We start from the raw sequence: 1,104,438 nt of genomic DNA, 5'->3' as shown, positions 1-1,104,438 counted from the left end.
TCATATAATCCTGTATAATTTCCTTGTCAAGTTTAAGTACAAATACTTGAATAAGGATAAAAACCCTCTATATTTGCCATGTGTATTGCATATTGAAAGCAAAATGTGACAACACCTTCCTTCCGAAGAATCATTGTAACAAAAAAAATGGGAAAACAATCACATTTTTTTCTGAATTTCAGACATGCAGTTGTTCTGCTCCTTTTCAAGAAGATGCATGAACAACCTTTCAAATCATTTACAACAAATAAACAAGAACTTCTAATGTGGAGCCTGTTGTTTTCTGTGAAATTTGTCCAACTGCTTAGGGTGAACTTCAAAAGCCAGATTAACTCATTGATATTGCTGGCTGAATGATAAAAGAGTTGCCACAAGCAATTGTACTACATGTGCAGGCATTGGTGATTGATCCCCTGGGTGGCAATGCAGTTCAGATTTCATTTTGATGAGATAACTGAAATGTAGGAAATATTGGTTCTCAATATTTTTAAGAATGTTTAATTTACAAGTTATCTCTAGTTTTTTGTATACCAACTATCATCCACAATTGAGTGGACTACAGGGAGTACATGCCAGGCACTTGCCTCATGCAGAACATTGATTGCAATTCAAAGTGGCTAAAATCTCAGTTGTACTGCAGTTCATGCACCAATGCATTATTCTTTACATCTTGCTTAATTTGTTTTACTCTCTACAGCACTAACATTGCCACTGCAGAAGAAAGTTTGAGGAGATCTGTATTTACTTCACACATTTTAATACCATTCTGAAAGGAGGAATAGAGGTTAGAAAAACATGGCAGACTAAGTGGTACATTTTATCCTCTGCAGTCTGTCCAAAATTGTAGAATCCCTACAGAGTGGAAGCAGGCCAATTGGCTGATTCAGCCCACGCCAACCATCCAAAGAGGATCCCACTCAAACCCACCCACACTATCTGTGTAACCCTGCATTTCCTGTGGCTAATTTAGCTAGCCTGCACATCATAAGCAATTTAGCATAGTCAATCCACCTAACCTGCACACCTTGGGACTACTGTGCACCTGATGAAGGAGTGGCGCACTGAAAGCTAGTGCTTCGAATTAAACCTTTTGGACTATAACCTGGTGTTGTGTGATTTTTAACTTTGTACACCCCAGTCCAACACTGACATCTCCAAATCATCACCTTGGGACTGTGGGACAAAACCCACACAAACATGGGGAGAATGTGTAAATGCCACACTGACAGTTACCAGAGGTTGGAATTGAACCCAGGTCCCTAGCACAATGAGGTAGCAGTGCTAACCACTGAGCCACAGTGCCACATGAAGCCATATTAGTCACAGACCTTTATGTTCAAACTCTTCAATCATTCAAGACTGCCTTTGCATATCTTTACAGCCTTCTTTGTGAAGATTTTCAATTGCTTTCATATCTTTCACTGTAATAGTAAACATTTCCCCAATTTGTTTTGGCACCAAATCCTCTTGAAGTACTTTCAGGAAACTGCAACGTCAACTGAGACAGGCATGAGTGTGTTTTTCAGATAAAACTTTGGAGTTTGGCAGCACATTGAGAGACGGGGGAGGGAGTTATAGAGTTGTACCACATTGTTAGATTCCCTCACCTTGTAAGACACCTACCATCCCCCACTCCAAGATACATTCCTGTCTGTCCCTTTTGTTGACACCTCCCTCCCCTTCCTGGACCTCTCCATCTCCATCAGTGACGACCGACTTGACACTGACATCTTCTACAAACCCACCGACTCCCACAGCTACCTGAATTACACCTCTTCCCACCCTACCTCTTGCAAAAATGCCATCCCGTATTCCCAATTCCTCCGCCTCCGCCGTATCTGCTCCCAGGAGGAGCGGTTCCACCATAGAACACACCAGATGGCCTCCTTCTTTAGAGACCGCAATTTCCCTTCCCACGTGGTTAAAGATGCCCTCCAACGCATCTCATCCACATCCCGCACCTCCGCCCTCAGACCCAACCCCTCCAACTGCAACAAGGACAGAACGCCCCTGGTGCTCACCTTCCACCCTACCAACCTTCGCATAAACCAAATCATCCGCCGACATTTCCGTCACCTCCAAACAGACCCCACCACCAGGGATATATTTCCCTCCCCACCCCTCTCCGCCTTCCGCAAAGACCGTTCCCTCCGTGACTACCTGGTCAGGTCCACGCCCCCCTACGACCCACCCTCCCATCCTGGCACTTTCCCCTGCCACCGCAGGAACTGTAAAACCTGCGCCCACACCTCCTCCCTCACCTCTATCCAAGGCCCCAAAGGAGCTTTCCACATCCATCAAAGTTTTACCTGCACATCCACTAATATCATCTATTGTATCCGTTGCTCCCGATGCGGTCTCCTCTACATTGGGGAGACTGGGCGCCTCCTAGCAGAGCGCTTTAGGGAACATCTCCGAGACACCCGCACCAATCAACCAAATCGCCCAGTGGCTCAACATTTCAACTCCCCCTCCCACTCTGCCGAGGATATGGAGGTGCTGGGCCTCCTCCACCGCTGCTCCCTCACCACCAGACGCCTGGAGGAAGAACGCCTCATCTTCTGCCTCAGAACACTTCAACCCCAGGGCATCAATGTGGATTTCAACAGTTTCCTCATTTCCCCTTCCCCCACCTCATCCTAGCTTCTAACCTCCAGAAACTCGATCCCCTGACCTGTCCGGACTTGTCCGACCTGCCCAGCTCCTTTTCCACCTATCCACTCCACCCTCTCCTCCCTGACCTATCACCTTCATCTCCTTCCCCACTGACCTATTGTACTCTATGCCACTCTCTCCCCACCCCCACCCTCCTCTAGCTTATCTCTCCACGCTTCAGGCTCTCTGCCTTTATTCCTGATGAAGGGCTTTTGCCCGAAATGTCGATTTTGCCTGTCCTCGGATGCTGCCTGAATTGCTGTGCTCTTCCAGCACCACTGATCCAGAATCTGGTTTCCAGCATCTGCAGTCATTGTTTTTACCTTGTCCCTTTTGTTGGTCCACTTCTTTCAGCAGATCTTAAAATTCAAACCCTTTTGTTCAGATGCTATCCTGTTATACCTAGTGTGCAGAAGTTGTGCTTTGTAATGGTTCTAGCAAGATGCACATAAGCTGAAAATGGGAGCTGGCCAGTGTAGATAAAACACAACTGGGTTGAAGAACGAACCTGCAAACTCTCTTTGCTCTCATAAGGACATGACAAACAAGAGTAGGTATGGACCCCATTGGCCATCAAGCTTGACCCATTATTTAATATTATAATGGCTGACCTTCTGTTTCCATGCCGTCTTCATACCTACTCCCACATCCCTTGCTATCCTGCAATACCAAAAATATACTTGTCTCTACCTCAAGTGTATTCAATGATGAAGCATCTACAACTCTCTATAGCATAGAATTTCAAAGGTGTACAAATGTGCATTGAAGAAATTTCTCCTTATACTGAGGCTGTGCTTCCACATTCTGGATTCCCCAGCCAAGAGAAATGATCAGTGAGTGTCCATGCTGTAAGTCCCCTGCCTCAGTGATTTGATAAAGACTGTAATCTCACAGAAGTGCTGCACTTTGTATTGAAATTTTCTGGTGCCAAGTCAATTTACTTTGCTTTAGAATGCATATTATGAAGGTATGGGCTTTCAACTTTTAACTTCCACCATCTGCTTGTTATGCCTGAAACATTTCTTGGACTAAAATAGATTTCTAAAAAGAAGAATCATGGCTGCACTGATTGCGTGACCACAGCTTTGTGAGACCCATGGAATAAACAGGCAACAGAGTCAGTGACAGGAAATTGTATCTCCTGTTTAATTCACAGGTGAATGGTGATTTCAAAAACTGGGAGGTGAAAGGCTCAACTAGCCATCTTAGAAGACTATGAAGCTCAACATCAGAATACATAATGAACTATATTTTAATAGCTGCTTTTGTGCAGTACAACAGAGGGAAGAAAAGATTAACTTGTGGCATCAAGAGTTAGTTTCTCTTATCATTTCAGAATAAAACATCCATTGAAATAGTAAAGTGGTAAAATAAATATTCACCAAGAACGCAAAAGATGTTTAAACTTAAACTACTGCTGAGAATATAACCATTAAACTACTGTGATCCCGATTAAGGATCTAACATCTAATTAACCCTAAGGAGTGTTCAACTACATGACTTTTATTTTCTGGCCATACAGCTATTTTCCTTTCTAAATTTAAGACTTTTTCTTCATGAATTTGATGTTACTTTTTTTTAGTAGGTATTAAAATTCCTTTTTCATTTACTCAAGAAAGCTATGGTAAATAACTGTGACATTCACTAGTTTATTTGGAGGCACAAGCTTTCAGGGCACTGCTCCTTCATCAAGTTGTTAGTGGGGCAGGATCATATTACTATAAATTCTGTGTCCGATGATCCTGTGGTTTGGAAGCTAGTGCTAGTGCTTCCAAATAACCTGTTGGACTATAATTTGGTGTGAGTTTTATATTTTTCCCACATCATACTCCATTTGCCAACTTTTTGCCCACTCACTGAATTTCTCTCTGCAAACTTTTTGTGTCCTTCTCAAACCTACCTGTTTTTGTGTTGTCTGCTAATTTGTCTACAATCCATTCAGTTCGCCCTCCCCCCGCCCAGTTCATTAATATCTATTGTAAACGGTTGTGGTCCCAGCTCAGATCCCTGTGAAACCTCATTGAACACTGGTCACCTACCTGAAAAAAACTCTTATTCCCTCTCACTGCTTCCTGTCCATGAGCCAATTCTCTATCCATGCCAATATTCTACCTCCAGCACTGTGGGCTGTTATGACCTAACCTTTTCTGGAAAGCCTTCTGGAAGTCCAACCACAATACATCTGCTGGTTCTGTTCTATCCACTCTGATTGAGACTTCCTCGGAAAACTCTAATAAATTAGTCAGACATGATTTCCCTTCCATGGAGCCATGCTGACTCTGCTAGATTTGATTGTAATTTTCCAAATGTTCTGCCATTACTTCCTTAATAATTGATTCCAACATTTTTCTACAAATATGGAAAATAATCTCATTGCCTATGGTTACCTGCTTTTGCCTCCCTCTCTTATTGGACAGGGATGTCACATTAACAATTTTCCAATATTTCTCCAGAATCTAAGGATTTTTGGAAAAGTGCAATCAATGCATCCACTATTTCTGTAGCTACGTCTTATTGGATCTGAGAGACAATTCATCAGAACCAGGGGACCTATCTGCCTTTAGCCCTATCAATTTGTCTACTACTATAAATCCTGTCAGAAATGTATGCACTTCAATGAGATCTCCTCTCATTCTTTTAAACTTTGGTAAATATAAACTCGGATGACCCAATCTCTCCTCATATGTCAAGCCTGCGATCCCAGGACAATATGCCTAGTAAACTTACACTGCACTTGCTTTGGGGAAAATATATCTTTTTTTAGGTTAGGAGACTAAAGCTGCACACAATAGTGCAGCTATGGTCTCACAAAAGCTCTGTGCAACTGCAATAAGACCTTCTTGCTCTGTACTCTATCTTTCTTGCCAAGATATCATTTGTCTTCCTAACTGTTTTCTGTACCTGCATATTTGCTTTCACAGTCTGGTCTACAAGGATAGTCAGATCTTTTTGTACACAAACATTTTCCAATCTATCACCATGTTAGTACTTGCCATTCAGTTTGTGCTACTGTTGTGGTTGACTTCACATTTATCTATGTTTATACCACATTTACTATGTATTTGCTTATCCACTCAAGTTGTCTAATCTACCCTGAAGCCTCTTTATATCCACCTCACCATTTTGGTGTCATCAACAAACTTTAAAACATTATGCCTGATTCCTTCATCCAAATCATTGATATAATATGAATAGCTGGGCCAAATATTGATCTTTGCAGCACCTCACTTGTCAATGCCTTTCATTCTGAATATTTTCTTTTCTATCTGCTAGCCAAATCTCAATCCATGCCGATGTAATCACTACAAATCCTATGTGTTTTGATTTTGTGCATTAAACTCTTACGTATGATTTTATCAAAAGGTTCCTTTGAATTGAAATATACCACATTCATTGGTTCTCCCTCATCTATTCTACTAATTACATCCTCAAACAAAAAAACCCAAGTGGGTTTGTAAAACATGATTTCCCTCCATAACTCCATGTTGAGTTTGTTTAATCCTATCTGTTATTTCTAAGTGTTGTACTATCTCATCCTTTAGTACAGATGTGGTGATTATAATGAGGTCAGCCAGATGTACCTCATCGAGTATGAGTTTCCTGTTTGGGGCTCTTGATCTAGTCCAATTAACAGCCCCAATCTGGAAAGTCATATCCTCTGGGCTGACATTGTTAGAATCACTACACCTCACTCCTCTGTTCCTTCAGACACACGTTCAACAAGTTTATTATCCATTTCCTGATCTTCCTGACATGTGGCACTGGGAATAATCCTGAGATTGCTATCTTCAAGGTCCTGCTTTTTAATTTATTCAATGTTCCCATATTCTGCTTTTAGGATCTCATCCCTCATTTTTACATTTGCAATTGGAACTGACATGGAGCGCAACTTCTGATTGTTCTCCCTCCCCCTTCAGAATATCCTGTGGCCACTCAGTAACATCCTCTTACATTGTGCCTAGGTCCTCAGCCTTTCTGGTTGATGGTGGCCTGCCCCTGGTTGGGCTGATAAAAGTCAGAGGGATGTCAATCAGCTCATGGCATGATTTCCATTTGCATCTGGCATTCCCAAGTGGCATGGGACTGGCAGTAGGTGGATGTTTTGTGGGAATATATCTGACAAGTCAAAGGGGACTGTAAAGGAACACACTCTCCCTTGCCAATCACTAAGAAGTGAGACCTGATGAGCTTCAAACTTGACTTCGTATCTCACCCACTATGGAAAAAAATTGTGATAGTGGCTTCTGGTCTCAGAAGGAAAATAAGTAATAAAATTAGCGAATGAGACAAACTCATCCAACTTGTCTTGTAAACTTCAAAATCATGGGCAAATACAACCCAAGTATTATTGGTATTATCCTGTCTTTTCCCTCTGGGTAAAATATTCCCCATGTAAAATTGCAGGGGGCTAGTTGCTGGGAGTAATGCCCAATTTCCTGGATCGCATTTACCGAGCCCTTTGTTTTGAGTGTAAATGTAGAGATTACAGGACAGTCAAGTTTTTAACCAAACCCAAACGCAAGCTACCATTCTAACAGCATTGAGAGCAGCTCTGCATGTGATCTGAAGATACAATAGAGTGGACCTTTGCTCAATACTGAATTTTCAACCCTCTCGGCAGGCCTAGTTACAAACTTAGGATCTACTTTTATCTGTTTTGTTCATTACTTCTGTGAGGAAACACTGCCTCTCCCAAGGGCATTGGCTAGACAGCCTGCTGAAGACAGATAGATCATTGCCATAGAATCCTGAGTGTACCAGCTGGTGGCAGGGATGTTGGAAGTTTAACGAGGCACCAGTGCAATGCTCTCGAATAAGTTAAAGTAGTGCTATGTGCTTACATTTAACTTCTGGTGGAGGAATACTGGTGCAGATAACATAGAGTTAAAGCAGACTGATTGCTTCACCCTTGAGAAAATACTTTAGTGCAGCTCTAGGGAAAATGACCAGGAAGCAACATTATCAGATTTGATGGGAATCAGTAACATGAAGAAAAGAACAGGAAGATACAAAGCAGCTGCTGAGTCTGGTGATTGAGATCAAAAGTGATTTTTGCAATTTTGTTTTCAGGATGTGGTATCCTGGCAAGGCTGCATTTGCTGCCTATCCCTGGATGCCCTGGAAAATTCTCCTTTTACTGCTGAAAGCTTGATGAGGATGATCATTCCAAAATCAGTCTGGGAGGGATTTCCAAGTCATTAGTCCAGTGATAGTGGAGGACCTGTGGCCTATTTCCAAGTGACAATGGTGTGTGGCTTAAAGGGAAACCTGGAGATTGTAGAATTCCCATGATTTTACTGATTATGTGTTTCTTGGGATTTGAAGCAATGGGACGAGAGATTGTGATGAAGTAAGATTAGTAACTATCCTGTGATAGCAATGTACTAACCTGTGGGGGGATGTGGCAGTCAGTTGTGGGTTACTGATCAACAAAACTGTTTTGTCTAGATGTGGAGGTGCCGTTGTTGGACTGGGGTGGACAAGGTCAAAAGTCACACAACACCAGGTTGTAGTCCAACAGGTTTATTTGAAAGGAGTGCTGCCCCTTTGTCAGGTGAAGTTCATGGGTCATCCATTTGACACTTCTGGCTGAAGATTGCTGTGAATACTTCAGCCTTAACTTTTGTACTGATGTGATGTGCTCCCCATCATTGAGGTTTGGGGGCAATTTATGGAGTAAGAGTTGTTTAATTGTCTACCACTATTCAGACTAGATGTGGCAGGATTGCAGAGCTTTGATCTGATCTACTGGTTGTGAAATCACTTGGATCTGCATATCACATGATTCTTATACTGTTTGGCAACAAGTAGTCCTGTTTGGTAGCTTCACCAAGCTGACACCTCACTTTTCGATATATCTACTTGTAGGCTGTTCATTTCTCTGCTCTGATATATTAAACCCTTGGGAATTTGAACCTGTAAGGGCTCTACCAAATGCTTCCTCAGTCTTACAGTGACAGGCAGTGTTAATAGGGCCAAAGACAGCATGTAGGACTAACTGAGGAAAGCTGTTGGGGCAATGAGGGAAGAGTTGAGGGTTTGTCTGGAAGAATGAGAGTGATTGAAGCAGAGTTCTCATTTCCAGGTCCTTTAGATCTTCCCTTTCATGGCCTTTCGTACTTTCTTGCAATAAAGTTAGGAGAGCACTTTTTTACAACTTGGTGAGGTGATGAATTGTCAAGATGAGGCTATCTTCAATTCTGTTTAAACTGGCAGACTGAGTATACAGGCCACCGGTCAGATCACTTGTCACCTCTAATGGTCAATGCAGGAGGCCACTCCTTCCATGGAATTGATATTAGCTTAGAAACTGAAACATCATGGGTCTTATGGTGAAAAGAAGCTCCTCTAATCACTCTCTGATGGTGCTCTGTGTCCCCAGACATGACCTCATTCTTTTTCTATTGTTGCTCCAGAATAGTTCCTTCTATCAATAGCCTTGAGGCTCAGCGTTTGATTGCAGTTAAGCAGTTTGGAGAGCCTTGTGCTGTTTGATGGGCTCTCTTCACTACCAGGCCTGCCTGCAGAACCTGCTCCTGCTCACTTGGCATATAAGTCTCATCATGGGACCACCCAAGTGGGACTTGAAGGTCCCAAGAGATGCAAGTATCTGAGCTGGTGGAGCACGCACATAAGTCATGTGACAACGCACTGTTAGCGTGCACAACCTCCTTCGTAAAGTCGTCCTTCAGCACTAGCTCCTGTGCAACATTTGCAAGACTTGTAGGAGATATGGAAAGCGGTAGGACTGACAATGTAAGAGGGTTTTCAGCTAACATTGAGCAGATCATAACTTCTCAATGCCTGTAGTTGTCAAATCAATAGAAGTAAGTGCAGTGTGCCAGGTGACATGTGATTTCTAATTCTGACTTCAGGCAACTGGAAGACACCTATCCGTCTAACCCTAATCGCCATGCACGCAAAACCCTGTTTATCTCTAGTGCATCCAGAGACCAAGAGTCATGATGGAGGGGCACCCCTGGTTTTCTGGTATTTTACATTATGTCTGTGCTCTCTTCTGTAAGTAGACAAAGAAGTTTCAGAAGTGGAGTTGAGAGGACCGGAGAGACTTATTTGTGGAGAGGAGTAATGAAGGACGACGTGGGGTGACAAAAGAATAAGGATGAGTTTCACTAGCACCTGTTTAAATGGGAAGGTGCCTCAAAAGGGAGGGTTGGAGGCATCGGCAAGGTGTATTGATGTAATGAGAGATGACTTGGGAAACCAGAGTGAGGGGTTTGGCACTGGAATGTGGCATACCGCTTATCTTTCCTTCCCTGATCTGATCATTGAATCTGTACTATATCCATCAGCTCGGTACCACACTCCTGCTGCTCAGCTCCTCCAGCCACTGTCAGCCATTCCTGCGTTGCTGCTGAGGCAGGTTTCTTCTTCAAGTCTGCTGGGAATCTGTGAGATCTACAGCACTTAACATGATGGCCATGAATTCATTGCAAAATTTCATTGCTCCACTAGTTGACTCCTACTTGTCAGTTTTTGAGTTTTGCTGGGAGAAGAGGTTCATTAACCAGTGAAACTTCAAAAGTTATGTCCAGGCTATAATCAGGTTATAATAATTAGCAAACATCAGGTGGGATACTAAGAGAATAGTTCCGTTAAAGAACCACCGAAAAACCAATTGCTCCAATTTGTATGACTTTGACCCATTACTAACCATCCTTGCCATTAATGGATATGAACTTTGAAATTTATCCTTTTTATTCAGTTTTTCCCTCACTCTATAGAAATGCATTTAGCCTCCAATTACTGTCTTTCCCAGTTAGCTGTCGATAGCTGGAACTCTTTGTACGCTTAATCACAGTGAATGGTAACCAAATATTTACCAAGTGGACCATTGCAAATAAATCTGATATCGTTTTAGATAAAACTGCAAAGTCAACCCTTCACTCCCTTTGCAATGAACTGAGGTCAGCAGTTGTCTTATTGATTAATTAGTACTGTCAGTGCAATTACTAATTTAGCTGTTTGATCATCATAGAATCCCGACAGTGTTTGACTTATATTAATATAAGAACTATATTGCTATGAAAATAAATTGGATTTAGTTCCAGTTTTGAATTTGATTGAATTTGTGCAATGACTTGACTGATGTTTACATTAGAGTTGATGTAATGTATGGTGCGAATGTCATTGTTATTGTTCTGCGTCAGTATTTCTGGATGTAACTGAGATATTTTGGATTCTGTTGATCCACACTTATTACGGTTATGCAAACTATGTATGAGTATAAAATTTCTGAGAGTAATAAGTCATTTCACTGTTTTAATGTTTTTATGTCATGAAGGACATGAAGGCAAAAGCTAGAAAATTACCAGTTGAAAAAAGTAGTTGGGCAAGATTAAACATCAAAGTCTGGTGAAGTGAGAGGCGTGGAGGATGGTGAGAAAATGAAAGAGCAGAATGCATGATTTGAAGGGTGATTAAGAACTTCAAAAAAACCCATCATAGCTAAAAGAAGCACTGCCCAGTTTTATAACTGGTCGAAAGTGGGTACTGCAGATGCTGGAGATTAGACCCAAGTTTAGAATAGGGCTGGAAAAGCACACCAGGTAAGGCAGCATCTGAGGAGCATGAAAATTGATGTTTTGGGTAAAAGCCCTTCATCAGTATTATAATTAGTGTCCATTCAGAAATTAAGGTCACATTGCATTGTAAATAATGCCCATTGTTACTGCATTACAGAGAACTTAATTAATCCCCTATGCTGAATTGCATTTAAATTAAAGGTTTGTGACTTTCTGCTACATTTTTGGAATATTGACAATTCCGGAAAAGAACAGTATCATTTCTAGCATAGGAAACTCAGTTGAAAGTCATTTTTTGCTATTAGTATGCTTCCCCTTGCATTTATTTTGCATTCTTGGACATTCTATGTTTTGCTTGCTGGCCTTGTTCACGGGCACAGCCTATCAGACATTGGTGCCATGGATCCAACTTTCCTGGTCTAATTCAATTGAGATGGGTAGCTTCAGTCAGAAAATTTCTCAGTGTGTTCGACCCATCTTGGTAAAGATGATGCACACAATGTTTGCTGATGGAGTGGGTGTAGTATAGGGCTGGGCTGCTGACCCCAGAAGAAGAGCATCAGTGGGCAAGGGTCAGACTTTCGTATCTCTTTAGAAGGTCCATCATTATTCTCTGGGACTTTGTCCCAGTTGAGTTAGAAGTGCTTTAAGCCCACTAGAGCTCACCCCCTTTTACACATTCACCTAGCCCTTATGGCTCCTTATACTTTCCATGCCTACTCACGTCAGCTCATTCACTCACATGACCCTTTACACAGTCCATCTCAATGCTAACTCAAGTGTCCTAACCACTCCCTTCATGGACACTTGTACTCTCCATGCAAACTCAATGCCAATGCATGCCCCACCATCCACCACTATAGGCCTTTTATACTTTCCATGCAAATTTAATGCCAATTCATACCCCTTCCATGCCATTCACCCTATATGTACTAAGTACATAACCGAAAGGTCACTTAATAACAATGGCAGATGTAGAACTGTGAAGAGCAAAAAAAACACAAATCTTCTTTAAAATGGCGATCAGACAGCCCATTAAAACATGAATAACAGAGGTTTCAAACACATTACATGTCTTAATCAAATAAACATTGAGATATTAAGAAAATAGATCACAGAGGGAACACCTTATTATAATCACTTGAAGCTATCAATCAAGCAATGTCAGCTATTCACTTCAGTTGTGAAGATTGAATTCTCTGCTGAGCTAATGCGTTTATTGGTCTGAGTTCATATCTGATCTTACGGCATTGCCTGATAAAACACTGAACTAATTTGGCAATTACTGAAATGCCTGTGCACAACAGTGCTGATCTATGAACTGCCATATTGGTCATTCTTGCAGTCATTTTAGCCTCATGTTTGGGTATAACAATCTTAGTTTTGAATTCAAAATTTCTTAAACATGTTCTTTTCTATATCCTGCAACAGTCATCAGTTACATTCTCATCAGTATCCAGTGTAAAGAATGACCCTTCACATTTCAGTTTAATGGAACCTTGATCCTTATTACCATTATCACTTCTCTGGATAAAAGCCTCTGACCTGGGGGCTACAAGAGATGAAGTAAGTACCACAGGTAAGTATTTGGAACAGAGACAGTCAGAAGAAAATGAAGCAACTGGAAATGGTGAGAGACTTGGTACTGATTCTCCTCTTTCCCATTATCGTCATAGACATTGAGGGTAAAAAAGAACATTCAAGCTTCTCCTTTATCTCCTTTAGTTGTTGGCATTTTCATTTTTCTCTAGTTGTATCTCTTGTAACTGTGGAGCACTTTCAATGGCCAGGATGGGCTGAATAGCCACCTTAGGGTGACAGAAGGAAGAAGCAGTGAGTGTATTCCTCTCAGGATAATGAAGAAGCTGGAAGGTTGTGTCTGTGTGGTACTTCACTAGGCTAGTAGGCCAATAACCTAATTGCTGAGTAACTCATCTAGACCTAGCATGATGACCTAGACATGACCATTTCCCACATTTCAAGCCAAGTCAATGTCCTCATTGCAAGTAATGGACCTAAGGGTAGGGATGATATTCATCCTCAGGCTTGACTCAGCGACCCTCAACATCATTCTTCAATGTCACTCCTCCATTTTACAGACGTATAGGACTGTCCTCGCCTAATTCCATTCTTATCTTTAAAAAAAACCCACAATGGTTACTGTACCAACTCTTGCAAGTTGTTATTATTGAATTTAATGACACCATCTCTTGTGATGAACTAAAGTGATGGAAGTTAGAGCTTGCAGTTGAGTAACATGAGACAAAATCAAGTGGCATGAGGCAGATAAAGAATGGATATTGGAATCATGAGAGTTATAAACAGAAAGAGGTGATGCCAAAATTCTGTAAGGAGTTTCTTGTGTGTTGGAAGAGATGTGTAACCATAATGCAGGATGTGTGTTTAGGGGTTCATACAAAAGTTCATGCATACAGAACAGGCACAGAGGTAGTGGGTACTGCAGATGCTGGAGATTAGAGTCAAGGTTAGAGTGGTGCTGGAAAAGCACAGCAGGTCAGGCAACATCCGAGGAGCAGGGAAATCAATGTTTCGGGCAAAAGCCCTTCATCAGGAAAGGGCTTGATCCTGATGAAGGACTTTTGCCCAAAACGTCAATTTCCCTGCTCCTCGGATGCTGCCTGGCCTGCTGTGCTTTTCCAGCACCACTCTAACCTTGACAGAAATAGGCCATTCATCCCCCAAGCCTGCTCTGCCATTCATGAAGCTCCATGTGTGTTGATCCATGTGTGTTTCAAATTCCACTTTCCCATCTGACAGCCCCCCCGATAACTTTGGATTCCCCTGCCTAGCACGAAGAAGGGTCACTGGACCTAAAACATTGACACTGTTTTCTCTCCAAAGATGCTGCCAGACTGGCTGAGTTTCTCCAGCAATTTATGTTCTGTTTTAAATTTTCAGCTTCCGCAGTTCTTTGCTATATTAAAAATTATTCACCTCTATCTTTAAAAAATATTCAATTATCTGCCTCCACTACCTTTTGAGGCAATGAAACCCAAAGTTGCACAAACCTCTGAAAACAATTCTCCTCATCCCTGTCCTAAAAATGTGATCCCTAATTTTTAAATAAAGTGCAAACCCCAATTCTGGACTAATGCACAAGAGGAAACATCAGGCTGAACTTTCCCAAGATTTGGCTAAGTATCAATTTCAGAAAGTTTCATGAAGCACTTCTCCCTGTGAACACTAACAGGTTTTCTTTAGCAATTTTGATGTCTTTATCTTATTAAGCATGTACCATGTCTCTAAGGCATCTCTCCCACACTATTGTGTACTCACCTATAGTGGGAGGGCTCAGCCCTGCCAGGGCCTAACAGGATCCCCACCACCATGCCACATTTAAACCCCAGCTTTGTACCAAGCAAATTGCTGCCTCCCAGGAATTGCCATTCCCAGTTACAGTCTGTGAAGAATTGCCATAGAGATAGTTGATAGATGCAAGTTGTCACCCATCATCTACTGATAAGGACCTGGATGACCTGGTGGAAGGGGTGATGGGTCCAAGGGCTGTCCTCAATCCTCAGACCACTCACCAGACTCTGCCAGCCTGGCCTGATGATGCCATCCAGGTCAATGCAACATTCACAGTGGAAAGGATCTCCCAGCAGTGCAGGAAGAAGATTAGTGAACATTTTTGCTCTATATGGGTTCCTGCCACTATGTACTTTCTGTTATCTCGCACTCAGTCTGCCTCAACCATCTCCCACCAAGACTGTGAAGATGACATTCCTTCTGGTCACTGTCCCCATTGTCCTACTTACTGCAATGCTGTGGCTCTCACAGATCTTCAATGTCCATCACAGACTTGTTGTGTCTTCTGATTGTCCAGAGCACAGACTGTGAGTATTATGTGGTGCTGCCTGACCCCAGACCAGACCAATCATTGGAACCTCATATTGATGAGACGTCATTTGGCCCTTGACGGTCCCATAGGAAGAATATGTTGTAGTGCATATATATGCTAGTGTGGCATTCTGATCATTACCTGTGCATAGTCTGTAGCACTCTGTAACTGCAATGCTGCATTAGATGACACAGTTTCGTCAAAACTGTGCTGAAGCCAAAACGTTGTGATTTCAAGAAGGAAGTTAATATGGCTCTTGTAACTAAAGGGGTCAAGAGATATGGGGGGGAGTGTGGGATTAGGGTATTGATCTCAATGTTCAGCTATGATCATATTGATGGTGGAGCAGGGGTTGGTTGCCCCCCACTTGTTCCTGTCTTCTATGTATCTATATTTATACATGAAATTAAAAGGGGACATGGAGACTCTGGGATACCAGGAGGAGACCAGTGCTGACAGTGTCCACTGTGAACTGCATTCTCTGGCATCACTTTCTGTTCACTGGATGCGAAGTGCAATGGAAAGTGGTTGGGACCAGGCCTCAGGTGGGTGAAGTCAGTGTCAGCTTGATGGACGATGGATGGGATTCTCATCTGCTGGATATTGAAGGGGCAAATACATGAAGCATGAATTTGTAGACTGCAAAAACATTTAATTTGCAATCATTTCATCGTCCACATGCAACACACTCAGGGTGAATGTATTCAGAGTTCAATGCTTGTCAGAGGCGATTTGCACTATGTCATTGGTCTTGCAAATTGGATATGGACACCTCAGTGAAGCAGAAGTGAGCAGCAATGAACTATAAGCTGGTGAACATTGGCCAAAAGTGAGTCTTAACTTATGAAGCTTCCAAGGGTGCTGTGGGAGGCAGAGACAATATTTTCTTCTGTCATGTAATTATTACCATGTACGTGACTGAGTGTAATGATAGGTTTCATGTGTTGATGTGGGACTAGGATGGGAAGTGGATAATAACTCAGCAGGTATCCCGTTGTTGTGTCAGTCACCCAGCTGTCATGGTACGTTCACCAGGTTCCTGCATGTAGTCAGGCTGAAGCTGAGTGAATGATGGAGACATGGCCCTTGCTGCACGTTCCACTGTCTGCAGGAGTGTGTACAGCCCTCATCTGCGGGGTGTTCCACCACTGACTGCCCTCAGAGCCAGGAGCCTGTTTCACTCCTTATCTTGTCAACAGACGTCATCGCCAGCAAGAGTCATGCACTCAGTCACTGGTGGGACGTTGGTTGTTGTAGTCAGCTTCTCAGGATAGTGAAGGTAAAGCAGGAGGACCAGCAGTAAGCCCACCAGGAGCATCAGCATCAGATGCCAGCTCAGGGAGTGGCTACTGCTGCTGATTCAGCATTCACTGGGTCCACTGGAGTTCTTTGCCCTGAATCCAGTTCCTGGGGATGAGCAGGGTGCAGTGTTGATGTGTGCCATGGGACACTGTGTTCGATCTATGTCAGATGCTAGAGCCACAGCCATCTCTCCCATTGGCTGTGAAGGTGACAGTCACTTTGAACACTTTCATTACTGGCTCCTTCCAAGGAGTGAAGGGTGACTTGTGTGGTATCTCTCAGTGGTACATTCACAAATGTATCAGGACAGTGATTGATGCCATCTGTGCAGGATCCCAGCAACTCATTGAACTTCCAGTGCTGCAGCTTGGGCAGTGGGATTCTGGAACCTAGTACAGGGGGCCATCGACTAGACACACTTGGCACTAGGAGGGTTGTGTCACAACACTGAGATCTTCAGTGGGAAGGGGTCCATTCCATGAATGTTCAGATGATTTGTGAACACCCTGCCAATTTCTTGGAGGTACCCACTGCCCTGGCAGCTACTCTGACCCCTACATCCTATAGCGCTCTTGTGTTCTTGGTTCACATGAGAGTCCAGATGCCTTTCTAGGCTGGTTACTACAGAACAACATTGTAACTATGGATCATGACACATTTGCATGACATCCTGACTGAATGCATAATGCAGATATAATGTTGCACATTCTTTGACCAGAGATCATATTGGAGCACCTGATAGGGCTGCTGAAATCTGCGACAGTTCTGTAGCTCGACCTGGTCTGGGCTGAACCCTAGTCCAGTCCGGAGGGATCATCCTGGCATGTTGTGCTTCACACCATTGGAGCAGGTAATAAGACAATGCTGAGGAACTGGAGGAACGGGAGCAGTCTTCCAAGGTGGAAGACAAGGGTGAAGATGAGGACACTGTGGAGGAGGAAGCTGTGCCTGTACATGATAGAGCTCAGTCGTGTTGGCTGCTACAACTAGATAGGATCTGACTGATTCTTGGATCCAGTCGATGATGAGAGCTGGATGCAGCAGACCATCATGGAATGTGAAATAGTCATTGCTCAACTTGCCAGCATTCTGTGAGCATTGTGTGGGTGAACTTCAGCCTCAATTGGTTTTGTTTGCATTCCATTTTGCTGGCTGTAAATGCAAGCTCATGTTTGGATTTGTCCAGCATCGTTGTCTGCCTCCATGCGATGCTTCCCCATGGGACAATGACAAATTGTGCATCTACAGCCGGCATTCGAGTCAGAGTAGCGGTGACCTCGAGAGAATGTTTGGATGGCATTTAACTAAAGTCAAGGAGATGCTGTTGTATGTGCAAGGGAGTGTCAGCCATGCTGGCTTTGTGCTGTGAGCAGCATGCCTTTGTGGTTACTGTGCCATTACATTGCCAGTGGTGGGCAACGGCAGATTGCCAACACTTGTCTGGGTGCACAGTGGCCTTTAAAAGATGGCACTTGTGGCAGGCATGCTGGTGTTTCAGCTGATATCTGCTACATGGTGATTCTTTCTTAGAATAGCAACTCATAAGAGGGGGTTAGAATCGGGCTAGAGGGAAATCATGAGGATTTGGAAGCTAGTTAATGAGGTGAGTTTTATAAAATGCAGTGAGCAATCTTGCTCCACTTCAGAGCATAAACCACCCAAGAAACTCAATAAAACTGACAACTGAGATTCAGTCCACAGGTTTAATACCAGTTATAATAAAATCTTGTATTAGAGACAGGAATGAAAGAGAATCAAAACTCTAATTCCCTTCCTTTACTGTCTGTATTCTGTGTGTTTTTGGAAAGGAAGACTTCTGTGTTTCTTAAACCCTGAGAGGGTGACACTTTGAATAAACAGCGCAAAGCTTTCGTGTGTTTAAATAAAGAATATTATTTATTCATGCATTCACCCTGAAAGTTTAGCACTATGTCACTCACTCAGCACTCACGCACACTCACTTGAGGAAAAGTACAGGTGTATAGCACAGCGCACTGTTATGAGTAAACAGAGCATAGTTTGTAATTGACATGTTCGGCTTGACAAGGACGAAGCATACACTGTTGGCCCAGCAAAGAAAGTGTTTCACTCCTGACAGGTATTCCAGGTAAATTTAATACTAAGTATTATACAGAATTGTTGCAGAATTCACTCAAAGAAATGATTTTGAATCAAGTCACAACATTTCTGGCTTTTTGTCTTATCACTCGGACTTTGATTATCGGTATTCGTGGTCTTGAAAAGAAACAGGCTTGAAGATTTTAAGGTGTGCAGTGTGTCGTTTTAAAGGCACAAATGTTGCTACCTTTCTTTCTGCTTTTGTCTATAGTTCCAACCCGACCCCCCACCCCGACTGTCTGGCTGTGTTCCACCCCCTTACAGTTCTTGAGGTAATAAGATTCTTTAGTTGTTACCGATTCTAATTACTTGATCAATATTTCAATTTTCTAATTGGGACAATTGAAGTTCAAAGCCATTGTTGGACAACGGGAGAAAAATGTTGGCCATTGAGACCTATTTCAGATAAAATAGGTCTGGAAGTTCACTGATATTGAATTTTGGCTAAGTCCACAGAAGTAAGAGGTGTGAATTCTACAGATGGGCTTCACTTTGGCATGCCATTCAAGGGAGCACCACCTCCACCATCTGTGGTCATTTAACATTTGGTAATCTATGCAGAAATTAGCTCAGTGGTTATGGGCGGCATGGTGGCTCAGTGGTTAGCATTGCTGCCTCACAGCACCAGGGTCCCAGGTTTGATGCCAGCCTCGGGCGACTGTCTGTGTGGAGTTTGCAGATTCTCCCCGTGCCTGTGTAGGTTTCCTCCGGGTGCTCCGGTTTCCTCCCAAAGATGTGCAGGTCAGGTGAATTGGCCATGCTAAATTGCCCATAGTGTTTGGTGCATTAGCCAGAGGGAAATGGGACTGGGTGGGTTAATCCTCGGAGGGTCGGTGTGGACCTGTTGGGCCGAAGGGCCTGTTTCCACACTATAGGGAATCTAATCTAAATTGCAAAAGTCACATGACTATCAGCAGCCTTTTAATATTCAAAAATCAGACCAGCATCCACATCCAAACGAACATTAGCCACCATTTCTGCCACCTCCAACAGGATGCCACTTTCCACTTCGGGACCCTGCAGCCTTCTGGGCCTAATATCAAGTTCAAAAACTTTAGAGCTTGAGCATCTTATCCCATGTCTTTATTCCAATGCCCACACACCAGGCCTGTCATTACATGGTTGCTACCACACACAACCCATTGTCAGCCAGTAATCCTCTCAATCCCCAACCCATCTTCATCTTGTATATCAACCTTTTTCCCAGCTAAACTCAGTTCTAAAGAAGGGCCATTGGGCCTGAAATGTTAACTCTGCTTTCTCTGCACATATATTGCCACATCTGCTGAGATTTCTGTTTTGATTTCTGATTTCCAGCAGTTCTTTTATTTTTGGTCTAGCTTTTCAATGTCCATTTTTTAAAGAGACAGCAATTCCAGAAAGTCTACACTGAGTGTAGTCCATGTTTGAAGTAATGAATATGACATGCCATTAATCAACATGAGGTTTATTAGTTACACTTTTAAAATTGAACTGAGTTGGTCCACATCTTCACTTATAACTCGTAAAAAATTAATATCACTTAATGATTTATGTCTTGCTTAGAAAATTGTTTGAGGAAAACAGATTATAGAAAGTATTTGGTAATAATTATAGTCCAAGATGAGATGATTGCTATTCAGCCATATAGTTAATATTAGTCATTATGTCTTATTTTAATAATACTTAAGCAGTAAAATAAACCTCAAAATTATGTTTTGCATGTTGACTAACTCCAGTGATGTTGTAACACAATAACTGTAGTCTATGTAACAACTTCTGACAGATGGGTTTTGGATAATGAGGCATTCATAAACCTGTCTGCCAATTTAGAGTTGATTGTATGGAATGAAATTGGAAATATTTTGCACACACTAGAACAGTGCCAAATCTATTTTTGTAACTTTTATTTTATCTTGATTTGTGTAATAGTTGATCATTTATCAAACAGCTTCAGTTTGATTTGATTTCTGGAGTAAATTCTGTACCCTCCCAACCAGCAATTGACTTGATATAAGCTCTGAGTTGCTAAAATTTTACGTTGAATTTGCATTATTATCAAATTTAATTTGGCATGAATTTCGTTCTGATAGCTTAGTATAAGTGATTCATCAAAACAACACTGTTTAAATTTAATCAGTGCGAAATAATACCTCAAGGTTATTATACTTCTGGATATAATGTGAATTATACATGTTTAGAAGTGCCATAAACTCAATATACCTTCCACTCTACAGGCATGAACATGCCATAAAAATTGTTTACATACCTGCACACACAAGTGGAATTGCTCCAAGCATTGCCAAAAATCAGAACATCTCACATATGTGGTCCTATTAATCTGGCCACACACATTTTCTACCTTTTGGTGGAGAGGTCTATGAATCTCTGCCTGCATTGTTAATTAGATATTGAATGGTTCATTATGTGTCAAGGAATCATAATGAAATAGTGTGGTACACTGGGGAAGTACTATTAAGTTGAAAACAGATTGATATGAAACAGACACAGACCGGTACAAATGTATTTGTCAAGCTCTGAATCACAGCAAATTGAATTAAATTGAATCACTAACAAGAAAATCTGAGTATTATTCAACTAGCAATGATTGGGAGATGCCGTTATTGGACTGGGGTGTACAAAGTTAAAAATCTCACAACGCCAAGTTTTGGTCCAACAGATTTATTTGGAAGCACTAGCTTTCAAAGTGCTGCTCCTTCATCAGGTGATCACCTGATGAAGGAGCAGCACTCCGAAAGCTAGTGCTTCCAAATAAACCTGTTCAATTAGCAATATCACTCAAAACACAATGCAGATGGTCTGTGAAAAAAAATTCTGGATTTCTTTGAGGAATTGATAGCCTATGTTTCCTGCAGTAAATATTGTGTTCGTTTGCTTCCAAAAGCTATTTGATAAAGTTCCTTGTGAAGAGCTGCTAATGAAGCTCAAAGCTGTGGGAAGTTAGAGTAAAATTTGGGAATGGATCAAAAGACATTAATAAGTTCTCACCAATCGGGGAAGTATTTAATTGGCCACAGCAGCGTGCTAGTATTTCAAATTTCACAGGGCGGATTCAAATTCAGAAACTCAAAGCAAAGTGCTCACATTAGTGGCTGATCCCACACTTAGAAGGAGCAGAGAAGCTAGACCAGAAATTACAAAGCGAGTTGAATGGAAGAGTGCTATTGACAAAATCTGCTGAGATTGAGTTGGAGATGTGGTTCTGTTCGCTGAGCTGGGAATTTGTGTTGCAGACGTTTCGTTCCCTGTCTAGGTGACATCCTCAGTGCTTGGGAGCCTCCTGTGAAGCGCTTCTGTGATCTTTCCTCCGGCATTTATAGTGATTTGTATCTGCTGCTTCCGGTTGTGGATACCCCCACAATTTCATCAACAGATGCCTAAGGGAAAGACAACAGAATGAGGACATGCCACAACCCAAAGGACTAGCCACACTACCATACATCAAGAGCATTTCTGAACTGACAGCCAGACTACTGCGACCACTAGGACTCATAACAGCACACAAACCAACAGCCACTCTCAGACAACAACTCACCAGGACGAAGGACCCGATACCCAGCATGAGCAAAACCAATGTAGTGTACAAACTCCCATGCAAGGACTGCACAAAACATTACATAGGACAAACAGGAAGACAGCTAATGATCAGCATCTATGAACACCAAGTAGCCACGAACCGACACGACCAGCTATCCTTAGTAGCCACACACTCAGATGACAAGCAACATGAGTTCGACTGGGACAACACTACTATTATAGGATAAGCCAAACAGAGAACAGCCAGGGAATTCCTAGAGGCACTTATCCACAGATTCAATCAACAAACACATCGACCTGGACCCAATATACCGGCCACTGCAGCGGACAGCTGGAACTGACAACCAGAAGCGGCAGGGACAGGCCACTATAAATGCCGGAGGAAATACCACAGAAGCACTTCACAGGAGGCTCCCAAGCACTGAGGATGTCACCTAGACAGGGTACGAAACGTCTGCAACACAAATTCCCTGCTCGGTGAACAGAACCACAACTACGAGCACCTGAGCTACAAATCTTCTCCCAAACTTTGAACACCTACGGAAGAGAAATGCTAAGACAAGCCAGGAAATGGGAATCCTGTGCCAACCACCTAAGCGCCACATACGAACAACTCCGGTTCCTGCATGAATGCCGAAAGAATCGAATCCTTCCATCATGTGTCAGATACAGACCACCAGTCAACAACCCACAAGCCAGGGACACAGCCAGACAGAACGGATTCAGGATGATCCAGGTAATGATTACAGACGCACACAACAGACTCCACAAATTCAGACAAGAAATTGCGTGCCAAAAATCGTTAATTTCAAAAACCACCAATCAGGAATGGACCTGGACCATAGAACAGGCTGTCACCATAGGACAGAACAGGACCACACACCGCAAAAAAAATGGCACTAAAAGAAAAAATGGCCAAACTAACACACAACAGAGAGGGCACCACAACACACACCTGGGTTAGAAACCTCTCCCACAGACAGCTCACAGACACGGAAAGAACAATACTGGCCAAGGGACTCAACTACAACCACAGGGACGCCAAGACAACAGACTTCCTAGTAGCACTAGAATGCACACTCAGGAACAATGGACTGACAGAAGAGACACAACAAACAGTGAGACAAAGTATCGTACCCCTGATAACAAGGAAAAGACAAACACATAACCTCAACACCAAGGAAAGGGAAGCACTAAAAGCACTAAGAAACGATAAGAACATAATCATACTACCTGCAGACAAAGGCAGAATTACAGTCATCCTGGACAAAGCAGAGTACATCCAAAAAGCACAACAACTACTTGCAGATACCAACACCTACCAAAAGAGGGAGTTTGACCCCACCCCACAGCTCACCAATAGGATAAACAACACACTGAGGAACCTACAAGAAAACGGACAGATAACCAGGTTTGACCTACAAAGAATGAAACCTGAAAGCAACAACACCTCCAGATTCTATGGACTACCTAAAGTGCACAAACCAAACATCCCACTCAGACCCATAGTATCACTACCAGGGACACCATCACACAAGTTGGCTAAAGAACTACAGCAGAAACTGAAACACCTGATCAGCGGATCCAGACACTCTATACAATCAACACAGGAATTCTTGGACATCATCAGAAATATACACATAGACAAGGAAGAAACTAAAAGAAAAAATGGCCAAACTAACACACAACAGAGAGATCTCATTCGATGTAATGGCACTGTTCACCTCTATCAACAAAACCCTAGCCAGAGAAACAATAGCCAACCTGCTGGACATACAGAACAGACAACAAGACAGGGAACCTATCAACAAAGACTGCATACTCAAACTACTGGACCTGTGCCTCACAACACACTTCACATTCAACAACCAAATATATGAACAAATCAACGGCACACCCATGGGCTCACCCATCTCTGGACTCATAGCAGAAGCGGTAATGCAAAGGTTAGAACAAACAGTCTTACCGCAAATTCAACCCAAACTCTGGGTCAGATATGTAGATGATACCTTTGTAATAATTAAAAACACAGAAATAGAGAACACACACCGGATCATCAACGCCACACTCACAGGAATCCAATTCACTAGAGAGGAAGAAAAGGACAACCAACTCCCATTCCTAGATGTGATGGTACAGAGAACACCGAACGGAGAATTCACCACAAAGGTACACAGGAAAGCCACACACACAGATCAAGTCCTGAACTATGAAAGCAACCACCCCAACACACACAAAAGAAGTTGCATCAAAACACTGTTCAAAAGGGCCACAACACACTGCAATACACCAGAACTGCAAAAAGAGGAAGAAGAACACCTCTACAATGTATTCGCACAAAAATGGATACCCCTGCAATTTCATCAACAGATGCCTAAGGGAAAGACAATGGAATGAGGACATGCCACAACAAAAAGGACTAGCCACACTACCATAGATCAAAAACATTTCTGAACTGACAGCCAGACTACTGCAACCACTAGGACTCATAACAGCACACAAACCAACAGCCACTCTCAGACAACAACTCACCAGGACGAAGGACCCGATACCCAGCATGAGCAAAACCCATGTAGTGTACAAAATCCCATGCAAGGACTGCACAAAACACTACATAGGACCAACAGGAAGACAGCTAACGGCCTGCATCCATGAACACCAACTCGCCACGAAACGACATGACTAGCTATCCTTAGTAGTCACACACTCAGATGACAAGCAACATGTGTTTGACTGGGACAACACTACTATTATAGGACAAGCCAAACAGAGAACAGCCAGGGAATTCCTAGAGGCATGGCACTCATCCACAGATTCAATCAATAAGCACCTCTACCTGGACCCACTATACCAGCCACTGCAGTGGACAGCTGGAACTGACAACCGGAAGCAGCAGATACAAATCACTATAAATGCCAGAGGAAACATCACAGAAGCGCTTCACAGGAGGCTCCCAAGCACTGAGGATGTCACCTAGACAGGGGACGAAATGTCTGCAACACAAATTCCAGCTCGGCAAACAGAACCACAACAACGAGCATCCGAGCTACAAATCTTCTCCCAAACTTTGAGTTGAGTTGGAGAGCTTTGCTGAGGTGAAATTACATTGAAATTTGCACATACTCACTACCACAAGCCTGAAAAGAAAATACCAAATTAACCAGTGCTATTAGTAAGTATTATAGATTGTAACAGGGCACCCTCAAGCATCTCAAAGGTAAGTAAAATTGCCCAGAAATGAAGTATTCTTCAACTTATTCACATGCTTACCTATAGCTGGACAGGTAAGATCAACTGGCAGATATAATGATTCCCAAATTGAAGGTTGAGAGCCTCTCAATGAGACTGTTAGGAGAGGGGGTGAAGATGTGTTGCTGGAAAAGCGCAGCAGGTCAGGCAGCATCCAAGGAACAGGAGAATCGATGTTTCGGGCATAAGCCCTTCTTCAGGAGAGGGGGCCATAGCAATTGGATGGACTCAGCAGGGCAAGCTGTTGTTGAAGGCAAGCCAGATTTGGACAGAGCACAACATGTTAGATGCACGCAATTCTCTTCAGAGGATGTGTGTCTATGGCACCTGTGTGGGTCTTTAATCCCAATGGAAGTTGCTGACCACTCGGATATAGTTGAAGGCATATTCTCCAGCAGGTACAGCAGCAGAGGAGGAAGGAACAAGGGCTCCAGCTACACTGGAAACCTCATGGCATACACAGCCATGCCAAGACACTCTAGACCTAATTCCACCATATCTTCCACCGGCAAAGATACCCTCACATCAATGAGCTTTCATGTGTCTGTTAAACAGCTGAGAAGGAAGAGGTCATGAAACTCAAGGCAGATGTGAGCTGCTTCCTTTCAGCTTCGTGAATGCTCCATAGAAACAAGCATGGAAATGTATAGCTTAGCAATGAGATTATTTCCCTGGGTGATAACAGTCTGATAGCTGCAAAAACCTTTAATGTTCAACGAGAGCTAAAGATCTTGGCATTCAATTTTTTTTATTTTCCTGCAACATTGGAGAGCTACCATATATAAAGCTAAATATATGGAAGGCATGTAAAAGTGGGATCCTGACAGAAAGCCTTGACTGCCAAGTAAGGTTACCTCTGGGGAGGACTTCTTGTTTTGGTGACTCCTTGCATTTGTCCTGAAGTATCTGCTAATAAGAGAGATGGGAGTCTCCCTCCTATGGACATCACTTCCATTGAGATAAACCCTGCAGTGCCTTCTTCGTTAATTGGCATATGTTGAGGTATCCCATGCTCATTCCCCTTATAAAAGGATGCAGCTCATTCAGTCTCTTCCTCTGCATCCAGCACTACAGCACTCTGGGGCACCAGGTTATGCAATGAACAGCAGACAACTGTAATGAAAAGAGCATGTTGTCTAGTTCCCTCAAATTTACTGAGGTTTTGAAATCTCATTTTCAATGACTGATGGTGACCCTTGTAGTTATCTGGCAGTGGCTGTGAGTGTCCTGTGCTGTCGTGTTCAGGAGTCAAGGCTGCAAGGTGATTCCCCAGCTTACTCAAATTGTTGCATTTCCTCAGCATGTGCCTTGAAGGGAATCGGACTCTTAGCCTTTATTATATGCTCATACCTTTGAAATGTGGAGTCAAGTTAGAAAGTTCAAACAAGAAGACTACCACTGAATAAAGGCTGAAAGCCACAGGACACAAGAATGTTGCCAAAATCATTGAAATGTTTTAAATTATCTTTTTACCATACCCTATACTGAAGGATTTGAAAAAGATCCAGTTTTCAATTAAGCATTGACATAAATAGAGCAGAATACTGGAATAATCAAAACAATGAGGCTTGCGAGCAACATCTATCATTGCCTTGTAAATAGTTTGTTGTCTGGCTCTTGCCACTGGCTCAATTTTCTTAAATCTCTTGGCACTTTCACTTGGGAGAGTGAGAGGAAGCCTTTGAACTGTTTTACTGTGACTCTTAACTGGAATGCATCAACAAAGATCTTTACTCCAAACATCTGCCTTTCAGAGTGCTTCATTGGCAACATGACGAGAGAATAGATGCCAGTTTTTAGCAGCTGCCACCATCAGTCCGACACATGTGCGCCACCTGCTGGACTTTAGATACTCCCTAGTGTACAGAATTGACTGGCACCATGTGAGATTAAAGGCCAACTCTATTCAGATTTTGCCAATTTGAATCTTAAAAGGTGCAACTTTTTGTCTGACCATTGCTTTGTCTGTTTAATAAAAACATAATTTGTCATTGAAATTGTTCGTCTTTTCTTCTCATTGGATTTTTAGGTGCCCATCATTGCAAAAGGTAAGGCTTTCGCAACAATTTTCAGTCAGAAATGTCGAGTGGATGATTCATCTCAACCTCCTCCAGAGGTCTCCAGCATCACCAAGACCAGTATTCAGCCAATTCAATCCACTCCATATGGTATCAAGAAATAGTTGGTGACACAAGATACTGCAATTGCTGTGGGCCGTGACAATATTCCGGAAAAGACTTGTACTGAAGACGTGTGCTTCAGAACTTGCCGTGCCCCTAGCCAAGTTTGTCTCCTTACAGATCCAATGCTGGCATGTAGCTGACAATGTGGAAAATTGCCAAGGTATGTCCTGTACATAAAGAGCAGGATGAAGCCAACTTAACCAATTACTGCCCCATCAGTGTATTCTCAATCATCAGTAAATGATGGAAGGCCTAATTAACAATACTATCAAGCAGTGCTTACTTAGTAATGACCTGCTCGCTGATACTCAGCTTGGGTTCCACCAGCGCCACTGACCCCATTTTAGTTTTGGTCCAAACATGGACAAAAGGAGCTGAATTCCAGAGGTGAGGTGAGATGAAAGTGGCCGTTCTTGACATAACAGCACATTTGACCAAATGTGGCGTTGAGGAGCTCTGGCAAAACAAGAGTCAATGGGATTCAGGGAAAGCTCTCTGCTGGTTGGAGTCTGGTAGTTGTGGTTTTTGGAGGTTGATCATCTCAGCCCTGGGACATCTCTGCAGGAGTTCCTCATGTTATGGCAGGACACTAGGTAGCTCAGAGAAAAAGAAGGATTTTGGGGTGCTTGCCCACAGACTCCCACAGGCAGTAGGGTAGGTTAAGTTAATTAAGAAGGCATATGAGACATTTGCCTTTAATTAGTCAAGGAATAGATTGTAAGGGCAGAAAGGTTATGTTGGGGCTGCATAGGACTTTGGGTAGGCCACAGCTAGAAGACAAGAGTGCAGGTCTGGTCATCATATAATGAAAGGATATGATTGCACTGGAGGAGCTACAGAGGAGATTCACCAGGATGTTGTCTGTGATGGAGCATCTTAGCTAATAAGAGAGGCTGCATAAGCTGGAGCTGTTTTCTTTGGAGCAGGAAAGGTTGTGGGGGGGGGGGCGGGGGAGGTGGTGGGGGGGAGATCTGATAGAGGTGTATAAGATTATGAGGTGCATGGACAGGATGGAGAGAAAGCAGCTGTTCTTCTTAGTTGAAGGGTGAACAACAAAGAGGCACATGTTTCAGATGAATCACAGGATTTAGAGGAGACTAGAGCAAAATGTTTTTCACTCAGAGGGTGGTGGGGGTCTGGAATGTACTGTCTGGGAGGCACGGTGACTCAGTCGTTAGCACTGCTGCCTCACAGTGCCAGGGACCTGGGTTCAATTCCAACTTTGGGTGACTGTCTGTGTGGAGATTGCACATTTTCCAAGTGTCTGTGTGGGTTTTCTCCAGGTGCTCCAGTTTCCTCCCACAGTCCAAAGATGTGCAGGTCAGGTGAATTGGCCATGCTAAACTGCCCATAGTGTTTGAGGATGTGTAGGTTAGGTGCATTAGTCAGGGGTAAATACAGAGTATTAGGGTAGGGGAATGGGTCTGGGTGGGATATTCTCTGCAGGGTTGGTGTGGACTTGTTGGGGCAAATGGCCTGTTTCCACACCGTAGTGATGCGGTGATATTTGAGGCAGGTAACCTCACAAACCATAAAAAGTACTTGAAGTGTCTTAACGTTTAAGGGTATAGGCATAGAATCCCTACAATGTGAAAGAAGGCCATTCAGCCCATACTGACCCGCACCCTTCCCCGAAGATCCAACCCACCCTCCCTGGATAGTATGTGTAATTCAGCATGGCCAGTCTATCTAATCTGCGCAACCTTGGACTGTGGAAGGAAACTGGAGCACCTGGAGGAAGCCCACACAGACACAGGGAGAATGGGCAAACTCCACCCAGACAGTTGCCTGATGTTAGAATTGAACCCGGATCCCTGGCGCTATGATTCAGTAGTGCCAACCACTGAGCCACTGTGCTGCCCCTAATGGTGCAGGAAAATGGGACTAGTGTAGATTAGCGTAGCTTTGGTGGTAAAGACTCAATGGACTGACGGGCCTCTTTTTTACTACACGATCCTATGATACGCTGGTCATGTCCTGTGCCCAACCATCTTCAGCTGCTTCATCATTGACTATCCCTCCATCATAAAGGTCCAAAGTGTTCACTGATGATTTCACAATATTCAGCATCATTTGCGACTCCTCAGGTACTGAAGCTATCAAAGTCCAAATGCAGCAAGACCTGGTCAATATCTAGATGTGGACTGAGAAGTCGTAAGTAACATTTGCAACACACAACTGCCAAGCAATGACCATTTCCAACAAGAGAGAATCTAACAATTGCCCTTGACATTCAATGGCATCACCATCACTGAATCCTTCACCATCAACATCCTAAGGGTTACCTTTGACTAGAAACTGAACAGGATGAACCATATAAATATTGCAGCTACAACACCAGGTCAGAATCCAGAATTCTGTCAGCCAATAATTCAACTCCTGACTCCCAAAGCCTGTCCACCATCTACAAAGTACAAGTCAGAATTCTGATGGAATACTGTTCACTTTCCTTGATTTTGAAACCATTCAGGACAAAGCAGCCCACTTGATTGGCATCACATCCATAAACAGTTATTCCTTCCACCATCGACACTCATGAATATCACTGTGTACCATCTACAAGATGCACTGCAGAGTTTCACCAAGGCTCCTGAGTAGCACCTTCCAAATCCATGACCCATCGAGAAGAACAAAGGCATCAAAACATGGCAAACCAACATCTGCAAGTTTCCCTCCAAGCCATTCACCATTCTGACTTGGAAACATGTCATCGTTCCTTCTGTTGTTGCTGGGTCAAAATCTCAATATTCCCACAAGAATTACATTGTTGGCCTACTTATACCAAAGGGACTTCAGCGGTTTAAGAAGCTGACCTTAAACATCTTGAAGGGCCCGAGAGATGGGTAAAAAAGTGCTGGCCTTGACAGTGATGCCTACATCCCATGAATGAATTTAAAAAATGGACATCCCTGAACCTGACAGAGTAACAATGTATCGAACGGTTCGATTTCTGCAACCAGCTAGTTACTCAGATAGATCCCCTGGTACAGGAGGAATTGGAAGTAGATACTAGAACATTGCTTTGGTGACCATCAACATGAATTAGCCATTGATGAAAAAGGTAAGCCTACGTACACCTGGAGGATGATTTGCATACATTAAAATCTGCAGGGTTATAGTTCTTGTTGAAAGACTATAGTTCCAGCTTCAGTCAAATCCAATTTCCCTCCCAGGAAAGCCTTAAACATTTCTGACATTGCCCCTCAGACATTTGAAGGTAGTTGGTGTCTGCTCTTAACCAACTCCTTGGCAACAAAAATGGCTTGGTTGCCTTTCATCTATTTTCAATGTTTAGAGAGAACAAGGCCCTCCTCTGGTGAATTCTCTTCTCCAGTGCCCTCAGTTGCAAAAATATTAGGTGTGTGAACCCCATTGTGAATCCATAATGTGAACTCTGTGAGGAAGCCAGGCGTTAATGAGAGTACCTCTGTTTACGTGGTCTTCATTCCTTGAGCCTCTACTTTTGACTAATTAGAAAGCATAACCTTGCTCTGGGCCACATTCAGAACATCTTCCATGTCCTAATGGCCTCCCTCCCACAGAATGTAATCTCCTGCACGATAAAAGTTTCCTAGCAACACCTGATCTCCAGTGAGTCTTCTTAGCAGTTTTTCACAGTAGACATTAATACTATGATACTATAGTTGCAGCCCATCCACCTCCCTTTCCATGATGACCTTTGAGCTACCATCTCGTTTAATCCTTCCAACAGCTCCCTCTTCCAATTATTCCAGAGCATCCAATTATCACCCAGGATCTGGAGCTATTGACCCTACACTCTTGAACTCTGTCACCCTCAATCGATCCACCCTCGCCTTCAATCTTCCTGCTTTCAACTATCTCTCAACCCACCCTCATGGACCATTGACCTACAAACCAATCCTGAACATTGCTTCACTGCTTTATGTTCCTTCCCTTTCTCTTTACTGACCAAACAAGAAATTATTTGGAGGTTGGTTCCAGGTCACTGCTTGGATGAATGCTGTCTCCACATTGCGGAGAACCAGATACCATGTTGCAAGAAGGTCAATGATCTTTCCTACTGCATCAGTTAAATGTCGCACTTTTCCCTCTGTTATCTCACACGCATTCTGCTAATTGCTGCTAGTTCACCCACCTCCCACCAAGGCTCATGATCTACCAGAGCTGCTATTACCTGCAACATTTTCCCTAATTTGCTGTCACCCACCCCAACACCACACACTGCTAACCCTGCATGCCCTCTGCACTTCCTCCTCACGCCCTCGGAACACCTCATCACCTTTCCACCACTTGTGCCAGCACCAACCATGGTGCCATCCGATGTTGCCTTATCTCAGTCCCTCCCTTTCTCCCATTATAGGGAAAGATGGCCCATAAAAATGCAAAAAGATCTTCTGCAACCAGCCATTCAGCTCCTCACCTATGAGGAGCAACCCTTGACCTCTCAGGAGAATAAAATTGCTCCATTGAAAATGCTGAAACATCCATGTCCAGCCTAATGTGTAAATTAAAGAATCCCTATAGTGTGGAAGCAAGCTATTCAGCCCATTGAATCCACATTGGCTCTTCAAAGAGCATCCACCAAGACCAAACACACTACCCTATCCCAGTAACCCTGCATTTCCCATGGCTAACCCACCTAGCCTGTACATCCCTGGATACTCTGGGCAATTTAGCACTGTCTAACCTGCACATCTTTGGGCTGTGGGAGGAAACTGGAGCAAGCCCACACAGACACAGGGAGAATGTGCAGACTCCACACAGACAGTTGCCTGAGGGTGGAACTGAACCCAGGTCCCTAGCACTGTGAGGCAGCAGTGCTAACCACTGAGCCAACGTACGAAAACAGCTGCAATACAGCAACTCTCACATTAATAGCACAGCCATTCTCATTTGTTGCAGTCCAATTCTAATCACTGGCTATGATATCTCAGGGCGGCATGGTGGCTCAGTGGTTAGCACTGCAGTCTCACAGCACCAGGGACCCAGGTTCAATTCCAGCCTTGGGGGACTGTCTGTGTGCAGTTTGCACATTCTCCCCATGTCTGTGTGGGTTTCCTCTGGGTGCCCCGGTTTCCTCCCACAGTCCAAAGATGTGCTGGTCAGGTGAATTGACCATGCTAAATTGCCTGTAGTGTTAGGTACATTAGTTAGAGGGAAATGGGTCTGGGTGGGTTACTCTTCAGAGGGTCGGTGTGGACTTGTTGGGCCGAAGGGCCTGTCCCCACACTGTATGGAAAGTAATCTAATCTCATGTGTCGTGTGTGTCTTGCAGACTCCATCTGCCACCCCGTGGAGTAACGCACATATACCCAGAATGCTCTCCTGGATGTCTGTTAACAAAAGTACTAAGGCCTCAGCGAGAGCATTAGCTAGGCTGCCTCCTGCACTCCCCAACCAGTGCAGGTGTTGACACCTCAATGGGAACATCAGGTTTGGAGAGAATGTGGGATCACAAACTGGTGAGCACGTCACTGTGACAGTTCTGCAGTTGGCTGAGAAAGCAATATTCCAATCCTCTGGCACTTAGAAGATGATTGGAGACCAAATATCTGCTCAGCCTCAGACAGGACAGGACCCTGTGCAGTCAGCAATCACATACTTCATCTCACTTCCCAGGCTGGGCAACAGCAGTGGCAGGCAGGTATTGGAAGATTATGGCCCTCATTGCCCAGAGCCTGCAGCAGTGCAGCAAATCATTCCTGCGTCTGTGTGTCCCCCTGGGTTGGTGGCTGCTATGTGGAGAGCCAGTCTAGTACAAACCTACACTTCATCGCCCCACTTGGTAGCCCTCAGGACAGACAGCATGATGAAAAGGGAATGGGGAGCCTTGACCCCAGATGATAACCTACCCTCACAGGGTATAGGGTGATGCCAGGAGGCATGAGTTCTGGAAGAGAAGCCACACATGCCACAGTGTCAGTCCAGGATCTAGGGTCTATAAGGGGTCTAGGGAGGTATAGTGCAGATATGTGCAATAACAATGATGCCTTCCTAATACTTATTCAGGAGTTAGACTATGTATTAAATAGTCTAACTTTTCTTCTGCAACTATTTTGCTTAATTTCATTGGAGCCACCCATAATTTCCAGGAATTGCCGTGAAAGGATTCTTCATTTTCCTGGGTCATTACCTTGGAGTCTGCTACAAGGAGTATTCCACAAGGCCCCCATGAGCACCTCCCATCGACATTGGAATAATGGTTATCTGACCAGAGGAAAATATGCCCCTTTGTGATTGCCTGTTCACCATGACAGGAAAACATTTTCGATTACATTTCAATATTTTGTTTATTTCAATCTTGGGAATGTTGTTTTCACTGGCAAGGCCAGCATTCATTGCCCACCCCTAAGTGCCCTTGAACTGAGTGGCTTGCTAGGATATCTCAGAGAGCAGTCAACCACATTGCTGAGGGTCTGGAGTCACATATCAGCCAGGCTGGGAAAGGATAGTAGGTTTCCTTCTCTAAAGGACATTAATTAACAACGAGGGGTTTTTCCTTCCCATGGATAATTGGAGAAAGCTACAGCTACAGGCTAAAAAAAACTTGAAACTTTGTTGGAGCCAATCAGGGAGGTTGGAATGAGGGGAACTGATACACCCCTCCTGACCTGGTCATAACAAGTCGAAGAGCGGGGAGGATGTGGAGCTCACTAACCCAGGGAGTGGTTGAAACAAATAATACAAGTCCATCAAAGGGGAACTAGACCAAATGGATGAGGGAGAAGGGAATCATTGGTTACTGAAATAGATGTTAGCATCCTGTCACCAAGTCACCCTTTATTTACACATGAACAATCGCTGACTATAGTACAGCCTCATACAGAGCGTCAGTATCTCTGATGCTTATCCCTGTTAGTCAGGGCTCCCTGATTGGACCAAGCTGGCTGTCAATTTGCAATGATGCCACAGATTTTCTACTACCTTAGCCATTTTTCTTCCTGTTCAACAGCGTTTTTCATCTTGTCTTTTTAAAATTGAGTGGGCCAAATGAAACCAAAACCTCTAATTAACAATAGCTTCCCACATAATGAGCAATATTCAGATGTAATGTATCCAATCTAAAAATTTACATTGTGCTTAAAAATTGTTGACCAAGCTAAGCTAGTTTCTTTTGGCATCCCACTACCATTTTGCCTTCCATCATAACCCCTTTGTTATATAGGCGCTCTTGCCCACCACTGTAATCATAAACCTTACCTATATTTTCTCCTTCCTTTCCACAGTCTCTATAATAAAATCTATTCACCTTCCAGCTATGATGAAGGGGTGATCCATCCGAAATGTTAATTGTGTTGCTCTTTCCATAAGATATTGAATATTTCCAAGATTCTCTGTGTTATTTTCTATCTTGCCCAGATAACGAAGTCTGCTTCTGGTACACATTTACATTATGAAACCTCCTGTTCAATTATTCACCCATTGTTGGTTTGTATTTCCAATTTGTGCCATGCTATGTAGAGTCACCACAATATTGGCTGATCACCTCCACATCAATGACTACTTTTGGTTTTGGCACGGTTAACAGTTTTATTATATTTATTCCTGCAATGCAGGTGCCATAGCATCCCTACAGTATGCCAAGAGACTGTTTAGACCGTTAAATCTACACCAACTCTACAAAGAGCATCCCACCCAGACTCAGTTGTTCATTCTCTCTTCATAGGGCAATTTATCATGGCCAATCTACATAACGTGCTCATCACTGGACAGTGGGAGGAAACTGGAGCACCTGGTGGAAACCCACCCCAAACACAGGAAAAATGTGCAAACTCCACACAGATAGTTGGCCAAGGTTAGAATTGAACCTGGGTCCCTGGCGCTGTGAGGCAACAGTGCTAACACAGGGCCACTGTGATTAGGATGTCTGGTTGGCATGGATGAAAAGGGTCTGTTTCCCTGCTGTACATCTCTATGACTATGAAACAGAGTTTGTGTCAGAGATTGAAACCTCCAAGAAAATAATGCAAAGTCTGAAAACAATCCTTCCAATAGTTGATGAGAGGTGCCCCATATCACTGTCAAGGCCGATGTATATTGCCCATCCCTAATTGCCCTTGAACTGAGTGGCTTGCCAGACTATTTCAGAGGCAGTTAAGAGTTAATCACATTGCTTTCTGTCTGGAGTCACATGTAGGTCAGACCAGGTAAGGATGGCAAAATTCCTTCCCTAAAGGGCGTGAATGAAACAATGGTTTTTACAACAAAAAAGACATGGTCATCACGAAACCAGCTCTTTAAAATTTCACCATAATCAATATGGGGTTTGAACCTATGTCCCCAATGTGGAACTCTTGATTACTAAATCAGTGGCAGATATCTTTCTTGTTGCCAACCCACTCCACTTATCCATTAACCATACTCACTATCTTGTGTGTACCAGTGTCTGACTTCTATTGATGTTAAGAAGTCCGAGAGTGGGCCTTGAACCCAGCCTTGGTAGCTTGAAGACAGGAAATCTACCCACTAAACCAATCCAGCTTTCATCTAGCCATCATTTAATTCTGTTTAGCCCAAGTAAATTCTTATTCTCTGCTTTAACCCTAAGCTCACCCAGTAATTTAGCAAAGGAAGGCACATTGCTTGCCAGAACAAGATGGTTCTCACTTACAGGAGTGGTCTGAAATATTCAACCTGTGGAAGAAAAATGTAGTACTGCACTTCAGTAATTCTCTCAATGACCTTTACCCTGAATTATGATCTATAATGCTGCAGTTGTGGGTTCCCCACAGAGCCTTTTTGTGTTCATTTGTATATTAATGAAATAGAAGGAACTGCTGAATTGGCAATAGAAAAGCTGTCTTAGTTTTGACATGAACCTGTTAATCAATCATTCCACCCAGAGACTATTAACATCAAAAGGTAGTCTTTGTGTTTAAGTAAAGCTGTTTATCACCTGTATGATTTCAAATATAGATTTTACTTGTTGGAACAGCGCCTCAAATAATTACCTCCATTTCTTTAACTGTTTCTCTAACACCTGGAACACTGCAAATATGCTGACTTTTATTGAAGGGGGATAAACTGTTTTCAGTGTTTGAAAGGTCAATAGCCAGAGGCCCACAGATTTTGGGAATTTTGTATTCTTCTTGTTAAAAAAATGAGAATGCTGGAAATACAGGTTTTGGTCAAATGACCTTTCATCAAATTGAAGGTGATTAACAAAAACACCAGCGGCAACAGGAGGAAAAATGTTTTAGGAGAATGAAAGACTAAGAGTTGGAGTGCAATATCTGATAAGGTGGTGGGAATAGATTCAGTGGTGCTCACAAACTGGAGGGAGGAGAAAAACATTGCAGGGGTGTATCGGAAGGAGTGGAAGCATGAAGGAGAATTGATTGTTTTTCAAAGAGCTGGCATATAAGTGATGGAGCAGAAGGTACCTTTTCGTATTATGTAACTCCTTGGTTTTCAGAAATGTAAGTGCTGAAGGTCCTATTCTGCCTTTTTAATCTTAGTAAAAATAATGAGTAACTCAATGTTGTGGGACAAATCCTAACCATGTCTCACTATGTTGAATGAGGTAACTGGACTTTTGATAACAATGAACTGTTAACATCCTTTGCTGTTACCACCCTGTTTTTGGTTTGTATTTGCAGCATCTATTTTCTCTCAGGTGGTAGAGGTAAACCATCTATTGAGAAAAGGTTATTTTCTTAAACAAGCTATAGTTTTTTTGCATGACAGCAATCTGTATGATGTAATTAGTTACTAAGATTATGAGGTTGCCTGACTTGATGAGCATTTCCAAAATTTTCTGTTTTGTTTTACAACAACGTGTTGCTTGTCTCAGATCCAGTGTTGGAGAAACCAAAATTCCCTCCCATCAACTATTGGGAGGATTGTTTTCAGTCTTTGCATTATTTTATTGGAGGTTTCGATCTCTTACACAAACTCTATTTCATAGTCATCCCTGTTGAAGGTCATAGTCAGAGACAGAATCACCCCAAAGACAGTGCAACACAACCACTGATATCCTTCTCCCTTTCTTACAGGACAAATCATCCCATAACAGGATGAAGCAGTGCAGAATTGGCAGGGAGCATGCTCTCCTGTATTACCTGAACCCTGAGGAGCAGATTGTGGTCTGTATCATGGGAACAGCTGTAAAAAAATGGCCATCACATGAAGTACTGGTAAAAACGTATAGTATGTTCCCCCTTGTGCCACATTCAACTCCTCACCTTCATCCTGCTGTTTGGAATGTAGTGCAATTGCAGATGGTAGGACTATGGACTTTTTCACATGTTGTGTCCTCTTCCCAACCTTCCCCTTCAGTATTTATGTTTTCAGTTTCCCAAGAATTGCCGCTGGCTAGCCAGACAGTGTTATGATGATGGAAGATGGTTATAACTGATCTGTGATGAACGATTATCATCACTTAATCCAACAACAATCCCAGCTACCAGCTCAGAGATTGGGCACCGTGTGTACCTTAGAGGGTATTAAAGATTTGGATTTAGCATGTGCTAAGTCACTGTGCACAAGTGGGCTACAGCCAGGCCAGGAGGAATGGACTGTTCATTTACAGGGAGGGGTTGCATGCAGGTTCTGGTGTGATGAAGACTTCGCTGGGATGGAGTACAGGAGAACGTTGACGGGTATGAAAATACTGCTGACTGCCTCACACCACTGTCAAAAAACATGAAGAGTGTAGCTTCATGAGTTGGTACAGGGTTTCAGACAGAGCTTGGAGCCCATCATTTCCAGTATAGAAGTCGCATCCAACTCCAGGATAGCGTTTTGTGGACCACCTGTGAGGCAGGGTGTGGTGGTTGGTTTCTCAGCTTCAATTGCACCAGAAGCAGAAATGTCTCAGTGTAGCAATGGAGGTTCAGACTGAGGCCCTGGGATCCATGCTTTATACAAACCCAGCTTGGTGCTGGGATGTGGATACCTGTGCTCTAAACTGGCTAGTCAGCTGTGCTCCAGCAGTTTACTAGCATTGCTGAGGGGTCACCTCAGGGGAATAGCAGTGACACCCAATGCTCCCATCATTGCTACTCCACTAGCATTCTTGTTGTTGCCTTTCCGTTAGCTAATCCAGACTGCTGCCTTCAGACAGTATGGTGCAGTAGGAAGCTTCGCCCACAAGGCATAGAACTGTGTACCACCATCCTGCATGTTTATCTGCAGTCATTGCCAGTTCAACTCAATCCTCTTCATCTTCTTCCACTTAGGCAATCCCTTAAGATTAAGGATGTATTTTCACCAGTTTGGATTTGTGGATTTTGATTTGACAGTATAGTCCGACGCTGGATCTGAAACTGCAACAGGAACTGAACTATACTTGCCGTTTAAATACAGTCAGTTCTGCTACAATAGTGCGGTAGTTCAGTTCTTGTGCAACCCATATTATAAGAACATCGTGTAATAGCAGCACCATTTAAGCTAATGGGACCAGAATCGTGTTATAACCAATACATGCTTTAAAGATTTGTGCTATAGAAACAGTGTCTCCAACCCGTCAATGGTGTTATAGCGAATTCGCATTAATGAATGTGCGTTCTTGCAGAACAACCCGTAGTGGATACAAGAGCAGGCTAGAGTCTAGGGGATTCTGTAGGTTATATGGCCAGTACTCATTGCTATAAACTATTGATTGCTGCTTTTGGACAGAACTCATGAGATCCAATCCATGATACACATTATCTTTGCAAGAGGCCTCCCATGCCTTCCTCACATATTTCTAGAGTTAGACCTGTGCTTTCCTTAATCTGTAAATGCAGACATTCCACAGGCAAATCATATGTAAGTCTGCTCCTTTTGAAACATAGCTGTGTACAAATTAGATGCTGCATTTATTTACAGTAAAATTAATCTTGTGGTGATCTGGAATGTCTTGATGTCTTGTTAAGATGCAACATAGATTCATGTTTGTTTCCTTTTCACTGCAGTGATTCTCTACCTGATTTCTGCCTATTGTGGTCAGAGTGCCGAATTGGATTCAGGGCTAACAATGCAACTAGATTACTGCAGCATTCATTTGTCATTACATTGTATGTTTGCTAAAAAAACAAAATGTTAATGTGCAAAATTCAGTTCAAAATTGCTGAAAAATAGATCTTTGAGCTGGAAAGTGTTTTCCTTTACAAAATGAGACTGACAGGCTATATTAATGGTACATATCTGCTTTAATGAGGAGTAACAATTTCAGAATAGCTTTGTTCCATTGACATGATTGTGTTCATTCTTGCCCACATGCTGCTTGTGATAAATCCAATGAAGACAATGAGGATGCCTCCATCTAGTGGATTTATAAGATATTGTACTTACTGTTCATGTTATGTTTCCATTTACTTAGAGTAAAAAAATGATGTGAGGCAAGTTCTTCCATTGTAGCTTTTGTTAAAAGTGATTTTTTTTAACTTTTTCTTTCACTGATGTTATCAGGGTCACCAATATCTTGTAAGAGATAAAATGTAGCTGGGCTGAAGATGCATCTTTTCATAGAAACTTGAGACCTACCTGCCTTTTCAATAATTCAAAAGACTTTTCTTCCGCTACCAAATTCAAAAGACTGTTCTAGACTTTGATTTCTACGTATATGATGAAGAGCTTCCTAATATTAGGGCACAGCTTGGCTTTGATCACGTGACATGGTAGTTCAGTGGTTAGCACTGCTGCCTCTCAGCACCAGGGATATGGGTTTGATTCCACCCTTGGGCAACTGTCTGAGTGGAGTCTGCGTGGGTGTACTCCAGCTTCCTCCCACGATGCAAATATGTGCAGGTTAGGTGGATTGGCAATGCTAAATTGCCCCATAGTGTCCAGGGATGTGGAGGTTAGGTGGGTTAGCCATGGGTAATGCAATGTTACAGAGCTGGGGACAATCTGGGTGAGATGATCTTTGGAGAGTTGGTGTGGATTCGATGGGCCAAATGGCCTGTTTCCACACTGTAGGCATTCTATTATTTGTTTTGCAGTAAGGGTTCTCAGAATCAACCATTGTTTTCTTATTTGGCATTTTATAAATCTCCAAAATATACTTTTTCATTCACCTCCTCTTAAAACTGAAGAAGCAAACGTTTCTAATCTTACATTATAACTTTCATGATCCTCATGGAGATCAATAAACTAAAAGAAATGGAAGAAACTATGTGACAAGACTTCACGTTCTATTGCTAAAAAAGGCACATTTTGCAAAGATTTACATCTTACACTCATCAGGTCAATTTACTAGAAAACCAATTTAATGAAAATGCAGCATTTTATTGTAGGAGAGAAGAGTGCTGATTGGTTGGCAAATGCACTCTAATTGGCGGAGGGGTTGCTATGGAGAATGTACCAGTTAATGATGATTAATGGATAATTGTCAGCTTTGTTTAAATTATAAATTTTATCCCAGGCAATTGATTGTTCAAGATATTATCCTGTGAAATGAGCCAGCAAATGGCTAACCCATACTTTATTGAGTTGCAACAGATATAAGACGTGTACATGTTTTTCCAGAGCCTTGTGTATTAATACATGCAGCTTCTGGTAAATGTAAGCATGCTACACTGCAAACACAACTAACAAATTCATTGTCAGTGTAATTTTTCACACACTTAAGATCATCCAGAAAATATTTTTTGCCCAATGCAAAATCACATCTCATATTGGACACCATATTTTGAGTTCCATAAGCATAGACTGGTTGGGTAGAGTCAGTACTGTATATACCTTGTTTGTTGCAAACAGCTGATGATATATGCTGTTTGATATGTCCACTCATGTTTGGGACACATAGCCAGCATCACCGACATCACAGCAGCACTGAAATTCAAGTATTACACATGGTGTAATAGCCAGAATGTCTTTTTTCCTTGATGGAGCAGTGGTAAAATCATTTGTGTTGCTCCTGTATAATCACAGCATGAAATAGCTATCGTCACCTCTTGTTTGAACATTTGACACTCCTTAATCTCACCGTAATCTGAGATAAACAGAACACTTTTCAGAACCTAATTTGATGTATTTGCATTATACTTAGCAAGAAATATCTGATCAAGGTAGTCATTATCCCACAGGATTGCTTTGTTAGGCCCTATCTCAGCAGCAAGCTTGCATCCGATTTACAAGGTTGCCAATAAAGCCAATCTTATCCTGAACTGAATTGGGAAATTTGTGGTACAGTAGTTATGGCCCTTCCTCTGGGGCAGGTGGTCTGGGTTCAAGTCCCACTTACACCAGGGGTGTGACATAATATACCTGGCCAGGTTGATTAAAAACATCAATCGTGCGTAGAGTTGTAGTAATCCCTAGGTAATCCTTAACAAACACAATACATCAGTAAAATGCATACTAGTCTTAATTTATTCAGCTTGCTTTCAAGTCATACTAAGTAGCAGGTCCAATGGATACAAATTTAAATCAATCATTAAGAACAGTTTGTTACTTATGTAAGAACAATGGGCTGCTGGGTGATATCAACAATGGGATTCGTCTTCATAGTTCACTGTATCGACATATCTCTGGACAATCCAAGACACTTGATAGTCCCTTTATGCCCTATCTTATCTATGACCAGTTGGCATAAGATGAATTTGCTAAAACCAATGTTGAGCAAGTTTTTCACTTACAGGATGAAGGATCCCTTCACGTTTGGGAAAACCATGCAGGAGTTGGATATCAATAGCAACTGAGCATCCATGTCCATTTGACGTTGCTAACCTATTCATCATTGTACCACTGAAGGAAACCATAGACATCTGGTGACTATGTTAAACCATTTCTCATCATTTTTTGAACTTGTATACAACCTTTGGCAAAGACAACAACACCCAATTCTTCTGATTTCTCTCCAGTCAATGTCTCTCCTCTGTTCTCCAGTCCTGGAGGACTGCTCTCGGATCACTCCCATATCTATCCTGTAGTAAGTGGAGAACCACCTGCAATAATATCTTTTCCTGCTCCCATACTGTTACATTTGGAGACCATGACAGCTATCCTTGGCCTCCTGCTATTTCTATTCTGTCCATTGCCTCATGGTGACATCATTCAAAAGAGAAGGATGGTGAAGGATTGTTTAACAGGATCAACAGATTACTATGCTTACAATGTCAGGTACTATATGTGCAACCCAGCTCTATCTCATCAACAATTCTCTTGCGAAACCACATTCATTGGTTTGCCACTTTGCCTATCTCACCATTACTGATCCTAAATAGGCAGCAATTTCCTCCAAGGAAACATTAGGAAGTCCAAAATGATGGAGGAATTTGAAATAACACATGAATGGACTGATTATTATTATTAGTCAGTGGCTTGATTACTTAGTGAAAATACAGAGATGAGTGAATGAAATATGGTGTGAGTTTGATGTTGGCAGCACAGTTTTGGATGAGTTCAAGGGGGCATAGTGGAGGGCTGAGAGTTTGTTTCCTTTCGTGGGATGTGACACGGTTTGTTGCCTATTCCTAGTTAGCCTTGAACTGAGTGATTTACAAAGACATTGTCGAGGACTGTTAAGAGTCAACACATTGTTGTGAGTCTGGAATTATATGTAGGTCAGATGGGGTACAGATGTCAGATTTCACAAACTAGATAGATTGTTATCAGTTAGTTGTAATTGTCATGCACCCTATCAATGAGACTAGCTTTATATTCCAGATTTAATCATTAGTTTAAATTCCAACAGCACCCAAGATGGTAATGAGCCCATGCCCCCACTGCATTATTGTCAGTGTCTGGGTTACTAGTCCAGTGTCAAAATGTGTGGCGCTGGAAAAGCCAACAGCCAGTCAGGCAGCATCCGAGGAGCAGGAGTGTTGATGTTCCTGATAAAGGACTTATGCTCAAAACATTAACTCTCCTGCTCCTTGGATGCTGCCTGACCTGCTGTGCTTTTCCAGCACCACACTTTTTGACTCTGATTTCCAGCATCTGCAGTCCTCACTTTCTCCTTACTAGTCCACTGACATTACTGCTATCCCATCACCTGCCCAGAAGTGGAACAATCAAACCTAAAGTAACTAAAGCTGTGCCGACTCTGTCTCTGTAACCTTCACCTGTCATGCAACCTTTTCAGATCTTTGTGTTCCTCCAATTCTGGCCTCTTGTGGATCCCAGTTTGAATTACACAGTATTGGTATTAATCACATAATCTGTGTCCTAACTCTGGAATACCCTGCCACAACATCTCCTCCTCTCCTCTTGTGAAATTAGGGAGGCTTATCACTCATTGCAAAATAGTTAGTATCTATGATCCCTTAGATACTGAAGCAGGCCATGACCCATATGCAGCAAGACCTGAACAACATGCAGGCTTGGGGTGAAAACTGGCAAGTAACATTCTCACCACACAAGTTCCAGACAATGACTATCTCTAATAAAAGAGAATGCAATCATTGTTCCTTGATGGTTAATGGCATTACCATTCCTGAATCCGCCATTATCAGCATCCTGGGGATTACATTGACAAGATTAATAAACCTTGTCTATAGATTTATTTATATAAATAATATTTATATATATCTATAAATACAGTGATTACAAAGCAGGTCATATGTTAGGAATTCTGTGATGAATAACTGAGCACTGAAGACCTTGTGTTCTAAAAAAAGTAGTATGACTCGCACCTAGGCTGGCAGCCTGGAACTCAGGGCATATGCTGGATGACTGATACAGACACAATAGACTAATGGCATTTTTCCATGATGTAAAAGCTCAATGAATTTATAATTCTATAAGATCAATGTGCACTTAGAAAGCAACATGAAGTGTTAAAGCGATTGAGTGCAAGGAAATGAAGGTAAATGCGATAAAATGCCTGTGTAAATGGGAGTGCAACAGCAGATGCATAAGATGCACAGTGACCTGGCAGAACCATCCAATTCAGAGGTGTTCCTGAGCTCCAAAGTGAAGTCTGAAGAACTGAAATGATGTGTGAGCTGCTCAGAGAGCCAAGATGATGATGTGGTGAGGCTGATGGCTTGCTGTAGCCAAATTACAGAAAGGAAGGCTGAAGGATGACAGTGTTGATGAAACATAGTGATGAAGGTATAACTGTCTGAAAGTCTGGGGAAGCAGGAGGTGAGCTGCAGCTGCGACTGTGACTTACTTGTTGAGGAGTTGCCCTGTCCAGTGTCTCAAGGAAGGTGAGAAGAATTGTAAGCTGCATAGAAATGAGGTGAGTTAGGCTAATACGAGATGCAAATACACAGTAATAAGGTAATCATGCTTATTAGCAAGATTCTGAAGTTGCTAATCAGGAATTGAGAGGAAAGTCAGGAATATTTTTGTGATGCCGAGAATCTGATGTTTTCATTCTTGCTTTATTCTGTCATCATGCTTGCCAGACTAGGAGGAGAAAATTCCATTTTTTTTCTATTTGGAAATGGAAAAACATTCCATTTACAAGAACTGATTTTCCTTCTCTTGAAGTGAACAATCAAAGAAAAATTTTTAAATGGAAAAAAAATGTAAGTTATCTTTAATTTTCCGAGATCTGGCTAGGGAGAATTTGTTAGAGATGAATCACCATATAGCAATCCGTGTTAGAAAGGCCTGCTTAAGGATATAGCACAGAATCAGTGTAGTGATTGTTGTAGTGCAGAAGGAGGCCATTGAGCCCCATTGATTTACTCAGTCGGTGCTGAGGTAGCCTGGATTGTCCAGGCACAACAGCTGCATTTAAGCTAGAAGGTCACCATGCACACATTGCTTGGGCTGTCGAACACACTGAACAGTTTTCCTTTTTGCAATTGTATTCGCTCTCCATCCTCTTGTTCACATCTGAAACAGTGCAGTCAAACACTACAACTGGAAACATTTCATCGCTGCTTCTGCTTTGTAAATTTATCTATACTTTTTGATATATTTTTAAACTTTTTGTATCTTGCTTTTTCTCAGGTATGTAATTTCAGGGTCCCAGAGAAATCTGATATGATTCCTTTAGCATTTGATGAATTCTGATGTAGTCTTTAGGGAATGTGTCTAAATGACCCTATGGGATCTTACAGGATTACATCATCCCATAAAAATGTAGAAGGAACAGCTGCAGTGAAAATAAATCCAACTGAATGGATTGATATGTCGGATTTGCATGACCATTCTCTGATTATTATTTAATAACAACTGGGAGCTGTTTTCTCATATAGGTCTACATTCAACACTACATTTACAGAAAAAGTTTTCAGCAAATTGAATGTCCTAAAAAAGTTAAATATTTTGCCTCTTTTTAAGCCTACTGTAATAAAAGACAAACTCTTGTTGAAGCATTGAGATCTCAACAACAACTTGGAGAACTGACGACAGACTGACTTTGTCCCTTCTCAGGAAGGCCCATCAAAATCCAAACCAGTCAACGACCTCACCTGGAAAATATCATAATTCCTTCAGTATTACTGAATCAGGATCCTGGAACTCTCTATCTCACAACATTGTTGGTGAACTTATACAAAGTGGACCATATCAGTTCAAAAAAGACAGTCACCACCACATTCTCAAAGGCAACTAGGGATGGGCAATAAATGGTAGCCCATTCAATGATGCCCATGGCCTCTGAAGGAATAAAGAAGAGATTGGCTCCTAAGATGGTGTCTGGCCTACCAAGAGCTGCTGGCCAATGAGAGACTTGCGCTTCGTGTGGTCAAAGTGCCACTGAGAGGCTTTGGGGTCCTACCAGATTGCCATCATATTGCCATGGAGAAATCCAACTCACCGGTAAGTAATAAGTGGGGGGTGGGGTTAGGGAGGTGGTTGTTTTCCAGAGGGTGACTCTCTCTTTTGGTATCACCTGCTGTCATTGCAGCCTTGGTTCAATCATGGACAAAATGTTGAACTTCCAGAGGTGAGGCAAGACTGCCTATCAAGCTGAAATGTGAGCATTATCAAGGAGCATAACAAAAGTGGAGTTAATGGGAATCAGGGAAACTTTCTGCTGTTGAGGGTCATAAAAGAAGATGGTTTTAATTGTTGGAGGTTAGTCATCTCAGCTCCAGAATATCTCTTACTAAAGTTCTTCAAGGTAGTGTCTTACACTGCACCATCTTCAGCTGCTTCATCAATGATCATCCTCCATTTTAAGGTCAAGTGTGAGTTGGTGTGAGGATTGCACAATCTGCAGCACCACTCACGACTCTTCAGGTACTAAAGCAGTTCTTGCCCAAATGTAACATCCAGACTTGGGCTGACAAGTGGCAAGTAACATTCACATGACAGAATTAGGTGGATTGGCAATGCTAACTTGCCAATAGTGTCCAGGATGGTGCATGCCACCTGGATTAGCCATGGGAAATGCAGGGTTACAGGGATAGGGTTGGGTCTTGGGCCTGGGTGGAATGCTCTTTGGAGGGTCGGTGTGGATTTGGTGGGCCGAATGGCCTTTTTCCACACTGTAGGGATTCTATGATTCTGGAAGTGCCAAGCAATGATAATCTCCTCCAACAAGTGAGAATCTCATCATTGCCCCTTGACATATTGTCCAGAAACTGAACTGGACTAGCCATGTAAATACTATGGCTGCAAGAACAGGTTGGAATTTGGGAATCCTGCAGTGAGTAACTTACCTCTTGACTCCTCAAAGCTAGTGTACCATCTACAAGTCACAAGTCCCGTTTATCTTGATGATTTGGAGATGCCGGTGTCGGACTGGGGTGTACAAAGTTAAAAATCACACAACACCAGGTTATAGTCCAACAGGTTTAATCAGAAGCACTGCTCCTTCATCAGGTGATTGAAGGTGCTCCGAAAGCTAGTGCATCTGATTAAACCTGTTGGACTATAACCTGGTGTTGTGTGATTTTCAATTTTGTTTTGATGAGTGCAACCCCTCCAATGCCAAAGTGGCTTGTCAATATTCAGCATCAAAACATTGATTGATAGATGTCACATCTACAAACATTTACTCCCTCCACCACTGACACTTAGTAGCAGCAACAAATTACAAGATGCACTGCATAGACTCCTTTGACAGCATCTTCTAAACCCACAACTAACATTTTGAATGACAAGAGTGGTAGATACACGGGCCTTTCTGCTCTGAACATAGTTTTGGCGAAGGCTGAAAGGCAGTGGCTTGAGGCAAAAACAAGGACAGAAATCATTTACCCTACTGCTGCTTTTGGTCTGATCCTCCCCTACCACTGAAATGCACACAACCTGCCCCTTCGAGCTTTGACTCCTATTTATTGAGCCCTCATGTACCCTCTTTCTGGGCTCTGAGATCATTTATGCCATCATCTTGCCATACATGCCCTCCTGTAGCATTAAGAATTAATGCTTTCATATAAATTGTCATTCAATGTAATTAGCATTGTAATATTGTAGTAGATCACATGACATCATATTCTTGAGAAAGGTGTTTCTCTGTCAAACATTGTGTTAAATTTTATCTCATAAATAGTTTGTAGAATGTTTAATAATGGCTAAAGCTACAAATGACCTAATTTCTAACAGTCTCTAGTGATCCTGTCGAAGGACACACCTTTTCTAAGACCTATACAACTTTGTACCTTGAAGATTATTACTAATGAGCAGAACATTTTTGACGTTTCTGCAGCTTTTGATATTTTGTGAAGAATCCAGATAAAAATATACTAATTCCTGAGGAACTGGGAAATAAACCCCTTCATTCTTACCCATGTGTTGTGAGAATGGTAGGAGACTTTCAATAGTTCAACTTCCATAATCTGGTTGTTGATACTTGAGATCTCATGGACTGTTAAGAAGAACAAATACGACCGAAAGTTGCTGCCATGATCACCTGACTGTGTTAAGCCAAGCTCATGAAATGCTCAATAAGCACGAATCAGAATAAGCTGAAGATTAGCATAATCAGAAAAAACAGTGAAGCCTCGATCAGTCTCCCAGTTGATTCACTCTGTACATGCCCTTTATCCTTAGCTTATATTCCTGGGTTCTAGGCTCGTCAGCCTGGGGAAATATTGAACTTGCATCTGTACAGCAATAACTTTGTAAGGTTTCAATCAGATCACCTCCCGGTCTTCTAAACTCGAGCGAATACAGACCCACTTTCCTCAGTCTCTCTTCGCCTTCATCCCTGTACTAGCCATCGCCTTTGCTTGTATGTATGTTTGACACCAGGTTTTTGTTATTTCCTTACATAGTAGGTAATAAAATTTCTCCTTACACTCAAGAAAACTTTGTATTTTACTCCATCATTTTGATCCTATTAATTATAGGTTAATTGAGGTGTGATAATTCCAGAAGTAATTTTTTTCAGCATAAAACTGGTTGGGGGTTATAAAGATCACCCATCCTTGTGGAATTGAACCATGGAAAGAGGAAGAAATATTCTATTGGAAATTGGTAGGAATGTCAATATAAATTTGGAAAGCATCATTTTGGTGCCTCATGTGCATTCTTATATCCTTTTCAGCAGTTTAGTCCAACTTAAATCTAATCAATCAGGCAAGGTTTCAAAGCATAACAGTGAAAAGAATGTTGTGGTTCTGTTCGCCGAGCTGGGAATTTGTGTTGCAGACGTTTTGTCCCCTGTCTAGGTGACATCCTCAGTGCTTGGGAGCCTCCTGTGAAGCGCTTCTGTGACCTTTCCTCCGGCATTTGTAGTGATTTGTACCTGCCGCTTCCGGTTGTCAGTTCCAGCTGTCCGCTGCAGTGGCTGGTATATTGGGTCCAGGTCGATGTGCTTATTGATTGAATCTGTGGATGAGTGCCATGCCTCTAGGAATTCCCTGGCTGTTCTCTGTTTGGCTTGTCCTATAATAGTAGTGTTGTCCCAGTCGAATTCAGGTTGCTTGTCATCTGAGTGTGTGGCTGGTCGTGTCATTTCGTGGCTAGTTGGTGTTCATGGATACGGATCGTTAGCTGTCTTCCTGTTTGTCCTATGTAGTGTTTTGTGCAGTCCTGGCATGGGATTTTGTACACTACATTGGTTTTGCTCATGCTGGGTATCGGGTCCTTTGTTCTTGTGAGTTGTTGTCTGAGAATGGCTGTTGGCTTGTGTGCTGTTATGAGTCCTAGTGGTCGCAGTAGTCTGGCTGTCAGTTCGGAAATGCTCTTGATGTATGGTAGTGTGGCTAGTCTTTTGGGTTGTGGCATGTCCTCATTCCGTTGTCTTTCCCTTAGGCATCTGTTGATGAAATTGCGGGGGTATCCGTTTGTGGCGAATACATTGTATAGGTGTTCTTCTTCCTCTTTTTGCAGTTCTGGTGTGCTGCAGTGTGTTGTGGCCCTTTTGATGCAATTTCTTTTGTGTGTTGAGCAAAAAGGAAAACATAATAACTGACACCAATTTTATACATAACACCATAAGATCTAGAAGCAGAGCTCGTCATTCAGTGTATTGAGTCAAGTATTTATCAAGTAATGTTCGACTTCTCTATTCTTCCTGCCAATGTGCATAACCTTACATTTCCCTGCATTATATTCTCACCCCTTAACCAATCTCTTTACCTCTGCCGACTCTGTTATTGTCCTCAACTGACATGAGTCAGCACAAACTTCCAGCAGAGAGGTGTACGGCGGCTCAGAGCATGAATTGTGGCTGATGTTCTTCTCCCTGGATGAATGAAATAAGTTGTCATACCAGCCAAGGATTAGTTGGAATCAGCTAACTCAGCACAATCCAAGGATTGAACCTATGACCTTCCTAATCTGCATGTTCAGCTGTTTGCTCAGAAAACTTGCTTTGAATGATTTAAGAGAGGTATGTAAGATTTTTCAATAAGCATTAGTCAGTTGGGGATGACAACAATGGAAATCTATGAACAGACTTTCATGTATGTTATTCATTTTATAATGCATATGTTATTTTCCAGTAGGTGCATGCTGTACAATTCACTACTGGAACATAAATTGCTGGTTCCTCTAATGTAACAGCTGTACACAGCTCTAACTCTACAACCAGATTAGGCTCATTGAAAAACTCTGCCTCATTAAAATAACAATATTGAAATGTGGCAGGCAGATTGTGCATGACATTTATATTCCTGGCTCACTTTTCATTTATATGCTTACAGATCACAAAATTGGATTGTCTGAGTATTTTCTCATCAGAATACAATAAAGAGATTGCATTTATTTAATGGTGGTCGCTGCAGGAAGCCAACAATACCAGACATCAGAGCTAGCAGCCTGGGAGCACTGCAGCACATGTGGAGAAATGTCACAGCAACTGGAGAGTATGTCATCATGGGCTTCCCATTGCTAATCTCACATCCAAACAATGCAACAAAATCACCCGTTTTTATAAATACAATGGTTTATTTCAAGTGACAAATGTTGATGAGAACAGCAAACGTTTTTGCAGTACATTCTTTAGTCTCCTGTGTTTTGCAAAAATATTTCAGAAAGATCTCTTTTTAAGTGACTCTTCTGTTCTAACCATCGACTACCAGGCATTAAAGCACCTAGTACCAAACTGCAGTCAGACTGACCAGTACAGCAAGGAGCCACAGTCCAGGAAGGACCAGAGCTATCTCCCTCCATGAGAAAGAGACAGAGATAGACAATTGATACAGTGCAGCTTAAGAGCACATGTTCAAAAGGGTAAGGTAGATTTACAAGGATGTTGCCAGGGTTGGAGGACTTGAGCTACGTGGAGAGGCTGGATAGGCTGGGGCTGTTTTCCCTGGAGCGTCAGAGGCTGAGGGGTGATCTTATAGATGTTTATAAAATCATGAGGGGCATGGCTAGGGTAAATAGACAAGGTTTATTCCCTACAGCAGGGGAGTCTAGAACTAGAGGCATAGGTTTATGGTGAGAGGGGAAAGATATGAAAGAGACCTAAGGGGCAACTTTTTCATGCAGAGGGTGGTTATGCGTGGAATAAACTGCCAGAGGAAGTGGTGGAGGCTGGTACAATTGCAGTATTTAAAATACATCTGGATGGGTATATGAATAGGAAGGGTTTAGAGGAATATAGGCCAGATGCTGGCAAATGGGACTAGAGTAGATTGGGATATCTGGTCGACATGGACGAGTTGGACCGATGGGTCTGTTTCCGTGCTGTACATCTCTATGACTCTAAAGAGGCAGGGTCTTCTTGAAGTACTGTAGCCATAGTATTATTCTGTAACACACTCTAGTCATCTTGCCAACTGAGCTAACCACCAATGTTGAGTATAAAACAGATCGCTCTCTCTCTCACACACATACACACACATGCGCGCGCGCACACACACTTACTGCATCCTGCTAAAAATAAATGTAATATGTTTTGTTAAACAGTTACAGCATTATTCTTGGGATCTGGAGGATGCTTCATGTTTTCAAAATAGCAAGAGATCATACTATTTATTTTCACACGCCTAATAACAACTGCAAGAAGAATGTAACCTTTTATTGGTGGTCACTAATTCTTAGTGTTGAGATTTTGGCTGGCCATCAAATATATTTGGAAGTATGACTAAAGAGACAAAGCAGTTAATGTTCAAAATGAAGGCAGTAATGCAAGTAGATGATTGTTGTACAAGGTAAGGGTTCTGAAAGAGTTAATGTTGAAATTGCATTAACTCCACCCTATCTGATGATGTCACACAGTCTGGATGAGACAGTGAGTTCCGCATGAGCACCCCTGAAGGGAGCTCACGTATCATAGAACATAGAACATAGAAGAATACAGCGCAGTACAGGCCCTTCGGCCCTCGATGTTGCGCCGATCCAAGCCCACCTAACCTACACTAGCCCACTATCCTCCATATGCCTATCCAATGCCCGCTTAAATGCCCATAATGAGGGAGAGTCCACCACTGCTACTGGCAGGGCATTCCATGAACTCACGACTCGCTGAGTAAAGAACCTACCCCTAACATCTGTCCTATACCTACCCCCCCTTAATTTAAAGCTATGCCCCCTTGTAATAGCTGACTCCATACGTGGAAAAAGATTCTCACTGTCGACCCTATCTAAACCCCTAATCATCTTATACACCTCTATCAAGTCACCCCTAAACCTTCTTTTCTCCAATGAAAACAACCCCAAGTGCCTCAGCCTTTCCTCATACGATCTTTCTACCATACCAGGCAACATCCTGGTAAACCTCCTCTGCACCCGTTCCAGTGCCTCCACATCCTTCCTATAGTATGGCGACCAAAACTGCACACAATACTCCAGATGTGGTTGCACCAGAGTCTTATACAACTGCAACATGACCTCAGTACTCCGGAACTCAATTCCTCTACCAATAAAAGCCAGTACGCCATATGCCTTCTTCACCGCACTATTTACCTGGGTGGCAACTTTCAAAGATTTGTACATGGACACCAAGATCCGTCTGCTCATCCACACTACCAAGTATCCGACCGTTAGCCCAGTACCCCATCTTTTTATTACTCTTACCAAAGTGAATCACCTCACACTTAGCTACATTGAACTCCATTTGCCACCTTTCTGCCCAGTTCTGCAGCTTATCTATATCCCGCTGTAACCTGCCACATCCTTCCTCACTGTCTACAACTCCTCCGACTTTCGTATCATCCGCAAACTTGCTCACCCAACCTTCTAACCCCTCCTCCAGGTCATTTATAAAAATGACAAACAGCAATGGTCCCAAAACAGATCCTTGCGGAACACCGCTAGTGACAGCACTCCAAGATGAACCTTTGCCATCAACTACTACCCTCTGTCTTCTTCCAGCCAGCCAACTCCTAATCCAAACCTCCAACTCACCCTCAATGCCATACCTCCGTATTTTTTGCAGTAGTCTACCATGGGGAACCTTATCAAACGCCTTACTAAAATCCATATACACCACATCTACCGCTTTCCCCTCGTCCACCTCCTTAGTCACCTTCTCAAAGAATTCAATAAGGTTTGTGAGGCACGACCTGCCCTTCACAAAACCATGCTGACTATCCTTGATCACATTATTCCTATCCAGATGTTCATAAATCCTATCCCTTACAATTCTCTCTAAGATTTTGCCCACAACAGAAGTGAGACTCACCGGCCTATAGTTACTAGGGTTATCCCTACTCCCCTTCTTGAACAAGGGAACCACATTTGCTAGCCTCCAATCTTCTGGCACTACTCCTGTAGACAACGAGGACATAAAAATCAAGGCCAATGGCTCTGCAATCTCCTCCCTTGCTTCCCAGAGAATCCTAGGATAAATGCCATCAGGCCCAGGGGACTTATCTATTTTCACCCTTTCCAGAATTTCCAACACCTCTTCTCTACATACCTCAAAGCCATCCATTCTACTTAATTGTGACTCAGTACTCACATTGACAACAATGTCCTGTTCCTGATTGAATACTGACGAAAAGTATTCATTCAGTGTCTCCCCAATCTCTTCAGCCTCCACACGCAACTTCCCACTACTATCCTTGACTGGACCTATTCCTACCCTAGTCATTCTTTTATTCCTGACATACCTATAGAAAGCCTTAGGGTTTTCCCTAATCCTACCAACTAAGGACCTTTCATGTCCCCTCCTTGCAGCTCTTAGCTCTCTCTTCAGGTCCTTCCTGGCTACCTTATAACTCTCAATCGCCCCAATTGAACCTTCACGCCTCATCTTTACATCGGCCGCCCTCTTCCATTTAACAAGGGATTCCAATTCCAAATGAAACCACGGCTCCCTCACACGACCCTTTCCTCCCTGCCTGACGGGCACATACTTATCAAGGACACTCAATAGTTGCTCCTTGAACAAGCTCCACATATCAATTACACCCTTGCCTTGAAGCTTACTTTTCCAGGCCACACATCCTAAGTCATGCCTCACAGCATCATAATTTCCCTGCCCCCATCTATAACTCTTGCCCTGTAGTGCACACTTATCCCTCTCCATCACTAGAGTAAAAGTCACCGAATTGTGGTCACTGTCCCCAAAGTGCTCACCTACCTCTAATTCTAACACCTGGCCTGGTTCATTACCCAGAACCAAATCCAGTATGGCCTCACCTCTTGTTGGCCTATCTACATATTGTGTCAGGAAACCCTCCTGCACACATTGGACAAACACTGACCCATCTAACGAACTTGAGCTATAGCTTTCCCAATCAATATCAGGAAAGTTAAAGCCCCCATAACAACTACCCTATTACTTTCACTCTTCTCTTGAATCATCCTCGCAATCCTTTCTTCTACGTTTCTAGGACTATTAGGAGGCCTGTAAAAAACTCCTAACAGGGTGAGCTCACCTTTCCTATTCCTAACCTCAGCCCAAACTACCTCAGATGGCGAGTCTTCATCCATCGTCCTTTCCACAGCTGTAATACTATCTTTGACAAGCAATGCCACACCTCCCCCTCTTTTACCCCCACCTCTGACCCTACTAAAACATTTAAACCCTGGAACCTGCAACAGCCAATCCTGTCCCTGTTCTACCCATGTGTCCGTAATAGCCACAACATCGAAGTCCCAGGTACCAACCCACGCTGCAAGTTCACCTACCTTATTTCGTATACTTCTTGCATTGAAGTATACACACTTCAAACCACTTTCCTGTTTACAGGCACCCTCCTTTGAAATTGATGCCATGTTCCTAACCTCCCTACACTCCAGGTCCTGCACCCTAAAGCTACAGTCTGGGTTCCCATGCCCCTGCAGAGTTAGTTTAAACCCCCCCCAAGAGCACTAGCAAACCTCCCACCAAGGATACTGGTGCCCCTCAGGTTCAGGTGTAGACCATCCTGTTTATAGAGGTCCCACCTTCCCCAGAAAGAACCCCAGTTATCCAAATACCGGAATCCCTCCCTCCTGCACCATCCCTGTAGCCACGCATTTAACTGTTCTCTCTCCCTATTCCTTGACTCTCTATCACGTGGCACGGGTAACAAACCAGAGACAACAACTCTGTTCGTTCTAACTCTGAGCTTCCAACCTAGCTCCCTGAAAGCCTGCCTAACATCCTCAGCGCTCCTCCTACCTATGTCATTGGTGCCAATGTGGACCACGACTTCGGGCTGCTCCCCCTCCCCCTTAAGGACCCGGAAAACACGATCAGAGACATCACGTACCCTTGCACCTGGGAGGCAACATACCAAACGTGAGTCTCTCTCGTTCCCACAAAACCTCCTATCTGTGCCCCGAACTATCGAGTCCCCAATTACTATTGCTCTGCTCTTCTCCACCCTTCCCTTCTGAGTAACGGGGACAGGCTCCGTGCCAGAGGCCTGAGCCCCGTTACTTGCCCCTGGTAAGTCGTCCCCCCCACAAGTATCCAAAACGGTATACTTGTTCTTGAGGGGAACGGCCGCAGGGGGTCCCTGCACTGGCTGCTTCCTCCCAGTCCCCCTCACTGTCACCCATCTATCTGCCATCTTTGGAGTTACTACTTCCCTAAAGCTCCGATCTATGACCCCCTCTGCCTCCCGAATGATCCTAAGTTCATCCAACTCCAGCTCCAGTTCCCTAACACGGTCTTGGAGGAGCTGGAGATGGGTGCACTTCCTGCAAGTGTTATCAGCAGGGACGTCCATGGAATCCCTCACCTCAAACATGTTGCAAGAGGAACATTGCACTGCCTTCACTGCCATCCCACTGAAAGTAACCTTTTATAAAAAAAACTGGGTCTAAAGAATACAACAAGCAAAATGCAGCACTTACCTACTTACCACAACAGGTCTTATTATTTAGGTTAGAGGAGGAGGGCGGGTGGGAGACACTACCTCTGTAGTGCCTCGGGTTCTTCTCCTGCGCGCTTTTAAAGGGAAAAAAACCTACCCGGCTGCCCCTCCGGTCTTCGTCACTTCCCCCTGCTGCTCCCGCTCTTTCTGTAAAGAGAGAAAAAAAAACACCGCTGCCCGCTACCGGTAAGTAATTTTAAAACAAACTGTCTTACCTTAGCTGCTGCTCGCACTCAAAGTTGTATCCTGTACAACTCCCGAGAGTGCCTATCTAAGAATATAAGTTGTAGCTATTGTTATCATAAAACAAACTCTCTTGTTAACAAAGACAAGTGCCTTTACTATTTTGGCTCATCAGTTGTTTTTTCTCTATCACTAATAAATAGACAGGCCCTAAACACAGTTATGAAAATCCATAATTAGGCCTTAGAAAATGTAGATTCCATTGTAGTGAGTACAATAAGGTCAGTCAGGTAGACCTCATAGAGTATAAGCTCCCTGATAGGGGCTGTTAATCTGTTTCAGTAAGGAAGCCATGGCTGACAGATAAGAACAGGAATGTTAGAGGCTCTGCTCACTCTGAGAGCTGGCTCTGAGGGAGCTTTCAATATTAGAGTGGTGCTGGAAAAGCACAGCAGGTCAGGCAGCATCCAGGGAGCAGGAAAATCGATGTTTTGGGCAAAAGCCCTTCATCAGGAATGAGGCTGGGAGTGTCCGGGATGGAGAGATAAATGGGAGGGGGGTGGGGCTGGGGAAAAGTTATCTAAGAGTGCAGTAGGTGGAAGGAGGTGAGGATGAAGGTGATAGGTTGGAGAAGAGGGTGGAGCGGATAGGTGGGAAGGAAGATTGGCAGATAGGACAGGTCATAAGGATGGTGCTGAGCTGGCAGGTTGGAACTGGGGTAAGGTTGGGGGGAGGGGAAATGAGGAAACTGATGCCACATTACCAAAGTCCACATTGATGCCCTGGGGTTGAAGTGTTCTGAGGCTGAAGATGAGGCGTTCTTCCTCCAGGTGCCGGGTGGTGAGGGAGTGGCAGAGGCCCAGGACCTGCATGTCCTCGGCAGAGTGGGAGGGGAAAATTAAGATATTCGGCCACGGGGAGGTGGGGTTGATTGGTGCGAGTGTCTCGGATCTGGATCAGTGTCAAGGACTCTCCACATGTAAATAAAGGGTGACTTGGTGACAGGATACTGGCCTCTGTGGAGTTATTTCATTGGTGACGGGAGAAAAGCAGGCTCCTGAAGAAATTCGCTGACAACAGTTGTCTTTGAGTTGGGGAAAGCATTTCTGGCATCATGTAGTCACTGGGGAAGCTTGAATCATTCGATCCTGACATTGAAGACTGGGCCTAGAATGTGGAAAGAATGACCTATTTTTTTCTGAACAATGACATTGGGGCAAATGAAAAGCAATAAGTAATTCTCCTAACAGCTTGTGGACCCACAGCTTTTTGAGTTATTGGGAGCCTAATTTTCCCTGCAGTACCAGATACTAAAACCTTTCAAGAGTTGATGGATTTAGTGAAGGAACATCACGATGTCAAGCCTCCTCAAATTCTGAGATGTTATTGACATCAGCAATTTGAGAACCAGAGGAATCCGTATCAGTCTTTGGATTAAGTTAAGATGACTGGTAGAGGCATGTGACTTTGGTTTACCGCTTAATGAGATGCTGAGAGACCGTCTGGTATGTGAGAGTAATAATGTAACCATACAAAAACATCAAATAGCTGAAGCCCAACTGGACATCAAACAAATACTAGAACTGGCTTTATCATTGGAAAATGTGGTATGTGGAGCATATGGCTGCAGGGTATTCTGATGGAAGTGTACACCCTCACCAGGCTGACTGAGCTTGGGGAACACCACTTGAATGGTGGCAAATGTGGACTCGAGATAGCAAAAGAGTCCCACTTGATCTCAATTGAGTACAAGAACTCTTGGACCAGTATCCAGGAGAGTGCATACCTTGGAAAGTCGATCTACATCTGGTTTGGAGTGGTTAAATTGCTTAGCAGCATCCAAATAAGAACCAAATAAAATAAGCATCTGGTTAAATGGTGACCCGGTTCTAATAGAGGTTGATACTGGCATTGCCGTTTCGGTGATGGCAGACACAGTCTTTAACAATATTCACATTGGACTCCATCTCTTAAGCTTGTGCAAGACCTTGGCTAGACTGAGAACCTACAGCGGGGAGCTTTCACAGATTAAGGGTATTACTTCGGTTCCTGTCCCTTCTGAGAGCAGCTAATTCCATTGGTTGTAGTAAAAGGCTTGGGGCCAAGCTTGATGGGTTGGAATTGATTGAGAAAGATTGACTGCCTGAGTGAAATCCTCATTAAATACCTAGACGTTTTTCAGGAAGGTCTTGGGACTATCAAAGGAGTCGAGGCCACCTTGCATGTTGACCAGGAAGCAATTCCACAATTCTGCATGGCACACCCATTTGCCTTACGGTAAAAATTAGAGGTAGAAATCAGAATGCTGGAAAGTGAAGGAATCATCAAACTTGTCAGCTTTGCAGAATGGACAGCACTGGTCGTACCTATTGTAAAGCTTGACAGGTCAGTTAGCCTTTGTGGGGATTTTAAACAAACAGTAAATCGCGTTTCATAACTGGATAAATACCCAATCCCTCACATAGCGGATTTATACACAAAGCTGGCTGCAGGGGGCAGGGGCTGGGGGCTGTCCTTCATGAAGCTGGATACAGGCCATGCATACTTGCAATTGTGGTTAGATGAGGATTCCCAGAAATATGCTACAATTAATATCCGTAAGTGTTTGTACCAATAAACAAGACTGCCATATGGTGTATCATCAGCCGGTGCAATTTTTCAGTGGATGATGGAAAATATTTTATAAGCGTTACTCCAGATCACTAGATGAACGGGCTAATAACAGGGAAGACCAATAAGGAGCATTTTGAGACTTGGACATAGTCCTTAGATGCTTCTCCTGAGCTGGTGTATGCCTTAGAAGGGAAAGATCTGTGTTCCAGGCACCCCAACTGACCTGCTTGGGCTGCAGAGTCAATAAGACTAGGTTACACCTGTTAGAAGATAAAGTGAGAGCAATCAAAGATGCCCTGGTTCCCAGGTCTGTACTAGAGCTTAGGCCTTTCTGTGGGCTGGTGAATTATAATAGAACGTTCAGATATAACCTGGCCTCCACCCTGGCACCTTGGCATCAACTCTTAAAAAGGATCAGCCTTGGAAATGGTCACTTAGCTAAGCCAGAACTTTCAGGGAAGTGAAGAAATAGCCTTCATCTTCTAAAGTGTGGGCACACTGTGATCCCAAATGAAACCTGGTATTGACTTGCAATGCCTCCCATACAGCATCGGGGTAGTATTAGCTTATAGGCGACCCAACGGAGCTGAACGCCCAATAGTGTATACATCCAGGACTTTGGCTAACGCAGAGCATATACATGCCCCCTAGACAGAGAAGGAAAGTGTTGGAGTCAGATGGTTCCACCATTAGGTTTACCTTTACAGACATAAATTTGTAATAGTAATGGAGTACAAACCCCTGATAGGTCTACTTAAAAAGGACAAGGCAGTGTTGCCCATAGCTTCAGGCTGAATTCAGTGGTGGGCTCTAAGTGCATGTAATTACAAGTTGGAACACTGTCTGGGAGGCCAAGTAGCAAATGCGGATGCATTGAGCTACCTCCCACTGGCAGATACACCACTGGTGGCAGCACCACTGGAAGGTGCCATAATGGTTTTTAAATTTCTGGACACCCTTCCAGTCACAGCTGACAATATCAGATTTTGGATGCAGAAAGATCCGGTCCTGGCAAAACTGAAACAGGTGGTGGTGATGGGGAGAAACCAAAGGGCAGTCACAAGCAGAATTGAAACCTGTTTGGGCACAGAGAAACCTGCTCACAGTAGAGGACGGCATATAATTATGGGGAGTAAGAGTGATGTCCTGAGCAAAGGTTGCTGCCAGATATGGGCTGAACTTCACCGGGGTCATCCAAGGGTTTACAAAATGAAGATGTTGGCGAGAAGTTATGTCTGGTGGCCAGATGCAGTCACAGCCACGTTGGTGGGGCAGTGCCCAGAGTGCCAACAAAGGCTAACATTACCGCCAGCAGCTTCCCCCACTCCCCCTCCCCCCACTTCGTGGGAATGGCTGGGTAAGCCCTGGACTCGGTTATACGTTGACTATATAGGTTCTTTTATTGGTTTAATGTTCTTAGTCACTGTGAGCAACCACTCAAAGTGGCTTGATATGCATGGAGTTCATTCATCAAACACAGGGATGAGGATAGAAAAACTGCAAGCATCATTTGCAATATACATAGAACATAGAATATAGAAAAGTACAGCACAGAACAGCCCCTTTAGCCCACGATGTTGTGCCAAGAATTAACCCTAATGTAAAATATAATAACTTAACCAACGCACCCCTCAACTCACAGCTATCCATGTGCATGTCCAGCAGTCGCTTAAATGTCCTCAAGGACTCTGCTTCCACCACCACTGCTGGCAATGCATTCCATGCATTCACAACTCTGCGTAAAGAACAAATCTCTGACATTTCCTTTATACCTTCCTCCTAATATCTTCAAACTATAACTTCTTGTACCAGTCAATCCTGCCCTGGGGAAAAGTCTCTGGCTATTGACTCTATCTATTCCTTTCATTATTTTGTAAACCTTGATCAGGTCTCCTCTCTTCCTCCTTCTTTCCAGAGAGAAAAATCCCAGCTTATTCAACCTTTCTTCATAAGGCAAGCCCTCCAGTCCAGGCAGCATCCTGGTAAACCTCCTTTGCACACTCTCCAAAGCCTCTGTATCTTTCCTATAGTAGGGCGACCAGAACTGGACACAATATTTCAAGTGTGGTCTCACCAGGGACTTGTAGAGTTGTAGCAAATCCTTGTGGCCTTTAAACTTGATCCCCCTGTTAATGAAAGCCAAAACACCGTATACTTTCTTAACAGCCCTATCCACTTGGGTGGCAAGTTTGAGGGATCTATGTACTTGCACACCCAGGTCCGTCTGTTCCTCCACACTGCCAAGAATCCTGTCTTTAATCCTATATTCAGCATTCGAGTTCGACCTTCCAAAATGCATCACTTCACATTTATCCAAGTTGAACTCCATCTGCCATTTCTCAGCCCAGCTCTGCATCCTGTCTATGTCGCGCTGCAGCCTGTAGTAGCCCTCTATACTATCGATGACACCTCCAACCTTTGTGTCATCTGCAAATTTACTAACCCACCCCTCAACCTCCTCATCCAAGTCATTTATAAAAACTACAAAGAACAGAGACCCAAGAACAGAGCCTGCGGTACCCCACTCAACACGTCCTCCAGGCAGAATACTTTCCATCTACAACCACTCTCTGCCTTCTGTCAGCCAATCAATTCTGAATCCAGACAGCCAAATCTCCCTAGATCCCATACTTCCTGACTTTATGAATGAGCCTACCATGGGGAACCTTATCAAATGCCTTGCTGAAGTCCATATACACCACATCCACTGCTCGACCGTCGTTGACCTGTCTTGACACTTCCTCAAAGAACTCAATAAGATTTGTGAGGCATGACCTGCCCCTCACAAAAACATGCTGACTGCCTTTAATCATAGTATGCTTTGCCAAATAGTCATACATCCTATCCCTCAGGATTCTTTCCAAAACTTTGCCGACCACAGACGTAAGACTGACTGGTCTGTAATTGCCAGGGATTTCCCTATTACCCTTCTTGAGAAGAGGAACAACATTTGCCTCCTTCCAATCCTCCGGTATGACTCCCGTGGAGAGTGAGGAGGCAAATATCCTCGCCAGTGGCGTAGCAACCTCCTTTCTCGCTTCCTGGAGCAGCCTAGGGTAAATCTGGTCTGGCCCTGGGGACTTATCAATCTTAATGTTTTCCAAAATTTCTAGCACATCAACTTCATCAACCTTGATCTGGTCAAGACTGTATCCCAGCTCCTCAAAGTTTTCATTCACAATAAGGTCCCTTTCCTTGGTGAAAACTGAAGCAAAAAGCTCATTTAAGGCTTCCCCTATCTGTTCAGACTCCACACACATGTTCCCTCCATTATCCCTGATCAGCCCTACCTTCTCCCTGATCATTCTCTTATTCCTCACGTATGAGTAAAATGCCTTTGGGTTCTCCCTAATCCTTCTTGCCAAGCCTGTTTCATGCCCCCTCCTGGCTCTCCTCAGTCCATTTCTGAGGTCCTTTCCAGCAAGCCTGTAATCCTATAAAGCTGTGCTAGATCCTTGCTTCCTCCATCTTACGTACGCTGCCTTCTTCCTTTTGACGAGAAGTTCCTCTGTTCTCGTCACCCAAGGTTCCTTAATCTTACCCCTTCTTACCTGTCTCAGAGGAACAAATTTTGCATCACTTGCAACAACTGCTCCTTAAATAGTCTCCACATGTCTGCTGTGCCCTTTCTATGGAACAATTCCTCCCAGTCTGTACTGCCCAACTCTTGTCTGATAGCATCATAATTTTCTATTCCCCAATTAAATATCTTCCCTTGGTAACTGCTCCTTTCACTCTCCAAGGCTATGCTAAATGTGAGGCAGTTGTGATCATTTTCACCAAAGTGCTCTCCCACCGTGAGATCTGACACCTGTCCTGGCTCGTTGTCGAGCACCAAATCCAAAATGGCCTCTCCCCTTGTCGGCCTGTCTACATACTGAGTAAGGAAACCCTCCTGAACACACCTGACAAAAACGGCTTCATCCAAACCATCTGCACTTTGGAGGTTCCAGTCAATATTGGGAAAGTTGAAATCACCCATAACATCAACCCTGCTACTTTTGCAATTTTCCAGAATCTGCCCGCCTATGAGATCTTCAATTTCTCTACTGCTATTAGGTGGTCTGTAGAAAACCTCCAATGCGGTGGCTGTTCCCCTGCTGTTCCTAACTTCCACCCATACTGACTCAGTAGACAAGCCTTCCTCAACAACCTTTGTTTCTATAACTGTGATGCACTCTCTGATTTGCAATGCTACACCCCCTTCTCTTTTTCCACCCTCCCTATTCTTTTTAAACATTCTAAACCCTGGAACATCAAGCAACCATTCCTGCCCCTATGCAACTCACGTCTCCGTTATGGCCACAACATCATAGCCCCAAGTACTGAGCCATGCTCCTGCTCCTTGGATGCTGCCTGACCTGCTGCGCTTTTCCAGCAACACATTTTCAGCTCTGATCTCCAGCACCTGCAGTCCTCACTTTCTCCTCTAAGTTCGTCACTCTTATTTCAGATACTCCTTGCATTAAAGCAGACACATTTTAACCGATCCCTTTGTTTCATTGCGTGAGAAAACTTCCTGATAGATTCAAGATATCCTGTCACTGTCCCATCTGCAACTGACCCCTTCTCAGACATGTGGCTCTGATTCACATCCCCCCTGCCAAACTAGTTTAAACCCTCCTGAATCACACAAGCAAATCTTCCACCCAGGACATTTGTTCCCCTCCAGTTCAGGTGTAACCCGTTCTTCATGTGCAGGTCCCACCTTTCCCAGAAGGTATTCCAATGGTCTAGGTGAAGTGAAGTGTTGGTCACAGATAACAGGCCATTTTTTACCAGCAGGGAATTTTGAACATTTCCTAAAGTCGAATGGTATTCGTCATGTAAGGACAACTCCATACCATCCATCATCCAATGGCCTGGCTGAAAGAGCAGTCCAAACTTTGACGACAGGCTTAAAGAAACAACCTACAGCTTCACTAGATATCAAACAGTTCCTATTTGATTATAGGATCACCCGTCACACAAGGGCTAGCTCCAGCAGAGTTGCTGAAAGGGAGAAACCTCCACAATAGGTTAAATCTGATCTTCCCGGATCTGAGTGGGGAGAATGAAGCAGCATCAGGAAGGTGAATGTTGGATGCAAGACCCCAATCAGTGAGAGACACAGTTTACTTCAGGGGATGAAATTTGAGAAATATGGGAATGAGGCAGCACGGTGGCTCAGCAGTTAGCACCGCTGCCTTACAACATTAGGGACTCAGATTTGATTCCAGCCTCAGGTGACTATCTGTGTGGAATTTGCACATTTTCCCTGTATCTGCGTGGGTTTCCTCCAGATGATCTGGTTTCCTCCCACAATCCAAAGATGTGCAGGTTAGGTAGGTTGGCCATGCTAAATTGCCCATAGTGCATTTGTCAGGGGTAGGGTAGAGTAATAGGTCTGGGTGGGATACTCTTCAGAGGGTTGGTGTGGACTTGTTGGGCCAAATGGCCTGTTTTCGCACTGGAGTGATTCTATGAAAGGCTCTGCATGGGTAAAAGGCATCATCATTGAGAGGTCAGGTTCAGTGATATATAAAGTTCAGGTAGGTGCGACAGTCTTGAACAAGCACGTGGGCCATTTGAAAGCTGCAACCTTGCAAAACATGCCATGGGTTTCCCGTTTTGATCAAACGTTGAAGATATCTTGGAATCAGAGATGGACACAGTGTTGTTGCTGCCTCGATGCCTTTGCCACCTGAAGAAGAGAATGAAGTTCTTTCGAGATGCTCTGGATGCAAGAGATGAGCTATAATGTGTTACAGCCCACACATATGGGGGTGGCATGATGGCACAGTGGTTAGCACTGCTGCCTCACAGCACCAGAGACCCAGGTTCAATTCCTGCCTCAGGCAACTGCCTGTGTGGAGTTTGCACATTCTTCCTGTGTCTGTATGGGTTTCCTCTGGGTGCTCCGGTTTCCTCCCACAGTCCAAAGATGTGCAGGTTAGGTGAATTGGCCATGCTAAATTGCCCCTAGTGTTAGGTGAGGGGGTAAATGTACGGGAACGGGTCTGGTTGGGTTGCTCTTTGGAGGGTCGGTGTGGACTTGTTGGGCCGGAGGGCCTGTTTCCACACTATAAGTAATCTAATATCTGAGGCAGAGTTGGAGGAACTTGACCCGATGCTAAAACACATCAGGAGGAACAAAAAAAAAGAACCTGCCTTTGTCCTCAGATTCTGAGGGGGTGGGATGTAATGATTTTAATGAGGCTAGCCAGGTGGCCCTTATAGAATATGAATTCCCTGATTGTGGCTGTTAACCTGGCCCAGTCAGTGAGCCCTGGCTGACAGATAGAAATAGGAGTGTCAGAGGTTCTGTTCACTCTGAGAGCTGGCTCTGAGGCAGCTAGATCAGTGTCAAGGGCTCTCCATGTGTAAATAAATAGGAGTTTGGTGATGGGATACTGGCCTCTGTGGAATTGCTTCACCCACAATTCATACCTTGTCGCCTATTGTTAAGTGATACGACACAGTGGTGAACACTTTTGCTAATTAAACTAAACACCAAGAAAAGCTCACCTTGCCCCATAATCTGTTAAAGTATGAGTGACAGAGAACTCCAAAATTTCACTATTTATAGAAAAAGCATCAATTTATTCTTTAACTCCAAAATGAACATTAAACAACAGCTATTTACAATTCTAAGCCTACTTTCTCTTAAATGTTTGTTATCTACCTGCCACTCTATAACAATATACTGGTCTGATAAAACCCATATTAAAATTACATCAACTTAATTTCAAAACCACACAGCGGTTATCATCATCAGTGCATGTCTTTCTCTGGCTGTAGATCACCCTGGGTCATCTTCAGTCTTTTGCTGCAAAAATGTTTCATATGAAAAAGGTACTTTTGATAGAGAGTATGTTGCTGGCAGTTACTCTGGTGATGGCAGTTGGTCTCTCTGTCTAACTGTCAAAATATCTGCTTCTTTATACCCCTAGCATTGATTGTTTCATTGGTTTGATGTTTGGCAAAACAATAAATTAAAAATTGATTGGTTTTTAGTATCCTGGGGCATAATTTAAACTGATTGGTTCAATTTGAATTGTTGTAAAAATAGCATCCAAAATCCAGGTATTTGTTTCATAGCCAGATGTTACATATTTTCAATTTTGCAGTACACCCTGAGACTGCTAGTCAGTCACATGACAGGTGCCTGCAAGCTTTCACTGCAAAACAGCATACACTCTCTCTTAAAGGTAGAGTACATGCCTTCACCTTCATAACAAAAGGAAGACATTGAAGACAAGTTTTAACACTGCCTTCAATGTGCCAACTCAGGTTTTAAACACCTGAGAACGAAAGCATTTGAAGACTAGGAGCTCAAACATAGCACCAAGCTTACGGCCTATAGTTGAGCCGTGATACCCACCCTCCTATATGGCTCAGAAAAATGGACTATATACAGTGGGCATCACAAACCAATTATGCCTTATTAAGATTCTGCAAATCCTTTGGCAGGATCGATGTGCAAGCATCAGAGTTCTTGCTCAGTTCAATGCCCCAGCATCAGAATATTGGCCATGCTTGACCAATTCTGCTGGGTGTGCCTCATGGTCCATGAGACTCCTGACACTAGCACTTTCCTCAATGCATCAGCACAGCAAGTGAGCCCCAGCTGGGCTGAGGAAACACTTCGGCAACAACCAAAAGCCTCCTTCAAATCATTCCCATTGACACCTGGGAAACCCTTACTCAAAGACTGCCAACAGTGGAGGGAAAGTATATGGGAGGGATATTGAATCTCATCATCAACAACAAGCTGAACTCAAATGTTGACAGAGAAAGGAGCATCTCACCCTCCCATTCTGCCAACCACCATCTGTTCCACCTATGACTGCAGGTCATGCGCTGGACTCTTTAGGCACCTGAGAACTCATTTCAAATCTGGAAGTAAGTCAACATCATCCAAGAGGGACTGCTTAAAAAGATGGATTGTCAAAGGAGGACTGATAGCAGTAAACCTCATACAAAGTGAATGAAGTCGTGGAATATTGGTATACGAAACCTGATGGATGCTGTTGAAATTCTTCTCTCCATTACTTTAATAGTGACATTAACTTAGCAGCTTTAAATGGATTAAGAGTTCTGCTAGAATTGCAGACTCACAAACAACTTCATTGGTTTAGTAGTACTTCAGAGTATAATCTTTGGGCTATTTGACAAGCTTTGCTCCCTCCTATTTCTCCAGCTGCTGTGTGGATCTCTGCAGTTCCTGTGTGACAGCAGCTGGAGAAATGGTTAGTGACTGCAGCAGCATGATGTTGGTATGCCGACTGCCATGCACAGAGCTGCAGAGAGGCTGCACATTCACCTAGCTCAATCTCAATCCCCACAGGACATAACGACGTAGAGAAAACACGCCTTTCAGCTTGTTATGTACTAGTTCTGTCTCTCTTTCAACCTTCCCTTGTCTTGAACAATCATCAGTTTTTTAATTTGCGTTAGGTAGTTATAATTTAAAAAAAAATCTAGAATAGACTGTCATCTTAGAGGTTTGCATCCTGGGAGAGGAACATTTTAGACTTGTATTGCAAATTGACACATGAATGGAATTAAAAGTGAAGGAAGACATTCTGTGACGTGAAAACAATACTTTCGGGCATTTGAATTCAGTGAATGTACTTCTATAGCTCAGGAAAGGTAACATGATCTACACATAAAAGGATCCTCAAAGTTAAATTCATCATAGTCTTACCAGGCCATTGGGTTTCTCTCTCGTTACAGAAAGAGACAGAGAGAGAGAGAGAGACAGAGAGAGAGAGATGACTGGTGATGGCATCACCTGAGCATTACCATGCCTGAGGTGAGGGGAGAGGTTGAGAAGGAGAGCTCTTCATGATAACCTCAGCAACATGAGGAATTAAACCCATACTGTGAGCATCACTCTGCATCATGAACTGGCTATCCAGCTAACCAACTCCCTTCCTCAAAGATAAGGTCCAAATAATCACATTTGACCGTCCATGGGAGTTAAATTTTATGAACCCCAAAACCAAAAACAATAATGTATTTACCGATGCCTGTTCTTTTTGATTAAAACAGCAGACCAACTTCACGCTACCTAAATGGCTCATGCTGGGTTATGACTATTTAAAATCCGCTTTCACTGCTTAAAGTGAGTGTGCACATCTTGAACAGGGGGTACATTCTGGCTGGAGCAGATGCACAAACTACTGGAGATAGTCAGAGCAGGATGAAGGGTAAATTATGGTGCAACAGGAGGCAAGAGTGGGCTCCAAGATTCTAACATTGCACTGAAGGTCTTGGGGGCAGAGGTTGAGAGGAAGAGATAGGTCATCTATCTGCAGGAGTCCAGGATATCTACCAGACAAACATGCATGAAAACAAAGGAACAGTGAAGGGGTCCCAGATGTCTCAGCCTTTCCTCCTCCTTCCAAGATGGCCTCTTAAGACCTGGTAGCAAGGGCTGCATCCTCAAGGTTGTGGAGGATGGAATAGGCCTCCAGAAACATGGAGACGTGTTCCAGTGAGTGCTGGAGAGCACCTCCCAAGAACTTCAGGCTGTTGACTATTGTTTTGGAATGTCAATCGTAGTTCCATAAACTGCTTGGTTGCTGTTGATGTTCAGTGTAGGTCTGCCCCTTTCCTATAGTCACCAGTTGGAGGGGGAGGCACAAGACAGGTGTGAAATCGGTATCTTTTATCACCTAGTAATCAGTGTCTGGTTCTTCACAGCATACAATGATAGCCCTTGCAGTTCTGGTACATCTGTCCATTAACAAGGGGGCCCTAAGAACTACATGCAGATAGTTGATTATACCCTACACTCCTGCTATTGTCCACCAGCCAAGCAAATCCATCTGCTCTCTTCTCCTGTTTCTCTCTAGCTGGTACAAAAATGATGATGATCCCTCTACAAGGCCTCAGTTACCTTCTTAAGTTAGTAATGTATGGAGAATTGAACACCACCTCTCTACTCAGAAGGCTGAATGAAAGTGAAAATAAAGACCATGATGACCTTGACAGCACTAGCAGCAGTGTCCTTGCCCTGTTGAGTGGCTGAAGACTAGCTATTAGGTGTGGTACAGTCCATTCGTCTAGAAATGTCATCTTAAGTTTTTGTAGCTTTGGTTTCTGTAGCACTGGCCTTTACATCTAAGCTTCCCACCTGTCATCATTGCTAAACCCCTGGTTAGGAGATGGTGGCAATCTTAAGTATTTAACTGATTACATTCCCTGAGCTTCATTTTGTTGCCTTGCTAGTTTCATCCCTTGTTGAATTGCTGCAGTCTTTATGCCATAATATTCCAGGATATTGCCTCAGTGTATAGGCAGTGGCATATCTCCATTTCAGGTTTGTGTGTTATTTGGAGGGGACTTTGAGAAATGATGATGTTCCTGTGGAAATGCTACTCTTCTCCTTCTGGTGATGGATGTGCTGTGGCCAGGAAGTGCTGACACAGACTTGATGAATTACTGCAGTGCATCCTCTACCTTGCACATCCTAAACTACAGTGCACTGGAACTTACAGGGGGAATATAGAGTCCTGTGTAACCTCCCCACACCTCATAACATTAAACTATACATGTATGAAACTGTTCTGATGAGATGTGCACATAGTATTTTAAGTACAATTATATTAATAATTTGCAATGATAATGATTCATACTGACTCAAAATTAATATTGTAATGCATACTATAATCGGATTTATTGTACTTAGCCCATTGAGCATTATTGTGGCACCTTCAATTTACCTGGTCACTGTTATATTTCATTCTTCAAGTTCATTAATTTATTTTCTGTTTTAAGAATAGTCATTACTGATCTGATTTGTTCTCTGTAATCCACTCTGCAGTTCTCTACTTTGAATTTTAACTGCTTCATATCTGCCCAATTCCATTGTTCAACTGTGGCTTGAGAACATTCACTGGCATTGAACTGCCTGTATGTTTAGCCACTCTAGTCTGTGACTCTTAGCTTTATAATGAAGCAAAAGAGGTTCCAAAACAAACCTCATGTAGGACCCCACTGATAACATGCTCCGAGGCTGATGACAATTGCTATAGATTCGAGCAGATGATCATTGAAAAATATTTCCACTAATTTCCATTTCTTTTATTTTCAAGAACAGTCTAGCTCCAGGATCTGTAACAAAAACTTGAATTAAATCCAAGTATATTGCATTATCAAGCTCCATTTGAATTTATCCAACAATGTTCAGTAACTCAGGGTGGTAACCCTTTGTTGTCATGGGGCCATATTGGCTTTAACTTTATTTCTTGTTCAGTAAGGGTTTATTTGATTTTGTCCATAATGGATATCAAGCTCATTATCCTGTAGTTTTCTGGGTCACTTTTGCTACTATTCTAAAAGAAAATGTAAGGTAACATATTTCTCCATTCTCAGGATCCACTCGAGCATTCATTGATTTCTTCAGGATTTGTACTGGAGTTCGTACAATTTCGTTTCTCATTTCCATCTGTTCACAGATACATCATGATAATATAAAAAGAAATTCAGATGGTTTGGCATCACAGACTGGGCCAGCATTTAATGCCCACTCCTCATTGCCCTCAATAAGATGGCGTCGAGATATCTTCTTGAATCACTGCAGTCCAGTGAATAACACCCTCAGTATTATTTGGCAGAGCATTCCAGGTTTTTCATGCAGAGTGACAATCTTCTATTTAATTAATTTATAAATCATTTCTTTTTTTTAACTGTGGAGACTCTTTGGAAATAGATTCAATATTGTTGTAGAAATCCTAATAAGAATATTAACATATATTTGTAACAACTTTTCTCTTGGTAATGGAAGTTATTTACAGCAGTAAACCAATGAAAAATAAACATTGTCAGCAATATCAAAAATATAAAAAATATTAGTAGTCAATCTTATCCAGATCTGAAATCCTAAGATTGAATTTGGTCGTTAAATTTAATTCACTATATGTTTAATTTTGCAATATGACAAACGCTCTGAATTTTAAAAAAAATTAGTGTTTTCCTTAATAATGGAAGTTTCTCTATGACCTTGGAATCACTTTCAATAGAACAGCAGATACTGGCAATTTTATGGAACAGATAATGGATTATGTGATAGCAGCTGTATCAAACTATTTTTATCAATATGTCAGTGAGACATTCAATCCTTTGCATCGGCCAGAAGAAGACACACAGTTTAAAACTGTGGAATGTTGATGTTGTTGTAAAATCACAGAAAAGTCTCTCAGTGATTTATTTGAAAAACTCCACAGACAGTATTTAGGTGCATAAATTTTTATTCTTCTTGTGAATAAATTGAACTTTTTGGACAATGTGTAACAGTTATGAGTGAATTGGCAACCCACTTTACACTAACACACTATATGAACATTAGCCTGTTTATTTCTAGTCCTGGGAATATATTCATCCTGGTGTATTGTTGTTCTGCAGGTAAAGGTATCTCTCTAATAAGTGTCCAGACGATGAATCTACTCAACTATGATTATGAAATTCAATGGTGAGATCAGTGTGGCGAAACCCATTCTATATGGCTTAAAAACATAAGAAACAGGAGCAGACGCAAGTATGCCATTCAGCCCTTCATGCCTATTTGATCATTGAATGAAAGCACGTGACATTCATGAAGTTTTCTCAACAGGGGTTATGAAATAGAGAGCAGGGCAATTTTTTTTTGTTATTCCTTCAAACTCAAAATACTGAAATAAATTGCAGTACCTGTAATCCTCAACAACTTAACTTAGGTTGGTTAACTTGTCTTATTTTTTTAAAACAAATAACACTCCTATTTTAGGCTTTTAATGTAAATAAAAATCTCAATGTGCTTCACAAGAGCATTATGGAACAAAATCCAATATTGCACCACACAGGTGAGATGGCAGCAGAGACCAGAATTAGATGAGCACAAATGTTCTAGCAATTCATTGGCCAGGTGCAGATTACAGCAAGGTCATGCAGAAATTTCAACCAAGGATAGGGATTCAGACTAATCAGTGAACCATTGTAAGTCAGAGGTACAGTATGGCCACACACAGATCATAGCTGTATTTGCTTTCATCAGCTCAAACTGCTCGTTAATCCACAATCAAAACCCTACCTCGGCAGTGAAACAGCCCTAATTAAATTTTAAGTGACGTTCTCTACAATTCTAACAAAGGTACATTTTCTATCTTTGACCATAAACCCTAGATCCTCGCTACTTATTCCATCTGCCCTCAGCACTGTGTCAAGTCAAATCGTAAATGTGGTCTTGTTAACCCCAAACAGAACTTCAATACCATGTCCTTTAGGTTACACAGACCACCTAGTTACACATATATTCTAATCAATTTTGTTTTCTAATCTTTGATGGGACATGGATGTTGTTGCCTCGGCAAATGTTGATTGTCCATCCATAATTGCCCTTGAGAATAGTAATGGTGAGTGCCCTACTTGAACCATCAAAGCCTGTGATGTACAGGAGCACCCACAATACTGTTAGGGAGGACCTTATGGGATTTTGACCCGGGGGCAGTGAAGAAACTGATCCAAGTTGGAATGCTGTATGGTTTAAATGAGAACTTGCAGGTTCAAGTAGTTCTGTGTATCTGTTGCCCTTGCCCTGGTAGTGATTGTGGTGTTGGAAGGGGCTGTCAAAGGCACCTTGGTGAATTGCGCAATTCACATTGTGGAGGGCACACTGTGTGTCAACGGTGTAGGGAGTGAATACAACGTATTAAATGGGTGGCAATTAAGCAGCTTACTTTGTTCTGGAGGTTCCAAGCTTCTTGAATGTTGTTGGACTGCACTCATCCAAGCAAGAAGATGGTGAACATGCTCTTAAGAGTCAGGAGGTGCGTTACCTACAGCAGAATTCCCAGCTCTGACTTTCTATTGTAACTATAGTATCTGTATGGTTCTGCATCTCATCCACTTCCTGCACCTCCGCCCTCGAACCCCACTCCTCCAACCGCAACAAAGACAGAACCTCCCTGGTCCTCACCTTCTACCCCACCAACCGTCGTTTACATCGCATCATCCTCTGCCAATTCCGCCACCCACAAACGGACCACACCACCCGAGATATATTTCCCTCCCCATCCCTATCCACTTTCCGTAATGACCATTCCCTACCGTGACTACCTTGTCAGGTCCACATATCCCCCCCACCCAACAACCCACTCTCCCCTCATGGCACCTTCCCCTGCCACCACAGGAATTGCAAAACCTGCGCCCACACCTCCGTCCAAAGCCCAAAAGGAGCCACAGCCATCAACAGTTCACCTGAACTTCCACATATATCATTTACTATATCTGTGGTCTCCGCTACATTGGGAAGACTGGACGCCTACTCGCAAAGCGCTTAGAGAACATCTCCAGGACACCCGCACCAACCGACCCCACTGTCCCTTCAACTCCCCCTTCCACTCCGCCAAAGACATGCAGGTCCGGGACCTCCTCCATCACCACACCCTTACCACCCAACGCCTCATTTTCCACCTTGGAACCCTTCAACCCCATGGCATCAATGTGGATTTCACCAGTTTCCTCATTTTACCTCCCCCTACTTTATTCCAGTTCCAATCTCCCAGCTCAGCACCATCCTCATGACCTGTCTCACCTGTCCATCTTCCTTCCCACATATCCGCTCCACCCTCCTCTCTGACCTATTACCCCCACCCCTATCCACCTATTGCACGTTCAACTACCTTCACCCAGCTCCACCCCCCCACCCATTTATCTCTCCGCCCACGAGGCACCCAGCCTCATTCCTGATGAAGGACCTTTGCCCGAAACGTCGATTTTCCTGCTCCTCGGATGCTGCCTGACCTGCTGTGCTTTTCCAGCACCACACTCTCGACTCTAATCTCCAGCATCTGCAGTCCTAACTTTTGCCTGTTCCAGTTTAGTTCCTGGTCAATAGTAACAAACAGGATGTTGATATTGGGAAGTGGTTGAGGTTGGGGGCTTGTTTTCACTGAAGGAAATGCCACATGTCAACAGATGTTTTATTTCATTATATGGGCTAGACATAATGTAAGTTGTTGCTTTCAAGAAAGTTGAGGGATCTACCAGGAAACTGATCCCAGGCAGCTTATGATTGTTCCTCGTGGTATGCCAAGTATTTGGAATCAGAAAGAGATTTTGGAGGATATGATAGATATGGATTGTGAAGTTAGTGATGGTTGGGATAAGACTATCGTGGGATTTAGAGATGAACATGAGGATTCTGGGTAATCCAAGATGGAGGAAGGGAAAAATTTCTGGCCATAACAGCTGCTCCTTTTTTGAGGTATTTTAGGTGCTGGAGGTGATTTTCTCGGATTCCGGGAGCAGCAATTACTGATTTATATGTTGTTGCATTGTTTTGTAGTGGACAGTGAAGAAGGTTACCGCAGATTACAACAGAATCTTGACCAGATGGGCCGATGGGCTGAGAAGTGGCAGATGGAGTTTAATTCAGATAAATGCGAGGTGCTGCGTTTTGGGAAAGCAAATCTTAGCAGAACTAATACACTTAATGATAAGGTCCTAGGAAGTGTTGCTGAACAAAGAGACCTTGGAGTGCAGGTTCATAACTCCTTGAACGTGGAGTTGTAGGTAGATAGGATAGTGAAGGTGTTTGGTATGCTTTCCGTTATTGGTCAGAGTACTGAGTACAGGAGTTGGGAGGTCATGTTGCGGCTATACAGGTCATTGGTTAGGCCACTGTTGGAATATTGCATGCAATTCTGGTCTCCTTCCTATCGGAAAGATGTTGTGAAACTTGAAAGGGTTCAGAAAAGATTTACAAGGGTTTTGCCAGGGTTGGAGGATTTGAGCTATAGGGAGAGGCTGAACAGACTGGGGCTGTTTTCTCTGGAGCGTCGGAGGCTGAGGGGTGACCTTATAGAGGTTTACAAAATTGTGAGGGGCATGGATAGGGTAAATAGGCAAAGTCTTTTCCCTGGGGTCGGGGAGTCCAGAACTAGAGGGCATAGGTTTAGGGTGAGAGTGGAAAGACATAAAATAGACCTAAGGGGCAACTTTTTCACTGTATGGAATGAGCTGCCAGAGGAAGTGGTGGAGGCTGGTACAATTACAACATTTAAAAGGCATTTGGATAGGTATATGAATAGGAAGGGTTTGGAGGGATATGGGCCAGGTGCCGGCAGGTGGGACTAGATTGGATTGGGATATCTGGTCGGCATGGACGAGTTGGACCGAAGGATCTGTTACTGTGCTGTACGTCTATATGACTCTATGACTATTACAATTTGAAATGTTAACAGGCTGGGAGCCAATAAGGTAGGGTGTTAGTGTGATGATGAGAATTTATGAAAGGGTGCCAGCAGCAAGATTTAGACATACTGGAATTGATAAAGGAAGAAACGTGGTCAACAAAGAAAAGTTCCAGTAATCAAGTTTGGAGGTGGCTCATGAAATAATTGAGACATAATGGAGTTTGATGTGGTTACCTTTGCGTTAGAGGGAAGCAAGTTACCGGCGGAATGACACGGGTCGGAGTCAATGGTGATTTTCTGATTGAGCGGATTGTGTTCTGAGTTGGGGAACTCGGAATAGGCAGGAAGCAAGGTTATAAATTAGAGAACTGGCTCATGAAACAACTATGTGTATTTTTGGAGTAGAGAAAACAAAACACAAGTCAGAGAAGTTGTCCAGCTAAGAACCAATTAATTAATCGTCTTCTGAATGACATGTAAACTTTAGAATTAAGTTTTTCTCCTTAACCTGGAAGACAGTTCCGCCGTTGGAGAAACTTCAGTGAAAGTCACTGTCTTTGAACAGTTGAATAGCAAGCGTAGAAGACTATTCAATATCTCTTATGAACTTAGCCTGGCTCGAGAAAAAGGTAGTTAATACAGCATCTCAAAAATGTAAAGCTGCTTCTTTAATTTCCATCCACCATTTACCAATGGAGGATTTACCGCTTTAAAATGTGAATCATAGTCATTCAAGACTTAAAGGCCTCTCGGCCCATCACGTCCAAAGTGAAATACGTAACCAATTAGCAGTGGTGATTATAATTCACTCATACGGCTGGCTGTATCTGTGCACAGTTAAAGTTAGATTTAACTTTTAGATTTCATTGACACGTGTACTCAAGTACGGGAGTACAGTGAAAGTGTCTAGCTATGAGGTATCAGGCGTTTTGACCAATCGGACAGTCAATGAGATATGATCTGAGGTAATAGATTTAATTCTCCCGCGACTTCTGCGATGTTTTTGACTGTACGGCACACAAAGGTCATTCCTGTTGCTTGAAATGAGCTAGACGCCTGCGCAGTGCAGTGTGCTGGAAGAGAGAGAGAGAGAGAGTGGGTATTGTTTGATGCTGCAGCATTGGATGTTTAATGATGTGGTTGCAGCTGAGGCTGCGGCACCCTCAGCATACATTACCTTCTACCGGACTATGTTCGGTTTCAGCGTGGGGATCCCCTGCCAAACCTGCAGCGGCACCGATCTGTCCTGAAGCAACACTCCACTGTTAAAGACTAAAGGATATTTGAGAATACCTCAAAGACAGAGAGAGAAACTGGGGCAAAAACTGTAAGTACTGCCTTTATTTCCAGAACTGATATTTATGTTTTAGGGTTCTCATTAGCACAGTTTGGAAAATGGATCAGCCCTGAGGAGCAACAATGATCATAGTGCAGTGCTGGCCAGTCCATAGGGACAGGAACCTCAGCGAGCTCCTCTCCTCTGCTTTTTTCCGGCGCCGCAGTCCTTTGTGCATGTTTACATACTGGATTAGTACTCAGGGCTGTACCTCATGGGGGTTTCTCACCCTCTGATGACAGCTCTCGATGCTCAATGCGCAGCAGCCAACTGCAGTCATCTCGATCAAAGCCGTCGATGTGGTGCAGTATGGTCGAGGCATGGAAATAAACGCCATCTGATAGGCGGTGGACCAATGTACGCCAGTTAGTTAGGAAGTCCTGGTTATAAAGGTAACAGGTTAACGTTGCGTTTCTGGACCATAATTAATTATTTTCATCTCGTAATTAAGAATCAAAAACTAAATATAACATGTCAACTTATCGTGGAGAGGGTTTGGTCTTGCCTGATGGCAACTCAAATATTTGAACCAATTACAGTAATTGAATTAATCTTTGCTAGGATAGATATTTTAATGAATATTTTAACTCCAAATGGCATTGACCTTCGTCGTTCTAAAGAACCTGTATGTTTTTCTAATAAGTAGAAATAAGGAATTACGTTGAAGATTAAAACTTCCACTGACTTTTCCAATATCAGTTTCATTATTCGAGTCTGGGGAATTTATTTCACTGGCTGTTGAAATATTGTCTTCGGATCTATGTTGTTAATTGTTGCAAAAACAAAATTCTAATGCTTTCTGCACAAATATGACATTTTGTTATTCAACGATGGTTATTCGGCAGTGCAATTAACATTGAAGCTGTTTCCTGAATTAAGTCACCGGTTTGGAATTACAGTGCCTGCTGTTGCTTCAAATGCCAGGAGATTTGAAGGTTGTTTTGCTTGTAAACTTGAACTCAGAGTCAAATTAGAGAAGCAAAGAATACCCACCTGGTGCAGCGAAGTGAAGACTTTAGGCAGTCAGTCAATAACTTTGCAAACGAAAAGCAGCACTTTCGGTGAAATAGGTATAATTTTGAGAAGGAGGGCTTTAAGTTCTGAAACATTTTATCATAATGATTACATGGAATGCAGTTGTATGCTTTGCTTTGTGTGGTTCTTATTTCTTATTGAAGGGAATAAAAAGGCCTAGTTGCCGCAATGTATATCATAAGTTTCCAATCAATTTTACAAAGTGCATTGTCAGAGAGATCTATAGCACAAGAAAAGGCCCTTTGGCCCATTGCACCCATGCCATTCAAAAATAATCACCAGACTATTCTAATCCCATTTTCCTGCACCTGGTGCACAGCCTTGTAAGCCTTTGCATTGCATGTGCACATGTAAATACTACTTAAATGTTATGAGGACTTCTGTCATTATCACCCTCAGAAGCAGTTAGTTCCAGATTCCAACCACCTTTTTCCTCATATTTCCTCTAATCTGTGCTTACTGTAATTCCATGCCCCCTGTCACTGATCTCTCCATAATGGGGACAAGTCCCTTCCTCTCTATCCTGTCTATGCCCCTCATAAATGTATCCATTCTCAATCATGTTCCCTGAACTTAAGGAAAACAACTGCAGTCTGTTAAAACTCTCTTCAGAACTGAAACTTCCCAGGCAACATCCTGGTGAATCGCCTCTGCACCCTCTCCAATGCTATCACATCCCTCCTGTAATGTGAATTTGAGAGCTGTACACAATACTCTAGCTATGCCCTAACCAATGTTTTATACAGTAACCTCCTTGCTGGAAACTCTGTCCCTCGACTAACAAAGGCAAGTATCCTATATGCTTCTTAACCACTTTATCCACTTGTCATGCTACCTTAAAGGACCAATGTACATGCGTACCAAGATTCCTTTGATCCTCAATGTTTCCCAGTATCCTACCTTACATCCTGTATGCCCTAGCCTTGTTTTTCCTAAAGAAATGTACCCCCAGTTACATTAATCAACTTTTCTAGACATGTTATGATACACCTGGTAAGACTTGAACTTCTAGCCCAGAGATGGGGACACGAGAATACTGTTCTGCAAGACTTCTCAGAATTTGGGGTTAACATGAAAGCAAGTGATGCTGAATAGTGTGAGGATTGAACCAACAACCTTGGTAGTTACACTCCAACCGTGGAGCTAAAGACCTAAAGAGACGTAGGCTACCCTTGCAAGAAAATGAGGTGCTAGTTTTCTGAAAACATCGACATGGGTAAACATTAGCAAGACATTCTAATGGGAAAACGTGATTGGCTTGTCATTTGATATCGCTACTGGTTGCGACTTGGAGTAAACTCACAGAAATAATATTCGTTAACTGTGCTTTTTGCACAGATGGCATTAGAATTTGCATTAAATTCAGAACTCACATTAAATTGACATTGTGAAAAATGTCAATATTATAGAGGAGGAGGTGCTGCAAGTCGTAAAATGCTTAAGGTGGATAATTCCCCAGGGCTTGATCACGTGTCCCTAAAGCCCTGTGGGAAGCTAGGGAAGTGATTGCTGGGCCCCTTGCTGAGCTACTTGTATCATGGATAGCCACAGGCGAGGTGCCAGAAGACTGGAGGTTGGCTAATGTGGTGCCACTATTTAAGAAAGGTGGTAAGGACAAGCTGGAGAACTGGAGACCTGTGAGTCTGATGTCAGTGGTGGGCAAATTGTTGGCGGGAATCCTGAGGGACAGGATTTACATGTATTTGGAAAGGCAAGGACTGATTAGGGATAGTCAACATGGCTTTGTGCATGAGAAATTGTGTCTCACAAACTTGATTGAGTTTTTTGGAGAAGTAATGAAGAGAATTGATGATGGCAGAGCAGTGGATGTAATCTTTATGGACTTCAGTAACATGTTCGATAAGGTTCCTCATGGTAGACTAGTTAGCAAGATTAGATCACATGGAATACAGGGAGAACTAGCCATTTGGATACAGAACTAGCTTAAAGTTAGAAGACAGAGGGTGGTGCCGGAGGGTTGCTTTTCAGACTGGAGGCCTGTGACCAGTGGAGTGCCACAAGGATCGGTGTTGGTCCACTGCTTTTTGTCATTTACACAAATGATTTGGATGTGAACATAGGAGGTATGGTTCGTAAGTTTACAGTCAGTTTGGAAGTGTAGTGGATAGCGAAGAAGATTACCTCAGAGTGCAATGGGACCTTCATCAGATGGGCCAATGGGCCAAAGAGTGGAGTTTAATTAGATAAATGTGAGGTGCTGCATTTTGGAAAGGCCAATCAGGACAGGACTTATATACTTAATGGTAAGATTCTGGACAGTGTTACTGAACAAAGGGAACTTGGAGCGCAGGAACATATTTACTTGAAAGTGGAGTCTTAGGTGGATAGGATAGTGAAGAAGGCATTTGGTATGCTTGCCTTTATTAGTCGTTGCATTGAGAATAGAGTTTATGTTGCAGTTGTAGAGGACACTGGTTAGGCCACTTACGGAATACTGCATGCAATTCTGGTCTCCCTGCTACAGGAGGAATGTTGTAAAACTTGAAAGGGTTCAGAAAAGGATGTTGCCAGGTTTGGAGGGTTAGAAATATAGGGAGAGGGGAATAGGCTGGGGCTATTTTCCCTGGAGCATCAGAGGCTGAGGGGGTGACCTTATAGAGGTTTATAAAATCATGAGGGGCATGGGTAGGGTAAATAAACAAGATATTTCCCTGGCATTTCCAAAACTAGAGGGCATAAGTTTAAAGTGAGAGGGGAAAGATTAAAATGGTTCCTAAGGGGCAACGTTTTCATGCAGCAGGTGGTGTGTGTATGGAATGAGCTGCCAGAGGAAATGGTGGAGGCTGGTGCAATTAAACATTTAAAAGGCATCTGGATGGGTATATAAATAGGAAGGGTTTGAGGGATATGGGCCAAATGCTGGCAAATTGGACAAGATTAATTTAGGATAAATCGTCAGCATGGATGAGTTGGACCGAAGGGTCTGGTTCCATGCTGTACTGCTTTGTGACTCTATGTCGTTATAACTCTAATGATTGGGGATAGCCAGATAAATGAAAGAAATACTTTGGATGTACATGCGCAGAGAGTACTTTGGGTAAAATGCGCCTATCTTCCCTTTATCGCAATTGTTGGTGGCAGCCCACCACGACTTCTGCTGACAGAATCCAATCAGGTTTCTGCTGATTCTAAAGTGCATCAGGTATGTCTCCAACACATGAACAAGTGTTGTGCTGTTACACTTGTATAGTTGAACAAGCAAAAGGAGACTCTGCAATTACTCCAGCTTCCATATTGGATAATATAAATTATTTCAGAAGAAAAGTTAAGCTGTTGTTCTTGTTAACTATTGGAGTCAAGTCAGATGTAGCCATTTAAACAATAATCACCAGAAGCCAGTATCTATCATGCAGATGGCCATGCAATGGACGAAACCTTGCAGGTGGAATGAGAATTTATAAAGTTTATGCGTATATGGTAGTCTTAACCTCTATTATTCTTGGCTGTCTCATCACTAGCCTGTTCCTATTGACTTCATCCCTTTCCATGGCAACTGTCTGATGCTAAACCTGTACTTTTCAGGCCCTGGTTTCAGAATTGGTTCCATGCTGAGCTTCTGACCACATTTCTGCACTCACATGAAGAATACCTGACAGCTTCTGCCTGAGCTCATCTATAGTTGAATTACTCATGTATACCTTTGTTTGCTCTACACTTGACTATTCTAATGCACTCCAGGGTTGTCTTCCATCTTCCTCTCTCCATTAACTGAAGGTAGATAAAAATAAGCCGATGTCTTATGTCACCAAGATTTGTTCACCTGTCATCACTAACTCTCCTGACCTACATTGATTTCTGGTCTGACGATAACTTGATTTTAAAATTTTCACCCTTGTTTACAAATTCGTCCATGGCCTTGCCCCTTCAATGCAAGACTCTTGAACATCCCCGATTTTATTTGTGCCATTATTACCCGCTATGTGTCCAACTGCTGAGGCCAAATGCTCTGGAAACTGCTCACTAAATTTCTCTACCACTCATTTTTCTTTCAAGGAGCTCCTTAAGACTTACTTAGAGTCATAGAGTCATAGAATCATTATGCTGAACATAATCCCAAACTAAACCAGCTCCACCTGTTTGCTTCTGGCCCATAACCTTCCAAACCTTTCCTATTCATGTATCTATCCAAATTTCTCTTAGACGTTGTATTGTACCCACATTCACCACTTTCTCAGCAAGTTCATGAACCACCCTCTGTATAAAACCTTCGCCTCTTATGTCTTTTTTAAACTCTCTCCTCTCACTTTAAAAAGATGCCTCCTAGTCTTGAAATCCCCCATCTTAGGGAAAAGACAACAGCCATTAACTCTATCTATACCTCTCATTATTTTATAAACTTCTATCAGATCGCCTCTCAATCTCCGAAGCTCCAATGAAAGAAGTCCCAGCCTATCCAGCCTTTCTTTATGACTCAAACCTTCCATACCTGACAACATCCTGGTAGATCTCTTCTGAACCCTCTCCAGCTGGATAATATTCTTTCTATAACTTCCTATTACTACTTTGAGAGCTTTGAACTTTGGTCTTAATACGTTGTTAAGGGGTTTGTGCATAATTGTGGCTGGTAACACTTATTGTGAAATTCTTTGACATACTTAAGGTTGTATATTAATATATGTTATTGTTGTTAAGTGAAACATTTGAATGTGGGCGTCTTTGGCACAAGTCACACTGGCTTCCCTTCTCAGGCCAGAACTAAAATTATAATCCAAATGCAATTACATCCTTACACCCTGACTGGCATCCTGAAAGAAAGACCTCAGTCGCATCAGGGAGATAGGTGCAATTGTTACTTGCTCAGGGAAACGGGTTAAAATTGAAGACTGGAAAAAGCAGGGTAAATAAATGTAAACTGGTTAGATATTCGAGAGCTATAGGGCAGAGTCTAAAATTTAGGACAAGACTCTACAGGGGAAGGGTCTGTAGGGAAGCAAGCCTACGTACGATGTTTGGAACTCTCGTCTACAAACAGCAATGGATACTGGATCAGTTGTTAATTTTAAATCTGAAATAGATGTATTTTGTTAAGCAAAGCTGTTTAGAGATATAGTCCAAAGGCAGGTATATGGAGTGAGGCCACAGATCAACCATGATCTCATTGAAGGGCGAAACAGGTTTGAGATGCTGAATGGCCACCTTTTGTGCCTATGTACCTAAGACAATATGATCCATTGAAAATTTTCTTTTTAATAGTCCACCGCTGGTTTCTGTCAGGTGGCTAAGTTGAAAGTTGTCCCTATAATGTCTGCACCTAAATGTCTTGCTGATATGTATTTCTATATATGATCTCATCTCCAAGACAGAGGATTTTTCTTACTCACTAGAATGCACTCACTCATTTTTAATGCGTGTTCTTCGAAATTCTATAGCAAACATTTAAAATTCTCTCTATTCTTATCATTCATCTCCTTTTCTGCTTGATAATATATTTCTGTACATGACCTTCATTTCCACATGAAGACAGGAGAGTCAGTTTTCATTTTCAAAGACTGAGACATTCACTTCCCACATGGTAACTCGAGGCAAAGAAGGACAATTGGACCATTTGAATCCATCCTTCCACAATCAGAACCCAACCGAGTTTCACTTACATCCAGCTGTTTTGTATAAATGGGCCCAGACCACTGGATTGGATCACCATTCCCAACAGTCTTTTCAATCATCGCACCATTCTTTCCGCAAGAAGTAGTTCCTTTTGCATGTTGCTTGTGAGAATTGCTATACCTCAGTTGGTACTGACCCTTCCTCTGAACCAGAAGGTTTGGGTTGCTGATCCATTCAAGAACTTAAGAATAAATGTTAAAGCTGATATTCAAATGCAGTCCTCGAAGTTGCGAATCTGTTGGAAGTGCCATTTTTTGGATGAAATTTTAAATCCTCTCAGGCAGTTACGAAAATTTTCAGGGAACCATCCTTGCTGTCCTGTCTAATATCAAGCTGAAAGAAGGTCTAATTAACTTATGGTTGTTGACAATTAAAATCATCCAGAGTTTGGAAAATTAGAAAATACTGCAGATACTGGAAATCTGAAACAGAAACTGGGGATTCTGGAGAGATGCAGCAGGTCTGGCAACATCGGTGGAGAGAGAAACAGAATTAGCATATGGTGTCCAGAATAATTCTTGTTCAGAACTGAAGAGTTGTGAAAAATTTTTTTTTAGATACTTTTGACAGAGGTAGATGAGGAGCAAGGGGCAGGTGGTGAAGAGGTTCAATGTAAAGGTCAAAGGGGTTATTGATGGTGGTGAATGAAAAAGAGAATTAAAATGGATGGAAATTAAGATGTGACTGGGAAAGAATGGGCCCTCTCTACTAATAGCAAAGTAAGTATAAGAGAAATAGATGTCATGTGGTCAGTTTCTGAAGTTATGGAATTCAAAATTGCAACCTAAAGGCAGTAAAGTGCCTGTGTAGAAAATGAGGTGCTGTACTGCGCATCATTGGAGCATTGTAGCAAGCCCAGCACAGAAATGTTGGCATGGGAGCAAACATTTGCTTTTAGTAAACCTATTTGGCTAATCAAACTGCTCAGAGATACTATTGCACACCTCTGGAGTAGGTGGGATTTGAACAAGGGGAGGGACATTACCAATACACCAAGCAAGATGGATTCTGGAAACAGCAGGCAGCTGGGAGGTCAGGGTTGTTCCTATGGACAGAGCAGACATATTCTGGGAAGTAGTCACCTGGATTGCATTTGGCATCACCAGTGTGGATTGTGAGCAGCAAATGCAGTAGACTGTGTGTGAGTAGTCACTGGCAGCAACACAGTCTCCTTTACACACTTTAGCTTGGTCTATTTATTGCTCTAGGTTGTGTGGATATTCCACTATTATTACAAATCCCTGCTTCCTTTTCATGCTTCTGCTGTTCCTCTTTCAAGTGCTGTTGTTGGCAGATCAAGATCGGCTTCTCTTAGAGTCACAAAGTCATAGAGATGTACTGCACGGAAACAGACCCTTCGGTCCAACTTGTTCATGCTGACCAGATATCCCAACCCAATCTAGTCCCACCTGACAGTACCCGGCCCATATCCCTCCAAACCCTTCCTATTCATATACCCATCCAAATGCCTTTTAAATTTTGCAATTGTACTAACCTCCACCAATTCCTCTGGCAGCTCATTCCACCCTCTGCATGAAAAAGGTCCCCCTTAGGTCTCTTTTATATCTTTCTCCTCTCAACATAAACCTATGCCCTCTAATTCTGGACGCCCTCACCCCAGGGAAAAGACTTTGTCTATTTATCCTATCCATGCCTCTCATGATTTTATAAAACTCCATAAGGTCACCCCTCAGCCTCAGTCGTTGCAGGGAAAACAGCCCCAGCCTGTTCAGCCTATCCCTATAGCTCAAATCCTCCAACTCTGGCAACATCCTTGTAAATCTTTTCTGTACCCTTTCAAGTTTTACAACATCTTTCCGATAGGAAGGAGACCAGAATTGCATGCAATATTCCAACAGTGGCCTAACCAATGTCCTGTACAGCCACAACATGACCTCCCAATTCCTGTACTCAATACTCTGACCAAATGCCTTCTTCACTATCCTATCTACCTGGGATCTTCTGGATAACTGCCATTCCAAATCAGCAAGCTTCTTGTAAGGAAAATAGTTAATGTTGATATCTCAACAATTCTGTGTTAATGAGGCTCAGCCACAAAAATAACCCATTGCTTGTGGTGGCTTCAAATCATAAACTTTCCATTTTCGCAACCAGCAGGTGAAGAGATAAGAGATTCTTTCTGAGAAAACTCATTTTTTTGCGAAAGCAATTAATGAATTTGCCAAAGTAATTCCAAAGTCTAAGACTTCTAGCTCAGGTCTTCAAACTCCACAGTTCATCCCTCTTCTAATGCTCTGAAGTCCCTGGACTTGACTGGTGTTCCTGAACCCCATGTTTTTTTCTCTCAGCGTGCTTAAATGGCATCCCTCTGCAGCATTTTGCTTCTTTTTTTGCTGTGTGTTCTCGACTTTATAAAAGATAAAATAAAGTTTATGTATAAAGGAATGTAAGCACACAATAATAATACTCATGGTCACTGGCGTATAGTTCTTATAGAAAAATGACCAAAATTCCAGAATTCAGACTTAAAGAGTGAGCAACTGTATTCTACCTTCACCATGAATTAGAAATTCTGACAAGATATTGTAGCTCCGACAATACTAATTTTTGCTAAATTCCTCGGATGCTGTTTGAGTGTGATGACACATCCAGAAGTGAATTTGGCGATGGGACTCATTTCTGTCTGGAACCAAATCAGAGAAGTTACGTGCACAATGTATCTGTATTAAGATAGAATAATAGAGTACCAGAAAGGCTTTTAAAAAATCTTTATATATATTTGGAGAAGGATTTGCCTCACATTAAAATTTTGCAAACCTGATTTTGAATTTACAATACACATTGTAAATTTAATTTAATTCTATTGTTAACTTTACTATGTTAAAGCAATTAAAGAAGGAATTCTGTACATTTTCAGTCCAGTAGCAGGAAAGAATTAAACTGATTTTACTTGGAATGTAAGGCATATGAGTATAAACAGGAGAAAGAGAGAGAGGAGCTCATGACAGTATGGTGGCATAGTGGTTAGCACTGCTGCCTCTCACTGCTAGGGACCTGGGTTTGTTTCCAGCCTTGGGTGACTGTTTGTGTCAATTTTGCACATTCTCCCTGTGTCTGCATGGGCTTCCTTCCACAGTGCAGGTTAAATGGATTGGCCATACTAATTTGCCCCGGGATATGCAGGTTAGGTGGATTAATCATAGCTATTGCGAGGTTATGGGGATAGGTAGGTTTGGGTAAGATGCTGTGTGGAGGATTGGTACAGACCTGATGGGCTGAATGGACATTTAATGCACTGTAGGGATCCTATGATACCATGAAAAACTGTTGTATACAAAATTTAAAATAACGGCAGAAATCACAGCTCAGCAAATTAAAAAATGTCACTTCCTTTGTATTTACTTTCAGAGGTACTGCACTTATTTTTGTTAGACTTTTTTTTACCATTTGAATAATTGAGTGCATTGTGGTATATTCTCTCATCCTATCATCAAGATTACCATGTTCTAATGATGAAGATGTTATAATGTTGAAGGTTATTGGCAGGATCGTTGAGGGTTCAGAAACTCAATCCATGGCTAAATGAGCAGACAGAGCTGCACTTTAGCTGCATATATGTCTAATTAATTTATGTTTCACAAGTGACCTCAGGCAGAAGTGATGTACAGTATCAAATGCACATTGAAGTGTAATTCTCCAGTGGGACTAGGCTATTACATCATTGCTGCACACCACTGTCTACCATTCAAACCCTATTTGCAAAAGCCTGCTTTTGCTTTCTTCTAACAATTCAACAAGAAATAATTTTCCTCATTTCGATTAGAAAAATAGGCTTTTACCTCAGTTATTAGATAATGGTAAAAACTGGAACTTCGGTCAATGTAAACCCTTACCTCTTCCCGCTGAAACCACTCACATACTTCTTGTTAGCTTCTGCCACTTAGACTGTAACAACTCATTAGTAATCTGGTCCTGCAGCTACCTTGTAGCATCTTTCAATGTTGCACGAAAAGGTACTTTGAGCTATCTGGATAACTTTGCCTTAGGCTGTCAGTACTGAGAAACTCAGTACTGACAGCCTAAGGCAAAGTTATCCAGATAGCTGAATTTGGGAAACATAAACATGGAGAATATCATAAAATGGACAATACACTCCCCTTATGTTCTTTTGACTGGACCAATTGGCCCAGTTTATACGCTGGTATGCCAAAAACTGGTAGTCCCCAGCAATACAGATACCAGTCTTCAACCGATTTGATTAATTCCCCGTGAAATCAAGAAACAATTGGAGGCACTGGATAATGTAAAGTCAATGGGCCCTGACAGCATTCCGGCAACAGTACTGAAGACTCATGTTCCAGAACTTGTCAGTCTTCTAGACATGCCCTTCCTGTACATTTACAACACTGGCATCTATCCAACAGTGTGGAAAATTGTCCAGCTTTGTCTTGGACAAAAAAAGTAGCACAATCCAACCTGACAAATACTGCCCCATCAGTCAACTCTCGATTATTAGTGATGGAAGGTGTCATTAACAGTGCTATCAAGCAGCACCTGCTCAGCAATAACCTGCTCACTGGCACCAAATTTAGATTCTGCCAGGGCCAATCAGCTTTTGATCTCATTACAGCTTTGGTTCAAACATGGACAAAACAGCTGAATTCTGGAGAGTGACAGCCCTTGACATCAAGACCACATTCGACCAAGGTGGCATCAAGGAACTCTCGGAATTAACAGCAATCAGGGAACAAACTCTCTGCTGGCTGGAGTCATAGCTTGGTTGTGATTGTTGGAGGTCAGTCATCTCAGTTCTACAATGTCTTTGCAGGGGGTCCTCGGGGTAGTGTCCTAGGCCCAGCCATGACCTTCCCTCCATCATAAAGTCATAAGTGGGGATATTCACCGATGTTGTAAATTATATTCAGCCCCATTTGTGACTCCTCAGATGCTGAAGCAGTCCCTGTTTCAATGCAACAAGATATGGACGATATCCAGGCTTGGGCTGACAAGTAGCAAGGAACATTTACTCCACACAAATACCAGGCAATGACTATTTTCAATAAGAGACAATCTAATCCCCAAACCCTTCACTTTCAATGGTGTTACCATCACTGAGTTCCCCAATGTCAACATTAAAGGAGTTGCCCTTGACCAGAAACTCAACTGGACTCGCCACTTAAATACAGTGTCTACAAGAGCAGGTCAGAAGTTAGGAATACTGTAGCGATTAGTTCACGTCCTGACTCTCCAAAGCCTGTCCACCATCTAAAAATGCACAAGGCAGAAGTGTGATGGAATACTCCCCATACTCAAGAAGCTTGACACCATTCAGGACAAAGCAGCCTGCTTTATTGGCACCATATCCACAAACATCCACTCCGTCCACCACAGATGCTCAGTAGCAGCGGTATGCACTGTCTACAAGATGCACTGGAGAAATTCACCAAAGATTCTCAGGCAACATCTTCCAAACCAATGACCATTCCACCTTGAAGAACAAGCGCAGCAGATATATGGGAATACCATGACCTCAAGTTCCCCTCCAAGTCAGTAGCCATCCTGACTTGGAAATACATTATCGTTCCTTCACTGTTACTGGGTAAAAATCGTGGAATTCCCTTCCTAAGGGCTGTGTGGGCCAACCTACTGCACATGGACTGCAGCGGCTCATGAAGGCAGCTCACCACCACCTTCTCAAGGGCAATTAGGAACAGACAATAAATACTGGCCAACTAGCGACACCCTTGTCCCATGAGTGATTTTAAAAAAAAAGCAAAAATCTTGGATCACTGAGATGAATCCATTTACAAAACAACAGCCTTTGGCTTTAGTCATTGTAACATGTTGTTTCTTGATGAATTGATTATTCAAAGCGACAGCAGACTTTGTATTTGGCAGCTTGTAACTCTAGTCAGCTTATCTGTGCTATTGCAGTTTCATGTAAATAGGTCAGTACTGTAGTTACAAAGAACACTCTTTAATATAAATCACTCCTTTTATGTCTCCTCATCTTATTTTCTGTGAAGAGGAGTGGTGACTTAGGGAAATTGTATCGAAATACATAGGTCATCACATGTGCATGCTGCCATTTGAGGTGAAAATGCTGAATGAGTCTTTCTCCTCTGTAAAGAACAAAAGGTTTGCCAACCACAATTTCATGAAAACAATACCACTTTTGTCATCTACTTTTCTGTGTAATGCGGAATAAGTAAATTGATGCATTGTACTGTGACTTGTTTTCTGTTCATTCAAATGTTTTACAGAAAATAAATTTGCTTTTTAGTTTACTGATCTGACTTTTTTGATAGCTTAGTAATGTCATCGTTTATATTAATAATAAACTTATTCGTTTCAATTTGAATAACTCAGCTTTATCCTGAGTTAACGGATTTTCAATAGGATCACATTAGGGTCTATGTAACTTTAGCAAGGTCCCTCATGGCAGACTGATCAAGAAAGTAAGAGCCTATGAGAACCAAGGCAAGTTGGAACATTTGGCTCCAAAATTTTCTGAGAGGCAGGAAGCAGAGAATGATGGTAGAGGAATGTTTCTGTGACTGAAAATCTGGTTGCACTGTGATTCCACAGGGCTTGGTGCTGGGACCCTTGCTGTCTGTGGTGTACATAAATAAATTGGACTTAAATGTAAGGGTTATGGTCGAGACATTTGCAGATTACTTGAAAATAGGCAGGATGGAAATAGTGAGCATGTTAGCCATAAATGTCAGGAATATATCAGTCTGGGGGATATCATTGGACTGATCAGGTTGGCAGAGCAGTGGCAAATGGAATGCAACTGGAAATATGAGAAGAATTGTGTGAGGAGAGGACTAATAAGATAAGGATTACACCATGAATGGTAAGATCCTGGGAAGTACTGATGATCAGAGGGAACTTGGCGTCCGTAGATTACTGAAAAGTGATTACTAAAAGTGGATAAGGTGATTCAGAACGAAATGGGATACTAGCCTTTATTGGCAGAATACAAGAGTAAGGTGGTTATGCTGGAACTGTATGAAACACTGATTTGGTCACAACTGGAGTAGTGTTGTGCAGTCCTGTCACCACATTATAGGAAGAATTTGATTGCATTAGAGAGGGTGCAGCTGAAATATACTGGGAGGGTCTGAGCTATGAGCAAGAATTGGGTTGTTTTCCTTGAAACAGTGTACTTTGAAAAGTCATGAGGTGGAGGTGCCAGTGTTGGACTGGGGTGGACAAAGTTAAAAATCACACAACACCAGGTTATACTCCAACAGGTTTATTTGGAAGTACTAGCTTTCGGAGCACTGCTTCTTCATCAGATGGTTGTGATGAAGGAGCAGTGCTTCGAAAGCTAGTGCTTCCAAATAAACCTGTTGGACTATAACCTGGTGTTGTGTGATTTTTTTTTTGCTTTGAAAAGGGACTTGATAGAGGTATATAAGTTTGTGAGGTACATAGATAGGATGGATAGAAAGGCACTTTCCTATTAGTAGAGAGATTGATAACCAGGGGACTTAGATTTAAGCTAAAAGTTGGAAGTATAACAGGAGAGTTGATGTGAAATTTTTTAACTCAGGGGGAACTTCTGGAGTTTGCTTGGCAATAAACTTATGTAGTTTCATTCTTAGCGACCAAAGTGAGGCATGGATTGTTTCACTGAGAAGAAGGTACAAGGTATTGACACTTTGAGACAATGAAATCTATCTCTGGGTTTGCAATGGCTTGACTGAACCAGAAAGGTGCTGATGGTACCAAGTTGTAAACAGTTGTGCTATAAACTATTCATTTACCTCGAGGATTAAAAGTGAGCTGGGATTAAGAATATTTAGTTAGCATTTCTATTTTGTTACAATGTCAATGTAAATCATCCTGTCACATGGAAAAAAGCATTGGAAATCATTTTTGAAACATTACATGCTTCTGCATAAATCACAGACATGTATTCTGTGTGGTTAGCACAGAGAAATGGCTGCTACCTCCTACAGCCAGTACAAGAAAGGGATGGTGTCTCGTGGAAGAGATATATCCTTCACTCTTCTATGAATAAAGTAACTTTGTTCTGGCATGACTAAGGAACAGAAAATCATCAGAACATGCTTTATTGCTGGTGGTAGATTTAAGAAACTCTCCAAAACCTGTGGAAGGCATTTGAAGACTGAGTGAAACAGAGAGTTAGGGATCATTGGAAGTTGGAAGTAACTGTGTACAGTTTGTTCTAAGGAATATAATTTTGTGGAGAGTGTGATGTGTGACAATTATAAAAGTGAGTGATTGTTTTCGGTGGTTTAAAGAATCAATAGCCAACTGTTATGACTGAAATTGGAGAGTGCTATGGTCCCACTACTCCATGAGTTGCAGCATAACATGAAAAATATTTTGCTTAAATCTTGATAAGACCACTTGTATGCTTTCTCATTGAGGAGACTTAGAATAACAAGATCCATTAGCCAGGTTTCTTTAATAAAAAGAATTTACTCAATTTATTGATTTATAATCAAAACCATTTTCAAGGAAGATGCAGAATTGGTCAACTCACAGTTTTAAAATGAAGATATTGAATAACTCTATTGAGGCTGGTAACCCATTACCAACTCACGCTTTATTTACACATACGCAGAACGTGGACTCTGACCAGCTAGCTCAGAGCCAGTCCCCAGATTGAGGAGAATCTCTGAGACTCCTCTTTATATCTGTCAGCCAGGGCTCCCTGCTTGGCCTAGGTTAACAACCCCAACCATACTCAATGAGATCCACCTGGCCCTCGTTCCACAAACACAAATGCAAATATTTCAGATAAAGGGAAAATAGACTTTATTCTGCAAATATTGAGTTTAAACAGAAAAACAAAATTCTGGTCAATGGCAGTTATATTTGAAGGAAAAAGAAAAAGAAGAATAAGGCATAGAATGTTCTGGAGTTTGTCAATCTGATGTTCTTACATATGTGGCCAAGTCACTAATCACACACAGTTGTCTCTGTCGTCTTGGCAGACACAGCTTGTTCAGCGAACACAATATTGAGAAGTTTTCTTCAGTCACTTAGAGAAGATTGATCCTGATCTCTTAGCTAAGGTTTTAGAATCAGGAGATATTAACTGAGTTACTGGTTCTCTGGGAGCCTTTCTCCAACTGAAAAACTCAAACACAAGCTCCAAGCCTGCAAGCATACCTTAAACAGAATAGCCACAAAACCAAGTCATAGTGACTTCATGCAATTATTTAAAGTCACATAATTTCTAAAAAGTCTTGCTTTAAAAAAACATTTCAGAGTCTCAAGGCTTTTCAGGGACATCTTTTGCAAATCTAGCCTGTGTTCAAACACATTTTGAAATAGATCAATTTTGCAAGTCCTTCAAATCTCAAGTCCACAAATATTATTAAGTATGAAACATTTTCACAACACTACAAAAACAATTGTTTAGCTAATAGTGCTTTCAGTCATTTGCCACAGTAAATGTTTTAAAGTGTGAAATTTTACCATGTAATTCTTTCAGTTAATAGCAGACAGTATTTTTTTTAAAAAGTTTATCAATACCTATGGAGATTGTAATAAAGTATGTGATGTGTTTATTGGATGTAAAATGTTTTGGGGGATGTGCCGTGGTTGTGAAAGATGCTAATAAATGCAAGTCTTTCTTTTAGGTTATGAATGTAAGTACTTGTGATTGAATAACTTCTGAGTTTTTGTGCTTCATGTTAGCAAGTACTCCAAGTCAGTTAGAGTGCAGGTTAACTACAAAATGAAGCTCACTTTATTCTGCTTTTTCAGTTCTAATCACAGAAGGACACACCATACTACTGCACAAGTTGTCTTCCATTTCCCATCCAGGCCTTGTTCATACTGCTTCAGCTGATATCTCAAAATGAACTATACACTGTTTAGATGGACTCATTGGTCCAATTGGCTTGTTTTTGCGCGATGTAGTCTGTGCAGAACTTACGTTGAAATCGCCCAAATTTTTTTTCATACATTTCTAGCCAACAGAGGACAGTTTCGTACTATCAGTTTGTTCTAACTTTCAACGACTTTCATCAGACAAAAGTCCTATTATTCTACCCCATTGCATCACTGGCTTCACTCATTTTAGCCACCATATGCTTTAGAGCTTAAGTGTTCAAAGACTAATATTCATGCATACAGTTATGCAGCAACCTCCACAATTATTTAACAATGATTTTACTACCATTGTTATAATTTCTGAAAGAATGTCCTTGTGTTTAACGTTTAAACTAACTTCAGAATAATGATGGCACATGACCATTACCACTGAGATTGTGCAAATAATAACCCCAGTTGTATAATCTGTTATTTATCAGCCAGGCACATTATCTTACAAAAACACAATGTAGGCATGGGCATGTCTTTAGGATGTTAAAGTCATTCAGAAAACAGAAATTGCAACATTTTGAGGCTTTTCAAGTTGAGCTAAAGTAATGTCAATAGAAAATGACTACCATCAATATTTACAAAATCATGAAGGGTATAGACAGGGTGGATAGAGATGAGCTTTTTCCCAGGGTGAAGGATTCAATAACAAGAGGTCATGCTTTCAAGGTGAGAGGTGGAAAGTTTAAGGGGGATAAACGCGGCAAGTACTTCACACAGAGGGTGGTGGGTGTTTGGAACGCGTTGCCAGCAGAGGTGGAAGAGGCAGGCACGGTAGATTCATTTAAGATGCGTCTGGACAGATGCATGAGTAGGTGGGGAGCAGAGGGATACAGATGCTTAGGAATTGACCGACAGGTTTAGACAGTACATTTGGATCGGCTCAGGCTTGGAGGGCCGAAGGGCCTATTCCTGGGCTGTAAATTTTCTTTGTTCTTGTTCTTTGAAATTAATCTTGTATTTGTCCTCATTTCCAGTTCACTATGGTCTAATGCAGTTGCTTTGTGCAATACCTGAGCTAAATATTTAAGGTGCCACATGGTATTTTAGAGGTGGGATTTCCTCAGACCCCCTTTCACTGTAAATGGAAATAAGCTGGTGGTCATTTACCAGTGAGGTTTCTGAACTTGCTGTTTAAGCCTTAAGTAAAAGCCGAAATCCTTTTTCTAAACATTAAGTTCTGATTTTATTTTTTCATTTCCACTATATTTTCCACATTTCCCACCATTGCCCAAACCACTCAAGGGAATTTAAATGTTTTTTTCAGTATGCATTTTTAGGAAGGAAGAAAGAAAGGTTATTCTCATTTCTTAAGTGTCCATTATCTCAGGATATATAAAGCACCTTATGGCTATTGAAGGGCTTTTGAAGAATGGATATAATTTCAGGAAACATGGCAGCAGTTGATGAATAAATGACATCCAAGACACTCGGAGAACTCTAGGTCTTCTTTAAATAGCTGGGCTGGAATCTGCATGTGAGGGCATCTCTGTGCATTTAAAATTGCATCTGGCTTTCAAGGTACTGATACATTTGAGAAGAAGGATGACACATGAGTTTAAAAGCTTTCTTTGAAATTAGATGTATACCAGGAATGTGAGTGTGATGTCACATTAGAGATTGTTTTGATGCAAGCTCTTGCCCTTGCATGAAAATTTCTGTCTGCTCACATCTGAAAACGTTGTGAATATACCTATGCACCATGGTCTACAGCGGTTCAAGAAGGCAGTTCACCACCAGCTTCTCAAGGTCAACTAGGATCGACAACAAATGTTGCTCTTGACAGTGATGCCCACACACCTTGAATGATTTGGGAAAAACAGTGCTTTGCCTTTACTTCTTTCACCATATATATTTTACATAAGTTTACATGTGTTGTTCCACTCTAAAGATAGTTGATAGAAAATTTGAAATCAACATTCTGAATCAGTCTGTCTGTACTTATGGTTCCCATTTAAGCACAAATCTGACTCTATATTTTACCTTGCTGCATGTTTTTTAGCCTTCTATAATTATGTTAATACGAGGAAAGTGGGATGTATGATTTGTGGTACCGCATTTAAAACGTAGCCAATACAACAGAATTACACAAATAATCGTCAATGTTTTGGCGTGATTCACAGCTAAGACTGTGTACTTTGATTGGAATGTCTGTAAACTCCAGATTAAATTAACACAGTCAGCACATTTTTGTACCATTGTCCATTTAATTATTCAAATAAGTCGATTAAAAAAAAGACAATACGAAACACCACATAAAGGATATACTGGAGCAGCTAGAGGTGCTGATGTCTTTGGCAGTTGTTAAATATATGTAATGGTTAAAAAAACACAGAAAAGTGAGGATTATTTTGCCCCTAGGTCAGGATTATGTTTACATTTTATGCATGATTGAGGAATACTATACAATGGGAGTGGCTAGAAAATGTTTTCCTTAATGTGAATATGTGAATGCCTTGGACAGCAGTTGTGTATTAGAAATATCATATATTTTGACAACTTAAAATATTTTAATTGAAAACTTTAAATATCTTAAAATGCTGAGGTTGAGACAGACATTTTGTTTTTGTTGAATTTTTCATGTCTTTAATGTCTGTTGTTTTTCTGTACCATCTTTACTAAGATGACAAGCACTCTCGACTTCCTTGTTTGGAGTGTGCTGAAATCACAGATTTACCCGCATGTTAAATTTTCCATTCTCCCAACTGAAACTTGCAGAACCTTTCTTCAATAGATCCCTTTTGCTGCAGCTTGGGCTAGAAACACAGTCCAATTCTTTCACTACATGAGACAGTGTTTGGAGCACCAGCCCACAGTGTAATCTTATTGCCCATTTTCTGGATATTGCAAGTTTGCATGTATACTAAATGAATTATACATCTAGCTGAGTTGTAAACATGATATTGCAAATTTGAACATGGTTTGAGTGCGTGAATATTATTAACATTAATGTTGTTTGTTGGTCAGGCAGTACATTGCAATGCATAGAATAGAAAGTTGCAAGTTATGAAGTAACTTGACATTTAAAACCAAATACGTATGCCAAGGAATCTCTTTTGGCATGAGTTATTAGGCAACAATCTCTCTAGTCACTTTTCCCAGCTCCCTCTTCCTAATCTCACAAAATTTGAGGAGCTCATGGTCTTCCTAGTCATAAAGATTTTATGCACCCATTCAGCTTTTGCAAACACTCCCTTTTCCAATTATCAGCGAGCCAAACATCCTTTAAAATTCCTCTTGTATCCTAGCCCTGAATAATTTCTCGCATATCACCTCCACACCCACACATTTCCCTACTCTCCTGCTCCCAACTCAACATCGTCACCACCAGGAAACAAGCTGCCCTTGATTTGATCTAAACCTAAGCATGTACCAGAGTTATGGATGGAAGATTCTGGGGTGTTGGCTGAGTGTGGTTTTGTGAGTAAACAGTTGCTTGACTAATCTGTGACACTGCCAGCCAAGATTAACATTGTCCCTTGAGTTTCGCAAAGATAACTTTATAAGGCTGAGCGGGCTGAGATGTTATGGCTAAATGGTCCAATTTCAACAAAAAAAAGTTCCTTTCAATCTGTTTGAGTACTACTTCAGAAGCAGTTAACCACCTCAGTATGATAGTGGAGTCAAAGATAAAAAAGGGAATAAATTTGGGAATAAGCTTGGGAAGATATGGATTTTTATGCACAAGATAGTGTGGGGTAGTGGGTAATGAGTAAACAGTAGGTGGGGATAGAGCCCAAAGAGAGAGGAAAACAGTTGGACAGACAAAGGAGTGGGAAATGACCTAGCTAAGACGGTGAATTGCTGGAGACTGTTAATGGCGAACAATGGGTTGTGTGTAATAGCAGACTATGTGCTGCCAGACCTGCTGAGCTTTTTCAGCAATGCCTGTTTTTGTATGAGCTTACAAGACCTGGTGTGTTGGAGTGGGGGTTAGGACATAGGAGAGTTCAAGCCCTAAAGTTAAAAATCAGGTGGTTGTGATGAGCCTGATGAACCACCTGATGAAGGAGCAGTGCTCCGAAAGCTAGTGCTTCCAATTAAACCTGTTGGACTATATCCTGGTGTTGTGTGCTTTGTAACTTTGTACACCCCAGTCCAACACTGACATCTCCAAACCATCAAGCCCTAAAGTTATTGAAAGCTATTCCCCCACCTACATCCCTGTCTCTGATATTTTGATGATATAGTTGGTGCTACTTTCCTTTCTTGTCTGGAATTGGAAAGGTTCATCGATTTTTGCTTCCAATTTCCCCTCTGCCCTCACTCTCACCTGCCATCTCTGACTCCTCCCTTCCTTGACATCTCTCATTTCTATTTCTGGGATTAGACTGGCCACTGATATCCATTATAAACCCACCAAATCCTCTCCCTTGTTCATCTTCCGCAGGGACCGATCCCTCTGGGACACTCTGGTCCACTCTTCCTTCACTCCCAACAACTCCCCACAGCCCCATGGCACCTTCCCCTGCAATCACTGAAGGCATATCCAAGTGCCCAAACACACTTCCAGGTGAGGCTGCACTTTAGCTGCACTTTACACAATCTTGTATACTGCATTCGCTGCACAAATTGTGATCTCCTCTACATTGGGGAAATGAAGTGTCGACTGGGTGACTGCTTCGCAGGACACCCACAGTCTGCTTGCAAAAAAGACCCTGAGCTTCTACTTGCCTACCACTTTAACACCCCAGCCTGTTCCCTGGCCAACATCCCTGTCTCAGGTTCCTGCCGTGCTCCAGTGAAGCTCAGCATAAGCTGGAAGAACAAGAGACCTCATTTTCCGCTTGGTGACCCTGCACCCTTCTGGACTTAATATCGAGTTCAACAACTTTAGGGCTTCAACTGTCCTATGTCTTAGTCCTTATCCCCACATACCAGGCCTTGTACTCACATAGTCTGCTATGACACATTAACAGTCTCCATTAACAGCTTATTTATCCTCCTAGCCGGATCATTATCCACTCCTTTGTCTGTCCAACTGTTTTCCTCTCACTTTGGGCTCTTTTCCCATCTATCATTTACTCCTTACCCCCTGCCCCCAGCCATCTTCTGCATAAAACCCCACATTTTCCCACCTACCATCAGTCCTGAGGAAGGGTCACTGGATCTGAAACGTTAACTCTGATTTCTGTTCACGGATGCTGCTGAGCTTTTCCAGCAATTTCTGTTTTTGTTTCTGATTTACTGTATCCGTGGTCCTTTTGGTTTTTATTGGTCAATTCTGCTGCCTGACATGCCAACGAATGAGAACAGAAAAACACATGGTATGCACATCCCTCTCTGCGCCAGAAACATGCCTCTTGTAGCAGAAAATACTGCCTTCTGACTCTTGTCCATTTAAAACCATACATTCAGCAGCCTTTGAAACCAACAACCCTATTCCTCAGAACTTTGACAAGAGGTTATTTTAATAATTTCACTGATTAGGCAATATTTTCATATCTCATCACTATGGATCAAAGATAACAGCTACTAACCATGCCCCCTATTAAATAGACATTATATGGCTTTCCATCTCTAACAATGAGCACAGGTATCACTGCTCTTACCTCCAATTCACTGAGCTGAGAATCGACACCAATATCCAAATGCCATGTCTCACATGTAATCTCTCTCCTCTAATCACATCTTTCTATGATTGTAGAAAACAACTAAACTACTTGTTATCTGAGCAACAACTGGACCAAAATCTGTACATCATCACAAACTAAAAATCTAGAAATATGATCCTAATCTCCCTCTCTCTGTCACCCTCTACACGCACATGTATGTGCATACATATGTGCGCACACACACATGCATACAACTAATGATAAAAAACAGGTGCTAGTCATTGGATGCTGTTCTGCCTGCCTGCTCTTCTGACATTATCTTCAGCACCTGGCACGCTGACTCAGTGGTCAGCACTACTGCCTCACAATGCCAGGGACTCGGGTTCAATTCCAATCTCAGGTGACTGTCTGTGTGGAGTTTGCACATTCTCCCTCTGTCCGTGTGGCTTTCCACTGAGTAGTCTGGTTTCCTCCCACAGTCCAAAGATGTGCTGGTTAGATGGATTGGCATGCAGACTTGAGGGGCCAAATGACCTCTTTCTTCACTGTAGGGATTCTATTCTCTGACCTTCCCTTTCAAATGATGTAACCTTTCCTCCCAAACTCCTATCCACTGCATCCTCATATTGTGCAGTGGTCTGATGCTATCTTCCAATTAGTGATGTGGTACTGATTTTCTGACACTTATTGGGCATTGAAGACTAACACCAGCTGCACTGACCTGAAACAATGACCCTGCCACAGAATGCAGAGTGCCCTTCTATCTCAGTACATAGATATTGAGACTGTCATCTCTTGTAACGAAGGCTTTTAGGATTGACTATTCCCCCCTGAACTGTTAGATATTGTTGTCTATAAAAAAACTAGGAACTAATTAGCCAGGAATCAATTGTATGTGTACGTGTTCTGGTGAGCCACATTTCAGAGCTGTACTGGCGAGTCAGACTATTTGTGTAGCATGACACTGGCAAAACTGCAATTTCCCTTCCCACATGGTTAAAAATGCCCTCCAACGCATCTCATCCACATCCTGCCCCTCCACCCTCAAACCCACCCCTCCAACCGTAACAAGGACAGAACCATCCTACCAACCTTCACATAAACCACATCATCCGAAGACATTTCTTCCACCTCCAAACAGACCCTCACCACCAGGGATATATTTCCCTCCCCACCCATTTCCACTTTCTGCAAAGACCGTTCCCTCCATGACTACCTGGTCAGGTCCACGCGCCCCATCAACCCACCCTCCCCTCCTGGCACTTTCCCCTGCCACCGCAGGAATTGCAAAAGCTGTGCCCACACCTCCTCCCTCACCTCCATCCAAGGCCCCAAAGGAGCCTTCCACCTCCATGAAAGTTTCAACTGCACATCCACCAATATCATTTATTGTATCCATTGCTCCCGACACGGTCTCCTCAATATTGGGGAGACTGACACCTCCTAGCAAAGCGCTTTAGGGAACATCTCCGGGACACCCACACCAATCAACCCCACCACCCTGTGGCCCAACATTCCCTCCCCCCCCCCCCCACTCTGCCGAGGCCATGCAGGTTCTGGGCCGCCTCCACTGCCGCTTCCTCACCACCCGACGCCTGGAGGTCTTCCGCCTCAGAACACTTCAACCCCAGGGCATCAATGTGGATTTCACCGGTTTCCTCATTTCCCCTTCCCCCACCTCACCCCAGCTCCAGCCTTCCAGCTCAGCACCGTCCCCATGACGGTGTCCTACCTGCCTATCTTCCTTTCCACCTATCCACTCCACCCTCTCCACCTATCCACTCCACCCTCCTCTCTGATCTATCACCTCCATCTCCAACCCATTCACCTATTGTACTCTGTTACTTTCTCCCCACCCCACCTCCCTCTCATTTATCTCTCCACTCTGCAGGCATCCTGCCTCTATTCCTGATGAAGGGCTTTTGCCCGAAACGTCGATTTTCCTGCTCCTCGGATGCTGCCTGACCTGCTGTGCTTTTTCAGCACCACTCTAATCTAGACTCTGGTTTCTAGCATCTGCAGTCAATGTTTTTACCTACTATCAAAGGGAGTCTTCTGACCAGGCTGCATTGGCAGTTGTATCAAAGACAAAGAACTCTTGTCTTTCCAAGATTAAAGTGTGATTATTGTAAACATCTGGGAGTCACAAGACAACCAGATGGTATAACACTAATTATTAACAATGAAATTGCAGAAACTTGTTTGAACTAACATAAGATCCTACTATAGCACCTTTGGCACAAAGGACAAATGGAATTACATCTGAGCTTTAGCCATTCTTATAAGTATTCAACACTGAATACCCATTTGTCAACTCCACATGATCAAAATCCTAGATTGACTGCTATCTTCTCTTTGTACCCTTACTCCTGTACATTTTCTCAATGTAAACTGAGTACCTTTCCAAATATTTCTAGGCATTTTTCAGCCTGCTGTATGTGGCAAAACATTGCAAGCTGTTTCTGAAACTTAGAAACTTTGAATGCAAACAGTTGAAAATAGTTCATGCTTGTGCAGGTATCCTGGTTACATGAAGCATTCAGGACTCCGCACATTGTGCAGATCAATGGTATTGTATTAAACTCTGCATTTCAACAAGTTAGCAACTTAACTACTCATGGCTGCCTTCCACTTTAGCTAATTTTCCTGTTGATACTAAAAACAAGATTCTTCAATTTTTCTCTGCTTAGGCTGATTCATAGAATCCGTACAGTATGGAAGCAGGCCATTCGACTCATCAAATCCACACTGACTCTCTGAAGATCCAGACCCACACTCCTATCCTGTCCCTGTAATCCTGTATTTCCCATGGCCAATCCACCTAATCTGCACATCTTTGGACTGTGGGAGGAAACTGGAGCATCTGGAGGGAGATCACATCGATGCGGGAAGAATGTGTAAACCCCACATAGATAGTGGCCCGAAGTTGGAATCACACCTGGGTCCCAGTGCTGTGAGGCAGCAGTTCTAACCACTGAGCCACTGTACCAACCCTCCTGCAAAGTTTTAACTTTTCTACTAGTTGTTCCCTAAAAATAGGGAGCTTTTAATAAAGTGTATTTCTTCCTGCTATGTGGCCTGAAAATTGATGATGGAGAAAATCTCAGAGTCCATTGTAGAGATCTCTCCATTGGAAATCTCTGCTACTGAATCTGAAGGACTTTCTAGATCATAAGATGATTTGCGAGTGCGCATTGCGATACATTAGAGGTACAGGTTGGGTGCTTATCAAATGAAACTTGTTGTGATGGCTCTGGGAATAGCCCTGGGTCTTTGATGCATCAAAGTTGGTCTGGGCTTCAGTAGCAATGAGTAATTATTTTGGAAATGCTGTAATTGGAATTCTGGGGTTGTATAGCATAGATGAGTTCCTCTCCTTTAACATTACTGCGAGGAGGAACCAGCAGAAGGAACATCAGCGTGGAATTAGTTGGGTGATTTCTGGGGCCTGATATTTATGAGAAGGTGAGGCAGAAGCAGGGATGAATGTTTCCAGGAGATATGGATGCCTTACTGAAAGTATGGGCAGGCGCTCATTATCATTAGTCATTGCTAAGCCTTTATTTAACCCCATCCCAGCCTAGCAGCTGGTTAGATTGAAAGGCTGGCTAGCTGCCTGCCAGGGAGAAAAGTTAGCCAAGCACTTTGTCAATTATGATGTGGAGGTCAGACTGGCAATAGGTAGGAACTGAGGAAGTTAAATTTGGGAAATGGGGGTCAGACCAGTATTTGTGAAAGACGGGAGATTGGGAGAAGAATACAAAAAAAAGGATACCTTTATACCATAAGCATCTCATTGTCCAAATTCCAATCTTGCTTTATACAAATATAAAAAATACTTCTTAAATACAATCTAAAATATTAAATGTAATGTATGATATAGGCAGTCTATTCTAAGTCATTTTTAATGTTATTAACTTCATTGTCACCTAGTCAGGGAACAATTAATCTTATCTTAAATGTTATTGTTTTCCTCATTCTCCATCAGATTCTGTCACCTCCTGTTTTAAATCTCTTCAAGCTTCAAAGCCTCTTTAGAATGCTGTTGTTAGCATTACCATTTATCTGTGCAAGATTGCTTATAAATGCCTGCTGACAGTAACCGCTAGGATGTATAAGGTCCATCTGCAATTTAAATAATTCTTCAGAAAGCAGCATTACTTCTCCAAACACTCTTTATTTACAGATACATGGTCTTTGACAATAGCACTACCACTTACTGAGTCAGGCATTCGTGGGGGTCGCAATATCCCTGACATTCGCCCTCTTTCTACTCAGTAGATCAGGATGGTGTTTTCCCTGGGTAAGGGTCTAGAACAAGGTTATATTGTCTCAGACTAATAGGTTAGCTATTTAGAACTAAGATGAAGAGCAATTTCCTTTCTCAGAGTGTGTGAATTTTTGGAATTCATGCTTCAAGAGGGTTGTTGAGAGTAATTCACTGAGGCAGATCAAGAAAAAAGATGAATAGATTTCTAGATATCGAAACATTAAGGATTTTTAAGAATCATGCAGAAAGTGTTGCTGAGGTAAAAGATTAGGCATCATTTGATGAACAGCAGAGTTGGCTCAAGGGATCATATCAGCCAGCTCTCCCTGATTTCACCAGATTAACAGCTCAATCGGGAAACTCCAGCTGGCTGATCTCATTATAATCACTATGTTAGAAGGTTCATTAATTGAAGTCTGTTCTTTACTCTTACAGTAGAAACCTCCATTTAGCCTTTACAGTTTAAATTCATTCTAACACGATTTAAAAAAAAAATTGCCTGGTATATTTGCCTGTCAGTGCTTCCCTTTCGCAATTGGGTTTGTCCAGTATGGTTAATGCTAAATTCAAATAACAGTCAGAATCTCAGGAGCAGTGACACATTATAATTGTAAAGCTGCTTCTCCAGAGCAATTACTTGTGCGCTTTCAAACCCATTGGGGTTAAAATGGAAGGTATGGACTTGACAGCTTTTAGTAGTGGATAAAGGTGAATGGTTCCAGACAGGATCACAGAAATTAGTGGCAAGAATAGGACATATGGTCCCTTAAGCCAACTCTGCTGTTCATCAAATTATGAAATCAAATCATCAAAGAAGGGCTTATGCCCGAAATGTCGATTCTCCTGTTCCTTGGATGCTGCCTGACCTGCTGCGCTTTTCCAGCAACACATTTTCAGCTCTGATCTCCAGCATCTGATGCCCTCACTTTCTCCTCGTTCATCAAATTATGCCTAATTTTCTACCTCAGCAACATTTTCTGCATGATTCTTAAAAATCCTTAATGTTTTTAATATCTAGAAATCTATTCATCTTTTTCTTGATCCACCTCAATGAATTACCCTCAACAACCCTCTTTTGGCATGAATTCCAAAGATTTACACACTCTGAGAAAAGAAATTGCTCTTCATCTTAGTTCTAAATAGCCAACCTATTAGTCTGAGACAATATAACCTTGTTCTAGACATCTATCCAGGAAAAACACCTTCCTGATCTACTGGGTTGAACTCTGTAAAAATCTGTATTTATCAGTGAGATCAACTCTCAATAGAGAACATGGGATTAGTCTAATTAAGCTTTTATCACAGGACAATCCCATCATCCAGGAATCAATTTGATGAACCTTAGTTACCCTCCCTCTTACGCAAATATATTATTCCTTAGATAAGGATATAAAATCTTGTAAAACTCATTCATAGTTACATATAAACAATTATATTTGATGTTCTGTGATTGATTTCTGGTTTGTAACACAGTGGCTACATCGTTTCCTGTGTCTGTTTCTCTGGACTATTTGGGTCCTTATCACAACTTCTGTCTGTGTCTCATAAGTGTCAATTGTTCAAATATTTCCATTATCTAACTACCAGACGATAATAAGGTGATAATGAAAGCTTTTTCACTGCTAGTTAAAATAATTTATTTGTTTCGCCTTAAATTATAACTCAAATTAAGATTTGGAAAGATGGTGAGTGTTGTCACTTTTGCCTGTCTGATATGTTCTAGGTTTCTCCAAGTTGTTTCATGTGTATGAGTTAAACTTCCAAATGACAAAACACAGGCTTTGGTTTGAAGCTTGATGTATATTTTCAAAATTCATATTACTTGCTTTATTAATGAAATGAAATTAAGGTGCGAAGAATCTGTGTATGGTAATCTGTGACATTTTAACATTTTTGAAACGTTTATGTTTCAAAATTATGTACAAATATCAACTAAAAGGAATTTCCCTTTATGTAATTGTTTTCACATCCTTAAGATATGTCAAAAGATTAACATTCATTTAATTATTTTGAAATGCCACTGTTATATCTGTAAATATGGGCAGACAATTGATGCATTAAAGTCACACACACAAAAAAAATCGATATTAATGACTGGTTAATACATTTTCCTGAGGGAAACCAGGAGATGGGGTTAAGGCCACAGTCAGATCTGCTATAACCTTATAGAATAATGGAGCAGGCTTAAGATGCACAAAGGACTCCTCCTGTCCCTAATTCTTATGTTCTGGCAGTCATGTATCATCAGTTGGGTAAAGAAGAGTCTGCTCACGGGTCTTTCAACTGGTGTGGGAAGTGGGAAGACAGATTGGGCATGTTGGGTGGTCAATGGCTTGGCTGTGGGTGGAGGGAGGAGATCATGGGATGACATTTCTGGGGGTGTGTCTGGCTGGAGCTGACAAATTCCAGAGCTGACCTGTGAACGTTCTCAGTGTGAGTGAACAAGTCCTAACCTCCCTTTCAATCAATCATGGTTTGGAGGTGCCGGTGTTGGCCTGGGGTGTACAAAGTTAAAATTCACACAACACCAGGTTATAGTCCGTCGCTCCTTCACCTATCACCTGATGAAGGAGCGACGCTCCGAAAGCTAGTATGCTCCCAATTAAACCTGTTGGACTATAACCTGGTGTTGTGTGAATTTTAACTTTGAATCAATCATTGTCTCTACACTTTGAAGACAGAATTCTCAAGAATTAATGCATCATTCTGCAGAGAGAGAAAAAAATGCCCACAATACTGGGATTTGGAAGGATCCTACATGAAGAAGGATCTGTCAAACTGAAGGAGTGGAAGATGGGGTGTGGGCCGACGTGATGTGACATTGCAATGGTTTGGAGACTACAGCTTCCAGCATGCAAAGTCCAGGCGCTGAGTAATTCTTTCCCCGGTGCGGTTGAAACTGAGAGATTTATAATTAGTAACGCATTAGCGTTACTGTAGCAGGAAGTGACTGACCTCTGACTCTTAATGATTTCCTTTTATTTTTTTTATGTGTGTAGTGCGGATCAGACGCAGAGGGAGGGAGCCGGAACCAGTCCTTTTTCAAAAAAACTACAATGAAGAGCCGAGGAGATTGATTTGGAGGCGCGAAAGCCAAAAAAAAAGAGAAGTAGGACTCGTTTCGCAAGGATTTGAAGCACAAATTGCGGTGGGAGAGTGGAATGGTTTGCAGTGGGACCTACAAAAGGGCAGGCTCAGTGAGAAAGGCAGTGTATAACGGTGCTCCAGGCGGATGGCTGCAGGGACCGCTGCCTTTCTGCGGGAGCACTTAGAGCGCACTGTGTCCGTGAGCGGCCCCGGCTCCTAGCAGCTGAGCAAGCGGCAAGCGATGGAGAACCGGCTTGGACTGAGGTAGGGTCACAGCAAGGCACTGTCACCCGGTCAGGGAGGCTGCTGCTGTTTTAAAAAAAAATCCTTTCAAACTAAACCGTCACTTGCAGTAAGCCAGTGAAATCCCGGGCTGGTTTGAGTTTGAATGAGGGGGGAAGGGGACTAGATTGTCACACTGCCGCTTCTTTTCCACTTGTGACAGAATGGCCTGGTCCCTCTCCAGGGTGCATTGACTCTGTATTCCAGGTCCTAAGAACTTTGGGGAAATGATTCTGCTTATTAATCGTGGCTATACTTGATGGTTGAACACACCGTTGTTGCCCGCTTTTTGCAAATCATATCCAGTCTGTGACTTGGCATTTAAAAACAAAACTACAAATGTACATTTCTCATTTCTAATGAATTCTAAGAAGAGGGATATTACAACTATTGAACACTGTCTGGTCAGACATTGAACATCATTGCTCTCCCCAGTTAAAAACAAAACCCTGCTGCACTGGTGTGGCACTGGCAATTCTCATCCCAAGGTGCCATCTGGGGTTTATACAAAGCAATACGAGGCCATTTTAATTCATGCAGCCAAAGACTTGCTCAAAGACATAGATTTTATGGAGCATCTGAAAGGAGGGGATTTCTTTTATGCCAGGAAAACTTGACAGTGTATTGAATCCGTGAGCCCCCCTGACTCATGGGAGAGAAGTAAAGAGTCACACAGCATGGAAACAGACCCTTCGGTCCAACCAGTCCATGCTGAACATAATCCCAAACCAAACCAGTCCCACCTGCTTGCTCCTGGCCCATATGCCTCCAAACCTTTCCTATCCATGTACTTATCCAAAAGTCTTTTAAATGTTGTAATTGTATCCACATCCACCACTTCCTCAGGAAGTTCATGCCACATGCGAACCCCCCCCTGTGTAATAAAATTTGCCTCATGTCTTTTTTAAAATTTTTCTCCTCACCTTAATGTGTCCCCTAGTCTTGAAATCCCCCATTCTAGGGAAAAGACAACTACAACTAACTCTATCTTTACCTCATTATTTTTATAAACTTCTATAAGGTCACCTGTCAACCTCCTGTATTCCAGTGATAAAAGTTCCAACCTCTCCAGCCTTCTTTTATAACTCAAACCTTCCATACCTGGCAACATCCTGGGTATCTTTTCTGATCCCTCTCCAACTTAATAATATACTTTCTATAACTGGGTGACCAGAACTGGACACAGTCTTCCAGAACAGGCCTCTCCAATGTCCTATACAACTCAGCATGACTTCCCAAATCCTATGGTCAAAGAACTGAGCAATGAAGGCAAGCATACCAAATGCCTTTTTAACAGCCCTGTCTATAAGTGATGTAAACTTCAAAGAATTATGTACCTGAACCCCAGGTCCCTCTATTCTACAACACTACCCAAGGCCCTACTGTAGTTTCTTATACCAAAATGCAATACTTTGCATTTATCCAGATGGAGAACTAGCTGATAAATGAGTTAAGGCCACAGCACTGCCAGCCAATGAGGCTCATGTTGTGAGCTGCTGTAAAACCTTCCTTTCAAACTGAACCTTCATTCCTTTCAGAAACCGAGTAGATTATGGATAATCAGTGAGAAAGTAGAGCCTGGGGCCAAGAGAGCTGAAAGTGTGGCCATCAGTGCTGGAAAAAGTACAATTAGAGATGCTCAAGAGGCCAGAATTAAATTAAGGCAGACACATTGAGCATGTGTCCTGATGACTGTGTTGTCTGCTTGAGGCCAGGGTTAAGTTTATCTCCTTAGAGTTAGAGAGGAAGAATCAGTTGCCATTGTCTACATGGGTACTAACAACACAGACAGGACAAGGAAAGAGATTCTACTGAGGGATTACAAGCAGTTAAGACACAATTAACAAAGCAAAACCACAAAGGTGGTAATTCCTGGAAGACTACAAAAGTCACAAGCAAATTGGCATTGAGTAAACAAAATTAAAGAGGGTAAAGAGTGTTGCAAAGAATGGTGTGGGGAAAAATGGGTTATAATTCTTGGGAACTGGACACTGGCGAAAGAGAGAGCTGAACTGTTGGGAGAATATTTGTCTGGACAAAGTTGGGATCAGTGTACTGGCAAATCTTTTGGCTAGGCATATAAGGAGGGCTTTAAATTAAATAGTGGGAAGAGGATGGTTCACATGAGCGGAGATTTCATAAATTGGAGAGGACATAGCAATGAAGTTAATGATAATCAGAGTGAGGCAAGAAGATTGTACAAGGATTTTATCCAGTATAGAACTGAACTTGTGTTGTTGATGTCAAACTGCATAACAAACCAGCCATCTAGGCATTTGAGGTAATAGACCCCACCAAAAGAAGATGATTTTTCTTAGCCCTATCCTAAAAGGGTGACACTTTCTTAAAACAGTGTGGGGAGACAGGATAATTAGGGGAACATGTCATCCTGTTCCCCCTCTCAGTCAAAGCAAAATGCTCCGAGACACAGTGTAGTTTTACCTCCTTCATCTTTATTCTGGGCCCTGGAGGGAGAGAGAACAATTGCCCATGTGCACAGAGACATGAGTTCACAGTCTTCTCTGGAACAGCAGTTTCTCAATGAATTTATATAGTTATTCTGCAGGGAGGAGCATCCAGATAAGGCAACATACATACTGATTGGGTGACCATTAGAATCAGTGACTGTCAATAGTAAAGATTAAGCCATCTGCTGTTGCACAATGAATAACTGACTTCACGTAATGAATACTTTTCACCTTGTTAAACTGTCCTCACATACTGAATGCTTCCTTATCTTGTTAAATGACTCCAAATAATGAATGTTTTTACATCTTGATAACCCATTACCCTTGCCTCCAGCACCCCATTGTTAATTGTAGGTTCTTATCTGATCCGAGTCATGCTCAGCTGAACCTCTTGTTTCACAAAACTCAGAATTTAACTCTTTCCTTGGCTGCTTATACCGTGCACACATTCTCATTCCCTCCTTTTATCATTTCATGATAACCGATGGCACTACCAGCTTTCATAAAACTCTGACAGCCAGTATTTAAGTTATTGACACATAGCATACAATGATTATAACAACAAAAATTACTAGTCCGTAACAGTAATTAGAATTTGAAGAATCCTGCCATATGGAAAAAATCATTCACCAGTAAAGTTTTTAAATCTTCAGTCCTTAGTGACCACTCCAGCCCCTCCAAGTCGAGTGGAAACGAGCGAGTTCTCCAAAATCTCCATTAGTAAAGTCCAGCCTGAAAACAAAATTCAGTCTATTCTTGCGTCACTCCTCGGAGAAATCTGAATTCTTGGATAAGGGCAATTAACTACTTAACAAAACTGATGAGACTTCCATCTTTTTAGAGATCCTTCAGATGGAGGATACCAGCGCATCTGTGTAGTGCAGCAGCTGCAGGCTAGGTGAACACCGCATTCCTTGCTGCTTCTGCTCCCACTCAGCTGTTAAATGTAACACGCGCCAACTGGCTGCTGTGATGTTAGTTTGATCAGTGAATCTTCATATCCCTTAAATGATTGAAAGACAAGGTAAAACTCAAGTGGTTTAATGTCCATAGGAAGGCCACTGACAAAAAGTGTACTGACCTCCTCTTTACTGTTGTTAGCTTCTTCCCTTTTCATGCTCATGACTGGGATGGTGATTGAATCTGTTGGATCAGGTTGTGGAGGGGTGGGTGGTGGTCCAAAGGCGTGCTTTACCTGTGAATGGAGAAACTCTAGAGACAATGTTAGCTGCTGAAAGTATCTCTGCATTTCCCCTCTCATTCCCTCCTTGCCAAGGTGGATATCAGTATGAAGACGGTCACACATTGAACTACACTAAATTGCGTCTGCCTATTTCAACATGTTTTGAATTCTTGAAGTCTGTTACTCTGTTCACTATTTATATTTTCAAGTTTTATACAATCCATAAACTTCTAAATTGCACTGCCTAAACAATTCAGTCAATTGTAAATAACAATCAATGGTCCTAAAGTTAAACCCTTTGGTACCTCATTCAGGTTATTCAAAAATTATTTTCCTTTAACAAATTGATAGTTGGGTAATTTAAAAGCTGTCTGGAAAAATATTATACAAATCTGGAACAGCAAGAAAACAACAAAATGTTTCCTGTGCTTTAGCAATTGAAGAGGAAGTTTCAGTTCAGATTTAAATCTCGAATATTCGTGGGAAACAAATGCTGAATATTTTAAAATATGTTCTCCACATGAAAGTTCCCAAATAAAACAGTCGGAATTACAGTGGCAACTTTGGTAGAGATCAACATTCTTTGAATTTGCAATATGAAGGGCCAATGAAGTCTTAACAATAATTAACAGAATCTCCAGGGTGATAATATCTGGATTACTAGCCGAACCACAGGCAAATTGGCATAGGTTAAATAAAGTCAAAGTGTTAAGCATGCATTTAAGAGAATGGTGTGGGTGGAATGGCTTCCAGTTTATGCAGCATTGGCATCCGTACTGGGCTAGAAGGGAGCTGTTCTGGTGGAATGCACTTTGCTTGAACCCTGCTGAGATCTGTGTCTTGGCAAAATGAATAACTAGGGCTGCAGAGAGGGCTTTAAATTAATTGGAATGGGGGAGGGTTTAGGATAGGAGAAATGTAGTCTTGCATGGAAAAGGGTATGAGTGCAGCTATTTGGGAAATGATACCCTTAATGTGACAGGAATGGACGGAGTATGCAAACATCGAGGAACAACAGTAAATAGAGTCAGTGGTAGTGGGGAAATGGTAAAAAGGCTAAATTAATAGCACTTCACTCAAATGCATGTAGTATTTGAAACAAAATAAATTAATTAAGACAAATGCAGGTTATGATCTTGTAGCCATTGGAAAGATATGGTGATAAAGTGATCGAAGTTGGGAACTAAATATTCAGTATGAACTTTTCGAAAGGAAAAGCAGGAAGGAAAGAGTGGTGGGGTAGCATTATTGGTTTGGGATGGAGTAAGTACAAATTGCAAGAAATGACGTTGGATCAGAGGGTGTGGAATCAGCATGGGTGGAGTTAAGAATTAAAAAGTGGAAGAAAACACTGGAGTATCTATAGGCTCCTTAACAGTTGCAATAGTGTAGGATAGAGAATATATCAGGAGATAATAAAGGCATATAAAAAAGGCAGTGCATTAATCATGGTTGACTTTAATCTTCATGTAGATTTGGATATTCCTTGATAGATGTAGTGACAAGAAGAATTCATAGTGTATTTGGGACAGTTTCCTATTTGGATTAGTGAATGTACATCAGTGCTATGAAGGGCTTCTATGCTGCATGGCTCTGACTCATTAATACGGTATATTGTGAATCCAATTTGGAATTAGGCTATTTTGGGTCTGGTGATGTTTCATTAATGATAACAGAGTAAAAGATTTCCTTGAAAACAGTGACCATAACATGGTAGAATTTACCATTCATTTTGAGAGAGAGAACCTTGGGTCAGAGACATCTGAGCTAAGCTTAAATAAGGGTAATTACATAGGGATGAGGGCACAGCTGACTGGAGTGGACTCAGAAAGGAGTTTAGCAGCAAAGGGAGCTGAGGAACAGTGACAGACATTTAAGAAATTAGTTCTGGCTGATAATAAAGTCATACCCCAGTGAGGAAGAAAGATTCTAAGAAGGGGATGAACCAATGATGGTTAATCAGGGTAGTCCAGGATAGCATCACATTGAAAGAAACAAATACAACGTAGCAAACATCAGTGGTAATCCAGCAGATTGGGAAAGTTGTAAAAAAAATCAACCAAAAAATAGAGACAGAGAAGGTAAGCATTAAGGGTAAACTTGCAAATAACATAAAGTTGGCAACAAGACCTTTTTTAAATATATAAAAAGGAAGAGGGATGCCAAAGTGAACATAGAGAATGGGAATAGGGAAGTAATAATGGGGAACCATGAAATGGTAGAGAAAGTGAATAAACACTTCGCATCAGCTTTCACAGGAATAGATACGACTAGCAATCCAAAAGTGCTAAATAATAAAGGGCAAAAGGAGAAGTTGAAATAAATACAAGAACTATCACGAAAGAGAATGTGTTCGAGAAATTGATGGCTAAAGACTGACAAGTCCCTGAATCTGATGGGATGAATCCTGAGATATTCCAAGAAGCAGCTACAGTAATAGTAAGTGGATTGGTAGTAATCTTCCAGCAATTCCTAGATTCTGGAAGAGTACCAGAGGGTTGGAAAAATGTAATGAAGTAGGGATGAGTTAAAGAATCTGCAGAGGGATGTAGATGAGGCAAGTGGGTAAGAACTTGGCAAATGGAATATAATATGGGAAAATGTGAGCTTATACACCTTGGCAGGAAGAAAAGAGGAGCTGAACATTACTTAAATGGAGAAAGACTGCGACAGCACAGAGGGATTTGTGAGTCCTTGTGCATTAATCATAAAAAGCTAGCATCCAAGTTCATTTCATAAGGAAGACCAGTGGAATGTTGACCTTTATTTCAAAGGGAATGGAGAATAACAATAGGGAGGTCTTGCTAAACCTTTCCAAAGCACTCCTCAGACCACAGCTGGAATACTGTGAACAGTTTTGGACCTTTTTTTTTTAAAAAAGAATTCATTGATGGGATGGGAGCATCGCTGGCTGGGCCAGCACTTATTGTCCATGCCTCATTGCCTCACTTGAGAGTCAGCCACATTATTGTGGGTCCAGAGTCACATGTAGGCGAGAACAGGTAAGAATGGCAGAATTCCTTTCTAAAGGATATTAGGGAACCAGATTGGATTTTCTGACAGTTGGCACCTTTTGTGGTCATCATGAGACTCTTAGTTCCAGATTTGTTTTATTATTGAATTTAAATTCCATCATCTGCCATGGTGGGATTTGAAACTATTACTTGGGTCTCTTGATTTATAGTCAAGTGATAATGCCACTAGGCCTTTGCCTCCTCCATGGAAACATGTAAGGAATACAGCTAAGGACATATATAATGTTATTGAGGTAGTCCTGGATATGGAGGGGTTGGCGTGTGAGGAAAAGTTGTTTAAGTTGGACCTGTGTACTCATTGGTGTTTAGAAGAATGAATGGCGACCTTATTGAAACATCTACGAATCGTACAGGCTTGACAGTGTAGATGTGGAAAGGATGTTTCCCCTTGTGGAAGGGTATAGGACCAGAGGGCATCATCTCAGAATTAGAGAATGCCCATTTAAGATTGAGATGAGGAGGATAATGAATCTGTGGAATTCTTTGCCGCAGAGGGCTGTTGAACCTGGGTCATGTAGTATATCCAGGGTTGGGATAGAGAGATCTTTAATTGTTAAGGGGATTGAGGGTTATGGAAGAAAAACTGGAAATTAGAGTTGTGAATCATCAGATAAGCCATAGTTTTAAAAAAACACATGTAAACCCCAGAACTTTTTTAAAGTTACATTCTCAAGATAGCTTTTAACAATAGGTGTCATCTCAGCTCAGATAATCATTGAAGGTGTGAAGTTAAAGTCTGTGTCTCAATGTTAGGTCAGACTGATTCTATTTCTAAAGTGGGAATTACTGAATTTTACATGGATTTATGCAATTTTTGAGCAGAATAAAATGTAATTCTACAAGTACAAATTCACCCCACAAACTTGTGTGTGTGTGTGTCTGCGTCTGTGAGAGAGTTTGAGTATCTGTGTGTGTGTGTAATGTAACTCTTAAAGTTCTGGAATTTACATACAAAGGAACCGAAGCTAATATGATCACTCTGAAAGACGAAAGACTCAAGCTAAATTTGCTTAATATTACATTCCAATGACACTGCAATCCTGTTGCTATAAATTCTGCGTTGTATGATCCTGCTCCACAACCACCTGATGAAGGAACAGCTTCGAAAGCTAGTGCCTCCAAGTAAACCTGTTGGACCATAACCTGGTGTTAAGTAATTTTTAACTTTGTCCACCCCAGACCAACACCGGCACCTCCAAATCAGATAAGCCATGATCTCATTGAATGGTGGAGCAGACTTGATGGGCCTACTACTGCTCCACTATTTTCTAATAATACCTCCTAGTTCTAGATTCACCTGTAAAACAAAACATCTCTTCCACATCCACCAGTCTGAATTGTATACCTTTTAATCAAGTCACCCCTCGATTATCTAAACCCCAGTAGAAGTAAGCCTAGCCTGTCCAACTTAGTTTCATAAGACACTCCACTCATTCCCGGTGTCAACTATCCACCAATCATGTGCAACAAGGATCAATGATGCTCTAGAACTCCTTCCCAGACTAACCAGTTTGATAAACCTTTTTTGTATTTTGAATGGACCATCAATTAAATAATAATGTTCACTTTCTGTTATGGGATTTGTTTGTGCTATTAAAATGCTGACAAGTATAGTATTGTTCACATCTATTAAAAGAACATCTGTCCTTGGTCTGATGACCCATCGGTTGTGGCCAGTTGCATTGGTTACTGTAGCATATTACTGTTTTCAAGATGTCTCAAGATTCGTATTTTCAATGGATATCAAATATTTAGTTTAGTTTTTTTTGTTTGCTAGCCTAGCGTGGTTGAAAATCCTTTTTAATTGTTTGCCTGTTTTTGAAACTATTTAAAGACTCTGGTTGGAATGACTAATCCAGATTTATCCAAATTCCCACATGAATACATCTGTTGTTCAGTACTCTCGGTACCATGTTGAAATATACATAAGAGCTTTAGATATGACTGCACATACCTTTAAACTGATTTCATTAAATTGTCACTGTGCAGGTTAACTATTTTCACGATTTAAGTGCTGTTTAAGTGCACATGACCTATAGTTTGAAAGTGAAAGTAAGAAAAAGTATGATTGGGCTTAAAAAGTAAATAGGTAAAAACAATGACTGCAGATGCTTGGAAAAGTAAATAGCCAGACGTGTGATATAATTTTTTTTAGATTTCTTAGTGTGGAAGCAGGCCCTTTGGCCCAACAAGTCCACATCAACCCTCTGAAGAGCAACCCACCCAGACCCCTACATTTACCCCTTCACCTAACACTACGGGCAATTTAACGTGGCCAATTCACCTAAGCTACACATCTTTGGACTGTGGGAGGAAACCGGAGCACCCGGAGGAAACCCACGCAGACACTGGGAGAATGTGCAAACTCCACACAGACATTTGCCGGAGGTGGGAATTGAACCCAGATCTCTGGCGCTGTGAGGCAACAGTGCCACCGTGCTGCCCATTTGATGTGAAACTTTGGGAATGTGAAAATAACAAGTTTTGAACTTGGCCTCCCTTCTGTGGTGTTGCTAATATATGATTCCGTATTGTAATTAAGGAATGAAGTGAAGCAGAATTCTGGATAATAAGCTAGCAACTTAAACATGAGAAGATGTGACATGAGAAAAGGGATTAACTAAAACTAACTTGTGTTATTTTTTTCTCAGTGATGAAACAGACAATGTATTTGTTAGAAATGCGTACTATCTAATCATTGTTCTGAAAAATAATTGCTTCCAATTGGTTCCATTTATTTTGAACTCTATATATGGGTGAAACAAAACGATGCCAATGTTTTGATAAAGCTGATGACCCTAAATTTAACTTACAATATAAATAATTTAAAAAAAGTTGATTGTACAAACAGCAGCTTTTCTTTCACTGTATCTTGCATTTGCTGGAGAAACTTTGTTTTTCTTTCTTCAAAGGCTTCCAAAGGTCACTGTTCTCCATGAATATATAGGGAGAAGAGTGTATGAAGTTGTTCCATGTGCAACTGTTCAAGACATCAAGGAGTTAATCTATGTGGAAACGGATTTTCCTGTTTCAGAACAGCGGTTGCTATACAATGGGAAAGAGGTAATCTTGACTTTGAGTTGAAATGGTAGTGGTGTAGCAATGTGACTTCCTTTGTTTAATTATCCTTATAAAGCCAAAGAGGGAAACATAGTTCTTTCCTACTCAGATTAGTAAAATATGGCCACGGAGGGACTCAGATTTTCACCAAAACATTTGTTTTATGGTAAAAGTACAGATATTTAATGAAGCAAAGTGCACCTGAGATTTAAATTTTATTCACTGCCATGGTGCTGTGCCAGCTTACCTGGTCCTGGTTCACCATTTGATTAAATCACTCATACCTTTTTAAGGCCCATCTGAGTGCATTGTCTTTGCTCAGTTTCATTCCTATCTGTCCAATGGAGCAAGCAAATAAAAACCAAAATAACTGCTGATGCTGGAAATCAGAGACAAAAACAGAAGTTGCTGGAAAAGCTCAGCAGGTCTGGCAACATCTGTGAAGAGAAATCAGAGTTAATGTTTCTGGTCCAGTAACCACTCCTCAAAACTGATGGTAGTGAGGAAAATGGTAGTTTTTGTGCAGAAGATAGGGTTGGGGGAGAGGGTAAGGAGAAAACAAAATAGATGGAGATAAAGCTCAAAGAGAGAGAGGACAGTGGACATATAAAGGAATGTTGCAAGCACCCTTTTTCTAACCCTTCATGATCACTTTGGATGCTATTAGAAGCTTAATCTCTAGAAAGCCTCTAATCCTGAGTTATATGTTGTCCCTGCTGACACCCTCTGATGTAGGCAGGAGATCAGTTTTTATATGTTACTGGCACCCAGTTCCACCTCTCTGCTTGAACATTCTCCAGCTCCACATTGGCAAGGCTGATCAGTCTGTTTCATCGCTGCCAAGAAGTTTAGGATCATAGTTTTGGATTCTACTCCTGTCTTGCTGCTTGCTCAGAATGAACCTAATGGTGAGAAAATTTGGTGTAGTGCTAAACTACAAGCTGGTTTTCTGCCAGCATCCTATCCATTATTGCAACTGTATGTTTCTGCTTTGACAGTGTTATCTTCCACCATTGGCTTTACTGCCATCCTATAGCTGAAACCTAGTTTACGTTTTCATCTCCAGGCTCAGATTCTCCAATGTTCTTTCCTGTGGCCACTTTGAACATCATTCTATAAATGTCCAACTCATCAAAATTCCACTGCCCACAACCCGTCATATGGTAAATGTTTTGTTTCTTTTTCACTTCAGTTCTTGCAATTATTTGCTGCCTCCCCAGCCACACTCTTGTAATTGATACAGTCCCTCTTATATTGGAAACACAGCTTGACCATGAACTAATATAATAGTGGAATGTATTTAAAGTACTTTGTACCCTGGTTTCCTATATATGACCATTTCTTGACTATGTGTCTGAGAAAATAATGAGATACCAATCCAAATAATCAGAGGAATCTTTAGTGATTCAAGTAGTTCTCCCTGTTCTAATAGACCGGTAACCACCCATGTCCCGCAAAAATGTATTTGTCATTCATATTTACTGTTAGTTTTTTAAAATGAGAAACCAATATAAAGGCCCCAGGCTCATAGTGGAGGAGGTAGAAACAGTTAAAACAATAAGCAGTTAAGTAGAGGACCACAGATGAGATCGTTCATAATACATGATGAATTCCAGTTTTGAATGAATCTGTATGATGTTGTGCACTTGCATTAATTACGAGAAGGAGGTGATAATAATTTCCTATTACCAACCGTGTTTCATGTGTTTGCTGTGATGATTAAGATAATTGAATGAAATTTTACCATCGACAAATTTGCAATGCTTATAATGGGATTTTGTTGTTTGTAAGATTACCATATCTTTTTAAGTTGTGATATAGTGAAGCACTTCAGTATTTAAATATGGATTTGGTTTATGTTTCTGAATGTATGGTGGAAGTTAGCAGCTTAGTGCAGAGTGTCCTGTTTCTCCGCTGCAGTCTGTCAGATCTGTGCCAGTCTTTTTAAAAACATAGAAACTAGAATCAAGAGTTACGCATTTGGCCCTTTAAGCTTTCCACCATTCACTAACCCCATCTCCGTTTGAACCTCAGCTGAATGCCATATTCCTGATTTCTCCCCATACTCTTTGATGCCTATAAAATATAAAAGTATCTATCTTTTCTTCAATATATTCAGTGATTTGGTCTACACAGCCTTCTCTGGCAGAGAATTCCAACAGTACACTATTTGAATGAAGAAATCTTTCCTCATCTCAGCCCTAAATAATCTACCCTGTATCCTGAGACTGTCTCCTGGTTCTAGAGTTCCTGGCCAGGGAAAGTATCATCTGCCAGCCCTGTTAAAACATTTTATGCATTTGAATCTGGTCCTCTCCATGGTGACTTATTAGTACCTTGGAGATCATGACCTTGTTTGACCCTCACTTTGAGAAGCCCTGGTCTATATGTATAAGGACACAAATCCATTCTCAGTTAATCCTTATCACTTGCATATAATTAAAGACCATTCATGTCCAATGAACAGTGGAAGAGATGACTGTCAATCGGATATTTTGCCTTGAGTTGCATTGAACTTTTTCAGAGAGGTTAGAGCTGCATTTATCTGGGCAGATGAAGGATATTCACTTTCTGGGCATGGGGCACAGTTGAAGTAGTAGATGGTTAAGGGTTCAGCACTGTTCCTCACTATATTGACTGATAGAATCAACACCAGTAACCAGCGTCAAAAGAAAAGCCACGAGCCTGTAAAAAGCAGCACCTGTATTTATGCACTCTGAGCAAAAGCCATCTTTTGACAAAACAGTGGAATCTCATTTCAATGAACCTTGCTCAGAAGTCTTTCAAAGGGATATTTAATGAGAATATACTGCCTGCAATTCCTTAACTGCTGAGTAACCAACTAGTCCACCCCCACAAGGACATTGAGACTGCAAACTCCAATTTTTGGTTTTTGGCCTCCATCTTAAAAACAAAGACGCTGATTAACTGGTATCTCTCAGTTGTTTTGTATTTGTCATTACTAATTGAATAATCCCTTTATCTGTTGTGATTCTGTCTTACTTTCTAAGTTTGTAATTGTGCTTGTATTGCAACATTTCCCCCATGCCCATGTGTGTGAAATGCAACCTGTTTCTGGTTTAACGTTAACACAATGTTGTTGCATTGCCTGCAAAGTCACAGCCTGTAAACACAGAGTGGGAGCAAATGTGCCCCACTGTGGTTTTCTAATAAAGGAGAAATTTAAATAAAAATTTACTTGTGGACAGGGGGTGACGTTAGGGTGGGAGATTTGTTTTGAAGATCGCAATCTGTGCCTAACTGAATACTCTCCACCTGCTTGAATGAGTGTAACTCCAACAGCACTCGAGAAGCTTGAACTATCCAGGACAAAGCAGCCATTTGGTTGACATCACCCTCAACATTCACTTCCTTCAGCACTGATGCACATGTGAACCATCTACAAGATTCACTGCAGCAACCTACAGTGTCCCTTTGAAAGCACCTTCCAAACTTGAGACTTCGACTTAGGACAAAGGCAGTAGATGCGTTGAAGTACTTTTACTTGCATGTTCCCCTGTTAGGCACGCACACCCTGACTTGGAACCGTGCCATTGTTCCTTCAGTATCACTGATTAAGTCCTGGAGTTTGCTTCCTAACACCGCTATGGGTGCACCTTCGCCTCTGTGGTCTTCAGCGGTTCAAGAACACACTTCATTTCCACCTTCTTGAGGGGAATTGGTGATGGACAGTACATGCTGGCATAGCCAGTAATATCCACACCCATTGAACAAAAAATTTTAAAAAACTAAACATTGTAACATCAGCAAATGTTCCCACTTTTCTCTTATAATAGAAGGAAGATAAAGCAGCTGATAATTAATTAGCCTAGGAAACTCATTTAAGGAAGGCCTGTAGCAGTGTCCTCTGATTGACCTCTGGCCACCACTAATCTTCCTTGATACTGGATATAGATACTAGGCAGTATAACATTTCCCTGCTGGAATTCCCATTGACTTGATTTTTAAGGGCTTGCTGATATTACACTTACTCAAATATTGCCTTTGTCATTCAGACTTCTCCTCTGGAATTCAGGTCTTTTTGCCAATGTTTGAACTAAGATTAGAATTAGATCTGGATTGTATGAGGTGTGGGTCACTTCACACCCTGGCTTCTGAGTTAGAAGACTGTAGGTTCAGGTCTCACTCCCATAATCACAACCATCTAGATTGAAATTCCAGTGCTTCACTGAAGATTTACTTCACTGACACAAGTTCCTTCATTTGATTGAGACAATTTGAATGCAATTGTAGCTCAGTGGTAATGTCCCTACCTCTAAGTTTGGAAGTCTGTGTTCAAGTCTCACCTGCTCCATGCATCATAACTCATCTGAACTGTTTGATTATAGATATTTTTAATGAGATCTGGAGCACGAAGATGCAGGCAGAACCCAGACTGAGTACAGTTGGTCAGTTTATTGATGAACATGTGCAACTTGATAGCACAATCAATGACTCAGAATAGACTGATGAGGTGGTATTTGGGTGGATTGAATTTCTCCTGTTTTTTTTTGTGGACAGGATGTACCTGGATGCTTTTCCACTTTGAGGAGAAAGTGAGGTCTGCAGATGCTGGAGATCAGAGATGGAAATGTGTTGCTGGAAAAGCGCAGCAGGTCAGGCAGCATCTAGGGAACAGGAGAATCGACGTTTCGGGCATTCCTGAAGAAGGGCTAATGCCCGAAATGTCGATTCTCCTGTTCCCTAGATGCTGCCTGACCTGCTGCGCTTTTCCAGCAACACATTTCCATCTCTGCTTTTCCACTTTGTCAGGTAGATGCCAGTTTTATGGCTGTGCTGAAAAAGTTGGGTAGAACTTGAATTTCCCTGATGGGAGGTTTCAAGGCTTGGGCTGGGAGGAGCCCTGAGTCAGGCAATAAGCAACTTGCTGCCTTCCCACTGCCACCTGATTTAAGTCCTGAATGGAAGGCTTATGGATGCCCTCCTGCCCATTTACTAATTGAGGCCTTTATGTTTGCTTCAGCCAACGTACAATGAGCACATTTATAGGACCTTTTGACTTTTGTAAGACATACGAATGAAATGTTTTGTGTAAATGAACCAAGAGAATTGTTAACCTGTGATATTCACTTTTAATCACTGAGAATTCTTTGTGAATGTCTTTACTCAGCGAGTCGTGAGTTCATGGAATGCCCTGCCAGTAGCAGCGGTGGACTCTCCCTCATTATGGGCATTTAAGCGGGCATTGGATAGGCATATGGAGGATAGTGGGCTAGTGTAGGTTAGGTGGGCTTGGATCGGCGCAACATCGAGGGCCGAAGGGCCTGTACTGCGCTGTATTCTTCTATGTTCTATGTTCTATGTTCTAATTATTCACTTAGTCGAGGGCTGTTCCTGATGGGAAATGGAACTTCTTCCACTTTTTATTGCTCAGTGCCAGTGTTTATCACTATGTTGAGATGTATGAAATTCTTAAGGGACTTGACAGGGTAGATGCTCAGAGGTTGTTTCTCCTTCAGGGAGAATCTAGGATCAGAGGACATAACCTGAGAGTAAACAGTCACCCATTTAAGACAGATCAGGAGGAATTCCTTCTTGCACAAGATAGTGAGTTTGTAGAATTCTTTACAGTAGAGGGCTGTGGAGGCTGGGTCATTTAGATTAGATTACTTACAGTGTGGAAACAGGCCCTTCGGCCCAACAAGCCCACACCGACCCGCCGAAGCGCAACCCACCCAGACCCATTCCCCTATATTTCACCCCTTCACCTACTGCTACGGGCAATTTAGCATAGCCAATTCACCTAACCTGCACATTTTTGGACTGTGGGAGGAAACTGGAGCACCCGGAGGAAACCCACGCAGACATGGGGAGAACGTGCAAACTCCACGCAGTCAGTCGCCTGAGACGGGAATTGAACCCGGGTCTCTGGTGCTGTGAGGCAACAGTGCTAACCACTGTGCCACCGTGCTGCCCTAAATAAATTTAGTTTATTTAAAGCTGAAGTAGAGAGATTTTAAGCAGTAAGAGAATAGGCAGGAATGTGGGAGTTAAGGGTTATCAGATTTGTCATACACTTATTGAATGGTGGAGTAGTCATAGAGTCATATAACACGGAAACAAACTCTTCGGTCCAACCAGTCCATGCCGAACATAATTCAACCCACCTGCTCCTGCTCCAAATCTTCCCTGTTCATGTATCTATCTAAATGTCTTTTAAACGCTGTAATTGTACCCACATCCCCCATTTTCTCAGAAAGTTCATTCCACATGCGAACCACTTTGTGTAAAAACAATTTGCCTCTTTTATGTATTTTTTTTAAACCACTCTCCTCTCAACTTTTAAAAATATGCCCCCTAGTCTTGAAATCTGCCAACCTAGGGAAAAGACAACTACAATGAACTCTATCTATTCCCCTTATTATTTTATAAACTTCTATAAGGTCGCCTCTCAATCTACTATGTTCCAAAGAAAAAGGTCCCAGCAAATACAGCCTTTCTTTATAACTCAAACATTCCATACCCGGCAATGTCTGGTAAATCTCTTCTGATTGCCCCCCAGCTTAATAATGTCCTATAACTGGGTGATCAGAACTGGACACAGTATTATAGAAGAGGCCTCACCAATGTTTTGTAAAACCTCAAGATTATGTCCCACCTCCTATACTCAAAGGGCTGAGCAATGAAGGCAAACCTTTTTAACCACTCTGTCTATATATGATGCAAACTTCAAAGAATTATGTACCTGCACCCCAAGTCCCTCTGTTCTACAACACTATCAAAGGCTCTACCATTAATTGTAAAAGCCCAACACTGTTTGTTGTACCAAAATGCAATACCTCACATTTATCCAGATTCAACTCCAGCTGCCATTTTTCAACCCATTGACCCATTTGATCAAGATCCCTTTGGAACCTTAGAAAACCTTATTCACTGTCTAAAATGTCAGCAATTTTGGTGTCATCTGCAAACCCACTAACCATGCTTTCTATATTGTCATCCAAATCATTTATACAAATGACCAACAAAAGAGGATCCAAAACTGATCCCTGTGGAACACCGCTGGTTACAGGCCTTCAGTCGGAAAAGCAACCTTCCACTATTACTCTCTTTCTCCTGCCGTTAAGTCTATTATGTGTCCACTAGCAAGCTCCCCCTGAATCCCATGCGATCTAACTTTACTAATTAGTCTACCATGTCAGAAGGCTTTACTAAAATCTAAATAAACAATGTTTACTGCCCTGCCATCATCAATGTTTTTGGTAACTTCCTCAAAAAACTCAGACACAATTTTCCTCACACAAAATCATGTTGACTATCCCTAATCAATTTTTGCCTTTCTAAATACCCATCAATCCTATCTTCTATAATCACCTCCCACAATTTACCCACAACTAAATCTTGACTTTCAGATCAATAGTTCCCTAGTTTCTCCTTCCAACCTTTCTCAAACAAAGGTGCAACATCAGCCAACCTCCAGTCACCAGGCATCTCATCTATACTTATAAATAATCCAGATATTTCTGCAAGGGGTCTTGTAATTTTCTTCCTTACTTCCCACAATGTTCTGGGATATGTTAGATCTGATCCTAGAGATTTACCCATCTTTATATTCTTTAAGACCTCTCTTGTGTAATATGATCTGTTTATGAAACATCAAAGTTTATTTTTCTGCATTCTGTAGACTCGGTTTCTTTCTCCACAGTAAAAACTGATATGACTTGATGGCATGACTAGCCTATTTCAGCTTCTACATCTTATGGTCATGTCTGCATCAATACTCCCAGATGAGCGATAGTATGATCACATGTTGAGTAAAGGTCATCTTCACATTGACGCTCGTCTTCTAGCTTAATCTCAGCCTCCAAAACAGTATACACAACTGTGAATCAGTGTAATCATTTACTCTGCTTGAACCATTCCAGAATGCACACAATAGTTCAAATGTCCATTTATATTCAAATATTATCAGAAATTACCCAGATTAGGCTGTTATATCTTTCAGGTGGTCAAAAACAGTATGATAATAGCCTGTGTCAATTAATTCCTCCAGCATTAACAAATATTGACTAAAGCTGAGTTTAAGGAACTCATGCATTTGCTCTGTAGTTAAAGCAGTGGTGCAGTTTGTTTTAAGTGTCTCACAGAGAAGTGCCAGCTGAAGGAAAAAGCGTTTAGTGAATGTACGAGATTCATCAGCAGGAACTCAGCTAAGACAGTGCCAGCCCAAGTAAGAAGGCTTGGTGTGGAGATAGTGTTCTGTGTTTCTAATGGTATTGCTGAGATAAAAGGAATAGTGTGAATTTGATTCTTTTTCTAGTGTTTGTAATGAAATGTTTTCAACCCTTTATAGTATAATATAGCTCATATTTTTATTCTTTGAGAAGAAGTATGCCGATTTGCGTGAACATGCTCAGTGACTCACCTCTACAGTTTGAGAAAACACAAAACTTTGATCAATCAAGCCAAGTTTCACTCTGGGGTTTGATTTGTCCAATATTAACATCACCTTGGATCATACCGTTTGCCTAATTTCTCTTATCCATGGTAATAGTGACTGCGCAAAGAATTTGCATTTGGACATGTCAATTATTCTATACGAGCCGGGCAATTATTTCTTCAGATGCGCACAATAGTGTCCAAATTTAATGTGTCTGTAACATTCTTGAACAGACTCAACAGCCAGACTGTGCATTAGTTTAAATCCTAACCTTTGGGCAATTTCAGTAAGGATTTTGATTCCCATCTTGCTTACAGGTTGGTTCTTAGCTTTTTAGTAGATATACATTTGTTTCTCTCTGTTCCCCACCAGTATTTACAAACTGAAATCATTGTCAGAGCTAAGGAACAGGAGTAGACGTTTCAGCCCCTTGAGCTTGTTCTGCCATTCAATGGGATCATGGCTGATCTGTGCCCTAAGAGTTCCAAAACTCTAACCTCCTTTTTCTGTGTAAAAGTGCATCTTCGCATCTCTCCTGAACGGTCTAACCCTAATTCTCAGATTATGCCTCCTCGTTCTAGAAACCCCAACCAATGGAAATAATTTATTTTTTATCTACTGTCTTTTCCTGTTGATATCTGGGAGACTTTCATCAGATCACTACTTGACTTTCTAAATTCTAGAGAAAACAGGCCTAATTTGTGTAATCTTTCTTCATAACATGACTCCTGAATGCCAGTTATCATTCTTGTTAACCAACGTTGTACTCCCTCCAAAGACATTACATCCTTCCTAAGGTGTGATGCACAGATCTGCTCACAATACTTCAAGAGGTGGCCAACCACGGTTTTGTCTAACTGCAGTGTAACTTCTGCGTTCTTATACTCCAGTTCCCTGGACATAAAAGCTAGCATTCCATTAGCTTTCTTGATTATTTTCTGCACCTATTCATGATATTTTAAAGACCTATACACCTGAACCCCTGAGTTTCTTTGGACAATCACTATACAATCCAGAAAGTACCCATGATCTGTCCTTTTTTGATTTAGGTTCAATCTTCTGTGGAAGTTTGTTTGCACTACTCATTTTTTTAATGGAATGCTGCTTACTTTGAAACATTGCCAAGCAAGTGTTATTATAGTTGAAATTGTGGAATTAGTAATTGAATAAATAGTATTAAAGCTGATTTTCTTTGAGGGGAAATATAGTCTTGAGTGATCAAATATCTTATTTATAAAGCACTTCCTATTTTTGTTTCTATATATGAATGTAAGCTATTACTACAATTGTACCTGCCAGCACATTTGATGGAATAGTCATTATCAAGTTCACAAAAGCATTTAATTTGCCTCTTAATTCTAATGCATTAATTCAAAATTGAATCACATACTGTTTATCCTGTTCTCTCTGTTAGTTGTACGACTCAGCACAGATTGAGAATTTGTTGCAAACTGGAACCCATGAGATTAACTTGACTTTACAAGGAAGAGGACTTGAGGGAGGAGGTAATCAATTGATTTACAATGTCTAATGCTCATTAGTATAAATAAGACTAACTATACGAACATCTTTTAACACTAGGACATCGGAAAGGAAACAGATTAACCTTGGTAAATTTAATATTACTGATCTGCAATAGTTTGAAATTGATCTTGGGTGCAGTGGGAGGATCCCAATGCAGTGACAAGAAATCAGCAAATCTCACTGGTATCCTGAAATGCTTGTATGGTTATAATAAAAGGTTCCATATGGGGTTCTTTCTTTCCCTTGGTACTTGTGGAATTGGTCTATTTTCATTGATTTTCTGTGCCTTTCCTGATGGACAGGGAGAATTGAAATTCCCCTCTTGTCACTACAAGGCTAATTGTAAATCTTCATATTACAGTTGTAGCCTTCTTTCAAAATCAATGTTCATAGTTTAAAATTGTGATAGGAACAAACACTAATGAAACCAACTTCTTGAATTAGGAACTGAAAGCTATGTTTGCTTTTACAGGCAAATTTGGACAAACAACACCACCACTTGTAGACTTTCTTAAGGATATTCTGAGGAGGTATCCAGAGGGAGGACAGATTCTTAAGGTGAGCATCTTTATTACTTGTTTGGTCCTATTGAAATGACAGTGTTGGGTCCTTTGTGGTTTTATGTCTCTGGCACCCCAGTTGGTTGAATGTTGGTAAATAGAGAGATAAAGTATTCAAACCAGAGATGCCAAAAAAATTGCACATTTCTCTTTGTGAGAGACTCAGCAATTGAAAGAAATTAAACGTATGCCATTCGACCGACAAGTGGAGATGTTTCGATATATTGCAGAGTACTGTACCATAAGGAGAAAGTAGGGACTGCAGATGTTGGAGATCAGAGTCGAGAGTGTGGTGTTGGAAAAGCACAGCAGAACCGGCAGCATCCGAGGAGCAGAAGAATCAAAGTTTCGGACACAATTCCTGATGAAGGGCTTATGCTTGAAATGTCGATTCTCCTGTTCCTTGGATGCTGCCTGACCTGCTGTGCTTTTCCAGCACCACACTCTCAACTACTGTGTCATAAGGTCATACAGCTTTTGGCTAGCACTGTATATTTAATCAAACTGTGAGTAAAAATGGATATTTGGTATTCTGTTTGTGTAACATTGCAGAAGCCTGTGGACACTGTACTCAGTGAGACATAGAACGTAGAACAATACAGTGCAGAACAGGCCCTTCAGCCCTCACTGTTGCACAGAACTGTGTACTAATCTAAGCCCATCCCCCTGCATGAAATGGTAACGAAGAATCAATGCAGCATGACTGGTGTCAACATCTCCGTTCTGTTGTGATTCATAAAACGTACTTCAATGTGAGCTCGAAGCGCAAGTTCTCATGTTTGTGCACTTGACCTAGTTTATCAATTTCACAGTCAATTTCAGAAGGGACTTGTTGATGACATTTGGACTGTAAACAGACTTGAGTTCAATGAAAAGTTACATACCCAACTGTGCGCCGTGGAATAAATACAGAAGCTGCAATAAATGCATAGCATATTGCCATCTGAAAAAGTATGGCATTGTTTTGGTTGGAAACTGGGTTACACAGTAGTGTTTCCAACATTTTCTCACTCTCTTGCAATGCCTTTATATATTTCTGTCATTTTCTGGCTTCCACAATTAATTATTTTTCTGCATGCTTGCAGGCTCTTTTGCCTTCTGCCGTCGCCTTTCTCCCTCTTCCTTCCCTTCTTTTGCCCCTGTCTTCTTTATGCAAATTGGTTTTCTTTGCTTTACAATGCTGACATTGGCATAATGAGTACCATTAGCAGCAACAAAATGACTGATAAGGTTGAAGTCCAGTATTCTTCTGAGGATCCCAGAGTTATTATGGAGGTGTGCAGCAGCTGGGAAACCCACAGAAATAACAAGTATATTCTCATTTAATTCTTTGTTTTTAGGAGCTGATACAAAATGCTGAAGATGCTGGAGCTACTGAGGTGAAGTTTTTATACGATGAGACAGAATATGGAGCAACTTCACTCTGGTCAGAGTTGCTGAAGGAATATCAAGGTAAGACATCTCCTGAACAACAACAATGGATTCAAAATGCAACTGTGACATCTTGCAGCAGATCCTGTCGATAAGGTCAGTGGGAGAATAGTGGGCATTATAGAGTGCAATCCCTTTTAATATTATTTTACATCTTAATCAATGTGGTTAGATTTATCAGTAGCCACTGCAGAAGGATTAAGGTCTGAATCATTGAAATTGTTACTTTGTTTGCTATCAGATGGCTGATTATAAGCACAAATGATTCCCTTCCCCACTCATTCAAACTGTAATGCTGTGTTCCCTGTTAACACATCTGAATGTTTGTGGACGTGGTGCCAATCAAGTGGGCTGCTTAGTCTTGGATGGTGTTGAACACTGAGTGTTTGGCTACTTGCCTTGCTTTGTCTCTCCAATGCTGGTTACCAGGGATCCCCCACAGCTGTCACCAGAACATGATTAACAATGGGAAAGGTGATATCCACATTGCAGAGCCCACAGTAGGCTGTTTCCTTTGAGCCCAAGCAGCAAGCATCATTCCTTCGTCACTGCCCACAAATGTACCCAAGATGGATGATCAGTTAATCCTTGAAACAAGGAAACCTTAAGCTAGTGCGATCCATTGCCAAAGCAGTATTGGCTGCAAATGTATTGAATTCATAAGGTGCAAGCAGGAATATACTTTTGTGATGTAAGTTTCAACGAGTATGCACAGTTTTCCACCTTGATGACACTGGAGTGCCTGGATAGATTTTAATTAAATAAAAACTTTTGATTATTTCTTCAGGTCCAGCCTTGTATTCTTACAACAATGCTGTGTTCAATCCTGAGGACTGGCATGGAATTCAGGAAATAGCGAGAAGTAGGAAAAGAGATGACCCCCTGAAAGTTGGGCGATTTGGAATTGGTTTCAATTCTGTTTATCACGTCACAGGTAGGTGAATTGTCTGTGTTTTGCAGTGTTTTGAATAGAACTTTTGTTTAGTTTACAGCTCCTTGGTGCAAGATTAATTTAGAATTGGTGCAGGATTCTCCCCTATTTTGTTGTACGTTGTATCTAGTTTGTTTTTGATAACCTGCAGTGTGTTAAAGTAAAGCATTTATTTTATGATGGTCTCTTTGTACTTGGAACTACAATTTTCAGGCATCCACCAGTCTGTTCCTCCCCACCAGAAAGAAAACAAACTACATAGTAAGATAAACAGGTGTGGAGAAGGCAGACTCAATAATTTATTTCAATAGATAGTTGGATAAACGTGGAAACAGAAATTTACAGGGCTGTGGTGAAAGAGCAGGAAAGTGGTACTATTCACAAAGCTCATTCAAAGAGATGGCATATACACAATGAACTGAATGGCCTCCATCTATTCAATCTCATTCTTTGATTCAAAAAGAAGCTTGTAGATCTCGGGAGGTGCTTATTTACAGCATCTAGATTCTTGGGCAGGAAAGACGCGAGCCACGTTAAACACCTCAACAGAGTAATGGTGTAATGCTCCAGTCATTAAAATATAGCAGCCAACAGGAGAGCAGCAAATGGGACTGGATTTCGAATGGCTGCAGAGGAAGAACTAGAGTGACTGGGTAAAAATCATCACGAGAGAGCAGCAGGTCAGTGTATCTGCATCTTCCTGCCTCTGCGGTGTTTTTAAGGAGACTCGTTTGGAGACGACCCATCTGCAAACTGCAGGTAACCAAACTGAAGCAATTAGAGGGCCTGTTAAGGCTTGACTCTCATGTCCACTGCAATTTTCCATGTCTTGAGAATAATTGAAAGTCATTTTCTGTCCCCTGATGGTGCAAATAAATGGCTACAGCTGCAGGCACAGACCACTTTCACAATGATGGATTAACAGCTGTGACTATTTTTATTTTCAAAAGTTTAAAAAGTGCTGAGAGGCTGCTTCTATCCTGAGGTGCTCTCAATCTCTGCCCTCGCTCTTTCTGAGCATGTTCTGGGGTGGCTGATTCATCCAGTCAAGGAACATCTTTGTTTTAAATTCACATCTTCGTTTTAAATTCACATCTTTATTTATAAATCCCCAGTGCCTTCATGGCCTTGCCCACCCTTCTCATGCTAGTCCTTTCCAGCTCAATAACTCTTTGTCATACTAATCTTCTTCTAATGCTGACGTTTTGAACATCACCAAAGTAATGAGTACACGGCCTTAAATTTTGGAATTCTGTTCCTAAACCTCTCTACCTCTGCTCAGACACTCCCTAAAACCTTGCTTTTTTTGGCCAAGTTTTTTATCATCTTGTCCAATAATATCGCCTTACATGTCTTTGTGTCATGCACTGCTTGATAATGCTCCTCTGAAGCACTTTGGGCTGTTTCATTATGTTAAAGGCGCTATATAAATATAAGTTGTTGCCTTAAATGATTCTCGAGATTCTCGATGGTATCAGTTGTTTGGAGTTCATTTCTATTGTTACATCAAAAGATGTCTTGCAAAAATTCATTCTGTTATTAAAAAGGAAAGCAACCTGGAGCCAAAAATTAAGTTTGGGCTCCGTGAAACAGACCGAGGGTTCTGTGGTCATGGGGCAAGGGTCTCCTCAGTCCCAAGAGGCCAGTTTTATCTACTTCACATCCAAATTCATCTCAAGACATTGGCCTCCAGGTAGCACCCAGATGCAGCATCATGATGTAAAATGGACCAAAAGTATTGGTGCAAGCATGATGCTGAGAAGACCTGGTTGATTTGTCGTAAAACCGTCATAATTCAACTTTCCTGTACAGGACCATGACATTGATGTTTCACAAAATCTGGTAGCAGTAGTCACACAGTGTTATTTTTGGTGGTGACTCTAAAGGCACATGTTTATGTGTGGAATGACTGAGGTTGCCAGGAAACTAGGGGAATGTTGTGATGAAATGCTGCAAAGGGGGAGGCCTTTGGGGAAAAAAGATCTGAGGGGGGAGGGGTAGGCAGCAAAATTGCAGGGAAAGCGTATCCATGTCTTTCCTCCCAATTTTTAAATTTCATCTATCTGATTCAAGCCGATGCATCTCTTTTTAAATCTGCTGCTTATGTTCTGCTGGCGTGATCGGAGCCTGCTGTGCTATTTTAACACAATGCCTGAACAAACAACACAGAGGGATTTTGTTGCTAGGCTGAGTCTGTGGGAGGCAGAATGAGAGCATGGTGTACCTCACTAATGTAAAATTATTTGCTCAGCTCTCCATGGTAGTAACAGGGAGTCCCATGTTGCTCAGTAATATTCTTCATTGCACATGGGGGTTGACATTGTGCTGGTGTTCGGAAAAACTGGGAGTCCCGTTTGGAGAAATTCAAAGTCCTGTAATATAAACAGAACATTCCAAAAATAGATCAGGCAGCATTGGTCAAGAGAGTCAGTCATTTGAAGTTAAATTTTATTTTTATCTCAGATTTTAGGTTTTCAATTTATTTTGGATTTCCGGCTTCTGTAATATTTTAATTTTGTATATCCGTGTCAGCGATTGTTGCAATACTTAATCTACTGTTGTGTTTAGATTTCCCATGATATATTAAATAGTATTATTTCTTGTCCACAGATGCACCTTGCATATTTAGTGGAGCGCAAATTGGCATATTGGATCCACATCAATTGCTCTTTGGATCCCATGAAAGCGGGCAGAGTTGGAATTTAGCAAGTGATCGCGAGGAGATTAATGGGCACCCAGACCAGTTTGCACCATATGTTGGAATCTTTGATAGCACCAAAGAAACCTTTAAAGATGGTTTTTTTCCAGGTACCATATTCAGATTCCCTCTCCGTAAGAAACCATCCTACATCAGCAACAATGTGTATAATAAAGATAAAGTTCTTGAGTTGTTTGAGTCATTCAAAGCAGATGCAAGTTCTCTTCTACTTTTCCTGAAAAATGTGCAGAGTGTTACTTTATCTATCAGGGAATCCAATGGCACAGAGCAAATCCTCTTCCGAGTGACTGCCTCTGAAGGGAAAGAGCTGAAACATGAGAGGTCAAACTCCTTAAAAATCCTAAGGACTGCTGCAGATCGCTACTGCAATAATATTCCAAGCAACAATATAACATGTGTGACATACCATGTGAACATTGTGACTGAAGATGTAGCTTCAAAGAATGTAGATGAAATGTCTTGGCTTGTTTGCAACAGTGTAGGAGGCAGAGGGATGTGCAATGAATTGGACTGTTTGGCTGAAGATTTGAAGTACATTCCTAATATTGCCATTGCTATGCCTCTGCTTGGCAATGAGGATGTGAAAGGAGCTGTACCTCAGTTCATAGGGCGAGCATTCTGCTTTCTTCCTTTACCTCCCAGTGAAGAAAGCAAGACTGGCCTGCCAGTACACATCAGCGGCTTCTTTGGATTAACAGATAACAGAAGGAGTATTAAGTGGCGGGAAGTGGACCAGTGGAGAGACCCAGCTGCGCTATGGAATGAGCTCCTCATTAATAACGTGGTTCCCAAAACCTATGCTACCCTTGTTCTAGAAGCTGTCAAGCGAATGCAAGCTGAAAAAGACCACACTTCTCCATTAACACCTGAGGCCATTCACAAAGTATGGCCTGATGTCGGCAAGATCCGAGTGCACTGGAAGCCAATTTTAGAGCCTCTCTTTAAGGAACTGATTGAACATCCTGTCATCTATTCAATGAGCAATCGCTGGGTGAAAGTTGACTTGGTTTATTTCTGTGAAATAGACAACAGCAAGGAGTGTGCAGAAACTGTTCTCAACTTCCTTAATAAAGCAGGTATACAGATAGCCCGAGTGCCTGAAAACGTCTTTAATGCTGTCCAGGCCTATAGTTCAGACGCGAAGAACCTAAAGAGAGTCAGTCCTACTCTGGTACGGCAGGTGATTCGGAAATTCAGACACCGAGGCAGTGCGGAGGAAAAGCTCCAGCTTCTGGAGTATGTGCTAACTGACCACAACTTTGGAGAATTGATTGGACTTGAGCTCCTTCCACTACAGAATGGGAATTTCATATCTTTTGATTCATCTGTAGCAGATAAGGATGCTGTTTACATTACCACAGATGATCATCCCAGGTACGTTTCTGCAAGATGCTACGTAGTCCTAGAGACATACAGCACGGAAACAGACCCTTTGGTCCAACTCATCCATGTCGACCAGATGTCCGAACCCAATCTCGCCCCACCTGCCAGCACCCTCCAAACCCTTCCTATTCATATACCCATCCAGATGCCTTTTAAATGTTGCAATTGTACCAGACTCCACCACACACTCTGGCAGCTCATTCCATACACATACTACCCTCTGCGTAAAAGGTTGCCCTTTAGGTCTCTCACCTTGAACCTATTCCCTGTAGTTCTGGACTTCCCCCGACCCCAGGGAAAATACTTTGTCTATTTATCATATCCATGCCCCTCATCATTTTATAAACCTCTATAAGGTCACCCCTCAGCCTCCGATGCTCCAGAGAAAACAGCCCCAGCCTGTTCAGCCTCTCCCTATAGCTCAAATTGACCAACTCTGGCAACATCCTTGTAAATCTTTTCTGCACCCTTTCAATTTTCACAACATCCTTCCGATGGGAAGGAGATCAGAATCGCACGCAATATTCCAAAAGTGGCCTAACCAATGTACAGCTACAACATGACCTTCCAACTCATGTACTCAATACACTGACCAATCCAGGAAAACATACAAAATGTCGCCTTCACTATCCTACCTATCTACGACTCCACTTTCAAGGAACTATGAACCTGCACTCCAAGGTCTCTTTGTTCAGCAATGCTCCCTAGGACCTTACCATTAAGTGGATAAGTCCTGCTAAAATTTGTTTTCCCAAAATGCAGCACCTGTCATTTATCCAAATTAAATTCCATCTGCCACTTCTCAGCCCATTGGCCAGTCTGATCAAGATCCTATTATCCTCTGAGGTAACCTTCTTCGCTGTCCACTACACCTCCAATTTTGGTGTCATCTACAAACTTACTAACTGTACCTCTTATGCACACAACCAAATCATTTATGTAAATGACAAAAAGTAGAGGACCCAGCACCGATCCTTGTGGCACTCCTGTTATAATGACAAAGCATTTTAATAATATCCTTCCTATAGCCGGGCGTTCAGTACTCGATGCAGCACTCCAGAAGAGGCCTCCCTAACGTTCTCTCCCAACTCCTATACTCAAAGGTCTGAGTAATGAATGAAAACATGCAAAACACTTTCTTAACCATCCTATCTACATATGACTCAAACTTGATAGAGAGTGGAGATACCAGTCCCATGAAAAGGGGCAAATACGAAGTATATGAAGACATTCCCAGTAATTGCACACTGCCCAGTTTAATGCCATAGATGAGGAAGATATTGCAAACATTAGTAAAAGGGGTTTGGGGCAATATCGGGTACTTGGTGAGGTCTGAATTAAGAACGGTCAGCATTTATAGAAGACAGATGAGGTGGTGGTAATGTCACTGGATGAGAAATTGAGATCTAAAGTAATGCTGTGTGGGCATGGGTTTAAAATCTACCATGACAGCTTGTGGATTTTAAGTTCAGTTAATTAATGAACAAAAAGTTGGAATTGAAAGTTAGTATCAGTAATGTCTGACATAAGTAATAGTGACCCTGAAATTATCATTGATTGTCTTAAAAACCCAAATGGTTCACTCATATTCTTAAAGTGAAATGATGGCCTAGTGGTGAGGTCCTAGACTATTAATCTAGAGACTGAGGAAATGTTCTAGGGCCTGAGTTCAAGTCCCATCATGGCAGATGGTGGAACTTGAATTCAATAAAAATCTGTGATTAAGAGTTGACTACAAAACTGTTGTTAGCTGTCGGGAGAAAACCCATCTGCTGATCCTACTAGTCTAGCCTACATGTGACTTCAGATCCACTGCAATATGGTTGACTTTTAACTACTCTCAAGGGCAATCCACAATACTCACATCTCATGAAATTGAACTTGAATTTTTTTCATGAAGTATTCAAGAAATTTGATTAAGTAAATACTGTGAATGTTATCTATACGGATCATATGAAAGTGTGTGACAAAATATTAACAATATCTTCCATGCTCATGCCTCACTCCACAAGTCCATTCCAAACTATATAGGAATACTGTATAGAAAACTATATAGAAAATTCCTTTTCTAGCTACACTCCATCCAGACTTCGTGCTGTATTATGACCAAAACTTGGAAACTCCCTTCCTAATAATACTGTGGGTGCACCTACCCCACACAGACTGCTGCATTTCAAGGAGGTGATCACCCTGGCCTTCTCAAGGCAAGGGAAGCCCACAATCCATGAACAGATTTTTAAAAATAAAGTACTTATAAAAGATTCTTTAAAGGCTGTTTAACTTCCACATAACTTTATATCTGTGATAATGAGTTGGACCTTGCTCTCTATGCAGGTGTTGGAAGTGAAGTAGATCTCTAATTTCAAAAGGAAATTGGATTGAAAGTGGAGGGAAATAAATGTCCAAGGCTGTGGGAATAGAATGTGATAATGGGATTGAAGAGATTACAGAGAGCTAGTATGGAAGTGATGGTCTGAGGGACCTGCTTCTGTGCTGAAATGACTCTTTGATTCTAAGAACTGTATTACAGAGGAAAAGAGGTAAGTCTGAAATAACTGACAATTAATTGCAATCCAACAATGAATAACTTTGATTTGGCCATACTAATTAGACTAAAGGGAGTTGAGACAATAGGGATAGATGACATGCATCCTGGAATCTCAAGGTAGTAAATTGTCTAAGCCTAAGTAATTACAACAGATTTCTGTTGAATTTGTAATGATCTTGAGGGCTGGCCAATGTGGCTTGTATCTCTTAGGCAACCAAGATGACTTATATAATCTGAATAATTTCAGCCTCTCAGCATATGTCTTTGGAGAACATTGAGGTCATTACATACCTAGGTGAAAAGAAAATGGTTGAAAGTGTCCAGGATTTATCTCAAAAGATCCTTCAGGAGAGTAACATACATAACGGAATAATAGATGGATATAGTTTATGTTGATTTAATACTTCCTCAGATGCAAGGTTTTATTCGAGGATGTTAAACGATATGGAATTAGGTACCATTTATAGTTGGTAACGACCACAAGATTTTGTTTTGGGGCCACTTGAGTTTACAACGTATCATTAAGTTTAGATATAGGCTTGAGGGAATTGTGTCAAAATACCAAATTATTATGCGTCGAGGCAAAAAAAATCAGTAATCCATGAGAAACCAGCAAAGAAAGAAGGCCGTAGAACTTAATGTAAATGTGTGATAATGAAAAAAACATGGTAATAGTAGTCTAAGCAGAAGAAGGATTAGTGTTGTTGGAGAGCAGAGGGATCGTTGGCAGATGGAGTGACCTGGAGTCACCCATGTAGAGACAGAGGTGAGCCAATGCCAAAGCGACCAAGTAAAAGACCTGCCTACGGTCACACGGTCATCAGCCCAATTTTTCAGATCAGCCCAAAGGCTCTCGTTATCCTTACCCTTTAACTCTTCACCTCTATTAACCCATCCAGCCCCCTAAACAACTCACTCATCAAACAGAACACTCAAGCCCTACAATAACAATGGGAGTGAAAATTCCATTGGTGCGTCAAATTAAGCAAACATCGTTTGAATATGCTGTTGAATTTTAATAGGATCTAAACCTTTAAATGTAATTTTTATGGCAACTCCTGCCCATATCAATAGTCTATCTGTCCCCTTTTCACTGTTCCTTTTTTCATTGCAATTATTTGTACTGCTACAAGAATTTAACTTCTTTGAATACTGAAGAGCAACCTTCTTGCAAATGGTAGCATAACTGTTTTCAGTTATGTTATTTTCTGAAAGCAGAAGTGACTGTTGGTTGCTGTTGGATCCCACAATGGATTCTTATCAGTTATTCAAAAGTTATTCCTACAATTGAATGATGAAACAGTATGGTGCCTCAGTGAGGTGCAATGGTCCCTTTGACTGTGAAACAGAACGTTGATTTTGGAGCATGTTGTTTACAAGGGCATATGAGAATCTAAGCTTTGATTTTTCCAATAGGTCTCTTTTCCCCGGATTGGAGAGAAGATTGCTAGCTGAAAATCTGAAGCCATCTGTGTCGTTTATGCTGAGGAAAGCTGCTGAAAGTCGAGGTAAAACACTTGCTAAATAACTCCAGTTATTTACAGCAACTTTAAACAGGGCTGGTTTAAATTCAGCTTTGGCTTCATTGAAGCAGATATTATCAGATTGTCATATTAACAGTCTGCAAACCCTCAGGCTGTAAGGTGGCGTGAGACTTGTTGCTTTGCAAATGTGCAGTTCTGTTAAATGGAATTTTCTCCTTGCTTGGGATGAGCTTTAAGGGTTGAAGAGCTCATAAAACAGTTTCTCCAAAAGCATCAGGTTGAGGATGGAACCTTCACTTCTGCTGTAACTCTGGTGGGTGAGTTGTGAGTGAGAAGCTTGGGTTTTGATCAGCACCAAATTATTGTTCCACATGTAAGGCCAGTCTCATAAAAGTGACCTGGACCAGAAATGGCGAATTCCTAGGCTAAGAATTTCCATGTTCTTGGTCGTCAGAGAAATGAAGGGACCTTCTCTGACCTCGCTAACTGGCAGTATCAGCAGAAGAATCTCAGTGTTGGTGAAGCCTGGCACTTGTACCTCCCCCTTCAATGGATTTTATTTCAGCTCAGTAGTTTATAAGCACTTTGTTAGAAAGTAATATTGGTGTATTTTCACTCAGGAATACATGTTTGACCCAGGGGTAAGTGCTCATTGAAAGGTAGTGCAGCATATTTTTTAATAGCTCTATCTTTATTTTAAAATCTATATAACTTGGTTTGAATACCTTTTATTTTAAAAAAAGCAAAACCTGCAAGAACTGTGGTTGCTGGAAATCTGGAGAAACTCAGCAGGTCATAGAATCCTAGAATTTCTATGATGCAGATAGCTGAAGTTAAGCCCATTGACCCTCTGAAGAGCATTCCAGCCCCCCCATCCTATCACTGTGACCCTGCATTTCCCATGACTAACTCACCAAAGTGCAACCCTGGACACTACAGAGCAATTTAGCATGGCCAATCCACCTAACCTGCACATCCTTGGACTATGGGAGGAAACTGGAGCACCCAGAGGAAACCCACATAGACATGGGGAGAAGGTGCAGACTCCACACAGACAGTTCCTTGAGGTTGAAATCAAATCAAGGTCCTTAGCACTGTGAGGCAACAGCGTTAACCACTGAGCCACCATGCAACCCAATATAAAAAACTGTAGCATATAAAATGAAAAGGTCTGGCAGCATCTGTGGAGAGAAAGGAGAGTTAATGTTTCAGGTCCAGTGACTTTAGAACATCTTTTATTGTTTCAGCAATCTAGATTCACGTGGTACAGGCTAGGTACGGCAAACGGATTCTCTGTTGACAACACGGCCTATTTCTAAGAGAGGGAAGAAATTTAGAGCCTCTTGTTTCATAGTGGGGCCTAGAGAAGCTCAGCTTCTCTTTCAGGCCCACAAGAGAAATTTCAACTGAATATCCTTTTCTTGGTTTCTTTAGGCTTGGAGCCGCCTCCTATCAGGTTTTCCTTGTGCAGTCAATACTGTACCTGAGTTGCATGGCCAGTACGAGCCTAAAATTTGGTGTTCCTTATGGCATCAGAACATTTTAATGCCATTAAGGCCTCGGCCTACCTGTGGTGAGGGAGTCTAAAGATGCTCAGACGGTGCCCATTTAAATGGTATGAATTGTGAGTGTCTGATGGATAAGGTGACAGAATTTGGCAACATGGGATAAAAAAAATAGACCGAACATGACTCTGCACCAAATTCTAGCCTGCCTGCCTCTTTCATGCTGCAGTGGTGAACTACAGTGGTCCAAGAAGGTGACTCACCACCATCTTCTCAGGAGCAACTAGGGACAGGCAATATGTCCTACCCAGGCAGCAATCCCACAAATTAGTTTTTTTTTTAAAAGAGAAGGCTGATTTTTTTTTAAATGCCCCTGGCCTAGAAATTTCTGACATGGTCTGTTTTAAACTAGACTATAAACTTTGATGGGCAATTGATTGATTTTGTATAAGAGCATATTTTAAAGCCTGGAGTATTCAGTTCTTTGCAGGACAGTGTCTGATAATATATACATGCTTTAGTGAGAGTAGACTTTTCAACTGGCGTTTGGTAGCACTTTTGGGAAAATGTTAATCTCTATATTAATGCAAAGAACCTGCCAGCAGGGATCCTATATGTTCACTTAGTGGTTTAAAAGTGTTTGTTTTTGATATGGATCCTGTGGATCAATGATATTCATAATAGGAAATCATACTCAAACAGAACTCGTTTTCACTGATGTTGAACAGAAATCACTAATGGAACCGATGGTTATTTGCAATACGATTGTATGACTTGCCAGTTATGTCTCATGTATGGATTTAGAAATCCTTTTATCAATTTAGTTAAATTACAAGTCCATTGTACTGACTGGTCTCTTTTTGTCTTATTACTCTGTACCTGTAGCCTAATCATTTTGCTGATATTCCATAATTTCTTTTGTTGTTTTTATGTTAAAACTTTGAAGCTTTGCAATGCGCTTTCTGGAGCTCTAGTCTCTCTCTCTATGTATATTTTTTATATATACGGTGCCTCCAAAGATTAGACAAAATCACATTGTTTGCTTGAGAATATAAGGGTGGATAGTTTGATGTTAAATCCAATGGTGTAAGACACCCTTTAAACATTAAACGTAACCAGATGATTTGTAACTAACGGTCTGAAATTCAACCATGTATTTAGTGTATCCTTGTATATAAGATATGTAATATTTTATTCTGCTATAATTTGCAATCTAGATTGTGGAGAGAAGAAGTTTGTGAAAGGGCCTTCACCTCCCAGTAACATATTTCATTGGATCAGATTCCCGAGGTTGATATCTCCAGGCCTCCTAAAATTGAATCAAACCTCTCTGAGGCATTCCCAAAATAATAGGCACGTTAACAAGGAAACCGCACTGTAAGGTGGTACATAGCGAAGATGGCAATGGCAAGCCCGGAGCCAGGTAAATACTATGAGGCAGAGAAGACAAAAGAATGCAGCCAGGGTTTAGAAAGTGCAGGCCCTGGAGCAGCGTGTGGGGAAAGAAACAAAATAATCAGTAAAGTAGCAGAAATGTCAAGCAGGGGTTGTAAATGGAATGGCACATTGAGGCAGTAGGCAATGTGATAAATAACCAACAGTTGTAGAAGGAGGGAGACCCTAGGCAAACACACACATAAAGGTCAGTAATCCGATAGCAGTGTGAGGAATAAGAGCAGGATGGAGCCAGAGCTTGAGGTGACAAGACAGGTCAGAAATTGCCCTACATAGAAGCAATAAATATGACTCTCAAATTGTGCACTCTTAAAAACAAAAATGTATTCTATATGCAATTATATGATTACATTTGTGATGTATGTTTTGTATATCTGCATTATGCATATTATGAATTAATACTCCCTTTAGAATTTATCAGAAAGGAACTCATGTTCCGAGTTTACGTTCAGTGTGCCTGTGTGATGTGCCATAAATTAAAAATAACATATTGGGAATGGAACTGGAAGAACCATGGCTTACATGCGCAAATTCAAAAATTGTGCCCTTTAATGTGAAGCTCTGCGTTAAGAGTTTTAAATGAGTTATAAGAAGATTTGTAGCTCAGGTTGAGGTTCTGGATGTAGGTTTTCTCACTGAGCTGGAAGGTTCATTTTCAGACGTTTCGTCACCCTACTTGATACACAACAAACACACCGAGTTAGACCCCATCTACCACCTCCTGAGAAAAAGAACAGGAAATAACATCATCAACCCAAAGAAACCCAAACATATAAATAAAAATCAGGACTTATCAACAGTGCTTCGCCTGAGGCCCACTGAAGATGTTACCTAGTCGGGTGACGAAATGTCCGGAAATGAACCTTCCAGCTCAGTGAGCAAACCTACATCCAGAGGAGTTTTAAAATTTACCCAATACTTTTAAGTAACATTTGAGAGAATGCATTGAGCCTTTGATTTTCAAGTTTGATATTTGTAAAACTGAACAATTTTGATATTGTATATTCTCAAGTAATGGTTGCTTTTGTGTAACAGTCAACAATTATTTGACATTTGGCCAAAGGTTATTCTTTGTACGCCTCATGTATAGATTGAACCAATGTATTCTAATGAAAAAAGTCCAAGCATATTGTATTTTGCACCTGCTCACTTCCGAAGTCAGACTTCTCCTGGTGCTAACCTCCTTGATGGAACCTTACGATAGCAGTCCATGCAGGGTGACAGTCCAGTTTTTCTTCTCTGCGCAGTATGTTTCACTCTTTTTTTTGTGTTACTTAGGAGGATGGGTTCGGTCAGTTTTTGTCCTCGCAACACTGCAATATTGAGAGAATCGATTTCAACTGCTGCAAGAAGGTTGAATATATTGGCAAGGTTTTAGTCAAATAAGCAGAGGTTGAGAAAAAAAAAATCCCTTTTAGTGCTTTTGGAAGAGATTTGTGCTACTGTTCATCTGCTTGTGAATTTTGACTTGATGCTTCAAAAACCCAGAAGAAATATGCCCTGCTGCAGATCACTTCCATACTTATAGTTTTAGAGAAGAGCAGAGTATTTGTTTACAGAGCTGCTTTTAGGTTGTGAATGACAACAGGAGCAGTCAGGGACAACATCAGTCACTTTGCTCTGATCATTTTTTTTTAACTTGGTCTAGATACTATTACTCTTCTAATGAATTCTGGGTAAAGATGTAAAATGATAAGACAATGATGGACGGGCTTTGAGGGTGATACTTTTTTTGTGATTGCTTTCTCTTTTAACAGTAGAATATGATTTTTAATAAACAGCAGACCCTTCTGTAACCTGACATTTGCTGTAACTAGCCCTGTGAATTCCCAGTTGACTCTCTGAAAGTTCTAGCTGATGTAGCAAATACAGCATCCACCATAACCATGTGTCTACAATATATAAAAACAAAGTATTGCAGATGCTGAAAATTGGAAATAAAATCAGAAATGCTGTGAAAACTCAGGTGGGTCTGATAGCATCTATGGAGAGAGAAACAACAGTAATATTTTCAGTCTGGTATGACTCTTTTGAACTGGAAGGAGGATGGAAAATGATACGTTTTACGGTTTTGATAAAGGGGGAGAAGGAGCATTTGGAACTGATTGTGAGGCTGCTCAGAGGAAGAGACAAAGAGAGTGCTAATTGTGGTGAAGGAGTGATATCGGCATTTAATAGATGCGGATGGTTGGTGTGAATAGTAGAAAATAGATTGGACTTACTGAGAAAAAACTCTTGTAAACCAGATCCTGGTGGGAGAGTGAATGTAATCAAAATTGAGGACTAAGTTTATACACTGCAGTGTATGACAACATTGAGTTCTGAAGGCTGTAGAGTGCCTACCCAGAAAATGAGCTGCTGTTCCACTAGCTTGCATGGGCTTCGCTGCAACACTTGCAGTCAACCGAGGACTGAAGTGTTAAGTGTTATGATTTGGGCATATCGAGCAGAGAATTGTAAAACAAAATCTGTAAATGTGCCTTGTCCGGGGACTGAGATTGGTGTCTGGGGTAGGGTGATTGCTGTGAGATAAATAATAAATGGTCACAATAAAGGATTTATAAATTAGGTTTAAAATACTTTGTTCCAAAACCCTATCAAATTGAATTACTACATTTTCGCAACAATAACAGTGCTGTTGAGAGTTAATTTTTGAGATTTGACCTGTCTTGTGACTTCTAGCAATGCATTCTCAGCAGAATGTCCTTGCATATATTCCATCTCACATTTCAAGTATATTAAAAACAGAAATGTCTTACTGCATTAGCAATTGTAACTACTTTACATTAATTTTCACCCATGACTCAACATTGTTTTTTTACTGATGGAATATGCCAAATTTACCAGTTTGTCAGTTCACCATATAAGTAGTTATTTTGTAGCCAACATTCGAGCTGAACAGGGGGTGTAACTGATACTGCTCTGTGTTAATGGAACTTTTAAAGTGATTTTTCATTCATTCATCTGCTTCAGTCAACATCTGGCACCTAACTTTGGATTTGGTCTTTCCTGTCTCATTTTTTCCTAATGCTGCTGTAGGCCTGTACTAGAGATTAATGGAGTTACTATTTATTTGATATGCTGTACGCTTCGGACTCCATCCAGGAAATTGTCTATGCAGCCACATTAAATGGCAAGTTTCACTCGAGCCATTTTCTCAATTTATACCTGATGATGTCATAACTTGCTTTGGCACTAGTTCCAACAGTAACGTTTTGTCCTTATTTACTCTGATACTTAGATACTCCTGCTTTCCCATGTAGAAGTAAATTCTTTGTTGCATTCTCAACAATTTTCAGCTTCCTTTCTCCTTTGGCAGTCCCTTAGGGTTGGGAGTGTAATGACTTGCTTCTACTCTGGGAGGTTGGGTTCTACAATGGCAAGTTAGACCGGTCTTGAGCTGCACAGTCTGCTGCAGGCAGGACAGGTGGTGTTTCGTGGGTTGATGGGAAGCTCTGGATCCTGCTCTTTCTGCTGCTTGCCTGTGACCTCAATGTGCTCCAGTGCACCACGCTCAAAGTGGTTGGCACTTTCGCAACTGCTTCTCTGGTTTTGTGCAGTGCTGGGCATGTTATATTTGTCCAAGGAGGCTGTCAGGGTATCCTCTGTTCTTTTAGAGCAAAAGGACGTTGTTCAATTCATCTGCCTACACTAATTGCATTTTCCAGTTCTTGGCCCATAGCCATGGAAGCTATGGGAATGCAAGAGAATGTCTCGATCATATTGAAGTACTCCAAGAGTTTCCGACTCACTACTGTTTTTTCAGGCAGTGAGTTCCAGACAAATTTCTCCTCCACTTTCATGTTCGCCTTCGAGCTGTTACATGAAATCTGGTTATTGACCCCTCTACTAATGGAAAAAGCGTCTTCCTATCCACCCTATCTGTCTCCCTCATGAGTTTATATACCTCTAGCAGCTCCCCTTGTGACCTTTGCTGCTTGAAGCAAAACAATCCCACATATCCATCCTCAAATAACAGGAGTTGAATAATACTTTGTATCAGTGTTCACAACAGAAGGCACTAGTAGCTCTTCAGGATTATTAAATAATTAAGGCCAAAAGGAAGAGCGGATGTAAATGCAATAACTACCACTAGAGAAAAATTGCTGTGGAAATTAATGGATTCAAAAACCGATAAACCCCCTGGACCTAATGGTATGCATCCTAGGATGTTAAAGGAAGTAGCTACAGAGATAGTAGATGCACTGGTAGTAATCTTCCAAGAATCCGCAGATACAGAAAATGTTCTAGAGGAATAGAAAACTGCCAATATAAGACTCTTACTGAAAAAGGAAAGGAGACCAAAAGTAGTTCACTATAGGCCATTAGTTTAATATCTGTTATTAGGAAAATGTTAGAATTTATAATAAACAGTGTGATAGCAGAGCATTTTGAAATACATAGTATGTTCAAACAGAGCCTGCATAGCTTCATGAAGGGGAAATCATGCCTGACAAATCCATTAGAATTCTTTGAGGAAGTTACTAGCAGGATAGTTGAAGGGGAATCCGTGGATGTAATATATTTGGATTTACAGAAGATTTTTGATAAGGTATACATATTAGGTTACTTGTTAAGATATGAGCCCATAATGTTGGAAATAATATATTAGCATGGATAGGGGATCGGCTAATGAGTAGAAGAATAAGGAGGGTATTTACAGGATAGCAACCTTAAACTAGTGGAGTACCACAGGAATCAGTACTGGGGCCACAACTGCTTACAATATATAATAATGACTTGGATGAGAAAAGTGAATGTACTATTGCCAAGTTCGTGGCTGACACAAAAATAAGTGGGAAGTTGTGAGGCTGACACAAAGTTTATGGAGGAATATAAACAGGAAAAGCAGATGAACAAAAACTGGGCAGATGGAATTTAATCTGGGAAAATGTGAGGTTATGCACTTTGGCATGAAGATAGAGGAGCTGAATGTTATTTAAATGGAGGAAAACTATAGAAAGCTGCAGAATAGGGGATTTAGGAGTTCTTGTGCAAGAATCACAAAAAGTGAGCATCCAAGTTCAATGGGTAATAGGGCAGGCAAATGGAATATTGGCCTTTATTTCAAAAGGAATGGAGTATAAAAGTAGGGAGATTTTATTCAAGTTATACAAGACACTATTCAGATCACAGTTGAGATACTGTAAAAAGGTTTGGGCCCCTTTAGCTAAAGAAAGATATATTGGTACTGTATGCAGTCCAGAGAAAGTTCAGTAAGCTCTGATTCCAGGTATGGAGAGAGTTATGTATGAGCAGAGGTTGCATCTGTTGGGCCTGTACTCATTGAAATGAGAGGCACCTTTGCTGAAATACACAGGATAGGGTAAATGCAGAAAGGTTGGTTCCCCTTGTGGGAGAGTCTAATATCAGACGGTATAATCAGGTAAGGGATCACTCATTTTAAACAGATGAAAAATTTCTTCTGAGGTTAATGAGTCTGTTGAATTCTTTACCACAGAGTGCTGTTCAGGCTGGATTGTTAAGTACATTCAAGGCTGAGACACATTTTTTTAATCCATAAGGAAGTATAGGGTTATAGGGAAAAGCTAGGAAAGTGGAGTTGAAGATTATCAAATCAGTCATGATGATTTAATTGAATGTTGGAGTGGACTCATTGAGCTGAATGGTCTGCTTCTGCTCCCACATGTTATGGTCTTTCCTTGTAGCTCAGTTCCTCCAGCCCAGGCAGTATCCTGGTACTTCTGGTCTGCACCCTCTACAGTGCAAACACATCCTTCCTATAATGTGGTGACCCAGAACTGCACACAATAGTCCAGTACTCCACTACTTGGGTCATTTGAATGATTTCATTTGACAAAATTCATTGATTTCAAAAGCAAGAACAAATGCTGTGTCTGTACATATCCAGGAGTTCCACAGCATCAGCTAGTAACTGTTAGTTTGATTGAACAAGTTATTCTAAATCATATGTAAGCGAGGAATAGAAAGCGAAAACAAAACTACACAATGATATATTCTTGAATAAGATATTTACTGTAACAGTGAGGTTTACTTAAATAATTAGAGAGCACATTCCTGTATAGTGTGTTTCAGGTTCATTGCTATATTAATATTTTATTTGATTTAAATTACAGTTCAGCAGCATCTTTTGGGATGTCCAGGTAGGAAAGATTGCAGTGCTGTGTTGGGGTCTGATTTCCATGCATGTTCATATTGGAGAGTGCACAAAAAAACATGCATGCCCTTTGCTGTGTGTATTTTCTTGGGCAATTATGCTACGCAACAAACTATTAAACAGACTCTTTTAAAGAATTCCAATTTTAACTTTATTGTTGCTGTGAAAGACATTTGTGTGGTTTGTGAAGATAGATCCTGCAGGACCTTTAAGGCTAACAATCTAAGTTTTTTTTTAGATTAATTCAGCTTTTTTTATAAAATTGTCAGTAAAGCACTCACTGTAAAGGAAACTGCATGCTTTGGTGAAAACCATACTGTTAATTATGATACTATAGAAGGATGGAGTTGTTAGAATATCAAAATAACTTGTCCAAAATAGGTCTGGTGGTACTATGCTCACTGAAATCGTTGTTTCTATATTTATTCAGAGCTACTCTGATTAATGTGATAATTTAGATGATTCCTGAAACCTAGAAACTTAGAAAAATAGGACCAGGAGTAGGCCATTCATTATGATCATGGCTGATCATCCAATTTAATAGCTTTTCCCTTTTTCCCCCACTTTTTTTTTAGCTCCATGTACTTTCCCCTTGAAATCATACACTGTTTTAGCCTCGACTTATTTTTTTATGGTAATGAATTCCATAGACTCAACACTCACTGGGTGAAAAGATTTCTCCTGTCTCAGTCCTAAATGGCCTATCCCATATCCATAAGGCTGTGATCCCCTGGTTCTGGACTCCCTCAGCAATCCTTCTTGCATCTACCCTGGAAGGGAATTTTATAGGTGTCCATGAGATCTTGAACTCCAGTAACTGTAATCCTAACTGATTCAACATCTCCTCATATTTCAGTCCTGCCATCCCAGAAATCTGTCTTGTAAACCTTCATTGCACTCCCTCTATAGTAAGAACATTCTTGCTCAGATAAGGAGACCAAAATTCACACAATACTCCACATGTGGTCTCACCTGTCGAATTGGTGCAAGGCATTCCTGTTCCTGAACTTGAATCCTCTCACTATATGAAGGCCAACATACTATTGGCCTTCTCAAAGTTGCTCACAATTGAAGCCTGCAATGTCCACGATCATGTACAATATACTCTGTATTTACTTGGCAGATGAAAGTGACTTGACATCTTAATGAAATAAGTTAATTTTGATAGGTCGCAATGCTATGCAGTCACTGAAAACCAACAAGAGTAGTGATGACCCTTTTGTACATTGTTCCAAAGAAACTATTGAGAATGCAGGCCGTTCATTGATGACGGAAGTTGCTTATTATCCCTATATTGTAATACAGTTTCAGCTATTTGGGGGTTATGTATTTCATGTCACCTAATGAAAATAAATGACCAAGCAAATTGTTTGTCTCCAGTTAGAAAGTTTGCTTGGTGTTTTGGATAGTCCGGGCTATGAATCCTAACAATAATAGCCGGTAAAGTTTTCGATAGTTATAAGATCATGAACTCAGGAGCAGGAGTAGGCCATTTGGCCCTTTAAACCAGCTCAGCTGATCTCTTTGTGGCATCACTTCATTTTCCTCACTATCCCTCAGCTGTTGACTGTCTTTTCTATCCAGAGCCTATCTAATTCTGCTTTGAATAAATTCCATGACCCAGCCTCCACTTCTTTTTGGGGAAGAGACCTCCACGTACTGACAATCTTCTAAGAGCAAAAACATGTCATAGTTTCCAACGTAAAAGGGAGCCTTATTTTTCTTAAATTCTGTCTCCTGGTCGTCCCACATGAGAAAGCTATCTCCCGGTATTCATTGTATTAAGTCCTTTTAGGATCTTAGATGTTTCAATAGAATTGCCCCTCATTCTTCTAAACTCCAGTGGGTGAGAGCCCAGTCTGTTCAACTTTCTTCTGAAGGTATGCTGTTTACCTTCAGCATGTATTGAGTGAACGTCCTCTGAACTGCTTCTAATGCATTTTATTTTTCCAGAGGAGGCCAAAGCTGTTCAGAGTGCTACAGTTATGGTCTTACCAACGGCCTTTCCAGAAGTGGTAAACTTTACTACTTCTGTATCCCATTCCACCAGCAATAAACATCAACATTCCATTTGCAATCCTAACCACTTTTGTACCTGCATACTAACTTTGTGATTCACCAGGACACCCAAATCCCTTTGTATTACCAAGTTTTGCATTCTCCCTCTATTCAAAGGATATACTGCTTTTCAAATCGTACTGCCCAAGTGGACAAGTTTGTGTTTTCTCACGTTGTACTCCATCTGTCAATGTTTTGTCCACTTTCCAAACCTCTCATTATCCCTTTGCATACTCTTCTCTTGAAAACTTACTTTCCAGCTATCTTGGTGGCATTGGCAAAATTAGCCAGCATAGATTCATTCCCTTCATCAAAGTCATTGATAGAGATTGTAGAAAGATGAGGCCACAGCACTGCTCCCTGTGGCTCTCCACTAGTTACACCTAGTCAACCTTAAAAAGATCAATTTATTCCTGTTCTTTGCTTCCAGCTAACGTGACAATTTTGTTTTGCAACCCTCTCATCTTCCTCTTTCCAAATGTGTGCACTATTTAATTTGAAATCACTTCATGTAATGGCCTAAATAACTCTTGAGGTTATTTCAGGACAAAAATATGTTTGAGGATCAGTATTATAAAACTAAATATATGATGAGGTTTCTTTTTTAAAGATAGTTCTGATTTAGGTTTGTCTTTAAGGTAATCTGGAGGTGTCATGTCATCTGAATTGAGGTCTGCCTGACAGAAGCCTGGGTGGTTTGTTTGTTGAAGATTGTTTTAGCGGGAAGAAAGTACAAAGTGTTTGTGCTTGGAAACAATGGATGCAATCAATGCTCTAACAGTGGATTGATTGGGAATCACCAAAGACCCAGGAAAATGGTGAGGATTGGGTAGAACACTAGCAGCTAGACCAGAGCCTCTCCAAGTTGTGTTGCAAGCTGAGACAGGGCTCAGTGGCTAGCACTGCTGCCTCACAACACCAGGGTCCCAGGTTCAGTTCCAGATTTGGGTGACTATCTATGTGGAGTTTGCACATTCTCCCAGTGTCTGCGTGGGTTTCCTCCGAGTATTCCGGTTTCCTCCCACAGTTCAAAGATGTGCAGGACAGGTGAATTGGCCATGCTAAATTGCCCATAGTGTTAGGTGCATTAGTCTGAGGGAAATGGGTCTGGATGGGTTACTCTTTGGAGTATCAGTGTGGACTGTTTCCACACTATAGGGAATCGAATCTAATCCAATCTAATTGGGGCCACAAGCCCCAAGATAACAATGGCTGCAATGGAACTTTGACTGAGTTCTAACAGCTGCCCTCCAGCAGTAACCTCCAGTCTCCATATGTATCACTGAGAGGATAGGACAATTTTCATGCCTCAAAAAGGGATTGCAGTGAGTGGGAAAATATTTGGGAATGTGGTTGGAAGCTTCTGCTCTGATTGAAGACACCAAGTTCATCTGGAGTTAAAATGAGGCTGGGAGGTTTGCCTAGCTTAAGTTAGAGGGAGATGTTTCCAGGAAAACATGCAACATGATAGGCAGTTTTGGAGTTAAAAGCTTTCAGGTTAGGAAAGGAAGAGATCAGATGTAAATCGTCAGGGGCAAGGAATTATTTTCGACTATATTTGAGTGAATTCAATGTTTACTTAAAGGATAGGTTAACATATAACTGCAAAGTTTGCTTTTTTCAGTTGAGCTTATAATAAAAGCGGGGGTGGGGTGGGGCGGGGGGAGGCGGAGCAGAGGGGGTGGTGATAGTCTCTTCCATAGTTTAAAGTACACATTACCCAGTTAAAAAGTAGTGCTTAGTGAGTAGCACTTTAAGTCACTAGTGAATAGCACTTTGTAGGAGAAACTAGGACCCAAGGGGACAGCCTTCGAGTAAAGGGAAGCCCTTTTAGAATGGAGATAAGGAGAAACTTCTTCAGCCAGAGAGTGGTGAATGTATGGAATTCATTGCCACATAAGACTGTGGAGGCCTGCTCAAATGGAGATAGATAGATAGGTTATCGAGGATCAAGGGTTATGGGGAGAAAGTGGGAGAATGGGGTTGAGAAACTTGTCAGCCATGATTGAATGGCTGAGCAGACTCAATGGGCTGAATGGCCTAATTTCTGCTCCTATGTTCTATGGTCACTGTATTATTAAAATGATAAAGCTAATGTCAGAGTTTGAGCTGTTAACTGAAAATTTGCGTCTCTTTCTTCTTATGGTGATTATATTAGCATCGTGAAAGTATTCACTGAAGGAGAATATCATGGTTATGCCATCTATCATAGCAGATGCTACAACTGACCAATAATATGCATAAAATTTGCATGGATGTTCAAGAATGGCTTAATGGCTGAACGAAATAAATCCTCATGGGTAGATGCTGTGTACGTAAGTGCATAAAGTGAGATGAAAGAAATGTGTAAAACACTAATAGTTATCCTGAAGGAGTCAATGGAAATCAGGAAATGTAGTTTCAGTTTTCAAGAAGGGGAATAAATATCATGAATAACTCCACTTAGTGTTGTCTTACATTAATGACGGGTAAAATAATAGAATTGATGATTAGAAACAATGCTGAAGATTACTTATGTGGAATTAGCTTAGTAAGTGTCTGTCACTAAATTAAAGCCATTTTCTCAGTTATCATTGCTGTTTATACACTTCCCATTGCCCAACAAGTAAACGTCTCCTTCCCTTCAACAATGTTGTTCTCCACACTGCCCCTTATCCCATGGCCTTCCTTAGCTTCTTAACTAATTCCAGCTACTACATCCTCTCCTAACTGATCTCATCTGTTCGACCCACTTTGTATTTCCCTACCCTGATATGTCTTATCCCATACCAAGTTTTGCTCATTCTTTAGATTAGATTACTTACAGTGTGGAAACAGGCCCTTCGGGCCAACAAGTCCACACCGACCCGCCAAAGCACAACCCACCCATACCCCTACATTTACCTCTTCACCTAACACTACGGGCAATTTAGCACAGCCAATTCACCTGACCTGCACATCTTTGGACTGTGGGAGGAAACCGGAGCACCCGGAGGAAACCCACGCAGACACGGGGAGAATGTGCAAACTCCACACAGTCAGTCACCTGAGGCGGGAATTGAACCCGGGTCTCTGGCGCTGTGAGGCAGCAGTGCTAACCATTGTGCCACTGTGCCTTGATGATGTAAACTAGCTCTTAAGATTTCAGTACCTTTAGACTCTGAATAATCATTCTTGTCTTTAATCCCACCTTGGCATTATCACTCCTATTTCTGAATCCTGATCTTATCTCTCACTTGCCACTTGCTTCAGTTTTCTTGTTTTTTTTTCCTCTAACCCCACTATTGTCAGCCATGATTTCAACTGCACAAACGCCATAATTTGGAGTCCTCTCCTCCCCTTTTTCCCCGCCCAAAAAAAGAACTATATGTCCATAACTCCTCTTTACCTCTGTGACAAAGTGTTTGGATATCTTCCCCTGATATTTTTGTCAGCCTGGGGGTTAATTTTTGTTTGGTTATGACTTTGTGAAGAAACTTGGGGCCATTTCCCTAATTTAGGGATATGGATGTGATGTATATGGCACTGTGCACCCACTGCATAATTCCTCCTCCTTTGCCTCAGTTGTTAAAGCTGAGGTTTGGACTGAAGAGGGTACTGCATAGCTTCAAGTGAGTGGGGTACTGGAGAGGAGATGATGGCAGAGTAGAGAAGGACATTGAGTTTCATACAATGCTGGATATTCCTCCATCAGCTGAGACTGCTTCAACGCAAGTGCTGACCTCTAGTCCGGCTGGTGTGCTCATGTGTTAATGTCTCCACTGCTGCTCTTGGGAAAGCAGGAAAATCTGTGTTGTTGCCACTCCAAGAGGCAGCACTCTTAAGACCCTGCACAAAAAGCAGGGCACCACTTACCCCCTGTTTGCCATGTGCAGAGTCCATGCAGGGCACCATGGGACTGATGGTGCTTACCTGGGTGCATGGTGGGATTTTGAAGATGTCAGGGCTTTGCATGGGTGTGTAGTAAGATGGGGTAGAATTCTGAAGTGAGGGACTCTGTATGGATGGGGTAGGTAATTAATGAGGTGGATTTGATCAGATATGGAGAGGGAACTTGTTAGACTTCACAGTGACAAATCCTCCAAAAATTCAGGTGTAAGATTCAATCCTGTTATTCCGCTATATTTATTGATTATTGTTTTGCTTTGGAAGTAGTCTGTGTTGAATTTATAGAAGGAGCAATTGGCATGTTCTGACAGCCAGTAATGCAAAATTCCCCAGGTGGTTGCCGTTGCAAGGGTGAATTTGCCCCATTGGCTTTCTTCTTCCTCTATTCAGAGCATTCTGGCCACTAATTTAAGCCATTTGATTTCCTGTAGAGAATTATGAATAAAGAACTCCATCATTGGTTTGCAGCCTCTTTAAAGATACTTCTCTAATGTATCTTTTTTTTAAAAAAAAAATAATATTGTGTAGGTTACTCTGCAGACTCAACTTGTGCATTTGCCTATAGTTATCAGCCAGACCAAGAAGTCAAGCTGTACTTTAGTGAAGCAGGGCTGTCAATGTAACATGTTTCAACCAGAAAAATAAGAGAGAACTATTTGTTGGTTGTACAGACACAAACATTATCATAATTTTGAAGACTGTAGGGTGTTGGGAAGTGGAGTCTTTGTGTAATTCTGATATCTTGAGAATGGTAAGCAAATCTGTCATGTCAGTCACATGGGAAATTAATGGGTCTAAACAAAATTCAATTGTATTCCTTGTTGATTGCTGCTTAACTAGCAGAGGTAATCCACAACTTGTGCAGTTAACATTTTCTCCCACTTGTGATTAGACAGTTAATGTCAATGGAGTCGACAGGTGATATGCAGCAGAAATATAAATTCTTTACATCAGCTTTGCACAAGCTTTAAAACAAATTACGAAATGATCACATGTATACCTGAGCACAGAGCACCAGATGTCTGCTTTTGCGTGCTATTAATGTGATTATTCCCATAAAAGTTAAATTTTCACAGTAACAACAACGCTGACCTTGCATCAATGATGGACCAAAACTTGGTTACAAAGAGTAAATCAACACATTGGAGTGCCAGAGATGGAGAATTAAATGTACAAGGAAAACATTGTTGCAGTTTGAAGATTGGATCTGATACCTAATCTGGTAAGTGCTGCATTATTTTAACAAATCCATGTTTTGTTATTTCAGTTATCACATACAGTATCCAGTGTTTCTCTCCAATAAAAATTGCAAATCTTCTCTCTCATATTTATGTATTAACTGGTCCAAAATGTGATTTCAATACTTTCAGCTTCTCTAAAGTCCCTACAATGAAGGAATAACTGTATCCTTTTATACTTTTTCAGATAGTTCCATGAGATTTGTAACTTTGGTTTGAAGAGACTAGCCTGGGTGAGGATGGCCTACATACCAAAGAGATGGGGGAAGGATCTGACACTACCTCAGTTACATAGCAGACAATCTCCCATAGGTGGAAATATCTTTCGGAGGAAACTTGTAAAAGGCCACAATTCCCTCAGAATGTGCAGTTGATGCCCTTTTACCCCTTTCACTGAAAGATCAACATGTTAACATGAGGGAGATTGACATCTGTATTTCCCATCTGATTTTATATTGCATCAATTCACTTGGGGCAATTGTGGGATTTTGCTCGATGGAAGATTGGCATTCATCACCTATATTTCTAAATTCTAAACAAGACAAAATATGAATTTTTAGGAAAAATCAAATTTTAGTGAAAGGATTTATCTTTTCCAAATTAATATCATACATTTAAATATATAATTCAACTCTTTAACTGATTTATTTTGGTCAAGTAATTCTTGTGTTTTCAGTTTACAAGTAATGTTAATTTAACTACATTCAGTTTATAAAAAATGTTAAATTTTTTCTCATTGTCATGTTTTCTCTTACTTGGAAATAAAACTGTTATACCAACCAGTCCTCCTATATCCTGCTTTGATGCTAATCTTCATTCCTTCATGTTTTGTATCGACTGCAGATGACACAATAGATGTCAGTGTTACCTTAATGAACTTCTCTCAAGTGCTTGTTTCATGATTTGTATTATGTTATCGCACCAATTTTTAAAATAAAAGTTTATTGAACCATTGAGTCATATGTGTCATTCATTTTCTGCTTTTTAGCTACCCAATTGTAATATACAATATCTTTCTTTTTCCCCTAGTAGTTTCTGTGTCTTCTATGTATGAATATAATTGTGAAGAAATCCATCAATTGAGTATTTCTGAAAAAAAATGCTTTGTCAATGTTTATAGTCTTGTGGTCATCAGGACAATTCGCATTAAATATCAGAGTAAGAGGAGAACAATAGCTAAAACAATTGAGAAGCGAGTGGTTGGTTGGCAAGTGGACTTCTCGAGGAATTGTCATTGGGCAAGAATATGTACGCATTCTGCACCGATCCAACTCCACAGAATAAGTGATAGCTGATCTATACTTTTTAGGGCAATGCCTTAATCGATCAATAAATCTGCCTGGTTTAAAATGTAAACAAAGTTTGGCAGTTAACTGTCAGTCATTACTAACTGCTGTATGCTCAATACCAACATCTCCACCAATCCAAATTCTCGATCAACCAATCGACACTCTCCTTGTGTAAATGTTTTTCCTTTTACTTTGGAGTTTGTTTTAATTGTCCTGATGAAAAGCTTCAACTAATTGTGTCTCTTTTCAGTGATATGCAAGTTCTGTACTGCTAAATGAAAGTTTTGAATAATGTTGGGTGTTTAGCAAATCCTACAGTGTTCCTACACCAATGTTGGTTGGCCCTTTAGAATTTACAAGAAAACATATCCATATAGCACGTGCACCTTGACTACTGCATATCCTTCAGCACTTTCTAGTGATTTAAATGTATGATTAAAAACTAGCAGATTCTTTAATCTGTCACATTAATTTCAATTGTTCATCAGAGATTGATTAGCTCTGTTGGGTAGTTTATTGGGAGCTTACACATAGTAAGTTAGGAAGTGGGCATTGCAACTGATTTCTGTATGTGCAACTTGCAATTACCCATAGCAGACTAACTGTCAGATGGAGTCACAACATTGTGTACACAGTCTAGTAAACCCTCAAAGGCAAGTTACCTGTACAACAAAACCTATTGCATGCCTTTCAAGCCTTTAATATTCAGATTAACTAGTTGGTGGTTCTTAAGGAGTTTATTTCAACAGAACAAGTTCAATTTTTGTACTGACTAAGGTTACAATGAAAGTTCTGCCTTCTCACTCTTATCTATCGCCTGAGGTGTGGTGACCCTCAGGTTAAACTCCACACCAGTCATTTCTTTCTAGTGAGAGAGCAGCCCTATGGTCCTCTGTGACTCTGGCGGCTTAGTTTACTTCAACTGGTAAAGTCCCAGGAATGTGTTAATGGATGAGGAGCGTCCTGAGAGCAAAAACCTAACTGAAGTCTGAGAATTGAATTTCAGATCTGTTTTAAATCATCAAAATATTTCATTGAGACCAATACAGCAGTAATGCAGCCTCATTTTCAGAGACAAATCAGCTGACATAAAATTAGATGAAGTGCAGATCAATTTTAACAATCTATATCTGTATCCAACAAAGCTCCAGTTCTTTGTGAGGCCCTGCAGAGCCATTTTGACTAATAATAACATAAAAACTGCAAACTTAATGTTGTGCTGCACTTAACCCATGCCAAGTCTGTAGATCTGAGCTTTCTCAGATGTAATTTGGTACAAACCCTCCTTATGATTCAATAGTTCTACATACCAAGTAGGAAGAGAGATAAATGTCAACAGTTTTTTTTCTCTCAATGATCCTTCAACTGAAAAGACATACAAATTCTGAATTTATATTTAGAATTGAGAATATATTTATCTTGGTTTGTTAGTTATGGTTAAATTTCATAAAGTACCCTTGATATTTCCAAAGCTATTTTTACAAGTGCAGTTACACTGCAGTAATTGTCTTCTTTGTTGTTCTAGAAATTTGAAGATTTGTATTAAGCTGGCTGATTAATTTATTACTACCCTGTTTATCTGTCCTTGTAATTGAACTTGACCAGGGACTTAGCTGGATCAGCCACATAATTGTGGTGGACATTATAGCAGCCACATAATTGTGGTGGACATTATAGCAGATCCGAGGCCGGGTATTCTTGGCAAGTAGTTCATCTGCTTACACAAGCCTGTCTATTGCCTGTAAGGCATGATCAGACAAGACTATGCTTAAATGCTCTTCACTTACCTGGGTAGAGGCAGCTGCATCAAACTGGAGAATGCAATTCACTTGAACGTCACCTCAATCATTAACATCAGTATCTATTTCTTTTGCTACGGTGGCTGCAATGTATACCACTGACAACGTGCAGCCTCTGCTCAGATAGCTGAGATCTAAATATGATAAGTGCATGTTGAAGGGCCAAGGGAAGGAGGGGCATAGTGCACTTGATACCTGCAAGTACCACTCCAAGTGCCCCACCATATGACTTGGAACAATATCTCTGTTCCTTCATTATTGCTGCCTGGAACTGCCTCCTCCCCAGCACTGCGTGGGTGCAACCAGACTGCTGTGGTTCAAGAAGCTGGTTTGCCACTGCCCTCTGAGGGGCAGTTAGGAAAAGCACTGGAGAAATCCTAGCATGAGAAATTTTAAAATGAAGATATTGAATCCCAGTCATTGTAGATTGGACACGATTTGTAACTTAGCGATAGAAATGTTGGAATGTGAGCAGTGAGTTCCTTGGCCATATATCATAGATTTGGGTAGCCTGAGCATCAGTCTTGAAAGGAGTCACTTCTGGCTGCTTTGAAAACAAAACAAAAACAATTGAACATAATATTCTTTGGGAAAGTAGCTGTGACTAATTCTCTTCCCCCAAACCATCACCACTAACTTGTAGAATATTGAGAAGCAAGTCACACTGGGGCAATCAATTGGCCAGATATAACTCTGGCCTGAAAATGGCTCTCTCCTCTTCAATCCTGGGACAAGAGTATTTTGGATTATGTCATTTATAGTATCCAGTCTAGCAGAGGTGAACAGTCCGTGATCAATGTGACCATATATTCAGATATCAATGGGGTTTCATATTTGCTGCTTTACTGAGATCATGTAGCTCAGCACTGAACAGCAATCAAACCTAGGACTATCACACCATTGGGCCAAGTTTCCATTCGGCTAGGCAGGGTGGCACCATGCCTTTAGAATGTTTTTGTAATAAACCATAATCCATGTTTTACCTTTGACATTGTGGTTGTGTTTCTGTTTTAACAATGTAAACATGATATTGACGTAGTTCCATTGCTGGCTACAAACTGCAATGGTTTCTGACATTTGGCTAAATTTTCAGCCTGGTTAGACATGTACTGCATTCAATAGTGCTCAAAGCTCCTGGCCCCCTGATTCACCTACTGTCAGTCCTCCACACGATGAGGCTTTCAGATTCTTTTGGGTTGCTATTTCTTGGAATACATTGATTCATCATCTGAATAGAAACTTAATAGGCATTCTTTGCAGGTTTAGAAAGAGCATGTAGGATTTTCTATCAGCTTGTACAAAATTTATTCATTTTTCAGTTGAATCTGCTTGATGTTCTGCAGTTGATGTAAATTAACAGTCCTGTCTTGTTCAAAGTATTAATCAATTACTCTGTGAAGCTTTCAGGGTCTCTAATAGTTTTTCTAAACTAGCTCCAGAATCAAAGCAATTCCTCATGTAGAATAATTCATCAACTGATTAGTATCTCTTCATGGCAGCCTTTTTTTGGTCGAATAGAAAGAAATTGTATCACAAATATTATTTTACAATGTTACATTGTTGAGCATATTGACTGTTGGTGGAATTAAGTTCTGCCAATGGCAAACGTCCTCCAGAGAAATCATACCTTACATAAGTACATAAGGATAATAGAACAGAATGCGGAATATAGTGTTACAGCTACAGAGAAGGTGCAGAGAAAGATCAGCTTTAATATACGAGACATCCGCTCATTAGTCTGATTACAGCGGGGAAAAAGCTGCCCTTAAATCTGTTTTACATGTTTTCAAAATTTTGGTATCTTCTGCCCAAAGGAAGAGGGTGGAAGAGAGCATGACAGTGGTTGGGAGGGGTGTTTGATTATGTTGGCTGCTTGCCCGAGGCAGTGGGAAGCATAGATGGAGTCAGTGGGAAGAAGGTTGGTTTCTGTGCTAGACCGGGCTGCGTTCACAACTCTGTAAAATTCTTGCAGTCCTGGGCAGAACAGTTGCCATACCAAGCTGTCATGCATCCAGATAGATGCATCTATAAAAATTAGTAAGCGTCATTGTGGACATGCTGCTTTTCCTTTGCTTTCTGAGGAATTAAAAGCATTGATGCGTTTTCTTGACTCTGGTGTCAACATGGATGGACCAGGATAGATTGTTGATGATATTTACTCCCAGGAACTTGAAGCTGTCAACCACTCAGCCTCAGCAGGTGGGCCTGCCCTTCACTCTGCTTCCTGAGGTTGATGACTAGGTCCTTCACTTTGCTGACTTTGAGGGAGAGATTGGTGTCTTTACACCATGCCATCTCAGCACTCAATCTCCTTCCAGTACTCTGTCTGATTGTTGCTTGAGTGCAAACAGAGTTCATTGACAGACCAGTGAACAATGGAGGACACCAGAGCTGAGTGTAATTGTGCCGTCTGCAACTATTGGTCATGCATTCTGGGTTGGCGGGTAACACATAGGAGCAGGATGGTTTGTTTACCTTTAACTTTCCTCATTGAAACTAATCCTTCAGCCTGATTGCCTGCTTGTGAAAAGTTTGGGTTTGAAATATTTGCTTAGTTTGGGTTTGGTTGGCAGGTGCCTGTGGATAGAATCCAATTTATTTGCTCAGGCCTGTTGTTACTAATATAGGAAAGTGCCCAGCCATCTGCTTTCTAGGTATCAAGTATGCGCAAAGTTTTTCTTTACTCTCCCTTGAGTGATAAGTCACTTTCTGCTGATAACACCATGTCCTGTAATGCAGCTTAAACCAGCTTCCAGAGACAGCTGAGTATGTTTGAAACCCTGGTCAGGACAGCAGCTGGCACTGTGACAAAATTCACAAGTGTTTCTTTTATTTATTCCCCCGTGCAATTCTTCCAAACACTTGACAGCAGAAGATGTTCTTCTTTGTGAAGTGCTTACTGAAGTGTTACCTTGTGCAAGTTTGAATTAACTTGTTGGCTGTTGGATCTCACCAGTGTCCACAGGATATTAATTCAAATGTACCTCGGCTTTGAATACTAATGGCCTATGGCATAGTTATGCAGCATGCTTTCTCTAAAGAGCAACTGAAGTGCTCTTCAACTAATGAAGCATTCTGCTCGAGATAGTCAGTGGAATTTAATACCCTACTCCACATTCAAGTGAGTTTGGTGGCAGGGGGTTATTTTATTAAGGCAGGAATGTAGCAGATGGGGCTCTAATATCTTCCTGCCTCCATCCCAATTACGTCTAAAGCTCTGAGTCAGTAGTTGAGTGGTTCTTAAATGGGCAACTACTACCATTCGATGAATGCCATTCAGTAGGGCTTTTGAAGGCATTTGAGGATGGCACGGTGGCCCAGTGGTTAGCACTGCTGCCACACAGTGCCAGGGACCTGGTTCAATTCCAGCCCTGGGCAACTGTCTGTGTGGAGTTTTCACATTCTCCCCGTGTCTGTGTGGGTCTCCTTTGGGTGCTCTGGTTTCCTCCTACAGTCCAAAGGTGTGCAGATCAGGTGAATTGGCCATGCTAAGTTGCCCATAGTGTTCAGGGATGTGTACGTTAGGGGCATTAGTTAGGGGAAATGTAGGGCAGGGGTGCGGGTCTGGGTGGGATACTCTTCAGAAGGTTGGTGTGGGCTTGTTGGGCCAAATAGCCTGTTTACATACTGTAGAGAGTCTATCTAGATTCTGTCAAGGCTACCCTGGACTCTCTGAGCCCGGAATCCTCGACCCCAAAGCTGTTTGTTGGTCAAGTTTCTGAGTGGTGTCTAATACAGTGGACCTTCCCTAAAGGAAGTGCTGAGGTGCTCTTGCCAGCTCTCCAGGCAACAGGTGAGACTCCTGTGACTTCCATTAAATACCACTGTATATTGGATGTGCCATTGGTGTTATAAATGATGAATTCACAACAAATTACTGCACAGTGTATTCCTAATTTTGTCTTTTTGTATTGCAGGGAAATTCAGGGTTGGATGCTTATCCTTTGGGAGGGAAAGGTACTTAAGAACCTCTCGCAAAAAACTTCCTTGCAATTACTTTTAAAGATCACAGCCAATGCCTGGCTATTCTGATCTCTTTTGGCTAGTGATTGAAGCTGTTTTGACATGTGGGTTTGGAACAGAATGTAAAGGACCAATTGATCAGATGAACCAACAAATGATGAAATGTTGTGGCCTTGGCGTACTGGTGTAATGGATAAAGCGTCTGACTTCCGATTAGTAGATTGGCGATTCAAGCCCCTGCTGGGCTCGAGTGCAACTCCATGTCCTTGTTGCTTGTTAATGGTTTGGGCCAGCGCCTACGGCCATACTAGTCTGAAAACGTCTGATCTCAGAAGCTCAGTAGACTCATGCCTGGTTAGTACTTGGATGGGAAATGCCTGGGAATAACAGGTGATGAAATGTTGTGGAGAGTAAATAGAGTCATCGTCATTGAGATGTACAGCACGGATACAGACCCTTCAGTCCAACCCATCCAGGCCGACCAGATATCCCAACCTAATCTAGTCCCACCTGCCAGCACCCAGCCCATATTCATCCAAACCCTTCCTATTCATATACCCATCTAGATGCCTTTTAAATGTTGCAATGTATCAGCCTCCACCACTTCCTTTGACAGCCCATTCAACACACACACACACACACACACTACGCTCTGCGTGAAAAACATTGCCCCTTAGGTCCCTTTTATATCCTTCCTCTCTCACCCTAAACCTATGCCCTCTAGTTCTGGACTCCCCCCACCCCAGGGAAAAGACCTTGTCTGTTTATCCTATCCATGCCCCTCATGATTTTATAAACATCTATAAGGTCACCCCTCAGCGTTCGACATTCCAGCGAAAACAGCCCCAGCCTATTCAACCTCTCCCTATAACACAAATCCTTCAGCCCGGGCAACATCCTTGTAAATCTTTTCTGAACACCTTCAAGTTCCACAACATCCTTCCGACAGGAAGGAGACCAGAATTGCACGCAATATTCCAACAGTGACCTAACCAATGTCCTGTACAGCCACAACATGACCTCCCAACTCCTGTACTCAATACTCTGACCAATAAAGGAAAGCATACCAAACACCGGCTTCACTATCCTAATGATCAAAGAAATTTGGTAAATATTATTAGGACAAGGCAGAGTCTGGGCAGGGCAGGTTTTAGGATGTATGGAGTTATAAGAAAAATGAGGGAGTTTTCCATAGATTAGTTATGTTTCAAGGGAGACCTCAAGATCGAAACAGAAAGAAGAGACTATCACTGCTAATGGCTTGAAAATTGAAGCAAGTTATTGGCAAGTGAAAAGAATGGTACAAGATAATGAGACGCTGAAAGACAACTAAGAGCCAAGGATCCACCTTCAAGATAGCACACAATGATGATGAGTGACTGAAATAACAAGGAATTTTATTAATGAAAGTAGAAAGCTGGTTTATATTTGAAAAATAAATGTCATGACACTGATATGTTTAGCTCTCCTCTGTAAGTCTGGCACTGAATTTAAAGGTCATGGACTTTCAGAAGTGAATCATGGTGCTCCGAAACGAAATCTTGTTGAACATAATATTGCTTTGTAATCATTAATTGTGTTTCAGTTTAAATCTGAAAGCTAAGTAGTGTCTTGACCTTTAAAGTTACTTGTTTTTTTTGTATAAATGGTAAAGAGTGAAGTCATGTACATTGTACCAACTTAAACTAATTAGGACAGAAAACAGTGCAAGTCAAAACATGGATGATCTCAAGGATGGGTTTTAAAAGTTAGAAGGTTGTACTAAGAAGGAGAAATTAAGTGAGGCGGGTAGTGTAACAGTTCTGAACATTGATCATGTTGGACAACTTTTAAAATTGTTCTATGTTCAGAACTGTTACACTACCCGCCTCACTTGGTGTAAAATCTGAAAGAACTGCGAATACTTAAATCAAAACCAAAATGGAAATTGCTGGAAAAGCTCAGTAGGTCTGGCAGCATCTGCTGAGAGAAATCAGAGTTAATGTTTTGAGTCAAGTGACCCTTCCTCAGCATTGATCAATAGTGTGTGTCTTTATTCCATTCAAACCTTCAGCAACAGATCATAGTTATTTTCAACCAGAAATATTTCTGACCAGATTTACTGTATACTCCAACAATTCCTCAATGATGACTGGTTAGACCTCACATCAGCTGGGTCAAATAGGAACAGCATGTAGGCTATGCCCACTGTCTATTTGCACTTGGAAGAAACACAGGATCTCGATTTACATATGTAGTCAGTGTCCAACCTACTAGGGGGTGGACATACTGAAGACACAATTATAGCCTCAGGTGAGCTTTGGGTGACCAAGAGATGGCCACTGATCATCCTGCCATTTTTATCTGAATGCTGTAAAGATTTCAGTGAAATCACTCTGTGTGTGATGGCTCCTGGTTTCAATAGTGTACAACTCGGGAAAAAGAGGAAATCTACAATGGTGTATTTTGATCTTTGGTGGGGCAAGAGAAAAGAGCTCAGCAGAGCATTGAAATTTATAGCATTAACTAAACAAAGGCAAAAAGACATGCGCATAAATACAACTTTGTGCAACTGGGCCGAATATCCATTAGTAAAAATTCAGCATGATCTGAATTTACTTGTCTTTTTGAGAATGTTAAAGTGAATGGGGGAGGTGTCACTAGCCCACTGAGCTAAGATGACTACAGTTTACTGCAGAATAAAATGAACAGTGTGCGTTCAATGCTCATGCTGACACCTGCATGGTAGTTCCTGAACACCTGCCCCCTCGCCTTACTCTGTACTCCTGTAGTGGTTAGCTTCAAGTGATCCACTTTAGTAGCAAAAAGAGGAAGGTAGATTATTATCTGAATTAATAGATTAGGAAAGGGGTAGGTGCAACAAGACCTGAGTGTCCTTGTACATCAGTTGCTGAAAGTAAGCATGCAGGTGCAGCAGGTGGTGAAGAAGGCAGCTGGGATGTTGGACTTCATAGTGAGACAGGAGCAGGGATGTCTTGCTGCATTTGTACAGTGCCATGGTGAATCTTCACCTAGAGTATTGATCTTTTCAAACAGGGCCCAGGATTCATGAATACAGTCTTGAAGGCACTCATGGGCTGCTACATGTCACAGTGTGGAGAATCTCATTACCAACCAATATTGTGGTACTGATGCATAGAATATTCCCTAGTATCTGTCCAGATTGCTCATGCATAGGTTGTTAGGTTTTGGACTGATGAAGGCAATCAGACACTGCAGATTTGTGTTTTTGTGTGAAAAATGAGTGAGATGCATAATTAATTGTTTGCAAGCTTATCAAATGTGACATACACATGTGTACACAAATGCTTCACATTTTGCCTTAAAGACTTAGTACAAAATGGAATCGCTTTCAAACTTTTCTGATCGATTTCGCAGGCTGGGAAACCAGATAGACGGGGGACTTCAGCTGGGCCTCAAATCCCCAGCCGCTGCTGCAGGCAGCTTTGAGGTTGGAGGCCGTCTTCTTCCTTGCCGCCTCCATCAATATCATCTTCATTCAATTGATAACGATCCTATCCAAAGGTTCTCTCTTTTGTGAAAATTCTATTCTTTCTAGATTGCATTGCAAGTAGCTACCAGTACAATCCAGACTTTGGACCTTTTGAGGTCTTCAGTGCTTCTTTTCCCCCAGAGGCTTTTGTTTGATGGCGGGTTTGATTGTAACACGTTACAGCTGCTGCATTTGAGTTCCCGATTGGAACCATAGATCATGAGTACAGAAGTTAGCTCTTGTCGGCACTGTTGGTCATTACATAGGAGTTGCACATTAAGGAATGGAAATTGTCGTTTGCAACTTGCCTTCGGGAGCAACATGGATGCATTCTGTGAAGCCTTGAATTTGGGTACTTCTGGAACTGGCAGAATACCCAGTGTTATATTCCCTTATGAACATGAGGAAAGTGACAAAAATGTTAGTTGTAGGAATTACCTATTTAATGCAAACATGATCTGCAAACTGGCTGATGTTATCGGCAACCTAAATGGAGCTTTAGGCAAATAAGTTGAGGACAGCAATGATCTTTGATGCAAGAAATAATATTGTGACAGTAACCTGCATTTGATTGTAAATCTGTGATTTCACCAGAGAAATGAAACCTTTTTATTAACTACAGGTATGCTTTCCTCTGTCTGTGTGCTGCTGGAAAGTTAAAAATGCCTGCAAACATTCTCTCTTCTCTTCACTCTTGACTGAAGCTCTGTTCACTCTTCCTTGCTGCTCCTGTTCCTCTTGCTAGATTATAATTTTCAGATCATCTTCCCATAAAGGATAATGTTCACTGCTGGAGACCTTTTAGGAATTAAGGACACCCCAGATGATGCCTCCTTCTCCCAGTTCATTTGGTTCCCTAGTTTGCCAAATCCATCCACCCGTCCAAAATAAATTTAGAACATTTTTGTACATAACAACCCTTCAAATGTCTCAGTAAATGGCTGTCTCTCAATTTGTGCAAATCACGGTTTTCAATTAGGAGCAGGAAGTGGCAGGACCAACACAGGCAGGGAGAAGAATGATGTTGTGCTCTTGAGAATGGCATTTATCTTTGATTTTCTTGTTTTTGTTGGTGGCCCAATCAAGGACTACCCTAACATCTGAGAAAGTAAACAGATAAAGTCAGCCACCAGTTATATTTTGCCCGCAGCTCAGAAATACATTCATGCAGTAGCGAGATGTCAAGCATCCCCACAAAATTTATCTTTAAGTTTTATTTTAAAATGAAATTCCAACGGTCTTTTAAACGTTTGTATGAGTCAGATGTTCAGTGTTTAGAATGTATTGCCCCAACTACTATAAGTTGTCTATTGATGTGAACCATCTTTTTTTAGAACTTGCACTTTAGGCATTAAGCAGTAAGTACTTTTCCTCTAGCCACTGAAATTGTTACTGAATATCACATTTTCACAAAATGAGCACTTGATTTCAGAAAAGCTGCATCTACTTGATTAAATGCTGCAATTATTGTACCATTATTTTAACTTGATTTATAGCCAACCATTGCATGTTATTTTAGGATAATCCCAACAATGGAAACAATCCAGACTGTCTAAGGTGAATATCTTGACATAATCCCTCCTCCTTCAATCGACTTTGATTTTTGATGTAATCTAATTTTTAAGTAAGTTGGCTGGCTCCACATTGACAACTCTTTGAAGCTAACTATATCTTGTCTATGGGTGAGCTTTGCATATTTCAATGAGGAAGTTTAATATATAATATTAAACTTCCTCATTGGGGTGGCTCAGTGGTTAGCATTGCTGCCTCACAGCACCAGGGTCCAAGGTTCGATTCCAGCCTCAAGCAACTGTCTATGTGGAGTTTGCACATTCGCCCCGTGTCTGTGTGGGTTTCCTCCGGGTGCTCCGATTTCCTCTCACAATCCAAAGATGTGCAGGGCAGGTGCATTGGCCATGCTAAATTGCCCACCGTGTTAGTTGCATTACTCAGAGGGGAAATGGGTCTGGGTGGGTTGTTCTTCGGAGGGTCGTTGGGCCAAAGGGCCTGTTTCCACACTGTAGGGAATCTAATCTAATATGGAAGCACACAGCAATGATTAGAGATGAATTGTGTCCATCAGTGTTTAGTAGAATGCTTTTGATACATTGGAACATTTCAAGCAGTCAGTGCAACCCCGGATTCTTAATGCACATAACAATTCACATTAAAATGAATGAATTAGTTGAGCAAATAGGTATGAACAGGTGTAATATAGTTGAGATTATGGAGACACGACTGCAAGGTGACCAGAGATGAGAATTGAATAACTGACTGTCCCTCAATATCCAGAGATATTCAGTTTTATGAAGGACAGACATAAAAGATAAAGATTGAGGTGAAAGAGGAAATTATTGCAGTAGTGAAGTGGAATCTGTATGGGTAAAACCTAGAGACATCAAGGGGCAGAAAACAACAGTAGAGGTTGCAGTTAGATGCCCAAACTGAAGTAGTAATGTTCACGGAAGACATTCAAAAGGCAATTAGTAACACAGGCAATAAAGCTATGGCAATAAAGGGTTCTGAATTTAAGCTAAAGAAACTGTGATGAGAGGAGATGTGGACTGGTTATGATAATTTAGGGAATGTAACTAAAAGGGATAGCAATGGTGAACATTTAAAGAGTTCATGCAACACTTGTTATTCCTGCTTGGCACAAAAATAAATGGAAAAGGGATCCCTAACATGACTAACAAAGGAAATTATGGATAATGTTGAATCCAAGGAAGGGCCATACAAATTGATAAAAAAGTGCAGTAGACCTGAGGGTTGGGAGCCGTTTAGATTTCAGCAACAGAGGATTGGTTAAAATTGTGGGGGGGGGGGGCGGAAGTTGTGGTTGGGTTGGTAATAGAGTACGAGAATAAGCTTCTGAACAGCATGCAAACTGACTGTAAAAGCTTCTATAGTTATGTGAAGTGTAAAACGCTACAATCAGAAACTGGGGAAGTTATAATGGGAAACAAAGAGTTGGCAGATCAATTAAAAGAATATTTTGTTTCTGTTGTCATGAACGTAGACACAAATAACATCCTAAAAATGTTACAGAACATGGGATCTTGTGAAATTTGAACTGAGGGAAATTAGTAATAGTAGGGAAATGGTGTTCAGGAAATTGATGAGATTAAAGGCTGATAAATCCCCTGGGCTGATCATTTATATACCACTGGACTTAATGAAGTGTTTCTAGAAATAATGGATATATTTGTCATCTTTCAAAATTCGATAGATTCCATGGTTGTACCTATGGATTGGAGGCTAGCTAATGTAACCCATCTCTTGAAAAAGGAAGTCCAGAGGAAGCAGGGAATTATAGACTGGTTAGTCTGGCATTGGAAGTGGAGAATATGCTAGAGTCCATTATAAATGATATAATAGCAGAGCATTTGGAAAACAGTGACAGGATCAGAGAGAAGAAGCGTGCCTTTCTGGAAGGGAAGACGTGTTTGACAAATCTATTGGAACGTTTTGCAGATATATCTAGTAGAGTTGGAAAAGGGAAACCTGTTGGTGTGGTTTGACTTTCAGAAAGCTTTTAATAAGGTCCCATGCAAGAGATTAGCATATAAAATTAAAGCACATGGGATAAGATTGGCATGGACAACAAACTGGTTGGCAGACAGGAAACAAAGAGTAGGAATAAAAGCTCTTTTTCCAAGTGACAGCCAGGTGACTAGTGGTGTACCACAAAGATCGGTGTTTGGACCCCAGCTATTCATATATATTAATGATTTAGATGAGGGAAATAAATGTATTATCTCCAAGTTTGCAGATGAACAAAGCTGGGTGGAAGACTGAGTTGTGAGGAGGTTGCAGAGATGCTTCAGTGTGATTTGGGCAAGTTGAGTGAGTGGGTAAATGCATCGAAGATGTCATGTAATGTGGATAATTGTGAGGTTATCCACAAAAACAGAACAGCAGAGTATGAATGGTGATTGATTGAGAAAAGGGAAGTGGAACAAGACCTGGGTATCCTTATCTAGTCGCTGAAAGTAAGATGCAGGTGCAGCAGACATTGAAGAAAGCACATAATATGTTGACCTTAAAGCAAGAGGATTCAAACACAGGGGCAGGGCTGTCTTTTTGTACAGGGCCTTAGTTAGACAACACCTGGAGTATTGTGTGCAGTTCTGGTCTGCTTATCTAAGGAAGGAATTTGTGGCTATGGAGAGAATGCAGCGATAGCTTTACCAGACTGATTCCTGGGATGGCAAAACTGACATATGAAGAGAGACTGGATCAGTTAGGACAGTATTCACAGGGGTTTAGAAGAATGGGAGGGGGGTTGGGGTGAGGAGGATGGTTTGGGTGGAGGGAGGGGGGATCTGATATCTCATAGTAACCTATAAAATTCTGACAGGACCAGGCAGGTTAAAGGGAGGAAGGATCTTCCCAATGACCAAGAAGTTCAGAATCAGGGATTATAATTTAAGGATTTGGGGTAGATCATTTAGGACTGTGATAAGGAGAAATGTTATCACCCAGAAAGTGGTGAGCCTGTAGAATTCTCTGCAACAGAAAACAGTCAAGGCTAAAACATTGAACATTTTCAAGAAGAAGTTAGATATAGTCCTCAGGGCTAAAAGGACCAAAAGATATAGGGACAGGAGAAAGTCCCTGTGGAGCAGGAGCAGGATGCTGGATGATCAGCCATGATTACATTGAATGGCAGAGCAGCCTACCCCTGCTCCTATTTTCTATATTTCTATGAAAATTACATCTTTCTCAAAGAATTCTTTGTTGAATTTCCACAGAATTATATTGTAATGTTGATGTTTGTTTACAGATAAGCTGCAATCTATAACAGCAACTCCAGGTTACCCTGAAGCCTTTTTGAAATATTGTCGGAAGAAGGTTTAGGAGTAACATGGAAGAAGTTTGTTTTCCCATGTTTTAGAACATGTCAAGACATGACCTTGTCAGGTCAGGAGATATGAAACATTCCATATAATAAATGAGTGAAGACTTGAAGAAGGAAACACTTGCCGAAACCATTTGATAGGATTATATATGTATCGATGGATTTAAAAATTTTGCCCATGTTTGTGATTTTATTATCTATGTGCATTTTACAGATTTTGCCATAATTTTAAACAGGATGAAAGTTGTTAATGCACCTCTTCTTCTCTAATTATACTGTAAACTGGAATGTATTGTTCCCATTAGTAACAATTTCTCATGTCTGTATGATTAAGTTAATTTTTTTTAAAATTTAATTATGAATTGCTCCTTTTAACTCGTTTATTTTTATTGCTGCTAATATATAGGTCGGCTCTGCACACAACTGCAAATAATGACCTCCGATCGTTCAGCACGTCTTATTAAGGAACTGATGAATACTTGCTGGCCTGGGAGAGAGGTGATGGTGCAGTGGTGGCCAGGAAACGTACAGAAGAAGCACCCACCCATGTCTTGGCTGACAACAGTCTGGAGATATTTATACCACAACTTCCCTGAAGACCTGACTCTGTTTGAAGAATTACCATTGATCCCCAAGATGCCATTGGACGAAACTCAAACCACAGTTAATCTTTTACGTCTCCGAGATCCATCTCCCATAATCATGGAAGCTGACAATGAATCCCAACTCCCTGAGCTCCTACCAGACACAGTTGAGAAACTTGGTGGAGTTGTCATTAAAGAACTTGACCCATGTTTGCAGCACCCCCTTATAAAAAGATACATCCATTCTCCTTTGCCTAGCACTTTGTTACAGATCTTGGATAAGGCCGCACCACAAAAGATTTTCAGTCAGGTTATGTTACTACCTCCAACACACAAAGTTGCACTGAGATGTTTCTTAGCTAGTTTGCCAGAAGTGAATGATCGAGACAAGAAAATTCTTCAGGAATTGATGATCTTTAACAAAGTTGAACCATCCTCGGAGAAAAGCAGCCGCAGTTTTATCGCGTTAAAAGGAAGTAAAGTCTTGCATCACACTGCAAAGCTTCCACCAAACATCCGACTGTCCATTCCAGTAGTAAATTGCAGCGATGAGGCTTCAATCCGGCTTGTTACCTTACTGAAAATTGAACAATTAAAAAGTACAGACTGCTTAAAGATTATATTACAAGACATTGAGAAAACCTTTTACTCTACTAAGGACATCACAGATATTGTGGTTTGGATTCTGATCAATTTAGCTTTCCTCAAGGAGGAAAATGTATTGTTTGTGGAATGGCTGAGGTCCTTGAAATTTATATCTACTTCTCAGGGAAGATTAATGTCAGCTAATGAATTGTTTGATCCTGAAATAGAAACATTACAGAATTTGTTTTACGCGGATGAGAAAACATTTTTTCCTCCAGATAGTTTCACCTCAACGCCAGATATCTTACACGCTCTGAGACAAATAGGTTTAAAAAATGAAGATCAGATAACTGAAAAGGAAGTTGTACAAGTGGCCAAAAGAATTGAAGTGCTGCAGAGCAGTAACAAAGTTGAGCAAGATCTGGTGACCAGAAAAGCTAAAACATTACTTGCGATTCTGCACAAACAAAAAAGTTTATTGTTTTCAACTGAAGCAAAGGCAACAATGCAGAAGTTAAAGTGGGTTCCAGTCTGTAAGAAACGTCCTTTGAATTACCCTCAATCCCTTGCTTGGAAAGGAGATCTGTTAGATTTTCATAAGGCATGTGAAATGCGAAATGTATCTGAAGCTGTATTATTGGGCTCTGCAGTGCCCCTTGTGGAGAACATCTCCTTGGAGGTTAGAACATTATTGGGTTTTTCCAAGGAGCCCAGTCTGAACAAGGTTTTAGGGCACTTGAAGAATGTTGTCGATTGGCACACATCGCAGGATTTCAATGATGATGAATGGTACCAGTTTCAGCATTTTTTGCTTGATATTTATGAGTATATGCAGGGCAATCTGGAGAAAGGTAAAGAAGCATTCAGATCATTGACATTCCCCTGGGTGTGGACAGGAAAGCTTTTTTCTGTTCCCGAGCAGGTAGCTATAAAACCAATTCCAGATCTTGATCTGGAGCCTTACTTATATATCCTTCCAAAAACCATGGCAAAATATAACAAGTTGTTTACCTTCTTTGGAGCACTGGAAGAGGTAAATACTGAGTATGTCTTCAGCATTATCAAGAGTGTCAAACAACAATGTGTTGATGAGATTGATGAACAGGCAAATAAACAAAACCTACTTCTGGTACTGAATATCTTAAGATGGTTATATAGTAATCAGATCCAAGTTAGCCTTGATACTCCAATACCTATTCATTATGGCAAAGATCACAACAGATTAATAATGGAACCCATTCACAATTGTAGCTACTGTGACATCAAAATAGATGATCTTAATGAATTGCTTGATGATTCCTTAGAGCCCATCTACTTGGTACATGAGGACATCCCTATGAAAATGGCTCAAGCACTGCAAGTGCCATGCCTTAGTACCAGGCTCATTAACCCAGAGAACCTGGGCTTTGAGCAGTCTGGACAACGAGAGCCACTCACAGTGCGCATCAGAAACATTCTTGAAGAATACCCATCAGTTGCAGATATATTCAAGGAGCTGCTGCAAAATGCAGACGATGCTGAGGCAACTGAATGCAGCTTTCTGATTGATACACGGAGAAACGCAGATATCCGAGATAACCTTCTGGATCCAGGAATGGCTGTGTGCCATGGGCCTGCTCTGTGGTCATTTAATAACTCTGATTTTACAGATTCTGACTTTCTAAACATAACCAGACTAGGTGGATCACTGAAGAGGAGTGAGGTTGACAAAGTTGGGAAATTTGGACTTGGGTTCAACTCTGTGTACCATATTACAGACATCCCTATAATTTTAAGCCGTGAGTTTATGATAATGTTTGATCCAAATATCAATCATTTGGGAAAGCATATCCGTGACAAAACAAATCCTGGGATTAAGATCAATTGGAACAAACACCAAAAGATGTTAAGGAAATTCCCCAATCAGTTCAAGCCATTTGTGAATGTATTTGGTTGTGATTTGCCACTTACTGTCGAGAAGCCTTTCTGCTATTTGGGAACTCTTTTTAGACTTCCTTTCAGAATGAAGGAGGAGGCAACATTCAGTGAAATTAGCAGTGTGTCCTATAGTACAGAGGATATCTATTCTCTGGTTAATGAGTTTAGCTTGTGTGGCCACAGGCTAATTCTCTTCTCTCAGAATGTAAATACCATGTTCCTAAACTACTTAAAATCAGATGAAACCGATCCTGCCTTGGCACAGACCATCATTGCCGTCAAGAAAATAGTTTGTTCATCGAAAGCTGTGACAACACCTATGAACATCTTAAAGGAGGCTGCAAAACTGATGAAAATGCTTGCTAATACAAGACAGCTTCCATCTGAAGCACCGAGGTGTGCCTGCATAGTACAAATTGTGGTAGATGAATTTTTTCAGGTGTTCAGACGGATTGTAGATCTCCAGTCACCACTATTCAGAGGTCCAGAAGAAGAAACTACACCTTTCTTTGAAGTTTCAGCCAAAACAGCACAGAACAAAAAGGTAAATGAAGACCTACCACAAAAAGTGACTGAATCCACTACTTGGTTGATATGTTCATGCATGGATATTGGAGAAGCTCTGATATTTTCACTGCAAGAAAGTGGAAGAAGATTAGGACTTGTCCCATGTGGGGCTGTCAGTGTTTTGCTGTCTGAAACAGAAGACAACAAGTGGAGCATTAAAACAAATGGCAGTGCTTATGGGGAAGTGTTCTGTTACTTGCCTTTGAGAATAAAAACTGGATTACCAGTGCATATCAACGGTTGCTTTGCAGTTTCCTCCAATCGAAAAGAAATCTGGAAAACAGACACAAAAGGGAGGTGGAACACGGTATTTATGAGACATGTGATTGTTCAAGCATATTTAGAAGCTCTCGCTGTGTTACGAGACATGGCTGTTAATGGAGAACTTGTTAATTACAATTATTATACCCTCTGGCCTGATATTGCCTTGGTTCATGATGACTTTGCTGACGTGTGGCAAGGCCTCTATGAGGATATTGCCAAAGGAAGAGGAAACAAACTGACAGAAGTATTTTCAGATGGCACTTCCTGGGTTTCAATCAAAAACATTAGATTTTTGGATGATGCTTTGCTTCACAGACCAGTTGTTGGACCTCTGGCTTTTGAGATACTTTTGAAGTTCCTTAAGAAGGCAAAGCCTCAACCATTGTGTGCTGTGGAGCTTCCATCTTGGGTCAGAGCTGGCTTTGAAGAGGCAGAATGCAAGAGTATATTATTGGAGAATACCTTTTCTGAAAGGCAGTTTTTTACAGAGGCATTTTTCCCATACATTGAAGAGCTTGAGGCAGAGCTGCGAGATCCTTTAATGCTTTACGTTCTTGATGAAAAGGTATTGGAGCTTTCAGGGTTTCTGCGTGTTACCTGTTGCATACCATCTTCAGGGGAGCACCACCAGCTATCTGTTCCCTCAAGACTCATCCATCCAGAAGGTCGAGTCGCTAAGTTATACGAGCCAAGCGATGGGCGATTCCCATTTGGAACTACGCAAGACTATTTGAACCCAGTCCGTTTAGTAAAACTGGTGCAGCTTGGCATGATTAAGGATGACATTTCGTGGGAGGATTTACTAGAGCGGGCAGAGTCTGTGGCAGCACTGAATCAAAGTGACCACGGAGCAGCTTGCCACCGTAGCAGCATCGTTCTGAGTTTAATTGAAGAGAAAGTGAAGTTTCGGGATCACAGAGCCAAAGACTTTGCTGAGAAATTTCAATCCATACCCCTCTTTCCTTTTCTAAAAAAGCCTCCTGGTTTCACATTGCAGTGGAAAGGAAATGACTTTCAGCCTGAAACCATGTTTGCAGCGAAAGAGCTTTACACCGCCGAGTACCAGGATGTAATTTGTCTTCTACATCCTATTTTAAATGAAAATCCCCCCAGTAAAGGATGTGGTCCCCTATCTTCTGGTGTTAAAGATCTCTTTGGGTTACTGAAAAAACCACCTATTCTTGTAGTATTGGATCAGTTAAAGAAAGTAGCCACTTGCTCTGATGGTATTACCCTGTGCCAAGAGAGTATCACAAATGCTTGTTACAAATACCTTCATGAGGCCATGTTGAAGAATGAAACTGCAAAGTTACAGATTAATGAAGAACTTCAGAACTTTAATTTTGTTCTGGTCGAAAACACCTATGTTGAGTCAGCCAAGGTTGCATTCCATCTCAACTTTGATGCAACTCCTTACCTGTACCAGCTCCCAAACAAGTACCGAAACAATTTCCGTGAGTTCTTTGAAAAACTCGGCGTCCAATCTTCGTTCACAGTCGAAGACTTTGCGTCTGTCCTTCAAGACCTAAAAACGGAATGTGCCCAGAACCCCTTAAGCGAGACTAATTTTCAACTCTGCCGAAGAATCATTAGTGAAGGTGTGTGGGGTCTCATTAGAGAGAAAAATCGAGACTATTGCAAGAGAAAGTATGGAACGCTTCTGTTGCCAGACAGCGAACGGTTCCTTGTTTCAGCGAAATCCCTGTGTTACAATGATTGTCCTTGGATAAGAGTAAGTGATAAAAGTGTGAAATACTGCCATCCTGACATACCAAGAGAGGTAGCGGTTAAACTTGGAGCACTCCCGAAGCGCCACAAAGCTTTAGAGCGTTACGCCTCCAATATCTGCTTTGCAACACTTGGCAGTGAATTTGGACAGAAGGAGAAGCTAACCAGCAGGATTAAGAGCATTCTCAATGCTTATCCTTCTGAGAAAGAAATGCTGAAAGAACTGCTCCAAAATGCAGACGATGCCAAAGCCACTGAGATCTACTTTATCTTCGATCCTCGAGAACATCCAGGAGATCGAATCTTCGATGAGAAGTGGGCCCCCCTCCAAGGTCCTGCAATTTGTGTTTACAACAATCAGCCATTCACAGAAGATGATATTAGAGGCATTCAGAATCTTGGGAGAGGAACAAAGGAGGGGAATCCAGGTAAAACTGGGCAGTACGGAATAGGATTCAATTCTGTGTATCATATAACAGACTGCCCAGCATTTATTTCTGACAATGACGTACTCTGCATATTTGATCCCCATGCAAGGTATGCTCCAGGATCCACCAATGTTAGTCCTGGGCGTATGTTTAGGGATTTGGATTCAGACTTCAGAACCCAGTTTGCAGATGTGCTGAACCCATTTCTTGGCACTCTTTTCAAACTTGAAAACGCCACCATGTTTCGGTTTCCAGTACGAAATGCTGAGATGGCCAAAATATCTGAAATCTGTCAAGTTCCTGTTTCAGATCAAATGGTACAGAATCTTTTGGACAAACTGCGCAGTGACGGAGCTGAGCTTCTAATGTTTTTAAATCACATGGAGAAAATTTCCATTTGCGAGATTGAAAAGGCAACTGGGAACCTAAATGTTCTCTATTCTGTGAAAGCTAAAATTACGGACGGTGACAGATTGAAACGGAAGCAGTTTCACATATCTGTACTTGATAGTGTTAATAAAAGGAAACAACTTAGCCAAATCCCCGTTCAACAGATTACTTACACTATGGACATTGAAGATTCCGAAGGCAACCTTACAAGCTGGTTAGTTTGCAACAGATCAGGTTTCTCAGATATGGAGAAAGTGTCAAAGTCTGTTATATCAGCCCATAAAAATGAAGACATAACCCTTTTCCCCAGAGGAGGAGTTGCTGCCTGTATCAGCCACAATTACAAAAAACCTTACAGAGCTTTCTGCTTTCTGCCATTGTCATTGGAGACAGGGTTGCCTGTCCATGTAAATGGGCACTTTGCTCTGGATTCAGCCAGGAGAAATTTGTGGCGCGATGACAATGGTATTGGAGTGCGCAGCGATTGGAACAATAACCTTATGACAACACTGATTGCTCCAGCCTACGTGGAGTTGCTGGTACAGGTACGGAAACGCTACTTTCTAGGTGCTGACCCATCTATAACAGTCTTGCACAATACACCCATTCATGTTTTGAAAGATTTAATGAAAAAGTATATGACCTTCTTCGCTGCTAATAAAGCTGATATACAGCCAGATTGGTACTGCCTTGTGAAATCTGTCTATTGTTGTCTTCATGATGATCTCAAGCGTCTTCTGCCAGTAGTCCGCATACCAAATGCAGACAGTGGAGAACTGCAGCCTACAATTTTTATTAGCTGGGTGAATACGTCCACAACGAACAGAAATCGAGCTTTCTTTGACAATTTGCTACAAGATGAACTGCAGCACATGAAAAACACAGAATACAATATAGCAGTGCGGAAAGCCATTGCTGAGAATGTTTACAGGCTGAAAAATCTGCTTCTGGACATAGGATTTAACTTAGTCTACAGCTCTGATGAAACGTCCAACATTTACCACTGTTTTGAGGAGTCGGGAGCTCCTGTGCAATATGTGACACCTGCTGACGTGCGCGAGTTCTTGCACTCGTTCACATCGCCTGATTCAAGCTGTCACCTTGGAAAGTTACCCAGTCGATTGCACCAAACTACCTTGAAGCTGTTCCACAATTTGAAACTCTTGGTTGACTACTGCTTCAAAGATTCAGAAGAGAATGAGATTCGTGTGGAAGGGCTCCCACTTCTCATTACTCTCGATAATGTCCTGCAAGTGTTTGATGCAAAGCGCCCAAAGTTTCTGACAACCTACCACGAATTGGTTCCATCACGTAAAGAATTGTTTATGAACACACTCTACATGAAATATAATAACATCCTGCTCAATTGCGGTGTTGCAAAAGCTTTTGATGTCAGCAGCTTTGCTGAGTTGCTATCATTTGTTCTGCCGAGAGAATACAGAGCAAAATCTATTGTGAAATGGAAAGACAATTTTGGAAGTGAATCCTGGTTGAAGAACTGCTGGCATTTTATTAGCGACACGATTTCTATTAAGGAAGGGGAGGCTGAGATCAGACCAACATTTGAAACGATCATTGAGATATTAAAAGACTGGGCTTTGTTGCCTTCTGTGAAGTTCACCGTTTCCAGCAATAGGATGCTAGTGCCAGAGTGTGATGTTCTGGTACCTCTCAGTTTGATGACTGTCTCTATCTACCCGAATGGCCAGAATGAAAAAGTTTTCAATACCCTGATGAAGGCAGGTTGCACTCAACTAGCATTAAGTAAAATTTGTGCTAAAGATAATATATTAGTTTCACAGTTGTCCTTGCACATGGCAAATGTTGAGAGTCCCGCTAGCATTCTGAAGGCTCTTGATTATATGATCCGAACGTCAACACTCAGGACAGATCACTTCTCCGACAGTGACTTTGATGTGCTTCTGATATACTTCAACAGCAACTTGAAACAACTGACAGCCCAAGATGACGTAAGGATTCTGAAGTCCCTGCCGTTTTATAAAGCAATTAATGGCAACTTTGTCAGTATTTTCAAATATGGCTCATGCTTTGTTCTAACAAAGAGCATTCCTCTAACTGGGATCGATAGATGGGCAATGTCTACTGCTTTTGCATTTCTTGCAGACAATCCCCACCTGAAGGAGCTGTATGCTTTCCTCAATTGTACTCCTATCGATGATCTTGAAGTATATTTGAAGCACTTGCTGCCCAAGTTTGATAACCTGTCCAGTTCAGCTAAGATCGAACATCTGGTACATTTGAAGAAGAAACTTTCTAACCTGGAGGAAGGAACAGCTATCAGGGAAAAGCTGTTTGAAAAGCTTGAGAGTCTCGCAATTATTCCGGACACATTGTACCGCTTAAAGCCTGCAAAGAATTTTTATGACAGAACAGAAAATGTTTTTGAAGTTATGCTGCCAGAAAGCGCTTTCATTTCTCAGGAGTTTTTTCGGAAACTGGAGCAAGTGGAGAAACCTAAGAACCGTGCGGCGTTCCTTACGTCGTGGATAACGTTCTTCCGAAACATAGGGTTGAAGTACTCAGTCTCCCAACAGCAGTTGTTGCAGTTTGCTAAGGAGATTGGAGCTCATGCTCAACCAGAGAATTGGTCCAAAGAGACCATACAGAACAAGGTTGACGTCCTGTTAAATCATATATTTCAAGAAAGGACAGACCTGTTTTCTGGAAATTTTCTGAAGGAGCTTTCATTGGTTCAGTTTATCTATCCAGAACGTGCACCAGCAGATCTTTTGAAACTTCACCCCCAATTTCAAGAATTAAATGGGATCCTCCCTCTAATACAGTTCAATGGCTCTCAGGTCAATCCCAAATTCAAGCAAACTGATGTTATGCAGTTGCTGTGGACATCATGTCCAATTCTCCCAGAGAAAGCAATACCTTCAAGTATTAAGGAGCAGGAAAATAGCAAACTTAGTAACCAGGAGCAAGTAGAAGAAGTCCTGGCAATGCTCAATGTCAGTCTGGACCCTCCACCTGACAAAGTCATAAGCAACTGCAAAAACATCTGTAACATTGCAGCTCCGGAGGATGACATGATAAAAACAAGAGTCAAAGTCTTACGCAGTACTTATGAATATTTGAATGCAGAGAAAAAAGATTTCCGTTTCCAACTTCGAGGTGTTGCCTTTGTGATGGTCGAAGATGGTTGGAAGCTGCTCAAACCTGAGGAGGTTGTAATAAGCCTCGAGCATGAATCTGACTTTAAACCTTACTTGTACAAATTGCCTTTAGAACTGGGCACTTTCCATCAGTTGTTTAAACTTCTGGGTACAGAGGATATTGTTTCAACACGACAGTATGTTGAAGTTCTTGGACGTATATTTAAAATATCTGAGGGGAAACAGCTGGAGCCAAATGAGATGCGAACTGTCAAGAGGGTTGTCTCTGGTCTATTTAAGAGCCTTCAGAATGACCCAGTAAAGGTCAGACTTGATCTTGACAATGTTCGAGAATTAGGTCTTTATCTTCCAAGTAGTGATGGTAGATTAACAAAGTCCAACATATTGGTTTTTGATGATGCCCCACATTATAAAAGCCGAATGCAAGGTAATGTAGGTGTTTTAATGCTTGTGGATCTCAGTCAGTGTTACCTCGGCAAAGACCATGCTTTTCACACAAAATTAATCATGCTACTTCCTTCAAAATTGAGGCCGAGGTTACTTAGTGGAATTTTGGAAGAGATCCTGGACGAAGAAACCCCAAAAATATGTCAGTTTGGAGCACTCTGCTCGTTACAGGGTCGTCTTCAGTTGCTGCTATCTTCTGAACAGTTCATCACTGGTCTCATCCGGATAATGAAGCATGAAAATGACAATGCCTATCTGGCGAATGAGGAAAAAGCCAGTCGACTTTGCAAGGCCTTGCGTGAAGGTTTGAAAGTTTCTTGTTTTGAGAAGTTGCAGACAAGTCTTCGAATAAGAGGATGTAGCCCAATCCCTCACAGTAAGAGTGAAACCTTAGCATTCCTGAAGAGATATGGAAACGCAGTGATACATCTGTACATCCAGCATGCAGAGAGCAAGGATATCAATTTCCTCTTAGCTCTAGCAATGACTCTTAAAACTGCAACTGACAACTTGATTTTAGATACCTCCTACCTGATAGCTATGCTTGGCTGTAATGACATCTATAGAATCAATGAAAAGCTGGACAATTTAGGTGTTAAATATGATTCCTCTACTGAACCTTCAAAACTTGAGCTGCCTTTGCCAGGTACACCTATACCAGCTGAAATTCATTACTTACTCCTTATGGACCCTATGAATGTATTTTACCCAGGAGAATATGTTGGCTATCTTGTTGATGCTGAAGGTGGTGATATTTATGGATCATACCAGCCAACCTATACTTATGCCATTATTGTACAAGAAGTAGAAAGAGAGGGAAATGAGAATTCTAGCTTTTTGGGTAAGTATTTCCAAATTGATATTGGGTACAGTGAGTATAAAATTGTAAGTTCTCTCGACCTGTATAAATTTTCGAGACCTGATGAAAGTTCCCAAGGACGAGATAGTACTCCAACCACGCCCACAAGCCCCACAGAATGCCTTTCACCCGGTCTCAGGCCAATTCCTCCCCATTTTCCTGGAAGGGAAAGCCACAGACTGCCAACTTCAAAGAGCCAGTCTCCAAAGAAAATAAAACTGCATGCTCTGCCTGAAATCCTTCGAGAGGTCACAGCAGTGTTAGAGCAGGCTTGGAGGCTACCTGAACCAGAAAGGAAAAAAATTATCCGGCGGTTATACCTCAAGTGGCATCCCGACAAAAATGCAGAGAATCTGGAGATTGCAACAGAAGTCTTTAAACACCTGCAAAACGAAATCAATCGACTAGAAAAACAAGGGCTTGGAGGTTCTGATTTTAGCTCAGACCGAGCTTCAAGGAGAGCTTATTCCTCATCATCTGCTCGGTTCCAATCAGAAAAGTTTTCGTTTCAGAGGTTTTATACTTCATGGAACCAAGAAGCAACAAGCCATAAATCAGACAGACAGCATTTTAAAGGGAGGTTTGCATCAGCACCAGGTTCATCACACTCCTCGCGGTTTTTTGTGCCTCCAACTTATAAAACTGTGGGCAATCCTATAGAGGCGCGAAGGTGGCTCAGACAGGCTCGGGCAAATTTTTCAGCAGCCAGGAATGACCTGCATAAAAATGCCAATGAGTGGGTGTGTTTTAAGTGTTACTTAGCAGCAAAACTCTCTTTGATAGCAGCTGAATATGCAGTCAAAGGCAAGTCTGACAAAGATGTCAAGCCAATTGCACTTGCACAGAAAGTGGAGGAATACAGTCAAAGTCTGGCAGGACTTGTAACCGATGTAAGTACTCTGGAAGCGTATGGTGTTGATGGATTGAGGACCCGGTATCCAGACCTCCTCCCTTTTCCTCTAATTCCAAATGATAAATTCACATCTGAAGTTGCGATGAGAGTGATGGAGTGCACTGCTCGGATCATCATAAAACTGGAAAATTTCATTCAGCAAAAATTATAAGATCACACTCAGTACAATTCACAAATACATGAACTCTAACCAGGGAAGTAGTTCATTATAATCAACTTCCAGACTGCTCCTAGCATTTAATTCAGTCAAGTTTTGTTTCTGGGATAAGAATGACATGAACATCTGAATGTTTTCCTTATTTAATTTTAACACTTATGTTCATTGAGACTATTAAATTATTTTTATTTAATGAAATAAAATGAATAATATTTGAAAGCTGAACTCAGATCCAAAGCTCCAGCCAGAAATATCTAATTTTCAGTAGAATAAAGGAGCAATTTAAAGTCGATATTGTAGTATGAGTAAAGCAATACACTGCATTTCCTCAACACTACAGCATTGCAGTGGGTCTTGAGCCTAATTTGCTTTAGTAACGGAGAAAGTGTTGTTTTAAATATATACAGCAAACAATGCTCGTTAGTTTACTTGCTGCAAACTGTATGTATGAAATTGCTGTAAAATAAGAAATTTCAAAAAAAATTGCTTTAATCATGTAAAGTGTCTTGAAGACAATTAAATTATCTGATAAGTTACGTAAACACAGAACAATCCTCCTTTGATACAGGAGATTGTTTTCCACAATTGGTTCAATGCTGCACATAATACGTAAATGTAATTTCATTAAGGTCAGAACGTTTAATTATAAGCCATACAGAAAGAACATCCTATGTAAGGTAATTCTGATTCAGCAAAGGAAAATAGTTTTTTAAAAATACAGAGCTACATTTTCAACCCTAATTAATACTCTGATCATTTATCTGTCATTGCCATCTGTTCAGTCTAATGATGAAATTATTTCAGTGACTCAAGGCTCCAAGTAAAACTTCCAAATGATCATCTCACCTTTCTGTGCCCTCGGGAATTGAGTAAAGCTTTTCAAGCTACTGTTATTTACCTTGAGAGACAAATTTAAGTTTTATTTTTAACAAAATAGTTCCGTTTTTCCCAGTGCAATTGGCAAAGCATGATTGAATTAGCCTTTTTATGCATCATCTGATTGTAACAGTGGTGAAAAATTGTGATGTTTGCTGTATCTTCATAATCTGGAATATAGCAGTGTAGGGTAAAGCTGAAATATTTACAGCTGCTGGAATTAAGCTACTGTACCCTATATACAGGCAAGCTTATTTTCCATTGTTTTAATGCCTTAAATACATGCGACAGGTTATGGTAACTTGCACTAGATTAATTGAAGAATTACTTAACCGTGCTCTTTGGGGGTTAAGGAGAGTGTTAAGATTTAATTTTCTGTAATGCTTGCAGTTGAACTCCCAATGGCTGTTATTATGCAAACAGGTTATTTTTGCCAAATATATACAGTAGAAAGTCTTGACACTACCCATTCTATAAGTATTCACAAATATGGGCTGGGTCCAAACTGTGGACTATAACAATGTGTTTCACACCATAGTTTTACAGAATTAATTAAATATAAGCAACTGTTTTCAGGTTTTAGATAGACAAATTCTATTTAATTGTGTGATGAAAACAAAAAACTCATTTTGTATATGCAGCATTGTGCAATATTTATGTTCTTCAAAGTGTTTGAGTACTTGATGTCCCTAATTTTCCAAAAACACTTTATTCATTAAATCAACAGTCAGGCCTGATGGACAGATATATTTTTGACTACGTCACATGACATTTTCATAGCACGTTTCTGCTATTCGTTATGCAGATGAGCTGTGTTTTAATGTGTTTTCAGTTTTACTTTTATATTACTGTATTTTATTAGTGAACAAATGGTAAAGGTGCTGGTCTGCATTTATATATTAATGTGTTTTGTGTATTTTGTTTACGACGTCCTCATATTTCTAGAATTTATTGAAGAGATGGGTTAACTTTTTCGCCTTATTGTGTTTGTAATGAATGTAGTAACAAGATATGCTTTTGTTTTAGTTTTAAATATAGGTGGATTGGCCATGCTAAATTGCCCATAGTGTCCAGGGATTAACTAGTGCAGGCTAGGTGGATTAACCAAGGGAAATGTAGGGTTCCAGAGAGAGAGTAGAGCGGTGGATTTGGGTGGGATGCTTTTTGGAGGGGCGTGTGGACTTGATGGGCAGAATGGCCTGCTTCCACACTGGGGGATTCTATGATTCTGTATGTATTAGCCACTTTATTTGGCATCCTAGATCATTGACATGAGATGTGTTTTCAATTTTGGAAACATTTAGAACTATTGTTTGGGTTTTTTTCCCGATGTTGAGTACTATTCCAGCTGTTTTGCTGAAAAATGTCTTTCTCCCCTGTTGAAAAGATAACTTCTCTGTTCGCCATACAGAACACGGTTTTCAGCATTATATGACAAAGCAGTAGATATGGTCCATTTATGTTAACTCTCACTACCCAGTGAATCCCTTACCTAGTGTTTCATGTGTATCAACAGTCATCTTTTGTTGGTCTAATCCGAGTGTTGCATTCTCTCTGAGGAAATAATTTAAGCATTTTTTATTTCCGTAACAAGAAACTGAGGCAGAGTTAGCCATCATCTCTGACTAAGCACAATGTTCAATAAAAGTGACACTTTGCTGATTTCTAAGAACACATATAATGTCTGTAAGTTTTCTATGCATAGTGACATTTGAAACACGTGGGTGCTTTATTTACACTGAATATTTGTTGTAATTTGCTCACTTCTATTCTCTGGGTTTGGATTTCACAACTGCTGTCACAACTACGTTAACACAAATGTCAGTGACTTAAAGCAAAAATTGTGCTCAGTACTCGGGATATCAAAACACAGACAGGACTGTGTGGCAAGTTAACCATTATACTTTCTTGACATTCAACAGCAACTTCCGTACCATTTAGGTACATTGTACCATAATCACATGTAGAGCATACTGTCTGAATTGATTTTGCTGTTGTGTATATTTGACAGAACTGTTACTGCAAGACTATGGTGTGATGTTTACCAGCAGCTGATAAAATTGTGTACAGGCTGCTGTGATGAGAAATGCATTTTGAAGAATGATTTTAGTACTGCTTTTGAATTTGGAGCTGTTAGCACTATGAGCTGATGCACCAAGTACCAATGACAATAAAATAACTTCATTAAAAAGTTGTCTCCATTATTATAACTACTAGAACAACAAATGCAATAATCTATGCTGCTTCTAGATTCGGAGATGCCGGTGTTGGACTGGGGTGTACAAAGTTAAAAATCACACAACACCAGGGAATAGTCCAACAAGTTTAATTGGAAGCGCACTAGCTTTCGGAGCGACGCTCGTTATTTTCCAAATAAGCTTCTTCACTACTTGCCACCACATTTAATAAGAACTGAATTCCCTCCTTTAATGCTTCCTTTCCACTGGTGAATAGTGTTAGTGCAGTCAACGCTGAACAAATTCATAATGTGCTATTTATTGATATATAACTATTGGAAATTGTTCCTGTATAGTAATGGGTGGAGGGATAGACATCATTCTGTAATCTTTACAAAATTCGGTAGAAAATGGGAAATAATACATCTGCCCCAAACAGAGATAATCACTTGGGGTGAAATTGGCTTTGAGCTGTTGCTAGTCTCACAAAAAAAAATGCTGAAGCATATCTGTTGATCACTCTTCTGTTGTATCTCCAATATAAACACCAAAATTGCAACTGGGATTTTATGTCTGTCACAGACCTTGATTGACAGAGTAAAGAGTCAATTCCCTGATTGGGTTGGTGTGCCATGACTCAACTGATAGCCCTGTTTGAGAATTACAGTGACTGGAATGCTATGGAGTAGGGAGGGTAAGTCATTTTGGGGTCCCTAATCTCCTATTTACATCAAGTAATGTTGAATGAAATGAATTCAAGTTATAATCTACCCAGACCTAGTCTTCATTTAGATGTGGCAAACTTTAAACCCAAGTAGGAAATGAGATATTCTCATCCCATCAATCATTTTCAGTTCTGAGAAAGAATGAAAAGAACTTCAGTATGCAAAATTTTATTATTTTATTGAAGTTTTTGAAAAATATGATGAAAAGTTGAGACCTCAAAAGAGATCCCAAGGACACCTGAGACTGCATAATTTTTATCCTCAGTATCTAGACTGAATTCTACTAATTGGCTGCTAGAGCCAGAAGTGGCCATGATGGAACAGTGACTGCAGCCTTTCCATAGGTACCAGTGAAGGAGTTATTTTGTGAACCAGGGAGATGGGAGTCTACAGTAGGAGGATTCACAGTGAGATCTAGCTGGTACTCCGCTCTGAGAGGTTGATGCCATTGAAACAGGTGAAAGACCATGAAGGTGCTGCTATAAGGAGATGTTCTCTGTAACATTAGGAAAAAGTAAAAATATTATCTGACAGTTGTGGTCATGCATTTGGTGTGAGAAGGAAACTCTTTACAGGCTGGATTGTAGCCAAGGCTGTGTGTATCACAGAGAGTCTCTGCTGGGTTGACTGAGAGGTGGTGTTAATAGTCCCTCTCTCCCACCCTCCCTGATGACAGGTGGCCACCTCTGGTTAAAGGCTGTTCTCCAGATATCATCACACTATGAATCTTCCCCCAGTTGGTCCATTCATGCTGGCCTGCTGCAGCCAGGTGGATACTACTGTTACATGGACCCCACCTCAGCCAAGATCACTCAGAGGTGGGTATGCTCTTAGTGGGTGAGCTGATGTACTACTTTACAATTTCATTCCCATACCTGTCTCTGTGGGCCTGACACTTAGCTCCCAGCCAATTTCTTACCCATTCCACAAGGTTCCCTCCAATTATGTCACTTGTGCTCATACCCTCTGCTGCAGAACCCCATCAAATATTTTCAGTCAGTCTGCATAAATAATATCCCTAAACTAAACACTGAGAATTACACAATTTAAACTGAGGACCATGGGAAGAAATTTAAAGTGTATTTATTTTCTATTAAAAATTAATTAAAAACATATATTAGCATTATTAACTGCTTCTGATTCTGGTAAGTTTATCACTTTGTGTTTTGTAGGATATTTCAAATGTTTAATTATATGAAACAAATAAAAATCTTTTCAGACCGAATCGAAAATGATACCTCATGAGTGATAACTTTGACATGAAGCGCTGACAGTTGTTGGTGCACTGCAAAGGTTTATTTTTAGTAACATACTGAAAATGTAAGTATCGCAATTCAAACTGCATTTGAGACAACTACAAACCTGTCTTATAGTGTCCTTAAATGTATACATTTCAAGCTTGGAGCAATTATTATACAGTACTTTGAACTGCCTGGAGGTGGCATCAGTGCAACACGATTCACCACAGCAAGACAACTCACGCATCTGAAGGAAAGGAAATAGTAGCCCAGAGGAAAGTTGTTGTATGAACTTTTGCCCCTTTATAACTTCAACAACTGCAGACTGTTTAGTAGCACAATCTCTTGATCATTCTTGTTTTGAAGTCATGCTAAATGCACACAGGCAGTTCTTGATTAACATGGTTTCAAAAATTTAGTCTTTTTTTAGCCAATCTGCAGAGACATTTTTACACAATACTGCAGCAGGTGGGACTTGGACCTGGGTCTCTTGGCTCAGAGGGAGGGACATTATCACTAACCCAGTCTTTATTTTGCTACCTTTGGATCTAATCATGTGCACTTGATTTTCCATAATGTGGTTCATGCCTGACATCCAGCAGCACAGAGAAATAAATGTATAACAAAACTTAGCATTCCTGGGAGCTTTCCAGTTTATTTAGCTCGATTTGGCCATTGCCTGCCTCAGTGAATACTGGGATGTATTTTAAAATTTCCCCCAAGGACACTCAACCGTCCAACTACAAAGCAACAGCACAGCAGACTCATCATTCTTACCCTTCAACTTCGAGAACTACAGATAGTTCAGATGAAGATCCACAGCCTTTCCACCTCCAGACTTTATATATGCAGCAAGAAATATTTAAAGATACCCCTTTTGCATATTTTTAGGTCTAGTCTGGCTTTTTTTATTAACTCTGTGCTTACATTCTGTTTATGTTTGATATTCTGGGGAATATGTATTTAAAATAATGCAGTTTCACTTAGCGTGATTTTCAGGAATGTAACTACTGTGTTTTTTTTTAGATTAGATTACATTACATTACAGTGTGGAAACAGCCCTTCAGCCCAACAAGTCCACACCGACCCGCCGAAGCGCAACCCACCCATACCCCTACATTTGCCCCTTACCTAACACTACGGGCAATTTAGCGTGGCCAATTCACCTGACCTGCACATCTTTGGATTGTGGGAGGAAACCGGAGCACCCGGAGGAAACCCACGCAGACACGCAGACCAAAGACTAATTACTTCCCAGTTTTGCCGGCTTCTGTATGAATTGTTTTTGTGTGGGAACATTTTATTGACCGCAGAAACAATGAATGCCGTGGAGTCCAAAATGGCATGGTTTGTCAACAGGCGATAAGTGCTATGTGGCACATTGGTTAGTGAGCCTGGATTCATTTTATATTGTATGGTTTGTTATGAAGGTGTAGGTGTGTACTGTACCTTTAAGAAAGAGAGGAAGCTGGCAAGGACTGACTGAAAGCACAGAGTGTGCCGAACAATTTAAAAATTTGGTAGAAATGATTGGCTGGAGTTGTGTTGCCATGGCACAAAAACAAATTCAAATTCGGCTAATCAGTTTAAATTTTGCCCCAGAGATCAAAATCCAATCAAATTTGAATTTTACTGTTTGGGAATGACATCAAACCAATGAAATAATCTGACATAAAACCAGACATTCTGAACAGTTGGGGGAGAATTGCCAAGAACATCAACAAGTACAGACTGGTAGCCAAATAGCTCTCTGAAAGGTACCTGTCCATAAGCAAAGTTGTGCAGCCAAAGACCGAAGAAGCGACGACCCAGGAAAATACAGAGAAAAATCTACAAAGGAGAATTGACAAAGCTGACTGGTTTGAGACATGATGTTTTTGTTTATAGATCTTAATTGGGATTTTTATCAGACCAGTATTGTAGAGTCGGAGGTAAAAGATAGGTTTGAGAGAAAGGAGTTATAAATAGCTGTTGTTTTAGTGTTCTTTGTTAGACTTAAAGACTAAAATTGTTAATTTTTACTTCGAAAGGTGACATCTAGGATATGTCTTTGCCTCTTGATACTTAACAGATTATGGCGTGAGGTGAGCTGTTCTGTGTGTTGGGTTTAAATTAGCAGAGGGGTTTACCTGTGCCGTAACAGTTTGGGGGCTTTTGTCCGTGATTTGAACAGGTTTAGACAGATCCAGTCTGAGATTTGGACAGATTTGAATCGATTTGGGGTACGAGAAAAGCCCAGTAGATTTACACACTTGCCAGTTAGTGTCCTAGACCTTCAAATGAAATGTAGGTGAGACAAGCTTTTTATTTTTGTTTAGTTGTGGTTGGTTAAATTAAAAATGAGAGAAATTGCTCTTAAAATGATGAAAGAGGTTCTGGATTTTGAAGATGATTCCCAAATTTGCAAGAAGGTAGAGAAAGAAAAGACCATACTCTTAGAATTAGCAAAGAGGTTAGAATTGGGTTTAACCAAGGACAAAAGTAAAGCTGAAATTGTAAGGGAATTACTCAAACACTTTGGTATGTCAGAGAAATAGACAAGTGCAGTAAGTTGGAAAAACCTAAATTACAATTGAGGAAAATTGAGTTAGAAGATAAACAGAGAGAGAGAGAGGAACAAGAGAAGGTTCTTAGCTGAGCAAAGAGGGAGAGAGAAAGAGAGAAGGGAGAGAAAAAGAAGGTTCTTAGCTGAGCAAAAAGAGAGTTTGAACTGGAAAAGTTGCAACTTAGTGAAGTCAAGTTAACAGGATGGAGATTAAAAGAAAAGGTAGTGAAACACACAAATATGTCAAAACTCTGTCACATTTTGATGGGAAAGATGTCAAAGCCTTCTTTATTTCATTTGAAAAATTGGCTAGGCAGATGGAGTGGTCTGAGGATTTATGGGTAATGCTTGTTCAGACTCTACCTAAATTGGTAGACAGAGCTAGTGAAGTATCTGCCGCACTGTTAGATGAGGGTTCAAGAGATTATGAAGAGGTCAAACAGACTGTTTTAAGTGATTATGAATTGGTATCAGAAGTGTATGGACAGCAGCTCAGACATAAAGGAGGAACCAGGTCAGACTTATGCTGAGTTTGAAAGAATTAAACATAGACATTTTGATAGATGGGTGCAGGCCTTACAGATAGATAAGACCTATGAGGCTTTACGAGAGATTATTCTGCTGGAGGAGTTTAAAAGATTACTTCCAGGGATGATAAGAATTCATTTGGATGAACAGAAAGTTCGGGAAGTAAGAAGGGCAGCAGAATTAATAGATGAAGCTTCTGGCCAGAATTTCATCCTGTGAGGGATAGACGTTGGGAGAAGGGGAGATCCTACCCTATGAAACCAAGAGTAGAGAACACTGGTAAGTGTTTACAAAAGGTTAAAGAAGAACCTCAAGAGGGTGGAAAGAAGGTGAAAGGCTTCAGTTGTTTCCCCTGTGGTAAAGTGGGACATGTAAAGTCTCACTGCTGGTCATTAAAGAAAAACACTGTGGGAAAAGATGTGGTGAAAGAAGCTAAGCCAGTGGCTTTGGTGAAAGTAGTAAAGGAGCCCCTAAGATAACCTGAGGAGCTTCAGGAGAGTGCACTGCCTAGGTAGGGGCTGAGTATGGAGTTAGTGCCTGATCTCTATAAAAAATTCACCTCTATTAGTAAAGTTTCCTCAGAAAGAATAGGGGGAGAAGGGCAAGAAGTTATAATGTTGAGAGATACAGGATCTCACCAGTCGCTGATAGTAAGAGATGAGCAAATTTGCACTCTTTCTGATCTGTTATCTGAGATTGTGGTAATTTGTGGGACAGACATTTAGCATTCCCCCATGTAAGATCAGGTTGGAGTGCTAACTCAAGACTGGGGAAGTAACAGTGGGAGTGATTGATAGAGTGTCAGTTCTAGGAATCCAGTTTGTTCTTGGGAATGATTTAGCAGGATCAGGGTGGGAGTGACACTGCTTGTGGAGAAGCCCAAGGAAGATCAAGAAACTGAGGAGTGAAAAAAGAAATATCCTGGTATTTTCCCAGACTGTATGGCAACCAGATCCCACTATCATGTCACAGCATAAAGTAAAAATTAAAGGGAAAGATGAAGGAGTTGAGGTTCAGTTAGTGGACAGCCTGTTCGACAGTGCAGGAAAAACCTGAACAGGCAGAGGGTCAGACAGAAGTGTTTAGTCCTGAAAGGCTCAGAGACTTGCAACGAAAAGACAAAATGATAAAAAACAATATGTGGACGCGTACTTCGAAAAGGAGGCAGAGAATAGTTCTGAGGGTTATTCTCTGAAAGATAGAATCCTGAGACAGAAATGGAGACTACGGCAGGTTAATGCAGAAGAGAAATGGGCCGAAGTGCACCAGATTGTGTTGCCAGTAACATACGGACAGCAAATGTTACAGGTAGCACATGAACTACCTGTAGGAGGTCACGTAGGGGTACAAAAGACTCAGGCTAAGGTACAAAAACATTTTTATCGGCATGGAATGCACAAGGATGTGGTTGACTTTTGCCGTATGTGTCATACATGCCCAGTAGTAGGTAAGCCACAGGCAGTAATTAAACAAACACCGTTTTTTTATCAACCTTTCACATGGGTTATAACTGAGTGTGTAGGTCCCCTCCAGAGAACTAGAAAAGTGAAAGAACTGGAGAAACAGGTATTAGTTACTGCCCCGCAGAGTGAGGAATCAAATCCAGACGTTGTTGATTTTTATGTGCCTCAAAATATGTTAAAAAATGAAGAAGTCCTTGAGTGGGATAGGTTAGTAAACTTTTTGTCTCAGGAGAAAAGAATACAGTTGAATGGTTTGTTAGTGCAGTACGAGGACATATTTAGGAATCAGATGGGGAGGGCTAATGCTATTGTATATGAAGTAGCTGTAGGGAATACTGCTCTGATAAAACAACACCCCTATCAGTTTAATCCTTTCAAAGCCAGACAGGTCGAGAAGGAGGTGGAGGCCATGCTCAATGAGGGTATCATTGAACCGAGCCAGAGCGAGTGAAGTTCACCGTTTGTCTTAGTTCCCAAACCTGATGGGACTCAATGATTTTGCGTGGATTATTGCAAGGTCAATGCCTCACAAAATTGAACTCATATCCAATACCGAGATTGGAGGACTGTATTGACAAAGTTTGACTAGCAGTTACATCACCAAGATGGATTTACTGAGTGGTAATTGGCAAGTACCTTTATCAGAGATGGTGAAAGAAATTTCTGCGTTTGTAACCCCATATGGGCTACATCAATTCAAATTGACGCCCTTTGGAATGAAGAATGTACCCGCCACATTCCAAAGACTCATGAACAGAGTTGTGGCAGGGTTAACAAACTGTGCAGTCTATTTCAACGATGTTGTGATCTTTAGTAAGTCCTGGAAAGATCACATGGTATAGTTGGCAGAGTTCTTTGAACGACTACGAGAAGCAAATCTGCTAATAAACATAGCAAAACTGAATTTGAGTAAGTAGAGGTGACATCCTTGGAACATAACATCAGTCATGGAAGTTTGACTCCACAAAGACGAAGGCCATCGAGGAATTTCCATGACCAACCTCGAAGAAAGAGGTGGTTTGATTCTTGGTACTCAGCAGATTCTATCAGAAGTTTGTCCCAAGCTTCTGATAATCAATTTGCTGAAGAAGAACAATGCCAGGAGACATTCGACCACTTGAACGCAATATTAACCACTGCACCAGTTTTAGCTCTGGCAAACTTCTTGAAACCCTTCAAAGTTGCCATCAATGCTAGTGACATAGGAGTCAGAGCTGTACAGCTACAGGAAGATGATGATAGGATTGAACTGCCAGTTGGTTACTTTTTGAAGAAACTCAACATGCAGCAGAGGAAATACTCCATGATTGAAAAAGAACTATTGAGTTTGGTACTAGCCTTACAACATTTTAGTGTGTACATCATGGACAGTGTGTTGGAGACAATTGTGTACACGAATCACAATCCTCTTACATTCTTAGAATGCTTTAAAGACACAAATATGAGACTATTTTGTTGGAATCTTCTGTTACAGACTTTTGATTTATAAATTGTACACGTGGGTTGTAAGAATACAATTGCAGATGTGTTATTGCAGATTTAACTGATAAAGTGTCGATGAGATTGATATCTATTCAATATTATATATATGTGGGAAGAAGTTGATATGAACTTAGATTAAAGTCATATGTATGCCATGGTAATGTGGTTAAGGAATAGAGAAAAAAATTAAGCCATCTTTTCATTATGATGCATGTTTTCACAAGTGGGAAGTTGTTATGAAAGTGTACGTGTGCACTGAACCTTTAAGAGAGAGAGGAAGCTGGCAAGGACTGATTGAAAGCACAGAATGTGCTAAACAATTTAAAAATGTAACCCTTGGTTGAAACAAATAGCTGGAGTTGTGTTGCCATGGAACAAAAACAAATTCAAATTCAGCCAATCAGGTTATATTATGCTCCAGATACCAAAATCCAATTGAATTTGAATTTTACTGCTTGGGATGACATCAAAGCCAATGAAATGATCCGATGTTTTTAGGTATAAAACCGGACATTTTGAACAGTAAGAGGGAAAACAGCCAAGAACACCAACAAGTAGAGACTGCTGGCCGAATAGCTCTTTAAAAGGTACCTGTCCATAAGAAATGTTGTGCAGCAGAAGACCGAAGAAGAGATGACCCAGAAGAATACAGAGGAAAATCTACAAAGGAGAATCAACAAAGCTGACTGGTTTTGAAATGTGATTTTTTTTGTAAATCTTACTTTTTTTTTATTGAACCAGTATTGTAGAGTGGGAGGTAAAAGATAGGTTCAAGAGAGAGGAGTTGAAAATAGTTGTTGTTTTAATGTTCTCTGTTGGATTTAAATAATAAAATTATCCACTGGATCTGTAATGCTAACTTTGGTTTCTCTTCACAGATGCTGCCACACTTGCTGAGCTTTTCCAGCAAGTTCTGTTCTTGGTTTCTGATTTACAGCATCTGCAGTTCTTTCACTTTTTACTCTATAGACTGCCTTCTGATAAGACCACTGACTATAGTCACCCAAACCTCCGGGGCTTACTTTGGACCCAATCCTGGAATAACCTGTGAGACAGCCCTGACTGATCATAGTCCAGCCCCAGACCGATGTCTGTACAGCTCCCTGAGTGACTTACTTATAATCCCTCGACTAGTTAGGCTTGGCCTGCAAGACTGACTGTAACCCAATCCCTAGACAGTAAAGACAATGATCCAGAGACAATGACAAGGCCAAATGGCTAACTGATTGACCGTAGTCAAGTCTTTGCACTATAATCAGCTAAGCCTCTTGATTACTTCTGACAGTATGACTCTGAATGATGGTGTCTCCTTTGACTTCCAGACATGGCCATTTGATTGAACTGTGTTTATTACATCAGTATGTGCAGGTGCTTAGATGTGGCACTGATGTAGCCTAGTACCAAACGGCAACGTGTCCAGCCCCTTCACTGTTTGGTGCTGTCTGCCTTTCTGTCTGCACTGAAGGCCAAGCCAAGTCAGAGATGCTGAGAGCCTGTAAACTCTCATTGAGCATGAAAAGGCACTGCAATCCAGTGATGCTATGAGCCTCAAAGTAAGCAGACGTGGAAGAATCCTGTGTAGGTGTATGAGAGACACATGTCCCTGCAAGCAAAATGACCTGCCAGAGGCGTGTAAGTATCATTGAGATCCGAGTGAAGGTCAGAAGTGGTGGGTGGTGTGTAAATGCCATCTGTTCCTAGAATTGAGCAGCCCTGGTGAGGCTGTTGACTCAGCAATGCCTCCGTGCTTGGGCAAAGGGTGGAAGAGTCCATGGGACACTCAGGGAAATGGTCTTGGTGGAGCTGGATGAAGCTTCAGAGAAGTAAGCAGCAAGCGGTGCCATCAGATAACCACACAGTCTTTCATAGTGGCATTGGTGTTATTTGGATTCTTTGGGAAGGAGGAGAAAATAGTGGACTGCACAGAAATAAATATAATAAGGGAATAACTGGACAATTTTTCTCAATATCAGAAAACTGACCTTTAATGAGAATATAGGAAAATACAAGGGGTTTTGTAGAAAAAAAATAGGCAATAGACTAACTAGTGAAAGACCTATTAGGTACCACGGCTATAATGTGGTGTGGTCCTGGAAGATAGGGGCATAGTTCTCAATGAAAACTTTGCATTGGTCTTCATAATGGAAAAGGATGATGCAGGTATAGGCATCAGGGTGGAGGATTGTGAAATATTAGATGACTTTAACAGAGAAATAGGAGGCAGTAGCCAGTTTGGCAGCTTTAAATATGGATAAGTCTAGAGGCTTGGATGAGATATATCCAAGTTTGTTGAGGAGGCAAGAAAGGAGAATTCAGGGGTCCTGGCAGCCATTTTGAGGTAAGGTGCATGAAGACTAAAGGACTGTTAATGTTGTCCATTGGGATAGACAGGAAATTATAGGCCAGTCTGTCTAATCTCACTGATGGGGAAGTTATTAGAAAGAATTCTCAGTCAGAATATTCTGCACCTGGAGAGACATGGACTAACCTGGCATAGTCAGCATGGATTTGTTAAGAGAAAGTGATGTTAGAGAAATTTTTATCAAGGCCTTTAATCAGGTCTTTCATGACAAACTGGCGAAGAAAGTAAGAGGCCACAGGATTCAAGGCAAATTGACACATTAGATCCAAAATTATCTGAGAGACGGGCAGTAGAAGGTAATGGTAGAGGGATGTTTCTCGGATTGGAAGTCTATTTCCAGTGGGTACAGCAGGGCTCAGTGCAGGGGGCCCTTGCTGCCTGTGGTTATATTAATGATTTGAACTTAAATGTAGGGGGCATGATCACAAAATGCACAAATGACACAAAATTGTAAGGGGGGGGGAAGTAGTGAGGTGGATAGCTGTAAAATGTCCTCACCCTTTCAGGCAGTGAACTTCACATAATGACCACTTGCTGCATGAAAAACATCTTGTTGCCCCTCTTGTTCTTTTGTCAATTATCTTAAATCCTGTGGTCAGTGACCCTCTCACCACCTCAGTAGCTAATGTATCTACAGGTTAAAGCAATGAAATATAACTTGTTGCTAAGTAACAGGGATTGAAAAAGCACCCAAATGCAAGTAGGGATTGCGCACTTTTATTTCATACATTTCAACATAGCTTTTATAAAAAGACTAAGAAAGGGTACTGCAACTTTAATACTGTGGTTTACATATAGATGGTAAAGCTTTGGGTATTTTATTCCACGTTGTAATTTTGTACAAAAAGCACAGCTCTTGTGGTTCAAGTGTTATTGCAGGAAAAAAAAAGTTATTGCATAGAGATCAAACGGACACCGGTCAAAATCAACCCAGTCCCCGCTGTAAGTGTATCAAAATTTAATTAATACAATGTAGTTTAATTGTTAAAAAAATGAATCTTAGATGTTGGCATACGATTTGGATGATGTCGAAGTTAGTTTGATGCACTGATAGAAAATGTTGATTTATAATTCAGAGTCCATATAGCTTTACTATAAAAACGTTCAATAATCAGGTAATCATCTGAAGCAACTGTTTATAGTACATCATGTCGCAGTCCATTATGTGGAGCGTTTAGTAATGTTGTATGAGCAACAATGGCAATCGAGTCCGAGTTAGATTTCTGCTTCCACTATTTGAAGTTAGAGTTTTGAATTGTGCTCTTGTTGTCCATTTGTAAATTGATTAATTTTGGTTTTTCTGGGGCAATAGGGATTTCTGTTTAATGTCTCAGATTAGATGTATTGGTGCAGGGAAATATTTTACCACTTTTTTTAAAAAAAAGATTATATGGCACTGATACTTGCAGCTGCATTTACTGAAGAAAATTCAAACGTTTTCAAAATTGCTGGATGAAATGTCAAGTTCTCAGAAGATTTGAGAAGACACCAAGATGTGCTCACTGGCACACCCGGCTGTATTCCTGGCAGGTGGATCCCACTCCTGCGACAGACAGGTACAGTTTTCCATCTGGACAGACACAAACTTCATAAAGTCCCTGAGGATTTCCAGATCCCCCCTGAGCCCCATGAGGCAACTTGGGTAGTTTCACAGTCTCAGCATCTAACATTACCTGTTGAAAAATGGGACAAAAAGTCAAATTAATTACGCTGCATTACATATTTCAGGCTGTAGGAATATAGGAAGAGAAGTAGGCCATTCAGCCCATTGAACCTGCCCCATTCAATGGCTGATCAACACCTTTTGCCCATCCCATTATTATTAATCTCTGCTGTAACTATATTCAAATACTCCACAGCCCAGGAATTATAAAGGTGGACCACATTCTGATTAAAATAATTTCCCTTATTTTCAAACAGTACCACCCAGGTATAGACTCCCCAATCAGGAGAAATATGAGCTTAGCACTTTTGCCTCGCAGCACCAGGGTCCCAGGTTTGATTCCAGCCTCGGGTGACTGTCTGTGTGGAGTTTGCACATTCTCTCTGTGTCTGTGGTTTCTGCCCACAGTCTAAAGATGTGCAGGACAGGTGAATTGACCGTGCTAAATTGCCCATAGTGTTAGGTGCATTAGTTAGAGTGAAATGGGTCTGGGTGGGTTACTCTTTGGAGGGTCAGTGTGGACTGGTTGGACCGAAGGGTCTGTTTCCACACTGTAGGGAATCTAATCGAATCTTATCTGCATCCACCGTGTCTATCCCTTTAAGTATTTTCTAGGTTGCAATGAGATCACCTCTTATTCTTCCAAGAGAATACAGGCCCAGTTTGCTCAATTTCTCTTCATAGGACAATCCCACCAACCAGGAACACGTCTGATAGGCCTTTATTACACTCCCTCCATTGTAATAATACTTGCCTGAGGTAAGGAGACCAACAATACTCTAGGTGCAGTCTAGCAGTGTTTCTATGCACCTGAAGTAAGACTTCACTACTCCTGTACTAAAATCCTTCTGCAATAACAACCAAAGTTCCATCAGCCTTCCTACTAACTTGCTGCACCTGCATGTTAGTCTCCCAGGGACTTGCTATAGAGAGCACAAAATTGGATGATCTCTGAAAGCAGGAGCAAGGATCAGGATGGATGATTGATCTATGCCCATTCCTTCTACTATTGGCAGCTTGGAAACATCCTGCTGCCTGCCTGTACCAGGATTGCAGCCTGTAGCTTGTTCTGAAAGTGCTCAAGTGGCTCCACACATAATCAGAAATTCCAAGTTAGTGTAAAGATACAGATCACAGAACACCAGGTTATAGTCCAACAGGTTTATTTGAAAGCACGAGCTTTCTGTACAGTATCTGATGAAGGAGCTGTGCTCCAAAAGCTTGTACTTACAGATAAACCTGTTGGACTATAATATGGCGTTGTGTGATTTTTAACTTTGCCCACCCCCATCGGCTGTTCCACATCAAAGTTAGTGTAGGGCTGGTACTTAGTAAAAGAACGATATATTTTCATTGGAGATAGTCCAGAGGTTGACTAGATTGATTCCTGGAATGAAAGGTTTGTTTTCTAATGAAAGGCTCAGCAGACTCGGGGCCAACATTCATTGGAGCTCAAAGGAATAAGGGAATATCTATTTGAAACACGTATGATTCTGAGGGGGCTGATGCTGAATATGCTTCCATTCGTGGAGAAATTCCTACTCACAAAATGTCATTTATGTTTGAAATGAACGTAGAAGGCTGGGTCATTCAATATGTTCAGGAAGCAGGAAGACACATTTTCAATTGGGAAAAAAAGAGTCAAAGGTTATAGGGAGTTGGAAGGAAAGATGAATTAAGGTTACAATCAGATCAGACATGATTTTATAAAATGTCAAAGCAGGCTTGAATGGTCCATTCCTGTTCTTGTTTCTTATGCACTACTTAAAGTCTGGTCTATACAAAAAGGGAGGAGTATTCTCCTGGAGCTGGTGATGGACGTAGATGGCAAAGTGTATCTGTGCACGAAGAACACTGACTAATGTTCGAACATGGCAAAGCGCATGTTCCAACTATCTCGGATGCAGCAGAGCTGGTAGCAAGAGTAGACAGTCATCAATGTCAAGAGTGTGGTGCTGAAAAAGCACAGCAGGTCAGGCAGCATCTGAGGAGCAGGAAAATTGACATTTTGGGCAAAAGCCCTTCATCAGCAATGTCAATGTCAGCATTGCGGTCCCAAAGATAAGGATGTAGTGCCACAAGACATAAAATGATCTTGCACAATTAGTCAAGGTCAGAATGCATTAGAATGCTATATCCTACCAACTGAACTATTAACCTTACACACTGCTCAATACCCAAACTCCTCCTTAACTCACCTATTAACCTGCTTCACAAATACACTTGGACAGGAAAGTCTCGATCTACTCCTGTTCCAATAATCGGAAGTCAGATGAGAGTCTGGTCTAATGGATGCCTCCCTACTTTAGTACCAAGCAATTTACTGTGAAAATTTCTGCCAGATTGAGGAAGTTTGGATGGGTTCAGGGTAATGAGATACTACATTTATTTTCTGCTGTTCCTACTGCATTTTTGCCAGGGCCTAATCACGCCACTATAAACTACACAAGGAACACAGTACACTAGCTTGAAGTAATTTTATGTCAGTATGCTGTTTAAAGGGGATTAATTTACTAATTTTCTGTTAAAACCTTATGACTATGTCATTTTCTCTTGGTGAGTACTTTATTAGCTATCTAGATACTACTATTTTGAGACTGCCATTAACTTGCCCTTTACCAAATAGGTTACTTTAGGTTTGTTTTAGGGATTCCACATTTGTGTTGATTTTTAGAAGTAAACAGAAAGACAGAGTGTAGACAGTCCAGTGACAGCAACAGACATACCTGCCAATGACTCAGATTACAAGTGAAGTGGTTTGACCTGCATTTCATTAAGAAGCATTGCCTGCAGAGAGTACAATTTATAAAGCAGGATGTGACTTAGTCAAACTACATCCTACATGTGGAGCTGCAACCCAGGCTCACCATATAGCAGAAGCTATTAAATTCAGCACCACATTTCACTTGTGTGAAGTCATTTGAGGCTGTCACTCAGGACATTAATATCATTGATTAAAGAGCTGTGACCTGATGCTCTGAGCAAGTTATCAATACGTTGGTTACTACAATGAGACATTTTGTCAGCTTCTTGCAGCAACATGGCAGAGTGCTGATACATCTTTGATTGGCAGGATTCTCTGAGATCTAAGGAATCAACATTGGCACACAAACATGTACTTTCCCCATCAATGCCCAAATATACATCAACAGGGAAGTGCATCATGTTTGTGCAACTTGTTATGACTCAGAAAACAAGGCTACACAATGAATACTCACTTCCAAAAATAGCTTGACATAAGGGATGTCTACACTTCCAGCTGCCTTCATGCAGCTGGAGAGGTGGCTATATGGAGAAGGAATCTATCCTCTACAGCCTTAGCTGATGTCACTGGTTTATTTTGTCAAGATCGTAGCCATTCATCCCACATTCATCTGTAGTGTCTTTACAATTCTAGACGAGTCAGAACTGAATGAGGTGGGAAATGCAGCACCAAACAAATCAACTCAGAGACATGCTCAAGAGGAAATCACTCTCTGCTATTTGTCACCTGAGGCCTGTATGGCAGCAAATAATGTCCTTTGAGATGTTTCTGCAGCTATTACTTGCTCCACGCTGAAAGTCAATGTTGTCAAATAGCCTTCCAATGTGCTGCTCAGATGAGCTCCTGTATCCAAATTGACAGATATAGTCCTTAAGAGTCTAGATTAGAGTGGTGCTGAATTCCTGATGAAGGGCTTTTGCCTGAAATGTTGATTTTCCTGCTCCTCGCATACTGCCTGACCTGTTGTGCTTTTCCAGCACCACTCTAATCTAGACTCTGGTTTCCAGCATCTGCAGTCCTTGTTTTTACCTAGATATAGTCCGTAATGCTTGCTTCTGTAAGGGTAGTGGCCATGGACTTTTAATCCCCAAGAAAGCCTAGCTAACTACACCATGTCTTCCCAAGTATCTCAATATACTCAGTGTTCTATCCCTTTGGCAGCAGAGATCTATTTTGGGAGAGGTGGGCTTGAAACCTACCAAGATGTTTGAATGGACAGAGATAGCTGTTGCATCCTGGAAGACTAGGGTTCCTCTACAGGGCAGTAAAAACATTCAGCGATCTCAGCTGCCATGAACTCACTCTCTGATCTTCCCGTGTAGTTTCTTACATGTGAGGCACTCCATAATTCGTAACTTAAAGGATACCAGAAGAGTCAGAGGCGAAAATGGGATTTGGCAATGGGCAATGGAGTTCCACAGAATTCAACCCAAAGGTTCAGATCTCAGAGATGTCTGCTTAATTAAGTAGCAGAATGTTCAAATAGGCAACAGAATATCGTTAGAAACAGATTAGCCTTTCAAAGAAGGTTAAAACAATGAAACTGAAACAGCTTTTGCAGTACAGCCACAAAACCCATAACTTAAAAACAAAATTCACATTTGTGCTGATTAAATGCTTCTTAACCTGATTCTGTAACAGAAAGCCAGTGTCATCTTGAAAACATTTCCAAGTTTATTATTTTGTAGGGATACCCTGACCAGAATGGGAGGTACCAATGTAAACTCACCATTCCTTCACTTGTATGGAAAACAATGTCCCTCTGAGAAGAGGCTTCAACATTCCCAGCTCTTGCTTTGATCTGAATTCCTTTTGGTGCATCCATGCACAAAGAACGTGTTGGAGACTCCAGCCTGAAAGCAAAAGAAGGTTATGTTTGAGAGCTGATATCCTCAATTCACACAGAATGTAACAGAAACACGTTTGCCAGTCTGTAAATAATACTCTAATGAAATCCAAATCAGTGCATTGGAGAAAAGTTTGCTTTTTGTTGTCTTTACAATTCAAGTTAAAACTATGTTAACAGATAAAATACCCATGACAGCAAGTTTTCTGTTTCAGATCTTTACTGCTCCAGCCTTTCATACAGTTGCACAGATTACATTAGATTCAACTTATAAATGTTACATAAAACAAAACAAACAGCAATTTTTATTGCATGATAAAAGTGCTTCTGAAGTGCTATTCTCACAAACTTGTTTCTAGAGGAATGTTTTCCAGTTGTCCTGAGGTTTGCACCATGCACATAATTGAGAAGAAGAGGATGGCTTGTGAAACAGTCAAGATCAGGCATGCAGATTTGGGATAGAGCTTTCCTTACTTTCCTGAAGGAGACACTGAGGCCGGTTGTGGTGTGGCAGAGTCCATAGTGGTAATGTTCAAGAATAATTCAACACAACGTAGCCAGGCGCTACACAACTGGGGCATCTGGACCTGAAGAAGCAGGTTCTGAACCTTGTGCTTGAACCTCTTTCAGTTTCGAAAATCTGAGGAGGTCAGGAGTCCAGGCAAAGGATGCCTTCGAAAACAAGGCAATGTTATTGTCCTTACAAAGATCTTAAGGCCTGGAGACTGGCAGTCAGTCCAGGATTTGATGGGTGGATGCAGAGAAACAATTTCCTTTTATCGGTGAGTCCGGAACAAGGGGACTGTCATGACCAGGTGCCTGGGCAAGGTCCCCCAATTTGTTCTGGCTTCAGAGAGGACACCGCAAACCTTTCAGTTCCCAAATGAGGGTGCGAACCCTGCCCTTTAGTTGGTCAAAATAAGGCAAATATAAACAGGATCCCATCCCTTGTGGATATTTTCCTCTCTGTACTCAAACTAACTGATATTTTGAAAGGATTCGATTTAATTAAGTTTGCTTGACTGAACAAAAAAGTGAATTTATTAATTACTAAATACAAGCTGAAATAGTAATGCAACACGTAAGGCTGAATTTTATGTTTCTCGGCTCAGTGTCAATTTCCTGGAGGGTTTCTCTCAGGCGATGCTGCTGGGCGCTATCATCCCAAAGTTACCTCATTAACTTCGTACACTGCCCTTGTGACAATAAAGCAAATTCAATTCAATTCAATTGTGACACCCCTTTTCTCTGATGCTACTAGCCTGATTCTTCCACTTGTTGGAAGAATATGCCATTACTTGGCTGTGCCTAACAACCCAGCATCCCTGTCACGGGGCTATCTTAAAAAGGTTATTGCACACCCAGCCAAGCACCATCAGTCTAGTGCTGCCCTGTGTGGTGACATTTACCCTGGATATTGCAGATTTGACAATGGCTGATTGTTATTGACACCTTGCTTTGTGCCTGGCACCCAGAAGGCCTGGTGGATGGTACGTTGCAGAGGAGGATCATCCTTCTCCTCCACCTATCCCCTGCACTGATAGTGGAAATGGTGTCACCAGACCTGCCAGCCTGCTCTATGATTGCTAGCTGGGTGATTGGGGTCTATGCCATCTGGAGGAATACCCAGTAAAATACAAAGAAGGTCAATGATTTTCTCTGTTTCCTAAAGGTAGGTACCACCATTCTTCTCGCTGCATCGTTACACTCACTCTATCTCTGCTACTGTCCCCACCACTGAACAAGGCTCATGCTCTATCACTCTCACCATCACGTACAACATCCCCTCACCCGCTTTCAGCCTCACCTCTTTCCAAACCCACACACTGCCATTCATGCCTGGCCTCTGTACCCACTATGAACACACTACCAATCCCCTATGAGTACCAGCACTAACAGCTGCCTTAATATCTCCCTTTCTCTTATTCCAGAAGACAGGTTACAAAAAGGCAGGAAGGACCAGGATAGATGGTGGGCTATCTGACATTTGGCTGTTCACCCTTTACAAGGATACAATCCTGACCATCATGGATAGGATAAATAGACAAATCTTTTCCCTGGAGTCGAGGAGCCCAGAATTATAGGGCATAGGTTTAGGGTGAGAGGGGAAAGATATAAAAGGGACCTAAGAGGCAACTTGCTCACGCAGAGGGTGGTATGTGTATGGAATTAGCTGCCAGAGGAAGTAGTGGAGGCTGGTACAATTGCAACATTTAAAAGGCATCTTGATGGATATATGAATAGGAGGGATATAGGCTGGGTGCTGGCAGGAAGGACTAGATTGGGTTGGGATATCTGGTCAGCATGGACGAGTTGGACCGAAGGGTCTGTTTCCATGCTGTACATCTCTATGACTCTGTGACTCTAATTGGCTCACTGACCATGCCTCAAGCCCCTGGACTGCTATCAGAGTCTGCTCTGAACTTACTTTACTGGAACATACAGACTGAAGGCGATGTCTGTTGACTTGTCTAAGGACTGGTGCCAACTATGACAATCTGCTTGGTTTTGTGCTCATGTTAAATGGCAAGGCAGTGAGCCTGGTAGCTCTAGCTCAGCCTGCAATGTGCAAAAAAGGAGGGCATGGCAAGGAATGGATGCTTTGTTCATCAAGATAATAGCACTAAGACATTGAGTTCGAAGACAGATACAGCCAAGTCCAGCTGTGAGCTGGGTGACTGTTCCTCTGTGGTCTATGTCCTTGTGACAGCAATGTGAAGATAATGGCTGGTGCACCTTGAGGTTCAGCATGACTATGCAGTGGCATGGTCCGAGTGGTTTGGAGATGTGCCATGTTGATGCGAGGGTGGGCAATTATCTGATGCCAAGGTGTGTGGAAGTAGGAGGCATGCAGTCACTGCTCCTGAGTGTACCTCTGCTGAGTTTTCAAGATGGAGGTTCAGCATGGAACCAGTGATCTGGAATCTCAAGGTATCTTCTTCACTATCTCAGTGTTTAGTTTTCTTGGCTGGGGTTTGGATAGGAAGTTGCATATTAATGAGGCAAGATCTCCACTAAATGAGGCTGAAAACCAGCAATAGTCTCTCTTAATTGGCATCTTGTTGCTCTCTAGACAGAATCTCAGCTTGAAGCCCAGTGTTGCTCCTGACATTGGGAAAGGTCTCACTGGACTTCTCATGCAATTCTGCCAGATGTCTTGCCATAGCCCATGTTATCAGGTCTCTAAATGATTCTAACCAAATACACAGATTGGCCAAAAGATATGACTTCAGTAAAAATGTAAAAAAATTACTGTCTCTGAATTGTTCATTTAGTGGAATATTGTGGCTGTTGCAGTGGAGATTTCCTGTAGCATGAACATTGGCAGTTGAACAATCAATTTTGAGATTCTTGGCTTTTCAGATTGATTGAAACTCATTTTTCCTTTTCTTTTGACAGTCCAGAGTGAGAGATAATCTTTTTCTTTTGTATTACTTGCAATGACCTTCCCTCCTTCATAAAGTCAGAAGTGGGGATGTTCACTGATGATTGCACAATGTTCAGCACCATTCGCAACTCCTCAGCTACTGAAGCAGTCCATTTTCAAATGCAGCGCCTTGACATTCAATGGTGTTAGCATCATTGAATTCCCCACCGTCAACATCCTGGGGATACCATTGATCAGAAACTCAACTGGACTCACCATGTGATTAATTCACCTCTTGATTCCTCAAACCTTGCCCACCATCTACAAGGCACAAGTCAGGAGTGTGATGGAATACTTCCCACTTGCCTGGAGGATTGCAGCCCCAACAACACAAGAAGCTTGACACCATCCAGGATAAAGCTGCCCGCTTGATCAACACCACATCCACAAGCATCCACTCCTTCCACTGCCGACACTCAGTAGCAGCAGTCTGTACTCTGTACAAGATGCACTGCAGAAATTCACCAAAGATCCTCAGACAGCACTTTCCAAACCCATGATCAGTTCCATTTGAAAGGATAAGGGCAGCAGATACATGGGAGCTTCTAGTTCCTCTCCAAGTCACTCACCATCCTGACTTAGAAAAATATTCCTTGTCGCTGAGTCAAAATCCTGGAATTCCCTCCCTAATGGCATTCGGGAACATTACACGTTCTTCGAACTGTGGTCTTCACAGCACACTGGTCCACATACTAGGACAAAGTGAGGTCTGCAAAAAGATGCTGGAGATCAGAGCTGAAAATGTGTTGCTGGAACAGCGCAGCAGGTCAGGCAGCATCCAGGGAACAGGAGAATCGACGTTTCGGTCATAAGCCCTTCTTCAGGAAGCCCTTATTCCTGAAGAAGGGCTTATGCCCGAAACGTCGATTCTCCTGTTCCCTGGATGCTGCCTGACCTGCTGCGCTGTTCCAGCAACACATTTTCAGCACATACTAGGACATCAGGCCATTAACACACATACATTAGGGTCGAAACTCACTTCTAAATCCTATTCCTGTGGGAAAATGGAAACAGATCTCTCATCCAGACTGATTTTTTTTAAACATTATGCTTACAATCTGAGATACTCCAGGAGTGTACACATTCAGTTTGTAGTATATTTTCTCCCTTTGAGCTTTCTTTGACATTCCAAAGTCTCTATCTCTCTCCCTCTCTAGGCAGCCACTAAATTTTGACCAGCAATCACTTTTGCAGTAAGTCCTTGTTTTAAAGGTCCCGAAAAAAAATGTTTTAATTAAAGTTCAATAAGTGCACAGACAATCCATGGTTATGATCCTTGGTCATGAAAGGATGTAATATTGAGGTTAGAGCAAATCCATGTAAAGTGTGAAATCAGGAAACACATTTTCACACAAAACGTAGTATAATTCCAGAACTCCATCCCCAATAAGGTGATGAATGTTTGTTATTTATTGAACGGCAGTGGGACAGGAAGACCCAAGAGCCTATCTGCCACTGGCCGTCACTGAGGCTAAGGCAGGAAAGTGGTGGGGTCCCACCCAGCTTCATAAATACCTCCACTTCCAAACCTGTCTTAGGGCAGGACATTAAATTCTGTCCAATGTCTACCAAAACACCAGGATTATTCATTGTGTTCAATCCTTATCCTAAGGGGACTGAAGTACTTTCTATCCACCACTGGATGTTCTGACTGATGTTAGTTCACTCAGCATAGTCTGGGAATTAGGATGAACAATCAGGCAGGATATTAAGGTGAGCTGTTTTGATGGGATCTCTTGGTCCATAACACAGAACGTCTTTATCCATTAGGCCATTGCAATGACTCCAAATATCGGTTTCTATATCAGTTATAATGTACAATGATGAGGACTCTGGAATGGGCGTAGAATGACAACTGGATAGGTTATATAGATAATTAGAACTAACGTTATGGAAGCGAATTTGTCGCTTAATATTATCTGTATGACATAACAGTGTGTATGCAAATTCAGAAAGTGTATTTTTTTTAAAGAAGTTTGCCATTGCTAACTGGCTTCTAGTAAACAGACCTCTGTGCACATGGATTGCTTGGGGCACAGTCAGTTACACATGGCGTGCCCAAATCAGCAACTTGAAGTTGCATTTATATCATGCCTTTGACACTAACAATGAGCAGCTTTGTAATGGATGAAATAGTGCTAAGTGATGGGAAGCCAAGGTTCGAGTGAGTGATAGGTTAGCAGTGGTCAGGGAAATAGAGGTGGGAGAGGTAGCAGGCCACGGCTGCATAGATGATCTGAATGTTAAGAGATGAACAAACTCTCTTTGGTGTTAGAAACAATGTTGAACAGAGGGGGAGAAAGCAGTTTGAAAACGTGCGTGTTATGGAGCAAAGGGTTTGATTATTCCTTTCCCAAATGATTATTCAAAAGGAATGGAGACAAATAGGGAAAGGAGCAGGGAATTGTAGCATAGGAAATTAACATTAGAAATACTAAGCAAGTTTTGGGACAAACAGGATAATAACTGATTGATATTTTAATCAATTAAATGAGGAGCTAAGTTTGAAATGCTGTTACTGGAAGGATATATACTTGAACCATCAGATGGCGCTGTTTGTTGAAGCCAGGTTTGGACCCTGAAACATTTTTTTAGAAAAAATGAGAAATGCAGAACGTTAATGCACAGTAGGTTAGGGTTAGGGTAAGACAGGTATTCCAATAAGCAAAACCATATTGTGAAGTGTAAGTTTCAATGGTAATTTAATCAAAGCTATTAGCAAACTGTTAAACTTTATTACCATTGTGTTTAAAAAAAAACTTTGCAATGATTTAATTGGCTAATAAGGACATCAAAAATACTAAGTGCTTATGTTTATATTTCACTTTGCCTATGTAACAACAAGCAATCAAGGCCAAAGGAAATTTATCCATACATGAAGATCATTCAGATCCTTTAAAATGAAAAATGCTGTAAAAGGAAATGATGGAATATACATTAAAATGCTACCCAATACATTTTTAATAGTAGGACGTAAGGTTAAATGTAAATGACTTCTGACAGGTGGGTAACAATTTAAGTTAGAAATGCTTGCACTGCTCCAGAAATGAAGCCCAAAGTATTTTAATTCCTGATATAAGGGTGCAAGTGTTTGAAAGGGTTAGTGGCGAGGTGTGCACAAAGCACTGACTAACCTGATGATATATCAACTTGTGCAATAGAGCACGTTTGGACCTCAAAGCAATAAAACCTAATTTTAAAGGACCCCAATAGTAACACTGTCTTTCATACCAGTACAACTTACTGTCATGTAATAAAATGCACCTTTTAAAAGAAGAGCTTCTTCTTATAAGACTACCATGTTCTTTTCCTGTGCAACACTAGACTAGCCAGGCTCTGAGCATTCCTACCACTAGAGAGGATGGTGGCTGCCTATGTACCAGTTACACCTAATAACGTGATGAACTGTGGTGACGGTCCATCATGCCACATGGTACCAGTATGGGCATAACTTCATCTTATAATTAAATAGCAAGTGGTGGAGGTCTAAAGAATTTTCAGAGACAACTTTAAGGAAGCCCTCTAGCTTTTAAGAACCCAGCAGAAGAGACATTTGTGGCAAGATGCTTCAAGGCAGAACCAATTGCAAAAAAGTGTTTCAGTCCTGGTAAAAGACATGCTGCAGTGCGAATAGACAATAGACAATAGGTGCAGGAGTAGGCCATTCTGCCCTTCGAGCCTGCACCACCATTCAGTATGATCATGGCTGATCATCCTTAATCAGTATCCTGTTCCTGCCTTATCTCCATAACCCTTGATTCCACAAGGTTAGGAATTTCCTGTACTGGTTATTAGTAACTCCAAAGCAAATACAGGCAATGGTCTGTCGGAGTATTCCCATGTTGGAGTTCAGTCAGTGAGCAAACAGTCATCAGAGGCTTTGTGAGTAAAGTTTAAAATCCCTGTTGGGCAAGGCGTAAAACTGTAAAAACAGCACAGGTACAGGTTCTGTTTAGAAGTAGGTGAAGTACTCATAGTTTGGATCCAGCGTCGCTGTCATAGTGGTTGGACACCAAGAGGACTGATTGCAGCAGGTAAATCAAAGGCCATGGAAGTAAGTTAAACTTAAAAACTAAATTTAAATGTAAAACCTGGTCACAGACCTGGTATTGTTGCATAGCCACAATTATAGTGATAAAGGGCATATTAGAGTTATGTAGGATTTCATGGAAGAAGAAATTTAGGACATTATTGGGGCCTCAGAGGGTGCAGGAGATCCATTACTTCAAATCATTTTAAAGGCAGGAAGCATTTACTTTAGCTATTCGCAGCAGGACTCATCCAGAAAAAAAATGCGAACGAATAAGTACATTTTTACGAGCACTGCAAACAGCATAAATCATCTTAAGAAATCTGTGAAAGGTACAGGATTTATCTTATTGAGACACAAAGAGTAGGATTCATTCAGTATTGCCATTAAGAGAATGGGCATCATTTATTAAAAGACATAGTAAGGGAAGTCACTCAGTAAAGCAATGAAGGAAAAGGGAATTGTCCAATGGGCCACAATTAATGGGATTCATCTGGCGAATACGCAAAAGAAGGTAAACATCATTTTTGCTTGCAAAAGACAGGAATCATCCATTTTTGCACAAAGTAGAATTTTCCATTTGATCACATAGACATGAGGAAAGCTTCCAGTACACATCAGCAGCATAATTATCCTGTAAATCAAAAGCCTGTATAATTGTATTCGGAATATATTGAACACAGAACAGTACAACACAGTACAGACCCTTCAGGCCTCGATGCTGTGCCGCCCTTTTATCCTACTCTAAGATTAGACTAACCTACTTGCTTACATGTCCCTAATGTATCTGACTCTACTCCCACTGCTGGTGGTGCATTCCATGCACCCACCACTCTCTGTGTGAAAAGACCTCCCTCTGACATCTCCCCTAAACCTTCCTCCAATTACCTTAAATTATACCCCCTTGTGATAGACGTTTCTGCCCTGGGAAAAAAAGTCTATGGCTATCCACTCTATCTATGCCTCTCAACATCTTGTACACCTCCATCAAGTCACCTCTTACCCTTCTTCACTCCAATGAGAAAAGCCTTATCCTTTCTTCATAAGACATAGACTCCAGTCCAAGCAGCATCCTGGTAAATATCCTCTGCACCCTCTTGAAAGCTTTCACATCCTTCCTTCCCGAAGTGAACACAATATTTCAAGTGTAGTCTAACCAGGGCTTGAAAGAGCTGCAGCATAATCTCACGGCTCTTGAACTCAATTCCCCTGCTAATGAAAGCCAACATGCCATATGCCTTCTCAACAACCTTATCAACTTGGGTAGCAACTTTGCTAAAATCCATGTACACCACATCCACTGTTCTACCTTCATTAGTGCATTTTGTCACATCCTCAAAAATTTCAATAAGGTTTGTGAGGCATGACCTGCCCCTCTCAAAGCCATGCTGACTATCTAATCAAACTATGGTTTTCCAAATAATCATAAATCCTGTCTCTCAGAATCCTCTCCAATAATTTGCTCACCACAAATGTAAGACTGACTGGTCTCTAATTCCCAGGATTATCCCTATTTCCTTTCTTGAACAAGGGAATAACATTTGCCACCTTCCAATGATCTGACGCTACTCCGATGGACAGTGAGGATTCAAAGATCATCACCAAAGGCATAGCAATCTCTTCCCTCACTTTCTGTAGTATTCTAGGGTATGTCCCATCTAGCTGAGGGGATTTATCTATCCTTATGTTTTTCAAAATTTTCAGCACATCATCCTTCCTATGACAGCCGACATAATATTTCCAGGAAGTTATAATTTCAGAGAAGAACCAAATAAAACATAGAGTTGGATATCATGGAGAAAATTATTAGTTCAGATACAGAATTGTTTTTAAAGTGGATACTAAACCAGAAGCTGAACAAGTAAAGAAACATTTATATCCAAATAAGATTATAGCTGACAATATTATAAATTGCCAAGTCATAAGAGAAGCAACGACTATGTTTGATGAAGTTATGCAAGTTTTAGACTGTTATTTTAACATTACATAAAATAAAATTCTTGATTAAGCAAGATTTAATAGAAGAGTTCAGCATCTGGGGAATCCATAGATGGTATCTTTAATGATCTCTCCAAATTAGTGGAGAAAAGTGACCATTAAGTCAAAATTCATTGTAATTGGAATTCCTGATAAGGGAATCTTTGTCAGATTTAGTACATTTCAAGGAAGATTTGACTTTGGAAAAAGGCATTCAGATGAGGAGTAAAGCAGAAGTCCAGAAACAACACAGATCAATCCTAAGTGGAGAAGATTATATCGATCAGCAAAATCTGTTCATTTCTTAATAAAAACTCAGAGAACCCACATGATAAGCCAATAAAGAGTGTAGGCCAGATGGCAGATACTTCTGTTAATATCTGCAATATGGAACAAAAACACCTCACAAGTACAAGCAGTGCCAAAAAGGGTTTAAAAAAGAATGCACCCTGTTAATGTCCTGTTGCAATCTACAACAGCCCTCCATGCTATCCACAACTCCACCAACCTACATGTCATCGGAAAATATTGTCACGAGGTCACTTCCACAGGAAGTGTCAAAGTATGACTAAGTCAAGATAAACAGGAAGTTAACCAGCTACTCACACAAAAATTCATGTTATAGAACAAGCTACAATTTAAAAAACATCTAAAGCTATTACAAGGGAAAATAGATGATCGAGAATTCAACATTTGACAAGAACATATTTATGTTAATGGAGACCTCACTGATTTTAAGCTTGATGTCGAACAACTATCAACATATTATCAGCTGGGGTACATGATAGAAGTAACATTGCTTACAACCTAGAACAGTAACTATACAACTACATGGTTCAGGAGGGATACCACTTAAGATTAAAGGTGCGCTACAAGAGTCTCCATGACGAAAAAAAGGGATGTAGGATAAGGGAGCACAGAATTTTGAAGTCTTATCTCAGTACATATGTATGACTTTACTTCAAACCTCTTTAAATGGCTGAAGGTGTTAAACAGTCAAGCCATAACTGTTCAAGGAACAACAGTCGGGGAAGTATTGGCCAAAGACATTTCAGTTCCTGAGTAATTGAACATGGGACAACAGGTAAAATATTTCATAGGGCTTCCTAGACTCTTCATGGAACCCAGATAGAAGATAGAATCCATTGTAACTAGTTACGTTGACATGAAAAATTTATTTCATATTGTTGATGAGAGATGGTGGCCAGCCAGTTTAATCAGCTTCATCAAATATAAGACAGACAGAGAAGCAAATTAGAATATGACACCACTTCTTGGTATTTTGTGGAAAGATAGCCAGATCAAAGGTCCGTGGTGTTGGTGATAAACATACGGTTTGAGCACCAACAGCATTTCACAGTTATAGATGACTTGCTGGCATATAATGGAAAAATGCTTATTCCAGCTTCACTATTGGGTAGGTATCGAGGAAAGTATATACCGGTGATGGTTAAGACATTAAATTGGCAGTGCCAGAAATTGGTCCTGATGTAGTGGCCTGAAATCACCTAAGAGCTCATAAAACTTTGTGAAACTTGCAACCAAACAGGATTGGCAGGAACGCTTTCCATTCTTATCAATGAATGGAGTTCAGACTGCTAGAATCAGCAATGCTTGTGAGGAAGTATAAACAATGGGAAAGCATATAAGCAGAGTATCTCACCTGAGCTTATTGAAGAACCTTCAACTAATTCTTTATCACAGATTGGTGAGCAGAAATAATGGCAGATTTAAGTCTGATTCAGATGCTGAGAAGATGTGAGTTCAAGCAGAACATATAATTTCTTTAGAAGGGCTTGAAGAAGGGCTTATGCCCGAAATGTCGATTCTCCTGTTCCCTGGATGCTGCCTGACCTGCTGTGCTTTTCCAGCAACACATTTCCAGATATAATTTCTTTACCTTCACAGGGAGAATCAGCAGTTTCACTGAAACACATCATGCCAATCAAGAAGCAGTCACCAAATAAGACATCAGAAGGAGTGAAAATACTGATTTCATCAGTGATGTAATCACCAATCACAAAGGGTAAATGAGAATGTTCAACCCCAGCTTTGAGGTAAAGATTATACAATTCAGCACAGGTTTTCTACCAGATTAAGAAAAAAATCTGTTTTTACAGATTGAAGCTGCAATGTATATAACTCCATAAAAGCCACCACTGAGATGAGGTAACTAATATCCACAGAACAAGGTACCGTCAAAAAGTAATGGAGTTTTGAAGAATGAATGGGAATCTCATTGAAACCTGTAAAATTCTAACAAGGATAAATGTGGGAAGGATGCGGCCAATGACCAGCGAGGATGCATCCAGGAGGTTACTGTTTAAGAAACAAAATCAGAAATTACTGGAAAGTCTCAGTATGTCTGGCACCCTCTGTGGAGGGAAAGCAGAGTTAATGCTTCGGGTCCAGTGATCCTTCCTCAGAACAGGTTCAGTTTTTCCAGCAATTTCTGATTACCAGCTACTGCAGTTCTTTCATTTTTTTAATTCACAGTTTAAGGATCTGAGTAGACTATTTAAGACTGAGTCAAAAAATGTAGTGCTGGAAAAACACAGCACATCAGGCAGCATCCGAACAGCAGGAGAGTTGGCGTGTCAGGCATAAACCCTTCATCAGGAATGTCAACATTCCTGATGAAGGGCTTATGTCTGAAAAGTCGACTCTCCTGCTCTTCGGATTTTGCCTGACCTGCTGTGCTTTTCCAGTATCACACTTTTTGACTCTGACTCTCCAGCATCTGCAGTGCTCACTTTTCCTATTTAAGACCGAGACAAGGAGAAATATCTTCACCCAGAGAGTCATGAGCCCATGGAATTCTCTGCCACAGAACGTGGTTGAGGCCAAAATGTTGAATATTTTCAAAAAGGAGTAAGATGTAAGTTCTTAGGGTGAAAGGGATGAAAAGGTATGGGGAGAAAGCCTTAGTGGCCTACTCCTGCTCTTAATTTCTGTGTCATTGAGTCCTTCGCAAATGAAATCCAGGAGATTTTCAGTTTAAAAGGATATACTCTGTCCAGAACAGAGTCAAAGTCAACTGTCTTCAATGCAGAGGTCTTTGAGGTTACTAAATATCAAGTCTGAAGTGAACACTTCCTGACAGAATAGTGAAACCTGCACACTACCTGAATTGTGATGTCAAACACTTAGCATGAGATGGGATAGTCATAAATTATGTTGAAAAAAAAATACCTAGAGTGGGATGGGTGATGTGTAAAGGTCTGAAATAGTTAATGCTGAGGAGGCATTAAGCACCACCCTACACTATGATGTCACATGAACTCAAGCAGAACAGCTTTGGACTGCAATGGATTAATCCCTAAAACTGAGGTTACCCACAATCTTAGTAACTATACCCATCACACAATGTGATTTGCACTGAGTTGCTATCATTATAATAAATTATATCTTGTTTAACAAAAGAGCATCTTTTTAGACTATTAAGTGGATGTCCTGGTACCACACAAGGTCAACTAAGTTCTGTAGATCACTAACAGAAAAGAGGATGGTGGCAGTAAATCTACCTATTAGATTTATATTACATCCTGAGGGGTTATGTTGAGCATCCACCAGGCGTCTTACATTCCAAAGGATGGTGACAATAAACCAGAAAGTGCATCCTCTGGAGATCCCACAGTTCAGGATGGACAATGAGATTAGTAGGGCAATAATACACTGATCTCTGCCACATGTTAGAATGGAGCTGTATTTGGACCCCCTCTTCTGGTTGTTTAGTCTTCCACTACCATTCACGACTGAACATGTTAAGGCTGATATGATCAGTTTATTGCGGGTATTCTTAGTTCTCTCTCTACTGGCCAGCATGCATGTAGACTTGTGTTGTAGCTTCACCTCATTGGCCCCTCATTTTTAGTTATGTGTAAAAATAACTTGCTGCAAGTAGTCCAATTTTATTGATGCTCTGGCTATGTAGAAGCTAGCAATTTGTGCAAGGAATATAAGTTCTTATTTCTATGTTTACATTAAAATTAGAAAGTTAAAAATCAACTTTAATACTCGTTATGTTAACTCTAATAGGTATTGTTCTATTTTAGATCAGTTATTAGATACCAAGTGATGAAATTATTATTTTTCACACTTAATTTCTGAAAATGGAATTACTAGCTGCTGGAAAAATTAGACCATAAGATGTCTCAGTAGAAAGTGCAAGGAGTCTTGGAGAGAGGGTCAAGAATATGTAGAAGTAAGGGTGAATGAGTGTGGGGCGCAAGACAGAATAGGGTAGAGCAGTGCAGGGCAGAGGTATAGAGCATGTTGGATAAGGGTGTGCAAGAGTCTGAAACGATTAATATGGAGGAGTGCCTTAAGAACCACCCACTATGATGATGTCACATGGATTTGTGGTATCTCACATCCAGGTCTCCTCAAAGTCTCTGGAACAACGTATAATGTGACTTGTAGCTAGTTGCTTACTTGCAATTAACTACAACTTGTTCAACACAAGAGCCTCTTCTAGTTAGCCGGGTAAGTAGTATCCTCTACCAAATTAGACAAAGCAGGCTTTGTAGATTTCTGCACTCAGACAGAAAAGTAGCAGCAAACCTACCATATGGTGACGTGGCTACAACAGACTGTGTTTACAACAGAGGACAGAGGAGAGGCAATAAGAAGTGTGGTGTAGGGCAGTGGTGAGGTGAATGGGGACCAGTGGGGAAAATAGGAGGAGATTGGAGGAAACATGTGAAGGGGTAAAGTGAGGGAGAGACGAACTGGGGATGGAGAAGACTGGGAGAATGAGCAGGGTAAGAGTGGTGGGTTGAGGGAAGAATGGGATAGAATGGAGGGAGTTGGAGAAGTGGGGCTGGGTGAGGAGTGCAAATGGGGGAAGATTTTGTGCTGGGTGGAATTGTGTGGCAGAAACCTAGGAGTCCAATCAGCAGGTTGGAATTTACAATTGTAACTGACTTCTACTAATTCATTTTGATTTCTAGGTTTCATGTTTTAAAGCTGTACAATGGGTGTAGTGTACACCCATGTGATCTGATCTCAATGTCCTGAATAAACTAAAGGACTTGTAGAAAGCCACAGGAAATATGTTATAATATCTATGATACAATCACTTAACATTTATAGTTTATAACCACATTATTAGCCAGCACAAAAATCAATTCATTATTGACTTACCACTTTGTAAGTGTACCGAATTTCACTTAATAACAAATTGAATGAAGCACAGAATAAAATCTTGTCATTGAAATGCTTTGCACCAGAAATTTCACTTTCAATTCTTACTAAATAATTTGAAGCTTGATATAGTTAATTTTTAAATCGATTGACTTGGTATAAAAAGATATTCAATGAGAGATAATCAGATTATTCCATCAGCCATGCAAGTTATCTAACCTGCTGAACTTGATTACAAAATGCAGCCCTTGTCTATTAATCTGCTAATGATTGGTGATTTTACAACTGCACTGAGCATCAAATATTGGCACAGTATGCTAGATAGCAGGAGTGTAGTGCAGAATAATGTCTGGTTAAATCCTTGCATTGGATATGATCATTCATAGTGTCCTGACTCATTACCTTCCTTGACGCAGAATGAAGAGAGTAATGTGGAGGTAAGGGTCACCACTTGTGTCCCCACTGACTTCATTTGCGGGATGTACATCCTGCTCCAGCTCCCCGAGAACCGTGGAACTGGAACTGGAGCTGGTTGAACTATGGATTATTTGGGAGGCTGAGGAGGTTATTGAGAGGAGTTACAGGGAAGCAGTCACACCTCAGGTACAGGACTGTAACCTCAGGGTTACAGTCAGGCAATGGAAAGGGAACTGCAAACAGTGCAGAGATCTCCTGTGGCTGTTCCCCCTAATAACAAGTATACAGTTTTGGATATTGTTGAGGGGGGGTCTTATCAGGGGTAAGCAATTGGGCACAGGTCTCTGGCACAGTGTCTGTCCCTGTTGCTCAGAAGGGAAGGGGGGAGAGAAGCAGAGCATTAGTCATTGGGGTTGAGAGAGACTCACGTTTGGTGTGTTGTCACCCAGGTGTTAGGGTTCGTGATGTCTCAGTTCGTGTTTTCAGGACCCTTGAGGGGGAGGGGGAGCAGCCCCAAGTCGTGGTCCACATAGGCACCAACGGCATAGGTGGGAAAGGGGATGGGGATTTAAGGCACAGATTTAGGGATCTAGGGTGGAAGCTTAGAGTTAGAACAAATAGAGTTGTTATCTCTGGTTTGTTACCCATGCCACATGCTAGTGAGGCAAGGAACATGGAGGAGTTGAACACATGGCTACAGGGATGGTGCAAGAGGGAGGGATTCAGATACCTGGATAATTGGGGTAGGTGGTACTTCTACAAACAGGGTGGTCTACACTTGAACCAGAGGGGTACCAATATTCTGGGGGTGGGTGAAATTTGCTGATGGTCTTCAGGAGGGTTTAAACTAATTCAGCAGCAGGATGGGAACCTGAATTGTAGCTCCAGTGTACGAGAGTTATGAGGTCAGAAATAAGGTTTCAAGGTCGCAGGATTGTACCGGCAGGCAGGAAGCTTACTTCAACCCAGGAGCATCTGGAATAAGGTGGGTGAACTTGCAGCATGGGTTGGTACCTGGGACTTCGATGTTGTGGCCATTTTGGAGACATGGATAGAGCAGGGACAGTAATGGTTGTTGCAGTTTCAAGGATTTAGATGTTTCAGTAAGAACAGGGAAGGTGGTAAAAGAGGAGGAGGTGTGACATTGTTAATCAAGGAAGCATTATGGTGGCAGAAAGGATGTTTGATGAGGACTCATCTACTGAGGTAATATGGGCTGAGGTTAGAAACAGGAAAGGCAAAGTCACCCTGTTGGGAGTTTTCTATCGGCTTCCGAAATGTTCCAGAGATGTTGAGGAAAGGATTGCAAGGATGATTCTGGATCGGAGTGAAAGTAGCAGGATAGTTATTATAGGGGCCTTTAACTTTGCAAATATTGACTGGAAACGCTATCATTTGAATACTTTAGATGGGTCAGTTTTTGTCCAATGTGTGCAGGAGGCTTTCCTGACACAGTATGTAGACAGGCCAACAAAGGGTGAGGCCGCATTGGATTTGGTATTGGGTAATGAACTAGGCCAGGTGTTAGATTTGGAGGTAGGTGAGCACTTTGGTGTTAGTGACCACAATTCGGTTATGTTTACTTTAGTGCTGGAAAGGGATAGGTATATACCGCAGGGCAAGAGTTAAAGCTGGGGGAAAGGCAATTATGATGTGATTAGGCAAGATTTAAGATGCACAGGATGGGGAAGGAAACTGCAGAGGATGGGCACAATTGAAATGTGGAGCTTATTCAAGGAATAGCTACTGTGTGTAGTATGTTGCAAGTATATACCTGTCAGGCAGGGAGGAAGTGGTTGAGCGAGGGAGCTGTGATTTACTAAAAGAGTTGAACCTCTTCTCAAGAGGAAGAAGAAGGTTTATTAAAGATGAGATGTGAAGGCTCAGTTAGGGTGCTTGAGAGATACAAGTTAGCCAGGAAGGACCTAAAGAGAGAGCTAAGAAAGACCAAGAGGGGACATGAGAAGTCTTTGGCAGGTAGGATCAAGGAAAATGCTAAAGCTTTCTCGATAACTGCTTGGCACCTGGGAAGCAATACACCAACCATGAGTCTCTCTCATTCCCTAAGAACCTCCTATCTCTCCCCCTAACTATGGAGATCCCAATGACAGGAATAAAAGAATGACTAGAGTAAGGTTAAGGCCAGTCAAGGTCAGTAGTGGGAAGTTTTATGTGGAGTCTGAGGAGATAAGAATGGCACTAAATGAATATTTTTCATCAGTATTCATACTGGAAAATGACAATGTTGTTGAGGACAATATTGAGATACAGGCTACTAGATTTGACAGGACTTAGGTTCATAAGGAGGAGGTGTTAGCAATTCTAGAAAGTGTGAAGTAGATAAGTCCCCTGGGCCAGATGGGATTTCTCCTAGGATTCTCTGGGAAGCTAGGGAGGAGATTGCTGAACCTTTGGCTTGGATGTTTGTGTCATCAGTCTACAGGAATAGTGGCAGAAGACTGGAGGATAGCAAATATTGTCCCCTTTTTCAAGAAGGGGAATAGGGACAACCCTGGTAATTATAGACCAGTGAGCCCTACTTCAGTTGTGGGTAAAGTGTTGGACAGGATTATAAGAGGTAGGATTTATAATAATCTAGAAAGGAATAATTTGATTCGAGATAATCAACACGATTTTGTGAATGGTAGGTTGTGCCTCACAAACCTTATTGAGTTCTTTGAGAAGGTGATCAAACAGGTGGATGAGGGTAAAGTGGTTGATGTGGTGTATATAGATTTCAGTAAAGCATTTGATAAGGTTCCCCATGGTAGGCTATTGCAAAAAACATGGAGGCATAGAATTGAGGGTGATTTAGTGATTTGGATCAGAAATTGGCTAGCTGAAAAAAAGGGCGGTGGTTGATAGGAAATGTTCATCCTGGAGTTCAGTTACTAGTGGTGTACCACAAGGATCTGTTTTGGGACCACTGCTGTTTGTCATTTTTATAAATGACCTGGATGAGGGTGGAGAAGGATGGATTAGTAAATGTGCAGATGACACGAAGGTTAGTACAGTTGTGGACAGTGCTGAAGGATGTTGTAGGTCACAGAGAGACATAGATAAGCTGCAGAGCTGGGCTGAGAGGTGGCAAATGGAGTTTAATGTGGAAAAGTGTGAAGTGATTCACTTTGGAAGGAGTAACAGGAATACAGAGTACTGGGCCAATGGTAAGATTCTTGGTAGTGTAGTTGGGCAGAGAGATGTTGGTGTCCATGTACATAGATCCCTAAAAGTTTCCACCCAGGTTGATAGGGTTATTAAGAAGGCATATGATGTGTTAGCTTTTATTGGTAGAGGGATTGAGTTTTGGAGCCATGAGGTCATGTTGCAGCTGTACAAAACTCTGGTGCAACCGCACTTGGAATATTGCATACAGTTCTGGTCGCCACATTATAGGAAGGATGTGGGAACATTGCAAAGGGCGCAGAGGGTATTTACCATGATGTTGTCTGGTATGGAGGGAAGGTCTTATGAGGAAAGGCTGAGGGACTTGGGGCTATTTTCATTAGAGAAAAGGAGGGAGAGGTGACCTAATATGGACATGCAAGATCAGCAGAGGATTAGGTAGAGTGGATAGTGAAAGCCTTTTCCCTCAGATGGGGACATAGCTTTAAATTGAGAGGTGATAGAAATAGGACAGATGTCTGAGTTTCTTTACTCAGAGAGTAGTAGGTGCGTGGAACACACTGCCTGCAACAGTAGCAGACTCACCAACTTTAAGGGCATTTAAATGGTCATTGGATAGACATACAGATGATAATGGAATAGTGTAGGTTAGATGGGCTTCAGATTGGTTTCACAGGTTGGTGCAACATCATGGGCCGAAGAGCCTGTACTGCGCTGTAATGTTCTATATTCTATGCCTATAGTCAGATAATTGCCGTTATGCTCAGTCTAACTACAATTTCAGGTTCTTCTTAATTTCCTTTGTTCAGCAGTCTTGACTACATCCACATCCCAAAATCTGCAGCCCAGTTTCTGGTAAGGGCCCGTAAAACAGGATTAGGCCTGTAATTAGCATATGCTTAATTCATGTTTTAAGTGGACACCTGAGACTTTGTCCAATCCAAAGCTGGAAACTTTGCCCATAGGAGTCACAATGTCCCAAATTAAGTCCTGTTCTGCAGATTTTACACCTATCAACAAATCATGTCATGGACCAATTTTTATCCTCTGGCCTTTTGAGTCAAGGGTGAGTCACAATCTGGGTCCTTGCTGTTCACCTTCTTTTATGTTCAGCATCATGGAAACACGTGAAGAAGACCTTTAGTCATGTTTTAAATTTCAGGCTATTGTTTCACATTTACTGCTCACCCATGCAGAACTCTGTCACAAATTTCCAGTTGTGTCATTGCTCCCTCATTGCACAGCCGCCACTTCGTTTACCTCCCAGTCATGATATGTAAGCCAAGAGCCAAGCCACATTCACATCTTTTCTAGTAATTGAAAACACAAGTAATTGTTACTGATCAATGATGGCTCACTTGCTGACATGCTGTTACTATACATGGATAGAGACCATGCTTCAAATTTTAACTTCTCCAAAAGAATTATTTTTCTGCTGGAAGATGTCACATCAAGGGTGCCTTGTGAAGCATAGATACAAGGACATGTCATTTCTGACAAACCCAAACATCTCACATGGATCTGTGGTTCTGCATTTTTTTGTTGGTAAACTCACCACATGCCCTGCTTATTCCCTTCCACCTTCTCTTCATCTTCAAGCTTCCCGATGTGATGAGGAATTCCCAAAGGATTGTCTATTCCACTAGCACAGGCCATAGTGTGGATTGGATAACACCAGAAAAATAGTTGGTATAACACTGAATTCTATGGTTGTGTTAATTTTTAGATAGCTAATATAAGTTAAATCCGCAATAGGAGTACTTAATGTGTATTTTAATCTTAAATATTCATGTTAACTACACAATTTTCTGTCTCCCAATGGATTCAGTCTAATCTTGAATAAATATTCTGCATTTATTGCCTTTCCATTCTGCCACCAAAGAACATTTTTCTGCTAAGTGGTTGAAATAAATATCTGATAACAGTCAAATTCAATTACTTTAAAAGCTGGTGCAAATAGCAAATATATCTTAGATTGTGGTTCGTGAGAAAATGCAGCAGTTGAAAGAGTCATTCCCTTTAGTTACTTGGCATCTTAGGTACAATTACATGTTGATTGGAGATAATTGCTGCGATATAATATAGCTTGCGCGACTGCAGAATTAACAGTCAGCTCTTAGTTTATGTTTTTGTGTGAGAAAATTAAGCTGTTTTATTTAACTACAGAGTAATGTGATGCAATTTGTATTACTACTATTGCATTATACAAACATTCCACAGGTACATTTCTTTATGCACGTTGCCCAGCCATTAAAAGACAAGTAAGTAGCAAAATATTTTTGTGTTATTTTTGAATCACAGTGACAGGGCAAAGTTCCTCAGGAACACTGTAATCCTCCTAACCTTCTATGTCTGACTTTGTTGGAGACTGCCTCAAGCAGCTGCCATCTCATTATACACTTCTCCCTGTATCTCTCATAGAGTCATAGACACGTACAGCAAGGAAACAGACCCTTCGGTCCAACTCGTCCATGCCGACCAGATATCCCAATTCAATCTAGTCCCACCTGCCAGCACCCGGCCCATATCTCTACAAACCCTTCCTATTCATATACCCATCCAGATGCCTTTTAAATGTCGCAATTGTACCAGCCTCCATCACTTCATCTGCCAGCTCATTCCATACATGTACCACCCTCTGCATGAAAAAGTTGTTTCTTAGGTCTCTTTTGAATCTTTCCTCTTTCACCCTAAACCTATGCCCTCTAGTTCTGGGCTCCCCACCCCAGGGAAAAGACTTTGTCTATTTATCCTATCAAGCCCCTCATGATTTTATAAACCTCTATAAGGTCACCCCTCAGCCTCTGATGCTCGAGGGAAAACAGACCCTGTCTATTCAACCTCTCCCTAGAGCTCAAATCCCCTCCAACCCTGGCAACATCCTTGTAAATCTTTTCTGAATCCTTTCAAGTTTCACATCTTTCCGATAGGAAGGAGACCAGAATTGCATGCAATGTTCCAACAGTGGCCTAACCAATGTTCGGTACAGCCGCAACATGACCTCCCAACTCCTGTACTCCAATACTCTGACCAATAAAGGAAATTTCCTTTCTTGTTCCTGTGACATTGTTTTACACCTTAATTGTATGGCTGAGGGTAGTCTGGGAGTAATATTTGGTTCATAACTTTTAGTAATTTCACAAGGAAAAAGAATATTCGTAATGTTTCTAAAAAAGGATTTATAATTGAATGTTTGCTCAAAAGCTCTGAAAAAACGGATGAATTAAAGCTGACTAGCTTTACAAGCAGCATTTCCCTGTTTGATCCCAATATTCAGTTACAATTGAAGTTGCCGTGAAAATTTCCAAGGAATCTTTGAAGAATCATTCATGGAATATGGTGACAAGGCCAGTGCGTACTGACCATCCCCAATTGCCCACGAGAGGGCAATGGTGAGAACTCTTCTTGAAACCCCATAATACATGTGTTGATGATATATTGGAGTGCTGTTGGGAGGAGTGTTTCAGCATTTTGACCCAGCAGTGATGAAATGATGATATAATTCCAAATCATGATGATGTATGACTCAGAGAAGAACTTGCAGGTACTGGGTGCTCCCATACATCTGCTGCAGATTTCAATACTGCAGCTGAGATATTGTCAGGTTCTGCAGACTTTGTTATATTAAGTGTGCTAGCTGTTACTTGATATAAGATGGAGTGAATCAAAATGGCTGAAGACTGGCATCTATGGGAGTGGTGAATTTCGGAGGAAATGGAGATGAATCTATTCTATATTTTCGGCTGAAAATGGGTGCAACCAGTTGGTTGGCAAATGTTATTCCATTGTTCACGAAATGGAATAGGGATAATCTTGGGAATTAGAGACCAGTCAGTCTTACATTTGTGGTGGGCAAATTATTGGAGAGGATTCTGAGAGACAGGATTTATGATTATTTGGAAAACCATAGTTTGATTAGATAGTCAGCATGGCTTTGAGAGGGGCAGGTCATGCCTCACAAACATTATTGAAATTTTTGAGGATGTGACAAAACACATTGATGAAGGTAGAACAGTGGATGTGGTATACATGGATTTTCGCAAGGCGTTTGATAAGGTTCCCCATGGTAGGTTCATTCAGTAAGCAAGGTGGTATGGGATACAGGGAAACCTGTCTGTCTGGATACAGAATTGGCTGGCCCTAGAAGACAGAGGGTGATGGTAGATAGAAAATATTCAGCCCAGTGCTTGGTGACCAGTGGTGTTCTGCAGGAATCAGTTCCGGGACATCTGCTTTTTGTGAGTTTTATAAATGACTTGGCTGAGGAAGTGGGAGGTGGATTAGTAAGTTTGCCGATGACACAAAGGTTGGTGGAGTTGTGGATAGCATGGAGGGCTGTTGTAGGTTGCGCTGGCATATTGACAGGATGCAGAGCTGGGCTGAGAAGTGGCAGATGGTGTTCAACTTGTAAAAGTATGAAGCGATTCACTTTGGAAGATTGAATTTGAATGCAGAATACAGGGTTAAAGGCAGGATTCTTGGCAGTGTGGAGAAACAGAGGGATCTTGGGCTCCATGTCCATAGATCCCTCAAAGTTGTCACCCAAGTTGATAAGGTTGATAAGAAGGTGCATGGTGTGTTGGTTTTCATTAGCATGGGGATTGCATTTAACAGCCATGGGGTTATGCTGCAGCTGTATAAAGGCCTGGTTAGACCACACTTTGAATATTGTGTTCAGTCCTCGTGGCCTCATTATGGGAAGGATGTGGAAGCTTTAGAGTGGGTGTAGAGGCAATTTACCAGGATGTTGCCTGGATTGGAGGGCATGTCTCATGAAGAAAGGTTGGGCGAGCTAGGGCTTTTCTCACTGGAGTGAAGAAGGATGAGATAAAAGGTGTGCAAGATATTGAGGGGCATAAATAGAGTGGATAGCCAGAGACATTTTCCTCAGGGCAGAAATGTCTATCATGAGGAGGCATAATTTTAAGGCGATTGGAGGAAGGTTTAGGGAAGATGTCAGAGGTAGGTTCATTACTCAGAGAGTGATGTGTGTGTGGAATGCACTGCCAGCAGTGATAGTAGAGTCAGATACATTAGGGACATTTAAGCGACTCTTGGATTGGTACATGGATGATAGTAAAATGAAGGGTATGTAGGTTAGTTTGATCTTAGAGTAGGATAAAAGGTCTGCACAACATCGAGGGCCGAAGGGCTTGTACTGTGTTGTACTATTCTATGTTCTTTTGTCTATTTCATTGATGTGCTGGCCCCCTCCATCCTTAGGAATAGGAATGTTTTTGTGGAGCTTTCTCCTGTCAGTTGTCACTTTCTCCTATTGTCAGTTTGTTGTCTTCTTCTTTCAAGGGGTATGACAGTTCACTTGCTGGCTGGTTGCCCCTTCATTTCTGGGTGCCACACAGTTGGAAAGATATGAATGAAGTGGATGACTGCAGGAGATGTTTGTAAGAATGGAATGAGAAACTCCAGGTATGAAGATAAATCGGAGAAAATGGGACTCCTTGAAGAGAAGATGTTTTCCCTGATTGATCTTCCCTACTGTACAGCCCAAGAATCAGTTGTTCTTTGAAGCAGTTATCCTGCTCCACCCTTCTCCTCCTCTTCCATTGTAATGAAAAGAGAGCACAGATGACCTCCAAGAGAGCTAGGAGTGCTATTGCAGAATTAATGCCCCGGGCAAAATAGACTAATGGGAATGTGGGATACAAGACCGGTATTCACTCTAATTTTATTCCCTCTGAGGCCCATGTGTGGCAAAAACCTCCCGATTTGGAAGTCAGTGCCGTGATGGTTGTGCCCTTCTGTGGAACATCATAGTGACTGTGCACATGTACAATTGTGCAGTTCTGAGGGAGCATTAGTGAAGAGTTAAATGTTCATACTTAAATGTTAATGTTTAATGGACTGTAAAAAAATCCAGGGAATGGGTGGAATAATGAGTTTTACCTATGTTTTAACTACTGAGCATGTCCATAAGTAGCTATGTCATTGTGACATCAGATCACATGGAACTGAAGCCTGAGCCTTGAGGGTTTGAGAAGATGTCCTCTCTTAATATCACTTGTCTGTTGTAATATGTAATGAGGCTTGTTAATGTTCACTCAAGAGTATGGTCCTGATCTTGCCACAATACTCACCTCCTAACTTTCCCAAAGCCTGTTCACCATCAATAAAGCACAAGTCAGAAGTGTGACGGAATATTCTCCATTGTCTGACTGAGTGCAGCTCCAACACTCAAGAAATTCAACAGCATCCAGGACAATGTACCTGACCCTAGTTCCTACCACCTAGAAAGATAATGGCAGCAGATGCATAGGAAAACAATGATCGACAAGTTCCCCATCAAGTCACAAATCATTCTGACTTGAGACTATTAAACCATTTCTTCATTCGCAGGGTCAAAGTCTTGGAACTCTCTCAATCCCAGCAGTGTGGATATACATATCCCTCATGTATTGCAGTGGTTCAAGAAGGCAGCTTAACAAGGGTACTACTTTCTCAAGGGCAATTATACTGGTGACAGGCGTCAGGTAGGAAATATAATTCCGAGTCAAGATTAGAATGGTGCTGGCGAAGCACTGCAGGTCAAGCAGCATCCGAGCAGAGGGAAAATCGACATTCTGGGTCAAAGCCCTTCCTGATGAAGGACTTTGACCCAAAACATCTATTTTCCTGCTCCTCGGATGCTGCCTGACCTGCTGTGCTTTGCCAGCACCACTCTAATCTTGACTCTGATCTCCAGCATCCGCAGTACCCACTTTTGCCAATATAATTCCAAACAGGCTAAATAAAAAATGTTCAGAATGTAAGCGTAACAGCAAATAAAAGAAGCAAAACAGGAATATGAGTAAAGGCTGGCAGCCAACATAGAGAGAATTCCAAAGTCTTCTATAGGCACATAAGTAGTAACAGGATAGTTAGAGGAGGATAAGGGTCAATTAGGGACCAAAGAAATGATTTGTGGAAGCTGGGATTATGTCTAAATATCTTATATTTATCATTATAAGATAGTCACAGCAGAGAGATCTGAGAGTGAATCTCCCTTAGCCATTTAAAGAGACAAGACAAGAATGTCCAACCAGGAAAGGTGGTGAAGGCAGATCTAGTTGAGGCATTCAGGAAGGTATTAGATGACAATTTAAATAGAAATAACATGCCAGGCTACAGGGAGAGTTAAAGATTGGCAATAAGTCAGGGTCAACAGCAACAAAAACAGAAATGGCGAAAAGACTCAGCAGGTCTGGCAGCATCTTTGGAGAGAAAGCAAAGTTGATGTTTCGGGTCCATTGATCCTCCTTCAGAACTGATTGCAGCTAGGATAATGTTGGTATGTCAGCTGAAGATGGGTGGGTGGAGGACACACGCACGAGTAAACAATGGTTGGAGATGGAGCCCAGATAGAGAGGAAAATTGTTGGGCAGACAAAGGAATGGGTAAAGGTCAGCCTGAGAAAATGAATAGCTGCTAATGGGGACCATTAGTTCTTGACAATGGGTTGTTTGTGATAACAGCCCATGTGATGACAAGACTTAGTAGGATGGGCTTGGGGTAATGACATGGGAAAAGGTGCTCAGGCCCTAAAATTATTGAACTCAATCTGGAGTCCTGTAGGCTGCAGAGTCCCCTAGTGGAAAATGAGTTGCTGTTCTTCTAATTTGAGCTGAGCTTTGTTGGAGCACTGCAGCAAACCCGAGTCAGAAATTGGAACATGGTGGTGTATTGAAGTAGCAGGTAACAAGAAGTTCAGGGTCATTATTACGGACAGAATACAGATGTTCTGCAAAGTGGCTACCCAGTTTGCCTTTTATCTCCCCAGTGTAGACGCCACTTATGCTCTTTTGGAGAGTTGGTCCACACATGCTGAAATTACCTTGTTCCTCACCGTAACAATTCTGTGATATATTGATTATACTGCTGTTCAGCAAAGGGCAATTCATTGAAAATTAGCGCTATTTTCATCATTGTTGTGATAGCAATCAGTGCCTTGATCATCATGCAATTGCTAGTGTGTAGCGCTTGCTGCTAGAATGGAATATGCCTCTGTGAGGATGGTCAGCAAGCAAACTGCTGTCAGACTTTGACAAGAACTGCACAAAGGCTCTCTGTAATGTTCAAAAACAACTTCTGGTGACTTTTCTCTGACATCAACTGCCTTGACAAGTGACTTAATGTCTCACCAGACAGCCTGACTGAGATGTATTACATGTTGACATTTATTCTTTCCAGAGTCGTTATAACAGCACTGGGAAATGATTGATGTTTGCAGTCCCCTTGGATAAAGTTGTGAGCTTCACAAACCACCCTAGTCTGTCCTGACTGACATCTGTCATTTTCTTCGTATTGTACATCATTTTGGAACAAGGTGACAATCAGTTGATAGCATTGGAGTTAAAATAGAGAATGCTCCTGATGATTCAAAGTTGTGGAACCATCCATTGGCACTTTGTGGTCGAGGTAGAGTGCTGCAATCAATTCTTCTTTCTAAACTATGTCTAAGGGCCTGTTTGGTTATTTGGAGAGGATGAACCACTTGTGGATCTTAACAAGAAGAAGCACCAGTCTTAACAACAAGATGTGGTTCATTGATCATAGCAACCGGTACAATTTACATTGGCTAGTTAGACATAATTACAAAGATGATCAGGAGCAAGAGTTGACACATCTGCTTCATTGGGATTGAAAACTGGACTCTCTGCTTCTCTGCCAGTATTGCGTGACATCAGATTGGGTGGCACATAATGTAGTGAAAAAATTAGCCCTTTCAGAACCAGGACCTCATACAACACCATGAGAATGCAAGTGATGACTGCAAAGTCGTGCCGTGAGCAACATATGGTGGCCTCTCTATGGCTGTCCTTGACGAGCCCTTAAATCTTGCCTGTTAACCAGCGAAAAAGGACATGTAAAACCTGAAATTAACTTAGTTGCTGTAAAATATGGCAAAGATGATATTCAAAACTATGAATATTTTATTATTTATTAACATTAAAACATTTAACATATTTCTTCATAACACACCTGTTTCCCATTCAGCAGTCACTGCACAGATCCGATGCATTTATCATCTCCAGTCTTGTATAGCTGTTCACAGCTAGCACAGACCCACAGGGATCAGGCATGGATCATGAAATTTATATCCTGCTGCTTTTTCTTCACTTATCTAGGAGCAGTAAATGTTTTACTGGCTCCTGACAACCAGCATCACCTCTGGGACTTCCTTCCAAAAGTGACCACATATATTTGGGCTGGGTATCATTATAAGGGAGAAAATGGAATAACTTCTCTTTGAGAATTAACCAACCAATTTGACAAATCACCTAGTTTTCCTGTTCAAAGAATTGAACAATTACCTGTCGCACCATTGTTACATCCAGGAGACAAGTTGAAAATTCACCCCAGGATGTTCAGCGGACATGTGCAGCAAAGGACATTGGGCCTTTTTCACTTTTCAGTGAGTGAATTGCAAAATGCACAGCTACCCTTTCAGGAAGCAAAGAAGTCCCAGTTATTTGAAACTGCAATCTCACTTGAATCTGGCAAGACAATTGCAGGACAGCTACTGTTGTGCAGCCCACAAAAATAACTGCCTACTAACTATTGGCAAACCTCTTTATGTCCATCACCATGTCACAGTACCCCACTTTCTGGATTAAATGGAGTCTGAATCTGTAATGATGAAATGACAGGCAGCCACTTTGGACACCTAACATTGGGCCCCTTGTGAAATGCACTAAGCTACATGGCATTTAGTTGCCCTGTTAATGCCAGGTAAAAGTAGTCATATTCCATCCCTATTTTGTGCACCACAAAAATGGCTTTCCACTATAAACTTGTGTAAACTAGCATATTCATCCAATACATTTATCTATCCAGAATTTTGCTACCATACTGCTTATACCTCGCTAATTTTTGCCATGTCTGCCTCTCAAAGTCATACAGATGTACAACAGGGAAACAGAGCCTTTGGTCCATCTCACCCATGCCGACCAGATATCCTAAATTAATCTCATCCCAGTTTGCCAGTATTTGGCTCATATTCCTCTAAACACTTTCTATTCTTGTACCCACCTGGATGCCTGGTGTAAATGTTGTAACTAAACCAGCCTCCACCACCTCCTCTGGCAGCTCATTCCATACACACACCATCCTCTTCATGAAAAAGTTGCCCCTTAGGTCCCTTTTAAATCTTTCCCCTCTCACCTTAAACCCTAGCCCTCTGGTTTTAGATTCTCTTACCCTGGGGAAAAGACCTTGCCCCCTCCCCCCTTCTTCTAACGCTGTTTTGAGTTTAAAAATTTAACCAACCCTTTCATGTTTGAAAGCTGAAGATGATTAAGTGGTCAATCACAATATAATTGTTCTGATGCTTTGCTGTTTTGTTTACTTTTATCAGGTGGCAAATATCTAATTTCTAATGTCTTACCACTAACTGTAAAAGACATTCACAGTAGACAAAATCAGATACAAAATTAAAATCTAATAAACATATTAGCTGTGATCGAGATGTAAATAGTGCATTTGTCTTCTATTCTCACAAAGCTGGAATGGATTGAATGGCTAGCAAATGAAAACAATGCAACCATCAAACTCTCTGCCTGCCAATGGACATTTTTAAGATTTGATCCAAATTTCTTTCGAATTTCCTCCAGTCTGCTTAATCAACTGCCATGACACTTTGCAGCCAATCAGTAAATTATTCAAATTAGATTTGGTCTATAAGTAATTTATAAGTGTTATCATCCACTGAGAATGCTTACAATATTGACAGCTCTGTGGTAGAAAGACTTTGAATGAAATAAAAGCTAAGATTTAAAATTAATGAATACTCCCTGGAATATCTTAAACTCTTAAAGATATTTGGAAGTGATTGTGCCACAATATCCATCTATTAGCATAATTACATTTCCATTTTAAAGATGTTGCAATGTATTTCTAGAACTGAGTGTACAATTTGTCACTGTTACAAACCAGTGCATGCTTGTACCCACTAAACACACCCAATGATCCAAAATTAAACATCTAGTGACATCGTGATTTCAGATCAAATTAATTCCTTTTTTCATAAGTATCCAGAGATTCATATCAAACTGATTGAATAAAGCAAGCAGCAGAGTTGACGATGGACTCGCAGAAGCAAAGGAATTATTTCAAGTCAGAATCTAATCTAAGATTCCAGTTCATTTGACATTTTGAAGTTTTTCAAGCATGCACACACTTTAAATCAAATCTCCAGATATCACATAGTATCCAAGGCAAACCTAAAGCTTTTGTTATCCCAATCAGGGTCTTTCATTGCCAGGAGCCTGTGCAATTCCAAGGCTTTCTGCTTCTTATAGCAATGCTCTCCCCCAGAACTTATTATCAATATTAACATAGATCTGCATTTACGGAAGGTACAGCAACAGAATGGACCATTTGATGTAACTAGTCTGGGGTGATTAACTGTAAGGTTAGCAAATAAATCTAAATGCATTTCCACTGTTCTTCATGCTCTTTTCCATTATTCACTTAAGCAACTTAATCTAGATTGTAGATAGCATCTCTGCTTTGAGTATCAGTGCTGAAAAACAATTTCCTAGCCTCACAATTGTGTGACACATCTTCAATGTCTTCCACTTGTTATCATTCTCAGGAATTGGTACTGATGAAGTCCTTAAATAATTTTATAGCCTGCCCAATTTCATTAAGTTTACAATTCCAGAGGCAGTCCACCTTGGAAAAAGCTTCATGGTGTCAGGAATAATGCTGGAGGAGTTCTCTGCAACTTACTTGCCTGATCCTCACCCACCACTAGGCCAAAGTATGTCTCCATGAAGCCAGAAAAACCTCCCAAACACAGTGAGAAAACATGACCTTTGGCTTATAATAGGCCAGTTCATGGAAACCACTACCTGGTGATTGTTTCTGCCATAGTGACAGGTCAGCACTCTGACTTGAACCTGAAAAGTATTAAATTAGATTAGATTAGATTAGATTAGATTAGATTAGATTAGATTACTTACAGTGTGGAAACAGGCCCTTCGGCCCTACAAGTCCACACCGACCCGCCGAAGTGCAACCCACCCAGACCCATTCCCCTACATGTACCCCTTCACCTAACACTACAGGCAATTAAGCATGGCCAATTCACCTAACCTGCACATTTTTGGACTGTGGGAGGAAACCGGAGCACCCGGAGGAAACCCACGCAGACACGGGGAGAATGTGCAAACTTCACACAGACAGTCACCTGAGGGGGGAACTGAACACAAATTGACACAATTATTAAAACCCTTGCCTACTTCTTGGAAGTGGGGCTAGAGCTCACAACCTTTGACCCAAAAGTCATGATCAAATCCTTATCTGAACCATGGTTGACATGCTGAGATGATAGCTAACTCAGCACAGGCTGACATCAACCATGTTCCATTCTGGTTTTATAGGACTAAACTACAGTCTGCTTGCGTCCATTGAGAATTGGCATTTTTAATGAAAATTAATACCAATAATATTTATTCAGGGTTGCATTGGGATTTAATGCTTGCCAATTAGAATCGACTGAACACGTGAGAAAAGAACTACAACCCAGAGGGAAATGCTGAAACCAAAACAGCAATGCTTAGAAATGAATGCACTGGTCATATCAGAGCTCCATTGGGAGTTATAGAGGATGAATTGGACCAATGTGTCATTTGCATGTTTTACTTTTTCTTCAAAGAAGGCAGGATAAAAATAACAACCAGGCATCACACACAGTCAAATGTGCTGTTAGAAATGGATTCAAACATTGTTTCCAATAAAGGTGCTGTGGAAACATTCATGGCTGCTTTTAGTTTAGATATTACAAAGCCATTTAAGGAGACACTCTGGAGTGTCACTGCTACAAAAGGCTTGCTCTAATTAGAGGAGAAAGTGAAGTCTGCAGATGCTGGAGATCAGAGATGGAAATGTGTTGCTGGAAAAGCGCACCAGGTCAGGCAGCATCTAGAGAACAGGAGAATCGACGTTTCGGGCATTAGCCCTTCCTGAAGAAGGGCTAATGCCCGAAACGTCGATTCTCCTGTTCCCTAGATGCTGCCTGACCTGCTGCGCTTTTCCAGCAACACATTTCCTTGCTCTAATTAGAGTTGGTTTAATGTTCTCTTATTAATGTGCAAGTTTTATAAGGTCACTTTTGCTCATCAAAATTTCAAGTGACAATAACCAGCTCAAGATCTGAACCAGGTAAACAGCTAAAAAAGCCACAAGAAATTCATTTGTGATTCATAAATGAAAAGCACTCTCCTAGTAATATACAGGAAGATTGATTCAGTTCACATAATCAAACTTTAATGATGCTTTGACAGTAAGCTATTCAACAAAACCAAATGTATAAAAACTTCAATCTTCATAGATGCTATTTGGCCCATCAGATCTGTGCTGGTAATCAGTGATCTGACTACGCTAATCTCATTTTCCAGCTCTTTGCTCACAGCCCTGGAGGCTGTGGCAATGCAAGTGAATATCTAAATACTTCTTAAATATTTTAGGACTGTTTGCTTGAACCATCCTTTCAAGTAGTCAGTTCCAGGCTCTGCTATCCCCTGGGTGAAACAGAAATCTCCTCAATTCCTCTCTTAGCTTTCCACCTTATGTCTATTCTCCCTGGTTATTGACTCCTTGACTAATGGAGAAAAGTGCCTTCCCATCCACATATAATCTCATAATCTCATACACCTCCATTAGGCTCACTCTCGTTCTTACACCAGGAGTGCCTCAGAAGAATTTCATTCTCTTCTTCTGGAGGAGAAGGCATAGAGGGAGCTACTTACATCAAGCCTGATTCAGGGGACACATCAACACTTCATGGAGATGGTGAACCCATGGGTTCTGGTGGGCTTTTCCAACTATTCTGAGGGGCAGGGTATGTTTTGCTGTTGTGCCATTTGCAAATTTGCAGTTTTCACATGGTCCATGGGCTTATTCAGGATCATCGTATCTACCCAAACATTATACGTCACTGGTCATGACCTGCATCGACCATGCCTCTTACCCATGTGCGGCCATTTCCATGATTCCTACTTCAAACTCTGTCCCCTGAAGTAACCCATCTCTCTCGCTTGTCAGAGTCTTGTATTCAGCATTGGTGGTCCAGATGCCATTTCACCACCCCCCCAACAAGGTTTTGGAAGATCAGACTTGACCCAGTGCGGAGTCTTCTACCCTTTAACAACTCTGCTGATGCTCTCCCTGTAATTACATGGGGTAGTCCTATAATCAAATAAGAACTGTGACAGCTTGGTATCTCGCGAGGCAATAGGCTATTTCTTCAAGGCAGATTGCTAAGTTTGAACTGCTATTTCTGCCAGACCATTGGATGATGGGTGGTATGGAGGTGACCTTATATGTTGAATCCCATTGGACTTTAGGAAACACCCAAATGCTGGTAAACGATGACCTTTATCTGTGATCAACACTTCTGGGACTCTGTGTATTGAAATACATATGCACTGTTTTTCTATTGTTCCTGTGTTCGACTAATTAATTCTATGCAGGTTCATCCATTTTGTGTGGGCATCCAGAATGACAAAGAACATTGAGTCATGGAAGAACCTGAGACCAAGGTTTACCCAGTCTTTCCCACTGATGTGAAGGAGCTGTTGGCAGTAAATTTTGACCTTGGCACTCTGGGCACTGCTCCACCAATGTGGCTATGTCTGCATCCAGGCCTGGCTACTAGACATAACTTCTTGCCAACATCATTATTTTAGAGATCCCTGGATAGCCCTGGTGGAGTTCACTCAATATCTGGTGGTGACTTTTGCTAGGGACAGTCACCCTTGCTCCCCATAATAATTTGCAATCCTCTACTATGATCAGGTCTCTCTGGGTCCAAAGAGATTACAATTCTTGTTGTGACGGCCCTTTGGTTTCCCACAGCACCATCAGCTGTTTCAGTTTTGCCAGGACCAGGTCTTTCTGAATTCAAAGTCTGATATGGCCAGCTGTTACTGAAAATGTGTCCAGAAAATTTAAAACCAATAAGGATTTTTCCAGTGGCGGTAACATCAGTGGTGTACTTGCCAGCAGGAAGCAGCTCAATGCATCTGCATTTGCTACTCTGTCCCGCCAGTACTATTGTAACTTGTAATTATAAGCACTTCGTATTAGTGCCCACCGCCGAACATGGGCCAAAGCACTGCCTTGTCCTCTTTAAGATGACCAACTAGGGTTTTGTGGTCTCTTATTGTCACCAAGTTGTGTCTATAAAGATTCACAGATTAGATTTGATTACCTACAGTGTGGAAACAGGCCCTTCGGCCCAACAAGCCCACACCGACCCTTCAAAGAGAAATCCACCCCCCTATATTTACCCCTGACTAATCCATCTAACATCACGGGCAATTTAGCATGGCCAATTCACCTGACCTGAGCATCCGGAGGAAACCCACGCAGACAGGGGGAGAATGTGCAAACTCCACACAGACAGCTGCCCGAGGCGGGAATTGAACCCGGGTCCCTGGCGCTGTATTAGTGGAACTTCCTGTCAACCAATCCTTCTTTCCCTACTTAGGTGCATTTACGCTATGTATTAGCCAAAGTTCTGGATGCATACGCTGTTGGCGTTCCTCTCCATTGGGCCACTTATGAGCTAATAATACCCTGATGCTGTGCAGGAAGGCATCTCATATCGATAGCAGATCTCACTTCAGTTCATAGTGTGTCAACACCTTACAGGAGAGTTTCTTTACTCCACTGAAAGCTAGGGCTTCTCTATGCAACTTTTTTCAAGGTTGACACTTTTCTAGGAGTTGATGTAAAGGTGCCAGGATGGAGGCCAGGTTATGTTTGAACTTGCCTTAATTATTTACCAGCCCGAGACATGACCTAAACTGTTGGACAGATGTAGGAGCTGGGCACCTTTGATCGTCCTCACTTTATCTTCAAATTGGTGTCACCCAGTCTTATCAATTCTGTGTCCCAGGTAGGTCACTTGGTAGGCCTGGAACACACATTTTTCCTCTCTGAGACATACATTCACCTTGGAAAAAACACCTTAAGGCTGTGTCCAAGTTCTCTAAGGGTTCTTGATTAGTTTTTGCTGTCATCTTTATAAATGGCAACCTGGGGTAGACTTTGCAAAATGTCCTCTTCTGTCCACTGAAAAATTGATTAGGCTGATGGTACCCCAAATGGCAGCATTGTATATTAGTACAAACCCTTATGTCTATTAATTGTAGCATACTTCTGGGAATCCTGATCTAACCACAATTGCATGGCTCATGTTCAAGTTTGTGAAGGACTGCCCCCCTTGCTGAGGGATTGGGTATTCATTCATCTTGGTTTACTATTTGTTTAAAATTCCCACAAAGGCAAATCGACCTGTTGGGTTTCACAATCGATATGACCGGTGCTGCCCATTCTGCAAACTGAACTGGTTTGATGATTCCTTCACTTTCCAACCTTCTGATTTCTGCCTTTACTTTTGCCCATAAGGCAAATGACACTACATGGGCCTTGCAAAACCACTGAATTGCTTCCTGGTTAACATGTAAGGTGGCCTTAGCTCTTCTGATAGTTCCTAGATCTTCCTGGAATACTCCCGGGTACTTAATTACTCAGGCAGCCACTTTCTAATTGAAACATGTTTTGCCAATCTCAGTGAGTCTCTTGCAACTAACTTCATTCCATTAAGCTTGGGCCCGAGCCTTTTATTACAATCAGTGGTAACTGAACCAGCTGCTTTTCATACAAATTGTACCCTTAATCTGTAACAGTTCCCTGGTATTGGTTCTCAGTCTAGCTGAGGTATTTGGCAAGCTGAAGGGCTGGAGTACAGAGCGAATTTTGTTAAAAACTGGTTCTGCGATCATTGGTACGGCCACACCTGCATCGACCTCCATTAGAACCACTTAATAACCATGAATTTAATTTAGTGACCATTTAACCAGAGATTTATTTTGACTAGTTCTGATTTGGATGTTGCTGAGCAACATAACTGTTCCAACCAGATGTAGGTGGTCTTTCCAGGGATGAACTCTCCTGGATACTGGCCCATGAGTTATCTTACTCAATTTAGGTCTATTAAGACTCTTTCCTTGTCTTGAGTCCGCATAGCGGCAGCAACTCCAATGGTTTGCCAGCCACGATCCTGAAGACAATTTTAACCATTTGGCTGAGGCTTGGATTTGTTTTGGGGTTTTGCTGTGGGCTGACCTAGAGTCCCTCTGTTCAGGATATGTCCTGAGGGAGGCTATGCAATTGTCTGCGGTCACGTGGTGTTCCTAAGGTCAGTTGGACTGGCAAAGGTGTCTACATCAATTAGAATATGCTGCAAATCATATGCTCCACTTGCCAATTTTCCAATGATAAAGCCAGTTATCATGCCTGTTTGAAGTCCAGTCTTCAACCAGTAGAACTTTTGCATAGTTATTAATCCCACAGAGCAAATGGTCTCTTATGGATTAAGCCAAAATCACATGCTTCTGCCAGTCATTTTAACCTAGTCAAAAATCCCGATACGGATTCCCCTGGTTCTCAAATTGCTGAGTAAGAAAAACAGTATCTTAGTATTAGAGCAGACTTGGGGTCATAATATTCTTTCACTGTGTCTGTCAGTTCTTGAAAAATGTTCATGTCTTCTGCTTCAGGGCAAGTGAGGCTCCTAATAACAGAAAAAGCTACCACTCCACAAGCTGTCAGAAGAATAACTTGTTGCTTTTCATCTGCCACAATGCTGACTGCCCAGAAAAAATAACGCATTCTTTCCACATGCTGGGCTCAGTCCTCGACAGCAGGATTGAATGAGTCAAGCTTCATTAACAAAGGCATAATGTAAAAAATGCTTACCCCAACTCAAAGATGACTATTGAGAATGAGTCTCTTCAGGAACATGCTTTACTCTCGTTGCCACTGAAATAACTCCACAGAGGCTGGTGTCTTGTCAGCAAGTCACCCTTTACTTACACATGGAGAGTCCTTCAGAGTCAGCTCTCAGCTGGCTGGTCTCGTTGCAATCACTGAACTAGTTTTTCAAGGGCTCCTTGATGACACACTGATTAAATGCATTCACTGATGTGAAGGGCTGTCACTTTCACCTCACCTCTGGAATTCATAACTTTCGTTCATGTTTGAACCAAGGCTGTAATGAGGTCAGGAGCTTAATGGGCATAACTGAGCAGATTAAGTTAAAAATCACACAACACCAGGTTATAGTCCAACAGGTTTAATTGGAAGCACACTAGCTTTCGGAGTGACGCTCCTTCATCAGGTGATAGTGATCACCTGATGGAGCGTCACTCCGAAAGCTAGTGTGCTTCCAATTAAACCTGTTGGACTATAACCTGGTGTTGTGTGATTTTTAACTTTGTACACCCCAGTCCAACACCAGCATATCCAAATCATGAGCAGATTAATGCTGAGTAGATTCTGTTTGATAGCACTATTGATGACACCTTCTGTGTCATCACGAATATACTGATGGGGCAGTAATTCGCCTGGTTGGATTAGTCCTGTTTTGTGTGGCCAGGACATACCCGAGCAGTTTTCCACATTGTATTATAGCTGGATTAGAACAACTGGCTAAGGGTACAGTTAGTCCTGGAACACAAGTCTTCAGCCCTATTACCAGAATGCTGTTAGGGCCCATAGCTTTTGCAATTTTCAGTGTCTCCACCTGTTCTTTTGGTAGTGACATGGAGTGAATCAAATTGGCTGAAGACTGGCATCTGTGATGCTGGCACCCTCTGGAGGAGCTTGTCATGGATCATCCACTTGGTACTTATGACCAAACAACTGTTGCAAATACAGAGGAACCTTGCTTATCCAGCATTCAATTATCCAAATATCAGATTATCCAGCAAGATTGCAAGGTCCCAATGCTTAGTTAAACTATGTTATCCAGCATTCAATTAATGGAACAAAATGCTTCCCACCCTTGTCCTTCGGATAATCGAGATTCCTCTGTACCTCAGCATTTCACTTACACTGATGTGCTGAACTTCCTTCATCATTGAGGATGGGGTTATTTGTGGAGCCTCCTCCTCTTATAGTGAGTTATTTAATTGTCTACCATCACCACACTCAGAATGTGGTAGGACTGCATTGCTTGGATCTGATGTGTTGATTGTGGGATCATTTAGCTCATGCTAAACTTGCTGCATATGCTGTTTAGCATGTAAGTAGTCCTGTTTGGTAGCTTCACCAGGTTAGAACCTCATTGTTAGTGATGCCTAGCATTGTTCCTGGAATGCTCTTCTGTTCATTAACCAGGATTGATCCCATGGGTTGTTGGTAAGGGTGGAGTGGGGGATATGCCATGCTGTGAAGTTGCAGAATGTGTTGGAGTATAATTTTGCTGATGTCCCACGGTGCCTCACGGATGCTCAGTCTTGAGTTGCTAGATCTGTTTGAGATCTCTCCATTTTGCATTGTTCCAACTTCCATCACATAATGTTCACATTTTGGCACCTGTTTGCCTTCCATATAAAGACATAGGAGCAGGAGCAGACCATTGAACCTACTGCACCAGCTTAGATCATGGCTCATGATAAGCAATTTGCTTGCACTTTCCCTTGATAACATTAGTATCAAGAAATCTAATAAACTTTATCTTGAACATATTCAACGATGGAGTTTCCACAGACCTCCAGAGTAGAGGATTCCAAAGATTCACTATCCCAAGAGTGAAGAGCTACTCCCTCATCTCTGATCTAAATAGCTTTCCTTTTCTTGTGAGACTGTGTCCCCTGCCAAAGGAAACATCCTTTCTGCCTCCACTCTGTTTGGTCTTTTACAAGTTTTAATGAGATTATCTCTCATTCTTCTTGACTTTAGAGGGAAGGGAAGGGAAGAAAGTATAATTTTAAACAGGCAGGATGATCTCAGGTTGCTGTAATCTGTGACCTTGGCCTGCCAGATTTACAGCCGTAAAGTCCAGCCCAATTTCACCATTTGTCTGAGTGTCTAAATGGAGCAATAATAAGAGACACAAACAGCAGGAGAGGTAAAGTAGCTAGCACTTCCAACCAGAACTATATTTAATAGCATTCCTAACAATGAGTGACATCCAACAATAGGATGAGTCGTTCCATGCTTTCGATAAGGTAACCTCAATCAAATTGTCATAAAAAAATGAGATTTTTATTATTTTATTTGTTATCTACTCCCTAGTTATCTCTTACTAGCAGTGATAAGCATATATTGCATTTTAATCAGTCCATGAGTGAACTTCTTAAAGCATCAATTTTATTATCACTTTTTGATACTCCTAATACAGTAGTAGAATTCTGGTAGATACCAAATGTTTTCACAATCATTGTATGCTTTTGCTGCTTTTAATTTCATTCGGTATCAGTGCAGTCATGAAAATTGAGGTTGGTGACGTTGCTATTCAAAATACTACTGCTCATCACTCTTTTCAAAAAGTACTGCTTGTCTTTTTAAAATCATATTAATATTATAATGGATTATGGTCTTTGTCTCTTGTCCTTTGTTCCCAAACTCAAATCACTGACTGCAAAGTAGAATGTTCAAATATACACAGGTTTGACCAGAGGCATTACATAATAGATACAGTACTTGTACATTGTTAATTGAATATTAAAGGAGTCCTGGTGGAGATAGGTATATTGTTAGGCATTCTACAAATGTGTCATTCACATTTTGTGTCATATACCCTGTACTGTAAACATCTGAAATCTGTGATCTTCGGAAATTAATGATGAACTGTGATATCTAAGGTGAACTTTCAGAGATATAAAAGCAATGTTGCACTTTGTCGCAACTTGAGTGCTTATGAAAACCAACAATTGGCAGCAAGGATAATAAGCATTGAGTTGCAATGAAATTTGAGTACAGGGTATTTTCGATGCTGAACTAGTCGTCTGCCTTCGATGGCAATTCTTAGATTCATGTCTGCTTTGGTTAATAGAAAGTAATCTTTAGAAGATGCTCAGAATTTTCTTGTACATTCTATTTCCTTTCTACAACAGAACTAAGTGGAGTCTTAATGTACTCACTGAGGGAATTTGACAGGGTAGATGCAAAGAGAGGCTTTCCCATTGTGCAGGAATCTCAAACTAATGGACCCAGTATCAGCCTCAAAGTTAACCTATTTAAGGTCGCTAAGATGAAGAATTTTTTCTTTCTTAGGTTTGCTAACCTTTAGAATTTTTTCACCCTAGAAAACAGAGAAGGTCATTGAACATATTCAAGGCTGCGAAACAGAAATGTTTGAATTTCAAGGGAGTGAAGAGTTGTGAGGGGTCGAGGGAGGGAAATGGAGTTGAGGCACAATTGGATCATCGATGATCTTACTGAATAGTGGAGCAGTTGTGGGGAGCCACGTATACAACTGCTACACCCAATTTGAATTATTTTCTCTTTTCTTTCACAGGATGGGGCAATGACATAGCAATGCCTGATAATACCATGGAGTTCAATCTACCCATTTAAAGAGGGCCTTGTCAGCTAGCAGCATGTGATACTGCAATTCAAAATAAGGGCAGGAAAGGAATGGATTTATCCCATGTCCTGGTTAACTGTCATCTCCTGCCAGGGTGTTTTTTATTTTTATCCATTTACAGGATGAGGACAACACTGGATGGGCCAGCATTTATTGCCTATTTCCAATGGTTCAGAAAACTGTTAAGAGTCAACCACATTGCTGTAGGTCTGATGTCACTGATAGACCAGAGCAGGTAAGGATGGCAGTTTGTCTTCCCTAAAGGACAGTAGTGAACCAGATGGGTTTTTCAACAGTTGATAATGTTTACATGATCTCCATTAGATTGTTTTTTCTTTAATTCCAGAATTTTCTAAACAGCTGACATGGTGGGAGATAAGCCTGTGTTTCTATACCACGAGGTGATGACCTCGTGGTATTATCACTGGGCCACTAATTCAGATACCCAGGTAATTTTCTGGGGACCCAGGTTCAAACTTGGAATTAAGAGTCAAATGATGACCATGAATCAATTGTTGGAAAAACCCATTTGGTTCACTATTGTCCTTTAGGGAAGGAAACTGCTGTTCCTGCCTGATCTGGCCTAGGTGTGACTCCAGATCCACAGCAATGTGGTTGACTCTTAACTGCCCTCTGGACAATTAAGGATGGACCATAAATGCTGGCCTAGCTAGTGATGCCCTCACCCTGTGAATGGATACAAATAAAAATCACCTGAAATAGTGACCCTGGCAGGAGATGACAGTTAACCAGGACATGGGGATAAATCCGTTCCTCTCTTGACCTTATTTTGAATTGCAGTATCACATGCTGCTAGCTGACAAGGTTCTCTTTAAATGGGTAGATTGAGCTCCATGCTATCATCAGGACTTGATATGTGATTTTCCCATTTTAACTTGAGGTTTGTGCTGGGATGTACAGTGGCTTTTTAGCCTGGCCAAACCAGCTAGAAAACTAAATGGAAACCACCCAACAAACAAAACCTTAAAATATTACGTTTAGGTTTTCTTATGGGCCAGGTGTGCTTCAGCAGTTCCATTCATTATTTCCATGGCTTCCTAGCATTGTCCTCCAGCTTGCTGAATGCCCCTCTGATCAGTGATGTCTTTTATTAAAAGGATGCCAGGAATTAAAATTTATTTGGGATTTGACCAATCACAGACTGATCTTAATCAGATTCAAATCGGAGTTTCTGTTTTGAAAATTATTTCTTGTCCAGTGCATGGATGTGTACATATTACTTTCAGGCTATTTGAAAACATAAAGCAATGTCATTTTCAATAAAAACCAAAGAGCTGGTGAAATCTGCGCAGTCCACTTTCTGAAAAGCTATCGGATTATGCTCACTACAGATGTTTCAAGAATAGAGTTTAAATATATTATAAAAAATAAGAATAATTTTAAAAAAAGATTGAAGGCAATGATAACTTCATAAAAAAAATTAAAGACATTAAGAAACAGATGAGATTTAGGGGCAAGTTCAACTATCAGAAATATAAATTAAATATTCTGCATTAGTTTTTATAAAGGATAATGTGAATGAAATATATATATGTGCTAGAGCAGGAGGTGGAACAATTATGCACCTAACTGTAGAAAAGACATTGTTTCTTGAAAAATAACCAGGTTATTAGGTGGATAAGCCATCAGAGAAAGAACTAACAGAGACTATAAACATTTTTGTAACAATTTTATTCAAGCAGGGACAAATGGCAAAACTGGATATCAATGTATAGTTAATCTAACATTAGTCATGAGCAGACTGTTAGGTCTAAATTTCCACAGAGACAGAAGGGGCTCTGTTCTTAGCCAAAGGGGTGCTGAAGTGTCAAATGCTGAAATCCAGCACCTGTATTTTTCACCGGGCATATTTGGTGCTGGGGGTTGAGGGAGAGGATTCATACAGTGGGGCATATTGTGCACTTGTGCAATTCATGGAGGCAGTGACACATTTATAACTGCAGCTACTTCAATTCAAAAACAAGTTGGAAACCACAGTTTCTGAAGATAACTCATGCAACTTATAAATTTTAAGAGAAGACCTAAACCTACAGATATCTTTGGAGAAGCCAGGTACCCTTTTGGAATTGTTGGTAGTGTGAAAAAGTTGGAAAAGACTTGGGTAACTGTGAAGCTGTCAATTTATTTAAATAAGCTGCCCTTTAAATGTTGAACCAAAACGTTTGCAGTGATTTGCAGGCAAAGGAAGTGGTGCTTACAATTCTAATAGCCTGTGCATTATTAGTGAAACTGGCAGCTCCTGTAACTTACCATTACCACAGCATTGTGCCTGTAACTACAGTTTGTTTGACAACTCCAAGTACTTTAAAGGTATTAGTTGTCTTATGCGATGCAAATATTTGTTAAAAGGGATTATGGACTTGAAAGGATTCAAAGTGTCTTGAGTGTGCTTTTATTAAAGAGATATATATTTAAATATGGTGAAGTCTGCAATAGATATTCTGAATGTAATTTTGTCTCAGCATGGTTCCTGAAGTTTGTCCGTTTTGTTCCCAAAAGGGCCTTTTAGCCTTCATTCCTTGCACTGCATTTCTCATCAATGTCACCTCATTCCCCCAACTTATCCCCATGGCCTGTCATCTTAATTGCCAACCTGTAACCTCTAGCTGCCCTTCACTGCCTCTTTACCCACCTTCCACAATTACTCATACCCTTCACACAAACCTATACTACTCTATTTAATCTTCAGGGCCCCATATGCCCTGCATGTCAACTTATGCAGGCTTCATCATTCGCTGCACGTTTTGAACAGCCAGCCTTGACACCTGGCAGCTGCTATGTCTACCTCTGCACTACTACCAGGGTGTGTAGACTTTACAAATATATGAATTAGGAGCAGAAGCGGCCCTCTAAACCTTCTGCACTGTTTAAATAGATCATCGCTGGTCTGAGTTCCAAATTCCGCATTCCCATCTACTCCTGGTAATCTTGGTTCCTTTGCCTAAAAGAATTTAGCTACCTCTGCTTTAAAAATATTCGATGACCCCAACTCCATCACCTTTTGAGATAGAGTTCCAATTCTTGGAGGAAAATGGTCTCGTCTATGTCCTAAAGAGGAACTTCGCATTTTAAAACAGCATTGCTCAGTTCTAGATTTATCAAAAGAAACATCCTTTCCACATCCACCTTGTCAAGACCAACCAAATCACTCTCACCCTTCTAAACTCCCATGAAAACAAGTCCAATTTGTCCAATCTTTCTTCATAAGCCAACTTTCTCATTTAAGATATTAACCTACTAAGCCTCCTCTGAACTGCCTCCAACATATTTACTGTATATACTTCCTTAGATAAGGAGACCAAAACTACAGATAGTATTTGAGATTTGGTCTCACCAATGCCCTTCAATAGAAGCGCAATATCTTTACTTTTATGTTCAGTTCCTCTCATATTAAAGAATAGTATTTTGTTAAACTTCTTAATCACTTGCAACACCTGCATACTAACTTTTTGTGACTCATCAATAGGACATCTAATTTCCACTTTACTTTACAATTCTGTAGTTTTTCTCCATTTAAACAATACTGTGTTTCTAATTCTTCCTTCACATTTTCCCACGATAAATTCCTACTGCCAGAAATTGCCCACTTAGTTAACTTATCTATGCTGGCTGCATTAATATTGTCATCTTTACAAAATACGTTGCTACTGAATTTAGCCACAATACCTTGTTATCCTCATCAAATTCATTGATAAATTGTAAACATTTAAGGGCTCAGCACAGAATAATTCAGGACCCCACTCTTCTGAAAAAGAACCATACCAGACTCAAAACATTAACTCTTTCTCTCCACAGATGCCATCAGTCCTGCTGAGTTTCTCCAGCATTCACCTTGTTTGCCCCTCTTATCACATTCTACTAATCTGAAAAAAGGTCCCCACTTATGCATACTCTCTGTTTTCTGCCAGCCAGCCAATCTTCTACTGATGCTAGTATGTTACCTCATAATATGAGCTTCACTTTGTGCAATAAACCTTTTATAAATCAATTAAAGAAATGGAACTTTGCTGGCTGAACCAGCATTTATTGCCCATCCACAACTGCCCCAAGAAATGATGAGCTGTCTTACAGTATGACTGCAGTTAAGTGGTATAGGAACATCCACAGTGTACTGTTAGGAAGTGAGTTCCTGGGTTTGATCGCAGAACAGTGACAAATCCATGACATAGAGTCATAGGGTCATATGTACAGCATGGAAACAGACCCTTCGGTCCAACCTGTCCATGCCGACCAGATATCCCAACCCAATCTAGTCCCATCTGCCAGTACCCGGCCCATATCCCTCCAAACCCCTTCTATTCATATACCCATCCAAATGCCTCTTAAATGTTGCAATTGTACCAGCCTCCACCACTTCCTCTGGCAGCTCATTCCATACACGTACCACTCTGTGTGTGAAAAAGCTGCCCCTTAGGTCTCTTTTATATCTTTCCCCTCTCACCCTAAACCTATGGCCTCTAGTTCTAGATCCCCAACCCCAGGGAAAAGACTTTGTCTATTTATCCTATCCATGCCCCTCATAATTTTGTAAACCTCTATAAGGTCACCCCTCAGCCTCTGATGCTCCAGGGAAAACAACCCCAGCCTGTTCAGCCTCTCCCTGTAGCTCAAATCCTCCAACCCCGGCCACATCCTTGTAAATCTTTTCTGAACCCTTTCAAGTTTCACAACATCTTTCTGCTAGGAAGGAGGCCAGAATTGCATGCAATATTCTAACAGTGGCCTAACCATCAGGATGGTGTGTGCCTTGGAAGGGAACTTGCAGCTAGTAGGCACTCCTATGCATCTGCTCTCCATGTCCTTCTAAAGCCTATGCGAAATTTGCTGACATCTGTCAGCAAGGTGAGTTATGAATGCTATTCCTTTAATGCTGGCCATACAATCCAAGCCAATATCCTTGTCTATAAGTAGCCCTCAGGACCAGTGGCAAAAGATGGACAGTTATCTCATGTTTCTGACATATAACATCTAAACAGATCTAGCTACTCAGGAGTGGGTGTCTATGAGCTGCTGTGAGCCATCATCATCAGCAGAATTGTATTCCAACACAATCTGGAATCTCATGATCTGGCATATCCCCGCATAACCATTTCCCGAGTCATGTGGTTCAATGAAGAGTGCAGCAAGGCATGCCAGGTGCAGGACTAGGCATATGTAAAAATGAGGTTCAACCTGGTGAAATGACAACTTGGTATTATTTATGTGTCAGACAACATAACCAAGTGATAGACAGAGCCAAGTGATTTCACAACCAATGGATCAGATCTAAGTCTGCAATTTGTAAATGATAGTGGCCAATTCACTGGAGGCTCCACAAACATCCCCATTCTCAATAATGGAAGAGCTCAGTACATGAATGCAAAGGATCAGATTGAAGCATTTGCAGCAGTCTTCAGCCAGAAGTACTGAGTGGATAATCCATATTGGCCTCTGCCAGTGGTCCCTAGCATCACAGATGTCAGTCTTCATTCTATTTATTCTCTCCATGTGATATCAAAAACAGTTGGACACATTGAATATGCTAAGGCCTGATGACATTCCAGCAACAGTACTGAAGACTTGTGCTCCAGAACTTGCTGCTCCCCCAACCAAACTCTTCCAGTACAGTAACACCTCTGGCATCTATCCCACAATGGAGCCTGATAACTCCCTCTTGACTGCATACCCCTGTGCTGCCACCTCTAGTAGATCTGTCCTGCTGATGAGACAGGACACGTCCAGGTGATAATGTTTTCTGGGATGTTGTCTGTAAGGTCTGATTCCATGTGTATGACTGTCAGGCTGTTGCTTGACTAGTCTGTGGGACAACTCTCCCGATTTTAGTACAAGCCCCCAGATGTTGGTAAGGAGGATGTTGCAGTTGTCAACAGGGTTGGGTTTGCTGTAATAAAAATACAAAGTGCAAGAGAAACCCTGCCAGCCTGGCAGCATCTGTGGTGAGAGGAAGAAAGTTAACATTTTGAGTTTAACACGACTCTTCTATGGAACTGTTTGATGTTATTTCTGGTGCTTTTGGTTGATACCAGACGGTCTGGCTGACTTTGTAACAGTATGATACAACAGAGTGACTTTCGAGGTCATTTTAGAGTGCATTTAGGAGTCAATGACATGCCTGACATTTTTCAGTGGAACTTCATATTTAATTCATATTTTGCATTTATTTTTGCTTTGTTTGATATTATTTTGAAAGGTGAAGTGTTTTGACTATTCTTAAAACATAGATAATTGTATAGCTATGTTGGAGTAATTATTGTTTCTCCACTTTCCAAAAACGAATCCAAATATTTAGAAGCATATTTTGCTAAGTTAAAAACTGCTTTGTCAATGCAGGTGCACTTACTCCTTAGATAAAAACAATGACTGCAGATGCTGGAAACCAGATTCTGGATCAGTGGTGCTGGAAGAGCACAGCAATTCAGGCAGCATCCGACGAGCAGCAAAATTGACGTTTCGAGCAAAAGCCCTTCAAGTCCCCTTGACTTGTTCGGACTTGTCCGACCTGCCTAGCTCCTTTTCCACCTATCCACTCCACCCTCTCCTCCCTGACCTTCTGACATCTCCTCCCCTACTCACCTATTGTACTCTATGCTACTTTCTCCCCACGCCCACCCTCCTCTAGCTTATCTCTCCACGCTTCAGGCTCTCTGCCTTTATTCCTGATGAAGGGCATTTGCCCGAAACGTCGATTTTGCTGCTCGTTGGATGCTGCCTGAATTGCTGTGCTCTTCCAGCACCACTGATCCAGCACTTACTCTTTAGTTAAATTCACATGAAATTTGTGCCGAATCCATTAGGGAAAAAAAGGAATAATGTGGTGGTGCAACTCAATATTAATGAGTACAATTAGTAATCTAAACTGAACATCTAAGATGTGTCCAAACCATTGTGATATATCTCTGCTTTAAAAAACGCACAGAAACACAACCATGCTTAAAGAATTATAAATGCAAACTGGTGATAAATCTACGCTGGTGGATTATTGTTTTCCTGTCTCATCCTGTATCGAGGTGCTCTACTGATCTATATCCTATGAATGTAACACAGACTGCATGGGTAAGAACCAAGGCTTCACGGAGTACTAAATATGCACTGGACTATTGTTCGGGTTCAACAATACAAACATAATTAGTTGGTTGCTGCTTGTGCAGCTCGGACCTTACAGCATTCATTGTTATCTGGAAGTCAATGGGAAGATCCGATGTCCCTGGTGACAGACTTACCTGTGCAGGTTTACTGCTGTATTGACTTGATAAAGTATCAAATGATGAGCTAGTCTTTAGATTTTTTATCGAGAAAAAACAGAAACATTCAGAAATTCAGGTACAGCACAGATTAAAAGATGTGACACTTTCAACCATTATTTTTTATTGCACTAGGTTCGATCGACTTTATTCTCTCTTTGAGCAAACCGGAGTTTCTTACTTATTCTATTAGATTTTGACTGCCTTGTAATCAAAATTAATTATCAGGGAATCAATGGTAAGAAGCTAATCAGATTAAATTCTGTTACCATTGCTTTTGAAGAATTTACATGTGTTTGGACATAGAGAACTTTCACTGTTTTGTGTACAAGATATGATTGTTATAGAAGGATGATTTTAAAACATCTTGTTCTGGGACTAAAATAAGCAGGGGCTTATTACACTAAGTTTTGTACAATGATACCAAGTAAAAGTGCCAAGATGTTGTCACTTGTTAATGATTCATGATTAATAATCATCTTGTTAATAATTCATAGAACATAGAACATAGAAGAATACAGCGCAGTACAGGCCCTTGGGCCCTCGATGTTGCGCCGATCCAAGCCCACCTAAACTACACTAACCCACTATCCTCCATATACCTATCCAATGCCCTCTTAAATGCCCATAAAGAGGGAGAGTCCACCACTGTTACTGGCAGGGCATTCCATGAACTAACGACTCGCTGAGTGAAGAACCTACCCCTAACATCAGTCCTATATCTACCCCCCCTTAATTTAAAGCTATGCCCCCTTGTAATACCCGACTCAATACGCGGGAAAAGGTTCATACTGTCGACCCTATCTAACCCCCTAATCATCTTGTACACCTCAATCAAGTCACCCCTAAACCTTCTTTTCTCTAGTGAAAACAGCCCCAAGTGCCTCAGTCTTTCCTCATACGATTTTCCTTCCATACCAGGCAACATCCTGGTAAACCTCCTCTGCACCCGTTCCAATGCCTCCACATCCTTCCTATAGTATGGCGACCAAAACTGCACACAATATTCCAGATGCGGCCGTACCAGAGTCTTATACAACTGCATCATGACCTCAGGACTCCGGAACTCAATTCCTCTACCAATAAAAGCCAGTACGCCATATGCCTTCCTCACCGCACTATTTACCTGGGTGGCAACTTTCAGAGATCTGTGTACATGGACACCAAGATCCCTCTGCTCATCCACACTACCAAGTATCCGACCATTAGCCCAGTACCCCATCTTTTTGTTATTCTTCCCAAAGTGAATCACCTCGCACTTAGCTACATTGAATTCCATCTGCCACCTTTCTGCCCAGCTCTGCAGCTTCTCTATATCCTGCTGTAACCTGCTACATGCTTCCTCACTGTCAACAACTCCTCCGACTTTCGTATCATCCGCAAACTTGCTCACCCAACCTTCTAACCCCTCTTCCAGGTCATTTATAAAAATGACAAACAACAATGGTCCCAAAACAGATCCTTGCGGAACACCGCTAGTGACGGCACTCCATGAAGAAACTTTGCCATCAACTACTACCCTCTGTCTTCTTCCATCCAGCCAATTCCTAATCCAAACCTCCAACTCACCCTCAATGCCATATCTCCGTATTTTCTGCAGTAGCCTACCATGGGGAACCTTATCAAACGCCTTACTAAAATCCATATATACCACATCTACCGCTTTCCCCTCATCAACCTCCTTCGTCACCTTTTCAAAGAATTCAATAAGGTTTGTGAGGCACGACTTGCCCTTCACAAAACCATGCTGACTATCCTTGATCACATTATTCCTATCCAGATGTGCATAAATCCTATCCCTTACAATTCTCTCTAAGACTTTGCCCACAACAGAAGTGAGACTCACCGGCCTATAGTTACTAGGGCTATCCCTACTCCCCTTTTTGAACAAGGGAACCACATTTGCTATCCTCCAGTCTTCTGGGACTACTCCTGTAGACAAAGAGGACATAAAAATCAAGGCCAATGGCTCTGCAATCTCCTCCCTTGCTTCCCAGAGAATCCTAGGATAAATGCCATCAGGCCCAGGGGACTTATCTATTTTCACCTTTTCCAGGATTTCCAACACCTCTTCTCTACATACCTCAAAGCCATCCATTCTACTTATTTGTGCCTCAGTATTCTCATCGACAACAATGCCCTGTTCCTGAGTGAATACTGAAGAAAAGTATTCATTCAGTGTCTCCCCAATCTCTTCCGCCTCCACACGCAACTTCCCCCTACTATCCTTGACTGGACCTATTCCTACCCTAGTCATTCTTTTATTCCTAACATACCTATAGAAAGCCTTAGGGTTTTCCCTAATCCTATCTACTAAGGACCTTTCATGTCCCCTCCTTGCTGCTTTTAGCTCTCTCTTCAGGTCCTTCCTGGCTACCCTATAACTCTCAATCGCCCCAATTGAACCTTCACGTCTCATCTTGAGATAGGCCGCCCTCTTCCATTTAACAAGGGATTCCAATTCCTTATTAAACCACGGCTCCCTCGCACGACCCTTTCCTTCCTGCCTGACAGGTACATAATTATCAAGGACACTCAATAGTTGCCCCTTGAACAAGTTCCACATATCATTTACACTCTTGCCTTGGAGTCTACTTTTCCAAGCCACACATCCTAAGTCATGCCTCACCGCATCATAATTTCCCTTACCCCAGCTATAATTCTTGCCCTGTAGTACACACTTATCCCTCTCCATCACGAGTGTAAAAATCACCGAATTATGGTCACTATCCCCAAAGTGCTCACCTACCTCTAATTCTAACACCTGGCCTGGTTCGTTACCCAGAACCAAATCCAGTATGGCCTCACCTCTTGTTGGCCTGTCTACATATTGTGTCAGGAAACTCTCCTGCACACATTGAACAAACACTGACCCATCTAACGAACTTGAGCTATAGCTTTCCCAATCAATATCAGGAAAGTTAAAGTCCCCCATAACAACCACCCTATTACTGTCACTCATCTCCTGAATCACCTTCCCAATCCTTTCTTCAATGATTCTAGGACTATTAGGAGGCCTGTAAAAGACTCCTAACAGGGTGACCTCACCTTCCCTATTCCTAACCTCAGCCCAAACTACCTCAGATGGCAAGTCCTCATCCATCGTCCTTTCCACCGCTGTAATACTATCTTTGACAAGCAATGCCACACCTCCCCCTCTTTTACCCCCACCTCTGACCCTACTAAAACATTTAAATCCCGGAACCTGCAACAGCCAATCCTGTCCCTGTTCTAGCCATGTCTCCGTAATAGCCACAACATCGAAGTCCCAGGTACCAACCAACAATTCATGTTTCTTAAATGCCTAAAATTATTGAAATATGTTATCAGTATTTCTCATTTAACTTTAGTAATCAGGAATTAATTGAAAAATCTGTATGCAGAAATCTCACAATGAACAAAAGTTTAAAAATTATCTCCATTAGTTTATTGAAGTTTGGTCTAAGAAAATGCATTAAAGGATGTAATGCACAAATTAAATGACCTGTTAAGCTCTAACATTTGAAAATTATTGCTGCAACAATTGTATCAGCATTACGAATCTACTCAAAACAATTGTGCGTTTTTGAATAGTACTTGCAATTTTGTTGAAACTACATTAGAATTCAGACACACAGCTAGAACAAGTTGGTCTTTGTTATTTATGAGTTTGTTTCCTACCTGAGCTGCTTGAATGGTTCAGCTCTGACAACTGGTGTCTCCACAGAATGTTCAAAGAGAGCACCTTCTGGTCCTGGATAAAGAGAGACATAATAAATGCAATTCAGTTGAACCAATGACACAACATAAACACAAGATCAAATGAGGAACTTGGTTTTCACATCAAATATAACAGTTGCAAATCTCTGTCGAGTAAACTTAAAAGTGCTGCACAAGTATGGATCGAAGGCCTTTCTGCAACCAAAATAATAACTGCAATGTTTGTGATTAACCATAACATCAGCTCAGTAAGTTATCGTTAACTGACAGCTGTAGAGCACAATTTTCTTTTTGAGTTCCAAGTCTGTAAAACAAATGTTTTCCTTCATCATCATGTAACTGAAAACAGGGCCAAAACTTCCTTTCATTGTTAGGGGTGTGAGAAATGGCTCTCACTCTTCAATAATTTCAGTCTTAATCAAAATCCGAAGCAGGTATTTATTAAAACATTCTTATAAGAATGGGTGACAAGTAGGCACCCCGATTAACACGTTACATAGCTGAGTCTCTCAGTACTCCTCTTTTAGCTTATTGGCTTAGCATGCAAAGCGTCAAACCTATCATAAGCTACTCACTTCACTCCTCCCCTGTTTACTTCTCCCACTACTCTCAGCCTGTCGCCCCTTACTCTTGTTTGTTTCTTGCCTTATTTGGCTTTACACGTGACAAAGTGCAGGTATTAGCTTGATGGTTTCACCACATCCCTCTGTGGTCTTTTGTTAGCGTGCGCCCCTTTTCGCTGCAAACTGTGTATGTGCTTGCTAGCTCAACACTTCTCCCCCACACTGAGCCTTATGACCTGTTTGTGGTTTTGTGTACGTGTTTGCTAAGGCAACATTTTGTCCCCTATGGTCCACACTGAGCCTTATGACCTCTGATTGTGGTTTCTGCAGCACTGAGCCTTATATTTTACACAAAATTTATTTTTGACAAGCCTATTGTAGAGGGAACACTTACATTTTTCACAAGCATATTCTCCACAGGGGTCAGTGACAGTGTAAGATTTCTTGCATTCTTGTTTTCTGTCAAAACTTACAGCCCGCTTATAATTTGGCGGGAATAGCAAAGGTAGGAAATCTCTCTACGCTTCTGAGGTTCTTTAGTGAGCAAACAAGAAATTCTCTACTAAAATTAAAATAGACCAACATCACATAATTTGCAATATTAAGTGATTAGAACATGTTGGGAAAATGATTACAACGATGAGTTTGTTTGCTGCCATAAAGACTTCAGCACTTCGGAATGGGTTATAATTTTTTCAAAGTCAAGTATGATTCACATTCATGAAAAGAAAATAGGGCTAGGAAATAATTGGACAACACGATAACACATGGTTAGTTGGAGATAGACAGCCAAACCAAATCAGCCTTTCTGCCTCTGTATTCACAACACAGTAAAATTAAACCTTAAGGGAACCCCAACAGTTACTCCCAAGGTTCCTAATCAGATTTTGGAATATCCAATCCAGACTTGTAAATATTTAATTCCAAACATTGATTTTTGCATCTCAAGCAAAAGACTCAACCATTTATTAAACGTACAATAACTTTAGCAGAGAGAAAGAGAAACACAAAGGCAATCCGATTAATGTCTATGCTTTAAATCCAAAACATTTGTTCTCAGCCCCTATTCACACAAAAGACAGCCAGCCAAACACAGTTAAAAGAAAAATAAAGTAACATAACTGGTCAGATTACTTAAATGCTTTTCACAATGTGTTGTTTCACAGGCATAGATGTGAACTCCTTGGTTGCTTTCTGGAACTGTTGATCAGGGTGACCTTCTCAGTTCACTCAGAAAAATGTAGTAATACTTTTAACACAGCCTTCCCCTCTCTGAGATCCAAAGGCCTGTGTGGGAAATTAGGTGGGGAGCTTTCAAATCTTCATGTTGTGCTGTCAACAATCAAGGTCATTTCCTTCACACAAACCACAGTTGAAAGACAACTCTAACTCTGCTTCTGCCCTCATAGACTGATTTTCTTTTCTTGAGGCTTCAATTACCACTGAACATCTGCCATCTGCTTGAACATAGGATCTCATCCAGACATGTTGAACCAATTCTGAGGAACTGATTTGGTTAATAACTTGCTATGTCAGTTCAAAACACTTTGATTAAGGCTCAGCCTGCAATGAATCTGCAGGTCTGGCCTTACATACAAACAGGAGCTTGTTTTGATCTGTTAATTTTCCTTTTACTATAAGCTGTTTCGCAAAGTACACAAGTCATCTTCAGCCCCCAAACCAAAATCAACAAAAGAACAAATATTAAAATAATGAAAAATAATGAGGGTTCTAACATCATTCTCTGCTATTTTTTGCATTCAGGCAGTCACCTTTGCATAATTATATGCTTTCTCCTTAAATTTTTCAGTTAACCGCAAATGGCGAGTCCTCCCCTTGAGAATTCATCATGGTAGTAGGCATAGATTTATGCTGAATTCTCTGAAATATCCCTTTAAATGTCTACCGCTGCTTTTCTTCTGATCTATCTTCTGGACTAATATTGCAATTCACTTCAACTAATTGAGCTTTCATGCCCAGTTGGTTGCCGTTTTTAAGTTCAAAGTATAGTCTTACTCTTCTCCATTTTAAACTGGATAGAAAATTCAATCATAATATGATCATTGTTACCTAAGGTGACTTTACTCAGAGGTTATTAAATAATCCTGATACATTGCATAGAATCGAGTCCAGTATAACCTCCTGTCTGTGTTCTGAAGCTGAGTCATATCAGATTTCAAAGGCTTACTCTGATTCTGTCTCCAGAGATGCGACCAGACATGCTGTGTTTCTCTAGCTCTTTTTTTTTGATTTTATATTAGCCTGATCTTTGGTCAGTTCCAGAATGTTGTACTCTCAGGAACTCTCTCAACAGCATTCTATGGTCTCTTCATCAAGGCTGCTGTGACAAGTTTATATTTAGATTAAAATCTTAAAAATTAGTGCCATCCATTATCATAAGCCAATATATCTCAAGCACTTTTTGTATACTTTGTCCTACATCATGGTTACATCATGGAATCAGTAGATCACTCCAAAAAGTGATCTCTTTTGTTACGACATGGAGGTGAACCCCTCTCCTAATCAAGTCAAACACCCAGAAAAGCTTGCCTCGCCTTGTAATCTGTTCCAATATGAGGGACAGAGAACTCCCCAAATTCCACTATTTAAAGAAAATAATGTTAATTTATTCTTTAACTCTAAAAGTAAATATCAAATAACAACTATTCACAACTCTAAGCCCCCCTTTCTCTTAACTGCTTATTACCTGCCTCCAACTCTATAACAATATGCTGTTCCAATAAGACACTTATTAAAATTACATCAATTTAATTTCAAAACCACACAGTGGCTGTCTTCTTCAGTGTCTTTCTTCTCCTGGCACTGGGTCGTCTTCTTTCTTTTTACTGCGATTATCTTTCATATGAAAAGGTACCTTTGATAGAGAGTGTTTTCTAATTTCTTTGAGAGCAAGATGTTAGCTCTCCATGAGTTTCTTTTTTTATGGCAGTTACTCTCTGACCCATCTTCAAAATGTTCGCATTTTAGATCCCCCCCCCAACCATTGTCAGATTGTCTCATTGGTTTGATGTTGGCAAAACAATAAATTCAAATTCGATTGGGTTTTAGTACTCTGTGGCATAATTTAAACTGATTGGTTAAATTCAAATTGTTGTCAAAACAGCAATCAAAATTCAGGTATTCATTTCACAGCCAAATATTACATATTTTCAATTTTCCGGTACACTCTGGGTTTGCCATCTAGTCCTTTACATGGGTGCTTGTAACTCTCTGTTCAGAACAGCATTCTGTCTCTCTTAAAAGTACACTACACGCCTTCAACTTCACGACACTTTCCTCTACTCTTTCCATCTCCAAACAAACTGACTGTACATTCTGATCTCCTGAGCAAGGTCATTTCTAACTATTGCACAAAGACCAATTTGACTAGCACTGATAATCCTCCACCTTCTTCTGCCTTCCTGTTCTTCTTGAATATTCCTATATTCTTCTTATTTCCTGTCTATCTTAACACTCGCTCACCTTGCTTAGACATGATGAGTTATTTGGGCTAGTGTTAGGATATTAAAGCTCAGAATGAGGGCATGACCCTTTTGAACTTGCCTTTCAAATATTCCCTCATTTATAGAGTCATAGAGATGTACAGCATGAATATAGACCCTTCGGTCCAACCCATTCATGCCAACCAGATATCCCAACCCAGTTTAGTCCCACCTACTAGCACCTGGCACATTTCCCTCCAAACCCTTCCTATTCATATACCCATCCAAATGCCTTTTAAATGTTGCAATTGTACCAGCCTCCACCACTTCCTCTGGCAGCTCATTCCATACATGTACCACCCTCTGTGTGAAAAAGTTGTCTCTTAGGTCTCTTTTATATCTTTCCCCTCACACCCTAAACCTATGCCCTCTACTTCTGGACTCCCCAGCCCCAGGGAAAGGGCTTTGTCTATTTATCCTATCCATGCCCCTCATAATTTTGTAAACTTCTATAAGGTCACCCCTCAGCCTCATGATATCTCAAGGTTCCATGAAACACATGCTTCTTTTAGCACTTTAAACTGCCTGACTCCATGAAAACTGCAGAGAAATAAGAGATGCTGACCCTGGCTTGGAGTTGGTCCGATGGGAGTCATGTTGAGGGCTTGAGATCATCTTAAAAGTTTTTGCAATGAGTTTATGTTGAGAATTTGAACACACAAAAAACAGGGTTTGGGGAAAATCCCTTTAGCCTATATTAGCAAGCAAAGGGAGTAAAAGGAGAGATGCGTAATTAAATAGTACTTTGTAGTCTTGAGCTTAAGAGAGAAATAAAATCTATTTCAAGTTCACCCCCAATCTTCCTTTTTCTGTGACATCCATGATGATGTTTTTAAATTGTGTACTGATACCTGAACCATACACTTGTTAACATAATCCTGATCATTGGTTCAAACCATGATTTGAGAACCTCAGCACTTGGCACCATTCAAAGAACAGAGACATGCTCGGAGACTCTATACTAAGCTGTATCATTCCAAGAGTTATTAAATATGGATGGAATCACAGACAATATTAAATAGTGCTCAGATAAAATTTCAATCAAGTTAATTTGCAAACATTGATTTGCAGAAGTATAAATCCAGGAGAGTATTCAATGCATCACTGGTGCTGTTCAATTCTTACATTTCTATTGGTTGAAATCAGTATTAGAACAGAATTTTAAATCTCTGGTATCAAGGATTTAATAGACTATAAAACCAATGGTAGCTTAGGCCTAATAACGATAAGGGATGAAAAATGACAGGCAATACTGGAACAGTTACAGTTGACTGTAACTACTGTATTCCCAGTTGTGTATTTTCATCTCTTGAATATCTCTGTCTGGTTAATTTTACATTTCATTCTTCATCCGTTCACTTTGCTTCACATCTGAGGAGACTGATCATATTATTTGTCAACAAGTAAGTCATTTGACACACTTATGAATGATCGTTCAGCAGAATAAGATCTTTACATCCTCTGGATACTGAGCATAATCACTAAACCAATTGCAAACCAATTTACCACATTTTCAGATTCTTTTTCCTTTCACCTTGGAAACTCAGTTTAAGACTAAAAGCCGAATCTCATAGGAAATTGGCAGAGCGTTAGTTTTATTGAGTTGCATGAAGGGTTTCCATTTGTGAGGCGTAGCAGGTTTTCCCATCCAATCTTCTCATTAACTACATGCCATGCCCTATGGCAACTCTCTTATCTGATGCTAGCCCATTTTTCCCATTTATTGTAGCCAGAAGTATTTGCCACTGCCAGGATATCCTGAGATCTCTTGTTAAAATGTCATTGCACTTTTGGTCAAACACTGGCAGCTCAGAACTGCCCTGAAACCTAGGAAACATTTGCCCAGGACATGGCAAATGGGGAAAACTGCTGCCCTTTTTGCACACAGGGACATGGAGACTACATTCCCTCTCATTTTCCCACGGACCTCCATGTGGCAGCAGATTCCAGAACTGGAAATCAATGTGTCCGCACGCTGATCAGCAAATGCAGACACTCTGAGCGACTGTGCTGTTTAGAGGGAACATTGCTTGAAGAGCCTGCTGGATAGGGTGATGTACAAGAGGGAGGTCCTCACCTCTCCCCAGACAAGCAGAGGGGGCCACGACACCAGATCTGCCAGCCTGGTCTGAGGCTGCCACCCAGGCCAGTGCCATTGTCTGGAAAAAGCTCAGCAGCTGGGCCTAAAGAAAGCGATGGACCTTCCTCACTCTGACACAGCAAGAGCTAACATCTTCTGTCTGCTACCTCATCCCCACTGTATCTGTACCCAACTCCACTGAGACTTAGGCTCTCGCCTCTAAGCTCTTCCCTCACTTGGTCTTACACCCCTCCTAAAAATCCCCATTTTACTAACCCTGAATGGAGGCTACGCTGCCTACTCACTTACTAGAGGGTTACAAATCACACAACACCAGGTTATAGTCCAACAGGTTTAATTGGAAGCACTAGCTTTCGGAGCACTGCTTCTTTATCAGGTGGTTGATGAATGGCACTCCGAAAGCTAGTGCTTCCAATTAAACCTGTCAGTCTATAACCTGGTGTTGTGTGGTTTGTAACTTTGTACACCTCAGTCCAACACCGGTATCTCCAAATCATAACCTACTAGAGGGGACTTTGCGAACCTCACCAACTGTACCATCCACGTTCATCTGAGTCAATCCCACGGTTTCTTGCATTTCAAGTGAAAACAGTCCATAAGAGGAGAGAAAGAGCCAGGGACACAAGGTGGGGTGCTGAATATTAGTCTGCTCACTTGCTCTGGGGAGAGGATTCTGTGTCACCTTTGGGCGTGAGTGGCCTGCCCATGGTCTTTGTGATCAAGAGGCTGATCCCATGAGCCATGCCCTCCTCCATCTCTGAGGAAGAGGGTAGAGGTACCAGTGAGGAAAGACCAGCAAGGCTGCCTTCTGCACCTACCACCAACTCAGATACTGACACCTTGGTGGTTATTTTATCCAGATTAGAGGTGGGTGGAGCTGTTGGTGAGCTCTTCACTGCACATTTTCAAAGTTGACTGAGGAAGAAATTCACCAGATTGCTGGCACTCGGAGAAGTGGGATAACACCCAAGACTAAGGCCTGGTGTAGGAAAATGGGACTAGTGTAGGTGGTAGGGTCTGTACAGGCTCAATGGGCCAAAGGGTCTCTTCTGTATTGTATGATTAGATGATTCAGTGACTGCCAGAAACCAGGCCCATGCTCAAACCCCAGGTAGGAGAGCATCCCACACTGTTAGCAATTTGGCACTTCATATTGCTGCTCAAGGCAGGTTTATCAAGGAGACAAAGTTTACCTCCATGGACAGGTTGGTGACTGCCTTGGATAGACAGGTCCAGCACCCTGATTACATGTAGACCCACACTGCATTGCTCAAGCCAAAGGTGCTCACCACCCACGCTAAGTTGACTGGGGGATGAGGGAGCTTTGACATCACTCCGGGTGCCCCTTCCTCATAAGAAATACAGGGCTGGTAGACATGTCATTTGAAATACATTTTCATATTTGTAAATATATTTTCACTTTTCACTATAGGATTGAAGGTACAGGGCCCACCCAATCTTAGTGCTTAAAGTTCAACGGTACGAGTTGTAAAATGAGCCGCTCCAGCACCATGTGTAAATGGCAAGTGACTGCTGCTTTGGCAAACAAACGCTCTCTTCCTAGGCAGGCAAACATTGTTGTCATGTCATAGCCATTAGGGGGATTATCCTTCACTGCATGGTCATGGTATGGGGCATGGATTTGGACAGCACACAGCAGGCTAATGCCTTTGGTTCACAAAATAAGTATTACTCAGAGGTGTACTGTCCTTCCATGGAAGTAAGGATGCTGCTTACAGTCAATAAGCCCCATCTCCCTGCATTAATTAACCCTTTCCCTCCTATGCTTTATCATTACCCCTTCCTTGTATATTGAGTTGTTGCCTTCACTACTGTAATCCACTCTGCATCCCAGCATTTTGACTCCAGTCCCCACAATTAAGTTCCTCAGTCTCCCTCCTGTAGCACTAACCCCTGATATTTCCCTCTGGAGTTTTAGTGAATGGACCCCCAAGTTTGACCTTGTGTTCCCCCTGCCCTCTTTGAATGACAGTTGGAGAGCCTTGAACAATGAGTGATGAGATCCCTGACTGGTATCTATATAACACCCTTGACATCCTGAAATTGGGTTCACTGGACCCATTGGGCTGAGCATGGCCCAATTACCCATATGAAGAGGTATAGACCCTCTGACGCTGACTGCCCTGGCAATCAGCTGACTGTACAAAAGCCCCTGCATTGGTATAGGAGGCTGCCATTAACTAACTGTGCAGGGACAACCAGACTGAAGGATGTCTCCCAGCACTTGATGGAATACGACTCCCCTCTGACTTTCAGACATGGCTGACTATCTGCTGCCCATGTAATGTGTTTGGCATATGGTGCAGGTATCAGGTTGACCGAGCAGTGTACCACAGAGCAACATGGTCAGCCCCTTGACAGATGATTACTGACCAGTGTGACAAGCTGCTGGCTTTGTGTCAACAAGACCAAAGAACTGTCAACATTTAAGTTCTAGCAGAGGGGGCAAAACCCAAAAAGGCAATGCAGGAATGTGTGAGCATCCAGGTAGTGAGCATTAAGACACCAAGCAAACAGCTTGAAAATGCAACTTGGTCTAATCCATCAGCTGAGTGTCTGTCCCTCTTGCAGCAGCATCCAATGAGAGGTACTGGTGTGCTACAAAGTATAATATTGAAGTACAGGACCATGCTGGAAGTGGATCTGTGATGTGGTGAGGTTGATATGTGTCAGCTATCAATGTCTATGGAATGATATGCTTTCAGCTGCTGCCTATGGAGTGTACCCTGAGACGTTGGTGCTGGATATCCAAGATGGTGACCTGGAAGAGCAAGTGGTGAGTCTTGGAGTGACCAGGTATCGATTAAGCCTTTCATGTCAGTAACTCTTGGTGTCTAGTTTCCATCTGGTGGTTGGTAGAATAGGAGAGTCCATATTAATGAGATGAGATCAGATAGTAATGAGGGTGGTAATGAGTGATAGTCTTCAACTATTGGCTTCTCAACACTCACTGTCTAGAATCCCAATCTTGACATCCAGATCAGGAAGTGTGTCATATCCTTGAGATATGCGTCACTTATTACCTCCCCAAATTTTCCCAAATTTCTTGTCATAGCCCACATTGTTCGGGGCCTAGGAAGTTTCTGCCCTCTGACTTCTTTCTTGGCTTAGAGACAAACCACGAGATTTTGCTGAGCTGCAGAAAGCACAGCTTGCTGTAACTTGGTGGTAAATAATTCATGTATATTAGTAAGCTATTGTCCAGTCAGTACATTTTAAATAATCCCACTGTACTCAGGAGACTACTGTAGTTTCAGTTATGTGCCACTTGTGTCACTCTGTCCCCAACATGTTGTTTTCATAGTACAGAGGATTAATATGTAGCCATATAATGTACTGTTCAACAATGATAGAGATATGTAAATGGCTGACACAGCAGTGCCAATAATCACTATGATTATGTAAATAACAGAACTTGCATAACTGCTATTTGCTATTTAATGAAAATCCTTCAGGGAATCCTATCTCCATATAAAGAATAGCATATTCCCAGTGATTCCTGGGAAGCTACTATAAATTGTTGGGTATTGTGTGCAGAGGCTGGGTTTCCTTATAGGTGGGAATGCCTTCAGTGAGGACAAAGATAAAAATCACACAACACCAGGTCATAGTCCAACAAGTGCATTTGAAAGCCCTTACTGTGTTTTGGAACCATGGCAGAGAAGTTGTAAAATTTACTAATGTAAAATTTTGTATTCATTACAACTAGTATTTTGGGATTTCATACTAAACGCATTAAGTAGACAAGCTTAAGTTCTTGCCTGCTGAGTGTGTGGTGAATTAAACAGTTACAGACTATGCTGTTGAAATCTGCAGTTGCAAGATACAAGATTCTCAACACTGTGAGAAGAACTGAATTACCGATAAGAACTCAGTATGCTTGCTTGTCTGTACTGAGTCACAGAATCTGATTGTCTTAATCACATACTCAAACTCAAACAGAACTGATCCTCTGCGTGACTCCTTCCTTACAATGATGAAGACTAGTACATATACAAATCACACATACCTTTTTAATTAGGATAGTTTTCTAACATTCTGATCATTTGGTTATATTCAATAGTAATACATTTAAGATTTATTTTCCTGTTTTTCCACAAAAGAAGCCATTTAACATGTTTTAACATCTTCAGACGGTTAATTAGCTATACTGCATGAATAAGAGGAAACTTGTTTTCTGGAAGTCTCACAGGTAAGGTGAAGCACAAAGTATGAACATCTGTTTCCAGTTACCGACCACAACAGCTGAGCCAAGAAGGTGGGAGAAAAAGCTAGTGACTGCCCTTTCAATCAATTGAAAGGGTTATGATAGGTCCAGACATGGCACAAGGATGTCAGAATTAGAAATAATATAAAAGAATCCAAGTCATCTTGGGCATCATCATCACCATCACTTTTATAGTGACAATACTCCTGAGATATAATAAAGAAAGACAAAGAGAAGGAGAATTGTGCGATTGATGTTCAAGAGGTCCTTAGACTTTGAGGATTAATCCATGCTGCCTTCACTGCTGGGAGAAAGTGAGGACTGCAGATGCTGGAGCTGATAGTGTTTTGCTGGGAAAGCACGGCAGGTCAGGCAGCATCTGAGGAGCAGGAGAATCCTGATGAAGGGCTTATGCCCAAAACATTGAGCCTCCTGCTCCTCAGGTGCTGCCTGACCTGCTGTGCTTTCCCAGCAACACACTATCTTCACTGCTGGTCAAGCATATTTAGCCTTCAAGAAATTCTACTTTAGTTCATCATACTGTTTGTCTCTTTCTCTCACTTCACTGTACTTTGCAGGTTTGTTCAAGAGGGCTCATTCATCTAAGCAGTGAATTTAGAAGTTAGCATTAATTTGTCTAAAAGGTATCAGACGTCCTCAATGTGAAACTGGGGACAGACTCAGATATAGTTGGATAGTGGCTTCAGAGGAAAAGAGTTATAACACCATCTTGGCAACAGGAGCTGTGAAGACTTAATTAAAATGTAAGGGTATGGGTGGGTTATGCTTCGGCGGGTCAGTGTGGACTTGTTGGGTCGAAGGGCCTGTTTCCACATTGTAATGTAATTTAATCTGAAATCCATGCTAAGTGTAGTCAATTATTGCAGGAAGCATAGGACGTGGATCATAATTTGGGCATGTATAGTCATAAGATCCATTTTTCTGTTCACCTATGTTTTTGTATAAAATTGGCAACTGTGAAGGGGTTTAACTGGAAAATGTGTCTTTCAGGGATAGAATGCTACATTCAATTTTGACTAGGAATAGTGGAGGGACTCTGTTGGAGTGTTTTAAGACATCAATCAGAATAATTCAAAGTTCAAGCAGTTCAGCAGTTAATTTGTCAGTGAGAGAGAGGGAATTAGAAGGATGTTAAAGTGTTGCTGTTAGCTGATTCCATGCAGTTAAGAAAAGAAAGTGGCCACTGGCGGCAGAGTACTGTGCTATGCAGCGAGAGAGTTGTGCCACTGATTAGATGCTAGAGTTTGGTCTTGTGAAGCCCAGTGGAATGTAATTTCAACAGCAGCAATTGCATAGCTGGGAGCTCAAGAGTTTTTTGCAGCAGTTTATCTGAGATGCTGGAAATTCAAGTCCCAGGAGGTGATCAGTAGCTGAGAGTGTGCATGGAAGAATCCCAGAAGCAGTATTTGCACGGAATGCTTGAGAAATATTGGAGTTTTGGGGAAGGCTGAGAGCAGGCAACCTCAGTGAAACTACCAGTATGAAAGGGCTGGAATTGTGCTGTGAGTAGGTGCTGGAGGGCAACCTCAGGAATCAAATAGAATGCACTGTTAGGGCAGACATGATGTGAGCTGTTCATGATAGATTGGCTTTTGAGTGAGGTTCAAAGCTGGATTTTTGAAAGTGAAAGAATCCTTTGCAAAGGAGGCAGTTTTAATGAATTTCAAGACCCTCGTGTCACTAATGCCTGGGGAGTTGCTCACAAATATGTGGCTTCTGTCTTGACTGCTTCTGCTATTTGATGTGAGATGTTCAGCAAGCAAACTCAAATGATCTCATGTTAATTCGGAATGTTCGAGTACAAGTTGTGTGCGTGTGTATTTGTATGTGTGTGCTTGTGTAAATGTGTATTTTAATATTTTTTTAATCTTGTTTAGTAAATTTTAATTTGTGTATACAAACTCATGGAATCAAATTGTTTTACTTTCTTACTATGTTCTAGGGTTCACAAACATTGCCTACTTGAAAAATCACTGATCCACAGCCAGATAATAATTTAGAGGACTTGCCTCAGATTGTTACAGGATAAAAGTTAGATTTTGTTTCAGTGATGCCATGATTGTGTGATCAAAAAAAAAGGATGCAGAAATATTTCAGATCTTGATAATAGAAGCCAACAGGATGAGAGGGGGATAACAGAGAGAGACACACACACACAGTTCAACATTGATCCTGACTTAGGCCAGTGCAGTTTTATCCTCTTTATATGTTTACAGACTGTAAGCAATCAATTACAATGATACTGTAATCCCATTGAAGGTAACTTGGAGAAAATGTCAAAGCCTCTGACATTTAAAAGTTGGATAAAGTTAAATGTAAACATTTATACATTTTACTTGTAAATCCCAGGTTTAATGTGTCTTATGAAGGTCTGAATCTGTGTCAATTTGTACATTGAAAGAAATCTTGCAATATTTTCTGAAACTTAAAATGGTATCTTTTAGAAGTAATGGGTGGAATTTCCTTGTAACCTTAGTTAAGGTGACTGATTGGAAAAACATCTAAGGACCTGAGCACTCTATTTTAAGAAACTACACACCTACCTTGCCTTTTCTAACAAAATAAACTTCGAAGTCCTTTATTCATAAACTTCCCTTCTTTAATTTGACTGATTATCCCATATATGCATATCAAAGAATCCCTACATTGGGGAAACAGGTCATTCATCTCATCAAGCCCACACCGACCCTCCAAAGAGCATCCCACTCAGACCCAACCTCAACTCTATAACTATGTATTTTCCAGGGCTAATCCAACTAGTCTGCACATCCCTGGAAAATTTAAAATGGCCAATACACCTAACCTGCACATCTTTGGACTCGACCAGAGAACCCAGAGGACATCCATGCAGACATGGTGAGAATGTGCAAACTTCAGACAGACAGGTGCCCGAGGGTGGAAGATTCTAGATTAGAGTGGTGCTGGAAAAGCACAGCAGTTCTGGTAGCATCCAAGGAGCAGGAAAATCGATGTTTTGAGCAAAAGCCCTTCATCAGGAATAGAGGCAGAGTGCCTGCAGGGTGGAGAGATAAATGAGAGGGAGGTTGGAGTGGGGAGAAAGTAGCATAGAGTACAATAGGTGAACGGGGGCCGGGATGGAGGTGATAGGTCAGGGAGGAGGGTGGGGTAAGGTAGCAAAGAGTACAATGGGTGAATGGGGGTGGGGATGAAGGTGATAGGTCAGAGAGGAGAGTGGAGTGGATAGGTGGAAAGGAAGATAGGCAGGTTGGACAAGTCATGGGGACAGTGCTGAGCTGGAAGTTTGGAGCTGGGGTGAGGTGGGGGAAGGGAAATGAGGAAACTGGTGAAGACAACATTGATGCCCTGGGGTTGAAGTGTTCCGAGATAGAAGATGAGGCGTTCTTCCTCCAGGCGTCGGTGAAGGAGGCCCAGGACCTCCATGTCCTCGGCAGAGTGGGAGGGGGAGTTGAAATGTTGAGCCACAGGGCAGTGTGGTTGATTGATGCGGGTGTCCCAGAGATGTTCCCTAAAATGCTCTGCTAGGAGGCGTCCAGTCTCCCCAATGTAGAGGAAACCGCATTGGGAGCAACGGATACAATAAATGATATTGGTGGATGTGCAGGTAAAACTTTGATGGATGTGGAAGGCTCCTTTGGGGCCTTGGATAGAGGTGAGGGAGAAGGTGTGGGCGCAGGTTTTGCAATTCCTGCAGTGGCAGGGAAAGGTGCCAGGACGGGAGGGTGGGTTGTTGGGGGTCGTGGACCTGACCAGGTAGTCACGGAGGGAATGGTCTTTGCGGAAAGAGGTGGGGAGGGAAGTATATCCCTGGTGGCGGTGTCTTTTTGGAGGTGGCGGAAATGTCGGCGGATGATTTGGTTTATGCGAAGGTTGGTAGGGTGGAAGGTGAGCACCAGGGGGGCTCTGTCCTTGTTATGGTTGGAGGGGTGGGGTCTGAGGACAGAGGTGCGGAATGTGGATGAGATGTGTTGGAGGGCATCTTTAACTACGTGGGAAGGGAAATTGCAGTCTCTAAAGAAGGAGGCCATATGGTATGTTCTGTGGTGGAACTGGTCCTCCTGGGAGCAGATACGGAGGAGGCAGAGGAATTGGGAATACAGGATGGCATTTTTGCAGGAGGTAGGGTGGAAAGAGGTGTAATCCAGGTAGCTGTGGGAGTTGGTGGGTTTATAAAAAATGTCAGTGTCAAGTCGGTCATCATTAATGGAAGTAAATTTAAGGTCAGGGTGGAATGTGTTGGTGAAGTTGATGAATTGCTCAACCTCCTTGCGGGAGGACGAGGTGGTGCCAATGCAGTCATCAATGCAGCAGAGGAAGAGGTGGGGAGTGGTGCCGGTGTAACTACGGAAGATGGACTGTTCTACGTAGCCAACAAAGAGACAGGCATAGCTGGGGCCCATAGGGTGCCATGGCTACCCCTTTTGTCTGGAGGAAGTGGGAGAATTCGAAGGAGAAATTGTTGAGGGTGAGGACCAGTTCAGCCAAACGAATGAGAGTGTCGGTGGAAGGGTACTGTTGGGGACGTTGGGAGAGGAAGAATTGGAGGGCTTGGAGGCCCTGGTCATGGCAGATGGAGGTCTAGAGGGATTGGATATCCATGGTGAAGATGAGGTGTTGGGGAAATGGAAGTCTTGGAGGAGGTGGAGGGCATGGGTGGTGTCTCGAACGTTTGTGGAATCATACCCAGGTTCCCCAGCCCTGGGAGGCAGTAGTGCTAAAACTGAGCCACTGTGCTGTCCTACCATTTCAAAATATGTCCTCTTCTTTCATATGCTTTCATGCTTCAATGATGACAACAGCTTGATGAGACCTTGAACATTTGAGCAATACAGGATGAGGTATAAGCATGAAATTCAAATATAGAAACAGCCCACATTTTGACACTAACTGTAATACTCTGGGGTAGAGATTCAGTTTGGGTGTTGGCATGAAACGGGCTGTATTGAATTAGCCCCCATTATCCACAATGATATTCAATTCCACTGACTGCATTCTCCACATTTTACCTTTTAATATATCTTGCAGCCTTTAATGGTCTGAATGACTTGTTGTACATGGGTCTGAAACTTGTGAGTTTGAGGAGTGCCATAAACACCATCCACTGTGGCGATGTATGTATTTGTTTGCACAACATTTTCGGATCTCAGAGGAGTGAGCCCTGACATCTGGTCACCTTCAAAATCTTTATTAAGATGTTGATTATATCGCTGCAATCTGTAACTAGTTGCTAACGTTAAATGAACTGTATTTTGTTAACTACAATAAACCTCTCCCACTTCTTCTGTTCCTTTAGGGATGTGAGCAATGCTGGCTGAGCAGCATGTATTGTCCATCTCTAATTATTCCCGAGAAAATGGTGGTCAGCTGCCTTCTTGAACTGCCGACGTCCTTCTGATGTCGGTAGACTCACAAGGTTGTGAGGAAGGAAATTCTAGATTTTTGATCCAGCGACACTGCAGGAATATTGATAAATGTCCAGGTCAGGATGGTGAGTGGCTTGGCTGGGGGGGATCTGGTGGTGGTGTTCCTATTTACCAGTTGCCCTTGTGCTTCTAGATGGAAGTGGTTGTGGATTTGGAAGGTGCTATCCAAGACTCTTGGTAAATTTCTGCAGTGTATCTTGCAGATGGTACATACTGCTGCTACTGAGTGTTGGTAAAAGAGGGGGTGAATGTTTGTGGATGTGGCTTTGCGATATAATCCTGGATGGTGTCAAATATCTTGAGTACTGTTGAAGCTGCAACTCGTCCAGATAAGTGGGGAGTATTCCATCACACTTGTGCCTTGTAGATATTGAACAAGCTTTGGGGAGTCAGGAAGTCAGTTACTCATTGCAGTTCAGTTTCTGGTGAATGATCACCTCAGAATCTCAGTGATGGTAAAACCATTGTATGTCAAGAGGTGATGGTTAGATTCTTTCTTCCTGCTGATGGCCATTGCTTGTCACTACTGAATCATAAACATTACTTGCCACTTGTTAGACCAAGCCTGGATATTGTCCAGGTCTTGCTGCATCTGAACATTTGAACTGCTTTAGTATCCGAAGAGTCATGAATAGTGCTGAACATTGTGCAATCATTCGCAAACACCCCTTTTTCTGACCTTATGACGGAGGGAAGGACATTGATGAAGCAGCTGAAATGGTTGGGCCTAGGAAACTATCCTGAGGAACTCCTGCAGCAATATCCTGCAATGGAGATGACTGACACCAAACACATCCATTTTCCTTTCAGCTAGATATGACACCATTAGTGGAGAGTTTATCTCGGATATCTATTGACTCCAGTTTTTCTGTGGCTCCTTGATTCCATTCTTGGCATTGCTTTCTTGATATTAAGGACAGCCACTCTCACCTCACCTCTGGAGTTCACCTCTTTTGCCCATGTTTGAACCAAGGATGTAATGAAGTCAGGGACTGAGTGGCCCTGGTGGAACCCACGCAGAGCATTAGTGAACTGGTCATTGCTAAGCAGGTGCTGCTTGATAGCACAGTTCATGACTCCTTGTATCACTTTATTGATAATTGAAAGTGGACTGATAGGGTGATAATAAGGTAGTTGAATTTGTCCTGGCTTTTGTGGACAGGACATAATTTCTCACATTGTCCAGTAGATACCAGTGTTGCTACAGTGGAACAGCTTGGCTCGAAGCAAGACAAGTTCTGAAGCACAGGATTTCAATAATAAGGCTGAGATGGATCATCCACTTAACATCTAAAAATTGCTGCAAAATCTTCTAGCTTTTTTCTGTCTTGAGTGGGAGAATCTCTTCCTCATGGCAGAAATATCTAAGACTAGAGGGCATAAGTTTAAACTAAGGAGCAAGTAGTTTAGAGAAGATCGGAGAAAAACATGTTTAATCCACAGGGTAGTAGAAATATGGAATGTGCTAACTGAGAGGGTGGTGGAGGCAGCTACTCTTACAACATTTCAGAAGCATCCGGATAAGTACTTAAAATGGTGGGCGTAGTAGGCAGTTAAAAAGGATTAGTATTATGTGGTGTTTATTGGTCAGCAAAGACACAGTAGGCCGAAGGTCCTGTTTCTATGCTCTATGACTGTCTGACTTTATCTTCATAGTGAGCCATTGAAGTCAGAGGCACCATGTCATGAAGTGAGATGGGGTGGGGGCCTCTGCAGACAGAAACCTGCGGGCTTGAGGCACCCATTCGGTTCTGAGTTCCAAAGTCAATAGGAAAATCCAGCCCAAGTATGCTGTTGAGAGATGTGGACAGATTAAATAAATATAAAAACATTCATTCACAGGATAAGGGCGTCGCTGGCTCGGACAGCATTTATTGCCCATCCTGAATTGCCAAGAGGGCTGTTAAGAGCCAACCCCATTGACGTGGATCTGGAGTCACATGTAGGGCAGACCAGGTAACAATTGTGATTTCCTTTCCTAAAGGACATTAATGAACCAGATGGGGTTTTCCTGACAATTAATTCATGGTTATCATTAGACTCTTAATTCCAGATTGTTCTATTGAATGCAAATTCCACCATCTGTCATGGCAGGATTTGAACCTGGGTGTCCAGAACACTATTTGGGCCTCTAGATTAACAGTCTGCAATAATGCCAGTAGGCCATCACCTCCCCACAAATGGGCAGCAAGGTTTGCAAATGGAATGTAACATGGGATATACAAGGTTATTCACTTTAATGGTAAGAAAGGAAAAGCAGAATATTTTTAAAAGGAGTAAAACATGTACATTTTGCCACTTGCAGTGACTTTGGTGAACATACAGGTGCAATGAACAGTTAAGAAGGAAAATGGTACATTGGCCTTTATTGTGTGAGTTTGATGTCCAAGCTGTGCTAATTAAACAGGCGAAAATGACAAACTGTGGATGCTGGAAATCTGAAATAAAACAGAAACATTTCAAGTCCAATGACTCTTCTTTGGAAAAGCAGAAGAGTCGTTCTGGACTCAAAACAAGAATTCTGTTTTCTCTCCACAGCTGCCAGACCTGCTGAGTTTCTCCATAAATTTCTATTTTTGTAATTAAACAGGGGTTTGGTGAACAGTTTTAATCGACATATCTAAGGAAGATTTTACTTGCTTTTGAGGTCTATTGCTCTGGTCAGTATGCTCAATCTTGTGATAAGAAGTAGCCCAGTAATGAGGCTGAGTAAATTGAGTTTACATTCTTTGCCATTTAGAAGATTGAGAGGCAATCTCATTGAAATATATCACATTCTAAAGGGGCTTGACAGGGGATACACTCAGAGGTTGCTTCCTGGCTAGATAACATAGAACAAGGACACAATCTTAGGATAGGTGGCCTATCATTTATGACTGAGATGAGGCCTCAAAGCATAGTGAATCTTTGAATTTCATCTATGCCAGAGGAATGCCTCATCTTTGGATACCTTTAAGGATGAGATAGATTTTAGAACCCTCAGGACAAAAGTGTGTGGGAAAATGGAGTTGTGGCAGTGGATCAGCGCTGATCAGCTTGCATGGTGGAACAGGTTGCAAATGCCATATGGTTTCCCCCTCTACTACTTGCATTTTTTTCTGATATTAACAACAGCGCAATAGCAGACCCTGATGTCAAACCTGCAGCTGCATGATGTCTAATGCCTTTTAGCATTTAAAACATTTCCCATTGATTCATTTTGAAGGAATTACTTTTCAACTCCTGTGCTCAAAAGATTGAGGTAAACTGACTGACAAGTATATGCAGATAACAGCAAACTTGTTTGACTTTATCACTTCAGTGGCCACCTTTTAATGAAGATTCTGGAACATTATTCATTTTTTAAAAAGCAAGGTCCTTCATTAATACTTTGCAATGCAATGAATTAAATAAATCAATTGAATTTGAATGATTTTAATCTACATTCATTGTAAATCATTGTCATGCTTAGCTTTATTAGTGTGACTTTGAAACAGCGAGAAACTTCTATTAAATTTGTGGAAATAAATCATGGGTCTTTGAGTGAATCGACTGGTAATGAAAACAACCGTACTTCCCCTCATTCATTTTGATTGTAGTTGGCAAAAATTAATTATCTTAAAGCATATTATGAGTCATGCATCCATGTAATTATGCTGTATTTGGCTTAGGTGTGCATGTTAAATATTGCTGCATCCGGACATGCAACCTTTCAGTTCAAATGATTTGTTCATGAGTTCCACAGCAGCATCGCTGTGCTGATTCTTATCAATTTAAATGGTGCATCAGACAATGACTGAAATGCTAGGCTGTGAAATGTAAGATTTTCTCCAGATATTGCATTGACAATTATTGAAAGAAGATTAACTGCTGCCTGCTGACAAAATTTTGTGTCAGTGAGTATTCTTTCTTCTGTTTATCTCTCCCAGCGAAAAGACTGGTTTGTGTTGAGACGTCAGAAATGTTAATAAAACAGAACTCAATTTTTGCTAACGTTGGGAAATTAATAAACAAAAAGCCTTTTGGAGCACATTACTAATTATTCTTATGGTCCTTAAGGAGTGGTGCTAAAACTTCTGAAATAAGAAAATACCTCATCTGGAGGCACAATACACAGTATATATGCACTCTCATATGATCAAATACCAAAGTGCATTAGTAAGCCCGGAAGCAAATTTACAGCTAATAATGAATTACGCTAATAAAATTTGCTCCTTTTCCATTAATTACATGGAAACAATCCTGATATGTTTTCATGTAATTTGAGTTCCTTTGTTGAGAGCCTAAGCCTGAAAATACGTAGGGTGGGGCACTGAAATGCCACAGATGCTCCTCAGGTAGGACTGGCAAACAAAGTTTCAGGGCATTCGAGTTAGTTGACCATTCGAACTGTTTCCATGGGTGTTCTGGCAATCCCTAATCAATCACAGTGGGCGAATATCTCAACATTTTTGCCATAGCATCTTGTACACATTACAGGTATATAAACTCCCAGTGAAAATGTATTTGAAGTATTTCTTACTAAGTTGTAGTTAGTTTCCAACTAACTTACTCCATGTCATAAGGTGACAAGTGGGGATATTCATTGATGACTGCAAATGTTTAGCACCATTCGTGACTCCTCAGATACTGAGGCAGTCTGAGTCCGAATACAGAGGGACTTGGACAATATCCAAATTTGGGCTGACAAGTAGCCCATTTGTGTAACCTTTGTGCCACACAAATGGCAGAAAATGACCATCTCCAACAAGAGAGAATCCAACCACTGACCCTTCACATTCAATGGCAGCAACATCAATATTCTGGAATCACCCACTATCTTCATCCTACTGTTACATTTACCAGAAACCGATCTGGACTAGCCATGCAAATATTGCGGCTACAACAGCAAGTCAGAGGCTAGGAATCCTGCAGGGAGTAACTCACCTCCTGACTCTGCAATGCCTGTCCACCGTCTACAAGGCACAAGTCAGGAGTGTGATGGAATACTCCCCACATGCTAGGACAGGTGCAACGTCAACAACACTCAAGAAGCTTGACACCCTCCAAGACAAAGCAGCCCGCCTAATTGACACCACATCTACAAACATCCGTTCCCTCTATCTCTGATGCTCAGTAGCAGCAGGATGTATTATCTAGAAGGTGCACTGCAGAAATTCACCAAGGTTTCTTAGACAGAAAATAGTCATAATGTTTATCTCTTCAAATGCTTTCAAGTTTTCAACTCCTGCTGAATTAGTTAGCTTGGTAATAGGAGATGTGGTGAAACAGTTAGAGAGATGGCTATGGGCACACATGGTCTTGGATAGAAGAGAAATGCAAGATCAGCCGTGCCTCCATTGGAGTGACCAGGGAGGGAACTGTAGGTCTGCTCAAGACATCATCTCACTGTGACTTAAGTTTTATTTTATTGAAAAATGAGGATAACTAGCTGGAAAAAGCAAATGCGAAGTCTTGCACTTTGGAAAAAATAATACAGGCACGGACTATTTTCTAAACGGTGAGAAAATTCATAAAGCCAAAGTACAAAGGGATCTGGGAGTGCTAGTCCAGGATTCTCTAAAGGTTGACTTGCAGGTTGAGTCATGGTTAAGAAAGCAAATGTAATGTTGTCATTTATCTCAAGAGAGTTGGAATGTAAAAGCGGCGATGTGCTACTGAGACCTTATAAAGCTCTGGTTAAGCCCCATTTAGAATATTGTGTCCAGTTTGGGCCCCACACCTCAGGAAGGACATACTACCATCATCTCCCAGACCATACACAACCTCATCACCTCAGAGATCTCCCACCCACAGCTTCCAACCTCATAGTCCGGGAACCCCGCACTGCCCGGTTCTACCTCCTTCCCAAGATCCACAAGCCTGACCACCCTGGCCGACCCATTGTCTCAGCATGCTCCTGCCCCACTGAACTCATCTCTACCTACCTCGACACTGTCCTATCCCCCCTAGTCCAGGAACTCCCCACATACGTTCGAGACACCACCCACGCCCTCCACCTCCTCCAAGACTTCCGTTTCCCCGGCCCCCAACGCCTCATCTTCACCATGGATATCCAATCCCTCTACACCTCCATCCGCCATGACCAGGGCCTCCAAGCCCTCCGTTTTTTCCTCTCCAGACGTTCCCAACAGTACCCCTCCACCGACACTCTCATTCGTTTGGCCGAACTGGTCCTCACCCTTAACAATTTCTCCTTTGAATCCTCCCACTTCCTCCAGACCAAAGGGGTAGCCATGGGCACACGTATGGGCCCCAGCTATGCCTGTCTCTTTGTTGGCTACGTAGAGCAGTTGATCTTCCGTAATTACACTGGCACCACTCCCCACCTCTTCCTCCGCTACATTGATGACTGCATTGGCGCCACCTCGTGCTCCCGCGAGGAGGTTGAGCAATTCATCAACTTCACCAACACATTCCACCCTGACCTTAAATTTACCTGGACCATCTCTGACACCTCCCTCCCCTTCCTGGACCTCTCCATCTCCATCAGTGACGACCGACTTGACACTGACATTTTCTACAAACCCACCGATTCCCACAGCTACCTGGATTACACCTCTTCCCACCCTACCTCTTGCAAAAATGCCATCCCGTATTCCCAATTCCTCCGCCTCCGCCGTATCTGCTCCCAGGAGGAGCGGTTCCACCATAGAACACACCAGATGGCCTCCTTCTTTAGAGACCGCAATTTCCCTTCCCACGTGGTTAAAGATGCCCTCCAACGCATCTCATCCACATCCCGCACCTCCGCCCTCAGACCCAACCCCTCCAACCGTAACAAGGACAGAACGCCCCTGGTGCTCACCTTCCACCCTACCAACCTTCGCATAAACCAAATCATCCGCCGACATTTCCGCCACCTCCAAACAGACCCCACCACCAGGGATATATTTCCCTCCCCACCCCTCACCGCCTTCCGCAAAGACTGTTCCCTCCGTGACTACCTGGTCAGGTCCACGCCCCCCTACGACCCACCCTCCCATCCTGGCACTTTCCCCTGCCACCGCAGGAACTGTAAAACCTGTGCCCACACCTCCTCCCTCACCTCCATCCAAGGCCCTAAAGGAGCCTTCCACATCCATCAAAGTTTTACCTGCACATCCACTAATATCATCTATTGTATCCGTTGCTCCCGATGCGGTCTCCTCTACATTGGGGAGACTGGACGCCTCCTAGCAGAGCGCTTTAGGGAACATCTCAGAGACACCCACATCAATCAACCAAATCGCCCAGTGGCTCAACATTTCAACTCCCCCTCCCACTCTGCCGAGGATATGGAGGTGCTGGGCCTCCTCCACCGCCGCTCCCTCACCACCAGACGCCTGGAGGAAGAACGCCTCAATTCCGCCTCGGAACACTTCAACCCCAGGGCATCAATGTGGATTTCAACAGTTTCCTCATTTCCCCTTCCCCCACCTCATCCTAGTTTCTAACCTCCAGTAACTCGACCTGTCCGGACTTGTCCGACCTGCCCAGCTCCTTTTCCACCTATCCACTCCACCCTCTCTTCCCTGACCTATCACCTTCATCTCCTTCCCCACCTACCTATTGTACTCTATGCTACTCTCTCCCCACCCCCACCCTCCTCTAGCTTATCTCTCCATGCTTCAGGCTCTCTGCCTTTATTCCTGATGAAGGGCTTTTGCCCGAAACGTCGATTTTGCCTGTCCTCGGATGCTGCCTGAATTGCTGTGCTCTTCCAGCACCACTAATCCAGAATCTGGTTTCCAGCATCTGCAGTCATTGTTTTTACCTCTGACACTGGAGCGTGTCCAGCGGAGATTCACACGGATGATCCCTGGAATGGTAGGCCTAACATATGATGAACGGCTGAGGATCTTGGGATTGCATTCATTAGAGTTTAGAAGGTTAGGGGAGATCTAATAGAAGTTTACAAGATAATGCATGGCTTAGAAAGGATGGATGCTGGGAATTTGTTTCCATTAGGTGAGGATAGTAGGACCCGTGGGCACAGCCTTAGAATTAGAGGGGGTCAATTTAGAATGGAAATGAGGAGACATTTCTTCAGCCAGAGAGTGGTTGACCTGTGGAATTCATTGCCACGAAGTGCAGTGGAGACCAGGGCATTAAATATCTTCAAGGCAGAGAGTGATAAATTCTTAATCTCGCAAGGAATTAATGCTACACTTCACCTGCAGATGGGGCTGTGATGCATTTATGTTTTCTTGTTGAATGGAGTAATTGCACTTTCTCTTATTCTAGTGGAAAGTATTTATGCAATAGACCTGTAACCTTGCTCTAAGTGAAACATAATTCAGATGGGCTCATTGTATCTCTACCAACACTCTGCAATCTTGGTCTTAATTCATAAATAATTGTCTTTTATTGGTAATTTTGCTAGAAGGATACTAGAGAAAGCAAGAATGCATAAAACTACAGTTAGAACATAATTCATGGGAAATAATTCTTCAGTCCATGGTAACAATTTCAATGCTTTAGTTTTGTTTTGGATATTTAATCTGTTTTAAGTAATTTTCCTGACCTCAACTGCACTAGTTGAAGACTATCTCCATTGAATCAACAGGCTAAAAACCCTTCAAGTATTTTCTTTAACTATTTTACAGTTTGATAGGATATTGTAGGCTAGAAGAAGGCCATTATTTCTGTTATGCCCATGTTACTGTTACAAATTTTATCAGATGCTTATCCAATCTCCTTTGAAAGCAATGATTGAATCTGTCTCCATCACACACTCAGGCAGGAAATTGCAGCTTCAAACACACCACTGTATGAGTGTTTTATCTTTGAGATATTTTGGTTTTTAAGCCAATCACCTTTATTCCATTGGCACTCTCTATTTATGTACTCTTTTGCCAATCTAAATAGTTTCTTTCTAACTCGCTCTTTTTTTGCATAAGCAACATGTTCAGCCAGCTCAGTTTCAGAAGTAATTCAGTGCTGGAGTTTAAATTCTTTCTGGAAGAAAGATACTGATATGAGGCATGGATTGGGTAAGCCATGTAAAGAAGGCTATTGTGGAATATATTCAATTAAAGACTCTTGGATAAACGCAGTTTGACCACTTGCACTTAATTGTGACAGAGAGAATTGAAACTTCATTTATAACCAAAATTCTATTAAGTTCAAGTTAACATGACTTTTACTACTGCTGGCATTCATTATGGCTGTTCTTTATTACTATGAAGCATAGTTGCATGTTATGTTGAAACAGTTGTGAAGAAAGGTGAATTATATATGTATTATGTATGCACAGATAATATTTGGGATTTGGATTTTAAAATAGAGACAGATAGATAATGGTTTTTCTGTGAATATCTTTTTTTTTAAAAAACAGGTTTGAAGCAATGACCTAAGTGTATCAATTCAGAAGAAAGCAAATCACTTTACTCATGTGTTTGTCAGGACTCATTGCGCAGAAGAATCAATCTTTTAAATCCGTGGAACCAATCACCTTGCCCAAAGTGCTTTAGGTTTTTGTTAAACACTCATGGGATGTGGGCATCATTGGCAGGGTCAAAATTTATTTCCCAGCTCTAATTGCCCTTGAGAAGGTTGCGGTGAACCGCCTTCTTGAACCATTTTCATTCATATGCAGTAGGTAGAAATATTAATACTGTGAGTGAGGGAATTCCAGGATTTTAACCCAGCAATAGTAAAGGAGTGGTGGTATATTTCCAAGTCAGGATGGTGAGTGACTTAGAGGGGAAGATGCAAGTTGTAGTGCTCCCATGTATCTGCTGCCCTTGTCCTTCTAAATGTTAGTGGTTGTGGGTATGGAAGGTGCGATCTAAGGATCCTGATAAACTTCTGCAATGCATCGTGTCGATGATTCATACAGCAAAAGGGACTATTGGCAAGAGGGACTGAATGATTGTCGATATGGTGCCAATCTAATGGGCTACTTTGTCCAGGATGGTGTCAAACTTCATGAGTGTTTTTGGAGTTCCACAAGCTTTAGAGAGTCAAGAGGTGAGTTGTATGCTGCAGGATTCCTAGCCTTTCGCCTGTTCTTGCAGCCACTGTCTTCATATGATTAGTCCAATCCAGTTTCTGGTCAGTGGTAACCACAGGATATATAGATAGTGGGGGATTCAGTGATGGTGATGATATTACATGTCATGAGTTAGATTCTTTCTCATTGGAGATGGTCATTGTGTGGCTCAAATGTAATTTGCCACTTGTTAGCCCATGCCTGGGTATTATCAGGGCTTGCTACAGTTAGACATGGACTGCTTCAATTTCTGAGGCATTGTGAATGGTGCTGAACATTGTGCAGTCATCAGCAAACATTTGTCCTTCTTACCATATGATAGAGGGAAGGTCATTGAAGAAGCAGATGAGATGCTTGGGCCAAGGGCAGTTCTGTTTTAGAAGCTTCGAAGGCTGGGAGACCCTGGATAGAAGTCAAGTTGTTACAATTGAAAAGGTTTGGACCATCAGAATTATGCAAGACTGATGTCAGTGCATTTGGAGCTTTATTAGAACATTGAACAGTACAGCACAAGAACGGGCCCTTCAGCCAATGATGTTGTGCCGAACATAGCGCCAAATTAAACTAATCGCTTCTGTCTGACCCTAATCCATATCCCTCCATATTTTGCATCTTCATGTGCTGACCTAAATGTTCCTTGAACACCTCTATTCTATCTGCCTCCTCCACAACCCCTGGCAGCACATTCCAGAGAGGGCTTTTGCCCGAAATGTCGATTTTCCTGCTCCTTGGATGCTGCCTGACCTGCTGTGCTTTTCCAGCACCACTCTAATCTTGACTCTGATCTCCAGTATCTGTAGTCCTCACTTTCACCGAGCATATTCCAGACTCCTACCACTCTCTGTGGAAAAACCTTGTCCCTTACTTCTGCATGTCCGCTAGTATTAGACATCTCAACTCTGGGAAAAAGATTCTAGGCATCAACCTTATCAATGCATCGCATAATTTTGTAGACTTCTATCAAGTCTCCTCTGCTGCTGCAGAGAAATCAACCCAAGTTTTTCCAGCCTCTCCTTATAACTTATACCTTCTAATCCAAGCTGCATTCTGGTAAACCTCTTCTGCACCCTCTCCAAAGCCTCCATAACCTTTCTGTAATGTGGTGAGCAGAATTGAATGCAATACTCCAAGTGTGGCTTAACCAAAGTCTGATAAAGCTGCAACATGACATCCTGACTGTTATACTCATTTCGCCAGCCAGTAAAGGCAAGCATGGCGTATGCCTTCTTTTCCACCCTATCTACTTGTGTGGCCACTTTCAGGGAGCTATGGACTTGAACCCCAAGATCCTTCTGTACATCAATGCTGTTCAGGGTCCTGCCATTAACTGTATACTTTCCCTGCACATTTGACCTCCCAAAGTGCAGCACTGCATACTTATCCGGATTAAACTCCATCTACCATTTCTCTGCCCATACCTGCAACTTATCTATACCCTACTGTATTCTTTTGACAATCTTCCATACTATCCATAACACTGATCTTTGTGTCGTCTGTGATATAAACTTATGCTCTATTGTTAAAGAACACCTTCAGTGTAGAATGAATAGATTTCAGTGACTAACCATTGCAGTAATCAATTGCAAAGCTGAAACATATCAAGCCACTTTTCATTCGAGGATTTGACTTGTCCAGTTTTACCATCAACTTGGATTGTAATGCAGCATTTAATTGCTAAAATATTTCCAAAAGCAAGGCTGGAATCTGTGTTGTAACCAGCTGGGGGAAACAAAATGGATAGGTGCACCCAGTTGTGCAGGAAGTGAAACGTCACTTCCGAAGGGTGGGATGAAAGTAGGGGATTAAGGTCACAGCAGATAGAAGGCAGATAGGTTTCCCAATGACAAGGAGCAGAAATCTCCTTTTAATACATTAGCAAGTAATGCATGCTTATTAAAACTCCATGTTGTTAGATTAAGTTGTACATTTACAATTAATTGTAGTGAATTACATGCATTTGCTTTCAGATTCATGGTTGATTAATGATGGCACACGGTCAGGTGATGTTATATTGTTGGCCAACTTGGAATGAGTAGAAGATTTTTTTCTTTAATGGGGCACTTTGCTTGACCACAGGAGAGGAAGAATTGAGATTGGGTGGTGGCTGTTCAAGAGGCTCAAGACATAGTTAAACAAGGGAGGGAAAGGAGGGGGAGGGGGAAGGTGTTAAGGGGATAGGGGCTTGGCTCACTGAGTGAGGGAAGTAGGCAGGGTGCTGGGGATAGGGGCATGAATCACTTTGGGAGGGAGGGTAGGTTCATGCAGATATACAAGTGTTCACGGAGGACAGAGGAAGGTGGATCTCAATGGAAAAGTCATATCTACAGATGGCAGATAGTGAGGACTGCAGATGCTGGAAGTCAGAGTCAATAAAATGTGGAGCTGGAAAAGTACAGCACAGGCTCCAGGATTCTGATTCGAAATGTTGACTTTTCCTACTCCTCTGATGCTGTCTGACCTGCTGTGCTTTTCCAGCTCTGTATTTTATTGAGTTTATAGATGGGAAGTCAATCATGAAACTTGAAAGAGTTCAGAAAAGATTTACAAGGATGTTGCCAGGGTTGGAGGATTTGAGCTATGGGGAGAGGCTGTACAGGCTAGGGCTGTTTTCCCTGGAGTGTCGGAGGCTGAGGGGTGACCTTATAGAGGTTTACAAAATTATGAGGGGCATTGATAGGGTAAATAAACAAAGTCTTTTCCTTGGTGTCATGGTGTCCAGAACTAGAGGGCATAGGTTTAGGGTGAGAGGGAAAAGATATAAAAGGGACCTAAGGGGCAACTTTTTCACACAGAGGGTGGTACATATATGGAATGAGCTGCCAGAGGAAGTGGTGGAGGCTGAAACAATTGCAACATTTAAGAGGCATTTGGATGGGTATACGAATCGGAAGGGTTTGGAGGGATATGGGCCAGGTACTGGCAGGTGGGACTAGATTGGGTTGGGATATCTGATCGGCATGGACGGGTTGAACCGCAAGGTCTATTTCCATGCTGTACATCTCTATGACTCAATGATTGTGGGGGGATCCAGGACTATTGAAAGTTAATGGTGAGGTCCTGACAGCAGACGGTTAGAGAAAGCAGGTTAAAAGTGATGGAAGTTCAATGGATGATGACATATCAAGGGTAGCTCAGTGAGGGAAAAGCTCAGGGTGATTGAATGTTCAGCAAGGGGAATGGTGGATAGCTTGAGGTTCAGCAAATGCAAGATGGGAAGGATGGAGTGAGTGCCAAGATGAATGAAGCAAAGGTCAATATTTGACTGAGTAATAGAATCTTGGAGTCATAGCATGTACAGCATGGAATCAGACCCTTTGGTCCAACTCGTCCATGCCGACCAGATATCCCAACCCAATCTAGTTCCATTTGGTAGCATTTGGCCCATATCCCTCCAAGCCCTTCCTATTCATATACCCATCCAGATGCCTTTTAAATGTTGCAATTGTACCAGTCTCTACCACTTCCTCTGGCAGCTCATTCTATACACGTACCACCCTCTGTGTGAAAAAGTTGCCCCTTAGGCCCCTTTAATATAGAACATAGAACATAGAAGAATACAGCGCAGTACAGGCCCTTTGGCCCTCGATGTTGCGCCGATCCAAGCCCACCTGACCTATACTAACCCACTATCCTCCATATACCTATCCAATGCCCGCTTAAATGCCCATAAAGAGAGAGAGTCCACCACTGCTACTGGCAGGGCATTCCATGAACTTACGACTCGCTGAGTGAAGAACCTACCCCTAACTTCAGTCCTATATCTACCCCCCCTTAATTTAAAGCTATGCCCCCTTGTAATACCCGACTCCATACGCGGGAAAAGGTTCACACTGTCAACCCTATCTAACCCCCTAATCATCTTGTACACCTCAATCAAGTCACCCCTAAACCTTCTTTTCTCTAATGAAAACAGCCCCAAGTGTCTCAGTCTTTCCTCATACGATCTTCCTTCCATACCAGGCAACATCCTGGTAAACCTCCTCTGCACCCGTTCCAGTGCCTCCACATCCTTCCTATAGTATGGCGACCAAAACTGCACACAATATTCCAGATGCGGCCGCACCAGAGTCTTATACAACTGCATCATGACCTCAGGACTCCGGAACTCAATTCCTCTACCAATAAAAGCCAGTACGCCATATGCCTTCCTCACCGCACTATTTACCTGGGTGGCAACTTTCAGAGATCTGTGTACATGGACACCAAGATCCCTCTGCTCATCCACACTGCCAAGTATCCGACCATTAGCCCAGTACCCCATCTTTTTGTTATTCTTCCCAAAGTGAATCACCTCACACTTAGCTACATTGAATTCCATTTGCCACCTTTTTGCCCAGCTCTGCAGCTTCTCTATATCCTGCTGTAACCTGCCACATCCTTCCTCACTGTCAACAACTCCTCCGACTTTCGTATCATCCGCAAACTTGCTCACCCAACCTTCTAACCCCTCTTCCAATATCTTTTCCCTTTGACCCTAGACCTATGCCCTCTAGTTCTAGACTCCCCCACCCCAGGGAAAAGACTTTGTCTATTTACCCTATCCATGCCCCTCATAATTTTATAAACCTCTATAAGGTTATCCCTCAGCCTTCGACGTTCCAGGGAAAACAGCCCCAGCCTGTTCAGCCTCTCCCCATAGCTCAAATCCTCCAACCCTTTCAAGACACACATCCTTCCAATATTGCTTGCAATATTCCAACCAATGTCCTGTACAGCCACAACATGATTGCCCAACTTTGAGACTCAATGCTCTGCCCAATAAAGGAAAGCATACCAAACGCCTTCTTCATTATCCTGTCTATCTGTGACTCCACTTTCAATGAGCTATGAACCTGCACTCCAAGATCTCTTTGTTCAGCAACACTCCCAAGGACCTTACCATTAAGTGTATAAATCCTGCTGAGATTTGCTTTCCAAAAATGCAGCACCTCACATTTATCTAAATTAAACTCCATCTGCTACTCCTCAGTCCATTGGCCCATCTAATCAATATCCTGTTGTAATCTGAGGTAACCTTCTTTGCTGTCCACTACACCTCCAATTTTGGTACCATCTGCAAACTTACTAACTATACCTCCTATGTGCATATCAAAATAATTTATATAAATAATGAAATGTAGTGGACCCAGCACCGATCCTTGTGGTACTCCACTGGTCACAGGCCTCCAGTCTGAAAAACAACCCTCCACCACCAACCTCTGTCTTCTACCTTTGAGCCAGTTCTGTGTCCAAATGGCTAGTTCACCCTGTATTCTGTGAGATCTAACCTTGCTAATCAGTCTCCCACGGGGAACCTTGTCAAACACCTTACTGAAGTAATGTAATCTGCCCTTATCAATCCTCTTTATTACTTTTTCAAAAAACGCAATCAAGTTTGTGAAACATGATTTCCCATGCACAAAGCCATGTTGACTATCCCTAATCAGTCCTTGCCTTTCCAAATATGTGTAAGTCCTGTTCCTCAGGATTCCCTCCAACAACTTGCCCACCACCGAGGTCAGACTCACTGGTCTATAGTTCCCTGGCTTGTCCTTACCACCCTTCTTAAACAGTGGCACCACGTTAGCCAACCTCCAGTCTTCTAGCACCTCACCTGTGACTATTAATGATACAAATATCTCAGCAAGGGGCCCAGCAATCACTTTCCTAGCTTCCCACAGAGTTCTGAGATATACCTGATTAGGTCCTGGGGATTTATCCACTTTTATGCGTTTCAAGACATCCAGCACTTCCTCCTCTGTAATATAGGCATTTTTCAAGATCTCACCACCTATTTCCCCACATTCTATATCTTTCATGTCCGTCTCCAAGTAAACACTGTTGCAAAATATTTGTTTAGTAACTCCCTCATCTCCTGCGGCTCCACACAAAGGCCGCCTTGCTGATCTTTTAGGGGCCCTATTCTCTCCCTAGTTACCCTTTTGTCCTTAATGTATTTGTAAAAACCTTTTGGATTCTCTTCAACTCTGTTTGCCAAAGCTATCTCATGTCCCCTTTTTGCCCTCCTGATTTCCCTCTTTCTGATATATGCTTCCTTCTTTTTCTAAACCAAACCCTCAAATTTTTTAATCATTCAGTGTTGCCTACCCCTACCAGTCTTTCCTTTCACCCTAACAGAAATATATAGTCTATGGATTCTTGTCATTTAATTTCTGAAGGCTTCCCATTTTCCAGCCGTCCCTTTACCTGTGAACATCTGCCCCCAATCAGTTTTTGAAAGTTCTTGCCTAATACCGTCAAAATTGGCCTTACTCTAATTTTGAACTTCAACTGTTAGATCTGGTCTATCCTTTTCCATAACTATTTTAAAACTAATAGAATTATGGTCGCTGGCCCCAAAATGCTCCCCCACTGACACCTCAGTCACCTGCCCTGCCTTATTTCCCAAGAGTAGGTCAGGTTTTGCACCTTCTTTAGGAGGTACATCCACATACTGACTCAGAAAATTTTCTTGTACACTCTTAACAAATTCATCTCCATCTAACCCCTTAACACTACGGCAGTCCCAGTCTATGTTTGGAAAGTTAAAATCCCCTACCATAACCACCCTGTTATTCTTACAGATAGCTGAGATCTCCTTACAAATTTGTTTCTCACTTTCCCACTGACTATTAGGGGGTTTGTAGGGGGTTATAATACAATCCAAATAAGGTGATCATCCCTTTCTTATTTCTCAGTTACACCTAAATAACTTCCCTGGATGTATTTCCAGGAATATCCTCCCTCAGCACAGCTGTAATACTATCCCTTATCAAAAATGCCACTCCCCCTCCTCTCTTGCCTCCCTTTCTATTCTTCCTATGGCATTTGTACCCTGGAACATTAAGCTGCCAGCCCTGTCCATCTCTGAGCCATTTTTCTGTAATTGCTATGATATCCCAGTCCCATGTTCCTAACCATGCCCTGAGTTCGTCTGCCTTCCCTGTTAGACCTCTTGCATTGAAATAAATGCATTTTAATTCTTCAGTCCTACACTGTTCTCTGCTTTGTCCCGGCCTGCCCTGATTGTTTCACTCGCTTCTTTTCTCAGCTGTACCAGTCTCGGATTGATCTCTTTTCTCATTATCTCCCTGAGTTCCACTCCCCCCTTACTAATTTAAATCCTCCTGAGCAGCTCTCGAAAATCCCCCTGCCAGTATATTAGTCCCCTTCCAATTTAGGTGCAATCCGCCCTTCTTGTACAGGTCAGTTCTACCCCAAAAGAGATTCCAATGATCCAAAAATGCGAATCCTTCTCCCATAACACCAGCTCCTCAGCCACACATTCATCTGCTCTATCCTCCTATTCCTACCCTCACTAGTCTCCTCGAGCCAGGAGTAATTCAGATATTACTAACCTCAGAACCTTCTTTTTAAATTCCTGCCTAACTTTCTATATTCTCCCTTCAGAAGCTAATTTTCTTCCCTTCCTGTGTTGTTGGTACTAATGTGTACAAAGACCTCCTGCTGGTCCCTCTCCCTTTTGAGAACATCCTGCACCTTCTCTGAAACATCCTTGGCACCAGGGAGGCAACACACCATTCTGATTTTCCGCTGTTGGCTGCAGAAACGTCTGTCTGTAACTCTGACTAGAGGGTCCCTTAGCACAATCAATCACTTGGAACCTGACATACCCCTCATTGCATTAGAGACAGTCTTGATACCAGAAACTTGGCTGTTCATGCTACCTTCCCCTGAAAGTCCATCACCCCCTACATTTTCCAAAATAGCATACTTGTTTGAAATGGGGACAGCCACAAAAGACACTTGTACTACCTACCTCTCCTACCTTTCTTGGAGTTAACCCTTCTATCCATGGCTTTTCTCCCTTCCTATAACTGCTATCTACCACATCCCCTAGCTCTTGTAAGTCCCTCATTGCCTGTAACTGTTGCTCCAACTGATCCATTCGATCTGACAGGATTCACAACTAACGACATTTGTTACAGATATATTCCTCAGTAACCCTTAAACTGTCCTGAAACTCCCACATACCAACAAGAAGAACATATCACTTTACTCAAGGCCATTTTGCTCCTTTCAATTTATAGACCCAAAATGTAGCACCGTCTTATTGCTCTACAGACCACTGCTCTAGACAAACTTAATACTTACAGCTTATATTTTAAAAAAATTAATTAAGAGACAGATCCCATTAAAAACATATAATCAAAAAATAACCCACTCTACTCACTATTGTAGATTTACAGCAAGGTTATACTTAAAACTATTCACTTATCTGTTTCTGTGCTGTGACCTCTCCCAAACAGGTTCCTCCAAGATCAGTTGTGAATTTCACTGTTTGTTAAGTTTTCCTTGACACACTCCGATGTCCAGTGATACATGAATTCTAACAGCAAAGGCAGTGACTGTGCAGATTCACTGCAGTTTCAGTTAGCAGTGTGAGTTTCTTTCTCTCTCTCCCTCATAGACCATGTGCTTGCTGCCTTTCTCCCTTTAAAAAGTGCTGTTGTTTTGATTTTTCTCTCTGAAGTTCCAACACAATTGCAACAGCATATAAAACAGTAATTGCTGCTCCTGGAATTTGAGGAAATCACCTCTAAGACCTGAAATATCTCAAAAAAGGAGCAGCCTGTTACAGCCATAAATTTTTCCCGTCTTCCATCTTGGATTACTTAATGTTGCTGGATGATGGTTTTTAGCTTCAGGGTCAATGTGGGAGTTCCACAGACATAGCAGCAGTACCACAGAGAGGTTTCAGCAGTGCAGTTTAAGGATGGAGATAACCAGAATATTGTGGATAGAGATATCCACAATGATGTGGGTGGAGGCCAGGGGTGAACAATGCAAAATATAGGACTCCTAGTAGATCTAAAATGCTCAGGCTGGGGGTGGGATGAGTCATAGTAACTGTGCAAGCCAAATATCTCCTGCATTGCCTCCATAGTCCACCTTAGGCAGACAAACTGGATCAAATGCATACACCTCCAATGACCTTACTGTTTCTGGAGAGGAACTGGCTGAAGGTAGTCCAGAACTAAGCACACCAATGGCCAAATCGTGAATGTGGAGTACCAGCAGGTAGCTCAGAATGAGAGCAACCAAAGGCTGCTAGGACGACGAGTATTGGCATATAATTGAATATATGGCAGAAGAGTAAATATGCAAATGCTGGACAAGCAATATCAAAGATGGCTGAGACATCAAGAGATTCCGCTACTCACCTATGCGATGAGCCTTAGGATGATCCAAGCTCCCATGCACTGGAGACAACTCAATGCCAACAGTTTTAGAGGTCCTTAAAGTCTTAACTTTCTATGTCACTGGAATGTTCTCGGTCTCTTGAGGAGAATATGGTGACTTCTCACTGTCAGCCATTCAAAAGTATCAAGGAGGTCACCTTTATTCAATAAATTTAAAAGATTCATCACTGCCTGAGCTGTGGGATTTAATGTTATTGCTGGAGTTTTACAGGTACAAGGGGCAGCTGACTGTACATGCACAGAGTCAAGAATGAGATATGCCTGGAAATAGCCAACAGCATTATCTATAAACCGAAAAGGCATGCAATCTCTCAAAGTAGAATTGATCTGTGATTATTGCAATCTTTCATTCGAGTGCATGCAGGCAAGTTCCATCACATTCCTCATTGTACCTTGTAGAAGGTGGGAGACAGAAGGAGAACTACTCGCTGCATAATGCTGTAGTTGCCTCATGATTGAAAGATTGCAGCTCTAATTCCCCACAAGGTATTTGGATAAAACATCTTGTAATGAAATTTCACTCTGTAGCACCTTTCTTTTCAGTGCTGAGGGTGTAATTTTGCATGAAACATTGCAATTATAGCTCATGTGCCAACACCAGTGCAGGCCATTCCCAGACACTGTTTTGATGAGATCGTTAAGACGCATGCTGGAAACATCTTTCAGAAATGTCAGGAGCTGTGATTGTTCCTCATTGTTTATATGTTGCTGCCGTTGGTTATATATCACCTTGTCCTGCAAGACAGGTGTGTCAGAGTGTACTACATTTGGGTATCTGTTTGTCATGCATTGAAAAACTGGTAGTTTGCAAGCAATGAAATGTTAGTGTGAGCTTGCAGCACAATGATGATACTACTAATCCCAGGTCTGAGTCCTGATTGTTAGATAGGTGATAGATATTGTGCTGTTAGCTGTGTGTGAGGTCAATGAGTAACAAAGCAAGTTCAACTTATATGAAATCATTGAACTTGTTGCAGCACCGCATCCAGAGTCTCAGGGCCTTGACTGTTGATATTGGCTGGCCAAGTCACCTGGTTTCATTGTCTTTGCAACATTTGCTCAGAGAGTCCTCTGTGGACAAAAGTCAGCTTTGGTCCTCTCAGAAAATCCCAAATCCCATTCTCTGCCATGTTATTTGATTGGTGCATTTTCTCAGGTAAGAATCAGTTATAAAGAGACAGCTCCTGTCGAAATGCATCTCCCTTTTAAAGGAAACAGGCAGGGTTTACAAGTCAGTTGCCTGGGAATCATCATTTTGTGCCATATCCTTCTCATTGCTCAGCCTTAACAGAGGTAGTTGCACGCTACAATCATGTAAATGGCAGGAAAGAGGGCATTTTATGTGCAGGCTGCATTAGAAATCAAGGGGTGTGGATTTATGACACATTGCAACCCTATACCTATTTTCAAACTTATCTAGGCTTCATGAAGTGGGGCATAGAGTAAAAAAGCAGTGAGCTTCTGATGGACTTATATAATGCACAAGAAAGACCCAAGGAACTGCCTGAGGCAGTTCTGAGGATCACTCAGCTCGAAACATTAACTGTGATTTCTCTCCACAGATGCTACTAGACCTGCTGAGCTATTCCAGCCATTTCTGTTTTTGTATCTGGTTTCCAGCATCTTCAGTTCTTTCAATTTGTACCAGTTAGACTTCAGCTGGAATATTGTGCAAAGTTCAAGGTGCCACACTTTAGCAAGGGACTGAATGCATGAACAGAGTGCAGAAGAGATTTATGAGAATGGTTTCAGGCATGATACACTTCAGTCGTGAGGAAAGACTGGAGACATTGGGATTATTTTCATTGGAGAGGAGAAAGATAAGAGGAGATTTGATAGAAATTTTCAAAATCATGATGGGTTTGGACAGAATGGTCGGGAGAAACTGTTTCCATTCTTAAGCAGATTGAGAATTAGATTTTACAGCAAATGTGAGGTGAGAAAGAAACACTTTCATGCAGTGAGTATTTAGGGTATGGAACGAATTGCCTGAAACTAAGGTGGCGGAATGTTCAAGTGAGGCACTTAAGAAGGCTTGAGATGAATATTTAAATAGAAACAGTGTGTGGGGTTATAGGGCAAAGATGGAAGACTGGCACTAAATTAAAATGCTCAGAGAGCCAGTGCAGACATGAATAGCTTCATTTTGCATTGTAAGAATCATGTGGTTGATTCTGTGACATTGAACTGTTCAGGACTGGCAAGGTTGTGACTCGGCCTAGAACACTGGAAACATCCACCCTACCTCTTGCAAAAATGCCATCCCGTATTCCCAATTCCTCCACCTCCGCCGGATCTGCTCCCAAGAGGACCAGTTCCACCACAGAAAACACCAGATGGCCTCCTTCTTTAGAGACTGCAATTTCCCTTCCCACATGGTTAAAGATGTCCTCCAACGCATCTCGTCTACATCCTGCACCTCCGTCCTCAGACTCCACCCCTCCAACCGTAACAAGGACAGAACGCCTCTGGTGCTCACCTTCCACCCTACCAACCTTCGCACAAACCAAATCATCCGGCGACATTTCCACCACCTCCAAACAGACCCACCACCAGGAATACATTTCCCTCCCCACCCCTTTCCGCCTTCCGCAAAGACCGTTCCCTCCGTGACTCCCTGGTCAGGTCCACGCCCCCCTACAACCCACCCTCCCATCCTGGCACCTTCCCCTGCCACTGCAGGAACTGTAAAACCTGCGCCCACACCTCCTCCCTCACCTCTCTCCAAGACCCTAAAGGAGCCTTCCACATCCATCAAAGATTTACTTGCACATCCACTAATATCATTTATTGTATCCGTTGCTCCCGATGCGGTCTCCTCTACATTGGGGAGACTGGGCGCCTCCTAGCAGAGCGCTTTAGGGAACATCTCCGGGACACCCGCACCAATCAACCACACTGCTCCGTGGCACAACATTTCAACTCCCCCTCCCACTCTGCCGAGGACATGGAGGTCCTGGGCCTCCTTCACCGCCGCTACCTCACCACCAGACACCTGGAGGAAGAATGCCTCATCTTCCGCCTCAGAACACTTCAACTCCAGGGCATCAATGTGGACTTCAACAGTTTCCTCATTCAAAGTTTGTGCGAAGATTTGTAGCTCGGGTGCTCGTTGTTGTGGTTCTGTTCGCCAAGCTGGAAGTTTTTGTTACAAACGTTTCGTCCCTTGGTTAGGCGACATCATCAGTGCTTGGGAGCCTCCTGCGAAGCGCTTCTTTGATGTTTCCTCCGGTGTTTATAGTGGTCTGTCCCTGCCGCTTCCGGTTGTCAGTTTCAGCTGTCCGCTGTAGTGGTTGGTATATTGGGTCCAGGTCGATGTGTTTGTTGATGGAGTTTGTGGATGAATGCCATGTCTCTAGGAATTCCCTGGCTGTTCTCTGTCTGGCTTGCCCTATGATAGTAGTGTTGTCCCAGTCGAATTCATGTTGCTTGTTGTCTGCGTGTGTGGCTACTAAGTATAGCTGGTCGTGTCGTTTCGTGGCTAGTTGATGTTCATGTTTCCTCATTTCCCCTTCCCCCATCTCACCCTAGTTTCAAACTTCCAGCTCAGCACTGTCCCCATGACTTGTCCGGACTTGTCCTACCTGCCTATCTCCTTTTCTACCTATCCACTCCACCCTCTCCTCCCTGACCTATCACCTTCATCCCCTCCCCCACTTACCCATTGTACTCTATGCTACTTTCTCCCCACCCCCACCCTCCTCTAGCTTATCTCTCCACGCTTCAGGCTCACTGCCTTTATTCCTGATGAAGGGCTTTTGCCCGAAACGTCGATTTCGAAGCTCCTTGGATGCTGCCTGAACTGCTGTGCTCTTCCAGCACCACTAATCCAGAAGTTAGAAGCATGAAACTTACTTAAATAAGTATATGTGTCAGACTAAATGGGAAAAAAACAACAGTTCCACAGAAAACTTATATTTGTTGCAAAATTATTTTTGAAACCTCGATGCACAGTGTAGCACATTAATTAGATGTGTTAATTATGACGGAGTATTGGCACATTTATTCAGAATTCAAAGTCAATCTGGATTAAATGCACAAATTAAAATGAAATTCAGTATCAATTATCTATATCCTTCCTACACTTTCTTTCTATATCAATACATACTTTTATCTGATTCTGATAATAAGTTGGACTGAATCCAAATGAACGACCTCTATATAAATGTTAATATTTACATTTTATCCTCTAAACCCTCCGAGACTTCTTCATTACCTGAAGACGCCACTGATGCAGAGAACACAAAGTATTAGTCTAACAAATGGATCATTCCCTGTTATTCTCTTCATTCTTTAATTAAATTGGTGAGTCACACTAGCAGAGAGTACAAATACTACTTGGATAAAATATAGCCTTTGCAGTGAAGTGAAAGCTAGTTATCTCATTTAAGATAGTTATGTTCACTATCCAGTTAGGTCTAATGAGAATTAAGACTTAATTGCAATTCAGAGATATGTTCAACTATATTTTCTATTAAAACAGTATTATTAGTAAGCTGCATTGGTGGATAAGTGCTACAGGCTTGACTGAGTTGATGATATTAGCCTCCAGATCTTTTGGATTTGATTAATGACTAGGAAGCCTGCCCATCTTCAAAAGGACATCAGTGAGATAGTGTTAATATGGACAAGAACATCAGATAATTCTGAGACTTAAAGCCTAAGTTCTGAGATAAGGCTGGAATTGAACTTATTTTAAAGTAAAGAAAATTGAAAGACATGACAATGAGTCAGGGAATTTATATCTTTTTCATTTCTCCCTTTCAATAAATCTTGAGCACATTTGTTCTCATTTAAGGGGAGGGATATTAGTAATGAAATACAACAATTTGTGAAGTGAATTTTCAATATCAGCATGTGGCATTTTTACATATGTATTAGATTCAGGATAAAGTATCCTTCTATTCTCTCTCCTAGCCTATGGCCATACTAGTCTGAAAATGCCTGATCCTATCTGCTCTCAGAAGCTAAGCAGACTTAGACCTGGTTAGTACTTGGATGGGAGACTGTCTGGGAATACCAGGTGCAGTAGGCTTTGGATGGTATGGTGGCACAACGGTTAGCACTGCTGCCTCACAGCACCAGAGATCCGGGTTCAATTCCTGCCTCAGGCAACTGTCTGTGTGGAGTTTGCACATTCTCCCTGTGTCTGCATGGGTTTGCTCCAGTTTCATCCCACAGTACAAAAATGTGCAGATTAGGTGAATTGACCATGCTAAATTGCCTGTAGTGTTAGGTGTAGGGGAATGGGTCTGGGTGGGTTGCTGTTCGGAGGGTCGGTGTGGACTTGTTGGGCTGAAGGGCCTGTTTCCACACTGTAAGTAATCAAAATCTAGTTAGTCATGTTTTACATTCAATATCAGGGGACGAGGAAAACACATCCATTTCCGATGCCATCCACCAAAGTAGTTTGAAGGTTACTTTCTGATAACATGGTATTTCTGTGCAAAACATTTACCCTAGGAATTAGAACAGGATCTTTTGAAAGAGAAAAAGCCTCAGGCGCTCAGCCTGGCACACATTGTTATTGCTCGGAAACCTCTTTGGCAAGTCCCATTCATGCATAAAAGCTGAACAGATTTACTGAAAGGGAAGGAAGTCAGAAGTGAACAAAGTTACTTACAAAATCTGCTTTGAGTGCATTGCTGACAATCACGATTTCCCTCATTGCGGTGAATGATAATCTAGTCTTGATCTCTAATTACTAACTGGGGTCCTACTTGAGTCCAAAGAAGGATTATCACGAAGAATGCTTTTCCACATATGGGATATCAAACATCAGACTGACCTTCCCTTGATTTCCTCTGGATTCTTTACTTGTTCACTAGCTGGTTATGACTTTCATTGTCATAGCACAGGGAAATTTTAAATATTTTCCTCCTCACACATTCTATCATATGTCACTTAATGTGCTGTATATTTGTGGTTGGTGTTTTTAGGCAATCCTAATACTCTTTGTACTGACAGCAGGAGTGTGTTTACTAAGTTTCAGCCCTATGAATACCCTCACAGAAAATCTAGGACCATATACCCAGACTCGTAGATCAGTCCACTTTAGTTGGACCTTTCAAATCTTTCCCTCTTTGACGGGTACATTTGCTCTTCTGAGAAATTTTGAGATCAAAATCTCAGGCCATAGTCAAATTTCCATAATTTTTCAGAGGAATTTAGATGGAAAGGATTAAGTTTTGTGGTGTGGCCACTGTATGTGGTACAACTATAGGACAGCAAAGAAATTGTAACTATTACTTTTATTCAGAATTGGTGGTTATGGAATAAGGTAGAAAGCATTCAGGCCAAAAATAAATTTTAGCCCCTCATTATAGAAAAACATTATTTGCAAGATGGGAGCATTGCTAGCTAGACCAGTATTTATTTGCCATCCCTGATTTTCCTTGAGAAGATGGTAGTGAGCTGTATTCTTGAACTACTTCAGTTCATCTGGTGGAGGTCCACCCATGGTACGGGTTGAGGAATTTGTCAGTAGGAGTAGAATAATTGAAGCATCCAACCTACCTATTAATTTTAACCGATGAAATAATCAGGGCTTTAACTGCGAGTTGTGAACAGTGTGAGATCATCTCATGACCTCAGAATACCTTCTTGCATGTACCTACACTGCCTGTTTGCTTGTTTCAGTATGCTTCCCTATATTTCCAGATGGAGATTCTCTGATTTGCAAGCTAAGTGTGGGGAGATGGGGGAAAAAGTCATCCGTGACTGAATCACTGCCCCCAATCATTGAGCCAATCAGCTTCTTTACAGCTGACCAATGAATCTCTGAACCTGTGCTGCTGGCTATTCAGAGTTACAGCAGCATCAGTTTCCAAAGGTCATTGGTCAACTTTTGGTTTTCGGGGGATCCAACAGCAAGAAGGTAAATGATTTTCCTAGAGCAGAGGCAAGAGATGACTTTCAGAAGACACCCATTTGTCCCTCATCCGTGTCTCTGATTATCTTCAAGTTGGGAAAAATGGAGGTACCCCAAAGTCAGCAAGCATGTGACCCTAGTTTGCTAATTTTGGAAACCAAAGAAGAACAATGAACAATCCAGCACAGGAACAAGCCCTTTGGCCCACAAGCCTGCGCCATCACATTTTGCCCTTATGTACTAAAACTGTCTTCACTTACAGGATCTGTATCCCTCTATTCTCTTCCTATTCATGCATCTGGCCAGATGCTTCTTGAATGCTGCCATTGTGTCAGCTTCAACCAGCTCCTCTGGCAATGCGTTCCAGGCACTTTCCACCCTTTGTGTGAAAAACTTTCCTTATACATCTCTTTTAAAGTTCCCCCCTCACAACTTGAACCTGTGTCCCCGAGTAATTAACCCCTCCATCCTAGGAAAAAGCCACTCTATCCATGCCATTCACAATCTTATAAACTTCTATTAGGCCTCCCCTCAACTGCCTCCATTCCAGTGAAAACAAAGCCAGTCTATCCTACCTTTCTTCATTGCTAAAATCCCCCATACCAGGCAACATCCTGGTAAACCTTTTCCATTTTCTCTCCAAAGCATCCATATCCTTCTGGTAGTATGGTGACCAGAACTGTAGGAGAAAGTGAGGACTGCAGATGCTGGAGATCAGAGCTAAAAATGTGTTGCTGGAAAAGCGCAGCAGGTCAGGCAGCATCCAAGGAACAGGAGAATCGACGTTTCGGGCATAAGCCCTTCCATTCCTGAGGAAGGGCTTATGCCTGAAACGTCAATTCTCCTGTTCCTTGGGTGCTGCCTGACCTGCTGTGCTTTTCCAGCAACACATTTTCTGACCAGAACTGTACACAATATTGCAAGCATGGCCTAAATAAAGTTCTATAAAGCTGCAGCATTAAATGTCTGTCCTTTTACTTAATGCCCCTTCCAATGAAGGCAAACATGCCACAGGCCTTTTTCACTATCTTATCTACCTGCGCTGCCACCTTCAGTGATCTGTGGACCCGCACACACAGTTCCCTCTGCATATCAATACTGTTAAGGGTTCTGCTATTAATCGTATAATTTCCACCTGTCCTTGACCTTCTAAAATGTATTGTGTCACATTTGTCTGGATTAAACTCCATCTGCTATTTTTCTGCCCATGCCTCCAACTGATCTATATCCTGCTGTATCCTCTGACAATTCTCCTCATTATCTGCAATTCTACAAAAAATCTATGTATTGTCGGCAAACTTACTAACTAGATCAGCCACATTTTCCTCCCAATCATTTATGTATATCACGAACAGCAGAGGTCCCAGCACTGATCCCTGTGGAACACTGCTAGTCACAGCCCTCCATTCTGAAAAGCATCCTTCTACCTCTCTCCTAAGCCAGTTTTGCATCTATCTTGCCAGCTCACCCCCGATACCATGTGACTTCACTTTTTGTACCAGTCTGCCATGAAGGAACTCGTCAAAGGCTTTACTGAATGCCATGTTGACAACATCCAACCCTCAATCATATTCATCACCCCCTCAAAACATTGATCAAGTTAGTGATGCACCACCTCCCCCACACAAAATCATGCTGTTTATTGCTATTAAGTTCATTTGCCTCTCAGTGCATATGGATCTTGTCCCTGAGAATCTTTTCCAATATTTTCCCTACCATCGATGTGAGACTCACAGACCTGTAATTTCCTGGATTATCCCTGCTACCCTTCTTAAATACTGGGACAACATTGGTTATTCTTTAGTCCTCTGGGACCTCACCTGGGGCCAAAGAGGATACAAAGATGTCTATCAATGCTTCAGCAATTTGTTCTCTTGCCTCCCTCAATATTCTGGGATAGATCCAGCAGGACCCAGGGATTTATCTACCTTAATACTTCTCAAGATGCACAACATCTCTTCCTTTTTAATTGAAACTTGCCTTAGAAACCTGACACTCCACTGACATCATCCTCCACTAATTCCTTCTCTTTGGTGAATATTAACACAAAGTATTCATTTTGGACCTCACCTGTCTCTTCTGGCTCCATACATAGACTCCCTGCTTTGTCCTTGAGTGGCCAACCCTTTCCAGATTAGATTAGATTCTCTACAGTGTGGAAACATGCCCTTCGACCCAACAAGTCCATACCGCCCCTCCGAAGAGAAACCCCACCCAAACCCATTCCCCTACCCTACATTTACCCGTGACTAACACACCTGACACTGTGGGCAATTTAGCATGGCCAATTCACCTGACCTGCACACCTTTGGATTGTGGGAGGAAACTGGAGTACCCAGAGAAAACCCACACAGACATTGGAAGAATGTGCAAACTCCACAAGATAGGCGGGAATTGAACCCAGGACCCTGGTGCTGTGAGGCAGCAGTGCTAACCATTGAGCCACTGTGTCGCCCATTTTGCTGTTTATATATTTTTTAAAAAGCCTTGGGATTTTCCTTAATCCTGTTTGCTAATAACTTTTCATGACCCTTTTCAGCCCTTCCGATTCTTTGTTTAAATTCTTTCCTACTTTCCTTATGTACTTCAAGGGCTTAGTCAGTTCCCATTCTCCTACACTATACATATGCTTCCTTATTCTTTCTGACCAAAGTCATAACATCTCTGGTCACCCAAGGTTCATGTAACTTGCCATAACTATCCTTCATTCTTTCAGGAACATGCCGCTCTTAACTCTTATCTACTGCTGTTTAAAATACTACCACATGTTCGCTGTAGATTTACCCTTAAACTGCTGTCTCCAATCAAAATTCTCCAGTTCCTGCCTAATATTGTTGTGGTTCACATTCCCCCAGTTTAACACCTTCACCCAAGGACTGCTGTTATCCCTGTCCATGAGTATCTTAGAAATCACGGTATTATGGTTACTACTCCCAAAATGCTCCCCCGCTGGAACTTCACTCATCTGGCTAGGCTCATTTCCTGAGACCAAGTCCAGTATAACCCCCTTCCTGGTTGGGCTGTTTACATATATAGTTCCACACGGATGGATCGCTAGCAAACCATAGGTCAATTTTCTTCATCTAGCACCTCCCAAAATCCTCTCTCTTTCCCGAAGAATGACCCTGGAAGCAAAGTCCTGAGGCCACCAGTGGAAAGCAGAAAGCAAAGGCCAACCCAGGTATATCACCCTGAGACAAGAGCCTCCCAAATGTACTCTATGAATTATTGAGGCCTCTGGTTGTTGTGGAGCAGTGACATAATCCCTGAAAGTATTCAGTCAAATTGAATTTATACAAGTCACACAACAACACTTTGTCGAGAGATTTCTCATGGGTCTGGCCAAATGCACACTACAATGATAAATGTCCACTCGCCAATAATTAACGTGAATACTTGAACACCAGTGGGTGCACTTCATCCTATGTAGGTACTGAAGTCAAACCAGCAGTACAACTCTATCATCATAAGCAGCAAGACACTTGATATTGAGAGAAGGTTTCAGTGTAGAGTTACATAGTTTATAGTTTATATACAGTTCATAATTGGCTTTTTTTTGCTGACCGCCAAATGACTTAATTGATGTCTTTGATATTTGATTGACAGTCTCAGTGATTTAAGGGCCCCTTTGAGTGACTGATCATTTACAGAACCATCTTCGAGGCAGCCATGTGAGATTCAGCTTTATTAATACTGACAATGACTCAGCTGTTAAGATTCCACTTCACAAGCTTTTATATTTAAGAAGTAAACTTCACCAGCAGAGCTTCAAAGGAATAGCAAATAAAATTAGTATGTCGCACTTCTACCTTTGACTCTGCCTCAAATCTCCACTGCACCCTTCACCTGACCAAGGTAAAATATATCATCCCAAAACTGTGAAATCCTCCAATACTAAGTACAATAAAGTAAAATCAAACAGTAATAATTCGCTTGATTGAAAGACCTGGCCACCAATCTCATTCAGGAATTAAACTGCCTATCTTCAATTACAGCCTAAATTAATCTTGAGCATCATTACTGTCTGAGCAAAACATATCACGTCTATGTAATATTTATTTTTATACACTCGTTGCATTTTGAATACTGAAGACTCAAATTCAGATCATTGAATGGCATTCTTTTTTGGATTTTAAGGAAGCAGTTGATGCTAATTCATTTCAAGTGTGTATTAGTAAAAATATGCTAGTATAGCTCAGAAGCTGTCTCAGTGATCCGACTTTAAAACAAATTAAATTTGAGAATATATGTCTAATTGGTGTAGGTAGTCTCATATCACCTTGTGCTTTCATCCAGTTGTGTTATACCTTTGAGAGGCATCACCAGACAGAACATGACAGAAGGTGAATGTGACAAAATGTGAATGCAGCCTGCTTGATTGGCAGCACATCCACTGGCACTCGCTACAGCAGTGTGAAGTAGCTATTTGATGCCCCGCAGAAATTTATGAACGCTCCTTCGACAGCATCTTCCAAATCCATGACCACTTCCATCTCAAAGGACAAGGGCAGCAAAGACATGGGAACACCACCACCCGCAAGTTCCCCTTCAAGCCACTCACCATCCTAACTTGGACATCAATCACTATTCCTTCCCTGTCACTGGGTTAAGAAGCTGGAATTACCTTACTAAAGACATTGTGCATTGTTATGGACTAGACCAGACCCCCTCAAAATATATTATGAAGGTAGCCTAGACTTTTTCTTACATTCAAAGGTAAATGTTAAGTGCAGTGTTCCAGATACAATTTGATTGGTCAAACTACTCAATGTTCAGCAAAACATAATTTATTCAAACACTATAGTTAAAATACAACAAAAGAAAGAAGAACTTGGAATAACTTAACTCTGTTGGAAAGCTTAACAGAAGAATAGATCCAGTAACTATTACTAATTAACTGTTCCAATGTAGTAACTTCCCGTAAACATACCCTTGGCAAAAGGCAAATGCAGAAAACTGATTTTGCCTCACGCATAATTCAACAGCTTAGGGATAGAATGCCCAGCTTTTGGTTGCAATCGAGTGAAGGAAAAATGGCATCTACTTCTTCAAGACCCCAACAGCAACTGGTGCTAAAAACTAAAAGCTAAAAGTCCCCGGTTCGTTGGGTGGGAGCTGCACCACACCCGTTCAGGCTGCTTGTACTGTTCCAGCTTTTGAAAAAAACACTCAAAGCTTCACAAGCTGGTTATCCTCTCATAGACTGTTCAGCATCTCTCCCCCAATCTCTCTCTCTGGGCTGTTTCTAGTTCAAGTAAAGTTGAACCAGGAGCCCAGCGCAAGCCAAGTTGGAAGAGGCCAGAACAAGATAAAACACACCTCTTAAATGATTGCATCATCATAGAGTCTACCAACAGCACATAGCCTGCAGCCGTTCAAGAAGGCAGCTCACCATCATCATCTCAAAGACAATAAATGCTGGCAAACCAGCAATGCTCATGTTCCAAAAGTGAATTTTAAAAGTGCTCAGGCAAAGAGTAGGAACAATCCTTGAGGCAAGATACTGTAATTAGTCACCCAGCAGTTATTTTATATATAGTTTTATGCCTTCAAATAAAATAACTCATCTAATTTGAGTTGCCAATCCTCGTTAAGTGGTTGGTGTCTTTATGTAAGGTAGAAAATGTAATAAGTTAGCAGCGATGGTGTTTGAAGATTTGAAGATTTTGCAGAACTAGCAACACTGAACCACTCCATATGCAACAGAATTTCAAAACCTTGAGTAGCTAAAAATTACATCTTGCAGCTCTGTGTCTCTGCAACACTGTAGGCATCCATAGTGTAAAGCAAATCTGGGTGGTCAGGTCATCACACCTTTCTCCAATAGTTGGGCCCTAGTAAAACAGCAAAAGTCCGAAGGAATGCAAGTCTGAGTCAACAGCTTGTACAACAATTGCAAGTGAACCAACTGAATGAAGTGCAGCACTGGACTGGGTTCCATGACCAGGGGCGACTGCTTCTCTTGCAGTTTGAAAGTAATTGGGGAGGGAGGAGTGACCAAAAGATTGCAACAAGTGAGGCAAAAGAAGCCAGCTAGCAGTAAACTCCAACAACTGGCTGGAAAAGAACCATCACCACTCTTAATTTCTTGAAGGGTCAAGGCATGTCTGTGCCAAAACATTTCTTTTTGGTCATGGCCTGGGAAAAACGCAGGGTGCCAGTAACAGCACCATCAATCCTAATTCTGACAGTCGGATGTGCAGAGTCTGGCTGACAGAAAGCAAGTGGACTCACAGAATCTAAGCTCTGAAGAGCAGTACAGTCTGAGTACTTGCTGCTGCTACTGATACCACTGAAACACCTGTGAAAACTGACAGGAGGATTACCAAACCTCCATCTCAGAATTGAGCAATGGCAGGCCACCTGACTGAGTTCAATTTGTTCAGGCAACAGATGAAACCATATTTTCTGGATTTTGCTCTCTGTAAACCAGTCAGACTAGGCATAGGAACAGAGGTCTCTGCAGAATAAATAAACCAAATTGAAGAAGTTGAAACCTATTCTCCTGGAAGTGAAAAAGGCTCAGAATGAATCTTACAGAGGTTTTCAAAATCATGAGCCATCTCAGACGGAGTAGATAGAAACAAACTGTTCCCGCTGCTAAAAGAAACAAGAATGAAAGGACATAGGTTTAAATTGATTTACAAAAGAAACGAGGGTGACGTGTGAAGAAACCTTTTCACTCAGTGAGTAGTTAAGGTATGGAATGCGCTGCCTGGAAGTGTGGTGAAGACACATTCCATTGGGTATTCAAGACAGCATTGGATGATTATTTGGATTGAAAAAGTATGGGAGAAAACAAGATACTACCACTAGGTAATGAATATTTCTGATGAAAGGCTTATGCTCGAAACATCGACTCTCCTGCTCCTCAGATGCTGCCTGACCTGCTGTGCTTTTCTAGTGCTGCACTCTTCGACGAGGTAAAGATGCTCATTTGAAGAGCTGGTGCAGGCACAATGGGTCAAATGGCCTCTTTCTGCAACATTACAATTCTACAAATCTGTAACCCTCAAAAGACAACCTCAAAGACCCAATCAAAATCTGAGCTGGAAGATGGACTTGGAGCTGATGCAGATATAAGAAGGGTGATTGTGACTCTTCAGAAACAGAATCATGATGTTTGTGATATCTTTGACCCCAATTAGAGCATGTCAAGTACATCCTATGGACCATCAAAAGAGGTTACAGCTTGGAAGCATTGCTAAAAAGAAGACACAAATATGACACAATCCCTGCAGGTTGACAGACTTTACTAGGCTGTTCATTACATCCGCCATTGACACAGTATCCATTTCCAACAAACCTACTGAACCCAAGCAGGCTGTGCAGTTTCAGCCAGAAATCCCTCAGCTTTCCATGAAATATACAAGGCATGTGGCATCAGAGGCCAGAAGCCAAAGCCAGAACAGATGGTGTAACACCATGATCAGACAGAGTCAGATGCAAGGTAGGTATAGCAATTCAGCAAACAAGGGAAACATACCAAACATCACAATGAGCAAGTCTACAAAATTACCAGCCAGACTACAAGGATGGATGATGATGATGAGCACTAATACACAGGTAGGCACTGCATTCAGTCAGCATCACTGAACATGTTGGCATGATTGTGCTATCTGAAATCTTTGCCCCAGTTGTATGCTCACGGAAGCCCGAGAAGCCGATGCTTTAGCAAAAATCAATACAGGGTGAGTGCCAACATTCTTCCTCTTCATGTACTGAAAAGTATGAAGCTGCGAAGATGGCTCAAACACCCACATAACGTTGGTAGGTGACGTTCCCCAAAGGGAAGAAGGAACCACTCATTTTTTATAACCAGATTCAAGGCCTTCAAGGCCATTTGCCCCTTTGAGGGGTTTTGGCAATTAGGGTCATTAAGAACCTTTTTTAAAGATACAGGATTCTCCAGTTTTTCCGAAATTATGGAGGCTGAAATAACTACCTTGAGAAGGGCATCTTGCAGCAGGTCACAGTGCCAGTTCTTCTGGTGGGTATACAGTCCCTCTTGCCTACTTGGATAGCAATGCAGCCGTCGGACACTCTTTGAAGTCTCAGAGAAACAAATGACAGGACACCTTCTCTCAGTTACTTACACTGCTCTGTGATCTGCAGTTTCTCTGAAGTTGGGACGTTTCTGGCTATGTTTACACCTTTAAGAGTCCGCCTGTCTCCCAGGAACAAGAGACTCTTCTGCTTATCAATTAAGAGCTCACCCAACTGAAAACCTTGACACTAATTAGTTTCCTATTGGAGGCATATTAGGGGCCTGAAAGGTAGTTCACATCTGCGTGGGATTATTCAGCCTTGTTCCAGTTTCACTATGTGATTTAAACACACGCCTCAGAACTATTACCTAGATTTTTCCTCCTGCAATGCCACCATGACTCGACTATTCCTGAATCTCTTTGATCTTTTGAGATAATCTGTCAATCTGTCTGCTTCAACACATCTCCGTCACCAAAGCAGGTTCGACTCCAAGTTATAGAGATTCACGTATGAGTCTTCTGCAGTTGAATCCTGAGAGGTTGATTGCTAAACATTTCGGGTGCTAAAGGAAACAACAGTCATTTTCTGCGATTGTGTTGCAATTTCCTGGGACATTTTAAAAGTTTACTTATACCTGCTCTAGATTTTCGCTTACAAAACCAGAAATTGCTGGGAAAATTCAGCTGGTCTGGCAGTATCTGTGGAGAGAAAACATAGTCAGTGCTACAGGACCAGCAACCCATCATCAGTTTTGGCATTCTGATGAAGGGTCACTGGACTTGAAATGTTCTCTGTTTCTGTTTTCGTTTTAGATTTCCAGCATTCACAGTTCTCTGTTTCTGTTTTCGTTTTAGATTTCCAGCATTCACAGTTCTCTGTTGTATTCTGGATTTTCTGTAACTTTGCATAAACATTTCTAGCCCAAGTTATCCAAGATAGGTGTTTCGAATGTGAACATTAAATGAGTTAAAACCCTTATTTTCATCATTAAAGAGGAAAATATATCCTATTAATTTTGTGATTTCCATTGCTCCTGGTGTTTACGTTGATTTCATGTAAAGACTTCTGAAACTTGTGTGAAGTTAAATCTGTGTATTTTGTGCCAATTGTGGCTCTATTTCCTACATTTGAAGTCACTTCTATAATTTGGAGGCAATGACTTGTAAGAATTAATATTATTTGAGAGCTTTTCATAACTTTCATTGGTTTCATTTCTATTGATCATAAGTAACTTGGCTTTGTTTGTCAGTTGTTTTAATAAGTTACTTTCTCTCAAAATAGACTGAATCAACAAATTAATCTGATCACTAAGAAAAGGGAAATACATTTCATTTGATTAGCTGCTCTGAGAAGACTGTTATGAGAATGATTCAGTTTAATGCAAAGCAGATTGCTTTCAGCAGTTACACACATTTGGATGGATACATGGATAGGAAAGGTTTGGAGGGATATGGGCTAGGAGTAGGCAGGTAGTACTAGTTTATATTCGGCATGGACTGGTTGGACTGAAGCCTCTGTTTCAATGCTGTCTGACTCTATGATTATGGCAAGGTTCACAAATGATAAAGTTATTTCTTAGAAGAATTTAGAACAAAGTAATGCATTTTAACTTCCATTTTTATCTGCCAGGAAATAAGTATGACACGTAACATAATCATAGCCATAGAAACTCAACTCCCGGTAGAACACCGACATGCTGTCTCCACGTATTGTCAATTTTATACTTCATATCACTAAGCTCACTAACTAACATCAATTTCATCCTCTTAGTAAAAGCAAACACCCTGTGTAACTGGAGAATAGGGGTACCACAAGTATTTAAGTACAATCGTACATTTACAGAGAAACCTACTTCCTGATTATTGGCAAATTGAATGCCAGCAGGGTCCTCATTAAACTCACTGCCAAATTTCCAGAAACAAAGACCGAAGAGAAATCTTGTCAAGATCAAATTATGCATTCCAGCTAAATAATTGTTTCATTCTGTCATTTTCTGCTCCTTCTAATCTTCATTTTTCTCTGAGCTAACCATTTAATTTTTGCTTTGTTCTTTTTACGTAAGTTTTACCCATTCTCACTTCCTCTTCCTCTCTCTCTATGAACATAACGTTCCTAAATTTTGCTGTACCAAAAGACTAATGTTATGCAGCTCTATTTTCTGTTACTAATTTCAAAACAAATTCCAATTTACTGCTTTCTCTCCTGACTATTTTACACCTTCCATCTTTCAGTAATTATCTTGTATCTTTCTGAATACTCCGTTCATTTTACATCAATCACTGTCTGTGGCAAGGTACTCCATATTCTATTAACTCTATGAAGTCATGTTCTCCGCATGCCTCCATTTGTACAATATTCATGAATTTAAAGTTGCATTCCTGAAAAGTTCAGCTTGAACATAAAGGACTTGAAGCAAATAACATTGAAACTTTATTCCCTGCAAATTAAATGACGTTACTGTGCTAACTTAGAGTCATAGAGTCATAGCGATGTACAGCATGGAAACAGACCCTTTGGTCCAATGTATCCATGCCGACCAGATAACCTAACCTAATCTAGTCCCATTTGCCAGCACTTGGCCCATATCCTTTTGAACCCTTCCTATTCATATGCCCATCAGATGCCTTTTAAATACTGCAATTGTATCAGCCTCCACCACTTCCTCTGCCAGTTCATTCTATACACGTACCACCCTCTGCGTGAAAAAGTTGCCCCTTAGGTCCCTTTCATATCTTTCCTCTCTCACCCTAAACCTATGCCCTCTAGTTCTGGACTCCCCCACCCCTTGTCTATTTACCCTATCCATGCCCCTCATGATGTTATAAACCCCCATAAAGTCACCCCTCAGCCTCTGACGCTCCAGGGAAAACAGCCCCAGCCTATTCAGCCTCTCCCTGTAGCTCAAATCCTCCAACCCTGGCAACATTCTTGCAAATCTTTTCTGAACCCTTTCAAGTTTCACAATAAAGATAACATTAAAAATATATTTAAAAAATGACATGGTGGGCAGGATCTTATGGGGCTTGAATGATGTGGGCTATGGCAAGTTTTGTGGCAGAAGCAGGTGAGAATTTTGTTTTATCGAGTCCCTACAGTGTGGAAATATGCCCTTTGGCTCAACAAGTCCACTCTGACCCCTTGAACAGCATCCCACCCAGGTCCATCCCCCCATCCTATATTTTCCACAGCTAACACACCTTCACAACCCTGGACATTATAGGGAAATTTAGGATAGCCAATCTACCTAACTTTCATATCTTTGGACTGTGGGAGGAATCCAGAGCACCCAGAGGAAAACCACACAGAAACAGAGAGAATGTGCAAATGCCATACAGACAGTGAACCGAAGTTAGAATTGAACCCAGCTCTCTGGCGCTGTGAGGTAGCAGTTCTAACCACTGTGCCATCTTAAATCTCAATATCGGGAGTAACTCACTGGATCTTTTATGCATTTGCTGAGCAGTGTGACAAATTTCTCACTAGGCAGCAGGGAATCACCAGTTAATGGGGATCGTAGCTTGGTGTACGCCTTGTAAAATATTTGCTTGTTAAATATCACTATGTCACCTGTTGAGTAAAAATGATGAGATCAATGCTAAATTTCATGGTTGATGTTGGTCTGGCATGGGAAGGAGTTCAGAGCCCAGTAGGCGCACCCTTATGATGTAATGTGTTGATTACTCAACTGGTGCTGCACCTTTGGAACACATTCTCCCACCAGGCTGTGTTATAGCAGAAAATGGGACTTCTCAAAACATAGTTCTACAGTTTACAGGAGTCTGGGGAAGTCCTCCAGTATAGAATGTGCTGCATTATCCTGGTGTGCTGTACTCGGCACAATTGGAGCAGATAATGAGGCCGGATGCCGAGGAACTGAAAAAGCAGGAACATTCTTCCAAGGAGAAGGATGTGGATATTGGAGAGGAGGAAGCTTTCCTTGTGCATGACGGAGCTCAGTTGCGTTGAATCATTCAGGACGTGATGGAAGCTGAGTGCAGCAGAATATTATAGAATATTAAACAGTTGCTAGTCATCATGCCAGCATTTGCTGTGCATTGTTGAGGTGAACTTCAGCCTTGATTGGTTGTGTTAGTGCCTGCCTTTGTTTGGAAATAAAAGGTCCTGTTTAGAATTGTCCTGTATGTGTGGCTCCCCTCCTGGACAATGGCAAGCTGTGGGTGTACAATGGGCATTGAGGATTGAGTGGCAGTGACTTAGAGCGGGTGTTTAGATGGGATGTAGCTTAGGAGAGGTGAAATGTGTAGCCTGGAGGTTAAACAGTGACAGGATAAGAGAACGAGGTTGTGTACGCGAAGGATTGTCAGCCATGCCAGTTATGTGCTGTGGGCAGTGCGGCTTTATGGTTGCTGTGCCTTTACGTTGCCAGTGAGGGGCAGTGCTGGATTGCCAACACATGTCCAGATGCAGTGGCTTTTCAAATTTGACACAGGTGAAGGTACAGGTGATGCCAGTCTTTTGGCAGATATCACTGGGTGGCGAGCTCTTTTGGAATGGCACATGATAAGATGGGAATCAAATTGGCTGAAGGTAGGCTAGGAAGTTAATGAAGGGAGTTTGGTAAAATACAAGAAATCTCACTTTAAAAAACCTCCAGAAAACTCAATACAATTCACAAATAGCCAAAACAAATGGAAGATTCAGCCTGGTAACTTTCTAGTCGCCTCCCACCCATTGCTGATCCTACTTCTTTGAAACTCCTGTTTACCGCACATCCCTTTGGTTGACCCCCCCCCCCCCCGGTGACTGTAGACTCTTCCCTACATCCCTGCACCAACCTGCAGCCTCTCCTCTAACTTTCCTTCTTACTGGTCCTTGCAGATACCTCAGACGGTTATGGGGATGAAGGAGAATGCAGATGGGTCGATGACAAAGCCAAGGAGGCGTTTGAATCTCAAGAGACAAATTTTGCTCGCCCACTCTCTGCTTCCCTCTCCAGAACCACGGCTGTGAATGAGAGCTTTGGAGGTCAATAGTGAGAAACAGATTGAGCAACTTTGGCCTGATTCCACTTGTTCATTTTATAGACCTTGTGCTAAGGCTGCTGACCATGTTTCTATTGCTACTCTGGCTGAATACAGCAGAGACCAGGGGCATGAGCGGGTGAGACCAGAGGAGTGTGTGCCAGCCTGTTCCTGCTACCAGACATAGTGCCAGTTTGCTGGCATTCTATAACTGCTGGATCACTTAGGAAAATGTGCGGGGTCAGAGAACAGTGGTGATAATAGCAACCCTCACACAAACAGGGAGTCACCATTTAAACCAATGGGAGGGCCTTTTCAGTCTATTCACCTGCGACATACTGGGATTTTCCTTCTGCATGTGAGCCCCTGCTAAGGCCATAATGTGGTTGGTGAATAGAACCAGCTTCTCGACAACAGATTGTGAAGGAGAGGTTTGTGTTCTCTCCTGCAATTTTATAGCTGCTGCATTTATCATTGGTGTCACAGCTGCGGCCATCTTGTGAAGGACTTCTTCTCTCCAATGGCAGGATGTTTGAGACTATACTGACCTGGGTGGTAACCTGGAAAGAGGCTAATGAGGTCTGGTGTCATGACCTCCTCTGTCAGTCCAGGAAGAAGTGGATCCTCCTATACACCACCAGGATCTTCAGCTCTGTTCCACAAACTGGATCACCACATTTCCCTTACGTGCCATATCCAAAGCAAAAGTCATGAACCATGCAGGGCAGGTGCGGACTAATAGAGCTTGGCTAGGTGTACACAGACTTTATAAAGATGCTGCCAGTGCCGGGAATCCCAGGATGTCCTGCTCACGGCAAGTACACTACAGTGAAAGGAACAATCAAATCGAATTGGATGTGCAGGGCATCAAATGTGTGTGCTAACCTGTCAATGAAGTAAGTGTGAGTTTGGATGATAGTGTGAGAAAACTTTCCTTTCTAGGTCTTGCAGAAATAAATTCTTCATGAAACTCCTCAAAAATGACACTAAGATGATTTCTGGTAAGCTTCAGCCCATGATGTGTATACAAGCAAAGTCCATCAGTCTACTCAAGGAAATACATTACTGTCAAATATTTAACAATTATGTGGGCCTCTTGTGCTTTTACTATGTAGAGTTAGTCTAACTAAATAAATTAGCATGGACTGCAGACAGTTGTGTGGGAATAATGGATTAACTAAGCCATTGATGTCTATTTTATGTACCTTTTGATTTCTGATAGACATGAAACTGGAAAGATTTTTGAGCAGAAATGATATCATCACTGCAACATTTAAAAATCAGATGATATCTTAGATTCTCTTAAAATGACATTTTAATTGAATGTTACAAATATATTTTTTGCAAAGTGAAGCAGCATAAAATGGAATCATAATTAAACACAGTACATTCAATGTAATGTCAAACCATGTACAGGCTAAATTTTACAAGCCTGCAGAGTAGTGCAAACAAATTTTAGGACGCTAACATGGCAATTAAAATTTTCCAGATGAACAGCTTGTCCCCAGGACAACAGTGGTATGTTTGTGATCAATTACTGATAGTTTCTAGATTCTAAAACCAAGAATTCAGGCTGAGGTACAATACCAAACATTATTATCAGTTTTTGTAGTTTTTATGAAATTCATATATTTTTGCTTCAAAATCCCAATCTGATCAAATCTCTTCTGAAAGGCCTGAGTCAGATTTTAATGTTATCCGAACCTATTCTCCATATTCTAGTCTCCCCTAACCAGCACAAAATGTCTTAATCCGTCTACCACATCAATTCATTTCAAAATCCTAAAACACTTCATTTTTCAGTAAAATGACAGAAAGTGTTGTCAAAACGGCATTATTGAGTGGCACATACTCATTAATGACCTGCCCACTGATTTCTGACAGGGTCTCTCAGCTCCTAACTTCATTACAGCCTTGGTCCAAAATGGATAAAAAAGCTGAAGGCCAGAGGTGAAGTGAAAGTCATTGCCCTTGACAGGCTGTGTTTGAATGAGGGTGGCATCAAAGAGCCCTAATAAAACCAGGGTCACTGGAAAGCAGGAGTTGAGGGCATTGGCTGCTTACAGCCATACCTAGTGCAAATTAAGATTGTTGTAATTGATAGAAGGCCCAGGCCATCTCTGCAGGAGTCCCTCAGGGTAGTGTTCTGGACCCAACCATTTTCAGTTGCTTCATTCATGACCTTCTCTGTATTACGAGGGGATGCTTGTCAATAATTGTCCGATGTTCAGCACCATTCATGACTTCTCACTTACTGAAGTAGCCCATGTCCATGGGCAGCAAAACTACTAGCCAGGCTTGGGCTGTTAAGTGACAAGCAATATTCCCTCAATTTTTCTTTTCATCTCTGCAGATCTCTGGCATAGGCATGGCAGTGAATTCTGGAACTGGAAGTCAATGCTGCGATCTGTGTCAGCCTGCCAATCATCACACATGGAATGTCTGAGTGGCAAGCAGCATTTATGCCACACAAGTACCAGGCAAACACTGTATCTAACCGTCTCCCTTTACATTCAGTGATGTTATCATTGCTGATTCCTCAACAGCCTTACCGTTGATAAGAAACTGAACTGGACAAGCCATATAAATCCAGTGACCTTCACACTACACCACATCTTGCAAATCTGCAATTTCTACCACCTAGAAGGACAGGTGCCGCAGACATATGGGAACATCATCACCTGCAAGTTTCTTCACACACCATACAACATCCTGATTTGGAAACTCATTGCAGTTCCTTCACTATCAGAGGTTCAATGGCATGAAACTCCCTTCCTAATAGCATTGTGGGTGTACCCACACCTCATGTTCTGCAGCGGTTTCAGAAGGTGGCTCACCACCAGCTTTTCATGGACAATTAGAGATGGGCAATAAATGTTGACCTAGTCAGTGACATTCACATCTTGTAACTTACTGAAGAAAAGTTTTAAGGCATTCCAGCTAAGAATGATCAGCAGGCATAGAATGGCTGGCTGGTTGGGTTTTTAACATATACAACCCAGGAGACATATCTAGGCATAGATCTAAAGTTTGCAGCTCTCCCTCCTAGCACAGGGAGCCCTAGACATAAAGAGCAGCAGTTTGAATGCCTTAAGGCCTGAACGTTATTTTTCAAGAGAATGACAAACTTCAAAATTGACAGTATATTATACCAGATGAGGCTATTTGATCTTTGACTTGCCCTTCAGGTTTCTCTGTAGGCCATTGTGCTAATTCAGCCATCCTCTTCTCGCATTTTGGACCTTTACATGATGCAGGATTTGTGACACCAGATTGGGAATGCCCCTTCCTACCCACTCACATGAACAAAGTCTGTGAGTCTAAGCTTGGTCTTGGTGCAGTGCCAGGACTGCCCATGAGGGACAAACATAGAAGTGAAAAGAAGCTTTATTGCAGGAACAGGCCATGGGCAATTAATCCATGTCAGTCAGGGTTCACATTTCAAATGAGCAAATATTCAGTCATAGTCACTCATGCTGCAGTCTTGTTCCTTCACCTTCTTTTCTTCATGCACTATTTCCAAACTAATCTTGAAAGACTCTAAACATGCAAGCAAATTCCACAGCTTCACATCTCTTTTGGAAAACTTTTCTCCTGCCCTCTGTTCTAAATCACTTACGTTCAATCATCCAAGACCACTTATTTTTGATGCATAAACATCTGGAAACAGTTTCCACATCCCTGCCAGTCCTTTTGTCACAGCAAACCCTTTCGATTATCTACCATAATCTGTATTTTTCACACAAAAGTTTCAAACTTTGATGTTTGTATTTTCCCATTTACACAAATCTTGGAAACTTTGCTAATTTTCACTAATGCGAAATCAATGCTGACTGTAATAGTCCTGCAGGTTTTTTAAGGATTAGTGTAAGTTTATTGTAACAGCTTGACCTTTATATTTTAAACACTCAGATGAAACCGAGAATTATTGTCATCCAAGTTTAATAGGTAATAGAGAGATCAAATGGAATGTTGGTTTTTATTTTCAAAAGGATTAGAATAGAAAAATAGAGATGTCTTGCTAAAAATATACACTAAAACTGCAGCTGGAATACTGTGAACAGTTTTGGTCCCCTTTTGAAAGGAAAGATATACTGGCTGTGGAGAAAATGCAGGGAAGGTTCATTCGGTTGATCCCAGGTTTGGAAGGATTGGTTTATGAGGAGAGGTTGAATAGATTGGGTTTATATTTATTGGAGTTAGAAGCTTAAGAGGTGACCTTATTGAAAAATACAAGATTCCTAGGGGACTTGATGGGGCAGATGCGGAGAGGATGTTTCTCTTTGTGGGAGAGTCTAGGACCAGAAGGCATAATCTCAGAATAAAGGACTGTGTATCTAAAACAGGGATGAGGAGGACGTTCATCTCCTAGAGAGTAATGAATTAATGAAATCTTTATTGCAGAATGCTGTGAATGCTGGGTCATTAAATATTGTTAAGACTGAGATAGATTTTTTTTTATCAGTAAGGGATTCAATGGTTTTATGAGATAAAGGCAAGGAAAGGGGAATTGAGGATTATCAACTCAACCATGTTCTCATTGGTGATGGTGAACAGGCTTAATAGGATGAATATCCTGCTTCTGTCCCTATGGTCTTACGGTCTAACACAAAAATGAAATACTGCAGATCCTATTGGAGATCTGAAATAAGAACAAAATAAGACAGAAAAGCTCAACAGGTCAGGCAGCACTTCAGAGAGAAACAGAGTGAATATTTCAGGACAGTAACTTTTCACCAAAGTTTCAGTGAGCCGTTGTTGTTATTAGGTCATGAGGTCAATCAATCATTTCAGCTACAGACCAGGGCAGCTCCATGAACAAGGAGTGAAAAGCACTCACATCATGATTTTTTCAGAAACTAATTTCAATATCCATATGTTAGCTAGAGGCAACCTACATCCATAGAATCCGTACAGTGTGGAAGCAGACCATTCAGCCCATCCAGTCCACACCAACTCTTCGAAGAGTGCCCCCCCCCAACAACACTGCATTTCCCATGCTAATCCACCTAGCCTATTTTTCCCTGGACACTATGGGCAATTTAGCATGGCCAATCCACTTAACCTGCACATCTTTGAACTCTGGGAGGAAACTGAAGCACCCGACGGAAACGTGGGGAGAATGTGCAAACCCCACATACTGCAGGGTACTCTACATGTGACCGATGGACTGATATGACTCCATTGCTGGACCACAAAAGGACAATGGGTGTAAATGCAAGCCATGCAGCTGTCAGAAACATCTTGCAGCAGACCAGGCAATAGCTTTGTTGCCTGTTCAAGGTGAGTGTCTTGCTGGAGCAAGTCCTCAAAGTCCTGCTATATCCTTGACAATCCTGCCATGAGGCTGCAGCCATAATCACCAGGCATTCAGAGGTGAAGCAGTGGAGGGGTTGGAGCTGATAAATAGTTGATGGTTTATATGTTATTTCCTGAGGCTCCTTTTTATGCTGCTGAGGCAGCACAATATATTGTTACTCAGGAATGGATAGTTAACATACAATGTAAAGGCATGGCCTTTTGAACTGATGAACTAAACTAAAGAAAAGGACAACATAGTTAACTCTTTAACTTTTGTTTGCAACTAACTTGCTTTGTATTTTCACTGAGGATTTGGGTGCAACTAATATTTTTAGTGACTGAGGCCACAAGGACACAAATGCCAGTAAATTACATATTTAGCTAGTATCTGTTGTATATTTTGTTTGTAACTGTTGTATATTGTGCACTAAGCAAAACTGCCTTTTGAGTTTTAACTTCCTTATTTAATTTAAGATGTGAATCACTTCAGAAAACAAAACCTAAAAGCTTTAGATAAGTGCATTTATATGAAGGGTTACTATATTAGTGAACTACATGCTATCAACTTTCAATGTACACAAGTATTTTAGTACCTGAGACCTTCACTGAGTAAAATGATTATAAAATGGAAGAAACATGACTCAAAATCACTGCAATGATCACCTGACAAGGATTGAGACCAATTCAAGAAACAATGGTGGAATAAACAAGTTGCCTAAACTAAAATTATAATTTTTACAGAAGACATGGAAACTAGCCAACTGAGTCAAATGTCAAGAAAGTTGTATGTCTTGTTGTAATATACACTTGTACGAGAAGTTGTACATGACAGATATGAAAAGGCTGCCAGCTTGGAAAGACAATGGAGCCAGACTCAAGAATAGATAAACTTCAGTATCTATTTGGCAGAACAATAGAAGAAACTGGATTTATAAAGAACTGGAAGACCCTATCTATTTCTCTCTCTCTCTATCTCTCTCCCTTGAAAGCCAGTACTGACGATAAAATGAATCAGATAAACACCAATTCACTGAGGAATCAAGCACCTTACAAAAACAAAAGAACTGTGGGTGCTGGAAATGAGATACAAGAACAGAACTTTCTGGAAAAGCTCAGCGGGTCTGGCAGCATCTAGGGAGAGGAATCAGAGTTAATGTTTTGGGTCCATTGACTTACCTTCAGAACCATCCTCATTCTGAGGAAGGATCACTGGACTGGAAACATCTCTCCACAGATGCTGCCAGACTTGCTGAGTTTTGTCAGCACTTTCTATTTTTATTTTGTTATTCTGTACCAACTCTAAACATTTATGCAACTTACTTTGTACAGTTGAAACTTGAAACAAACTAGAGTCATAGAAGTGTACAGCATGGAAACAGACCCTTCGGTCCAACTCATGCATGTCGACCGGATAACCTAATTTGCCAGTACCCAGCCCATATCCCTCCAAACCCTTCCTATTCATATACCCATCTTAAATGATGTAATTGGACCAGACTCCACCACTTCCTCTGGCAGCTCATTCCATACATGTACCACCCTCTGCATGAAAACTTTGCCTCTTAGGTCCCTTTTAAATCTTTCCCTTCTCACCTTCAACTTTTGCCCTCTAGTTTTGGATTCCCCCACCCCAGGAAAAAGCTCATGTTCATTTACCCTATCCATGCCTCTCATGATTTTATAAACCTCTATAAGTTCACCGCTCAGCCTCTGACACTCCAGGGAAAACAGCCCCAGCCTATTCAGCCTCTCCCTATAGCTCAAACCCTCCAACCCTAGCAACATTCTTGTGAATCTTTTCTGAACCCTTTCAAGTTTCACAACATCCTTCCTATTGAAGGGAGACCAGAATTGGATTCAATATTCCAAAAGTGGCCAAACCAAAAGTGTCTGTATGGCCACAATATGACCTCTCAACTCCTGTACTCAATGCATTGACCAATAAAGGAAAGCATACCAAACACCTTCTTCACTATCCTATCTACCTGAGACTCCTCTTTCAACAAACTATGAACCTGCACTCCAAGGTCTCTTTGTTCAGGAACACTCCCCAGGACCTTATAATTTGACATCAAGATCGTGACTTGGTTTACTATCCCCGGGGCAATTATTAATGGATATGAGCTGAAGGACCTCACTTAAACCAAATGGCTATGGTACCTGGATCTGATAATGTCTGAATTTAAAATATGTAAACATCCAACGTGTAGAATGTTCATCCATCCTTAAACCAGACCTTTCACTCTTTGAAAAATTAATTGAATTTGACAGAGTGAAGGAGTTGAACTCAATTAACATTGGTAGAGATATGGTCATTAACTTTGGGATGCTTCAGCAATCTTGTCACTTTGACTGTACATTAATTCAACTCCATCATACTGTCAGGTTCAGTAGCTCCTCCACAATAAGCACTTAAATTTAACAAAAATATTTACTAAAATGGGGAAATCAGCATTCACTTTAATTTTTCCTCATGGTTGAGCATGAAGTCTGATAAACTTAGAATATGTTGTTTCTTGCAAATTTTGAGTCTTCTAAGTCAGGAAGTGGAATAATTAAACTGATCCATTTGAAGGGTTTGTAATTGATTAAAAATGAAAGGTAAAAGACACAAGGGGCGAAATATTCCCAGGCTGTGAATGACAGGGGCAATCTTGATGATGAGACTGAAACATCTCATTTTCAACTCCAGGTGTTGTAGGGGCCGAGAGGTCTATGAACAATAATATAGTTCATTATCACTCTCTTTATTACTTGAGCTTGCCTGATTAATATGGGCTGCCATTCTGTCACCAACCAGAAAGAAACTAGAGGTTGAGAATTCCTAACATGTAAGTCAGAGCAGACTCACCGCTTGCTCTATCTTAGACTCCTAGCACTAATGTCTCAGGGCACGGTCCACTGAAGTTGGCATTTGACAAGTACCATCTTCAGTGCATCATCATGGCTCATCTCCAAGCTAGTTCACATTCACAGCAGCAGGAGTGGTGAGAGTGAGAATTGGGTAAATCTCCCTCTGAAAGGATTTAGCTCAAGCGTCAGCACCCTTCATTTGCAGTAGTGGTAGGAGCATTGAGAGCGAGGAGCTGAGTGGGAGCAGTCGAATTGCGCTCTGTGAAGGTGAGTGAACTGATATGTTTGAGCAGCAGCTGAACCCAAGACAATACACGTGTAGTGTCTCCCACCCACCCTTCTCCTCTGTGTGGTGTGCTGATAAGGTAAGGTTTTCTATTTCTTTTTTACTGTGTTATTGGACTAAGTTAAGCTTAAGATTAAAAATGGCAGGAGATCTCAGACCTGTGTTACGCTCCTCTTGCTCAAGTGGGAGCTCAGAGATGCAGCTGATGTCCCTGACTCCTTCACGTGCAGGAAGTGTGTCCAGCTGCAGTTCTTGTTAGACTGCACGACAGCTCTGGAGCTGCGGATGGACTCACTGTGGAGCATCTGTGATGCTGAGCGGGGTCATGGATAGCACATCTAATGAATTGGTCACACCACAGATTAGGATTGCTGAGGGAGAAAGGGAAGGGTGACCAAAAGGCAGAGAAAGAGCAGGACGGCAGTGCACGTATCCCTTGCAGTCATCTCCCTCCAAAGCAGGTATACCGTTTTGGATACTGTTGGGGGAGATGGCTCACCAGGGGAAGGCAGCAGTAGTCAGGTTTATAGCACCATGGCTGGTTCGGCTGCTCAGAGGACGGGAAAAAGAGTGGAAGGGCTATAGTCATAGGGGATTCAATTGTAAGCGGAGTAGATAGGTGGTTCAGTGGTCGAAAATGAGACTCCCGCATGGCATGTTGCCTCCCATGTCAGGGATGTCTCAGATCAGCTGCAGAACATTCTCAAGGGGAAGGGTGATCAGCCAGTTGTCTTGGTGCATATAGGCACAAGCGATATAGGTAGAAAATGGGATGAGGTCCTACAAGGAGAATTTAGGGAATTAGGAGCCAAGTTAAAAAGTAGGACCTCAGAGGTAGTAATCTCAGGATTGCTACCAGTGCCATGTGCTAGTCAGTAGAAATGAAAGAATTGACAGGATGAATGCGTGGCTTGAAAGATGGTGCAGGAGGGAGGGGTTCAGATTTTTGGGACATTGGGACCAGTTCTGGTGGAGGTGTGACTATTACAAATAGGACAGTCTATACCTGGGCCGGACTGGAACCAGTGTCCTTGCTGGTGCTTTTGCTAACGCTGTTGGGGAGGATTTAAACTAATGTGGCAGGGGGGCGGGAACCAAATGAGAAGGTTAGTGGACAGTAAGGAGGTAGTAACTAAAGCCTGTAAGGAACTAGATAATGAAATCAGCGTGACTAAGGGGAGGAGTAGGCAGGGAGCAGATGATGAACACAAAGAGACTGGCATCTGAGGTGCATTTGTTTTAATGCAAGTAGTGTAGTAGGTAGATAAACTTAAGGCTTGGATTAGTACCTGGGTGTATGATGTTATTGCTGTTACTGAGACTTGGTTGAGGGAAGGGCATGATTGGCAACTAAATATCTCAGGATATGGATCCTTCAGGTGGGACAGAGAGGGAGATAAAAGGGGTGGAGGAATTGCATTACTTGTCAAAGAGGATGTCACAGTTGTGCTGAATGAGGACTCGAGCAGTGAGGCAATATGGGCAGAGTTCAGACATAAGAAGGGTCTGGTAACAATTTTGGGGCTGTACTACAGGTCTCCCAACAATGAACGTAAGATAGAGGTATAAATGTGTAAACAGATTATGGAAAGATGTAGGAGTAACAAGGTGGTGGTGATAGGAGATTTTAATTTTCCCAACATTGACTGGGATTCACTGAGTGTTAGAGGTCGAGATGGAGCAGAATTTGTATGGCACATCCAGAAGGGTTTTCCTGAGCAGTTTGTAAATAGTCCAACTTGGGAAGGGGCCTTACTGGACCCGGTGTTGGGGAATGAGCCTGGCCAGGTGGTTGCTGTTTCAGTAGGGGATTACTGTGGGATTAGTGATCACAATTTCACATGTTTTAGAATTCTCATGAACAAGGACGAGAGCGGTCCAAAAGGAAGTGTGGTAAATTGGGGGAAGGCCAACTATACCAAAATTTGGCGGGAGCTGGGGAATATGGATTGGGAGCAGCTGTTTGAAGATAAATCCATATTTGATATGTGGGAGGCTTTTAAAGAGAGGTTGATCAGATTGCAGGAGAGATATGTCCTTGTGAAAAAGAGGGATAGAAATGGCAAGATTAGGGAACCATGGGTGACCGGTGAAATTGTGAGACTAGCTAAGAGGAAAAAGGAAGCATACATAAGGTCTAGGAGACTGGAGACAAATGAAGATTTGGAAGAATATCAGGAATGTAGGATCAATCTGAAAGTAGGAATTTGGAGGGCTAAAAGGGGTGAGGAAATATCTTTAGCAAACAGGGTTAAAGAAAATCCCCAAAGCCTTTTATTCAAATATAAGGAGCAAGAGGGTAACTAGAGAAAGGGTCGGCCCACTCAAAGACAAAGGAGGAAAGTCATGCATGGAGTCAGAGAAAATGGGTGAGATTCTTCACGAGTACTTTGCATCGTTATTCACCATCGTTATTGTTCCCTGAAGGTGGCAACGCAGATGGATATGGTCAAGAAGGTAAATGGCATGCTTCCCTTCATCGGACGGGGTATTGAGTACAAGAGGTGGCGGGTCATGTTACAGTTGTATAAGACTTTGGTTCAGCCACATTGAGAATACTGCATACAATATCAAAAGGATGTGGATGCTTTGGAGAGGGTGCAGAAGAGGTTCACCAGGATGTTGTCTGATATGGAGGGCTCTAGCTATAAAGAGAGATTGGTTAGATTAGGATTATTTTCATTAGAAAGACGGAGGTTGAGGGGGGACCTGATTGAGGTCTAGAAAATCATGAGAGGTATAGACAGGGTGGATAGCAAGAAGCTTTTTCCCCAGAGTAGGGGACTCAATTACATGGGGACATGAGTTCAAGGTGAGAAGGGAAAATTTTAAGGGAGATATGTGTGGAAAGTTCTTTACGTAGAGGGTGATATGTGCCTAGAACGTGTTGCCAGTGGGAGTGGTAGAGGCGGGCACGATAGTGTCATTTAAGATGTATCTAGACAGATACATGAACAGGCAGGGAGCAGAAAGGTACAGATACTTAGAAAATAGGCAGCAGGTTTAGATGGAGGATCTGGATCGGTGCAGGCTTGGAGGGCTGAAGAGACTGTTGCTGTGCTGTAATTTTCCTTGTTCTTTGTTCTTCTACTTACAGCACTGCCAGATGGCCATCTGGAGCATTCTGTCACCTTTTATTACAGTCAAAGGGCAGTCTGTACGCATGCACCCAGCTCACTGGCTGGACTAGGCTGCATCTGAAAGCATGCTTGCTTGCTCTCTTAGTGCTGTCTCACTTTGCGCCATTAGTATCGTGGGCAGATGAAGATTGTGATAAGTCCTGAATGTGTGGAATTTGTAAAATTGAATGACCTTCTGATTTGCAGAAAGCTAAACCTTGGGCAACAGGACGAAGGGCACAAGTTTACTTTCCATGGAATAATTCTTGAAGGAACATTTCCCAGATCTCTGATCTCAGCATTAATCAAAGAAAATCATTACACAGTCGTTTATAGGCTACTTCTGTTTCTGTCTGTCTTCTTCATATGAATGTTAGTTGTTTTCCTGACATCGTATTTGAATAATGGTACATTTGAGTATTTTCATTTTTGTCTTTTGCAAACTATGGGTTGAGTATTATTTTTGGCAAAATGTGATTCCTGACTATTTCAATGGAGTGTTTCTCTCCACCAGGTCTATTGAGTTTTCTCAAACAATTGTTCCATTAACAAGGTATCATGTGCCCATGGCACCCATTGTGTCCAATGTTATCCTGATTCACTCACATACTGCAGACAGAGGGATTTGCTCCTGTAAGGTTAACCTAGAATAAACCATCATCCTTGGTGCCTGCACCATCATTACAAGGCCCTGTACACCCAGACAAGTGCTGGCACTGCAGTGATCCCCTTCACGGTGGCACAGAGGCACAGTAGCTGTGAACCAGCATCTCTCACAGCACAGAGGCAGGGTGGCTGACATTGCATTGCACAATAGCAGCCCATCCCTACCCTAAGTGCTGTTTGAACACCAGACCGCACATCTCACATTTTCTGTAAGTCACTATTACTCTTTTCTCAACGTCCACCATAGCACAGCATCTTATTATTGTTCACTGTGGGACCTTTGCATACAGGGAAGCCTTCAAATGTATACTTACAAACTCTAAAAACAGAAATCAGACAAACAGAACCTGCACTTCTCTCCTGTTTGCCTGTTGAACACCAAGTATTTTACAGTCACTGAGTGATCACTGCTCCCAGCTCTCATCGGCTGGAATTGAGCATTGATTATGTCCTGTCTGGTTAGTGGCTGTCTGACATGCACAAGGTGAGGATCCTCCTGCTCCAGATGCTCATTGTCCTCATCAGAAGATTCATCTCACCTTCCCAATTCCTCAGGACTGACCACATTCCCCTTTTGCTTGCTCCAGTTGTGTCTGGCACAGCATGCCAGGATGATGTGGTACTATGAGCTGTACCGAAGGGCCTCATTGAGACTGGTCCAAGTGGTGAAACACCATCTTCCAGAGGACTGCTCTCTGTTCCAGGATGGACTCAGTCGATGAATGAGTTGCATTTATCTATGCTCCACCTTAGTCAGGGGTTGTGTAATGGAGTTGATCATAGTCGTAGAGAGTAACCCTAGTCCCCAAGTAACCAGCCTTGCATGGCTTTGAACTCTTGAATGTAGCAGGAACATGTGAGTTCTTCAGGATGTAGCAACCATGGCAGCCCCCAGGGCACAGACCTTTAGGAAGTGATAGTGGTGATCACAGATCACTTACACACTGACAGGATGAAAGCCTTTCCCATTGATGATCTCACCTGCATTCTGATATAGCCCTCCCAGCACAATATGTGTACAGTTGATGGTGCTCTGTATAGGGGCGGGGATGTTCCTGAGGCCGAATGCCTGGCCTACAGCACTGACCTTGTCATGGGGAAGGGGAAAAGTATGATTGAGCACAATGACCATTGGTCACAGCGTGATGTATTTGTAGCTGGACAATCAAAAGATCCTAATAAGCCCCGCAACCCCGCCACTCCCACTTACCATGGCTCCTTCAGATAGAAGTCCATTGCAGGTGTCGCCTTGACAACCACTGTGATAGGATGGCTACTCAGGTATCAAGTCCCTATCCAGCAGCTGGGAAAGTTCAGTCATAGTGCCCTGGGACATCCTCAACCTGGGAAGATGCTACATCTTGTTCATCTGGAGGAAATGGTGTCGTGGACAACAAACTCTGGCCCTCCTCATGTCTCCAGTACATCCTGAGGGGCCTTTGAGCTGTGACCTCTCATGTGGTGGATGCTGTTCAACTGCTGATAAAGCCCTTCCTGATGAAAGGCTTTTCGATTTTCCTGCTCCTCGGATGCTGCCTGACCTGCTGTGCTTTTCCAACACCACACTCTCAACTCTAACCTCCAGTCCTCACTTTTGCTGTTCAATTGCTGCCTGTAGCTGCTGGCTCAGGATTTGTTGGCACATCTGTACCTCCTCTATCTCCCTGCACCTTCACTGCATAGCAGCCACAGTACCCATAACCCCTGCTGTGGCTGGGTCCATCAGCCAAACCAGCAAGAACCTGTGTCAGAGCAAGAAGAACAGAACAGGTTATTAGCAATGAGAGCAGTCAACAGTCACATCCCTTACCAACGACAGATTAATATACACCTCCACAGAGTGAGACACGTTGTAGTCTAACAATGAGGACCAAAGAAGGATTCAACTTTGCCATTGGACCTTAGTTCAAAGAGTGCTGTACTATTCATGTGGAAAAGAGATAGTATGAGCATCGAGTCCTTCCCCTCCAGCCCCAGGTCACCCATGAAAGGCATCTTTGCACATTCGAGAGACTTGCTTGAAGCTTACAATTCACATAGAGAGAGAATCAGTTCCAGGTCCCTGAGAACTTGGGAGGCTTTGCCGTGCACACTGGGGCCCCAGGTGCCTCTTTCAAGGTTGGCTGTGACCATTCTGTACCATAGAGATGTCTCTCTGTGGTTCACAATGGCATGGCTGATATTGCTTGTTCTCAGCATTTTCCCCCCAAATCCCTATACACGACATGTCTTTCATCTGCACCATGGATGATTCTAACTGATGTAAACCTACACTCTGCAAGTTCATGATTGATACAATTACCCCTTGAAGGACCTTGTGTCACACACAAATAGAGCCTGTGTTTTTGATCTCAAACTGCCACGAGCTCCACCCACTCTGGGCAGAGTAACATCCATTTTCCAAATGCAGGTCTCTTCTACCTATTGGCAGATCATGGGAGACAAAGCAGGTCATGACTGAGAAGCATGATAACACAACAGCAAGAGAGCTATACTGGACAAATTGGGGAAAGAGATGGAGATGGTGACGGACATCTTATACCCAAAACTTTGTCATCCCTGCTCAAATCCAATATCACCCTTCCCACCTTGATCTTTGTTTCTAAAGCTACTTTTGCCTTGAATGCTTTTTGAAATAAATATTAGGCTGAATTTTCCCCACATTGTCTGAAGTCTTGCTGATGGGAATGAAAAGGGGCGAGTTGATCTTACTGTGATTGATGGTGGGACTTGAGGAATATTTCCAGTGAACGTCCCTCATTTGGATGTTGCTGGGGTTGCCATCCATATTAAGGACAGGGGTCCACCTCCAAGGGCTGTTGATCCAATCAGAGGGTCAGTGGCTCAGCAGTGCAACCACTGATGATGGGCAGAACGGAGGCTGCAGTTGTAACAAGAAGGAACTGCAATGGCTGGATGGCCTTGAAGAGATGCAAGTTGAGCTGGGGAATGTCCAAGTTAGGCAGGCAGCCCTTCCCCCCCCCGGTTAGGTGGTGTGTGAGGTGGGGGTCATGAGGAAAAGGCACTCTGTTGTTACTGGCTGGTGATTGTCACCAGAATGCAACCCTGTTGGACACTCTGCATCACAAAAGGAAGGCTGACATTCAGAACCCACTCCAGCAGCAGTTTCACAACGTAACTAATTTGCCAGTGAAGGCGGGACATAGCTCTTCAACTGGCATCTTACCTGGCACATTTACAATCCGGGCAGGCTTCTTTCCAACTGCTGCCAGGATGGCCAAAAGCCCAAAGACCACTTTTGCCACTTTCCTTGCCTTTGGCAAATGCCTGGTAAAATTCCAGCTTACAACTCTCTTGAGCATTTCATGACTGTTGTCAACTGTTTGGTCTATAATTCTTGTTTAATGTCGTAAAGGCAGGGTTACATCTGTTCCAATAATACAATACAATCTCTCAAATGTTCTTATCTGGCTGTAACATGTCTTCAGTTTTTGGTGATTGTTTAAAAGTGCTTTTAATAATAAATATTTCTTTCTTTTTTTTTGATTTGCAGGAATCGCTTTTACTTCTGGAGTTCCTATAAAAATTAACAAGATCTTTAAGATAATTGGTAAAAGAACCAGAAAGATGATGAGAAAGGTATCAACGATAGAATCCCCACTGTGTAGAAGCAAGCCATTTGGCCCATCAATCCCATACCAACCCGCTGAAGAGCATCCCACTCAGATTCAACACCTCCCCTCACGCCCCACCCTATCCCTGCATTTCCCATGGTTAATCCACCTAGCCTGCACATCCCTCGATGATTTTGCATTTGCCAATCCACCTCATAGAGTCATAGAGTCATAGAGATGTACAACATGGAAACAGATCCTTCGGTCCAACCCGTCCATGCGGACCAGAAATTCCAACACAATCTAGTCCCACCTGCCAGCACCTGGCCATATCCCACCAAACCCTTCCGATTCATATACCCATCCAAATGCCTTTTAAATGCTGCAATTGTACCAGCCTCTACCACTTGCTCTGGCAGCTCATTCCATACACGTACCACACTCTGCGTGAAACAGTTGCCCCTTAGGTCCCTTTTATATCTTTCCCCTCTCACCCTAAACCTATGCCCTCTAGTTCTGGACTCCCCCAACCCTAGGGGAAAGACTTTGCCTATTTACCCTATCCGTGCCCCTCATAATTTTGTAAACCTCTATAAGTTCACACCTCAGCCTCTGACGCTCCAGAGAAAACAGTCCCAGCCTGTTCAGCATCTCCCTGTAGCTCAAATCCTTCAACCCTGGCAACATCCTTGTAAATCTTTTCTGAACCCTTTCAAGTTTCACAACATCTTTCCGATAGGAAGGAGACCAGAATTGCATGCAATATTCCAACAGTGGCCTAACCAATGTCCTGTACAGCCGCAACATGACCTCCCAACTCCTGTACTCCAATACTCTGACCAATAAAGGAAAGCATACCAAACGCCTTCTTCACTATCCCATCGACCTGCGACTCCACTTTTAAGGAACTATGAACCTGTACTCCAAGGTCTCTTTGTTCAGCAACACTCCCTAGGACCTTACCATTAGCTGTATAAATCCTGCTAAGGTTTGCTTTCCCAAAATGCAGCACCTTGCATTTATCTGAATTAAACTCCATCTGCCACTTCTTAGCCCATTGGCCCATCTGATCAAGATCCTGTTGTAATCTGAAGTAACCTTCTTCACTGTCCACTACACCTACAATTTTGGTGTCATCTGCAAACGTGCTAACTATACCTCTTATACTCGCATCCAAATCAATTATGTAAATGACAAAAAGTAGAGGACCCAGCACCAATCCTTGTGGCACTCCACTGGTCACAGACCTCCAGTCCGAAAAACAACACTCCACCACCAACCTCTGTCTTCTACCTTTGAGCCAGTTCTGTATCCAAATGGCTAGTTCCCTCTGTATTCCATGAGATCTAACCTTGCTAACCAGTCTCCCATGGGGAACCTTGTCAAACACCTGACTGAAGTCCATATAGATCACATCTACTGCTCTGCCCTCATCAATCCTCTTTGTTACTTCTTCAAAAAACTCAATCAAGTTTGAGAGACATGATTTCCCATGCACAAAGCCATGTTGACTATCCCTAATCAGTCCTTGCCTTTCCAAATACATGTGCATCCTGTCCCTCAGGATTCCCTCCAACAACATGCCCACCACCAATGTCAGGCTCATTGGTCTATAGTTCCCTGGCTTGTCCTTACCACCCTTCTTAAACAGTGGCACCATGGTAGCCAACCTCCAGGCTTCTGGCACCTCACCTGTGACTATCGATGATACAAATATCTTAGCAAGAGGCCCAGCAATCACTTCTCTAGCTTCCCACAGAGTTCTAAGGTACACCTGATCAGGTCCTGGGGATTTATCCACCTTTAGGCATTTCAAGACATCCAGCACTTCCTCCTCTGTCATATGGCCATTTGTCAAGGTGTCACCATCTATTTCCCTACAGTCTCTATCTTACATATCCTTTAGTAAGGCGTTTGATAAGGTTCCCCATGGTAGACTAATGGAGAAAGTGAAGTCACATGGTGTGCAGGATGTTCTAGCTGGGTGGATAAAGAACTGGTTGAGCAACAGGAGACAGAGAGTAGTAGTTGAAGGGAATTTCTCGAAATGGAGAAAGGTGACCAGTGGTGTTCAACAGGGGTCAGTGTTGGGGCCACTGTTGCTTGTAATATACATAAATGATCTGGAAGAGGGCACTGATGGTATGATCAGCAAGTTTGCAGATGACACAAAGATTGGTGAAGTATCAGAAAGCACAAGGGACTGTCAGAGAATACAGGAGGATATAGATAGACTGGAGAGTTGGGCGGAAAAGTAGCAGATGACTTTCAATCCAGACAAATGTGAGGTGGTGTATTTAGGCAAGACTAATTCTGAGCGAATTGTACAATTGTACAAGAGCCTTGGGAACAGTTAATGGGCAGAGAGATCTGGGAGAGCAAGTCCATTGTACCCTGAAGGTTGCTGCACAGGTGGATAGAGTGGTCAAGAAGGCATATGGTATGCTTGCCTTCATTGGATGGGGTATTGACTATAAGAGCTGGCAAGTCATGTTAAAATTGTACAAGGCATTGGTTCGGCTGCATTTAGAATACTGTGTACAGTTCTGGCCGCCACATTACCAAAAGGATGTGGATGCTTTGGAGAGGGTGCAGAGAAGGTTTACGAGGATGTTGCCTGGTATGGAAGGTGCTAGCTATGAAGAGAGGTTGAATACGTTAGATTTATTTTCCCTAGAAAAAAGGAGATTGGGGGGGACCTAACTGAGGTTTACAAAATCATGAAGGTTATAGACAGGGTGGATAGCGATAAGCTTTTTCCCAGGGTGAAGGATTCATTAACGAGAGGTCATGCTTTCAAGGTGAGAGGTGGAAAGTTTAAGGGGGATACATGCGGCAAGTACTTCACACAGAGGGTGGTGGGCATTTGGAACGCATTGCCAGCAGAGGTGGTAGAGGCAGGCACGGTAGATTCATTTAAGGTGTGCCTGGACAGATGTATGAGTAGGTGGGGAGCAGAGGGATACAGACGCTTAGGAATTGACTGATATGTTTAGACAGTACATTTGGATCGGCTCAGGCTTGGAGGGCCGAAGGGCCTGTTCCTGGGCTGTAAATTTTCTTTGTTCTTTGTTCTTTTCCACAGCAAATACTGATGCAAAATACTCGTTTCGTATCTCCCCCATTTTCTACGGGTCCACACAAAGGCCGCCTTGCTGATCTTTGAGGGGCCCTATTCTCTCCCTAGTTACCCTTTTGTCTTAATGAATTTGTAAAAAAAAACTCTTTGGATTCTCCTTAACTCTATTTGCCAAATCTATCTCATGTCCCCTTTTTGCCCTCCTGATTTCCCTCTTTAGTATACTCCTACTGCCTTTATACTCTTCTAAGGATTCACTCGATCTCTGCTCTTTACCTGAAATATACTTTCTTCTTTTTCTTAGCCAAACCCTCAATTTATTTAGTCATCCAGCATTCCCTATACCTACCAGCCTTTCCTTTCACCCTAACAGAAATATACTTTCTCTGGATTCTCATTATCTCATTTCTGAAGGCTTCCCATTTTCCAGCTGTCCCTTTACCTGTGAACATCTGCAAACACCGAACCAGCACATCTTTGGACTGTGGGAGGAAACCCACGCAGACATGGGGAGAATGTGCAAACTCCACACTGATGGTTGCCTGAGGCTGGAATCGAACCTGGCCACTGGTACTGTGAGGCCGCAGTGCTAACCACTGAGATACCAATGAAGGATAACCACAAAGGCAGTATCTTTAAGAGACTTGCATGAAAAAGAAAGCACTTGATTAAACAATTAATAAGGGTGCTTTACAGTTAATGCATGAAAACTGCAGCTAAGTTTTTTATTCATTTGTGGGATGTGGGCATTGCTGTCTGGGCTGACCCATTAATTGCTCAGAAAGTGGTAGTGAGTAGCCTTCTTGAACCACTGCTGTCCATGTTTTGTAAGTACACCCCACAGTGCCATTAGGAATGGTACACCTACTGCTATTGAGCTCGATGACTCTGCCATACCAAAATGTATGGGCACAGAGGTTTATTGGAAGTGACCGTCAACAGAAAATGGAGGCAAAGGAAAGCATGGATGCAGCATAATGAGGACTGTCACATCATGAGTTCCCCAGTGACTACCCAAACAATTATCAGGACTCAATTTCAAGAGGAGCAGAAGAATCAACCTCACCTGGTGCCCTGACCATGCCTTGCTTAAAGTTGCAAAATAAGGGACTGTATCATGAGAGGCGATAATCTGTTCCTGTTGTACCAAACTTCAAAGGACTGAGGTGATCCTCAACTCAAGGCAGTTTGTCCATGAGCTGGAGCTGCCATTGGAGTTGTACGTGAATCTGGTACCTGGACACTCTTTTATCTATCAGGAAGATCAGATGCCCTGTCTTGAAAAGTGGCCAGCTCCTGTATATTACATCCATTCTGATGGATTATGGATCTCTTAAGATTGTTAATCAGCAGGATGGCTTGCTTAATGGCAGCTACAAAATACTGAATGCCTTAAGCAGATCCACATGCACCAGGAAATGTTCAAAAAAATGGATTGCTGAACCATATAGTTAACTCAACAACTCTCTATCAATATCCAGATTGTTTATTTGTTCAACAGTAGCATTTTATTACCACTTTTAATAGTGTTGCCCTTGATGACATTGGCAGCATCCAGCTATTTATTTACTCACTGACTCACTCATTTCTATGGATTGGAGGGTAGCTAATACAATCCCACTATTATATTAAAAGGAAGTCAAGAGAAAACAGGGAATTATAGACCAGTTAGCCTGATATGATTAGTAAGGAAAATGCTCGAGTCCATTATAAAATATTTAATAACACGGCACTTGCAAAATAGTGACAGGGTTGGATTGAGTTGGCATGGATTTGTGAAAGGGAAGTTATGTTTGACAAATCTCCTAGAGTTTTTCCAGGATGTGGTTAGTAGAGTCATATGGGGGAGCCAGTGGATGTAGATAACTTGGACTTTCACAAGGCTTTCAATAAGATCCTGTGTAAAAAATTAAATCATGTATGTAAAATTAAACCAAGTAGGAATTGGAATAGTGCACTGACATAGATAGAGAACTGACAGGCTGACAGGGAACAAAGAGTAGGAATAAATGGGTCTATTTGTGAGTGGCAGCCAGTGACTATTGGTATACCACAGGACCATATGGTCATGGCTGATGTGTTCCTCAATCCCAGTCTCCTGCCTTCTCCCCACAACATTTGATTCCCTTGCCAATCAAGAACCTGTCTTAAATACAATGAATGACTTGGTATCCAGATCCTACAGCGACAGTTCCACAGAGTCACTACCCTCTGGCTGAAGAAATTCCTTCTCATCTCAGTTCTAAAGGGTCATCCCTTCACTCTGAGGCTGTGTTCTCTGTTCCTAGTCTGTCCTGTCAGTAGAAACTTATTTACCATGTCCATTCTGTCCAGGGTCTTGCACGCAGTGTGCTTTTGCCTAGTCTGTTGAATGGGGAGAAGACTTCACAGAAAACTCCGAGCCCCAGAGGAAATCAATTAACTGAATAATCAATTATCTGAATGAAATAGTGCCCGCCCATCTCGTTCAGATAATCGAGGTTCCTCTGTACCTCTTCTCCCTTCCTATTCATGTATTTGGCCAGGTGCATCTTCAATGCTTTTGTGTCTGCTTCCAGCACCTCCTCTGGCAATGCATTCCTGGCACTCACCAACTTCTGTGTGAAAAACGTGCCTTGCACACCTCTTTTAAACTTCCCTCCTCACACCTTGAACCTGTGTCCCCTCGTAATTGACCCCTTCACACTTGCCATGCTAAATTGCTGATAATGTCCAGGGATGTGCAGGCTAGCTGATTAGCCATAGGAAATGCAGAGTTACAGGGATAGGGTAAGAGGGTGGGTCTGGGTGGAATGCTCTTTGGAGGACCGGTGTGAACCCAATGGGCCAAATGGCCTGCTTTCACATTGTGGCGATTCTATGATACTGCCTTAGGAGTGTATCCCTGGTCTTGTATTCGAGCCCTCTTCAAATGAATGCTAACATTGCATTTGCCTTCCGAATTGTCAACTGAATTAACATGTTAACCTTTAGAGAATAGAGCTTAGTGCTTGGATACCAACTATTCACAATCTATGTTAACTGAATGTAATATCTCCAAATTTGTAGGAGTCACAAAGCTGTTGAGAGGGTGAGCTGTGAGAAATGCTTCAGTGTGATTTGGACAAGTTGCGTGAGTGGGCAAATGCATGGCAGTTTATGTATAATGCGAATAAATGTGAGATTATTCACTAAGGCAACCAACTACAGGAAGGCCAGATGATTTATCTGAATGACAATAGATTAGGAAAGTGGGAAGTATGATGAGACCTGGGTGCCCTTGCACAGCAAGAGGCTGAAAATAAGCATGCAGGTGCAGCATGTGATGAAGAAGGTACATGGTATGTTGGCCTTTATGGAGTGAGAATTTGAGTACAGAAGCAGGGATGTCCTGGGATGGCAGGACCAACATATGAAGAAAGATTAGGTTAATAAGGACTATATTCACTGGAGTTCAGACAATGAGGGAAAGATCTCATAGAAACCTACAGAATTTGAACAGGAGTAGAAAGGGTAAATGCAGAGAGGTTTTCAATGGATGGGGAGTCCAGAATCATAGTCAGAATTGAAGGATATGGGATAGGCCATTTAGGACTGAGGTGAGGAGAAACTTTGTCAGAGAATGGTGAGCCTGTGAAAATGATTGAGGCCAAAACATTGAGTGTTTTCAAGAAGGAGTTAGACATTGTTCTTAGGTTTAGTGAATAGTGGTGCAGGCTTCAGGAGTGGAATGGCCTACCTATGTTCCTATTTCCTATATTTCTCTATTGCTTTGGAATCTCACTGTTTATTCAACCTTATACTCTACAATCATATAAACCTGAGTATCACTGTGGCAGAAATTTGAAATATTCACTTAAAGCCAGTTTGCTCATGATACTGTTTTAATTAAGTCATGATACTAAACGAATTTGAATGTATACTCCCAGCATATAAAGTTATATTTGATTTGTTAAAAAAATCCAATGAAGATATTGAAAATTGAGCACAAGGCAAGAATTAATTTCAGGATTAACAGACTCCAACTCATGTTACACGGACAGCAACCCCAAAAGGCTGTTGACCAGTTTGCCAGAAGCTGCCATGGCAAAGGGCAGGAGTGACTTTTCCAAAGAGGAACTGTCAATAAGGATCATTGTGTCTATTTTCATTAAAACCCTAGGCAGGATCTTTCAGCAAGAAAAAGAGTCATATCATTGACACTTTAACTTCCCTCCCACTCCGCCAAAGACATGCAAGCCCTACGCCTCCTCCACCGCCAAACCCTAACCACTCAATGCCTGGAGGAAGAATGCCTCATCTTCCCTTCTGGGACCCTCCAACCAGGATCAATGTGGATTTCAGTAGTTTTCTCATTTCCCCTCCCCCACCTTATCCCAGATCCAACCTCCCAACTCGGCACTGCCCTCTTGAACTGACCTACCCGCCCATCTTCCTTCCCATCTATCCACTCCACCACCCTTTCCGACCTATCACCTTCGTCCCCACCTTCATCTACCTATCGCATTTCCAGCTATCTTCCCTCCAGCCTGATCACCTCCCATTTATGTCTCAGCCCCTTTGGGCCACAAGCCTTATTCTTGATGAAGGGCTTATGCCCAAAACGTTGACTCTCCTGCTCCTCGGGTGCTGCCTGACTGGCTGTGCTTTTCCAGCGTCACACTCTTTGACTTCAGTTGAAGATGGACAGAAGAATGAGGCCATTGTGGCAGGTCAGCAATAATGACATAGTCTAGCCAACACTAATGCTGTAGTCAGCTACGCCACCATTAAAATCTGTAACAGATGCAAGTTGTTACACTGACCCAAAGCTGTTCAGCTTTTTGTCATGGTTAGAATAAGTCTGATACCATGTAACCCTGTTTCAAAGGCAAATCCAGATTCCAGAACAAAATGCAGATGATCAACAAGATGATACAAAGATGAGCAGAATTCCTTTTTCTCAGAGGATCATGTGTGACCTTGGATTTCTCTGCCTTAGAAGGCAGTGCAGGCAGGGTCTTTAAATATTTTTAAGACAAAGATCGATAAATTCTTGTTAGGCAGGGGATTGGGGGTAGGTGGGAATGTGAAAATTGAAACACCAACAGATCAGCCATGATTTAATTACATGGTGGAGCAAGCTTGATGTGCCAAGTGGGCTTCTTCTACTCCATACATTTGCATGTCATCCCACAGCACTGGTAACAAGGCAAGTGTTAAGAAGGTGCATAAATGCAAATACATCAATTCAGAGTTAATCAACAAAAGACAAATTTCAGAGGGTGGTCAACATTTTCACATTGTTAATCCCACAAGCCAAGCCAATGTTTCAAGATGAATGGAAGCTTTTACAATGATGAATATTATACATCTTAAAAAGGCAAGACTACACAGACTAAAAGCTGAAATTCACATGTGAGTGAGTGCCAACAAATTACCATGACTCAACCTATAAAGCATATGCTTCAGCAAGTGGTGTTCCATGGTATAGCCTATAAGAAACCAACTCTTGATATATAATGGATCATCCATTCCATACATAAATGCCAATACTCAACTTCCCAAAACCTTCTACCGGGTAAATACCAACGGTTAAGTAGTGGACTGCTACCAGATCTTGGTGAAGTCAAAATTCATGAGATTCAAACCACACCCATTGTAGCAGAACAGACTATATGTGATGCAATCAAATCTCAACCCCTGTTCCCCGATGGATTTGACGTGACCAGCGATTTTAAATCTGATACAAGTTTGCATCTTGAGGATAATACTATCCCATTAATTCAGAAAGTTCAGTGTTCACAGTCAGGAGAAACTTGAAGCAAAGCTGAATGAGTTGTAGTGAAATGTATAAGTAAGAAGTTCAACCATCAGATAGATATAGCTCCATCTATGTTTGAATGAACAATAACACCATAACAGTATGCCCAAATGCAGTCAGTCCATGTGACATTTTATAAATTCCTACTTTGGGAATAGAACCAGTCTGACTCAAGGTTGGGATACAGGCAGACTCTAATCTCACACCTTCAATGCATTGCCTAAACTGAGAATGTCACCTTTTGCTTTACACTGATAAAACCTTAGGTTATCTCGGGACTGTGGCTTAAAAGAAGTTCTGGGATTTACATAATAATCAATCGAAACCTGCATCCCCATTCTAAATGATTAAAGACTTAACAGCAATGTAGGTTTGTTCAATACATTGCATCAGCTATAGGACACTTTGATCTTTTATTATAAATTCTGTTCCCTATGATCCTGCTCCACCAGCTACCTGACAAAGGAGCAGTGCTCCAAAAGCTTGTACTTTCAAATAAACCTGTTTGGACTATAACCTGCTGTTGTGTGATTTTTAACTTTGCTCCAATTCAAGACACCTCAATCTTTCCCTTAAAAGTTGTCCAGACAAAACAACGACACTGGAAGAATTAAGTCCTAAATTTTTTGGAGCTTTTGCTGCTTTGTCCTGGATTGTGTTAAGCTTCTTGAGTGTTGTTGGAGCTGCACTCATCAAGGCAAAAGTAGAGGTTTCTATCATACTCCTGACTTGTGACCTATAGTTGGTTGACTAACTCTGGGAAGTCAGGAGGTGAATTACTTGCCACAGAATTCCTAGTCTCTGACCTGCACTTGGAGCCATACTATTTATAAAGCAGGTTGGGTTCAGTTTCTGGTCAATGGTAACTTCCAAGTATATTTATAATGGGGGTTCTACAATTGTAATGCATTGAAAATGAAGAAGTGATGGTTCGATTCTCACTTGCCGAAGATAGTTATTTCCTGGAACTTATGTAGCATGAATGTTACTTGCCACTTGCCAGCTCAGGCTTGGATGCTGTCCAAGCCCTGCTGCATTTGGCCAGTTTGGTCATTGCTGTTGATGGAATCTCCCTCTGGGCAAATTGGCTGAATCACTTTGCTGCATTACAGCAGAGGCTATACTTCAAGAGTATCTTACTGGCTGTGAAGCAGTTTGGAAAGTCCTGGGTTTAGGAAGGGCACTATACAAATGCACATTTAGTCCAACAGACTTAAGATTTGAAATGCGCAGGTAATATGAGACAATTGGCTATGGACCAAACTAAGTCAGATGGAGTACATGCAAATACAATGGAAATGTGACTTATCCTCTGAGACAAATGCACATCAGACAGGGTGCAGTGCTAGAAGTTAGGCAGAGACTTCCTCTGAATAACCAGTCTCCTGCAGCATTAATCAAAATAATTGCGGTGAGTGTCTGGGGATAAAGGGAGGACCTTTTGGCTGCTGTCCATTAGTAACAGAGATTAGGCCTTCAACATCAATCATTTCTCCAGCGATCTTTGAAAAATAAAGGTCATCTCCCTTCAATACTTGTGTGCTTGCTTTCTGATTTTAAGTGCTTCTGAAAGTCTATTCCACTGGGAGCAACTGTGCTACAGCAATGAAACAAAAGGACAAATGAAACAGGAGAGGCATAAATCTGTTTTTTCACCTAATTTACACAGCGCTTCTTACCCTGTTTCAATAGCTCAGTGGAAATCCTAGTCAACAAACTGGAAATGAAAGTGTGGCATTGGATGTATCCTCCCCTAATTTGTGCAGAGCTTACCCAAAAAATAAATATTCTCCAAAGGAAAGCCAGAGGACATAAGCCTCAATGTGGTACATTGTAATCTGACTGCAGAAATGTCATTCCTCTCAATTTTATCCATTATTGCTGAGTACAGTCCTTGAACCCTCTCCTTATTAGCACTGTGTGGGTGTATATACCACATGGACTGAAATGGTTCAAAAAGGCAGCTCACCTTCTAAAGGGCAATTAAGGATCAGCATTAAATGCTGTTCTTGCTTGAGATGCTGACATCCCATAAACAACTAAAAAAAACTGCATATTGCAATGATTCACTTCATCCTGAAAACTACTGATGGTTGTGATTTTTCCTTTTGAAATGGGTCAAGTGCTTCCCAATGATCAATAAATCTTTTGGGTGGGTGGGGGGGGGGGGGGGGGGGTGTTGCTGGGGAGGGAGTGGACACTGAGTTCAAGAACAGCAGGGACAAAACCAAGGGAATGAAGATTGCAATTATTAAGGCAAGTTTGTGATTGGTAAAATTGATAGTTTTTGAGCAGCTTGTGCAGTGAAGTATATTGGTAATCAATGTAATTGACAGGTTTTTTTTTGGACAATAAGGGAAACAAAGGATAGTGAGATAGTCCAGGCAAGTACTGAAGTAGAAGATTCTCTGTGACCTTATTGAATGGTGGAGCAGGGTGAAGGGAATTCCTGCTGTTATTTCGAAAGTGATATTCTTATAAAGATGTTCACCATACTATTTTGATTGAAGCATTACTCAATCTGATCTAATTGGCTAAAACTAGTGGAGGGAGTTGTTCGACACAAGTACATTAAGTATTTATGAAACACTGTGATAGATTATTTTCAGCCTTTTTGTTTATCAGTGGGAGTAGGACGAAAATGGGCTTAATGGAAATATCACAAACTTCTCCTGTTCTTGAAAATTCCAAATAGAATTCTTTGGCATTCTGGAAGACTTTATAAATTATAAATGGCAATGTATCTGCCCAATAATAAGTAGATTACTTCTAAATACCCACAAATGAATTAAAAACGAATAAAATTCTACTTTAGTCAAATATATTTTAAAAATTCTCTAAATGTGTAGAAAGTACAATTTTTATGGATGTCTTTAAGGGAAATAAAACATTGTTTACCTCTTTATACATGACTATCACATGGAGGTGGAAAATACTTCATGCAAATATAAAGATCCAAGTTTGGACATAACATCAGAAGATGAGATTAGAAATGATATAACTGAATTTAAAATAAAAAGAGGAATTACAAATAATCTAATTCAAAGAGGATAAGCCTCTGTTATGAATGGAAGATGTAATAAATAATTTAATTTAAAGATGATAACTTCTGCTGTGAATAGATTGCTTAGAGCAATTTAGAAGAATCAAAGAAAGAGATAGCAGAGTTACTATTCGACATATTTAATTATTGTTAGTAAAATGTGTAATGCCAGAGGACTGGTAAAGAACAAACGTTTTTTTAATTTTGTATGAGAGATAGGTCAGGGATTTGTAGAACTGTCATTCTGGTACTGGTATCTGGATTAGTGGTCCTGGAAGAGCACAGCAGTTCAGGCAGCATCCAAGGAGCAGCGAAATCGATGTTTCGGGCAAAAGCCCTTCATCAGGAATAAAGGCAGTCAGCCTGAAGCATGGAGAGATAAGCAAGAGGAGGGTGGTGGTGGGGAGAAAGTAGCATAGAGTACTATAGGTGAGTGGGGGAGGGGATGAAGGTGATAGGTCAGGGAGGAGAGGGTGGAGTGGATAGGTGGTAAAGGAGATAGGCAGGTAGGACAAGTCCGGACAAGTCATGGGGACAGTGCTGAGCTGGAAGTTTGGAACTTGGGTGAGGTGGGGAAGGGGAAATGAGGAAACTGTTGAAGTCCACATTGATGCCCTGGGGTTGAAGTGTTCCGAGGCGGAAGATGAGGCATTGATTAGATTAGATTAGATTAGATTAGATTAGATTAGATTAGATTAGATTACTTACAGTGTGGAAACAGACCCTTCGGCCCAACAAGTCCACACCGTCCCGCTGAAGTGTATACCACCCAGACCCATACTCCTAAGTTTAGCCCTTCACCTAACACTACGGGCAATTTAGCATGGCCAATTCACCTAACCTGCACATTTTTGGATTGTGGGAGGAAACCGGAGCACCCGGAGGAAACCCACGCAGACACAGGGAGAATATGCAAACTCCACACAGAGAGTCGCCTGAGGCGGGAGTTGAACCCGGGTCTCTGGTGCTGTGAGGCAGCAGTGCTAACCACCATTCTTCCTCCAGGCGTCTGGTGGTGAGGGAGCGGCAGTGAAGGAGGCCCAGGACCTCCATGTCCTCAGCAGAGTGGGAGGGGGAGTTGAAATGTTGGGCCACGGGGCGGTGTGGTTGATTGGTGCGGGTGTCCCGGAGATGTTCCCTAAAGCGCTCTGCTAGGAGGCGCCCAGTCTCCCCAATGTAGAGGAGACCGCATCGGGAGCAACGGATACAATAAATGATATTAGTGGTAAGATAATCGAATTCCCATTGAAGACAAACAAAGAAATACCATATAGAAGCCAAAACCATAATTCTGAATATTCCACATGGATTTCAAAAGGGAATGCCTTTCTTAATCAACCTCATTTCATTCTTTGATGAGATATTCGGGTGAGTAAACAAGGATAATTTATTAGATTTAATATCTAGATTTCTGAATAAAAACTTCAGTGAAGTACCACTTAATAGACTAAAAAGATGATCAGAGTATGTGAACAGCTGAATGGATGCCTTGCTGGCAACAAGACAGAAAGCAAAGAGTAGGTGGAAAGAGTAGTTTTTCAGCATGGTATAAGATGGGAAATGGGTGTGCTGGGGGACATGGATCAGAGGTTGCACCACTGCTATTCATAATTTATGGTTACTCTTTAGATGCTGAGAAGTGAAATTTCTGGACGTAAATAAATGGGAATAGTCAATACTGACCAATATTGACTGTGCCTAATTACAAGTAGATGTGCAGAATGGGCGTGTTTGTTAATTAATTTCAACAAACATGAGTGTTAAGAAGGAAAGTACGAGATCATATATTACTTGGAAAATAAGGAACTAAATAAGATAGAGGAACAAATATAAATACAAACACAAACATGAACACAAATACAGGAATCACCAAAAGGAGCAAGGAATTTGACATTGAAAAATTATAGGTATTTATTTCATAATCCTGTATATCAAAAAGTAAATAAGTAGGTAAGTTATGCTAAACTTGTATTAAATCTTGGTTACATCATGAGTTCTGGGCATCATTTATTAAAAGGGATCTGGAGACAATGGAAAGGGTTCAAATCAGGGACAATACTGATATTAACAACCCAAAACTATGAGGCCATGCCTCTTGAAAGGATGAACAAGCTATATCTCCTTAAAAAGATGAAGACTGAGGGGTAACCTAAAATAAGTTTTTAAAAATGTCAACCTTTCTCAGAAGACACAGAGACTGTTCCATTTCAGAGGGAAGAACAAAAATATGGAGGTCGATATAAAATTAACACAAAAAAGTCAAATAGGAAAATCAGAAGAAATGATTTTGTCTCGAAATTAGTGAGAATGTGAAAGTTGTTACCATGAGGAATACTTGAGACAAACGGTGTTGCATAATGTCCTGCAGCAGATATGTTACATACCTTTAAGGCACATGTTCATGATGATATTACGATATTATGGCATGTGACCTAACGGCATGATGCTCACACTCTCCATCTTTCTGAGCTCTAATTGGTTGCAGCATGACACACTGAAGGGAGTATGCTGCAGTACGTCTGAATTGCTTCGCTCAAGTCCAGATACACAAGTGCCTATGATGATAATATTCATACATAAATACCATGTCCTTTAATAAAGGTTCATTGCATTCTTCAGTAGTATGTGACCCATATCTTGTCCTTATGTTACAGAAGCCAACACAATTATCACAGTGCGTTGATGGCAGATTGTCGGTAAATCATAACACATCATGTCATGGTGATATAACATGTAAAACAATGTATATTCATTTAAGGGGAAGCTGCACTATGCATGGAAGAGAAGAGAATAGAGGGTTATGCTAGTTAGATGAGCAAAGATGGGAGGAAACTCACATCGAACATAATGCAGATGTGGACTGGTTGAAGAAGTAGAAAATATAAGTTTTACATGTGGAGTGTACTAATTTAATCAAGTTATAATAATTAAATTTTGCTCCATTCTCAAATCAGTGAAGCTGAAAATAAATGCTGATGTTATGCGTTTTCCCTTATTACCATTTTAACTTCGCTATCACAAAACTCTGACCTAAATTGATTGATTTAACCTTTCAATAAAGAACACATCCACTTTTACAATGATGCCCATTTTATGTTGATTTGAAGCCAAAACTGGAAAGGGAAATTTTTATTATTAGTGGTTACTTCTAATAAACCTGCCCTGTCTTGATGTGGTCATGATGCATACCTTTCACTCAGCAGGCCCTGTCCTGTTGGAATAATGATATCACTGCATGTGCCTGCTATAGTAAACTGCCATTATAATGTATACTTAGGAAAACTACACCAAGCCTAAGCCATGTCACTAATGAAAGACTCCCCACCTTGTAATACTTTCTCAAGAAGCTTACTGTGACATTTTTAGGCTTACAATCAACTTGCTGATAAAGCCATTAAAATACAGTCTATCTTATGTCTGCTGTAAATTAGGGTACTGCTTCAACAGCAGCACTTTAAAGTAAATGAAGTGGTGCTGGGGTTTCTAGAGCTACCAAGTGCTACATGAGGAGATTTTCTTTTGCCTGCATTTCTGGAGAAAACTGCATCACAGCAACAATTATGTTTGATGCAATCAGAGGTTGAAACAGTGTCTTTATTGGCGATGGCTGAATTGAGTGCTCAGCTCAAAGCAGAGGTCAGAAATGAACAATAGGATTTTCAGAGTGGCTGAGTTATCACAAATATGATTGCAGTTAGACTTGGCTGCAGTGCATAGTATGGAATGTAAAAGTGATGTTTGGATTGAAGTTCAATCAGATACAAATGTCCTCTTGGTTCGGCATTGTCATCATAACACACGCACATATACATACACGCACACATACACATACACACACACAAGAATTGGCTGGTTACAGTGATGTCAGCATCATAATTATCGTGTTTTACTGTTTTGAAGGAACTCTCTCTCTCCCTCTGCAGGAAACCACTTTAGAGGCACTTGAGAAAATACCTTGTGTTGAACATGTTGTACGTATGAAACATAGTGTCAGGGGTTGAGCTGAGACTGTGGGTGATAAAATGCATAGCTGCTGATGGACAGACACAGAATGGTTTACAACTATGCAAGATACCCCTAAAAGAAAGTGCAGGAAGAACAACAAATCAAGCCACAATTGAAACACTGGTTTAGAGAAAATCATTGCACCTTTTTCTCTATTGACTCCAGTTGAAATGAAAACTGATGTTAAGCAAAATTAACGCTTTACCAAGTCCAATAGCAGAATTATGAAATAACAACTGATTTGTTTAGCGAGCCAGGGCAGTTATGAGTAACTGCACTTTTATCAATTTTGGGTAGAGACTGAAGAACAGTAAAAGCAGATTGCAGACAATGTGAAATTAATGAGAAAGCCTTGAATACATGCCATGAGCCCCAAGTGAAAGATACCTATGAGACGCCCATGTTCAATGCTGTGTATTTAAACAAGCCTCTTGTCATTCACCAGTGAGATTCAGAAAATCAGACCTTTTCTCTCAACACTGATTTGCCATTGTCCATGTCGTTCAGGGCTGAGAAAGTCCATCCCTCAGTGTTTCAAATGCAAGAAGCAAAACCATTTGCAAGTAAGCATTTAGTTGGGTTGCAGAGACTAACAAACCTATAAAGAATATAGAAACAATTACCAGAGTGCTTTGGATGAAGAGTCAAATAATTCAATCTACATCTTAGAGCAAGTTGGAAATGTCAAATCTAAAGGAGAAAAATGGTTTATAAGTATTGCTTTGAAGACAGCAAAATGAGAGCATCAAATCAATATGAAGTATCAAATAGACACTGAAACTGTTTGGGCTTTGTATACCAGCAGAAAGTTCCACCAAATAGCATCCTTAAGGAAAATTCTCAAAGATAATGTTGAGGCTCTGTGTTAGAACAACTCTCACCTTGAGAGGACAAATTAGTCTAAGAGGTCAATGTGATACCAAATCTGAAGATCTGGTATTACAGGTGGTAGACAAGAAGCTAAAACCACTCAAAAGACAAAAGTTCAAACTGACAACTCTAAACCCCCCTAAAGAGATTTGAAGTGTTCTGCAGGCCACATGGACTGACAGACAGATGAACAAACAGCGCAAGGCAGAGAATGCCCAACTGCAGGAGCACAATCTAAGCTTGATGCCAATGTAAGAAAAGAACAAAAAGATTGCTTAGCAGAACACAGCTAATGTAACTAAAGGATAGAGGTCTCCAAGACAACAATGTAAATTATCAGTCAGCTGAGAAGATTTTGAAACTGCACCACGGAGCAACTCATTCCTACCAGTAGATATTGAAAAATAATCTGACAACTTGTATATTTATCATCACAAGACCCAAACATTTTAAAGATACTGTGCTTGTAAATAAATGGACGAAACTGGGATGGCCTCAACACCAACAACTGTTAATGGCCAAAAGCATTTAGTTTTATCATGTGCAACTTTGGTAACAGTTACAAGTAGTACATACAATTTTTTTTCTCTTTGTTATGGGAAGAGGGCAGGAAAATGGACATGAGGAATGTAAAATTAGCCATGATTCGATTGAGTACCAGAGCAGGCTCGAGGGGCTGAACAACTTGCTCCAATTGCTATTTCTTCAGGTCTTATAGTTCTAAAAAAAGGGGGCGTTTGAATTGAAATGCTATCACATCCAAATGTTCGTCTTAGTCTGCCAAAGTCATGTGACCTCTACCGTGAGGCACACACACTGCAGGGTGTCATCTTAGAGGCACTTTAATAAAGACCTTGTGTTGAACACACTTCTGTATTATGCAGAACAAAGTAATGCTGAATTATAAGAGCTTTTTTTTTGAAAGCTACAGCAGCAAATTATTTTTTGTAATCGAAGATTTTGGGCCATAACCTTCAGCTGAGGGTAGGTCATCACAGGACAGCACCATTTTGAGACTCAGAAAATATCACGTCATAATAAAGGCCCCATGTTTAACAAAATTACCTTAAGATGCCCCTGAAAGTATAACCTGGTTTGTTTCACTATTCCATTTAACCTGAATGTATTATCCAGAGCATCAAAAGTGAATAACACTGCAGTGCAATTACAGCATATTTTTAGTTTCATCTTAGCATCAGCAGAAACAGATCTTCTGCTGAAGTTGTCTATTGTTCTATTTTGTTTTCCTTAGCATGGAGACATCAGCACGGGGCACAGAACACTTGAACTTACTTCATCCCAGTTGTCCCAATATAAATTCTCTTGCCACTCACTTGAAACCAAGGTTCCTAATTACTTGCTGCTGAACTCTATCAGTTGCACAGAATCATCCTTCACCCTAATAATCCAGGCGAGATTGAAACCATGACTCAGATGTCAAAGTTCAGTATTCTACATTAGAGTGAACCAGTCTGCAACGTGTGGTAACAGGAGGTCAAGTTACCAGTCCTGCTAGGTTTTAGTAGTATTTTAACAACATTCAGTTAACTGTCATCTTAATTTCATGAAACACTGATTTTAATATATTTAAGGCTGCTATGCACTGATTTTTAATCAGTTAAGGATCCAAACATTATGGAGAAAATACAGGAAAGTGTAGTTGGGGAATATTAAGTAGTATCTGATCTGGATCACATCTCTTGCTTGTCTTTCCACTTTTGGATAGCATTGAGGTATTGAGTTGGTTGTTTCCATTCTTCCCTGCTCTTCCTAACATTGAGGGTGGTTGCTGCTCTGGAATAATCATGTTAGTACACAAAGGGGTGTTCTTCCATCATCATTCAGCGACAGTAATATTCAGATAAGGTGGTTATCTGAAAGATTCAAAACAAGTAATGATCTCATTAAAAGGTGGAGCAGACTCAGTGGGCTGAATGGCTTACTTCTGCTCTTATGTCTTATGGTTTTACCTGTCACGAGTTTAAAAAGAAACCTATCTCATTAAAATGGCTAAATGTGTGTGTTACATGCACAACTACGAATGCAAAACTACTATTTAACTGTGCCCATAGTCATTCTCATTATTATTTGGTTAAAATTGGATTCATATTTTCAATTAGAATATTTAAAACCTATTCAGTGTAAGATATTATGGACAGAACACATTGCATATCTTCCCCTAAGAATGGCCTTTGAGCCCAGGATCCACAGATTTGGGTAGGAAAGGTAGAAAGGGTGGTTCAGTAGTTAGCACTGCTGCCTCACAGCGCCAGGGACCCGGGTTCAATTCCCGCCTCGGGCAACTGACTGTGTGGAGTTTGCACATCCTCCCCGTGTCTGCGTGGGTTTCCTCCGGGTGCTCTGGTTTCCTCCCACAGTCCAAAGATGCACAGGCTAGGTGAATTGGCCATGCTAAATTGTCCATAGTGTTAGGTGTAGGGGAATGGGTCTGAGTGGGTTGCTCTTCAGAGGGTCGGTGTGGACTTGTTGGGCCGAAGGGCCTGTTTCCACACTGTAGGGAATCTAATCTAATCTGAAAAGGAAAGAGATATACACTCTGTCATCTTACTGATTCCCTTCCCCCTCAGCGTCCCTGATTCAATTAGGTGAAGGGGTAGATGTAGGGGAATGGGTCTGGGTGGGCTGCTCTTCGAAGGGTTGGTGTGGACTTGTTGGGCCAAAGGTCCTGTTTCCACACTGTAAGTAATTTAATCTAAACAAAAGCTCTCTTAAAGGGCTTTCATCAATGCTGCTTCTCGGTGCGGGGGGGGGGTGGGGGAGGGGAAGGAGGCTGATGTAGTTCTAAAGGGACCACCATTTCTAGTGGCACTGCCGAGACTGAAGAGTTTGCAGCCATCTTATTGGCTCACAGCTTCTTGAAGTTGGAACTGCACTTTTAAAGGCACAAGGACCATTATAGGAGGCTCCCTGTTAGGAAATTAATCCCCTCAAAATGACCCAATGCTGATGTTTTGGCTGGTGAATAGAGTCACCACCATCACCATTGAATTCAACCCAACTTGTGTGAAGCTTTTGTCTGTTGTATAATAAAGACAAGGAGTTACATTTTCAATTTAGAGAGGAGTTTTTAGGCTAACATTTGGCATTTGCTAAAATCCTTCCTGGACTCAAGTGTCTGTGACACACACTGACTGCAGCAATACAAAAACAAGCCAATAGGACTGATAATGTGAAAGAAAGAATATCTGGCAAAAGCTATACATTTAGGCAGCTGAATTTCCCCAGACCTTGGCAAGGAAAATGTTGAAAAGTTTGGCGTAGTTTGTTTGCAGGCAAGATAATGAGAGTTCAAGGTCTATATGTTCCTGTGAAGGTGAAGGACAAGGTTGACAGAAATAGGGAACCCTGGATGACAAGAGATATTGGGGCTTTGACCAGATAAAAGGAGGTATGGCTCAGGCACAGGCAGCTGGGATCAAGGGAATGCCTGGAGGTATACAGGGGATACATGAGTTTACTGAAGAAGGAAATCAGGAGGGCAAAAAGGGGACACAAGACAGCCTTAGCTGAGAAGATCAGGGTGAATCCAGAAAGGTCCTTTAAGTATAGTAAAGGTGCAACAATAACAAGAGAGAGAATAGGGCCCCTCAAGAACCAACATGGATATGTATGTGCAGAACTGCAGGAGATGAGTAAGATACTCAATGAATAATTCTCCTCTGTGTTTTCCTTGGAGAAAGACATGAAGACTTGGGAACTAGGGGAAGTTAGTGGTGATACCTTAGTAGAGGAGGTGTTGGATGTATATATGAAAGTGGATAAATCTCCTAGTCCTGATCAGATACATCCAAGAACACTGCAAGAGGCTAGAGAAGAATTTTGGTGGGGGGGAAGTTGGCCGATATTTTTGCATCATTGTTATCCATGGGTGAGGTCCCAGAAGCCTGGAGGATAGCGAATGTTGTGCCCTTATTCAAGAAGGGCTACAAAGAAAAATCTGGGTACTATGGACCAGTTCGCCTAACCTCTGTGTGAGGTAAGTTACTTGAGAAAATTCCGAGAGATAAGACATACATGCATTCGGAAAGACAGAGTTTGATTAGGAGTAGTCAGCATGGCTCTGCGTGGGAGATCACACCTTGGAAATTTGTTAGAGTTGTTTGATGAAGTGACCATGAAGGTTGATGAGGGCAGGATGGTAGATGTAATCCACATGGATTTCAGTAAGGCCTTTGGTAAGGTTCCATCTGGTAGGCTGTTCTGGAAGGTTAGATCTTATGGAATCCAGGGAGAGTTGGAAAATTGGAAATACGATTAGCTTGATGGTTGAAAGCAGAGGGCAATAGTGAAAGGATGCTTGCCAGACTGGAGGCTTGTGACGAGTAAAGCGCCTCAGGGATTGGTGCTGGGCGCATTACTGTTTGTTATGTACATCAATGATTTGAATGAGAATGTACAAGGTATGATTAATAAGTTTGCAAATGACACTAAAATAGGAGCTATTGTGGACAGTGCGGAAGGCAATCAGAAATTGCAGCCGGACCTTGATCAGCTGGGGAAGTGTGCCGAGGAATGACAAATGGAGTTTAATATAGATAAGTGCAACTCTGGACTCCCTCCTAACAGAAGGATGTTATGAAACTTGAAAGAGCTCAGAAAAGATTTATAAGGATGTTGCCAGGGTTGGAGGATTTGAGCTATAGGGAGAGGCTGAATAGGCTGGGGCTGTTTTCCTTGGACCGTCAGAGGCTGAAGGGTGACCTTATAGAGGTTCATAAAATAGTGAGGGGCATGGATAGGGTAAGTAGACAAGGCCTTTTCCCTGGGGTGGGGGAGTCCAGAACTAGAGGCATAGGTGAGAAGGGAAATATTTAAAAGAGACCTAAGGGTCAACGTTTTCATGCAAAGGGTGGTGCGTGTATGGAATGAACTGCCTGAGGAAGTGGTTGAGGCTGGTACAATTATAACAATTAAAAGGCATCTGGATGGGTACATGAATAGGAAAAGTTTAGAGGGATATGGGCCAAGTGTTGGCCAATGGGACTAGATTAGGTTAGGACATCTGGTCGGCATGGATGCGTTGGACCGAAGTTTCCATTCTGTACATCTCTGAGACTTTATGACACTAAGTGTGAGGTGTTGCATTTTGGAAAGTCAAATCAAGGTAGGAGTTTTATAGTGAATGATAGGGCTTTAAGGAGTGTAGTGGAACAGATAGACCTTGGAGTTCAGGTGCATAGATCTTCGAAAGTGGAGTCACAGGTAGACAGGGCAGTAAAGAAAGCTTTTGGCGCAGTGGCCTTCATCCGTCGGGTCATGGAGTATAGAAGCTGTAGTTGTACGGGACATTGGTGAGGCCACACTTGGAGCATTGTGTTCAGTTTTGGTCACCTTGTTACAGGAAGGATGCTATGAAACTGGAAAGAGTGCAGAAGTAATTTACAAAGATGTTGCCAGGACTGAAGGGTCTGAGTTATAGGGAGAGGTTGGACAAGTTAGGACTTTTTTCTTTAGAGCATAGGAGACTGATGGTGAATCTTATTGAAGTGTATAAGATCATGAGAGGTATGAATAGGGTGAATGCACTCAGTCTTTTTTCCAGAGTTGGGCAATCGAGGACTCGAGCACATCAGTTTAAGGTTAGAGGAGAAAGAATAAAAGGAAACCTGAGGTGCAACATTTTTACACAGAGGGTAGTACCCACACGGGGGTAGAAGTGGTTGAGGTGGGTACATTAACAACATTTAAAAGGCATTTGGACAAATACATGGATAGGAAAGGTTTAGAAGGATAAGGGCCAAGTGCAGTAAAATGGGGTTAGAGTGGATGGACAATTTGGTCGGAATGGACCAGTTTGGGCCAACAGGCCTGTCTTCATGCTACATGACTCTAATGTGGAAAGAATGGAAAAATGAGATTATTGACATTCAGAAAAGAAGTCTGATTTTTCACTTAAAATCTGGTCAGAGAGGTGTGAATTTCACATTCTAGCTTCAAGTACTTGATTTCATGCACTTGCATCTCATGGTTAGTCAGTTTAATCTTGTCCATTTTGCGGTGTGCAATTCTCCCAGGTGCCAATGAGAAACTAAATTGCGGTTACTTGGCAGATGCCACATGCTGGTATCTTCTCTGGGCTCTCAATGAGCTTCATTCCTTGCCACCTCATGGCATACACCTTGGGCAATGTCTGCCTCCACCTTCCAACCATGGAGTTGGCATCAGTAAAACATCAACTTCATCAAATCATTGTGGCTGAGCTTGGCCTACACCCATTAATGAAGCAAGCTCACAGCACTAAAAGACTGCCTGTTCAATGCTTGCGATTAGTCTGTTTCCTTGCATGCAAACTGCATTGCATGAGCATTGGAATGTAAATTGCCAATGAGCTCAAAAGTGTATTAGATGCCATACAGCTACCACATGGAGAAACTTCAACAGAAGATCCCCTCATGATAAGAAGAGAATTTAGCAGATCCAGAGAGTGCAATCCTTCATATGTAAAACATCGTAAAACCAGATGACTTATGAGAAGAAAACACAAGGCTGGAATGAACTTTCGCTCCCAGAAAAGTGTAATCGTAGTCGTTGTCATTCACAACCACTGGCTTATGAATGGGATAGAATTTAGAATAGAAATTTATTGTCTCGTGTGCTTTTACATGAACAATACAGTGAGAAGTTTTATACGTCACCCCACCACGGTGCCTACATCAATGATACAAGTCATATATAACAAAAAAAAGTAAAAGCAAAAAGTAATATTAAGACAAAGTTCTTCACAGTTCAGTTAAGGATTTCTGGGCTCATGGAAAGCTGATTAAAGAATAATGGAATACTCTGAAGAAGCAGCCAGGATGAGATCACCATTCCTGGATGAAACCACCTGCCAGGTCATAGGAATACTTGGAAGAAGACGTCCGCATGGACATGAGACCTCCACGCCAGGTCAAGACCGCCACACCAAGACTGCCAAGTTGGGCCCATAACACCACTTCTCCTACTTCAGGTGTTCGGGCCTACCTGCAAACCTGGAGCCTGGGCCTAACCTGTGAGTCTGGGCTGCGGGGGTCAGCCTGGGACCTGCTCCTTGCTCGCTGGGAAATCCCAGGCTGTGTGGCGCCATGTTCGGCTCGTCCTGATGTTGTTGCTGCCACTGCTGGAGGCTTCCTCCTTCACTCACCGCTCTCCAGGTTCATTGCCTTACTTGGACTCAGGCTGTGCTGCTGAATATGAGCATGTTTGTACACCTCGGAAATTCCTAGAAAATGTAGTTGTACACATAAAGTGGCCGTAAGTGTGAAACATGAGTGGATGCAAGTACCGTTCCAGAGTGTTCCCGTTAATTTTTTCATCACTAATCTCCTCAAAGTACTATGTCTTGGTTGCAGTTGCTGTTCTGAATATAAAGAACAAAGGATGTCTGAAACATGTAACTATCCAGGTGCATTCTCAGAAATCAATTCTCCTTGGGATGTAATGAAATTGCTGTTTAACTCTGAAATAGTATCCGGTTAATCCAGTACTTCGCTGTCCTCAGTGTGCTATTTTTCAATCCACACTGATACATTATCCCCAGTACTGTGAACAGTAAATCAGACAGATCTTCAGAATTGAGTCATACTGGCTTCAAAACATTAACTCTGTTTCTCGCTCCACAGATGTTGCCATACATGTTGAGTTTCTTCAGCATTCTCTTTGCTTGTTTCAGATTTCCAGCATCCACAGTCAAAATTCTATTTGTCTTCTTAATTACTTGCTGCATCTGCACATTAGCATTTTATGCTTCAGGCACAAGAACACCCACATCCGTCTGTGTTGCACTTTTTGGAAGTCTCTCTCTATTTAAAGATGGTTTGCCTTTGATTCTTTCAACCACAGTGCATGATCTCACACTTTCCTCTATCAAGCTTCCGCCCAATCATTCAAACAACCTAAATCCCCTTCATGATTCTTTGTATCCTTATTGCAACAAGCCTCCTGTAAGTCACTAATATAGATGGCAAATAATTGAAGGCCTACGATGTGATTTTCCATTAGTTACATCTTTCCAACTGGAAAAAAGATCCATTAATCCCAATTCTCTGTCCTCAGTGTGCTGACTATTTTTCAATCCATACTGATACATTATCCCCAGTACTGTGAACTCAAACCTTTTGCAATTACCTTTTATGTGACATCTTATCATTTGCATTTTTTTATTCATTCACAGAATGTGGGCATGACTGGCTTGGCCAGCATTTATTGCCCATCCCTAATTGTCAAGAGGGCAGAGTCAACCACATTGCTGTAGGTCTGGTAAGGATAGAGGTTTCCTTCCCTAAAGGGCCTTAGTGAAAGAAATGGGTTTTTCTAACAATCAATGATGGATCAATGATCATCATTGGACTCTTCATTCCAGATAATCAATGAATTCAAATTCTACCATCTGCCTTGTTGGGATTTGAACCTGGACCCCACAAACCTTAGCTGTGTTGCTGGAATAATGTTCAAGTGATAATACCACTAGGCCATCACCTCACAAATTCTAGCAGTCCAAATACTCTACATCACCCAGTCCCCCTTTATCAACTCTACTTGTTATATCCTAAAAGAACTCTGGCAAATTTGTCAAACATGATTTCCCTTTCACAAAACAATGTTCATTAGTTTGATTGTGCTTATACTTTGCGAGATGTCCTGCTAGTTCTTCCTTAGGAATGGACTATCTTTTTCCTAACTCGTGACATTAGACAAACCGGCTTTCTGTTTCTGTTCCTTCCTTGAAAAGGGGAGTCACATTATCCAAATTCTAAACCACTGTAACCTTCCCAGAATCTAGCAGGTCCTAGAATATTTTGACCAATGTCCCCATCATCGTTCCATCCAGTTCATTTAAAAGCCTTGGATGAAACCATCAGGTCCTGGCAACTTGCCTCTCCTCAGTTCCATTAGTTTGTCAAATGCTTTGTCCCTCATGACAGAGACTGTTATAAGATCTTTCCTCCTGTTAGCACCTTGTTTATAAGTTTGGGTTTAAGTTATGTCCCATCACCTCATTCCTTGTAATTAATTCCTCAGTCGCATATTCCAAGGGTTGCAAACTGACATTCGATCCTGTCTTTGTATATACCCATAGAAGCTCTCGCTGTTATTTTTTATGTTTCTTTCCAATTAACTTCCATAATCAATTTTCTCCCTTTTGATTAGCTTTTTAGTCATCTGCTGCTGGTTCCTAAAATATTTTCAATTCTCTGGCCTACTATTAGCTTCTGCTGCTTTGCATGCTTTAGCTTTGATTGAGTACTCTCCTTCACTGACTTTGTTAACCAAGGGTGGTTCATCCTTCTCATCAAGTCCTTCTCCTTAACTAGAATAAATATTTGCTGAATGTTCTGAAATTTCTGCTTAAAAACCTGCCACTGTTCACCCACTGACTTTCTTATTTGTTTATTTTCCAGCCCACTTTAGACAATTCTTTCTTCATATCCCTGTAATTACCCTCAGTTCAGTTGTGGACACTCGTTTGAGACCTGAATTTTCTCCCTCAAATCGAATTTGAAATTCTGCTAAAGTTATGATCGCTACTCCCCAGAGGATTTTTACCTGCAAGATCTCTACTGCCTCCCTCATTATGTACATGGAGAGAGAAGGAGCATGAAATTTAAATGGGATTCAGTTGTGACATAGTTGGTGAAGGTGGTGTTTGAGGATGCGAGATGGGGAAGTGAGGAGGCGAGTGGAGAGTGAGGATGTGTAAGGGGGCAGTGAAGACATGGGTTGGGAGGAAAGACTTGGGACAGAGGTGTTTGGATGTGGGCAGGGGAAGGGAAAACCTGGGAGGGGGGATTGAGGACTTGACAGGGTGTTGCATGGACGTGGGAGGGTGAGTGAACACATAGGAAACGAAGGCCCAGGAACTGGTGTGTGGTGGGAGGGGAGAAAAGGCCCAGCAGACTGGGGAGGAGAGCACGAAAGCCTGGGATGGGGTGGGTGTGGAGAGAAAAGTCCCAGCATGGGAGGGAGTGTAGAGAAAAGGCCCACGAGAGATAGTGGGACAGGGGGAAGAGATCAAAAGCTTGCGAGGTGAAAGGAGTTGACTGAGAAGGATGTTTTCCTCCCTGCCAGGCCTTTTCGATATCTCCCTTCTGGGGCCTAGCTTCCTCGCTGTTTCGCCCAACAGTACCAGGCGCCCTTTCTTTCTCCTCTCCACATACGCCACCATATCCCTGGCTCAATCATTGGTTCGCCCAACCCCTATTCACAACTGCTACCATTACCCAGGCATTACTGCATATGGCACACTCGTATCAGCAAGCACAGTCTTTTAATTTAAGCCTGAATTGCTCCTGATGCCTCAGCAGAACCTCTTTCCAGTCGTACACACACTGTTGGTATCTATGTGAAACCTTCCCCACCCAACTCCAAATTCCTCTCCAGCCCAGAAGAGTTCTCCTGAACTTTAGCATCAGCTAGGCAACACAGCCGTTGGGTCTCTCAGTCTTTGTTGCAGAGAACTATATCTATTTCTGAAATTCTGCTTTCCCCTATTGTTATGACTTTCATTCTTTTCATCTGTGACTTGGATGGCCACAGTGTAATGGTCAGTTCACTTGGCCTCCCTACAGTCTGTGCCATTGTCCACACCAGAAGCAAGAACCCCATACATATTGGACAAGGACATTTGCTTAGGCTCTACAAAAGGTGAATTCTAGATTGCCATATCTGCTTCATTTGCAGTCACACTCTCCCGTCTGCAGCTCCAAACAAAATTTGATGTAATTGATCTAAGGGGTGTCTCTTGAGACAGTATCTCGGTAGCTCTCTTGCTCCCTGATGAGTCGCAGTGTCTGCTGCTCTGAGCTCATGTTCCTCAAGCAGTCAACACTCGCTGCAGATGTGGTCACTGCGGGTCATCGGATTGTCCACCAGCTCCCCCATGTTACAGCTGCAATGCATTACCTGCCCAGACATCAAAATTCTATTTCATAAATTAGTTTCGCCATTAAATATTTCTGCCCTAAGAACATTTACTAATTTAAACCAATTGGCCAATCAAAAGAGACAGTAGAAATGTTTACTGATTACCTTACCTGTTTTCCTATGGTCTCTCTCCTTGGCTCTCAAAGTGAATACAGGGCTGATGGGGCTGTCTGCCATCAGTTTTTATCTACTACACTGCAGCCCTTCTCAAGCAGGTCCATTCAACTCTTTATGAAGTGATAACGTTACACTGTGTAGGAGGACGTAGAGACAAGATGATGGCACTTACCTTTGCAGAGCACAGGAGGTCACGACCTTCATATGGCACTGCTGTGCATTGCTTCCAACCCAGGTAACTATCTCTGTCCACACTGGCAGTGTCTGTTGTTGTGGTAGCTACTATAGCTATTGGTGGATCTGGGGAAAGAAGTTGACATTCCTGTCAACCACCCCATCGATTAAAACCTTCAGGTCCCAGTTGGCAAACCGCAGGGTTCCATTTTCCGATTCTCATCCATCCCTTTTTGAATGCAGTCAAAGGATACACTTTGAATGGTTAACTCCAGCTTACAGTGTTTGAACTTGTGCGCAGCTGGAGTTTCAAAATGGAACCCAAGGCACAGAAGGTCCCAGTGGTGGCGAGTAGAAACCTTGAAGACCAAAAGATGTAGAAACAGAAGCTGGCTATTCAGCCCATCGAGTCTGCTCCACAATTCAATGTCCATAGAGGTACCCCTTCCAGAAAACAGCTGAAATTGACACTTGGACAAAATTATTGAAAGATTCAGCCCTCGCTATGTCTTTTCTTCATAAAGTTTTTTTGTAGCGTGTACTTTGAATTTGGAACTTTAGTGAGTCAACTTCGGCAGAATGCATCAACCATTTCCCTTGGTGTTCAGTTGTGAATAACTCGGTGAAATTATGCTGAACTGAAAATGTGTTGCTGGAAAAGTGCAGCAGGTCAGGCAGCATCCAAGGAGCAGGAGAATCGACGCTTCGGGCATAAGCCCTTCTTCAGGAATGAGGAAAGTGTGCCCAGCAGGTAAGATAAAAGGTAGGGAGGAGGGACTTGGGGGAGGGGCGTTGGAAATGCGATAGGTGGAAGGAGGTCAAGGTGAGGGTGATAGGCCGGAGTGGGGGTGGGCGCGGAGAGGTCAGGAAGAAGATTGCAGGTTAGGAAGGTGGTGCTGAGTTCGAGGGATTTGACTGAGACAAGGTGGGGGAAGGGGAAATGAGGAAGCTGGAGAAATCTGAGTTCATCCCTTGTGGTTGGAGGATTCCTAGGCGGAAGATGAGGCGCTTTTCCTCCAACCGTCGTGTTGCTATAGTCTGGCGATGGAGGGGTCCAAGGACCTGCATGTCCTTGGTGGAGTGGGAGGGGGAGTTGAAGTGTTGAGCCACGGGGTGGTTGGGTTGGTTGGTCCGGGTGTCCCAGAGATGTTCTCTGAACCGTTCCGCAAGTAGGCGATCTGTCTCCCCGGTATAGAGGAGGCGACATCGGGTGCAGCAGATGCAATAGATGATGTGTGTGGAGGTGCAGGTGAATTTGTGGCGGATATGGAAGTATCCCTTGCGGCCTTGGAGGGAAGTAAGGGGGGAGGTGTGGGCGCAAGTTTTGCATTTCTTGCGGTTGCAGGGGAAGGTGCCGGGAGTGGAGGTTGGGTTGGTGGGGGGTGTGGAGTCACGGAGGGAGTGGTCTTTTCGGAATGCTGATAGGGGAGGGGAGGGAAATATATCCCTGGTGGTGGGGTCCGTTTGGAGGTGGTGGAAATGACGGCGGATGGTCCGCTGTACATGGAGGTTGGTGGTGTGGTAGGTGAGGACCAGTGGGGTTCTGTCCTGGTGGCGGTTGGAGGGGCGGGACTCAAGGGCGGAGGAGCGGGAAGTGGAAGAGATGCGGTGGAGGGCATCGTCGACCACGTCTGGGGGGAAATTGCGGTCCTTGAAGAGGGAGGCCATCTGGGTTGTACGGATTTGGAACTGGTCCTCCTGGGAGCAGATGTGGTGGAGACGAAAGAAATGGGAATATGGGATGGCGTTTTTACAGGGGGCAGGGTGGGAGGAGGTGTAGTCTAGGTATCTGTGTGAGTCGGTCGGTTTATTTCCCCCCAGACGTGGTCGACGATGCCCTCCACCGCATCTCTTCCACTTCCCGCTCCTCCGCTCTTGAGCCCTGCCCCTCCAACCGCCACCAGGACAGAACCCCACTGGTCCTCACCAACCACACCACCAACCTCCATGTACAGCGGATCATCCACCGTCATTTCCGCCACCTCCAAACGGATCCCACCACCAGGGATATATTTCCCTCCCCTCCCCTATCAGCGTTCCGAAAAGACCACTCCCTCCGTGACTCCCTCGTCAAGTCCACACCCCCCACCAACCCAACCTCCACTCCCGGCACCTTCCCCTGCAACCGCAAGAAATGCAAAACTTGCGCCCACACCTCCCCCCTTACTTCCCTCCAAGGCCCCAAGGGACACTTCCATATCCGCCACAAATTCACCTGCACCTCCACACATATCATCTATTGCATCCACTGCACCTGATGTGGCCTCCTCTATATTGGGGAGACAGGCCGCCTACTTGCGGAACGTTTCAGAGAACACCTCTGGGACACCCGGACCAACCAACCCAACCACCCCGTGGCTCAACACTTCAACTCCCCTTCCCACTCCACCAAGGACATGCAGGTCCTTGGACTCCTCCATCGCCAGACCATAGCAACACGACGGTTGGAGGAAGAGCGCCTCATCTTCCGCCTAGGAACCCTCCAACCACAAGGGATGAATGCAGATTTCTCCAGTTTCCTCATTTCCCCTTCCCCCACCTTGTCTCAGTCAAATCCCTCGAACTCAGCACCACCTTCCTAACCTGCAATCTTCTTCCTGACCTCTCCGCCTCCACCCCACTCTGGCCTATCACCCTCACCTTGACCTCCTTCCACCTATCGCATTTCCAACGCCCCTCCCCCAAGTCCCCCCTCCCTACCTTTTATATTAGTCTTCTGGGCACACTTTCCTCATTCCTGAAGAAGGGCTTATGCCCGAAACGTCGATTCTCCTGTTCCTTGGATGCTGCCTGACCTGCTGCACTTTTCCAGCAACACATTTTCAGCTCTGATCTCCAGCATCTGCAGTCCTCACTTTCTCCTCGAAATTATGCTGAAGGTGAGTTGCAAAAGAACATCCTATCTTACTCATCATTTCAGAGAATTGTCTTACACCTGAGGGGCAGGCAGTTCTTATTTGAAACTTACAATTTCCAAATTTTACAGATAGGTTTATTTTCTTGATGTCCATCATTTTAATGCATGTTTCAACAAAATAAGTGATTACAAAGAGTACAGAGAACAGTACAGCACAAGAGCAAGTCCTTCGACCCACCACAATCTGACACATGTTGTCTTCTGAACTTAAAAAACCCTTTTGCCTCTACATGTTCTGTATCTTTCTATTCTCTGCCTATCTGTCAAGATGTCTCTTAAATGTTGTCATTGTATCTACCTCCACTACCTCCTCTGGCAGCTCATTCCAGGCACTTACCACCCTCTGTGTCAAAAACTTGCCTCTCACATCTCCTTTAAAGTTTACCCCCTTTTACCTTAAACGTATGACATCTCTACCCTGAGACAAAGACTTTAACTATCCATTATCGCTATGCATCTCATAATCCAATAAACTTCTATCAGGTCTCCTCGCATCCTTCGATGTTCAAACCTAGTTTGTCCACTCTCTGCTCATAGCTAATACCCTTCAAACTAGGCAACATTCTAGTAAACCTTTTCTGTACCCTCTCCAAAGCCTTCACATCATTCTGGTAGCATGGCAACCAGAACTAAATGCAATATTCCAAATATGTCCTAACTAAAGTTCGATATGGATGCAGCATGATTTGCCAAATTTTATACTCGACGCCATGACCTATAAAAGCAAGCATTCCATGTGCCTTCTTGACCGCCTTATCCATTTATGTTACCACTTTCAGGGAACTATGGACCTACCTCTATATGTTGATGCGACTGAGGGTGCCACTATTTATTGCATATTTCCTGCCTACATTAGATTTTCCAAAATGCATTGCTTCATATTTATCTGGATTAAACATTACCTGCCATTTCTCTGCCTAAGTCTCCAGCCTATCTGTATCCCTGCTGTATCCTCTGGCAATCCTCCTCACTTTCCACAGCTCTACCAATCTTTGTTTCAACTGAAAACTTACTAATCAAACCACTTACATTCTTCTCAAAATCATTTATGTATACGTGACTAACAACAGGGAGACCACTGCTCGCAGATCTCCACTCAGAAAAAAAACCTTTCCACCTCTACTCTCTGTCTTCTATGACCAAGCCAGTCCTGTCTTCCAGGACCAGCTCACTGTTAATCCTATGTGATTTTTAAAATTCATTCACAAGATGAGGACTTTGCTGGCTAGGCCAACATTTATTACCCATTCCTAATTTCTCTGGGGGCAATTAAAAGTCAACGAAAATGCTGTGGGTCTGGAGTCACATGTTGGCCAGACCAGATAATGATGGTAATTTTCTTCCCTAAAGGACATTAGTGAACTAGATAGGTTTTTCTGACAATCGACAATAGATTTGTGGTCATCATTAGACTCCTAATTCCAGATTATTTAATTGAAATCAAATTCCACCATCTGCTGTGGTGGGATTCAAATTCAGGTCTCCAAATATTATCTGGGTCTCTGGATGAATACTCAATCAAGTTTGTGAGATAGGATCTTCCCTATACAAAGCCATGCTGCCTTCCGCTAATAAATCCATATTTTTCCAAATGTGAGTAAATCCTACCTCTAAGAATTTTCTCCAATAACTTCACACAAGGTTCATTGCCTTGTAATTTCCTGGATTATCCCTATTGCCTGTCTTAAATAAAAAATAACAACATTGGCTAGTCTCCACTCCTCTGAGACATCTCCTGTGACCAAAGAGGATACAAAAATTTCATACAGGATCCCAGCAATTTCCTCAGCTGCCACTTCAGCATGCTGGGATAGATCCCAACAGGTTCTGGGAACTCGTCTATCTTAATGCTTTTCAAAACACCCAAAACCACATCCTTTTCTAATATTAGCATGTCCCAAAATATCCGCACACCCCTCCCAAGATTCACCACCCACCATGTCCTTCTCCTCAGTGAATACTGATACAAAGTATTCATTGAGGACCTCACTCATTTCTTACAGCTCCACACACAAATTTCTTGTGTGGACCTACCCTTGCCCTAGCTACCCTCTTGCTCCTTATATATTATAAAACACCTTGAGATTTTTCTTCATTTTGTTTGCCAAAATCATTTAATGTCAACAGTGTAGTGCTGGAAAAGCACAGCAGCTCAGGCAGCATGGGAGAAGCAGGAAAATCGATGTTTCGGGCAAAAGCCCTTCATCAGGAATGAAGATGAAGGGCTTTTGCCTGAAACGTTGGTTTTCCTGCTTCTCTCATGCTGCCTGAGCTGCTGTGCTTTTCCAGGACCACACACTTGACTCTGATCTCCAGCATCTGCAGTCCTCACTTTCACCTAAAATCATTTCATGATCCTTTCATCCCTCCTAATGCCTTGTTTGAGTTCATTCCTGCTATCTTTGTATTCTTTGAGGCATGTGTCTGTCTTCAGGTTACTAAACCTTACCTATTTTCTTTTTGACTAAGCTCTCAATTTCTATTTGTTGAAGGTCCTCTGAATCTTGCCATTCTTATCCTTCATTTGAACTCTAATCAACAGGACTTTAAAAGTTTCCCACATGCTAGATGTGGAATTGCCATCAAACAGCCATTCACAATTGATATTCCCCAGTTCCTGCTAATATTGAGATAATTAGCTTTCCTCCAGTTTAATACTTACCACAGATGACTACTCTCATCCTTATCCATAAGTAACTTAAAACTTACAGAACTTTTTCTGAAATGCTCCCCCATTGAAACTTTGATCACCTGGCCAGGCTAATTCAACAATATCAGGTCTTATATAGCCTTTTCTCTAGTTGGATTATTTACATATTGCTTCAAAAAACTGTCCTATTCTCACCCATCTAGGCTCCTGACCCTAAGCCAGTGTCAGTCAATATAGGTGAAGTTAAAATCATCCACCACAACAACCCTGTTCACACTTTTCCATAATCTGTTCACATATCTGTTCCTCTATCATCCATTGTTTCTTGGGAGGTCTGTAATACAATCCCATCAAAGTGATTGCACCTTTCCTATTACTGAACTCTACCCATATAGTCTAGCTGGATTAGCCTGTGAATGTTCTGCAATTTTTAAAAAGTTTTTGTTGACCTAATTCAGCTGTTCATACCATTAAACATTAAATTCATTCGGCTTAATTCATCAAATATCCAATTAAACAAAAACTAAATATGCAGTGCTTTCTTTTGCTCTAATTCATTGTTATAATTCTGCTTTGCCTCTAAGCTTTAAGAGTGCCTGTGGGTTCCAGAAACATTAGAGCTCACTGGTTTGCCAGATTTGCTTACATGCTGCTTATCAGGATGCTGAAATAAAAAAAGTAATAAAGCAGAAATGAACCCATTAGAACAACAGAAATACATATATTACAAGAACAACCTTAAATTTCATCAAGCAGTGCATTTTAGAAATGAAAATAAGCCCTTACATCATTAGCAAACTTCCCTCCTGTTCACAATGACTATCATCCATCTGCATCGAGACAATCTGCTACCCCGAGAGTCTGCGGGTGCCAACCTGTTCTAATGTAAAGCTGGGGTTGGTGGGGTATATCAAGTCCCTCAGAAAGGTAAAGTGCAGTAGCCTAATAGCGATTGCTTGTTTAGGATGTGACATACATTCAAGAACCATTCTTTATACATAAACCTATAGGCATTAAAAATTGGCAGACTACTCGGTCTGGTTAAGATAGGCACACACCAGTAAGGTGTATTGGAGGTTGATGAACCTTAACCAATTAGAACGCTTGTTTGGTTGGTCTAGGTGCATGATTATAGGAATCTTGTGGCACAGTGGTACTGTCCCTACCTTTGGTCCAGGAGGCCTTAGTTCAAGTCCCACCTGCTCCAGAGATATGTCATTTTTGCCTGAGCAGGTTCACTAAGAATATCTGAACCCTAGCTGATATTGTATTTTCTTTTGCATGATTCAAATGCACTGATCCCAATTAACTTGCTCTTCCTTCTGCTCTTGATGCAATGTAGCTTGTGTATCTAACCTGGAATTTATTTCCCTATATCATCAGTATTATACCATTTACTGGTCAAATCTATACTTGCGTATTTTGCTGGAGTTTGTTTGAGTTCAAATCAATGTACAGCATGACTGGAACATCACTGGCAAGTCATTGAAGTCGACGCACGTGTAACTTTGTGAAGCAGATTTTAAAGCCCTCTCTTTTCTCACTGAAATAAATTTTGGATAAAGTTCTTGTATAAACCAAGTCTCTGCTTCACTTTCAGTGAAACTACAGTACTAAGAGTGGACATGGGCATTTTGGGCCTCCATCTTTGCCTCATCCACTCACCCTGAATTTGAGTTTCACAATCTCACAATTCTTAATGTAAGAGCGATTTCTCTCACACTCCAATATAAAATTCCTTCAGTTACACTTGCTTCTATGAATTTAAACCTGAACATATTGGGAACCAACTTTAAATTGTGGCAATGAATGGTACAATTTTAGCATCACTGCATGAAGGCAGAGGCCTTCCTTTTATGAAGATCAGAAACAGAGCGTAATGCCAGAAGCAGGTTAAAAAAACCTCAGGTTTAAAAATATAACAGTGGGTTTGTGTACTATCCATGAGGTTTACTGTCCTTGCTTCAAGGCGTGAAGAGTTATAATTCGATGATTTAGGTTCTGTGCTTACTGCTTTGTCTTTTTGAAATGAGTCGTTTCTAACACTCCATACCTGTGACCCGAAGTCTGTCAGCACCAACCACCACCTCACTCTCGTCTGCAGAAAACAGCATTCTGCCTGTGTTTGAGTTGACTTCAAAATGTTTTCCATGAGCTTCCACTGTACTGGGACCTTGAGCCAAAAGATAAACAATATCAAAATATCAGGAGCTTGTGAGATGAAGTATTCCTAAAGGGAGAAATAAAAATCAATATCAAATCACCTATGAGAATGCTTCAAGAATGTTATTGATGTACTTTGAAAAAAAAATGGCAAAGCTTTCAGAGTAGATATTTTGAAAGGTTTCTGTTCACTTTTTGTCTCTTGGATGTTCCAAACAAATGGTCAAAAAGTGACAATTTTCAATGGTGACCTTAATAGTATTCTTGAGAAAAGAGTCATAAATGGCAATGGAAAATATTCTGTAACAGGATTTTACAGTCAGCTAATGAACAGTTCTTACTGGAGTGTACATTAAAATAAAAAGACAAGCTGGACAGAACATTAGGAATGGAGATTCCATAATCAGCAAATATAGATAAAGGAGAAACACAAAACATCATCAAAGCATTTCTCTAAGTTAATATTATTCTGTACATTTGCCAATACTTTTTCTACCTCCATCTTATTGCAAACATGGAACTTTACTTTTCCAATTCTTTGTAAACCATTCAAGTTTGGTATAAAAATTATTTTTATCTGGGTTGCCACATTGCTTTTTTTCAGTTTTGTGGCATCTGCCTACCAGTGTGAAGTATTAGGGTTCCAATGCGGTATGCTACAGATGGTAGATTTTATACTGGAGCTTCTGCATCTTGTATTTGTGAGTTTATGATCTCTGCCATTCCTGAAAAATTAATAGCAGAGCCCCTCAGGCTGTTATAGTCACAATAAAATTAGTAGGACACCCTGAGGGGAAGACTGCCAGCTTATTGGTTTGCCAAGAGAAATAAAAAGGGAGAGACAACAAAGTCCAGTACATTTTCCTCTCTCCCCATTAATGATTTATTTCTGTGACATTAGGATGGCCTGAGTCGAAGCAGAATTCATAGCTGTTTTAAACCAGCATTGCTGAGGACCAAAAGAAAAGAAAGTTGAACTTGCTAAAATTTCGCTGCAGTGCATCAGTGTGAACTGTCATGATTGGCTGAATTTGATTTTTAATACTCCACCCAACTTTCAGTGATGCTGTGGTACTTGTATTTCAGAATTCAGGCTGATGTTCTTGGGAAATGAGTTCATATTGCACCATGGCAGATAGTGAAATTTGAATTCAATAAAATTGGGAAGTGAAAGCTAGCCAAGTCATGGCCAAGTAACCACTTGTTGATTGTTGAATAAACTCACCTGACTCACTACACAGAAGCAAAGAAAATAGGAGTAAGTTGTTTGATTCTTTGAACCTTCTCCATCATTCAGCATCTGATCATCTAAGTCAAAATGTTCAATATTTTGACCTCAACTGCTGTCAGTGGCAGAGAATTCTGAAGGTTCACCATTGGCTGGATGAAGAAATTGTCTCCTCATCTCAGTCCTCAATGGCCCACCCTGTATCCTTAGTGATCCCTAGTTCTGAACTTTGCTGTCACCAGGAACACCCTTCCTACGTTTATCCTATCTAGTCCTGTTAAAACTTTAGAGGTTTCCAGGAGATCATTCCTCTGAATTCAAGTGAATATTGTCCCAACCAATCCAATCTCTCTTCATAAATCAGTGCTGCCAATCCAGGATCAGTCCAGTAAACCTTTATTGTGCTCCATTCAAAGCCAGAATATCCTTCCTCAGATAAGGAGACCAAAACTAAACACGAGTTTCAGCTCGAGTCTCCCTAAGGCCATATACAAATTAGATTAGATTAGATTAGATTAGATTACAGTGTGGAAACAGGCCCTTCGGTCCAACAAGTCCACACCCACCCGCCGAAGCGAAACCCACCCATACCCCTACATTTACCCCTTACCTAACACTACGGGCAATTTAGTATGGCCAATTCACCTGACCCTGCACATCTTTGGATGGTGGGACGAAACCGGAGCACCCGGAGGAAACCCACGCATACACGGGGAGAACGTGCAAACTCCACACTGTCAGTCGCCTGAGGCGGGAATTGAACCCGGGTCTCTGGCACTGTGAGGCAGCAGTGCTAACCACTGTGCCACCGTGCCACCCAAATGCCACAGGATATTGCCACTCCTGTACTCAAATCATCCCGCTATGAAGGCCAAGATATCATTTGCCTTCTTTACTGCCTGCTGCCCCTGCATGCTTATTTTCACAGACTGGTGCAGAATGACACCCACGTCTTATTGCACCTCCTCACTTCTCCAATCTATTACCATTTAAATCATAATCTGTGTTCCTGTTTTTGCTACCATTGTGGAAATCTTCACAATCATCCACATTAGGCTTCATCTAGCATGAATTTTCCCATTCCATTAACGTGTCGAAATTACATTGAACCATCTCTGCATTCTCCTCACAGTTCACCCTTCCACCAGCTTTGAGCAATAACACTCTCTAGGGAAGGAATTCTGCCAAACCTTACCAGGTCTGGCCCATATGTGATTAGACCTACAGCAATGTGGCTGACTCGTGAGGCTCTCTTCTGGGCAAATAGGAACAAACAATATATGATGACTCAGCTGAGACATCCACATCCCATGAACAAATAAAAGATCTGAGCCAAACAAATCGTGTAGAGCAGAACAATCAGGTAGATTCCTTGGTAAGCTGTAAGGGCCCATCTAAGAAAAAGTGGTGCCTATTTCTCAGCTTACAAGACAAGATTTCTCAAAGAGAAGGTTTGACTTTGGATTGGGAGAAGGCAGGTTTGATTAAAACAAAGCAGGATCTGACCAAAGTAGACTAGAAACAGTTACTTAGGGGTAGATGTTCAGCAGAACAAGGGGAGGCATTCAAAATGGTATTGGCGAGCAAATAGGCCCAAAATGTTCCTATTAGGGTGAAAAACAGGAGCAGAAAGCCCTGAGAACTCTGGAAGTCAAATGATATTTAGAACTAGATAAAGAGGAAATGAGAGGCATATAACAGGAACAAAGGCAGTAAATCTATTGGAGCTTGGAGAAGTGTAGAAAGTGCAGGAGGGATCTTAAGAAAACAATTAGGAGAGAAAAGAAGGGTCATGAAAATCCTTGGTGGGAAACCTTAGGGTGAACTCTAAGATATTTTCCAAGTATCTCAATGAGAAGAGAGTAACAAGGGAAAGAGAAGAGAGGAAGGAGGAAATCTGTGCGTGGAGTGAGAGGATACTGATGTAGTGTTACAGTGCTTCATATTAGTCTTTAATTTGGCGAAAGAGGATGTAGGGACAGAATTCAAGAAGATGTAAGGACAGAATTTGAGCAGTTTGACATCGAGAATGAGGATGTATTGGGGGATTTGACAACTTAAAAGCAGACAACCACCTAGGTCCAGAGAAGTTGTATCCCAGGCTGCCGTAGGGGATAAGGAAGGAAATTACAGGAGCTTGGACCCAAATTTTTACTTCCTCTCTGATGGCAGGGAAGGTACCAGAAGCCTGGAGACCAGCTATTGTGGTTCCACTTCTCAACAAGGGTGGTAGAGATCAACTTGGAAACTACAGATCGGGGAGTCTGACATCACTGGTAGGGAAATGCATTGAGAAAATGCTGAAGAAGGAAATTAATATTTATTTCGCGAGAAAGGGTTTGTTCAGGGATAGTCAGCATGGCCTTTGATAGGGGGAGGTCATGTCTTACAAATCTGGTTGAATATTTTTACAAGATGACCAAGTGTGTAGATAAGGGGAGTACAGTTGATGTAGTTTATAATGGATTTTAGGAAGGCCTTCAACAAGATCCCACATGGGAGATGAATAAGGAAGGTGAAATTAAGTGGGACCCAGAGTAAATTGGCAAATTGGATCAAAAATTGATTTGGGTACATCCAGTAGCATAGCATAGGGATCAATAATGGGTCCCTTATTGCTTGAGAGACATAAATGATTTGGATGAGAACGTGGGGATGAATGATAAGTAAAGTGTGGATGACACAAAGACTGACAATGAGGGAGTAGATTTCAGGCTACAGGACGATATAAATAGATTGGTCAGATGGGCAGATCAATAGCAGATGGAATTTAACTCTGATCAATGTGAGGTGATGCACTTTGAAACAAGACAAGGGAGTATACAATGAATGGCAGGACATTAAGAAGCTCAGATGAACATAGAGATCTTGGAGTGCTTGCCCATAGATCCCTGAAAGTGGCAGAACAGATAAATGACATAGTGAAGAAGGCATATGGAACTTGCCTTTATTAGTCCAGGCATAGATTATAAGAGCAAGAAGATTATATTGGATCTGTACAGGATTTTGGGTATGGCCACAGCTGGAATACTCTGTGCAGTTCTAACAGTGCACTATAGGAAGAATGTGATTGCTCTGGAGAGGGTGCAGAGGAGATTCACCAGGTTGTTGCCTCTCTTGGAACATCTTGGCCACAAAGAGAGACTGGATAAACTTAATTTGATTTCTTTGGTGCAGAGAAGGTTGTGAGGGCAATCTGATGGAGGTGTATAAGATTACGTGGGCTGTGAAGTGGGTGGATAGGAAATTGTTCCCCTTTGTTGAAGGGTGAATAACAAAGGAGCATTACTGTACGATGAAAGGCAGGAGGTTTAGAGGAGACTCAAGGAAAAATATTTTCACCCAGAAGGTGATAGGGGTTTGGAATGTACATTTTGGAGGAAAGTTGACTGGGGTAACTTTACAACATTTAACAAGTGCATGAGCATTTGAAGTATATGTCATTTTGAAGGCTATGGGCCTAGTACTGGAAAGTGGAAGTAGTGTGGATTTACTGTATTTTTTGTGATACAGATTTGACGGGCCGAAAAGCCTCTACTGTACTGATGATTCTATGACCTTATTATTCCTCTATGAAAATAGTGCAATTCTACTCGATGTTGCCTGTTTTACAGAAAATCTATTTTAAAAGCTGTAGTCATTACCACACTGATATTCACTTCGAAAGTAAGTCTGTTTCATTAAAAATGTAATAGAGCGCTAATGAAGCATTCTGTAAAAGTGTGCAAGGGTTTAACAATGGCATGGCTGGGAAACCCTGCAGCAAATTTCACAAAGTTCAGCTAATTAATAACGTCATAAAAATCATTAGCATTTTCTTTTCAGTTGTCTGAGAACACATCCATTAAAAAAAATCATTGAGAAAAACAGCCCTTTGCTTGATAAAGATGAAAGCATGCATTTTTGTAATGCTGAAGGAGATAATTATTTGTGCAGCTTTAATCCATGTCCAGCCAGGTTGTAAAACTAATCATAACAAATAGTGAGTAGACAAGCTACAAAGGTGAATAGATTTTTCTATGACAGATAAAATGCTTTTAGTGACTTTTTTTTGTCTGCAAAGTCCAAAACACAGCAAAGAAATATAATATTATATTTTAGAAACCAACAATCTGAAGCAACAAAATGGTTTTAAGGTGCTTCACAGGGATAATTTTAAATAAGATTTGATGCATTTCATCAAATGAGTTTTAAAACGTATTTGTAAGGCCAGAATTTTGTGTGGCATTTAACGGAGAGCAAGCAGACACAAACTGTCTTCCCAGGCTACAGTTCCAACTCTTCACTGCTAACAATTTTGTTCCTCTTTGCCAATACCAATCCATTTCTGAACATATGTTAGATTGCTAGGTGAAAGATTCCCTTCCGGCCACTGATTTCATTGCGTTATGCTGCCATATTGATAGGCTTGGGTACGTGCCTGTGTCATAATGCACAAGCGAGTAGATAGAAAAACAGTGCAAAAGTGGTGCTAACTCTCAGCTTGGAATAAACCTTGGCTTTCATCTTATCAATGTTCTCCATTTGTAGAGTTGTGGTCGTGGTTTTCTTGAATGTTGCCAACAGCCTGACATTGCTGGGGTCTCCTTCTTTTTGCTTTGATTTCTCATTATCTTGCCTTGCGAACAGAGAAATAGGGACCAATATTTCCTCCCTGGGTCACTGCTGAATGCTGCATGGGCAGTTCACTCCTTTCAGAGGTGAGTATCTAATACCGAAGGCAGCTCATCACCACCTTTTCCAGGGCAATTAGAAATGGGCAATAATTACTCACCCTGCCAGTGACACCCATACCTCACGAAAGAATTTGTTAAACATTCTGCTTCTGGAACTTTGTCTTATTCAGTCATCAGATCGAGTCTGTAATCTGCCCTCTGCTGCCATTTTGTGGCATCCTCTTTGGTGCTGTACCTACACAGTGTTATCGTTAAAATGTTTCAATGAGTGATCACTGATTATACCTTGTGGACTCCAGTTTGCAAACCCATGGCATGGCAGGATATGATTTTTATGTGCTGACATATTTCTAAATAACTTGGGAAAGCCAGCAGGAAACAGCTTCTAGGAGTAAAAGATTAGAACCTGTGACACAGGTTATATGACTGCATTCCTGTCATTTAATCAAACTCTGATGGCTTTGCAGTGATATTCCCGAAAGAATATGTTGCAACCCATATGTTTCTCATGCAGATCATGTATAAGGCTGTGCTTGAAATTCTGGCACATGCACAGCTAAACAAAAACATAGGAAGAGTCCGCCAAGCTATCCAAAATGAAAATTGGTCTGTTGCTCTTAATGTATGCTGTACTTCAATTTTCAATGGAAATGTATGCACTTTAAGCAATAAATTGGTGTTGCCAGCGTTGTAATAAATCAAGGTTACTCTGCAAAGGCTAAATTTCTATAGATCAACAGATGTTTCAGATTCTTTTTTCATAATGCAGGTGGTGGTTTATTCATGTGAATGTCTAGAAATATGGCTATAGGTGGAATCTAAGCAGGTAAGGAGAATAAATGAAGCACAGCTATTTTAGGTCCCCTGCATGATGTTACTGGGGTGTAATTTAGAATTTTCCCTATGCTAATTAAATAACCAAAGGTTGTGTATTTTCAGCATTTTACATTTTTTTCTACATTTATTGGATTTATGTGATCGTTTCTTGAGAATGGTAATGATATTTGTTGCTTTTCACTTTAAAGAGACAAATGGGCTGAATTTTAATCAGCAGGAATGCATAGTTTTGGTGTGAGTGGGACTTAAAATGACTGAAATTGAGAGGAGTTCGAGGGTCGGATTGCCACCTGATTACTTTCACTTTTCACTCCAGTCCACCTGACTGTGTGCATGCACTCGTCATGTGTTAATTGTTCAACACAAGCGGTTTTACACATCACTTTTGAGTTTAATGTTGGGTCCATGGGTTTTCTTTGAGCTTTCTGAAACTCAGCAAAGAAACCAAGTTGAGTACATACTTGCATTTAAGGGGTCAGATGCAATGTCAATGCAAAAGTGACACTCAGTATTCACAGCTGCTTTCTTCCCTGGCAGCACAAGAGGATTTATTTACAGTATTTTTACTTTGAGGTTATATTGTACAATTTACAGGGTATTTTCCACACTTCGAAGGCTTGTTCTATCAGATTAGTTCAGATGTCAGATATATTGCCATTGATTGGGTATCACAGAAGGACCACGATGTACATCAACAGTATTTGCAGTTACCCACTGACCTGGAGTTTCAAAGCAGAGAAGAAACTAGAACAGACATAGCAAGAAGAGAAAGGCAGATCCTAAGTGACACAATACGTTATACAAGGTCCACAGGTAGACAGTTTTCTTGTCAAACCTGAACAGCAGCATCTCAAGTGACTCCGAGTATCATGTAAAGTAGTGACAATGTCTGCAGCTTACTTGAGGAAGACATACTCAGTCTGGTGGACATAGGCTGCCAGAGACAGTCAAAGATGCCACTGCCCTCAATATTTTGCCTCCACATCCTTCCAGGATTCTGCTACATACTCACCCCAGATTTCCCTGTTGACCGCACAAAAATATATCATAAACAGGATTCCTGAGTTTAAGAACATGGGTGCGAGGTGTGAAGGGGCCTCACATTGGACACAGAAGGTAGGTGTGGGATGAATGCACTGGATGTCTTGATTGAGAGGCCAAGGTATTAAGAAGTACCTTTCAGCTACAGATGCTGGGGAGGAGGAGTCAGAAGTTGAAAGGAGGTCTTTGAGAGAGATGCCCCCCTCTCACCCAAGGCTAGAACAGGTGACCTGCAAAGCATGCTGCCTGCCTCATAGTACATATCAATAATTGGCCAATTCAGAGTTAGAGAGTCACTTAAGGCTCTCAATTGGGACAATTTTAGCTTTGCATGCCTGGCCCAGTTTAATTAAGGAAACTTGGCAATGGGCTAGTGATATTATCACTCAACTATTAAGCTAGAAACTCAGCTGTGCTGGGGACCTGGTTCTAATCCTGTCATAGCAGATGGTTGGGATTTGAATTCAATAAAAAAAAACCTGGAATTAAAAAAATGGACTGATGACCATGAAATTATTGTCGATTGTCCGAAAAACTCATGTGGTTCACTAGTGCTGTTCAGGGAAGGAAATCTGACATCCTCAGCCAGTCTGGCCTATATGTGACTCCAGTCCCACTGCAATGTGGTCGACTGTCAATTGCCCTCTGGCTTACTCGGCCATTTCATTCATTTGTACCAGTCACTACAAAATCTTTTCAAGAGCAACTAGAGACAGACAATAAACGCTGGCCAGCCAGCGACGCCCACATCCCGCAAATGAAACCATTGCCCCCTACCCCCCAAAGTGGAGACCTTGTCACTCATGTTAATTCCTGTAAAGACATATCTGGTTCACTAATGTCCTTGAGAGAAGTGAGTCTGTCATCCTTACCTAGTTAGCCCTAAACATGATACATCTGACTTTACCAACTGTGATGTGATTGATTCGTAACTCAATTCGGGAAGAGCAATAAAGGCTGGAATCTCCACATAGGCCCATATACCATGAAAGAATAAAATAAAAATCAGGGATGGGTGGGAATGTTCCCCAGGAAATATTATGAGTTCTCACCTTCATACATATCAGTGGGGTCTTTATGTTTTGTCCATGTCTCTATGAGCCTCTACCACAGACACCTTGGCCCTGATAGTTACAAGGATGGGTTTTGAGAGAGGAAGATGGAAGTTACAGCAGCAAAATCCAAAATGTGGGTTTCCCTTAATAGAACATTAACTCTACACCATTACCTTCCCCCCCACCTCCCCCACCATATTTCTTGCCTTACAGTTGGACTGATTGACAAACTAGACTACCGTCAAGCAAGAAAAACACTGAACGATGGTGTGCATGGAATGAGCTGCCAGAGTTAGTGGTAGAGGTCGATACAATTACAACATTTAAAAGACACTCACGAGCCTGTGTGAAAAAGTTGCTTCTCAGATCCCTTTAAAATCTTTCCCTTCTCACCTTAAAGTTGTGCCCTCTAGTTTTGGACTTCTCTACTCTCGGATAAAGATCTTGGCTATTCAACATATCTCTGCCCTCATGATTTTAAAAACTTCCCTAAGATCACTCTTCAGCCTCCTGTGCTCCAGTGGAAAAAGTCCCAGCCTATCCAATCTCTCCTTCTAACTTCCAGTCTCAGTAACATCCTTGTCAATCTGTTTTACACCCTTTCCAGTTTAATAACATCCTTTGGATAGCAGGGTGACAGGTACATGGATAGGAAATGTTTAGGGGAATATGGACCAAATGCAGGCAAATAGGACCAGTTCAGTTTAGGTAACCTGGTCAGTATGGACAAATTGGGCCAAAAGGTCTGTTTCCATACTGTATGACTCTACAATTCTACAGCTGGTGGTTGAGTGGACTGCAGTGGTGATGGGCAGGCAATTGCAGGGGAGGAGCAGCATCTAGTGGGGAGTGTGTGTTGGAATCTATAAGGAAAGATCACTGAGGTCGGAGATCATGAGGAGTTTTACGGCATTGGTGATCCTGGGAGGAATTCAATGATGGGCACAATTCTGGGGAGAGTATGGAGGTGAAGAAGATCCTTACGGAGTGAGCTCAATCTTTTTTTTAATGGTTGCATTAAGAGTGGATTGATCACCCACTCTTCTTCAAAACTTCCATTAAAACCAAGAGAACCAAACTGTGAGTTTGAGGTGGTTTGACTGCCTGTCTGAAAATTTCAATATTTTACTTCCTGACTGAAAACGTTTCACCTTTTTTTGGGTGGCAAGGTTGTACACTTAAAACAGCCAGTTACAAGAATACTTTAATTCTTTCAACCTTATTAAATGTTGACTATAACCTGTTTCTCTTTCAGCTGTATGAATGGACAATGAAGGGAAGTTCAGGAATAAAATCAAGTGGCAAATAATCAGGCAATACTTGTCGATGTCTGGAGATTAGAAAGAACATGGTTATGCTGCGTGAAACCATAAGTGCACTTAACTCAAATGAAATTGTGGAATATTTTATTATTATAATAGTCCACTTATCGCTGTCTATTTATTGTCATTGATTATTATCACAACCCATTTCAGTGAAGCACACATATCTGACTTCATAATTTCATATTTTCATTCTGTATTTCTACTTACTGCCACATTTGCACAAATATTTCAGGAATGTAAGCACTTTATTGTTATTTCATGTTCCTCAGCATGCAGTTAAAGTGAAGTGATATGAAATGACACTTGAAAAGGAGTTTATTTTTCCAAACCATTAATTTTGACTATTACTTAAAAATTACTGCAACTTGTCGACTTGTAAGTCTTGTGAGAAAGCCCAGTTTAGAAAGAGCAGTGGTGACATATAAGGTACACAAGTAATATAGCTCAGCAAATCAGAAGCAAGCAATTTCATAATTTTAATGTCATTGTGTCATGAATTCCTCTGCATGAATTGTTTTGCTTATCTCCCTTGGAGCCAGAGTCACAGAGTTATCTATTCATGTTTTCTTGCAGATATTCAGATCTCCATGAAGCTACAGTAGCAATCACTGGCAGAGGGATTTTCATACACATTAGTGACTTTCCTGCAAAGTGGCTTGTCTCTTTTACTCTGTGGTTAGGTTATGCAACAAATGGATTGAAAACCTGCATGACCGTCTTCAAGGCACTGATGAATATCAAATAGTAAAAATGCGTATTGCCACCATTATGAAGATGCTCCAGGAACCTAAGATAACATCTTGGCACTTCAACCAACTTTTCATTGGTATAACCAAGTAATTAGGATCTAGTAGCTTCTGAAATTAATGCAACACTGCAAAACATTTTTTTAGATTTAGGCTTAGACTTTATTGTCATGTGTCCTCAAGTATAAAAGCATAGGAGTACTGTTTCAATGCCGCCACACAAAGCGCCATCTTAAGTACAAGTACCTATGTACAAAAATTTAAGAACACGGTAGAAAGACATAAGGAGCAAAGTTAAAATTTAAATTTTACAGTCACTCTTAATATAGCGTTAAAGAAGTTTAAAAGTTAAAATTATAGTCCTTCTTAGTATTAAGTCACAAAATAAAGAAATAAAGCTAAAAGTTCAACCATTGCAATGTTTCCTAAGGGCTTAGCCATGCTGGGACTGCACTTCCACAACAGCTCCATCCCCATCACATTGGCATGCTTTCCCCATGCTGGCTCGGTTCCTCCTGCTCTCAATGTCACTGCAGATTTGAGGGGAAACTCCATTGTCGTGTTGGATCTCAGACTGCCAAAGCCCCAATCCAGGTGCCTGGCACTTCTTTTGGTTGCCATAAGATACACATTTGAGTACACAACGTTGGGAATACCTAGCTCATGGTTGATGTATTTATTTCCGTTTTAAGAATTGAAGTTTAACTGTAGAAAATGGGATAATGCAATTAAGAGAAGCTTTGAATTCCACAATACTTAAAATGGTGGTGCTATGTTGATGGTAGAAATTGAGTTGTAAAATAACAGGTGGGCTAGAGTTAGCTAGAGTTGGAGAGGTGACCTTTGCAACCTTTAATGTAATAGCATTCCAGAGAAATGCTTACATTTTGGGAGGTCGGGTTAAATTCAGTTAAAATAATTTAATAAATGCTGAAGTGTTGTGAAACCCATTTATTTAGGTAGAATAAAGATAACATTTAAATGAGAAATGAATAATTATCCTAAAGGTCAGTTTAAAGATAGCCCAGAGCGTGCTACATTATCATGGAGATGGGTAGAGCTGAGCAAGGTTCTCTGGTTTTAGTTTTTCTTAGTCATTCTACTGAGAGAGTCAGTTACAATTTGGACCTGATAAGGTTTGCAATTCACTATGAGTCGGTACAGCTGAAACCAATGGAAGGTAGTCTCTAGAGAACTCTGATACAGTTGTGGTGATGCCTACAGAAATCAATAACTTTAAGATTGATGTGTCTTAAAAGAGAATTCTCAGAGAGATAAGAAGCAAACCTGAGTTAATAACAGATGTAGTTGTAAAACATGTAACTAACTTAATAATGCTTGTTATCATTAATTCTTTTGTATGCATTCAAGCTTATTTTGTGAAGAAACTGAAATCTTGTGGCATAGTTCTTTCGGTTACAACAAAACTTTTTGATTTATTTTGAAAAGTTAATGGTTCCTAACTGGATTGCAACCAAGTGAAATTACCTGCTAAGCAATTGCTGAAGTCAGGTATTTTAAGTTGTAACTGTGTAGTTGGCTTTAAGCAATTGTATTTTCATTTATTGCAACCCTTGATGTTGATTACCCTCGTGTAATTGAACCAAAAAATATTCAAAACACTCAGTAAATTTTGCAGCATCTGAGGCAGCAGGCATTATGGTTTCAGATTGGACTTCCTCTCAGGTACTACAGATATTGAGGTGCACCAAAACATAGTGGAAAATCAGGAGTCTCAGGGACATGAAATCATTTCATTATAATATTTTTATATGATTTTGGATTCAGAGTCACTTGATTTCTGGACTCATGTCTAGAATGTAGCCTTACAACATTCATTAATGGCTTGTAATAAAAAAAAAATGACTTGAGTGTAAAAGTTACTGTTTGCAGTATTATGCATGAATGATTATAACATTCGATGCTTCTCTATCACCTAATTAAAAAAAAAGTCATTCATTTAGTTTAAAACGTCTGTGGAAGAACTTGATTGGAGGGATGTGAGAGTTGGAAACATACACGTGATGCATAGGAAGATGGTTGTGGCAACCGGAGGTCAGTCATCTTGACTCCAGTACATTTCTGCAGGAGTTCCTTAGAATAATGTCCTAGGCCCAACCATCTTCACCTGATTCATCAATGACCTTCTCTCCATCATAAGGTCAGAAGTAGTGATGTTCGCCAATGACTGCACAATGTTCAGTGCCATTCACGATTCCTTGGGAGCTGAAGTGGTCCATGTTCAAATGCAACAAGACCTGGACAATATGCAATGGTGCTAGGGTGAGAGGGGAAAGATATAAAAGAGACCTAAGGGGCAACGTTTTCACGCAGAGGATGGTACATGTATGGAATGAGCTGCCAGAGGATGTAGTGGAGGCTGGTACAATTGCAACATTTAGGGGGCATTTGGATAGGTATATGAATAGGAAGGGTTTGGAGGGATATGGGCCAGGCGCTGGCAGGTGGGACTAGATGGGGTTGGGATATCTGGTCGGCATGGACATGTTGGACCGAAGGGTTTGTTTCCGTGCTGTACATCTCTATGACTCTATGAGTATGACACACAAAAACCAGGCAATGACCATCTCCAATAAGAGTTTAGATTACTTACAGTGTGGAAACAGGCCCTTCGGGCCAACAAGTCCATACCGACCTGCTGAAGCGCAACCCACCCATACCCCTACATTTACCCCTTAACCTAACACTACGGGCAATTTAGCATGGCCAATTCACCTGACCGGCACATCTTTGGACTGTGGGAGGAATCCGGAGCACCCGGAAGAAACCCACGCAGCTCTTTTGCCTGAAACGCCAACTTTCCTGCTCCTCGGATGCTGCCCGACCTGCTAGGCTTTTCCAACACCACACTCTCGACTCTAATCTCCAGTATCTGCAGTCCTCACTTTCGCCATCTTCAATAAAAGACAATTTAACCAACATCCCTTGACATTCACTGGTGCTACCATCACTGAATCCCCCACTAGCAATATCCTTGCAGTTACCATTGACCAGAAACTCAACTGGACTCATCACATAAACAGCATCTTTCAAACCAACAGCCACTCCATCTAGAAAGACAAGGGCAAGCAGTTACATGGGAACATCACCACCTGCAAGTTCCCCTCCAAGCCACTCACCATCCTGACCTGGAAATATATCACCACTCCTTCACCGGAATGCTATTCTGCTATTCCCTCCCTAAGGCAGCTCACCATTACCTTCTCAAAGACAACTAGGGATGGGCAATAGAATGCTGGTGACATCTACATCACATCAGTGAATAAAAATGGGATAGGTGTGGTCCAGGTAGTAATTAAGAATAGATATTGAATTAAGCAAGGTTGGTGGAGAGTGTTTGAGCACCTGGGTTTGAAACTAAGCAGATTCTTCGAGTAATAATCTCTCGATGACTACTTGAGTTTACCTGAGATTGGTATAGGGTCAAGTAGATTAGAAAATGTAAATGTCTAGCTGAAAGAGAACAGTGGGAAGGTGGGTTCTGATGCATGGATCACTAGCACTTGTACTGTTGTTACATTGGAATGGGTTCCATCTAAAGCAGACTGGGATTGTTGTCCTGGTGTATCATGCAATTAGATAGGATCTTAATGACAAGAGGAGTGATGGTGGGGTTTAGGGGTGGTGGGTGTTGGGTTGGTTAGGAATCAAATGAAAGCAAATTTTGAGATATACAGGAAATGGTTAAGGATACAGAGCTGTGTTGCTGATTTAGGTAAAAACAAGTAGAGAACAATGAGAAGGTAGAAAGTTTAGTATACCAATGGACAGGTTCATACAAAGAATAGTAGTTAAAAGAAAAGTTCTTTCTCTGAACACGTGAAATATGTGTAACAAGATAGATGAACTGTTGTCCAAAACAAATATAAATAGTTTTGATCTTATTGGTATTACAAAGATCCAGTTGCCGGGTGATTGACCATAAAGATAGAAGTAAGAAACGAGCTTGGCTCAGGTGTTTGGGAACTAGAAGTAGTATGGGTAAAGATTAGGAAAAACAATGGAATAAAAATGCTGGGAGGTGAAGTTTGGAACTCCTTTAATATAATTATTCCAAGGGACACAGTATTCAGCTGTGGTTGATACCACAGCCAACCCATTGTCAGCTACTAATCATTAGCAGCTATTGATACTGAAAATGTGTTGCTAGAAAAGCGCAGCATGTCAGGCAGCATCCAAGGAGCAGGAGAATCGACGATTCGGGGCTTATGCCCGAAACGTCGATTCTCCTGCTCCTTGGATGCTGCCTGACCTGCTGCGCTTTTCCAGCAACACATTTTAAGCTCTGATCTCCAGCATCTGCAGTTCTCACTTACTCCTCCAGCTATTGATACTGCCAGGTTGACCTTTACCCATTCCTTAGTCTGTCCAACTGTTATTCTCTCTCTCTCTGGGCTCCATCCCCATCTGTTGTTTACTTTTCCCCCTTCCTCTCACCCCACCTTTCGCGAAAAAATCATTTTCACTGCCACAATTAGTTCCGAAGAAGGATTACTGGACCTGAAATGTTAACTCTGCTTTCTCGTCACAGATAGAGTCATAGAGTCAGGCAGGACAGAAACAGACCCTTTGGCCCAAGTCACCTAGTCCCATTTGCCTGTGTTTGGCCCATATCCCTTTAAACCTTTCATATCCATGCATCTGTCCAAATGTGTTTTAAATGCTCTAATTGTACCTGCATCTACTATTTCCTCTGGCATAGTCCTCATTCCATACGCACACCAGCCTCTGTGTGAAAATGTTACCCCTCAGGTCCATTTTAAATCTTTCCCCTCTCACCTTAAACCCATGAAATCTAGTTTTGGATTGCCATATCCTCACCTATTTATGCCTCTCATGATTTTATAAATCTCTATAAGGTCATCCCTTAGCCACTTACGGTTCAGAGAAAAAAAGTCCTAGCCTATTCAGCCTTTCATTATAACTTAGACCTTCCAGTCTCAGTGACATCCTTGTAAATCTTTTTTGCACCCTTTTCCAGTTTAACAACATCCTTCCTATAGCAGGTCGACCAGAATTGCATGCAGTACTCCAAGTATGGTTTTACCAATATCTTGTACAGCTGTAACATGACACCCTGACTCCGATACCCAGTGCTCTAACCGATAAATGCAAGTGTGCCAATGCCTTCTTCACCACTCTGTCTACCTGTGATGCCACTTTCAAGGAACTATGTACTGAACCCCTAGGTCTCTCTGTTCGACAACACTCCCTAGGGCTCTGCCATTAATTCTGTAAGTCCTGCCTTGGTTTGTCTTACTAAAATTAAACATCAAATATTTATCTGAATTAAATTCCATCTGCTATTCCTCAGCCCACTAGCCCAAATGATAAGGATCCATTGTACTCTTCGATAACCATCTTCACTGTTCACTATACTATCTATTTTGGTGTCATCTGGAAACTTACTAACCATGTGTTCAATATTCTCATCCAAATTGTTTATATAAATGATGAACAACATTGGACTCAGCACCCATTCTTGCAGGTCCCTGTTGAACACAGGCCTCCAGTCCAAACCCCCTACCACAACCCTCTGTATCCAATTGGCTAGCTCTCCCTGGATCCCTTGATCCTGATCTAACCTTATTAACTAACCTACCATGCTGAACCTTATTGAAGACCTTGCCAAAGTCTATGTAAACAATGTCTACTGCTCTGCCTTCATCTACCGTCTTTGTCACTACTTCAAAAAACTTAATCAACTTTGTGAGGCGTGATTTCTCACACACAAACCCATGCTGTCTATTTCTAATCAGTCCTTGCCTTTCCAAATGCATGGAAATCCTGTCTCTCAGAATCTCCTCCAACAACTTACCCATGATTGACGTAAAGCTCACCAGTCTGCAGTTCCCGGGCTTTTCTTATCTTTCTTAAATAATGGCGTAAAATTAGCCACCTTTCCGTTTTCATGGCTGTTGATTATACAAATATCTCTGCTAGGGGCCCTACAAACTCTTCCCTAGCTTCCCACAATGTCCGGAGACAAACTTGATCAGGTCCTGGGGATTTATCTACCTTTATGCATTTTAAGACCTCCAGTACCTACTCCAGCACGTACTCTTCTGTAATGTGGACTCTGTTTAAGCCACCACTATTTGCTTCTCCAAGTTTCTTAGCTTCCATGTCTTTCTCCAAGATAAATACCGATGTAAAATGTTTGTTTATGATCTCACCCATCTCCTGTGGCACCCCACATTGATGGTATCGTTGATCTTTATGGGGCCCTATTTTCTCCCTCGTTGCTCTTTTGCCCTTAATATATTTGTCAAACCTTTATGGACTCTCCTTTACCTATGTGCCAAAGCTCACTCATGTCCCTTTTTTGCCCTCATCGTTTCCCTCTTCAGTGAGCTCTTCCACCCTCTGTACTCTCAAGGTTCTTTATTTTAAATTTGTCAGGCATGATTTCCTCTTCATTAAGCCATATTGACTCTGCTTGATTATATTTTGTATTTATAATTGCTCTGCTATTACGTACCTTACAACAGAGTTGAACAATTTCCAATGCCTTATGTTAAATGGCCTATAATCACCTGTTTTTATCCCCCTCCTTCCCCTTTTGAATAAGAATGTTACATTGCCAGTTTTTCAATCATTCTGGGATTTTTACAGATCATAGGGATTCTGGAAGAGCTAGAGAGAGATAGACAGAATAGGTCCCAAGTACTTATCAACATGGAAGGATGGTGGGGGTGAGGGAGGCAAAGTGAGGCATAGGCAGGGCAGGGTCAATTTGAGAGATTGGGTTTAATTAACTTTGACCTTACATTCACCTCTGCTGGTGTACATGCCATGCTGTCTTTGGCAAAATTCATAGCAAAGTGAGGATTGGCAGGGATTGTCCTCCTCTCTCAGGCTGCTTTGTGGATAGATTCTTGGTGAGGAGGAGTTGGGAACATTGGTGTGTGTCTGGCTCATTCAGTCTCAGACCTCACATCTCTGCTTCCTCTGTCAAATACCATGATCATTTCCTTGTTCACACACACACACACACACACACACACACACACACACACACACACACACACACACACACACACACACACACACACACGTACTCTCATACAGGCATACACACACACAAACAGAGGTGCACACACAAACACCAAGACACACACATAGAGTCATAGTGTCAGAGATGCACAGCACGGAAACAAATCCTTCAGTCCAACTCATCCATGCCAACCAGATATCCCAACCTAATCTTGTTCCATTTGCCAGAATCTGGCCCATATCCCTCCAAACCCTTCCAATTCACATACCCATCCAGATGCCTTTTAAATGTTGCAATTGTTCCAGCCTCCACCACTTCCTCTGGCAGCTCATTCCATACACGTACCCCCCTCTGTGTGAAAAAGTTGCACCTTAGGTCTCTTTTATATCTTTCCTCTCTCACCCTAGTCCTATGCCCTCTAGTTCTGGACTCCCCCACCTCAGGGAAAAGACCTTGTCTATTTATCCTATTCATGCTCTTTGTAATTTTATAAGCCTCTATAAGGTCACCCCTCAGCCTCCGACGCTCCAGGGAAAACAGGCCCAGCCTATTCAACCTCTCCCTATGGCTCAAATACTCCAAACCTGGAAACATCCTTGAAAATCTTTTCTGAACCATTTCAAGTCTCACAATTTTCTGAAAGTGGCCTAACTTTATGTACAACATCCTGTACAGCCGAAATATGAACTCCCAACACTTGTATTCAATACTCTGACCAATAAAGGAAAGCATACCAAACACCTTCTTCACTAGCCCATCTACCTGCAACTCTACTTTTAAGAAGCTATGAACCTGCACTCCAAGGTCTCTTTGTTCAGCAACATTCCCTCGGACCTTACCATAAAATGTACATGTCCAACTAAGATTTGCTTTCCCAAAATGCATTTATCTAAATTAAACTCCATCTGCCGCTCCTCAGCCCACTGGCCCATCTGATCAAGACCCTGTTGTAATCTGAGGTAACTTTCTTCGCTTTCCACTACACCTCCGATTTTGCTGTCATCTGCAAACTTACTAACTGTACCTCTTATGCTCCCATCCAAATCACTTATATAAATGACGAAAAGTAGTGGATCCAGCACCGATCCTTGTGGGGCACCACTGGTCACAGGCCTCCAGTCTGAAAAACAACCATCCACCACCACCCTCTGTCTTCTACTTTCGAGCCAGTTTTGTATCCAAATGGCTAGTTCTCCCTGTATTCCATGAGATCAAACCTTGCTAACTAGTCTCCAATAGGGAACCTTGTTGAACGCCTTACTGAAGTCCATATAGATCACGTCCACCGCTCTGCCCTCATCAATTCTCTTTGTTACTTCTTCAAAATCTCAATCAAGTTCATGAGACATGATTTCCACACAGAAAGCCATGTTGACTGTCACTAATCTGTCCTTGCCTTCCCAAATACGTGTAAATCCTGTCCCTCAGGATTCCCTCCATCAACTTGCCCACCACATCAAGCTCACTGGTGTATAGCTCCCTATACTGGTGCTTGTCCTTACCACCTTCCTTAAATAATAGTACCATGTTAGCCAACCTCCAGTCTTCTGGCACCTCACCTGTGACTATCGATGATATAAATATGTACAGATACGAGTGTGCACAGATACACATGTTCACATACACATTCACACACGTACAGACACACACACACACATACAGGCAGACACACATACGCATGTGGTTTTTGGAGGTCTAACAATGAATGCTGTATAATTCCACTTATCTTTCTTTCCTCTCCTGCTTTTCTCACTGATAGCTTTTCTCAACCGGCTGATGCTCATACTCTACTTTTCCTGTCGCACACAGCCCAACTGGCACTCAATCTTTTTCTCTCTGTCTGCTCGATTCTCATGGATAAGTTATACCCTTATCTGCCTGAAAGTGCTCTATTTCAAAGAACAATAGGGGAGTGACTTGTGGCCAATATTGGTCTCCCAACCTGCATCAATGAGAGAGACTATCTGGCCATTATCACTTTGCTGTTTGTAGGAGTTTAACTGTGTGAAAATTGGCTGCTGTATTCCCTACATTATAACAGTAACTACACTTCAAGAAGTACTTCCTTCATTATAACGTATTTTGAAGCTTCCAGTCATTATGAAAACTACAGAACTGCAAGAAACACAAGAGAGATGAGACATTGAAACCTTTTTTTACAGACCATGTCCAATTCAAAGTCCTGGACCAAAATCCAATTACAGGTGGCAGCCTGCATCTCCAGTTCAGCTCTGCTGCCAACCCAGCACAAACAAGAGGTGTGGTCATTGCTGTGGCTGCAAGGGAAGAGAGGGTATACTTTCACCCTCATGGACAAGTTATAAACCTATTTCTCTGTACTAGGGCCAGACAAGCAGGTAGATGGATCACCCTATGTGGAATATCAAACCTCCAGAAAGGGAAGGCACCTTCCTACATCCTGAAATGCCTTTGGCAGATGTCCTTGGTGAAGCTGGCATACTATTCTTGTGCTGAATGACTCATTCTGATGCAAGGCAAATGCTGAGGAGTATTGTAGAATGGTCAGTAATCAATCGGTTAATTAGCTGTCTACCTCCAGCCGACATGAGGCAGAGCTGCTGTCAGTCCCACTTCTGTGATAGTGGAAACACATCAGGCTTCCCCACTGGTGAATGACACTACCATTTTACAACCCCTTCCATTCTCTAGCCCTTCTCTAAGGGGTTTGCAAAATTCAGCTTGATATCCTGTGGGAAATGCTGTCAAAAAAAACCCACTGTTGATTGACTGGTGTGATTCTGTCCTTGGTAATATATATAAAATGCTCTTTATTTATTTATAATTTAATTTTCAAACTTCAACTCCATTCCCTTGTTATAGCCTGAATCATGCCATCATATAAAAGAGTAATAATATGATAATGGGTTGTCAGACTGCTTCTGATCACTGTGTATTTAGTTAAAAGCTTTGGAAGCTACATGCATATTCAAGGTGTCACAATTTTATGAACACCAACAAATCAGAACTTTAGAACTATGCAAAAAGAGCAAGCAATAAAGTCGCTTTTTTTCTGACCTTGAGTGAATGTAAAGACTTTATCATGAGAGGGCATACAGCATTTTAATTGGGGAAGGGAAACAGTCAGACATCATAGTCCATAATAATGACATAGGAAGATAAAGGTTCAGAAGCTACTGGAGGAAGTTATAACATAAGACCTCAAGGATCATAATCTCTTGGATTATTTCCAGGGTTACGTGTTTATACATGTAGGAATAGTGGGATAAATAGGTTAACACGTAGCTAGAGAAATGAGACAGGAGAACAACCCTGACTTTCTGCAGGTATTAGCGCATTGGAACTAATTCTGAGAAAAGAAGGATTTGTTCAAGATGTTTGTGACAAATATATTAGGGTCTTTTGAAGTTGTAATGAGCTGGGCAGATGAAGAGGAACCAACTAATGTGGATTATTTAGAATTCCAGAAAACAGTTGATAAGGCATGACTTCAAAAGTTACTGTCAGAAGTCACACGACACCAGAATATTGTCCAACAGATTTATTTGAAATCACAAGCTTTCAGAGCACTCCTCCTTCTGACAAAGGAGCAACTCGCTAAAAGCTTGTGATTCCAAATAAACCTGTTGGACAATATTCTGGTGTCGTGTGACATCTGACTTTGTTCACCCTAGTCCAATATCGGCACCTCCACATCATCAAAGGTTACTGTACAAGATATGAGTTGTTGGTCATATATTAGTGTGGGATGGAGAATTGCTTAACTAACACAAAACAAATATTTGGATTAATAGGACATTTCAGGTTGGCAATCCATAATTAGTAGAATGCCATAGAATCTGTCTAGGTGTCTCAACTATTTACAATTTATGTTAATGATTTGGATAAAAGGCCCAGCCAAACCTGCTGATAATGCAAAATTAGATTAAAACCCCATGTCTGGATAATTAACAGTCACTGCTGTGGGATGATTTTCATTTGCAAGTGACCGAATTGGTTAGAGAAGAGCTTGAAGCCAATTAACGAGGTTAAGACGAATAGGTTTTCAATTTATAGTGGAGTCAAAGGTTAGAGAACAGGCAGGAAAATGGAGTTGATGCTAAGATCAGGCCAACCATGATCATAAATGGAGCAGATCTGAGAGGCTGCACGAGCCTATTCCTGTTCTTATTGCTGTTCAAACTGAGCTTGCTAACTTGACCATTGATGGAAATGTGTTGCTGGAAAAGTGCAGCAGGTCAGGCAGCATCCAGGGAACAGAAGAATCGACGTTTCGGGCATAAGCCCTTTTTCAGCCCTTCGTGAAGAAGGGCTTATGCCCGAAACGTCGATTCTCCTGTTCCCTGGATGCTGCCTGACCTGCTGCGCTTTTCCAGCAACACATTTCCAGCTCTGATCTCCAGCATCTGCAGACCTCACTTTCTCCCCAACTTGACCATTGAGGTCATTGTAAGTCACACTGTGGTCGAAGGTTTAATGAATTTGCAAGGGAATGGGTACTCCAGGGAAACATGAGAAAGAAGAAATAGAGTACCGTGGAGGTAAAAAAACAGAACTGGAATAAAAGAATAATTTAGAACTCAGAGAGTTCAGACAGTTGGCAAATACAAATTTATTTAAGATGGTTCAGAGCGCATGCACATGAAAAGGCATAAAATGGAAAATACGTTTTGGTGAGAACACAAGAACTTGATAAATTGGAGCAGCAGCAGACCATTCAGCTCTTTGACCCTATTTCACCATTCAGTGAGATCATAGATGGCTTTTATTGCAACTTCACCTTTCTGCACATTTAATTCCTGTAGTACCCATAAGACTATAATCTTCTGTGCTGAACATATTCAAGCACTATACATCAATGGCTCTGTGGGGTTCAGAATTTTATAGATTCACAAGTCTTTCAATAAGAAACATCTCCTCATCTCAATTCTGAATGACAGATTCTTACTGTAGGACTTTATGGCTCCCTAGTTCTGAGCTCGCCAGAAAGGGGAAACATTTCCTCAACAAGACTCTTGAGAATTTTAATTGTGACAATTATATCATCTTTCTTTCTCCAACCTCCAGAGTATACAAGCCTAGCCTAGAAATCTCTCCTCAGGAAAGAAGTCCCTCATCTCAGGAATGGATTTCATGGACCTCTTGGTCAAGTATGCCTTCCATAGTTAAGGAAAGCAAAATTCCATTCAGTAGTCCAGGTACTCAACGATGAGGCCTCACCAATGCTCTGTATACTTTAATAAGACTATTTTAACCTTATATTTCAATTTCATTGAAACAAAGGTTAACATACCATTTACTTTCCAAATTGCTTGGTGCACCTGCACATTACCTTCCTGTGATTCATGTATACATGGACATCCAAATAAAATCCAAACTATCTTCCTTTGCAGCTTGTTTGCATCAACCTCACTCATGACTTTCCTACCAAACTTTGTGTTGGCAGTTAACATGGATAGCTTACATAGTCCCCTTATCTAAATCGTTAATGTAGGTTTAAAATTGCTCAGGTTCAAGTACTGATCCTTGTGATAATCCATTATTTAGAGCTTGCCACCTGAAAATGATCAATTTATTCTTACTCTCTGTTCTCTGCCTATTAACCAGTTTTCAATCCATGCTAATATATTAGTCTAATGTCATGATTTCTAATTGTTTTTGCAATCACTTCTTATTTGATATATACCAAATTTGTAAAAATAAATTCATTACATTGATATTCCTCTTATTATCTTGCCAGTTAAAAGCGCAAAGAACTCTTAACACAATTTCCTTTAGGTAAATCCATGTTGCCTATGCTTAGTCATGTTATGGCCTTACAAGTGCTCTCTTACCGCATACTTAATAATAGATTCTAGTATTTCTTCTTCTATTGACTACGGCCCAAACAGGAGACATTCTAAATTGACCCGCAGCCTTGGAAATCAGGCTTGACAGAAAATTAAACAAACTAAATTAAACAGCAGCTATTGGCCACAGAAAACAGTGGAAACCAAGATCAAAGAGGTTACAAAGATTCAAGGGAAATCAGTTACAATCAGTGTGAGAGTTGTGCATGGGAGAAGCATCAATCAGACATTCTGGCACCTTGACTGCCTGAGTATGTATACTTTACACCTCCTGGCATGGCAACCATGAACCATGTTGGCACTACCCCATTGACTGATTTGAACCTAGCCTATTGGCCAAATGCTACTGAACATTCTGGAAGGTCAGGGGTAAGGGGAGATGAGAACACATACCTCAACACCACCTCTTCAATGAAGATCTAATCTGGTCCAGGAACAGAGTGGTTGGGGGGGGGGGGGTGTGGAGGGTAGAGAGAGAGAGAGAGAGAGAGAGAGAAGGAAAGAGAGAGAGTTGTATCTGCCCTGACCTGCAAGACTCACCTGTGTGAAGGAGGCTCCAACAGTTCAGCTCAAACGCATGGATTGCTGCAGGTAATATCACTGTCCTCAGTATTCAGTTTTTCTATTGTATGCCAATCCTTGGAAATTGTTCAAGAATCTAAGGCATTCAGGAGGATCAGAAGAAATACATTCACTTGTGACAACAGGTACTTCTTTTAAAGCCTTAGAATGCAGGTTGTCAAATTCCCTGAGTATTTGTCGCCATTTCATCCCATTAATTCTTCTAGCACTTGACACACAGATTTCTTGGAAGTTCCTCATTCTCACCAGATCCATTTGTTTCTAAGATGTCTTTTTGATGCTTTCAGCCATGAAAAACATACAAAGTATTTAAGTATTTATGTATCTGCCACTTCCTTATAGTCCAAGTATAATTTCACAGTATTTGCATCTACCTTCACTCTCTCTTCATAGTTAAAATATCTATAGAAATGATTACAATTTGCTTTGGTCTTTTCCTAGTTTGCTCTCATTTTCTCTTTCCTAATGAAATTCCTACTCCTACTTTGCTGAATTCTAAAATTTTCCCAATACTCAGGGATACTAATTTTTTGAAAAATAATATAGGCCTCCATTTCTGATCAAATATTACCTTTAATTCCTCTTATTGGATTACTTTTTGTGTGGGGATTTTGTGCCTGAAAGGAATGCATGTTAAGATTGTAAATTATGTAGTAATTATTTCATTGCTTATCTAGCATCATAGCTCTTAATGTAGTTTCCAAATCTATGATAAGCCAAATTGCCCCACATACATATGTAGCTTGAATTGAATTGAACACCATCATTTTGGACTTAAGTAAATAACTTTGAAATTTAACATGAAATTCCTCATAATGTGATCATTCTTTCCTGAAGGTCCAATTTACTACAGTTAACCATTTCTTACTGCACAACAAGAGAAAGTCTGTTCCTTAGCAATGGTAATACAATTTGGGATTCATATAAAAAAAACTTTTCACTGTCATTTCTATCTCTATGTGTTCCGATGCTGAAAGTTTCTCTCCTAAGCCACATGATCTATCCTTGACATGCTGGTGTAGAAAGTGATCGTTTGAATATTACATTAATGTATTCTCCACAGTACAACTGTACTGAAAAATTGATCTGCCTAGTTTATATGACGATTAAGGACCTCATGATTACTGTATTGTTATAATATGTGCTGAACTAAAGGCACAAGTCACCACAAAGTTCTTTGAGCGAGTAGCAAAAAACAGAGACCTGGTCCAAAGAAGGATATGAAATATTCCTGCCTCCAAGCTACTCAGGAAAGATAGGGAAGGGAAAGCACCGAATGGCAATATTGATACAAAGAAAAATTATTATAGCAGTGGAGAGAGATGATATAGTGGATGATTTACTCGCTGAGCTGGAAGGTTAATTTTCAGACGTTTCATCACCCTACTAGGTAACATCTTCAGTGGACGCATTTTGTCTGCTTGTTTGGATTTATTGCTGAGAAATCTGTGGACTGTGTTCATTGGGTACCCGTTCTTTTTGAATACAATGAACACAATCCGCAAATTTCTCAGCAAGAAACCCAAACAAGCTGACAAAACACGTCCAGAAATCCTTGCCACTCTCCCCTACATCAAAGACATATCGGAAATGACTGCCAGATTACTCAGACCCTTTGGCATCATGGTAGCACACAAACCCACCAACACACTAAAATAGCAGCTAATGAACTTGAAAGACCATACACAGACAACAAGCAAAACTAATGTTGTTTACAAAATTCCATGCAAGGACTGTAACAAACACCACATTGGACAAACAGGCAGAAAACTAGCCACTTGGATACATGAACATCAACTAGCCACAAAACGACATGGCCCTCTCTCACTAGTACCCTTACACACAGATGAGGAAGGACACCACTTCGGCTGGGACAACACATCCATCCTAGGACAAGTCAAACAGACACACACATGAGAATTCCTAGAAGTATGGCATTCCAACCGGAAATCTATCAACAAGCACATTGACTTGGATCCCATTTAACACCCCCTGAGAAAAAGAACAGGAAATGACATCACCATAGGAAATGATATCACCAACCCAAAGAAACCCAAAAATATAAATAGAAAGCAGGAATTATCAACAATGATTCACTGGAGGCCCACTGAAGCTGTTACCGAGGAGGGTGACAAAATGCCTGGAAATGAACCTTCCAGCTCAGTGAGCAAACCTACATACAGGACCTCAACCTGAGCTACAAATCTTCTCAAAACTCGCTAAAGATGATATAGGTCAGGGGCTGTTGGAAACATTAGCTATTTTTATAATTTCTGGATCATTTTTATGCTTTGTGGTCAATGGATTATTTACTCTGTATTCTTTAGTCCTTGGCAGTGGAACCGTTAATCTCAGATGTATGAGGAAATATTGTCTGTGTGACTCTGAATTGGATTCATGATTTAATGGGAATCAATGGTGTAAACGTATAAGGCAAACATGAAAAGGCCAGCAGAGACCTAATGTCTGAGAAATGTTATCAGTTATGGGAAGTGTGCATCGCTGGCTGGTCAGCATTTATTGCTCATCCTTATTTGCCCTTGAGAAGGTGGTGGTGAGCTGCCTTCTTGAACTGCTGCCGTTTACATGCTGCAGGTAGATCCACAAAGGAATAGGGAGAGAATTCCATAAATTTGTGATTTAAGTCATAGTCAAAAGGTATGCTTTGAAATGTATAGATCAATGATTTTGAGGCTATAGTTAAATCAAATAGTCTTTGGAGAAGCAGTGCAGATATACTGCGGCACAACTTTGACCTGCTACTTTCAAGGGTATCTGTCATTGGCTCATACTGGCTTGTTGCATTTCCACAAAGATCACCACATTATCTGGGTGCATCATGATCCAGAGTGGGCTGGATCTACTCCTTTTGATGTTGAATTGAGGATGATGGTGAAGAAGAGCAGTTTGAGGACTCAGTTTTGACAGGCTCAACCTTTACCTTGAAGTTTCTTGAGTCGCCAGTGCTACTGCTCACCGACACCAACAGTCCCTGTGTGGGTCCCAAATGAGTCTCGTGTATCTTTCCAGGACACCACTTTCTTTCAGACATTCCCACACCTTTCTCCTTGGTGTTCTGACATACACTTTTGTCAGGCTAAAGTGAGCTAGGTATGAATCCTGTTGCCCCTTGCAATTTGTCTTGGCCAGTTAGTACGCAGTGAAAATTGGGACCATGGTGCTCGGTCCTGGTATGAAGCCAAACTGCCCATCACTGACCTCTATGATCATTGGTAGAGAAGAGTCAATCTCACATTATCACACACTGGGGGTGTGGGATGTTGGCATCATCCCACTGCAGTTTCTGTATGTTTGAATAATTTGCTCTGTTTGAAAGTCAGCAGCAAATATTTCCTTTCTGCTCATCTGGCTCATTCTCCCTAACTATAATGACTGTGTGTGTGTGACCGAGCACCATGTGTGTGTGTCACCCAGCACCTTCCAGGCCTCCAGTTCCCCTTGGTGGAGGGAACATTGCCCAGCAATTGTATACTGCAGTGCCCTACATATTGAGAGATACTGCTACAACTATCAGCTGCAGCAGTGTAAATCTATGGCAGGAAAAGCCGTGATGTCCATTCCCTGGTTTGTAGCTCAAGTTGTGACTACAGTAGGTAACATAAGTTGCTAACAGCCATTTGGTGAAATCAATGTGGGAAAAGTGCTTCCTGGAGACTCTCTATGGACATAGACCTCCATCGCAGTGCCACACTCCTCACACTTTCCTGCCTACTCTCCTTTCTCCAGCTCAAAGCCTGACTCATGGCTTGGATAAACTGCTTCCAAATTTGACTAAAATAATCTAGTCGCCCGCACAACATTGTCAGTGGAAATCAGAATCCATTCATGGATCACAGAACACATAGCCTGAAGGGAGTGCCAGAGGCTATGTAGTATCCTAAGAGGGCAAAGCGGCAAGTAAGCATAATGTAGGAATGTACCATGTATATGGTGCTCTCGGGTGTTCCTTACTGATTGTTAACATTAGAATTTGCTGGTTGTAAATCAATTTACTTAAATATTATACTGAGAATATTTAATGCTTCAGACACAAGCTATGGATGTCATGGTGCAACTTGACTTCATATTGTTATTGTTATAAACCTGTGATTTTTAACTTTGTCCACTCCAGTCCAGCACCGACTCCTCCACATCATGGCCAGTCTTGTTTGGCAGCTGATGCTAACCAAAGGTTCGAGATCAGAAACTGCATTGCAGGCCCAACCTACATGTGAGTAATTCAACAGGAGATCAGTCAATTCAACTATTCAGTGTGCTTTAGCCAAAACTAGGCCCCAGGTTCATTGTTTGCAGATGGTTCATTTGATTTTAGTCTGTGCTGGTTTACCATGGCATTCCAATCTGACAAGATGAATAAAGTGGCACATCCCAATTTTACCCCAGACAGAACTGGAAATGGACACATTCTGCTGATGTTATTCTGAACCACACAATAATCACTTAGCCAAATGAGCTAACTGGCTTCTAATTCTTTGACTATTTTATCATCACAACACAACTGATAGGGATTGAGTTGAAGACTGCTATTTAATCTTGGAGTTCAGATTGAACCTGCAAGTGACTTGAACTTCATCCACCTTGTTAATTATGTTCTCACATCTCTTGATTAAATCTTGACCTCATTAGTCCCTCTAAAATCGTCATGATTCGAAATACAAATAATGATTTACTTCATCCACCTGAATAAATTCCTTATGAAATTCTTTACACGTCCCTTTTTCAATTTGAAACAAGTCTTAATAAATTGCCAAGTACATTATTGTGTTTAAAGTAGCCACAAAAGTTATGTGCAGCAGTAGAAAAGATGAGTGACAGGCCTGAAGAACAGGCAAGAAAATGTGTAAAAAACATATTTTAAAGAGGATACTGATGATCTTGCCAACTGACCTTTAGTTTACAGGAACCCAGTGAGCAATCCAATCATTGATTTATCTTCTCTTAAATTCAGGTGACATTTACTGATGCCACAATGCTTTTACCTCCAGAATTATGATTAACTGCACCTCATAAATGCAAATATCTCAATGTATTACATGGAAATGAGTTGTGGTATAGGTTGTACGATTGCACAAGATTGATGACTGGGGTTGATCACACGTGTTGCCAAGGATAAGCAAGGGCTTCCAATAATGTGACAAATGTAACACTTGCCCAAACAATTGCATAATGTGAAAGAATAAAGACACATGCAGCGTTATGCATTGTCACATTTCAAACGTTTTTGACCATTTTTCAACAGAAAGAATTTGAGTAAAAGAATTATGTTTTAAGGTCGGGCTTTGAAGCAAAGTGCATTCACTCAAGGTTAAAAAAGCAGTGAGATAAAAGGTATTAAAAATGCCAATGAGCTAAACTCTGATGTTAATTTCTCAAAGGCTGTAAACAATAACCAATTCATAGCTTGTCTTCTTATTTGATAAACATTGTTTCGAGATGCCCTGAATGAGGTACTTCTATTCAGAAAAAGACAGATAGTCTTTTATTTAAATAGAAAGTAATAATGCTGAGAGTATTAAAATGCAAGATTATTAAAGGAAGCTATGTTGTTCAGAAGAATATTAAGATGATTCACTAATTTACTCTTTTTAAAAAAATATGTTATTAAGTCAAGATATTTTTACCAGTAGAACTAAGTGACTCTGATAATTGCTGCTTTGTTTATTCACTTGATATAGAATAAAGCAAACTAATGATTCTTATCTTGCCTCACCTTTACAAAATGCTTTTTCTTCTCTGTTTGAGACATGTATGAGAGATAAGTATCTTAAACCACTATATAGTTGGATAGGTAATATTATCAGCACATGTGAAGTTCTAGTTGCTATGACCACGAATGCCAGGCCCAAAATGTTCCACAGCTAACTATATGAGGAATTAGCTGTGGAACCCTGATTTATGATTTACGAAGACAAATGTAGATACAGTCAGAACAACACAATAGAAGCCCAATTAAATACATACTTTAGTTTAGTCCTCACAAAATAGGACACAAACAAGGTCCTACAAATATTGGGAAACACAGAGTCATACAGATGTCCAGGATGGAAACAAACCCTTTGGTCTAACCCTTTGGGCTGACCAAATATCCAAAATTAATCTACAGAGGAACTTTGATTATCCGAACATCAATTTTCCGAAAATCGGATTATCCGAAAGTAATCTCCTGGTCCCAATGGAAACATTACATCAAAGATGTGTTTCCAACAGTGATCGTGTCTTTTGTTTACAATGATTAAACAGACACCTTCTCCAAATGACTGTCTGCCCGCCCTCTCGCTCTCCCCACACTTTCGCTGGAGTTCTATACAGTGGTGTACTCTAAACCCCCCCTTCCCCAGATAATCTCTCCAACATTGTTGTCCTGTACAGGGCAAAGGTGGAACCTGTCAAAGTGTGTGTGTCCTATTTGGAGACTTACCCCACAAAAGCAGCAGCAGCAGCAGCATTCTTGGTGTTGGTGTACAGTCCGGCTGCTCCGGAGCAGGGGCGTGGGTGTGCGCGGGGTGTGGGGTGGGCGGAGGGGTGGTGTTGCATGGGGCGGGGGGGCAGTGTTGGATGGGCTTGGTGGTTGGAGTGTGGTGTTGGGGCAGGGGGGCCGGGAGGTGGTGTTGCACGGAGTTAGGGGGCAGTGTTGGGGGTGGGGGTGGGGGCGCGGTGTTGGGGCAGGAGAGCAGTGCGGGAGTGGGGGCGTGGTGTTGGGGCAAGAGAGTGGTGTGGGGGTGGTGGGCGGTGTTGGGGAGGGGCAGTGTTGCACGGGGTTGGGGGTGGGGACGTGGTGTGGGGTCAGGGGGTGGTGTTGGGCAGGAGCGGTGTTGGGGCGGGGAGCAGTGTGGGGGTGAGGGCGGTGTTGGGGCAGGGACGGTGTTGGGGGCAGGGGGTGATGTTCAGGCATGGGCGGTGTTGAGACCGGGGGGGGGGCAGTGTAGGGGCTGGAGAGGCAGTGTTGGGGCGGGGTGGTGTTGGGTTGGGGGCAGTGTGGGGGCAGGGGGGGCGGTGTTGCACGGGGCTGGGGGTGGGGGCTTGGTGTTGGGGCAGGGAGCAGTGAGGGGGTGGAGGGCAGTGTTGGGGCAGGGGCGGTGTTGGGTCAGGGGGGTGGTGTTGGGTCAGGGGGGTGGTGTTGGGGCGGGGGGCGGTGTTGGGGCAGGGGGGCGGTGTTGGGGTAGGGAGGGCGGTGTTGGGGTGGGGCAGTGTTGGTGCAGGGGGTTGTTGGGGCGGGGGGCGGTGTTGGGGCGGGGGGGCGGTGTTGGGGCAGGGGCGGTGTTGGGGCGGGGGACGGTGTTGAGTCAGGTTGCGGTGTTCAGGCGGGGGGGCGGTGTTGGGGCAGGGGGGTGGTGCTGGGGCAGGGGCGGTGTTGGGGCAGGGGGCAGGTTGAGGCAGGGGCCAGTGTTGGGGCGGGGAGCGGTGTTGGGGCGGGGGGGCGGTGTTGGGGCAGGGGGGTGTTGGGGCGGGGGACGGTGTTGAGTCAGGTTGCGGTGTTCAGGCGGGGGGGCGCTGTTGGGGCAGGGGGGTGGTGTTGGGGCAGGGGCGGTGTTGGGGCAGGGGCGGTGTTGGGGCAGGGCGCGGTGTTGGGGCAGAGGCAGTGTTGGGGGCAGGGGGTGGTGTTGGGGCAGAGGCGGTGTTGGGGCAGCGGTGGTGTTGGAGCGGGGGGGCGGTGTTGGGGCGGGGGGGCGGTGTTGGGGCAGGGGGGGCGGTGTTGGGGCAGGGGGGGCGGTGTTGGGGTAGGGAGGGCGGTGTTGGGGTGGGGCGGTGTTGGGGCGGGGGACGGTGTTGAGTCAGGTTGTGGTGTTCAGGCGGGGGGGTCGGTGTTGGGGCAGGGGGGTGGTGTTGGGGCAGGGGCGGTGTTGGGGCGGGGGGCAGGTTGAGGCAGGGGCCAGTGTTGGGGCGGGGGGCGGTGTTGGGGTGGGGGGGCGGTGTTGGGGTGGGGGGGCGGTGTTGAGGCAGGGGGCAATGTTGGGGCGGGGGGGGGCGGTGTTGGGGGGGGAGCAGTGTTGGGGCAGGGACGGTGTTGGGGCAAGGGGGGTGTTGGGGCGGGGGGGGAGGTGTTGGGGCAGGGGCAGTGTTGGGGCAGGGGCAGTGTTGGGGCAGGGGCAGTGTTGGGTGGGAGGCGGTGTTGGGACAGGGGTGGGGGCCGGTGTTGGGACGGGGCGGTGTTGCACAGGGTTGGGGGCGGGGGCACAGTGTTGGGGCGGGGGTGGTGTTGGGGCAGGGGGCAGTGTTGCACGGAGTTGGGGGCGGTGTTGGGGCGGAAGGTGGTGTTCCACGCGGTGTTGCACGGGGTGGGGGGGGGGCGGTGTTGGGGCAGGGGCGGTGTTGGGGCGGGGGCGCAGTGTTGCACAGGGTGGGGGCAGACGGGCGGTTTTGGGGCAGGGGTGGTGTTGGGACAGGGCGGTGTTGGGGGCTGGGGGCAGTGTGGGGGGTGGGGGGCAGTGTTGCACTAGGTTGGAGTGGGGTGGTGGTGGTGCACTGGGTTGGGGGGTGGGTGGACAGTGTTGGGGGTGGGGGGGGCGGGGCCTCACGCGTCATGAGCTGCTGCAGTCTCCTGAATGGGGAGCTGACTTTAAAAGCTCTGAGCCCCAGAGGAGAGGCATTTTAATCGATTAACCGAATAATCGATTATTCAAATGAAATAGTGCCTGCTCATCAAGTTCAGATAATCGGAGTTCCCCTGTAGTCCCTTTTACCAGCATTTGGCCATATCCCTTCTCATTCTTCCTATTCATATACCCATCCAGGTGCCTTTAAATGGCGCAATTCTACCAGCCTTCACCATGAATGGGGCAGAGGGCAGTGATAATCTACATCATAAAGTACTTAAAGAAGTGGCCCTTAGAAATGACTGATGTATCGGTGGCCATTTTTCAAGGTTCTATATTTCTGGAATAGTTTCTTTGGATTGGAGTGGAGCTAATGTCAGACACCTGTTTAAAGGAGGAGATAGGGAGAAACCTAAGTAATTATAGACTGGCTAGCTTAACATCAGTAATGGGGAAAAAGCAGGAGTCCATTATAATAGAATTTAAGAGCAGAGCAGTTGAATAACAGTGTAGCATCAGACAGAGTTAGCATGGATTTAAAAAGGGGTATTATGTTTGACAAATCTACTGGAATGTTTTTAGGGTTTAGCTAGCCAAATTGATAAGGGGGAGCTCATGGATGTGATTTACTTAGACTTTGAAAAGGCTTTCAATAAGGCCCCACATAAGATATTGGCATGAAAAACTAATGGGATTGGACGTAATTTACTGACATGAATAGAGAATTGGTTGGCAGACAAGAAACAAAGAATAGGAAAAAGAGGATCTTTTTCTGAGTGATAGCCAGCGCTTGGGCATATATTTTGATATTTTTATTCTAAGGATATGGGGTAGGCAATTTAAGACTGAGATGAGGAAAAATGTCTTCACTCAGAGAGTGGTATGCTGTGGAATTCTCCATCACCGAACATAATTGAGCCTAAAATATTGAACGTTTTCAAGAAGGAATCAGATATAGTTCTCAGGACGAAAGTGATAAAATGATATGGGGAGAAAGGGGGGACAGGGCACTGATCATATGATCATATTGTATGACACAGCAGGTCTGAAAGGCTGAATGGCCTATTCTTGCTCCTATTTTCATATTTCTGAAATTATCTATTTCATTGGAGAAGCTAAATGTACTATCTCAATTTTTCAGATGATACAAAGCTGTGCAGGGGGTTGAGCTGTGAGCAGGATGCACAAATGCTTTAGTGTGATTTGGACAAGTTGACTGAGTGGGCAAATGCATGGTAGATGAAGTATAATATGGATAATTGTGAGGTTATTCACTTTGGTAGCAAAAACAAGAAGCCAATAGATTGGGAAAGAGGCAATTGCAAAGAGACCTGGTGTCCTTGTACACCAGTTGCTGAAAATACGTAAAGAGGTGCTGTGTACAAATGGTATGTTGGCTTTCACAGTGAGAGGATTTGATTACAGAAGCAGGGATGTCTTGCTACAATTGTATAGGGGCTTGGTGAGACCACACCTGGAGTATTGTGTGAAGTTTTGGTTTCCTTACCTGTGGAAGGATGTTCTAGCTATGATTTGAATTGATTTGATTTGATTTATTTATTGTCAAATATATCTTGCCACAAAGTACAGTGAGAAGTGTTGTTGGTGTCACTATGCTCTGGCGCCATCTTAAAACACAGTATAATAAAGCAAAACTTAGAATATAAAGGTTCAAAAATGAAGATATAAAGGAAGTGTTCAACTTTACAATCTTTCTTGTTAAATGCTCTGTCATTGGCCATGGGCCAGGTGGCCAGGCATGAATCCCCTTTGCTGCGCTGCCACCTTAGAATGAAGGTCACCGCTCTTTGGTGCCATCTCACCTCCACCTTTGCCCTTGTCACTATGAGTCCTCACCGGAGCTCATCAATGCAGATATCACCAATGCTGCCAGATCCTGAAGTCGCCCAAACGGGACTCTGCCGCTGCCATCAGTCCACTTTGGGCCCAAACTTATCTCCGCCTCCACGAATCTGTGCTGAACCACACACTGCTAGGATCCAAGCTCATCTCCACAGCAGCAGCCATGAGTTGGCACTAGGACTGTCTTGATGTTGCAAGAACCTGCCAGGAACCAAAACTCTCCTCTGATTCCGCTGCCATAGGTCTGCACTGCTGGAGCTACTTGAGGCCCTGCTGCTAGGCCAACTTGAGTTCGTGCTGCTGGGCCTACTTCAGCCCTTTTGCTGGGTCTACTTAAGTCCCTGCTGCTGTGTCTACTTGAGTCCCTGGCTAGTTAGTCTACTTGAGTCCCTGCTGCTGGGTCTACTCGAGTCCCTGCTGCTGGGCCAACTTGAATCCCTGCTGCTGGGCCAACTTGAATCCCAGCTGCTGGGCCTAGTTGAGTCTCTGCTGCTGGGCCTACTCGAGTCTCTGCTGCTGGGTCTTCTCAAGTCCCTGCTGCTGGGCCTATATGAGTCTCTACTGCTGGGCCTACTTGTGTCCACGCTGCTGAGCCTACTCAAATCTGTGCTGCTGGGCCTACTTGAGTTCCTGCTGTTGGGCTACTCGAGTCCTTGCTCCTGAGGCTACGCAAGCCCCCGCTGCTGGGTCTACTCGAGTTCCAGCTACTGGGTGTATGCGAGTCCATGTTACTAGGCCTACTCAAGTCCCTGCTACTGTGGCTTAGACATATTCGCGCTGCTGGACCTACTCGAGTTTGAGCTGCTGGACCTACTCGACTTTGCGCTGCTGGGCCTACTCAAGTCCGCACTGCTGGTCCTACTTGAGTCTGTGCTGCTGGTCCTACTTGACTCTGCATTGTTGGGCCTACTCGCCGATGCTATCGCCGCAACCCAACTCTTCACCGAAGGATGAGTATAATAAAATAGAACATAAAAGACACGAGAGAAGAGAGAATAAAATGAAAACAAACAAAAAGAAAAGTCGGCGGAGTAGATGGGCCCTGGGCTCAGAAGCCCTACTCCACCACTATCTCACCGGAAGTAATGGAGTGAATGCAGGCATGGAAATGTAAAAAAAACACATTCTTTCATAACACAATTTAGTCTATAAACTATTAGACAGCTTTATTGAACAGTAAATAAATATATGAATGATAAGTACAAACAAATAGTAGATGTATACATTTATATACTTGAGCGCATCTTCTCAGGATATTAAAAACAATAAAATGGTTTCTCTTGCATCACACACGGTAGATTAAAACTTTGAAATACAATGACAGTTCATTGTTGGCCTTCTCTTATCTATGATGACTTCAGAATAACTACTGAGCTGGGCATAGACTTTCAAATATAAATCCATATCAAACTCTTTGTACCTCGAAATTTGTTCTACAAACAGAATGCCATTACAAATTACCCACTCCCCCGACACCCCTGAACCCCCATTGACCTGATTCAAACCTAGCTTCCTATCCTATAACAAGCTCAAAAAGGTTCACAGCATTTTGCAGTTCCACCAACTGAGGTATTACAAACCCCTATGAGATGCTCTTGTGCATTCCTAAAGGTAAGGTACATTTCTTTGTGGTCTGAGAAAGCACCTCACATTAAGTCACATTTAAAGTGACTGCTCGCCTTCTATACGAAGATATTAAAATATATTGCTTGTCATTTTATCACAAATGTGACTCCAGCTCTCTATATCATGCATATCAAATGGTCGCTTGAATTTATTTATAATGTTTTAGATAAAAAGTTAATACTTTGAATACACTATCAGTCTCTGATATGTATCACAACAGAGACAGTTCTTTCTCTACAGCCTTTACAAGCCGACACTATTGTACAATTTATATTTTTCTAAAAAAATTTATCAATTCAATAATTTCAGTGACAAGCAGCACAGAATAGTGTCTGTATGTTGTGACATGATGTATAGATTTACACTTGAACTACTTCCCAGGATACTCATACTGTGCTAGATTTATTCAGACACTCAAGTAGAATGCTCATAAGCCTGGAAGAGACTACATTTCAACATAAATCTTGATAACATGCAAGGCAATAGACAAGCTGGCAACTTAATCAAAGTCTGGTAATGGTTACTGCCATATGCTCTCGCAAACAGCAGCAATTATTGTTGGTGTGAGCTTTTCTTTTAGGAAAACATGATCAAACTATGCTGAATTTTATAGACAACAATTTTGTAATGCAAGTCAAAGCTTTTAATTTCATCATATCTGTGTCAGATTTAGGGCAATCTAAATTGAGCCCCTTTGTCCAATTCTCTCCTTATAGACCTGTATTGTTTTGCTTCAATTACTTATCCATACTTCCCTTTAAATATGCAATTGTTGCTTTCACAACTACTGCCTGTGGCAAAGCATTACTGACTGTGGCAACTCTCTGTATATTGAATTTCTTCAATCTTCACTCCTTGCTCTCTTTCCAATTGACCTCTCTTCATTGATTTTCCCAACCAGAATTCTCCTACTCAGCTTCTCAAAATCCTCTATTAGGATTGCTGATAGCCATCTTAGCTGCTATGAAACTACTATCAGTGCCTCTTCATCCTTGTGAATCTACACGCTATATGAACTTAACGGCCTTTTTTCAATTAGGTGACCAAAATCAACACCACCAGCAATTCAATATTTCAGATTGATACAATGCTGCTGAACTAGAAAGATATCCCTTGTGTTTCACAGAAATGCAGTAAGAAATGGATGTTAAGCCAAGGAGAGAGATATTATAAGCAGTGAGTCACAAATGCTTGAAAAGGGGGCAGTATTCAAGATGGTCTTAACATAGGAAAGGATTTGAGAAGGTGGGGTTTAGGCAACTGAAGACATAGCTGTGAATAAAAGCATTGGACTCGTAACATTGATGCTGTTTCTCCGCGGATGCAGCCAGACCTGCTGACTTTCTCCAGCATTTTCTGTTTTTAATACAGATTTCCAGCACTTGGAACATTTTACTTCTGTGTGGCTGTGAATACTAAGTTATTTGAAGGGATGGGATTCCTGAATCAGAGGAATAGCAAATTTGGAAATTCATGTCTTTGAGGTGCAAGGAACTGGAGGGGCTGGAGAATAAAGACGAGAATTTTCACTTGGAGACACTGTTGAACTGTGATTCAAGATCGGTGAACAATGATGGAGGTGATGATTGAAATAACTCCACAGAGACCAGCATCATGTCACCAGGTCACCCTTTATTTACAAGTTGAGAGTCCTTGACACTGATCCAGCTCCCTCAGAGCCAGTTCCCAGACTGAGTCTGACATTCCTGTTTCTATCTGTCAGCCAGGGCTCCCTGATTGGACTAGATTAACAGCCCCAATCAGGGAACTCATATTCTAAGAGGTACACCTGGCCGACCTTGTTACGATTGATGAGAATGTGCAATATTTTACGGAACTGTGGTACCAGAGCTTTTCAAGTGTTGAAGCTTATGGAGGATGGTTAAAAAAATAAGACTGTAAAGACATGCTCAAGTCAAATATTTAAAGAAGTTTTCTACAGGGAGTGGTGTGAGATCAGCAGCAGTCCTATGGAGCTGGAAGCTAGCTGTCTTTTATTTAACAATAGTATTGGACTGAAACTCAGCACAGATTTGAATAGAGTCATGAGGTTTTAAATTTCTTTTTATTCGTTCTTGGGATATGGCTGTTGCTTGCTGCACCAACATTTATTGCCCATCCCTAATTATCACTTCAACTGAGTGGCTTGCTATGGCTATTTCAGAGGGCAGGAAAGAGCTCACCACATTTATCTGGGTTGGAATCATGTATAGGCCAATCTAGGTAAAGATAAGAAATTTCCTTGTCTAAAGGAACTAGTAAACCAGCTGGATTTTTTACCACAATCAGCAACGGCTCCATGGTTACCATTAGGCTTCCATTTTTTTGAAGAATCCAGATTTCCACTGATTCACCTTCTGCCATGTTCAGATTTGAACCCATCCCTCCAGCTTTGGTCTCTGTACTATTAGCTCAGTGACAATATTACTATATCACCATCTCACCTGAAATATTTGATAAAGGCTGGGGAAGTAGATAGAACCAGTGAAGAAGGAATAGTACATATGGCAGAGTCCAAAAAAATGACTTAGGTTTCCTAATATTCAGCTTAAGGCTGGGTGTCAAATCTAACAGAGCAGCAACATTGGAAAAAATGAGAGAAGTGGTAGAGTGGTTCAGTTGGAACACACTGGGGAGAAATTTATTCTTGTGGTATTGCTTCAGAAGCACAGCGTCAGTTCCCCAGAGACAGTCAGCACCATGGTTCACCACCTGCAGAGTCCATTGATTTAATAGTCGATATTATGGAAAATTGCCACATGAAGGAAGGAAAGAGCAGTTGATCGAACCATCTGTTTCCAGGGAATTAATGTAGGGTGCATGGCAAAGTGGCAGGGAATTACCATATTCTGCTTGGCAAAGTGGCAGTCCCCAAAATAAATTTCAGTCCCCTTTCTTTCTGAAAATCTATACACACACATGTGCTGCAATTACTTTTATTCATATGGTCACTTATTAAAACGAAAGTACTCATATATGTCAAATATGACTTGCCTGAGAAACTCAGTGCTGAATCTCAATTATTACTCAATGCAACTGTAAATGGTCATAACCTATAATTCATAGCAGCTTATGCTGGTTATCAGTTTAATTAACTAAGGACGAATAAATGAGAGTACTAGTAATTTATCTTGGAAACACACACACACAAAATTCAGGTCACTAGTTAGCAAGGTGGGAATACCTTTAACCTCCTCCCTCCTCCCTATCTTTTGTCTTAGCCTGCTGGAAAACTCACCTTGACCTCTTTCCACCTATCACATTTCCGACGCCCCTCCCCCAAGTCCCTCCTCCCTATCTTTTGTCTTAGCCTGCTGGAAAACTCACCTTGACCTCTTTCCACCTATCACATTTCCGACGCCCCTCCCCCAAGTCCCTCCTCCCTATCTTTTGTCTTAGCCTGCTGGAAAAGTCTGACCTATCACCCTTACCTTGGCCTCTTTCCACCTATCACATTTCCGACGCCTCTCCCCCAAGTCCCTCCTCCCTATCTTTTGTCTTAGCCTGCTGGAAGACTCCAGGGACATACCTTTAACCTCCCTAATCTGTGAACAATGAGGTCAGTTGCAGTTCCCTGTGACTATTCTTGCTGAATCTAAAGAAGCCTGTGTGCATTCTGGACAAAATCACAGCCCTCTTTAGTTTTTAATGTGCAGTATTTGATGTAACATTGCATAATTGCACACATATCTAGCAAAGGAAGTTACTCATGGAGCTATTTTTGCCATTCAATGGGTAACTTCCTGTTGACATCTAGCAGTTGAAAATTAAGGAGTAAAAACAAAAATGGTTTCAGTACCACCTGGTGCATTTACGCACTGAATCATGAGGGAGACAAGTCAATACAAATTTTGCAAATGATATTTGAGCTACAGCTGAATTTCATATAGTCATGTCACAGTATGAAGCTTACATGTAGACACAAAGGAACAATTGCAAAAGCTAGGGCAACCCATGGGTACGGGTGAGTTATAAACAATTTATTATTGTTTGAAGGCAAGCAATATTATTTGATCAACTTAATTCATCCTAAGCAGTCATGTGACTTTCACATCTAAATGTATTCTAAAATGTGATAAACTGGATAGATAGTCCTATCAGAAGTTCATTCAATATAATAGTTTTCAAGCATAACTTTTAAGATCTTAAACAATCTAAGTCCACATTGGACATCAACTTCAAAAAGATTTCAGAGTTATCAATGCTAATGATTTTGCTTTTATCTTTTGGCATCCACTATTAGCCCAAAGCACTTATATTATCAAGTACAATTCATAAAGGTTGAGCTTTCGTTCCATTGGATTAAGGGCTGCCAGTACAATGTAAACAATTTCTTTAAATGACCCAAATGACGCATTTTAGTTGCAGACTCCAATGTGCATTGCTTATCCCTGCCAACCATTTGACCTTTTCATGTGACAATCTCAAGATGGCTATTGTTGAATTGATTGTGTTCTTTAAAATTGTGAGACACATTTGAGTGAGCAGGTTTGTAAGCAGATTGTAAAACAATACTCACCCACTGTTAATCTGCCAGTGATTTGTCCTTCAGAGTTACGAGCATTAACAGTCACATTCTGTGAAGAATCCACAAGCAAGGGGGAATCCTGCAGGAATTAAAAAAAAGGCATTTGCTTTGAATATTTAGGTATTTTGTGGAGAAAAAAACTGACCAAAGCATCCTATACAGGGGCTAACATTACCAAAGAATTATTAAATAGAATACAAACACCAAAACTAGGAACAGGAGGAGGCCATTTAGCTCCTTGAGCCTGCTCCACAATTCAATATGATCATGGCAGATATTGTATCTTAACATCATTTTCCTGCATTCTCCCCGTACTGCTTGATGCTTTTAAGAACTAAATATTTATCAAACTCTTATTTGATTATACTAAATAACCTAGCCTCCACACCCTTCTGCGATATCAAATTTTACAGGTTGATCACATTCTGAGTGAAGAAATGTTTCCTCATCTCAATCCTAAATAGTCTACACCATATCTCGAGGCTATGACCCCGATTCTAAACTCCCCAACCAACGGAAACATCCCCCTGCATCTAGTTTGTCTTGTCATGTTAGAATTTTATACACTTCAATCAGATTCCCCTCTTATTCCTCTAAACTCAAGTGAATCCAGGCCCAGTTGAACCAACCTGTCCTCATTGTATAGTCCTACCATCCCTGACATCAACCTATTGAATCCCACTATGGCAATGTATTCAAATGAATGTGCATGTTACGAGTATTGCTCTGGTAAATGGGAGTAAATCCCCAAAGTAATAATGGAAGACATTGACAGCTTAGTCAACAAACTAACTGAAGTCAGGATCACCAATTTGTTATACCAGCTATCCAATTTGCAATAGCTCTGAAACAAATAAAAGTGGTTATCAAATGTTTCCATAATGGGAATCCATTTAGACCGTTTATCACAAAATAGTGAGTATGAAAATTGCCCCAATTAATTTTATTCTTTTGTCCTTTGTTTTTAACATGCAATATGTAAAGGCAGCACATCACCAAATTTAGAAAGATTAGTCAAAATAAATCAAAAGTTCATGACTGACTAATGTCATTTTACAAAATTATAATACTTCAAAAATAATTCTCTATATACTGTGTCAATTTTTATTCAGCTCTAATGTTCTCAATAGATTATTGCAGTGATGACATTTTAGAATGCAGTAATTTGAAGAGAAGCAAAAATGTAATGTTTGTAATTACAAAGTGTGGATTCAAGCTATCAACCTTGAATGTAGGATTTTAATAATTGACTTATTAGCTGTCAGCTTTTTAAAGGTATTCAGGCAATTATAAGCATTAATACATTTGAATAAACTTGTGTAATAAAAACAGAAAATTTTCCATCTTCAGCAGTTGTTGTCTGCAAAGAAAGAAGGCCGGTTAAGACATTTTTTATATGAACTTATCAACTGAATAGACTAGACATGTTTGAAAAAACGTCATCTGACAGAGACAGCAGGATTTTGGTTACTATCTCTTCTTCCAGTGTTACACTCTCTCAATATTGCCACCTATCTCGATTATATGCTCAAGCCATTGAAGTAAAGCCTGAACCAATGACCTCCTAATTCAAAGAACAGAGTGTGACCAATGAGGCAAGTGCGACTCATTTTCAGGGAGAATAATGGAACTTAGGAGATTCCCTTCTCCAAAGAAAGGTGTGCTTTTTGACCTAGACAAATATTACATGGCTTTCAAAAAGGAGGTAGAGCAATCATTTAACATTAATGCTGGATGCTAATGATTTCACTAGTTCCTTTACTCCCAGGCTTGTTCATGAGAATGCACAAGAAACGATTTTAAATATCCCATTAAAAATATATAAAGCTCTCAGACTTGATTGTTGAACATCTTTGAAGTTCTGACCTCAATTCCATCTTTGAACATGTATTAAAGTATAACACAAAAATTACAATAGAGTCAAACACAGGCATCATGTTCAATATTCTAAATTTCTTGTCATGAAATTTTAAATCTTGCATAACCCTTTTGGAGACTTATAAATGTCCTTGAGAAACAGAGAAAATGAAATGAAAACCATGCAGATATTGCAATGAATTGGCCCTATTCAATCTTGAATTGCTGAGCAATACCCTATCAGTAAAAGCACAATTTACTACTAGATTTTAAACCTTTTGTAGAGATATTCCTTAAAAATCTTAATGTGGATTATTATTCAACCAAGACATTGAGAACAAGTTACACACTCCATCTTATATAATTATTAAAAAGGAGAATAAAATAACAGATGAAACATGTTAACAAAAAATAAGACTTGACATTTCATAATTTCAGCACGTGCAAAGTGACAAAAATATGAAGGCAAACTTTTACTGTTTAACAACTTCAGTGTTTCACCATTATTTAACAAAATCATGCAGATGTTCTTAAGACTTCTGCAGATGGGAATTATGAGAACAACGTGATACTCACGTTTCTTTTCTATTTTTTCACATCTTAACCCAACTTTTCAAGTTCACAACAGTGGTGAGTGCTGGACATGTTGGTGAGTTAGGAGTTAATAACTAAATGAAAATAAAGTATATTCATAACTATTAGACATCCCAAAGCTCTTTACTGTCAATGAAGCAATTTTTGAAGTGTGGTCACTATTGTAATGTAGTTACCATGACAGTCAATTTGCACACAATAAACTCTTACCAAAGAGGAGTAAGGATGGCAGAGCAGGTTATGAGTTGCAATTGCAAAATGTGGGTGCTTTGAGGTGATCCAGGATGGACATATCTGCAGTAATTGTTTTCAAGTGCAGGAAGTTCAGTTTAGAATTTATCAGCTGGAGGCCAGATGGCAGACGCTATGATGCATTAAGGAGGGAGAATGTTACCTAAGCACTTTGATCCAGGAGATGGTCACACACCTTAGCCTTGGGTATTTTGATTTGGTCAGTGCTCACTGACAGCAAGGTAGGATTATGAGTGAGTTAGGTACAGGGACTCAGAGGGTGCCTTTTCGGGGAGCCTCAGCCTTTGCAGTTGTTCCATAGACTCTAAGTCTTTGCAGCCTGTATGAATGAAAGCAGTGACCGCAGGGTAATTAAGCAAACTGATCATACCACCAAAGTCTGAAACCCATTCAAGCAGTGTGAGTTAAAATGAATGTATGTAGGAGGGGAATAGGTAGGGAATACATATTATTCTCTTTTTGTGAAAAGTTTGAGTCCAAATAGCCTGCCAGGATTTGGGAGGTTTGCAGTGGAATGGATAGAATTTAGTTGTCTTGATCCATGCAGGTACCAGTAACATAGGTAGAACTAGGGGAAAGACATTGTGCTAAGGGATTATGAGGCGCGAAGGGCTCAGCTATTAAAATAGAAAAGTAGGCTGAATCAATTGCTCTTTACTTAAATGTGCATAGAGTTCAGAACAAAATAGATGAATTAACAGCACAAACGCACATTATTGGGTGCAATTTTATAGTCATTTCAGAGATATGGTTATGAGGAAATCAAAGCTGACAACTGAACACTCAGGGGTTTGTGACCTTTCATAGGACAGGAAGAAGGGAAAGGTATTGGGATAGATTTGTTGTATTGGGGTAGCTTTGCTGTATGAGGTGGAAGCAATGCAGGAGCAAGAAATGGTCTTGGATTGGATGATGTAGAACCTTTCTGGGTAGAGGTAAGAAATAACAAGGGGAAGAAGACTCTGGTGGGAGTATAGCTTTTCTTCAGAACAGAGAATAAATCTATGGATAATGAGAGTATGTAAAATAATACAGCACATTAATCATGGGTAACTTTAATTTTCATGTAGATTGAGAAAATCAAATTGGCAAGGGTGGCCAGTAAACAGTTTCCTCAAGCAATATGTTACAGATCCAGCAAGGGATCAGACTATTTTGTAATGCATAATGGGCCAGTGTAATGAATAATTTCAGAGTAAATGATACCTAGGCAACTGTGAATATAACATGATTGAAGTCAGCATTCAGTTTGAAAGGGAGGAACCTGGGTCAGAAACATTGGAGCTGAGAGCAGAGTTGGCTGGAGCAGATGAGGAAAAGAGTTCAGCAGAAAAGACAGTTGAGAACAGTGACAAACAGTTCCAGACTCACAGCAGAGTTAAATCTCAGTGAGAAAGAAGGATTCGAGGAAGATGGATAAGCTGATTGTGGTTAACCAAGGAAATTAAGGAGAGTATCAAATTAAAAGAAAACAAACATACAGTAGAGCAAATATCAGTGGGTAAGCCAGATGATTGAGAAAGTTTTAAAAGCCAAGAAAGGGAGATCAAATGAATAATAAAGGGGGCAAAAACAATCTGAGGGCAAACTGGCAAGTAATATAAAAGCAGAGTAAAAGCATCTTTAGATATAGAAAAAGGAAGAGAGAGGACAAGATGAATGTGTTATAGGCAAGTTTGCGAATGACAGAGAAATAGTGCCAGAAGGGGACTAGTCAGTGTAACACACAGAGTCTGTAGAGGGTGCATATACAGGGTAAGTGAGTATGCTAAGTTTTAGCAGATGTAATATAATGTGGGAAACTGTGAAGTTAGGCAGTGTGAACAGATGAACAGAGGAGCTGAATATTATTTAGATGAAGAATGACTGCAAAACGCTGCAAAGCATAGAGATTTGGTAGTCCTTGTGCATGAATCATATAAAGCTAGGATATAAATTCATTGGGTTATAGGGACGACAAATGGAATGTTGGCCAGTATTTCAAAGGCAGTTGCATACAAAAATGGGGAAGCCTTGCTAAAATATACAAAGCACTAGTTAGACAACACCTGGAATACTATAAGCAAGGAGAGATATATTGGTATTGAAGTTTTTCTTATGGGTTTTCTTATGAGGAGAAGTTGAGTACTTTGGGCTTGTATTCATTGTGGTTTAGAAGAAGGAGACCTGATTGAAACTTGGTAAAATTCTTAGAGAGGGTACATACTCAAAGGTTGTTTTTCCTTTTGGGAGAGTCTAGGACCAGAGGAATAATCTCAGAGTAAGGTGGCACCTATTTAAGATATAGATGATGAGGAATTTATTCTTTCAGATGGTAGTGAATCTGTGGAGTTCTTTATCATAGAGACCTGTTGAGGCAGGTTTGTTAAGAATATTTGAGGCTGAGACAGGCATTTTTAATCAGTAAAGGAATCAATAGTAATGAGGAACAGGCAGGAATGTGGAGTTGAGGATCATCAGATGAGCCAAGATCTCATTGAATGATGGAGCAATCTCAATCGGCCAAATAGCCCACATTTTCTCCTGTGCTTTACATTTTTATGGTGGTTGAGAGTGATTTGGGTGTCTTGGTACATGCATCACAAAAGTTAATACAGGTGTTGGAGACCTAAAATGAGAGAACTCTAAATTACTTCATTGTACAATACTGATTGATCAACTACAAACCTTCATAAACCTTGCATCAACTACACTATATGAACTTAGGCTGTACTGTACTGAATACCAGCATTGGAAACCAAAGAAGAAAGGACATTGATTAACAATTGACTCAATTCTGTTTTACCGCCAAAACTCCTTTTTAAAAACTTCAGTTCCAAATAAGTGTGTTTAGACTCAAAACGTTGATTTGTTAAAATATTAATCATCCAGGCCCTTTAAAGTTTCAAAACTTTGAGAAGACAAAGTGTCACAAACATTGTAAAATTGATAGACATCAGACTGGCGGGGATGTCCATCAAGCTAGAGTGCAGCTCTTTTAATTATTTAATGTTTGTCTGGGCAAATTATCATACTGAAGATCTGCTCAGAATCCAGAAAATCACTCGATAATTGAAATATCTGAACCCCTGCATGAGTGACAGGTCTATTGAATTATACAAAATTATGAACTATCCACCCACCATAATAATAAGCATTTCCTTAAAGATCCTAAAATGAAGACCTTTTGGTCTTGTTTCGATTGTTTTCACAACCCCTTTCCCTGATGATTGTAATTGTTCTCTCCTGATGACCTCCTGATTCATAAGTATTTCTGGGATGTTATTTGTGTCTTCTACGATGAAGAAAGGCACAAAATATCTGTTCAACATTTAATTCTCCAGACTCCTCACTAGAGGACAAACAGCCACTTTAGTTGTTCTTTTTTAAGTCCTTTTCTTCCTTCAGCTTCTTGAATCATTCCATTGTCTATAAATGGTATTTTTCTTTCAAGAAAACTAAATCATATGTGATTTCTATCTTTAATTGCTTTGTGACTGGCTGTCTTTTAGAGTTTTTGAAATTGAAGCCTTATATAAATTGAATATGTTGAACTCTTTACCCTGTAAACACATCATACGTTTTCTTAGGTTAAACTAATGCAAGCTTTCATATTATACACCGGTGTAGCATATTAGCTATACTGTGTTTGAAAAAATACTTCTGAAGTATCCATGTTGTGTGCTTGACGACTTAGATGGAATTTTATATAACATGCAATTTAAATAAAAGTAAACCTGAAGCAAACATGGTTACAAAATCTTGACAGAGATGTTTCAATCAATTCAAGTACTCTGTTTCTACTTAGCTTACATTGAAAACTTGTTTCAGTTTTATTCATAATGATTTTTTCTCTCTTTGTCATTTTGCTAATTTAATTTGGTTGCTTCTGTTTTTTTCTTTCAGTTCTTACCTGTTTTCTAGACAACCTGTTGATCTGGTAGAGTTGACTCAAAAATCCCATGGGGTTACGACAACAATGCATTTTCATGAATAAATTGTTTCAGGCAGTGTGCTGGGATATAGTTATCTCCCATCGATGATGAATACAGGAATTTAAGCAGTCTAGAAATGCTGATTATGTTTCTGAATGAAAATATGACGTGACTAAATATGCTGCTATTGTTTGGAATTAATAATTTTCACCAGTCTGTTTGCAAATTGCCCTGAATTTAAATGCTGGTTTTATCTGTTAATAGCTTGAAACTTTTAAAATTTTCATACATAACTAAAATGTTCGCTGGTCAGATCTTCTGCACAATGGCAATGCTAGGGCAATCATTGTTGAGGGTGAAAACACTTATCGCTGTACCTTCCTTCTTCATTGCAGATAGGTCCCTAGTGCAGTCATCTATAGGGAGCAATGGGAAAGCTGAGCTGTGGGATAGTCACATCACCTTTTTACCACACTACTTGCCATATTCGTGTATGTTATTAATGGTGTTGGGGTTTCTAATGGGTCGGTAAGCAGGTGAGTGAGTCGGTCAGAGAGTGAGTGGGTACATGGGCAGGTTGGGAGGGGTTGGATAGTTAGATTGGAGATGGACAGTTTTTGGGGCATTTTTAGTCTATAAGGTGGGATTCTAGATGAATGGCTGGCCGCTTGGAGGTGGATGGTTGGTTCCCTTTGTCAGAGCTTCAGAGTGGGACAATACTAGTATCATTGAAAGTGTAAACCTCTGAAGCAACGACTGTACATTTGTAGGCATCAGGGTATTCAAAGATTTCTGATTTGGGCCCGTATGTCTCTAACTTTCTTTCTTCAGGTCAGGTGTCAGGACAACCCAGAGCTTAATACTTACTGGAACAAATTTCAGGCACCAATACATAATATATTGAGGCAGCAAATTCTAGTTTTCATTTTCCCTGAAATAGAAATGCAGACTAACATTCAGCATGCTTATCCCTTTTCTCAACTGAGGATTTATAAAATACAGTAGGAATTGAGAATATCAAATTTTACTGTCAAGAAATTGGAGGCAATAGTCCATGTCACTGCATTGTAAAGCAGTGTTCTTGTCAGTAGAATAACTAGCTATCTTTGTGCACAAAACACTTGAGCTTAGAATATTAGGTGGCAATTGTATTTGGAGACAACTATCACATTTATAATCCTATACAGTTGTACCAACTTACTAACAAGTGTCTGCAAAGAGGAATTAAATTCACTCATCCAGTTAGATAGTGAGATATCAATGTACATCTTGTTGCTGATTTCATGATTCCCAATGGATTTGTGTCAGCAATTTGGATGCATGTCATTTTAACTAGGACAGTTGAAATGGACTGAGATATTCTTGTTTTACACGATGATTTTTACAAAACTCAGAGCCAAACAGCAGTAAATTTGGTGTGAAATTGCTATTTAAGCCAAATATTAGAGCAGTCTCTCCACTGTTAACTACATCAATATAGTATGTGTATTGTGACAATTGTTTTTGTACAAACTATTACTACATGTGGAGAAATTGATTTTCCCATATTAACAATAGCATGGAGTACTGTTATTCTCAGTGTCAAATATAAAGTTATCTCAAAATATTATGTAAACAGTTGACAAATTACAATATTCTATCATAGAAATCATAGCAGCAAAAATGATAATGTTATAGTGATACAGCTAGTTAACTGGGACAAATAATGTGTAGTTATGAACAGAGCTGTTCCAAACATGTGGTTTCTTGTGTCTTACATAAACTTAACTGGTAAGGAACACATTTTCTTGTAAGAAACAGCTGTTTGGGACTGTCTGTAAATGGTATATATTAGAAAAGTTTATTATTAAGCACGAGAAATAAATGGAAGTCAGGAGTAACAAAATAAAGTAATATAAGTAAGCCATAGCAGGATAAGGGAAGGAGAATAAATCTAATGTAAGGGAAGTAAGTTTATGACTAAGACAAAGCATGGCAGGCAGCTCAGTTCCAAGTTTTACATAACCTGCAGCACATGGGAAATCTTAGACATTCCTTATAGTCTGGATAACCACATCGGCATGAAGTGCCATTAGTTTGATCAGCTTCAGCACTGGGTTTTCAAACTTGAGCATCAGCTGGAATTGAAGAGTTTTGTCGTCAGTGTATTTTTAGATGTGGTTATCCCGCAGCTTAATGAGGTGCAGTCAGGGAAGGAGTGGATGACCAAGAGTCAGAAAAAGAGAGGCAGGCAGGAAAGCCCCAGGAGTGCATCACACTGAGGAACATTCTTCTGTGTAATAAAGTGGTGACAATAATGGTGCCCTGGGGAGTGCAGCCACAGCCTGGTGGTACACGTGAGGAGCTGAAACAAATGGAGAACATTAGTAGAAGGAGACTCAATAAGGACGGTACAGGCAGACATTTCTCCAGCTACAGATGTGACTCCAGGATGGTGAGCAGTCAGTGATCCTGGTTCTCATTAGGACCAATGCCACAGATAGTAAGAAGCATGCGGTCCTTCAGCAAGAATTTAAGGAGCAGGCAGAATAATATACAGCAAGACCCCAAAGATTATAATCTCTTGTTTAGCCACATGCTAGTGAATATAGGAATAGGCAGCCAGAACAAATGAATGCGTGGCTGAAGAGTTGGACAGGAGAGAGGGCTTCAGATTTCTTTGTCACAGGGTCCAGTTCTGGGGAAGGTGGAATGTAAAAAAATGGTATAAAAGAGATAACATAAAGTTCTCTGCTGAATGCAGATTGTTCAACATCAGAAAGGGGAAGGTCAGAGGGTATAGTGAGTCCATGGCATGAAGTGAGACTAGATGAAGGGATAGAGTTGGAGAGCAGGGAAGGGGATAAAGATGCACATCCCGAGAGATGTTGGTACTTATGTGTTTTGGAGGTTGCATTTCTTAACTCCTGAAAGAAGAAGAAAAGGGTTTTTTTTGTTAAAGCATCAAGTAAGACAAAGAATTAAATGGAATGGGAGACTGGGGCAGTTTTAAGATATCATGAAGCAATGCTGATGGAGAGCGAAGTCAAGAGTGTGCATGTGGAGATGAATGGCACTGAGTGTGGATCTCTGGAGAGTTGTTTGTTTCGGAGATACCTGTTATTTTGATAGGGTAAGTAACATGAAGGATGGAGCTTCAGTTGGAATCCATGCAGGGTAAGGCAGAGCCCAGAACATTCTCTGAGGAAGCAGGTGTGGCTGTGAAAGTGAACTTTGATAAATACCTTATCTAACACTAGGAGGGAGATAAAAGGCAATGAAGGTGAATAACCCACAAGATTCAAACACAATCTTGTGTTTGAATTTCAGTTCTGGAGAAGTATCGTACTGGGCTTGCAACAAGCACTCGGTTTCTCTCCTCATAGATGATGCCAGACCTGAAGAGTTTCTTCAGCATTCACTGTATTTCCCCTCAAACATAAAGTTGCTTTTCAGGGCCAGTGAAGATGTTAACAGTCATAGTGAACTTAGTACATGATTAAAAACCATGTTTCATCTCATAAGGTGCAAAGTTTTTCAGGATTTTTGTGGTGAGACATATAACATTCGAAGGAAGTACTTATTAAGTCAAGATTGAAAGGACGATATACTTTGTGGGAATGTTTATAACGCACATTACGGAGCTTTCTGCACTCACTGACTGAACATTTTGAATTTCTCTGTCCTTCTGCATGCTTAAATTTCTGAAGTTGTTGGTAATGTCAGTGGATGGATAATGGAAATTGTTGAGGGTTTCAGTCACTACTGAAGCTAAATCCAGGACATTTTTTGCACTTTGGAATGTCTAATTCTTAGAAATGGCCTAAGTACAGGTGAATTTGATAAATAGGGGATTGTCATTACATTTTAAAATGTAAGAAATATAAGATGGACCTGAATGTCACAGGAGTGTGGGCCATTCAATCATTAATAACATCAACACATCCATCAGAAACACAGTGAATAGATATTGTATTTCTATAAGTAAAATTACCATTTGTAAGGCACACCAAGAGCCTCTTTAAATGCTTTAAATAATTTGTTGTGTTAAAAATACCATACTCAGAGGTAGGCAGGCAAGTGGAATTGAGGTCATGATCAGATTAGCTGTGACTCAGATTCATAGAGACATGCAGTACTGAAGAGGCCCTTTGGCACATGGGTCTGCGAGACAAAAACCCATCACACTCGCCCCATCTTCCCATATTACGTCCATAGCCTTTAATGTGCTGGCATTTCAAGAACTCACCCAAATACCTTTTAAAGGTTGTGAGGTTTCCCATGTCTACTATCCTCCAAGGCATTAAAATTACACCCCCTCATTATTGACCCTCAACTAAATGGAACAGCTGCTTCCTATCCATGCCCCTCACAATCTTATAAATCTCAATCAGGTCTCCCCTCAGTTCCCTCTGCTTTAAATAAAATAACCCATCCAGCCTTTCCTCATAGCTAAACTGCTCCAAGCCAGGCAATGTCCTGATGAATCTCTTCTGTACCCTCTCCAGTCAATCACATTCTTCTTATAGTGTATTGATCAGAACAGCACACAGTACTCTAGTTGTGAGTGTGGTGCTGGAAAAGCACAGCAGGTCAGGCAGCATCCGAGGAACAGAAAAATCAACATTTTGGGCATAAGCTCTTCAACAGGGAATCTGAAACGTTGATTCTCCTGCTCCTCAGATGCTGGCTGACCTGCTGTGCCTTTCCAGCACCACACTCTTGACTCTGATCTCCAGCATCTGCAGTCCTCACTTTCTCCTAGTACACCGGTTATGGCCAAACCGAAGTTCTGTACAGCTCAAACACAACCTCGCTGCTCTTCTAATCTAATCTGTGTCAACTGATAATGGTAAGTGCCCCATAAACGTTCTTAACTACTCCATTACCTTGTCCTCCCACCTTCAGGCATTTGTGGTCAAGCACTCCAAAATCCCTCTGTTCCTCTGAGCTTCCTCCCTCGTCAGGTCCACACCCCCCAACAACCCAACCTCCACTCCCGGCACCTTCCCCTGCAACCGCAAGAAATGCAAAACTTGCGCCCACACCTCCCCCCTTACTTCCCTCCAAGGCCCCAAGGGATCCTTCCATATCCACCACAAATTCACCTGCACCTCCACACACATCATTTATTGCATCCGCTGCACCCGATGTGGCCTCCTCTATATTGGGGAGACAGGCCGCCTACTTGCGGAACATTTCAGAGAACACCTCTGGGACACCCGGACCAACCAACCCAACCACCCCGTGGCTCAACACTTCAACTCCCCCTACCACTCCACCAAGGACATGCAGGTCCTTGGACTCCTCCATCGCCAGACCATAGCAGCATGACGGTTGGAGGAAGAGCGCCTCATCTTCCGCCTAGGAACCCTCCAACCACAAGGGATGAACTCAGATTTCTCCAGTTTCCTCATTTCCCCTCCCCCACCTTGTCTCAGTCAAATCCCTCGAACTCAGCACTGCCTTCCTAACCTGCAATCTTCTTCCTGACCTCTCCGCCCCCCACCCCCACTCCGGCCTATCACCCTCACCTTGACCTCCTTCCACCTATCGCATTTCCAACGCCCCTCCCCCAAGTCCCTCCTCCCTACCTTTTATCTTAGCCTGATGGACACACTTTCCTCATTCCTGAAGAAGGGCTCATGCCTGAAACGTCGATTCTCCTGCTCCTTGGATGCTGCCTGACCTGTTGCGCTTTTCCAGCAACACATTTTCAGCTCCTTCCTAATGTCCTGCCATTCATTGAGTACTCCCTTACCTTGTTACTTCTTCCACACTGCATCACTTCTCACTTTTCAGACCTAAATTCCGTCTGCTACTGATCTGTCCACCTGATCAGTCTGTTTATATTCCTCCAGTAATCAAAGACCTTCCTCTGCACTCACTTTCGTAAACTTACTTATCCTCCCTCAGACATTCTCAACTGCATTATTTATATATATTACAAGCAATAAGGGACCCCCCCCACAGATCCCTGTGGCATGCCAATGGACACTGGCCTCCAGTCACACCCTCTGTCTTCTACCAAACCAATTGTAGATCCAACATGCCATGTTACACTGGATACTATGTGCTTTTTTCTTCTTTATCAGTCTCCCATGTGAGACCATGTCAAATGCCTTGCTGTAATTCATATGAACAACATCAACTGCACCACTCTCATCTTACACAACCGGTCACATCCTTGAAAAATTCAATCAAATTTATTGGGCATGACTTCTCTCAGACTTGGCCATGCTGATGATGCTAATTGAATGGCAGAGCCATAAAATGGCCAATTTCTGAAACAAAGTGGTGGAGGAACTCAGCAGGCCTGGCAGCATCTGTAGAGAGAAGAAGAGTTAACAATTAATATGACAATAAAGGTTATTCTACGCTAACGTTCGAGTCCAGTTATGAAGGGTCACTGCACTTGAAATGTTAACTCTGTTTCCTTCTCACTACAGCTGCTGCCAGACCTGCTGAGTTTCTCCAACACTTTGTGTTTTTGTGTCAGAGTTTCTCCATCCGCAGTTTTTTTTCTGAATTCACATTTTTTTAATGTTCGGATAGGCATATGCAGCTTCATTCTAACAAACTAAACGTGGTTTAAATGCTCATGTCTGAGTCCTTAGCATTACGTCTTATTGCTTGCTGCCTAAATAGATTTGAATGCCTTGCAATTATAAGGCTTTATCTTCAAATGATACCAGAGATTTCCTTCTGAAGTGAACTTTATTTGTTTTGACATTCTGTAGATCACTTTGAAGTGTAAGTTTGATTGGCAGCTTTATCTGAATTGGATAAATATGTTTTACTTCCCTTTGTTCTCAATATCATCAAAGGAATTTGAAAATGCATTCAGAGTTTACTGCACCAAATTTCCACTCATTCTGAAGATGACAATGATTTATTTGATTCATTTATTTGATTTTATTTATTTATAGTCATGTGTATTTTGTTATAAAATGCAGTGAAAATGTTGTATAATGTCACTACTCTCCAACACCATCTTAAAACACAGAAAATAAACCAAAACATGGAATATAAAGGCAGAAAAATAAAGAAGTAAAGAAAAAGTGTTCAACTTTACAGTCCTTCTTGTTAAGTGCTCCACCATGGACCATGAGCCTGATGGTCAGGTTATGGTGCCCTTTGCTATGCTGATAGAACAGACTGGGAACTCAATGGTAATAGAGTGCCATGTAAGACATAATGAACTGTGGGACTGATCTTCCTACATTGGTAATGTGTGTGTACCACATTGGAAATAGGCTGCACCTGGGAATATGAATAAGTACCAGAATTTCCTGCTGATTCTCAGCTGCTTATTGAGGGCTGGCTGTGTGCACATGTAATGGTACAGATGGATTCCTACGAACAACAAATTTGTGTACACTCAGGTCTTTAAGGCCTGACAGATACATGGGGCATGAACAAAGGAGGATACCCAGCTTCAATAGGCCTTGGGTTTCTTTCAAGATGGTAAGTGACTTGTCGCTGTTGATACAGTATTTTAAAAAGGTGAAAGAATAAACTTTGTGAAAGTCTTTATTTGAGATGGTTTCACCACATTCACAACTTCACTGCAATGCTTGTTCTTGCTGTTTTTTAAGTTATACTCTTAAAATACTATTGATTTTCTGTACATCTGATGCAGCTGGCTTATACCATTGTGACAGACCATGCACTGGGCTAGCACTTAATATAGAAGAAAAGGATGATCCACGATAAACTGTCAATATGGATCACCAGGTGGTGAACAGACACAGAGCAATGTGAGAGCATTGGCTGCGGCTAAAGAAAATAGAACGCTTATTTGGCCTCATGTATCTCTAGGCACAGGAGCAACTATGTTTACATCTTATATGACAGGTATGCATAACATAATAAAGCAAGGAAAACAAAGGCTACTGCGATGATACTGTCACTTCAACAAGGTTATTTTGTCCTTGAGTTGTTTTCAAAAGAAGTCATAAAGGCAGAGGTGCCGAAATGTCTGAAAAGGCCCTAGTTTAACAATGGCAGGGGAGTGACCGATTCTCCCATTTCAGATTTTGTTTCTAGTTTGGTTTAGTTGCAGCAGAGAATCTGGTTCCATGTTTCAGCAGATGATCCCTGGCTGACTTCTCTCTGAAATCTCTCCTACCTGTAAGAACCTATGTTTGAATTTACATTTTGGCAAGGGATGTGTTTATGAGATGTGATGAGAATTGGGTCACTCCCTCCTTAGTAAAGTTGCAGTATTGAGTCGGTTAAGTTTTCCAGTAGTTGAGTTATTCTAAATTCTGTTTTCTTTTGCTCGTGTTTCAACTGGAGTGTTTAAATAAATTCTGTTTTGCTTAAAGCCTGTGGTTTTACCAGCTGCATCACACATGGAATGTCTAGTTCACATCAGTTACTAAAACAAGAAAAAGTTAGGGTCCAGGCTACCTTCTTCAAATATTTTGAGGGGGTCTGGCCTGGTCCATAACACTACACAGATTGATAAAGTCACCATTGATGAGCAGCCGAAGATTGTCGGAAGGTAGACAGCAGTGGTGGACCCTCCACCAGACAGAAATGTATCAAAACTAGCTGGATGAAATATCTGACAGAAACCATGGCAGAGCGAAATGGACATTGCACCACATATGAAGACAGTCCCAGAGAAATCACTAATTCAGTCAGAAGAGACAAGATAGGACACATTTTGGTAATACCTCTGATCAAGAGAGAAGACAGCCTGTGGCATGCAGCTCAGTATATTGTCCACCTCACAATCTCTTTTGTATGTATCCTGAAATCCTGAAGTCTACATTCCTTTAAATCTGCTTTCACCATCACTAATTTCTACTGTGTCAGTCTCCTCAAATTAACAAACAACTTCTCACCAAATGAAATACTACACTTTATCATATTATTCATTCATGGGATGTGGGCATTGCTGGCTAGCTGAGAATTTATTGTTCTTACCTAATTGCTGCAGTGCAGATGATGGTGAGGTGCCGTTTGGAAGTACCGCAGTCCATGGGGTGTAGGGATACCTGCAGTGCTATCAGAAAGAAGGTCCCAGGGACACCTACAGTGCAATTAGAAATAGGGTTCCAAGGATACCTAAAGTGTTGTCAGAAATAGAGTTCCTGGATTACCTATAGTGAGAAAGAGGGTTTCAGGATTACATATAGTGCTGTTAGAAAGAGAATTCCAATATTATCTGAGGTTTTGTTAGAAAGAGAGTTCCAGGATTACACACAGTGCTGTTAGAAAGAGGGTTCTAGGATTACCTACGCTGTAGTTATAAAGAGGGTTTCAAGGTAAACTACAGTGTTGTTAGAAAGAGCGTTCCAGGATTATCGATAGTGCTGTTTGAAAGAGGGCTCCAGGATTATCTATAGTGCTGTTAGAAAGATGGTACTAGGTAGACGTACAGTGTTGTTAGAAAGAGGTTCCAGCGTCACCCACAGTGCTGTTAGAAAGACACTTCCAGGATTACCCAGAGTGTTGTTATAAAGAGGGTTCCAGAATTACCTATAGTGCTGTGAGAAAGAGGGTTCCAGGATTATCTACAGTGCTGTTAGAAAAAGGGTTCAAGGGTCACCTATAGTGTTGTTAGAAAAAGGGTTCTAGAGTCATCTACAGTGCTTTTAGAAAGGGGTTCCAGGGTCACCTACAATGTTGTTAGAAAGAGGGTTCCAGGATTACGTACAATGTTGCTAGAAAGAGGTTCCAGGATAACCCACAGTGTTGTTATAAAGAGGATTTCAGGGTCACCTACAGTGCTGTTAGAAAGAGGGTTCCAGGGTCACCTAGAGTGCTGTGAGAAAGAGGGTTCCATGGTTACCTACTGTGCTGTAAGAAAGAGGGTTCCAGGATTACCTACAGTGTTGTTAGAAATTAGGTTCCAGGATTACGTACAGTGCTGTTAGAAAGAGGGTACCTGGATCACATACCACCTGATGAAGGAGCGTCGCTCTGAAAGCTAGTGTGCTTCCAATTAAACCTGTTGGACTATAACCTGGTGTTGTGTGATTTTTAACCTTGGCCACATACAGTGTTGTTAGAAAGCGGGTTCTAGGGTCACCTACAATGCTGTTAGAAAGAGGGTTCCAGGATTACCCATAGTGTTGTTCATAAGATGGTTCCAGGTTCACTGACAGGACTGTTACAAAGAGGGTCCCAGGATTACCCACAGTGATGTTAGAAAGATGGTTCCAGGATTACCTACAGTGCTGTTAGAAAGAGGGCTACAGGATGACCTATGGTGTTGTTATAAAGAGGGTTTCCGGGTCACCTACAGTGCTGTTAGAAAGAGAGTTCCAGGATTAACTACAGTGCTGTTAGAAAGAGAATTCAAGGATTACCTATAGTGCTGTTCGAAAGAGGTTTCAAGAATTCTCTACATTGCTGTAAGAAAGAGAGTTCAAGGGTCACCTACAGTGTTGTTAGAAAGAGGGTTCAAGGGCCACCTACAGTGCTGTTAGAAAGAGGTTCCAGGATTACCTTCCGTGTTGTTAGAAAGAGGGTACAGGAATACCTATCGTGGTGTTAGAAAGAGGGTCCAGGTATACCTATCGTGCTGTTAGAAAGAAGGTTTTAAGATCACCTGCAATGTTGTTAGAAAGAGGGTTCCAGCGTCATCTACAGTGCTGTTAAAAAGTAGATTCCAGCATTACCTATAGTGCTGTTTGAAAGGGGGTTCCAGGATTACCTACAGTGCTGTTAGAATGAGGGTTCCAGGGTCACCAACAGGGCTATTAGAAATGTGGCTCCAGGATTACCTACAGTGCTGTTAGAAAGAGGGCTCCAGGATTCCACACAGTGCCATCAGAACGAGGAATCCAGAGCCACCTACAATGCTATTTGAAAGAGGGTTCGAGGATAACCTAGAGGGTTCCAGAAATACCCACGGTGTTGTTAGAAAGAGGGCTGCAGAATTACCTACAGTGCTGTTAGAAAGAGTGCTCCAGGATTACCTATAGTGCTGTTAGAAAGAGTGTTCCAGGATTACCTATAGTGCTGTTAGAAAGAGTGTTCCAGGATTACCTACGGTGTTGTCAGAAAGATGGTTCCAGGGTCATCAACAGTTCTGTTAGAAATAGTGTCCAGGATTACCTACAGTAATGTTAGAAAGAGGATTCTACGATTACCTACAATATTGTTAGAAAGAGGGTTCCAGCATCATGTACAGTGCTGTCAAAAAGTAGGTTCCAGGATTACCTACAATGTTGTTTGAAAAAGGGATCCAGGATTACCTACGGTGTAGTGAGAAAGAGGGATTCGGAGTCACCTACAGTGCTCTTAGAAAGGTGGTTCCAGGGGGAACTATAGTGCTGTTAGAAAGAGGGTTATCGGATCCCTCATCGTGGTGTTAGAAAGAGGGTTCCAGGATCCCTCATAGTGCTGTTAGAAAGAGGGCTCCAGGATTACCTACAGTGCTCTTAGAAAGGTAGTTCCAGGGGGAACTATAGTGCTGTTAGAAAGAGGGTTATAGGATCCCTCATAGTGCTGTTAGAAAGAGGGTTACAGGATCCCTCATAGTGCTGTTAGAAAGAGGGCTCCAGGATTACCCACAGTGCCATCAGTATGAGGGATCCAGGGCCACCTACAGTGCTACTTGAAAGAGGTTTCGAGGATAACCTATAGTGCTGTTAGAAAGAGGGTTCCAGGATAATCTATAATGCTGTTAGAAAGAGGGCTCCAGGGTGACCTGCAGTGCTGTTAGTAAGGGGGCTTTAGGATTATCCATAGTGCTGTTAGAAAGAGGCTCCAGGATTATCTATCATGTTGTTATAAAGAGATTCCAGTATTACCTACAGTGTTGTTATAAAAAGTGTTTCAGGGTCACCTACAGTGCTGTTAGAAAGGGTGTACCAGGATTACCTACAGTGCTGTTAGAAAGAGTGTTCCAGAATTACCTATAGTGTGGTTAGAATGAGGGTTCCAGGGTCACAAACAGGGCTATTAGAAATGTGGCTCCAGGATTACCTACAGTGCTGTTAGAAAGAGGGCTCCAGGATTCCCCACAGTACCATCAGAACAAGGAATCCAGGGTCACCTACAATGCTATTTGAAAGAGGGTTCGAGGATAACCTATAGTGCTGTTAGAAAGAGGGTTCCAGAAATACCCACGGTGTTGTTAGAAAGAGGGCTGCAGGATTTCCCACAGTGTCATCAGAACGAGAGATCCAGGGCCACCTACAGTGTTATTTGAAAGAGGGTTCGAGGATAACCTATAGTGCTGTTAGAAAGAGGGTTCCAGGATGACGACAGTGCTGTTAGAAAGAGGGTTCCAAGTTCATATAAGTGTTGTTAGAAAGTGAGTTCCATGATTACCTATAGTGCTATTAGAAAGAGTTCCGGGTTCACATACAGTGTTGTTAGAAAGTGGTTTCCATGATTACCTACAGTGCTGTTAGAAAGAGAGTTCCGAGTTCACATACAGTGTTGTTAGAAAGAGAGTTCCGAGTTCACATACAGTGTTGTTAGAAAATGGGTTCCAGGGTTACCTATAGTGCTGTTAGAAATTGGTTTCCAGGATTACCTATAGTGCTGTTAGAAAGAGGGTTCAAGGGTCACCGACAGAGTTGTTAGAAAGAGGGTTCTAGAATCACCTACAGTGTTGTTAGAAAGAGAGTTCCAGGATTACCTACAGTGCTGTTAGAAAGAGGTCTCCAGGGTCACCAACAGTGCTATTAGAAAGAGGGTTCCAGTATTACCTACGGTGTAGTTATAAAGAGGGATTCAGAGTCACCTACAGTGCTGTTAGAAAGGATGTTGCAGGATTAATACAGTGCTGTTAGAAAGAGGTTCGAGGATCACTCACAGTGTTGTTAGAAAGAGGGTTCTAGGACTACTTATAGTGTTGTTAGAAAGAGGGTTACAGAGTTCTCCACAGTGCTGTTAGAAAGAGGGTTCAACGGTCACCTACAGTGTTGTTAGAAAGAGGGTACTAGAGTCATCTACAGTGCTTTTAGAAAAAGTGTTTCAGGGTCACCTACATTGCTGTTAAAAAGTAAGTTCCAGGATAACCTATAGTGCTGTTAGAAAGAGGGTTCCAGGATAATCTATAATGCTGTTAGAAAGAGGGCTCCAGGGTGACCTGCAGTGCTGTTAGTAAGGGGGCTCCAGGAGTATCTATCATGTTGTTATAAAGAGGTTCCAGAATTACCTACAGTGTTGTTATAAAGCGTGTTTCAGGGTCACCTACAGTGCTGTTAGAAAGGGTGTACCAGGATTACCTACAGTGCTGTTAGAAAGAGTGTTCCAGAATTACCTATAGTGTGGTTAGAATGAGGGTTCCAGGGTCACAAACAGGGCTATTAGAAATGTGGCTCCAGGATTACCTACAGTGCTGTTAGAAAGAAGGCTCCAGGATTCCCCACAGTACCATCAGAACAAGGAATCCAGGGCCACCTACAATGCTATTTGAAAGAGGGTTCGAGGATAACCTATAGTGCTGTTAGAAAGAGGGTTCCAGAAATACCCACGGTGTTGTTAGAAAGAGGGCTGCAGGATTTCCCACAGTGCCATCAGAACGAGGAATCCAGGGCCACCTACAATGCTATTTGAAAGAGGGTTCGAGGATAACCTATAGTGCTGTTAGAAAGAGGGTTCCAGGATGACCTACAGTGCTGTTAGAAAGAGAGTTCCAAGTTCATATAAGTGTTGTTAGAAAGTGAGTTCCATGATTACCTATAGTGCTATTAGAAAGAGTTCCAGGTTCACATACAGTGTTGTTCGAAAATGGTTTCCATGATTACCTACAGTGCTGTTAGAAATAGAGTTCCGAGTTCACATACAGTGTTGTTCGAAAATGGGTTCCAGGATTACCTATAGTGCTGTTAGAAATTGGTTTCCAGGATTACCTATAGTGCTGTTAGAAAGAGGGTTCCAGGATTATCTACAGTGCTGTTAGAAAAAGGGTTCAAGGGTCACCTATAATGTTGTTAGAAAAAGGGTTCTAGAGTCATCTACAGTGCTTTTAGAAAGGGGTTCCAGGGTCACCTACAATGTTGTTAGAAAGAGGGTTCCAGGATTACGTACAATGTTGCTAGAAAGAGGTTCCAGGATGACCCACAGTGTTGTTATAAAGAGGATTTCAGGGTCACCTACAGTGCTGTTAGAAAGAGGGTTCCAGGGTCACCTAGAGTGCTGTTAGAAAGAGGGTTCCATGGTTACCTACTGTGCTGTAAGAAAGAGGGTTCCAGGATTACCTACAGTGTTGTTAGAAATTAGGTTCCAGGATTACGTACAGTGCTGTTAGAAAGAGGGTACCTGGATCACATACCACCTGATGAAGGAGGGTCGCTCTGAAAGCTAGTGTGCTTCCAATTAAACCTGTTGGACTATAACCTGGTGTTGTGTGATTTTTAACCTTGGCCACATACAGTGTTGTTAGAAAGCGGGTTCTAGGGTCACCTACAATGCTGTTAGAAAGAGGGTTCCAGGATTACCCACAGTGTTGTTCATAAGATGGTTCCAGGTTCACTGACAGGACTGTTACAAAGAGGGTCCCAGGATTACCCACAGTGATGTTAGAAAGATGGTTCCAGGATTACCTACAGTGCTGTTAGAAAGAGGGCTACAGGATGACCTATGGTGTTGTTATAAAGAGGGTTTCCGGGTCACCTACAGTGCTGTTAGAAAGAGAGTTCCAGGATTAACTACAGTGCTGTTAGAAAGAGAATTCAAGGATTACCTATAGTGCTGTTCGAAAGAGGTTTCAAGAATTCTCTACATTGCTGTAAGAAAGAGAGTTCAAGGGTCACCTACAGTGTTGTTAGAAAGAGGGTTCAAGGGCCACCTACAGTGCTGTTAGAAAGAGGTTCCAGGATTACCTTCCGTGTTGTTAGAAAGAGGGTACAGGAATACCTATCGTGGTGTTAGAAAGAGGGTCCAGGTATACCTATCGTGCTGTTAGAAAGAAGGTTTTAAGATCACCTGCAATGTTGTTAAAAAGAAGGTTCCAGCGTCATCTACAGTGCTGTTAAAAAGTAGATTCCAGCATTACCTATAGTGCTGTTTGAAAGGGGGTTCCAGGATTACCTACAGTGCTGTTAGAAAGAGGGTACCTGGATCACATACAGTGTTGTTAGAAAGAGAGTTCCAGGATTACCTATAGTGTGGTTAGAATGAGGGTTCCAGGGTCACCAACAGGGCTATTAGAAATGTGGTTCCAGGATTACCTACAGTGCTGTTAGAAAGAGGGCTCCAGGATTCCACACAGTGCCATCAGAAGAGGAATCCAGGGCCACCTACAATGCTATTTGAAAGAGGGTTCGAGGATAACCTAGAGGGTTCCAGAAATACCCACGGTGTTGTTAGAAAGAGGGCTGCAGAATTACCTACAGTGCTGTTAGAAAGAGTGCTCCAGGATTACCTATAGTGCTGTTAGAAAGAGTGTTCCAGGATTACCTATAGTGCTGTTAGAAAGAGTGTTCCAGGATTACCTACGGTGTTGTTAGAAAGATGGTTCCAGGGTCATCAACAGTTCCGTTAGAAATAGTGTCCAGGATTAACTACAGTAATGTTAGAAAGAGGATTCTACGATTACCTACAATATTGTTAGAAAGAGGGTTCCAGCGTCATGTACAGTGCTGTCAAAAAGTAGGTTCCAGGATTACCTACAATGTTGTTTGAAAAAGGGCTCCAGGATTACCTACGGTGTAGTGAGAAAGAGGGATTCGGAGTCACCTACAGTGCTCTTAGAAAGGTGGTTCCAGGATTACCTACAGTGCTCTTAGAAAGGTAGTTCCAGGGGGAACTATAGTGCTGTTAGAAAGAGGGTTATAGGATCCCTCATAGTGCTGTTAGAAAGAGGGTTCCAGGATCCCTCATAGTGCTGTTAGAAAGAGGGCTCCAGGATTACCCACAGTCCCATCAGTACGAGGGATCCAGGGCCACCTACAGTGCTACTTGAAAGAGGGTTCAAGGATAACCTATAGTGCTGTTAGAAAGAGGGTTCCAGGATTACATATAGTGCTGTTAGAAAGAGGGCTCCAGGATTACCTACAGTGCTGTTAGAAAGAGACTTCCAGGATTACCTATAGTGCTGTTAGAAAGAGTGTTCCAGGATTACCTATAGTGCTGTTAGAAAGAGGGTTCTAGGATTACCTATAGTGCTGTTAGAAAGAGTGTTCCAGGATTACCTATAGTGCTGTTAGAAAGAGTGTTCCAGGATTACCTATTGTGCTGTTAGAAAGAGTGTTCCAGGATTACCTACGGTGTTGTTAGAAAGATGGTTCCAGCGTCATCAACAGTTCTGTTAGAAATAGTGTCCAGGATTACCTACAGTAATGTTAGAAAGAGGATTCTACGATTACCTACAATATTGTTAGAAAGAGGGTTCCAGCGTCATGTACAGTGCTGTCAAAAAGTAGGTTCCAGGATTACCTACAATGTTGTTTGAAAAAGGGATCCAGGATTACCTACGGTGTAGTGAGAAAGAGGGATTCGGAGTCACCTACAGTGCTCTTAGAAAGGTGGTTCCAGGGGGAACTATAGTGCTGTTAGAAAGAGGGTTACAGGATCCCTCATAGTGCTGTTAGAAAGAGGGCTCCAGGATTACTCACAGTGCCATCAGTACGAGGGATCCAGGGCCACCTACAGTGCTACTTGAAAGAGGTTTCGAGGATAACCTATAGTGCTGTTAGAAAGAGGGTTCCAGGATAATCTATAATGCTGTTAGAAAGAGGGCTCCAGGGTGACCTGCAGTGCTGTTAGTAAGGGGGCTCCAGGAGTATCTATCATGTTGTTATAAAGAGGTTCCAGTATTACCTACAGTGTTGTTATAAAGCGTGTTTCAGGGTCACCTACAGTGCTGTTAGAAAGGGTGTACCAGGATTACCTACAGTGCTGTTAGAAAGAGTGTTCCAGAATTACCTATAGTGTGGTTAGAATGAGGGTTCCAGGGTCACCAACAGGGCTATTAGAAATGTGGCTCCAGGATTACCTACAGTGCTGTTAGAAAGAAGGCTCCAGGATTCCCCACAGTACCATCAGAACAAGGAATCCAGGGCCACCTACAATGCTATTTGAAAGAGGGTTCGAGGATAACCTACAGTGCTGTTAGAAAGAGGGTTCCAGAAATACCCACGGTGTTGTTAGAAAGAGGGCTGCAGGATTTCCCACAGTGCCATCAGAACGAGGAATCCAGGGCCACCTACAATGCTATTTGAAAGAGGGTTCGAGGATAACCTATAGTGCTGTTAGAAAGAGGGTTCCAGGATGACCTACAGTGCTGTTAGAAAGAGAGTTCCAAGTTCATATAAGTGTTGTTAGAAAGTGAGTTCCATGATTACCTATAGTGCTATTAGAAAGAGTTCCAGGTTCACATACAGTGTTGTTCGAAAATGGTTTCCATGATTACCTACAGTGCTGTTAGAAATAGAGTTCCGAGTTCACATACAGTGTTGTTCGAAAATGGGTTCCAGGATTACCTATAGTGCTGTTAGAAATTGGTTTCCAGGATTACCTATAGTGCTGTTAGAAAGAGGGTTCCAGGATTATCTACAGTGCTGTTAGAAAAAGGGTTCAAGGGTCACCTATAATGTTGTTAGAAAAAGGGTTCTAGAGTCATCTACAGTGCTTTTAGAAAGGGGTTCCAGGGTCACCTACAATGTTGTTAGAAAGAGGGTTCCAGGATTACGTACAATGTTGCTAGAAAGAGGTTCCAGGATGACCCACAGTGTTGTTATAAAGAGGATTTCAGGGTCACCTACAGTGCTGTTAGAAAGAGGGTTCCAGGGTCACCTAGAGTGCTGTTAGAAAGAGGGTTCCATGGTTACCTACTGTGCTGTAAGAAAGAGGGTTCCAGGATTACCTACAGTGTTGTTAGAAATTAGGTTCCAGGATTACGTACAGTGCTGTTAGAAAGAGGGTACCTGGATCACATATCACCTGATGAAGTAGCGTCGTTCTGAAAGCTAGTGTGCTTCCAATTAAACCTGTTGGACTATAACCTGGTGTTGTGTGATTTTTAACCTTGGCCACATACAGTGTTGTTAGAAAGCGGGTTCTAGGGTCACCTACAATGCTGTTAGAAAGAGGGTTCCAGGATTACCCATAGTGTTGTTCATAAGATGGTTCCAGGTTCACTGACAGGACTGTTACAAAGAGGGTCCCAGGATTACCCACAGTGATGTTAGAAAGATGGTTCCAGGATTACCTACAGTGCTGTTAGAAAGAGGGCTACAGGATGACCTATGGTGTTGTTATAAAGAGGGTTTCCGGGTCACCTACAGTGCTGTTAGAAAGAGAGTTCCAGGATTAACTACAGTGCTGTTAGAAAGAGAATTCAAGGATTACCTATAGTGCTGTTCGAAAGAGGTTTCAAGAATTCTCTACATTGCTGTAAGAAAGAGAGTTCAAGGGTCACCTACAGTGTTGTTAGAAAGAGGGTTCAAGGGCCACCTACAGTGCTGTTAGAAAGAGGTTCCAGGATTACCTTCCGTGTTGTTAGAAAGAGGGTACAGGAATACCTATCGTGGTGTTAGAAAGAGGGTCCAGGTATACCTATCGTGCTGTTAGAAAGAAGGTTTTAAGATCACCTGCAATGTTGTTAGAAAGAGGGTTCCAGCGTCATCTACAGTGCTGTTAAAAAGTAGATTCCAGCATTACCTATAGTGCTGTTTGAAAGGGGGTTCCAGGATTACCTACAGTGCTGTTAGAATGAGGGTTCCAGGGTCACCAACAGGGCTATTAGAAATGTGGCTCCAGGATTACCTACAGTGCTGTTAGAAAGAGGGCTCCAGGATTCCACACAGTGCCATCAGAACGAGGAATCCAGGGCCACCTACAATGCTATTTGAAAGAGGGTTCGAGGATAACCTAGAGGGTTCCAGAAATACCCACGGTGTTGTTAGAAAGAGGGCTGCAGAATTACCTACAGTGCTGTTAGAAAGAGTGCTCCAGGATTACCTATAGTGCTGTTAGAAAGAGTGTTCCAGGATTACCTATAGTGCTGTTAGAAAGAGTGTTCCAGGATTACCTACGGTGTTGTCAGAAAGATGGTTCCAGGGTCATCAACAGTTCTGTTAGAAATAGTGTCCAGGATTACCTACAGTAATGTTAGAAAGAGGATTCTACGATTACCTACAATGTTGTTAGAAAGAGGGTTCCAGCATCATGTACAGTGCTGTCAAAAAGTAGGTTCCAGGATTACCTACAATGTTGTTTGAAAAAGGGATCCAAGATTACCTACGGTGTAGTGAGAAAGAGGGATTCGGACTCACCTACAGTGCTCTTAGAAAGGTGGTTCCAGGATTACCTACAGTGCTCTTAGAAAGGTAGTTCCAGGGGGAACTATAGTGCTGTTAGAAAGAGGGTTACAGGATCCCTCATAGTGCTGTTAGAAAGAGGGTTCCAGGATCCCTCATAGTGCTGTTAGAAATAGGGCTCCAGGATTACCTACAGTGCCATCAGTACGAGGGATCCAGGGCCACCTACAGTGCTACTTGAAAGAGGGTTCAAGGATAACCTATAGTGCTGTTAGAAAGAGGGTTCCAGGATTACGTATAGTGCTGTTAGAAAGAGGGCTCCAGGATTACCTACAGTGCTGTTAGAAAGAGACTTCCAGGATTACCTATAGTGCTTTTAGAAAGAGTGTTCCAGGATTACCTATAGTGCTGTTAGAAAGAGGGTTCTAGGATTACCTATAGTGCTGTTAGAAAGAGTGTTCCAGGATTACCTACGGTGTTGTTAGAAAGATGGTTCCAGGGTCATCAACAGTTCTGTTAGAAATAGTGTCCAGGATTACCTACAGTAATGTTAGAAAGAGGATTCTACGATTACCTACAATATTGTTAGAAAGAGGGTTCCAGCGTCATGTACAGTGCTGTCAAAAAGTAGGTTCCAGGATTACCTACAATGTTGTTTGAAAAAGGGATCCAGGATTACCTACGGTGTAGTGAGAAAGAGGGATTCGGAGTCACCTACAGTGCTCTTAGAAAGATGGTTCCAGGATTACCTACAGTGCTCTTAGAAAGGTAGTTCCAGGGGGAACTATAGTGCTGTTAGAAAGAGGGTTATAGGATCCCTCATAGTGCTGTTAGAAAGAGGGCTCCAGGATTACTCACAGTGCCATCAGTATGAGGGATCCAGGGCCACCTACAGTGCTACTTGAAAGAGGTTTCGAGGATAACCTATAGTGCTGTTAGAAAGAGGGTTCCAGGATGACCTACAGTGCTGTTAGAAAGAGAGTTCCAAGTTCATATAAGTGTTGTTAGAAAGTGAGTTCCATGATTACCTATAGTGCTATTAGAAAGAGTTCCAGGTTCACATACAGTGTTGTTCAAAAATGGTTTCCATGATTACCTACAGTGCTGTTAGAAATAGAGTTCTGAGTTCACATACAGTGTTGTTAGAAAATGGGTTCCAGGATTACCTATAGTGCTGTTAGAAATTGGTTTCCAGGATTACCTATAGTGCTGTCAGAAAGAGGGTTCAAGAGTCACCTACAGTGTTGTTAGAAAGAGAGTTCCAGGATTACCTACAGTGCTGTTATAAAGAGGGTTTCAGGATCAGCCACAGTGTTTTTAGAAAGAGGGTTCCAGGATTACCTATACTGCTGTTAGAAAGAGGGCTCCAGGGTCACCAACAGTGCTATTAGAAAGAGGGTTCCAGTATTACCTACGGTGTAGTTATAAAGAGGGATTCAGAGTCACCTACAGTGCTGTTAGAAAGGATGTTGCAGGATTAACTACAGTGTTGTTAGAAAGAGGGTTCTAGGACTACTTATAGTGTTGTTAGAAAGAGGGTTACAGAGTTCTCCACAGTCCTGTTAGAAAGAGGGTTCAACGGTCACCTACAGTGTTGTTAGAAAGAGGGTTCTAGAGTCATCTACAGTGCTTTTAGAAAAAGTGTTTCAGGGTCACCTACATTGCTGTTAAAAAGTAAGTTCCAGGATTACCTACAGTGCTGTTAGAAAGAGGGTTCCAGGATTACCTATAGTGCTGTTAGAAAGAGGGCTCCAGGATTACCTACAGTGCTGTTAGAAAGAGGGTTCCAGGATTACCTATAGTGCTGTTAGAAAGAGGGCTCCAGGATTACCTATAGTGCTGTTAGAAAGAGGGCTCCAGGATTACCTATAGTGCTGTTAGAAAGAGGGCACCAGGATTACCTACGGTGTAGTTATAAAGAGGGATTCGGAGTCACCTACAGTGCTCTTAGAAAGAGTGTTCCAGGATTATCTACGGTGTTGTTAGAAATAGTGTTCCAGGATTACCTATAGTGATGTTAGAAAGAGGGTTCAAGAGTCACCTACATTGTGTTAAAAAGTAAGTTCCAGGATTACCTATAGTGCTGTTAGAAAGAGGGTTCCAGGATTACCTACAGCATTGTTAGAAAGACGGTTCCAGGGTCATCAACAGTTCTGTTAGAAATAGTGTCCAGGATTACCTACAGTAATGTTAGAAAGAGGATTCTACGATTACCTACAATATTGTTAGAAAGAGGGTTCCAGCGTCATGTACAGTGCTGTCAAAAAGTAGGTTCCAGGATTACCTACAATGTTGTTTGTAAAAGGGCTCCAGGATTACCTACGGTGTAGTGAGAAAGAGGGATTCGGAGTCACCTACAGTGCTCTTAGAAAGGTGGTTCCAGGATTACCTACAGTGCTGTTAGAAAGGTGGTTCCAGGGGGAACTATAGTGCTGTTAGAAAGAGGGTTACAGGATCCCTCATAGTGCTGTTAGAAAGAGGGCTCCAGGATTACCTATAGTGCTGTTAGAAAGAGGGCTCCAGGATTACCTACAGTGCTGTTAGAAAGAGGGTTCCAAGATTACCTATAGTGCTGTTAGAAAGAGTGTTCCAGGATTACCTATAGTGCTGTTAGAAAGAGCGTTCCAGGATTACCTATAGTGCTGTTAGAAAGAGTGTTCCAGGATTACCTACAGTGCTCTTAGAAAGGTAGTTCCAGGGGGAACTATAGTGCTGTTAGAAAGAGGGTTACAGGATCCCTCATAGTGCTGTTAGAAAGAGGGCTCCAGGATTACCTATAGTGCTGTTAGAAAGAGGGCTCCAGGATTACCTACAGTGCTGTTAGAAAGAGGGTTCCAAGATTACCTATCGTGCTGTTAGAAAGAGTGTTCCAGGATTACCTATAGTGCTGTTAGAAAGAGCGTTCCAGGATTACCTATAGTGCTGTTAGAAAGAGTGTTCCAGGATTACCTACGGTGTTGTTAGAAAGATGGTTCCAGCGTCATCAACAGTTCTGTTAGAAATAGTGTCCAGGATTAACTACAGTAATGTTAGAAAGAGGGTTCTACGATTACCTACAATATTGTTAGAAAGAGGGTTCCAGCGTCATGTACAGTGCTGTCAAAAAGTAGGTTCCAGGATTACCTACAATGTTGTTTGAAAAAGGGCTCCAGGATTACCTACGGTGTAGTGAGAAAGACGGATTCGGAGTCACCTACAGTGCTCTTAGAAAGGTGGTTCCAGGATTACCTACAGTGCTCTTAGAAAGGTAGTTCCAGGGGGAACTATAGTGCTGTTAGAAAGAGGGTTATAGGATCCCTCATAGTGCTGTTAGAAAGAGGGCTCCAGGATTACCCCCAGTGCCATCAGTATGAGGGATCCAGGGCCACCTACAGTGCTACTTGAAAGAGGTTTTGAGGATAACCTATAGTGCTGTTAGAAAGAGGGTTCCAGGATAATCTATAATGCTGTTAGAAAGAGTGCTCCGGGGTGACCTGCAGTGCTGTTAGTAAGGGGGCTCTAGGATTATCCATAGTGCTGTTAGAACGAGGCTCCAGGATTATCTATCATGTTGTTATAAAGAGGTTCCAGTACTACCTACAGTGTTGTTATAAAGAGTGTTTCAGGGTCACCTACAGTGCTGTTAGAAAGGGTGTACCAGGATTACCTACAGTGCTGTTAGAAAGAGTGTTCCAGAATTACCTATAGTGTGGTTAGAATGAGGGTTCCAGGGTCACCAACTGGGCTGTTAGAAATGTGGCTCCAGGATTACCTACAGTGCTGTTAGAAAGAGGGCTCCAGGATTCCCCACAGTGCCATCAGAACGAGGGATCCAGGGCCACCTACAATGCTATTTGAAAGAGGGTTCGAGGATAACCTACAGTGCTGTTAGAAAGAGGGCTCCAGAATTACCTACAGTGCTGTTAGAAAGAGTGCTCCAGGGTGAACTATAGTGCTGTTAGAAAGAGGGTTCTAGAAATACCCACAGCGTTGATTGAAAGAGTGCTCCACAGTGACCTGCAGTGCTGTTAGAAAGAGGGCTCCCGGATTATCTATCATGTTGTTATAAAGAGGTCCGTATTACCTACGGTGTTGTTATAAAGTGTGTTTCAGGGTCACCTACAGTGGTGCTAGAAAGTGGGTTCCAGGATCACCTACAGTGCTGTTAGAAACTGGGTTCCAGGATTACCTATAGTGCTGTTAGAAAGAGCGCTCCAGGATTACCTACGGTGTTGTGAGAAAGACGGTTCCAGGGTCATCAACAGTTCTGTTAGATATTGGCTCCAGGATTACCTACAGTAATGTTAGAAAGAGGGTTCTACGATTACCTACAATGTTGTTAGAAAGAGGGTTCCAGCGTCATGTACAGTGCTGACAAAAAGTAGGTTCCAGGATTACCTACAATGTTGTTTGAAAAAGGGCTCCAGGATTACCTACGGTGTAGTGAGAAAGAGGGATTCGGAGTCACCTACAGTGCTCTTAGAAAGGTGGTTCCAGGATTACCTACAGTGCTGTTAGAAAGGTGGTTCCAGGGGGAACTATAGTGCTGTTAGAAAGAGGGTTCTACGATTACCTGCAATGTTGTTAGAAAGACGGCTCCAGCGTCATGTACAGTGCTGTCAAAAAGTAGGTTCCAGGAATACCTACAATGTTGTTTGAAAGAAGGTTCCAGGATTACTTATAGTATTGTTTGAATGAGGGTTCAAGGATCACCTACAGTGCTGTTAGAAAGATTGTTCCGGGATTACTTACAATGTTGTTAGAAAGAGGGTTCACCTACAGTGTTTTTAGAATGACGACTCCAGGATTACCCACAGTGCTGTTAGAATGAGAGTTCCAGGATTACCTAAAGTGCTGTAAGAAAGAGAGTTCCAAAATCACCTATGGTGCTGTTAGAAAGTGTGTTCCAGGGTCACCTACAGTCTTGTTAGGAAGAGGGTTCCAGGATTACCTATAGTGCTGTTAGAAAGTGTGTTCCAGGGTTGCCTACAATCCCATTAGAAAGAGGGATCCAGGGTTGCACCCAGCAAAAATGAAGGAAAATGGATCATCTGTGATATGGACAGGAACTTGTGAATGGTTATTCGCAGTGGTTTGTGGTAATATCACCCATTTCTGACATGGGGTTCTTTGAATTTTCTTGTTGGCATGAGATAATCCTATTCCTTGTTTAATTTTATCTTACAGTACACCATCTTATACAAGATCACCTGTTAATAAGAGGAAGCGGCAAACCTTCTGGTGGTGGAATAGACCTTTCACCAAATGACACCAAGCCACTGAGTATATAGAGACTTGAGAAGGAAATGAGTGACTCCTAGTAATGGATAAGATTCCCACTGCTCCAGAGCATTACCTACTATTGAGGACTCTTTGATGGGGTTTACATGACTACTGAAAAATATGTAAAGTAAGTCATTTTAGTATGACCTTCTCAGTTTGTCTGTCACTAACATTTTCATGTACTTGCATGATTTCCTCATGTAATACCTCTTGAGACTCAATTAACAAATACGTCCATCTCATTCCTATCACTGTGTTCCAAAATCACAACTTAGGTATTTCTTGGGCTATCCTTTCATGGTGGTTTACTTCTCAGGTGCTCCAGGATAAGTAACTATGCTCTCATAACCTGCCTGTAATAGGGAGTGAACATTCACACTAAGACTATTTTCCAATCTCTATTTGCACTCAATTAGTTACTGCCTTTCTGTGGACAGTCAACAAGCAAAGATGAAAGTGAGTCTGTGCACTGAAGATTTGGGAATAATTGGTTATTGTAAATTTGACTGTGATTGGATGGGTCTCTGCAGAGATTCAAGTTACATATTCTCAGCAGCTTTGGGAGGTGCTTGCAGCTATTGCTTTTATACTACTTGCAAATTAGTCATCTTCGAAAGCAGAAGGCGAATGTAGGGGTATTTGAGAGAGATTTGTGCACAAAATAGTGAGAGTTACAGCATTCAGCAACAATTTCTAAAGTTGGAGAACCATTGCTTATTGAAAGTGACAATAATAAATGCCTTTTGTCAAAAGGGTAGACTGCACCTCGAATGCAGAACACACCCAAATGGATGTTTTTGAAGTTAGAATTCTTGCTTCAAAAAGAAGCATTTTTTTCCTAACCTGCACCTAGTGCTAAAACAGGAAATTGGAGTGCAGAGGTGTAGGTTATTCATTGGCAACAATTTAGTTTGCTGTGCTCTACTCAGGAACAAGTAAGCCACTCTATGTGAAAAACTATCTAAATCCAGAATTGGGGATTAGCCTGGAGTTGTCTGGAGCAATGTGGGGATTTAGTTTGTTGGTGGATGGGGGAATGTGGATTTGGATTTCCATTGATGGTCTGCATAATAGCCATTTTCCAGAGCCATTTTGGTATTAATCCCAGAATAATTGCTCTTTATGTTTCAAAATGTCAGTGCAAGTGCTGAGAGAAGTAATAAGTAATTGATGTAAAACTATTGGCTGCATTTAATTTGATTCATCCACCTGTTTAATGCTCAATAAATCTGTCGAGTAATTTGTAGCCTGAGGCATGGTCTGATAGCGTGTTTAATCTTCCACATTACAAAGCTCATAAAGGGCTACAGTTCACCATAAAGGCAGGATTGTGGTGGAGGCAGAAAAGTTAAATAATTGCTCACATTTGTATCCAACAGTGCTCTTTACAATGCTTAAAAGCTTGAGTTACACAAATGAACATTAACTCACTTTGAGGCTGAAGACCACATACCAACAAATGCACAGGCAAAGGCTGCATTGGGAATACCACAGGTCAAGTTAATGTCGGGCAAGCCTACTAAACTGGAAAAAAGTTGAACACAATATTAACTTGAATATCACTGACAAAGCTACGGTAAAGTCACCACAGCCTTACCAGACTGTAGGGTTGCTCTCTCATTAGAGAAATGACTGATGGTGGTTTAAAACAAGAGTCAGGCAAGGGGAAAAGTTGAGAAGGATATTGGTGGTAAAAGACACAAACTTTTGGAGCTTTTTGCCCTGCATTCATCTATACAGAAACAAGATTGCCAAATTTGAAATGAACTACAATTTCTACAACACGAGAAAAGAATGCTGAAAAGAATGCACCACGATTCTGTCTGATTATGCCATTGCCGGGGAGAACATACCAGTGAACTATTGTTCCTTATTCTTTTGTTTAGTTCAAAAATGGCACAATCCTAGACATGTTCTTTTTGCTTACAGATGATTGTTCCCTGCATATGAATATATGTAGCTTCTAGCAAGCATAAGTGGGCCACATTCTGAGTTTGATGATTGCATTGGTTGCTTATGTAATTCTTAGCAGACTTGGAATTGTTCAGTGAGTCCTGTCGTATTGTAGAATCTCTTCAGACATTATATCTTAGGTTTTGCAAGCATGGGTTGGTTGAGTTGTTTGTACTCTGCCTATTGCGAATACCAGAAAAGACATGATTCAATCTGCCAGACACAGGAATATATGGCCTTTGCACCTGACATGACACAGGTACAGGAATTCATATACTGCATTACTAACTTGTGTGGCAGGTTGAACTTCTTTATTCAGGAATATTCAAGCTCTGTAATACCAAGTGACAACAGAAACCCTTCTAATTCATGAAAGTTGCAGCATTTTGGGGAAGCTCCTGGAGAGCAATTGGTTAATGTATTTTCATATTCTGGACCTGAGGTACTGTCTTCCCATATCCAACATTACTGTTATAGAAAACACAGCAGCGACAGATGTTACCAATGACCATGTAGATTATCTTTTTTACAGCTCCATGGACGATAGTAGAAACTGTAGTGTCTCCTGATGATCCATCAGTCTGAGCCTCCTCACACTCCCTGGTATCCATTAGGGTGGGCCACATTGTCCTACGTTCCCACTTTGGGAAAAGACTTGTCTTCTTTCATTAAACACTGAACATGGAGCTGAACATGAAGCTGATCTCTTAAATGGCTGCATCTTACAAGCTTCCTTCTATGGTGCACCATTGACCTGTGTGCAGTCAGGCCTCATTTGGAAAATTTTCAGAGCCAACAAGATTCAGCCCATGATGAACATTGGCATTTGAGATCCACTTGTGTTAAAGTATTTTGGAATTAGTGAAAGCAGTATTATGTGTATTAATGGATTAAATGCCATGTTTGAAAAGTCAGAGTTTAAATTGAGAATGATTTACTTAGAAAGCGCTGTGCGATTAACACAGCAATCTTTCCAAACTGACATTTAATCTATCAATATAAATCACCCAGACTTCAATCATTCTTTAATTACAATTACAAAACTCCAAATATAAAATGGAGTTTAGTTGTTTCATGAATATGCTTCGGAGACACCACTCATTGACTGAAATACTATAAATATTGACTTCTCTTCATTTAATGCCCTTTTCTAGTGTTACAGCTCAGATACCTGTATATATGAAAAGACATAACCTATGGCTAATAAAATAAAGTGACAAGACATTTTACAAAAAGCTAAAAGATTCAATTTGTAAGAATATGCAGTCAATTACTATATGGCTAAATAGCTTAAATAAAATTCTCTCTTTTACAGCTGGAAACCACATTTATCCATGAGCACAACTATTGAATGCGATATACATTATCAATTTAATTGTTATTTTAAAATGATAATTAACTATTTTTAGTGGAAAGCATGCTTGGTATTTGTTATTTATTATGATGCTTCATTCTCTACCCTTTCTGGAAAATTCCTATGCATAAATGTTCATAACATGTGAAAGTATCTCTCAGAATAACTGTGGAAAATTACATCATATGCTGGTGATATCACCAATAACTCAGTGGCTGAATATGATGTAAAAATAATTTTAAATTAAGTTATACAGAATGCAGATACCTCATTTCCTTAGCCAGCTGTTCCAGTGAACCTGTAACACTGGCATCTGGCTGGCAATGTGAAAGATTGAGTTGACAAGTGTGGTGCTGGAAAAGCACAGCTGGTCAGGCAGCATCCGAGGGGCAGGAGAATCGATGTTTTGGGCATGAGCTCTTCATCAAGAATGTTAGGGGTGGGGGTGAGGAGGGGGTAGTGGGGGAGGGGGGGGGAAGGAGGCTGAGGGATACACAGGAGGTGGGGGTGAGAAGAAGGTAGCTGGGAAGGCGATAGGTAGATGCAGGTGGGGCATGATTGTGATAGGTCACTGGGGAGGGTGGAGTGGATAGGTGAGAAGGAAGATGGACAGATGGGACAGGTCAAGAGGGCGGTGTCGAGTTGGAAGGTTGGATCTGGGATGAGGTGGGGCAGAGAGATTCAGAACCTAGTGATGTCGACATTGATCCCAAGTTGTTGAAGCGTCCCAAGGGAGAAGATGAGGCATTCTTTCCCCACTCATCGCGTGACGTGGGCTTGGCAGTGGAGGAGGCCCAGGACTTGCATGTCCTTGATGGAGTGGGAGGAGGAGTTGAAGTGGTTGGCCACAGGATGGTGCGGTTGTTGGGTGTGTGTGTCCCAGAGATGTTTCCTGAAATGATCCCTGAGTTGGTATTCTGTCTCCCAATGTAGAGGAGACCATATTGACAGCAACGGACAGCAATGAAGTGGGTAGATGTGCAGGAACATATCTGCCAGATATGAAAAGATCCTTTAAGGCCCTGGACGGAAGTGAGGGAGATGTGGGTACAGGTGTTACACCTTTTGCGGTGGCAAGGGAAGCTGCCAGGTGTGCAGGCTGGGTTGGTGGGGGTGTGTGGACCTAACGAGGGAGTCATGGATGGAATGATCTCTGCAGAACGTAGCTAAGGGTTTGGGAGGGAAACATATCTCTAGTGGTAGGGTGTGGTTGTAGGTGGCGGAAATGTTGGAGGATAATGCACTGTATCCAGATATTAGTGAGGGGGAAGGTGAGGACCAGAGTGGTTCCATTCTTGTTCTGGTTCTTCTGAACTAGGTACTTTTCTGTGCAGAAAACAACTTTAAACTATTATAAAGTTTGAAATGGTGTACAAACACAATTCACAAATAAAATAAATGTAAAGATAAAATAAATTTTAAAATAATAAGTAGAATATAAATGCAATTCGCAGAAATCAATTAAAATAATTAAATGTATCTTGATAAAGTTTTAATTGATTAGTCTCCATTTAATGGTGGAGGTTGATCAGTGTGGATAGAATTACCTATGCCAACAAACCTCTGCCATTAGGTGAGTCCAGCACTTCACTGCTAGTTCAGAATGGCAGCCAGGATCAAGTGGACTCCGGAGGCTTTTTGTATGAACAAAAAGTAGGATTGGAGCTTGGGGGGAATCTGTGGTTAGAGGTTGGTGGAAAGTGTTTGAAAGTAGGACCAAGAACTAGAGGACAGCCAAGGGGTTGAGTCCAGAAGCAGAGTCATAAGGAAAAGGCAAGCTGCAGAGAAAATCTGGAACAGGTAACACTCAACTGAAACTCAGAACATCAAATTACTGTATTGTCACTACGTTACTAAAAAGAAGTGTTACTTCAGACAGAAACGCACTGAGTTTGATTACATGCAATAATGGTCAATCAAATGACTAACTAAATTATATTTTGTTGAAATATAGTTTATACAATATTGATGTCACACCATGTTGTCTGTCTGTATGTTAAGTGAGATTTGTAAATTACCTTCGGGTCAAGACAAGCAAGTGGTAAACAACAAACAACTAACTGTTACATTTTATAGCTGTGTCAAAAGGCAAAAACTAATCACAGCTTTGACTTCTAGGACATTACTAAATCTTAGCTTTATTTGGTTTTATAACTTGGCATCTGTAACAAGGTTATACATTGTATTGCAATAAGTTATATAATCAATTTTGTAGTTATGGTTATTTTGACTTTCATGTATTTATGGAGTGTATTTTGGTATGATACTTCACTACATCAGTTTTAATACATTTCAGTTCAGTAATGTGGAGAAAGTGAGGTCTGCAGATGCTGGAGATCAGAGATGGAAATGTGTTGCTGGAAAAGCGCAGCAGGTCAGGCAGCATCTAGGGAACAGGAGAATCGACGTTTCGGGCATTAGCCCTTCCTCAGTAATGTGGTTTGGTTTGCTATGGTCCAGTGAGAAGTCTGGTAAACCATCTCACCCCTATATCGTTGAAGAACAAACAGCAACCCTGAAAAGATAGTATAATCCTTTCCAAGTGATTGACACTTCAGACAACCAGTCAGGAGCTAATAAGAAGTGATATCAGTAAGATGGCCATCACTTTTAAGAACATATGTGTATATTTATATATATATATATATATATATATATATATAAAACAGCTGAAGCAAACTGTTTTGACCCGTTAAGTTGCTCTGGTATTCATTGATATTGTGGCTGATTTGTTTATGCTTTGAATTCTACATTCCTATCTAAGCTTGATAACCTTTGATTCCCTTGTCAAATGTATGCACATGTGAACAAAAGACTGGAGTAAGGCCATTCAGTTCATTGACCCTTCTCTGCCTTACAATAAGATCATGTCTGGTCTGACTTTAACTAAAAATCCACATTCCCACCTACCCCTGATAACATAACACCCCATTTCTTACCAAGAATCTATCTATCTCTGCCCTCAAAATGTTCAAAGTTTCAGCTTACATCACCTTTTCAGGAAGATGGTGCCAAAGATTCTTGACACTCTGAGAAAAAGAAATTAATTTCTTCTTTCAATGGGTAAACCATTCTTGTTCAACAGTGAGCCCTGGTTTTAGAATCTCCCATAAGAGGAATTATCCTCTACAGAGCTATCTTGTCATGAATCCTCAGGATCTGATGTGGTTCAATCAGAAGTTGCCTCTTACTCTTCTAAATGCCAGCATATATAGGTGCAGCCTGTTCCAACTTTTTCTCAAAAGATAACTTGTCCACTCCAGATGACAAATGATCTGTAAACTGCTTCCAATGCATTTACTTCCTTGTGTAAATCAGGTCACCAATGCTATGCACAGTACTCCTGAAGCACTTTCATTTGTGCACTGTATTATTGAAGCATAACCTTAATCCTTATGTTCAAGCTATCTTGTTTGAAAGAATACTACAACATTATCCTTCATAATCATTGCTATACCTGCATATTAACCTTCTGTGACTCATGTACTGACATGACTCTAACTAGTTCCACAGTGCCATCCTTGATTAACAGTACTACCTCTTCACCTTTACCTATTGTTGTATTCTTCATGAGTATTATATACCCCTCAATACTGGACTCTACCCTTATCATCATACAACCGTGTTTCCATAATGGCTATCAGGTTAAATTTATTTACCTCAACGTGCACTGTCGTTTAATTACTTTGTTACGAATATTATGTGCATTCAAATACGGAACTTTTACATGTCTTGTTGTGTTGATGTTAACATATATTGATATATATGAATGAACTCTACCCACCCTTCTCTTCACAGGTGGTGGGTTGGACTGTCAAATACTTCTCCAAGAATCATCAGCATCAATAAAAATCTGGGGTTAAGAGTCAGATGATGACCATGTGTAGTGATTGGAACCATGGCCATATGGAACTCATTGGCTAGGAAATTCTTGATTGGAATTGTTAACCTGAGTCAATCAGGGAGCTCTGGCTGTCAGGTATAACTAGGAGATTTGACTCCTGCCCTTATACACACACAGCACAGGCAGGAAACAAAAAAAGAGAGAAAAAAAGAAAATAAAATGAACAGGAGATTCAAAAGTTCTCCTCAGTCAAGAAATTCGCTTTGAACTGGCTGGTTGTAGCCCATGTACAGTGTTCAAATAAACAGAGGATGACTTGGTGATGAGACCTTGAAACCATTAGCAATTGTTGGAAAAACCAATCTGGTTCAGACAAGGAAGCTGCTCTCCTTGCCTGATCTGAACTACATGTAATTCAATTCACTGCACTGTGGTTGACTTTCAAATATCCTCTGGGTGATCAAGGATGGATAATAAATACTGGCCCAGCCAGCAATACATAGCCTTTGAAAGAAAAAAAAAAGTCCTGCAGACACTTTAACTTTGAACTTAAACTCATCCAATATTAGAAATGCTAAAATTCCATCTAATATCTCCTCCATCTAGAATACTATCTTCTATTCCCCTGAAATATTCACAGTAGTCAAAGAAACCCCTTCATTTAATGAAATTGTTCTCTCTCTGCATTATGTAATAGTAAGCGTTTGTGCCTGCTTCAGCATCAGCTGTCATCTGAGGACAAGTGCAGTGCCCATGCAATCTCTACATTTTCTTGGAGAAGGAAACAGTCTCACGTTCTGCTGCAAACATTAAGTCAAATCTCCTCCCACAGACAGAGCATCAAGGAAATGAAGATTGAAAGAGTGTATACAATGGAATATCATTGTGTTCTGTGTGTTAATGTACAAAGAAATAAAATTCACAATGTCTGCAAGAACATTGATACTTTGAGGGAGGCGAACGGTGCAAAAGCATGAAAAATTCTTCTGCATCAAAGTTTCAGCAAGTTAAACATTGATAAAAGGTCTTTAAGTAATCCTTTCCCTGTCTAATACGGCCCAGAAATCAAGGAACACTCCTCAAGTTACAGCACTGCCTTTTGCAGAGGCTGAGCCGGTGAAAGTAGATTGAAAAAAGTTCCTTCATAATAGCAATAATCATACTGTAGGTAGCATGCAACAGGCAAGATGGCACCAGGTACAACCGAATGGCCATGTGGTGATTTCAGTAGCCTTATTTTTAAATTGGGATAGGACAGTCTGATTCCTCATTCTGGAATGACTTAATGACAGACAATGAAAGGAAGATCCAAATTACCTTGATGGAAGCTGAAAATTTAATTATTTAATTTGGAAATCCCAGTCTTCAGTATTCTAGCTGGTTTATTCGAAGAAGTTCAGCCACAACTCTAACATTCGGTAGACTCCATCAGCATTCGAATGCTAATATTTCACTCTATGATGCCAGAGTGCTAACCTTCAAAATCTGCCATTCCATGCAGTCAAATTCCAGACAAAAAGAAATGACCTGACGATTAAGCAGCTCCATCCACCCAGCCAAAGAATTTACTTGGATTTTGGGTTTCTAGTTTATCAGTGGAAAACTGCCAAGTAACTACTCAGAGTTCAAGGAAACTTTCATCAAAGCATTCCATTCACAGGCTTCCAGTTGACCATACAAGGGGAAAATAAAACACCATAAAAAGGAAAAAAAATGAGGGAATCAAGCAGGTTTTTGGTACTGGAACAAAGCATTACTAGTCAAGCAACTGTCAAGACTGAGATAGTGATCCTAAAAAGGACTCTGAAAAAGAAGTTGTGATCAGACTAACTTCCTAAGAAAGTAAAGTGATACTTTAGATATAGTGATAAAGTTCAGTGAGAAATGCATAAAAATACAAGACAGCCAAGGAGTCACTTGACAGGCATATAATGGGGGTGCCAAACAGTCTGCACCAGGATATGCTTGTGTCATTGCGGGCTCTCACTAATGATGCACGAGAGGCTTATTAAACACTGAAAGATTTATTGACTCACAATTTCCCCAGGGTTGTCTAAGAAATAGCACAATGTTCTGTGCCAACAATAGGTCACAAACAAAGAATTCCCAATGTGCAAGATCATGTTTTCTTGAAGCTGGAGCAAGTTATTTCACTAATAATTGTATTTTTTGACATTTTTGTTGCCTTTAACATTTGATTTGTAACAATTATTGGCTATTTTATTCATTTTGTTCTCAGATTGCAACAGTTAATCAAGCGTTTCATGCATCATTAGGCACTCCTCATATTTCTGTTCCTGAGATGGGTGACAGGATCTCATTTGTTGATGGATTGTGGGTATTGGTAAACCCAGCATTTCTTGATCATTCATAATTGCCCTTGTGAAGGTATTGGTGAGCCACTTTCTTGAACTGTTCCAGTCAATATGGAATTGGGCTACCCCACTGTGATTTAGGAAGGAAACAGTGAAGGAACAGCAATGAGGTAATAATTCAATAATGTGTAACTTAGTGGGAAATTGCCTGTTGTGCAAATGCCCTGTGCATCTGTAGCTGTTGTTCTTCTGGGTCATAATGGCTGTGGTTTGGAAGATGATTAATGAGTTGCTGCCTTGTCTCTTGTAGATGGCACATATTTCCATCTTTGTGCATCAATGGTGGCGGGACTGACTATTCAAAGTAATGAAATGGTATGCTAATCAATCGGGTTACTTAGTGCTGGATATTATTGAGCTTCTTGAGTGTTGTCAGAGTTACACTCATCCAGGCTTAGGTCACACTCCATCAAACTCCGCAGGAATGTAAGAACATAGGAGCAAGCATAGGCTATTCTTCAGTCTAGATCCTCTGGTTCGATCATAGTTGATCATTTACCTCAATGCCAATTTCCTGTGTCATCCCTGGATCCTTTGATGTAATTCATATCTAGACATCTATCAATTTCAGTGTTAAGTATCTCCACTGACTGAGCTTCCATAGCCCTCTGATACAGTGAACTCCAAAGACTCATCATCTTCTGATGAAGACGTTGCACCCCATCTCCATTTTAATGGCTTGTGTTTTATTCTGAGCTTATTTGACCTGGAGCTCACCATCCCAGTTTCCAAAGTCTCTCTTCAAAAATAACCCCCACCCACGAGATTAGCCTGATGAATGTGCATTGCAATCCTTATATAATAAAGACATTCTACCTTAGATGAAGAGACCTTATCTTCACATGATACTCCAAATGTGGTCTCAACAAAGCTATATAAAATTGCAACAAGACATCTTTAGTCCTGTACTCCAACCTTAGTTGCAATGAAGGCCAGCACACCATTTGCGTTCTAATTACTTGCTGCACCTGTATTATTGCTTTTACTGACTCATGAACAAGGACATCTGGTCACTTTGGACAACAGCAATTCCCAATCTATCACCATTTAAGAAATGCTCTGGCTTTCTGTTTTTCTAAATTCACAACTTATTCACATTATATTCCAGCTGTCATGTTATTGCACCTTCCCTTAGATCGACTAAATTCCCTCGAAGCCTTATTGTCTCCTTCCCATAGCTTTCATTCTGAGGTAGGTTTACAGCATCAGTAAGTAATATTTCGGTCCCCTTATCCAAATTATTTACATGGATTGTGAATAGCTGTGGCCTCAGCATTGATCCCGGTAGCAACCCTACGAATCACAGCCTGCCTGAGATCTCAAAATCTGAGAATGACCTGCTTAATTGTCTTCTCTATTTTCTGTCTGTCAACCAATTCTCAATCCAGAAAATATTACCCCCAAACCCATGTGATCTGATTTTGTTTACTAACTCCTGAGTCTTATCAAGAGTCTTCTGGAAATCTAAATAAGATAAAGCTGCCCGAATCCTATCAGACTATATGACTGCTCACTTATTAGAGAAAGATGACTGGCTAACCTAAGGAGCACAACACCTCAGGCAAGGGGAGAGGTTGAGAAGGAGAGTCATCATGTTCGCCTCACATGGTGTGGGAATTGAACCTACTCTGTTGGGATCACTCTGCATCACAAACAAGCCAGCAAGCCAATTGAGCGAGCTAACACCCCCCCTGCAAACGTCCCTCACTGAGACTCAAAACTGAGCCGCAGTGGTGAACATGTTGAATGCTAACCACTAGACCACAATATCCCACATATTTTGGTTCATCTTTACTATGCTATAAATAAAATCCTCAAAATACTTCATTAGATTTGTCAAATATGATTCCTCTTTCATAATTTCATGATTCTGTCCAATCATGTAATTATTTTCTGTGCTGAGTTAACATATTCTCATAATAGGATCCAACGTTTTCTGTATTTCTGATATCAAACTAATGGAATCAGAATGCATGCCATTGTGTGAGGTTGAAAGCAAGACAAACAACATTTCTTTGTGGAGAATTTACTCCCCCTCTCAGTCCTAGCCCTTTTCTCACACCAGTGAGTGGTTGAACATCCATGCCACTGAAGTAGATATTTTCTAATCAACTTGTTCAGAGATTACACACGTCTCAAGCACATGAGACTTGGCACCAGACCTTGTGGTTCAGACACAGGTCATTATCATAAGAGCCCTCACAGCTACTTGTATGTTTCAGACAATTATTTGTCTCCCTTAACTTTAAACAAGCATTAACAACTACCAGTTAGCTGTAATCGTCACTTTCTCTCTTCCTCCCTTCTTTAAAAGTTTGTTACTTTCCAGCCAGTATAATTATCCACAAAGTGTATAGCATTTTGGAAGATAACCACCAATGCATTCATTATGTCTTTGGTCACCTTCTTCAACACTCCAGGAGGTTTCTCATCCTTCAATCCAGTTAATGTTTTGAGTAGCAGTTCTTCTAATACAAATTTCTTTGTGTTCCTAATGTTTCTAGAAGACAGTAATTGTTTAGTTTCTCTGCCAGTTTTCTATTCTCCATTATAAATTTTCCTGCATCTACCTCAAATGGGCCCACATTTGTCCTCGCAAATGATTTCTTTTTCAGATACCTAAAAAAACTTTACAACACCTATATGTTTCTCGCTAGTTTGTATTCATTTTCTCTTTTCACTTTCTTTATCATTTGCTTGATCAGCCTTTGCTGGATTTTAAATAGCTCCAAGTCCTGAGGCTTATCAGTTTTTTTTTGCCAAGTTTATCAACCATTTTGTTTGATCTAATGCAATTTGTCACTTCCCTTGTGAGATTGTTGATCCACCTTTCCTATTGGGCTTTTAAATCCTAGAGGACTGTACATTTGTTTTAGATCATGTAATGCTTCTTTAAAGACTGAACATTTTCTTTTTAGTATTTTTCCAAGCGACCGTAGTTAACTTGCCCTTGACATATTTAGCTTCTTTCATTCAGACTTAAGACACTAGTTTCAGAATTAATTATATCACTTTCAAACTTAGTGTAAACTTTTATCATTTTATGAACATTGTTTTCTAAGGTTCCATTTTTATCAATGTTATTAATTGGTCCTTTCTTGTCACATAATCTAAATGTAAAAGAGCCCAAACCCATAGCTGGTTCTTCTAAGTACTGTTCCAGGAACCTATTGCATATATAATCCAGGAAATTTATCCCCCACAGCATTTGTGCTCATTAGATTTGCCAGTCTAAATGGGATTTTAAGGTGCCCATTATTATTGCATTACCCTCTTATATGCACCTCAAATTTCCTGTTTGTACTTTATCCAACATTGTTAGACAGCTTTTCTTCACAATTGTCAAGTGATGTGGACATGTGGGCATTTATTGCTCATCTCTAATTGCCATGGAGAAAGTGTTGATGAGCCACCTTCCTCAAACTCTGCAGTCCTTGGCATGTAAGAACACGCATACTGTGTTGGAAAGGGAGTTTCAGTGTTTTGGTTCAGCCATGGTGAAGGAATGGTCATATATCTTCAAGTCAGAATAGGGATATTGCAGGTGATGGTGTTCTCATGCATCTGCTGCCCTTTTCCTTCTAGATGTTAGAGTTCATGGTTTGAAAGGTGCTGTTGAAGGAACCTTGGTGATTTATTGCAGTGCATCTTGTAGAAGGTAAACATTGCTGCTTCTGTTTGTCAGTAGGAAGGGAGTAAATATTGAAGATGGTGGATGGAGTGGCAATCAAATGGATGTCTTGTCCATAATAGAGTCAGCCTTCTTGAATGTTGTTGGAGGTATACTCATCCATGCAAATAGAGAGCATTCTATTATATTTGTGATGAGAACGTTGTATATGGTGAATAGGCATTAGGAAAAGCAGAAGAGATAATTCCAAGTTTTTAACTCGTTCTTGTATCTTTTATATGACCAGTGGAGTTCACTATCTGGCATGGTTCTGGTTCTGGCAAAGGTGGCATAGTGGCTCAGTGGTTAGCACTGCTGCCTCACAGCTCCAGGATCTGAGTTCAATTCCTGCCTTGGGCTACTGTCTATGTGGAATTTGCACATTCTCCCCGCGTCTGAGTGGGTTTCCTCCCGGTGCTTGGGTTTCCTCCCACAATCGAAAGATGTGCAGGTCAGATGAATTGGCCATGCTAAATTGGCCATAGTGTTAGGTAGAAAATGAGGTCTGCAGATGCTGGAGATCAGAGATGGAAATATGTTGCTGGAAAAATGCAGCAGGTCAGGCAGCATCTAGGGAACAGGAGAATCGACGTTTCGGGCATTAGCCCTTCTTCAGGGTGTTAGGTACATTATCAGGCGTAAATATAGGATAGGAGAATAGGTCTGGGTGGGTTACTCTTCGGAGGTTCAGTGTGGACTTGTTGGGCCAAATGGCCTGTTTCCATACTATAGGGAATCTAATCTTAACGTTGGTTAGTGGTAACCTGCAGGACGTTGTTAGTGGGAGATTCAGTCATGGTGATATCATTGGTCATCAAGGAACACTGGTTATATTCTCTCTTGTTGGAGATGATCATTGCCAGGCTCTTGTGTGGTGCAAATGTTAATTGCTACTTGTCAGTCCAAGACTGAATGTTGTTCCAGTTAATCATATGAATGATATGAAGTGGAATGGATCTACATATGAACTGAGATCACTTCAGGACCTGAAAAATCCAAAATGGTGCCAAATGTTGTTCAATTATCATTGCACATGTAGCCTTATGTTGGCTGGATGCTCGTTGATAAAACAGCTGAGTTTGGTTGGGTTGAGAATTCCGCTGTGAGGAACTCCTGCCGAGGTGTCCTGAGAATGAGATGGTTGACCTCCAGTAACCACATGCCCATCTTCTTTTACGTTGCATAGGACTCGAAACAATATAGATTTCCATTGACTCCAGTTTTGCTGGTGTTCCTTGATACCATACTTGGTCAAATGGTGTCTCGAATTTCAGGCAGTCACACTCACCTTACCTATAAATAACTATTATCGATATTTACAAAAACCTCATCTTTGAGGAGTTAGGCGATCACAGATCTCCTAGCCTCTTACCAGCTCTTGTAACCACAATATTCATATGGCTAGTCTTGGAGTCATAGAGATCTATAGCTTTGGAAAAGGCCCTTCAGACCATCATGTCTGCACCAGTCAAAAACAAAATCACCTCATGATTCTAATCCCATTTTTAGCACTTTGCACATAGTCTTATAAGCCTTGGCATCACAAGTGTACATCTAAATTCTTTATAAATGCTGTGAGAGTTTCTGCCTCTACCACCTATAAAGGCAATGAGTTCCAGATTCCTACCATCTTCTGTATGAGAAGGCCCAGTTCGCTTTCTAGTCAATGGCAATACTGAGGGGGAATATAGCAATCATGATCCTGTTGAATATCTTGTTGGAGATAGCCATGCCTGGGTCTTCTATGACAGAAATATTACTTACCACTTAATAGTCTAAGCCTAAAAGATGTCCAGATTTGCTTAACGTGAGCATAGACTATGCCAGTATCTTTGGAGTTGTGAATGACACTGAAACTTGTTGATCTCCACTAATCACAACAATCTCCCTTTGTGCTTGGTTAGTATGACTTCATAAGACCGTAAGACCACAAGACATAGGAGCAGAAATTAGGCCATTCAGCCCATCAAGTCTGCTCTGTCCTCGAATCATAGTTGATAAGTTTTGTAACCCCATTCTCCAACTTTCTTCCTGTAACTCCTGATCCTCTTGATACTCAAGAACCTATATATCTCACTCAATGACCTGGCCTCTACCACCTTCTGTGGCAATGAATTCCATAGATTCACCACGCTCTGGCTGAAGAAATTTCTCCCTATCTCCACTCTAAAAGACATTCCCTTTACTCTAAGGCTGTGCCCTTGGGTTCTAGTCTCTCCTACCAAAGGAAGCATCTCCCCAACATCTTCTCTGTCCACGTGATTCAGTATTCTGTATTCTGTATGCTTCATTTAGATTTCCCCACATCCTTCTAAACTCTATTGAGTATAGATCCAGAATCTTTAAACTTTCCTCGTTTGTTAAGCTTTTCATTCCTGGGACCATTCTCGTGAACCTCTTTTGAACATGCCCCAAGGCCAATACATCCTTCCTAAGATAAGGGGCCCAAAACTGCAAACAATACTCCAAATGTGGTCTGGCGAGAGTCTTATAGAGCCTCAGAAGTACATCTCTGCTTTTAAATTCAAGTCCTCTCAAAATAAATGCTATCATTGCATTTGCTATCCCAACTCAACTTGCAAGTTTATATTGAGAGAATCCAAAACTAGAACTCCCAAGTCACTTTTCATTTCAGACTTCTGAATTTTCTCTCCATTTAGAAAATAGTCTATGCCTCTACTCTTCCTACTGAAGTGCATGACCGCATAAACGTCCTAGGGAGTGTTACTGAACAAAGAGACCTTGGAGTGCAGGCTCATAGCTCCTTGAAAGTGGAGTCGCAGGTAGATAGGATAGTGAAGAAGGCGTTTGGTATGCTTTCCTTTATTGGTCAGAGTATGGAGTACAGGAGTTGGGAGGTCATGTTGCGGCTGTACAGGACATTGGTTAGGCCACTGTTGGAATATTGCGTGCAATTCTGGTCTCCTTCCTATTGGAAAGATGTTGTGAAACTTGAAAGGGTTCAGAAAAGATTTACAAGGATGTTGCCAGGGTTGGAGGATTTGAGAGGGAGAGGTTGAATAGGCTAGGGCTGTTCTCTCCCTGGAGTGTCAGAGGCTGAGGGGTGACCTTATAGAGGTTCATAAAATCATGAGGGGCATGGATAGGATAAATAGACAAAGTCTTTTCCCTGGGGTGGGGGAATTCAGAACCAGAAGGCATAGGTTTTGGGTGAGAGGGGAAAGATATAAAAGAGACCTAAGGGGCAACCTTTTCATGCAGATGGTGGTGTGTGTATGGAATGAGCTGCCAGAAGAAGTTGTGGAGGCTAGTACAATTGCAATATTTAAAAGGCATCTGGATGGGTATACAAATAGGAAGGGTTTGTGGGGATATGGGTTGGGTACTGGCAGGTGGGACTTGATTGGGTTAGGATATTTGGTTGGCATGGACAAGTTGGACCAAAGGGTCTGTTTCCATTCTGTACCTCTCTATGACTTTATGTTCCCACATTGTATTCCATCTGCCACTTCTTTGTCTACTCTCCTAATCTGTCCCAATCCTTCTGCAAGCTCCCTGCCTTCTCAATGCTACCTATCTTTGTATCATCTGCAAACAAAGCCAGAATGCCCTCAGTTCCTTCATCTAGATCGCTAATATATATAGTGAAAAGTTGTGGTTCCAACACTGAGCCTTGTGGAACACCACTTGCCACCAGCTGCCATCCTGAGAAAGACCCTTTTATCCCCAGTCCCTGCTTCTGTCAGACAGCCAAACTAGCATCTTGCCTCTTGCCCTTATCTTACTCAGTAGCCTCCTGTGTGGCACCTTGCTAAAGGCCTTCTTGAAATCCAGATAGATAACATCCATTGGCTCTCCTTGGTCTAAACTGCTTGTTACTTCTTCAAAGAATCCTAGAAGATTTGTCAGGCATGACCACTCCTTGATGAAACCATACTGACTTTGCCCCATTTTACCATATACTTCCAAGTATTTAGAAATCTCATCCTTTACAATAGATTCCAGGATCTTACCCACAACCAAGGTTAGACTAATGAGTCTGTAATTTTCCTCTTTTGCCTTACTCCCTTTTTAAGCAGAGGTGTCATGTTAGTGATTTTCCAGTCCCTTGGGACCTTCCTGATTCTAACAATTCCTGAAGATCACCACTAACACTATCATTATCTCTTCAGATATCTCCCTTAGAACTCTGGGGTGGAGTCCATCTGATCCAGGGGATTTATCCACCTGCAGGCCATTCAGTTTTTCTAGCAATCAGTGGAGAGTTTCCCCTGATTTTCATTGCTTTCAATTTAGCTAAGTCTCTGCGTTAACACACTCAGTCACATCTGATTTGACATCATGAGCAATCGGTCTCACCATTATTATCGGAAACTCAGCATTTTTTGCCTGCATATAGACAGAGGTTGTAATGAGATAAGGGGGTCGAATCATCTCTGCACTGATCACTGTTGCAGCTCAACAAATGTTGTAAGGTTCTTTGAACAGATGTGTGATATGTCATATGTCTTCAACCAATTGTATAACTTTGTACAGATCAGAACTGTGTATTCAACATGACATTTTGTTGTCAAAGTAGAAAAGTCATCTTAAAATGTTGGAAGTTAATGGTGGACATGTATATTTATTGTTAGTGTTTTGGCTCCAATGACCCTTCCTCAGAAAGGAAACATTAACTCTGAGTTCTCTTCACAGATGCTGCTAGACATGCTGAGCTTTTCCAGCAACTTCGGTTTTTATTTTTGATTTACAGTATCCACAGTTCTTCTGGTTTTTATGTATATTGACTGATATATTTGTAACCCACAACCTTTAATCAGCAACTTAAATCATTGATTATGCATCATGTAATTTTACAATGACCTGCGGTGCTCTAACTGCAAAACAAGTATATGAAGCAAGATTTCAATTGTAAATTGCATCTCAAAGTTGTAGGTCATGCAAGAACGAGGTATGATTATGCAGAGGATGCAATGAAACAGTTGCAGTTTTGAGACTTCGCATGGCGACAGGACATAAATTCATCGGAAATGTGCATCCACAATTTTGATGCACGTTGTCACAGGAGTTTCTGATTGAAAAAGCAAACCTTCATCCAGAACAACAGAGTTGATTTAACTTCCAACAAGTTTTTAGGCAAGAAAAGGGTTGATGCACACAAAATATATCTGTATGCATGATTTCAGATCCAGTCTATTGTTAATTCATGAGCCACTGTTCCATATTATGAGTCGAAGCACATGGGAAGCACCAAAATAAAACCAAGAACTGCAGTTGCTGGAAATCTGAAACAAGAACAGAAATTGCTGGAGAAACTCAGCAGATGGACAGAAAGCAGAGTGAATGTTTCGGGTTCAGTGTCCCCTTGTCAGAACAGAAGCACCAACTGATTAGCAGATGGAAGTGAGGGTCTGGCTTACAGATGTTGCCTGATGTACAACAAAGTATTGGTCACTGAGAAAGTGCTCAGCACAGAAAGGGGATTAGGTCCAAGTTAACATCTGATCAGTCCCATTATTATGTCTACTTTCATAAACCATTCACCTCCTTCCTACTTAGGTTGGCACCTCAGATACCTATTTACTGTGAGATGTTGAAATGATTGTTAGCAGAATTGGGCCATTAAATACTCACATTTCCTTTAAATACTTTCTGTCTTGGAATATGATTTATGGCATTCATAAAATTGCAAAGGTAAATGCAGTTTCCGTTTGTTACAGATTATTCTTTGTACATGGAAAATGGCTTTATTTCTAATGCGTATCTTAGGCAGAGAGAGCATGTTGTGAACATTTGTCCCCTGGACTCTTCCATATAATAGTGTAGAAGTGCAGTGAAACACACCAGTACTTTTGACATTGTAATTCAAAGTCTGTTACTTGCCCGCAAAACACCATACTAACTTATCTCTGACGACTCTTATAACAAATACTAGTCTCGAGTCAAGCATGTCTGCAGAGTCTGCCAGTCTATATGACTGTACCACCAGCCAAGCTCCCAGTTAAACCTGGAAAGACTGGACCCATTGGTGCAACTTTGATTTTTACCACTCAGCTCCTCCAACACTGCACGCCAACAGGAAGCTATGGGGTTTTAGTGTAACGATAAACTGTAAATGACCATGGTGGTCATTTGAAGCTAAATAATACGAACCACTATAAAGTGTTGGCTGCTTAACTCTCAATAATCTCAGGGAAATGAATAATTCAGAGGGACTCTTGGTGTCCACCGAAATGGCCTAAAACGCAGAAAGAAGTCATTCAGCCATCATGCCTGCACCAGCTCTCCAAATAAGTGATTCACTTAGGTCCATTCTGTCACCTTCTTCCCATATCCCTGCTACTCTTCCTTTCCCAATAGCTCTCAAATTGAGTGCTTCAATTGACCTGCCTCCACCACAGTCTCAAAGTTGGTCCCTGACCTTAATTAGTGGAAATGTTTTTTCTCATGTCACTTTTGCTTTTTTTTGCCAATTATTTTAAACCTGTGTCTTCTTGTTCCTGATCCTTTAATGTACAGGAACAGATTCTCCCTATCTCCCAGTCAATGATATGTGGATTTCACCAGGTATAAATCTGGTGCATTACATCACACATTTAGGTGGTTTCATAATTTGACTTATTCTGATTTTAGTCAATGCACAGATTTTTTTTCCACAATTAAATGATAAATTATTTACATAATGATACTAGGGTAATTTTGAACTATTCTAAAACTGTCTCATCCATTTCTGGCTCCTTCTTGCCAACTTTGCCAGGATTTTGAAACAGGTTTATCCCCACTTATGCAATATGATTCTAAACTGGTTTTAAATCTGAGCAGAAACTGTTCAGAGAGTGTAGCATTTATTTAGTCAGGAAGAAAACAAACATGATATTAAAATTTAAGCCCCGTTTTAATGCCATTTCAAGGATCCAGAAGTCTGATTACTGTTAGCTTAATCTTTTGGAGCTTTTTCACTTGCAGAGAGCCTAGAAGTAATTTGGAATATTTTTGGAGGTGCCATGAGTTTCTCGATTTCCTAGATAGTGCTCCTACATTTTCACAGGGATAGGGTTGTTCAGAGGAGTTTGATGACCTCTTCACACAAAGAATGGAACAGGCATGAGGGCAGCAGATGAAGAGTCTCTGGGTCAGCAAGACAACAAAGAGATGGAACAGAGGCCAGCGAGACAATGAGTCTGAATCAAATCCCCTTCTAAGTTGGTGCTGGACTTCACCATGCTCTTTAACAGCATCAGGAGACTGGCTGGCATGCCTGCCAATTCACCCAGCATCTTGGTATGTTTGCTTATTCAATATAGGCTGCCCCATGGACATCCTTATTTGAGTCAACTGCAATAGTACTCACCTACCATATCAGCAATGTAATGGGCAAACAACCTATACCTTTACCCTTCGATGAATGATCCCAAATCAATACTTGCCTCTAGATACAGGCAATGACATTATTTGAGCTGGTGTTAACGGTCAGATTAAATAACAAAGATAATGCATTAATGCTGTGCTATTGTTCTTTCTTTCTCCTGGAGCTGCATGAGTCCATGAGACCACATCATTTAAAAATTTGTAATTTGACCTTCAAAGGTTTTAATTTGGTAGGTAGGTTTTGGGTAACAGAACAAAACAGATAGATGGAGTTATGGCACAGATCAGCCATGATCTAATTTAATATAGAAAAAGCTCAAGGACCTGAATGGCCTATTTCTGTTCTTATGTCTTTATATTAATTCATCGCTCTATTACTTTAATTTATAGGTAGTAGCCCACTTAATGACATTAATGAAATAGCAGGGAGAGGAATTTGATATAAGCCTGTTCAACGTTTGCACAATAAGATGATCAGTTATAATTTCCAGGCTTATAAGCCCATTATTACATTTCATGGAGCATTAGCATGGTCACCTTCAAACTTTCTATGCTCTCCATTACCATCCCATTAGTAAACACATAATCGGTCTGCTGCTGTGTGCCAGAAATCCCAATGTGCATTCCCAATTTGGAACTTCTGCAAAGGAAGCATTAAATTATCAAATTTATTCTTATGGAAAGATAAATTGTCCTTGAGCTCTGACAATAATTGCCAGTTGGATTCACAAGTTGTTGATACGTTTAACATTTCACAGCACTGAATAATATTGAACATTAAATTCTCTTACTTCACTGGAGTTCCATACAAGATTACTACTACATACCGTTCTGGAGCGAATTTCTTTGGCATACAACGGGAAAAGAAATTCCGACTCTCCTTCCAGACGAAGTCCATTTTCTGTAACTCTCAGATATCCCATTCCATCCTGCAGGAAATAAAATCAAGCACAAATCAAACTCCGGACTATGCTGCAGAGACTGATAGGCAATTTCAGAATTATATCTAAGAGGAGACATAGTAGAGGCCTTATATATTCTGAATGTAATTAAAGGCCACAATGGAATCATAGCTATTTAGATTACTGAATACTGTAGTTAGCTTTCTATACCATTATCTCCAGCATAGTGAAAATCCTGTGTGGAACCATAACACAAGAAGCAACCAACAAAAAAAAATTACTAAATGCTTTTGTCTCACATTTCAATGCCCCCTTTATCTAACCCCAAGCAAATATCAGTAAAGTTTATTTCAATCACGAGACAGGCAGGCTAAAACAAGTGACAAAGTGCACAGATACTCAATCATGCAGCATGAGCGATTTTAACAGCAGACTAACTTTTCATAGATTACCCCTCATTGTCTGAAGCTGGCCCAAAGTTAGTGGGAAGTAAAATTCTGACAGGATCAAAAATTTCAATTTCACATTTAACTGTCGATTCCTCACCTAGTGAGTGAACGTTAGTAAAATTGTCACTGGTAGTTAAACCCCAGGGAATGGTAATACAGGACAAGTCAGATCTCAAAGTGAAACGTGGCATGAGAGACTATTTTCTTTTAGTTAATGTGTTGGGCAGTCACTGAACACATTCACATGAGACTGCCACTTTACCTTTAAGGAACAAAACATATCTACACTTATCACTTAAAAGAAGAATCAAACAAGCTATGATAGTGTGAAAGTATCGTGTCAGAAACAGAAGAAAAAGCCCTTTTTCCCAAAAACATAATTTACAGACACTCAACTCCAATGAAGTATCTCCAATTTTTTCTGTTTAATGTCTTACTCAATTGACAAGTTTGTTTGCAGTTCCTTTCAGAGCTTCTTCACATTCATCAGATGTCATTATCTCCCTTAGTCTCAGAAATAGTAAAATACAGGCTAACCCCATTGATTTTTCTCACAGAAACTTAAGGATATTCAACATCTTTCCCAGCCTTTCTCCTTGATATGCTAATTAAAAATTATTTCAAGTTGGAAGAAGTTCATAATGTAAACAGTCTTTCTGCTGAAATTAATCTTTCCTTCCTAACTCAATTGGCTAGCAACGTTTGATTGCTTTTCTGTATATCACAAAATACAACTTTGTCAACATTTCATCAATTAACTTCCCATATAGATTGCTAGTCATTTAAATTAAGTCACTAATTTTCTTGGGAATGGTGTTTGAACTCTGTTAAAAAAAATCTGATTTAAAGTTTGTGAGAAGATTTGTAGCTCAGGTGCTCGTTGCTGTGGTTCTGTTTGCCAGCTCGCCAGCAAAAATCTGATTTCTTAAAAAAACACAAATCAATGTCACAGAACTGAAAACTAAACGTCCTTTTTCCTCTACTGTTGAATCCAATCTCCCAAATAATATATTGTAAACCTTCATCATACATTTCATCATCACCCTATTCAAACAAAGGTACTTTAAGAGGCATTGTAATTTGCTATGACAATATCCGAAAATCACTAGTTGTATTTTACTTTGACAGCATTAAGATATTAGCATTAAACACATAAGGATTTGCATAACAATCATATTTTTACACAAGGCTATTTTGATGACAATGTTAATTTTCTTCCATGACTGTTCTAGGCAAGATATCTGCTATCCTACTCTTTTTTTAAAATCAGAAATCAGTTGCAGAAATCATTTTAAAATGATGGGGCTATTGTGGCATTAAGCTCTAACGAAACCAATCTCAGATTTTTATTGAGAAGTTTCATGAGAAGAATGATTACAGTCTATACAAAAAATAAATAAATAAACAGTGATGTATGATAATGTGGTCTGTTGTTAAAATCGCTCATGCTGCATGATTTAATATTTGTACACTTTATCTCTTGGTTTAGCCTGCCTGTTTTGTGATTGACATAAACTTTACTGATATTTGCTAGGGGTTAGACTAAGGGGGTATTGAAATGTGAATTACTTGATATGTACACTTGAAATAATGTAGAACTAATGCCAGGGCTTGGTGTCTTTTTCTTGTCTGCTTAATATTTCTGTTGATACACATTTCATTTCCTGCAAAAATAACCGATTGGTCATTCAGACACCCATCTCAATTTCTTGCAACAGTGCTGCAACAATATTGAGATTGTTGGCATCAACAGCCGGTTTAAATTGCTTATGATACTTTGGTACTCCTAGGACTGTTACAGTAGTCAGCAAAGCTTTCATATTGTCAAAGACACTTGGATATTCTTTTGCCTGTTCAAATTTCTTGTCTTTCTTTGATAAGCTTGTCAAAGGAGATACTATAGAGTCAAAATTCGGAATGAAGCTTGGATAAAATGCTCACATATTACAAAATTTCACTTCGGCATGGAAAAGCCCTTAGTTTTACTTTCTAAGTGTTATGTAGCCTTGTCTCATGGTAATGATTCAAACATGTCATTTTTTTCTTTGGCAAATGCACTTTTAACCAAATTTATGACCAAATTAGCCATTTGTAACTGATCAGCCAGTTTGTCAAGTGTTATAAATGTTCTTTCCAGGTTAGACTGAAAGCAACCAAATAAACAAGCTAAACAACACATTTGCACAACTTTTAGTAGTTTAGCCAGTTAATAATTGAAACATTGCTGATACATTTTATCTTCCAAACTAGTATTTCTTTGGTTGTTTCAGTCAATAGAACTTGCCAGTATTCCTTTAAATACTCAATTTTCATAGTACATTTTATTTTTCCCATCCCATCAATATAATCATCCCATCAGGGAATTGGAAATGAATCCACCTTTGTTATCACATTGACTTTGCGATAGTTAATACATAGTCGTTATGATCAATCTACTTTCAACATCATCACTATGGGTGAGATCCAGCTACTTGTTATGCCACATGGGATGATGCTGGAAAATCAAGTCCCACAATTTCTGGAGGCATCACAAGAGGTAAAGATTTTTAAGAAATATGCAGAATTGCCCATTTTGCCTGTCGATCCAAGATGACAGAAAGTTTGGACCAACTTTCTGTACCTAACTATTTATTACAAATAAACAGATTCTGACTACAAACAATTATGAAACTCTAATCTACTTATAAACTCACCCTCTGCAAACATACACTCATGCACAAATAAACATGTTATTTATGGGGGAGGGGAAGACTAGGAAAGGAGTTTAGCAGTCTCTATTCAGAGCGTTTGCTGAGATCTTCCTTTTGCTGATCAGAGCACTACTTCATAATTTTCCTTTTCCAAGTACTTTCAGTGGTTTTCAGGAGGCACAGGGCAACTGCTTCATAGTTTATAAAAGTCTCTGACATATTTCTTAAAAGTTACACCATATAGTAACTGATGAGGCTAAATAATCTGGTTAACTTCAGGCATGAGATGCCTTTAACTGCACAGCAAAAGCCGTTCCTTACCTTCCAGCGGTCTGATGGCTTCTCCCTCAAACATTCACACCCATAAGCTGTTCAACAATCTAGGAGCTAAGCACAATGTTGTTGGCAAGCAGAAGGCCTTTGACATTAATAAGTTGTTGCCATGCCACAGCTACTTGTTGTGCATCAAATCTCCATTTGTGCTCACCTTTGGCTTTAACTCGCTTGCAACTAACGTTGCTGCTTAACTACTGCATACACAATCAGCTATGTAAACAAAACTTACAATGAGTGTCAGACTGTACTTGCTCTTAAAAAGTACAATCATCATTTAACAATCTTTGGTTTTTAAAATAGTTCTCTTCTCATTTCAGTCCAATCAAAAATGCAGAAAACTAAAAAGAAACAGTCTTTACATGCATTACTCCGTTCAGTAATGTTACTGTTCATCATGAACTTAATTTCTTTGTTTTATTAAGCTAATTTATTTGAGTTGAATCTGTAAGGATGCTATTTTATGGGTAATGCATTCTCTACTTAACATTATCTGTAGCCAAAGATGTTTACCCTGGCATGTTTACACAAATCAATTCTTGATTATGGATGAAATTTTGTTCAATAGTTTCTTTGGAGATAGGATACTATTCTATATACCTTTGTATTATCCAATTACTAAAGGGACAACTTTTGTATTTTCATTTTCTGATTCATTTTTAATTGTTCTGATCTTTTTTATTTCACTCCCTATTTCATTCACCTTTGCAAACACTATTCTGTTCAAACTATCCTCCTTGTCATAGTATCATTTTAGCATATTAACATGACATAATTAGTGATTTTTCATTCTGTCTGAAATGCTCCCTACATAAGTCTTATCAATTTTTATTTGATAAGCTCCAGTGAAAAATTGCTTTCAATGGTTCCCCAAGGATTCGACTAACACCTTATCCCAAACAACATTCTGAGTTTTTGTCTTTGAATCTGTTCATGATTTCCTTGATTGTTGAACACTTTTCAAATACAACCCACACATTTTGATTCTGTTTTGAACAGAAACATGACAAATATGTTGGAAACGTACTGTCTGAGATCCAATTTATTTCTCTAATTTCTGTAATCAATTTCTCGCCTAAGTCCATATAGCAGTTCAAAAAGACTGAACTGTGTAAATTCATTGCTTATCTCTAGTGGAAAACAGTAACAAGAAAATTCTTTTATCCCAATCATTAGAACAGTTATGACAATGATGTCTAACCATGTTCTTTAAAGTTTGATGACAACTTTCCAATGCTCTTTGAGATTGTTGATGATAAGCTCAAGATGTAAATTGTGGTACTTCCAAATTATTCATGATTTCTTTGAATATGTGTGACATAAAATTTTAAACTGAGCTGATTTTATTTCTTTGGGTAATTCAAATCTTATAATAAATTTGACTAACTTCTGCACTTCTGTTTCTGTCAAACTTTTCTCAAATGTATTGCTTCAGGAAACTCTGTTGAAACATCAGATCTTGTTAAAAACACAAATTTCCAATCTTGGATTTAGGTAGGAGTTTACACAATCTATTAAGACTTTTAAATGATTCTTTGTAAACTGGTATTGGAAGTAAAAGGCACAAGTTTAATTTATTGTTAGGATTTCTCCACTTTTTGACATGTCTAACAAAACTTATCATGCTGTTATAAAATTCTGCCCAATAAAGCTGTTTTTGTATTTTAGCCCTTGTCTTCCTAATAGCTAAATAACCTGCTATCGAAATTTCCTATGTAACTCATAAATGTATAAGTGACACTCAAAATACTGCCCATTCTTCATTGGCTTGTATTTGAGATTTTCTACATTTCCTATTTGCACTTGACTTGCAAGTAATAATACTCAGATATTGATTTTGATTCAATTTCTGAGTAGGCTGTTTGATATAGCTCTCTTAAATCAGGATCTGTCTGTTACATTTCTATTAAAGATGATGGGCTAAACACATCAGCCTATTTTCACTTTTCTTTCATCCTTTTTGTTTAATTTTTAAAAAAATGTGTCAGATAACAGAAATTCCAAATCATGCTCTTTTTCATAGATCTCATTTATTCCTATCTAATTCCATCTGCTTGAGATCTAGTCATAACAGTCAGGAAACAATCCACAATGTTTCTTTTGTAACAGAAAGTTACTCTAATGGTTGCTTCATTACCTTCATAAAGGCTCATGTTTTTGAACCAGCTAGATCATTTCTGAAGATAAAATTATTTCCTTCTAATGGGCTTTATTACACTATTCAAACTACAACAGCTGAATTTACTAAGTCAGTTTTAAACCAGTGCTATATTATGGGACTAGTTTGTAATAACCATCTTTCTCTACAATTAATACATTATCTTTGATTAATAACATTTGGAAGCTAACTTTTATATTTAGCTGACTTCTACCAGGGATTCTCAATATCTTTACTGGCTGCAGAGAAGAATAAGAAAATATCCTTCCATTTGAAATCCACTTTTCCCCTTGATGGAGGGATCAATGACTGAGATTGGGGGGGTGGGGGTGGGGTGGAGGCATATGTTTAAGGTAAGGGGCAGAAGGTTTAGTGAAATTGTGAGGAAAAGCTTTTACACACCCAGAATGTGTTGGGAATCTAGAACTGTTAAGATGGTGGAGGCAGAAACCCTGACACCTTTAGGGAGTATTTAGTTGTACATTTGTGATGCCAAGGCATATAAGGTTATGGCCTAAGTGCTGGAAAATTAGAATTGTTAGTGATTGTTTTTCACTGATGCTGACACAATGGGCTAAAGGGACTTTTTCTATGACTCTTATAACAGTGAAATCATATTAATGTCTTTACATCACTTCTAGGTGTTCTTGTGTTTCTCCTTTATCATTTTGGCATCTTTCTGTTTGCTCTTTGAAATTAATCTCTTATCCATCCTCAGATTTTCTATTCCTTCAATTTCCTTGTGACTGACATCTGATCATTTCCCCATATGTAACCGTCTGTATGAGATTTCATCAGCATCTGCCAGAATTAATGCATCTTAGATCTTTAATACTGATGCTTAACTAACTAAATCTTCAGAGTTGCCAGATTACTATTTTGGAATTATCCCTAAGCATGATTTCCCTTATATTTTCAATTTTCTTTTAAGATCAGTGATCAAATGGACCATTCCCACAGTATTTGCTTTTCTCTTACAAATCCTACAAATGTCTGATTTGATTTTTTTCTTAAAAGTCTTAAATGTTAATTGATAAGTTTCAGAGACAAGCTCATAGAGTACTGTCCTTGTCACTGTTTTGCAGTCTGCAGATTATTCTTCTGACAAACTAGTCTACACATTCACAACTTGACTTATGAAAACACCTTTTGGCCATCTCATCTTCCAGGTACTTTTTCAAATGATGTGAAGTAACTTTCAATTTCTTGTCTGTCTATTTAGTCCCTAAACATAGATTGCTAGATAGATCAAATCCCTTGCTGAGGGAATATAGTTTTTAACCACAAACTAAACTGACTTCTGTAGAAATAGCGCTAATTTCTTCTGAACTTAACTTACATGTTGTCCTTGACAATCTGTTTCTCCAAAGTCGTGTCCTGTCTTGGAAATGATGTTTGAACTTACTTTAAAAAATGAATTCTACCCTCTCAAAAATATTCACCAAATGAAAACTAAAATCCATTTTTCTTCCACTTTCAAATCCAATTTCCTAAATAGTAAAAATATATTATATACACCTATATCACACTTGGCACTATAAAACGTGAGTATTTTTGGAAAAGTGAGAGAAACATTACAAACTACAAGCAGAAGTAAAATATTCGGCCCTTTGAGTTTGCTCTGTTACTTGATATCATGGCTGATCCTTTATCTCAAAGCCATATTCCTGCTTTCTCTCCATACACCTTGAATCCTTTAACATCTAAAAAATTATCAATGTTTTCCTTGAGTATACTCAGTGACCCAGCCTCCAGAACCTGGTACAATGAAATCCACAAGTTGACCACCCTCTAAGTGAAGAAATAAGACATGCTGTCAAAGCTTTTTGTCTTGCACAGATCAGGAGAGGCACATGAATGCTCAATGTCAAAGACAGCAATAATTTACACTATGTTGCTGAATAGTTGGTGAATTGACTCTGATTGGTCAAAGTCTTGCCATGGAGACTTTACTACTGACCCCCATGCTTTCATTTAATTCAAAAAAGACATAAGGCCTCAACCGATTCTTTTCTCCTGAAAGGCTTCGAGTCTTATGCAATGATTCTAACTAGAAGAAGTCAGCCACATTACGGGCCTGACAGATAAGTTTAAATTTTCTGAAAATATTGCCCAAGTTTTCTCAAGACAACATCTATATGGTATGAGAAAGCAAGGCTAATTGGTTGGCAATTGGACTCTGATTGGGTAGAGAGGTTGCCATAGAGATGCAATAATCATGTTCTGTGTTACCAAATGACTGATTTTAAATGTGTTGTTAGTAAAGGACCTCTGTAACGCTTGACAGAGTGATTGATTCAACTTGAGGAGAATGGCAAGTATTTATCTTTAAACTCCTTTTATAATATTTTGATGCTGAAAGTTCTATTTGCACAATGAGGTCACTAAGTGTTTCTTTGTGTGCTAATTTTTTTATTTGTCTGGCAGATTTATAAAAAGGATGACCTGAACTTTTAGCAGGCATGCTGCACATCTGTAAATTTACCTCGGCTTTACTAGAACTCTTTTGGATTTCTCTCCAAATCGTAAAGCACTCAGCTATCTTTTAGCAGAAATAACTTTGACATAAATTGAATTTTGCTTACAGGTCAGGATGACTTTATGGCTCAACAACTGCATAGTTGCAAGTAAATTAAGACGTTCTTCTTTATGCATGGGATAAAATCAGTATCTCACTATGACCAACCCCATCAAATTTTAAACAGAATAAATTAACATTTATTAGAAATTGAATTTCAATTCCACTCAGCTAGTTGCAAACTGTTAGATGGATCTCAACAGAATAGTAAGTATAGAAATTATATCGTTAATGTATCATTGGTGTTTTAATCCATGGCATACATCTGAAAATGATGAATAAATTGTGGTCAATTCATCCTGTTTTAGTAAAATCACGGGCTGAATTTTCCTAGCCCCTGAATGACATGGGAAATTATGACTCAGTTGTGGAAATATGTTTAGATCAGAAAATTGAAGATTCTCAAAATCAGGAAGAAACATCCCATTTTCCACCTAAGGGCTAAACAGGGAGACCAGACTGACACTAATGAGCTGAGAGAGGCCCATTTCCATTCATTTATTTCTCATTATCATCCAACCTCAACTCATTTATATGCAGTTTGCTATTCTCACATGTGACAGAGAGAAACAAGATGGTGAAAATTTGGTCATGAAAGTCAGCTTACTTAAGAATACAGTTATTCACCTTAATGCTGAAAATTGCAGCAAACTAACAGCTTTCACTGTATTTCAATGTAACAGGACATATACAGGCCATTGGGTCCTGCTGACACCATTGCCTCACATCTGACAATATCCTTATTCTTCCCCTGGCCTTTGTGTCCAAAGGTGTTGGTGTGATGAGGTAGTCACTGATGTTTGGGGCAGGGAGATGTACAGCACAAAGGGAGTCAATGCATTAGGATGACCAGGGATTAGGGAGCCCACAGATCTGTGACCTGTAAAGTGCACGGGTTTGTGTGTGGTGTTTGTTTTCCTTCTAAAGGGCCTACAGCAGTGGGCCTTGCAGCTCCCTTACTCATAGGTCATGACACTTGCCCCATCTACTCCGGGTAAAGTCACAGTTGTGTTCTTTCCTACTGTGGAGTTTGGATTTCCTGCATGATAGAAAGTGACAGCCAATGGTTTCCAGCTGCTGTCTCTAAATATCGGTGAGGTCTCAAACATTCAGATCCCCTTCCTGTACACCATATAGCCTTCACACCTCTTCAGGTCCCCATTCAACCCATTGACATGAGCTTTCATCTGCCAACTTATCCCCTTGGCATTTGGGATGACCATGACCGGTGTGGTTTTACGCTGCTTTCCATTGGAACCAGAGTGCCCCTGACAATCTGACATGACTCCTTTCTTGCCAGCTTAGGGCAAGGATTAATAACAATTGTCAGCGGGTGAGCAACAGTGTCTGCAAGGAGGGACACGGTAAAGCAGGGATTGGAAAGGGGTCACCAGACACCGGCCTCATGTGGCTATTTGGAAATCTAGATGTTAATCACATTTCTAATGAACAAAAATGAATAATAGACACCATTATCAAGCAAGTGATTCAATATCTCAGACTCACAGAATGTTTAAGGCACATGAGGACACCATTCAGTCCATCATGCCTGTAACAATTCTATTATCCAATGGAAATCTCCTGCCTAACCCACATATCCCTGAACACCATTTGTATTCAAATAATTATCCAATGCCCTCACAAATGTCTTAATTAAATCTGCCTCCACCAAATTTCCAAACGGCACATTCCATACTATAACAACTCACTGTGTACAAAACTTTTCTCACTCATCACCCCTTCTTATTTTGCACATCACTTTAAACCTGTGCCCGCTCACATTTTTTTCTATTATGCGTTTTCCGTAAGTACTCTGTCTAGTTTATTTAGCAATTTGAAAACCACTTTCACATCTCCTCTCAGCCTTCGTCATTTCAAGGACAACTGTCTCAGTATTCACATTTATGTCATATGGGTATGTGCTTTTTCAACTTTTGGTTTATTTGATGGTAAAATATTTGTTGCTGGTGAACAGAAATGTGGAAGTCACTTTTTTTTACTGTCACTGTGAATACTTTTAGGAGAAAGTGAGGACTGCAGATGTTGGAGATCAGAGCTGAAAAATGTGATGCTGGAAAAGCGCAGATTCCTGAAGAAGGGCTTATGCCCGAAACGTCGATTCTCCTGCTCCTTGGATGTTGCCTGACCTGCTGCGCTTTTCTAGCAACACATTTTTCAACTGTGAATACTTTGCCTCCTTGAAGTGGTAGATGTTTGTAAATTAAATATAAAAAATCAAAAATATTTACATGTGTTGTGTGAGTGCGTGCATGACAGCATCAACTTAAATTCTTGTATGTGGCTCATCAGGGAGCCATGGTTATGATCTCAATCTGACAATTGTACCTCATTGGATCAGAAACAGGACATTCTTTTTCTTCCACAGTCTAAAGATTTTTTTTACAGGCATATTCTATTAACGTTCACTTGGTTTTTAATGTCTCACTGGTTATTTAACAAAGCTGACAGTGTGTTTTGCTCTCTGTTTAAAACTGCAAGATCAGATCCTGGCCTAGCAGGAGTCATATCAATCCTTCTTTGGATATATTCTTTATCCATAATGTTCTTTCAAAATGTAGAAGTTGTGCTGCAATTCATTTCAAGTCAAAATAAACCCTGTTGCAACAGGCATCTAGTCAGTAGCTCAACGTATGTTAAAGGTTAATTGCATAGTAGGCATGTAGTGATAAGCTCACTTAATAGTACTTCTTGCTTGAGCATGATCGGGAATGGACTGTGGATAATATTACATTCCAGTAATTAATCCTTGCACAATAATCCTGAAGCATTTAGATTTTTGGATATTAGGCAATTGGTTCTGGTTCAAAGTCAGTTTGACCTCTATTAATATTGTTTGTTGCTGAATTGAAAGGCAAACTCACAGTTCTTGCTAGCTATCTCATTGTACATTGTAAAAAATACTTATAATGCTTGAAGAGAAGTTGTTCAATTTCTACAAGGCATAATTAAATTTTAACATAGTGGTTGCAGCTGTGCAGTGCTCATTTGATTTTTAAAAATGGTTTGAAATATTTTGGCTTTGTATTTGACCAACATATCAGAATTAAAAAGTATGGGAAAAGGCACTTTAGCTCAAGAACAGGGAAGAGGACAGTTGTCAAATAAATGATCGTTTAGAGTCATAGAGTCACGGAGATGTATAGCATGGAAACAGACCCTTCGGTCCAACTCGTCCATCTCGAACAGATTTCCTAAATTAATCTCGCCCCATTTGCCAGTACTTGGCCCAAATCCCTCAAAATCATTCCTATTCATATACCCATCCAGATGCCTTTTAAATGTTGTAATTGTATCCGCCTCCACCATTTCCTCTGGCAGCTGTAACAAAGCTAGTCCCTTTTTTTCTAAAAGCTGTTCCGTGGCTCAAGCAGACTCTATCCTTGATTTTTTTTCAGAGGGGCAATAAATCGGGCTGGGCTCTGATCAGTCTGGTTTGGCCAGTGATGAAAAAGATTTTGAGAGCCTTTTGTTTATATGTAAACAGATGAGATTTCAGGCCAAAGTGGTTATGTTTTAGAAGTGACCTGTATAATGAAAGGGGAATGGCCAGCTCTTCAGCTGAGCTGAGCTGAGCTGTTTTTAGTTCAGGTCTGAACTGGAAAGTTCAACAGGGAGCTGTGTGGAAACTCTCTGTCTTTTCTGCCCTTCAACTTCAACCTGTAAGCATGTGCTCCATTTCTACTGGGTTTTAAAGAGAGTCTGCTTATTGGGACTGTTGTATATATTCGGAATAGCATAATTAGGTTTAGCTGGATAGGCTGAGTTCTGTAGGGGTTCTTTATTCTGTTCTTTGTATAACTTTGTGAATAAATATTTTTTCTGTTTTAAAATCTCGAAGTCAACCCAACCACCTTACTTCGGGTAATTTTCACTGTCCACTTACTGAAACAAATTGCAAAGTTATGATCTGGGGCTGCATACTTAAGAATATTTTGAGTGGTCTGGCCTCATCACTAACATAGCTCATTCCATACACACACCACCCTGTGCCTGAAAAAGTTGCCCCTTCAGTCCCTTTTAAATCTTTCCCCTCTCACCTTAAACTTATGCCGTCTAATTTTGGTCTGTCCCATCCTGGAGAAAATACTTTGTCTATTTACCCTATCCGTAAACCTCTATAAAGTCACCCCTCACCTCTGACACTCCAGGGAAAATAGACACAGCCTATTTAGCCTCTCCCTGTAGCTCAAACCCTCCAAACCTGGCAATATCTTTGTCAATCTTTTCTTGAACCCTTTCAAGTTTCACAACAGCCTTCCTATAGGTGGGAGACCAGAATTGCATGCAGTAAACCAATGGCCTATCCAATGCCCTGAACTGTGTAACATGACCTATACTCAATGCACTGACCAATAAAGGTGAGCATACCAAACACCATCTTCATTATCCTGTCTACCTGTGACTCCACTTTCAAGGAACTGCACTCCAGGATCACTTTGTTCAGCAACACTCCCCAGAACCTTACCATTAAGTGTATAAGTCCTGCTGAGATTTGCTTTTCCAAAATGGAGCAACTCTCATTTATCTGAATTAAACTCCATCTGCCACCTCTCGGCACATTGGTCCATCTGATCAAGATCTTGTTATACACTACGGTAACCTTCTTCACTGTCCACTACACCTCAAATTTTGGTGTCATTTGCAAACTTACTAACCATACCTCTTATGTTCACACCCAAATCATTTATGCAAATGATGAAAAGCGTATGAACATATGAAATAGGAGTAGAAATAGGTCATTCAGCCCTTCAAGCCATTTAGTAAGATCATAGCTGGTCTGTTTGTGTTTCAAATTCCATATTTCCATCCATTCTAGATAATAAAACTCTTCTGTATGGCTGCCTTAAAAAAAATCAATGACGTCTCTTCCACTCTTTGTTCAGTGAGGTCCAAAGTTGCACAACCATCAGGTAAAAATATTCTCCTCATCTCTTTCCTAAAAGAGGAACCCTCATTATAAAACAAAGCTGTCTAGTTCTGGACTTATCCATATTAGGACACATTCGTTCCAAGTCCACCTTGTCAGGAGCATTCAGTATTTTATGCACTTTAATTATGGCCTCCATTACTCTTCAGAATTCAAGTAGAAGTAAGCCCAGCTTCTCCAACCCATCCTCACAACACAACCCATGCATTCCAGGTTTCAATTTCGTAATTTTGTTCTGAATTGCCTCCAATAATGTGGTTTGTGCCAGAACTGCTTGTTCAGGGGGTTGCATGGGCAGTGGGAGCAGTACTGCTAGAACAAAATGGGGAGGCAAAGCAAAGGGGAGAAAGCAGAGGCATGTGCAGAGATGGAGAGAAGAGTAGTAATGAAGGCAAACTCAAGGTGAATGGTGTTCAGTCAAACAGCACTGGAGGGGGGTCATCGGTCAGTTGTAGTGACAGGTCTCAGAGGGCAGGAAGGGCAGCTGAAAACCAAGTTCAATTGGGAGTGGGAGTATATGCATAGAAATGGACTCTCAGTGATAGTGAGTGGTAGAAGGGGATATGGAGAATCTAGTGTGGGGGGAGTCTGGCACCTGTTGGCCAGATAGAGCACAGTGCTGATAGAATCTATATTGAACTGCATTCTCCATGATCACATGCTGCACAAAGTAAGTGTCCTTTAATGAGGTAAACGATAGGATCCACATTTATTGGACTCTAGGAATTTGAAGGGCCAGTAACATGAACTGTAGGTTTGTAAAATCCAAATACATTTGACTGGCAATAATTTCTTCACTGATTTGCAATGCATATGGGGTGAAAGTACTAAAGGTACAAATACTGGTCTAAGACAATGCCAGTGCCATCAAGAAATGGCTGAAGACACTGGATATTGAAAAGGATGCGGGCCCTGACAAAATTCTGGCACAAGTTTTGAAGACTTGTACTCCAACAGTTGCTGCTTCCCCAGCTTGCAAGCAGCATTTGCTTAACAATAATCACATCCAGTTTAGATTCTGCAAGGGCCACTCAGCTCCTGCAGTATTGGTTCAAACATGGACGAAGATACTAAATTCTATTGGTGAGGCGAGAGTGATCCCTCTTGACACCAAAGCTCCAGTTGACCAAGTATGGCAACGAGAAACCATAGCAATCTGGAGTAAAGAGGACTCAGGGGAGGCAAAACCATCACTAGTTAGAATCACATGGCACAAAGGAAAGTGTTGTAGTTGTTGAAGGTCAGTCATCTCAGTCTCAGGATATTTCTGTAGGAGTTCATCAGAGTAATGTCCTAGGCCTAACCATCTCCAGCTGCTTCATCAATGACCATCTCCACCAGAATATCAGAAGTGGGGGTGTTCAATGGTGCTTGCATAATATTTGTGACTTCTCAAATACTGAGGCAGTCTATGTCCAAATGCAGCAAGACCTGGACAATATCCAAATTTGGGCTGAAAAGTGGTACCTAACAGTCACGTCACATAAATGCCAAGTAATGACCATCTCCATCAACACAGAATCTAAGCATGCCCCTTGACATTCAATAGAGTTATTATCACAGTATCAATCACAGCATCAACATCCTGGAGTTTTCCATAGACCAGAAACTGAACTGGGCGAAAGTGGGTACTGCAGATGCTGGAGATTAGAGTGAAGATTCAAGTGGTGCTGGGAAAGCACAGCAGATCAGGCAGCATCTGAGGAGTAGGAAAGTTGGCATTTTGGGCAAAAGCCCTTCATTGGGGATTCCTGATGAAGAGCTTTTGCCCAAAACGTTAATTTTGCTGCTCCTCGGATGCTGCCTGACCTGCTGTGCTTTTCCAGCACTACTCTAATCTAGAAACTCAACTAGACTGGCCTTATACATACTGTAGTTGCAAGAGCAGGTCAGATACAAGGAATCCTGCAGTGAATAACTCACTTCCTGATTTCCCAAAGCCATCTATAAGGTTTAAGTCAGGAGTGTGATAGAATAGTCCCCTTGAATGACTAAAGCTCCAGCAACATTCAAGAAGCTTGAAATCATCAGGGCAAAGCAACCTGCTTAATTGGCACCACAATCACACACATCTACTCCCTCCACCACTGAAGCTCAGTATCAGCAGTGTGCACTATCTGCAAGAAGCACTGCAGAATTCACCACAGCTCCTAAGGACGTATCATTCAAACCGACAACCACTTTCATCTAGAAGGACAAGGGCAGCACGTAAATGGGAACACTGATGCCTGCAAGTTCACCTCAAAGTCACTCAACATCCTAACATGGAATTATATTGCTTTTCCTTCATTGTCGCTGGGTCAAAATCCTGGAACTTCCTCCCTAAAGGCATTGTGGGTCCGACTACGGCACACGGACTGCAGTGTGGTTGAAGAAGGCAGCTCACCACCACCTTCTCAAGGGCAACTAGAGACAGGCAATAAATGCCAGCTAAGCACCCATATTCCATAAATGACTTTTTAAAAATTACAGTCAGTACTTACAGCTCAGATCAAGCATTGTTGCCATAGCAGGTAAGCTCTGTGAAGCACAGTTATAGCAAGGGAAATTAAGGGTCACAAAAGCAATTTAAACAGAGCTAAGGATAATGCAAAGCCAGAATTAAAGCAACAGACAAGCAGATAGGGAACCTAAGCAACCCTGGTCTAACGGAATAAGAAAGTACACAACAGTATTGCCTGCTTAATCTCTTTTGCCCTGGTAAGATAAGTAAAATCCATTGGCAGGGTGAAAATTGAGGTTTTTTATTTACGCAAGCATAGGTGAAGAAAGCATAATATTGGGGCTGAAGAGTTTTCGTTGTAAATAAGTGGGGTTAACTTGTACATTGTAATTTATGGTGAACTGAAAATAATACAGAATATATATAATGTATTGGTGGCACTTGGGCAACTTATACATCATTTGAAGGATACCTCAGTAGCAAAATGGTTCAGAACTGCTGCAAATAGGCCACATTTTAAACATTAACTTGTCTGTCTTTCTAATACTTTACAGACCTGCAAGTAGTGTGATGTCTTTTGCTGTTATTTCAGTTTTAAATCCTTTCCATTCACTTGGAAGCAAACATCGATTCGCTTCCACGTTTTTAAACATTATCCAAATTATCCAAACATTATTCAAACCTCTAAATGTAAATCTTTGAAATGCAGTGAAATGTGCTAATAGCACAGGTGATTTTGACTGTTAACTATCAAAGGTTTATGAAGTATAGATTGTACAAAAGCTCACTGAACTGGAAGATTTGTACTCAGATATTCCATCGCCATGCTAAGTAACATAATCAGTGAGCCTCCGCTGAAGTGCTGGTGCTCTGTCCCACTTTCTATTTATGTGTCTTGGTCTGTTACAGTGGGTGATATCATTTCCGGTTCTTTTTCTCAGAGGTTGGTAAATGGGGTCCAAATTGATGTGTTTATTGATGGAGTTGCGGTTTAAATGCCAGGCTAGGAATTCCCGTGTGTGTCTTTGTTTAACCTGTCCCAGGATGGATGTATTGTGCCAGTCGAACTGGTGTCCCTCGTTGGTCTGTGTGTAAGGATACTAGTGATAGTTGGTCGTGTCTTTTGATGGCTAGTTGGTGCATGTGTATCCTGGTGGCTAGCTTTCTGCCAGTCTGTCTAATGTAATGTTTGTTACAGTCCTTTCAGGGTATTTTGTAAATGATGTTTGTTCTGCTGGTTATTGGTACAGGGTCCTTTAGATTCATCAGTAGCTGTTTTAGTGTGTTGTGCGCTACCATGACGCCAATGGGCTGGAATAGTCTGGTCGTCATCGCCAAGATGTCTTTAATGTATGGTAGTGTGGCTAGAGTCTCTGGGCGTGTAGTGCCTTACGTAACAAACCTAAACAAGAAGACACATTACACCCAGAGACTCTAGCCACACAATCATATATTAAAGATATCTTGGAGATGATGACCAGACTATTCCGGCCCCTAGGCATCATGGTAGCCCACAAACGTACCAACACACTGAAACAATTCTTGATGAATCTAAACGATCCTGTACGAACAACCAATTGAACGAACATTATGTACAAAATACCCAGCAAGGACTACAACAAACATTACATTGGACAGACTGGCAGGAAACTGACCACCAGGATACACGAGCACGAGTAGCCACCAAAAGACACGACCCACTATCACTAGCATCCTTACACACAAATGACTGGGACATTACAGCCATCCTGGGACAGGCTAAACAAAGACACACAAGGGAATTCCTAGAGGCCTGGCATTCAAACCGGAACTCAATCAACAAACTCATTGATTTGGACCCCATTTACCAACCTCACAGAAAAAGAACCAGAAGTGATATTACCCACCACAACAGACCAAGACACATAAATAGAAAGTGGGACAATACATCAACACTTCAACGGAAGCTCACAGATGATGTTACCTAGCATCATGACTAAACATCTGAGAACAAACCTTCCAGCCCAGCCAGCAAACTTTCAACCTCAACCTGAGCTACAAATCTTCTCAAAAATTGTTTATGAAGTATCTTCTGTAAACTTAGCTGCCCTCAGAAATTTGCCAACATCTTCCACTTATTCCATTTGGTCATGGTGATAAGGATGAGACCTACTTGTAGTAGTTCTGAACATTTTACTTTTGAGGTGTCCTTGCCAAAATTCCAAAGTCCCCATATAACATGTATATTTTCTGTATAATATTTAGATACCATAGATCACAGAGTACAAGTTTGACTTGGCCTATTTATGATCTAAGCAGTGATATTCACCAATCAAATCATCACAGACCTAGTTTCCATAACGATTGGAGATAAACAAGATTGTGTTATTGTATCAACGTCTTCTCACCTTCGTCACTGTAATACTGCACCACACCCCCATCTAAGTATCCATAGGTACACTGACACTGCCTTCAGTCCATCAAAATCTAGTAACTTTAGTCATTGAGCTCCAGTATGCAGTTAATGTCCTATTACAATGTTATTATAACTTTTTCTTGAAAAATATTTGAACTTGAAGTGACCAACTGAAAAAAATTACATAAGACTTTTATATAATAACCAACTTAAAATCAATCATCAACTGATCATTACTCAGTATGCAATTAATACCCTACATTACAGAAACAGTGAGTTATTAATGTCCTAATGAGTCTAAGTTGTTGTTTGTAGGTAATTGTCCATAGTCAATCCACATGACCACTCCCGGCACCTTCCCCTGCAACCGCAAGAAGTGCAAAACTTGCGCCCACACCTCCCCCCCCCCCCACCTCCCTCCAAGGCCCCAATGGATCCTTCCATATCCGTCGCAAATTCACCTGCACCTCCACACACATCATTTATTGTATCCGTTGTACCCGATGTGGTCTCCTCTACATTGGGGAGACAGGCCGCCTACATGTGGAACGTTTCAGGGACACCTCTGAGACATCCGCACCAACCAACCCAACGGCCTGGTGGCTGAACATTTTAACTCCCCCTCCCACTCTGCCAAGGACATGCAGGTCCTTGGCCTCCTCCATTGCCAGACCCTGACCACACGACGCCTGGAGGAAGAGCGCCTCATCTTCCGCCTAGGAACCTTCCAACCACACAGGATGAATGTAGATTTCTCCAGCTTCCTCATTTCCCCTCCCCCCACCTTATCTCAGTCCCAGCCCCCGGATTCAGCACCGCCCTCTTGACCTGCAATCTTCTTCCCGACCTCTCCGCCCTCACCCCCTCCTCGGCCTATCACCCTCACCCTCACCTCCTTCCACCTATCGTATTCCCAGCACCCCTCCTCCAAATTCCCTCCCCCCTACCCTTTATCTCAGCCCGTTTGGCACACCAGCCTCATTCCTGAAGAAGGGCTTATGCCCGAAATGTCGATTCTCCTGCTCCTCGGATGCTGCCTGGCCTGCTGTGTTTTTCCAGCACCACATTTTTCAACTCTGGTCTCCAGCGTCTGCAGTCCTCACTTTCTCCCACATGACCATTCAGGCCATTTCCCTCAATTCTCCGAGAATTCCCAAAAAGACTTCCAACAGTAAGGAGAAAGTGAGCATTGCAGATGCTGGAGATCAGAATCGAAAAATGTGGTGCTGGAAAAGCACAGTTGGTCAGGCAGCATTTGAGGAGCAGGAGAGTCGACACTTTGAGTATAAGCTCAACGTCGATTCTCCTGCTCCTCGGATGCTGCCTGCCCGGCTGTGCTTTACCAGCACCACACCCTTCGACTTTCAATAGTAAGGTCCACTCCATTGATCACTTCTCCCAGCCTCATCAAGGCAAATCTTCCAATGTCCTTAAATCCTTGGGGTAAAAAATCTTCTTCCAGCATTCTGTCTGGTTGTTAACACAGAAATTAAAATTTTCCTTCATAGATTACAGCAACTGCTGTTCTATTTCAGTTTCTCTCCCTCTGTGTCATGGGTTTAGTCGAACAGACTGTCTGGAACTCTGATAGGCTTCACAACGTAAAATACAGACCTCTCTTTGTGTTCAGATGTGAAAAATAACATGTGTTCAGTAAGTCACACTCGAGAATCCTCTTTCCTATGGTAACCACCACTTGACCTGTTGTTGGCTACATCAAATACAAATTTGCAACATCCTTTTCCAGGCCATTCTGTTTCAAGTTAAAAGAGAAAATTTAAAAACAAATCTTGTAAAATCATGTATTCATACCAATGCACTCACTCCGAAACTGATCTCCCAGTCATTGTCAACTCCTTCTCCAAATGTCTTTCATTTAAAAAAACCCTGAAAATTAAATCCTATCCCAAGCAGACCCTGCAGCACAACACTGCTCCCTGTTGATTGAGATCAATGGACCATTTCTATATCTTAGGATCTACCTCTTGACCAAGTTAGATATAGATGACAACATTTATCACTGCTTCCATTGTGTCAGCTCAGCCTTCTCAGACTAAGCACAAGAATATTTGAGGACCAGGATCTAAAGATGTAGGTCATGGCATACAAAGCAATGTTCCCATATGTTCACGAAAGTTGAACAACCAATACAGGAAACCCAAAGCACTGGAGAAGGACTGCTAGTGGTTCCTTTGTAAAACCCTCCAAATCCGGTAGCACAAAAGGATATTAAACAACATCATCCCGTCCCAAATCAGCTTCCCCAGCTTTGAGATGCTCATCACTCAAAACCAGCATCTCTGGACAGGACATGTTGATCATTCCTGACAGCAGTCTCCTGAAGCAACTATTTGGAATTTGATCATGGCCGGAGACTGTGGGGAGGACAGCAGAAACACTTTAGAGATGCTCTCAAAGTATCCCTGAAGAGGTTAAACATCCCCACCACCTGTGGGAGACTTGGATAGTAAAAGAGCAAGTGAAGAAGGCTCACTTAGTACCAAACACATCAAGGAACTTTGTTGGGAATAGGCAGAAACCAATGCATTGTCTGAAATGTCCCAGTAACTTGTGCACTCAGCTCTGAAAGAACCATGAGCTGCATGAGTCTGGGTGGGCACTGGATTTATCAGCCATTTCAGAACCTGTTGAACTGGAGTGGATGCAAAGCATCTTTGGTCCTGACTGCCTAAGGAGAAAAAGGCATAGTCCTCAAATTAAACAACATACAGGATACAATTGAAATCGAGCAAATCAAACATTTTATAACACTCGGATAGCCAATTGTAGCACAGTATTGGTTTTACACTGAGCTAATGCTTATTTGATCACATGCCTTTCAATTGAACACTGATTGAACAGTTTATATCCTGACAGGTCTTATAATTTATAATGCCAAATGCTGATCCAAAAACAACTATTATTTATATTGCCATCTACATCAATCATTTAGTACTTGGGAATGCCAGTATATTGGCATTCCTATTAATGATGCTGGCAAAGGCAATTGAGAATACAATCTCATATATCATCAGTCCATCAATATTAACTCATTCATGCAAATGCTAATGATTCAATCTTTGTTGTTTTCCAATAGATTGTACTGCAGAGGAGCTGCTCTGTCCATGACTCAGTGACAGAATGACTATTTGTTGATTGAAATTCTCTGTTTTTCATTATGAAAACCATGCTAAAGTTTAAAAAAAGTAATTAAAATGTATCCAATGAGAGCTGTATCTCAATATCGTCTTCGACATCAACAAAGTTTCTGGTCTGTGCCAAAATAAATTAGCATATGGACCTGACATTTCCTTTCAGCAGTTACAGTTGTTTCTCCATAACCTCATCAGCCGTGTGATAGAAAAAAAATGGAGTTTCTGCCTCATTTGCATGAAGCTTTATTGATAGAGTGGGAGAAATGCTGAGGAAATTCTATGCCATAATGTTTCTAGTCTTCCATTCAAACTAAGGCTTCCAGTACGAGGCAGAACATGCAGTTTTATAAAGTCTCCTATTCAAGCTTGTGTTTGTTAGCCCCTAGTTTTGATCATTTTAACATGATCCTAAGTGGCCTTCAATATTCCACCTTACACCTTACCCATCCTGGAATCTGCTGAGTGTATTCTAAGTTGCACCAAGACCCTTCACACATCACTGAAATGTTCACTAATCTAATTGGCTTCCCTTCCTATTTTCAAACCCTTCCATGGTCTTGACCTTTTGTAACATGCTTTGAAACACTCCGAAATGTCAGTGTTCCTTCAGTTCTCTCCTCTTGTGTGTCCACTAATTTTATCACTCCATCATTGGCAGCTGTAACTTCAGATGTTTATGCCTCAATGATAGAATGCAAATTTTCTGGCCTCTTGAACTCGCCCCATTTTAGAAGGAAAAGCATTTGTAATCAAATTGCTAAGACTCAACTTCAGGGCAGGGAAGACTTGACTTAGGACCTTTCGGCCCAGATATACGGACACTGCACCATAAGACTCTTTACTCTTCTCCTTCAAAATGCTCCTTAATAATACGTCTTTGGCCAAGCTTTTGGTCAGCTCTCCTGCATTTACTGTTAGTGTGGATGATGTATATCTGCAACAAATATATAAAATATCAGTGCTAAAAACATCTAGAACAGTTAGGTCACAATAAACACTATTAGGAAATTAGCAAAGGCAGTGCAGCCATGCAAGTTGATTGTAGGTGCTCATTGTTGGAGGGGCTTGTAACACCATGCTGGTGTCCCTGTTATGGGATTGGAAGGTCTATTTTCATATTCCAGCTGTTCCAGAGGTGTATCGTAGCATGTACAAACCAGCTGATAAAATAATTTTCCTGACTGTTCATTATTTCTATCCTTGGACAGACAAATACTCAAAAGTGTGAGACAAGGATTAGGCAATTGACTCATTGTGATGCTAGATCTGGGTCATCAAATACCTTTGCACAAGTGGTAGCAGATATGCAATTCCAGGAAAGGACTGCATGTTACTCAGCTCCACAGAAAATAAAGTTTCCAGACTAAGAAGCTTACAGGATATTACAATTGGCCAATATGCTACTGTTTCATTTCATGCATCTGGGAAGATTGTGGTGAGTGGAGGAATAATGGTGGAAGAGTTGTAGGAGCAGAATGAGGTAAATGAGATTCAAGGTATTTGCTTGCATAGTGGACAAATGCTAAAATAAGCAAAGTGTAACCCATTTTCAGCTGCTTCTTCAGTTGGTCTTAACAATAAAACAGACGTTTATTACATAAAATAAATGAAAATAGTACAGAACAAACCAAGCTATATATAATTTAAGGTTATCAAAGCTGGCAGAACAATGGCAGAACAAAATCCCATCTATCCCAACACCATCACTTTATAATATCCAAATACGAGAGAAAAAAAGAGAGAGAAACAGAGTTCATTTCTTTATCACATCTATAAATTTGTCTTAACTGTTTCTTCTCCAATTCAATATTTTGAGTACTTAATGCCCTTTCCCTGATTCTTCATATACTTGACCTTATACTTTCTCAGCTTTAAATTAACCCTTCATGGTTCTAACAAAGCACTTCTGGCCTGGAATTTTCAAACTAAAATCCTTTCATTGAGGTAACCTATCTCCTAATTATTTTGAACTAAGTTTTTCCTCTATGCAAGTCTCTTCAATGCTTCTTCAATGACCTTCCCTCCATCATAAAGTCAGAAGTGGGGATGTCAACTGATGATTGCATAATGTTCAGCACCACTCGTGACTCCTCAGATGCTGAAGCAATCTATGTTCAAATACAACAAGACCTGGACAAGTCAGTGTGAACCTGTTGGGCCGAATGGGATTCTATGAGTCTAATATTCAGGCTTGGGCTGACAAGTGGCTAGCAATATTCACACCAAACAAATGCTAGACATGATCTGCCTTCAGTGCCATGATACTAGCATGGATACCACCAGACATCATTAGGACAATTCATATAAATATTATTGTGATAAAATATAAGAAGCTCCATTATAAAAATGACATACATTCTGTAGACATCAAAGGCCAGAAGACATTATCTGAGACATTGGATTGCAAGAGATAAGCATGGGGAGTAATGGGAAAGGCCCTGGAGAGATCTGAAAATAGTGATAATGAATTTCTAAACAAGAGAGTCAGCTGAGATTGTTGAGCACAGAACTAATAGGGGGATGTATAAAGGCCAGGATTTTATGTTTCATAAATGGTGTGCTTGAAAGTGATAAGCATTGAAATCCAATTCTTACTGACCTACTTGTCAAAGATTTGTCTGCAATTTTCTGGGTAGATTGGGATGCATTGGACTGCTTGCCAGTTTTCAACATATACGTAAGCTCTAAATTAGTAAATAATAGCCCCTTAAGGGCCTCATCCTGTTCTTGCTTGCATCTTATTTGTATGTGGGGAAGGGGTGGGGGAGGTGTGGTGATGTGGCTCAAAACAATTTGAGAACTTTTAGCTGCGCCATCAGAGACAGTTTCCTCCAAATTCACCCCCAATTTAACTCTCATCCTAGTCTCTTGATTTGTCCTCTCCCTTGCCTCCATCCACCCCTCTCACTGATATCCTGACTCTGAATTTACTTGGACTCCTGGCATAGTAGGACTGACTATAATTCCAAGGCTGGCCCCCTCTCCAGTCTGGTACTGCCGGGAGCCATCAATTGGCCAGCAAGCTCCTGTGGTGGGAAAAGGCAGAAGGTCACATTTTAAAGCAATTAGTGCCCCAAAAGTGAAATTGCTGTTGGACAGCCAGTGGGATCATAGCCAGGTTGCCTCCACCCACAAGGTTTGAGGAATGCAGAAGCCCATAAAACCCAGCCCGAAAGGTGATCCACAGAGTTAATGCACAAATTGCACAGAGTTTATATTAAGACATTTCCTGCAGAAAAACAGGCAATAGCTGCAACGTTTGTATATTTAGATTACATTTTTACAAGTAGGAAAGAACATTAAACTTTATCCAAAGGCTGAGCATAACAATGTGCCTGCATCATTCCCGTTCATTGTAGATGCACTGTTTTTTTCCATTTAAATCTATTCTCCCTTCACACTTCACTACATGGTAAAGTCATTAGTTAAAGCAGCTCAGTAAGTTAAAGCTGTAATATACTTTTTGGCATTTCCCTTCAGTCCTTATTTGCAACAGAATTTTATCATCATTTCATGCAGCAAACAAATGTAAAGCAAGCCAGTCCATTAGTGAGCTTCCCCGAGTGACACTTCCTCTTATTGCCTATCTGAGATTTCAGAATCCTTCATTATTCTTTTATTTATATTCAGCAGAGCCATAAAAGCTATTAAATATCCCTGAAAGCTTACAGATTTTTGTCAAGCTATATCTCTCACCATCACATTTACTCTAATCTAAAATATGTCAAAGTTAAGCAAGCGTACAAGCCAAGATCTTGCTTTCGCTTTCTCCTTCCCCTTTCTCAGTCTGAGTTCCAGTCTACAATAAGAAGATAAGTAAGCAAGGAATAAGGAAGAAGGTTATTCAACCCATCAGACTTTTGATCCTGTCATCCATGTAGAACTCGGTCTTTCACTTTACCAATTCCTAATAAAGCTTTCACAAAGTTTCTTCCTGCTCTAATCATGATGAGTCGAGCAAATCTCCAGAAGACTTTTCTAATTTCTAATTTTACGCCCTACATCATGCCTCCCTTGACATGACATATCCAAGGTTCCAGCAGCTCAGGAACAATCATGCTCAACAGAGCTTTTGATTATTTCCATCTGAACCAGGGCTACCGTGCAATGTAAAACAAAAACAGTGATTAATCTCACGACTAAAACAAAAATTATTCACAGCTAAATTTTTGTTTTAAAGTTTTTAATTTCATCAGTGCATTTACTGAATCAATCTCACAGATTAATATGGAATTTGTTTAAATGATGTATGATTATAATAAGCTGTTTATAAATGATGAAATGACTGGGAAAGGGACCACATATTTTTACTGAAAACAGAACAACAAGACCAACTGAACTGTAACATGGGCTCGGCCCAACTCATTGAGCTGAGGTATTAAATGAAAAGAGCATGTGAACCTCTGCTGTTTGTCATTAGTTACATCACAAATCAGCAAAATATTAAAAAGACATCATTTAATTAAAACCTTAATTATTACATTTAGAAGCTTCACAACTCTTACATAGGCAAGAGCTAGCCGTGGAATAAGCTCAGTCTGTAACTGAAATATTAAAGACCTGCCTCAGGGTGAAAATCCAACACAGTGAATTTTGCGAAGGTTTCTGCTGTATAAAATTTATTATTGCTGCTTTCAGCAAATATGTTAGTTAGCTATATAACAGAATAAACAGATTTTTCCCACATTCATGAACTCTTTGCAGAAACAATAAATCAAAACAACCAAATTTATGGAATCATGCCGGAAGGAGAAATGACCAATGTGGTTTAATTTTTTATAGTTATCACTTTAAATTAAACATGACCAAAGTAACATGATTTATCAGGCAAATTGTAGTTCAAATTAAAACCAAAGTTAAATTACACTTTAAGTAAGTGATACAACAGACACATGTCTCACAAAACTATAAACATCCACGGAATTCCATAGAGACATATGGGATGCCGTTCAGTTCCAAAGTTCTCGAACTCAGCCTCTGGAACTTTTTCACTCAATTTATTTGGCCTTCTAGTGTTATCTGTTGGCAGAGATATTCAATTTGAATAGCCGCATGCAGAGACAGTCATCACCCGAATGGCACAGTCCTACAAAACCTCCTTAGTTAGGTTCACATAAGTCTGATGGACCAGATTCCCCAGAGACTCCTTTATCAAATTCTGTAACAAAACCCTGTTAAGTGGTCTGGTCAACCCTGGCAAAATAGGAGTAACAGCACCAGCAATAAAATTGTCAACTTCACAATCCATGCTCGAACCCTGTCTTCAGATTTCTGACCTGCTTAAACAGATTACAAAAACACTCATCCTCTGTTCTACCTCAGCAGCAGATTTCTTTGTTCACTTCAGCTCTCTTTGTCTGTCTTTGCAGTATCTAACCTTTCATATGTACCTTCATTCCAACTGGTAGTTTCCAGGTCAAGACCTATCCGGTCACATGGATTAGTGTTCCTTATTATCCAAGAAAATCACAATTGGTCCCTTTACAAAGAATGCAAATTCTTAAAAGTCCGTTTAAAACTTTCTTCGAAAACAATTACAGATTTCATAGACCATTTAAAGAAAGCACAAATGTTTCTTACTGTATGGCTTCCAGGTTAATTGTCATCACACCATGCAGGCTTTCTGCATGAGGACAACAAACCAGCCTGATTGTAAAGCCCTATCGGATACTCCATGGTTTTATATTCAAGCCCTTTGTTAATACACTCACCTTCAAAACCATGATTATAATTCCCCATGGGAGTCACTCAGGCGGGAGCCAAGGTGGACAGGAAAGTATCAGCCCTTTGCACGCCCATAATATAGAAGATATGAAGTTCTGGACCACATCGCTATGATTCTCACTTTGCCAGTTTTCACCAGGTATATTGGTGCTGGCTCTCAGCCAACCCTTGAAGCTCAGTATTTACTATTGCTGACCTGACTCACTGGCATTGCTGATATTTCGGCCTTCCGTTTCAAGCAAAATGTCAAAGCTACTGAGCAACATCTATGAATCATATATGTTGTGAGTCTTATTGTTAACAGCTCTCACCCGCTCAGCTTTCAAACAAATGTTCATTCAGCCAGCAGAGAATGTACTAATTCAAATGTGTTCAGTAAAGTATGTCCATTTTGTGATTTAAGAACTGGCAAACATCTTTGATCAGGAGAGCTACAGATACCTTTGAGACAGAGTGTGCCACGGTGATACAGGGTACCATGGTGGATGTGTGGTTAGCACTACTGCCCCATAGAGCCAGGGACCTGGGTTCAGCATCAGCCTTGGGTGGAGTTTGCATGTTCTTCCTGTGTCTGTGTAGGTTTCTGCCGAGTGCTCCATTTCCTCCTACAGTCTGAAGAGGTGCAGGTTAGGTGGATTAGCCATGCTGAATTGCCCTGTAGATTAGGTGGATTAGCCGTGCTGAATTGCCCTGTAGATTAGGGGATTAGCTGAACTGAATTGCCCTGTAGTTTAGGTATTAGCCATGCTGAATTGCCCTGTAGATTAGGTGGATTAGCCATGCTGAATTGCCCTGTATATTAGGGGATTAGCCATGCTGAATTGCCCTGTAGATTAGGTGGATTAGCCATGCTGAATTGCCCTGTAGATCAGGGGATTAGCCGTACTGAATTGCCCTGTAGATTAGGTGGATTAGCCGTGCTGAATTGCCCTGTAGATTAGGGGATTAGCCGTACAGAATTGCCCTGTAGATTAGGGGATTAGCCGTACTGAATTGCCCTGTAGTTTAGGTGGATTAGCCATGTTGAATTGCCCTGTAGATTAGGGGATTAGCCATGCTGAATTGCCCTGTAGATTAGAGGATTAGCTGAACTGAATTGCCCTGTAGTCTAGATGGATTAGCCATGATGAATTGCCCTGTAGATTAGGTGGATTAGCCATGCTGAATTGCCCTGTAGATTAGGGGATTAGCCGTACTGAATTGCCCTGTAGTTTAGGTGGATTAGCCATGATGAATTGCCCTGTAGATTAGGGGATTAGCCGTACTGAATTGCCCTGTAGTTTAGGTGGATTAGCCATGTTGAATTGCCCTGTAGATTAGGGGATTAGCCATGCTGAATTGCCCTGTAGTTTAGGTGGATTAGCCATGCTGAATTGCCCTGTAGATTAGGTGGATTAGCCATGCTGAATTGTCCTGTAGTTTAGGTGGATTAGCCATGCTGAATTGCCCTGTAGTTTAGGTGGATTAGCCATGTTGAATTGCCCTGTAGTTTAGGTATTAGCCATGCTGAATTGCCCTGTAGATTAGGTGGATTAGCCATGCTGAATTGCCCTATAGATTAGGGGATTAGCCGTACTGAATTGCCCTGTAGTTTAGGTGGATTAGCCATGCTGAATTGCCCTGTAGTTTAGGTATTAGCCATGCTGAATTGCCCTGTAAATTAGGTGGATTAGCCATGCTGAATTGCCCTGTAGATGAGGGGATTAGCCGTACTGAATTGCCCTGTAATTTAGGTGGATTAGCCATGCTGAATTGCCCTGTAGTTTAGGTATTAGCCATGCTGAATTGCCCTGTAAATTAGGTGGATTAGCCATGCTGAATTGCCCTGTAGATGAGGGGATTAGCCGTACTGAATTGCCCTGTAATTTAGGTGGATTAGCCATGCTGAATTGCCCTGTAGTTTAGGTATTAGCCATGCTGAATTGCCCTGTAGTTTAGGTGGATTAGCCATGATGAATTGCCCTGTAATTTAGGTGGATTAGCCATGCTGAATTGCCCTGTAGTTTAGGTATTAGCCATGCTGAATTGCCCTGTAAATTAGGTGGATTAGCCATGCTGAATTGCCCTGTAGATTAGGTGGATTAGCCATGCTGAATTGCCCTGTAGATTAGGTGGATTAGCTATGGTAAATGCCGGTTATGGGGTGGGTTGTTGGGATGTTTTTTGGAGGGTCAGTGTGGGGTGAATTGTGTCTTTCCACACTGTAGGGATTATTTGAGAATGACGAACGAGCCTGAGAAGAGGAGCTAGATTCATTGTCCCCAGATTCATTGTCCTCAGTAGTACCCACTATGACAGAATCCATTTATCACAAAAAGCCTGACTCGCCACCAGCAGGGCTACAGAAGATTAATACAAACTTCCTAAAATCTTCATCTGCGAATAAAAGCTGACAGAGACAGGTAGAATATTTTGATGAAGTCAGCTTTAGGAAAATCTGTACAGCAACAAAACCTAATAACATGCAATGATTTTGCCTCATCTCCCCAAGGAGATTTCACCTTGTTGACTTGAGGAACCTACCAACCAGCCAACAGAGGTGAAGCTGAATCCCTGAAATGATTGGATTGGGTTGTGTTAGATGCTAAAGTTTTACGAACTTCCAAACACAAATGTTCCTGCTGTTCCAGCTGCTCAGTGAAACACAGTTTGGGTTTCACCAGGATCACTCAGTTCCTGACCTCATCATAGCCTTCATTGAAACATGGTCAAAAGAGCTGAACTCCAGAGGAGAGGTGACAGTGACTGTCCTCGACATCCAAGCTGCATTTGACCAAATGTGGCATCAAGGAGCCATCACAAAAATCGAGTCAGTCAGAATCAGGGGTAAAACTCTATCATAATTGCAATCATAAGAGGCACTTAGAATAATGCCCATAGTTGCTGGTGGTCAGTCATTTCAACTCCAGGAGTTCTCTGGGTCATGTCGTAGGCTCAATCATCTTCAGCTGCTTTAGCAAGGATTACCCCTCCACCATTAGGTCAGAAGTGATTTGATGTGGTGATGGTACAATCTTCAGCACCATTCACAACTCCTCAGATACTGAAGTAGTGTCAAAGTGCAGAAAGACCTGAACATTATCCAAACTTGAGCTGATAGGTGGCAAGTAATATTTGTGCCATACAAAAAAAAGGCAATGATAATCTCCAACAAGAGGGAATTCAACAATCACTCCTTAAAATTTAATGGCAGTGCCATCACTGAATCTGCCACTATCAGCATATTAGGGGTTGCTATTGACCGGAAACTGAATTGGACCAGCCATATAAATACAGTGCCTATAAATACATGTCAAGTCCAAGAATCCTGCAGCAAGTAACTTCATTCCTGCCTTCCTGATGCCTATCCACCATCTTCAAGACACAAGTTGGGAGTATGATGGAATACTCCCCACTTGCCTGGATGACTGAAGCTGCAACAATAGTCAAGAAGCTTGATATCATATAGGACAAAATAACCCACTTGATTGGCACCAAATCCACAATTTTTCACTCCTTTCACCACTGACTCTCAGGAGCAGCAATGTGTGCCATCTACAAGATGCACTGCAGGAATTCATCAAAGTTCCTTAGACAGTACCTTCTAAATCTATGACTACTTTCATCTAGGACAAGGTAAGCGGATACATGGAACACCACCACTTGAACGTTCCTCTCTAGCCATTTGTGATCCTGACTTAGAAATCGATCAATCTTACTTCAGGGTCACTGGATCAAGAGGCAGCTCAACATCACTCACTGAAGAGCAATTAAGTAAAGGCAATTATTGGCCGGCCCAGGCAGCAACATCCCACATCCCATGACTGAATAAATAAAATCATATTATCAGCCATTGTCGTGTAATGTCATTGATGATCCTGTTTTCTCATTATTACTGGTATTTAAAAGTACCAAGATGAGAGAGATTTCTCCAGGGAGAAATGGAACAATGAGGTCAAATTGTGCTTCTCATACCAAAAATAAAGGAATATCCACCTTACAATTATCATCCTTTTGTCAAAAAGTCTTCTGTGACTAGTTTCATCTAATCTCAGAGACACATTTTATGTACAAATCTGCGGAAACAAAATTACAGCTCCTTCACCATCTGAATGTCAACAGAGAAACTGGTTTATTGCTACTTTAAAGTCCCTGCACCATTGAATCCAATAGCCTTAGCTGATTATGCACTAGCTTCTTTAATAGCGAATACAACATTGTCAGTTTTAGACTGCTTGTACTTTTGTAATAAATCCTGTAGCAGAGGAATTGTTGTTGACATAATATAGCTGTAATTAAAAGGGAGTAATGTGATTTTACAACTTAAAAGCATGACAGGCAATGAAAAAAAATGCTGATAAATGGAAGAATTTATTCTTAATAGGAACTCAGTGTCATTGAGATGAATAAGGACGGTGGATAATCAACACTGGAGAAAACTTATTTTTATAAAGCCCTTCATGTGCCCTTCTCTCCTTTGTTTCTGATGGCCTGTCTGTGGAACCTTTTATTTCTTTCATTTCTATGACTTATCCAATCCACCTGAAATGAGCAGGAAAATCAAAATTCTCCACCTCTCTCCAAGGTTTTTCCAGAAGAATTAAGTTCTCATTCTGACATATGAAGAAAGACTGGATTGACTAGGCTTGTACTTTCTGGAATTGAGAAGAATGAAGGGGGATCTCACTGAAACATATAAAATCCTGATGGAAGAATGTTTCCTGATGTTAGGGAGGTCCAGAACTGGGGGGTCACAGTCTAAGAATAAGGGGTAAGCACTCAGGACTGATATAAGGAAGAATTTCTTCACTCAGAGAATTGTGAAACTGTGGAATTCTCTTCCACAGGAAGCTGTTGGGACCAGTTCATTAGATACATTCAAGAGGGAGCTAAAGGGATCATGGGGTCTGGAGAGAAAGCGGGAATGGGATACTGAATTTACATGATCAGCCATGATCATATTGAACGGTGGTGCTGATTTAAGGGGCCGAATGGCCTACTCCTGCACCTTGTTTCTATGTTTCTATTCACAGTTTCCTTGCAGATGTTAAATTGACATTCAGACTTTGTCAGTTATTTAGCTTGTGGGTGGTAAACACATTATCCCTTTCCAGAGTCTGGCTATATTTTCCATTCAGAGCCTAACCAAGTTAAAATTCTTTTCATTGGGTCACTCTACCCTGTCCTCCCTATTCTTTGCCAACTCCCATTCACCAAACATCAATGTTTCTTATCTCATTGTTGTGCAAGGCCCACTTTTTCAAAACATTTTGTCATTCACCTAATTTTTGTTAAGGCTAAACCAATGCAATATTTATCACTGTTGAAGGCATGCAGCCTGGTTTGGGCCCATCTATCCACATAGCATTGCAGCAACATTATTCTTCACCTCTGTTTTCTCAGACCTACTGTGATTTCTGATCCTCGGTGCCTCACATTTAAAATTCTTTTAAAACTGTGAAAGTCCTCAATGGCCTTCCCCCTTGCAGCCTTGTAATCTTCATCAATCTTACAATTTTCTAACCCAGGCCTTTGTGGCAGAAATTTATATGTGTAATGCCACTTCTTGCAATACAATACAGACTGAAGTCAACTCTCCAGGGGCAGGGAATTCTGTGGGCCACTACCTGCATATTTTCTGTTATCTACTTTGATGATACAATGAAAAAAGTTATATGGGCTGCTGAAGTAGTAACTCTACTGTGAGCTCCTAGGGAACTGAAGTAATTCTGTGTCATGCTGTTAAATGTGGTGCTATGCAAACAAATTGTCTGTTTTGGTTCCTCTGGCTTCTTCTTCAGCCCTATCCTTTAATCCCCCCTAATGATCTTTCTGGTTTATTCTCATCTTATGTGGCTCTCCTTAAAATACTTTTATTGAGTAAGGTTGCCCCTTTCTCACTTTGCTTTGACTTGATGCCTTTTGTTTCCTTATCTCTTTGCATTCAGCCTTCAGATATTTTGTATATTTGAGGTGCTACGTTAATGCGAGTTGGTGTTTTGGTGCATCCCACATGAAAAATAATTTCATCACACTTCAGTGGGAAGAGCCTTCTTAAATATGTTAGTTTCAGAAACTCATATTCTGCTGTGCTCTACATTGTCTCGTTCTGTTTGCTGAAATTATGCTCTTGAAAAATGAAACTGCAGATTAAAGATAGAGAGCTTTAAATTTAAATATTTGACCATGAAAAATGCCCTTAAAAAGACTCTCCATGTCTGCAAACTGCAATCTGAATTCTAAATTGCACCTCTCCAACCTACTTTTGAATCTGAATATCCTTATTACTGCAATAGATTTCTGAGGACAGGGTGATGGAATTACAGTCTAATGGTTGCGACTGAAGTAACGCAGTCAAATGGAACAATACTAATTTAGTGCAGAAGCTTGAAATGCAAACAGAAATCTAATCATCCCACAATTACTGGGTACTGCAGAGTTCGACTCCACTATCGGGTAAACAGAAACCTGGTTAAACTGGAGCTGAAATGACATTATTTCTGCACAATGAAGGAAAAACTAATTTCAGAGAAAGATTCAAATTGTGAAAGGAAGGACAAGACAGGATGAATAATTTGATAGAAGCAATGCAATATCAGACACTGCAGACACTGTAATCAAAAAAATATGGAATTTGTTTATTTCAGCATAATGAAAGAATGAGTTTTTGTAGCAACAGTACAACAATGAAATGAAACCACTTTATTGTTTACTTTGGAAGTAGATTACAAAGACAAGATTTTAATGAAGAGCTTGCAGAGGGTACAATAATCCTGTCAGCCCTTAAGCTTGCCAAAATCTGTTTGTTAATGTATTAGTTTTTCCCTATTAATAGTTTTGGACATATCTTTGTACAATATCAGCATTTGGATTCTGGAATTAATTAATTACCATTGTTTAAACCATTTACAATTAAGCATTCCAAGTTCAAGTAGTTATAATATGAGGGCAATATAAGGTGACATGTTATAATATTACAAAGATGGGCAGTGGGTTTTGAAAATATCAGAATTTGGATACTGACCCTGCTCCCACCTCCAGTACTCTTACCCTTGAATGAATTTGTGAATGTCCTGTTTAAAATAAATAATACTCTTAACGTTGGAAGTTCTTGTATTGCAGTGGATTATGTTCCTGCCTCTGACCTGCTCTCACTCCAGGACTTGAAGGTCAAAGAAGGTGTCAGATCACAACATGAATCATACATTCCATACAATAAGAGTTGAAGAGAATCCTGATTAGATTAGAATACAGAAGAATGAAAGGAAAATTCATTGAAACATATACAATTCTTAGGGGACTTGACAGGGTAAATGGGAAAAGGTTTTTTTCCCCTTTGTAGGACAATCCAGGATCAAAGAGCATAATCTCAGAAAAATGGGTTGTCCATTGGAGACAGAGATGAAGAGAAGTTTCTTCTTTCAGCGGGTTGAGTGGCTGTGAATTTTGTTTTACCACAGAGGACAGTTGAGACTGGGCCGTTAAACATATTCAAGGCTGAGGAAGACAGATTTTTAACCAGTAAAGAAATTGATGGATATGGGAAAAGGGCAGGAAGGTGGATTGAGATTTATCAGTTCAGCCAAGATCTCCTTAGATGGCCGAGCAAACTTGATGGATTGAATGGCTGACTTCAGTCCCTATGATTTCAGGTTTTATATGATGGAAAGGAATTTGAAGTCTTTATAATCATTATCCATTGCTCCAAACTACAACATGCATGTGAATTAATGTAAACTTCATATTGTCACAGCAATTCCTTGAGTGAACTGTAACACGCCACTATTAGTCTCAACATCTGTAAGCAGAATTTTGCTGATCTCAGGAAACCCAGCACCTCGAGAGAATAGAGAGTATAAAATGCCTGGATCCATTAAGTGAGTACTGTTAGAGTGCATCTTGTGGAACAGGAGAGATTCCTCACCTTATTTCCACAGCTTATTTCTTAGTTTATTAGGTGGCCGTTAAAAGGACACTTTCCTCAATCCATTCTGCCCGTAAGGTTTGATTGCCACATCTAAACTCTGATGTCCTGCTCATCTCCTTCCAATGTCTAATATCTCCCTGATCTTGAAACTCCCTCCAGCTCTGTTGTCTGTTTTCCACCACCACAAGCTTTGACTGCACACCCACAGCATCTTGAGGTCCAATGTGCCTCAAGATGGTTAGATCATTCTCAATGCCTGACTGTCCCCTTCCCTATATTGCTGTCCAACATCCTTTCCCCTTGACCCCACCACCCCATGTCTTTGACATGACTCTGCTCCATTCCTCTGCCTGCTTGTCAGCCTGGCAGTGTCTCAGTCTGATTGTCCTCAGATTGTTAAATAATTCTATCGGTCTGCTGGGAAATCACTGTGTTTCCTGGTTATTAGAAGCAGATAACCTCATCTGCTTTGAGGGTACTATCAGGATCTTTAAGCTATCGGTATCCACTTCGGAGAGAGAGGTAACTGGTTGGTGGCTTCACCCAACAGTCACCACACCTTAGGTAAAAGGAGAGGCCGAGAAAGAGAATCTTTCTGGTAACCTCAAGCAATGTGGAAACTGCTGTTTGTATTACTTTGCATTGCAAACCAAATGGCCAGCCAACTGAGCCAACCAAACCCGTCAGACAGATGGTTTAGGTTTCATACAAAAAGAAACGCTGCAGTTAAGCGATGATACTGAGACGACCTTTGTGGTCAGGACTGCAATGAGAATATCAAGAACAGTCAGACAGTTCCATAAGTTAGCCCTCAGGGATGGCTTCAGATCCAATAGGTACAGCTGAGTATTGAAGTCAAGGCTTCTGAATGTACTGGAATCTGTGAGAGTATTGGAAACTCTTTAGTTTCCTCAAGTAGGCCATCAACTGAAAACTCAAATCTATTTCAAAAGCAGAAGCTGCAACTGCGTCATAAACCCAGGGAAGATGCATGACTTATAAGTAATACCTTGTTTAAAATTTCACTGTCATTTCATTAGCCTCGTAAAAAGAAACAATGTAGGTATCCACAAATCTTCAAACTTCAATCCACCAAAGTTCTTAAGTATGATGCCATTGTAACAACCTTCATCCTACTCCTATGCTGCCTCCTTTTTTAAGAACCTATGTAGGAATCTATATTGAACTGCACAATTAGATAAGCTCTCTGTTTCAAATTTTTATTGAATTCAAATTACGCCATCTGCCAAGGTGGGATTTGAACCCATGTCCACAAAGTATTTAACCTGGGCGTCAAAATTGCGAGTCTAATGATATTACCAGTATGCTACCACCTCCATTACAAAAGCTGCATTATCTAGTAACCAAAACCAAGTTTGTAAAACCCTTGCAAATACGTATCACACCTCCCTAATCTGTCATTCTCTGGGCTGGTAATCTCCGTGGTCTATAAAACATCCGGTTTTCCAATGCTCTATAGGTATTTTCTAAACAACATGTTCAGTGATGTTATTGCATACTTCTAGAGAAGGTGGGACTTGAAACTGGATCCTTCAGCTCAGAGGGAGGGAACACTATCACTCCACAAGACCCCCTGCAATGCTGCATACCTTTCAGCCCAAAATGATTTTCTGGCTGGAACAATTAATAGACTTGTTACAGCCAGTTTCCAATTGATCGTCAGCATAATGGATCCATGTAAAGTTGCTGCTTAGGTGTTGACGTGCACATATTCAGATTGAACTCACATAAAGCAGACTGTGAGCAGCAGGAAGATGGACTAAAATATTGACAAAGCAATAGGAATTGTGCTGACAAGTAACAAGATCATCTGTATTCTCAAAAATAACAGGTTTTCATCGCATTTTAGGATTCCCTGTGCTTATCAAACATGTTTAAAAGCATCCAAGCTGACCCAGACATATGACCTATTGTGGTCTGGCAAATTCTCTGGTATCGCTAAGGTTTGGTCCTGAGGGTATCAGGTTTCAGAGGTAGAAACCTACATTCCTATAGATCATCATTGGCATTGCTTATGCTGGGCTGGAGGTAAAGTTCGTGCGCATGTTGGAATTTGGGAAAGCCTGGATCAGTTAACATTTTTTGTGACTTGAGTAAAATGTTGAACTTTTACGAGCCTTGTTATGTTCAAAAATTGTAAGTGTTGGAGGAAGATAATGAGGTGGGTGATGGCACAATAAAGTCACTGGAGAGATTTAAGTAGAACTTTGCTTCAGAAGCAATTACATTTTATAGTTTTTTGATTGGATTCAATTGTAATATTTTGCAGCATAAGACTTATTGCTGTATCTCATTGGCACAGTATCCAATGCACCACTTTTGTAAATGGTTAGGTATGTCGAAATATGAGTCAGCCATTCATTCCCTTGAAGATATCCTGATAGTCAATGAGGTCATGACAGATCTGAATTTAAACTTCATCTACCAGCATGGATTGATTATGTTGGTAGTTACATAAATAGATAGTTGCTTTTAAGCAGTTAAATGCCATTGCATTATAAGAAATATGATGACGAACAACAGCAGATTGCAAGCAAGCAGCAGTGTCTCTTATTTCCATTTTGTTTGGTTAAAAGATTTAATTAAGTTTTTTTCAATCCCCAAGGTGCAGCACATAACAATGTGTTATTCAATTATTGTCACTGCACTTACACTGTTAATAAACATAGTGTAATGGCTGTTCTGGGGGTTTACACAGGTACATGCCTTTCAGATTAAAACCTTAATAACAGTGAAGGATGAATTCACCCACTATCATCTGTTCTTATAATACACACAGATTGGTTATTGTAATTTTCTTCTTTTCAGGAAAGTTGCCTCTTGCTATGTCAAAATGAGTTAATTTTTTTATCTGAAGCGATGTCATGCATGAGGACAGCCCACTGGTACATCCCACTAATCGCCTGCAGCAGCACGATTGTAACAGGGCTATGATTACATTCCCCACCAATGTGCTTTTGTTTGTCTTAATTTTAACAGCTTTCTTTACAAAATAGGAGTTTACCATTCTAATGACGCAAAGATACACGAAACAATACTGACTTCTCAACTGTGCATTTGTTTGTCTTATTATTAACCGCTTTCCTTATGAAACAGGTGTTTACTATTTCGATAACATAGACGTAAATGTAGCAGTAAATTCAGTGTGAAACAATTCTGATCTTTGAACTGATCTTCAAATCTCATCTCATCAAGGCCTCCTAATTCCACCTAGGTAACACCTCAATTGGAGTTAGCTAAAGGTGGAAAGGATATGAGCAAACTGGTTCAGTGATGGCTTCCAGTGGAAAACAATGCAACTTAGCTGCAGTCTATTTCCACCATGTGCATTGCATTGCCAGTGACTGTAAAGCTCAATAGTGTGTTAAGTCCTTGTGGCACATCATTGAGGGATACCAGCAACATTATTCAGTGGACTGTACACACTGGTACTTGGCCGGTCATTGAGGGATACCAGCAACATTACTCAGTGGACTGTACACACTGGTACTTGGCCGGTATTGTAACCATTGTTTGCTCAATTAAGTCATTTCATTATATTTTCTATAGGTCATGTCTGGCAATAGCATGAGAGCTTAATGTAATTTTAATGTGACAATAGGTCATGGATTTGTCTGAAAAGGTCACAAATTGATCTTAATTACATGTCATTACACTATCAATTCAACACTTTAATAAAAATAGCTACAGCTACCTCAATGTCTGGTTAATTTGTAATCAACACAGCATCATATAAATCAATGCTCATTTCCTTGACAGCTATCTTGATGCAACTGTATAACATTTGTATTGCAGCACTTTCGAGCAGAAAAGGAAGTGACAAGAATCAAGATCATATTATATATTGTTAGCTGGCAATGCATGTGCACTCTCGTAGATTGCCAGCTGAGAACCATATCAATGAAATCCATTCTATCAGAATCTTCACTGAGCTCGTACCTAGTACGCTACATGGATCATGAGTGTTCTTCACAAAAGGAACTAGAAATAGAAACCACAGAAGAGGAAGTACCCCAGGATACCAATGTTATGAAGGTGACTAAGAGGGAAGACAAACTGAGGACAATACATTGTTAATTGACAAAGATATCTGCAACTGTTTTGATTCAGGAGAAGCTCATTGGATTATTTCACCAGCACACTGCATTATGCCGTTATTTGGGAAGCTTGAATTGTTTACTCCTGCTGTCGAAGACTGGGCCAAGTATGTGGGAAGAATGTGTTATTTTTTCCGGGCAAATGGCACTGATGCAGATGAAAGGCAATGAGTAATTCTCCTTACAGCTTGTAGACCCGCAGCTTTTTCGGTGAGAAAGAGCTTCGCTTTTCCTGAGGAACCAGATACTGAAACCTTTCAAGAATTGACAGATTTAGTTAAGCAATATTATAACCTCAAGCCTCTGAAAATTCTGAGACACTGTCAGTTTTGCTTGGCAATTTGAGAACCAGGTTATGATGACTGGCAGAGGCATGTGATTTCAGTTAAGCCCTTATCGAGATACTGAGAGACCTTTTGGTGTTTGAGATTAATGGTGTAACAGTGCAAAAGCACCTTCCATCTGAAGCCCAACTGGACTTCAAACAGGCACTACAGCTGGCTTTGTCATTAGAAAATGTGAAAAGCGGAACACATGAGATGCAGGGAATGTCAATGGAAGTGGAGACACTTGCCAGGCTGAACGAGCTTGGGGAACACCATTTGAATGAAGGCAATTGCATAGCCCCACTCAGGATATATCCTGAACAGAGGGACTCCAGGTCAGCCCACAGCAAAACTCTAAAACAAAGCCAAGCCTCAGCCAAATGGTTAACAATTTGTTCAGGATCAGTGCAAGCAAGCCATTGTAGTTGCTACTACTATGCGGAAAAAAGATTCCCACTAGATTTAAATTGAGTAAGAGAACTCCTAGGCTGGTATCCAGGAGAGTGCACACCCTGCAATATCTACCTGCAGCTCAATTGGAACAGTTAAATTCCTTAGCAACATCCAGATCAGAACCAACCAAAATAAACGTCTAGATGAATGGTCACCTGGTTCTAATGGAGGTCGATACCGGCCAGGCTGTTTCAGTGATCATAGAACAGGTCTTTAACAAAATTTACTCTGGACTTCATCCCTTAGGTTTGTGCAAGACCTTGGGTGGACTAAGAACCCTATACTGGGGAACCATCACAAATTAAGGGTATAATTTCACTTCTGGTCTCTTCTGAGAAGCAATGGGTTCAGTTACCACTGATTGCAGTAAAAAGATCAGGCCCAAGATTGAAGGGACAAAATTGGCTGAGAAAGATTCAACTTGATTGGCTCATCATTTTTTGATTAGAAAATGAATACCTGGATGAAGTCCTAACTAAATACTTGAAGGTTCTGGGAAATTCTAGGGACTATCAAAGGAGTCAAGGCCACCTTGCATGTTGACCAGGAAGCAATTGCACAATTCTGCCAGGCCCGGACAGTGCCATTTGTCTTACAGGAAAAAGTAGAGGCCGAAATCAGAATGCCGGAAAGTGAAGGAATCATCAACCAGCCCAATTTGCAGAATGGGCAGCACTGGTTGTACTGACCATGAAACCCAACAGATCAATTCACCTTTGCGGGGATTTTCAACATACGATAAACTGCTTTTCAAAGCAGGATAAATACCCAATCCCTCGCATAGAGGATTTATATGCAAAGCTGGCTGCGGGGATGTGGGGGGGGGGGGGTCTGTTGTTCACAAAGCTGGACATGAGCCAGTTTGCAATTGAGGGGACATGAGGATTCCCAGAAGTATGCTATAATTAATATTGTTAAGTGTTTGTACCAATAAACAAGATTGGCATTTGGGGTATCGTCAGCCTGTGCAAATTTTCAGCGGATGACGGAAAACATTTTACATGGGTTATTCCAGGTCACCATTTATGTAGATAACATGCTAATAACAGGGAAGACCAATAAAGAACACCTAGACAATTTAGACATAGTCATAGAACATAAAACATTACAGTGCAGTACAGGCCTTTCAGCCCTTGATGTTGCGCCGACCTGTGAAATCAATCTGAAGCCCATCTAAACTACACTATTCCATTTTTGTCCATATGTCTATCCAATGACCATTTAAGTGCCCTTAAAGTCGGTGAATCTACTGCTATTGCAAGCAGTGCATTCTATGCCCCTACTACTCTCTGAGTAAAGAAACTACCTCTGACATCTGTCCTATATCTATCACCTCTCAATTTAAAGCTATGTGCCTCGTGCTAGTCATTAATATCCGACAAAAAAGGCACTCACTGTCCATCGTATCTAACCCTCTTATTATTTTGTATGTCTCAATTAAGTCGCCTCTCAACCTGCTTCTCTCCTACGAAACCAGCTTCAAGTCCCTCAGCCTTTCCTCGTAAGATCTTCCCTCCATACCAGACACCATCCTAGTAAATCTCCTCTGCACCCTTTCCAAAGGTTCCACATCCATCCTATAATACGGTGACCAGAACAATATGCAATACTCAAAGTGCAGCCGCTCCAGAGGTTTTGTTTTTCTGCTGCATGACCTCATAGTTCCGAAACTCAATCCCTCTACTAATAAAATCTAACATACCGTATGCCTTCTTAACAACCCTATCAACCTGGGTGACAACTTTCAGAGATCTATGTACATGGATCTAAACTGCTCATCTAAACTACCAAGAATCTTACCATTAGCCCAGTACTCTACATTCCTGTTACTCCTTCCAAAGTGAATCACCTCACATTTTTTCGCATTAAATATCATTTGCCACTTCTCAGCCCAGCTCTGCAGCTTATCTATATCCCTCTGTAACCTCCAACATTCTTCGGCACTATCCACAACTCCAATGACCTTAGTGTTCTGCAAATTTACTAACCCATCCTTCTACACCACTAGAAACTGAACTCCAGGATGAACATTTCCCATCAACTACCGCCCTCTGTGTTTTTTTCAGCTAGCCAATTTCTGATCCAAATCACTAAATCACCCTCAATTCCTCTGAATTTTGTGCAATAGCCTACTGTGGGGAACCTTATCAAATGCCTTACTGATATCCATATTTACCACATCAACTGCTTTATCCTCATCCTGTTTGGTCACCTTCTCAAAGAACTCAATAAGGTTTGTGAGGCACAACCTATCCTTCACAAAACCGTGTTGACTATCCCTAATCAATTTATTCCTTTCTAGATGATTATAAATCCTATCTCTTATAAAGTTTTCCAACACTTTACCCACTGAAGTAAGGCTCACTGGTCTATAATTACCAGGGTTGTCTCTACTCCCCTTCTTGAACAAGGGAACAACATTTGCTATCCTGCAGTCTTCTGGCACTATTCCTGTAGACAATGCCAACATAAAGATCAAAGCCAAAGGCTCGGCAATCTCCTCGCTGGCTTCCCAGAGAAACCTAGGATAAATCCTATCCAGCCCAGCGATCTTATCCATTTTCACACTTTCTAAAATTGCTAACACCTTCACCTTATGAACGTCAATCCTGTCTAGTCTGGTCGCCTGTACCTCAGTATTCTCCTCGACAACATTTTTTTTTCTAGTGTGAATAATGATGAAAAATATTCATTTAATTCATAAAGTAATTGCCCTCACTTTATCTTCAAATGGGTGTAGCCCAGCCTTGTCGACTCAGTAGCCCAAGTAGGTCACTTCAGGTGGCTGGAACACACGCTTTCCCTTTGTAAGGTATATGCCCATCTGGTGGAAATATCTAAGGATCACTATCAAGGAGAGTAGTGGGAAATTGCATTTGGAGTAGAGGATATAGGGGAAGTGGATCCCCTCTCTCCTCTGACGCCACGCACAACTTCCCACTACTATCCTTGATAGTACTCCTTAGATATTTCTCCCAGATGGGCATATACCTTACAAAGGGAAAGCGTGTGTTCCAGCCACCTGAAGTGACCTACTTGGGCTACTGAGTCGACAAGACTGGGCTACACCCATTTGAAGATTAAGCGAGGGCAATCAAAGGTGTCCCAGCTCACGTCTGTTCAGAACCGTCTTTCCTTGGACTGGTGAATTATTAAGGAAAGTTCAGACATAACCTGGCCTCCATCCTGGCACCTTTGTATCCAATCTTAAAAAAAGGTCAGCCTTGGAAATGGTCACATAGCCATGCCATAGCTTTCAGGGAAGTGAAGGAACAGCTACCAATCTCTAAGGTGTTGGCACACTATGATTCTAAAGCAAGATCCGGTATTGACATATGACACCTCCCTGTATGACATTGGGATAATATTAGTTCATAGGTGGCCCAGTTGACGGGAATGACCAATAGCATATGCATCCAGGACTTTGGCTAATGCAGAGTGTAAATAGACTCAGGTAGAGAAGGTAGGTTTGGCGATCGTGTTTGGAGTCAGAAGATTGCACCAATACCTTTACGGATATAAATTTGTAATAATAAAGGACCACAAAGCACAACTAGGGCTACTTAAAGAGGACAAGGCTGTGCCGCCACTAGCTTCAGGCTAAATTCATCGGTGGGCTCTAACACCAAGTGTGTATAATTATAAGCTGCAACACTGTCTCGGAGGCAGGTAGCAAATGAGGTTGCATTGAGACACCTCTGCTGACAGATACACCATTGGTGGAACCGTCATTGGAAGAGTCTGTCGTGGTTTTAAATTTCCTCGACATGCTTCCAGTCACAGGAAGCATGTCGAGGAAATATCAGACTTTACACACGGACAAATCTGGTTCCAGCAAAACTGAAACAGCTGACGGTGATGGGGAAACCAATGGGCCATCACAACCAGAATTGAAACCTGTTTGGATCCTGAGAGATCAGATCTCAGTCAAGGATGGCAAATTATTATGGGGAGCAAGAGTGATTGTCCCAAGTAAAGGTTGCTGCCAGATACTGCTTGGATTCCATCAAGGTCATCTGGGAGTTTCCAAAATGAAGATGCTGTCAAGAAGTTATGTCTGGTGATCGGGACTGGATGCAGACATAGCTGTGTTGGTGGGCAGTGCCCAGAGTGCCAACAAGGACTAACATTAGCATCAGCAGCTCCCCCACATTTGTGGGAATGGCCTAGTAAACCCTGGACTTGGTTACACATCGGGTGTGCAGGTTCTTTCATGGGCTCAATGTTCTTAGTCATTATGGACACCTATTCAAAATGCTGAATGTGCATAGAGTTCATTAGTCAAACATGAGTATGATGACAGAAAAACTGCACACATTTTTTGCAATATGTGGACTCCCAGAAGTGTTGATCACAGGTAATAGGCCATTGTTTACCAGCAGGGAATTTGGGTATTTCCTGAAGTCAAACGGTATTGATCATTTAAGGACAACTCCATCACCCAATGGTTTGGCAGAAAGAGCAATCCAAAGTTTGAAGGCAGGCTTAAATCAACAACCCACAGCTTCAACAATACCAAATTGTACTGGTTCCTATTTGAGTTTTGGATCATCCTTCATGCAACTACAGGGATAGCTCCAGCAGAGTTGATAATGAGAGAAGACTCCCTACCAAGTTAAATCTGATCTTCCTGGACGTGACAGGGAGAGTGAAACAGCATTAGGAACAACAATGCCAGACACAAGACCCCACAAAGCGAGAGACACAGTTTACTTCAGGGGACGAAATTTGGTTTAGGAACCATGGAAATGGCCATGCATGGGTAAGAGGCATGCTCAACACCAGGTGTAGTGACATAGGAAGTTTGGGTACGTGCAACGGTCCTGAACAAGCACGTAAACCGTATGAAAGGTGGAGACCTGTAAACGGTGCAGGGGCAAAATATGCCCAATTCAACCTCATTTCCAACTGTTCTGGAACCTGCTTGTCAAGTGTTGAAGATAGCTCAGAATCTGAGATGGACACAGCAGGCATTGCCGCCTTGACACCTTTGCTACATGAAGAGGAGAATGAATTTCTTTTCAGGCACTCTGGGTGCAAAAAGTGAACCACTGTGTATTACACACTGCTCGTATCAGAGGCTGAGTTGGAGGAACGTGAAACATCACAAAAAAAGAACCAGCCTATGTCCTCAGACTCGGGGGGATGTGGGGAATGTAGTGATTGTAACAAGATCAGTCAGGTGGACCTAACGGAATATGAGTTCCCTGATTGGGGCTGTTAATATGGTCTAATCAGTGAGTCCTGACTGACAGAAATAAATAGGAGTGTCAGACGTTCTATCACTCTGAGAGCTGGCTCTAAGGAAGCTGGTTTAGTGTCAAGGGCTCTCCATCTATAAATAAAGGGTGACATGGTGACAGAATACCATCCCCTGTGGAATTATTTCAGTGGCAATGAGAGTAAAACAGGTTAAAAAAATAAATAAATAGGAGTGTCAGAGGTTCTGCTCACTCTGAGAGCTGGCTCTAAGGAAGCGGGATCAGTGTCAAGGGCTCGCCATCTGTAAATAAAGGTTGACTTGGTGACAGAATACTGTGCCTGTCCTCTGTGGAGTTATTCAGGCAGCAACAGACTAATAGTTCAATGATACTGCACTGTTAATTTTAACATTACAACTGACATCATTGAGGAACACTGAGTTGAGATGCAATCACATATTCATTATTCAAGAAGGAAAGGTACAATTTTCCTTTTGGTAATTGTATGCACATGTAATTGTCATGGACCAGACAAAACCCTCTCAAAATATACAGAAGATAGATTTGACCCTTTTTCTTATTTTAAGGGTAAATGTAAGATGTTGCATTCCAGATGCAATTTGATTGGTCAAACTACTGGATTTAAAGCAAAACACACTTTATTCATCCACTATAGTTAAAATATAACAAAAGAAAGAAGGGATTGGAATAACAACTCTACTGGAAAACTTAATAATATATACTTAACAATATATACAGTAACTATTACTAATTAACTGTTCCAATGCAGTATCTTCCCATAAACACATTCTTGACAAAAGATAAATTCAGAACACAGATTGTCTTGCAGGAAACTCCTGTAGAAGACAGAGAACCCCCAGTCTTTGGCTCTAACCAAGAGAAAGAGGAAATAAAGCTTCCACCTCTTCAAGACCTCAACAGCAACTGTTGAAAGCGAAACTATGAATCTTGGTTCTGTGCACATTGGACCATGCCCATTCATGCTACTTCTATTATTCCAATTTTTAAAAACAACAAGGCCTCACAAGCTATTTGCTCTCGTAGTTGTGGTAGACTTCTCATCATCTCCGCCTTAAAAACTTCTCTTAAAAAAGAAACCCAGGACACCACAGTCCAAAAATGTGCAGGTTAGGTGAATTGGCCATGCTAAATTGCCCGTAGTGTTAGGTGAAGGGGTAAATGTAGGGGAATGGGTCTGGGTGGGTTGCGCTTCGGTGGGTCGGTGTGGACTTGTTGGGCCGAAGGGCCTGTTTCTGCACTGTAAGTAATCTAAAAAAAAACCTCTTAAAGCCACAGTATCATCACACAATTGTAGGGATATAACAAATTGATCAAAACATACAATACAGTTATGAGAGTCATCCTAGGAAATACTAATCTGAATACTTCTGGATTCAGTGAAATCCACACATTTTCTGCCATATGTGGAATGTGTGACTTGATTTATCTACCAGACGAAAACTTTCTAATCGATGCTGAGAGATAAAATAGATGCATTTGAGCAAAGAGTGGAAAATCAATAAGGAGTCAAGAAATCAAATAAAGCATGCTAAGATCCTGAATGTATAAAACGTAATACCTGTCCAAAAGAATTTACAGCTTTCTGGCCACTTCTACCTTCAAAGTTAGTTTTTCCATAATCTGACTTAACTCAACAAGATGTGGTCCATAAATTGGGTGCTCAGAACCCAAGAAATTAATATATTAAAAAAAAATCAGTGAACATTGGGATGTTGGAAAGGCACATATTGTTACAGGCCTACATTAGCTGGGATTAAAAGTAATAAAAGCCTGATGTAATACTCATGGGTCACACTAAATCTGAAACATGTGTGCCACCAGTTAAACTTGTCTGTGCTTCATCACAGCTCAGAAAAGTAATTGTTTGATTGCCGTTATGAGACAACCAGACTTGACTTTCCCCTCGGCTCAGACTCGCTGAAGTCATCGCATTGTGATCAGCCGAGCAAGTACAGACTGATATTTTCCATTGTGTAGTTCAGGCTGCAGAAACTGACTGTGCCAATCCTATCATTGCTTTTGCTGTGGCCCAGTTGATTTAGAGAGGGATTTTCCTTCTTTGAATGGCTTAGGCTGTATATCTATGAGCTATGCTTTATGTATAATATAGCTATTTTATTCCATTTAACATTTTGAAGGTGTTCTTTTCAGATGGAGACTTTTTTTCCATTGTGCTATGTATCAGATTCAAGATCAAATTTTATTTGTGTTGACTGTTATTTATACAAACTATATTAAAGCAATGTGATGAGTTGCAGAGTTGGCATAGAACAGATCATGATAGCATTACCAAGTGACACTATCATGAAACACACCAAAACCGATGTTGCAGCTTAAAATGGTTTTATATTGCAGGGATTGATTATCTCTGGTAGCCTAGTATTTAGCTGATTCAAAGCTGTGTTTGGGGCATTTCATTTTTCTCATGTGGTACTTCCAAAATTTAATAAATGAGAAAGCAGATTACTCCACAAAATATGCCATTTAGCTTTTAGGATATGCGTACCACATCCAGTTACCTATAGCTTGTCCAATTGCAATGCTAAATGTTACAGAATTTAGCAAAAATCTAGATCACATTGAGTTAAAGCTCATTAACATTACAAGCTGAAAATAAGGCAAGCAATATCCTTGCAAAATGGTCTGGAAATGTGATGGTAATTCTCAATTGTCTGCTAATTAATTATAAAAAAGATGTAAAAAAAACAACTGTGTGAAAAATGTTTGATAATTTATACCCAGCTCCCAAGTATGCCACATAAATCAATAATCACATGGGTTGATAAGAAACTCTACACAAAGGTGACAGTGAAACAAGCTTCTCCGAGTTGTGGTGCTTCTTTATAAATGAGTGGCTATTGGCATAAGCTTCGCTCAAATGGATGGGAAAATTCAGAAAATTTCTAAGTATACACGATGGTTAGCTACCTACAAGAGACAAAAATAAGATACCTGTACTACACACATGATCCACACGATTTGTGTTGGTTCGAGTTGTTCCTATCATTGACAAAAGAATTTGCAGCTCATCTATGACTGGACAAAAAAACAATATTATGAGATACTTTAATCACGCGCCACATGTAACTAATTGAAAATTCAAATTTGATGAACTGCATCATTGATTGGTAAATAAAACTCACCTAATTACCACCATCATTGAGCATGTAATCTCTAACTCTTAATTGCATATCGTATGCATGTGCACTTAATCACTGGTGAACTATCAAGAGAATCTAAATGTCTTCCCTCATCTCTATTTGAGGTATAAAAATGAACCATTAAACGCTATTTCCTCTTTTCACTTCAAATCATAAATTTGGTTTCCAATTTCTACTATTCACTTACTTTCACCTATGACTCTTTTCTTCTGATCTTCAACTTCTTTCTCTATTTTTGAGAATAGGCAATCACCCAATATCTACCATAAGCGCATTGGCCTCTACAGTGACCATCCATGATGACACTTTTTCCTATTTCTGCTTCCTCTGAGGATTTGATTTTATTCTCCCAGATTTTCCTTGTCTTCTGTTTATTCTGATGATGTCACTTTTTATGTCAACATTATTGATTGTTTTTTATCCTTGTCAGTCAAGGATTCCCATCATTGGTGGTTGACAGGCCTTGACCATCTGCATCCCAAGTCCCGCATTTCTATTCTCACCCATTCCTTCCTCCCTGAATGACAATAAAGCTCCCTTTGTCTCACCTCCCAAGTCACCAAATTCAAAAGTTGATCATCCACCACCTCGAGTATGATGCCACCATCAAACACATCCTCCCTTTCAGCAATTGGAAGGGACTATTTCCTCAGTGGCATCCTGGTTCACTTTTTAATCACTCTCAACATCTTCTCCACATTTCATGGCATCTTCTCATGCAAGTGTAGAAGTTACAACACTTGACATTTTTCTATTCAGGGTCTGAAACACTGAATTGAAACAATAATTTATTTGGAATTCTTCGAGGTAGTTGAAGAACTGCGAAACGACCAGCACATGTAGGCTGCTAGTCAAAACTCTCTGAGAGGTACCTGTCTAGAGAAGGAGTTTGCACAGAGGAAAACATCAACACCGACCTGGAGAGTAACTATACAGAGGAAGATAAAGAAGAGGTTTGACTGCTGGCTGGTTTTGAAATTTGAAATTTTCAGTAAACCTTAATCGGGGGTTTTATCAGACTAGTATTAAAGAAGGGAAAGTAAAAGGTAGGTTAGAGGAAGGAGTTGTAAATAGTTTTGGTTAATTATTCTCTGTTATACTTTAAGAAATAAAGTTGTTAATTTTTTTTTACTTAAAGTAGTTCTTGTCCTCTCGGACTTTCACAGATTACTGCATGGGATAAATCTCTTCTGTGTTGCTGGTTTACATTAAGCAGGAGGGGTTACCCTGTGTCATAACACCCTCATGATTTTATAAACCTCTGTAAGGTCACCCCTCAATCCTCTATGCTCCAGTGATAAAAGTCCCAGTCTACCCAAGATCTCATTACAGCTCAAATCCTCCAATCCTGGCAACATCCTGGTAAATCTTTTCTGAACCCACTCCAGCTTAATAATGTTCTTCCTATAACAGGGGTGACGAGAACTTGCTCTCATCTTTAAATTAGGCACTTTAGAGTAAGGGTGCACTGTGAGTGTGAGAGAGACTTTGCCTTCATGAGACAGAGGCCAAGGGAGTATATTTGACAATTTGGTCCAAAGTGAGCATGTGGTGCAGAGGTGGAAGGGAATGTTTTTTGTTCAGGTTTCTGCAAGAAGTGAAGTATGCTGAGCAGGGAGTGTGATGAAGGATTTTCTTCTACTTCTCCCATTTATTGGTTGATAAGAAACTGTTATTGGGGCTACAAAGTTAGATGTCACACAACACCAGGTTATAGTCCAACAGGTTTATTTGGAAGCACTAGCTTTCAGAGTGTTGCTCCTTCATCATGTCATTGTGGAGTATAAGATTGTAGGGCACAGAATTTATAGCAAAAGTTTCCAGTCTAATGTAACTGAAATTATATACTGAAAAAGACCTGGATTGTTTGTTAAATCTCTTATCTTTTAGAATTACCATGTTGGTTTCAGTTCTTTCATATGTAAATCGCAAAACTTCTTTACAAATTACATTCTCAAGTGAGTCAAGTGTCTGGTCAGTTGAGATTGATTTTACAAGTGGATCAGTGGCTGGGGGCATGATCAGTCCAGGGAGTCTGTTCACTAAAAGGCAAAGGTGTGGTGGTCATTATCAGGGTTCAATTGTGTTTCGAGGACGCAGGAGAAATCAATCATAGGGCTTGGAGACAGCATGATGGGATGCAGAAGGGATATTCATTGTTCAGGACACAACTCAATATTGAGGTGGGAGATAATACAGCAAGGGAAGGCAAGGGGCTATGCAGTAGGAGTATCACCAACAATCACCAGCACGCTGGCTTCAATGGGGGGTAACAGTGCAGGACTAAGTTTGGCATAAATTAGCTGTATGCCTGGGCTTTGGCGGTAAAGTAGGGAAATTAAGACTTCAATAAAAGAGTTGTGTGGAAGCATGTGCAAGCTGAAACCTAAATGGGGTTGACGAGGACTGCAAGGCAGAACGGAACATGAAGGTTTGGATTGTTGGGAGCATCATCTAGATTGACAGACTGAGTCTGTAACTGACTGTAAAATGCTACCCATTTTACCTTCCATCCTCGCAAGTATCCAACTGAAATGGAAACTGAATGCCAGCATATCTAGTGGAGTAATTTGAGGAAGAGGGCAGGATGACCCTTTAAGGGGCAATTTCACTTCACAGACACACACAGTGCTGGTATCATGGGCCAGTATTTACTGCCCACCCCTAACTGCTCAGGAGGCAGGTAGGAGTTAATTACATGGATGTGGATCTTGCGTCACATGTAAGTCAGACCAGGTAAGGATGGCAGTAAATTTGATGTCTTGAAGACAATCAACAAAGGTTATCATTATAGAATCATGAAGTCAGAGAATCATAGAATGCCGACAGTGTGGAAGCAGACCATTCAGTCCATCGAGTCCACACTGACTCTCTGAAGAGCATTCCACCCAGATCCAACCTCCTGACCTATCCCTGTAAACCCTGCATTTTCCATAGCTAATCTACCTAGCCTGCATATGGCTGGGCGCTATGGGAAGCTTAGCACTGCCAATCCACTTAACTTGTACCTAAGCCAGTCTTGGAATGTAGGAGGAAACTGGATCACCCGGAGGAAATGTGAGCAGACGCAGGGAGAATGTGTAATCCCACAGTGAGCACACAAGGTCTCAGAGCAGATCACTTCACACCCTGGACTACAGAATGGTGACATTATTATTCAATCTGGAATACTGTCTTCCTTGGCTAAATGTGGAGTTTAAGGTTCAGGGTCGGGGGAGAGGTTCCCATTCTTTGACACAGATACAATCTCCTCCAAGTGCCAAATGGCTTGAATTGTCTACATCTGAATCAGGTCACCAATGTGCACGAAACATGTAGAGGCATCTCACAGGCTTCTTTGAGGGTGGCCTCCATGTCCCGGTGTTTGGAGGTTACTGTAAAAATGTTTTTGCGTGTGCTCCAACTGCTGAGTGATCACATGACAGAGGATCTGCTTTGATTCTGATATTAACTTGAGGGCTCTTTGGAACTGCCAAGCTGTGCTTGGCTCTGCGTCTGCTGCACATTTGATCTGAACTGGAAAAGGAGCTTCTTGGCTTGTTTTTTAAATGCTTTTCATGGCATGTAATATAAGCTAAGGTTCCAAACCAGTTTGAGGGTCCAGACAGGCTGGCAGTGTCCTGACCTGATCTCCTATAGCACTGGAGATTTCCAGCAGGATGCAGGTATAGTGAGTGATGGGGAGGTTCACCTCTGGGGCATCCTGAGAGGACGGTGTCTGTGTATGGTTCCTCCTTCATCTGGATGCTACTGGCACCACCTTGTGAGGAAGGTGCCTCTGAACTGAGTTGCCCCCACCCCAAACGCCAATAGCTAGAGTGATGGAGTGCAGGTCTCTCTGCATTCTTGATAACATCAAATGTACTGGATTTGGGTTTCCATGACAGCCAATAATCTTACCATGGAGAAAGTGAGGACTGCAGATGCTGGAGATCAGAGTTGAGAATGTGGTCTTGGAAAAGCACAGCAGGTCAGGCAGCATCCGAGGAGCAGGAGAAACGACGTTTTGGGCATAAGCCTTTCATCAGGAATCCATGGAGACAGCCTGATGCATTAATTCTGAAGCAGCACAATAGAGATTGCTCCACACTTTGCTCCAGTTTCCCAAATGTCTCTGACAATTCTGCCTCCTCCACCTCTATATGTCTGTGCATCTGAATGAAGTTATTAATATTCAAGACTATGAGTCATCTCCTGCCTAGGACTGAGCATATGTAGATTTCAGCATCGCCACTCGAGTGGTCTCCATTCTCTCCCACTAAGACAAGGATTCTCTACTCATTGAGGAATGAATATGAGACACCCACCATCTGCCTTGGCCATCTCTGCCCTATTGTGTACTCTTGTCTCTTGTAATGAGATGAAGAAAGTGGTTGAATGAGATTAGATTCGATTAGATTCCCTACAATGTGGAAACAGGCCATTTGGCCCAATAAATCCACACCAATCCTCCGAAGAGTAACACATCCAGTACCATCCCCCTATATTTATCTGTAACTAATGCACCTAACATTATAGGGCAATTTAACATGGCCAATTCACCTAACCTGCACATCTTCGGATTGTGGGAGGAAACCGGACCACCTGGAGGAAACCCACGCAGACACTGGGAGAATGTGAAAACTCCAAATGGACAGTTGGCTGAGGCTGGAATTGAGCCTGAGTCTCGTGCGCTGTGAGGCAGCAGTGCTAACCACTGAGCCACCGTGCCATCCTTTGATGATAACGGGGTAGAGGAAATGTTAAAAGTGATTGAAGGAACGTGCTGTGTGTGAGAATGGTATTCAATGAGGCTTGGTGAGAAGTGTATGCAATAGCAAAGATAGACTGAGTGTGAGCTGTCACAGTGAAAGGTGGTGATGTGCTTACCCTTGCAGAGTGCAGAAGGTCATTAAACAACTTCCTGTATTGTTGAGCATTTTTATGGGCCTTGGATGCTGCACTGATCAATGACACAACTTCAGACTAGGCTGACAACGGGCCTAGTGCCCCATGCCCCTCTGGCAGACCTGAGCAAAGAGAACCATCCTTCCCTCCATGGCCCTGTCCACCAGAACCTCCAGGTCCCTGTTGGTGAAGAGGAGTGTCAACTTCCCTCTCTCAGCCATCTAGCAATGCAATGGATGGCAGTTCCTGACTGGCAGCATTTGATGTCATGCACAGCAAAGATTTAAATACGGTGCCAATGGCACAAATCCTCGGAGGTCCCGACAACGGAGATATACCTGGACCTATTAAACTGACCAAGATTAGTTCCTAAAAACGTCTGGGCAAATTTTACAAGGATGGTGAGATTTGTAAAGGTGTCATTATTGGGCACAACATTTGGAGAACACTTGTAGATATTAACTGTGTGAGAATATTTCTTTTCTCACAGTAAGGCACTTACAAGTGTATCATGGTTAACGCTTGATTCACCTTGTAGCTTTCATAAAAATGACCATCTCCTTTGTGGTTTCAATTCAAAGGCATTAACAATGATAGAATCAAAATCTGAACTTGAATTTAGTATCTAAGCTGCTTTATAGTTTTTCCGTTACTTTTGTTATATTTGGTAAATTGCTGTAATTACTTACTTCTCATGACTTGACTTCCACAACTTTCTATTGATTGAAACTTTTCCACTTTGTGTATTGTTAGTCAATATGTATCACAAATGCAAACGTAGAAAAAAAGGACAAGCTAAGCTAGGGCTTTGAAACGTCCACAGTGCTTTGTTCCTATCAGTATTTCAATGTTTTGATTAATGTCTGTGGAAGATTTATCACCTAAGTTTTTCTCCCAAATTAAAAGTAACCTATTCTCCTTTAAGCACAGTAATGATGACTCCCTTGGGAACATTGCCTGAACAACACACATTATAGTTTCTAGATTTATGAGACAATAAACTTCTCAAAATAAATGGTGACATGAAGAAATATAAGTGGTAACAGAATATGCTGGAAATACTCAGTGCATCTGACAGCAGCTTTGGAGAAAGAAACACCATTATGTTTCAGGTCAATGACATTTTGTCAGCAGTATTTTACACCTGAAGCAGCATAATTGCTGCAGTTAAAGGGAAAGTTAAGTTTATTGCAATTATTTATTAATCATGGACTCTCCCTGGAAGAAAGTAATGGCTCAAATGGAGAATGCCAAAGTTTTCACTGGCATGCAGTGTTTTAAAAATGAGCTCCTTCTCCATTAGACCACTTAGGAGATGGAAATTCATCCCACTTTGGAGTTGAAAATTCATGCTTTGAATTGAAGTATTTTAAATCTATGTGACGCTACTTGCAATTCAAAATTGCCAAAGCAACCAAGCCATGTGGTAATTTAAGGGTTTCCATGTCAATAAGAAAATCAGGCACTGACATTAGGCCATGGAAATTAACAATAACAACATTATCATTCTTATCATAAATCTTGTCTTTGTTATTTTTATCAGTTTAAAATAAAGTCAAATAAAATTACACACTCCTCAGTAATTGTATGGGTTATATAGCTGTAGTCCAGAATCTTGTGTCCAGTGTAAGACCTTTTTCTTTGAGAATAATCAATAAAAATGTACTTTGACAAACAAACAGTTTGATTTGAAGAATTTGCAACTTCTGGATGAATGGATGGGAGGACGTGGCCAGAGTAGCTACATGTCCCAGAGCACTAATGCAAATGAAAGCGTTTGATTTCACCAATATAGGCTCTTTTAAAATTCATGTGGAGCTTTACCTTATTTATTTAACATTTTAAGCCCCCATTGTCTAAAAGCTGTGAAGATATTCTGACTTAGTCCTATTAGTTAATCTGACACCAGTCTGTAATGTAAGGATTTGCTCCTGTTTATCTCAGCCCAGTATACTTTTTTCATGAGCTTGATCGAGATTAGTTTTTAACTGCGTGTTAACAGTATCAATACAAACTGACAAATAACTTGTCGTTTTCTACCACTATTGCTCGTGATTGTCTGCAGTTGCTTTTTTTTGTCAAAGTTAACCCAGAGGAAAATACTTCTATGTGACAGGACAACTAGCTCCTAAAATCGGCATGTCACTTTGTTTTATCTTTTATAGTATGGCCCCCAATACTAATACATTGTGCTTTCAAGTTGCAATTTGCTTAACAGAACAGATGTTTGATAATAATTACCCAAACCAGCAATGCAAAGCAAGTACTAAATGCTTCAGTCTTTATAAAGGAAAGGAAGGGAGGTATCAGGAGTAAACCAAAATGCAAATTATTTTAACATATAATATAAATAGTTAAAAACAAATGGGCTTGATTAGCTGAATTAATTTTCATAAGTCCTAATTTTCTATGTAGTTAAAATAGAAAATGCTCAATTAATTGGACAAATGAAACAGTGAAATTGATCTAATATGCTAAATGTTAATTTCTGTAAAGATAAATCTTCACTCCACTGTGGGGTTTGATCCAGAGGGCAATTACTAAAATCAAAACAGTCCTGAAACAAAACCATGCCATGAGTAAACAGTCTATTTTCTGTTGCTTTTGGACACTATTTTAATGTCACTATTGGGTGACTCTAATATCACATCCGCATTAATAGAAAATCGTATACAAAATCTCATTCAGATTCTCCACATGAAAGGGAAATCAGTGTAATTATCTCTGAAAATACATTTAAACATAGAAAATAGGAACATGATTTGAAGTGTGAGGTGGTTGTTTTTGACTGACACAGACTTGATGGGTCGAAGGGCATTTTCTGTGCTGTAGATCTCTATGACTGCAGGAGTAGGCTATTTGGCAATTCAATATGATCATAGCTATATCCAACTTTGCACCCTGCTCCTGTTTTCATCCTACAACTTTGTTCCCTTTAGGCTCAAGAACTAAATCTCATTCTTTCTTGAAAGCATTTAATGTTTGGCCTCAATCACTTTTTGTGACAGAGAATTCCACAGGTTCACAACTCTCTGGATGAAACAATTTCTCCTCATCTCAGTCCTAAATGGCCTACCTCGTATTCTTAGACTACAACTCATGGTTTCGGACAGCTTGATCATCGGTAACAGCCTTCCTGCATTTATGCTCTCTAATTGTGTTAAAGTCTTATAGGTGTCAATGAGATTCCTCCCTCATTCTTTTAAACTCCTGTGAATGTAGCCTAACTTATCCAATCTGTCTTCATACTTCAGTCCTGCCTCCACATTGTTTCTGCAATGAGAAATTGAGAATCTATAACCTGACCCTATACTATTCTTGTTAGAAAACAAATGCATGTACATGATGCTTCTATTATGTTCACTTATAAATTCAAACAAGGCGCAGAATTTTCCCAGCTCCTGAACAACCGAAGCAATGGTGAGTTAATTGTGAAAATATTCCCAAAGCAGAAAAATGAGATCTCAGTATCAAGGATAAAAAGTCAGATGTTCCACCGAAAGTGTTAACGGCTAGGTGAGAATCTTGTTAGTAAGCAATGAGAAGCCAACTTGTATGTAATAATCTTGCCTCAGTTATATTTAATTTGTTATTTTTCTAGGCAGGAAAACGAAGATAGGCAGTGACATCTCATGAAGTGGAAGTCAGAGAAGCACCCAGTGGTTGTAGCTTGTCGATGCCTTCTCTGGTCTGCATCGTGGCCAACATTCTCCAACATTGTTTCATGGGCAGTGACACCACCGCCTTCTGTTGGTACTGGACAAACATCCACCTCACCATATCATTATGACACATCATGGTTTCAATTATAATACTTCAACATTGCAGTTTGTAACTCAGTGACACCTTACTTTGCAATACTGCTCTGCATGCAGGGACAGACACCTTGCATCAGAACAGAATGTATCTCCGGGATTTTAACTTGCTCTTGTAGTTCCCAATCACTTTGGATGCTCACAGCATCTCTACCTTACCTTGTCTTGCCTACTTAAACATGGCTCCTTCATTCAGAAATGACAGGATCACTGCACTTCTGACTTGCCTTGCATTTTAGCGTAGACACAAAGTCAGGCAAGTTGTCATGGTTGCCAGCAATGATCAGCCAATGGGCTGCATGGCAACATGATAAGTCAATGTCCCATTTATACCATCTGCCAGCAGCTTACACAGAAAGCACACTGGACATCCTTCAGCCAAATAGTCATGTTCCTCAGCCAAATTTATGGGACTATCAATAGAAAGCAAGGGTAACCATGGTCAGTCAAGGACATTGTCTGATCTCGGTCCAAGGGCTGGGACACAATCAATCAGCTGCTGGAGATATTCTGTGTCAGGGATTTCATATAATTACATTCCAGGGATTGGACTATGGTCAGTCCTGCAGATCAAGTTCAACCAATCCTAGGCTCAGAGATAAATCAGTTAGGGATGCCCAAGTTGGACAGGGAGTTGGGCCTTGGTCAGTCCTGGGCATCTGTTCACTAAATGTTAAGGAGAATTATTAGGGGCTGCTGCTGTGCAGCAGAGCAGGAGTAGTCAGTTGAGGATATTGGAGGCAGCATGCTGAGTTGCATAGAGGACAATAAGGTTGTGAGGGGGATGTCACATATGGGTGAGAGATAAAAGAGAGCTGGGCCTACGGACTGCAAGGCAGAATGGAATATGAAGGCTTAGAGAGAGGAGCGGTTAGATTGACAGGCTGAGGCTGGGACTCAGTTTGGGAGAGAAAACCTGTACAGTTAGTTCTTCTGTATTGCGATGGTTACGTTCTTGTGCAACATTGCATTATAGAAAAATCATGCTTTAGAATCAGCACTTAAAGTGTTGGCGCTGTAATCCCTGAACACATGCTTCAAAGGTTCATGTTTTAGAAACAGCGTTCCCAATTCATCAATTGTGTTGCAGCGAACTTGCGTTGATGAAATGCATGTTATAGCAGAATGACCGGTACTGTTTTCCACTCTCCTCCAAATTACATAAGCTGAATAGAAATTGTAAGTGACTGCAACCACACCCAGAACTGGTAGAGTTAGTGTTTCTTTTATGTCTGTGGAGGCTGCTCTACTTGTGAGTGATGTGAGTTCAAGGGGCAATTGCATTGACCTGTAATGTGTATGTGCCTGATCAGACATCTGTCACCTCAAAATTAAGCTTATGAGCCACATCCAGTAATGAACTATGTAGAAAACAAGCCCTGACCACAAGCAATTTTAAATACTATGCCTCTATTCCAGCTCGGCGAACAGAACCACAGCAACTATGAGTCTGGTTATTGAAAATTCATCAATGTTATCAGGAGGACTTAGAAGTGGGGCCACAATTCACAAAACATAAACCAAGCTCTCAAAGGCTATACAGGGTCACAGAGCTGCTTTCTTGTCATATTGAACAGTAAGCATTTGGTAACATGCTCTTATATGAAATGTTGCATTTGTTGGGTAATGCGTTTGGGGGGTCAGGTTGGGGACTTCAGTAATTTTACTGCATTTACATTTCTCTTACAGCAATTGCATGACATGACTTGTGCCAATTACATTAGAATAAGGTCCACTCCATCAAAGCCCGCATGGACTCCGGACTACGTTCAGACACCCCGCATGGACTCCGGACTATGTTCAGACATGCCCGAAACGTCGATTCTCCTGCTCCTTGGATGCTGCCTGACCTGCTGCGCTTTTCCAGCAACACATTTATTAGCTCTGATCTCCAGCATCTGCAGTCCTCACTTTCTCCTAGTTGATTTTAACCTACTGCGAATCTTCTTGCAAGGATGCCTTCCTTGAAGAAGCTCTCTTCCTCCCTCTACAAGGATTTCAGTGAGTCCCTCTCTCACTGCACCCACCAGGTCATCTCCTCTGCCCTGAAGCTCTTCAGCCACGTCCTCAAACAGACTCGCTACCACAGCCACATCTCCTTCCTCAGCACCTGTCTACGGAACCGACTGACCCCGATGGATTCCGGACTATGTTCAGACCCCAGGAGGACCAATTCCAATACCGACAATCCAGATGGCCTCCTTCTTCAAAGACAGCAATTTCTCCTCAGACGTGGTTGACGATGCTCTCCACCGCATCTCCTCCACTTCCCGCTCCTCCGCCCTTCAACCCCGCCCCTCCAAGCGCCACCAGGACAGAACTCCACTGGTCCTCACCTACCACTCCACCAACTTCCAGATACATCGTATCATCCTTCATCATTTCCGCCACCTCCAAACAGACCCCACCACCAGGGATATATTTCCCTCCCCTCCCCTATCAGCGTTCCGGAAAGACCACTCCCTCTGCGACTCCCTCATCAGATCCACACCCCTCCACCAACCCAACCTCCACTCCCGGCACCTTCCCCTGCAACCGCAAGAAATGCAAAACTTGCGCCCACACCTCCCCCCTCAATTCCCTCCAAGGCCCCAAGGGATCCTTCCATATCCGTCACAAATTCACCTGCACCTCCACACACATCACTTACTGCATCCGCTGCACCCGATGTGGCCTCCTCTACATTGGGGAGACAGGCCGCCTACTTGCGGAATGTTTCAGAGAACATCTCTGGGGCACCCGCACTAACCAACCCAACCGCCCCGTGGCTGAACACTTTAATTCCCCTCCCACTCCGCCAAGGACATGCAGGTCCTTGGCCTCCTCCATTGCCAGACTATGGCAATACGATGCCTGGAGGAAGAGCGCCTCATCTTCCGCCTAGGAACCCTCCAACCACAAGGGATGAATGCAGATTTCTCCAGCTTTCTCATTTCCCCTCCCCCCACCTTATCTCAGTCCCAACCCTCAGACTCAGCACCGCCTTCTTGACCTGCAATCTTCTTCCCAACCTCTCTGCCCCACCCCCTCTCTGGCCTATCACCCTCACCTTAATCTCCTTCCATCTATCGCATTCCCAACGCCCCTCCCCCAAGTCCCTCCTCCCTACCTTTTACCTTAGCCTGCTCGGCACACCCTCCTCATTCCTGAAGAAGGGCTTATGCCCGAAACGTCTATTCTCCTGCTCCTTGGATGCTGCATGACCTGCTGTGCTTTTCCAGCAACACATTTTTCAGCTCTGATCTCCAGCATCTGCAGTCCTCACTTTCTCCCACTCCATCAAAGGTCCATGTTCACACTCCATGACTCACTTTGTTGGAGTTGTGTTGTGGACTACAATAAGCCGTCATTTGTGTTTGATATGAAAGCTAACTGCTCACATTACTAATGATCTGTTTTGGTTAGGATATTCCCCACATAGGTTCATTGGAACCACCACCAGTGGATCCAGCAATAACAGGGGTTATTGTTGGTATGGCTACAAATGCTACAAAATTGCAGAGAAATTGAATGAGAACAGATTTGCCAACAAGCATAGGACCAGTAGTAATAACCTCTATATGAGGTTGTCATGGCTGAAGGAAGGACAAACACTCTCAGTCTTGCATCTTTAATGTAATTTCCTCCAGCTGAGATGCATTGCTGCTGCACATTGAGGATTCCCAAGTCACTGGAGCAGGCCAGATGAACTGAAGGAGTAGGTGTCAAGAGTGTGGTGCTGGAAAAGCACAGCATCAGACAAGATGAAGGGCTTTTGCCTGAAACGTCGATTTTCCTGCTTCTCTGATGCTGTCTGACCTGCTGTGCTTTTCCAGTACCACGCTCTCGACTCTGATCTCCAGTCCTCACTTTTTCCTGAAGGAGTTGGTGGCCATCCTATTCCAATAGGCAGTCAAATGGCATCTGTATTAAATTCTTATGTCCCAGGATTGACTGGGGTCCTGTGTGGTATCTCTCAATCTTTGACTCACAAATGCCAAGGTTGTATGATACAATTTGAGACAGATCACAGCGCTTCAACTCATTTCACTGCGATAAGGTCAGTACTGCACCCAGGCAGGAGGCTTTGCTGACATAGCTCACTTTCCCAGCCACAGGGTGCTGCAGAATGTAAACATCATGGGCGGCACTGTGGCTCAATGGTTAGCACTACTGCCTCACAGCGCAAGGGACCCGGGTTCGATTCCAGCCTCGGGCGTCTGTCTGCGTGGAGTTTGCACATTCTCCCTGTGTCTGCATGGGTTTCCTCCCACAGTCCAAAGATATGCAGGTTAGGGTGAATTAGCCATGCTAAATTGTCCATACTGTTAGATGCATTAGTATGGGGTAAATATAGGGTAGGGGAATGGGTTTGGATGGGTTACTCTTTGGACGGTCGGTGTGGACTTGTTGGGCCAAATGTTCCCACACTGTAGGGAATCAAATGTAATCTAATCATAGCCCGGCAAATCTCATCAATACTAAAGGAGAAAGTGTGCTGTGCAACTTTGTTTGCTGTGTTCTGCGCAGTTAGAGCAGGCAGCAAGGTGAACAATGAATGCAGAAGAGCTGGCAAAATGACAGCCGTCTTCCAAGGGAGACAAGGAAGATATTAAGCAGAAGATCTATTTGTGGCTGGCAATGTACAATGACCTGATGTACAGTTGGACTGTAAACATGGCATCGCTTTCAGGAAATGCAAAAGGCCCTGACAGTGATGAACACTTTCGCAGCTGGTAAGTGCCAATGGGAGCCAAATCTGCAGAGGAGTCTTATCCATTTAATGAGGAGAGCATCAGCCAATTGTGTGTGATGACTCACTAGAGCTCACGGAAAGGAACTCTCCATGAAATTAACACTTGGTCAAATTTCGCAAAATTCAGTCCAAGGTTCCAACAAAATGTGCAAAATTTGACACTTACCTGCACAAAATATATCAGGCAGAATATAGTCTCAATGCATCACTAACAGAGGACTTGAAGGGCTTTGGTAATTGGGGTCTTGCTTCTGAGATTAAAATTCAAACCTAGTCCAGACTAATGTGACAAAAGTCTTTTTTGTAAGGAACGTAGAAAATTTCAGCTTAGCATGCTGTTATAGGACATAAACTGATTGCATAAACTGCCCCTACCTTGACACTGATCGGCAATTTCATTCAGAAAAACCAGAATATAACTGAAGTGTGAAGTGGTAAAATTGCACAGTAGCATGTTTGGAATGAAGTATGTTGTTACAGTACAGTGGAGTCAGCATTACTCTGTACCTAACATTTGTATCAGACCTGGGAGTGCTAAAGCTAATATTATTGAATAGATTTCCAGTTTATCACCAGATATTAAGCATCACTTCTGTGGAGTGTGAAGAGGAAAGTTTCGCTTTTGAGGATGGCACACAGATGACAAAGTTTGCTTACTTCTGCTTTGATTTCAAATGATGGGGGGAAAGAGGGAATTATTTATAAAGGTTTTTCCAATCTGGTCTTTCTCCCTATACTATATGCAAGTGATGTTTAACACTCTTATTGCAAAAACATCAAAACTGGCTGTGTATGAAATGAGAAATGTTCTACTCCTTCACATTCATTCATAAAGAAAACAAATATTGAAAACCATGCATTTGTTTTGAAAGCTCAGGTTTCTTCAAATAGGAAGTGCTGAATCTCATGTTTTGCTTTTTGGTACCTAAATAAATCAGAGACAATAATGTAATCTAGGGGTGAATATTATTAAGTTCAAACACTGTTTGCCAATGCTTAAATATTGTTTAAATAATGATTCAGATAATGAAAAAAAAAGCTATACATTGGAAGCACATCTAACATTAAAAAAAATGCAGTTTTAAGGGGCAATTGCTAGCTGGAGTAGGTTTAGGGTGAGAGGGGAAAAATTTAAAAGGGACCTAAGGGACAACTTTTTCCACGCAGAGGGTGGTACGTGTATGGAATGAGCTGCCAGAGGAAGTGATGGAGGCTGGTCCAATTCCAACATTTAGAAGGCGTTTGAATGGGTATATGAACAGGAAGGGTTTAGAGGGATATGGGCCAAATGCTGGCAAATAGGACTAGGTTAATTTAGGATATCTGGTTAGCATGGACAATTTGGACTGAAGAGTCTGTTTCCATGCTGTACATCTCTATGACTATGGAGTAGACAGCGTTAAAATATAATTACAGCTAGTAGTTGACTATGTGGCACTGCCATCTATAAGCCAAGAGTTCAGAGTACACATTGTTTACTGTTATCAGATGCTTAATGAAAGAACATCTTTTTTTTTCCCACCTTCTACAAACGCAAACAAATTAAAGCACTTTGTAGTCAGACAGGCATTTTGGTCCAATGAATCAATGCTAGTTTGTGTGCATTACTCAAGTCTCTTCCTATCTTTCTTCATTCAAATGTAAAACTGCAGCCCACTATTTCTATCTCCCTTGTATGCTTTACTAGGGTCTGTCTAGCTTGGATGGCTGGTTTTCAAAGGAGTGTTTTGCCAACAGCGTGGGTTCAATTCCTATCACCAGCTGAAATTAACACAAAGGACTCTCTTTCTCAATTTCTTCTCTTGCCTGAGGTATGGCCCTCAGGTTAAATCAGCACCAGTCATCTCTTTCGAATGAAAGAGCAGCCCCTAAGGTCTGGGAAGACCACAGTGTCACAAACAAAAAGATAAGCTTTACTAGCTTCTCCTTTAAAAACCATCCACTTCACCCATTTATTGTCACCGATCTTTGTTGTGGAAATGTCTTCAAAATTCCCTATTGAATTTTTGGTGACTGTGCTATATTCATGGCCTCTAGTTTATTTTCATTTATTCTTTCATGAGATTTGGCCACCTGAATTACCAATCCAATAACATTACTTTTACGTCACGACATCCCTAGCGACAAATGGAATGAACATAAGACAACGTTGTAAGATATTTTACAAAGATGTCAATTTAAAAACAAGGGAAGACTATGATGGGAATGATTTTGGCATTCATTTGATCAAAACCCTTTCAACATTTTAGAGACCTCTATCTGATTGCCGTTCAGCCTTCTTTTAACAAGGCAATCTTTTCCTGATATGCAGACCCATGCATTTCCGATATCATTCTTGTAAATCTTCTCTGTATCCTGTCCAATGCCTTTGTAAACTTTTCATATGGTGATGACAACTGTTGCCATACTCTAAGTTTGATTGAACCAAGGTCTGATACAGGTTTAAATCTTCGAGGGGAAAGTGAGAACTGCAGATGCTGGATATCAGAGCTGAAAATGTGTTGCTGGAAAAGCACAGCAGGTCAGGCAGCATCCAAGGAACAGGAGAATCGACGTTTCGGGCATAAGACCTTCTTCAGGAATTCCTGAAGAAGGTTTAGCACAATTTTTCAATTTTATCCTTTTGGAAATTAAATCTTGTACTTGGTTTGCCTTTTTTAATAGCCTTACTAACTTATTGTGCAATACTTATTGATTGGTGTACATCAACTCTGAGATCTGAGTTCCCTTTATTCCATTAACCACCTTGACTTACAACTTCTCTATTATTCCTACTAGAATGACCTTACATTTATCCATATTAATCTCAATTTACAATTATGTTTTCATCCACAAGCTTAGTAATGTCATAATTTGCTGCAGTCTTTTCAGCATTAACAATCCCCCTGCATTTTAAGTCATCTGCAAATTTTTGATTCCAAAGCACAATGTAAACTGTGAATAACAACAATCTTGATCCTTGTGGAATACCACACCCTACCTTCTATCGCACTGAGCCTTCCTTGCTTCCACTCTCTGCTTTCCATCTTGAAGTTAGAAAGCAATTATTTCAGCCACTTGATCCCTGACTGTGCATTCCCTGACTATATTCATTTGTCTATTCTGGAGCACTTTATTGAAGGCCTTTTGAAAATCTGAGTAAATCCACCAGTTCTCTAACACTACACTTTTTCTAATGAATTATTAAATTTGATCAGTAATGCTTCTTCAATGTTTTCCTAGACTATTTTAAACTAAATGGATACAATCCATCTGGATCAGAGTTCAATACATTTACTTTTTATGTAAATGCGTTTACCTCTTTACTTATTTCACTGCTTAATGTCATGTCTAACCATTCTATCCCATTGGTAAATACCAAGGCAAATTCATTATTTACTATTTCTGACAACTCTCTATTATGTGGTATTCTCCTGCTTATTTCTTAATGGTCTCATTGCCAACACAGCCTTACTTTGTTTTTAAATTGATGTCTTTGTGAAATATCTTACAACATTGTCTTATGTTCATTTCATAATGTAACTTTCTAGTTCAACCTCGTCTTCCAGATTTTATTTTCACTTTCACTCCTGATTTTTCGGAATCTTTTAATAAACTGAGATTTTATCATGCACTCTATTTATTTATGTATTTAATTTATGTATACTTCTTCCTGAATTATTTTTTATTCTCTTATACATCCATGAATGATCCCTAATATACAGATTGTTCTTTTATTTTAGTAGAAAGTGTTTTCCCTGGATTCTGTCAGACATTGTTTCATGTAAAAACGTTTGTCCATATTTTCCTAAATTCTATTCTTACCTTCTGGAAATCAATTTTTGTCTAATTTATTAACCTAGTTTTGATCATATTATATAATTCTCTATCATCTTTGTCAAGCATTTTATTATATTGTCATTGTTATTGAGATGTTCCGTCATTTTTACACCTTGAAGCTGCTCTGATTCATTCCCAATTGCTAGGTTTAATAGTGAATTCTTCCTTGTGGAACTCTTAATAAATTGAGGTAAAAGCCATTTTATTACAAACACTGGACTGTTTTGAACTTTACGGCCATAGGCTCATCCAACAACGAAGGTCATTCCTGAAAACTCAGACTCGATTAAAAGTCTACCAAATACATACTTGCTTGGCATTGAGATTCATGGGACCAAAGGGATTGATACTTCACCACAGAGAGGTGGATGGAGAGTTGAGGAAAGGGCTGGACTGACAATTCAATAATCTGTGAATGGGATCTTTAGGCAAGTTAGAGCAGGGTGAGATAGAGGTAAAAAAAAGGTGGTGGTGTAGTGCTATTAATTAAGGAGTCAATTACTGCAATAAGGAGGGATGATATTTTGGAAGAATTCTCAAACGAGGCTTTGAGGAACGTTAAGGGGACAGCTATTTTACTGGGAGTGTATTAAAGGTCCCCAAAGAGTTGGCAGGAAATATATGAGGGAATTTCAACTTTACCAACATAAATTGGGATAATCATAGTGTTAAGGGTTTACATGGAGCAGATTTCTTGAAATGTATCCAGGGGAGTTTTTATACAACTACATAGAAAGTCCAATAAGAGATGATGCAGTGCTGGATCTGTTTCTGGAGAACGAAGCTAGACAAGTGCTTGATGTGGCAATGGGAGATCATTTTAGCGATAGTGACCCCAACACAGTAATTTATTCTGGACAAGGAAAAGGATGGCCTGCAAAAGACGGCTTTGGATTGCAGGATGGCAGATTTCTTTAAAATAATGCAGGATCTAGCCACCATAGACTGGGAACCACTTCTTGTGGGTCAGTCTACAACAAAGCAACAGGAGACATTCAAAAAGGAGCTGGGGAGAGCACAGGTCAAACATCTGCCCTTTGGAGGGAAACGTGGGAGCAATAAGTTCAGAGAACCCTGGATGTCTAGGACAATTTAGGACTGGATGAGGAAGAAGAATAGGGCTTTTAGCAAGTTCAAAGGGCTGTGACCCGAGAGAAATGCAGGAAGTGATAGAGGAAAGCTATGAAAGCAATTAGAAAAGCAAGAAGGGAGCATGTAAAAGGACTTGCAAATGGGAATAGGGACAAGGTTAAAGTGCATGGATTTCAAAGAAACTTCGTAAGCTAATTCAGAAATTGGCTTAGTAACAAGATACAAAGGGCAGTGATAGAAAGCTGTTTGAGAAAATGGAGGCCGCTGTCCACCGGTGTGTGACAAGGATCAGTACTGGGACCTTTATTGTTTGTTATACACATAAATTATGTAGATGAAAATATGGGGGGACTGTTCAGCAAATTTACAGATGACACCAAGATTGTTAGAGTGGTTAACAGTAAAGAGAAGGATTCTGGGTAATCCAAGATGGAGGATGGGAAAAATTTCTGGCTGTAACAGCTGCTCCTTTTTTGAGGTATTTTAGGTGCTGGAGGTGATTTCTTCGAATTCCCAGGAGCAGCAATTACTGTTTTATATGCTGTTGCATTGTTTTGGAAATTTGGGGAAAAAAAGTCAAAATAACAGCAGTTTTAAAAGGGAGAAGAACAGACAAAGTAAGCACGTGGTGAGGTCATTGCACGAGAGAGAGAGAGAGAACCTGCACAGTTACTGCCTTTGCTGTTTGAATTCATTTATCGCTGCACATCGGAGTGCATCTTGGAAAATTAACTAACAGTGAAATTCACAACTGATCTTGAAGGAACTGTTGGGTGAAGTTCACAGCACAGAATCAGATAAGTTAATCGTTGTTTTAAGTGTAGTCTACAGAGAATCTGCAGTACCGAGTCGAGTGGGTTCTTTCTTGATTATGTTTGTGGAGATATGTCTCTTGATTAAACTTAAAATATAAGCCATAACTATTAATTTAACCTGGGACAGTGTTTGTACAGGAATAAGATGGTGTTATTTTCTGAGTCTGTAGATTGTGAAGGAGCAAAAATGGCCTTTAGTACAGTGATATGTACTTCTTGTCAGGTGTGCGAATTTAAAGAGAGATTAAGGGTTACTGCGGATTATATTTGCCATAAATACTGTTGGCTGCGAATCTTATTAGATCGAATGGATTGGTTAGAGAGACAGTTAGAAGCAATGAGGAATTTGCAACAGCAACAGTATGTGGTGGATGGCAGTTATAGGAAGGGGGAAAGTCTCAGATACAGTCACATAGATGGGAGATAGTGAGGAAAGAGATCAATCTGACACTGGTACAGTTGAGAACAGAAGCAACTCAAACAGTCAGGGCAGGCAGGGACAAGGTAGGACTAATAAATTAAACTGCTTTTATTTCAATGCAAGGGGCCTAACAGGGAAGGCAGATGAACTCAGGGCATGGTTAGGAACATGGGACTGGGATATCATAGCAATTACGGAAACATGGCTCAGGGATGGGCAGCTTAATGTTCCAGGATACAAAGGAAGGATAGAAAGGGAAGCAAGAGAGGAGGGGAAGTGGCATTTTTGATAAGGGATAGCTGTGCTCAGGGAGGATATTCCCGGAGATACATCCAGGGAAGTTATTTGGGTGGAACTGAGAAATAAGAAAGGGATGATCACCTTATTGGGATTGTAGTATAGACCCCCTAATAGTCAGAGGAAAATTGAGAAACAAATTTGTAAGGAGATCTCAGCTATCTGTAAGAATAATAGGGTGGTTATGGTAGGGGATTTTTAACTTTCCAAACATAAACTGGGACTGCCATAGTATTAAGGTTTTAGATGGAGAAGAATTTGTTAAGTGTGTACAAGACAATTTTCTGCTTCAGTATGTGGATGTACCTATTAGAGAAGGTGCAAAACTTGACCTACTCTTGGGAAATAAGGCAGGGCAGGTGACTGAGGTGTCAGTGGGGGAGCACTTTGGGCCCAGCAACCATAATTCTATTAGATTTAAAATAATGTTGGAAAAGGATAGACTAGATCTAAAAGTTGAAGTCCTAAATTGGAGAAAAGCCAATTTTGATGGTATTAGGCAAGAACTTTCAAAAGCTGATTGGGGATAGATATTCGCAGGTAAAGGGACGGCTGGAAAATGGGAAGCCTTCAGAAATGAGATAACGAGAATCCAGAGAAAGTCTATTCCTTTCAGGGTGAAAGGAAAGGCTGGTAAGTTTCGGGAATGCTGGATGACGAGAGAAGTTTAGGACTTGGTTAAGAAAAAGAAGGAAGCATATGTAAGGTATAGACAGGACAGATCGAGTGAATCCTTAGAATAGTATAAAGGAAGTAGGAGTATACTTAAGAGGGAAATCAGGAAGGCAAAAAGGGGACATGAGATAGCTTTGGTAAATAGAATTAAGGAGAATCCAAAGAGATTTTGCAAATACATTAAGGACAAAAGGGTAACGAGGGAGAGAATAGGGCCCCTCAAAGATCAACACGGTGGCATTTGTGTGGAGCCGCAGAAAATGGGGGAGATACTAAATGAGTATTTTGCATCAGTATTTACTGTGGAAAAGGATATGGAAGATATAGACTGTAGGGAAATAGATGATCACATCTTGCAAAATGTTCATATTACAGAGGAGGAAGTGCTGGATGTTTTGAAATGGGTAAAGGTGGATAAATCCTCAGGACCTGGTCAGGTGTATCCTAGAACTTTGTGGGAAGCTACAGAAGTGATTGCGGAGATACTTGTATCATCGATAGTCACAGGTGAGGTGCTGGAATACTGGAGGTTGGCTGACATGGTGCCACTGTTTAAGAAGGGTGGTAAGGACAAGCCAGGGAAGTATAGACCGGTGAGCCTGACATCGGTGGTGGGAAAGCTGTTGGAGGGAATCCTGAGGGACAGGATGTACATGAACATGTATTTGGAAAGGCAAGGACTGATTCGGGTTAGTCAACATGACTTTGTGCATGGGAAATCATGTCTCACAAACTTGATTGAGTTTTTTGAGGAAGTAACAAAGAGGATTGATGAGGGCAGAGCAGTAGATGCGATCTATATGGACTTCAGTAAGGCGTTCGATAAGGTTTCCCATGGAAGACTGATTAGCAAGGTTAGATCTCATGGAATACAGGGAGAACTAGCCATTTAGACACAGAACTGGCTCAAAAGTAGAAGACAGAGGGTGGTGCTCGAGGGTGATTTTCAGACTGGAGGCCTGTGACCAGTGGAGTGCCACAAGGATCGGTGCTGGATCCTCTACTTTTTGTCATTTACATAAGTGATTTAGATGTGAGCATAAGAGGTACAGTTAGTAAGTTTGCAGGTGACACGAAAATTGGAGGTGTAGTGGACAGCGAAGAGGGTTATCTCAGATTACAACAGGATCTTGATCAGCTGCACCAAAGGGCATAGGGGTGGCAGATGGAGTTTAATTCAGATAAACGCGAAGTGCTGCATTTTGGGAAAGCAAATCTTAGCAGGACTTATACACTTAATGGTAAGGTCCGAGGGAGTGTTGCTGAATAAAAAGACGTTGGAGTGCTGGTTCATAGCTCCTTGAAAGTGGAGTCACAGGTCAATAGGAGAGTGAAGAAGGTGTTTGGTATGCTTTCCTTTATTGGTCAGAGTATTGAGTACAGGAGTTGGGAGGTCATGTTGCAGCTGTACAGGACGTTGGTTAGGCCACTGTTGGAATATTGCATGCAATTCTGGTCTCCTTTCTTATTGGAAAGATGTTGTGAAACGTGAAAGGGTTCAGAAAAGATTTACAAGGATGTTGCCAGGGTTGGAGGATTTGAGCTATAGGGAGAGGCTGAACAGGCTGGGGCTGTTTTCCCTGGAGTGTCAGAGGCTGAGGGCTGACCTTATATAGGTTTACAAAATTATGAGGGGCATGGATAGGGTAAATAGGCAAAGTCTTTTCCTTGGTGTCAGGGAGTCCAGAACTAGAGGGCATAGGTTTAGGGTGAGAGGGGAAAGATATAAAAGAGACCTAAAGGGCAATGTTTTCACACAGATGGTGGTACGTGTATGGAATGAGCTGCCAGAGGAAGTGGTGGAGGCTGGTACAATTGCAACATTTAAGAGGCATTTGGATGGGTATATGAATAGGAAGCAAGGTTTGTGAAGGTTTGCAGCTCAGGTTGAGGTTTAGGGTGTAGGTTTGCTCGCTGAGCTGTAGGTTTGATATCCAGATGTTTCATTACCTGGCTAGGTAACATCATCAGTGGCTACCTCCAAGTGAAGCGAAGCTGTTGTCTCTCCTGCTTTCTATTTATATGTTTGTCCTGGATGGGGTTCCTGGGGTTTGTGGTGATGTCATTTCCTGTTCATTTTCTGAGGGGTTGATAGATGGTATCTAGATGTATGTGTTTGTTTATGGCATTGTGGTTGGAGTGTCAGGCCTCTGGGAATTCTCTGGCATATCTTTGCTTAGCCTGTCCCAGGATAGATGTGTTGTCCCAGTTGAATTGGTCGTTTTTTTCATCCGTGTGTAGAGCTACGAGGGAGAGAGGGTCGTGTCTTTTTGTGGCTAGCTGGTGTTCGTGTATCCTGGTGGCTAACTTTCTTCCTGTTTGTCCTGTGTAGTGTTTGTGGCAGGAATTTTGTAGATGACGTTGGTTCTGTCCATGGGTTGTACTGGGTCTTTTAAGTTTGTTAGTTTTTGTTTGAGAGTGTTGGTGGGTTTGTGTGCTACTAGGATTCCGAGGGGTCTTAGTAGTCTGACTGTCATTTCTGAAACTTCTTTGATGTATGGTAAGGTGGTTAGGGTTCCTGGCTGTGTTTGGTTTGCTTGTCGTGGTTTGTTCTTGAGGAATCTGCGGACTTTATTTTTTGAGTATCCGTTCTTCTTGAATACGTTGTATAGGTGGTTCTCCTCTGTTTTCCGAAGTTCGTCTGTGCTGCTGTGTGTGGTGGCTCATTGGAATAGTGTTCTGATACAGCTTTGTTTGTGTGTGTTGGGATGGTTGCTGGTGTAGTTAAGTATTTGGCCTGTGTTTGTCGGTTTTCTGTATACGCAGGTTTGTAGTTCTCCATTGTCCTTTCTTTCGACTGTGACGTCCAGGAATGCGAATTTGTTGTCGGTTTCTTCCTCTTTGGTGAACCTTATGCCTGTGAGGGTGTTGTTGATGATGTTAAATGTCTCTTCTATCTTGTTTTGTTTTGTGATGACAAAGGTGTCATCTACGTAGCGGACCCAGATTTTTGGTTTGATGGTTGGTAGGGCTGTTTCTTCTAGTCTTTGCATTACCGCTTCTGCTATGAATCCTGATAGCGGAGATCCCATGGGTATACCGTTGGTTTATTTGTAGATTATGTTGTTGAAGGTGAAGTGGGTGGTGAGGCACAGGTCCACTAGCTTCATGATGCATTCATTGGTAATGTGATTGATGGTGGTTGGGGTGTGTGTGATGGTCTCTTCTAAAATTGTGGTAAGCGTTTCCTTTGCCAGGTCGATGTTGATGGAGGTGAACAGTGCTGTTACCTCGAATGAGATCATTGTTTCATCTTCCTCTATTTTGGTGTTTTTGATGATTTTTAGGAATTCCTGGGTGGAGTGGATGGAGTGCTGTGACTCTTCTACTGGGTATTTCAATCTTGCGTGTAGTTCTTTGGCCAGTCTGTAAGTTGGTGTTCCGGGTAGTGAGACTATGGGTCTGAGGGGGGCTCCTGGTTTATGGATTTTATGAATAGGAAGGGTTTGGAGGGATATGGGCCGGGTGCTGGCAGGTGGGACTAGATTGGGTTGGGATAGCTGGTCGGCATGGACGGGTTGGACCGAAGGGTCTGTTTCCATGCTGTACCTCTCTATGACTCTAAGATGGTTGTAGGTTACAGAAAGATATAGATGGGTTAGTCAGATGAGCAGAGTGTGATGCACAGCAGGTCAGACAGCTTCCGAGGAGCAGGAGAATCGATGTTTCGGGCAAAAGCCCTTCATCAGGAATGAAATTCATTCCTGATTAAGGGCTTTTGCCCTAAACATTGATGCTCCTGCTGCTTGGATGCTGTCTGACCTACTATGTTTTTCTAGCACCACATTTTTGGCTCTAATCTCCAGCATCTGCTGTCCTCACTTTTGCCTAGTCAGATGAACAGACCAGTGGCAGATGTTGTTTAACCCTGTTAAGTGTGAAGTGATGCACTTTGGAAGAAGAAACAAGATGAGGGAGTATTTAATGAATGGCAGAACATTGGTTAGCTTAGAGGAACAGAGAGATCTTGAGGTAATTATTCACAGACCCCTGAAGTCAGCAGTGCACTGAATAGGATAGTTAAGAAGGTAGATTGAACACTTGCTTTCATCAGTCGGGGCAAAGAGTATGAGAGAAAGGAGGTAACGTTGGAATTGTACAGAGGGTTGATCAGTTCACAGCTGGAGTTCTGGTCACCTCACTACATGAAGGATGTGATTACACTAGAGCAGGTACAGAAGAGGTTCACAAGGATGTTACCTGGGTGGAGAAGTTGAGCTTTCAGGACAGATTAGATGGGCTTGGATTGTTTTCTCTAGAGCAGGGAAGACTCGGGGGGTCATGATTGAGGTGTGTCAAATTACGAGGGGTATGGATAGGGTGAATAGAGAGCAGCTGTTCCCTTTGGTTGAGGGGTTAATCATGAGAGGGCGTAGTTTTAGAATAAGGGACAGGAAATTCAGAGGAGATTTGAATAAAAACCTTTTCACTCAACGGGTGGTAGGAATGCATTACCTGGGAAGATGGTTTAAGCTAGAAACCTTACAACCTTCAAAAAAATATTTAGATGAGCACTTCAAATATAACATTTAAGGATATGGGACAAGCGCAGGAAATTGGGATTAGTGTGCCTTTAGTGGTAGTTATGTCGGTGCAGTTCTGGTGGGCTGAAGGGCCGTTTCTGTGCTGTATGACTGTATGTATCTAGTTGACATCCTCGAATATTCACAAAGCTAATGTCAACATACATTTTAATGTCACAGAGAATTTCAGGCTGGCAATTCAGGTGTCCCAGTGATTTGGGTGGTGAATCAGAACTTGTGACATAAAAGCAGCACCTGAACATGAGGTACCCATGTCATCTGATTTGTCTGACAGAGCAGCTCCTTTACCTACATTAGCTTCCACATGAGGCAATGCGCCAAACAGCATTGTGCTGACACAATGCCTGATCTTCTCAAAGGATCCTTCTTGAGACGAAGCAGTTTTCCTGAAGTGAAGGCTGATCAATAATTTTGCAAGTCTGTATCCATAGGGAAGTGGCACAGCAGCCAAAGGATAAGGATCTCGATGACAGCACATTGGAGGCACTTGCCACAAGGCTTGAATCCAGGAAAGAGGCCATGTTTCTCCATGGCTTTGGAGGGGGATGAGGGAAAGAGGTTTGCAAGAGGCCCTTGAGGAACAATTTATGAAGGAGTGGGGCCATAGACATGAATGTCTGGTGAATCCTCCTGAGGAACTGGCAGCAGTGCAGAGAAATGTTTAATGGCCTCACATGAATAGCTGACATCAATGAACACACCATCATTGAAGGTACCTCCAACCCACTCCGTATTCCCTCACCTTCTAGCAATCAGTTCCATTCAGAACTTGCAACTATCAGACATTCCACCTCCAGCCTCATGCTGACTCAACAGTCCTTTAACTATTCAGCTGTGGGCAGGCACATTAATAGGACCACCCATCCACTGACATTATTCTCTCTTTTACAGGAGAAGAAGTTTGGACATGGCATGAGAAAAAAACCACAGAATTGTAAGAGGGTCTGCACAACCATATCCTTTGAGTCTCCTTGAGCAACAGTGCATCACATCAGACCAGCAGAAAAAACAGGTTTGTGACTTCTGGTGCTTCCAAAGACACCCAGGATGATGCGAAGTGTATAACCTTCTCACCCTCATCCTGAGGCTTAGTCTGAAGTGTGACCATGGACCTCTTACTTTCATCCTCACTTCCCTTCCCTCACTCCAATGTTCCCTTTCTGATCTTTGTTTTCAATCAACCAAGAACGACTGTCTGAACAGCTTCATCATAACCAGACAGAAGGACCGTGAAGTGTAAGAACAGATTTAGGCCATTTGGCCCATCAAATCTGCACTGCCATTCAATGAGATCACGGTTGATCTGATAACCATCAGCTCTGCTTTCCTGCCTTTTCTCAATAAGCCTTGATTCCCTTATTCATTAAAAATCTGTCTATCTCAGCACTGAATACTGTATACTTAATGATCCAACCACGACACCCACTGCAGCAAAGAATTCCATAGCGTCATTACCCTTTTGATTGAAGAAATTCCTCCTTATCTCTATCCTAAATGGATGATCCTGTATTATAAAATTTTGCCCTTTGGTCTGACCCTCTCCCACAAAGGGAAACAGCCTCTTCTCATCTACCATGATAAGATCTCTTAGATTCTTGTATATCTCAATAAAGTTGCTCATTCTGCTAAACTCCAATGAGTGCAGACCTAACCTATTCAACTTCTCCTCATAAGAAAATACTTGGCAGCAGCCTCGGGTGGCACGGTGGCTCAGTGGTTAGCACTGCTGCCTCACGGGTCCCAGGTTCAATTCCAGCCTTGAGTGACTGGCTGTGTGGAGTTTGCATATTCTCCCCATGTCTGTGTGGGTTTCCTCCCACAGTCAGAGGGAAATTAGTCTGGGTGGGTTACTTATCTAAGGGTCTGTTTCCACACTGTAGGGAATCTAATCTAAACTAAACTTTGTCTGGATTGCCTCCAATGCCAATGTATCATTCTTTAGATAACAGGAACAAAACTGTTTAAAGTATTCGCCTTGTATACTTTTCGTAATAATGTGTTATTTTTACACTCCATTTCCTTTTATATAAAAGCTGACAATCCATTTGCATTCTCTATTACCTGCTGAACTTGTACAGTAGCTTTTTGTGATTTACAGACAAGAACTCCCAAATCCCTCTGTGCTGCAGCTTTTGCAGTCTTTCTCCATTCAGATAATAGTCAGCTCAACGATTCTTTCTGCATAACTTCACATTTTCCCATGTATTTCACCCACCAAATGTTTGATCACTCACTTGTCCTGTCTACATACCTCCGAAGACTCTTTGTGTCTTCTTCCCTTGTCAAAGCCATTCACATATATTGTAAATATTTATGGCTCCAGCACTGATCCCTGTGACAATCCATTAGCTGCAGGTTGCCATCATGAAAATACCCCTTTTATCTCAACTGCTGTCTTTGACAAATTACCTCAACCCATGTCAATTTACTACATCCTAAGCCATGGGTTATTATCTTATTAGGTCGTCTAATGTCCAGCACATTATCAAACGGTTTTTGGAAATCTAAATATATTGAATCTGCTTACTCCCTTTTATCTACCTTGCTTGTTACCTCCTCAGAGAACTGTAGGAAATTTGTAAGGCATCATTTCCCCTTCTTAAGCAGTGCTGATTCTGCTTGAATATTTATTATATTTCTAAATGTTTTCCTTTCACTTTATAATGGACATCAACATTTCCCAATGTCAGATGTTCTGCTAACTGGTCGATAGATACTTGTTGGTGCTTCCCTTCCTTTTTGAAAAAAGATGTGGAAACATAGAAATTGTATCAGGAGTAGATCATTCAGCCCTTCGAGCCTGCTCTGTATTCAATATGATCATGGCTGATCATCCAATTCAATGACCTGTTCCTATTTTCTCCCATACTCATTGATCCCTTCAGCTCTAAGAACTATATATAACTCCTTGAAAATACTCAGTGCTTTGGGTTCAACTGCTTTCTGTGGTGAAGAATTCCATAGGATCACCACTCTCTGGGTGAAGAAATTCCTCCTCACCTCAGTCCTTAATGCTTTACACTATGACCTTAGTTCTGGACTGCCTGGTCATCAGGAACATCCTTCCTGTGGTTACTCTATCTTAGAATCTTATAAGTTGCTATGAGATCTCTCCTCATTCTTTTAAATGCTAGTGAATATACTCCGAACTTATCCAGTCTCGCTTCACACATCAGTCCTACCATCCCAGGAATCATTCTCGTAAATTTTTGTTGTTTTCCTCCATAGCCTGAACATCCTTTCCCAGATAATGGGATTAAAAAATACACACAATACTGACTTCTGCCATATTTTTCTTTTTGACGTGTCTTCTACTATGAAGAGTGATGCAATGTATTTATTCAACTCTTCTACCACTTCTGGACCCTCATTATTATTTCCTTAACCTCATTCCCTCAGGGGTTTGTGATCTCTTCCTTCCTTCCTTTTTATATATGTTTAAATAAGACTTTAGAGTGGACATGAGTTTAGAAGGTACTCTGTCACTTCATCTGAAACTTGCAGCTAACATCTCAAATATTTGTGTGCATACACTTTAGACTGTTATATAGAGTCAACAGCAGCAAGTTGAATCACCCAGCATGAATGAACTCTAGGCTGGCCAGGGAAAAGCACAGTTTATATGTCAGGTCCTGGAGGTGGGATTGCATATGAATCTCCCTGCAGGGGTTCAGATGTGGAACTCAGTAGTGGTATACAAGATGATGACAATGATACTGAGATGCTTGGTGCACTGGTAGAGCTATGAGACAGTTCCGTCAGTATCTCAGTCAAGAAACCTGGCTTCAAAAGGGATTGAACGTCCAGGTGGAATTGGCCATGACAGCAATGGGGGACCTGACCATGATTCAGAACCTGATGTCCACAGTCTCAGCTTCCATTACAGTGAGACAGAAGCATCTCAATGCAGCACCCAGCACCCCACCAACCCTTGGCTGATGAATCAATATTCCTCTACAGCTTGTTCTGCTATAAGGAGCGTCTCATTAATACAAATTTGCTGTAGTGGTGTGTTGGCTGTAATGAAATTACATTGCCAATGCTTAAAGTGCTGTTCCTAAAGAATGATTTTTCTATAATGCAGGGTTGTACAAGAACACAGCCATCACGTTATACGAGAACTACCTGTATTTTGAACACCACTTTGGAGGAAACGTTGGATGTGGCAAGGGTGGGAGATTTCCACATTCATTGTTGCACCTCATCAGGGTTGCATGCTAGCAATCAAGCCTTACTCTGCCTGGAGTCATCACAAAAGTTAAGAAGTACATGAACTCCCCAGTTTACCTGTTGCATAGACCCATGTTAACAAAAATCATCGCCCAGGTTTCAGTACTTAACAAGGATGAATCTTTGTTACAAATAACTAGATTCCAACCGTAGACAAATAATTACAAACTGTCAGCATATAAAATCTTCTACATTCAGACAGACATAGTTAGCCAAAAAACAGAATTGTGTTATGGTTGGATGGGTAAAAAAACTTGGTAAAGCGGTTCAATGGGCCTGTCCACAGGGTTCACTGAGATGAGTCTTTTCCTTGCCAGACTTTTCTGTTCTTTAATCTCTCTTCAGGCTCTTTTCATTTCTTTGTAGGTGGCACCAATGATTGATACGCCAACTGCAAAGTCTCTTAATTATGGGTTAAAGGCCATGAAAGGCGCTGTTGAAGAACCACTGGTGATTTACTGCAGTGCATCTTGTAGATGGTATGCATTGCTGCATTGGTGATGGAAGGAGTGAATGTTTAGGTTGATAACTGAAGTGTCCATATGTACACATATGACACGGTAAGTGGTTGTTGCTACCACACAGTCTTGCAAAGTAGCATTAAGGAGGCAGTGTTACAGCAATTGTTTTACACTATGGGACAGCACGGTGGCTCAGTGGTTAGCACTACTGTCTCACAGTGCCAGGGACCCAGGTTCGAATTCAGCTTCAGGCGACTGTCTGTGTGGAGTTTGCACATTCCCCCCGTGTCTGTGTGGGTTTCCTCTGGTTGCTCTGGTTTCCTCCAACAATCCAAAGATGTGCAGGTTAGGTGAATTGGCCATGCTAAATTGCCCTTGTGTTCAGGGATGTGTAGGTTAGGTGCATTAGTCAGGGGTCAATGCAGATGAATGGGTATGTGTGGGACACTCTTCCATGGGTCAGTGTAGACATGTTGGGCCAAAGGGCCTGTTTCCACACTGTAGGGATTCTATGATTCAATTCATCTCCTTGTTTTTCTAAAGTCTGCTGAATGGTCAAGGAATAGATCTTCTTTTTATACTGCCCTGATCTAAACCAAAGCTGCAAAGTTCCATTGTTTCTTCCCTCACTTCTATAAATATGCCATAATTTGACATTCTGAGATGACTAAATTATGCAATTGAATCACCCTGCAGATCCTCATCAAGTAAACTGACAAGACTGTATACAGAAGTGATTAAAATTGTATTTCCTGGGCAGGCATAATTCCTCTTTGTTGTGAATATTTGTAAGCTTCAGTAAAGAGAAAAAATAATCTGAAATTAAAAAATCCATTAGAGCTGTTCTGGCGGAACACATAAATTTCAACCAACTTATCACTTAACTTTCTCAAATGTTATATACCATAGCTGTCTGGAGTATCAGGAGAACTGATAGTGACAAGATTTCTAGTTGGTGATAGGATAATTCATTTCTCATGTAGTCTACGGCAGCACAGAATGGGGGCCTTAAAACATGACTATTATTGAGGAATCTGAATATTACCTGAATATTACTTTTGCAAAAGAGCGGGGATTTCTGTAAAACAGTCAATGCAGTATTTAAAATACAGCTAATATTTCAACATAAAAATGTGTTTAAATCCTTGAAGTTTATGTGTTGGGAGGAAACATGATTTAGCATTAATTTAGTTTACTTCCTACAAGTGATGAATTACTGCCTTACAAAATATTGGGAAAAAAAAAATGGTCTTCGAAATTAGATAAATGAGGATTGTCTCAGAATTCAAGGACAGATTATGCAATGTAATGTTTTGTAGAATAGCTGGCGTTTGAGAAGAAAAATGATTTTATTTATATATCCCTTCACATCCTCAGGATCTCCCTAAGCAGTTTCAGCTAACATATTACTTCAGATGTGCAGAAACTGTCTTTTTGGAGGCAAACATAGCTGCCAGTTTATGTCCAACAAATAGCAAGAAGATAAATGACAAATTCCCTTGAAAAGTTCCTTCTCCGTTAGGAGACGAAGATGACAATGCTCATCATCTGTAGTGTCTGATAAAGTCCTGGTGGGTAAATAGATGACTGCCAATGGCATCCTACATATGGAAGATTCTGCCGCAAGTAGGGTGGATGCCAATGATGATTGATTATTGGTCAAATAGTTGGCTTGAGATTTCCTCTATGCCCAATGTGTCATTGCTCTCAAAAGGAGCCTGTGCTATGTTTTTGGTGGTTGCAGCAGTAGTGATCCATGGTGTAATCTTCTCCCAGGATGTAGGGTTGATGTCCAAACTTGTAAGTGAAGCTCTCTGCAAATTACCTTGTAGATTTATCATTGACCAGCGCACCCCATACTCAAGCACTCCATAGAAGATTCATTTTGGCAAGCAAGGGTAAGGACAATTGTGACTGTCTCAATATATTGTGGAAATTTGGTATGACTGTTCAGGTTAGCACCTCAGTGCCTGGTATTTTGTCCTGTTAACTAACCTTCAAAAGCTGCTGAACAGGGTCATCACTTGACAGACTTTCAGTTTGATAATCAGATCTTCAAATTCTGCTGCAGGCTATTGCTGATCTTGCACCTGTCTTGTCAACCCTGTATAGACTGTTTAAGCTGGTGTAATGCTGAGATTAAGGATCTTAGCCGCTTCAGATAGCTTTAGGTCATAGTCTGAAACCAAGGGCTCAAGATCTAGCTTACCTTAGAACAGGAATGTTGCCTCAATTTTCTTTGTGTTGATTATCAGGCCAAGATTTTCCCAAGCAATGGAGAACAACTCCATGTTGTACTGTACCACCATTTCTGAACCAGCATCTCTTGCATAATCGGCAATGAATAGGAAATTATAAAGTATGCCTTTGAGACCATGGTCCTACCTTGGAATTGTTGCAGGTTGAGCTGCCGCCTATCCAGACAACATCTGATTAAGATGCCTTGATCAACAACATGAAAGGAATCGCAGAATGTGGTGGAGAAAATACTGAAGAGGGTTAACTCCATTGTGCAGCCTCGCCTAACTCCACGAGTGACTGAGGATGGGTTGGAACACCCAATATCATCCAAAGCACACAACAGCACATCATAATCGAATGGGCGTAACATAGTGATGAGGGTTTTAGTGCAGCCACATGGCTGACTGTGTCAAAGGACCCTGGTCAAGACAATAAATCTGGCCTAGGTGTTCATGCTCTGTTCTTGGCAATTTAATCTGGAGCTAACCAACTGAAAACAACATGCCAGTGGCTTCCTGATATTTTCCAAAATCATACCGTCTGTCTGTCTGACATAGATCTTGCTTTGGATGTTGTACCAAACAATTCAGGAAGATTCTGTTGAACATTACATGAAGAGTCAGATTGCCCTATGATTTTGTAAAGTTGGCGAGTTCCTTTCAGTCTGCAATGGAGATAACTTTATATTCTCAGGCAATGGTTTTGTGTTTCCACATAAACTGAAAATGATCAGTGAACTTCTCGATCTGGTATTGAGCTCCAAATAATCGGAAAGCATCAGCCCTTAATCTTTGTCACCAGACTGGAATTTTTAAAAATATAATTCATTTGTGGAACATAGGTGTTGCTGGCTGGCCAGCATTTATTGTCTGTCCCTAGTTGACCTTGAGAAGGAGGTAGTGAGATTCCTTCTTGAACTGCTGTTGTAAGTTGACCCAAACTACTGTTCGGGAGGGAATTCCAGGATTCTGACCCAACAACAATCAAGGAATGGTGATTGTTTCCGAGTCAGGATGGTGCGTGCCTTGGAGAGCAACTTGAAGTGGTGGTGCTCGCATTTATCTGTTCCCCTTGTCCTTCTAGCTGGAAGTGATCATGGGTTTGGAAGGTGCTGTCTAAGGATTTTTGATGAATTTCTGCAGTGTACTTTGTAAATGGTTCACATTGCTACTATTGAGCATCAATTGTGGAGGATGTGGATGTTTGTGGAGGTGGTGCCAATCAAGTGGGCTGGATGGTGTCAAGCTTCTTGCTGTTGGAGCTGCACCCATCTAGACAAGTGGGGTGTATTGCATCACACTCTTGACTTGTGCCTTGTAGGTGATGAACAGGCTTTTGGAGAGTCAGGAGGTGAATTACTCGCCGCAGTATTCTTTGTCTCTGACCTGCTCTTGTAGCCACTGTGTTTATGTAGTGAGTTCAGTTGAGTTTCTGGTCCATGGTATCCCCAGGATGTTGATAGTGGGGGATTCAGATGGTAATAAGAAGTTCACCAAGAGCTCAGCTGCTGCAAACCTGTGGTAACCTGCTGATTCCTTCCTCATTAATAGGTGAAGCCAAATGAGATTTGATTAAAGTGCTCTGTGTTCTTTTGAGAATTTAGGCTATTTCTGTGAACAGTGTTACTACTAAGGCTTGGTACCAACCCAGTAAACTACTACATATTTCAAAGCATTGTAGAATCTCTTCCAGTCTCTGGTTTACACTGGACTGCAGTTCACCTGCTTTCTGTTTCAGGCAAGTGTCTTGCACCTCTCCGAGCTCACCTGAGACAGTCTTACGGATGTTTTAGTCGATATTGTGCTTGGATAGTGATGACTTGTCATTGAAGAAAAGCCGTTGAGGAAAAGCTTACAAGAAGTAGGGCTACATAGGACACTGGTCACATCCCACTATACTAATGATACAGATATATCATTGGTAACAATTGCTGGTGTCCAGACAAGTGGAACTGGGATAAAGCCAACATGTTTTTGGAATGCTCTTTCTCACCTAACTCTCTCTGTATATCAAAAAATCACAGAATGCTTATTAGTTTCTGTTCACCAGTATGAAGCAGATTGTCTCTCTACGTAACCTGAATATAACTTCCACATCTAAAGCAATGGAGCACTCAAATTCACTGAAGGTTGTCCAATCATCTGTGATGCAGCAAGTGTCCATTTTTGCCACATGCAGGAACCTCACAAGATTCTCTGAGAGAGAGTCTGTCCTGTTGAATTTTGAGATGTTGAGATATTTCTGGACCTTCATATCCTGCAGGTATCTGGCCAAGGTAGATCATGATATTTAGCTTTGAGATGATGAAATGGGTGGTCAAGTACATATGACCTCTGTTATACATATCTCCTACTTGTCCCTGTCCCTGGTCATGGTGTAGTCAATAAGAGGCCATAGATCAGGGGTTTAGAATTGGGTGAGGTGGTCTGCATCAAAGCTGTCTTGTTGTGATTGGGGGTAGAAAAGAGCTCATACTCAGCACACATCCTCAGCAAGTGAACAGTATTGCCTTCACAACTGCCAGCCCTGTTTCTCTGATTGCTCCTTCTCATGCCTGGTGACCTGTGTCAATGTGACATCCCCAAGAATTATTACCTTGTCTGACTTTGGTAAAGCAGCGATCTGGAGGTCACTGAAAATTTATCAAAGTTGAATGTGGTAGGGGTGTACACATGTGCAAGGTGAGCTTTACTACTGTTGGATAATCTTGAACAGACTAGGGAAGGCGAGTCAACTTCCTCAAAAGGTAGCTTGAGACAGGAAAGCCCACAGCAGCTTTACGTCATTCCTGTCAAAATATCTTTCATTCAAGGACAAATGTTTAGTAGTCACAGACCACTCTCAACAAACCCTCTACCAACCCCCCCTCCATGTTTTAATTCTAACACAATATCATATCATAATATACAGATGTTTCAATTTTTAAATTCATTTATGGAGTATGGGCTTCTCTAATAAAACCAGAATTTATTGGCCTTGAAAACATGGTGGAAAACATGTTTGAAAAATGATTTTAAGAAGACATTGTTTTTCACTGCTGACCCTCCAGCACTCTCTTTCTGTGGGAGGTAACCAGCCCACTTTGAGCTTCTCATGTTGCAGTCATACTGGGTATCCAGCTCATATCTCATTAGCTTGCCACCTCCCTGAAAAGTCTCTACAGATCTTCTGGGGGTCCACAGACACCAATTTAATAACCACTGCTTAGAGGTAGCAGGATAAAGAATCAGCAGGGTGCTGTCAAGCATGATAAATCTCCAATCTATGACCTAATCCGGCACTCCGATGAAACAAAATAGATATTGCTGATTGTCAAAGAAGAAATGAATTCTGTCATCTTCCTGGACGGGATTGCTTCAAGCCCAAATTATTTGACTGGTATCACATACTACTTGTGAATTAATAGAAAATTGTTAATGCCAGAGTCTTCCTTGTCAGAATATGTGGTGCAGCCAATCTGCTCTTCTTAAAGGCACTCTGCTTCTCACAGGGAAGCTGCCATTTAAAACATGGAGAATGGAGCACTGGGGAGAGAGAGAGAGAGAGGGAGAGACAGAGAGAGAGAGACAGAGAGAGAGAGACAGAGAGAGAGGGGGGTTCCAGGATAATGGGTGTGGCTCTGTGGCATCTGTCATGAAGGGGGGGGGGGGGACAGGAGGAGAGACCTCATGTCTCTTCAAGGATTGCTTTCACAACACAAGTGGAATCAAGTGACTGGGATGATCAATTCTGGAATGTATGGATCCGAGGATCTGCCAATAATGCCAACAGAAGTCTCATCCTCTCACATGGGTGATCACCATCAGTGAATATGAATATATCATAGCATTTCAAACCACCACAGCCCATGTGCTGCTCAATGCATTCCCTAGAACTCTAGCTCAACCTCACACAATTACCAGCCTCGTACCCCATCTCGCAGCCTCCATACATTTCCATCTTTTCAAGCAGGTATATCACTTAAACACACTGCTGTATTAACTTTGACATTCTGCCCTGTCATTGTGGAACAGGGTAACAACAAATCAAAGGCAGTGAAGCAGAACCAATCGGGGAGAAGGACACCTGAGGCTATAAGGAGAAAGCCCTCATCACCGTGGTGCTGGCTGAAATACAGTCCAAGTTCTATGACATGGAGGATGAGGGCATGTTTGTTGACTGTGTCCCTACTCCATTCTGATCATGCCCTTATCTCATTCAATCGATGTTGATGGTGTGATTGCGGACTTCCCCAAACTTGCCTTTCTGATTTCCTAATTTCAGATACCCAGGAAATGCTAATCCCCAGAAGCTCAATGACGAAGAGAGAAGGTAACAACATGATACCAATGAAAATGATCTATCATGTGATCTGAAACTTGCAGCCATCAAGTCACACTTTGGCACATGTTTTGAGAAGAAATATGGGTTGAAACCAACAAACAGAAAGTCATCTGGACAGCAGGTCAAGAAGGAACAAAGCATGGTTTGTTTTCCAGCCCTTAGGAGGACAAAAGTAGAGTTCTGCTGCAATGGATTCAAATAAGAACCTCGTTGTAGAGAAGAACACGGTGGCACAGTGGTTAGCACTGCTGCCTCACAGCGCCTGAGACCCGGGTTCAATTCCCGCCTCAGGCGACTGACTGTGTGGAGTTTGCACGTTCTCCCTGTGTCTGCGTGGGTTTCCTCCGGGTGCTCCGGTTTCCTCCCACAGTCCAAAGATGTACAGGTCAGATGAATTGGCCATGCTAAATTTCCTGGAGTGTTAGGTAAGGGGTAAAGTAGGGGTATGGGTGGGTTGCGCTTCAGCGGGTCGGTGTGGACTTGTTGGGCCGAAGAGCCTGTTTCCACACTGTAATCTAATCTAATCTAAAAAAACTGGGTATACTGACTAACCAGATAGAAGGTTTCTGTCATTGTGAGAGAGCAAAAAGGAGTCTGGATGCAAGCCAGCAGAGGACACTGAAGAGACATTTCCCTGTCTGCAGTCTTTGTTCAATCTTCCTGGTTGTCCTCCGGATTTAAAAACATGCCTCAGCTGCCCCCATTCCTCTTGCAGCCTTTTTAATACAAGCGACCTAATTGTCCCACTTCCTATAGGGAAATGACAACATTTCTTGATAAAATCAAGAACTTATAACCTCACCAAAACTACTCCACCCTACTTTCAGAGACTTAGCAACAGAGACATTGTGGTAAAATAGCAAAAGTGGTCAAGACAGATCCCATGAATTACTCTTTCAGAGTTCACTGAATGCTTTTACCAACATTAGCATTAAAACCCAAAACAAATAGTCTTTCTGAACTGTCACTCTTGCAAAACCATATCTCCAGTGATTCCTCCAAGCATTAGTTAAACTATGCATTTCCAGATCGCATTAAAACATTGTCCTGTTTATGAAGAGTTCCAAAAAGTCACTCACAAAAATCTAGCTTAAGACCTCTCCCCCATTCTGTCAGCAGTTACCTCAACAACTGTTCAATAGTAGGTAGTTCAACCTCTTCCCTTCAGACTGTATTTCATTAGATTCCTGAGATTGCACACCAATATCTATTTATGGTCACATTTTCAGTTTGTTTGCATTCAGCTAGCTTCACCAAACTGACACTACTCTCGGAATTTCTCTGAGCTTCAACATTTCTCAGCTGCACAAAGCAGATGCTTCTTACTGTACCCCTATGGCTTCCACACGCTTCTCCAGACCTAACTGATTTGATTCTGCTAACGACGGCACTTCTGCTTCAGCACTCTTTCAGCTCAAAGTTGCAAGTATTTTTTCCCAGCAAACACATACTCAGATGAATTGAAACCAGAGATCCTTCAGATCCATTTGCCTGCTCTGAGCTAATGGGGTTTACAGTCTTTCAGAGTTCACTGAGTGTTTTTTAACTAATTCTGCATTAATTCCCAGAAAAGAAAAACACTCTGAACTGTCTTTACAATCTTTGCAAACACCATGGTTGCAACTAAGTCATCTGACGTATTTACAGCTACATTTCTTTGAAACTAATTAACAAATGTCAGTTGGCATCTAAACTACCATTTGTTTTAAGTGTTAAGACAATCACAAAAACCTGGAATTTCAATTATCTTAGCCTCTGCAATGCTCGGATCCAGGTGGACTACGAGATCATTGATTGGGGTTGTTACCCAGGCCAATCAGGAAAGCCTTGGCTGACCAATATTATCAGGAGATTTGAATCTCCTCAGTTGAGGACTGACTTTGAGTTGGCTGGCTACAGCCAGTGTACTGTGCACAAATAAATGCAGAGTGACTTGGTGACAGGATACTGGCCTCTGTACAGTTATTTCACTCTCTTAGCTGTTAATCTCAAAAAGTAATATGATCTTCATGTTTTAAATGCAATGAACAGCAAGAAACTTCAGTAATGTTTATCCTATTTAATATAGTTTAATTCTGAAAACTAACATTTATAGAAGCACATGATTTATGAACAAAATACTTGCAATAGTTAATTTCTGATTCTTTACACTAATGTTATCCTCTATCATTTTATCCAAGCACCGATAACTTCAGAATAAGTTCCAATAGTGTCCATTCAACTGGATGAGACAGTATTGCTCAGATCAATTCTGCTATCACCCACTTCCCGATGGGGGTGGCTGGATAATGATCAAGAACATGAACATTTGACTCATCTCTAATCTCTAAGTCTCATCGCTAATTGGGCAACTAAAGTCAATTATAGCAGTCCGCTGCCCGACTCAGAAGGCTAAACCAAGCAGCTAACATATTCAGAAATATTGAATCAACTATTTTACAGACGTGGAAAAGATAAGGTAGAAATTAATGAGGTCCTGTTGTAAGATTTTTACTTAATAGCAAATATAGTCTTGGCTCTGGTAAAGTAAATTAACATTCATGCGGGGCTATACTGTACATACTCCTAAGCTTCTTCTACATTTTCTATATTGATATGCCTGGAGCATTAGTGCTAATTTAGTGTGAAATGCAAGGCAATTATCATCACCCGAGTTGATAGTGCTGCTGATTAATGGATTTAATGGTTAAGATTTTTGCATTGCTTTCTCTTTGACAGATATCTCATGTCTAAGTAATAAGTAAATAACCTTTCTTGTATAACATCTTCTAAGCAGAGTGGGATTATTTACTAAGAATGGTTTCATTATTTTAATGATGAGCTAGAGGGTTACTTTTGCATATTGCACTAGGCAGTAAGATGTGTGCTTAGTCTTCTACAAGTGCATGATGTCTCCACGTACATCAGGTGTTTAAGACACAACTCATAATTGACAATGGTAATTTAAATCCTAAACAACACCACAAAACTGAAGTCAGAATGATGGAAGTTGTTCATTAGTTGATAAAATGCGTCAGACAAATAGAGTGTGCATACCATGCTGGGCATGCGAAGGTGCCCAGTGTGCCACATGTAATTCAATTTACAGTGCAGCATTCATTTGATTAGACATTTATGTGAATTTTTTTTATTGTGGTAGCTGCTGAGTTCCACAAGAATATTAGATATGACAGTGTCACTTATGGCTGAACATTCAAAAAACAAGTACTTTAAGGATGCCGAACAAGCAGCAGGCACATTTCTATATGAAACAGGATTTTAAAAAGAGAACAACATCTAAAATCATAGAACCCCTATATTGAAGAAAGAGGCCATTCAGCCTTCAGTGAGCATCCTCCTCACCTCTCTATGGGGTTTTAACCATGGCTGACCTGCACATCTCTGAACATTATGAGGCAATGCCTTTTTTTTAAAGCATTGCCAATCCACCTATCCCGCACACCTTTGGACTACAGGAAGAAACTGGGGTATTTGGAGGAAACCCATGCAGACACAGGGAGAATGTGCAAACTCCACACAGAGGCTGGAATCATTCCCTCCCACTCTGGTTATTATCTCTTCCATCCTCTTCTGTCAGGTAGAAGATACAAAAGCTTAAAAATACAACGCGTTCAAGAACAGCTTCTTCCTTGCTGTTATTAGACTTCTGAACGGACTTCTCAAATTTCAAACCCAATGTTGATCTTGCTTTCTGGGCACCTTATTGGCAACTGTAACTTTGTTTTCCTTGCTCTGTTCAATCACCCAATGACCTTTGTATGGTATAATCTGCCTGCACTGCACGCAAAATAAAACGTTTCACTGTACTCAAGTATATGTGACAATAATAAATCAAATCAAATTTAATCAAATCAAACAAAGTGTGACTGAAGCTGCATTCTGCCAAACCAGATGTTATCTGCTAGTTTCCATATGAGATTCCCTCTGGAGCTATTGACAGGTAGGTCAATGAATATTCAAGGATAATACATAGGTACTTTAGCATTGAATCATTAGGCCAAGGGTTGGCAACAGACAGGATATGAAGTTCTTCCATGGCCTTCACATTGTTCAGATAGAAGACTGAAACAACAGCCTCGGCTGCATTTGGCTGAAGTCTCCATTTTCTGAAGAAGGCTTCCACATCATGAACATAGATCTGCGAGAAATGTCTCCTTCATGCCCCGCTCTTCTTTGGTCTGGCAATCCAGGGTCAAGTCGTCAGCACATGAAGAAAGACATGAATTTGTAGTTGGAAGTCATGAAGAGGATCAGAGTGAAGATTGATGTCTATGAGAGATTGGTGTTGGTTATGGCTGGGAGGCTGAATCAACCTTTGAAGGTGTGAGTTGATTGCTAGTTTATCACCTGAATGTATGGGTGCCACTAGTGAAGCTAGCTGTGTATTTCACCAATAAGTATTTCTAGTGCCTCAAATTATAATGGATATCTCAAATGACCCAGAGAGAATGACTTCCCCTGATTGCTAATCTAAAAGATTCTGGCAGATTTATAATGATGTTGTCACTGACTGCAAAAGACCCCTGAGCTAAAGAATATAAGAGCAGCTATTGTGTACCTGTTTTTTAAAACACCATTATGATATTATGTAACAGAATTTGCAGCATTTTTTTACCTGCGTAATAAGCTAAAGTACCCAGCATTGTAAAAATCCTTAATATCCAATCTTTTGAAAATAGATCTCATCCCTGAAGACATTCTTGTAAATATTCAGAACAGATGCTCTTTATAGACTTGCTAATGTTGGTAATGGAATGGCTGCAGATCTCATGGAGTAACTGTTAATGCATAACTTGTATTTCTTTTCATTTACCTTGCATATACAATCTTGGCTGTGGTTGAGACAGCCATTTACTTATGAAGATTTTAATTTACACATACAATGAGCTTCTACATTTCTGATTAATGTTTCAGCATTAATGTTAATTTAGTGGGAAATGCCAGACAATTATCAACACATGACTTAATAATGATTAAATCTTTCCCATAAATTTGAATGCGCACACCTACATCCATCTAAAACAGAACATTATCCACCATTTTAGCTTCATTAATTGCTGTCATTTAAAACCGCAAAGCCTATTAGTAAACCAGACTTACTATTATAACATTCCTTTTTTAAAAAATTCTACTTGCCCCAATTTGTTTCTTCCATCACTGGTTGTGACTGCAGGGATACTGCTTGCTGGGAGGCCTATAAAACTGTTCCCTCTCACAAGAAATTCGCCATCAATCCAGAGGGCCATGGGGCTGCTCTCTGATTAAAGAGAAATGACTAGCAATGAATTTAACCTGAGGGTCATCACGCCTCAGGCACAGGGCAAGTTCAAGAAGACACGATATTTATGTTAACATCAGCTGGTACGGACTTGAACTTATGTTGTTGACATCACTCCACATTTGCAAACCAGTCAACTGAAATAACCAACCCCATATTTGTTCCATATGATCTTGAAGATGTGACCAAAGCAAATCTGGAAGTGGTAACTTTCTGGCTTCTCTTGGCAATGAGACTTCCTTAGACACATTGTTTTCTTGGAAATTGGGGGGACCACATTTCTTGCCAATCTTTAGCCATAATGACAAGATGGTGTAATCAAAGGTTTCCTTAGCTGTGTGACATTTCTGTTATAGTTAACAGCCTCACCTACCAACCTAATATTATGTATTGAAGCAGAACCAAGAGAAGAAGGAATAGTGGAATGTCTGCTGCACTAACATCTCCACATCATCATGTTCTGCTGGTAAACGGACCACAGCTTCAGCAGGGCGAACATGAAAAACTCAATGAAAACTGTCACAGGATCAGCGCCTCCATAGGGCATACTGCTATATCCTGATCTCTAAAGGCGATTAAGTCCCTATTGAAAACACAGCCTTAGATGGAACACCTTTCAGAGGAAAGAACCTACCACCCACACATGACCTGACCTACACATGACTCCAATCAGTAATTTACAGCATGGTCCAAACCAATTGCATGTGAGAACCACCATTAAAAGTATCTCAAGCATTATCGTGTCAGGGTAAGTAGAGTTGTATAAGAACCGTGGACTTGCAAACTAAACACACACGCTGGGAATAAAGAAAAGAAAAGCATCTAAACTCAGAAGAACAGATACACTAAGTAAAGACTGAATCATGGAGAACATGAGATGCCAGTTAATGTCTTGCATGAGGTCTCTATGGAGACAGATGTGATAGTTATAATTACGCCTGATTAGTTAATGTTAATTATATATATTGCTATCATGCAATAAATAAAATACATTGTTATGTAAGTTAGGCAATTCTTCTTGTTAAGACTCTGTAATTATTTATTCTATACCACTGATAATTCAACTGGGCATTGGACTCAACATAGAAAGGAGGAAGTGACATCAATGGTTGCTACCCAGAGCCCAATATGACAGCAGCAGGAGTCTCATTACAGTTTAGAAAATAAATTTTGGTTGTGTACATGAACTGCTGTAACCTACAGGCCAAAATGAGAGAGTACAGGTTCAGGTGACTAGTTCATTTTTGGCTGGTTTAGATATGATAGCCTGAATGGATTATTCAGTACTTCTATGTTTTCAAGTCATATTTTCATTATAAATGGAACTATTAAATTTTTGGAATTGCAGAAGCACCAGCCTTGAGTAGAAGGCAGTAATTGCAGAAAGTGGTCCAGACATTCCTTTGCAGCAAACATGAAGAGCACTTCTTTTGTATAAGTTTCTCAAACAAATAGAAAAATTCCAGTTTTGAGTCTGAATTGATTTATGAGTTGTGGGCAATTTCTGGAGAAGTCACAGTAACAAGCTCAGATCATGATCCCTGTTGACTGGTCTGCATTTACAGTCCATTGCAAAACTCAATCTTTTAATGAATCATGCACTTCATCTCAGTGCAGCTAAAATATATTTCTTTTAAATCACTCAGGTAGTTCTGCCAAGGACAGGCTCAGAATGGTTACCTTTCAAATGGCAAAATAGTCTCAAAAATTAGCAATGTCTCCAGGAAAACAAAACTCACTGCTTTTTTATGGCATTAAGAATCTTGGGGTCTGGAGTTTCCACTGTACTTTCAATTGATGACCAGTAGAACCCCACAAAAAATTGATATTTTAGGTTAGTTCTTCGGAGTATTTGCTGATTCTCACCTAAGTGAGAAACTAGAAAAATCCACTGCAGAATCTTCCCGTTCTTGCACCTGTACAACATTTCTCACTGCAAAGCACAAGTTCCTGTTGATATTCTATTTAGTATGTATCAACTTTTTTCCATTACACATTTATGGAATGAATTGTTAACTTGTTGTTTCTGTGTATAAACCTAGAATTGGGGATCAATGGTGTGCTGTAGAAAGTGCCTAATTTTCATCTCCATTAGTGATTGGGAGTGGAATAGTGCCAAGGTTAATTTACATCACAGCCAGGCTGATGACTTACAACATAGCATTGAGATATACAGCAACAGTCCTAGCGATAACATCGCTAGGACAAGACAATTAGCTTGGGAACCTTTATGACATCAATAAGCCCTACATTTTTCCTGAAATACTGAAGAAATTTCTATTGTAGATAAAGCTTCAAAGGTAGTGCTCTGAACGTTTCTTTCCATTTAATAATGCATGCAAAACACACTGGTAAAAGGTGTAGAATGTTGCTCTGCTACTCTCACAGAGTCTCTGAGCTCAGTGCACAGCCTGAGTGCACTGCATAGCAAAATCCCAGAGGTTTGTCACTTAATAAAACAGTCACACTCTCTTTCCTTGTCTATCTTATGATTCAATTTCACTGTCATTTAATGCAGGGGATGTAACTGATATTGAATTTATTTTCACATGTATTCTAATTGTCGGGGCCAAAAATGATAGAGCATGGATTTATGTTTCTTGGTTTGCTTTTTACAATGAGTCAAATCATTAAGTCTCTTAAAGTTCTGAATTTTTCAGAAAGAAAAAGATCTGTTTTCATTTTGCATCACTTGTTCCTGTGGAGAAGCGCAAAATCTTCAGTGGCTTTTCGGGTTGTTAAAAATGTGCTCTGTAATAAGAAACAAATGAGATGTGCTTTGTCGATGAAAATTCAGTAATGTATTTTATGTAAATGAAGATCAGTCAGTTTAGTTTGAATGTTAAACACAAATTCCATTTGCAGATCAGAACGACTTAAGTTGGAACAGTTGTTTTCCAAGGAACTGAAGGGTTATATTGCCCTTTAGGGTCTTTTGAATGCTGATTTTTATCTGCTGAAATGCTTTCATAACATTTACTGCAAGGCGCGAACAGCCTTCAGACATTACATTGCTCACAGGCAGACTAGGGCATAGAGTGCAGTTTTTAATATGTCCTAGAAGCCCAAGACAGTGCATGACCTAATTCTTCCATCTCTAATACAGCAAATCACTGCAGCAATATATCAGATGACTGAATGAAACCAAAAAGAAGCCTCATCTTTTTAAAAATTATAAAACATAGGTTTCACATATATAAAATACTGTCCTGTTACCTAACTACTTTGGAGAAGATGGTTAAGAAACTTGTGGTGTGTGCAATTAATTCTCCAAAACCTCATCTCCAGTCATTTACATTATAAGTTTGATTTTGCCCACCTCCAGTACAGGTTTGCCTGATTGCAAAGAATCTTTTCTTAAAACTTTTCTTTTTCCATTTCACTTATTTGGATGACTAAAAAAAAATTCCTCCAATGAGTATGATATTTTTGCAGACAGAAACACCGGACAGACACATGGGTTTCTAATTCCTAACTGAATTGGTGTATTCTAGTTTGCTTATGCACATATAAGATACCTGGCCACAGGAGGGTATTAGTACACTCATCCAATTCTTTGAGTCAAAAGCTTGTGATACATTTTGCTTATTTTATGTAGCGCATCTCAAATTACAATGTTCAGAATTAGTCCTTAGAACAAGGTTTTCATTGCTGAAATCAATTGTACTGAAGTGAATAAAAGAGAAACAATCCAGGCAGAAAGAGTTATGATTAGTATAGAATGAGAGAAAGAACTCTGCAGTTGATACAGAAAGTAAAGATGAAAGTGCATCATAATAATAGATGTAGAATTAGCGACCAGGAAAAGTCATGAAAATATGTGGGCCTCATATATATAAATATATATATATGCGCAGTCAAGGTGGTTGGCAGAAGAAATGTTGGGTTGGTTCATATAGAACCCCCCACAATGTAAAGATTATTTAATGTTTCAATTTCATGCAACTTGTACCTATTTGTTTACCGTGTAAGAGCCATTTATTTTCTTGACTGAAAAGTGGAAAACTGGAAGTGTTGGAACTCTGCCTGTGTTACAGAACATTTGCCATGTTACTTTTGCAAGTCAAAACTGGATCTGGTGTTTGGGCTTCATGTATTGTTTCCAAAAGGGTGGATTAACTGCAGACTTCTTTCTCGTGTTCCACACCAATCTTAACTCTTTCTGCCTGGATTGTTTCTCTTTTACTCACTTCAGTACATTTGACTTCAGCAAAGAAAATCTTCTTCTAAGAATTAGTTCTGAATGTAGTAATTTGAGGTGTGTTACATTAAAATAAACAAAATGTATCAGGAGCTTTTGATTCAAAGAACTGGCATTTTCAACAATTTGTGTGTAGCATTTGTTTAACAGGATCATGGTTAACAATTTGTACCATGCACTCGGTGGCTGAATGATACTGTGCAACTCGACCTCATGAATTTTATGAACTCTTCTGAGCAAAACAGAGGCCTGCTGTTGGATATAATTTCCTCTGGACAGAGAAATTGAGCCTTGGGTGTTATTCATGAAAGAAGACACTTCTGAAGCAGCAGCAGCAGGACATGTGTGAGGTCCTGAGGCACTGCACCTCCTCCAAGAGAGATTTAAGGAGTCTTTCTCAAGCTTGAGTACCTGATGTCTCAGGTAATACCCATCACCTTGGAAACATGGCCCCTTACATGAAGCATCAAGTGAGACAGGCAACCAGTTTATTCCAACTAATGCCATGTATTTCTGGTTGACTTTTTAAATAGCATGTGGGGAAACATTATTTTGGCCAAGTAGCAGCTTTCTGAACAGTAGACAAATGTCCCCCAGCTGTTGGTTAATAGGGAAGTGAAACATGGAAATAGGTGCAGCAGAAGGCCATTTGACCCCTCAAATTGGTTCCAATACTCAACATAACCCTGCCTCATTCTTTATCTCAATGCCATACTCCTGCTCTTGGCACAACACTCTGACAACTTTCAGAAATCTATTTCTTTCTTAAACATATTCAGCGATTTGGCTCCACGCCATTCTGTGGTAGAGAATTCCACAGGTCAACCACCCTCTGAGCAAAGACCCTTCTTGTCAGCTCGGCCTGAAATGGTCTTCCTTGCTTCCTGAGATTGTGACCCCTTGTCCTGAAACCCCAGTCGGGGGAAACACCATTCTTGCGTTCAGTCTGTGCAGCCCTGCCAGAATTATATATGGTACTAATACACTCTCTTTCTTCTGGAGCCTAGTGAACATAAGCCCATTTAATACAATCTCTCTTTACGTCAAAACTATCATCCCAGAAATCAGTTTGGTGAACTCTATCCTTCCTGCCAAAGTGTGTAAGCTTCCCTCAATATGTGCTTGATTAAACAAGGAAATAAAAGGAGATTCTGACATGCCAGCATCCTCTATGTTCGCTGGGGCATTAAAATTCCTAGAATTATTTTAATACTTTTACTGTCCTTGTTGGACTCCTTTATCTACCATCATTAAAGTTCAACTTGTCCAAAATACAAATGTTCACATTGTATCGCATAATAAACCCCTTTATCTATCATTGGTTGTATTCAATATCCTCACTCCCTTAAATCCTTTCATAGCTCATTCCATTTTACCTCTGTTCTTCCATATCAACTTTGTTTTTACTATACCTTTACCTCTGATGTGGTCCTTTTACCCTATATTTAGTTGCAGAGTATTCATTCTGTTATTAACATGTTATTCAAAATATTAATTTATGTCTATTTCCAATCAATGATAGACAGCACTTTGCAAAGCAAAAGACAGCCAATATTGCTACAGCACCATTACTGTTGCATTTGCAAAGGAAACAGCTGCATGGATTTAGATTCCAAACCAACAACATTTTCAGATAGGAGACATGACCCAGTATGTTGAAAATAAAGGTACTGGTTTTGAACAGAGACAGTCAGAGAGAGACAACTTGATGGAGCAGTCACCTTTGCCACTACTACTCTCTTTTCTCTGAAACCCATCCCAAAGATGAGGAGTTGTAATCTCACAGAAAAAGCTCATCACCACAAGTGGAAGATTCCTAAAAGAGAATTTGAAATGGTTGCCAGAAAGCTGAATGCATGCAGTCAATAGCTGATTTGCGAAGTGATTTTGGCTGTAGACCAACATTTGGACTACCAGTTAAAAATTCTCTTTTCTGAATTTAACGGTTCCTTGGTCAAAGTACATTTAAAATAGTTCTCCGGGCAGTCGTTTTTTTTTCTTCTGGTGCGGTGTGTATTATTTTTCAAGTGTAGTTATGTTTGTTACACAGTTTACTCCTTTTGCTAATCATATTTACATATTTACTTAAGTAAGTTTGTTTGCAGCAATTTGTTCCTTAAGGAAACTGATTGAGTTTCAGATACTGAACTTTATAATGTGGTTTGATTATTCTAAAATATATAAGTTGGTTATATCAACTCCCTTTTTAAATTCAAATTTTGTTTTGACCAGTGAAGGTGTGAGATGAGGAAAAACAAATCAGTTCATGCCTTCCAATTCAGTCAAATCAATTCATATTCTTAAACGCTGCGTTCAAAATGTCTTCCCTAAATCTGTCACCTATCAGCTTCTCAGTCTTTTGAAAATCTTCCTAAAACACATCTTTTCACTGAACCCCCAGTCATCTCTTCTGAACTCTCTCCCTGCTAAGCAGGTTATTCCCGGACATCTAGTCTTATGGAAAGGCTTGTTTGAAACATTAAATGTTTGTACCATCAAGCAGTCAAAGTAAGAGGAATAAGTCTGATTTCTTCCTTTACATAATAATTGAAGTGGAGAAGAAAAATAACAGCCAAAAAAAATGTGAATAATTTATTTGAGCAATTAGTTTGGCCATTCTTCTGACGTTTTCTCATTTGTTAATGGCATCTTTGAAAAACAGTCACAATTTAATTGAATTTCTGTCCATTATTCATTCATCATTGGTATTCCTGGCAACTTTTAACTTGCCCACACTCTATCAATGAGAGATTTGGTGTGTTAACAGGGAAATGTATATTTCAAACTGTTCATAAATTCTTTTACCTTACAGAAAGGAAACACCCTGATGTGAGCCTGAGCTTCCAATTAAATGAATGATCTTTAGAAGGTTAATATGACTGAAGCCCAAGCTCATACTTTTCGTTCAATTTCATAAAATTATCTCTGCCCTCCTTTTGGATTTATGGTATTACACTATTCTTGAAAGAGGAAGGCAGACTATTTCCACAGCTTTGGACTTATTATTGGCTGTTATGAATGCAGAGCAGAATAAGAACATTTTAATCATTCAATGTCCTTAGCTGCTGTAGGAAACACTTGCTGTCTGTTAGCCTGGCTGAGATGAGGAATCCTCTGTATGCAGAACTTTAGGTGAACTTAATGACTATTACTCAATGACCTTTTTCACTGGAGAGTAGGAGGTTGAGGATGACTTATAGAGATGTATAAAATCATGAGACGTATAGATAAGAGGAAAAGCAGATATCTTTTCCATAGGGTGGGGGATTTCAAGAGCAGGAGGCATCTTTTTAAGGTGAGAGGAGAAAGATTTAAAAAGGACATGACAGGCAATATTTTTACACAGAGAGTGGTTTGTGTGTGGTAAGAGCCCCAGAGGAAGTGGTGGATGGAGGAACAGTTACAATGTTTAAAAGACATTTGGATAAGTACATGATTAAGAAATGTTTGGAGGGACTTGGGCCAAGCGCAGGCAGGTGAGATTAGTTTACTTTGGGATTATGGTTATAATGGACTGGTTGGAGTAAAGGGTCTGTTTCCATGCTGTCTGACTCCATGACTCCCATTCTTCAGAGTAATTCCATGGTGTACCAAAGTTCAACAGCAATAACACCTCTCTGTTAAATAATTAACAAAGATCATACCAATTGTTTATCACATTTACATCAGCTAAGAGTCAGAGTTTTATATCAACATAATGTATTGTTGATATCAATAATTTGTGCCAATCTTCACAGTTCAAAGAACATAAACTGCTGAATCGTCCCATTTTCTACCTTCAGGCTGGCAAGTGACTCATGCTGGAATATTGGCTGCACAGATGCTGCAAGCACTCAAGCATCCTTCTTGAGTGATTAGCAGCAGTTTATTGTTGAAACCCTTTCCATGTGTGTTGGAGGGATTAACAACACCGAGCCCCACCTTAACCAGACTTGCTGTTGAAATTGGCTGTGATTTCATCCTCCTGTCCTGAGGATATGGCAGTTAATTGGTCTGGCCTTTTTCTTGTCTTTTGAAAAACAGAGTCGCAATACACAGAGCTCCTGGTTTTGGCTGAAGGAATTGAATTAATCCCTGAGGATACTTGGTAGACATGGCCTCTTGCTGAGAGACCCCTCCTCCTCTGTGTTACATGCATTACATCACTGCAATTTTTATGTATTCCATCAAAACCCTTCAAGATTTTGAAGAAGTCTCTTAAATCTGTCATCTTTTAAGACAACCATTCACTCGTCCAGCATAATCAAGCCTTCTTATCCCTGGTATCATTTCAGTGAAACTTCTCGACACCCTGAGGTCTCGGCATCCTTCCTAAGGTGTGGTTCCCAGAACTGTCCACAATAATCTACCCCAGACCTAACAAATATCTTTAAAAAAGATTAAGAATAGCATCCTTCTGTTTGTGATTTGTTCTTCTATAAAACAAATATTTTTAGATGTAACTTTTCTCACAACATGCCTACTTTCAGAGACCTGTGTACAATTACCTCCAGGTGTCTTTGTTTCTAATCTCTTTGTAACACTTTAAACAAAGTACTCCAAAGTCTTATTTTGCAGTTTTTGTATCATTTTGTAACCTTCTTGCAAATTTGTTTTCTGTATCTTTCTTACTGACTGATGGTTGATAGAATATGATCTGTAGTGTAGTGTTACTGCTATTTTGTTTCCTAACTCTAATTAAATATATCACAAATGAAAAAATGTACAAACTATGAGCCAGTGAGGCTTTTCAGTCCCTTGTACTTGCTCCAGTATTTGATAAGATCATGGCTGATCAACTTGATGATTCAATCTTCCTGCCCACCCCCTGTAACCCTTGACCAGCCTTTAACTCCTTTTTTCCGTCAAATCCTTCACCTTAAGCTTCCTAATCAAGTTTCCCTCATTATACATCATCAAATCCAAAACTGCCTGTTCCTTAGTTATCTGTACCACAAGCTGTTCCAAATAACATCATATAGACATTCTGCAAATTCCTTTTAGCCCTCCCCCATTTTAACATTTTTCATAATCAATCTGATTTTGACAGTCTACCTGCATATTAAATTCACCATGATTGTTGTAGTAGTACTTTTCTCATATGCCTTTTGTGCCTCCTGATTTATTTTCTTCTCCACGTGATGCTAGGAGGCCTGTACACAACTTTCATCATGGTCTTTTTTCCTTTGTGGTTCCTCAACTCTACTCACACAGATTCTATGACTTCCGAATCTATACCACCCCTTGCTATTGATCTAATTTCATTTCATACTAATGAGGCAACTCCACCTATCTGCCTGTCTTATTAATATGATGTGTATCCTTGGTTATTTAGTTCCCAGTCCAGATTCCATTATAATCACGTCTCAGTGATACCCATAATTTCATACCCGCGAAACGTGGTCTGCACTACAAGCATATTTAGCTTGTTTTGTATACTCCTGCATTTAAGGACAACACCCTCAATCCTGTATTGACCTCCCCCCTTCTCATAGTTGTCCCCTATCTGCCATGGGCTGAAGTTAGATTCCTGCCATATTTTCAGTTCCATTACTTGTTCTGGAAACTTTAATAACTTCTGCTTAGCCCTCCCCCATTTTAACATTTTTCATAATTTTCCATGCAACTGAACCCTCCATCCTGATGATTTAGTTTAAAATCCAATCCACAGCCCTAGTTATGTGATTCGCTAGAACTCTGGCCCCAGCATGCTTTAGCTGGAAGCTATGATAGTGCAACAGCTCCTTCTCTCCCTAGTACTAGTGACAATGTCCCATGAATTTGAATCCATTTCTCCCACACCAATCTTTGAATCATGCATTTACCTCTTTAATTTTGTTGACCCTGCGCCAAATAATGTGTGACTCAGATCATCATCCAGAGATTATTGCTTTTGGGTTGCTTTTTAATTCAGCCTCTGGATGCTCATATTCCCTCAGCGGAACCTCTTTCTTTTTTCTATCTATGCCATTGTTATCCATGTGGACCACAACAATTGGATCTTTCCTTTCCGCTCCAAACTCCTGTGCAGCCTAGCTGATGTCTCTTGAATACACGGGTGGGTGGCTTGTTAATGATATGAACATAGTGAGTAATGGTGAGAAATCTCACTACACCTCGTAGTGGGAAACTCTCCAATAAAAACTCATTGCCACTCACACATAGCAAACAATGTAAGGTACAGCTCCATTTTTATTTTTGCTGACCTATTCATAGAATCCCTACTGTGTGGAAACAGGCCACTTTGGCTCAACAGATCTACACCGACCCCCCGAAGAGTGACCCACCCAAACACACTCCCCTACATTTACCCCTGACTAATGCACTTAATCTATACATCCCTGAACACTACGGGCAGTTTAGCATGGCCAATTCACCTAACCTGCACATCTTTGGACTGTGGGAGGAAACTGGAGGACCTGGAGAAAACCCACGCAGACACAGGGAGAATGTGCAAACTCCACATAGACAGTCGCCCGAGGTGGGAATCGAACCCAGGTCCTGGCACTGTGAGGCAGCAATGCTAACTACTGACCAACCATGCTGCCATTTGAGGTAGAGCTTACAACCTGAGCAAGGGGTGGGGCCTGGTAACTATTCTATCACGAATAAGAACATAATTGCATACTGTATGGTAAAATATTAAACCTGCTTAGGCTTAGTATTGAAACTCAATTCCAAAGTTAGCTGTTAGAACTGTTAGGGGTGGCACGGTGGTTAGCACTGCTGCCTCACAGCACCAGGGTCCCAGGTTCGATTCCAGATTCGGGTGACTGTGTGGAGTTTGCACATTCTCCCCATGTCTGCGTGGGTTTCTTCTGGGTGCTCCAGTTTCCTCCCACAGTCCAAAGATGTGCTGTTCAGGTGAATTAGCCATGCTAAATTGCCCATAGTGTTGGGTGCATTCGTCAGAAGGAAATGGGTCTGGGTGGGTTACTCTTTGGAGGGTCGGTGTGGACTGGTTGGGCCGAAGGGCCTGTTTCCAGACTGTAGGGAATCTAATCAAAAACCTCTAGCAAATGAGAGCAGCAAGGGCAGTCGGATTTTATCAAGGTCAGCAGCTTGTGGTCAGTGATAAAAACCTGACCCACCACTAGCTGGTGCCTCTCTCCTGTTCTCAGTAAAGTGGCTTCCTTTATTTGGTGGAGTTGCCTCCAGGAATTCTTCTATGAAGTGTTGGATCAGCAAGAGGATTGGTGGTCACTCAGTGAACTAAAATCATTTCCAAATATAGCAGTTATGGAGCCTAGAGGTGAATTTCAGTGAAAACATCAACAGTTCTATTGGGAAAAATGAATGAAATGTCAGAGCAGGAAATCCTCTGGCCTGACTCATGTGCACAAAACAGCCAGTTTGGCTATTTCTCATTCCCAACTTTAATCTGTTCACCTTAGTGACCAGGCTGTCAGCAGACTAGGCCTGGAATTTCTTTCTTAAATCTATCTGTTTTCTGCCTCATTATCCCTTCACTTTAACACTTACTTCCTTCATCAAATTCTTTTCCTTTAAATTTGTTCACAGGTTGTTAATATCATTGGTTAAGCTAGCATTTCTTGCCAATCTATAATTTATGTGTCCTCAAATCTCTTTATGCAACTGTTTCGAATCCCTATAGTGTGGAAGCAGATCACGCAGCCCGTCGAGTGCACACCGACCCTCGGGACAGCATCCCACTCCCCTACCTGGAAACCCTGCACTTGGGGCGGCATGGATGGTCAGTGGTTGGCATTGCTGCCTCACAATGTCAGGGACCTGGGTTCGATTCCAGTTTCAGGCAACTATCTGTGTGGAGTTTGCACATTCTTCCCATTTTGCCTGGGTTTCCGCTCACAATTCAAAGATGTGCAGGTTAGGAGAATCAGCCATGCTAAATTGCCCACAGTGTTCAGGGATGTGAAGATTTGGTGCATCGATCAGGGATAAATATAGGGTGGGGGAATGGGTCAGGGTGAGTTACTCTTCGGAGGGTCAGTATGGGCTTGTTGGACCGAATGGCCTGTTTCCATATTGTAGGGATTCTATGATATCCCATGGCTAATCCACCTAACCTGCACATTTAAGCTTAAATTCCCTACAGTATGGAAACAGGCCCTTTGGCCCAACAATTCCACACTGACCCTCCAAAGAGTGACCCATTCCACTACCCATATTTACCCCTGACTAATGCCCTGGCTTACCCCTGAACACTATGGGCCATTTAGCATGGCCAATTCACCTGGCCTGCACACCTTTGGATTGTGGGAGGAAACCCACGCAGACACTGGGAGAATGTGCAAACTCCACACAGACAGTCACCCAAGGCAAGAATTGAACCCAGGTCCCTGGCTCTGTGAGGCAGCAGTGCTAACCACTGAGCCACCGTTATACCCCATCTTTGTGACTGTGGGAGGAAACTTGCAGGAAAGACACACAGGCATAGGGAGAATGTGCAAACTTTACACAGACAGTTGCCCAAGGCTGGAATTGAACTCAATTCCCTGGTGCAGTGAGGCAGAAGGGCTATACACTGTGCCACCCTTGTCAGCGTTTGTTTGGTAACACTGTAAAGTACTGCAGGGCTACATTAAAGGAACTATTTAAATTATGTTGTGGCAATGAAGGGAACAAGAAGAAAGAAATATCTTGCATAGATGGTGGACTTCCTAAATTTAAGCATGTCCCAAAACTTATTATGGCCTTTAAAGTATTGTTGTCATTTTTGTAACACAGTATGTAGCATCCAATTTACGCAGAATAAGTTCCTGCATACAGCAATAGTCAAATAGCTAGATAGTCTGATTTAGTTATAATGATAGAGGGATAACTATTGGTTATAACAATTCTCTGTTATTTTTAATATGATGCATGGAATCTTGTACAATCACTTGAGAAAGTTGATGGGCATATGTCTTTTGCAAAACCTAAGAGTTACAATAATGCTGCACTGCAAACAGGAGGTTGGCCTCAATTGTATATTCAAGTGGCAGGATTGGGACTTTTACAGTGCAGTTTCACAACTCTGACATTTCTAGCAGAAGGAATAAATTCCAACTTGGCTTCCAACAAACCTTCCTGCAATATAGTGCACCATAATTGTATACAAGATTCAAAGCATAGCTCCAATTAGTGAACCATTATTACAATTACTGGCAGAGGCAAAATATCTTCCCTGTGAAATATACTGATCGACTTGGCTTTACTTTATAATGACTTCAGGAGGAATGGTTTTCCTTGCATCATGCCAAATTGGGTTATAAATTTCAGCATCTTGCCGAAAATTAAAGTTGTTAACAATTACAAACAGCACCGAGCGTTCTTAAGGATTCACCTCTTCCATATTTTTTGAAACCACTTCTTCCATTTGCGTGTACCATCATAGATATAACATACTATGAACATTGTAACTAAAATGTCCTCAAATTTTACATCATCGTCATTAGTTTCTCATAGGATTAGACAAACTGACCTTTGCTATCTCCAGAAGTAATGCATGGAATGTAAAGCAACGCATTTTCTAAGGAAGAGTAGGAACAAGATATACAATTTAAATAGAGTTGGTTCGGCTATAACATGGTGGTTCCATTCTTGTGCAACCCCGTGTTATAAGAAAATTGTGCAATAACAGCACCATTTAATCTAATGGGATTGGATTCGCGTTATAAGCAACACATACGTTAAAAGTTTGCGCTTTAGAAACAGAGTCCCCAACTTGTCAATTGCATTACAGCGAATTCGCACTATTGTAACGCACGTAATAGCAGAACGACCTGTACAAGCAAAAACATATATAAAATGGAGATGAGGGTTATAAATATGCTGGTGATTAAAGATTGCTATGTGGATTAACATTTACCACCAAAAATGGTGAATGGGATTATTCCTGATTTTGGATTTAATGGAATTGAAAAGCAATACTGAATACATACAAAGACATAATTCACTCGCTTAGAGTTCACTCGTGTACAGCTTAGAGATAACTCATTACAAAGAGGATACAAAAGTTACTAAAATAGGTACTGTGTGGGTTACTGAGACATTATCAGAGATAAAGTCTGTCTTGATAAAGAAGAGGAGTCTGTTCTTTCTATTGATGCGGGGAAGACGAGGGGCTTGCCTGCCTGAAATCTATGGTGAGAGGAATCTACAGTGAGAGGAATCTACGGTGAGAGGAATCTATGGTGAGAGGAATCTACGGTGAGAGGAATCTATTGTGAGATAATCTATTGTGAGAGGAATCTATTGTGAGAGGAATCTACGGTGAGAGGAATCGATGCTGAGAGGAATCTACGATGAGAGGAATCTATGTTGAGAGAATCTATTGTGAGAGGAATCTAGGTGACAGGAATCTATGGTGAGTGGAATCTACGGTGAGAGGAATCTACGGTGAGAGGAATCTACGGTGAGAGGAATCTACAGTGAGAGGAATCTACGGTGAGAGGAATCTACGGTGAGAGGAATCCAAGGTGAGAAGAATCTATGGTGAGAGGAATCTACGGTGAGAGGAATCTACAGTGAGAGGAATCTACGGTGAGAAGAATCTATGGTGAGAGGAATCTACGGTGAGAGGAATCTACGGTGAGAGGAATCTACGGTGAGAGGAATCTACGGTGAGAAGAATCTATGGTGAGAGGAATCTACAGTGAGAGGAATCTACGGTGAGAGGAATCTATTGTGAGATGAATCTATTTTGAGAGGAATCTACGGTGAGAGGAACATGTCCTGATTCTGGTCATTCGATCAGCTCTAATTCACTGATAAAGGGATTGAAGCAAGGCCAAGAAGACAAGAACTGTCCTACTGCCAGGTTCCAGAGGCTTTGCTGCTGTGGTTTTCAAATGAACTTTGACTGGATCTTTTTTTAGAATCACTACAGTGTGGAAACAGGCCATTCAGCCCAATAGGTCCTCACCGACCCTCCAAAGAGTAACCCACCCAGACCCATTCCCCTACCACTCTACATTTACACCTGACTAATGCATCTAATCTACACATCCCTAAACACTAAAACTTTGGATTATGGGAGGAAACTGGAGGAAACGCAGACATGGAGAGAATGTGCAATTCCACAAAGACAGTCACCCGAGGCCGGAATCAAACCATGGTCCCTGGCACTGTGAGGCAGCAGTGCTAACCACTGAGCCACTGTGCCACCACATTTTTGTAACTGAGCTTGTGATTGCTTGGCTAGAGACAGGCTGTTCTACACCATGCCATGCAATCTCATTATAATGCAAGGAGTTGGGGAAAAAACAGAACTATCAAGTCTTAAAAGATTTGTGGGAATGAGATCTGACAAGAAGAAAGTCAGACTGTATTGCATTTTCTACACTTGTAGCTGAGCAGGATAAGTCTTCCTGCTCTTTGCTGGCAGTAATTCTTGTCATTCCTCGTCTACATCATTAAATCAGCCCATCGCTCTCCTTTAAAACAGTGCTGTATGGCTGCCCTGTTTGACTTCCTGCCCTTCCATGTTGCTGTGCTGCCTACTGGCATGTGGATCAGACAGACAGCTCACAGATTACAATTAATTGAAACTGGACCATCAAAGCATGGGGCCAGTGGCCAACAGCAGGCAAGTGATATGATGACAGAATTAATTAGATGGAAGATTAGAAAAGAAATGTCACTTGGTTGATTAAAGTGAATTCTGTATCTCAATCCTTTGTGTAGCAGAGATCACAAATTCTATTAAAAAACAAAAAGCCAGTTTGAGAGAGAATAAAAAACATCAGAGGACATGGGGAGTAAGCCAAAGAGTAGGATTCAACTAGATAGCTCATGTAGTGAGGAACAATAAGACTGTGAATCATTGCTAGTGTTCAGCTACTTGGCTGACACCTGACTTTCCAACAATAAATATTATCTGTTTGATAAATGGAATGGATTCTGAGATCTTCTCTTGTGATACAATTTATACAGACACCCTTTGCAGGAGATATTTCTTTCAAATGACCCACCATAGATTGTCTGGAGGTCTGCCAGGCACTGTCACAAATGGAAATTGGTGCTTTATTAAGTAGTTTCAGGGATCCGGGATCTGAATAAGTATCACCTCTTTTTGAAAAGGCCATCAACTCAGCCAGACTGCTGCAGGTATTCAAACATAGCTCAACATAACCTTTATGATCCATTTTATAGAAGAAATGGTCTTGTTGACATTAACAAAATCCCACAAAATCATGAATTGCCAATCAGGTGTAATAGTTCCTTTTAGTCCCAGAACATCTTTTGGACTGAAATAAACAGGACTTCTCAATTTGGGTAAAATTTCTTGGACACTGCTATTCATCTAGAAAATTTAATTCTGAAATTGTGCATTAGAAAGTGACATTGATCCAAATGACCATGAGGTCATCTGCCAAGAGCTGGCAAGACCAGAAGAACAAAAGTCCATGGGAGGTCCGGTGATAGGGAAGAGTGTAATTAAAGCAGTGAAAGCCTAAGGTATTCTTCAGCAATCTAGAAGATCGTTGCTGTACTCTGTGGGCCTTTAGGGTGATTTGAACACTAATCCTCCCAGTTATGGCATCTTCTGGCTTCAATCCAACTTTCCCAGGCATGCCATTTATAGAACAGACCATGTATTAAGATACAGCCATCACACTTAAGCTAAAAAGTTCCTGGTAGCTTTGAGTTAGTATTTGTATTGCATGTGATGGAAATAACAACCTGTCATCTCCCAGAAGCTCCCGGACAAGTAAGTGATCTCAAGTAGTTTGACTTCACACCCAGTATTTGAAAAAGAAAAACCATTAAGGTACCTAAAATGAGTCTAGCTTTTGTTATTGCTAATCTGTTATTGGGTCAAGGATTTGGCTGCACCGTGCTGTATTGCTAGAATAACAATTCTGCTGAATCATTTATTATTTATTGAATCATATATATATATATATACAATAAGCCATTCAGAAGACCTTGTAAATGATGCTCAAGAACATTTTTACATCCATCACTTATTAAAGTTATAAGAATAACCTCTAAAACTCAATAATATTCTTCTTAATTATCATCAACATCCTTCAGGTCATACTATATTCACCTTTATTGCATGTGTTTTCTGTACGCACAAATACACAACTAATGTGTCTGTAGCTGCAGTTAGTCCAGTGTTAAAAGCTTGTGACTTGAGCAGCTGACATTTGCAATCATCCTTGTAATCTGATTGCGCAATTTATAATCTAATCAGTTGTAAAAATGAGAAACTATCAAGAACAATCGAATCTCACCGAATGAAAATGAATGAGAGAATATGGAGAATGAAGGAGATGGTGATGGACACAGATAGAATTAGGAAGGGAGCAGAAAAAGATAAAGAGAAAAAGATGAAAAATTTCTAATCGTCTGTTTAACAAAGCATTGTCAAGAAGTGCATTCAAAATAAAATAAATGGATGCTAGAAAACCAAGGTAACACTTACTGTGGAAAACCACATCACTTTGAGAATCCAGATGGTCAATGCAAAATTCACAACCAAGATGATGAGAAGCAGCAGCACAAATAAATAAAGGCAGCGCTTCCTCCAGCCATAGATCCCAATCTTGTAGACATATTGGTTCTCTGGCCTCTGTAGGCTGCAGCCTTGTGTTGTCAGGTATTGTTCTCGTACCATCTGCTAGGAGAGGGAGAGAAGGGAAATTAGTTACATTCCATAACCAAATAAAAATATCTTATTTTTGACAAGTCTTGGAGATTGTAAAATGGACAAACCAAGTGTCTAAATAAGGTTCACTTGATGCAAAAAGGTGATGGATGTCATTCAAGTTCTGTTTCATCTGTTAGAAATAAAAGGCAAAGTCACCATAGTCCTACTCTGTCATTGGACAGGACTGGTGGTAGACTAACGTATGGGGTGAGATTGAGAAGATGGCACCTTCACAGTAACCTCAACTAGTGCAGGAATTGAACCCTCGCTGTTGGCATCATTCTGTATTGCAAACCAGCTGTGCTAACAAGCCCCCTGCTTTGTAATGAAAGGTCGTCACACAGACAAATCCATCAGTGTCAGGAAACTGGCAAAATAACTTCTTAATAAAAGAGAAATCAACTGCAGGTGACTGTCAGGAAGGAAAGAACACCCATAATGTATAATGCATCAGGCATAGAATTCCCAGGGCATTCCATTAATAAAAGCTTTGAGTTACGCTGGGAGATTAAAATTTTGTTGACATGGTCTATTTATCAACACTAACAGCAGGCAACATCTGTTACAATGCTTCCTGATGCAGAAGCTAATCAACTGTCAGGACGCTGGGCAATTCTGCAAGCCCTAGAATTACATATTCAAGCCAGGTGAGTCCCAGCAGACCTCCCATCCACAAAGCCTACATAATTCTCCCCTCTGCTATTTTCATAACAAGATTCACTGCCTGAGAACTTAATCGAATGAAGACAGGGCCCAGAGTGAGGCCCATTTATAGTTCTGCATCTCCACAAGGGAATAATGATTTACTGTGTTCAGCACATACAATTTGACAAACATGATTAAATCTCTTCACTTTTGCAACTAAGTTATTCCAACTGTTAAACAACTTAATTGTCAGATTTTGTGCTGCTAAGATCCATGAGTTCTCCTCAGTAAACTCCTGCTGTGTTCATCTTCACTGTATCTCCGTGCTCTCTGAGGATGACTCACGGAGAAATTTCAAATGAAGTAGGAAAGCAACTGATTGTAGTCAGCTCAGACCAGCATTTACAGGCATGTTGGCCCTTATTCATCCTGAGACAGACACTGGTTTGGATGTGGGCCCGACAGTAAATTCATGCAAATTCAGGCAGCCTGTGCATTCCTCCATGCAGCCATTTTCAAAGGTCTCGCTTCAGGGAGTGCAGTGCGTGGGAAAGAGAGGGAAGGGAGAGGGGAGGAAGATCAGTGGGATGGAGTTGAAAGTAAATAGGTAGGGGGTAGATGAGGTGAAGTTGGTAGATGAGGTGTGTGATGAAAACTAACCGTGACCCAGCAGCTCAAAGACCACAAAAGCAAGAAGGCGATGTTGAACTTGTAGAAGGAGCTTTTTAGATCCCTGCTGGAGTGTTGTGTATAGTTCTGGGCACCACACTATAGGGAAGATGTGAGTGCAGTTGAGACAATGCAGAAGCAATTTACAAGAAAACTGTTCTCGGGAATGGGAAATTTCAATCATGGGGAGAGATTGAAGAGGTTGGGACTGTTTTCCCTGGAATAAAAGGAAATTTGATAGAGGTTTTAAAAATCTTGAATGGGCAAGGTACTGTTGATAGGAAGAAGCTGGTCCCACTCGTAAAAGGAACAAGAATGAAAAGGGATAAATTTAAAGTGATGTGCAAATGAAGCAAGAGTGATGTGAGTGAAAACTTGTTCGAGTTTGGAATGCCTGGAAATGTGGTGGAGGCAGGTACGAATTGAAGCATCAAGAGGGAAGGGGCTAATTATTTGGATAGAAATAATGTGCAGCGGTTTTGGGGGAGAAGCAGGAGATTGGCACAAGGCAAAGATGCTTGTTTGTACAGTCGGTGCAAGCATGATGGGCCAAATAGTTTCCTGCTGCACCGCAACATTTCTGTGATTCTGAGCTCATAGCCATCTGGTCAATTGAAGTCAGTCTTCATTCAGTTTGTGAAAAATGAATTGTGGCTGGAGTCCAGCAATGGAATAATCGTCATCTGGGGAACATGCTGAGGGTGGAGAGTGGTATTTTCCATCTTGCAAAGCTGACTGGTGTGTCTGCTGGGCTGTAAAAAGGCACAGCTGGGCATTCTACAAAAAGGCTCCCTCTGCCAGTGATGTGCCCTCACAGACTCCCACCAATAGTGGCAGTACCCAACACCACTTGGTGGGTTTGCCACTTCCATTGAGACTCAGACACACACATTGTCCCTTCCAGTTGTGGAGCCTTCCATCAAATTGGACAGAGATTCTAGTTGTGGCCTCTTATCTGATCCTCCGACTAAAATTCAGCTCATTGTTACTGGCTGCCACCATTTTATCTGAGACTATCCTTTCATGTAAACGAAGCTGGTGTTAAGCCTCATTGTCATTAATGAAATTTAAGATCATTAAATGGACAGTGCTTAATTTTTATTTGACTGCTGGTTTGTATGAAAATGCAGGTTCTCTCAGGTTTTATGTTCATTTCTCCCCCTGCCATTCAGAAGGTGTTAGACAGAAATTTTCACTTTGTTGGTGTCTTCACTGAAATGGCAAATTTGCGGATGTATCTTACAGGCTGCCAATCTGATTGGACATCAACTGTTGAACAGCTATTTCAGACCATGTGGTAGCAGCATGAAAACTTGCTTCATTTCCAGGAAATTGTATTTGCAGCCATCAATGATATTAATGAGATCCAAAAATATAATTATTGTCTGAGTTTGGCAAAGGTTACAATGGTATGGGCAAGATTCCCAGGATGTAAACACTGGTAGAAATAATGAAGTATGGGGTCACTTGCTCTTCAATTTTCTCTGACTTTTGCATCATTCAAGGCTCCCTAAATAGAAAATACACCATTATGATAACACATGTCCTCAGGACCACAACTCAACACACTGCACTTTAAAGCCTCAAGCTCCAGGTTGTGCTCCTAACAGTGTGCATCAGTTATACAGTTTTATAAGCCTTTGGTTAGGCCACACTTAGACTACTGTGCTCAATTCTAGTCACCAATAAGCAAGGATGTGAAGGCTTTGGAGAGGGTGTAAAAGAGGTTTACCAGGATTCTGCCTGGATTCAACGATATAAGCCATAAGGAGAGGCGAGAAAAACTTAGGTTGTTTTCTCTGGAGTGGTGGAGGCTGAGGGGAGACTTGATAGAAGTCTACAAAATTATGAGATGCACGAATAGCATTGACTGTCAGAACATTTTTGAAATGTCTAATATTAGGAAACATGCATTTAAGGAACTTTTAGATAAGTGCATGAATATGCAAGGAATGGAATGACATGGACCAAGGGAGGCAAAAGTGATTAGTTTAATTTGGCATCATGTTCTGCACAACATCATGAGCCAAAAGGTCCATTCCTGTGCTGTACCGTTCTATGTTCTATGCATGTTCTATAATAAATGGGAAATCTCCACTGATCCTTAAATGGTGAAGATTCTTGGTGGGTGCAATCCCAATGCCATTGTTGGAATCATATTCCATGGACCTTTCAGAGCCCCTAGCAAGATTAAGCATTGGACATCTCATTTTATTCAAATTTGTCTGAAAGTGGAAGCCTGTAGTGGACAGCTAATCCTCGGTAGATAAGGTCATACTGATGGGAGATAAGGCCCATTCCAAAGGAACATGATGGCATTTACGAGGATACATCATACAGAAGGTTAGTTTGGTGAGGCTTTATTCACATCAGTACGGAACATAGGCTGGGAAATTTGGCAGGGAAGAAAACTGTCTCTGATTTTGTTCAAACTTAATTTTGTATAAAGATTGGGAATACAATGAATCAGGCATATTGACCAGATCTCTGAAACTTCTAATCTGTGGTATCATTAACAAGGGTTTTGTTCTGGGCTTTGCTCAGTGTTTCAGCATGTACCTTCTCATGTCCCCCGCAGGCCTATCATTTGAATTCACAAAGTTGGTGAGCTGCTGTTCAATATTGTGATGGATGTGGGCAGATGAAATGCCAATAAAAAATGAAAGGCAGCAATTGAATCCTTAAACACTGAACTCAACATCTGGGAAGACACGACCACCAATAAGCCACAATAAGATTCATTTTGTCAGATCGGTCTGAATGAATTTGAAGTCAAATGATTGTAAGTAATGGCAGACATACTGGACTACTCATCTACTGTCCATGTCTGACTTGCAAGGTATTATGTACAGTGATGTCTATGGGTTCTGGAACAGATTCTTCTCTCATCAATCCACCGATAATAACTGATGCTTCAAAATTAATTCAACAGAAGTCTCAATCGTTCTTTAATTTGTACAAGTGTAAACTTTATCTATGTATAAAGGACCTTACTGATACCCTGGCTTTATGAGTTAGTTCAGAACACAACCTGGGAATTTGCATTTATTTTCAAATTTGATTTTCTTATTATTGAACCAACGATAGAGCTGATACCTGAGTTTATCTGTATATGAGAAAAAAGCTTAAATTGATTCAGACACTGTTTGTTTGAAAAAGTCAAACAGAAACCCAAAGTTGAGCCAATTCTCAGCTAGTGATTAAGCTGAATGAGGGATTTGGCTGAGATCTGATGCAATTGCCATTTGCTCAACCTTATTGTACAAAGGGAAACGTTCCAGGAAAGCAACAGTCAATTTGTACCAGACCTTCTGTGGATTGGACTCTTTTGTGATTTAATTACTGAATCTCTAATTAACACATGCAGTTGATGAATAGAACAATGAAGCCAAATCCAATTGGATTGTGGCTTTGTTGGAACCTCATCAGTTATATTCGAAACAAAAAAAAACAAAACGAGGCATCAGGAGAAAAATAATTTGATTGGGCCTCTCTTGGGGATTTTTTAAAGATCATTTAGAATATTTATAATGTTTCATTTGCTTTAACTACATATTGGTTCAGAGATTTTCTTTTATTTTTTCCCCTCGCGTTGTAGGTTCACGAGGTCATTTCTCCAGCTGATAGTGAGTGCAGAAATCTGCAACTCACTCTCTGCTTATGTTTTTGTGTAAAGAATGGGTGGGTTGTCATCTTGCAGGCAGATAGCAGGAGTCAGGGACAATTGTCATTTGGCCAAATCCTTGCTTTGAAAGAAAGTAGGAGAAAGTGAGGTCTGCAGATGCTGGAGATCAGAGATGGAAATGTGTTGCTGGAAAAGCGCAGCAGGTCAGGCAGCATCTAGGGAACAGGACTTCCTGAAGAAGGGCTAATGCCAGAAACGTCGATTCTCCTGTTCCCTAGATGCTGCCTGACCTGCTGCGCTTTTCCAGCAACACATTTCCATCTTTGAAAGAAAGTAGACAGGCAGGAGGCTGGAAGAACGCAGCAAGCTAGACAGCATCAGGAGGTGGAGAAGTTGATGTTTTGGGTGTAACCCTTCTTCAGGACTGGGGATGAGTTTAAGGGGAGCGACAGATAAAGGGGTGGCGAGGGCAGGGTGGTGAAGTGGGGATAGGTGAAGACGTGTAGAGGGTATAATCCGGTTGGTCAATGGGAGGAATGAATCCAGTAGGCAGCTGGGAGGAGTGGAAGAGAGGGTGAGGCGCTGGGAAGGGAATTGGGGGTTGGGAAGAGAGGTTATTTGAAATTGGAGAACTCAATGTTGAGTCCTCCGGGCTGTAGGTTGCCCAGGCGGAAGATGAGGTGTTGTTCCTCCAGTTTGCGGTTTGATTTCTTATGGCAATGGAGGAGGCCAAGGATGGTCATGTTGGAAAGGAAGTGGGAAGGGGAATTAAAATGGGCAGTGACTGGGAGGTCCGGTCGGCCCCCGCAGGCCTGGCTGAAGTGCCCGGCGAACCGTTCCCTAAGTTTATGTTTGGTTTCCCTGATGTAGAGAAGACCCTGATGTAGAGAAGACCCTGATGCAGTAAACTACCTTGGAAGAGAGACAGTTGAATCTCTGTCTCACCTGGAAGGACTGTTTGGGGTCCTGGATGGAGGTGAGGGGGTTGGTGTCACGCCAGGTTTTACATCGTTTCTGGTTGCAGTGGAAAGTACCTGGAGGTTCAGGGGGGTTGGTGGGGAGAGTGCCACAAACCAAGAACTGTTGAAGGGAATGGTCGTTGTGGAAGGCACAGAGGGATGGGGAGAGGAAGATGTTCTTAGTGGTGCGGTCTAGTTGGAGTTGGCAGAAGTGTTTAAGGATGATGCGTTGGATGGTAGGGGTGGTAGGTAAGGACAAGGGGTTCTCTGTCTTTATTGTATTTGGAAGGGGGGTTAGAGCAGTGGAATGGGGAATGGAGGTGGCATGGTGGAGGGCTGTCTGGATGACAGAGTGGGGAAAAGTATATTGTTCGAAATAGATGACATCTAGGATGCTTGGGATTGAAATATCTCCTCATCCGAGCAGATGCAGCAGAGGAATTGGGAGAACGGGATGGAGTTCTTGCAGGATACTGGGTGGTAGGAGGTGTAGTCCAGGTAGTTTTGGGAGTCTGTGGGTTTGTAGTAAACGTCTGTCTGGAGACTGTTACCAGAGATAGAAATGCAGAGATCAAGAAAGGTGTCCGAGATGGGCCAAGTGAATTTGAAGGCGGGGTGGGAATTGTGGGTGAGGTTGATGAACTGCTCCAGTTCAGCCTGGGTACGGGATGCTGCACTGATGTAGTAATCGATGTTAAGGTGGAAGAGTTGGAGCACAGTGCCTTTGTAGGTGCTGAAGAGGGACTGTTCGACATAGCTGACAAAGAGGCAGGCATAGCTGAGGCCCATCCAGTACCCATGGCCACCCCCTTGATTTGGAAGAAATGGGAGGAGTTAAAGGAAAAGTTATTTAAGGTGAGAACCAGTTCGGTGAGGCGGAGGAGAGTATTGGTGGAGGGGGACTGGATGGGTCTGTTGAAGAGGAAGAAGCAGAAGGCCTGGAGGCGATCCTTGTGGGATATGAACATGTATAAGGACTGCACATCCATAGTGAAGATAAAGCACTGGGGCTGTGGAAGTACAAGGGAATGGTCATTGGAGGGCGTAGTTGGTATCGCGGATGTAGGTAGGAAGTGCCTGAACAAAGGGGGTGAAGATGGAGTCGAGGTAGGACAAGATGAGCTTGGTGGAGCAGGAGCATGTCGAGGCGGTGGATCAGCCAGGATCTTGGGGAATAGATAGAACTGGCTGGTGCAGGGCTCGGGGACTATGAGATTGGAGACAGTGGAAGGGAAATCACCAGAGGCAATGAGGGCACAGACAGTGTGAGTGATTTTGGCCTGATGGGTCGCGGTGGGGTCACGGGCAAGGAGAAGGTATGACGTGGTGTCGGAGTGTTGGCGTTCGGCCTCTGCAACATAGAGGTCCGTTCTCTAGACAACCACTGCCCCACCTTTGTCAGCAGATTTGATGGTGAACTGGGGATTGGTGCAGAGAGAGTGGAGCACTGCATGTTCCGAGGGTGTGAGATCGGAGTGGGTGGGGAGGGGCGGTGAAATTGAGGTGTCCGATGTCACATCAGCAGTCAGCAATGAAGCACTTTAAGGCGGGTACAAGGCTGGCGGGGGTGACCAAGTGGAGGAGGAAGTTTGGAGGTGGGAGAAGGGGTCCGCAGAGAGAGTTTTTGTCAAAGAAGAAGGTATGGAGACCGAGGTGGTAGAAGAAAATCTCCATGTCATGCTGGGTATAGAATTTGTTGACATGGGATCGGAGGGACACAAATGTGAGTACTTTCCTGAGATGGATCAATTGGCCTCCAGAGTTTGAGGTCGGGGGGATAGTGAATATGTGGCAAGGCTCGGGGTGGGGTTTTGGGGAATCCCGAGGGGGCGGAGGGAGGGGAGGGGGGCAGGATGATGGCATATGGTGGGTGAGGGCGGGATGAGGTGTGGTGGAGGCAGAGTGAAAGGAAGTGCTGGCAATGGCAGGAGTTTGTAATGCGAGGGATGGAAAGGAAAGTGCCAGCTAAACTGAAAAAGAATCCAGGGAGCTGCTAGCTGTAAAGGCAAGCTGTTTGAAAGAAGCAACTCAATGTTATGGGATTTTATTCCAATTCTCACAAAAAAACAATAAGCTCAAAATGAATTTCATTGTCCAAGATACTCCTACCTCTCTCAGACACTTGTCAACTCCTACCTTTACAGTTGTTCCTGCATGTAGACTCAATAAAAGCAGTATTTGAAAGTGGAGTATTAAGAATAGATATCAGGTGATCAGGTTCAGTTTATTTTTAGCCCAGTTTGCTAACTTCGAGTCATAGCGATGTACACCATAGAAACAGACCCTTTGTTCCAACTCATCCATGCCAACTAGATATTTTAAATTAATCTAATCCCATTTGCCAGCATTTTACCAAATTCCTTGTGAAGCCATCCAGATGCCTTTTAAATGTTGTGATTGTACCAACCTCCACTACTTCCTCTGGCAGCTCGTTCCATACATACACTACCCTCTGCGTGAAATCGTTGCCCCTTAGGTCCCTTTTAAATCTTTCTGCTCTCACCTCAAACCTTTGCCCTCTAGTTTCATACTCCACTACCCTGGGGGAAATTAAAAAAAACACTTGTTTGGCAAGGAAATATTTTTTCAAAGAATGAAATATTGTCTGCACGTGTATGGAACTGGATCTGGATTTTTGTTTGACTTTGCACGTGGTAATGTATCAGACATTCTCCAGCCCATGGGGACACAGAGGGAGTAGCATAGCATAGTAACTTCGGCATAAATAAATGATTTTTGCTTGGGTAATTCAAAGTATACTTTTGCTTAAAAAAACCCTAAAAATTACAGCTGTCAACATTAGTAGGTGAACACGTAGTAACAAGTTGAAAGGCCTGCTGCCTTTAATGTGCTTAAAAGTTCCAAGGTGTTTCACACGGCACTATTGAACAAAATTTGATGCTGAGTCACCTAAGAAGATAATATGGCAGGTGACCAGAAACTTGGTTAAAGTGGCAGGTTTGAAGGATTATCTTGAAAGAGGATAGAGAGGTTTAAGCAATGAATACATGAGCTTAGGGGCTTTGTAGCTGAAGGCACAGACCAGTGATGGAGTGTTTAAAATTGCTGATGAGAAAGAAAGCCAAATTGGAACATTGCAGGTAACTGAAAGTTAAGGGGTTGGAGGAAATTATGGAATTCGTGATAAGCAAGACATGGAGAGCTTTGGATGACCTTAAGTTTTCCGAAGATGAAATATACAAACAGTTCATGTTTCTTGGATGGTTAACTCCTCTAAATTATCCTCTGTTCTTTTAAACCTGTTACCGTCATTCCTTTCTGAGAAGTTCCAAGTCAGAGAGAATAGAGGGACACCATCACTTCCTCCAGTAATGTTTGAAAATCCCATGCAAGCCTCCAATTCTATTTCCTTTCAAATCCAGAAATCTCTTCAGTCTGTTGTTTTCCATTACCACAACATTGAGACCATCTTACACAATATCACCAGTGGTACTTTCTCCTGTTTGATGTTGAGGTATACCATCTCACTTCAACTGTCCTGCCATTGTCAATATATTTAACCACATTGCACTCTTCTACTCCCTTGTCTTCAATGGAACCATGCACCTATACTTCCAATAGTGTCTGCCTTCATAAATTCAACAGATCTCCTGCAATGGTTTCTACTCCCGTTTCCACATATTCAGCTAAGTGTGTTTCAAGATTTCATCCATGGGACATTTCATGCCAACCTTAGTGAAAATTTCTATAAGCATGGGATCAGCTTTAATATGTATCCTGATGATATCTAACTCAAACTAATATCTCCTCCACCATCCGACATTCCTAAACAATTGTTGCTTGTCCAATATCAATGGGTTGAAAATGTGTTGCTGGAAAAGCGCAGCAGGTCAGGCAGCATCCAAGGAACAGGAGAATCGACGTTTCGGGCATAAGCCTTTCTTCAGGAATGGCTTTTCAGCTCTGATCTCCAGCATCTGCAGTCCTCACTTTCTCCTCCAATATCAATGGGTGTTTGGAGCAAAGCTTTTTGTCGTTCAATCATATCAGGAAGGTGCTGAGGATGCTTTTTCTAGTTAGAGAGCTTATATATTAATTAGAAGTCAATCCCTCAGGATAAGATGTCAACCATTCAGGAGAAGACAAGGAGAAATATCTTCAGTTAAGGAGTTTTTCTTTGGGATCTCTATAAATCTCAGAGAGCTTTGGATACTTCACCATTGAGTATACGGAAGTCAGAGATCAATAAATGTTTGGGCCCAACAGGAATCAAGGAACATTTCAGATAGAATGTAAAAGGGAAGTTGACATAGAAGACTAACCATGATTCTATTGATTGGGAGAGCAGGTTTGAGGTGGGGTATGTTGCATTCCTGATCCTACTTATGACGTTTTTATGACCCCAATCACGCCTCTTTCCCAGATGCCCACCTTTGATCAGTTAGACACTGTATAATTTATATAGTTGCTCAATACTGAACTAGTTTCAAATTACACATTCACTTCTTCAACTGTACTGCCCACTATTCACTAGAACGTATATGCCTTGAAGCTTGTTTCTACTTTCCAACTTCAGGAAGGCATTTGTTTCTTATCGTATGATTAATTCCAGATTATTACTCTCATATACAGATTTGGCTCCGTCTCTAAAGGAATGGATTATTGCTAAAATCTCTCTTCAGTGTCACTTGTAAAGTCTATGTATCCTGGGGTTATACTGAAGGCTAAATTAGACTCTTGTTGCTCTTTCCTTTTTTTTCCTTTTCATGGGATCTTATACTTGATATGAAGTTGCATTTGATGTTGACCATTCTGGATGAGATTGGAACAGGGTTCTGTTTTTAAAGTGTCCTGAATCAAAGTAAAAAAGCTGCAACAAATGACAGCATTGTTTCTTATAATCATCATTCAAAGTTCACACATCTGTGGAAGAACTGTCAATATTCTGTAAACAATCAACATAATTCCATGCACAGTAACACATTTATCTGCATAAAAGGGAAGGCATCAGATTTTTGTTTAAAAAAAAATCAGTTCCTTACATGCATTACTCTAGAAAACTCAAGACTTTGCTGGCTTCCTATTTTAGAGATTAGAAATAGGAATTAAAGCACAAACATTGCATTCAGATAGACATTTCACGTGTTAATATATTAACATTATCGAGATAATGGGTGCAATGTTGAATCTTTTCAAAATAAAGAAAAAAAATATGTGCAGGGTCAAGAAATTGGCAAGTTTGTTTTTTCAAATGTTTAAAAGAGCTTGCCTTTATTCTAATTCTTCCCCAAGGTCTTGTGGAATCTATCTTTTGCTGCTCCCAAATGCGCTATTAATCCTATGTGCCAATCAGCAAACTATCTGAGAGTATGGGAAGGGATGTTTTGAAGTCCTACACATCCTGGAACTCTCACACTGCCGCAACTACTAAAGGAAATCCTGCTTGAATTAGAGGTGTGATGTTTCATTAACTTCCTTGTTCATGCTGGCAACATCTTAAGTTCAAACGAAATCCAAATACTGTGGACAAACAAATCTCTGCAAATTCCATAACTCGGGCCAACTATTTTTTGGAGTCTTGTACCATATGAATTATGTTGAATTGTTCCAGACCCTATTTGGAAAGATCTTTTATCACCTTTTTGGATTGGGAAAAGGAGGATTTTATGGCTCGCAATTCTTTTTTTGTTAACTCATTCATGAGGCGCTAGGAATAGAACACATTTCCTTGATTACTTGTTTCCATTGTCAGTGTTTGTATTCTTCTTGACTTTGATTATGTCCTGATAAAGGGCTTTTGTCCAAAACATTGATTCTCCTGCTCCTTGGATGCTGCCTGACCTGCTGTGCTTTTCCAGCACCACTCTAATCTTGACTTTGATTATGTCAGGCCAATCCTTCCTTCACCTTGTCCAGTTCTCCTACAGCACTGCATTGATCTCCCACTCTCTGAGCTTGTTGACTCTGTTGGGGTGCTGTTTCTACTCGGTTGTCCTGGTTTGTTCAGCTCAGTTTATTCCGTGTCCATCAAATCTACTTACAGCTCGAGGAATTTTCAGCACAAATTATATCCAGTACAAATCAAATTCTCTGATTTTTAAAGTTGTATTAAAGAAACATTGTACTGAAGGTTGACCCCACCCACATGCTTTTGGATCTAATTAATCACCATGGTAACTATCAAGCCTATTTCTGACCCTTCAAAAAGGCTCTTACAAATGAGGCTTCTTTGGGAGTGGAAAGACATTAACATAGAAGCTTTAAAGTTTGAGAAATGTTTAAATAACTGTGGGAATAATCAGGAAATTAATCTGATAGGAATTGAAAGTCTTTTGCAAGCATTTAAAATCATATTACTTATTGGGCACTGATAAAATATGTATTTCATCTGTATTAATAAGAATAGATCACATAACTATTCTTAAATACTTTAATTAATACATTTTAATTATGTGTAAAATTAAATATTATTTTCTGAAATATTGCCTAACTGCTCTGGTTCATAGAAAAGTTTATGTCTGCAGCTATAACAGGATGGCATGGTGGTTTAATGGTTAGCACTGCTGCCTCACAGCATCAGGCACCTGGGTTCAATTCCACTGTTGCACAACTGTCTGGGTGGAGTTGATGTATTCACCCTGTGTCTGTGTGGGTTTCCTCCAGGTGCACTGTTTTCCTCCCACAGTCCAAAGATGTGGAAGTTAGGTGGATTGGCCGCACTAAATTGCCCCTAGTGCCTAGGGATGTGCAGGCCAGGTAGATTAGCCATGGAAAATGCAGAGTTACAGGGATGGGATGGGATGCTTTTCAGAGAGTAGGTGTGGACTCAATGGGCTGAAGGGCTTACTTCCATTCTGTAGGGATTCTATAATAAGCAAATGAGTTTGAATTGAAGTGTGAACAAAAATACAATTCAAGCAACTTTAAGTGCAGCCTGTGTCAGTTCACTAGAGCCCAAAGCAACACTGAAAAGTTACTCATTGATTGGTCATAATACTGGAGTCACTTTTCGAACAGCCATCTCAATCTGTGTTTCAGAGTCTTTGTTGATGGTTGAAATTTGAGAAAGTAAAACTGGCCTGTTCCTAAAGTGACAGCTTTTCAAAACGGTCAGTACAGTGTGAGAATTGCTGCTTTTGCACTTATTAAGGTATTTAATTGCTTTTGTGTTCTGGCAGTATGTGCTTGCAGTTTCATGCTGGTTTTAAATGCATCTGAGAAACACACTCCATGTGATCAGCAATCTGCATATTCTGATGCAAAGTCCTTGACCTGAAAAGTTGACATGATTTTTGATTCCCCAGATGATGCCAAATGTGCTGAATACTTCCAGCATATTCTGTTTTGTATTCTGTATCCTTGTTGCACTGGTTCTCACCAGTTCATTCTCCCAAACTACTAACCGTCTTGCCCTCTGCACTTCCTACGTTCACAATGAGGACACCTTACTCTTTCTCCTGTCCCTGCATCACTACCAATGGCTCTTGCAACCATTTGCATCATTTTGTGTCATAGCATCAGACGACAAAGGTCAAGACGGTGTGTGTGAACCTGTGTGGCTCAGGATGGCAGACATAGGTCCCCTTACTCCATATAAGGAGAAAATGTAAGACTAGGTAGGAGAAGAGCATGATTATACAGACCTCCATGGCAACCAACCGAGTGTTCCCAGAATATGTGGCACACATCTCCAAAATCTGCCATCAATGGCCACAGGTAAGTTGAACATTGAGGAAGTTGTAGCATTTCCTGTTGGCAAACTCTGCAGTTTGGTGATAGATTGCTGTCAATGCAACGTGAATGCAATCTATGGAGAATCTCATTTCTCGGTGTCTTTGATCCTCTTTGTCTCAGAAGGAGCATGTAAACTTTCCTCGAGAAAATATCATCAGTGATATCCTGGGTAATTTGTAAGCTGGGGATTGGGAGATAGCACACAGGTCCCCACTTGCTCTTTGTAATAACCTGCTGACATAACAATTGAAGAATTAGGGAGCATCAATGGACATTGCGAGTGGATGGCTACCCAGTCATCATGCTTGCAGGTCCTGTTTCAGCAGATGACACAGGTCAGTGTTGATGGCCTGGAGTTTCCTCAATTTGCACCCATGTTCCTGTGAGCTGACAGCTCCATTCATTCCCCATCTTTTTGGTGCACTCACCTATAGCTTCTCCCTCTGGAGGCTGTACAGGAGCAACGGAAGTTGCTGCTCTTGCTGTTAGAAAGGTAGAAAGTTAATGGATGATTCATGAGCCAATTGCAGTTGGTCTGCTTTGAACTATTTTTATTGATACTAAATCTATGCTGAATTGCAGAACTGTAATTCCCATAGTGATGATTTAGCAAGTCAGCCATTGAAGCAGACCCTGTAAATTGATTGACAAGATAATTGGATGTATTCCTGTCAGGGAGAGATTGACTGATTGGTGGGGCTGAGGCCCATCAGAGAGATAGCTTGTCAAAGTTAATGGTCTTCTTCTAAAAAATTCTTGTTACATCTTTGATGTTCTGCTTTCCACCTTTGAATTGTCCTCAGTTTTGAAAGAATTTTTGCTATGGTACACAATGCTTCATTTAGCCCAAAAGGATTAGATAAACAAAAATTACAAGTTGATTTCCTATTCAGAGATAAGACCAATGATAGTACTGACAACAATATTAATCAAAATACTTAGTATCAGTGTCTTACACATCATGACAGTTCATATGTGCTCATGGGTAAAATGCATTCTTAAAGATCTTTAGATTTTCTATGGTGAATGGGGATGGCTGAAATATTGCCTTCACCTGTAATTACAAGCATTCAGATTGAAAAGGTGACATGAATTATATTTTAGCCCACAATTACATAGACTAATATATAATAATTCATGGAAATTGTTTAAACCAACTATTTTCAGATAATCCAAATTAATCTCTCAGGTCCTCATTAGATGTTACTGTCACATTCTGACATGTTGGAAATGATAGCCTGTGCCCAATTAAAAACAGTACCATTATTGTCACTTGCTATATTGGTATTATGATTTGAAAATCTTTTGGGAGATGGAATCTTTTGATAACTGATGTACATTTTCTCATGCTGTCCAATGCAAGTAATGAAGCCAGTCAAATTTCAGTATTAAATATAACAGCAATGTTCACTTAAGTAGAATGCTGAAAGCCATTTAAAGCCATTATAGATCACATGGGATTTATTGTGAAAGCAATCTACTATATAATGAAGATGAAAAAGCTAAAATAAAATAGTGTGATAAATTTAGAAAGACTCTGATTACACCAGTCAAAGGATTGGAAAACTCAAATTTAGTTGATTTCTTCCCAACTGTAATGAAAGTTGCAATTTGAGTTTTCCAATTCCTTTGACTGAATTTTTGGAATCTGCTGCTTCCATGTGATCTAGTGCATTTATGCACAGCCCCTATACATCAACAAGTGGCTGATTGTCACCCTGCTGCACTGAGAAAGACACCGGCATGAAATTTAGAAGAGGAGATCAGAATTTGGAATCTAAATTCTCAATTAATTCTTATTCTCAACTCAAGGCCATCCTTTCAAAGCATTTTTGGAGGCTATTTGTAATCTAAATACTTGTACTTCCGTCAAATGTCTGACATTGCTGTCATATCGCATTAAAGCCGTGAAGAGAATGAAATATTATTACTTTATCTTCACAATTATGCAAACCCAAGCATGAAGTCAGACAATACCATTCAACTTAACATTCTCAATTCATTCATGAACTAATGTGCCCTGTCATGTACTATAATCTACCCATTTATGTTAGAGGAGGTGTTCTCCATACTTGCTGATCTCCAAAAGCAACATTCCAAAGTAAGTCTTCCTACTTCCCCTCATCAAACTGAGTCAACTGCCACAACAACATTTCTCAGTCTAGCAACAGAGAAGTGCTTGAGGGCTGTCTCCGATCTGCCCATCAATATCAAACGCCATAGCTTTTACGCAGCTGAATAAGCCAATGGTTCACATAACTTCACCGGTCAAGTACCATCACAGAGATGTCATTTCTATACGATACAGGTGGTTAGTTTGCAAAGATCACACGTGGGAAAGCACAGTGCATGTGAGGAAGAGCAAGTTCAATGTTATGATAATTTCTGGTCCTGGCCTCTAAACTCAATCTGGCATATCCTTTTTGAATGAAGTGAGTGGAGACATTGCTTGCGGATGACATATCTGCTAGATAGAGAGATACTGTAGTTCTTGTTCTCCTCAGCCACCATGGATTTGGACATCATAGGAATGTCCTTAAAGGAAGTTCAATATTGAAATACAATCAGGGAGATTTGAAAAATATTAGAGAGGCAGAAGAGAGAAAAAAATTCAGACACACAAGAATAAATTTTTGAGATTACATTGAAGAAGGTATGTGAAAATGACATAAAGAGACAAAAAAGGAACACAGGTCAAAAGAACAAGAACATTTAGAGAGTAGATGAACAAAGGTACTTATCATATGTGAACCATAGCAATAGTTATTTTTGCCTTTGAGCATTAAAACTGAAATTAAAAGTAAATGCTGCATTTATAAATGTAATTATATCACAGACCAAATCATATACTGATCCATTTTAAACTAACTGTGACACCTATCTATAAGACCATAAGACCATAAGACATAGGAGTGGAAGTAAGGCCATTCGGCCCATCAAGTCCACTCCGCCATTCAATCATGGCTGATGCGCATTTCAGCTCCACTTACCAGCGTTCTCCCCGTAGCCCTTAATTCCTCGAGACAACAAGAATCTATCAATCTCGGCCTTGAAGACATTTAGCGTCCCGGCTTCCACTGCACTCCGTGGCAATGAATTCCACAGGCCCACCACTCTCTGGCTGAAGAAATGCCTCCGCATGTCTGTTCTGAAATGACCCCCTCTAATTCTAAGGCTGTGTCCACGGGTCCTAGTCTCCTCGTTTAACTGAAACAATTTCCTAGCATCCACCTTTTCCAAGCCATGTATTATTTTGTACGTCTCTATTAAGTCTCCCCTTAATCTTCTAAACTCCAACGAATACAATCCCAGTATCCTCAGCCGTTCCTCATATGTTAGACCTGTCATTCCAGGGATCATCCGTGTGAATCTCCGCTGGACACGTTCCAGTGCCAGTATGTCCTTCCTGAGGTGTGGGGACCAAAACTGGACACAGTACTCCAAATGGGGCCTAACCAGAGCTTTATAAAGTCTTAGTAGTACATCTCTGCTTTTATATTCCAACCCTCTTGAGATAAGAGACAACATTGCATTCGCTTTCTTAATCACGGACTCAACCTGCATGTTTACCTTTAGAGAATCCTGGACTAGCACTCCCAGATCCCTTTGTGCTTTGGCTTTATTAATTTTCTCACCATTTAGAAAGTAGTCTATGCTTTTATTCTTTTTGCCAAAGTGCAAGACCTCGCACTTGCTCACGTTAAATTCCATCAGCCATTTCCTGGACCACTCTCCCAACCTGTCAAGATCCTTCTGCAGCCTCCCCACTTCCTCAGTACTACCTGCCTGTCCACCTAACTTCGTATCATCGGCAAACTTCGCGAGAATGCCCCCGGTTCCCTCATCCAAATCGTTAATATATAATGCGAACAGCTGTGGCCCCAGCACCGAACCCTGCGGGACACCGCTCGTCACCGGCTGCCATTCTGAAAAAGAACCTTTTATCCCCACTCTCTGCCTTCTGTTAGACAGCCAATCCTCAATCCATCCCAGCAGCTCACCTCGAACACCATGGGCCCTCACCTTGCTCAGCAGCCTCCCGTGTGGCACCTTATCAAAGGCCTTTTGAAAGTCTAGATAGACCACATCCACTATATTCTGACAGTATCTGTGACTAAAGGAATTTATAAAGTCCTTGTGTTGAGGTGATACTGCAACTTTCCAAAGTCAAATGCAAATCAATATTTGTAGAAATGGGTGTAACATTAATAGCTATAATCCTGTGTTAATGGGGTCAATTTTACACGGAAGCTTATTTCAGACAGATTGGGAAAGGAGCAAAATATTTTAAACCTTGAGATTTATGAAAACGTGTTGTTCTATTTCTCAACTGGAATAAGTGTGAAGGAGCTGAAGGGCATCTTCCAGCAGGTAATGACAGGGCATCCCTTAATCACCCACCAGTTTTGCAGGCTTATGTGACAGGGAAGGATTTCTAGGAGAGGGGAATCTCATTGAATGAATGGTGGATTCAGAGGCAAAGAAGAGGCTGTGATTTTCCTTTTGGAGCCAGTAGAAGTACTCTTGTGCTTATTGCAGCCAGAGAAGGAAGTGTCCCACTTACCTCAAAAGGTCACCTCATCCTTGCAGTTGCAGAACAATTTCAGTCAAGCTGTAAAGTCAGAGTGGCTTCCGGTTAAAGTATACAAACTGAAGCCATATTTATGCCTTAGTTTGCAGAAATTCACAAGGTTTCAGTCTGCTATAATAGAGTACTTTGTCCATTCACAGGTTAGAATAAAGAATAGTGTGGGGTTATAGATACAGGCAACTTAGTAACCTGCCTATTTATAACTGCTTCAACCTGTTTCTTCTAAGCGTGTTCAATTTATACTGCAGTTTGAGCTGTGGATCAGAAAGTTGTCAGCTGGCTTCTAGTTTGACTTTCAGATGGTGCAGAAGTGTTTTTGTATAAAATTCGGGAGATGGGTGAGACATGGAGTGTGGTGCTTTTGGAAAGCGACAGTTGGCCTTGATGTAGACTAAGCACCACACAGCCTATAAACAATCATTCCCAGTTCACCTTCAAAAAAGATCACATACTACGAAAATATACGATAACACAAGGCAATACCTTCAGCACTGATACAGGTTGTAAAAGAGTAAGTGGTGTCCTGAAACCTATAGGCATTATAAATAGTCATTCATCTTTCACACCGAACTTCAATGTGGATTACGCCCCTCAATATAGAGACTGTCGGGATACTTGATCAAAACAGGCCAAAAACGACAAACAGTTCAAAAACAGTTCAAAAATAAATTTTGCTCATCTCTTCCCCAAAACTCCACATCATTTATTTAGAACATAAAGTAAAAAAAAAGTCACACAGAAACAAGTTCATGCATGAAATTAATAACAACGAACAAAACCTTGTTATAATAATGGGAATTTTCATACAGGAACTGATGCCATAACCATTCAGTTCAACCACAGATACACTGGGCATTGGGGAAAAATATAACAGCTGTTACCGTGCAAACAAGTTCAAGCTTCAGCTTTTGTTTTTGATTTTAATTAACCTTCAGATACATTTAAAAATGTTGGGCATCATCAAGTTATTGATTATTCTGTTGGACATCCCTTGGTAACAAGATCAGTCAAGTGGAAGACAACACCAGATGAAAATGGTCCTTTAGCACACAACATTAACCTCCAATATTGGGTTGCATGAGGGCTGATGTTTTATGAAATATTGCAAACCTTAGGAAAAAAAATTGTTTTTCAACTGCACAGTGTTTGCCAGCTAAAAGTAGGAATCACATGGATGTGCTACAAAATAATAAGCTATACATCTATACCCTTTCATTGTCCCTCATATTAGGGTTGGTACACTTAACAGGCCATGAATGATGATGTTCTGGCCTGAACTCAGAATGGCCAAATATTTCACTGTTTCAAATGGTGCACCTTTTGATTATGAACATTAGAGTTGTTTGAAATCAGCAATGTTATAGGAAGTCACAGAGACTGGTATCCATACCCTGTGTAGCAAGGAACGGGCAGATTGGAGGATCTCCTCGTGGGTCTGCTGCTGGGCCTGGCCAAAGTGTCAGATGTCCAGTTAGTGGGCTGTGGAGGGGGGAAGGTCATAACATCCAACTGTCTGCTGTCCTCAGGGGTTATGTCTGTACTTGGATGTCTGTGGAGAGGCAGCACACAGAGCCCATTGGCACAGGATAAGCCTTTCCTGTTCAGTGGATTCCACAGGGATTGGAGTGCAGCATCATGGAGGAAGATGACAATTTCATTTGGGTTTGATCAGTTTCTGTAATCTGTTAGTAAGTGTCCATTAACAATTTGATTTTTTGTTGCAATGCCTCATTCAAGCTTGTTTAAACTATTTGCATTTTAGAAGAGACTAGGTTCCTGGCTATGGCAAAGAAACTCCTCCCCTTCATCTTGGAATGTCCTGATATCAAAGAGATCCCATTTCCCAATCCCAAAGGGAATGTCTAAGGAAGTAGATTGCACAAATGGCACAACAGTCAGTGAGTACTTTACAAGATCCAACATCTAAAGTGAAATCAATGGCAGGTTCATTTACTTTGCTGATTTGGGTGCAGGGATAATGTTGCTGTGAACACTTTGTTTCTTTGACTCTTGCTATGGAACCTATTACATCCATTTGAAGAACATGACAGTCACTTTGGCAGTTGGGCTAGGTGGGTGTTAATACAAGTGAGCACATGAGTCTGGTGTTGATGGAGGGCAAAATCCTGGAAGAATCCAAGTGCATTAGTTCGAACCCACTGATGGCTACATTTTACTGCAGTGGGTAAAGGCTATATGGCTGCCTTGGGAGATACAGCTTGTCAATTTCAAAATGATTAATACTCAGTTAGAGTAGTGTTGAATATAGGGGTCTTGAGGCACAATAGTATTAATTAAAAATAACTTAGACCAATATTAATGCAGTTCAATTTTGGCTCCATATGTTTCCCAGTCATTTGGGAAATCAACAGTGAAAACAAAATGGAAATGAAGTGGCAATTCAGGAATCAGAAGCCATGGCAAGGAAAAATGGCATAAATACTCAGTACCATCAATTGTTTTGTTACCTACTTGTGTGAAAAGTTTTGTTCACAGTATATGCAGTGGAAGGTCACTTTACACAGTTTGGAGATTTCACCTACACTCTGTGGGTTGATATTCTAATCTCCACTTTAGATCTTTAAAGTTTGTGAGAAGATTTGTAGCTCGGGTGCTCGGACCATAGAACAGGCTGTCACCATAGGACAGAGCAAGACTACACACCGCAAAAAAACGGCACTAAAAGAAAAAAATGGCCAAACTAACACACAACAAAGAGGACACCACAACACACACCTGGGTTAAAAACCTCTCCCACAGACAGCTCACAGACACGGAAAGAACAATACTGGCCAAGGGACTCAACTACAACCACAGGGACGCCAAGAGAGCAGACTTCCTAGCAACACTAGAATGCACACTCAGGAACAATGGACTGACAGAAGAGACACAACAAACAGTGAGACAAAGTATCGTACCCCCGATAACAAGGAAAAGACAAACACATAACCTCAACACCAAGGAGAGGGAAGCACTAAAATCACTAAGAAATGATAAGAACATAATCATACTACCAGCAGACAAAGGCAGAATGACGGTCATCCTGGACAAAGCAGAGTACATCCAAAAAGCACAACAACTACTTGCAGATACCAACACTTACCAAAAGAGGGAGTTTGACCCCACCCCACAGCTCACCAATAGGATAAACAACACACTGAGGAACCTACAAGAAAACGGACAGATAACCAGGTCTGACCTACAAAGAATGAAACCTGAAAGCAACAACACCCCCAGATGCTATGGACTACCTAAAGTGCACAAACCAGACATCCCACTCAGACCGATAGTATCACTACCAGGGACACCATCACACAAACTGGCTAAAGAACTACAGCAGAAACTGAAACACCTGATCAGCGGATCCAGACACTCTATACAATCAACACAGGAATTCTTGGACATCATCAGAAATATACACATAGACAAGGAAGAAACCATGGTCTCATTCGACGTAACGGCACTGTTCACCTCTATTGACAAAGCCCTAGCCAGAGAAACAATAGCCAACCTGCTGAACAGACATAACAGACAACAGGACGTTGAACCCATCAACAAAGACGGCATACTTAAACTACTGGACTTGTGCCTCACAACACACTTCACATTCAACAACCAGATATACGAAAAATCAACGGAACACCCATGGGCTCACCGATCTCGGGACTCATAGCAGAAGCAGTAATGCAAAGGTTAGAACAAACAGTCTTACCACAAATTCAACCCAAACTCTGGGTCAGATACTTTGATGACACCTTTGTAATCATTAAAAACACGGAAATAGAGAAAACACACCGGATCATCAACTCCACACTCACAGGAATCCGATTCACGAGAGAGGAAGAAAAGGACAACCAACTCCCATTCCTAGACGTGATGGTACAGAGAACACCAAATGGAGAATTCACCACTAAGGTACACAGGAAAGCCACACACATAGACCAAGTCCTGAACTATGAAAGCAACCACCCCAATACACACAAACGAAGTTGCATCAAGACACTATTCAAAAGGGCCACAACACACTGCAGTACACCAGAACTGCAAAAAGAGGAAGAGGAACACTTATACAAGGTATTCTCAAAAAATGGATATCCTCGCAATTTCATCAACAGATGCCGAAGGGAAAGACAATGGGACAAGGACATGCCGCAACCCAAAGGACTAGCCACACTACCATACATCAACCACATCTCTGAAATGACAGCCAGACTACTGCGATCACTAGGACTTATAACAGCACACAAACCAACAGCCACACTCAGACAACAACTCACCAGAGCGAAGGACCCGATACCCAGCATGAGCAAAACTAATGTAGTGTACAAAATCCCATGCAAGGACTGCACAAAACACTATATAGGACAAACAGGAAGACAGCTAATGATCCGCATCCACGAACATCAACTAGCCACGAAACGACACGACCAGCTATCCCTGGTAGCCACACACGCAGACAACAAGCAACATGTATTTGACTGGGACAACACTACCATTATAGGGCAAGCGAAACAAAGAACAGCCAGGGAATTCCTAGAAGCATGGCACTCATCCACAAACTCCATCAACAAACACATCGACCTGGACCCAATATACCGGCCACTACAACGGACAGCTGAAACTGACAACAGGAAGCGGCAGGGACAGGCCACTATAAATGCCGGAGGAAACACCACAGAAGCGCTTCACAGGAGGCTCCCAAGCACTGAGGATGTCACCTAGACAGGGGACGAAACGTTTGCAACAAAAACTTCCAGCTCGGCGAACAGAACCACAGCTTAGATCTTTAAGCTTGGATAAATTTATACCAGCGTGGGTGGCTCACGTGGTGTGACACTATGGAAGGTGATGAAGACTAAGAGGCTCAGCAGGAGGAGCAACCGCAGCAGAAGCAGCAGGTTAGTGACATCAGACAGAAGAAGCTCACACCTGATATGCCTGGATGAAGCTTCACTGACCTGGAGACCATGGATATGTAGTTAAAACATAGCTGATGAGACCACCCTGAAATCTAAGGAATGAGCCATAAAGTGAAAGACAGACTGAAATAATTCCACAGAGACCTGAATTCCATCACCAAGACACCATTTATTTACATGTGGAGAGTCTTTGACACATACAATTCCCTCAGAGAAAGCTCTCAGAGTGACCAGAATCTCTGACACTTCTGTTCTTACTGGACCAGATTAACAGCCCCAATCAGGGAACCCATATACTATGTGGTCCACCTGGCTGACCTCATTACAATCAATAGGTATGTCATTACAAAACCATCTTCATACTGAGATGCATTTCAGGTGACTAAACAGAACTGGAGATGCATTTCAGAATGGATTAGCCAGGCATTCAGAAGAGCCATAGTGTGCTGTACTCTGCACAATAATACATGGTAGCAAGCTTTGGACTCGTGGGAGAAATAAAGTGTAGAAACAGAACTTCTTCAGCCAATTCTGGGAGGACAAAGAGGCAAGTGAAATTTTAGGAAGAGAAAACAGAAGGTGATTCAGACAATACATCATCAGCAGTGCATCTTTCTACTTTGATGCTATCATTATTAAGAGGGTCATGCAGATTCCAATGAGGGGTATAGCAGTCTGCAAAAGCAGCCTTTGTTTCGTCCATCCCAGTGCAACCAGCACATAACAACCCTACAAATTAACACACCTTTTCATCACATTCCGCCATTGTTTGTTATCTGTACAAGTCTTCCCATTCATTATCATGCAACTGAATAGACCAAGTGACAGCTACTAACTGAGTAAGCAACACAAAAAAGTGACTGCATCAAAATTATTTATGTGACTTGAATAGAAAACAGAAACATATCATTCTAACAATGCATACACATTTACCTAGTGTTCCCTAATCCAATCCCTAATCAATCATTACTCTTACCTTTCTGACCACTTTTAAGTGACACAATATAGCTTCTGTAAAGGTAAAATCAGACTGCCCAGATCTCTGCTCTAATTAGCTGAGAGGCTCGAGACCAAAATTCTAAGTTTATGAAGGCTAAATGCTGATGTAGTTATTTGGATATAAGCCAATATTTGGGGTACCTAGTAGAGGGCAATGAGCGAGAAATGAAAGCTCTTTGCATTTTTATTGCCAAATGGCCAATTTTACATTTCTCCATATTATACGCCATTTGCTGAATCTTTACTGCTCATGTGACCTATCTATATTCCTTTATGCACTCTTCACAACTAATTTTTCTACCTACCTTGATGTTGTCACAGATTTAGCAAGCACACTTTCAGTCCCTTCATGTAAGTCATCACTCAACATATTTTGCCAACCAGAAAATGACCTACTTATGCCGACTCTCTATTTTCATGTCAGCCAATCTTTTATCCATGCCAATATGTTACCACCTACACTGTAAATATTTCACAAAAGCCTTTGACGTGAAATATTCTCAAATATTTTCTTTGCATCTATGTACAATACATTGATCCAACCCATTTATCCACAGCACATCACTTCCCCAAAAAAACAATAAATTTGTTTAGCATGATTTCCTGTTTACAAAACCACATTGTTTCTACCTGATTAGAAAGAACAATACAGCACAGGAATAGGCTCTTCAGCCTTTCAAGCTTGTGCTGACACATTTTGCCCTTCCATACTAAAACTAATTAAATGTAACTTGTCTGAGAACCCTATTATAACATATTAAATAATAGCTTCAAACATCCTCCCTCTGACAGATGTTAAGCTATGTACAGAAACTCCCACTGTTTTTGTATTTCTGAATAGCTTTCTCTCATGCGCTAAGCTTTCCTTTCCTTAGCCATTCTTTGTTGTGCTTTATATTCTGTCCCATTTTCTGACTTGCTATATTTGCAGAATTATATTCATTTTCATCAAGTTTAAAACTATCTTTAATTTTTTAAATTACCCATGGACAATGGGTTGTTCCCTTGAAATTATTCTTTCTTGTTGGAACGTATCTATTTTGTATGTTAAACACAAATATTCCCTTAACTATCTGCTACTGCAGTCCTTTCAACTATCTTTAAATCGAAGTTGCCGGTTTATGTCGGTTAGCTCTGCTTTCATTTGCTCATAATTGCTCTTATTTATGCTTAGAATACAGGAATTACACTGATTCTTCTCTCCCTCAACTGAATGTAAAATTCAATTATATTCTGATCACTGCTATCTAGGGATGTCTTTGCTGTGAATTTATTAATTAATCCTGTCTGTTTGCACAATACCAGGAATAACATCTCCTGCTTTCTGGTTGGCTCCCAAAGTGCTGTTCTAAGAAGCTGCTTAAAAAATATTCTGTAAGCTGCTCATTAAAGCTACCTTTGCCTTCCCAATTTTTCCAGCTACATGCAGATCAAAATCCTCCACAAGCCCCCACTATTTATTGCTTTCTATTCTGTCCTAACATGTGACTGATGTTGGGGTTGGTGGGGGCGTTATATTAACTTCCCTGTATGATATCTTGCCTCTATCGTTCCATGTCTTACCCAAGCCACCTCTATATCCTGGATTTCCTGTATATTGTGTCAATTCCAACATTAATTAAAGAGTGACCCATTCACATTTTCCTCGCATCCTTCCTTTCTAAACATCATGTACCCTTCAATATTCAGGTTCCAATGCAGCCACAACTCCTGGGCTATTATTTACATTATGAGTTCATCTGATTTGTTTAGAATGCTACCTGCTTTCAGACAAAGAGCTTTAGTTTTATTGGTTTATTGTTTTGTTACCTGTGGATTTACTCTTACACTACTACCATTGCTCCCTTCCTGTTAACAGTCTGTTTATATTTTCAATGTTGATAACTTCCTCTCTCGCTTTGCCTCTACTCCTTGTTTTACAACATCTTCACAAATATGAAGTCTTACCCCAATTACTGAACTAATAACAAAAAGCCTCTATTTCCCTAGTTATGCAGCTCACTAAAACACTGGACCTACCATGGTTCAGGTGTAGGCATCCCAAGGTACAGACCCACTCTCCCCAGTACTGCTGGCAATGCCTCCTATCAAATCCCACTTCTACCTTCTCAGTCTTTGAAGCACACATTCAAGGCTCCAATCTTATTTGTTACATTCCAAGTGACTGAGATAATAATCCAGAAATATTACCTTTGAGGTTCTGCATAGTAATGCAGTGCCTAGCTACTCATACTGATTACATAGGACTTTTTTTCTTTGTCCTACCTATGTCATTTCTACTTGCATAGGCCAAAATTACTAGATCCTCCCCCTCCCATGGTAAGTTAGATCTTGAGCTGTGAGCAGATGTCCAAATCCCTGGTTGTGGGCAAACAGTGCAGCCTTCTGGACAACAATTTGCTACAGAGACCAGTGTCAATCCCCCTTGTTACATTATCACCTGGTACCGTTACATTCTTTTACGCCCCTCACCCTTATTGAAATGGCTTCCTGAAGTGGGTACCATAGTCATTTAATTCACCCACCCTGTAGCCTCCATGCTTGTCCCAATAAACTAATAGAATATCAAAGTGATTGACAATTGCATATGCTGAGACACCTGTACTCCAAGTCACTTTAACTGCCTCAGATGCAGCCACGCTCCTTTATCCTTGAGTACTGAACAAATCAGAAGACCCTAATCTAACAAGTGCGTTCAAATCCTGGTACAAAATGTCAGGGAACTCCTCTTCTTTTTCTGATGTGTCACAAGCTCAGTCTCCAGCTCACTGATTCCAAATAAATATCCTGAAACAGCAAGTGCTGGCTTGTTTATTCTGGATCACACTGGCATCTAGGAAATCACACATGCTGCAGCTGTGACACATCCCCTGTCCTATCATCCTTAATGTACACTTAATAGTAAGGTCCTAGCGAGTGTTGCTGAACAAAGAGACCTTGGAGTGCAGGTTCATAGCTCCTTGAAAGTGGAGTCACAGGTAGATAGGATAGTGAAGAAGGCGTTTGGTATGCTTTCTTTTATTGGTCAGAGTATTGAGTACAGGAGTTGGGAGGTCATGTTGCGGCTGTACAAGACATCGGTTAGGTCACTGTTGGAATATTGCGTTCAATTCCGGTCTCCTTCTTATTGGAAAGATGTTGTGAAACCTGAAAGAGTTCAGAAAAGATTTACAAGGATGTTGCCAGGATTAGAGGATTTGAGCTATAAGGAGAGGATGAACAGGCTGGGGCTGTTTTCTCTGGAGCGTTAGAGGCTGAGGGGTGACCTTATAGAGGTTTACAAAATTATGAGGGGCATGGATAGGGTAAATAGACAAAGTCTTTTCTCTGGGGTCGGGGAGTCCAGAACTAGAAGGCATAGGTTTAGGGTGAGAGGGGAAATATATAAAAGAGACCTAAGGGGCAACTTTTTCACACAGAGGGTGGTACAAGTATGGAATGAACTGCCAGGGAAGTGGTGGAGGCTGGTAAAATTGCAACATTTAAGAGGCATTTGGATGAGTATATGAATAGGAAGGATTTGGAGGGATATGGGCTGGGTGCTGGCAAGTCGGACTAGATTGGGTTGGGATATCTGGTCGGCATGGACGGGTTGGACCAAAGGGTCTGCTTCCATGCTGTACATCTCTATGACTCTATGACTCTACTTAATTGTTTAATTCAATTATTTATTTTCCTTTTTGTATATATTGTTAACGTTATGACCAGTTCCTGGATTACCTTAAGTCTTAGGAATCAAATAAATTTTAACAACTTACTAGCTACGCACCAAATAATATCTGGCTCCTTCCCCTGTAGAAGACTAAGAACCAATTCCTACAGGGTGAAAATGTTAGAAATACTAAAATAAAAGAGCATTTCTTTCACATAACTTCTGGCATTCTTTTCAAAGTTGCACCCAATGTTAAAAGGCACTTATTTACATCAAGAGCAGTGGAGTACAAGGATGCAGATGTTATGCTGCAGTTAAACCAAACTCTGGTTAAACCCCACTTAGAGCACTTTGAGCAGATCTGCACACCACAGTTTAGGAAGGATGTAATGGCCTTGGAAGAAGTACATTATAAGTTTAGAAAAATGATGCTTAGATTTCAGAGTTTGGGTTATGAGAGGAGCTTATACAAATTAGGCTTGTTTTCTCTAGAATTTAGAAGGTTAAGGAGTTATCAGATCATTGTCTTCAAGATATTAACAAGAAAAGACAAGGTATTTAAAACTAAACTATTTTGACTGGCTAGGAATTCTTGACTCTTAACTGCCCTCTGGGCAATTAGGGATGGACAATAATTGCTGGCCCACCAGTAATGCCCACATTCCATGAGTGAACAGATTTAAAGAAAACTAGATGGCATAGTCTAAAAATTAGTGCCAAACCATTTAAGGTATATGTTAGGAGGCATTTCTACACACAAAGAGTGATAAAGGTTTGGAACTCTCTTCCAACAAAAGGCAATGGATGCTGGTTCAGTTGTTAGTTTTAAATCCACAATTTCTTTTTGTTAAGCAAAGAGCCTATACATAAAGACATGGCTATTGTGGTGCAGTGTCAGCATCCTTATCTCTAGACCAGGAGGCCTGGGTTAAAATCTGGCTTGAAAGCCTGAATTGCCTATCCCCATTCCCATGTTCTAATCAAGAGATGTTAATACACATGACTGGAGCAAATGGGATTTTAGCCCAGGCCTCTGGGATAAGGATGCTAACACTGCACCACAAGAACCCTGTCTTTATGTATGTGCTCTGAATCACTCAGCTTCAGTGACAGAAACAAGTTAGTTTTGTAACTGAACTAATTTTAGCTGTTCTCCAGTGAAAACCTTTATGTCCCTTATTAAGACTGGATGAAGAATCAAAAATGTAAATTTAAGCTAAACATTAATTGTTAAATAAATGCAAAATTAGACTTTAGACAGAGTGTATACATCCCTTACTTACCCAACTTCTAGCACTCTGTTCAAAGTCTCAGTCAGCTATTGGAGGTAGACAGTCAAACTTTACAATGCCAACTGCTTTCTCATGCATGTTTCAAATGGTGGGGATGAAATTGTGTCGTGAGTCGCATCATTCTGCCTGCTATGCTAATTGGTTGAGAAACCCAGAATCACATTAATGCTTGGAAATGCAAAAATATTACTGGCATATGTGCTCCATGTATTTTTTTTAAATTTCCTTATGTTAAAGTTTCCCTCTGTCCCTCTTGGTCAACATGTCTGCACATTAAAATAAAATAAAATAAAATAAAATAAAATAAAATAAAATAAAATAGATATCTATAGAATGTAGTACATAAAGCAACCTTTAAAACATGGACAACTACTTCCACTGAAAGCAGATCAACTTATATTTCCTAATGAGTTAGGGAACTGGAACTGGAGTTGGATGAACTGAGGATTATTCGAGAGGCTGAGAAGGTGATAGATAGAAGCTACAGGGACATAGTTACGCCAGAGAACAGAGGTAGCTGGGTAACAGTTAGAGGTGGGAAGGGGAGGAAGCAGGCAGTGCAGGGATCCCCTTTAGTCATTCCCCTAAACAATAGGTATACCGCTTTGGATACTGGTGGGGGGGACAGCCTAGCAGGGGTAAGCTGCAGTGACCGGGTCTGTGGCATGAGGTCTGGCTCTGAGACTCAGAAGGGAAAGGGGGAGAGGAGGAGAGCATTAGTTAAAGGAGACTCTCTAGTTAGAGGGACGGACAGGCGATTCTGTGGGCATGGGCGAGAGTCTCGGATGGTTTGTTGCCTCCCAGGTGCCAGGGTCCGAGACGTCTCGGACCGTGTCTTCAGAATCCTTAAGGGGGAGGGTGTGCAGCCAGAAGTCGTGGTGCACGTTGGCACCAACGACATAGGTAGGAAGAGAGGTGGGGAGGTCATTCAAGAGCTCAGGGAGTTACGTTGGAAGCTGAAAGCTAGGACAGACAGAGTCGTCATCTCTGGGTTGTTGCCGGTGCCACGTGACAGTGAGGCAAGGAATAGGGAGAGAGTGCAGTTGAACACGTGGCTGCAAGGATGATGTAGGAGGGAGGGCTTCAGGTATTTGGACAATTGGACTGCATTCTGGGGAAGGTGGGACCTATACAAGCAGGACGGGTTGCACCTGAACCAGAACGGCACCAATATCCTGGGGGGTAGGTTTGCTAGCTATCTTCGGGGGGTTTAAACTAATTTGGCAGGGGGATGGGATCCGGACTTGTAGTCCAGCAAGTAGGCTAGCTGTTTGTCAGGATGTCCAAGTATGTGTGGAGGCTGTGAAGAAGGTAGCACTGACAGGGAATACTTGCGGACACAGAGATGGGTTCAAGTGCGTATACTTCAACGCAAGGAGTATCAGAAATAAGGTCGGTGAACGTAAGGCGTGGATAGGTACCTGGGACTACGATGTTGTGGCCATCACGGAAACGTGGATAGAAGAGGGACAGGAATGGTTGTTGGAGGTTCCTGGTTACAGATGTTTCAGTAGGATTAGGGAGGGTGGTAAAAAAGGAGGGGGGGTGGCATTTCTAATTAGAAATGGTATAACAGCTGCAGAAAGGCAGTTCGAGGGGGATCTGCCTTTAGAGGTAGTATGGGCTGAAGTCAGAAATAGGAAAGGTGCAGTCACCTTGTTGGGTGTTTACTATAGGCCCCCCAATAGCAGCAGAGATGTGGAGAAACAGATTGGGAAACAGATTTTGGAAAGGTGCAGAAGCCACAGGGTAGTAGTCATGGGTGATTTCAACTTCCCAAATATTGATTGGAAGCTCTTTAGATCAAGTAGATTGGATGGGGCGGTGTTTGTGCAGTGTGTCCAGGAAGCTTTACTAACACAGTATGTAGATTGTCCGACCAGAGGGGAGGCCATTTTGGATTTGGTACTCAGTAATGAACCGGGACAAGTGATGGGCTTGTTAGTGGGTGAAAATTTTGGTGATGGTGACCACAATTCTGTGACTTTCACCTTGGTTATGGAGAGAGATAGGAGCGTGCAACAGGGTAGGTTTTACAATTGGGGGAAGGGTAATTACGATGCTGTAAGACAGGATCTGAGGAGCATAAGTTGGGAGCATAGGCTGTCGGGGAAGGATGTCGTGGAAATGTGGAACTTTTTCAAGGAACAGATACGACGTGTCCTTGATATGTATGTACCGGTCAGGCAGGAAAGAAATGATCGTGTGAGGGAACCTTGGTTGACGAGGGAGGTTGAATGTCTTGTAAAGAGGAAGAAGGAGGCTTACATAAGGTTGAGGAAACAGGGTTCAGACAGAGCAGTGGAGGGATACAGGATAGCCAGAAGGGACCTGAAGAATGGGATTAGGAGAGCTAAGAGAGGGCATGAAAAATCTTTGGCGGATAGGATCAAGGATAACCCAAAGGCATTTTATGCGTATGTGAGAAACATGAGAATGACGAGAACGAAGGTAGGTCCAATCAAGGACAGTAGTGGGAGACTGTGTATTGAATCGGAAGAGATAGGAGAGGTCTTGAATGAGTACTTTTCTTCAGTATTTACGAATGAGAGGGACCGTATTGTTGAAGAGGAGAGTGTGAAACGGAATGGTATGCTAGAGGAGATACATGTTAGGAAGGAAGATGTGTTGGACATTTTGAACAACTTGAGGATAGACAAGTCCCCCGGGCCTGATGGGATATATCCTAGGATTATGTGGGAAGCAAGAGAGGAAATTGCAGTACCGTTGGCAATGATCTTTTCATCTTCACTGTCAACGGGGGTGGTACCAGGGGACTGGAGAGTGGCGAATGTTGTGCCCCTGTTCAAAAAAGGGAATAGGGATAACCCCGGGAATTACAGGCCAGTTAGTCTTACTTCGGTGGTAGGCAAAGTAATGGAAAGGGTACTGAGGGATAGGATTTATGAGTATCTGGAAAGGCACTGCTTGATTAGGGACAGCCAGCACGGATTTGTGAAGGGTAGGTCTTGCCTTACAAGTCTGATTGAATTCTTTGAGGAGGTGACCAAGCATGTGGATGAGGGTAGAGCAGTGATTGTAGTATACATGGATTTTAGTAAGGCATTTGATAAGGTTCCCCATGGTAGGCTTATGCGGAAAGTCAGGAGGCATGGGATAGAGAGAAATTTGGCCAATTGGATAGAAAACTGGCTAACCGGTCAAAGTCAGAGAGTGGTGGTAGATGGTAAATATTCAGCCTGGAGCCCAGTTACAAGTGGAGTTCCGCAGGGGTCAGTTCTGGGTCCTCTGCTAAAAATAATTTTTATTAATGACTTGGATGAGGGAGTCGAAGGGTGGGTCAGTAAATTTGCAGATGATACGAAGATTGGTGGAGTTGTGGATAGTGAGGAGGGCTCTTGTTGGCTGCAAAGGGACTTGGATATGATGCAGAGCTGGGCTGAGGAGTGGCAGATGGAGTTCAATCCTGCCAAGTGTGAGGTTGTCCATTTTGGAAAGACAAATAAGAATGCGGAATACAGGGTTAACGGTAGGGTTCTTAGTGAGGTGGAGGAACAGAGGGATCTTGGGGTCTATGTTCATAGGTCTTTGAAAGTTGCCACTCAGGTGGATAGAGCTTGTAAGAAGGCATATGGTGTATTAGCGTTCATTAGCAGAGGGATTGAATTCAAGAGTCGTGAAGTGTTGTTGCAACTGTACAGGACTTTGGTTAGGCCACATTTGGAGTACTGTGTGCAGTTCTGGTCGCCTCACTTTAGGAAAGATGTGGAAGCTTTGGAGAGAGTGCAGAGAAGATTTACCAGGATGTTGCCTGGAATGGAGAATAGGTCGTACGAGGATAGGTTGAGAGTGCTAGGCCTTTTCTCATTGGAACAGCGAAGGATGAGAGGTGACTTGATAGAGGTTTATAAGATGATCAGAGGAATAGATAGAGTAGACAGTCAGAAACATTTTCCCCGGGTATAACAGAGTGTTACAAGGGGACATAAATTTAATGTAAAGGGTGGAAGGTATAGGGGAGATGTCAGGGGTGGGTTCTTTACCCAGAGAGTGGTGGGGGCATGGAATGCGCTGCCTGTGGGAGTGGTAGAGTCAGAATCTTTGGTGACCTTTAAGTGGCAATTGGATAGGTACATGGATGGATGCTTAAGCTAGGACAAATGTTCGGCACAACATCGTGGGCCGAAGGGCCTGTTCTGTGCTGTATTGTTCTATGTTCTATGTTCTAATCGGGCATTTGGATGGGTATATGAATAGGAAGGGTTTGGAGGGATATGGGCCGGGTGCTGGCAGGTGGGACTAGATTGGGTTGGGATATCTGGTCAGCATGGACAGGTTGGACCAAGAGTCTGTTTCCTTGCTGTACATCTCGATGACTCTATGACTCTAAGTGAGACTTGAACCTGAGTCTCTTAGCACAGAGTTAGGGAGACTACCACTGCACCACAAGAGCCTGAAAGTTTTATTTTAATAACTTTTTAAAATCAACTTGCTCAGAAGTGCTACAACATAAACGTCGAGCAGGTGGGAGTTGAACACAGGTCTCTTATGCTGTAGATGTAGGGACACTACCATTACCAATGGGGACCAACTTCTATGCTGAGTCTGAAATGTGAACTGAAGACTGTGGAGCTGGAAAAGCGCAGCTGGTCAGGCAGCATCTGATGTGCAGGAGAGTCGCGTTTCAAGCAAAAGTCTATCATTAGGTTGCTGATCTCCTGCATCTACAGTCGTCACTTTCTTCTAAAACGTGAACCAACGGCGTTAGAGCTGGAGAGCCCTGTTCTGTTTTTCAGTTGCTATAAGCAGTCTTTACAATATGGGTGTGTCTTAAACTCCCATGTACAGAACAACCTCTGTTATCCGAACATCAATTATCTGAATGTGGGTTTGCTCACTGAGCTGGAAGGTTCATTTTCAGATGTTTCATCACCATACTAGGTAACATCATCAGTGAGCCTCTGGCATGCCACCAGAGCTTCATCTGGAGGCTCACAGAAGATGCTACCTAGTGTGGTGATGAAATGTCTGAAAAAACAAAGAACAAAGACAATTTACAAACCAGGAATGCCCTTCGCCCCTCCAAGCCTGAGCCGATCAAAATTCATGGTCTAAACCTATCACCCGATTCCTCTGCTCCCCACCTACTCATGCATCTGTCCAGACACATTTTGAATGAATCTACCATGCCTGCCTCTACTACCTCTGCTGGCAACACGTTCCAGGCACCTTCAATCTCTGTGTAAAGTTCTTGCCTCATGTATCTCCCTTAAACTTTTCACCTCTCACCTTGAAAGTGTGACTTCTCGTTATTGAACCCTTCACCCTGGGAAAACGCTTATCTCTATCAACCCTGTCTATACCATTCATTATTTTGTAAACCTCCATCAGGTACCCCCTCAATCTCCTTTTTTCTAATGAAAACAATCTTAACCTACTCAACCTCTCTTCAAAGTTAGCACCTTCCATACCAAGCAACATCCTCGTAAGCCTTCTCTGCACCCTCTCCAAAGCATCCACATCCTTTTGGTAATGTGGCAACTAGAACTGTACACAGTAGTCTAAATGTGGCCGAACCTATGTCTTGTACAATTTTAACATGACCTGCCAGCTCTTATACTCAATACCCTGTCTGATGAAGGCAAAGATACTGTATGCTTTCTTGAACACTATATCCATCTGTGCAGCAACCTTCAGGGTACAATGGACCTGAGCTCCCAGATCTCTCTGCTCATCAACTTTTCCCAAGGCTCTTCCTTTTACTGAAACAAACCTTCAAACTTAGCGAGCAAACCTACATCCAGAACCTCAACCTGAACGACAAATCTTCACAAAACTTGCTATCAATCATTTGAATTTCAGATTATCTGAACAAGATCTCAACGTCTTGTAAAAATGTTACACACTATGATCGGATTAGTTATCTGAATAATCAGTTATCCGAACAAAATACTCCCTGCCTGAATTGTTTGGATAATCGAGCTTGTTCTGTATCTTCTTGGGAAACATGGCTCAGATCACTTTCCTTATTCTATTGAAGAAAAGTGTAATCCTAACCATGTATCTGTAAGCTGCAAATATCAGACTAACTCCGAATGTGAGCATATCCCAAAAAATACATTTCTTATTTGAAAATGGGGCTGAATTTATATGTAGGCCTAAACATGAGATTGTCTCATACTCCAGTTTGGCCTAGACATGATGGCATACGGTAATAAATTTGAGCATTCAGATGAACAGCAACACAACAAATGTAAGATGTGGAGTTTCTATCCTTTCACAAGATTGCTGAAACGTTATACAATGATATTTTATCACATAAAGATTGGATCATTTTAAGTTCATTGTCTCCATTGCTGTTGATGCAAAAACGATGTAATCCTGTGCACTCCAAAATGCCTTTCAAGGACCTTATAGTGGGTACTATCAATGTAACTGCCTTTCAGATAAGATGTTAAAATGAGGTCTTGTTTTCCCACAGGTTGATATAAAGTATTCCACAAAAGTACTTTGGGTAAAGCAGAGGAGTTATTCATGGTCCTCTGGCTAATATTTATTCCCAATCAACAAAATTAAATCAGATTACCTGGTCATTGTCCCATTGCTATTTCCAAGAGCATACCATGCACAAATTGGCTGTCACATTTTGGAATACAACAGTAACTACACTTTAAAAATGCATAATGAGCTGTAAAGCACTTTGGGATGCCCTGTGGTTGTTGAAAGAGCCAAATAATTAAACTTTTGATATACTAATACACAGTTATTAATGAACAACATTCCTTAATTGAAATGAGTAGTTTACCTACATTGGAATACTTTCAATAAATGAAAGGAATAGCAAATCAAGACATGATTTGTTCTTGTTCAACACCACTCTGCTCTTTCACAAGATGGATATGAATTACAAGGAAATCTTAAAATTATTTGAAGTATTTTTGAAATGGTCATGAAAACTATCTATCTGGTATGCACTGCGTCTGTGCAAGGCAGCTGAGGTAATGTCCATGCAGGAATTGTCTCAAGTGGAATCATTATAATAAGAGTTGATTTTAATTTTAAACTATTGTGAAAGATTTCAAAAAATAGGGAGAATGAATTCTTTTAAATGCTTCAGTTACACTCAATGATTTTTCATCCACCTGTGTCTGAACCAGAGGAAATTCAAGCATTTTGTTGCAAATATTATTTGTGTTCACTCTGTCAATCAAGTGCACTGGCCTCTTGCTTTACCATTTTTCACATATAGCTGTCAGACCATGACTGCCCATCATTTAGGCTGAATTTGGATGTATCATCGCAAGCCTGGCAAGCCAGTTTTAAAAATGAGTTTAGTACTGATGTTTCAATTGGTTTATTCCTGTCAATGAGTGTTGCTGTTCTGAAGGTCACAGTCTGCCTTGTCTGTTACTCCACAAGAGACATCTCCTTTTGGTCAAGCTATTATCCTGTGCATAGCTGCCAATTGATGATTACAGTGGGGCATGATTATGTTACTCAGTGTCTTGAGATACCACTGAACATTGCAGCAATGCAGTTGCACATTGAGAATCATTGATGCTAAGTTGGTTCTATGTAAAATGCTTTTAGTTTTGTGGTGAAGAAAGATAATTCCATGAAAATTATTTCTGCACTAAAGTACAATACAGATATCAATTTAAAATTGTACAAAACCTGAGGTTCACTTCTGCATGGTTTTCTTTATGCTAATGAACCATGAGGCAATTGCTGCAGCAAATACAATACACAATACTTGCCATGACCTATTAGTTAAAAAATATATCCAACAGCAACAGCGAGTCCTTGGAATTAGGGTCTGACAGCTTTCCTTGCTGAATATTTGTAATCTTTAGATAAAAGCTTAGAAATTTCCAAATCAGCTTTGAGTCATTGCACTCCTATCTTGACTAGACTTGAAACCAAATCTTATCTCTGTTCATCTCTCCGACTTAAGTTGTTTACAGTATTTGAATTTTCCATATGTGGAAACAAAAATGCTCGATCCACTCTAAACCAACCAATCAGAACTTAATTTTTAAATTTTCTTTAATTGATCACTGGCTGCACTAAAAAAAGAGATACTTGTCTTCAGAGAACTCTGCACCTGATTGACCTGCTTTCATGTAATTTTTCTTAACCCTGTCATGCTTAAAGACTTAAAAGCCACCTAGGTTTGTTCAATACATTTATATAAGTTGTATGACCCTTTAATCTTTTACTATAAATTCTGTGTCAAATGTATTCTCTCTCATTAGCTGCCTGAGGAAGGAGCAGGGGACTCTGAAAGCTTGTGATTTCAAATAAACCTGTTGGACTGGCTTTGTGCGTGGGAAATCATGTCTCACAAACTTGATTGAGTTTTTTGAAGAAGTAACAAAGAAGATTGATGAGGGCAGAGCAGTGGATGTGATCTATATGGACTTCAGTAAGGCGTTCGACAAGGTTCCCCATGGGAGACTGATTAGCAAGGTTAGATCTCATGGAATACAGGGAGAACTAGCCATTTGGATATAGAATTGGCTCAAAGATAGAAGACAGAGGATGGTGGTGGAGAGTTGTTTTTCAGATTGGAGGCCTGTGACCAGTGGAGTGCCACAAGGATCGGTGCTGGGTCCTCTACTTTTTGTCATTTACATAAATGATTTGGATGTGAGCATAAGAGGTACAGTTAGTAAGTTTGTAGATGACACCAAAATTGTAGGTGTAGTGGACAACGAAGAGGGTTACCTCAGATTACAACAGATGGACCAATGGGTTGAGAAGTGGCAGATGGAGTTTAATTCAGATAAATGCGAGGTGCTGCATTTTGGGAAAGCAAATCTTAGCAGGACTTATACACTTAATGGTAAGGTCCTAGGGAGTGTTGCTGAACAAAGAGACCTTGGAGTGCAGGTTCATAGCTCCTTGAAAGTGGAGTCGCAAGTAGATAGGATAGTGAAGAAGGCGTTTGGTATGCTTTCCTTTATTGGTCAGAGTATTGAGTACAGGAGTTGGGAGGTCATGTTGCGGCTGTACAGGACATTGGTTAGACCTCTGTTGGAATATTGCGTGCAATTCTGGTCTCCTTCCTATTGGAAAGATGTTGTGAAACTTGAAAGTGTTCAGAAAAGATTTACAAGGATGTTGCCAGGGTTGGAGGATCTGAGCTACAGGGAGAGGCTGAACAGGCTGGGGCTGTTTTCCCTGGAGCGTCGGAGGCTGAGGGGTAACCTTATAGAGGTTTACAGAATTATGAGGAGGATTGGATAGGATAAATAGACAAAGTCTTTTCCCTGGAGTCGGAGAGTCCAGAACTAGAGGGCATAGGTTTAGGATGAGAGGGGAAAGATATAAAAGACGCCTAAGGGGCAACTTTTTTACGCAGAGGGTGGTATGTGTATGGAATGAGCTGACAGAGGATGTGGTGGAGGCTGGTACAATTGCAACATTTAAGAGGAATTTGGATGGGTATATGAATAGGAAGAGTTTGGAGGGATATGGGCCGGGTGCTGGTAGGTGGGACTAGATTGGGTTGGGATATCTGGTCAGCATGGATGGGTTGGACCGAAGGGTCTGTTTCTATGCTGTATATCTCTATGACTCTATGACTATAACTCTGAGTTCGAGACCCAGTCCAGGACTTGAGTTTGCTTATAATGTGCCAAAGATTTGCATAACAATCTGCAAATCCTTTCACATACCCAACTGGAGGCAGTAAGAGAGAAATTACTGATTGTTCACCAGATAGAAAAAAATGTGGAGCCACCACCAATGTTATTCATAGTTCCTGACGACAAGATGCCTTTCAGCATATACATTGCCACAACAATGTGGATACCAGAAGAGTAGCTGCTGGACAGCCAGTGTGGATCAAACTGGTTCCAATAGTTTGGGCTTGATTAAAGGTGTGGTTTGAGTGGTTTCCGAACCTGCTAACTTGACCCGCATTTGGAGGAGATTGTAGGGTTTGGGTTGATTTTACCTTTGGACAGAGAATTGGACAAGAATTCTCTGTAGGTCATAAGACATAAAACTCAGATTGGTGCTGCAGTCTAACTTCACTGGGACTGTGTGGAAGGGGACCCAAACCAACCATGCTGACTCATATATATGAAAGCTGAAGGGATTAGCACTTTGCCTCTTCTTAGGAGATTCTACCGCATTCAAAGCCAATTAAAAACTTAACTGGGCAATGTCATGCTTCCACCAGGATTAGGAACTGTGGCAGTGTGAGGGGAGATGTTGGAGCTCCTGCTCACCACTCAGAAGCTGGCAGTTCTTCTGGCAGAGCCCCCTGGAAGGTAGCAGTTGCTGATCATACCATACCTACTCAGGTCTAGGGTCACTGTGAACCAAGACAAAATGAGTAATGCCTTAAAAGGAATGACCATCACAGGCTGGGGGTATTTGGAGGCAGTGGTCTGGCATCAAGGACAATTCCTGTCAGTATTCTCCCCACACTTTGATGTTGACTCCCCCGAAAAGATGCTAATTGCCTGACAATGCCCACCTCAGCTGCCCACAAGGAAAGACACCTAAGTTTGTTTTTCAGGCTCACTGTATGACAACCACTTGTGCCAACACCTTGCGATAATATTTAAGGCAGAGCTTGAAACTACTGGTTGAAGCTGTTTATATTAAGTCATAGTTATATTACTTATTACGCTACAGAGACTGGTGTGGTTTCACATGCCATGATTGTTTCAGAAATGAAACCCAACAGGTTTTCTGGCTTTGTTCAATGTGTTCAATGCAAAAACTGACTCTTAGTACTTTACAAATTGCTTTTCACCATATATTTTATGCTAACTCAATTGTTTATTTCCAAACTTCTTTTTAAATGATTTCACATCAAATGCTGTTATGTCCATTGGCATTGGGGAAGGAGATTAGCGATGGACAGGTAGAAAGTAACACATAAAATGCTTTATGCATGCATAAATTTACCACCCACTGACCTTAGCCTAACAATAAATATATGTTGGAACTTGTAAAATACAAAATACATTCTTATAAAGAGCGAACATACTGTAGCATCTATTTATGTATCCTTTTTTCAAAACTGTGAGATTCAATAATTGTAATTTTCTTTAGCTACAAGTGTCTAAAAGTTGTTCTTTGTTAATGTAATTATAGAGCTAAGATAAAAAGTAAAAGTTAATTTGCAGAGAATGAATGGCAATGCATTTCATTTTCCTTTGGTTCTTCCATCTATAATTACAGTTTATATATAAACAATGAAAATATTAAGCTCTTTAGAATTCTCCTGCAGCAGGTCCATTTTATATCTTTGACAGGATTGCAATCATGGTGCCTGCACTACAATCACAGAGCCATTGTGAATTATTAATTTTCAGGCTCTGTTCCTCATATTTGTTGAACCACAGAAACAAATTACATCAAGAAAACAAAATCCAGCAGTTATTCCGTCTTCATAGCATTTGCAATGTCATGACAATAACAAGGCTACTCCTACACAACAACAAGGTAACACCTATTTCAGGTGGCTTCAGTTCTTCTCCACTTTGTCACTTTTTGGGCTGGAGAGGATGGGTTTTATGCTCCATAAGAAATCTTGTGCCACTTCTTTGATTGTACTCTTCCATTAACCTTCACATTAACTGTTGTCTTCTTGAGGGGTTTGTCAATGCACCAAGACTTTCAGTGAGCCTAACCATCAGCCTTTCCTGGAGACTACTACAACAAGATGATCTTCTAAGCCTTCTGTAGCAGAGTACATGCAACTGAGCACTGTTTCCTGTCCTGGCTACAAGACATTTCTGTTTGGGTGGGTCAACATGTATAGATTCTGTCCCTGTGCTATACAATGCTAATATCTGAGTTGGTGGTTATAAGGCTGAAAGTGAGTAATTCTACATCAGCATCCTCCTGTTATTCCTGTTATGTGGTCAGGTTGTAGTTCTTGGTAAATGAAGTCAAAGTCTTGAGAGTTAGGTTGGGGATGAGTAGCAGGTTGAAAAACAAGAGATGCCTTTGCATACCATTGTAAAGCCAGAAGACAGTGTGAGATGAAGAGGGGCTGCATTGTGAGGAACAGGTTCAGGTATCAGCACACCATCACTTTTGGATCATTTCAACTCTGGTTACAGCCTCAATTGTGGCTGTTCAAATAATGACATGTACTGTCTCCTCCACAGTCATGATGTCTTGTAGCCTGAGGTCCTCCACTGATTAGGTACTGCTGCCACAAGTCACTTTGTCTGCAAGAGAGTGGGAGTGTATCAGTGAATGTGCTGCAGTGTGTGTTTGGGTGTTGAACCATAGTAAAAAGGTACAGTAATAGATGATTCATCCCATCAACATTGCTCTGCCATTACATATGATGATGGGCTGATCATCTATCTCAATTGCATACTGCTGCTCCCTTCCCATATACCTTGCTGTCTGTAGTGTTGGGACATCCATCTATATCTTCCTTGAATATATTCAGTGAGATTCTGTACACAACCATAGATTTACCAAATTCTGAAAGGATGCATCTCAGTCCTGAAACTTTGACCTTTTGATTCCAAGTTCTCATAAACATGGGAAATATCATCCCTGCATCCAATCTGCCCAGCCCTATCAGAATTCTTTACACTTCAATGAGACTCCTTTTTATTCTCCTAAACTCAGTAGAGGTTCAGTTGACTCATTCTTTCCTCACTTAACAAACCTGACATCCCAGGAAGTAGCCTATTGAACTTTGCTGCACTCCATCTATTGACATATGACCTTTCTTAGCTAAGGAATGTCAAATGGCACACAATACTCGAGGTGTGTTCACCAAGGTCCTGTACAGCTGCAGCAAAACATTCTTACTCCTGTATTCAAATCCTCTTGCCATAGAGGGAACATTGCATTTGCCTTCCAAACTGCTTCCTGCACCTGCACACTCACTTTCAGTTACGGGTATAAAGAAATGCCAACTAGGCCCCTCTGTACAGCAATAAATTACTTGAATTATGAGGATTGTTGAAGAAGTTGGGACTTCTTGGAGAGAAGGCAGCTAAAAGAAGATTCAATCGAATTTTCAAAATCATGAGCAGGATAGATGCATTGGATGGGAAGAAACTATTCCTGCTTGTCAGAGGAACATGAATAAGAGGGCACAGATTTCAACTGATCTGCAAAAGAAGCAAGGTTGAAGTGAAGAAAACCTTTTCAGTCAGCGTTCAGTTAGGGTATTGGAATGCACTGCCTGGAAGATTGGTGGTGGCAGGTTTAACTGAAACATTCAAGGGGCATTGGATGGTTATTTAGGTAAAAATAACACGCAAAGGTATGGGAGAGAACCAGAAGATGAGGTAGTAATGCTCATATAATGAGCTGGTGCTGGCATGAAAGGTTGAATGGCCTCCTCTGTACCCTAAGATTTCCAATGAATCTGTGATCAACATTTTCTAATCTACCATGATTTAAATGACATTTCTCCTTTTATAACTGATGGGATTAAATAGTGAGTCAGTGGGCATAGGTGAGTGCAATGGCCATCACTAAGGAGAAGGCACTGGGAAAGCTGCAAGTGTAACATCCTTGGTTAAGAAGGCAGAAGATGGGAGATTACAGGCTGGTTAGCCTGACCTCGTCGTTAGTAAGATTTTGGAGTCATTGTTAAAGGTGAGATTGTGGAGCACTTGGAAATGCAGGATAAATTAGGGCTGAGTCAGCATGGCTTCATCAAGGTGCGGGGGTGGGAGGAGGGGGGGAGCAAGTGGAAATCATGCCTGACAAATGTTTTTAGAATATTTTGAGGAGGTAACAAGCAATTTAAACATTGGACAGCCAATGGATGTCATCTATTTGTATTTCCAGAAGGCCTTTGACAAGGTGCCACATAAAAGGCTGCTGAATAAATTAAGAGCCATGGTGCTAGGGTCAAGGTATTGGCATGGATAGAGTATTGGCTGATTGGCAGAAGGCAGACTGTGAGGATAAAGGGATCTTTTTCAGGATGGAAGCCCATGAAAAGTAAATTCTGCCGAGGTCACAACATTTCATGTTATACATTGATGATCTTTGCAAATGACACAAAGCTAGATGAAGGAACTGGTAGCATTGAGAGAGTGGGGAGGCTGTAGAAGGACTTGGATAGGCTAGGAGAATGGGTAGAAGTGATAGATGGAATATAATGTAGAAAAATGTGAGTTTTTGCTTTGTTAGGAAGAAAGCAAGTGTAGACTATTTTCTAAACAGGGAAAAGCTTCAGAAGTCTGATGCACAAAGGGACTTAGGAGTCCAAGTACAAGATTCTCTCAAGGTTAATATACAGGTTTATTTGGCAGTTAGGCAAACGAAATTTGGATTGCATTCGTTTTAAGAGAGCTAGAATACAACCGTACACATGTACTACTGAGGCTGTATAAGGCTCTGGTCAAACTGCATTTGGAATACTGTGAGCAGTTTTGGGCCCCATGTCTGAATGGAGTAGTCCAAAGGAAGTTTATAAGACTGGTATTGGTATGACGGGTTTGATATATGAGGAGTGACTGAGGACTCTGGGTCATTACTTGATAGAGTTTAGAAGGATGAGGGGGAATCTGGCTGAGACTTACAGAATACTGATAGGCCTGGATAGAGTGGAAGTATTGATATTTCCATTAGTAGGAGAGACTAGGGCTCAAGGGCACAGCCTCAGATTGAAGTGACAACCCTTTTGATCTGAGAAGAGGAGGAATTTCTTCAGCCAGAGGATGGAGAATCTGTGGAACGCTGCCACAGAGGACTGTGAAGGCCAACTCATTGAGTGCATTAAGACGGAGATGGATAGGTTCTTGATTGGTAAGGGAATCAAAGGTTTTGGGGAAAAGGCAGGAGAATGAAGTTGAGAAACATATCAACCATAATCAAATGGTGGACCAAATTTGATGGTTTGAATGGCCTAATTCTGCTCCTACATTTTATCGTCTTAGGGGAATCGCTCGCAATGGATCTATCTCTTGTCATGTGAGTTTGCCTTTATGTTCTTAATAGCTTTCAGGCAAACAGGACAGGTATATGAAAGGCTATAATGAATGAAAAAAATGTAAACATTTTGAAAGACAATGAAATCTTTATGTAGGGTATGGTAACTGAGAAATTGTGCTACTGGAATATCAAACCAGACATCTTGGGTTCAAATGTCACCAAAGTAATTTGTAAAATCAAATTCAATAAATCTGGTAATTGTGGGCAGGCATTATAAAGAAATAGGAATCTGAACATTGCTACGTGATCATAAAACACCAACCGGCTCACTATTGACCATCAGGGATGGGAACCCTAGCTCCCTAGAACCAGCTTAATCTGCAGGTTACTCCAGTTCCACTGTCTATTGTTGACATTTAATGCCTTCAAGGTAACTGACATGGGCAGTAAATTCAGCCTTTCCAGAATTTCCACATCCTATCGCAAATTTATTTTTAAAACGTTCTATGGAAGAAAGTGATGTTTATGCACCAAGTTCATGAAGGTTAGATATAACTGATCTGCTGGTTGTTAACTGCAGTAGTTGGTACCTGTCTGTTAGCATTCCTACTGCTACATTTGTTTATTTTTGAACAGTGTAAGAAGGAGATGGTTCTTCGTAATCATAATTTTTACCTAGATTGGAACTGTTAGAATCCATTTTAGAAGTTATGGTTCATTCAATTATTCAACCTAATAGAAGCCAGTCTCCATCCATGAGTATACTGTCAGCAAGTATATATTTAACTTTTCTTTATTGTAGCTGCATTCACCACCCTTCCAGGCAGTCTATCCCTGATCATAAAATTTCTACTGGCTATTTTTTTTTGTGCAAACATGATGGAAGCTTGTCCCATGTGATGTACTCCAATGATCTAGATGCATAGAAATGTAATACAATTGTGTGGATCAAAGCTGTAGGAAGATTTTTCCGGGGCAACATTGGTTGATCACTGAGTTTCTGCAATTAGTATAAGGGGCTAATGCTTAACTGTCTGATATGTGAATGAGATACTGGAAGTGATGCAAAGTCACATGATTTTGTGCTGTTATGCAGTCCTGAAGCAACAACATGATGTGAAATAAAGTTAATGCTTTTCCTTGCCTTATCAGATTCAGTATTCTTTAGCAGCACAATGGGATCAAGAATATTACGCTGCGGAGAAGACCAAATGGTAAAAGTAGATCATCTCTGGGTACAAACTGTTGTTTATGAAGACTGATTCTTGGTTGTGAACACACTGCTTGAGCTATCACTGGATCTGAAGATAGCATCCTGTCATGAATTGGCTGAGCTCATCCAAATCATAGAGCAGTCAGGTCAACCAACCAAAAGGGATTTGCATCTGTCCAGTCTTGCTAAATGAAACTTGTATGTGAACAGTAATTGAGATGAAGAAACTGATGTTTTGAAAACTGAAGTCATTGGCAAAAGTATGCAAGATGCTCAATTCTCCTGTATAGAGTGCTCAATATCAATTTAAAGGACTTACTTTACCAATCACTGTGCTGTCAGCTAGGCATATTTATCTGTCATGTGCCCAAACATTTCACCTATGAAATTCTGTACTGCTGGCAAAGTTTCATGCAGCCTATCTTAGAAGAATCGAAACTAATGCCCACAACACATGAAGCCCCATCTTTATTTTCTGAGCACATTGCTTAGAAATTTCCTGTCAAATTCGTGAGGTGGCCATAAGAATGCACCACTGCAGCAGTTCAGAAATTCACCCCTCTCTGTTTAAATAATGTTGCATGGGATCTAATATATTATTATTTGGAACGAATAGTTATAAAATTCTTTCTTTGCTTTTTAATCCTATTTACATTGTATGAACTTAGAAGTCAGCAGATAGTTTGAAATGTGTATAAATACCAATTATACACCATACTGTTTAAATCAGAATACCATTATATGTATCACTAACATGACACAAATTTTGTAATCAGTACAGACATGCTAATCAGATTCAAAGATCTGAAGCAAAATCAATGACAAATATACAGTAAAGCACAGGGGAACACTGGATCCATAGACTGCCAAAGTTGTGCACTGCACAGAGATAACTTGCATATGAGAAATTGGGGATACAGATACAAATTAATAACCAGTTCCGTGAGGAGAAAGATTAAATCCCAAGGCTCCTCATTACATACTCTTTATTTAAAGACACAATGTTATTCAGAAATATTGAAGACCCCGCTTTCAAACATTCCACAATGCTTTTGCATTTAGTGGTTTTTCTGGGAGACACATTATTATCTTCGTTTTGAAAGTAGTTTTTTCTTCCTCTTTCCACTCATCAAACAGCCATCCACATGTTCTAGCTGGTATAATAGGCAGAAAAGCTATCCATGCTTTGAATCAAAGCTGCTTCTTAATTAATTTACTGTTATGCCTGCAGAGTGCATGAGACCTCCCAATGACAAATACATGCTTAACCAATCTAGGCATCCTGTAATTAATTCTAGTGTCCATTGATATTAGCTAATGCAATATGGATCAAACAGCTTCTTTCTGATCTGTTCAGCTGACAATTTACTTCTGTTGCTGGAGATCCAACTTCTGTATTTTCAATAGGAATCTGATACAAGTTAGATCTCTGTAGCCTGGCAGGATTATGCCATTCAAAATATATGCACTGAAATTCATGGATGAAAAGTGTAGCCTTTAAAAAAACTCTTTCACAGGATGTGGGCACAATAGGCCTGCCCAATATTTATTGCTCATCCCTAATTGTCCTTACATGGTGCTGGTGAGTTACTATCTTGAACTGCTATAGGTCCAGTGACAAAGGGACACACACAATGCTATTTGGGAATTCCAGGATTTTGACCCAGTGACAATGAGGGACCAGCAATGGAGTTCCAAGTCAGAATGGTATGTGACTTGGAGGGGATCTTTAAATGTGGTATTCCCATGAATCTGCTGCCCTTGTGCTTTTAAGTGACTCAGGTCAGAAGCTCAGAAAGAATAGGAGGACCCTTGGTGAGTCATTGAAGTTTGTCTTGGAGATGTTGCAAACAGTTGCCCTGGGTCAGTGTGGAGGAACTGAATGTTGAAGATGTTAGATGGGCTACTTTTTGAGTACTGCTTGAGCTGCACTTAGCCAGGTAAAGTGGAGAATATTCCATCACACTTTGGACCAGGCAGGAGATGACTCACTCCAGCTCAGTCCTGCTCTTGTAGCAATTTTATTTATAATACTAATACTAATCCAGTTCAGTTTTTGGTTTAAGGTAGCCCTCCGGATGTTTGATAGCAGGGGATTAAACAATAGTTGAATTCTCTCTTGTCAGAGATGGTCATTACTTGCCATTTATTAGCACAAATATTGCTTGCCATTTATCAGCCAAGTCTGTATGTTGTCCAGGTCTTACTGCATTTGAACACAGGTTGCTTCAATATCTAATGAGTCGCAATTGTTACTGAATATTGTGCAATTGTTGATGAGCATACCCACATCTGACCTTAAAATGGAGGGAAGATCATTGATGGAGTAGCTGAAAATGGTTGGGCCTAGGACATTCCCCTAATGAACACCTGCAAAAATGCCCTGGTACAGAGATGACTGATCTCTAACAATTACAACCATCGTTCTTCATGGCAGCTATAACTCCAACCAGCAGACAGTTTCCTCCATCATTGCCAGTTTTGTTTGGAGTTCTTGATGCCATATTCCATCAAAAGCAGCTTTAATGTCAAGGGCAGTAACTCTCAACTCACCTCTGAAATTCATCTCTTTTGTCCATGTTGGTAGTAATTAGGTTCTGAAATGCATAGCCTGGAAGTACACGGTGGAAGCAAGTTCAATCAAAGCATTCAAAAGGATGTTACATGATTATTTGAACAGGAGCAATTCGCAAGGTCAAGGAAAAGACAGAAAATGGTATTAAATCATATAATTTATCTGAAGAGCTGTTGCGGATATTCCCCACCATAATAATTTTGTGAATCTGTGATTTGGTGAGATAACTGATCAAAAATATATTTGTTAAAGATTTTCTTCCTTCTTTTCTAATTTTCCCCATTTTCTTCTGCCCTTTTTTCCACTGAAAATACTAATAACTGGTTTGTCTTTCAATTCTGTATCTGAGTGGTGTTTCATCAAGTTTATTTGTGAACATAATTGTACTATCTAACCCTATTTTTAGCCAGAATGAAAATATGCTCACTTACGCAAAGAGTCACTTGATTCATACAAACATGGAACAGGATAAGGCCATGTGGGCCTTTGAGCCTGCTTTGTCATTCAGTACAATCATGGCTGATCCTCTAACTCAAAGCAATGTTTCCATTTTCACTCCATACCCCTTGAAGCCTTTAATATTGAAAAATGTGCTTACCTCTTTCCTAAATATACTCAGTGACCCAGCCTGCACATCCTTCTGTGGTAATAAATTCCAAAGGTTGATCACCTTCTAACTGAAGCATTATTTCCTCATTTCAGACCTAAATGGTCTACCTTGTATCCTCAGACTGTGACCCCCTTGTTCAAGACTCTCCAACTCGGTGAAACAACCTCCCTGCACCTGTCCATCCTGTTAGAGTTTTTTATGTTTCAATCAGATCCCCTCTCAACCTTGTAGATTCAAGTGAATACAGGTCCAGTCAAACTAACCTCTCCTCATATGACAGTCGTGCTATCCTTGGTATCAGCTTGGTGAACCTTTGCTGCACTCCTTCTGTGGCAAGTATATCTTTTCTTTGGTGGGGAGACCAAAACTGTGATTTAATATTCCAGGTGTAGTCTCATCAAGACCTTGTATAACTGCAGTAAGACATTTTTATTTCTGAACTCAAATCCCCTTGCAATGAAGCACAACATGCCACTTGCCTTCTTAATTGCTTGCTGCACCGGACTGTTTGCTTTCATTGATTCAGGAGACTCATATTCCTTTGTAAATCCACATTTTTCCCTGTCTCACCATTTAAATAATATTCTGTCTTTCTGTTTTAGTAACCAAACTGTTTAATGTCATACTTATCCATGTTATACTGCATCTGCCATGTGTTTGCCCACATGCTTAACTTGTCTAGAAATCCTGAACCCTCCTTTCATCCTGTTCACAACCCACAATACCCCTAGCTTTCAGCTCATCAGCAAACTTGGAGATATTGCTTCAAACAAAAATGGAAATTTCTGGAGAAACTCAGTAGATTTATTTATGATTTCTCTTTCACAATCCCATGCTGATGTTTCTAATACCATTAATGCTTTCCAAGTATTCTGTTATTACATCTTTTGTAATAGATTTTAGCATTTTCCCCACTACAAATGTTAAGCTAAGCAGTCTGTAATTCTCAATGGCAATCATAAGCAAGAATCTTGGGCTGCTTTTCCCCTCCTAATATAGTGAGACCCATTTTTACCTTCTGAGAGCACCAATTCCTACAGCTAAGATTATTGCTCAAACCTGTGACATTTCTGATCTTTATTGGTCAGCTGATTACTATGTAAAAGGTTAACCTCGTTTGAGGAGAATTATTATCATGCTCATGCTCTCTCTCCTGGGTATATACAAAAATAATAACTGTATAAATAAATACATTGAATATTCAGGTGAGCCAAGTATTTCTAATTCCCTCCCCGATGCCTGTGCACTTTGAACCAATGCAACCTGCAGAGATTGCAATACTTCACTGGTGTCAGAACATAAATGATGTTACATTTATTTCTGAGCCATAAATGGAAACCAATAAATTTAAACACAATGACATCTTAAATGTTATATATGACAAAGTTGCGCATCAAGTAATTTTATTAAACCACTCCAGTTAGCTTGTGTACTGCTTATTTTTACTGAAGTCAAGTCACTCTGACACAATTTGTTTTTCCTCCCCTTGTACTGGATAGAATGCCTTCAGCTAACATTTTCAGACTTTGCTCAGTGTTATTGTTAATTGTGTAACGTGTTTATCATTTGCTATTCTTGGAGGTTGTGTGTACCTTTAATTTTAAATTTAGACTTAAGTCCATTAACTGTCTCCTTTAATAACCAAGGATAATTGTAAAGTCAAAACTATCTCAACAGCAGGTATTCTTGAGGTTTTGCCAAATTTGACTAACTATCATAAACAACAACCTTTGTAATGTGAATGAGGAAGGGAATATCAGGATAATAGATTAACGGTGATTATAAAGCCATTTTGCAATAGTAAAAAAGCTGTTTCCAAAAGCCCAAGGTGACATTATTCCAGTTTCTTATATCACACTCAGCCTAAATTATCATCAGTTCGAAGGCTAAAGCATTTAGACTGCAGATTTACTGTCACTCTTTTATCATTATAAAGCAGTTTCAGTGTGCATCACTGAAACAGGCAGCATAAGTCAGAAGTTAAGTTCTGGTTTGATCCCTGGGCACACTAAAACAAGAGGTGGAAACCCACTTCTCATCTGTAGTCTCAGCATGGTTACACTTCTCATTCTCAATGTAAGTCAGACAGATATGGAGCTAATGGATATTATTTAATTTTCAAAACCTTATTTTCCAATTTTTTCAATGTTCAGAGGAAGCAAAAATTGTCCTAACCAGTCAATGTTAAAACTTAGCTGCCTGAAGAACAAGTGTTTTGTCCTGGTGCACAAAACTGAGTTCCAGATGTGAGGGGAGAGTGACTGCCCTTGAGACCAAGACAGCATTTGACTGAGCATGGCTTTGAGGAGCCCCAGCAATCTGGAGTCAATGGATACCAGACTGGTTGCAGTAATACCTAGAAGAGAGGAAGATGGTTGTGGTTGTTGGAGATCAATCATCTAATTTTCAGGGCATTTTGCAGGAGTGTCCTTGGTCCAACTATTTTCAGATGTCCATCAATGACCTTCCCTCCATCATAAAGTCAGAAGTGGGAACGTTTGCTGATGAGTACACTATGTTCAGCACGATTTGTGATTCTTCAGATCATAAAGTGATCTGTGCTTAAATGTAGCAAGAGCTGAACAATATCCAGACCCGAGTTTGTAAGTGGCAAGTAAGATTTGAACCACAGGAGTTCAGACAATGACGATCTCCATCAGGAGAGAGTCCAACCATCACCCATTGACATTTGGTGGCATTCCCATTGCTGAATTCCTCCACAATCAACATCCTGACATTTACCATTAAGCAGAAACTGAACTAAATCAGCCACACACATACTGAGGCTACAGAAGCAGCTGAGAAGCCGAGAATCCTGCGGTAAATAATTCACCTCCCGACTCGCCAGAGTCCATCCACCATCTACAAGCCACAAGTGTTCAGTGTGATGGAATATTCTCCATGTGCCTGGATGAGTGGATTTCCAATAATACTCTTGAAACCATCCAAAACAAAGTATCCTGTTTGATTCGTGCCTTAACATATTAAACATTCATTTCCTTCACTATGGTGCACACTGGCAACTGAGTGTACCATCTACAAGATGCTCTGCATCAACTGACCAAGGCTCCTTCAACAGAACCCTCCAAACCTGCCACCCCTACCAACCAGATGGGCAGCAGACACACGGGAACACCAGAACCTGTAAGTTCCCCTCCAGGTCACATGATCGATCCTGATTGGAACTATATTATAATTCTTTCAACATCCTGGAATTCAACTTCCTAACAGGATTGTGGATGTACATATTCCCCATGAATGACAAATTTCCTCAAGAAAGCAGCTCACCATCACCTTTTCAAGGGCAATTGGTAATGGGTTATAAATGTAAATTATAACCACGTTAATTAATACATTTTGAGAAAAAGTTGATCAGTTTGTTTTTCTGTTTAGGTTGATAAAATTCAGTCCATAGTAAAGTTGCCACCCAGGTTGACAGGGCTGTTAAGAAGGCATACAGTGTTTTAGCTTTTATTAATAGAGGGATCGAGTTCCGGAACCATTGGGTTATGCTGTAGCTGTACAAAGCTCTGGTGCGGCCACACGTGGAGTATTCTGTACAGTTCTGGTCACCGCATTATAAGAAGGATGTGGAAGGTTTGGAAAGGGTGCAGAGGCGATTTACTAGGATGTTGCCTGGTATGAGGGAAGGTCTTACGAGGAAAGATTGAGGGACTTGAGGCTGTTTTCATTAGAGAGAAGAAGGTTGAGAGGTGACTTAATAGAGACATACAAGATAATCAGAGGGTTAGATAGGGTGGACAGGGAGAGCCTTTTTCCAAGTATGGTGATGGCAAGCACGAGGGGGCATAGCTTTAAATTGAGGGGTGATAGATATAGGACAGATGTCAGAGGTAGTTTCTTTACTCAGAGAGTAGTAAGGGTATGGAATGCTTTGCCTGCAACGGTAGTAGATTTGCCAACTTTAAGTACATTCAAGTCGTCATTGGACAAGCATATGGACGTACATGGAATAGTGTAGGTTAGATGGGCTTCAGATTGGTATGACAGGTCGGCGCAACATCAAGGGCCGAAGGGCCTGTACTGCGCTGTAATGTTCTATGTTCTATAACTTTGGTCTGCTGCTGACAAAATGGACTGAGTAGCATTAGTTTCTGGCTGGTACTTGTTCTGAACAGGCAAAATATTATTTGCACTATTGTTCATACAATGAGGGAAAATATATAACAATTTTATCTTTTTATATCCTAGAAATAACTCACAGTCTGGAGTGACAGAGCAAAGGAACAAAAACCAGGAGTGGAAACCCCTTAGAGTTTGGTAGCAGTACAAAACAATCTGTAGAAAATTATTTTCGAAATTTCAGAGACTGAAGACAAAAAATGTTGTATCTTTAATTTCTATTGTAAAATGATCACCCTTTTGTAAAATACTTCATAACTTTTCTTTTAATATTGATTTAAAAAGGACTGGAATTTATTTAATGCTTTTCACAACATCACAAAACAATGAAGTACTTAATGCAATCGTTATTATAATGTACAAATCTGCCAACTGGCTTGCACATGACAATCTTCAATAAATAACAATGTATTAATAACCAGATAATCTGACTCCCTGATATTGATTTAGGATCAATGTGACTCTTCTTTGAAAACATGCCATGGATTTTTTAAAAATATGTTTTTAACCTGAGAATGCTAACACTGCTTCAGTTTAACATCTTGTCCAAAAGACATTACCCCTCGGAATGCAGCATTCCCTGAGTGTAGTGTTGAAGGGTAAACCTAGACTTCTGTGTTCAAGTTCTAAAGTTGCACTTGAACCAGCAGCTTTATGACTGAAAGGCAAGAGTCCTTCTACTACATTATTGCTGACACCTATGATACATTATGGTGCGGTTTCTTTTCAACACCTGATAACCATCTTCCATAACTTAGAATAATGATGGTGAGTTATAAGTAGGATTTTCCAAGAATGGCAATCCCTTGCTAATTTTCAATCTATTACTTTTTTTTAACACCATGAAAGAGTTTCTTGATTTCTAACAGGAAATTCCAATTGGGACTCCTTCAGAGATGAGGAGCCATACTTACATGCTGACAGGTCTCTTGTTGTATAGAATGGTTGTGGTGGAAAGGCTAGCTATATCCCCTTTTCCCAGTAATCAGCTGTCGTATTCTGAAAATTAAACACTCAGAATCACAGACAGCCACATTGACAGCTTCTGTCAGAAGGAAAATACATATGATTACTATGAGGTTAGGATTCTAGGAGGCTGAGCTACCAATCGGGTAGGGGAGTAGGGTGTCAGGGGGATAGGATGCCAAGTGGACAGGGGTAGGGAGTGGTGGAAGTGATCAGGTCCAGTGCTGGGTCAAATGTGTCAGGACTGGAACAGGGAATACGGATTTAGGTTTACAGTGGGAAAAGGAGGGAGTTAGGTGAGAAATGGGGTGGTTGCAGTTTTGTCTGTTGTGGGGCAGTAGTAGTGGGGGAGGGGGTGTTGGGACTGGCAGGGGAAAAGAAATTCAGATCCAGGACCATTATCAGGTTGTGGACATCAATGGTGGGGAATCCACATGGTACCTCAGGCACAGATCCCAACTACTTTTCAGAAATGACTGTTGGAATATTGAGGCCAATGTTGTGAAGAAGAAATAAGGAGTTTGCAGACAGAAATAGATTAGTTGAGTGAGTTGGCAGATTGAGTTCAATAATGGAAATGTGAAGTTGTTCACTTTGGCAGAAAGAACAAAATGAGAATGACTGCAGAATACTGAGACGCAGAGTGATTGAGGTATTCTAGCACATGACACACAAGAAATTAGTATGCAGGTACATTTTGAAATCAAGACAGCCAACAGGATGATATCCGAAAGGAATTGAACTTAGGACTAAGGATGGTGTATTTCAGTTCTTAGAGCATTGGCAAGACTGTTGTGTGCAGTTTTGGTTTCTTATTTAAGGAAGAATGTAAATGGTTCAAAGGAGGTTTCCTCAGTTGATATCTGGAATAAATGTAGTGGCCTGTTTCCATGAGAGTTTAGTAGATCCTGAATGGAATTGGCAAGGTGGTTGTGGAAAGGATATTTCTTCTTGGGGTAAAACCCGAATAAGGATCACTGTTTTAAAATTAAGGGTTGCCCTTTTAATAACAAGATACGGAAAACTTCTTTTTCTCTCAAAGGGTTGGGCAACTTTGAAACTCTATGCCTCAGAAGGCAATGAAAGTGGGGTCATTAAGGCTGCAGTAGTAATTTCTTGTTAGGCAAGGGGTAATTGGGAATGTGCATGATCTTATTGCATGACAGCACAGGATCAAGGGGCCAAATGGCCTACTTTTACTCCCATTGTATGTTTGCAGACTTTAGACAAAGTGCTTTATTTAGCTAACTTGCAGGCAGTGGATTAGACCTAAATTCATGGGTCCCACACACACTGTGGAATTTTATCTCCCTGCCTGTCCCTGATGTCACTGATCAGCTTCCTGTCTAAGTGAAAAGGGTCAGATTTTACATTAGAGTGGGAGTCAATAAAAGCTGAGGTCAATTGGTGGTTGGTCAATCATATTTGAGGCTGTTGTTCAAAAATGGGGAAAGAAGGGGATTATAAGTTAGAATATTGATCAGTTTACTGAAGTCCTGCTTCAACACACATTACATAGAACATGTTAATTGCTGTAAGAATTGTATTCCACTCCAACAGTTCCTCCATTTCTGATTAGACAACCTTGCATATCAGTGCTTTCAATATGTCTGCTTTTTTCCTCAATTGAGGATTCCCACCCAGTGTAGTTGGCAGGACTCTCTAGCAGGTCCAATCCATTTCATGCACTTCTACTCCTCACCTTTTCCTCCCAGAACCATGAGTTCATGGTGAACAAATAGCCCAAGCCCTATTTACGAGGTTGCCAATAGGGCAATCACATAGTGCATGGAACTATAGGAATCCCAACATATATATTGACCGTTGAGTGTAGATATATGGCAGATAGTCGTACAGAACCTTCTGGCCAATTTGGATCACCATGCAAATTTGTGGCTGGAATAGGGCACCTCAAAGCCATCCTGCAAGAGAATGGCTACCCTGATCAGATCATTTCTCACTGTATATCATGCAAACACATGGAAAGCCATAAGGCTGTCACCCTTAGTTCTGAAAAAAATGTGTCCTGCCTGCTTCAGATTACATTGAAGTGCAAAATATTTCAAAATATTTGAGTGAAGCTATCTGCTTCCATGAAGTAGTAACATTGCTCGTGTTCAGCCTAAACGGATGCTGCTGTAATGTTAAGAATGATGTTCTGCCTATTACACAAATATATAATGTGGTACATGAATTTCAGTGCCAGTGTGATGCCAGGAATGTATGTCCCAAAGACTAATAGAGCATATTGTCACAAAGCTAATCCCTTTTTTGCTAAAAGCTTTTCCTTGGCTCAAGGAAGCACTGTCCTAGGGTTTTTTCAGAGGGGCAATAAACCGGGCCGGATTCCAATCAGTCTAGTTTGGTATAGAGATGAAAAGGATTTTGAGAGATCTTTTGTTAATATGTAAGCAGATGAGACTTCAGGCCAAAGTGGTCATGCTTTAGAAGTGACCTGCATAAAGAGAGGGGAGTGGTCAGCTCTTTAGCTGAGCTGAGCTGAGCTAAGCTGAGCTGTTTTTTGTTCAGTCCTGAACTGGCAAGTTCAACAGGGAGATGTGTGGAAAAACTTTATTTTTTCTGCCCTTCAACCTGTAAGCATGTGTTCCATTTTTACTGGATTTTAAAGGGAGTTTGCTTCTTCGGACTGTTTTGTATATTCGGAACAGCCTAATTAAGTCTAGCTGGATAGGTTGACTTCTGTAGGGGTTCTTTATACTGTTCTTTGTGCTTCATTGTGCAATTTTGTGAATACATTTTTTGTCTGTTTTAAGATCTAGTAGTCAACCTAGCTATCTTACTCCATGTGATTCACTGTATACTTACTGAAACAAATTGCAAAGTTAGGTCTAGGGCTGCCTGTTTAAGAATGTTTTGAGTGGTCTAGCCTAGTCCATAACAGTATCAAAGAGCATATCCCTTCAACAATAAGCAAGACATTCAACCAGCCCATACTTGTAAAGCCTAAAACTCATTATTGTGATTCTGCAATTTGTCAACATTCACTGGATAATCCTAAATTTGCACAAAATTATCTGACAACCAATTTACGATTGTCAGTCAGGATCACAGTGTCACACACTTGTATGTCCTGGAAATAAAATATATAAATACACAGGTTTTTGATCATTGCAAACAGAATGAATATATAAATTCACTCTGCCTGTTTCAATTCCATATTTCTCAGGGCAGTATCTGGATCAATCAGTATCAACCTACCTGGTTTAAAATTGAAGCCAAGCCTGGCAGTTAATTGTCAATCAGCATTAATAAGTGCATTCTCAATGGTAACACTTCTCCCAGTCAGAGTCCACTTACTGTCAATCAACATCCTCCTCTCCTGCACTACATAAATGTTTTTCCTTGAACTTATATTCTTGTGAAATGTCTGAATATGTGAAAGACAAGTTTGGCACTGCCAAATGTCTATTTTTATCTTTCTTCAGTTTTGATGAAAAGTGAAGACCTGAAATGTTAACTTTGTTTATCTTCTCATATGCTGCCTGACCTATTGATTTTGTCTAACATTTTTGGCTTAACTCGATGTTTCTAACATCCACAGAATTTCACTTTTGGATGACTTGATACAGGTTGCTTTTTCCTGCTCATAGATTCATTGAGCACAGAAAAGGCCCTTTGGCCTATCAAATCTGCACCAACATAACTACCACTAAAAGGCACGCTCATCCCAATTTCCTGCACTTGTCCCATATCCTTAAATGTAATGATATTTGAAGTGCTCATCTAAATATTTTTTGAAGGTTGTAAGGTTTCCAGCCTCCATTACCTTCCCAGGTAATGCATTCCAGATTCCCGCCACCCATTGAATTACAAAGTCTTTTACAAAATCCTCTCTGAATTTCCTGTCCCTTATTCTAAAACTACGTCCTCTCATGATTAATCCCTCAACCAAGGGGAACAGCTGCTCTCTATTCACCCTGTCCATACTTCTCACAATCTTACACACCTCAATCATGTCCCCCCTCAATCTTCCCTGCTCTACAGAAAATAATCCAAGCCCATCTAGTCTGTGCTGATAGCTCAACTTCTTCATCCCAGGTAACATCCTTGTGAACCTCCTCTGTATCTCCTCTAGTGTTATCACATCCTTCCTGTAGTGAGGTGACCAGAACTCCAGCTGTGAACTGATCAACCCTCTGTTCAACTCCAACGTTATCTCCTTGCTCTTGTACTCTATGCCATGACTGATGAAAGTGTCCCATATGCCTTCTTAATTACCTTATTTACGTGCTCTACTGACTTCACGGATCTGTGAATAATTACTCCAGGATCCCTCTGTTCCTCTAAACTACCCAGTGTCCTGCCATTCATTATATACTCCTTTATCTTGTTTCTTCTTTGAAGTGCATCACTTCACACTTATCTGGGTTAAATAGCATCTGCCACTGGTTTGCCTCTCTGACTAACCCATCTATATCTTCCTGAAACCTACAACCATCCTCTTCGCTATTAACCATTCTACCAGTCTTGATGTTATCTGCAAATTTTCTTAACGTTCTCCCCACATTTTCGTCTATATCATTTATGTATATAATAAACAATAATTGTCCCAGTATTTATCCTTGTGGTATACCGCTGGACACTGACCTCCATCACTCAGCTTTCCACCGCTATCCTTTATGTCCTATCACTAAGCCAGTTTCTGATCAATCTCCTTCAATTCCATATACTTCTCAATCAGTCTCTTATTGCTTCAAGTCATCATCTCATTTGAGGTCCATTGAAAAGCAGCAAAAAAACCCACCGCTATGCCGATCTGATAGAACCAAGTCCAAGGTCAAATTCAGATGCACATACCTTGAAGGATGTGAAAGCAGTCTCTAATGTAGAAACATTTACTCCTCATCACAAGTACTGTGACCAAACCTCTCGCATATTCAGGCTGAAGAGTAGGTGTGACATTTCAGTATTAACTGGTACCTTTCCCTTGGCCTCCTAAATCACTAATGTTTTCTCAACTTGCTTTTACTGATCAGTTTCCTGAAGCCAGGGAAACTGATGGACACACAGTTGAATTTCAAAAGCTGGAAGTAAGTGACTAACCTATTGAAATTAACAACCTGTCTTGCCTGAGGGAGTTGCTCATTCACATCCAAATGCATTGCTGTTGAACATGAATTTGGGCTGATGATGCATTGCCACTTCAGCTTCCCATTCAATCTTTCAAGTTAAGATACAGTTCAAAACATAATACATAATTCAGGCATTTTTTTCAATCTTCTGCTTTATCTACCTTTTACATCTCCAAAGTATGTGATCCAGCAAGGCATGAAGAACAGCTCTGTTTTTAATAACCTATGCTCACAACATTGAAGAATATTTGTTATGCCTCACTGGGGTAGCAAGATAATGAAGGCCCATTATTCCCAGAGTCATCAAAAAGTTGTAAAAGTGTATTAAATTGTGCAAAGTCCCCAACTAATCTGGCGGATAGATATGGGTTAACAGAAAAAGGAACCACATTTCTGTACTTAAGAAGAACGACTATTTATTACAAATAAATAGATTCTAACCACAGATAAACAACTATGATCCATTAACATATAACATTGCTGGTTAACATTCTAAATTCCTCCCAAAACCCCCAAAACACACATACAGACACACATCAGACGTAAAAATATTATCATTATGAATGGAGTAGAAACAGAAACTGGGCAAACTTTAGTCCACAGGATTCATTGAGATGATCATTTTGCTTGACAGGGTTTTCTGTACTTCAGTCTCTCTTCGCCAGCTTCAGGGCGGCACAGTGGCACTGCTGCCTCACAGCGCCAGAGACCCAAGTTCAATTCCTGCTTTGGGCAACTGTCTGTGTGGAGTTTGCACGCTGTCTACGTGGGTTTGCTCCGGTTTCCCCCCACAGTCCAAAGATGTGCAGGTTAGATGAATTGGCTATGCTAAATTGCCCGTAGTGTTAGGTGAAGGGGTAAATGTAGGGGAATGGATCTGGGTGGGTTGCTCTTCGGAGGGTCGGTGTGGACTTATTGGGCGGATGGGCCTGTTTCCACACTGTAAGTAACCTAATCTTTTCTGGATGCATAGGTAATTAGCACCCTAAATACAAAGTCTCTTAGTTACAACCTACAACCACTGCAGAGAGAAAAATAAATTGACTTTCTTTATACTTAGGTATTTTCTTGGAGTGAAAGATATGACAGATGTCTCTTTCAGCAGTCTGAAAGCTTCTGACAGTATTGTTCACACCCACAAGCTGTTCAGCTACCCAGGGACCAATCAGAGAGTTGCTGTCTGGCTGATGGCCTTTGGCATTCACAACTAGTCACAGTTCCACAACCAAGCAACTTGAGGGCAGATAAGTCTCACTTTGTCCATATGCCCGGGGCCAACCAGTTCACAAACAGCTCCCCACTGCTTGAAAAAAGCAGCAATGTAAATATGATCTACAATGAGTTTTACTAATTTGCTTTTTAAAAATTCAGCAATTCCTTCCACAATTCTTTGTTTAAAACATTCCTTTTACCTATTGCAGTCCATGGTCCAAAATAGCGATAAATAGAAAGCTACAGGGCTGAATCTTACAGCTTTGTGACTAAGCCCAAGTTGAGTTGAGCTTTGTGGAATTTTCTGCTGTGAAACCTTGACGATTCATTTGCCAAGTTGTCACACTAATTATTTACCCTGCCCTATGTCATCTAAGACTGAATCTGGCCCAATCATACCATCCATCACTCTCAGAACAACACGCCATCAGATAGCTTGGAATTCACCAGCATCGCTTGTGTCTACCCCATTATGCACTGTCAATTCAGAGTTGCTCTGCATGATTTCTGATATTTGCCCTCCACCTGGCAGACTGGAGGATATTGGTGCTATGTTTTGGGGTCAGAGACCTAGAGGATCTGCTGTTCGGGTTGATGCAGAGTTGGGGTGACCTCTTGCCTTACGACCGGGAGTGGAGGCCATAATACTAGGCTGTGCCATTGTGGACCAAGGTTGCCTCCTAGGACAATCTCAGCATCTGGAGAAAAACCCAGAAAAGATGGTCAAAGATTTTCTCCATTCTGCCAGCAATATCTTCTCACTGATACTCCACACTCATGCTATCTCTGCTTCTGCATCCACCTCCCACCAATGCTCACACTCTACCACTGTCACTAAGGCCTGCAACATCTTCCCTCGCTCGCTGTCACACCCCCCCAAATCCCTGATACCACTAACTCTGCATGGTCACTGTGCTGCTGATACTCTCATTTGGGACACCACCCCCCCACCCCTCCACCTACATCAACAATAATAGTTGTGCCACCCACTTCCATCATGAGAACCTCACCATGCTGCTTGTACAAACCAGGAAACAAATTGCTTCTGATGTCAAGATAGGCCTTGCTGAACCTCTCACCTAATTCTGCCACACAACTCGCCATAGCCCACATCACTATAAGATCCAGCCCGCAGCACTCCTATTTTAATTGAGAATGAGATAGCCTGATTTCAGTTATTGAGATTACTCAACCTTCAGGATGTTTCTCAGGTCTTAGATATGATAATGAATCTGTTATGTTCGCCCCAGATTGGGTCTATGCTCAGGTTGCACTTGGGAAGAACATGCAGTTGCAATGTCTCTAATACAAACATCTGAGAAATACAGCGCTGGTGGAGTAGCAGGAGGATTCATCAGTGAATATAGTACAATTCTGTAATACAACCAAATCACTCCATTTCCACCCCCGCTTTTCTTTGAGAATATTATATTTCTCTAGTTCCTTAGATTTGACCTGTATGCAAAGTATCAATTGCCAACTAACAGCACAGATAGGTCACCTCTTCTAAGGCATTTATATTGTTCCATAACTTGTTGCTAAGAGATGAGTGGAAACACCGTGGGAAAACATTTCCTCTGTTCATTCGCTGCAGCAAAATCAGAAATGTGCTCTCTCTGCTCACACTTATGCTTCCACTGGGAATAGCGGAAATGTTTTACTGAGTTCAACTTGTCCTCTGATTTTTGCCCATTCATTTGGAGAAAGGTCGCTCTTTCCCAGGGGTCACCACACGGGCTTAAGAATGCTATTAAGAAATAGAGACCTGTGAATATGAATTCACATCCATGGTGCAGTATATTCAAATAGCAAGGCATGAATTTCATCTTCGAATTGCTTAGAGTTCTGCTTTACAGATCTGTATTACTTAGTGTCAGATTTCAGCCAAGTCATTTATGGAGATCCAGGAAGACTCTTCTTGATGCCAGGAATTTCAATCTGAAGTTGACCAGATTAAGGCTGTAAGCCCATTTTCAAGTCCTCACCTATACTGGATCTAATTAGGCTGTGTATATTGCTGCTAAAATTCATCTCACCATTATCCCATATAAAATCACGAATAAATCCTTTGATAATTGTACTGGACTTACTCTTGGTCTTTTTGGAGTTTAGTCTGGTCACAGTAAGAACAATAATGCATTATTTTTATTTCAATCTCATGATTATGCACACAGGATATTCCAGCTGACCAGTCAATTCTAATTCTTAGTCCCATATTTTTGTGCTACAGTAATTGTTATAGCTTGTTTGCTTCTGGTAATTGGTTTTAAATATGAATAGCCTACTTTGTCTACAAGAGATACTGAAAACAACCTCCCCAACATCTGTAGTTTATTTCTAAATTTTCTCTCCTCTGCTTGTCTCCATGCCCAGTTTAAATATTCATTTTAATGAGAATGCTAATATACCTATGCAATAAATCAGATCTTACTTAACATTCATCTAAATCAGTTTTGTAAAAAAACTGAAACAAGACGAAGTGTGGATCATTCACAACGTCCCCCAGATCTGTGCAGGGAACAACACAAGGTAAGGTCGATTATGAATTTGGGAACAAAACATGGAAAAAATATGAAAAGGAGCACCATAGAGATATGGTCGGCAGTTAGTTAGGTGAGAAAATGTGTTATTAGCCAATAAAAACTTAAATTAAATTTACTTATGAATTAATGTCCAGAGACAGCAATGGACAGAAAAATGACATACAAAACTTAACAATTGTCCAACCACTTACATTGCTACACAGCTAGCAATAATTTCTAGGTTCATGTATTGCATTGAGAGGCTCAATAAAATTGGGTGAAATGTAGATTTTCTTACCAGTTGTAAGTTCAGGTTCTAAGTTGCTAGTATCATTACACCACACCAACCATGACTGAACATTGCCTCAGGCACTTTGTTGGAAATTTGTTAATAGAGCCTTTTGCCCTCATTTCTACAGAACCAAGATATTTAGCAGGATGTATGTCAGAAAATTCAGATTTCTAAGTAGTTATAAAACAAAAGTTGCAACTGTTTGGCAGATCAGACAAAATGAGTTGACTGCATGAATCATGAACATTTTCTGGAGTGAACCTTTTCATATTTTGGCTAAGAGTTATCTCTGTTTCACAGAGGCTTCCTCTCTGTGAGGCCGAATGAGTTTGCTTGCACAATCTTCCTAAACCTGTCTCATTAACTACTGACCACATCCCCATGTCACCCTCTCATCTTACGCTAGTGAACAGAGTAGTGCGATGAAGGGTGGTTTTCTTTCCCCAATGCCAGCAATGGAGACCATGACACCAGATCCCAGTCTGATCTTAGGTTGCCACCCTGGTCAGTGTAGTCTCAACCATCTAGAGGAATGCACAGCAATATCACAGGCAGATCAATGGCCTTCTCTGCTCTACCAGAACAAATGTGACTGTCTTCTCTCTGCTATCTCACAGTCACTCTATCTCTGCTTTTGCAGCCACCTCCCACCAAGGCTCGTGCTGTACCAATGTTGTGTATGATGTGGGTATCACAGAGATGTGGCTGCAAGGGGATCAGGGTTGGCAGCTAAATATCCAAGGATAGACATGCTATTGAAAAGACAGGCAGACAGGCAGATGGGGCTACCTTGTTGGTATGCTGAAATTAAATCAATAAAAAGAAGTGATACAGGGTCAGAAGGTATAGAATCAGTGTATGTTGAGTTTAGGAACCACAAAGGATAAAGGACCATGATGGGAGTTGTGTTGAGGCTTCCCAGCAGTGGGTAGGATGTGGGGCAGAAAATAAATCAAGATATAGAAAGGGTATGTAAGAAAGGCGCTATTACAATAATCATGGGGGATTTCAATATGTAGCTGGAAATCAGGTGGGAACAAATCCCAAGGAACGGAATCCCAAGGAATGGAATGTCTATGAGATGATTTTTTGGAGCAACTTATGATGCAACTCACTAAGGAACGAGCAATTCTAGATTTGGTGATGTGTGAAGAGGCCAATTTGATGAGGGAAAAGTGATCATAATATCACCCTGCAGTTTGAGATGGAAAGCTGGAATCATTAATAACGGTGTTATAATTGAGTAAAGGTATCTCCAAAGACATGTGGGAGGAGCTGATTGGAAGGGGAGCCTATAGGGAAGACAATGGAGCATCAATGACATGAGTTCCTGTGGGTAATTCAGGAGGCACAGACGAAACTCAAACCAAGAAGATGAAATACACTGAGAAGGACAAGGCCATCAAGAGAAGTCAGGGACAGCATTAAAGCAAAAGAAAAAAAAATTAATGTAGTGACAATCAATGAGAAAGCAAAGAAACCTTTAAAAACCAGCAGAGGACAACTAAAAAAGCAATAAGAGACCAGTATTAAGGATGAGATTGCGAAGTAATTGGAAGTGCATGGGAAAATAGTGCTGAGTCAGCACGGCTTCATCAAGACCTTTGTCATACTTGACCAATCTACTAGAATTCTTTGATGAGGTAATGTTAGTCAAAGGAGAGCCAGAGGACATGATCTATTTGGTTTTTCAAAATGGCTTTGGCAAGGTGTTGCAGAGGAGGTGCTCAGTAAGATAATAGCCAATGGTGTTAGAGTTAATGAATTGGCATGGTTAAGGATTGGCTGACTGGCAGAAGGTAGAGAGTGGGGATAAAATGCAGCACGTCATATTTGTCTAAATTAAACTCCATCTGCCACTCGTTGGCCAATCGGCCCATCTGATCAAGGCCCTGCTGTACTCTGAGGTAACCTTCTTCACTATCCACTACGCTTCCAATTTTGATGTCATCTGCAAACTTACTGACCATACCTGCTATATTCACATCCAAATAATTTTACATAAGTGATGAAAAGCAGCGGACCCGGCACCAATCCTTGTGGCACTCCACTGGTCACAGGCCTGCAGTCTGAAAAGCACCATCATCACTCACTGTCTACTACCTTTGATCAGTTCTGTATCCAAATGGTTAGTTCTCCCTGTATTCCATGTGATCTAACCTTGCTAACCAGTCTACCATGCAGAACATTGATGAACACCTTACTGAAGTCCATGTAGATCATGTCCACTGCTCTGCCCTCATCAATCCTCTTTGTTACTTCTTCAAAAAAACAAGCTTGTGAGACATGATTTCCAACACACAAAGGCATGTTGACTATCATTAATCAATCCCTGCCTTTCCAAATACATGTACATCCTGTCCTTCAGGATTCCTTCCAACAACTTGCCCACCACTGATGTCAGGCTCACCAGTCTATCATTCCCTGGCTTTTCCTTCCCACCTTTCTTAAACAGTGGCACCACGTTAGCCAACCTCTAGTCTTCCGGCACGTCATCTGTGACTATCAATGATACAAATATCTCAGCAAGGAGCCCAGAAATTACTTCCCTAGCTTCCCACAGAGTTTGAGGATACACCAGATCAGGTCCTGGCGATTTATCCACCTTTGTGTGCTTTAAGACATCCAACATTTCCTCCTCTGAAATATGGACATTTTTCAGAATGTCGCTATTTATCTCCTCAAGTTCTTTATCTTCCATTTCCTTTTCCACAGTAAACACTGATACAAAATACTCATTTAGTATGTCCCCCAGCTCCTGTGGTTCCACGCAAAGGCTGCCTTGTTGATCTGTAAAGGGCTCTATTGTCTCCCTTGTTACTCTTTTATCCTTAATGTATTTGTAGAATCCCTTTGGATTCTCCTTAACCCTATTTGCTAAAACTATCTCATGTCCTCCCCTTTTTGCCCTCCTGATTTCCCTCTTAAGTATACTCCTACTTCCTTTATATTCTTCTAAGGATTCACTCGATCTATCCTGTCTATACCTGACACATGCTTCCTTCTTTTTCTTGACCAAAACCTCAATTCTCTAGTCACCCAGCATTCCCTACACCTACCAGCCTTTCCCTTCACCTTAACAGGAACATACAGTCTCTGGACTCTAGATATCCTATTTTTGAAGGCTTCCTATTTTCTATCCATCCCTTTATTTGTGAACATCTGCCCCCAATCAGCTTTTGAAAGTTCTTGCCTCTTACCATCAAAATTAGCCTTCCTCCAATTTAGAACTGTAACTTTTAGATCTGGTCTATCCTTTCCCATCATTATTTTAAAACCAATAGAATTATGGTCGCTGGTGCCAAAGTGCTCCCCCACTGACACCTCAGATGCCTGCCCTGTCTTATTTCCCAAGAGTAGATCAGGTTTTACTCATTCTCTAGTAGGTACACCCACATTGAATCAGAAAATTTTCCAGTGTACACTTAACAAATTCCTCTCCATCCAGGTCCTTAACCCAATAGCAGTCCCAGTCTATGTTTGAAAAGCTAAAACCCCCTGCCATTACCACCCTATTATTCTTACAGATAGCTGAGATCTCCTTACACATTTGCAAAGTCCTATGGTCTTGTGATTTAATTTTACTGTTACATTCAACATCTTCTCTCAGACACTGTCACCGGCTCAATCCCTTCATATCACTGAACCTGTGTGGCTTCTGTGCTTCCTGTTCACTCACTCGGGGCACCTCACCAATTTTCCCCACCTGCACTAGCTCGAACAGCTGAACTAGTCACTTTGATCTCAATCCTTTTTTCTCATCCCAGGAGAAAACAAACCATAGAAGGGAAGAGACAGCCAATACAGGGACTGGGATGTCCAACATGTGGCTCCTTGCCCTATACAAAAGGAGGATCTTTACTGTAAGCACTCTGAGTGGCTGACTGACTGTACCCATGCTCCAGACTGATGTTGGATGAAGCTCTTTGTGGACTACATGGGAATCCCCTGACTAACTGAAGCTTCACCGGACTTGACTAAGGACCACACCAGTTCTGGATGATAGCCATTGGTGGTAGCACACTGAGGATTTTGAAGATTTATTCAATGATGTACTAAGACCAATGCTTAACTGCTTAACATAAACTGCTGGAGAAATACAGCAGCTCTGGCACCACCTATGGAAAGAAAACAGAGTCAATGTTTTAGGTCCAGTGACCTTTCACTGCTCTGATTGTTCGTCCATCTGCTGCAGGTCAGGAAAGTAAGTATTGAATCTTATTAAATAGAAGTTCAAACTTTTCAATAATGTACTTTTTTGACATTTCCTGAAGAGTTAGTATAATGTCTTTATGAATATTTGGCTGAGTTTCAATTATCTTAGCAGAGAATCCCGACTTTACAGTTTAATTCATAGTTTATTGAGTTTATTAAGGACTAGCTCTCTTTGATGTAGGTTCTAAAAAAATCTCCCTTTTTCCTTTGAGATTTAACACTTGAGAAGATTTAAAAAGTTTTTACTAAGGCACATCAGATAATCAGGAAATTTCCTAACTTCAGCAATTACCCAATTCCTGGATAGAAAACATACTTTTTTAGGTATTCTCCTAATTTAGAAGTGCACTAACAATTTCATATTTAAAATGTTTGTCTATTTGCTCTACTTTAAGGTTTGTCTATTTGAGCTTGTTCTGTCTTTCAATATGATCATGATTGATCATTTGAATTATATCTTGTTCCCGCTTTCTCTACCCTTTGATCCCTTTAATCCTCAGAAATATATCCAACTCCTTCCTGAAAGCGTTCACTGTATTGACATCAACCACTTGCTGTGGCTGAGAATTCCTAGGTGCACCACTCTTTGGGTTAAGCAATTTCTCCTCATCTCAGAACTGAATGGACTACTCTGTATCGTTATACTGTGACCCCTGGTTCTAGACTCGACCGTCACTGGAAACATCTTTCCTGCATCTACCTGACTAATCCTGTTAGGATTTTATAATTTTCTATGAGATGTCTCCCCCCACCCATCAATTCTTCAAAACTCCAGTAAATATGGTCCTGACCAATTTAATCTCTCTTCATACTTCAGTCCTACTATCCTTGAAATTGGTCTGGCAAATCTTTGCTGCATTCCCACTATAACCAGAATCTTCCTCCAAGAAGGAGACCAAAACTATACACAATGCACTGGGTGTGGTCTTATTAAGGCCTTGTACAAGACACCCTTGTTCCTGCATTCAAATTCCCTTGCTATCAAGGCCAGCATACCACATGCCTCCTTCACCACCTGCTGAACCTACATGCTTACTTTCAGCCACTGGTGCACAAAAACAGCCAGGTCTCATTCTATTGCCATTCAGATAATAATCTGCCTCCCTGCTTTGCCATCAAGTGGATAATCTCACATTTATTCACATTATCCTTCACCAGCCATGTATTTATCCATTCGCTCTGCTTGGCTAAGGACATCAAGGATATTCCTTACAATACATCATTAGTGAATGATAGCCCTCCACAATCAAAAGTATAGCTCGCTCATCAGAAAGATGCACACTGATAGAGCATATTTAATAACTGTTTCATTATTTCTCACTGTTGCATGTTAATATATCTTTAAGAAACATGCTTATGATACCAGCATCATATCACAGTATCCAATCTGTAGATACAATGGGTACCTTATTGGATCAATTGAAGCATAATACATTGATGGAATCATGATCCTCTTTGCAGCTGAATAGCCTAATACCTGCATAAACATTTTTATGCCTGTGAATTGTATGTTTATATATAATAGTGAGCTGTAATCATTTTTTTTGGATTATTCATTACCACAGTAGATCATGTTTAGTTCTTATGGTAATAGAATTTAAGATAAGCATTGCTGTGCCAGATATGAACACTGTTGTGGGGAAAGCATATACCAAGAGTACTATGTGGCTGTTATGTAAGATATTTTGTCAAGTATCTGCTATTAAAAAGATGTCCACTCTGCCTTTTTGGCAATATTATGACTTGGTTGTGAAGAAGCAAAATTATTAATCCAACTCCACTGAAAAATTTTGATTCAGTGATTAAAAGTGCACCATTCTTTGGGTCAGCTTCTGAGAACTGAATGTTTCCAATGATAGCAGTAGAATAGTCAGTCAACTGAATTAGCAATAGGTTATGAGAATCCATTTAGTTATACTGTAAATGTTGAAAACCTCACTAGAATAGTGACTGAGGGTTGCAGTGTTTGGCTAATTATATGCAAATAAAACTGACAGTATTCTTTTAATTGTAACGCTTAGAATTTCTAACCTAAATTACTGGCTGAGGATTATTCAAAAAGGGTTGAATATATCAGCTTCACTCCAGCTCTGTAAATCAACAGTCTTCCACCTCATTGCATGAGTTCTGAAATTACACTGTTAGAGGCTAGTTTAATGTATCATTCAGAATCCCATTCTCCATTATTTTGCAGCAGACATTAAACATTTATTTTCAACCTTTGCTCAAACAGCAGGGAGAGGAATTTCAGACAGCTGCATTAGGCACTCAAATTTTTTTTTTTATCCCACAGTTTTACTTCAATGCCATAAGAAATGAATGGCTGTGTTTACATGCAAATGGGTGTCAAATATCTGTGCACACAAATTTCCTTTATGAGTACCAAGTCAGCATCAGGGATAGACTGCCCCAAGCGAGTCTGGAACTGCTTTAGATATTTTTATGATTGTATTTCCAAACTAATATAATGTTATGAATTGTATTAGCGCTATCTGTGATGTGCATTATTTGGAAAAATTACTTTGATATTTTGATGACAGACTATTTTATTTTTAACAACAATGACCTGGGTAAGCTTGTAGGACTAGCAAAAAAAAGGAACAATCCAGGACCTCTATTGCTTCTGTCCTCTTAAGACCATTAGAACTAAGAGCAGGAGTAGGCAATTTAGCCCCTCGAGCTTGCTCTACTATTTAATGCAATCATGGCTGATTTAATCTCAATCTCAACTCTATTTTTCTGCCTGCACCCAATAACCCTTCAACCCACTGCTTATCAAACATCTGTCTATCTCCTCCTTAAATTCATTCTGTATGCCAGCATCCATGGCACTGTGGGGTAGTGAATTCCACAGTGAATGACCTTTGAGAGAAATAATTCTTCTTCATCTCTGTTTTAAATCTGCCACCCCTCAGCCTAACACAATGACATCTCATTCTAGATTGCCCTACAAGTAGAAAAATCCATTCTATGTCTGCTTTGTCAACCCTCTTTAGTATCTTGTATACCTCAATTAGATCTCCTATCATCCTTCCAAAAATGGGTACATCAAGGACTGAACTATAGAATCTCTCCTCACAAAACAAACCTTTAAACTCTGGAATGAGTCTAGTGAACCTTCTTTAAACAGTTTCTGATGCAGTTGTGGGCAGGTTATAAGGCGGCAGTATGCAGCATTACTCTGCACTGGGGTCTCCATCCAATAATGCGTTCACCACATACATGCTTATACATTTAAACTGGAGCCAATCAGAAGTTTAGCCATTTTTTTCCATTGTGGAGTGCATTATTACCATATCTTCCTTACCATAGGAAATAGCATCAGGAATTTGCATTTGTACATAATGCTTTTCACGTGGTAAAGTATCTCAAAGTGTGTCACAAGCTGGGACTTGGGCAGGGATGAGGTGTCAGCAGTTTATTTCCAAATAGCAGAACAGTAACACATATGTTTGGTGTTTAATGCACTGTTGCGTTTGTCGACATTACTCAGCCCTAATAGATATTCATTGTTCATTCTTTCTCATCTTCTGAAGGAGCAAGTTGTTCTTGGAATCTTATTCATACTTTTATTCTTCATATACCACCCAGCTTGCTCCACATCACCAAGGGAGATATCTCCACTGAGCTTAATCTTGTCCTCACTCCTATGCACAGATAACTTCCACACTTACCCTGGGTCATGCTTTCTGACCACAGAAATTTCAATTCTTTCCATAGCTTCAATTTTAGGTGGTGCTTTGATAGTTAAATTTATCTGCAATATCAGCAAATAATTTGACACAAAGATCCCACAGGAATATATTCCCCAATAACTGGAGGGTAACAGAGGTTTGATCAACGTATCAGTTCAGCACATAAATAGTATGGATTCCAGTTTAAATCTTGACATAGGAGAAAGTGAGGACTGCAGAGGCTGGAGATCAGAGCTTAAAAATGTGTTGCTGGAAAAGCGCAGCAGGTCGGGCAGCATCAAAGGAACAGGAGAATCGACGTTTCGGGCTTAAGCCCTTCTTCAGGGTCATCCACTTTACCAACATCTTCCACCCCGACCTCAAATTCACCTGGACCGTCTCAGACTCCTCCCTCCCCTTCCTAGACCTTTCCATTTCTATCTCGGGCGACCGAATCAACATGGACATTTACTATAAACCGACCGACACCTACAGCTACCTAGACTACACCTCCTCCCACACTGCCCCCTGTAAAAACGCCATCCCATATTCCCAATTCCTTCATCTCCGCCACATCTGCTCCCAGGAGGACCAGTTCCAATATCATACAACCCAGATGGCCTCCTTCTTCAAAGACCGCAATTTCCCCCCAGACGTGATCGACGATGCCCTCCACCGCATCTCCTCCACTTCTCGCTCCTCCGCCCTTGAGCCCCGCCCCTCCAATCGCCACCAGGACAGAACCCCACTGGTCCTCATCTACCGCCCCACCAACCTCCATATACAGCGTATCATCCTTCGACATTTCCGCCACCTCCAAACGGACCCCACCGCCAGGGATATATTTCCCTCCCCACCCCTATCAGTGTTCCGAAAAGAACACTCCCTCCGTGACTCCCTCGTCAGGTCCACACTCCCCACCAACCCAACCTCCACTCCCGGCACCTTCCCCTGCAACCGCAAGGGAAATGCAAAACTTGCGTCCACACCACCCCCTTACTTCCCTCCAAGGCCCCAAGAGATCCTTCCATATCCGCCACAAATTCATCTGCACCTCCACACACATCATTTACTGCATCCGCTGCACCCGATGTGGCCTTCTCTATATTGGGGAGAAAGGTCGCCCTCTTGCGGAACGTTTCAGAGAACACCTCTGGGACACCCGGACCAACCAACCCAACCACCCCGTGGCTCAACACTTCAACTCCCCCTCCCACTCCACCAAGGACATGCAGGTCCTTGGACTCCTCCATCGCCAGACCATAGCAACACGACGGTTGGAGGAAGAGCACCTCATCTTCCGCCTAGGAACCCTCCAACCACAAGGGATGAACTCAGATTTCTCCAGTTTCCTCATTTCCCCTCCCCCCACCTTGTCTCAGTCAAATTCCTCGAACTCAGCACCGCCTTCCTAACCTGCAATCTTCTTCCTGACCTCTCCTCCCCCCACCCCCACTCCGGCCTATCACCCTCACCTTGATCTCCTTCCACCTATCGCATTTCCAACGCCCCTCCCCCAAGTTCCTCCTCCCTACCTTTTATCTTAGCCTGCTGGACACATTTTCCTCATTCCTGAAGAAGGGCTCATGCCCGAAATGTCGAATCTCCTGCTCCTTGGATGCTGCCTGACCTGCTGCGCTTTTCCAGCAACACATTTTCAGCTCTGATCTCCAGCATCTGCAGTCCTCACTTTCTCCATACAGGCTACACTGCGTAAGAAGTGTGCGAATCAAGATCAACATTAGCAAGATCAGCATTATTTGAAGTTAGAGAGGTCCATTCAGCAGTCTAATAACCGCAGGGAAAAAGCTGTTCTTGAACCTGTTCGTGCATGTGTTCAAGCTTCTGTGTCTTTTGCCTAATGGAAGAGGTTGTAGGAGAGCATTACAAAGGTGGGAGGAGTCTTTGATGATGTTGGCAGCCTTTCTGCAGCAACAAGAAATGTAAATGGAGTCTATGGATGGGAGGTTCGCTTCCATGATGGTCTGGGCTGTGCACATGAGCTTTTGTCATTTCTAATGACCCTGTGCAAAGAAGTTGCCATACCAGGCCATTATGCACTTGAATAGTATGCATTCAATGGTGCATCGGTAAAGTTGGTGAGGTCCTTATGGATTTGCCAAATTTCCTGGGCTACCTGAGGAAGAAGAGGTGTTGTTGTGCCTTCTTGACTGTCACACCTACATGGGAGATCCAGGACAGTTTGATAGTCAAAAACATAGGCTCCATTTCTGTGTGACAAGAAGTCCTTTAAGGGATAATTGTATCAATCAAGAGCCTTCAGAGTACATGTTTACATTAGTTAGAATCATGCAGGGTCTAGGTGAAAGACATGCAGTGTACAGGGATTTAGGGGGAAATGCTGAGAACAGGCAATGTCAACCATGCCATTGCGAACCACAGAGAGACATCTCTATGATACAGAATGGTATAGGCAACCTTAAAAGAGGCACCTGGGGCCCCAGTGCACACGGCTAATGCAAAACCGCCTGAGTGCTCAGGGACCTGGAACTGATTCCCTCTCTGCCTGAATTGTAAGAATCAAGCAAGTTTTTCTTTTATTCACTCATAGGATGAGGGCATCACTGGCTAGGTCAGTATTTATTGCCCATCGCTGTGGATCTGGAGACACATGTAGACCAGACCAAGTAAGCATGGCAGTTTCCATTCCAAAAGGACTTTAGTGATCCAGACGGGTTTTTCCTGACAATTGCTTCATGGTTATCACTAGACTCCTAATTCCAAATCTTCGTTGAATTCAAATTCCACCATCTGTCTTGGTGGGATTAGAACGCAGTTTCTCAGAACATGATCTGGGTCACTGGATTAACAGTGCAGTGATAATACCACTAGGCCATCCCCTCCCCAGGTATGTGCAAAGATGCCTTTCATCGGTGATCTCGGACTGGAGGGGAAGGACTCAATGCTCATTCTACCTCTTTTCCACATTATTAGTGTGGCACTCTTTGAAGTAAGGTCCTATGGCAAAGTTGAATCCTTCCTTGTTCTTCATTGTTGGAATGCAAAATGTCTCACTCTGTGGAGGTGTATATTAATCTGTCGTTGGTAAGGGATGTGACTGTTGACTGCTCTCATTGCTAATAACCTGTTGTGTTCCTCTTGCTGCTGACACAGGCTCATTGCTGGTTTGACTGATGGACCCAGCCACAGCAGGGGTTATGGGAACTATAGCGGCCATGCAGGGAAGGTGCAGGGAGATAGAGGAGGTACAAATGTGCCAACAAATCTGGGCCGCAGTTGAACAGCGTCCACCAAATGAGAGGTCACAGCTCAAAGGTCCCTCAGGATGTACTGGAGACACGAGGAGGGCCAGAGTCTGTTGTCCACAACACCATTTCCTCCAGAGGAACAGGGTGTAGCATCTTCCCAGGCTGAGGATGTCCCAGGGCACTGTGACTGAACTTTCCCAGTTGCTGGACATGGACCTAATAGCTGAGTGGCCATCCTATCACAGTGATTGTCAAGGTGACAGCTGCAATGGACCTTTATGTGAAGGAACCATGGTGAGTGGGAGTGGTGGGGGGCGGGGCTTAGAGAGATCTTTTAATTGTCCAGTTACAAATACATCACGCTGTGACCAATGGTCATTGTGCTGAATCATACTATTCCCCTTCCCTGTGACAAGTTCAGTGCTGCAGGCCAGGCACTAGGCCTCAGGAACATAGCTGGCTCCACCCCCCATTCTGGTACACCCTGAAGAACTCACATGTTCCTGCTACATTCAAGAGTTCAAAGCCATGCAAGGCTGGTTACTTGGGGACTAGGGTTACTCTCTATGACTATGATCAACTCCATTACACAATCCCTGACTAAGGTGGAGCGTAGATAAATGCAACTCATTCATCGACTGAGGCCATCCTGGAACAGAGAGCAGTCCTCTGGAAGATGGTGTTTCACCACTTGGACCAGTCTCAATGAGGCCCTTCGGTACAGCTCATAGTACCACATCATCCTGGCATGCTGTGCCAGACACAACTGGAGCAAGCAAAAGGGGAATGTGGTCAGTCCTGAGGAATTGGGAAGGTGAGATGAATCTTCTGATGAAGACAATGAGCATCTGGAGCAGGAGGATCCTCACCTTGTGCATGTCAGACAGCCACTAACCAGACAGAACATAATCAATGCTCAATTCCAGCCGATGAGAGCTGGGAGCAGTGATCACTCAGTGACTGAAGAATACTTGGTGTTCAACAGGCAAACAGGAGAGAAGTGCAGCTTCTGTTTGTCTGATTTCTGTTTGTTTTTGGAGTTTGTAAGTAAAAGTGCATTTTTTACATTATTTGAAGGCTTCCCTGTATGTGATGGTCCCACGGTGAACAATAATAAGATGCTGTGCAATGGTGAACTTTGAGAAAAGAGTAATAGTGACTTACAGAAGGTGTGAGATGGGATGTGCCGCAGAATCAGAGGTGTGCGGTCTGGTGTTTAAACAGCGCTTAGGGTAGGGATGGGCTATTATATGTGCCACCCTGCCTCTGTGCTGTGAAAGATGCTGGTTCACAGCTACTGTGCCTGTGTGCCACCGTGAAGGGGATCACTGCAGTGCCAGCACTTGTCTGGGTGTACAAGGGCCTTGTAATGATGGTGCAGGCACCAGGTACGATGGTCGATCCTGGGATATTCAGGCGGTGGTGAGTACTTCTGTCCACATTGAGTGGGAGAATCGGACTTGCATTGGACATGAGAACTGCATAGGGCAGTGTACCTACTTTAATAATACAAGTTTGAAATGATTACTGAGAAAACACATTCAGCCTCACAGAGAGTAAACCTCCCACGAAACTCGCCATAAATGACACTTTGCCAAAATATGAGAACATTCAGCCTAAAGAGATTGGTGCTTTTTAAGTAGTCCAAGTGAGTAATGAATTATGAGCTGCTGACATCCGATACACAAGATCAACACCTTGCCAGAATATTACAAGCTGACAATGAGAGTGAAATGTAGATCAGAAAAAATGCTATTTGGTGTTGTTTACTCCTTCCACTGAGGACAAAGCCCTCAAGGAACCTCAACGACTAAGAACAAATATTTACCATGGCCTGGATGTAGCCAGCCAAGTGTCCCTGATTAATATGATTCTGAAAAAGCCTTTCTCCTCTACCTCAGATCATTGTGAACATCACATTTCATACAATGATAATGAATGTCTTCTTAAAATTTAAATAGACCTCTGCCTGTCTGTAGTGGCAGCCTTGGGCAAATTCAAAGTCAGTGTAGATAAAATTTAGTTGTGTTGTAACAATAAAAACTTGTCAGTAAAGTCAGTAAAGTCAGAGAATGCCTTCCAAACATCACAAATCTGCCATGCCAGGCAGAGGGTGAGTGGAATGGTGGAACAGAGTACCAGTGCTGGAATGTGTTGTAGTTAAAATTGATTCCATGAAAAGCATCAAATCTAGATTTATAGTAAGCAAAGATAAAATTATTAGATGTACTAAGATATTTTTTTTATGGCAATTCTACTTATATGAAGTGATTTTGATTGTCGATTACATTTGAATATAACCCTGATCATGTTTTTGGATTTTCATTTTGTACACTTTTCTTAGATTGTACCAAATATTTCACCAATATGGGTCTTTGTTTTCTGTGACCTGGAGAGTGCAAACTATTTGGGTATTTTATAGTTCATCCGGGAATCAACTGCTACTTTTTCTTCATGGAATGTCAATACTGTTAGCAAGACCAGCACTTACTACAATTTGGCAAAAGTGAGGACTGCTGATGCTGGAAATCAGAGTCTAGATTAGAGTGGTGCTGGAAAAAAAGCAGATCAGGCAGCATCCGAGGAGCAGGAAAATCAATTACTGCAATTTCCTTTATTGGGCATATCGTAAGTCCTGAAGAAGGGCTCATGCCCGAAACGTCGATTCTCCTCCTCATTGGATGCTGCCTGACCTGCTGCACTATTCCAACAACACATTTTCATATCGTAAGCAGTCACATGATCTTTCTGGGTTTTAGAAGGTAGTAGAATTAATCATTCATTTCACCCTCTTAAACTATAGACTTACATAACAAATTTCTTAAACAGTAAATAATGAGAAAATAGAAAAAAATGTCTTGTCATAATTTACAGTAATTGGGAGAATTACAATCCTTGCTCAAAAGATAGAAAACAAGAAATTCAATTAGCGGCAATAAATAGCAATATAGTGACATCAAATACAGGGTGCTAACCAAAATGTGCCGGTTCTTTGTAATCAATTTATACCCTCAGATTGCTTCTTCTGGGATATCTGATTGAAAAATGACAGCTTGAATCATTCTTTTCAAAATTTGACTGAGATGAAAGATGTTTAAATTGACAGGCCAATTATAATCTCACTTGCCCAGCAAAAAATCAAGCACTTTAATTTACTCCAGTTGCTTATTCACCCTGTAGATGCCAGAGTTGAGGTTTCCTATGTTTTAATGACTGAACAGCAAGGGTCTTGCAAACTTGTCTGTAGCCACACATGCACTTCATGTTCTGATGATGTCACTGGGACTTGCCTGCTGCTGAGTTCAAAAGCCAGTGAGTCCATCAGGGGGTACAATTATGTCCTGAAGATGCCAAAATGGTGGAGTGGTTTTTTACTTCCTTTGAGCCATTGCGAGGTGCAAGAGTCCTGGTGACAGTCTCTTGGCTAGATCATTTTTCGACAATTTCATAGCCAATTCTCAACCGGCATAGTTGCAAACTTCACTAAAAACCTTAAATTTTGCACAGAATAAGACCTCATTTGAGGAGTAACAATTGAGTGGTTAACTTGCACTGCTATTCATTTATCAAACAGGAGGCTGGAAGAACACAGCAAGCCAGGCAGCATCAGGAGGCGGAGAAGTCACCGTTACAGATGTCAAAAGGGTTACACCCAAAACATTGACTTCTCCACTTCCTGATGCTGCGTGGCTTGCTGTGTTCTTCCAGCCTTCTGCTTGTCTCCCTTGGATTCCAGCATCTTCAGTTCTTCTGTGTCTACTCAATTATAGAAGACTGATTGTGGTTAACATTAGGTTCCACGAGGTAGATTTAACACAGTGTTAGAGTCTCCATCCACTTCCAGGTCCAAAGGTTGGCGCTGAGGCCATTCCACTCTGGTGGCTTGCCTTGCAGATATTTAATGGTCAGTAGGCTGTTAAATGTTTTGATGAGGAGCTTTCAACACCATTTTGGGGCTTGCCAGCCAATCTGACAGAGTGGTAGCCACTTCTGGGATTGCATCCAATCACCAGTGATGTAGTGCTGGAGCTGAAGTGAGAGCGAAGTGGTGGTGGTTTCACTGGAGGGCAGTGGGCATGGCCAGACTGGCAGGCATCAGCGAGGGGTACTGAGGAATGGGAGTGCTAAGGTGGATAGGGTGTAGGGAAGGGGAACAGGGAGGGGATCTCTGCCACTGCTGTTTTAATTACAGTGCCAACAGGAAGAACCCTATAAATGAGTGCAATTGGCTACTTAAGGGCTCACTGGCAGGTAGGCTACCTGACAGCCATTGTTAAATGATGGCAGCAACCAACACAGCAGGCACAATCCCCAAGGCATTTTACAGGTCCTTGTCTGCAAACTCACCACGAGAGGGGTGGACATTTAAATCTAACACTTTGCCTCAGAAATGCAACCCGACCAGCCAATCAGCGCATATTAAAGTTCAACCCACAGGATCTTTATATTTGAATGGAGTAGCTAAATGGGAACAATGTTTTTTTTCTGAGATTACTCTGCCTTGAGACAAACTAAAGCATTTTTCTCTGAATGCACCTGAATCCTAACACTTTATTGGTTCAAACCTAACAGTTGGTAGAACTATTGACACAACAGACAAGTTAAATAACTTGTTCAATGCATTTGTAAATTCTCTTGTACTAATAGTCATTTCCAGCTTACACAGTATTCTTCATTGGAGATTACTGAATTTGCATTTATGCACCATCTATGTGGATAATCCCATGCTGATTCTATGCACAGCTTGAAACTACACTAACTACATTTGCAGATTACATTTTTTGCATCTCTCTTATTCTCCCTTTCAATCAACAGAACAAAGCATGGTTGCAAAGAGGACAAATAATTTAACAATGCAATGATTCTTATTATATCAAAAACAATTGTTGGTCATTGGATCATTTACTGTCATGTGTTGTTGAGATGTGAAAGCTATTGTTAAAGGCAGCATTTATTGCATAACTCTTAGCTGCCTTTCTGAACCATTTCACCCACAGTGTTGTTAGGGAGTTCCAGGATTTTGACTCAGCAACAGTGGAGGACAGGTGGTCTGTCAGGATGGTGTGCTATTTTGAGGAGTACTTGAAGATGGTGGTTTCCCATGTATCACATGCCCTTCTTGCAGGTTTACTCAAAATTACTTCAAAGTGTCTGTACGGGAGCAGGTTATTTGGTTCAAATAGTCTATGCAGCTAATTAAGCTCCACACAGGGCTCCTCCACCTTGTTTAATCTCACCTCATGACCATATCCTTCTATTCATTTCTCCATCGTGTGTTTACCTAGTGCATCCTTCTTTGAATCTTTAGCAAATTGCCTAACAATCCCACGTGATAGCAAATTTAAAATTCCCATTTGTGAGGAGAAGAAAATTAACTAAAGGATGCTGATAATTTGAGGCAATGTAATAGAAAATTCTGGAAATCAGTACTGAATCCATTAAGATCTGTAGACCAGAAGTATTAATATTTCAAATATAATTCTTCATCTGAACCTTGCACTGAATTGCTGATCAACCTGCCATACATTTCAAGCATTTTGTTTAGAATGATAAGATCATTTTTAAATTTATCAAGCAGAAAATTGGAAATTGCAGTCATTAATATTCACTCCATTTACATACATTCACGTACAATATTGACTTTGATCAGCAGCAATATTGCTCTCAATACAACTATTTCATAAATCCAGAATGACAAGACCTCTCCAGTCACTTAACCTGATCTAACAACAGACTGCCAGCAGATAAATAATCGTAATAAAATCCAGCTCATTTAAAAATATGGAATGGCATTTAATTGTAAAAGTGATCTTGGGGAGAACATATATTTATTCCATTAGAAATATTTACCTAAGTATATAAGGTCAAACAAAATAAACAGAAAGGTCAAACAAGGAATGCTGATTAATATATTCTTAATTCTTATATAGAAGAAATCATCTCAGTCTTCTGTTTTATTTGTATCTCGGAGATTGTATGAATGCAGACTTCAAATAGATATATTGTTATAATATAGCACAAGAACAGGCCACTCTGCCCAAGTCATCAATGCCAGACTTTGAATTCCACAGAAACCTCCTTCAACTCTCTTCATCTAAAATTGTCAGCATATCCTGCTATTTCTTTCTACCCAATGTGTTTATCAGACTTCTGTTCACAGTAAATTGTATCTGTGTTTTTTACCTCAATGTCACATTTCCTCTGTACAAATGATCTTCCTCCACATTTCTTGGTTAAAAGAAGCCTATAGTACTTACAGATCTTCCTGCCTGAATTGATGATATGCTGAATTGATTCTTGAACCTCCATGGCGGTAGTTGAAAATTTGTGTTTTTTTACCTCATGCTCACAACATTTTTGAGTCCAATTCACATTGTCAGTATTTATTTCAATTAATTAGCTGCAAAGTACATTTAAAACGACACTGCTAATGAACATATTAGATTTAATTGGGCAATAATAAATGGTATGGAATAGCTTAATCTGAAACTTGATTCGAATTTGGCTCCTGACAAACTAGATCAAATTATTAACTTGATTAAACATTATTTCTGAATAATATATGGTAGTACTAATTTAGCATACAGCTGATACCTTTCATCGTTTCTAAAAGAGGGAAGTATTGCATAATATTACATATTTCAAGAATAGTATTGTGTGTTAATGCTTCTTTGGGGAATAATTGGTAGTTGGAGAACTTTTCTTTTCTCTTTTCAGTGTTAGTATAAGTGCAGAAAGGACTCATAATCAATCAAATCAACATTTTTTTTTAAAAGATTTGTAGCTCAGGTTGAGGTCTGGATATAGGTTTGCTCGCTGAGCTGGAAGGCTTGTTTTCAGATGTTTTGTCACCATACTAACATCATCAGTGATCCTCTGGGTGAAGTACTGTTTATGTGTTTAGGTTTCCTTGGGTTGGTGATGTCATTTCATGTGGTGATGTCTCTTGTTGTGGTGATGTCATTTCCTGTTCTTTTTCTCAGAAGTGACAAATGAGATCCAAGTCAATGTGTTTGTTGATAGAGTTCTGGTTGGAATGCCATGCTTTTATGAATTCTCGTGCATGTCTCTGTTTGGCTTGTCCTAGGATGGATGTGTTATCCCAGTTGAAGTGGTGTCCTTCGTCATCTGCATGCAAGTGAGAGTGAGTCATGTCTTTTTGTAGCTAATTGATGTTCATGTATCCTGGTGGCTAGATTTTGATTGTCCAATGTAATGTTTGTTACAGTTCTTGCAAAAACTAGCAAATCTAATGTCATTTACAAAATACCGTGCAAGAACTGTAACAAACACTACATTGGACAAACAGGCAGAAAACTAGCCACCAGGAGATATGAACATCAACTAGGCACAAAAAGGCATGAACCACTCTCACTAATGTCCTTACATAGAGGTGAGGAAGAACATTACTTCGACTGGGACAACACATCGATCCTAGGACAAGCCAAACAAAGACATGCACGAGAATACCTAGAAGCATGCAATTCCAACAAGAACTCTAACAACAAACATATCACCACAAAAAATGACATCACCAACCCAAGGAAACCTATAAACATATAAACAGAAAGCAGGCCATGCCAACAGTGCTTCATCCGGAGGCTCACTGATGACGTTACCTAGTATGGTGATGAAACGTCTAAAAATGAAGCTTGCAGCTCAGCGAGCAAACCTACATCCAGCAAATCAACAATGATGGACATGTTCAGCCAATTATATCATTCTTACTGTCATTAGGAAATGAAAAAAATCGACATTTGATGGCAGATGCTGCAAGTCCAAACTTCAAGTAAACAACATGAACTGCAATCACAAAGTTGGCGACCTTGGTTAATGGCAAATTCAAGTACAGAGGGTGTTGGGGTGGAGAAGAATTATTGGGGGGTAGGTGGGTTAAAATTCTGAGAGGTAGCATTGATCAGGATTCTGACATGAAACTCCCATTTCTGGACTGAACCCAGACCCATTCATAGGCAGGCATGGAAATCCCATGGAGCTGTCAGATAAATAATAGTCATTAACCCCAATTAACTCAGGACTTCAGAACCCAGTGGCCAGGGTTTCCAAGCTTTGAAATTCATGGAAGGCAACAAGATAGAGGAAAGCTTTAAGAAATTGAACCCTAATAATTGCTGCCATGCCTTGATGAAAGGTTGGTGCTTGGACTATTTCCTTTTAGTTGCTGCTCTTGTTTGATAAGTGATTATATTTTCTATGGAAATCAGTTTAGCTGTTTGACTTTCTTCACTTTCAACTATGCTTCTCAGCTTTCAGCCTTCATTGGAATATGGCGGTAACTTACGCAGCTCTACCTCCAACCCCTGATGACGAACAGAAGGAAGGTCAGGAACAACATCAACGATGCTAACAGCACAAGTAACTGGAACTGTAGGAGTGCTGCCTTCTCCTCAACCATGGGCTGTTTCCATGGGACAGAGGAATGGAAGGAGAGCTCTCGCTCCAAAAAGGCAAGATCCGAACACATGGTGTACAGGGGGAGGACCAGCTCCCTCAGCATACATGAGTTTGGAGATTCACCCAGCCTAAACATGAGTGCCAGAAGGTTGATTTCAGTGCTCTGCTGAAGAAAGTGGGCAAGTCAAAGTAAGACAAGGGGCAGGGGGGAGGTGATAACTGAAACTGTCTTGTCACCCGTCTTTCCTGACCTCCTCAGGTCATTCTCCAAGGGCACCGTCTCCAGGTTCAAGGGATTACACTGCTGCAGCTCACTTTCTGGAAATCAGGAAGTGCAATACTAACACTGAGGGTGAGTTAAAGAGAAGAAACTGCTTCAATGACAAACAGATCCAGACTCATTAACAGCTGCCCAGCACACAACCCAGCAGCAGCCCACCTCAAGCTCCGCTGTTTATAGGTTTATTAAGTTACAATCCTATCCTTTGTGCAGCTTGCGAACAACCAAAGGGGATAAAACTTGTCAACACTTCAACATATAACACAAAGAAGCATTTTTATTATCATTATTATTGCAGCTAGAGTACTATGTATACCACATTAAAGGAAGGATGTGATTGCACCAGAGGGAGCATAGTAGATGAAGCAAGGGTGAAGCAAGGCAAAACCTTGAGATTCAGTGAGTTGTATGTACTGCCTGGAAATGTGGTGGAGGCCAATTCAATTGAGACATTTAAGAGGGTATTGAACATTTATTTGATGAAAAATAATTTGCGAGGGTATGTGGACAAAGCAGGAAATTGGCAATTGGTAATTATGTTCAGTTAATGAGCCGGTGCTGACATGATGAGCTGAATGGCCTCCTTCTGTGCTAATAACTACCTGTGTACTAATCGCAATTAGCGTGAATCTCCAAAGTCCCAGAAATGTGTTAAAAATGCTGGTTGTAAACATTTGTGCTTTAAACTGTTCATTCATTTTCAAGATTAAAGAGAGTAGGCAGTCTCAAAAATAGCAAATCAGAATTATCTACTTGGATATATGATTCACATTATCATCTAAATGGGCTATGTGTTGGGGAGGACCTAAGGTAGCCCTGAAAACTCACAAATGTAGTTGGTCATGTTCTGGGTGAGGGAGAGCAGACAGTGGCACAATGATACACCATCCAGGATTGAAGGTAGGACTTCATGCTAGGATGGAAAAGAACAAGTGCATAAAGAGATAAATGAGGCTGGTAGGTTCACTTAACTTGTATTAGGGGAAGAATCTGTGGGGGGTAAAACCGAAGTGGCAGCTGAAAGAAAAGGGAAAAGAAAAAAGAACTGGCGAGCAGAGGAGTTCCAACTGGAGCGTTCTACTCTCCTGCCATCTTGAGGAAGCTGTGATGACTCCTGAATTGGTGTGCATCTTTGGCTCCACACTTCAGGAAGGGTGTGAATTTATACATTATCTTCAGTATAAAAAAACAACCTAAAATGATTCACAGGAGGATTAATCAAACAGAATTTGACACCAAGCTACTTTAGTAACACACAGACACCACATAAACATCAGCCAACCATCTCCAACAAAACAGAAGCTAACCATTACCTGTTAATGTCTAATCGCATTACCATAGCCGAATCCTCCACCATCAACATTTTCAGGGTCACCATTGGCCCTATAAATACTTGGATACAAGGAGATCAAGTCAGACACTAGGAATTCCGTGATGAGCAACTCATGTCTCCTTGATGGCTGTTCACCATCCAGAAGGTGCAAGTCAGGAATGTGATGAAAAGCTCTCCATTTGCCTGGATAAGTTCAACTCCAACAACACTCAAGATCCTTAAGATTGTTCTTTGTGCTACAATGCCAACTACTTCTGCATTGTGGCTGGGTCATTTGCTGTCACTGTCTGTTTTCATTGCTTGACTCAGAGGCCTGATGTGCCATGCTGGGAAAATCCCCTCATGAATCTTAATGAGAAAAGACTCTTGTCGAAACAAGGTGTAATGTATTGCATGTCAGCAATCAGGTACATATATTGGTAAGTTAAAGATGATTACTAAGACTTTGAAGAGTCCTACGATGTAGATCTTTATTGTAAAGATCCTGAGCTATTCTACCTTTTCCCTACTCAGTTCTGTATGGTATAATCAGATTGGATGGACCTTAATGCATTCTCCAGCATTAAACCTTTCAGAACTATTCCTTATAGAACAAACACTATCCAGGACACATCAGCCCATTTGATTGATATTTCAGTCACAAACCTTCAGCTTTAATTCCCGTCACCACCAATACACAGTGGCTTCAGCGTGTACCATTTAAACAATGTATTGCAATAACTCACCCAGGCTCATAGAACATAGAACATAAAAGAGTACAGCACAGAACAGGCCCTTTGGCCCACAATGTTGTGCTGAGGTTTAATCTAATGTAAAATATAATAACTTAATCTATGCACCCCTCAACTCACTGCATGTCCAACAGTCGCTTAAATGTCCCCAATGACTCTGTTTCCACCACCACAGTTGGCAACGCATTCCATGCATTCACAACTCTCTGCGTAAAGAATCTACCTCTGACGTCTCCTTTATACCTTCCTTCTAATATCTTCAAAATATGACTCCTCATACCAGTCAATCCTGCCCTGGTGAAAGGTCTCTGGCTATTGAGTCCATCTATTACACACATTATCTTGTATACCTCAATCAGGTCTCCTCTCTTCCTCCTTCTCTCCAGAGAGAAAAGTCTGAGCTTACCCAACCTTTCTTCATAAGGCAAGCCCTCCAGCCCAGGCAGCATCCTGGTAAATCTTCTTTGCACCCTCTCCAAAGCCTCTGTATCTTTCCTATAGTAGGATGACCAGAACTGGACACAATACTCCAAGTGTGGTCTCACCAGGGACTTGCAGAGCTAAAGCAAAATCTTGCGGCTCTTAAACTTGATCCCCCTGTTAATGAAAGCCAAAACACCATATGCTTTCTTAACAACCCTATCCACTTGGGTGGCAACTTTGAGGGATCTATGTAAGTGCACACCCAGATCCCTCTGTTCCTACAATCTGCCAAGAATCCTGTCTTTAATCCTATATTCAGCATTTGAGTTTGACCTTCCAAAATGCAACACTTCGCATTTATCCAAGTTGAACTCCATTTTCCATTTCTCAGCTCAGCTCTGCCTCCTATCTATGTTGCGCTACAGCCTGCAGTAGCCCTTGATATTATCAACGGCACCACCAACCTTTGTGTCATCTGCAAATTTACTGACCCACCCCTCAACGTCCTCATCCAAGTCACTTATAAAAGCTACAAAGAGCAGAGGCCCAAGAACAGAATCCTGTGGGACCCCACTCAACACTGACCTCCAGGCAGAATACTTTCATCAACACCTACCCTCTGTCTTCTGTCAGCCAACCAACACTGAATCCAGACAGCCAAATTTCCCTGAATCCCATACTTCCTGACTTTATGAATGAGCCTACCATGGGGAACCTTATCAAATGCCTTGTTGAAGTCCATATACACCACATCCACTGCTCAACCTTCGTCGACCTGTCTTGACACCTCCTCAAAGAACTCAGTAAGGTTTGTGAGGCATGACCTGCCCTTCACAAAAACATGCTGACTGCCTTTAATCACACTATGCTTTGCCAAATAGTCATAAATCCTATCCTTCAGGATTCTTTCTAAAACTATGCTGACCACAGACGTAAGACTGACTGGTCTGTAATTGCCAGGGATTTCCCTATTACCCTTCTTGAAAAAAAGGAACAACATTCTCCTCCTTCCAATCCTCCGGTATGACTCCCGTGGAGAGTGAGGAGGCAAATATCCTCACCAGTGGCTTAGCAACCTCCTTTCTCGCTTCCCGGAGCAGCCTAGGATAAAACTGGTCTGGCCCTGGGGACATATCAATTTTAATGTTTTCCAAACTTTCCAGCACATCAACTTCATCAACCTTGATCTGGTCAAGCCTGTGTCCCATCTCCTCAAAGTTCTCATTCACAACATGGTCCCTTTCCTTCATGAAAACCGAAGCAAAAAACTCATTTTGGGCTTCCCCTATCTGCTCAGACTCCACGCAGAAATTCCCTCTGCTCTCCCTGATTGGCCCTACCTTCTCCCTGATCATTCTCTTACTCCTCACGTAAAATGCCTTTGGGTTCTTCCTAATCCTTCTTGCCAAGCCTTTTTCGTGCCCCCTCCTTGCTCTCTTCAGTCCATTTCTGAGGTCCTTTCTAGCAAGCCTGTAATCCTGTAAAGCTGTGCTAGATCCTTGCTTCCTCCACCTGACGTAACCTTCCTTCTTCCTTTTGAGGAGAAGCTCCTCTGTTCTCGTCATCCAAGGTTCCTTAATCTTACCCCTTCTTACCTGTCTCAGAGGAACAAATTTGTGCATCACTCGCAACAACTGCTCCTTATATAGTCTCCACATGTCTGCTGTGCCCTTTCTGGGGAACAATTGCTACCAGTCTGCACTTCCCAAATCCTGTCTGAAAGCGTCATAATTTCCTTTTCCCCATTTAAATATCTTCCCTCGGTAACTGGTCCTTTCACTCTCCAAAGCTATGCTAAATGTGAGGCAGTTGTGATCACTTTCACCAAAGTGCTCTCCCACTGCGAGATCTGACACCTGTCCTGGCTTGTTGCTGAGCACCAAATCCAAAATGGCCTCTCCCCTTGTCGGCCTGTCTACATACTGCTCACCATCACTTTCTGCAGGGCAACTGGTGATGGGTAATAAATGTTGGCCCTGGCAGTTATGCCCATATCCCATGAATGAATAAAAGAAGAGGATATTAGGACAGCTGACCGAAATCTTTCTTAACAAGGAGTTTGAGGAGTTCTTTTTTTAAATACGGGAGAGAGAGCAAAATTGAAGGAGAGAGAAGTTGTGTAGTGGACAAGGTTCGTGATGAATATTCAGAGCACATATAACTGAAAGCTTGATCATCAAAAGTAAACCAGAGAAAATGTGGGATTTGCTAAAAGCCCAAATTGCAAGAACGCAGACATATGGAGGATTACAATCAATGTTTACTTTAACTTTTGGCTTGTTGAACTGCAAGTTTTAACTTGGCCTGGCTCCTGGCATATGTGTATCCTGGAGGAAACATTACTTACATACGACCTTTTTTGCCCCCACACAGCACAACCCTGATTGCCACATGTCCATGCATTGTTGCAATTTAAATGGAACATGGGTTGCCACACAGAGGTCACAGAGGAAGGGAGGGAAAAAGCTATGAACATTATTCAAAACAAGGATGTGGATTTTAGAATGGGTTTGTTGCTGGACCCTGAGCCAATGCAGGTCAGCCAGCACATGGTGAATGAGTGAATGGGAGCTTGAGTAAGTTCAGGTATGGTAAACAGAGTATTTATAAATATGTTTATAAATATGTACTGTTGGAGGCTGCTAAGGATTGCATTAAATCTGTTGCAGTTGAACTAAGAGTGCAGGATGTCAATGCCTTTTATGGACTGGACCAAATCCCCTCAAAATATATGGAGAAGATAACTAGCCCGCATAGCCTGCACATCCCTGGACACAATGGATAACTGCCCATGGCCAATCTCCCTAACCTGCACATCTTTAGACTGTGGGAGGAAACTGGAGTACCTGGAGGAAAACCATAGCTGGAGAAGGTGCAAACTCCAAACAGACAGGAGCCCAAGGCTGAATTGACCTGTGAGCCACCGTACTTCCCAATAAGAGTTTTCATATCCAGATTCAGGATCCCAGCAACTGCTAAAAGCTAAAACTAAAATTTCTGGTTCTGTGGGAGCTTGGCCCCCACCCATTCAGGCTGCTTCTATTGTTCCAACTTTAATGGAAACCTCAAGGCCTCACAAGCTGTTTATTCGATTAGCTTTGAGCAGACTACCTCTGGCTCAACCTTTCTTCATTAAATAAAGGACATAGTATCATCGCATGACTCAGAAATTGAAATGGGCAGTGTTTGTATGCGAGGATTTGCAGTATTGGAAGCTCATATCAAGGTCAAACAGGAGAACGCAGTTACAAAATATTCAGCTTCAGACTGTGGCTGAAGAGAGTGATGGAGTCTGTAGGGTACCTGGGGCTATCAAGTATTTCTTGCATCCAAAGCACAGGAAATATGTTGAAAGGCATGTTTTATCAGTTTGTATAATTTTCATCAAAGCATTGCATTTTATGGAGTAAAAGTGAATCTAGACCTATTTTCAACCCCAGAATTGCTGTTGGAGAGGTAGTGTGCACTTAACATAAGAAGCCAAAGGTCAATGGAATCGGTCCCTGGATCCTATCTGATTAACTGGGACAAGTTGCCAGAAGGTCACACCTCTGCTGGTACCCATATTGTGTCACACATGCTGTAGAGCCTGCAAACTGTTTTGTCCCAGGAGGGAAAAAGTGATGGATGCTGATCATTTGTAACCTGTGTAAAAGCGGGAAAACACTGTGACTTATCTCAACTTTACAAAAAGGCATTTTTCTTTAAAAAATGATAGCTTTTGTTCTGCTGCTGTTGAAGAATCCTGAATGAGCAGAAAATATGAACAAACATCTCAGTCAGGGATAGTCATGAGGTATTGTGTTTAGCTGTACTGACTCCATTCATTCTACACCTGAATCTATTAATGTGCTGTATACATCACAAATGGTTTCATAGAACATTCACAATCACAAAATATATGAGCCAATTTGCTGCAGTGACACTACAATCTATTGTAATAGATGAGGATGATTAAATAAATATTTCCATTATGTAAAAAAGACTTTGGTTCCAATGCAAATCTCTTGTTACCCATGCTGAATGCATACCATACTTTGTTTTAATAGGCCTTATATTTCAAAGGTTCCTGCTTTCATTCTGTTATTGTGCACTCTCAGATAATTGTTTCAAACTTTTCATCATACATACACTGGAGAACATGCATCCAAACTCCTCAGGTGACTTAAAGTCAACAGTTCAGGACTTTGATTTCAATATGCTCTGTACTCTGCAGTTTGTCCAGTGGCCAGATTTAGTATATAATAATCTTTTCCCTGAAAAAATATTGGTATTTCCACACATACATTTCCCAAAGAGATTAAATATCTAGGAATTTCCTAGACTGGAGAAATTTAATAAAGGTTTGGAATGACTTGAAGAGTCCTCTTAAAAATGATGGTGACCTTTACGACAATATTTGTTAGAAATAAAGGCTGTCAGGAATGAATTGTGAGTGAAGATTCAACATCACTTCAGAGCTGCCTATATCTTTTGACAAAACCTATCATCATACATAACTTTTCTAATGATTCATAGAATAAGCTCTGAACAGTCTAACCATTAAAAATCACTTATGTCAATCCTGAGTGAGGCACGTTCTGCTACCTAGATTGTTTGGCTGTTGTGGGCAGTTTTCTTCCAGGTCAACAGTCCTGGAGGAATTTTTGCCATTTAATTGGATTAGTACAGAATTAAAGGATTTCAGTTGAAATTGATACTTTGAACAAGCAGGAGAAAGCACAGGTGAGAGGATACTAAAGGAGTGTTCAAAATCATCAGATATCTGGGGACATTTGATAAAGAGGGCCGGATTTCCTATTATTTGGCTGTTTCATTTTCGGGGAGTTTCATGATGGACATCTCATCCTGGCTAGCAGTGAATTTTCACAAATCACCTTCTCTCCTGGTGCTAGTGGAAGGCTGTTGTGTGACTGGAGCCTAATGTACTATGGTGTACCACAAGGATCACTTCTGGATTTCTTATTGTTTGTGATATTCATGAGAACATATGATTGTAAGAAATAGGAGTAGGAGTGGGCCATCTGGCTTGTTGAGCCTGCTCTGCCATTCAATAAGATCATGGCTGATCTTTTCTTGGGCTCAGTTCCACTTGCCTGCTCGCTTACCAGAACCCTTAATTACTTCACTGTTCAATAATCTATCTTTGCCGTAGATATAGTCAACGAGGTAACCTCAACTGCTTTATTGGGCCAGGAATTGCACAGATTCACAACCCATCGGGTGAAGGAGTTCCTCCTCAATAAACGATATAAATGAGAATGTGGGTGGGATGATAAATCGGTTTGCAGATGACACAAAAATTGACTGCGTGATTGAGAGTGAGGGGGAAGGTCAGTCAGTAAGGTCAGTAAAGCAATCAGCATCTATTAGCAAAATTAAGAACTTGCCATTGACATTTTAAGGAGAAGATCAAAAATCTTTTGTAGTCGTTGAGATTCAAATTTTTTTGACCTTCACCGTATTTTCTCGTTCCTCTTGCCATTGCTCATCCATTAGAGAAAGTGTATGGTTGGAGTGGGCTACATTCAGACTTCAGAACAAGAGCAGAAGCAGACCATTTGGTCTCTCCCCTGCCAGTCAATATGCTCATGGTTGATTTTCTAACATTCCTTTACTTTCCCATCCACTTTCCATATCCCTCAATTTGCTGAGAGACCCTAAATTTACTTAGCATTGGAGGATACATGGCTCTCTAAGATAGACAAATCCAAAGATTTGAAGATATTGCTCTGCATCTAAAACCAAAAGGATCAACCATTTTTCCTGACAGTGCATCTGACTTCTAGATTCTCCAGCCAGGAGAAATAATCTCCTGATGGCTACTCTGTTGAGCTCCACTTCAGTACCTTGCATGATTGAATGAGATGCCCTCTCATTCTTCAAAACTCCGCAATTTATCGATGCAATGTATGCAGCCTCTCATCATAGGACAAATCTGTCAGCCCAAGCACCTATTTAGTGAACTTGTGCGATCCCACCTCCAAGATAATTATATCTTCCTTGAATACAGAAACCAAAATGCTGCAGGTATTGTCTCAGTAAATTACTGCCATTATCACAAAACATCCTCATTCCTGCACTCCATTCCCCTTGAAATATTGACCAACCTATTATTTTTTCTTGCTTTACTAACATGCTACTGTTCTGATCATTGCTTGGCTACACAAAGTCTGTCTGTACATTAACATTTATAAGTTTCAAGCCTTTTATAAAATATCTGCCTTTCCCTTCTTACTAACAAAGTAAAGAACCTCATACCAGCATATGTATGAACGTTGAACGTGGAACGTAAGTTGGCCACTTGGCCTTCAAGTCGACTCCACTATTCATTAAGCTAATGGGTTAATCTGATTATAACCTCAACTCTACATTTCTGCATACTCTTGATAATCTTTACTCTTGATAATCAAGAATCTATTTACCCCTGCCTTAAATATATTTAAAGATTCTGCATCCATTATCTTTTGAGGAAGTAAATTCCAAAGACTTTTAATTCCTGAGAGAAAACAGAAATCCTCATCTGTCTTGCATGAGTGATACCTTATTTTTAAACAATGACCCCTAGTTCTAGATTCTCCCACAAGAGGAAACATCTTTTCCAGAGCTACATGGTCAAATCCGCTGAGGATCTGCTATGTTACAATTAAGTAGGACTCTTCTAAACTCGAAAGGATGCCTAGCCTGACTAGCCTCTCCTCATAAGACATTCCACTCATCCCAGGTTTCCCACAGTTTATTCCGTCAGCCATTTTGTTGCCTATTCACATAAATTGTCTATAACTTTTAGCAGACCCTCTGCGTCCACCCCACAATTTACTTTCGAATCTGGCTTTGCATCATCAGCAAATTTAGATAAATTACCGTCTCTTCATCTAACTCACTAATATTATACATAAATAGCTGAAGCCTCAGCTCCAATTCTTGCAGTCCGCCATTAGTTAGAGACTTTTAATTTGAAAATGCATCAGGTATTCCTCTGCTCTGTCCTCCACTCTAGTTAATCTATTTACCTTCAACTCTGTGAGGCCTTGTGTCACTCAATATATTGGCACTGGAAAAAAATAGCATCCGAGGATCCGGAGAGTTGATGGTTTGAGTATAAACCCTTCATCAGGAATGTGAAGGCAGTCACCCTGAAGCTCTGACTGAGATGTGATGGAGGAGCAGGTTCCTGAATCCAGAGTCCTCCCATGTAGGAAGCTTATTGATGCGTGCAAGGAAGATAATTTGTGTATTGGGTATTATTATCTATGTACAATGGGGAACCCAGATACTTAGGGAGTTAGTCTAACTGTCTGAGACTTGATATGTGTCTGCACAAGAGTGTGCTCTGAGCCTGTGATGCTTCAAGAGATAAACAGCAGGGACATCTCAAGTCTCAGACAGTTAGACTAACCCCCTACGTACCTGGGTTCCCCATTGTACATAGATAATAATACCCAATGCACTAACTATCTTCCATACACACATCAATAAGCTTCCTGGTGGGAGGGCTGTGCCTTCAGGGACCTGCTCCTCCATCACATCTCAGTCGGAGCTTCAGGATGACTGCCTTCATATTCCTGATGCAGGGCTTATACCCGAAACGTCAACTCTCCTGCTCCTCGGATGCTACCTGACCTGCTGTGCTTTTCCAGTGGCACTCTTTTCGACTCTGATCTCCAGCATCTGCAGTCCTCACTTTCTCCTCCTCTCTCAATATATTTTCATCAAGTTAAAAAAAAAACAAAATCACATTTTTAAAACCAATTTGGCTCTTTCTTAAAGTGAATGCAAACACAGGAAGAGCTAAAAGAAATACTACAACAAGGTTTTTATTCTATCATTTTCTATTGTGTTTTTCACTTTTCTAAATTTTGCAAACTAACTTGATTGGGAACAGAATATGTAAAATTCCTAGCTTGTTCTGCCAGCAGCATAAAACAAAAAGAAATGCATTTCAGAAAAGTTCAGTTCTGGTGCGATAAGAATATTCTTTCTGATGCCAATGATGAAGAAGTTAGAATATGATTCTTGACAGTGGAAATGCCTACATCACTTCTCTCTCAGTAGAGAAATGTTCAGTTTGCATCCAGTCCACCCTTGTGCAGAAACCAAAAGAGAAAATGCTGGAAAATCTCAGCAGGTCTGGCAGCATCTGTACGGAGAGAAATGAGCTGACAAAGGGTTAGTTAGACTCGAAACGTCAGCTCTTTTCTCTCCTTACAGATGCTGCCAGACCTGCTGAGATTTTCCAGCATTTTCTCTTTTGGTTTCAGATTCCAGCATCCGCAGTAATTTGCTTTTACCCTTGTGCAGAATTCAGAGCTGGAGTACCTCGCCAAGGTAAAGTCATGGTTGGGTAAAATACTGCCATTGAATCTTAGGGTGGAATCTGGTAGCGATCTGAGTGATGTGGACTCTGGTGAAGTGAATGGCAGAATCTGCCCAGAAGGGATTCTGGGTAGTTCAAGATGGAGGATGGAAAATATTTCTGGCTGTAACAGCTGCTCCATTTTTGAGGTATTTTAGGTGCTGGAGATGATTTCCTTAAATTCCAGGAGCATCAATTACTGTGTTACATACTGTTGCATTGTTTTGGAACTTTGGAAAAAAAGTCAAAACAAGCTTAATGTTCCAAGATACTAATGCTACAGGAAGGATAGAAAGGGAGGCAAGACAGGAGGGGAGTGGTGTTTTTGATAGCATTACAGCTGTGCTGAGGGAGGATATTCCCGGAAATACATTCAGGGAAGTTATTTGGGTGGAACTGAGAAATAAGAAAGGGATGATCACCTTATTGGGATTGTATTAATCCCAACCTTGTAAGAAGATCTCAGCTATCTGTAAGAATAATAGGGTGGTTATGATAGGGGATTTTAACTTTGCAAACATAGACTGGGACTGCCATAGTGTTAAAGGTTTAGATGGAGAGGAATTTGTTAAGTGCGTACAAGACAATTTTCTGATTCAGTATGTGGATGTTCCTACTAGAGAAGGTGCAAAACCTGACCTACTCTTGGGAAATAAGGCACGGCAGGTGACTGAGGTGTCAGTGGAGGAGCACTTTGTGGCCAACGACCATAATTCTATTAGATTTAAGATAATGATGGAAAAGGATAGACCAGATCTAAAAGTTGAAGTTCTAAATTGGAGAAAGGCCAATTTCGAAAGCTGATTGGAGGCAGATGTTCGCAGGTAAAGGGGCAGCTGGAAAATGGGGAGCCTTCAGAAATGAGACAACGAGAATCCAAAAAAAGTATATTCCTGTCAGGGTGAAAGGAAAGGCTGGTAGGTATAGGGAATGCTGGATGACTAAACAAACTGAGGGTATGGTTAAGAAAAAGAAGGAAGCATATGTAAGGTATAGACAGGATTGAATGAGTGAATCCTTAGAAGAGTATAAAGGAAGTAGGAGTATACTTAAGAGGGAAATCAGGAGGCCAAAAAGGGGACATGAGATAGCTTTGGCAAATAGAATTAAGGAGAATCCAAAGGGTTTTTACAAATATATAAAGGACAACAGGGTAACTAGGGAGAGAATAGGACCCCTTAATGATCAGCAAGGTGGCCTTTGTATGGAGCCACAGAAAATGGGGGAGATACTAAATGAATATCTTGCATCAGTATTTACTGTAGAAAAGGATATGGAAGATATAGACTGTAGGGAAATAGATGGTGACATTTTGCAAAATATCCAGATGACAGAGGAGGATGTGCTGGATGACTTGAAATGGGTAAAGGTGGATAAATGCCCATGACCTGATCAGGTGTACCCGAGAACTCTGTGGGAAGCTAGAGAAGTGATTGCTGGGCCTCTTGCTGAGATATTTGTATCATCGATTGTCACAGGTGAGGTGCCAGAAGACTGGAGGTTGGAAAACGTGGTGCCACTATTTAAGAAGGGTGGTAAGGACAAGCCAGGGAACTATAGACCGGTGAGCCTGATCTCGGTCTTGGGCAAGTTGTTGGAGGGAATCCTGAGGGATAGGATGTACTTGTGTTTGGAAAGTCAAGGACTGATTAGGGATAGTCAACATGGCTTTGTGAGTGGGAAATCATGTCTCACAAACTTGATTGAGTTTTTTGAAGAAGTAACAAAGAGGATTGATGAGGGCAGAGCAGTAGATGTGATCTATATGGACTTCAGTAAGGCGTTCGACAAGGTTCCCCATGGGAGATTGATTAGCAAGGTTAGATCTCATGGAATACAGGGAGAACTAGCCATTTGGATACAGAACTGGCTCAAAGATAGAAGACAGAGGGTGGGGGGTTGTTTTTTAGACTGGAGGCCTGTGACCAGTGGAGTGCCGCAAGGATCGCTGCTGGATCCTCTACTTTTTGTCATTTACATAAATGATTTGGATAAGAGCATAAGAGGTACAGTTAGTAAGTTTGCAGATGGCACCAAACTTGGAGGTGTAGTAGACAGCGAAGAAGGTTACCTCAGATTACTAACAAGATCTTGACCAGATGGGCCAATGGGCTGAGAAGTGGCAGATGGAGTTTAATTCAGATAAATGCGAGGTGCTGCATTTTGGGAAAGCAAATCTTAGCAGGACTTATACACTTAATGGTAAGGTCCTATGGAGTGTTGCTGAACAAAGAGACCTTGGAGTGCAGGTTCATAGCTCCTTGAAAGTGGAGTCGCAGGTAGATAGGATAGTGAAGAAGGCGTTTGGTATGCTTTCCTTTATTGGTCAGAGTATTGAGTACAGGAGTTGGGAGGTCATGTTGCGACTGTACAGGACATTGGTTAGGTCACTGTTGGAATATTGCGTGCAATTCTGGTCTCCTTCCTATCAGAAAGATGTTGTGTAATTTGAAAGGGTTCAGAAAAGATTTACAAGGATGTTGCCAGGGTTGGAGGATTTAAGCTACAGGGATAGGCTGAACAGGCTGGGGTGTTTTCCCTGGAGCATCGGAGGCTGAGGGGTGATCTTATAGAAGTTTACAAAATTATGAGGGGCATGGATAGGGTAAATCGGCAAAGTCTTTTCCCTGGGGTCGGGGAATCCAGAACTAGAGGGCATAGTTTTACGGTGAGAGGGGAAAGATATAAAAGCGACCTAAGAGGCAACCTTTTCACATAGCGGATGGTACGTGTATGGAATGTGCTGCCAGAGGAAGTGGTGCAAGCTGGTACAACTGCAACATTTCAGAAGCATTTGGATGGGTAGATTGTGAAGGAGCAAAAATGGCCTTTAATAGAGTGATATGTACTTCTTGTCAGATGTGGGAGTTTAAAGAGAGTTTAAGGGTTACTGTGGATTATATCTGCCATAAATGCTGTTGGCTGCGAATCTTATCAGATCGAATGGATCGGTTGGAGAGACAGTTAGAAGCAATGAGGAATTTGCAACAGCAACAGTATGTGATGGATGGCAGTTATAGGAAGGGGGGAAGTCTCAGATACAGTCACATAGATGGATTAACTCCAGGAAAGGTAAGAGAGGTAGGTAGCTAGTGCAGGAGTCTCTTGTGGATTTATCCATTTCAAACAGGTATGCTGTTTTGGTAAATGCAGGGGGTGATGGATTCTCAGGGGAACGTAGCATGAACAGCCAAGTTTCTGGTATTGAGACTGGCTCTAATGCAACAAGGGGTACATCGGGTTCCAAGAGATCAATTGTGTTAGGGGACTCTCTAGTCCGAGGGTCAGACAGATGTTTCTGTGGCCAACAGCGAAAAAGCAGAATGGTGTGTTGCTTCCCTGGTGCCAGGATCAAGGATGTCTCAGAGAGGATGCAAAATGTTCTCACGGGGGAGATGGGCCTGCAAGAGGTCATTGTCCACATTGGAACCAACGACATAGGAAGGGAAAAGGTTGAGACTCTGAAGGGAGATTACAGAGAGTTAGGCAGAAATTTAAAAAGGAGGTCCTCAAGGGGAGTAATATCTGGATTACTCCCAGTGCTATGAGCTAGTGAGGGCAGGAATGGAAGGATAGAGCAAATGAATGCTTGGCTGAGAAGCTGGTGTATGGGAGAAGGATTCACATGTTTGGATCATTGGAATCTCTTTTGGGCTTGAAGTGACCTGTACAAGAAGGATGGATTGCACCTAAATTGGAAGGGGACTAATGTACTGCAGGGAAATCTGCTAGAGCAGCTCGGGAGGATTTAAACAGGTAAGGTGGGGGGGGTGGGTCCCAGGGAGATAGTGAGGGAAGAGGTCAATCTGAGACAGGTACAGTTGAGAACAGAAGCGAGTCAAACAGTCAGGGCAGGCAGGGACAAGGTAGGACGAATAAATTAAACTGCATTTATTTCAATGCAGGGGCCTAACAGGGAAGGCAGATGAACTCAGGGCATGGTTAGGAACATGGGACTGGGATATCATAGCAATTACAGAAACATGGCTCAGGGATGGACAGGACTGGCAGCTTAATGTTCCAGGATACAAATGCTACAAGAAGGATAGAAAGGGAGGCAAGAGAGGAGGGGGAGTGGTTGTTTTGATAAGGGATAACATTACAGCTGTACCGAGGGAGGGTATTCCTGGAAATACTTTCAGGGAAGTTATTTGGGTGGAACTGAGAAATAAGAAAGGGATAATCACCTTATTCGGATTGTATTATAGACCCTCTAATAGTCAGCTGAAAATTGAAAAACAAACTTGTCAGGAGACCTTAGCAATCTGTAAGAATGGTAGGGTGGTTATGGTCGGGGATTTTAACTTCCCAAACATAGACTGGGACTACCATAGTATTAAGGGTTTAGATGGAGAGGAATTTGTTAAATGTATACAAGACAATTTTCTGATTCAGTATATGGATGTACCTACTAGAGAAGGTGCAAAACTTGACCTCCTCTTGGGAAATAAGGCAGAGCAGGTGACTGAGGTGTCAGTAGAGGAGCACTTTGGGCCCAGCGACCATAATTCCATTAGATTTAAAATAATGATAGAAAAGGATAGACCAGATTTAAAAGTTGAAGTTCTAAATTGGAAGAAGACCAATTTTGATGGTATTAGGCAAAAACTCTCATATGCTGATTGGGGGCAGATGTTTGCAGGTAAAGGGACAGCAAAATTAGGTCATTTGGAAAATGGGAAGCCTTCAGAAATGAGATAACAAGAATCCAGAGAAAGTATATTCCTGTTAGGGTGAAAGGGAAGGCTGGTAGATATCGGGAATGCTGAATGACTAAAGAAATTGAGGGTTTGGTTAAGAAAAAGAAGGAAGCATATGTAAGGTATAGACAGGATAGATCAAGAGAATCCTTAGAAGAGTATAAAGGAAGTCGGAGTATACTTAAGAGGGAAATCAGGAGGCCAAAAAGGGGACATGAGATAGCTTTGGCAAATAGAATTAAGGAGAATCCAAAGGGTTTTTACAAATACATAAAGGACAACAGGGTAACTAGGGAGAGAATAGGGCCCCTCAAAGATCAGCAAGGTGGCCTTTGTATGGAGCCACAGAAAATGGGGGAGATACTAAATAAGTATTTTGCATCAGTGTTTACTGTGGAAAAGGATATGGAAGATGTAGACTGTAGGGAAATAGATGGTGACATCTTGCAAAATGTCCAGATTATAGAGGAGGATGTGCTGGATGTCTTGAAACGGGTAAAGGTGGATAAATACCCAGGACCTGATCAGGTGTACCCGAGAACTCTGTGGGAAGCTAGAGAAGTGAATGCTGGGCCTCTTGCTGAGATATTTGTATCATCAATAGTCACAGGTGAGGTGCCGGAAGACTGGAGGTTGCCTAATGTGGTGCCACTGTTTAAGAAGGGTGGTAAGGACAAACCAGGGAACTATAGACCGGTGAGCCTGACCTCTGTGGTGGGCAAGTTGTTGGAGGGAATCCTGAGGGACAGGATGTACATGTATTTGGAAAGGCAAGGACTGATTAGGGATGGTCAACATGGCTTTGTGCATGGGAAATCATGTCTCACAAACTTGATTGAGTTTTTTGAGGAAGTAATAAAAAAGATTGATGAGGGCAGAGCAGTAGATGTGATCTACATGGACTTCAGTAAGGTGTTCAACAAGGTTCCCCATGGGAGACTGATTAGCAAGGTTAGATCTCATGGAATACAGGGAGAACTAGCCATTTGGATACAGAACTGGCTCAAAGGTAGAAGACAGAGGGTGGTGGTGGAGGGTTGTTTTTTAGACTGGAGGCCTGTGACCAGTGGAGTACCACAAAGATCGGTGCTGGGTCCTCTACTTTTTGTCATTTACATAAATGTTTTGGATGTGAGTGTAAGAGGTACCGTTAGTAAGTTTGCAGATGGCACCAAACTTGGAGGTGTAGTGGACAGTGAAGAGGGTTACCTCAGATTACAACAGGATCTTGACCAGATGGGTAAAAACAATGACTGCAGATGTTGGAAACCAGATTCTGGATTAGTGGTGCTGGAAGAGCACAGCAGTTCAGGCAGCATTCGAGGAGCTGCATTTTGGGAAAGCAAATCTTAGCAGGACTTATACACTTAGTGGTGAGGTCCTAGAAAGTGTTGCTGAAGAAAGAGACCTTGGAGTGCAGGTTCATAGCTCCTTGAAAGTGGAGTCACGGGTGGATAGGATAGTGAAGAAGGCGTTTGGTATGCTTTCCTTTATTGGTCAGAGTATTGAGTACAGGAGTTGGGAGGTCATGTTGCGGCTGTACAGGACATTGGTTAGGTCACTGTTGGAATATTGCGTGCAATTCTGGTCTCCTTCCTATCAGAAACATGTTGTGAAATTTGAAAGGGTTCAGTAAAGATTAACAAGGATGTTGCCAGAGTTGGAGGATTTGAGCTATAGGGATAGGCTGAACAAGCTGGGGCTGTTTTCCCTGGAGCATTGGAGGCTGAGGGTGATCTTATAGATGTTTACAAAATTATGAGGGGCATGGATAGGGTAAATCGGCAAAGTCTTTTCCCTGGGGTCAGGGAGTCCAGAACTAGAGGGCATAGGTTTAGGATGAGAGGGGAAAGATATAAATTTCCTGGCAACTTTTTCACACAGCGGATAGTACGTGTATGGAATGAGCTGCCAGAGGATGTGGTGGAGGCTGGTACAATTACAACATTTAAGAGGCATTTGGATGGATATATGAATAGGAAAGGTTTGGAGGGATATGGGCCGGGTGCTGGCAGGTGGGACTAGATTGGGTTGGGATATCTGGTCGGCATGGGCGGGTCAGATCGAAGGGTCTGTTTCCATGCTGTACATCTCTATGACTCTGTGACTGTGACTCTGAGTGTCAAAACATCTTAGTTCATTCTTTCTGTGTTTCAGAAACAAGATGGTGATATTCTCACAAAGTAGCTATGAGCTGCTAAATGATGGTGATCATTGCTGGTTAACTGCCTTGTTAACAATTCAACTCACCTCATTAATATTCAGCTCCCATCTGAGCAAACTCACCAACAAAGCTGAATGTTAGGAAGGGAAACGAGAGGTGGAACCCTGGTGGATTCAGCTCACTACTTGCTCTGGAAGACCCCCATGTTAGATATTGGATACTAATAAGTCAGGTCACACTTCATCTATATGCATCGAAATTGGTATCCAGCTGTCCCAACCCTAAACAACCTTCCTCTGGCAGGCCTCTGATCCATAGACAGGATGCTTCTGCATTTCAATGCTGAATCTCAGGCTACACTGGTAACTATTATTGTACTGCTGGAGCAAGGACACTGTGTGATAAGTGATACGTTCCCAGTTCAGGGAGTGTTGTTTACTGTCATAGCACTCAATCCCTCTAAACTTAGCTGACATGGATAGAGAACTGGCTGACAGACAGAAAATTAAAAGTAGGAATCACAAGGTCATTTTCTGAGTGGCCGCAAGTAACCAGCAACTAGTGGGGTACTGCAGGGATCAGTGCTTGGACCTCAGCTATTTGCAATATATATTGATATATATTAATGGTTAAAACAAGGGAACTGAATGTACTATCTACAGGTTTGCAGATGACACAAAGCTGGGTGGGAGATGAACTGTGAGGGGGATGCACAACTGCTTCAATATGATTTGGACAAACTGAGTGACTGGACAAATACATGTCAGATACATAATGATGTAGAGTTATATTTCGAGTTATCCTAAATGCGAAGTTATCCACTTCGATAGCAAAAAAGGGAAAGCAGATTATTATCTGAATGGCAATAGATTGGAAAATGGGGAGGTACAACAAGACCTGGGATTCTTTGTACATCAGTTGCTGAAAGTAAGCATGCAGGTGCAGCAGATGGTTAAGAAGGCAACGGTACATTGGCCTTCAGAGTGAAAGGATTCCAGTGCAGGAGTGGGGATAGAACATAGGACATAGAAAAATACAGCGCAGTACAGGCCCTTTGGCCCTTGATGTTGCGCCGATCCAAGCCCACCTACACTAGCCCACTATCCTCCATATGCCTATCCAATGCCCGTTTAAATGCCCATAAAGAGTGAGAGTCCACCACTGCTACTGGCAGGGCATTCCATGAACTCACGACTCGCTGAGTAAAGAATCTACCCACCTACCACCCCTTAATTTAAAGCTATGCCCCCTCGTAATAGCTGACTCCATACGTGGAAAAAGGTTCTCATGGTCAACCCTATCAAACCCATAATCATCTTGTACACCTCTATCAAGTCACCCCTAAACCTTCTTTTCTCCAATGAAAACAGCCCCAAGTGCCTCAGCCTTTCCTCATACGATCTTCCTACCTGGTAAACCTCCTCTGCACCCGTTCCAGTGCCTCCACATCCTTCCTATAGTATGGCGACCAAAACTGCACACAATATTCCAGATGCAGCCGCACCAGAGTCTTATACAACTGCAACATGACCTCAGGACTCCGGAACTCAATTCCTCTACCAATAAAAGCCAGTACGCCATATGCCTTCTTCACTGCACTATTTACCTGGGTGGCAACTTTCAGAGATCTGTGTACATGGACACCAAGATCCCTCTGCTCATCCACACTACCAAGTATCTGACCATTAGCCCAGTACCCCATCTTTTTGTTACTCTTACCAAAGTGAATCACCTCACACTTACCTAGATTGAACTCCATTTGCCACCTTTTTGCCCAGCTCTGCAGCTTATCTATATCCTGCTGTAACCTGACACATCCTTCCTCACTGTCAACAACTCCACCGACTTTCGTATCATCCGCAAACTTGCTCACCCAACCTTCTAGCCCCTCCTCCAGGTCATTTATAAAAATGACAAACAGCAATGGTCCCAAAACAGATCCTTGCGGAACACCGCTAGTAACTGCACTCCAAGATGAACCTTTACCATCAACTACTACCCTCTGTCTTCTTCCAGCCAGCCAATTCCTAATCCAAACCTCCAACTCACCCTCAATGCCATGCCTCCGTATTTTTTGCAGTAGCCTACCATGGGGAATCTTATCAAACGCCTTACTAAAATCCATATACACCACATCTACCGCTTTATCCTTGTCCACTCCTTAGTCACCTTCTCAAAGAATTCAATAAGGTTTGTGAGGCACGACCTGCCCTTCACAAAACCATGCTGACTATCCTTAATCACATTATTCCTGTCCAGATGTTCATAAATCCTATCCCTTACAATTCTCTCTAAGACTTTGCCCACAACAGAAGTGAGACTCACCGGCCTATAGTTACTAGGGTTATCTGGCGGCACGGTGGCACAGTGGTTAGCACTGCTGCCTCACAGCGCCTGAGACCCGGGTTCAATTCCCACCTCAGGCGACTGACTGTGTGGAGTTTGCACGTTCTCCCCGTGTCCGTGTGGGTTTCCTCCGGGTGCTCCGGTTTCCTCCCACAGTCCAAAAGATGTGCAGGGTCAGGTGAATTGGCCACGCTAAATTGCCCGTAGTGTTAGGTAAGGGGTAAATGTAGGGGTATGGGTGGGTTTCGCTTCGGCGGGTCGGTGTGGACTTGTTGGGCCGAAGGGCTTGTTTCCACACTGTAATGTAATCTAATCTAATGTAATCTAATCTAATCCCTACTCCCCTTCTTGAACAAGGGAACCACATTTGCTATCCTCCAGTCTTCTGGCACTATTCCTGTAGACGAGGACATAAAAATCAAGGCCAATGGCTCTGCAATCTCCTCCCTTGCTTCCCAGATTATCCTAGGATAAATGCCATCAGGCCCAGGGGAGTTATCTATTTTCACCCTTTCCAGAATTTCCAACACCTCTTCCCTACATACCTCAAAGCCGTCCATTCTACTTAATTGTGACTCAGTATTCACATCGGCAACAATGTCCTGTTCCTGAGTGAATACTGACGAAAAGTATTCATTCAGTGTCTCCCCAATCTCTTCAGCCTCCATACGCAACTTCCCACTACTATCCTTGACTGGACCTATTCCTACCCTAGTCATTCTTTTATTCCTGACATACCTATAGAAAGCCTTTGGGTTTTCCCTAATCCTACCAACTAAGGACTTTTCATGTCCCTTCCTTGCTGCTCTTAGCTCTCTCTTCAGATCCTTCCTGGCTACCTTATAACTCTCAATCGCCCCAATTGAACCTTTCCGCCTCATCTTTACATAGGCCGCCCTCTTCCCTTTAACAAGGGATTCCAATTCCTTATTAAATCACGGCTCCCTCACACGACCCTTTCCTCCCTGCCTGACAGGTACATACTTATCAAGGACACTCAATAGTTGCTCCTTGAACAAGCTCCACATATCAATTGCGCCCTTCCCTTGAAGCCTACTTTTCCAAGCCACGCATCCTAAGTCATGCCTCACCGCATCATAATTTCCCTGCCCTCAGCTATAACTCTTGCCCTGCAGTGCACACTTATCCCTCTCCATCACTAGAGTAAAAGTCACCGAATTGTGGTCACTGTCCCCAAAGTGCTCACCTACCTCCAATTCTAACACCTGGCCTGGTTCGTTACCAGAACCAAATCCAGTATGGCTGCACCTCTTGTTGGCCTATCTACATATTGTGTCAGGAAACCCTCCTGCACACATTGGACAAACACCGACCCATCTAACGAACTTGAGCTATAGCTTTCCCAGTCAATATCTGGAAAGTTAAAGACCCCCATAACAACCACCCTATTACTTTCACTCTTCTCATGAATCATCCTCGCAATCCTTCCTTCTACGTCTCTAGGACTATTAGGAGGCCTGTAGAAAACTCCTAACAGGGTGCCCTCACCTTTCCTATTCCTAACCTCAGCCCAAACTACCTCAGATGGCGAGTCTTCATCCATCGTCCTTTCCACCGCTGTAATACTATCTTTGACAAGTAATGCCACACCTCCCCCTCTTTTACCCCCACCTTTGACCCTACTAAAACATTTAAACCCTGGAACCTGCAACAGCCAATCCTGTCCCTGTTCTACCCATGTCTCCGTAATAGCCACAACATCAAAATCCCAGGTACCAACCCACGCCACAAGTTCATCTACCTTATTTCGTATACTTCTTGCATTGAAGTATACACACTTCAAGCCACTTTCCTGTTTACAGGCACCCTCCTTTGAGATTGATGCCATGTTCCTAACCTCCCTACACTCCAGATCCTGCACTCTAAAGCTACAGTCTAGGTTCCCATGCCCCTGCAGAGTTAGTTTAAACCCCACCCCCAAGAGCACTAGCAAACCTCCCCCCAAGGATACTGGTGCCCCTCAGGTTCAGGTGTAGACCATCCTGTTTATGGAGGTCCCACCTTCCCCAGAAAGAACCCCAGTTATCCAGATGTGTTGCTGAAATTGTAGTCAGTCTTGATAAGATCACACCTGGAATGTCGTATGGAGTTTTGTCAATTTATTCGAAAAAGGATATTTTGGTTATAGAGGGAATATAACAAAGTTTGAGGAGGAATTTCTTCAGCAAGAGGAAGGTTAATCTGTATAGCACATTGCTGCAGAGGGTTATGGAGGCTTGGTCATGAGGGTTTTTAAGACACAGATAGATAGATTCTTGATTGGTAATGGGATCAAAGGTTATGGGGAGAAGGCAGGAAAATGGGGTTGAGAAACATTACAGCCATGATAGATTGGTGAAGGAGAGTTGATTTGCCAAATGACTTAATTTTGCTCCTATACCTTATGGACATAACATTTAACTTCAATGGTGGGCCACATCAACGACTACATTAGACATCTTGGAGAGAACTTTTTTAAAGATATGGGATTGCTTCCAAGCTAGACACTAAATCAGAAACTGAACAAGTAAATGCACTTTTCTATTCAATTGGATTTTTTGCTGCTGATGTTATAACCTGCCAAGGCATAAAGGTAGGGCCAGCTCTATTTTTAGAAAATTGAAAAATCTTAAAATGTCTTCCTGGCAATATTATTTCTGCTGCCATTTCTTTCTAATGTAACTACATATTCTTCCCCTGCTTTTAAAAGTTTTTAATACTCTATGATATTAATGCTGCTTTGTTCTCCTTCCTCTACAGAGTTTTAGTTCAGCAATTTAACAATGCTACTTTATTCCCCTTGCTTTAAAGGCTTTCAGTCTGCAGTATATAATCCTGCTTTATTCTCATTTTAAAGATTTTTTTTTATTTCTTCAGTATATTAGTCTTGGTTATTCCATGGTTTATAACAAAACTGCTTCTCTGCCTTGGGTTTACCCATGCTTTTGCTATCAAAATAGAGGATTTCCACCTTTTGTTGTTAGAACAGAGAATTCCCACCTTTTTACAGCCTAAGAAACTATTCCTAACCTCTTTAAGAGCTTTACTGAATAAATCCCTCTATCTGCAGCTTCAAGCTGAATCCTATTCTTGTAAAAAGGCCTTCCCTAGAAAATTCATACTGTCTATGGTGTTGCTAATAATCCCCACTGCACGACAATTCTAATAACGATTCCTCTTCTCTTTAACTGCTTCAATAAATGAATCCTGGTGTCTGCAGCCTTTGTAAATTGTGCCCTCCTTTACTGAAGTTTCAATTATGGACCTCCCACCCTTACGATAGCCTTAATAGGCTCCTTACTTACTTCTTTCAATGGACTCTGTCAGCTCAGGGTTCTAAAATGCCACTTTACTGCTTTGCGATGCTCGTGATGAGTGCAAGATGGAAAGCTTTGTCAAAACATGTATTTTTTCTCAACAAAACTGAAGTTGTGTACTCCTAAAAGCCTAAATGTAGCTTACTAAACGGTATTCGATAAGCTGTCTCAACATTTGAACCCTTAGCAATTGCATCTTAAATGTTTTGCTCACTAATAATGGGTTTGCACACTGTTTCAAGCTTTACTTGTACTGAATTTGTTATTCAAGTTTGAGTAAAACAGGCTATCTGCAACATTACTTCCACTCGCTTCAGTTATTTTTAATTTTCATGACATTACAATGCTATGTATAACAGGTGGAACTGTGTTTTTCCTAAAACTCTCTAATATTGTTTTATTTTGAAACAAAGATCAGAAATTCTTTAAGTTAAACTAATGGCAATTTCCACCAGCGTATGGTCAAGAAAAATGTTGAGAAGCAAGTGTCAGAGAGAGGAATGTTGTCTGCCAATTGAGCTTAAGTGAAAGCAATCAATGCATATTTTTATTGCCTGCAATGTTTCCATTAAACCGTTGACACTCTCTCTTCAGTCACTCAAACCTGCTTCAATGATTTGTGTCATAAAATGCATTTATAGCCTTATTTAATCACAACTTCAGCTCAAACTATTAAAAATCTTTTTTATTGTCTCATTACATTCTGCAGCGCTGCATTTTCATTCAAAGATAATTTATAGTTTTTTTTGCAATTAAGTATAAGTCCTCAGTAAGTATACAATAAAAGAAATAGCAGCTTTGGAATGGAACCAAATTTGTTATTTATTTTGCATTCAAAATTCATTAAGGTCGGCTTTAGGTTAGAGACTATTTAATATATATCTGTGAATTACTCTTCCCATAGAAAAATAAACTAATTGGAAGTACCTGGTATAATTGCATTACTCTGTATGAAATGCACAACAGTAATCTAGCAAGTAACATTTCATGTATTCAACAATCAAAGTTAATTACAAAAGTTAAAATTATACAAGTTTGAAGCAAGCTATAATTTTCCACACCTTTGTTTTAGAAATCTAGTACCCAATTCAACTTTACATTCAAGTTTCTGCTATATTTAGACAAGTCGGCAATATGGTCTTGTCAGATATATATGAGCTGTATAATACTTGCAATTGTGTAGTGAGAGTATTTTTACAAAGAATTCGATATATAAATTTAGAAGAAATATAAGCTATCTCAGTAAATGGGCATGAAGGACAAGTGGGCAGGTTTATTAGATGAAGGACTCTATATGGAAACTTGGGAATCATAGAAAATCTCTTTTGCAGAGCAGGGAAGGTGGATCCGATCATCCTTTCCTTCCTTGTGCTTTTTTTTACTATTTTAGGTTCCTGGCCAAAAATGAACACAACTTTCTAAATGGAGGTATCTTCCACCTAGGATGAAGCTCATCAAGCCACAGGTTTGAAAGTCCTGTACTCTGCTACTGCAACTATTAGGATAAATGCTCAGTTTAATTATGTGAGCCTGCAGCAACACTGTAATGTACACATTAGATACACTATAAAACACAGCTTTATTCACTGCCACATGTATTGTGATTTCTTATCTTTGCATGTTCTCAAAAGCCATCTATCTCATAATAAAGTGGTGATTTTATTTAGTTAATCTTGTCATGAGAAAAAATGCAAATGTTTAACAAAACCTTTTTCATTGTTTTTAAAAAGTAAATAACACATTTGAAGATACTACAAAAATCTATTTTGTCTGGAATACTTTAAATGAACATACTAATACCAACACAGGTAATTGCTCTCCTTCTGAATGGTTGCTTTATGCTTGATTACACAGTACTCTTAAAAATACAATGAGGAGGCAGTGACATGGGAGTGCACAACATTAAGTATATGTTTTATTTTTGTACAACACTTCACATATCAGGGTGCCAGAAGCCAAGATGGCAAACATCTCCTTGGCCGTTGAGGATCACCCAGCCTCATTTTGTAGTAGTCAGGCAATTAACTGCCTCCTGTTGGGGCTCCCATCTCTTTAAAAGATGGGAGACTGTCTCCAGGAGCTGTGGGCAATCTGACACCAACCAGGCTCAGCAATGCCACCAGAAACCATGGCCACTGCCACACTGAGGCTGTCAAAGGTCAACATTGACTTGCCTGGCAAGTAAGTATAATCAGGGCAATGGGGAGCCTTGCGAAAGTTGGATGGAGATATTTAGAAATATAGGAACTAAGAGCAGGAATAAATCATTTGGCCCTTCAATATGATCATGGCTGATCCTCTATCTCAATGACAGATTCCTATTTTCTGCCTGTACCCCTTAATGTCTTTAAAATCCAAAAATATATCTATCACTTTCTTGAATATATTCACTGATATACCACAGTTTTCTATGATAGAGAATTCCATACCGTTCACTATCCTTTGAGTGAAACAAATTATTCCTCATCTCAGTCCTAAACAGCCAACCATGTATCCTGAGGCTGTGTCCTCTAGTTCTAGATTCCCCAACCAAGGAAAAATCCTTCTTGCACCTCATCTGTGCAGTCCAAGAACATTTCATACATTTCAATCAGATTCTCTCTCATCCTTTTAAACTAGAGTGAATACAGGCCATATCTAAACAATTTGACCTCATAGGACAATGCTGCCCCCCTGGTGAGGGCCTAGTGAACTGTCACTGTACTTCCTTAATGTAAGTCTATCCTTTCATAGTTAGGGAATCTAAAACTGTATTGCATGCAGTAAGCTCACCAAGACACTATTGCAATAGACATCTCCACTTTTAAACTCAAATGCTCTTGCAACAAAGGCCAACATACCATTTACCTTCCTAATTGCTTGCTGCACTTATCTGTCTGCTTTCAATGGTTGATATTCAAGGACACCCAGATCTTTTATATATCTATATTTCCCAATATGTCACCATTTAAATAACACTCTTCCTTTCTGTTTTAAGTGTATCACTTCACATGTAGCCATATCGTTACTGCATGTGCCATTTCTATGAAGGTGGTCCTTACTGCTTTGTGGGGCCTTCCGATAAGGGCAGCAGAGTCCATGATCGAGAGGGTGTGCAAACCCACTCTCACCTCATCTCAAGCCCACAGATAGGCTGGCAGGTTTTACTGGGTAGTCTGTTTACATGGTTGGGGCCCCTCCAGCCTTTGGTAAAACGTCAACAGTGATCCAATTTACCTTTAGCACTTTTGCTGATAAAATTCCATAGCATCAGGAACCAATCGACATTCCCTCCTACCCTGCCCTCACTACTTTCCAAACCACCTTCCACCTCTAAGCCTATCCGAGAGGGCTAGCAAAATTCAGCCTTGTGCTTTAGTCACATAAATTTTGGCGTGCATTTCTTGATTGCTTCCAGTTGAATCCTGTGGTCTCAGTAATTCATTCACAATATCCCAATAGCAACAAACATTTTTGTTTTAAAGGTATAAGGATAGAATTTCCATGAGAGATCTACCCAAATTGTACAATGTAATTTCACAAAGGATTTGCAGAAATCCTCCTTCCTCATGGCCTTTGTTGATACATAGTGATTGGGTGAGCCCTTGTAGAATTTCCACCTAATTTTACAGCTCAGGCCTTGCTCCAACCATTATAGTTTGTCTCTGATTTGATGGCAGTTTCCACAAATAGGCTGAGAACTCTGCAAACTGAGTGCGTTGCTCTGAAGAAACCAGGAGATATTTTACTGCATTAAAGACAATGATCGATTTGTTGTATTCTGTGCTGGCTGTTGGGGGAAAACCTGGAGAAAAAAACATAAAAGGTTACCTGAGGCCAAGTAACAGACACTTCTGAGTTTTTCATCCACACATACTTCCAGCTTTCACTCTGAACATGTGACCTGAGATATCAAGGTCATATGCAATCCAACAGGATGAACAACAACACAATTAACTAAAATTCTTTAACCCACTGTGTTGCAATCTTTAATGAAAGATGTTAAATGTTATTGTGGAGAGAGGAAGTTCAGGTGATTGTATTAGCCCTTCATCATTTCGTACTCAATCATATCATTCAATTTTATTTTGGGGTTCTTACACCAACCTTACTCTTGTTGTCTTGTGCCTTGTAGAAGTGGTAAAGCACAGAAGGGGGCCATTCAGCCCATCTTAGTGCATTCTTAATGAGTGCATCCTTACCAGTAATGAAGCTGTTGCACAAAGTGAGCAATGAACTCACTGAAATTCAGACATTGAGGGTATACAGGTATTATTGAGACCCAACCTACTGGCAGAATCTCACAGGGTCGGAATGATTTGGGCTATGGTGAGGTATGTGGCAGAATCAGGCGACAAGTACAGCCAAGCCCATCTCAATGTCAGGAGCAACTTTCGCCATCTCTTACACTTGACACAAGCAAAATGGCGAGATTCTGGCTAGGCAGCAACAAGTTGCTAATTGCTGGGTATCGCTGATTGTTAAACACCTTGTTAGATGCCCAACTTGCCTCAATAACATTCAGCCTCCCATCTTACCAAACCTGCCAACCAAGTTCAGCATTGGGAAAGCTCGACAAGGAAACCAGAGAGAGCGCACCTTGTGAATTCAACTTGCTCCAAGACAGAAACCAGTCACCAACATCTCAGGGCAGATTCCATGAGTACCAGTCACACACATCCGGCTTCCATGGGTATTGGCACCTGACATGTGCCAACTTCTAAGTACCCTCTGATTCACAGAGACGATGCTCCCGCACTTCAATTTTGCACCTCAGACTACACTGCACCTCTCATTGTCACCCTGCTTCAAGGACACTGGGTGCTCAGGGCCATGTCCCCAGCTCATGGATTGGTCCAGGTTGCACCTCTGGGCTTGGCAGAGAAAATGAGTCAACTTATTTTCTTAACTGTTCCTTAAAACATCACCATTCCGGGTAACTTGGAATCAACTTCCTTACTTTTCTCTGCACACACTCAAGCACAATTGCTATCCTTATGATGCTGAGTAAGCAGAACTGCCCACTACTCCAGGTGGTTCTGACCAGCTCTCTATGCTGTAATGCCTTTGACACACAGTCTTGTCAAAGTAAAGATGTGGTACTTTATGTCACTCAGTAAGGCAGAAATTTTCTATTGGTTTTCTAACCACTCAAATGCTTGTTTTAAAAGTTTTTCAAAAGACTTTTTGCAATTAGGAAACACAGCTACATTTTCTAGTAGAAATGTTACAGTATGATGCAGAGTTTAAACTAGCTGACTTACATACAATAAAACCCAGAACCTGGGATTTTGGCTACTTGGAATAAACTGTAAACAGAAATGATGCTCTTTGTCACTACACAACGTGCTACAACAATTCAGAATATTGGTAACCGGAGGGCTGCCTATATTCAGAAATGTTTTTATTCATTCATTATGTGTAGGTATCACTGGCTCATCCAGCATTTATTGCCCAGCTCTAATTACCCTGGAGAAGGTAATGATCACCACTCGGAAAGGTGCATAACATGGAGAGGAACTAGGAGATGGTGTCCCTAAGAGTATTTTAGTGCTGAGGTGATGAGCCCAAAGTTTCCAACAATTTCTTTAACTTCTCCGCTGGCGAATTGGGTTCAATTGTCACAGATAGGGCCAGATTTTCTGAGAGGTGGCAATCTCACACAGATTTCCACTTTGACCCTCCTTTTGTTTTAGCCCCAAAGCAGAGAGCTGAGACTGAAACACACTGCCTCTGACTCCGAGAAGGACTTTGTAGATTCTACTCTGACTCTAGATGGATTATTCTGTGAAGGTGAATTAATGTCATTGCTGGGGTCACATACAGAATTCCTTAGGCGCTGGGCTCCCCCGAGAACCTGCCCTTCCCCTCATTCTATTGAAACAAACACATGTTGTAAAATGAGTGAAGAAAGTATCCAGTAGAAGTTTACATACTGCATGGATCATGAAGCTAATTGGAACACAAATTACCAAACTACTTCAATTAGGCACACACCAATTTTATTGAAATATTTTCTTCAGTAAAACTCCTTGATAGCATAGCCATACATTTACAGGTTGTAGCCAAAGGTTTACACTAGATTTACAGGGTTTCCACTGCTGGAAAAGTTCAGTGGGTCTGGCAGCATCTGTGAAGAGAAATCAGAGTTAACGTTTCGGGTCCAGGGAAGTTCTGAGGAAGGGTCACCAGACCCAAAAGATTAGCTTTGATTTCACAGATGCTGTCAGACCTGTTGAGCTTTTCCAGCAACGTCTGTCTTTGTTTCTGATTTACAGCACCGCAGTTCTTTTTATGAAATTGACTATATTGGGAGTTTTAGATATAAGTCACATCCAAGTATAAATTGAACTTTCAACACTGATTTATTAACCATCATGCAGAAGTTGGTACCAACTGCAGAAATGACTGTGGGAATAATAAGAGTGGAACATTTCTGTGAACTGAGTGTGTTTGAGGTGGCTGTTCAAATTACATTTTGGATTTAGGGTGTTCAGGCACCAATGGTCAGTCGGGCTCCTGATGCCAGTCTACCAGCTGGGACAGCAATTATCTCAGAAAAATACAAGCCAACACATAAATTATACTTTCAGTTGTGTCACATAGAAGAATGTTTTGTTTAAAACCAATATAATTATTAGAGGTCTACAATCTAAAATCTGCATTCTCAAACATGAGACCATGTTAGAATTTGATTTACTCTGGATTTTGGTCACGGCACCTATAAACCATACAATCCTGCTGGCTATCTGCAGGGAGGCTCGGTGATGATTAATGTTAGATCACTGAGAGGTTTGGTAAGGTTTAAAAGACAGGGGTGGCCTGGATGTGCAATTCAAACGTCAGAGAAGATGAGAAAGTAACAATCAGAAACAGGGGTGACCAGTGGACAACAGTCGCCTGTGTGTTCAGGCAAGAGGTTTTCCTCTGCTGGTGGAGACTAGGAATGGCCTCTTTAAAGACTGTTGCTTAATCTGTGTGTCATCCTTGCTGCTGCATTCAAGGCAAACCAATTGCATAAATACAACACAATATGGGCATGAGGCCTTTAAATGGCAAGTGCAGAGACAGTCTTTCCTATTTGTGGCATAGCCCTGGGAGACTTCTTTTGAGGTTAAGCCAATACGACATGTGGATATCTGACTCTGAATGTCTGTGCACTGCCCTCTGTTAGAACATGCATGGACATTAACTCCTGTTTGTGGCACAGCCCTGGGTGGCTTCTTTTGAGGTCTCATTTAATATGGCAAGTGGGTGTCTGTCTCGGTTTCTGTGTGCACTGCCCTCTGTGTTGGATGCCTGCAAAACAGCTGAGCCTTCTCCAACTTATTGGAATACTAAAAACGTCCAGTTTCCTGGAAGCTCTGTTTTCAGGTAACCAGACTTTGGATTACTTCAATAATGCATGGAGTTCCTGCTTCATTGTTTCTCATTTATGATCGAGTTTACAACAGTACATATGCTGTCTATACTATTCGTGGTTATAAAATGGAGGAGAGAATGGGATAACAGAGAAATAGGAGAGAACATGAGACAGAAAGAGGGAAAGAGACCAGATGAGAAAAAAAAAAACAGAAGTGGGAGAATGAAAGTGGAAAAATTAGAAAGAGAATAAAAAGGAGGGATAATTGAGATGAGGAAGTATAGGAGAAGATGACAGGAGTGTAAATTACTCTGCAGAGTAAATTACATAATTAAATTGAAGACAGCTCTTAGAGAACAGCAGGAGAACTCACTGGGTGTTTATGAATAGTTACTTCCCGAAGATGCTGGGAGTGATAGATTGCCCCTTTGTGGTATTGAAGGTCACCCAAGGAGACTCACAGAGCTACTTGAACCAGCAGCAATTCCTATTCTTCATGTAGTGTTAATGGGCGTCTGAGAATACTACATTAGAACACCATGCCAACTGGACCAACCCACAATACTTTCATTAGCAGGGATCCAAACATCACATCCATATTCAGAGAAGGTGAATGAGCTGATGGTAAGTTGACTCGGGATAAAGTTCATCCCTTCCTTCTGTGGCTGATTACAATGTGCACCAGACAACGAGGAGGAGGTTTTGGTTATTGGCACCTGTGTCTCTCTGTGATAAGGCAAGTGGCATGGTGGGGAATTGTTTCACGTACTGGCTACACTTAGATCTCAGCATTCCCCAAAGAATGGTCACAATTTTCCTACTGGACTGAACACTGAACAATATCATTCTCAAACAAGGTCTGAATTGGGACAGTCTAGGAGAGAATCTGGAAGAAGCAAATGTTCCAGAAATGGTTAATGGACCAGCACATTATGGGAAAGGTCAATGGACAGGGACATCCCAGGAGAGGAACCAAAGAAGTGGATGCTGAACCTTAGAATGTGGAGTTACAACTCCACATGAGGAGACTCCTGAACAGGGTAGGACTGTCAGATATCAACTTATAGCCCACTCATACTCGATCAATAGCCTCTCTCTACTCCTGTGCACCTCAAACATGTGTATCTGTCTCTCATGTTTCTCTTTAGTTGACTCATCCAATCACAGCAAGTCATCATTGTCTTAGATGCTGTGGGTCCTCCTCTTCTAATCTTTTGACAAATACATCTGAGGACACACACCCCACACTGATGTTGTCAGCTTGAAAGCCTCTGAGGATAATGAATGCTATTTCTTCACTCAGAAATTTCAGTCAAACATTTGCTCGGGGAATTGAGACACAATAAGTGTATTATTCAGATGGAACAAAGACAAGTTCTCACCTCCATCTGATCTGCTGCTAAAAGTCACCTCCTGTTCATTGATCAGTTTCTCAAGCTTTAGGAAACTTAGGTTGCTCCAGAACTGGGTGGTCATGTTGCAGCTCTACTGGACATTGATTAGGCCACTTTTGGAATACATTGTGCAATTCTGGTTTCCTCCCATAGGAAGGAAGGATGTTGTGAATCTTGAAAGGGTTCAGAAATATATCAAGGATGTTGCCAGGGTTGGAGAGTTTGAACTACAGGGAAAGCCTGAATAGGCTGGGGCTGTTTTCCCTGGAGCGTCAGAGGTTGAGGAGCGACCTTATAGAGGTTTATGAAGTTATGAGGGGCATGATAAGATAAATAGACAAGGTAGTTTGCTGGGATGATGGAGTCCAAAACTAGGGGGCTTAGGTGTAAGATGAGAGGGGAAATATTTAAAGGGACCTAAGGATCAACTTTTTCATGCAGAGGGTGATGCGCATTTAGAATGAGCTGCCAGAAGAAGTGGTGGAGGCTGGTACAATTACAGCATTTAAAAGACATCTGGATAGGTATATGAATAGGAAGGGTTTAGAGGGATTTGGGCCAAATGCTGGCAAATGGGACTAGATTCATTTAGGCATGGACGAGTTGGACCGATGAGTCTGTTTCCATGCTGTACATCTCTATGAGTCTGTGAATCTAAGTATTTAGCGAGGCTGTGAGAAATGTCAATTAGAGAGCCCACTCACACTGCCCATTCTCTCTTCCTTTTCCAGAGTTGATTCACTTCCTACAAGTAAGGAGATAGTGAGTGAAGGAGCAGCTTTATATGAACTGTATCACATAATATCCACAGCAACCCTTGGTAATGTGGGAATGCCCGTTCAGCTTGTGAGAAGGCTTTGTGCTGAAACTGTTTATCAGGAGCTAGGTGTTGAATATTGTGTTTATTGCAAGCATTTCCTTTCTGGCTTGCAGGCTGAAATTTGTTGATTGCTCATTTCTGAAAATGAGAAGCTGAGGTGTAATTATCTGGGAGGTGCAACATGTCTGAGGATTCTGACTGATTTCCTATTGCTGGGTTGTGTGTTTGTGTGTTATCTAGTTGTTATCCTGTGGACTATGAATGGTCAGTTCCCTGTCAGGTGAGAATCTGCATGTTGTGTTGTTTCAAATCTTTCCCCTACCTTATCTCTGTAACCTCCTTTATAAAGAAACAAAATCCCTAGAGCTTTTCATGACTGCCAAATATCCCAAAGTGCTTTACAGCCAATAAAAAAAAGGTCACTATTGCAATGCTGGGAATATGACAGCCAAATGTTCACAAACCAAGGTTGCCTGGACTGGAGGGCTTGCCTTATGAAGAAAGGTTGAATAAGCTCGGACTTTTCTCTCTGGAGAGAAAGAGGAAGAGAGGAGACCTGATCAAGGTGTACAAGATAATGAGCGGAATAGATAGGGTCAATAGTCAGAGACTTTTCCCCAGGGCAGGATTGACTGGTACGAGATGTCATAGTTTGAAGATATTAGGAGGAAGGTATAACGAAGACATCAGAGATAGGTTCTTTATGCAGAGAGTTGTGAATGCATGGAATGCGTAGCCAGTTGAGGTGGTGGAAGCGAAAACATTGGGGACATTTACGTGACTGCTGGACCTGCACATGGATAGCAGTGAGTTGAGGGGTGTGTAGGTTAAGTTACAATATTTTACATTAGGATTAAGTCTCGGCACATCATGGACCTAAGGGCCTGTCCTGTGCTGTACTTTTCTATCTAGTCTAAGGTCCCTGCCAGGACATCAGAGCAACAGACTCCAACTCCCACTCTTCACATTTTGCATTCAAGAACAACCCACTGACCAATGTGACTTTTTCCAGAAAGTGGAGGGTTAAATGGGAGTAGAGGATGCCTCCAAGGGGACAGGGGAGCCCCTCACAAGACATTCCTCCTTACCTGGCACTGGCTTTCACAGGAAAAGCTTGCAGGCTGCCTGCCCTGGGTCACATGGGGTTCGGCCATTAGTTGTCCAGTTAATGGCCCCAATTAGTCTGTGAGCGAGTGGGCCATCCAATTTCTCCACATACCCCGTAAACCCGGAGACACTTGGAGCGCTGGCACCAGGATCATGATGAGGCCACATGCTACATTCAATAAGGCCCCTGCCCACCAACAGCCAGCAACAGGGTGACGATTTTGGCACATTTGTCAACCGTCGATTCTCCTGCTCCTTGGATGCTGCCTGAGCCTACTGCGCTTTTCCAGCAACACATTTTTCAGCTCACATTTGTCAATCTTGCTGGCAAGGGATGTTTTTCCAATCACAGAATCTTGAGGAGAGAGTGGTACTGGGTGAGGATGCATTCTTTCCTTTAAATTGCTGAGTATAATTGGATAATTAGCATCAAGGTTTAACCCCCCGATTCATTACTTCTCCCCTTTAACCTTAAATCCTTTAGCCTTCTGGGAATTGAGGACTTGATTTCTACAATTCCTCTGAGGGAAATTTGGATGGTCAAAGTGGCACAACTGAGAGAGAGAGAGAGAGAGAGAGAGAGAGAGAGAGAGAGAGAGAGAGAGAGAGAGAGCATGAGAGTTGGCTCCATGTAGGAGGTGATGGTGTTGGGAGTGGTGCAGAGTTTGTTTCCGTTCTGGTGGGATTAATCAGGTGGGGAGGGATGTCAGGTCAGGTTTGCGAAGGGTGGGGTGCTGGTTCAGGTATTGAGTCAGTGTGGTTGTCAGGTCCATGAGGTGTCAAGAAGATGTTGTTTGGGATGGGGAAGAGTGAGTGTTGAGTCAGGTTTCCAGTTTAATAGTTCACTAGCGGTCAGAGCAGGTTTCTAACCCTCTGACATTTACTAAGTAACTATTAAGCTGAGCTGAATTGAGTTGGAAGCCTCAGAATTGAACCTGCTGAATTCTCTGCATTTAAGGGACTTTTTGTGATGGTTCTGGATACAGGGGATCGCCATCGGAATTTTCAATTTCCCTGACGATTGCATTGGAGTATTTTTAACATTAAACACAATGTTAGGGCAAAACTGGTCATAGCCAGGCCAATGTGAACTCAGAATGAATTAGTGAATAGATAGTTTATTTTACACACCACCCAAATGGGAAGACTGAGGCTGAGCGGAAGAAAGAAAGTTGTCATGTTGTCTCTTCCTGTTCACTATCCAGTGTCCCTGTTAGAAACTGTAAAGCGCGGTTGGGGATGGGGCTAGAAATTGCTTTTGGCCCCAGTAAAGAATAGCAGACTGGCACACCAACCAAGGAATCAGTCCTTTTAGGAGAAAGTGAGGACTGCAGATGCTGAAGATCAGAGTCGAGAGTCGATAAGCCTTCATCAGGCTTGTGCCCAAAATGTCGAATCTCCTGCTCCTCGGATGCTGCCTGACCTGCCAAGCTTTTCCAGCAGCACACTCTCGAATCAGTCCCTTTAGCAAAGGAGAAAAGGCGTTTGGACGAAGTCATGTTTCCTTTTTCTATTTTACAGAATAATTGCACCGTGCTACACCAGAGAAGAGAATCACCACAGAGAGAGATGCTGACCATCACCCAAAAAACAACTGCACAACTGTTGGAAGACAATGCAGCATTGCTCCTTTGCAACACTGCTCAACACAAATAAGGTTGGGCAGTCAAGCCAGCAACTAGTTGGGTGGGAGAGCAATGGCATAGAGCCTTCTATCAAGACTCAGACCTGGAGGAAGTGTGAGTGACTTCAACCATGGTGAGAGTGTCAAGTCACATGGGATATCTGAGGAGGCCTCCACGTGTTCATAAGATCTATAAACACACAAGGTGCTGTCCAACCTCAACAAGCACAGCCACATGGAACAAAAATTAGTGCCATGTGAGATATGTTATAAAACCTTTAGACAGTCAACACCCTTGGAAAACAGTGATGCATTCACACAGAGAAGTGGTTCAAGTGTGATGTGTGTGACAAGAGCTTTGCAGAATCATCAACTCTGGTTAAACACTGGCCCGTTCACACTGGAGAAAAACCAATCACATACAAGGTGTGCAGCAAATTCTTCTCTGACTCCAACTCTGTCTGTCTGTCTGTCTCTCTCTCTCTCACAGTTGTGTCACTTTGACCATTCAACTTTTCCTCAGAGGAATTGTAGAAATCGAGTCCACAATTCCCAGAAGGCTAAAGGATTTAAGGTTAAAGAGGAGAAGTGACAAACCTTGATGACAGTTATCTAATTATCACTCCATGACCACAAACACATTACACACAGGGGAGAAACTATTCATGCGTGAGGTGTGTGACAAGTTATTCTTGGAGTGACTGAACATTCACAGACTCCCACTCATTCACCCCAGGGAGAAGTTGTTCAAGTGTGAAGTCTGTGACAAATCCTTCTTGTGGTCTTCAGGCCTCTGCAAACAACAGTGCCTTCGCATTGGGGAGCAACCATTGACGTGTGAGGCATGAGACAAGTTATTCTCAGGCTCATCATTCCTCTGTGTACGTCAACACTCTCACATTGGGAAGAAACTATTCACATGTATAGTCTGCAACAAATCACTTTCTTGGTCTAACACCTTCCGAAAACACCAACACAGTCACAAAGGGCACAAACCATTCAGATGTGAGGTATGTGACAAATTACTGTCTGATTCATGGTCCTTGCATGTACACAAATATGATCACACAGGTGAGAAACCATTTACATGCAAAGTGTATGACAAATCATTCTCATGGTCAGGGCTGTCCACAAACATCAATGCATTCACATAGGTGAGAAACCATTCAGATGTGAAGTATGTGGAGTATTGTGTTCAGTTTTGGTCACCTTGCTATAGGAAGGATGTTATTAAACTGGAAAGAGTGCAGAAGTAATTTGCAAGGATGTTGCCTGGACTCAACAGTCTGAGTTATAGCGAGAGCTATGACTTTTTTTCTTTAGAGTGTAGGAGACTGAGAAGGGTGGGGGCAGGGGGGGGGGGGGGGAGGGGGTTATAGAGATGCATAAGATCATGAGAGACATGAATAGGGTGACTGCACTCAGTCTTTTTCCCAGGGTTGGGGAATCAAGGACTAGAGGGCATCAGCTTAAGGTTAGAGGGGAAAGAATGAAAGGGAACCTATGGGGCAACTTTTTTACACAGATGGTTGTACGCATATAGAATGAGCTTCCAGTGGTTGAGGCAGGAACATCAACAACATTTAAAAGGCATTGGACACGGATAGGAAAGGATTCGAAGGGTATGGGCCAAATGCAGGGAAATGGGGATGGACATTTTGGTCAGTATGGACCAAAGGGCCTGTCTCTGTGCTGTAGGACTCTCTGAGTTTATGTGAGAAAGCTTTCACCCAATCCTCTGATCTGAGGCATCAACTGATCCACACAGGAGACAACAATGAGGGGTGTGATGGAGCCTTCACACAGGCATCAACACTTTGTGACAGTAACACATTTACATTAGTGAGAAAACATTTGTGTGCAAGGTGTGTGACAAACCTTTCTCAAGGTCTTCGCATCTCCTGTTCCATCAGTGGATTCACACTGGGGAGTACCCTTTCCATGTGTAAGGCATATGGAAAATCACTCTTATGGTCATCAGACTTCCACATTCACACAGGGGAGAAACCATGCATCTGTGAGATGTGTAACAAAACATTCTTAAATACATCAACCCTCTGCATACAGCAATATACTAACACATGGGAGAAGCCATTCACGTGGGAAGTGTATGACAAATCATTCTTACGATCATCAAAACTGCTGCTCCATCAAAGAATTGATTTGGAGGAATACATTTTCAAGTGGAAGGTTGTAATCAAGTTTTGATCTTCTACATCCTCCTCCACCACCCACCTCACCCCACAACAAGGGCACCAGAGAATTGACAAAGAAAGAAAACTCTTCAGGAGTGATGTATCTGACAGGGCTTTCACTCATAGCTTTGATCTTCTGAAACACTAGCAGATAGAAAAATGGTGAGAAATCAATCAGGTTTGAGGTGTGTTAAGATGTGATACTTTAATAATTACTTAGGAGTTGGATTACTTAATTAATAGTCTAACTATTCCTGAATAACTATTTTACTTAATTTCATCAGAACCCTCAGAAGTCTTTGATTTTTATGGAGACTTTCAGAGAGTTACAAGTGTAGAGGAATTGCCCACAGGAGAACTCAATTAGACTATAAGATTATAAGACATAAAAACAGAATTGGGCCATTCAGCCTATCAAGTCTACACAGCCATTCAAACATGGCTAATAAACTTCTTAATCTCCATTTTCCTGCCTTGTCTCTGTAACCTTTGTTCACCCTACTCATCAAGTACCTGTCTGTTTCTGTCTTAAATATACTCATGTCATAGCCTCCACTGTCACTGTGGCCATGAGTACTCCAGATTAATCACCCTGCAGCTGAAGAAATTCCTCCTCACCTCAGTTTTAAAGGGTTGTCCATCACTCTGACGCTGTGCTTTCGGGTCCTAGTCTTCCCGACTAATGGAAATATCTCCTCCATGTCCACTGTATTGAGACATATCAGCATTGTGTAAGTTTCAATAAAATCCACCCTCTCCCCACCATCTTTGGATTGTGGGAGGAAACCAAAGCACCCAGAGGAAACCCACGCAGATACGGGGAGAATGTGCAAACCCCATGCAGACAGTTGCCCAACGGTAGAATCAAGCATAGGTCCTTGGTGCTGTGAGGCAGCAGTGCAAACTACTGTGCCATCGTGCCGCCCACGAAACAATATCAACATAAGTGTTGAGTACAGGAGTTGGGAGGTAATGTTGCAGGACATTGGTTAAGCCACTTTTGGAATATTGCATACAATTCTGGTCTCCTTCCTATCAGAAGGAAGTTGTGAAACTTGAAAGGGTTCAGAAAAGATTTACAAGGGTGTTGCCAAGGTTGGAGAATTTCAGACATAGGGAGAGGTTGAGTAGGCTAAGTCTGTTTACCCTGGAGCGTTGGAAGCTGCGGGGTGACCTCATAGAGGTTTAGAAAATCATGAGGGGCATAGATAGGGTAAATAGACAAGATCTTTTCCTTGGGTTGGGGGAGTCCAGAACTAGAGGGCGTAGGTTTAGGGTGAGAGAGGAAAGATAGAAAACGTACCTACGAGCCAACTTTTTTATTGCAGAGGGTGGTGCATGTATGGAGTGAGCTGCCAGAGGAAGTGGTGGAGAAAGGCACCTGGTTGGGTATATGAATAGAAAGGGCTTAGAGGGATATGGGTCAAGTGCTGGCAAATGGGACTAGATTAGTTTAGGGTATCTTGTCAGCATGGACGAATGGACCAAAGGGTCTGTTTCTGTGCTGTACATCTCTGTGACTCTATGACTCTGTGGAAAGTTAGAACAAGACAATAAAGTTCCAGATTGGCAATGACCAATGCTGAGCAGGATGTAATGTGGCAAGTCAAAAAGCAGGTGTACTCTTAACAATGGAGGTCAACAAGGGGGAGATCCTTAATCTCAGATCCAAACTTCAACAGCACCCACATCAAATGAGGAAATGTGAAAAATGTGAAATAGCTCAGACAAAAATGAGTGAAATGAACATTTTTAAAATTTAAATTGATTCTGACTATTATTAGCAAATGTACCTAGGTACAGTGAAAAGTTTTGTTTTGTGTGCAGTTCAGGTAAATCGTACCATACAAAGTGCATTCTGGTAATAGAGCAGAGCAAGGAATACAACATTACTGCTGCAGAGAAGGTGCATAAGAGCAAGATCAACATGTAAATTAAAAATTTAGGAGGTCCCATTCAGAAGTCTGATAACAGCAGGGAAGAAGCTGTTCTTAACACAAGTTTACTGTCAGGTAATGATTTACTTGAGATCAATATAAAGTTGTAAGGAATACTGGAGCATTTAATAGAGGAAAAATGAAAGGTAATAAGCCAAGCAGAGCACACACAGCAGGAAGTCGAATCCCTGGTGGAAGCCAGGTGCATAGAGTGGTTGGAGGAGAAATATATGCTGCAAAATTGTAACACAGAGATTGAGGAGAATTGTTGTCAGGAACATTACTGACTGCAATCTGCTACTTTAGCTTTGAAAAGGCATAAAACTTTAACACCTAAGTGATACTGTGTATAATGTTTTCGAGAAAAGAAAAGAAGCTATTGCAAACTCTGAGGTTGTTATGTTTAATTGTTTATTTTATTTAGTTTAGACATAAAAAAGCTAATGTTTGGGAAATATATTTTTTAAACAGAAGGTGCCATATTGTTATATGATACCAAAAGAATTTAAGGAACTATATTAACATGAGTAGGTAGACACATATATCCAGAGCATGCATCACTCACTACAGATGACAGTCTGCATAAAAAGCAATAGTGTATCACTCCACAGTAGATGGTGAGACCAGAGACATTCAATGGCAGCTCCAATGATCTGTGGAAGATAACGTGATTCTTCCTCATATTTGGGAGCCACAATTCATAATAAGCATCAAGTAAATTTGTTCCTTGAGGCTAGCATCCTATGGAAGCGCATCAGGTGACAGCAGTTTTCCTGAATATGTGGACAAGCCCAAGAGTGGTGTGCTGGAAAAGCACAGCAGATGAGGCAGCATCTAAAGAGCAGGAACAGCAATGTTTCAGGTATGACCGAAACGTCGATCCTCCTGCTCCTCCAGCACCCCATTCTCGACTCTGATCTTGAGCATCTGCAGTCTTCACTTTCTCCTATGTGGACAAGGCCTCAAGGTTTAATTTCTGTCCTCTTCTTCAATGTTGTTTTGTTGTTCTATTATGCACTGAGTCAGAGCCTATTGTGGAGTAAAAGATTAGCAACTTTTACCTTAATAATCATCACTAAGCAATCTGCATCAGGAGCCTTCCCTTCTTGATGTCAGATTACTAAGGACTTGGATCCAAGATCGAAGGCTTCCAGAGTAATACTCATTTATCAGCTCACACATGTAATTACATTCAATAAATGTTGTTGATCTTTACTATCCATAGAGTGGCCTACCTTCCATCAAGAACCCTGATCTGATCTAAGTGCATGATAGCAAGCAGTGAGCAAACTCATAAAATCAGAGCCAAGCAACAGGCGAGTGCTAGAAGTGAAGCCTTATGGCAGTACATCAAAATAAGTGAAGGACAAGACCAGCGCAATAATCCAGACAAAGAGGAGGGGAGGAAGTCTGAAGACAAGCATCATGGTTGTCACCAAGACCTTCCCCACACCTCCACTACTTGCCTTTAAACAACTGCCAAACCTCAAACAGATCATTGTTCGTAGCAAACTGCCCGGCTCTCAGGACAACTCCATACAACCCTGTCACGGTGGACGCTGCAAGACGTGTCAGATTGTGGACATAGATACCACTATTACGTGTGGGAACACCTCCCACCTTGTACATGGCAGGTACTCATGTGACTCAGCCAACGTTGTCGATCTTATATGTTGCAGGCAAGGATGCCCGGAGGCATGGTACATTGGGGAAACCGAGCAAAGGCTACAACAACGGATGAATGGGCACCACACAACAATCAACAGACAGGAGGGTTCCCGCCCAGTTGGGAAACACTTCAGTGGTCCAGGCCGTTCAGCCTCAGACCTTCAGGTGACCATCCTCCAAGGTGGACTTCGGGATAGGCAGCAGAGAAAAGTGGCCGAGCAGAGGCTGTTAGCTAAGTTTGGTACCCATAGGGAGGGCCTCAACCGGGACCTTGGATTCATGTCACATTACAAGTGATCACCATTGCACTACACATGCATACAGATATTCCTACACACACACACTCTCAAATACACACGGACACAGGTACACACAGACGCGCACACAGACACCCACACACACCCTTATAGACACACACTCCCACATTCAAACATGCACTCCCTCACAGACTTAAGACACTCTGCACTCACTACACACACACACACACTTTCTCACACTCACAACCCCCAACCCAGACAGACACACACACGCAGACAGACAAAGACCCACATGCACACATATATTTTGTGGGGTGAATTTGTACTTGCAGAGTTACATTGTACTTTGCTCAAAAACTGCATGCAATCATGTAGAACTCTGAGCTCAAAAACTGCATGAATTTATGTAAAACTCTGTTATCTCACTTTTTAGATTAGAATCAATCTAAACATCATGGCATAGACAGAGAACATAGGGGGCCAACACCTTCAACATATTGTCTAGCTATCACCATTGTTAACAGCTGACCCGAGAATGCAACTTTAAAAAAAAGGTTTTGTGATTTACACATGAAAGAAGTGAAACTATCACTGTATTCTAACAGATGAAAGGCTTAACAGACAATCAATTTTTCAATGTATAATTTCAGTTACATCACACTGTAAATTTTTGCTATAAATTCTGTTACAATCGAGCCCTCCACAATCACCTGATAAAGGAGTGTTGCTCCGAAAGCTAGTGTGCTTCCAATTAAACCTGTTGGACTATAACCTGGTGTTGTGTGATTTTTAACATGGTTGTATAATACAACTAGAGACTCAAGCACAGAATGAACAGCTGCACAGTGCTGAGAAAGCTTTGGAAAACCTGCAACAGGGATGAAGAAAGCTGGAAAATCTATCATCCACAGTGAATGAAAATATTATTGTATATCTGAGGTCTTCACAGAGATAAGAAAGAAGAGACCACTCAAAGTCTGCCAGCAGAAAGCATGGGAAGCAACAGGAAAAAGTGAACTCACTAAGGGTCACCATTGGTTGGAGCGTTGTCCAGTCCATTGTACAGAAATCAGGAACATAGAACATAGAACATTACAGTGCAGAACAGGCCCTTCGGCCCTCGATGTTGCACCGCCCTGTCATACCAATCTGAAGCCCATCCCACCTCCACTATTCCATGTACGTCCTTTTGCCTGTCCAATGACGACTTAAATGCACTTAAACTTGGCGAATCTACTACCGTTGCAGGCAAAGCATTCCATACCCTTACTACGCTCTGAGTAAAGAAACTACCTCTGACATCTGTCTTATACCTATCTCCCCTCACTTTAAAGTTGTGTCCCCTCGTGTTTGCCATTCCCATACTTGGAAAAAGGCTCTCCCTGTCCATCCAAGAAAGAGATCATTTTAAATCTGGATCTGGCAATAAAGAAAATTCAAAACAGATCACAACATTATCTAGTTTTCAAGTATTACAAGATACTGATAAATGGATGAATTATTTCTGAATGAGAAAGATCTATTGCAGGACTTCAACTCCTCTGATTGCACAGACAGACAAGACAAATTCTGTTATGCATATATCATAGTTAATAGCAAATGTCTAACTTAAAGGGGACGGTGTATCCATTCTTTCAGATGTTAACCCTGGCTGAGCTTGCTTTGAATCTTCTTCATTACCATTTAGAGAGACATTGAGGTTCAGTTAGTGTGAATCAGCCTTTACTATAGTAACTGAATCTCTGAGACCACAGGAAGATAACATAGATCAGTCATTTATCCCAGAAGAGAATCTGTATGTAGCCAGCGGAATAAAGCATCAGGAATGACAGTAAACAGCTATAGTTTTCTGGACATTAGTTTACCTTTGAGGAAGGAGTAAGAGAGAATAAAACTCTTCCTAATGCTCTTGATTTGGTGGAGGCAGTGGCCCTGGATCATCCTGTACTCTTTGACACAAGTGGCTTTGATCATGAAGCCTACATTGTCTCTTTTTGAAGAGAATTGCCTTATTGTTGAACAAAGAGGTAAATTTGTATCTTCATTCCATTATACACCAATGACCTCAACAACAACTACAGCAACAATGACAATTAGATATAGACATTCTTTTCTGCAAGGGATGCCAGAGCATTACAGGAACAAAAAGAGACCAATGTCCTCAAGTCTCAGTTGCTGTTCGCTGCATATCATTAGAGATTAATAAATCCTTGATAAAAGTAAGGGAAATATAAGTGAATGTATTGGAATTCTAGGGTACAGGCTAACTGTAACACATAGCAGATATTTAGGGAAAGGAGCTTGCATAGTGGTAATGGCATTGCACTAGATATCCAGACTGGCTATCTGTTATCCCGGATAAGGTTTTGGGACCTGGGAGCTAAGTCTTTAGGGTTCTATTACTATCCCCTCTTAGCATCTCCTGTATGTAACTATACTTAATAATGTTTGTTGATGTTCATTGACAGTGGTGTGTAAAACCTTCCATCAACACCCCAGACCAGATCTGACTTCACCTATCTTAAGTGACATGCATAGTTTTAATTACCCAGTGTTCAAAAGGATAATACTCTGTCTAAGTTCACACAGGAAAAAACAAATAAGATCATTTCAATTCCAATGTTGTCAGTCTGAAAAATAATTCATATCACATTTATCATCTCGGAGATATAGCAATACTGGAACACTAGCATATTATGCTATGAATGTGTTACCGCATGATAATGATACTAACATCATTGCTATCTAGTGGGTGGCAGTTTGAAACAAAACTAGGCAATGATAAGCTATACTGCTGGCTCTGCATCATTGTCAGGCCAAGCATGCTGAATGGACTCTTTCTCCTGTGCTCCTTTATGGTAAAGAGGAACTGGCTCGTATAGTCAGCTCATTTTTTAAAATCAAAACAGTTAGTAGCTTCAAAGTCATGTAAGTTATACTGTAGCCAATCCAAAGCTGAAGTGATTCGAGATGACTGCACTAGCTCATGAAAACATCACACAACTTAACAAAACCTAATGTGCCACTTGTTCAGCAAACCCATGAATTATTTATTCAATATTATCATAGCATCAATTTTCACGGCATAACTTTAGTTTGGAGGAGTTCCCATCTCCCAAAAAAACATCATTAATATCACAATGAGGTTTCACAGATCTGACATAAAAGTTATTTAGAAATAGTTGTCAGTATGTTCTTCTATCCAGAGGGAGATTTATAATGGACCCACTTATGTTCTGTCAAATTCCGTTTAATCAAAAAAAGAATGCAGTGACGATCGATAATTGTCAAAAGACATTACAGTTATAGACCTAGAATGTCCTCAATAAATTCTGAATAAAACATCAACATTTGTTTTTGATTTAAGATGAGATAAATATGACTCAACTCAACTGGAGGAGATTTGAATAATTGAGGATTTATAGTGCTTACAATTGGACAAATAAAACACAGACACCAGTAATAAAACAAGTATATTAATGAGTCAAATATTGCTGGAGTAGGGAATATAAATGAAATACGAAGATAGGGTAGTTGATGTGCATGTATGGACTTTCAAAAAGCATTTTAAAAAGTACCACACAATAGACTTGTCAGCAAAGTTGAAGCCATGGGAGTGAAGAGGCAGTAGTAGGGATATAAAATTGCCTAAGGGCAGAAAGCAGAGAATAGTGATGAGTGTTGAGTTTCAGAGTGGAGGCAAATTGTGTTATTATGCCTCCCAGAGGTCAGTATTGGAAAGACTGAAATATTAATGACCTAGACTTGGTCATACAAAATTTAATTTCAATGTTTCTGGATGGCATGAAACTCAGAAATGTACAGACAGTGAGGAGGATAGTGGGAGCCTTTTGGAGGACATAGACACACTGGCAAAATGTGTGGACTCATGGCAGATGCAACCCATGACAGAAATAGGTGAATGGATTCTTTGACAGAAAAATTGAGGAGTGGCAATGTGAACAAAATTGTATTATCTTACAGGGAATATAAGAACAGAGAGTTCTGGAGTTAATGTACATGAATCTCTTATGGGGGTTCAGGAGGCTGGAATCCTTATCTATATAATACAAACACTAAATGCAAAAGCAAGAAAGCTACGCTAAATATTTACAAGCTAACGGCCAAGCTTCACTGAACTAATTCTGGGCAGCTATCTTTAGGAAGGCTACCAAAGAAGAAATCGACAAGAAGCACCAAAAATGCAGGATGACAATTATGTTACAAAAAAGGAATCTTGATTATTCCTCTTAAAGTAGAAAGATTAAGAGGAGATTTGATGGATAATGCTAAAAAAAAATAAGAAGGACACCATTTTACGCTTGTTCGACTAATGTCAGTTGCGTTGCATTTTTGGAATGGATTTTCACTCTGAGACAAAACGTGTTTTTTCGCTGTATCTTACCAAACTCATTAACTATTCACCTCACCCCTGTGACGTCTACCCCATCTGACCATGCAACATTCCCAGTGCAACTCACAACTAAGCAGACACCCACTGAAAGACTGACATCCCTGGCACTTATGCCACGGTGTATCTGGATGAGCACTGGCATTCCAAAGCTGCCCCTGTTCACTAACAGACACAATCTGAACGTGTCAGAGAAGGGAAAGATGGCACAACAATTCTTTACCAAACACCTAGGCATTCTTTTCTGCAGAAAATGGAGAAGAAGCCTCCACATATTCTACTTGGTGGCTCACTTCCAAGAAGGTGGGTCTTGCAGGTTAAAGCAGATCTTTTCTCTCTCTCTCTCTCGCTCTCGCTCTCTCTGTCGTTCTCTGCAGCTGATCAGAACTCTGCCGGTAGGCCAAATCGAGACTTTGCTGTGAGTCATCACTGAGTCTTTACTGAAGGGGTGGTGTTCAGGTGTGTGTTCTTAGCCCCACCCCCTTAACATGTGACCTTCCAGAATATTCTTTGGCCTTTGGCCAATGGGGTCATGAGCTCAGTTAAAATCATCCAATGGGGTTGTACCAACTCTTCACTGTTGCCACGCTGCAAGATGTAAAATGCATATCCTCAGTCAGTGAAGATGCTGGAGCATCTGACTGGCACTTCTCCAATGCAGAAGTTGTAACTGGTTCCCCTTGAGCTTTTGTAACTCTTTGATCTTGATTTCCACTGTTCTCTGTAGACGATAGATGCTGGCTGCTGTTTCACTTAGTTTGCCCAATTTTCTGTTAAGCCTGATTTCTCCAGCTGTGAGTCAATTTAGAGTGTCCAATTTTGGATTTGTAGTTGCTGGACCACAGTCCCTGCTGGTTATCCCTTGAAGCATCATAGGCTCAGACCACACTCTTGTGCAGACACATATCAAGTCTCAGACTGATATCCAGGTTCCCATTGTACATAGCCCAAAACACAAATTCTCTTCCTTACACACATCAATCAGCTTCCTCAGTGGGAGGGCTCTGGCTGTGAGGGATTTGCTCCTCCATCACATCTCAGTGAGAGCTTCAGAACAACTGCTTTCATAAAGGGATTGTCTTTGTCTCTGGGCGAGACTGCTGAAAAGGACACTTTCTTGGCTGGACTCTCTTTAGCCAGCCCTTTTGCTTCAGAGATGCTGCACACTGAGGCTGCCTCTTGTGGCAAGAATTGGTGGGTTCAGCTATGGGTCAGTTCTCAAGGCTGAGTTTTATCAGGTGGAACAGTGTCCAGGGCTGGTCCAGAATCCTGGCTGGACCAGTAACCGGGACTGGTCCTGGATTAGGATTGGGAATTTGGATGGGATCAATGGGATTTGGATCAGGACTCAGGTTAGAGTCTACTTCTCCCAGTTCTTTTGAAGCACGTGGAGTTGGCAGCTGTTGCTCTGGGCTCCGTCGGCTTTTAACTGATTAATGTGATACCTCCCAATGTTTGCTATATCTAGCAAAAGTTCTGTCCACCATCGAATGGGGACCTGGTTATCTGGAGGGGTAGGTGGTTCCTGGCTGGAAAATTTGTACCATCACTAACTGCCCTACCTTGTACTGGGTTCACCTTCCTATCAAAATAGACCATGCTCCACCTTTCCATTGCCATTCTGAGAGCTGCTACTTTGTGTGCAACCTGTACATTTTCTAATAGAGTTTCTCATGGCAGAAGCTTCAATCTCAGTCCCCGTCAAGATCAGCCCTATTGAGGGTTTACTACCTCTCTTGGGTGTTTAGTCGTTAGAACATTAGGGTGAATCCAGTTGAACAGGAGTTCCATATGAGCATGAGGACAACGGGTAAAACCATGTTTCTGGTTGAGTTGTTTTGCTGAATGACCTTTTGCAGCATCCCTTTGAAGGTGTGATTCACCCTCTGTACGATCCCACTGGACTGAGGATGGTAGGCAATGTGGAACATTTGGCTAATGCCAAATCTATTCATCACTGCCTGCATTACCTGGGATGTGAATGGGTTCCCTGATCTGCATCTGTACTGCAGAGAAGACTCCATCTCGTGAAAGCGTGTTGAATTAAGACGTTTGCTACAACTCTTGTGATATTCATTCAAGTGAGGAATGCCTCTACCCATTTGCTCGAAATGTCCACAATGACCATGATATATTATCTCTCCTTTTCAGGGTGGTAGAGGGCTGATGTAATCTCTTTGAAGGTCATTCCATGGCCCTGCTACTGGCATAGTGTGCTTCAGTTCAGGGGACTAAATCTGAGCTGGCTGGCTACAGCGTACTGTACAGCAGTAAATAAAGGGTGACTTGGTGATAGGATACCAGCCTCTGTGCAGTTATTTCATCCCCCTTTCCCCAAAGCCTGCAGCTTTCAAACCCTAAGAATAACTTGCCAAATCTCCTGCCCACAGTTGCAGCTCCATTGTTTCTTTGACAGAACACCCCAGCCTCCTTTCCCTTTAGTTTCTGTGGACCATACAGACTGACTGTGGCCCATCCCTTTGAATGATCTTGAATGATCTTGAAGCATCAAGACCCCTGATCTCCCTGACCACATTAACCCTACAACCACATCCCCAACTGGCTGCTATGCAGCCACAGGACCATGCCCACAGAACCATGATTGACTCCCTAGGCTTCAGATGGCATTTGATGACCAATCTTCCTGACTGGTATAATTACTGTGCCAGGACCTGTGGACTGACAGGTACCTCCATGGACTTCGGTGAGGCCTAATCCCCTAACAGTTTGAGAGATGGCTACTTGTTTATTACACGTGCACTGTGTTTGCCATATAAATTGCTGGCACACTGAGCCGTTGTGAGCATGTCAAGACAAACAATATATAGTATAAATACGTAGGTAGTAAGCAGGCCTGAGATGTAGCCTGGCCCAATCCTGCAGCTGGGTTTCCATCTGTGTGTGCAAAGAATGCATGCAGCAGCACGTTTTTGCTAGTTACCGGGGCACCATGCAATGCAAGTCTGAGAGGGCTTTGCAGATGATGCTGGATATGAACGTCTGTAGAGGAAGGGTGCATATAGTTGGAGCCCTTGGATCATGACCACATGCATCATGGAGGCTGTGGTTTCCATGGTGAGGCTTCTTGAAAACTAGCTTGATTAGCATATTTCACAAGATAGGAATCTGAATATTGCTGAGACAAGTTGAGCCATTCACAAGACTTTTAACAAGCAATAATCCCCTTTAATTGGTATGTTACTGCTGAGGGTTCTTATGGGACAGCAGGATTGTCCCTAACTCCAGTCTCGGAGGTCTGAGTTCCAATACCATCATTTACCATTTCTGAACAATTTGGATTAGAAAATAATTAAAGGTAAATCACTGTTAGCTTGGTGGGAAACTGCTATACTGCTCATCAAAGACATAACAGATTCTCAATTTTGAGATGGAGCCTGTCAGACTTCTTGTTCCATTCCACCACAAACTTCACCCTAGCCTATGTCAATCAGACCCTGTTTCCAGTTCAAATAAAGGTTCAATAACTAATGGAAATGGTCTTATAGAAACTGACTGAAAAACCAAAAGCTACATGAGGAAACCTTTTTTTTGTTTATGTATTTATTACAAAACGGAAAGCTCTTTTGGAATACTTGTAAGTCCAGACCCTGAGCAGTTTGGTTGACTTTTAACTGCCCCCTGAAATGACCTAACATGCCACTTAGCTGAGGGCAATTAACAAATGCTGGCCTCACCACTAACACCCCATCCTATGAAAGAAAAACTTTTCAAAAATTGCTGAATGTAGGGTTGAGGGTCAAAAGTTTAAGTTATTCCCTTTTCATGCCGGGGAGATTGATAAATAATACATTAGCAATTATGAATACTAACCTTCTGCAGTGAACAATTAATGAACAACTAATGTGTCAGCCTAGCAAGCTCTGAGAATATAATGGGGACGTTATGGGTGAGATGCTGTTTCTGTGAAAGTAAGTTGATCTGCAAGTTCTTGAGATTCAGAAGTAAAGGCACTCTCTTCATCTGCTGAATGTAGAACTATTTGTTGCCTTCATAGTGACATGTGATTGGTGAACCACCATTATTTATCCAGCAATATCTGAGTAAATGTCTTTCATTGTTGGGATACATCCCATAATGGAACTACATTGTCATACTTGTACTGTGAGTTTGCCAAACAGTATTAAGTGAACAAATTTACTTTAGATCTACATTTCTATGAATACTGAACAAAAAACTGTCCATTTATAAATTAAACAATTAAATCAACTATATTCTGCAAGAAATTTATACAAGAGCAGATAGATTTACTAAACCTGGTGTGTTATGTAAAGTGAATTCTTAGACGGTGAATTTGGTCTGAAAATCCAGAACAATTTATATCTGTATCAAATTTTCTATGAGAGTTGCCCTTACTGTAGTAACTAATCCCAATGAACAGGAAGTACTGTTCCATTGGATTTCAGATTTGAAATTATCTGGTCGATACTTGGAGTATGGTGAAAAGTAATTTTGAAAACTTGCAAAAGTCAGGTTCTGAAAGTTTCATAAGTTGTTTTAGTTTGTGCTCGTTCAGGTTGGAACTTGAAGGTCCACCTTAAACAATTACGTTCCTACTGAATAAACCCTGCCAACACTACGAAACACAAAATTAGTCCCCCTTAATCCTTTTTTTCCCCAGTGTTTTCAGATCTCTTTTTTTCCACTTTCTGGGAGAGTATTCAGCTTGGCTATTGACAGATAGTTATTGAAATAACTCCACAGAGGTCAATATCCTGTCACCAAGTCCCCTTTTATTTACACATGTACAGTACATAGATTCTGACCAGCCAACTCAGAACCAATCCTTAGAATGAGGAGAAACCCTGAGGCTCCTGTTTATATCTATCAGCCAGGACTCCCTGAGTGGACCAGGTTAACAGCCCCAATCAGGAACTCATACACAATGAAATTAACCTGGCCAATCTCTACCAATCACTACACTTTTATTTACACTGAAGGGTATTTGAGTATGAAAGTGGGCGAGTGTTGCTACAGCTGCACAGTGTGACAACAAGACTGCATTTAGAGTACTGTGTGCTGTTGGATCTCCTTCCTAAAGCAAGAATATAATTTGGAAGCGGTTCTGAAACGATTCTCTCAACAGATTCTTGGTATGAAGGGGTTATCCTAGGAGGAGGTTGGGTCTTCACATTTCGAAATTTAGAAATCTGAGAGAAGATCAGACAACTGGACAAGCTAGATGCAAGGAGATGTTTCCCTAGTTAGGGAATCTAGAACCAGGGGTCACAGCCTTGGCATATGGGGTAAACTATATAGGGCTAAGATGAGGAAGCATTTCTTCACTCAAAGAGTACTGAACGCATTGAATTGCCTAACACAGAATGCTGTGAAGGCCAAGTCACTGAATATATTCAATAAAGATATAGGTACTTTTTAAGAATCATGGGGTAAGGAGAGAAAATGGGAATATGGCAATGAAGTAGAGGATCAGCCATGACTAGATTAAATGGTGGAACATTCATGTTCACGGGCAAAATGGTTTAATCCTGCTCCTAGTTTCCATATTTCTATGTTTCCATGATTGTATTGAAACTGATAAAATCTTGACAGGATTGGACAAGGTGGATAATGGGAGGATGTTTCTTCCTGTGGGGAACAGACTTGTTCTGGTCCAGAGGAATGCCAATCAGTTCATCGTGCCTGCATTGTTTATCTGAGCATTTTGACCATAGGCCAATCTCCCGTCTTTTCCCCATATACTTGCATGTTGTTCCTATCTGAACCCTTGAATGCATCAGTTGAACCTATCCCAACACGCTTCCAAACAGTGAATTCCAGATTCTAATTACACACTGAGTGACAAAGGTATTTTTTTCTCACCTTGCATTTGCTTCTCTCCCAAAATATTTTAATCAGTGCCCTCTAGTTCTTAATTCTCCTAAGAGCAGGGATAGTTTCACCCTTTCTGTACAGCCCTCTCATGACTTTGAAAATTTCTTTCATATCTCCTGTTAGCCTTCTTCTCCCCAAGGAAAAACAGTTTCACCTTGTAGGTAGTGAGGAAACATAATATTTCCAAATTTATGGATGATACAAAGCTAAGTGGGAATGTGCGCTGTGATGAAGACATAAAGTGGCTTCAGGAGAATTTGGACAAACTTCGTGAATGCACGAGAATATAATCGATGGTACGTAATGTGAAAAAATATGATGTTGTCCACTTTGGTAGGAGAAGCAGATGTGCAGAGTATTTTTCAATGGTGATATGTTGGAAAGTGTAGAAATATAAAAGGGAGCGACATGAACTTGTTGATATGTCACTGAAGGTTAACATGCAGGTGCAGCAGATTATTAAGGAGGCTGGTGGATTGTTCACTTTATTCCTTCAGGAGTTTTGTACAGGAGTAAGGAGGTCTTATTCCAGTTGTATAGGGGCTTGTATATAGACCACACCTATTGTGTGCAACTTTGGTCTCCTTATCTCAGGAAAGATATTATTACCACAGAGGGACACAAACCTATTCCTATTCCTATGCTCATAAGGGCATCACCATGGGACACATTATTCCTTGTAGACATCTGCACCTGTAACAGTTCATAAGAATCTTAATCCTAACTATGGTCATTATTGTTGCACCCTGATCCATGTTACACTCGAGGGCAGATACCCCCAGATTGGTATGACTTATCCAAAATGGCTTCTGGCATTGTCAACACCAGAACTGGGCACATGTGATGTGGAAGCGAATTTTAATCCAAAACAGCACCTAAATAGGTTACACAGCTGAATTGTTAAGCAAAAGGTTCTATATAACCGAGACAGCAAGTGAGAGATAAGGGAAGAAAAGAAGGCAAGTTGAACCGAAGGTTCCGAAAGTTGCGATAGCTGCACAAAGCAGCAGGCAAAAGCACATCAATCAGTCAAAGGCTGTGAATAAAGCTCTGAATTAGGAGTGAAAAAATATATAAATAGAAACGGTTGCTATAACAAAATCTTTATGGCCTTTTTTAGCATATTTAAATGTAGAAGTATTCCTAAGCTAATGGTTTCTCAAATAGTTTAATCACAATCAACCTATGTTCTTGAATGACTTATACTTTGTAGACAGTGACTGATGTATTGTAGTTTGATGTGCAATTAATCTGATTTTCAACTGCAGTGAGGTATATAAAATGACTTCACCTGAAGAAATATTAATAAAGTTGTGTAAAAAAAATAAATTCAATGAGTAATGACCTTTCAAGTTGCCAGCCAAGGTCAGGTTAATGAGGATGCAGCTGCATCCCCCTTAAATCTGCCACTGACAATAAGCACTTGCTGTGCTAATCTTTGCCCTTCCTTTAAATGACAAACCCCATTCTGAGTCACAGTGCAGGAATGAGAAACTCAGCAAGCAATGTCTGTGCTCTTTAATATGTTCCCCTGGACTTTACTCCACCATTGGTTCCCTGGCACTTCCTCTCTTCTGTTAACATTCTCCTTAAAACCACCTCCTTGCACAGGCTTTTGGTCTCCTCACTTAACATCTTCTTTGTCTCAGCTTCCAATTTTGTTTGATCATGTACAGATACATTGGGATTATTTTCTATATTAAAGGCATATATAAGTGCATGTCCTATCTATTTTCCACCTGTAGGAATGACTGATTTTTGTTTGTCATCATTGGTCAGCATACTGAGCCAGTCCTCCTCAGCAGACCCAATGGGTCCAAATACTGAACTAATTTACCGACAGCATTGTAGATTGGAGACATCTGAAAAAGTAGAATTTCCACTAGAGCAGGGAAATTTCAATTTGCTTCAGATTGCTAATTCAGTATTCCGAAACGGACTACCAGCAGTAAGCAGTGGGTAAATCTGCTCATAAACTGTGTGGCTGTAGAGGGGTAAATTTCAGCAGCACAGTGTCCATACTTCAGTTTTCCTTAACTTTGCTAATCTGTACTTAGGACCCAATAATTCAGATAATTTGAGTATTTCACAAAGGAGTATGGGGAATATGCCCCACATGTTAGACAAACAGAAGTGCTTTCCTTTTACCCTCCTCTACCAGAAAATTAGTTTTCAGAATCTTATGTAATGTAATGGGTTTCCATACATCTCATGCATCCAGGTAAACTGAAAGAAAGTTCTCAACAAATATATTTTGCATTAATTATCACTACTCCACTTATAGCCATTCTAAAATTCAAGCAAAATTGAGATCAATAAGGCAAATGAAACTGCTTTTGCTCAACTCATTAACATTCAAAGGATAATGTGCTCTGTGATTTTAATGGTCTTTGTATTGTGCTCTGATTTTCTTTGTATTAGTTGAAATAAATAATACAAAATTCTCTCCATAACTTTTATGCAGCTCTGCATTCAACAGGAATCTGGGCCTGGAATTTATTGTGTATTTACACCCAGGAACCCATGCAATCGGATCACGGAAAATGGTGTATGCAATTTACATATACATTTATAATACATCCAAATCTGTTTGGCCGTTATACAATAATACATCGGTCATTAAACTTACCTTTGTTATAATGGTTCCACTCTCAGGCTGAAGACTAATAAAATCAAAATTACACTGGTTCAAAATGGATGTAAAATTAAACTCAGACCAAAACTAATTTGCTATATTTTCATTGTCTTTTTTCAATTGTTTAATCAAAATTATCACGGATCCCTGAACAGAATTTGCTTTGTCTTGCAAAGCATTATGTTATTACATGTCTCGTTACTAACTTTCGACCTCCCTGGTTGGAAGTTTTACAAAGTGCTATGCTTGAAGTACATGAATGATGGTTATTTGAACTCATTTGTTTAATTTTCATACTAAAGAAGGAATAAATATTACAAGTTTATCACTTCGCTTGGGTCCCAGTTATTTATGGATGATTTACACCAATTTTTGTGTTTGCACATAATCTAAATGAAATTAGTAGGAAACTTGAGTGGAATTTGACAGAATGGGCATTTTTTAGGTTTCAACTTTCATGTTGTGGCTCTACAGGAAAATTCAGGTCCAAATATATAATGAATGATATCCAGTTAATAACAAATTGCCCTATATAGGATAACTATGTGTGGAGAGTTTTTATTTTTAGTTTGTGAATAATGAATTCATGGTGCTCAGAATAAATTAAGCTATAAAAATATGAGCCATTAACTGTGTGATTACAGAATTAAAACTACACTTTTATGTCCCATCATAAAAAAGTTAATTTTTAATTTTACTTATGAAGAGATGGAAATCTAAATTACATTAATTTAGAGAAGCAATGCTGAACATATTGAACAATGCTAGAGGGGAAACCTGTAGAATGTAATATTTGGAATGGATCCATCACATGCTTTAAGTAAGTAGCTGGCTGCTTTAGAAGCAGTGTTACATCATATAACTGCTTGGCCAAAAAGAAAGCAGACTTTCCAAAGTACACAGAGCCTACAGTAACATTTCTCATCCAAAAATGGTCATTACAGAGCTAGGTCCTTGCTGTCATTACAGCCATGAAAATCAATGAACTTAAATCAGCATGAAATGCTACAACTTGCAGATACACATTCAAGTGCCAGAATGATAATCAACTTGTCTATCCCTTATCCCCCATTTCCTCCCTTCCTCTTCTATGTGATATGTTACATGGGAGTAGAGTTTCACTTGGGTGACCATCGGCATCCAAATCAGTGAAGTGGGTTTTTGTACAGTGAAAGCTGCCAGGCCACAGAATCATGGGAGGACCTTGCAGCTGCAATTGATCCTGTTACATTTAGGATTAATATGCAAACATTCTCCAACAGGAGCCACTTGATAGCAAACAGGAGGAGGAATCCTAAATGATTCACTTGCTGTTTCTTTAGTCCAGAAATCAAGTGTTGCCTTTGCTTTCAGTGAGCAGAGAGAAGCTAAAGCAGATAGTATAAGAAATCTTTAGGGTCTGTGTTCCTCAGGCCCATAGTGTTCAGTAAAATGATCAAACGAGCCATGGAACCAATTATGGAATGAAAATTGATTTTGATTACACCTGAATTTTTTGGAGTGAAATGTGCCTGAAACATAATCAAACAGTGGGAACGCCTACACTAGTCATTACCTGCATCATTTGATAACCCATTTCAATTGAGTTGACCTGGCAAAGAAAGAGGGAGGAGGTGTAACGATATAAATGGTTGTATATTCTAATGCACATAATAAATGCCTGAAATGAGCAGTCTGGTAAACTCACAGAATACTTCTTTAGATGATCCAGAGCTGCAGTGAGTGTTGGGATGGGGTCTATTCAAGCTTGCAAAATCTTTGCACATTAGTAGAAACTAATTTACTGCATACTTGCAAACAACATACAATCTCACTCGTCTGACTCTATTCAAATCCATGCAAGCTATCCTTCCCCTGTGATCTCCGACATTATAATAGTCAATGGGGTTACTTCCACTCTTGCAGACATTAATGCTTTCAGATTCATACACAACAGGGGCCAAATTAGTCACAATCAATACCCTGCTATAGCATTTAGTCTGTGACTTGCTCAAATTCCCTCAATTTGGATGTTTGCATACATATTCAGCACTGGTGCCAAATATACTGATGAGGTCTGGGGATCAATTTTTCTCAATGCTCAGCTCTCTTCTCTCAGGTACAAGCTGGCTGTGCAGTGCTAAGTTTGGATCTGGGACCCACTCCCATATCTGAAGATGGTCACCAGCTGCTTCTGTAGCCTGGCAAAACAGCCTGCTCATTTCAGGCATTTACTACATGGATAAAAACAAACAACCATTTTATATTGTAACACCTCCTCCCTTTTTCCTCACCATGGCAACTCAATTGAAACTAATGGGATATAAAATGATGCATTAAAACTGTTTATTACAGGCAGTCTCTGCAATCTATATTTCACAGGTCTATGTCAATCCTCCTTCAGTATTGGAGATCAATTTGTGTCAGTTCTTGATGCGCAGGAAATAATCTATTTGAGTACAAAAGCCGCAAGCTGTAATTTTTGCATATTTGTTCAATAGGTTAGTGAAATTATTCATATGGTTAGCACTACTTTTAGCACAGTGGGTCAACCAAGCTCTCTCTTCAGAAATTGTACATTTGTATCAAAAGTAGTTCAAGGAAGACAACATAAATACACTTTAATCAAGATTCTCACAAGTATTAGAACTATTAACAGCCAATATTTTTGAATTATTGTCATTTTTGAAAGTAAGGTAAGTGATAGCCAAATTGCACAAAGTAAGGTCTCAGAAACAACTTTTAAGTAAGTGATCAGATTATCCATCTTCAAGGCAGTGGAGTTTTAATGCTCTCTTGACGAGGTAGGTACAGCCTCAGTTTAAGATCCAATCCAAAGAACAGCATGCACCTCTCTTGCGGCGACAGATTTGACATGTGAGGCTTTTCTATTCCAGTGAATCCTGAACCTACAAACTTCATTGATCCAAGGCAGATACATAACATTGCTTACTTCAAACAATTTCACTTCCAACTCGCACAATTTTAACTGTCCCTCATAAAGAGAATGAAGTCTACAGGGTGCTAACACAGGCCTGAGTCCAATTGGACCACAAACTTACTCAGATTAGCTCAACACCACCTCATCACCACCATTTTTTCCAAGAAACTGAGGCTCCCACCTTCTCTTGAGTACTCAATAGTTCACGAATTTAAAGACAAGTCAGACCTCTGCGGTCTTCGGTTCTTATTTTGAGAATTTATTCCAGTCACATGGAACTTCACTGTGCTTTGCTTCAGAGCTGCATTACACGTAGTTGGACGATTAATCATCTGTACTCGCTTTCAGGCATAGACTCTGTGTAGTGCACACCTAATCACTGGCAGACAGGTCTTCATGGAAACACACGGCAAATAGTGTTCTGGAGACATGAACAGAAGTATCAGAACACAATTTGCCTGAGGCATCCCCTGCATCTAGCACATTACAGAGGGTACACAATACACAAGAAGACTGATAGTTATATGTTTTGAACTGAGTTGAAGGAGGTCAACTGAAACTGCTGTGGGATCTTCAAACTGGCCATCTGAACTCTAGAGTGAAGAACTGAGCTAGTGACAGCTTTGTGAATATTTTGCCTCAACTCAAAATAACAATAGCATCCAAGCTAGTGCCATTTCAATTAATTTTGACAATACTATGTTTTGAGAAACACTCCCTTGTCTTTTACTTACCTGTCTATCTAATATTTATCTTTTAGGAGTCCCATGGAATATCATGTTAGTAAATGCCAAGTGACAAATCAATTGCCTGGTCTGATGTACATGGTGGAAGTCCAGCGCTTGAAAGCACAATGAAATAGAATATGCACAATTTCCCATGGTACCAAAAAATAAGAATCTGAAGTTAGAATACTGATATCCAGTCATCATCTTTGCCATTATTATAGTCACAGCATTCAGCCGATTGGATGAAGGTACCGTCCTGTATTGCAGTGCAGCGATCTCTTATGCTGAGCGGGAGGAGCAGGAGTAATACCAACAACAGCAACTATACTCCTCAACCACTCTGTACGACTGAGGGGAATACACAGGGTTCCAGCACACTGGAGGTGATAACCTCAACATTATGTGAGGAGGAGAAAATTAATATCTAACATGGCAGAACACTTATCTATTCCTCTCACTGCTTGCCTTTAATTCCTATCCTACCATTCTTCATGGGCAGTAGGCCATCTGGAAGATATGGGAAAGGTCGCACAAATAAAGTTTGTGACTCAAAATATTTAATGGAAATGTTTCAATTTAACAGTGTTAAATACCCTACTCATGCAATTATAATTCTTTCTCTTCCATTTCTATTACTTTTTACGGTGATTCCCTCTGCAGAAGTAGAAACAGACTGTTTATATCCCTGCTGACTGAGTAGATGCATTTGGCTGACATCCTCTGAAATTTAGAGTCAGTGTGGGATGTACCTAGGACTGGACTTATTCAACCACTCAGGCAGGAGGCAGCTTACAGATCTCTGATTGTGGAGGTGGAGAAGGATCAGTGTGGAAACACTCCTAACAGAGTGCCCAGTTTCATGTGTCCTTTCTCAATCTTCATTCTCATGAAGCCCCTGCACTCCCCTTCTGTTGAAGAGTTGAGAGTACCTTACTCTTAACTGCCAAGGGAAAACTTTCCTTAATAATGCTTAGGCAGACTAACTAAGCATGCAACCTACTGGTGAGGCTCAATAGGCACTCAGTTGCCTACAATTTCTGATGTTATGAAGTTCTGAGAAATCAAGTTACTCATGTTCAAGATTGACGTCTCTAACACCACTCCAGCTGTGCACAGAAATGTTGGCAGAGCATCAGACATTTTCTTTGTTGCTCCAGATTTCACTGATCATAATTTTCTAATCCTCCTTAGAATCAGTGCCTAAGGAACAGAGAATTGCAAACGCTAATTTAAAAAATATGTACAAGGATAAACCTAGCAATGACCAGCCAGTTTAATTTTGGTGTTGATAAAGCTTTTTTGTTGCTAATTTGAGACAAAATGAATATTCACTTGGATAAATGTGGGTTAATTAAAGAAAGCTATCGCAACTTTTTTGACGGTAAATTGTATTTCAGTAACTTCTTTTGAGTTTTTTGAACTAATGGAATGGGTTGACGCAGTTAATACCGGTAATGCGTTACACATTAACTTCCAAAAGGCATTTAACAACTTGCCACACACCAGACATGCAAGAAACCTTCTCGCTAATGGATTAAAAGGGACAGCAACAATGTGTATGTGAAATTTGACAAGAAATAAAGTGTAGCGGTGAACGTTTGGTTTTTGGACTGGAAGAAGTTTTATTGTGGGGCTCCCCGGGTATCAGTCTGAATTCTTCTGCTTCTTAATTTATTTTAATTATTTAAACTATGCACAGGACACTATTTTTAAAAAATGTGGATGGCATAAACTTGGAAGCATTGCGAATTGTGAGAAAGATCATGTTGAACTTCAAATGGACTTTTTCATGTTGGTGGAGTAGGTGGACAAGCAGCTGATAAAATATATTGCAGAAAATTGTGAATTAATTAATGAAGAATGGAGAGATTATATTCCCTACAGTATGGAAACAGGCCTTTCAGCCCAACATGTGCACACCTACTCTCCAAAGAGTAACCCACCCAGACCCATTCCCCTAATTAGTGTACCTAACACTACGGGGCAATTTAACATGGCCAACTCACCTGACCTGCACATCTTTTGGATTGTGAGAGCAAACCCATGCAGACACAGTGAGAATGCACAAACTCCACACAGACAGTCACCCGAGGTGGGAATCAAACCTGAGTCCCTGGCACTGTGAGGCAGCAGTGCTAACCACTGAGCAACCATGCTCCCCCTGCAAGCGGTAAGACAAAAGTAAAGAGTACAATGCTGAATGCCCATAGTGACCTGAAGGTATATACATATCCATCATTGAGGCAGAGAGTAGGTTGATGGGTTGGTTAGGCAGCATCCAAGAAGCAGGAGAATCAACGTTTCGGGCATGAGCCCTTCTTCAGGAAGGCTCATGCCCGAAATGTCGATTCTCCTGCTCCTTGGATACTGCCTAACCTGCAGCGCTTTTCCAGCAACACATTTTCAGCTCTGATCTCCAGCATCTGCAGTCCTTACTTTCTCCTGATGGGTTGGTTACAAAAGCAAAGCTTTAAAAATAATACACAGAGTGCAACAGCAAGGAAGCATAAGATAAACCTGTCAAAAACATAGGTTTAAGTTGGGAAATAGGTACCATTACTGTAGTATCAAGCCCACATTAATGCACTGGGGACATGGGTTCAAAAACCACATGGCAGCTGGTGGAATTTGAATTTGATTAATAAATCTGGAATTGAAAGCTCATCTCCAGCAATGGTGACTGTGAAACATCATCGAATGTCATAATAACCCATCTGGTTTACTAATGCCCTGTTACATGTGACTTCAGCACTCAATATGTGTTTGTCTTTTAATTTGCTGGGCTATGCAAGAAAAGCATGTTAGGTGAATGGCTCTTACAGATGACAGTATCCATGTCACAGCCAAAATGGCTTCCTTCTGTACTGTAACCATTCTATGATTCTGTGATGTCATGATTCTAAAGTCAAATAGACAGTTCTTCAGGAATCACTAGCAGAGTGTTGACTTTGGCAGAGATTTGTTCCAGTTACCTAATACAAGCAGTCAACAGTTTATAGTAATTTTCTGACAGTTTACTGAGTTTGTTAAGAAGCAACAGTTTAGATTTGGTCTATTAGTGAGTTAGACAAGGAAGGTACATAGATGCCACAATTCAGCACGGTTCACTGAATCCAGCTGATATATAGGCAGGGAATGTATTGTTCTTGTTAAAGTTGAGAAGGCAGCTTCCTGCTCTCTTGTCAAAGTATTACAGATATCTTCCTTGGGTCTTCCTCTTCCTCTTCTGTTCAGCTCCCATCTGGATTCAACAAGGACTGGCCTCTAACCTGCAGCACTTGTTGACATACACTTTTATTCAGGCTAGTCGCTTACTCTGTGTCAATAAATGATCTGAATCCTTTTGCCCATATTCATGGGGAGTTACTCATGATGTTGGATAATCATTGTCTCCTTCCCTACTTCCATTTGAAGGTCAGTTTTCATTCCGTCCGGGAACAAAAATTCCTTATTTCAAAACATTGCATTCATAGCAGGGTAGTGTGGCACCAATATATGTTTTGTTTACCTTTGTTTACTAGTCACTACTGTACAGTTAAATGAGGTCTTGTGTTACATGGGAAATACTGAATATGGATCACTAAGAGAACACATTTTTAAAGATGATCTCAGTTTCCAACAAAGATCACGACCCTCATTATGAATCCCTCTCTTGCAGACCTTCAAAACATCAACACAGTCTTTCACTTTTAAAAACTTATAGACATCTGAGGAAACACAAAGCTCAGATTGCATATACCTAAGATCACATGTAGAAGTTGAGCCAACATATAAGGCAAACTAATTTAAACACAAGGAAAAATTGTGCTTTTGCATTGACGTAGTATATCAGTTTACATGTCCATTCAGCTGTGACATAATAGCATTAATAGCCTTGATTCTTATGTCTCACAAATTCATTTTCATTCTAACAGGACCTAAGTGATTGAGCGGATGGCATGAAATGAAAACAGAAATTTCTGGAAAAACTCAGCAGGTCTATGGAGTGAAACAGAACTAATGTTTCGGATCCAGTGACCCTTCTTCAGAACTAATTGTAGTTTGGAAAAGGTTGGTACATATGCTAGAGAATGAGGTTGCGTTGGGAGGGGGGGGAGACTAAACGATAGGTGGAGATGGAGCCCAGAGAGAGAAGAACACAGCTGCACTTACAAAGGACTGGTCTCCAACTATTTCCAACTGTTCTCACTCATCCAGGTCACATCACCACCTTCCCTTCTATCAGCACTAATAGCTATGCAACCCATTTACATCTCACTCAATTCTCTCCTTTCTCTCAGTCCAAGAGAAAATGGTCCAAAATAGGGCAGGCAGACTACCAATGAGAGTTGGAGTGCTCGGCATTCAATTCCTCTTCTCTAATGAGGAGATGCTTCTGACCCTAGCTGTGCTCAGGAATCATCTGCCCTTGTTCAAGTTCCCACACTAATACAGGAACCTGTCCTTGGCTTACTGGCTAGGGACTCTCAGACAGAAGGCTGTCTTCCTTAATGTGGCTAAGCACCACACTCTTTGAGACTTGGCCATTTGGGTGAATCCCATGCAGTGTGCTGGCTATGGCAGCTGTTGGAACAGAGGGCAGGTGTAATACTGTTAACTAGCAACATGTCCATCCCTGGACTGGTGACTGCTGACAACCAAGACAAGTTGCTCCTGGCTTTGTGTCAGTGCTAAAAGGCAAAGTAAGGAGACAGGCAAAAACAAAGATGCTGTGAGTATCCAAGAGAGTGCAATGTGAGTGAGCACTAGGAGAGAAAGCAAGGATCCCTGAGACGCACCCTGGTCCAATCTGTAAGGCAGGTGTGTACAAAGTGTCCTTGCAGATGTATTCCAATAAGAGGTGCTGCTGTGGTCCAAAGTGCAGAATTGTACTGTATGTGCATCCGAGATTTATCATGAAGTTAGCATGCATCGGATGCCAAGGTGTGTGGGCAGAAGGTACATAGGGTTGCTGTCCATGCAGCTTGCTCTGAAATGTTGGAGCCAAATGTCCAGGATGAAGCTTTAGAGGACCATATGGTCAGCCGTTGTCACCAAATACTCACACTGACTTAACATGTTGGGAATTCTCGTCACTTTCTTTCTATTTGGCTTATGATAGAATCGGAAGCTACATTTGAATGAGGATAGTACTCGAGGTCATGGTTTAAAAATAAGGGGCAGCCATTTAAAATAGAGATGCGGCTTTTTTTTCTCTGAGAAGGTTGAAAGTCTTCGAAATTCCCTTCCTTAAAAGGCAGTGGAAGCAGAATTGTTAAACATTTTTAGGGTAGAAGAAGACATGTTCTTGATTATAAAGGGGATGAGACTACCAGAATATGTAGGAATGTAGAGTTGAGATTAAAATCAGATAAACCATGAACTTACCGAATGGCAGAGCAGGCTGAAATATCTGAGTGGCCTACCTTTGTTCCTGGCTCATTCATTCATGGTCATAAGCGATAATCCCTATTAATAAGCATCTCACTGCTCCGCAGCCAGAATCTGCCTCTTCCCCCAGAATTCTGATGTTAAAAAGTTATGTATTGAGAAAACCTGGGCTGTATTTCTCACATGGTTCTCCTGGATTTCTCGTCACAGCCCACATTCTTCAGAGATTTATAAGATTCCACCCAAATAATTTGTTTGGTGTTAAAGTGTTTACTTTGTAGTTAAATCTTTGGACAAATAATTTATTCAATAAACCTTGGCACAGACATTTAATATGAATTCCCATGTTATATATTTCTGAACATTTCAAAATGATGACCGCCCACACCAGTGGTTTACATTGTATACTCGTATACTCATTGGGGAAATGCATTTGTAAATTGTATACTAAGACCTTCCATAGTCATGTGACATCTGACCTAGTTACTTTGAATTAAAGCAGGAGATAGTAAACCCACTACATGAACCGTAGTTGACACTCAGTTTGGAATGAGCTTTGGAAGCTTCAAAGTTCAACACTTGGGCTATCTCAATTTTTTAATCATTTTTTAACCTCTTTTAGATCAATCTTCTCTGTTCCAGTGAAATCAGCTCAATTTCTCATGCCATCTTTTCTAGCTATCGTCTCTTATTCCTTATAAAGAATTGTTATGGTATACTCCCATCAAGCTAATATTATTCCTATAAAAAAACCCACACGTTATTAATATTTATTCACTTTATCAGAACTAGGCCTATTTTTCTGTCTGATTTGTTCCCACATTCCTTAATTCTCTTTGGTTATACATCTGAATTACTCATAAATGATGACATGGTCTTTGCTTCATTTATTAACTCCAAGATGCTCATTCCACTGCTTCACAAACCTCTGTGTGAAAATCTTTTCCTGTTCTTTGCCTTAAATTACTTCAATTGAATCTTATATCTGTGCTCATTGGGTCCAAATTCCTCAGCCACTGGAAACATTTTTTTTCACTATTTTCACTCTCGGATCCCTTCATTTTCAAACATCTCACATAAGTTCCACCTTCACTTCATTAGCTCTTGACTAGTTCTAATGAAAACAACACAAACTTTCCAATTCTTTCTTATTGGTATTTTCAGTATCCTAATGAATCTGCTCTGGCTCCACTCAATTTCTTCAACTTGCTCCTTATAGTGTGGAACCCAAAATTGTACATGTTACTCCAGATAAGGTGTTACAAGGTTTTATGTGACTTCATCATTTCAGCTCACCTTTTATGCTCTATTCATCTTGCCATAAATCCCAATATTCCATTAGCTTTCTTTATAGCCTTATCCACTTGAGGTGTTGTTTTTAATACTTTATGAACCTGAATCCCCAAATCCCTTAGCTCATCCATATCAACTAACTTTCCCATTCTTATGCTTGCTTTTCTTTCAGCCATAATATATCATCTCGATTTTGTTGACATTGATTTTCAGGTGCGACCTTTTTGACCATTTCAACATCTTAATAGCGTCCTCCTGCAGCTTACTTTGGTTTCTGCATTTTTAGAGTGCACCCTATCCTGTAATTGGGTGCTGTCCTCCTGCCATGTTCTGTGTTGGTGTCAGTCCTTGAGGGCAGCAATGCCTTTGTGATTGCTGAGGTCACATCTGCACATTTTCAGGCCTCTTACAGATTTCAATAATAATTAGTTTTAAGAAATTATCCATTGCTTACCAGACTATGTATTGTGCACTTTCCTGATAACCTTGAAGAGAAATTGACAACAAGTGTCATATTAACACCATTTACTAAAACTACATCCTTAAAAGTCATATTGAGTAACAAACCCAGACCACTGACCAATTATCAATTTTTAATCAGACTGTTCATGTTAAAAATTGAAAATCACATTCAGAGTTTCTTTCTTTCACACTAAATACGGGTTATCCTTTCATAGTTTTTAAAATTGTTACATTTTAGATTCTTCAGATTCTATTAAATTAACTTTCTATGCAATTTCAATAAAAAAATGATGAAATGTACATACAGATGTGTCAAATTAAGTCACCTTAGTCTTACCAGACCATAGGGTGTCCCTCATTAAAGAGAGACTAGTCATGATTTAACCTGAGGTTCACCACACCTCAGGCAAGGGGAAAGGTTGAAAAGGAGAGTTTGCATGGTAATCTCATCCAGTGTGGGAACTGAACCTACTCTATCAACAAAACACTGCTTTGCAAACCAACCATTCAGCCAACTGAACTAAACCAACCCCATGCATAGTTACTCTAATCATTTCATCATTTAAAGTTTCCTTTCGTTCTCCCTACCATTGTTACACTGCAGAACTTAATCATTCAGCACACTAAAGGCAATAATTAGAAATGGAAATATGCTTCAGCCATCTTGTGCTCCTATGTCATAGACATGAACTTTTCTGTTGGTGAAAATAAAGTGGTTATTCAAAATAAATATATCTTAATTCCGTAAAATGACCAGGTCACCTACAGATTTTCATTATGTGAAAATGGCTTATTTCTGCTAAAATATGACTCATGACCAGGTTTAAAAAGAATACTATTGAATAATGCAAAAGTGTTCACTGTTCATTAACAGAAGAGCGTCTTGTTGTGGGAATGCATCAATATTGTTCATAAAGGAATGAGAGATTACTCTCCTGAGGTAAACACAATTACTGGGCTTATCAAACATGACTCAAATGTGGTGCTGCCTGTACGGTGACACTACATTAATAAAAATCTCATGCTACTGCATAAACACAGACCTTTATTTCATTTCTTATCAGTTTTCTTTTTGCTTCTGCACTTGAATATGCTAAGCTGGGGAAAGATTTTGACTTAGCGGGTGTTAATGTACAGCTGGACCATTGCTAACACAGATAATTTAAAAACATCCATAGATGGATACATTCCTGTGAAACAAAGTATGAGCTCTGAGTATAGGACAATAATAACAGCCTGTGACCTTAGTGTGTTCCAGCTTAACTGTCGGAATACATTTGCAGAAATTCTTACTGGACATAACAAAAGATGTTCTTGAATAACTTGGAATGAACTTCACAAATTGTTGAACACTAATTTCTGATACCTCAGAAGTAAAGCTTTATCCATTAGGATAAGCATGCCATAGGCACTTTGCACCGACACAGCAGTTAACTAATGTTTTTCACAATGCTAGTTTTCATTCAATTCCCCCAGTAAAATATCAGTGAATCAGGCAACAATTACATTAGTTCATGCTTGTTTCATAATTTTAGAAGCCGACACCTTGATCCTATTCAGAAACTAGACATGAGAAGCTCAGATTGCTGTGGAGGATCTTAAAGAGAAGCCAATTACAAATGGGGATTGACAAGGAAGAGAGTGCTGTAGTGTAAAATGTAAACCTATAATCAATTATTTCAGGGTTTGCTAACAGCAAAGTGTGAATGCATCAGCAAAACATTCTCAACAGAACAACTCCTTCTTGAATAAATGTGCAATGAAAGGGAAGTGAGTTCTATTGAAATATGTATTTATGGCCAAGGTTGAGTAAGAATCACTATGTTCAGCAATTTTACCACCAGCGTGCCAAAATTTATATTGAGTAAAAAGACTTCATCAAAAAACTATCCCATTATTTTACTTGCAAAAAAGGTTAGACACTGACGTAGCTATGCAAACCTCCAGCAATTCACTTCAAGGATATTGATGAATTAAGCATTTGTTTTGCTAAAATGTCATAAAAGTTGAAGCTTTTTACCTCGCACTCATCAGGACTTTAGAAAGAAGCAATAATTTATACAATAGAAAAATAGGGTGTTTGTTTTGGTTGGGTTGTGGCTAGAAGGAAGAGACAACGGTGGAAAAGCACAGCAGGTCAGGCAGCATCCCAGGAGCAGGAGAATTGACGTTTTGGGCATAAGCACTTCATCTGAAAAGCTGCCTGACCAGCTGTGCTTCTCCAGCGCTACACTTTTCAACTCTAGTCTCCAGCATCTGCAGTCCTCACTTTCTCCATGGAGAGCTGTTAACTGGCTCAGTTTAATTCAAGCCAAGCAGGTCAAATATGGTTGGTCAGGGCATTGCAGTGGAGATACAGCAGGGATTGACTAGTTCCATTGCCATTTCATTCAGTTAAAGAGGTGCAATGTGTGGACATACCCCTTCTACCTGAAAAGAACAGAGCCTTATGTGTGAATAACTGCAACTTCTTCTAGTTATAGCTTCAGTCTTGATAAGGACAAGATGAAAAGCTTCAAATTTGTACCTTTCTTTAGCAATGTTTTAGGTCAAACAATTATAAATAAAGTGAACTTTGTTTTAACTGGCATCTAGCAACTGTCCCTCTTGATAAGCTGGCAAAAAACCCCTCAAATACTGCGAGCTCCTGCAATGTCTGCGTACTTATGCTGTATGTATAACAGTGACGTGTATACCCTCTGCACTACATTCCTGTTACTTACTCTGTGCTTTTACATTGATTTTAGGAGATGAGTTGATGTTTTTAACGTAGATTTTTTAGGGATGTTGATGCCTTGAGGCTTTGCTTGGTCAGGGTTTGCTGCAGTTATGCGTAACTCTTGATTTTCCGGAGTATTGATCAACTGGCACACTCCTGCTCCCATAGGTGCTAATTAATATAAAGTCTGCTGTACAGTATTTGTTTCCTACACCTTGGAAATGGAGCCACTATTCCCTGTATATTACTGACAGTGTTTTTCTTCCCCCAGACATGCTGCATTCATGGGTTTCTCATGGAAAGCGGCAAAATTACAGATCCTGAAAATGTTTGACTCCACAACCTGTCTATTACTGTAGGATTGGGTCCATCAGGATCCTCCAGGTTTTCACTGCCAGGAAGATTTTCTCCAATTTGACACCAAGATGAAATTCCGATTTGCTGAGGAAGCTGAAACCTGCAGGAATGAGGAGGATCTGAGTATACCATGGTACTCCAGATACACAATTACAGCTAAATCCTTTATGAGTGAACCATACAAAAATATATTTTAAAATCACTGGATAGCTCTGGCTCTGACTAGATCCACCTCTACCAACCACTCAGCAGAAGTCCAGGATACAGGGAACCTCTGGTTTTCCTCCTCCCCCATCCTCGGTGGTAGAGTAGACCAGGAAATTTGGTGCAATATTCAGTTTTACAGAACTTCCAATAAATTCCCAGCTTGACTCTGGTGGATGAATGGGGCAACAACCCCTAATGAAGCTGAATTCATGAGTAATTTTTGGAATTTCAAACTTCATAGATTAGATTAGATTACTTACAGTGTGGAAACAGGCCCTTCGGCCCAACAAGTCCACACCAACCCTCCGAAGAGCAACCCATCCAGACCCATTCCCCTGCATTTACCCCTTCACCTAACAAGTTTTTGCCCACCGAGCATGTCCAAAGAAACTTGGTGGGAAGGATGGGAGGTAGGAGAGTCAATAATGGCTCTGTAGGTTTTGGAGAACATGTGTTTCATGTCTTTTAAATTCAATTGTTGTATTCTTATTCTGTGTTTTTTCAGCTGGTGCTTGGTTATTCATGAGGCTCCATGGCAGGTACTTGTTTTTGCTGCAAGCTTCCCCTTTTTGCATTGGAAAGTTTGCCGATAGGGATCCTTCAGGCTGACATGATCATAAGAAAAAGAAGAGTTCTGGAGTGATGCCAGGTGTGTCAAACAGCCAAGGAGATGTTCTGTTCCCTTCTGCTTGGCAACTTCAATCCGACATCCACACACAGAGAGAAGACATGTACTTTGCCAAATATTGTCTGCCCCCTAAATGATTCTGTGTCAGCTGATCCCAGTGGCACCAAATTGAGATATGAATGTCCGATGAATAAAATCTGGTCATGGTTTATTTACTAGCTTGAGTGCAAGTGAGTTAAGCATGTGTTGCTGGAAAAGCACAGCAGGTCAGGCAGCATTCGAGGAGCAGGAAAATCGATGTTTTGGACCGTGGCCAAAGGGCTCTGGCCCAAAACATCGCTTTTCCTGCTACTTGGATGCTGCCTGACCATGCAGTGCTTTTCCAGCACACACTCTCAACTCTGATCTCCAGCATCCGAAGACCTCACTGTTTTCTACTCGATTGCAAGTGATACAACCATATAAGAATGCAAAGGGTGTAATTCAACCCTGGTATCGTGGGCTAGGAGCTGATTCAGGAAAGAAAATGCTTGTTTTTAAACATCACTTTCAACATGCAAGCACTTCTGATCAGCTATTCAAACCATATTCCAAGTGTAAAATGCAAATTTCTAATACTTTGCCAAAATAAGTATGGTCAGTAGATTTACAAATAAATATGCTTATTTTTAATTTCAGATTACCTCTTCAAAAAGTATGCATTTTTGATTTTCCATTGTTCCCATAACTTATTCATTACTCTGAAAAACTGAAACCTAACTTTTTATTGGGCTGCTTATGGTTTACTGAACAAGCTGTAACCCATGTGCATTTGAGGCTCTATTCTTGAATTTGATTGCCATGTCTCTCCCAGATGATGACACCTACATTATGTCATCATTCATATTAATCAATAAATTATAAAATACTGAAATTAGTTGTGATCTTGTTACTCAGTTGCAAATTATCTGTTAGTGAGAAAATGTCATTTAATCTTTCTCAAATTCTCTTCTGGGGAATAATATATTGGGATCTACAGAGATCTCCTAATATTAAAATTATCAAAACAGCTTTCCTTTACAAATTAATATGTTAATAAAAATAAATTATTGTAGTCAGCCTCTTAATTATGAAAACCAAACTGTAATTTTACTTAATATTTATGTTGGAAATGTATCTTCCCAATTCCTAAGTAAAAATCAAGAACAATTTATTTTGCTGTTAACTGTTTGTAGCAGATGTATTGGAATTAATCAAATCTGTTCATACAACTGACAACATTAGCTCTTTTAAAATAGTGTACTCTTTCTACTAAATGCCGATCAAAGTTTGACCTTGCAGAATTGTCAGGACACCATTGAAACTCAACTGGGTAACAAGCTTTCTGTTCATTCATGATTTCATCAATATTATGCACCCAACACTCAACAAAGATGTTATCCTTCTGATTTCAGTCCTACAAAATAAGAGTGGTGAGCATAAGGATCATGTTTTCTTGGTGAATGTGTTTACTTTATGAAGTGCTCTTTTGGAAGAGGGCAAATTGCTCAGCTTGGATATCTTATGGGGCATCCATGGCCCATCAGGTTTCGAGGAGCTGAATGGCCTGCTCCTACTCCTATTTCTTATATTCCATTGTTCACAGAAAACAATGATCCCAGAAGTTCCCTCAGCCACTTGGCATGATGAGGCTGCCAGTAGCATCAGCAGTGGTCACAGCTGCTGGCTAATTGCAGCATTAAATTATGACAGGGCAGCCTTCAAGATAATGGAGGGACATCCACCCTGACACTGAAGGGGACATATGGATTACAGCACTTTGTAACATTCAGCCCCATTGTGTCAATTGAAAGGTTTCCACACTAACATTGACTAACTCTTTTCTGTTCCTTGAATCCAAACATCCATTTTAGAGCAGAAACCAGACGGTAAATCTTTCCTTTACGTTCATCCCCAAGGCTATTTGTCGGCATATAAGAATTAAGCATTGTAAGGATTTACATTGTTATATCATTGGAACAATAACAATTAACATATTTAAAGCAAACAGAGATGTGTAGTCGTGATGTATTTCATCTTGAACGTTGGCACACCCCCCCATTATGCATTGACAACTGATTAATGTTGTTGGATTGGCCAATGCTGAACACAGTTTTAATTTTGTTTGCAATGGCATTTTGCAAAGTGCAAAAGGCCTGAACATTGTTAAAAATTAGTTTAAGGGTTGTTTAATCTATTCCATGACAAGTTCTTGGCTAAAAGACAAAGGAGGGCTTATGCCCGAAACGTCTATTCTCCTGTTCCCTGGATGCTGCCTGACCTGCTGCACTGTTCCAGCAACACATTTTCAGCTCTGATCTCCAGCATCTGCAGACCTCACTTTCTCCTAAAAGACGAAGGACGTCCTTTCTCGAAAGGCATTCATACTTGACAGTTATAATGTTTACGTGAACCTAACACATTTCTATTTTAGGCTGCTCAGATAAATAAAGCATACTTTTCATTACCTTCTCTTCTTCAGCCGTATGCTCTAGATTTATACTTTGCTCAGTTCATTGTTCTGAATGAACCCATGAACTGTCACAAGCCATGCAATAATTTATGACAAAGGCAAAGTAATATGGAATCTGAAAATGCTGGAAAATCTCAGCAGAAGGTCATTGACCCGAAAGGATGACTCTGTTTCTCTTTTCACAGATTCTGTCTGACCTGCTAAGTTTTTCTGGCTTTTTTTTCACTTGTTGTAATACATTATAACCACATAACTGTGAACGTAATATTTCAAGAGTGTATTAGCATTTAAGCACCTCCCATCAGCAGACTCAGAAAATTACAATGGGATCTTTAGCTTTTTGTGTCAGGGACAGAGCCAAAAGCATAAAAAAAAGTTGTATTTAAATATTGAATCTCCCATGGCTTCAGGATGATCATGCATATTTCATAATTATTCAATAAAGTTCCTTTGGGAAAGTTGTTATAAATGCAGCATAGGAAATGCACAAACACTGGATGAGGTTCAATAACTGCAAGGTTCCATAAATAGCAAAGGGGTAATGACAAGATAATTTGGCTTTTTTAATGTTGGTTAATTTGTCACAATACAGAATAGAGCTTCCATGCTCTCCTTTGAAAAACCTTCGTTTATATTCAAGGGAAGGGCAAATAGAAACTTGGTTTAACATTTCCAGTGGTTGTGGTATATCGAGCTTTTAGAAAATTGTGCTTTAGTTGGGAACTTCACCCACAATAACTACATTGTTTAAAAATTCATTTATGGGATGTGGGCATTGCTGGCTGGGCCAACATTTTTTGCTCATCCCGCATTGTACTTGAGAAAGTGGCGGTGGTGCTAATGGTGTCATTAGGAATTTGTGGATAGTTTCTTAATGAGATTCTATCTGTTAAGAATGCACTTTTGTGAAACTGACTTGATATTGTTAATGTGAAATAATTGGAGGATGTGTTGACACTATAATTATGTTGTGCTTGTGTGGTAGTGTAATATGGTTCAGGATCAGCCAGCTGCATTGGAAGGCACTCGGTGTAAGGGATATGTCAGGGGTAGTTTTACAAAATCTCCACATTTCTGCTGAGCTGATAGCAACGGTAGAAATCTCATAATGGCTAGATCTTGTGTTCTGAAGAAGGCTCACTGGACATGAAATGTTAAATCTGCTTTCACTCCACAGATGCTACATTTTTCCAGCAATTTCTGATTTCCAACACTTTTCTCGCCAAGGTCAAATTGCTCTTCCTTTGGCAGGGACATATGCGAATTGGAAGTTGGGCAGAATCCACAACACCTAACTGATCTACTATTATTTGTTTTGAGCCCTCACCACATTTGAATTTTATCTATATGCCAATTTTAAAAAATAATGTTCATGGTGCATGGTTATCCCAGGCTGGTGAAGCGTTTTTTTCTCCTTCAGACTAAGGTGGTGGCATGCTGCATTCTTGAACTGCTGTGGTACTCGGGGTGTACGTACACTTACAGTACTGCTAAGAAATTGCAAGATTCTGACCTCGTATCAGTAAAGGAAAGTCTATCGTTCTAAGCCAGGATGGTGCACTTGTAGGAGATATACTGCCCTTATCCTTCAAGATGGTAGAGTTTATGGGATTGGGAGGAGCCTTGCTACATTGTTACAGTGCAGCTTGTAGATGATATAGTCGATGGATGGATGATAGAGGGATTGTTTGTTAAAAGCCCATCACATGTTGTGCCAATCAAATAGGCTGTCTTCTCCTGGTTGGTTTCAAGCTTCTTTAGTGTTAGAGCTACACTCATCCAGACAAGTGGAGAATATTTCATCACAGTCTTGACTGAGAGATTGGACAGACTAGGATCGTTTTCCTTACAGCAGAGGAGATTGAGAAGGGGACATGATTATGGTATATAAAATTATGAGGGGCATAGATAGGGCAGACAGGAAGAAACATTTCCCTGTGATGGAGGGATCAGTGACCAGGCGCATAGATTTAAGATCAGAGGCAGAAGGTTAAAGGAGATACAAGGAAAATCTTTTTCACCCAGAAAATGGTGGAAATCTGGAACTGACTGGGTCACTGGTCTTGACCAGCACAGATACAATGGGCTAAAGGGCCTTTTTCTGTGCTGTTGACCTCTCTGATTCTATGACTCAAGCATTATAGATGGTTGATAGTCTTTAGGGAGTCAGGAGGTGAGTTACTCACTGCAAGATTGTTAGATTTTGATCTGCCCTTATAACCATAGTATTCATATGGATAGTCCAGGTCAGATTCTAATTCAATGGTAATACTTAGTTATTGATAGTGGGTGGATTCAACAATACCATTCAATGGTTAGATTCTTTCTTGTTGTTGCTGGTCATTTCTTTGGGCTTGGGTTACACAAATGTTACTTGCCCTTTATCAGCCCAAGTCTGGGTGTTGACCAAATTTTTTTTGCACATCAGTATGAACTGCTTCAATATCTGAAGGTTCTGCATGAGACTGAACAATGTGCAAACATCAGCAGAGTTCCTCACTCTGACCTGAAGATGGAAGAAAAGATGATTGGGCCTACCCCACCATTGTACTTCGATGCTAAGCAATACCAGCTCATTAGTGAGTCTGAAAGGAATATTTTACTGACACTGACAGAGTACATGAATTTGAACTATTTTCATTTATGTGTGGGACAGTGGCTGACATTTATTGCCCATTCCAGATGCCATTGAAAAGGTGATGGTGACGTGCCTTCTTGAACTACTGCAGTCCATGTGCTGTAGATAGACCCACAATGCCCTTAGGGCAGGATGTTGACCAGTCAGGATGGTGAGTGGCTTGGAGGGGAACTTGCAGGTGATGGTGTTCCCATGTATCGGCTGCCCTTGACCTTCTGGATGGCCATGGGTTCAGAAGGTGCTGTTTATAGAGGTTTGGTGAATTTCTGCAATGTGTCTTGTAAAATGTGTGCACTGCTGCTCTTGAGTATAAGTGGAGGAGGAAGTGGATATTTATGGATATAATAGTGTCATGTTTATTACTAGGTTGGTAATTCAGGGATCAGGACTGTTAATCCAAAGAATTTGAGTTAAATTCCCAAAATAGAAGATTGAGAATTTAAATTTAGTTTAAAAATAAAAATATAAATAAAAAAAGCTTCAGGAAAAGGAATCATGAAACTATTAGATATTCAAAAACTCTAAATAGTTTGCTGGTGGAAAACTGATCACAACAACAATCTCACACCAAAGTGCTTTACAGCAATCAGCTCTCTGACATGACAGGTCAAGCCATTTAGCTGGATTAAACCCTTTGTTGCTGTTCATAAATGGCCCCATTTCCCAAGGCAACGAATACTGTGCAAACTGATAGTCTTGTCAGCAACATTCCCATTCCCTGAATGACAGAAATGCACCTCCTTCATTTGCTGACCCACTGATGAATATTTCATGCTGTGGTGTAAAATCAGAGAACTGTAATAGATTTTCCCTGTGGATTTTTCAATGCATTTATGTTATTAACTCAGATAAGTTCCTCCAGATCAAACAGTAACCTAGATTTGCCTTCAGTTGCAATGATTATGAAGTGAGACTGATTTTTAATTGTGCACTGGTATGTATGTTTTGTTGAGTTTATTGCTATGGTGATTTCCATCAAGCATAATACTTTGGTCAATAATATGGATATTTTTTGGTCTTTCACTCAACATGCCAGTCAACTTGCTTGATCGTCAGTTCAGAATTTGGGTTATGTCTGTGCTATAGTTTTCTTTTGAAACATTTGATTTCTTTTTGAAAGGCCATTGAGCTGCAACATTAACTGTTTTTCTCTTTTACACATGAGTCTTTCTAGCAATTTCTGTTTTTATTTCAGAATTCCAGCATCTGTACTATGTTGCTTTGTAGTCAGTAAGATGTTCTGGTTAAAGTTCTTGTGCATGTCACTGTAACAAAATCAGTAGTGGTAGGTACAGATAACATGAATAAGGGACTTCTCTTTGTCTACCCTGCCCCTCCCTCCCCCCACCAACCTCTCTGCCATCTCTTGGGTGTCAGCCAATTGTGTCTGAAGACTTGACCAAAACTGACCTCAAATAATTTAGTCACCTAGTTTGTAAACTCCTGACCACTATCACCCTGTGGTTTTGTTTGACATAAACTGCAACATATCAATGAAAGGTGTTACATCGGTGCTGTAGAATTTGACACAAACAATTCATGTAGAATACTTGCATAGTACACAAGTACAGCCTCTTTGTTTAGCAAATGATCATAGTGCTAGATTGTTGTGCTGAATAATGTTTTTGGGTAAGTTGTTACTAATTACAACATTAGGCTAATTCTACAGAATGAATTGAAATATGTTATTTCAGTTTGAAGAGGTGGCTCTTATCAGCAATGTCTGGATTAGTGGTGCTGGAAGAGCACAGCAGTTCAGGCAGCATCCAAGGAGCTTCGAAATCGACGTTGCATCTGCAGTCATTGTTTTTACCTCTTATCAGCAATGTGTTTGGGCCCTCCTCTACACAATACTTTAGGAACAAGGGAAGTTACTCCACATTATTTGTGATGGTACTACTGAGAAATTAATTTTTTTACTAAAATCTATACATGATATAGACATCCTGACTGAAAAATATACTCAAAGACACAAGCTTGAAGCCTTTCAATATTTGTGTCTTGGACCTCAAGTGTACAAAGGCAGGAATTCATTGGACCATAATAACATTAGGAATTTGGAGCAGGAGTAGGCAATTCAGCCCTTCGAACCCACTCCTCCATTTAAGATGAGCATGGCTGATCTTATCCTGGTCACAAGTCCAATTTCCTACCTACTCCCCATAGTCCTTTATCCCCCATTTCATCAAATATATAAATGTTTCGTTCTTGAATCTGTTGGTTGAATCTGTCTCCACTGCACTTTGTGACAGTGAGTTCCATAGATGCACAACCCTCTGAGAGAAGTAGTTTCTCCTCATCTCAGTTTTGAACCTACCTCCTCTCATTCCATATATTTACCTTTTTGTCCTAGATTCTCCCACAAGGGGGAGCAGCTGTTCCATATTCACCTTTAGCATTTTATATCCCTCAATCAGATCCCCCATATTCTGCTGAACTACAGCCAGTACAAGCCCTAGCTATTCAACTGCTCTTTGTCCGGCAGCCCTTTCATCCCTGGAATCAACATAGTTAAACTTCTCTGAATGGCCTCCAGTGCCACCACATCCTTCCTCAAGTAAGGAAACCAAAACTGAACACAATACTCTACATGTGGTCTCGCCAATGCCTTCTGTAATTATAACAAGGGTGTTTACTTTTATAATCCAGTCCTTTTGCAATAAATGCCAGGATTCCATTTGCCTTTCTTATTATACGCTACATCTACATACGCATTTCCTGTGATTCATGCACAAAGATACCCAGATCCCTCTGCACTGATGCAATTTGAATCTATAAATGTTCCCCATTTAAAGAATAATTTGCCTTTTCTTTTTCCAGCCAAAATTAAACATCATCTGCCAGTTCTGACTCATTTTCTGAGGCTATCAATATCCATCTGCAAACTCATTATCTCCTCATCATTGCCCATTTCCCCACCTATTTTACTGTCATCTACAAATTTTACTTTATTACTCTTTGTCCCTGCTTGCAGATCATTGATATAGTTTGTAAATAGTTGAAGTCTAAGAACCAAACCCTGCACTAGTTAGAGTTCATCATTCAGAGAAGGACCCTCTGCTTTTTATTGGTCAGCCAATACTCTACCCTTACACCCTGGGATATAACTTCCTGGATCAGGTTTTTATGCAGCACCTTGTCAAATGCCTTCTGGAAGTCTAGATATACCACATCCACTGGATCCCCATTATCCACTTTGCTGGTTGCATCCTCAAAGAACTCCAGCAAGTTTGTCAAGCAGAACTTGCCCTTCATGAAACCATGCTGACACTGGTGAATTGAGCTTTATTGTTCCAAGTGTTCAGTTACCTCCCCCTTTATGAATGACTCCAGCAACTTCCCCACTACAGAGGCCAAGCTAACTGCTTTATAGTTTCCCATTATTTTCCTATTTCCTTTTTTGAATAAGTGTGTCACATTAGCATGCTTCCAATCCACTGGTACCTTTTCAGAATCCAGGGAATTTTGGAATATCATAACTAATGCACCCATGATCTCTGCTGACACTTCCTTTAACACACTGGGGTGCAAGCCATCAGGACCCCAGGACTTATCTGGCATTAATACAATCAGTTTACTTAATACCTTCTCCCTAGCCATAGCAATTTCACTAAGTCCCTCTGTAGTAACTGCAGTTTTTGGGAAGACATTATCTTCCACTGTGAAAACAGAGACAAAATATTGGTTTAATGCCTCGGCCATTTCCGGGTTTCCCATTGTGACCTCACTATTTTTGTCCTCTAAAGGTCCAACCTATACTTTCGTTATTCTCTTCCTTCTTATATATTTATAGGAGCTTTTGGTAGCAGTGCTTATGTTTTCTGCTAGTTTCCTTTTGTAGTTCATCTTATCGCTTTTAGTTTTGTGTTTAGTAACTTTTTTCTGACATTTAAAGTGCTCCCAGTCCTCCACAATGCCACTAACATTTACAATATGGTATGCCTTACGTTTTGACTTCGTGTTACCCTTGACTTCCTTGATAAGCTGTGGATGATTTTTCACCATTTTACAATTCCTCTTCCTGTCAGGAATATACTTTAAATGTGATGTATTTAGTATTTCCCTAAGCACTTGCCACTGTTCTTCAGCTGTCCTGCCCTTTAATATCTTTGCTCAGTCCATTTGGGCCAACCCCTTCCTCAGGCCTGTATATTTGCCTTTGCCTAACACCAAAACTCTCACATGCGACTCCATCTTCGCTCTTTCAATCTGAATTGGAAACTCTAGCATGTTGTGATCACTCCTTCTAAGAGGATCCTTAACTTCAAGACCATTTATCAATCCTTCCTCATTACATAATACCAAATCTAAAGTAGCTAGTTCTCTGATTGGCTCCATGACATGTTGATCTAAGGAATAATCCCTCATACGCTCTGAATCTTTCCTCAAGACTACCCTTGCCTAGTCGATTAATCAAAGATAGAGCTTGGTTTCACTAACATACATGTGGTAGTCAGGGTCTGGCAGTGATGTTACTGCCATTGACTTTGCCGCTTATAGTCAGCATGAATCATAGTGGTGTCACATTTTAGGGTAAATCTGCTTTGTTCTGGCTGTCACTCCCTGCTTTCAATGGGCCTTGGACATCTCAACTGAAATGTGACTTGTCAAATGGGCAGGCCAAAGCATACTCACACAGTTGAAATGGCAGTCCATTAAATACCTGAACCTCAATAATGGAATCATCATGGGAGTTCACTGTCCTGTACATGCCATTTCTGCACTGCATTAAAATCAGGGCTTTGTTAAATTTGTTTGTAATTTAACAATCAACCCCTTCAGGGTTGATCGAGCACATGAGATTATGTCTGGGAGTTGTTTACCCGGATGCTAATCTTGTACCCATAGAATGAGCATATTGCAGATAGAAATTCTCACTCTTCCTGTTTACTGGGACTGATGCCACCTCAAATGGAGATAAGTGTGCTACTGGGGTATGGAAAGGAAAATCCAGCTGGATTTAAAATGGATTAAAATTTGTACACTCTAGCTGATGCTTGAAAAAAACCCGACAGAAGTCTCATATGTGTGTTTATAAAACGTTATATAAGTGGTTTAGGAAGGAATGACTATTTAAGTGATAGCAATCGGTCATCATCAGTTACTCCACAGAGGCAAAACCTGCAAAGATCAGTCCACAAAAAGTCATTTTGCAAATGTTACTCAGTATTTTCTGATCCAGAATTGCCTGCTGCACAATTCTAATGTTGACAGAATTGCAGAAGTATTATCATGCAGAAGGAGGCCACTGTTCTTATTCCTGATTTCAGGTATTTGCAGTTGATTTGATGAGGTATAGTTTTGTGTTTGCATTGAATTCTCTTTGAAATATAATCCAGCATTGTTCAATAGAAAAAAGCTGCATTCCATACCATCACCATAGGCTAAGATGACAAAACAATATATCTTGGAACAAATAAAAGCTCAGCAGATAAAAGAATGCACTTATTAATTTGACTGTTATAACCTACAGTGAAATATTGTATAAAATAATCATTAGATATATTCTACATGGAAATGATTAAACAGATAGACATGATAATATTTCTTTATGGCCAAATGAATCAAATTCATTTTTACATGTCTCCTGTATTTGACACATTTTATTATGTGCAGTATACTTGCATCATGTATTATTTAAAAGACAATTTAAATGTGAATTATACATTAGAAATTGTACTGTCACCAGAGAATTACAAGAGTTCTTTTTACAGGTTCAGGCTCAGAAGGGCAAGGAAGCTTTACTGTAACAGTCTTTTGCAAAAAGAAAAAAATATATAAATACACCCACATGGCTATGAAATTTTTCTCATTTCACAAGAGCAAATTTTATTCCCCTTCCATCTCCTGAGCTGTATTTAGGGGCTGGCTAATGTTCGAATACCTACAATATTCCTGTGGCCACTTGCCACATGCAAGCCGGAAGGTGATAGATTCAGGAAGAAACTCAGCTCAGCCCCGTTCTGTCCACACCCTCACATACAGGGCATTTTCAGCAGTTTCAATAGGACCGCATGAAAGATACTCAACTGACGGAGGAAGAGCGCTCCAAAAGCTTCCAATTTCAAATAAACCTGTTGGACTATAACTGGTATCATGTGACTTCTGACCTGGTCCATTCCAGTACAACACTAGCACCTCCATATCATGATATTTACTAGGTAAACATTTCAAAGCCAGCAGAATGAGCTACATTGCGGAAAAAGGCTATTTGGCCCAACTGGTTCACACAAACCTCTGAACAGCATCCCACCCACACCAATCTCCCTATCCTGCAACCCTGTGCTTTCCAAGGCCAACCTACCTAGCCTGCAGATCTTGAACACTATAGGCAATTTAGCATTGCCAAGCCACCTAAGTGGCAGATCTTTAGACAGTGGTAGGAAACCAGAGCAACTGGTGGAAACCCATGCGGACACAGGGAGAATGTGCAAACTCCACAGAGACAGCCACCCAAGGGTGGAATCAAACCCAGTTCTCTGGTACTGTGAGGCAGCAGTACTAACCATTGTGCCACCCTCCCACCCTATGGAAGTCTTTGTCTTTCTGTATGCCTGACAGTGGTGGTATTGGGAGGGCAAGGGGAGGGTATGTGGGGTTGGGAGGTGGGGGGGAAGGGTTGTGCATCGGGAGCACCTGTCCATGATGTTATCCTCCCTTTTTTCACTTTCCATCTAGCTACCAGAACACCCTACCCTGACCCCTTCTAAGGCTTCCTGATTCTTTCCTGTCAAAAACCCAAGAAGTATTTGGGTCTGGACACCATGGTGGTTTTTATTCTGGGGACTCGTTGGAGCCCCAGCAGCTCCCACCTCTAAGTCCTGGCACTGTTGAGGCCGCATGAGCTGTCGCAAAGGGCTTATGCCCAAACATCAACTCTCCTGCTCCTCAGATGCTGCCTGACCTGCTGTGCTTTTCCAGCAACACACTTTGACTTTGATTCTCCAGCATCTGCAGTCCTCACTTTCTCCTGGTTCTGGAAGGTGGGACATTCTTCCACTGAGAGGTTGCAGTCCTACTAGTACCTACTTAAGGCCATCTGCAGCATGAGTGTGGGTCCACTGGTGTTTGACATTCTCTCATGAGGAGTGGGAAAGGATAAGAGCAGTAACATACCTGTATATCCTCTGGTTTTGGATCTGGCAGCCAGACAGTCTTGGGTTTGGAAAAAGCTCCTGCTAATAAATCTGAAACTATGCATAGCCAGGAGATGCTCCCATTGTCACAAGTCAATCAGAAACCAACAGAATAAACTGGAGATTTCAAATTTGAACAAAATGTGCTCTTGACACTACATAATGGCAGAAAAATGTCAAACCTGACACGTGATGCCTCAATAACTGATCGTTACTTATACAATTGGTCTTATAACCAATTGGGATAGAACTCGGTACAAGTGAACCGAGTTTACTTGTAATGAAAATGCAACCAAAGCCACTTGAACAAATCAGTAAGGTCATGCCAAAAGAAAGAATCAATACAGCACCAGCCACCACCAAATCAATATTAACAGAATAAGACATCAATAAATCCATAAAGTAATGGACACCAGCCAATTGGTGAATCATACAGCAGCAGTTGCTGAAACAGTTACAAATTGAAAAAACAATGACCAGCAATGATTAATAAATTAATAGAAATGCAGGAACCACAAGTGGATATAGCAGTGGGATTGGGAAAATATCTAAATTAGTGAAGCATTGGGTGTAGCAATCAATAAATTCCTAGTGTAGAAAGCACTGGAATATTAATAAAATAATATAGACACACAAATCAATTAAATTAATATAGGATCAGACACAAGGGAAACAATAATTTACAAGACCTCCAGACAAATTTATACTACAATGGGTAACAGTGTAGAAAAATTAATGAACAGCTAAATGCCAATGTATTAACAAGTGGGCAAATGAGTGGGAATGCAATTTGTATCAATGTTTCGGCGCAATCACCACCTACTTGTTGGTTTGCGTTGATTCTCATTTGGGATTAGAGCTGAGACAGAAAGGAGCAAGTAGTGTTGAATTAAGGCAGCAAGACAGGGGCGTGGGATCTCTAATAAGTCCTGAGGTAAAAGAAGGACATGATTGAGTCTGAATGCCTGGAAATAGGGCCAAAGCTACTGCTTCAGGACTAGAGGGGAGCCCCAGGACCAGTAGGAGGAGATAAAGGAAGCACAAATTTTGAGTCCAGCATGGGGCTAGTGGGGTTCGAGGCCAAGTAAATGAGATCAAACTTAGGAAGAAGATGAAACCCATACGGGAACAGGATCAGACAGAGAGGGAGAATGAGGTGAGAGAAAGTGTGATAAGTAAAGTCTGGAAATAAAGCTGTATAGTACAGAAGGAGGCTGTCAAATGAGAGTTCCATTGTCTACAGCTAGAGATCAGGAGAGAAGCAGGGAGAACAAAAGGGTGACAGTGGTCCTGGACCCTAGTCCAACCAAGCTATCACAGGTAAGAACTTCGGACAAGGTGAAGATTGGCCACACAGAAGCAAAAATCAGTAAAACTTGTGAAATGACTGGATAGTGATGCATCTTGTTTTGTATGCCTCAGAGCAGTGCTCTGTTTTGACCAACACATTCATTGCCGAGCATTATTCTTATTGCTCCCCTCTGGGGAAGCAAAAATAAATCATAATATACAAAGTAGATGACAAAATAAAAATTACAAACAAAATGGCAGCCAGACCTACTGCACAGCTATCAATAGTTCGCGTAGCTGAACAGTGTTGTTAAGTGTCTGCGTAATAAATGCAGGTGTTACCATGATACTTTTGTCCAGTACAACAAAAGTACTACTAAATTCTGGGAACTAGTCATAAGAATGTCAAAGGAAAAATGAAAGCCTTTTAATATGTTACTATAAGTCATGTACTGCTAATTACAGTGACTCCATGTTTATAAGTTAATTATAGTGACTGTAATTAATTCTCACCTGAATCAGCAGTAAACTACCATTCAGTGACAGACATGGATGGGATTGCAGTATTAATATATTCTTTTCAATTGAACAATGCAAATAACATTGAATAACTGAAGGTAAAACTAAATTTATGTCTCAGAACTATAGCTGCATCATGATGATTCGGGAAGAATATAGCCTCCCAGGCAAAACAGCAAATTGAATCCTGACTCTCACTGACTTGATTTTTTTCAGAAACCCAAGCGAAACTCATTCTAACAAGCATCCAATGAAGATAAGATCAGTTCTGTGAATTGTATTTAACACAATACGTTATCGCAGTTAGTTTTGGACTGATAACAGAAGGCATTGCTCAAGTCTGTTCCAAAACAGTTTGTATTTGTTATCTTCAATGTGAAGGTCTCGTACTGGTCAAATCAAAACTCATGTAAACAAAGGAAATATTGTCAGGAACATAGGCTGCATGGCCCTTCATCAGAGTTTGTACTTTAAATCCAGGTAGCAAAAGACGCACACAAACTGCAATCTGGATTTTGTACCTAACCACGACTAACTACTGAAAAAGCATCTGGCCATGAGGAGCACTACCTTCTCACTTAGCTTGCCATTATTACTTCTTTCCTCATATTTCAAAAAGATATCAGGAGATTTTTTCTAATTTTAATGCATTATAGAAATGTTAGGTGTTGTGTTGATAATGCAATTGTTTTCCACATTGTGAATTGCTTGGTTACAACTCAAGGTGATACAGCTATCATGCCGTGTCTACTGTTATCCTTCATGCAACCCATAATAACTTCTGAGCCAAAACATTTTTTTTAACTTTGACATATGTGATACTTAACCATGCTGAGAGCTTACTATATATGCCCATCAGTTAGAAGTGCCAAATATGAAATAGGGACAAGTGGCTGCCAGTTAGTTTACAGTCATTTCAAATCAGGGATTTGCTCAAACTGATTAAACCCAAACTGAAGTTGGTCAAATTAAAAAGTGAATACCGACATAATTTTTGACACACAAATCGAATATTAATGTGCTGGCTACTAAATTGCTGATGTTCACATCATTAGGGTTTTTGTTCAAATTTTCCGATGTTCCTTGTACACAAGCAATTAGATGAAGATCAATCAATATTTATTTACTGCTGTCATTGACACCGAGTGGCAACAAATCAATATTCTGTCCAATGCCTCTAGCATGCCTTTTTTGAATAATATAGACTTGAACCAATGATTGACAAGATGCTTGAGTCTTCCTTTGGCTCCGTGGGCTTGTCTCATGTCATTAACTATTTGCGGGGAATTGGAGTACAAGAAACAATATGACAGTCAGTATTCAGCAGTCACTCAACAAGCTTTCAACAAGTATCTGCATTTGATTTGGAAATGCATCCCATTCTCAACGTAACAATGTGATGTAAAAATTCTAAGCAATTAGAGTTTGGCAAAAGGATTTGTAATGTTTTGTGAGAGCTGTTAAGAAGGACTTAAGCTAACTTGGCCATTACTCTTGAGGAGACCCAGCATAGACATGATGGGCCAAATAACCCCCTCTGTGCTGTACGCATGCTAAGATTCTATGAAATAGACTGAAGCTCAAATGTCCCAGCATGGAATGCCCGTGGGTCAAAATAGTAGATTTTCAACCATCCAGTACTTAATATTGAGAAATTTCTACAATGGATAGCATATGGCCAAATGACATATTAATGCCAAAGCCTATACCTTACAGCTTATAATAGAGATGGGAGCATGGTCAGGAGGTGAGGACTCTCAGATTAAGGAAAACCCTAAGGCATTCTACACTTATGTGAGGAACAAGAGGATGGCCAGAGTGAGGGTAGAGTCGAACAGGGATAATGGCAGGAATATGCTCCTGGAGTGGTAGGAGGTCCTTAATGAATACTTTGCTTCAGTATTCACTACTGAGAGGAACCTTGATGTTTCTGAGGACAGCATGAACCAGACTGATATGCTTGATCATTAAGATAACATCTTACTGATATTAAGAAGGAGGATGTGAAAAATATAATGACAGATAAATCCCCTGGGTGAGGTGAGATATACCCTGAGTTACTTCAAGAAGAGAAGGAAGAGATTGCTGTGCCTTTGGCAATGATCTTTGCATCCTCACTGTCCACTGGAGTAGCGCCAGATGATTGGGGGGGGGGGGGGGGTGGGGGGGTGGCAAATGTTATTCCTTCATTCAAAAAAGGGAATAGGGATAATCCTGGGAATTACACACCAGTCTGTGTTGGGCAAAGTATTGGAGAGAATTCTGAGGGACCGGATTTATGATTATTTGGAAAATCATTGTTTGATTAGAGATAGTCAGCATGGCTTTGTGAGGGGCAGGTTATGCCTCACAAATGTTATTGAATTCTTTGAGGATGTGACAAAGTATGTTGATGAAGGTAGAGCAGTAAATGTGGTGTACATGGATGTTATCAAGGTGTTTGATAAGTTTCTCCATTGTAGGCTCATTCAGAAAGTAAGAAGGAATGGGATATAGGGATCTAGCTGTCTGGGTACAGAATTGGCTGGCCCATAGAAGATAAAGGGTGGTGGTAGAATTTCATTTAATACCTACAGTGTGGAAACAGACTATTTGGCCCAACAAGTCCACGCCGAGTAATCCACCCAGACCCATTCCCCTACCACGCTACTTTAACCCTGACTAATGCACCTAACCCAAACATCCCAGAACACTATGGCAATTTAGCATAGCCAATTCATAATCTTTGGATTGTGGGAGGAAACCGGAGCATCTGGAGGAAACCCATTTAGACATGGGGAGAAAGTGCAAACTCCACACAGACAGTCTGGAATCAAATCCGGCTCCCAGGCACTGTGAGGCAGCAGTGCTAACACCTGAGCCACCGTGCCACCCATAATGGAACGTATTCAGCCTGGAGCTCGGTGACCTCTCGGGGGATTGGTTCTGGGACTTCTGCTGTTGTGATTTTTATAAATGACTTGGATGAGAAAGTGGAAGGGTGGAATAGTAAGTTTGCTGATGACATGAAGGTTGGTGGAGTTGTAGATAGTGTTGCAAGTTGCAATGGGACATTGACAGGATGCAGAACTGGGCTGATAAGTGGCAGATAGAGTTCAACCTGGAAAAGTGTACCGTGATTCACTTTGGAAGGGTGAATTTGAATGCAGAATACAGGGTTAAAGGTAGGATACTTGGCAGTGTGGAGAAACAGAGGGATATTGGGGTTCATGTTCATAGATCCTTCAAAGTTGCCACCCGAATTTAGAAGGCATATGGTGTGTTGGCTTTTATAAGCAGGGGGATTGAATTTAACAGCCACAAGGTTATGCTATAGCTCTATAGAGGAGAAAGTGAGGACTGCAGATGCTGGAGATCAGAGCTGAAAATGTGTTGCTGGAAAAGCGCAGCAGGTCAGGCAGCATCCAAGGAGCAGGAGATTCGACGTTTCGGGCATAAACCCTTCTTCAAGAATGAGGAAAGTGTGTCCAGCAGGCTAAGATAAAAGGTAGGGAGGAGGGACTTGGGGGAGGGGCGTTGGAAATGCGATAGGTGGAAGGAGGTCAAGGTGAGGGTGATAGGCCGGAGTGGGGTGGGGGCGGAGAGGTCAGGAAGAAGATTGCAGGTTAGGAAGGCAGTGCTGAGTTGGAGGGATTTGACTGAGACAAGGTGGGGGAGGGAAAATGAGGAAACTGGAGAAATCGGAGTTCATCCCTTGTGGTTGGAGGGTTCCTAGGCGGAAGATGAGGCGCTCTTCCTCCAACAGTCGTGTTGCTATGGTCTGGCAATAGAGGAGTCCAAGGACCTGCATGTCCTTGGTGGAGCGGGAGGGGGAGTTGAAGTGTTGAGCTACGGGGTGGTTGGGTTGGTTTGTCCGGGTGTCCGAGAGGTGTTCTCTGAAACGTTCTGCAAGTAGGCGGCCTGTCTCCTCAATATAGAGGAGGCCACATCGGGTGCAGTGGATGCAATAAATGATGTGTGTGGAGGTGATGGTGAATTTGTGGCGGATATGGAAGTATCCCTTGGGGCCTTGGAGGGAAGTAAGGGGGGAGGTGTGGGGGCAAGTTTTACATTTCTTGCGGTTGCAGGGGAAGGTGCCAGGATTGGAGGTTGGGTTGGTGGGGGGTGTGGACCTGACGAGGGAGTCACGGAGGGAGTGGTCTTTTTGGAACGCTGATAGAGGTGGGAGGGAAATATATCCTTGGTGGTGGGGTCCGTTTGGAGGTGGCGGAAATGACGGTGGATGATACGCTGTATATGGAGGTTGGTGGGGTGGTAGGTGAGGACCAGTGGGGTTCTGTCCTGGTGGTGGTTGGAGGGGCGGGCCTCAAGGGCAGAGGAGCGAGAAGTGGAGGAGATGCGGTGGAGGGCATCGTCGACCACGTCTGGGGGGAAATTGCGATCTTTGAAGAAGGAGGCCATCTGGGTTGTACGGTTTTGGAACTGGTCCTCCTGGGAGCAGATGCGGCGGAGACGAAGGAATTGGGAATATGGGATGGCGTTTTTACAGGGGGCAGGGTGGGAGGAGGTGTAGTCTAGGTAGCTGTGGGAGTCGGTCGGTTTATAGTAAATGTGTTGATTCGGTCGCCCGAGATAGAAGTGGAAAGGTCTAGGAAGGGGAGGGAGGAGTCTGAGACGGTCCAGATGAATTTGAGGTCGGGTTGGAAGGTGTTGGTAAAGTGGATGAACTGTTCAACCTCCTCATGGGAGCACGAGGCAGCGCCGATACAGTCATCGATGTAGCGGAGGAAAAGGTGGGGGGTGGTGCCAGTGTAGCTGCGGAAGATGGACTGTTCCACATATCCTACGAAGAGGCAGGCATAGCTGGGGCCCATGCGGGTGCCCATGGCTACTCCTTTGGTTTGGAGGAAGTGGGAGGATTGGAAAGAGAAGTTGTTCAGGATGAGGACCAGTTCAGTCAGTCAAAGGAGGGTGTCAGTGGAAGGGTACTGGTTGGTACAGCGGGAAAGGAAGAAGCGGAGGGCTTTGAGTCCTTCGTGATGAGGGATGGAGGTGTACAGGGACTGGATGTCCATGGCGAAGATAAGGCATTGGGGACCGGGGAAGCGAACATCGTGGAGGAGGTGGAGGGCGTGGGTGGTGTCCCGAACCCTACCCCACTCCGGCCTATCACCCTCACCTTGACCTCCTTCCACCTATCGCATTTCCAACACCCCTCCCCCAAGTCCCTCCTTTTATCTTAGCCTACTGGACACACCTTTTATCTTAGCCTGCTGGACACACTTTCCTCATTCCTGAAGAAGGGCTTATGCCCGAATCGTCGATTCTCCTGTTCCTTGGATGCTGCCTGACCTGCTGCACTTTTCCAGCAACACATTTTCAGCTGTAGCTCTATAGAGTCCTGGTTAGACCACACTTGGAAAATTATGTTCAGTTCTGGTCACCTCATTATAGGAAAGATGTGGAAGCTTTAGAGATAGTGCAGAGCAAATTTACCAGGATGCTGCCTGGACTGGAGGGCCTGTCTTATGAAGAAAGATGTTTCTTCCACATAATATTTTTTGTATTTGCAAGTAAGAACAGTTACATCCCATGTGTTGCGTATACTGACATGTTCTGGATGGGCACATTAGTCTTTCATATTCAAAATTAGAAATAGTAGCACCTAGATGAGTACTATGCTCACTATCATTTTGATGTTTAAGAGTGACATGTTGTTGATATGTGTTTCCCATTTCACTTAATGAGCATTATACGTGGCCTGAAATGATGCAAATGAAAATAAGAGACACATTTTGGAAAACTGCTGTAGTGATCTTTCCTTTCTGCTGTTAATTTCAATTGCTGCCTCTCGAAAAAGAATACATTCATAAACTATTCTATTACGGCTATTTGTGAATCTCATCAGGTGCATGTGGAAAGAATGTTACTTACCCAGTGAACAATGTAGTGCAAGTGCATGTGACATTCTGTGCACACTTTGTCTGACTGTAACAGTCAGAGTCAGGAAGTCAAATTAATTTTCAAGTACTCTGCATGATAAACATTCATGGATTAACGTGGGTCCAATGACTGTGCATGTTTTTTTTTCAAACAAACTCACAGTTCATTGGTTCTTATCCAAAATAGGAAAATGAAATTGCATTTAAAGGTCAATTTCTTATTAATTTCTAGCTCTTTGCATTACAGGAATTTGTTAAGAGTGGCAATACAGCAGTAGCAGATAAAATTATTCTGCTCTGTGTAATCTCAGGCTGCCAGAACATCCAAATTCCATCATCTTCATTTTGAAACTATCCAGTATTAACATTGGGTAATATTTGCATATCTGAATATCATTCAGGACATTATGGAATGATTTTTTTTCCCTCAAACAGTACGAAAAGACAACATTTTATATCTTAACAGTTTTAATGACTTTAACAGCATGAATGTCTACTCGACATTTAGGGGCTTTCCACCGCCAGATCAGAATTGGAACTGACTCAACTCATCTGCAAATTCCCAGTCTCTAAACTCAAAGTCACGCATAGGGAAGCCAAGCTTCAGTGAAACCTCCAAAACAAAGATATAAACAATGGGCCAGTGCTGTGCAGCTAAATAACACATTTTATATAACAATGTAACTGTAACTGAATACTGAGAAAGTGGATGTGATATTCCGCATGTAAACTACCTAGAGATGTATCTTAAGTGGTCCTTGAGCCAACACTTTGGGATGAGGATTAATGTTGGTTTTCCTTACTCCTGCCTTTACTTACTCAAGTGAAGCTTACTTTCTCAAATTTGTCAAAATTGACATCACTAAAAGGTCAACTTGCACAACATGAAATGGTCAAATGCCACTAGAATCCCACCTTTCATACACCAAGCACACCAACACCTTCCAATATAGAATCAGTCAAAAGTATTAGGTTTTCAAACCAAAATAATGAGTGGAAGCATTACGGCATTTCAAGCTGCCAACATTCAGAGAATGTGCAAATTAATTAACTAAATGTACCACATTGGTGAAAATAATTCAGCAAAGGTTATTTGAATACATGAGTAGGAAACTGTATTTTCAAATAAAAACAGAAAAATCAGGACTTGTCCATGCAGATACATTGGCACTCATCAAAGAAAAGACAGGTTCAATTCAGTGTTTCTCTCCAATGACCATTTTAGGTTTATATTTTATGCCTTCCCAGTTGGCATTTTGTTGCAGGGGTTTGAAAGATGGTTACACAGAAGGTGACACTAGCCTGAGCTGCTCCCATGTATGGTGGATGAGGAATACATCAACCAGCCTGCCCACCTTTAGACCTAATAAGAACTTAATTGAATAGTTAATGGGAAGTGGTGCATTATAACATGTGGCTGGTGAAGGTGGAATGAAGGAGACCAGCCCATACTTTCACCAACTTGGGTGAAAAACTGGGAAAGAACATGGTGAAACAGAAGCTCCCAACAGGAGCACCTTTACCAACATGTTATTCACTCCCCAGCTTTGTGGCTCCATCCATCCACCCATCCACTCAACCTCTAAAACTCTTCTCCCACAACCCTTCCCCACCATCCTCTTGATCCAATATTGCTTTGTATATGATAATCCCAGTCATATTCAACTTATTCACTAGGGCTGACCACACCCCCTGCCCAAGTATCCTCTTGAGCTATTGGTGGACGGGGCTATTTTTTTACAGTCATATGAATCCTTACTGCCATCCCTGTAAAATGCAGCTCAGAGCAATGCATCCAGAAAATGTGAACCGCTTTTCCCTGATGATATCCTGCGATGTTCCAAGGCCAGCTTTTTTTCAGATGATTTGCAGTGTGCACAGCAGATGAAGAAGCCTTACACTGAAGGTACCTGTTGAATGAACGCATGAGATATGTGGCTGCTGGGTGTCAATGTGAACTTCCAGGGACTGAGGTGGTCCTCAGACAAGTTCTGATAAAGACCTCCTGCACATTTTCTGTTGTTGCAAGGGAAATGTGGGTCATGGGGAGGTACATATGCTGCGATCCAAAGAGGCAGTCCCATCATCATAGCACATTCTTGCCAGTTCACTATTTCTGGGTATTGATCTGCAAGAACACAGAATGGCTGGCACCACTGAAATGGGTAATATTTTGCCTGTCAAGATCTAGAGTGACAGCCTTCAACAATCTGGCATTTATGATACAACAGGAGCAGTTGCTCCTATCATTGGGTTTTGTTCACAGATGTTTATGGAACTGCCATACCCAATGGCACACTGCATTTCATTGTGCACTTCATTGCTGCTTTGCAGCACATCATCTGATAGATTTTTGAGTCTGCCCCAATTCTTGATGTTCTACCATCATCATTCTTTTTAAATGCAGGTACAAAAGGTGGCACCTCCTCTTGAACAGACATTAATACCTTCCTGCCTGGTTGCTGCCATAACTTCCTGTGCTTATTCATATTATGTATTGTTTTAATTATGTCAGTCTTTCAGTTCTCCAGGATGTAAATCTCATCGTCTGCATTCTTGAACTGAAGCTTGCTGCTTGGTCTGGCAGTGGCATTTGAAGAGGAAGCCATGCTAAAATAGTTTTCAATCATCTGGATGGAGATTAAAGATCCCATGGCATTAGTTGAAAAAGACTACAGAGTTTCCTGGTCTTCCAGCTAAGGTTCATTCCTCAAAAATATCATCAAAGATACATTAGAAGCAAGTTTATTTCTTAGAATTCCTACAGTGTGGAAACAGCCCAACAAGCCCACACTGACCCACCGAAGATTACCCCACCCAAGACAATTCCTTTACATTTACCCCTGACTACTACACCCTCAACACTATGGACAATTTAGCATGACCAATTAAGCTAACCTGTACATCTTTGGATTGTGGGAGGAAACCAGAGCACCTGGAGGAAACCCACACAGGGAGAATGTGCAAACTCCACACAGGCAGTCACTCGAGGCGAGAATTGAACTCAGGTCCCTGGCGCTGTGAGGCAGCAGTGCTAACCATTGAGCCACCATGCCACCCCTAAATTTGAATTTCACTATTTACCATAATGGGATTTGAACTTGGTTCCCCTGAGCATGGGTCTCTGGCTTACTAGTCCAGTGGCAATGCCACTCAGACATTGCCTTTCCATTTCAGTGTTGTATACTGGTCTTTGCCAGGACAGAACTGTTCCCATATTTGTCAACTGTAGTTGATGCACTGCAAAGGCAATTCATTGTGTGAAGCACTTTTTAGATGCTTTGAACTGATAAGTTGCTTCATAAACACAACTCATTTTCTTGCAGGACGAATGACCCTGTTCTTCCTCGTCAGTGGTACATTCAGATACTAGATCCTAAAGTTCTCAGTTTCACACCTTTACTCATTTAGTGAAACTTCAGAAAGTTATAAATCATTAAAAGCATTGTGGGAAAAATATAATCCCACAATACATTATTCACACCCACCCATGAGCAAGCCACTGATTCAGAAGTATCAATAATATATTAGGAATGTCCTCAGTGAGAGTGGGAACAACCCAACTGCAAAACCTAGCACAAAATCAGTCTCAAGTTTTTAAGGTGAGTTTTTCATAAGCTTTTGTGACAATTGTAAAGCAATGACCAAAAAGGTCAGCATCAAAGCAATGTAGACTTTTTGGGGTCAGCCACCATACACAATCGCAGCATAACCACATCATCCCAGCCTTCTGACAGGACCATATACGGCATGAGGCTGGAAAGTACTCTGCTGATTTATTTATGTATTTATGAATTCATTTGTTCAGAACAGATCCTTGAAATTGAGCAGGGTTTTTTCTGTGAAGTGAAAATAAATTATATTGGATATGAACAACCGAGTCACATCTGAAAAAGGAAGATAGGCTCAAGCTTTGAGTGAATCCTTTTCCTTTCTTTCAGAGCTTTTCAGTCTAATTTTTTTATATCTGCATGGTTATCCTGCAACGATATCATGTAAAAGCACAGGCTGTCCTGATACAAAGTTCCTGAGATTGTGAAAAAGTGAAAAATAGTGAACGTAGAATTATTTGATACTGTCTAGGATACTTCCAGTTATTTACACTAAAATCATTATTGTGTTCTTGTTTCAAAAGAATAAAATGGAATTGGAAAGGGGAAGAAGACACAGGTGGGAGTATCTCTCAGACCCTGTAATGGTGGTTGTTCTGTCAATAAATCAGAAGATAACAGAGCATATACAATTGGCAAAACACATGGGTGACTTTAATCTTCATGTGATTGGCAAATTCAAGCTGACATAGATAGCCAAGATGTGGAGAGACCGACGTTGGACTGGGGTGAACAAGGTCAGAAGTCACACAACACCAGATTATAGTTCAACAAGTTTATTTGAAATCACAAACTTTTGGAGTGCTGCTCCTTTGTCAAGCAAAATGGACTTCACCTGATGAAGGAGCAGTGCCCTGAAAGCTTCTGATTTCAAATAAACCTGTTGGACTATAATCTGGTGTCGTGTGACTTTTGACGCAGGTAGCCATGGGGATGAATTCATACATTGTACTTGAGAGAACATCCTGGAACAATATGTTGTGAATCCAACCAAGGATCAGACTATTTTTGATCTGGTAATGTGTGAGGAAGCACATTTAATATACTATCTAAGAGTAAGAATTCCATTATGGCACAGTGACCATTACCTTGTAGAATGTAGCACACAGTTTGGGGCAATTTGGGGCAGAAAAACAAAACTGTGGTCATCTTAAAGAAGAGAAATTACATAGGGATGATGGCTGAGTTAGTTGGAGTGGATTGGGAAAAGAGTTTAGCAGAAAAGTCAGTTGAGAAACAATGGCAAGAAAATAGTTCATGTCTCACAGCAAAGATATATTCCAATGAGGAAGAAGGATTCCATAACGGGGATAAAACAATCATAATCTATCAAGGAAGTTAAGGATAGTATTTAATTGAAAAAAGTGCACACATTGTGGCAACATTTAGTTGTAAAACAAAGGATTTGTAAAGTTCTAAAAGCAAACAGAAGATAGAACATGGAACAAAGAACAATACAGCAAAGGTACAGGCCCTTCGGCCCATAATGTTGTGCTGAATATGGCATCAAGTTAAACCACTCCTTTCTGCCCATGGTTCATATCCCCCACTCTTTGCCTATTCATGTGCTTATCTAAAAAGCCCCTTGAATGCTGTTCTCAAATCTGCCTCCAACACACCACTGGCAGCCTGTTATAAGCACCTATCATTCTCTGCATTAAAAATTGCCCCCACCCCCCCATCTCCTTTGAACTTTCCCCTTCTTACCTTAAATGCATGCCTTCTAATATTAGACATTTCAATTCTAGGAAAAAGATTCTGACTGTCAACCATACTTATGCATCTCATAATTTTATTATTTTTATTGAGTCTCTGCTCAGCCTCTGCTGCTTCAGAGAAAACAACCTGGGTTTGTCCATCCTCTTCTTATAGCTCACACCCTCTAATCCATGTAGCATTCTGGTAAACCTCTTCTGCACCCTCTCCAAAGCCTCCACATCCTTCTTGTTGTGTGGTAACCAGAACTGAATGCAATACTTTAAGTGTGGCCTAACCAAACTTTTCAAAAGCTGCAACATCACTTCCTTACTCTTGTACCCAATTCCCTGACCAATAAAACAAGCATGCTAAATGCCTTCTTCACCTATCTACCTGTGAGGCTACTTTCAGGGAGTTTTGGGTTGGGACCACAAGATCCCTCTATACATCAATGCTGTTAAAAGTCCTGCCATTAACTGTACACCTTCCCTTAACATTTGATCTCCCTAATGCAGCACCTCACACTTGCCTGAATTAAACTCCATCTGTCATTTCTCTGCCCATATCTGCAACTGGTCTATATCCCACTGTATCCTTTGGCAATTTTCTACATTATCCACAACTCACCGATCTTTGTGTCATCTGCAAACTTATTAATCCACCTATTTACATTTTTATCCTAATCATTCATATAAATCACAAACTGCAGAGATCCCAGTATGGATCCCTGCACAACACCACTAGTCATAGACCTCCAGCCAGAAAAATACCCTCCTACACTACCCTCTGTCTTCTATGGCAAGCCAATTCTGAATCCATAAGGCCTAGTCCATATGCATCTTAATCTTCTCAATGAGCCTACCATGATGGACCTTGTCAAAAGCCATACTAAAATCCAAGTAAACAATATTCACTGCTCTACTCCCTTCAATCACCCTCGGCATCTCCTCAAAAATAATCAAATTAGTAAGTCATGGCACAAAGCCATACTAACTGTCCCTAATTAGACCACATTTCTCCAAGTGCGCGTAAATCTGTCCATAACAATTCTTTCCAATAATATCCAAACCATTGATATGAAACTCACCGATCTATATATCCATTTCCCTTCTTGAACTGAGAAACAACATTAACTACTCATCAGGCCTCAGGGACCTCTCCAGTGGCTAGAGAGATTACAAAGATCTTGGTCAAGGCCCAACCATCTCTCCTCTTGCCTCTCTCAATAATCTGGGATAGATCCCATCGGATCCTTGGAACTTATCTACCTTAATGCTCTTCAAGAAACCCAACGCCGCTTCTTTCTTGACCTCAAAATGCCCTAGCATTATAGCATGGCCCACACTAATCTCACTATCCTCCATATCCTTCTCCTGGGTGAATAGTGATGCAAAGCACTCATTTAGGAACTTGCCCATATCTTCACTTCCAAGCATAAATTTGCTCCTTTATCCTTGAGTGGTCTTATCTTCTCCCAAGTTATTCTCTTGTTTTTAATGTATGTATAAAACTCTTTGGGATTCTCTCTGATCCTCCTCACCAAGGACATTTCATGACCCCTCCTTGCTCTCCTGATTTCTTGCTTGAGTTGTTTCCTATGTTCTTATATTCCTCACAGACCCTGTCCAATTTTAGTTTCCTAAATCTTACATATGTTTCCTTTTACTTTCCAATTAAATTCACAATCTCCCCTGTCATCCAAGGGTCTCATACTTGCCATCCAAGTCCTCCCTCCTTACAGGAATATACTGGTCCTGAACTCTGATGAGTAGACATTTAAACAACTCCTAATTGTCAAATGTGGACTTGCCCGATAACAGCTGCTCCCAATTAACTTTCCCTGGCTCCCGCCTAATACGGACATAATTTCCTCTCCCCCAATTTAGATGATCAAAAAATATTAAGAGGGCGAAAATTAACTATGATGACAAACTAACAAATAACAAAAATGGACAGTAAGAACTTCAAACATATAAAAAAGAAAAGAGAGATCAAAGTGAGTACGGACCCCTTGGAGAATAAAGTTAAAGATATAATCATAGGGAACTAGGAAGCGGCAGAGAAGTTAAGTAAATCCTTGCTTCAGCTTTCATGGTAGAGGACAGTAATAGCACTCCAAAAGTATTAAATAACCAAGGAATCCAAGGTTGGGCGAAAAATAAGATAATAACTAGTGCCATCGAAAACATACTAAGAAATCTAATGGAGCTAAAGGCTCTTAAATCTCTTGGACTTGATGAGTTGTATCCTGGATTTTTGAAGATAATTGATAGTAATCTTCTAAGAATTCTTAGATTTAGGAAAATTCCCAGGTGATTAGAAAACTATCGATGTGTCAACCTTTATCAACAAGGGAAGGAGACCAAAAAGAAATAGCCACTTAGCTTAACATCTGCAAATTGCTAGACTGCATTTGAAAGGATGCAATAACAGAGCATTCGAAAAGCATAATAAAATCAAATGCAGTTAGCTTGGCTTCATGAAGGAGAAATCATGCATGACAGGTTTATTCTTTGTGGAGGTAACAAACATAATCAATAAAGGAGAAACAAGAGATATAGATGGATTTCAAAAAGATGTTCGATAAGATACTGCACACAAGGCCATTTATGGACATGGGAAGAGACCTACCATCTGGATCTGCCTCATAATCTCTGCAATAATCAATATAATTTGCACCTCGCTGCTGTCATTCAATAAACTATATCTTGTTTAAGACAAGAATCTCTTTTACTCGATTTTCCTCTCCAGCATTCCATCAAACTGGTCCTGCCAACCATTACCCTGAAAGAGAGTGGTAGCAGCAAACCTACCTTATAATGGGCAATAGAACAGAGAGCTCACAAAACGTGATGAGCAGCAGTACTGATTGTTCATTCCACAATGCCCACCCGCAAGACAGACAGCCTCTACCTCTGAGGTTGCCATTTTTCAAAGGCTGTGACTAGATCTGTTTTCTCAGAGAGCAAGGACCTTAAATCCCAGGTTCAGAAAGCAGAGTGGAACATAAGTTCTTGGCTGGTTTGGGGGGGGGGGGGGGGGGGGGGGTTTCAGGACTCTGTCACTTTTAGACAGGAATGTTAAATTCAGGTCAACAGGGAATACCAAGAGCAGAATTTGCATTCCCCTTCCACTATCAGGAGGGCAAGTCCGAGAATGTTTCTAGTTTTGCTTTGGGAGTCCACTTTTAGACTTTCCATACTCTTAATATAACTCACACCAGCTAAGAGTTAACACAAGTAACACCAATATCCCAGAAAATGCCCAAGGAGGTCCTGAGAGAAATAATCAACTTTTGAAGGGATCAAGTCCCTCTTTTTCAAATGGGTAACAGGTCTACAGGTCTCTTGAAGCTGAAGACCTTCAGCTGAAAACTCTTTCTGCTTCAACCCCAGGATATGTTTACCTAGAGAAATGATTTTGAAGTGTTTCACTTACAGGCAGACAGAAAAAGGTGGTCGAAGTCTGCAAGCACAATGTGCTCTCCCTGACCATAGATCCTGTTCCCAGCATCTCAGGCACTGTCCCAGGACTTTCAGGCCAAATTATTACAAAATTGTCTTTGGTTTGTCATTTACATTTGGAGTAAACTGCAGTTGGTCACTTGTAAAAACACATATGTCTGGAGGTCACTAATCATCTTCTAAAACATTATGGTTGACATGAAGCACTTCCCAGATAAAATTACACAAAAAATATAGAGTTAGGGCCTGGCCTGTGGAGACAGGCAATCTGCAACTCACAGGGAGTTTGAGATTCACATCAATCTGAGAACAGCAAGGTAGAAGGGCATGGAATATCTGAGAGAAGCCGAATGCATATCTTTCAATTTTAAGGGGAAGAAATTTCTGGTTCACTCACAGCAAGAATTCAATAGGACAGTAATAGTCAGGGATTGTGATGTACAACTAAAGCTGCAGTGTTATATATCCATATGTAGGCATTTTTACACAATGTTAAAAGGAATGAACTTACGTTATGCATCTCCTGTTTGTCTGTCATAGTTTCAATACAAGAGCTATGGATGTCTCAGATACATTTTTACACCATTTTTTCAGCATTCTGAGTCATGAAAAATATGCAGAAGAATCTCCATGCAAGTTCACTTCCGTCACTACTGAAGTCATCATGTAGACCCAAAATACAAGAGATGCATGAATTAATCTTTGGGATGCATGAGCAGCAACCATGCAATGTATGGCCAAGTGTTATTGCATATTCTTTCAGGCTCCTTCCCAACAGTTAAGAGTAGAGCATGAGATTGCATTTCCACTGAGTTGAATACAATGAAGAAGCTTGAGAGGATACTGTGGGCAACAATGCTGAAAGTTATGCAGGTAGAGGAGACAAGAAGGAACCATCATTCCATATAGTTACAGAAGTTGAGATTTTGTCAGGTTTTTCTTGGAACTAAATTAAAATGTAAACTAAACTGATAGAGCTCACGACACAGCGATGACTGAGATAAGGATGGAGCTTGGAGATGCAGACAAAAACTAAATTAGAGAGAAAAGGATAGAAAGGCCATGGAGTTATTTTTAAGGAAAGAACAGACTTCATGCTTTTGAAGTTGGAACTGGGATATTTTTCCCAGTGACCACTCCTAGGACATGCAGTATTTGCCACCTCTAGCAGTATCTGATACTGGCTCAGGATTGTTTTAGGTAGTTTACTGCCAATAGTCCACCTTTATTTTTGCTTTGTCTTGGGCTTATCAAAAGGATTAATGGTAAAGGGTGAAGCAATGTGGAGTATCCATAGAAGTGGTATTCTTCTTGGAAAGCAAGAATGTTTCTTGCATGATGGCAATAAATACGACAACATTTGGTCAGGCACAGGTACTAGGACTCAAGAAGGCTAGTAATGTAACATCTGCTCCGCCCTTAAGCTAGTGTAGAACTCATGTCCCCACCCACAGGCTTTAGTGTGACATCAGAAGAATGACTGGAGCCAACAACCTTATTCAATAACAGCCAGTACTTTGGAAAAGAAAGGAGGCAATAATAAGTTACCACATATTAAGGAGCGATCAAGAATAGTTCAGACTGGCAAGATCTTACAGAGCAGCCAAATTTGTTGAGGAGTGGGAGGGTTAATGGAAAGCAGCAATAGAGAATTCTGGTAATGCTTTTTTAAGACCAATAAATAAACAGTTGAATTATCATCCAGTAGAAAAAAAATCACTCCTAGTAGTGCTTCACATATTTAAAATTGTTTAGCAATCATAAAGTTTAAATTTGAAGTTTAAAAATATATGTTCATTAAATGATAAGAATTCATTTAAACCTATTCTGAAAGTGCCTAGTGGTCTAAGCTATCAGACTGACAGTCCTATTAAATGCAAGAGCTAAGTTAGGAAACAGGGACTGAAAAGATGATTTAGAACTTGGGAGCTCACATTTGGTTTTACATAAATTAAAAGAACGTATGTGTTGGTGCTCAAACTAGCTCCTCTAGCTGTTTATTAACTCACATTGGAATTCACACATGGTGCTTGCAGTGTTCTGGTCCAAGGATATTTTAAGCCTGGCAAAGAACTAGTAGAGAAATGTACTCACATGGTGCGTCAGGCATCACATTCTGACTCTCTAGACTGATGCCATAAAACGGCTGCTGAGTTTGCTTCATAACATCAGCCCACTCCTTAGAATCTTTGATTGCTCCTTTACAAATAACGCAATTGTGTTCTGCAAAACTTTAATGATACACTATGCCAACAAGTTCTGATTTTAAGAACATATTTTTCTTCCTAAGACTAAGATCAAGTTCGACTTTGTGAATGTTCCAGACTTCATGATCCTGGATTCACATAGATGATTTAACATGAATTCAGGCCAGAGCAATTTAGAAACAATCAAGTCATTGAAACATTTTCTCTTACATACTTAGGCAAAAGAAATCAGAAATAAATTAGTCATAAAAGGAAAGCTTTCCTGAGTAGTACACTGCAATATTGAAGCATGATGGGGTGCAATCATTCCATGTGTTAAAAGGTTTTTAATGTCTAAGATTATCCAATCTCTGAAATTTGTTCAATGACATCATTTGTCAATTACGTTCCTCTCTGCTATCAGATTCTAATGCAAAGCCTGTGCTCTAATTGTAGAATGGAACTTTTGAGCCACACCCTGCCTCAGATACTTTTGCCTCATGATTGGATTAACAGATTGCTTCAGCAAAATTCACATAAACTTGTCAGTCTATGTCCGTCACCTAGGTTTGTCAAAGTATTTGCTTGTGGTCCCCCTTTGACAACAAATGTTAAAAGCAGAATATGTATTTTTGGAAACTGGAAAACTCGGTAAATTAATATTAGGTGTTATAACTAATATCATATATGAACAAAAACTTTAACCATATTTTATGATAGTTTTTCCAACCTTTTTACTCACGGTAAATCATCAAATGCCACACTAAACAGGAGCTAGCTGAAATATATTACCCATGACTGCTAGATCTAATAACTCAATTCATAAACAAGGACGCAGCTTGATTAATTCTGAGGGCTTTAGAGCAGATGTCTCTAGGCATCAATTAACTGCAACATTTAGCATGGTTTTGTTATGTATAATTGAAATAACTTCACCAAAATTTATCTGTATCTCATAATAAGCAACAATCACTTCCACTTATCATACTGGAAACTTGTCAAAAATAGAAGACTCTGATTACAGTCTTGCCTGAAAACAATTCTATCTGTTGTTAAAGAAAAGGTAACATATAAATAATAATATTTTGTGAAAAATACAGTAACGGATATAATAAAGGTTAGGGTTAACTACGAAGTTGAACTGTTTCCTACCCTAGTTTCTTGTGCTGGGCTTGCTTTTCTGTGCAAGTCTCCCTGCTGAACTGCGTTTCACACTGCTGTTTAATGCTGAGACTCGTATCAGACATCCAACAGCTGCAGGTTATAAATTTAGGTCTGTCATGGTTCAAACTAATCGTGTGGGTACCAGTCACCCTTGCCTTTTATAAATTCCCTACCCAGATTCCTCTTCTTTGCTTGCATTCAAAATATTTACTACTACTTCAAAAATATGATTAGTGGGAGGTTTTCAAGCCTCTGGACCTGATTATAATAAATACTTGCAGAGTGGCTGTTGAATTTTATCTAAGGTTTTGTCAACAGGATATGCACAATGGCATCCTTTAAACTCTTGATACTCCCACAACCTAGTAGTACAAATTCTATTTGAAATAATACTTTGCATGAATACAAGAACAGGCTTCTTCCCAGCACCAGAGCAAATTGCCCTTTCCCCTCAATAGTGTTGCAGCTTTGCCACAAAGCATAAAACACAGCAGCTTTGTATTTCAGATGCCTGATAATGTTCATTTTCCCTTTTGCCCAGGACAATGTCATGTTGGAGATATGTTGTGATAACCCCTTTGAGGCCCATGGAAATCACTCATTAATCTACAGAAGGAGCTTATGGCTATGAATTCCCTTAGTAACAGGTAATGGCCTGACCAGTTAGAACTCATCACCTGAGCCCTTTATAAAGCAGACCCAAACAAACTGACTGGGAGAAGTGGGCACTGTGAGGGGTACAGTGATTTATTTCCCCATCTAATTCCATTTTGATTTAGTCCCCTCCTTCCCGCCCTAACGCCTCTCATTTTCTTGATGTCAGCATTGCCCTTAACAGGCTTTGCTTGTTAATACAGAATTGGCCACATGGGTGTTTTGCTGGTGTAAAGTGGAATAAAGTCTATTCACAACAGTGTCATTAATTTCTGTCTCACTGTATATAAAAGAAATAAATAGGACTCAGGGGCTCTTGTGGTGCAGTGGTTGGGTCCCTATTATTGAACCAAGCGACCCACCTGTTCCAGAGGTGTGTAAGAACATCACTGAACAGGTTGATTAGAAAAATAGGAAAAGAGAAACTAAAAAGCAGACCCATAGACGTGGCTAGCCTATGTACATCATGAGTGTTATAACTAACAGCACATATGAACAAAAACTTTAACCATATTTTATGATCGGTTTTCCAACCTTTTTACTCATGGCAAATCATCAAATGCCACACTAAACATGAGCTAGGTGAAAAATATTACCCATGCATGCTAGATCTAATAGCTCAACACATGAACAAGGAGGGCTTTAGGGTGGACGTCTCTAGGCATCAATTAACTGCAACATTTAGCATGGTTTTGTTATGTATAATTGAAATAACTTCACCAAAACTTATCTGTATCTCATAATCACTTGCAGGTCTGTTTTGGTGTTCAACAATAAACAATGTTCCTTTCCAGTTGGGCTTCTTGCGTTATTGCACTGGTGACAAGAGTAAAGTTTTGGACAGCCTTGCCTTTCAACAAACCAGATAATACCCTGGAAGGGATTTATGAGAAGTATTGGGAAACTGGAACCTTATGATGAGCGTGTGGAGGATTGGCCCCAATATGTTGAAAGAATGAGATACTTTTTACAGGTAAATGGGATAGATATCCTGGACCATGCATTGAGGACTTGTAAAAAAGCTGGCAGGTGTCACATCCTTTCTAAACTGAACATGAGCGCAACTGGAGCTTGAGAGGTCATCCAGGAAGTATATGACTGTAAGTACTCACAAAGGACTGCATCAGTACACTCACTTGCCTTTTAGGGTATCTTTGGCCGATGTCATCTTTCAAATGGAAATGGAGAACATCCTCCAGAGTGGTAGTCTATCTGGAAGACATTTTAAACTCAGGAGCTACAGCAAAAGAACATGTGGAAAGTTTGGGGGAGGCATTACAGTATATCTCCGTATACATTGCATCATCTTTCGCTATTTCTGCCACCTACAAATGGACCCCACCACCAGAGATATATTTCCCCCCCACCACTCCTATCCGCTTTCCATAAAGATCATTCCCACATAACTTGTTATGTCCACATCTCCTAACAACCCACCCTCACCTCTCGGCACCTTCCCCTGCCACCGTAGGAATTGCAAAACCTGCGCCCACACCTCCCCTCCGTCCAAAGTCCCAAAGGAGCCTTCCACATCCATCAAAGTTTCACCTGCATGTCCACACATGTCATTTACTGTATCCGTTGCTCCCAATGCGGTCTCCTGTACACTGGAGAGACAGGACGCCTGCTCGCAGAGTGCTTCACAGAATATCTCCGGGACACCTGCACCAACCAACCCACTGCCCCGTGGTTGAACACTCCAACTAACCCTCCCCCCCCCCCCCCACCTCCCCATTCTGCCAAGGACATGTAGGTCCTAGGCCTCCTCCATTGCCACTCCCTTACCATCCAATGCCTGGAGGAAAAACACCTCATCTTCCGCCTCAGGACCTTTCAAACCCATGGCATCAAAGTGGATTTCACGAGTTTCCTCATTGCCCCTTGCCCCACCTTACCATAGTGCCAACCTTCCAGTTCAGCACCATCCTCATGATCTGTCCCATCTGCCAATCTTCTTTCCCACCTATCCGCTCCACCCTCCCCTCTGACCTATCGCCTTTACCCCCACCTTCATCTACTTATTGCACTCAGTGACCTTCCCCCCAGCCCCACCCCTCTCCCATTTATTCCCCCCCCCCCCCCGCCCCACCGAGGCTCCAGCCTCATTCCTGATGAAGGGCTTTTGCCAAAAAGATCAATTTTCCTGCTCCTCAGATGCTGCCTGACCTGCTGAGCTTTTCCAGCACCACACTCTTGACTCTAATCTCCAGCATCTACAGTCCTCACTTTTGCCTAGTATTTTTCTGAAGCCAGCATCAGACTAAAAAGGAAAAATGTGTCTTCCAGGTAACTGAGGTAACTTACCTTGGGTACAGAATTGACAAAGATGGATTATATGCTCTCAAAAGAGAAGGAGAGTTCCATAAAAAAGGATTCTGACTCCAAGGAACACAATGGAGTCAAGATTTTCCTAGGTCTCAACAATTATTGGGGGAGACACAGAAAATGTGAGGAAATTCAGTGTGTCTCTCTGGGTGTCCTGGGAGTGCTTCTTAAAAACACAGGTCTGGCACTGTATATGGTTAAAACTGGGAGAAGACCGCAAGCAAAAAAGAAAATACGATGACCAACTCTGGGGGACCCACAGAGGTACTGTTCCAACTGACACACTATGGAGGAGGAGACCTCTTTAGTGAATCATCAATGGTCTTCATGGAAGAGACATTCACCTATTTATTATGTAGTCTCGACCAGACACATAAAGGAACAGAAAAATGGCCATCACAGGAGAAGGGGTTATCTCATGGGCTCAGAGGGGATAACCCCTTTAATGCCATGGGGATTTACGAACTAATCTCCCTCTGGAGCTCATTGAGTATAAATTAGCCTGGTAACACGTAGTGGTCTGTCCTGTTGGAATTCATCACCTGAGCCCTTTATAGAGCAGATCCAATGGCGATTTGGTGGTGGGACAATTGTTCATTGTGGTAAAAGTACTTATGGATTTTTAAAAAATTAAAGCAGACCCAGCAATGGGCCTACAGAACTGTCAGTCCTGGGCTGGGACTGTCCTATGTATGTCATGAGTATTGGCTCTATTTTGTTGTCCACCAATAAATGATGTTCCTTTCCAAGTTGGGCTGCCTGATTTAACACATGGTAAAAGATGGGATCTGTTAGAGATGGTCTTGGGTCACTTAAAAAAAATCCATATTCAATACATTAGGTCCTTTCATTGTTCATATTAGAATTACGACTTCATATTAAATGCACAATTATGTTTGGGGAGAAAAAACAGTTTTACAAAGAATGTCATAATTTCACTGAGATTATGACAGAAAGAAAGTCTTCTTTCTCTATGAGTCAAATTAAATGAGAGTATCTGTATGACCAGTGCATAACCAACTCATTAGCTTATCAGATATGTTTTATATTGCAGTAAATCAACAAATCTGAACACAGGCAGGTTGTGGGAAGTGCTGGCCTCTTTCAGACCAAAATTGATTGAAAGGTAGATCAGTGCTTGGTCAGGTTTGGCACAGAGGATAATGGAACTACAGATCCTGATCTGGCCAAAAATAGTGAGAAAACTGAGCAACATTCAAAGAAGAAATAAGAAAATACTTGATAAACTGGTTTTGGAAGTAGATTTGTAGCTCAGGTTGAGGTTTTAGATGTAGGTTTGCTCGCTGAGCTGAAAGGTTCATTTCCAGATGTTTCGTTACCTTACTAACTAACATCTTCAGTGGACCTCATGTGAAGCAATGCTGAAAATTCCTGCTTTCTATTTATATGTTTGGGTTTCTTTGGGTTGGTGATGTAATTTCCTGTGGCGATGGTATTTCCTGTTTCTTTTCTCGGGGGTGGTAGATGGAGTCTAACTCGATGTGTTTGTTGATAGAGTTCTGGTTGGAATGCCATGCTTCTAGGAATTTTTGTGCATGTTTTTGTTTGGCATGTCCTATGATGGGTGTGTTGTCCCAGTCAAAGTGGTGTCCTTCCTCATCCATATGTGAGGATACTAGTGAGAGAGGGTCATGTCTTTTTGTGGCTAGTTGGTGTTCATGTATCCTGGTGGCTAGTTTTCTGCCTGTTTGTCCAATGTAGTGTTTGTTACAGTCCTTGCACGGTATTTTGTAAATGACGTTAGTTTTGATCATTGTCTGTATAGGGTCTTTCAAGTTCATTAGCTGCTGTTTTAGGGTGTTGGTAGGTTTGTGGGCTACCATGATGCCAAGGGGTCTGAGTAGTCTGGCAGTCATTTCTGAGATGTCTTTGATGTAGGGACAGTGGCTAGAGTTTCTGGTCGTGTTTCCTGCCTTTTCTCCATAATACTTGATTCCCTCACTGATTAAGAATGTGTCTATCTCAGCCTTTAATATATTTAACCCAGGTGTGACAGCCTTCCGTGGTAAAGAATTCCACAGATTCACAACTCTCTGAAAGAAGAAATTCCTCCTCATCTCTGTCTTAAAGCTGTGACCCCCTTGTTCTGAGATGATGTCCTTTGATCCTAGACTTATCCACGAGGGCATAACAACCTTCCTGCATTCACTCTGTCAAGTCCTCTAAGAATCTTGTATATTTCAATAAGATCACCTTATTGAATTGCCCGTAGTGTTAGGTAAAAGGGGTAAATGTAGGGTAATGGGTGGGTTGCGCTTCGGCGGGTCGGTGTGGACTTGTTGGGCCGAAGGGCCTGTTTCCACACTGTAAGTAATCTAAGTAATCTAATCTAATCTAATCACCTCTCATTCTTCTATATTCCAACAAGTAGAGGCCCAGTCTACTAAATCTCTCCTCATAAGACAGTCCCTCCAAACCTGTTAAAAAAAACTGAAAGAACTGCAGATGTCAGAAATTAGAAATAAAAATAAAAATTGCTGGAAAATCTCAAATTCTAATGTCACTTTCAACATTCGTTGGCTACACAGTGTCAAACATAGCATCTGTGGAGAAAAATTAAAGTTAATGTTTCTGTCTAGTGACCTTTCTTCAGAACTCAGTTGTGAAAGCAAACAACAAGGCAGCAACTGAATACAATTCCCCATTCGAGATAGTTGTAACATTTGTGACTGACTTGAATCAGATTGTAACATAGCACAGTGAACAACTAGCTAGGACAAATTCAAGCAGTGCAGTACATGTGGAGATGACTAGAAAGGGACAAGATTCAGTAGAATATCTGACTTCATCTTCCAAAAATGAATCCACAGCTACCACAATGAATATTGCAATAAGCAAAAAGGATTATTCAGATAACAAAACTGAGGAAGTGATCAAGTTGTTTTGTTTTCACCAGTAATTCAATCGCCAATGGCAAAGAAGAAACTCCAAATTAATCAACAAGTTGCAGTAAATGTTCAGATCTTGTGATGGGAAGTTAGCCAATACAGCATCACTGAGACCGTGTGGAAGACCATGAAGGTGACACTCAATTAGACTTAGAAACTTCAGAGAGTTCCAATTGAATCTGGAAAAGGTAGAGGAACCAACAGCTGCTCTAACTCTTGTGTAACCTTTGAATTGAAGCCCTGGCACAGTACTAACTATCACCACTATTGACCCCCTATGGACAGCCAACTACTCCCAGACACTTCAAGCTAAATTCCCCACTGGGCCTGTTACCCTCTGATTGCTGCTGCTCTGTGTGTTTCAGCCTGTTTATCAGCTACTGATGCATGTGGAACAATCTCCCAGTCAGAGTGTTTCACTCAGCCTCTTTCTCAACTATTCAGTCTGTCTATTGGCATGGTTCAGTCTGCCTGCTGTAGTCAGTGTAGATCAGTATATCTCCTGCTGGTCTCTGTGGATCAGTATATTTCTATTACACTGATAACAACAGAGGTTTGACAAATCACACTCAATTTGTGTCCTCAACAGTGCATGAATAAGAGCCAACTATCTAATTTCTACCCTTGCAATTTATTAATGTTTAACATTTTAAAATCTGCTTCCCTGTCAAACTGTTTCTTCATACCATATATATTTAATAATTCTTCCATATTACATGAGGTTTTTATTACAAATCCAGAAAATCATTTTCTGATTACTAGATATAGTATTGGATAAGTAAAGATAATGGCTTTCGTTCCGATTAATTATTGGGAAAAGATGTCCCAAGATGATTTTGTTTGACACTCCAATTTAAAAATATAATATTTAACAATTATATATTAAGAAAAGAATTGAAGCCAACATTCAATAAAGGTACCCTCTCTAATACAAGATGTAGTGGTTTATAGGTTCTCCTCTACCTTTACATTAAATTATTACTATCCAAGTAAGATTTCAGATCAGAAGCAAAATAGGTTTATCATTTCTTACTTTATGAATCATTTTAACAGAACTGTTCTATTATCTGCAATTTTTTCCATTTGTTTTCCTTAATTTAAAAATTCTGGAAAGGTGAATATTTTTCCTTGGGTCAGAGTATTCCAATACTGTCACTGGGTCAACATTTTTTATTTGTCTTTGTTTTCACTGTTTGCATATTTTCTCTTTCCCTTTCCCACAGGGCTGTAAGTTCATAGATGCTAGCTCCCATCGCCAGCTTTGCCCGCATGTTTATTTTTCATAACGAGCTCAAACAGTGTATTGGGGACAATGAAAATCAACATAGGCCCTCAGTCCTCAACCACCTCATATATACCCCAGTGCTCACTATGTGACAATCAGAAGCAAGATCCCTGGCTAATTCTCTCCTTATTAACCCAGTGCAGCTCCTAATATTTGTCTTCCCACTACAATCCAGGCTGAGGTAATGCAGAGCATATTGAAGAACAACCTAGGAATGTACTGTTCTGGTGCAGCAATATGCCTCATCTAATCATTCTAGTTAGTTATGATAGTTTCTTCCTTTTCTTCACCATATCCAGGCTAACCTCTGGACTGACCTCTTTAACCTAAGGAAAGGATGGTATAGTCTATGCAGATTTTAAAAGATATTCTCAGTGTTACTCTCCTATTGTCTGCCAATGGTCTTTTGAACAGTTCCTCTCTCTTTTCTAATGTCCACACATATTAACCATGCTCTATCTCCAATGAAATTCTTAATTGGCAATTAACATATAATAACATTTAATAAACACATCAAATTTGGATTTCTTTGATCCAATATACTACATGGTTCACATTAGTCCTTCTAAGCACACAACAGTCTTGATGGCTGAGGGAAGCATCAACATGATGCAGTTCAATCAAATATAGGTTCATTAAAACAATACGAGCCTTTTTACAGATTACAGCTGCAGGAACAGAAGGTTGGATGTTAAACTGCAGCAAAAGAGAAGATTGACAGAGAGAGTGAGCAGTAAAAGAATACCCATGAAGAGAATAAACACTGTATGGATCAGCTGGATTGAAAGGTCTGCTCCTGTGCTGTGGAGTCAATATGACAGCAGTCAAAATGTAGTGGGACAGGACCAATCAGAGAAGGAACAGCCTCATGTGTGAAAGGCAGAATCTGTCGAACGTTGCTGCTGCAATCAGAGATCTGGGTGAGCCAATTAGCAGCAAACACCAGAGGCAATCAGCCAATGGAAGCAAGTGGGAAGGGAGGAGGCTGAGGTAAGTGTGTCTTGATGTTTGGGATGGCATAGGCTCTGGGGTTTGGCTGGGCCAATATTGACCAGCATTGAATTTCTGCTTTTGAAGACCCAACTTCGATGGACGGATTATTGCATCTACATTGCCTGAAAACTGCCTGCCTGAATTTCGTCTCTTTTCCCAGCTCTCTGTCGGACAATGCTAAAAGGGTAGCCAACAATAAAAATGTGAAGACCACCCTATAGCATGGAGTCATTGACACCACTGACTGGGAGGAGAAGGCTGCCATGCACTCAGTCTGGCCCCTCCTAATTTATCAAATCACTTTGAGACTCAGGGATTCAGTGATGAGATTGACAGCTGGCAACAAAGCTTGAAGGAATAAGATAACCCGACACCTCAAATTCCCAACTGCACCAGCAACAATGTGTTCCCACTGCAAAATAAATTGCAGGTCCAAACTTGCAACTCATCTGAAGACTCACCTCGGCTGACAGGACTTCATCATTAATTACAAAGAACCATCAATAGTCTTCGGATAAATTTCAATATTTTCTTCCTCAAAAATTGTATCTTGTCCCTTAAACTTTATTTTATTTTTTGTTTTATAGGCCATCCCTGGTAACTTATTCAATGTCTCTATTGCCTTTCAGATAAAATATTGCCTACATTTTCACCACTTCAAAGTAATTTGTATTTCATCTTTTGAACTCTTACCACCAGTACATTTTCCCCAATTCAATCATCATCAATTCCTTACTTAAGACCAAAAGACAATGAGACAAAGGAAAAGAATTCAGTTTTTCAGTCTGCCATTGAATGACATCATGGTTCATCTGATAACCCTCAAATTCATTTTTCCGCCTTATCCCCATCATTCTTGATTTCCTTACAGATTAAAAAGGACCGATTGATCTCAGCCTTCAATATGTTTAATGACCCAGGCTGTGTAGTGGCTCAGTGGTTAGCACTGCTACCTCACAGCACCACAGACCTGGGTTTGATTCCACCCTTAGGTGACTGTTGGTGTGGAGTTTGCACATTCTTATGAGTGCTTTGTATAGTATTAATCAGAGCTCCCTATTTTGATATTCCATTCCCTTTTAAATAAAGACAAACAGTCCATTTGTCTTCTCTATTAGCCACTGAATGTGATTGTTCGCTTTTTGAGATTCATGCACTATGACACCCATATCCCTCTGTGCTGTAGCCTTCTGCACTCTTTCTCCATTCTCCATCCTCCAAAGGTAGAGATAGTTGAAACTGTCAAGTTCCTGGGAGTGACTGTAGATCTGACAAGAAGGCACAACAACTCCTGTTCTTCCTTGGGTGGCTGAGGAAATTTGTCATGTTGATAAGGACCTGCACGTACTTTTACAGATGCACCATAGAGAGCATTCTATCAAGATGTATCACATCTTGGTATGGGAACTGCTCTATCAAAGATCGTAACAAACTACAGAAAGGTGTGGACATAGCCCAGCCCATCACGCAAGCTTACCTTCCATCCATTGATTCCATCTACACTTGTCATTACAGCGGAAAGGCAGCCAATGTTATCAAAAACCCCTCCCACCTTGGTTATAATCTCTTCCAACCTCTGCTATCAGGCAGTAGATACAAAAGCTTAATCACATGTACTAATGGGTTCAAGAACAGCTTCTTGGCTGCTGTTATTGGACTTGTGAACGGACCTCTCAAATTTCAAACCTCATGTTGATCTCACTCTTTGTGCACATTCTCTGCAGCCGTAACTTTATATTCCTTGGTCTGTTGAATCACCCTTTGTACGGTATGATCGGCCTGTACTACACACAAAGCAAACCTTTTCACTGTACTTAGGTACATGTGACAATAAGAAATCAAATAAAAAGTTATATTTATCTGCTTTATTCTTCCCACCTAGGTGCATAATCTCACATTTTCCCACATCATATTCCATCTGCCAGGCTTTTGCCCACTCACTTATGTCTCTAAATCCCCTTGTAGAATCCTTGTTTCAATCTCATAACTTGCTTTCAACCAACCACTACAAAGTTGTATCGTTTTGTCAAAAACAATAAACCAACTTTCTAAATTTTCTGCCTTAAAGTTCAGATGTCAGCAATCATCTGCATTTCTCACTTTTGTATGCTTCACATGATCTTCATGTGATTAAGTGATTAGAATTCCACAGTCATTCAGATATGGACTAACCAAACCTTATACAACAATTCAGCTTTGTACTCTATCTGTTGGCTATTATAGCTACTGCTCCTGATAAATTTATCAGTTATGATGTAATGATCTTTTCCTGAATAGAAAACTATCATATGATCTATTCAACACATGCTTCCTCTTTAGGTCACTTGACTCAATGCTAATTACTTTATGTACCTCTGTAGTGAACTGCATTTCCTGTCTATCAGTCAGATAATTGTACATGGTTGGATTTTCTTCATTTTTTGCAATATTTTGTGATCTGTCAATCATCAACCCTGGTGTATAAAGGTAATAATCTTGTTTTCAACATTAAATGTTTAACATCCCTTTATTTTATTTTTTAAATCAATGTAAAGTTAATTTCTTAGCCAGTGATTCACTATGTCAATCGTTGATTGCCATGGTGGAACCTAACCAATTTCTCAAAATAATTTTGAAGCCTTTCCATCCTAATAGTTGTTTGGTAGCACAGATTTTGCGTATTCGTAACAGATGGGTGAATTTTTACAATCAGTTTGAGCACGTTTTCCACTGACATAGTTGAAGATTTATTTATATTTGAGAAGACTCTACAGGAGCTTGAATATTGATAGGAATGTGATATCCATGTGCTCATTTGACATTGTCAGCCTATTAACTATTAAAAGGAAATGTTTTGAGTCTGACATGACTCTTCTTCCATTCTGAAGGTGAGTCCTATTGGACTCAAAATTTTAAGAGCTGCTCTGTCCAGAGATGCTGCCAAACCTGCTGAGTTCTGACAAAGTTCTCTACTTTTAATTTCAGATTTCCAGCATCTGCAATATTTTGCTTTTAGATTTTGGCCATGCGATGACAGTTATGTCAGCCATATACCCCAAAGACTGGCGGATTGCATCAAAAAGCAATTCTTTTTCCTGTTTAGAGCAAGCAAGGCACAGATTGTACTCAATCATCCTATGCTTGCAAAACTTACAACACTGTGCACTACATTAGATGTGATTATATAATTGGACAGCACTTGCCAGATAATCCTGAATGTATGAAGAATAATACTGACAACCAAGTTAAGACTGTCATAAAATCCAAGGAACTGCAGATGCTGGAAATCTGAAACAAAAACAGAAATTGCTGGAAAGTCTTGGTAGGTCTGCAATATATGTGGAGGGAAATCAGAATTAACACTTCAGGTCCAGTGGCCCTTCTTCAGAACACTGTAGATTTCTAATATAAAGGGCATTGTTCTTAGCAAATATAAAGAGCACGTAGATGCATCACACCTGCTTCAACACAGAAATATAACCATCATTCACTAGTTTATTTCTCATGGTAATTAACTGACCAATCAGAGGCAACTGGTTTAAAATTCGAACAATGCCTTGTAGTAAACCATCAATCAACATTAATGGGCGTATTCACCATGACAACACCTCCATCAATCAGAATCCACTTGCCAACCAATCAGCACTCTCCTCTCCCACTGTATACATGTTGTTTTCTCTTTATATTGGTTTTCTTGCAAATGGTCCTTTTGAGTGCAAGATGAAAAAATTTGACAAACTGTCTTTTTTAATCAATGCAACATCTTCAACTACCTGGACCACATTAGAATAAATTAGCAGCTTAAAGACTGACCAGGATGTGTGCAATAGAAAATAGTGAATTCAATATCAAATCAGAAACAGAAACAGAAATAAAGCAAGGGAAAGAGATTGGGTGCTGAGGGAGACAAGAAAGAATTAGATTTGATTAGAATAGATTCCCTACAGTATGGAAACAGGCCCAACAATGCTACACTGACCCTCCGAAGAGTATAGTGCCCAGATCCACTCCCTTACTCTATATTTACCTCTAACACTATGGGCAATTTAGCATTGTCCAATTCACCTGACCTGCATATTTTTGGAATGAGAAAAGAAAAACTTTTGTATTCAAATTTTGAACAATGATTAAAAGATGCAGAACTGAATATCATTTTTTTTAAAATGCTAATTTCCATTTTGAGAGAATTTCCATGAGAGGGTGACTGGTAGAAACTAACACTTAACAGGTCAATAAGAAGGTTCTTTAACTTAAAATGATGTGACGCAACTCTCTGTGGCGATTTAACATTATATTTACCAATGAAGAACATTTGTCACTCAATGTGGGGGGACAAGCAGCAAGATGCCATTTTCACAAAGTTAATGGCAGAGTGGGACATCCTTGAAAGCGTGTTTTTGATTTCTGCTTTAAATTTAGCATCTAATGTCTCCAGAAGTCACTGTGGCACTGCACATAAATAATGGTGAGTGCTCTTAGCCCTGCTATTAGTTTGAAAGCAACTTGTAGATCAATATAACTTGTAGATCTTTTCCATTTGCATACTATCTGCTGTGTCTTCTGCTGTTTCTGGTAATCTAAATGTTGACTTGGTCAACCTGCCTGATCTTCCTCAATACAGACAGATGTGAAAAAATGTTGAGTGAACAAAGCTATCCATAAATTCCAACCATCATTTTTAAGTATCCTTTGTTTACAGTGTTCTTAGTTGCAGAACGTTTTGAGATATTCTCAGCAAATTCAATTCTTTTTGAAACTCACTACATTTTTAGTACGTTTTGCTCAGCATTATTAATCATTTGGTGCCTATTAGATGACTAGTGTGTTTTGAAATTCACCTACTTGCAACTAATATTGTTCTTGATCCATACCAGATTACTTTGACCCCTGTCCCTGATTAATCTGTTTTAAAGTGGGTAGAAGTGATTTTCAAAGCAGCATCACAAACAATTATCCTCCAATTAGCATTACAACATTACTTTTTATTACCAAGAAGATTTCTCTTTTAAATTCCATTCGAAAAGGGATGCAGGCAATGTTTAGGGCTGGAATGGAAGTGTGGATCATGCGTGGCTGGAAATATTAGCTGGAATGTTAAACTACATACAGGGTCAGTTGACATGTTAGAGGAGTGGTACAGTTGAAGACCATAAGACATAGGAGCAAAATTAGGCCATTTGGCCCATCGAGTCTGCTCCATCATTCGATCATGGCTGGTATGCTTCTCAACCCCATTCTGATGCCTTCACCCCATAACCCTTAATCCCCTTACCAATCAGGAACCATCTCTGTCTTAAATACACTCAATGATTTGGACTCCACAGCCCTCTGTAGCAATGAGTTCCACAGATTCACCACCCTCTTGCTGAAGAAATTCCACGTCATCTCAGTTCTAATTGGTCATCCCTTCAGATGAGCCTGTGCCCTTGGGTCCTAATCTCACTGATTAGTGGAAACACCTTCTCCATGTCCACTCTATCCAGGTAACTCTGTATTCTGTAAGCTTCAAAGAGATTGCCCCTCATCCTTCTGAACTCCATCAACTACAGACCCAGAGTCCTCAAGTACTTCATCCCTGGGATCATTCTTGTAAACCTTCCCTGGACCTCCTTCAACGCCAGCACACCTTTCTTTAGATAAAGGGTCCAAAACTGCTAAAGATATTCCAAACATGTTCTGACCAGAACCTTATACAGCCTAAACAATAAATTTCTGCTTTTATATTGCATCTTCTTGAAGTGAATGCTAACATTGCACTTACCTTCTGAACTGCCAAACGAATCTGCATGTTAACCTGAAGAGAATCCTGAACTAGGACTCCCAGATCCCTTTGTGCTTCAGATGTCCAAAGCATTTTCCCTTTTAGAAAATAGTCTCTGCCTCTATTCTTTCTACCACACACTTTACCACATTGTATTCCACCTGCCACCTTTGCCCACTCTCCTAGCCTAAATCCTTCTGCAGCCTCCCCACTCCCTCAACACTGCCTGCCTCTCCACCTTTCTCTCTATCATCTGTAAATGTAGCAACGATGCCCTCAATTCTTTCGTCCATATAATGTTTCTCACAAGAAGGCGGCACTGGCACAGTAGGTATTGTCCGGGCCAAGCCTGTCTGCTCCAGACTGGCTGCATTCTTTTTCTCTCTCTCTCCTTTTTGTCTTTTATTCTTTATCTTTTTCTTTTCTTCATCTTACTGACATTGCAGGGATGATACAGTGATGGTGGATTTGGAATTTCTGGCTTCATAGGTTCAGAACATGGACTCTTTCATTGGCAGCTGTTTGTCAACCGTGTCTATATTGGTGTCATGAGCAGGAGCTCCTGGCTGCGGTAGGCCCTGGGCAGGGGTCCAGGCTATGGGAAGCCTGGAGTGGGGGCATTTGGCTGCAGTAGTCCAAGAGCAGGGGCTCCTGCCTGTGGTAGGCCCGGAGAGGGGGCATCTGGCTAGGTAGGCCCAGAGCAGAGATTTCTGACTGCAGTAGGCCTGGAGCAGGGTCTCCTGGCTGTCCTAGGCCCAGAGAAGGGACTCCTGGCTGCAGTAGGCCCAGAGAGAGGATCTTGCATAAGTCCTGGAGCCAGGTTTGGGATCCTGGTCGATGAAGATGTACTCTATATACGTACATTCTTTTATTGTTGTGGTTCTGTTCGCCGAGCTGGAAGTTTTTGTTGCAAATGTTTCGTCCACTGGCTAGGCGACATCATCAGTGCTTGGAAGCCTCCTGCGAAGCGCTTCTTTGATGTTTCCTCCGGTGTTTATAGTGGTCACTATAAACACCGGAGGAAACATCAAAGAAGCACTTCGCAGGAGGCTCCCAAGCACTGATGATGTCGCCTAGCCAGGGGACGAAACGTTTGCAACAAAAACTTCCAGCTCGGCGAACAGAACCACAACAACGAGCACCCGAGCTACAAATCTTCGCACAAACTTTGAACATTCTTTTATTCTTTTGTACTTCAAATTGGTGCCAGATTGTAATGACCAAACACTTTTCAATGTAACTCCCCAACTATATGTGACAATAAACCATTCATTCATTAATATATTATGTGAATAATGAGGTCACAAAACTAACCCCTGTAGTACTCCTCTGCACACTAGCTGCCATCCTAAAAAATACCCCTTTATCCCCACTCTCTGCCTTCTGCCAGCCAGCCAATCCTTTATCCATGACAATACCTTTCCCTAACATCATGGGCTCTTATCTTATTTAGCAGCCTCCTGCGTGGTACATTGTCAAAGGCCTTCTGGAAATCCAAATAGAATATGCCTAATGGCTCCTTCCCTTTGGCCAACTTGCTCATCATCTTCTGAAAGAATTTTACCAGATTTGTCAGGCATGACCACAAGTTAAAGTTAAGATGGAACAGAACTGACTTGGCAAAAGGGAGAACACTGACAGTAAACGTGGGTACAAGGAATACTGAGGGAGTTCAGAAGAACTGTGAAAAGTGCAAGACGTCTGAAAACCCTGGTGCTATATTATTAGAAATAGTCAAAGTACAAATCTGGTCTTAAGCAAAGCAAATTAACAATGAGGAAAATCGCTGGTCAGTGAATTGAAAATGCTGCATAAAGGAGGTGAAGATCCTTTTAAGTGGAGTGTGAGAGATGCTAGAAAGAGACAATCATTATTCAATTTCACCGGTGAACCTCAAAGGGGGTATGGCAGCCTCATCTATATGCCGTTCCTTGGGAATGCAGGCTAAAGAAGACTGTTCACACAATTGGCCCCAAGATGTGATTCCAACCACCCATTTCATTCTAAGGCAAAAACCACTTTGTCACATCACTCAGCTTTACTCAACTCATTGGCTGCTGAAAACCTTATCCAAGCCTCTATTCTCTCTCGACTTAATGATTCCAATGCACTTCTGGCTGGCTTCTAAATTTTCCATCCGACATAAACTTGAGTTGCCTGTATTGCATTAAGTCTAATTCACCTAATCATGTTGTGCTCATTGTCCCATCTGGACACTGTCCCACTGGCTCCTGATCTGACAAAGCTGAATTTTAAACCTTTCCTATGTGATGGCCTGGATGGCCATGATCCTCCTTATCTTTGTAACATCCTCTTGCCCAAAAACCCTCCAAGATAGGCGAAAGTGAAGACTGCAGATGCTGGAGATTAGAGTCGAGAGTGTGGTGCTGGAAAAGCACAGCAGGTCAGGCAGCATCCAAGGAGTAGGAGAATCGACATTTCGGGTCCCACCCATTGCTCCACCCTCCCCTCTGACCCATCACCATTACCCCCCATCTACCTATTGCACTCTCAGCTACCTTTCCCCTCCAGCCCCACAGCCCCCTCCCATTTATCTCTCCACCCCCGAGGCTCACAGCTTCATTCTTGATGAAGGTCTTTTGCCCAAAACGTCGATTTTCCTGCTCCTCGGATGCTGCCTGACCTGCTGTGCTTTTCCAGCACAATACTCTCAACCCTCCAAGATATTTGCACTCTTCTGTTCTGGCCTTTCATATAAACCTGACTTTAATTGATTGTAGTCAAACTTCTGGAATTCGCTCCACAAATCTTTCCTCTTTCTATCACTCTTCCCTCCTTTAAGATACTGCTTAAGACCTACTCCTAGGATTACGTTTCTGGTCATCTATCCTTGTAGTCTGGTTTCAGTTTGGCACCAGTTTGTGCCTTGTGAAACATCTGACTGTCCACCCATTCATATTTACAATGTGCAGTTCATTACTGCAAATTTTCAAACTTAAAATGTGAAGTTGCTAAGCTGAAATTGATAACATTATTAGTTTTTAGATTAGATTAGATTAGATTCTCTACAGTGTGGAAACAGGCCCTTTGGCCCAACAAGTCCACACCGTCCCTCCGAAGAGAAACCAACCCAGACCCATTCCCCTACCCTGTAGTTACCTCTCACTAACACACCTAACACTGTGGGCAATTTAGCATGGCCTGCACATCTTTGGATTGTGGGAGGAAACCGGAGCACACGGAGAAAACCCACGCAGACACGGGGAGAATGTGCAAACTCCACACAGACAGGTGGGAATTGAACCCAAGTCCCTGGTGCTATGAGGCAGCAGAACTAACTCTTAACTATTGGATCTGCAGTGTAATTTCTATACATTAAGGAGTCCTGCATTTTGCAACATTTTGCAATTATTTATTTGATGTAATGTTCATAATTATGTAATTCTTTTTATTATTTTTCATTTGTTTATTTGAATAAATATCTGTAACTATGTTATAAATAATGATTACTTATTCTATTTGCAGTTGCTTGATAGTACAAAACTTGAGCATTGCTGAGAAAAGATATTTTGTTGAAGCTTTTCAACCTGACATTCACAATTATCATTGTAAAGGAAAACAACATTTTTATACTTGTGAGATAAATGCACTGATTGATTGACTAGTGGACTCTGATTGATAGAGGCATTGCCATGGAGAAAGCACCATACGATGATGACTGACAGTTAACTGCCAAGCTTTATTTAAATTTGAATGCAGCACATGTACTTTCTGTCTGCAAATTGCACACATTGTACATGTTTCATCTGAACAAATAGATGACAACCACTCTCTGGTTCACCTTCAGGGAAATTCCTTGACCAGAGTTAACGTATCACATTCAATTTTAAATAAATCTTGGCAGTTCACAGTCAGTTAAATTCAAAGGCAAGATACTGGCCATACCATACACAGGATCCTGTGTATTAATGTATATAACTTCCAGTACATGCAAGTGTGCCTCCTGTGACCCTGACTAACAAACCAAAATTGGCTGTCAATGCAGTTAGGTATATTTTGCCAATATCGTCCATCTATAGATTAATGCCTAATGTTGGAAACATGAGCTTGTTTGTTATGGTCAGGACCTTGCCTGTTGCTGAAGGATTATGCTGTTTGGTATAATCTGTCAGTCTTTGGGATGTGTGGCCTATGTTTCTAGCATCTCACTGGCTCTGAAATTCGTATACTAATGTACTCATTTGCCTGATAGACAGACCATCCTTTTGGCTTAATGGCAGCATCCTATTAGTAGTAAATGTCATTCAGCATTCTATTGCTTATTAGTAATGTCGAAGAGCCAGACCATCATGTAACAGGTGCATTTTCCATAGCAATATCCCTACCATGCCGAGTCTACTCACCAACAGTTCAATATGGTCTCGTCATATAATATAAATGATTTTCCACTTTACATTGGTATTCTTGCAAATTATCCTGAGGACTGCCAGGTAAAAAGCTTTGACAAAAGGATCTGTTTTATTTGCATTTTCATCATAATTTGCCACTGGCCACCATCATGGTTTTCCAATAAATCAGTTATCCATAAATGCCACAATGTGCCATGAATCTGGCGACATTTTGAATTCCAACAAGGAAATTCTTCAAGCACATAGGTTCAGGATTTAGTTGCACGAAAGTTAAATTTCTTCCACTGATTGCTGGTCTTAACGATGCGTTGGATGAATTCTGAACATGGGCTGGACTTAATGTAAAGTGGCATGAGAGCCGACATGGGCGGGCATGCTCCATCTGCTCCCTTGTCAAGTGACCATCTGAATTGGATGGTCTCTGCCCTAATTGATGACCACAAGGATGAAAGGCCATAACCCCATGCTGGAATAAGGCCATGAAGCCTATCCCTTGGATTGATAGATCACCTGGTTTTGTACCTTTTAGGTTTGTCATTTTTATGAAGGCAGCTGTGTAGACTATTGTGCTGAGGCAGCTTTGTGTTGCTCTCCCTGCCTCAGTGGAGCCTACTGCTTCCAGCCTGACAAATCTACGTACCCTACGTTTATGATTACAGCATCAAGGATCCATACATGGATACGGCCAATTAAGAAGTGGCTAGAATGTTGCACCAGTGGGCGCACAGAGGACATGTCTGTGCCCAGGAGTTTGTACAGGCCTAACATGAGGGTCATCAGATCTGCTGGAAAATCTGGCAAACCTAGCTAAGGATAAAAGTCAAGTGACACAGCTAAGAGCAGAGAGGCAGTTTCTTTGTTGTGGTTGAGCAGATGGAAATTAAAGAAAATTCAGGAACTGAACTAATTAAAATAATGTTCACATATAGTAGTGTGTTGTAATAAGTAGAATGGTAAAAGATTGGGAGTTGAATGATAAAGTTGAATCCACATGCTTAGGAACTTGGGTGATTTGGAGCTTTTAATCAGGTGGGAGGGTAATGGGTAAGGAACATCACGACTTTTCTGCCTCTGCGACCGGAACAAAGGGATCACACACTGCCTTTTATGGCCTGGTACTTATTGAGGTCCTTACCCTAGTAATTATGTTCCCCCAAAACAGGTATTTGCCCAATAGTGGACGATACGGTGGACATGCACAAAGTGCGAAAAGAAAACCCAGTTGATGCTGCTTGAGGATTTCCCCAGCGGCCCCTCCCCATCCCACCCTGGGGCCTGTGTCTCTTACAGCATCCAGGTGATCCTGGTCCACTCTCTGACTGGACAGAAGCTCTTGAGTGTACGACAGCTTGGGAGTGTGAGGCAGGATGGTGAATGTGAGATCTGTGTCAGTTGCAGTAAATATTGCCTATTAGAACTATGCTAAAAATCACACAACACCAGGTTATAGTCCAACAGGTTTATTTGGCATTTTATCATTTATTGTGAGGGGAATTGAATCTAACATTAGGCAGGTTATGCTTCACTTATACTGCATACTGATAAGACTCTACCTGGAGTGTTGGGCACAATATTGGCACCTTACCTAATCAATCTTAACAACAAAGAGATTCCTGGGCTCCTTGTATGTGTTGTTGGAGAGAGGGGAAAGGGAAAAGTGAAGAGAGATGTATGAAAATGGCTTGTAGAGGGTGGCATGGTGGTTCGGTGGTTAGCTCTGCTGACTCACAGTACCAGGGACTTGGTTCAATTCCAACCTCAGGCAATAGCCTGTGTGGAGTTTGCACATTCTCCCTGTGTCTGTGTGGGTTCTCTCTGGGTGCTCTGGTTTCTTCCTACAGTCCAAAGATGTGCAGGTCAGGTGAATTGGCCATGCTAAATTGCCCATAGTCATTAGGGATGTGTAGGTCAGATGTAATATACAGGGGTAAATGTAGGGTAATAGTGTAGGGGTATGGGTCTGGTTGGGATACTCCTTGAAGGGTTGCTGTGGACTTGTTGGGCCAAATGGCCTGTTCCCACACTGTAGGGATTCTATTCTATGAACAGTAAAAAAGTTGGGGTTATCATTTATTCCAAGATTCATCAATATTACAACCATCACATTCCATATTGAACAAACCTTATTTCTATGAACATATTTTATTTGATCAAAATTTTAATGCTGTCATCAGAGACATTCTGAGGGAAATTTCAGAATGTTATTAATCTGGTCTTCTGTAATTTACAAGATAATTTGCAGTAGTGAGGACTATCCTGATTTAAATGGGACCACTCAAAATAGTACGTAGCCAGTAGTATGGATTCTACTGCAATACAAGTTGCAAATATTCTCTGTAAAATTGGGATTCGAAGGCCCATTACTTAAACCATTTCAGAATTGCACAATTTTCTGCAGATTATTTAATCAATTCTGACTGAAATTCTGAATCAAAATTGCCTTGTCCAGAATTTCCTGATATTCTCTGTTGCAACACATCATATGTACCTTGCCAATGAGTTTAAAAACGGAGGGCTATTGTCTTGCTGTGAATGGTTGCGTATTACGTAGTGAGTTAAGAAAAACCTGGCAGGAAATTGGAACCCTCGTCACTATTTACTCCCAAGATCCAGGCTGCAGTGCCAGAAGAAAAAGCCAATGATCTCACCAGATGTATGATATAGCTACACTGATGGGATACAAAGCTTGTAAAGGATGAACAGAGCAGCAGCTTGAGCAAAGTCAGATTGGAATGCATATTGCAATATATAATGTATGGAATTTGAGAAAGCCACAATCATGGTAGAGTCTGTCTTTGGAGGAAGTGATGGAAGTGTTTGTTCTGCATAAAATTACATCAGGCTTAGGTTGATTCTTGTTGGTTTGCAGATTGACTCATGTTAAAAAAGCTCCTGTGAAGAAATGGCAAAATGTTTAAGGCTGCAGTGATCTTTAACTTGCCCTGATCTCCTTAGTATTCTTAAGGTCATCTTGGAATGCAAAGATAACCCTAACTTTTTTTACTATTGTACAAGCCATTTTCATACATCTCTCTTCCCTTTTCCCTCTCCCCTCACTCCAACAACAAATACAAGGAGCTCAGGGATCTCTTTATTGTTAAGACTGATTAAGTAAGGTGGCCAATACTGTGCACAACACTTAAGGTACAGTCTTATTGGTGTGCAATATACGTGAAGCATAACTTGCCTAATATTACATTCAATTTCCCTCACGATAAGTGATAACATTCTATTAGCATTCTAATTAGATGCTATAAATGCATAGTAACCTTTTACAAGATAAAAGATCCCTCTGCATCTCAGAGCACTGCAATCTCTCTACCTTTAGATAATGTGCTTCTTTTATATTCTACCTGCCAAAATGGAACATTTTGCATTTCCTCACATTGTATTTCACATGCAAGATCTTTGCCCACTCACTTAACTGATCAATATCTTTCTGTAACCTTTTTATATCCTCTTCACAACTTATGTACCTTTACGTAATCAGCAAATTTGGCAGCCGTATCATCCGTCCCTTTATCCAAGTCATTTGTATAAATTGTAAACATTTGTATAAATTGTATCAGTACCAATGCCTGTGGCACAGCACTGGTTACAACTTGCCAACCTGAAAAAAATCCAATTGGGCCTCCTCTCTGCTTTCTGTTCGCCAGCCAAGCTTCTATCTATGCCAATATGCTACTCCCTATAACATGAGCTTTTATTTTCTGCAATGACTTCTAACCTAGCATTTTATCAGATTCCTTTTAGAAATGTAAGTACAGTACATCCGTCATTTTGAATTCTCCAAACATGTTTTATCTTCTTAAAGAACTCTAATACATTGGTCAAACAATTTCTCTTTCTTAAAACCATGTGGACTCTGCTCACTTTGGTAACTCTTTAAATTTTTATAGAAACTTTTAATGTTTGTCTGTATATTTCGGGCTAACTTCTCTTCCAGTTTAATCTTTACCTCTTTTCTTGTGGCCATTCTTTGCCATTTATCATATTTAGTCCAATCTTCTGACCTTTGCACAATCTTTGCACAATTATATGCTTTGTCTTGCAGGTTGATACTATGTTTAACATTTCTAGTTAACCACGTATGGCGAGTCTGATACCTATAATTTTTCTTACTCATTGAAATATGTAATATTCTGTCTATTCAGAAATATCCCATTCAATGCATCTCTATTGGCCAAAACCTTAAACTAATCTACCAGATTATTTTAGCCAGTTCTGCTTTCAAGTCCTCATAACTGCCTTTATTTAAACTTTATGAAATATTGTTGGACTTCCTCCTCTTTGCCTCAAACTGAATGTAAAATTCAATCAAAATTTAACAACCAGATTGTGTTATAAGGAAAGGCTAGACAAATTGGTCTGTTTCGAAGAATCAGAGGTGACTTAATTGAAACATATGAAACCTTGGGGACTTGCCTGATCTGACGTGTAAAGATGTTTCCTCTTACAGGAGAATCTTGAAGTAGAAGTCACTATTTAAAAATAAGGGATCACAGTTTTAAGACAAAGATGAGGGGAAAATATTCTCTCATAGGATTGTGAGTCTTTCAAATTTCTTTCCTTAAAAGGCAGTGGTGCAGAATCTTTAAAAATTGTTAAGGCCGAGATAGAACATACATAGAACATAGAAGAATACAGTGCAGTACAGGCCCTTTGGCCCTCGACGTTGCGCCGATCCAAGCCCACCTAACCTACACTAGCCCACTAACCTCCATATGCCTATCCAATGCCCGCTTAAATGCCCATAAAGAGGGAGAGTCCACCACTGCTACTGGCAGGGCATTCCATGAACTCACGACTCGCTGAGTAAAGAGATGGATAAGTTCTAAGGAAATGAAAGATTATCAGGGGTATGCAGGAATCTACAGCTGAAGTTAAAATCAGATCAGCCCTGATCTTATTGAATGGTGGACCACATGTGATCCTTGCTCGTATATTCATATCATATGATGGTTGCTGCTACCTCAAGACATCTTTACGATGCGACCATTAATTAGTCCTATCTCACTGAAATGTGCAAACTCAAGAATAGCCTGCTTGCTGCTTGGATCAAGTATGTGCTGTTCGAGTCATAGAGTCATAGAGATGTACTGCACAGAAACAGACCCTTCAGTCCAACTCGTTCACGCTGACTAAATATCCCAACCCGATCTATTCCCACCTGCCAGCACCCGGGCCATATCGCTCCAAACCTTTCCGATTCAGATACCCATCCAGATGCCTTTTAAATGTTGCAATTGTACCAACCTCCAACACTTCCTCTGGCAGCCCTTTCCACACACGCACCACCCTCAGTGTGAAAAATGTGTCCTTTAGGTCTCTTTTATATCTTTCCCCTCTCACCCCTAAACTTATGCCCTCTAGATCTGGACTCCCCCACCCTAGCGAATGGACCTTGTCAATTTATCCTATCCATGCCCCTCATGATTTTATGAACTTCTATAAGGTAACCCCTCAGCCTCCAATACTCCAGGGAAAACAGCCTAGCCTATTCATCCTCTCTCTACAGCTCAAATGCTACAACCCTGGCAACATCCTTGTTAATCTTTTCGGAACCCTTTCAAGTTTCACAACATCCTTCCGATATGAAGGAGACCAGAAATGCACGCAATATTCCAAAAGTGGCCTAACCAATGTCCTGTACAGCCGCAACATGACCTCCCAACTCTTGTACTCAATTCTCTGACCAAGCATACCAAACACCTTCTTCACTATCCTACCCACCTGCGACTTTACTTAGAAGGAGCTATGAACCTGCACTCCAAGGTATCTTTGTTCAGCAACACTCCCTAGGACCTTAACATTAAGTGTGTAAGCCCTGCTAAGATTTGCTTTCCCAAAGTGCAGCATCTCGCATTTACCTAAATTAAACTCCATCTGTCACTTCTCAGCCCATTGGCTCATCTGATCAAGATCCCATTGGAAACCAAGATAACCTTCTTCGCTGTCCACTACACCATCAATTTTGGTGTCATCTGCTAATTGTGCCCTTAAGCCTACACCCAATCACTTATATGAATGATGAAAAGTAGTGGACCCAGCACCAATCCTTGTGGCACTCCACTGGTCACAGGCCTCCAACCTGAAAAACAACCCCCCACCACCACCCTCTTTCTTCTACTTTGAGCCAGTTCTGTGTCTAAATGGCTAGTTCTCCCTGTATTCCTTTGAGATCCAACCTTGTTAACCTGTCTCTATGAAACTATTCTGTAAATATTCTATGAACTCCATCTAAGCTATGTTTGCCGATCTGACTTTAGCAGTCAAACTACAGATTAAAATTTCCTTTGATTATTATTGAGTCTTTCTGAGAAACTCTTACTATTTCTTTTCCTTTAAGACTCACCCTACCACATAGTGATTGTCAGGGGCCTTGTACACTATTCGCAGAAGTGACGTCTGCGAATTCTTATTTCTACCCAACTGTTGCCACATGTGGGGTTCCTGAACTGAGGCTATCGTTCTCTCTTGTAGTATTGTGCCTCATTAGCTACAAAGCCACCCTTCTAAAGTTACTGACTTTTCTGTCATTCCTAACTGTCATGTACTCTTCAAGACCAAGGTCCCAATCCATGTGATCCTGGAATGACATATGTAATAGATACCAGATTGGATTTATTCACTTCTGTTCACATTGTTTGTCCATCTGTCTTGTTTTAAAAGCCTTGTGCATTCAGATACAAATCCTTTAGTTTCAGCATTTACTCTGTTACTAATTTGTAGTCTCATCTGTTGGTTTACTTTTAGATTAATTCTCACCATCCCCTTCCTGTCATGGTCTGTATATCATTTAGAGTCATAGAGTTACAGAGTCATCACAGAAACGGACTCTTGGTCCAACTCGTACATGCCAACCAGATATTCTAAATAAATCTAGTCCTATTTTCCAGCATTTGGTCCATATCCCTCTAAACCCTTCCTATTCATATACTAAATGTTATAATTGTACCGGCCTCTACCACTTCCTCTGGCAGCTCATTCCATACATGCACCACCCTCTGCGTAAAAAGGTTGTTCCTTAGGTCCCTTTTAAATCTTTCCCATTTCACCTTAAACCTAACCACATGACCTCCCAACTCTTATACTCAATGCACTCACCAATAAAGGGAAGCATACCAAACATCTTCTTTATTATACTATCTATCTGCAACCCTACTTTCAAAGAACTATGAACCTATACTCCAAGGTCTCTTTGTTCAGCAACACACTTACATTAAGTTTATAAGTCCTGCCCTGATTTACATTTCCAAATTGCAGCATCTCACATTTATCTAAATTAAACTTCATCTGCCACCCCTTAGCCCATTGGCCTATCTGATCTAAATTAATACCTATTTCTATGTCCTTAGCCCTAATTTTTGACTTATCACACCGTGCTAAATTTGATCGCTTGCCCCAGCATTCAGTTTAAAATTATCTCCACTTTCCAAGTAATGCAGTTGGCAAGAATACCAGCTCCAGTATTTTACATTAGAGACTGTCCCATTGGTAGATATCTCACTTTCCCCAGCCCTGGTTTCACTGCCCCACAAGCTGGAACTTACTTCTCTCACAATAGCTTTTACGCCATGCTGTCTCTCTCTAATCTGATTTGCCCGCTGCCAATTTGGTGAATGTTCATGTCGTGGAGAGATTATGATCTTTGAGGTTCTGCTTCTTAATTTTTTTAGATTAGATTAGATTACAGTGTGGAAACAGGCCCTTCGGCCCAACAAGTACACACCGACCCGCCGAACTGAAACCCATCCATACCCCTACATTTACCCCTTACCTAACACTACAGGCAATTTAGTATGGCCAATTCACCTGACCCTGCACATCTTTGGATGGTGGGAGGAAACCGGAGCACCCGGAGGAAATCCACGCAGACACGGGGAGAACGTGCAAACTCCACACAGTCAGTTGCCTGAGGCGGGGATTGAACCCGGGTCTCTGGCGCTGTGAGGCAGCAGTGCTAACCACTGTGCCACCGTGCCGCCCACCAATTTGACACGTAGCACATCATGCCGACTGTACAGAACTTTTTTTTTTGTCATGCTTTTGTTGTTCTTGAGCTCTTGAAGGGCCAGAAGCTGCATCATTACATCTCACTGGCTAGTGAAATGAACCTTCCTCACACCCCAGGATCTCTACATACAGCACCATCTCCTGATTGTGATCAGCAATCCATAACACTGATAGCATACCCTTCATCTCTCCCTCTCCCTCTTTCCTTCCTCACTCAAATGCCTTGAATTATGATGTCCAGTGTTCTTAATTGTCAGCAGCTCTTGCCTTGTGTCAAAAGCTTTCCAGTCTGGGGAGCTGCTTAATGAGAAATGGAACAGAGAAATTCTAGCTTGTCATTCAATCTTGCCATTAAACGTGGCAGATCATCTGCCTTCACAATCATAAATAACAACCATGTTCCCTCCCACCTTTCCATAAATATCAAGGATCTGTACTGCAGATTAACATTTCAAAACTAAATGTGGAAGTGCTTCATTCACTTTTCTGCTACTTTACCAGGCGTATTTTAAATCTTTTGGAAGAAAAAATGCAGTAGACTACATTAAAAACAAATTGGACTGCATTATATTCTGAGTGCAAATGAGCTTCATTATATGTCTATAACATATCCCAGAATTGTTTTTTTTAAATTAATTATATCCCATTACCATGTTACTTGTCCTTAATCTTTGAATATCTCTATCTGAAATCATTACACTTTGAAACATATATGTCTTAATTAAAATGTATTCCAGGATATTTGTGCAGACTTACATATATCAATAAGTGCTGCAGTCTCTTTGCAGTTCAAACTACCTTTCATGAATTTGTGACATTATTGAATTTATTGAAAAAAACCCAACACAACTATTACTGGTGGATGTACCTGTGATACTTAAACAGAGTAAGGTTTTACACAATGAAACCTTTATTTTCAAGACATTTGCACTAGCTCAAGTGTTTTATATTCGAGCTAACAATTAAATTCCATTTTCACTAATACAATGTATTTATATCACTCCTGAATGAAGCAAAAATGTGACCAATAGGTGCAAATGTCCCTCATTATACTGCAAAACATTACACTGAAAGAAAATCTATGAACATGCACTTGCATATTTTGTAGGTATTTAGTAGAGTATAAATTTTCTTTTGTCCTTTTCTATGATATATATGAAGTATTCATGACAAAAAGCTCTCAAAATGCAGCTAAAGTTTGAGAGGCAATAAACAGCTGATTGAAGATAACCAGGAAGATTCAGTTCAGTTGAAAGTTTAGGATGGATCTGCACTCGTTATAGATAACAGTGGATATCCAGGTCAACTGATATGTAGTTACAGAGTCATTATATTTTTCCATTTATGGGTAGTTTTTGACATTCTTCCTGTTATTTTGGGGGATTTGCAACCACATTAGGTCTTTTCATATTTAGAACATAGAACATAGCATATAGAACTGTACAGCACAGTACAGGCACTTCTGCCCTTAATGTTATGCCAACCTTTTATCCTATTTGAAGATCAGACTAACTTACATACCCTTCATTGTACTATCTCCCATGTGTCTATCCAAGAGTTGCTTAAATGTCCTAATGTATCTGAGCTACTACTACTACTGGCAGTGCATTCCACACACTCACCAATCTCTGTGTAAAGAACCTACCTCCAACATTGCCCCTAAACCTTCGTTCAATCACCTTAACATTATGCCCACTCGTGATAGTCATTTCCACCCTGGGAAAAAGTCTCTGGTTTTCCACTCTATCTCTACCTCTCATCCATCAAGTCACCTCTCATCCTTCTTTGCTCCAAAGAGAAAAGCCCTAGCTCCCTCAACCATTCTTCATAAGACATGCCCTCCAGTCCAGGCAGCATCCTGGTAAATCTGCTCTGCACCCTCTCTAAAGCTTTCACATCCTTACTATAATGAGGAGACCAGAACTGAACACAATATTCCATGTGTGGTCTAACCAGGGCTCTATAGAGCTGCAGCATAGCCTCGTGGCTCTTAAACTTAATCCCCATGCGAATCAAAGCCAACACACCATATGCCTTCTTAACAACCCTATCAATTTGGGTGGCAACTTACAGGGATCTATGGACATGGACCCCAAGATCCCTTTGTTCCTCCACACTGCCAAGAATCCTGCCTTTAACCCTGTATTCAGCATTCAAATTCAACCATCCAAAGTGACTCACTTCATACTTTTCCAGGTTGAACTCCATCTGCCACTTATCAGCCCAGTTCTGCATCCTGTCAATGTCCTGTTGCAACCTATTACAGCCCTCCACACTATCTACCACTCCACCAACCTTCGTGTCATTTGCAAACTTATTGACCCACCCTTCCACTTTCTCATCCAAGTCATTTATAAAAATTATGAAGAGCAGAGATCCCAGTGCTGATCCCTGCAGAACCAAGCTGCAGGCTGAATGCTTATCATCTGCCATCACCCTCTGTCTTCTATGGACCAGCCAATTCTGTATCCAGATAGCCAGATTTTCCTGTCTCTTTACTTACTGAATGAGCCTACCACTGGGAGCCTTATCAAATGCCTTGCTAAAATCCACATATACTACATTCACTGCTCTACCTTCATCAACGTGTTTTGTCACATCCTCAGAGAATTCAATAAGGTTTGTGAGGCATGACCTGCCCCTCACACAGCCATGCTGACTATCTGATCAAACTATGGTTTTCCAAGTAATCATAAATCCTGTCCCTTAGAATCCTTGACAATACTTTGCCCACCATAGATGTAAGACTGACTGGTCTGTAATTCCCAGGATTATCCTTATACCCTTTCTTGAACAAGGGAATAACATTTGCTACCTTCCAATCATCTGGCGTACTCCAGTGGACAGTGACAACACAAGGATTATTGCCAAAGGTGCAGTAATCTCTTCCCTCACTCCCTGTTGTAGCCCAGGCTACATCCTGTCTGGCCTAGGGGATTTATCTATTCTTATGATTTTCAAAATTTTCAGCACATCCTCCTTCTTAATATAAACCTATTGAGCATTTCAGTGTGCTTCACGCTCAAGGTGCCTCTCAGTAGTGAATAGGGAATCAAAGTATTCATTCAGGACCTCCCCTACCTCTCCTGACTCCAGGCGCAAGTTCCCACCACTATTCCTGATCAGCCCTACCCTCACTCTGGCCATCCTCTTGTTCCTCACATAAATATAGAATGCCTTAGGGTTTTCCTTAATCCTACCTGCTAAAGCTTTTTCATGCCCCCTTCTAGCTCTCCTAAGTCCATTCTTCAGTTCCTTCCTGGCTGTCTTATAACCCTCCAGAGCTCTGTCTGACCCTTGCCTCCTCAACCTTAAGTAAGCTTCCTTCTTCCTCTTGACGAGATATTCCACATCCGTTGTCACCCAAGGTTCTATCAACCTACCATCCCTTGCTTGCCTCAGTGGAACAAACCTGTCCAGCACTATCAGCAAGTGCTTCTGAAACAACATCCACATTTCTGTTGAGCGTTTCCCTGAGAACATCTGTTCCCAAAATAGGTGGCCCAGTTCCTGCCTAATAGCACTGTAATTCCCCCTCCCCCAATTAAATACTTTCCCATACCGTCTGCTCCTGTCCCTCTCCATGAGTATAGTAAAGGTCAGGGTGTTGTGATCACTATCATCGAAAGGATCTCCCACCGAGAGATCTGATACCTGGCATGGTTCATTGCCAAACACCAAATCCAATATGACCTCCCTCCAGTCTGCCTGTTTGCATATTGAGTCAGTAACCTTTCCAGGACACATCTGCCAAAAAATGCTTTCATCCAAACTATTTGAACTAAGGAGATTCCAATCAATATTAGGGAAGTTGAAGTCACCCATGACAACAACCCTGTTATTTCTGCACCTCTCCAAAACCTGCCTCCCAATCTGCTCCTCTGTATCTCTGTTGATATTGGGTGATCTGTAGAAAATTCACAACAAAATGATTGTTCCTTTCCTGCTTCTGACTTCCACCCATACTGACTCTGTAGACAAGTGCTCCTCACAGACCTCCCTTTCTCCGGCTGTGATACTATACCTGATTAGCAATGCCACTCCCCCACATCTTTTAACTCCCTCCCTATTCCTTTTGAAACAACTAAACCCTGGAACATCCACCAACCATTCCTGCCCCTGTGTTATCCAAGTCTGCGTAATGGCCACAACATCATAGTTCCAAGTATTTATCCATGCTCTGAGTGCGTCACCCTTATTCCTGATACTCTTGCATGAAAATAGACACACTTTAACCCATCACACTGATTGCACCTTTGGCCTATCAAGTGCCTATCCCGCCTCACAGACTCTCTGCCTGCTGTACCTGGCTGTTCACTACCTATCCCATCATCTGATGCATAGCTCTGGTTCCCAGCCCCCTGCTTATCTAGTTTAAACCCTCCCAAAGAGTTGTAGCAAACCTCCCACCCAAGATATTAGTGCCCCTCCACTTCAGGTGCAACCCATCCTCCTTGTACAGGTCCCATCTTCCCACCTTTGGACAAACAGTTTGTAATGGACAATTAAGAACGTTCTATTATTTCAGAATCCAACAGTTTTAATTGTGCCTGGCAGGTTGAAATTCTGCAAAACGTAACTAAAGAACTACGGATGCTGGAAATCAGAAACAAGAACGGATCCTTCTGAAGAAGGATAACTGGACCCGCAGCGCTAACTCTGCTTTCTCTCCATAGATGCTGCCAGACTTGCTGAGATTTTTCAGCAATTTCTGTTTTTGTTGTTGTTGAAATTCTGCAATCCTGATATTTTTACTTCAATGCAACAAATCAGTGTCTTTGAACGAAGTGATCACTCTATCTTAACCAGCTAGTGTTAATGAAACATAACGCTAATTAATTTTTTAAACCAGCATTCATTTACACTGACAACGAGGCAACATGCTTAGATAAGCTTTGCTTCGGTTTTACAAAACACAGCGGCATATGTTTGGATAACAAAGGTTAGCAATAGCACATGGACAAGCCTCCCATGGCCCGGAAATCATTTCCATAAAATTATTCTACAACTTCAGGACAATGCAAAAGAATTCATGCCTAATAGACTGCATGTGAGTTGTGATCACTGCTGATGTATGACAGCGTGGTTCAGGATTGACAGGATGTCAATGTTTCAAAGAAGATAAACTTAACTGGTGCAATAAAAACATACTTTAATTTTGAGTTTGCGACTTCTGAATTATCAGAGTTTATGTTTTGATTATGAGGAAGAAACATTGAGTATATCTCCCTTAAACATTCAGACAATGGGCCCTGGGACAAACCCTGAGGTCTGAGGGAAACTGTGTTCATTAACTGTCTTTACGGAGGACAGCTTTGAGAGGCCTGTGCCACCAACATGAATCTAACCAGAGGAACAACAGTGGCATGAGGGTCACTGGAGCCTCAGAATTTTATACTTTAGGCTAATTCCAAGGTACCACATTAAAGATAAACAACGTGTCATTTCACAGTGCGCAGATACATCAAGACCTTATTGAGGCATTCTTCACTAAGCAAATAAGTTCACCTCCCTGGAGGTCTAACACTAGGTTTTGAGGACCTTGGAATTAATCATATTGCAGGATTCCCCAAAGTCCAGGGGCTCAAACTCCACTGTTTTTGCTAAGCAGTCACAAAACTGCACAAAAGGAAGTAGTTAATTTTCTGCAGCTGGCATTATATCTTGCAGGATTTAAGGTCCTGTCGACAACAAAATGATGTTGCAGGAGCCGTGTCTTGCTTTAGGATGCAAACCTAGTGATAAATGTAGTGTCTGCTACAACTGAGGATGAATGCAAATTGAAGCACAAACAATCAAGTTCCTTCTCTTCCTCTGCCACTATCAATTGCTCATTCTTGTTTAATGTATCGCCTGTTGACCTTTCTCAAATTAATTATATCCTCTTGGGTAAATAAAGCTGTGTTAATAATTTAAAATGGAGTTAATGATGCATGGTTTTGGATTCATGGACACCACTGATTCTTCGAGATTCCCCACAGTAAAAGTGGATGGAATGTGGGCTACAAGACCCACTTCCAAACATAGCTTACAATTAATTGCACATCATTCTGAAGTACCAGAGTATAAGTACGTGAAAGTGAGTGGAACAACAGAAAAATGGTAAAATTAATCCGCAGCAGCAAAGAAGCCTATGGCTTTGCCTGAGGATGTTGAGAATAGCCAGTTAAAATAATCCGCCGATCTAAAATAATTGGTTCACCTCTCATTCAAACTTTCTCTCTCTTGTCATGCTCTCTCTAATCCTGAAAGAAGAGTAGTGTTGAAAGGTTGAAAGTTTTTGTGTGAGTACATGAATACATTGTATTGTCATGCAGTTTTGTGGGATCATAATCCAAATGGTAATGGAGCAAATGATGTAAATGGAATTTGTTATGCATTGGCATAGGCAGATATATGAGGAATGGGAAATGCTTATTTAGAGGAACTCACTGTTCAGCCTCTGTTGTGGATGAGCAGAGTGAAAGCAACCATATGCATCATGCATATTTTGTCATTCACAAATAATGAACTCAGACTCCTCTTACACATGCAAATGTCCATAGTCTACTAAGTTTTATTCCTCATCTAACTTCATAATCCTTTAGCCATATGATGCAGTCTGTGCAACAATTTATACCTGTTAAAAATGCACTGTTGTTCTTCAAAACAGGAGATTCTCTGATGTACTTAGAGTCAGAGAATTATACAACACAGAAACAGACCCTTTGGTCCAACCAGTGCCCTCCGACCATGTTCCCAAACTAAACTAGTCCCATCTGCCTACAATTGGCTCATATCCCTCCAACCCTTTCCTATTCAATAATCTGTCCAAATGCCTTTTAAACATTGTAACTGTATTTGTATTTACTACTTTCTCCGGATTGCATATACAGCTCTAAACAAGTATGCAGAACTAAAGGTGTTTTGCATCAACACTCAGACATTTAGGATGGTATTTTGACTTTGGTACAAATTTTCACAAAGCTTAAAAGGCTCTATGCCTTGGCTAAAAACCTCTGGAGTCCTGATTCTGCAACTATGACTCCCATATCCACATATTTTTGCTGTGGATTAGGATATTGGGAGCAAGAGATGTTTCACACAATTGCATTTCATAGAGTCAGCAGCTGCCTTCAACCAGGAACCCTTTTTGTTATAAACACAGAGAAACCTGGAGAAACTCAGCAGATCTCTCACCATTTGTGTAGAGAGAAACGGAGTTAACACTGCGTGTACAATATGACCGATCGTCAGAACCGGAGCTATTTTTTGATTCATTTAGATTCCCTACAGTATGGAAACAGGCCCTTCGACCCAACATGTCCACATGGACCCTCCGAAGAGTAACCCACTCAGACTCATTCTGGATTACCCTCCCACTCTGCCGAGGACATGGAGGTCCTGGGCCTCCTTCACCGCCGCTCCCTCACCACCCGATGACTGGAGGAAGAACGCCTCATCTTCCACCTCAGAACACTTCAACCCCAGGGCATCAATGTGGATTTCAACAGTTTCCTCATATTCCCCTTCCCCCACCTCACCCCAGTTCCAAACTTCCAGCTCAGCACCGCCCCCCCATGACTTGTCCTACCTGCCTATCTTCTTTTCCACCTATCCGCTCCGCCCTCCTCCCTGACCTATCACCTTCATCCCCTCCCCCACTCACCTATTGTACTCTATGCTACTTTCTCCCCACCCCCACCCTCCTCTCATTTATCTCTCCACCCTTCAGGCTCTCTGCCTGTATTTATGATGAAGGGCTTTTGCCCAAAATGTCAATTTTACTGCCTGAACTGCTGTGCTTTTCCAGCACCTCTCATCCAGAATCTGGTTTCCAGCATCTGCAGTCATTGTTTTTACTCAGACTCATTCTCCTACATTTACACCAACTAACGTCCCTAACACTATGGGCAATTTAACATGGCCAATTTACCTGACCTGCACATCTTTGGATTGTGGGAGGAAATCGGAGCACCCGGAGGAAACCCACGCAGACATGGGGAGAATGTGCAAACTCCATACAGACAGTCGCCCAAGATGGGAATTGAACCCAGGTCCCTGGCTCTGTGAGGCAGCAATGCTAATCACTGAACCATCATGTCGCCCTCTTGAGCAACCCTGACACTGCAAGCATCGCTCACTTGCAAACCTGAGCACAATGCCTGGTCAGTGTGCGGATTGAACCCATGACCTTGGCATTACTAACACCAAGCTCTAATTATCTGAACTAACCGACCTACTAGGATGGTTACTAGGATTTTCAAAACACAACACAACACAACACAAGCGTTCCATAGAAAGGTTGCTTATCCTTTTGGAGAAATCCCAGCATGCTTATGAGATTGAGAAGAGCAGGGATTAATCTGTGCAAAAAGTGGATAAGGACTGTCAAACTGTCAAATCATTTAAAACCACTGCTCTTGAAAATTTGGAACAGTAAATGACTGGAAGCCATTGCTTGGAATTTCAATGCGTGTAGAATCTTAAGGGCTACCACAATAAATTAGCGCTGCTTGACTATTTCCACAACCTTTCATTAGCGAAGTTGAGGAGACAAAAGTTCACAATTTGCTTGACAGCTCCACATTTCTATAAAGGAATTAACTGTCTTTGGAAATAACACAGTTTTTTGTTGTTTTTATTAGATACTAAGTATGCGAAGGAATTTAAATGTATTGGATCGATTTTTATTTTGTTGATTTGGAGAGATTTCCAATCAGTCAAGTTTGGGGAGTTAGGAATTTTCTTCACTCTGTGCACCCTCCTTGGCAGCAAAGAGTTCAGACCTGATAGCAGCTGGAGCCAGCCTAGCTCCATGGGGGTCAATGTGAAGTCTAGATTTTAACGTGTGCCTTATAAGACTAACCAGTTCCCTTCTTGTAAAGTTTGATGTAAAGTTTGGTTTCCAGGAAACAACGGTGAAGGACCAAGTAGTGCACATCCTCAACTAGGATAGGAGGCAATGGTAAGTAGGGTTGGTGGGGTTTGAGTCACCAGTCGCAGTAGCTTTAACCCCAGTAAGGGAGGGGTTCGGACCCTGGGAGGGTGAACTAATCCTGGGTTGGGGTCTAATCTGTGACTCCAGGTAGATGGGGTTCACTATTGCTTCCCCAAAGGCGATTCGAACCCTAACCCCTGAGGGGATTCTGATTCCATGGTGAATCCAGTCCTGGGATGGGATGGCTATAATATCAGGCCTAGGGGAAAGGAATGGAGGAGGAATTGAGTCTGATTGTAGAGTGGTTTTGTATGTGTGAATGAGGATGGAGATTCAGGGCTGTGGGGTGTTGTGAGAAATGCCTGCAGATTGCACTTGCTTGTGTCATTCTTTGGATAGATTTGCTTCTACCAACCCTGTTTGTAATCCATGGATCACTACTGTGACCTGGTGATGGATTAAACACTGGCAACTCTACAGCAGAAGAAGTATGCAATTGTGTATCAAGAAGTAGTTTATATAATGGCAAGATAACAGGTTAGATGCATTTCATACTGATTAACTGCATTAATATTAATATCAAGAGACTGTGTTACATAAGAGATAGTAACTAGGAGCAGAATCTTCCCTGCCCTGAACAATAGTAAGAATAGCAAGAAAGTTGAGAAAATTACAATAAAGTTGGGAAAATCACATGGGATAGCCAATGAGGACTTTCTTGGTGTGAAGAACAAAACGTCCCAGTTCCTAACCAAGTGTTGAACAGCGAGACAAGGTTCTTGCAAGTGAACAGCGAGAGACTTCTTTGCAATTGCTAACACACATTGCCGTCATCATTGTTCCCGAAACTCACTTCATCAATACGCAATTTCCCATTCTACTATCAGAGACTAACAAATTAGAGCATACTCCATGGGTAGTGACTGCACATACCTCCCCATCCACAGACATTGGTTACCAGGTACCAGACTCATCACACCACCATAGTACATCTCTGATCTACTTACAGTGTAGTCCTGCTGTTCAATACTACACTTCCAAGCTTACCGGCACCGTTCATTAGTATGCTACTGCCAAGATTTACAGCTGCTTCTCAAGACTCCTTGCTCACTTACTTTGTACCTACTTCAATGATTACAGCATCCAAGTCTTAGCTTGGCTTTTAGTGAATTGCCACTCAGCTTGTGCTTAAAGACACACAGTACTTCAGTCTGCTTAGAACAGACATAAAGACAGGCAGGTTGTCATGGTTGTCAGCAAATTTATTGGTGCTCAAAAGGCAAGCAGTCAGTTTCTGTTCTGAGAGACAAGTGTAGCTTCTGTTTTCGTTGCGGCTTCTGTTCTTTTGTTCGATGTGTTGTTGCTGTACAGAAGTAAATGCTGTGAAGCATTTGAAGGCTTTCCAATATCTGATGGTTTCACTGAACAATGACAGGATGCTGGGCTACACTGGGCAACAGTGATAGAGAAACAAGAACAGAAATTTGTGGAGAGGCTCAGCAGCAATGGCAGCATCTCGAGAGAAAACAGAGTTAGTGTTTCGAATCCAGTGACCCTTCTTCAGAATTAGCAGTAGCTAGAAAAAGTAGGTTGAAGACAAGGGGTGGAAGATGGAATGAGTTGATAGGCGGAAATGGAGCCCAGACACAGAGAATGATGGTTAGGCAGGCAAAAATTTGATGAGAGCAATCCAGGGAGAATTGCCTGACCTGCTGTGCTTTTCCAGCAACACACTCTCGACTTTAATCTCCAGCATCTGCAGTGCTCACTTTCCAGGAGAAAGGACAGCTGATAATGGGGACCATATGTAGGTGCGAATGTGTTGGCTGTGCTGGAAACAGTCCATGTCATGAGAAGGCCTGAAGTGTGCGGGTGGGTCAGGGACATACAGGAAGGTGTTAATATTCTAAAATTGTTGAACTCGATATTGGCTCCTGAAGGCTACAGTGTCCCCAAGCGGAAAATGAGGTGTTGTACTTCCAGTGTGCACTGAGCTTCGCTGGAGCATTGCAGCAAGCCTAAGACAGAGAAGTTGGCCAGGGAATACAGTGGTGTGTTGAACTGGAAATTATGGGTCATTTTTACAGACAGAATGTAGGTATTCCACACAGCAATCACTCAGTTTGCATTTCGTGTAGAAGAAACCACGTTATGAGCAGAGAATACAGGAGAGTAGATTGAGTGAAGTGCAGGTAAATCACTGCTTCACCTGTAAGGTGTGTCTGGGGCCTTGGATACTGAGGAGAGGGGTGTGTTACATCTTCTGGGCGGGTGTGGGGAGTAGAGGAGGGGTGGACCTGGGTGTCTCAGTGGGTATTGTTCCTGAAAAATGCTGGGCGAAATTGAGGACTGCAGATGCTGGAGATTAGAGTCGAGAGCGTAGTGCTGGAAAAGCACATTGAGTCAGGCAGCATCCAAGAAGCAGGAAAATCGAAGTTTTGGGCAAAAGCCCTTCATCGGGGAGGGTATATGTGTCTGGTGGTGACATCCCACTGGAAGTGGCAGAAGTGGGGGCTAATGATCCTCTGGATGTGGATGCTGGTGTGATGGTAAGTGAGGACTGGGGATCCTGTCAGTAATGTGGGAGGGAAGAGAACGTCTGACAGCAGAAGTGCTGGAGATGGGTTGGACATGGCTAAGGGCCCCATCAGCTACTGAGCTGGGGAATCTTAAGTTAAGGAAAAGAGTAGCACTCGCTTAGTCAGGATTGTGGGTTGGAATGTGGCTAAGTGTGTGGTTTTATTCTTCAGAGAAGTGTTGGCTTGTAGTTGTACTGCCACTATGTGCCTATAGAGACACAAGAACTGCAGATGCTCAACTCCAAAGTGGGCAAGCAGGAGGCTGGAAGAACACAGCAAGCCAGGCAACAACAGGAGGTGGAGAAGTCAACATATTGGGTGTAACCCTTCTTCAGGATTCGTGGCCTGGAGAAGGGTGACACCTGAAACATCGACTTCTTCACCTCCTGATGCTGCCTGGCTTGCTGTGTTCTTCCAGCCTCCTGCTGGTCTACTATGTACATGTAGGGCAAACCTGACAGTCAGCACTTGACCAGATGTATGGTTGGCAATCAAAGATGCCGCTGGTGCCAGGGATCCGAGGATCCTGCCAGTGTGAAGAACTTTCACATATGACCAATGGGAGGAAAGGATAAGCAAGAGATGTGGTGCATAAGTAATGAGGTGCGTTTGGAAAGATTGTGTGAGAAGCCATGCAGAGAGAAGCCCTTCATGAAGAAGGCCGAAAATAAGACTTAGCCGGTTCCTTAGGATTCAGCCTTAGGTCTGTGCGACATAATTGCAGACTGTGGAACTGACTATCAACTCAAAATGAACCAACTGGCGCCACGGTGGGCGGCACGGTGGCACAGTGGTTAGCACTGCTGCCTCACAGCACCAGAGACCCAGGTCCAATTCCCGCCTCAGGCGACTGCCTGTGTGGAGTTTGCACATTCTCCCCGTGTCTGCGTGGGTTTCCTCCGGGTGCTCCGGTTTCCTCCCACAGTCCAAAGATGTGCAGGTCAGGTGAATTGGCCATGCTAAATTTCCCGTAGTGTTAGGTTAGGGGTATGGGTGGGTTGCGCTTTGGCGGGTCGGTGTGGACTTGTTGGGCCGAAGGGCCTGTTTCCACACTGTAAGTAATCTAATCTAAACTAGCTTAGAATTGATTAGCTGCTCCCAGAAACAATCACCTTTCTGTCAGTGGGTGGAGATATTCAAGAGCTTCTGAATCAACCCTGTCGGGTTAAAATGCTACCCGGAGGACACACTGCCCCTTCTCCAGGCCCAGGAGAAATGTTTCCTGAAGATACCCTCACCCTGCAGCAACATCTAGGTTTCTGAGGTGTCGCCAAATGAGCAGGTCAGTTAAAGTTGGCAAAGCAGATTAAAGCCAAGACTTCCTCATTGACTTATTTATAATGCTCACCCAATTCTTGGATATTGCTGATTATGTCCATCTTTCTGCTCTCTGCTTAAAAATGAGAAAACAATGGGTCAAAACTGGCTTGCCCTCACACTTCCATTCACTGGTCATTTGAATCTGTCCTAAGCCCCCAAACCCCCAGCCTCTCACCTACATTAGGTTTCCTCTCATATAGCTTTTTGCTCAGAAATAACCAAGCACCTCTTCAAAGGAGAGCTGCAATTTCCCACTTCCTTTCACCTCTCCCCATCCTCACATCACAAAATCACAAACCAAATAGTGGAATGCAACAGCTTCCAAATGGACGACTGGAGGTGAATGCCAATTCTCAAGCTCCTGTAACTTCACTAGTCAAGCTTTCCTTTATCGGCCAGAGTATTGAGTACGGGAGTTGGGAGGTCATGTTGCGGCTGTACAGGACATTGGTTCGGCCACTGTTGGAAGATTGCGTGCAATTCTGGTCTCCTTCCTGTTGGAAGGATGTTGTGAAACTTGAAAGGATTCAGAAAAGATTTACAAGGATGTTGTGAGGGTTGGAGGATTTGAGCTATAGGGAGAGGCTGAACAGGCTGGGGCTGTTTTCCCTGGAGCAGTGGAGGCTGAAAGGTGACCTTATAGAGGTTTATAAAATTATGAGAGGTATGGATAGGATAAATAGACAAAGTCTTTTCCCTGGGGTGGGGGAGTCCAGAACTAGAGGGCATAGGTTTAGGGTGAGAGGGGAAAGATATAAAAGAGACTTAAGGGGCAACTTTTTCACGCAGAGGGTGATATGTGTATGGAATGAGCTGCCGGAGGAAGTGGTGGAGGCTGGTACAATTGCAACATTCAAGAGGCATTTGGATGGGTATATGAATAGGAAGGGTTTGGAGGGATATGGGCTGGTGCTGGCAGGTGGGACTAGATTGGGTTAGGATATCTGGTCGGCATGGACGGGTTGGACTGAAGGGTCTGTTTCCATGCTGTACATCTCTATGACTCTATGACTCTAAGTCCAATTTCCCTCTTCCATAACAGCGTAAAGCAAAACTGTACAGATAGATTAAAAGAAATGGTTTCAGAATAAAATACTCAAGAAGATCGTAAAACTGGATAAATCCTGAGAGACAATTGTTGGGGAAGTGGGGAGTAAGGGTGGAGGAGGATTACAATGGCCAGCAACAGCACAATACTAACTCCAACCCTTCTGTCATCTAGGTGAGTGCTAACCTTTTGCTGACAACCTCCAGCGTTATCCTTAAAGACAGCCATTTGGTTGTTGCGCATCTGCAAACACTGAAGAAATTAACTGAAAATGGAATGTTTATGTTTCAGTGAATCAGGGACCAAGTTTGGGAATTGAACCTCAACAACTTCTTGATTTGCATAAACAGCATAATGCCCGATGCAGAGGCATTGATGGGTGCTGGACACTCTAACTAATATGGCATATAGAATCCCGACAGCGCAAAAAGAAGCCATTTGGCCCATCAAGTCTGCACTCACCCTCCAAACAGCATCCACTCAAACACAGCCCCTGACTCTGTTCCCATAATCCTGCATTTATCATGGCTAATCCACCAAACCCACACGTCCCTGAACCCAGTGCTAGAAACAGGATGCAAATTTAGAAGGGACATGAGGTGCAGCTTTTTCAGACAAACAGTTCATATATGGAATGAATTGCCAGAGGAAATTTAGATGCAGGTACAATTACAACATTTAAAAAATATTTGGACAGGTACACGAACAGGAAAGGTAGAGGGATGTGTGCCAAATGCAGACAAGTGGGGTTAGTTTAGCTTGGGAAACTTGGTCAGCGTGGACAAATTGGACCAAATGGTCTGTTTCTGTGCTGTATGACTCTCTGACCATGGGAGGAAAACAAAGCATTAAGCAGATACCCACGGAGAATGTGAAAACTTCACATAGCCAATCACCCCAGTGTGGAATTGAACCCAGGTTCCAGGCATTATGAGGAAGCAGTGCTAACCACTGTGCCACCCTGAATACTTTAAGCCATGGACTGAACATTCACCAACCAAATGCCTCCTTGTACACTTTAGCACTCAAATGAATCTCTAGTCTTCTATATTAAACATAAATTCTTGCCAAAACATCATCAACATTTCCTGACATTTCAATACTAGAAAATGGGAAAAAACTCAGGGTCAAACCTATTTGGTCCTTACAATGTGGCCATTATGTAATGGCAGTGATCCTTCTGGCTTAACAGAACCTACAATTTGCTGACTAGGTTGGTACAAGAAGCCACTGAGGTATTATATTAAATGGTCGCAACCACCATGGGGGGTCACCACATTCTGAGGAAGGTAGAGAAATATAAGTGACAACTTGAAGCTAAAACTCGAAATAGAATGCAGATGGAGCAGGTCTGGTGAAAAGCCAAGACTTAGATTGAAGTTTAATGGGGTCCAGCAATGGACCTTGACAAGTTTAATAGGACTGGTGTAAAGCATCAGAATTTATAGCAGTCGAGACGAAAGAAACAATGCATGGCTGATCAGCAAGAACAAACCAATCAAGAGTTGCCAGTAAGTGAGTAGAAACCAATAACTGTGGTGTAGCTATCTAATTAAGACATATTGATGTGAGTTCTTTCTGAGTTCCTGAAGGCACCAGGTCACCGGTTCATTGGTCTGTCTTAAAGTTCTCAACACATTAATGTTCTATAAATTGTTTTTCATGAAGTGAAACAACTTCAGAAAATGCTCACTTTAATTCTTGGCTTCACATTGATGCATATAGTTAAAGTGGTCATATCATCAAGTTTAGCTCTGCTTTGACTTTCTGATGTCACATTATTTTCACTGTCTTAACTGAGAACTCTGCAAGAAATGTGACGAATAGTGAAGCTATAATGATTGGAATGTTGTTATGAGTTCCCTGATTGGGGCTGTTAATGCAGTCAAATCTGGGAGCCCTGGCTGACAGATATAAACAGGAGTGTCAGAGGTTCTGTTCATTCTGACAGCTGACTCTGAGGAAGCTGGACCTGTGTCAAGTGCTATGTACGTTTAAATAAAGGGTGACTTGATGACGGAAGATTGGCCCCATGGAGTTATTTCAGTGGTGCCGAGTGAAAAAAATACACTCCTGAAGAAACCCTCTTGCAAAAGTCATCTTTGAGTTGGGGTAAGTATCATGCAATTATTTGGAAAGATTGACTCATTCAATCCTGCTGTTGAAGACTAGGCCCAGTATATGGAAAAAACTGAGGGTTTTTTTCGAGCAATTTACATTGGAGCAGATGAAAAACTATCCGTAATTGTCCTGCCATTTTTAGGCTATTAGGGACACAACATTCCCTGAGGCACCAGATACTAAAACCTTTCAAGAGTTGACAGATTTATTAATGAATATTATGACCCCAGGCCTCCTCAAATTCTCAGATGCTATCTGATTTACTCAGCAGTTTGAGAACCAGGGAAATCCATGTTGGGATTTCTGACAAGATAAAGACAGAGGCCTGTGACTTTGGTTTAACTCTTAACGTGAGGCTGAGAGACCATTTGGTATGTTGGGACTAATGATATGACCATGCAAAAGCGCCTCCTATCTGAAGCTTAACTGGACTTCAACAGGCATTACAACTGGCTTTGTCATTAGAAAATGCAGCAAAAGGAGCATATGATTTATAGGGTATGCCAATGGAAGTGAATATCCTCGCCAGGCCAACAGAGCTTGAGGGACACCATTTGAGTGAAAGAAATTGCATAGCCTCACTCAGGACATACCCTGAACAGAAGGTCTCTCCATCAACCCACAGCAAAACCCCAAAATGAAGTCAAGCCTCAGCCAAACGGTTCACATTTTCTTCAGGATCCAGACTGGCAAGCCATTGTAGTTGCTGACTACATGTGGACTTGAGACAGCAAATGTCTCCCATTAGGCCTGAATTGAGTAAGAAAACTCCTAGGCCAGTATCCAGAAGATTGTATACACTGGAAAGGTCCATCTACATCTGACTTGGAACAGCTAAATTGCTCAGCAACATCCAAATCAGAATTAATCAATATAAACATTTGGTAAAATGGTCCCTTGGTTCTAATGGAGGTTGATACCAGCGTGGGTGTATCAGCGATTGCAGAACCAGTTGTTAACAAATTTGTTCCGGATTTCAACCCTTTGTGTAAGACCTCAGCCAGAGTGAGAATCTATACTGGGAACCTTTACAGGTGAAGAGTACAACATTGGTTGCACTCTCGTGTGAGAAGCAGCTGGTTCAGTTATCACCGATTGTTGTAAAAGGCTTGGGCCCAAGCCTCATGGGTGAAATTAGCTGAGCAAGATTCACCTCGATTGGATCAACATTTTTCGATTAGAAAAGGACTGCCTGAGAAAAATCCTAATTAAATATCTAAACATTTTTCAGGAGGGTCTAGGGACTACCAAAAGAACCAAGACCACCTTGCCTGTTGACCAAGAAACAATTCCACAATTCTGCAAGGCTTGCCCAGTGCCACTTGCCTTACGGGCACTGCTGACAATATCAGACTGAGAACGCAAAAAGATCCGATCATGGCACAACTATAATAGCCGTTGGTGATGGGGGAAACAAAAGGGCTTTCACAATCAGAAATGAAACCTTTCTGCATCCAGCAAGACCAGATCACAGGAGGAAGGCATTTTCTTATGTGGAGCAAGAGTGATTGTCCTGAGCAAAGGTTACAACCGGATACTGGCTGAACTCCACCAGGGCCATCCAGGGGTGTCCAAAATACAGCTGTTGGTGAGAAGGTACAGGCAGTGACCAGAATTGGATGTAGACGTAGCTGCAATGGTAGGGCAGTGCCCAGAGTGCCAACAAGGACAACAATTACTCCCAACAGCTCCCCTACAATCACAAGAATGGCCGGGTAAACCCTGGACTTAGTTATGCATTGTCTATGCGGGCCCTTTCAAGGGCTCAACGTTCTTAATCGTTGTGGGCACCCATTCAAAATGGTTGGACGTTAATTCGTCCAATACGGGGATGATGATAGAAAAGCTGCAAGCATCCTTCGCAATATACAGGCTTCTGAAAGTGTTGGTGACAGCCAACAGGCCATCATTTACCAGCAGGGAATTCCAGTATTTCCTAAAGTCAAATGGTATACCGCAGAAAAGGACAGCTCCACACCATCCATCATCCAATCGTCTGGTGGAAACAGCAGTCCAAACTTTAACAGCAAGCTTAAAGAAACAGCCTACAGCTTCACTCCCATTTCCATTTGCTTATCAGACCACTCCTCATGCAACTATAGGGGCAGCTCCAGCAGAGTTGCTAATGGGGAGAAAACTCCACATCTGGTTAAATCTGGTTTCCCTGGACCTGAGGTGGAGGGTGAAATGGCATCAGAAATGCCAATAAGAGACTTTTAAGTGAGAGAGACAGTTTCCTTCTGGGAATGAAATTTGGTGCCGTCACGGAGGGAATGTCCCTGCATGGATAAGAGGCATGGTTGACATGAGGTAACTTCCTGTGAAGTACAAAGTTCCGGTAGATGAGGCCGTCCTGAACAAGCACGCGGATCACATGAAAGCTGCAAACTTGAACGGGGCAGGACCAGAACCACACCAGCCTCTCAGAACATCCAGCAAGACTGTTAGAACCCGTATGTTCTCCCTCTCCGTCTAGCGTCGAAGAAACCTCAGAGTCTGGGATGGACACACCAGATGTCGCAGTCTCAACTGCCTTTATTGCCTGAAGAAGAGAACAAATTTCTTCCGAGATGCTCTGGAGGCAGGAAATGGGCTATGGTCTCGTACATGCCGCCCATATCTGAGGCTGAGTCAGAGGAACTGGACCTGGAGAGAAAATGCCTCAGGAGAGGCTACAGGAAAATGAACAGGCCTACATTCCCAGACTGACAGGGGGAGGGATGTAGTGATGGTAAGGAGGTCAGCCAGGTGGACCTCACAGAATATGAGTTCCCTGATTGGGGCTGTCAACCTGGCACAATCAGGGAAACCTGGCTGACAGATAGAAACAGGAGTGTCAGAGGTTCTGTTCATTCTGAGAGCTGGCTCTGACGAAACTGGACCAATGTTAATTATATTCACAGATAAAGAGTGAATTAGTGACAGGATACCAGTCCATGTGGAGTCATTTCATTGGCCATACCTTATCAATCAGAAACAGTACAAATCCAACCTTTGTCAACTGGCTTGAGAATAAGCCTGGAATAAGCACAGTGTAAAAAGAACATCTGCTGTCTGTGTCAAAAGGATTCTTTAAATTTATCAGTGTAAACATCTTTTGGAGAGATTTGTGTGAAATATGTAATGTGGTGGTAACATAATCCTCTGTTTTGAAAGTGATTTCTTGATTCAGATACTGCAGGTGATCAATATCCACCTCAACAAAGCTTTCAAGGAAGTTAGAAACACCATCCCAGGTTGGTGAAATTGCCAGGCGAGCTGATGTAGCAATGCTGCAGAATGGAACAGCTTGAAGACCCAAGAACAATTCCCATCAAAATGCGTTCTCAGACTCTACTTGGATTGGCAGGACAGAGCCAAACAGAAATCAAATGTTTTCCTCCAAGGAAGAAAACCTGCTCCCCAAAGCCTGCAGGAAAATCCCCAACGATGAACCACTGAATGTGTCTCACCACTGAATGATCCTGTATGTTTCCAGCAGCCGGTGCATTGAGAAACTGGCTGGCAAATTTGAGACAACAACTTTTCACATTCATTTCTCCATTACATGAAGAAGGGGGAGGTAGGACTAAAAATAAATGGGATAGGGCAATTTTTTAAAAAGAAGTCCACATTAATGCTGTACTGGCAGGTCCAATTTCCTAATTTTTATTTTAAATTTTAGCAAGTTTTGCGAAGATTTATAGCTCAGGTTGAGGTTCTGGATGTAGGTTTGCTCACTGAGCTGGAAGGTTTATTTCCAGATGTTTTGTCACCCTACTAAGTAACATCTTCAGTGGGCTTCCAGGCGAAGCGCTGCTGCTAATTCCTACTTCCAATTTATATGTTTGGGTTTCTTTGGGTTGGTGATGTCATTTCCTGTGGTGATGTCATTTCCTGTTCTTTATCTCAGGTGGTGGTAGATGGGGTCTAACTCGATGTGTTTGTCGATAGAGTTCTGGTTGGAATGCCATGCTTCTAGGATTTCTTGTGCATGCCTCTGTTTGGCTTGTCCTAGGATGGATGTGTTATCCCAGTCGAAGTGGTGTCCTTCCTTATCTGTATGTAAGGATACTAGTGAGAGAGGGTTGTGTCATTTTGTGGCTAGTTGATGTTCATGTATCCGGCTGGCTAATTTTAAGTTTCATCCAGTAAGGAATGTAAATGGAATCCTCAGCCTGCTATTGTCCCACTTGTACTTTCTGGAAATGTGGATAATTTTAAAGTTCATTAACTTTGTTCATTTAGGCAAGCTGTTATTAGGGTAAGTTTGAATTGCAGCTAAATGACAAAGCAAAATATTTAGCATCCTTGTTCAAGATTCAAAAGTCAGAAAGTCAATTAATCACATATGTTAATGAGTTTTATTTTGGCAAAGGTTTATTAAAGAATTTTACATGGTTTTCAGAGGCCATAAACCAGCATGTAACTATACTTTACTCAGAGTTTAACTGCACAGTAACTACATTTTAACTGTGTGATTACACAGTTGAAACAATATTATTAACATGCTAAACAGCAATGGCTAGATGAGTTTATACATTTGACCTGGTTGAGCTCCTCACTGACTTATTAGCCATGTGAGTGAAGATGATGCTGTCCCATAAAATCCAGCCCCATAAATCTTAGTCCTAGACTGCCCAGCCACAGGAAACAGTTTTGCTGTATCTAGCTCCCTGAATACCTTGTTGTTCTTGACATTTACTGATAGTTTCCTATTTCTTCGACCCTGTACAGCAGATCAACACTTCACAGAAGGAGGTACATTCTGCTTTTGCCAAAAAGGAAAGAAGCCAGTGAAGTATGTCCACATGATGATGGTGAATGGGAATACGCCTGTAGTTTGTTGCAGAAACTGTGTACAATGTGATTTAAATGAATCTCACCTTGCTTTTCTTTGCTTAAAAATGATTCAAATGAGCAGAGAATTCAAATTGGGTGACACTGAATTGAAAGCAGTTGACTGTGTTTAAGGTTTGACCAAGAGTTAAACTCATCTCAATTCTGAGCTTCTGTTCATTCAACAACAACTCCATTGCATACAGGAAGACTGTTATCCTTGAATGAGCTGAAATAGCTTAGGCTGAAGTTGAAAGAAAGCTGGGTTATGTCAGTAAACTTAATGTTCACATGCCATGAATACTCCAGTTCCTCCTGTAATTTTAATGGAAGTTCAGCAAAGCCCCTGATAGGTCTGTTAGTAGATTTCTGATAATCTACCAACGAAGTTGCATTAACCATTCAAGAGAACCCGTGACAAAATTCTATAAGATCATGCTGAACATCAAAAGCGAACAAAATGCTGAATCAAACAGCCTAAGGGTTTGCATTACCAGGTTCCATTCTGAGAAATAACTGATGGAGCTTGGGTTTTGCAGGTTGAAAGCAAGTGTGTGAGATGTGATCTTATATAAGTATACCGACAAATCTAAAAGCTGGAAAAGATCATGCGAATATAACCTTGCAGACTCCAAGAGTAAAGCAAGAGGAGCTCAAATAGTGAATTCACATGATGAGGTCAATCATAGAAAAAAATAAATTAACATACAGATAGACTTCAGTATAGACTGGGTAGCAGAGGCATGCGCCACTGAATCATGTAATGATCCATTTAAGAAAAAGTAAATTGGGTGCTGTAGTGGCTGAATGGCTTTCATCCATAAATGGCTTTGTGATCTTTTCAAAACTCAGTGAAGACCATATTTAGCAAAATTTTGGTTAAACTTTAAGTGAATTACTGAACAGAAAGCTGGCACACAGGTACAGCAGGTAATCAGGAAGGTGAATAAAGTGCTGGCCCTTATTTCAAGGAGACTATAATTTCAATTGAAGTATAAGGATAGGGAAATCTTACCGCAAGTATATAAGGTTCCGGTGAGACCACATCTGTAGTACCGTGAGCAGTTTTGGCCCCCTTATCTAAGAAAATGTATTGTTCCATTGGAGACAGTTCAGAAGGTTCACTTGGATGTTTCCTGATATGGAGGAATTGTCTTGTGAGCAAAAGCTAAACAGGTTGAATTTTACTCTCTGGGGTTCAGGAGAATAAGAGGTGATCTGATTGAAACATACAGGATTCTGAAGAGGTTTGAGAGGGTCAATGCTGAGAGGATGTTTCTCCTCATGGGAGAACCTAGGACCCGAAGGCACAGTCTCAGAATTAAGGCGAACTAATTTAAGACTGAGATGAGGAGAAATGTCTTCTCTCAGAGGGTTGTGAGTCTTTGGCACAAGAGCTGTGGGGCAGAGTCTTTGTGTATCTTAAAGGCTATGATAGATAGATTCTTGATCAATAGGGGAATCCAGGTTTATGGGGAAAGGGCAGGAATTTGGATATGAGTCAAGATCCTATGAATGGTGGAGCAGGATCAAGGGGCTAAATGGCCCACTGCTATTCCTATCTCTTATGGTCTTGATTGTAATTATCAGTACATTCAGAGAATCCTGGAGAAGGATTATCCTTCTCAAATTCAGGGGACTGTACCACTGCTATCAATTGTCAATGTTCTGGGCCTGAATTCCCATCAGGGCTAAAAGGTGACCCTACGTGACATCCTGCCATTGGCTGACTAAAGAGGCTGACCCCTCTTCCAAATTCTGCCAGCCCAGTCTAATTAGGGCTCACTAGGGCTTGTCACTGCTTGCAGTGCTATAACTGAGACTGCATCTGGAGAGGAAGAGAATGCCAGGATGGTGCAGCACCCTGAAAGAAAGGTACGTCTAGCTGAGGGGAGTGTTGGTGGGGCACTGGCAGTACCGTTCCTGTGGGTGACCCTTCAATTTTTACATGGAGCACTGTGAAGGAGTGACCACCCCCACACCATGAACCAACTTGGAGACAGCCAGTATTTACCTAATAATCTTTACATGTGGTTCTCTGATGCAATGAGACCTCCCAATGCAAATAAAATACCAGCGGGCTGTTGGAGTAGCCTTTACTTGGCAATTTAAATGACTGAATTAGCCCCTAGTGAGTAGTTAAACTAATAATATGGCATGGCAACGGTGGGCATACCAACCAGTGTTTTCCCCAACCATGTTGCCAGCCCTTCTACTTTCCATTAATCACCAATGGGCTTGAGGTGGCATGGGTTAAAGGCAAATCAATCTTCCTTAGTGTTTCTCAATGCACAGCTTTGAGAGGAAGGCAACACACATAAACAATGTAAAAATAAAACAACTTTTCCTTGGGATGAATTTTTTTACCTCATTCCCCTTTCTGAGTAAAATTGAATTAAATAATAGATCACCACTGGAAAGCTGACAGCCAAACATCAGGGACACTACAAAGACATCTCATTTTTTGAAAGTGTGAGAAGAAGCTGAGACTACTCACCTTCTTTGATCTTCTTCAAAATGAGTCTATCAACGTGGTGGGCATTTTCTACCTTCTCCTTAATCAGCAGAAAGATTAAACGTCCTCAGTATTCCAATCCTACATAAATGAATAACTTGTTTAAAATACTAACATTTTGCAGCAAAGACATAAAGAGCGCAAACATAAAACCATAGAACCATTGAAATGATACACCACAGAAGGGGCTAATCAGCCTACCTTCTCCATGCAGACCCAAACACCACCAGATGCCCTTTCTAATCCCATCTTCCTGCACTCAGCCCACAACCCTGCAGCTCAAAGCACTCATGGTGCAGATCCACGTTCTTTTTAAAGGAGATTAGGGTCTCTGTCTTCACCACCAACTCAGGCAGTGAATTCCAGACACCCACCACCCTCTGCATAAAAAGGATATTCCTCACATCCTCTCCAATCCTTCTGCAACTTCACTTAAATCTATGCCCTTGGTTTTTGAACTCTCAGACAAGGTAAACTGGTTCCCTACCTCTCTCCTTCATAATTTTGTATACCTCAATCATGTCACTCCCTCAGCCTTCTCTGTTCCAAGGAAAACAACTCCAATCTCTTCTTGGAGCTGCAATTCTCCAGCTCTGGAAACATGCTAGTAAAATCTCTCTGCTGTCTCGCAAAAGCAATTACATCCTACCTGCGCACAATAATCCAGTTATGGCCCCACCAGTGCCATATACAGTTTCATCATCATATCCCTACTCATGTATTCTATACCTCTGCCAATAAAGGACAACATTCCATATGCCTCCTTTACAACCTTATCTACCGTGTACTGCTACATTTTGTGACCTGTACACTTGTATGCCAAGATCTACCATCTGCCCAACTACTTCTGTCCAACATTGCCAAAGACAAGCCCAACATTTTTTTTTAACAATGATTCCTCTCTAATTCTCAGAACAATTCAAGGGAAAAAAAATGCCCGTTAAAATGGGTTTATCCTCTGAGTGGGATTTAAAATGAAAATCTGAAGCAGGTTCCAACTCAAAAAATAACTCAGCATTCTCTTTCAGATACTGACTAATCTGATGTACATCTCAGTTTGTTTTTTACTTCAAAAGGAATGTTGGAATAGTTGAGTGTATCCAGTCACTGTTGGATAATTTAATGTTTCTCCTATGCCAAAGCCATTAATTCAGAATGTCAGATCAGCTCCAAAGGGAGCTCAACCCAAGGGATACACTTCAATGTTAAATCTACCCTGCGCTCAGTTACAATTGATTTCCAGTCATTACTTCTTAACTCAGCTTAAAATAACAATAAGGAGAAATCATCTTTCACACATTAGTACTTTCCATTTGAAGAAAACAAATACATAAAAATACAAACAGCTGGGATCAGATTTTCCAAGATTTGGAAATTTAGAACCATGTGTGGACTAGTCTTCAAAACTGAGGTCCGATGATCATCTCAGGATCCAGTGCCTTCCTGAAAGAGTTTGGGAATTGTAGCTGCTGCCAATTACCAGCATCTTAAGGAACATGCTAAGGGTCCTCTGCATGGTTGTCAGGTTTACCACATGGCCCAGGTAAATGCCTTACATCTTTTTTTTTGAGCCAGTTAGTTTCAGTATGAGCACCACTCCTGCCAGCCTTGTTTACGATCAATTTTCATCATGGTCAACCTCAAGAAGCTGCCCATTCTAACCGGCCAGGCATCAGCATCTCCCCAACATGGCAGCTGCCTGCCTCTGTGAGAATGGCACAACTTGAGTGAAGACTCGGAACTGATCCATCAGTTTCCTATGTTGAATATCCACTCCCTGATTTCAGACTGAATATAGTGTTAGCTATAACTTAATGATTGTAATCCAATTTGATACAAGAGCGAGAAGAAAGATATCAAATTATCAAGCAATAACAAGCTTTATCCCAATCATGTTTTGCTACCATTTTGTTTGGAAACTGTATCTCAACTATGAACAGCTTGGGTGGGAGCATTTGTTATTGCCACACTGAATAACTATTTACTGATCTCCAATTTGAACAATCAAAATTATGATGAAGAAAGAGGAGATTACATAACGAACCTGCAGAATACGTTCTTGATTCATGTCACCTGAACTTTATATTTAGAAAAGGCAAACATCAATGAAAGTTCAATTAAGGTTGACCAACATGTTTGGCTTAAGACAAAGCTGCTTCAAATTAATCAAGGTCTATTTTGTGAAACAGGAAGACATTCCACAAGGTGATAATGTGTAAATACAAAGAGTGAATAAGACATTTTTGCAAAGCTGAAGTGTTAATAATTTATTTCATTTTAAAAATAAAATGAAATTAAACTAATTAAGTAGTATAGATGTTGGGAAGAGCACTTAACAAAGCAGCACAATCAGAAATACTGACATAGAGAAATACCGGCTGTGAGCGTAATACAATCTTAACAGACTCCCTGATACTTTCCATTCCTGAAATCACTTTGTTTCCAGACACATAACAGGTTCTTATAATGTTCCTCTGCTTTTTGTAATGGAATCATTAATCTTTCAATTTAAGTAATTTAATGTTTCCCTTAAAATAGAGGACACTGAATGTCATAAGAACATGTTAAATGTTTGTAAGTTAATATTGTCAACAGTGATTTCTTCTTTAGTCTTCTAATTAATGCCTTTTTTGTGCTTTTCTATTTCAATCTCTCCTACCTGAATCAAATTGGTCTTATTTATTCTACTGAGTTACCTACTCTTCTAAATATGCTGTATTAATAGTGTTTCTCAGGGACTGTTCTTTACAGAATTCATACACTTTTCATCCAGAAGGGGGTGGCCCAAGTATGAAACTGACCTAATGTCATTAATTTGAGGCCTGAGCCATTTAACTCCCGGGCCCCATTCATGTCTCACGGGATAGGTGTCTCTCTGAAAGAGATGCGAACATATAGCTGGTCAGCATATGAAAGTTAAAGATTAGGCTATAGAGTCTGACCTGACAAATATCTGTAAAAATTCACTTTACGAAATTTCAATTGACCAAGTCTCAGCAGTTCTTGGGGGCTAGATTTCATTTTCTACAACCTTTCCTGATGCCTCAATGACACAGCCTAGCTTTAAGGTTCTGTTCTTTTATCCTGGAATCGTCACCGGAGGAAATACTTCCTGTTTATCTACCCGATCAAACTTCTGAATCATTTTCTACATCATAATATCTCCCCTTCATCTTTGATACCCAAGGGAATACATGTCTAGGACAAGTTTAGACGTGGACCGGACATTTAATGGAGTGGGTGGGGACACAGCAATCTTCCTGCTTCTGCCACAAGTAAGTCTAGTCTTTCCATTCTGCTTGCAATTTGTGCCCTTAAAAGGGGAATTAATGTCCAGTAAGGGCCTCAGCCTTCTATGGCTGGTATGCATTGGAAAGCAAGCAGGACACTCACCACATAATTTTGCTTGACCCATTGGGAAAGACAATGTAAGCAAAAGCAGTAAAACTTTGAAATGAACATATTGGAAAATACACTTCCATTTTGAAGTGTATGATTTGACCAATATATCTCATTTAACAGTTTTACTGGTTTTGACTCCTGGAAGGCACTAAGGTGGGGATACTCAGTATTACTTCAAATGACTCAGAATCATGAAGGAGAGGGCCCACTGAGATCCTCTCCCACCCTCACCCCTCTGTGGTCAAAGCCCCTCAGTGACCTTTGGTCTCTCCCTGGGTGTCGGGCTGACAGTTAGCACTGCTCCTGATAGCACTGTCTACAATGGACAGCTGCCAGTTTCCAAATGACCAGCTGCTCTCAGGAGGTGCAATTTCTTTCCCTTGGGTTCGTTATCATGGACAAGACCCACTGTTGGCTACATGGTGCCTGAAAGGCACTTAATTTGGTGAGTCTTCATCAAAGGAGGCAAAGCAGAAGTCTCACCAACACTTCAGACAGTGGACGAGACCTTCATTGTCTGCATTAAAAACAGTATTCCTAGTTAATATAACTTGCCCTCATAATTTAATCCTTTCTGGTAAATCTGTGCAGTGCTCAATCCATGTCATTAAATTCCTTCTGAATTGCACTGTGCTGTGTGCACTTTACTGTAAAATTGATTAAACTGGTGCTTAATTCAACAGTAGCTCAACTTCCACCTTTTTTCAATCTGAGGTCAAGGCCATCATTTTATTATTCTATCAGCCTTTTCAATGATTTCTTTTCTAATTGCCTACTAATTTTCAGTAATTTCTGTATATGGACCCTCAAATTTCACTGTGGTACCACAATTCCTAGCTTCTTAAAGAAAAAAACAAATGTCTGATCTTTCCAGTTCCAGTTCCAAGTTGGGTAGCTGCTTACTTTTGTAATGATGCTGCCCCTTTAACAAGGTTATGTAGTCCTTGGTTTTTTTCAAGGGAGGTTGTGAAGTCAGTGGTGCTGAAATGGCTAACAGACACTGTCTCAGTCAACAATCAGAGGAGGCCTTTAGATTTTTTCAACATAGTTGTACTATGAAAGAGGAGTGGCCAGTTCTCCCAGTTCAGCTTTTTTCTAATTTGATCTGTTTTAGCAAGCAGTCAAAAACTGCTGGGGACCTAGAAAAGCAGCTACAGTGAACAAGATTCCATGCTTCAACCGAGGTTTTGCCTGAACTTTCTCTCTGAAATCTCTCATGCTTGTAAGAACCTGTGTTTGAATATACCTTTTGCCAAGGGAAGTGCTTTTGGGTCTTGTAGAAATTGGAACAGCTCCTTAGTTAAGTTGCAGTAGATTGGTTGGATTGTTAAATAAGTTATTCTAAATTCTGTTTTCTTTGTGCTTCACCCGTAGTGGTTAAATAAATTCTGTTTTGTTCAAATCTGTGTGGTTTGACCAGCTGCATCACTTCTGAAATATCCATTCTACATCAGCTGAAAAAAAATGTTTGGGTCTGGGTTACCTTCTTTAAACATTTTGAGGGGGTCTGGCCTGGTCCATAGCAGATTGGGGGGTCTGACCAGGTCCACAACACTTTCTATTTGAATTCCATCTGCCTTGGTTATGCCTGTTTAGTGTCGGATGGGTGAGGAGCAGAATAATTTTGGGAAGGCTGAAACAGACACTTGAAGCCAGCTGGCTATTACACTCTTCAATCTGAAAGGGATGGATGATAGAGGTATTGATGGAGGTAAGTTATCTTATACTGATATAGGCAGGCCATCTTTGTGATGTACAGAATGTGGAGGGCCAATAATTCAAGAGTCAAAAAAGTTACTGCAATCTCCTGGAGCAAGAGACAGTTCAGTATGAAGGGTGATGAAGTTTGTAATAGGGTAAGAACAATGGCTTATGATCCCAATGTTTAGGTGCAGTAAATTATGGCTTATCATAGACTATATTTTAAACACCCAATTTGATAGGACAAAGGAATAGTGGGGTTGAATTGGGGGTGAAGTGTAAATCAGGTTTCAACATATATATGCAACATATATATTCAACATATATATGCAATCTGACTACTGTCACCAGATGCATTAAAAGCCAGTTTTAAAATGAGGAACAGGCAAAGGAAGTGTCTTTGAGACATTTCTGAGGTGATGTTAGAAGAAAAATCATTGTTTCTGCTAATGTGATCCCGGCACAAACTAAAGATTGTACTTGATTCCTCAATTAGTCAGTTCCACAATGGGTAGTCCACAAGAAAACTGGATTTCTTTTTCAAATCTGCACCACTGTTCCTTCTACAAGCATCACAGCAGACACCACAGCTTAAGCAATGATTAATTTTTGTGTAAAGAGGTCTTCGCAGCATTGCAATGAGTCAATGTCTTATTTGTTAGCTGCCTCTGATATTGTATCCTTATATATGCTTATCTAGCAAATAAAATTTTCAGTTTGCTTGGGGTGAGCCATAACTTGCAAATTAACAGAGAGAAAAAAAATTACCATTACCAGGTTGCAGGAAGTAAGCAATGCAGCTATGACTGCAGCAACTCTGTCCTTGGCCACAAGTGACATTCGTCATGATCAAAGCTAATAAATTGTGTTGTGGCACTGCAAGCATTGCCTCACATAATGCTATGAGTAGAAGAGCAACTAGCTGTCAGACAATATTGAGTCCCTTCCCAGAAAAATAGAAAGTGGTTAAACTATAGCAAGTGACTAATAACTGTCTCAATTTGTCAGTTTCCAGAACATTATGAATTCTGTGGCAGAGTGATGTGAAAATGCTGGCATCTGTGTACAATCTGATAGGAGTGGCAGCCTTGCCTCAGTTGGTGGCAATCTTGCCTCTGAATCCAAATACTGTGGTACTTGCACACAAGAAACACAGGACTACTATTCCAGAGTAGTGCTGGGAGAGTGCTGCACTATTGAAGAAGCTATCTTTCAGATGAGATGTTAAATTGAGGCTCCTTCTGAACTCTCAACTTGGTGCAACCAATCCTAGAACATTATGATGTGCTGGATACTTATTTGCAATATCCTGGATAATATAGACCCGTCAATCAACATTACAAAACAGATTTATCTACAATTGCTGTTAGTAGGAGTTTGCCTTGCACGTATACATTGATTGCTCCACTTCTTACAGTGACTATACTTTAAATCTGCTTCATTGGCTGGAAGGAATTTTTGGATAACCTGTAGCTGTTAACAGTGCTAAATAAAGCCAAGCCTGTTTGTTGAAAGCCTTGCGATTTAATCTTCTGGAAAAATATATAAAAGTCTTCCTGAAATTAGTTATATTACACTTGTGATGATATCAAAATTGGTGCTGTAGTGGACTGTGAAGGAAGCTATTTAAGAGTACAATGGGAACTTGATCAGATAGATCAATTGACCAATGAAGTTTAATTTAGATAAATATGAGGTGTTATATTTTGGTAAGGTCAACCAGGGCAGGACTTTACATTTAATGGTAGGACCCTAGGGGCTTTTGTTAGACAGATGGACCTGGGGATGTAGGTTCATAGTTCCTCGAAAGTGGCATGACAAGTAGACAGGGTAGTGAGAAGGATTCGTCATGCCTGCCTTCATCAGTCAGAGCATTACATAAAGGAGTTGGGAAGTCATGCTGCAGCAATAGAAGACATTGGTGAGACCACTTTTAGAATACGGCGTACAATTCTGGTCACCCTGCTATAGGAAGCACGTGGTTAAAGCAGAAAGGGTACAGAAAAAATTTACAAGGGTGTTGCCATGACTTATAAGGATATACTGAATAGGCTGGGGCGTTTTTTTAATTATCTGGAGCATTAGAGGCTGAGGGGTGACTTTGTAAAGGTTGATAAATCATGAGGGACATAATGGAGGTGAGTAGTCATGGTCTTTTTCCAAGGCAGGGGAGGTCAAAACTAGAGAGCATACATTTAAGATAAGATGGGAAACATTCAGAAGGGACCTTTGCACACAGAGGGTGTGTGTATAAAATGACCTGGCAGAGGAAGTGGTAGAGGTGATTACAACATTTAAAAGACACTTGGACAGATACATAAATAGGAAACGTTAAGAGGGATATGGACCAAAGCTAGGCAAATGGAACTAGTGCAATTTATGATATCTGGTCAGCATGGATGCCTTGGACTGAAGAGGTTGTTTTTGTACTGAATGACTTTGCGACTCTGCAATTTAATAACTAGCATATTCTTTGGACTGTAAAAGAATTATTAAAACAGAAGAGGTTGTTTTGCTTGCACTTTTTAAAAAAATAAACTTTTGATGCAAACAATATAATCAAAAGCTGAAAACATTTTTAAAGTTTCTTTTTTCAATCTTTTCTTTGCCCTTAGTGGTAATTTGCAAAATGAACAAGGTCCTCCCACTCTCCCACTTCCAGCCTCGTAACAGGTGTTCAGCATTGTCCTCGCTGAAAATAATGTTTTATATACAGCTCTCTGGTTCCATGAACTCTCCACTGAGGGATATTGTGAAATCCTCAAGGAATTTCTAGGCTATAATTTCTCAGAAAAATTATTCATATTAAAAGTGACACTATTTATTGTTCTCCCTCGGGTGGCACTTGGAAAGTGAGTATGTTGAAGGAATTGTAAAAGCATGTTCCTACCCAACTAAAGCTCATCCTCATTTTCCAAGCATCTGGAAATGACTCACTATTATAGTTGTTACTGAAAGCAGGCAGAGTGAAGCATGCTGGAGTTCAGTTAAGACACTAAAATGGATAGCAAAAAATGTGGAAGGAGGGAACCTGAATGCAATTGCGGTGACCAACATACTGCAGGAAAAGTTGTCACTTTTTGGCAAAGACAATTGGAAGATTATCTTAAGTAGCAACAGTCTCAGGAACATTAATGATCTGAAGGAGTCTTTCCAGATATTTTTCCTCTTACAGAGAGTTCAAAAGCATCCATTTTCTTAATATCCTATCCACCGTCTGCAGTGAGGAAGTTCATTCACTCACCCCCTTCACATTGCACGTGTAAAAACGTTGGATATTGGTCCCTCTGGGAATACTGCTTCATTCAGAGAAGGGATCAGTGGTGCTGGAAGAGCACAGCAGTTCAAGCAGCATCCAATGAGCAGCGAAATCGACGTTTCGGGCAAAAGCCCTTGCCCGAAACATCGATTTCGCTGATCGTTGGATGCTGCCTGAATTGCTGTGCTCTTCCAGCACCACTGACCAGAATCTGGTTTCCAGCATCTGCAGTCATTGTTTTTACCTCATTCAGAGAAGGGCCAATACATGTCTCTGGGGCTCCAGGCCAGACCACCAATCTGTTATAGACCAGATCAGACGCTCTTAAAATGTTTTATGAAGGGAGCCCAGACCCTAACGTTTTTAATTTTTTTAAGCAGATGTATGGTGGATATTCCAGGAGTGATGCACCTGGTCAAACCATTGAGCTTTAAACAAAACAGAATTTATTTAAATACTACAGATGAAGCATGAACAAAAGGAACCAGAATTTAGAATAATTTAACTTATTTGATAACCCAACCATCTGTATCGCAACTTATTGAAGGAGCTGTTCCTATCCTTGCAACATCCCATAAACGCACCCCTTGGCAAAAGGTAAATTCAAACACAGGTTCTTACAGGCAGGAGAGGTTTCAGAGAGAAAGTTCAGGCAAGAACTCTGTTGAAGCATAGAACCTCTTTTCACTGTAGCTGCTTCTCTTGATGGGATACAGGTACATTACATATCCCATTGCTGTGAAAATGATGGCAGATTTGCCTACCGTATGCTAGGATCACACTTAGCAATTTTAAAATTTTAACCTCTCTACCACTTCAATCCTTGTGGGACCCAAGAGGCTAAATGCCTATTACTGTTCCCAAGTTCATGTGTGTATGTGATGGGGAGGAGTGGACGTGGAGAGATTAATATCCATTCTATTGTTATCCTTTTTTTCTGTTCATTGTCTTCTTTCCTGACTTGAAGGCTTCATTCATTTTGAGGACATAAGAAATGACATCAAAAGTCAACCATATGGCCTCTCAAGCCTGTTCCATCATTCAACAAGGCCATGATGGATCATTAGCCTCAACTCCACTACGCTGTCCACTCCCCATATCACTTCACTTTCTGAGAGACCAAAAATCTATCTGTTGCAACCTTAAATATATTCACTGATAGAGTATTCACAACATCTGGAGTAGACAATTCCAAAGATTCACAACATATTGACATTTTCTGATCATACTATGGTTTTCTAAGTGCAGTGTTAAGACTTTTCTTTAAATAATAATTTTCAGCATTTTCCTGATGACTACTGGTATACTAACTCGCCTGTGGTCCCTACTTTCCCCTTCCTCCTGTCTTGAATAGCAGTTTTCATTTGTTTCATTCTAATTTACTCAGATTGTTTTAGAATCTAGAGTATTTCGGAAACTATAATCATTATATCTGCAACTATTTTGTTTATAGCTCTAAGATATAGGCCATCATCAGATCCTGGGGACTTGTCAGATTTTAGTCACTTACGTTTCATTAATGTTTTCTCTGTTTATGCTAATTATCTAAAGTTCAAAACCCTTATCAGCCTCCCTGATTACCCACCCTTTCTGATGTATAACTTGTGATGTATAACAGCTGTGAAAATACATACAAAATATTATTTCAATGTGACTATCATTTTCTCATCCCTCAGAATAATCTTTCATGCCTTTGTTCCTAAAGAGTCACACTGCAGGTTCTGTAATTACAGGGAGTAACATTGGAGGTTATGTAATTACAGGGAGTGACATTGCAGGATCTGTAATTACAGGGAGTGACATTGGAGGTTATGTAATTACAGGGAGTCACATTGCAGGATCTGTAATTACAGGGAGTGACATTGGAGGTTATGTAATTACAGGGAGTGACATTGGCGGTTATGTAATTACAGGGAGTGACATTGCGGGTTCTGTAATTACAGGGAGTCACATTGGAGGTTATGTAATTACAGGGAGTGACATTGCGGGTTCTGTAATTACAGGGAGTGACATTGCAGGATCTGTAATTACAGGGAGTCACATTGCAGGATCTGTAATTACAAAAAGTCACATTGCAGGTTCTGCAAATACAGGGAGTTACATTATAGGATCTGTAATTACAGGGAGTCACACTGCAGGTTCTATTATTACAGGGAGTGACATTGGAGGTTATGTAATTACAGGGATTGACATTGCGGGTTCTGTAATTACAAGGAGTGACATTGCGGGTTCTGTAATTACAGGGAGTTATATGGAGGTTCTGTAATTACAGCAAGTCACATTGCAGGTTCTGTAATTTCAGGGAGTAACATTGTAGGCTCTGTAATTACAGGGAGTGACATTGTGGGTTCTGTAATTACAGGGAGTCACATTGAAGATTCTGTAGTTACAGGGAGTGACATTGCGGGTTCTGTAATTACAGGGAATCATATTGGAGGTTCTGTAATTATAGCGAGTCACATTGCAGGATATGTAATTACAGGAAGTCACATTGCAGGATCTGTAATTACACAGAATCACATTGGAGGTTTTGTAATTATAGGGAGTCACATTGCAGGTTCTGTAAATATAGCGAGTGACATTGCGGGTTCTGTAATTACAGGGAGTAACATTGCAGGTTCTGTAATTGCAGCAAGTCACATTGCAGGATCAGTAATTACAGGGAGTCACATTGCAGGATCTGTAAATACAGGGAGTTACATTGTAGGATATGTAATTACAGGGAGTCACATTGCAGGTTCTGTAATTACAGGGAGTCACATTGGAGGTTATGTAATTATAGGGAGTCACATTGCAGGATCTGTAATTACATAGAGTCACATTGCAGGATCTGTAATTACACAGAGTCACATTGCAGGATCTGTAATTACAGGGAGTAACATTGCAGGATCTGTAATTACACAGAGTCACATTGCAGGATCTGCAATTACAGGAAGTCACATTGCAGGTTCTGTAAATACAGGGAGTTACATTGGAGGTTCTGTAATTACAGGGAGTCACATTGCAGGTTCTGTAATTACACAGGATCACATTGCAGGTTATGTATTTACAGGGAGTCACATTGGAGGTTATGTAATTGCGGGGATTTACATTACAGGTTCTGTAATTGTAGGAAGTAAAATCTTTACATGTTCTGTAATTACAGGGAGTCACATTACAGGTTCTGTATTTACGGGGAGTAAAATTGCAGGTTATGTCATTGCAGAAGTGTTACATTACAGGCTCTGTAATTTCAGGGAGTCACATTACAGGTTCGATAATTAAAAGGAGTTAAATTGCAGGTTTTGTAATTACAGGGAGTCACATTGGAAGTTCTATAATTAAAAAGAGCTAAATTGCAGGTTCTGTAATTACAGGGAGTAACATTGCAGGTTATGTAATTGCAGGGAGTTACATTACAGGTTCAGTAATTACAGGGAGTCACATTGCAGGTTCTGTAATTACAGGGAGTAACATTGCAGGTTATGTAATTGCAGGGAGTTACGTTACAGGTTCGATAATTACAGGGAGTCACATTGCAGGTTCTGTAATTACAGGGAGTAACATTGCAGGTTATGTAATTGCAGGGAGTTACGTTACAGGTTCGATAATTACAGGGAGTTACATTGCAGGTTCTGTAATTACAGAGTCATACTGCAGGTTCTGCGATGCTGAACTCAAGTTTGCTTTGTTTTCGATAAGCGTCAAATGGTAAATCAGCTCTTATGCAATTTTGTGCACTGGTTTCTTGGTGGGATGTAGTTCCATTAGATTTCTGCAGTAGAATAGAGGTGTTGAGATTCCTAGCCCAATCTGTCTTTAATGCATTTATTTTATGAATTCATTTAGGGAACGTGGATGTCATTAGCTCAGCCAGCAGTTTCTGCTCATCCCTAACTGCCCTTGAGAAGGTGGTGGTGAGCTGCCTGCTTGAACCACTGCAATCTTTGGGGTATGAACAGTGCTGTTAGGAAAGCAGTTCCAGGAACAGGCTTCCAATGCTTTTTGAGCTATTTAGACATGAACTATATCAAATTAAGCAGCAAAGATAATGGTTTCATAATTTGTAATCCTTTTGCACAAACAATTGCTATGTATTAAATCATACCTGTAGCAAGTTTGAGCTCATACAGGTGAATGTGGTTCACTTTGGAGATCTGAAATCTGGCAATGTTTTTAAATGGAGTTACAGTAGAGCTTTTAAAGTGATAGTTGTTGCCATGCAGCTGGATTTGAGTGGTACTTACACCTGACAGCCTGTCAAAATTTCTTCCCTGCAGCCACAGTAAGAGATTCAGTGTGCCAACTACAGGAGTCCCCACAGACATGCAATTATAGTTGAGGATGAAAGCAGAAGGAACAGTACACATGAAAGGAGAGCAGGGCAGCATATCAGAACACAGTATAGTACATAATATCACATTCCATAGAATGTGCAGGCCCTGGAAATTTTCATAAGGAATCTATTCTGAAAACTGTACTCCACTCTAAGCAGAGCTGTCACCGATATTCTATTAGTTGTGTGGTCAATACAATTCTCAAGAAGGAAGAAAGATTTGCATTTACATAGCACTTTTCATGACCACAGTGTGTCTCAAAGTGCCTTACTGTCAGTGAAGAAGTTTTGAAGTTAGTCACCATTGTAAGCTGAAGGAAATCTGCCCAGTTCTGTCTGTGACCATGTAAGTGGTGCTGCACTCAATGTTTATGCAACAGTTTAATCATTTAAATAACATGAATGATTCGCAATGTTCCAGGAAGTAGGACCACCCCCACCATCACAGGGTGATGAGAAACGGGCAATAGATACATTCGGAGGAAATATATGGATATTAGCTGGAGAAACGATAACAGTTCAAAACGGTTTCAAGAAAAGATCCAAAATAAGTCTGTTAGTGTTTCATTTGATTTGCAAAAACATTAAAACCAAGTGAAAAATGAATCCCTCCAGTTGTCTGTCTCATAGGATTTGAGTTTGGCCACATGTAATTCTAATTCCAAGCTGCTTAACTTGAACATTGGTTAACTTTTCTCTTTGAACTTCCACTGGTTCTCTTTTTTCTCATTGTTTCAGACTCCAAGAACAATGCAAGGGGGTGTTCTCAACGTCAATGACAGGCCGTGAGAAATGGGTAGAGGTGCTTTCAGAAATGAAACAGAATTTTCAAGCTGTATCACAGTGGAATTCACAAACAGCTCAACAGATTACACAAGAGCAACAGGACAGGATATCAAGGAGGTCATTTTTTGCCCAGTCGCCCAGCACAGGAAATGGAGGACATCAGGCTCAAGTTTACTTAACACCTTACCCCAATTCAACTTTCTATTGAAAGCATAATCATGCCCAGCAGACTGAGTCACAACAGTAAAATCAGTAATATGTTAAAACCGCAATCTTAATAAATCATCAAATTATTTTTATGAAAATAAGATAAAACTGAAAGCAACACAAAACAAGGTAATAGAATCAAATTTCTGGGGTCCATTAAAATCATATTAACCAAATTCAATTGAAATGGATTTGAAATCCCAAACCCTCTTGTAATTCAGCTGCTGCAATTATAAATGGAAAGAGGATTCAATCACAGTTTAAAATCCTACAATTGCAATTCACCCAGCATCCAAAAAAAAGCATAAATTGCATGAAAAAGCTTACATTTCACTTTTTAGGTCTTAACTTGTGATTCAACAGTTTGTAAATCTAACACAGGGAAATAATGAAGTGATTTGATGTGACAGTGTTTCAGAGTTCATCATTTTACAATGGTCAGCCAGGCAATATCTAAAAAAAAGCTTTACTCAAAATTCAAAATGTCTTAATCATTGCTCTTTCAAAAAAAAGAAATAAAACATAGAATAAAAACAAGGCAATTGATTGACGTGATAGTTACACACGTGAAGCTTTAAGAGACATTAGGACTGGCAAAAGTCCGGTTATGAACTCAATGTTGTCTATGCAGACTTTATAATATGGTCGATTTGTTTCTACTGTGCTGCTTCAGAAGTGTAGTTAGTGAACCAACAGTTAACTTTTGATTAAAATAGAAAACCTCAAGGCTAGAAAAAAACATGGCGATGATTTTCATCTAGAATTCACAATAGCTGCCCTTTGTCAAGTTTAGAACTTCATTTAGATCTTTAAGAACAGACAATGAAGGTTGCTAATCTGTTTCTCTAAACATCCTGACTCATCCTTCTGCTCTCCTTTGATATTTTACTTACTTCAGAACACCACCGGCAAACTGCAGTAACTTGCATGTGTACCCTTCCGAACATTCTGTTTTACCTCTCCAACACCTCTTTAACCCTCTACCGCTTCTGTGTTTTCAAATTCCTGGTCAAGCATCCAATCTTTGATAAGCTGTGCTTTATTTCAGTGGGGAGTCTTTGGCTTCCAGCACATATTCTACTTCCACTGTGATTTCATCACCCTCCATTGTTGGTAGACTAAATGAGAGGTAAGAGTGAATGAAATGGGAGAAAGTGAGTGAAATGGAAATGGCATAGCATTAAGCAAGCAATCTGAATTATTTACCAAGAGAGGGAAAGCGGATAATTAATGTATGTAAAAAGACATTGATGAGATTCTTGATGGGTCTTTAGTAGAAAGCCAAGAGAGACACTAGAGAGTAGCTATAAGCTTATTCAAGGGGATTCCAGCCTGGGAAGGTGGTAGAAGAGTAGGAAGTTAGAGAGGCTGGGGGATTGCAAAGTACACAAAAGGAAAGAATGAAAGGTAATATGACTGGGAAGTAGGGGAAAACCACCTGAGTGTTAGAAGCTATGGGTTAGGTCCAGTCTTTTTCTGTCTTTTTGTGAACATTCTTTGTATAAAAAGCCAGCAATTTGTGAAAATGGTGACATTCAAGGATAGAAAGAATTCCCAGAATCATTAGCAACACTCTGTGTTGCAAAAATGCAAGATTTTTATCACAGGTTATGCAGGAAATCACTGAAAAGCAGTTCTGTGGACAGAGGTTGTTAGAGAGACGGAGGGCAAACTCCATACTAGCAGTTGTCCTGCAGGGAAGAAATCAGGAACAGTTGGAAGGCTCTATGCCATTAGAAAAACTCAGGAAGGATTTCGAGAAATTAGAAAGCAATTAAGATTTAGAGTCATGACTCAGAAGAAGTGAGAAAGTATACACTACCCTCTAAATCCTTCACACCCTTTCGAAAGTGCAGTGCTCTGGCTTTCATACAATATTCCAGTGGAGTCCAAACCAATGTTTATGAAGATTTATCTTGCTTTCCTGCTTTATTGGGCTGAATTTAACACAGGCTTTGGGATCTGACTGTCAGGCTCAAATAGGGGCCCTGTGTCCACACTGTCATGTTAACAATAACTGATAACCAATTGCTCGCCAGGGATTGATTAAATCTGTAAGTTACCTTCTTTAAAACAGTAAAACACAATTGACTATGAAGTCGACATCACTGTAAACCAGCCGAATTTTCTGTGTGTGTCTGTGCATGTGTCTCTGTGTGTGTGTCTGTGTTTCTGGTTTGTAGACCTAGATGTCTGATGGTCAGGTAGAATTTCAATATTATACACACAACATATGGTGCCCTTCAAAAGTGAACTCTCTTAAAGGCAAGATACACTTACAACATTCACTTGATGAAAAAGTGGCCTTGGGAGTGTTAGTTGGAGTGATGACCTCCAAATTAGTTGCCAATGAAGAAGGTTAGGCAGGCTCCCAAGTAGCAGTGGCACCTCAGCAGTCCCATCAGGAATTGAAGGGGCATTCCTCAGGCACTTGGAGAATCAAGAAACTACCTCAACATAGAGGCACCTTCACAGAGATTAGTTAAAATTAAAAATTCAGGAGTCAAACAGATAGGCCCCTCCAACTGGCAGTAAATCTCCAACTCATCTTCAAATAGTGCTGTTAACTTTTCCTGCTGCAGTCCCTTTGTGGGGAGTGAACCTCTGGTGGCAACTGCAGAAAGTCACGAGGAAGCCAGCTCCATGAGCATAGCAGGCTTGGGGCCTATTTGTAACTGGCAAAGCACTAGCAGACCTGAAAAATCATTTGTAACTGGGGCCTTAATAAATTTAACTATACTCATTGCAACTACACTGATGATACTTGTAAAGAAACTTGAACACTGAGGTCCAGTTATGTCATCTCAAACACCAGATCACTACACTTCAGGTTCCCAGACAGATGAGGAGACAGCTTGAAGTCTGATTCCAGGCTCAGAGATCAGGAAATTTGCAAAGCTGCAGGATGAAAGCATGATGGCAGTTGCTAGGGAATTTAGAGGCTGCACACCAACTGCAGTTTTAAGATGTTGAAGAGCTTGGAGTTGACAAATACTTCTGGGTGCTCCAAATGCTGTGCACTGCACGTCTGGGAAGCCAGCTTGCACCACATAAGCCACTCACTCATTTTGACTGACTGGCACCATGACTGGCAAAACTGAGCAATTATTGGCTCCTCAGTCACTTTTTTAATGGACTAATAGGCAAGTGAGCAGGAGACTCCCACTTGTTATCTGGCAGAGCCCCTGGAAAACTCAGGAGGCAAAATATTTGAGGGCAGTGATGATTTTGGTATTGCATGGTTATGAGGTCCAGCAAAGAGCAAGTTTTCTTCAAGGATGCTGTAATTGTCTTTTGTCATGTATTATAATATCCTGAAGCCACATGAGGCCTGGTGCTTGTTTGTACACTGTGGCCATTGTTCTGTGGATAATACTTCCTGGGGACTGTCCCTCTGATCCACTCTGCTCTCTGCAATGCAGCTACAGGCCTATACACAGCAGAGCGCTGTTGGTCACCTTGATCTTTTTGTGATGTCCAGTCTAAAGCAGTGTAATGAGCATCCATCCTTCTATGGAACAGCAAACCTCCAAAGTGTAAAAGTAACCTGTGATTTTTGTAAAGTAGCACAAATATACAAGCTCTATAAATGTAATGTATTGCGCTATTGCTAATAGATCTGGACAAATAATCCAGAAACAAACAGAGAGAATGTTCAAGATACACAGCAAGTCTAGCATTTCCTGGGGAGATAGCAATAGTTAATATTTCCAGTCCATTATGATTCTTCTCCAGACACCCAGCCAATGCTCTGGGAACATAGAATCAAAAGCAGGAATAGGCCCTTCAAGCCAGTTCTAGGATTCAATAAGGTCATGGCTGATCTGCCCAAGTTCTCAACTCTTCTTTCATGGGCAGCTCCTTCTAACCCTCCACTCCTCAATATTTTGAAAATCTATCTGCTATTTGTTTAAATACTATCAGTGATCCAGCTTCCACAACTCTCTGGGGTAGAGAATTCCAGACATTCACAAACCTCTGGGAGAAGAGTTCATTCACAGCTCAGTTTTAAGTGAAATTCTCCATATTCTGTTACTATGATCCCCTAGTTTGAGATGACTCCATTAATGGAAACATCTTCTCCATACCCACCCTATCTTTAGCCCCTTCAGGATCTTGTATCATTCAATAAGGACACTTCTCAATCTCGCAAACTCAAATGAATAAAAGCCTATCTTGTCTAGCTGTCCTTGATAAGTCAACTCCTTCATCTCAGAAATCAGCTGAAGAAAATCTATTTTGAACTGCCTCCAAAATGAAGATACGCTTTTGTGAATATGGAGATCCAAACAATAGCCTGTATTCTACGTGTGGCTTGAACAGCAGCCTGTAAAGTGAAGTTCGAGCACAAATATCTGGATTTAAAAATCTAACAATGACCAGAAAGCCATTGTTAATTGTAATAAAAAAACATTTAGTTCACTGATGTCTTTTAGGGAAGGAAATCTGCTGAATTTATGCAGCCTGGCTTACATGTAACTCCCAACCAACAATGACAGGGTTGATTCTAATCGGCCTATGAAATGGTCCAACAAGCCATCAGTTGTATCTAATCATTGAAAAGTCTCAAAAATAACGACGGAAACCTGACATCAACTTCACCACTGCCAATGACAATGGCAAACTCAACCCTGTCAACCTGCAAGGTCCTCCTTACAAAACAAAAATACTCCAAAGAACTGGATGCTGGAAAACAGAAGCAAGATCAGCAACTGCTGGAAAAACTCAACAGGTCTGGCTGCATCTCTGAACAGAAAGAAGGTCACTGGACCCAAAATGTTAACTCTGCTTTCTCTCCAGACATGCAGCCAGATCTACTGAGTTTTTCTAGCAATTTCTATTTTATCTTTCCTTATTAATATTTGGGGGCTAATGCCAACATTGAAAGAGCTGTCTCATAGATGAGTCAAACAACAGCCTGATATAGTTACATTCATGGAATCATACCTTCCAGATGATGTCTCAGACAACACTATCACCGTCACTGGCTATGTCCTGTCCCACTCATAGAACAGTAGATGGCAGCATTGAGAAGGAAGTCACCCTGCGAGTCTTCAACATTGATTCAAGACCTCGTGATACTAGATCAAACATGGATAAGGAAACCGCCTGTTGATTACCATGTACTGCCCACCCTCAGCTAATGAATCAACACTACAACATATTGAACACCACCTGGAGGAAGCACTGAGGTTGGCAAGAGCTCAGAATGCTGTTTAGGTGAGGGACTTCAAAGTCCATCACAATGTGTAACTCGGCAGCACCATCACTGACCGAGCTGGTCGAGTCCTAAAGGGTATTGATGCTAGATTGCATCTTCAATAGGTGGTGGGAGAAACAACAAGAGGGAAAAACATACTTGACCTCATCCCCATCAATCTGTCTATAGCAAATGCAGTTCATGTCAGTATTGGTAAGAGTGACCTGCACACAATCCTTATGGAGACAAAGTCCCATATTCACATTGAGAGTACTCTCCCTCAGATTGTATAACACTATTAACAAAATGGGATAGACTTTGAACAGATTTAGTAGCTCTAAACAGAGCATCCATTTGGCAGTGTGGGCCGTAAGCAGCAGCAGAATCATACTCCAACACAATCTCCAACTTCATAGATGGATATATCCCTCAAAACATCTACTTTCCTGCTCCTTGGATGCTGCCTGACCGGTTGTGCTTTTCCAGCACTACACTTTTTGATACTGATCTCCAGCATTGGCAGTCCTCACTTTCTCCTGATATATCCCTCACTCCGTCAATACCATCAAACATTCAACTCTATTTCAACGAAGAGTGCAGGAGGGATGTCAGGAGTAGCATTAGGGACATCTAAAAATATGGTGTCAAACTGGTGATGCTACAAAACTAACCTACTGCCATGGCATTAGCAGCAGGTGATCATAGAGTCATAGACATTTACAACACACAAGGAGGCTTTATGGCCCATTACATCCGTGCTGGTCAACAAAGATCTGATTACATTAATCTGAAATTTTCAGATTTTGGCCCATAGCCCATATCTAAAAATTGCTTAAATGTTATGAGAGTTTCTGACTCAATACTACCCTCTGAATGAAAAATAAATCTTCAACTCTGCTCTTAGCCTTCCACCTTTTGTCTTAAATCTATTTCCCTTGGTATTAGACAGAGGTAATGGCTAGGGCTAAATGATTTCACAACCAATGGATCAGATCTAAACTCTGCTGTCCTGCCACATCCAGTCATGAATGGAAATGGAAAATTATGCAGCTCACTGCAGAAAGAAGCTCCATAAATATGCCCATCCTCAATGATGTTGAGCCCACTACATTACTGCCAAAGATGATGCTGATAGCATTCACTATAATTTTCAGCCAGAAGTGCCGAGTGGATGATTCAGCCTTCTCCAGAAGTGGCCAGCATCACGGATGCGAGTCTTCAGCCAACTTAATTCACTGCTTGTATTATTAACAAATAGCTGTCAGCACTGGATACTGTAAAGCCTATGACCCAGAAAACATTCCTGCAATAATACTGAAAATCTATGCTCCAGAATTTACCACAACCTGAGCCAAGCGGTCCAGTGCAATTGTAACATTGGCAACTACCCGACAATGTAGAAAATTGGCCCAGGTATATCCTGTACAGCAAAAGCAGGACAATTCCAATGCAACCAATTACCACCTTTACTCTACTGGTGATCGCCAGTAAAGTGGTGCAAGTTGTCACTAATAGTGCTATCAAGCAGCACTTGCTTCACAATAATCTGCTCACTGAAGCTCAGCTCGACTCCTGTCAGGGCCATTCAGTTCCTAAGCGCATTGCAGCTTTCGTGCAAAAATTGAGAGAAGCATTGAATTTGAGAAGTGAGGTGAGAGTGACTGCCCTTGATGGGAAAGCCCCAATTCTAAGCATGGAATTCAGGAGCTCTCGCCAAATAAATGTCAATGGGAATTGGTGGGAAAACATCCATAAATTGGCATCATACATGGCATGAAGGAAGATGGTTGTGGTTATTGAAGGTCAGTCATCTCAGCTCCAGAACATCTCTGCAGGAGTTCCTCAGATAACAGAAGTAGCATGATGGCTCACTGCCTCACAGCATCAGGAACCCTGGTTCGATTCTAGCCTTGGGCGACTGTCTATGTGGAGTTTGGACATTTTACCTATGTCTGTGTGGATTTCCTCTGGGTGCTCTGGTTTCTTACCACAGTTCAAAGATGTGCAGGTTAGATGCTTTGGCCATGTTAAGTTGCCCATAATGTACAGGCATGTGCAGGCTAGGTGGGTTAGCCATGGGAAATGCAGGGTTACAGGGATGGGGAGAGATGCTCTTTGAAGGGTCAGTGTGACTCGATGGGGTGAATGGCTAGCTTGAACATTTTGAGGATTCTATGACAAAGTTAGAGTCTTAGGCCCAATCATCTTCAGCTGTTTCATCAATAACCATTTCTCCATAAGACGATCAGTTGTGGAGATGTTCCCTGATAACTGCGATATTCAGTACCACTTGTGACTCTTCAGATACTGAAGAAGTCCATGTCCAAATGCAGCAAGATCTGGACAATAACTTTGCATCTCACAAGTGCTAGGCAATGGCCATCTACAACAAGTAGAGAATCTAACAGCTGCTCTTGACATTCAATAGTATTATCATCACTGAGTCCGCCATTATCAACATCCTAGGGGTCACCAATGACAAAAAACTGATCTGCACTAGCAGCATAAATGCCATGGCTTCAGAAGCCAGGAATCCTACAGCAAGCATCTCTTTTCATGGCTCTCAAAAACCTGGTCACTGTCTCCAAGCACAAGTCAGTAGTGCGATGGAAACCTCTCTACCTGCTTAGGTGAATGCAGCTCCAACTCAAGAAGCTTAACATCATTCAGGACAAAGAAGCCTGCTTGATTAGCATCACATCCATAAACATTCACCATCACCCTGCCATCATCAATGTTCATTGGCAGTGTGTACCATCTAAAAGATGCAACGCAGAAATTCACCAAGTCTCACCAAGTACCTTCTGAGTCCACAATAACTACATCTCAAAGTACAAGGGCAGCAGACACATGGGAACCGTGCAAGTTCCCCTCAAAGCCATCTAGACTTAAACCCATATCAGCATTCCTTCAGTGTCAAAATTCTCAAAATTTTGGGTCAAAATTCTCAAACTCACTAGCTATAGCACTGGGGACATACTTACACAAACTGGACTGCAATAGTACAAGATGGCAGATTACCAGCAGCTTTCCCCTGGACAATTAGGGATGAACAATAGATGCTGGCCCAGCCAGTAAAGTCTAAATGCTGTGAACATGTACCAAAACAAATCCTTCGCATAAGCAGGTTAAAAAAAACTGCTGTGAATTTCTAAACATTTATTACCATATTTGACTGAAATTGCTTCATCCTCTCGATCCCCTCACGTACTTGACTTAGTTTCACTGGCAAGGTTCAGGAAGGCTAAGAGACTAATCTGAAACAATGTGGCAACATGGCTCTAATTGGATGATTAGCATATGGAAATTGACAGTGCACCTCTCCTGAGAACACTGTGTACATAGAATCATATGCAATTCACTCAGCAGTTTGGAGGTTGCTTCCTGAGATGCCATCAGATTCATTGGCTTTAACACTACTCCAACCCCAACTGTACCCAAACCCAGATTAAAATACAGCCCGCAATTATAGAGAGACATTATGTTCACTCTTTCTTTTCTCTGAGTAATGTAATGGGAGATCTGTTAGGATTATATATATTACATTGAAAAGTCGCATGCATTCCAACAATGCCAAACAAGGTCAGTTAGTAGATTAAATATATTCAGCCTTTTCTGCTGTTGTTCGATTAGTGCAGAATGCTGCTGCTTATTATTTTTCATTGAAGTGGCAGCCTCACGTTATGACATTTTTCAGATTCTGAAAGCATTAAGACTTGAAAAATTACACTTCATCAATATCACAATCATGATTACAGAATCAAAGGTTCAATAAGCACTCGCATAGATCATAAGGTTCAACAGCAATATTAATTTAACAACCTATTTTTAGAAAACCTGTCATTTCTCTTCCTAATAAACTTTTATACCCATTAATGATTTTCTTCAGAACTTGGCAAGAAATTTGAAAGATTACCACAGGGTAATGAAAAACATTCAGATGTGTGTCTCAGCCACGGTTTTGTCTATTTTTAAATAATTTATAAGCATACTGTTCTGATCTTCCAACTTTACATTTTACATCATTATCTTTATCATTCATTAATACAGAATTTACAAAAAGAAACTGAAATGCCAATGCTCTGATCATTATTGGTAATGTCACCACGCAAGGGCAAGCAATTGCCACATATGAAGATCAAAAAATAATTCACATGTGAAATAATGCTTGGCAATTGACAATGGGGCTGACTCTTTTCTGAATACATTTATTTTTAGTTACAACATTCACTCCCTCAGATCTCCACCCATTATCTACAGCTACATTCCTCTTGCCATTCTTTAAATGTGACAGTCTGGGTTGCTGAACTCTTCCCATTCATCATCTTCACTTACTGACTGACAAGAAATGCATTTAACACAGAATTGCTCCCGTTAGTTTCTTTCCTAAGTGGCCCTGCAAAGAGCCTGGGAAATTCATTCATTGATCTCTAGTTCTCTGATATCTTAATTTTGGATGCGTTGACCTCTGAGAGTAATAAGTCAGTGATACAATGTAGTTCCATCCACTGTTTCTGATTTCACTTGAGATGCTAAATAGAATTAAGTGCTTTTGCGAAGTGAAACCTGATCCCAGATTGCTGATGCTAGCTTAAAGCCTCACAGCAATAAGGCAAGAAATGGGAAAACTGCTTGGTGCCTTCAAATTTAGTGCATCTAATGAGGGCAAATTGAACCTTTTAACATGGAAGAGAAAATTAAATTTGCCTCCTGTACGAATGATATGGCTTCTACTTGTAAGCATGCATCTAAATAATTAATACAATGATTGTGAATTGCTGGTGTGTGCCCATTGTTATCCGTATGCCATATATGACTAAAAGCTGAATGTTGGCAAGAGAACTCTAAGAATTCATAGAATCCCTACTCTGCAGAAACAGCCCATTCAGCCCATTGACTTCACAACGATCCTCTGGAAAACATTCCTACCCATCATCCTTATACCTGTAACCCTGCATTTCCCATCTAGCCTGCATATCCCTGGATACTATGGGCAATTTATCATGGCTAATCCACCTAACCTGCACATCTTTGAATTGTGAGAGAAATCTACACAGACGCAGGGAAAATGTGCAAAGTCCACACAGACAGTTGCGCGATACTGTGAGGCACCAGTGTTAGCCACTGAGCCATCGTGCAATTCAGTTGGACTTCTGTCACTTGTGACTTACGAATGGTTCAGTTTAATGTTAAAAAAAACTCATCACATCTTCCAGCATCTTTTATTTACTGAAAGTATAACTATCACTATCTGACACGTTTTGTTAATTTGTTGATAATCTCATCAGCAAAAGATTCGGGCAAATTTAAAATGAGCTGCAATCAAGCAAGTTTAAATGATGTTGATGATATTCTACTAAGTTAATTGATTCTGAAATAAGATTCATATAAACAGTATTTACAGAAAAGAGTCAAAAATAGTCATTAGATAGCCATTATCAATTTGTCGAATAATATAAGCCAATGCCTCTGGAAATCTGCAGGAATTAGTAAATATATCAAGATTGTGCCCCGGTGCAAATCATAGAAATGGGGGTTACTATTTGGACAACAGAAATTGAATGGGGAGCATGAAATGTAGCTGACCTGGTGGCTGCCTCATCAATGCATAATGATCATTCACGCACAAAGATGACCAATATCAGTTTTTAAAAACAGCCTGTACCACAATGGATCCATGAGCTGGATTTGAATGGCATGGCCCACTTTCAGTTAGAGATTAGTATGTCTCAGTAATCACATGGCAAGATCATGACTGCATCAAGTTTAAGCTCCTCAAAAGAGAATTCTCTCAACCTAACTCCACCCTTCTCTATTTCAACATTTACTTTGAAAGAGGCAAACAAAGGTTTCACTCTAATTACATAAGTTGAAAGAGTTCAACAAAAATCTTAAATTACAGTGACTCAGAACAGCCAGTTCTTTTCAAATATTTTGAAGGGTGAGTGGGGTTGTCAATGGCTGTTTCATTGAAGTTAAAGCAGGAAAGTGGATCTTCTGTGGATTTCAAGCCTCAAATTTTCTTGAGATCATTCATAGCATCCTGCAGTCAAGTCATCAAGATCACCACAATACTTGCCAAGAACACAAAGGGCACCATTCAGGATGATAGAAAATGCCAAGAGAACATCAATCAATTTTTGACAAATAGACTCAGCAAGCAAGTGCAGCAGAAAAATGTTCTGCAAAATTTGCAGTCCCATGGTGATTTTATAGTTGTCAAGAACAGCATTGAAGCAGGTAATATTAGACAATGAAGGTCTTTCAAATCTCTGTTCATTTTGCATTATATACATAACTCTTAGGGATCTGGTGACTTTCTGAATCTAAGCTACACTAAAATTAAAAGGTGTGTGGTATTTTTGGTGCACTTCTACTGAAACAACTGAGGCTTTTTAATTCACTTGTGGGACATGGACGTCACTGGTTTGGTCAGCATTTACTGTCAGTGCTTACTTACCCTTGAGAAGGTGGCAGTGAGCTGCCTTCTTGAACCTCTGCGGTCTATGTGCTGTAGGTAGACCCTCAATGCCATTAGGAAGGGAATTCCAGGATTCTGACACAATGACAGTAAAGGAACACAATCTATTTCCAAGTGAGGATGGTGAGAGGTTTGGAAAGGAACTTGTGGGTAGTGGTGTTCCCATATCTGTTGCCCTTGTCTTTCTAAATGGATGTGGTCATACATTTGGAAGGTGCTGTCTTAAGGGTCTGTGGTAAATTTCTGCAATGCTTACTGTTGATGGAACACACTGCTGCTACTGAGCATTGGTGGTGGAATAACTGAATGTTTGTGGAGAAGCCTTTAGGGCATCAGGGGTGAGTAACTGCAGGGTTCCATGTCTCTGACTCACTCTTGTAGCCATTGCATTTATATGCTGAGTTCAGTTTCTGGTCAATGGAGCCCTCAGGGTGTCGATAGTGTAGAATTCAGTGATGGTAGTACCATGAAATATCAAAGGGTGATGGTTAAATTGCCTCCATCTGGAGGTCATCATTGCCTAGCATTTGTGTGCTGTGAATGTTACTTGTCACTTTTCAGCCCAAGCCTGGAAAATGTCTGGCTCATGTTACATTTAGACATGGCCCGCATCAGTATCCAAGGAGTTGTGAATGCTGCTGCACATTGTGCACACACTGGCAAACATCTCCACTTCTGACTTCATGATGGAATGAAGGTCATTAATGAAGCAGCTGAAGATGGTTGGGCCTAGGACTACTCTTGAGGAACTCCTGTAGAGATGCCCTGGGCTGAGATGACTGACTTCCAACAACCACAGCCATCTTATTACGTGAGAGGTATGACTCCAACCAGTGGCGAATTTTCTCTGATTCCATTGATAGCAGTTTTGCTTGGGTTTCTTGATGCTACATTTGGTCAAATGCAACTATGAGGTCAATTGCTTTCACTCTCAGCTTACCTGTTACAGAATGACTAGAAAGACAAGAATATGCCAAGAACTGACTACATTAGGAGTTTCCATAATGTCTTGTAAGAGGTATAATTTCCATCAATCTGTTAACAATGCCATCAATGTGCAGGGGATTAAAAGAGCTTTAGTGAGCTTAAATTCCACAAAGTGAGATAATCTTTGGAAGCTGGATCTTCCAGTGATGCTGAAAATTTCAGAGGAATGTAATTTCAGACATTACTGTTACTTCTCCTGGGATATGTAGGGTAAAGGCAATTGAATCTGCATATCAAAGGCAGCCTGTCATTGGGGACACAGCAACAACAAAGTCAAAACTTTGGAGTTCATAACTCAACACAACTGTGAGAGCAATTTCACCAGAAGGCTTTCAGCAGTTTAAATAAAGGCCCTTCACTAACTTCCCAGAGGAAATAGAGATGGTCAACAAATCCCAGCCTTGCCAACAAAACACATATTTGAAAGATGAATTTTAAAAGTTGTATTGTATTAGGTTTTGCACATTTCTATTCAAATTATTTTGAGTTAAATATATACATTTACCACCTGCAAACCTTTACATCAAAATGTGTAGCTGAAAAATAATGTCGAGATCAATTTTAAATGAATGATTCATAGCCCCAATCCTGAATAGCAACATTTAACTCATTTAAATGACATTCTGTAACAAATAACTTGGCAGTAAAGTGCGTAATTTTCATTTATATCTGTTACTGTCCTTTTAATTCAATTCTGTTATGGATGGTAGGACACACGTGGCTGGATAGAGCAGTTAGCAGTGTTAGAACATAGAACATAGAACATAGAACAATACAGCACAGAACAGGCCCTTCGGCCCACGATGTTGTGCCGAACTTCTAACCTAGATTAAGTACCCATCCATGTACCTATCCAAATGCCGCTTAAAGGTCGCCAATGATTCCGACTCTACCACTCCCACGGGCAGCGCATTCCATGCCCCCACCACTCTCTGGATAAAGAACCCACCCCTGACATCTCCCCTATACCTTTCACCCTTCACCTTAAATTTATGTCCCCTTGTAACACTCTGTTGTACCCGGGGAAAAAGTTTCTGACTGTCTACTCTATCTATTCCTCTGATCATCTTATAAACCTCTATCAAGTCACCCCTCATCCTTCGCCGTTCCAACGAGAAAAGGCCGAGAACTCTCAACCTATCCTCGTACGACTTCCTCTCCATTCCAGGCAACATCCTGGTAAATCTTCTCTGCACCCTCTCCAAAGCTTCCACATCTTTCCTAAAGTGAGGCGACCAGAACTGCACACAGTACTCCAACTGTGGCCTAACCAAAGTCCTGTACAGCTGCAACATCACTTCACGACTCTTGAATTCAATCCCTCTGCTAATGAATGATAATACTCCATAGGCCTTCTTACAAACTCTATCCACCTGAGTGGCAACCTTCAAAGATCTATGTACATAGACCCCAAGATCCCTCTGTTCCTCCACCTGACTAAGAACCCTACCATTAACCCTGTATTCCGCATTCTTATTTGTTCTTCCAAAATGGACAACCTCACACTTGGCAGGGTTGAACTCCATCTGCCACTCCTCAGCCCAGCTCTGCATCATATCTAAGTCCCTCTGCAGCCGACAACAGCCCTCCTCACTGTCCACAACTCCACCTATCTTCGTATCATCTGCAAATTTACTGACCCACCCTTCGACTCCCTCATCTAAGTCATTAATAAAAATTACAAACAGCAGAGGACCCAGAACTGATCCCTGCGGAACTCCACTTGTAACTGGGCTCCAGGCTGAATATTTACCACCTACCACTACTCTCTGCCTTCGACCGGTTAGCCAGTTTTCTATCCAATTGGCCAAATTTCCCTCTATCCCATGCCTCCTGACTTTCCGCATAAGCCTACCATGGGGAACCTTATCAAATGCCTTACTAAAATCCATGTACACTACATCCACTGCTCTACCCTCATCCACATGCTTGGTCACCTCCTCGAAGAATTCAATAAGACTTGTAAGGCAAGACCTACCCTTCACAAATCCGTGCTGGCTGTCCCTAATCAAGCAGTGTCTTTCCAGATACTCATAAATCCTATCCCTCAGTACCCTTTCCATTACTTTGCCTACCACCAAAGTAAGACTAACAGGCCTGTAATTCCCGGGGTTATCCCTATTCCCTTTTTTGAACAGGGGCACAACATTCGCTACTCTCCAGTCCCCTGGTACCACCCCCGTTGCCAGTGAAGACGAGAAGATCATTGCCAACGGTACTGCAATTTCCTCTCTTGCTTCCCACATAATCCTAGGATATATCCCGTCAGGCCCGGGGGACTTGTCTATCCTCAAGTTGTTCAAAATGTCCAACACATCTTCCTTCCTAACAGGTATCTCTTCTGGCTTACCAGTCCATTTCACACTCTCCTCTTCTACAATACGGTCCCTCTCGTTCGTAAATACTGAAGAGAAGTACTTGTTCAAGACCTCTCCTATCTCTTCCGACTCAATACACAGTCTCCCACTACTGTCCTTGATCGGACCTACCCTCGTTCTCGTCATTCTCAGGTTTCTCACATACGCATAAAATGCCTTGGGGTTATCCTTGATCCTATCCGCCAACGATTTTTCATGCCCTCTCTTAGCTCTCCTAATCCCTTTCTTCAGGTCCCTTCTGGCTATCCTGTATCCCTCCACTGCTCTGTCTGAATCCTGTTTCCTCAACCTTATGTAAGCCTCCTTCTTCCTCTTTACCAGACATTCAACCTCTCTCATCAACCAAGGCTCCCTCACACGACCATTTCTTTCCTGCCTGATTGGTACATACATATCATGGACACGTCGTATCTGCTCTTTGAAAAAGTTCCACATTTCCACCACATCCTTCCCTGACAGCCTATGCTCCCAACGTATGCTCCTCAAATCCTGCCTTACAGCATCGTAATTTCCCTTCCCACAATTATAAAATCTACCTTGTTGTGCGCACCTATCTCTCTCCATAACCAAGGTGAAAGTCACAGAATTGTGGTCACCATCACCAAAATGTTCACCCACTAACAAGCCCACCACTTGTCCCGGTTCATTACCGAGTACCAAATCCAATATGGCCTCCCCTCTGGTTGGACAATCTACATACTGCGTTAGAAAAGCTTCCTGGACACACTGCACAAACACCGCCCCATCCAATCTACTTGATCTAAAGAGCTTCCAATCAATATTTGGGAAGTTGAAGTCGCCCATGACTACGACCCTGTGGCTTCTGCATCTTTCCAAAATCTGTTTCCCAATCTGTTTCTCCACATCTCTGCTGCTATTGGGGGGCCTATAGTAAACACCCAACAAGGTGACTGCACCTTTCCTATTTCTGACTTCAGCCCATACTACCTCCAAAGGCAGATCCCCCTCAAACTTCCTTTCTGCAGCCGTTATACCATTTCTAATTAGCAATGCCACCCCGCCTCCTTTTTTTCCACCCTCCCTAATCTTACTGAAACACCTAGATGCCTTAGCTAGATGCCTAGTATGTGGTTCAGAAAAAAAAATCAACAGCATGGGTTCAATTCCTGTTCCAGATGAGATTCCCTCATCTCTTGCTGCTGGGTGTGAAAAGACAATGGCAGAACACCACTCATAAGAGCTGTCAACAAAACAGCTCAGGATAAAGCATTAACTAGCCATGAGACAAAGACCTGCCTTTAGACAGATCACTGATGAATACATTTGAAGGAAGTAGGCTTTGGATTCTCAAAGGTTTTTTTTCTTAGATTAAGACATTAGTCAATAATGAATCAAAGTTATCTCAGGTGTATAATTCAGATCGCTATATATATGTGGCAGAACTGTGACTAACCAACTGAGCAACAGGTAGGCAATTAAATGTACCCGTATGGCATAAATCAGTATTATACACATACACTGAAAAATTGAAACTTAATGTATTTCAGTCAGGTAGAAACCTTATATTTGGTTCAATTAGTGATTTAATTCATTTGTGTGAATGTATACAATCATTTTCAAATCACTGAAGAAATTTTGAATTGCTGTAATTATTTCAAAAGAATTGCCAAAATGTCAACAATCTGCCTAAAGTTGTGACTTATCCGAGGCCATACAGCAGTGAAATATAGCTTTTAGACTGGAACCTGAAGGCAGATTGGTGAAGTTGGGCCACAGGAGTGTCTGCTGGGTGGGAGCCCAGCAATACTTTCAGATAGGTCATGGGAATACAGGGTGAAATGAAGTTGAGGAGACAGAGCACAAGTACTGATAACCCATAGGATGGAATCACATAAGCAACTGACTGATGTGTGTTATAGAGACACGGGCAGCAGAATCGAGTGAGGCGATCATCGGGATCAACTCCCCCCCGCCGTCTCCATCGCTTTGCTCAAGTGCTGTGGTAAGATTCTCACCAATGAGCAGTGAGCTCCCAATTGATTGCCTTTAGGGTGTGCCTGTTTAACAGCCCAACTCACCATATCGTGCAATCTTACTAAATGTGCCATACGAACTAGCCTGAAGGCTTGACAGAAAAATCAGAGCAGCTACTTGGTGGGTCTAGCTCACTGCTTGCCCACGACCAAACAGCAGAGCAGGGTACAACCCACAAGGGCAGCCACATCCATCCTTCCACCACAGGCAATGCACCTGACTTTCAGGGAGTCATTGTCGTGATGAAGTGAGGCAGGTGTAGGCATCTTTACTCGGCTTCGGTGATGGGGTTTAGAGTGTGAGCCCTGTGGGGTTGATGAGGACAGGGTGATGTTGAAGTCCCTGCCACACATTGATGCTGAGGGTGAAAGCCCAGTGCCAGCAGAGCCATTTTATCATGAAGCACATAGACATTTGCAATGTCCAGGAGGATGGCTATGAATGCACAGCTGGAGATGTAAGTGAGCGATGGTGGGAGGGAGGGGGCTGCATCTACAACTGATCACTGGACATTCACAGAAATATTGACATTGGCACTGTACACGAAATGTAGATGACATAGACATGGAGACTGTGTGCTCCCTGGCCAATGTGTTACTGTCAGAGACTGTTTGAGATAAACACTCCTGCACACACAGCCAGCTGAACAGTGGTCATGAGTGAAGGGTGGGGTTGGAGTGAGCCAATGCACTGTACCCACCCTGCTAACCCTGCTCTCACATAAAGTCATTGGTGTTCAGTAGAATCCCCACACCACATAATATCCTTAGGGACAAAGGCATGATGCCATAGGGTGTAATGAAGCATCTAGGCCCCACATGCAGACAATGATAACCTCATGAACAGTGATAAACAAATCTTTATCACAGACTCAAGTTTAGTATTTAAGTGTCAACTAGGACCCCCATGTGGCCAGCACAAAACCTTTCTTTCCCTTTCCTTGCTGCTACCCCTCAATGGGGTCCCATGTTGTGTTGAGTTGATGGAGTCCTTTGGTCTTGAAGATTTGCTGCAGCAATACCAGGAGCACTTTTGTCTGGACAATCAAGAGTCTTCTAGCCTGTTGCAGGGTGACCATTCCTAGTCAGACCTTCCAAGGATTGGAGTGACGCAGGCAGCATGGAGGTGGAGGACTCAGTCTTCTAAGTCCACACTGTCGAGGATTTTATGGGTGGCCCCTCCTTCATCTGAGTGCCCCCTGGCCCGGTTATCTCCTTGTGAGGACGGGGCACCTGGACTGTGGCTAACGCGACCCCCCACTCCGCCCTGGTTTTGGTCCTGAGGATAATGTCTGAGGCAATGGTCTGAAAGGTGTGTGACACTCCAGGAGACCCTGAGGTGCTGGGCCTGTCTCTCCATGGCAACCACCAACCTGTCGATGAAGACTGACAGGCAGTTAATGGACTGGCTGCAACACTCCAGCTTCTCAGTGAGAGAGAGAGAACTATAACATCACAAACATCCACCTGTTGATCTCGATCCTTCATGAAACCTCTCACCTCCTGAATAACAGGGTCCTCTCTTTCCACAGGCTGATCAGACTCCTGCTCACCAGCAGTAGAGTGCCAGTGATTTGGCCATTTCTCCCTCACTCACCTGCCCAATGTGGGTATGTGGTCCTCAACAACCACTCAACCCACATTCCTTTCGCCGATCGAGAACACTGACATTTCAGTGTCGCCACTGGTGGGGAGGGTTCAGTGAGAAGATGCTACACCCTGAACAGTCCCTTCCTCCAACAGCGAGGAATGTCTTTTCGATAGCTGCCTCTCAGCTGATGTGTTCAGCACATTGGCTGCAGCTGGAAGACACAAAAGGCAGAAGGAGTCATGGCCAATGATGAGGTGCAGTGCCAGATGCAGCACACTGAGCACCTGGGGAGTGTCAGGGTTTCGGTTTTGCTATACATTGCCAGACAAGGACATCTCTACAGCTCTGCCAGACCTGTCCCAATCCTCCCCAGCCAGGATGAGAATCCTCTCTCCTGGAGAAGATAGGATTGGTGGGGAGGGGGGCAGGAGGGGGAAGGATGCTGAAATCAGGCATTGCACCCCCCTCTCGAAGAGTTTGTCTTTGTTTCATCCTGTTGTGGGATGTCTTTGCCTGTAATGACATAAAGAGGATACATGAGTTAGACACAAGTGGAATGCACTGCTCTTGGTGCCAGTGAGTGCAGAGGAAAGGTGTTGAGGTGTTCCTGTGGAGTGAGGAGCCAGTGTGGAAGTGATACAGATGGGGGAGTCAGGGGAGCCAGTTTGGGAAGGTGTTGGCCATAACAGAGGGAGTGTCAGAGCAGACACTTTGGTGGGAGGTGAGTGTAGTGACAGAAATAAAGTGTGTGGCAGCAGAGAGCAGAGAATGCACTTAGCCTGAAACCATGGAGAGGGTCATTGATCTTCTGTAGGCACTGCTGCCTAGTTCCCCAACCCCTGGACAGGGCACTGACCTGGGTGGTGATCTCTGACCAGGCATACATTGTGCAGTGGTACAGCCTCCTTTATCTCTCCTCCAGAAAGAGGAAGGTCCCCCTGTGCACCACCCCTTCAACCAGCATCTCCACGATCCTTTCGAATGCCAGCCATCTCCATCCAGTCACCAGTCATCAGTAGCACAGATGGGAGATGGCAGCGCTCCTCCAGGGCATAATGCACTCTCGAAGATGGTACAGACCCAATGGAAGCTGGTCTTCTGGTGGATGTCTGGTGAGTGGTGGGTTTTTCTGGGTATAGTGCATGGTAACATGAGATGGTGATACAACTCGACACTCGCCATTGGACTGGCAATGGCCACTTAAAGTTTGGCAAGATAACGCAGCTGGTCCGATGACAGAATCACTCCACCAAACCCAATATGACTTGCACTTAAGCAGAAAACTGTAAGATTCTGCCAATAGTATTTTTGTGTCATTCAGAAGAGCAGCACAGTTGCTCCAGTACCCCTACTCGCCCAAATTCAACATAGATCCATTTACAGGATACGCTTTATCCTGTCAACTGGCTGGTTGCAGAGAACCTCTACTTAATAGATGCTCAACCATTCCTCTCCTTAAATGGCAATCAGATTAAATCTTCTTCCATCATTACCTTCTGTGTGATTTTCCGGGGTACTATATCCCAGTTGTATTTGAGTGATTCATCTGACAATTCAACCTAATGATTTCCAAAATGGCGAAATCAGTGATCAATGATTTTGATTATGACTATTTGATTTGAATAATTAGTCAGTTAACCAAACTTTTATGTTGCCACCTTAATTTATCATATTACTACAACTCGACAACTGTAAACAGCATTCAAATGGTAGGTCATTTCTAGAGAGATATAATCGTACTGCACGGAAACAGACCCTTTGGCCCAACCATTCCATGCTGACCATAATCCCAAACTAAACTAGTCCCACATACCTGCACTTAGCCCATATCCCTCTAAACATTTCTTATTCATGTGTTTATTCAAAAATCGTTTAAATGTTGTACCTGAACTTGAGTGCACTCCACGACTTCCTCTGGAACTTCAGTCAATACATAAATCGTTCTGTGCAAAATAATTGCCCCTCATGTCTTTTTAAAATCTTTCTCCTCTCGCTTTAAAGATATGCCCCCTCACCTTGAAACCCCTGCCCCCCCCCCCCCCCTCCGAGGGAAAGACACCTGCCATTCACCTGATCTATACCTTTTAAGATTTTATAAACCTCTGTAAGGTCACCCTTTGGTTCAATCCCAGGCCTCCAGGAGGGAGGACTGTGTCTCTAACACCCTGTGAAATCTATGGAAAGGTTTACACATTGCTGTCACAATTGGAACAATATCTTTATCTGAAATAAAGTAAAAGTGCACTCGCTTCCACTTCAGACACAATACTAGTCAAAGTGTGATTCAAGTGTTTCTCATAATTTATTTTGGTTCATTATGCCACATAGACAATTAACCATCGCATTTATTCACCGAAACTTTCATTAAAATTAATGACTGAGCCACTCAATGAATGAGCTCAGAGCTTACAGAACCCTCTGTGCTTCATAAATATAGTTTAATTTGGTAATTTAATTTCTTGGACATGTCTAAACATCTGCTACGCATATGTTCCTTCAAAAAACATTAGGTTCTAAATTACGTTCTAAAACTTACACATTTCACAACAATTTATTAACCTTCATTCTTTTGTACGCTAGCTATAATTTCTCATTAACAATCTGAAAGATCTTACCTGCAATGTCATACATTGCTATTTGGCAAAACTGTTTATTAATGAAGATAAAAGCACTTTATGTACTGCTTTGAACATTTGAATCTTTCAAAAGTGAGTGCACAGCAGAGATTAAAGCCCAGTGATAGGAAATTTTGAATGAACACAGTGGCAGGACTATGGTAAATTGTTTCACTGGTATTGTTTACCTCTAAACAGTGACCTGCTAATCCAGAGGCAGTTTGCAAGCCCTGGTTTGGGGTTGAGGTATAGTGAAGTGGGACAATATCTGTTAACTCAGATGTCAGCTGAATGTATTAGCTCCTCGGATGCTTCCTGACCTGCTGTGCTTTCCCAGCACCACACGCTCAACTGTAATATCAATGCACCAATTAAAGAATGTTCACACTGGGTTTATTAAACTGAGGATAATTTGGATTAAGAAAGCCATAGTTAAAAGGTATGCTGTCAACCTGCAGTATTTCTTGGATGACACCAAAAGCCTTTGAGGCAATGCTAAACAAGAAATAATGTATCTGTTGCTGTTATAAAGTCTACTTGAAATTCAGACCTATTAAATGTATGAACATACGGTGGAGAGTTTAATAGGAAACTCATGGCAAAGTCAGGCTCCTACTCTTACAACTATAGCCATTACTGCTCTTTCTTGGAAGTTTATCTTGCTCAGTTGGATCTTTATTAATGGGCTTTGATCCCCTGTTTTATCTAACAATTCAACTCTGCTGTGTTATTTATATGGTCTGACCTGTAATAGAATTCAGTTGAACATCAGGGCCACCCTTAAGCTGAAATATCAAATCAAAACTGAACAAACACTTCAAACGACCATATCTCAAATGATCAAATGTGGTGACTGTTGCAACCTACATAAACTTTTTGAAAGGAATATAACTGCAAGAAATAAAATCAGCTTACTTTTAAATTGTTTCAGGAAAATTCCAAAATTTTTTTTTAAATGACTTTTGCTTGAACTAATTTCTCACCACAAATCCTTGAGCGTTCTTGGAAGAATAATAAAATTCCAATTTTTATCAAATAATTTGCTGTTTGTCAATGCTTTTTATGATACACATTTCCTTGGAGAATACTTTATAAAAAGCTGTTCATTTACACATTGCACTTACTCAAAATAAACAGTTTTAAACCGTAATCTTTTAAAATTCTGTTGCTTGCATTTAAATAAATTATCAAATTGCATGCTGCCAAGTTTCATCCATCCGTATATATGTAAATTCTTCTGGTCCAAAACCCATCAGAAATACTTCATTTGTTCGGCCACAACTTCTGTTACATCCTCACTTCCTTTACTGCACCACTGGCAGTTATTACCTTCAGCTGTCTCAATCCCAAAAGCTCTGAATTCCCTTCTTCAATCTCTCTCTCTATCTGCTAACTTCTCCTTTAAGGCACTCCTTGTAATCAATGAATTTGACAAAACTTTTAATCATCCTATCCTAATGTCTCCTATTATGGCTCAGTGTCAATTTCTGTCTAATTATGCATCTGCAAAGTACCTTAGGATATTTTACCTGCAGGCAAAATAACAGAAATTAGCAATAATTGTATCATAACTGAATACAAACTTGCTTTCTGTATTAGATGCAAGTTACAAATTTAGTCCACTTAATCTTACTTAGGGTTAATCTATGTTTTGCTGGATGGTTAAATGAAAACTGATCTCTTAGATTCAAGCAAGCATAGGAGTCCACTTAAACTTGAGGAGTGCTTTCTGTGAGAGGTATTCTTATTGGAAAATAAATTGAAAAACTCCATCAGAGTCTGGCAAAAGAGCAATCCACTTCAGAACCCTAATTGAGAAGGATGGCAGCAGACTTTATCAGAGCTCAGAAAATTGTCACTGGACAGAGACGAAAATCCTTGGCCGTTAGTCAAAGGCACAGGAGACTAATTGAACAGGAAACAATTTGATGAAAGTGAAAGGAGGCGATAAGCAAAAACATAAAGTGCGTAAAGTTTGGATCAGTAGCACTTCCACACACAGCACAGGGTAAGTTGGAACACCTTCAGGTTGGATGCACTATGCCTTGAGTTGTTTGTGGCTTGGTCTGTGTGGAGCCCAATGCTGAAAAGGGGACCCCTGTGTTACAATGCAAATGGTTTTAGTTTGATTAGATTACTTACAGTGTGGAAACAGACCCTTCGGCCCAACAAGTCCACACCGACCCTCCATTCCCCCCTTCACCTAACACTACAGGCAATTTAGTATGGTCAATTCACCTAACCTGCACATTTTTGGACTGTGGGAGGAAACCAGAGCACCTGGAGGAAACCCACGCAGACACGGGGAGAGTGTGCAAACTCCACACAGACAGTTGCCTGAGGTGGGAATTGAACCCTGGTCTCTGGCACTGTGAGGCAGCAGTGCTAACCACCGAGCCACCGTGTTCTGTGAAGGAATCGCGTTGGTATAAAAAGTCAGAAAGTAATTTTTTGAAAAGTTTTGAGGAAGACTGTGACTTAAGCCAAGCAGATAGATTGCCTCAGAATTTATTGATGAAATGTTTCCAAAGTTGAAATTTAATTACATATTGAAAGATAGACCAGGAGCTGCAATCAAGTTTCTGTTGATGTGAACATTTTCATATCACAAATTACAGAAGGCTAGTTTAGTTTGTAGCAGGCTTTCAGTGCTGGGGAAATGCCTTAAAACTGTCTCAGCATTTTAAATAGATGAGAGGATGTTTCTTTCTGTGCAATTCGGAAAAGTTAGAGAAGTAACCAGTATCCTGGAGGAAAGACAGTGACAGAATGGATTACATTTGGTGAATGATCAGAAAGTCACTGAAAGAAAATGAATTCAACCTTGTTTGTAAAATAAAAGCTTTAAGAGTTAAGAGTAATACTTGCGACAAAGCTGCTCCTTTAACAGGATTATGCAGTACTTGGCTTTTTTTCAAAGAGGTCATAAATGATACAGACTCCGAAAAGTCTGGAGTTTTGGGTTTTAGGGCAATTTGATAATAGCTAACAGACACTGCCTCAGACATAAGGTTTTCGAATAAAAAAAACTTGTACAATGAAAGGGGAGTGGCCAGTTTTCCCAGCTCAGCTTTTCTCTGGTTTGTTTTTTTTAGCAGTTGTGTGAAAAAGAACTGCGGGATCCACAAAAGCAGGTCCAGGTTGGTACTTTGACTCTGACTTCTAGGTTGTCAGAAGTTGTGTTTGATTTTATATTTTGTGTCAAGGGGTGTTTATGGGGATTGTTGCAAGTATTTGGAACAGCATCATTAAGTTGAGATAATATATTGGGTTTTCAGAGAAGTTAAGTTATTCGGTATTCTGTTTTCTGTTGTTTGTGTTTCATTTAGTAATCTTATAAATAAATGCTGTTTCATTTAAAACTAAGCTGTTTGACCAGCTGATTCTCTCCTGGAATATCTGCATTACACCTGCTTAAATAACTAGCAAAGTTAGGGTCTGAGCTACTTTCTTGAAATGTTTTGAGGGAATCTGACCTGGCCCATAACATACTTCACTGGCATTGAGTTACCTGTTAAGTAAATTGCTGGAAAAAGCGTTAAAGATTTTCTTTTGCTGTTTATGCTAAGATCTTTCAAAATGGTCATACACATATGCTTTTTGCACAATCAACTTAACTTCTTTTGTTTATCAAACATTGGGAAGATCATGTGAGTGTGTTCAGTGATCTTACCACCATGTAAAACAACCAACAAAAACATAATATTATGATCTACCAAGCCAGGTTTTACTCTGGAACCTGACTTGTCTGGTATCACCATCAGCTGGAATCATAACATACCTATTGACTGTTTTGATGCTGTATTTGTAAACTTGGACCTCACAGGTTTATTTCATATATTCACTTGTCCCTCAAAGTAATGAGCAAGATATCCCACAAGGAACTAAGTCTGTTCAGATGCAAGCCATCTCCTCCAGAGCCAGTCCCAGTGTCCTAGGAATCTAAAGCCTTCCCTCATGCACCGTTTTTCCAACCACACATTCCTCTGCCTTATCTTCTTATTTCTGTATGCACTTGCATGTGATATTGTGAGTAACACAGAGATTATGACTTTATAGACCCTGCCGTAATTTTTCTGCTTAGCTCCTTAAATTCTGATTGCAGGACCACAATCTCCTTCCTATCAGTGTCAAGGAGACCAATGTGGACTATGACCTCTGGCTGTTCTTTCCCAGTTAAAAGCCCTGCAGCCCTTCTGCAACATCTGTGACCATGGCACCACGGAGGCAACTCGCCATCCGAGATTCAAGTTGACAGCCATAGAAATTTCTGTCTATTCCCTTTTCTAAAGAATCTCCTGTGAGTATCACCCTTCCACTCTCCCTCTCTGTACAGCTGCGTCACCCATAAAATCCATAGAGCTGGCCCCTGCTGCTTTGCCTTAAGGATCCATCAAACTCACGGATATCCAAACCAGAAACTTAGTTTCACAAATGGAGCCTGGGAATCCTGCAGTGCCTTCCAGTTTCTCTTGGATTGCCTGGCAGTGACCTATTCCCAATCTGCTTACTTACCCCTAACATGTAATGTGACTATCTCTCTGAATGTGCTTAGTTCTCTGCATCAAGGGGCGGCACGGTGGCACAGTGATTAGCTCTGCTGCCTCACAGTGCCAGGCACCTGAGTTCGATTCCAGCCTTGGGCGACTGTCTGTGTAGAGTTTGCATATTCTCCCTGTATCTGCGTGGGTTTCCTTCGGGTGCTCTGGTTTCCTCCCACAATCCAAAGATGTGCAGATTAGGTGAATTGGCCTTTTTAAATAGCCAAAGTATTCAGGGATGTTTAGGTTAGGTGCAGGAGTCAGGGGTAAATGGGTCTGGGTGGGATACTCTTCAGAGGGTCAGTGTGGACTTGTTGGGCCACACAGTAGGGATTCTAATTCTAATGTCAGATCAACCATGGTCGTATTGAATGGTGGAGCAGGCTAGAGGGCTGAACAGTCTGCTCCTGTCCCTATTTCTTACTGTCTTATTTATGTGACTGGTCAATTCAGTCTCTGGTTAATGGTAATCCCCAGGATGTTGAAGCTGGGCTAATCAGTGATGGTAATGCCATTGAATATCAAGGGCAATAGTTGGTTTCCCTTCTTTTGGAGATTATCATTGTCTGACCTATCTGTCCGAACCTGGACATTATGTGTATCTTGATGCATTTGCTCACAGACTGCCTCAGTAACTGAAGTGTTGTGTATGGTGCTGAACATTATGCAGCCATCAGCGAATATCTCCACTTCTGATCAAAGAATAGAAGGATGGTCATTCATGAAGCAGTTTAAGATGATTAGGCCAAGAACACTACCCTGGATGTTAAATTGTCCTGGAACATTAGGTTATTGGCTTTCAAAACCTTCAGTCACCTTCCTTTGTACTAGGTGTGACTCCAACCAATGAAGAGCCTTCTTCCATTCAGATTGACTTCAATTTCCTCCTTGATGTCTTTACATGTCATCTGGTACCATGCTGGGGAAGAAGGAGCTGTGCCAGTGGTGTGGGTTCCACCCAAATAGGGATAGTAAAGATGGGGTGACAAAGGCTTTAAGCCACTAAGATGGGTGTAGGAATCTACAAGGAAAGTGAACAACCTCACTGTAGAAAAACTAGGGTTGGAAAGCAAATAAAGTAGACAACCTAAGGGATAATATTAATGACAAGGGGATAAACAGAATTATAGAAATATATACAGAATAAAAAGATGATTAAAGCTAAGGTGAAAACTGTTACAAGGAAAGATTAGAAGTACTTATAGCCTTTTTTTAAACGTTTAATTCCAAAATATGCTTTTATTTAAAAAGAACTACTACAGGAAAAGAAAAACCGTAGATGGAAATTTCGTGATGAGCAAAGTGTTATATGAAGCTGATACAATAGTAAGGAAACTTCAAACACTGAGAAACTTCACAAGGAGAGAACTAAGGGGCTAGCTATTCCCCTTCTCAGTAGAATGTCTTTCGTAGATATGTCTGTTTTACTCTCCAGGGGTATACAAGAAATAAAAGTTAAAAATTGATTGCAAGGCTTATCAATGGGTATTATTGGCCATATTTCCTGGTGTGTGGATTAGCACACTCTGAGAGGCAGAGTTTTATTAAGTCAGTTTAAACATCCCTGCACTGCAGGTAAAAACAAGGGTCTCTTTACTCTGAGTGCTGACGGTCAGTTCAAAAGGAATCAGGAATTGACCTACAAAACTAATAATTTCGAGATTGAAGGCTCAACTGCCAATGTCACTGCTATTGGCACTATCCAGAAATAGCCACACACCTTCATACCTGGTGTTCATCAACAGCTCAGAGACTGATTTGTATTTTTGTTAATTCAAGAAAGTCTTGTTCACTGCAAAAGTGCATTTCAGTCTGGAAGAAAGATAACCACAAGAGAAGATTTCTTTCTAAAATTAACTTTAACGTAACCAGCCATTAGAATGGCTGAATAACCGAGGGGAGCCAACTCAGCCTTCCTCATCGCTTTAATAATTTGGGATATTCCGTCTGAAACCATAACAAATGGGACCTCATCTGGGAACCAGTTGTATCCAAAGGAAATTCCATTAAAAGTTACTTTAGAAGTCTGGACAGTAATGCACAGAGTGTAATGAAATATGGTTGGGGAATTGGTTGCAATCATATGTTGGGAGGAATAAGACATAGTATGAAGTGTTGAGATATGGCTACAGATAAATCAGGACTTGGACTTAAACATTGCAGGGTTTAACATACTTAGAAAAGGTAAAAAGGGAGAAACTATTTGGATTATTTGTAGTGATGCAGTGCCAAATTTTACAGGCCCCTGACAGTGAGTGTGCAAGTGATTGGGCTTGTAAAATTACTGAGGAGCTACCCCCCCCCCCCCCCCATCCCTGTCCTGAGCCCATCCACAACAGCCTATTTGTCATTTTACAGGAGATGATGGCAGTTGAGATAGCCCTCAGGCCCTCATCCCATTGAGGCACTTACATGATCAATTAAGCCAAGTTTTGAACCTTGATTAAACCACACTTAGTGTACTGCATGCAGGTATGGTTACCATACTACAAAAATGATCTAGAGATGCTGGAGGGGTTGCAGAGAAGATTTATAAAAGTGACACCTGAAATGTGTAAATGTACATATAAGGAAGGCTTGACAGAAAGGGTTCCTCTTCTCCAGAAAACAGACTTTTAGGAGTGACCTAATAATTGATGGGAGCATTCTGTCAGTACGACAAAACTTTGCATTGCAGCGACCATCTCACTCTATGTTAAGCATTCTTGGTGTGACTCGGTCTAGCATGGAGGCCTCTCCAATTTGCTGCAGATTTGCTGCAATGGACTGAGAAGATGTATGATTTCCTGGTCTCTGATCTCTCTCGACCAACTTCTCAGCCAGAACAAATTTTCATTTTTGCTCACCTCTTCCAATGCCCTTCAAAGCTGTCCGTCTCCAGGTCACAGCTATCAGCGATTGTTCCTCAGTTGCCAGTTTTAAGGACTTGACTGGGTCTAGGCTTTACTGTCTGTGTTCCGATCCAATGCTTTTGCTCCACCTACAAACCAGATATATAACTTCTCTCTGAAAATTTTAAGAACTCAGTTGAGCAGCTTGAGTTTCTTTTTGCAAATGTCACGTATTTCCCTGTTGCAGTCAGTCAGTCTTGTTTACCTTTAAAATTGTAATTCCCAAAAAATTCAACATATAGAAAAATGTCCAGTCAATTGTATTCTAAATTAATATTTCTGATAATATATCTTTAGGACAAATGTAAGTTTTGCAATGAGATCATTAATCATTTTAAATTAATGGATTTAGGATTGTTATAAGAAGTTTATACGTCAGGTAGTGCAGCACATTTGGAATGAATTAATCAATTAAGTACTTTTTGGAATCATTATTGTGAAAATAAGAAGCAGAATGTCACTTGCAATGTCTTCTATTCATTAATGTGGGAAGTTTCAATCATTAGGGAAAAAAACTGATAAAACATGCTTATTAAAATATATTGATAATTCACTGCAGACACTTGATCTTATTACAGCCAAAAAGGAAACAGCACTAGTCAATATTGGGTGTTGATCATTGATTACAATTGGATGTGTCGATGGTGAAAACTCTCATGGGATATCAGAAGTCCTCTTTTGAATTAGGAATTCTGTGTCATCAAAATACTAAACACTCTGAAGGTCACATGTTTTTCCTGCTTTACTGAGCCGACCATCTCAAATCTGAATAACATTAAATTAAGGTAACTCTGAAGGTAGCTTTTGTGCCAAAAACAAAACAATGAATAATAGATATGTCCTATCAGTCCTGAATACAACCAGAAATTCACAAAAATCAGAAAACTAAGAAAATTTTAAAAAGGATATGGTACAACCTGAATTACATGAGGAAAGAAAATTGGAGCATCTTTCTTTACCAAAGACCATGCCCAGTTTGTATCAGTATTAATATACTTAAGAAGTATTTAGCATTGTCACAGAGCTGTTTTGTTTTGTGGAGAAATAAATTGAGAGTGTAAGTCAGAAGTGATATGTGACTCCTGAACATATTTGGAACTGGAAAGTAAATACTCATGAATAGCCATTTTGGACAATAAATCTCTAAAATTGCAGCCACCAAATTGTTCTTTTCTACCTTGGGTAATCATGATGACATGATATTACTAAGTCATAAGACTTGCAAAATGACAATCAACCCTTAATTCAGTGCAGGATGGAGTGTATGTTTCACATTTGAGCTTTCAGCACAATGCTCTGCATTCCAGAAATATATATTGAGTTTAGCCACTGAGTCTAGTAGGATTTTGTGAACACTGATTTCAATAGATGGGAAATCCTGCACAGTCTGCTGACCTTTGTGCACAAACTTTCAACTGTATATTGTCCTGCAAGAAAATGTGTATTAGTAAAATTTACCTTTCCTAATGCACTCCAAATCCAATGTGAAGCCTGCCAGCTAACTGCATAATAATGTACAGACTGCACAATCTACAAAATTCAGAAATAAATCAGGCTGTCAGTTTACAAGTTACAATCTCCCATGAAGCCGTGACCTACACATGAGGTTTTACACTATTCAACAATCATAGCACTGAGTACAATTGTTGCATTCTCTTATTCCCATAAATAAAGTGCATATTCTTTCAAAATGCATTTGGATGTTTAGAATAAGCTCTTCCAAATTTGGAAGAAGTTTGAACAATTGGATACAGGAAGTCATTTTAACCTAACCCACGCCTGAGGGAAGCTGACAGAATCAGATATGGCACCTAGTCTATGTGGGCCTGAATTTCCATTGCACTGGCTTCATTAGTGAGTAAAATTGGTTGGGATATAAAAACAGGCAGGCAATCTGATCCCGTCAGGTTCCCGTGTGCATGTTAGGCTAAGATTATTTGCACATTGTCTTCCAAATTCAGATTCTCAATCAGGCAAATCATATCTGAGTAAATGCTCAGTTTTCCCGTTACATTTTTTTTGAGCGATAGCTAAGCAACAAATCAATTGTGACAGAGTCAGTAGAGAGCTAGGGGTGTATTTTCAACTATTCAGTGTGTTGCTTTGAGCATTTGAGCTTTGTCAATGCTAAGAACGAAGAGAACTTAACATTGGACCATTAAAATTGTTGCTATTGAACAGTACCTATTGCATTTTTGCGTTTATTTGCTACATAGATACCTTGGGTTCCCAGACGTTACCCCTGCAGTCTGTTATGAAACAGGCTCAGCCTTTGATTGGCCAACATCTGGTAACAGCAGCAAGTTCCAGGGTCACTGGAATATAGCATGCACTGTCATGAATGGACTCCATGGACCCCAATTGACTATCTATCAAGTTACACACCAATGAACAAGATATTTAACAATAAATTGTTAATTAAGAGTATTCAATACAAGCAACATATTTATAATGATGGTAGATTGTAGGGAGTTAGGAAGCAAGTTAAAAAGAAAGGACCTTAAAAGGTACAGATTTCAGGATTGCTATTGGTGCGACATGCTTGTCAGAGTAGAAATAGCAGCACATATCAGGTGAAAATATGACAGGAGCGATGATGCAAGGGAAGAGGGCTTCAGATTCCTGGGGCATTAGGATAGGCTCTAAGGGAGGTACACCAGTATCAGTTAGACAGGTTGCACCTTGGCAAGACTGGTGCTGATGTCCTAGGGGGAGTACTTGTGAATGTGGTTGGGGAGAGTTTAAACTAAAGTGGCAGGCAGATGGGAACATATACAAGGAAATGGATGACACGGAAATAAAGACTAAAACAAAAGACAGAATGGGAAATAAGAAAGCTGACTGGCAGAAAATTCAAGGGCTGGAATCAAGCAAAGCCGCAATGACTAAGAAAACTAACAGACAAGTCTGAAGGCTTTGTACCTTAATGTGTGGAGCATTTACAAAGAAATGAATGAATCAGTCAAACAGATAGGTCAAAATGACAGATTACAGAGATTTGGCTGAAGGGTGACCAGGAATGGTAATGGAATATCCAGGGGTTTAGAAAGGACAAAGCAAAAGGAAAAGCGGGGTGGGGGGGTAGCACTCCTGATTAAAGAAGAAATCAATAAGCTTGTGAGGAAGGATGTTAGCTCTGGTGAAGTAGAATCTATATGGGTTGAGCGTGGAAACATTAAGGCACAGAAAACAATAGCAGGGGTTGCATATAGACTTTCAAACCATAGTAGTAATATTAGGGAAGGGATTAAAAAGGACACTCTAATCTGCATGTTGTGATTGTACAGGATATTGGTAAGGCCCTTCTGGAGTACTGTGTCCAGTTTGGGTTACCCTGTTACAAGAAGGATGTTATTAAGCTGGAGAGGGTTCAGAAAAGATTTACCAGCTATTGCTAGGAATGGAGGGTTTGAGTGAGAAGGAGAAGCTGAATATATTGGATATTTTTCACTGGATAGTAGGAGGGTTCAAGGGTGACCTTATAGAGGTTTATAAAATCAAGAAGGGTATAGATAAGGTAAATGGCAGGTGACCCTAGGGTGGGAGATTTTAAGACGAGGGGGCTGAAATAAGAAAGATGTAAAAAGTACATGAGGGGCAATTTTTTTAATAGAGAGTGGTTATGTGTGGAATGAACTTCCAGAGAAAGTGGTGGATACGGGTACAGTTATAAAATTTAACCGACATTTGGATAAATACATGAATAAGAAAAGTTTGGAGGGATGTGGGCCAAGCACAGGCAGGTGGGACTAATTTAGTTTGGGATGGAAATAAATTAACATTAGTAAGGAAATAGCATTGGGAAAACTAATAGGATTAAAAGCAAAACAATCCCCAGGGCCTGACAAGTTTCATCCAAGAGGACATAAGGAAGTGACTCTAGGATAGTTGATGAGCTAGTGGTTATCTTCCAAAATTTTATTGGTTTTGGAAAAGTTCGTTTCCATTGGAGGGTAGCTAGTGTAACTCCACTGTGTACAATGGGAGGCAGAGATAAAACAGAGAATTATTGACTTGGTTAGCCTGATGTTGGGAGCCCGAATAGTCGTGCACTTGGAAGATAATGACAGGATCAAAAAGAGTCAGCGTGGATTCACAAAGGGGAGGGTATGCTTGACAAATCTGCTGGAAAATTTTCAGGATGTAGCTCTTAGAGTGGATAATGGGAAGCCAGTGGACGTGGTTTACTTGGATTTTCAGAAGTCTTTCAATAAAGTCCCATAAAAGAAATCAGCATGCAAAATTAAAGCAGAGGGTTTAGAGGTCATGAACTGAAATGGATGGAGAACGGCTGAAAGACAGGGAACAAAGAGTAGTGATGAACATGTCTTTTTCAGGTCTTTGGCAAGCAGTGACTAATGGAGTACCATAGGGATTAGTGCTTGGATCCCAGGTATTTACAGTTTATTCTAATGATTTAGATGAAGAAACTGTATGTCGTTTTCCCAAATTTGCAAACAACACAAAACAGGATGTGAAGGTATGCTGTGAGGAAAATATAAAGATGCTTCAGTGTGATTTGGACAAGTTGAGTAAGTGGGCAAATACATAACAGATGCAATATAAAGGGGATAAATGCAAGGTTATGCACTTTGTTAGCAAAAACAAGAAGGCAGATCATTATCTGGATGGCGGTAGATTGGAGAAGGGGTAAGTGCAACAAGACCTGGGTGTCCTTACACAACAGTTGCTGAAAGTAAGCCTGCAGATGCAGCAGGCAGTGAAAACATTAATGGGATGCCTGAGAGGAATATGTTGGCTTTCATAGAGAAAGGATTCAAGCACAGGAGCAGGGATGTCATGCTGCAACTATAAAGGCCATTAGCAAGAACATAACATTAGTAAGAGTATTGTCTACAGTTTTGGTCTACTTATTTGAGGAAGGATGTTTTGGTTAATGATGGAGTGCAAAAAAGGTTTACCAGACAATTCCTGGGTTGGCAGGACTGACATACAGGGAGAGTCGAAGAATGTGGTGTTGAAAAAACACAACCAGCAGCATCTGAGGAGCAGGAGAGCAGACATTTCAAGCATAAGTTCTTCATCATCTTCATCTCCTGCTCCTCGGATGCTGCCTGACTGGCTGTGCTTTTCCAGTACCATACTCTTCGACTCTGATTTCCAGCATCCGCAGTCCTCACTTTCGCCCTCCTGACATACAGGGAGGGTCTGGATTGGTCAGGACTATACTCACATCTAGTTCCGATGAATGAGGGGGGAATCTCACAGAAGCTTATAATATTCTAATAGAACTGGACAGGGCGGGAAGGATGTCCCAATGATCAGAGAGTGCAGAACCAAGGGTAAGAGTCTCAGAATAAGAGGTAGGCTTTTCAGGACGGAGGTGAGCAGGAATTTCTTCACCCAGCCTATAGTGAACCTGTGAAATTCTCTGCCACAGAAAAGTGTTGAGGCTAAAACATTGAAATCTTTCAAGAAAGATGTAGATATAGTTCTTCGGACTAATTGCCTCAAAGAATATGCAGAGAAAGCAGGAACAAGGCACTGAGTTGGATGATCAGCCATGATCATATGAAACAGCAGATTCAGACCGAAGGGCTGAATTGACTTCTCCTGCTTGCATGTTCAATGGCATATTTTACAAATATTCTTAGAATATAAAACTAATGAAGATACTTTGATTGTGATTGCTCTTAACAAAACATTGAACCTTGAATCACAATCACTCACTGTTTATAAGACAAGATGTTACCACAAACCTCTGATAAACTCCACAAATCTGTTGCCTTCTGGAGAGGTTAATGAAGGGAAAATAACCAAACATAAATCTACAGCTGCAAACTTCAAGCCGCAGAATTGTCCATTAAAGCAGCCCAAAAATTTTTTGACTATGCTCCTCTCAGATACCTGATTTTACCAGAAGCATAACTATCAATTAATGGTCCCAGCTTATAAGTGGCATCAGTATGTTAATAAAGTGAGACTGTTTGTATTGAATAAGGTAACTTAATGCATTTCCCTGTGCAAAGTTATAAAGATCCTATTATTTGATAATGAACCATACAGACTAAGGACAATCTGAAATATGTATGATTCTGCATTTTTTCTGAAGTATTATTCAGAAAATTATTCAGATTTCAACTTGCAGAAATGGCTACAGGCTGTTAATCTTAATCCTGTGTGTGCCATATTCAGCAAGAAGGAATCCAATAAATAATCCAATGTTAACAAAAATACATCATTTTGTCACAACCATATGTGTGTTCTGTTTTGTTAATTCTGTCAAGCATGGCTAGCCTATTATTCCCTTGGTGAAGCTTTTGCTGTACATTATATTCAAATTCATTTCAAACATTTCTGTATTCTGGTTTCCCTTTAAAGCTGTAAAATTAATGCAGGACTTGATAACTGATGTAAGAGTCAATTCAAATAACATTTTAGCAAAGCTAATATTGATTGTAAGGTTTCTTCTGAGCCAAATTCATAGTCATATCCACAATCAGAATTCATGTCATACTGATCTCCCGTTTCCAAAAGCAGTTTTATCAGTTTTATTTTTAAGAGAGATGGAAGACAAAATTAGATTCTGACCAAAGAACAAATGGCACTAGAATTTAACAGTTAATTATCATTTGAATGGCAAAATTCTCTTCGCCCTTGTGCTATCTCATTAGTTCCCCTCTGGGTTTGCAGATAATATATCTTCCGATCATGGAAAACAATAACACAGGAAAAAATTGTTAGACAATTGAATTGGATGTCAAACCACCATGGGTTAACCATGGATATTGACTGGAAGCACCATTATTATATATTGTTTGACTGATGCAAAATTCCTGAAGTTTATAGTAGATTAGGAAATGGAAATCCTGTCCTCTCAGCTAGTAAAGGTTGCCTGCTACAATTAACTCCAGGGGTCATAACTAAAACCGGTTTGCATTTATCTCTATCAGTCCATGATATTTTGATTAATAAACAATTACTTGGGGAATTGCAGCAAGCACTTCTTCCCTGGAGCTCTACAATCATTGATTTTGTTAACTAAAAAGTGGAACAGGTGCACTAGGATGACATAGCCAAAAGGGTTTTCTTAATGTCTTTCTGCTCCTTATTTTTCATATCAGTTAAATAGTAATCTGGTGTCTTCAGCCCTGGGCTGCTATTTTTGCCTCCAGAAAATATCCACAAAGGAATTTTTCATTTAGAGTAATCAACAGAGTGTATCATTACAACACTCTTTCACCACTGTGCTTGATGCTCAAACACAACCCAAACTGATGGGGTGAAATTTGATATCTTCACTGATCCTAAATTCATATCAGCCCTGCTGGGTAGCTACCAGTGTATATAGGCCAAGGCTGCCTGTATGTCTGTGGCTGAAGGAAATAAGATGCAGCTTCAAGCTGCTTTCCTCACATGTTTTGGATTGTGAATTGATGACTATCCAGCATCCTTCAAAGTTAGAAAGCGTTCAAACTTGCAAAATTGCAAACCTATAATCTAACACCTGAGTATAACTTTTGTCAATATTTTGTATGATAACTTTCTATACCGATATATATATAATGGAAACTGCCCATATAAACCGTCCACACTGTGATTACATCTTATCTTCAGGTGAAGACATTTTTATTGATAGATCTCATTCAGTATGTGGATGTACCTACTAGAGAAGGTGCAAAACTTGATCTACTCTTGGGAAACAAGGCAGGGCAGGTGACTGAGGTGTCAGTGGGGGAGCACTTTGGGGCCAGCGACCATAATTCTATTTGATTTAAAATAATGATGGAAAAGGATAGACCAGATCTAAAAGTTGAAGTTCTAAACTGAAGAAAGGTCAATTTTGACGGTATTAGGCAAGAACTTTCGAAAGCTGATTGGAGGCAGAGGTTCGCAGGTAAAGGGACGGCTGGAAAATGGGAAGCCTTCAGAAATGAGATAACAAGAATCCAGAGAAAGTATATTCCTGTCATGGTGAAAGGGAAGGCTGGTAGGTATAGGGAATGCTGGATGACAAAAGAAATTGGGGGTTTGGTTAAGAAAAAGGAAGCACATGTCAAGTATAGACAGAATAGATCGAAGGAATCCTTAGAAGAGTATAAAGAAAGTAGGAGTATATTTAAGAGGGAAATCAGGAGGGCAAAACGGGGACATGAGATAGCTTTGGCAAATAGAATTAAGGAGAATCCAAACGGTTTTTACAAATATATTAAGGACAAAAGGGTAACGAGGGAGAGAATAGGGCCCCTCAAAGATCAGCAAGGCGGCCTTTGTGTGGAGCCAATCTGGGGGAGATACTAAATGAATATTTTGCTTTAGTTTTTACTGTGGAAAAGGATATGGAAGATATAGACTGTAGGGAAATAGATGGTGACATCTTGCAAAATGTCCAGATTGCAGAGGAGGAAGCGCTGGATGCCTTGAAACGGTTAAAGGTGGATAAATCCCCAGGACCTGATCAGGTCTACATTGTGGGAAGCTAGAGAAGTAATTCCTAGGCCTCTTGCTGAGATATTTATATCATCGATAGTCACAGGTGAGGTGCCAGAAGACTGGAGGTTGGCAAACATGGTGCCACTGTTTAAGAAGGGCGGTAAAGACAAGCCAGGGAACTATAGACCGGTGAGCCTGACCTCGATGGTGGGCAAGTTGCTGGAGGGAATCCTGAGGGACAGGATGTACATGTATTTGGAAAGGCAAGGACTGATTTGGGATAGTCAACATGGCTTTGTGCATGGGAAATCATGTCTCACAGACTTAATTGAGTTTTTTGAAGAAGTAACAAAGAAGATTGATGAGGGCAGAGCAGTAGATGTGATCAATATGGACTTCGGTAAGGCGTTCGACAAGGTTCCCCATGGGAGACTGATTAGCAAGGTTAGATCTCATGTAATACAGGGAGAACTAGCCATTTGGATACAGAACTGGCTCAAAGGTAGAAGACAGAGGGTGGTGGTGGAGTGTTGTTTTTCAGACTGGAGGTCTGTGACCAGTGGAGTGCCACAAGGACCGGTGCTGGGCCCTCTACTTTTTGTCATTTACATAAATGATTTGGATGCGAGCATAAGAGGTACAGTTAGTAAGTTTGCAGATGACACCAAAATTGGAGGTGTAGTGGACAGCAAAGAGGGTACCTCAAATTACAACAAGATCTGGACCAGATGGGCCAATGGGCCAATTAGATTACAGCTGAGAAGTGGCAGATGGAGTTTAATTCAGATAAATGCGAGCTGCTGCATTTTGGGAAAGCAAATCTTAGCAGGACTTATACACTTAATGGTAAGGTCCAAGGGAGTTTTGCTGAACAAAGAGACTTTGGAGTGCAGGTTCATAGCTCCTTGAAAGTAGAGTCGCAGGTAGATAGGATAGTGAAGAAGGCATTTGGTATGCTTTCCTTTATTGGTCAGAGTATTGAGTACAGGTGTTGGGAGGTCATGTTGCGGCTGTATAGGACATTGGTTAGGCCACTGTTGGAATATTGCATGCAATTCTGGTCTCCTTCTTATTGGAAAGATGTTGTGAAACTTGAAAGGGTTCAGAAAAGATTTACAAGGATGTTGCCAGGGTTGGAGGATCTGAGCTACAAGGAGAGGCTGAACAGGCTGGGACTGTTTTCCCTGGAGCGTCGGAGGCTGAGGGGTGACCTTATAGAGGTTTACAAAGTTATGAGGAGCATAGGTAGGATAAATAGACAAAGTCTTTTCCCTGGAGTTGGGGAGTCCAGACTAGAGGACATAAGTTTAGGGTGAGAGGGGAAAGATATAAAAGAGGCCTAAGGGGCAACTTTTTCACACAGAGGGTGGTACGTGTATGGAATGAGCTGCCAGAGGATGTGGTGGAGGCTAGTACAATTGCAACTTTTAAAAGGCATTTGGATGGGTATATGAATAGGAAGGAATTGGAGGGATATGGGCCGGGTGCTGGCAGGTGGGACTAGATTGGGTTGGGATATCTGGTCGGCATGGACGGGTTAGTCCAAAGGATCTGTCTCCATGCTGTACAACTCTATGACTCTATGACTCTATTATAAATGTGAACATAGCAATTTATAAAAGTAAGAATAGCTGTAATCTAATTAGCTTCCATCCTATGATTCTGTTTTACCTGAAGACAACATTCAGCTTGTCTCCAGGTAGGCAATGGAATGGTAGAATAATGGCACACCAATGTGCCAGGGACATGGGCTCAAAATGTAACTCAAAAAAGACTGTGGGTAAGTTTAAAGTTCAATCTTTTAATCAGTCTAGTAGCAATGAGCATAAAACTACCGAATAGTTGGATAAACCCATCCAGTTCACTCATGCCCTTCAAGAAAATAAATCTGCTGTCTTCAGACCCATCACAATGTATTTAGAGCTTAACTATGCTTTTAATGGCCTCGAAAGCCCATTAATTGTATTAAATTCCTATAGAAATATAAATAAAATGAAGACCACTCATCATATTTATCTTACAGTACCCTCCTCACTAACATCTGTATTAAAATTTGAAAAACTGCCTGAAATTTTAGTTAAGCAACATAGTCATATGTATGGATCATATCTTAAACGCTACATCCTAGACTCCTCCAAAGTCATCCCTGGGTATGAAGAGCAAGTTGCCTCAAACAGGATATTTGTCTCTGATGCAGCCGTACTTATGTTACCGCTTATAACATGAAAACTTAGAAGTGAGTAACATGGTAATTCAACATCTAACAGAATGGTTATGACAACTCAACATTATATGCAGTCATTACATTCACAGATGCGTAGGTGCCTGAGCTAGTGGTAGACGATTTGGTTACAAAGAGAAGGATGTGTTCATCAGTATGTTATGCTTCAAGTGACTCAATTAAGGTGGAATCTAAGACCTTTATCCCATCAAGTCACACTGTGATACCGTGATGTTATTATGTGCATGTATGTTAAAGGTGTACTGACATTCTAGCTATGAGACGTAACCCAACAGGCATGTCCTAGTGCATTACATTAAAGATTCTTGAGCATGAAAGTAAAGAAATTGAGACTGCACCTCTTAGAGAGGAATGAGTGGGAATTTGAAAGAGATGCCCAAAATCATCACACCCAACTCCAGAGTGGATAAAGGAAAACTGTTGCCATTGACTGAAAATTTGAGAGCCAGAGGACCAAGTTTACTCCAGAACATTTTAGGGAGTGAATGGTCACAATCGAAAATGCACTCCTTGATAGAGGAGGCAGATACAATCATGACATTTTAAACAAATTATGTCGCTATATTAAGAGAACATATTTACAGGGCTACAGGGAAAAGTGCAAATGAATGGGACTAGGTGGGTGTTCTTGCAGTGAGTCAGCATGGAAACATTAATCTCAATCGCTGCCTTCTGGGCTATATTCTATTCTACAGGAATCTGGCTGCATTGTGGTAGCGCACAACCAGGAAGGAGGGTGTGGCTCAACCTTGGCTCCAATCCCATAAATCACTGGGTGTGTTCAAAAATAAGAAAAGGCAAAGGCAATCTTGTGTTGATTGCATCTGACTCCTTTCTTTAGATAACAAACCAGTGCTCCGCAATGTTGAACACCAACTAAAGGAGCAATGAGGATAGCAAAGGCACAGAATAGACTCAATACCCACCACTAAATTTGGTTTGATAGCAGCACAACTGATCCTGGTGTTCTGTTGGACACACACACACGTGTGTGACTGGAGTTGCAGAATGACAGGAGATGGAAAACTGGAATGAACGAACCCACTCACTGTATTTTGAAGAGTTAAGTCCATATTAATGAAATAAGTAAAGGAATCTTACACCATTCAATATAATTAATTGAGACATCCAATGGTTAGATAGCAACAGGAGAACATTTCATCTTGGACAACAACTGGTGTGCGTTTTTGTCTTAATTATATATCTGCAGCCCTTAGTAGCTGTTATCCAATTTGTACATAAAAAGTGACAAATGCTAATTGCATTACAGTTACTTTCACAACAAAGTATTGCCCATTCTCTTTGCTGCCTCAAAAACATTTACATGAGAATGGAGAGCCCAATGATTTGTACCAGCTATTGCACAGGATGAACTGCAGCTGAAGACAAGGACAGTTACTTCTGTAGTTCTGTTAGTGCGGTGTAATACAAATGGAGTTCATTATTGCTCTTTAACATCAGTTTCTACCGCTGGTTGATTCACTTCTCTACTTCTGTTATTTTTGCAGCTTTTCTGTGTCTCTCTCGTTACACTCAATATAGCTTGCTATTACTACTGACACATTGTAGTAGGCGCATCCTGTAAAGTAATTGATTTTCCAAGATGAGAAGATGTCATATAAAAAGTAAAGACAAATCCCTTCAGGCATTATACAACCAAACTGCATTATAGACCCGCAACCCCATCTCCACCTCTCTTCTACCCTTTGCCTTGGCTGGCAATGAGCTTGCTCCTGGGAATACAGAGCTTCTAGTCCTGGAAATAGTTACTATATGCCAATGGGACACATTATCAGTCCACAATATGCTGTTGCTCCATAATTTTATAGGATCTCATTGGGACATGATGCCATGAATTCTGAAGCTATGCTGGAGAACTGGGAATGGACTCAAGCTGACCATAATTCTTCATCTACTGACTCATGATTCCCAGTATGTTCATTCAGTCAGCCAAAACTTATAAACTTAAATCCCACTCTTACCTTCTCCAAAAGAAAATAAATCTCTTCCTACATTGGGTTTTGCCTTTTACAAAACTGAGACTAATGTTGGATAACAATTTCATAAATGTGTGACTTACAAATGTTGTTAAATTAATATCTGCAACCCATCCTCTGACCCACCCACAATTCCACCATTCCTTATGTCCCAGACTGCCTTGGAATGCTTGTCACCATTGTCATCCTGGAACCTCCCCCATTTCTTGCCAAGCCCGTCCATATTTGTGTTTATTCCCCTACTTTTCCACATAAGCCCCTAACCAACCAGCTCCCATTGCCCTTCCTGAATCTCTATCCTATTATCATCAATGCCAGACCATTGCCTTCAATAACCTCCTGTGAGACTGTGCAATCTCAGACCATGACTCTCCAACTTCCACCTTACCAATCCACCAAACCAATGAGGTCAGGAGCTGTGTGGTCCTGGAAGACGCCAAACTGGGCATCAGTGAACAAATTTTTGCTGGAGCAGGAGCTTCCCACAGCAAGGGCAACACCCTGGGCACCCAGCTCTTTGTGTTCTCCCTTGTCAGTCATCAACCCAAATGCCCCAAGACCATAAGAAATGGAAGCAGAATTAGGCCATTTGGCCATCGAGTCTGCTCCATCATTTGATCATAGCTGATCTATTTCTCTACCCCATTCTCCTAACCTTCTCCCAATAATCCTTGATCCCCTTTCTAATCTAAAACCTTTCCAAGACAGGACTGAAACTGCTACGACATCCAGCTTTCAACAGTTGGATGGTCACTAGCCCACCTTAGGTCAGTTGTCTCTTCCTCCTTTAACCATTTCCATCTATCTTGCTCAAAGTAACAACCACCTTCCTACTTCTAGCCACTTCTGCTCCAACTTGCTTCACAGTCAAGGCCATCCTCCTAGTAGTTTCAATTGTGTTTACAGACCTTACACTGCAACTCAATGAAAGCATTATTTGAAGCTGTACTTATATAATGGCAAAGCAGCAATTCCAGGAAGAAGTGAAGGTTGCCAGAGACGACTTGAATTACAACACTGTTGAGTATCTGAAACTCAATTGGATTTCTCAATTGGATAGAGCTTATTTGGGAGCAAGCACGTAATTTGAGTGAGCAAGCTAACATTTCAACTCCAAATGACTCTTCATCTAGATGGCTCTGATGTAGAGTCATCTAGATGAGACATGTTGGCTTGTTTTCTCTCCATGGATGCTGCCAGACCCGTTGTGATTTCCAGCATTTTTTGCTTTCAGCACAAGGTTCCAGTACCTGCAGTAACTTTCTCCTTAATTTCAGTGAGTTGGATTTATAACTGCTTTACTACACCATACACATACATAAGCATGCAGGAAGGCAGGACATGAAAGGATATAAACTGCAAGTTTTAGTTAAATCCAAATGTATTTTTAAAAAATCAGCTCACTTGAGTTACAACTTCTGTGATGAAAGGAGTATGATTTATGTACAATAAACTTTTTTTCGAGTTGAGTTTTCAAACTAGTGCTATATGGGTTTTCAAAGTTAAAAATCACACAACACCAGGTTATAGTCCAACAGGTTTAATTGGAAGCACATATCTTTCAGAGCGACGCTCCTTCATCAAGTGGTTGTGGAGGGCACAATTGTAAGGCACAGAATTTATAGCAAACATTTACAGTGTGATGTAACTCAAATTATACATTGAAAAATACCTTGATTATCTGTTGAGTCTTTCATCTGTTCGAATACCATGATAGTTTCACTTCTTTCATGTGTAAATCACAAACCTTTTTTAAAAAGTTACATTCTCAGGTTAGCTGTTAACAATTGGTGTTAGCTAGACAATATGTTGAAGGTGTTAGCCCCCTCTGTTCTCTGTCTATGCCATGATGTTTAGATTGATTCTGATCTAAAAAGTGGGATAACAAAGTTTTACATTAATTCATGCAGTTTTTGAGCAAAGTGCAATGTAACTCTGCAAGTACAAATTCACCCCACAAAATATATGTATGTGTGTATGTGGGTTTTTGTGTGTGTGTGTGTGTCTGGGTTAGGGGGTTGTGAGTATGAGAGAGAGTGTATACATTTGTGCGTGAGTGTAAAGTGGTCTAAGTCTCTGAGAGGATGCATGTGTGTGTTTGTCTGTAAGGGTGTGTGGGAGTGTCTGTGTAAGTGTCTGTGTTTATGTGTGTCCGTGTGTATGTTTGTATACAGGAGTGCCTGTGTGTGTGTGTGTGTGTGTGTGTGTGTATAGTGCAATGGTGGTCACCTGTAGTGTGACACGAACCCAAGGGCAATGGTGGTCACCTGTAGTGTGACATGAACCCAAGGTCCCGGTTGAGGCTTTCCCTATAGGTATGGAACTGAACTATCAGCCTCTGCTCGGCCACTTTTCGCTGCTGCCTGTCCCGAAGTCCGCCTTGGAGGATAGTTACTCAAAGGTCCGAGGTCGAATGTCCTGGACCGCTGAAGTGTTCCCCAACTGGGAGGGAACACTCCTATCTGTTGATTATTGTACGCCGCTCATTCATCCGTTGCCGTAGCCTTTGCTCGGTTACCCCAATGTACCATGCTTCAGGGTATCCTTGCCTGCAACGTATAAGATAGACAACACTGGCTGAGTCACATGAGTACCTGCCATGCACAAGGTGGGAGGTGTCCCCATGCGTAATGGCAGTATCTGTGTCCACGCTCTGACACGTCTTGCAGCGCCTACCATGACAGGGTTGTATGGAGTTGTCCTGAGAGCCGGGCAGCTTGCTACAAACAATGATCTTTTTGAGGTTTGGCGTTTGTTTAAAGGTGAGCAGTGGAGGTGTGGGGAAGGTCTTGGCGAGGTGCTCATCCTCATTGATAATGTGCTGCAAGTCACGAAGAACATGGCGTAGTTTTTCAGCTCCTGGGAAGTACTGAACAACGAAGGGTACCCTGTCGGTTGCAGCACGTGTCTGTCTCCTGAGGAGGTCACTACAGTTCCTTGCTGTGGCACGTCGGAACTGGCAGTCGATGAGTTGGGCATCATATCCCGTTCTTATGAGGGCATTCCTGAGTACTTGCAGGTGCCCGTCACATTCCTCCTCATCTGAGCAGATCCGGTGTACACGTAGGGCTTGTCCATAGGGGATGGCTGTTTTAATATGTTTTGAGTGGAAGCTGGAGAAGTGTAGCATTGTGAGGTTATCCGTGGGTTTGCGGTAGAGTGTGGTGCTGAGGTGCCCATCCTTGATGGAGACGCACGTGTCCAAGAATGAGACAGATTGTCGAGAGTAGTCCAAGGTGAGTTTAATGGTGGGATGAAACTTGTTGATATCACTGTGTAGTTTTATCAGTGACTCTTTGCCATGGGTCCAGAGGAAGAAAATGTCGTCAATGTACCTGGTGTATAATGTTGGTTGGAGATCCTGCGTGTATGGGTGCTGGTATGCTTTTGTGAAGGGGATTAAAAATTAAACTTGGTCAGTCTACAATTTTAGTCTAGTTCATACTAGGTTACAGTTAACTGCAAGGCCTTGTGGGGTGATAATTAAAGCTTAAATGTTGCTAAAAAGAGATTAGAAATTGAAGCTTTTCATCATGCATTCATGCTAACTAGGGCAAGAGAAGCAGACTTGGGGGAAAAAAGACATCATTTCATACGGAATGAGAAAGGATATTGATTGTCTGGGCAATAATTGGCACAGAGTTACAATAAGAACAGTTCACTGTCAATCTTAATTTTCACACCAGGCAAGTAGGTTCTCATTAGGTAGGGCATTGCCATGGGGATGCAATAGATTTTTGCAGTTTCCATGACCCTTTGTTTGAAAAGGTGCAACATATGTATAAATTTATTTTGCCCACATTTTATCTGAAGAAGGGTTATACCCGAAATGTCCACTTCTCCACCTCCTGATGCCGCCTGACTTGCTGTGTTCTTCCAGCTTCGTGCTTGTCTATTTTACTTTCTAACTGGCAGAGCTTTCTCCCTCAGTCATGTCGACACAGGTTTTTGCTCAACTTTCTCAATGCTATATTGGTCACATGATGCTACAATGTCAAGGGCAGTCACTCACAGCTCACGTCTGGAGTTCAGATCTTTTATCCAACCTTGGACCAAGGCCGAAAAGAGGTCAGGTGCTGATTGCTCCTGATACAGTCCCAACTCAGTGTCAGTAAGCAAGTTATTTCTTTACAAGTGCCACTGGATACCAATGTCAATGACCCTTACCATTACTTTACTGATGATTGAGAGTAGAGCGACAGGGTGGTAATTAGCTGGGCTGGATTTGTCATGCTTTTTGTATATAGAAAGATTGTCACTGTTATAGTAGTGTTGAAACAACTTGACATCTAGTCCTGGAACAACACTCTTCAGTACTATTGCCAGAATGTTGTTAGGGCACATAGCTTTTGGATTACCCAGTGTCTACCAATTCTTGATATAATATGGAATGAGTTGAACTGGTTGAAGACTAGCATTTGTGATGCTGGGGGCTTCAGGGAGAGGCTGAGATGGATCTTCCACTCAGCACTTTTGGCTGAAGGATTCAATTAATTTGGCTTTGTATTTTGCACTGTCATGGTGGGTTCTCCCATCATTGAGGATTGGAATATTTGTGGACCTTCTGTTTCTAGTGAGTTATTTAATTGTCCACTGCCATTCACAACTAGATGTCACAAGGCCATAGGGCTTAAATCTGATCCATTGGTTACGCCACTTGGCTTGTAAACCACTGCACCACTACGAAGGTGATGGCTAGTGGTATTTCTGCTCGACTATTTCTTGAGATACCCAGGAAATGTTCTGGCTACCCAGGTTTGAATCCTGTCGTGGTTATTAGTAGAATTTGAATTTGTTTGAATAAAGTGGAATTACGAATCTAATGATGATCATGAAACCATTGTTGATAATCACAAAGACAAATCTGACTCATTAATGCCTTTTAGAAAGGAAATTGCCATCCTTAGCTGGTCTGGCCTACACGTGACTCCAGACCTCCAACAATGTGCCTGATTTTTATCTGCCCTATGAGCAATTAGGAATAGGTGATAAATGCTGCCCTCGCCAGTGACACTTAGATCAGTGAATTAATTCTTTTAAAAATCCATTTGCAGTAGATAGACCCACAATGCTCTTTGGGAAGGAGTTCCAGAATTTTGAGCCGGTGATACTAAAGGAATAATAATATATTTCCAAGTCAGGATGATGAGTGGCTTGGAATGGTACGTGTAGGTGATAATGATCCCATGAATTTGCTGCCCTAGTCATTCTTGTTTCTAGTGGATGCTAGAGTTTGGAAGGTGATGTCCAAGGAGCCTTGATGAATCGCTGCAGTGCATCTTGTAGATGGTACATACTACTGTGACTGAGCATTGATAATGAAGTGACTGAATGTTTGTAGCTGTGGTGCCTATCAAGCAGACTGCTTTGTTCTGGATGGTATCAAATTTCTTGAGTGTTGTTGGTGATGTACTCACCCAGGTAAATGGTGAGTATTCCTTCACACTCCCATTTGTGCCTTGTAGATAGTTTACACACGCTCGGGAGTCAGGAGATGAGTTTTTTGCTGCAAGATTTCTAGCCACTGATCTGCTCTTATAGCCAATAACACAGGTCAGTTCAGTTTCTGGTCAATGGTGACCTCCAGGATGTTGATAATTCTGGATTCAGTGATGTTAATACCATTGAATATCAAGGGTGCTGGCTAAATTCTCTTTTGTTAGAGATGGTTATTTCTAGACAATGTGGTGTGAATGTTACTTACCATTTGTCAACTTAAGCCTGGCTATTGTCTAGGTTATGCTGAACTTGCACGCGGACTGTTGCAGTCTCTGAGGAGTTCGCAAATGGTGCTGAACATTATGCAATTAAACATGCCCAATTCTCACCTTATAGTGGAGGGAAGGTCATCGGTGAAGATGTTCTAAAGAAAGACCACTGGACTTGAAAGATTGCCTCTGCTTTCTCTCCACAGGTGCTGCCAGACCTGCTGAGTTTCTCCAGCAATTTCTGTTTTTATTTAAGATCGTTGGGCCTTGGACACTACCCTGAGAACATACTAGAGTATTGCACACATTTCTCTAACCCATCTGGAAATGAGTCAAAGCTCCTGGACACTATTTTACAAGAGAGTTCTCCCACGACATGGTGGTTTTCATCTTCAGGCTGTATGACAGCCAGCAACGACTGCTGCTGTCGCTGTTCACATTGGATACTTCAAGAGGAATTGTAGGAGCAAAACAAGAGTTTTTGGGTTGACCTATGTCATGCTCCTTTTGCTTGCAGGAGGTCCTTGAGAACAGTCAGGGAAAGTGCACAGTCCTATTAAAGGGATATTTTATCCCTGACAACCCTCTCAATTGTGCCCTCAGATGTTATTCTCTCACTAGGGTAAATTGTAACCAGCACATGTTCCATGTGATTCTACATTGCTCTGTGGCTGAAGAGACCACCCCTTGCCACCAACATCACAGGCTCTTGGAGGTATCTGCTGCTTACAAGACCTCTTTTCATGCATAATAGTCATCCTGATGTAATTTATTTACTCTCAAAGTGGCCAGATAGTCTTGGATGAAATGGCTACCTTGAAACAGCCCCCTTCCCAAAATTCTTTAACCTTACCGTACCAGACTTCTCCTACCAACCTTCATTTTTTAATGTGAGGACACAACAGTTGCAATGGGATAATTTGCAGTCTTTATAAAGATCTGCCATCACCAGTTGGAAAGATGAGGTATTGACTGAATGTCCCTGCTCCATTGACTTTTGCAAACCTGAGACATTAGAAGATGTCAATCAGTGTCTCAAGAGATCAAGTCACAGTTGAATGTAAAGTGTTATGCTGATGTGTTGCTTAAGTGAGAGTTGCAGGCAGATGTTGAATATTGAATTATCACTGTGCCCTTGATGACTTGAGTAGACCTTACTTGGCCACACCCTCCAGCTTCAGATCTGCCCCTTTATACAGAAGATATTACTTACTTCTGCCACTTTGGGTGCAGCCTTCCTAAAATCAAAAGTACATTGCACAATAGCTTTCAGGTTGAGGCAGTGAGCTTCAGCATTTGTGTCCATTGCTGAGTTGCAGTCTCTTTCATGACCCATGTTATGCCACCCACCTCTACACCCCAGTGTTCAGCACCTCCATTTCATGATCCATTTTTCTTCAATGATCCTTAATCTCCCTCTGTTTTAGTTGAATCCCACGATATTATGATCAGTATCTCCATTGTCCCCCCCGAGATCCTCACAATCAAAGTGCCAATTTCGTGTTGGTCTGTATCCCTCCCTAGATCCAGGCTAGAGTCACCATGATTTTCCACGACACCTCCTTTCAGACCAACCAGATCCCATACTACTCCATTCAATTTCTTCCTTTGACCGTAACCTCAGCGAATTAATAGAGCCAGGCCATCCCCAGTTAGAAGCAGCCCATGTCAGTCACACATCATGAACGTGGTCATCACCCAAGAGTAGAAATGGCCCAGTTACCGTCTCTGTACTCTTGACTGACAGGCATTCACCCTCACCCCACTAATCATGCCCCATTTCCCATTCAAATGGCTCCACGCTACCCATTGCACATGTCCTGTGTTTGCCACCTACATGTACCACTTCTGGTAATGGATGCAGCACCGTGCACTTCAGAGAAACCCTTTCATATTGATGTTTAATTGTGCTTTACAGCCAGAAGCTGTTGCTGCTGCACTGCTGTTTTTCTGTCAAGTTCAATGATAGCCCAGGGACATATGTGACCTTGGTCCCTTTGGTTTTGTCCACTGTGGACACAGAGTTCACAGCAAAAGTGAAAACCTCAAATATTTGCAACATTTTGCTAGAAGAATACAAGGCAGAGAGTTACCTAAATTGGAGGCCGAAGACCAAGCTTCCAGGTATGTGACTGAGTATCTGAAGCAGTGAATATCTCAATTGAACATAAACTTAATTGGGAGGGATGAATAAATTTCAGTGGTGAGATGTAAATGCATGCAAAACAGATTCTTGATACCTGATGGTGAGATGGGGACATTCATCTTTGGAGGAGGAATAATTTAACTATTAAAGCTCATCTTGATGGCTCGAATCTGAAATTTGAATTCTCACCCAAATAATTTCTCATGCCCGCCATTCTTCACATCTCCTCTGGGAACAGAAAATTGGGCTCTGAATTCTTGATTCTTGCCCAATTAAATTCTACCACCCACTGTTCTCCTTGCCTCCTCCACGATTGGAAGATTCCACTGTTACCTTCACAAAAGTGAAATAATAAAAAATAAGTAAAAATTATGAACATAAAAGTTCTCTATGGGAATAAGGATTTCCATAACATAATCAAGAAAAATAAGATAACAAAGTTTGAATGATGCCCAGAAACAAACTGAAATGTATTTCTAGCAAATTGTAAACTTTAATAGACCTTCTTTCCTTAAACTGATTTTGCAATTGAAGAACTATGTGCTTTAAGAAATGGTTTGAACTTTGTAAGTGCAATAATGAAAAATTGTCAAATAACTGGTGAATCTGTTGGAAGCTGCAAAGAAAATATCTGTGCTTGATTGATTAACATTCGTAAATGATATGACTATTAAGTTTTAACTCAACTTGTCCTCTTGGAAAAATTAATGGAGTTATTATTAGACAGGCTTACATAATTACCAGTTTGACTGTTTGTATTTCACCCTGCTGCACATGAGTAGATTACTCAGTTCAAAGACTGAAAATTAAAGTGCAACGTTTTAAATACCGCTGCCCTTTTTAAAAGCATAATTGCTTTTCCAAGATTAGTCTAAAACTGTGGATAATTTTCAGTTTGTCAGATTCCAATGTTTATGCCAACCTTGAACAAAATTCCAAATCTACTTTGACGCATAAAAAATAATGATAATCTTTAAAATAGAGTAGGGGTTCATGAATAACAGGATAATGCACACTATTCATTTTTAATGCTGATTTTTAAAATTGTTAATAGATTTAGGATATTTTTCTTGTCAGGTATAGAGAACACATATACTACGCAGAAAATGTATAATATTTTCATTGGTTGAGTCTTTGTGCCTTTTGGCTGATTTCGACAGATGCAACTTAAAAAAGAACTTGTTACAATTTTTATCTGCTTTACTGGCAGTTTTCCTAGCATTCTCTTCAGGATTATTTACTATATCAGATGCTTTTATTCACTGGATTTCCTTATTACAGCAATTATAAGTCCAGGAAAAACACTATTCTGATTTTGTTTTCTTCATTCCTAGAAACAACATAAATTGCATTTGTTACTTGATTGGCAACTCCACAGCAAAGGCAATGTCATGCTGTGGAAAGCAATCATTGTCAAAAACCTTCTTGGCTGCTGAAACTAGGAGTAAGACAAATGTCAACATCACACCATCTTTATCTGTAAAACAGCAACTTCCATAGACAGGCTCCTGAAGCTGTTTGCCATGGTCTCTAATAACAATGACAAAACAAAGATGTGTGCAAGAAAAATGTTCAGACCGTATCAGTTAAAAAGCATGTATGTAGCAAGCTAAAATTACATCTCCTAACCCCTGAATCTCAGAATGTTATGAAAGTGAGTTAACTGCTTGTTCCAAAGCCAGATCAAAGCTGAAACTTTATTGCTGGAACAGCACAGCAGGTCAGGCAGCATCTAGGGAACAGAAGATTCGACGTTTCGGGCACATGCCCTTCTTCAGGAAACGTCGAATCTTCTGTTCCCTAGATGCTGCCTGACCTGCTGTGCTGTTCCAGCAATAAAGTTTCAGCTTTGATCTCCAGCGTCTGCAGACCTCACTTTCTCCCCAAAGCCAGATCAACATTACTGGCTATCCCTCACAGATGAGAACAATTGTTTTCCATGGGTCTGAAGGTGGCATATGTGTATGCTATATGCAGCATTGTAGTCATCCTTACCCATCAGAATTACACTTTATTCTATATCAATTATTCTTGGGATGTGAGCAACACTAACAAGGATACCTGTGTGACTACTTCTCGTTGCCTTGATAACCTCTCATTTTGGCACAGGTTGGAAATTGGGGCAACCACCAAATGCCCTTGATAGGTGGCATCAAGACTGGAAAATTTAAACTTATGAAGAAATGAAGGCCAGGTGAGGTGGAAGTACTAGATCCATTTCTCTAAGGGACATTATAGTTGTTATAGGGGATTCTATAATTAGGGGGACAGATAGTATCCTTTGCAAGCCGGATCGGGAGTCTCGCATGGTGTGTTGCCTGCCCAGTGCCAGGGTGCGGGACATCTCCGACTGGCTTGAAAGGATATTGGAGCGGGAGAGGGAGGATCCAGTTGTTGTGGTCCATGTTGGGACTAACAATATAGGCAAAGCTGGGGTGGGGGACCTGTTTGGGGATTATCAAGCACTAGGAAGGAAATTGAAGTACATGTCCTCAAGGGTCATAATCTCTGGATTACTGCCCGAGCCACATGCCAAATGGTGTAGGGATAAGAAAATTAGGGAAGTAATGTGTGTAGGCGGATTTAAACTTGAGGCAGACTGGGAACGCAACAAAAAGGAAGGATAACTTAGGACATCTTATGACTTCCAATATCTCTATGGATAAGAAAGATAGCATTAAGGCACTTTACCTGAATGCTCGTAGCATTCGTAACAAAGCAGATGAACTAATGGCAGATCATCGTGAATGATTATGATGTGGTAGGCATCACAGAGATATGGTTGCAGGCGGGTCAGGACTGGCAGTTAAACATCCAAGGATTTTCAACTTATCGAAAAGACAGGGAGGTGGGCAGAGGGGGCGGGGTTGCCTTGTTAGTTAAGAACTAAATTAAATCTATGGCACTGAATGACATAGCGTCGGATGATGTGGAGTCTGTGTGGGTGGAATTGAGGAACCACAAAGGCAAAAAAAACATAATGGGAGTTATGTACAGACCTCTTAACAGTGGTCAGGACCAGGGGCGCAACATGTTAATAGAAATAGAGAAGGCATGTCAGAAAGGCAAGGTCATGGTGATCATGGGAGACTTAAATATGCAAGAGGACTGGGTAAATAATGTTGCCAGTGGATCCAAAGAAAGGGAATTCATGGAATGCTTACAGGATGGCTTTTTGGAACAGCTTGTCATGGAGCCCACAAGGGAGCAGGCTATTCTGGACCTAGTGCTATGTAATGAACCAGACTTTATAAAAAATCTTAAAGGGAACACTTAGGAAGCAGCGATCATAATATGGTAGAGTTCAGTCTGCAGTGTGAAAGAGAGAAGGCAAAATCGGATGTAATGGTGTTATAGTTAAATAAAGGTAATTATGAGGGCATGAGAGAGGAACTGACGAAAATAGACTGGAAGCAGAGCCTAGTAGGGAAGACAGTAGAGCAAAAATGGCAGGAGTTTGTGGGTATAATTGAGGACACTGTACAGAGGTTCATCCCCAAGAAAAGAAAGATTATCCAGGGAGGGATTAGACAGCCATGGCTGACAAAGGAAGTCAGGAAATGTATTAAAGAAAAAGAGAGATCCCATAAAGTGGCCAAGAGCACTAGCAAATCAAAAGATTGGGAAGGCTACAAAAACAAACCGAGGATAACAAAGAGAGAAATAAGGAAAGAGCGGATCAAATATGAAGGTAGGCTAGCCAGTAATATTAGAAATGATAGCAAAAATTTCTTTCAATACATAAGAAACAAACGACAGGCAAAAGTAGACATTGGGCCACTTCAAACTGATACTGGAAGCCTAGTGATGGGAGATAAGGAAATAGCTGGAGAACTTACTAAGTACTTTGTGTCAGTCTTCACAGTGGAAAACATGAGTAATATCCCAACAATTAAAGAGAGTCACGATGCTGAGTTGAGTATGGTTGCGATTACAAAAGAGAAAGTGCTAGAAAAGCTAAAAGGTCTTAAAATTGAGAAATCTCCTGGCCCCAATGGGCTACATCCTAGAGTTCTGAGGGAGGTGGCTGAGGCAATAGCGGAGGCGTTGGTTGAAATCTTTCAAAAGTCACTGGAGTCAGGGAAAGTCCTGGATGATTGGAAGATCGCTGTTGTAACCCCCTTGTTCAAGAAAGGATCAAGACAAAAGATGGAAAATTATAGGCCAATTAGCCTAACCTCGGTTGTTGGTAAAATTCTAGAATCTATCATTAAGGATGAGTTTTCTAAATTCTTGGAAGAGCAGGGTCGGATTAGAACAAGTCAACATGGATTTAGTAAGGGGAGGTCATGCCTGACAAACCTGTTACAATTCTTTGAAGAGGTGACAAGTAGGTTAGACCAGGGAAACCCAGTGGATGTGGTTTATCTAGACTTCCAAAAGGCCTTTAATAAGGTGCCACATAGGAGGCTGCTGAGCAAGGTGAGGGCCCATAGTGTTCGAGGTGAGCTACTGGTATGGATTGAGGATTGGCTATCTGACAGAAAGCAGAGAGTTGGGATAAAAGGTTCTTTTTCACAGGGTTCAGTGTTGGGGCCGCAGCTGTTCACGTTATATATTAATGTTCTGGATGAAGGGACTGGGGGCATTCTAGCGAAGTTTGCCGATGATACAAAGTTAGGTGGACAGGCAGGTAGTACTGAGGAAGTGGGGAGGCTGCAGAAGGATCTAGACAGTTTGGGAGAGTGGTCCAGGAAATGGTTGATGGAATTCAATGTGAGCAAATGCGAGGTCTTGCACTTTGGAAAAAAGAATACAAGCATAGACTACTTTCTAAACAGTGAGAAAATTCATAAAACCAAAGTACAAAGGGATCTGGGAGTGCTAGTCGAGGATTCTCTAAAGGTAAACATGCAGGTTGAGTCCGTGATTAAGAAAGCGTATGCAATGTTGTCATTTATCTCAAGAGGGTTGGAATATAAAAGCACCATTGTGCTACTGAGACTTTATAAAGCTCTGGTTAGGCCCGATTTGGAGTACTGTGTCCAGTTTTGGTCCCCACACCTCAGGAAGGACATACTGGCACTGGAGCGTGTCCAGTGGAGATTCACATGGATGATCCTTGGAATCTTTGAGGAGAAAGTGAGGTCTGCAGATGCTGGAGATCAGAGATGGAAATGTGTTGCTGGAAAAGCGCAGCAGGTCAGGCAGCATCTAGGGAACAGGAGAATCGACGCTTCGGGCATTAGCCCTTCTTGTTTCCTGAAGAAGGGCTAATGCCCGAAACGTCGATTCTCCTGTTCCCTAGATGCTGCCTGACCTGCTGCGCTTTTCCAGCAACACATTTCCATCTCTGATCCTTGGAATGGTAGGTCTAACATACGAGGAACGGCTGAGGATCCTGGGATTGTATTCATTGGAGTTTAGAAGATTGAGGGGAGATCTAATAGAAACTTACAAGATAATACATGGCTTGGAAAGGGTGGACACTAGGAAATTGTTTCCGTTAGGCAAGGAGACTAGGACCCGTGGACACAGCCTTAGAATTAGAGGGGGTCAATTCAGAACAGAAATACAGAGACATTTCTTCAGCCAGAGAGTGGTGGGCCTGTGGAATTCATTGCCACAGAGTGCAGTGGAGGTCGGGACGCTAAATGTCTTCAAGGCAGAGATTGATAAATTCTTGAAGTCACAAGGAATTAAGGGCTACGGGGAGAATGCGGGACAGTGGAGTTGAAATGCCCATCAGCCATGATTGAATGGCGGAGTGGACTCGCTGGGCCGAATGGCCTTACTTCCACTCCTATGTCTTATGGTCTTATTAGTAACCAGTTGAAATTTTATCATAATCCACTATTGTCTGTGGTCATTTACCAAGCGCAAAGACAAACTATCAATTTAACCAAATTCAATAACCCAGCTGGCTATAGTAGGCTCTGACGGAATCCTCGAGGTAAAAACAATGACTGCAGATGCTGGAAACCAGATTCTGGATTAGTGGTGCTGGAAGAGCACAGCAGTTCAGGCAGCATCCAAGGAGCTTCGAAATCGACGTTTCGGGCAAAAGCCCTTCATCAGGAATAAAGGGCCTTTATCCTTGGATGCTGCCTGAACTGCTGTGCTCTTCCAGCACCACTAATCCAGAATCTGACGGAATCCTGTTTGGATCTCTAGCCTGGCACTATTAATTTAATTAAAACAGTTAAGTAAACCTGAATTACAGCTCTTTTTAAAATCGACAACTATCATGTTTACCATGTCATGTCTATCCTTGTGACGTACACAGAGTTAAACCCAAAACTGATAATAAATATAAAGCATTACATTTCCATGACAGATGCCATCCAATGTTAGGAGACCCGTAATGTAGCCATTCCCAGCTGCCATTGATTCTAAACTGTACTCGGGCATTGGGAAATACACATCAGTAAACAAACATAATTTTGCCTCAGATTATTCTTCTCTCCCTGTACAATCAGACAACTTGCTGTTCACCTGATCCATGGGTTAAGTTAGAAACTCACTAAGTCCCAAGTATTTGTATGCACCAAGCTTGGTTCTATCAGGATGCAATTCAAGCATTGAAGCACATTCAGTCTTGGGTATAAGTTTATTGATCTAAACGTATCTTTAAATATTGTTTTGTAAAATCACACAAAAATGATATTATCCAGCTATAGACGGAACTAAAAAGTGCTGTGTCTGCATCCGTCACTTGATAGACTTTCAACTTGAAAAAGATTTTCCTGAGTATTTGTGGAAGTGTGAACCATTAATGATGCAGTGACACAGCTGAGTATTTGGGATCTCAGTGAACAGCACAAACAACATGGTACCTGCTTCAGCTGAGAGATTTCAGGGATGGCAAATAAACACATTGGGACTGAGAAGACAGGTGAATTAAACAGGTGAAGTCAATATCAAATTAAATAAGAAGAGAGAAATAAAGAAAGGGGATGAAGATTTAATTAAGAGAAAATAAAAAGAAACTAAATGCTAAAGTATGAAAATATCCACCGCTCCTCCATTCAAAACCTATGTTATGAGATTGCACATTTATAAAGATTAGGTTTGGATATCAGTAACCAGGACATCATGCTTAATCTTGAGAGGAGCTTCTGATCATATATTCAGACCATCAGTGAAATGCTTTTTTTCCACCTCTTTGATACAGGATGGAGTCAGATGATATTAACACATCTGTTGCTGAAATCTTCATTCTTGCTTTTGTTACTTCTAGACTTGACTTCCAATGCTCCTCTGGTTGGTCTTACATTTTCCACCTTCAATAAACTGAAGTTCATCAAACCCTTTGGTAAAACCCTAACTCTGATCACTCCTTTCTCACATCACCCCTATGCTTGAATGGTGATACTGATCTCAATATGGCAATAGCTCAATGTCAATGTTCTAAAGCTTGCTTTCACAACCTCCAACTGGTTCACCCCACCCTCTCTGTGAAACCATCTCCAACTCTACGACCAGCACTCCTCCAATGTTGGCATCTTGCACCATCCTCAATTTTACTGTTTACCTCTGGTAGATATACCTTCGGTAACTTCCTAGGCAGTTAGCTCTGAACTTCCATTCCTAAAGTTCTTTATCTCCCTCTCCTCTGTGAAACACTTCCTAAAACAAATCTCTTTGGATTTTTGATTATCTGTTCTAACACCTTAGAGTCAAAGCATCATGTGGAATATAAACTGACCCTTCAGTCCAACCTGTCCATGCCAACCAAGTTTCCCAAACTAAACTAGTCCCATTTGTTTGCATTTGGCCCTTACACCTCTAACCTTTTCTCATTCATGTACCTATCCAAATGACTTTTAAATGTTGTAACTGTACCTGCATCTAACAACTTCCTCTAGCAGTTCACTCCACATTTTAACCACATTCTGTGTGAAAACATTGTCCCTCGGCTCCCTTTTAAATCTTTCTCCTCTCAACTTAAACTTATGCCCTTCAGTTTTGCACTCCCAAGCCCTGGGAAAAAAAGCTTTGCTATTCTATTCACCTTATCTACTTACAAAGCTGTTGCCGGGGTTGGAGGATTTGGGCTATAGGGAGAGGCTGAACAGGCTGGGGCTGTTTTCCCTGGAGCGTCGGAGGCTGAGGGGTGACCTTATAGAGGTTTACAAAATTATGAGGGGCGTGGATAGGATAAATAGACAAAGTCTTTTTCGTGTGGTGGGGGAGTCCAGAACTAGGGCATAGGTTTAGGATGAGAAGGGAAAGATATAAAAGGGAACTAAGGGGCAACTTTTTCACGCAGAGGGTGGTACCTGTATGGAATGAGCAGCCGGAGGATGTGGTGGAGGCTGGTACAATTGCAACATTTAAAAGGCATTTGGATGTGTATATGAATAGGAATGAGTTTGGAGGGATATGAGCCAGGTGCTGGCAGGTGGGACTAGATTGGGTTGGAATATCTGGTCAGCATGGACGAGTTGGATCGAAGGGTCTGTTTCCGTGCTGCACACCTCTATGACTCTATGTCCCTCATGATTTTATAAACCTTCAAAAGGTGACCCCTCCACCTCCTATGCTCCAATGAAAAAGTCTCAGCTTATCCAGCCTCTCGTTATGACTCAAATCCTCCAGTCCTGGCAACATCTTTTCTGCACTCTCCCCAATTTAATAATATTCTCCATGTTAAGAGACAAAATTTGTCTGATAATGTTCCTATGAAGTATTTCAAGACACTTTATTATGTTAAAGTGTCATGCAAATGGAAGTTGTTGTTGTTTGCCATTCATTAACTCAGAGACGAAACAAAACTACAGATGCTGGATCCAAGGTAGACAAGCAGGAGGCTGGAAGAACACAGCAAGCTAGGTGGTAACAGGAGATGGAGAAGTCAATGCTTCGGGTATAACCCTTCTTACATTAACTTGTACCATATCATAAAAAGGCTGCTTATATCAGTCTCAAGTCTTAACCTTCTGTGGCAAATACCCTGTACCTAAAAATAATAGGAAGGCAAACATTGGATACTGGTTTTGCAAAGCTGCAGTGAACAGTGAACTGGTGTAGTTCAGAAAGCAACTTTTGGATGTTTACATTTCTTCACATATCCGCTCCCCTCCTGAAATTATTGTACCCTTTAGCCATAACTAACAGGAAAGATTATTTGCCTTGCCATTATGTTGATAGCGAATTCTGACACAATATTTTCATTTCATCTTCCACAAAAACATAATTATTTTTCAAAACATGTACTCATACACCAATAGGGAAAATCTTTCAAATATTAATAGCAGTCAATCTGAATTTTTAAACAAATTTCTTCAGGCATCTGAATATTTCTGAAATATTCAATGAGAATGTAATATTGTTTCTTTTCATGAACCTGAATTATTCAAAAGTGCTAGAAAGAAAGCTGAATAAGATCTTCAAATTATATAGTTAGCCTTATTTATTTATTATGCATCGAAATCATTTTCTATCTCAATAACTTACAGGCTATTTTCTTGATGCAAAGATATGTTTTCACATTTGTAAAGTGCATTTCCTTTACATTCATGTACTTAGCATTGAAAATGTAAATCGACAATTGAAAACCTTAGCACTTTAGAACGAATGACACAGCAACTCTCATAAAATAACACGTCAGACAAAATGTACAATTCCTCCTTTATACTCCTATAATGCCTTCTCATCTAGAAGTCTACTCTTTGCTTTTCTGATTTGAAATTTACATTTACTATTATCTATGTTTTTGACTATTAAAGAAAATTCTAAATTAATACCAATTGGTGTGAAGTTTGAAACTATATGCTGTAATGCAGCTTGGGCACTGACATGAAATGTACAATCTGTTTAGGAGCAGGAGTTGACGACATGCCCACCCAGCTGGCTCTGCCATTTAAATAGATCATGGCTGATCATCTACCTTAATGCCACTTTCCCCTATGATCCCCAGATCTGATGAGGTCATTGTTCTCCAGAAATCTATTGATTTCTATTTTGGACGTGTTCAATAATTGAAGCTTTGCAGCCCTGTGGGGTAGAGAATTACAAAGATTCACCACCCTTAGGGCAATGAAATTCCACCTCGTCCCAGTCTTAAATGACCTGCCTTTATTCTGAGAATGTGTCTCCTGGTTCTAGGCTCGCAATCCAGTGGAAATCGCCAGTTCATATCTGCCCCGTCACACTCTTAACACCATAATCCTCAATCCAGATTAAATTTTAACCCAAGAACATTGTGGCACATTTTAAAAATTATATTTAGTCTTCGTATTGAAAGCTTGTGAAATGCTTGTGTTCTGATCTGGTCTGTGTGAACCAGCTCATAAGATCAAAGAAGCAGAAGCAGGAACAGGCATTAGCCTCTTGGGCTTGTTCTGCTGTTCAATAAAATCAGGGCTGATCTGATTGTGGCCTCAATTCCACTCTCCTGTTTGTTGCCCCAGAAGCTTTAATTCCCAAGGCACTCAGGAATTTATCTAACTCAGTCTTGAATATTCTGGATGACCCAACCTCTATGCTTTCTGTGGGAGAGAATTCCAAAGGCTAACCACTTTCCGAAAGACAAAAAAATCTGCATTCTTAAATGCGAGACCCCTTATTGTGAAACTGTGCCTGTAGTACCAGAATCTTCCATGAGGAGAAATATCTCTACCTTGTCAAAATCCTCAGAATTGTTCATCTTTTGAAAGATCACCTTTCTTTGCTCTGACTCAATGGGGTAGTGCATTGGAAGTATAGCTCTGCTTTCCCTGGAGTCAAAAGATAAAGGTTGTACAAAGTAGCCACAGTCCCCCAATTTACCTCATTTTCAGACCCAGGTTGATAGAAAGCATGGACCAGTGGTCTGTCCTGAACATAATCCTGATTCCCTTACTGATTAAAATTTGACTACCTCAGTCTTGCATACACTTAACAAACCAATCTTGATAGCCTTATGCACTAAAAAAAACTTTGCACCCCTCTGACAGAAGAGATGTCTCCTCATCTCTGTCTTAAATGTGTGATCCATATCCTCAGACTCTGCCTTTGCATCCAACTTTCTCACAAGGGGAAGTGACTGCATCTACCTGGTCAAATTCTCAATGAATCTTGTATGTTTCAATAAGCTCACCTCTTATTCATCTAAATGCCAGTGGAACAATTCCAATCAACTTAAGCTCTCATCAAAAGACAGTCCCTCCAATCTCTTACCCCTTCCTATAGTCATTCTTCCTCACTGGGGCATGTCTTTGCTGTGAGACATAAATATTTTCTTAAATATCCGCCACTGTTCCTCAACTCTCTTTGCTGCTAAACTCCTTTCCCAGTCCACTCTAGCCAGCTTTGCCCTCATTCCCAAGTAATTACCCTTATTTAAGCTGAGCTCAATTCTTTCTGATCCAGGTTTCTCCCTCTTAAACTGAATGTTAAATTCTACCATGTTATGGTCATTGTTTCCGAGTGGATGTTTTACTTTAACACCATTTATTAAACCTACCTCATCACCAGATCCAAAATAACCTGATCCCTGGCTGGTTCCACAACATATTGTTCTGGGAAAATCTCTTGAATACCATCTATGATTGTTTTTTCCCTCAGCTAATCTGACTACCCCAATACACATCAAGATTAAAGTCACCTACCAACATACTGCCTATGTTCCATGCCCATGTTATCTCCAGATTTATTATCTGTTCCAACATACAGCTACTGTTAGGGGGCCTCCAGACTATTCCTACCAGTGTCTTCTTTCCCGTTTTTTAAATTCTTCCCTCTATCCAAATGTATTCTACATCTTCTGATTTCAAGATCATTTCTGACTATGATGCTTACTCTATCCTGTATCAGCAATGTGGCCCCACTACCCTTTCCTTCCTGCGTGACCTGAATATTTCATTCCCAACTTCTCATGTAACCATGTCTGTGCAATGGCTATAAGATTGTAACTGTTAACCTGTATTTTTGCCTTTAATTCATCTATTTTGTGCTGAATATGGTGAGCATTTAAGTAAAGAACCATTAAATTCATCTTTTTATCACTTCCTCCCCTCCTTTAACCCTATTTATTGCTGTTTTTCAACATTTTTCAATGAATACTCTGTCCCTACCTCTCTGACTCTAGATATCACTATGTTTTATAAGACTACATTTCCCCTCTGCCAAATCCTCCTCACCTCTATTTAGTTAAAAGCTCTCTCTACAGTCCCTAATTATTCAATTTACTAGGAGACTGATGATTGAAGTGAAGTTTATGCCACCAGAAGAGGTCCCTTCTACACTAGTAATGATGCCAGTTCCCCATGAGCTTAAACCCATTCTGCCACATTAGACAGTGACATATGGAGGTAACTCCTTGATTATATTTACTCTATGCCAGTTTGCCTGTGGCTTGGGTAGTAATACAGAGATTATTGCTTTGGAGGTTCAATTTGTTCCTAACTGTTCACAGACCTTCAGCAAAAATATTGCTGGTATGTGGAAAATGACTGCAGGATCCCTGCTTACCTGCTCCAGCCTAAGGAGATGTCATTAACATTGACACCAGGCAGGCAACACGGCCTGTGGGACTCCCAATCATGACTGTAGAGAACAGCAGTGATTCTCCTAATTATACTTTACCCTACCATAACTACATTTCTGTTTCCTCCCCCAACTTGAATGGCTCCCTGTACCAAGGTGTGTGGCCAATTTGCTCATCCTCCCAGTAGTCCGCACTCTCATCTGCAGAGTTTTCAAGAACGTCATGACTACTCGACAATCCTAGAGGTTGAGGCTTCTCAATTTTAACCCTCACATCCTCATATCTGCCTCAACTGCAGTCACACACCCTTTGTACATGGATTATAGTAAGGCATTTGATAAGGTTCCCCATGGTAGGCTTATGCGGAAAGTCAGGAGGCATGGGATGTGGGAAATTTGGCCAGTTGGATAGAGAACTGGTTAACCGGTTGAAGTCAGAGAGTGGTGGTAAATGGTAAATATTCAGCCTGGAGCCCAGTTACAAGTGGAGTTCCGCAGGGATCAGTTCTGGGTCCTCTGCTGTTTTTATGTTTATTAATGACTTGGAAGAGGGAGTCGAAGGGTGGGTCAGTAAATTTGCAGACGATACGAAGATTGGTGGAGTTATGGATAGTGGGGAGGGCTGTTGTCAGCTGCAAAGGGACTTAGATATGATGCAGAGCTGGGCTGAGGAGTGGCAGATGCAGTTCAACCCTGTCAAGTGTGAAGTTGTCCATTTCGGAAGGATAAATAAGAATGCGGAATACAGGGTTAATGGTAGGGTTCTTAGTAAGGTGGAGGAGCAGAGGGATCTTGGGGTCTATGTTCATAGCTCTTTGAAAGTTGCCACTCAGATGGATAGATCTTGTAAGAAGGCCTATGGTATATTAGCGTTCATTAGCAGAGGGATTGAATTCAAGAGTTGTGAGGTGATGTTGCAGCTGTACAGGACCTTGGTAAGGCCACATTTGGAGTACTGTGTGCAGTTCTGGTCGCCTCATTTTAGGAAAGATGTGGAAGCTTTGGAGAGGGTGCAGAGAAGATTTAGAAGGATGTTGCCTGGAATGGAGAATAGGTCATACGAGGATAGGTTGAGAGTGCTAGGCCTTTTCTCATTGGAACGGCGAAGGATGAGGGGTGATTTGATAGAGGTTTATAAGATGATCAGGGGAATAGATAGAGTAGACAGTCAGAGACTTTTTCCCCGGGTACAACAGAGTATTACAAGGGGACATAAATTTAAGGTGAAGGGTGGAAGGTATAGGGGAGATGTCAGGGGTAGGTTCTTTACCCAGAGAGTGGTGGGGGCATGGAATGCGCTGCCTGTGGGAGTGGCAGAGTCAGAATCATTGGTGACCTTTAAGCGGCAATTGGATAGGTACATGGATAGGTGCTTAAGCTAGGGCAAATGGTTGGCACAACATCGTGGGCCGAAGGGCCTGTTTCTGTGCTGTATTGTTCTATGTTCTACGTTCTATGTTCTTGTTCCTGATCACAGAAAAATTGTACATTTCTTAATCTGTGACCATCCACTGGAACAAAGTGTCCAGGTAATTTGCCCCTTCCCTGATGTAGTGTAACATCCACAGCTCAGATTACAGCTTCTTAACTTGGATCTGAAGTTCCTCAAACTGCAAATCCTTACTGTAGATGTGTTCACTCTGGATGTCCAGCTGTTTCCACATCACTCATCCTACCACCATTATCATGTTTGATTGAATTTATAAGTGAATTACTCTCGATTCCTTACTCTTTACACTTCACTATACTGATGCACTATTCTTATAAACTAAAGAGAAAAATAAAATCACCAACATCAATCTAATACTTAAGCAGCTAATTTTAGGAAAAGGAGGAATTAAAACACTGGAGACCTAATTCCTGTATCATTGGACATCGGAGTGGATCTGGGAAAATTAACAAACAGTGAAATTCACAACTGATCTTGGAGGAACTGTTGGGCGAAAGTCACAGCACAGAATCAGATAAGTTAATCATTGTTTTAAGTGTGGCCTACAGAGAATCTGCAGTAGTGCGTTGAGTGGGTTCTTTCTTGATTAAATGTTTTTGGAGATGTGTCTCTTGATTAAACTTAAAATATAAGCCATAACTATTAATTTAACCTGGGGCAGCGTTTGTAGAGGAATAAGACAGTGTTAATTTCTGGGTCTGTAGATTGTAAAGGAGCAAAAATGGCCTTTAGTAGAGTGATATGTACTTCTTGTCAAATGTGGGAGTTATGGAACCACAATTCAAGGAAACGGTTGTGATTGAGCAACCAGTTGGCAAACAACCAAGCAAATGATAACGAGTAGATGATTTCATAATGCTTCCCAGACTCATGACAGAATTCTTGAAGAGCAAAGAGACCTGGGAAGGTGATAGGTAGATGCAGGTGAAGGGTGATAGTAGTTGGGAGGTCATGCTACAGCTGTACAGGATATTGGTTAGGCCACTGTTGGAATACTGTGTGCAATTCTGGTTGCCCCCCTATAGAAAAGATGTTGTGAAACATGAAAGGGTTCAGAAAAGATTTACAAGGATGTTGCCAGGGTTGGAGGAATTGAGCTATAGGGAGAGGCTGAACAGGCTGGGGCTGTTTTCCCTAGAGCATCGGAGGCTGAGGGGTGACCTTATAGAGGTTTACAAAATCATCAGGGGCATGGATAGAGTAAATAGGCAAAGTCTTTTCCCTGGGGTGGGGGAGTCCAGAACTAGAGGTCATAGGTTTAGGGTGAGAGGGGAAAGATATAAAAGAGAGCTACGGGGCAACTTTTTCACCAGAGGATGATACGTGTATGGAATGAGCTGCCAGAGGAAGTGGTGGAGGCTGGTACAATTGCAACATTTAAGAAGCTTTTGGATGGGTAAATGATTAGGAAGGGTCTGGAGGGATATGGGCTGGGTGCTGGCAGGTGGGACTAGATTGGGTTGGGATATCTGGTCGGCATGGACGGGTTGGACCAAAAGGTCTGTTTCCATGCTGTACATCTCTATGACTCTAAACATAAACTAAAAACCTCACTTTTAAATTAAAGACTGGAAATATTCACCAATCCTCCTCACCAATCAGCTTCTTTCCCGGAACTTACAGCTCATTGGTCTATGATACCACTCCATCATTGGTTTCTCTACAGGTTGCCTTCTCGATTCATATCTTTTCATTTCTCTCACTTACCTCTGGAGAGTTTACTTATAGTCATGGAGTCATACAGCACGGAAACAGACCCAAAGGTCCAATCAATCCATGCCAAACATAATCCCAAACTAAACTAATCCCACCTGCCTGTTCCTGGCCCATATCCCTCCACATTTTTCCTATTCATGTATCTATCCAAATGTATTTGAAACATTGCAACTGTACCTGTATCCATGACTTCCTCTGGAAGTTCATTCCACATGCGCACCACCTTGTGTGTAAGAAATTTGCCCCTCATACCTTTTTAAATCTTTCTTATCTCACCTTAAAAATATGCCCCCAGTCTTGAAATCCTCCATTAGAGGGAAAAGGCAATGACAAATTATTCAAACTATACCCCTCATTATTTTATAAAACTCTATATGGCCGCTTCTCAACCTCCTACACTCCGTGAAAACAGTCGTGGTCTATCCAACCTTTCTTTAAAACTCACACCTTCCGTACCCGGTAATATCCTGGTAAATCTCTTCTGAACACTCTCCAGTTTAATGATATCCTTCCCTATGACTGGCAGACCAGAACTGGACACAGTTTCTTCTTGTAGTAAACCCACATTAAAGCACCTCTACCCCCTTGTACTGAACATCCACTTTGAATCAAATTTCCTACAAGGGACAGTAACTCGTTTAGCTTTTGTCACACGTTGCTGCAGTCCCACACTGACCGTGCTCCTTACTAACTGTGTGGTGAATGACTTCTCTTTCTTATAAAGATCTGTTCAGAGAATCTATTTAGCTACACTAATCATACTTCATTTTGACAAAGGAATCGTGCTTTTTGAATTCTTTCAGCCCAAATTAAGTAGTTATCTTCTTTGACTAAACTATTTAACTTACTTGAAGATTACTGTCCCATTCTGATGTTAACTCTAAAAAACTGAACTTGGGAAAGGATGCACCAATTGAATTTCCAACGGTAGTTGGTAACTCACATGCCCTTTGTCTCATTCTGCAGTCCCATACTGACTATACAGCTGAATAGTCAGTTGAACTTTGGTGGGAGGGAGGCACCAACTTTTAGAAATGATAATTCACAACAAAATGAGTAGCAATTTGGGAAAATGCATGTTAGTTAAGGGAAGCTGATACAGATTTTTATAATGGTCTACAGTATCCCTCCAAACAGCAGCCCACCAAAACCCAATCCCCCCACCCGATCCCTGTCTCCCTACATTTCCCATAGCTAATCCAACTGGCCTGCACTTCCCTTGATGCTATGGGTAATTTAGTTTAGCTAATCCACCTAAGCTAACATCTTTGGACTGTGAGAGAAAAATCAGAGCATCAAGAAGAAACCCATGCAGACATGGGGAGAACGTGCAAACTCCACATAGACTGTTGGCTAAGGCTGGAATAAAAACCAGATCCCTGGTGCTGTGAGGCAGCAGAGCTAACCACAGAGCCACCTTACCATCCCATGTTTATTAACTTGTTTGAGTTTTTGGGGAAAGTAACTGTTACAACTATAGAATTTATAAAATTATGTTTTGAGACTTCCTCTTTAATTTACAGCAAAGTGATGGGTTTATGTGTCCTGCTCTGCCCAGCAAGAAGTCTGAGTGCAACAGGGACAAGGCGGCTCAAAATTGAATGACTTGTTGAAGAGATACCAGATATTTAGACCAGAGAATAGTGGCAAGTGTGTTTGCGTTGACTGTGTGTATGCTCCAAGTTTCACAGGGAGATATTGTCATCTTTTGTAAATAGTTATACTTGAAAGCGCATATTTAATTCCAAGGCTAGAATAAAGTTGAAGGTCTAGGGAATAGCTAATTGGTATTTATTGCTGGATACAAGGCTTATGTGATTCACATTGACTTTGGGAAGAATCCATACCAATCCACTCTACTATTAGCTTTCCAACAATTTTCTCAGCTGTCACTGAGCCTCACACATCCACATGACTCTGTTAGAATCTGTGAGAAAGAGAAAGCAGGAAATGCAGGCAGCTCTTCCTATAGCCGAAGCAAAAGGTGGTAGGTGTTTGTGCACAGATTGAAAAGGTGGAAGTTATGAGGATCTAATGGAAGCTGGACGAATAACTTAAATTACCAGCTGCAAAAGAAAGCAACTGTTAGGACCTGAGAATACCTTTGGAGGAACTCAGAGAATAAATTATCCATTTAAGGCACAGCATAAACATGGCGTGGAAATGTCAGGCCTTTTCAAATTGAAATGGGGAAACATTTCTGGAGTTTATCTGTCTACTAAATAGCGTTTAGTCAATGGTGCTTTTAGATTACAATGAGCGGTTAGGGTCTAGAATGTGATGCCTGAGAGTTTAATTCAAGCAATGTCCATGATGCCTCTCAGTCAGTAACTGAAGCCGAAAACGCTGGCAGGAGAAAGGTCTGGTGAGTTTCTCTTGCAGAGACAGTGCGGGCATGACGGGCCGAATGTCCTCCCTCTGTGCTGTAACCATTCTATGATTCTAATCCAGCTAGCGGCACAATTGTGGAAAAGTTCCTCCCTCGCTGGTTGGGTAAAATCCATGTGTCAGTTCAATTTCCAATTTCCGAACTTAGAGTAAAATGTTAACTAAACACAGAGGAAACCTGGAGTGTGGGATCACTCAGTCTCGGGCAGGCGGCCTCAAGGATTCAGGGACAAACCTCTGGATTGTCGTTTTCCAACAAGCCGTTTGCCAGGCCATTCAGTGCTGGTGAAGCGTCGCTTACATAACCCCCCTCCCGGCCACATCAGAATGACTGACTTCTCCACAAGGCGCCATCGAACTCACAATATCTTCCAAGATCCCGTGTGAGGGAGCCGGGCTGAGCACAGAAATGTAACCCCCCCACCTATCCTGATCATGTTGATGGAACATCAGGTTCGGTTAGGATTGATACAAACTTCACTGAGGGTGAAGAACGTTTTGGTTCAGAAACAATCGGAAGGAATGCTAATTAGAAGCAGCAAGCCATTCAAAGAAGCGGCACTCCATCGAAGGTTAAAAAGGGTCATTCCCTGCCACTGTTATCAGGAGTTGGTTTTAAAAGGAGCTGGCTCTTTTTCGCCGGCTCGTGTGTCTGGGAATTGTTGCAAGTCCCATCACTGAAGGAAATTTCCCTCACTCATAGCACGCAGTAGCTTTTCCATCTTTAACCAAAGTTAACACACGAAGCGCAGCCAAAACGTAAAGCGGGCTGAGATTTTTTTTGTCATTCATTTATTAAGGGATGTCAACATAACGTTAAAGAATATCAGGATAACTGGTACCGCCACCAATGAACAGCGTGGCTGAGTTTTACAAACTGTAACAACACGATGATTACATATGCTAAATACATTGGATGGAGAACCCCGAATTTGGGTATCATTCAGAAACACGCTCTGGCACCTACCCGTCATTTCACGATGTTCAGTCCCACATTGTTAAGACATCAGGCTAACCGGACACACAGCAGCCGACTGCTCCTTAACTTTGTTGTCTGTTGGGAATGTTGAACACACGGTAAAACTGAGCAAAAATCGGTAGTTCCTGAATCCATCTGGCATGCAGCCCCCTGGGTGATGGGAGGTTTAGTTTTGCAACAGTACACTACTCCATCGGGTGCGGGGGATTCTGGTCGGATTCAATCTGCCTTTTTTTCTCCCCGTCTATATTCTGAACAGGCAGCGTTCCGCTGAGAATACTGTTTGGCGTTATAAATGAACAGAGATAACATTACAGCCTCTATGAATGCCGTTTCCTTCAGCACCAGCCTCGATCACCCAGGCTCTGGGGTTTGTAAACTTGCAAACGAAGTGCAGGCAACACACGGCAGTTCGTCCTTTTAAGATATATATATATATATATTACCCAACACATGGGAGGTAAATCTTGTCTCCTAAAACCAATGAGCTGCTCATTGTTAAATCGACTCTTTACAAGTTAGAGTCCCTCTGGCATTCGGGTGTGGTTATGTTCAAATTTCTAACGATTATATAAACCTGCAAGATTACTATATTGTATCGAGGCCTGTGGCTATTAAAAGTTATTTAAATATAATTGAAGTTTTTCATCTATAGATGGTGTTCTTTCTAATTCATTTACAGAAAGATCAGTTCTTTTTTGTATTATCTACATGTAGGTAACATGTTAAAATATGTTTTTTCTCCTAATAGCTTAACCAAAAGATGATGGGTAACAAATGTAGCTGTTTATTACTTAGGTCGCCACCTCAATTATGATTCAAGTTCATAGTATTTAAACATAGTAAAATAAAACCTTACCTGAACCCTCTCGTCACCTGCGAGAAGCGAGTTCCTCAGCTATTACGGGATAAGCCAGCGGTAAGAGGGTGCTCCGCAACAGTGTTATACAGTAACAAATTCTGACAAGTTCATTTTCATCATCACACCACGCCTTTTTTTTAACATGGTAACACCCGGCCTACCTAGCGGCAGATACGCTCATTTCTGTCTAACCGTACCAAGATTCATACTCCGCAATATTCACGTATCCTTCTCAAATTACATTTGCCAATCAACTCTTAAAAATAAGGTATCTTCCACACGTGGCCTCACAAATTAAATAAAAAAAATAGTTTTTTTTCTAAGTTTGTAATTCAATCCTGGACACTCCAGTTTATGACACACAGCGGCAACAAGGTCTCCTTCGCTGTAGGGCGAAACATTGAATCATATTATTGGCACAGCACCATATGATCCAACCGGTAAATCCCTCACTCGGGGAAGGCTCGGCACTCCAGGCTTTGCAGCGCCTGCGCTCATGTTGCACTCTGGGGCTTTGTAGTTCATCGGCCAGCCTCCAGTTTCAGAGGCGAGATGAGAGCGGCTTTTGGGAGTGGAGTTCAGCCTCTCACACCAGGCTCCGAGAGACGCCGCGGGTGCCCCAGTGTGGGATCAAGCGCAATACAGTCTCCAGTCTCCACAGCGGCATCTGAAGGACGGCTGGGGAAGGACAGTGCAAACCCGCAACCAGAAATGCCCCTTTGCAATGCCACTGCTTCTCTGGCTAACCATAAATCGTTTTATTGTGCTAAATCTGAGGTGTATTGTTAAATTGCTTAAGTCTTAAAATAGTTTAATCCGATGTGTTCCATTTGTCTGATCACAAGTTTGCTATTAACAGTTCGTCAATTAAGTTACCATGACGGTCACTGCTACTCATTTCTTCCAGCGAGAATGATCGCACTCACTGAAAGCTAACAGCAGCTGACCGGTTTTATCACAGCGTTCTCCACCAGTCAGTAAATGCCATCCACTGAAAATGAGCTTATCACAGTGGTACGGCTCATCATTGATATGTGAGAAGTCGCATAGGTGTGTCTAACTTTGGAAGCTCTTCTTAACCCCGGCAGACCCACCACAGACTCGCCTCTGAGTGAACGAGCGTTTGTACGATTTTAGGCTGTTTTGAAGATATTGTGCCAGCTGCTAAGAAAACAAGCATGCTTTTACACAATGGATCAGAAAAGATTTACCAGGACGTCACCGGGAATGGAGGGTTTGAGTTATGAGCAAAGGCTGGATAGACTGGGACTTTTTCGCTGGAGAGTAGGAGATTGAAGGGTGACCTTATAGAGGTTTACAAAATCATGCCGGCATGGATAAGGTAAATAGCAAAAGTCTTTTCCCTAGGATGGGAGAGTTCAAAACGAGGTGTCATATTTTTAAGGTGAGGAGAAAGTTTTACAAAGGGCATGAGGGGCAATTTTTTTTTACACAAAGCACGATTGGAGTGTGGAATGAGCTGCCAGAGGAAGTGATGGATGCAAGTACTTTTATAACATTGTAAAGACATTTGGATAAGTACGTGAATAGGAATGGTTTAGAGGGATATGAGTTAAATGCATTTCAGTGGAATTGGTGTACTTTGGGAACATGGCTGGTGTGGACTAGTTCGACCAAAGGATCTGCTTCCATGCTGACTCTGAATCTCTGATAATGCTGTGTTGCTGGTGGCAAACAACATAGGCATTCGAGAAAGTGGAATTCCTTTCAGGGTTTCAGCCTGCTCTTGCTCCATTGAACTAATTTCTTCTCATCTTGACTGTATTTTACACCCCCATCCAGTATCTTTCCATTTATATTCATAATTCTTCCGATGCTTTACAAAGGTTTCATGATTTCTAGCTTTCTGGTGCAAGCCACCTCCTTTCCATGTCCAGTCCCCATCAGCATGGTCTCTGTTTTTCCCTGGAAAAGAGGCCTGAACAGTCTCCATTGAATACTCTTGCCTGGCTGACCATGCTCTCCCTTTGAACAATTTCTCCTTTAACTCATCCCATTCCTCCAAGTTAAAGGTATACCAATGGATACCTGTGCTATCAAGATGTGGGGTGTACTGTACCTTTAAGACAGCTAAAAGCAACAGAACTACCTGACAGAACCAAGTGTTCTGAAAAAAAATGTAACATGTGCTCCAGCTACTGGGGTAGCTACAGTAGCTGGTTGCCTGGAAATGACAAAGCAGATCTGAATTACGTCAATCAGTTTAAATTATACCCTGAAAAATACCAAACACCAAACCAGCTTGAATTTAATATATTGACAATCTTAAAAGCCAACGACGCAATCCAATGCGTTGAGAGTATAAGCCCAGCGAAAATTGAACAGTTGAGAGGAGAACTACCAAGCCAGTGACATCTGCATACTGCCCAGAAGAAAAAAGCTCTCTTAAAAGGTACCTTTATTGATCAGTAACCTGTGAAGTAATATCCCCAAGGAAAAGGAAAGAAGATCGAAATACAGAGAAGAACGAAAGCTGCCTGGTTTTGAGATAAGAAATTTTGTTTTTTTTTGTAAATCTTAATCGGGGGATTTTATTGGACTAGTATTGCAGAGGAGAAAGTAAAAGTTAGGTTGAGGAAGGAGTTGTAAACAATTGTTAGTTAATTATTCTCTGTTACACTTTAAGAAATAAAGTTGTTAATTTTTACTTTAAACAGCCCTTGGTCTCTTGAACTTTCACAGATTACTGCACAGGATAACTCTTTTCTGTGTTGCAGGTTTACATTAAGCAGGAAAGTTTACCCCAAGTTGAACACCCTCATGGATACCAGCTCTTCCTGTTCTTTGTGGGGTATGTGAAACATTTCTTCTTTCAGCACTTCTTGGGTCCCCACCCACAACTCTTTCTCTATCAATTATACCATCAGCCCTCCTCATTGCTGTTGTTCGGAATTGGAAAAAGATGATCAGTTTTGCTTGCAATTTCCATCCTTCTCTCACCTGGTCCATGTCTGATTCTTCCCTTCACTTCCCGAACTTCACTGTTTCTATTTCTGGGAATAGGCTGCCCACCAATATCTACTAAAAACCTCCCAGGTCCCACAGTTACCTTGACTACACCTCCACATACCTTGCTTCTTGTGAAGATTGAATTCCATTCTCCTTTCTCCATCTTTGTCATATCTGTTCCGATCAGGTCACCTTCCACCTGACTGCCTCTGAAATAACCTTCTTTTCTCTCAAACAAAGATTTCCACTCAGTGTGGTTGACAGGCCTTTCAGCCATGTGCAATCCATCTCCCACACATCTACCCTTAACTCCCTCTCCTCCTTCCCAGAACAACAATAGGGTTTCCCTTGTCATTATTTTCCTCCTCACTAGTCTCGGCATTCAAAGGGTCACCCAGCAGTATTTCACAGGGATGTTCCCTCCATGATACCCTACTCCACTCTTCCATCCTCGTAATGCTTCCACACTGTAACATGGCAGCTTCCCATGCAATCGAAGGAAGTGCAACACTTGCCCATTCAATTCCTCCCTCCTCACTGTCAAAGGCCTCAAGGCACACCTTCCAGGTGAGGTGGCATTTCACTTGCATTTCTTTAAATCTCATCTGCATTCACTGCTCACAATGCGATATCCTTCACACTGGGAGACTGAACTGACACTAAATTACTATTTTGCAGAACACGCTGCTCCATACGAATGACTCCAACCTCCCAGTTGCTTGCCACTTCAATAAACTATCTTGCTCTCATGCTAACATGGGCCTGCTTTACAGTGTTCTAACAAAGCACAATGCAAACTTGAAGAAGACTTCATTTTCCACTGAGGCACTTTACCAGCTCAAGGTCAGAATATTGAATTAAATAACTTCAGAAACTGACTGCACTGTGCATGTTATCCATGTTTTTCTCACTTTGCCCCAGCAGCTGTGTTGTGTTTGTGTTTTGTTTACTTTGCATTTGTACTGAGGACCAATTCTCTCTCTTTCATGCCTTATATAACCCATTTTATATCTTTTTTCCCTCTTTCTCTGCTGTAACAACCCCTTTGTCTTTTGCATTATACTGTCTGTTCTGTAGCTTTTCCTCTGCCTGTCAAAAGTATAAAAATGAACCCATCTTCCAACACTTTTCAGTTCTGAAGGACGCAACGTGTTAACTCTGTTTCTCTGTCCACAGATGCTGCCAGACATTCTGAGTTTCTCCAGCGATTTCTGTGTTTTCGAATTTCTTCCTTTTGAGTCACTGAGTATGTATGCAGGTAGGGTTGTGATCTCTTCAACCTTGGGCAGTCCTTTCATTCTGTAGAATTGCTTTATCATGTCAAGCTGCTGTCAGTTGTCAATGGGGAAAATGAATAAGCGGATTTTCTGTAGCAAGAAAATAACCTGTGATTTGGTTCAGGTCACTGCGCACAGCGAATTGACTGATGCTACTGATCTGCCAAATGTCAGTCTGGAATGTCCGGTTTACAGTTTTCTATGTAACTGTTCTTCCCTCAGTGGATCCTGCTATGAGTAAGCACATTTGACTATGCAGAATACATGACTTATCTAGCTTAAGTAATCAAATGATACAGCATAAGGATAGCACTAGGTTTCTCTGGAATGCCTCCTTATTAAGCTTCAGGGTTACACCACCTTCGGATTTCTAACTCCATCAGCTCTTTCATGATTAACTACTATCAGCACATGATTTAGCTATCCCAGAGTTTCTCAATTATAGCCTGCTTAATCAAATGATAACAGGCATCCATTCTATACTATCCCTCTATTGATATTGTTACACTAATCCCTAAAGTTATACATTAATCACTCATGCCAGAGTCACATTTTTTTTTTTCCATGATCATCCCTTGCAGCTGCTGAGAAGACTGCTGGAATTGAAGGTAATTTATTTCTGTTTACTTACACACTGCAACCTCCAGTTCTCACCCACTCTTTCTCTTATGCCTCAACAGTCTGTTGACCCACGAACCAATTATTATTTATAGAGTTCAAGTTGATTGTTAACTTTTAACATCTAATGTGTTCAATCAACAGTGACCAACCCACAGTGTCTGCCAGAATCCCAGCAGCCACATGTCAATGTGAAATAAATAAACTGCTCAGGTCCTCAAGGGCAATTAGCAATAGGCCATAACTGTTGACACAGCCAGCAACACCCCTTATCCTGTGAATGCATTAACTAAAGTTAGTTTACCCTGGTCTATGGACTCAAAAATTGAATACATAAATGTCATTGAATAGTAAGTGGCAGGAGACTGGCAGAAATTGTGTTAATCAAAAGCTAATAGATAGTCAGGAATTATTAAATGTGCAAAACCTTTCTGCTGCTAACGCCTGTTCATTTTGCATGTCTGGCTGCCCTTTGTCTATAGAAGACTGTAACTTTTCCTTAAGGTATTTCCCTGTGGCTTTTATGAGGAGAACATAGAGAAAGGGAACCAAAGCCAGCAAGAAAAGCTGGCAGTTAATCCTTTACTCCAGAGAAAATGTGCACAACAGGAACTTTACAAGATGCCATTTAAACGTGAGCACATTTCATAAGGGACGCCTTCAGCTGTACCATTGGCTCCATCATCCTGGCTCTTATGTCTCTTGTTTAACATCCATCTGATCATTCTTAGCTGGCAGTTGTCTCCATTGCCCAATAACAATTGCTTTAAGTTCAGAAATATGTAATTCCCTTTGGCTTTTCTCCACCAATCGACAATCACCACAATTCTTTTATCAATATAAACAGTCATGTGTTCCTATCTCCATGGGAGACTTTGAACTGTTCCTCAATGACAGCAGCTCTGAGGTGATTGGCTGCTTCATTTGAGCATGAATCTCTTGGGATAGAATGGTTCTTCTGTCAGGGAAGCTGAAGCCTATTCTGTGTGGTGAAGTAAACCCTGACGGCTGTGGCTGATGTGTCCCCTTTATGTATATTTCCGAGAAGATTAACAAGGTTATGCACATGAAATATTGCACTGAGAGGTGGTGAAACTGGAAGCCAACACTTCCTCCTACCGCCTGCTGGACCACAACCACAGAACTTAACATCAAACCATCATCTCCAGGACTGTCACTGACCTCATACTCCCTAGCAATCTCCCCTCCATAACCTCCAATCTTCTACTTCCTTCCTGAGATCCAAAAAAAACAGGACTGACCTGGTGCAGCCATCAGTTCAACCTGCTCTTATCTGACCGAACTAATTTAACCCTGTCATAACACTTTTTTTCTTCTCTTGTTCAGTCTTTTTGCACTTAAATCTTTGATTTTTGGAACACCCTCCATCATGTTAGTAGTTTCAAATTGCCTTACCCTGGCCATCTCCTGTTCAACAGGGCCACCCAGTCTCCGCCCACCCCACCATGACGGTTTGAGGCCTCTCCACTTCCACCTTGAACAGAACCTCAATTAGCTGATTTTCTTTCATGTCCCGAAGTGTTCTCAAACAGAACTGAGTGATTTTCGTCCCTCAAAATCATCATGATTTTTTTAAGCTACTAACCCGTGTAGCCAATTAAAGATTTACAAGCAAGTCCATTATGGTCAATGCAAACCATCAAAAATAAGGGGGAGGTAGGGAGACAGGAAGGGGCTAAATCAAAATGGAGGAAGAAATAAAGCACTGCATCTGCCATAGTGCCAACTTCTCTCTGAAGGTATGGACACTGCATACTCCCTCTCCAAGGACACCTGGGCACAAACATGACCACGCATACAGCCAATTGTTATATTGATGAAGGTTTACAAGATTGACGTGCTTTGGGACTATGACTGAGTGGCCTGTTTAGAAACATTGGAACTCTGGAGCAAAAGTAGGCCATTCAGCCTGGTGACCCTGCTTCACCAATCATTTAGACCATGGCTAATAATTTTCCACACCGCAACTTTCTTGCTCTATCATAGAAAAAAACATAGACATATAACATAACAGCGCAGTACAGACCCTTCGGCCCTTGACGTTGTGCCAACCTGTGAAATCAATCTGAAGCCCATCTAACCTGCACTTTTCCATTTTCATCCATTTGTCTATCCAATGACCATTTAAATACCCTGAAGGTTGGCATGTGTGAACACAAATCTGCAGATTTACATACTGAATTATAGATGTAATTGTAAAAGTGGTGTTATGTCACCTTAAGCATTAATCAGGTGGAAACTTTGAATGTACTGGAGGCTTTCCATCCTCCTACAGATCTGTGACATCCAGTAAATCAGACCTTACTAGAGCCCTTGATGTAATTAGTATCCAGAGATCGATTGGTCATTGTCTTTAATCTTAAACAATTTGAAACGTACTACCCGAAACATCTGGTACACAGCATTTCAAAGACTAACACCCCCTAAATTAAAAAAAATCTCCTCAGCTCAGTTTTAAGTAACATGCCCTTTATCCTTAGCTTATGTTCCTGGGTTCTAGGCTCGTCAGCCTGGGGAAATATTGAACTTGCATCTGAACAGCAATAACTTTGTAAGGTTTCAATCAGATCACCTCCCGGTCTTCTAAACTCGAGCGAATACAGACCCACTTTCCTCAGTCTCTCTTCACATGACAACGTGCCACTCTACATATTAGTGGGAAATACATGTTGCAAGTATTTGCTTCCTCAGATAAAGATACTGTACACAATGCTGTACACAATGCTTCAGGTTGGACCACATAAACGTGCTCTATAACTGCAGCAAATAACCTTTATTGTTGCACTCAAATAACCTTGAGATGAAAGGTATTTGCCTAATTGCTTGCTGTATGCCAGCTTTCAGTGACTTATGAACTAGGATTCTAGTCCATTTGGATATGAATCAATCCCAACCTTTCACCATTTAAGAACTACACTACCTTACTGTTTTTTTCAATCAAAAGTCATGATGTTACACTTATTGATATTATGGGAAGCACCATATCAGACTCTGACTGGTGTGGCCTGTGGTGAGATGAATGGTAGAATTGGGCAAGATGGTTTTCCTGACATTTATTCCTTAATGGGATGAAACAATCACTGGCCAGGCCAGCATTTATTGCCCATTCCTAATTACCCAGAAGGCAATTAAGAGACCATCACATTTCTGCCGCTCTTGAGTCACATGTAGGGCAGGTGAGGTAACAATGGCAGTTCCCTTACAGACATTAGTGAACCAGGTGTTTTTTTCTGACAATTGCCAGTGGACTCATTGCCATCGTTAGACTCGTCAAGATCAGCTCATGACAACTTCCCTACTTTGCTGAAGTGATGTGATGAGATTCTCATCAGGGTGCAGCTAGTTTCCATTTTGTGTTGTTTATTGCTTGTTAAACAGCTTGTTAACAGCTCAATTCACCATGGGTTTGTGATCTTACCAACTGCATCAAACAAATTGGGAAATCTTGACATGGAAACTAGAGCAATTTCAAAAGACCTCCATGTTAGAGACTGGGCACTAACATCTTATGTACACATCACAGGGCACTAGCCACACTCACCCATGCCCAAGGAGATGGCATTTGACATGTGTCAACCTCTATGAATTCTCACGGGACATCTCTGACACACTTTCAGGAAACTTCTGCACTTCAATGCTTCAGCTATCATTGTAATGCTGCAGCAAGGACAGTACATGCCCAGTGACATGTCCAAATGAGCTTTTGGACTGGACCAGTCTGCATTTTCAGCCTCATCACTCACTGTTTTCGCACTCACTCATCCTGAAGCTAATGTGAATGTTTCCTGTGAAGGGTCCCTGTACCGTGAGTGTAGTCTCTCATTCCCATCCAGACCTTCCTCGAATCAGTCAGAGTCAGGATCCTGTGGTCATCAGAGGTGAGCAGCTGAATGACAGGCAGCATGCCACCTGACTGGACTCTTCCTGCCCTTTTATGGGATGATGTGCTCCTGGAATGAAAGAGGACGCTATTACGTGGGGTGAATGTGATGGCACAGCTACTCTTGTTGGTGCAGATGGGGTGGTATTCCGAGTAAGTGAGATAGCAGCACAGAGGATGTGTAGGGTTAGTGGTACAGCAGTTTGGGGCTGGTGAGGATAGATGGAGATGTTGCAGTTAATAGTGAGAGTGGTACAGCATGAGCCTTGGTAGGAGGCAGTTACAGAAACAGAGAGATCTTAAAGAAAGATTGCAGTCCTTATGCTGGTAGGGTGGTGAATATTCTTCCTGCAGTGTTGGGCATTCCTACACACTGTCAAGGCAGTGGCAACATTGGATCAGGTTTCTATGGTCTGGTGTCTACTGCTGCTCCTGGAGAAAGAGAGAATGCTACCATTGCAGCACTCCATTCAGCAGGAGGTCCACGACCACATCTGCAAAGGGAAATGTAGGTCTCTCCCTGTCTGCCATGTCAGGGGTGAATGTCAGGAACTGTGCTGAGCAGCTCCAGACAGACACGGTTTGGCTGGGCAGACAACAGCCTTCTAAAGATGACGCAAGCACTTGCGATGCCAATCATTCCGGAATCTCCAGCGAGTGGTGAGTCGCTCCAGGAATGGCATATGGTAAGATGGGGCAGGAGTAGGCACTATTCCTGCTGTAAGGGCTTAAAGAGCAATTCAAACTTTGATAGATATGGCAAGAAAACTCACTTCGCCTCGCTGTAAAGATTCACTCCTCCAAACTTGACGTGACTTGCACCTAGCCAAAAAATGGTAAGACTCTATCCAGAATTCCATCTGGCAAGGTCTTACCCATTTGTTTCCCCTGTCCTTGAAGATCCCTTGCATCATCCTCACAACTTATGTTCCCATCTAGTTTGGGCCATTAGTGAATTTAGAAATTTTACAGGTGGTCCCACATCCAAACCATTTATATTGATTGTGAACAGTTTTGGCCATAGCACTGATCTTTCAGGTACCACTGATGACAGTCTGATATCCTGAGATGAGCTGTTGATTCACAACTCTACTTTCCATATGTTAACCAATTTGAAATCTAAACCAATATGTTCTCCCAATCCCATGTGCTCTAAACTTGTTCATTGACCTCCTATTTGGGGACATGATCAAAAGCTGTTTGAACATCCAAACACATTACACCCACTAGTTCTTTTGTGTTTGTGTTACTAGAGATTAAGGGGGAGAGTGGCAGCTTATTTTACTGAGCAGAAGGTACAATGCATTTGAGTTTGTTGGCAATGTCAGCAGCCTGTGATCTAACAATGCTCGGAATATAATCTCCTGGAGGTGACGGAGGGTCTTGCCAGCTGGCAGGAGCCAGTTAACCACATACCAATCTGGCAGCTGAGAGAACACAGCAGGTCTTCCCCGGGATCAGAACCCTGGGGCAGAGGTTCTACCTTCCTTGAGCTATTAGGTGATAAGGCAGTGACAGTTCCTTAGCTCAGCAGTATTAATCGAGGCCCAGGATCAAGGAGCTGCCTAAACCAGAGGTAAGTAATGGCAGGAAGGGTTACCTAGGATAGGAGTCACAGAGTGAAATGTGGGGGATTGGCTTTTCTTGAGGTTGGATCTCTGAATCAAGAACTGAGCACAATTGAAAGAGGAAGACCTGGCTAAGAGATGACAGGCAACCTGCACAGGTTATGTTCCCTGCATGGTGACAGGCTCACCTCCAGACAGGTTAATACTAGAGCAATAGATGAGGCCTGTAAGTGGTTATTAATTGTCAATTTAAGGGCCTCAATTGACACTGACATGCAATGGCTGACAGTAGGCTGTCCTACACTTGACTCTACCAGGGTGAAGGATAGGGTATTCAACTGTCACCCTCATAACTAATTAAATACCATTCCTGTCTTCAAACGTGCAATCGGAAAAAAACAGGATATTCTATCCCCTGGGTTTTCTAAGTCCCACCGGATTTCTGAGATTGTCAAGTTGCAAGTCATTTAGTGTTAAACTGTTCATTTATTTCCAAGACAAAACACTAGTTGGTGTCTCAAGGACAGCTAATCACCATTTCTACCTGAATTCAAACCCCCATATGATGCTTTTTGCTTTAAGAGGGGAAAGGTCTAATACTTCTCTGGAAATTCATAGGCAATGTCAGGCTACCAGGATCCAGAAAAGAGAGAGCAGCTATAAGCAGCGAGATACTATGGCTCACTATGTCGAAATGCAAATGAGAATTCAGTCTCAGATCGTAAATACCAACTTCACAAGGAGTTAAAATGAGGCTGTAATCAAACTAGATTCAGTTGGTCTGTTTTCCTCAAACACTCATTATTCCTCCTATTTATTACCAATCAATTTCCTCTATGCACTAAACTAAGATGAGGATATACATTGTATCGCCAGTGAACATTGTGATCATTACATCCCCCCCTTTTTTTCTCCTTAGTGACAAGAGGATTCTTTTAGCTAGCTTTTATAAGTATGGTTAGCTCATTTGGCTTGTTTGCAATATAGAGTAATGCTGGTTCAAATCCCCAATTAGACAGGAATGATTATCTTATTACAAGCAAAGTAGTTCATTTTTGTGTATGGCCTAAAGCCTTCTGCTATATGTTGTCATTGATATAACAAGTTTCTTTTTACTTGTTAAATTTTGATTAATTATGAGTTTTCAACCCAAATAGATGACAAGTACAGTCATTATTACAATTGCTATCATCGGCAAATACTTGCTAACGAATATGATTGTCCACTAGGAAATTTCACGTCACTGGTCATGGGTCCTGTTAAGTCTGATCCTAGACCTGCATCTCCGACAGCACATTTGGCAGGTGATTATGGGAGGTGGTATTGGTCCTTGGCTTTGAGATTGTTAGCATTCAATTCTCCACTTCCTTTTCCATACTTTCTGTTGCTGCCACACTTTCATAAAGAATTGTTTCCCTTCATACAGAAGTTTTCTTTAGTTGCATTTTTTCTGAAGAACATCTCCCATGTGTTGATATCTGTGTTGCATTCCTTAAGGGATGCCTCCGGGGAGTGCCTGCCTTGAGCTGGGTGAAGATGATTTACTTTGGTAGTCAGAACCCAGACATCTTAAGCACTTGGCCAGCCAAGTGCAGTTGGTTTTGAAAGATCATGACCTTGATACTGGCGCTGTTAATTGCTTCAAGGATGCTGATGTTAGTACACTTGCCAGCTGATGTGGAGAATCATGATGGTAGTTCTCAAGGATCTTGAGATTGTGACTATATGTAGGCCAAGCCTGCGGGCCACGTAGAAGAGTCAGAAGGTTGACTGCCTTATACACAAGGATCTTGGTATCATCACGGATGTCGCAGTCATCAAAGGTTCTCATCCTTTGCTGTCCAAAGGTGGTGCTCACAGATTGGATGCCATGTTGAATCTCTGTATTGATGTCAGCTTTAGACAAGAGGTAGCTTCCCAGGTCAATTTGCCTTGTTAAAATAAGCCAACAGTATAAATGTAAAATTAGATTTGTCACAGGTAAGTTTCTACATTACCAACTGTGTTAAATTATGTTAACTGCGGACTTGTACATTTTCTTTAATTCCATCTTAAAGATTATCTTCAGAGTGCAGTGAATTGTCCTTTGGCTATGTGTACCCATGCCATCCTGTATGCAAATATAACCAAGACTTTCGAACAAACCTCTTCAAAAGTTGCAACAGTTGAGCAAGAAAAGCCCCAAGGAAATTCTTTCTGAATATTTCATTGGAAAATTCACTTGTAAAATCTCATCTGTCTGCTAGCCATAAGGGATATGAAACACAAAATAAATGATTTTACATTGTATTACATATAATGTACAACATAGAGACAGACCATTTACTCCAAACAATTCATATTTGTGTTCATCTTTCACACAAGCAGTGATTTCCAGTGGAAATTTCATTGGAAAAGGTCACTTTAGCAAATCTCATCTGTCTGCTGGCTCTCAGGGATATGAAACATGGAATAATTTCCTTTGCCCTGAATTATGTGGAACTTACAATATAGAAACAGATCGCTTATCCTAACAAATTAATATTTATATCTCACCTTTAGACCTAAATCCACCCGTTTGCCTTGTGCTGAAACATTATTAATACCCTTTCCTAAAGTTAACAGTCAAACCTAGTCTTAAACATTTGCTTGGTCTCTCCTTCAATTGCAAATTCATGTGACCCCAAAGTTGTGAATGTACTGGCTTAATCTTAGACTATTGTCAGAGAGAGTCATGAAGTTGCATGTTATGGAACAGAGTTTGGAGCAAGGATTGAAAACAAAGCTTCAGTCTTCCCAATAGTAGCCTTTGCCCTAATGGGGTGGCACGGTTGCTCAATAGTTAGCACTATTGCCTCACAGCACTAGGGACCTGGGTTTGATTCCAGCCTTGGGTGACTGTCTGTTGGAGTTTGCATGTTCTCCTGTATCTGTGTGGATTTCCTCTGGGTGCTCCTGTTTCCTCCGACAGTCCAAAGATGTTCCAGTTAAGTGGATTGACCATGCTAAATTGACCTGTAGCATATAGACTAGGTAGATTAGCCATGGGAAATGCAGGATTACAGGGATATATTGGGGGAGCATCTAGTTGGGATACACTTTAAAGAGTTGGTGCAGACTCAATGAGCTGAATGTCCTCTTCCCACACTATAGGAATTCTATGATGATTCTAATCCAGGTAGTCATATATTATGAAATAACTGTTTTTCCGTAATGTTAACTGAGCAGAAAGAGAAGCTTAAAATGCCTCAGATAGACCTGGAAATGGGAGAATGGTTCAGGAGAGTGGAAATCAGAGAATAGGCCAACCAGTAGCCTTCAAAGTATTCCCAATGATTGGTCAATTTTGAGATAAGGCTGTTAACAGAGTTAGAGGCCTCGTGTGGGAAAAACACAAACATACAAGGAGAGTTTTTTTCACATAATAATACCTCAGAGCATGCTTCACAACTGCCTTAATCTCCTAGACACAGCGCTGTTGGCCATTTTTGAACATATCTGTACACTCTGTGCCCTGTTCCTCACTGATATTAATGAAAAACCACGTAGGTGCCGACTGACCCTGGAAAATCGTTGCAGTCTGCCACAAGTTATTCTGAGATGGGACTTGAAGTCAGAGTTTCTGGCTCAATTGGAGGAAACTATTAAAAGATAAGGTGGTGTTCTTCAAGCTTGTGTTAGTCTTCATTGAAACAATTTAGATGACCAAGGATAGAAAGATCAACGTGGACACAAGGTAGAGAATTGATCAAAAGCTATGTTCTGAAAATAGTCAGTTTGCATTTGGTCTCCAGAATGTAGAGGAGACGTATTGAGAGCAGCAATTACGGTATGCTGAATTGAAAGATAAACAAGTATGTTTGAAAATGCACAGTGCTGTCAGAGAAGGACGTTAAAAAGAAGCTACCAGCAAACAAATTCTCTCCTCACCTCCCCTTTTTATGTCACTCACCACGTGCAAACCCTTGCAGCAGCTGCACAACGAGCTTAAAGGAAATGTTGCAAGGAGAGAATGATTCCCTCCTCGTTTGGTGATGACATCATTCTAGAAATGGTGGGGAATGATCCACTAAATATGATAAGGGTGGAAGATGAGAACAAGGGTGACCCAATCATTGTTCTGTGAGGCAGTTGAAAGGACAAGAGCAGACGTGAATGGACATGGTTAAGGGTCCTACTAAACACCACGGAGGAAGAATCCTCATTTAGAAAATAAGACAATGCATCGGAAGCACTAATGTGGAAGATTGCATCATCTAAACAGAGATAGAGATGGAGAAACTGGGAGAATCAACTGGCATTCATACAGCAAGCAGAGTGTGAGGAAATAATGTGAATGTACCTGTTGGAATCACAGTGCTTATAGTTAATATCAGTTGATGAACTATCCTTAGACACAGAGACAGAAGGGAAAGGAAGACTCAGAGATGGAGCACGTGAGGACAAATGAAAAGAGTTGGTGGATGGAAACTGATTGGGCCTTCATTTGAGGAAGAAGCACACAGCTCTTCAATCTTCCTGATCTTTCTGATGCTGGAAAACTGAAATAAAAATTGTAGTACTCAGCAGGTTTGGTGGCATCTGTGTAGAAAGGGTATCAATGTTTTAGCCCTGTGACCTCTATTGCATGATTATTTAGTGTGTATCCTTGTATTTCATTTTTGCCTGGTATTTCATCCTTGCCAAAACATTTAAAATCCATTTGGAGCCATTATAAGAAATTTGCTTCCATATGATGTCAATTAAGCATTGCACATGTGCTGAAATTTGAGCTGTTGGCTACACTTCCTACATCCACCGTGCAAGACTAAATATCCATTGGGAATATATGCTAATTATTCAAATGAACTGACCCCAGTGTATGTCAGGCTGGCAGCTGATTGCATTCTTTTGCTGTGCTTATTATATCAACAGCTACCCATTTTTGACACAAATTCCAAACCTAGTCCACAATTTTAACATTATTTGGAACATAAAAATCATGGCATGATGTAAACGAATGCAAACATGTTGAACATAAGTTAATATCATTTCACATTCAGTGAAGCAACTAAGCAGCAATCATCAGGACCACAGCATCATCTCTTTTTCTTTCTGATTGATCACTTAGCAGAAATATTGCTGTTTACTTTGCATAAAGATTCAGTTACTTTGTGGCCTAAATAATTGACTTCTAAGGCTGCTCCTGGTGAAGAATGGTTTCAGAGCTCCAGAGATCAATGTTATTTGCCTCAATTAACAAATTATAAGTATATTTTCTTCCATTCAGTAATTACAGCAAAAAATTAGTTGCAAGTACTTGAATATTTATATTTTGAAATGTTTATGAACATTACTGACTGGAATAAAAGGTAGCTGATTGCTGCAGCTTAGCTCAAATATTTACAGACAGGGGGTGGGGTCACAATGAGGAACCTTAAAATGCCCTGCCAATCACAATTTCAATAACTCTCCTCTCAATTCCCTCCTAGCAGCCAGTCAGATTAAGAGGCTAGGCAGGAAAGGTAGAAGGTGGAACCTGAGAGTTGCTCAAGAAGGTCTAGGGCAACTGGGGCAAAGCAAAGGCAACGATGTGTGAGGAAAAGTGACACCAAGATGGGATGTGGATGGGATTTTTGAAGATAATGTTTTGGTAAGCAAATTTACTTGTAAGGATAAATGAAACATTCCCATTGCTTTTAATCCATTAATACTCAATGCTTCAGTTGATAATTTCTGCCTCCCTGTAGCTGTCTTTTTTCCCAAAAGAAAACACAGGCTGTCCAATGTCCAATCTAAATTTGATCTAAAATCTGAGAAGTTAAGCCTTACTTAAAAATTACAATCACAGGCCTGCCTCTGCAGAGCAATGGATGCATTTAAACTGGGTTTCAGTTTCTTATTTCTATTAATTTCACCATTTTCATTTGTATTACAAAGTTGGGACTGATGTTTGTAAAAAATCTTTATTTTGTTACCCATCCCCTCTTGTCCTTAAACTGAATGATGTGCTAGACCACTTCAGAATGTAGTCAACTTGATTTGGATGTGGAATCACATGTCAACCAGACCAGGTAAAGTGCAGATTTTCTTTCTTAAAGGTCACAAGTGATTTTTGCAACAAGCAATATGGAGCAAGATCAGTCAGCCTACAGTTTACCATAGCTTTAGCCTGGGCTCTGGATTACTAAATCCAGCAACATTACACTATGCCACTATCTCTGCCTATGTCTATTCTTGTTTGGTTGCACCACGGCAAGGTATATTGGATGGAGATGAATCACAAGTTGCAACCCACTTACTGTGTACTTACAATCATCAATGTCTGTTTATTGAAAGCTATCTGCTACCTATTGAAAGATGTTGTAAAACTTGAAAGGGCTCAGAAAAGATTTACAAGGATGTTGCAGAGTTAGAGAGTTTGAGCTATAGGGAGAGGCTGAGTAGGCTGGGGCTGTTTTCCCTGGAGAATCGGAGGCTGAGGGGTCACCTTATAGAGGTTTATAAAATCATGAAGGGCATGGAAAGGTGACTAAGCAAGGTCTTTTCCCCATGGTAGAGGAGTCCAAAACTAGAGAGGATAAGTTTTAGGTGAGAGAAGAAAACTTTAAAAGGGACCTAAGTAGCAATTTTCTTTCATGCAGAGGGTGGTGCATGTATGGAATGAACTTCCAGAGGAAGTGGTGGAGGCTGGCACAATTATAATGTTTAAAAGGCACCTGGACAGGTAAATGAATAGGAAGGGTTTTGAGGGATAGGGGCCAAATGCCAGCAAATTGGACTAGATTAAATTAAGATATCTGGTCGGCATGGATGAGTTGGACCAAAGGGTCTGTTTCCGTGCTGCATAGCTCCATGACTCAATAACCCTACTGTAAGCTGCTCATAAGACCTGTTCTGGAATGTGTCTTTTCTCTTATTTGGAGATAATTTCTGTAAATTTAGCGGTAATTTCAGCTCCTTGTTTGATCTGCACTTTCCTGCTGGTACCCTTTCCAAATCTGTCAGAGCAGCATCTGCAGCTTTATCATAGACCCCTGGTGAGGAAGAGAAGACCAGTACCATGAGTGGCACCATCCGCAGCCGCATGCTGCTCCACCAGACAGACTGGCACAATGTTGGCACCCTCATGGTATTCTCATGTGATTTAACCCAATATGAGTTGGAATTGTCAGAGGTCAAATTTAAATGATGAATCCCTTTTAAAAGAGATCATATGTCAGGCAAAACGGATGTGGGTGAAGGAATCTGGAATTGGCTCTGTAAATCACTTCTCTTTCCTCCACCACACAACAATACAACGGTTAGAAGCAGGAGTAGGCTATTTGACACCTAGAACCTGCTCTAGCACTCAATAAGATAATAACCAACCTGATTGTGGCCTTACTCTTATTCTCTTTACCATCCTTTATAGCCATTGATCACTTGTCAATAAAAAAAAATGTCTAAATCAGTCTTAAATACATTCAATGGCTCAGACTCCACTGCCTCTTGATATGGAGAATTCTACAGATTAATGAGCCTCTGAGTAAAATAAATTCCCCATAACTGAGTCTTAAAATGGAAACATCCCTCATTTTTAAAATGTATCCCCTAATTCTAGACTCCTTCCAAAGTGAAAACTCTTACACTTAGTTAGTTAACAGGAAGCACAGGGTCAGGATAAAAGGGTCATTTTCAAGTTGGTAAACTGTTACAAGTTGAGCACCACAAGGATCAACACTTGGGTCACAATTACTTACAATCCATTTCAATGACTTGGATCGCTGCACCAAATGTATGGTAGCTACTTTATAATAGCTAGGCAGATAAGTTGTGAAAGGTCCCAAAGAGCCTACAAAAGGATGTAAACAGATAAGTGAGTGGATAAAGATTTGGAAAATCCATTTTGGCCAATTTATCGGAGAATTAGGATAATCCAAAAATGATCATCCTTTTATCACAAGTCTTCATTATTTCTTCATATTTGTTATGAATGCTGTATGTATTCAGATAAAGAACCTTAAATTATTATTTTTTAAACCATTCTTATAATCTGTGATCTTATCTGCTGGAGCACTTATGTTCATGGCTCTGACCCTTCCAGCCACATCCTGGTCATTGTTACCACCCAACTCTTTAGCTTTGTTTTTTCAAGTTACTATGTCTCCCATCACATCTCCCATTGCTTAGTTTAAAGTTCTTCACTGTTCTAGTTAGAGGACTCACCAGAAACTGGTCCCAGCACTATTCAGATAGAAGTTGTCAAACAGTACAACTCCCACATTCCCTAATACTGGGGCCAGTACCCCATCAATTCCAACCCATTTTACCTCCACCAGTCCTTGAATTACTCATTCAACTTTTTAATCTTAATGACCATGTGCCTAAGGCTCAGTTATGAATCGAGAAATTGTTACCTATCTGGTGCTACTTTTTAATTTAGCCCCATAGCTGCTCATAATGCTGAAGTGGAACCTCTTTCTCATACTATTTGTGCTATTGACAACACCTGCATCCACTCTCTCCCACTCCCAAGTTCTTCTCCAGCCCTGAGCAGGTGTCCTGAAACATGGCACGAGGTAGGGGACATAACCTTCCAAAGTCATCCTCTTGTTTTCCTCTTGTTTCCTGTCTATACATTCTCCTACAAACATGACATTTCAATTTACATACCCCATTTGAATTGCTCCTGTACACAGTGTCATGGTTAAATGGCTTTGCCCCCTTCTGTTCTGCACTCACTGCCTCTTTTTTCGGCTCTGGACTTGCCCTGCACACCACCCTCCATCACCACTCTGGACCCCATCTGTCTACAAACTCCACTTCCCTCCCTCCAAGAACAAACCAGATCCTTCTCCCTGCTGGGCCTGATACCTCTTGGAGCTAAAAATGTGTTGCTGGAAAAGCGCAGCAGGTCAGGCAGCATCCAAGGAGCAGGAGAATCGACGTTTTGGGCATGAGCCCTTCTTCAGGAATGAGTTTCGGCTCTGCCCGAAACGTCGATTCTCCTGCACCTTGGATGCTGCCTGACCTGCTGCGCTTTTCCAGCAACACATTTTCAGCTCTGATCTCCAACATCTGCAGTCCTCACTTTCTCCTGATACCTCTTGGACCCAACATCCAGCTTTCCCTCCCCCCTGCTGGACCAGATATCTCCCACCATCCTTGATCTACCCTAAACACTACATAACTTATCTGTCTCCCTTGTCACCTTGCATCTTGGCATGCTACCCACATGGCATCCAACTCTCTGGCAAACTTCCCCTTACCCATTTTGCATCAACTCAGCTTGCATCCTATCTAGTATCCATTTGGAATTTTACCCAACTGCCATCCTACCCCAACCTACTTGGCACCCTATCCTCCTGACTCACTGCTCCCTCTCATTTGGTATCTTACCCACTTGGCATTCCAAACCACACTTAACTTTACAAAATGTACATACCATTTGAATGCAGCTATTGAAGTGGCTATCTGGGATCTGGGGATTTACAGGTTGCTGATTGCTATAAAAACAGGAGATTGCCACTCCTCAGAAATTCCAGCCCAGTATTTACCAAGAATATATTCACTTAACAGCAGGTATCTCTTCCCAGAACTGCTTTAGCTCCAAGCTTTTTAGCAGACTCTTTCTCATATTTCCACAGTTACAGTTACATCACAACACATCTTAGAGCTCATGTGCATATCCATTAAACCTTATATCTACATGATTGTCAGGGTACCAATGTTCATCAGCCCATAGATAATGTCAGCATTTCTCACTGACATCGGCTAATGTTTCCCAAGTTTGAAAATGAATGTTTGTTGCTTTCATATCATTCTTAAAGATGAGCCTTATAGCACAATGATGGCGTTGCTATTTGGGTCAGAAGTTTTGGGTTCAAGTTTCACATCAGGACTTGTGGTGGCAGTAAGAAAGTTCCTGGCAGATTTCAGCAGATTGTTAATCATTCTAGAAACCCTTCCACAATTTCTGCATTATTTTCATAAAGGGAAGAAGTATATGTGAGTATACACTTTAAAAAATGAGTTCTGAGGAAGGGTCACTCGACCCGAAACGTTAACTCTGATTTCTCTTTACAGATGTTGCCGGATCTGCTGAGGTTTTTGAGCAATTTCTGTTTGTGTTTAAAAAAGGTGATGCTTGCAAGAAGCCTTGAAGAGGAGATCTGGGGTCTTACTAGTCTTATTACTCCAAATATGTTGCTATACAGAAAACTCTTGGGAATGCATCCACCTTGTAAATATGCAAGCCAACTTTGAAGGCTAGGCTACTAGTATGGTAGTTCATGGAGGCATGCCTTCCAACCTTGCTCAGTTGCCTCAAGATTTACCTTTGAGGAGTCTTTCACATTTACAAATTCACCCTTCCATGAGACACTGAAGATTTTCCACAATGATGAAGATGAAAATCATTGAGCTTCCTTTCACTATAGTTCTGGTATGCTCATGCCTCACAGAGTGATATGGAATGCTTTGTATAAAAACTAGTGGAAGGGAACTAGTCAGAGTTCAGACAATTACCCTGGATCAAGAAAACATCAGCAACATCCAGCAAAGTTCCACTAAAAAGAGTCACAACATATGCAGTGAGGTGATTGGAATCCATGCCGTTCTGTAACATTAGTTCAGAGAGATAACTCTATTTCATTGTTTTATGACAAAAATTAATTTACTCTTACCAATATAGAGTTGATAGCCAGAGACTATTTCCCAAGGCAGAAATGACTAACACGAGGGGTCATAGTTTTAAGCTGGTTGGAGGAAAGTATAGAGGGGATGTCAGAGACGGGTTCTTTACACAGAGAGTTGTGAGAGCATGGCATGCGTTGCCAGCGGCAGTTGTGGAAGCGAGGTCATTGAGGACATTTAAGAGACTGCTGGACATGCACATGGTCACAGAAATTTGAGGGTGCATACATGAGGATCAGTGGTCAGCAAAACATCGTGGGCTGAAGGGCCTGTTCTGTGCTGTACTGTTCTATGTTCTAATATTGTAGAGCTTCTGAAACATGACCCCGCATGAATTTGTTTCTGAAATTAATGCAATCTTAAAAAAAGGAAGATTAAAAATTGACCTTTGATTTTTTTTTTTGATTTATTTAAGAAATAGCTCTATAATTACCATGTAACAGCCTAAGAAAGTAATAAATATTGTAAAAATAATTCTCCGTCTTTCTCCATGAAATTTCTAAAGCAGTGTGCAGAGCTGATACTGACACATGCAGTCTAGCTTTGTTACCTCTGCCATGGCAATGACACTAGCACCAGCCCTGATAGATGACATTCCTGAGCATGAATAGGTAGAGGATGTCCTGCCCCACATTTAAGCCAAGTCTGGGCATTGTCAACACAACATTCAAGCTATAGAATGATTTCATGGACTGGTGGACAGAACTGAAGGGATCTCTCTTGAATATCTATACCTTTAGAGTACTGAATGACAGATTGACATCAGACAACAGCCAGCCTTCTAGAAATAAAGTACATCAACACTCAGGAAGAAAGAAAAACTTTAGATTGGGAAGAACTTTTCAAGATGCCCCAATGCTGACTCCACTCCAAAACCTTGATTAGCTCAAGAAGATATTGAGTGATTGAAAGGTTTTCAAGGAAAATTCATGCTGCATGTAGAATAACAACCGGGTTAACTCAAGAAGACCAAGTACTGGGACTGCTACCACCAGCCAGGGAAGGTAAGCATCACTGTTTCTTCTGACATTTTCCTGGTTGGAACGGTGAACCATTCTCATCTGTTATGGGCCATATGTCTTCATTCTTGATGAAGGACTTTTGTCCGAAACATCGATTTTCCTGCTCCTCGGATGCTGCCTGACCTGCTGTGCTTTTCCAGCACCACTCTAATCTAAACTCTGGTTTCCAGCATCTACAGTCCTCACTTTTGCCATACGCCTTCTCTGCCTTTTAACTTATGCATCGTCTATCAATCATTGACTCTTAATAGACTGCATCAAAACCACCAATCACTTTGATCCATTTTTGCATAATCTCTGATTCCCTAACTAAATCTTACAATTGCACTTTACAGATTGTCAAGAAGTTGGAGTTGTTTGATCTGTGCCATTTTGATCAAACAGTTACAGCAGATTTCAATCGGATTATACCAACTGTGATGTACCTTTCATATGGGTGATATATTGTGAAGTGTGTTTGGAAAATTTTACTTCAAAGGAAGCTAACAGTAACATGATTCTTGAGACCTAAAGGTTTAAGGGCTTGAGCCTGAAATGGCACAGTGTGTGCTCAGATTTCTAATTATTAATTCTAGTAGGCAAGATTTATTGTAGAGTGGATATGTGGAATCATTTCCGAATATTATAACATTTAGTTTGCTAAACTTTTATGCTTTGTTTGTTAATTAATATATTAAGTACTATGGTGTGTGACGTGTAACCTATGCAGTCACGTATGTGTTGTTGTGAGGCTATGTCAAGACCAGGAAGGCAGATGTAAAACAATTGTTAATTTCTCAGATGTGCATTTCTGTGAGAGATGAATTTATAAATGTTCACATGGGATAAATTTCACAAGGGCAACTGCTGTTAAACCATATAGACAGAGGATCCTTCTGTAAAAACCCTAAATTGTAAATTTAATTTAAAGCACAATTGTGTTACAATTTCTTTTTTACAATAGATCACTGTAGTAATGTCTTGCACGAAGTCTACTGGGCTTTCTTGTGTCAGTCAATTCACTTAAATGTAAGTTCGTGGCCTTCAGTTTGATCGATGGGTTGTCTACCAGAGTGAATATGTCAGTTTGATGTATAAATGCAAGTACATTTAAATGATAGAAAACATCAAACATAACGAGTGGCTTGAAAATCTGGCACATAGAGTTTTGCATTTACTGTGAACTACAAATCCTTTGTTATGATTTAAAGTGACAGGGTTTAGCTTCATAAATTAATAGTTTAAATCTTGCCCTCTACCAGTTCACAAAATCATATCATACATGACACCACAAGCCATCTCTGTAGAACTAACTAGTTAACTCCACTCCCATTATCTTTACCCACAACCGTGTGACTTATTTCTTCAAGAATTTGCACAATTCTCTTCAAAAGGTATTCCTGAATCTGCTTCCAACACCATTTTAGATGTTGAATTCTGGATCATAACAACTCTATGCTTAAGCAGCAACAACAGAAATTGCTGGAAAAGCTCAGCAAGTCTGGTGGCATCTGTGGAGAAAAATCAAAGTTAATATTTTGGGTCCAGTGACCCTTCTTCATTCACAAAAGTTATAAGTTGGTTATCCATGCGATACAGTTTACAGGCCATCACATTAGTGCATAAAAACAAGAAATGACCAATTAACAAGAATACAATAACTGAATGCCAGAAAAGTGAAAGTACTGCTAAAGCTTTAGGTAACCACCCATGAAACATGTACCACCAATGATGCGCAGTAAGGTTTCCTAAATTGTTTGCTATTCAAATCAATCAATCATGGCTGTAAGTCATCGCGGTTTCTTGCCATAAGAAGCCATTGTGTACTATTACTAATGAGATACTGTGTGAGAAGGCCCATAATTTGTTAAATGCCACTTGCGTAGGAATCCTACTTGATTGATTGGTGTTGCAATGCATGATGATCGCCTCCCATTCTTTGATTATGTACGGTTTATGTCTAGTTGCACCACAAATAACATTTTTTCTTCTCTAAATTAGTTGATTGGTAGTCACTCTCTCTTGTCATTAAGAAAAACAGCAGGAATGCTATTTACCCATGAATGCTATTTTAGGGATGATTTTGTGAATGACTGCATCCTTGACTGCTAGCTTCCTCCATATGCAAATACCCGTGCTATGCTGCAATTTGCATAGTTCAAAGGTAGGGCTGTGAAAGGGGGATAGTAGGCCTTCTGAAAATTGTTCACAATCATCCTCGTGGTGGCTTTGGTTGTTTCCTTCCAGCTGTTTGCCATAAAACACAGGTGTCCCAATTGTGATGAAGTAGCTAGTCCATGCCATTGTGTCAAACCATGTAGGTCTTACAAATTAGCAAATCTCCAAACCATGTTGGTCAGAAACCAGTTTACTAAATCTCTATGTGCTAGTGGTTTGGTCCATGCAGCAGATAATTTAATAGCTTCCCTAGTTAATTGTCCAACTCTAGCAATCTTATTTTATAAGGTCTCCATTTCCATAGAATTTAACACCCCTATTCCTGCTTTCAGTAAGGCAACAAGCATTTAGTTTTGTGTTACATTTTGCTTACCTTTATCCTGGGGTTTCCTTACTCCATTCTCCTGCAGAACCTGATTCTTATCTCAGCCCTGTACAGGACATTGGTCAGGCCATTTTTGGAATATTGTGTGCGATTCTGGTCTCTCTCCTATAGAAAGGATGTTGTGAAACTTGAAAGGATACAGAAAAGATTTACAAGGATGTGTTTGCCAGGGTTGGGAGGTTTGAGCTACAAGGAAGGGCTGAATAAGCTGGGGGCGCTTTCCCTGGAGTGTTGGAGGCTGAGGGGTGACCTTATAGAGGTTTATAAAATCATGAGGGGCATGGATAGGGTAAATAGACAAGGTCTTTTCCCTCGGTTGGGGAGTCCAGATCTAGAGGGCATAGGAAAGATTTACAAGGGACATAAGGGGCAACATTTTCATGCAGAGGGTGGTGTGTGTATGGAATGAGCTGCCAGAGGAAGTGGTGGAGGCTGGTATAATTAGAACATTTAAAAAGTGTCTAGATGGTATATAAATAGGAAGGGTTTAGAGGGATATGGCCCAAGTGCTGGTCAATTGGACTAAAATAATTTTGGATATCTGGTAAGTGTGGACAAGTTGGACCGAAGGATCTGTTTCCATGCTGTACATCTCTATGACTCTACAACATATGCTAGCTGTCTAATAACATTACAATTTCACCTACTGGTTTCACCACTGGGGCACATGTACCATGCAACTGCTAAAGACAAGGCAACTGTGTGTAACTGATGGACCCTATCACTCAGCCCACCAGAAGTCCCACAGAGTCCACGTCTTTTCAGTTTTATAACATTTTGACATAAAAGCTATACCCTTTTCACTTCGATTTTTTTTTTCACTAATGCCGCTTTATTATTTTGAAGTCAGTTTCTCTGTGCCCCAGTGGTGAAACCAGTAGGTGAAATTGTAATGTTATTAGACAGCTAGCATATGTTGTAGAGTCATAGAGATGTACAGCATGGAAACAGATCCTTCGGTCCAACTTGTCCACACTTACCAGATATCAAAAATAACTTACAGGGAAGGGCACACATATTTGGAAGAGAAAAGTGTTAATTATCTAATTTTATCGATAAATGACCAATTAACAAGAATACAATAACTGAATGCCAGAAAAGTGAAAGTACTGCTAAAGCTTTAGGTAACCACCCATGAAACATGTACCACCAATGATGCGCAGTAAGGTTTCCTAAATTCATTAAACATATTGCAGTTAACTACAGTCAAGGTGAGTCATTCCCATTTCCATTTGATGCTGTAGCTCTTTTTCCCTATCATTATTCTTTTAATCTGAGTGTGCCCATCTTTAATTACCATCATAACTAATTCAGGAGGTCTGGAGAAAATGAGTAAACAAAAAAAGAATGTTTTTCTCAACAGCTTTAAAAGAAACAAACAAACATTGTTATTGTGTGGATTGGGGTATTACCAAATTTTGCATCTTTGGTCATTCTTACAAAAAGGTACATACAATTTTCTCAAATATAACTCATTAGATTATACTCAACTTTCTTTCAAAATAATTCCAAATGCAAAATTAACAACAACAGATTTTTATTCTACATAGCTCCATCAATGTTGTTGGGCTGATAGGTTTCATTGGTGTCAATTCATACTTTCCTGAACAATCTTTCCATTTTTTTTCACAAATTGAAACCACCTCCACTGTTTCCTTTGGCTCTTGTTTTAAACAAAATTTAAGAATCTAAGTTTATTTGCCCTTTAAACTTCAGCTGAACTTCTTATTTTGTGTTTGAACTAGCAACGTGGGTCAAATAATTTTATCAATCCTAATTTCAGGAGCAGTTATATCCAGGTTTGGTGGTTTTAAGCAATGTCCTTCTATTGGAGATCCAAGTACTTGTAATCAATTCAGAGTTCTCCTGTTTTCAAGGACTTCACAAATCCTCTAGCTCCTTCATTGTGTTCTTGGCACTTTTTAAAGAAAAATATCCATTCTGGCTCTGAAAGAAGCCCATTGAGCTAATAATATCCACACAACACAACACAGAAGCTGTATGAGAAGATTTAAAACTATCAGAAGAATTAACTCTGAGAATGTGTAGAGCCCAAGTCACTTGGTGACATTATATTGTACCTTCATGTACTCAGTTCAAAACTATGAAAAGCATCTTCTGATAATCTCAAACTGGCATTTTAAATCTCTATTTTCTCCAAGAAAGCATTTTCTAGACCTTTCTTTTAAGCTTACCTTCAAAAAGAAACAATACAAGTATATGGACAAAACATTTCTCTCTCCAAATTTTGATTTCAATTGGATGTCTTCAGAAAAGATTTATCCATGTTTTGAGAACAAGCTCGATCTTCCTTCTCACAGCATCTTTTCTAGCAGGTAAAAAAAAAGTTTTCAAATTTTTCAATGAAATAAGATTTCAAAATTTTGAATGGTTGAGGACTACTTTCTGTATTAGTGCTGACTTCAGTCAAATGTAGGAATGCTTTCATTGTAACTCACAATGAGTTTACAATCCAATTTTCATAGAGGGCTTCTTTAATTTCACTAGGGGAGAGGGACTTGCTGATCTCTTCCTTACCTGTGCATTAGTGTCCTATTTCTTAGACCACCTTTTCAAGCTCCTGGATACCAGCTTTGCCACATTACGGAGAATTGGAACAGTTGTGAAAATGCTGTCAACTCTATTCTCATTGTTAGCTGCCTTGTCTTGCAAGCTATCGGCCTGAGATGCACGGATTTCTGTCTGGCATGTTTTGATTTTTTGCTATATCAAGAGAGAAGTCCATCTCACCTTTAGCCCCAAATATCAACAGCTGGAAGTCTGCAAACAAATTCTGGATTAGTGGTGCTGGAAGAGCACAGCAGTTCAGGCAGCATCCGAGGAGCAGTAAAATCGATGTTTCGGGCAAAAGCCCTTCATCAGGAATCAAAGTCAGAAATTCAAAGCTGTTTGGAAAAAAAATCTTTGACTTTGGTTTTCTAGATTTTAGCAGAGGGAATCACATTTCCAAATTTCAAATTTTCCCTATTTTTCAGAACAACAAACATTTAAGAGAGCAAATCCTATTCTCAGGAATTAAAGATTCACTCATATATTGAAATGATATTTGAAGACAGAAAATGAAATTCCAAACATAATGATTCTATCATAAAAGAATTTACCCAGGAGTCTTACCTTTAAACTAAATACAACACATATAGGACAGTGTTTTAAGAAAGGAGGGAATATGTTAAGCCATTTAACTTCCTAACTGGTTTCAAATGACTGCAACCAATTCCAAGTGGTAAATATTCACCAGGATCTGAAGAAATTGATTCCACTTAAACACTTAATAGCAGGGTTTTCTTATGCAGCCACTGAGAGTTCCTTAAAGAGACATTAACTTAAGCCTCCCCAGATCTTGAACATGAGTGGGCAAGTGAATGAGCGAGTAAATGTCTCTGTCTCTGCCACTCACATTAACTCAGCTTTCTCCAGTTAAGTCTCAATTGTGAATCATAGAATTCCTACAGTGTGGAATGAGACCCTTCAGCCTAACAATTGCACACAGACCCTCTGAAGAGTCTCAATTGTGAATCATAGAATTCCTACAGTGTGGAATGAGACCCTTCAGCCTAACAATTGCACACAGACCCTCTGAAGAGTACCTCACCCAGACTGTTCCCCTACCCTAGATTTACACTTGTCTAATGCACCTAACGTACACATCCCTGAACACTATGGGCAGTTTATATGGCCAGTTCACCTAACCTACACATCTTCAGATTGTGGAAGGAAACCGGAGCACCCGGAGGAAGCCCATGCAGACACGGGGAGAATGTGCAAACTCCACACAGACAGTGCCAAGGCTGGCATTGAACCTGGGTCCCTGGTGCTGTGAGGCAGCAGTGCTAACCACTGAGCCACCGTGCTGCCCATGACAGCCATTCTCTCACAACTAATTCACTATCTACTATCTTCTGATATTTCATGGACCAGTGGAACAACTAAATGAATTCATTCAACATTCTCAGTCCACTTGCAGTATCAATGGGTTTACTGTAGATATCTGTCTCTCTCTCTCTCTCGCTCTCTCGTTCAGTCAGCTGAAGCCAGTAAAACTTGGATTCACCTTCCATGTTCCTCCAGCTTGTTATGCTGGACAATGACAACTTGAGCTGCATCTGCCAGCACTGACCTCTGCTGTTCTGCACAGTCACTGCAGCAGTCAAAGGCTAAAGGGTAAACGGGCAAGGACAAACTTCATATATTAGGTTTGTAAATCCTTGAATGTGAAAGTTAGGGAATGATCCAGCTCGGGGTTTAAGATGCATAAAAGTGCTATAAGAATAAATGGCATGGAAACTTTGTCAAATGATGGTAGATCAGAACAAGAAACTGAAAATTTAAAATTACAGGTAGGCCACTCAAGTGCGATGTTAGAAATATTCCTTTACAGGACTGGAAATCTAAAACTGTCTCTACAAAACACTGTTGAAGGTAGATCATCTGAAAATTTGAAAACAGAGATCAGTAGCTTTTAGGTACAAGGATATGAACATTTACAGAAACAAAATAGTGTTAGGGTGGTGTAACCAACTGAATGCAGCACACCAACTCCCACAAACCCTAATCAAATTCCTAGGCCATGATTTTTGCCAGAAAAGCTGTTTGCATCTGTCTTCAGCAGATGTCTGAGTGCACACCTCAAAAGATCTGTACTTAAAAAAGGATGGTTTATAAGACACAATTGTTGGACACAGCGCCAAACACTTTCAACAACTACAAAACGGACAAATTGTAGAGGAATTCATTAGCATCATCTTCACTGTGCATGGAATCATGGGGCATCAATCGTCGGACATGTGACAATTTCAGGGATGGCTGGCATACAGCTTCCCACTGCAGCATTCACAAGTTCAGTCAGATCTGGGTACAAAATCTTGAGGCAACTGATTCAAATTTATAGTACTAAAAGCCTTTTTTTTAACCTTTTCTAACCTTGATCATATAAATATGTCCATCCTTGACTTTAAAACTGACAACTAGTTCCTAATTATTCCTTCTGACAAAATTCAGTATCCCTATTGATTTGTAATAAAAAAAAAGGGACAGCACGTGTTCACCAATGTCTTGCAGTTCTGATGAAAGATTAAAAGCTGACACATGAACTCTGTCTCTCTCTCCACAAGCATTGCCTGCTTATTTCCAGTATGTTTTTAACTTCCAATAGTTTATGTGACAATGTTTAAACATCTGGATTGTGTTCTTCACATATTAGCAGCTCCCATTCTGCTTGAAAATCACTCAGAACAATCTGATTTCACGGCTGGTCCCTCATCACACAATAATACACCCAGCTGCTCAACTGTTGCTTGTAGCCAGTTAGCAGGACGTTTACCTCAAAGAACAGTTGGACATTATTTAAATGATATGTTGCAGAAGTGATTTTGTTTCCATTACATGATTCTTACCGAAGTGAAACAAGTTGTTAGATATAGATATTAATAGCACCCATGTCATGGCACTGGTCTTGTATTGTATAAAATGTAATCACATTTTTAAAAAAAAATGTTCATGAGAAACTGGAATAAGGAGCAGGATTCTTGTATTACAAAGAGTCATGTGCCCAGAGCAGGATGAGGGTCAAGGGAGCAACCCACTCACAAATGGCTGGAAACTATTTCGGGGAGTTTGAAGATCTACTAAGGCCGAACGGCTGAGTAAATCTTCCAGTCAGATATCTGCTCACTGGAGGCATTGGGACCGAAGCTAAGTGCCTAGTGGCAGACAGGGAATCATTCCTCCTGGCAGCTTTTATACATGATGTCGGGAGAAGCATGAAGTGGAGGCTGAAATGTTGATCAGATTGGGCAGTAAAGACCCAGGGATTGAACTACCTGCTCCTTTTTCTGTTTCTTATCATCCTTCCCCGCTTTCCTGGTCATAGCTGTGGCTGTAGGTTGTCCTGAGGCAGGGAACCCCATGATGGTGAAAACACATGTTTACTGGAAGAGATTAAAAAGATGAGGAGAAGACACCCCAAGGTGGAGAGTCAATAAAGTGTAGCACTGGAAAAAGCAGAGCAGGTCAGGCAGCATCTGAAGAGCAAGACAGTCAATGTTTCAGGCATAGCATCATCAGCGCTCCCAATGAAGGGTTATGCCCGAAGTATCAACTCTCTTGCTCCTCAGATGCTGCCTGACCTGTTGTGCTTTTTCCAGCACCACATTTTACCAACTCTGACTTCTTCAGCGTCAGCAGTCCTCACTATCTCCTAGTCCCAAGCTGGAAGTATACTCTCCCTTACTTACCCACAATGGCAGGTTACTGCTTCATTTAGTTGGATAGCATCCTATTGTCCCTCCATCTTCATGAGGATACCACAATCCTGAATTGGAAAAGAACATTTTTAAATAAAAAATGTTTGGACATGTTACAAGACAACTCTGGGACTTGAGCTGAAAATGTGTTGCTGGAAAAGCGCAGCAGGTCAGGCAGCATCCAAGGAGCAGGAGAATCGACTTTTCGGGCATGAGCCCTTCTTCAGGAATGAGGAAAGTGTGCCAAGCAGGCTAAGATAAAAGGTAGGGAGGAGGGACTTGGGGGAGGGGCGTTGGAAATGCAATAGGTGGAAGGAGGTTAAGGTGAAGGTGATAAGGTGAGGGTGATAGGCCGGAGTAGGGGTGGGGGCGGAGAGGTCAGGAAGAAAATTGCAGGTTAGGAAGGTGGTGCTGAGTTCGAGGGTTGGGACTGAGACAAGGTGGGGGGGAAGGGAAATGAAGAAACTGGAGAAATCTGAGTTCATCCCTTGTGGTTGGAGGGTTCCTAGGCGGAAGATGAGGCGCTTTTCCTCCAGCCGTCGTGTTGCTACGGTCTGGCGATGGAGGAGTCCAAGGACCTGCATGTCCTTGGTGGAGTGGGAGGGGGAGTTGAAGTGTTGAGCCACAGGATGGTTGGGTTGGTTGGTCCGGGTGTCCCAGAGGTGTTCTCTGAAACGTTCCGCAAGTAGGCGGTCTGTCTCCCCAATATAGAGTAGGCCACATTGGGTGAAGCGGATGCAGTAAATGATGTGTGTGGAGGTGCAGGTGAAATGGTGGTGGATATGGAAGGATCCCTTGGGGCCTTGGAGGGAAGTAAGGGGGGAGGTTTGGGCACAAGTTTTGCATTTCTTGCGGTTGCAGGGGAGGTGCCGGGAGTGGAGATTGGGTTGGTGGGGGATGTGGACCTGACGAGGGAGGCACAGAGGGAGTGGTCTTTTCAGAATGCTGATAGGGGTGGGGAGGAGAGGGAAATATATCCCTGGTTGTGGGGTCCGTTTGGAGGTGGCGGAAATGACGACGGATGATACGGTGTATATGGTGGTTGGTGGGGTGATAAGTGAGGACCAGTGGGGTTCTGTCCTAGTGGCAATTGGAGGGGCGAGGCTCAAGGGCAGAGGAGTGGGAAGTGGAGGAGATGTGGTGGAGAGCATCGTCGATCACGTCTGGGGTGAAATTGCGGTCTGTGAAGAAGGAGGCTATCTGGGTTGTTCGGTGTTGGAACTGGTCTTCCTGGGAGCAGATGCGGCAGAGATGAAGGAATTGGGAATATGGGATGGCATTTTTACAGGGGCAGGGTGGGAGGAGGTATAGTCTCGGTAGCTGTGGGAGTTGGTCGGTTTATAGTAAATGTCCGTGTTGATTCGGTCATCCAAGATAGAAATGGAGAGGTCTAGGAAGGGGAGGGAGGAGTCTGAGATGGTCCAGGTAAATTTGAGGTCGGGGTGAAAGGTGTTGGTAAAGTGGATGAACTGTTCAACCTCCTCGTGGGAGCACGAGGCAGCGCCGATACAGTCATCGATGTAGCGGAGGAAAAGGTGGGGGGTGGGGCCAGTGTAGTTGCGGAAGATGGACTGTTCCACATATGAAGAGGCAGGCATAGCTGGGGCCCATCCGGATGCCCGTGGCTACTCCTTTCGTTTGAAGGAAGAGGGAGAAATGGAAAGAGAAGTTGTTCAGAGTGAGGACCAGTTCAGTCAGTCGAAGGAGGGTGTCAGTGGAAGGGTATTGGTTGGTACGGCGGGAAAGGAAGAAGCGGAGGGCTTTGAGTCCTTCGTGATGGGGGATGGAGGTGTACAGGGACTGGATGTCCATGGTGAAGATAAGGAGTTGGGGACCGGGGAAGCAAAAATCATGGAGAAGGTGGATGGCGTGGGTTGTGTCCTGAGCGTAGGTGGGGAGTACTTGGACTAAGGGGGACAGGACCGTGTCGAGGTATGCAGAGATGAGTTCGGTGGGGCATGAGCAGGCTGAGACAATGGGTCAGCCGGGGCAGTCGGTTTGTGGATTTTGGGCAGGAGGTAGAAACGGGTGGTGCGGGGTTGTGGGACTATGAGGTTGGAGGCGGTGGATGGGAGATCCCCTGAGGTGATGAGGTTATAGATGGTCTGGGAGATGATGGTTTGGTGGTGGGAGGTGGGGTCATGGTCAAGGGGGCAGTAGGAGGAGGTGTCCGCGAGCTGGCTTTTAGCCTCAGCGGTGTAAAGGTCGGTGCGCCAAACTACTACCGCGCCTCCCTTGTCTGCCGGTTTGATAGTGAGGTTGGAGTTGGAACGGAGGGAGTGGAGGGCTGCACGTTCCGAGGGTGAGAGGTTGGAGTGGGTGAGAGGGGTGGAGAGGGACTTGGTAGGTGGGACTTGAACCCAGATATTCTGCCAGTTATATCCCTATCACTGTGCCTCAGATCCCTTTTACTTTCCTTAATTGGGTGGTGAGCCTGTCCCCGGCCATCTGGTAACCAGTTTAAGATCTGTCATGTATCTGTTCACTGTCACATATCTGTTCTGCACACAGTACCGGCTTGTCAATGATGATGATGGAGTTCTGGCCTTAAACCCTAAAAGGTACTGTGTGACTTTCAAGAAATTGTTTTCTTCAGACTTTTGAACATTTGTTATTCTGGAGCTGGGTAAGGGGCACGGAGTGTAAAGGTGGTGGGTGCAGGTTGGACACATACTGGGGAGGGGAGCTGTGGCTGGCTGTGGGGAAATGGCGAAATGACCTGTACCTGCCTCCGTGTAATCTCAAGGGCATATATATATGTGCTTAGAAAAACTTCACTAAAAATATTCAATGAGGATTTTATCTTATGTTTCATTAATGGTGGTAAAACAAAAGCAGGAGGTTAAGGATTAAAGAGAATTATACATCATAAAAGACACTGCCAGGAACAGAATGTGACCAATCCGACTCCACAAGGCAGCAGTAAGAATTTACAGCCTCCCACAGCACCCCTGCCAGGACTTTGCTCAAGGGATCCATTTCAGAAGGTTGCACTTCCCCAGTGAAGTACTGGAAAACTGTATTCTATTGCATCTCACATGACAAATGGAACACTGGGCTTTTCAAAACCAGGCTCTCTCATGATGCTCAGATCTCCCCTCATCTCCAAAATCTGACAATGAATCCTCTGTGCTGCTTGACACCAGATACTTAACAGCATTTGGTTGGTGCAATTCATATTTTCTGTTTCTCCAAACAGACCATCCTTTCCCTACTTGTCTTGCAATTGGTTTTAATTAATGATGGATTTACTCATTAAATGAATTGATGGGTATGCCATTATATTCCTGACTAGTGCCTTCTAGGTGATTCTGAGGGATAGGATTTACATGCGTTTGGAAAGGCAAGGACTGATTAGGGATAGTCAACATGGCTTTGTGTGTGGGAAATCGTGTCTTACTAACATGATTGAGTTTTTTGAAGAGATGACAAAGATAAGTGATGTAGGCAGAATGGCAGAGGTTGTCCATATGGATTTCAGTAAAGCATTTGATCAGATTCCAATGGTACACTGGTAGTAAGAATAAACCATATGGAATCGAGGGGGAGCTAGCCAATTGGATACAAAATTGGCTTGAAGGTAGGAGACAGAGGGTGATGGCAGAGGTTTGCCTTTCAGACAGGAAGCCTGTGACTAGTAGTGTGCCACAAGGATTGATGCTGGATCCACTGTTTTTTGCCATTTATATGAATCATTTTTGATGTAAATATAGGAGGCACGGTTAGTAAATTTGCAGATGACATGAAAATAAGTGATGTGGTGAACAGTGAAGAAGATTATCTCAGAGTACAACAGGATCTTGATCATATGGGCCAATGGGCAGAGTCGTTGAAGATAGAATTTAATTTAGATAAATGTGAGGTGTTGCATTTTGGTAAAGCAAAGCAGAGCAGGACTTATACAGTTAATAGTAGGGCCCTAGGGAATGTTGCTGAACAAAGAGACCTCAGGGCACAGGTGCATTGCTTCATGAAAGTTGAGTTGCAGTTACCCAGCCTATTGAAGAAGGCATTTGGCATGCGTCCTTTATTGATCACAGCATTGAGTATAAGAATTGGGACATCATGTTGGGGCTTTAAAGACATTGGTGACACTTCTGGAATACTGCATAAAATTCTGGTTGTCCTTCTATAGGAAGCATATTGTTAAACTTGAGAGGGAGCAGAAAAAGTTTACTAGGATGTTGCTGGGACTGGAGGGTTTGAGTTATAGGAAGGGGATGAATAGGCTCGGGCTTTTTTCCCTAGAGCTTCGGAGGCAGAGGGGTGAATTTATAGAGGTTTGTAAAATACGAGGGGCATGGATAGGATAAATAGTCAATTCTTTTTCCGAGGGTGGGGCAGTCCAAAAATAGAGAGCATAGGTTTAAGGTGAGGGGGGAAATTTAAGAAAGACCTAAGGGGTAACATTTTCATGCAGAGGGTGGTGCATGTATGGAATGAATTGCCAAAGGAAGTGGTGGAGGCTGGTATAATTACAACATTTAAAAGGCATCTTGATGGGTACCTGAATAGGAAGCATTTAGAGGGATATGGGTCAAATGCTGACAAATGAAACTAGGTCAGATTGTGATGTGTTGGCGCGGACGAGTTGGACTGATGGGTCTGTTTCCATGCCGCTTGACCCTATGACTCTATGATTGACAGGCACTGGGGAGTCAGAAAGGTGAGTTTTCCACCACAGAATTTCCCAGCCTCTGACATGTTCTTGTAGCTACAGTATTTACATAGCTGGTCCAGTTCAGTTTCCTTGGGAACACATTCAGTTAAGTGTTGCCATTATGCAAATGCCTGTCACTCTCACTTCTCCTTTGGAAATCAGTTCTTTTGTCTGTTTTGCCAAGATAGCTAGATAGTCCTGATGGCACATAAACTGAGCATTGTTGACCAGATCATTGCCTTCTGGGTGTCACTTACTTGTGTCGTTGATGACAAGCTTGGTTAAGGGCTGCACTGTGGCTCAGTGGTTAGCACCGCTGCTTCACAGTGCCATGGATCTGGGTTCAATTCCAACCTGAGGCATTTGTCTGTATGGAGTTTGCACCTTCTTCCTCTGTCTGCATGTGTTTCTGTCTCATGATCTGGTTTCCTTTCATAGTCCAAAGGTGTGCAGGTTAGGTGAATTGGTCAAGCTAAATTATCCATAGTGTCCAGGAATGTGCAGAAAAAAGTTTGTTAACCATGAGAAATGCAGGGTTATAGGGTACGGGGGTGGGTCTGCGTGGGGTCCTCTTCAGAGGGTTAGTGTGTTCTCATTGGGCTGAATGGCCTGTTTCCTCACTGTGGGGTTTCTATGAATTCTCTGTTGACAACTGAGAATAAACAGATCAGCCGCCATTTACAACATTGGGCTAAAGTTCATATGGTGCCCACTTATTTATAACCAGAGCCTACCTGGGCAATTTCTTACATTATCGGGAAGATGGTAGTGTTGTTGCTGTATTATGGTGGTTTGTCTAGGAGTGTGGCTAACTCTGTAGCACAAGCCTTCACTTCTAAGATTGTGACAATATTGGGTTCCATGGTCTTTACTGTATCCAATGTCTTCGACCATTTCTCAATGTCAAGTGGAGCGAACTAAATTGTTTGAACGCTGACATCTATGATGTTGGGCACCTCAGCGGATGGATGAGATGATTAGTCCACTTGGAACTTGGAAAGTGGTTGCAGTCAGCTTTGTCTTTCACATTGAAGTGTTAGAGTTGTCTATTGTTGATAAAAATGTGTCCGCTGAACTTCCTCTTCCTATTAATTGTTTAATTATCTTATCCACTCACAAGGTGTAGGCAGTACTTCCTGTGCAGGCACTTACTGGCCTTCTCTCATTGTCCTGGAGAAAATGTTGGTTCGCTATCATCATCAGCTGCAGTCCATCCGGGATAGATACATCTATAGCTAAGAAGAAGGGAGTTCAAGTATTTTGATCCAATTGCAGTGAAGGAATGGTGATATACTTCCAAGTCGGAATAATGTAAGATTTGGAGAGGAACTTGTAGGTGTTAGTGTTCCCATGCATCTACTGTCTTTGTTCTTCTCGAAGGTAGAAGTTACAAATTTGGGAGGTCCTATTGCAGAGCATTCTGCATAGGGTACAAATTTTTGCCATTTTGCATTAGTGGTAGAGGCAGTAAATGATCAAAACGGTGGATGGGTGCTAATCAAGTAAGCTACTTTGTCTAACCCTAACCTTAACCCTAACCCTAACCCTATTGCAGGTGTCAAGCTTCTTGAGTCTTAATGAAGCTACACTCATCCAAGCAAGTGGGGAATACTTATCACATCCTGTGCCTTGTAGTTGGTGACAGGCTTTAGAGAGTCATGTGGTGAGTTACTTGTCGCAGAATTCCAAGCCTCTGATCTGGTCTTCAAGCCACAGTATCTATTATACCATCTGGTGAATGGTAACCCCAGGAAGTTAAATTGTCCACCACTACTAATACATGGATGTGGCAGGACTGCAGAGCTCTGTTCTATTGACTGTGGCATCACTTAATCCTGACTGCTCAGCTGTATAAACAAAAGCACTGAATACAGAAAAACCATAAACCACGGGGTTAAGCCTCAGCTGAAGAATGTGTACAATTCTTGACACACATTTTAGGAAGGGTTCAAAACATTGAAGATGGTAGAGAGGTAGTTTATCAGCTTGATCCCAACAATGGGAATTGAGAGAGTTTGGTTATATAGAGACATTGTAAGAGCTAAAATTGTTCTCCTTGGAGCAGAGATATTGGAGGGAATACCTATTAGAGGTATTCCAAATTCTGAAACCAAAAGAGAAAATGCTGGAAAATCTCAGCAGGTGTGGCAGCATCTGTAAGGAGAGAAAAGAGCTGACGTTTTGAGTCTAACTGACCCTTTGTCAAAGCTGAGTTCTTCTGACAAATTAAGTGGAGAGAAACTATTTCCCTTGTCAACTAGCTCCGTAACAAGATTTTACAGAATTGACAAAAGACCTAGGAAGCATAGTCATAGAGTAATAGAGTCATATAACATGGAAACAGATCCTTCGGTCCAACTCATCCATGTCGTCCAGCTATCCTAACCTAATCTAATCCCATTTGCCAGCACTTGGCCCATATTCGTCTAAACCCTTCCTATTCATACACCCATCCAGATGCTTTTTAAATGTTGTAATTGCACCAGCCTCCACCACTTCCTCTGGCATCTCATTCCATACAAGGAACCACCTTCTGTGTGAAAAAGTTGCCCCATAGCTCCCGTTTAAATTTTCCCCCTCTTACCTTAAAGCTTTGCCCTCTAGTTTTGGAGTCCCCTACCTCGTGAAAATCTGGAAACATTTTCCACACAGCAAGTTACGTTCTGGAACATAGGATCAGAAAGGTAGTGGAAGCAGATTCTTTAGACAACTTCAAAATGTACTTGAAGAGAACTAATTTGCACTGTTTTGGGGAGAAGTCTGCGATGTGGGATAATGTTGGGCAGCTCTTTCAGAGTTGGAGCAGGCACTCATTTGGAGTGATAAGCTTCCCTGAAAATCGTGATGATTTGTGCAGTGAAGATATTTGAGTGAGAAAACAACAAAAGTGCAAAGCTGAAAAACAAGCTTACCTGCTTGTCACTAGAATGACTGAGCTATACTTTTTGAAGACTGGGAGACACAGGAATAAAAATAGTCAATTGGGTCCATTTTACCATTAAGATTATGGCTGATCTGAAAAAAAAAACAGTCACACATATATCAGCTTTTGTTTTGGAAGCAAGATACCACTGAGGTTTGAACTCAGGGATCTCTTGTTTATTAGAGACATGCTTTAAACCACAAAGCTATAGTGTATTGAAGCTTCAGGGTGCTCTTGTATTTGCCCCCACCATTCTACACCAATGGACACGCAAATAAGCTTACTCTGGAAATTTGATGTAATTTGCCCTAGTGGGTAATTGTGGATGCAACTCTCATCTGAACAGGTTAGGCTAGAGTGCTCTGGGATGTGTTTGTTGATATATTTTCACATTTCCAATGACGACTGCACCACCAACCTTGAGCATGACATTATGCTCGAGTGTTTGTGTGGTTTAATAAAAAATTACATTTCTATAACTGACGTTCATCTTTGTAAAGACAGACCATAATCCTAAAATAACCTTGAGCCATTCTTCTATTGTACAGTTAATGTTAAAATCTGTGAAAGTGCAAGTGTGAAATGCTATTTATCTGCAACAAGATTGTCAACAATAAGATTTGCCACAGAAAAAATGCATCAGAAAGACATTTTTTTCCAAATGTGTATATATGGGACAAGAAATATTTTCTAATTTGTCAGAATATAATTTTCAGTACAAACAATGACATCAATAATTATGTGAAGGGTGTCGGAGAGACTGCAAACAGCTAAAGCATCACAAACTGTGGTTGGAGGGGAAGTGAGTGCTGCCAAAAATTCTACAGCAGGACTCTGTTGACCTTTCATTTTTCTTTTTATTTTCCATCTGAGAACTGACTATAGTTTTTCTGCATGGGTAACGTACCCTAACTCAGTTATCAGTGAATCTCAACATTTTCATCTCTTGTGAGCATGTGGAGACAGCAAGGGGGAGCTGCAATTAGGTCAAGGGAGACAGATTCACCAATGGGGCTTGATAAGGTGTTACCATGATCAAGACTTGGGCATGAGGCCACTGGAGCAAGGAAGAAGGGTTATGATCGCAGAAATGGGAGAGGGAGGAAGTAATCAGCAGAGTGCAGTCCAGACAATTACAAATGCTGGGTTTGAGAGTGCAAAGAATTTCATTACTTGCTCCTACTCTTCGGACCAACAGGTTTTATTCAGTTAATTACATCTGCCAATGAAAAGATTCTCCATTGATTTTTGCTTGAATAAACATAATGAAATCTTTGGCTGAACAGTAACATGACCTGCAGAAACCTATTTTAACTTTGCATGATATGAACTGTCAAGTGCAAACTACTGAACATAAAGACATTGCTGGAGGTTGTTCTTTTAGATTTTCATTTTCATTGCAACTAATAATTCACTTTCAGCTGTATTTTTGGCAGCCTATTTCCATTAAGTTACTACTTGTGCACTTACTAAGTACTCCAGTGTGATGCATTTTGCAATTATTATGTTTTGTTATTATCTCACAACGATGTACATATATCACAATACTCTATTTTCTACAAACTGAAGCTTTGAATTTTATAACATTTACCTACCTACTTACAGTCCACCAATTATTCTACACTTGAAGGCAAGAAATGATCAGCTAATTTTTCATCAATCCAGGAGTGTCTTTCTGGTGCAAAATCCTGAGTTGTTAGGACGCTAAAGCAAGTCTGGTTGGAACATTTGGAGTAGAATTTTAAACAAGATGCACATTTCAGACAGTGTGCAGGAAGTAGGCGGCATTTGCAATCTCTTGGTTTTTGCTGGTTCCCATCTAATTACTAATAAAATAATGGTGGCACACCAGGAGTTGTGTGTGATTAGTTGACAGAGGAGTCTATTCAGAAGTGAAACCCATCATCAGCTGAGAATGCAGCAAGTGGAGATGAGTTACGAAGAAATGTTCTGGACAATCAAGAGGTTTTACATCTTGGCTACAATTTTCCTGTCCACCTCCATTGTCACTAAACTAAGACATTGAGAGTACAAAGGTGATACAGATGCTTTCAGAATTGAATTTCACTTGTAAGCATTCACATTACTTTGGTTTCACTTTATTCCTGTGTGCATTATTGTTATTTATTGGGACTTGCTTAGTAGAGAACTAAATGTACCGTCAAATCTAATAGTTGGCACGTATTCTTGGTTGCAGGAGAGTTAGGAGCATTTCCGTATGATTGAAGAAAAGATGTTGTGTTTTAGTGTTCACTTTTTATTGACTGTTCATGGTGATGTTCATTGTTGTTCTCATCATGATAGAACATGGTGGAACTTGCAGGCTTCTGATGCATTGCTAAGGGACACTGTTCGAGATACACCTCAGCAGGAGTAACTGAAATATTGTCACTGAATTCGAAACCCTGAAAGGACTCTGCCAGCCAAAAGCTTGTGATACAGCCAGATGAGAACAGGACTGGCACCACTCTTTGAAAACCATTTTCTTAGATTGATTCATGTCCACCACCCTCCCAGGAGAAAGTGAAGACTGCAGATGCTGGAGATCAGAGCTGAAAATGTGTTACTGGAAAAGTGCAGCAGGTCAGGCAGCATCCAAGGAGCAGGAGAATCGACGTTTTGGGCATGAGCCCTTCTTCACCACCCCCCCCAGCCAAGATACTAGGTTCTTCCCACTTCAGTTCTCCCTGTCCCCGACACTACCCTGCCTTAGATGTCTCCTCAGTCCTTGATGCCTCAAATCCATTCTGTTGCCTTCTATTGCATCCATCTTCCACTCATCATGCCTCCAACTCCACTGCACATTACCCCTCATTATTAGCTCACTCCTCCCAGACCCAAGTCTCCATGTGAGCTGTCAGTCCCCTGCTGGCCTTGCCTGTCCTACAGAATTCAGGAAGGAAAAGGGCAGTGTTGCATTGCCAACAGCCAGCAATTAAAGCTTGTTCAACATCTTGTTGACAGCCCAACTCACCTCATTAATATTCAGCTTTCGATCTTACCAAATGTTCCAAAGAAACTTGACTTCCAAAGCTTGATATGGAAACTGGAGTGGGCACCTGGCAGATCCACTTGCTGCATGTTCTGAAGAATTTCCATGTGGGAAACTGGGTGCCAACATTTCAGGGCACATTTCTTGGGCACTAGACACACTCACCTTACATCCACAGGCACTAAGTTAAGATCTGTGCAAACCTCTGAGAACCTTTACAGCACATCTTTGATTTACAGACAGGCTGCTACTGCACCTCAATGCTGCACCTTGAGCAACACTGGCACCTATCATTATTATGCTGCAGCAACGATACTGTGTGCTCAGGAGCACATACCCAGCTCATGAACTGGACCTCTGGGCTTTTCACTCACTGTCATAGCACTCACTCAGTCTGCGTGTACCTGAATGCTCACAGCATCCCTTTATTTCCTTGCCTTGTTGCCCCTTCAGCCCAGAGTTACTGGGCTCACATTACTGCTTTCTTGCCATGCTACTTAGTTCTGATGCAATGGAAGAACACTTGTCATGGTTACCAACAGGTCTCAGATAAGTCGAGGCCTTCACTCATGGGGTCCTGGTACAGTACATTAAGGGTAGTCTGCGATATCCATCCAGGAGCTTGGAAACAGTCAGTTGGCCACTTTGAACAGTCAGAGACAAGATATGCACCTTACAAGTGGTGAGGAGCTAGACTTCAGGCAGTTCACTGCCCATCTTGACTTTTTCTGTCCTATTGTGGGTTATTTTCCTCCTGAGATGCTCAGGTAACTGTTAAAGTTTTGAAACAGGCAAAGAGATGCCTGAGCTAAGCTTCATGACATTTAATCCCTGGATTTTACTCTTGACCAATGCAAGATAGTATTCTATCCAGTAGATAACATATTCCAGTGAGTATGATGTGTTATCAATTTCCACACTATCGTTCATTGCTTCGACCAAGTGCCGTATGTCAGACATGACAGCCTGACTGCCATATTATTTAACAGCTACTTATCTTTTCAAAACAAAGTTCCATCATCACTCTCTGGACAAAATACATGACTCAGCACTTCAGTGTGGCATACAAAGCTGGCAACAATCTCTTAAAGTTACCTTTCACATAGTTCCTGGCTTGAAACCATGAAAGCCCAATGGTTTGTAATGTGTTGACAACTCATTTGGGGCTTTGCACACGATGTACAAAAGGAATGGATTTGAAAGGACACATTCACAATATTTCAGGCTGTGGACACTGCCAGAGCACAAGAAGCTAAAGATGCTAGATACCAGCTAGCTTTCAGTTAAGGGAAAAGCAGCAGGGTGAACTTCGTGAAACAACAAAAAAAAAACAATTGTACACCAGACAGAAAGAAAGGTGTACAAGAGCTACAGATAACCACCTGAGTTCACAGACACAAGGCAATATCTTGTATATGGATAATACTGCAGAGCTTGTGGAAAGTTGAATCACTGGGAAAAGATGTGCAGATCAAAGAAAAATCATGGTAAATACATTATCAGAGTCAGAGTAACAGGGTGCACGAGAAAGAAAAGAAATCTAAACATTCATACAATGACAGATGATAATGAGATTGGGAACATGAAAGACATAGGATTGATACAACTGCATGAAATGGCTGAATGTGACATTTCTCAAAGAAAAGAAAGTTTGTTCAAGCATTCCGGTCAGAAAGAAGATCAGGAATTATTCCACCACCTTAAATCTGAAGCTGAAGCTTCATACTGGATCACAGAGTAACCTTCTCCAGCTCAGGCAATACCAGAAAACCTTTCTCAAACATTTGAAGGAAAATGTTTACCCACTGGGGCAGCATGGTGGCCAGTGGTCAGCACTGCTGCCTCACAGTGCCAGGGACAGGACGGTCTGTGTGGAGTTTGCACATTCTCCCCGTGTCTGTGTGGGTATCCTCTGGGTGCTCCAGTTTCTTCCCGCAGTCCAAAGATGTGCCGGTTAGGTGGACTGGCCACAGGAGACTGTCCATAGTATCTAGGAATGTGCAGATTAGGAGAAAATACAGGATTACAGGGATAGGGTAGGGGGAGAGTCTGGGTGAGATGCTGTTCGGAGGGTGGTGTTAGTGTTGCCTCAATGAGCCAAATGGCCTGCTTCCACACTGCAAGGATTCTATGAATGAAAGATGCTCTGATACCAAGCAAAATTATGTTAACGGCATACAGGGGAATTGATAGATAGGAACAGCCTGAATCAGAGGTGACACACAAAGGAAAAGATGTTAACTGAATGTTCCACATCATTGTAAAAGATGGTGCTGCTGTCCTGGGGTTGAACAAATGCAAAAAGCTGCAGCTGTTGTCAGTAAGCTATGCGATTTTTAAAAATCTAGATATAAAGATCCATCACTTAGTGAATATAATGCCATCAAAACTGAAACAAATTAGATTTGAGACCAGCAAAGACGGAGCATTAGAACGGATTGCTCAGCAAGTGATCCAGGGGTGGTCTGTCCAGATGTAACAGTTTGGCTATATGAATCTACCAGAGATCTTATCTTAAAAAGATGGTGGTCCATTGCCAGAGAATAAACATGTTTAAATCCGATTAGGAAGAATCTCTCTGGAAGATGCATAAAGCCCACATGGGAATGAATAAGTATAAGCTCATAGGCAGATCTGCTATGTTTTGCACAGGTACCATAAAGACACCGGATGAATGATATCTCTATGCTACACAGTTAGATAATCATCGCAGAATCAGGAAAGAGAGCTACTGAAGTACCACACAGACCATGGAATTCTGTGAGAGCCGATTTATTCACATACAATGAAGAATGATAGAGTTTCAAACTGCTATTCTAAGTTCCTATTACCTGAAATAAGAGTAGAATTAGGCCATTTGGCCCATCAAGTTTGCTCTGCTTTGTGATCATGGTTGGTATCTTTCTTAAACCATTCTCCTGCCTCCTCCCTGTCAGCCTTGAGTTCCTTGAGAACCTAATAATCTCTGTCTTAAATAAACACAGTGACTTGACCTCCCCGGCGTTCTGTTGCAACGAGTTCCACAGAGTCACCACCCCTCTGTCTGAAGAAATTCCTCATCTCAGTTTTAAACTGTCATCCCTTCACTCTGAGGTTGTGTCTTTGCATTTCTCCTACTCGTGGAAACATCTTTTCCACGTCCACTCTAACCAAGCCTGTCAGTATACTGTTGAAAATGTGTTGCTGGAAAAGCGCAGCAGGTCAGGCAGCATCCAGGGAACAGGAGAATCGATGTTTCGGGCATAAGCCCTTCTTCAGGAATCTGTAGAGGGAGGAAGAGAGCTTCTTCAAGGAAGGCATCCTTGTAAGAGGATTCGCAGTAGGTTGAAATCTTTGAGGAGAAAGTGAGGCCTTCAGATGCTGGAGATCAGAGCTGAAAATGTGCTGCTGGAACAGCGCAGCAGGTCAGGCAGCATCCAGGGAACAGGAGAATCGACGTTTCAGGCATAAGCCCTTCTTCAAGAATCCTTCAGGAATCCTTCAGGAATTCTTCAGCCCTCCTGTCAGTATACTGTAAGTTTCAATGAGATCTACCCCTATCCGTCTGAAACCCATCGAGTCCTTCTGCAGCCTCCCTGCTTCTTCAGCACTGCCTGACTCTCCATCTATGTTTGTCATCTGCAAACTTCGTCCAGATCGTTAACGTATAAAGTGATTAGTTGTGGTCCCAACACTGGCTCCTGCGGAACTCCATCTGTAAAAGAGCCTTTTATCCATATTCTCTGTCTTCTGCCAATCAGCCAATCATCTATCCATGCCAATACCTTGTCCCTAACACCATGGAGTGTTATCTTATTGAGCAGCCTCCTGCGCAATACCTTATCAAAGGCCTTCTGGAAATCCAAACTGATCACATCCACTGGCTCTCTTTGTTTAACGTGTTCATTATCTTCTGAAACAATTCTAACAGATTTGTCAGGCATGACCTCCCTTGACGAATCTGTGTTGACTCAGTCCTATTTTACCATGCACTCCCAAGTACTCAGCAATCCCTTTCTTAATAATGGACTCTAAAATCTCTATAAAGGATTCAATAGTTACAACAATCAGCTGAGGAGAATGAGGAGTGCTGTTTGGTGAGCAAGGGATTCTTGAAAGGATGATGCATGACCATGGGATCGAATTCTCCTCCAGAGAATTTAAGAAATTTGCAGAACAGTGTAAGTTCAACATCATCATTGCCTCACCCAAAGGGGCACAAGTACATAGCAAGAAACATCCAAATAGCCAGTGTATAGTTCACAAAATGCTGAGATAAAGAAATACCCAAATCTTGTCTCGTTGGTTAAGCCAAAAGGATGATATAAACCGCGTGCAGAGCATTTAGGTGGAAAAAGAAATACAAGCCCTGGCAAGTAAAATATTCCCTCCAAATGACAAGGAAAATGTAAGACACCAACTCATTGACAACGCAGTTAGGAAGAGGACAACACTTTGACATATACATGCTAAGTGTAATGCTGGAAAAACACAGCAGGTCAGGCAGATTCCGAGGAGCAGGAGAATCGACATTTCGGGCATAAGCCCTTCTTCAGGAATGAGGGCGGTGTGCCGGGCGGACTGAGATAAAAGGTAGGGGGGATGGAATTTGGGGGAGGGGCGCTGGGAATACGATAGGTGGAAGGAGGTGAGGGTGAGGGTGATAGGCCGGAGAGGGGGTGGGGGCGGAGAGGTCGGGAAGAAGATTGCAGATCAAGAGGGCGGTGCTGAATCCGGGGGTTGGGACTGAGATAAAGTGGGGGTAGGGGAAATGAGGAAGCTGGAGAACTTTACTACAAACCGACCGACTCCCACAGCTACCTAGATTACACCTCCTCCCACCCTGCCCCTGTAAAAACACCATCTCATATTCCCAATTCCTTCGCCTCCGCCACATCTGCTCCCAGGAGGACCAATTCCACTACCGAACAACCCAGATGGCCTCCTTCTTCAAAGACAGCAATTTCCCCTCCGATGTGGTCGACGATGCTCTCCACTGCATCTCCTCCACTTCCCGCACCTCCGCCCTTGAACCCCGCCCCTCCAATCGCCACCAGGACAGAACCCCACTGGTCCTCACCTACCACCCCACCATCCTCCGGATATATCGTATCATCCTCCGTCATTTTCGCCACCTCCAAACAGATCCCACCACCAGGGATATATTTCCCTCCCCTCCCCTATCAGCGTTCCGGAGAGACCACTCCCTCCGTGACTCCCTCGTTAGGTCCACACCCCCCACCAACCCAACCTCCACTCCCGGCACCGTCCCCTGCAACTGCAAGAAGTGCAAAACTTGCGCCCACACCTTCCCCCTCACCTCCCTCCAAGGCCCCAACGGATCCTTCCATATCCATCGCAAATTCACCTGCACCTCCACACACATCATTTACTGTAACCGTTGCACCCGATGTGGTCTCCTCATTGGGGAGACAAGCCGCCTACTTGCGGAACGTTTCAGGGAATATCTCTGGGACACCCACACCAACCAACCCAACCGCCCCGTGGCTGAACACTTTAACTCCCCCTCCCACTCCGCGAAGGACATGCAGGTCCTTGGCCTCCTCCATCGCCAGACCCTGACCACACGACGCCTGGACGAAGAGCGCCTCATCTTCCGCCTAGGAACCTTCCAACCACACGGGATGAATGTAGATTTCTCCAGCTTCCTCATTTCCCCTCCCCCCACCTTATCTCAGTCCCAACCCCCGGATTCAGCACCGCCCTCTTGACCTGCAACCTTCTTCCCGACCTCTCCGCCCCCACCCCCTCTCTGGCCTATCACCCTCACCCTCACCCTCATCTCCTTCCACCTATCGTATTCCCAGCACCCCTCCCCCAAATTCCCTCCCCCCTACCTTTTATCTCAGCCTGCCTGGCACACCAGCCTCATTCCTGAAGAAGGGCTTATGCCCGAAACGTCGATTCTCTTGCTCCTCGGATGCTGCCTGACCTGCTGTGTTTTTCCAGCACCACATTTTTCAACTCTGGTCTCCAGCATCTGCAGTCCTCACTTTCTCCATACACATGCTAAATCCCTACTTGAGACATTGAAAGGACAAACTGTACCCATATATATGCAGTTTTAAAAACTTGTAGCCCAGCAAAAGATATTGGTGAAGACGAGACTCCCAAGGCCACACATCAATGAGGTTGAAACCAGTAAACAAATGAGAAGGCCATCTATATTTGACCTACACAAGAGTAATGATCATCAAGAATGCCAGTAGCATCATAACTGGGCGGCACGGTGGCACAGTGGTTAGCACTGCTGCCTCTCAGCACCAGAGACCCGGGTTCAATTCCCGACTCAGGCGACTGACTGTGTGGAGTTTGCACATTCTCCCCATGTCTGCGTGGGTTTCCTCCGGGTGCTCCGGTTTCCTCCCACAGTCCAAAGATGTGCAGGTCAGGTAAATTGGCCATGCTAAATTGCCCGTAGTGTTAGGTAAAGGGGTAAATGTAGGGGAATGGGTGGGTTGCGCTGCGGCGGGTTGGTGTGGACTTATTGGGCCGAAGGGCCTGTTTCCACACTGTAAGTAATCTAATCTAAACTGGTGAAGCAATGAGAGCAGCCTCACCAATAAACAGTGAAATATCAGTGTCACCAGCAAGTGACACAGTGTCAATAACATCCAGTACAACATCAGGAGTAACAAAGATAACATTGCCTTTGCAGCATGGCAACTCATCACAGAGAACAAAGGATGTCAAATTCTCAGAAAAATTTTAATATTTGGAATAGTTATATTTCTACAGAAACATTAAATTATTTTGAATATAGAAGGATGTGACATTGACGTATTATTAACAAAGAACTAGCTATGAATTGTTGAGTGAATATATATTCTGAATTGTCACATTCACTATTGCCTGGCAATCATGTGTTGGTGAACAATGCATCAGTCTCCCAGACATAAGGAACAATGTATTTGTTGAAGTTCCAGAAGACATGAGTGTTAATGGGCATTTTAAATGATAATCATTATTTATCAAGTCAATGGCTAACCATTCCTAGCGCTGGCTTTAACTCCTTTACTAAGATGGCAATGTGTGTTAAATTGAACATTTTACCTGAAGATTCCATTTTATCTCCCTGACTTATTTAGTGAAAATTGACCATTGTACTCCATTGGTGTATTTGTTGGATGCTCTAAAGTGCTCTGCTTAACAGAAAAGGAACAGGTGAAATCTTCTAGTCTTCACATCATTAGAGACCAGACATACAACTGCAGATGTGTGTCAGGAACCTTGGAAGTCCTAATGCACAGATCAATGTAAGAATTGCCCAAAAAGGTTTTCACTTCATATCAGCAATGAGATCTAGCACGAATGACTTCGGATTCAATTTAGAGTCAGAGATTTGGAATAGTACCATGACATTTGCATGGATAGTTTCGAGGACCAAACAAAAACCTGCTTGAGCTCCAGGATAACTAGTGAACAGTGCCCAGTCACCCTCTCCAATCTCCTGACTAGTATCCTAGCCATCCAACTTCTCCCTCAACTCCACAATGACCTCCCGGATCTGACTCAACCAACTTCCCCACTACCTGAATACACCCTGACCACCTCACAATAGAAGTACTCCTCAACATCCAAACTAAGCTCCTAGTCAACTGACTACCCTCCTAATGTTACCAGAATACCCTCTAACCAGAAGAGACTTGCTTTATCTCTTTGCTACCATACAAACTGGATTTGAGGTTGTTCACTATTTTTCTCCCTGCAGCTGCTGACAGACCTGCTGAGTTCCTCCAGCAGTTTCTGTTCTTTTCTGTTTCAGATTTCCACCATCCGCAGTTCTTTATTTTCATTCCATTGTGTAGCTTGCTTGACTAGCCTCCTGACCCAAGCACCACTCCTGAACTCTCACCCTGTCGCCTTAGTCGTTTAGGAGAGAGTGAGGACTGCAGATGCTGGCGATCAGAGCTGAAAATGTGTTGCTGGAAAAGCGCAGCAGGTCAGGCAGCATCAAAGGAGCAGGAGAATCGACGTTTCGGTTCCTGAAGAAGGGCTCATGCCCGAAACGTCGATTCTCCTGCTCCTTTGATGCTGCCTAACCTGCTGCGCTTTTCCAGCAACACATTTTCAGCCCTTATTCATTTACTCAACCAAGCCACTTACCCATCTCACCTTCATATCCACCTCACACACCTCTCCACTTCATTCGCCCACCCTTTCATCCACTCACTTATTCACGAGCATTCAAGTTGGACCTTTAAACTCAAAGGCTTCTGACAAAATTATAAAAATCTTAAAAGTTGTCATTTTCCACCCTCCTTTAGTTCCAAACAAGAATCTTTGGACTCGATACGTTAACTTTGTTTCTCTCACCACAGATGCTGCCAGACCTGCTGAGATCCTGCATCACTTTCTGTATTTACTTCAGATCTCCAGCACCTGCTGTGTTTAGTTTTTAGCACTGGACACAACCATGCTGACTGATCAAAAGACTTAAGCCAATGTCTTTGTCAAAGCTTCTCAATTTAGTATTTTTAACCAAGATATTTGTTGTCTGTTAACTTAGAGCTCTATTGTTTACATAGATATCATTTTTCTTGTTGCATGCATTAATTAGTTAATTCATATGTACAGGACCAGTTAAAAATATAGATTATTCATTCAACCATAAGTATAACTCGATTCACATCTACCCAACTTAAGTGAGCTATCTCAGCACAAAGTTTTAGGTTCAGCATTAATTTTAAAATGAGAGGTATGCTGCTGGCATGGAATATAATTATGTGGGAGCTGGCCCACTCAGGAGTGTAAATTGCCAGGTTTAAATTCATGCAGCAATTCCTGTTGACTTTACCATTTGGAAGTCAGTGAGCATTCTTGTAAAAAAGCGCAACTGAAAGTAAAATAGTGGCCTGCTTTTCCCGTAAGTCACAAAGATGATTTCAGAGGAAGAGAAGCAGATGAGAGAATGGGCCCTTAAGTGACAGATGGTATTGGACCCAAACACAACAGCAGCAAGGAAGAAAGGCAAAGCTACTACTTGCGTAAAGCTAAACTGAAAATAAATAGGAACAACTGTATAATAATGATTTAAATCAGAATACTGCAGTTGCAGGAAATTTCAAATAAAAATAAAGTTTCGTGGAAATGCTCAGCAGGTTTATTAACATCTGTGGTGTGAATTAATGTTTTGAATTGAATATAACACTTTACAGAATTTTAATAGCATAAGGCATTTTATTTGGCCGCCTCATGAGATCTCATTAAAGGCTAACAATTGGGCAATGTTACAATAAGAAAAATGTAGTTAGAGCATGTATAGTGCATCTTTCAAGGAATCGTTGACCATTTTTTGGTAGGTGGCCTAACCTAAGCCAATGGTTTGCAATTGCCAGGGACCACACCATCTTTGCCAATGTCTTGGCAGCTGTGCCATAAGCACAGATGGACCATGATATCTTGCACATCACTGTATGACCTTGCTGTCCTCACTTGTTTTAGGTAACAGATAAAAGGATTTAATTCCACCCTCACCTGCCCGTCATCCCCACATCAACCCATTCCCCTCCTTTTCATATATAAACTGTGGCTCAATTGGTACCATAAGGTTCTAAGTTCAAATGCCTCTCTGGGTCTGCAGCACAAAAATCAAGGCTGATACACCAGTGTGGTACTGAGGGGGCATTGGGATGACAGGGATGACATCATTCAGATCAGATGTTAAACTGAGGCCTAATTTGCCTGTTTGAGTTGCCATTTTGAAGAAAGGGAAGGCAGTTATACCCTTTTTCTCAGCCGATATTTATCACATAAAGAACAAAGAAGGAAGAACATTACAGCACAGGAACAGGCCCTTCGGCCCACCAAGTCTGCGCCGATCCAGATTGTCTATCTAAACCTGCCACCTATTTTCAAAGGATCTGTATCCCTTTGTTCACAGCCCATTCATGTATCTGTCTAGATACATCTTAAATGACGCCATCGTTCTTGCCCTTATCACCTCCACTGGTAATGCATTCCAGGTACCCACCACCTTCTGCATAAAGAACTTTCCACAAGTATCTTCCCTAAACATTTCCCCTCCCACTTTGAACTCATGATCCCTAGTAATTGATTCCTGCACTCTGGGAAAAAGCTTCTTGCTATCCACCCTGTTTACATTTCTCTTGATTTTGCAAGCCTCAATCAATTCCCCCCCTCAACCTCCTTCTTTCCAATGAAAATAATCCTAATCTACTCAACCTCTCCTCATAGCTAGCACCCTCTATAACAAGCAACATCCTGGTGAACCTCCTCTGCACCCTCTCCAAAACATGCATATCTTTTTGATAATGCGGCAACCAGAACTGTACAAAGTATTCTAAATGTGGCCTAACCAAAGTCCTATACAAATGTAACATGACCTGCCAACTCTTGTACTCAATACCCCATCTGATGAGGGAAAGCATGCTGTATGCCTTCTTGACCACTCTACTGACCTGTGTTGCCACCTTCAGGGAGCAATGAGCCTCAACACCCAGATCTCTCTGTACATCAATTTTCCCAGGGCTTTTCCATTTACTGTATAGTTCACTCTTGAATTGGATCTTCAAAAATGTATCACCTCACATTTGTCCGGATTGAATTCCATCTGCCATTTCTCTGCCCAACTCTTCAATTTATCTATAGTCTGCTGTATTCTCTGTCAGTCCCTTTCACCATCTGCTACTCCACCAATCTTAGTGTCATCTGCAAACTTGCTAATGAGGCAACCTACACCTTCCTCCAAGTCATTTGTGGGCAGCACAGTGGGTGGGCGGCACGGTGGCACAGTGGTTAGCACTGCTGCCTCACAGCGCCTGAGACCCGGGTTCAATTCCCACCTCAGGCGACTGACTGTGTGGAGTTTGCACGTTCTCCCCGTGTCTGCGTGGGTTTCCTCCGGGTGCTCCGGTTTCCTCCCACAGTCCAAAAGATGTGCAGGGTCAGGTGAATTGGCCATGCTAAATTGCCCGTAGTGTTAGGTAAGGGGTAAATGTAGGGGTATGGGTGGGTTTCGCTTCGGCGGGTCGGTGTGGACTTGTTGGGCCGAAGGGCCTGTTTCCACACTGTAATGTAATGTAATCTAATCTAATCATTTATGTATATCACAAAAAACAAGGGTTCCAGCATGGATCCCCGTGGAACACCACTGGTCATAGGTCTCCATTTTGAGAAACTCCCTTCCACTACAATACTGTTGCCCAGCCAGTTTTCTATCTATCTAGCTAGTATGCCCTGGACCCCATGAAACTTTACTTTCTTCATCAGCCTACCATGGGGAATCTTATCAAATGCCTTACTAAAGTCCATTTATATGACATCTACATCCCTTTCCTCATCAATCAACTTTGTCACCTCTTCAATGAATTACATTAGGTTTGTAAGACATGACTTTCCCTGCACAAAACCATGCTGTCTATCACTGATAAGCCCATTTTCTTCCAAATGGGCATATATCCTATCCCTCAGTATCTATTATAGTAGCTTCCCTACCACTGATGCCAGACTCACAGGTCTGTAATTACCTGGATTATCCCTGTTATCCTTCTTAAATAAGGGGCAACATTATCAATTCTCCAGTCCTCTGGGACCTCCCCCGTGTTCAAGGAACATCAATCAACATCACAGAGACCTGATTATCTAGTCAGGGTAAGGGGTTGTAGATTTAAAACAGAAATGAAGAGAAATTATTTCTCTCAAAGGGTAGTGAACTTGTGGAATTCTCTATCCCAGAGTGTGCTGGCTGCTCGGACATTGAGTAAATTTAAGGAAGAGATGAACAGATTTTTAACGAGAATCGACATTTCGGGCAAAAGCACTTCGTCAGGACCTGATGAAGGGCTTTTGCACAAAACGCCGATTTTCCTACTCCTCGGATGCTGCCTGACCTGCTGTGCTTTTCCAGCACCACTCTAATCTAGACTGTGATTTCCAGCATCTGCAGTCCTCACTTTTGCCGAGACTTTTAACGAGTTACAGGTTGAAGGATTACGAAGAGCGGGCAGGAAAGTGGAGTTGAGCTCAAGATGAGATCAGCTTTGATTATATGAAATGGTGGAGCAGGTTTGAATTGCCTACCTCCTGCTCCTAGTTCTTAGATTCTTATGTGCATTATCACATTGCTGTTTGAGAGCATTTGTTGTGCTGTCAATAGGTGTTTTCTGCATTGTAATAGTGATTCCACTTCCAAACGTCATTCATTGATTGTGAAGCACTTAGAGACATCTGATAGCTGTGAAAAGTGCTATATAACTGCAAATATTATTTCTTTCTTTCTTTCTATCCCAATGCTCCCCATTAAACTTGTAAAGGCAATTGGCTCAAGTACAGCAGAATCAAATTCACAAACAGTCATTGAAATGTACTTTTGAAAATGGAAGATCTTATTAAACTGAAACGTTGCACAGAACAGTTTGTTTTACCTTGTGTAGGATGTGGTCATAACTGGCAAGGTCAGCACTTGATACTCATCTTTCACTGCCTTTGAGAATCTGAAAGTGAGCCACTGTCTTAAACCACTGGAGTCCATCTGCTGTTTGTAATCCCACTGTGTTTTAAGAAGGGAGTTCCAGGATTTTGCTGTAGTGACAGTGAAAGAATGGTGATATATTTCCAAGTCAGGATGGTGAGTAGCTTGGAGGGGGACTTGCAGATGGCAGTGTTCCTATGCATCTGTTGCCTCTGTCCTCCTAGGTGGTAGAGGTCATGGCTTTGGAAGGTGCTATAGCAGTTATTGTGCCAAGAGGTGAACTGAAGTCTTTTCAAGAAAATATAAATGAAATTATCTAATGCCACATCCAAAAATTTTGTTAAAATTTAATCTAGAGATCTGTGATCATTATTCCAGCATTTGTCAGCAAACTGTGTATCGAAATTTGTGGATAAAATATAAAGTTCAGCTTTAGGATGTCAAGCACTTTGGTGTTGCATTTGCCATAGTAAAATGAGTTATTTCTATAAAAATATAATTTACAATCAAATGACTGAGATAAATTCTGACAATGAATAAATCTGTCTCATGACAAACGTTTTGATGAGCTTGTGTCAATGGTTGTTTAGAAGATATTGATTTTATATAATAAGCAAATATTAACTTCATTCCTGGCATAATGGCTGCAATATCTAATGTTAAATAAAGGTGAGGGATGAAAATCTACTCCTACAGCTAGTTTGGGAGAGGCCAGATCCAGGTAATATTGTAAGAGGAACTTTCTCTCCTACTTATCATTTTGTATCACCTAGCTGAGTTCTTTGTCACCATAAGATACATTTGCTGCTTCTATCCTCATTTGAGGTTGGGATTTGCAGAGTCCACTTGATCTAACGAGGTTGAAGAAAACCATTAGGTAAGCTAGCCTGAAGAAGATCATCTGAAACAAAATGCAGTTTATTCCATGGTAACAATCAAATAAAAGTTATCTTGAAATGACTGACATGGTTTTAGGAATAATGAGGGAAACCTAGATGATCGACCTATCTCCTGGCCAAATCCATTTTACATCATCTTATTGAGTGGGGCTTAATGCACACCTAAATATTAACCCTTTCAAACCTGACACCTTATACAACACAGCGTCATAGTGCCAGTAAGACGTACAGCATGGAAACAGAGCCTTCTGTTCAACTCGTCCATGCTTACCAGATATCCTAAATTAATCTAGTCCCATTTGCCAGCACTTGGCCCATATCCCTCTAAACCCTTCCTATTCATTTACCCATCCAGATGCTTTTTAAATTTTGTAATTAGACCAGCCACCACCACTTCCTCTGGCAGATCATTCCAGACACGTACCACCCTTGAATGAAATCATTGCCGCTTAGGTCCCTTTTATATCTTTCCCCTCTCACCCTAAACCCATGCCCTCTAGTTCTGGACTTCCCCAACCCAGGGAAAAAGCTTTGTCTATTTACTCTCTCCATGCCGACCTCATGATTTTGTAAACCTCTATAAGGTCACCCCTCAGCCTCTGATACTCCAGGGAAAACAGCCCCAGCCTGTTCAGCCTCTCCCTATAGCTCAAACCCTCCAACCCTGGCAACATCCTTGTAAATATTTTCTGAACCCTTTCAAGTTTCACAACATATTTCCTATAGGAAGGAGACCAGAATTGCACATGATATTCCAACAGTGGCCTAACCAATGTCCTGTACAGCCGCAACATGACCTCCCAACCACTATCACCCTGCATCTACCTATCACCTTCCCAGGTCTCTTCGCTCTTCAAGAGTTCCGTCATGAGTCTGGGAAGCATTATGAAATCTTCTACTTGTTATCATTTGCTTGGTTGTTTGCCAACTGGTTGCTCAATCACAACCGTTTCCTTGAATTGTGGTTCTATGTCTGACTGTTCCATGAACACTAGCGGCATAACTGATTGCTTCTCTGCTAGTTCCCTGTTGACTATAGCAGGTTTACCTGTTTCTGGCACTTAAATAAAGTTGAGACAAAGGCACGAGTTCATGATCAAGAGCAAAAATTCTTGATTGTAACGTATGTATGTTCTGTAGAGTCAGATAACCTGTCTTATTGCACAGTTGCTTGCAACACACCTTTAAACTGAGTGCAATATTTCTTGGACCAAGAAGCTTCATTGTTAAAAGCTGTAAACACTGTTTCCTCACCTATAGTATATAATTTGATAATGCAATAACACTTTCCTCTCCATATGGTTAAAAATTGTGAGGTGTCCATTAACAAAAATCTTCTTGCAAAAATGTTTGGTTTGTATCACCTCTTTCCCTGAGAAATATCTTTTTTTTAATGTTATTCGTGTCTATTCTATCCCATTAGCTCCCTCGCATCGATAGCTACTTGACTTTTTGCTGTGTCTTACTTTTACACACCTTTTAGAAATTATCTTTTGCTTTAGGGATAATGCATTCCATTCATAGCTGGGCATTAATTCTGCCTGTGAGGTTTTGCTGCTTCAAAGCACTGCCTTTGATTCTTAGTATCTGCTGTCCTGCCTATTCTCTGTACTGGCCTCTCATAGCGTATAGTGTTTCTGTACCTTAAGAACAAAATAGATTCTGCTGATTTTCTTGTATCAAGGTAGAAGTTCTCATTTAGAATTCAGCTTCAGAATTCCTTTCTCCCTCCTTTTAGCCATCGTCCATTCTCTTGACAATGGAGTCTAGCTTTATTTCACTCACGTAGAGTATGGCAACCCTGATGAATTTTCAGTCATTATTTCCTAAGTCTGAGCAAAGTAGAAGAGTGTGGTCAGATTAATGCTTAAATTATTAGACAAAAACCAAAAAAAAGTCACTGTACTTGAAAGAGTTCAATGTTATGCATGTGCTGATTAGTTGTGGTATAACTGACACTTTGTGAACAAAATCCAAATGCCTTAATTTTCATCTCTGCAGGAAGACAGCCAAAGGATTCATTCCTGGGCTGCTCCTATTGACACACACCTGCTTTTCACATTATGTTACTCATTGGATTTTAGACTTTGGTAAAGTTCTTCCATCACTGAGCATAGTGATTTTTTGAATAAAGAGTGAAGCAACTCTTGATGATTCACCTTTGGTGCTAGTGCAATTAAAAGACATGCACTTCACTGAAAGGCATTCTGGGTTTCTTTAAAAAAACAAAGGGAAGTTTTTTTGAGTGCCAGACATTATCAGATCGTAATCAGTTTTTTTTTTGCAATTTTGTTCGAAGTGGCACATCATACAGGGAAAAATTCTTGTAGATAAATGCTCAATGGAACGAATTACTGAGGTTTAGAACTTTAAAGGTATGTGAATGAAATAGATTGGAAAAATAGATTTGATTTGCAGAATCAGCAAAGAACTAACTTCTTGCACATAATAGTTCATTTTGGGGAGGAGGTTAATCATACAAAGATCAGAAACTCTGCCAATAAAGAGCAAGCTGCTTAGGTTCCCAGATGAAAATGTACCTCAAAGATTATGCACATAATTGTTCATTCAGGAACCCTTGATCATTAATTAAACTTGTGAATATAAGCCAGAGTTCACTTCTATCTTTTAAAACTTCTACAAATGGAACAGTATGGAATAGTTTTCAACCGGTAAACTAAGGCAAGTTTTGTTTTTCTTTGTGGTGAGTTCATCTATTGTGACAAATTCTTAAATGCAACCTTTCTGGTGGCAGTTTTCTGGAATTGATCACAAATTGATCTTTTGAAACTTTTTTTTTAAAGCTGAAGACTCTTCATATCTATGGATCTTATGCCATTTCCCAGCACAACATAAGAAATCAGACCTTTAAAATAGCGAAGAATGAACAATTTACCATGAAAATTGAATGTCTCCCCTTATGGTTCTCTCCTTTCTACGATGGTCCATGCCTCCCCATGATAATAGAGTTGAGGCTAGTAATCCAAAAGAACGTTGCAGCCTTGTTTCACTCCAGGGCACAGTGCACTGAAACCCCAATATCCTTGCTTTAACTTTTATAATGTGTTAAAGATTGTTGAATTTGTTTGTAAATTAATATCCAACTGCTCTTTCACAGTAATCAATTTCAAGATAGTTTCTGCAGTAATGAGTTCGCAAATCTTATCCTTATGTGATTGCCATCAACCATTAAGGCCATGGAGTGCATTGACAGTTACCTTCTGCACTGACAGCTGCTGCAATCACTGAAGTGGAATAAAGTCTCCACATAAAATGTAAACATAACAGATCCCATGGGGCAATTTCAAGGTTGTAAAGTAAGCTTGACATTCAAGTGATAACAGAAAACAGTTCAAGCTTTACTTTCCAAATTGTAAAGTATTTGGAACCTCTGGATCAGATCATCTCAGAATCCTTCATGCATATCTATTCATTTCTTTAATATAGAGTATAAAATCTGTACCATATAATCTACAAAATAATATTGCTTTCACAAATCATTTGTAAATTTTGTATGGCTGTGTCAATGATAGAGAGCAATTCAATTCAGTGCCCAATATTCATAGGAACATGTCCAACCTGGGAATGGCTAATGAACATGGTCAATTTGATTTTGCACTCTGAATCTCAAGCGAGTACTGTCTATTATTTAAGTGTGATGTCTTAATTTCCAGCTTCCTTATGGCCACACTAAATGAGGTGAGGATATCAGTACTAACTAATACTGGTGCTTGGATAGTCTTGGCATTGTGGATTCATTTGCACCAAGAATTGAAGCATCCAGAATCCTGTTGACCTAGAAATTTGTGTGTGTCCAAATGATGAAATAGCAAAGGTTGCTACCTAAGTCAAATGTCATCAGGTTGTGGGTTCAAACTGTTTCTCCATGAATGGTTTTCAAACAGTTCTGAATAAACTTATCTGAAAATCCAATAGAAATATGGATTATGTGCTAACATACAGAAAAGACTGTACAGCAGCCAAAACAACATAACTGGTGTCATTTGCATCATGTTATGATTATTTACAATGCCTTTTTAAAAATCTGAAGCTATAATTACTCAAACTAGTAGGCCTTTCACAACATTGCTCAAAGTGAGTTGCAAAGGAGACTATCCACAGTGGGAGATGATGACAAAGATGAATTGAGAAGCAGTGCATGAGAAAGGTGTTCAGATGGTGAAACAATTTTTACTAATTGGTTCTGGTGAAATCTTGACCAAATTATGATTTTTTTTCCATATGTGTAACAAGCACATCTTGTTCTATAACAAAAGGCAAAATATTGTAGATGCTTGAAAACTGAAGTATGGACAGAAAATACTGGAAATACTCAGCAGGTCAAGCAGCCTCTGTGGAGACAGAAAGACCTTAACATTTTAGGTTGATGACCTTTACATATTACAGTATGAGACATTTTAAACAAGCAGAGGCAGTGAAAAGCTGGGAAATTAATCACTGCACAATCATTAAACTAAACAGTGGAAAATTGTGCAAGAGAAGTTATCATGGGCCATGGAGCAGTAGTCATGATGAATCACAGTTGGGAAAACAGTTGATCAAAAATGGGAACGTTCAGCCGAGTGCAATGCAAGTGCTATTTTTACAATTTGCTAAACTGTCCTTGCTTCTTTAAGGTGGTGTATTTTACACTGGAGAGGCTAAAAATAAATTGAGTGCCCACCTTGCAGAATATGTGTGTTTGGTCTGCAAGTGTGACCCTGAATTTCTGATTTGTCTAACATTTTAATTCCCATCTTTACTCCCACCCTTTTCTCTCAGTCCTTGGCCTCTTATAGTATTCTAATGAAGATTACCACAAGTTTAAGGTGCAGCAACTTTATCAGTTAAAAAGGCACTTTATAGCCTTTGGTCTTAACACTGAGTTCAACACTTTTGAATCATAATTTCTATCTTGCTTTGTTTTGTTTTTCATTTTACTTTATTGATGTTGGTAATAGTTTTGTATTTTCCCATCCACACCACCTGGAGGCAATTTCTTTAATTAGCTCTCTTTATCACCTATCTGTGACCTTTTGCCATTTAATCTCTCCTTTCTTTCATGTTATCATTGATGTTTTCTTTAGTTCTTTTCTCTTCTCCCCAATTCCCATCCTCCATACATGCTTAAAGCCTGAGATTATATGAAATTGCTTGATCCAATTTTGACAGGAAGCCATTCTGAAATGGTGTCATGGTGCTAATTCCCATCCTTTTTCTCAGTGCCAAGATAGGTAGCAAGCTCTTACTCTGCATTCTTGACCTAGCTGTAGTTAAGAATATTCTAGCCCCCTACGTTTTTCATGGAATTCGACTAGTTTCTTTATAGATCCTGATTCATGACCTCTCAGAGGACTGGTGGACCATAATCTGGATTCAGGAACTTCTGAAAGATGAGGGTTAAAGGTTTCAGCCATGTCTCCACACTATGCTCCGTACCAATCCATGCCTATCGCTAATTGCCTCTCAAATCCTCCATGCCAAATCACGGCACTTCTATGCCCAATCACCTAGTATATGCGTTGTACAGAATCAAAGGACACTATAGTTACAATGGTATGTCTGGAATTCCAAATGAAAACAATCCAAAGTTTTTTTTTGAAAAAAAGTTATTGTCATAACCCAATAAAAATTGTCAATCAATTGGACCATTAAAAATCTGCAATAGAAACTATATGTCCTTAACATCTCTTCATCTTGTACAAATCAATATTGAATCATTGATGAAACAAAATTAGAGAAATACACCTTATCATGACACCACAAAGCTGTCAGTGAAGCAAAGATTTTATTTCACTGTATCCGTGTCAACAAAATTAATAGTTTTATAGGAGTCTGGGCTCTCAGCCAAGTCTCATTATACATGTGTGACTGCGAGCCAGACACTCTGAAAGGATTATGTGAATAACTCATTAACACAGGTGAAGCAAAATTTTGACTATACCTGATCGACATCTCAATAAGGTTGTAGTAAGTTATTCCCTATGGAAAGGTCATATTGCAAGTTTTAGTTGGAAAACATTGTAAAGATGTTGATCTTTGAACTCATAAAAGGAATTATTTTTCATACAATAGATCCACACTTAACTGTATTTCATGCATTTGCAGTATCAAGGAAGTTCTTATGCTAGAAATTCCAATTTTCTTGTTTATGTCCAGATTAGCACAAAACTTTATTTGGGCTGTAGGCAGATGATTAAAATGTAGCACATAGCAGTAATAGATGGCAATTTTCACTTTGCAGAAGTGTGCTGACAAGGAGTTATTGTTTCATGGATCAGTGAATTAAGAGACCACCTTCTTTATAATATTTAAGTATTAAATTACATTTTTTTGATGAGTTGGACAAATGAACAGTATATCACATAAAAAGTATATACCTATCATAACAATAATTTTAGTATTAGTGTAATGTTTTCAGCTTGAGTATCATGGTGACAAATTTGTTCCCTTGTAATGAAATAAGATTTTTCTACATTGAGAGATGGAACGTAAATCAAATTTACTTCTTATATGGGCTGAGAATGGCCTCTCAATTATGGAACAACAGACAGTATGCTAACTGTTTAATGCTTAAATTTTGCACACAAACTTTTCATTCTGCATTTCTATGCACGCAGGCTGTTTTTTAACAAGGCAAATACTATGTGGGTGCAGGGAGAGGAAGGAGGACAGTTTACTTAGTTAACAAGATGCTTACTGAGTCAATCGGAATAAACGCATATGCATAAGTTCAGCGATTTAATTCCTCACTCTGCCCCTTGACAGTGGAAAGCAATGGCAACAGTGACAAGATCTGCCAAGTAAAGAAAGGAGCTCGGCTTGGAATGCCGAAAGTAATGAGCCAAGTAGCTGTCTACATGCAGAGTAAACATAAATGCACTCACATAATACAAACTTATACACCAGGAATATGAACTTAGGAATTATAAACCTAAATAGACACTTCCCATAAAACTAAGAGTCAAAAGTCAGGTGTCCTTTCCTTGCTCTGCCAAAACACGTGGAACTGTGAGAATGTTTATAGAAGTCTTAACAAAGTCATTAAAATGTAAATGACCATTTTGGATATATCTTTGAATACGCTTTAAAATTTATACAATACTTCCTGTGGTTATTGGCTGCAATTATCCAATAAATTAAAATACTGGTTTCCTAAATGATCGCTGACTTCTAAAGTCCAAACTCAATTTTTGGTTGGTTTAGCTGTAATGGGTAATGAAAAGACTTGCACCGGCTGCATTACAGAAACTAGGAGCTGAATTTTATCAATAATCTGCTGTGTAGTTTCATGATGGTTTTCTCTGTGAGTTCTAGTGGGTTATTTCACATAATTCATTACACGTACGCCATGCCGCTGTGATGTCACACTCGCACTGTCTTGTTCTCACCAGTAACACCTCTCACTTAGGAAAATGCGCTGTTTCTTCGGCCCCTCTATTTCCGGGATCACCACAAAGGTTTATGACCTGCTCACTTGTGTCGGAATCGGTGTTCAGTGAGAACTCTAGTTTTGAACAAATTAGTAAATTCTAATCACAAGTAAACAGCTACGTATTATCAACATATGGCTTTACTAAATTAAAATTCTAACCACCTTTTAAACCCTTAAACACGAGTGCAGACAGACACAAACAAAGTATTATTGAGCTGAATTTTACATCATTTTGGCTAAGTGCCAATTTGATTGAACTTTCTTGACCTTTATTTTCTCCTTAGGATATAATGAGTTTTCTTGCCAGATCTTAACACAGTTGCCTCATTAATTACCTGCCCCATCTTTATGGCAGCCCTCTGGTCTGATACAAGCCCATTTTATTACACTGTGTTCTTCGAGCAACTCTGTATCACAAAATCATAGAATTGGTATAGGTAGGGGCTATCCAGCCCATTGAGTCTGCACCAACCCTTCTGAACTCTTCTGCATGGTTGCTGGAACTTGCCCAATAATACCTGCCTCTCATTCCAGAGGAAAAACAGCTTTACGGTAGGGCAGAAAGAGTTAAGATGGTTGGGGGGCTGCCTGACCTTTGGCTTCTCATCATTTACAAGGAGGGTTTCTGGACTCTGATGGTCCCAAATGACTGACTGACTACTTCCAAACCCATGGACTGGTATCAGAAATGGCCCTTGACTGACTGAGCCAGGCCCAATTAGTGATGGCTGTCATTCATGATATGACTGAGGACTGCTGACAATCACAACGAGCTTTCTGCCTTTGAGTCCACATTAAATTGCAAGGCATGACAATAAATAACATCAGACTGGTAGCTGTGCTGAGGTAAGACAATGCAAGACAGGGCAAGGCATGGATGTTGTGAGCACTCTGACTACTTCTGTTCCACAGAGATGACTATGAGCAATTTGTAATGAGTGATGGCATGGTCAAGATTGCTTGTAGCCTGGATTAATATTCACCACAGTTGGTTACTGGGTGTATTTTACATGCAGATTTCTATGATGATGAATATCTTTATTCTGTATGGTATAAGTGCCCGAGTAATGTAAACATCTCTTGAGGGCCTCACATTGGTCACAAGTAAAGCCTGTGTGCTCAGACAGGAAAATACCACTTACTCTGCCCACTTGGACATGGTGGCAGCCATTTTTCATTTGCATTGTGCCTTTGTGATTCGGACGAGGATGGAAAGTAACACAACTTGTGCTTTATGGAGTCACAGGCTCAGCCTGGTAATCTAGGGGACTGCCAAGACATTCATTTCCTTTCTTCCTTGCACTCTCTATTCACCCTATCAGTTCTGACTTTCCAGATGTTCCCCACCTAGATCTTTAATTTAAACCTTCATTTTATAATATAACAGCCTGTACGCCAAGCCTACAGCTTAACCATGCCAAAATGACTGTGCCCCTGAAGCCATTGATGATCTATTCCCTCACAGTGTGACCCATATCCTCCAATGCACTGTTATCTCCCATTCTTATATGTTGAGGTGCAATTATTATTCCCATGCTGCTGCCAACATGCTGCTGCCAATCCTACAATTGATTTCTTTTTTTCAACTTTCCTACCAGAGCAGTGGCTCCTGATAATCTTCCCCGACTTTCAATGAACAGATCCATGGCCCAGCCCCTACTGACCAATGTAGGGCAGCCCGAACTGATGAGTGACTAGACCTCTGACTGATCTCTGTGCAGCTCTCTGACTGACTAACTGCTAATCCCTTGACTGGTTGCCCTGAACTTGCAAGTCTGACCGTGGACCACTCCCTGGACTGTAATCATACGAAACTCTGTCCTTGGCAGCCCTAAGCAGCTGACTGGCCATGTCCAAGGCCATGGCCTGAGATCGAATGCTGTCTTTGACTGACTGTGGTGGGACTCCATGACTGACAACAGTCCCTCTTAACATGACTGAGGGCTACTCCCCTTAGACATTGAGACATGGCCAGTTGCTTGAAGCAGATGTAGTGTGTTGGCCACCTAACCTGATAGCAAATGGTGCAGATATAACATTGACGCAGCATGGTTTTGTACAGAAATGTGTCCATCCCTCCACTAATCAGTGCTACATCAACCAGGATAGATTGCCGGCTTGGAATCTGCATTGAAAGTCAAAACAGAAGTGCTGCACTTCTTTACATTCTGAATGAGACAGAAATGTAAAGTACAAAAATGCAAGTTGATGCAGGGTAAGGCAGGGATGCTGAGATGCAAAGTAGATGCAAAGTGGGTGAAGAGTCCTTTCCAACACTCGTTAGTAAATTCTTCTCTCACCTTGGATGCAAAATTCGACTTTTCTTTTCTCAACATCAAGTATCTCATTTTTTTGCTCAGCAAGAAAGAAGAATCTCAACATTTTCCAAACTGATTCTATATTGTCCATGTCAATCAGACATTGAGAGGATAGCTTCTGATAAGGTTGACTGTAACAATTTTATATATTTCTCTCATTTGCTTCAGAGATAGCATGGAGGATATGTTTATTTGTTACACATATCAAGATTATAAACATATTTCTGGCAGAACAGTAATCTAATTACAGCAAGTAGGTTTTGACCTAAGTAATTTAAACAAGATGTAGAGTTGCTTAGTTTATTTTACTATATTTGAAGCAAGATTTATATTTAACATAGGAAAATGTCACAATGCATTTAACAGAGATGGAAAGAACAAAATAAAGCATGGATTTTGTGATGATCACTGTAAAACCAAGTAATAATATAAATAATTGACTTTACTCACTGTATTATTGCAAATCAACATTAATGGATGTTCATTGCTCATTACAGCAGCGGTCAGAATCTGGCATTGTTGCAATTTGTGTTTAATTTAAATCATATCTTCATATAGCTACAAGTTAACAGTTTTGGACAGCCTATTGGATAGCTTAGGTTCTATGGATATCATTAACAATGTTCTAGAGCTTATACAGCCTTGTACTTTTGGGAAGCAGGCAGTCAATCTGTTACCTTGTCTTGGTCAGAGATGACAGTTTCTAAAACATGGAACAGAAAATCTCCTTGCCCTTCAGACTGTTGGCTCTAATGGAATCCAATTTACTTATGACTGACAGTATCTGAGCTGGATTCTCTCTCGTCTTCCTTGATCTCCATAATTAAATGACTTTTCTGTCAGTATGTACCTGGCTGGCATAGGCAGCTAATTGGCTTTGTTCACCTCACTTTCTGTCCTGTATATACTTCTACTTGCAGCAGTGCACACACTGCAACTGGGAAAATTCTTAGAGGAGGAGGAAAGGGAATGTCCTTCAAACTTTAATAAATCATATTTAATGAAAACTTTTCTAAAACAATGTAATGGAGAGAAGATACCTTTACTTATCTACTATTCTCTAGAGAGGTACTTTTGAGTTCTGACTATTAACAATCACTGGACTATCTAGAAAGTGCAAACCCTCTCTGTTTTTATATCCTAATTTCAAGGAGCACTCTACACTTAATCAACCAAACAATCAGTTTGATTCTTGATAAGTAAAGTTTCTTGAATCATAATCCTTTGGTTTCACCTAGGCAGGGAAGATAGATGTAGGCAAAAGTGAGGACTGCAGATGCTGGAAACCAAAGTCTAGATTAGAGTAGTGCTGGAAAAGCACAGCAGGTCAGGCAGCATCCAAGGAGCAGGAAAATCGATGTTTCGGGCAAAAGCCCTTCATCAGGAATGAAGGCAGGGAGCCTCCAGGGTGGAGAGAAAAATGGGATGGGGGGAGGAGGTGTGTGTGGGGTTTGTGGGGGTGTGGGGGGGTGGGGGGGTGGAAGATGGATGTTCCTGTTCCCAGCATATCCATCGAGGTGGTTCACACAAATATAATGAGATGTGACATGTTTACGCCTCACTAAGACCTCACTTGGACTTTTTCTTTCCCACAAATTGAGGGCAGATGAGACACTTGCAGCACTGTTTAAATGTGAAAGAATATCTTTACTGTAGTAAAACTGCCTTGATGGTACACAATCCTTCCTGGGGCCATTCTAGAACATTTTACAGTTTAATGAACTCACAGGTTTTAGTATAGAAGTTTTTTAAAACATAATTATCTGGACTTATGAATAAAAGTCTGGTTGATAGTTTGAATAAATGTGCTTCCAGTCACTTCTAAGCTCAAAGACTGCACTCCATTTTAGGTTCATTTCACAGGCAATGGCCCCAAGGTATCTACTTGTAAGTTTCTATCACTTACAAGCCATTGCAGATCTCTGACATACAAAGAGATCTGATATTCTGTGATATGAAACTAGTGCACAGGTACAGCAAGTGGCTAGGAAGGCAAATGGAATTTATTGCAGGGGGTAGTGCAAAATAGAAATCTTACTGCAGCTGAGCAGAGTGTTGTCAAGGATTGGTCTGAAGGATTGCTTCCAGTATAGGTCTCTTCATTTGAAAAATAAAATTGCTTTCAAAGCAGTTCAGAAAATGTTCGCTTGCTTCATCCGGGGCTTTTCTTATGAAGAAAGGCTGAACAAGTCAAGCCAATATCCATTGGCGTTTAGAAGAATGATAAGTAATTTTATTGAAACATGTAAGCCTCGGGTTTCTATAACTGGCAGGCAATTTGCTGATATGTGCAGTCTCAAGACAGTGACGCCATCTCAATGTACAACTGATTTCCCTTAGCTACGTGTAATGTTGTCTGTCATTCTTGGGATTTTGTTTTAAGTTTGTTTGTTGGATGTGGGCAGTCTAGGCCAGCATTTATTGTCCATCTCCAATTGCCCCAGAGAACATGGTCAACTACCTTTTGAACTGCAGCATTCCTTGGGGTGGAGGGAGTTCCAGGATTGTGACCCAGCAACAGTGACAGCGATATATTTCCAAATCAGGATGGTGAGTGGATTAGAGGTGAGGTTGGAGGTAAAGGTCTTCAATATCTGCAATATAAATGTGGAAGCTGACCTTATAATCTACTGCTGTTGGTGGTAGACAGTGTAGGTTGGAAGGTGCTGTCAAAGGAGTCTTGATATTATAGTGCAGCTTGTAAATAGTACACGTTAATCTTACTATGTTGGAGGGAGTAAATGTTGAAGGCAGTGATTTGGGTACTAATCAGTTTTGCTCTGGATGAAGTCAAGCTTCTTGAATTATGTTGGATCTGTATCCATCCAGGCAGGTGGAGGCTATTCCATCACATTCAGAATTCATGCTTCGTAAATGATGGTCAGGCACTGGGGAGGCAGGAGGTGAGTTTCTTTTACATAATTCCTAGCCTCTGACCTGCTGTTGTAGCCAAGGTATTTATATTAACCAGTTTCTGGTCAATGGTAAACCCCAGGATGTTGACAGCAGGGGATTCAGTGATCATAATGCCATTAAATTTCAAGAAAACGGTTACATTCTTTCTTGTTGGAGGTGATCATTGTCTTATACAACTGTCGCTTGATACTTACCAGCCCAAGCCTGGAAGTTATTAATGTCTTTCTACAGCTGTATACAGACTATATCAGTATCTTAAGAATCATGGGTAATACGGAACATTGAGAAATCATCAGTGGAGAGCTTCAACTCTGAATATATGATGGAGGGAAGATCATTGCTGAAGTCCCCAATGATCATTGAGACTGGGACATTGTCCTAGGTAACTCCTGGAGTAAGGACCAAGAGCTGAGATAATTTTCCTTCAATAACCATAGCCATCTTCCTTTGTGCTAGATATGGCATCAACCAGCAGAGACTTTTCTGTCTGATTTCCTGTGACTTCTGCTTTGCTCTGTGTCCTTGATGCCATAATTGGTCAAATGCTGTCTTGTTGACAAATGCAGTCGCTCTCACCTAACAACTGGAGTTCAGCTCTTTTGTTCTTGTGTGGATCAAGCTGTAAAGAGGTTATGAACTGTGTAGTCCTAGCACTAGCTGTTCCTTTTCAAATGCCATTTGATAACACTATGAAAACCCCCTTCAATCATGTTAATGATTGCGAATAGACTGATAGGCTGGTAAATGGTTAGGCTGGATATAACATGGTGTAGGTGTACAGGATGTACTTGGGCAATTTTCTATATAGCTGGATAGATGCCATTTTAGTACCTGGAATGGAATAGTTTGAGGTATGGCTAGGGGTTAGGCTTGGGGTATAGCTAGCTCATAGAACACAAGACTTCAGTATTATTGCCAGAATGTTGGAAGGGCTCATAACCTTTGAGATAACCAGTGTATTCAGCCAAAGCTTGACATCATGTGGAATTAATTTGAAAGCTGGCATCTGTGAAGCTGGGGATCTTAGAAGGAGGCCTAAATAGATCATTGATTTAACAATTCAGCCGTGTCTTTTGCTGATCTGCCCATTGTTGAGGATGGAGATAGTTGTAGAACCTGCCACTCCTGTTATTTGTTTAATTGTTTATCATAGTCCATGACTGGATATGGCAGATTTGCATAGCTAAGGTCTGATCTACTGGTTGTGGGATCTGTCTATTGCTTGCTGCTTCCACTATTTTGCAAAGCAAGTGCTCCTGTTTTGAAGTTTCATCAGGATGACATCTCACTTTTATATAAATGCTTAATGCTGCTTCTGGTATGCCAACCTGTACTCTTCATTAAACCAGGGTTTATCCCCGGCTTGATGGTAATGGTAGAGTGAGGGCTACGCTGGACCGTGAGGTTGCAGATTGTTTTGCACTATGATTCTGCTACTGCTGATGGCCCTGACTCATAGATATGCAATTTTCAGTTGTTGGAATTATTTGAAATCTGTCCCATTTAGATTAGATTACTTCGGCCCAACAAGTCCACACCGACCCTCCGAAGACCAACACAGCGAAACCCATTCCCCTACATTTACCCCTTCACCTAACACTACAGGCAATTTGGCATGGCCAATTCACTTAACCTGCACATCTTTGGACTGTGGGAGGAAACCGGAGCACCCAGAGGGCACCCACGCAGACACAGGGAGAATGTGCAAACTCCACACAGACAGTTGCCTGAGGTGGGAATTGAACTCAGGTCTCTGGTGCTGTGAGGCAGCAGTGCTAACCACTGTGCCACTCAGGTCGTACCCCACACAATATGGAGAATATCTAGGAGTGAAGATGGGACTTAGTCTGTAAGAAGTCCTGTGTGGTGGTCCATTAGGGCTCAGCCAGTTTGGTCAGTTGAAGAACTATCAAGCTACACTGGATAGTAGATTTCATTGTCCAGCACCAAGAGGAAATTTTGGAGCCTTTCCACTCTCAGTGGTTCCTTCAAGTCTTGTTCAACATGTCAGAACATGGATTCATCACTATCAGCACATGGATAATCCAAGATGGAGGACGGGAAAAAATTGTGGCTGTAAGAGTTGCTCCTTTGTTGAAGTATTTTAGGTGTTGGAGGTAATTTCCTCAAATTCCAGGAGCAGCATTGTTTTTGGAAATTTGGGTGATACAAGATCAAGTCAACGGCACTTTATAAAGGAGGAAGACAGGTAAAGGCAATGACTAAATGGTCAGAAAAGAAACCTATACTGCTATCTGACACAGCAGTGAATCTGCACAGTTACTGTTTTGCTCTTTGAGTTCAAGTACCTCTGGACATCGGAGTGCATCTAGGAAAAAATAACAAGCAGCAAAATTCATAGCTGAATTTGGAGGAGCCTGTGTGGGAGAGCTCATAACACAGGAACAGATAAGTGCAGAGTTTTTAAGTGCAGCCTATTGTAAATCTACAATAGTGAGTAGAGTGGATTCTTTCTTGATTATGTGTTTTATTGAGATCAGTCTCTTGATTAAATTTAAAAAGTGTAAGCCATAAGTATTAAGATAGCCTGGAGCAATGTTTTTTTAGAGCAATAAGACGGTGCTATTTTCTGCGTTTGTGGATTGCTAAACTGGCCTTTCCCAGGGAAATGTAGCTTTTCTCAGGGGAATGTAGCATGAACATCCAGGTTTCAGGTATCAAGACAGGCTCAAATGTAATTTAAAAAGGAGGTCCTTGAGAGTAGCAATATCTGGATTACTCTCAGTGCTACGAGCTAGTGAAGGTAGAAACAGTAGGATAGAGCAGATGAATGTGTGGCTGAGGAGATGGTGCAGGGGAGAAGGGTTCACATTTTTGGGTCATCAGACTGTTCTGGGGTAGAAGTGACCTGTATAAGAAGGGTGGATTGCATCTGAATTGGAAGAAGACTAATACACTGTCAGGGAGATTTGCTAGAGCTGCTCTCGGGAGAACTTAAACTAATAAGGTGGGGGTGGGGGGGGTGGGGGTGAGTGGGACACAGCGAAATAGTGAAGAAACAGATCAATCTGAGACTGGTGCAGCTGCGAAAATGACTGGGTCAAACAGTTAGGGCAGGCAGGAACAAAGCAGAAATCAAGGTAGGACTGATAAATTAAACTGCATTTATTTCAATGCAAGAGGGAAGGCAGATGAACTCAGGGCATGGTTAGGAATATGGGACTGGAATATAATAGCAATTACAGAGAAATGGCTCTGAGATGGACAGGACTGGCAGCTTAATTTTCCAGGATACAAATGCTATAGGAAGGATAGAAAGGGAGGCAAGAGAGGAGGGGGAGTGACGTTTTTGATAAGGGATAGCATTACAGTTGTACTTAGGAGGATATTCCTGGAAATACATCCAGGGAAGTTATTTGGGTGGAACTGAGAAATAGGAAAGGGATGATCACCTGACTGGGATTGTACTATAGAACCCCAAATAGTCAGCAGAAAATTGAGAAATGGATTTGTAAGGAGGTCTCATTTACCTGTAAGAATAATAGGGCGGTTATGGTAGAGGATTCTTAGCTCCTGGAAAGTGGAGTTGCAGGTAGAGAGAAAAGTGAAGAAGGCGTTGGTATGCTTTCCTTTATTGATCAGAGTATTGAGTACAGGAGTTGGGAGGTCACACTTCCAGCCTTGTTTCTGATGAAGGGCTTTTGCCCGAAATGTCGATTTTCCTGCTCCTCGGATGCTGCCTGACCTGCTGTGCTTTTCCAGCACCACTCTAATCTTGACTTTAATCTCCAGCATCTGCAGTCCACACTTGCGCTGCCATGTCACACTACAGGTGACCCCACTAAACTATACACTATACACTTGCTCATTTGCACACACACAAGCACACATACACACCCACTCTTCCATACTTACACACTCATGCAGAACCCTGTCTCATACACATGCTCTCTCTCAGACACTCTCTCCACACTCACAGCCATGGACAAACCCTCTCACAGGCTTCTACTCTCTCATACTCACACAACACTCTACCAAGCACATGCATATTAATGAACTGAAACCTGCAACCCATTCTAAAAGATGAAAGAATTAACAGCAATCTAGGTTAGTTCAATATATCATTTCAGTTATGTAACCTTATTTGTTCAATCATTTATGGGCTTAGATTCAGATTTAAATTAATCATGCAATTTAAGGTAAATGTATATGATTTCCCAACAGAGGCAAATAAATAAAGTGATTGACAAACCAGAATCCAAAGGGCAGTGAATGCATGCTTCGCACTGTCAATCTCATGCAAAAAAAATTAATATCATCACACAACCTGAACTGTTTGCAAATATCTGAATTATCTGTTTTCCAACAAGTGGTGACTATTCGTTATTGGCTAGGATTGACAAAGTGCTCTGCAAAACAATATACGTCCAATGACATGGGAAGCCATGACAAAACCCTAGAAAAGTAAAACTTTCAGGTCGCAACGGTTCACTAATTCCACATTCAGGTTCTGTAGTAAGCAAAGCATGGATGCTGTCAATCCATCTCCACTTCATGGTTGCTCTACATTGTAAACACTATTAAAACCAACAATTTCAGGTATACCAGTCACGACTAAGGTGGATCAGACAACAAACCAAGCTCAGAAGCTTCACCCATCACTTCATTTCATAACTTGACATCAAAATATCCAGAATAGTTTGATAAAATTGGTGGTTCCGATTGAACTGAAATGTTGCTCTTGAAGGAGAATGCCAGCCCCTCTGTTGACACACTACTTAAGTGCAGGGTCCGCTTAAAAGACAAATTGAGGATTGAACTTGGGGTCAAAGTGGAATGAAATTGAGTCAATAAGAGTACAACAGCACACAGACTGGTGCAGCTCAATAAAGCATGATAAAGAAGGATGGATGTTATCAGAGTATGTCTTGATCTGCCAACAGTTTTGAGACTATGCCCTGAATAAAATATCCACTTTAGAAGAGCTCAGTCTGAGATTTGCAGGTCTGAAGTTCTCATTGACACTTTATACCATGCATGGTTTCTGGCATGGCTTCATCTTTACTGAGGAGTCCAGAGGGCTCACTACATTCTGTGTCTCATTCAGTTGACAAAGTTAAAAATTACACCACCAGCTTATGGTCCAACAGGTTTATTTGGAAGTACTAGCTTTCAGAATGCTGCTCCTTCATTGGGTAGCTGTGGAGCAGTATCATAAAACACAGAATTTATAGCAACTGAAATGATATATTGAACAAACCTAGATCGCTGTTAAGTCTTTCATCTTTTAGAATGGGTTGCAGCTTTTGATACATTAGTATATAAGTGCTTGGAAGAGTGTTGCATGAGTGAGTATAAGCCTGAGAGGGTGTGTGCGTGGGCGTGAGTATGGGGGCTTGTGTGTGTGTGTGTCTGAGAGAGAGCATGTGTATGAAAGAGGGTCTGTGTGAGTGTGTGAGTATTGAACTGTGTGTGTGTGTGTGTGTGCTTGTGTGCGTGTGTTACTTACAGATAAATTAAAATTAGATACAGGCTGTCAAATTCATTCCAGTATTACACCATTATAATGTCCAGCTGTTTCTTCAATGACTCCAAGGCTTTGAACTCCATGGCCTCTGTACTGAAGACCATTACAGATATTGATGACATTTGAGTGAAGGAGTGCTCCTGAGAACAGTTCACATGCTGAGATGAAAATCATTTGTTTCCTTTTCCTTACTGAGGTTTCAGTTTTTGATGTGAATTTTTGGTGCAAAGTCATTAGCCTGTACAGTTAACTTTGTATATTGATAATTGCATTAACATGATTCCATGCTAGGCAAAATATTCCCATTATTTATAGAGGGTGTTCAAAAAGTATAATCATAATATAGTTTAATTAATTTATTTCGTTCAGTAATGACAAATGTTGGCAGGAGGCACAAAACTGGATGGGAGGGTGAAATGTGAGGAGGATGCTGAGGTGTTTCAGTGTGATTTGGACAAATTGAGTGAATGGATAACTGCATAGCAGAGGACGTATAAAATGGTAAGGATTGGGAAAAGGGGAGGTACACCAAAGTCTGGGTTTCCTTGTATATCGGTTGTTGAAAGTCAACTTGCAGGTACCGCACGTGGTGAAGAAGGTAAATGGCATGCTGTCCTTCATTGTGAGAGGTTTCAAGAACAAGTTGAAGGATGTTATGCCTTGGTGAGATCACACTTGGAATATTCGATTACTTTTTTTTATATTAGATTACTTACAGTGTAGAAACAGGTCCTTCGGCCCAAGTCCACACCGGCCCTCCGAAGCGTAACCCACCCAGACCCATTCCCCTACATTTACCCCTTCACCTAACACTACGGGCAAGTCAGTGTGGCCAGTTCACCTAACCTGCACATTTTTTTTGGACTGTGGGACGAAACCGGAGCACCCGGAGGAAACCCATGCAGACACGGGGAGAATGTGCAAACTCCACACAGACAGTTGCCTGAGGTGGGAATTGAACCTGGGTCTCTGTCGCTGTGAGGCAGCAGTGCTAACCACTGTGCCACCATGCCACCCATGACCCGTGCTATTTTTGTGTTATTATCTAAGACTGTTTTGCGATGGAAGAAATGTTATAAAGGTTTACCAGACTGATTCCTTGGGTAGTCAGAACTGATGTACGAAAAAAGATTGGATTAGTGAGGACCACGTTCACTAGAGTTTAGAAGAATGACAGGGTATCTTATAGAGCTCTCTAAAATTCTAGCTGGATTAAATAGGGTAAATGCAGGAAGCATGTTCCCAATGACCAGGGAATCCAGAACTTTGGGTTACAGTTTAAAGATAGAGCGGCATGGTTAGCACTGCTGCCTCACAGTGCCAGAGACCCGGGTTCATATCCTGCTTCAGGCAACTGTCTGTGTGGAGTTTGCACATTCTCCCCGTGTCTGCATGGGTTTCCTCCGGGTACTCCGGTTTCCTCCCACAGTCCAACACTGTACAGGTTATGTGAATTGGCCATGCGAACTTGCCCGTAGTGTTAGGTGAAGGGGTAAACATAGAGCAATGGGTCTGGGTGGGTTGCTCTTCGGAGGGTTGGTGTGGACTTGTTGGGCTGAAGGGCCTGTTTCTACACTGTAAGTAATCTAAGTAATCTAATCTAAGAATACGGAATTATCTGAGATGAGGAGAATTCTATGTTCTCTGCCACAAAAAGCAGTTGAGATCAAACCATTGAATATTTTGAAGCAGGAGTTAGGTATAGTAATTAGGACTAAAGAGGTCAAAGAGTATGAGTAGAGTCTGAGGATAGGGTGCTATTATTTGAATGTAGAAAAACTGCAGAAAACCACAAAACAGGAAATTTGGAGACCTTCATGATTCACAAAAAGATGTCAACCAAGTTCAATGGGTTATAGGACAGACAATTGAGATGTTAGCCTTCATTTTTAAAGGGAACAGAATGTAAAAATGGAAGGGTTTTGCTAAAACTATATAATGCACTAGTTAGACCACAACTGGAATCCTGTGAACGGTTTTGGGCCCCTTATCTAAAGAAAGGTACACTGTCATTTGAGGCAGTCCAGGGAAAGTTCACTAGGCTGAAACCAGTTATGAAGGGACTGTGTTATGACGAGAGATTGAGTAGATTGCACCTGTACTCACCGAAATATAGAAGAATGAGAGGTGACATCACAACATACAAGATTCTTACAGACTTAACAGAGTCGATGTGGAAAGGTTATTTCCTCTTGTGAGAAAGTCTAGAACCTAAGAATAAAGGGTCTCACACTGGAGATATGGATGAAGGGGAATTTCATCTGAGGGTTGTGAGTCTGTGGAATTCTTTATCCCAGAGAGGTGTTGAAGTTGTTGTCATTAAGTATATTCAAGATGGAGACAGACAGATTTTTAATCAATACGGAAATTCAGGGTACTGGGAAAATGACTGGAAAGTGGAGTTGAGGATTATCAGATGATCTCACTGAATAGTAAAATGGTCTTAATGGGTTGAATGGCCTATTTCTGCTCCTTTATCTTATAGCCTTATACGGAGAACAAACTGCAAATAATACTCCAGGCATAGTCTCACCACAACCTGTATAATTACAGAAAAACATTCCTGCTCCTGGACTTGAATCCTCTCAGTACCTTCTTCACTGCCTGCTGCACTTGTGTGCTTAATTTTAGTGACTGGTGTAGGATACCCAAGTCTCATTGCACTTCCCCCTTTCCAAATCTATCACCATTCAGATAATAATCCGCCTTCCAGTTTTTGCTACCAAAGTGATAACTTTATATTTATCCACATTATACTTCATCTACCATGCATTTGCTCGCTTACTCAGTTTGTCCAAATCACATTGAAGCATCTATGCAACCTGGTCACATTTCACCCTCCCACCCAGCTTTGTGTCATCGGAAAACTTAGGTTCCCTCATCTACATCATGAATATACATTATCAGTAGCTATGGTCCAAGCACTGATCTCTGTGGTACCCCACTAGTCACTGCCTGCCATTTGGAAAAAAAGCCCATTTAGACCCATTCTTTGTTTCCCGTCTGCAAACCAGTTTTCTGTCCATGTCACCATGCTACACTAAATCCCATTTGCTTTAATTTTACATGATAACCTCTTATGTGGAAAGTTACTGAAAGCCTTCTTAATATACAATTAAACCACATCCACTAGATCTCCCTTAGTAACAATGAAATACATTATTGAAAATGTCCAATTGATTTAAAGTCAGAGAAGTCATAGAGTCATACAGCATGGAAACAGACCCTTTGGTTCAACTAGTCCATGCCAATCATGTTCACAAATTAAACTGGACCCATCTACCTGCATTTGCCCATATGTCTCCAAACCTTTCCTATTCATGTACCTGTCCAAATGTTTTTTAAACGTTGTAACTGTACTTGCATCTACCACTTCCTCTCACTGTTCATTCCACATATGAACTACCCCCTGTGAAAAGATTGCTCCTTTTTAAATCTTTCTCCTCTCACTTTAAAAATTTGCCCTCTAGTTTTGAACTCCCCCACCCTAGGAATATATACTGAAAATAGGCATTTGGCGTGGGAGTGAGGATAGAACAAAGGTACACAATTCCTTTCACATGTCCAACGCATCAGGATATATCAGGGCCCTCCATTCTTCCTGGAAAAAAGGCCTGAACATTCCTCATCCATCACCCTTCTCCATCTGGTCAAGCTCATCCTCATTTTAAACAAATTCTCCTTTAATTCCTCCCACTTTCTTCGGTTCAAAGGGGCAGCCATAGATACTTGCATGGACCCAGTTATGCCTGTCTCTTTGTGGGTTTGTGGAATACTCTTTGTTCCAGTCCTAATTGGGTCCCTCCCAACAACTATTTCTCCTGTATATTGTTGACATCATCAGTGCTGCTTCCCTCTCTCGTCTGGAATTAGAAAAAGCTTATCAATTTCACTTCTAATTTTCACCTCTCTCTCAACTACACCTGGTCTATCTCTGACTCCTCCCTTCCTTTCCTCAACATCTGTTTCCACTTCGGGGGATAGGTTGGCTACCAGTATCCACTACAAATACACCAATTCCCACAGTTACCTGGACTATATATTCTGACACCCTGCTTCCACATTGCATTCTCTCAGTTTCTCCATCTCCATCACATCTGTTCAAATAACACTACCTTTTGCAAGGGAGCATCTGAAATGTCCACCTTTTTCCTTAACTAAACATTCTCCAAGACAATGGTTGACAAGGCCTCAACCATGTCTGACACATCTCCAGAATCTCTGCCGTCATTACTTCTCTTCTCTCCCACAATAATGAGAGGATCCCCCGGTGCACTTACTTTCCACCTCATCCATATCCAAAGGATCATAAACCGTCATTTCTGCCACCACCAGATACATACTTCGCTCCCCTCCCTGTCAACCTCCTGCAAGGACTGTTCCCTCTGGGCCACCCTGGTCCACTCCTCCTTCACTCCCAAAACCACCCCACAGCTTCACAGTATCTTTCCAGACAATCACAGAAGGTATAACACCTGCCTGTTTACCTCCACCCTTCTCAGTATCCATGGCTCCAGACTCCTTCCAGGGTAAAGCAGCGATTTACTTGCACTTGACAAAATTTAGTCTGCTGTATTCGCTGCTCACAATGTGGTCTCCTCTATAGAACATAGAACATAGAAGAATACAGCGCAGTACAGGCCCTTCGGCCCTCGATGTTGTGCCGATCCAAGCCCACCTAACCTACATTAGCCCACTATCCTCCATATGCCTATCCAATGCCCATAATGAGGGAGAGTCCACCACTGCTACTGGCAGGGCATTCCATGAACTCACGACTCGCTGAGTAAAGAACCTACCCCTAACATCTGTCCTATACCTACCCCCCCTTAATTTAAAGCTATGCCCCCTTGCCACTATAGTGGGAGATGAAGTGCAGGCTGGGTGACCGCTTTGTGGAACACCTATGTTCTGTTCACAAAAATGACCCTGAGCTTCTAGTCACATGCCATTTCAACACACCACCATGTTCCCTGGCCAACATCTATGTCTCAGGCCTGTAGCATTGCTCCAGCGCTCCAGTGAAGCTCAGCGCAAGCTGGAAGAATACCATCTCATTTTACACTTCGGGACCATGCAGCCTTCAGGACTCAATATCAATTTCAAATATTTGAGGGCTCGAGCACCTTCTGTATTGTCCTTTACTGAGCTCTATACCACTGGCCATGTTATGGCATGTGCTGCTTTCAACACAGCCAACCTATTTCACCTAGTTATGATCTCTGTTATCAGCTTTTTAAAATTCCTAGCTTACAATTATCCATACCTTTATTTGTCTGTCTTTCTCTCCTTCTGGGCTCCATCTTCAACTATCCTGTCACTCCTTTACCCACTGTCTTCGGCATATATACTATCTCTTCTTAGCTGCTATGAGTTCTGATGAAGGGTCACTGCACTCAAAACGTTATCTCTAATTTCTCTCCACAGATGCTGTCAGACCTGCTGAATTTTTCCAGCAATTTCTGTTATGTCTTCCATATCAAGTCAAGTATTTCCCAGGTTTTGATACAAGAAAATCGAACAAAATCAGTAACAACACTCAAGAAGTTGATTTTTAGAGAAAACGGCTTCACACACATCAGCCTTTGCCATCTTAAGAGCTCTTGGGTTCTCACTGCAGGTGGATCGGCAGAGTGCATGACATGACATTACACAGAACATGCAGCAAAAAAAAATATGAGGAGTCATCTAAATCGATGAAGGTTGACATGGAATGTGTGAGGGCACTTTAGGCTGGACGGGAAGGCAGGCTGGAAGATCATGTGCAGAATATATGGAGCAGGGTTATAGAGAAAGCAATCTCTGTCCAACTTCCGAGTCCTTGTGTGTTCAGTTTGAGCCTTTATTTTTTCTGATGAGGATAGTCATTTAATATTTTTGTGACATTTGGTAATGGTCTGTGTACTCTGGTGAATTGGGAGGTTAGAGTGATTGATTAACAAAGTCATTTTGCTTGTCTGGGAGGCTGGGAAACATATTCTGAAAAAAATCAATAACCTAAGTTCTGTGAAGATGGGGAGTGTGAAAAAACTGAGAAGGTGATGAATTTCACAATAAGCTGTCTTAATGTAGGTATTTATTGCTGTATTATTTCGGCAGGATTTCTTCAATGCTACCATCTATGTCTTTCACCCATTTCCTTTATTTTGAAAGATTTTGTTTCACTACTGTTCATTCACATTATGACACAGATAATATGTATATTCAGCCAGGATCATATTAAATGGTGAAGCTGGCTCATAGGGCTGAGCTCCTAGTGCTGACAAATATAAAAAGAAAATTTTCATATAGTCATGGAGACATAGAGATGTACAGCACGGAAACAGACCCTTTGGTCCAACTCATCCATGATAACCTAAATTAATCTAATCTTATTTGCAAGCATTTGTCCCATTTCCCTCTAAACCCTTCCTATTCATATACCCCCCAGATGCCTTTTAAATGTTGTAATTGTATCAGCCTCCACCACTTCCATGCACCTACCACCCTCTGCATTAAAAGGTTGCCCCTTAGGTCCCTTTTAAATCTTTCCCTTCTCACCTTAAACCTATGCCCTCTAGTTTTGCATTCCCTCACCCTAGCAAAACAATCTTGTCCATTTACCCCATCCATGCCCCTCATAATTTTATAAACCTCTATAAGTTCACTCCTCAGTCTCCGACGCTCCAGGGAAAACAGCCCCAGCCTGTTTATCTTCTCCCTATAGCTCAAACCCTTCAACCCTAGTAACATTCTTGTCAATCCTTTCTGAACCCTTTCAAGTTTCACAGCATCCTTCCTATAGCTGGGAGATCAAAACGGCATGCAGCATTCCAAAAGTGGTCTAACCAATGTCCTGTACAGCTGCAACATGACCTCCCAACTCCTATACTCAATGCACTGACCAGTAAAGGAAAGCATACCAAACGCCTTCTTCACTAACCTATCTACCTGCGACTCCACTTTCATGGAGCTATGAACCTGCACTCCAAGGTCCCTTTGTTCAGCAACACTCCCCAGGACGGTACCATTAAGTGCACAAGTCCTGCCCTGATTTGCCTTTCCAAAATGCAGCACCTCACATTTATCTAAATTAAACTCTATCTGTTACTCCTCGGATCATTGGCCCATCTGATGACCTGCAACATTGGACTATGAGCATTGGGGACAAAATGACATAGAAGGAGCTTGTGTTGTTGTAGTAATAGGAACATGGGAACAGAAGTAGGTCATTCAGTCCCTTTACCCTGCTCTAATATTCAATGTGGTCATGGCTGATCTGTGCCCTAACTCTATATACCTGCCTTTGGCCCATTTCTCTTAATATCTTTGCTTAACAGAAAGTTATCTATCTCAGATTTAAAATTAACAAATGATCCAGCATCCAAAGCCATTTGTGGAAGAAAGCTCAAAACATCTATCATCCTTTCTGTGCGGAAATGCTTCCTAACATCTATCCTGAGCAGTCTGATCTTAATTCTGAGACTCTGCCCTCTGGTTCTAGAGTACTGGCCACACTCCACTTTCCTGATTGTCACCCCTCACCCCAATGTCCACCAGCTCCCCCCATGAATCTTGATTCCTTTGTCCATCAAATTTATCAATGATTATGTTTGATTGCTCAGCTTCAAATGCTCACTGGGGGAGGCAATTCCACACACTAATGACCCTGTGAGGGAAGACCGCTCTCTTCATCTCTGTCTTGAATGGAGAATCCTTTATTTCCCGAGCCTTGATTCTGTCAAAAGGGGAAACATCCTCTCAGTGTCTGTCCTGTCAGGACCTCACAGAACATATTTTAAGAAGATCACCTCTCAGCTTTCTAAGCTCCACTGGGTACAGGCCTAATCTGCTCAATCTTTTCTCACATGAAAACGCTTTCATCCCAGGAAGCAAGTTAGTGAGCCTTCTCTGAATTGCTTCCAGTAGAAGTACGTAGCTCCTTAAATAAGGAGATCAAAACTGTGCACAGTATTCTAGGTGTTGTCTCACCATTGGTCAATAGAGTTGTAGCAAGATGTTTCCGCCTTTATTCTGCTTCCCTCTTGCAATCTCTGTTTCATCTATCAGGAGTGAAATCAGGTCAAGTTGAAGTCAATCTTGGAATTGGTGGCAGCTGCGATAATACTAAATACTTCCCTCGTTTAATTCCAGGTTGCTCCCTAATCCATTTTCAAATATATTAAATGTGATAACTACATTTTTGGTTTCGCAAAGAATTGAGGGATTTGGGGAAGACCAGGAAAGTGGAATTGAAGCCAAGAATCTGCCATGATTGTGTTGAAAAGCAGGACAGTCTTAATGGGCTAAATAGCCAATTCCTGCCCTTTTTTTCCTAATCCTCATTAACCTTTCCTGCCAATTAATAATTCCAAGTAACTGTTATAGAATCATAGAACCGGACCTGGGTGTCCTTGGAGAAGGAGCACGCAGTGTCCACCAACACCCTGGAGTTGTTCAGGGAGAGGTGGGTGCCGCAGGGAGTGGAGTGCATTATTTCTCCCTCCAACTCTATTTTGATTTAGTCCCTACCCTCCCCTTCACTGTTTTGATCACACAGCACTGCCCTTTGATGTGAAGGGCACTGCTTGTCATTGGCCACCCGGGTGTTTTCCTATCTTCCTGGTGGTGGAAATTGAATAAAGATTTGTGCACTTTGTGTCTTTCACTGTGTCTCACACCTGCACACACACACCATGGGTGCTGGGGAAAAAATAAGCACGACCACGGTTAGGCAATAGTGTGGGGGTTATAAAAAAAACTACAATGGAGGTTGATCACACAGCATTAAAAGAAAAGAGAAAAAAAAGATAAAAAATAGAATCATAGAGCCATATAGCACAGACACAGACCCTTTGGTCCAAGTAGTCCATGCTGACTAAGTTTCCCAAACTAAACTAGTGCCACTTGCCCATAACCCTCTAAACCTCTACTATTCATGTACCTATCCGAATGTCTTTTATATGTTGTAACGGTACTTGGATCCCTCACTTCCTCAGGCAGTTCATTCCACATACAAGCCATCTTCTGTATGAAAATGTTGCCCCTCAGATCACTTTTAAATCTTTCTTCTCTCACCTTAAAATTGCACCCCCTATCTGGCGCAATACACAACCTAATATCCATTAATGTATCAAACAAATAGTGTTTAGAAAGACCGTACCTTGTTGCTGCTTCGTGGAAGTTGCTGTGTGCATGTTGGCTGCAGTGTTTGATTAGACTTTAGATTAGATTCCATACATTGTGGAAACAGGCCCTTTGGCCCAACCAGTCCACACCGACCCTCCAAAGAGTAACCCACCAGACCCATTTCTCTGTGACTAATGCACCAAACACTATGGGCAATTTAGCATGGCCAATTCACCTGACGTGCACATCTTTGGATTGTGGGAGGAAACCAGAGCACCTGGAGGAAACCCACGCAGACACAGGGAGAATGTACAAACTCCACACAGACAGTCGCCCGAGCTGGAATCGAACCTGGTGCTGTGAGGCAACAGTGCTAACCACTGAACCACCGTGCTGCCCCAAAGGAAAGCCACGGAGACAATAGACAAACTCCGCACAGTCACCTGAAGGTGGAATCAAACCCAGGATCCTGGGGCTGTGAGATAGAAGAGCTAACCACTAAGCCATCATGCCACCCCAAACAATAGTGTCTCCAAAACAATAGTGATCAGCAGAACACCTGTGGCACAGTGCTAGCATCTGAGCCAGGAGGGCTGGGAACAAGCCTCAACTGGTCCAGAGGTGTGTAATTATATCTCTGAACAGGATGATTAGAAAGCTTCAGCAATAGTGACCATACTGATAAAGTAATACGTTGGATGTTGTGGCATGTCTTGAAGGTACGAAAATAGATTCTTACCTGAAGATTGGAGAACATTCCAGTGGAAAATCCAGTTCTTTCATTTAAGGGTAGCTTGTTAGTATTTTTTAATTCATTCACAAGATGAGGACATCACTAGCTAGGCCAGTATTTATTGCCCATCCCCTAATTACCTAGCAGACTGTTAAGAGTCAACCACATTGCCGTGGGTCTGGAGTCATATGTAGGCCAGACCAGGTAAGGATGGCAGCTTTCTTCCCTAAAAGACATTAGTGAACAAGATGGGTTTTCCTGACCATTAGAAAAGGTGTATTGGTCATCATTAGACTTCTAATTCCAGATAGATATTGAACTCAAATTCCATATACCAAGACAGGATTCGAATCCATGTCCCCAGAATTGCAGGATTAATAATTTCACAGTGATACCACGTGGCCATCATTATCATTAACTGTTAGATCATTAAACATTCAGGACATTTAGGATGCAATATCTGAAACAAGACAACATTAATATGAGACCCCCAAAGAGTAAGAAACTTTTGCTGACATGTAAAATCCTGAGATGAATTCACAGTTGAGGGTCCATTATTTTCATAGATGTGTGTAACTATAATTTACCAACTGCACAAATATTCAATTACTGCACACATAATGTCAGTTGTAGCAAGGTCTGACAAATCCCTTGGTTGCCTGAAAGCAATTACAAGTTTCTTATTTAGCAATTAAGATAAATGTAATGTTTCTCCTTTTTAAGAAATCCTCCCCTTTTATAGAGTCATAGAGATGTACGGCATGGAAACAGACCCTTGGGTCCAACTCGTCCTTGCCGACCAGATATCCCAACCTAATCCAGTCCCATCTGCCAACACTTGGCCCGTATCTTGCTAAACCCTTCCTATTCATATACCCATCCAGATGCCTTTTAAATATTGTAATTGTGCCAGCCTCCACCACTCCCCCGGCAGCTCATTCCATACACATGCCACCCTCTGCGTGAAGACGTTGCCCCTTCGGTCCCTTTTATATCTTTCCCCTCTCACCCTAAACCTATGTCCTCTAGTTCTGGACTCCCCCACCCCAGGTAAAAGACTTTGTCTATTTATCCTATCCATGCCCCTCATAATTTTGTAAACCTCTATAAGGTCACCCCTCAGCCTCCAACACTCCAGGGAAAACAGCCCTACTCTTTCAACCTCTCCCTATCGCTCAAATCCTCCAACCCTGGCAACATCCTTGTATATCTTTTCTGAATCCTTTCAAGTTTCACAACATCCTTCTGATAGGAAGGAGACCAGAATTGCATGCAATATTCCAAAAGTGGCCAAACCAGTGTCCTGTACAGCCACAACATGATCTCTCAACTCCTATACTCTAACCTCTAAAAGTTACGTCAGTGGGTAATTGGATTTGCCAATCTGAGAAGTGGATTCTGTCCAGGGCAAATTGAAACATTTTCTGATCTAATTGGATTCAGAAATATGTTGAGGTTACATTCCAGAAAGTCTCCAATTGATCTGACACATTCCCATCAGTGTTAGCTCTCCATGTGAGCAAAGCAATCTAATACTCTTACACATCCCTTTCACATATTCCTTCAACTCCTTTTATTCATACCTCTCTCCATAAGATATAGGAATATAAAATTGGACCACTCGACCTATCGAGCCTGCTCCACCATTTGATCATGGCTGGTATGTTTCTCAACTCCATCCTCCTGCCTTCTCCTCATAACCTTGATCTCCCTACTAATCAAGAACCTATCTATCTCTATCTTAAATACACTCAATGACTTGGTCTCCACAGCTTTCTGTGGCAATGATTTCCATTGATTCACCACACTCTAGAAGAAAATACTCCTCCTCATCTCATTGTAAAGGCTGTCCCTTCATTCTGAGGCTTTGCCTTGGGTCATAGTTTCTCCTACTGGTAGAAATATCTTCTCCATGTTCAATCTATCCAGTATTATTGTGAAATCATGAAACCAAAGAAACAAACTTTATGAATGTCCTGCAGCATATAACTCTTAGGTTCTTCCATGCATAGGCAGCCTGACAAGCTGGAAGCCTTTTGAACATACCCATATTGTTTCAGCTGAGTAACCAGTGGTGCAAAACTGATAAGGAGGTTGGACAAATCAAAAAGTTGTGATTAGACAATGGTTCAGGTTTTATTAATTGTGAAAGGGCAAATATTAATGGAGAAAAGAAGATTCAACATTGTGAGGTTTTAACAAAGAATGGTAATTGATCTTAATCACCAATCACAAAGAGATTGTGGTGTAAAGGAAATGGGTTAAAATTGAAATAACATCCCACTAGCTTATTTGGTGATACACATCATTTTTGCAGAAACAATTTGGCTTCTGACCAGAGCCTGTGTACATGTCACTCAAACAGTTTCTGAAGAAGATTCATACTCTACTCAAAACTTTAACTCTCCCACTCAACAGATGTGCCAGACGCAATGAGTTTTTCCAGCGTTTTCTCTTTTTATTTCAGGTTTCCAGAATCCACAATATTTTACTTTTGCCCAGACTGATATATTATTTTAAACCAAGTTTGCAAGACTGCAAGCAGTGCCTATTGCAGTCTTTGGGGCTGATAGAGGCATTGATAAGTAAGAAGCTTTCAAAAGCCACTTAGAGACTTCGCTGCTTTGGAAATCTGTTTGCAATCATGTTCAAATGCCCTTCCTGGTCTGCCATAATGATGCGACCTCCACGATTACGCACTCACACTGCAAGTAGCCATCTTATTGACACTTTAATAAAGTCTTCATTCTAATTTGACTGCTGTCTATTGGTGTTCTGTCTTGGTGTCAGAAGTGGAGCTGAGACTGAGTATGTGAAGGAAGTTCAAATATGTCACCACAACTGTGCCATACATTTTGGAACAAACGTACTTTCCCTGGAGATGCAGTCAAAATTGTGAGAAAAGGTGAGCTAACAGTATTTGCATCTGAAAATTTTAAAGTGCTCTCTCCACAATTAAAAACCATTTTGTGGATCCCCAGCACATACAGCTTCTGGTTTATATGACAAAATGATACCGAAATGCTCCATTTCTGTGAAGGCTCTAATAAATAATTGAAAGAAACTAAAGTGTAACAAAGCAACAGACCACAACTGCAATATGAAAAGAGAACTTGGATGCAACTTTTCCAGAAGAAATTGTTTCGAAGTGTATTCCGCCCTGAATCTCTCTGAAGAATTGAAAAGAACATACTGGAGACATTTTGAAAACCTTGAAGGCATGATAGAATTCCAAGGGAATCTAACTTATGAATGGTATGTGTTCAATATTAGAGCCCAAGGTCAAATAAATCTGTGGATCAACATGTGACCACATTAACTCAGCTCACTTAATCCTTTGAATTTGCATCATTAAAAGATGATCAAATTAAAGACAGGATCGCATTTGGCACAAGCGTTTCTTCATTGAGAGCAATGTTACTGAAAGATGAAAATCCTACACTTTGGAAAGGAGTTGGTATGTGCAGCAATATTGAGGTTATATATCAGCAGCTAGAGCATATGCACAGCAGAACCAACCAAAGCTTGCATTCGACTAACAGATAGCCCAGTCAAACAGCAGTGTGATTGTGGACAAAAAGAAGGCTGTAAATAGTGCAGAAGATATCATGCAAAGAGGACAAAGGCCTATTTAGCAAGTGGAAAGAAGTGAAACAAAAACAGATCTTGCTGGTCTGGCTGCATCCGTGGGGAGAAAATAGAGTTAACATTTCGAGTCTGGTAACTCTTCATCAGAGCTGCGCGGAAAGAAGTGTTTTTACTTAAGAAGCTGAAACATATTGCACTCCAAGTATACAGTTAGAAGGAAGCACGAAAGCAAATATGTATGGTCACTGGAGAGAGATCAGCTGAAGATTCCAATGAATCACTTGTACAGCATAACAACTGATTGATTTAGTCAGGTCGATGGTTTGTGACCATTGGAAAGATAAGTGTAGAATGTAAACATAAAGTCAACATAAGATGTCAGAAAAATATTGATGTATCATGCAGCATCATGACCTTCACAGACCTTTGCAAAGTGGCTTAGTATGGCGTTTGAAAAATGGAGACCTCAAAAGTAAGCTTGAGGCGGTCTGTTGTCATCATATTCACGCTGAGAGGACGGATTACTCTGCAAGCCCAGTGCAATAACGTGAACAAAGGTCTGGAATTCTAGATCATAGACCACAAGAAAAAAAACACTCATCTCAGTCAAAGCAAGTCTAAAGTTTTGACTGCTAACCCTCAACATGCCAAAATAGATTTGCAACATTTCATAGAACACTAAACCAGTAACGTGTATGAGGAGCACAGCAATGTGGTTGCAGTATTACAATGTCTTCTTGGAGAATATCATCTGGAAGCAGAAGAGAGTGGGAGTCCCATTCAGCATCTACCGAGGGAAGCTCCAGATGCCTCAAGGCCAGCCTGGAAGACAAAATAAAAGAGCTGGAAAAGAAGGAAGTATTTACAAAAGTGACAACTCGAGAGTGGCATTCATTTCCTCTCTTCCTCCCACAGTCTTATTGTTTGTGGCCTTGTTTAGTTTGCTCTGAGTTTTTAGGACCCATACTCTTCGTTTCACACCGACCCATCTAACCTTCTTTTTCCCACTATTAATAATCCTTTGTCTTTTGCACTGGGCTTCCATCTTTGTCAAAATAATAAAAAGGAATATTTCCCACCCCTTTCAGTTCTGAGGAAGAGTCATACCAGACACAAAGCATTAACTCTGTTCCTCTTTCCACAAACCTGTTGAGTTTCTCCAGCACTACTTACATTTATTGCAAATCTCCATGTGTGGCAAGGAGTAATGATTAAATGCATGCTCAATAGCATGAAGAACACAACTATTGCTATAAGTGCATTTTTCAGATTCATTCATGGCACATGGCCAGCATTTATTGCCCATCCCGAGTTGGTCTTGAGAAGCTGGTGGTGAGCTGCCTTCTTGAATGACTGGAGTCCATTTGGTGCAAATAGACCCACAAAACCCTTAGGAAGGGAATTCCAGGATTCTGTACCATTAATGATGTAGGTTAGTCAGATGGGCCAATGGTGAAAATGTGTTGCTGGAACAGTGCAGCAGGTCAGGCAGCATCCAGGGAACAGGAGAATCGACGTTTCTGGCATAAGCCCTTCTTCAGAAATGAGGAAAGTGTGTCCAGCAGGCTAAGATAAAAGGTAGGGAGGAGGGACTTGGGGGAGGGGCGTTGGAAGTGCGATAGGTGGAAAGAGGTCAAGGTGAGGGTGATAGGTCAGACTGGGGTGGGGGCGGAGAGGTCAATGGGCCAAGGAGCAGCAGATTGAGTTTAATTTAGATACATTTGAGGTGCTGCATTTTGGAAAGAGTGTTACAAGGGGACATAAATTTAAGGTGAAGGGTGGAAGGTATAGGGGAGATGTCAGGGGTGGGTTCTTTACCCAGAGAGTGGTGGGGGCATGGAATGCGCTGCCTGTGGGAGTGGTAGAGTCAGAATCTTTGGTGACCTTTAAGCGGCAATTGGATAGGTACATGGATGGGTGCTTAAGCTAGGACAAATGTTCGGCACAACATCGTGGGCCGAAGGGCCTGTTCTGTGCTGTATTGTTCTATGTTCTATGTTCTACGTTCTATGTTCTATGTTCTATGTTCTATGTTCTAAAGGCAAATCAGTGCAGGACTTATACACTTAATGATAAGGTCCTGGGGAATGTGGCTGAACAAAGAGACCTTGGCATGTAGGTTCATAGTTCCTTGAAAGTAGAGTCACAGGTGGATAGGATAGTGAAGAAGGCATTTGGTATGCTTTCTTTTATTGGTCAGAGTATTGAGTATAGGAGTTGTGAGGTCATGTTGCAGTTGTATGAGACATTGGTTAGGCCACATTTGGAATATTGCATGCAATTCTGGTCTACTTCCTATCAGAAGGATGTTGTGAAACTTGAAAAGGTTCAGAAAAGACTTACAAGGATGTTGCCAGGGTTGGAGAATTTGAGCTTTAGGCAGAGGCTGAATAGGTTGGGGAAGTTTTCCTTGGAGCATCAGAGGCTGAGGGGTGACCTTATAGAGGTTAATAAAATCATGGATGTGGGGGCAGGGATAGGATAAATAGACAAAGTTTTTTACCTGGGATGGGGGAGTCCACAACTAGAGGGCCTAGGTTTAGGGTGAGAGGGGAAAGATATAAAAGGCACCTAAGGGGCAACTTTTTCACGCAGAGAGTGGCACACATTTGGAATGAGCTGCCAGAGGAAGTGGTAGGGGCTGGTACAATTACAGCATTTAACAGACATCTGGACGGGTATATAAATAGGAAGGGTTTGAAAAGATATGGGCCAAGTGCTGGAAAATGGGACTAGATTAGAGTAGGATATCTGGTCGGCATGGTTGAGTTGTGCCGAAGGGTTTCTTTCCATGCTGTACATCTCTATGAGTCTATGAAAAGAGATTATAGGCTCAGTATGGGATGGTAATGGAAGAGAAACTTGCTGATTCCCATGTAACTGGTGCCCTTGTCCTTCTCGACCGAAGTGATAGCGAGTTTGAAGATGCTTTCTGAACAGCTTTGGTAAACGAGTTTTGAGAAGGGTTGTAGCTCAGGTTGAGGTTCTGGATGTAGTTTTGCTCACTGAGTTGGAAACAAACCTTCCATTTCAGTGATTAAACCTACATCCAGCTTTGGTAAACATCTGCAGTGTATTGTTGCTAAGCTATGAAAAAGGTAGAAGGAGTGAATATTTGTGATGTGGTGCCAATCAAGTGGGATGCTTTGATTCCTGGATGGTGTCTAGCTTCTTGAATTCTGTTGGAGCTGCAGATGTGGGGGCAAGTGTGGTGTTCTTCAGGGTACAGAGGAACCTTGATTATCCGAGCGACATGAGCGGGAAGTATTTTTTTTAATAATCCAATGCCAGATAACACAGTTTACCCAAACATTGGGACCTCAAAATCATGTTCGGATGATCCGAAATTCAGATAATTGAATGCCGTATAATTGAGGTTCCTCTGTATACCGAGATACATTGACAAAGGAAATAGAGCCATTGTCCCTATGGAGTTATATGGAGTGTTGCCACAGCACCAGAATGCAAGCTACCAATTGATTCAAGGTTGAGGAAGGCAAGAGATGTGCTTGAGAACCAAACACAAGCAAAAGGAGATCAAGGACCACATCAGCCAGTGCAATGATTGTAATGAGTACCAAGCAAGCTACAGAGCCACTGATAACACGTGATGTCACAGATAGACTATGGTTGAAGCTGAGAATAGATTCCTTTCCAATCTCAGGAACTGATTACCTTTCCAGTCCAGACTATCATTCTGACTACTGAATGGGCAGACGACCAGCGAGCGAGTCAAGTGCCTAAAAGCACATTACAGCATTCCCCTAACACTGTCATGAACAATAGTGGCCTTCTGTATAAAAGTGAAGAATTCAGCCATGTTATAAAGCATTGAGAAATTCAATACCATACATCGTCTCAACGATATCTCTTGTCAAATAGAAACGCAGCATCGAAAATCACCAAAGGAGTTATAAAAAAACAAACAAGCCCTGCACAGAAGAATACAAAGCAATCCTCATGTGGAAAAACAGACGCACTAAAGGCTTGGAAAGTTGTCCAGTTTAAAGGCTAATATCATGCACACCCAAACTATTCTTCCAAAAATGAGAGACCAGATGTAATAACAGATATGAATGGCAAAATCAAGGTGAAATAGCAGAAAGACAAGTTTAGTTTTGACAAGACTGATTAACCATTGCCAGAGTTGAGCACTGGAGAGCTAGACAGGGTACACATTTTCAAGGTTCTCAAAAATTCCAGCCCAAGTGGCAACTTAGGACTTGCATAGAGGAGCTGACATCTCAGAGCATACACAGTGGAATTGTACAACTTTCTCACAATTGCAGACACGTACATCCAACTGGAGAAGTTGTTCTGTTAACTGCAAGTAGATGTTTCAGGAAGATATAATCTCATCATCTGCACAGTCTACAGGTCAACCATCAAACCCAGAGGACCACAGCTAAAATGGAAGAACAAAATGTACCACAACTACAACTAATGGCACAGAAACAACATCCCTGACAAAGGAATATCGTTCTGGTAAACAGCCAATGACAACACATGTATATACTATGAAGTGACAAGTATAATTTAAAGATCATGTATGAAATGCATATTTACAATCTAATGAAAAATTGAGCAATGTATGTGAAATAACTGCACAGTGGCCACTATCCATCACTGAGTCACCCTTTATGAACAGTCCTTGCCTTTAGTATTGCCACATTCAGAGCAGCTACCAAAGAGTCAGCATCTCTGCTATTCCCCTTTTTATATGTCAGCCAGGGGTCCCTAAATGGACCAGATTAACAGCCGCAATCGGGGAACTCATATTCGATAGGCCCAGCTGACCTCATTTCAATCACTACACTTTACATGATAACAATAATGTATAGTTGGGTAACTCAAAATGTGCATGATTAATATATGAATTTTTGGACAAAAGGAGCAATGTTAAAATTGAAATGTAATCATGTACAAATGTCCACATCTGTTCTTGACATGTGATCTCTGAAAGGTGGCACACACCCTGCAGGCAGCCATCTTACTAACACTCCAAAACAGAATTACTTCTGACCAGACAGCTGGCTGTTGTGTTCAGAACGCTTTCTTTTACATACCTGTAACTGTCATCTGTTTGGACCTGCTCCCACTTCACTGACTGTATAGTAGAAGCATTCTTCTTGGGTTCCTGGTAGTGACACAATACTACATGGTTTCTTGATCATGCTTTATACCTTCACTATCAGACTTGCTGGGCTTGTGTGAACATTGGCCCTGGGAGCGAGTGACAACTTTCACAATGAGTCAAACCCAAACTATTCTGGGTGGCCACATCCCTTCTCCAGTAGTCTGATCCTGAGTTTTAAAAGAAGCTTGTGCCGATCAAAAAACTGCAACAATGCTTATTCACTACAAGGCATAAAAGTAGAAAAAAAGTAAGAAAACACATTAATGGAATTGATAAAGAATATGGTTGAAGAATAATCAGCCAATGACTTCCTTCTTTCAAGCCACGAATCTCGATGGTAACAATTCCTTTTAGCAACAATAGCAATTTAAATTTGCCTAGAACTTTTAAAATAAATAAACAAACAAAAAGCATGAATGACATAGGAACATTTCAGCTTGCTAAAAGCACTTTCCCAGCCTTTTTCTGGCTTCTTACTTAGCGCGTAAATAAGTAAATTAATATACATGGAGTGGGTAAGTTGAATGGTAAAGTTACTAAGTAAGGTAATTTTCCAAAAGATCAAGTATCACCCCTTGTGGTTCAAATTACAGTGCAGAAAATAAAATGTTAAAAGAGCATTTGTGAACCCTTAATATCAGTAAGGGTCCAGCAGGATCATGGATAACTGTTAATGGGCTGCATAATTTACTGGTTTGCTTATTATAGAGTGTAATGTTGAACAGCTTTGTCCTGACAGACTTTTTTGAGGCTAATAATCTTCTGTTCAGATGTCTTCAGGTCATTTGGATGCTGCATTTTTTAAGATAATTGGCAGAAGATCCAGAGGGAGTGGGGATAAAAAGCAATATTTTTCTGCAGCGAGTTGTTAAATTGGGAATGCATTGCCTGAAAGTGCAGTGGAAGAAATTTAAATGATAAAATTCAAAAGGGAACTTATGTGAATTAAATTGAAAAGCGGGTAGATGTAGCTAAGATGCATATCGTCCATGATCTAATTGAATTGTGGAATAAGCTCGGTGGGGTTGAATGGTCTACTCCTGCTCCAATGTTCCTGCATATAAAAAGCAAGGGACTGGGACTAATTGGACAGCTTTTACAAAGAGGTACGCAGTGGAGAATGACCTCCTTATGCACTTATAATTCAGTGATGTTATACCCTGAGTGCCAACTTCTGCCAGACAGCTGCTAAATTCAGGCTGAAAAGAGTGAAATCTTTTTGTTATAATTCCAAGGAGACTTCCAACTATGTATCTAAGAATGAAATTGATCTACTCCTTCTGACAACCATTTCTTTCATTTCCAACAACAACAATCACATCCCTTTAACTGGCAGCAGCAGCCTCAAAGAGCTGTTTCTATGCATTATTTTCTGCTTCTTCAGCACAGGAAACTCCCACAGGTCAGTCCACACTGGACTGAGAGTGACCAATGTTGACTAAGCAGGATGGTGTTATCTTGGTAGCAGAGCCAAAAAATGTCCTTCCTATCCAGGCAGATAATGCCTCTCACAGCTACTGATCCTTACAGCTTAATATATTAGTCTGACTTATTTAAAATTAATTTATGGAATATGGGCATTGCTGGCTCAGCCAACATTTGCTCACCAACCCTAATTTATAGCTAACTACATTGCTGTTATCTGAAATCACATGGAAACCAGAGCAGGTAAGGATGGCAGATTTCCTTCCAGATGGTCTTCAACTTGCATTTGACAATGATGATGTTGTCACCATTAAGTTAAAGTTTTACACCAAGTTTGCGTTGAATTCGAATTTCGCCATTTGCCACGTAGGGATTTGAACCCATGCCCCCAGAATATTAGCATAAAATTCTCCAGAATTCCCAAGGCGTTACCATTATACCACCACCTCCCGTAAATGGTGTGAATGCTTTTCAATTCAGTTGCCTCAAATGGTCGAGAAAGCACAACAATGTCTCTGCTTCCTCCGGAGGTGAAATGAAATTCAGCACGTGCACAAGAACTCTTACCAACTTTTATAGATGCACCATAGAAGCATTCTAATGGGATGCATCACACCATGGGATGGCAACTGCTCTTCCCAAGACCGCAAGAAACTAGAGTAATGAACTCAGTCTAGTCCATCATGCAAGCTAGACACCCATCCATTGAGTTCATCTATACATCCCACTCTGGAAAGTAGCCGACATAATCAAAGACCCCTCCCATCCTAGTTATACTCTCTTCCACCCTCTTCTGTTGGGCAGAAGATATAAAAGTTTGTACATGTGTACGAATAAAACAAGAACAGCCTTTTCTCTGCTGTTAGTAGACTTCTGAATGGACCTGTCAAATTTAAAAGTTAATGTTGATGTCGCTGTCTGTGCACCTTCGCTGCAGCCGTAACATTGTATTCCTCGCTCTGTTCTATTACCCTTATGCACTTTGTATGGTACAATCTGCCTGTACTGCATGCAAAACAAACCTTTTCACTGTACCTAGCTACATGTGACAATAATAAATCAAATCAAATGAAAACTGGCCTTTGGGAAGCTCTGAATTCATTGATTGAATTACAGAGTTGTTACAGTACAGAAAAGGACCATTCAGCTACTGGCTCATTGAATGAGCAGTTCACCTAGTCCACAGTCCGGCCTTCACGGCAACTCTCTACCTATTCAGATAATAATCTAATTCCATTTTAATACTTTGATCGACCTGCCTCCACCATTCTCTCAGGCAGAAAGCAGAGAATGCAACATCTTAACAACTCACAGCATGATAATATTTATCCTCATGTCTCCATTGCTATTTTTCTCTGTCTTCTTGATCTCAAATCTTCCACCAGTGGGAATTGTTTTTTTTCCTATCCATTCTGTCCAACATCTCATGGTTTTGAAAACCGCTGTTTAACTGTTAGCTGGTTAAAGTAATTGAGCATCAGGATCTTTGAGTTGAAATTGAAACATGATCTACTAAGCAGGAGGTGATGGCACAATGGTGTTATAGCTTATGCTATTAGTCCAGTGACCCAGTTAATGTTCCAGGGGCCCATGTTCAAATCTCACTGTGGCAGATTGCTGAATTTGAACTGAGTTTTAAAAATCTTGAATTAAATGTGAAACAATGCCCCTTGAAACAATTGCCAGGAAAAATATGTCTGGTTTGCAAATATCCTTCTTTTGGGGAAGATAGTTGACATCCTTACCAGGTCTGGCCTCCATGTGACTCAAAACCCACAGCAGTGTTGCTGACATGATGGCTCAGTGTTTAGCACTGCTGCCTCACAGCGCCAGGGTCCCAGGTTCGATTCCAGCCTTGGGCGACTGTCTGTGTGGAGTTTGCACATTCTCCTCATGTCTGCGTCGATTTCCTCCCACAGTCCAAAGATGTGTAGGTCAGGTGAATTGGTGATGCTAAATTGCCCATAGTGTGTTAGGTTCATTAAATGGGTCTGGGTGGGTTACTCTTTGGAGGGTCGGTATGGACTGGTTGGGCTAAAGGGCCTGTTTCCACACTGTAGGGAATCTAATCTAATCTTAACTGTCCTCTAGGCAATTAGGAATGGGCAATAAATGCTGGCCTGGGCAGTAAGATGCACATTTGTGCATGACTTTTTAAAAAAATGTGATTTCCATTCTCTAGTGAGATTTGGACAAACCTTTGCTGGCAACTCAAAGCACTGAGAGATTTATGGTGCATTTATGAAATCCTCTTCTGAGCCAATAGGCCCAGTATCAGAATGCTAAATGCTCAAAACCAGCTCTGTTGGGCAAGACAGCTGCCTGATAGTTCCACTTGGAGTTCTGCTATGGAATCAGCTTTCAGGCTAAAATACTTTAGGAATGTCCTCAAGGCATTCCTGAAGTGCTAAAACATTTTGTGTCAGCCCGCAATAGTTCCTGGCCTATGAGCAACCAGAGGTGAAGATGAGATGGTGAAGAGAGCTCACAAACCTCCAAACAACTTTGAAGAACCATGTGCCCTGGGTGTGACTTAGCCAGCCAGCTCAGAACCATCACACTGGAGGGGAAACAAGACATCCTCAATCCTGAGAACTTCCTCAGAGAAGAAATAGGATGAGGGTTTCTGCATCTTCTCTGCTTTTTGGTAGTGAGTTTTGCATATACCTCTCGCCAAACCTCCAGATGGCAAAGATTCTTAACTCCCCTCTAATCCTTCCACCAATTCCATCAAATTTATGCATTCTGTTAATTGTCTTCTCTGATAAAAAAAATAGATCCTTCCAAATAACTCTAACTAGGACCGTCATAATATTTTAAACCTCAGTTGAATCTCCCTTTAATCTAGTTCAGGAGTAAGCAACCTGCAGCCGACCCAAATGTTCCTTGTAGTTGGATTCTCCCAGGCCTAACCACATCTTCATAAATTTCCTCTGTTCCTTTTCCAGTGTAACCAAATTCTTTCTGGTGCCCAGAACTGAATTTAGTACTCTCGCTGTGTTCTCCTTATTGAGGAAAATAAAATGTATTTATGTCTTTTACAGTTATGCAAAGGAAATACGTATGTCAGGGACTTGTGCCAAAACTTGAGTGAGCTCTCCCACTCACTAGTCAAGAAACAACCTATCACATTCATACTCACAAAATCACATCTTACAAACAATGTCCCAGAATCCATCCCTGGGTATGTCTTGTCCCACTAGCAGTGATGACGCTATGGGGTACGGCTAGGAGGGAATAGCCCTGGATATTCACAACATTGACACCAGATTCCATGAAATCTCACAGCATCAGGTCCTGTCTTATCAGAAATAAACACTTAACGTACTGGAGGTAGAGGCTTCATAAAATCCCCATCCTCAATGATGGGTGCCCAATACATCGGAGAGAAATGACCATTTATAACATATACAGCCAGAAATACAAAGTGAATGGTTAATCTTGGCCTTCATCAGATGTGCCTAACATCATTGCTATCAGTCCTCAGCAACTCAGTTCACTCCGCACGGCATCACAAAATGGCAATGCATTGGATACAGCAAAGGGCATGGGCACTGACAACATTCTGGCAGGAATGCCAAAGACTTGTGCCGTAGAACAAGTTGCCCCCAGCATCAAGTTATTTCAATGCACTACAACCGCTGGCAACTATCCAAGAAAACAGAAAATTAGCTAGAAACGACCTGTCCAATAAAAGAAAATAAATCTATTCTTGCTAACTACTGCCTTATCAATCTACTCTCGATTAGCAACAAAATGATTGAAGGTGTCAAATAAACTTGGAGAAATATGTGTTTATATTCCAATTCTCCATGGTCCTAGAGAAAATGGAACTATTCAGTTTTAGTGATACTTCACCCATTACTCTTCTTGGCGGTTTTCTGAAGCAACTGATTTCATAATTTCTCTTATGGGTGAAAATGGAAAATATTGCGCTTTAACTTAGGAAGTTAAGAAAATACAAGAAAATTATTAAACAAAAGCTTCTGAAATAGGCTGTTTTAGAGATTCTATTTGTCAAATATTTTCAGTGAGATTCCCTACTTCTCATCACACTCTCTACCTATATATTTGTTCCATGCCCCAACGTTGCCTCCTGCATCTGTCCCTGGGGGAACAAAAAGAACAATTGCATGATTCACTTGCAACTGCAGTTTCAACGAACCAACTGTCGAACCTTTGGCCCTCTGCTCACCATAGCATTTCTACAGCTACCTGCTGAACCAGTCATCATCTTTACCCTTATTGTCTTAGATCCCAAAAAAGTATTGTATTTTACCTGGTCATTCTCCTTCCTACATCCCATATGTGACAATGCTGCCCCTTTAACAAGATTATTTTGCCCTTTTTTTAAGGTTGTAAAGGCAGAGATGCTGAAATGTCTGGGAAGAGCCTTGTTTAAAAATGGCAAGGGAGTGGTCAGTTCAGGCTTTTTCTAGTTTCTTTTAGTTGTAACAGAGAAGCTGTAGCTGCAGTCCAGAGAAGGGTTCTTTGCTTCAGTTGACTTTTCTTTCTGAGCTCTGTCCTGCCAGTAAGAACCTGTGTTTGCATTTACCTTTCACCAACGGGTGCATTTATGGGATGTTACTGGATTGGAACAACTCCTCGGTTAAGTTGCAGTTTCAGATTAGATTACTTACAGTGCGGAAACAGGCCCTTCGGCCCAACACGTCCACACCAACCCTCCGAAGATCAACCCACCCAGACCCATTCCCCTACATTTACCCCTTCACCTAACACTATGGGCAATTTAGCATGGCCAATTCACCTAACCTGCACATTTTTGGACTGGGGGAGGAAACCAGAGCAACTCCACGCAGACACAGGGAGAATATGCACACTCCACACAGACAGTCGCCTGAGGTGGGAATTGAACCTGGGTCTCTGGCGCTGTGAGGCAGCAGTGCTAACCACTGAGGCACCGTGCCGCCAATGCTCTTCATGATCAACCTGGATTGCTCCAATAATCTATGGCTTCTTATCTATCAAGTTGGTTGATATTTCAAATAATTAAGTTATTCTAAATTCTGTTTTCTTTCATTGGTGTTTCAACTGTAGTGTTTAAATAAATTGTGTTTTGCTTAAAGCAGTGTGGTTTTACCAGATGCATCACACCTGGAATATCCACTTCACATCTGCCTTTAAAATAAGAAAAAGTTAAGCTCTAGGCTACCTTCATAAAATATTTTAAGGATGCCTGGCCTGGTCCACAACACATAGCTCGCAAAACAAAGGGATGCAGACTTGATTGTTTATGGTGGACAACTGGTTTAGTCTTCATCTCTAGGTTGGTCTAGACACATAATCCACTATCACATCCAACTCTCCTCCACCAATGCTCTTCAATACTCCATGATCATCCTGGATTGCTCCAATAATCTATGGCTTCTTATCTATGCGATCAATGAACTTCTTAAACTGTGTCCCACAGATTCTTTCACTTTCACATCTAGCAATAAGTTGTTGGAGCTCATGAACAAAACCATTTATTCACTTGTCTCTGCCACCTTCCTTCCTACTCCTCCTGATCCCCTGTATCAAACCTCCTTTGATGAATCCATTGCACTCACCAGAACTCTCACCAGCATCTTTCTCTAGCTTCTCCATTTCTCCTCATGTCTTCTCAGAGTTGATGACACCTGACTCCTACTCCTATTCCCATTTCTTGTGTGACAATATTATTTGAACCAAAAAGGCAACAAAAAAGGTAATGCCCATGGAAGATAAAACATTGGGGTTTGGTGTTGGAGCGAGAATTCCATAAACATTGATTCCTTTTTTGAAATCTCCTGTTCTGGACAGTGAGGAAAATAAAATTTATTTATGTCTTTTACAGCTATGCAAAGGATTTAAGCTGTAGAGTAAATCTCAAAATACATTGGTGTTGTAAAAACAGAAAGTGCTGCAGAAACTCAGTAGGTCTGGTATCATCTGTGAAGAGAGAAATAGCATTAATATTTTGAGTCTGATATGACACTCCTTCTCACTCGAAACATTTTCTCTATTTCACTCACCACAGATTCTATCAGACCTGCTGAGTTTCTCTAGCATTTTCTCTTTTCATTTTAGATTTTCAGCATCCACAGTATTTTGCTTTAATTTATATGTTGATGCAATGTTGACCGTAGGGCAAAGTTAGTACTAACGTATGTCACAACACATGTACGTTATTTAGCACCACTAGAATTGTACCACTCAAAACTCCCAGTTCAGGGTAATCCAACATTCTCGCTCAATAAATCTGATCTTTGTTGTTCATGTTCTTCTTTGTGTGTGCTGCTTCTGTGATTCTTCGCAAAATGTCTGCCAACAGATTTCTATTTGCATTGATGTAAAAAGAGTTTTTTAATGTGTATGACAGTTTATAAGGTCTGGCTGGGCAGCTGGTTATATTTAAACAACATCATTAAAATGCAGTTTATATGGACATTATCACATTGATATTTGTGGGAACTGACTGTGTACAAATTGGCTGCAATGTTTCCTCCATTACAACTGTGAATACAGTTTCAAAAAATACTTAATTGATTGCAAAACACTTTGGAATATCTGGAGGTGATGACACCTGACATCTATGTTTCTTGCTGTCTCCCTCCTCTCCCCTCCCTTCCCCTCTTATCCCCTCCCCTCGCCTCCCCCCCACCCCATCCCTTCCTGTCCCTTCCCCTCCTAATCTCTAGGGCACTACATTGTCTCATAGACCTTTAACTGTCTGAAGCATTTGTAATACTTTTCAAGCTTGTTTCAGCTCCTCAGCGTGTTGTCATAGACAATCAAGTTCGCAGTTCTGTGTAGTAATCCATTCCTTAGTTTTTGCAATCCATACAGAACACTATATGTTCTGATGGATATTAACACATAATATTAATGAATTGTCCTGTAATACGATAAACAATGATATACATTTAGCTGCTTTCAAATATGCTCATTAGCTCATGGAAAGATAACCAAAAATAAAATTGTCTCAAAGTCTTAGTGGAGTAGACCTCAGTGAAATCCATAGAGAGCACCAGTCAGTCAGAGGGCCTGCCACAGCAGGCAGTCCCCAGGCTATCTCAGTTGGAGAAATGTACAAGCATCAGTCAGGGATCTGGTCTCTTCCTGCTTAGGGCTGTCCGATTTGATCACTCGCAGCAAGAAACCTTCCGTGAAAATCACTGAAACTGACACTTTGCCAAAAAAGCTTAGGATTCATCTCTGGAGGGCCAACATACCAGCTGTTTAATTGTTTACCATTTTGCATCAGCAACCATATTTTCCAGGCAATAAAGAGTTATTTTGCTCTTCTGCTACTTGGTGAGCATTGATGAATTGGTAACGTTGGGCTCACCAGGTTATGGATCTGAGGTTCCTATAAAGTTGTTTGTCTGGGCTATTGCTTACATTCACTCCTTCTAAATTGCTGCACTCTGTTATGCATGGCTGGTTCGATGGAGATGCTTTCTGCCCACTTCAGACCTCCAAGTATTTTCTAAAGATCTCCTGAAGAAGAGAATTTGAGTAAGCCAATCAAGATCCTTTGATCAGCCAATAGTCTTCAGTCTCAGTGGTAAGTTGCTGATACTTTTGCTTGCCACATCACAGCCTTTGCCATTCAAAATGATCCAAGTGTTTTGAAGCATTTTACAGTTACTATTTTAGCCAAAATAGCATATATTTGACATCAGTATGAAATGTTAATGTAGGTCAGTTATTCCAAGAGAAATACCAAAAGAAAAAGCCTTTTGGGTTAGATATTCCACTTGAGTTATTGCAATTCTTGAGGATGTTATCAAATATCATTTTTCCCTGTCACCTCCTGGTGTTTTCTAAAACTTTACTCATCCTAAATGAAATTTCCATTTTTGCTTTATGCATCTGAGCCAGGTCAGAGTTTCGGAACGTGTCCTGGGATTTTACTGGCTTGGTGAAGCTAATTGATAATGAAACGTTGACTTTGGGTCAACTGGAGTGCAGTTTCTAAGGATCAAGTAGAGTGTACTCCCAGAAACATCCCACCTTCAGAAAATGAGTAGTCCATGCTGAAGTGACCTTTTCAACAGTTTCAAGACCATGTCATCAATAGTGAAGAATCTAATCCTTTGAGAACTTCTAATGTGATTTGCTGACCCATGGAACCTGTTTGATTGTATTTGTAATATTCTCTGGGATGTTCAACCATAATTTGTTTCCCATATTTGCCTCATGTCAACCTTTGGATGTCAAAAGGGAAGTCATATCTTTGCACAGCCCAGATCATTTTATTGTGGTGATTATCTTGCTATTCTTTGTTGACAGAAGAAACCGAGTTCCTTTTATTCTAATACTAAATCAAGTAGTTTCAGATATATACAATTGGCAATATCACACTTTAATTAAATTTTTAATGTACCTTGAACAATTAAGGAGTGGGGCTAGGAAGGTATCGATACACCTGTTGGTCATATCAAAAGCAATTATGGAATTAAGTGACTTTGAAAATAAGAAGTGGATAAAATGCTTTGGATCTTCTGCCTTAATCATGGAGGACTGTGTGAAGAAGGGAGGTCCAGACATGCACTGTAAAGATCTTGGATCAGATCATTTTAACATTTCTGATAAGTGGATGGACTTTGCTTTAAAACACTTTGAAATGACCAAGGAATGGCAATGTAATGTTTTGTGGCTGTTGCGCTGTGGCACAATCAGCAGCCTTGGAAATTAATGCAAACGGAAGCACTATTTTACTTTAAAGATCTTATGCATTCAATAGGTTTGTTCAAGTTGGAGGTGGTGGTGCAGGAAAATGTTATTGTTAGAGTAATCTAGAGCCCCCAAGCTTATGGTCAAGAGAGATATGGGTTCAAATCCTGCCATGGCAGATTGAATTTGAATTCAATAAAAGTCTGGAATCAAAAGCAAACCCAACGATAACTATGCAACTAACCACTGTCAATTGTCATAACCACCCATCTAGTTCACTAATGGAGAGAAATCTACTGGCTTTACTTCATCTTGCCTCCATGTGACTCCACAACCATGTGATTGACTCTTAAATGCCCTTTAAAATGGTCCCAGCAACAGGCAATAAAAGGAGGAAAATAAATATCAGCCTAGCCAGTGATGCTCAAGTCCCATGAATGAATTAAATATAAAGATTGCCTGGATGTTAACTTCTTAATCCGCTCCCTTGCAACACACACAACCTCTGGATTTCCACTTCTTGTGCCCGATGTTGTTAAGGAGTTGCTGATTTTGTGCACTCACACTCACATGCACACACTCACATGCACTCTCTCTCTCTCATACATGCGCACACACATAAGTCTTTGGGGTGAACTTGTATTTGCAGAATTATATTTGCAGATACATTCTATTTTGCTCAAAAAATGCACAATCTGCAGGCAGTCAATGTAGGCAGTCAATCCATGCAATAATTTGTAAATTCCACTCTGGAAATAGAACCAGTCTCACTCAGGATTGGGATACAGACAGACTCTAACCTCACACCTTTAATGCATTGTCCGAGCTGAGATGTCACTTTTTGTTATAAAACCTTAAGTTATCTCAAGAAAGTGACTTAAATGAAGTCCTGGGATTTACATATTAATAAACCGAAATCTGTAACCCATTCTAAAAGATGAAAGACTGAACAACAATCCAGGTTTGTTCAATATATCATTTCAGTTGCATGACACTATAATCTTTTGCTATAAATTCTGTGTCTTATGTTATGCACCACAACTACCTGATGAAGGAACGGCACTCCGAAAGCTAGTGCTTCCAAGTAAACTTGTTGGATTACAGCCTGGTGTTGTGTGATTTTTAACTTTGTCCAATCCAACACCGGCTCCCCTATGCCACAATATGTTTGGTGACATAGAGAAGCATAGATGGGTTGCAGCTTTGTATATCTGATGTCAGTTTGCAGTAGAAGAAATGTCAGAGGCAACATCAGCAAATTGTCAGGAAATCCAGTGCAGTAGCTCCCGAAGGATCCATCCAATCTGAAAATGACTGGAATTTCCTCTCTGAATATTTGATGAATCAATCAAACTGTAGCATATCCTATTGCTTTATTTTCTGTTTGTTTTACAGTCTTTGTATCTTAACAAACTAGGATTTTTAGTTACCTGTAATTCTATCCAAAAACATCAATGAGACAATTTGAGAGGTGCAAATTGTCAGTTTGGATCAATTCAATTAGAACTCCCTGAGAGAGAAACTTCCAAGAAATTGATTAGATTGCTGACATTGTATTTGCCAAAATTTGATCCCTTTTATTTGTTTATATTGCCTGTCCTTTTCATCCTTTCAATCTGCACCACAGCAAATTGAAAGGATGAAAAGGATAGGCAATATAAACAGTAAATGTTTAAGTAGTGTTATAATAGAGCAACTTGGGAATTTGTATAAATGAATCACTGAAGGTGGCAGCTGATGTAGCAGAAGGAAATCATATTTGCTCTGAGTATAACAGTTGATCATATGCAAAAGGAACTAATGCGGTAGTGATATCAGATCACATGGAACTGGACGTCATGAGGGCTATAAGTAAGAGGTCCTCTCTTACCATTCTGTTCTTTGCAGTTATAGTCAAAAGAAGTCTGTTGCTGTTCACATTACCAGAGCACATGGCAATAAAACAGGTATCAAAAGTGTTTTATTAAGGGAGACAACAAAACAACAACAGTTTGTATTTATTTATTGTTTTTATATATTGAATCATCCCATGGCACAGTGCAAATATGTCATCCAACAAACTTTAGCACCAAGCTGCAAACGAAATAGTCATAGAGAGTCATAGAGTCATACAGCAAGGAAACAGACCCTTTGGTCCAACCAGTCCACACGGAACATGTTCCCAAACCAAACTAGTCCCACCTCCTGTGTTTGGCCCATATCCCTCCAAACATTTACTATTCATGAACTTAACTGAATGTCTTTTAAATGCTTTAACTGTATCTGCATCCATCACTTTCTCTAACAGTTCATTCCACACATGAACCAATCTGTGTGTAAAAATGTTGTCCTTCATGTCCTTTTTAAATCTTTCACCTCTCAGCATAAACATGCGTCCCCTAGTTTTGAACTCCCCCACCCTAGGGAACACACCCTTGCCATTCACCTTATCTGTGTCCTTCATGATTTTCAATAAGGTCACCCTTCAACCTCCTGTGCTCTAGTGAGAGGTGTCTCAGTCCTTCCATTCTCTTTTACATCTCGAACCCTCCGTTTCTGACAACGTCCTGGTAAATCTTTTCTTAACCCTCTCCAGTTAAATAATATCCTTCTTGTAACAGGGCCAAAATAAATACTAGAACCGATGACCAAAAAATTGATTAATGAGGCAGGAACATAGGCATAAGAACATAAGAACTAGGAGCAGGAGTTGGCCAATAAGAAGCTGCTGTTCTACAGTGCCTACTTGGGATAGGTCAACTCTGACATGAGAGGTTGTTCAGACAGGGTATAGCTATGGCCAGGTAAAGTGTAGGACGTGGTGGTTAAATGGTGACTGGATCAAGAGAATAGGGTTGTATGTGTGAAGGAGTGTCAGCCACACTGGATATGTGCCATTGGCATTTAGATAAGGTGGCACTAGGTGAGGAACAATACATTAGTGGGCAGAAAGAGGTACCAGAGGCGGAGCGAGCTGTGATCAATTCCTCAAAGACAAGTGAAGAAAATGCAACTGGGCACAGAAGCAGGGGATCAGTGATCACTGCAATGTAAATATTCCCTCGATAGATTACTCTGACATGTTGAATTTCTTTGAGACAGTGTGGGATCATGTGTTCAGAGTAGAGGTGGTCATCTAGCTCAGGTTTGTCTCAGTGGATAAGGGATATAAGCACATAAGCTCCTCCATAGAGGCAGTAGCTAACCTCATAGGAGTTTTAAATATATGGCAGTATTTAGGATACTGACAGCAAGTGTCGTGTATATTGACTGTGTTCTGTACCATATGGCCTGTAGAGCGAATCATGCAGGGATGCTCAGAGAGAGGCTGTTAATTATACCCCAGGTTGTTCTGTTCTGCAGCCAATTGGAAGACTAGCCATAGGCTGAGGGCATCACTGAGCAGGTTGAAAGTGGCACCACTCACCAACATCTTTAACCACTTTGGCCTCACAAACAGAGGGATCATCTGTGTAGCAAGGCCAAGAGACAGAGGCTGTCCCTCCATGATGTAGGTGCAGTAGCTCCTGAGTTGCTACTGCGCACACTGCCAAGATGCCATGTGGATCTCAACTGGCACAAGGGGACAGGGCACTTCATCTCCTGCGAGACCACAAAATATACACAGTGGAGGAGAGTCACATCACACAGAGCTCTGATTGGTCACTGGGTCTCTTCCTGCTTTACAGTGCATTGGGTTCCTTTCTGAACACCATCAGAACATAAGAAATCGGAGGAAGCCATCAGCCCCTCAAACCTCTCCCTCCAATCTATAAGATCGTGGCTGATCTGCCATCGGCAATAGCTTCTCTTTCTGCCAGATCCTTACAGCACTCATCTCCTCAATATTTAAAACATTGATTTATCTCCTCTTTCAATATTTTCAGTGGTCCAGCCTTCAAACCCTCTGAATAAGAGGATACCAGACATTCACTCTCTGGGAGAAGGAGTTCCAGTTTGAATTACTATCTCTTCACTCTGAATTTACAGCTCCTAGTTTGAGAGTATCTTATTTGTGGAAACATCTTCTCAACATCTATTCTGCCAAGTCCCTTCCAAATCTTGAATATCTCAATAATACCAGCCCTCATTCTTCTAAAATCTAATGAATAAATGCCTAGCCAGTCAGCACCTTCATGCTAGGAACCAACTCAGTGAATCTCTTTTGAACTGCCTCCAGTGCCAGTATAACCTTTTTTTAAATATGGCACCAAAACTTTCATATAGTACTCCAGGTGCAGCCTCACAAATACCTTATGCAGTGTAACAAGACTTCTCTCTTTTTAGATTTCAATCCTCTCGTAATACAGGCAAAAATTCCATTTTCCTTTTTAATTGCTACATTTGTATGTTAGCTGTTTTATGTTTTATATACAAGAACACCCAGATCCATGCACTTTTAATTACATTTAAATATTAGTATAACTTTTGATTCTTTCTACCCAGATGCATGACCTTTCTACATTAACTTCCATCTGTCAGGTTTTTGCCCACTCACTTAACCTCTTCTAATTCCTAGCAAATCCTTTATATCCTCAGCGCTTATTTTTAAATCAGCAGCAAATCTTGGCACATTACACTCCATGCCCTTCTCCAAGAGAATATAGATGGCAAGCAATGAAGGTCTTGGGACAGATCCTTGTGTCACTCCATTAGTTGTACCTTTCCATCCTGAAAAGATGATCCATTAATGCCAACGTTCTGTCTTCTGTCATAATTAATCCTCAATCCATGCTGATATATTAATCCAATACTATGAGCTCCAAGTTTGTGTAATAGCCCTTTATATGGCACCTTATTGAATGAAATCCAAATCCAAATACATTGTATCCACTGTCTCCTCTTTATCAACACTGTATGTAATATCTTCAGTAAGTTTATCAAACATAACTTCTCTTCCACAAAAAAGACATTTTGGCTCTATTTGATTGCATTAAGCTTTTCAAAATGTCCTGCTTTTTCTTCCCTAATAATGGAGTCTAACATTTTCCCCTTGACAGATGTTAGATTAATTAGCGCATAATTTACTGCTTTCTGTCTCCATTCCTTCTTGGGCAGAGGCATCACTTTAATAGCTTTCCAATTCATTGGAACCCACCTGCAAACTAGAGAGTTCTAGAATATTCTGACCAATACATCCATTACTTCTGCAGCCATTTCATTTAAAACATTTGAATGGAGGTTGTCAGATCCTAGTGACTGGTCTGACTTCAGTCCAATTTGTTTGCTAAATATTTTGTGATGGAGACTGTTACAAGACCAACCCTCCACTTAGTGCCCTGCTTAACCAATATCTTTGGCATGTTAACAAAGTCCTCCACTGTGAAGACCTTCCAATATATTAGTTTAAATTATCTGCCATTTCCTGTTCCCCATTATCAATTCTCTAGTTGCATCCTTAAAGGGTACTACACATACTTTGACTGCTCTTCTTTTTATATAGCCATAGAAGCACTTGCTGTTTGATTTTATATTTCTTGCCAGTTTACTTCCATAATCAATCTTCACCCCTTTTTTTAACCTGTCAGCGTTTTTGTTTTGGTTTCTAAAAATAAAAATCATACTAGTGTGGCCTACCACTCACTTTTGCAATCTTGAATGTCTTCATCTTTGTTTGGATATTTTCCTTGATCACCTTTGTTAACCATATCCTTCTCATCTAGTTCTTCATTTGCCTGTAATATGTTTTTGCTCAGCATGATGAAATATTTGCTTACATATCTGCCACAACTCATCAACTGATTTTCACCTGACTCTATTTCCCAGCCTGTTTTAGACAGCTCTTTCACCATACCCTCTGTAATTGTCCTTATTTAAGTTGTGGACACTGGTTTGACACCTGAATTGCATTCCCTCAAACTGCTTTGCAATTCTACAGAATTGTGATTGCTACCCCGTTGAGTATCCTTAAAGATGAGATCTCTTATAAATGCTACCTCAATACACATCTGTAGGTCTGTTCCCACGTAGGTTGTGCAATGTATTGCTCTAAGAAACAATCCCTGATGCACTCTTGCCCTTCTGAGTTGTTCAGCCAAAATGAAGAGTAAGATCACTCATGACAATTGTGGTGTCCTTCTTACACACTTCCATTATCTCCTGATTTATACTTTGCCCTATAGTAAGGCAACACTTAGAGATTTATAGATGACTCTGATCTGTGATTCCTTGTCATTCCTTATTGCTCAACAAACTGATTAGCATCACCCACTGCATCTAAATCACTACTCACCACCGAACTAAAACCTTCCTTTATTAAAAACACTATCCATCTTTTCTTCCTTTTACATATTCTTCTGGAACATTGAATACCTTTGAATACTTAGTTTTCAGTCATAATCAGCCTGCAACTAGGTCTGTGTAATAACTATCAAGTCATTTCCATTTATTTCTATTTGTGCCATCAATTCATCGAATTTGTTGCAATAGCTGCAGTCATTCAGATAAAGAGCCTTAAAATTTGACTTTTTACCATTACTATTCTGGTTCTAATTTCCATTATATTTTGCCCCTTCTTGTCACACTTTAATTATTTGCCTCTTCATTATCCCACACCTTTGTTCTCTCATTTCTTTTTGATTTTTTAAAACTCCAACTCAATTGAACCCTCCCTGCTTCACTAATTAGTTTAAACTCCTATTTACAATGCTAATTGTATGTTTCACTCAGACTCTGGTCCCACCATTGTTCAGATGAAGTCAATCTCAATGGAACAGCTCTCTCTTCCCTCAATATTGGTGCCAGTGTCCCATAAATCAGAACCTATTTCTCCCCCCTCTCCATTAATCTTTGAATGTAAATAAGGTGAAAGTAAATAATGACATTTGAAGTCACATATCTAAGGCACCATTTTTGATTATGAAAGCAATGACAGTAATTCAATCTGTTCTCAAGACTGTGTTCCACTAGATTCCTGAGACTGAACTCCAGCCCTTCTTACAGGTGCAATTCAGGCTGTCTCTCAGACTCCTAGTTTCACCAGGCTGGAAATACATTTGGGCATATTCAAGCTTCAATAGTTCTCAACTGCACCAAGCAAATACTGCTTGTGGTCTTCCATCAAGCCACAATTGCTCCTAATGGCTCCCATGTCTTTTCCTTTGCCCTAAGCTCAATTCAAAGGGGCACCTTTTGGCTCCCAGGACTTCACTGAGCCATAACTGCTTGGAACCTGCAACACCAGAATAAGGAGTCACACATTTAGACAGAGATGAGGGGAATTTATTCTCTGAAAGGGTAGTGAATCTGTAGACTATGTTACAGCAGAGGCCTTTAGAGGTTGGATCATTAGGTATACTTAAGGCCGGGAATCAAGGGTTATGAGGATAAGTTAGGAAAGAGGTGTTAAAGATTATCTGATCAGTGATGGTCTCATTGAATGGAGAGGCAGACTCAGTGCGCTGAATGGCCATTTCTGCTCCTATGTTTTGTGGACTTCTATCAACATTTCTTCAACAGGAAGTTTCTCTATCTGACTGACCACTTGTTTGAATGTTCTACTTTGACTGTCTTTGACTAACTGACAAAAAATGATTGTGCAGTAATCCATGAATTACTTTGAGTGACCTACTGAAAACCTCACAATAGTTCCAGCCTTGTTCCTTGGTGGGATTAAATTGAGCATCCACTGAATCAATGTATTGGCAGTATAGACTTTGAAACAGCATTATTTTTGTTAATCATGTGCTGTGAATGTCACTGACCCGGCCAGAATTTGTTACCCTAATTATCCCTTTGATGGTAATGGTGAGCTGCCTTCTTGAACTGCTGTAGTTAATTGGATGTGGATATATGCTTTGTGTTATTTAAAGGGGGAAGTTCCCAGGATTTTGAACCAGGAATAGTGAAGGAACGGGCAATGTAATTCCGAGTCCAGACAGAATATTGCACTTGAAATCTGCACAGGATCAGATCTCCTTGCATCTCTGTTAACCCTTCTAAGTGGTCAGGGTTGCAAGCTTTGACGGTACTGTCAGAGGAGTCTGGATGTGTTACTGCAGTGCATCTGGAGATGGAACATATATCTGCCAGTGTGTATTAGTAGGGAAGGGAAGTGGATATGGTGACCATCAAGTGGGCTGTTTTGTTTTGGATGGCTTTGAGTTCTTATTGTGTTCTTGGCGATGCACTCATCCAGACAGGGGTGAGTCATTCTCCGAATGTGTATCATGACCCTGTGTCAGAATCCAGAAGTATTGTGGACATTTACTTTATGATTCCAAATGTGCTTTTTAAAGAGCTTTGATATAGCGAGAAATGGCCGCAGATATAAATCTCGTATCTGTCAGAGAAAGACACAGAGAGAGAGAGAGAGAGACAGCGAGAGATCCATAGAATGTCACATCTAAAGACATGAAGCAAGCTCCAAACAATGACCCTTCAAAGTGGGAAAAGGTAAATCAAAGAGAATGGATTGTAATCTCATGTGACTATAAAGGTAACAAAGGACTGATGACTCCCTGCTCAACAGCATGTTACACCCTGTGCGTTTTGATCCAAACGTTTTGTGTTTTTCCCTTTGAAGAACACACAGGACAGGAGCTGAAAATCTAGATCCAATTCAACTGGACTATGCATGTTCAACTGATGCTCTCATATTGTCAGTGGACTAAGACACCCATGTGTACTCACCTGGGTTTGAGCCGTTTGTGAGCTGAAAATGTCATAGATAGAGAACTAGCCCTGTGTTTCAGGCAAAAGGACTATAGCACTTTGAATGTTAGAAGCCAGCTAGCTCACAAACGAGACAAAAGAAAACAGGTTAAGAAAAAGGACTTTTTCATCCTAAATGTTGAAATGGTTGAATGGAATCAGAACAACAAAATCTCAAGCAATCAACAAAACTAAGGATTTTGAAACTAACTGCTCAACTTTAAAGTCAACACAATCTATAATCTGCGCTGAAACATTCAACTATCTTTATTATAGATGAATCAGTTTTAAAAATTTTTAAAATCTTTTTGGAGTCACCATTCAATTTGCTGGAACAAGAGAGACCTCTGCAAATCTTGTTTCATTTCAAGTGGTGATAACAATAAAATACCTGCCCAGCATTCGGGGTTGTCAGAGCTGCTGTCTGCACTGGTGTTGTATTATTGTCTAGAGGCATTTGGACATTTCAGGAGCCGATAGTTAGTTATTCTCGAGTTTCGTTAATATTTTGATCTGAGTGATTGGTAACCAGCATACACTGGTATTCAGCCAGAGGCACAGAGGCCAGATTGTGTTTAGGGTGACTAATATAAAAGTTAAATACTGTGAATGCTGGCAATCTGAAATAACAAAAAAAAAGCTGGAAATATGCAGTATGTCAGGTAATATTTGTGGACAGAAACAGTGTTAATGTTTCAAGTTAATTCCTTTTATCAGTACTCTAATATAAGCTAATTGTATTTTTTAGTTTATATTCCCTACAGTATGGAAACAGGCCCTTTGGCCCTACAAGTCCACACCAACCCTCTGAAGAGTAACTCACCCAGACCCATTCCCCTGCCCTATATTTACCACCAACTAATGCACCTAACATTATGGACAATTTAGCATGACCAATTTACGTGACCTGCACACTTTTGGATTGTGGGAGGAAACCAGAGCACCTGGAGGAAACCCATGCAGACACGGGGAGAACGTGCAAACTCCACACAGACAGTTGCCCGAGGCAGGAATCGAACCCGGGTCCCTGGCGCTGTGAGCCACCATGCTGCCACAGTACTTCTCTCCACAGATGCTGCCAGAAATGCTGAGTTTTCCCAGCATATTTTGTTCACATTTGAACTTAGGATTCTTCTCCTTTCTCTCCACCACACTGAGAAGTGTAGCATGATGGCTCAGTGGCTAACACTGCTGCCTCACAGCACCAGGGACTTGGGTTTGATTCCTACCTCGGGCAACTGTCTTTGTGGAGTTTGCACATTCTCCCAGTGTCTGCATGGGCTTCCTCCGGGTGCTCTGGTTTCCTCCCACAATCCAAAGGTGTGCAGGTCAGGTGAATTGGCCATGTAAAATTGCCCATAGTGTCAGGCACATTAGTCAGGGGTAAATATAGGGTAGGGGAATGGATCTGGGTGGGTTACTCTTTGGAAGGTTGGTGTGGACTCGTTGGGCCAAATGGCCTGTTTCCACACTGTAGGGAATCTCACCTAAAAAGGTCTGCTCTGCATTAGGACAATGCAAGTTCCACATCGGTCCTGATCTATGAAGAGTGGGCATCACCCTGTGTGATAAGATTGCTCGCAGAAATCCTTCATCTGTCCCTGTCATCACAGTAAGCCTGGTATGTTTGCTGATAATTATTAAATAATCTGCACGTTGAATATATTTAACAGCAAGAAGATTGTGCAATACCATTATGACACTTCAGCAAACAGCACTCAGTTATTTAAAACACTTCTCTAAAACACATCTTGTCACAGTTAGTTGAGGGGTGGAAAAGAAAGGAACCATCTCATCTTCTCTCTCCTGTCTGTAACAAAGTCAGAGGGAAGAGCAGGGTCCAGAGCAGGAGTGAGTACAGAGGTCAGAGGTTGGAGGCATTAGTGGGAAGAATTAAAGGCTCATGGTGGGAGTGACCAAGATTAAGTTTAAAATGGTAGCAAAACATGAAACACAGAGCTGCATCATAATATCAAAATGGCCAATCCTTTCTGGGGGGCTAGTTGGTTACCTACTCCCCATCCTTCTTCCATACACATTGGGGCTAGACTCAGTCTGGTACCAGATTAGCAGCTTTTAATTAACCTAATTGACCAAAGGATCCTCAGTTGCATCCAGATTTGGTCCCCGTGACTAAGGAAAACTATTGCGGCATTAGAGGCAGTGCAAGGAGTTCACTAGATAGATACCAGGTATGGAGGGATTGTCTTATGAGGAGAGGTTGTACAGGTAAGGCTGTACTCTTTGGAATTTAGAAGCATGAGAGGTGATCATTTGAAGAGTAAGATTTTTAAAGGGTGTGACAGAAAGATGCCCCAGAGAGGTTGTTTCACAGAGAGTCTAAGGATGAGTAAGGAGTTGCCCAGTCAGTACAGAGATGTTTTCTTTTTGAGGGAATCTGGGAAATTCTTTACCGGAGAGGACTGTTGAGACTGAGTCATTAAGTATAGCCAAGGCCAAGATAGGCAGATTTTAAATCAATAACGGAATCGGGGCCTATGGGGATATGGCATGGAAGTGGAGATGTGGATTATCAAATGAGCTATGCTTTCATCGAAGGGCTGACTGGATATAGATGGGCTGGGGGCCCACTTCGTCTCCAATGTTTTATGGACCTTTAGCTCCATGAAGAGAGTACAGAAGAGATTCTTTCAGAAAATAAGAGGAACTGTGCTTTGGTTAAGAGGAGAGAATGAATAAAAGAACAAGAGGATATATGATAAGAGCTGTTCTAATTCATGTTGCTGAGCTACAGGATATTGGTTAGGTCACTTTTGGAATGTTGCATGCAATTCTGGTCTCCTTCCTATTGGAAGGATGTTGTGAAACTTGAAAATGTTCAGAAAAGATTTACAAGAATGTTGCCAGGGTTGGAGGAGTTGAGCTATAGGGAGAGACTGAATGAACTGGGGCTGTTTTCGCTGGAGCACTGGAGGCTGAGGGGTGACTTTATAGAGGTTTGTACAATCATGAGAGTCATGGATAAGATAAATAGACCAAGTAATTTCCCTGGCGGGGGGGTGGGGGTGGAGGGGGGGGGGGGGGTGGGGTGCGGGTGGTGGTGGTGTCCAGAATTAGAGGGTATAGGTTTAGGGTGAAAGGGGAAAGATATAAAAGACACCTAAGGGGCAACATTTTTGTGCAGAGTGTGGTACGTGTATGGAATGAGCTGCCAGAGGAAATGGTGGAGGCTAGTACATTGCAGCATTTAAAAGGCATTTGGATGGGTATAGGAATAGGAAGGGTTTGGAGGGATATGGGTTGCTTGCTGGCAGGTGGGACAAGATTGGGATATCTGGTCAGCATGGACGGTTTGGACCGAAGGGTCTGTTTCCATGCTGTACATCTCTCTGACTATGTGTCTATGAGTGTGTTTGATAAGACAAATAGGTTTCAGTCGTTTCTGTGGTACAATTCTGTAGTGAATCAACTACAAGATGAAAAAATCATTACCAAAAGATGAAGGCGAGAAGCTAGAATAATTTTTATGCAATGTCCTGTTGAAGCATAAAATGTCCTTTTAGAAATACTCATGGTCACAGAATCCATAACATGTTTTACAAGAGAAATTATATAACAGAGATATAACAAAATTATTGAGAAAAGAAATTTTCTACATTCATAACAATTCCAACCACTTGCTCTCAGCTTAAATTATTCATTTATTTGTAAATAGTGCAATTAGTTAAAGCTAATTTGTTCAGCCTGTCTCATCCATACTACACCTGCTCCTTGCTATCTCGGATTGGGAGCTTGAAGCTGAAAATTTTAAACATTACAATAGATACGCCATTCTCTCCTTTACAGATGCTGCAGCACTGGATCTTTTCATTGTGCAGACATCATATCCTGCAGCTTTCACTGGGCTTGCAGACTTGGGATATGCTTTGAATGTAAAACTTAGCACCTGTCTTCAAATGATTCAACTAACTTGCAGCATCATTTTGTCCTTCTGAAATATAACTTTCTGATGCTAGGTGTTTGTCCTGTCAGTTTTTTTTAAAGAAGTTAGAAAATAATATCACAGTCACATTCATTAACATATGACTGTTTGCAACTCAGCACATATGTGTATGGTGTATGCTGAGGTATCTGACTGAGAAGTGGCAATGATACTTGCATCACTGTTGGGTGGCTTGCTGAGCAGTCAATTGGCAGAATGCCTCATTGCCAGAACTTTTCAACAAGCGCCAAGATGTAACTTAGCTGGTGTTGAGAATGATTCTGCCCATCAGATCCTTCATGTGTGCCTGGACTCTGCCATCGCATGCTGCTCTCGAAGCAGATGCAGAGGCCGGGGGAGGGGGGGAGAGAGAGAAACTATCACACATTTCCTTCTGGGATGTGCCTTTGCAAAGGAAGTCTGGAGAAAGATGCAGTGGTTTTTGCCCAGGTTTGGCCTGAGCAGCTCCATGCCACAGGACTCTGTGCTGTATGGTCTGATCGCCAGGATGCACACTGAGACAAATATCGATTGTGCCTGGAGGAGCATCAATTCAGTAAAAGATGCTCTTTGGCCTGAATCTATTTGGTCTTCCAGTGCAAAGAGTTGACCTCAACCGAATGTTGGAGAAAGTGAAGACTGCAGATGCTGGAGATCAGAGTAGCTCATTCCTGATGAAGGGCTCTTGCCCGAAATGTCAATTCTCCTGCTCCTTGGATGCTGCCTGACCTGCTGTGCTTTTCCATCATCACACTCTCGACTGAATGTTGCAGACTGGCATATTCTAAGGGCAATGGCCACGTGCTGATGGATGTACTAAAGCTTGGGGCAGTTGCTTCCAAGGCACGGTGGGGAAAGACTCCTGTCTAAGGTCTTTCTGCCAAAAGTTAATGGGAGTCCATTAGTTCTGTGATACACATTGCCTCAAAAATGTATATAAATACTATTCGTATGTGAGTTAAGAATACCTTTGTTTTTGCAACTGCACAGTAGCTTTGTGGGATATCATATTCCAATATGTCATTTGTGTTTCTTTTTCCTCTTCACAAAGACTGAATGGAACAGATTGAGAACTCTTTGCGTGTACTTACAGATATGTTTTTAATGAACAAAGTATATCTTTGCAATTAAAAAAATACTTGCACCACAATAGCACCCCTGACCTCAGGGGCAGTGTGAAAACAGATCGTGTTTTGATTGTGGAAACTGCTTGTTATAGTTATTGGCTGTGAAGATCCTTATAGCCAAATAACTTTATGAGATTCAAGCAGATATCTGCCTGGTTAGGTGGGTTAGTCAGCCTAACGTAGGTTTGATGCCTATGTAATCAGACATGAAAATATATCAGCATCTTCAAGAAAGGAGAATGGGGATTGTTAGATGTAGTAATTGGGGACTCGATAGTTCGGGGCACAGATAGGCGGTTTTGTGGGAACGAGAGAGACTCACGTTTGGTATGTTGCCTCCCAGGTGCAAGGGTACGTGATGTCTCTGATCGTGTTTTCCGGGTCCTGGAGGGGGAGGGGGAGCAGCCCGAAGTCGTGGTCCATATTGGCACCAACGACATAGGTAGGAGGAGTGCCGAGGATGTTAGACAGGCTTTCAGGGAGCTAGGTTGGAAGCTCAGAGTTAGAACGAACAGAGTTGTTGTCTCTGGTTTGTTACCCGTGCCACGTGATAGAGATTCGAGGAATAGGGAAAGAGAACACTTAAATGCGTGGCTACAGGGATGGTGCAGGAGGGAGGGATTCCGGTTTTTGGATAACTGGGGTTCTTTCTGGGGACGGTGGGACCTCTATAAACAGGATGGTCTACACCTGAACCTGAGGGGCACCAGTATCCTTGGGGGGAGGTTTGCTAGTGCTCTTGGGGGGGGTTTAAACTAACTCTGCAGGGGCATGGGAACCCAGATTGTAGCTTCAGGGTGCAGGGCCTGGAGTGTAGGGAGGTTAGGAACATGGCATCAATTTCCAAGGAAGGTGTCTGTAAACAGGAAAGTGGCTTGAAGTGTGTATACTTCAATGCAAGAAGTATACGAAATAAGGTAGGTGAACTTGCAGCGTGGGTTGGTACCTGGGACTTCGATGTTGTGGCTATTACAGAGACATGGCTAGAACAGGGACAGGATTGGCTGTTGCAGGTTCCAGGATTTAAATGTTTTAGTAGGGTCAGAGGTGGGGGTAAAAGAGGGGGAGGTGTGGCATTGCTTGTCAAAGATAGTATTACAGTGGTGGAAAGGACGATGGATGAGGACTTGCCATCTGAGGTAGTTTGGGCTGAGGTTAGGAATAGGAAAGGTGAGGTCACCCTGTTAGGAGTCTTTTACAGGCCTCCTAATAGTCCTAGAATCATTGAAGAAAGGATAGGGAAGGTGATTCAGGAGATGAGTGACAGTAATAGGGTGGTTGTTATGGGGGACTTTAACTTTCCTGATATTGATTGGGAAAGCTATAGCTCAAGTTCGTTAGATGGGTCAGTGTTTGTTCAATGTGTGCAGGAGAGTTTCCTGACACAATATGTAGACAGGCCAACAAGAGGTGAGGCCATACTGGATTTGGTTCTGGGTAACGAACCAGGCCAGGTGTTAGAATTAGAGGTAGGTGAGCACTTTGGGGATAGTGACCATAATTCGGTGATTTTTACTCTCGTGATGGAGAGGGATAAGTGTGTACTACAGGGCAAGAGTTATAGCTGGGGTCAGGGAAATTATGATGCGGTGAGGCATGACTTAGGATGTGTGGCTTGGAAAAGTAGACTCCAAGGCAAGAGTGTAAATGATATGTGGAGCTTGTTCAAGGAGCAACTATTGAGTGTCCTTGATAATTATGTACCTGTCAGGCAGGGAGGAAAGGGTCGTGCGAGGGAGCCGTGGTTTAATAAGGAATTGGAATCCCTTGTTAAATGTAAGAGGGCGGCCTATCTTAAGATGAGACGTGAAGGTTCAATTGGGGCGATTGAGAGTTATAGGGTAGCCAGGAAGGACCTGAAGAGAGAGCTAAGAGCAGCAAGGAGGGGACATGAAAGGTCCTTAGTCGGTAGGATTAGGGAAAACCCTAAGGCTTTCTATAGGTATGTTAGGAATAAAAGAATGACTAGGGTAGGAATAGGTCCAGTCAAGGATAGTAGTGGGAAGTTGCATGTGGAGGCGGAAGAGATTGGGGAGACACTGAATGAATACTTTTCTTCAGTATTTACTCAGGAACAGGGCATTGTCGTTGATGCGAATACTGAGTCACAAATAAGTAGAATGGATGGCTTTGAGGTATGTAGAGAAGAGGTGTTGGAAATCCTGGAAAAGGTGAAAATAGATAGGTCCCCTGGGCCTGATGGCATTTATCCTAGGATTCTCTGGGAAGCAAGGGAGGAGATTGCAGAGCCATTGGCCTTGATTTTTATGTCCTCTTTGTCTACAGGAGTAGTGCCAGAAGATTGGAGGATAGCAAATGTGGTTCCCTTGTTCAAAAAGGGGAGTAGGGATAACCCTAGTAACTATAGGCCGGTGAGTCTCACTTCTGTTGTGGGCAAAGTCTTAGAGAGAATTGTAAGGGATAGGATTTATGCACATCTGGATAGGAATAATGTGATCAAGGATAGTCAGCATGGTTTTGTGAAGGGCAGGTCGTGCCTCACAAACCTTATTGAATTCTTTGAAAAGGTGACGAAGGAGGTTGATGAGGGGAAAGCGGTAGATGTGGTATATATGGATTTTAGTAAGGCGTTTGATAAGGTTCCCCATGGTAGGCTACTGCAGAAAATACGGAGATATGGCATTGAGGGTGAGTTGGAGATTTGGATTAGGAATTGGCTGGATGGAAGAAGACAGAGGGTAGTAGTTGATGGCAAAGTTTCTTCATGGAGTGCCGTCACTAGCGGTGTTCCGCAAGGATCTGTTTTGGGACCATTGCTGTTTGTCATTTTTATAAATGACCTGGAAGAGGGGTTAGAAGGTTGGGTGAGCAAGTTTGCGGATGATACGAAAGTCGGAGGAGTTGTTGACAGTGAGGAAGGATGTGGCAGGTTACAGCAGGATATAGAGAAGCTGCAGAGCTGGGCAGAAAGGTGGCAAATGGAATTCAATGTAGCTAAGTGTGAGGTGATTCACTTTGGGAAGAATAACAAAAAGATGGGGTACTGGGCTAATGGTCGGATACTTGGTAGTGTGGATGAGCAGAGGGATCTTGGTGTCCATGTACACAGATCTCTGAAAGTTGCCACCCAGGTAAATAGTGCGGTGAGGAAGGCATATGGCGTACTGGCTTTTATTGGTAGAGGAATTGAGTTCCGGAGTCCTGAGGTCATGATGCAGTTGTATAAGACTCTGGTGCGGCCGCATCTGGAATATTGTGTGCAGTTTTGGTCGCCATACTATAGGAAGGACGTGGAGGCACTGGAACGGGTGCAGAGGAGGTTTACCAGGATGTTGCCTGGTATGGAAGGAAGATCGTATGAGGAAAGACTGAGACACTTGGGGCTGTTTTCATTAGAGAAAAGAAGGTTTAGGGGTGACTTGATAGAGGTGTACAAGATGATTAGGGGGTTAGATAGGGTTGACAGTGTGAACCTTTTCCCGCGTATGGAGTCGGGTATTACAAGGGGGCATAGCTTTAAATTAAGGGGGGTAGATATAGGACTGAAGTTAGGGGTAGGTTCTTCACTCAGCGAGTCGTAAGTTCATGGAATGCCCTGCCAGTAGCAGTGGTGGACTCTCCCTCTTTATGGGCATTTAAGCGGGCATTGGATAGGTATATGGAGGATAGTGGGTTAGTATAGGTTAGGTGGGCTTGGATCGGCGCAACATCGAGGGCCAAAGGGCCTGTACTGCGCTGTATTCTTCTATGTTCTATGTTCTATGTGGGCTCAGAGCCATATAGCTTATTTCTGATTGTTAATTCAACTACGCAGAAGGATTTATTTCCTCTCTAACATAAATAATTAGGAATATATATGTTTGCCTCTTGAAAGCCTTTAAAAGTACCTCATAGCGATCAAATGATGTTCTATGAAAGCTTGACTGTCTTTTTTCCTTCTCAATTAAAATCCAGCATGTACTCAAAAAGTGCTCAGAAAGCTGAATATTCATGTCCTTTTCTGGTTATCACTTTTGGAGCACAGAACTTATTACTCATTCAAATTGCAAAGGTGCCAAGTAATGTAACTTGCAAACAGTGAATTATTTTAAATTCAAACATTTGATATTTTAAACATGTTGGAAATGCAGTAGGCCATCTTCTGTATTAATTGTTTTTAAAAATCCCAGAAAGGTTTCTGAAATTGGGAGATTAATCAGTGCAGGTTCTCATATTTTAACCCTTCAGAGGAGGATGTACAGAATGTTGGAAGTTAATTACAAACTGCATTTCTATTCTATTAAGTATTCAGCTTCTAGCCAAGCTTAGCTTTGAAGAATTGCTGGCAAACTGTTACAGGACAAAAGAGTGGTTGGTGGAGAAGCAGCATTCTAATTTTGGCATTTGTCTATTATATGAAACTACGATCTGCAATAATGGTGCTGTGCGTTAATTTTAATCATCATTACAGTTACCAGGTAGATGCTTTTATCATCAGCGGTCACTGAAATGATTCTGGAAGCTATGTGAGGAGTGTTTTAATGTAAGTAATACCACCAAATTTTGCTGCATTGCATAATACTGTCCTAAAACTTGCTACCTTTCAGCACACCATCTGCATCAATAGAACAACAAAGAACAAACTCCATTGTAATCAGTGTTTTCAAGACTTGCTGATGAATATAATCCATAACTGCTTATCGGCATTTTGCACTCTCAAGGCAATATGCATTTTGTTGAAGATAGGTTGACACTTAATTGCTCAGCCTTTGTACTTCTTAGAAAATGACCATGAATATTTTTATGAAAAGGTGATTATTTTGAAACATTTCACCAATAACTTTGCTGCTTGTTGAGTAAATTGCAATAATAGTTGCTGCAAGAGCTAAAGAACACCTGCATTTCTAATATCATCTTTCAAAACCTCTGCACATCCCAAAGAGCTTTACAATGATATGTTTTGAACTGTAAACATCATTGTAACATTACTCTGACAAGCTAAATTTTAAATCCAAAATACAATTTTTTCTTTTGATCATATCATATTTATTTTATAGTTGAAAACATCTCACTAGGCCTATAAAGAATCTTTCATATTCATTTTTTAAAATGAATTATCATTTATTTGTGGGATTTGACATCATTGACTCTGCTAATATTTACCGGCCATCACAAATTGCTCCAAGATGGCGCTGGCATAGTATGCAGTGTTCAGGCTTGTCAGAACCCATCCGCTCCAGGCTGACAGCATTGTTTTCTCTATGTACTTTTTGTCTTTTGTCTTTTCTTCTTCCTTTATTCTTCATCTTCAAGGCTGGAGCAGTGTCAGTGGGCCGGTGGCTGCAACAGGAGTGGCGTGGACCAGATCACCTGGTGGTAGTGACTGTAAGTCCAGAGCCTGGACTCCTCGCAATGCCCAGAGCAGGGACTCCTGGCAGTGGCGATCTCCAGAGCAGGGACTCCTGGCAGTGGCAATCTCCAGAGCAGGGACTCCTGGTAGTGGCAATCTCCAGACCAGGGACTTCTGGCATTGGTAGGCCACAAACTGGACTCTTGGCAGTGGTGATGTCCGGAGTGGGAACTCCTGGCATTGGAAAGCCTGGACTCTGGACTTTTGGTGGCAGCAGTGGCTGGAGATGAGTCTCTTGGTGGTGGTAGGCCCAGAGCCTGGTTTCTTGGCAGTGGTCGTACACGAAGCGGGGACTCCTGATGACAGTAGGCCCAGAGCCTGGACTCCTGGCAGAGGTAGGCCCTGAAGCCTGGACTCTTGGCAGTGTCAGCAAGGTGACAGCAGCAGCAGAAGCAGGGTCTCCTAGGCCATTGGTTTCGTTGTTGCTGTTCCCAGAGTGGGACTCCTTGAGGACCAGAACACCTTGTAGAGACCTTGCTGAAACACTGAAGCCATGCTTGAGACCCCAACTTGAACAGCAGATGAACTCTCATTTAAGTAATTTCTTTTTATTCTAATTGTATGTCAAAATGGAGCTGGACTATGGTGACAAAACACTTTTCACTGTGTCTTCAAGATATATGTGGCAATAAATAAATCATTCAAATTGCCCTTGAGAAGGTGGTAATGAGCTGCAGTCCTGTGTATTGAAGCCAGTTCCACAATGCTGTTAATTCCAGGATTTTGACACAGCAACATTTGGAACCACGATACACTTCCAAGTCAGGATGTTGTGTCAATTAAAGGGGAACTTTCAGGTGATGACGTTCCCATGTACCCTACCCTTGTCCTTCTAATAAATAATGATTGCAGTTCTCAGACGTGGTGTTAAAGAACTCTTGGTGATTTGCTGCAGTGTGATTTGTATCTGATACATACTGCAGTCACAGTGTACCATGTTCAAAGGAGTGAACGCACACGGTGTTTCTTGAACGTCAATGAGTGTATTGTTTCATCCAGGATGGCAGTGAGATTGCTGAGTGTTTTTGAAGCTGCAGTCACCCAGACAATTAAAGAGGACTGAGGGAGAGTTCAACCCACATCCCATCCCCTTCCCAGTTTCCAATGACTTCAATTTTACCAGAGGCTCTTAATATCCCATTCATCGAATATTCCTTTATTTCCTGTAGGATCAGGTTTGTAATGCTGTCTGGAGCTAAGTGGCCCTGTTGAACCCAAACTTTGCACTGGTGAGCAAGATATTGGTGAGTAACATCCAGTCAATAGCACTGTCAACAATACCTTCATTCACTTTGTTAATTCATGAAAGCAACTGGTTGGAGTGGAGTTGTCTGGCTTTGTGAACAGGACATACCTTGGAAATGTTCCACTTAGTCAGATTGATGACAGTGTTACAGTTGTACTGGAATTGAGTTTTGGAGATGTCAGCACGACCATCAGGATGTTTTCAGGGCCTTCATTCTTTGCTGCATCCAGTGCACTCAACTATTTCTTTATATTTTGTGGAACAAATAGAATTCACTGATGTCTGGTATCTCAGAAGAAGGTTGAGGTAGTTCCTTTGCTCTCCATTTCTGCCTGAAGATGGTTATGAATATTTCAGTATTATCTTTTGAACTTCGGTGAGATACTCCATCCTCACCAAAGATGGGCGCATGCATGGAGCTTCCTTTTCCAGTTTGATGTTTATTTCTGTGCGGCATGATTTATGCGTTGATATGGCACATCGCCAGGGCCTTGATCAATTCAGGTGGTGTGAGCACAAATCTCTGTCTAGAGCATGTTGATTTGTCAAGTTGGCACCTCATTTTGAGATACACCTTGTAGTGCTTCTGATATATTCTCTTGAGCTCCTCATTGAAGCAGGGTCTCCCCCTCCCATCCTTGCCAGCTTGATGGTAATGGTAAAGTGAGGGAGTTACCATGCCATGCAGTTACAGGTTGTGATTGAATACAAATCTATTGCTTTTGAGAGTCCACAATCCCTCATGGGATACTCAATTTGAGCTGCTCCATTTCCTCTGAATGTATCCATTTAGCATAGTGGTAGGGTCACTGAATACAATGGACTGGATGCTCGTTGAAAATATGGGACTTTGCCACTGTGCGGTGGCTACTCCTACCAATACTGTCATGGACAGACACACCTGTTGGCAGGTAGATTGCTGAGGGGGAGGTCATGTAGGTTTTTCCCTTGTGTTGGTTTTGTGGTCACCTGGTGAAGCCACAGTCCAGCAGGCATGTGCTTCAGGCCAGTAGTGATTCTACTGAGCACTGAAACGTCCTACTCAGAGTATGTTCTATGTCCTTTCTATGCACATGTGTCTTTCAAGTGGCATTCAAAGCAGAGCACTGATTTATCAGCCGAAGGACCATCATGTGGTCTGATGTCAATATTGGGAACACCGAGTATCACTCTCTCTAAACTGTATGTCATTGGCAGTTCTGTCCTACTGGTGGCACAAGGCATAACCAGGGATGATGTCTGAGACATTGGTAAGCCATGATTTGGTAAGTATGACTTTGTCAGGCTATTGCTTGACTAGTCTGTATGACAGCACAGCCAAATTCGACAACGGTCTTCAGATGTTCTTGAGGAGGATATTGCTGGATCGAAAGGTCAGTGTGTGCCATTGTTGTGTCAATTGCCTCGTTTGATGCTACGTTGACGTCAATGTTACACAATTGTTGTTGTATCACCATTGTCTTAACAGACAGTAGGGGCTGTTCTCTCATTAGAGAAAAGTGACTGATGGTATTTTAACCTGAGGGCCACCAGAGGAGCTCCAAATAAACATGAACCCAAGACTCCTCTTCGATATCCTCCCCCAACAGATGTGTTTGTTACTAACATCACACTCAAGGTGGCAGAAATGATGCAATGTGATCTTTTGAATGTGGAGGTGGGTGAGGTGGAAAATGTGGACAAGGGGAACACTGTTGTGGTTCTGAGAAAGGAACAAAAGAGTGGGAAAAGGAACACAATAAATGGCTCACTCACAGTTGAGGGCCCTGTCAACAACATTGGGGAGTGGGATGCAAGGGATGTGGTGTGTGTGGAGCTGCTAGTGAGACTCGTTGAGAAAAAAGTGAAGATATAACATAATCGTTTATGTGGAAACTACCACCACCAGAACAGAAATGGAAGGCAGCAGAGAAAACTGGAGAATGGAATGGAGTCTTTGACGAAGGCAGGCTTTATTGAAATGTCTTTGACGTGGATGTTGGAATCAGGTTGCCTTATAATGAATATTATTCAACATCTTATCCCTTAAAATAAAGACAATAAGGTTGAGGAGGGGAAGTGTTGGAAATGAACCATGTGAAAGTAAAAGAAGGGTGGAATTAGAAGCAAAAATTATTAATTTTCCCAGTCAGGAAGTAGTCGTTGATGTACCAGGAAGAGGAGGAAAGCTGAATAGGAATGGAACAAAGAATGTTCCACATGCCCCACAAAGAGACAGCTATAATTAGTACCCACACAGGTACTGTAGCCATTCCACCCCATCTATTTTATTCTTATATGCCTCTTTCATTTTAAAACACATCATGTTTCTATCTTCTGTTCTAAAGAAAAGTCATAGTCAATCAAAACATTAATTGTTTGTCTCTTCACAGATGCTGCCAAGCCTGCTATTTTCATCACTTTCTGTTTTTAATTCCAGCTTCTCCAGTGCTTTGCTTTGATTTTATAGAAGAATTACCAGTTTATTTGTTTTGATTCTGTTAGTTAAGAGAGAAATTATCAAGGACATTGAATATAAACCAAGAGTTCTGGTATTCTTTCAATACTACCACTGGAGTCTTAAATATCCAGCTGAAGAGACAGATGGATTCACTAATTAACATCTGACCTGGGAGACAGCACAATGGTGCACTATTTAAGTACTGAAATGTCAGTGATGTAAACTTTCTTGCAATAGCTGTCAGATAACTGCGCTCAAACTTCCTCCACGAGCACTGTATATAGCTTAGGGACTGAGAGAACCCTTAAATGATGATGGCTGTCAATTGAACAGCTGCCATTTCGGCACTACCTGTGCTAAGAGACAAGCTGGTACGACCAAGGCAATTATTTCATTTTTTGACTTTTTGTACAAAAAACAACCCAGTTTTCATGCCTCTGTACTGACTGCACATTACTGTTGCTATTTTCGATTGTGTGATGTTGCATGCTGTACCACCTGCCCTTTTGCAGTAAGTTTATCTGAAGACAGATGGATAAGGTGAAGCATCCACACAGCACCTTGGCAGCTGCTGGCCAGCTCTTGACCAATAAAAACCTGTTTCCCAACCACAGAGTAAACCATACTATTGCATCTTGCTGCCTGAACTGAAACAAAAAGCCCTGCAGTCAATCCCATGCCCTCTTTCTTTCCCACACCTTCATTTTGCATAACCACATTTGTTCTGTATCTCCACCTACTGACTGGTTAGCATGTGTTTCTAGTTTCTGCAGGTACTATACACAGCTTTGAGTCTTCCCTCCACCTCCTACCAGGTATTGTGCACCGCCATCTTGTGGAGGTGATAGATTAGAATGCAAAACGAGGCACATTCTCCCACACCTACCTCACATAATCGTACATTCACTCTACCAGTTATCAAACTATCGAGCACAGACCCAATAAAATGCCACTGAACCATATGCCCATTGATGTCTTCATATTGGTCTTGCATTCCCATGGTTCTTATCCTTGTATCCTTCATGCGTTACTATTTTTGGGAACAGCAATACACTTGAAATCTTTTGTCACCTTCACTAAATGAATCTGTCTTGGCCGTGTACATCTGGGCTAGATTGGGCTTTGCTGCCATGCCTGAATGTAGCTATTTGAGACAATGATTTTGAGGCTTAAGAGTTTGATTCGCTGGGAAAAATTGCACAAAATAAGTTATAGTCTTTGGAAATTAGAAGATTAACAATGCTTTAATGCTTCAGGATTTTAGTGGCATCTGATAGTTAGAGAGGGAATCTAGATTTACTCTGTCTGTAGAATCTAGGAGTGGGGGTGTAACCTAAAAAATAGAGCCAGGACTTCTGGAGTTGTTTCACAGTTTAGTTCGTTCCCACTGTATAGTTTTGATTTGCTGAATGATGAAAGGTGATAGTGAAAGCTGTCTATGTATTGGTTTCAAGTCTCTGTCTACACACTATATACTCGATTGAAGTCTTAAAAACCAAATCCCCTTCCTGATAGCGAATCCTGTGGACTCCATAAGCTTCAGCTCTCTCCAGGTCCCCACCCATGCTCCGCTTAAAAAACCTGTCTCTCACATCTTTTTTAAACTTTCCCCTTCTACATTAAAGCTATGTCTCCCAGGAAAAAGACTCTGTCTATTTTATCCATATGTCTCATAAATTTGTGAACTTCTATCAGGGCACCCCCTAAACTTCTGACATTCAAGTGGAATGAACTGCCAGAGCAAATGGTAAATGCAGGTGCAGTTACAATATTTAAAAGACATTTGGACAGGTACATGGGAGGGAAAGGTTTAGAGGGGTATGGGCCAAACACAGGCAAGTGGGACAAGTTGAGTTTGGGAAACTTTGTCGGCATGGACTAGTTGGACTGAAGGATCTGTTTCCATGTTGTATGACTCTTTGACTCTAAAAGATTGTCTAATCTCTCCTCATAGTTAACACCCTCCAATCCAGGCAATATCCTGGTAAACCATTTTGGTACCCTCTCCAAAGCCTTCATGTCTTCTGGTAGTGTGGTGACCATAACTGTACACAATATTCCAAACATGGCCTAACTAAAGTTCTAAACAGCTGGAACATGACTTGCCAATTTTTATATTCTGGCCCGACCAATAAAAAAAACATGCTATCTGCCTTCTTGACCAATTTATCCACTTACATTGCCACTTCGAGGGAACTGTGGACCTGTATGCCTAGATCCCTCTGTATGTTAGTGCTTTTAAATGTGTTGCCATTTACTGTATACTTTCTTCCTGCATTAGACCTTCCAAAAATCCAAATTCATTTTTTTCAGATTAAGTTCCATCTGTGATTTCTCTGCCTGAGTCTCCAGGCCATCTATGTCTTGCTGTATCCTTTGGCATTACTTCTCACTCTCTGTAGCTTTGTCATTTGCAAACTTACTAATCAGATCATCTACATTGTCCTCCAAGCCTTTTCTATATATTGCAAATAACAGGGGCCCCAGCTCTGATCCCTGTGGAACACTACTGTCATAGATCTCCAATCAGATAAATACCCTTCCATCTCTCTATATCCATCTTACCAACTCATCACAGATCCCATGTGACTTCACCTTCTGTATCAGACAACCATAAGGGGCCTTGTCAAAGGCCTTGCTAAAGGCCATGTAGACAATATCCACCACCCTTCCCTCTTCAATCAATTTTGTCACTTCTTCAAAAAACTCAATTGAGTTTGTATCACATGACCCTCCCTGTACAAAGTCATGCTACCCATTGCTAATAAATCAATATTTTTCCTAATGTGATCAAATACTGTCCCTAAGAATCTTCTTCAATAATTTCCCTAACCTGAAATGAGGCTCACTGACCTGTAATTTCCTGGATTATCCCTATTGCCTTTCTTACACAAAGGAACAATGTTAGCTATTCTCCAGTCCTCTGGGACCTCTACTGTGACTAAAAAGGATACAGAGATTTTGGACAAGGCCCAAGTAATTTCCTCCCTTGCCTCCCTCAGGATTTTGGGATAGATTCCATCTGGGGATCTATCCTGGGGACCTGTTTACCTTAATATTTTTCAAAGCACCCAATACCACTTCCTCTTTTATTTCAGCATGGTCATTTGAGCAAGAGTCTTGGCGTGACGCTCAAACTGAGTTAAAAGATGCAACGAGTTGTATTCAATGTCAAGATAGGCTTTGCTGAACAATCAATGTGATGCTGCCACATTTCTTGTCATATTACAAATTATTCAAGCCTCTATAAGATTCCACACAAAGATACATCTGGCCAGGAGCAGGGCCAGAAACCATTGGTCCCAGAGTTGTTCCGGACACAGACTCCCAGCTCCAATCCGAGTAGAGTTGCCCTGCCCTGACACAAGTACAGTGGTTCCCCAGAACCCTGAGTCCTGAATACTAGACCCTGATGTACACCCTGTCCTGTACTCTGCTCTCTAGCAGAAGTTCACTTCTTCCTGCCATGCCAGGTCGAAACATCCAAAGTCCTTTGATAATTGTTCCACTCCTCCTGAGTTTTCTATAATACAGTTATCACTGGCAAGGCATTTCTTGATAAATCCTCCTCTCCCCCAGTTCACAAGAATCCTCATAGCCCAGAATTCCAGAGACAACTGTGTCTGACCCCATAGACAGTTTATTTAGTTTCTGTCAAACTGTCTTTCTTCATGGAAAGCTCTACGTTTTTTCTTCTCTATCAGCAAAGACCAATTCCTGGAAGAATTCCAATATCACTTTACCTTGTGTTTAGCAGCAGCTGCAATTTGTTGGTTGAGATATTGTTGTTACAAACATGTTATTCTGGTCATGTAAACCTTTGAAACAACGTGTTAAAAGATACGTTTCTGCTTTAACTGGGAAATAAATACAAAACTCCCGTCAAGTAGGAGGCCACAGCAGAGTTTGTTTGTTTGTTGTGATCCAAACTGGTATTTGAGATAGAGTCATACAACATGGAAACAGACACATGAGAGGGGAAAGATATAAAAGGGACCTAAGGGGCAACTTATTAATGCAGAGGGTGGTGTGAGTATGGAATGAGCTGCCAGAGGAAGCAATGGAGGCTGGTACAATTGCAACATTTAAAAGACATCTGGATAAGTATATGAATAGGAAGGGTTTAGAGGAATATGGGCCAAATGCTGGTAAATGGGATTAGGTTAGGATGTCTGGTCAGCATGGACAAGGTAGACCGAAGGGTCTGTTTCCATGCTGCGCATCTCTATGACTCTCTGACTGTATATTGCCATTCCTTCGGTGTCATTGGGTCTAAATCCTGGAATTCCCTCCCTCATGGCATTAAGGATCTACCTATAACACATGGACAGCAACAGGGCAAGAATGCAGCTCACTGCCAATTTCTGAAAGGCAACTTGGGATTGACAATAAACATGGGACCAGCCAGTGGTGCCCACTTCCCATGTATAACAGAAAAAATAAACAAGGCCTGCATTTTGCAGCAAAATATAAAGCAACAAGCTTTGCTCAGGGAAAATCATTTTACACATTAATTCTCTTAAATTTGCTGCTGACGATCTTCTATTCATAACTTAATATAAATTGACTACTAATCTGCATTGAAATGATGTATAGAATTCTCCAAAAGATATTAAAATGAATAGAGTAATCTGTCTTAACTTTCAGTATTAAACAAAACTCTTCACAAAGCTCACTATGTTTTTGTGGTCTATGTTAATTTTCTTTGTCATTATGAACTGTCATGAAGCTATTAGATAACATATTTCGCATTTCATTAAAATAATTGTTACCTTTGGAGGTAAAATGCTATGATCGACTGCATATTTTTCTGCATTGAGAGAGACAATGGTTCAACTGAGCTCTTGATGAACATTTGATAAATATCCTTGGGTAGTCTATTATTTAATTGACAGCAGTAAAAGATACTGCTAGAACTGTCTTCATATGTGCTAGTCTCTTGTTGAAATCAATGATCATTGATTATCATAACTACTTATAAACAATGCAATTATCTACACTGTGGAAACGAGAGATGCAACAATAATATTTTCATACAGCAGACTGTGACCAGAGAGATGATTTTTTTTTAGAAATAAACAGAAATGGAAATTGTTGGAGAAAGTCAGCAAATCTGGTAACATCTGAGATGAGAAAACAGAGATAGCCTATTAAAAACCACCCTCACAAATGATTTACCTAGATTTCAAGATTTTCTGAAGTCCAACGTGTCTTGGATTGTCTGTCTCATTTATTTTGCAACTGGTCTCTGAGTAAGAGGTTAGGTGTTTGTTTATCTGAAAGCAGTAATGGTTCCTTCATGTTACGACAATCAACTTGCTCCTCTGTTGATTCTGTGCACAAAGTCCAAAGACAAGTTCTGAAGCTCAACATGAATCATTGGCTTTTGACACTGTGTTGTCTTTCCAAGCTACTGCTAGAATGACATTCATACATTAACATTAGATCACCATTGAGCGTACAGAAACAAAAAAGGAGAGCAAAGATTGGTTTCCTTGACACATCTGGATGTTTCTTCCATTCCAATGTCAGTAATATGTTACATAGCACTGCTGCTTGCCTTATGCCATGAAATGTTGGTGTGCAGAATTGACATGGAAGTGCTGTGTAGAAGTACAGTCTAATTGAGGAGATATTGTGAATTCAGTATGTCCCATCTGCCAGAAGCCCTAGGAAATGGAAGAAAATGCTACTCACTGGGCATCATGACCAGGGTGTCAGTCACCAAAGCACTCTGATCTTTTCTCAAGAAGACCAGAAATCTCTTCATATTAATGTATGGAATTATCAAAATGAATCATCTCACAGCTGCCTTAGTTATTCATTGTAATCCTGTATTAGGACTATATTCCTGCCCAGAAGGGAACAAGATGGGAGGGGCAGATCCCTCCAGATTAGCAAGTGGAGTGAGAATGTCAGCCCTATAGCTGGAAGGAGATGGCACAGACACTGAATGCCAAGATCTCAAACCAAGGACTGCACCATCTTGGATCAATAATTTCATGTAAAGACATTCTGTACCCTTCCTCCTTTCCCATCCTGGGCATACACACTTTCCCCTCTTAAAGCAGTCTACATGCCACTGACCTTTTTTTATTCACTTGTGGGACCCAGGTGTTGCTGGCTGGCCAACACGTATAGCCCATCCTTAGTTGCCCTTGAGAAGATGGTGATGAGCTACCTTATTGAATTGTTGCAGTCCATGTGCTGTAGTTAGACCCATAATGCCCTTTGGGAGAGAATTCCAGAATTTTGACCCAGAAACATTGAAGGAACAGAAGCATATTTCCAAGTCAGGATGATGAGTGGCTTGGAGGGGAACTTGCAGGTGGTGGTATTCCCATGTATCTGTTGTCCTTGTTTCTTTATATGGAATTGGTCATTGGTTTGGAAATTGATGTCAAAGGAATCTTGGTGAATTTCTGCATGGCAGCAAGATGGCTCAGTGGTTAGCACTGCTGCCTCACAGCACCAGGGTCCCAGGTTCGATTCCAGCCTTCGGCGATTGTCTGTGTGGAGTTTGCACATTCTCCCCATGTCTGCGTGTGTTTTCTCCAGGTGCTCCGGTTTCCTCCCACAGTCCAAAGATGTGCAGGTCAGGTGAATTAGCTATGCAAAATTGCCCATAGTGTTAGGTGTATGGGAAATAGGTCTGGGTGTGTTACTCTTCGGTGGACTGGTTGGGCCGAAGAGCTTGCTTCCACAGTGTAGATAATGTAATGTAAATCTTATAGATAGTACACACTGCTGCTACTGAGCCTCACTGGTAGAGAGAGCGAATGTGGTGCCAATCAAGTGGGCTACTTTGCCCTGAATGGCGTCAAGCTTCTTGAGCGCTGTTGGAGCAGTACCCATCTAGGATAATGAACAGCTCACATTTCCTAAGAGTAACTACAACTCCCTGCCCTGTACTATATCTCCTTAGCAAAGAGCAAACGTCTCACACAATTCATATATCTTTCTTCACTCTAACATATCTAAACTGTATCCACGAAGAATCGCTCCTTTAATCCAAATGTAACCAGCATGTAGTTATCCAGTTGCAAGTGAGTGTTGGTGCACAATGCTTCAAAGAGGCTGATTAATAGCTGGTTCCCACCTGCACTCTAACCCTTCCACCCCCTGGCTCCCACAAGGAGAAGGTGATGAATATGACCAGTTTACATGGCCCCATTGTTTCATGTGATTCTCTAGTGATATATGTATATATGTGTGATTGAAAATATGCAAATAATATGATGCACTTAGCAAGGCTCACCCAGTACTCAGCTGCATCTTGAGTCACTTTCATGAAGGTTTAATTGTCTGACCCAGCACTTCCATCAGGAAAGAAACACTCACTGGATATTACAGCACACAGCTGGTGATTTTCCATCTGGTAAAATTAATAAACAGAAGATCATGAGCCCTGGATCATAATTTCTCAAGGAGTGTGAGCGCTATTACCTGCTGAGACTACCAGGTTGTGAAGACATCTATATATTTTATATGCACATATCAAAATTGTTAATCTTAAACCTGCTTTAGCAAGTCATTATAAACCTATATTAGGAGTATATTTGAAATACATGGGTGAATCTTGAGGCCTCTGAATTAACAAATGCTCTGAGTCTAATGGGTATTTTACTCTATGGCTCAGCACGTAGTGAGCAAGATGGATTTAACTGGGAGGTGAAGATCTGAGCTAAATTAATTATTGTCGAACCTGCTTCATAGCTGAAAAGCAAGCATAACATTTCTCCCAATTTTTAACCCTTAAAATTAATTGTTACTTGAGTTGTATCAAGGTTTTTAAAAATGGTCTTTGCCATAATGCTGAATGATTTCTCTTATTATATCTTACCAAACTTGCCTCAGTAATTATCGACAATGTCTCACATGCAATTTCTGTCCCATCTTGCCGCCTCTGGGTCAGAGAAGAACTCACCATTCAGTGGACATCCCAGAATTCACCAGCATCCCTTGCGCCAGCGCCATCTTTAACTGTCAAACCTGGCCAATCACTGCCAGTCCAAAGCTGATCTGCACATTGCTGACATCTGCTTCAGACATGGCAGACCGGGAGAAGTTGATAGCCGGCTATGGGAGGAAGGATTTGATAGTCATGGTGGACAGAGTGGTGCCAACCTTGGAGTTCATCTTCTTCCAGGACCAATGGCACAAACTATGACAGGACACCATGCCAGCCTGGCCCCAGGTTGCCCCCAGAGTTAAAACAGTCTCAGGCATCTGGAGCAATGCACAGCGAACAGGAAGAAGATCATGCCCTTCTCCATTCAACTAATGTAAGTGCCAACATCTTCTCCCTGATGCCTCACACTCTATCTCTACTATCCTGGTCTCACTTTGCAACATGCTCTGCAACTTCCTGCAACTATTTCTTGCAACATCTCTCTCTCACAGTCATCTGTGCCAATGCCAACACCACTAATGCCACATGTTCGCAATGCCATCTCATGGGTGACATCTCCCCACCTGCACCAATGGTTATAGCTGTTCTACCCACCCATAATAACCGCCTCTCTCTCATTCCAGCCCATAATAGAGCAGAAAGAGACAAGAAAGGTGGTGCACTGTCCACCATTCAGCTCCTCACCCTTTATAAAAGGAGTGGATCCTGACTTTGACTGGCCTGGGGTAGGGCCGTACTGGTTTCAGATACTGCCTCTGACTTACTTTGCCAAGAAACCTAGAGTGAGGTCTATTCCCCTTGACTTGACTATGACCTGCTGACAACCAACCCAAGTTTCATGGCTTTGTCTCTGCATTAAATGGTAAGGCAAGACAGAGATAATATGAGCCTGGCATTTCTGGCTGAGGAGAGAAAGTGCACAAAGGCAAGACAGATAAATATGCAAGGCAGGGATGCTGTGAGCATCAAGGCAGGTTTAGAGTGGGTGAGTGCGATGTGAGTAAACAAAGGTGCAGCCTGGTCCAGTCCCTGAGCTGGCTGTATCCCTGAGCACAACGTATCCTTGCTGCAGTGTGACAATGACAGTTGCCAGTGCAGACTGGGGTGCAGGCACATCCTGTAGACAGATCGGAGATGTGCCGTAAGGGTTCTTAGAGGTTGGCACATGTCAAAGGCCTGTGCATGGGCATGGGGTGCGTGTAGCTGGAGCATGACGCATGCCCCGAGATGTTGGGGCACAGTATCCAACATGGAGGTCATTCAGAAAAAGTAGCAAGCTAAATCTGCCAGGTGCTCTCTCTTGTTGTACTGTCCTGATGCTGAACTTGCCAAATAAGCTCGACAAGATGGTAGGCTGAATGCTAATTCAGTGAGTTGTGCTGCCAACAAGGTGTTTAACAAGTTAAGAATCTCTGTCGATTGGCAGTATGCAATGAGAATCTCACCATGCTGCTTGTGAAAGGTTGAAGAGTTGTTCCTGAAGTTGAGATGGGCCTCAGTACACTTGTCGCCTGATTCTCTGTCTCACCTTTTTTGGTGTAGCCCACATTTCTATAAGCACCTGTGAGATTCCATGATTTTTAAATCACAGTGAAAGAATAAAAGCCCCAATCTTCACTGTGTTCTGTTTCCCACGTGGAGAAGAATGGTGATGATCTTGTCTTGTCGAGCTTTGGAAATTTAACTCTACATGTAGCATCAACAGGGCCCCTATCCTACAGGAAGCTCTGATGCTGGAGAGCACTCCATTTCTTGTCATGGGATCTCTGATCCTGAGAGACCAAAATCAGTGGAATGGCAAGTTGCGAAGAGGATACAAATAGTTTACTGAGAAATATTGATATTAAGCGAGTGGGCGAAAAGTTGGTGAATCGGTCTAACATGGAAAAATATGAAGTTGGTTATTTTGGAAGGGTGAACAAAAGAACAGAATTCTATTTAAATGGAGAAAAACTGTAGTAAGCCATAAGGCGAAGGGACTTGTGCATGAAACACAGAAATCTAGCCCACAGGTGCAGCAGGTAATCAGGAAGGTTAATGGAATGTTGGCCCTTATTTCAAAGATATTGGAGTATAAGATTAGATTAGATTCCCTACAGTGTGGAAACAGGCCCTTCGGCCCAACAAGTCCACACTGACCCTACGAAAAGTAAACCATCCAGACCCATTTCCCTCTGACTGATACACCTAATGCTATGGAGCAATTTAGCATGGCCAATCCACCCTAACCTTCACATCTTTGGACTGTGGGAGGAAACCGGAGCACCCGGAGGAAACCCATGCAGACACGGGGAGAATGTGCAAACTCTACACAGACAGTCGCCCCGAGGCTGTATTGAACCTGAGACCCTGGTGCTGTGAGGCAGCAGTGCTAACCACTGAGCCACCGTGCCGCATATAAGAGTGGGGAAGTCTTAATGTAACTGTACAAGGTGCTGGTGAGACCACAGCTGGAGTACGATGAGCAGTTCTGGTCACTTTATTTAAGGAAAGATTTTATTTCATTGAAGGCAGTTCAGAGAAGGTTCACAAAGATGATCCTTGATATAGAGGGATTGCCTTCTGGGTGAAGGTTAAACAGGTTGGGACTCAACTCACTGGAATTCAGAAAAATGAGAGGTGATCTCATTGAAACATGTCGGATTCTTAAGAGGACTGATGAGGTAAATGCTGAGAGGATGTTTCCCCTCATGGGAGAGTCTAAGACCACAGGCCATAGTCTCAGAATAAAGGGGTGCCAATTTGAGACTGAGATAAGGAAGAATTTCTTCTCTGGGAGAGTTGTGAGTCTTTGGAATTCCTTGTCACAGAGAGCCGTGGGGTCAGAGATCCTTGTGTACATTTAAGGCTGAGATAGATAGATTCTTGATCAGTTGAGGAATCAAGGATACTGGGAAAAAAGCAGGAACGTGGACAGGAAGAATGTCAGATCAGCCATGATCTTATTGAATGGCAGAGCAGACTGCAGAGGCCAAACAGCTGACTCCTGTTCCTATTTCTTATGGTCTTATCCCGAGAGGACACTTCTCTCCTGGGAAACTCTGACACTGGTTGGAAGAGGTTCAATCTGAGGCAGAGGTATCGCTCCAATCAAGGATGTGATGGTAGAAACGGAGTGTATTGAAAAGCTTTTCCATCTGTTGGTCTAAATGCTGAAGCTGCCTTTGATTGTGGTGTGTATTTCCAATCCTGAAGGATGCCTACCTCCCAGTGTTGCCAATACTTGCGCCTGGAAACAGGATATTTTGAAGGACAAGAGCAGCACATACATAGTAACAGCACAACAGGTACATTCCCCCCCCAAGCTATCCACTGTCCTAATCGGGAGTTTGTTGTCATTCCTGGGTTAAAAACCCTGGCACTCTCTCCCTAATAACATTGACGCTGTACTTACATTTCAAGGGCTACAATAATTCAGAATAGCCGCTACTTTCTCAAATGCATTTTGAATTGACCAATAAATGTTGGCTGAGCCAGTGATGCCCACACCCCATGAACGAATAAAGGAGTTGTTGTCTTTGCTTTCTATTGCAACTTGATATCTGCATTGACTACATTCATGGAAAGGAAGATTTGTGCTGTGGGGAATGTGCTGTGGAGTCGGACAAACTGGATGTCAGATTTACATTTTAGATTTAGGTTTTGTTGTCAAGTGTGCGCGAGTAAAGGAATATAGGAGCACATTGAAAAGTGTACATAGTCAACACTCTCTGGTGCCATCTTAGTATCCAAAAGACAGGATTAAAAACAAAAGCAAAAATGAAAGATTCAGCCGAAAGAAAAGCAAATGTCCAGATCACTCCCCCACTCTCACGGTGAGTCCTTGCCACTAGAAAAACAAAGCCACAAAGTCCATTCCATGATCCTCAGGTTCCCCCACACACACTGCCATTGCCAGAACGTCACCACCTCTGCTCTCAGGGGCCCAGGCCCAGCTGTGGCATGGAGCTGCCCGCCTCAACTGGAACCGTGCTGCCATTCTCTAACACCGTCTTGCCTTCACGAACGCCGCAATCATCATGAGTTTGCTGAAGTTGCAGATATCTCTTCCAAAGATCTGGCAGAGCCACGGTTGGGTGAAGCACCTCGTTCTCTCATGTTGTGTTGTATAATTCTATCATTTACAGGTCGTTCTGCGATAATGTGTGTTTTGTCAGTGCAATTTGGCCATAATGCGATTGATGAATTGTGAACATTGTTTGGATAATGGAAACTTTCTACTGAACGGATAGAGTGATTACCTATTAGCGATGCTCTACACCTTAATTTTTTATAGTGGCTTTCCATAGCGCGAGGTCACAGAGGACCACAACTGTCGGGTTATAGCAGAATGAACTGTAATAACAATATAGTAGGCTGAGAGTGAAACAAAACAGCAAGTTAAAAGGCAAAATGTTCAACTTTAGCAGAGCAGTGATATGCACACTATCAGATCACAGCAAAGATCCATTGAACACACCAGCCTGGTAGCTTTCCATTGAATTCAATGAACAGGAGTATAAATCAAGTTGTTTAATGGGTGACAATATCATATGGTGACACAACATTAAACCAATCTCATTCATTTCCCTGCAAAAGAAAAGCAGGCAAACTGGATTGTTGTAAATTGAAGCATTCTGCTTACTCATTTATATTAACCTGTACGGTTGTCAAATATCCATTCACTTCCTCCATAAAGCAATGTTTTCAAAGATTATTGTCAATGCTTACTATGGTCAGCAACAAATAACAATGTGTTTCTACAAATAGAAATCTGCAAAAGTTTACAAGTTCTAAAGAATAACGCAGACAGCAATGACTAGTCATTAACATGCAGCCAGCCAAAGTAATTATTTTAATGAGGTGTTAAGTAAAACGTAATTACAAAATTTGTTGCAAGGGTATGTGAAGTGAATAGAAGGGATGAAAGCAATATTATCAATCATTCTGTCAGGCTTTTTATGAAAGCATCAACCTTTTTCATTTCCAAAAGGGAATTTGGGGGCATTCATGGATGCCACTTCTCTCATTTTCAGTGAGGAAATTGAAAAAAAGGCCTAAGATTATACAATGAGAGCTTCATTAACTCTTAAAGGAAAAGGTGAAGCTTTTAAAGATAAAATTAAAGGTCTGGAATGAGCAATGAATATCAAATAATTAAACAGTGAAAGCAAGTTTCATTTTTACTGCCTCTGACAACTATTTAGTGTATTAAGATTTTGCATCAATTGAAAAATTTTGGTAATTACTTTGGAGAACAATTCATGACTGTTTCCGATCTATCGAGTGTTTTTTTCTCTCTCACTCTTTGTTTCCCTGTTTTGATTACACTTGCACAGATTTGTTTGTAGGTACTATAGCATTCTAGCAACAATGGCAGCTGCTGTGCCTGAACTCAAGAATGATGTCTTCACAGGATCATGAGATTTTGCCATGGGTCTTCATGAGACTCAGCTACTGATTCTCAATCTGCACATCATTCCACACATGGGGGCAGGAAGTCTGACAGGATGGTGCGATCCAGAGTGCAGCATTTTCTTCCTTTTATTTTCTTCTCTGTTGTCGTTCTGCCTTATCGTTAAGGCAGCTGAGCTCAAAGCATCATGCAGCTTGTCAGACAGGTTTTTGCTATTTTGAATGATTAAAAAGAACTGTTTGGGTTCTTAAAGCAGTCAAACGACTTTCTGTTCAAAAACGACTAGAATTGCTGTGGTACTGTCCTGGGGAATTGTTCGTGACTCCGTGGTGTAGGAACCTGCAGTCAGGATAATAGATTTTGTGTTTCTGGCACTACCATTCCATCAATGCCATTGCTGATGCTGATCTGAAGCAGCCACCCTGGACTGCAGGCACACATATTGAGGTGGAACAATCAAAACCAAGCATATAAGACCAACATATTCTCCAGATCATTCTTACAAGGTCATTTATAGTCTTCCAAATGAAGATCAGCAACTTTTCAGCTACGCTACTGTCACAGCACCAAGTAATACAACAGGAGATGAAAAGGTACAGAAATGGTGTTATTTGTTTATCTTATGTCCTGGTGGAATGTGGCTGGCAAGGCCAGTATTTAGTGACTAATCTTGAGAAGGTATTGTTGACATACCTTCTTGAACCACTACAACTCTTGTGGTGTAGGTATACATGCAACGTTGTTAGAAGGGACGTCCGGGGTTTTGATCCTGTGACAGTGAAGGAACAGCTATATAATTCCAAACTAGCTTTTCCTCATGCATATATTTCACTGGAGTCGAGTTGGTGTGTTTTAGAACTCTCTGTCCCTATCCTGGTAATGCGAAAGGTTTGCAGGTCACTGTGTGTTAGATTATATCCCTCCCCCTCTTTCTCCCAATCCCAATCCCAGTTACAGGCCGCAGACTCCAGGGTCCCTGCAAGATGTGGGATAGTGGTGGTGCTAGTTTGGGTGTGCAGAAGGTGGTTTAGTATTTGGTGATAATGGCAGAACATCCTTCCCAAAGTGTCCAGCAGGGTAGAATCTGGTCTCTCTCCATCAGCAGGGGACCACATTGCCCTCATACACTGGGGTTAGTTTCTTTTGAGCAGAGGAGGTGAGGGGCATAATTGAAATATGTGAAATTATCAGGGACACAGACAGGGTAAACAGAAAGAAGCCTTTCCCGTTGGTGGATGGCTCAATGAATGAGAGCATAGATTAAAGGTAAAGGACAGAGATTTAGAGTGAATCTGAGGAAATGATTTTTACCCTGAGGTGGTAGAACTCTCAAACTCACTGTCAGTAAGGGTGATAGAGGCAGAAATCCTCATGAAAGAATATTTAGATGTACACCTGTGACATCAAATTACACATGGCTCTTGGCCAAGGGCTGGAAATAGGATTAGAAAGGTCAGGTGGTTGTTTTTTGACCAGGACAGACTCAATGGGCCGAAGGGCCTTTTTCTCTGCTGTGGATTCTGAATCTGGCCACGTCTGGAATGAACGGTTCAGTTCAGTGAGCAACGGCCTGGGGTGGGGAGGGAGGGAAGGGGCATGGGATGCAAGGTGAACATAGGGAATGATTGAGTGAAGGGAGGGAGGGATTCACTGACAAAGGGTTTCATGTTGTGAAATCAAGGGGAGTAGTAATGGAGAGGTAAAGATCCAAAAGAAGTGTCTGGGTGAGGTGTGAATAGGAAATTAGCAATCGTGAATGCAGAGTAAAGACAAACAGTGAGATGCATTAAAAAGAAGTTGAGAGTGTGTTGCTGGAAAAGCACAGCAGGTCAGGTAGCATCCAAGGAGCAGGAAAATTGACTTCATCAGGAAGTATCAGTGGGCTCTGGCCTGAAACATTGATTTTCCTGCTCCTTGGATGCTGCCTGACCAGCTGTGCTTTTCCAGCAACACACTCTCAACTCTGTTCTCCAGCATCTGCAGACCTCACTGTCTCCCTGCATTAAAAAGAAGTCAAGCAGATGAAAACCATTTAGCCAGAGATGAGGAGATTTTCTTTTCATCCTGAGAGTGGGAGACCTGTGGAATTCTTTGCAACAGGAAGTGGCTGAGCTCCAAACTCTGAATGTTTTCTAGAAGAAGTTAGATATACCTCGAAGGGCTTATGGGATGAGAGGATGTGGAGAGGAAAACGAAACAGGATATTGAATAATGGAGCAGTGTGGCCTATTCATGCTAGTGTTTTCCAAGTTCCTGTGATGACCAGGGAAATGACCAGGATAAACAGAGATCCAGAGACAACAGCAGAATGTTGGAATCACCGGGAAGAGATCAATAGGAAAATGTTCAGAGAATGAATGCAGTAGCTATGAAGAAAGGTAGAATAGACTGTGTTTGTTTTCACTGGAACGCAGGAGGTTGAAGGACAATCTAATAGAAGTTTATAAGATTATGAATGGCTGGACAGAGTGGAAAGTATGAGGCTTTTTCCCAGGGAGGAGGCGTCAGTTATTAAGGGACACAGGTTCAAGGTGCAAGGGGGGATGTTTAAAAGAGATATCCAAAGCAAGCTTTTCACATAAACGGTGGTGAGTGCCTGGAATGTATTGTCAGAGGAGGTGGTGGAAGCAGGCACAATATCAACATTCAAGAAACATCAGATGAATACATGAATAGGAAGGGAATAGAGGGTTATAGATCCTGTAAGTGAAGACAGGTGGGAGGGCAAAATGTGTTGGCACAGGCTTGGCGAGCTGAAAGGCGTGTTCCTGTGCTGCATTGTTCTTTGTTCTAGTGTGATGTGTGCCTTGGAAGGGAATCTGCAGGTTATGGTGTTCCCATATATCTGCTGCCTTCTCGGTGGTAGAGGTTACGTGTGTAGAAGGTACTGTTAAAGAAGCTTGAAAGCTCCTGCACTGCATGCTGCATCTGGTACACACTATTGCAATCTAGTCAAGGAAATGAGCATTAAATGTGGTGGCTGTGGTACCCAAGCAAACAGGCTGCTTTATTATGGATTGTATTTACTTTCTATAGCATTGTTGGGTCGGCACTAATCCAGGCAAGTGCAGAATATTCCATCACACTTCTGGCTTGTACCTTGGAGATGGTGAAAAGCTTTTGGAGAGTCAGGAGTTGAATTACAGCTGACACATACGTGGTACAACTGTCACGAGCAACTGATCGGCCAAAAACACGAAAGCTGTCCAGTCTTGCCAAGTAAGAAGATGAACAACATCGGCATCTGAAGATTCATGAAAGGTACAGCACATGCTGAACTTCTCTGTGAAGATCCTCACTTCTGACTTTAGGATGGAGGGAAGGTCATTCATGAAACAGCTGAGCATGGTTGAAGCTAGGAAATAACCTGGAGGACCTTATACAGCACTGACTGTATCTGAACTGACTGACCTCCAATGATGTTACAACTTTTCATGTTTATGAGTATTTCCCAATTTATTATACTTGGCTGTCCAAGTTATTAAGCTCATGATTGAGGAGAGACAAATTAGATCCCTTTCTTTATTCACCTTCTTTCACAGTTGGCCACAACAAATTTAACTGAAATGGTTCCTTTCCTTCGAAACAAAAACAGAAATTGTTGGAAAAGCTCCGAAGTTCTGGCTGTATCTGTGGAGAGAACTCAGAGTTAACGCTTTGGGTCGAGAGACCCTTCCTCAGAACTTCTCTTACCTTTTGATGTGGTTTTGCCTCCCAGCGTTTTGTTTGATGTAGCAACGTTTGTGTTATCCCTCACAACACAAGAAATTAGCTATGAATCTCTTGGCATTGACGAATCCCAAAATAAAATTATTACAATTAAGTGTTATATACAAGCATTAGATTTACAGGCACATCAGTGTCTACGTTATTATAAAGATATTACATTAAACTGAACTGCAAATTTTCAGTAAGGTGTAATGTTTCAAGTAACTCTCAGGGTGAGATAGAGCCTGAGGCCTTTATACCCTAGGGACATATGCTATGAAATAGTGATGAATCAGAAACATGTCTCTTAAAATCTTGCTGACATATTGTATTACTTGAAGGCATACTGACATATTGCTGCTTGATAACATGCCCGTTGTTACTAGGGAATAAAAAGCCTGAATCGAGGAACTTACTGGAATGTGCATAATTCTCACACCTGGCAAAAAGGACCATGCCAGCTGTTGTAAGGTAATATAGATTGGTCAGCTTCAGGTTTTTTGGGCATAAGGAAAAGAGAGTGTGAATGAACAGAGGTTCTGAGTGGTCAGCAAAGAGACAAGGAGGCTTGGCTTTGCAAGCTACAATAATAACAAATGGGAGGGAGATGGTCCCTGTTTAAGAGATGCATCCCACAGTCACCTAAAGATTCTGGGAGGTATGTCTTGCTCTTGCCAAGGGAAGGAGTATCATTCATATAGCTTTGATGGCGGATTTAAGAAACTCTCTAAAAGCTCTATGTACCTGGAGATAGTCACTCCAAGTTGTGATTTGGTGCAAATGTTTCACAAGAATTTGGGAACACATGTGGACTGTTCCTTATAAGAACTATAATTTCTGAAAATTGTAATTATTGATAAATATAACAGGGAATTTCCTCTTTTGTAGTTTATGACATAAGTTGTCTAAAAATGAAAATAGCATCCAGTGCTTTGAGTCAATTAGTACAGGTAAATTTTTAAAAGGTGAAATATTGTTGTGCTATTCTTCCAGCTGGAAGATTGAATCACCTTTTAAGGTCATAGGTTAAGTTGGAAGGTCTTTTTAAGATTATAGGTCTTTACAGGAATTGTAACAACTACCCTAACTATCTTCCTCTCTGTTAAATATGACTGCAACCAGTGATGTGTTTTCTCCCTGATACCTTTGCTTCATTTTCTTTCTGGCAATGCATGATTGCGAATAGTTGAAATTTGCTTTGCATGTGTTATTGAAGGTGTGCAGAATAATATTGCTCTGGAATGTTATCTGTTAATAGCTATTATTTCAGTATTTGACCAAGAAGCCACGATAATGCAAAGTAGCAGCTGGATTGAAAGGTGGGGATGTGTGGCACAATGTAACGTTTGGCTTGATGTATCAGGGAACTGAAGTGATCCTATCCTCTCAGAGACATCCTGCCCAAGGTGAAGGAGTCTCAGATGCCTCCTCCCTTAATCATCTTCCTCCACCTTCCCCTAATCCCCTGTGATGTGTCTTTTGGAGCAAGGGCTATGCTTTAATAAAGCAAGGTTATGAAGCACACTATGAAGCATTCATGCACAGTGTGATTTGACAACTGTTCTTCCCAAGACCACAAGAAACTACAGTGAGTCATGAACACAGCCCAGTCCGTCACACAAACCAGCCTTCCATCCATTGACTTCATCTATGCATTCTGCTGCCTTGATGAAGCAACCAACGTAATTAAAGACCCCCTCCCCAGCCAACAACCCCCCCCCCCCACCCCCACACCCTGCCTCACCCCCAACTGCAGTTATACTCTCTTCCACTCTCCTATCCCTTGGGCAGAAGATATACAAGTTTTAATAGATTCAAGAACAGCTTCTTCCTCCCTGTTATTAGATTTCTTAATGAACCTTTCAAATTTTAAATTTAATGTTGATCTCGCTCTTTGTGCATCTTCTCTGTAGCCGTAACTTTGTATTCTTCGCTCCATTCTATTATCCTAATGCACTTTGTATGGTGTGGCCTGTCTGTACTGCACACAAAACAAAGCTTTTCATTGTGCCTAGGTACATGTGACAATAATAAATCAAGTCAAATCAAATATAATAGGCCACTACAAACTGTGACACATGCTCTGGTTAAAAAGATTCCCTTGACACAGACATTGTGCACTATGATAGCAGTGATAGCTGTTAACAGCACTATCCTAACCCCATTGTGAGGCTTCAGGTCAAGATGCAGAGTTGAAACTTGCCGATGACCTCTTCCACATTCTGGATCAGTGGTGCTGGAAGAGCACAGCAGTTCAGGCAGCATCCAAGGAGCTTCGAAATTGACGTTTCGGGCAAAAGCCCTTCATCAGGAATAAAGGCAGTGAGCCTGGAGCGTGGAGAGATAAGCTAGAGGAGGGTGGGGGTGGGGAGCACTTTCTCCCCACGCCCACCCTCCTCTAGCTTATCTCTCCACTCTCCAGGCTCACTGCATTTATTCCTGATGAAGGGCTTTTGCCTGAAACGTCGATTTCGAAGCTCCTTGGATGCTGCCTGAACTGCTGTGCTCTTCCAGCACAACTAATCCAGAATCTGGTTTCCAGCATCTGCAGTCATTGTTTTTACCTCGATGACCTCTTCCAGTTTGAAATGCAGGTGCCTCACAAACTACATTGTATGGAAGAAGGAGATTTGTTGCCCAAAGACCGTTGGTAGGTTGGCTATTCTATGGAGAGCCTTCCTACTCATCCTGTCGCCTTCAGCTTCCTTTCTCAACTTTGTGAGTGCTATTCTCAGATTAACCTGCAGGCTATGAAGGACTGCAACTGTTGTTCAGTTACTGGAGCAGACTTACTTTTGAAAGGGCAAAAAAAAAACTCCCCTGTCCATTCTGTCAGGATGCTTCACCACTCCTGTGAAAATCCAGAAAGTCAGGAACAGAATGCAGTCTGTCCATAAATACTCCATGAGAAAACAAAAGTCAGCAGTAGATTTCCTGGAGGTTGGATGGTCAACTACTTAAATAACACAAGTGAGGGGTCGCTGCACAACCTAGTATCAGCTGCAGAGCCAGATTGCTGTTCTGACCTGACATGCTCAGTGTGCTTCCTCCAGGTTTGACAGGTTTATGATCATAGTCACCACTCAGTGTGCACTGCATGAGCTGTACCAGAGTCGACTGGAATTAGTCCAGTCAACATGATCTCTTTTTTTGGTTTCCATAGCAGCAGCACCCGCAGAACTACCAAGTCCAATTTCATAGTCATTTACTCTTTCAGCAACAATGACTGCGTATCATTCTGGAGTATCAATGCTGAATGATAACACATAGACGCAGGAATAATTTATTCAATCCCTGGAGTTTAAACCACCATGCAGTCAAATCCTGAGTGATTTACATCTTAATTCCATTTACATGTCGACAATGCATGTCCCTTTATAGGCTCCTATATTTTTTAATCAATGCATTCAGAGATATTATTACACATCTCTGAAACAAGTGAGATTTGAACCGAGTCCTCCTGGGTCAGAGATAGGGACATTGCACCACAAGACCCACCCCTTGATATGCTTACTGACAAAAATCTATTACTTTGAAAGTTTCAATTGATATGGCATCCACAACACTTTGAAGATGTGCTTTCTGATTTCCCTCCAATATTTGAAGATTATGCCTTTTGCTTTAGATTTTCCATCGGGGAAATAGTTTGTCTGTATGTATCTGTTAAAACCTTTCGTAATTCAAAATACTTTGATTAAGTCATCCCTCAACCATCTAAACTCAAGGAATACAAACCCAATTCCCTAGTGTAAGATTCAGTGCTATTTTGGTTAGTCTACTTTATAGCCCCTCCAAGGTTAATACATTTTTTCAAAGGTTTGGCACTCAAAACAACATAGTATTTCCAACAGCATCTCACCAAGGCTCTGTACAGCTCAATGATAATTTCTTCATCTTTTTGTATTCTAGTATTCCTGAGGTAATAACACAGGGAACCTGAGCTCAGAGGTAATTCCTATTAAATCCTTAATGAGACCTAAGTGAGCCTTATTGAAAGGATTGGTTAATGGACTGCCCTGGTCTATATTGGCAGAGAAGTATTTCAGTTAAGGACATAAACGATTCTCCCTCCTACTTGATTTAAATATATATGAAGTTTCAGTATGTGGCATGTTCTTTTCTATTGTTAAAGGTGCCAAAATTGAGAAGAAATATGGATGAACTACTGCTTTCAGTAGCCACTATCAGGTTTGTTTTTGGAAACAGTCATAAATGCATCAAGCAAACGCAGAGGGATATTTGTAACTTGTAGTTTGTAAATAATGATAATGATAACGATTGAAAGAATGAAGCTGAAGTTTGTGGTTTATAAATTACAGACAACTCTATATTTGATATCAGCAAATCCAATTCCCATGTAAGCAGTCAGTCAAATTAATATTCCAAATAAATCACTGAAAAACAAATAAGATTACTTACAGTGTGGAAACAGGCCCTTCGGCCCAACAAGTCCACACCGACCCTCTGAAGAGCAACCCACCCAGGCCCAAACCCCTACACCTAACGAGCAATTTAGCATGACCAATTTACCTAACCTGCACAGCGTTGGACTATGGGAGGAAACCCACGCAGACATGGGGAGAATGTGCAAACTCCACACAGACAGTCACCTGAGGCAGGAGTTGAACCCAAGTCTCTGGTGCTGTGAGGCAGCAGCGCTAACCACTGCCACCGTGCTACCCAAATATGTAATAGATTTCAGGCACTTAATTAAGGATATTAAAAGGGTAAGTTGCGATGTATTGAGTGTAACCAGGACAGCATAACGTGATCTATGGTAATCTTGCTTAAAAATAGAACATAGAACAGTACAGCACAGAAGCAGGTCCTTTGGCCCACCATTCCTTTGCCAAACATGATGCTAATTTAATCTGCCTGCACATGCTCTGCATTCCTCTGTTTCAATCCTATTCATGTGTCTATCTAAATGTCTCTAAAACATTGCTATCATATCTGCTTCTACTGCCTCCCTCAACAGCACATTCCAGCCACTTACCACCCTCTGTGTAAAAGAATTGCCTTGTCTATCTCCTTTAAACTTTCCCCCATCACAGAGGCTCAGTAGTTAGTACAGTTGCCCCACAGAGCCAGGGATCCAGGTTCAATTGGGCGATTGTGTGCAGTTTGCAAGTTCTCCTTATGTCTGTGGGTTTTCACCAAGTGCTCTGGTTTTCCCCCACAGTCCAAAATGTGCAAGTGAGGTGGATTGGCCACGCTAAATTACTCATAGTGTTCAGGGATGTGCAAGTTAGGTGTGTTAGCCATGGAAAATGCAGGTTACAGGGATGGGGTAGATGGGATGGTGTGGATTTGTTGGGCTAAATAGCCTGTATCCACACAGTGGAAATTCTACGCCCACCTCGTATTTGACATTTCCACCCTGGCAAAAATACTGACTATCCACCCTGTCCATACCACTCATAATTTTATATACTTCTGTCAGATAACCCTACAGCCTCTGACCCTCTAGCGAAAACAATCCAAATTTATCCAATCTCCCCTTATGGCTACTATATTCCAATCCAAACAACATCCTGGTAAACGTCTTTTGCACCCTCTCCAAAACTTCCACATCCTTCCTGCAGTGTAGCAACTAGAAATGTACACAATATTCCAAATGCAGCCTAACAACAGTTTTATATAGCTATAACATGACTTGCCACTCAATGCCCTGACCAGTGAAGGCAAGCATGCCATATTTATCCACTTATTCACTTGTGTTGCCACTTTCAGGGAGCTATGGTCTTGCACCCCAAGAATCTCTGCATATCATTGCCCCTAAGGGTCCTGCCAATAAAGACAAGGAAGAAAACAGATAAAAGCTTCAATATTCATGTGGTATTTTAGAATAAGTAGGTAAAATAGTTTGATTCCACAGCTCCAGTAATATGCCAGTTCACAAATCTGCTTGGACAGAACATTGGTGTGAAAAACTTTCACCCATAGGCAGTTCTTCAATTATTTATTATACTCCTTCTGTGAAGATATTGTGACTTTAAGAAGTGTATTTTATCCTTTTTCTATGAAGAAAGGTTGAGACAGAGGTAACAAAAAGTCTGCTCAAAACCAATAAAGTAAACAGCATGTGAAATCTTAGACTTTCTTTTAAACATTGGAACAATAGAAGCAGCCTGAACGGGTGGAGACAAACTCCCACAGAACCAAGAGCTTTAATTTAACTTTCAGCAGTTGCTGGGGTCTTGAAGTTGGATGTAGAAGCTCTGTTCCCTCTTTCTGTTGTCCCTAAAAGCTTGAGTTTTCTTCCTGCTGCTAGAATTGCATGTGAGACAATCTATTTTACTGACTTTGCCTTTGTCAAGGCTGTGTTTATGGGTTGTTACTACAATGGAACAGTTAATAAGTAGTTTATTATTTTGTTAAATATTTCAATACAGTTACAGTTCAGCCAATTATTTTCTTTTTTATTTTTCCCTTATTTTAACTGTTGTGTGTGAATAAAGCATGTTTTGCTTCAAGTCTGTTAGCTTGACCAATCAAATTGCATTCAGAACATAATGCCTGGCACTTGCCTTTAAAATAAGAAAAGTTAAGGTCTGGGCTATCTACTTGACATGTCTTGAGGGAGTTTGGGCTGGTCCATAATACCCTCACATTATGTTTTCAGATAAGCACTTTGACTAGGCTGCACATTTTGGGTTGCTAGTTGCTGGTTTTAATAAACATCAGAATTTAAAGATTCTTTAGACTTATGCAAATTCCACAAATTTAATATTGTAACTATTGTCAGTTTGTTTATTTCAGGCAGTTGTTCTACTTTTACTGGAGATACTAACTTTGCCAATTTTGGATGATGCTTTTTATGTTAGCACTTTGAGATGCTCTGCCTTTATTTATTATTTCGAGGAGTGGAAAAAGGCAGCAGCTCGGCAGCTAGGATTTCATCGAGGTAGACAGATCTCACACTGTGATTCGTAAGGAGTTTCTGATGGAGTTATACTGCATGCTGTAACCTGACCTCCAGGCAAACCCCTCCAGAGGATCACTGCTATCAGTGGGTGTTGAGGTCACAAATCATTTAACTTTTACACTTCAGGCTCACTTCAGCATGACACAGAGGACATCAAAAGCATATGGATCTGGAAAATACAGATGCATCAATCAGGTCACTTATTCAAGCAATTATTTCACATTCCCCAGGCACTGCAGCAACAACATGAGAGAACCCTGTACTTTTACCAAACGAAGGAATTTGTTGGACTTCTCCTAGGCTTGAAGCTGTTCAATCATGTGACATTCTGTCATAGGATGTTTGCTGATGCTATTACAACTTATTAATCATTTGATATCTTGGCTTTGAAAAGGATGACAATGACTGCCACTGAAGGCAATGTTTTTAAACAACTGAAAACGATGGAACAGAGAGTGAAGCTGGTAATAATGCATCTTTGCTTAATTGGCAACTTGAGGGTCCAGTGCTCTTCTTGCAAACTCATCATCTTTAAAGTTGCAGACCATGCTCCCCTTGTCAATTGGCCTGTCCATGAGAAATACAAAGAAAAGCAAAGCAGGCTGGTACAACCACAATGAGGTTCTGTAATGTCAGTCTTGACTTCCTCTGGCAAACTGCCTTTCAAGTAAAGAGAGTAATAGCAGGAATATGACCAGGAGTCAGCCACAAGTGATATATTGTCAAGAAAGAGTTAGATATAGTCCTGAGGCTAAATGGATTACAGGGAGTGGGGCAAATGTGGGAAAGGGATAGATTTGGATCATGACCCAATTTTGAATGGTAAAGCAGGCGCGAAGGACCAAGTTACCTTTTCCTGTTCCTATTTTCTATGTTTCTATATTCAAGCAGGACATTGATGATCTGATGACAGATAGTACCTCCATCTCTTTGGAGGTTGATAAGGTGGTATGTAAGCTGTCAGGGTTGTGTGTTTGTGAACTGGAAGCAAACTGGTGCTTTTCACCTGCCTCACCAGCACCATGTTGGGAGATGGGTTAGGCATTCTGGGAAACTGGAATAGTTGGACTGAATTGGAGGCAGTGGACTGCAATGCAGAAAATTAAAAGACATGCAAGGAAGTTACCAAAGTGTTAGGTGAGAAGGAACGCAGAATGGAGTGCAGTGGGGTTAGATGATAAGAATGGGAGGGAGGGAATTATTAGAGATGGAAGGGTTTCCTGATGTCAGAGTTGATACCCACAACTTCTAAAGGCAGAGACACCAGACAAGATGAAAGAATCAAAAATGAAAGATGGTACAGATCGGCTGGAGAGTTGGATCAAAAGCATGAAGCAGGAAGTGGAGAACATAGGTACAGGGAAGAAAAGATCCCTGAACTCAGAGGTATTAGCATGGAGCAGACAAAATTGCATCAGCACACTTGTCATTATCTTTCGTGTATTTTCAAATTATTTGCAGACGAGATTTAAACAGCAAGCTGCTGTAATACTGCCATCTATAGGTACATACAATGGAAATTATTATGCAATGCATACTGCATTAGAATAGTGCAGAATAATTCTCCACAGTTTTCTTAAACTGGTCTATGAGATTTTCTGATTACTATATCTTTACCTACGATCATCATTTGCTGTATTTATTTTCAGCTAGACAGTTTCCTCATTGTGTGTTCGAATTAGACACTGTTGTAAGTAATTGTTCTAAACATCAAGATTCTAAATCTGCCTTACTCTAGTAATTTAAGATGTCACTTTTCCTTGCATGTAAATGATATTACAGCAGAAATTAATAGTGAGGTACTCACATCAATGTTATAGTCTAGATAGCACACCAACACCTCTATTACCTCAGAAGGTCAAGGAAATTCGGCATGTCCATAATGACCAATACCAATATTTATCGATGCATCTGGATGCATCATAGCTTAGTATGGCAACTACTCTATTCAAGACAACAAGAAATGACAGAGAGTTGTGAACACAGCCTAGTCCATCACAAAAAGCAGCCTTCCTTCCATTGACTCTGTCTGCACTTCCCACTGCCTCGGGAAAGCAGCCAAGATATTCAAAGACCCCTTCCATCTCTTCCACCCTCTTCCATCAGGAGATACAAAAGTTTGAAAACAAGTACTGATAGATTCAAGAACAGCTTCTTCTCTGCTATTTCTGGCTTTGTAACAGACCATTTGTACACCTTCTCTGTAACTCTAACACTATATTCTATATTCTGTTCTATCACTAAGATTTGATTTGGCTGGATAGCATGCAAAACAATATTTTTCATTGTACCTTGGTACATGTGACAATAATAAATCAAATCAGAGATCTCAACTTATTCAAGTAGCATTTCTGACTCCTGTTTAATATTTCTATACTGTGTCTAACAAGTGGCAAGTAGCATTCATGCGACACAAGGGCCAGGCAATGACCACCTCCAATAAGAAAGAATCTAACTGTTGTCCTTTGACATGCAATGACATTATCATTACTGAATTGCTCCTCCATTGTCAACATCCTGGAGGATTATCAGAAACAGAACTGGACCAGCCACATATATACTGTGGCTACAAAAGTGCATCAGGGTCTAGGAAATCTGCAGCAGGTAACTCATTTTCTGACTCCTCAAAACCCATACACCATCTACACGGTACAAGTTAGGAGTGTGAAGGAATACTGCCCACTTGCCTAGATGAAATCAGCTATAAAATCTCAAGAACTTTGACAAAATTGAGGACAAACCAGTCCACTTAATTGGCACCACATTCACAAACATCCGTTCCCTCTACCACTGATGCTTAGGAGTAGCAGTGTGTACCATTTATAAGATGCATTACAGAAATTCAACAAGGCTCCTTAGACAGCACATTCAAAGCCAACAATCACTACCAATGAAAAGGACAAGAGCAACAGATATATAAGAACACAACCATTTGCAAGTACCCCTTCAAGCTATTCACCATCGTTACTTGGAAATATATCACCTTTCCTTCAATATCACTGGGTCAAAATCCTGGAATTCCCTCCCAGTGCTATTGAGGGTCTACCTACAGCAAATGGACTGCAGTGGTTCAAGAACAGAGACCCCATTTACATTCTGAAGAGCAACTAGGAATGGGCAATAAATGTTGGCCTAGTCAGCTATGCCCGTCATCCCACAAAGGAATAAAAATGAAAAAAAAGTATAGACCGATTGACCAGCCACCCATCTACTCATTCTCCTATTGTGTTGTCACAATTCAGGAAATAGTATGAAGGTTCATCTTGGGCCCTGCCAAATGTCTCGACACCAGAAGGCCATGAATACAAGCATTCTGCTTTTCAGTACCCTTTTCTCTTTGTTCATCTGAGGCTTCACCTCTCCTGTGCTCTCTGCTTGCTATGTTTTTGAAAAGTGAAAATAGGACTCAGTAGGAAAGAATTAGACTTATGCTACCCACCTTGGAATCATGCTAGCTTCTTGAAAATGATATTTTTTGGCAGCCTTAGTGCAACAGCTTGGATTTTCCATGACTGTATGCAGGTATAGTTGACTGATACATGTACATCACACATGACGGATCAGAAAATTGGTCAGAGGTCTATTTTACCAGGTCTTGCATCTTATACTTCAACTTAATTCTCTTTAATTAGGCTGTTGAGTGTAAATGATAGAAATACAACATATTTTCCATTCCTTTTTGCTAATTAATTTTTCATCCAATTTAAAAAAACATTCCATGATTTCTTGGAATGTGGCTGAACACAGCAGACTCTTGTAGTATTATTGAGTATAATATTCTAAGCTTATTTTAAGCTTGCTTTTGGCACTTTCTATTCACAGATCTCAACTACTTTAACAGTTGTATGGATACAACAGCCAATAGTTGGAAGGAATTTGGAGAAACAAATCTGAAGGCAAATTTCAAACTCTGTAAAGACAATAGGTTAGTGATTTTGAGTGATAATGGACAATGTTGATTGTCTTAAATTAGGTTTTAAAAAAATGTAAAGGTCAAGGGTAGGGCTGTGGAATTAATGAAATATGTACAGAAGATCTTTCCTGATTAGTGTATCTCTGGCTCAATGATGAAGGAATTACTGCTGGATTAAATTGCTGTGAATGAAATGAGGCAACTGGAATACGTTCGGTTTAAGAGCTTTTGGGAAACAGTGATCATAATATTATTAAATTTAGTGTGATTACGGAAAAGTTCAAGAACGAATCAGGGATATAAATTGTACTTATCAGCAAAGAGGCCTGACCCAGGTGGATTAGAAATAAAGGCTAGAATTTTCTCCTTTCTGGATCAGCCTGAGCAACATCAAGAAAGGTGGGAAAATAAGCAGATAATGCAAATAATTTAAAAATCAATATCGAGAAATTGTTTTGCAATTGGACCATCAGGCTTGAAGTGGCAACTTCAGAATATCATCATGAGACAGCAATTACATTACTTACATCTTGTTAAAGCCCAACTTGTTGTATTGCTATGTAACTTCCATCTCTCGTCTCCTTCCCTGTGAAACTAGAAGGTGCAGCTTCCCAACTTGTAAATCAGAGCAGGGAGCTGCCAGCTCCAGCTCCCTGAATGTTTACCCCAGGCTTCATCTACCTGCTTTGTCACAACTATGTCCGTGTGCTTGATGCCATCCTCAGTGGCCCTTCGTCCACCCAGGCTGGCTAGAGTAAATCACCATATCATCGTTAATGAGTTTTGAGAAGATTTGTAGCTCAGGTTGAGGTTCTGGATGTAAGTTTGCTTGTTGAGCCAAAATATTCATCACCATACTAGGTAATATCATCAGTGACCCTCCAGTGAAGCACTGGTGTTATGACTTGCTTTCTATTTATGTGTTTTGGTTTCCTTGGGTTATCATTTCCTGTGGTGATGTCATTTCCTGTTCTTTTTCTCAGAGGGTGGTAAATGGGGTCCAAGTCGATGTGTTTGTTGGTAGAGTTCCAGCTGGAGTACCACACTTCCAGGAACTCTCATGCATGTCTCTGTTTGGCTTGTCCTAGAATGGATGTGTTGTCCCAGCCGAAGTAGTATGCTTCCTCATCTGTATGTAAGGATACTAGTGATAGTGACAGGAAAAGAACAGGAAATGACATCACCACAGGAAATGATATCACCAACCGAAGGAAACCAAAACACATAACTAGAAAGTGGGTCATAACACCAGTGCTTCACCAGAGGCTCAGTGATGATGTTACCTAGTATGGAAAAGAACCATCTGAAAATTAACCTTTCAGTTCAGCGAGCAAACTTACATCCAGATCCATGTTATCATGCTTGCTTCAGACCGAATCACTCACCGCTTCAGCCCATCAACGTTTACTATGGAGCTCACTGACATGTATGACTTGCATGTTTTTACCTGTTTGCATTGCCTGCAGGAATGCACATACATCTTACAGGTAGAAAAATGCCCCTTTTAAATAAAATAACAGCTCTTTTGGGATACTGAAAGCAATATTAGCCAACTGAATTACATGCTGGGAAAACTGGTCAACTGAACTGCATGCTGGGCATTGGATCAGGCCAGACACATAGGTATGCAAATCTTAACTGATTGGATTGCATTGGTGTTAATGAGACAGTGGAACTGAGATATTAAGGCAGGAAACATGTAGCATTCAGAGTCAAGTTGAATCAAGCCAGACAGAAATGTAAGCAATTCACCTTGACTGACTATTGAATGGGTTATTGATGAGACAATGCTGCAACGTTTCAGGTGGAACAATAGACCTGAGTTTCAGTTGCACTGATTTTGAGAAAGTTTGGCTTCTAGGTCGGCTCAATCATTATGAGAAATTACAATATTCAATACTGCCTCTTGCAGCATCCTTCCTGAAATAGAAACTCAATTAAAATTATATTAATTACATCGTTGTATTAAAGTACTGCTAATCCATTGTATTCGGAATTGACCCAGATAACTAGTTAAAAGAAGCCAGTCAAATCAGGAGGTCTCACAAATGCTCCAGACAACATCAGGAACAAGAAACAAGAACTTTCAGAGCAGGAAATACAGCCTCAACTCCAGATTGACCAGTTGTAATCAGGGTAGCATACATTTTGTAACATATTGCACTCCCAAAACAGGTTTTAAACTAGTGTGTGGGTGTAAACGCTTAAGAACTATAGGGTTTCTTGGGCTATTAGAGGGAAAGACAGGTTTTGTAACATTGTCTATATGTATCTGTCTTATGTTTCAATGATAATAAACCATGTCTCATGGTAAACTACATCTCATTATTAATGCAAAATGTATCCCATTAAGTAAGTAAGTAGATCAGACCGCATGAAATCGAACCTTTATGAAGAGTTATGGCTCTTAGCTTGCTTTCTTAGCACTTACTTTGTGTTTACCTCAAGGCAGCAATCATCCGCCTCCTTCACATTTCTTTCTTAACACACACTCACTGAGGTGAGCACTGACTTACAGGCTGTGTGAGTCATGTTGCTTCCTGAACACAAAGGGTTTTTAGTGTTCAGTTACAGGTTGCTAGTTTTTGTGGCTCGCCTTGATTTTTAGCGTAGAGAAAGAAGGAGGCAGTTTGCCAAGATGGCGAGCACTGAGCAGTGAAGGGAGTGGGCATGTCAAGTGTGTGGCACAGTGCTACATTAATATCACACCTGCAGCAAGTGCCCATAGTTTACATAATAAACATGTTGCTTTAACCAAAGGACCATGTGTGAATTTTAAAGGGAAGCAGTCCTCAGTGCGACCAAAGGGAAATACAGTCAGTCAGCAGATACTGCAATAGTTGGTTTATCCATTTCCTGTCCAGGCAGTTAGCCACAGTCAGTCAGTGCTTGTTTTTATCATTGTCCGGGAATTAGTATCCTTGCAGTCTGCGGCTTAGCCATAGTCAGTTCTTCAGGGCCAGTGCATCCAATCTGGGTTATAGGTAGGCCAGTCAGGTGCCGCAGAGACATCATTCTGGGACTGGGCAGTGGGCAGTCAGGGCTATCCTGCCAAGTCAATCCATGGCCTGGAGCACAATCAGTCTGGATCATTTGGTCATTAATTTTCAGGGTTTATCACGACCCCATTGGATCACGACCAATCAGGCAACTCATCTGGATGTGGGCTTCATTGTGCTGGTTGCTGAGGGAATGGTGACCGAGATAAAGGACTCCTTTTTATTCATTCACAGGATGAGGGCATCACTTGCTGGTTAGGCCAGCATTTATTGCCCATCCCTAATTGCCCAGAGGAAGGTTAAGATTCAACTACATTACCGTAGTCACATATAAGCCAGACCAGATAAAGGTGCCAGTTTCCTTACCTAAAGAACATTAGTGAACCAAATGGGGCTTTCCTGGCAATTCACGATGGATTTGTAGTCATTATTAGATTATTAATTCCAGATTTTTATTGAATTCAAATTCCACCCCCTGCAATGGCAAGATGCAAACCCAGGTTCTCAGAATGTTACCTGGGTCTCCAAATTAACATTCTAGGCCAATATTATGAAGTGTTATGGCCTACTCTGCCTACAATTGTAGACAGTAAGTTAGTACATCACATTGAATAGGAGGAGACTGTGTTCTCTGGAATTATGGGGATCTAATAAGTCACAGTCACTCTGCCCTCAACATGTGGAGGGTGTAGGGCCAACAAGGGCATAGAAATTTCCAAACTCATGAACTCCATGGGTAAAGTGAGTGTATTAATAATTACATAAACAGTTTAATAGAAACAGGGGAATGCTGAATTGTCACAGGTACTACAGAGACACAAAGGGCAGATCAATAATCAGAGGTATTGATTCTTAGTGGCTTGATTTCCAACTCTTTGGGCCATGGTAACAGACAAACACCACAAGGGGGTAAGCAGCAGATCCTGGTCTGCAACATCTGAAGATATGTGTAACTACTCTAAATGCAGTGCCTGTGGCATGAAGATCATGATAGTGGCAATCAGTCTAGTCTCTCTGTCTTCACATTACCAGGAGAAAGCTGCCCAAAGGTCCAGTTGCATGTTTGATGAAGTGAAGAGCAGAAGATTGCACGAGAAAAGTTGGTCCAAGCCAACGCAGGATGAGCATCATGATTCTGACTCATCAAACATGTTAACTGAAAATAATTACACCCAAAGAATTGTAGGTAAAACAGGAAATGAGAATGGAAGAACTTCCAGGTGGAAATAGTTCAGATAAAAGCAAGGCACATTCTTATAGGGAAAAAGTGAGGACTGCACATGCTGGAGATCAGAGTCAAGGATGTGATGCTGGAAAAGCATAGCCGGTCAGGCAGCATCTGAGAAGCAGGAGAATTGACGTTTCGGGCATAAGCCCTTCCTCAGGAATGAGGCTTGTGGGCGGGGGGTGCTGAGAGATAAAGGGGAGAGGGATGGGGCTAGAGGGAAGGTGGCTGGGAATGTGATAGGTTGATGAAGGTGGGGAGAAGGAGATAGGTGGGAGAGGAGGGTGGAGTGGATAAATGGGAAAGACGATGGACAAGTTAAGAGGGTGGTGCCAAGTTGGAGGCTTGGGACTGGGATAATGTGAGGGGAGAGGAAACTGATGAAATCCACCTTTATCCCGTTTGGTTACAGGGTCCCAAGGCAGAATCTGAGATGTTCTTCCTCCATTGTTGTGAGGTAATGGTTTGACAGTGGAGGAGGCCCTGGACCTGCATGTCCTTGACAGAGTGGGAGGGGGAGTTAAGGTTTTCTGCCACATGGCAGTGGGGTTGGTTGGTGCGGGTGTCCCGAGATGTTCTCTGAAGTGATCTGCAAGGAGGCATCCTGGCCCCGATGTAAAGGAGACTACATCGGGTGCAACGAATACAGTAAATGACATTGGTGGAGGTACAGGTAAATTTCTGTCAGATGTGGAAGGATCCTTTGGGGCCTTGGTTGGAGGTGAGGGTGAGGTGTGGGCGCAGGTTTTGACTTACTGCAGTGGCAGGGAAGGTGCCAAGAGTTGGGTGTGGGCTGTTGGGGGGTGTGGACCTGACGAGGGTGTGGCAGAGGGAATGGTCTCTCCGGAATGCTGATACTGGTGGGGAGGGAAACATATTCCCTAGTGGTGGGGTCTTTTTTAGGTGGTGGAAGTGGCGGATGATGATGTGATGTATATAGACATTGGTGGGGTGGAAGGTCAGGACCAGGGGGTTTCTGTTCTTGTTGCATTGGGAGGGGTGCGTTTCAAGGGCAGATGAGCAGGAAGTGGATGAGATGCGCTTAAGGACATCATCAACCATGTAGGTGGAGAAATTGCAATCTTTAAAGAAGGATGCCATCTGGGATTTTCTGAGGTGGAATTGGTCATCCTGGGAGCAGATGCAGCGGAGGCAGATGAATTGGGGTAAGGGATGGCAGTTTTACACCTTGGGGCACACAACCACCTGGGATTAATGTGGATTTCACCAGTTTCGTCACTCCCCCTCCCCCCACATTATCCCAGTCCCAAGCCTTCAATTCAGCACCACTCTCTTGACCTGTCCATCACCTTTCCCATCTATCCACTCCACCCTCCTCTCTGACCTATCACCTTCCCCCCCCCCCCCCCCACCCCCCCACCTTCATCTACCTATCGCATTCTCAGCTACCTTATTCCCAGCTCCACCTCCCCACCCATTTATCTCTCAGCCCCCCCGGCCCACAAGTCCATTCCTGAGGAAGTGCTTATGACCGAAACGTCGATTCTCCTGCTCCTTGGATGCTGCCTGACTGGCTGTGCTTTTCCAGCACCACACTCTAGACCCATTTTCTTATAGGGGAATAGTAAAGGAATCAAGTGCTTCACCTTCCTGGAGGACTACTGATATTGAAGTTGAAATTAAACATAAATGGATATTAATAAACCAGCTCACAATGTGGGGCATAACCTGACAACATTGTTCCTTATTAGCCAACTGGTGGGATGAGTCTTAAATAGGCTGAGTATTAGACGGCACTGTGAATTCCTGGCAGTGTTAGATATAGCAGAGTCATATTTTGCTTCTTCTACCAAAACAGCAGGAAGAGAAGACTTTCATAAGTGTTTCATTAAATGGCTTGACAAAAGTGAAGTGAGGTACACTCAACAAAGGAGAGGTAGAGTTTTTTTTAGGTTCCTTCAGTCTAGAGGCTTTAAGGCCATAACTTCTGAATGTAGAAGTTCTGCCTGTCACTCCACCTCTTTAGAATGCATGGAAAGAACAGATCAGCCTGTCTTTCCTAATACCGCAAAGAAATCTTTAGCAGAAATTTAAACCTTTTTTTTTCAGTCAGCAAAGAAATATGTCACATTTTGAAGATTAATTAAGTTGCATTGATCCTGCAACCTATGAATTAAGGTAACTTGTGACCGTAATATGTGCTAAAGATTTCAAAATCATTGGCCAAATATTGCTATAATTTTAGCAAGCTGAGAAAGGTCATTGCTTAAGACATAATTGATTATATGCTCCTGAGTAGCAATGATTTCAAATAGGAGAAATCTGGCTGTCAACCTAACTGGCAAATTTTCATTTTAATTTAATTTAATCTAAATGTCATCCTTATTCAACAAAAAAGAAAATTAGTTTCATCTTATACTGAACAATATATTGGTTTCTTAGCATTTCTATTAACTCCTAACACATAATTATGCTACATCACATTCGGAAATTCTATTCAGAACGCTGTCCACATTATATTTTGTGTACTGTGTGTATCCACAACCTTCAGCAATGTGCGCAGGTTCATTAATGTACATGATCAACATGGAAATGGAAAATGCCAGCAATGGGCAGCAAGTCAGTGTGCATCTAGCAGAATAACACAGTTTAGTATTCTGTGTTTACTACTTTGTTAGTTATAGTTGAAGCATCATACTTTTACAATGAAGTCTGATGTGTCCAAATGAAACACAATCCCATCATTTTCTTTCAGCTATTGACCAACCTGCAGTGAATTTCCAGTATTTTTTTACTCTGCAGCGCAATTGATTTTAAGCAAATGCATGGATCATTTAATTCATAGAAAGATCCTGCATCAAAGGAGACCATTCATCATTGTGCTTGTACAGTCTTTTTGAAAAAATTAGTTCAGAGATTGACGATCTTAATAATAAGAATATAATTTAAAAGAAGATGCTAAAAAACACAATACCTTTAGAGCTGTAATACTGTCACTTAAATGGCAATAATAATGAAAAATAAGACTGAGACACATTTTAACAACATGCTAAAGACATTTACAAACAAGGTGGTAATCGAATGATCATTTCTTACAAGTACAGTGTGAATGAGCTTATAAAATAATTGAAATAGGCCATTTGATTACCATTGTAATGGATCGATTGATCAAGGTCAGGAACTTCACAAGCCTTTTACTGAATTTCATGTGGCTTCGGGGGCTGAAGGTTACAGATCTGAGCTAGACAATTAGTCCCACAACTCTGCCCTTTCACCATTACACGTCTAAAGTTTTTTCACAAAGTTAGATTGCGGTGATCAAGCTATGTGCTCATCTTTAGAAGCTTAAATGTGCATTGGCTATTTGTGGAACAATATTGGATAGTTGCCAACATAGTTGTCTGTGTCTGCCTGTGAAGATATGGAAACACCTAATTGTCAACCACTTGGATGGCAGTAAGGTGACGGAAAAGTGTGAAGGTTCATGCTTAGCTTTTGTTGGAAAGGATTTTATTTACTATTTAGTGAAAGGCAAATTTTTTCAACTGGCAAGTATAACCTCTTACACTATGATAGCAATTCAGAATTTCTTCACTGATGTGAAGCATTTGGGGGGGTCATTGGCATGAAAGGTTCAATATGAATATCATCCTCCATCTATCTCCTTTGACAATCAGACTACAGAAATCTTAGTGACTAAAATCCAATAGGCAGTTCCATAATGATTTTCCGTAAGAATTGGGTATGTTTTGCTTCCACTCTGGTTCAGTGGATTCTGGGATGGTTAATAAGTGGGATTACAGCCACTGCCATACATGGAGATGGTGATGCTTGAGGAATTAGGCAGCTAAGTTGTTTGGAGTTTTGTGCATTCTATCCAACACCTCATATTCATTTCCACATGATCCCAATGACATGTCTGTGTTCGGTATTTTCCAGAATAACCAAGAATGAAATTTCCTAGATGAACCTTCTCTTGATCATTTACAAGCCAGCGACTTACATGATTTGGTGAAGGTTTTGATTTTTTTCAAGGATGCTCTGAGGACATGCTATCCTCCAGCAGTGAGTAATGTTACTGATGTTACCTCTCCTGTGTTTTGAGATGCCTGCAATAGTTAATCTATGTGTTTGAAGCATTTAGGAGTATGGGGATCACTGCAGACATTCAGACCATGACCTTAGTCTTTGATTTGAAATCCTGATCCTCAAGGACTCTTTTCTTCAGCTGACTGCAGGGTGAGCAGCAATGATAAATTCCATTAGCCATGTCTGCTTTCTTGGAAGCTGTCAAGAGATGGAAAATGATGTATATTTTCCAGAATCTCAGTATTGATCCTAATCTTTTAAATTACAGCATGCAAGCACTAGCAAGGCCAAGCCCCTTACAAGTTCATCCATGAACTGGAAATAAAAATTACAGAGAACACTATTTATGAGGCAAGAAATTAAACATTGAGCTAAATCTTATGTGTTCTGGCTGTGTCCATTTTGTCAAACCTTATGGAAGAGTTCCAGCAGTGAGCCTGAATGAAACATATTGCCATATTTTGCCAAAATTGTCCCCTAGATAAACTATTTCCATTGGTTTGGGATTTGAGAACTAGGAGGCACAGTATAAGAATAGTGATACATGTTTGGAACTCTCTTTCCGTAGAGACCACTCCCTCCGCGACTCCCTTGTCAGATCCACACCCCCCACCGACCCAACCTCCGCTCCCGGCACCTTCCCTTGCAACCGCAGGAGGTGCAACACTTGCGCCCACACCTCCCCCCTCACTTCTCTCCAAGGCCCCAAAGGAAACTTCCATATCCGCCACAGATTCACCTGCACCTCCACCCACATCATCTACTGCATCCGCTGCAGCCGGTGTGGCCTCCTCTATATTGGGGAGACAGGCCGCCTACTTGCGGAGCGATTCAGAGAGCACCTCTGGGCCACCCGGACGAACCAACCCAACCACCCTGTAGCACAGCATTTCAACTCCCCCTCCCACTCCACCGAGGATATGCAGGTCATTGGACTCATCCACCGCCAAACCACAACAACGCGACGGTCGGAGGAGGAGCGTCTTATCTTCCGACTGGGAACCCTCCAACCACAGGGGATGAACTTGGACTTCACCAGTTTCTTCATCCCCCCTCCCCCCACCTTGTCTCAGCCGAATCCCTCCAGCCCGGCACCGCCTTCCTGACCTGCAGTCTTCTTCTTGACCTCTCCGCCTCCATCCTACTCCGACCTATCACCCTCACCTTGACCTCTTTCCACCTATCACATTTCCAACGCCCCTCCTCCAAGTCCCTCCTCCCTACCTTTTATCTTCTCCTGCTGAACACTCTCTGCTCATTCCTGAAGAAGGGCCTGTGCCCGAAACGTCGAATCTCCTGTTCCCTGGATGCTGCCTGACCTGCTGTGCTGTTCCAGCAATAAAGTTTCAACTTTGATCTCCAGCATCTGCAGACCTCACTTTCTCCTGGAACTCTCTTTCACAAATGCAGTGAATGCTGAATCAGTTGGTAATTTTAAATCTGAGATAGGTAAATTTTTGTTAAGCAAAGATATGAAGAGATATGGGTAAAAGACAGGTAGATCAGCCATGATCTCATTGAATGGTGAAACAATCTCAAAGTTGTTCCAATTTTCATTAACAACCTACCCTGATCCTGTGACAACAATCCACCCAATTGGTATTCATGAAGCCACTATTGAGATATTTCAGAGTGGACAGGCATCCCTGGTGCCGGCACAATCTTTAAAAGGATGGTTGGCGCCCAGAGAACCCTGCGTGGTTGCTGTCTCTTGTTCTGGATGTGGCATTCAGGGGTAAATTAGCACCCCTTTTGTGGGCAGAGACTTGGTAACATGCTGACTCCCACAGTTTTGAAGATGGGAATATTCATATAGCCTCCTCCTTCTGTTAGCTGTTCAATTGATCACCACCATTCGTGACTGGGTGCGGAGGGTTTGCAGCATTAGTATCATTAGGAAAATAAAAAGTAGTGTTTAACAAAAAGGCAATCAATGGACATGAAACATTGTGTTAGGGTAGATGAATATTGGTCAAACAGGAGTGATGTTGCTAATGTTTTAAAGCCTGAGGGTTGGTGCTGGATCCACTTTTGTTTTCAACATGTAGTTGATTTGGAGGTAGTATTGGAAACAAAATTGTGAAAGTTTCTGCTGGTGCAGATGTGCAGTGAAGAGGAATGTAAAATGTCATAAGGAAAAGGTAGACATGTCAGTTTGATTAACAAAAGTTTACTGCAGATAAAAGCTGCAAAAGGATGAGATCCAATTGACAGGTAGATTTATTGCACTCCCTTCACCACAGGGAAATTTTGAACAAATTTGTAAGCAGAGGTGACATGCTCGAGTAGTATGATCTGAGTTCTAACTCCTTGTCTTAACTCAACTTTTCACCTCTGCAGCTCCTGTGAACAGATGGAAAAGCATGTCAGTCGGTGAAAGTACCACATTATGTACAACCTGCACATTAATTTAACTTTAAACTCATCTGATTCATACACATACGGACAGTGGGCACAAATATGTATATATATATATATATAAACACACACTGCAGGCCCAAACAGTGGAAGCATGACGTTTCACTGCTAGGAGCTATTTGGCAGGTGCCCTGTCAACAGATACATTTCCCATGTTGGCCAATTAACTGCTGACCACTTAGGCTGTGATTCATATGAAGGGCAGTGGGTTGCTGGCCCCTTCAGAGGGTAAGTGTCTCAGCAACTTCAGCAGTGCTCACTGAAGGAGCAATGATAGCAATGCTCCATTTGAAGACATGCAGGACTCTGAGGAAGCTTCTGCCAGACGACTGGCTCTAGCGATTGGGACGGAGCAGGCTGACCACAAAGAGCAAGCATCAGCCTTGTCGGTGGGGGTAGGAGTAGGGGGTGTGATGGCACGGAGGGCATTATTAATACAGAGTCATAGAGTCATAGAGATGCACAGCATGGAAACAGACGCTTCGGTCCAACCTGTCCATGCCGACCAGATATCCCAACACAATCTAGTCCCACCTGCCAGCACCCAGCCCATATACCTCCAAACCCTTACTATTCATATACACATCCAAATACCTCTTAAATGTTGCAATTGTACCAGCCTCCACCACTTCCTCTGGCAGCTCATTCCATACACGTACCACCCTCTGCATGAAAAAGTTGCCCCTTAGGTCTCTTTTATGTCTTTCCCTTCTCACCCTAAACCTAAGCCCTCTAGTTCTGGACTCCCCGACCCTAAGGGAAAAGACTTTGCCTATTTACCCTATCCATGCCCCTCATAACTTTGTAAACCTCTATAAGGTCACCCCTCAGTCTCCGATGCTCCAGGGAAAACAGCCCCAGCCTGTTCAGCCTCTCCCTATAGCTCAAATCCTCCAACCCTGGCAACATTTTTGTAAATCATTTTTTGAATCCTTTCAAGTTTCACAACATCTTTCCGATAGACACTCCCTCAAAGCCAGCTGGGGCCTGTCAGGATTCACTGGGCAGGGTCCCTATGAGGTGGTGACCATTGGGAAATGTTCCAGAAGGCAGTTGGCTTGAGAACTTGAATCATAAAGCTTTGGAATTGCTCAACACCAGCACTTTTGGACACTGTGACCAGTGAGAAATAGAAATGCTGTAGGACAAGGGCAATGCTGTCAGCAGGACCCACTGCCCTCTTCACATTGTGTTCCTCATGCTTCCAGATATTGCAGCAGCTTCTCATGACTAACATTGATCTATCGTACATCCTGTATGGGCATTGACATTATGTCAAATGCTGGAACAATTACATTTGGGTCACACAGAGAGACAAACATCCGTATTTAAGGTCAAAAGAGTGTCATTTGTAAAACAGTGCCAAATAATGTACAGTGCACTGTCAGCTGTGCCACAGAACTGTCCTCAATAAGTTTCCTCTTCCTCTCCCTCCCACTATGTCTTATTGCGCTTCCAAGTTCCACAGCTCAGGTAGAGGGAGCATGCTCAGCAGTGGAACCCTTTGCCCTGGAGGTCTGTTTGGGTAAACGCAGGGTTGTTTGTGTCTGGACAACTCAGGTATGCTGAATGTCTTTATGCCCGGAGACAAATTGACCGTGCTCAGCGTGAACTTCCAAGGATTGGCAGGGAGGGTGGAAGTAGTGTGCCCAGCCACATCTGGATTGTGCTGAATGGAGATTTCTGAATGGTCTGTGTGTGGTTCCTCATCCTGCTGGGTGCCTCCTGGCACTGCCCTGTCTCCTGGTAATGAAGGGGCACCTGAGGTATATCTCCCTGTCACCAGGTCTTCGGTGCTGAGGATCAATGACTGATGTGATGGAGTGTACACCTCTCCAGCAGCCTCTGAGGGTACTGGGCCTGGCTTTCCCTGGCAGCTGCCAACTCTGCCTATGGACAATAAAAGCAAGAGCTGCAGATGCTGCAAAGTTGAAACAAAAACAGAAATCATTGGAGAAACTCCGCAGGTCCAGCAGCATCTATGGAGAGAAAGCAGAGTTAACATTTGGGGTCCAGTGACCTTTCAGTAGAATAAACCTTCTGATGTAGGAGCAATGAATCCCAAACGTCAATTCTGCTTTCTCTCCACAGATGCTGCCAGACCTTCTGAGTTTCTTCAGTGATTTCTGTTTTGAATCTGTCCATGGGAGCAGACAGTCATATGGCTCACTGCTCTGCTGCAGCTACTGGGCAATGATAACCATTGACTCTCACAAACATGCCTGCTGTACCTGTTCCTCCCTGTGCATGTGGCTAAAGTCCCTGATTGTCACCATCACAAAGTCCTCTCCTAGGGAGGAGCCTGGACACTTGCAGTCATCTGAGAGCCAATGGCCTGGACTGTTTCTTCCCCAGCCAACTGTGGAGCTATCACAGTGAGGTGTTCACCAGACTGTGCTTCCAAAGTCTCCGTCAACCTGATATTCCCTCCGTGGTGTTTGTATCTGAGCTGCTGGGGGAAGGGGGGTGCAGGAGTTGGCAGTGTCTGTACTTTTATTCTCAGGGGTCCTGGATACTATTTCTGGGGAAGCTAGGTGTTTTACTGTAGTGGTAATGAACATGCTGCTGCACAAAAAAGAGAGAAGGTGTCGGTTAATGGTTAGCAGTGATGTGCAATGAGTAAGACTGACAGCAAGGTTACTGTGGAAGTTTCAGTGAAAGGAAGAATGGTACTGATTGGCAGAGAAGAAAGTGAGGACTGCAGATGCTGGAGATCAGAGCTGAAAATGTGTTGCTGGAAAAGCGCAGCAGGTCAGGCAGCATCCAGGGAACAGGAGAATCGACGTTTCGGGCATGAGCCCTTCTTCAGGAACATGGATGTTTTGGCATCTCCATAAAAAGCGGTCCCAGTCTTCTCCTGCAACATTCAGGATTCTATCCTCACAGCAGAAGAGACTAATGTTGGGTACACTTCCACCCTTTTCTGGCACTATTGTGGGCTATTGTTTTCTCCTGGAATGTGAGAAAGGGAGAAATTGAGTGAGTGAAAGTCAGTGGCATGGCTATTAGTGCTGGTTCAGGTGGGGGAAAAGTGGTGAGGTGTCCTGAGTGAATGAGGAGGCAAAACTGTTAATGGTTCAGGCACTGGAATGGGTGAGAGCAGGTGAGGAACGATGTTGCAGGCAATAGTGAGAGTGTAAGACTCTCTTGGTGGGAGCTGGGTAAAGAATGGAGAATTTAGAATTAGAATTAGAATTAGAATTTATTGTCATATGCATTTTTACAATAAAAATACAATGAAAAGTATTATAAGTCACCCTGCCATGGCGCTTATAATGACAAAAGTCATGATAAAAAAATCACAAGTTACAGAATTAAGTAAAATTAAGTAAATATAAAACAAAGTTCAACAAAGTTCATTTAAAGGCTCATGGTCATAGAGTCATAGAGATATACAGCATGGAAACAGACCCTTCGGTCCAACCCGTCCACGCAAACCAGATATCCCAACCCAATCTAGTCCCACCTGCCAGCACCCGGCCCATATACCTCCAAACCCTTCCTATTCATATACCCATCCAAATTCCTCTTAAATGTTGCAATTGTACCAGCCTCCACCACTTCCTGTGGAAGCTCATTCCTTACACGTGCCACCCTCTGTGTGAAAACGTTGCCCCGTAGGTCTCTTTTATGTCTTTCCCCTCTCACCCTAAACCTATGCCCTCTAGTTCTGGACACGATGACACCAAGGAAAAAACTTTGCCTATTTACCCTATCCATGCCCCTCATAATTTTGTAAACCTCTATAAGGTCACCTCTCAGCCTCCGACGATCCAGGAAAAACTGCCCCAGTCTGTTCAGCCTCTCCCTATAGCTCAAATCCTCCAACCCTGGCAACATCCTTGTAAATCTTTTCTGAACCCTTTCAAGTTTCACAACATCTTTCCGATAGGAAGGAGACCAGAACTGCATGCAATATTCCAACAGTGGCCTAACCAATGTCCTGTACAGCCGCAACATGACCTCCCTACTCCTGTACTCAATACTCTGACCAATAAAAGAAAGCATACCAAACGCATTCTTCACTATCCTATCTACCTGCGACTCCACTTTCAAGGAGCTATGAACCTGCACTCCAAGGTCTCTTTGTTCAGCAACACTCCATAGGACCTTACCATTAAGTGTATAAGTCCTGCTAAGATTTGCTTTCCCAAAATGCAGCACCTCGCATTTATCTGAATTAAACTCCATCTGCCACATCTCAGCCCCATTGGCCAATTTGGTCCAGATCCTGTTGTAATCTGAGGTAACCCTCTTCGCTGTCCACTACACCTCCAATTTTGGTGTCATCTGCAAACTTGCTAACTATACCTCTTATGCTCGCATCCAAATCATTTATGTAAATGACAAAAAGTAGAGGACCCAGCACTGATCCTTGTGGCACTCCACTGGTCACAGGCCTCCAGTCTGAAAAACAACCCTCCACCAACACCCTTCTATCTTTGAGCCAGTTCTGTATCCAAATGGCTAATTCTCCCTGTATTCCGTGAGATCTAACCTTGCTAATCAGTCTCCCATGGGGAACCTTGTCGAACGCCTTACTGAAGTCCATATAGATCCATCTACTGTTCTGCCCTCATCAATCTTCTTTGTTACTTCCTCAAAAAACTCAATCAAGTTTGTGAGACATGATTTCCCACGCACAAAGCCATGTTGACTATCCCAAATCAGTGCTTGCCTTTCCAAATACATGTACATCCTGTCCCTCATGATTCCCACCAACAACCTGCCCACCACTGACGTCAGGCTCACTGGTCTATAGTTCCCTGGCTTGTCCTTACCACCTTTCTTAAACAGTGGCACCACGTTAGCCAACCTCCGGTCTTCCGGTACCTATCAATGATACAAATATCTCAGCAAGAGGCCCAGCAATCACTTCCCTAGCTTCCCACAATGTTCTAGGGTACACCTGATCAGGTCCTGGGGATTTATCCACCTTTCACCATTTCAAGACATTCTCGAAGAAAGCAGATCCACGATGAGAATGACATGACGGGACAATAACTGGGACACCATATCTTTGGGTCAAAAGACTCTGAAGAAATACCACTGTCAAGAACAATAAATGGAGTATGAGGTAGCAGAGAGAAGAGTGTGGCATTCACCCTTCATTAGCCTTCTTACGACACTGCTAGGTATTCCTCCAAAGTGTGGAGACAACACTGAGCTCTGTGGTGGACTCGGCTCAGGCTACCATGGTCCAGTGGCCCCTGTGAGGATCCTATGGGAAGAGGTGTCCTTAACTTCACCACGTTCCCCTCAACCAGGAACTCCAGGTTCCTGTCAGTGATTCACAGTGCCATCTTCTCCTCTCCCTCGGGAACATATTTGACCAAAGGCAGATTCAGAATTCTAGTGCTTGTTCAGGTGTGCAGAGGCTTTTTAAAGATGGCATGGGCACAAGGAATGCCTGTCTTTTGGCCAATATGTATTAAGTGTTCTAATATATGGTAATGTTGTATTGGAATCAGAAGTGAGTGAGGACCACCATAGGTGTAGTCTAGGTTAATAATGAAGCACATTTAGTAAATTACAACAAGAAATCTTTCAAGGCTCCATGATGGAAAGATCTCCAAAAAACTTGACGCAACATATATGTAGTCAGAGAATGGTAAGATTCCACCCATTCTCTCTACTCTAATGTTACTGTAGCTATCCAGTGTTATGCTCATAGAGTCAGAAGATTCACAGAGATGTACAGCACAGAAACAGACCCTTCGTTCCAACTCGTCCTTGCTGATCAGATATCCCAACCTAATCTAGTCCCATTTGCCAGCACTTGGCCCATATCCCTCCAAACCCTTCCTGTTCATATACCCATCCAGATGCCTCCATCGCTTCCTCTAGAAGCTCATTCCATACACATACCACCCTTTGCCTGAAAATGTTGCCCCTTAGGTCTCTTTTATATTTTTCCCCTCTTACCCTAAACCTATGCCAGCTAGTTCTGGACTCCCCCACTCCAGGGAAAAGACTTTGTCTATTTATCCTATCCATGCTCCTCATGATTTTATAAACCTCTATAAGATCACCCCTCAACCTTCGACGCTCCAGGGAAAAGAGCCCCAGTCTATTCAGCGTCACCCTATGGCTCAAATCCTCCAACCGTGGCAACATCCTTGTAAGTCTTTTCTTAACCCTTTCAAGTTTCACAACATCCTTCCCTTAGGAAGGAGATCAGAATTACATGCAGTATTCCAAAAGTGGCCTGACCAATGTCCTGTACAGTTGCAAAATGACCTCCCAACTCCTATGCTCATGTAACTTGTTATCTTACTATTATTACTGTAAGCTATTTCAAAAAGATTTTTTCACATGATGTGGGTGTCGCTGGCTAGACCAACATTTATTACCCATCCCTAATTGCCCAGAGGTCAGTTAGGAGTCAAGCACATTGCTGTGGGTATAGAATCACATGTAGGACAAACAGCAAATTTGCTTCCTGGAAGGACATTAGTAAATCAGATGATTTTTGCTGTAATCAAAAGTGGTTACTTGTTTGACATTAAGCTTGCATTGTTTTTAATTCCAGACATTTTTAATTATTGAATTCGAATTTTACCACCTGTTATTGTAGGATTTGAACAGATGTTCCAAGAACACTAGTTTAGGATTCTGAATGACTACTTCATTGATATTACCATTTTACCACTATCTCCTCTTTTTGCTCAAGTGTGTGCCAATTTTGCTAAAAGCTTATGAATGGTTAATCCTTCACCACCTAATACTATTACATAGTATGAGAAGGATCAGAGGCAACAAATTTCCCCAAAGAGGATCTGATCGCAACTTGGTGTGAACTGCTGTTTAAGTGAAGAAAACACCAGCAGTGCAAAGAATCCTCAGTGATCCGAACAGAAGAGACAATAAGAAATTGTGCACAAAAAAGTAAGCTACCCTTTGAGAATATTATTTTAAATAAAGAGCAAGCCAGCCAGTCAGTTCAGACTGGAAAAGCTACAGCAACCTGATAGAAGTCTTTCCCAAAGGGTCCAAATTAGCCAGAATCCTAGAGAAAACTACAGAAAGGCTTGTAAGGATGAAGCAGAGTCTCACAACAGCAGTTAGGAATAGATCAAAATTGTTATCTGGCAAAGCAGCAGTCAAAATCAGACTCCAGAGATAAGTTGAGCTCCCAGAAGAATCAGTATATTGTTACTTTTAAGGCACAATTCTGGCTGAAAAACAAAGAAAACATAGAATTCCAAAAATATTGTTTGAAATGAGTATTACCTTCATCACGTTTAACCTTAATATCTACTGCAAAACAGATCTTCAAAACTGGGCTGTTGTCTAACATTTCTTCAAACATGGTTAATAAGATATAATAACCAATAGTTCTATCACATAAAACTTCGCTTAAGTAGGTGATCTTTATGCAATGAAGAAATTTTATGGAGCAACAGAAACTGTTTAAAAGTGTGAAGAGCACACAGTGCTTCCAGTTAAAAAGGCACAAAGTATCCGGGAAGGAAGAGAATGGTGCAAATTCTCCATCTTGCTGAAAAAAACTAAACAACCATTTATAATGGGAAGATGAACTTTCATTTCCTAATTCTTAAAGATTTAAGAAGATGTACACACCTTAAACACTTCAAACTTAATTTATAGCTTCATTGAAGAAATATCTTTACAAAACAAACATTAAACATTGTTTTTACAAAATTTAAGTGAGCAATTTATTTTAAACGAAGAAATGGAGAAAATGATTACACCTCCCGGCAGATTCAAGATTACAGATAAGACATGCAGAGTGTTAGTTTGGTCAGCATGGAAGAAGCAATTCATAAGATTCAGACAATCTGCAGGTCAACACACCAAATCACAAGCAGAATAATTTAACTCACTGATTTTTGTAGAGTCATAGTGTCACACAGCACAGAAACAGATTCTTTGGTCCAACCAGTCCATGTTCATCCTAATCCCAAACTAAAGTAGTCCCGCCCTCCTGTGCTTGGTCCATATCCCTCCAAACATTTCTTATTCATGATTTAAACATTGTTAACTGTACTCACATCCACCACTCCCTCCGAAAGTTCAGTCCATGTACAAACCACACCCGCGTAAACTATATTGCCCCATGTCATTTCTTTTATCTTTCCCTTCTCAACTTAAAATTATGACCCCTAGTTTGGAAATCCCCCATCTGAGGGAAAAGACACCTGCCACTCACCTGATCTGATTCCCCCATGATTTTCTAAACCTCTAGGTTACTCCTCAATCTCCTCCACTCCAGTGAAAAAAGTCCCAGCCTATCCAGTCTCTCCTTCTAACTCAAAGCCTCCATTCCCAGCAACATCTTGGCAACTCTCTTCTGAACCGTCTCCAGCTTAATAATATCCTTCCTATAATAAGGTGACCAGAACTGGACATAGTTTGAAACAATGGGATAGCCACACTATTAATAGAGAAAATCGTAGAGAAAATATTGATACCTTTGACATTTTAAAAGCATTTGACAAATATTTTTCTTTAAAAACCAATAATTATATGAAAAGAATTTAAGATTCACTAAAATAATAGTTTCCAGGGGAACCTGTTAACAGCTTCATCAATGATGTTTTTGAATTCAGAGCATGACAGCAAGCAATAATTAATGCCAGAATTCTCATCAGTATTTCTGATTTATTTTTTCAGTTATTTTGTGATTGAAGGAAAATCTCACACTTGGAAAGGCTATCCAAAGTATGTTTGAAACTGAGATTTGGAAAACGTACAGAAAAATCTAGGGAACAGAATCTATTCAGAAGACCATCATAATCAACCACAGCCATTCCTATTGACAAAGATGATCAATCTGAACCACATACAGCTGTATTATCTGACAAAACATCTTGGCCAAAAAACATATTGTTACAACTTAGTGATTTGATGTTACATTAGGCAGCAGGAAACCCCTGAAATTAAAGGAAAATTTAATGTTTTTTAAGACATTAAGATCTCAGTTTGCCACAAGTGGGAAGTCATGTTGCGGCTGTATAGGACATTGGTTAGGCCACTTTTAGAATATTGTGTTCAATTCTGGTCTCCCTCGTGTAGGAAAGATGTTGTGAAACTTGAAAGGATTCAGAAAAGATTCACAAGGATGTTGTCAACGTTGGAGGGTTTGAGCAAAAGGGAGAGGCTGAATAGGCTGGAGCTGTTTTCCCTGGAGCGTTGGAGGCTGAGGGGTGACCTTATAGAGATTTATAAAATCATGAGGGGCATGGATATGGTAAATAGACAAGGTCTTTTCCCTGGAGTGGGGAAGTCCAGAACTAGAGGGCATAGGTTTAGGATGAGAGGGAAAAGATTTAAAAGAGACCTAAGGGATAACATTTTCACGCAGAGGGTGGTACGTTTATGGAATGAGCTGCCCAAGGAAGTGGTAGAGGTTAGTACAATTACAACATTTAAAAGGCATCTGGATGGGTATATGAATAGGAAAGGTTTAGAGGGATATGGGCCAAGTGCTGGCAAATGGGACTAGATCAATTTAGGATTTCTGGTCGGGCGGGAACAAAGGGTCTGTTTTCATGACTCTAAGTGGGAAAAAGAATGGCTACAAGAGAGGTGGGAAGCTGTAAAGGGAAGTGAGGCAGAGAAAGGGAAGTTGTAAAGAAGAGTGAATAGCTATAAAGCTGTCAACACAAGAACGATGTGGCTAACTGGGAACCAGGAATATTAGAAAATTCTGAGGTAATGAATTACTTTCAAAGGAATGTGGATTCTCTTGTGGGTGTAAACATTTATACTGCTGCGAGGCAGTGGAATGTCTTTTTCTCTTGCAAACTCTCTAAAGCCTAAAGAAAGCGAGTTTATTTTCCCTTCCCAGTTTCTACAAGCTTTGGCCTTTAACCCAGATATTAAAGAGACTCAGCAGTTGGTGTACTAATCACCCAGTACCTCCTGCAAAGAAATGAACAAAGCTTGATTTCCAATGTGCAACCTCAGGGAGGCAGGAAAAGACAACCATGGTAAAGTGAACAAGCAAAGAAGACAGCAAATAGGCAGGTAATCTTCAGCTTTTTAATTTAAGTATTTTTGCTTTGGAAAATCCTTAACAGAAATGGAATGAAGGAAAATTGCAGCATTATCATACCTGAAGAAGTGATCACTCTTAGGGCTGCTATGAACCGTTCTGTTAAATAGTGGTATTGGTTTCATAGGCTGGACTCATTGTTCAAATAATAGTCAAACCATAGACCTGCACATCAGTAACAAGAGATTTAAGGAGCTGATGTATCTCAGCCCAGGGTAGGCTGCTTCTCTATAACATTGTTTTTTTTTTGTTTTGGAATGTTTGGCTCTTCCACTGGCCTTGTTCAAAGTATGAATTCTAGTGCTCAGAGCAAAATAAAATTTGAATTGTTAATTAATTTAATAAAACTAGTACCAAAATTTATGAATAAAACAGAAACAGAAATTTAACGTTAGTCTTTGATAGAATTTATTACAGAATGCCTGTTTCTCTACTGACTTCAAATTCAAAAGCATTTGCCAAATGGTACTGCCTAAATGCTAATTAAAATTGAGAAATTATGTGTCAAAATATTTATTGGCTGCATCATTGTAAAAACACAAAAAATGATATTTTTAGTGGAACATTTAACTTATCCACTGTCATGCCTTTTATCCCACATTAAATTATAAATTTTGAAAGCCAATTAAACTGTGGAAAGTTTATTGATACGGTACAAAGGTTAATGAATAGAGAACATAATTAATATTACGTGAACTTACCAGAAAAATTTCTAGAGAACTTGAGGATACAAACAGTACTTAATATTTAATACTGAAGTTACAAGTAATTATGTGTAATGTGCAGATATATATCATTAACAATGTAATGATTTGTGTCTGAAATGGGTATGTTCATGAAACAGGGTACTTGAATGGAAAGGACCTTTGCCATTACAGTGTAGTCACTATTGTGATGCAGAAAGTGCAGCAGCCAATTCTTTATAGTAAGATAAAATGAACAGCTTTCAAATAAAGGATAAGGTGTATTTGGGATTTAAGTTGACTGATTAAATTTTGGTCATGACACCAGAGGAACTCTGTCACTTGTCCTTTAAATGTGCCTTGACATCTCTTGATTCATTTGGAGAGAATAAACAGGTCTCATTCAGAAACAACATGACCAGTAATGCAGCAATCTCTTAATGATTCCTTGATATGTTACCCTAGAAAGACTATGTGCTCAAGCCACCTGAGTAGGATTGAGCCCATAATTATCTGAGTCCCTGGTGAGATTGACATCTGGGATGTGTTTTCTTTAAAGGTCAAACCACAAGTAAAACATGGGTATATTTGAACTATATCTTACAGTGGCAAAGATAATGCCTGTTTAATCTTAATTTCAACTGAACAGTTATTCAAAACAACATTCTAGTCCCTTTTCTTCAAGGATTTAGCCAAATCTCTGCAGATAGCTGCAGCTATGCAAGCAAAGTTCAACCCATGAAATCTACTGTCTAGTGTAACTTTTTTATGGGATCTTCTCAACCTTCAACTACTATCACTCTCAGAAATATGGTCCTGCCAGAACTGTCTCCTCTCTCCAGCTCTGCTTTCTTTGTGTCTGCATTCCACACAGCCTCCACTATAACTTCCTTCCTGTGGGTACTGCTTCCAGGTAAAGGGTCACAAATTCACAAGGACTAGTACTTCCTATCCATAAATCATTATATCTCTCTTTACTTGCAAAGCAAACTCTTAAACCAAAATTATTTTCAAACATTTATTAAATAATTATTCAAGATTTCCAAGTGTTTTAAAGTAAATACAAGTTTTCCTTACTTTTGATGTTTCCAGACAATAAATGCTGGCCTAGCCATTGAGCTTACTTTCCATGTACGAATAAAGCCAAGGTAAAAGTTTCATAGGGTGTGGACATCACTGGCAAGGCCAGCATTTGATGTCAATCTTGAATTACCTCTGAAAGATGATGATGAGCAATTTTCTTCAACCACTGATACTTCTACAGGGCTGCTGGGAAGGTTGCTAAAGGTTGTTTTATCCAACAATAGTGAGGAGACAGCACTAGAGTTTCAAGTCAGGCTTGAAAATGATCTTGCTGATGGTTATGTTTTCTGCCTTTGTCTTTCTGGGTTGTACACCTTAGAGGTTTGCAAGTAGTTGAAGAAGCCATGAAAAGTTCCTGCAGTGTACCTCAGCCATAGCACACACTGTAGCCACTGCACATTGATCGTAGAGAAAGTACTTGTTTAGCTTGGTGGATGAGATACAAATCAAGTATTCTGTTTTGCTCCAGATGATATTGAGTTGAGAGTGTGGTGCTGGAAAAGTACAGCAGGACAGGGCAGCATCCATGAAGCAGGAGAATCGACGTTCTGGGCATATGTCCTTCATTAGGAATAAGGCTTATGGGCCGGGGTGCTGAGAGATAAATGGGAGGGGCGTGGGGTTGGGGAGGGAGGTGCTGAAAAAGTGATAGGTAGATGAAGGTGAGGGAGAAGGTGATATGTCAGGGGTGGATGGAGCGGAGAGATGGGAAAGATGATGGACAAGTCAAGAGGGTGGTGGCAAGTTGGAAGCTTGGGACTCAGATAATATGAGTGGAGGGGAATGAGGAAACTGTTGAAATCCACATTAATCCAGTTTGGTTGGAGGGTCCCAAGGCAGAATATAAGATGTTCTTCCTCCAGGCGCCGGATGGTAATGGTTTGGCAATGGAGGAGGCCCAGGACCTGCATGTCTTTGACGGAATTGGAGGGGGAGCTGAAGTGTTCAGCCATGGGGTGGTGGGATTGGTGGGTGCGGGTGTCCAGGAGATGTTCTCTGAAATGATCTGCAAGAAGGCGTCCTGTCTCCCTGACGTAGAGAAGACCACATCTGGTGCAACAGATACAGTAGATGACATTGGTGGAGGTACAGGTAAATTTCTGTCATATGTGGAAGGATCCTTTGGGGCCTTGGATGGAGGTGAAGGGAGTGGTGTGGGCACAGGTTTTGCAAATCCTGCGGTGGCAGGGGAAGGTGTCAGGAATGGGGTATGGGCTGGTGGGGGGCATAGACCTGAAGAGGGAGGTTGCACCCATACCTACCAACCCCACTGCTGCATGGCTGAACACTTCAACTCCCCCTCCCAATCCATCAAGGAATTGCAGGTCTTGGGCCTCTTCCACTGCCGCCTGAAGGAAGAACACCTCATATTCTACCTTTGGACCCTGCACCCAGACAGGATGAATGAGGATTTCAACAGATTTCTCATTTCCACTCCCCCCACATTATCCGAGTCCCAAGCCTCCAATCCGGCGCCACCCTCCTGACCTGTCCATCATCTTTCCCACCTATCCACTCCACCCCTCCTCCGACTTATCACCTTCTCCCTCCCCTTCATTTATCTATCGTATTCTCAGGTACCTACCCCCCAACCCCACCCCCTCCCATTTATTTCTCAGCCCCCCGTCCCACAAGCCTTATTCCTAATGAAAGACTTATGCCCGAAACGTCGATTCTCCTGCTCCTCGGATGCCACTGGGCATTGATGAAATATCTTAGTAAGTGATCTCACAACACACTTAAGCAGAGAACTTGGAGAAAGGTCACTAAGAAAATTCTAACATTTCTTAACTGCGTACAACTATGCACACAGATACATCAGCCTGAGGCTCCAGGTTTTTGAACCTTTCCCTGCAACAATAATGTACCTTTTTGGCACTGAGTAACATTGGACAACATTTTTCAATCGCAAACTTTAAAGCCCCATTTGACCTGGCTGCCATGATTGAATGTCATCTATCGTCTAAGCTTGATGTTAAAGACATACGCTGTTATAGCTTTACTGTATGACCATGCAGCAAGGCACTTCAGTAGAGAGCTTTTGACAAATAGACTGGCAAATAATATATGGTGGGGATTTTAGAAAAAAACTCAGGAACCAAATGACCCCTTCTGCGAATTCTGTATCGAAATATATTTCATTGTAATTTTGCATGATTGTATGGGTTTAGGTGGGCAATAGAATAAAAAAATCAAGGACTGAAGAATGAGTGTAATTACAGGACAATAGGTCCTTTATGCTTTTTAACAGATGACACTGTTGGGAAAGCTGTTTTTAACACCTCAGCTAATTTTTGGTAATTATAATTTATTTCTCAAGGCCAAATTAATTATTGAAAAGAAGAATTATCTTTGCTCATTAACCATAAGTGTTTGATCCAGTATTTGGTACAAAAGGTTAAGATGTTTTATAGCTGTGTGCTTTTTAAATGTAGCTAATTTGTGAAAGGGAGAACAGTATTTCCTCACATAATCAAATAAAAAAGACAATTAAATAACTGACAGTAAAGAAGATAATTATGACAATATTTTGATACAACCACAGTGAAATAATAAATCAGCTTATTCTATTTCTTCTGAACATCCAATTAATATATCCTAAACATTCTTTTATGTGATTCTGGGTTGTTAATGAGATAATAAAAAATACAAAGATGTTCATTAATCATTGTGTTTTACACACCGGGGTTCATTTTAACATGATGTAACGGAAAATTTATTGCTTTTGTCATCTGTGGTATTTATCTTCACTGCAACTTTGATTTGGAATAATAAAAAAGTTATGCCTAAATCAAAATATTTGTTGGGGTTTACAATAATTTAAAGTCAGTTGAAGACATTATTGTAGTAACTGTGTCTCTGTGCATTTGCATCTCTGACATGAGGAGAGATTGAGTAGACTAGGTTTATACTCATTCAATTTAGAAGAATGAGGGGAGACGTCATTGAAACATATAAGATTATGAGTGAACAGATAAGGAGGAAATAGGGAGGTTGTTTCCACTGGCATGTAAAACTAGAACTAGGAGGCATAGCCTCAAAATAAGGGGAAGATTTAGGACCGAGCTGAGGAGGAACTTTTCCTCCCAAAGGGTTTTGAATCTGTGGAATTTCCTGCCCAGTGAAGCAATTGAGACTACCTCACTGAATGCTTTTAAGGCAAAGCTCGATAGATTTTTGAACAGTAAAGGAATTAAGGGTTATGGTGAGTGGGTGGGTAAGTGGATCTGAGTCTACAAAAAGATCAGTCATGATCTTATTGAATGGCGGAGCAGGCTCAAAGAGCCAGATGGCCTACTTCTGCTCCTAGTTCTTAAGTTTGTATGTTCTTATATGAAAACTTTCCAGTTCATCTCAAAATAGTGGTTAATGTTTGGTCAATTGAGAATTTGGAATCTCAGATTGAAAGACCTTGTTAGGCAAGAGCATTAAGTACATTAAGAATCTTCAAATCATCATTGTCTACAGGAATAGTGCCTGAGGACTGGAGGATAGCAAATGTGCTTCCCTTGTTCAAAAAGGGTAGTAGAGACAAACCTGGTAATTACAGACCAGTGAGTCTCACTTCAGTTGTTGGTAAAGTGTTGGAAAAGGTTATAAGTGATAGGATTTATAACCATCTAGAAAAGAATAATTTGATCAGGGACAGTCAGCACAGTTTAGTGAAGCGTAGGTTGTGACAAACGAATCTTATTGAGTTTTTTGACAAAGTGACCAAACAGGTAGATGAGAGTAAACCGGTTGATGTGGTGTATATGGATTTCAGCAAGGCGTTCGATAAGGCTCCCCACAGTAGGCTATTATACAAAATGCAGAGGAATTGGGATTGTGGGAGACATAGCAGTTTGGATCAGTAATTGGTTTGCTGAAAGAAAACAGAGGGTTGTAGTTGATGGAACATGTTCATCTTGGTGTCCAGTTCTAGCGGCGTACCGCAAGGGTCGGTGTTGGGTCCACTGCTGTTCCTCATTTTTATAAATGACCTGGATGAGGGCTTAGAAGGGTTAGTAGACTTGTGGACGACACTAAGACCGGTGGAGTTGTGGATAGTGACGAAGGATGTAGTAGGTTGCAGAGAGACATAGATAGGATGCAGAGCTGGGCTGAGAGGTGGCAAATGGAGTTTAATGTGGACAAGTGTGAGGTGATACACTTTGGATGAGTAATCGGAATGCAAAGTACTGGGCTAATGGTAGGATTCTTGGTAGTGCAGATGAGCAGAGAGATCTCGGTGTCCATGTATACAGATCTCTGAAAGTTACCACCCAGATTGACAGGGTTGTTAAGAAGGCATACAGTGTTTTGGCCTTTATTAATAGAGGGATTGCGTTCCGGAACCAGGAGGTTTTGCTGCAGCTGTACAAAGCTCTGGTACAGCCACACTTGGAGTATTGTGTACAGTTCTGGTCACTGCATTATAAGAAGGATGTGGAAGCTTTGGAATGGGTGCAGAGGAGATTTACTAGGATGTTGCCTGGTATGGAAGTAATGTCTTACGAGGTAAGGCTGAGGACCTTGAGGCTGTTCTCGTTAGAGAGAAGAAGGTTGAGAGGTGACTTAATAGAGACATACAAGATAATCAGAGGGTTAGATAGGGTGGACAGGGAGAGCCTTTTTCCAAGCATGGGGACGGCAAACACGAGGGGACACAACTTTAAAGTGAGGGGAGATAGGTATAAGACAGATGTCAGAGGTAGTTTCTTTACTCAGAGAGTAGTAAGGGTATGGAATGCTTTGCCTACAACGGTAGTAGATTTGCCAAGTTTAAGTGCATTTAAGTCGTCATTGGACAGGCATATGGACGTACATGGAATAATGTAAATGGGATGGGCTTCAGATTAGTATGACAGGGCGGCGCAACATTGAGGGTCCGAAGACCTGTACTGCACTGTAATGTTCTATGTTCTATGTTCAAACTGATGAAATGAAGTTAAAATACAAATTAACCATGATCTATTTGGATGAGGAGCTGAGATGCTGGATTGCCTACTGATGTTCCCAACTTTTGCTCTAACTAACTGAAGTAAGTTAATGTATCTATTGTGTTGGTACTGTACCTTTAAGAGACGTGTTCTGTCTTGTTTGTCTTGCAAAGGGGTGTTATCACAGTGGTGCTAACATGACTCCTTCAGAAAGGCAGTTGGAAAACAGTTTTGAGTTCTCCCTAGGTGTGTTTTAAAAGCAATTCAAAAGAATCATGAGTGAGTAGGGTCAGGCTTACACAGCCCCAAATGAAGACTAGTTTTGCTTTTAGTTATTTGGTGGTCTTTTTGCTGGAGCTGAAAGCTTGAATTTATTGTTACTGCAGTTAAGTCTTAAATAGGAGGTTTCCTTTAAATAAAAACAAAAAGGGCAGATTGTTTCTTTTGGTGTTTCTTTCCACTGGATTGGAGACAGACACAGCGTGTGAGAATCATATCTGTGTGGCTGGATTGTCTTTGCAAAGGCTGTGTTTCCTGGATGAGGCCTATATTGGAACAATTGATAATTGGTGGTAAAATGCCACACTGTCTTGCTAAGTATTTCAATAGAGTAAAGTTGTGCCAATTCTTCTTTTTTTGCGTCCTAATTGTGTTGTAAGAATAAAATGTGTTTTAATTAAAGCTTTGTGGTGGACTAATCAAATCATATCTGGAACACAGCATCTTATACTTGCTTTTTAAAAATAAAAGTTAGGGGTGAGGCCAGCTCCATAATATATTTGGAGGGGTGGGTGATAGTGTCTGGTTTGGTCAATAACACTAATTTTAATACTTCTGATTAACAAATTGCACATGTTCAAGATTTCTATTCAGTCTTACTTAAATAATAACATATCCATTTCATTGGCACTTTACCCTATTAGTCCTTCAGATAATTTTGTTCATGTTCTGGGGCAGGATTATCCCTTAGAGGACAGAAACAGAGGTTGGGACTGAGTCTGAATGACAAACCCACAACTTGGGTGAATTAATTACTTGTTATAATTTTGATTGAGATGCTGGGAATGCCTCCCTAAGGACATTGTGGATCTACCTACAGCACAGGGCTGCAGTGTTTAAGAAGGCAGATAACCACCACCTTCTCAAGGGAACTGGAGACAACAATATATGTTGGCCAGCCAGTTTGCCCATGCCCCACAAATGAATTTGAAAAATGCTCCCTTAACTTGAATGCAGCAAGGTTTTCTATCTATTTAAGAATCATGAGCAGGCTCTTGAAGCTGGAGGGCTACTGGCAGATTTCCAGCTTGAAAGGAACAGGAGCTTACAATGGAAAGTAAATCAAAGAGAGGGAATCTCAAGATGAAGTTGCCATCTCTCCCTCTAATTGCAACCATATTGTACAAATGCATTTGTCAGCCAGACCAGCATTGTTAGCATGGGGGGAGGGGGCGATGAGGGGGTTCGGGTTGCTAGAGTTGGGAGAAAGCCCTTGTCAAGTGGTGGCGTGTGCCTGCTCCTACACCTCGGAGGGCAGTAATGTCTCTAGATATCCATGGAGTTATTGCCACCCCCCAGCTAGCCATAAGGAAGCTGCCTCTAGACCCAACGAGCTTCCTTCACTTGTGGGAACCTGGAGGCCAGAAGGAAAATCCCAATTGGCTTCCTTAAGCTGATTTTAACTGGCTTTTAGTTTGCCAACTTGGCTACCTACTGCCTTAGGGTGGATGGCCGTACCAACTGTTTCCATAGAAATGTCATGGAGGCAGCATGAAGGCTGGGCACTGGCACGCCAGCTGGTGGGGCTACTTTTAACTTTCTCCCACAGTTTCTGATCACAGTTATAGTGGGTGCCAAATGGGATGAGGCTGCTATCTCAAATCTTTTCACTGTGCCTCAGTACACGTGACAATATATTCAATTCAATTCAAGGTTAGCAGAGGAATATCTCTAATGGATTAAGAATTATTTTTAACAGCTGAAACACTCTTAAGTTTAGCTATAATATTTTTAATGGTTGTCTATCATAACTGCATTGAAATCAACAATCACGAACAGCAATAGAGATATTTTTTCCACATCATGTTAAAGTAGACCCAAGTGTGTAAAATTGCAATGATTAATGAACACACAAATATTTTTAACATCTAATAAATTACCCAGAATCATGTACAATAACTCAGAAGTTGCATTAATTATAGTAAAATATAGTAAAACTGAACTTTTTATCATGAAAGCATTTTGGTTTATTAGATTGTTCTTAGCTCAAAGATTTCATGTCTTTTTTTATCTCTTTTTTCCTGCATTTTTCACAATGTCACATTTTTAACAAGAAGCTTTTGTTTTTGTTTAGCTAGGAGTCTGATGTTCACAGAAATTCATGATGAAATTTCTGCGTTCAAATCAACCTGGTTTCTGTTTTCTGAAAACAAGCATTGTCCTCAATGACACAAACCTAGCATCAGTTTGGAGAGTGAAAGTGCAGGTTGCGACAATGAGTTAACCAGCAAAACCTGCAGCAGAAGGCACTAAATACTCCTCATTGTTTATCTAGAGCGACTATACTTTGTTGGATTTGATTGCAGAGTTATTAGAAGTTAATTAGCAAGAATTCCTGGCCTAACTTGCACCATCAATGAAACAGCTTAGTCATTGATTATTGACAGTCCCCTACAGCAATATGCAAAAACTTATTTGCTGGCATTGAATGTTTTGGTTCCACCATGGCTGCTGAGCTCCTGAACTCAATTGATTCAAACATGCACAAAAAAGCTGAATTCCAGAAGTGAGATGAGAGTGACAGCTCCTGATAATAAAAGCCGCATTTGACCAAGTATAGCATTAAGCATCAACTAGAATCAATGGGAATCAGGGGGAAACTGTCCACTGGTTAGAGTCATATCTGGCTCATAGGAAGACAATTGTGGTTGTTGGAAGTCAGACATTTCCACTCCAGGACAGAACTCTGCAGGAGTTCCACTGGGTAGTGTCCTAGGCTGAATCATCTTCAGCTACTCCATCAATGGCCTTCCCTCAATTATAAGGTCCGAAGTGAGGATGATCGCCAATGATTGCACAATGTTCAGCATCAATCGTAACTCCTCAAATGCTAAAGCAGTCCATGTCCAAATGCAACAAGACATGGACAATTTCAGGTTTGGCCTGAGAAGTGGCAAATATCATTTATGCCTCTTATAAGTGGCCAGTAATACCATCTCCAACCAGAAGGGTTCTAAGGTATCATTCCTTGACATTCAATGGTACCATTATCACTGAATCCCTCACTGTCAACATCCTGGGGATTACCATTCATCAAAAACTGAACTAAACTAGCCCTATAAATACAGCGGCTACAAGAGCAGGTCAAAGTCTCGGATCCTGCAGTGAGTAACTCACCGCTTGACTCCCCAAAAACTAATGACTATCTACAAGGCACAACTCAGGACTGTGATGGAATACCCTCAATTTGCCTAGATGAGTGCAATAATACTCAAGAAGCTTGACACCATCCAGGCAAAGCAGCCTGATTGATTGGCACCTCTTTCACAAATATTCAGTCACTATACCATTGAGGCTCAATAGCTGCAGTGTATACTATCTACAAGATGCACTGGAGAAATTAATTAAAGCTGAGTAGACAGCACTTTCCAAATACATGACTACTTCCATCTAGAAGGACAAAGACAGCAGATAAACATGAATATGCTACTCATATGTTTCCTTCCAAGCCACTCACCATCCTGATTTGGAAATATATTGCTGGTCCTTCAAAGTTACTGGGTCAAAAGCAATGAAATGTCTCCTTACAGGACCTGTGACTCTACCTATATCAAGTGGTCTGCAGAGTTTCAAGAGGGCAACTCCCCACCACCTTCTCAAGTGCCAGTGGAACCACGTTATAAATTTCCATATGCCATATGTGAATAAAACAAAAATATAGGAAGTATTTGATGGCACATTATGCCACATGGACAACATTTTGGTATATGAACCCCAAAATATTCCTATGCTCAGTAGTACAAGATACACTGTAGAAATTCATTAAGGCCCTTAGACAGTACTTCTCAAACCATTACCATGGAGAGAGACAGTGGCAGCAGATATAACAGAATGCTAGTAGTTGCATCTTCTATGCCACCAGTGATACAACTGCAAAAAGGAACTACATAGGCTGGGGCTTGTTATCCTTAGAGCAGAAAAGGCTGAGGGGAAAGGGAGGGTGAAGGAAGGGAGGGAGGGTGTACAAAGGTTTAAGGACCTAGACAGGTTAGATTGGGAGAAACTATTCCCTAAGTAGAGCTGTTAACAATCAGTGGGCACAGTTTTAGGGTAAGGAGCAGGAGGTTGAGAGGGAATTTGAAGAAACATTTTTTCACCCACAATGTTGTGGGCATCTGAAATTCGTTATCTAAAAATGTGGTTCAGACAAGAATCATCAAGACATTTAAGAACTGTTTAGATGAACACTTGAAACACCATAGCATACAAGGTTATGGGTCAAGTGCTGAAGAATGAGATGGAAGTTTAATCATTAGCGCGGACACGATGGGCTTCGTTACACGCTGTCAAAGTTCTATGACTGTAAGTACAGGAAAAGTACCACATAACAACAGACACGCTTTGAAGGATACCATTCAGCACAACAAAAAAAGAGATGATTTAGACTCCATTGAACATGCCAAAGCCCCTAGATCAGAAGTTACCAGATACTTCTCAGGCACGGTAAGGAAGTGGCAGAGGTAGGAGAAGCCCAAGAATGGGATGAAGAATACTGTCCAGAAGGATGGCCTGATTTTGGCCTAAATGATCCAAAACTACATTGGTACCTTGAATAGTATGAGCACCCCCTTCACAAACAACTTGTCAATCTTCCACAAAAGAGTACTGATTCCAAGGGCTCTACAACCTGAGATTTTTCAGTGAATTCATCAGCGACATTTTGGGAATTATGAAGGGCGATGCAACAATCAATCAGTCTGCTGGCCAGGTATCATTCACTCCCTACAGGAAATGATTACTAACTGCATCTGTGTATTGTAGGCAGCCAAGGAGATAAAAGAACCACTATTACCTTTATCTCTTCTTTCAAAGCTGTGCGACTGCTTGTGAATAGATTTATTCAGTTTAAAAAAGACCTTCATTCTCGTCATGGACTATTACTCAAGGTGGATTGAACTCAACCATCTGCAGATTATCATAGCAGTCAGTAATACAATCATTCAGGAGAATCTGCTCAACATATGGGATTCCAGGCGCAGTGGTATGAGACAATGGTCCACAGTTTAAATGAGTAGTTTAAGAGATTTGCAAGTGATTTCAATTTCATTCAAGTTGCTAGTTCAGCTCAATATCCTCAAGTAACTGGAGAAACAGAGGCAGCAGTGCAAACATTAAAGCATTATTGAAGAAAAATAAAGATTTGGGTCTTGCACTCTGAAGATACTGATCTTCATCACTACAGAATAGTTATCATTGTAACAATAATTATGGGCCTAAATTTGAAGGCAGTTTTCATATCTGCCTCAGACATTAAAACCTCATATTACTGAGAGTTACCCAATATGACTGAAGTAACACAAGGAGCAGCAAAGGACAACCAGGCTCTCAACTTGCATTCAATGGAAAGTATAATGGTATTGTGCCTTTAAGAGGGATTTGTTCTGTGCTGTTTCTTTTGCAGAGTAGTGTTTCACCCTCAAGCCAGAATATCTGCTTCACAAGCAGTGGGTAAACAGCTTTGAGTTCTCTGAGTGTTTTTTTTTAATTTGACAAAAGAGGCATGAGTGGGTGGAGTCAGGTTCACACAGACCCAGGGTTTTAGTTCTGTTTTCATTTGAAATTGGGATTTTTGGCTGTAGAAGCTGATAGATACAGCTCTCTCTCTCAAGTAAAAAACTTGAACTTGCACTGCTGTTAGATTATTTCTTTTGGTCTTCCATTCTCCTCGACTGGAGAATGCACGTGAGAAAATTTGTTTTGCTGAATTTATCTTGGCCAAGGGTGTGTTTATGGGATGCTGCTATATTGGAGCAATGGATTACGAGTAGTTAAATAATATATTCTTTTAGTAAGTTGTTCAATAGAGTTAAAGTTATCCCAGTGGATTGGTTTGGCTTGGCTTGTATTTTAACTGGGTGTAAGAATAAAGTATGCTTTGCTTAAAGCCTAACAGTGACCAATCGAATCACATCTGGAACAGAATGCCTTATAATTGTTGTAAATAAAATAAAAAATAAGGTCTAGGCTAACTCCTTGATATATTTTGAGGGGGTTTGGTCTGGTCAAATGTATAGAACACATTAGTTACTAAAGCTGCAGCCCTGAGAGAGGAACCTATGTAAATAATCATCAGAGAAGGAATGATAATAGCAAGAACATTACAAATGAGATCAGATGTGTTTGAAATTGATCATGGAGTCCTAAAGAGAAATAAGGAGAACTCACAATGCACTGATATTATTCAAGGGAAACCAATTGAAAACTTGGAAGTATTTCTCTGAAGAGGCAGAAAGCACAACCACCCAAGGGAGGAACTCACTCGATGACACAAGGGAGAATGGGGAATATCCTCAATCTCTGAATAAGATCCAAACCATATCAAGGAGTTTAGCAACACAGGCACTAACCCTGTGAAGTCTGAGAAGTTTGAGAGGAGCTAACTGCAAATGTAATGAGACTCAAAACTTGGACCGAGATTAGAAGAATGGAATTAGCATAAGAACCAGACAGAATGATGATGATCATATTGCAATGATATTAGACACATGTGATTTAGTGGATAGAGTTGGAAGGGAATGGAATCTCTAGCCTAATGTGAAGAGAAGAGGATGTGTGTATAGATCAAGCTGTAAATGAAAAGTTTTTGCAGAATCCTCTTATCCAGTAACTTTACTTTCAGAGACTAAATAGAACTCAACCCCAACACATAATATCACAGCAGGCAGGAGTCAGAATTTACAAGAAATCAGATGTTTTGCATGGAAAGAGTTCTACACAAAGGAAATCAGGAATTGGTAGCGTGATTGGGCCTGGTTAAAATGAATTGGGTTGTAGCTCAGTTGTATGGAGACCCAAAAGCAGGAAAGTCCTAAGCAACCTCTATGGTGTCAGGAAGAGCATTAAAATTATAATGACAAAATGTTTGAAATGATTTGAGAAGTGACTTCCTGAAGTGTTTGTTGCAACTTCAGCTGAAGTTCTATTGAAGCGTCAGAAAAATGGATATTTCAGGAGTGACAATATTTTGTCTCGCGTTTCCATGGGTCTTAACTAATCTTCACCCTCTCTTGTTTAAACCCGAAAGCTGGACTTGGAAGTTTGTCGTTGTTTATTTCTCTCATGTGACGTGTGCATAAGTAGCAAGGTCAGCATTTGTAGCCCATTCATAATTGGTCTTGATTTGAGTATCTTGTTGGACCATTTCAGAGGGCAGTTAAAAGTCAGACATATTGTTGTCAGTTTGGAGTCACATGTAGGCCAGACCACAACAGGTTTCCTTCCTCAAGAACATTAATGAACCAGAAACGTTTTAACAAAAATCGATGATAGCTTCATGGACCTCATTGCTTAGACTAGCTTTATAATTCCAGTTGTTATTAAGTGAATTCAAATTCCACCATCTTTCTTTTTAGTTATTCACAGGATGCAGTCATCATTGGACAGACCAGTACTTATTGCCCATTCCTACATACTGTTGAAAAGGTGGTGGTGAGTCAGCTTTTGACCTGCGGTAATCCATTTCTTGCTATATACCCACCAAGCCATTGGAGAGGGCACACACTGCTGTAACTGAGCATCAGTGATGGAAAGAGTGGATATTTGTGGATATGGTGCAAATCAAGCAGGTTGCTTTGTTCTGAATGGGGTCAAGCTTCTTGAATGTTGATGGAGCTGCATCCATCCAGACAAGTGGGGTATATTCCAACATACATCTGACATGTGCCTTGAAGATGGCGGATAGTCTTTGGGAAATTAGGAGATGAGTTACTCACTGCCCGATTCCGAACTTCTGACCTACTGTTGTAACCACAGTGTTTATATAGCTAATCTAATCCAGGTTCTGGTCAATGATAATCCTCAGGATGTTGATAGCGAGGAATTCAGGAACAGTAGTGCCATTGAGTATTAAGCGATGATGGTTAGATTGGGGATTGATTAACAATGTGGCATAAATGATATCTATCATGTCTGAACCCAACCTTAGATATTTTCCAGGACCTGATGCAGTTGGACATGGAATGCTTCAGCACTTGAGGAGTCACAAATTTTTCTGAACATTGTGCAATCATCAGCGATTATCCCTACTTCTGACTTTATGATGGAGGGTAGGTCATTGATGATGTGACTGCAACTCACAGTGTTTATCCCCTGATACTCAATGACAGCAATATTGCTAGGGCTCCATGATACCATACTCAGTTGAATGTGGCCTGATGTCAAGGGCTGTCACTCTCATCTCACCTCTTGAATTCAGTTCCTTTGTCCATGCTTGACCCAAGGCTGTAATGATGTCAGGACCTGATTGGCCCTGGCAGAACCCAAACTGGGCGTCACTGAGCAGGTTATTGCTGAGCAGGTGCTGCTTGATAGCACTTTTGGTGACACCTACCATCACTTTACTGGTGTTGGAGAGTAGACTGATGGGGTGGAAGTTGGCCGAATTGGATTTGTCCTGCTTTTTGTATACATGGCATATCTGGGAAACTTTTCCCATTGTCTGTGAGATGCCAGAGTATTAACTGTAATGGAAGAGCTTTGCTAGGGAAGTGGGAAGTTCTGGAGTACAAGTCTTCTATTGCTGGAATGTTGTCATGACCCATAGCCTTTGCACAATCCAGTGCCTCCAACCATTTCTTGATATCAGATGGAGTGACTCAAACTAATAGAAAACTTGCATCTGTGATGCTGGGGACCACTGGAGGAGGCTGCAATGGATCACCCACTCAGCATGTCTAGCTGAAAATTGTTGTGAATACTTCAACCTTATCTTTTGCACCAATGCCCTGGACTCCCCCAACATTGAGGATGGGGGCATTTGTGAAGGCTCCTCCAGTGAGCTGTTTAATTGTCCACTACCATTCACATCTGATGTGGCAGGACTGCTGCACTTAGATCTGGTCTGTTGGATGTGGGTTCCCTTAACTCTGTCTATCACTTGCTGCTTGTGCTGTTGGACATGCAAGTAGTCCTATTTAGAAGGTTGAATCCTCATTTTTAGGTATATCTGGTGCAGCTCTTGATATGCTTTCCTTCACTGAAACAGGGTTAATCCTTGGCTTGATGCTTACGCAAATGTAGTAGATCTTGTCTTTGAAAACAATTCTTATTAACACCCTCATGGATACCCAGTCTTGAGTTACTCAATATGTTAGAAGTTTATCCTATTTAGTACAGTGATAGTGCCACACAACAAGATAGGGGATATCCTTACTCTGAAGGCAGAACTTTGGCTCCGCAAGGACTGTCCAGTGGTCGCTCTTACCAATACTGTCATGGACAAGTGCACAGAGTGATTGGTTAGGATGAAGTCAAGTATGTTTCCCCCCACTTGTTGGTTTTCTCATCACTTGCTACAGACCAGTCGAGCAGCTTTAGCCCTTTTGGACTCAGCCAGCTTAAGCAGTAGTGATGCTGCCAACTCACTCTTAGTGATGTGACCCGTTCAGAATATGTTTGCCGCCTAGCCACCTTCAGTGCATGCAGGGATATTGATTCATCAGCTGACAGTCAGTGTTGGTGTGGATTGGGGCGGGACAAGGGGTGCGAGATACATAACAATCAGCAGAAGGTTTCCCCACCAATATTTGACTTGATGTCATGACACTTCATGGAGTCTAGGTTGATGCGTGATGGTCCATCTGTTTTCATTCCTTTCAATGTGACACTTTAGCAGCTCTGGGATTCGAACCATGTCCTCAGAGCATTTGCCCTCCTCTGTATTACAAGTCCAGTAACATTATCACTCTGCTACCATCACCACCACTATTGTTTTCTATTCCTAAGTTGTCATCTTTAACTGTTAACAAGAAACTATTGAATAATTCCACAATTAACAAGTGCAGAATTTGCAATTCACTGTGGAATAAAGTGACAAAAATCATGCAGACATAAAGAACCTACATCTGTTCTCATGATTGAGAAAGCAGCAAATGCATCATCCCTGCCTACTTCCACTGGACTTACTATGAGAATTTTCCCAAATGGGGTATCAATCTGAGTCAGCAGGAGAGGAAACAAACTATAAACTGTAAGACTTCATAATTATTGTATGAAGAGACCGTTTAAAGTAATGAAATTGCAACACATTACATAATCCAATGTTACAATTCATTTAAATCATCATCAATAAAAATGCTTTATCGAAATGTTTCAGCCCTTCCTTGATGCAACAGCAAAACTAAATATTGTTTGTACATTTTTCTGTTTTTCACAAGTCACCAGCCATTTGTTGTACAGCTGCTGTGGGAAAAATGCAGCAGAAATGCTAGCACTGCAAACTTACATCTATACACCACAGCATTTTTAAAATTAGAAACAGATACCAATTATCTTTCATAGTGTATACAAATTGTAATTCAAATTTATGAGTATTCAATCAGGCTTAATTTCAGGCAAAATTCAACATATTGTTTGTTGAGTGCAAGGTGTAATATTTTGTATCACAGAAATCTTATATTACTGAAACTCTTTCATTAGTTACTTTACCCAGTTATTTCTGACATTTTGCAATGTAGTTAGACATTATTTGTTTGCCATTAGCATAATTCTGTAAAAGTATGCTGACAGAATGTCAAAAAAAGAGCTCAGACTAGAGCAGATTAAAACAATGTTTAAGAATTGAAAATAAAAGAATATCTCTTTATTGCTTCCTGTGTCCCAATCCATTAACACATCTGCTCACATGGGCCAATTTAATATTTTTGTTTTGCTCTGTGAAGTTTCAGCTCAAAGAGAAATTGCATTGTGCTTCAAGCACCAAGTGGCAGTTTAATAATTGTTGACAACCAAATCTGCAAGTCGAGCATTTTAATTGCCTATATAAAACACATGTAAATGACAGAGTTGATTCAATGGATCATTAAGAAGAAGATAAAGGAGCTGACTTCTTTCTTTTTGCCTTTAAAGTTGAGAATTATTTAGAATGTACTTTCATAAAATATGCATTAACGTTGGCCCAGCCAAATAAAGCTGTCACATTGAGTGAGTGAGTTAGAGCATGCAGCTGATTCAGTTGAAGGATTATAAGGATTCATCTGCCCCCTCTCTTGGTGTCCTTTGTCCGTTTAAATTTTAGAGCTTCAGCATTATTTTCAAATACAATGCATTACATGTTGTAAACTATACTGTAACTTTCTTTGTACCATGATGTGTTCCTCAAGTCTTTGGGATTTTATTTACTGATTTCTCTCTGTGGCTTCTCTGAGCACTATTCCGTTCAGCTTCAAACTGAACCATCAGTCCTTCATCCTTTTTATCTGAAAGACCACGTACTCCCACATCTGTAACAACATTGCCCCCAGTTCATTTTCCAGTCCACCCACAGCTGAAATGCTTATTCATGCTTTTTGACTTCTCTGGACTCAGCTAATTGAATCTTCTAGTTAGCTTATTGGGCAAAATCTTAGACAGGCATTAATGATGGGGGCAAAATCGTGTAGGAAATCCAGCGATACCTATCTTGACATCGGGAGCAGTTCACTGCATCTTTTAAATAACTTGTGACCATCAAAGTGAGATTCTCAATAGGCAAAGGTGTGGTTGGTCCACAGACACTTGGGAATCACTGGCCCCAAACTGTCCAAAGTGGAAGAGCAGCATCCGGGAAGGCATCAAGTACCTCAAGACTTATCATCAGGAGAAAATGGAAGCTAGGCAAAAACTGTGAAAGGACCGTGCTGCCACACCAATGTACTTACCAACACCACCACCACCACCCCCCCCACCCCTTCATGTGACCACCACCTGCCCCATGTGTAGTGGAAGCCATATCAGTCTGCACAGCTACCAGTAGACTCACCCTGAGAATGGAAGAGAGTTATCCCCATCTGCAAGGCACCACCATTGATGATGATTAAGGAGATTTTTGCTTTTTAACAATATTATTAACTGCACATCCCACTTCAGTAATGTCCAATTTCCCATTCTATGACCTGCTCCAAACAAACAAGTTGTCGAGAAATCTGTCATGTAATTATTACCATGTACGTGACTGAGTGCATTGATAGGTTTCATGGGTTGATGTGGGTCTGGGATGGGAAGTAGATAATAATTCAACAGGCATCTCCTTTTTGTGGCAGTCACCCAGCTGTCATGGCACCTTCACCAGGTTCCTGCATGTGCTGAGGCTGAAGCTGAATGAATGATGGAGATATGGCCCTTGCTGCATGTCCTACTGTCTATAGGAGTGTCTACAGCCCTCATCTGCGGGGTGTTCCACCACTGACTGTCGTCAGAGCCAGGAGCCTGTTTCACTCCTTATCTTCCCAATAGAGGTTATGCACTCAGTCACTGACAGCATGATGGTCACTGTAGCTACCTTCCCAAGATGGCGAAGGTTGATACTTGAAGCAAGCCCAGAAGGAGTAGCAGTTTCTGTAGAGGTGGGCGAGCACCCAGATCACAGAGGGGTCACAGACATGGGGCTCCTTAACATTCATGGAGTCCATGAGGGGCTAGAGGTCTTTGTTTCTGATTTGGAGGAGCCGGTGTTGGACAAAGCTAAAAATTACACAACACCAGCTTAAAGTCCAACAGGTTTATTTGGAAGCACTAGCTCTCAGAGCGCTGTTCCTTCATCACAGGTTTATACTCGATCACACTCACATGCACACTTTACCAAGCTTGCACACACACAAACACACACTCTCTCATGCACAAACTCACATACACATTTTCTCTCTGTCTCTCACTCTCATGCACACACTGACACATATAAGTCTATGGGGTGAATTTGTATTGACAGAAGTATATTTGCAGATACATTCTATTTTGGTCAAAAGGTGCACAATCTGCAGGAGGTCAATCCATGTAATATTTTGTGAATTCCACTTTGGAAATAGAACCAGTCTGACCCAAGATTGGGATACAGACAGATTCTGATCTCGCACCTTTAATATATTGTCTGAGTTGAGATGTCACCTTTTGTTATAAAACCTTAAGTTATTTTGAGGATGTGACTTAAAAGAAGTTCTGGGATTTACATATTAATGAACCGAAACCTGAAACCCATTCTAAAAGATGAAAGACCTAACAACAATCCACATTTGTTCAATATATCATTTCAGTTGCATGACACCGTAATCTTTTGCTATAAATTCGTTGTCTTATGGTCCTACTTCACAGCTACCTGATGAAGGAGACACTTTCCGAAAGTTAGTGCTTCCAAATAAATCTGTTGGACTATAACCTGGTGTAGTGTGATTTTTAACTTTGTTTCTGACTCTATTTCCTGCAGATGAATAAAGAACAGTGTTTTTTTATGATCTGGGACACCAGGATGTTATTATATGAAATCTTAGAATGAGCCCTGTGGGAGTTAGACGCAATCTATCCCATGGCTGTGGAAGGTGACAGTCACTTTGAACATGCATGCTACTGGCAGTGAGCGGGGAAAGATTTAAAAAGGAACTGAGGGGTAACGTTTTCACACAGAAGATAGTACATGTATGGAACAAGCTGCCAGACGAAGTGATGGAGTTGGGTACAATTACAACATTTAAAAGGCATCTGACTGAGTATATGAATAGGAATAGTTCAGAGGGATATGGGCCAAATGCTAGCAAATGGGACTAGGTCAGATGGGGATGTCCAGAAGACAAGTTGGACTGAAAGGTCTGTTTCTGTGCTATATGACTATATGAGTGAGAATGACCTGTGTGCACCCTCAAATGTATCAGAACTGTGACTGACACGATCAGTGCAGGATCCCAGTAGTTCATCCTGAGGGCAGTGCCACAGCTCAAGCAGCAGCATTCTGGATCCTAGCTGGATTCTCCCAGGTACAGGGGGCCATTGACTGGACGTCATGTGACACTGAAAAGGCATATCACAAGGCTTCGAAATTCATCAACTGAAACCATTTGATGAATTTCAGATGACCTGTGATCACCATTTCCATTTCCTGGAGGTGCACACCTACGAACCTGGCAGCTGCCAGGATTCCCAAGTTCTGGAGCACTTTCATGTAACTGGTGAGTTTCAGTGTCTGGGGATCTTTCAAAGCTGATTACTGGGGGACAAGGGCTACCCACTGTGATCATGTCTCATAGCAGCACTGCACAACTCGCTGACTACAGCAAAATGTAGATATAATGCTGCTCAGGCTTCGATCAGGACTGGGGGGGGAGGGGGAGTGGGGAGTAGCTGAGGGGGCTGCTAAAGATACAGTTCCACTGCTCGGACCAATCCTGGGGGGACCCTCCAATATAGTGCAGTCAGAATGTACCTCATGATCCTGGTGTGCTGTGTTCTGCACAATTGAAGCAGGCAAATAAGATGATATGATAGATGCTGAGGAACTGGGGAAACAGCAGCGGTTTTCCAATTGAGAGAGGAAAGACATTGTGGAGAAGGAAGCTCTTCTTGTGAATAACAGAACTTGGGCTGCATTTGGCAATACAAGCCAGACAGGACATGACTGACACCCAGTTCCAATAGATAAGAGTTAGGTGCAGCAAGTCATGGACAGTCAAATGGTAATTGGTCATCAGGCCAGCATTTGATTAGCATTGTGGGGACAAACTTCTACTCATTGTTTACATTTGCTTTTGGTGACTGTAAGTAAAAGGTCATATTTGGAATTACTCAATTGCTTTCCTGTTTGTAATGGTCCCCTACTGGATAATGACACTACACGTTGAAAGTGGACATCAGGGATGTAATCAAGAACAGGTAAACTGTGTGGCTTGTGGTCTTATCAGTGACTATAGTGAGAGAATGGTGCCATATGCCTGATGGAGAATAAACCATGCCTTCTATGAGCTACGAGCAGCTTGGGTTTCATGGTTACTGTGCCCTTACACTACCAGTGAGGCACAATGCCAGGTTACAATGCTTGTCTGAGTGAACCCGGGCTATTTAAAGAATAGGCAGGCACTAGAAATACCAGTCTTCTGGCAAATATATGCTGAGTGGCAAGTTCTTCTTGGAAAAGCGAGTGGCACAGTGGGGCTAGAATCAAGCGAGGTCATTCATGATCTCGGTAAAATATGGTGAGAGATCTCACTAGGTCTCACAGTGAAAAACTCTCCAAAGCGAACATTTACTAAAAAATATGTCAGATTGAGCCAAATGATTTGAATGTTCCCTTTGGTCTTAGTCATTTAGGATCAGAACAGTGAAAAAACATGGAACCGTCATTAAAAAGAGCCAAATATTAAGCCATTGGGTAAATAGGCAAGCCGAGTATTTCGGTCTACAAGTCCAACAAAATAGCTAACTAATTTATCCCAACTGAAAACAATGTACAAGTTATAAATATAAATAGAATCATAGCGATTCAGACGGAAACAGACCTTTCGTTCTAACTCATCCATGCCGACCAGATATCCCAACCTAATCTAGTCCCATTTGCCAGCTTTGGCCCATATCCCTCTAAACCCTTCCCATTCAGATGCCTTTTAAATGTTGCAATTGCACCAGTCTCCACCACTTCCTCTGGCAGCTCATTCTGTACATGCACCACCCTCTGCAAAAAAAACCGCTCCTGAGGCCCCTTTTAAATTCTCCCCCTCTCATCCTAAACCTATGCCCTCTAGTTCTGGAATCTCCCAACCAGGGAAAAGTGTTCAAATGTTGTACATTTATGAGTAACAGTTAGGGAAGTCAACAGAAAATGATTGAAATTCGATGGCAATAACTGAACTTGACTATGTCGCCAGGGTAATGTTCACGGGCGATCAGGAGAGCACAGAGGAGAAAGCAGAAACCCTGAAAATTGAAAAGAAAGCAAGACAGAGAATGACACGCATCACAGGAGAGGCTGAAGGTACAGCAGAGCAGAAGAAGATAGGAAAGAAAACAAACTCTGAGGAAAGCTTGTCAAATTAAAACAAAGGATGCTCACCTAGTCTTGATACCAATATAACTTTTCTTTGTCAATTAACTAAACTACAAGCAACATTATAAAAACAAACAAATACCTTTCTCAGGGATGAAGCAATAATGGATCCGGTCCTGAACTAATAAATGTTGAGGTCATGAATTCAAATGACAACATGATAAATTTAAAACCGAATTCAGCAATTTACACAATTTGTAGACTAACATGTTATTGTGTCAGTGGCTGGGAATAATATCCATTTTCTTCCTTACATATGGTATTTTTTTTCAAACCGCATTTAAGTATATTTTTTCACAGTGTTAGTGGCGCACACTTGCATTTTAGCTTTATTTTGGCACATGTAACAAAATTCCTCCTGCACACGGTTGGAAAAAAGATTAAAATATTAAATTTTACTGGTCGATCTTAGATTACTAGCCAGCAAATTTAATATTTTACTTAAACTTATTGTTTTAAGCCTAAAGAAACTGATAGGGGGTCCACTTGTGGTGCAATGGTAGTGTCTCTATTCCTAGACCAAGTGACCCAGGTTGAAGTCCCACCTGCTCCAGAGGTGTGTAATAAAATCCCTGAATATATTGATTAGAAAAATAGGTAAAGTATATACAAAAATAAGGGAAAATCAAGTCCTCTGCTGCAGAACAGATGAGATTAGCCAATTAAGTAACTGTCTGTTAAGAGAGTGAGCTTAGTCTCAATTGTATAAGAGACATTGCATCTTGTTATGAGAGCTTTGAGTACACACTGATAGCATTATGAGTTTGGTAACAAGAGGAGTGAGAGAGGTGATTGTTGTTTCCATTTTCTTTTCTTATCTTCAGCCTCAAGGAGACCAGGAATTAAATAGCTGCATGAGACGGGGGAACTTTAAGACTATTCAAAGGTAGTACCACAGAAAAAATATAAGCCTAACAAGTGGGAACAGAAAGCAGCATGGATGAGGGTCAATCTCAGTAATTGAGAGCAAATGAGTATTTCTACTGTCCAATCTAAAAAAAAAGGTTTTAGTTTAGATGAGGAATGTTTCAAGCATAATGAATAGGTCAGGCTCCTGGTACATTTTTAATACTCGTTAAGTGTGAAGTAGACAGAAAGAGAAAGAAACTTCGAGGTAAGTCATAGCAAGGCAGCTCAGCCATGTGGAATGGCAGGAATACTTCTATTTCCAGGGTGACAATGTGAGCAGGAAATATCCCCAGCTGCATCCACCTTTCAGAGAGGAAACATACAGGAACTAAATTAGGCCCTTGAGCCTGTTCTACCATTCAATGAAATCATGGCTGGTGTACGGCCTAATTGCATTTATCTGCCTTTGATCTATATCCCTTCAATTTTTGCCAACAAAGGTAAGGTCTACCTTAGATGTAAAATTGACAACTGATTCTTTATCCACTGTTGTTTGTGGAAGAGAGTTCCAAATATCTATCATCCTTCGTGCGTAAATGTGCATCCTGACATCTCTCCTGAAGAGTCTGGCCCTACTGCTTAGATGATGTCACCCAGTTCAAGAATCCCCAACCAGTGGAAATAGTTTTCTACTCAGTTTTTTCCTGTTAATACCTTGGAGACTTTGATGAGATCAACTCTTAACCTTCTAAATTGTACAGAAAACAGGCCTAATCTATGAATTTCTCCTTGTAACTTAAACCCTGAAGTCCAAGTATCATTCTTGTAAGTGTACGTTGTACTCCCTCCAAAGCCAAGATCTGGAGAGGCAGCTGGAGTTATTGTGGCTGAGTATCTTCAAGGCTGCAATTTTCATCTTCTGTGAGGTGATCGTAGTGCAGGCAAAGAATGTGCAGGTAGAGGGGGAATGTGTGACCTTCAGAGAGGAACTAGACCAGGCTGGTACTGCAGGACTCCAATGGGGCCATATTCCAAAATCAACTCCCACCACTATCTCCCACCACCATCCCATAACAATATTCAATTTGGGTTACTATTGGAGGAGGTACTTTCTCAGGAGTATTAAATGAGAGCCAGAATTCTGGCATTAGCAGTGGCTCAGCTGTATGGTTGAGGGTGGCAGGAGATAAAAGAGCAGAATAACAATGGTGTTCTGGGGGGAGGGGTCTGGTGGGGGGGCGCGGGGGCGCGGGGGGAGGGGGGTGCTCCTATTGTAAAAGGAACAGACTGACATTTCTGCAACTGCATACATGACACTTATATAACATATTGTTTCCGTGATGCCAAGTTAAGGCTGTCACTGAAAGGCTGCAGGACATTCTGAAGGGGGAAGGAAAATGCACAAAGTTTGTGGCCCATACAATATCAATGCCATAACTTAAAAAGAAAAATGAGGTGTTGGTAAGAGTGTGGCATCAAAGAGTATCAATGGGTATCAGAGGGCAAACTCTCCTCTGGTTGGAGTCTACCTGGCACATACAAAGATGGTCACAGTTGTTGGAGATCAGACATCTCAGCTGCAGAACACCTCTGCAAGCGTTCATCAGGGTAGTGTCCTGGGTCCAATCATCTTCAACTGCTTCATCAATGACATTCCTTCCATCATAAGGTCAGGTTTGGGCTGACACGTGGTAGGGAACATTCATGCCACACAAATGACAGCAAATGACCACCACCAATAAGAAACAATCTAATCACCTCCCATTAACATTCAATGGTGTTGCCATTACTGAATCCCCCACTATCAACATCCTGACCAGAAACTCAACTGGACTTGCCACATAAATGCAGTGGTTAGGCTAGGAATACTGCAACAAGTAACTCACCTCCTGAATCCCAAAGGCCTGTGCATAAGGCACAAGCCAGGAGTGTGGTGGAATACTCCTCACTTGCTGGATGAGTGCAGCTCAACAACACTCAAGAAGCTTAACACCATCCAGGATATAGCAGCCTGTGTGATTGGCACCATATCCATAAGCATTAATTCCATCCACCAACGATGCTAAGTAGCAGCAGTGTGTACTATCTACAAGATGCACTGCAGAAATTCATTAAAGATCCTCAGACAACACCTTCCAACCTCAAGATCACTTCCATCTAGATGGAGAAGGGCAGCAGATACATGGGAACACCACTACTTTGAAGTTTCCCTAAATGCAATCACTATCCTGACCTGGAAATATATCACCATTCCTTAATTGTCGCTGGGTCAAATTCCTGGAATTCCATCCCTAATGGCATTGTGGGTCAACCCGCAGCAGATGGACGACAGCAGTTCAAGAAGTCAGCTCACCACCACCTTCTCAAGGGCAACTAGAGATGGGTAATAAATACTGGCCAACCAGTAATGCCCACATCCCACAAATGAATAAAAAAAGAAAATAAATTAAAAATCATCACCTCAATGATAGTAATTGCAGGACTGCTCCCTGCATTGCATACCAGTAAGATCAGGTAAGGGCAAATAGACTTGTTGTGCATAATGGTTTTGGAGGAATGGAATTCAATTCTTGAAATGATGGCAGCAATACTGGGGAAGATAATTTTCTATAAGTTAATATCCAAATGGCAGAAATAAAGATGAAAATGAATGATAGAAATGTAGTGAGGAAAAATGGAAGGCAAAGGAAATAAAAGCCAGCAGTAAATAAGGCTGTAGAACAAAAAAATGTAAAAGTGTCAAAAAGATAAATAATGTGCTGTATAGCTGAATGCATGGAGCATTTGCAATAAGGTAGATGAATTAATAACACAAATTCTTCTAAATGGGTACAATACGATTGCAATTATGGAGAGGTGGTTGCAGTGACAAAGGCTGGGAATTGAACATTCAAACGTATTCAATCTTTAGGAAGGTGAAAAAGAAGTGGAAATGGAGTGTTGTGTGAAATAGTGAGAGGATGTTGGTGCAGGAATCTAGGTATTAAATCCCGTCTAGGTGGAACTTAGTATTGTTTATAGGCTTCCAAGTGGTTTGATAAAGTAAGGGAGGTCATTCAATCGGAAATTACAGAAGTATGGACAGTAACGGTGAAATTAATCTACTTTTTAGATTGAGCAAATCACATTTGCAATAATACTGTGGCAGATGAATTCCTGGGGTGTGTACAAGATCTTTTCAAGCAGTAAACTGAAGAACTAGCTTGGGGATAGCCTTGTTGTTCGCAGTAATGGGTTAATTTATAACCTTATTGGAAGTTTCCTAATGTCTGAACTTTCCTGGCCACTGTTTTTATGTGGTGAGTCCACTTTCTGGTCAATGATAATCCCCAGAATATTGATAGTGGGGGATTCAGTGATAGTAACACCACTGAATGTCATGGGGTGGTGGTTACATTTTCTTTCATTGGAGATGGTCACAACCTGGCCTGAATGTTATTTGCTACTTTTCAGCCCAAGCCTAGACATTGTCCAGATCATGTTGCATTTGACCACGGACTGCTTCAGTATCTCCGGAGTCACAAATGGTGCTGAGCATTGTGCAATCATCAGCAAACATTCCTATTTCTGACTTTATGATGGAGGGAAGGTCACTGAAGCAGCTGACGATGGTTGGAGCTAAGATACGACCTAGATGACCTCTGCAGAGATGTCCTAGAGCTGAGATGACTGACCTCCAACAACCATGACAGTTACCACACAGGGTAAACCCTCCTGCTTAATTTAAAGCAGTAACACAGATTTATCCTGTGCAGTAATCTGTGAAATTTCGAGAGGCCAAGAACAATTTAAAGTAAAAATTAACAACTTTATTTCTTAAAGTATAACAGAGAATAATGAACAACCAATTACAACTCCTTCCTCTAACCTATCTTTTACTTACCCTTCTATAATGCTAGTCCGATAAACCCCCCTGATTTAAGTTTACCAGAAATTCAAATTTTCAAAACCAGCCAGACGTCAATGCTCCTCTTCCTCTGTCTTCGTTTCTTCCTCTCAGGGATTTCTGTTTCACAAGTCACTGGTTGATCGAGGTACCTTTAAGAGAGCTATTTTGTGGGCAGTCTCTATCAGCTGGTGGCATGGCAGTTCTCCTCTCAACTGTTCAATTTTCCCTGGTCTTATACCCCCAAAACATCGGATTGTGTCATTGGCTTTTAAGATTGTCATTATACTCAATTCAAACTTGATTGAAGTTTGGTATTTTTTGGGGTATAACTTAAACTGATTGACCTAAATCGAATATGTTTTGTTGTTTCCAGGCAACCAGTTACCCTAGCTACTGAACCACATGTTACATTATATCTTGTTTAGAACACTTGGTGCTGTCAGGTAGTTCTGTTAGCTTTTAACTCTCTTAAAGGTACAGTACACCCACATCTTCATAACACGACCATCTTCATATGTGTCAGGCATGGAGAGTTGCACTCTGAATGCCCATTGGTTCCAGTTTTGTGAGGGCTCCTTATGCCACATTCGGTGGAATGCAGTCTTGAGTTTCAAGGGCTGTCACTCTCACCTCACCTTTGGAATTCTGAAGAGATTTACCAAGATGGTGCTGGGGATAGAGGGTTTTTGTTTCAAAAAATATGCTGGGACGTTTTTTCACTGGACTGTATAAGGTTGAGGAGCAACCTTATTCAGGTTTATAAAATCATGAGAGGCATAGATAAGGTGAATGGGAGGTGTCTTTTCCCTAGGGTTGGACATTTCAAGTGTAGGGGACATATTTTCAAATTGTGATGAGAGAGATTTAAAAAGGACATGAATTGCAATTTTTCTAGGCAATGGTTTGTGTATGGAATGAATTTCCAAAGGAAGGGGTGGATATGGACACAGTTACAATGTTTAAGAGAAGTTTGGATAAATACATGAATAAGAAATGTTTGAAAGAATATGGACCAAGTGCAGGCCGGCGGGGCTAGTTTTATTTGGGATTATGGTCAGCATAGATTAGTTGGACCGAAGGGTCTGTTTTCATGTTGCATGACTGTATGTATGATGTCCTTGGAAAAGATAATCATTATGTGAAATAATTCTTCATTGAGATAGAAAGTGTATCCATCAAATCCAAAACCTAGGTCTTAAACAAAATAAACGTCAGTGATATGAGGGGTGAGTTTACTATGATAGACTGGGTAAATACATTAAAGTCATGGCAGTGTTTAACATTTAAGAAATCACTGTATTCATTGCAACAGTTGTATTTTCCTTTTGGGTCAAAAGTCACAAAATGAAAAGTGTCTCAACTGTGGCTAGCAAAGAAATTATAGATTGCATTAGATCTAAAGAGTAGTCATATAAAGTTACGAGAAAAAAGTGGTAAGCCTGAGTACTGGGACCAGTATAGAATTCAGCATAGGAGGAGTGAGACTGATTTCAAACAGGGGAAAATATAGCTAAGTCTTTGATAGAAATTGATGGAAGAGCAAGAAGTTGGTGGGGGTCCTTATGGACATGCCAAATGTCATGATGGTTGTGTTCTTGTGCAACCTCGCATTATAGAAAAACCATGTTTTAGAAAGAGAACTTAAAACATTGGCGATGTAATTGTGTTACAGTTACACATGTATTAAAAGTTTGTGCTTTAGAAACAATATACCCCATTAGTCAATCACGTTATAGCAATGATTTGGAGATTCGTCGCTCCGAAAGCTAGTGTGCTTCCAATTAAACCTGTTGGACTATAACCTGGTGTTGTGTGATTTTTAACGTTATAGCAAATTCACATTAACAAACATGCGTTATAGCAGAGCGACCTGTACTGAGAACTTGCAAAGAACATAAGAGTGAACTGTAAGAGCTTCTAGAAGTATGTTTAAAAGGTAAAAGATTATTGTACAATAGATCCACCCCCCAATTGTTAGTGGGAAATTGAGAAACAAATTTGTAAGGAGATCTCAGTTATCTGTAAGAATAATAGGGTGGTAATGGCAAGGGATTTTAACTTTCCAAACATAGACTGGGACTGCCAGAGTGTTAAGGGTTTAGATGGAGAGGAATTTGTTAAATGTGTACAAGAGACTTTTCTGATTCAGTATGTGGATGTACCTACTAGAGAAAATACAAAACATGACCTACTCTTGGGAAATAAGGCAGGGCAGGTGACTGAGGTGTTGGTGGGGGAGCACTTTGGGGCCAGTGACCATAATTCTATTAGCTTGAAAAGAGTGATGGAAAAGGACAGACCTGATCTAAACGTAATAAATTGGAGGAAGACCAATTTTGACAGTATTAGGCACGAACTTTCAAAGGTTGATTGGGTGTGGATGTTTGCAGGTAAAGGGACAGCTAGAAAATGGGAGGCCTTCAAATATGAGAGAACGAGATTCAGAGAGAGTATGTCCCTGCTGGGGTGAAAGCATTGCTGGCAGGTGTAGGGCATGTTGAATGACAGAAAAAATGTGTTTTTCGGGGAAAGAGAACTGCAGATGCTGGAGATCAGAGTCGAGAGTATGGTGCTGGAAAAGCACAGCAGGTCAGGAAGCATCCGAGGAGTAGGAAAATCGACATTTCGGGCATAAGCCCTTCATTAGAAATGAGGCTTGTAGGTTGGGGAGCTGAGAGATAAATGGGAGGGGGGTGGGTCTGGGGGAAGGTTGCTGGGAATGTGATAGATAGATGAAAGTGAAGTGATACGTCAGAAGTGATACGTCAGAAGGGAGGATGGAGCAGAAAGGGTGGGAAGGAAGCTGGACAGGTAAGACTGGTCAAGGGGGTGATGCCGAGTTGGAGGCTTGGGACTGGGATAAGGTGGGGGGAGGGAAAGTGAGGAAACTGGTGAAATCCACATTGATCCCATGTGCTTGCAGGGCAGAAGATGAGACATTCTTTCTCCAAGTGTCGGGTGGTAAGGGTTGGTGACAGAGGAGGCCCAGGACCTGCATGTCCTTGACAGAGTGGGAGGGGGATTTGAAGCTTTCAGCCACGGGGCGGTGGGGTTGGTTGGGGTGGGTGTTCCAGAGATATTCTCTGAAATGATCCACAAGTTGGCGTCCTGTCTCCCCGATGTAAAGAAGCCCACATTGGGCGCAACGGATACAGTACATAACGTGCATGGAAGTACAGGTAAATTTCTGTTGGATGTGGAAAGATCCTTTGAGGTCTTGGACGGAGGTGAGCAGGGAGGTGTGGATGCAGGGTTTTGCACTTTCTGTAGTGGCAGGGGTAGGTGCCGGGTTTGGGGTGTGGACTGGTGGGGTGGGGGATGGCGGCGGGGAACATGGACGAGGGAGTCGCAAAGGTATTGTCTCTCCGAAAAGCTGATAGGGGTGGGGAGGTAAATATATTTCTTGTGGTGGGGTCTATTGTAGGTTGCGGAAGTTGTGGCAGATGATGCGATGTATTCGGAGGTTGGTGTGGTGGCAGCTAAGGATCAGGGGGAGAGCTGGTTCTATCCCTGTTGTGATTGGGAGGATGGGGTTCAAAGACAGAGGAGCAGGAAGTGGAGGAGATGCACTGGAGGCATCATCAACCACGTGGGAGGGGAAGTTGCAAGGAAAAGAAGAAACAGATGTCAGGTATAGATAGCAGAGATCAAGTGAATCCTTAGAAGAGTATAAAGACAGTAGACAGAGTATAAAGACAGTAAAAGGGAAATAAGAAGGGTAAAAAAGGGACATGAGATAGGTTTAAGGAGAATCCAAATGGATTCTACAAATACATTAAGGACAAAAGGCTAACCAGAGAGACAATAGGGCCCTTTAAAGATCAGCAATGCGGCCCTTGTGTGGAACCACAGGAGATTAGGGAGACACTAAATGAGTATTTTGCATCAGTGTTTACTGTGCAGAAGGACATGGAAGATATTGAATGTGGGGAAATCGATGGTGACTTTTTGAAAAATGTCCATATTACAGAGGAGATGGTGTTGAATGTCTTGAAATGCATAAATGTAGATAAATCCCAAGGACCTGATCAAATGTACCCTAGAACTCTGTGGGAAGCTAGAGAAGTGATTACTAGGCCCCTTGCTGAGATATTTGTATCATTGATAGTCACAGATGAGGTGCCAGAAGTCTGGAGGCTGGCTAACGTGGTGCCACTACTTAAGAAGGGTGGAACTGACAAGCCAGGGAACCACAGGCCGGTGAGCCTGACATTGGTGGTTGGGCAAATTGTTTGAGGGAATCTTGAAGGACAGAATTTACATGTACTTGAATAGGCGAGGGCTGATTAGGGATAGTCAACATAGCTTTGTATGTGGGAAATCATGCATCACGGATTTTGATTGAGATTTTTCAAGAAGTAACAAAGAGAATTGATGAAGGCAGAGTGATGGACGTGATCAATATGGCCTTCAGTAAGGCATTCAACAAGGTTCCTCATGGGAGACTAGTTAGCAAGGTCACATGGAATACAGGAAGAACTAACCATTTGAAGGTAGAAGACAGAGGGTGGTGGTGGAGGGTTGTTTTGCAGACCGGAGGCCTGTGACCAGTAGTCTGCCACAAGGATTGGTGCTAGGTCCACTACTTTTTGGATATGAACGTAGTAAGTATATTTAGTAAGTTTGCAGATGACACCAAAATCGGAGGTCTAGTGGACAGTGAAAAAGGTTGCCTGAGAGTAAAACAGGATCTTGATCAAATGGGCCAATGAGCCGAGGAGTGGCAGATATAGTTTAATTTTGATAAACGTTAGGTGCTGCATTTTGGGAAAGCAAATCAGGGCAGGACTTATGCACTTAATGGTAAGGACCTAATGGATGAAAGTGGAATAGTGTAGGATAGATGGGCTTCAGATCAGTTCCACAGATCGGTGCAACATCGAGGGCTGAAGGGCCTGTCCTGCACTGTAATGTTCTTTGTCCTAGGGAGTGAGCTGAACAAAGAGACCTGTCTTTCTTTCTAAAAGTTGTTCCTTTTCTCAAAGGTACTGTGCCCTTGGTTTTTTTCAGAGGAGTGGTAAATAGGTCAGGCTCTGAAACGGCTGGATTTGGGACAGAGATGAAAGGCCTTTTTGTTTATATGTAAACAGATGAGTCTTTAGGTCAAAGCTTTTATGTTTTTAGAAGTAATCTGTACAAGTCAAGAGGGGGTGGCCAGCTCTCTAGCTGAGCAGTTCCGTCCAGAGCTAGTTAGGGAGTTCAGCTGTGGAGCTGTGTAGAAACAGGCTGCTAGACTCTCTCCCCTTCTGCCTTTCCAACTTCGACCCTGTAGACCTTTGTTTCATTTTGCTCTGTGTTAAGGGGATGTGTTTATTGGGACTGTTGTGTATGTTCAGAACAGCTTTTGTAAGTCTAGTTTGGATTGACTGAGTTTTTTATTCTGTTCTTTGTGTTTCATTGTGTAACTTTATGAATAAATGTTTGTCTGTTTTAAAATCTGGTAGTCAACCTAGCTAACTTACTCTGGGTAATTTTTACTGTACACTTACTGAAACAAATTGCAAAGTTATGGTCTGAGCTGCCTGCTTAAGAATGTTTTGAGTGGTCTGGCCTAGTCCATAATGCATCTCGGAATGCAAGTTCATGGCTTCTTGAAAGCAGAGTCGCAGGTAGATAGGATAGTGAAGAAGGCATTTGGTATGCTTTCCTCTAGTTGTCAGTGCTTTGAGTATAGGAGTTGTGAGGTCCTGTTGCATTTGAGAGGTCCTGTTGCATTGATTTGATCACTTTTGGAATATTGCATGCAATTCTGGTCACCCTCCTATAGGAAAGATGTTGTGAATCTTGAAAGGGTTCAGAAAAAAAATTGCTAGCATGTTGTCAGGGTTGGAGGGTTTGAGCTACAGGGAGAGGTTGAATAGGCTGCGGCTGTTTTCCCTGGAGTGACAGAGGTTGAAGGCTGACTTTATAGAGGTTTATAAAATCATGAGGGGCATGGATAGGGTAAATAGACAAGGTCTTTTCCCTGGGGTGGGGGTGTCCAGAACTTGAGGTTATAGGTTTAGGGCGAGAAGAAAAGATTTAAAAGGGACCTGAGTGGCAACTTTTTCACGCAGAGGATGGTGCATGTTTAGAATGAGCTGCCAGAGGAAGTGGTGGAGGTTGGTACAATTACAACATTTGAAAGGCATCTGGATGGGTATGTGAAAAGAAAGGGTTTGGAGGGATGTGGGCCAAGTGCTGGCAAACTGGGCTAGATTAATTTAGGATATCTGATTGGCATGGATGAGTTGGACCAAAGGGTCTGTTTACGTGCTGTACATCTCTATTAGTGCAGACAAGTATAGCCCTTTTTAAATGAGGAGAATTTATGATGGGAAATGGGAGAATTGATGATGAAAAGTAATAAAAAATAGCTGAGCAATTAAATCACTACTTTGTCTTCACAGAAGAAGGCACAGCAATATAGGGAATCCAGGGTCTTTTCTGAAACAGGAATTGAAGGAGATTGGTATCAGATTGATACTAATTAGTTTATTTTTTGTGTAGGGTACAAAAGGGTGAAAAATGCAATCTCATTATTTTTAAAAAATGGAGGAAGGGACAAAGCTAGGAATTACAGTCCAGTTAGCATAACACCAGAAGTTTGGAAAGAATGTGATAACAGGACACTTGGAAAATATCAATTGGATGACACAAAATTGAGGTGGATCTATAAACATTGCTTGCCGCACCTACTCGAGTTTTCTTAATGACATCATAGTAGAATAGCTATGGGAGAAACAGTGAATGTGGTGTGCTGGATTTTCATAGCGTTTGATCAAGTCCTACAAATGCTTCAAAATCGCCATATTTTCATATGGAACAGTACATACGGAATTAGGTTATCTGTGATTTAAGAACATAACATTTTCTTTGGAGTTTTCCAGGAGTTGAAAGGGGATGTGTTGCAGGAGGGGGGCGGTTAATAGTGGTTCATTGGCAGATTTCTCTTCCTGATGGAGCATTAAAATATTGGCTGTCAAAAGTGCAACTGAAAAATCACGTACTTCAGGGCTCTTTATGGAGATGCACCACACAGTTAACTTCATTGTGATAATATGAGGGCTGAGGAGTGACTTCAATTAGTGTTTAACTTTCTGACATTCCCCACTGATTAATTATTTATGAATCTTATGTGATTGCTATGACTAAAATCTGGAACAGTATGATTTAAGGATACGTGATCTCTGAGCTTCTCTCTAGTTAAAGAGTCAGTCGCTTGAGAGATGAGCAATGCTTGGCGATTGCAATTTCTTTTATCTTTGGGGTATCTGAAGAGTGCTTCTATCTCTCATGGATGCACCATCTCAGGTCTAAAAGTGAAGAAGACCGCAGACATTAAAAGAATGCAAGTGAAAGTAACTTTTCACCTATGTAAATATATATATAGTGTCAGTAAGGTCTCTTAGCTTCCTATCTCTCCCTCTATTTCTAAGCGCAGTCCTGACTTCCACAGCTAAGATGGTAGGATCCTGCTCTGTATTTGGCCTCTGTAGTGGGTGTACATCACTGTCAGGCCCAGAAGGCCAAGGCCTGCTGAAAATGGCCTCATTCAGAAACAGGCTCACCCTCCTTGACTTGCTGGCTTTGGGATCACAGATAGGGTGGAGGTAGAGGGGGTAGGAACCTCTGGAGTGACCTAAAAATATGTTTCGGAAGATCCTGTGTCTGGCCACCATGTTCCTGTTGGCATCACTCTTATTCCCGGAGGAAGGGTATCTGAAATAAGATCAAGCACTCTTGTTCCTCTCTCGTCTTGCCATGGATGCTGAACCTAAAGGCTGGAATAATGGCGCACAGGTTGGTACATGTAACGGGCAGGGGGTCTGCTGGACCTGGCTCTCCATGGCAGTTGCCAATCTGTCCATACAGACAGATAGAAGAACACAGGCTGAAACCAGCCGGACCACTTTTCTGCACTCCTCCATCCTTCAAGCCATCTTGTCAAATACCTCTGACAAACCTGCCTGTTGTTTCATGTCTCGGCGCATTTTCACAAAGTCATTAGAAGCCCATACATTGAGATCACCATCTACTTTCACCAGTCCGAGTGCCCAGTCTCCAGAAGTCCTGAGTGTCGGCTGTGGGACATTTCCTTCTAAACCAGGAGACATCGGAGTGATATGCTCACCAGACTGAGTGAGTCCAAGTTTGAAGGGATAAGGTGATAATCTGAGTTGATGGAGGGTGCAGGTGGAAAGCTTGTGGGTGTACCCTATGAGGGTTCAGTGGCTTCTTCCTCTGGAATGGAAGTGGAGTTGAGCACCTTGGTTACGGTCTCCCTGTAGAAGATCATGGGCATTGTTTCCTCTAAGCAACATTGCTGTTCTCCACATGCCAGCCAGTGCACTAATGCACCACTTTTGGAAACTGCTATGCAGGGAACTCAGAGGTCCATGCAGCAGGGCAACTAATTTAGAGAGAACATCGTTTACTGGGTACTGCTGGGTGAGGAGCCATCAGTGAGTGAATGGTAAATATAGAAAGCAAGAAAAGTCTGTAATTTGGAAGGATGAAGTGACTGAGAGCAGTTGAACTGACATAATGAATGTAATACTGAGTTGTATTCCAAGAGGGTTTCTGAGTCGTGTGTGCAGTGATGGGGTTAAAGTGTTAGTCCTAAGTTAAACAGCAGAGAGAAGATAATGGCAGCATTGTCAAATGCAGAAGATGTTTGACCTTTCTCCTCTGCTGCAGAGCCTCTGTTCTGACCGGGATCACTACCTGGGTCCTGACGGCTTGTTCTTAGGGAATGTTCCCTGTGATGATGTTGCCATCCTCTCCGTCTCTCGGTCCACCAACAGCTCCAGGTCATTGTTGATGGAGGTAGTGAGTGAGCTTTCCTTTCTGTGCCATAATGGTCTAGTACCGCAGGCTAAGGGCCAGCTCCTGGTTTACAGCATCTGAAGAACTGGATATTTGGACCAACAGGAATGTCAAAAGCCCCTGGCACTGAGAAGCATTTCCACCTTTCCTGTTACATGAGTTCTTGAAGTGCCTGGTTGCAGAATTTAATGAAGTGAAGACCAAGTGATTGTGTGAGAACAATTTGTTTGAGCGATGGTGAAAACAATGTACCTTGCTGCACAAATACTTTAACTATGCAAATAGCATATTCTGCCCTCTGCTCATTTCACAAAGAGTTCCCATTACTTCTACACTTCACGTAACTCCCAGCTGACAGAGCCATGAGGCCCATCCCACTTGCTGGGTTGGATCCTGAGTGACAATGGCTATCCCTCAGGCATGGCTCACAACACCGGCACATCATCCCCCCAGTCCAGCAGGTGAGTCACAGAGTCAGATACCACAGGAACAGACCCTTCAGTCCGACTCGTCCATGCCAACCAAGTTTCCCAAACTAAACCAGTCCTACTTGTCTGTGTTTGGCCTACTATTCATGTACCAATCGAAATATCTTTTAAATGTTGTAACTGTACCTGCATCCACCACTTCCTCTGACAGTTCATTCTATATATAAACTGTCCTCTGTGTGGAAAAGTTGTCCCTCATGCCCCTTTTAAATCTTTTTTTTCCTGTCACTTTAAAGATATGCACCTAGTTTTGAACTCCTTCACCCGAGGTAAAAATCATTGCTATTCAACTTATCTATGCCCCTCATGATTTTATAAACCTCTATAAGGTCACGCCCTCAACCTCCTATGTTCCAGTGAAAAAACTCCCAGCCTATCTAGCCTCTCTTTTTAACTCAAACCCTCGAGTCCCGGCAATATCCTGATAAATCTTTTCTGAACACTCTCCAATTTAATAATGTCCTTCTTATGGCAGGATGACCAGAACTGTACATAATACTCCAGAAGTGGCTTCATCAATGTCCTTGCAGCACACTGTTCAAGGACACTCATAGAGCACACTGGAGGATTCCTTAGAATTAGCTCCCAGCATGCTGTAGATCTGATGGAGCTTTGCAAGACATGATACAGAGGGGATGTCCAGGATTGTCATAGTCTTCCATGCATCGCACAATGTTGCATTGTGAAGGGAAGAGGAGTTGGCATGCAAAGCCATGGAGGAACCATTAACTTCCACAGATGGTGGTGGTGGAGAAATCTACAATGGAAGAGGATCGAAACACCACAGCAACTGATTCCAGAACCATGGAGAAAGCCAGGCTGTGAGAAAACCTCAACTTTGACTCTTTGCCAAAAACGTGTCATCAGTGCATGCTCTGATTGTGCACCAGACTCTGCCAGCCTGCTCCTGAATCAACCTCACTATCTACATCCTCTTAACATCGAAAAGGCTAAGGGCAGTAGACCTTTAATCTCCAAAACAATTTAACAAGTGATTGCTTCCAGACATCAATATTTTGCATTTGCACTAACCATTGAAGCAATTTTCTTCTCCTGTTCCATGTTGAAAAGGCCAAGAATGGATTGCTAACTGCTCAAGCTCTTTGCTAACCTTTGCCAATTTCCTTGGAATGTCATTTGGATGAAGGCCAGCAGATGGAGCATGTTCAGCCACATCCGATTGTCGAATGTAAATCAGACCACACAGATTGCCATCCAATAAAAGCTGTTGCAGCATGGATAGATTTCCCATTGAAGAAAAGAACTGTGCAGGAGTTGATGCACTTACACTTTTCTCCTCTATCCACGTTACCACATTTGTATCTACTATATTTATCCCAGAGCTATGGAGAGATGACACTAGCCTGCCTGGCACAGGTTTAATTCATTGGACTTTTAAAATATCTCTGCAGCCACAAAATACCTGCTCCATTTGGCCAGTTCCAGCTTTCAACTCTTTTCCCATGCCGACTGTTTTGCTTTCTTTTCTCTGATTCTGCACTTGGGCTTCACCAAAGAAGTATCGAGTATATCAAAAGTGAACAGACTTGTATGATTGACACAGAACAAGTAAGAATGACAGAATTTTGAAATCAAACTCTCAAGACATGTAAACAAAATAAAAGTAAAATATTGTAAAAGTAGAAAATTGAAATGTAGGAAATCTGAATGGGAATAGGGCTGCTGAAGGATGAACAGGATAAAATCAGAGGGAGCAATATCAAAATGGCAGTTGTAATAATTATTTTGCCTTAGCATTTACCAAGTAGAAGGTTCTTATACACGTGCCATTGAAAGATAAAATTAGAGATGACAAAACTATGCTTGAAATAAAGATTAAATGTTGAACAACCTAATGAAAATCATTAAGGATAAAATTTCTTATTGAGATGGATCATATGTGCATGTCCCTATCTTAAAAGTCCATGGTAACACTCTAATACAAAGGGATCAGGAGTATTTGAGTGTAAAACATAGATTGTACACAGGTGCAGTAGGTAATCAGGAAGACTAATGGATTGTTGGCCCTTACTTCAAGAGGTTTGGAATATAAGACAATAGAAGTCTTATTGCAATTGTACAAGGTGCTGGTGAGAGCACATCTGGAGTACTGTGAGCAGTCTTAACCCCTTTATTCAAGGAAAGGTATTATTTCATTGGAGGCAGGTTAGAAGCTTCACTAGGATGATCCTCAGTATGAAGTGTTGCAAAGTGAAAGGTGGGTAAATGTACCCTAATTAACATTGACCAGTTTGCAGTAACCCTTTTAACTTGGGCACATTTTGCAGTGAGATGGACAAAGGAGACATTTTTCGGGGAAGATCTGACATAACTTTATTGAACACTTTATCAAGGAAAAAACTACTTATCAGACTTGACTATTGTACTTCAAGTAAACTCTATAAAATTCTAACAATTTCTTTGCAGGATTCTCCAATGAGCAGCCTCATATCTACATAAGCTATGCACTTCTGACACATTTCTTTGAGGATTTGCTACACCCTATCCACAGGTCCCTACCACATATTTCAACTGTTTTCTGAAAGGATTGGTAATATCAGGTTGGGACAGGTTGTTCCTCGTCCTTTGAGAGTTCGCTGGTGTTTCAGGATCTGCAGCTATCAATTTGTACTTTCCTTCTCATCTAAATCTGGTTCTGGTCTTTGGGTCATCTCACTGAGTTGGTGTCTTGAGAAATCCCACTGAAGGAGGTGCAAAAAGCAAAGTGAGCGGAGTGCTCCAATTTGCCTCTTTATCCCCTTCTTCATACCCTTCTCGAAGTCTGTGTCTAGTACTAGATTCAGGCAAGGTTAGAAAGATTCAATGAGGTGACTACCTTCCACATTTGGAGGTCACAGAACATGATTTTAAACCTTCAATTGTCAAGTGCTGTTCCTGTCATGCTATGCCACTGGTCTCCCATTGAGCTGGGTGCCACAAAGTCGACAAAACACTCATCTAACAAAGCAGGTTCAGTGGAGGAATAAGCAATGGTTCGTTCTGAAACAATGCGGGCATTAGTACCAAGCCAGGTAGTTCCAGGCCTGTCTGGTTTCAATGGAAAGTTTCCCAAGACCTCACTGCATGAATACTATCTGTTCCAGCTCTGCATTTGGCAAGGTTTAATCTTGGCTTCCACATTGAGTTTGTATCCATACTCATGGAAAGGTTTCATTAGTTCTTTAACAATCTGGACTGCAGGGTCACTTCAATACAGAATAGCAAAGCTGATTATAAAGTATATCAAAAGCAAACTCAGCACTCTGAGAGAACTGAAATGTATAGAGTCATCATATTAGATAAAGGATGTAGAGGCATTGGAGATGCTACAAAAAGCATTTACAAGGATAAGAGCAGAACTACTTTAAAAAAAAGGTTGGCTCTCTTTCCTTTCAAAAAGAGATGGCTGAGAGGTGACAGAGCAGAAATGATTCAAATTGCAACAGGATTCAATTGAATAGTTCTAGAAAGTATATTAACTTAAGGGAAAAGCAAAGCTACAGCCTTTCAATGTAAAATCTTTACTAAGTAATCAAATAAGGAATGCAAGAGAAACTCCTTCTCCCCAGAGAGTGGTGAAAATGTGGAACTCACCACCACAAGAAACAGAATTTTAATGAGTTTAATCTGAGGTTAGGAAAACATCTGAGGGAAAGGACCATGCTTATAGAATTAGATGAGCAAATATAGAAGGACGTTCAATCAATGCAAGAACTTTGTCATGGTCTGGTCGATCTATTAGTTCTAATTCTGTGTTGCATATTCTCTATAATTCTTCCTGCAATGTATTTTGTTTGAGATAAGAAACAATAGAGGTGCCATTACAGTATTGCGTATATTCTATTAAACTTCAGCCAGTGGGAAAGATATCAAAAGGTAATTCTGAGTGAAATTAGCGACATGCAAAGCAGATAGAGAAATGATAATGGGGGTAGGATGGTCATGAGGGTTCTGGACATGCCAATGTCCAATGAGGAAGGATGCCTGAGGCTGGTGCCCCTGGATCATACACTGGGCAATGCTTTGGTTGTATGCCACATGGGTAATTATTTGGAACAAGTGGCGAGTTGAATCCAGCAGGTATGCACTCAGCTTTCCTTGTCAAATTTTCCTGATATCTAAATTATTTAGCTAGTTTAATGAGATAGGAGGTTGCATATCAATGAGCTATATTGTGGCAACAACAAAGTGTTAAAGTGCTAATCCTTGTCAATTGGCATCTCACTGAGAATCCTGAAAAGTATAAAAGTTGCTGTGAAATTCTTTCAATGTTGAGAGAGGCCTTACCATACTTGCTGCCTAATTCTGCCACACATTTCCCTATAGCTCATGTTGCTTAGACCAATGCCTGATACAATTTAGGTCCTTCTTGTACAGGTCACTTCTTTTTTGTAGATGTATTTAATTAATGTTAAATAAACCATTATCTTTGTAGAACTTGAACTTTTAAGCCAAGCATTACTCTACCTCTCGATTACTAACCCATTAACATACCACTGTGCTACTATTTCAACCATGTGCATCGTGTGTTCTCCTCAGCAAATTTAATTGTCTGAAGTGATTTGGCCTTTTCCAGGAAATTACATGACTTTTGATTAGGAAGTTTTATATATTATGATTACATGACGTGCTATTTTCTTGGGGTAGGCTGGAAGCATCACAGACAGACATTTCTGTGGCCAGCAGAGAAAAAGCAGAATGGTGTGTTGTTTCCCTGGTGCCAGGATCAAGAATGTCTCAGAGAGGGTGCAGAATGTTCTCACGGGAGAGAGGGGCCAGCAAGAGGTCATTGTCCACATTGGAACCAACGACATTGAAAGGGAAAAGGTTGAGACTCTGAAGGGAAATTACAGAGAGTTAGGTAGAATTTTAAGAAGGAGGTCCTCAAGGGTAGTAATATCTGAATTACTCCCAGTGCTACGAGCTAGTGAGGGCAGGAATAGGAGGATAGAGCAGATGAACGTATGGCTCAGGACCTGGTGTATGGGAGAAGGATTCACATTTTTGGATCAATGGACTCTCTTTTGGGGTAGAAGTGACCTGTACAAGAAGGACGGATTGCACTTAAATTGGAAGGGGACTAATATACTGGCAGGGAAATTTGCTAGAACTGCTTGGGAGGATTTAAACTAGTAAGGTGGGGGGGGGGGGGGGAGGGGGTGGGGGGGGGGGGGGGGGGACCCAGGGAGATAGTGAGGAAACAGATCGATCTGAGACGGGTAGAGCTGAGAACAGAAGTGAGTCAAACAGTCAGGGCAGGCAGGGACAAGGTAGGACTAATAAATTAAACTGCACTTATTTCAATGCAAGGGGCCTAACAGGGAAGGCAGATGAACTCGGGGCATGGTTAGGTCCATGGGAATGGGATACCATAGCAATTACGGAAACATGGCTCAGGGATGGGCAGGACTGGCAGCTGAATGTTCCAGCTTACAAATGCTACAGGAAGGATAGAAAGAGACGCAAAAGAGGAGGGGGAGTGGTATTTTTGATAAGGGATAGCATTACAGCTGTGCTCAGGGAGGATATTCCCAGAGATACATCCAGGGAAGTTATTTGGGTGGAACTGAGAAATAAGAAAGGGATGATCACCTTATTGGGATTGTATTATAGACCCCCCAACAGTCAGAGGGAAATTGAGAAACAATCTTGTAAGGAGATCTCAGCTATCTGTAAAAATAATAGTGTAGTTATGGTAGGGGATTTTAACTTTCCAAACATCAATTGGAACTGCCATAGTGTTAAAGGTTTAGATGGAGAGGAATTTCATAAGTGTGTACAAGACAATTTTCTGATTCAGTATGTGGATGTGCCCACTAGAGAAGGTGCAAAACTTGACCTACTCTTGGGAAATAAGGCAGGGCAGGTGACTGAGGTGTTAGTGGGGGAGCACTTTGGGGCCAATGACCATAATTCTACTCGTTTTAAAATAGTGATGGAAAAGGATATACCAGATCTAAAAGTTGAAGTGCTAAATTGGAGAAAGGCCAATTTTGATGGTATTAGGCAAGAACTTTCGAAAGCTGATTGGGGGCAGATGTTCGCAGGTAAAGGGACAGCTGGAAAATGGGATGCCTTCAGAAATGACATAACGAGAATCCAGAGAAGGTATATTCCTGTCAGGGTGAAAGGGAAGGCTGGTAGGTATAGGGAATGCTGGATGACTAAAGAAATCAGGTTAAGAAAAAGAAGGAAGTATATGTCAGGTATAGATCGAGTGAATCCTTAGAAGAGTATAAAGAAAGTAAGAGTATACTTAAGAGGGAAATCAGGAGGGCAAAACGGGGACATGAGATAGCTTTGGCAAATAGAGATAAGGAGAATCCAAAGGGTTTTTACAAATATATTAAGGACAAATGGGTAACTAGGGAGAGAATATGGCCCCTCAAAGATCAGCAAGGCGGCCTTTGTGTGGAGCTACAGAAAATGGGGGAGATACTAAATGAATATTTTGCTTCAGTGTTTACTGTGGAAAAGGATATGGAAGATATAGACTGTAGGGAAATAGATGGTGACATCTTGCAAAATGTCCAGATTACAGAGGAGGAAGTGCTGGATGTCTTGAAACGGTTAAAGGTGGATAAATCCCCAGGACCTGATCAGGTGTACCAGAGAACTCTATGGGAAGCTAGAGGAGTGATTGCTGGGCCTCTTGCTGAGATATTTGTATTATCGATAGTCACAGGTGAGGTGCCGGAAGACTGGAGGTTGGCAAACGTGGTGCCACTGTTTAAGAAGGGCGGTAAAGACAAGCCAGGGAACTATAGACCGGTGAGCCTGACCTCGGTGGTGGGCAAGTTGTTGGAGGGAATCCTGAGGGACAGGATGTACATGTATTTGGAAAGGCAAGGACTGATTCGGGATAGTCAACATGGCTTTGTGCATGGGAAATCATGTCTCACAAACTTGATTGAGTTTTTTTGAAGAAGTAACAAAGAAGATTGATGAGGGCAGAGCAGTAGATGTGATCTATATGGACTTCAGTAAAGCGTTCGACAAGGTTCCCCATGGGAGACTGATTAGCAAGGTTAGATCTCACGGAATACAGGGAGAACTAGCCATTTGGATACAGAACTGGCTCAAAGGTAGAAGACAGAGGGTGGTGGTGGAGGGTTATTTTTCAGACTGGAGGCCTGTGACCAGTGGAGTGCCACAAGGATCGGTGCTGGGCCCTCTACTTTTTGTCATTTACATAAATGATTTGGATGCGAGCATAAGAGGTACAGTTAGTAAGTTTGCACATGACACCAAAATTGGAGGTGTAGTGGACAGCGAAGAGGGTTACCTCAGATTACAAGAGGATCTTGACCAGATGGGCCAATGGGCTGAGAAGTGGCAGATGGAGTTTAATTCAGATAAATGAGAAGTGCTGCATTTTGGGAAAGCAAATCTTAGCAGGACTTATACACTTAATGGTAAGGTCCTAGAGAATGTTGCTGAAGAAAGAGACCTTGGAGTGCAGGTTCATAGCTCCTTGAAAGTGGAGTCACAGGTAGATAGGATAGTGAAGAAGGCGTTTGGTATGCTTTCCTTTATTGGTCAGAGTATTGAGTACAGGAGTTGGGAGGTCATGTTGCAGCTGTACAGGACATTGGTTAGGCCACTGTTGGAATATTGCGTGCAATTCTGGTCTCCTTCCTATCGGAAAGATGTTGTGAAACTTGAAAGGGTTCAGAAAAGATTTACAAGGATGTTGCCAGGGTTGGAAGATCTGAGCTACAGGGAGAGGCTGAACAGGCTGAGGTTGTTTTCCCTGGAGCATCGGAGGCTGAGGGGTGACCTTATAGAGGTTTACAAAATTATGAGGGGCATGGATAGGATCAATAGACAAAGTCTTTTCCCTGGGGTTGGGGGAGCCCAGAACTAGAGGGCATAGGTTTAGGGTGAGAGGGAAAAGATATAAGGACAACCTTTTCACGCAGAGGGTGGTACGTGTATGGAATGAGCTGCCAGAGGATATGGTGGAGGCTGGTACAATTGCAACACTTAAGAGACATTTGGATGGGTATATGAATAGGAAGGGTTTGGAGGGATATGGGCCGGGTGCTGGCAGGTGGGACAAGATTGGGTTGGGATATCTGGTTTGCATGGACGGGTTGGACCGAGGGGTCTGTTTCCATGCTGTACATTTCTATGACTCTATGACTCTAATCAATGGGACATTCTCTGTGTAGCATTGCTGTGTGCTCATACTTACACTATGTGGCTAAGTGAGAGTTAACCTCAAAAAGACCTTGTGCCTTCTGTTGTATCACTGACTTCAAATCAATCAGTCACTGCTGGAGCATTGAATAGTCATTTATACTACTGACTCCACTGCATTAGCAAGTTGTAAAGTGGAAAGTGTCTATGTACTCTCAAGATCAAATGATATAATTACTGAATACTGAGTATGGTATATATTTCATGCCTCCTTTGTGAGCAGTATTTTGCAAACAGATCATATCTAGCCATTATGCTGGTGCAGGACAGAGATATTCCACCCATTCAATTAAGTTCAGCCATGCCATGCAGTTTACTGTTGTCTGGACAATGAGACTGCTGAGACATTGCTACTCACTGGCAACAGACCAACTCATCTTTCATGGCTTTGATTCAGGTCCGTCCATCACCTCAGTATGACTCGTAGATACCAGATGTTGACTGAAATTTATAAGGAATGTGACATTTATCTGGTTCTGTACCTAATCTTCTGGTGGATGTGACACTTTGGAATATTTCTTAAATTCATAAAAACTATAGTGATTATTTATTGCTAAAAGGTTATGTCACCTAGAATTGCATAGCTGAAAAATAACAATAATTGCAGAAAATATCTATTGCACAAAATTAATTTAGTAACTGTTCGGACATAGGAGTCAACATCTGGCAATTGTTCGACTAATGTAACATTGTTAAAGTGAGGTCTGTAGTGTTGGAGCCTTATTGCCACTGATATCTTTGTCAATGTTATTATGATATGGTATACTGCTCGACTCACAAGGGTGTCATCCACTTCAAGAATTTAATATGTATTTTGGGATTATTAGTTGCCATTTTCAGTCTGACCTGGTCGTGGTAATTATTATGCATATGTTAAACAATTTCACAAGTGATGGCCCCAAAAAAAGTGTTTGTTACCAACACTCACAGCTCAGGCTTCCTGTTTGTCACACCTCTCTCTCTCTTTATTTGTTAGTAGGACCCGCTCCAGAGACTCCAGTACATAATCGAGAATGCAGTACTTCAGCGCAGTACTGAGGGAATGCTGCACTGTCGGAAGTACAACCTTACAGATGAAGTATCACACTGAGACATTGTTTGCCTTCTTATGTGACACAATGCAAGAAAGATTAGTAGAATACTAAATATACAAATAAACAATAACACAGTAAAACAAATTATAATTTATTTAATTGCTGCTTCAGGGACCTTGCAACATATAAATTAACCAACACACAAGTACCTGTGAAGCCCAACCATTAAATGGTCAGTATCAATGTCACTTCTTATCTTGCAAGGGCTTTGGGTGAAGGAAATTTATTTTGTGATGATGTTTTTAATTCATTAGCATAATATTATTTCCTGGATCGACCTAAAGGGGTGTCAGTACTCTTTCTACCCTTCCAGTTTTCAAATGGCATGGAAACATTGCAAATCCAGGTTCCTCTGTGTGTTAAACTATATACTCACAAACCCAGGAATTTCAGTCAATAGTTTTAGCATCAAGAAATCATGAAGTTGAACAATAAGCGATTTTCAAACACCAATTCACACAATGGAATTATGATCATGATTTTGTCCAAGCTGAAAACCATCAAAAACAATTACTCTCTTCTGTCGTCTTTAGTTATTGCAATGCTTGGTCATGCAGCAATCACTTATAAACTAGAACAGTACGAAATCTTCTACAATGCATTGACAGGCTGATCAAATCCATCATCGTTCATTGACGTTCTGACTCAGAGACTCGATCAAGTATGTGAAAATCATATCCACATTCATGAAGTGGTAGGACCAGTCACTAAAAGGGTAATACAATTTTATTTAAAAGAATTCACTTAGCCTCTGTCAAAATCTTCTGAATTGGCTTTGTGATGACTGATATTTAGTGCAGGTACTCACAAGAGAACAGAACTTTTCACTTGATGAGACAAGAAACTTTTGAGTGGAGCTGGAGGAAACCATCAATTAAGCAATCAATTTTCATCTACCAGCACGTCCAGTAGGTTCTTGATGTTTGCTAATGTTTTATGATTAATAATAAAGATGTCAAGTCATTTATTCTTTACATAAAAATTATAGGAATTCATGCTCATGAAGAAGTGAAGGATGCCTTGAGGTCATTTGGCCCATCAAAGCATATCCTTATCCAAATAATCCCCCTCGGATTTCTCGGCATCTAACTGCATTTGAAACACGTTTCCTTCTCTAGTGTCTTGTCTGACATTATGCAAAGCATTGATTATACTTCGTATACAGATAGTCTTTCAAATTACAATATTCTTCTCTGATTCATTCCTACTACTTAAGTATAGTGAATTTTAATCCTAAATAGCTTTTCCAAACCCTTGTTAAATTTCTTGAGGTAAAGTATAATACAACTCGCCAGTTTATTTTGTATTGTAGCGTATTTACATAACATCTGTATAATTAGAACCCTGTTCTCTAAAGATAACTTTTTTGACAGCACAGGAATTAGGATGGAATATATATGTGGGGAACTCAAAATTTAGCTGGGTCTTTTGAATTTAGGACTGAATTAAAACCAGTCCCAGTAATGACAGATTTTTGGTGTTCATGTGTATATTTGTGAAGCATAGTTAAGGTCTATTTAAGTGTTAGGATCTGAAATTGTTTCAAAATTGAAGGTATCAGAGTTAAAGGAAAAGCATCTGAGACTGTTTTGCTTACAGGTAATTGAGTAGAAGCTGGAAAAAGCTTAATCGATCTGATTCACAGTTCCCAAATGCCGTTGTTATTGTTGGGATCATAAAATTATATACTTGGCTGCAAGCTACAAAATAAACACTTACCTCGGGGCGGGAGTGGGGAGAGCACAATGATACATTCACATTTTGAATGAGAGTTTAATGTGACTATTAAAGGATTGCCTGTCCTTATATTTACTGAATTGAAGTTATTTCTTATAACAGATTGAACCTTTAAGACAATTAAAATCTTTGAATTGATTTCATCAAGGGGAACTCTGGGAGTAAGGGGTGATGATGGTGGCCTAGTAGTAATATCACTAGACTGTTGATCCAGAGACCTAGATAATGTACTGGGGACCTGGTTTGAATCCCGCCATGTAGATGACAGAATTTGAATTCAATAAGTTTGTGGAATTAAGAATCTAATGATAACCATGAATCCATTGTTGCACAAAACCCATCTGCTTCACTAATGTCCTTGAGGGAAGGAAACTGCCATCCTTACCCATCTGGGTTACATGTGATGCCAGACCCATAGCAAGAGGGTTGATTCTTAACTGTCCTCTGAGCAATTGGGACAGTTAATCCATGCTGAGTGATAAATGCCAGTGTCACCCTTGTCCCATGAATGAATATAAATCAAAAACTTTAGTCACTATCAAGTGTCTATAAACTATAATATTGTTAGCAGTTTAGTTTTATGTTATCACCACAAGACTCCTGAGATCTGCCCATGTTAGATATTATTTGAATGGCTATGGAGGTAGCATGGAGCTAGGAGGTGACATTGTGCTAACATTACAGGTGAACATAATATGAGGTGATATGGGGGCCTGAGTTGGTATGGAAGGTGTCAAGCAGATTGGTCGAGATTGAGGTGCTGTGAGGACTGATGGCTGAAGGGCCTGACAGCTTGTTAAAAACAAAACTGGGAAAAGGTCCTGAAGAACCAAGGTGGGTCTTCCTTCTTAAGCACCAACCATGGCTGCCTAATCTGTGTTTTATGGACCTATGGGCCTGACTCCACCTTCCTTCTTCGCTCCCACAGCCCGAGCAAACATTGGCTTTAATAAGGCCCTTTAAAGCAAATGCGTATACACAGGGTTATTCTGCTTGGTTGTGAAAATCCAGACCATATACACTTCCTCTGGCTACATTATTACTACTTAATAGTCTTCTCATATTACTAAAACATAAAAAGTTACATATCTGAAGTTTTTTTCTCCGATTACCTGTATTAACTTAGTTCCAATATTCATAAGTAATCCTGTGATGTATAATTTCTGATCAATAAACACTACTTTGCAATTCGCAATGTAAAATTTTATATCTGACATTTCTCTCCTTATTGTTTAAATAATTGAAGTGCACATGAAAATCTTTAACTGGACCCTCTGTCTTCAATTTACCATTTGAAAGCTCACAATCCACATTGTTGGATTGCAACAATCAATCCTGCAGAATTTGACTCAGTAGGATAGATTTTGAGTTTGTCCCATGATGTAAAACAAGGAATAGTTTTCATTTGATTTGATTTGATTTATTGTTGTCCCATGTACCGAGATACAGTGAAAGGTAGTCTTTTGCATACTCTACAGGCAGACCATACCATACAAAGTACACCAGGGTAGTAGAACAGAATGTTATACAGTGTTATAGCCGCAGAGAAGGTGCAGAGACAGCTCATCTTACATCTTTCCCAATTTCTTAAAATCTATTGACTCGAAAAGAGATATAGTGTGTGCTGACAGCAAAGGGTACCATAGAGTTATGGTGATTGACAAAAGGACCAATGGTGACCAGAGGAGAACATTTAAACAAAGGCTTAATGCACTGCCTAAGTACGCGATGACAATAGATTCAAGTATCGCTTTTTGATAAGTACCTGAAGAGAAAACATTTGCAGGAATGTGGGGAAAGGCTAGAGGGTGGAATGAGTTAATTTGCTCTTGCAATGATGACTAAATGAGCTGATTGACTTCACTGTTCTGTAACCATTCCATAATTCTATTCCATCAGCTCTCTTTTACCAACTTTGATAGTAATATCTTCAACGAGTTTTGAGAAGATTTGTAGCTCAGGTTGATGATAAGTTTATAAGTTAGCTCGCTGAGCTTGAAAGTAACATCTTCAAAAATCTCCAAGTTTGTCAAAGACGATTTCCCATTCGTTAATCCATGCTGGCTATGTCAATCAAATTATTATCAACCAAGTGTCTATTTATCCCACCTTTTAGAATAGATTCTAGCAATATCCTTACAACAGAAGTAGGGCCAACAGGGTCTGTGTTTCCCTGTTTTCTCTCTCACATCCCGCCAAAACAGTCGGATGGCATTTGCTTCCTTCTAATCTGGAGGAATCATTCCGGAATCTATAGAAATTTGGAAGATGATTGCTAATGCATTGACTAACTCTATGACTGGAGTACATTTGAGACCTCCATTATTGCCCTCACCGTGGTGGAGGTCATGATGCTGTGGATCAGACTAGCCTTAAACAGCAGAACTAAAGAAGAAGTCTTTACTCAAATTGAAAATTTCGTAAATCTGTTGGCAATATCCCCGTTAGCCACAAATACGTTGTGAGGAACCAAATGGACAATCACCCAGCAATAAGCGGGGAATGAAATAATTTTCATAACTTTCTGACTTTTTTTACAAATTACCTCCTTGTTTTTCAAAACGAATGATCTCTGGCCTCATCAATCAATGTCAATTTGTCACTTTTACTTGCAGTCTGCAAATTAGTTAAAACCATTCAAACCAAAAGAATTCATGCTTGTTAAAAAAAAATGTGTCAACCTCTTGGCCAGAGATTTTTTCAAATGGAGGAGTTTACTCCTCCACTCTGAAGAGTTAATGAGGAATGCATACTCACTGACACCTTCCGATATTTAACATTCAATAGGACATTAATTGTGGAAATGATTTGGAGGAAAACGTAGCTGGTCTAATTAGTAAGTTTGGGGATGATACAAAGATTGGTGGAGCTGTGGATTGTGAGGAGGATTGTCAGAGGATACAGCAGGATATAGATCAGTTGGAGGCATGGGCAGAAAAATGGCTGTTGGAGTTTAGCCTGGACAAATGTGAGGTGTTGCATTTCAGAAGGTTGAATACAGCTGGAAATTATATAGTGAGTGGCAGAACCCTGAGGAGTATTGATATGCAGAGGGATCTGGGTGTGCAGGCCCACATATCACTGAATTTGGCAGCACAGGTAGATAAGGTAGTAAAAAGAGGTGTATGGCATGCTTACCATCACTGGAAGGGGCATTGAGTGTAAGGACAGACTAGCTATGCTGCAGCTTTATAGAACTTTAGTTAGGCCATACTTGGAATATTGCATTCAGTTCTGGTCACCACACCACCAGAAGGATGTGGATGTTTTGGGGAAGGTCCAGAAAAGGTTTACCAGGATGTTGCCTGGTATGAGGGATTTTAGCTCTGAAGACAGGTTGGATAGACTGGCTTTGATTTCACTGGAATGCAGGAGCTTGAGGGGCAACCTAATAGAAGTTTATAAGATTGTGAATGGCCTGGATTGAGTGGAAAGTAGGCTTTTTCCCAGGGTAAGGGATCAATTACTAGAGAACACAGGTTCAAGGTGCGAGGGAGAAAGTTTAAAAGAGACATCCGAGGAAGGGTTTTTCACACAAGAGATGGTGATTGCCATCCCTTGCCAGAGAAGGTGGTGGAAGCAGACACAATAGCAGCATTCAAGAAGCAATGGACAAATGCATGAATAGGAAGGGAATAGGGGGCTATAGATCCTGTAAGTGAAGACAGGTTTAGTATGGGAGGGCAAAACGTGTTGGCACAGGCTTGGAGGGCCAAAGGTCCAGTTCCTGTGCTGCATTGTTCTTTGTTCTTTGCTCTAATTTGCTAAAGGCAAGACTTAGAGTACTGCTGGACCATCCAATTGAATGGCTAGCCTCAGTGCCATAATCCCAACAGTGCCAGGTTCAGGTCTCAGACACTGCTGAGACCATTGCCAGTCCCTGAAGAAGAGCAAATAGAAGCTGAACTGAAGTTATGCCCAGTGAATCAGCGGTGCATGTCTGGCAGGAGTGAGAGCAATGGACATCCATTTTTGAGAAGCCTGGGAGGGAGGTTTAAAGGGGGTGAGGTCTGATCTTGGGGCAGGATTCTTACAATGGCCACAAGGGAGCTGTCTATGTGATTGACACTTTGCTGTGCTAACTGCTTGGTAGAGACCCCCCCCCATCACAGTGCTGAGATGGGGAACTTTACTGGCAACTTAAGGGTCTCAATAGACCCAAAGAAAGGTGAGCCACCCAATGCTTCCATTGCATGAACAGCCCAGACACCCTCCCCACCCCATAAACTGCGAAGCAAGTTAGGCAAAGGCATACAGGCAGAAGACATGCTTCATTTTATAAACCCTCTGTCCTCAAATCTGACAGCACTATAAAATTCACCTGTTATCTTTGTTTCTCAAATATAGTTCTTTGTGAATGTAAAACTTCTCCAGAGTTCTGGCTTGACCTCAAACTAAAACAGAGAATCTGTTAAACATTCATGAGGGTTCAAATTTTAGGAGAAGATTTGTAGCTCGGGTGCTCGTTGTTGTGGTTCTGTTTGCCGAGCTGGGAATTTGTGTTGCAGACGTTTCATCCCCTGTCTAGGTGACATCCTCAGTGCTTGGGAGCCTCCTGTGAAGCACTTCTGTGATGTTTCCTCCGGCATTTATAGTGATTTGTACCTGCCGCTTCCGGTTGTCAGTTCCAGCTGTCCAAAATCCCATGCAATGACTGCACAAAACACTACATAGGACAAACAGGAAGACAGCTAACGGTTCGCATCCATGAACACCAACTAGCCACGAAACGACATGACCAGCTATCCTTAGTAGCCACACACTCAGATGACAAGCAACATGAGTTCGACTGGGACAACACTACTATTATAGGACAAACCAAACAGAGAACAGCCAGGGAATTCCTGGAGGCATGGCACTCAGCCACAGATTCAATCAATAAGCACATCGACCTGGACCCAATATACCGGCCACTGCAGCGGACAGCTGGAACTGACAACCGGAAGCGGCAGGTACAAATCACTATAAATGCGGAGGAAACATCACAGTAGCGCTTCACAGGAGGCTCCCAAGCACTGAGGATGTCACCTAGACAGGGGACGAAACGTCTGCAACACAAATTCCCAGCTCGGCAAACAGAACCACAACATTCATGAAAGTGTTTTACTTAATGATTCTGTAATCTAATGGAATCCTCCAACCTACAACTGTATACAACTGTTAGCATTCCTTATTACATTTAAACTACTGAGACAGCCTCTGGGTTGAATTCCTTCTTCAAGCATGAGCTATAAATTTCGAATGAAAGTATGAATAAGTCAATCAGAATGAATTGCAATCCAAAACTTTCAATAAGCTGATGGGACAAATGCAGAGAATGTTGTAGAAAATCAGTAGGTCTGGCAGATCTTGATGGTAACTGATGCTAGAACAAGAACAAAGAACGTTGCATCACAGCAACAGGCCCTTCGGCCCTCCAAGCCTGTTCCAAGTGAGCAGAGAAAAGGAAAATGCTGAGGACTGTAGAAATTAGAATTGGTTTTTGCCCTCTTAAAGCTGATCATGATTGTCCTTACAGTTCACAATGCTTCCAAGTTTTTTGTCATGTGCAGAATTCAAAATTGTGCTGTGTACATTCAAATCTAGTTCATTAGTGCATTAAAGCAACTTCCTTGAGCTGATGCATGTCACGTCCTATTGTACTGCAGAGTAATGAGATATTGATATGTATGGTGATATAACAGTCACATCTGAGAAGGGAAAAAGAATAGTAAGTACCAGAGAGAGATGCACTTACCTTGGAGTGCAGAATATGGAAACCTAAGACTGTTGGTCACTGTTAGGTAGAAGGAAAGCTCCCTAATACAGACCCAGCCACGAGTTCCCTAAAGGGAGATTAAAATTTTACTTCAAAATGGAATCAGATCACAAACCACCAATTGCTGGAGAAAGTGAAAGAGAAGCTCAACAGAATGTTGCATATATGTATTACATCACATGTTAGAGAGCCAATTATTTGGTGTTCAATCTTCATGGCATTTCTCAAGTTGAATGGCGCACCCAGACTCTATGTACACCTGACATAATACAATAAAGCAGTTCAGAGAGAAATCCTTCCTATGTCCTCAGCAGATGACAGCTTGGCAGAACTTGCCAACAGTGTCCTCTTTACTATGCTTGATGCTATCAGTAGGGGTTTTGGCAGATAGCCCTTGATCAGGAGTCCAGACTGCTAACAACATTTATTAATTTCTTCCAGCACTCCATCACGACTATCTGTTTGACTTTATATCCATGCTATCATATTTAATCCCATAGGCTTCAAATTTACTGACAGTCAATTATCTGGCACATTATCAAGTGGCTTTTGGAAGTCCATGTACACTATGCATTGATATTCTGTGTTACTTCATCCAAAAAGTTCAACCAAATTAGTTAAACATAACTTACTTTCAACAAATCTTTGCTCTGGAGAAGGAGGATACAAGAACACAATTTGAGAACCTGAGCTGTGAAGTTCTTGAGCAGATTGATAGAAGAAGCAAAGAGATAGTGGAAGTTTGGGACTATGTGGGGGAATGTTACATATCTTTGCAGATGACACAAAGCACAGCCAAATGGTTGACAGTGAAGGTGTTAGTTTAAAGGAGGATGCGGATGAATTAGTCAGACCGTCAGATAAGTGGCAGATGGAACTTAAACCTGATAAATGTGATGTGATGAACTTTGAAAGAAGGAACAACACACATTAGTACTCAATGAATGGCAGGACAATAGAAAGCTCAGAAGAACAGAGGGATCTTGGGGTGCCTGTCCAAGGTCCATGAAGGTGGCAGGAGAGGGTAATAGGCTAGTCAAGAAGGCACATAGACCCTTGCTTATATCAGTTGCATGGGTGATAAGAGCTGGGAAGTCATGTTAGAGCTGTACAGAACTTTGGTTAGGTAATAGCTGGAGTACTGTGTACAGTTCTGGTCACTGCGCTATAGGAAGGATGTGATTACACTGGAGAGGATGCAAAGGAGATTCAGCAGGATATTGCCAGAGAAGGAACATTTCAGTTCCTAGAAGAAGCTCGATAAGCTTGAGTTATTTTTTTGGAGCAGAAAAGGTGGAGGGGTGACTTGATTGAGGTGTATAAGATTATGAGGGACATGGACAGAGTGAATAGAAAGCAAATGTTCTCCTTAGTTGAAGGGTCAGTAACAAGGAGGCATATGTTTAAAGTGAAATGCAAGATTTGAAGAAAAGCTTTTTCACACAGAGGTTGGTGAGGTCTGAAACACAATGCCTGAGAGGGTAGTTGAGGTGGGAAATCTTTAAAAGTACTTAGTAATAGAGTCATAGAGTTATAAGCACAGAAACAGACCCTTCAGTCTAACCCATCCATGCTGTCCAGATATCCTAAATTAATCTAGTTCCATTCATCAACATTTGGCCCATATCCCTCAAATCCTTCCTATTCAACTCCCCAAGTAGATGATTTTTTAAACATAATTGTACCCACCTCCGCCACTTCCTCTGGCAGCTCATTCCTTGCACATATCACCCTCTGCATGAGAAAGTTGCCCCACTGGTCACTTTTAAATCTTTACTCTCTCACATTAAAGCCATGTCCTTTAGTTTTGGACTCCCTTACCATGGGAAAAAAGACCTTGGATATTCATCCTATCCATGCAACTCATGATTTTATAAACCCCTGTAAGGTCACTCCTCAGCCTGTGAAGCTTCAGGGAAAGTAGCCCCAGTCTAATCCATTTCTCCCTCTAAGCCTGGCAAAATCCTTGTCTATCTTTTCTGAACCCTCCAGGTTTGACAACATATTTTCTGAAGCAGAAAGACCAGAATTGCATGTGGTATTCTAAAAGTAGACTCACCAATGTGACATCCCAACAATGTGACAAAGTAGACATCCCAACTCCTTTACTCAATGTACTGATCAATAAAGGCAAACATACCAAATGCCTTCTTCACTACCCCATCTACCTGCAACTTCACTTTCAAGGAACTATATAGTTGCACCCTTAGGTCTCTTTGTTTGGCAACACTCCCCAGGGCCCCAGTAGCTAAGGACTGATTAGGGATAGCCGACCTAGCTTTGAGCATGGGAAATCATATCTCATTAACTTGAAGTGTCATCCTATTCAAGGCTATAGACCTAGTGTGGCAGAATAGGACGAGTGAAAGTAGTAGTATATTTTTGGCAGTACAGGCTTGAGAAGCCGAAAGAACTCTTCTGTAATGTATGATTCTCTGTTTCAATGGCAAGCCATGCTGACTTTATTTGGTTAATTCTAGATGGGTCCAGGTTGTTGTGTTTGGATCCGAAAGAGTTAATACTGAGCAGTGCGGATGCACCATACGCTATGATGATGTCATTTATATTCATGGGCAGAACAGCTTAGAATCTCGTAGGAGTGAGGCCTAATAGCAGGTCCTGATCAAAGTCTCTGTAACAGTGTCTACCACATCACAGCAATGTGGTTGACTCTTAACTGCCCTCTGGGCAATTAGGGATGGGCAATAAATACTGGCTTGGCCAGCAATGCCCACATCCTGTGAATGAATAAAAGGAAATTGGTGCAGTCTGTAACTAGTTGCTAGTATGCAATAAACAATAACCAAGAAGTAATTTTCCTCTATAGCATTTGACCATGTAGGCCCTGTACTTAAAAAGGATGGTGGTAGCAACTTTTATCATGAGTTGCAGCTGATACAGCATAGTAAACAGGTATGCCCATACCAGGGGCTGCTAACTTTGTACCAAGTTATCATTTCTAAAAGTAGCCAATGATGGTAATAAAAGGTCATTATAATTTGCTCTGATGTCTGTAGTTGATTGCAGGGAACATTATGTTGTATAAAATTTTCACATATGATTTTTGACCACAAAATTATGACAAGACTTTCAAGAGCTTTAAATTTGTATCATAGCTAAATTATGATTTAAATTCCACTACCTCAGTTATTTTGAAGGGCGTGAATAGTTGACTATGACCTTATAAAATAGACAAAAAGTGCTTCAGCACAATAAAAAGGCAGTACTTTTCAGCATAGTACTCTTCAGCTATGGCTCTTAAAATACTGGTCTCGTATCGAAAGAAAGAATTGACTTGGAAAGGCACAACATCCAGCAATAAATATTGTGGATTTTTACACTTTGCACGTGCAGCACTATTTACTGCCAAGTGCTCCAAATTCACATTAGAAAGTCCCAGAGTGAGCAAATATGTCAGTTTCTGAGCTGATATAAGCAATAACAAAACAATTGCGATAAAAAATGCACTGGCCTTAGTTATAAAAAGGCAAGGCCAATGTATATCATGTTTCTGAGGAATATTTTATGTGCAATGAATTGTTTTTGGTGAAAAACCACAGTGAAAATGGACTGCAATGGTTCAAGAAGGCAGCTCACGACCACCCTCTGGAAGGCAACTAGAGATGGGCAATAAATGTCAGCCAGTAACTGACTCACATCCCATAAGTAAATCCTCAAAAATGTTGTTTGATTTTCTGACAGTAAGAACCCACAGATAACAGTGCAGACTTTCTTCATTTTAAATAGAAGAGGAATGTCCCTCATGTTGTGTCCTTCTGGAATAATCAGAAATAAATCAGTTCCCAGCCAAAGAAAAGGCATTAGGAGGGACAATCAAAAACCTTCCCCAAAGAAGCAATTTTCAACAAGGGCATTAAAGGAGGAAAAATGGAGGGTCTAATGCAGATTCATCCCCTTCATCTTGCTTCAGATATACCAAAGGGGTCTTGATAATTCGAGGTATGAATTTTCAACCACTCTTCAATATACACAAACTGAAACCTAACGAAAGTTCCAATTGTTTTATTGTTGAAAGTGAAGTATTTTAGTGCTCCTAGAATGATGAGGCAATCAACGCTGATTACTATCTGTTCGATCAGAACTTTTTCCTGAAAACCGACATTTGTCAAACAGCTGACACAGTAGATGTATTGTAGATTGGTTCCTTGTGTTCCTTTCCTGAAGAAGGGCTAATGCCCGAAACGTCGATTCTCCTGTTCCCTAGATGCTGCCTGACCTGCTGCGCTTTTCCAGCAACACATTTCCATCTCTGATCTCCAGCATCTGCAGACCTCACTTTCTCCTTGTGTTTCAGGCAATCGACAGACTTTGATTTAGGCATCTCTGCGCAATCTTCCAACTCTTCACAATCCTGGCCTTAAATCATGCTTCTCATGGGCATTAGATTTATAATCATCATTGTGATCACCATTCCTTCCGATACTAACATCTA

The 1,104,438-nt window shown here is 41.4% G+C and overlaps 2 protein-coding genes, 2 long non-coding RNA genes and 1 pseudogene across 11 annotated transcripts; 4 read left to right on the top strand and 1 right to left on the bottom strand.

Moving 5' to 3' along the window:
- Positions 1-76,022: 76,022 nt before the first annotated feature.
- sacs (sacsin molecular chaperone) lies at positions 76,023-183,338 on the top strand. 3 transcript variants are annotated; one of them, XM_087988174.1, is made up of 11 exons: positions 76,023-76,204; positions 105,529-105,880; positions 115,497-115,647; positions 125,460-125,550; positions 126,042-126,127; positions 127,470-127,581; positions 128,348-128,494; positions 131,102-132,584; positions 136,558-136,649; positions 145,684-145,710; positions 168,699-183,338. In XM_087988174.1, exons 2-11 carry the CDS (start codon positions 105,858-105,860, stop codon positions 180,263-180,265), a joined length of 13,779 nt encoding a protein of 4,592 aa, XP_087844300.1. In that variant the 5' UTR covers positions 76,023-76,204; positions 105,529-105,857; the 3' UTR covers positions 180,266-183,338. The 3 variants fall into 3 exon arrangements, with proteins under 3 accessions (XP_087844300.1, XP_087844301.1, XP_087844302.1); XM_087988175.1 differs by lacking the exon at positions 145,684-145,710; XM_087988176.1 differs by lacking the exons at positions 76,023-76,204; positions 105,529-105,880; positions 115,497-115,647; ... (5 more) ...; positions 136,558-136,649; positions 145,684-145,710 and adding an exon at positions 168,225-168,354.
- Positions 150,748-153,839, top strand: LOC148149804 (uncharacterized). The gene is made up of 2 exons (XR_015757445.1): positions 150,748-152,871; positions 153,075-153,839. It is a non-coding gene; the product is annotated as an uncharacterized LOC148149804 (long non-coding RNA).
- Positions 183,339-194,368: 11,030 nt separating the features above from the next.
- Positions 194,369-874,024, bottom strand: sgcg (sarcoglycan, gamma). 6 transcript variants are annotated; one of them, XM_043691949.2, is made up of 9 exons: positions 873,595-874,024; positions 790,939-791,037; positions 557,410-557,604; positions 450,046-450,147; positions 397,646-397,733; positions 356,637-356,756; positions 250,367-250,439; positions 199,824-199,947; positions 194,369-195,340 (listed from the first exon to the last, which is right to left on the bottom strand). In XM_043691949.2, the coding sequence occupies exons 3-9, from the start codon at positions 557,599-557,601 to the stop codon at positions 195,167-195,169; spliced, it is 873 nt and encodes a 290-aa protein (XP_043547884.1). In that variant the 5' UTR covers positions 557,602-557,604; positions 790,939-791,037; positions 873,595-874,024; the 3' UTR covers positions 194,369-195,166. The 6 variants fall into 6 exon arrangements, with proteins under 6 accessions (XP_043547884.1, XP_087844299.1, XP_087844297.1 ...); XM_087988173.1 differs by having other exon boundaries at positions 557,410-557,601; XM_087988171.1 differs by lacking the exon at positions 873,595-874,024 and adding an exon at positions 872,724-872,952.
- Positions 290,298-290,416, top strand: LOC122551202 (5S ribosomal RNA; annotated as a pseudogene).
- A 346-nt stretch (positions 874,025-874,370) lies between the features above and the next one.
- On the top strand, positions 874,371-877,391 carry LOC122550747 (uncharacterized). Its single transcript, XR_006311934.2, has 3 exons — positions 874,371-874,939; positions 876,336-876,409; positions 877,246-877,391. It is a non-coding gene; the product is annotated as an uncharacterized LOC122550747 (long non-coding RNA).
- Positions 877,392-1,104,438: the final 227,047 nt, after the last annotated feature.

The sequence above is a fragment of the Chiloscyllium plagiosum genome, unplaced genomic scaffold (assembly GCF_037043375.1).
Source record: "Chiloscyllium plagiosum isolate Xiang-an unplaced genomic scaffold, Cpla_swu_hap1 HiC_scaffold_6, whole genome shotgun sequence".
Lineage (NCBI taxonomy): Eukaryota > Metazoa > Chordata > Chondrichthyes > Orectolobiformes > Hemiscylliidae > Chiloscyllium > Chiloscyllium plagiosum.
Note: the sequence above shows the minus strand (reverse complement) of the source record. Positions and strands in the feature narration are given on the sequence as shown.

Excerpts from the sequence above, each read along its gene's own strand:
- sacs (XM_087988174.1), top strand. The coding sequence starts at position 105,858 with ATGGAGAACCGGCTTGGACTGAG. Across the intron at positions 132,585-136,557 it reads ACCACAGATGATCATCCCAG|GTCTCTTTTCCCCGGATTGG; the intron begins GTACGTTTCTGC and ends TTTTTCCAATAG. Across the intron at positions 136,650-145,683 it reads GAAAGCTGCTGAAAGTCGAG|TTCAGCAGCATCTTTTGGGA; the intron begins GTAAAACACTTG and ends TTTAAATTACAG.
- sgcg (XM_043691949.2), bottom strand. The coding sequence starts at position 557,601 with ATGGTACGAGAACAATACCTGACAACACAAGGCTGCAGCCTACAGAGG. Across the intron at positions 397,734-450,045 it reads AAGAAATTCGCTCCAGAACG|GATTCCCCCTTGCTTGTGGA; the intron begins GTATGTAGTAGT and ends TAATTCCTGCAG. Across the intron at positions 199,948-250,366 it reads GAACCATTCAAGCAGCTCAG|GCTGGAGTCTCCAACACGTT; the intron begins GTAGGAAACAAA and ends TTTTGCTTTCAG.